The 1,153,433-nt window shown below is 45.2% G+C and overlaps 1 protein-coding gene across 5 annotated transcripts; it reads left to right on the top strand.

The window, feature by feature from the left end:
* The first annotated feature begins 319,497 nt into the window (after positions 1-319,497).
* Positions 319,498-846,001, top strand: MICU3 (mitochondrial calcium uptake family member 3). 5 transcript variants are annotated; one of them, XM_069631590.1, is made up of 15 exons: positions 319,502-319,934; positions 450,012-450,165; positions 480,483-480,514; positions 514,269-514,347; positions 593,837-593,884; positions 597,104-597,186; positions 688,962-689,033; positions 706,771-706,809; positions 709,077-709,172; positions 709,540-709,640; positions 730,520-730,691; positions 796,884-796,992; positions 805,747-805,904; positions 819,390-819,455; positions 843,609-846,001. In XM_069631590.1, exons 1-14 carry the CDS (start codon positions 319,605-319,607, stop codon positions 819,453-819,455), a joined length of 1,539 nt encoding a protein of 512 aa, XP_069487691.1. In that variant the 5' UTR covers positions 319,502-319,604; the 3' UTR covers positions 843,609-846,001. The 5 variants fall into 5 exon arrangements, with proteins under 5 accessions (XP_069487690.1, XP_069487692.1, XP_069487693.1 ...); XM_069631588.1 differs by lacking the exon at positions 819,390-819,455 and having other exon boundaries at positions 319,500-319,934; XM_069631589.1 differs by lacking the exons at positions 706,771-706,809; positions 819,390-819,455 and having other exon boundaries at positions 319,498-319,934.
* Positions 846,002-1,153,433: the final 307,432 nt, after the last annotated feature.

Genomic DNA, 1,153,433 nt, shown 5'->3' with positions numbered 1-1,153,433 from the left:
ATATCGAACCTCAGTGAGCGTCACCACCCATTGACCCTCCAGATTTATGGGTTTGGCCAGCTTCACATTAAAGTTAGATATTTTGTTCCCTGGAAATGTCTCACCGGAAGCGTTGCTGGGAAGCATTTTATAAAAAGATGCAGACTCCATTTAGATCACTGTCACACAGCCGACGGACACCCAACTGTTGAATTTGTCAGGCCACCCCAGCCATTTAACTAAATATTGCTTTCTGGCTCAAAACCCTTTACTTTTTATGACTTTTCGATTCTATAAATGCGCTGCTGGTCGTTACTGACTTTCTGGATCTCCTCTGTGTAAGAAACACCTTGAAAAGCCTCTCCTGAATAATTAATTAATCTGGATATATAAAGACCCTCCCTTTGAGCCACTCCTTCTATAATAAAGATCTCATCACTATAGTTCTGCTCATATCCCTTTGTAAAGATGGTCTTGTGTTTTGAAATCCACACATGATCCCCCTTTTTAAGGGGTATGAGTAGTGTCTTTTTTAAAAGTCTTTCACCGTACTCTTTTTTCCAGACCGGCCAAGGAATTCTGCAGTGTTACACCAGCTGGGGTGGTTTTAATAGATCTTTGATGCATGTTGTTATATACATTTATAAATACGGGTAGCACCTCCACATATCTGCTTTTGTTTCTAGCTGTAAAAATTCACCAGAGTCCTGTTTTAAATGTTTGTATAAAACGTTCTACAATGGAGACTTTAACCTACAAGTGTGTTACAAAGTGATCCACATCGTGTTGCATTAGAAGAGTTTGCAGCGGCTTATTTAAAAACTCTTTACCAGCGTCCATCTGTAGTTTAGCTGGAACTTTGCCTATGTTAAATATGCGCTTAGAAGCCGTCACCATGCTGTGGCCTGCCTTGTTTTTCAAAGCCTGAACATAGGCGTATTTTGATAGAACGTGAATGACGGCTAGAATATAACAAAAACCGTTGTTATCGTCGCAAAAGAGACTCAAATCCACAATGTCTGCCTGCCATTGTGGATTGATGTCACATACCACGGTCATTGGGCATTTAAAACATTTTCGGGTGTGTAAGCCTCCTTCCCTGTAAGCCACGCCTTGACCACTCCCTGTGACACCCTCTCACCATTGGTTCACAGTTTACGGTACATGCTCTCAAGCCCTCCATAACTGCCAACACCTCCTTCATCGTAATATATTTTCAACAGATTCAGGCCACACATGTTTTCCCCATTATAGCTCCACTCAAAGACACAGCCAGGTTTTTTTTTTATAAAGAATAGATTTTTGAGGGCCTTGATGATGACATACCTAAGACAAGGGACTGTGCTCTTGATGATGGGGAAATGTTCTTCATTGATGGTTCAGCGACCATTGACCAGGAGATGGGTAATAGGCACATGAGAGCAGCAGTGGTCCACCTAGTAGATGTAGAGTATGAGGTATTGCTCCAGAAAAGATTGCCCATGCACTACTTTCCGAAGGCTGCAGAGCTCATTGCCCTAATTGAATGGCTGGGGGAATGTTAGGGGTGCAGAGTGACAATACATTCCGATTCAGCATATGTCACCACTATTGTACATTCAGGATTATCCCAACGGTAGAGGAGGGGGTTTTGGAGGGCCGATGGGTCCCCAGTGCAACATGCAGCCTTGCTAGACAGGTTGATTTATGCTCTCTTCCGCCCACACATGTCGCAGTGGCCAAATGTGTCCCCCATACTATCCACACAGACCCAATTTCCCTTGGTAACGATGAAGCAACCAAAATAGTGGCTTATCTCCTAGTGCCAGACATTACGGCCTATCCAGAAGTAGCAAGTTTGCAAGTACAGTTAGAGGTCGCATATACTGCTGAACCAATCACCCAATTCATTGAATTACAGGGACAGGCACCCCAGGAAAAGAAAGAGTTGTGGCAAAAAATGGGGTTGTATGCAATCCACTACTGATCTTATCCGCAGACAAGTCATAGATTTCACTGATATGGGAGAGAGGTGTAACACCTATAGGTAGCATGGTGGTTTGAGGCAGGGCCATGTGCACATCCAGTCACTAAATCAACGGCCACATCTCTAGTTTGAGAAGTGTTCCATTCCAAAACTCAGTGTGGCTTGGCACAGAGTGCGTGTGTTGATAGACGTGGAAGGTTCTCTCCAATAGTCAGCTGCAGTTTAATTTGGCAGTGATTGCAGATGCTGCGAGAAGACAGTTATCCAGGCAAGAGCCTAATTTGGAAGACTGGCGAAGCTACCAAAACTCCCGCCAAATACAATGGAAGTTGCATCAAATAGGACGGTGTTCACTGCACATTATCGAAGGGGCTTGCTGGAAGGGAGTTATGGGGGTCATTATAAAACTACGTTGTTAGTTGTGGATTGGGTAGAAGGCTGATGGGGTGTATACACTGACTCCTCATATTTCATAGCTCATCTATCATAGCACTGGTCCGGTATTGAAGCCGGCTTGATCCACGCTTTATCCTCATTCCAAGCCTGAATGTTGTTGGAAATTGGAAGGTGCTTTGGCGGCTTGACAGCTTGAATATTAGGAGGTAAGCCATGGTTGACGGATACATCACTCACTGCACTTATACCATCAGTGTTGCAATAGCAATAACTATCATATGCCCATGTATGACTTAAGGAGTAGTGCCACTAACATCCAAGTTATGGTGCACAGAGATGCACCCCTGAGTTTCGATTCAATATTAGTGGCCGATGAGCAAATGCGACAAAATAATGCTGAAGAGCAGATGGAAACGCTTGCTGGTTAATCAGATGTATTAATAGAGGAAACTCCTAGCCCAATGAGTGAGCCCCATATGACTAATGATTTAGCTTCGTTAGATCAACCATCTCTGGATGACACAGTGATTCTCGATGAATCCATTCTTCGCATGTATCAGGCTTTGGATGCTGAGGCATTTATGACCTCTATCCATAAGAAGCAGCCAATTAAAATGGTGGTGTGTGATGAAGCTCAAGTGGTGAATACCCCAGGTGTGTGGATGGTAGAAGGTAGTAAAAATATTGCTAATCAGCAAGCTGATTTGCTGGGTACAGCAATCCTTTTTTTCTAAACACCCTGGGTCCTTCTTCGATTACTGCTCTGCATTTGGTCTTACAATCTATTTTGCAACTCTCTGTTATATTGAAGGGAAGTTACAAATAACTTAGACCAAGAACCTAGACACTGGAAAAGAACTACCTTGGATAAATCAACCTGCCCGCCTTTTGAGCTGGAGGAGTCACTTCCAGGTAATCAAGATATTTTAATGGACCAACTACTAGGATTCATTTGGAGGATCAAATGTTCTTGCTTAGTAGATTGAGTGCTTCACCAGATTTGTTCTCTACTTCAACGTCACCTCTGGGTGTGGGGATACATCTGGCAATAAATGCCGGTGGTCATGCAAAATAAAAAGGACACAACCAAGTGTATTCCTTCTCTAAATAAACATAAGACAGTAACAAACTGTGACAAACAGTACAAGGAATTGAAAAATATGCCGAAGGCCAAACTACCAAATATATCTTAGAAATGTGTGAATTCTCTTTCCTTGGTAAAAGAAGTAACACGTTTAAATGAAGTCCACTTGGAGAAGCAGGTTACCACCAATGACAAGGTTCGAGGTCTGGACGAATCGGAGGAGTACGCTATGGGCGTTCAAATGAATGAGAGTGTGATCTCCATGAGCCCTGCTTATTTGGAGGAAGGTGAAACTCAACATAATATGGGGGAGTTAGAGGTGAGGTTACGAAAGAAAAAGATTAAAAAATCTAAGCAGAAAAAAGGGTCCAAACTATCAGAAGGAAACATCAAGTCTTTCTTTTTAGTTAAACACAAGGCTTCGGTATTGCAAAAAGATCTATTGGTTTAGGGGCCTCAGAGCAAGAAAGTACTGGTCAGATAACAACCATATGTTCTCCTCAGGGAGACCTCTTGTCATTTAAGTGAAACTCTTGCCCCTAGAGGCCAGGATCGACTTGTCTCGTCTGCTATATTAGGTCTGAAAATTCCTGTCTGTACTGGGGCAGCCACCTTTGGACTTTGAAAGAAATAACACCTACACCAGTGGGATAGTTATAACTGATGGAATAGTATGCCCCCCAGTTTGTAGGCCTAATACTTTCTTTGAGTTTTCTATGGATGCTGTATCACCAGCTTTGAAAACTTGAAAACTGTGAATGAGTTGGTTGCTTTAAATCGTTCAGCGCTATTGCAGATCTTTACCTCAATTCTGGCTTTACGACTGATTAACTCGGGGATATTGATTGGATAGATATTCCCGAAAGTGGCCTGGATCAAATATTAGCATATTTTAGTTCAAAGGTTGTAGCACCCTTAGTGTGGAATCAAGTTGATGAATTCAGAATTATGGGCTTTGACTTGTTATTGTTTTCTAACTCAGTATCACTGAAATGTTTTTTGGAGCTGCCAGTTAAAGTGGGGGATGACTCACTTTCCGCTCCTTCAAAGTTACTGAAAAAAGCAGGGCATTTTGAGAGAACACTATGCACTAGGAAGGAAGATTGGTCATAGTTTATGAGAGCCTTAGTTGAGATACTGGGGCTAGAAAATGTACCCCTAGCCTTCAGCCCATTGAAATTGTCAATCTCATCATGAAATTGTTTTGCCTTTATTAATATTAGAAACCTTTTTAATAGTGGGTTTGTATTTGATATGGATGTCATTCTCTTCCAGGAAACAATGTTAGTGTAAACCTTTGAACTGGAGGGCTATACGTCCTACTATGTAAAAGCTAAGAATAGTATAACTGGGTGCCGTTATATGGGTCTAGCAACAGTGTGATCTTAAGCTAAATGCTGTAAGATCATTGGTGGAAACCAATGAAAAATCAATTCTAGCCGTTAGCATAAAAATGATTGATAAAGTTTAGTGTAAGGAATTGCTAATTATTAATGTATATTTTAACCCCCTAAAACAGACTTCACTCTCTTACACAAACAGCTGAAACAAATACTGTCTACTTTGCTCAATGATGGGCATCAGAAAATGCTTTAGTAATGGGCGATCTATATAGCACATGTGCAGATTTTGTGAAAGATGATAAGCTGAATTTTGTACAGCAACATGCTGGAGTGAAATACTCAATTAATAATGCTTTCCAACAAATACAATTTATGGAATATTGAAGGTTTAGCTTGGTGTTTCAAGTTGACAAGAATACCACTGGTAAGAAAGTGACATGGAGAAGAGGAACATCAAGATCCTGGATTGATCACATGTTTGATTCAACTTTCATTCTGCCTTATTGCACAAATTATAATATTCAAATTTCAACCTATAATGACCATACTATTGTAAATATTCAGCTGTTATTTCCTAATTTACTCAAGTGTAATAATCTGTTAGTCCTTTGTTTGTCTCTAGTGTCTGTGGATAGGACGAGATTAGTGATAAAGGGGAACAAAAAATCAGTCTTGCAATTTACAAGAGTTTTAGTCAATATGATAGACGGATATATGAGTCTTACGCTCATTAGGGATTCACTATAAGGTCTTATCCTGATTGTATTAGTGGGTTGTTAGCAAAGATGTCTGGAAAGGAGAAGCTGTATGTGGAAGTGCTTGCCAAACAGAGTTACAGTTTGAAAATAATGCAGGTGAAGAAAGAAAAAAGATTTCAATTAAAGACAATTATTGAAAATAAATAGCCCCAATTGGACAGAATATCAAATTGAAAAGAAGATTTTACAGTCACAAAAATCAAATTACATTTCTAAAAGCTGAAATAAACTTGGTGGATAGCCAGGTTATGTTGAAAGCATTGGGTACAAAAAACATGCAAAGATTTTGGGAATTGACAAATTCTAGGCAAAATTCTAATAATGTATAGGTTAATGTCATTTCAGAAGAGGAATGGGTTGACTACCATGCTAAAGAATTTGAATTACTGAGTACTAAAATATATGATAATCTAAAAGGAATTGACTTGGATTATATGCGGGATGACTTCTTCTCAATCGAGAAGATTGGAAATGTTCTGAGGAACTTAAATCCCACACAAGCTCTGGGTACTGATAATTTGGCACTGGTTATTGAAGCAAAATGTGGAATTGTGATCGTATTTTCTGCAAGATCTTTCTATGGAAATTGCTGCTTTAAACGTTCTTCCTTCTATTTGGGGTAAAGCATTTATCTTACCCATATTCAAAAAAGGAGATAGGATGAAACCAGAAAACTATCATCCGATTGCCATTTTAGCAGCACCGAGTAAATTCTTTGCAGCCCTCATTTCAGGCGGTTGACTGATTTAAACATCCTTTTCCAATTTCAGGTACGTTCTCGATCAGGACTTGGTACTTCACTGAACGGGATGATACTGACCCACTTAAAGGAACAATCGAAAATTCCTGGAGTACTGCTTATCTATATTGCAAGCCTGGATTTGTCAAGTGTATTTGATAGAGTAGATAGATCTCGTTTATGATGGAAGCTATGCAGATGGCATCTGCCAGAAAAAGTGATTGCATCTATTGTCTTGTTACATACATAAACAAAAATCCGAGTGCAGCACGTTGGGGCTGCAACAAAAATGTGGTCTGTTTTTTTAATATGCGATGTAGAATAACCTCATGATTAATGGCTCTAAATCTAAGGTGCTAATTTACTCCAAATAAAAGAGCTTCAAAAAGTAGAGATATCTGGGATTTACTCTTCACCAATCCTCGTCAATCACGTCTATAAAGAAAATGCTATGAGTGAAGGCAGCACCTGTGATTTCTCAAATGAAACAGGTTTTAAATGGCTTTTGTACATTTCTAATAATCCCTTTGAGAAATAGTTATTGTATTAAGGTGGTGCCTTCGTTGATATATGGGTTGGAGGAAAATCTTTTGTCATTGGAAATGTTTTTTATGTTTTAGAGGGTATAATATGGAAAAGGGTTCTAGGTCTTCCTATGTGTGTCCAGAACACCCTAATTAGGCATGGATAGGGGTTGATCTCTTTGGGATGCTTGGTTGATTGGAAAACATTTGCATTATTGGCAAAATTATTGAATCTGGTCACACCAACTATCTTTTGGGAAATTAGGAAACAGGTTTTAGATATTGAGAATGTTTCATCTTTAAAATGTTTTGCTACTGATATGATTGGAGTTCTAGATACCGTTGACAGTGATTTAACAGAGCATCTTGGATATCCAGGCAAAACAATCAAAATTGAATAATTTGAATTGCTGCTTTATGGTTTATTCCTTACATCAGTGTTCCCAATTTAAGGAACAGGAAAACTGTCCAAGGAAAAGATGTATGTTGCTGAAGTATCTACTATTTTGTTATCTCATTCTTCTCGCCCCCTGCCAAAAAACGAAAGACTTGTGTATGGAATTCCAATGTAACCTTTTGCTAGTGAATGAAGTATTGGGGGCTAGGACCAGAGGGGAGAGAACATGCTGTGGGTGAAAACATTCTTCTAAAATTGAGATGTTAAAACATTTGGTTTTATGCTGTCCTTTTTTATGATGAAAGACACAGTAACTTTAAGAAGTGGATTGACTTGAGTTATGTTTGTGCAGAAGGTTTATGGATGAGATTTCATTCAGGTCACAATATTTAATTGATTGTGAAGCTGTATACTTTTTTTTTAATGTATTTCATTTTTAAATGAATGAATGTAAAAAAATGCAGGTTGGAACCTTTATATAAGTTGATTTAAGATTTGTCTAGTATTTGTAATTTAGTAAATAATGTATTGTGAAATGGTTTTTCAAAAAAAGACACAATTAAAAAAAGAAAAGAAGTTAGAGAAGTGTTCCCCCACTGGGGATTGTGTGAAGTACTCAAATCTCATAATGGCACTCACTTCTTCAATGAGCTGTTTAAAGAAATAGCAGCATTGTTAGGCATTCAGCATACAATGTGCTCCATTTACCACCCTCAGACCAACAGGCTTGTTGAACGTATGAAGGCACTCCTCAAGGGGAAATGATCCAAACTGTGCGTGACCCTCAAATAGAATTGGTTCCACCGTCTACCCTTGGCTTTGTTCAGTTTGAGAACGCAACCCTGCAAAGACCATCACCTCTTGCCTCATTAAACTGTGACGGGAGGAGAATGTACATGCCACTTTCACCCATGCATAGTGCATCTGATGCTCACAATGCTGTGAACATTCTGGGGGAGGAGTATGCAGGGTACTTGCGCCAGTTAACCAGATGCATAAACATTCCCTCTCAACAGATAGCACCAAAAGAAGAACTGGAAAATGGCATGGCACCCTATAATGTAAGCTTTCCACCCCTGTAGCTGCTGCCTTGAGACACTGTTTACATCACAAAACTTGTGCCACATTGGAGCCAACCCGGATTCAACTGCCTATTTATCATTGTCTATGCCACCCTGTTTTCTGTAAAGGTAAAGGAGTTGCAATTTTGGGTTCACCTTTCTGATGTCTGTATGGCAACTCATACAGCTCCCCCTTTGACAGACTTTCAGCAACTTTGACAGACTTTCAGCAACTTTCAGAAAAAAGATACAATTGTTTAGGTACCATTGCCAGCAATTGATGCTTTGCAGACAGCAGTTCCAGTAAAGGATTTGTTTTCCATTCAGGACCATGTTCATTCAGTGGTATAAGACATTGGTTTCAATGGTATGAAACATGAGAAAACTGTGATCACTACTTTGTTATCTCATTCTTCTCGCCCCCTACAGTTGTCCCCTCACAAGCGTTGTATAATAATGTCTATATTATATATATGTTTAGGTTTTGTTGTAAGATTTAATTTATATTCTTTGGGTCAGGTTATATGATGGAGCATATAAATGGGGAGTGTAAATCGTGTGTAGAACATGATATGTTTCAAAATAATATTTTTCAAAGAGATGTGGTTGAAATACATGAAAATAACTCAAATAACAGAGAACAGTACTTGGTTAAAAACAACGCATTAGATAGGGATTGAAGAAGAGAGGGAATAGAACCAATCCAAAGGGGTGGTGTTTGATACAATGCAGATGTGCACCATCCAGAATTAAATAATCTTTTGTAGAGTCACATGATATGATATGATGTGGCATTTATAACGCGACGATACACAAATGTTTCAAGGCGCGACGAGGCAAGGGAGGGGAAACAGTTGGAAGACAGACAGCGATCCTACTAGGCCAGGTGACATTGATATTGCACAAGTGCAGGGGGAAGGGGAAGGGGAAAAGTGCAGTACATAGGATAACAGTAGAATAAATAAAGATAAACAGCCAGTTGTTATTCATCCATCCGTTCACGGCCACCAAGCACTCACATAAGCACGACAACACCTCAGCCTGGTCAAGATCAAGGCAAACCATAATCTGAGTGTCGTCGGCATAGGAATAGCATTGGAGGCTGAAGGAATGGATTAGACAGGCAATAAGGGGTCAAGGCAGAGCCTTGAGGGACACCACAAGAAAGATCACGAGAAAAAGAAGAAAAAGGAGGAGCAAGAGGGAGTGACCCCTGTTGGTCAGGAAAGATGTAAACCATGACAGAAAGGAACAGAAAGGTCTGCTAATGCCAAGCGGGACAACATGATGGAGTGGTAAACTGTGTCAAAACCAGCCGAAAGTTTTAATAATATCAAGGCTCCCACTCCACCCCGGTCAACCAGCCTGGCCAGGTCATCAACTACGGAGACCAGGACACTCCCTGTGCCACGCACCAGACAAAAGCACTTCTGAAAGGGGACAAGAAAACCAGAGGAATCAAGAAAACAACAGAGAAAAGGAGATACCAAAGACTGCAAAGGTTTCATCAGAAAGGGGAGAAGCAAGATGGGATGAAAATTAGCCAGACTAGAGGGGTCAAGTGAGGGTTTTCTAAGAAGGGGAATCACAGTGGGCTGTTTTAGCTCAATTAGAATAAAGCCAGATTGACAAGACAAATTGACTGCTTGCAACACCCAAGTAACAATGTTAGGCATAGTATCTCCATTACTGTCCCTATGGGCTACACCATCCTCTGATGTGACACAGCAAAAAGAAAAGGCAGAGGAGAAGCCTTTATATTTAAAGACTCCCTCACACTGTATACATCCAATTCAACAACAATCCCCAACTGCGAATCCCTATCTACCAAGCAAAAATGCTCACAAAACAACACGCTTACAATCTAACTCATATACCGCCCACCTGGTCCCATTGACTCCTTCGAAGATGACCTCACCCAGCCTATTGCTACCAACCTCAAACCATCTACACAACTCTTGGTACTTGGTGACCTCAACCAAGGGTTCGGCGACACTTGCGACACAGACGCCACTGCCATATCTACCTCCCTGTCAGCTCTTCAATGCACGCTCATTACAGAACCCACCCATTCCCATGGTCGCATCCTTGATTGGCTGCTAGACCACAATAGCAACATCTCCATCCTGTCTAACAGACCATGCCCCTAGTTTGACCACTACACTATCACATTCACCATACCCATCACTAGCAAACACACCAAGCCATTTTCTGTCCCAAGCATATCATGGCCCACAGCACACACAACTTACTAACTAGTAGCATCACCATTCTGCTCACTAACTTACCACTCTCCTCTACACAAGATCCTATAGCCTTAGTAGATCACCACAATACCTTGCTCTGCAAGGCCATTGACCATCTGCGACCTCTCAAAGCTAAGCAATCTAAGAACCCAATCCATCATAACTCAGTGGTTCACCGCAGAACTCCATGCCGCACACGCCACAAAAAGAACAGCAGAAGCCACCTGGCACAAAATCCCCACTTTACCAACAAAAGCCACCTCTCTAAGCTGTCCAGCAAAACATATAGCTGATTGCCACAAATAAAGCCTCCACTTACAATGAAAGAATTTCCAATACTGCATCTAGCTCATGCGAACACTTCACCATTCTCTGTGAGCTAAAAACCCCCATGTCACCCCAGGATACCATCTTAAAAGACAGCACCTGGTGCTATACGATCCAAGACACCCTCACACTAAAAGTCACGCACCTACAATCAAAAATCTAAGCCAAACAAGCTTCCTTACCAACCGCCTGCCACCTACCTTGCCTAGCTCGCAATGACATTCCTCTGTTCAAGTTCCAACCAATAAGCACTACCGCCCTTGCGAACACCACTGCTGGGCTCAAACCATCCCACTGCAAGGGGACACATTCCCAGCCTCCCTGATTAAGCAATGCATTGAACCCCTACTCCCTGTTATTGGTGCCATTGTTAATTCCTTCTTCACTGCCTGCTCCATCCCACTTGCACTGAACGAATCCTGGGTTTCACCGCTCCTAAAAATATCTACCCTTGACCCAGCCTCCTCCAAGAACTACCACCCAATCACTACAGTCCCCTTCCTCCTCAAAGTCATGGATAGAGTGGCCTATTTACAAATACAATCTTTCTTAGAACACCACCAGATTCTAGGCTCCCGTCAGTCAGGCTTTTGCCCTAAGCACAGGATGGAAACAGCCCTTCTTGACCTGAAAAAACAGTTTGACCATGCCAATGACATGGGCACCCTCTCACTGATCCTACTTCTCGACCTGTTGGCAGCATTCGACCTCGTAGACCATAAGATCCTTTGATCTCTGCTGCTAATTTTTCCCATGAAACCATTAAATAGATCGCCTCACTCCTGTCAAACTGATCCTCAAGAGTATTTGCTGGGGAGGCCACTGCTTCACCTGCTTGTCCCCCACCCTGTATAATGTGCACACTAAGCCTTTGTTCAACCGCCTTGATGCCCTTGGAATCTCATATACAAATCACGCAGACAAAATTTCTCACCCCCCTCATTGGCGACCAAGCGAAGGACACTCTCAGAATCAACGAAATCTATAAAACCATCCAATCCTGGATAGCCACACATAGCCTCTGCCTCAACAATGAAATAACTGAACTCCTCCTTATTGGGCCCCTGCCCGCCTGAACAGACTCACCCAAGAGTACACATTTTTCATCATTGACAGCCACAATATATCTGTTGCCTCCTCGGTCAGCACCCTTGGAGTCTACCTTGATTCTTCTCTAACCATGTCCAGCCAGGTTAACCACATTGTCTTTGCATTGGTATATGCTATCAAACTGATCAACGCCAGTAAACACTTCCTCACTACTGCGAACCTACTGGAAGTTGCCCGGGCCCTTGTAGACTCGAAACCCGACTATTGTAACTCCTTGCTCTGGGGCACCTCTGAAAAGAACCGCAGAAAACTACAAACAACCCAAAACAATGTTCTCAGAGCATCACTCGACATTGGCAAACAGGACCCTATCTCGGAGGCTTGGAAAGCAGCCCATTGGCTCCCAGTTTAGGACAGAATCAACTTCAAAATATTGTCCCTCACCCACTGATGTCTCTCGAATGATTCACTGGGATACCTAGCGGATAAGCTAAAAAAACATGCCCCAACAAAACCTACACGATCCGCCTACAAAAGTGCCTTGTCACTCCTACGTTCAAACACTCAAAAGCTGGGAGATCCAGCTTCCCAGTCTGTGCACTGACACTTTGGAACAAGCTACCCCCACACTTGCGCTACAAAGCATCCTACAGCGCTTTCAGAAAGCAGATGAAAACCTTGCTCTTCAATTGACACTCCACGCCCCCTTTGTTACTGCATCTGACTTGTTCACTGTAACTAGCGCCAAGAGGCCCATGGGCTTTGCGTGCTGCTATACATGTACAAATAAATGAATACAATAAATAGGTATAGCCAAAGGGATAGGATCTGTGGGAGCAGGAATTTTAGATGAATTACTGCATTCAATACAGTCCCAGGGGAAAATGTAGGAAAGTGAGACCATGCATGTGAAGCCAGGGTTGCTTCTTTGATCTGAGTTGTAATTACAACATTCTGGCTCACCAAGAGAATGTTGTTTCATATGTTCACAATTTTGGTGACAAAATAATCAGAAAGTGAGTCACAAAGTACTTGAGTAGACACCACTCTAGGAGCAGATGGGGTAGTGAAAGAAAGTGACTTAACCACTACAAAAAGTTCTTTAGACTGGTTCAGAGCAGTCTCAAACTTATTAGTAAATAACGCCTGTTTTGCATCCTGAATAGCTACATAATATTGTTAAGCAAGCAGGCAGAAAGCCAACTTCTCAGAAGGCCCATAAGACAGCTGCCATTGGTGTTCGGCTTGTCTCAATCCAAAGCATACTGCTTTAAGCTTGTCAGAGTACCATGGCTCTGAGGGCCATCTGCGAGGTCTAACAAGTTTAGGTGGGGCAGCTTGATTAGCTACGAGACTAAATGTCTGAGCAAAAGAAGGGAGATCCATCATTGGGAGGCTATTGCATCTAGCATTAATCACAGACACTATCGAACTGCGCTCAACAGAGCACCAATTGTGCCTCATAACAGCTGGAATATGGGGTTTGACCAATGGTACTGGGAACTGCATCAGTAAAGCCACTATACAGTGATCAGACCATAGAACTTGCCTAACTGAGGAAACAGAAGTACATGAATCAGCTGAAAAAACAAGATCCAAAATATTTCCCAAAGCATGAGTGGGTTCATGAACATGCTGGTTTAAACCAAGATCCAACATTGACTCAAAAAACTAAGCCACAGTAGGAGCATGAGGAATATTGAATCTAATATTAAAATCACATAGCACTACTACGTTAGAAAAATGTACTTGCAGCGATGCCACAAGATCTAAAAATGAGTTCAAAAAGCCAGAATCTGTACCTGGAGGTCTGTACACAATAAGTAAATGTACTGAGAAGGAAGCAGACATAGCAAAACGTACTAAAAGAGCCTCCATTTTCATGTTGTGGGAATGGGGAATGGTAAAAAAATAACAAACTGGGTTTTAAAATTAATTGCTAGACTCCCCCGAGGTTGGTTCGAGACCCGGTCTAAGTGGATAATATTGCAATCATCAGGGCGCACCGGCACCAACATGGGGTCGGATGTATCTGTGAGCCATGTTTCAGTTAGGCACAGTTAGGCACAGAACATCGGGAGTATGTTCACAGAGAAACTCCTGGATAGATGCTGTATGAGCAACCAAGGAACAATCATTGATCAAAAATGCTCTGTAAGAAATAATTCCACATTTCTCAGAGATTTGACTCACGAAACTAACCACTGAAAAATCAATAGGAAACACTGCAAATGTCAGTATGTGTTAACTTGGAACCTGTGAGATGTATTTAAAGGCCCCAAACAGAAATCCCTTTCACATTAACAGCAAGACGACCTGACCTTTGTATTTGCTTTTCAAGTAAAATTAAAGAGCTATGTGGAAAGCGGCCTACCTGTCATTATCAATGGATAAGCAGCATTTTTATTTACAAAAGAAGGAGGAATCAAAGATCCCTGTCACATGGAAACAGTATTTTTAAACATTGACAAAAAAATGGCTTGCACAGGTGTGTGCAAATAAAAGCAGTTTAAGAGTAAACATTTTTTTTAAAAGTATCCCTGCTCACAGAAAAAGGTCAGGAAAAGAAAACATGACGTGCGGGTTGACAAAAAGCAATGCATATTATGTTTCAAAAGCCAGTGACATTTTGAAAAGCCACTTTGTCTTGTTGGAAAGTGTCAGCCCTGGGCAGACCCTTTCGCTATCTGTGGGCAAAACTTCACAAGGAAATTGTCTACTCCCAACCTGGATGTCACATCTCCCATCTAATGACCAACCGCTATAAAATGTCCTGCTAAAGGTGCCAAAATACAGTGTTCTCCAGGCCTGCTGGCTCTGAAAGCATTGACTTTGAAGAAAAGTTACCCTTGGCTGGAGCATGACTAATATGTGTGAAAATGGGGGAATCCACTTCAAAGAGCAGGCTTCCAACACAAAGAAGACTGATAAAAAAAAAAATGGGTACATGCTGACCCAGTGAAAACAAGTTAATCACCATTAATTTAAAAGGACTATTATCATTTAGGCCTTTTTCTCAGCAACCATAAGGCGGATTGATTTAGTTTCTGTACCATTCTTGTGGAATTTCCAGGTGATTTTGGCGATATGAACTTCAGCTACCTGTGACTCTGGGAACTGTGATGCCAATTAGACTAGTTTTGTGGTTGATCTGAACATGTTCCAAATGTGAAAGTTGGTGAGCGGGTGGAAAATTAAATTAGAAATATGCTTAATAACTTACATATTATATATTATAACTGTTGTGCTTTTTATGCAAATGGCAGAAATGTGCCACATAGCCATGCTACATGTTACGGATTTGGTGGTCGGCTTATCTAATTTGTTTATCATTTTAGAAAGTATAGGGCAATTATTTTTATTATTTTTATTTTTTAGCATTGTCTTTCTCTCTCTTTTTTTAAACTATGATAGTAGTAGTATGGTATTTTATAATGAAGTGAGTAAGTTCAGTTGTGAGTGTATGAATGAGGTATGTTTGGAGTTTGCTTTGAGGGAATGTTATATGACTATATGTTTAGATTAATGAGATCTTAATCCATTTAAGCACTTTACACAATGCATGCTCTGTTATATTGTGATATTCATTTTTTTTTAGAATTGTCTTAATGATTTTCAATAAGGTATGAATTAATAAATTTTTTGCAATGAATTACAATTGGAAGTGATGCGAATTTAATTGTTTCGCATCAAATGTTAGGTGTCTTGGTATTCTAATTGATGATACCTTATAGTATGTAGCTATGAGATATTCGACATACAGAGGTACCGGTACATCTATAGTTTGCCAACAGAAAAACAAATGTTGTGATCTTTTTGTATAAAGATATATATTTTGGTGCGGCCCAGAATAGACCACAACATAGAGATACACCTGGTATCCCCTGTTACTCTTGTTTTGTACGGCTTATTTAATTCTTCATGATTAGCTGAATCAGAAAATATGATCAGTATGGCAGTTGCTCGTAAAATTATGAAGTTGTGATACATAACTAGTTTTTTCCAAAAATGTGACAGGAGAGCTGCGAGGAGGTGCAGTCTGGCAGAGAGCTCTGCAACTTTTTCGCTGTGAAGTCTTCCTTTGCCTTCATTGAGGCGCAGGGTTTAAAAACCCATTTTGGCCACAGAGCGGCTGCAGAGAGCTGCAAGGAGGTGCAGTCTGGCAGTCCGGCTGACAGGATGACAGCACCCCTCACTGACATTCACATCAAAAAAACTGTGACCCAAAACAATGAGCAAGTGGCTGTAGAAACAAAAAAGATCAAGAAGCACAGCCCAAATATCATGAAGGTCCCCCCGGCAGAAACCCCTCTGGCAACTGACCCTGAAGAAATGGGCCGCCTCTTGAGAAGTGGCCACTTAACTATGAAAAACTCATTAGAAAACCAGGAACAGTAAAATTTCCGTAAACAGCAACTTGAGAGAAACGTCTGACTCACACCACACTTCAAAGACAAAGTCTTCTCCCCCAATTCCTCCCCTCAGATCCCCTCACATACATGGCTTATTGTGGGATGGAATCGCATCGTTGGACGCGGTGTTCCTTTCGGGCTGCTCTCCTTCAAGGCTTTCTGAAGGCGGTACTTATCAGGGAGGCGGCCTGCAGTTGGTCTCCATCGGAATGGCGACGAGCGGGGAGCGGGAGTGAGGCAGGGGCCCGCCGGAGGCAGAGACTTTGAAACGGGAAGCGGCAGAGCGGGAAGCTGCCAGTCCGCTCCCTGTCTGTGGGTTGCCTGAGGGTGTGAGCGATTCTCGGCCCTCGGAGCTCGAGGAAAGGGTGAAAGGGGAGGCGCTGCTGAGTGGGATTCCCAACCGGCGAGGATCGCTTCGCCCGATGCTTCCTGGAGAGAGAGGCTGGGCGAGCGACGCGGAAGCAGGCCGCAGTCCACCCCCTGGCGGCCGACTCTACAGAATTGCAGAGAGGCACCCATGCTGGCCTCTGAGCTCAGGACAGAGAGAGGAAGATCTTGATCAACAGCGTCTGGAGACGCTGACAACTGCAGGAAACACCGAAAACAAATCGAACAAAACTGTGAACAAATTTCAAACAAATACATTATGTCTGAATACAGAAAAAGGCCAAAAAAAGCTTTCAGAAATAAACATTCAAAATAAAGACAAAGGGATAGAAAATCCCATACCCAGCTTAAATCTGCAAGCTGAAACTGAGGTGCATCCAGTAACTGCAAGGGCAGACCCACCGAGCCCTCAACTAGAGCTAACAGACTTTAGAGAAAATATCTCATTCAATGGAACTATACCAAATACGGAAGACACAGATGAACAGGAAACAGACAATCTCAACATATTGAGAGAACATAACTGGGCCAAGACTCAGACTTACTCAGCAATAGAAAATCATGATGGAGAACTGAGTCAAAATGAATTGAACCAATCACTCATTGGGCACAAAGGAGATGAAAATAACCTTGAATCAAGTCTTTATGAAAGCCAAGCAAATCAAAACCTTCAAAGACAAAAACGAACAAAACTTACTAAAACTTGCTCCTCAACCCCAAATTCAAGAGTGTCTACGAAGTTGCGGCCTAAGAAATCAGGCAAATTTGCAACTCCAACAAACAACCTGATTGGAAGGTTCTTTGAAAAGCTATGGAAAACCCCTATGGTAAATTGATTTGAACTATCAGACGCCGAAATGCTTGAAGGGATTCCACCGTCACACCACGGAAAACCCCTCAAGCAACTGGCCTTTGCACAAACATCTACAAGTGGTTGCTCAACACCCCAAATATGACAGCAATTTGGACAAACTAAGACTCCTCAACTTAAAACTGAAACAATTAAGTCCAGCAACGAGAGGGGAATTTTAGAGAAAAAAATCAACAGTCCCTGATGACACCAGGAAAAAGAAACTGCATAAGGAAGAGAAGACCATCCAAGGGGCACAAAACTCAGAAACCACACTGAAGTCTAAATTCCCCCACATAAGGATCTACAAAGAAGCCAAATTGGCAGAAGCCATCTCGAATCAAAAAAACATGACCAAACAAAGAAAGTTGAGTCCTCGCTTGAAATTGACCTTACAGCAGAGCAAGGATGACACCCCAGTGGACATATCTCGATCCCTCCTCTCCACTCCAAAAAAAGCAAAATCAGAACGGGAAATCCCCAAGACGATGGGAAAAAACTCACCTGGGAAAAAGTACGATATCTTGGCTGTTATGTCAGCAGTGACCATCGCCTTAGCGCCATTTGGAAAGCTATATGAATCCATTAACGAAACACTAAAGGATCATACATCGTTACTAGAATCTCTCAGTTCGAAACTGATCTAGCTAGAAGGCTATATAATGGCCACTGAAGCCTGGAAGGAGAACACAAGAGATCAAGGCACAATGACAGACAAAATAGAAACACAAACAAACCCTCTGGAACAACATAGACAAGAGGTGTTTCAGTTTTTAAAAAAATCACTGAATATGGGCACCCAAACTCACCAGGCCCAGGCCTTAGAAAAAACGAAAGACAAAGAACAAATAGTGACGAGAGAGAAACCCAGCACAAGACCTACAGCTGTGTATAAGCAGCAAAAAAATGAGGAGAAATCGCGAGAACCAAGCAGCATAAATATGTCCAAGACTTTGAAGGATAAACCACTTTAAGAGGTAACGACCACACAAGACTCAACTAAGGAGAGCATCCGAAATTGAACCCCTAAAGAAAGGTCAGAGCAAGCCCCGGTGCCCAAACGCAAAACCTAGATGAGGAAAAGGATCACAAACATAATAGATCAGAGAATAACAAACAACACTTGGAACAGAAACCTGGAAGCAAAAGTAAAGATCCAAGCCCTGCAGTACACAACAATGAGAAGGATCTGCAAGAATCTGGGCAGACAAAACTAAACAAACAGACTCCAGCGAAAGAAAACAAAAGTCTAAAACCGCAACACACACAGAGGAAATTTTAGAACACTGTAAATACAAATGAGCTCATGACAAAGTGGATAACTGTTCTAGACAAAAACTCTTCAAACATGGAGAACAGACCCCAACAGAAGAGCGATAAAAAAGAGTTTTATGATGTCTCTAAAGAAATTATGATCGATTTATCCAACATCAGTGTTTACTCCGTAGAAAATTCAGAGTTAGAAATACCACGTCCAACACCGAAAAAAAGAAAGGTGTCATTCGCAGATGATGAACGTCCAAGGCGGGGTCCCATGCAAAACCAATACAAGGATCAAACAACATATCCAAAAAAACTGGGAAAAAACACACATGAAAAGAGTAACGAAAGACACCGGATCACTCCAGAAAGGAGAACACTGTTTCGACTGTCTGGCATGAGAATAAACAAAGCCGAATTTAGAGATGGAGATTACGAGGGATACCATGCAAAGAGCGTAAAAAGAGGACAAACACGAACAACTGCGGTTGACAAGCCTGAAGAAAGAACGCCTAATAATGAAAGAAAATATAGAAAAAACTATTCGATCACTAAGAGAAATAACGAAAAACTGGACAACATACACGATCAAAGACGCACTGTCCACTCCAAAGAGGACAGTAGACGACGAGAAAAATCTCTTGACAAAAGAAAACAAGTTTATCAAAGAACTTTCCCTTCCTCTTCACACTCGAACCAAACTAGAACATCAGCTCTCTTTACTCACAAGAGTAACTCGACAAGAATGCTGAAATTGGAAAAACAAGCTAATACTGGAGAGACAATTGTTCTAAACAGAAGAGCTACGCTGAGGCTTCTTGACAGAATCAAGAAAGGAAACCAAATCAGAAGCTCGGATGTAAATATAGTGGAATTTGCACACAAGGGGTGTATGGACAGTATTTGTCTACATATCACGCCCCAAACAGTCAAGAAACTCCTGCTCTTGATGGCAGAGGAACTGCTAAAGAAGGGATATCTCCTACGAGAAACAACTCCAGAAGAAAGAGGCCATAAGACAGAAAATACAAACAAAATGAAAGACTAGGGAAAAAGAAGAGCAAGATTGGATAAAGCAGCCATTAAATAAAAAAAATTCCCTGGGAGAGAAAATAAAAAGTCATCAAGCACCGGAGAAGGTCAAACAAAAGATGAGGAAAGAACCTCAACCCGTAAACCAAAGGGCCCGAATTACCTACTGACCACCAGAGGAAAAGAGAGAGTCAGCCCGAGAGAAAACTCCTCGACTAAAGGACAACAAGATAACGCCGACAAGGATTAAAAAAGATGGGCGTGGATCCCCTCGGTTTTGACTCGCTATACCATAAAATAGAAAGCAACCTTCATCCCCTCTGGAATTGGAAGGAAATCGTCAAGGAGCCAAATCACCGATCAAAACATTGATCAAAATATTACCATCGGATCATGGAACACCAGAGGCCATATTCATCTCACGCAAACGGGTGAGATAAACTTAGGCCGATTTGATCTTATAAGTCTACAAGAGACTTGGCTGCTACTCCCGCCCAGCATGGACGGCTTTGAGGTCTTACTGTCTCCAGCTCAAAAAGGGAAAAAAGGTCAGCCGACATCAGGCCTTTTAACGGCCATATATACTGGGGGGTGCTTGCGAATAGCCCAGAGCCTGGTATCATCCTTGGCAATCCAAGCAATGTTGCTGGAATGGGAGAAAGACGGAAAGCAACCGGTGAGTACAAATCATGATGTCATACTACTATTGAACATTTACTGGAATCCTGCGGCGATCACAACAAAAGAGGTCCTAAATGATGTGGAACAAATACTAACTAAAGCCATAACAACCCACAGTGTGGATCATATCCTGATATGTGGTGATTTTAATGCCATCTGTCTAGCCTCAGATGAAGAAAACAACACGCCTTTAAACAAAACTAATTACAGTTCTCAAGCAATAAAGAGGGGTCTAGCATGGTTAGAACTGATGGAGTCCCGTGACCTGTACAACCTCAACTCGCTGGACAAAGCCCTACCCAGGATCCCAACTTGGGAAAGTGAAGGCAACAAAAGCACCATCGATTACATCTTTGCCTCCAAGGAATTATATTTATTGATCGAGAGATTCGAGGTAGTCAAAACAATTCGGAGCGACCATAATTTATTAACAGCGCCATGGTCTTCACTTAAATGCTTGCCTATGACAATGCTGTACCAGGTAGAAACCAACTCGCAAGGAAAATCGGCTAAAATTGACAACACAAGCAATAATTTCCATTACGGCGGCCTACAAACAGAAAAATAGGCAAATAATCATTAGCCAAACATCAGAAAAATTGGACTATTGCCCGCTCCTCATTCCGTATTTACGTCCGACACAAAAAACTGGACAGGCAAATCTTCACCTTCACAAATACAATGATGAAGTAAGGCTAACGAAATCAAATCTACGAAAAGCCACAAGATGGGCTCAAACTAATCCATCACAAGAAAATGTAGACTTTGCAACTGCACAGAAGAAAAGCTAAAAATCCTGGCTAAAATAATTCTGATGGAAATTGTATCAAGAAGATACAGAGACCATGTTACAAGCTGTTTGCAACAGAAATTCTAAAGATTTTTGGTCAATAATGAAGAACAAATCAACATTAACAGAGATGACTATCACTAATAGTGTTAGTGAAGACAAATGGTTGGAACACTATGCAAACTTATTCAAACAACCAATGCCAAACGAAAGGGAAACAGCTAAGCGTGGTACAGAAGAATGGATCATATGTAACGAACACACTGTTTTGGAGAAGATCAAGAAGTTGAACAATTCCCGAGCCCCGGGTCATGACAGAATTTCCAACGTCCACCTCAAACAGGACGCGGAAACCTGGGCACCACTAATAACGGAAATCTTAAGAAGATGTCAGGTCACAAGATCCATTCCTGCCACCTGGAAAACTGCAAATATTGTCCCAATTTATAAGAGAGGCCCTAGAGACGATCCAAAAAATACAGACCCATAGCACTATTGGATGTGCTGGGAAAGCTTTTCGGATCTCTGATTTTGGACGAATTTCGGGATTGGCAGAAAGAATCAAAAACATCAGATCCGTTCCAATCTGGCTTTGAAAAGAACCTAGGCACCTCTTTCAATATTATAATGATCAGCATTTTGAAGGCGAGAGTCTCTGAGGGTCATCCCACAGTATTCATAGCATCGATAGACCTGGTCCAAGCATTCAACTGCGTAAACAGGAAGAAATTATGGGGAACACTAGAAAACCAAAAATGTCCACCGTCTATTCTAGACCCAGTTAAAGCCCTGTATAGTGACACCTCAATCCGAGTTTGACTGAATGAAGCGGGACTGTTGTCAAAATCCATGAAGACAGCAAGGGGGGTCAAGCAAGGCTGTCCCTTGGCCCCAGCTCTATACAAAGCTTATGTGGCTGATATTGTGGACGCAGAAAACGATACTCATTCATTTCCACCCAAAATAGGAGACTCGAAGGTTACGAGGCTGCTTTATGCTGATGACATCCTTCTGTTGGACTAAACGGCCAAAGGCCTACAGCGGCAACTAGATAGTCTCTCAACCTATCTGAAGAAAAATGACCTGGATCTCAATACAACCAAAACCAAGATAATGATTATTGAAAAATCTACAAAACCAACAATAAGATCACATTGGTTTGTAAACTCAGAAAAACTAGAGACAGTGAAAAGTTTCACATACGTGGGGGTGAAAATCTCTTGCAACCAAATAGAAATTACTATGCAAGAGCATCTCTTCAACAAGACAAAGGCCCTCATTACGACCCTGGCGGAAATCGAAAAACGATGGCGGAAATGCAATACCGCCATCGAATAGCGCTTGGTGTGACTATGACCCGTCACCGTAAAGTACGATGCCATTAGCGACACCGTAGTGAACGCCAACGCTAACTGCACCAAGTACGCGCGCGCGCGCCATGCCAAACCGTAATTAGCACCATGGCGCAAGGGTACGCGAATTCCGACCCTAGCGGACATGCACCTAACGCCATCAAGCACGGCGGAAAGTACCATTCCGCCATGGTGAGAAGTACGGCATCGCGAATCAACCGTAAACGGCCCCACTGAGTGCCTGTACACCGCTCCCTGGCCACATAGTACAACTCCCCGTAGGTGCAACGAAGTCACAATGCAACCAGTGAAATGTACAAGTCACCCATGCATGCCAACGAACAAAAGAATCACAAGAGGGGCCAATGGGAGCTGCAGGGCACAGATGGCACGAATACAGAAGCTATACCAATGGACATGACCCCAGTCTCCCACCAAGAAACGCACGCAAACACAGGTACCTGTGACCAGCAATATTCCGATAATCACATCATTCCACCAATCCACCTGGCTGACCGGCATCTGTTACACAAAACCTAATCCCCCGCCCCTGAGCATGACATCATCCAAACAGTCATATTGGCAGCCCTCACCCCTGACCTCACTGGGCTTCGTAGGCAAACACGCCCAGCACAGTACCACGCAACTATACTCCGAAGCTGGAACCCAATGCAGATCTCCTCACAATACATCGCTCCCCAAATAGGAATATGCCACATCACTTGCAAAGAAGAACGCTACACGGCCCATATCAGAATAGGAATTTAATGCACAACAAATTCACCAAGCCCATACAGCCATTAGGCCATGAACTCCAAAACACATTTCACCATTGTGGGCTGCATCCGCAAGAAATGACCAGCTACTTCTTGTGTGACGCCCTGTTCCTTCATGGTACACAGGGGCTACATTCTCGTACGAAAAGGCAACATGGAAGCGCCTAGAACCGCAGGGCCGTCCCAATAGGGAGGCACTAGTCCAGCTGAAAGGCCGAAATGTTGCTCCGAGCCACTAGTACTGCGTAAGGGCATGTGGCCCATTGGCGATCGTCCCATAAGATCGTAATGCTGCTCCACTGATTAACACGAAGCAGCAGGTGTCGGGAGTAAAACCCATCTGCAGGAGTGGCATACAGATGGCAGTGGCAAAAGGGGAGGAGATACCTGTCAACCAAAAGAAAAGAAAAAGAATAGAATGGCCATCAGAACTACATTCGAACAACTCACTTCAATGATCACACTAGATCCACAGCCATATGCATGCTAGCCCACTCCAAAGGATCATCACCACCCCAAAACCACTTGCGACTCATAACTATCCATATCGAGGTGAAAACACCATCACAAACGAGTGTACCTGTGCATGCGTCTGTGAAAACAGAATCCATCAGATGGGATTGGTAACGTGCATGGACACAAGTGTCTGAAGGCGCGTCGAGACAGTGAGGGCTCAACAAGGCCAGATAGACGATGGTCCCACTATGGCAGCCCTGCATCACATAGCGCAGGGGAGGCGGACAGATTCCAAGAAGCCCTGTACATGGCAAACACCGTATCAAATCATCTGCCCATGCATCCATTCATCATTCCCTCATCCCGTAATGAAAACGCCTGTTTCCATACTCACATAACATGTGAAATTTCCATTGAGTCTGTGCGTTATGCAGCCTGCAAAATCCACTGTGCCCCAGCCCGTAATTCCAGTGTTGTGAAGTAACATGTATTTGGGAACGTCCGGCCTCATCATCCACTTCGCTATTGCGCATCCCAAACTATTCATATCAATCATTGCATCCTCGCCATGGCCCCTGTCCCAAGGACACTGAACAATAGAACGTTATATTTGCAGTCAGACCTGTGGGCATCTCCTCGCCGCTAGCTGAAGACCGAAAGCGCCGCCCTTCGAATTCCTCATTTGCAACATCACGTCGAAAAGGCATCTGTGGCCGCTTGAAATCACAAATTAATCCATCTAGTGCGGCTGTGTGTGAAAATGGCAACTGCCTTCACTCACAAATGGGAGGCCCCGCCCGTCGTTGAACCTCGGTGCAGTGATGCATGAGGGTCCACCGTTACTCGAGTACTACGTTCCACTGACCCTTCACAAGTCTGTTCGCGACTGCAAAGAATGCATGTGAAACAATGGGACCATAGCCGAATGAACATATCAACCAATGTTACACGGCCATCGGGTACTAATACATGATTGTAATAGCAAGATGCCATTCCTCGAATTGCAGCGTTGTGTGCGGGACGTGCTCGCCCAAAGGGGAGAGCAGCTTGCACAGGTGGAATGAATCACCACAGGTGGAGGCCATACAGCCTGAAAACACATAAATTGCACGCCCAGTCTCCTCCCACAACCACTCCGAAATGCTACCGGCAGGACTCGCGATGTTGGCCCTGGGGGACCTGATAGCACTGCAAGTACTCCAACTCCAAGAAGAAGACGAACACCAACTACAACCGGCCGCACGGAGGAGACGCAGGAGGAGGAGGAGGGCAAGGCAGGGCCAGCAAGGGCTGCCAGCACAGCCACTACCACCACGCAGGCAGCCCGCAATCCCACGCCTCCGAGCACATCCGTTCAACCTCACTGATGAGCAGATCCACACCCTCTACCGTTTGGACCGGGACACCATAGCCGCCATTGTGGACATGACACAGGCTGACCTTGTCAGCATGATAGATAGCCCAACCGCCATCCCACCCCTACTGAAGGTGGTGTCTGTACTCCACTTCCTGGCCACAGGCACCTACCAGCACACAGTCGGACAGTTGCATGGCATTTCTCAGCCACTGTTCTCACGGACACTATTGCAAGTGCTCGATGCCCTCCTGCAGCACGCAGACGACTACATCTCTCTACCACGCTCGGAGCAGGAAATTACCAACACAAAAGTGGGATTCCATGCACTTGCCGGCATACCGGGTTGCATTGGTGCCATCGACTGCACCCATGTGGAATTGGTCGTCCCACATGCCATGGAGGCCCAGTACCGCAACCGAAAACAATTTCATTCACTGAATGTACAAATGGTGTGTGACTCCAACAGGATCATTACACATTGTTGTGCCCGATTCCCTGGATCAACCCATGATTCTATGGTCTTGAGGAACTCTACAATACCACGCTACATGGAGCGACACGCAGGGAACAGATCCTGGCTACTCGGTGAGTCTCATTTCATGCATGATGATGTGGGGTATGTGATGCGGCAATGACCTGGCAGGAAGGGGGGGGGGTGCGTACGTAGCAATGGCATTCCACATAATTCGTTTATTGTCCACATACAGGTGATGCCGGATATCCACTGAAGAGATGGCTCCTCACACCAGTCCGGAACCCACGGGACCAGCATGAGGAGGACTACAACCATGCCCACTCACGTACCCGTGTAGTCATTGAACAGGCATTCGGCCTACTGAAGACTCGTTTCCGGTGCCTCAGCAGGTCTGGCGGGGCACTCCTGTACCGCCATGAGAAGGTTGCAAAGATGGTGATGGCATGTGTCATGCTCCACAACATGTGCGTACGTAGAAATGTGCCCATGCCCCCTGACGCAGAACTGCAAGCACCTGAAGATGGTCATGATGAGGGTGGGGATGTGGCAGCACCTCAAGGAGTCTGCGAGGCACAGGAGGGCCGTGAAATTCGTCAGCATCTCATAGATGCATGCTTCTAGCACTCACGCCTGGTGGCTGATACATGGACACAGGACTCGTGGCACTGTGTGTGTCTGGTACATGCACAATATGGACTGTACGCCTATGATGGCCTAGTACACAAAGATCATTGTCCACACATCTCATTGTTTGATCGTGCATTGTTTATGGCATATGTGATATCATGTTGAACACCCTATCGACCCGCCACCCAAGTGAGCCCAACACACCCCCTCCACCCTCCTACCTCCCCCCCGAACACCAGTGTCCAAAGATGCTCATTGTCAGTGGGCAGTCGCTATTGCAAGCCCCCTCTGCGGGTATCAGGGGCACCCCTGCCTGAGGAGCGCAGGTTCCTCCCAGATCTACGTTGGGGGCTGCCCTGGACGGAACTTGCAACGGATGATGTCTCTGCCTGCTCACGTCCATGCATGTCCCTAAGGGTTTGTGAGAGCTCAGTGAGCACACGGCGCACTGCGGCAAGTTCGGCACATACGTCTTTGGACGTCGCATGCAGTTCCCCCCTGAGGCTCTCGGTGATTCTCTCCATTTGGACTCTCAGGCTCTCGGTGCTACTCTCCATTTGGACTCTCAGGCTCTCGGTGCTACTCTCGATTTGTGCGCTAAGTGTCTCAGTTGATGTTTCTATGTCTGCCTTAGTGCCCCCACATCCATCGGCATGGTCCTTGAGGAGCGTGGCCAGTTGCTGCTGTTGCACGATTAACTGGTCGAGGGACTGTTGCCTCTGCTGGGCCATGGCCATTTGCGGTGGTGTCACAGAGGGGCTGTTCGCCTCATGTTGCCCTGCCACAGGGCTTGTGGGGGATGGCCAGACGTCGTCTTGTGGGTGCCCCTGCGTGGTATCCTCATGGTGTACGGGATGGAACAGACAGGGGCATTGGGACAGGTCATGGATGGATCTGACTTCGACATCCCCGTCTTCTGTGTCGGAGCATGCTGCCATTAATGGGGTGTCACCTATGGTGCTGCTGCCACCAGAGGCAGTACCTTCTGTGGCATCCATTGGGGGGACCTGTGGTGGTGCTGTTGTGGGCATGCTGGCTGCTGGGGTGCCTGTTGATGTTCCCTCCTGTGTGCTGCCACTTGATATGTGCTGCTGCCGTGTCTTGATGCGTGCAGCTGAGGTGGAGGGTCTTTGGCCGTCGGTCTTGGCCCTCTTTGCAGGTGTGCTGGTAGGGGTGTCCTGGAGCTCGTCGTTTGGATCGGACCCTGTGGTGGAGTAAAGGAGGGCGAGCGTTATTAATGGGTCTGTGGGAATTGGAATGGCAATGTATCACATGCATTGGGGTGGTACCTGAGGGTGATTTGGGTCGGGGCCTTGGAGGTGCTTTCATTTGTGTGTGGAGTGAGGGTGCAGTTGTTTGGCAGCCTGCAGTTAGGGTGTGCCTGCTGCACGTGTAGTGGGTGTTTTTGGGGTTTTTAATTATTTATGTATTTATTGTGGTTTTAAAGTGCGCTATCAGGCCAATGTGTGTGGACGTTCTCCTGGCCATGTGTTGCTGTTGCGCTATGTGGACACATGTGAGTCACATGATTGGACATTGTGGATTTGGCATGGTTTTATTTGGGCCACCTACCTGATTCTCCGGATGTCTGCACTCCTTTCTCCATCCCTCCGACTCCCTCTATGCTCTCCATTCCAATGGTGGAGGCACAGATTTCTTCCCAGGGGGTCAACTTGATGGGTGATTCCGACCCTCCCCCGGTGGCTGTGGCAATGTTGCGGTTGGCAGAAAGCATGCTACGGATGCGTATCCGCAGGTCGTCCCACCGCTTCCTGCATTGCTGTGGGTTGCGGGGTGCGGTCCCCACCGCACTTACCCGCTGTGCCACCAGGGCCCATATGGCCTTCTTGTTCGCTAGTGCCGTCCTGGTCATTTGCGTGGAGAAGACGGCGGCGGCATTCTCCTGGAGGGTCTCTGTTAGCACGGTGAGTTCCTCACGGGAGAAGTGGACCTGCCGCTTGCGGTCGCACGCTTTCTTCGCTACTTTTCCCATTTTTCTTGGTTTCACTAGGGTGGATGACGGGTTGGGATGTGTCTCAGGGTGGTGTTTTTAGTGGTTGTGTGTATTTTGTGGTTTTATAGGTGTACGGGGTGTTGTTTCCCGTTCCGGGCCCATGTTTTTACTTCCGTTTCCGTATATTTACGGTCGCCGTACTTTCCGGTTGGCGCTCACTGCGGTGTCCGCTATGATGGGTGGCGGTATTGCACCTAGGGCGCCGTACGGCGGCGGTGTGGGCCGTTTTGGGGTCATTTCCGCCATCGCGGACTTTGCACTTCCGCCATGGCGTGGTGCTCGTGCCCGATGGGTCGGAATGGGCCGCACTTTGCTCCATCGTGCAATGGCGGAAACGCTATTTACGCTGTGGCGGTCCGGTCAGTCACTTTCCGCCAGGGTCGTAATGAGGGCCAAAGACACTCGCAGCACAAGCCTTATCCTTGGAAAGAAAATTCGGCAAATTTACAATTCTTCCAATAATAAAATTCTTCAAAGCAAAAGCCACGCCAGCAATAACTTATGGTGCAGAGGCAATGCCACAACTTCCATCTACACTATGGGCAAAACTAGAGGGCCTATTTTGGCGTAAAGTACTAAGACTTCCCAACTCTACTCCCATAGCAGTAATTAGACGTGAGCTGAGCCTACAATCAATGAAGTCTGTGGTCGAGAGAAACAGCTTGTTATTCCTGGGGAAAATTCTAAGGAACAAGAAAAATCGAATGTTGAAGACATGGTACAACACCTTACTAGACCAGGCACGAGAAATCGGCTGCTCAGAATGGGACATTGAACACATTCCCGGGAAAATCAAGGAAAAGTTAAAAATTCAAGAATGGATTGAGACACTGGAAAAAGCAGAAGAGTTTACATCCTTGACCCATCAAACAATTAACACACAAAAGATTGATGAGGTCAGGAGTTACTTAAGAAATTTCCAGATAAGCAACTACAAATAATCTTTTTAAGAGCACATCTGAATGTCTTGAAGACTAATCAAATTCTATTTCTTAGGAAACAATCAAAGGATAACAAATGTCGCTACTGTACCAGTTTAAACATCGAAACAGTACGACATCTCCCCCTTTACTGTCCAGGAACAGAAAAACCAAGAACAACTTACCTACGACCACAAAGACTTAAATATCTGATGTCAAGCGAAGAAGATTGTTGGATTAGGATAATGAGTGGAGATTCTACAACCCTGACTTTGGCATCAGCTAAATTCCCAGAGAGTCTGGACTTAGAAGGAAAGTTAAACTCGCCAACTCTACAGGAAGAAACAAACATGTCAGAGTAAATCACCAATCTTCATAACAAGACTAAGGATGGCACAAACTTTTAAAGCAAGGAAACCACTTTGTAAAAATTGTACATTCAATTAAATACAAAAAAAAATAAAAAAAGAAATGTGACAGGAGAACAAAGGGCAATTACAAATGGGAATTGCCATATCTTGCTCCAGACCCCTAAATCAATCCTGACTATAGGCTGGGTTTGGGAGGAGAGAGAAGGGTAACTGTCCAATCCTAGTGGCAGGGAATATTGCAGGGTACTACCCCAAGATTATAAACTTGGTGATGTAATTGCTGCTATGTAAGGGGGACTGCACTAGGAAGGGAACACACAGAAAGACAGGAACAGACAGACAAGAGACAGATCATGAAGGTTGCTGAAACTTACCTTTTGGCAGCTGTAAGGAGACACCAGAGGAGATTGCTGAGAGTGCGTCTGCGTGGAGCTGTCTATTTCTAGGAAGGCCTCAAAGCTGACTGGCTCCTTTGATGGAAAGTGGGGGGCCATCTTTGAGAGTGGAGTGACCAGTCCCCTGCCCTATCTTTCCAGAGTGTCCAGAGATGCAGCTGGCTTTCCTGAACCTTAAACATAGGCTTGCTATGTAAGTAGAACTGAGCACTGGGATGTCTGCTTGCCTTGAATCCTTTCCCTTTATAGTGGGCGGGGGGGGGAGCAAAACTGTGTAGATCCTTGGCCTATTTAACCAAAAATATTATTTAATTAATTCCCCATTTGGCAAAACACTATTTTTTTTGTTAAAATTCAAAATTAACCAAGCTCACGTCCCAGTGTGTGCTGAAAACTATAGCCTATACATTATTTGGGTAATCCTTGTTGTCCAGCTGACCCCGACTTCTTTAACAAAGAGGGGTGTCTTTTTTCTTAAATCAGTCCAACCTTTTTATCCAGCTTCCCCAACACAGGCCTTTCAGTAAGGGGGTCTGAAATCAAAAATTCCCCAAATCATTTAAATTTTTCTGTCTGACTTCCCAACATAGACCAAAGCATGGTGAATCTGAAAAAACAAAACGCTAAATTACCCTGGGCCTCATTACGACCCTGGCGGAAATCGTGGCGCCAAATGCACCATGGAGCACGGCGGAAAGCTGCCGATAGCGCCATGGGGGTTGGCGGATTTACCGCCCCATTCCGACCTTGGCGGGGCGGTAAATCCCCATTCCCCATTTTACCCTTCCCCGTTCCCATTTTTGCCCCATAGGGTATAATGGGAGTGGGGAAGGCGTTAATTACGCCACCGTAAAAGACGGTGGCGTAATTAACAACAAGGTCCCGTAGCGCCATGGATTTCTCCGCCCGGAAAAACCAGGCGGAAAACGCTCCATGGCGCTACGGGAACTCGTAGTGGGGCGGACGGGTCCGCCGCGAATACCGCTGGCGTAAACCCACTCCGCCAGGGTCGTAATGAGGCCCCCTGTGTTTAGTTTAAACCAAAAGTGTGGGCGAAATTCTATTTGTCTTACGTATTTGTACCAATCTTGAAATCTTACTGCTAGCTTTTTAAGCTTTTTAAGCCTACAGGAAAATCAAAATCGCACAACATTATATGATAATTGCCTTTGTTATTGAACAGTGTAATTATTTTGTCTTCTTTTCAACTCACCTTTGTCATTTATTTATGCTGAGAGAAGTTTGATTGTGTTTTGCCACGGATAAAGTGGTGTTTGACATTTTCAAGCTAATTGCTATTACTTTTTAAATAAATAAGAATATATTTTGTGTACAGCGGCCTGGTTCTGCGCTCACTGTTAGCTCTGAGGAGAGGGATGCAAGGGGCATGATATGTGTCTGAGATAGGGCTAAAAAATAATCTTTTAAACAGTCTGTTGCATAATCACTTGAGGGGGGAGGGAAGGGACTCCCTGGCCCTCATTACAACCCTGGCGTTAAGGGGTTAACAGCGCCGTAAAAGGTGGCGGCGCCGTTAACCCCTTAACGCCTGATTACGAGGTCCCTTTGCGGGTTGGAGATTTTAACGCCTGCTTTTTGCAGGCGTTAAAAACCAACCCGCAAAGGGACCTTGGTGCTAAGTACGGTGCCGCAATTTGCGGCACCGTACTTAGCGCCTTCCCCATTCCCATTGAGCCCTATGGGACAAAAATGGGAATGGGGAAGGGCCATGGCGGCATGGGGAATTACCGCCCCGCCAACCTCGGAATGGGGCGGTAATTCCCCATTACGCCATGGCGGAGTCGGTAAGTTACCGGCATGGACCATGGTGCTATTAGCACCATGGTCCAACGCCAGGGTCATAATGAGGGCCCCTGTGTTCAAGATAGCTTCTCAATAAATAGTTACAAAGTGGGGGCTCGGGCCAGGATTTCTCTTCCTATTCCTGAACCATGACAAGTACATTGTGACAGTCTATTCATTTTGATGCAATTGCATTAAGGTGGAGGGAAATTCATCTTTTATTTGTTAAAGTGCTGCTAGGATGTGACCCCTGAGTTCCAGAGTGGTGTACAGGAAAGATTAAGATTGTCTAGGAATTTATTTGTGTGAGGAAATCAAGCAGGAGCAGTTTGATTTGGCCCCTGCATAAAGTAAGTTTTGTTAAGTGCAAAAAGCCAATTGTGAAATTGGTGAAGCCAGGGAGCATCTCCTAGATAAATTATTTCTTAAAGGGGAATGGGTTGGGGATGATGCAGGAAGCTGTGTGGGAGGTTACCTCAGTAAGCAATGATATTTAGCTTGAAGCTGGAATATTGCACAAAGCACTTGAGGCATTTTATATGACCACAACTGCTTGTGATGAACAGATACAAATGGCTCAGCTAACTGCTCAGTTATATTTTCATTTGCTTGTAGTACAAGAGCATTGGCAAAATAGTGAGGCTAGTAGGATGAATCAAGCTGGAGACCTTTCGCAGGCCCAGGATCTTGTTAAACAACTCACAGCTGAGTTAAAAACATTGCAGCAAGAGAGTGCAGAGCTTGAAACACAGTTTTTTGCACTGAGAAATGCACAAACATTGTGTGTAGACAATCTGAGCGCACTGCAACACAAGCTAAATGACCATCCTACTCATCCTACTCATAATAGAGTCTTTTTGGAGGACATTATAGCATTCCAATCAGAAATAAAACAATTGAAAACTGAAAATAGTCAACAGAGGACGTAGATGGTCCAAGAAAAAGAGGATAACAGCGTCTTATTACAGAGGATAAATCTGTTGAAAATGGAGGTAGAAAAGGAACATTCAGGTTCTCAGGAACTGACCAGAATTAGAGAAGAGAAGAATGAGTTAGTAGAGCGAGTGAGGCAAATAGAAGCTGAACTATTAGAGGCAGCAAAATGTAGGGATGAACAACAGAAAGAGATTGGTCTCCTGAAGGAACAGCACCTTGAATAGGCATGCAGAATACAAGGCTCACAGAGGCAAAATGAATCACGTCAGCACGAGGTGCGGCAAATAAAGGATCGGTTGGTAGCTCAGAGCAGGGTGCATGAGATTAATCAGGCCTTAGTTTCAGAATTAAAAAGCCAGCTTTCTGACTACCAACAGCAAATAAATAAAAAGAGACAAATGTGTGAGAGTCTCACCAATGAAATCGAAAAATTATAAACAGGACCTGAGGCTCCCTGACCAATCAGGATATGAGACAAGACCCACTGATCAAGGTGTGGTGCCCCTCCCAGCAGGGGCCCCATGTCAGTCATTTATATCCTCTCGTGCACAAATGGGAACTGACCTCATGCATGCCACCTATCCAGAACAGGGCGACATGAGGCAGTTAGACTTACCCAGGGCTAGTCCAACTGATCAAGAAGGCCAGTCCCTGTCTGATATTGATAAGTATTCATCTCTATGACACAATAGGGAAAGTGGCCGGACCAATGTGTCCTAAGAAATAAGGAGTAATACTGTAAGTATTTCAGACCATGAAAACTCTTATGAGGAGAAAGTCATGGAGGTAGATTGGCCTGAGATGCAATTACAAAGAGACCACCTTGCCCGCTTCACTGAAGGAGAAAAACCAGACTCTCAGCCTAGGAAGGGCATTCTAAAACCCTCTGTGTATTCAGGGGAAGGGGGGAATTCCCAAGACTCCCTGCTAGGAAGGATGAGGTAACTGGGTTCTATCCTGGGCCTAAAAGGAACTCCAGGGAGAGTGACCCTGAGGATTCACTTTGGTCCGGGCAAGAGGAGTCCAGACCCTGTGGTTCTGGGGGATATTCCCAGTCTCATAGAGATCGGGAGCCCCTAGAAGACAGGGAAGGGAGTAACGGTAACAGTTCTGAGTCAGAAAGTGAATGGACTCTGGTGCAGAAGAAGGAAAATACAGGCAAACAAAGAAAGGGTTTTGTCAAAGACCCAATAAGACAAATCAAAGCCATAAAGAGTTTCCTGACCCCATACCACAATAATGGCAAGTATTTGTGAGCAGGTGATGGCATCATTCCAGATCAGAAGAGTTGGAAAGTGGTGATTGCTGGTGTGTTGCTCTGTGCCTTTAACCTTGGAACCCTGCACTGCTGTCCACTGTGTGACCAGGACTTATAACCTCCTCCCCTCCGCAAAGCGGAGCAAAGTCGTGGAAAGTGGTGTTTGCTAGTGTGTTGCTCTCTGCTTTTAACCTTAGAGCCTTGCCCTGCTGTGCACCCTGTGACCAGGATTTATAACCACCTCCCCTCCGCAAAGTGGTGGAAAGTGATGTTTGCTGGTGTTCGTTGGGGGAGCAAACTATTGCGGCATCTGGAGGAAGTACATCGCTCTGCAGAGTATGGCGTTGCATCTAAGAAGCCCTCCCAGAATGAGAACATGCCTCAAGGTAAGACGCTGTGCCCCAACTGAGGACACCACAGAATGTCCAGCAGTTTTTAGTGATCAGGTAGCCATGATCAAAAATGTAATAGAGAGACCGGCTCATGACGGGCCGAGTCCATTGATGTTGCCGTGAGGGAGACGGTGCCTGCTTTGAATCTATCAGCGTTAAAGGAAGGGAATGACCCGCCTGGAGAGGGTGAGGGATTGTCCAGACTTACGCTGGAGGGTGTGACTGTAGAGCTGCTTTCACCCCAGATGCTGACTGTGACTTTGCTGGTTGCCAGAGGATTGCCCTTTGGTTCCGGTACAATGGCGCCCATAATGGCGACAAGGAGCTTTTTTGAAATTTACAATGAAACTGAAGTACAATTAAATCTACCTGCTGTGGAGGGGTTAGGGGAAAGTGGCCCTTGGACCTTGAAGTCTTTTGACAGCCAATTAATTCACACAAATCAAGGTTCTATGGAGTGGAGTAGATGTCACAGGAACCCCTTAATCAACGGCCCAGGCAAGTCACTCCTATCCCAGAATAAGAATAAAACAATTCTGACTTAGCAGCACATGTAACAAGGGAATTAATTGAGCTGACTGAAAAAATAGCACGTAAAAAGAGAAAAAGTCTATCTAGCATTAAGGATCGGCTGACAGCATTGGACCGGACTATGATGAATGCTGATATAAGTGCAGGAAGTGCAGACTTGATCAAATCTGCTGATTGGAACTTTAGCTCTGGATCAAAGCCAGATCTGGGGGTGAAATCAGTTTATCAGCCAACTGAGGCGCTAACTTCAGAGGCTCGTCCTGAGCAAAGGAGTGAGAAGAAAATTGAGGCCCTTGATGGGCTGAGCCCCCTGATAGATGACGAAGAACAAAGTAAAGAAAGAAAGGATCACATAGTTCATTATGGCATAAACAAAACCATCGGAAATGGGAGGGAACCTCAGGGAAAGAAGAGCTGAGTAATTTTCAGCAGATGGTGATGGCATCATTATTTATTTCATTGATTCCTTTTACCACATTGTATGAGTCTAACCATGAGTCTTTGCAAGATCAGGTCAGCTAAATTTCAGCAATACAGAACAAAATGATGGACCTGGAAGGGTTTGTCTTAAAGGGGGAAGAAAGGTTAAATAAAGAAGCAGAAAATTCTCTTCAATGGCAAAACCGCTTATGCAATATTTGCGAGGCGTGAATCTATGGATAAGTCCTTATTAATGGAAGCAATCTTGGAAGATTGCAAATGGATGAGGGTGCCATGGGAACAAGTGTAGCGCTCTCCTGGGGAGATCCCTAAAATGCAAGCGCCATCATCATCCTCTATTGTGTCAGCAGTTACTTTGCCTGAAGAACATGAAGTGGTGGAAATTCTGGTAACAAACAACTAGACCTGCAAAAAGTATCAAAGGAAGTAAACACGTTCTCAATATTTAAATCAGTGAATAACCCTGAAATTCTTAAGGAAGACCCAGGAAAAAGAAAAATTGATAAAAAATGGGAAAGAAATCTAAAAATGTAACAACTACACGCAAGTGGAAATGTAATGGTTCCAGGGCCTTCCTAAGGAATTTAAGCACTCCACCTGCTACGAGGCCATCTCCTAAGCGCCCAAGGAGAGAATTGGTGCTGCCTCGAGCTGACCAGGTAATTGATTACCTTAATCAGATACACTCTAATCAGAAAATTGCAGAAGTATTGGTGGAAGATGAACATCTCTCTGAAACCTGTCTTAGCGACTTAACTGAAGTAATGGATAGAGAGGAGGAAGATGTGGAATGGAAAGATCTGAGTCGGTCAGTTTGGGTGGAAATTGAGAGGCAAATTGTTCAAGCCACCCTGAAACCGAATTGTTCCAACCGGAAATCCATGGATAAAGACACCCAGCAACCAATAAGGAACAAGTTCTCTTAATTTAAGACAATGGAAGAAAAAAGATTGGCGAGGGACAAGGTTCCATCGGAGGTGATTGTCCAGAGAGATCCTGGTAAAAGCGATGAGAGAAGCACTACGATCGGTGCATGTAAAGCGTATCAGAAAAAAAGGGAGCATTCAAGATTTAATCATGCTGCAGTAAAGAGCAACTCAAAAGTATTTTTGGAGAGAATTGTCTCTGGCCCAAATGTCCCAATTCTGAATAGGAGGAATGTGATGCAATTACTTTACTACATTCCCCCATTCAGACAAATAACCGCAGAAGAGGTGGATCAAGGTCGTGGAGTTTGTAGTAGAGAGGAAGATGGACTGGGTGATTTTACATCTGGCCTCTCAATCAATCAAAGAGGTCCTTCTAGCCCAGAGTGATAAACAGGGATGTGAATTAAGTGACCACCAGGAAAGGATTAAAGCAAGTTGGCAGGAGGCAATGGAAAAAATAGTGATTGATTCCGGTTCTAGGCCCAATTTGGTAGGCCGCAAAGTGGCAATTGGACAAAAGGAATTTGCAAAGAAAAAAGAACTACACTCCTAAAAAAAGACCATAGAAAATCTAAGTAAAAAACAAAACAGTGAATGTGATTCACAAATGGAAAAGAAGAATGGTGAGAAGTTAACAAATTAGGATTGGCTAGCTGGTGTGCTGGGAAACCCAAATCAGGATTAGACTGACTGCCCTCGGAATGTTCCTAGGTTCCTTATTGGATTGTGGAAAACAAGAGGTTTCAAGTCATTATTTGCAGGGAACTCATCTACGTTGGAGCAATTCGATATTCTATGTTTACAAGAGACATGGCTCAGATCCACCCCTCTATGCGATGGCTATGAAGCTCACTTAAATCCATCCTGTAAAGGCATCACAGGGAAAGCCTATTCAGGTCTTTTGACGTTGATAAAAGTGGATGTTGGGCTAAGAATAATCAGCCATTAATACCCAAGTACCTATGCACACATTCTAAAGCTAAGCAGGGAAATCCAACAATTGAAAAACAATTACCTGCTAGTCAACGTATATTTTAGTGTGAACATGTCTCGAAAAGAGAAATTCATCAAATCATTAATGGATTATGTGGATGCTACCATGATAGAAAGGGAAGAGGCCCGGATTATCATATGCGGGGACCTGAATATTAGGTTGCTGAACAAAGAAGGCTGGCAATTGAAGGAATCAGAATTGGACGATAGAGCACAGAGTTGGCTTACAGCTACCAAATCCAGAGACCTGCATATGCTCAATGCTCAAACGGAAGGTGATAGACCTTAAAGCAGAGGTTGCTGGAGACAAAAACTTGCATGTACATGTCCTTCATGGACCTTGAACAGGCCTTCGACGGTGTGAATAGAGAACCATTATGGTCCAAATTGAGAAAATTGAACTGCCCCGTCGACCTTGTGGAGGCCATGGGGGCCTTGTACTTAAATACCTCTATCGAAATAAGGCTATCTTCAAAGGGCCAGTTATCAAGGAAGATTCCAACATATCATGGTCTGAAGCAGGGTTGTGCTTTGCCCCCCCCCCCTGCTTTTTAGCCTCTATATAGCTGATTTGGCTGATTCCCAGAAAATGTTTAGAGCCTTTGCTCCCACAGTGAATTCAATTGAGGTTCCTTGGATACTATTCGCCAACAACCTGGTATTTCTGGACCAAACTCCTATTGGCCTACAAAGTAGAATTGAAGCATTCAATGAATATCTTAAAGTGAATGGCATGAAGATAAATGTAGGGAAATCAAAGGTCATGGCCATGTCGTCAGTGCACATGAAACAGGGGACCAGGTTTACGTGGAGAGTGGGGGACAAAGCCCTCGAGGTCGTCAAGTGTATGATCTATCTGGTCGTGGTAATAAACAGGAATTTAAATGATAAAGGCCAATATTTTGCAGTAAGGTGCTAAAGTAACAAAGCTGAAAACACAAGGGGCAGCCCTCCACAGACGGTATGGTACATTTTTGATGATACCGCTTATCTCATTCTACCACCAGAAAGTTGTTCAGATCTTAAGCTATGGGGCTGGAGCAACGTTAAATCTAACGTGGAAAGTCTGGGAACTATTGGAGGGATTATTCTGGCGAAAGATCTTGATCTCGCTAACAGTGGTCTCCATTCGATATGAATTGCGTTTGCAATCATTGGCTTTGATGGTCCTGTGGAAAATCATGCCGCTATATACAAAATGTACTTTTGAGCCAACTGAAAACCCCTTTTCTATCCTGGATCCACAAAAGGTGGAACAAGAAGGAAGTCTGACCAGGTGGAGATTGAACATGGAGAGTATCCTGGCAGATAAGGATATTGAATTGAGAGAATTTGTCTCAAATCCAGTAAAAGTGAGAGAAAAAAACTACATGAGTTAGACTGGATTGAGAATAGGGGTAAATATAAAATGAGACCAATTCTAATTATGGAGCAAAGGGGGCTGCACCAATTGCCAATTCATCTCAAAAATACTCCATTGGTTTACTATAGAGACCTCTTGCTTAGATGTAGGCTGAACATCCTAGACACACGGGAGGTCCAACTAGCAAGTAGGAAAATTGACTTGACAGATGCAAACTGTAGGTATTGTAGGGAAGGGGGAAGTGTTAAAACTCTCACTTAACTACCTCTTGTAAAGAGCTATCTGAAGTGCGATCAGGATTTTTAGAGGCCCAGGTTGCCCAAATATTGTCGTTATTGGCCGAACAGTGGTGGGAATGGGTTATATTAGGCGAAAGAATCAGTCTGGTCCTAGCAACTATGAAATTAGTGGACTTTGTGCTGAAGGATAAGGAGTAATTGAGTGAGAATTTCAATGAATGGATGGTTTCCGCAAGTCAATTCAACTTTGTTTGATTGGTTTTAGGATGTTGTGTTTGATTTTAAGGAGGAATGTTAATGGACTGTGATTATATTGATGTCAATGTTAAAGGTTTGATTTGTAAAACCAATTAAATTATTTATCCCAAAAAGAAATATAGCATTTGCTAAATGGATGTTCTCACATGTGTACTCCAGTTTCTTTGCAGGACTGGAGGACCAGGATCATCATAAATGGTCCACTTATAAGGTGTCCATACTGAAAAAAATGGCCACACATAGGAACCGACAAGAGGCCCGTAAGGCTGCATAAAACTTGCAGTGTGGGGAAGGTCAGGCGCCTAGGGAGTTTGTTCAGGACTTAAAGCAGGAATTTGCTCAGACTTCCTGGCAGGTTAACACCAACAGTAGGGAGTTCATAACTAGATATTTCCATGCTCTCCCCAAATACAGAATGACTTTGTTGGTGCGTGACTTTCACGAGCATAGGACTCTGGATTGGGTGCTTGAACAGGCCACCAGGATTTATGAGGTGCAAAAGCCTGCTGAGAGTAACAATACCACCAAAACCCCAAAACCATCTAACAACCCTGCTGCTGCAAAGGTGGCAGAGGTGAAAACTACCCCTCCATTGGATCTGCAGATGGGGGGGCCTAAAATTAACACTCTTGCCAAAAAGGAAAATGGAAAGCAGAAGCGACCCCACAATCTGACCAAATCGAATGGTAGTCAGGCGGGGGCCCAGAACAATTACCCCTCTAACCCTGCCACCTATACAAGTCCTAGGTACAAGGGTACTAAACCAATCCTGGGGGAACTAATCAGGTAAGTACTGCCTGATCTAGGACAATAAGATCAACAATAGAAATAGGTTTAGCTGAAGAAGGAATAAAAGACCTCGATTCTCCAACTTTTGGTAAACCTTTACCAAAACACGAGGACTCAAGGATCCCCTACTCACTCCTTCATTTATGGTAGCCTTCTGTAAATATCCTACATGGATCTCTTTGGAACTGGGAACAAAAATATAATAACCACACAAAGATACAAGGGGAAGCCTGCCAAAAAAGGGAAAGGGTATGTGATTCATCACAGGATTTTGTCACTTCTCCCCATGGGGGAGACTTATTCTGTGAGGCTAGGGAGGTGAGCCCGCTATGCAATACAACCTCTAGGGGTAGAGATAAGTGGGACCTCACCGGGAGAGACACACCCTCTGGGAAAAAAGGACTCCTGTTCAGGAAAGGAACTCCCTTAGCCACACCATATGAAAGCCCCTTCAAGAGTCAATCAAAGTTTGCTATTGTCAATCAAACACAATACTGACATCTACAATAGAAAACCCATATAGTACTGGGTCAAAGAAACACAATGAAAGACTACAGAACATGAAACAGAGAAAACTGACTTTACCTGTCCACCGGGGAAGCCCTCTAACTATGTCATAAAACTAAGAGGAGGAGACTCCTAGAGGAGAACCTGGGAAGTTCAAAAGAGCTGTTTCACCCCTGTGGATGAGCGACTGGACACGCTGCGTCCTAAGCAGGAGAGCCGTGTAGCCCGGGAGTCATAGACCTACCATGTAAAAGAGAAGGAGATGCTTATTAGCGCCATGGCTGCCTTCAAAATCGTGTCCGGGTCCGGGCTGGGGGAGAGGGGGCTTACCGGGACATTCAAGTCCCCATTCCAAATGCCATTTCCCATTCCCATTTGAGCCCCCACAGGGCTCAATGGGAAGGCGCTAATAACGGGCCCGCTATTTGCGTGCCTGTTATTATCTCCAAGGTCCCTTAACGAGTCCCATAAAGAACGTGTGGTCAGAACACACGTCCTTTACGGTCCCTGCTAAGGGACCTTGGAATTGGGCGCTAAGGGATTACCGCACCGGTCTCCTTACCGGTGCCCGGTATCCCTTACCACCCACCTCGGAATGAGGCCCCAAGTCTTGGAAGTGCATAAGAAGAGTGAGAATCATAACTGGGACACTCGTACTAGTCCCAGTAGAGACCATGTGTTGGAAGTGCTTCAAAAGAGGGAGAAACATAACTGGAATGCTCATACTCGTCCCAGTAGAAATCAAGTGTTGGAAGTGCTTAAGAAGAGTGAGAATCATTAATGGAATACTCTTACTCTCCCCAGTCAGAAACAACAATCAGAAATACAAGAAGAAAGGGAGAAATATAATTGGAACACTCACTCCTGTCCCAGGTAGGACAAAGTGGCAAATGTCAATGGGAAGAAGGAGAATCATTATTGGAACAATCTCATTAGTCCCAGTCGAGAGAAGGATAGAACATTGAGTAAAGACAAAGTATTAAGCTTGGCTAACAAAGAAGTAACAGAATTATCCCAAGGGAAAGGGGGATAACAATAAATAGGATTACAACAGAGGAGAATAAAATGGAAAGAGAACAAGTGAGTAAAAGAGACAGTTGAAAGGTTGAAGAACCCAGTATCTAAACTATACAACTTGATAAAAGCATTTACTAAGAACTACCTACGAATACTTTATTGAAGTGTACTTGGTGAGAAATCATCGCGCTGGAGAAGGGAATACTTCTCCTGTGCCTTAATTGTTTTAGTAGTGTTAGGATGAGGTTAGATTAGTTTGGACAGTGGACTGATCTTCCTTTTGGACTCACTGACAACCGACGAGTACCCTAGTTCATTTTTGTTATGTAGGACAACCTGTAGTATAGGAAAAGTTAGGAATGTTCAATTTTCTTTTAATAATTATATAACAATAACCATAAAATAGAATATCAGAGTATGTGTCCTTCTTTTGACCCGCCACACATACTAGTAGGAAAGCTCACCCACAGAAGATGATAAACAAGCAACAAGATGAGTGGGCATTCTGAAGTTTTATTGTGCTGTAGTTTGAAGTGTATACTGTGTATTTGCCTTGCATTGTATTGGTATGAATAGATGAAACATTGGATATGCGTGCAAAAATGTGATGATACGGTTCATGCTATAGATCACCAAATCCCAACACCCCCCACAAGTCATAGGGATAACATTGAGGGTAACAAAAGGTGTGGTGTGTCGAGCTGTAATATTACTGTAGTAGAAGAGTATTGAATTTCCTTTGTCACAACCCATAGGCATGAGAGAAACACGTCTGTGGTTCTTAGGCATTTGTGGTGGCAAAGGTAAGTTGTATACATACTATATATGTAAAAGATGTTGGGCCTCATTCCGAGTATGGCGGTAAGGGATAGCGGCCACCGGTAACGAGACCGGTGGCGGTGATCCCTTACCGCCATACTCTGAGTTCCCTTTGCGCCCTCGCCCTTAACGCCTGCTTTGAGCAGGTGTTAAAGTCGAGGGCGCAAAGGGGCCTCCAAGCCAATAACGGTGACCGTAATGAACGGTCACCGTTATTTGCATCTTCCCCATTCCCATTGAGCCCTATGGGGGCTCATTTGGGAATGGGGAAGAGCCTTGGTGAATGGGGAATTACCGCCCCGCCAACCTTGGAATGAGGCGGTAATTCCGCCATCCACCAAGGCGCTGCCGGTCCGGGTACGGCGTCAACCAAGGTGTTAATAGCGCCATTGGTTAGCGCCGTACTCGGAATGAGGCCTGTTGTGTCTACCTCTTATAGAGCTCTATAAGTATGCTCAACATTGAAATAAGATGCCCCAGATTTGCTTGATCAAAATATGGTAACATTAGTTTACAGAACTGTACATTAACATTCCTTTTCCACATATCCTTTTAGGCATCTGTGCAAGATCATAGACAAGCCCATGCAACAAGATGAAAAGAGGGTCGTTTGGCAGTGAAAGACAATCCTGGTGCATGATCAGGGGATTGCGGCAAGCATAGGTGGCATCTACCGTGCTCACTGGGCTCTGGGCTGGAAGAGTAGGACTGCAAAGTAAGTTACTGTACCATACTCTGCCTCCCCGCACTTTACCTTACTCCATTCACCCGGACTATCTTGCACCACTCTTATTCACCACACTGACCCATTGTACCTCTCCCATCTCTACATTGTCCCACACTACCTATCCCACTCTTCCTCACCCACTTTTCATCACCGGGGTATCTTCTTCACCTCACTTTACCTTACCCCAATCACTAACTCTAAGTCACCTCACTCATCATCTTCTACCCCAGCCCATGCTACCTTACCACACCCAACCTCACCCCACTCAACCTCACCCCACTCTACCACAACCTACTCCACCACTCCCTTTTACCACACAATACGTCACCCACTCACCCACTTTAACTCATCACACTCTACCTATCTGCCCCTACTCTTTCTCACCCCACCTCATCTCAGCCTATTGCACCCTACTCTACCTCACCCCACACTACCTCTGCCACTCACCCACTGTAACTCACCTCACTCTACCTCACATTCCCACTCTACCAGACTCAAAGCACCCCCACTCTATCTCATCACCGTTACCTAATCGCACTCAACCACTTTACCTCTCCCACTCTAACCCATAAACTTGGTATTAGCATACTAGATCGCAAACCAAATTGACCTTTTCAATTTGACCGAATTTATTTTGTTTGTTTTGGGTGAATTTCGGTCAATTTAAATTAAATATATATATGGGGTGGGGGTAAGGGAATAGGTTAAGTGGCAGGGTGTGGGGGGACTCCCCCCGCATTTTCGAACAAAAAAATGAACAAATACATTTGGTCAAATTGGAAAAGGTCAATAAACTCTGCCTCACCTACACTACATCACCCCACTCACCTACTGCACCTCACCCATTCTACCTCACCCCGCTCTAACTCACCCCATTCACCCACTATACCACACCACATCAAAGACAGTGTTAGTGTATTTTATCTAAGCCATTTCTTGTTCATGTCTTACCGTCTCTCCCCAATGATACCCAATGTCAATAAGGAAACATGGGAGGCCCAGGTGAAGGTATGGATGGAGATGATGGAAGACGTTGAGGAGCTCGTGGATGATGCTACAGTTGTCCTGGACATTTTCAACAGGGTGGTATTCTGGTGGAAAGAACCCGTTTTAAGCAAGTCCTCTACGAATAATCTCATAAAAGTACAACTCTTGTCGTCATCTCCAAGAAGGCCCCAGTATGCATGATTTCCTTTGCGTTCATTAGAGGCAAATCCTTCTTTAAAGAGATCATAATTATGAAGGTAATATTGCCCTATGAGATGTAGAAAGCCACCCTAGAGGACAACCACAAGTTACGAATCGTGCAGGACAATGACCTAAACCTCTCCTCTCAAACTGCCTTTATGGTGAAACAGAGGCTTACTGGGGTTTGAACCACCTCAAAATATCCTCACCTAAATCCAATTGAGTTGATCTGGGCACAACATAATGGGTACCTTAAGTGCATGCACAAGCCTGCTAAGAAGGCAGAACTCTTGCAGGGCTACTTGAAGTTTTGGTTGCATGTCCTCAACCCAGATACCTGTGCAAGGATGATAAATCACATTAAGATGGTGCTGCTGATGGTGATGGTTCACAATGAGGCAGTGGCCAAAATGCACTGCAAAAGGCCCCCTCTGAAGGGCCCTACTATTATGTTATGTTATTCAGTAACTCCGCTTTTGTACTATACCAGTGATTCAGTAAATGAAGTGCAGTAAAGATGTGCATACAGTGCTGAAACACTTGTCAAAACATGTGTTGGGAACAAGGATACAAATGCAGCAAAGAATGTTAAAGTGTTAGAGGAAAGCAAGCGTTCCTTATCAAGTGAAACTGCAGGAAGGAAACGTGAACGAAGAGCCAGAGTCAGCAAGGGAGGATGGTTGATGGTTGCCACCAGTGTCTGGGCCAAAAGCAGGAGCAGTGGGGGGAATGCCTGGAAGAATCATGACAGCTGCTACTAGTATCAAAGGCCACGAGCAGAAGCACAGGTTGGAGTACAGAAGGGAATATTGATGGTTTGCCTTAGTGGCAGGGGCCAAGGAGAGGAACGGTGTGTCAGTTACACAGGGAATGGCTGATAGGGGGACAAAGAATGGGGTGAGTCATGAGTGGGAGGGCAAAGGGTGTCACAAGTTCGACCTTTGTACCAGCAAGAATGTGCTTATTTTATTCTTATAAAGCTGGGCATGGTCTCACTCGAGCCTTGCATTCTCAGTCAAGAAGGGGGCATTCAGAAGAACAAAATGGCCTGCCATGTTGTCCGATCCATCAAAGTTAACTTTTTTCCACCACTGCTCATATTGCTAAAAAATGACAAAATGTTTGAACGTTATGCATGCCATATCACCATGGCATTACCTGCAGCCATTTCTAATCACTTGCTGATGTTCTGACAAAGTGGTTCTCAGTGCATATTCCGGCAGAGGTTGGCCAACACTCTTCTTTCTCAAAGCCACAGTATGAGGTGGATCCATGTGACACACGAGGCATTGTTGAGAGACAGATGAATACGCAGAGACGTTTTTATGGGAGGGCAAAAGGGGCACTTGCCCCAGAAGGCTGCATGATCTAAAGAAGTAAGATTCCATTCTTCAGCAGACTTAAATATCACACTTCAGGATATTTTATGATGTGCTGCTAAGGCTTTAGACCTATTAGGCCTCATTACGACCCAGACTCTAATGGGTTAACGGCACCGTAAAAGGCTGCGGCCCCGTTAACCTATTAGCGCCTAATTACGAGGTCCCTTTGCGGGACCCGACCTTAACGGCTGGTGTAGACCAGCCGTTAAAGTAGGGACCCGCAAAGGGACCTTGGTGCTAATTACGGTGCCGCAATTTGCGGCACCGTACTTAGCGCCTTCCCCATTTCCATTGAGCCCTATGGGGCAAAAATGGGAATGGGGAAGGGCCATGGAGGAAGGGGGAATTACCGCCCCGCCAACCTTGTAATGGGGAGGTAATTCCCCCTTTCTCATGGCGGAGTCGGTAACTTACCGGCATGGACCATGGTGCTAATAGCACCATGGTCTTCCGCCAGGGTCGTAATGAGGCCCCTATTGTCTGTCTGTTTAGACAAGTACGTTCTGTCTTGATCAATTCATTTTGTAATGCTTTCTGTGTTCACTGTGGTATACATAGTTTGTGTGTTCCTTAAGGCACAACTCTTGTAGCATGCTTTCCTTCCTGTGGGAATTATGCTGATCATGTGCAATAGCCAAAGTTGAAATGCATATTGATAAATTGAGTGCCACTATGGTTCAGAAGGTAGCTCAGTGTGTTAAGCATTCATTGCAGAAATATGTGTTCAAATGAAAAATTAGAATAGCATATTCCAGAAAAAATGACTGAGCCTTTCCTATATCTGAAGTTTCTAGACCTGCCTGCTTATGTGCTTGGTTTTGCATCACCATATTATCAGCAATGCTCCTGCACCAGTTAGGGGTTGCTATAAAAACTAACATCTTACCCGTGTGGTGAAGTTCTAGAAATTGGTTTTATTCATATGGGGTGTTGTAAAACTGAGCAGTCACATCCAATGATGGGCATAAACTGTTAGCCCACAAGGTAAATAAGTATCCAAATTCAAGACTGTGGTAACAAAGCGTTCATTCTTGCATCCTGGCAGCAGACAATACCGTGATCCTGCTCAAATCATCTAATATCTCTCACATTACGGTGCTGTCTTCTGTTAGGTTTGCCTTTCCAATGCTGGTGGCATCATGTGGCCTATTACTTGATCTTTCTTCTTATGTAGGCCATTTGGGTGGAAGGGGTGGTAGACAGAAAAGATAGCAAACAGGATGTTGCATGCCTCGGGCAAGAATATGTTAAGGTCTGCTCATTTGACACAAACAATGGTTTGCTTTTTTGTAAAAGTCAAAGGTTTTTCTGCACGTTTATAAATGAAAGTTTGACAAGCCAGTGTTTTTGAAGTATTTAAAGCTTAAAATACAAAAAGACAAACTCAGATTAAATCTGTTAAATCACATGGATTGTTATGCTGGTACTTGTATACTTCACTTGATATTGAGAGAATGGAGCTAGAATCATTCCTATGTTGCATAACGCCCTTCTAGAATTTTTTGCTTTTAAAAATTGCCATGTTTGATAATGTGATTTGTGTACTTTCCAAGTCAGTTTTATAAAATTTTATTATTTTAGTTCATGGTAAGAACTGGAAAAGAAAGTGTTTAAATGCAGAAGTTTCAGAGTTGGCACACATCCCAGCTTCACCCCTTAACAAATGTGTGATCCTGGGCATGTCATTTAATCTTGTATTGCCTAACCTCTCAAAATTGTCACTAAACCTTTCAAAATAAGGGGCAGGGAGGGGGAGCGGCCAGATATTCTGGATCACTTAATTCCTTTTGGTTTGGTGGAGGTGGGCCCCAACGATGTCTGTGCCCAGCGCCCCAAAATTGCTTAAGATGGCCCTGTGAATACATAATTCATGGTGTATGTTCCTCCTCGCCTCGATATCGTAAGAGTGAGAAGAGTACATCATTTATTCTTTCCTTTCAGGCATTTACTACGGTTATATATTCACCGTTATAGGCAAAATGGGTCGAATCATGGACCGTGTTTACATTTTACATTAAGTAATGATCACCTAATTGAACAACTTTCATCCTTTTCCCTGCATCACTTATTTGTTATGGAATAGAGAGACAGATTTAGAAGGGGGTCATTTCCCTCCTATATGGCAACTTTTAGCAGGCACTTTTCCTGCTAATAAGCATCCTCAACATTATTATTATCAATATTATTATGGTATTTATTGAGCATGGACCTAGCTTTGAGAAGCAATGGAGCACTTTACAGAGGTATACAACAGTACAGATGCATAACAGAGCATTTTTCAACATATATACAGAACATATATACAGCGAGGGGTGGGATACAGAGGGTCACAGAGGAGCGGTACAGCTGTACTGGGTGGCAAGGAGGAGAGGGTCAGGTGGCGTCTAGCAAGCCAGGTGGCATGAGGGGCGATGTGATGGCCTAGGATTTGAGGCAGTGGGATTCCTTGAAGAGGTGGATCTTGATTTCTTTTCTGAATTGTAGGAGTGTATGAGTGAGTCTGATGCTTACGTGGAGGAGGGTCCATAGTCTTGAGGCGTAGGCATAGAAGGCTTGTTTTCTGGTCCTTTTCTTTTTGCAGCAGCGGATTTCAAGTCTGCACGTGTCCTGGCTTCTGGTAGTGCGCTGTCCCCCAGAGATGCTGAGTTTCTCTGCAAAGTAGCTGGGTGACTTGTGGGTGACTGCCTTATAAATGATACATATAGCAACAAGGCTTTGTATAACACTGAACATAAAATTTAAATTATCACAAAATAAGAGTCCATATACACATACATCTAAAAACTCAGAAACACTGGGCTTATTTCAAACAGTTAAACATTTCAACAACATGGATATAAAACCTTACAATATGATATATTAAATTAATGTCATTTCCTTGCATAAAAAATGGCCATAAAAAGGGTATTTCATTCATCATAATAGCATTATTATATGCTTTTAAAAAATGTCTTACGAAGTAATATAAGAGATTCACATTCAATAAGCAAATGAAAAACAGTCTTGATCACTAAATTGCCACATAACCGACAAAAGGTATGACAGTACAACAGTTGCCGGCTCCATCGATTAGGCGATAGAGCCACCGTTACATTGAATTTAATTAGAAGAGTATGTAATTTGTGGCATCTGCCCTCCCTCCACATCTATAGCGCAAATATGAGGGCCGCTATGCACTGAGGCAACCATGCCGACCTTATCCGTGAACAATAATATAAGAAATTAACATATTACTGAAGATGTGCGAGCAAATGACCTCACTGCTGAACTGTCACATGAAAATGCAATAGACATGAAGCAGATATGCACTCACCATGAAGAAACAAGGACATTAGGTCAAACGTGCAGCTAGACATGAAGAATATTCCCTGCACCATATAGACATGAAGAACGTAACATAATAAATGTATACGCTGAGATACAACACAACACAACACAAACAATATACATATGTAGCTTACTAAATGTAGAATTGCAACAGTAACGAGTGAGTGGCCATCTGGAATAAAATGGATGGTGAAGCCACATTAGAGTGAATGGAAAGCTTTGAAGCTGCAGGGAGATTCAATTTGCTGAATTCGCTGAAATGCAGATCCGTGTAGGCCAGACAGTGGTTGTGTGGCCCCCTTTCAAGGTTACTGTTGAAATGGGAGGTCTGCATTGCTCCAAAGAGAATGGAAGATAATAATTACCAAGGTGTAAGACCTATTTCTCCTAGGTTAGGTAGAGAACAAACAACTTTTGAAAGCCAGGTGCCCATTAATTAAAAACGTAATACTGCACTAGGAATATATCGACCAAGTCTCCAGTGGCCAAAGAGAGTAATAACACCTGCATAAATATGAGCTTAAATCCTAGTAAAAGCAGAGCACAATAATTCAAAACATGGTCTCTTGGCACGTGACCTATAGGAAGACAGTGTTTGTTCATTAACTTCAGACACAGATAAGCACCTACGCTCACTCCCCACAAATTCTCAGAACAGTGATGCCAGACAAGGCCAAGTTCCAAGCGAGATGCCCTTGCCTGTGGCCTATGAAATAAGGAATGGTGTCTTATTTAATTGGAAGAAGCAGTTCCTTGATGTTGCTCCCTCTACTACTATTTATGCTCATGTGCTGATGACTTGTCAAATGTTCAAGGTTGGTAAGACCAATGCCAACCAATCATGACTCTCAAAATCATTCCGCCCTGTAACTGTCGCATTAGCCAATTACTTGTTGCTAAAATTATGTCTTTCTTACATTTATCATTTTCGGGTTGGTCCAAGGTGGGGCCATCAGACAGTGATATTCAATGAAAAGACTAACCCATATGTTGCTAATTACCCTAACCAATCCCTCAACCCCATATGTTTTTGCAATTAAGATTTTGATGCGACATCAATTATGATGTATTTCTTGTTTAAAATCTGATGTTTTGTATTCAAGAATCAAAGAGCTTTTGAGACTTGAGTGCTTACTGTTGTCTCTGCTTTATATGGATTGTGAATAAAGCACTCTTTGACATTTACTTTGACCATTTCTGTCATTGTGTGTGGGATTTCTGGGCCTGTCTGTTCTGCTTGCGCTAGAGTCTTTGGGTGCCTCATTGCGTATGGTAGCGGTTTGGATGGTTCAGTCCAGTGCATTTGGACTGTCGAGAATCCCCGCTACACGTCTGAGGACTGCGGAGTGGCCTGTGGAGAACAGTGAATCATGCATGAACTGAGATGGTCGATAGGACCTCCCCTTGATGAAAATCCTGCCTGGTCCCCACTGGCGCTCCACGGGGCGAGGGCATAGTGGACGATTGAGGGAGGATCGATACCGAAGGCCTCAGCAAATCCACAGATGTAAGTATAGACCACTGACTTGGCAAACAAAGTGGGAGGTATTTGTTTGTGAAGATGATAAAGGATTGATTTATGAGAGGATATCTGTAACAAGGTTATGGAAGGTGACAAACTAAAGCTCGGGATGCAGTATTAAGATGTAAAAGATAACAAGATTTCCTGTGACAAGGTGAAGGAAGACTGCGTAACACACCCCATTGCGGGGTAAGGTTAAGAGATAAGAATAACTTGTCAAGAGGACAGGAAGAAGCGTGTGAGGGTTTGGGCTTTTTGTTGTGTTATATTGAAGGTGCACCTATATGTGTAAGGGATTGCTTCCTTCAGCAGAAGGAGGGTGAAAAGTGGTTTGAATTGTGAAAGGTGAGGCCTTGTGGATATTGATTTACATCATAGCGCATGTGGATCTGTGGTTTGGACCCAAAGGGTGGGGTTCTGAGTGTGGGCAGCATGTCTGGTGCTCACCCTAAGATTTGTTGTAGTCGAGAGGCTTGGGAAGAGATGTAGAAGTGTTGGAAATAGAGAGAAGCATTGTGGAAATGATATCGGGATTGAGAAATAAAGAGGAAATAAGTTTAAAGATGTATTCAGGTCCGATAAGTATTGGCAGTCAAGGGTGTGACGTGCCATCATGGGAGACACTCCCCTTAAATCACTACCAATAAATACATAAGTACCATTCCAAATCGGTCAAAGGCACAGTGGGGAAAATGTTTATGCCTTGGCCCCATGAGTGTACTTTTTCAAAATCAGTGCAGCCACACATGACAACATATTTGCACTCTGTATACAAAGGAAAGAAATTGAAAAAGTGATTAGCCATCCTAGATTTGTGGAAGATGTACGGGGACGAGACGGAGGATCCGCCCGTGAAGGAGTGGATGCTTGATCAGCATGAAGGGGAGGGCACAGCGCCCTTAGCTCCTCCTCCCAGAATATTGATCCATCAGACAAAAGGCAGGGATTTTACCCATTCAAAGAATTAAAAGCAGCATCAGGGTACACTAACCCCATATATGCATTACCCTCCCCCCAGCTTACAGTAGTGAAGATGGTATAAATAGAGCTAAATTAAAAAAAACAGAAGCCAGTGTTCATGCGTGATGAGTATGACGAATGCTGCAAGCTAGAGGGGAAGAGGACAGAGGCTGAGGATGAGATTCAGAGACAGAAAGGCAGGCAGGGCAATGAAGAAGAGACAGCGATCACTCTGAACAACTGGGTGGGAGGACAAATATTGTTTAAATTAGACGGAAGAAACATGGATGATTCTAAAGAGAGGGAAGTTAAAGAAAAACAAGACAAAGAAGAGGAAGAGAAAAGAACACAAGAAGAAAAGTTATCACAGAGAAGGAAGCAGGAGGATGAAGAAAGAATGGGACAGAATAATTGAGGAAGAGGAAGAAAATGAAAGGAAACGTGAAGCAGATAGGGATAAGCAGAGGAAGCAAAAGGAAGAAAAGAGAGGGAGCTATAGGAAAGAGAAAAAGAGCGAGAGAGAGAAGAGAGGGAATGAATGCAGAAACAAAAAAGAGGGAAATAATGTGGGCATGAAGAGAAGAAAGAGGAGGACAAAGGAAAATTGAGAAAGAAAGTGACAAGGAAATAGAAAGATATGAGATTAAGCAGGGAAAGGAGACAAAAAGGAATTGATGAGATGAATTTATGTGAATAGGTTGAGAAATGTACCTTGATGGAAGAAAACTGATGCCACAGGCACCATTCCTAAACAACGGGGACCGACTGCGAGTGAACAAACCATGGAGGTTACGCAGTTTCCATTGCTAAAAAAAGGGGGAGGACGGCCGCAATATATTCCATTGCCACAAATGGATAAGGATAATTTAAGGTGTAAGTTGGCAACTTTGACATCGGGAGCAGGCAAGTGGATTAATGAATTAGGAAGGATGACAGCAGGGATGACGTTAGCAGTGGGAGATGTAAAAAGCTTGCTTGCTGCCACCATTGGAGAGAGAGCTTCCGACATTTGGAAGCAATCAGGGTATTCCGGGTGACAGCTCAGAACACGACTTATGACGGAGCACCCTTTAACAGTTGTAGGGCAGTTGTATGGAGAGCACATAGAATGCAATATCCCGACACGTCAAACCTGAGTGCAAAATGTACATGCAAAATGCATGAGGATGACGAACCAGTTGCTTACATTCAAGAGATTCAAGTGAGATGGTTTCTTGAGACGAGAGAACAGTGGGATAAGACCATAGCCATTTTTTTAATCATATATTGTGTCAGGAATTACCTGAGCCCAGTGCAGAGACAATTGAAAACATTAGTGGCAATGGAAGCAAAACCATGGCCAGAGATTCAATTAACTATAGTCCATCATTGTTGATTAATGCAGGAGAAAGACAGAAAGAAACACTAGGAAAGAAAGTTGGAGCAATCAAAGTTAGTTCAGAAGAAGCTTTCAAAGTTTTCAGTTAAAGGAGAAGTGTTGACGAGTGGAGAGGGAGTTGTCACACAAGATACACAGCAGGCACAGCCAATGGCTGGATGGGATTTTGCAGGAAGAGGAGAATACGACTACTGAACACGTGTAAGAGGGGGTGCACCCAGAGGAAGATGGTTTGGACTGTGGGATGATCTAACCCACTAGTCTATGCCCTGCAACATCACTGTGCGCTGCTTGCATCAGAAACAACAGAATGGCCACTGAAAAGCCTTGTATGCACTATAAATCGTGGAGAATTGCACAGGGAAACCTGAAAAAGAGGCCGCCAATCCATTTTGCCTATGTCAGTGGTAACACAGGAGACCACTGCCAAAACCTATCATTGGGCTGCCCACAGAGAAAAATGAAACTACTTGAAAAAGCAGTGCTACATTGCAAGGGAAACCCAGAACTGCTTGAAAATCCGTTTTCCTTGCCTGTTAAATGTGCAAAATAATGATTCTCAAACAGCATAGAAGATCCAACATCCTTGGTGGGTGTTAAACATCACTTTATTTAAAGAATCCACTTACGCCCAATGTCAGCAGAAGCACATTTTATCAGAAGAAAATCCACATTCAAAGGTGCTTGCTTGGAAAAATATGTCAGAGATGGGCGCAGTACCGCCGCTTGTCTGTGTCAGAAGCTGCCATTTACTTATACTGTTATTTAAACTTATACATTAAAATCAAAGTGTGGAAAACAAGAGACTTCCTATCAAAAGCAATATAGGTTGTTAAAATTCAATCTCTATGTTTGAAAAAGGCTGGAATTAAGAGATTTGTGGCTATATTTGTTAAGAATGCAAATTGTATTTTAGAAAAAGACCATTTTCAAACAATGTTTTAAAAGTGAGCTAAAGCCAGCCACACTGAGCTTCAAAGACATTCCACAGTTTCTCCCAAACAAAGGAATCTTCCCTCCTGCTCTCTGCTGAGGAACTGTCAGGGAGGTGCGAAAGGAGGAGGGAGGAGGACTTTAGCCTGTTGCTCTGACAGGAGACAAAAGACTCCCTTGACTTAAAGGAAATGCAAATTTGGGCGTCAACAGAAACCAGCTGCTGGCAGGAAGAGGCTCAGGCTGCTCTGGCCCAGCCAAAACCTTGGAGGCGGGGCTAGACTGAATTGTGTATCTGGAACTGAAGAAAATATAGTTTTGAGAAAAAGACTCATAGAAAACTGTCTCAAACTGGTAAAAATCTAGAGTTTATAGGTTATTAAAATGAAAATGTTGCTCAAGTTTAAAACTACTCTGGAACGTGTGCGATATTCAGAGACTGAACCACAGAAATGTTGATATTGTTGCAATTGTGATAATGCTAGGAATATGAAAATTTACAGGAGTATGCCCAGATGTTATGTGCATGTATGTGGAAAAATTTGTACAGATGTGACACTGGGTAACTGACCAAAAGTGCATAAAACTGTCATTTGTGAACTGAAACTCTTAGGAAGATGGGACTTGGGCGGATACGTGCCTTATTTAATTTGGGATGTAAATATGTATTATTAGCAAGTTGGTCATATTGTAAATATGCTTTATATGAAAAATAGATTTTCTGTGTAGAAACAAAGGGGAGGTTTTTTCCATGGACCATAAACACAGTGACATCATGATACATCATGACACTCTGGTTGCTTCTCAAATCAGGGGAGAGGGAATACCTTAACCAATGGGCTTCTTAGAGGGTTGGGCTTAGTATAATCAGCCTACCCACCCCCTTGGGAAATACATAAATAGGAACTGTTGAGGATCTAGAAAAACACACACACATTCACCCGTCAACTGATTTACTGGCGAAGCGCCCTGCAGGAGAATCCAGATCCAGACTCCAGAACTCTGAAAGCAGAAGGCCCATTCCTAAGCTGAACCCTTCTCAGCTGGCCTTTAAAATCTTGCAACCTGATTTTACCCCAAGACTTCCAAGGGTCACATCACAAATTTAACAGCCGGGCTGTGCTGTTTCTGGTTCTTGCCAAGAACCCTTGCTAGAACCCAGATATCTAAACCAGTAGAGCAGAGCTGTAACCCAGAACCAACCCGTCAGATCCAGTCCAGAGGGCCATGCAGAGACAGAGTGCCGTGCTGAGAGCAGAACTAAGTGCCTGAATCCTGTCCGGTGGCTAGCAGAATTCCAGTCCAGAACCCTTTGACCAGATCTCTGACGGGCCTATTCCAAAACCATAGTTGTGAGTATTTAGCATAGAATTGTCCATAGCCAATCTCTTATCCTTAAGTAATCCAATCCCAAACCATTCTACCATATCCAGAACTGCATTGTAGAACCTCTTTTGTCTGTCCTGAATCCTTCTCTCATCCATATAATCCTGTGATAATTGTAGTGATAAATCATCTTTGCGCTAATATTTTTGCTGAAGAAGGCAAGTGTCACGGCGGGCAAAGACCAGACAGAGGCACCTCTGGAATGGTGGCTGTACCGTTGGTATCTCGCATCTTCATAGCCCCTTAGTGTAAAGCCAATCCTTGTTTATCATATTCAAAAGCACATCTTTCATTTGAAATCTTGACTCTTTTTGAGAAAAATCGACCTTTACTAAAACCTTCATAACTTCTGAACCGTACATGCTAGGAATGAGATTTATGATTGAAGCTAACATCCCCAGCTTTCAAACAAATCTGCAACTCCTTATAGTTTTTCTGTAATCGCATTTCTCACGCGCTGAAAAGTTTGCCACAATTCTGCATTTGCCTCAATTTCATCCCATATGAAACAGCTATTCTTTGCATTCAACCTCTGAATTCAGTTATCCCACCATCATTGCTAGTGTCTACCTGAACCTATACAAAGCGGTTCCCACTAGTTCCGAATCCATTTTAGAGAAGTAAATCCATTTTTAGCATTTTTCCTATTCATTTAAAATCACATTCAAAAGCATTTGACCTGTTTTAAAAATCATTCCTGTTTCTCTAAGCTTGCTGGGGGAATTGTGATTGAAACTGCATTTGTTGAGATTGTATATTCCTGAAGCCTGTTTTCTCTCCTTCCATCTCTATATTTCATATTAGGGGAGATTGAGTAGTATCAGGGGGAAAGAGTGATTACGTTGTATTTGATTGAACACATAACAGTATTATTTCTGTGCTGCATTCATTTCCTATCATTGCATTTCATTGAACCCACACAAAGTTTTATTCTATGCTACTTTATTCTTCTAATTCATACTCCTATTGATTAAAGAGATTGTTGATTGTAATATCATCCAACGCTGATCATTGTATAAATATTAATAGTGTGATATCTAGATATTGTTCAAATTCATAAAAGTGTGATATATATATCTTGTTCAAATCCATCAAATAAATCTTTTAACTTTGCAAAACAACCTTCTTCTTGGTTCAGTGAGACCGGGGGGATTCAAAGAGAGGGGCGTGATATAAGGGAACATCTTTCAGAAATAAAAGAACTTCAGACATAGAAAATATAATTAAGGGTTCCAGCTGGACATCTCATGCTAGGCATTGACTTAGGTGGAGTGCTGGGTTGAAACCACTTACAGGGCTTCAAGCCCCACAAAGAGTAGGACTTAATGGGGGACATCCTAGATTTCGAGGAAAGCCACAAAACAGTGCTGGACATGTGGAAAAATCAGACACATTTCTTGAGCATGTAGAAGCAGGGCAGGGATGCAACAAAATTAGCAGTATCCAAGAGGGAGGGCATATCCTCTACCATACAGTGCAGAACCACTTGAATATTATTCCCAAGATCACACGCAGTATCATACATATGCACCACAAATACAACCTGTACAACAGGCACCAATTGAAGCACAACAGGCACAAATGCAAGCACAACAAGCACCAATGCAGATACAGCAGTCACTGATGCAACCACAAGCACAAGTACAACAGAACACCAAGGTGACATGGAACGCAAGAGCAGGATCACAGACACCTACACCCAGAATAGAGTGTGACCGTGGTGGGAGGAACACCTTTTACTAGAACAGGGATGAACCTATATCCACAATAGGACAGCTCATAGACTGACTTAATGTGTTAAATCCTTTCAGTTACACCAGACCCACAAGAGGGTTGGGGTGACCATAGGCGCCACAACATTTTCCTTCCTTGTAGGTACAGGGGCGACAGGATCCCTTTTTAGGTAGAGAAAGTACCTAATGTCAGGCATCTCCATGAGTTTGCAGGGTCTTTCTGGGGCTACAAGTTTGGTTGCTTTTACTGATGACTTATCTACTACTAAAGGAGAACACAATCGTTCTATGCCATTATTGTACTCCCGCAAGACACCAGTTAACTTATTGGGGAGGGATTTAATGAGCAGACTCAATTTGACCATATATTTCTCTGACCAGGTGATATTATGTTCCACTCCGGTAATTCATTATGTAAATGCACAAGAATGTATACACATCTTGTTAGCATGGCTTCCTGGGATAAGGGGCATTACGACTATCTGCAGAGTTTGTGTTTAGCTCAGAAGTACCTATGGATGATGAGGAAGGACAGGTGATTCCCATAGAACTAGAAGCAGACATTCATAGTAAGAGAAGAGAGAGTGATTATTCACGAGACTGATGACAAGGGAAAAGCATGGAAGCAGTGATAGCTCTGGACGAACGACTGAGACTGACAGATTTGAAAGATGAAGAACCATCTAGTGATGATGATTCAGATGATGAGGTAGTGTTCTTCATAAGCCTCACTTATTGGGTGAACATTGAGAGCAGAGAAGTGCCACAGAGAATGACATTGATAAAAAATGACACAGGTACCATGCATACTGTGGACCAGTAGTCCATGTGACGTTAGCCTATTGAAAGGAGTAGGTGCATTTAAAATCAAACTGAAGCTAGGAGCAGTCTTGGCATGAGTAAGACAGTACCAAATGTCAAAAGAAGCAGATGAGGGCATTTATGACACAATTTCCACTCCAGTGCAGCAGGTAATATTAGTGCCATCTGAGTCCCCATGTAACACAGTGGTGTACCCATTGAAAAAATCAATGGGTGGCTCATGGAGATTTATTCAGGACTCATGCCCCCTAAACAATATGGTTGAAGCAGAATTTCCTTTGGTCCCGAATCAACCACAATATTGTGTAATATTGAGTCCAAAGCTAAATATTTGACAGTGATCGATTTCAAAAATGCCTTCTGTTAAATTCCCCTTTATGAGGAATTACAGGACTTGACTTAGTTTTCGCATAGAAATCAAAACTGGAAATGCACTTGATTAGCCCAAGGGTGCAGTGAGTCCCATTCATTACTTAATCGAGTATTCCATATTTACCTAGGGAATGTACACCTTAACAGTATAGTAATCCAGTACGTAGATGACATTCTGCAGTGACACAGAAGAACAGTGCAGAAAAGACTCAGTACAGTTGATGACAGTCTTGGCAGAAAAGGGGTACAAAGTAGATAAGGAGAAATTACAATATTGCCAGGAAGAGGTCTTGTAAATAGGACAGTTGATATCTCAAGAAGGAAGAAAAGTGACTCCTGGGAGGGCAGAAGCAATAATGAAAACACCTAAACCATAGACTGTGAGGGAGATGCAATACTTTCTGGGCTTTTGCAATTACTGCAGAGCCTGGGTCTTTGATTACAGTACACACACCATACCCCTCTTAAAAGGAATCAAGGAAGCTCAGAAGGATGACAGTGACATAGCATGGACATGTGAATGGACAGATGCATTTGATAAATTAAAGAGGCAATATGCACAGCACACATTCTAGGGATTTCTGATTACAGTGCAGAATTTGTCCTGTTCTCTCATTCAATTGGAGTAGTAATGACAGCAGTTCTCACACAAAAGACCACTCTAGCATACTATAGTGGGATTTTCGATCCAGTGATGAAAGGTCATTGGGCCTCATTAGGACCCAGGCGGTAAGGGGTTTACGGCGGCGTAAACAGCGCCGACCCTTACCGCCTGATTCCAAGGTCCCTTAGCGCCATGGAGGTTTTAACACCTGCTTTTAGCAGGTGTTAAAATCCATGGCGCTAAGGGACCTTGTTGTTAATTACGCCACCTTAATTTACGGTGGCGTAATTAATGCCTTCCCCACTCCCATTATGCCCTATGGGGCAAAAATGGGAATGGGGAAGGGTAAATGGGTTAATGGGGACTTACCGCCCCACTCACCTCGGAATGGGGCGGTAAGTCCGCCAACCACCATGGCGTAAACATAGTTTACGCCATGGTGGTAAAGGTATGACCCAGGCGGTAACTTACCGCCTGGGTCGTAATGAGGCCCATTATCCTTGTGAACAATCATTGGAAGCAGCAACCTTTGAAATTGAGAAATCTGCCAGTATTAAGATGGGCTGTTCAGAACGTTATATGTGGAGCATTCCCTCTTTGCCATTCTTGAGAAACCCAAAGCACATTGATCATGTAGAGAGCTTCTTGGTATGAGGCGATAATCTCAAACACAGTCATTATAATTGGCAGATGCAGAGTAGTGAATCCAGCAACATTCTTAGCAGAGCCAGTGGAGGAAGGAGATTGTGTGCATGATTTCACTGATTCTACTGAATACTATGACAATATACACCATGTTAAAGAGAATGCAGAGGAGTGGAGTTCCTCTTCATTGACAGGTCTTTGACAATTGACCAGAACTCAGGGAAAAGACACACAGGCTCTGCAGTGGTAAAAGTCAAATGGAATACTAGCTTTGAGACAATGGTGAGCGTGAGATTGCCTTTACATGTTTCAGTGCATGCAGCAGAATTAGTGGTACTTATTGTGGCACTTGAAATGCATGAGGATGGGGAAGTAACAGTGTATTCTGACTATGCCTATGTGACATCAACAGTACACGCAGGACTGTCATGTTGGAAGAGGCAGGGTTTCCTATGCGCAGATGCCACACCAGTGCAGCATGCTCCATTATTGGACAGGCTCATAAATGCACTACAACTACCATCGCCCATTGCCATGGTGGAGTCTGAACCCACACTAGAGGGGCAGATTTAATTTCCCACAGCAAAGGAGCTGCTGTCAAAGAGACCAAAAAAGCAGCGTATTTCCATGAAGTATCTGACTTTGACACAGCACCTAACAAATATATACGCACATGCAGAATGGTAATGGAAGAAGGCTTTAATACCGTGCCCATAGCGCAGATCACTGAATTACATGGCCACACTCCACCAGAAGAGCAGGATTCATTGAAGCGGAGTCGAGGGAGTGCTCATTGTCCCGCACGGATGAAATGTAGTGGCAGGACAGTGCTGGCATGCCAGTTATGCCCCTCGGATTACTTAACATTGCACTAGATTAGCTACATTACCCAGTAAAGTCTTGCAGCCCTGATATCGGAAGAGTGGTTTGTGTCTAACCTGACATAGCACGTTGCAGCTTTAATCACAAATTGCCTAAGTGAGTGAGAGGAGCAATACCCTGTCCTACTGGACCCTTCCAGCATTTGCATATTGACTATGTAAATATGCTCTAAGATTGTAACGGCAATAGATATATGCTAGTAGTTGTGTGTCCTTTCTCTCGATGGATTGAGGCCGATCCATGCACACATCCTGATGCCACATGTGCTGCGAAGTTCCTTGTACTTTAGGTCTTCCCTAGGTGGGGAATGTGCAAAACCTTCGGTCTTATAGTGGAATGCATTTTGTAAATTAAGTCTTTGAGCACATCACAATCCTATTGGATATTAAGCATAAATTCTCTTCCGCTTATCACCCACAAGCAAACAGAATTTGTGAGTGCCTCAATGGGATTCTCAAAGAACGGATTGTTAAAAGTGACCCCGAAAAAGGATGGCTCAATTGCCTAAGGATGGCTCAATTGCCTACCCTTAGTTCCATTTGCATTACGCAACCAGCCTGGCTCCGACCATCACCCGACTCCTCACGAGCTGGTGACAGGATGCCGTACTCATGTACCTCTTGCTCCTCCCACTCAAGCACAAACTGATGCCCATAATGCTTCTGATATGCTTAGTTCTGAAATGCATGAATACTTGGCTACTATGATGGCATTTGTCGGTTTTATGTATGAATACCTTTGAGCCTGGCAGGGGAGGTCAATGAAGAATAAGGAAGACAATGAGCAAATCCATACACAGGCGCTACTAAAAAACCCTGTCCTGTATCCAGGTGACAACATTTTAATCAAGAATCTTGTAAAGCGGTGCACAAGCCGCACTTCGAGGGACCATACCTCATTGAGGAGGTCTCTCCCACTGCAGCACGAGTCCAAGGGAGGTGATCCTGGCTCCACCTTGGCAACCTCAAACCCTATAAAGGAGCGACCCCCACTTCCGCCAGTCCCAGAATCTGAAGGAGAAGAAGATGTGACATGGATGCTGACACAATCGGCTACAAGGAGCAGACAGCAACCAGTAGACTGAGATAGACAATAAACTAAACCTTTCCAATCAGAAAATGAAAAGAGTCAAACAGACAAAAAACTTCCTAAGGATTTTACCTACACAAATAAAGAAATAGCACTTTTCCAAGGAGAGAAATACATTCTATTTTGTCCTTACAAACAATATTATTTGCAATCGTCTCTTACATAGTCAATACTTATCCTGCTTTGTGTACCAGAGACATCACTCTCGCCAGTCTTTTTGGTGACCCAAACACCACTTTTATGCTTGAAAGAGGTCTTCTCGTGATAATTATGCAGTTTTCCTCATAGACACTAACAGTTTGGAAATAACGTGAAGAATCTAGTGAAGAGAAGAAGATGGGCATTTTCCATTTTGTTGGATTCAGGGTTTTGGCCTGCAGACAACCTAATGCATTGGTCTGTGTACAAAATGCTTATACAGTGGCAATTATGTGTGTCGCTAGTTTTTTCACCTTTGACAGTCTTTACTTTATTATTCATTTAGGGTTGCATGAGCTGGTTCTCTACAATGTATCCAAACCAGTGTAAATAACTCCTACCACTATAGCAAATAAATTAGCAACTCATACATTTTCTGCCATCACTAGGCAGATGAAAAGAGTGAAAAGAAATGCAGTGGATAACTTCCAACACTTGAATGCCTATATCACTGATTCTGTGACATGAGCCAGGTGGGGACAGTGACATCTGATGAGAGCTGTTAGGTGTGCTCCCTCATTCCCTATGCCATGGGCGCTTCCAGAGTTGCTGTAGACACCGAAGTGCCCACAGAGAAGGCACATTGCCTGACACACATTGCACTCTGTCTAACTAGAAGGCAATTCCAAGGCCAGACAGCTTCACTAGTGTGGGTAAATAAAGCAAAATCCCAATGAGAAGATAATTATATACAGGACCTAAAATCCATGACGAAAACCATAAAAAAGCATAAGGCAATAAGATATGAGCAACATGGAACAAAAAGAGAAGGGATTACCATAGATGAAAATAAAATGCTGCAATGTAATGACAAGAAAGGAAAGGGAATACACGGATGCTGGGAACGAGGCCAACTGCAAGTAAAGGGAATTGTGCTCACACCTGAGGGGTGGGCCGATGGACTAGTTGTGTGTAAGGCATTAGCGCTGCTGCAACAATGGGAAGAGGTAGTGTTAAATGCGAATAAAGTATGGCTTGATCAGTGGCCTAAAATTACAAAGCTACTCAAATGGGTCAATGATGAGGGATACCAGTACAGATAATGCCCCTGAGAAATGTCACATGCTGCTTCTGAAATAATGGCACAGTAAATGTTGGGAAGAATACTAGGTGTAAACACATCTTTGATGTACCAGGCATGAAGAAGACAGGAACAGCAGTATTGATGGACCACTATTGGGCTTTGTAGGTCCAGAGCATACAGAAGTAGCCCCCAAACTGGGGAGGGTTATGTTCCATAGTGCCAATAAACATAGCAACTCTGGTAGCACCCCAATGCCATATACACCTTATTGATTTCCCTAAAATGAATGCACATTTGAGAAAGAAAAGGTCCACTACTCTCATCTGTCAGAAAAGGCAGAATTATTTTTCAACAAAATCTGAGGATGCTTACTATGACATACCTGATGATCACACATTGTTTAACAAAACAACAGTGGTTTTCTCTGCTATTCTTCTCGCTGGAATACAAGACTGCTGTAAATGCGAAATGGCTCCATATTACGAGATGAGAGCTGTTGCAAACAATTAATACAACAGTGAAGGGCTTTAATGCTGTAAGGGAGGAGCTGAGGGCAATAAGACTCATGACCCTCCAAAACAGGTATCTCCTTGATCTGATAATGGCATTGAGGGTGGTGTGTGTGAAAATACTGGCCCATCTTGCTGCACTTACTCACCTGCCCACGAGGAGGAAAATTGGACCCTCACAGAGACCATAACCTTGTTAACAGATCTAAAGACTAAAATGACAGAGAAGGTGGAAGAAATTGTAAATGATGACTGCCTTATCTATTCTCCTGGATCCCCTCCTGGCTGGTTAATGCATTCACAATACGAATAGCCACACTAGTATTAGTGCTATTGGGCTTCTGCAACCTGAGAATAGCCATACGCCAATGTAAGAAGACTGCGAAAAAGGTGGTAGTGATGGAAATAGTGATTAACGTGGACACTAGAATATATCAATGTACACAAACCGATGATCTACCTCATATTGACATAAGACAACGTCCTATCGTCCCTCCAGGATCCATATTCTGTTATCCGCGAAACCCCTGTAATTGCATGGAACATTGGGTATTCTGCAAACCAGATGGGGAGTGCTGCTATATGACCTGGAGTGTGGATGAGCATTTAAAGAATTCAGGTGACCTGAGCGGGGTGACCAAGATATGGATCCCAAACGTACTCTACTGGGGGGTGGGCCCTAATGGAGATGAGGTTGTGGACTGAACCAGAGGGGGCAATGTTGAGAGACAAAAAAATACGTCATTCCTGGCGTCAGCCTTTTTTACTGCCTCCATATCGTAGGAGCGAGAAGAGTATGTAATTTGTGACATCTGCCCTCGATCCACATCTATACCGCAAATATGAGGGCCGCTATGCACTGAGGCAACCGTGCCGACCTTATCCTGGAACAAAAGAATAAGAAATTAACATATTACTGAAGATGATGAGAGCAAATTACCTCACTGCTGAACTGTCACATGAAGATGCAATAGACATGAAGCAGACAAGCACTCACCATAAAGAAAAATGGACATTAGCTCAACCATGCTGCTAGACATGAAGAATATTACCTGCACCATATAGACATGAAGAACATAACATAATCAGTGTATACACTGAAGCGTAACATGAAAGATACACATATATAGCTTGCTAAATGTAGGAATGTAACAATAACGAGTGGACATCTTGAATAAAATACACAGTGAAGCCACGTTAGAGTGAATGGGAAGCTTTGAAGCTGCAGGGAGATTCAACTTGCTGAATTAGCTGAAATACAGATCTGTGCAGGCCAGACAGTGGCAGTGCAGCCACTTTCCAAGGTTACTGTAGAAAAGGGAGGTCTGCATGGCTTTGAAGAGAACAGAATATAATAATTCCCAAGGCGCAAGACATATTTCTCTCACATTAGGTAGAGAACAAACAACCTTTGAAAGCCAGGTGCCCATTAAGTAAAAACATAATACTGCACTAGGAAAAGCGCAAACAGGTCTCGAGTGGCCAAAGAGAGCAATAACACCTGCATTAATATGAGCTAAAATTCTAGTAAAAGCTGAGCCGAATAATTCACAACGTGGTCTCCTCACACATGACCTATAATTAGAAGACAGTGTCTATTCATTAACTCCAGACACAGATAGGCACCTACCCTCACTCCCCACAAATTCTGAGAACAGAGATGCCAGGCAAGGCCAAGTTCAAAGCGAGATGCCTTGGCCTGTGACCTAGGAAATAAGGGATGGTGTTTTATTTAATTGGAAAAAGCAGTTCCTTGGTGTCGCTCCAACTACAGCTATTTTTGCTCATGTGCTGATGACCTGTCAAATGTCCAAGGTTGGTAAGACCAATGCCAAACAATCACAACTCTCAAAATGATGCCGCCCTGTAACTGTTGCAGTAGCCAATTAAAATACTAACCCATATATAAACTGTATGTAGGCAATTCCTCTAACCAATCCTTCAACCTTGTAGGTGTTTGCAACTAAAATTGTGATGTGATGTCAATTATGATGTATTTCTTGGTTAAAACCTGATGTTATGTATTGGAGAATCAGAGAGCTTTTGAGACTTGAGAGCTTATTGCTGTCCCTGCTTTATATCGATTGTTCATAAAGCAGACTTTGCCATTTACTTAGACTATTTACATCATTGGGTGTGGGATTACCCGGCCTGTCTTTTTCACTTGTGCTAAAATCTTTGGGCACCCCATTACAGTATCAAATTGGAAAGGGGGATACAATGCATCATTAAAAGGTCAGTGGTGTGGAAACAAAGTGGGGGTAATTCCATTACCGCCATATTTTTGGAAGTGACAGAATTAACTCAATTTTTCCAACACCAGAGAATTATAACTTTGGAGGTGAAGGGGATAATTTACTGAAGGCTGAAGGTGAATCTGCCACTTTAATGCCAAAAGAATCGGTGGCTTTACTGTACATTAATTCTGCTGGCAGTAAATCCACCACAAATCCCCATGGAGGTCTATGGACTCCAATAATGGACAATCCAGCACCTGTAGTCCCATGGTAACTAAATGGGATCAACTGGCTGTAATGATAACAGGGTTTGGTGGTAATTTGGTGGATTTACTGCTGAATTACAAAACTCTTAATGAGGCCCAAAGTCAGTTGCGCCAAAGGAGCTGGTGAGACGTTTGTGGGTGTACGTGAGGAGAAGGCGGGGAGTGCACAGGTGGGTGTGGGTGAAGTGAAGGCAGAGGTTACAATGGTGGGAGCAGGTGTAATGAAGGCAGGGGGTACAAGAGTAGGTGTGGTTGAGAAGACAGCCTTTTTTTAAGGGCAGATCAGGAGCAGGTGTGGGGTATAAGGGTTGGGGTGGGTGAGGAGAAGGCAGGGGGTTGGTTCAAGGTTGTGGGCTCCAACATGACCATTTTAACTCTCCACTACAATTCCTATTTAAAATTTTAAATGTAGGAGTGGGCAACCTCATCTTGCTCTACAGAAGCATGTTCAAATTGTCACTGGTTCGGTGCACACTATGGATAAGGTTTCATAGAAGCCTCCTGTGAAACTCCAACTCAGAGAACCGGGTGTTGTGTGTCAGGAGCATTGGTTCACTCATCAGTTTGGGTGGGTTTACTACCACTTTTGCTGCACCACCAAATTCAGAGTTTCAAATTGACCTAGTTTTGTGTGTTGGAAATTTCCTGCACACAATAACATTACTGCATGTGGTTATTATCACATATGGTGATATGAAATCCACATGGAGATCACTAAATAGGGAGTAACTGAAGGATCCACATGAATCTGAATCATCTGAAAGGATTCTGTAATGGACATAAACTTCCCTAAGTATGTCACATTTCTTTCTTGAGCGCGTCAATATTACAAATACAGAGGTACTGGATCAAATTTAGGAAGTCACAAAAAACTATATTTTTGCTCAACAATATACTTGGAAAAGTGCTTTACATTGCTCATTACGTACTATTTAAAACATTATATAGAGCATGGTTACAAAAGAGATTTGGCTACCACGAAGCTCTCACTCACATTTTAATATGAAGACTGACAGTGTCCCAGATGTGCTTAATAAAAATACGGTTACCTTAATCTAAGGAGGATTGGTGCATCAGTATTCTCGGCACTTGGATGTCAGGACCCATTTGTGTTTTGTGGTGGGAGTGGACTTCCAAGCACTCGCTAATCAAAGGAGAGTTGGCATGGCAGGGAGTGAGTCTTGTAAACGTTTTTTGTTTTCATGATTTTCGGGGAGGAATCCAGTACCAAGTAGAATGGTGAGACACTGGAATATTGCCTGGGGTTTTATACACACACTAGCCTTTGTTCGGGCCACAAAGATATGCTATTTGTGGAACCCCCCAGAAGTGGGTAAAGCCAAATGTGAGGGGCAAACAAGATGAGGATGCTGAAGTGAAGAGTGACTGTATAGTATCGCCTTTTATTCGGTTGGGGGCACGAGTGAAGACAATGGCTGTCTATGCTTACAGTGGGGGTCATTACAACCCAGGCGCTAATTCCAAGGTGAGTGGGGCGGTAAATCCCCATTTCCCATTTTCCCTTCCCCATTCCCATTTTTGCCCCATAGGGCATAATGGGAGTGGGGAAGGCGCTAATTACGCCACCGTAAATTACGGTGGCGTAATTAGCATCATGGCAGGTTAGCGCCATGGATTTTAACGGCTGCTAAAAGCAGCCGTTAAAATCAGAATAGGCGTTAAGGGTTAACGACGGCGTTAACCCTTAACGCCTGGGTCCTAATGAGGCCCAGTATCTGGTCTGTTCTGTGTCCTGTCTAATGTGAGGGAGAGAAGCATTGCATTGCACTGTAGAATTAATGCCTGATGTAGGACAGGTGCATCCTCAGTATGAGCATGCAGCTTGCATGAATGCGATGAGGATGTCAAGCTCCGAGGTCAAAAAATAATGGCATGCCGTACCAAAAAGATGTGCTCCCTGATATTGAGGAGCCCGGGATGCCACTAGCAAGGATATTGGAGCTGGGAAGAGAAGAGCCCATTAGCTGTCCACCACAAGATATGCTATGATGGAAGAGGCCGTCAAGGGGCTGAAGGTGTGTGAAGCAAATAGCATGTACGAGCACAGAGTAAGAAATGTGGGTCAGGATATGAGGCAACCCAGAAAGCGGGCACAGAAGAAGCGCCCCCTGGAGCATGTTAATACTGTGACGGGGTAATGCTGCATGCTGGAGGGTGTCCGACAATGAGTCAGCAGTGCGGGAGATGTCACAAGTCGGGGCACTTTGACACCCTCTGCAAGACGCCATGGCATTCATAGGCACATCCAAGAGTGCTGATCCATAAAAAACAGGCGCTCTGAGTTGGCTGCCAACAGAGCGCTCATTGAAGAGGAGCGTGACTGGCTAGGGAACAAATATCAAGAGGGTGAGGCAAATGATGGTGACGTGGGGGACGTACATGAACTTGAAGATGTACATGTGTTTATTCTATCAGTACGTGCCCCGGCCACCCCAATGAGCGATGCTGGCCTTGTGGCCAAGAGAAGGATAAGGAGCAAAGTTGGGGTGCAGCTGCACAAGAATGACATTAGGCAGGGGTAATGGACAGTGATGGACTTGGTCAGAGAAGTCTGGCGTGTTGTTTGTTGTTATTACACTCTGCATGGGATGTTGCAACCAGAGCCGTCACATGATGGCTGGCGTGAGTGTGCGTTAGGTCACATTGTGTTACATGTGACCATGTCAATTAAAGAGGGAGCATGGCTCCCTGTGCGCCAGTTGCAAGCAGCAGTCTAAGGCTCCTGTTTTAGGCAGAATTATATGCAGTACCCTTTGGGAACACTACACACAATTAAGACTACAAGGGGCAGCACAAATTCACCTTTGTTACAAGCCTGTACTACACAGAAAAAGTGCTAGCAATGGTTAACAACCCCAACAGTACCGGAACCTTTTTTAGGAGACGGAAAGCCAGACGAGGCAAAAAGAAAACCCAGACAGAAAAACAGACATTGAAAGATCCCATGGTTATCAATATCTCATCAAGCCAGCTTTCACAATCGCAGATGGATACCCTTAATCTAGGAATTTCATTTATCCCAACAAGCAACACAAGTTTATTCGAAGAGGAAATAAATGTATTCAAACTAGTTCGCAAAATGGAACTGAAAATATTTTTTGACAATTTGACTGAAGTGACACATGAGAGAAAGACTCCTCAATTTTTGTAAATCAAAGGCAAAAGCAATTTTCATCCTCAAATCAACCATCCATTGGTTAATCTATTTAAAACCAAAACTACAAAGGCTCTCAGATGTCTAAAATATGCTACAACTAGAAAACACAACATCAGGAAACACCAGTTAAACATCATCAAGGAGTTAGCACCTGACAACAGTCTGACTATCAAACAAGCGGATAAAGGCGGTGCCTTAATCATTATGGACACTACCCAATACAATGAAGGATGTTATAAATTACTATCCGATGAAGATACCTACATGAAACTAGACGGAGATCCTATTCTCACAATTAAAGATACCATCAAAAAAGCAATTGATAAAGCAGCTGATCTAGATTGGATTACAGAAAGAACAAGTGATTATCTGATTAATGCACATCCTGTGACACCGGTCTTTTATGGATTACCTAAAATTCACAAAAATAGAACAGATCCACCCCTACGGCCAATAGTAGCAGGGACTGATAGTATCTTTCAACCATTAGCAATATATCTAGACACAGCTCTACAACCATTTATACAGAAGTCGAAAACCTACATCAAGGATACCACACATTTTTTACAAATCATTAGAGAGATCGATACGGACCAACCGAATATTCTACTGTTCACTATGGATGTCAGTAGCTTATACACATCAATCCCACATAATCAAGGCATTGAAGCCCTGGAATGGTTTCTACTTATGCATGAAGACATCAATATTCATAAAACATTCGCCATTGAACTCATCAACCTCATTTTATACAACAATTACTTTTGTTTCAACAACCAGTACAATTTCAGAAATCAGGAACATCCATGGGCTCATCTGTAGCCCCTTCATATGCGAACATTTTCATGTATAACTTTGAACAAACATTTGTTTTGGAAAATCCTGTCTGGAAGGACAAAATCAAAACCTGGCTACGATACATTGATGATGTGTTTGGCATCTGGTTAGGCACGGAATCGGAATTGAAACTCTTTTGGGAATTTCTTAACAATTGTAACAACAGGATTCAATTTACCATTGAAATTGGTAAACCATCCATCAATTTCCTGGACATGACAATTGAAATTACGAGCCAAGGACTCAAAACACGGATCTTCAGAAAACCCACAGATGTGAATAGTTCTCTCCATTTCCAAAGCTTTCACCCTAAGCATCTTAAGGATAATTCACCATATAGTCAACTTCTAAGAATTAAAATGATAACTTCCGATACAGAAAAACTACAGGATGAATTTGGTATCCTAAAAACAGATTTATTGAAAGAGGATTCCCTGAAGACCTAGTGGAAAATGCGATACGGAGAACAGAAACACAAAGTCGCCAAGAACTTTTGACACAGAAACCAAAGAATATCAAAAACAACTTAATACATACACTAAGATATTCTAGTCAAAGCTTTCAAATAAAGCGGATAATCCATAAAAACTGGGACCTTATCAAAACAGATCCTCAGTTGAATACTCTTTTTCCAGAACCACCCATGCTAGCATTTAAAAGGGGCAGTAATTTTAGAGACAGATTGATCAAAGCAGAAAAAGTAAGACAATCTACACAAAGCACCCTGAACAAACCAAAGAATGGAACTTTTCCCTGTCTCAACTGCCAACACTGCTCAAATGTAATTAAGGGTGATCACATCAGACATGCCAATACTGGCAAGAAAATTCCACTCAAACAATATGCTACATGTGATTCAAAAAATGTCATTTACGCGCTACGATGCCCATATGGTAAATACTACTTGGGCAAAACAGACAGGAAAGCCAAAGAAAGATGGACAGAGCATAAATCAAACATCAGAACCAAAAATATTAAGTCACCTGTCTACAGGCATTTTCGAGATCACAAACACAATGTTGCACAAATGAGAGTGGTTATACATGAGGTACTCCACCCGCTCCCAAGAAGAGGAGATCTACAAAAGAGATTATCTCAAAGAGAATTATACTGGATCCATCGCCTTGACTCTCGTAACCCACTAGGGATTAATGAAGATTACTATCTGGGACCTTTTCTATAAAACAGCTACCATTGCTCTATTTAGCAGTTTCCATCAGTTTTTACCATATTTACCAGATACTGTTAAATGAGTTGAATATTGTATCAGAAGTCATTACTACATAGGAGTTGCTTACTATGAATATTCAAGTACTGTATATATACAGATGTGTATGTCATGTATCAGATTGTGAATCCATAGATGGAACAGCAACAGAGTGAACATTTTATCATTTGAGGTTGACATTAATTTTTGACAATAACAATAGATCATATTATATGTCCATGACCATCTTTCGTAGGATATAGATTCCACTCCTTCACTTTCTACTACTTCTGAGTTATTCTTCCCATTTGTGTAAGTTACACCAACTATGATTACACTCACAGATTTTGTTGAACCGTATCCCTACATTTCTGTTTGGCTAAATTTATTTGGGCACTCAATCTCGACCGGTTTCGGAATGCATTCGTATGCGTTCCGCTTCTCGTTACAATTGTATATGAGAACTTTAGCTGTCATCACGCTCATGTACTTCTGAGACATCTAATTCTGACGCGGCCGCGTCTTTCATTTCAATCATGCTAATTACCGGACAATAGCACGACGCATGCGCACGATGACTTCAGCTCCCATTGATGGGATCACGCTATGACGCGTGTGATGTAGGACGTGCAATCGTCACCCTAATGACGCTATATTAAGTGGACAACGATAAAAACCTTAACATCCAGCAGCGGCGGCACCTGCTCCTGTGATTCTTCACGTGTTCTGCGGAACGACTTCTTTTTTGTGTAAATAAGTAAGTCTTGAATTGATTTATATTCTGGGTTACTGTAGACCGGTGCATTACACCATAAGACTAAGTACTTTTTGTATACTCTTTCTTCCCTCCCATGCAGTTCGCTGATGTGGAGTCTTTTTGATCACTCATAGAAATAGAGTACGGGCTTGAAATACATTCCTTTTGGAAACTGCTGCGGTGGCTGGAGTGTCTTCATGTGGCATATACACCTAATAAGGTTAGCACCTTCTTTTTAACATACATTTCCTTTTGTTAAATGTGCGTATTCAGCCCTTAATATCCCCGATTACTATTTCTTACAGGTCGTATCCTGTATTCCCTGGGTGATAGCCCCTCCCACATATGATGCCAGAGGTTTTTTATTCTTTTTAAGAAAACGTTCTATTCCAGTTTGAAAAATACATCCTAAACACAAGGTCAGCAGAATTCACTTCTCTTCACATCTTTTAATCATACACTTATCTACAGGTTTGGTTCAAATAAATAGTCCTTAGTTTTCTGGACCGATTGGAGTGTTGAATTCACTAATTTAATCTAAAATTTACATCATTAGGTTGATAACAATGTTGATATCAATATTGAAGCACTACATAGATGTTACCCATATCATGCATTTATCATGCTTGGTTTGAAGATGTATATTGTTTTGATTGCCACAAACTGTTTTTGCACAGTAGATTTGTTTAGGTTTTATAGTATTATTCATTAATACTTTCTTCCGTAATTTGTTTTTGCTTTTGTAGAAACTTTGAAAATTGTGAATTTTGCCCCTGATGAAGAGTGAATCCTCGAAACGCGTTGGGCCATCAAATGATGAATTAAATTGAAGCTCTTGTGTTAATCATGAAAGTTTTGGTTTATTAATACTTATGAAAGAATTCCATTTCAATTATTTTTGATGAACAGTATATAAATACATTTGAAGAGCATTAACTACATATGGTGTTTTGTATATCAGATACCATATGGTTAAAAATGATTGGTCTGTTTTGACAGATCTTAGACAGTGTGCAGGGGACGGGAGTTCCCCACTTTGGGAACATCTGCTTCTTGTTTTAGCAATGGCTGAGCAGCCAGACTTATCTCAAGAGTAATTGAGCAGTACCAGTAGTTATACAAAGGACAGCAATTACTATGATTCAGGCAAACACTGACTCAACGTTTCTAAGTAAAACAATATATATTTATTTACTCAACAGTTGTAGAACATTTCACTAAAGTAAAGAAGTCTAAAAATCACAATCTTAATACACATCACCACTCCCAATAAGTTCCAGACAAGTTAAGCTCACAAAATGAAGTGGGAGCAAAATGGCACTCCAGCGATTTAAAAGGGAGGGAAAGACAAAGTTAGGTAGAAATTGAACCACACCAACACATAAGTACTCAGGGCAATTGAGCAAGAGGAACTACAATGATAGAATCAGGTAGAAAAGGCTTAGGGCCAAAGTCAATAGGACAAAACTCTATTGCTCAAGATCACACAGTGCAGGGTAGTTCGCGGTAAAGTTCGTGCCACGAGTTCCGGACGAAGTTGGTCGGCAGAAAAGTTAGTGTTAAAAGAAGAGAAGGACAAGCCCTCGGATTGGCGAAAGATTTCACACACTTCCGCCGCGGCTGAACGAAATGAACAACCGGGTTTGCACAGTACCTTAAAACGGAGAGGGAGCTGCAGCTGAGGCGGACGTTCCTGGTAGTTCCTGCAGGCTCATGGTTCCTGAAGCAACTGTCGGACTGACAAGAAGTAGGAAGACTGGAGGGTCCTGCACTACGCAGGGAAGAAACCAGCAGCAGATTAAAACAACGAATAAAAGGTGCGTTCCTTAAAACCCAAGCAGGGTCCGACCTTCCTGGCTATCCGGCACACTGTAGCTCTGTACAGGGAATTTGACCAGAGGAGGGGTCCTGGCTTGAAGTTTGGGCGAACTGGTTGGTCCCACCAGCTCAAGGGAAGATGATTCCTGGAGGATCCTCTCGTGTCGTTGGAGTTGAAGATTTGGACTTGCAGCAGGGCTTCACCGGGCAGTTCAGTCGTTATAGGGGTCCTCTTCCATCAGCTCCTCGTCAGTTCTTTCGTCCCAGTGGCGACTCTGCCTTTCCAGTCCCAGAGACCTGCTTTTTATGCAGTTTTCCCTGATTCACCCAGCCTGGCTGTCAATCACACAGCAGGGTGGCTGTCCTGCTAAGGACAGTCACCCAGCCAATCAAACAGGAGTGCAACTTGGGTTACCAAGGGAACCCATGGCAGGGGTCCTAAAACCCCTCCCTCACATCCTGCCTACCCAGACTTTCAGGCACCTTAAAGAGGGCTTCTGTGCAGAAGCCCGCGAAAAGACGGTGAACAAAGGAACCAAACCTGGTTTGGCGCGCAGAGTAAAACACGAGAAAGACTTTTACAAAAAGAAATGGCGAATAAACCCAGTCGGAGCAATAAAATCAATATGGTCAAGCAGGTTTAAGTTTGAGGCTACCAAGATAGCCTAAAATAATAACAGGGTTATTTAAGATAACCGCGTAAGAAAAATTAGAGTAGTTACCACTGCCACCAGACAAGCCTTGATGAAAGTGGAGCGAAACAGTGCTTCAAAAGAGACAGACAAAAAGGGATAAATATTAACCCTTTCCAATCCTCCATGTAAGATGGGGTGTTCTGGGTCTGTGGTTAAAGAGACTAAATAAAGTTAATGGCAACTTTACCTTTTCTGGGGTACAGTAGTCAGCCCCACAATATGGAGTCAGAGGTGGGAAGTCTAAAAGACAACCCTGTGTCACTGCACTGAAGGTGCACTGAAGGTGCTGTGTAACACATAGTAAAAATGAGGCCCATGGAGTAGGTGAGGCTCCATAGCCCAAGATATGATATGATATGATATGGCATTTGTAACGCGCCTATACACAAGTGTTTCAAGGCACGACGAGGCAGGGAGGGGGGGGACAAAGGGAAGACAGACAACGATCTTACTAGGCCCAGTATCATTCAGATCGCGCAAGTGCATGGGAAGGGGGGAAGGGAAAGTGCTAGGGGCGGTGCAGAGCATGGGATAGTGGAATAATAAGATAAATAAATAAGGGGCCAGCTGGTGGCAAGTGCAAGGTAAGTGCAGAACAAAGTGCTGGGAGGGGGGCTGTAGAGATACAGAGACAGTCCCGCGGTGCAGGGTTGCCAGGGAGGCAGAGCCGGGGGCAGGTGGCTGGGCCAGGGCCCGGTGCTGATTCGGTGCAGTTTCAATCAGGAATTTAGCAGGGGAGAGGGGGAGAGAAAGCAGAAGCAAAGAGGAAGGTTTTGAGGGGCTTCCGGAACCGGAGATGGTTCTCCTCAAGTTTCAGGGAGGCAGGAAGGCTGTTCCAGAGGGAGGCCCCTGTCCAGGAGCGAGATCTACCCCCAACTCGTTGCTTGAAGAAGCGGCTGACCCTGAGGGAGTTGGAGGCGGATGAGCGAAGAGCTCGAGAAGGAAGATATTTAGAAAGGGAGAGTTGAAGGTATTTCAACCCCTGGAGGCCTTGTGATCACACAATCCTGGATCACACAAATGGTAGAAACACACACAGCAAAACATTTGTAAGAGTGGGAAAAAGGCTCACACTCTTACCAGGTGAAAAAGAAAATCCTAGAAATCCAGCAAAGCTGTTGAGGGATTCAGTAGGTAAGGGAAATTAGTCAATCTGGAGAATTCTCCCTAACATCCCGTGTGCTATTACCAAAATGAATGCAGGGAGGCCCGGTCTGGTGTCCCCATAACAGATGGGTAGGAGGCAGGCAAGATGTTTCCATCTATATTTAATGCAACCTTAAACAATAAACAAGTCTGGACAACAACTTTTTTTCAGAAATGTATTACCATGAACAATGCTCAATTTGAAAAACACAGAGTCTGGTATTATGACAAGCTATACGCTCAGATATACAGTTCTATTCAATCAAAGGACACGACTCCATACTCAGTCCCACTGTCAGATTTATGGTTGCTGTATAGCGGAATTTGCACCGTAGTGCTCACAGCTTGGAGGAGCATGCCTAAAGTCATCAAACACATAGGGCCTCATTACAAGCATGGTGGTCTGGTAACTACGGTACCAGTAAGCATGCCGGTACCGTAGTTCCTGGACCACCATAGTATGAGCTGTGCTCGCGGGAACCTGTCAGCCCACCAGGTCTGACCTGGCGGGCAGAGCGGCACCCGCGAGCACAGCATGTCAGATGCACCGGCACCATTATTAATGGTGCCGGTGCATCCAAGGTCCCATTTCCATTCAGCCCTATGGGGCCGAATGGGGATGGGGAGTCACTTATTGCCGGCACCCGCAAATGGGCAATTACCAGGTCCGCCGAACTCGTCATGACCCGGTTCTTGTCCATTCACAGGTGACAGTAAAAATGCAACTCCGGCGGCAGCCATGCCGGTTTTGTCAGCACGGCTATTGCCGGAGTTGTAATGAGGCCCATAGTCTGGCATTAGGGATGGGGGAGGAACAGGAGGGAAGGGGAATCAACCATAGATATGGAGGGGCAGGTGGACAGGGGAAGATGTTGGGCGGGTGTTAAATGTAAAGTAGGGGGCAGTGTTTCTCGTGCTCCTTGACTGAACCTTCGAAAGTACTTTAAAACTGCTCTGCCCTGTAAACCAGGGTGTCACAGTACATGCAGAGAACTATGACCCTCGAAAGGTATGGGTTAACGGACTCCTGTATGATCTGGGAGACAGCTGGTGGGATCCTCTGCCCCCACAGGAGTATGTTGTGTGGCGGTAGGAGCGGTTGAGGAAGATGGGGTAGAGGACGTTAACCTGCTTCTCACTGAGAAAGAAACAGACTTTCTAAGAACACCCGGGTGGTTGGATCTGTTATAGCGGTGCATGGAGGTGGTCCCGAAGGAGTACTGCCCATGTTATTTGAGACTGTGTATGACCCCAAACTCAATGCATTCAACATGGGCAGCCCAAGACTTTGGGAACCCCCCTACAGTCTCAAATAACTGCCACACTCATGACTGTCTACGGGTGCTGGAGTTAGGCACTTTCTCTACCTATTCCTTGTGTCCTTCATCATCCTCCTCTGCATCAAGAGTACTTTTTGGCAACTGCTAACTTTAGCTTCATTTGACTAATTGTCACCAAACTTTGCATAGAGGTGCATGCTGATTGGATGTTTGAAAGCGTCAGGTCCGTCATAATTCTTGAAACAATGGCCATATTGGATGGGCGGATCATAGCCTTTGTCTGTGGACAGTGCTGTGAGGAGAAGAAGTCTGGAAAATATATTTGGGTTTATTTTCTGGATGAAAGAGGGCTTGGAAAGGGTTGGGGAGTGGAATCAAGTTGATATATGTCTCTTTCTATAGGAGAAAAAAGCTGTGTCGGTGATGCAGTGTTTATTTTTTATTTATTTAGCATTTTTAAAGTGCTGACACAGCCAGCGGGCTTTGAGGAACTGTTACAGGATTTTTTTTTTGTTGCGTAATTTTTTTTGGCTTAGTTGCGTATTTATAACGCGCTTAAATACCCAGTGATTTCTAATCACGGACCTGGGGATCGAACCTGTGTTGCTTCGTGTCGTCTTGCTTCCAAGGTGAGTACGTTGCCACTGAGCTATCCTCCCGGGACAATTTACAGTGTGTGCTGTAAGTTTTTATATATGTGGACGTTATTGGGGGGGGCCTGAGTGAGTCTTGTAATATGAGGTGTATTGTGCGTACTTGTTATATGGTTTAATTCTATTGTGGTGGTTGTGGCCAGTGACCAGATTCTTGGAGCTTGGCTGTATGCCATGCCCCCAAGAATCTGACCATTGGCCACATACACTACAGTAATATGTGTATCATTATTATAGGTGTGTATGGTATTTTTGACTGTAGTACCATTGAGTATAGTGCTCCTTGATCTCTCCTCCACCTTTGACACAGTGAAGCATTCTATTTTTATTGAACACCTCCATGATACCTTTGGCATCACAGACCGGGCACTGGACTGGCTGACCTCTTTCCTAACTAACCGCCCTTTCCAGGTCCAAATGGGCCATTTGTCCTCCACCAACTCACTTTTTACCTCCAGTATCTCCCAGTGTTCTATCCTATCGCTGTGGCTCTTTAATATGTATATCGTCCCTCTGACTCATCTCATCTGCTCCTTCCCTTCTGATTTCCAGTGTTATGGTGATGATACGCAGCTTTACTTGAAAATTCCCTCTACTACTTTCTTATCTGCCTGTCTGATCTCCAATTGTCTGACCGCCATCCAGGCATGGTGGGCAGCTAACAATCTATGCATGAATGCTAGTAAAACAGAGACTTTTCTTATTCACCTGTGCCCTGTTTCTTTCGTACTTTCTTGCTGCTGTCCTTGGGCTTTCTATCATCATCCTGTGAGATTAAAATGTTTGTGGTTATCTTTAACTCCTCTTTTTCCATGACTCCTCACACGTTGGACCTTTTGAAGAAGGTCCATTTTGAGCTTTTTCTCTTTACAGGAATTCAATGTTTCCTTACATTACCTCAGAAGCTGAATGTTTCGAGAGCCCTGGTCTTCTGTAGGCTGCACTATTAAAACAGCCTCTTCTTTTACCTCCCCCTTTGTTCCATACGGACCCTTTAGCTAACCCAGAACAGGGTGCAAGAGTTGTGCTTGGCCTAAAGGCTAGGGATCCTATCTTGGCAGCCCAAACATTTCTAAACTGGCTTCTGGTGGCTGTAAGGATGAAATTGAAGACCCCCTGCATCATTCACAAGGCTTTCTGGGGTCTGGGACCACACTATTTTCAACTTTCTGTCCCTATATAATACCGTGCTAGAGCCCTGTGTTTCTTTAACTCAAATTGTCTGCTTTTGAAACGCTTCTCCAAACAGAGAGCGGGAGGTAGATTTATCTGTTTAGCTCGTGCCTTTCTTTTGAACAGTGTCCCTGCCCCTTTTAGACTTTGTGCCGCACTTCCTTAAGTTCTGGAAACTTTTCAAAACTCTGCATTTGTCTTCCTCTTTCCCTCTCTCATTTCTCTGGTAACTGATCCCATTCAGTACTACCCTCATGGGCCCACTGCCTGGTGGATGTGCACCCCACCCTTGGGACTGTTCAGCCTCAGCACTTATGTAGTGGCCTTCCACATTGGCATCCATTGGCTCTTTTTTACCGGGCTCCCATCAGCACTTGCCCAACTTGCATATGTACATTTATAGCAGTACTGTGTACAATGTGTTTGTATAAGTAAAGGAAATGCAGATGGAAAATATGTATAGAATTGGTTAAGTGGCTGTTGGTGTGTGGAAGTTTAATATGTTGATAGGGTTACAGGTAGAGTTTTTGTAAGGGATTGCTGGATGGATGTGTGACTGTTCGAAAATAGGCATTGAGGGAGTGTTGCAAACATAAAAGTGAAAAGGGCAGAAGGGATGTCTTGTGCTATGGTGTGCACGTGCTATCGAGGTGTTTTAATGATGCCTAGTCTGGAAAGGAGACTGCAGAAACCATGGATAGTTATGACGGTCCATGGATTATGGTTGTTTTTGTATGCTAGAGAAAAGTGTTTGTGACAGAAAAATGTTTCTGGCCTTTTTCTCTACCATACAATTGTCCATTATTCCCATTAGCATAGTGAAAAATGCTAATAGAAGTGTTGGAGAATCGTATTGAATCTAACTGCTTTATTCAAAAATGTAAAGTAGACAGAATCTATAAGATTGATATTTTTTAGTTCTATTTTTAAACTGTGAAAGGTGGCTCCAAAGGGAACCTTTTTTAGGTGTTTTTTGTTTTTGTTTTTTGCAAGAGAGGTCAGGAAGTAAGGTGGGGGAGGGAAATGAGGGAATCGGCACCAAACACAGACACAGAAGGTCAGGTGGACAGGGGAACATGTTGGGTGTGACTTAAATTCAAGGTAAGGGGCAGTGTTTCTCATGCTCGTAGATTGCAGCCTCAAAAGCACTTTGAAACTGCTCACCGCTGCAGAGTGGTGTGTTGCAGTATGTATAGAGTAGTGTTGTCTTCGAAAGATATGGATCAACAGCCTTTTTATGGCTTGCAAGGTAGCTGGTGGGATCTTCTGCCCCACAAGAGTAGCCTGTGTGGTGGTACTATATATCATTTGTGGAAGATGAGGTAGAGGAAGACAGCCTATTGTATTTCTTTTATTTAATGTGATTTTGTTTTGAAAAAAACTTTACATACAATTAAATTATATTATAAATTATATAAAACTTAATTTATCATTAGATAGACCTACATAAGTTAAATTCAAAGCAGATAACTTAAAAACCAGTATATATATGTACTACAAGAAAAACAATCTACTGCAATTCATTGAGGCTGAGAAGCCCAGAAGGTTATGAGCCACAAGGGCACATTCCAGTCCTCAACTAGTAAACTAGTTCCAGGCTAGTTTGGCACTTATTTATAAACTCATTTCCCCGGCTTTGTTCATTGTGTCCAAGCGTTTCCCCACTAAGTTTCAAATTCTAAACAAAGACATGGAAAGACTCATATTTTTGGTATTAATACATAAAGTCCAAAACGTGGAATCTTTAATTGTTGCCAGATGAGGAACAAATCTAGCAAGGTGTTCTATATACACAGCTCCCATAGAAGGGCACTCTGTCAAGATATGTTTCACAGTCTCCCTTAGGCCCTTATTAAGGCATATAAACGACAGAAGTGTTCCTCTTTAGGGATACCATGCTCCACACCCATCACTGAGTGAACTGGTGGATGATTAATTCTTAACAGAAGAATGAATCTCCTCAAGCGAGGGAAGGGCATAAGTTCAGATAGCCTTTAGGTCTCTTGAATGTATATAATACTGTAGAGATGAATGCGTAGCTCTCAATCGGCCCAGTGAGTAAAATATGCCTGCCAGTCCCAAAGATCAGTGCGTCTACCCAAGGAGGACTTCATACCGACATAATCATCTCCTCACTTGGGTAGCCACCCTATATCTTCGAACAACTCATTCATAATGTTCCCCAGTGACGTGTTGGCTTGATTTTTACGCTTGTCATACTCAATGCTGCTCAAGAGTGGGTCCGAAGGATTATTAAGAATCTTAACATATAACTGTGCTGTCTTCTTTAATATAATTGACTTTAGTGAGAGAATGCACAGTTCCAGACACAGCTTCCTCCAAAACATTCCCTCAATCATCTGTAGCCATTTTAAATCAATTGTGATTTATGCTTCCAGACCGTATGTCACTGTAGGCACCAGGCATTAGATGTATAGCTGTCTGGCTCCCCCCATGTAATATCCACGTCTTCTTTTCGTTTTGTACCATCAGCTACTTCGAACTCAACACCAAGATATTTATACATGGTGGTATACCTCACTTCGATAGCCTGAGCATGTAAACGTAGGCAGGCGATTTTCGTGCCTGAAAAAACAACATCAATAAAGTTTCATTTCAGTTGATTGTCAAACTGTTGTCATCAGCATACGTCAAAACTGCTGCCACCGAGCACTGAATCCCACCAAAAGTGTGGTCAAGGATAACCAGGTCATCGGCGTGTGCCAGCACTATTCAATGAATTGTAACTATTTTAAGTGGACAATTCTAGACAGTTGTCAATGACACCGGGAGATCTGAGACTAAGAGATTATATAGCAGTGGGGCAGTAACGCACCCTGTTTAACCCTGCACTCTTGAGTGATGGGTTCAGTCAGGTTTCCCTGTGCATCCAGTTTAAGGCAGGCAGAGGTGTTCATATGCAGTAGTCTAAGATAATACAAAATTCCCAGGGGACAGCCAATCAATTGAAGTTTTTCACTCCCGGCACACCGTATCGAACACAGATTTAAAATGTATGAATAGAGCGTACAATGGCGGGCTGTTAGATAAAAGTGCTGTGGTACTCAGCTTGTTCATTACAAGTAAGTTATAAGTGGTTGAATAATCGCGCCTGAACCCACTTTGCTTTCTGCCAGGTGCTGGGGATCGACCCCTCAGAGATCACCTCATCAAAAAATATTTTAAGGAGACTGTCTCAGAAAATGGGGTCCTTCTTAAGGACTACATTTGCAAGGCCGTTCGGGTCAGGAGCCCTAGATGACTTACAGTTCTTAATTTTAAGCATCAAATCCTCAACCCTTACAACAAAGGGGGGACTCTCAGGTTTATGTTGGACTGCACTGGGTTTTAGGATATAAGCGGGGGCGTTACGTTTAGATAGAAATAGGCACCAATCATGTGCATTAATTGGATTAATAAGAGAGTGCTGCCTGCTACCCTTGGCTTCACCAAGGATTGACCAAATGCTATGATTGTTCTTACTACATAATATTGACACTGTATGCTACCATACAGTATCTCTGGAGGAACGTCTCCAGTGTTTGAGCCACATGTGGTATTTGTTCTTTAGTTTCCTAGATGCCTGAGCGAAAGACGTCTGCGATCATGCAGCGGTCTTAGCTTTCCTAATGTCACCTCTCAGTTTGCGCTTGGCATCCCTAATAGTTCTGTCAAAGACTGTTCCTGATTGAGCCTCTCTTAGGGCCATGGTTGTCCTCAATGCAGCATCGGAGCTTGCAAAGAAAGTGAGCCACCTCTCAATTTGTTCGGGGGACATTATCTCAAAAACCTTAAGGTTAGAAGTGGCCAGATGGGCTGTCACTCTTGCAGCGTTATCGATGTTTCTCTTTGACCACACTATTCGATTAGCAACATGGTTAGCCTTTAAGTCAACCATCGAGTTAACATACAACTCTAATCTCATCTCCCCGAGGCAAAGGATCAACACTGCGTGGTCACTCCAAGAATTGTGGTTGACACTCCTATCCCTAACTTTGCTTGCCAAGTCACAGCTATCAAATATTTAATACAAAGTGCTAAAAGAAGTACCCCTCATCCACGTGGCCTTCGCTGGGCAACCGCTCTTAGTGCATCCATTCACAACCTCAAGTTCCCAGCTTTTAAAAACAATCAGCCAATGTTGCCCCTCGGTATCTACTACTGCAAGATCCATGATGCTTCTAGGTTCCAAGTGAAGATTAGTGGCTATTCCCGTCACACAACTCATATGGCAATTGAAATCACCCTCAACAAGGATATGACAGTTATTCGACAGCCAACCCAATTAACAAATAACTCATGTAATTCATCTTGGAGTAATTATCTACGACCATCCCTGGGGGGATTGGATATATTGACCAGAAGTACCTTCTCCTCACGTTCTTTTACTGGAAGGGTAACTATAACGGCCAGAATACATTCAACTGGGATAGATGAAATCTTACTGGACTTTAGACTATGGTTCACCACTATGATGAGGCCACCATATGGCCTGCCTAGGTCAGCCTTTGTGCCCAGGGATTGGTACATAGTGTATGCATTCACCACTATGGGTGACGTCAGCCATGTTTCCTGCAGGAAGAACAGCATATGATTATTAATATACGATGACAGAAAATGCAAAAACCCACGAGTGTTCCAAGACAATAAGCTACAGTCTCATTGTTTGTGGATAACTGCTGGTAGTGACTCCACCAACCATTTTAGCATTGTTTGTATATCAGCCATCTGTACGTCATTTCCTGCAGGGAGAACTGGCTTTCTCAACTCCCCATTCTCCAGACAGGTAATGTTAATTGCTAAAGCTGTATCTTCCTGCTCAGGGTCCACATCAATATCAATGTTTATTGATAGAAAAGGTTCACAATATTTCCGGAGCAATTGTGCAGTTGCTAAGTATCTGCAATTTATTGCAGATACATTGGGATTAAGCCTTTTAATTGGTTCAAAACATTCAAAATCATATGTTAATAAGACTCATAGCTGTGGAATTAAGTGAAGTCTAGAGAGCAATGCAATTCTAGCAAGCTATTTACTCTGTTGTTTATGATTGAGATTCTTGATGATACAGATTTTACTTTCTGGTACGGAGTTAGTAGCTGGTACTACTCCCACAGGCATATCTTCTTGTGCTGTGTCCAATGGTTGGGCACTTTTAGCTTTTTTATTCAGCATGGAGCAATTGGCTACAGCATTCCCATCATGGAGAGATAAGTCAGACTCATGCATGCCCGTACAGGCAATAGAGATCTCTCCTGATTTTTCTGGGATAATTCAACTGGTAAGACTACCAATCCACTTACTGACATGTTTCTTTGCGCGCACTGCTCTTTTCCTCACTTTTTTAGTTCTTTTCTCTGTAGGAATGGTATTGGGAAAAGGTGATTCTACTTCACAGGGTTCATGTCGCAATGCAGTACATTTCGCCAAATGGCGCTGCTTCATGGAAAAAAAGACAGAAGTATCCTCAGCATTTGCTTCGTCTATTTCAGGACAGGAAGTGACAGGGGGAGGAGGCTGACTCTCCACAGGAATTATGACATTCTCCACATCCTGTTCCTTCACCAAATCCGAGTTGTCAATAGCTATAGGAGATAGCGTATTTTCATGGATACGGCCACAAAGTTTTAACAGAATTTTCATAGCAAATTGCAGAGAAGCAATAGATGACTGAATACAGGATTCCATCAGGGTGAACTCCTCAATTTGCACAGCTCCTTCTGGGTTCAACACTAAGTTTGGCGAAACAGACAGCCACCCAGAGGGGGCCAATGGTTCCGTGTTCTCTTCCTCGTTGTGCACATCAGCGATAACGCCTCACCATGTGACCAGAGTGACCTGGCGGGCTTAGAACAGCAGGGGTCATGGACCTCTGTATAGAGAAACAGTGATCCAACAGTGAATTGTTATCAATATCGTCAAAGTTAGACCCCTGTGAAAGGCCCGCCTCGATATTGACACTTTCAGTTTCTCCTGCATCAGCATATCCATTTCAGGTGGTTTTTCAGCCGAGAAAAATGCCGGAATCGTGCCTTTGAAGACCGGTGATGCCACACCAGAGCCTTTTTTAATTTTGCTTGTACCACCAAGTGACCGAGGCACAATAGTCGGTTCAACATTGCCATCTTTCCTAAGGTTGTATCGAGCTTTGTAGGCTTTGCTCTGAGCTGGAATGGCAAGAAGGTGTGCGGGTCAGGGCCCGCAACTAAGTTATGGTAGAAAATCTGCTACAGGGCTAGCCTCAGGCCCAGGGGCTATGGTACACAGTCACACGCCCCACGGCTCGGGCCAGTAGCAAAGGTAGGCTTTGCCCAGAAATGACACACTCCCGTCTCACTACAGATGCTGACAGCCCCTGAAACTAACAGATAATCACTCGTGTGGCACAAAGGTTCACTGTACTTGGCAATCCGTCAGTTAAAGCAATCAATTCAAAAGTTCAGTCTCACAATCGCAGGTCACAGCGGTCCGGTCCCCTCCACTCGATAGCCCGAAAACACACTCCTTCCACCTCTTAATTAGGCTTTTGGTGTCTTACCGGGGATCGCTCTGATCCTTTACGACTTTGCTAGTGGCCGTCAGCCAGTGAAGCATTTTGAGGCTCAGGCTCCTCCTCCTTCAGGATAGCAGCAATGGGGGAAAACTCGCTGCAGAATCAACATGGCGAAATCACCAGTGACACACAGTAGCACACAGCTAAGACACTGCTGTGACTCTGCTTCGCCTATTACTTCAACAGCCTTTCTCAGAGTATCACAGTGGTTGGATTTGGTATGTAGGTGCATGGAGGTGGTCTCGTAGGAGTACTGCACAGGCTGCCTGCGACTAAGTGTACTTAGTAAATTTCACCTTAGTAGCCTGAGCCTTCGGTACACCCCCAACGGTGGTAAAGAAACACCACACCCATGATTCTCTCTGAGTGCTGGAGGTAGGTATATCCTCTCTCATGTTCCTGGTCCGCTTGATTCTTCTCTGCATCATTGTGCTTTTTCCGTTGTCCAGGCCTTTAGGCTGGTGGTGGTGGTTCCTGGGGAGGATGGATGGCTCTGACTGATGTAATTTTTAAAGTTAAATAGCAACTGTGCTAATACTCTTCCAGGCATGTGCTTGCTCCTGGATTGCAGATGGAAAAGCAGTAAGAATAGGTGTAGGAGCTGCGCAAAGGTAAACTTTCAGCTTAAAACTTCCTAAATCGGCAGAAAATGCAGTTTCGAACAGTTCGCAAAGCATTGATCCGTTGGAGAAGCGCAGACTAGTTCGCGAACACGTTATCACACTGTGCGCATGCTTGGTCACGTGACACTATCTGGATAGTCGGCAATGACGTCAGATGTTCGCGAACATCTGACAACAAAAAAGTTGTAAAAGGTTGATAGAAGTGTTAAGAATGTTGCTGGAAGGTGGAGAATGGCACAGTTTCACTTCAAACCTCTTAGATTGGCCGAAAATGTTGCTATTTTGGGGGTGAGTATGATATTAGGAGGGTGCACTAATAAAAACCTTTGAAATTCACTACAAATGCTTGTAGGTCCTTGTCAATGCTCCTTACGCAGGTTTGCTGGAAATCCACCCATGTTACATTTTTCAAAAGTGTCAAATGTATGCACATACAATCGTCATATAACCTAGCCCCCCCTTGACAAAATCCATTCATGAAGGAATCCCACCAAGCTTTGTAAACTCATTCGGAATCAGGTCAGAAATATACATGTAAAATGTCATGCCATTCTATTAAGTGGCGCCAAAGTTATAAGCCATTCAAGAACTGCATTTCACCAACCTTGTAATGCTGAGGTGTCCGCGAACTTTTCGGACTGTTCGCGAACATCCGGACTTTCGCGGCAAGAAACACCCGTTTTTTTTTCTTCTTGCAGCCATATCCCATCCCATCCTCATCACCCCTCACCTCCCCAGAGATTATTTGATAAGTTTGGCAAGTGCAATGTTGTGTTTTTAATATGATTTTACCGCCATGATCGCGGACTCCGGCAGATGTCAGCAAATCTAAGATGACGGGCGTTTCCAAAAATCTGACGCACTTCACTCTCTTCATCATCCAATCAGCGAACATGTCACGTGTCCGCGGACATGACGCAAGCCGATTAACCAATCAGTGTCCTATCCGCGGAGCGAACAGGGAAGTGTGTCCGAGGAGCGGGCATAGATAACACTAATATTTTTTAGATCTAATTTTTGGTAATTTAAAATAAAAACTACTGGATGGGTTTTCACCAAATTTACAACCAAGCCACTGCTCCTGCCACACAATTGGTGAAAATCCGTCCAGCGGTTTGGGCTGTAGGCGTGAGCAAAGTTTTTTCCCCATTCAGTCTATGGGAAAAAAATAAATTTTGGGCCCCCCCTATAACTTTGCCCCCCCTGGACCAAACCGCACCGAACTTTGCACAAATGTTCAGAGTGGGCCATATGCATTTTTTGGCAAGGATTCGTTAAGGGGGAGTGAAGTTATAAGCCGCCCAAAAAGTGCTCTTCCTATGGGATTAGTAACTTAACCATAACTACACGGCCACTACCGTGGCCTGTGTAATATATATATAGGCACACAAAAATTGGAAACCGCGAAACAAAATGACACGGCTAGCCTGCAATCCGAGTCGTGAAAATGCCACTGGGTCCCAGCAACCAAAGAATCTGCCACAAACTTGAAGTGAAGTTACTTGCAAGTTTATTGAATCAAAATATAAAAACATCTATGACAGACAGAGGCAGGACACTATAAGAGCAGCCCTTCATCAAATATATATATATATATATATATATATACATATATATATATATATATATATATATATATATATATATTTATATATATATTTATATATTCAGCTAAACCCACCTTATTGTTCTATTGTGTTTTGAACAGCTTTTAACATAGTGTTTCCAAAAGGGAAAAGAAGACATGTTTTGGGCCCAAATGTCTCAGAATTGGCAGCTTTGATTTTCAAGATTTTTGCCATGCATCTAGATCTTAACATGAATTGACGCACTGAAAGAAAATAACTTGCCGATTTTGAGATATCCAAATTTGAAGATGTATCTGCCACTTATCGGTCCCCTTAATTTAAAGTGTTGGAATTAGAGAACTGTTGCATCCATCACATAGGATAGCACAGGGGCAACGCACTAGTCTTGGAAACTAGACTGTGCAGAGCAACAGAGGTTTGAATACTGGATCCACTCTTAGAAATCGAACTCAAGTATGGTATTAGGCGTGTTATGAAAAAACAATTAAATACATTTCCCATGTAAGAATTTTGCTGTGGTTTGCTACTATATGTGTACAATTTCAAAGTATATTTACACTGAGTTCCATCACCATGATTTCAATTGTGGGCTATGGATGCAGTGTTTTTAATTCAGAACACACAGAATGTTGGTTCACCCACCCAAGTTGGGAGAATAATTTTAGCATATTGTAATACAAGAATGAGTGTCCCCACCTTTTATTTTGCAGGTTGAGTCCCACTGGCACGAGATTCTTTTTCTCTACTATGTGAAGTCAAGAGGCTGCAGGAGATTTACATTTGCATTATTTTCCACGGGAGAAGAAATTACCCAATTAGGGAGTGATACAGGCATCTTCAAATCATAGCTCAAAGTTAATTGTATCTGTAAAATCACTCTGGGTAAAATCTAGTGAGATTATTATTTTCCTAGAGCTGTGTATATGTTACACAGGAGTGCTATCTACATCCCACTGCACACACATCTCAGAAATATGTTTTTGGGGTTAGATTGAAATGACATCTCACTATTTTTATATGCAGTAATTCAATGTATTTGAACGCTGTCTAGGAAAAATGTGCCGACACGAAGTGCCAGCGTCTGAGCTTTACATCTTCAGATGCCAGACGGACAATTGACGGATACAATTCATTCACTAAAGGAAGGAGTTCATTTAATGCTCACGGCAAGAAGCAGCATGCACAAGCCAATGGCAGAGTTTATCCAGTTGCACTATTAGAACTCCCAGAGACATTTTTGTCTTTGAAAATCCCAGTGCGATTAAGAATTCAGCACTGATAATCCAAATCGGATGATATAAGTAGCATATCCAGAACAGCATCTGTTGAATGTGAGAGGGACTTCTATCAAGAGTCCCAAGAGTGACAGCTCAAGAAGTAAAGAGTCCACCTATGCAAGACATCACAGTTTCACCAAGGGGACTTTAGCGTTTTGTTTGTCCTGATGAAGGCCAAGATAAACTTAGGGTTGGTCAAGTCAAAACCTACCCACAACCAAGACCGAAACACACGTTTGTCGACATTGTTTTGTTTTCCACAGTGCACCAAGTTTATTAATGCAGATCTGAGACGGAGCACACTATAGCTGTCTATATTGCATGTGTTTGCCTACGTCATTTGGTCAAAGGGAAATATCTAAGATGACTATGAATATTGCATAAGGCCACATGAAAGGAATTAGGCTCTTTGCCCAGACTCAAGTCTGTGGAAGAGAGAAGTACATTTTGGTCAGCTTTGTTCACAACACTCCTTTTTCCAGTATATTGGGTCACTTCTACTAACCCCATCACAAATTGCTTGTGAAGATTAGTCCACCTTCAGTGGACATGAAACTATTATTGGTTTATTTGTATTTTACCTCCTTTTTTATATAATAAAATATTAATTTGTGTACGTTGACAATGAGGGTACAGACATATTGTGTTGTTTATAAGACCTGGGGTATGCACCTGCAGAAGGAACATTTTTTGAAAGGTGGGTGCATTGAATACGCTTGAGGATGAGAGTTGAATAGTCAGAGACACAGAAGGTATACGTGTCTCCCACAGGAGCTTTTTTGCCTGGTATAATTAATTGGGACATTCACCTTAGCTGAACAGTTAATAGCAGGAAAAACAAATCATAACATAAAAGGTGTAGAACCAATTTGCAAAATAAAAAGTCTGAGGTATCTCAGAATTTAAAAGCTTCTCAATCATTTTTGCAGGGAGCTTCAACTCACAAACTGACAACCTCAATTGACTCAACCACAGTACACTATCATAAGATTTAAAAACCCATTATAATAAACTCAGTTGAGAACCCACAATGACCGATCTCAGGTGCTACCCATAATTTATCTCTAATGCCCCAAATTAGACAAAAAACAAACAATAAAATAAACACAATTAATGGTAATCACATTAATAAAATGTAACACTCACCTTGTATCCACAGGGACGCCCCTCGACTGGTCCGGAATGTTTCTGGGAACACCGCACCTTCTCAGGGAATCGTGCTGCCAGGGATCCATTCTAGAAGACAGTAGGTGGAATTTAACTGCTGTTCCTTCCCTCGAACCCCCACCTCCCGGAGTTCCCCTTGCTTTTCCCCTTGGGACTTCTCTCACCTTGGTTTTTGTAAAGATGCGCTCTCCGTCCTGCCGTGCTGGGCACTGTCACGTCGTCAATGGCACCGTTCCACCGAGTTACTTCACTGGCGAGGGCCTGGAGTCCAGTCCGCCTGCGACTCCACTACTTTTCAGGTAAGTCTTTCGTATTAAGAATAATGTCAGCATTGATAGATGCTCCAAATAACTTTCTCCGCCTATCTTGCAGATGCTGATGGCAGCGAGCTGATGCTGGAGGCAGAGATCTAAAAGGTAAGGATGCACTGAATGCGGCGCTGTGAGCGTCCTTGCAAGTTGGCTAACCTGTGCTGTTGTTCCTTGCAGGTCGGAAGAATCTTGGAAGAGGAGATTGATCGAAACCCAAAGCCGATGGACGAGTTCGGGTGGCGGTGGCTTTTCTGGTGGTTTGGGTAAGTAAACTCACTTGATGTCTTGTGCATGCCCTTCTTTCCAAGGATGTTGCCGGAGGAAGATGTTGATGTCCTGGAAGACTTCGGTTGGATGGTAGCTGAAGCTGGGCAGGTAAGGGTGGCTGTGGTTCTTGTCTTCTTTCGCCCGTGCAGGCCAGGATTCTGAGCAGGACCCGGTGAACGTCACGCTGCTAGAGCAGAATAACGCAAAGCACGTGCCTCGTGCTGGGCGTGGTTTAAATACCCAGCAGGTATCCCAGGTGCCTTCGGGGCGGCCGCCCAAGGATGCTAGCCTGCTAGTTGCAGTTCCCCATTGGTCCTGGTGGGGGCAGCCATGTTTGTCCATTGCCCATTGAAAACTGTATCTGGCCTGTGAGTGCGATGCCAACGGCGCCAGGATTGACTCCAAGGGATCCGAGACGGGCCAAATAGGACCTTTCGGGTCCCGATAACTTATTGTGGTGATAAGGTTGTGACATAAAACTCAGGCAGAGTATGTTAAATTCCCCAGGAAATGTTCTTCAAAATCTTTGATCTATAGATCCACGCTATGTGTGTATACCTTGTGGTAGCAAAAACGACTTGGGATTGAAGAGATTGTCTTAAAAACATCGTGGCATCACCTGTGCAGAGAATCCCAACTTCCTTCAGTACAGGATTTAGATAACGATGTCTCAAAATAAGGGTGCTAGGGTAATTCAGTAGGTAATGAGTTATTTTTTCAGTGGTTGACCTAATAGCCCCAAACTGTTTTCAGACCCGGTTCGGTAAAGGAAGCAGTCTGCAAGATTCCCAATCTCAAGCAAACATACAGTGAACATTCAAAGGAGGGGGGATTGAATCCAGGTAAATATAATCACCAGCTGTTGGCGGCAAAGGTAAATAATCCATACCCAGTGTGAGAGATGTAGCTTTGCATACCAAACTCTCCCTGGCTTTTATTTTTATTGTTTTCTTTAAATGTAAATTGGTAGAACCTAGATGAGTCATTGGATGTTCCCATGAATCAAAAGCTCCTAGGACAAAGAGCATTAATTTTGTGTGTGAAATCCTTTTAATACTGTTCGCCCAATTCAGTCATAACATATGTTTTACAGCAGCCTGTTAAAACTCAAGAGCATCTGATTTCCATAAACGTTCCCAATATAGGATGGGTTTTAATGCAACCTGATCACCTATCGAGATTACGTTAAGCTCAAGTTGAACTAAAGTTGAGAGGCCACTATTTGGGAGAAGAACCATTTTTTTCACAAACGTATGCTCTAAAACTGCTAATTTCCCGGTGTTGGCAAAGCCCCAAAGTTCAGAGTCATACAGAACTGTGGGTAAAACCTGTTTCTTATAGAAATCCACACCCGGGGATAGTGAGTCACTACCGTGTCTGATAAAAAACGATTCTACTGGCCCACTGTACTTCTCTAAATTGGTTCCTGCTTTAAGCAACTGATGAGACCATGTACATGAGTCATGAAATCTAACACCCAGGTAATCGAAATATTTAACTTGCTCTAACCTGACTCCATTTACTTTTATCATCAATGGGTGGTATTTGGCAAATTGCGGCCTGAAGACTATGGGCCTCAATACAAGTTTGCTGGTTCGGAAAAAACAGTGCCGGTAAGCTTACCGTCACTGTTGTTTCCGGACCAGCAAACTACGAGACTTCTGGCGGGTGCCGTTTCGCCCTCCAGGTTTGACGCTGGTGGGCGGAATGGCACCCGCCATCAGACTTTCACAGAAGCACCAGCACTGTTATTAACGGCGCTGGTGCTTCCGTGGTCCCCATTCCATGAGGATCAACATTTTACCGGTGCCTGACTTACCGGACCGCTGGGGCTGGAATGCCCCGGTTATTCCAGCAAGTCAGCTGCCAGTAAATCATTACGGATTTGGCGGCTACCTGCCGTTTTTTCTTGCACCATTTCTGCCTGACTCGTAATGAGGCTCTATAACTTTTGTTTTATCCACATTCAATTCCAAGTGCAGTTCCTTACATTTTAGCATAGAAATGTCCAATGACTTTTTCAGACCCATTGTAGGTTGGCAAAATGACTGCATGATCAGCATAGAAGAGAGCAGGAAGTTTCGATGACGCCAGCTTCAGGGGATCTAAACTGTCCCTGACAAGGGTGTCTATTATATCCTGAATGTAGATAGAGAAAAATAAAGGTGCCAAAACATATCCTTGTCTCACCGCTTTATTGACAGGGAATGAGTGTGACTGCTCGCCGCCAAGGCCATAATGCACAGAAGCTTGATTATTAGAACAGAGCAGCCTTATAAAAGATAACAATTGGGGAGGGATATTACATTGCAATAGGATTTGCCACAGCGTGTTTCTTGAAACGGTATCGAAAGCTGCTTTCAAATCTAAAAATATTGCATATAATTTAATTTTGCAAAGTCAATGTATTTCTGGATTATTAAAATTAACAAGAAACAGTGATCAACAGTACCCCTACTAACACAAAAGCCAGCCTGGAGATCACTTAACACACAACTGGCATCTGACCATTTCTGCAAATGATTTAAGATCACCTTTCCATAGGCCTTTCCTGCACAATCTAGGAGAGAGATAGGGTGATAATTTCCTGGTGCCTCCTTACCCCATTTTTTATAGTGATACAATGACCTCACTCAGCCAGCATCTTGGGCTAGCCCCATATCCTATTATTGCATTGAATAAACTGGGGCCCATATCCCCACCTTGTCCTTGTAGATATCTAATTGGATTAAATCTGGGCCACATTTCTGGGAGTCCAGGGCCCTCTCTACCCCCTGGACCCTGGACTGTTATAGGTAAACTCTTGAGTTCAGTGATTGATACAGTATGAGGTTTGTTAAGTTGGGGCTTCACTTCCTCTGTACTTGTATATAAGGCGGAAAGATGGGAATACCACAGATCATCTGGTATCGAACAATCTTGTGTTTGGTCCCCATTCAAATCCTTTGCTACAACTAATTTCCAGGATGTAGTGTAATGCCGAGCTTTTAATGCTTTCGTTTTTTTTTATTCTTTATTTATACTCAGAAATAAACATAACATGAGAACAGCAGTAATTAACAGAAACACACAAATAAATCTTGAGACAAATACAATAACATATCAAAGATCAAACTAATGCGAAAACATCTTCAAACCCCCTCCCCAAGCCCCTTGCACCCCCCTAACACCAAACATCAAGATGGAACTAGTACATATCCAAACATTTTCCCCAGATTTTGCCAAATATCATCATTTTCCTCTGTCTTCTCTAAATTGTATTTTCCATGTCCCAAAGTTTATACATCTCCTCAATCCAATCTTCTAATTGCGGAGCAATTCAAGACTTACAACCACGTAGAATCATTTTCTTACAGATCATAACTCCCCTGAGAAGCCATTTCTTCTGAGAAATCGATAATGTATCCAATATTTCATCACAGCTAAGTATCATTGTCCTGAAATCAAGATCAATATGTTCCCCAAGTACTCTCATACAAACATTGCATACTTCGGACCAAAAGTCATGCACATGTACACAATTCCAAAGCATGTGTTCCAATGTTCCTACCTCACCTGAACAACCCCAACATTTGCTTGAATCCGACATACCTCTCTTCTCCAATTGTTCAGGGCTCCAGTAGACTCTATTAAGTATTTTGATTTGCCTCGATCTCTCACATAGGTTCAGCAAACAGAGATTCACATTAGCACATATGCTCTGCCACATCTCTGATGAGATAACATAGCCCAATATTTTACTCCATTCATCTTGTAAAATGACATTTTCATTGCATTTTGTGATGATTCGTTTATAGACTCTACTAGTAATAGACCCTTCACCAGATTCTCTCTTGGCAGTAAAAATATCCAGATTCACATCATCACTCCATTCAACGTGTCCAATGATTTTTTTCAGCCGTCCATAATCTTCACCAGAAAGATTCGTAATGTCCCATTTGCTTTCAAGTCTGTCCCGGGAATCCATCTCCCCGTCTTTACTAAATATCTCCAATCCAGTTCACCCCACTCATAAATCATTTTGATCAAAACAACATTTTCCCCTTGTCCTTAATTTTGGGGTTAAACCAAATAGATGCATTAGGTGATTACAGTGCATCCGCACGCAACATATCGTATAGATTCCGCCAAGTATCTCGCAAGTAATCTGTCATAGGAAACTTCATTCCAACCAAATTCTTCATTGTCAGACTGCCCTGGGAGTTAGTGGGCCAGTAAGACTTGTCTCAGCAATTGCCCAGTCATCTGCCAAATCTTTCAGAAATGGCACAATAAACTGACTAGAGAACATTAAGTGGTACGTATGGAAATTAGGGATGCCAAGACCCCCTTTATTCAAAGGAAGCTGAAGTTTCCACAACTTAAGTCTGGGCGGTTTCTGATCCCAAATAAAGGATTGAATCAAACCGTCTAATTCTTTCCAGTAATGAGGGCTAATCTTTAGTGGAAGTATGCTTAGAATATAATTTATTTTCGGGGCCGAGGTAATCTTTAGTGCATTCACTTTGCCCCAAAGTGATAAGTTCAACAAAGCCCATCTTTCCAAATTCATCCTGAAATCCTTGCAAATTTCGCTCACGTTCTCATCCACCATATCACTGAGCAATGATGTCAACCAAATACCCAAATAGCGTAATCTTCTCTCGCACCATTTGAAACCCCATGCTGTGATAGAAGCCTTATTGCATGTATAGGTCAAAGGCATAACCTCTTACTTGGACCAGTTAATTTTGTATCCTGCCAACTCATTAAATTTGGCCAAGACATCCATCAACACAGGTAAAGAACTGTCAAGATCTCATAAAACCAATAAAAGATTGTTCACATACAACCAAATTCTCTGTTCAACACCCCGATAGCCAACCCCTTTCAATCCTTTATCAGATCTAAGTGCAATCGCCAAAGGCTCTATTGCTAAAACAAATAGCAGTGGATATAAAGGGCAGCCCTTCCTGGTACCCCTCTCTAAGTTGAAGGAACCTGACCTTAATCCATTTGTTCTAACATCAGCTATCGGAAGTACATATAGAAGAGCTATCAAGAGATATAACCTTCTCCTAGATTCATATTACGCAAAACCGAAAAAAAGGTATTCCCAGTTTACCCGATCAAAAGCCTTCTCGGTGTCAAGTGAGAAGAAGGCCATATCCTTCACAGACTCCTGAGCCTGAAACATTGTTAGAATCAATATACTTATATTACTTGATGTCCTTCAGTTTCTAACAAAACCAGTCTGATTGGCATGATCCAAAGTCGGCAACAAAAGTTCAATTCTCAAAGCCAGAGCTTTTGCCAAGATTTTGTTATCCGTATTGATCAGACTAATAGGGCGGTAGCTATACGGCAAATTCTGATCTTTTCCCTTTTTTCAGGAATACTGAAATTGTGCATGATTAGTAGTTGATGGTAGGAGCAAGTCTCTCTTCAAAGTGATGAACATATCTTTCATTAACTCCAAAGCAGGCTCTGGGAGTATTCTGTAAAATTCAACCGGTAAGCCATATGGCCCCACTCATTTTCCTGTGTTCAATTTGTTAATTGCACACTTAAGTTGATCTATTGATATATCCCTTTCAAGATTCATTCTGTCTGCGTCTGTAATTTTTGGAATTACGAGGTCATTGAAAAGGATTCACCACATCCTGTTATACTTGGTTCATTCCGATATAAACCAGCGTAATCATTTTTGAAGACATCATTAATTTCTGTCGGATTGAAAGTGACTACTTTTAAGGCTTTAGTAAGGACACACCACTGATTGGAAGCAAACTCTCTTTTTTTTTTACACAATTATGTTTTTATACTCAGCTCATAAGGAGCGTAATTAGTTTTTGTCCACCCCTGGTTTAGTTCTGGTGCATGTCACACATTTTCTTATGGCCTCAGCACAGATGTCTTCATACCAGCCAATGTTTTGCAAGATTTTCCTTTTCACAGCCACTGCGGGGAGAGAAACAAACGTTGTCAAATAAACACCTAGCTGTTCAAACTCCTTCACTACCTCAGAATCTGAAGACATGCTATTACCGATGATGTCTACATTTGCCAGGTTTGCTCTGTATATCATTTGTTTAACTTCGCGCTCTACTATTGTATCCCATATTATTGATTTGCGTGCATGCCCCAAGAAAATAATCGGTTGCTTTTCCACGTGCCCACAAGCTACTTCTCTAGCCACACATAGACACAAAATGGTAATGATTAATGGATAATGGTCGCTTTCTGGTCTGGCTTGAACTTCAAAATCATGGACCACTTCCCACCTATTACCTGAAAGCATGATACAATCAATTTGAGATGACCCACAACTACCTTTGAAGGTTAATTCCGCTGGATTATATTTGGGAAAGTGGCTGTTACATGCCCTCAAGTTAAGAGTTTGCAATATGCAGGCTGATTCCACAGCTACGGGAGGAGATATTTTGAGCAGATTGACAATTGTATCCAGTATGTTGCATGCCTCATTGTGATCATCTCAAAGGCCCATTGTTTCTTTTAAGGGTTCTAATTGTAGATTCAAGTCTCCTGCCACCAATACATGATTATTTGCCAAAGTGGGTGAATTCTTTGACATTACCAAATTTTGAAGATTGTATAATGTAGACATTCTATAACAGCCCTGTGGCCTATTATATAAATTGAAAGCAACATATCTTCTCCAACATTCATTTTTATAAGCAGCATTTGAAGATCAGGAGAACTTGTACATAAGTCAGTTACCTTCCAATCCAGTTTGACATCTGCCCATACTTGTAGACCACCACATGGCCTACCTTTTGGGCATTTGGGAGCTGCAACAATAAACATGTCATACCCCGGGAACGTGATAGGTTCTACAGCCCATTTGTCTTGGAATAAAATTACCTGATAGTCTTTAATGAATAGGCTCCCATTCGGATCATCAATTAGGCAGGAGAGTCCTACAACATGCTAGGATAGAATTTCATAATACTGGAGATTATCCACAGTGGGTCTACCACACGCCAGTCAATCCACAGCTTCTAGACCAATGTGTTCCCCAATGTGTTGATGATTATGGAAGATCATATTATTAAGTGGCCTAATAGTCTCCTGCCCCATAGTTCTACTTATGTCACCCTTATGTGATTGATCAGATCCCCCAACGCTAATGAAAGATTCATAGGATTTCAGGACAATGTTAACATTTCTTGGGGGATATGTCCAAAGGTCGATACCCAAGACTCCCTCAACCAAGGACTGTGACCTCAAATACACTTGAATATGATCAAACCTGGAATTAGGGGTTGTGCCCCTACGACAGCCCCTAATGTCATCTCTTATTAATGATAAGCAGCCCTTAGTGTGGCAAAATCAGTAAATACATTTGTTAATAAGAGATTCTTGATTTTCAAAAGAGCCTGGGCATAGTCGCGGGACATTGATCATAAATACAGATGGAAAGCCCCAACCACCCCCATTTTTTGGGCTACTCCTACCCTTTGAAACAGATTCATGTCTCCCTAACAGTGTGAGGTTAGAGCCCAAAAGTACAGGCATGAATCCGCTGGAATGGACTCTGTTTTGACAAGCATATGTGGTAGTGGTCTGTTAGTTAAGGGAGCCTTGGCCATTCTACAGGATGAATTGATGGTGCAGAAAGCTTTGCTCTGTTCCCCAATGTGACCTGTTTTGAATACCCGTTTCTGAAGATTCAGCAGAGGAGTTTGAACTAAAAGCTTCCGGGCGCATAGGGGGATGAATTGTGTGTGCACTCCCAGTATATTTAATTTGGTTGTCTACTCCTGACTTTGTTGTCCACTGTCTTTATTGCCCAAAGGCACCATTGGATTTTTGTTTATAATAGGTGCTGAGCCTTTGCTAGCAGAATGACCTTACCTTTAATTTCCTTACTGTATCCATTATTTAATTAAATTTATCATCAGTGTTGTTATTAATGAGATCTTTAATCTCAATAAAATTGGCTTTACTTCCCAAAATTAACTCAGCCATATCTGTTGATTGGGTAGATGTTGGTCCCGGGCAGCTATTTGAGCTTGGTGATTGCTAGGTGACTTAGGCTTCATTTTCACTACTGGAGTCGATAGGCTCAGTTTTCCCTTCATAGCGTTCCTGATTATAACTCTTCTTCAGTATCCTCTTTCTGCCTAATTGTTCCACCCCAATGTCAGTGGCCTCATTTAATTCAGCAAGGGATTTGAATCTATTGGCTGAGGAGATTTGCACTATGTCTTGTTTTTCCTGGCCTGTTACATTGGCCCTCATTCCGAGTAGGGCGGTAAGGGATACCGGGCACCGGTAAGGAGACCGCTGCCGGTAATCCCTTACCACCCTACTACGAGGTCCCTTAGCAGGTGCCTCCTTTAACACCTGGTCTGACCAGGCGTTACGGATGGGGCCCGTCAAGGGACTTCAGAGCTAATAACGGTACCGCAATTTGCGGTACCGTTATTAGCACCTTCCCCATTCCCATCGAGCCCTATGGTGGCTCAAATGGGAATGTGGAATGGCTTTTTCAATGGGGACTTACCGGTCCCGCAAAAGTCGGACTATACCGGTAAGTCCCCATTGAACCATACCAGTGCCGGACGCGTTATTGGAGGCAGTCATGGCGCAAATAGCGCCATGACTACCTCCAATCTCAGAATGAGGCCCATTGTCTTTATCCAAAACATCTGAGTGCATATAAAGGGTCTCCTCTGATGATATAACGTAAACAGCCACCAAATCAGTTCCCAATTTCTCAGAGGGGGCCCCCACTTCCCAAGAGTGAACCTCCACAATGTTGGCCACTGGCATCCCTTCACCATTATCACTGCCTTTAACAGTAAATGTGTAATTGTTCCCCCTTCCAAATTATCGTCACTATTTGTAATTATACAGTTAGAGCAACTCACCCTTTGTAGTAATGGCCTCTAAGCTTTGAATCAAAGCAATGGCCCCAATTTGTATTCCCTCACATATTGGCACATGATTGATTGAGCCTTCTAACCCATCTATATCAAATAGTAAATTCTGTTTTTCAGTTATTAACATATTTACTTCCTTAATGAGTCTAAATATCCTTTAATCATTTTTATTTCTGGCCCGGAGAGAGAGGCAATTCGACTTTCCTTTTAGCCATATTAGAGTGGGCAACTCCCAAACAATCCTTAATGACTCTGAGTTTTATGTATGATTATATATAATTTAAGATTGAAATAATCAACAGATTTGCAAATTGTCCAGTAGCCTATAAACTATAGAGTGATAATCAATTAAATACAATACAATACAACAGAATGTTTTTTTTTAATCAGATATATCATCTATATAATCACCATGGTACAAATAAAACAAGTCTTTCAGTAATGGTGCTTATTCCATATAATGTTAATAGAGTTAATTAATACGAAATGCAAAAAGGTAACCAAGGTAATATCACCAGACTTCTCCACACACAAAATTGAGGCAGAAAACTCCAATGTAAAAGATGGATGTCACTGGTGGAGCGAGACAGGGAACGCCCAACTGGCTATGAGGATTGCCAGAGTCCGACTCCACCTCCCTACCCTGAATTTCATAAACTAAGCTCAAGCCTCTTTTTTATTATTACTATAAATATATCACGGGTAGTATGCAGCTTAAAGTCTCCGGAAATAGGTCGTGATGTAAAAGCCGACAAATAAATTATGGGCTCTGAAAGGGTTTGGAAAAGCACTCCTATCTCAAACAACTGTACTGCTATGTCAAAGAGCCCAACCTTTGCCGAAGCTTTGGCTTGAAAGAGGAGTTCCGGGGGGTACACAGAAGCGGTTCCCCCAGGGTTATTTTGGGCACTGCATAGGCCAGCAAGCTGACCTCCTTCCCTTATGTAAATGGGGGCAGGGAAGGTTCAGGAACAAGGGGCGGTTGGCAGCATAGTGTTCGTCCACTCGCTGCTCCCGTTCCTTCCCTGCCTCTGGCCTGCTGAAGTTGGCGGCTGGTGGTCGCAGGGGTTTAGGTAGTGGAGGCGTTTGCTAGTGCAGGGAGTCGGGCTTTATAAAAAAATATATATTTTTTTTCTTTTGGTTTAATTAGGTGTAGTTATTGGCCGTGTAAATAAAAACCCTGTTGGTCACCTGTGTGGGGTTTGGGTTCTCCCCCTTTGTCATTGGGCTTCTCCTTCCTCAGTTTACTCACTGGGATTGGAATTTCTGTGGGGAGCCTCCAGTTCTACGCCCGCTCCTGCAGGCCCTTTCTTAATTTGGTGTTATAATATTGTGCGCTGGTTGTAGGGTGCTCTCTGGGAGGGCTCTGGGAGAGGCTCTGTGAGTCTCTCTGACCCTGACATGTCAGGAGCTTTCAGGCTGCGTCGGGTTCCCTGGGGAGTGCGATGCAAAGTGAGGTCACCAGGGGGTAGTGCAGTGCACGGCTCTTTCTGTCTCTCAGTGGTTCTACAGGTCTGTGTTTGAGACCTGGGTGGGTTTACAAACAAAATGTTTTTTATTCTTTGTGGTCGGCTCATCTGTGCACTTCAATGGGGGATGATTAATAGACTGGTTTCAATTGTGAGGTGATTTTGGTAGTGGTCAGAGGTATAGTAATTGTGTGGGCAAGCCATGTTTTGTGGCCCTCTGACAGTGTGATAGGGCTGTTTGGCTCCTGGTTAGGTTGTTGCGGGTTCCTCAGAAGGTAGCTTTGTTGGAGGGGTAAAATTATATATATATATATATATATATAGAGAGAGAGAGAGAGATAGAGAGAGAGAGGGAGAGAGAGAGAGAGAGAGAGAGAGAGAGAGAAAAATAATAAAAATAATAATAAATAAATAAAGCTGTTAATATTGTCATTTCCTTAGCTAGCAGGTTAGGTGGCTGTGGTTGGGATATTACCTGGTGGGGTGGTGGTCTCTTTGGTGGGTTCAGCCGGGTTCCTTATTGGTGTAGAATTGTAGGTTAGGGGATAATGTCAGGTAATAGGGTGGACGCCCAAGCCTTAAGGGAGGCACTGAGCATTATCAGCAAGGCATCAAAGGCCCAGCTGGAAGGAGCAGCGCAGGAAATTACGGGAGAGAAGGGGCCCAGTGGTGGTAGGACACGGCGCAGAGTGGCTTCGGACAGGCCCCTCACAGCGGTGGTGGCATGCAGCCCATCGGCTGGGAGGGGAGAGGCATTGGATAAAGGGGGAGCAGGCGGGATATGCCTAGGAGGGTAACGATGGGTAAGGGAGCTGACAGTGGCGGGTCAAGAGAAGAGGAGCAGGAAGGGGCTAGTGGGACCCTGCCGAGAAGACGACACACGAGCATCGGGTGGATGCCCTGTGCTGGCCCAAGGAAGATATGCCCTGCCTGAGTGGGCACTCGCAACATGAATGGTATATGACTGGAAAAACCAGTACTATTTGTGTGATGTTAGGATGGCGGTGGAAGATAGCATAAAGAGTCGGAGGTAGATAGGTGGGGTGGGGCAGAAAGAACACCTCAAGAGAGGGTTCTTCTGGTGCCGGGGACATGGCCCTTTGGAGGATGGTTGGGGGAAGCAAAAAGGGGTACTAGCCTGGTAAAAGTGGGGGGGTGGCGATGTTTGCACGAAGAGGCTAGTCTAGGGGTACAAAGATGTGGAAGAGGTATTAAAGAGGGATGGGCGTGGCCTCGTGGAGAAGGTGGGAGAAAGCTGGAATGAAGGTTGAGAGGAATTGAGTGGGAGGGGAGGGGATGGAGCAAGGGGCAGGAAGTGATGAATTGTAAATTGTTTAAATATTTAATTGTTTTGCCGATTTTAACTGATCTGTTAGTCTGTAAGGCCAGAGGCCAGGTTAGCGTGTTTTTTGTAAGCAGTGGCCTGTCACATTAAAGTAACCTTTCCACTTTAAGCGAGTCTGGGATTGTTGTGCAGTAAGCCCAAAAGCAATTCCAGCGACAGTAGCAGATGTTCGGCAACACGGCAGGACAGAATGCCTTTGTTGTCCGTTAGTGGATTGAGCATCTGAACTCAGAGGCACAGGATAAAAAGCACAAGAATAAGGCAAGCAGATACCACAATCCACTTTCACCGCTGGCTAATGGCAACCAACAGTTAAATGCACTTTGATGTATTTTTTTTGGCTCACGTCGGACAGTCAGCTCAGCTAAGCTTTGTTTGCTGCTTACCAGTTCCAGCGCTGCGTGATATGAGACATGCAGACTCCTACTAATATCCCAGTGAAATGTAGTCTTTAAAGGCTTGCAAGATGACCCAGCATTATAGCGCCTCCTCCAGGGTAATGGGCACTGTAGAAATACTTCGCCTCTGGACCACTGAGGACCAATTCCCACTCTTCACCTGCATTAGCTAACCAGTTGGCAGGCTTAATTTTTTTTTATTTTTTTTTTATTGAACTTTACACAGTTAAAACTGAGTTTTGTCAACGAAAACAGTAGCAGATCCGACCAGGGCAAAACTCTTCAGGGATCAGCAGAAGGAGAGAAGAGAGAAGAAAAGGTAAAAGAGACGACTTCCTTTTTGTCATTCCTCCATTGTTGAGGCCAATGAGGAGGTGGTTTCCACGAACGCATTGGCATTAGTCTGCATGATTTTTGTAAAGACTAAATCGATCAGTTTAGACAGTGCCTGAGACCATTTGGTACTCTCCCCGGAAATTAGTCTATTCCATATGTCGTTTTTCTGCAAAAACCATAGTCTCTCAGACAAAGGGAGTAGATAGACATTTCTTATGTCATTAATGGCGATGCAATCCATTATCAGATGTTTTAGTGTTTCAGTTGTATTTGGGTTTTTACAGAGACGACAGAGTGTTACAGAACCCTGATTTCTGAGCGCCAATATTTCTCTGGTTGGTAGCAGGTTAAAGCGGGCTCTCATAATCACGTTTCTCAGTTTTTTTTCCGGAAATTTTGCACAGTAATTTAGGGTTTTTTTCAGCTTGTTGAAAGAGGGTGGTAGATGACTCAATAGTTTGTTGTTAGTTGCCTGCTCTATTGTGGTAATCCAATCCATGTCTTCCATTTTAGTTTTGATACGATCTGGGTTTTCCTTTAGCTCCGTCGGGGAACATTTGATCATTTCAAGATCTTCTAGTCTCCTGTTAACCCAATTTTTTAGTGCGAAACAGTTGCCGGTGGAAGTTTCTGCGTGAATGATGTTCAAAATCGGTAGAGTGTCCGCAGAGATGATTTTCCTATATAAGCGCATCGCACTTTGGTTTACCGAGGATGTTAAAGAAACCAGTCCTAGCTCCCTTCTGATGGCAGCTATTGCAGTAGACTTGGGGAGACCCAGCAACGTTTTCCACACATATCCTTCCAATTTGGTCCAGATTTGCGGAGGAAGATATAACGAAGCTTCTGCTCCATACGTCAGGGATGGAACTACTTTCGTTTTATAGAACAGGATGGCTGGTAGCAAGGAGAACTTTCCGAACTTACGGTCGATCGCCCTTATTTGAGCCGTTAGGGATTTTACTTTTGCCCACAGTTGAGTTTGAAGACTAAGGTCTGTTTTAGAAGTGTCCAGTTGTGTCCCCAAGTATTTAAAGTTGGTGACCACTTCAATATGTTCATTGTCCAGATAAATATTGGGCTTAGAAGTTCCCTTTGCCTTCAGTTTCTCCAATACCAAGATTTTTGTTTTGGATTTATTTATTTCTAACAAGTTGTCCTCCATGTAGTTTTGTAGGTTAGATAGTTTGCGTTGGAGACCCACTTTGGTTTGATCGATGATAGTAATATCGTCCGCGTACAGTAGACGAGGGATCTTGACTTTCCCAATTTTTGGAGGGAACGCTCGGATCTTTGTTTCAGAGTGCTGATAGTCGCCTAAAAAGGCGATAAAAAGCGCTGGCGCGAACGGGCAGCCCTGCTTCACTCCTCTTTTCACAGGTATTTCTTCTGACAGATCACCCTGTTGATTGAGTCTTACTCTCATCTTTATATCCGTGTTAAGTGCCATAATGGGCTCCAATATTTTCATCGGGCATTTCCAGCTTTGCAGCTTTGCCCATAGCCTAGATCTGTCGATCTTGTCAAAGGCTTTCGAGAGGTCCACGAAAGCCAGGTAGACTTTGGGTGCACCTTCTTTCACTTTGGCTTTCAAGATGTTCAAAGTGAAAAGGTTGATGGTCGTGGAACCATGTTTCTGAAAGCCCGTTTGGAAGTGGTCATTGGCCTCGCTGTTTTTCTCCCAGATCCGAAAGTGGGCCAAAAGGCGAGTGGCATATAATTTGCTCAGGATATCTAGCAACGCTATTGGTCTGTAGCTAGCCGGGTCCTGCCTTGGTCCTTTTTTGTAAATTGGAACAATGACGGTTCTTTGCCAGGATTCTGGGATCTTCTTCGTTCGGCCACAGATGTCAAAGATGTTGCTGATTACCGCGGCCCATTTAGGGGGGGAGATCTTTAAGTCTACATTGGTCAGACCATCGGGACCTGGAGCTCTGGAGGTTTTTAGTTTTCTAATGGCCGTTTCGATGTCTTCCGGATTTGATAGGTCGACCCAAACAGTGTCTGGGAATGGTGTAACCCCATTTGAGTTATCTGGGGGGCTTTTGAATTGGGTCGTATAGTATTGAATCCAGGTTTCCTCTGGGACTGCATTTGTAAAAGTCGAACTCTTGGCACAGTTGTTGTCTTTTATCAATGACCAGAGTTGACTAGATTTTTTTGATTGTAGTGCGGACATCATCTGTTCGGCGTCATTTTGATAGCGACTGGCCCTGTTCTGTTTAAGCCAGGTTTTATATTTTTTTGCTTCCAGTTGCCAACTAGTCCAGTCTTCTGTATTGTTTGTTTTCTTCGCACATCTTAGTAATCTGCGGACAATCTGTCTTTTTTGTACCAGCTCTTTATTATAGGTGTGCATGTTGTTTGTTATCTTCTTTGTTCCGTTTGAACTATTCTTGTGAAAGGGAAGTAATAGCGGCAAGTAATTAGGTCTTTCCTCAGTGTCTTTATTGCCGATTTTGTTGTGATTTAGCTCCCAAGAACTTTTAATTTTGTCAATATCGCGTTCAGTCAATCTGAGTCGCGTTTGTTGTATGTTTACTTCTGTCCCCCAGTCGTATGTTTTAGGTTTAATATGGGGAACGACCCAGTCAGATCTCAATAAATTGTGGTCACTATTCACAGTTTTCTGGACTTGGAAGCTTTTTAAATCTTGGATGAGGCCAGACGACACAAAGATGTGGTCTAATGTTGCTTTGGAGCCCATGCGTTCCCATGTTGGAATATTATTTTGGGAGGGAAAAAGCGTCACCACGTTTTGAATGTGTCGCGATGTCATGACCTTATTCCATGCCTTTCCTCTTTTAGAGGCGGCGTCTTCCCACTGTCGCTGCAATTTAAAGCAAGCTCGATCCTTCGTTACTTGAATGCATTTAGCATTAAAATCGCCACAGATTATGATTTCAATTTTTTCAAATTCTGCATATAGGTGATCGATCACCATAGTCATATTATCGCAGAAAGTTTTGATGGACATTCTTTGTGGATTCCAGTAGCAGTTGAGTATTGCTACAGTCTTTTGGAAAACATTTTCCATCTTGGCCTTTCTCTGGGTGTGGGAAGTCAGCGTTACCAGTGTTTCGTAAGATTGTTTCCAGATTTTGGGTTCTGTTAGACCCGAGCTAGATTTTATGGCAGTTAACAATCCTGATGACGGTCGGCCGAGTAGGCCTTTTACTGCCGGAGAGATTGCGACCGAGAACCCATCCAGACTTGGTTGTATTGAGAGCCACGTTTCTTGTAAACATAGTATGTCAAATTGATTTAGATTGACGTCTCCTGCCATTGTCAAATGCATATGGCCTCTCGTGTTCCAAGAGGCAAGAGAAAAGCAGGTCGCTGTGGGGTGGTCGAGTGTTGTATCTTTGGAGTTGTTTTCACGGACCCCCACCTTCGATGATTGCTATTTTACTTGTTTTTTTTGTCCATCTTGATGAGATCCAGTTCCACGGTCCCATTCTTTGCGATTCTGGCTCTTCTTTTTCTGTGGAGGATTGAAGGGTGTGTGTGTCCTCCCCCGAGGCTTTCTTGTTGTGGTTGATTCGCGGAGGGGTGGGAGTTTCTTGTTCTTTTAACCTTTTTTGTGGTTGTCCGGAGTGCCCCGTTTTATCTTTTATGTTCTTATAACCTGTTAGGTGAGTCCTTGTTCTTTCTTTGATTGGCGATTGGTCTCTTCGATCTCTGTCTAGAAATCTTCGATGCTCAAGATATGCTCGAGAGTTTTGCGAGCGGGGAGTTTTCTGGGCCCAATTTCGATTTTCAAATCGGGATCTGAGGGGATACTGGCTGTTTCGTGTTTGTCTCTTGTCCTCCTCGATGTCTCGGCTGCATGAGCTACTTTTTATTTCCCACAAGTGAAACCCCATTTGGTGCAGATCTTGATATGCTGATTCGTTGATATATGCAACGATCTCTGCTTTTAGGTGAATAAAGGCTTTTGCTTTTTTTTCCCTGTGATAGGGTTCCACTAATATCAGATCATCCGAAGTAATTCTTTTCAACGTTTTAACTTTCTTTATGATTTGTAGTATTGTCGATCTATTTAAGATGAGTGAGGATCTATCTGGTCGAATTTGTTCCAGTTTGAAGACTTGAATTATCTTATTTGGTTTTGTTGAAGTGTTTCCCGGACATTAATTTCTTCCCAATCGGTTTGTCGATTAGGAGTTCTCTGCGTCTCCTCTTTTCTCTTTCTCGATGTCTGTGGGCTGGTTCTTAATCTGAGCGCCTGACTATATGTCATTGGTTCATTTGCTCTTTGGTCCAGGTTCTCGGAGGATGCTCTGGTCTCCCTTTTGTTGGGACCCCCATCCGTCGCTTTCACATTGCGGAAAGTGGTATCAGCGTTGCTTGTTCGTTTCTTTATTTGGACCTCTTTTATAGGTGAGTCCGATATTATATTTGAACCATCCTCAGGATAGGTGGAGATGTTCATTACCTCTGCACATTGTAGGAACTCTTCCATTGTTTTCGGTGATCTTGGGGAGCCCGTTGTGGATTCTCGGCTTTTGGTCTCTTGTTGTGGTTTCGTGGGGCTCTTTATCGACAATTCGGTGATCATTTCCATCGAAGTCGGAGTTTGCTTTTGTGAATTAGATTTCATATTTCTCAGCTCTTTTTCAGGTAACTGCGGTTTTGTTGGCTTAGCCCCATTGGGCCCTTGTTTCTGGTTTTTTAGATTTAAGAGCAACATGATGGGTTCATGGTTTTTATGGAGATCTCCCTTTCACCCAACACGGTAGCAGTATTCGATAGTGGAGTCTCAAGGTGTTTATTTAGCATTTCAAGCTTTTCGATCTTTCTTTCCAGGGCTTCAATTTTTTTTTCCCAATGTATTTTTTGGTTCTCAACTTCCTGTGAAATCCCTGGGTTTGTTCCCTTTTTTGTGAACAGGGTACATGCAGGCTCGCTTAATGGTGGTCTCGTGTTCCGTTTAGAATCAAAGGAGTTATCCAGATTAGGTATTTTTTGATTTATTGGCAAGAGGCGAGTCTCTATGAGGGTAAGTTTGTCCATCACATTCGATAAAATTGCTGTGTTGTTTTGTACATTTTCCTTAATTGCTTCGTATAGTTTGCAGAAAGGTGCTAGAACTACGGTCATGGCTGACATAGTCGCAATCATATCCGGCTTCTTATTGGGCGAGTCCTTTTGTAGTGAGGCTGCAATTTCACTAAGGCGTCTCTTTTTTGGGGGGGTGAGCAATTTTTCCGATCTTTTTGGCGATGTTCGGAGTTCCAGTGCGGGACTTGATCCAGTGGCCCCCAGCGGTCTATCTGGAGTTCCTCCTTTTCTAAAAGACACCCTCTCATTCTCATAGATTTTACTATCAAAACCCTGCCGTGCTTGTTTGATGTTTGGATGGTCCTTTTCTTGGATCTTTGTTAGGTGGGGCTTAGTCCAGGCCCATCTATCTTCTTTATTTTGGGGATCTAACAGTGTTACGTCCATTGGCTTATTTGGAGATTTCACTTCCCTGACCTCCTCATCCTGTCCTTCTTCTTGGATTATTGTCTCTTCAATGCTCGCGGGTCTTTTCATCGGAGGACTTATAGATCGTGTACTGTCCAAACTAATTATGTTTGGGACACTAGTAGTCCTTGCTTGATTCTTCGGGGTGATTGTTTCAGTAAGGTTTTCAAGGTCCGGACCGGGTGCTTTTCTTACTGACGGAGCCCTGTGAGGTTGAGATTGTTCCACAAGCCCGTTCTTGTCTGTCGGCCCTATATCTGGTTCCGTTCTTCTTTGTTTTTGAGCGGGCTGAGAATCAGCCGCGATTTCAAGCATTTCTGCATCCGAGATCTCGGTCTCTATACTCGGTTTTCTTTTAGGTTGCTGAGTAAGAAAAACTTTTAGTAGATGGGACGAAGGTGGATTATAGCGGCCTCGTGGCCGTCGTCCTGGTTTTTTGAGCTCTTTCCTTGGTGTCAGTTGCCCCTGTTGGGTCAGCTTAGCTGGTTTCTCATCTCCCCTTTTTTTTTTATTTTGGAGACCTGGGTTAGAAGTGGTGTTCACTTTAGGTCTCTCTTTAGTTTTCGCCGTTCCTCCTAGTAATTTTTCCTGTTCCGTGTCAGTTTCTTTATTGGAGCCCTCCGACTCCTCGTCCGTTGAGATATTACTCTCAACGTCCTCTTTGTCTGATTCCGAAATCTTCTCTATATTATGAGCATTTGGCAGTCCTTTTTGTTCGATTTCTATCTCGGTGGAGTCACAGATGGTAACACTGGCATTATCCCCCAGCTTGAGGTTGTTATTAGTTCTTTGTTCGTCCTCGTGGAACATTGCTTGGATACGCATAGTGTTAGTTGAACCCAATATCTTGTCTGATATGGTTGCTGAGTTGGTTGACATTACCCCTCCCACTCTGGGGCACGGGACATCTTTTTGGTTTGAGTCTGTGTGTAAAGAAATGTCAGATCGTTCAACCCCAGGCTCCTGTCCCTGTCCCAGTCCCTGTGATAATTCTGAATGCCTTTGCCCTGTTGCCTGTTGCCCTCCCATTCCCCGCTCCCACGCACTCGAGGGCTGCAGGTCATTGGACTGGCAAGTTGCCGGGAGGTGAGTCTGATCGCGTAGGGCTGGTAGAATTAAATTTGCAGTATTTACCGAAACCAGTGACTCAGATGGGATGAGTGGGATGCATATGTCCTTCTCTCCCCTCTCCCCCTGCGATTGTGATGTCGCAGTTTTGGCGCCAAACAGGGTCTGATTAGCATTGGGGGAAAGGTAGCCCCTGATGGAATGCACCCCCCCCCAGTCCTTTCAGTAGGGAGGCTGACTTACTTCTCCTACGTGTTGCACCGCCTGGCTCAATGGGTGCGATGGATGCCGTCATAGTTTTTTGCCTTCTCCTCCCCTCCGTGTCGGCGTTTGTTGGACGCACCTCCGGTTCCATTGGAGTGCGTTTACTGCGCGTTTGCAGCGGACTGCGGCAGACTGCCACACACCTCAGCCACACAGCTCCGCTACACCGCTCCGCGGTATGGTGTGAAAGAAATGCTACTTCCTGCAGCACAACGACGTGGACAGCTCTGCTCTGCCTGGAACTGCCACACACCTCAGCCACACAGCTCCGCTACACCGCTCCGCGGTATGGTGTGAAAGAAATGCTACTTCCTGCAGCACAACGACGTGGACAGCTCTGCTCTGCCTGGAACTGCCACACACCTCAGCCACACAGCTCCGCTACACCGCTCCGCGGTATGGTGTGAAAGAAATGCTACTTGGCAGGCTTAATTGCTTGATTGCAAAAAGAGTTTGAAAGGTTCTTTAATCAAGATGGTCATCTACAGCCACACTACACACTAGTTGCAGAAAAATTCGAATATTTATTGAAATATCCTCTTGCAGGTATGTCCCAAAGGTGTGGATAGTCGGGGCTAGTTGATACCCAGGCTAGAGTTTTCTGTCAACTCACTATAGGGCTGAGATGTACACAAATGTTATTCCAGTCAATACACAATAATTGATTTTCTAAGCTTTACACCATAATGTATTGTTTAAAGTCGTTCATCCATGTTACTACAAACTTTGCACAACAATCAAACAGTTGTTGGAAAAAAAGAAATATGGTATTTTCACTTCTCCTCTGACTTTCCTTGAAATACACTGTCACATTACAGGAAAACCTCAAATACAATGATGTTTTAGTGTTACATTGCTACAGATGATTTAATGTTAAATGGAGCCTCAAATAGATATACATCATACAATTTGATAACATTCTGATATGTGGCAAGACCAATGTCTCCAGGCGAAGGTCATTTGTCCAGGGGTTCGAGCTTCTTGGTAGATTAAATGTATTATTGTCCAGATACGGGGTCCAGATCAGCACCACTTAGAGGATCAACTTCCCCCATGTCTTCTTTGTCCAGTGTCTCAACTTGCCTCGGCTCACTAACACGTTTCGATTCAGTCTCCATTTTTTTGTGTAAGGGTACTCAGATTCCCACCTACTTTTTTTGTTAGGGTGTGAAGTTTACACCCTTTTCTACGGGAGGCTGCCAGGAACAGTTGTTAATTACTAGCAAAAAGGGGTAAAAAGGCTGGTTTCTAATAACATCATGTAATTTTTCAAATGTACATATTGCTTTAGGCTTCCTATTTCCTACTCTAATCTCTACAATATCTCTGCAACATTCTGCCCATGTAACTGAAAAGTCATTTTAGTTTCAGTTTAAGCCTTACACAAGTATTCATCTTTTAATCTAAACATTCATGCTTACCATTTTACACAGATTCCTTTTCATTCACATCAGAACTGATTCCTCTATCTGATGAAAGAACATTCGAAGATGGTAGGTCTTGAGCTGGATCACATAGACTTAGCATTGCACTGCGTGCTCCCCTTTTGGTATTTTTATTGTATAGGCAATGGGAGAGATATTGGGCCTCATCAAGAGTTGGCCGGTATCCTGTCGGTAAATCTGACAGAATACCACCCAACGCAATTACTGTTACCACCACTTGGTCCGTCGGTGTTACCCCCAGATAACAAGTGGCAGTGGCGGTGTAAGTCCCCATTTGCTTTGAGTCCAGAGGACTCAATGGGGCATTTCCGGTGCAATTACCGCAGTGGCAATTGCACCACAGTAATTACACCAAAATTGGGCAAGAAGTCAGCGCATCAACCTCCAGCTTAGAGCTGGAGGTGAATCCTCTGATTTTCCCTCAAGCTCTTGATTGGGCAGTGTGGCAGTGCGGCAGTAACGCTATTACCGCTGCATTTTTTCCATACCGCCCAACTGATGAGGACAATTATCTGTGATCTCGAAGTTCCCTAGCCATAATTGAAAGAATTTGCACTATTTATGATTGGTTCCATTGAAAGCTATATAGGTTAACTTCGATCACCTACTTCATATTCCTTTTTGGTGGTACAGAGGTTGTAGTGGATGTTCATATTTAAAGCAGCTATTTAAAAACGCCTCTGCCCATAGGAAAAAGCATGTTGGAGATGTGTCCACAGGTTCTCTAATATTCATGAGTGGTAGAGGCATTGTTCCTGTTCCTGTGTTTGGAACAACGGATGCTAGGGCAAGACCATTTTCTACCAGTCATTAGTTCAAAAAGAGACATCTTAGTAGTAGAAGTAGGAGAAGTCCTAGAGCCATAAGGACTAATGATAATTGTATGCCCCAACTGGTTCCAGGGTCCACCATGAATCTTTTTAGAATTCCCACAATTGTCTTATGGGATCACTCCACCTCCCTGCTAGATGTCAGGTGGTAGGTGATATGAAAAGTTCTTTTTACAGCAGGAATTTACCACATCTTAGTCATTACCTCATTAGTAAAATGACTCCCTCGATTGGACTGAATCCTTTGAGGAAGGGCTACGTGAATAAATGTGTGGTTGAACAAAAACATAGCTGCAGTTTTCCCTTTGGAATTTAGGGCAGGCAGCATTAAGTCCACTTAGTAAAGAGGCACGTAATGATCAACATGTATTTGTTGCCACCTACAGAATGTATCAATCGACCAACAATATCGATCTGAAGATAAGACCATTATAATATCATTTCTCTCAGTTGTAGAGGGGCCCGGTGAGTGGTAGAACTTGGTTGGAACTGAGTACACACAGACATCCTTTTAAATGAAGATTCAGGTCCTGACCCATGTGTGGCCAATAAGCAACTTCAATTAGGATCTTCAATCTATTTTGAAATTGCTGATGACCAGCTGTCCCTGTGTCATGGGCATGATTTGAGATTATACTTCGAAATGAGTTAAGCACCACCTACTGATCATTGCCATCTTGAATTTTGAACAATTTCTAGAATTTCATTAGTATTTAAAGATCTTCCTTTCCAGATAAGAAAAAATGTTCTGGGTTTTCTAGACAATGATAACATTTTCTAAAAATCAGTTCTTACTTCTGGGAGGTAATTAGGTCTTGATCTGGAGCATATCTATTCCATTGAATAGCTGAGAGGTTGCTTTCAGCTGAGAATGTGATCGAGTTACTGCAGTTATTTTTTAATTCTCCAAGGAGATGTTCCATATGTATGTGTTCATTTTGGATTGCTCTAGTTTTGCTTAGATGACCAGCCAAATATTTGCCTGTTTATCAGGGCCTTCAAGTTTTGAGTGATGCTTCATCTTTTTCCAAAATAAATGTTTCGTGTTTGAAGTCATCAAAACATAGATCATTTGGATTAACCTCCTGTGTTTCAGGGGTTTGATGTGTCCACAAAGGATACATCTGGCTTCCAGTTTACCAAGTGCTCAACACATCCATTTTGGACATAGTCTGACTCGGTTATGATTACTAGTTCTGGAGTTGGTGGTTTAAGGCGATAAGGACAGCTTTATGTACGGCCATACATTATGCTACCTTACTACTGAGAGGAGCAATTTAATAGCCTCCTGAGGGCTCAGGTTTGTCATTCACCAAAGCATTCCTGAACCTAGCTACTAATTCCTTCTCATCATTTTGTTAACATGGTGGGAACATCCATCCACATAAACTATGTGCATTCACTGACAGGTTTTCTCATCATGCACCTTAAGAGGACAAGCTAGATATGCCTCCATATAATTGGCTGTTTTTAAATTCCTCTTCACCTATATATTTGTCTTGGACACAATCAAGTAGATATGCTAATACTTGCGCCATCTGTCTCTTTGTCTTTTTACCATATCTGATTACTACAGGATAACCCTGCATTTACAAAATCCAGGAAGTAATCCTTGAACTAGAGACATTCCCTATCCTTTTCCAGTCACTCTGCAAATATTGTAGATGCTCGTGGGAGATCTCTATTATATGTTCCCCATGGATTAACGGACAATAGTTTTTAAACATACATGCAGTTGCCAGAAGTGATTCCTCACATTCATTAAATTTGATCTCAACGAGTGATAGAGTTTTGCGCACATAGGAGTAGTGCTGGGTGAAAATTCAGCATGTGAAGCGAAAAGTGCACTGGAATCCTTTTCTGCGAAATTAGCATAACAGTTCCACTGTCACAGAAATTTCACCACCATGAAATTTCGAGCAACAACAGAAATACTCTTGCCGGGTTTTTTTGCAGTTTCACGTGGAGCTTTGGAAAATGTGTGTACTAAAGAAAGTTTTTGTCCCTTTCAAACCAGCCACCGCCCACCATGATATGTTTTATGAATCTCCGACTTGCGCGCGCAATGAAACAACAAACCAGTTCTGATTTAATTTTGTATCGTGTGGCGAAACCGTGTGTTGCTCTGTTTTTGTGTTGGTTTCATGTAGATGAAAGAGAAGTTTTGTGCAGGTTTTCAATCCATGATAGTTTTGCACAATGACACAAGAACCTTTGAGTGGTTTATTTGCAACCTTTGTTGCTTTCGTGCAGAGACACAAGAAAGTTTGCATAATAATTTTCCAACCTGTGTCGCTTTTGCAGAACAAAACAAGAAAGATTGTGTGATCAGTTTCGATTTGTTCTAGTTTCGTTATCTGGTATGATAAACTTTGCACAGTTCTTTTTGATCCGTGTTGGTTTCATGCGGCAAACCGAAAATCTTTGTGCGTCTCTTTTGGTGGTTAGTTGGGAGTCCAGCGGTATATATTTTAAAAAGCGATAAGGGAGTTACCACCACATTTACTGTTCTGCCGAATTATGATTCATTGGTAATTCTGCTAACTGTGTAACAGTCGGCAGAATTACAGACGGTGGAATTAGCGCCAAAAATACCAAAGCTGTATTACTGTCCCATCACCGGTCTGTACACAGCAGTGAAACCGTTGAAAAGCAGTGATAATACCGCCGGAAAAACCGCAGTTACCTTCAGCTTCCAGGTGGAGATAAATGCATACAGGTGCCACAAATGGTTTCATGCTGTGGCACACATGCCAAATGTCATATCAGCCCTTGACTGCGCTGAGTCGGCATTGGTGGCCCCCCAGGAAAATGAAGTGTTGTACCACATCAGGAAGTACTACCATTCACCAAACAACCAGGTGACCTGTGATCCAGACCTCTACATCACACACTGATGTGCCCGCTTCACTGGGTGCACCCACAATGCCATGGTCCTACGCAATAGTACACTGCCTGGCTACATGAAGAGGCACAGAGGACAACGGACGTGGATAGTGGGTGAGTATAAGTGACATCACACAATTTCAATGTGCTGCAATGCAGCCAAGCATGTTGGGGGTGCATGGGCATAACAGCAAAATGCATTGCCCTGAGAATGCCATGTACATGCAGGAACTGCCGTTTTACCGCACAAATTACTGTCTGCAACCCACAGGAGAAGTACATGATGGACAATTCCGTATGAATACGAATATGCACATTGACACAATGGACTACCAACACACACACATGAACAGATACCACAATGCAACATGATACATCCTAAATCATTGCATCACAAGGTGTGACATGCCACCAAAGCCCAGTAACTCTGGCAGTTCCTCAGCCAAGTACTCAGGTGCATGACACCATCATGTAAGAGACACAGACACCAGAAACACATTGAGTTACAAATAACCAACCATCACGGCACATGCATGAGACCAACATACAGGCCCAAAACAGATACCATGGCATCTTGCCATAAAAAACATAGACCACAGAAATGACAACTGCTGCAAGTGAGCTGGGTGCATGGGGTAACACTGCAATGCAAATACTGCTCGATTCAACGGTATCAGGTAATATTATCCCCACCAGAAATATCGCCATATATAGGGTCGTTGGGAATGGCCATAGGCGATATTTTTAGTGGGGATAATATTTGGGTTTCTTGGGAGCAAATAATAGGGGCTTGCGGGGGTGTCCCCTGCAGGTTCCATGCCTTAATATCGCTGCAAAAATATGGCAATATTTTTGTATGGCGATATTTTTGCGGGGATATTAACACATGGAACTGATTCAACATGCACATACTGTGATAGCAAGACATGTGGTGCAATGAAGCCCCTAATGCAGGCACAGAATATCCATCAACATTATGTAGTAAATGGCGACACCTACACAATGCACTGTGACTGACACCTTTGACCTTTCTGCTGGCAGGTGACTCTGGATACCCGCAGCTGCTGTGGCTCATGGCACCTGTGCGGGATCCACAGACACCACAGGAGGTGGCCTGCAATGACACACACATCAGGACCAGGCTCTGTATTGAGCTGACATGTGGCCTCCTGAAGGCTCCTTTCCACTGGAGGGTCACTTATGCATAGGACTGAAAAGGTTGGAAAAATTGTGCTGGTCTGTGCCATGCTGCACAATATTTGCCTCAGGAAGAATATCCCTATATCACCTGATGTGGACATGCCACATACACTGTCTGTGGCTGAGGCGTTTGCAGGCAGGGACTGGGATGAGGTCAGAGCAGAATGAATGGTTCGCCAGGGACTCATGGACAATTTTTCTGAGCACATTTCTTTCCACATGCCATGCACCACTGTATATATTGTCACATTCATGATTAAACACATTGACGCAATACGGAATGTACCAGCATTGCTTCAGGTGAACTAAGGTTTAATATGAAAATGAACACACACACCCTCGCCCATCCCACAACACCATCCCCAGCACACCATCCCCGTACCCCACCTCACTACACCATCCCCATCACCCCAGCTCCCCTTCCTTACCCCACACACCATCCCCAACACACCCTTGTGCCTATCGACAAGTTCAAAGTCACTAGCATGGCATCTTCCCCATCATGGTTTCCCCCAGCACCTTTGAGGCCAGAATGCACTCAGAACAGTGCCTTGGGGTGCTCAGCAATGAACTGTCCATTGGGGTCACAGAACTTGATTGTACTGACCCTGGTCCCCAGATGTGTTGCATCGTGAGTTTCATGTTCTGTTTCATGGTCTCAGCAAAGGCTGAGATGCCTTCAGTGAGCTCACATACCTGCTGCCCATAGACAGTCAAAATGGAAGATGTAGCAGCCGCCTGAGCCTGGTCACGCTCCATGGTCCGCGCAATCAGGTGTGTTGCACCCTGGAATCATGGAGGTAGAGGGACTATGTGTTGGCAATTGCCTCTATGTGCACCTGGTGCCTTTACATTGCCTCAAGTCCCTGCATGATCGTGGCATCCGGTGAGGCCTGTGGAATGGGTTGAGGGCTATGGGGAGGGCTGGGGCTGAAACATGGTGAACCATAGGATGGGTTGCCCAAGTCACCTTCAGATGACTAGCCCTGCAGCCCAGGTTGAAGGCTGTCCTGCCAAGGTGATGTGGGTACGTCATGGGCCTGCCGGGTCAGATGAACCACAGTGGCCTTTAAACGAATGACAGCACTTAGTTCACCCGTCACAACCACTTTGAACCCTTTTTGGGGAGCAGATGGGGTTGCCATGTCTGCAGCATGTCGAATGGGTGCAGTACCTGCACTGGAGCTGGCAGGTGTGTTGCTGCTGGACCCTGGTGTGCCATGGTGTCCCTTACAGCTGCCCTTCCTGTCGGTTGGCACTTCAGGGGTGGTGGTTGAGATTGTCACCCTGGACGCCCAGACATGTGTCGTCAATGGGCCTTAATCCTCCTCCCCCGTCTCATCCTGAGCTGACTGCGAGCCTTTAGGGGGCCAAATTACATGCTGTCAGTCATTGTGCATTTCTGTAAGTTGGATTGCTAGTCACACCTACTATTTGTTTGAGGGATTTCCCACACATGTGGGTAGAAGGGCATGGTTGTACATGGGCCATTGCATGTGAGCACAGCAAGGTGGGTATGGTCGTTGCTGAGTATGTTCACCCCATGGGCAGGTGGTCTTTGCCCCTTGTGCTGCCAAGGTGGGCTGTCTATAGAGCTGTTCTGGGGGGGTCCACTTTTGCACTTGGCCCTCCACAGCACACCTTGGTGCTGCAAATGGAGTTTCATGCTTCTGTGCATGGTTACGTGCACAGTTTACACACCACCCATGCATGCAGTAACAGCATAGGCCCGGCGGCACACAGGGATTGATGTTGTTCCGTGACCCTTGGTGTTTTTGTGAGGCTGATGTGACACCCCCTGGGGAGCACATTTTGTTGAATCGTCCCTGGAGCAGCCAAAGCTAAATAGGGCGCTGTTGCAAAACCAGCAGCGATCCCCTATTTAATTTAGTGCTCAACTCCCTGCTCGGATGCAGAAGCGGGAAGTTAATCACTTCAATACAGCACGGTTTTCGAACCAGCATGGGGCCGCCTTTAAAAGCCTTTCAAAGGTTGCCCACATGCTGGTTGAACAGATGTGCTGTATTTTAATAAAAAGCACCCTGCTCTCCTGCTGGCATGGCCAGCGCCAGCAGGAGAACGGGGTGTATATCATTACAATAGGGTGCCCGCCTTGCCTTCACCCAACATGCCAGCTCGGGGGAGTGCTTGGAAGACTCTCCCTGAGCATGCATGGCGAGGGGCTAATGTGGCACCCAGCCCCAAGCCGGCCTTTCTGGCATCTAACCCTGTCCATTGGGTCCATCTGAGCTAAGAGACCATTCTTTTGTTGCTCATTTGCCCTGTGCATTGGCGTGGGGGGACAAACTCACCTCCTGCCTCTTGGCTGCTGGCACCAGCCCGCGCTACACTGACTCCCTCAATCCCCTCAATGTCGAGGATGCTGCTCGCCTTCTCCTCCCACTAGGGCAGGGCAAGGGGCTCTGTGGTGCTACCTCCTCTGGTCAGTGCCTCATGTCTGTTTTGGAAAAAGAGGCTGAGCCCTCTGACCTGACGGTCATTCCACCTTTTACGGCAGGCCTCCGCATCCCAGAGGAGCATGTCTACGCCCGTCACTTTCTGAATGATGGTAGCCTAGATTGAAAACTTCTGCTGCACAGAGGTTTTCCTCTGACGGGTGCAAAAGAGTTGTTTCAATGGACAACCATCTCATCTGTGAGGACATGGAGCTCCACATCACTGAACTTTGGCTTATGCAGTCAATGTTTGGGCACCGTCCTTCTGGCCTTCTCTTGGGCCATTTTCTCAGTGATTTGTGGGTCTGGATGGCTACAGGAAGTTGGGGATTCAGGGTGGATTGAGTTTTTCAAAATGGCCGCTGCCATGCTTCCTATTCCAGCGATGATGCTATTTCCGCTGGCGCTAATTTTGCCAGTGAAATTAGCGCTGATTGGCCGGTGGTAGCGATCATTCCGACGGATATCGGCATATTTACAGCTGGGGTGCCGTTTCGGAAGTATTACTGTTACCGTTGAAAGTGTGTGTGCGCTTCCGACAGGTTGTGATGCAACCGTAATTCCGCTACATATCACAGTTGTAATGGTAATTCTGCTGGGTGGAATTACAGCTGTTTTACCGCCGGACTCGTAAGGACCCACAAAGTGGTGGTTAGTTGGGAAATTGTGTGTGTGTAAATGACAAAGAGAGAGAGACTAAAAAAAAAGTCAAGGAAGACTAGGTAGGTATGTATCCTTTCATGGAGTGCTCGTCTGCCAGCTCCCTTGTCTTCTGGTGGGACCCCATCACCATGCTTATAGTACTGGGGAGAAAACAAAAGACAAAGGGCATCATCATAAGTCTGCCGGTAATCCAGTGCAATTACCGCCAGGCAGTAATTACGTTACCGCTTGGTCATGCAGCGTAATTAGCATTGCATAACAACCTGGTGTGAACGTGCCCCAGCAGTGACGCTATTAGTGCCGGCAGAAATTGCATCATTTTGAAAAACACAATCCATTAAATATCTCCATTTCCTGCAGTCATCCGTTCCTGGTAAGCAGCAAATATGTCTCAGGGGAGGGCAAGAGGCAAGGTGGCCAAAAATCCCCACCAAAAACCCAAATTCAGCAAGTGTGAGCTTATTGTCCTCATAGATGAGACAATCTCACACTGTGATGAACTATATGGTAGTCGCCAATGCAAAACCACTGGGCAGTGCAGGACAGCCATCTGGACTACCATCTCCCAGAAGGTGACAGCAGTATTCAGTGTGTCCCGTGACTGAGAGGACTGTCACAAGTGGTGGAACGACCTGAGGGTCAGGGTGCATGGACTGCTGTCCCAACACTGCCAGGAGAACATGGCAACTGGAGGAGGCACTGCAGAGCCATAGATCCTTAGCGGCTGGGAGAAGAAATATATCACAGTGTTGGATCTTTAAGGGATCAAGGGGATCGGCAGTGTGGAGGTGGGTGCCAGGAGGCAGGAGTTGAGTCAACCCCACCCCCAAATGCATGCACAAATGGCAACCCAGCATAAGATGCCCAAGTGGACAGGGGCACAAGTCAGCAGACCCAGAAGCTGGGCAAGCCAACAGGGCAGAGTGGCAGGGTGGCACGTCAGCCACCCTCCACATCAGCCATGGGGCAGGTCACCACGCGCACCCCTGAGCCTCACAACAGCAGGAAGGTCAGGCAAATTAACCAAACCAAGGCCATGGGCACCACACCCCTACTGGCGCACCCGGTGCAAGCGGGATCAAGGTGCATGAATGACCACAACACTGTGCAGCAGTCACACCAGCATGTTGCAGCCCCAATAGGCCTGCCCTATGTCAGCACGGCATGCAAGACACAGGGAAGTACACGTCCCACACACCAACATGTGCCCAGCCTTCCAATCACTGTGCATCACAGTGCAGCCTTACTGGATGCACAGCAGTGCCCCATAGAGCCATAATAGTGCCATGGACTAAGCCACCCCCCCCATGTGAGTGCCACCCGGGTAGGGGATGTGGGGCCATGAAGGAACACAAGCATGCATGCCAGACAAGCAACCCCATGAAGCTGACCTCACATACTTACTCTCATGTCCAACCATGCCCATCTGTGTGGGGTCACGCTCTGTACCATAGCAATTGTGCCTTGCATGGCAAAACATACATGGGTGAACCTTACTTGACAACATTTCCCATGTCCCCTACAGGCACTCACACATTGCCAGGGGTATCAGAGGACGAGGATGAGCGTTCAGGTCCATGAGGGAGTGCCGCTACAAGGCCCTTAAGATCTGCCACCACCACCCCACAAAGGCCCACACAGGCCACAACAAGGCGGATGTCCCAGCGCGTAACGCCGCACCTGAGCAGGTCCAAGGCACTGCCCACAGCACAGGCCACCAGGAGCAGTACAGGTAACATTGCACCCACGGCCAGAGGCCCTGATACATGAGGTCACACCTGCTGCCAGGTCAACTGATGAGCTACAGGGGCACACCAGCCTGGTATCATCACCTGCCAAAGGAGCACACTCCCCGGAGAGCCCTCCACACTGCCGGCGTGTACAGACACCAGAGCTGGATGTGGTTACTCTCACATATGGCTCCCCTGCACACAGCCCTATGCCAGTGCATAGACCCTCACCCCACAGCATACTGTTGCAGTGGCTCCCGGACATGGAGCGCAGACAGTGGGAGATGGAAGAATTGGTTGCACCCACACCGCACACCTGCAGGCAAACAGGTAAAGCATCTAGAGGGCTACCCGCAGTGTTGTGCATGCCATGGCACGGAACAGTGCCGAGTCGACAACAAACACGTCTGCCCTTACACTCTATGCCCAATGTGTCAAGGAAATGACAGAGGTTGTCTCTGCATTGTCAGAGGCCATATGCCAGAGCACAGAGGTGTAATGGCAGCAAAACATGGGGACAGGCTCCGTCCCATCCACGTCCTCGACACCCACAGAGAGGTCACAGCATAATTCCCCATGGATACAGTCAGAGCGCCTTCTGTGCCTGAGATCACCAGGGGCTGGCGGAGGGGGGGGGACTCTGGGACACTGACTCTGGGACACTGATTTCCATGACTGGCCATGCTGGAGAGTTGGTGGTGGGAGGGGAAGGGGAATAATGTGATGTGGTGTTGATGGTGGGAGGGGGGATAGTGTGATGGTGAGTTGGTGGTGGGAGGGGGGATAGTGTGATGAGGAGTTGGTGGTGGGAAGATGTATAGTGTGATGAGGAGTTGGTGGTGGGAAGGGGGATAGTGTGATGGGGAGTTTGTGGTGGGAGGGGGGAGAGGGGAGAGGGAATAGTGGGGCACTTCATTCCATAAAAACGTTAAAACTTCATCAGTACGAGGACATTCCCGATTGTGTCATTGTCATGTTTATTGATTGAGGTGGTGTCACACAGTGGTGCATGGCGTGTGGCATGTGTAAGTGTCAAGTGAAATTGTCTATCAGTCTCTGGCATGCCATTCTCCCATCCCTCACGTCATCTCTGCCAATGCATTCATTTGCCTCTGCCACAGGCCCTGCATCCTCATCCTCTGTGGGTGGCAGGTCCACAACAGGGGGGAGGAGAACCTTTCCCCTCAGGCAGATGATGTGCAACATTGCCCACACTAGCACAATTTTCCAATTTTCTCTGTAGCATACATCAGTGCTCCACCGATATGGTAGGGGCAGTGGAAATGTGCCTTTAAGTTTATGGATCATGCACAGCAGTCATTAGCCAGGGCAGCTATGGGTATCCGGAGTCACCTGCATGGGTGGAGGCACATGCCTTAGTCACGGTGTACAGTATGGGGGTGGTCTTACACAATATCAGCTCAATGGACTACATGTGCATGCAGATGTGCGAACATGTCACGGGAAGTGCCTATTCATGCAGTGTCACTCATGCCATGCATTGTTTGTGCTTCACATGCACCCTGTTCCCTTGCAGCATATGTTACGTGAGGTGTCTGTTGGTGACATGTCCAGCGGACATGGTGGCTGTCATATGGCTGTGTATTCACACGTGCATATGTGCATGGGGCATGATGCTGGGTTCCCCAGGGACCCTCCCTGGGCATGTGGTGGCAATGGGGACAAACTGTGGGCTGACCGCACATGGCTGCATGGCTGTGGCACTGGCAACAATGCTGTTCAGTGTGGAAATGTGGCCATTGTCTGCATTGCTTTGGTGGGTGCATGTTGCATTGTGGTACTGTAGTCATGTTGATGGATTTTGTTGATCCTGTATGTGTACTACTGCTTCTCCATGCAGGTAAGTCTGACATGTGCATGCTCCTTGGTCTGTACTGTGATGTTAGTGCAGGAGGTGGTTAAGTGTGGGTTTTGCATTCGCTTGTCATGCCATCCTGTGTGTGGTCATTTGCACTCCCATCCCATTTAGGCATGTGACCCACAGCTCATGTTTGCTGGCTTTTCTACTCACCCACTATCCAGGTCCATTGTTCTCTGTGCCACTCATTGTATCCTGGTAGTGTGCTGTTCCGTAGGACTATGGAGTCATGGGTAGAACCAGGGTGGTGGGCACATCAGTGAGTGATGATGAGGTTGGGGTTGTAGGTCACCTGCACATTCAGGGAGTGGCAGTGCTTGCGGTTTTGGTAGCTCAAAGCTGGGGGTAAACACGACAGGAAAATGCCAATTTTCGGCGCAATTACCACTGGCGGTATTACCATGTGATAATTGCACCAAAAATTCCCCTTTGGATCGAATTAACCCAATGGGGAATGGGGAGTAACGTTTAGTGGTCAACCCGTGATCCAGCGGTAATAATGCTGGATGGGTGGGCGCTAATGCAAATAAAGGTGGTTGGTATCCCAGTCGGGATACCGCCCAACTCGTGATGAGGCCCTTAGTCCTCAGCCCCCAGCCCCCAGAACTTACACTAGAATCACCTCTAAGTCAGTCCGATCCTGGCGACATGGCCTAGGCGTCTTAGCAGGCATCATAGACCCTGACTATGGAGGTGACATACAAATCTTGATGCAAAATAATGGAAAAGAGGCGTATCAAGTAAAGGTGGGAGAAAGAGTAGCCCCTGGGATTCTGGAAAAGGCTCAGTAATGATGATTGCCAGTAAAGGAATTAGGCCATTAACTCCTCTCCGTCTTCCTTGTCACAGTCCTGTACATAGACTAAGAATTGGGAAGGGGGAGACTTGTATAATGAAGATTATCAGTAAACGGGACATTTCCGTTCGATTGTGATATGTCAATACACATCGGTGACCATTGTAATGAGCAATTGCCGTGTGGGCTTCGTTTGGGTTCGTGTGTGTGTGTGTGTGTGTGTGTGTGTGTGCTTATGCTTGGCCGCTGCTACAGTGTCAACAAATCCACTTGAAGTGAGTTTCAAACGGCGCTAATATCCCCACCTGTAAACTCCGTGTACAGCAGAAAATGGTGCCCGCTGGATTACGCACCTTTCATCTGCATGTCTTTGATTTCTCGCTGCAATTAAACCTGCTCGGTTCAAAGAAACACCCCATTGGTTGATGTTTTACACCCATGTGATGATGTTGACACAGATGGGCTTTGAAACCGCCATGGTGGCGGATTTTAAGATCGTGCCACATAACAGACGCCTGCCACTCGAGAGGCAAAAGAATATCACAAGTGTCTGCAAGTGCAAGGCTGGGAGCAGAGCGCTCGGGCCGTTCACGCCATCTTGTTTGTCACCGTTTTATGGAGAGGGGGCGTGGTGCGCTGTAAACCCCATGCAGAGGAATTCACTTGCCCCCATATATGGGGACTATTGGGCGGGCGCGAGGGGGAGTTAAAGGGAGTCTCATGCTTTGTTTTATGTTACACCATCCATCGTGCTATAAATTGCTTGAATGGGAAACGTTTACCTGTCTGGTCAACCCCCCACGTCCCCTCAGGGCCCTGATCAGACACCATATAAGCTGTCACATGTTAACCTCGCTGCCTGGGGCTTCTCCTTTCCCAGCGCTTAGCTTTTCACACTAGAAACGATGATTGGAAGACGTGATAGGCAGCCTTGTTTACAGGTAGAACAGATCCCACCACTTTAAATGAGCTACATGATCGAATCTGAGTAACGTATTTTGCGCACGAACACGCATGCAAGTGTGCGTGTGTAACGAGTGAATTCCTCATGTGCACAGAGGAGGGCGTTTGCACCACCCAACGGATCATTACCCGCTTTAAATCATCCGACAATTAATTAGACGCAGCCTGTCCATAGCGCACAGAGCAAGCTCGGCACATCCATTTGCTCTCAAAGATGTAGCCTGGCTGAAAGAGATGACAGCACAAGATTGACATGCCAAGCCTGCATAATTCGTTACAATTTTGAGCCTAGATGACATCTTAAATCCTTATAAGTAAAGTACAGGCACGTTTTCCAGTGGGATTTTATTTTCTCAGTGGAGTGAGTCTGTTTTCATGGAGGTCGCCCAGATGTCGTGACAGTGAGTGTCCTCTTCCAAGAAAGTGCATGTGTCAGTGCCCTAATGCTTCCATCTGAACTACATTTGAAACCGTGGCCTAACACAAAATGTGCCTCCCCCCACCGCACCCCCCCCCCCCACCTGCGAGCCATGCTAAGGGGCCCCTCGAAAAACAAATCACGGGTCACACCTCACTTTGGGCCGGCCTAGATTATCACGCTTGCGCTATACGCACACACGTGCTGCTTCATGGCTTCCCCTCACACTGTAGTAGGAGAAGCATATATATATCACACACCCTGAGAAAAAAATTGCAATTCTTTTGTAGGGTAACACCGGTCCAAAAATCCAATAATTGCAAGTCACCAACAGTGCACAGGAATATGAATGCTTTAATTGAATGCTTTGCTTTTAAAAATGCCATGCCACAATGAAAGCATGTCCAGCTGGCTGCACATTATAGACCCAGTCTAGACACACAATTACATATTGCAGTAAAGCATGCCAGACGACATTTAGATATACCTAGACATTGCACCAAAATGCCAGTCGAAGCAATAACCCTTATCATGGTTGTTTTAGCACAGATGCCCAGAAAAATATACAATGTAAGAAACGGCTAGAGCACCCAAATGCCAGTCTACCCAGATAATTACATTTAGCAGGACTGTTTTATCAGAGATGCCCAGTTAAAACAAGTCTAGCCAAACTAAGAAATGACTAGACTGGCTGCACCAAAATCCCTCTCTAGCCACTAATACCACATATCATGCCTGCTTAGCCTGACGATGGATTACCATTACGATTTATAGCACAAGCCCCACCCCCACACATCCCCTCTCCCTCCAAACCCATGCCCCAAACCCCAAAATAAGCACATCGGTACAGAATTACCTCCACAACCCTCTTCCTTGTGCCACTGCGGACGTATTGAGGCACCTTGCCTCATAGGTAAGTACTAGGATGAGGAAGAGTGGTGCTTGGAGTAATGAAGATTACAGGTAACTAAGCCAGGCATTACCTCCATGTCCTGCTACCTCATCCCAGTACTTGTGTATGAGGCAAAGTACTAGGACGAGGAAGAATGGGGCTATGAGTAATGAAGATTACCAATGAGTAATCATGGCATTAAACACAAGCAGTGGCACACCACCATTGATCTGACTGGGCTCCAGTCCTCTCCCCCACACCCTGAAATTTTGGTTTGAGCTATGTTCACCTGGCTGACCTACAAAGCCATTGCCGGACAGACCAGGACACAGATGTTAAACGGTGCCTGTGTCTCAACGTTAACAAAGGCCCGGCAATTACTAATGTGAAACATTTTACTATTCGTTTTTAGGCAGTTGAAATCATGATGTGGGTTTAGTACTTGCATGCCAGGGGAGTGAATGGAAGGGTAGAGAAGGGACAGGATACCGCTCATTCTCACAGCAGCCCATTAGTGGGTGCTTTCAGACTTAAATGAGAGATAACTGCTTGTAACATTGCTGCACTAGAATAGTATCATTAGAATGCGTAAAGAAGTTAGATGCCCCCACACAAATACGTTTACCCCTCCCCGACCGCCTGTGAAGTTAGCACCTCTCCCAACATTAGAAGGGTTAGCCCCCCAAAATGTAGGTTTTGTTGAGCCCCTGAACACAAGCACACACACCGTTCACCATACACATACACGCACACACAACCCCCCATACATTTAAGTGTGCACCCTTTCACACAGGCATACCCAGGCCGCATCATGCACTCACTCCTTAATGCACATTACATTACATAGATATATATGCACACACACTTGCATGCATACACACACATTTAAAGAAAATACATTTTCTTACCTTTAATCAGTTGGTCCAGGGAACAAGACCTTCAGCACCCTGCAGCAGCCAGGAATACTTGTTCCTGTCATCTGCAGAGGATCTGGAGGCCTCCGTGTAATGGGGTGGAGGGGAGCCCCATTACTTCAAAAAAATATGTTTTCTTTTTGAAGTCACTCTGACTTCTTAAAGAAATTATTTCCGTTAAGGGTCCGAACCAGAACAGAAATAATTTCTTTATGAAGGTAGAGTGACTTCAAACAGAAACAATTTCTTTTTTAAGTAATAGGGCTGCCCCTGCCCCATGACATGGAGGCCTCCGGCCTGTAGGCTTCCATGTCTTGGGATGGGGGAGCCCTCGGACTTCATAAAGAAATAATATATTTTTCTAGTCGCTCTGCCTTCATAAAGAAATTATTTCTGTTATGCTTTAAAAGAAATCATTTCTTTATGAAGGCAGAGGGACTTCAATAAAAATATACATTTCTTTAGTCTGAGGGGACCCCTCCCAAGACATGTGTGGGGACCCCTGTTACACCAGTGATCTGAACACCTTTTCAGCTAAGGGTTATGAGTTATGAATATGAGTCACTTTTGAAAATGCACACATAGTTATTGAGTGTGTCATATATCACTGAGGTATCTGCATGAGTTTTACTGTCTGGTTGTTTGCTCACTGCCCAGTCGTAGTACTTACTCACAAAGGAAGTTTGCCTACTCCTCAGACTTTCTTCTAAAGATAAAGCCTCTTCTCCTGTTTTTAACCCACCTCCCCCGGTGCCCCGTTTGGGAGTATTGAAGACATGATTTACCCACAGTTCTCCTGTTACTATACTAAAGGATACAGGACATTCGATATCTGCAGGGATGGGGATGTGGGCATGAGAACTATGACGAGGAAGAGAACGACTAGTACATAATAGAATGCCATCTGTTGAGGTTGGAATATCTGCAGCTTTTTTGATTTTTAATAATACAATGATGCAGACAATACTGTTTCTGATAGACGGATCTGCTAATCAGATCCCACTTTCATAATGGTCCAAGCAAAAATGCAAAAGTATAATCACCCATGACCCTTGCTGTGACTTTCCCCTGATTTCCACAGCAGCTGCCCTGCAGTGGCAGTAGAGCAGGTTAAACACTCACATGTGCATTCTTGAACACAGCTGCTGGAACAAAAAGTTCTAACAGGCAGAGTTGTCTTTTTAACTGTCTGCATGTCTGGTTCAAAGTATCTTAATTGTGCAAGCCAGGCAGCCTTGTGGTAGTTATTAATATCTAAATATAAGGCAGGTATGATTATGACATGGTGGCTACTGAGAATACACAATTATGCAGCCACAAGTACTGGATGCCATATTATTGTCAGCGTTTTGAGCAGTGACTCATGCTTGAGAGGGTTTGGTGTATAGTAGCCATCTAGCCTTGGTGTACCCACACACAAAAACCAACTATGTTGTGTTCAGCACAGAAAGCTTCTTGTTGATCCTCTGAAGAAGAAGAGAGACCTTCCTCTAAAGAACAGTCCTTCATAGACAGCCATGTTAAGAAAATGAGCATCTCACACTTCGGTGAAGATTAATGGAGACAATTTGATGTGGGCAGACAGATGAATGAGGGCAGAGTTAGAGTAGCCCAGAAGTACAGTTCAGGGCATAGAGGGGTCTTACCATATTGGTTTTTACTAGGGCTCTCAAACTTCCTGTCCACTCTTCGCACTTCTTGCAGACAAGGCGTGCTCTAGCACCATGAAGTGTCTTTGTGCTAGATGGAATTACCAATAAAATGTCTCAGACCAAATAACCGGACTGGCTCAAAGAAGATCGTAAAATACTGCTTTGTTTCAATGAAGAAAAGCAGGGTTAATCATCAATCATCAAACTGATTCATGTAGGATCACAATATCTTCTTGATTATACTTAGTTTATATAAGGCTAGATGTGTCATCTATGATGTCATCATACGTAGCATATCACAAAAACCCATCGAGGGGTGCGATTGGATTAGGGGAACATGTCTACATATAGAATGCATGAGTATTAGTCTCTCATTGGCAGTCCTTTGTCTGAAGGGCATGCCCTGAACTACTTCTAAATGTGTATAATACTGATTACAACAGAGAATATGGCAGTGGACTAATACTTTGTAACATTGTATGAAAAAGTGCATGGCAGACTTTTCTGTTTGGTTGGCGACCCAAATCGAGCCTTGGACATTCGCTCGCTAGCAGCACGTATATAGAAACAAAACCCAGGTGCTTGAAGTTACGTCAGCTCTCCCCTTGTTTTCCCAATTGGTCTACCCTCTGTCATCGGTATGCCTCATGCCAGTGTCTTCTGTTTGAAGACTGACTTTGCCAGTCTGCACTGTCTCGGAACATTCAAGGCAGTGTAGGCAAACTGTTATCTTAGTTTCAAGCCTATTATTAGCCCTTGTTTGCAAGCTCTTCATCATGTATTAAGAGACCACAAATTTGTCAATTTCGACCGTGTATTTAACACTATTTGATTCAATTATACTGGGTGCAGTTGCTCCTCCTGGCCTTTAGGGACTTGCTCACTCTAGCCCATATAAACTTTATACACTTTTAATTGTCCACTACTTGGCATGCTTAAATGTTCTTATTCCTCCTAATCTTGAGAATGATCTCCTTTGTACATGGTCTGCTCGTTAGACTCCCTTCACACTTTGCCTTCATCTCTCAAAATAGCACCCTTGGTTCCAGGCCAATGTACTCCTCTATTAGCTGGGTTGATTGACATAAGCCGCCGTGCATCTTCTTCTAATGGTTGTCCTAAACGTTGAATATATACCTCTTATAAGCAAGCTTCTATATGCTCTTTCTACCTTGCGTTATGGCATATTTAAAGTTATTGACCAGTGAGTCACTTCATTCTGCTTTATGTTCATGATTACTGTATCGTGGGGTAAATGTTTCTCTTAGTACTTCAGTTACATCATCATTCTTAAATATTTTCATATCGTTTCAGCATAGGTTCTTATATATTCATTGGCCTCTTATTTAAATCAGTCTCCTTCACCTCAAGTAAGAACAACTATTTTACGTCTTCGTTTCAATCTGTTCCCTATGCATGACATTTTGGTCAGAAGAAAACTCTTGTCTTCGATTGAAAATTATTGTTCCTTCTGTCAAAATGTGGCTGTTAAGGAAACTCTTAAACATATTGTAGCTACATGTCCAGCAGTAGAGGTTCAGAGAAACAAATATTTTGAGTCGCACATGTCCTATATTAGTGCGATACCTGCTGACACTCAATGGTCTGTGTTGCTTTCAACTAGCTCAACCAGCATTCAGATTGCTATTCATAACTTTTTGGCTGTGCTCAAATTGAATATGAATTTTGTCTCTTGTTTGGGATCAAAAATATAAGAACTTTCCGGGTATATTATCTATTGGATAATCCATCCGGAATCTCAATCTTGCATTGAATTACTCTTTGTCCTTTTCAAGTGAGTGGTAGTTCGATTGTTCTAATAGTTATCAGATGGAATTATTTCGTGTTTGTTTTTTGATCCTGTTTGCAATCTCACAGCTTTTTTCCTTTTATTGTTACAATGAGATAGTTTATGTTAAAGTAATCTTACTGTTTGTTTATTATGTGTCATGTTGTCATGATGCCCGCTCCCGGGGAGCCGGTTCACGCCCTGCGTCCCCGAAAGCGGACATCCAGTCCCCAAGGAAGGACCCAGCAACCCCATATAGGGGCCATTTGGACAGTGTCGTGGCGCCTATGGCGCCAGGCTCATAAAAGACATCAGTCCTGGCGCCATAGGCGCCAGGCTTATTATGGGAGTGCTTGGGTGCACTTACCTGATGCAGACCATGCTGCAGGATCCCAGCCTCCTTGAGGCCTGAAAGGAACTACTTTACCTGTGGGACTAATTTACCATCCGGGCGTGGTCGGGGAAGGATACATACCTGATTGGAGGAAGGATACATACCTGGAACTTCTTCCAAGGCTATTAAAACCCCACCCGAACAGCCACACGTGCTTCGCGTTGTTCTGCATCTAGCAGCTGGACGCTCACCGTGTCTGCTCCTGCATCCTGACTTCTGCCACGCCTGCCAGCATCCTGGATCACCTGCAAAGGAAGAGAAGAAGAGAACAGAAGAAGGAAACGTCCTTACCTGCTAAATCCGCATCCCGGAGACATCTCGCCGACAATCCTGAAAAGGAAGACTTTAATTTAAAAGCTCATCACGTCGATCGCTGCAGCGCCGCATTCCACTCACCTTTACAGGGCGCCTCCATGTTCAGCAGCGATCATCCGGATTCGCAGTCACGCCCCAGCGCCTAGGGAGAAAAATACCAGAACAAAAGGTGGGAGAGAGAAGGGAATAAGGAAAGCTAAATCTCCATGTTAAGACTTACCTGTTGATTCATTCCCTCTTCATTTCGGGTCCGCGCCGCATCCTGGCATTTCCGGACCCCGGCCCCTAAGGGGAAAAAAGGACATCAGCGTTAATGAGCGAATGAAAAGACATTACCAAAAAAAGCTCATTAAAGACTTACCTGATTTCTACAAGGATTTCACCTCTCATCTCGGGTCGGTGCCTGTTCCCCGGCATTCCGTACCCCGGCCCCTATGGGGAAAAAGACACTAGCACTAGTACATTAATGCATGGACACAAGGGGAACCTCTTATCAAAAAACTTACCTGGAAGCCAAGCAAGATTGGTTCTCACCAATCCAAAAATCCAGTGAAGTAACTGGATACCAACGCGCCCCTGCATCAGAAGCAGGATGGAGAGCTCGTCCTTACAGACCCTAAGGTGAGACGCTACGAGAAATCACAGAAGGGTTTCTAGGAGGGTGAGAGGGGAAAGTGGGAGGCCGATTGCATTACCCCGCAGACTGTTAATCCCCTATTTTCGCCCACAGAAGGATACTTCTGTGAGCCAGACAAGCCAGATTTGGGGGCCCGGTCCAGTCTGTCTTCCGAACCCTGCGCATCACCTTAGAAGAGGTCACAGCAGCGCGAACCAGGCCAGCGCCTCCGTGGGAGTCAGGTGAGCGTAACAGAACGTGAAGCCTTCCTACAAATTCCCACCCAGGCGCTATGGAAAGTTCTGAGACTGATCAGTTGGCCCAATTACTGGGGGAATTACGGGCCGAAGTACATGCCGCTCGTCAAGAGACTAAGCCCTTAGGAGGGAATTAATAATATCAAAGGAAATAACTGATGACCTGGCCAGACAGCTTTTGCAAGGTCAAGCTGGGCAAACTCCTCTACCCGGTTCCGGAGGGAACCCCGCTCCTGTGGTTTCCAGTAACCCTGTGCAGATTAATCTACTTGGAAACATGCCGCTGGCCCCACCCGAATGCTTTGCTGGGGACCCCAAACGATTCGCCGTATTCATGAATCAGTGTCGTTTGAACTTCCTATGCAGACCTGGGGCCTTCCCTAATGATCAGACCAAGGTAGCCTTTGTATTGTCATATCTCAGCGGCTGCGCTGCCGATTGGTCAGTTCCACTGGTTACTCAAGATGACCCGATTCTCCGTGATTTTCAAAGGTTTCAAGCAAGCATGGAAAGGTTATTTGCTCAACACTCTCAGGGGCAGGCTCTGGATGACGAACTTCTATCCCTGCGACAGGGCAATCAGGACCTCCTATCCTATATTGCAAACTTTAATAGACTAATTGTGGAAACGGGATGGCCAGAGGATAAAAGAGTCACGTTGTTTTATCGAGGCCTTCGCGGAGAACTTAAAGATGTCTTGGCCCAAGTTGTAAATCCGCCCCAAGAATGCACAGAGTATATAGACTTAGTGGTCCAATTGGATCACAGACTTCAAAACAGAAAAGCAGATCGGTCCAGGTTTGAGACCCAGGTGTTGGTCAAGACCCATGCTAATCCCAAGGGAGTTGATGTCTCTGAGCCTATGCAAATTGGAGGGGTTAAAGGACCCTTAACTCAAAAGGAACGTGAAAGGAGGCGGCAGTTAAAATTATGTCTTTATTGTGGGAATTCTGGACACTTTCTACGAGATTGTCCGGCAAAACCGCCCCGAAAGGCGGTAGGAGCCGCTGATAAAAACCATGAAGACTCTGTTTCGGGAAACGACTCCGCCCGACAAGTGTAGGGGTCCGCTTGCCGAGCTTGAAAACTAACTCTCAGACCTCGCATTTCATTGTGCCAATGGTTCTCGTAGATCCAGAACAGCCTAAGCGGTTGCATGCAATAAAGGCATACATCGATAGTGGGGCTATTGGAAACTATGTGGATCGTGAATTGGTCTCTAGGATTAACCTCCCTCTCTGTCCTAAAACCAGCAAAGATGTCATCACCACAGTCGATGGAACTGAAATTGCCACTGGACCGGTAACACATTCCACTACTGAGGTGACTCTTATTGGTCCCGACGGCCATCGGGAGGGTGTTGTGTTTGATCTAATCAAGGCTCCACAGTTTCAGGTTATTCTTGGAATCCCTTGGTTAGAGACACATAATCCTCGAATTGATTGGCGAGCTAAGAGAATAACCTTCCCGGATTGTACACAAACCTGCTACCCAGAAAACCTGAAGATTAATCTAGCATCTGTAACCTCTGCCTCCATGCAACTACCTCCGGAATACCAAGACTTTCAGGACGTCTTCCAAAAGGAACAGGCCAACACGTTACCTCCTCACAGATCGTACGATTGCCAAATCGATCTGGTGCCCGGTGCACAACCCCCTTGTAGCAGGATTTATGCCCTTACCGAACCTGAGAATCTGCATTTGAGACAATATTTGGATCAATACCTAGCTAATGGTTTTATTCGCCCGTCAAAGTCCCCGGCATCCTCGGCTTTGTTCTTCGTGCCCAAAAAAGAAGGCGACCTTAGAACTTGTATCGATTACCGCGCATTGAACCAGATAACGGTTAAAAACTGTTATATTCTGCCTCTGATCCCTGAACTCCTTGACCAGGTGAAGGACGCTTGCATATACACCAAGTTAGATCTCCGGGGGGCTTATCATCTGGTACAAGTTAAAGAAGGCGACGAATGGAAAACTGCATTCCGTACTAAATACGGATTATTCGAGTACCAGGTGATGCCTTTCGGATTGTGTAACGCGCCGGCTGCCTTCCAATACTTCATGAATGATGTCCTTCGGGAACTCATCGATGTTTGTGTTGTCGTATATCGATGACATTTTGGTGTACTCCTCTTCGGAATCTGATCACAGAAAAGACGTCAGGGCAGTACTTGAAAAACTGCGCCAACACAAACTATTTGCTAAATTGGAGAAATGTGTTTTCCATACCACAGAAGTCGAGTTTCTAGGTTTCATCCTGACACCCAAAGGAGTCCGAATGGACTCAAGAAAAGTGGATGCCTTCCTCAAATGGCCATCACCTAGCTCTGTAAAAGGGGTTCAAAGCATGCTCGGCTTTGCCAATTTCTATCGCAGGTTTATCCCGGAATTTTCACGCGTGTTACAACCCATTACTGCACTCTTGAGGAAAAATTAACGTTTTCAATGGTCTGAAGAAGCCGAGCAGGCCTTTCAGGATTTAAAAGCTAAGTTTACCTCCGCACCTATATTGAAACACCCGCGTCCAGATCTCCCTTATGTCGTCGAGACTGACGCATCCAGCCTAGCCATGGGAGCTGTCCTGTCCCAAAGAGATCCCGAAACCAACCAACTGCATCCCGTAGCATTTTGGTCCAGAAAATTCTCGGCGCCCGAGGTTAATTATGCAATCACGAACAAAGAACTGTTAGCCATTAAGTCCGCTTTTAAAGCCTGGTGGCATTATCTGCTTGGCGCTCGACATACCATCACAGTGATCACTGATCACCGGAATTTACAGTATTTGAAAACCGCCAAGGCTCAGTCATCACGGCAGCTCCGATGGGCTTTGTTTTTCGCTGAATTTGATTTCGTGATTACCTATCGACCTGGCTGCAAGAATGGCAAAGCAGACGCCTTATCCCGAATTGGAATGGGAGAATCTGATACAAACTCAGAACCAGTACCAATAATTCCCAAACAGAGGATTCTAGGCATGACTACATTACAGACGCTTGAAGACATTCAAGCCAGAGTGAAACAACTCCTGGACCCTACAACCTTACAGGATTGGATACAAAAGGGATCAGACTTTACCATAGATAATGGTTTACCTTATTTGCAAGGACGCTTATTCCTGCCACATAAGGAATTACACAAACTAGTTATTTCCGGTTATCATGATACATTAATAGAGGGACACCCCGGTATTGCCAAGACAGAGGAAAAGATGAAACGACAATTTTGGTGGCCCTCTTGGCGAAAATATGTTAAATCTTTTGTGATGTCCTGTGGTGTTTGCGCCCAAAATAAAAGTTAAAAGAAAAGACCAGCCGGTCTCCTTCAACCTCTAGACATACCACCAGCATCCTGGCACACCCTATCAATGGATTTTATTACGGACCTGCCTCCTTGTTCGGGGTACAATACTATTCTGGTAATTGTGGATTTGTTTTCCAAAATGGCCCACTTTATTCCTTTGAAAGGTTTACCTTCAGCTTCTGTCCTAGCCAAAGAATTCCTCGAAAATATTGTTCGGCTACATGGATTCCCATCTATACTAATCTCTGACCGGGGAAGCCAATTCATTTCACACTTCTGGCGCAAATGTTGTCGAATGGCGCAGATCGACGTAAGATTATCGACCAGTCACCACCCTCAGACCGATGGTCAGACCGAGAGGACAAATCAGACCCTTGAACAGTACTTACGGTGTATGTTACAGCAATCTGAAAGCAACTGGAAAGACATTCTTTGGATAGCCGAATACGCATATAATAATTCGGTACACTCTGGAACTGGCCACAGTCCTTTTTATACTTTGTTTGGGCATCACCCTCGAACCTCAAACCTTGACTCACCTCAGAACCTCGGAATGCCTGCAGTAGAACATCTGCATTCTACAATTACCCAAGCCTTCAAAGAGGCAACTACGCATTTACAACAAGCCAAGAGAAAATACAAGGAGAATGCTGATCTACATCGGAGTGAAGCACCTCCGTATCAGATTGGGGATCAAGTGTGGTTAGCTACCAGACATTTACCACTCAAAGGGCCTCGAACTTTTAACCCAAAATATCTGGGACCTTATTCTATTACGGCAATAATTAAACTTGATTTACCAGCTAGTATGCGAATTCACCCTGTTTTTCATGTGTCACTTCTGAAACCAGTGGTACCCGGAACCCGACTACTCAAACCTCCAGAACCTATTCTAATAGATGGGGAGCCCGAATTCAAAGTGAAGAACATTTTACACTCAAAAATGTTTAGGTCAAAACTGTTCTACCTAATTGATTGGAAGGGGTACGGACCTCAGGAGAGGTCGTGGGAACCCAGCGACCATGTCGATGCACCTCGATTAGTCAGGAAATTCCACCGACTCTTCCCAGAAAAACCAAAACCCCCGGAGGGAACAACCTTGGGAGGGGCCTTGGGGGGGAGTGCTGTCATGATGTACGCTCCCGGGGAGCCGGTTCAAGCCCTACGTCCCCGAAAGCGGACATCCAGTCCCCAAGGAAGGACCCAGCAACCCCATATAGGGGCCCTTTGGACAGTGTCCTGGCACCTATGGCGCCAGGCTCATAAAAGACATCAGCCCTGGCGCCATAGGCGCCAGGCTTATTATGGGAGTGCTTGGGTGCACTTACCTGATGCAGACCATGCTGCAGGATCCCGGCCTCCTTGAGGCCTGAAAGGAACTACTTTACCTGTGGGACTAATTTACCATCCGGGCGTGGTCGGGGAAGGATACATACCTGATTGGAGGAAGGATACATACCTGGAACTTCTTCCAAGGCTATTTAAACCCCACCCGAACAGCCACACGTGCTTTGCGTTGTTCTGCATCTAGCAGCTGGACGCTCACCATGTCTGCTCCTGCATCCTGACTTCTGCCACGCCTGCCAGCATCCTGGATCACCTGCAAAGGAAGAGAAGAAGAGAACAGAAGAAGGAAAAGTCCTTACCTGCTAAATCCGCATCCTGGAGACATCTCGCCGACAATCCTGAAAAGGAAGACTTTAATTTAAAAGCTCATCGCGTCGATCGCTGCAGCACCGCATTCCACTCACCTTTACAGGGCGCCTCCATGTTCAGCAGCGATCATCCGGATTCGCAGTCACGCCCCAGCGCCTAGGGAGAAAAAGACCAGAACAAAAGGTGGGAGAGAGAAGGGAATAAGGAAAGCTAAATCTCCATGTTAAGACTTACCTGTTGATTCATTCCCTCTTCATTTCGGGTCCGCGCCGCATCCTGGAATTTCCAGACCCCGGCCCCTAAGGGGAAAAAAGGACATCAGCGTTAATGAGCGAATGAAAAGACATTACCAAAAAACCCTCATTAAAGACTTACCTGATTTCTACAAGGATTTCACCTCTCATCTCGGGTCGGTGCCTGTTCCCCGGCATTCCGTACCCCGGCCCCTATGGGGAAAAAGACACTAGCATTAGTACATTAATGCATGGACACAAGGGGAACCTCTTATCAAAAAACTTACCTGGAAGCCAAGCAAGTTTGGTTCTCACCAATCCGAAAATCCAGTGAAGTAACTGGATACCAACGCGCCCCTGCATCAGAAGCAGGATGGAGAGCTCGTTCTTCCAGACCCTAAGGTGAGACGCTATGAGAAATCACAGAAGGGTTTCGAGGAGGGTGAGAGGGGAAAGTGGGAGGCCGATTGCATTACCCCGCAGACTGTTAATCCCCTATTTTCGCCCACAGAAGGATACTTCTGCGAGCCAGACAAGCCAGATTTGGGGGCCCGGTCCAGTCCGTCTTCCGAACCCTGCGCATCACCTTAGAAGAGGTCACAGCAGCGCAAACCAGGCCAGCGCCTCCGTGGGAGTCAGGTGAGCGTAACACATGTTTGTAATTTGGAAAATGTTTATGAACATGTTAAATATTGAAAAAGTTGATTTTTCAGCTATATTCAATAAACAATAAAAATAAAAATCTATGTTCATTATGACCTTCTTTTGCTGTCTTCAGACTTGGTTTTAATGTACATCCATTCTGTCCATGGCTGCATCTCGACAGCTCGGTGAAGGCAATCCTTCTTGGTAGCATCCCTTGACTAGGTCAGCTTGTAGGTACATTCTAAATGGTTGCCTGAGTGCATATTGTCTCTCATATACTCGATGCGGTACAGGAATGTTGCAAGGATTCATGCATGGGTTCCCAATTGTAGCTCTTCGTCTGTCACTCCAATGGGATGGTGCAAAGGGGCTGAGACCAGGCAGAAGGTGTCCACCTGCTCCTCTACATTCCCCCCTCTGGTCGAATTCTCGACCAAACTCTTTGCCTCCTATTCTCCAATTCCATCTTCCTCTTCTATCATTTTGTCATATTTTCTTTTCTTTGGGACCCATATCTTTGTCACTCTCCTCAGGTGACCAGCATTTTTTATATGTTCATCCACACTCCAGGTCATCAAATGACAATCTCCTGCTGGTGCACAGAATAGCCATCATCCCACCTGTTTCTTCTGATCTTCAGGATAATAGAACTTAATGCCTGGAGGTGAAAGGGTACTTTTCTTTATGTTCTCACGAATAATGTCTTCACTTTGCACTTGTGCACTAGGTATAGTAGTGTTGACGAGGAGAGGAAATTACTGACGGGCCCATTGGTCAGTACTCACCCTCAAAAACTAGTAATACAAGATAGCTGCACCATGCAAGGACAGAGTGCGGGATTCACATACTCCAGCAAGGTTCAATAATCAGGACTCAGGTAAATTGGCAAAGGGAAGTCCGTTTAATGATACATACATCAGAATATGGAGATCAGCAGCATCACAAACTCCTGCCTCACCCCGATTTCCTCGAACTTCAGTACAACAGCCTCTTTTATGGGCAAACTTCGTCATCATTGACGTCTACTTCCATAAAAAGTCATCATGCAGCACAATTGGTTAGGAAAGGTAACTTAAGTATAGGTGTTATATCTGTATATGGAAATAAAGCAATTGGATTGGATAACTCTTGTCAGGTGGGCGTCTATGCCCATCCCTCTACAACACATGTGATTGATGTCACTACAAGTATGACGTCTCATTGGTTACAGTGTCTATAGGAGCCTAGATTACATGGTCTATCATGATTGGGCAAGTTACACCCCTAAACATAAATCTTAACTTTAATTAGCAGCATGCAGAATAGACACCCAGGTGCCTAGTGTCCCAAGATTCACCCTTCCTCCTTTCCATCAATCAGTGTTTTAGGGCTATGTGTCAATTAGTTGGCTGGGTATGGCCTCGGATCTGTAGTTTCTTATCAGGAAAAGTTATGGCATCCTCAGGTTCTGGATGACATCAGGCGGTGGTACATCTTCGTGTCTGGCTGGTCTGTCATGATGCCTACCCCCAGGCATCCGGATCGAGTCCATCAGCCCCGGGAGTAGGCATCCAGATACTCATTAAAACCCCAACAGCCCCTGCTGGGGGCTGTTTGGATTCAGTCTTGGCACCTTAGGCGCCAGGCTCATCATAGAAATCAGTCCTGGCGCCATAGGCACCAGGCTCATAGACTTTACTTACCTTATGCAGACCATGCTGCAAATGAGTCCAAGCCAATGTGAGGCCTGGATGGGACTATTTTATTACAGGGACTATTTTTTACTCGGGTGTGGTTCTGGGGAAAATCTTACCTGGGACTACTTTGCAGGCTATTTAAACCACGCCCGAACAGCTGCTCATGCTTCGTGTTATTCTGCATCCAGCAGCGTAACACTCATCGTGTCTGCAAGTCAGCATCCAGTCTTCTGCCACGCCTGCCTCGAATACGGAGCTTCTAGACAAAAGGAAAAGAGATTAGAAGAGGTTAGATCACGGACATTATTTGATTCCTTACCTGATTCCGGACCCAGCACATCTCCGAGCCTGGAAATGACATTATTTCAGCACACTTCGCTTCGCCAGCAGCAGCGCCGCATTATACTCACCAGTCCACCGCATCTTTCAACTCGGCGCTGCCTCCATCATTTTCTGTGTCAAAACGCAGCACCTGGGCGGAAAACAAAAGGAATAACAAGGTGAGCCGAGAAAACCGACAAAGACAATCTCTTTGCCACCATAGGCTTACCTCCTTTAACACCGGAGGTATTATCCTTTAATTCGCCACATCTTTCTATGCCGCACCTATAAAGGGAGAGAAAACAGCAAGTTAAACTCATGCAACTTTTACCAGACAGTGTTTGGTAATACAGACTCTTACCTGAACACCATCAGCTGCCTCCAGGCAATATTCTTTTGGACCCAGCTGCAACCTAACGAGGGAATGGAACAAGAGTGAACATCGGACATATTGAACTCTTTGATCTTTATAGATACTGGAGTCAATATTCCTCCGGAACTCCTCCAGTATCTTCAAACCAGTGAAGTAACTGGTATCTACACGCCCCTGCATGCCATGCAGGATGGAGAGCTCATCATTTAAAAACATACGGTGAGGTTACCAAGAGGGGATATCGGAGGTGATATCGGAGGTGATTAGTGGGGAGAACGAGAACAGTTGGGGGGTCCATCACTAAAGTCCACGGGTGGCTAAATCCCTTTCTCCACTTGCAGGAGAATACTTCTACGAGTTCAGCAGACAAGATTAGGTGGGCCAGTCCAGACTGTCATCTCTTCACTACGCATCACGTTGGTGGAGACCGCAGCTGTCCGGGTCAGATCGATGCCCCTGTGGGAACCAGGTGAGCGTAACAGAACACGAAGCCTATCTACAAATCCCCACCCGGGCATAATGGAGACCTCAGAAACTGACCAACTAGCCCAATTGTTAGGAGAACATAGGGCAGAAGTGCATTCCGCGCGCCAAGAAACTAATGCCCTCAGGAGAGAACTGATTGTGTCAAAGGAGCGCACTGATGATCTTGCCAGACAACTGCTGCAAAACCAAGCCGGGCAAACACCAATACCTGGACTTGGGGGGAATTCAACCCCCGTTTCATCGAGCAGCCCTGTGCAAGTGGTTCTACCAGGGAGCATTCCTTTAGCTCCACCTGAACGCTTTGCTGGGGACCCGAAAAGGTTCTCCGTGTTCATGAACCAATGCCGCTTGCACTTTTTAGGCAGACCAGGGGCTTTTCGAAACGACCAAGCCAAAGTAGCCTTTGTACTATCATACCTTAGTGGCAGCGCAGCGGATTGGTCAATTCCATTAGTCAACCAGGATGACCCTCTTCTTCGGGATTTTCAGGGTTTTCAATTGAGCATGGACAGTCTTTCCATGCTCAATTGAAAACCCTGAAAACCCCGAGTCTATTCGCCAGATATTCACAGGGACAGGCCCTGGATAACGAACTTCTATCCCTACGACAAGGAAACCAGGACCTGCTAACTTATATCGCAACCTTCAATAGGTTGGTGGTGGAAACCGGATGACCAGAGGTTAAGCGAATTACATTATTTCATTGTGGACTTCGGGGTGAACTCAAAGATGTTTTGGCCCAAGTTGTGAACCCACCTCAGGATTGCGCAGAATGTATAGACTTAGTGGTCCAGCTAGACCACCGACTTCAGAATAGAAAAGATGATCGAGCTAAGTTTGAGAATCGGCTATTGGTTAAACCCAATGTTACTCCCAAAGGAACAGATGCATCAGAACCAATGCAGATCGGGGGGGTTAAGGGACCCTTAACTCAAAAAGAAAGAGAAAGGAGACGACCGATGCAGTTGTGTCTGTACTGTGGGGCCTCAGGACATTTTCTACGGGATTGCCCTATAAAACCATCCAAGAAAGTAGTCGGAGTTGCTGATAGAAATCAAACAGAGCCTGATTCGGGAAACGACCACGCCCGACAAGCGTAGAGGTCCGCTTGCCGAGCCTAAAGAAGGACACTCAGACCTCGCACCTAATCATACCAATGGTCTTCATTGAACCAAGGCAGCCATCACGTATGCACGCCGTTAGGGCATACATTGATAGCGGGGCTGTAGGAAACTATGTGGACCACAAATTGGCTTCTAGGTTGAATCTACCTTTCTGCAAAAAGACCCCTTCGGATGTTATCACCACAGTCGATGGAACTGAAATTGCCTCTGGGCCTGTAACTCATTCCCCACAGAGATGACACTGTTGGGTCAAGATGGGCATCGAGAGACTATTGTGTTTGACTTAATCAAAGCCCCGCATTTCCAAATAATACTGGGATACCTTGGTTGGAAACACATAATCCTTGTATTGATTGGCGAGAGAAGAGAGTAAACTTCCCGGAGTGTGCACACACCTGTTACCCGGAAAAAACTTTGAACAATAGCCTGGCCACAGTCGCTAATCCAGTCATGCAGTTACCTCAGGAATATCAAGAATTCCAGGATGTTTTCCAAAAAGAATAGGCAAACACCTTACCACCTCATAGATCATACGATTGTCAAATCGACCTCATACCCGGTGCACAACCTCCATGCAGTAGGATCTACGCCCTTACGGAACCCGAAAACCGTCACCTACGACAATACTTGGACCAATACCTTGCTAATGGCTTCATTCGTCCATCTAAGTCCCCCGCATCTTCAGCTTTATTCTTCGTGCCCAAAAAGGAAGGTGACCTCAGAACGTGCATAGACTACCGCGCATTAAACCAGATCACGGTGAAGAACCGATATCCATTGCCTCTGATCCCCGAACTACTAGACCAAGTAAAGGATGCTTGCATCTACACTAAATTAGATCTCCGAGGGGCATATCATCTGGTACGTGTAAAGAAGGGCGACGAATGGAAAACCGCTTTTCGCACCAAGTACGGATTATTCGAATATCAGGTGATGCCCTTCGGGTTGTGCAATGCACCAGCAGCCTTCCAGTATTTTATGAACGATGTCCTTCGTGAACTCATTGACGTCTGTGTTGTCGTATACATAGACGATATTCTAGTGTACTCCTCCTCAGAATCAGACCATGTTAAGCACGTTCGTGCAGTCCTTGAGAAACTACGCCAGCACAAGTTATATGCAAAATTTGAAAAATAGGTTTTTCACTCTACAGAAGTTGAATTGCTTGGATTTATCCTGACTCCAAAAGGAGTCCGAATGGACTCTCGAAAGGTGGACGCAATTCTCAAGTGGCCATCACCCAGTTCAGTTAGAGGGGTGCAAAGCATGCTTGGATTTGCTAATTTCTACCGCAGATTTATTCCTGAGTTCTCATATGTTGTACACCCCATCACAGCACTTTTGCGAAAAAACAAACGCTTCTTGTGGACCGAAGAGGCTGAAAAAGCCTTCCAAGAACTGAAATTGAAATTCACGTCGGCACCTGTCTTAAAGCATCCACGCCCCGAGCTCCCATACATAGTTGAAACCGATGCATCCAGTTTAGCCATGGGGGCTGTCCTGTCCCAGAAGGATCCGGAAACCGGTCAACTTCATCCAGTAGCATTTTGGTCCAGAAAATTCTCGGCCCCCAAATTAAACTATGCGGTTACCGATAAAGAGTTGTTAGCCATCAAATTCGCCTTCAAGGCTTGGTGGCAGTATCTTCTCGGTGCCAGGCATACCATTAGTCTAATCACCGATCACAGGAACTTGCAGTATTTAAAAACAGCCAAGGCCCAATCATCGCGTCAACTTCGATGGGCCTTATTCCTTGCCGAATTCGATTTTGTGATCACTTATCAACAAGGTTGTAAGAATGGTAAGGGAGATGCTTTATCCCGAATTGGGTTGGGAGAAGGATATTCGAACCCAGCACCGGTGCCTATAATTCCTGAACAAAGAATTCTTGGGATAACTACTCTACGGACCTTAGAAGATATTCATTTAAAGATCCAACAACTTTTCCATTCAGCAGTCCTGCAGGACTGGGTTAAAAAGGGCCCAGATTATTCTGTTGTCAATGACCTACCTTACTATCAAGGGCGTCTATTTCTACCACACAAGGAACTACAAGAACAAGTCATCTCAAATTACCATGAAGCTCTGATGGAAGGGCACCCAGGTATTGCAAAAACTGAAGCTAAAATTAAAAGACAATTCTGGTGGCCCACCTGGCGAAAAGATGTAAAGTCATTTGTACTGTCTTGTGGCATCTGCGCCCAGAACAAAAGTCAAAAGAAGAAACCAGCTGGTCTTTTACAACCTTTAGATATTCCACCCACACCATGGCACACTTTGTCTTTAGACTTTATTACAGATCTACCGCCATGTAATGGATTCAACACCATTCTAGTTATTGTGGATCTTTTTTCCAAGATGGCCCACTTTATTCCTTTAAAAGGATTACCTTCTGCTTCAATCTTGGCCAAGGAATTTCTCAAAAATATTGTTCGAATACATGGATTTCCTTCCGTATTGATCTCTGACCGAGGTAGTCAGTTCATTTCGCAATTTCGGCAGAAGTGTTGTCAATTGGGACAAATCGACGTGAGGTTATCAACCAGTCACCATCCCCAAACCGATGGTCAGACGGAGAGAACCAACCAGACTCTTGAACAATACCTACGTTGTATGCTCCACCAAACCGAAAGTAATTGGAAGGACATTTTATGGATTTCTGAATACGCATAAAATAACTCTGCACATTCAATAACCGGACAAAGCCCCTTTTATACCATATATGGACATCATCCTCGAACCTCAGAACTCGATTCGCCCCAGCATTTAGAAATGCCGGCAGTAACTCATCTGCATTCTACTATTACACAAGCTTTTAAAGAGGCAACAAAACATTTGAAACAAGCAAAAGAGAAATACAAGAAAAATGCTGATCAACATAGAACTGAGACCCCACCATATCGAATCGGAGACCAAGTTTGGCTGGCTACAAGACATATACCTCTGAAAGGAACTCAGACTTTTAATCCTAGATATTTGGGACCTTCACCATTATGGCCAATATCAACACGGTGGCCGTCAAATTAGAATTACCCTCTAATATGCGGATTCATCCTGTCTTTCATGTTTCACTTCTAAAACCAGTTCAACTCGGGACAAGATTAACCAAACCACCTGACCCCATCCAAATAGATGGAGAACCTGAATTCGAGGGAAAAAAAAATCCTGGACTCTAAAATGGTTAAATCAAGACTTTTTTATCTAATCAACTGGAAGGGTTACGGCCCACAAGAAAGGTCATGGGAACCTAGTGACCACGTTCATGCTCCTTGATTGGTGAAAAAATTCCATCGGGACTTCCCAGACAAGCCAGGGCCAAGGGGAAGAACAACTTTAGGTGGGGCCTTGGGGGGGAGTGCTGTCATGATGCATACCCCAGGGCATCCTGGTTCGAGTCCATCAGCCCCGGGAGTAGGCATCCAGATACTCATTAAAACCCCAACAGCGCTGGTTGGGGGCTGTTTGGATTCAGTCCTGGCGCCTTAGGCGCCAGGCTCATAGACTTTACTTACCTTATGCAGACCATGCTGCAAATGAGTCCAAGCCAACGTGAGGCCTGGATGGGACTATTTGATTACAGGGACTATTTTTTACTCGGGAGTGGTTCTGGGGAACTTCCTACCTGGGACTACTTTGCAGGCTATTTAAACCACGCCCAAACAGCAGCTCATGCTTCGTGTTATTCTGCATCCAGCAGCGTAACACTCACCGTGTCTGCAAGTCAGCATCCAGTCTTCTGCCACGCCCGCCTCGAATCCGGAGCTCCTAGACAAAAGGAAAAGAAAGGAGAAGAGGTTAGATCACGGACATTATTTGATTCCTTACCTGATTCCAGACCCAACACATCTCCGAGCCTGGAAAGGACATTATTTCAGCACGCGTCGCTTCGGCAGCAGCAGCACCGGGTTATAATCCCCAGTCCACCGCATCTTTCAACTCGGTGTTGCCTCCATCATTTTCTTTGTCGAAACCCAGCACCTGGGGGGAAAACAAAAGGAATAACAAGGTGAGCCGAGAAAACCGACAAAGACAATCTCTTAGCCACCATAGGCTTACCTGCTTTACCACCGGAGGTTTTATCCTTTAATTCGCCACATCTTTCTATGCCGCACCTATAAAGGGAGAGAAAACAGCAAGTTAAACTCATGCAACCTTTACCGGACAGTGTTTGGTAATGCAGACTCTTACCTGAACGCCATCAGCTGCCTCCAGGCAATATTCTTTTGGACCCAGCTGCAACCTAAAGAGGGAATGGAAAAAGAGTGAACATCGGACATATTGAACTCTTTGAACTTTATAGACACTGGAGTCAATATTCCTCCGGAACTCCTCCAGTACCTTCAAACCAGTGAAGTAACTGGTAGCTACGCGCCCCTGCATGCCATGCAGGATGGAGAGCTCATCTTTTAAAAACATAAGGTGAGGTTACCAAGAGGGGATATCGGAGGTGATTAGTGGGGAGAACGAGAACAGTTGGGGGGGGGGCAACATTAAAGTCCATGGGTGGCTAAATCCCTTTCTCAACTTGCAGGAGAATACTTCTACGAGTCCAGCAGACAAGATTAGGCAGGCCAGTCAAGACTGTCATCTCTTCACTATGCATCACGTTGGTGGAGACCGCAGCTGTCCGGGTCCGATCGACGCCCCTGTGGGAACCAGGTGAGCGTAACATGGTCGCGTGCTAGTTCACTGTGAATCTGCTTTAGTTTTCCATCTTTTCGTGTATTTAATTCTGTGTTCGCTTGGCCACCTGCATGGGCCTCTCTTATGTTGACCTTCTCAGGCGGGCTGGCATGCTCTGAAGCTGGAGTCTCGTGAGCTCATGCTCACCTCCCTTCTCTGGTTGACCTCGATTTCCCCGGCATGAGCCTCTCTTGGCTAAGTTTCGATCCTGCTTCTTCCCTGGCCTCTGTTAGGTTTTGAAACTCATCCCGTTAGGCCTCTGGCCACCTGGGTACACTTCTGCTTTCACAAAATGGAGTTGCACATGTACATTGTGCTGTATTGAGGTAGATATATATGGTTGGCGCTTGCCGCTCTATTCTTCTACTAAACATTGCAGGCAGTATCGATTTCTGAGCATCTTGCGTTTCAAGCTTAATTACACACATTCGATAGGGCGGTTGCTTCCATCTTGTCTCATGGCAAAGTTTCCTTACGTTTTAACTGTATCTCTCCTCTCTGTCCATTACATTTATTCTAGCAGTCACTGGTACGGGCATGCTAGCTTTCAGTAGCCACTTCTGGTTGTTCTCGGGGCTGCCTAGGCCCTTAGTCTATTTCCATTGGCCTTCCATTAAGGCCTTCTGGGTTTCCTCGTGGACAGTCTGTAAATACTCGTCGTTTCGTACCAATGGCAGGTACGATTGTCTGATTGGATACTGTGCAGCCCAGGGCTGTCTGGTTATGGGTACTTCAACAGGTACTGATCTTCTAACGTACACAGGGCAGAGGCCCACTGCAGCTCTCTGTTGGTTCAGCTGCTCCTCGTACGTCACATATCTTTGCGAGTACTTTGCTGGCATCTCGAAATGTGGAGCAGGGGTGCAGGCCATGTCTGGGACCTCCTCTACACTCCCCCTCTGGTCGGTTCATCGACCACTTCTGCTTACTCCTTTGTATTCAGCTTCTTTGTCTCCTCGGAATGTTGTTCATCGTCTTCTGGACTGGTACATGACGGTGTGAACATGTGCATCTTAGGAGTCCATATTTTTATCACCCTCTTCAAGCTTCCTGCAGTTTTCACATGCTCATCTTTGTTCCAGGTCATCAACTGGCATTGTCCATTTGGACTGCAGTACATCAATTTGCCTTTATACCTTCTTCGTTTCTTGGGATAAGTGAATTTAGTTCCCTCTGGTGCAAATTCACTGGCCTTCACAAAGTCCTTTATTTCTTCATCTGTCAGGTCTCTGGGTTTCCAGCCTGGCTCGACATCAACCATAATTTTCATCCCAATGGCTCTCTTTGCAGTTTTCTGGCATTGAGTGATGATTATCTTGATAACACAGAATCCTAGCAGTACCATGGCTAGCAAGGCTCCCAGGAACTTGAATATATCAGCCATCCATTGCAGGACCTATGAGAATAGGTTCCCAAACCAACTGTCATCATCCACTTAATCCGTTTCATCAGTCATCCGGTTTTTTAAAGTTATCAACATGCTTATGGCCTCTGTGAGGGTTCCATTTTCCTCATCATGCGATGGTATAAATGTGCAACATGATTCTCCGATTTTTGCACAAACGCCTCCATCCATTCTGGGATCATGTCAAGCACATATCTGTTCTGAAGGGTCATCATTCTAACCGCTCTCAGCTCTTCTTTGATCGCATTGAATCCTTTTATTGTGGTGTTGATGGTCTGCAGTAACTCCCATTATCTGCAACCATTTAGCATTCACTCCAATTTGGATGTGTGGCAGGAGCATTGTGGTGAAACAGTTGAAGTGAGGCTGAACAGCCTGTGTTCATATGGAATCGCATAGAATGCTTCTTCTGATTTGGTGGAAAAGTAGTTTTCTCTCTTCATTCTGGATATCAGCTCTGCGGATCTCCTCCTTCTCAGATGAGCATCTGCTTTCGGGAAGCTGTCCAGATTCAGATTGTTTTTTGGAATCACCAGTGCGGGAACATGGACAGTGACCAATGTACATGTGCCCCCACAATTTTCTGGCAGTCTTATATATGCTTTGGATCCACACGCCCAATAGTGGTCCATCAGGACTGCGGTTCCTTGTGCCATTCCTGGTGCCTCATATATTTGTCCACAGTTTGGATTCCCCCCCATTTTCCTTGTGCCATTACTTCTGAAGCACAGTTTCGGGTTCTCCAACGGTACTATTTGCAAGGGCCCTCCCCTGTCTTCGAGCCATGTTAACAGCTTCACCAACTTCGGCCACAGAGGTTTACATAACCTCTGTGAGTTTTCTATTGCTTCCTTGCAGGCTCCAAGGACCATCCAAGCTCGGCAGATTACGACTCCTTCCTCCCATCCATTAGGGGAAACTACTGATCCCCAGATCTGCATTTGTCCCCGGTTCCTCCATATTTGAGCTTCTTCTGCCATTTTTCCTTGGACGTTCAGTCTTGAGTTTATTTCCCACCTTATTCCTGATCCTTTGACGTCAGGGTTTTCATATCTAATAACGTGATTCTTGGTGTGCGCCCTGTTTCTTGTTTTGATGTCCTGGACAAACCCGTCTTCATCAGGGTAGTCCTTTTCGTTGGCCCATATCAACGAGGTGTCTTTTCCCATAAATTGTCCTCTGGTGTTGCACATTGCCACGTGTGACATGCAGTGGGCTGTGGGGACATCGGTCTCTACAGCCACGAAGATCTTGGATTTTCGCATGCTGTATGGCAGTAACGTACAGACGAAGCATTCTCCTTCTGACTGCCTACGTCCTACTTCCTTCATGTGCTGGTACCATATGTTGTTTCCGAGATGGGCTGTGCTGTCCAAGTAATCATTTAGCTCATTATCGGTTTCATATGGAAATCTCTTGATCCTTAGTGTTTTTCTGTAGTTAGCTATCACTATGTCTCTGAATGCATCTATACTGCTCTTCCGTTCCGGCAGGCTCTCGGGTATTATCTTTGGAGGGGCAGGTTTCATTTCCTGCCCTGCAGTACTATGGGGAGGTCTTGTGTTTCTTCTTCTTCCCTCGTGCATTCTTTCGTATACCTCCTTCCACATGTGGCTCATCATCCTTCCAACATGTGGCGGTGTCGTAAGCTTGGTCGCTATTTCTGGTGTTGGAGCAGGTGTGCTCGTTATCACAGTTGCTGCAGTTCTCTTGCTCAGCTCCTCATGTAGTTTCTTTGCTCTTAGTATGAGCGGAAACACATACATGACTACCGCATGTGTCTTCCCCATGAGTTCTTTTGTGGCCTCCTCTGTTCTCTTGAGGAATTTTGTCATGCCATCTCTGTCTTGTTGCTCGCTTGGTTCTCTGTTCTCTGGAGCTGTTCATTTCACAGGTATCTTTTTGTTTTCTGTCGGTTCGGCCTGGGGTCTCACAGCCATTGACACTTGCCCATGATCGCGTGCACTCAGTGAGTGGGTGCGTGCTGTGGACAGTGCTATGTTATCATTCATTCCGTGCTGACCCTGTCTCCAGCTTTTCTCGTCATTCATAATTTCAGGTGCATCCATATCACTGCTAATTAAATTCAACTGTAAATCATTTGCTTTAAAATCAATTTTTCTTGGAACAGGGATGACAATGTAAGGGCTGGGTGCCTTTGTGGGGCCCAGACACTCATTACCTGGTGGATGCACGGACATTGGGATGCTTCGTGCACCAATAAAAAATGCAGTTCTGATCGTTAATGACAAAAATACTGCAATAATCACTATACATATACATATGATTGCCTTGAAGGACAGTTTGCAGCACCTCCTTCCAGGAAAGCGGGGGCACTCATCCACTCGTGGCACAACTAAATTACTGTTTTGGGCCCCCATCTCGAACAAGTCCATAGTCAATAGTTTATTTCATTTCTTATCTTGATTTCGTTACTTAAAAAGTTCAGCAAACACTAAAGTGACGGGTGCAGTTTAATGTCCCCCCTCTTGCGAGTGATGATGGAAGTCTCTAGTTATGGAGTACAGATCCTTTGCTAGACTATGGAAAAAGGTTAGACTACCGTTTTTAGCACATCACATTCTTCCTGCATTTGTGTATTCAACGCATTCCCAGGGCACCTTCCCAATTCGTCTTGGCCCTGAGGACATGCAGGAATTTGTTCGCAGTGACACCATAACAATGGATTTGTTACACATCACGCATAGATAAACCATTGAAAAAATAAAAACAAAAATAAAAATAAAAGTGAACATATGAGGAGGTAGGAAAAAATAAGAAAAAGGTTGAAAACGGTAAACACGGCAGTGAAGTTCGGGTCTTTGTTCCTTTCACTTGGTCCTTCGAGGTCAAGTCGCTGATCAGTCTCTCTCTCCCTCATTTACTCCACTGCGAGAGAGGATGAACACGAAAAATAAAAAATAGAACAAGATGTTGTTATCCTTGTTTCTGTTCTTCTCGATCTGTCCTATGTTGAAAGCATGAAGAACTGTGTCTTTGTTTTCTTGCTTTGTCCCCGGCTGGGGATGATGAAAAGGATTATTTTGGAACGCCCCCTTCTAAGGCTCTTCTTAGCAGTGGATGTCCATAGTTGCTCCTTAGTTGTGATGCAATAGTCCTTAGGAGTCTGTTTAATTGGGCAGTCTTTGATGGATCATTAAGAAAGGTGGGTATGTCGACATTGCTGGGTCTGCCCACTAGTTCCGGGAAGTTTTCGATGAGATGAAAGAAAACTTGAAAAGTGTAGCGACTGTCTGCGGGTGTTAATGACATTTGTTCAGGGTCTTTGGCTCTGAAGTCACAGGCCTTTCTTTCAGTGCGATCAGTTCTTCCCCTTTGATCTGTCTCTCGTCCAATAGTCTCACTGAAATCTCCTCAGGAATTCTCGCTGGAAATTGGACAGCTCCACTTGGAGCATGATGTCTTGGAGGAGTGCGCCCATGTGTAGGATGTTGGCCGATTCCTAAGAAAGGTGATGACGTCCATATCTACAGGTCTCCCCACCATTTCCGGACAGTCTGTGACTAATCGAAGCAAAACTTTGTGTGCCAGCCGTGTATCTTCAGGTGATAGGGGCATTTGCCTCATTCACTGTGTCCTGATCACAGTCCCTTCTTTTGATGCGAACAAGTTTTGCACTTATCTGCTGCGTGTGCTGCGTGAGTTGCAACCACATGGTTCAACTTGTACCACACTTGGTTGAGGAAGTATTTGTTTTCTGGATCTCTAATGAAGGATAGGGTGTCAGTGGTTCTTCCAGCAAGTCCTGGATACTCTTCTATGATCCGGAAGAACAACGTATAGGTGATCTCATCAATGATAACCTGTGGTGGAAGCATCTGTGTCTCTTCCACTGTGTTCGGGCAGTGTGATTAAAGTTTTTGTTATGACTGTCAGTAGTTGTCAGATTATTTTCTTGTTCGCAGGGTCTTGAATGAATTCAGTAACGCTGGCTTCTCTGCCTATAAGTGACAGATAGGACAATACAACTAGTTGAAAATAGGTGAGCACATCCCATTTGAGGCTTCTGCTGGGACGAACCATGTGATCGTGAACAAAGTCTTTATGCTGGGTCCTTCAGGATAACAGTTTCAGTTCTCAGGAATGTCCGGTTCTGTTGCTTACCAGAGTCTTAGGCTTATGAATGCTTCGTGCGGTTTTAAATGTTCATGAGATTAACGCTTTTGCCGATATGAATGCGTGATTTTCTTCATTTACCCTGCACTTTTAGCTGCAGAGAGTGTTTGCTTGCTTATTATTGTTTCTTTCGTGTATAACAAAATTCAATCGTGGACACAATTTTCACAACGTTCTTTGTAGGCTATATTGTTTGTTTGTGCTTGTTCTTTTGACACTTTTCACTTGGCTTGAGAAAATGTCTTGTTTTACAAGTTTCACTTTTCTTGCTTTCTCATTACTTGTCTGCTCATGCGTCCTTCTTCCTCGCCATAGATCTTGTCTAGACGTGCTGCGGTTCGTCTTCTTTGTCTGTAGGTTCTTCTTCGTTGAGTGCAGCAGGAAGGCTTTCCCCTACAAAGGGTTTGACATCGTTCAGAAAGATCCAGGCTCTTCTTCCCACAAGCTTGACAGCGGACGGGGTGCAGTCCTCTATGATGAAGGGGCCGCTAAACCTTGGTTCGTCCCATTTCTTTCTCGTAAAGTTCTTCACTAGAACTCTACCCCTCAGGAAGACAGGGGGTACGTTAAGGCTGAGAGTTGTGTCTTCATCAGCACTATCTGTTGTGATTCGTGCTGTGTTATCCCCTTTCCGCCGTCGCTGCAGCTGGCCTGAAATGATAGAGGTGCTGGATATGAGACAGTCAAGGTACTCCTTCATTTCTGCTCCCAGAACCTCCCTAGTAGATTGGGCATCACATCTGGCTCTATCTCGGGGGGCAAGAGGGGTTCTCATTCTCCTCCCAGTGATCACTTCGTGTGGCGTAAGATGATGGTCGGAGCCTGGTTGGTTCCAAAGAGCATACAATGCCAGTGGTAGTCAGTGCATCCATCCCTTTCTTAATGTGAGTTTCAACTTGGCTATCCTTTCCTTAAGCAAGCCGTTGATTCGTTCACATATTCCATTTCCCTCTGGATGATAAGCCGATGAGAACTTGTGCTTTATACCAAGCAACAAGCTAATCTATTTGAACACTGTGTTCACGAAATGAGGCCCATTGTCTGATCTCATAACCTCAAATACCCCCGACCTAGGGAAGACCTCCCTCACCAGGAATTTAGCAGCACAGGCAGCATCGGGGTGTGTACAGGGACCTGCTTCTACCCACCTGGAGAAGGGACACACCACCACAAGTAAACACCTGTACCCATTACACACCTGGATCATATCGACATAATCGATGTGCAGGTGCTGGAAAGGTCCATTTGGTCTAGGGATGACTCCTCTCACTACCTTTAATGTGTGCCCAGGGGTGAATTGTTGGCAGATAATACAATTTACCATAAAGAATGCCATATGCTATGCTAAATTTGGTATAAACCAGTCTTCGGCGAGAGTTGCAGCAAGATTTTCTCTCGACAGGTGTAAAGGGTAGTGGAGCTGTTCTAGAGCTACCTTTAGAAGGGCGACAGGCATTACTGGTTTACCAGTGCTGTCTTGCCTCCACAATCCATCTGAGAGGTTTAAAGAACACCCTCGACGCTTCCATAAATTTTTCTCCTCCTGAGGTGCCTCCCCCTGGAGCTCCATTAACTGTGACTGCCCCATATTGCTATAAGCTTCTGGTGTGGCTCGTGCTACCATCATTCTTTCATGGGTACGTGCCACCTCCACGTCCATGATTGTTTCAGTTTTGGATGCCATACGTTTGGCTTCCGTGTCTGCTTCGTGATTTCCATGTGACACGAAATCTGTCCCCTTGGTATGAGCGGCGCATTTAACGACCGCTATGCCCACTAGGAACTGTAGTGCTTTAATCAGCCTGTCCAATAAGGCTGCGTGTTGCACTGGCGTGCCGTCTGCTCGGAGGTAGCCCCCTCCTTTTCCAGCGTGCTAATCCTGCGTGTACTGCCGACGTCACATAGGCGGAGTCGCTGTACACTGTCACTTCCTGGTCTGCATGGTTCTCAATGGCGAGTATCAGTGCCACTAACTCTGCAGCCTGCACTGAATAATGAGATGGTATTCGTGCACTGACAAGTACTCTGAACTTTCCATTTGCCATGTGTTTGATTACGGCCACGCCTGTATATCTTTGTCCATCTTCTCGGTCGATTCTCGAAGACCCGTCAATAAAGACGATCTCTCCACCTGCCAGGGCATTTTCCTTTACCCTGGGGATCTCATCATAGAATGACTCATAGTTTGCACAGTCATGCACAGGTTCTCCCTCTGTGACTGGCTCAGCTATAAACATAGGAGGGTTCACAGTTTTACATTGCACTATTTTTATCGATGGGTTAGAGATGATCACCTCGTAGGCTGATGCTCTCTGAGAAGTCAGTGTGCCCTTTGGCTTTTCCAGTATGACGAATAACGAGTGCTCAACATATAGTGTCATGGAGCACCCCATCACAATGGATGACGCCTTCTCAATGGCAAACGCGGCGGCAGCTAGATTCTGTCCGCATGGGAAGTGGCCCTTCATGACCGGGTCCAGACTCCCACTGTAATATGCTAGGGGTTTATACCCCAGTGAGGTTCCCTGCGCGAGCACTGCCATCATAAAATTGCCATCGGTATGAGAAAACAGATAGAATTCCTCAGCATAATTAGGAATCCTGAGAACTGGGGCCTTACAAACTGCCCCCTTAAGTTCTGTGAACCCATTCTCCATTCCTTCATTCCATTCAATCTCTTCTCGTGTCGCGTGGGTCTTTTTAAGGGCCTGAAACAAAGGCTTGGTATATGAGCTTTAGTCAAAGATCCATGCTCTGACATAGTTGCACAGGCCTAGGAAGCTTTGCATTTGTTTTATCGTGCGCGGCTTGGCCGTGTTCATGATAGCCTCGGCCCTTTCTGGGGTTACCCTTTTCCCCTCATGTGAGATTAGCTACCCTATGTACAACACCTCCTGTTGGCAGTACTGCAGCTTGTCTTTGTCCACTTTGTATCCCTTCTCAGCCAATATGATCAATAGCTGGACAGAGTCGGCCTGCATTGCTTTTCAGTGGTGCTGCAGATCAGAATGTCATCTACATACTGCAACACACAACTGTCCACCGCAATATTGCTTAGGTCCATTTGCAGGACTCTGTTGAAAATAGATGGAGACTCGCAATACCCCTGTGGCAACCTCGTGCTTTTCAGGCGCATTTGCCTGAAAGTAAACAATGTCAGGTCTTGTGAATCACGGTGCAATGGAACCGAGAAGAATGCATTTTTCAAATCGATCACTGTGAAGTATTTCGCCTCAGTGGGTATGTTGCACAGGATTGTGGATGGATTCGGGACTAGAGGGAATTCGGCTATGACTATGTCATTTAGGGCTTGTAAATCCTGGATTAAACGCCACGACCCTCCCTTTGCTTTCTTGACAGGAGAAATCACCGTGTTGCAAGGTGATTCTGATGTCACCAGGATGCCCTGCTCCATCATGGCGGAGATTGTTTTGGCAATCCCTTCATCCGCTTCTCTGGACATAGGATATTGTCGAGCCTGTGGCAGAATCGCTCCTGGTTTCAACTTAAATTTTACTTCGCCAGCTATTTCAGGAGACCTACGTCATAGGGTCCTGTAGTCCACACTTTGGTTGGCACTTGGGCCATGTCACCATCGATGTACTAAAGCTAGCATCATTCTCTGCGGTACCTCCCGCCTGATCATTTTGACCCAATATATTAGACTCACTTCCACCGTGTCTCTTCCAGGTCGGGGTGTTCTTCAAACAGATCGTCATCGGTGACGTCAGTCACTCGATACCCTTCTTCGATGGTGACTATCGCACACCATGGTCTGCCCTCATCGTCGCATCCCTCAACCAATACCAGTTTTCCTCGCACTGCGGCAGAGTGTATCATTAAGAGAAATACTTGTCCCTCCTCTTCGTGCATGGGTATTCTTGGTCTGAATAGAAACTCATCCGGAGTTCTCATAGTTTTTTCTGCGAGGCCTGGTAACCCCGCCATGAGTACTCGTATCCCATATGCGAATACTTCTGGCTCCAGCGGTACAGCTCTCATAGCTGCATGTCCAGAATATGATCTGATCATTTCGCATTCGTTTGAATAATGCATTCCTGGTGTTGAGCACACTATGCCATCTTCAGTGAACGAGATGGTCATATTCAACTTTGTCATCAAGTCCCGACCCATGATATTTACAGGGGACTGACGTGAATACAATAATGGTACATTGATTTCGCGCTCCCCAACAGAGACTGGGAGTGCATCAGTAAAGGGAACTCTGCTATGAGCTCCAGTAAAACTCTGGGTGTCTATTGCCTCACTGATGAAGGAAAACTTGCCTTCCCGTATGCACGAGCGCATTGCACCCGTGTCAACTAAGAAGGAATATTCTTTCCCCCCTATGGTGACATTTACCCTAGGTTCCCTGTGTGGGTCTGGTGTCACTGATAGGATAGAACACATCAGAGTCCCCTGTGAGCCGTCCTATTTCATGTATATGTTCGGTCCATTGTGTACGTGTGGGTTTCCTCCATCTGAATTAGTGCCCGGAGCCACTTGCGGCAGTGCCTGCAGGGGTTGTCCTGCGGCACATTCCCGATGTTCTGTAACTGGACTACTTGCTGCGCACCTTGCTGTGAACTAGGTGCCTGCTGCTGCACAGTATAGTTTTGCGCATTGCCCTGTTGTGGGGTAATAGGTTGATTCACCATGCCTGCCCCCATCCCTTGGTTGTTCTGCCACATTCCTTGGCTTCTGCACATGCGCGCCAAATGTCCTGTCATTCCACATAGCCAGCACGCTGGCGGTGGTCGGGTCATGTGTCTATCTGTCTTGCTTGGATGGCCCATCTGTGCATTCTGAACACCACATTGAACATTTTGATAACCTCCTTGGTTACCTCGAAACCCTCTCTAATTACTCTGCCATCCTCTTCCTACAAAACCTCTCCCTCTTGGGTAAAATCCTGCGTTACCCTGATTGGTCTGCGGCGGATCAGTTGCACGGTGTGTACTCGAATCGACTGGGCTTGTCAACATGGCTCCCTCGAGAGCGTATTTAGAGAGCTTCCTTTGCATTAGGTTCGCCTCCTCTCCCTTACGTGTTGCCTCTTTCTTCCGATTCTTTTCTTGCAACAATCTACAATAATGTGCAATCGTCAACTGGATTTCGGCCCATGGTTTAGCTTCCACTCCTACGAATTTTTTGAGCTGTTTTTACACCGGTTCTGGTAACCCTTGGCACAATATATGGTAGAATACAGGGATAGATTTCGTCCAAGATTCATGCGTTTCGAGTACACACACGTCCTGAAAATTTTGGATATAAAGCAACGGATCCACTGACTCTTTCATTTTACGAGTCATTATAGCTCCCATATCTGATGTGTCCGGATATAATATGCGCAGCTCTTTCCACACTGCTGCCCTACAGTTATTAAATGGTGTTCCGTCATGAGTGGTATTAGTTATGGTCGCCCCAGGGTAGCCTGCCCTTTTCCACACATCATCTGCTCTTTCGCCAAGCATAGCAATTAGGAGTCCTTTAATGTCCCCTATGGCTAGAGTGACACCCCCTGTCATTTTCTCTAACTCATGTATCCACTTCCCAGCCCCCAACGTCAGCATGGGAAGTTTATTTTTAAGATTCTCGCGGTCCTTGTGCGGCCAAGGAATATACTGCGGTCTTGCTCCCCCTTTCTCTAATAGCGGGAATTGGAATGCGCAGTCCTCTCTATCTTTCTCGTCTTTTTCCAGGTTGGCGTTTCTGCCTTGCCGGCTACCTGGTAATGCCCTTAGCCTGTCCGCATGGGCAGGGGCTGACGCCCCCCTCTGACCGTGGGGTGTCTCTTTATGTCGGCTGGACTGTCCAGCGGACTTCGGTGTCCTACTTGTGGACCCACTAGCATCTGACCATCGTACCTCTCGGTTCCCTGGGTGCTGCTTTTCGCACGTCTCACTTCGTCATACACTGTTTCTTCCGTTCCCCCTTCGGAGTCAGACTCTGAATACTCCCATCTGAATACTCCCAGTTCACACAGCTTCTTGTATCACCTTCGTTCCGCTCGACTTCGAGTCTATCTAGGAAACGTCCCTTACTCCCACTACTGTGGGTGACAACCTCAGTGTCATATAGCTGGGTGCGCTCCAAGCGCTCATCTTCCCTTCTCTCTTGGGAGATTCGTTCCAGGCCCATCTCATCATATATTTTATCAATCGCTTCCCCGATGCTTCTGGTGTCGAAGTCATCATCAATACCTGTCCCGCTTGTACCTCGTACCACATCGTTTGCAGGAAAGAATTCCTCTATGTCTTCCCAGCCTACTACAGGATTGGGTTTTTCCACTTCCCGTTGCAAATATTCTAAATCTCACGCCCTTTGCCTGCGTTTACGCTCTTCTTCCTTATCCATTTCTCTTCGCTTTTTCGCTTCCTCTCTAGCCTTGTCTACTTCCCTCATTCATTCATGTCTACGTTCCTTTGCCCTTCTATCTTCCTCATCTTCTCGCTTTTTTACCTTTCTTTCGTGCATTCTCTTCTCTTCCTCTAACTTTAGCATGTTCTGCCTGTACTTTTCATAGGCAGCGCATTGTGTGCGACTGAGCGATATTCCATGCTCTTTGCGATATATTTGTTCCTGCCTCAACTTTTCCTTCCTTCGTGCCTTTTCGTCCTTCATCTCCACTTCTTTCTCCCTTTCCTTTCTTTTCACCTCATCAGACTGTTCACTCAGCCTTGCATAATCGCTTCCTTTTCCATCTAATTTCAATAATATCTGCCCTCTCATCCATTCGTCCTTTGCAAATGTTAACTCATTTCTTCCTTTCCATTTCTTTCTCTCTCTCTCTCTATCGAGGGGTGCACACGTTTGTGCCTGGTCCTTCCTTTCCTCACCTCGGCTCTCTTTGTCCGACGGGATTGTGGAGGCCGTGTCGATTTCCTGTTCCTTCTATTTCGTCTCATCACTGCTACACGCAGGTAACTCATATGCAGGGTTGCTATACCCTGTGGCTGCCTTCATTTCTCTTAGTGGGTACAGACCCTCTGACTTACTTTCTTCAGTAACTGTTCCGGAAAGGCAGGTGGCGCGGTAGGCGTCTCACCCACCTCTGTACATACGTTTAATATCCAATCTGCGGGGGGCTCTTTTTCCTTCACTTGTTCAAACATTTTCCATAGCTCGAGAACAGCAAGGCGTTTCTCGAGCTTCTTCCCGCTATATGTGGCATGCAAGAAGGTAGTCATATGCTGTAAAACAGCCTTCGACAATGACCCATTTTGGGGCCACGGCATAAACATTTTATTTGCGGTGCCCTTAACCCATTCTTGACTATATTTCTTCAGTTTTGTAGCATGCTTTGGCAACTGCTTGCACAAATGTGCGAGTGGGGTAATTTCTTCCATTCTCACCTTCGTTACCAACAATAATCGCACAGTGTTCCAATGTTACGCTATTATGAGCGAGCACCATATACGCAAGCTCCAATCCAATATTTCTGCAATTTTATACCAACAATTCTACCAAAACGCATCAATTCAGTGGCGATTCCCTCTCATTTACAGAATCGCGTAAAGCAAAAATGCATTGCCATTAATTTGATAACACAATTATTCCACATTCAGCATACACAGGACATATATGACAGACGGATGACAGACTATACAGACACCAGCTGGTCATACATATAGCTGCCTTCTAATTAATACCCCAACATGGGATTTGAACTACCCCTTTATGACGTCTTTAAACGTCATCGTAGCCCAGCGTCCCCCTCTCTGTGGGCTCTGGGTTCAAGTTCCTTCTGACCACTCTTTAAAGCGCAGGAACAAGGCGAATTTTACAGTTTTTCTCGCGGTTGCCCTCCCGGTATCCCTTACAGTTTTTGTCTCGGGTGCCCTCCCGGTATCCCTTACTGTTTTTGTCTTGGGTGCCCTCCCGGTACCACTTACCGTTTTTCTCTCGGGTGCCCCCCGATATCCCTTACCGTTTTTCTCTCGGGTGCCCCCCCGGTATTCTTTACAGTTTTGATATCAAGTGCCTAGGTCTTTACCCCCTATATATTTGTACAGTCTGTCCTATTTCTAGCTATATTATTTTTCTCCGCCACCCAGCGTTACCTTTCCCCTTCTTACTCGAAGGCCTATAAGACTTTTGCCAACATACGAGTTTTCGTTGTTTCACTCACCGATCGCCACTTTTCCTCTCTGGAATTTCAGGATCACAGCCCTTCCTCTTCCAGTTCTTATGGTTTTCGTCCGATCCATTGCCCGTGGTAATGAGAAGGGTTATGCTTGTAAAAGCGGGTTCCTTCAGACCCACTGCAGTTTTTTGGGAATAATTACACTATCATTGTCCACGGGGAGCTTCTCAGCTTACTCAGCCGGAATGGCGAAAGGACTCGTGATGTAACCGAAGGCCCAGAGTTACTTCGTGCTGTCGGTTTAAAATGTGTTTTATAACTATATCAATCGATTATCACTAATCGATGGCCGAAACCATCCTCACGCTACCAAGTGTTGACGAGGAGAGGAAATTACTGACGGGCCCATTGGTCAGTACTCACCCTCGAAAACTAGTAATACAAGATAGCTGCACCATGCAAGGACAGAGTGCGCGATTCACATACTCCAGCAAGGTTCAATAATCAGGACTCAGTAAATTGGCAAAGGGAAGTCCGTTTAATGATACATACATCAGCATATGGAGATCAGCAGCATCACAAACACCTGCCTCACCCCGACTTCCTCGAACTTCAGTACAACAGCCTCTTTTATGGGCAAACTTCGTCATCATAGACGTCTACTTCCTAAAAAATCATCATGCAGCATAATTGGTTAGGAAAGGTAACTTAAGTACAGGTGTTATATCTGTATATGGAAATAAAGCAATTGGATTGGATAACTCTTATCGGGTGGGCATCTATGCCCATCCCTCTACAACACACGTGATTGATGTCACTACAAGTACGACGTCTCATTGGTTACAGTGTCTATAGGACCCTAGATTACATGGTCTATCATGATTGGTTAAGTTACACCCCTAAACATAAATCTTCACTTTAATTAGCAGCATGCAGAATAGACACCAGGTGCCTAGGGTCCCAAGATTCACCCTTCCTCCTTTACATCAATCAGTGTTTTAGGGCTATGTGTCAATTAGTTGGCTGGGTATGGCCTCTGATCTGTAGTCTCTTATCAGGAAAAGTAATGGCATCCTCGGGTTCTTGATGACATCAGGCAGTGGTACATCTTCACGTCTGGCTGGTCACATGCTAGTTCACTGTGAATCTGCATTAGTTTTCCATCTTTTCGTGTATTTAATTCTGTATTTGCTTGGCCACCTGCATGGGCCTCTCTTATCTTGACCTTCATGGGCAGGCTGGCATGCTCTGAAGCTTGAGTCTCGTGAGCTCATGCTCACCTCCCTTCTCTGGTTAACCTCAATTTCCCTGGCATGAGCCTCTCTTTGCTAAGTTTCAATCCTGCTTCTTCCCTGGTCTCTGTTAGGTTTCGAAACTCGGCCCGTTAGGCCTCTGGCCACCCGGGTACACTTCTGCTTTCACAAAATTGAGTCGCACGTATACATTGTGCTGTATTGAGGTAGATATTTGGTTGGCGCTTGCCGCTCTATTCTTCTACTAAGCATTGCAGGCAGTATTGATTTCTGAGCATCTTGCATTTCAAGCTTATTTACACACATTCGATAGGGCGGTTGCTTCCATCTTGTCTCATGGCAACGTTTCCTTACGTTTTAACTTTATCTCTCCTCTCTGTCCATTACATTTATTCTAGCAGTCACTGGTACGGGCATGCTAGCTTTCATTAGCCACTTCTGGTTGTTCTCGGGGCTGCCTAGGCCCTTAGTCTATTTCCATTGGCCTTCCATTAAGGCCTTCGGGGTTTCCTCGTGGACAGTCTGTAAATACTTGTCGTTTCGTATCAATGGCAGGTATGGTTGTCTGATTGGGTACCGTGCAGCCCAGGGCTGTCTGGTTATGGGCGCTTCAACAGGTACTGATCTTCTAACGTATACAGGGCAGAGGCCCACTGCAGCTCTCTGTTGGTTCAGCTGCTCCTCGTACCTCACATATCTTTGCGAGTACTTTGCTGGCATCTCGAAATGTGGAGCAGGGGTGCAGGCCATGTCTGGGACCTCCTCTACTGTATCCAAGTCAATCATCTCCATTCTAATAGCTGTTTTAGCTGTCTTCTTACATTGACCCACAATGATCCTTATGAGACAGAATCCTAGCAATACGAACACTAGTATTGCTCCAAGTATCTTGAAAGCATTTGCCAGCCAGGTCGAAATCCACGATGTAAGCCAACCATCATCTTCAATTTCATCTACCTCCACCACCATCTTTGTCTGCAAAGTTGACAGCATGGTTATTGCTTCTGTCAGGGTTAATTTTCTCCATCATGAGATATTGTCATTGAGTTTGCTGAAAAATAATTACTTCTCTTCAGGTGGCAGAGTTCAGGTGATCTCTTTCTCCTTCAATGTTCATTCATTTTTGGAAATTCATCAATATGGAGGTCACTTTGGGAAATCCCCAATGCTGGTACAGATAGCATTACCATAGAGCATATTCCTCCCCATCTCTTAGGCAACTGCATGTAGACTCTGGATCCATATGCCCAATAACGATCCATGAATACTGCAGTTCCTGCATTAATTCCTGGAACTTCAATTGTCTGTCCACATCCTTTATTTTTCCCCACCAGAATCAGGCTATCGTTCCTGAATAATGTTGTTCCAATTTCTCAGTGGTATCATAGAATATGGTCCTGCTTCATTGTTGACCCATTTGAGTAACTTTGAATTCTTGACCCATGATTCCAGACATTTGTCATTCACTATCTGCACTGTACTTGCTGATTCTCTTTTCAATAGATGTTAAGGGCAGGTCGATAGCCCTTCTTTCCACCCAGTACTGATGAAAACACATTCATATATCACCAACTGAGGTCTTTCTCCACATCTTGGCTTTCCTGGTTTTTCAGTGATGTCGGAGCAATTCAACTTCTTCATCTGGACAACCTTTATTCATTCTCCTATCTGGGATGGATACATGAGTTTCTTGCTTGTCCATCCTAATCCATTTTCAATCCTTCTTGTTTCACATAAGTATCTTCATGTGGAAATGCCACTTCTGTTCGCCATCGTAACATAGCTCATTTCCCTTCAAATTGTCTTCTGGTTGTGCATGCTGATAGATAACTGAGGCGGTTTCCATCATGTGGAGACATTTCTCTTGGAATAAAGGTTCTTGCCTCCTTTATGGAATACAGTATTAAGCAACAAACATAACAACCTTCGTCTGATGTTCTTTCACCCACCTCTTTCATGTGCTGGTGCCATAGGTTATTCTTTAAATACACTGCATTTTCAAGATATGTATTTATACCTTTATGGTTTTCTTCAGTATTTCCTTTGAATCGAAATATCCTTCTAGCTATATTATATAACATACTATCCATGCTTATAGTGTGGAAAATAATAATAATTTCATTAATAGACTTTATATCAGTGCTATTAATACCCTCCATGGTTGTGCCATTTGCTGCAACACTTCACAATGCCATAATGAAATGCCATTGTATGAATATGCAAATGTATTACCTCCTTTTTTAATTAATTCTATATCAGAAATTAGAGTATTGTTTCAATTATCACTCACCAAATGATCCAACAGTTCTTGGGGTTCTCCAGGAATGCAACAATGTTTATTCCTCTTCATATCAAAGCTGGATATGTTTGAGAAATGTGGGACAAAAGAATAACTACAAATATATATACAAATGTAATGATAGTATCATGAATGAAGAACAGATTTGTTTTCTTCTTTTTCGTTTTCTTTCAAAGCTTGAACTGTTCTCTCATTGTCTCTTTTGGCATATCTAGGGAATGGGTTCCAAGATCACTGTAAATGAATCAGTTCATAAGACAACCCTAATCTAAAAATGTCTTGCTTCCTTTATCTGCGTTCTTGGTCATAGATCATGCTGTCATTCATTGCAACTCTTTTCTTGCTTCACAGTGGGCACTTGCTTCACTGGGGATACTTGCTTCACTGGGGGTAGGTGCAGGAGAGGTCAATGTTTCACCTTTATAGATCTTGATATCCTGCGGATAGATCCTAGCCCGTCGGTGTTTGAGCTTCACTGCTGTAGGACTTACTTCCTGCATCTCATAAGGTCCATTGAATCGAGGGGTACGCCAGGTAAAAACACCTTTTCTTACTAACACCTGGTCCCCTGGGTAAAGTACTGGAGTTTTTAATGAGTCTTCCAAACTAATTGGCAAATTTTCCATTTTGTCAATTTTGATCCTTCATGTTGGAAAAGAAATACTTTGAGTCATCTTTGAGTCATCTTTTTCAAATAATCAAGCATCTTGTTACCGAATGCCTTTGTTACACTTTGGGCATCTGTATTTGCCCTTGTTGGGCGTGGGGTGGGTGTGAGGAGTTCTCATTTGACGTCCAGTCACCAACTCATGAGGCATTAAATGGTGATCTGAACCAGGTTGATTGCGTAATGTATACAATGCAAAGTGTAGGCAATGTAGCCATCCCTTCTTCAATGTCGTTTTAAGCTTTGCTATTCTCCCCTTCATAAAGCCATTTAATTTCTCACATACCAAATTGGCTTGCAGGTGATAGGCCAAAGGAAACCTATCCTTGATGCCTAAAGTGAGACTATTTTCAAAGAGTTAATTCACAAATTACTGTCCATTGTCAGATTGCAAAACTTCGCACACCCCCATCTTGGAAAATACTTGGCAAACTAAAAACTTTGCAGTGTATACAGCATAAGGACGTGTGTATGGACCTGCTTGGATCCATCTAGAACAGGGACATACTACAAATGACATGTATCCATAACCATTACATGTTTGCAACATATCCACATAATCTATATCCAGATGCTGGAAGGGCCATTAAATCTAGGGATTACTCCTCTCAACTTTTGCAGGGTGTGGCCTGCCGTACATTTCTGGCACACAATACAATTTACAATGAACTGTGCCACGTGTTCACTGAGGTTCGGTATGAACCAGTCTTCTGCTATTGTATCAGCTATACTCTCTTGGGTTACATGCACAGGGTAGTGGAGCTGCTCCAATGCTACTCTTAATAATGCTAGAGGCATTACTTGCTTGCCTGTGCCATCCTGTCTCCAAATTGCCTCAGTGGGAGATAAAGAACACCCCTGCTTTTCCCATAGCTCCATTTCTTCTTGCAATGCTCGTCCTTGTTTCTCAATTAACTGTACAATGGATGTCATATTAAACCCTTATTTAACCAACATACATCGCCCTGCCGCTTTCTTTATATCTTTTATCTCATTTTCAAATACGGTTGAATAATATGCGGCACATTTGGCCTCTAAATCTGTGGCTTTGTTACTGCAAGAGATTAAATCTGTTATTTTTGAATGTGCTGTGCATTTCACGATGGCTAAGGTTTCTGGAAAGCTTAAAGCTTCAATGAGTTTGTTTGATAGCCCTGCATGTTTCACTAGAGTGCTGTCTACGTGGAGGAAGCCAACATGCTAAGCCTGCATGTAGAGTTGATGTCACATAGGCAGATTCAGAGTACACAGTCACTTCCTCATCCTCAAAACGTTGTAGTGCATCTATAAACGTGGCTAACTCTGCAGCCTGGGCTTATTATGCTGATGGCAATCTTCTACTTATCAATACTTCGAATGTACCACCTCGGGTCATCTTTACTACTGCTCACCCCCATTTTTTGATTGATTCTAGATGAATCATCAATGAAAGCCACTTCCCCCTTTCTAAGCATTCTCTCTACCATGAGGAATATCGTTATAACATTCAGTGTATGTAACATAGTCATGCACATCGTCATCTTCTCCTACTGGTTCAGCTTTAAACATTGCTGGATGCACTGTGCTACACCTAACAATTTTGATTGCAGGGTTTGAGATAATTACCTCTTACCCGACGCTCATTCTGTAGTCAATGTACTTTTGGGGTTTTCTAAAATTGCAAATGATGCATGCTCTCCAAATACAGCTATGGTACACCCCATATTTATACTTGAAGCCTTTTCTATGGAAAATGCAGCAGCTGCCAAAGACTGTTTGCAGGGATAGTGTCCTTTCATAACTGGATCTAAAATCCCACTATAATAAGCTAATGGTTTATGACCATGTCCTAATGTGGTTTTCTGTGTAAGGACTGCTGTCATGATTCCTTCATTTGAATGGGAAAATTCTTCACTATAATTTGGAATCCCCATCACAGGAGCTGTACAAATCACGTTTTTTAATTAATGAAATCCTTCAGTCATGTCTTCTGTCCACAATAAATTAGTTTTTTTAGCTACCTGTACTTCTTAAAGCGCTTTTAAAAGTGGTTGACTATATGTACTATAGTCAAAGACCCAGGCCGTGCAATAATTGCACAAACCTAAAAGTTGCTGCATTTGTCTCACCGTTTTTGGCTGCACAGTTCTCATAATTGCTTCTGCACTTTCAGGTGTCACTTTTTGTTCCTTCATGCGACATTAACTATCCTATGTATAATACTTCTTCTTGACAATATTATAATTTTTCTTTGTCTACTTTATACCCTTTCCCTGTGAGTATCGTCATTAGTTTGACAGAGTCTTCTCTAATTTTTCTTCCATCTCACTGCACACTAAAATGAATTATGGTGCTTTCAAGCTGAACATTTCCCAAGTCCATCTGAAGGACTACATTAAAAATTGAAGGGTACTCACTGTACCCCTGAGGCAAACGGGTATGTTTCAGACAAATCGTTCTATATGAAAAGGAAGTCAAATCCTGTAAGTCTTCGTGTAGGGGAATTGAGAAAAATGCATTTTTCAAATTGATAACAGTAAAATACCTGGCTGTTGATGAAATAGTGCACAACATCGTTGCAGGGTTTGGAACTAAAGGAAACTCTACTTCAACTATATTGTTAAGGGGGCAAAGATCTTGTATAAATCTCCATAACACCCCGTACATTTTCTGAAAGGGTACTGTAAGGAAGGCATGGTGTCAAACAGTGAAGACAGACACAAGTGATCACAGTTCAAGGGTGTTTATTGAACTTCAAATGGGTTGGCTTAGCACCTAAAACCTAAAGCTAAGAATGGGAGCAAGCTACGACAAATGTAATAAAAGAGCCTATACTAATAAACCTATCGCCAATCATTACTTCTGAATACAAAAGGGTGAGGGACAATGGTTTATGCAAAAAGAAAATTGTTCACGAAATAATATGTCAGGATGGTTGAGCAGTTGGCCTGCCTGCCCTACATTTTCAGCAAAGGGAAAGGCGGCAGGTTCCAGCTTTGCACACACTCAGGCTTCTCGGCCATGAGGCTACAGTTCAAAGCACAGACATCAGGGCCTTCTGTCAAAGCCTCTTCAATAACAGTCTCTTACTGCAGAGGGTCTGTTGTAACAAAGACTCAAAGTTCCATTCCTATCAGGATTTTCACATGCACAAGTTCTCACTTTCAATATTCATCATGGGTCCCCTTCTTCAGGCTGAGACCCCCTTTTTGTCACAATATTCACACTAGGTCTCCTTCGTTTGGGATCGGACCATGGATCTCCCTCATTGAGGCTTGGATCCTCTTGATATTGATCTCCTTCATTTAGGCTCAGATCATCTTGATATCAAAATAGAAGACTTTCGAATGTGCGATGGGTTTTGCTTAAACTGTTGCAGGACCACTTCGATTTACTTCACACAATTATTCTCATCAATGTTCTGCTTTAGTTTCTCTTGGCAGGATACCTTACAGAGACGTTTGATTGAGCACATCCACGGTGCCGGACCAATCTGTGAACTGTATCATATCTTTCCTTTGTGAGGTCAAACATTCATCAGAAGATTAGTTTTACTCACGTCTTTCATCACACACGTTTAACAATGTTAGTTCCAGCACTTGTTATACAATGTTGCCACTTGCAACCTTGACTTCAACACAGAGCGGTCTTGCATCGGTCTCCCCAACTCACCCGCTGTGTTGCTCTTTCTGGCACTTCTTTGTTCTAGGAGCCAAGAATGATACCACAGCACCTGCCGCTGTTCCTCCCCGTTGTTGGTCAGTTAGGCGGGAGGGCCTTCGGTGTCTCTGAAACACAATTCAGGATTCTTTAGTCTGGTTTCCTAGCCTTACGCTTTCTGCATTGGAGGTTTCTTGAAAGTAACAGCAAATGACTGAAAAGTTCACAGGTGATTCCTGTTGCGCTCACCTGGTATCCACGGGGACGCCACCCAGCCCTGGTTGGATGATTTGCACTCTCGAACCCTCTCCCGGTCCCTTGGTAAGGCCTCTGGTTAATTATGGGTCTGCAATATAGGAGAGCTGGATTCAATACCAGATTGTCTTTATGTTTTCCCACCTCCCTTGGCCTCAACTCCTTCCTCCCCCTTGGGCCTTCTCCTCACCTTAATATTGTAAAAGGTGGATTCTCCATCCTGCTTCTCGTGGCAGGGGCACGTAGATGTGGGGGCGAGCTGCGACCAAGTTACTTCACTGGTGCAAGCCCCCGTGTGGGAACCCAGGCCTACTGCGACTCCGTAGGTTTGCTGCTTTACAGTCTTTATATGCAGTTCTTATGTTCCTCTCAGTTTGAATAATAACGTCTTGCTTCTTTCCTTGTAGGTATGGAAAGGTATTTTGGTGTTGTCATGCAGTTCGAAGATGAGCGTGGGCCGGTAGGCGAAAGTGCGGTGTGCGCGATGCTGCCCGGTGAGTAATGCGCGATGCACAGCGCTGTTTCGCCTTTTATATTGCTAACCTGTGTCTTTTCTCTCCTTGCAGGTTGCGATGTTCCTCACCGAGCGCCATAATGTTCCCGCAATGATACTGACCAGGAGATGACTACCCAGGTAAGAATCGTGTGGCTTTCTTCATTCAGGAGGAAACCTGAGTAATCGCTTACTAATGCTGTCTTTCTTTCTCCTCTTTCTAAGTTATGGTATTCCAGGATGCATGCGTGCCGGATGATGGAGTTCGTACCTTCAGGTGAGTGGAACTGAAGTCAGTGATGGATTGAAGACAGGATACTGTTCCAGGTAAGTTTCGTAGTGTTCTTTCTCTCTCTGTAGGTCCTTGGTTTCAGCTAAACTGGCATCAAAGAACTGGACAAGGTGAGCGTTACGCTGCCCACAGCAGAATAATGCAAAGCATGTTCTGCTGTTTGAGTGCGGTTTAAATAGTCTCAGGTTAAGTAGTCCAGGTAAAATAGTCCCAGGCCTGCCACACCCAAAGTAGTCCAGGTAAAGTAGTCCCAGGCCTGCCACACCCAAAAGACTAGACCGCATAGCTCAGTTCCTTGTAACTGAGCTATGTGTGCCTCCATGTTGGCTGAACCCCCCCAAGTTAAATAGTCCCAAGTAAATAGTCCCATTCTAATGTTGGTCTTCATGATGGTTATGAGCCTGGCGCCAACGGCGCCAGGACTGGCTCCAAGAGAGTCCTACTGGAAGGCTGACTTGCCAGTGAGGGCCAGGGTCAAGGGTTATGACAATTCCCTTCTTACGAACCCTTCTAGGTTTGCCGTCTTTCTCCCTTCGTTCAGCTGCCAACTTGCAACTGCTGTACCTTCGTGTGGTTTGCCTCGCTCAGAGTGTGCTTTCATGCTCCACCTTTTATCCATGTGGGAAATTCTAATGAAATAAGCACAAACACCAGGGCACACCTATGTTTTGGAAAAAAACTCACAAGATGGGTTTTTTGTAACCTTTTAGAGTTTAAGGTTTGTTTGAGGTGCGGGGGAGCAAAACTCAACCTTGGCAACTAGGTTGGATAAATGAGAGAACAAAAAGTGGATGTTCCTAGAGATGTAGGAACTCCCATCCCCTGCACACTATCTAGTATCTGTGGAGCAGATCAGTAATTCAGTGTTATTTATATATAATTTCACATTACCAATTTGATGCATTAAATGCAGTCCATAGTTCAGTTGGTGGGGCAGTAGGAGTAAATACCCAGCTCACAAGATTTCATGTAAAAAAAGAATTCATGCATTTATTTATACAGTGTTTTCAGGCCCAACGCGTTTTGCGTATAGACTCTTCTTCAGGGGCAGAATCATATTTCACAAAATTCTAGAAAAAGATAGAAAAAAGTGCATCTTAGTATAACTACATATTTAGTGTGCATTACAATTTCATTACTATCATTATTTATTCAATACCAAACAACAACTAATTAAATGTCAGATGTATTCAACAAGTATGGTAAAGCTAGTGAAAATATAGTCAGCTATTTCTAACTGCAGTAGATAATCCTGCTAAGAGGATTTTAGACATGGCTTCTAACCAATCTAGTCTGTAAAAAGAGGGGTCCTACGAAGGCAGAAAGAGCAATTTGACAAAATGGAGGAAAGATTGAACAATGTAACTTACCAACTATGGTGGTCAAATAGTTGAAAAGAAGTATCCAATGGAGCATAAAGTGGAAGCTCTGGAATGATCTTTTGTCTCAACGCTAAAGAAATGAAACATGTGTAAACCCTAAGTAGTGAGAGGAGTAATGCTAAGGAGAGAGAAGAGAAGCAAAGTCTCTACTTACAACAAGTTCAGAAAAAGTCCTGACGGACGGATCCATGCAAGATAAAGAGGGATCTTTCAAAAGATAACACTCAGTAGACGGTACTTCAAATGAGTAAAGTCATCAAAAAGGGGAGAGAAGGATAAGCAAAGCTTATTGAGATGAAAAGAACGTACTGGTAAGACTGACACAGTCATTGCACTTACTTGATACTGTTCAGAGAGTGCGTGCAAGCGATCATGGTGCGCCGCGTCCCACCGGAGGAGGATGCGGTACACTCAATGAGAGCCTTCTTAAATACCTGATACTTGAATGACGTATGCACAAAACATGCGCGTAGGGAACCGTCTCTACTCGCATGCGTAACACCAAGACTAAATGATTGGGCCACATCATGGATCTGACGACACATAAAGGTCGGCGTCAGAATTCCATGACAACAAAATAACCGCGCATGGGCAGGATGGAGAATAGGCTGAATTTCGAGTAAAGAAAATGTAAAGACGTATTTTTAACAATGGGAGAAGATGCGTGTAAATCAGCATAAAAATATGAGTGAAAATAGAGATACGTCATGAATCTGACGACACGGAAAGGCTGTCGTCTGAATTTATGTATACAAAGTCACTGCTCATGTGCGGAATATGAAGAGGAAAGTAGAGCAGATACTCATATGGATGTGAAGAAAGTTTGCGTGAGAGGAGATATGGTGGAGTCTAGTATGTAGAAACTACCAGTCCTCTAGGTGTACCTTGGCTTTAGAGTAACAGACGTCAGTTTGCATAATTAACACTTATCTAACATGCAAAAAACAAATGACATCTTGTTCACATATATATTCCACCGTACGTGGTAACATTTTTAAACATTTCCAAATGGGATATAGCATATCTCCACAAGGTGACCTTAATGTTAACAATTTTTGTCAAAACAATAATAATTTCCACCACCTTAGGTGTAATTTGTAAAGCAAATGCAAGTGCATATTACACAGGGATTTGGTCATAGCAAAGGGAATGCAATCCTAAACAACATCATCCACTGAATGAGGTGTATTTTGTAAAACATATGCAGGTGAGTTAAACACTGAAATTTCACCATAGCAGAGGGTAATGTAATCCTAATGAGTGATCATGAGAACTTGTGGTAAAATGGAATATTCATCACAGGTAGGGTCCTAGATAGTAGTCCTCATTCATACCAAGGGGAGTGAGTGAGTCTAGGCAATGTATCCAAAAACGTTCTCTCTGTGAAAGCAGTCTTTGTAGATCTCCTCCTCTGGGAAGTGGGTGTACTACTTCTAGTATCACCATCCTCATTTGAGCCACTGTATGTTGGTGGTCTCTAAAATGTCTATACACTGGGGATTTGATGTTTTTGCTGCGAATATTAGACATCGTTCCTTGGCCTTTCTGGTAGACTTCCCTATGTAGTATTTCCCACTGGGACAGCGCAGAGCATAAATTACATTTTTGGAATCATAAGTTGCAAATTGTTTAAGATGGATTTTCTTCCCAGTATTGCCATGTCGAAGATGATCTCCTTTTATTACATTAGAGCAATGTTGGCAATTGAGACAAGGGTAAGTACCATTTTTGGGTTTGGACATGCGTGGTTGTTTATTTGATTTCCGTTTTTCTGCTTTGATCAGTTTGTCACAAAAGTTTTTTCCTCGTTTGTATGCTAACATCGGGGGTTCCGGGAAGAGGCGATTCAATTGTGGGTCTGTTTTGATTATATCCCAGTTTTTTTGTATAATCCGCTTGATCTGAAAACTCTGACTAGAGTACTTCAGTGAATGAATTAAGGTGGTTCTTTCATTTTTGATCTTTGGCTCTAATAGGTCTTCGTGGCTTTGTGCTTCCGTTCTTAGTATGGCTTTCTTGATCAGATCCTCTGGAAAACTCCTATCTTTGAATCTGGACTTCATAGTGGTGTACTCATCCTGTAGTCTGTCATTTCTTTAGCATTGAGACGAAAGATCATTCCAGAGCATCCACTTTATGTTCCATTGGATACTTCTTTTCAACTATGTGACCACCATAGTTGGTAAGTTACATTGTTTAATCTTTCCTCCATTTTGTCAAATTGCTCTTTCTGCCTTCCTAAGACCCCTCTTTTTACAGACTAGATTGGTTAGAAGCAATGCCTAAAATCCTTTTAGCAGGATGATCTAATCCTACTGCAGTTAGAAATAGCTGACTATATTTACACTAGCTTTACCATACTTTTTGAATACATCTGACATTTAATTAGTTGTTGTTTGGTATTGAATAAATAATCATCGTAATGAAATTGTAATGCACACTACATATGTAGTTATACTAAGATGCAGTTTTTTCTATCTTTTTCTATAATTTTGTGAAATATGATTCTGCCCCTGAAGAAGAGTCTATACTCGAAACGCGTTGGGCCTAAAAACACTGTATAAATAAATGTATGAATTGTTTTTTACATGAAATCTTGTGAGCTGGGTATTTACTCCTACTACCCCACCAACTGAACTATGGACTGCATTTAATGCATCAAATTGTTAATGTGAAATTATAAATAAATAACACTGAATTACTGATCTGCTCCACAGATACTCGATAGTGTGCAGGGGATGGGAGTTCCTACATCTGTAGGACCAACCACTTTTTGTTCTCTTAAAGTCTAATAAAAGTCAGGTGTGAGTGATTGTCAGTAATTGCCTGACCTCGACCTGAAGACAGTAGCAGGACATGTCAGACACACTGCTCGCGTGTGAGTCTGCTCTTCTCCCAGAGCGGGCTGTCCATGTGAAAGTGCTGGAGAAGGGAAAGGGGGGTAAGATTCCCACATATCCTATCTGGTAGGATGGGGTAAAGGTGTTGCAGGGGCAGGGATACCGTGTCTCGCCATCCCGTGCCCCACTCCGACTTCCAAAATACCCCTCACCCAGGTGATCCTCCCGCACTGGTCCACACCCATGGTCTGGATCCAAAGGCGATGCCCATTCCCTGGCCACCTGAGAGGGAGATCTGCTGGGACTCGTGGGTGAGACACCTTCTGGTTGCTCACAGTACACAGCTGTTTGTTTGTTTGTTTGTTTATTTATTTGGTAATGCGCACAAAACCCTTAGGTAGCTGGGCACAGCAGATACAAGGATACTTGAAGCTTAGTTACAACATGTAAAAGTTACAGTAGAAGCATTAGGGAATACAGTGCATTCATAAAGGTGAAGTAGATGAATTAGGGAATGCAGTACATACATAACATACATCATCGGACACGCAAGTACATTAGGTATAGAGTAGCATACATGGTCAGGTGCACCGAAGGTGCGGCAGGGTAGTAGGGTACTTAAATATTGTTTGATCATAGCCAGTTTAACATGTTTTGTCTGAATCTAGGGTATGGCTGTTCAGATCTGAGGGCTTCAGGAAGGGCACTCCAGGAAAGAGCCGCTTTAACAGGGAAGCTGGCTCCACCAGATTTGGTTAGTTTAAATTTAGGAATTTCTAAGCAGCGTGAGTTGGATGATCTAGTTGGTCAGGTTGAGGTTTTTCTAATCATTCTCTCTGCGAGATAAGGGAGTGCAGCATTGTTCAGGCATTTGAAGGTGAGAGATACAGTTTTGAGAAGGATCCTGTCATTAATTTTTAGCCAGTGATGGTCTCTTCTAATGTTAAAGATGTGTTCTCTACTCGGTATGTTCAGGGCTGCTCTTAAGGTGTTCTTTTGTAGTGTTTGCATTTTGTCTAAGATGTATTTGTTGGGGTGTTAAAATAGTCTAGTTTAGACATTATTAGTGCATTGGCTAGGGTAATGCAGTTGGCTTTAGATAGGAAGGGTCTGCATCTCTGATGAGTTTGCAGGTGTAGGCAGTCGAAGATGCCATGGAGTTAACTTGTTTTTTAGTGTTATGGTGGAGTCGAGGTAGAAACCTAATGTTTTTACCTCAGTTACTGCATTCATTTTGTTGCTGTCAATATTAAATGCAGCAAAGCTGGGGCTAAGTTTTTTTAGGTTAGCATCAGAACCCAGAATCAAGATCTTAGTTTTGTCGTTATTCAGGCAGAGGGCGTGTGATGCCATCCATGCCTGAATGAGGAGGTATATCTTGTTTACGAAGGCCGTGTCTTCGTCAAAATTGCCCAAAAGGGGTATGAGGATCTCGGTATCATCTGCATATTTAGTGCAGGTGACACCCAGTCTGTTGAATTTGTCGAATAAGGGCTTGATAAAGATGTTATACATTGTCAGTGAGACGCATGATCCCTGTGGAACCACACAGGTGGTTTGGATCGGGTTTGCAGCTGCAGAGGAGGAGAAGACTCTCATCGTACAATTAGCTAAGAAGGATTGGACCCAGGCTATAGCATCACTTGAGAAATGGGTGGCTGAAGCCAGGTGTTTGCATAAGACTGCGTGATCCACCAGGTCAAAGGCCGCCGATAAGTCGAGGAGGAGTAACATAAGCTGTTTTACCTTTATCTGTAAGCTCGCCAATTTGGGTCTTCAGATCAGCTAGTGCAGTTTCCGTGCTGTGTTGCGGTCTGAATCCGGATTGGCGGGAGCCTAATAAGTGGTTAGCTTCAAGGTGGTTCTCAATTTGAAGATAAGCTACTCTGTCAATTATTTTCAAAAGGAAGGGAACCGTGGTAATGGGTCTATAATTTGTCAGGATAGGTCTGTTTCTTCAGCAGTGGTAGAACCCAAGATTCTTTAAGGTTATTTGGGACAGTGTTGGTCTTGAAGGAGGCATTCATTCATTTTGAGATGAACAGCCCTAGGTGCCTAGCTGCGTACTTGATTATTTGTGCCGGGCAACTGTTGCCCTGGCAGTTTGAAGGCTTCAGAGACAGTATGACTTTCTCAGTTTCAAGAATGGAGATTTTAGAGAATCTGAAGGGAGTGTCGGTGCTACTGATTTCAGTGGGTAAGGTGGGATGCAGCTCAGTGGAGTGCAAGGATGCTTTTTTGTTGGCTATTTTGGTCTGGAGGGTTGCTATTTTGTTGGAGAGGGCATTCTGGATGCTGGCGCACCATTGCTTGTCCTTGGGGACATTGTCAGTGGGTGGGATGGAGGTCTCCATTTCCCGGAGGATTGTAAATAGCTTCTTGGTGTTGGAGTTGGCCTTGGATATTCTGTCATTGAATGTGTTCCTTTTAATGCAGATTATTTCTTTTTTGTACATGTCGGGAAAGTTAGTTGTTCTCTCGTCCGTAGGGGAGTGTCGCCATAAGGCTTGTAATTTTCTTTTTTGAAGTCTTAATTCTTTAAGATGGGGGGTGAACCAGGCATTAAGGTGGGCCTTCTGTTCACTTTTACGTAGTTTGACCGGCGCAATGATGTCAAGGAGCTTGGTCATGGTATTGTTGAAAGTCTCTACCAGTAAATTAGGGTCTGAGTTGCTGGTGAGAGAGTAAGGGAAGGGAGGATGTGGGGAAGTAATTTGTCAGCTGTTATGTCTTTTTTACATCTGGTAGGAAGGGGGGGTATCATATCTAAGATTTTCGGCTTTTGAGGCTCTATTGAGGAAGAGAAGCCAATTAAGTGGTGGTCAGTCCATGGTTGCGGGGTTATTTCAGTGATGGTGATCATGCAGTTTAGGTCGGCAACCCAGTCTAGAGTTCTCCCTTTGATGTGGGTGGGAACAAGAACTTTTTGGGTAAGACCATGCTCAGCCAGGATAGTTGCTGTGGTTTGGGCGTGTTTTTTCTCCTCAGGGTCATTGAAACCTAACTTAAAGTCTCCCAGGAGTAGGAGCTGTGATGAGTCTTTGGTGTTGTTGGAGAGGAGACTAGATAAGTCCTCCTCAAAGGTGCCCATTGGACCTGTGGGTCGATATAACAAGTAGATGATCAGCGTACGGTTACTAGTTATAGGTAATTTGGCTGAGAGTATTTCGCAGGATTTAAGTGGGGGTGGTAAAGTTAGTCTTACTGCCAGATTGGTTTTAGCTATAATGGCTAGGCCACCTCCTCTGGCATTGGGTCTCTCTGCTCTAAGTATTTGGTAGTTCTCAGGAATAACTAGCATAAGGGCAGGGCCTGCTGCATCATGGAGCCAGGATTCAGTTACTGCAAGGATGTCTAGGTCATCAGAGGATAATATGTCTGCAATGTCGGTAGTATGTGCCATAAGAGATCTTGCGTTGATGAGAGCTCCAGAGATAGTTGTCATGTTAATTGGCCCTTGGGAAGGGGCGATTCTACGTTTGGGTGGATTAGTACTCATATGCGATTGAGGGGAGGGGAGAGGGCACAGTTCTGTGTTTTATGCAAGGCTTCTAGATTTATTGTGGATGTTAGTTCCTGAGGTAGGGCGGTGGTGTTGTGATTAAGGTGGGGATTTAGAAGCCTATTACCGCTTGCCTTGGGCTCATGAAGACCGGGTAATCTTGCTCGTAATCTGTTGTTTCTGTTATGTAGTGGGCGTGGTGCGGATTTAATGCATGCCATTATGGTAAGGAAGTAAAGAAGGGGCAGTCATATGTGGATCAACTGGGACTTTCTGGTGTGCATAGTTTCGCCCTGGCCGCTGTTTCTTACTGGTCACCAGGGTAGTGTGCAATGATATGAAAGTCAGGTAGGCTGGTCTCACATAGGCAGAGCAGAAACAAATCAAATAGGCTAGTCACGCAAGTCAAAAGCACATACCAATAAAATAGGCTGGTCCCGCATAGGTGGGGTAGTTACCAATCTAAATAGGCTAGTCCCAAGGAGGCGGGCAGATACAAATCACAGTAGGCTAGTGCAGCAATGTCAAAAGCAGATACCAATCAAATAGGCTAGTCCCACATAGGCAGAAGCATATACCAATCAAAAAATAGGCTGGTCCCATATAGGCAGAGCAGATAACATGCTATGATAGGCCAGTTTAGAGTATTAACAATGAGGCAAGAATATACCTGACGTGTTGGGCTGATTTAGACTCCTAACAGTATGGCAAAATACATCTGACATGGGGCTGGTTCAGTATACTGGCAGTGTGGTAAAATATACAAGACACGATAGGTCAGTTCAATAAAAAGCCATTTGATAGAATAGAATAGATCCGGTTAAACAGGGCAGAGTGTGATCGTGCATCCTGTACTGTGCATAACACATATGATGCAATGTCTTATTTGATATGAGGGTCACAAATGCAGTATTGCTCATTAAATAATGGTGGGCAGTAATCACAGTAACATATTAGAGACTAGCGGGCGGCAGGCACAGGCGCAACTAAGATTGCCAATTTTGGAAAACAATCTCGGATTACAGTGCTGAATGGGCGGGGGCATAATAACAGTTTAAAATAGTGGATGGGCAGCAATAATGTATTAAAACTGGATGGGCGGCAGGCGCAAACGCAAACTTAGCTAGAGTGCCAGTTATAGTTATAGATTGCAAATCTAGAAGGGCAGTGGGCACGGTAACAACAGTTTAATTACTGGAAGAACGGCAATCAAATAACATATCAAAAAGCTGAATAGGCGGCAGGCACGAATGCAGCTAAAAGTGCCGGTATCAGACATAGATTACAGCGCATTTTCAAAAAGCAGTTTTATAAGGTGGACCGATGGTCAGAGTCACATATAATGTCACAGCATGGGTTAGCAGGCGAAGGCGGTACCTGAGGTTTACTGCGGTAATTGCAGTGCTTGGGCATTGGCAGCCTGCATCAGTAGAGGGTCGGACGCTGTGTAAATCTATAGAACTGCTGGGCTTAGTGGCGCACTGGTGTGATGCATGTGCATAAACTGTTATTTTCCTAGGAGCCAGTTGGGTGGGAGGTGGGTAGTTACAAGGCTTTTGGGCAGATCAGGATGTGCCTCGTCCTGCCACGGACAGGCACAGACAGGCAAGGCCCTTAGGAGCGGCCCTATGTAGGGAGGCCCGGCTGACGCCTTCCAGTGAGAGAAGCTCACGGAAGTAGTGCTCGGATGGCCCTGCTGGTAAATTAGGTGCGTTGAATGTTGCTAGGCAACATGTATACAAACAATGAAGCCACCATTTTAGATGGGCTCCTCCTCGTGGTGTGCTATCGGATGCATGGAATTGCATAGATTTTGTTGGTGCTGCGAGGGAAACAGCCGCATGGTGTGATCCGCATTAATGGGGCTGGCAGGCAGGATCAGCACATCACGTACACTTACCCGCTGATGGAGGGGCACGTGCTTAGTGGATGTCGGCTCGCGTGCATGGTTCCTCTGGCATTTGGCTCTTTGCAGGGGCAGCTGGTGGGAGGCTCGTGCCTCCTGTGTTGCATGGAGAGGAGACTCTGATGGTACTAGAATGCCTTGTTTCATTAGGGCGGATATAGTTTCGAATATCCCTAATCCACTTCTCTGGACATCGGGAATTGTTTTGCAGGTGGCAAAACAGATCCTAATTTAAGCTCCTACTCCGTTTAGTAGGCCCACGTCATATGGACTTGTGGTCCATAAAATACTTTCCACCTTTTCCATGTGTTCGTGAAAAAAATGCAGTTTATTTTTTACCCATGCCATTCTCTGTGTTACCTCTATGTTCTCAACTTTAATCCAATAAGTGAGACTTATAAAAAATACTAGCTCATCATCTGAATAGTCATCTATAAACAGTTCTTCATCTGTCAAGTCTGTCAGTCTATATCTTTCATTGAGATCTATCACTGTTCTCCATCCCCTTCCCTCATCGTCTGTCCCATGAAACATCACCCTTCGTTCTCTTCCCATTGCTGATTCTAGTTCCAAAGGAATAACTTGCCCGTCCTCATCATCCATAGGAAGTTCTGGCTTGAACAAAAATGTATTAGGTATCCTTAATATTTTTCCTGCCAATTTAGGTAACCATGAAAATAAAACACTCACTCCATATAAAATACTTCCTCATCTTGAGGGACTCCTCGTAAGGCTTTCTTTCTTGTAAAGGCTACAAAATGTTCCCTCACATTCTTATGATGTATCCCTGGGGTCAAACACACCATGCCTTTGTCAGTAACAGATATTGTCATGTTAAGCTTTCTCATTAAATCACGTCCTAGTATGTTCGCTGGTGTCTGTTTACAATATAGCAATGGCATAGACATGTCATGTTCTCCTATAGAAATGGGTAATTTGTTTGAAAATGGAACTAAACTCGTCACTGCAGTAAAATCCCTGAGCATTCATGGCAATACCTGACATTGGATATTTTCCCTCATGGACACAGGAACGAGTCGCTCCAATGTCTACAAGAAATCAAAATGTATTGCCTCCTATTGAACCTTGACTCTTGGTTCCTCTTGGGGGACTGGTGTTACAGATAGTAGTGAACACATCAGATCCTCCTGTAGGCTGTCCTATTGTGGGTATGAATGCATCCCTGTGCGTGTGATAGGATCCCCCACCACAGTCACACTCCCTAATTTGGGCCTTACAACTTGTGTAGCTCCCATGACCATTTGCTACTGTGATGCGCCATGCTGTTGCATTGGGATATATTGCATATGTTCAGTGAGTGCCTGTTGTATTTGCATAGGTGTTTGCTGTTGCTGGCCCTGTAATGACTGTGTCTGCACTTGTACTTGTTGGAATTGCTGGGGTTGTGGCAATTGTGTCTGTGCTGGCACTTGGAGAAACTTCTGTGATTGTGGCACATATGCCTGATCTTGCATCTGATCTTGGGCATAGTATTCTTGTGAGTCTGCAATTGTATTGTTGAGAATATCCTTTCCCCCCTCTTGGAGATTGCCAATTGTGTTGTTGCATTCCTCTGCTGCTTCTACCTGCTCTTATTGTCGTATTTTTTCACAATTCCAACATATTAATGGCTATTCACCATTAGATCCTCCCCTTCCTTCAGGGTTTTGAAATCCTCACCATCCTCCTCCTCAAGGCCCATTCCCTCTGCATCATGGCATATAATTATATCATTCTGATCTTGGGCATTGATTACATTATTTTGCTGTGGGAACTGCACTACTTGCGCCGTGCTTTCCTCATTACTTGTCAAAACTGCTTCCTCTATGGCGAACTTCAGTCATTTCTTCTGCACCAACTTTGCCTCTTCTTGCTTTCTACCCTCGGTAGTCTTCTTATCCTTTTCTTTTAGCATTCTACAATAAAGCACGATTGCCAATTGCATCTCTGGCCATGGTTTTGCTTCCATTCCCACTTGTTTCTTTAACTGCCTTTGTACTGGCTCTTGTAATTCTTGACATAATATGTGATAAAATAGCACTACAGTTTAATCCCACGGTTCGTGCGTTTCTGAACTTCATCTGTCCTGAATGTCCTGAATAAAAGCAATGGGGTCTTTATTCTCCCTCATCTGCCTAGTCATTATTGCCCCAATATCTGATGTATCTGGATATTGTACTCTAAGCACTCACCATTTGTCTGCTCTAAAATTTTTGTTTTGTGCAGTTACTTTTGGATACCCTGCTCTTTTTCAAATATCATCAGCTCTATCGTACAGGATAGCTGTTAAAAGGCCTTTTATGACACCTATAGCTAACATCATTCCTAATGTCTATTTCTCTATTTCTCTAATTCTTTGATCCATTTTCCTACACCCGAAGCCAAAACTTGGCAGTGTGCACTTTAATTTTTCCTTATCCATCTGGGGCCATGGTATATATTGTGGCTGACCCCCTCCTTCTCTAATTGTGGAAACTGTGGAAACCCTTCTCCTTGGTCATACCTACCCACACTTCTTGTTCTCCAGACAGTATTATCACCACCTGCTTGTTTTCTTCCTGGCAATGCCCTTAATCTGCTCAGATAAAATGGGGATACATCCCCTGTAATGTACAATCAGACTTGCGGTCATTCAGTATATGGTATTGGTTATGTTGTTCTTCCTATAGGGTCCTCAAAATCTGACCATTTTACCACTTTATTTATACTTGATTCTCTTGAAAATCCATATGCACCCTCTTCTTGCGTCTTCTTATTTTGTTTCCTTTCCTCATCTGACATTATTACACCCAAACTCGTATGACTATTGTCCTCTTCCGCATCATCAACATCTAACCTATTTAAAGATAATGTTCTATGATCATCTATTCTGACGTCTTCTAAGCTTCCTTCTATTTCTTTAAAGTAGGCTTTTTGTTCACCCTCTTGAGTTCTATATCCTTCCTTAGCCCTCATTTATCTATATAGTTTCCCCATCCTTGTCCCTATGGTCTCTGTGTCTTCTTCTCACCATGTTGGTTTGTCTGATAATCCTCACAACTCTCCACGGGATGGTTGTGACCCTCTCTCCTTTTCAGTTTGTTCTTACGTTTCTATGGGTATCATGCTTCTACAGCAAAGATATTCAATCTCATCATCTTTAAATCCCCTACTTCTGTTCATTTCTTCCTCTCTTTTCCTCAGTTCCCTTAATTCCTCTTCCTTTCACTTTCTTTGCAACCTATGTACTTTCAATCTTTGGGCTTCTGCTTCTTCTCGTTTCTCTTTTTCTAGTCTCTTTTTTTCCTCTTTTTGCCTCATGCTTTATTCATTCTTCCCTTTGCTTACCTTCCTTGTCCCTTTCTTGTTTTCATAGCCTCTCTTCTTCCTTCCCTTTCACTTTCTTTTCTTGCTCTTCCCTTTCCTCTCTTTCTCGAACTCCATTCATACCTTTATCATCTAGTTTAAGCAATATTTGTCCTTCCATCCATTCTTTCTGTACTATGGTCATACCTTTAGCTGTTACACTTATTCCTTTTTGTTTCTCTGCCTCTTTCTCTATTTCTATAGTTTATTCTGCCTATCTCTTTTCTCATCATGCTGTTTCCTTTCATCGCGTGTCTGTATATATTTGCATACTCTTCTTTATTCTCTTTCTCTGACTCTTCACTAGTATAGGCAGGGGGTTTGTATTGTGGATTAACATACCCTGCTGCTGCTTCCAGTTTGTTTAGAGGGTAGAATCCCTGTTCTTTATCCTCTATGTCTTGTTTCTCAGGAAGGGAAAGAGGAGCTGAAGGCGTTAAGTCTTTCCCTTTATGCTGATTAAGCATCCACTCCCTATAGAATGTCAGAGTACCTCAGATGTGTCTGAAGGTCTTGCCTATTGGCAGTTGAGCACGTTGTGTAGGTGAAGAATTCTTCCTGACAATATAACTCTCAAGAGTATAAAAGGACAGATTGAGAGGACTGTTGCCCGAAAGATGGAAAACCGCCCGGTACACAGCTGGCTGCAAGAAAAACACACAATCAATATATCAGGGAACAATATGAGACAATTACCAAGAATTGAGTTAGAAAAACTCACTTGTGTGTTATTGTACAGGATTTTCCTTCATAAATAAGACACAGCATGAGGGGCGTAATCCTATGGATAAACGACAGACTGTCATAAGCAATAACCCCTCAAAGTTTCAATAAATCTGACTGTAAGGTTTAGTACCAAAAGCAAGAAATTATTTCTTACCACTGGGGTTTAGGGAAAATGTGGTATCCTTTGGTAGACTTGGAAGATGCAGGGTCCTCTGATACCAGCACAAGGACGCCGGCAATGAAGTCCAGGGATTCCAGGAAACAAACCTAACACAGCCGGCACAAGGACGCCTAAGAATGATCAGGTGTGTATTGGCAGTCTCTGGTCCAAGCACTTGTAAAGTCTTGGGGAACAAGTGTCCGAAGAGTTCCAGTGAATTAGAAGCAATGACATAAACCGTAAGGGCAAAGGAGTCCGTGAAGAGTTCCTAGGTCACAACGTTCCAAATCGAGTATGAACAAAGTCGCGGGTCAAGACAGCACCTTAGTAACTTACCGAGGTCAAAATGTAGCAAGGGAATAGCAAAAGTTCCAAGGAGCGACTGAAAAGACAAGGGCCAAGAGAAAGAATAATCCAGTAAGCAAAGAATGACCCGAAATGAGAAAGCAAGAATCGCCAAACGACACAAACGCTAATGGAGACAATTTCAGAAACAACGCCCGATCGGGTAGGCAGTGCTTATATCAGGTACCACCTGACACTCGGAAGGCAGCATCGCTGTCCATACCTGTACGTTCTGAATGAACGGATAAGCGTTGGTGTCTTGGTGGTGGTAGGTTTCCTGCAAAGTAGCTTTTCGTTAGGTTTCCTGACATTAAGGGGGAAATGAATGGATTGTAATGTGGAGGAGTGGGCAAGAGTGTTGTCGATCCTTCTGGTAGCAGAAGGCATACGTAATGTTCAGGGAGACAACAGAGGTGGTTTCCTGACATACACTGTGTCTTCTTTCTCATTCTGGTACATTTTCTCTAATACTGCCAATCTTTTCTCTAGCTTCTTTCCATTATGAGTGGCATGTAAATATGTTGCCAAATTCCATAATACCGTGTTTGACAACGAACCTCCTGGAGGCCAGGGCATAAATGCCTTATTGGTTGTTCCTTATTCCATTCGTAATGATACTGCCTAATATCGGCTGTATATCTTGGTAATGTTCTGCATAAATGTGTGAGAGGTGTTTCTTCTATGATGACAAGTCAATTCAGACTGCAAATATTTACCCAATTTTTTAATCTTCCTTCCAAGTTTATTAAATATATCGTTTTAATATATTTGAGCAGGCACCATCAATCACTGCTCGTATTCCAGAAAATCATAATGTTTTCCAAACCTTTGTTTATTAGTTTCTGAAAAATCTATTGACACTCTTCTTCTCACTCCTTTGTTTACACTTTCCATTAATTATTGTTATGTCATTAATTGTTTTTTAGTATCTTTAAGCTTTCTTTTTTATTCATGTTTTGGTTTCATCTAGTTCTGGTTATTTGATAGACGTCAATCCCTTGCCCAAACAAGTAAGGAAAAAATTGTTTTTATTTATTTATTTATGCTACAATTCCTTATTTTTTGTCATTGTCTTAAACATGTTATCCTTTTATATATATTTATTCCCCTTACATACGTCTTCCTTTACTATCTTAGTAAATGTAACTCCTCTATTTTTGTTACTCCCGCTGGGAGTTTGACACATGCTCTTCTAATTGGCTCTTCTTTTAGGAATCCTTAATGCTCCTCATATATGGAGTTATAGCATGTGCCCTTTCCATCCCTCTCGGGCCCGTGAATTTAAGGTGTTCTTATCTCTCTTCCATTTATAATCCCCAACATCTAGATACTCTTTATATCTCTTATATATACAAGATAAGACAATCATAATCCCTCCCCATCTATATTTTTAACAGCTGCAATGGTCTACTTACATCCATCACTCAGCTCGAGTGTCTCAGCCTCGACTCTCCCACAATCGACCAGTTCACCTTCCATCCGCGGGGCACCTGCGGGGACCAGACAGGAATTTTTTCAAAGAGGAACCTGTCAATCGTATGTTGATCACTTGATTCTTTATTCGCCACTCTCTGCAGGAAACTCCATGATCGTCTGGCTCATGGCAGGAGTTGTCAAGAGTCCAGGAATATGGGTCCGGGCTATAGGCCAATTAGACCTGAACTATCTGCACTGCTACCAAATATGCTCTAACACCTTGAAGCGTCTTTGTGCTAGATGGAATTATCAACAAAATGTCTCAGACCAAATAACTGGACCGACTCAAAGAAGATGGTAAAATACTGCTTTTATCTCAATAAAAGGAAAGCATGGTTAATCGTCATTCATCAAATTGATTCATGCAGGATCACACTGTATTCTTGATTATACTTAGCTTATATAATGCTAGATGTGTCGTTTATGACATCATCCTACATGGCATATCACAAAAACCTATTGTGGGGTGGGATTGGATTAGGGGAACATGTCTACATATAGAATGCATGAGTATTAGTCTCTCATTGGCAGTCCCTTGTCTTTAGGACACACCCTGAGCTACTTCCAAATGAGTATAATGCTGATTACAGCAGTGAATATGGCAGCGGAATAATACTCTGCAATATTCTATTTAAAAGTGCAAGGCAGGCTTTTCTAATTGGCTGGCAACCCAAAAACAACCTTGGACATTCAGCTGGCTAGCAGCACATACATAGAGACGAAACCCAGGTACTTGGAGATACGTCAGCTCTCCCCCTTGTTTTGGGAATGAATGTCCTCTTTTTGAAGACTGACCTTGCCAGTCTCAGAACATTCGAGGGAGTGTAGGCATAGCATTATCTTAGTTTCAAGCCTAATGAATAGCCCTTGCTTGCGAGCTTTTCGTCACACGTTAAGAGACCATGAATTTGTCAATTTCGGCAGTGTTTTTAACACTTGTTTTTTCAATTATACTGGGTGCAGTTGCTCCTCCTGGCCTTTAGAGACGTGCTCACTCTATTGCATATAAACCATATACACTATTTCTTGTCAAATACTTGGCATCTGTAAATGTTCTTTTTCCTCCTAATCTTGAGAAATATATCCTTCGCACATGGTCTGCCTCTCTGGACTCCTTTCATACTTTGCTTTCATCTCTCGAAATAGCATCCTTGGTCCCAGGCCAATGTACTCCTTTATTTTGCAAGGGAGAAACAACCTCTTTATCTCCTTTTCACTTCATGATCCTGGGCTCGTATTTTGAGGTAGCTGGGTTGATTGACATAAGACATTGTCCATTTAATGGTCATCCTAAATGTTGAATATATTCCTCTCATATTCAAGCTTCTTTATGTTCTTTCTACCTTGCATTATGGCAAATTACAGTTATTGACCAGTAAGTCACTTAATGCTTCTTTATGTTCATGATTACTGTATTGTGGGGTACATGTTTCTCTTAGTGCTTCAGTTACATTATCATTATTAAATATTTTCATATTGTTTCAGCATAGGTTCTTATATCTTCTTTAGGACCTTCTTTTGCTGTCTTCAGACTTGGGTTTAATGTACATCCATTCTGTCCATGGCTGCATCTCAACAGCTCGGTAAGGGGTATCCTTCTTGGTAGCATTCCTCCACAATGTCGGCTTGTGGGTACGCTCTAAATGGTTGCCAGAGCGCATATCGTCTCTCATATTCTTGACACAGTACAGGAATTTTACAAGGATTCATGCATGGGTTCTCAATTGTGGCTGTTCGTGTGTCATTCCAACGGGATGGTGCGAAGGTGGCGGAGTCCCGGGAGAAGGTGTCAACCTGCTCCTCTACAGAAGTACTATGGGTATGACATCAGCAAGCAAACAGCACTTGTTACAGAAGTCTGTATTGGACCCTTCACAACAGGTTGTTTTGGATCAATCCACTGTAGCATTTTGCCTATATAATGTGTAAGCCCTGCCCTTTGTTGATTCATCTTTGTAACACTTTTGAAGAAGGTTTCTAAGAACAGCGTCCTTCAAAGACCTCTGCCAGAGAGATGGAGACAGAAGCTAAAAGAAAGAAGACATTTATTTTCCTAACAATAACAAGGGCCTATTTGGGAGGATTGGGAGGACCATCTGGCTGGACACGGCCTACTGCAAAGGAGAGACTATTATTCAGGAGCCTGTTCACTGGAAGTGACAGGACCCTACAAACCTTCCTGTTTATGTAGAGTAGACAAACAAACTCACCTTGCCCCTCAGATCCTGTACTGGGTCTCCGAGCTACCACAAAACCAAGGAAGAAACCCCTTGTTCTCCCTGCATCTCCAAACCACATCCACACTGGTTTGGGCACCTTCAATGTCGTCCAAGCTGCTGCAAGGGAATCACTGGAACCATCTCCAATACAGAGGCTAGAATGCCTGCCCATCTGTGAGTTTCACTTCACATCAAAGCACCACAGTCTCTGTATTTGAGAATTGGCAAGCCTTCTAGCATCCCCAGCTCGACACTGCCTGGCATGTTACCAGCTTCTTTGAGTTACAAGATGTCACTGCTGCAGTACCACAACAATGTATTGAGTCAGTGAGCCAGATTGCCAACCCAGCCAACTTTGCTCTTCTTTGATGTGAGGGGTTTAATGACCGCCAGAATTACATAACTGAAAGGCCGGGTTAGGCCTCTGATTTGAAGTACATTGTTCTAATGGGAAAAGACACACTGACATGTACATTCCAAGTCCAAACCTTAAGCCAGCGAAAGGGCATGGTGAGTGAGCATATGTGTCTTGCTGAATATGACACAAGGAACAGTGTATTAATGAAAGTGTGCGTCTTTCTGCAGTTGAAACACAAAATATGCTGAATAGTATATTCAGATTGCAGATTGGAAAGGCACATTGCTGGTTGAGAGATAAACATAGCATTTTCATTGAAACTGACAAACATCAGAATGTGGTGCACTATGACAACTCAGAGCACAAAGTGGGTTTTGCCGTCGAAACACCAAACTATGTTACAATCTTGCATTTCAGGTGACTAAAACGCACTTTTCAGAATAAAAACGGACATCATGTAAATGCATTTGCGAGTGATGAAAATGAACAACAGCCCTTTTACTTTCAATTTGCCACATTGATGAAAAGGGCTGCAGGAAAGAAGCAATGCACATATTAGTAAAAATGGCATTAAACCATAACAGAAAGATGCAAACTGCTTAAATAAGTAAGATACAGCACTGAGAAAAGAAGGGCACAATTGAAAAGGCTATTTTGTTTCAGATTCAACATGTGAATCTCCTTAAGGACAGAAACATTCTGCTTGCTGTTGGGCAGATTCTCAAGTGCCTGCCTGGCTCCTTATCTAGAAGGGAAATCTCTGTGAAGCTGAGGCACACCAAGTATTTACGATGGACCAGCTTAACACAGACCCAGCCGGGGTGGGTGAAAATGCTTGAAAACACAAAGTCTTAGATCAAAACTGTCTACAATCTAAGATTACAAGGACAACATGGGAGATGCCAGCAAAGCCTCCTGATGTCAGAGACCATCTGGTGCATGATAAGATTCTCCTCAGCCCATCAACCCTCAAGAGAAGAGAGGCTGATGGGTTGATTGCACGCAGAACCAACAATGAGGCTGCAGAGCCTGGCGGAGCATTTCAAGAGCAATTAACCTATATGGAGAAATGGGAGTTAAAATGTGCATACATGTTGAAGATTTCCCATTAGTGTAAATGGACTATCATATCTGCTGATTTTGTCAGCAACAATAAGTCACACCAAGTTCATTCTGGTGTCATTTTAGGTGATTGGGTTGCCACAAATTTCATTAACATGCAATTTTTGTTATAATCCAAAAAGCGCTTTCAGCCTCCCCGAAAATGTCCTGAATCTAAAGATTGGCAAACTGATGGCTTGCTAAATCAGGTATCTCAATGTTAAATTTCAAATTCATAACAATTGAACTTTTCAAATAAAGGGCAGGAAACCATAGCGTACCCGTGCTATAGCGTGCCAAAATAAAAAGAATCTCTAATGATCTGTCATGAGGAGGGGAATATTAATATCTGTATACTATGGCATTTATCATTAAGTTACTAAAATTTGCCATGTAGGGACTTTTTGAGACAAAAATCTGTCATGAAAACATTGTAAATTATAGAAGGTGTCTACCTCTCCACTTCATTTCAACCAAGGGCCTATCGGCACAGAGGGGTGTGCTCTTGGGAGGAGGAAAGGAGAATGATCCTCTAATGGGAAAGTTAGCACCAGTAAACTGGCACCTTCTAATTGTAATAATTGTAGGTGGGGCTTACACATTAAAAAGTACTTGCTCTATGCAAGAAGGGAGGAGATAAGGCGAAAAAGCTGTCTAAAAACCATCCTTGAGGGAGAGCTGCAAACATCTTTTAGGACATGCCCTTAATCCACCTGGGGTTATCTAGAGACAGCTGCCTGAAATAATGGGTGGAGAGACCTTAACATTGATAGGCCTTACATTTTGCCTGGGAGAGAAGAATTGGGGGCAGCCAACAGCTGACTAGGCTCTGATCCTTAAGGAGAAGCCCGATCAGGGAGGAAAGCTGGTGCCAATCTCTGACTGACGTGACCAGATGCCAAGCTGTCCAAAGAGAAGCCTGGCTGTCTACCCTGAGTGCCCCAAAACAGAGGCCCCATGTAAGTAGAACTGATCCATATGAAACCAAGTGTGTGGGGAATCTGCCTCCCTTAATATCTTCCCTTCATAGTGGGTGGGGGTTAAATTGTGTAGTACCTTAGCATAGTTGACTGTATATTCATTTAATTAACTCCCATATAGATTGTCACCGGGGGGAGCTTGGAAGAGTTTGAAACCTCTGCATTTGGGTTGTTTGCCCGTATCGGAAAGGTTTGCGGCCGAAAACACCGTAGCTAACTTGACCATTATGGTCAAACAACCCAAAGCAAATGCCTCTCCACACATACCCCACAAATACCCCCCCGCTTTACTTAGCTTTTCCTTTTGGCAGCACACCTTGTTGTGTGCTGCTGGTTCCCTGCAACATCAGTTCCCTTCACTTACTTGCTTGGAAACTGGCAGCGCAAGGTCCTTTCCTTTGTTTAAAAAAGTTTTTTTTAACTTTTTTTATTTTACATAGGGGTGTTCCCTATGTGGCGGACACCACCGCAACCCACAAATCCAAAAAATGAACATGGGGAGCGGGAGTCACCCCTGCAAGCCCTGATCCTCATGTTCAGTATTTTCCCATTCGTAAGAATGGTACAGGCCTTTTTTTCTGTCTTTTGTACCGTTCGTACAAATGGACACAGTCTTTTTGGACATTTCCGAAACTTCCACCTTCTCTCTTAGTGGAAATATTGTTATAGTCACATAAAGTAATTGGGGTGTCCTCGCCACAAAAACTAAATGTGTAACCGTCACCATCCCCAAACCTTGCCTTTAAACAAAAAAGGCATTTGTTCCATTCCCAAACCTTGCCTTTATAACAAAATTCCCCCTTGTCACCACTCCTTAAACATTGTATTTACACAGAAAGGTGTTTTGCCACCAAAATTAAATTTGCATCTGTCACCACTCCATAAACATTGTATTTAAATAGAAAGTTATTTGCCACCAAAACGAAATTCCTCATTGTCACCACACCTTAAACATTGTATTTAAAAAGAGGGGTTCCCTTGGCCCTGAACAAAGTTCCTAAACTGTCCCCACTTCCTAAACCTGACCTTTAAACAGAGGGGTGCTGCATATCACTGATGCATGGGTTGTCGGTGCTTTGGGGAGAGGCGTTTGCAAAGTGAAACTAGTGTAATTTCAATTGAACAATATATTTGTGGCCCTGCTCGCAGAACCAGGGAGCGATTTGCCATATGCATTTGTCCAAGACCGGGTTTCGAAAACTGCAAGCATTTTAAAATGTGCAGGAAATTAAACAAAGGACTGCATGTCCCATGTGTAAATTATTCTCATGTTAAAACTGTGCTTTCTTTTCACTATAAACTTTATCAAGTACGATTTACCAGTTTTGGAATTGTAGCTATGTTGTCTGCTACAGAGAAGGTGCTGTGTGTATCAAGTAAAGTAATTATTCATTGAACTTATAATTTAAATTATATATATAATATATATTATTTCTATGCCCCGGCCTGGTACTCGGCTCACTGTTGGCGGGGGGGGGGGGGGGTGCGGTGGAGATTTATCTGGCTGTATATGAGTTGTCCATAGGGCTAGCGTTAAAAACTTAAATGAATTATCGAGGGGCTCTTTGACTGGGAAGGAAGGAACTGCCCAGGTTAAGAGTTGTCTCTCGATATGCAGTCTTCCAGTGCCCCTGATCTGACACCATGTACTGTTCCTAGTTTCTAAGATGTGCAAGCTATCACTTATGCCTCACCACACTGCTCCATTGGAGCCGATCACTACTGCTCCCTGACTCAACCCTGGCTCAGCACCAAAGGTGCTCTGGCTCCTGTGCCAATGCCCCAAACAACGGTGTCTAAATCTCCCACTAGTGCACCACCTACAGAATCACTGACATCTAGCACCTAGCATAACGATCCCGTGAAAGGGATGCCTATTTCTGCAATAGGCGCTGCAACAGGGGTTGCTTTTAATCAAGTGGATTCAATCATTTTGGACGAATGTTTCTCAAGGCTCTACCACAATCTTCTTCACCTCCTTCTTTTTCTACTCAGAAAGCACATCATCAAACATTTTGCAGTGAGGACTACTTTTCTCCCAGAAACGTTCAGCTAAAACGGGAAACCAATTTACTACCTAATACAGACTAATTGGGGCTGGCGCCCATCTCAGCCCTTCACATAGTCCTCAAATCCCTATTACGATGGTACGACAACATCATGGACATTGTACAGGAGAATGATAGTAAGCTGAGGGAAGTAGAGTGTAAAGTTGAGTCAATACTTAATCATACAGTCAAGTTTGTTCTTGCTGCTCCAGGTACGCTCCATGTACAGGTGGGCCCAACTTGGGTCTGGAAGCTTCAATAATAGAAGAGGAAATGATTGATGTGTGGGGAGCCTTCAGTTGATAGTCCCACACCCCTGCTGGACTACCAGAGTAGACGTAGTGGTTCACCTAATTTATTTCAGTCTTTTAGAGATGGCGATGCTTTGGGGGTTGAGGGAAAATTTGGGAGTGACACAGTTCATCATCCCTCCCCGGTGCGACCTACTCCGAAGCCTAATAAAAAAGCAGAGAAAAAAGCTTCAGCAAAATAAAAAGTAAAAAAAACATGCCCAACGATAACAAGAAGAAGCAGGGTTCCTCTTTCAAATGTTTACATTTGTTACCATCGGAAGACTCAATCATTGATTCAAATACACAAGTGCAACAAATTTCACCAATGACAGTTCCTTCAGCGGGTGTTGGCAATATACGAGATTCTGTAGTACATAACAAATATTGTCTACCAAATCAAAAGAAAATCACCTCTTTTCCCTTGCCAGTAAAAGAAACGTCTGTGGTTTCAACTATGGATCCTAATCTCGTTAGCAATAATTCTAGTTTAGGTACCATACCTACCTTTACATTGTCCAACACTATGAGTGTGCAGGGTCGTTTTGTAGGTGCAAATCAGGCAATAACAACTATGCCAAGCGATATAATGTCCGGGCCTAAGTCCTCCCAGCCTTAACTTTGCTCAGGTCCAATGGCCGTGGATACCATTGACATCTATGACATAACAATTGTGGGTTTTGAGCCTATTGCTCTGACAAACGGCAACCTGGTAATGAATAGGTGTAAAATAGTGGACGTTTTCTCCATTGTTCCTGCTTTAGGAACACTCCATACAGGAGACACATACTATATCGAGTTTCGCCAATGCAGATCAAGTCATCTGGTTATTTATGTTTACTCAGATATTTTTTCCAGTTTGGTCTGGGATCAGTGAGTCTCTTTGAAGATATTGGGTTTTGTGCTGCAGACTTTTTTTTAGTCCAGGCGAGGTTTCATCCTTTTCTATCGACACATAAGTCACAGTTAGTTGGTGTAGAAGTGACTCAATATAACTCTTCTCTTCAGAAGGCAACTGATTATGGCCCTACCTTGACAACTAATAGGGCGGGCCTAATTGACAATAAAACTCCAGACCAAGCTATGCTTCTTCTTGGCCTTTGTTTTGAGGTATTTGTTCATGTTTTAGATCCCAATTTAGCTATGATTGCTCCCGCCAGAGGCAGCCTCTCACTGAAATGGAACGTGTCTGCATGCCGTAAATTCTCACATATTTTTAAATCCTACATGCATAGACAGGGATTTGTTGACAACTTTCTATCCATTGGTAGCTACAATTCAATAATCTTACAATGCTCAAAGGTATTATCTGAGAAACGGCGGCCTAGGGGGCTTACAAAATTCAATCACACCTATGATGAAAGGATCGATTTGGCCAAGAAGCACAAAAGGAAACAACTCAAAACATTGGCACAAGAGCATGCTCCCTCGAGTGGGACTTAGCCATAAGAAGAAGAAAATACTATAAGGCTATAAAAACGATTTTAAATCTCTCAAAATATATTTGTATTATGAAGATAAACAGTACACCTTGAATACACTTAAGAATGGCAGCTCCTCTAAAGCTTGGGCTCTGGTAAATTCTTCAATTGATAAACTGGAGCTCAACACGGGCTGTTCGATACATGAGTCCATCTGGATCAAACATGTTCAGTCTATTTATGCAACACCGACTTTTTCCTCTACTTTTGGTGATGGGACTGTGAACTTTGATTTCACTGCAAATTGCGAGTGGACCAAAGATTATATACTTTGGGCAATATCCAAAGCTAAGCCATCCAGGGCACCCAGGCCAGATTGCCTCTCCCCTGCTACCCTCAAGGACGAGTCTCTACTGTGGGTATGTATTTTGGGGTCATTATTTAAAAGAATCCGGGCCTCCAGTTGAGTCCCTTCCACATGGGTGCAATCTATCATCATTCCCATCCGCAAAAAGAGGAGACCCTTCAATCCCAACAAACCACAGGCCAATCGCTGTCTTAGACATGGCAAGTAACATTTTTGCGTCACTAATTAGAAGAGGTTTTAACAGCTGGGCCGTGCATTTCGGTGTATTTACTTGTTTCCAGGTTGGTATTAGGGCTACAATGGGTCCTCCGCTCAATGGTACCATCATGGCATGCATTTTGCTGTGGTTAAAAAGGGTTCCATGGGGACAGTTTATACGGCCTCAATGGATTTGAGAAGCACCTTGGACAGAGTTGACCGCAGGATCTTGTGGAAAAAGCTATTGGCCAGGCATATACCAGCTTCTTTGGTAAAAATGATAGCCTTGCTCCACACTAACAACACCATTAAGGTGAGATTTTCTAAAGAGGGTTCCTTGTCTCGCACTATTCAGACCTCTATTGGTCTAAATAAGGGGTGCCTCTTGGCCCCCTGCCTTTTCAATGCACATATTTTGGATTTTAAGGATTCATGGATTGCTGAGACGACCTATACTTTAGAAGCAGGGGAATTCTCCGGAACTATATTACTCTTTTTCCCTGTAATGAAGTTTGCTGCACTTGCCTTTGTTTTTGTTTGAACCAAGTTCCCACCATCGAACGTGTTGGGGCTTGAAAGTGTTGTTCAACCGAGCAACATTGGTGACAATATTGCAAAAAGGTGAATGAGCCTGAGACTCTCGAGCATTTGACAGTTTTTTATCCGGCATTTAGGGACCTGAGAACTCTTTACTTTAGCCCTTTCTTTTTGGCTCATCCGTTTCAGTTGGGTGATACTTTTTGGCTTTGTTCGATGATAGGAGAAAGTGTGTCATTACTTGTATCTATATGTACATTTCTCAATGATCTTTCTATTTTGTTGATGTTTTGACTTAATTGTAAGCTGAATTTATATGCTGTATCATCTTTTAATGTGTTATTAATTCAAGATTTTTTGAAAGGTTTGTTTTTGTTTAAATCACATCACAATAAATAATAGGATTGTGCAAGCAACATCAGAAATATTGACAGGCAGTTTTTGATTTTTGCAAAATGGAACTGAACATGGATTCAATGAAGGGCCTGAAATCCAACTTCCTTTGTTATGTATGTCAGGAAAGGGGCTTCCAAGCTTTTGATGAAACTCAGGTGGTGGAGAAGATACAGCAGGAAAGTTATGACCTTGAGCCCTCAAGCAAGGTACACATTCTAGCTGAGACATTCTAGTGGATTGGGGACAGTGAAAGTAACAGTTGTTCCTGGCATTCCTCCTAAGGGGTGGGTAGTTTGGTTTCCCAGAGATCCCAAATCTCAGTCAAGTCCCGAGCTTCAGTTATGTCCCATGTCTCAGCCAGATCCCAGAATAGTTTTACTGGTATGGAACTGGTTATGAGAAAGCTCTCTCTTGAGGAAAAGAGGGTGAACCTTAGCAGAGCATAAGCAAAGGGATCTAATGATGTTTTCCAAGTTATAGCTTGAGAAATAGAGGGAGGTCCGCAAACAAACCGCTAGCGTGGAGGGAAAAATATCCAATGGTTTCACCCAAGAAAAGATTAGGTGCCACATCTCCAAAGTCTTGGTCCAGATATATATGGTGGTGAAATGCCTCTTTTTCGATTTTTATAAATGTATAAAATGATGCAGGTATTTCCATCTCAGATTTCCCTTTCATAGGCTCCATGCTAAATGCATAGTGTACACCTGTGCTCTGTTGAATCATTACACTGATCTGCAATTCCTGCTATGCAGTGGCACACAGCCTGTTCAGGGGTCACAGGAGCCCTTTTAACAGCTGTAGTGACAGGCAAGTCTCTGCAGAGCAAGGGCTGTATTTAAGATATGCACCCCTCTACCGTAAACCACATAACTCTGAGAGTTCCTATCCTGGTGGCACATTAAACTATAAACATAAACCATACCTGCATTTGAGGTATGGTGGCTAGCATTGTTCATAATTATCCATGCCACATCAAATTGATATGATGCACGCGTCAGCCCTGTCAGCCAAGCTCACCTGCAGAAGGGATATGTGTATTCCCCAAGCCTGCCTGTCTCTTCTGTTCCCAGCAAGACTGTTGCCCTAGGGGTTGCCTCTATTCGATCCTTTGTGAGGGCAGGTATCACCCTTTCCAGTGAGACATCAGCTGCACAAGAGGCTGTCCTGGGAACAGGAGTCAAAGGGTACACCCTTCATAAAAGAAATAGCCCCTGACCAGGGTGCTGTATACCAAAAGGGCCTTTAATGCTATTGACAAAGGAAGAGAGCAGTGCTAGTTAGACAAAGGGAGCTCAGGCCAGCTGGAGGAAGGTTGTAGCCTCTTTTTTCCTCTCTTTATTTATCCTTCTTCCTTCCTGTCCCTTCTACTTCTTTGAACACAAAGCACTTTGGGTGTGATGTCAGAAGGCAAAGTCCACTTGTGCCAAGAAGAGGGATTGAACCCTTAACACAGGTTTGCTTTAGTCAAATCCTCTGTCAACATTTGCCTTTATAATAAGGCGTCTCCTACTTCTTTGAATCATATTTGGACTTTAACCCTTGAAGAAGATTTCGGTTGGACCCTGTTGGGAGAACAGTCTTTTCCAAGGTCCTCCAATTGTGAGGTGAAGACAGTCTAAGGCAGAGACAAGATGTGCCCCCTAACCATCCCCAGGGCACAATGCAGGTGATCTGCTGCCGGAGTAAGAACTGCCTCTCTGCCAGAAACACTGGAACCCAGGACCTGTCCATGCTGAAGTACTCCTGCAGGTGTCCGCCAGCACCCCCTTGTTTGGGAGCCAGAGAAAAGGACTACTCTTGCCCATTAAACCCTGGAGTGGGACTTGCATCACCAAAGAGGCAAGACAGCCAGGAGTCCTGCAGTTTCATCATCAAACCACTGTGAACTGTGATTTTGGCCCATTAGGGAGCTACCTTTGGCAATCACTGATCTTTGAACAGCTGTCCCGTACATTCGAGCCAGTTTGCCACCGCAACATGCCACCTGAAAGCACGTCATTTCCTCAGCTCGAACAAAGAAGCATTGCTGTACCTGCAACACTCAAACCACCAATCAAACTGTCAGCCTTATCATCGCCAATCAGTCAACAATCGAACCGACCCTGGTGTTCTTCATGAACCGTGACCTTCAAGCACAGCATTGAACCGACTAGCCTTGCAAATCCTGACATCGGCCCATATGCTGTTGAGCCTCAACCGTCAGACCGAAACTGGTAATCGCCACAATTTGCATCACTCAAGAATTCTTTGAACTGCAGCATACTTCAGTTCGACTCTGCCTCGACATCTGCTTGATGCTAGACTACCGCAATTGCCACATTTCGAACCTAATCGAACTGCTGAATAGCATCAAGAAGCCAGGTTTGCTGTTGCCGAAACGCCAAAACACTGCAAAGGATTTATTGCCGGTTAACAGCCGCTCATGCTCCATTTTGGGCTCTAGGCACTGGCTTGGTCACTTTAATCTCTTTTACACTTCATGAACATATCCTACACAAGAACAAGTGCTGCTTCTTGCTATCTTGCATATTCTGTGTTCTTTTTACATGGGTGGGATTTTGTAGTGTTTTCTATGATATGATATGATATGATATGATAGTTGATTTATAACACGCTTAATACCCAGAGGTTTCTAAGCGCAGACCCGGGGATCGAACCTGTGCTGTTCCATGTCGTTTTGCTTCCAAGGCGAGCACGTTGCCCCTGAGCTATCCTCCCGAGACATATAGACATATATAGTTATTATTGCATATAGTGTGTTTAATTAAAGTATACATATTTGTATAGAACCTTGGTTGTACATTTTGTTATTTTGGAATGTTGAACTTTGCTATTTGGGCTGCTGCTGTTTCCCAGTCGTACCCCACTTGAGAGTATAGGCTTCCCTTGGCCCACGTTACCACAAAAGGTAAAGGAGGTATATGTCTTAACTGTGCCACTTTTACCTTCAGGATTGGTTTAACTCTTGGTTTGTAGATGTGTGAGAGCTTAGTAGATGCTTTAGCCTCAACTCACCATTGTGCTCCTGCACAGCAGAAGGTAATTCATAAGAGCAGAAGGTAATTCATCACAATCAAACTTTAGAGGCATTGTTACATACCTGGCCTTGAAGTCCCAGAGTGAGTTGGTAACTGCTAACCAAGTTGACACTTTTGAGGGATTGTTTAATTTGATTGCATGTGAGCAAATCCTAAAGGAGTGTGAGGCAGAGTTACACCAGAATCTAGTGGACAAGAATATCACAGACCCCAATGAGTGTTCAAAGGCTGCCAACAGGTGTGTGAGTACTAGATTTGAGAAAAAAAGGCTGAGACGAGCACAACCAAAACAGAAGGAGATGCTTCTCATAAAAGTAAGACAAAAGAGGGGAAGGACAATGGTTCTCATTCTTCTGTCACGAAAGCCCCTCCAAAACATGAAGAGAAATCCCAGCCAAATGGCTCATTAGCACCCACAGAAAACCGCTAGCGTGGAGGGAAAAATATCCAATGGTTTCACCCAAGAAGAGATTAGGTGCCACATCTCCAAAGTCTTGGTCCAGATATATATGGTGGTGAAATGCCTCTTTTTCGATTTTTATAAATGTATACAATGATGCAGGTATTTCCATCTCAGATTTCCCTTTCATAGGCTCCATGCTAAATGCATAGTGTACACCTGTGCTCTGTTGAATCATGTGAGGCAGTGTGAGGCAGAGTTACACCAGAATCTAGTGGACAAGAATATCACAGACCCCAATGAGTGTTCAAAGGCTGCCAACAGGTGTGTGAGTACTAGATTTGAGAAAAAAAGGCTGAGACAAGCACACCCAAAACAGAAGGAGATGCTTCTCATAAAAGTAAGACAAAAGAGGGGAAGGACAATGGTTCTCATTCTTCTGTCACGAAAGCCCCTCCAAAACATGAAGAGAAATCCCAGCCAAATGGCTCATTAGCACCCACAGAAAAGAAGGGTGACAATACTGCTAGCACTTGGGCACCAACACCTTCAACACCCAAAGGATGTTTTCTGTGTGGCAGTGGTCGAAGTGTACGAACAGAAGTAGTAGAACTATGTTCCCTACTGGCCTGCACCGCTCCCCACAGACCCCATTACCGCGCCACCTCCCATGCACAAAAAAAAACCTAAAACACATGTGCCTGCTCTACAAGGAAACGTCCTGTGCAGTGCACTGAATTTGCAAGTTCCAACCTCTTCCTACACTTTTATTTTAAAATGAAACCATTCCAGAATTATTTCTTTTTAAAATAAAAGTATAGGAACGGCAAAACTTAATTAAAAGAAGTAGAGGAGCACCGCTCCCGACCGCTCCCACCCACTTCGACCACTGCTGCATTGAGAAAAGACACATAGGACAAAAGATCCAGCACACCAGGGTAGACCAAAACAGGCCATAGTCAGTGCTGTCCCCAACGAGGAGGCCCCATCACTGTGGGCATCCTAGCTGCTAAATTCCCACTATGTCAGGGAGTGGCCATCTGTTTCCTGATAAGACTGTCTGGGAAAGGCAGCGGGTCCCCAGAGTAGGAACCAATTCAAGAAAACACTGTTTTTTGGAACATATCTTCAATAATGAGAACAAAGCTCCCACGCTACATGACACAGCAGCTAGTCACACCTCTACAAGGCAAAGATGTGTGTAAGATGGGCAGTATGTCAAAGGCCCAGATTGCAAAGTCAGACGGTTCAATGGCCCCAGCCAATGCGCACTGACATTGGCTGAGTTGATCTGGAGGGGAGACATGTTCCCATGCAGCATAGCATTCTGTTTGACCATACTGTTAAGGGACCTTTAAGTCTGGTGCATGAAGAATGTAGAAGAGGACTCCTTGGCCACTGATGTGCCTTCTATGATAGGGCAGAATTCAGAGGTCGCAGGTTGCCTACTGGCATAGAAAGGGAACCAAAGATGGAGGAAAAGGGGGCTTCAGATCGCATGAGCCTGAGAGAACTGTGTGAGGTGTCTTCAGCTAAGGGCCCAAGTCGGGCTGAAATTTTCAAGGTACAGAATGTCGTCCTCACTCTAGCAGGTCTGTGAATGAGGCAGAAGAGCAGGCTGAGGGCAAGGCCCTGGGTTGCCCAAGGTGTATTGGAATAATGGTCTCCTGTACAGTGATCCCAAGAATTCAGGCGGGGGCGACCTGAGATTGGTTCTTCCCAATGCCACAGAAGGTTCCTACTGGACCTGGCTAACAACCCCTGTACCAGGACTAGATCTGTACACCCGACAACAGGCATTTGAGAGTTGTAGCTAAGCTAGCTAGTGTTTTAGTCAGAGGAGTTAGGGGTCAATTAAAAGAAGGGGAACCCCCCTTTAATAAAGTTCTCTGAGACCCTACAATCGTAATGGCGTATTGTAAAGTTGAAACTGTCAAAGGAAAAGGTAATTTGAACATTGTGCACTTTAAGTCCCACAATGACCAAAGTACTGAGACGTGGAAGAGTGGTGCAGAGGCACTGGACTCTAAGCTGCAGCCTAGTAGAGTTAAGGACCCACACCTGACCAGGAATAAGGAGTATAAAGGTCCCTCTCAGGTGCAGGCCAGGAGTAGATGCAGAAGGTGGAGTGATTGTCGTGACTCTACTTTCCGGTGGCAGCAGAAGTTGAAAGAAAGCAGAAACACCGGAGACGCCGCTAATTGTGAAGTGGATGCCAGTTTCGTGTGCAAACCTGTATGCAGAGGCTGTACAACAGGAAGCATTGTTCCAGCAAGCTTTCCCTATGGTGGCCGTGATTTCCGAGGTTGAGCGGCAGGAAGCGTGAATTCGAAAAGCTTTCCCCAAAGTAATTTGTGCTCCGGTCGCAGGCGAGCACTGGAACACTTGTGGAGCGAGGAAAGCTTCTTTACCAACTGGCGAGGGCTGCAGGAAGTAGAAGGAATAAGCTTACTGTGCAGCGGGCAGAGTGGTAGGTACTTTCACCTGGATGAAGAGCCTGACCTTTAGAAGGGTGCTGCTCAACCATTTTTGGCTGGGGCAAGATGACAGAATGCCATCTGGTGAGGGCAGGATGTCTGAGCTTTTTAATTTTGTATAATACAATGATCCAGGAAATTCTTGTTCTGACATTGAGATCTGCTAATCAGATCACGCTTTCTTAAAGTTCCATGCCAAAAAGCATAATGCACACCTGTATCTTGCTGTGAGCGTCTCCTGACATCTCCAGAAGCTTCCCTGCAGAGGTAGTATTTCTGAACACAGCTGCTGGAACCCAAAGTTCTAACAGGCAAATGTGACTTTTGACCGGCTGTGCCTATGGCTCAAAATATCATAATTGTGTAACGCAGACAGAATGTTAGTAGTTTTAAATATATAAATATAAGCCATGTCTTTTTATAATATGGTGCCAACTGAGATTAAACAATTACAGCATTGGATGTCATATTATTGTCAGCTTTGAAAAGTGACTCATGCGTGCCAGTGCCAGGATGTTGATTACTTTGATTACTTTGATGAAGGCGGACAGAGGAAGGGGTGAATTTTGAGTAGCACAGAGGAGAGGATCAGACCACAGAGGGGTCTCATCATCCTGTTCTCTCTCCCACCTTCCTGCAGACAAGGCACTCTGGGTATGACATCAGCCAGCAAAGGACAGCTATTACAGCAGTCTGTATTGAAGCCTTGACTACAAGCTTGCTATGAACCACTAATCTGTAGAATTTTCCTACATATGGGGGAAGACCTCCCCTTAGTTGAATCATCTTTGGAACACCTTTGAAGGAGGATTCAGAGGAAACTGATTGGGAGCACACTCTACTGCAAAGTCCTCTGTCAGAGACGTGAAGACAGAGGTGAAGAAAGGACATCCATGGTAGAGGAAAGGTCTTCCCCTAACCATCCCAAGGTCCTATTTGAAATGACAAGATGGCTGGACAAGGCTAATTCAACTGAGACACTGGTACCCAGGAGCCTGCTCATTGGAGGTAACATAACCCTGCCTGCAAGTGCTCTCTCAAAAGCTCCCTGGTTGTAAAGGGCAGAATAAATGATTCAGCTTGCCTCTGAGATACTGGACTGAGTCATGCTTAATGCCATTGCTGAAGCTCTGCCATCTCTGCATCTGAGACCAGATGAGTCTTTTAGTGTCCCCATCTCAAGACTGCCTGCTTGTTTATCAGCTTCTTCAAGGTCCAAGGTCCAAGCTGTTACTGATAAAGTAGCACAATGCCATGTTGAGCCAGTCTAGTTCGCTCAGCACCAAAGACAAGTCTCTGCTTCTCTGCATCCAAGGCCACTAAGTCCTCCAGCACCTCTGACCCGACACTGCCTGACATTCCCAGTGTCTTTGACCCACAAGCCGTTGGCTCTGTTGAACAGCACCATATCTTTGGAGCCTTTTGTCACCAGTCCATGACTTGACCTGGACTCAGAGCCAAAAGCACCCAGACTTAAGCTTAAGCACTGAGCAGTCTAGTTCTATGATGGTGAGCCCCAATACCAAGAACCAAAAGTATTTGAAGTGTCCCTGTCCCCCTGTGCAACCTTAAAGGACCATAGTGGCTATTAAGCCCCCATCTCTCCATTTTGAAAGACAGTCATTAACTTTGTTGCTGAAATCTTTCTCTGACAACCCCAGTGTCCTTTTTATTATTTAATTTAAAAATATGCTTTCTCTGCATATACCCTTACAAGTGTGGGCCAGTAGAGTTTTTATTAGTTGTGAGCATTTTTCTTAGTTGCATTAAATATCCTGTTTTTATAGAACCTTGGTTGGACAATCTTTTATTTTGGAACCACAGTAGCATTGTTTTTTTGTATTGATTCTGTACCAGATCACACCCCTCCTGAAGAGTGCATCCTGAAATCAGCCCACATTACCAAAATAGGTGAAAAATGTATACCTGTTGAGCTATACTTTTATGACTGGGATCACTGCTGGTTTAGTAGTAGTAGTAAGGGGTTGAGTAGGCACTTTAGTCACTACTTACCTCTGTACTCCTGGTCTGCCTGTACAGAAAGGGAGTTGGTATCCAAGACCCAGACGGAAACCACCAACCATACAAAAAGACTGTAGAAAGGAGTTCAGTTCATGATATGTATGGATGATAGCCCGACATCCAGAGAAGGCAGGAATACTCCTATTTCCTATAGGTGCCCCCCAAGTGCCCCCTTTTGTTCGACGCTACCCATTGGATTCCAAAGCAGTTTCCTCCTGCAAAAACATGCAACGTCTGTGTGACGAATCAACCTCTGGGGCACCAGTGGTACAGGGATGAATATTGGTTTCTAAACCATCAATCAGCCCTACACCTCTAGAACACCAGAAGGGATCCAAACAGATTGGAAATAAAAGCAAAGTATAAACCTCCTTGTCCAATTTTGGTAATGTGGACAGAACGGCAGGCTTATCTCAGCAAGGTCATGGATCATTGGTTAGTTATAACACAGCGAAAATACTATTATTACCCAATGACAAAAGGGACTGTCCAGTAAAGTTTATTTACAAATATCTATTATTATCATAACAGAAAGGTCTAGCACACTACAAAATACATCCCATCCTGTAAAGGAATGCAGAGGACAGACAGTTTCAAAGAAGGAAAAGGGATGCACTATGGATACTGACAAGAGGATAGCCGGTAAAGTAATTAATCGCTATAGTTCAAGGATACTTGGTTTCAACACAAAGGGAGTAATGGGTCATAAAATATCACTAGGGGCCTTCAGAGAAGGACCAGGGGGAACAGAACCGCAATGTACCATATGCTATAGATGTTCTTGGTGCTCAACAGGGTCGAGTTGGTTACAGGGCACCTTGCAACTTTTGCGACAGAGTTCAAGACGGGAGACAGCTGCGGGTATAAGGCGGCAGGCAGTTCGGTGAGCGAGGCTGGATGGATGGCTTCAGGCTGGCCTACACAGTGGCTCGGGGTCAGGAATCTTTGTCTCAGTGCTGGGTGGCTGGTCTGAAGCACTGCGAGAGGCATCTCGGATGGCTTTAACAACTGCAGCTCAGCAACAGTCAGCTGTGCAGTTGGTTGAAGCTCGGGGGTCTTGACTGGCTCGAAAATATTTCCTTTAAGGCAGACGTCCATAGATGCTTGTCGATTAACTCCTCCTAGCTTCTTCACCGGGCTTGTGTCGTCCTTTAAGGCAGACATCCCAAAGCCGAGGAGAGTGTTGCAGGCAGCTGCCTTGTCCTTCGTTTGTTTCAGAGACAATATGGCACTTCCCACTTAGGAAGCTTGCTTCAGAGCCTAACTGGGCATGCTGTTTATTGGCCGGGTACCAGTTCTGGAGCTGCTGGAGGGTCCTCTGGATTCAGTATCTCCCTCAGTTCCCTGGGAGATGTTTAGGGGAGGGATCTTGCTTCCTTCCCTCTTGGAGGTCCTGGACTTTCCTCACTGGTGAAAGATGTAAGGCAGACTGTCCCTTCAGCCAGTGTCCAATACAGAGTTATTCTTGCTACTCCTTGCAAAGTCTTCAGATGATCTACCAAAAGAGGGACTCATCCCTCTTTTAAAGCCAAATGGGCGACAGTGATTGGTGTAGGCTAAGCCTACCTTAATGAACCAATCCCGGGTCCCCACCAACAATCTCCTGTATGCATGTGGTCATAACCAGAGTATTTTTCAACAGAAAAAGTAAAGGGAAGAAAACATGTAATACTAAGACCCACCCATCTTCCGGTCTGTTGTAGATCAAAAGGTCTCTCTAGTTAATGGATCTTTCTGTTGTTCCTGGTTAAAGCGGCAGGTCTCCCTTGAAGCTGCAGCGAGAACAGAATTTCTGTCTCCGTCAAATCACATACTCCTGAGAATGGGGTCTCCCTCCGTGGATGACTACTGTAATACACGCATTCCCGAGAAATGACAATTCAATGTCCATTGATACTACGGGTGGGAGCTGGCTTCAGGCTGACACAGTGCACATCAAAGGTTTTTGGGCATTGCCTGTCTCCTTTGTTAACCTCTGCAGTCAGACACTGTGTGGGCCTGTTCTAAGCATACTCTATTAGTATGCAAATTATGTTAATAGCTGCCATCATTTTGCAGTGCTCAACACCAGGCGCCTTTGATAGTTAATTAGACTGGCCATGGCAGGGGGGATGTTTTTCCCTCCCCCCTTCTGAGAGGACATGGTGTAATCCTGGCAGTCATATCCAAACTAAATATCACAGGAGGGACAGCGCAGGTTGGCTGTATCCACTCAGAGTACACGGGTCTATGTATTTGTTGTGCAGTGAGCATAGGGAAATGTGTGCGGAATAGCCCCCCACATATTCTGGAAGTTGATCTATCATCATTCAATTTCTTTCAAAATAAAAAAAAAAACGGCGAGCACACACACACACACCGTACAGATGGTCTAATTGATCACATGCTGCCCCAACATGTGAACAACCACTGTTCTGAGGGTCTGGTTAATCATTAAGGCAACATTCCCAGCTGAGGCCATCTGCATTTCCATGCTGGGAGCCTCGGTTGTGCTGGATGTCCATATCTAAACCCTTTAGGGATTTGGCTCAATGCAAAGGCTTAGGCTTCTCCCTTTGCATGGCCATTAAACATCAAAGAGGCAGGTGGTCTGTCTGGTTCGTAAAGTGTGACCCAAAGATATAGGGTTTCAGCTTATTTACTGTCCACATGACCGTGTAACCCTCTTTTTCAATGACAGCCCAGTACCATTCCCTTTTTGTCATTTGCCTGCTAATGTAAGTGACAGGTTGTTCTACCACTTGAAAACTCAGCTGAGCTAACACTGCTCCAATCGCAAAATCACACGCATCTGTCTGGATAATGAACTCCTGATCATAGGTAGGTATGGTATGGTAATGTTTATTTATAAAGCACCTATACAGAAGCAGTGTTTCAAAGCGCTCAAGGAGGGTGGGAACAGGGGGAGAAAACAACAGTCACCCAGAGCCCTTGAAATTCTGAGACGATAATGGTCTGCAGAGTAAGTGAAAAAGATACATATAACAGTTGAGATACAGCAAATAGGCCTGACAGTGATTCTGCGTTGTTTTTAAAGTGAACATTAAGGGATTAAGACAAGGGAGAACAGACAGGCGATCTTGAGGCAGAGATGCATTCAGATTGTGCAAGTGCAAGACGGTCAAGGGAGGGTGGGTTCCAAGTGCACCCAGTCGGTAGGTGCTGGGATAAGTGCGGAGAGAGAAGCTCTCTTGGATTTAATCTGAAGTGCAGTGAGGAGATGGGGTGCAGGGCCCCGAGGCAAGTGCAAAGAGGACTGGCGCGAGTGCCAGTGACCTGTGAGACTCTGAGGTACACCAGGTATCTAGTCAGCAAAGCTGTATGGAAGAGGAGGGAGAGATGGGATGGCATAGGGCTAGGTTAGCAGAGTAGGGGAGAGAGAAGGAGGAGGAGAAGAGGAAGGTATTGAGGAGTTTCCGGAACTTAAGAAGATCAGGCTTAAGATGGAGGGTGGCAGGGAAGCTATTCCAGAGGGAGGTACCTGCTGATAAGGATCTCCCTCCAAATCTATGCTTGGAGAACCAGCTCACTCTCAGAAGGTTGGAGGCAGATGAGCGGAGGGCTCAAGAGAGACAGTATTTAGGTAGGTAACATTGCAGGTAAGTAGGTCCCAGGCCTCAGAAAGACTTGTGGACAATTCAGAGGGTCTTGAATGTGATCCTTGCAGCCACAGGGAGCCAGTGAAGGAATTTCAATGCTGGAGAGATGCGTTCCCTGGGCTTGAGGCCAAGGATAACTCTTGCAGTTCTGTTCTTGATGAGTTGCAGATAGTGCATGGCAGATGCAGGGAGGTTGAGGAAGAGGCTGTTGCAGTATTCCAGCCTAGAGAGAATCAGGGCCCTGGAGACAGTGAGACGCTGGGGGAAAGTGAGAAAAGGTAGAGTGCCTCTGAGGAGATGTAATTGATAGTTAGAGTTTTTTGAGATGTCAGAAATGGGAGAGGAGAAGGAGAGAGTGGTGTCAAAGATGACCCCAACGTTTTTGGCCTTGCAGGTGGCAGTGGGCATGGGGCCAAGGGAAGCCGGCCAGAGTGAAAGAGGGAAAGCAGGTGCAGGGGTCCCAATGTGAACAATCTCAGTCTGGCACTTTCAGAACTGGGGCCCTGTACAAACCATCCTTTAAATCCTGAAAGGAAATTTGACAGGCAGGGTCCAAGTTACCTTCTTCTGAGTTTTCTTGGAATATACATCATTCAGGGGCATTGTATTTATCCCATGCCCCTTGATGAATGACCGGTAGTACCCAGTGAGACCTGGAAAGGCTCTCACTTGTGTATGTGTGGTGGGGAGGTCCCAATCCTTCACAGCCTGTACCTTTGTTTCGACCAGGTGGCCTAGGTAAGTCACGGTGCACTGCACCATCAGGTACTGTGGGGCCTTGTTAGACAGACCTGCATTCTGCAGTGCCTGAAGCACTTGTTTTAGGTGGGATAAGTGATCCTCCCAGGTGTGGCTGAACACAGCAATGTCATCTAAATAGTCGACACTGAAGTTAGCAGTGCCGAGCTAGCCAATGATCTCATGCCCGAAGAATGGGGTAAGTGTCGGTCTTCGTGACAGAATAGAGCCCCTTGTAGTCCACACAAAAGCAGACATCTGTCTTCCAACCACTGGTCTTTTTATGGCCCATTACCACTGGGCTAGTCCAGAGGCTGTGGGATGGCTCTATCACTCCTAGGGACAGCATCTTCGAAACTTCCTCCTTGATGGTGTCCCTAACCTTATCGGACATCCAGTGAATCCTGCTGTTCACCGGCTTACTGTCTCCAGTGTCAACATCATGGGTGCACCAATCTGCGCAACCTGGAGTCAATGAAAACAGACTGGCAAACTGTCCCAACAACCAGCGACAGTCTGTCAGTTGCTGTTCTGACAGGTCCATTGCAAGGCTGACACCTTCAACTGACCCATCTGTGGCTTCAGGGTGCAGGAGGTCTGGGCGGGGACTAATCTCCTCCTCAGTCTCTTTATCAGCCATTAATGCAATAAATACATCATCCCAGCTGTAATGGGGTTTAGCCGGTTATGTGAAAGACCCTTCACATCTGTTTAGGTCCTTTCACGTCAATGAGATAATTCACCTCACTGACTTTTTACAGCACACAGTACGGCCCAGTCCACTTGTCCTGAATGGCACTGGGTTTGACAGGGCCCATAATCCACACCCACTGGCCTGGAGAATAGACTGTCACTGTAGCCTTCTGGTCATGCCAGTGCTTCATTAGCTCTTGACTGGCCTTTAGGGTTTTTTTCGTCGACAGTTCTATGTACTTTGCCATTCTAGATCGAAGGCCAAGTACATAGTCCACCACATCTCGTGTAGGGGATGAGGGGTTGCCCTCCCATCCCTCCTTCACTCAAACAGGGCGCATGCCTGGAGAATATCCCATTTTCTCTTCATGTGCTCTTCCAAGCCACCTATCATGCCTTTCAGGGTCTTGTTGTACCACTCAACAAGCCCATTTATTTCTGGATGGGAAGATGTAGAGAACCGGTAGTTCACTCCACACTCTTCCCACATAGCCTTCTGATATGCCGATATGAAGTTTGATCACCTGTCAAAAACGACTTCCTTCGGGAATTAAACACAGGAGAATATCCCAATCAGAGCCTTTGCTACCACAGGGGCTTTTAATGCTCCTCAGCGGGACAGTCTCAGGGTACCTTGTGGCATGGTCTGCCACCACCAAGATGTATCTGTTGCCTAAGCTGGTTTGAGGATGCAAAGGACCCACAATGTCCATGCCGGTCCTCTCGAAAGGCAGCCCACCTACAGGTAGTGGAATTAAGGGGGCCTTTGTGGAACCACCTGACTTGCCAGAAGCTTGACAAGTCGGGCAGGACTGGACAAATACCTTCACCCTTACGCCGAATTGTGGTCAGTCAAAGTGCACAGGCAACCGGTCTGATGTCTTAGTCACTCCCAAGTGACCCGCTAAAGGAATTTGGTGAGCCAAATCCAAAAGGAGCATTCCTTAACACTGGGGAATCACCAACCGTCTGGTGCCCTCGCCCTCAGAGTCTTTTGGCTCACTGTCCATCCTCCCTGTATTCTTCAAACAGGACAGGGCCTCACTCGTAGCCTGCTCCTCCACCTGCTTCTGCAGGCCCACCAGAGTGGGACACTCTTTCTGGGCTTTAAAGAAATCAGTCTGATCTGGGCTCCCAGCTGATGCAAACTCATCCAGCTTGGACATGCTTTACAGATCTAAGATAACCTGGTCCTCCACCTCATGTTCCTGCCCTGTGCCAGGCAACTCTGAAGTCACTGAGTACCCTGCTACCAAAATCGGATCCTCAGTGCCTACTGGCCCCTCTCCTTCAGGAGTAGGCGATTCAGTAGTCTGTGGAACTGGACTAGCGGCTACCGGCCACACCAGTCCCTCCAATAAGCCCTCTGGAAGCACTTCAGGCCCTAAGGCTCTGAGAGTCTTCAATCTTGCGCCCTCTTGGGACCTCGATCTCGTAGCCGCTGCGACTATCTCGGGATGAGGAAGATAATTACCCAACAGACATGGGACATGGATGGAGTCTTTCACCGCTACACATCGCTGGGTCATTTCACCTTGCCAGCTGAACTCTACTAGAGGGGCACTTACTCTTTCCATCAAACCCACTGATGCTACAATCAGGCCCATCGATATACTGGCCTGTCTGTACACACTGCTGCGTGAAAGCAGTGAGACTAGCAGTGGTGTCTCGGACCGCAGGAGTTCTGTGTCCATTGATATACACATGTTCTAGATAGAGTTGAGTATTATTGGGTACTGGGATCTCTTCTGGAGACCCATTACCGTTCCCATTCAGTGTAACCAATCCACATGTGGCCAATCCTTGGCCTAGTGGGAAGTACTCCTTTAGGAAACCCACACTAATGATGGCCTCTTCCATGAGTCCAATATTCACTATGGCTTGCTAGGGTAAGCCCTTGCAAGCAGGAATCCCTTTCCTATGGCCCACCTCCTTACACATGAAACAACCTTTGGGTGGTAAGAAAGTAGGTGTGCCAGTGTTAGGGGTGCCTGTGTTCTTCTTTTCAGTGTGTACAGCTGAACTAAAGTTTTAGGATTTCCCTTCAGTCTATTGGGTACCTGACTTCAAAGAGGAGCAGGTTGGACCTTTGTTCTTCCCATCCTTGATAACTTGTTTGTCCGAAGATTACATTTCTGGTTTGGGTATGCTCGCCTGAGCCTTTTTCTGGACTTGAGTACTTACAAACCTGTCGGCAGCCTTTGCAAGCTCCCTAGGTTCTAGGTGAACCTCACAATTCTTCAATAGATGCTCACACTCAATCAAATTGTACAACCCTTTAAATGTATCAACTTTGTTACCAGACACCAACCCGCTCAGATATTTCAACGACAAGTGTGTGATTGCTACAAATGGCTGTCCACTTTTCTTTCCCAGCTCTCTGAAGCTCTTGAGATACTGTTCTGGGGTTTTACCGAACTTCCTGAGGAGGTCCGCCTTCATGCTCTCATAAATGAGCCTTAACTCTGGAGTTAACTGAAGAATTATATTAGTCCCCGGTGTCGGCAAGCAGCTCTTCAGGGCTGCACCCCACAGTACTACATCCACCTCCTCTAGCTGAAAAGCAAACTCAAGCACTTCAAACCAGTCACCAATATCCTTCGCCACCTCATGAGCCTGCACTAAGACTATGTCGTGGAGTGTGGGGTTTATCCCGGGCACCCTGGTTTGAGCCACTACCGCTGCTTTCACTAGAAGTGGATCTGTTGGCCTCTTTCTTCTCATCAAGTGCCAGTCTATGCAGTTGTATAGTGGCCATGTCCCACTTCATTGCGACCATGTCCCGCTGTTTTTGTTCCTCCAGCGCTAGTCTCCTCTCCTCCAACAGGAGCTTTCTAGCTGCTACATCTTTAACAGCCGGGACAATTACTGGGCCACTTAGAGATTGTGCCGAGGCCTGGGTCATGCAGGATGCTGCATTAGCCTCTGACCTCTGTGACAATCTAGAGTGTTGAGATACCATGGTTGCCCTCCGGCAGGATGATTGGTACGAAACACTGCTCATGCTTTCTTCCTCGTCAGCTTCAACTACCCCTCCCGGAAGGTTTTCTTCATTCGTGTACACAGGGACTAACCCATCCCCTGGGGTCTTCTCCCCAACTGCCCTCGCTTTTACTCAAGCTTGGAGGCTGGTCAGCAACTCAGGTTTATTAACCTTAGTGCTGTGCGGAAGTGTCCTCTCTTGAAATAAGACGCTCAGAACATCCTTGGTCATGCCTTTGACAGTCTCTATGTCAAGATCCATGATTATTACAAATATCTACTAGTGTTCAAAATGTTGTCTGCAACAGTACTTTTATCATTGAGTGACCAAGCTATGCACAAGGTTCCAACTTGATCCGGCCGCCTGCCATCAATGTGACATCAACTTCCAGGGCACAATTGGTCCAGGGATGAATATCGGTTTCTAAACCTTCAATCAGCCCCACACCTCTTGTACACCTGAAGGGATCCGAACAGATTGGAAACACATGCAAATTATAAACCTTTTCCAATTTTGGTAATGTAGATGGAACAGTAGGCTTATCTCAGCAAGGTCATGGATTGTTGGTTAGTTGCACCACAGAGAAAATACAATTATTACCCAATAATAAAAGGGACTGTCCAGTCAAGGTTGTATACAGATATCTACCTTATTATTATCACAACAGACGTTCTAGCACACTAAAAAGTACTACCCACCCTGTGAAGGAATGCAGAGGATAGACAGTTTCATAAAAGGAAAAGGGATGCACTCTGGATACTGACAGGAGGGTATCCGGTAAAATAATTGATCGCAATAGCAATAGTTAAAGAATACCTGGTTTCAACACAAAGGGAGCAATAGGCCGTAAAATGTCACTAGGGCCTTCGGAGAAAGGGGGACAGAACCACCATTTACATTGTACTGAAGATGTTCTATGTGCTCAACAGGGTTGAGTTGGTTTCAGGGCACCTTGCAGCTTCTGCGACAGAGTTCAAGATGGGAGACAGCTGCGGGTATCAGGCGGCAAACAGTTTGGCGAGCGAGGCTGGACAGACAATTGCAGGCCTGACGGACAACTGCAAGCTGGCCTACATGGCGGCTCAGGGTCAGGAATCATCTCAGTGCTGGTTGGCTGGTCTGAAGTACTGGTCGAGTCATCTCGGACGGCATTAGTGATTGTGGCTTAACAACAGTCAGCGGTGCAGTCGGTTGCAGCTTGAGGGGCTCAACTGGCTCGAAATTCTCCTTTAAGGCAGACATCGGTAGATGCTTGTTGATGCACTCCTAGCTTCTTCACTGGGCTTGTGTCATCTTTTAAGGCGGACCGGGCAAAGCTGAGAAGAGTGTTGCAGGCAGCTGCCTTGTCCTTGGTTTGGTTCAGAGACTCTCTGGCACTTCCCACCTAGGAAGCTTGCTGCAGAGCCTAGCATGGCACGCTGTGTATTGGCTGGGTACCGGTTCTGGAGCTGCTAGAGGGTCCTCCGGATTCCTTTTCCTCCTCTGTTCCCTGGGAGATGTTTAGGGGAGGGATCTTGCCTCCCTCTTGGAGGTTCTGGCCTTTCTTCACTGGTGGAAGATGTAAGTCACACTGTCCCTTCAACCAGTGTACAATGCTGAGTTCTTCTTGCTACTCCTTGCAAAGTCTTCAGATCTGTCAGAAGAGGGTCTCAGCCCTCTTTTAAAGCCAAATAGGCCACAGTGATTGGTGTGGGCTAAGTCTACCTTAATTAACCCATCTTTCTATCTGTTGTAGATCAAAGGGTCTTTCTAGTGTCTGAATGGGGTCTCCTTGTGTGGATGACTACTGTAATAAACGCATTCCTAGACAAGACATTTCACTGTCCATTGATACTAAGGGCAGGAGTGTCTTCAGGTTGACACAGTGCATATGAAAGGTTGTTGGGGTTTTCCTATCTCCTTTGTTAACCTCTGCAGCCAGTCAAGGGCCGGTTTGTAGTATACTCTATTAGTATGCTAAATATGTTAATCGATGCCACCATTCTGCAGGGCTCCACAAAAGGACAGGGTGGATCCATGGAGCCTTTGATAGTTCATTAGGCTGGCCAGGGCAAGGGGAATTATTGTCCCTCCCGCCTTCTGAGAGGACATGGTGTAATCCTGCCTTTCATACCCCAACTAAATATGACAGGGAGGACGCTGCCTTTAGGCTGTCTCCACCCAGACTACACAGGTCTATGTGTATGTCATTTTGTGAGCATTGGAAAATGTGTGCGGATTAGCCCCACACATTTTATGGAGGTTGCTCTTTCACCATTCAATTTCTTTAAAATGTCTAAAAAAACAGGAGAGCGCACACCCACTGTGCAGATAGTTGAATTCCTCACAGTCTGTAGCCTGAAAGCTGTGGCAGAAAGACATCGAGCAACATTACTGGAATTGGCCTGGGTAGTGTGTCAGTCCCCCAAGCTCCATACTCTTGGAGTCTTGCACATGACTCAGGGATTTAGGAGGAAGCTGCCCCAGAAATGCCTATCTTTGGGAGGCCAAAGGGGAATGAGTTGATTTTAGAGCCAGTTCCTAGATATTATTCAGTTCCTGCTGAGATCGTCATCCAACTGGGGGGGAGGCTCTATCTCTTTGATGTGAGTGCCTCTTGATAAACAGGTACCACTATGCGCTGTAGTCAAGAGTATAACTAGTAGTGCTCAGGATAGTAGAATCTATCAAGAAGAACTCAGGGCATGTGTTGGGATGCACGTCCAGACCACCACCCCTCCCAGATAATTTAGATTGCGAAAAATATATTAAAATATGGAAATGAGCATGAGACGGTGCAGGGGGAGGGGCGTGAGTTTTTGGTAGGGATAATTGGCAGTAGTGGGAAATCATACAGGTGAAATTTATTATGTAGGATGTAGTATAAATATTTGCATGACAGTCTTAACCTGAACTAACACAGCGTTTTCGAGTACAACTGAATCCTTGCGGGCCGTGTTTACACAGAAACAAAGAATAACAAGGCCTTATCCCTCACCTCACCATTGCATCCCGATTCCCAGGCGCGGCATAGGAACACGCATATGCCCCCACATCAGTTAGGTCTTTAAACTAATTAGATAGGAATGTATGCAGATGAAGAAGTGATGGGCTGTGGCCTAGTACCAAGGTCCTATTCCTGGGAGTGCAGGCAGAGGTCTTTGGATGCCAAAACATGAACCAAAATTTAAGACATTATCGCCCCATCAGAACGATGGCCACTCTATTTGAACTACCAGATGTGCATGGAAATGGGCTTTAAATCCTTCATGAACTGAAATTATTAGTGGGGCTCTAGTTTACTCTTGGGGAGGGGAACTGATAAAGGGGGAAGCTTAGAACGATATGATCTATGTTTTGTACCAGGGAGAGCTAAGATTGATGCCCATACAGTGAGGAGGGCATGTTGGGGGCGCCAACATGTCTCGGATGAGAAAAAGGCTGCTTTGTTCACAAGCACCAGGCTGACCTCGAAGTTGCCCACTGAGTTCACGTTGATAACCAGGTGCATGTCACATGTTTAAGATCGAAGGTAGGGTGGTGCTAATTGATGTTAACCAATTGCTTTTCAGCATTCCATGATGGAGGAGGACGTTACTCAGGTGTGGTGAAGAGTAGCGAGAAGACAGCAGAACCAATTGGGTATGTGCTATATGTAATTATTAGTATATATATAAGCGGCAGCCAATGAGGGTGGGCTATTAACAATGTATATCGAATGCGTCATGAGTGACAATTTGTGTGTTTATAACCTGAATCTTGTACGAAAGTTGTCAGAGCGCTCTATGGCAGTGGATTTATAATACCCTGTTGCCATTTCATTTTGTATACAAAATAAAGCTCTTGTCTTTCTCAAAAAAGGGTGCACCTAGCCGTTTTCCCTATCGGGTTGTATTTTCTTGGTCTGATCACTGGGAGTTGCCCTACATTTTTGGTGACCCCGGACGTGATCCCATTGAGCCCCATGAAGGCAGGCAATTCCTGGCCACATATCTGGATGGATCACACCCACCTTCAATGACCAGTCCCCCTTGTGCGCAACCTTTGAGAGGTTTACAGGAGCCATATTATCAGAATTCCTATCTGTTCTTTGGAGCAGGGCGCTGTCCCTGGATTGTGCAGGCTGTTGTCGGGACCCCGTGATGGAGGACTTCGGGTGAAAATGCAAACGTAAGTGCACCCCCCTTTTTGAGAAAAATAATAGAGGCATGGGGGTGACTGTTGGGCAGTGTAAAAGAGAGTGGTATGTATGTGTGACGAGGAGAGTTTGGTTTGATGAAGTAGAGAACCACGTGGTGTTGTATATATATTTTTTTATTACGGTTTTTATATTATTGTTTGTGGCATAACATGATAATTTCCTTAGGTAATAGGGGAGAAAACAACACTGTGTAATGGAAGAAAAGAGGATATGGATAGAGGCTCTGTATATTTAGTGAGTCTGGGATCTCTCAGTCTGGTATAGAGGGGGGTGGAGAACAAAGAAGTAGTTGTGGTAGAGGCCCTTACTGGCCTGGGATCTCCTCACCCGATATAGCTGGGGTGTTGGAACGAAAAAGTAGAATATTTTGTATTTTAATTTTTTTTATTTATGTGTTATAGTTCTCAAGGAACTTTTCACATATATACACAAAGCATCACATACAAATAAAATATTACAAAAATTAAAATAAGCCAAACTTGCTTTTAAAATGTGTTATACACATATTGAACACACTTTCCAAACGACCAGTAGCACAAACAGTCTTAAAAAACCTTCTAAGAATCTTCCCATAAATGGAAATTGAAGATTAAAAGTACCTAACAAAGAATTTAATAAAGTAGACTTCCCCCAAGTTAGTCCAAGTCTTATAAAGATCTCGAGAGGAGACATTCTTGACTGGGTGCTAAAGTTTTTTTCATAAAGCGGATGGCAGTCATGAACCATTTAATGGATTTATCCATAACAATACATTGCCAGATCCAGCCCATATGGACCATTCTAAATTCCTTCAGAAGATGCAAAAACCGTGCTTGGTGTATCCTGAACAATTCAGGGCAGTTTACCAATATGTGCTGAAGAGTTTCTGTAGCATTCTCCATTTTACAGAATCAACAGCATCTTAAACTTCGAACTATTCCCCCACGGGCAACCAATAATTTGTTTGTGGGGAGCAAATTCAAATGGAAACATAGACACTAGCTACGCCATTATGGCCCCGGACATTTCTTCAGGTAACATAGTAGCGTGTTATAGGGTCTGGCCTCTAGCAGCAAACTCATAAATAAATGGTACTTCCTAACATGATCAATTGTAGCGATCCAATCGGCCTCCCATAATCTCTTTTTTACTTTCAGTAGGTGCATTACTAAGCAATCCACTGAGGAGTCGATGACGCTTAATATTTCAAGGCACTGACAGAGCCAATCAGAAAGTTGAATTTATTGTGATTTTATTGTTGGTGATTTTTTGTGATGTGGTTAGTAGTTTTGACATAGGATTCATTGAGGTGTGACATGGGCAGGGTGTAAGACATGTGTGTATCTGTGTGTGTGGACAAATAGGGGTGAGTGTGGGGTATGAGAAGGGGATGCAGGGGAGGGATACAGGTTGTTGGGGCCGAATAAGGGTATTGGTAATATTGTAAAAATATTGACGGGAAGTGTAGCTATCATGGAGCCAACAACTCTTGGATTACATGTGTAAGGCCCTTCCATTGTATCAAGATAAGATTAATAAATAGCATAGGGAATGGTGTGCGGAGATGAAGGGAGGGATGTTTAATTCATGGCCGGACCAGGGCACAAATAATAGAGAGATATAAGTCACATGTATATGTTTTTAACAGCTAAACATAAGGGAAGAAAATAAAAAAACATAAAGGAGGTATTGGAATTGCTGAACATGGTGGAAGATTTGGATGATAGCTCCACCGATTCTTCCAAAGCAGTATGTAAGGTGGTCACTCTGTGAAGTACTGTCACTACTGCAGTTATCATCCTAAGCATCCCTATGGCCCCCGTGGAAACAGATAGGTGTCCTTGGTTAGGATGCTACCCTATGCATGTCATATCAGGATACACAAATCCCATATATGCCCCATTGCCCACCACAGCACCCCCTCCACCCATGTTGGCACACTATCAGAATCTTCTTAACACCACAGCATCAGGAGCTGAGAAGGGTAAAGAGCTGGACGGAGATGACACAAAACCGCAAAAAGAGCTGGTGGAGGCATTAAGGAAGGTGGAAGGTGAGTTGGTGAGGCTATAATTAGAACAACGAGATGGACAGCGAGTGCCTATATGGATCGATGAATGAAGGGCGGGGGACAATTTGTTTTGTATAGATAGAGCAGCTATCAAGGATGTGCACATAAAAAAAGAACATAAAGATAGAAGGAGGCGAGAGGGGGATGTGGATTATGGCGCTGCGAGGTCAGACAAGAAATACAATTATACATACAAAAGGGAAGAGGAGTGGGATACGGTAGACAAATTGGAGGGAGCAGAGCAGCCACCTGTGATATCCCCATGAGTAGAAAGCTTGTGGGGGCCTATCTTCTGGAATAGGTTTGGGTGAATGGCAGTAGCTAAGAGGTCAACAGTGGGACAGAAGTAAGTAGGGAGAATGGTAGGAGCACAGTTCCTGTTGTTACACAAGGGCCCAGGGAGAGCACAGTATATCCCTTGGGCACACATGGACAAAACTAATCTCATAAAGACACTCCCATTGCTTACAGCTGGGCCGGGTAAGTGGATATATGCATTTGAAAAGCATGCAGCTGAGACTACTTTGGCTGTAGTGGATTTGAGATCAGGCAAACGACATATGGGTTAAAGCAGGGTATCTGGGTGTGAAGTTGGGTGATGATAGGGTGATGATAGCCATGACGGAGCACATTTTAATGACATTATGCCCCATGTATGGATGGCATTACAGCGTATGTACCCAGACACACCCGATCTTCTGTCGATTATGCAATGAACAATGCGCGATAATGAGGCTCTTGTCCAATATATATTACACAGATGTGCATGCAGCACAGTGGTTGGGGAGGAGAACACTGGTGGCCAGGTGGTGTGAGAAATCTGAAGGTGTGTCAACCGCTAGTCCCCGGGGGTTTGTAGTCCAGGTGAACAGGACACAACCATCGCTATTGGATCCAGTTCCTGGGGGTGGACCAGTGTGGGAGGATCACCTGGATTGGGGGGTCCTTGGGAGTGGAAGTGGACACCGAAGGGTGAGACACGGTACCCCCTTCCTTATGACACCTTTTCCCCATCCTACCCCGTAGGATATTGAAAAGCTCTCTCCCCCTTTTCCCACATGAACACTTTCTCACACCGTGAAAGACAACGGACTAACACCAGAGCCGTTTACCTGACATGTCCCAACACAAGGGTCAGGCAGAGTCAGGCAATTGCCAATAACTATACACACCTGACAGCCCTTCCCTTTCCACACATGGATAAAAGGCTGAGCACGAGAGCACCCTTTGAGCAAGGCCCAATGCATGAGGAAGCAGCTATTCCGGGATGGCAGTTCAAACGAAGGAGAAAGGCATAGGAAATAGAAAGGATGACAAGGAGGGAATGACCCTTGCACTTTTCAACCCAGACCCGCAAAGCTTTCGATAAAGGAACAGTAAAACCGGGAATTGCAGATGATGATTGGTGTGACAGATGTCAACGGTACACAGGGCCCTCCTGCACTGATAGCCAGGGCGGGGAAAAGAGCTTGCTGCCGTGGTACCGTTCTTGCCTCCAGAAGAAGAAAAACCAATGAGTTCAGCACAGCCGATGAGTCACAGTAAATTGATGGTAGACCGGACTGTGTTAAGCTCACGGTTGCAGTAGAAACATTTAAGTAAAGAAAAGAAGATAATAGACAAAGGTATTTTGTGAACAACCGAGATTTTTGGGTAGAGTGGTCCGGCGCCGTGTGGGTGCTCATTCGAACGTCCCTAACAAATGCCCTGCTCCTGAACAAGAAGAATATGTTGAACTGAGAAAACTACAAGAACCAAGAGAACCCAGGGGAGGCCAGCGAGAGATATCAAAGTGGTCATACAAGGGCCAAGTCAGAACCCCTTGTACAGTCGAATATCTTTGACACATGGTGAACTAAGTGAACTGCATTGTGATAACAAACGAGAACCCAACTGAGGGATGTCCACAGTGAGTTGTTGGTCTGAGCCTGATTGACGGAGGCTGATGTTTTGAAAGGGATCGGAGCTTGGCTGAGGGGGATCCTCGGGTGAAGAGTAATGACCCGATTTGAAGAAATAGTAGGAACTTTTGTTTATTGTTTGTGATACATCAGGCCCTCTGAAGCAAGAGATGTTGCATAAAAGAGACTTGGGCACAGAAGACCCTGATATTGAAAAAGGAACTGTAAACTCGGGCCGCAGAAGCCCAGAGGTGTGCTCTGCTCAAGAGCCCCGCCTTGTCCGTGCTTCAAACATGGGGAAGGGAGACCCCGGCTATATCATCCTGACGTATACTTTTGAGAACACTTCTTTCTTTCTTTGTGAACTTTATCCCACACAATTTTTGTATTTAGAGGTAAGGACTGGCAATAGGTTTATCTTAGTATAGGCCCTTTTTATTTGACCAGACTCCACTAGGACTGTATTATTATTATGTGATGGTCATAGCTTGCGCCCATCTTAAATTTAGGTTTAGATTAAACATTTATCTCACCCATTTTTACAGTGAAATAAACACCCTTGAACTGTGAGCACTTTTCTCTGTCTTACTTTGAAACCATGCCTTCCTTACAGTGGGTACCAACCACAATATCAAGGAGGGATTCTGGAAGGATTCCAGAGGGGGAGGGGGTGAAAAGGGGATTTTTGGGTGGCCGGGGAGGGAGCGGGAGTTTTGGAGGAATGGGACCGTGAGGAGGATGAGCAGGCCAGTGTAGGACCTGTGGACACATCTTTCAAGATAATGCAGGAGAAGACAGGTGTATGCTAATCCCCAACAATAGATGTACCCTTATTCTCAGAGAGGTCCAGTTTCCTACCCTCAGTCATATGGACAGAGGCCCCCGGCAGCCCCTTGTGGTGTGCCAATGCCTATGGCCCACCTGTTCGTCCACCAACCTTTCTGCAATTACCTGCCCCGGGATCTAGTAATGTGCCACCATATGCAGTAGACCAGGGCAGCAACAGCCCCCCACATGCTGAACAATAACACTGTTTTGAATGGTAAAGTGACCCAATATCATAGAGCCTTTGTGTTCTGAGAGAACCCATTCATTTTCTTCGGGGACAAACACATGCCCGGATTAGGACAGTCCACAGAGAGCCTTAGCGTGTCAAGTTCTATTGGTCACTGCCAAGCCAGAAGAGGAACCCTTGGTAGGCATGGAGCTAGCAAACAAACTATTCATTTTTATGGTAGATACAGGTGTGACTAAATCATGTATTAGTGAGAGAGGATTCCCTTTATCAGGTGAGATTATGGAAACCCAGGGCTTTTCTGGGGCAGTTCAATCAGTAACTTTTACAAAGAAATTACCTTTCAAAATAGGGGGGAGAGAGGTGTGGGCCCCCTTGTTATACTCCACCACAACTGAGAAACTGGAAATGTTGCACTGTAATACTATGTAAACAAGAATAGAATGGCAGAATTACAAAGACACAGGAAATTGGTTCATTTCAAAGCAAAATTGCATCTTTATTCATGCCTTGCAAAATGTCACTAATTACTATACAAGAAAGCAAATCAGCACCCTCTTAGCATGAGTGCAACTACCCCAGCCCTTCCGGCTTCTCCTAACAAAGCTCTCCAAACACCACCATTGCATCTAAGAGCTCCCAGCATGCCAACACTTCTCAATGAACGAGACAGCACACCCTTCCACACCCACCTAACCTAACCCACCCCCACTCTCTCTCTGGCCTCTGTTATACAGAGCAATGACGCATTTCATGTACAACTGTGTGCATAGAGTACATTCTATTTCAAACTATGTGAACTTGTATACTTTGTGTGTGCATACATAATCGTGTACTTAGAACATATTGACATTTCTTCTATAATCTAAAGCAAGCATATCGTGTCTTTCTTGCTCGTTGAGGCAGCAGTCTCGTTTATTTGTAGAAACCTAAAATATAGCATTTTTCTCACTCTGAGCACAAGGTCGTTTCTCTGTGCCAAGGTGTAGCTGTCTGCCAAAGCTGTTGTTTATCAAAGCATATCTCTCACTGTGATTGCTTGCAAAAACAATTCCCCTGCTGTGCAAGAAGCTGAATTCATAGATGGACAGACACACAAAGCAGGGCACATTCTCTAGCATCTAGAAATCATACTATATTGCTATAAATGACAAGTGTACATAATCACATGACTCTCAGCATATATGGAACCATTATAGCTTAGACCAAAACTATAGTGCTCAAACATGGCCTATTCTAGATGAATTCAAAATGAATGCATGTATAAATGAATGAATAATAAATAGATTAATGGATTAATCACATGATAACCTATCATACAAAAAATGCAGTTTCACAAACAAGCCTTTTATCATGTGATAATACATTTCAGGATATCTAATTCTAGACAAGTGTGTCAGGTGTCAGTCATAACATGGATAAAGAACAAGAAAATAGTGTAGCTAAATTCTCAGACATACTAAAACATACTAAAGCAATAACATGGATATTTCAATAGTGCCACTGGAACAGTAATGCCATTGAACAAGCATAGTGACACTCTATCAATAGTGTTCTGGTAAGACCAAGCAAATGCAGAGTTGACAAGCGTGTCAGATCAAGTGTGTCATGTACATAGCATAACAACTAAGCTCTAATATTTCATACATTGCCAGCATCCTAATGATCACTGCAAGCAAATAGCAATCCAAAACTGACAAAACGTGGTGCATTCATCCTAATAACCTCAAAACATTACTCTAAATGATGCATAGCAATTTGTGTGAATGGCAAACAGCAAATAGCAAGATATATATCTCAACCTAGTGCTCATAATGCATAACTATCAAAGCATGTGTATTCAAAAAGAACACAAAGCATGGCAAATCAAAGCATAGGAAGCATATCAAGTGTTACATGGACATGGGCAATTAGGTTCAGTTTTCTCTGATGTTGTACATTCTCTTTCATTTCTGTTGCACACAAGAGACAGTTCTGATTATTTCCAGTCATTAGCAAGTGACCAATGTCACATAGTCTCTAGGTGAATGGACCTGATCATTTCAGTCTGTGGCCAAACTGTATGCGTGTCCTCACATCTGCACAACCCTTACATGGGCAGAGTATGGCGTAAAATAACATAGTTCCAGTGTCCCGTATGTGGTGTGGACATCATCAGTGTCTATCAAGAATCCTCACTGACATAGGTTCACTCATAGGATCAAATCGTTGCTCACTTCTCACTGTATTGCAAGCAGGCATCTTCAAACAAAATGGAGCAAACAATACGTTGGTTTCATGTGGGTGCCAAACAGATTATCATCTCATTCTGAAATCTGTATTGGCACTTTCCTGATTCTTTCCCTCAATCCAGAAAATCTCCCTAATATATCCTTGATACCGATGTATCATGGCATTGTCATAGAGCGATGTCTGAACAATGCAGAACATTGCAAATTCAAATAGGCCCTCATGTTGCTCCAAACAAGGGCAAAATATTTGTCTACTCTCGATGAAAACAAAGGAAAGCACCGGGGGGTATGTTTCAGTACGTAACTCCTCCCCTTAACCCTAAACTCTACCCCTTCTTTCGGGCAAAGGCAAGGCAAATATTTCTCTTCTTCTGTCGCCGTTTATGCAAACAGCTCACAAAATGGACTTGTGCAAACATTTCCTATTTTTGAAACACAGCAAGGAAACACATCTCCATGTGCAAGGACTTCCATGAGGCAAATTCCGGTCAACCTGGAAATCAGCTAGCAAGCAAGCTTCATCTCCATGTACCTCTTGAAGCAGAACGGATATCTTGTTCAAAACTTCAAGGCCAAAGGCATTCCGCAGAACTTTGCTGATTTTCAGCAACATTGCGTGGCACAGATGTTCAGTGTCAGGTCAGCCTGTATCCCGATCAGTCTGGGTCATTCTGGGTCATCAGTTCAATTAGTATGCATAGGCTAGTCTCCCCGCATCAGATGTAACTCAAGAAATCAAGAAAAAGTGCAGTATCAATGTTTTGGCATATATGGGTAAACTCTTCTCAAACAAGGCAAAGCTATTCATTTCTCATTACACTGCTCTTCACAATGCATACTAGATGTAACCTGTTCTAGTCTCTCTCAGAGACAGCAATGCCAGAATCTCAGTGTCTGGCCATTCCCATTCAGTGTATAGCATTTCAGGAACTGTCTGCCATAATTCAAGCAGATGTCAACTCTGTGAAGCATTTCTATCTTCACTGCATGATGAAACTGCTAAAGCATTTCTATCTTTCATATATAAACAAATAAAACAAATCTCTTCACATAATTCAAAAACTACAAGATTGTATACAGCTCTGTGTGGTGCTACAATGTGACAAAAGCATCTTCTATCTTGCAGTAAGCATCCCATGGAAATGGCGCTATTCTCATACCCTCTTTAAACAAGAGGAAACCTCCATGGATTTCTTCATGTTGACAAGACTGGTACTCATTCAAAGAAACATTCTCTCCTGCATCTGCAAGATCCTTCAGTAAGCTAACACTGCCCTTCTGGCATGCTGCTGCTGCAAGTAACAATGTGCAATATTGTGGCAACTCTAATCTATCAACCATCATTCAACTATAAATAGAAGTACTGTCAGTGTATAGTCTAGGCATTCCAGCATAGCTCAATGCATTCTGCACAACAAAGCATATTCCCTCTGCAGAATTCATGCTGGTCAATTTGTCTTCTAAATAGATCTCAAAACTGTAGGGCGAAATATTGTCACTCTTCCCACAAGCTGGCAGAATGTTGCCATTACATTTTATGTCAAATATTTTCACTGTTTCATTTCTCCCCATCAAATCAGAATACAATGCTAAATACTGTTGTGTAGAAGTATTTCTCTGCTGGAATTCTGTCAAGTATTCATCATCAGAACTGCACTGAATCACTGTGCACACATCTCTCAATAGGTTCTCTACACAATGGGATGTCTGCAAGTGGCATTTCTCTACAAAGGCACCAACAGCAATGGGTACTAATTCTAACATAGGACATATTTCTGGCATACATATACTCTCTACTGAAACATTCCTTTGCCCTGCTGACATGGCAATATCTTGAACCACTGAACTTTCAATGGAACATGTCTGTGACATAGCATCTATCACACTCGAGTCTGCCCTAGGTAACTGTTTCTCCTCATGGGCCACCCCTGTTTCATGTGCTGTCTGGTGCACTGACTCTGGGACTACTTCCCAATTTTCTAAAATATTCTTCAGCAGATCCCTTATTGCTCTAAGACCACTAAGGTAAAGACTCACTATTTCAGTATTTAACACTCTGGGTTTATTCTCAAACAAAGCCTCACAACTTGTGTGAGTTTCCAAACAACCTTCAGGCATCTCTAAACAAGTAGTTCTAGCCTGGCAAATATGTGCACACATTTCAAAACAATTCCAAACATAGTTGGATTTCAAATAAACCTGGATTTCAAAGTCAGACAACTAGGTCCTGTGGAGCATTCTCACCAAATCAAATTCCAAAGATTCCAAAAGAGAGTCACTGCGATGATCTCCAATCATAGACAAACTCCCTGATTACTTTGTCTGGCAATCACTTGTAAAGGCCCATCCACGTCTTAAACGTGCAATGCAATAAAATAAGACACACCACAACGGGGAATGAGACTAACAGAACAGGCTGCGAGAGTTAGTTGTCTTTTATGTAAAAATTGGCATCCAGAGAACTCTGCTGCCGGAGAGCGCTCTTGCAAACAATACACTTACAACTGATTATAAGGGCAGAAAGCGTCAAAAGTGATGTTAGACCTAAATGTTGCAAAGTTCATCATGATTGGACATAAGCTTGTGTTGTATAGGCGCATATAGGTGCTGCTCCTCCGTGGTTGGCTGCTGGGTTGGCGGGAGGGTGAGTGTCACGAGGTCCATCTGTCTGTGTCCAAGCGGGAGTGAGGGTCAGGTCGCTGTGAGGCAGGGTGGCCGCTAACTAAGCTAACATAATACACTACCATAAAACATGCACTAAATAATAGTCATTACTACTCCTTTGAGCAAATCATCAAAATCCTATAAATTGTATTTGTGTAATCGCACCATTACTTATTGGGACTTATATGGGGTACCAGATTAAGGGTCTTGACCAGTATGATAACATCGATTATGGGGTGGGTCTGGACTTATCAAAGAGGCTGGGGAGGGAAAGTTCACGTTTGTTTGTTGCAGGGGGCAATATACTGTGACAGAAGTCTGATTTTAGCTAAGTGCATGCTGGGGTGGGCTTCACGGCAGGGTCACATATCCGTTACAACTTAAATGGGGAGGAAACCCGGTATACGTTTAACTAAGATAGGTTAGCAACGTATACTCTGTCTAAGTCCGGGAGGACAAAGATCCGTGTTTAAAGAGGAGACAGAGCTATAGTGTAGGTGCCACACATATAAAGAGCTCCCATTGGGAGAGCCACAAAAGGACCAGTCGTGGTTAAAATGATAAACATCAAATTTAATAGAATTATGACCTAAAAAGTGATTAAATAGTGTGGTCCACAGTACATACAATTCATAAACATTTTAACATATATCAAACAGTCGTTACGTGATAAGCTAGAATTAGCTAATTGACAGTGTATCAAAAACAGGGATACACTCAACATCAAGAGGTACGCTTTACAGAAAGTGCAACGTACTCTACAGTAATTAGAATCAGTATGTCAAAAAACTTAATAACTCTGGTGCCAGTACAGAGTATTAGCTCAACATGTTTCAGTTCCTACAGTTATTATGGAACATTCATCAGGAGATATACAGGTGACCACGTAACCAAGACAACATTTAAAAACGAAATGATGACATTTGAAGTATTCGTAGCATCTGCAAAGTAAAGAACAAAAAAAGCGCAAAACATGAGCTTCAAATTAGCCATTATTGTTGCATGTTCAAAATACATGAACCAAGGCATCTAAATAGAGGGAAATAAATACCTCCACTGATGCCTGTGGGTGCTCTCTACTCGAAAGGTAGTAGGCGGTGTAGAACTGAGGGTCGTCTCTACCTAGGATATAGAAAAAACATCCAAATGAGCGCTGAGTAGTAGCTCACTAAAAAAGCAGGATATGTGCTTAGGCTTAGCAAATAGCGAAACTAGTATCGCATAAAAAGCATATGAAAAGGTGTCCGGGTGAGAGAAACCCAGTGCTGAGAGACAAAACGAATTATCCACAGTGTGCCCCATATAATTCCAGAAGTTGAGAAGAAGTCGGTGACTAGAACCTAAAGAGGTAGTTCAAGGTATAGTCTCTAATCTCGTGTGTTTATAGGAGACAGAAGGCGGCTAGTAACACTCAAAAGTAAACAACTACCCCACAGGCAATACCTTCAAGTTGGCAGTAAGAGTGTCAGTCGTGACCAAATCCGACAGCCCCAGGATATAATCCTGCCGCCAGCGCTAGTGCTGTGTGGATAGTACGAAGAGTGCCGTCTGTTATGCGGGCAGCAGTGCAGCAGGACTGGGCGACCGATGTGCGAGTGGTAGTCAGGGAAATACAGTAGTCCTACAACTATGTTGGAAGAGAAAAGAGATGTAGAGCAATGTGGTTAGTCATGGCAGCCATCATGGAATGGCTCAGACCGGACAAGGAATTAGTACACTAGGTAGCACACAGTCTACAAAAAACGATGGTAAGGGATCAGGTGAGTGTAAACGATTATATGTTGTACCATTCAATAGATTCGTTAAGACCCCTGATGTCACTCTGCAGAGTATATATCATCTTTTGTTCCATATAAAGCAATTTTTTCTCCCGGGTGGCATAGTTAGATCCTTTAAGTGATAACAATATTGTCCATTTGAAATCCTTGTGATGATGCTTCAGAAGATTGAAATGTTTCACCATGGGGGCATTTTCAGTTCTGTTCTTGAGACAGCTCCGGTGTTCCATGATACGAGTTTTGGCTTTGCGGGTTGTTTTCCCTACATAGTGCAGTCCACATTTACAAGTGATCAGGTACACCACAAATTCGGTGTTACAATTAGTCAAGTTTTTCTGTGTCCAGAGCTTTGACAGGCCAACATCTACATTTTTAGTTATAGAGGTCAAATTACAGACCCCGCACGAGCCACAAGGATAGTGACCAGTAGGTTCAGGTAGACCCCATAGGGTGGTTAATCTGGGTTCCTGGATAGGGATAGGTTTAAGTTTGCTGTTACTAACCCTGTTACCTATCGTCGTGCTACTTTTATAAGCAAAGATCGGCACACTCATAGAGGGGGAGGTCGTTTGAAAGATTTTCCAATTCTTCCTAATGATGTTGGTGATCTCAAAGCTCCGGTTAGAAAAGGTATTCACACACACAATACGATCATCTTTAGGTTTAACAGGTTTTGGTTCCAATAGTGCTTCTCGGTTGTTATTAAAAGCCCTTTTGGCTGATTTTTTCACCAGTTTATTAGGGTACCCTCTCTGTCTCAGTTTTTTCACGAGAGTGTTTGCCTCCGCCTCGTATATTTCTTTCGTAGAACTATTCCTTTTAAGGCGTAAAAACTGGCCAAAGGGAAGATTATCACAAAGATGTTTAATGTGATGGCTGGAATAATCAAGAAGAGAATTTTTATCGGTGGGTTTATGATAAGGCTTAATTTTCAAGACTCCATTGGTTGCAAAAATGGTTAGGTCGAGAAAATTAATAAACTCGTTACTAGACGTCATAGTAAACTGAAGGTGAGGATTAAGATTGTTAAGCCAGTTGAAAAAATTGTTAGCTTCAGTCAAGGTGCCTCTCCATATGACCAAGATGTCGTCAATGTAGCGACTCCACTTCACGATGTTATTACTATAGGGATTGAGGTTGCTGTAGACGTTGCTTTTCTCAAAGGTCTCTACGTACAAGTTAGCAACACTCGGAGCCATAGTGGCGCCCATCGCGGTCCCTTCAACTTGTTGGAAAATCTTACCATTGAACTCAAAGTAGTTACGTTTTAATGCTAGTTCAATGCACCAAAGGATAAACGAAGTAGGGACCGGATCATTATCAATGCGGCCCAGAAGTATTTCTTCAATCGCATCAAGGGATGCTTGTTGGGGGATATTGGTGTAGAGGGATACGATGTCAAAACCTAGTAGCAACTGGGTATTTGTATCGAAAGCCAAGTTTTCATGACTGTTAATAACATCTCGAGAGTCTTTTACATAGGATAGCATGTTTTGCACAAATCCCTTCAAATAGTGGTCCGCAAAAGTAGAGAGGGGTTCAAGTACAGAATTAATCCCTGCCACAATGGGTCGACCTGGAGGGTTCACCAAGGTTTTATGCACTTTGGGTAGAGTGTAGAAAGTGGGGATGCTTGGTTTTTTATTGATGAGGAAATCCGCCTCTTGTTTCGAGATCCACTCTCGGTCTTTAGCTTTAGAAACTTTATCTGCAACGAGTGCCATGAGTTCCGGTGTCGGGTCCAGAGCGCGATAATAGTGGTTATCACTAAGTTGTCTTTCGCATTCCGTGACATAATCGGTGCGATTAAGAACCACAATACCTCCACCTTTATCTGCTTTCTTGATGACAATTTGGGAGTTTTTGGCCAAAGAGTCGAGTGCTTTAAGTTCTGAATTAGAGAGATTGTGGAAAGGTCTAGATGGTTTATTTTCCAGGGCTTTAACTTCTGCGATCACTTTCTTTTCAAAGACTAACGACTCAGGAGAAAAACTCTGAGAAGGAGGGTAGAAAGTGGAAGGTTTACGGAGTCCCGTGCAGTTGAGAGGTTCTTCCAAGGGGATAACGTTATCAGCAGAGAAGAATTCTTTTAGGTGGATTTTCCTCATTAGTTTTTTTAAATCAATTAGAAATTCAAAAGGATCATGTAGTTTCGTCATCACGAATCCCAAACCTTTGTTGAGGACTTGTTGTTCTATATCTGTGAGAGTATAATCAGATAGATTAATCAAAAGCGATTCTCGCTTCTGGTTTGTTTTGTTCCGTCGTCCCAGCTGCTTCTGTTTGGGGCCTGGTGTAAAAAACGGCCCTGATTGCCTCTTCTTCGTTCATTTTGTCGTCGGGATGGTTGACCTCTTCCTCTTCGGTTGGGAGTCTTGTTCCCAGAGGAGGTTCCTTCATCTACATCGTCAGGGTCACTACTATCATGACTGGTACTGTATGAGGTATTACGAAAACGGACTCGTATATTATATCTAGTTGGACCATTAGTTTGTAATGTTTTGTTGATATAATCTTCTTTAACATAAGGAAAAGCTCTCTCATGCGAGAAACGGGCCAAGTCTTTTTTCATACGTTGGATTCTTTCATTGGTATTTATACTTTTAAATTCCTTCATCTCTTTCTCAATTTCTTCAAGGCGTCTCTTATAGTTGTCCAAAGGTAATATTTTCTTTATATTCTCTTCAATTTTAAGAAGTTCGATTTCAATTTTAGTAGATGTTCCTTTGGCTGTGTCTATAATCAAGATTAACCAATCACGACCACACCGATTAGCTATATAGCTCCATTGTACTCGAAACTTCTCGTTATCAAGAAACAGTCTAGGTTCATTCTGGACTGTCAGTCCTTGTGGTAAAGCTTTGTTCTTGAGGTATTCGAGCATGATTGCTCCATGGAGTTCTGTCCTCGTAAGTCTTTTCTTTAGCTGTATGAGTTCATTCCATTCATCTTTATCTCTCAACACATCCACTGTGTCTTCGTGGTTCAGAATAGAGATAGCGTTCATAAGGGCTGCAGCATAGTCATCGCTATAAGCTAGTGTTCTGTTCTCTGCCATCAGGAAAGTAGTTCAAAGTACAAAGTTGGAAAGAAAAAATAAAAATAAAAATAAAAAAGGGGATTCTCAGAAGGGTGCTAAGCGAAGGCACAATCTCCAACCCACTTATAGAAAATTTCCTGTGACCAATCAGCCACTATGAACAACTTAAATGGGGAGGAAACCCGGTATACGTTTAACTAAGATAGGTTAGCAACGTATACTCTGTCTAAGTCCGGGAGGACAAAGATCCGTGTTTAAAGAGGAGACAGAGCTATAGTGTAGATGCCACACATATAAAGAGCTCCCATTGGGAGAGCCACAAAAGGACCAGTCGTGGTTAAAATGATAAACATCAGATTTAATAGAATTATGACCTAAAAAGTGATTAAATAGTGTGGTCCACAGTACATACAATTCATAAACATTTTAACATATATCAAACAGTCATTACGTGATAAGCTAGAATTAGCTAATTGACAGTGTATCAAAAACAGGGATACACTCAACATCAAGAGGTACGCTTTACAGAAAGTGCAACGTACTCTACAGTAATTAGAATCAGTATGTCAAAAAACTTAATAACTCTGGTGCCAGTACAGAGTATTAGCTCGACATGTTTCAGTTCCTACAGTTATTATGGAACATTCATCAGGAGATATACAGGTGACCACGTAACCAAGACAACATTTAAAAACGAAATGATGATATTTGAAGTATTCGTAGCATCTGCAAAGTAAAGAACAAAAAAAGCGCAAAACATGAGCTTCAAATTAGCCATTATTGTTGCATGTTCAAAATACATGAACCAAGGCATCTAAATAGAGGGAAATAAATACCTCCACTGATGCCTGTGGGTGCTCTCTACTCGAAAGGTAGTAGGCGGTGTAGAACTGAGGGTCGTCTCTACCTAGGATATAGAAAAAACATCCAAATGAGCGCTGAGTAGTAGCTCACTAAAAAAGCAGGATATGTGCTTAGGCTTAACAAATAGCGAAACTAGTATCGCATAAAAAGCATATGAAAAGGTGTCCGGGTGAGAGAAACCCAGTGCTGAGAGACAAAACGAATTATCCACAGTGTGCCCCATATAATTCCAGAAGTTGAGAAGAAGTCGGTGACTAGAACCTAAAGAGGTAGTTCAAGGTATAGTCTCTAATCTCGTGTGTTTATAGGAGACAGAAGGCGGCTAGTAACACTCAAAAGTAAACAACTACCCCACAGGCAATACCTTCAAGTTGGCAGTAAGAGTGTCAGTCGTGACCAAATCCGACAGCCCCAGGATATAATCCTGCCGCCAGCGCTAGTGCTGTGTGGATAGTACGAAGAGTGCCGTCTGTTATGCGGGCAGCAGTGCAGCAGGACTGGGCGACCGATGTGCGAGTGGTAGTCAGGGAAATACAGTAGTCCTACAACTATGTTGGAAGAGAAAAGAGATGTAGAGCAATGTGGTTAGTCATGGCAGCCATCATGGAATGGCTCAGACTGGACAAGGAATTAGTACACTAGGTAGCACACAGTCTACAAAAAACGATGGTAAGGGATCAGGTGAGTGTAAACGATTATATGTTGTACCATTCAATAGATTCGTTAAGACCCCTGATGTCACTCTGCAGAGTATATATCATCTTTTGTTCCATATAAAGCAATTTTTTCTCCCGGGTGGCATAGTTAGATCCTTTAAGTGATAACAATATTGTCCATTTGAAATCCTCGTGATGATGCTTCAGAAGATTGAAATGTTTCACCATGGGGGCATTTTCAGTTCTGTTCTTGAGACAGCTCCGGTGTTCCATGATACGAGTTTTGGCTTTGCGGGTTGTTTTCCATACATAGTGCAGTCCACATTTACAAGTGATCAGGTACACCACAAATTCGGTGTTACAATTAGTCAAGTTTTTCTGTGTCCAGAGCTTTGACAGGCCAACATCTACATTTTTAGTTATAGAGGTCAATTTACAGACCCCGCACGAGCCACAAGGATAGACACTCTTACTGCCAACTTGAAGGCATTGCCTGTGGGGTAGTTGTTTACTTTTGAGTGTTACTAGCCGCCTTCTGTCTCCTATAAACACACGAGATTAGAGACTATACCTTGAACTACCTCTTTAGGTTCTAGTCACCGACTTCTTCTCAACTTCTGGAATTATATGGGGCACACTGTGGATAATTCGTTTTGTCTCTCAGCACTGGGTTTCTCTCACCCGGACACCTTTTCATATGCTTTTTATGCGATACTAGTTTCGCTATTTGCTAAGCCTAAGCACATATCCTGCTTTTTTAGTGAGCTACTACTCAGCGCTCATTTGGATGTTTTTTCTATATCCTAGGTAGAGACGACCCTCAGTTCTACACCGCCTACTACCTTTCGAGTAGAGAGCACCCACAGGCATCAGTGGAGGTATTTATTTCCCTCTATTTAGATGCCTTGGTTCATGTATTTTGAACATGCAACAATAATGGCTAATTTGAAGCTCATGTTTTGCGCTTTTTTTGTTCTTTACTCTGCAGATGCTACGAATACTTCAAATGTCATCATTTCGTTTTTAAATGTAGTCTTGGTTACGTGGTCACCTGTATATCTCCTGATGAATGTTCCATAATAACTGTAGGAACTGAAACATGTCGAGCTAATACTCTGTACTGGCACCAGAGTTATTAAGTTTTTTGACATACTGATTCTAATTACTGTAGAGTACGTTGCACTTTCTGTAAAGCGTACCTCTTGATGTTGAGTGTATCCCTGTTTTTGATACACTGTCAATTAGCTAATTCTAGCTTATCACGTAACGACTGTTTGATATATGTTAAAATGTTTATGAATTGTATGTACTGTGGACCACACTATTTAATCACTTTTTAGGTCATAATTCTATTAAATCTGATGTTTATCATTTTAACCACGACTGGTCCTTTTGTGGCTCTCCCAATGGGAGCTCTTTATATGTGTGGCATCTACACTATAGCTCTGTCTCCTCTTTAAACACGGATCTTTGTCCTCCCGGACTTAGACAGAGTATACGTTGCTAACCTATCTTAGTTAAACGTATACCGGGTTTCCTCCCCATTTAAGTTGTTCATAGTGGCTGATTGGTCACAGGAAATTTTCTATAAGTGGGTTGGAGATTGTGCCTTCGCTTAGCACCCTTCTGAGAATCCCCTTTTTTATTTTTATTTTTATTTTTTCTTTCCAACTTTGTACTTTGAACTACTTTCCTGATGGCAGAGAACAGAACACTAGCTTATAGCGATGACTATGCTGCAGCCCTTATGAACGCTATCTCTATTCTGAACCACGAAGACACGGTGGATGTGTTGAGAGATAAAGATGAATGGAATGAACTCATACAGCTAAAGAAAACACTTACGAGGACAGAACACCATGGAGCAATCATGCTCGAATACCTCAAGAACAAAGCTTTACCACAAGGACTGACAGTCCAGAATGAACCTAGACTGTTTCTTGATAACGAGAAGTTTCGAGTACAATGGAGCTATATAGCTAATCGGTGTGGTCGTGATTGGTTAATCTTGATTATAGACACAGCCAAAGAAACATCTACTAAAATTGAAATCGAACTTCTTAAAATTGAAGAGAATATAAAGAAAACATTACCTTTGGACAACTATAAGAGACGCCTTGAAGAAATTGAGAAAGAGATGAAGGAATTTAAAAGTATAAATACCAATGAAAGAATCCAACGTATGAAAAAAGACTTGGCCCGTTTCTCGCATGAGAGAGCTTTTCCTTATGTTAAAGAAGATTATATCAACAAAACATTACAAACTAATGGTCCAACTAGATATAATAGACGAGTCCGTTTTTGTAATACCTCATACAGTACCAGTCATGATAGTAGTGACCCTGACGATGTAGATGAAGGAACCTCCTCTGGGAACAAGACTCCCAACCGAAGAGGAAGAGGTCAACCATCCCGACGACAAAATGAACGAAGAAGAGGCAATCAGGGCCGTTTTTTACACCAGGCCCCAAACAGAAGCAGCTGGGACGACGGAACAAAACAAACCAGAAGCGGGAATCGCTTTTGATTAATCTATCTGATTATACTCTCACAGATATAGAACAACAAGTCCTCAACAAAGGTTTGGGATTCGTGATGACGAAACTACATGATCCTTTTGAATTTCTAATTGATTTCAAAAAACTAATGAGGAAAATCCACCTGAAAGAATTCTTCTCTGCTGATAACGTTATCCCCTTGGAAGAACCTCTCAACTGCACGGGACTCCGTAAACCTTCCACTTTCTACCCTTCTTCTCAGAGTTTTTCTCCTGAGTCGTTAGTCTTTGAAAAGAAAGTGATCGCAGAAGTTAAAGCCCTGGAAAATAAACCATCTAGACCTTTCCACAATCTCTCTAATTCAGAACTTAAAGCACTCGACTCTTTGGCCAAAAACTCCCAAATTGTCATCAAGAAAGCAGATAAAGGTGGAGGTATTGTGGTTCTTAATCGCACCGATTATGTCACGGAATGCGAAAGACAACTTAGTGATAACCACTATTATCGCCCTCTCGCTCTGGACCCGACACCGGAACTCATGGCACTCGTTGCAGATAAAGTTTCTAAAGCTAAAGACCGAGAGTGGATCTCGAAACAAGAGGCGGATTTCCTCATCAATAAAAAACCAAGCATCCCCACTTTCTACACTCTACCCAAAGTGCATAAAACCTTGGTGAACCCTCCAGGTCGACCCATTGTGGCAGGGATTAATTCTGTACTTGAACCCCTCTCTTCTTTTGCGGACCACTATTTGAAGGGATTTGTGCAAAACATGCTATCCTATGTAAAAGACTCTCGAGATGTTATTAACAGTCATGAAAACTTGGCTTTCGATACAAATACCCAGTTGCTACTAGGTTTTGACATCGTATCCCTCTACACCAATATCCCCCAACAAGCATCCCTTGATGCGATTGAAGAAATACTTCTGGGCCGCATTGATAATGATCCGGTCCCTACTTCGTTTATCCTTTGGTGCGTTGAACTAGCATTAAAACGTAACTACTTTGAGTTCAATGGTAAGATTTTCCAACAAGTTGAAGGGACCGCGATGGGCGCCACTATGGCTCCGAGTGTTGCTAACTTGTACGTAGAGACCTTTGAGAAAAGCAACGTCTACAGCAACCTCAATCCCTATAGTAATAACATCGTGAAGTGGAGTCGCTACATTGACGACATCTTGGTCATATGGAGAGGCACCTTGACTGAAGCTAACAATTTTTTCAACTGGCTTAACAATCTTAATCCTCACCTTCAGTTTACTATGACGTCTAGTAACGAGTTTATTAATTTTCTCGACCTAACCATTTTTGCAACCAATGGAGTCTTGAAAATTAAGCCTTATCATAAACCCACCTATAAAAATTCTCTTCTTGATTATTCCAGCCATCACATTAAACATCTTCGTGATAATCTTCCCTTTGGCCAGTTTTTACGCCTTAAAAGGAATAGTTCTACGAAAGAAATATACGAGGCGGAGGCAAACACTCTCGTGAAAAAACTGAGACAGAGAGGGTACCCTAATAAACTGGTGAAAAAATCAGCCAAAAGGGCTTTTAATAACAACCGAGAAGCACTATTGGAACCAAAACCTGTTAAACCTAAAGATGATCGTATTGTGTGTGTGAATACCTTTTCTAACCGGAGCTTTGAGATCACCAACATCATTAAGAAGAATTGGAAAATCTTTCAAACGACCTCCCCCTCTATGAGTGTGCCGATCTTTGCTTATAAAAGGAGCACGACGATAGGTAACAGGGTTAGTAACAGCAAACTTAAACCTATCCCTATCCAGGAACCCAGATTAACCACCCTATGGGGTCTACCTGAACCTACCGGTCACTATCCTTGTGGCTCGTGCGGGGTCTGTAAATTGACCTCTATAACTAAAAATGTAGATGTTGGCCTGTCAAAGCTCTGGACACAGAAAAACTTGACTAATTGTAACACCGAATTTGTGGTGTACCTGATCACTTGTAAATGTGGACTGCACTATGTAGGGAAAACAACCCGCAAAGCCAAAACTCGTATCATGGAACACCGGAGCTGTCTCAAGAACAGAACTGAAAATGCCCCCATGGTGAAACATTTCAATCTTCTGAAGCATCATCACGAGGATTTCAAATGGACAATATTGTTATCACTTAAAGGATCTAACTATGCCACCCGGGAGAAAAAATTGCTTTATATGGAACAAAAGATGATATATACTGTGCAGAGTGACATCAGGGGTCTTAACAAATCTATTGAATGGTACAACATATAATCGTTTACACTCACCTGATCCCTTACCATCGTTTTTTGTAGACTGTGTGCTACCTAGTGTACTAATTCCTTGTCCGGTCTGAGCCATTCCATGATGGCTGCCATGACTAACCACATTGCTCTACATCTCTTTTCTCTTCCAACATAGTTGTAGGACTACTGTATTTCCCTGACTACCACAAGCACATCGGTCGCCCAGTCCTGCTGCACTGCTGCCCGCATAACAGACGGCACTCTTCGTACTATCCACACAGCACTAGCGCTGGCGGCAGGATTATATCCTGGGGCTGTCGGATTTGGTCACGACTGACACTCTTACTGCCAACTTGAAGGTATTGCCTGTGGGGTAGTTGTTTACTTTTGAGTGTTACTAGCCGCCTTCTGTCTCCTATAAACACACGAGATTAGAGACTATACCTTCAACTACCTCTTTAGGTTCTAGTCACCGACTTCTTCTCAACTTCTGGAATTATATGGGGCACACTGTGGATAATTCATTTTGTCTCTCAGCACTGGGTTTCTCTCACCCGGACACCTTTTCATATGCTTTTTATGCGATACTAGTTTCGCTATTTGTTAAGCCTAAGCACATATCCTGCTTTTTTAGTGAGCTACTACTCAGCGCTCATTTGGATGTTTTTTCTATATCCTAGGTAGAGACGACCCTCAGTTCTACACCGCCTACTACCTTTCGAGTAGAGAGCACCCACAGGCATCAGTGGAGGTATTTATTTCCCTCTATTTAGATGCCTTGGTTCATGTATTTTGAACATGCAACAATAATGGCTAATTTGAAGCTCATGTTTTGCGCTTTTTTTGTTCTTTACTTTGCAGATGCTACGAATACTTCAAATGTCATCATTTCGTTTTTAAATGTTGTCTTGGTTACGTGGTCACCTGTATATCTCCTGATGAATGTTCCATAATAACTGTAGGAACTGAAACATGTCGAGCTAATACTCTGTACTGGCACCAGAGTTATTAAGTTTTTTGACATACTGATTCTAATTACTGTAGAGTACGTTGCACTTTCTGTAAAGCGTACCTCTTGATGTTGAGTGTATCCCTGTTTTTGATACACTGTCAATTAGCTAATTCTAGCTTATCACGTAACGACTGTTTGATATATGTTAAAATGTTTATGAATTGTATGTACTGTGGACCACACTATTTAATCACTTTTTAGGTCATAATTCTATTAAATCTGATGTTTATCATTTTAACCACGACTGGTCCTTTTGTGGCTCTCCCAATGGGAGCTCTTTATATGTGTGGCATCTACACTATAGCTCTGTCACATATTCGTTACATCAAGATAATACCTTGCAGGGACACAGGGTTACACTGGCAGTAATTTTCCAACAGCGAGGGTGAGGGGGCATGGGCAGGTTTGTGGAGATGGATGAGCTACAAGGCATGGTTCAGGCCGGTTCACACACGGGACAGTGATCTCAGAGGAAGGACAATATGTTACATTTGTTTTGTTGCAATTACCTTCGGCGTGAGAATGGAGTTGCAAACTTTCAGGCATAGTGCGAAAAGGTGGGCGCCATGAGCACAGTGTGCGCGGTGCTGCAGAGGGGAGAGAAGCCTTTTCGTATTATCGCAGTGAGGCCTAGTCCAAAATGGAGTCGGGGGTGCACAAAATGGATGCCATGTGTCCCGCGCAACAGCCCCATCTATGACAATGCCAGCATAAGGCTGATATTAACATAAGGGTAATAAAGGCGTCCCCCACCATTGGAGGAGCAAGTGGTCCAAGCTGTACTGAATATATGGCGGGGGGCCAAATGACCCCTCACTCCCACACATTCCCCCCTTTCGTTACAACTAAAGTAACAAACTTTTTATTATTCTTATTCTCATTTCGATAATACTCTGCTTCCGCAACCGCTTCATCCCACACAGGTTTTCCTTTTGTTGGCATCCATGCCCTACACACGCTTAGTAAGCAATGGCCCATCCCTGCATATTCATATGGGGTGCATGTCATGTATATTCCTCCATCCCCATACAGGTCCCTCCACGCTTCCCTGTACCATTGCAGCTCCCGTGGTTCTTTTATGGTGGTGTGATATAGATTATCTAGCCTGTCGCCATTCTGGCGATATACAGCTGTCATGCGATACTTTGGCGGGTTTGGTTCTCCAGTTTGCATCTGTGCGTCTATCATAGTAGCCACCGTAGTCTGTCGACCCAGTGTTACCATCATCATTGTTGAGTTAGGCATAGATTTTGCACAGCATCGGATATCTAGTTGGCACACACAGAAAAATTGTAAAATAAAAATGATGACAGGAACAAAAATGTTCATCACGGTGTAAAACCGGCACGGTACTCAGTTGAACATATGGTCAAACCAGCTGCTTGGCTCTATTCCTCCTTCTTTCGACATCCTCTCCCCCAGACTGTGTACTGCTGACATTACATGGGAGAAAGTCCCATTGTCTGCATCTTCAGAGGGTACGAATGTACAGCATGTGCTCCCGATTTTTCAGCAAACACCGCCGTCCATCGCTGTGAGAAGGTCTAGAACGTACGGTTCTGCATTGTCATTAGGCACAAGGCACGAATTGCCACCTTGATCACATTGAATCCCTCTTCAGTGTCGTTGGCAGTTGGATCAGCTCCCAGCGGACAATTTGTAACCATTTGGCATTTATTTGCGCCTGGAGCCCTGGCATTAGGAGTGAAGCAAAGAATGTCTTTGCAGAGTTGAAATGTTTGTATTTTGTTGGGATCTCAGTGAGAAGAGCGGTTGATTCGCTGGAAATGTAGTTTGATGACTGCTTTTTCCGGGAGAGTCTGTCCTTTAGGTCACTTTCCGACAACAGGTCGTATGAAGGAGGTTCTGTTATTGCTAGTTGGGGTGCTGCCGATGTGTCAGCTGATTGCCCTGCTGCCGATATGCCAGCCGAACCTTTTCCTCCTTGGATATGGCTTTCTGGGATTACCATCAGAGCTGAATGCAGGGTGGCCAGGGTGCAAGTACCTCTCCATGATGCCGGTAGATGCAGGTAGGCTTGTCTGCCACAGACCGAATACATGTCCATTAACACAGCTGTACCTTTTTTCATATCTGGAATAATGATTGTTTTGTTGCATTGTTTGTTGGCACCCATTTGTAACTTTCCTTCTCCATGAAAACAAAGCTCATGTGGTATTTCTTTTTGGGTCTTGATAGGTTTTTCTAGAGCGGTAGCCCAGGTGAGTTTTGCAATGTGTTGGGACCATACAGGAGCACACGTTCCTTTGACCCATTGAAAGTTTTCTTCAGTTAGTCCCCTAAGAGCTTCAGCTTTGCACTCGATCGTTTCCTCATGCCACTTGCTTTCCGTGAATCTTGTTCCTTTTATGACGAAGAATGGTTCTTTAAAGCAGATTACTCCTTGGCGCCTGCTTGTGCATGTTTTCTCGTTCTGCAGCAGTTCTATTTTAACTGTGTGTGCCTGAAAGGTGCTCAGAATTCTACATAATATGAGATGAATTAAACAGTGGGTGTCTGACAAGGGTACTTCTTGTGGTACAAGTATTTTGGGTGTGCCTGATGCATTAGGTATGAGAGAGCAGATGTAGCAGCTCTCGTTCGTGGATTGTTTTGCTGTAGCACTCATTTCTGAGTACCATTTATTTGACAGGTCTTGGTGGCGGGGGTCTTCAATTTCATCTAATCCCAGGCCATGGTAGATATCATACCTTTTCCCTCCCGCCCCCCTTTTCCGTCTACTCTCCCCCCCTCCTGGGTATGCATTGCTTTTACTTTTCGATAATTTATGGGAAAAACTCCTGCCCATGCTGTGTCATTGAGTTAATTCACAGGGTACCTAGCCTGTAGTTCTGGGGTCTCTTAGGTAGCAGCAACATAAAAGTGCATTATAGTTCCTTGTGAGGTAGGTTCTGTGGTTGTCCGTACATCAATATTATTAGTTTAAATTAGTTCCCCCAAAAGTATTCACCATCATACTGGTTGGTTTCATTGTCATTACTCAGGCTTATAGCAGCAAGTGGAAGGAGGGGGGGCTGTTGCTGTGCGATTAATATGCAACATAGTGAGGTTTGTATTAACAGAATAATTATTAACAGAATAATCATGTTTCCACATGGTTTTCACACCTGTCCATATAAGTATTGATCCTTCTCGTATTAGCTTTGCCCCACTCCCCCCTTTTTCATGTCATCCACAATGAAAAACACAGTATAGTACCATGTTATGAAAAATAGCATGACCGAAAACAATATTGCAGAATATTTCACGCCGCACTCTAAATTGTAATATTTATTAGCTCTATTAACTACCCTATCACTAACTAAAATTGTGCTGTTATCTGTGAGTGCACTCCTTTCGGCCATCGTGATACCTGTAGGGGCGATATAAAATTGTTAAGTGACAGGCATACATTTTGTTATTCATTTAATTACGTTTGTCATTTTATCATTTTATCATTAATATCTACTTGTTGCTAAATAATACTTTCTATGGTGTGCACACCTTGATGCTATTTTTCTATATTTCTCGTGCATTCCATTGCTATTATATTTGTTCGTACTTAACATCATTTTCTTTCTAGAATGATCATCATTTCTGTATGCATACTGTTAATTGTGTTTCATGAAATTGATAAAGAGACAAAAGAGAGAGAGTGAGAGATAAAGAGAGACAGACAGAGAGAGACAGTTATAACTTATTTCTTACTTGATGCTTTTCAATTCTTCCTTTTCGTCATTTTGTGCTTTTTCATAGTTCCTTTCCTACCCACAAGCAACTTCATTGCTGTTAGTTTGCTCGCATTGAGGGATTGCACTATCACGTGCTCTTCTCACATCTGACAGATGCACCCAATATTTCAATCCCTTAACTTTTACCGCGGTAGGTGTCCAGTATATTGCCTAGTAAGGGCCATGAAATCTTGGAGAGTTCCACCTCCGAACAAAGCTTCGTAATACACATTTTCTCCTGGCATTAATTGACCCTTGGGACTGTCTTGGGCTGGCATTGCAGTGTCTGTCGCAACATTTCCATTAAAGGGTGGTGCAACTTGTCGTGCAGTGCTACGCACTGCGCGCGTTAACTGGGTAAGGTATTCCTTGAATTCTTCCCCTAGCACTGTGGCAGCTCTGTGCACATCTGAAGCTTTTCTTACTGGGGAGAGTGGCGTATGAATGCGCCTGCCCGTCACTATTTTGTGTGGGCTCAAATTGTGGTCTTTACTTGGCTGCGTTCTGAGTTGAAACAGTGCTAGGGGCAAGCAATACACCCAATTCTTTTGAAGTGTGTTGCCCAACTTTGATAACTTACTTTTGAGCAGGGGGCGTGGCTAAGCAGCCATGCGGTAAGACGCGTTACTGGGGAGCTCCGCTGTGATCCTGACCAAGATCCGTATAAACTGACCAAAATCAGCCCAAACTCGACTGAAAGGCGTCGGAACACCTGTGGACCACTCGTCCTGATCCTGGAACAGAACCGGACCGAGGATCGAGGGGAAACGGCCCGAAGAAGGAGCGGCTCACGAGAGACAAGATGGCGGCCTGCCGAGGAGATCTCTCCAGCGCGGAGGTTTGAAGTGAAGCCGCGGCCCCAGCAGGACACAGAACAGGAGGCGCAAAAGCAAATCCGGGGCCAGGAAGACCTCCGCAGAAGCCACGGCAGAGACCCAGTCGTCCTGAAGGAGAGGTGGGACGACCGAGGCGAAGCGCCACCGGCCAGCACAGCAGATGGTGAGCCGGGGACGAGAGGCCGCTCCGCCTCCTGGACGAGAATAAGGACGCCCGAGGCGAAGCGCTGCCAGCACGCACATGAGAAGGTGAGCCGAGACAGGAGCCTGCCCCTCCTTCCCCCTGCCCCCTGCCCCTACATCCAGGGAGAGACAGTATCACCGCGACCCCCGCACATGGGGTAGGGCATCCCCGTCACAGACGGAGCAGGCGAGGGGGAGCTGGAGCGCTCTCCACTTTGTCCCTTTGATGGGAGACAATCTACAAAATTGGCTGGCGGGGCGGCCCCAAAGAAGATCACAGGAGGAGGGGAGGCCAAGGACGAGCCTGAGAGGCGCCCAACACAACCTGGGAGACACGGACAGGCCAGAAACGAATTGTAGCTCCATGATCCGCTTACAGTGCCCAACAAGCCACGACGGGCCGCACGCACGAACAGTATAACACGCACAGTGGCCATGTCGAACAAGAGAACAGAGGGGAAATCCAAACAAAGCAGCATGGACATTTTTACCAAGACACCGGGGGACAAACAGCAGAACCCACCGGACACAGCAATGGTGGGGAGGAGCACCCCTCACCAGCCAGACCATGGGAAGGATGGCCACATCCTTGAGGCGATCGCCTCCCTAAAGACATCCTTGGAAAACAAAGTGGATGCCGCGATAGGAGCCCTGAAGGCATCCCTAGAACACAAACTAGATACAGTCATGGTGGATGTTGGCCTCCTTCGCCAGGATGCAAGGAATCTGACAGACAGAGTAACAGCAACAGAGCAGCAGGTGCAACAAAACACCACGGACGCTACCGTTGCACAAACCCATATGTCAGAAGTGATGCAGAGAGTCAAGATCCTAGAGCGAAGAGTTGAAGATGCGGAAGGCAGGGCAAGGAGAAACAACGTTCGGATAATAGGGGTTCCGGAGGGGGAGGAAGGAAATGACCCCACAGAATATGTAGAAAACATGCTCCTCCAGGAGGTCAGAGCTGGAACACTGTCCCAAAATTTTGTGGTGGAAAGGGCGCACAGAGCCCTAACTAGGAGACCCCGGCCCAGTACCCCCCCCCCCCGAGAGCGATGATCGCCAAGATCATGAACTTTAAGGATAGAGAAAAGATACTAGCATTCTCCAGGGGGGGAGGAGAGATCATCAGGGGCTCCTCTAGGGTCACCATATATCCGGACTATACAGCCACGGTCCAAAAACAAAGAGCGTAGTTTGGGCCTACAAAAGAACGACTCAGAAGAGCGGATATTCGATACATGCTCCTGTTTCCGGCTAAGCTGAATGTGTTGCATAAGGGCAAGACATCCTTCTTTGAGTCCACAGAAGAGCCCCATGCGTGGATGGACGCGCAGGGGATCCCCCAGCTGGAGCGGAGAAATAGCAACAACGAGGCAAATCAACCACGGTGAAGAGCCCCTCGGGCTGTAAGAACCAATGACGCCAAGCACCTGATAAATGCACGAGTCAGGATGAATGGGAATGCGAAGGAGCAACCAACCCTACCCAGTCGCGTCAAGCCGAGAGCAACCTACCCCCGAGAAGAAGCGTAAGCTAGTTCGGATGTCAGTTCTAAGGCATCACGCGGCGGCGAGTCTGCCCCATCCAAAGGAGCAAGACAAGAGAAGCGGCGAGGCCCGAGCAGGAGGAGGGTGGCTGGGTGTTAGTTCTTTAGTTACAGTTCTAGTTCGAGTTACAGACTTATTTAAATGGCATATGAAAGGCATTCGCAGCAAGGTTGAAGAAAAGAAAAAATATGAAGGGGGGATTTCAGAAACACCAGGAGCGGGCGCAGGAGACAGCGGACAAGCAAGAGGCTATGGGACTATGGAGCCGGGCCGAATAATCACACATGGGTCTAGATGAGCTGGTTATCGCGACCTGGAATGTGAGAGGGCTAAACGCATATGTCAAGAGGCTGCGAGTCTATGCTTGGCTGAACAAGATGAAGGTGAAGATAGCCATGCTTCAAGAGACACATCTGACACCAGAAAAACAGGCTAAGGTTGATCAGAAATGGGGAGGACAGGTATATAGTGCAACATATCCAAACTACGCGTGAGGAATGCTAATATGGATCGCGCCGGGGGTCCCATTCCAGCTTATAAAACAAGAGACTGATTCAGAGGGCAGGCTGGTGCTGGTACACGGCATGTTGGAGAACAAGGAGGTGTGTCTAGTTAACACCTATGCCGCAAACCACGACGCAACCGAATTCTTCAGGAAGCTGGCACCCAAGCTAGCCCAATACAGAGAAGCCACGTTTGTTTGGGCTGGAGATTTCAACTGCACCCAGGACCCGCTCCCGGACAGGTCGGACGACAAGCACAAGAAACCAGCACCCCCTGCCAGGGAACTGCAGAGGGCCCTCCACCGTCTGGAGCTGGAGGACGTCTGGAGGCAGGTACATGAGGGGAAAAGAGGGTACACACACTATAGCGCACCCCATGGAATATTTACACGAATAGACTACAGATTCACAGGCATTAAGACACTGCAGGAATTTACAACGATTGACATTAAAGCCCGAACACTGTCACACCATGCCCCGGTGCTAGCGACATGGGCACATACACACCGGAGAGCCCCGATACCAACATGGCGGCTCCGGGCAGAGGCGTTGGGAGAGGCTGAGTTTGAGGAACACCTTCGGGAGGTGATCGAAGACTACTTCGAAAATAATGAGGGAAGCGTAGGAAGCAGCGCTACACTCTGGGACGCATTCAAAGTGGTGACATGGGGGGCGGCTATTGGCAGGATGGGGGGACTGAAAGGCGCAGCCTTAGAAGAACTCAACAAACTGGAGAGGCAGATAGAAACAGAGGAGCGCAGAGCGGAGGCGGTGGGGGAAGAGCCTAGGGAACTGATGGAGTTGAGGATGAGATGTATAGAACTGTGGGAGAAACTGGGAAAGCTGAATTATGAGAGATATCTACAGCGATTGCACGCAGAAGGGGATAAGCCTGGTAGGCTTCTAGCATGGCTCACCAAGCAAGAGATCAAAAGAGACCCCATAATAGTTATAGAAGACGAAACGGGGAGAGAGGTCAGGGACCAGCAGCATATCAATCAATCATTTGCCCGCTTTTACGAGCAACTGTACGCTCCTAACCCAGAAATTGACCCAGAGGACATTACAGATGCGCTGGCAGAGATAAGGCTGCCAAAGCTAGCAGAAGAGCAAGCGCAAATACTTGATGCCCCACTCACGGAGGAGGAGATAGAGAGCGTAATCGCTGAGCTCCCCACTGGCAAATCCCCAGGCCCAGACGGACTCCCGGGAGAGTTCTATAAAACATACAAGTGTACCATCACCCCGAAACTATTAGAGACATTCCAAGACGCGTATGAAAGTGGACACTTACCGACTAGCATGTCGGAATCAATAATAGTGCCGATCCTTAAACCAGGTAAACCGCCCACGAAATGCGCCTCGTACAGGCCGATCTCCCTCATCAACCAGGATGCCAAGATACTCACGACCATCCAGGCCAACCGCCTTAAGCAAGTAATCCCCACCTTAATACACTCTGACCAGACGGGCTACGTCCCAGTGAGGAACACGTCGTGGAACCTCCGAAGACTACATCATGTGATAGATAGGACAAACCAGATACAGGGGGAATGCGCGATAGTGTCCCTGGACGCCGTTAAGGCATTTGATTCGGTGAATTGGGGGTGGCTACTGAGGGTCCTCGCTCATTTCGGTATTGGTGAAGGGTTTCTTAGATGGATAAGGCTTCTGTACAGGGACCCCAGAGCGAGGGTAAAGACTGGGCGTAACATTTTGGGAGAATGGAGAATATACAGGGGAACCAAGCAGGGGTGCCCACTGTCACCAATGCTGTATATTCTGGCCCTCGAACCGCTGGCGGTCTTCCTCAGGGCGGAATATGGAGACACAGGCATAGACATAGATGGAGTACTGCATCAAATCTCTTTATATGCAGATGACATGCTGCTTTATGTGGGAAATCCGCGTGCCAACCTGCCCTGCCTCCTAGAAGCAATCGGGGCATATACCAGACTCTCCGGCATAGCAATCAACAAAGAAAAATCCCTGATTTTTCCCCTCGCTGGCCTGCAGCGGGTCCCCCTGACGGAGCTCCCAGACATGGGCCTAACCTGGGCATCACGCTCCTTCCGATACCTAGGAATAGAGATACATCATGATACCGCAGACTCTCACCAACATAACACGCAGGCAGCCCTGGAAAGGACACAGAGGTCTATGAAATTCTGGGGAACACTACCACTGGGAATGATGGGTAGAGCGGCCCTCTTGAAAATGGTGGTACTTCCACGTTTACTGTATTACCTTACGAACATCCCACATAGGATCCCCAAGACCTTCTTCAGCAAGTTAAATTCAATAGTAGGGCGCTTCTTGTGGGCTGGGGGAAGACGCAGAATCGCGCTGAAAACCCTACAGAGAGACTACGAAGAAGGGGGCATTAGACTGGCCGACTTTGAGATGTATTATTTAGCAGGGCAGCTCCAGTTCGCAGTCAAGTGGCTAGGAGAGGATGAGGAGACAATCGACACAATTATTTTGCAGCCAACACTAAAAATATATTATTTGAGAGAAATACTATGGCTGGACAACCCCATACTTAAGACCCTGCCACGTCTGCTTGGCCTCGCAGTGGGGTTGTGGAACAGAGCGTGGAAGCTACAGGGGATACAGGACCCCCAGTCGGCGCAGATCCCTCTCGCGGGACTGGTGGGCACGGACACAAACACATTAGCAATCTACCGAACTGAGTGGGAAGGAAAAGATGTGGCACAAATTGGGGATCTGCGGAAAGAAGGGAGGTGGGCAGACTTCCAAGAAATGGCGGAGGAATATGATATACATGAAGGCCAATTCATCCTCCATAATAGAATGATCCTCAAAATCAAGAAGAGATGGCCGGAATGGGAGGACCAGGAGGACACCATAAGGGACCCAGACACGTGGTATGATATATCTGAGGGAACGCACACAACCTCCAGGTTATATGACCAGATACTAAAAGCCAGTAACAAAAAAGAGCTTCATATAAGACAGAGTTGGGAAGAGGAACTCCACAGGCCCTTTAGTGATCAGGAATGGAGCAGAGTGCTAAAATATCCAAAGAAAGTGTCCAGGAATGCAAGATTCAGACAGGCACTGCTGTACGTGTCTCACAGGGCGTACCTCACACCCAAGAGGATGAATAAAATGTATGAGGGAGATGGAAATAAGTGCCCCCGATGCTCGGCTGACGAAGCAGACATGCTCCACATGTTCTGGGCCTGCCCAACCATACAAACCTTCTGGGAGGGCATTAGAACCAGAATGATAGACAGTGGATTCCAGATACAGAGGGAGCATCCAGAGAGGTACTTGCTGGGCCTCTTCCCAAGAGGTGGCAGACACGGAACGCATCTAGCTAAGATGAAAGACTTGATATGCATATTGGCCAAAAGAAGGATAGCAATGGCCTGGAAAACAAAGGAAGGCCCGACCGTAGAGTCATGGTGGTCGGACCTCCGCAAGTGGACTTTGGCAGAAACCGTGGTGTAGATAAGAGCAGTGCAAAGAGGGGAAGGGGAAACAGCAGAGAAAATAGCAGCATGGAACTCCCTGGTTCAGGACTTATTTGGCCAAGAGGAGGAGGGTGAGGGAGATGAAGGCCTGGGGGAGGCGCGAGAACAATGAGGGAGATAAGACAGTCAAGCACGGACACTTAACCAAACGGACAGTATAAATGGGGGGCTAGACCCCGCCCACACAAACAGCCGGCGACAAGATAGCAAGGCTGCCAGCAAGCGCCAAAGAAATGAACCCACCAAAAGAAATTCGTAGAGATGCCAACATGCCAGTTATGTTATGTATTTGTATATTGTATTTGTGGTTCTTTTTTCTTTTCTGTTTCTCTTCTTTTTTTTACTGAAAAAAACAATAAAAACTTACTTTTGAGCAGGCCGTTTATTTTTTCCACCAACCCCATTAGCCATTGGGTGATAAATCGAACACAGTTTGTGCTTCAACCCCAGTAATGATGTTACTTCCTTGAAGAGGTCATTTACAAAATGTGTGCCATTATCTGATCTTATAACATCACATATGCCCCACCTAGAGAACACCTCTCGTGCTAGGAATTTTGCGGCGCACTTCGCATCTGGGTGGGGGCATGGTCCAGCTTAAACCCACCATGAGAAGGGACAAACTATCACAATTAAGTATCTTGCTCCAATACATCTTTCTCCCATGTCTGCATAGTCAATGTGGAGTTCTCTGAATGGGCCCACAGGACGAGGTAATGTTCCGCGCATTGTCCTCAGTGTCATCCCTGAACTGTATATTTGGCATCTGGTGCACTCTATAGTACATTTTGACAGATGTTTCTGTAAGTTTGGAACAAACCAATGTTCCTGTACATCTGCTGCTATATGTTGCTTAGTTACATGTGTCGGAAAGTGTAGCTGTTGGAACGCTATTTCTAGCAACTCCACTGGCATTTCCACTTTTCCTGTTAGTTTCCGTCTCCATATTAAATCTGTTGATGACTGCTTGCACCCTCTCTTGGTCCATAGTTCTTGCTCTTCTACCGGTGCGTGCCGTTGTAGCTCTATTATTTGGTATATTGGTATATGGTTGTATCCCTCTTCGAATGTATCTGTACTCGCCATTTTCATAACACATTCAATTGCTGATGGGACATTGAAATACGCGGCGTCTTTCGCTGCTGCGTCTGCTGCCACATTTCCCAATGAAATTGCGTCTGTGTTATTGGTATGGGCGTGTCACTTCACCACTGCTACTACTGATGGTTCTGCTAGCGCATCTATCAGCTCATTTAGTAATGCAGCATGTTGTACTGGTGACCCATCTGCCCTCTGGAACCCTCTCCGTCGCCATCGTGACAGCCCTTAGTGTACTGTTGTTGTGGCATATGCTGAATCTGAATATATCGTTACTGCGCATCCTTTCACAGTGCGCAAAGCCACAATTAGTGTGGCCACTTCTACTGCTTGTGCAGAGTAATGAGAGGGGAGACGCTTCTGTACAATGATCTCATATCCCTCTTCCTCCATTCTTACAAACGGAGGGCAGATGGGTTGGTTCAATTATGCTCTGAATCTCGGGCCAGCTCTTGGCTTCTATCCCAGCTATTTTATCAAAGGCCTTCTGTACCTTATGTACCTAATCTGGGAGCCCTTTTTTAATTATAAAATAGAACACAGAGGTAGATTGGTACCACACCGCACCCATTTCACTTCTCCACAGGTCTTGCACCCGGAGGATAAATTGCGTAGGCTCCTCCTCCTCTCCCATAGTGCACTGCATCACTAGGTGTAAATCTGGAATATCTGAAAACGTTCTCCGCATATGCATCCCATACTTGTGCTGTGATGTTGTTAAATGGTGATCCGTCATGGCGGTCACAGCTCATTGTCACTCCCGGAAACCCCGCCTTCACCCACATTGCGTCTGCTTGATCACCAACAGCGGACACCAGCAAACTTTTCACATCCCCTATGGCCAATGGTACCCCCGCTGTGTTCTTTTCGAATGCATGTATCCATTTCCCCGCCTCACCCGATAGTGGAAGCAGAAGTTTCAACAAGTTATTCTTATCCATCTGTGCCCATGGTATGTAGAGGGACCTCCCTGCTCCTTTGTGTATTAGGGGCATTTGCAGGTTTGTTTTTCCCCCTTTCTTACTTACCGTTCCCTTCCTTGTTTTACTTACCAGCATGTTTCCTACTCTTTGTCTTAACCTCCCGTGCCATCTCGACGCAGCTCTTTCATCTTCTTCGTCGAATGGGAATGGCAGTGGAGATCCTGTCGCTGCCATTCTCTCTTCATACTCATCTAAATCACTCCATACCTCCTCTACTTCCTCCTCTTGTTCCCTTCCTTCTTGGGTGTCCCCTTTCTGGGTATCTGGTGTTGCTGGCCGTATTATTCCCACGGGTTTGCCATTTAAAGGGAACAAAATCTCACCTGATTGCCACTCTTGTTCTTGCCCTTTTGGTGTTGGCGCTGATGGTGGTGGCGGGGATGGTGTGGATCCCCCTGCGCCACTTGGCAGAGGTGTGATGTCACCCAACGTTAATGGTGGTACTTCCCCTCCCCCTAGCAGCATCTGGCCCCTGTCGCACAAGGCTTGTAACGGCATTATCTCCAATTGAGCATGCGCGAGCTGTCTGTCTAAGTCTCCTGTTAACCGCGCCAAATTCACTGGTGGGGCACTGGTTGGGCCGTACTGCCCTCCTCTTTCATACAGGGGGCAGTGCGGTGGCAGATGTCATTGCCAGTGTCATTGGTGTGGTGCATGTTGGTAATATAGGGGCTCTCTGTATCCCACTGCAGGCCTTGTCATCAATGGGTATATTTTGGTAGGGTCATTTTTTGTTATAGGTTTTGTGGATTCTCCACCTGTAGCCCTATCTCCTCCCTCTGGCACCTTCTCTTTCTCAACTATCGCGTCTTTACTTTGCCAGTGGGTGCTACTTCTTCGAACATTCGCCACAAATCTAACACTTCCCTTCTGTTCTGCAATTGCTTTCCCCTGTATTTCGCGAGCAAGTGTGGATACTAGATCCAATACCCTTTTGTCAAAAGACCCTCCCTCCGGCCATATGGGCGTTACGCTGTCTCCTTTTTTTCCCACCACCCATTCATCATGATACTTTTGTATATTCTCACTATACAAAGGGAGATGCTGACAAATGTGTGCTAATGGTGTTGTCCCTCCCATGATAGCGTATTTGTATTCTTAATTTTGGTCACTTCACTTTCTGGGGACAAATTCACAATCAATAAGCCAACAATCTTCTTTTTTGTGACACCTCTTATTTAACCTTGTTTAACCTTTGGCGTCAACACTATTTCAACAACCTTTTTACTTACACCACCTAAACACATAAACATATAACAAGAACTAACTTCACTTTGCTCCCCTTCTAAATTGTTTCAGTTTATACCCCTCAACCTTGTTTTCTCATGCACTCCCCACCTCCAATCCCCCTCAATCTACCTCACCAAGAGTTCTGCTCACACGGAAAAAGAATATTCTAAATTACTACTCCGAGTCTACTAAATATATGAGACTCCTACTGTTTTCTCTTTATCTTCACTTATTTACCTGCGCTGGATGAGACAATGCTACGCGGTGCCGCCTTCTACCCCCTTCGGGCTAGGATCCCTTGTACCTGTTTACCTCTTTTTCATTTTCTCCACAAAACCTAATGGCCATATAAAGGATAGACAGTGACATTCATACAGACCCTAACCTTGCCCTCTTTTATTTGACCCACTCTGTTACCCGTACCCCTTCTCCTAAACCCTCTTTTCCCTCCTTGAAGTGTCGCAACCGGTACTCACATGTTCAGTTGGGTGGTCCGAGAGCCACTGTTCATGGTCTATCACAATCTGGTCCGCACCCCAACCAAGGCGTGGCCCGCCTCGGCGAGCAGTTTTTAGTTGGGTATTCAGAAAACGGGAACTATTGGACCCTCTCATTGTGCGCACGGGCTGGTCAACCGCGGCGCAATTGTTTTGCTGGGGGGTCCCGGATCTCGCCGCATGGCACAGGGCCTCGGAGCACCTGTCCCAAATCACATTGCTGGGGGTCACCAAATGTAAAGGCCCATCCCCATCTTAAACGTGCAATGCAATAAAATAAGACACACCCCAACAGGGAATCAGACTAAGAGAACAGGCTGCGAGAGTTAGTTGTCTTTTATGTAAAAATTGGCATCCAGAAAAGTCTGCTGCCTGAGAGCGCTCTGGCAAACAATACACTTAAAATTGATTATAAGGGCAGAAAGCGTCGTAAGTGATGTCAGACATAAATGTTGTAAAGTTCACCATGATTGGACATAAGCTCGTTTTGTATAGCCGCATATAGGTGCTGCTCCTACTTGGTTGGCTGCTGGGTTGGCGTGAGGGTGAGCGTCACGAGGTCCACCTGTCTGTGTCCAAGCGGGGGTGAGGGTCAGGTCGCTGTGAGGCAGGGTGGCCGCTAACTAAGTAAACATAATACACTACCATAAAACATGCACTGAATAATAGTCATTACAACTCCTTTGAGCAAATCATAAACCTATGAATTGTATTTGTGTAATCGCACCATTACTTATTGGGATTTCTATGAGGTACCAGGTTAAGGGTCTTGACCAGTATGATAACATCGATTGTGGGGTGGGTCTGGACTTATCAAAGAGGCTGGGGAGGGAAAGTTCAGGTTTGTTTGGTGCAGGGGGCAATATACTGTGACAGAGGTCTGATTTTAGCCAAGGGCACGCTGGGGTGGGCTTCACGGCAAGGTCACATATCTGTTACATCAAGAGAATACCTTGCAGGGAAACAGGGTTACCCTGGCAGTAATTTTCCAACAGCGAGGGTGAGGGGGCATGGGCAGGTTTGTGGAGATGGATGAGCTACAAGGCATGGTTCAGACCGGTTCGCACACGGGACAGTGATTTCAGAGGAAGGACGAGATGTTACATTTGTTTTGTTGCAATTCCTCCGGTTCAGGCGTGAGAATGGAGCTGCAAACTTTCAGGCACAGTGAGAAAAGGTGGAGACCATGAGCGCAGTGTGCGCGGCGCTGCAGAGGTGAGAGAAGCCTTTTCTGAATTATCGCAGTGAGGCCTAGTCCAAAATGGAGTCTGGGGTGCACAAAATGGATGCCACATGTCCCGTCAACAGCCCCATCTATGCCACTGCTAGCATAAGGCTGATAATAACATAAGGGCAATAGAGGTGTCCCCCACCATTGGAGGGGGAGCAAGTGGTCCAAGCTGTACTGAATGTATGGCGGGGACCCAAATGACCCCTCACTCCCACACACACTCCTTCTCCAAACAAAGATGGAAACAGCATCCAGCATCAATATCACAGCTGCACACCAACGCAGTGTTCAAAAAACCTCGCCATAGACGATCTTGGTCAACAAGTGGATCAGGACAGCTGCTGCAACGAACTTCCTTCTACTTTGCAGTCAGAATCCTCTTCTGTTCCAGCCATTGACCTTGACTGTCCTTCCGGAGGGTCCCTATTCGGGCGCCATTCTGAGAAACTGGAAAACTTGCACTGTGATACTATGTAAACAAGAATAGAATGGCAGAATCACAAAGACACAGGAAATCGGTTCATTTCAAAGCAAAATTGCATCTTTTTTCATGCCTTGCAAAATGTCACTAATTACTAGACTCTCTTAGCATGAGTGCAACTACCCTAGGCCTTCCGGCTTCTCCTAACAATGCTCTCCTAAACACCACCATAGCATCTAAGAGCTCCCTGCATCCCAACACTTCTCAAAGCACAAGACAGCACACCCTTGCACACCCACCTAACCTAACCTACCCCACTCTCTGGCCTCTGTTATACAGAGCAATGACGCATTTCATTGTGCAATTGTGTGCGTAGAAAACATTGTATTTCAAACTATTTTGCTTGCAAAAACAATTTCCCTGCCGTGCAAGAAGCTGACTTCATAGATGTACAGACACACAAAGCAGAGCACATTCTATAGCACCTAGAAATCACACTATATTGCTATAAATGACAAGTGTACATAATCACATGGCTCTCAGCATATATGGAACCATTATAGCTTAGACCAAAACTATAGTGCTCAAACATGGCCTATTCAGGATGAATTCAAAATGATTGCATGTATGATTGCATGTATAAATGAACGAATAATGAATGGATTCATGGATTAATCACATGATAACCTATTATACAAAAAATTCAGTTTCACACGACCTCAATCAATCTGCTGGGAAAGGATATTTGAAGTATGCTCAACATGACCATCTCGTTCACTGAAAGGGGTGTGGTGTATTCCACATCCGTTATGTGTTTCACATGACCTCAATCAATCTGCTGGGAAAGAATATTTGAAGTATACTGAACATGACCATCTCGTTCACTGAAAGGGGTGTGGTGTGTTCCACATCCGTTATGTGTGCCATGAGGATATTGTTGGCCTTGCATGCATTATGTGTTGAGTCCGTGGCCCCAATTTGCTTCTATATGGTATTACCATATTACTGTGTACAGTGCCACAGGTGGCAAACAGGTACTGGCGAGTACCCTCCGAGTTTCCGGTCAGACCTACCCAGCCTCAAGAGATAGTTGCAGATACCATTATTGAACTGGATATTGAAGGAGTTCTAGTGGCAGAAGATGGGATTGTTTTGATAGCAGTTGATTGCAACAAAGGGGAATGGTGCAAGGTTCTGTGCATTTATCCCACAATATCAATGAAGAATGTCTCAGACAAGGAGTTGTTTGAGAACTGAGAAAATGAAGCAGAAATAATACTGAAAGTATGTGTCCCCTGTGAAATAATGATACAGTACAGACATAAAGTTTGTCCCATGCTGGTATTAGGGGCTGCTCCTTCATTTACCTCTGCAGATTTGGTTCAAGTCCCCAACAAATTGTGGATGAGTAATCCAAACGATGTGGGCCTCTTAAAAAGTGTCACATCAATACACATCACCCTGAAACCCAGAGCTGTGTTGCAGCGGGTAAAACAATAACCTCTATCGAAAGCAGTGGATGAGGGGATATACGATACTCTTATGGTCATTTTACAACAGGGCATAATAGTACCCTCAAACTCACCCTGTAACGCGGCAATTTATCCGGTGAAGAAATCGAAAGGTGCTAGTTGGAGGCTGATTCAAGATCTACACCCTCTTAATGACATTGTGCAGGCAGAGGTTCCAGTGGTTCTGGACCCTGCTACAATATTGTGCAACATACCTGTTGAAGCTACGCACTTTACTGTAGTGGATTTAAAAAAATGCTTTTTTCTCGGTACCGTTGCATCCTGATTCGCAGTATCTGACCGTGTATACGTTTGTTGGGAGCCGATTTCAACATACTAGGCTTCCCAAAGAGTACTGTGAGTCGGCGAATATTTTCAATAGGGTGCTACATGAAGATTTGGGTACCATTATTCAATATGCGGATGACCTGTTGGTATGTAGCAGCACGAACCCCCAATACAGAGAGGAATCTATAGCATTGTTACAATTGTTGGCTGACAAAGGGTACAAGGTGGACTGAACAAAATTACAATACTAGCAACAAGAGGTGTTGTATTTAGGACAGTTGATTTCAGTGAATGGTGAAAGAGTAACTCCAGAACGTGCGTTAGTAGTGCACGCTACACCCTAGCCAGTGACAGCAAAAGAATATGTAGACATTTCTTGGGTTATGTAATTACATTAGAGCATGGATATTCGATTTCATGGCATACACTAAACCATTGCTCCATGCCTTGAAAGAGTGCAGCAGACAAATGACACTATCATTTGGAGAGATGAAATTATTACTAAGTTTCAGAAGCTTAAATATGTTATTTCTACTGCACCATTATTGGGTACTCCTGATTATACGCAACAGTTTTTATCTCTTTTCACATTCTGATGGTCAGATGATGAGGCTGTGCTGACACAACGCAGCACAATGGGGCATAAACCTTTAGCCTATTACAGTGGCATGTTAGATTCTGTCATGCAAGGACAGTTCCCATGTGAACAAGCATTGCCTGCTGCTGCCTTTGCTATTGAGAAGTCTTCGACTATTGACTATTGGGGAGGCAGTGGTTCATTTGGTTGATGGAGAATATGAGTTTGTTTTACAGCAGAGGCTGCCAGGACATTATTCATCACAATCAGCTGAACTAATTGTCCTCATTGAAGTGCTTGAGGCGGCACAGTCATGACAACTGTTCATTCAGGGTTGGCGAGATTATTAAGAGAGTTTCGCAAAACAGATGGATCCCCTGTACATCATGCAGCTTTGTTAGACAAACTGATTGCTGCACTTGCACAACCTATGCTTGGCACAATAGTAAAGTGTGCTACCCACACAAGTAGCGTGGACTTCGTCTCCCTCAGGAATTAAGTGGCAGACACTGCGGCGAAGCAAGCAGCTTATTTGCCAGTACCAGATATACCTCAGCATCCAGCATTTGTGAGTATGCAGTTACAGTTACAAGTTCCATACACAGCCCTCCCAGGTACAGAAATTATTGAGATACAAAGTCAGGCCCGCAAAGTGAAAAACTAGTGTTGCAAAAGAGAGTGCGTGCGCAGTGCCCGATTGACTTGTTGTAGAGACATATGAGTACAGGGAAGGTTGTGATGCCTCAAGCATTGGCTTTGGTGGCATTTGACTAACTCATTTACCCCACCCATGTATCCCAACAACATATTGCAGCAGCTATTCAGAAAGAAAGATAAGGTATGTGACTATTATCTAGGGATTGTTATCCCTGTTCACATCCAACTGTGTAGTGTGCAAGACCTATAGTACGGGACAAACTTTGAAGATATTAAACAGTACTCTGCCACGCCCAATTGGTTCATTTAGTGATTTACAGATAGATTTTACAGTATGGGAGAGAGGTGTAATTACTTTCTTTACTTGACAGTGGTTGTTTGTCCCTTCTCCCATTGGATTGAGGCTGGTCCCTCTGCACATCCTGATGCCAAATAGGCCACCAAGTTCTTGGTGAGAGAAGTGTTTCCCCATGGGGAGTGTGTGATACGCTTAGGAGCGACAATGCCACCCACTTCTTTAATGAGTTGTTTAGAGAAATTGCAGCTCTTTTAGGAATAAAGCACAAGCTGTGTTTCATTTATTACCCTCAGGCCAACGGGATTGTAGAATGGATGAATGGTCTGCTTAAAATAAATTGTCCAAGTTATGTGCAATACTGAAGAGGAACTGGGTGCACTGTATCCCCTTGGCATTGTTCAGTTTAAGGACCCAGCCCTGTAAAGACTATGAGATTTTGACAGGGAGACATATGCACACACCACTAGCTCCTGTGTGGAGTGCTTCAGATGCTCAGAGGGCTGTGTCTATCTTAGGGGATGCATTTAATTCGCATTTAACACAGTTAACAAAGTGTATTAAATCCCTTTCTCAACAGATGGCTCCTTGGCGATCGGAAGATGTCGACAACAACGCTACACCGGAATCTGAAAGCTCACCACCATTGCAGTTGTTACTTACTGATGAAGTTTATATACAAAATATTGTGTGTAGGTGGAGTGAACCTCCACCTACACACAATACCAGTTGTACTAATGGACAAAGATGAAGAGAAATGTGCAAAGGACAACAGTGCCCCACAATGCAAGCCTCAGCATATGTTGAAATTGGATGTAGTATTGTTCATATCAAACAGATGGGAGAAGGCAGTGGTGAGCTGTACAATAGGGGGTTGGCAGGGTTCGGAGAAGAAGTAATATGGAATTATTATTTTATTTCAATTTAATAATTTATTTTATAGCGTGCTTAATACTGGAGTTGGGTTCTAAGCACAGATCCAAGACCAGCACGTTGCCCCTGTGCTACCCTCCGGAACATTAATAAGAACTGTTTCAAGATATGGTCTGCACACATATGTAAAACTAAGAGGTATCCAAAGATATTAACGAATTGAAAATAACGAAATACATTTTAAACACACCCTGAATACCGAAAAATACATCATTTTGAGTAAAAAATATATATAGGGGTTTGGTAAAGGATCCAAACGGGTGGGGAGGGGGTTGGGTTGGAGTTAGAAACTGAAGGTAATGGAGCGTTTCGGGAGGGGACCCCCAATTAAAAAAATAATAATAATGAGTGTTTTTTCAGTATTAAATGGTCATAAAAAATGTTTTCGTTATTTCAGTTTTTGTTAAAATCAAAGTGATGCAAACTAACATGGATTGAAGCATGTGAAACACTGGTAAAAGTGCAATCAGGGAATGAATACCAGTTTTGCTTTCAAGGACATGGAACTGTTCCAGTAGGCAGTAACGCTAAGTGCAGCTAAGTGCAATAAGACACTGTTCCTTCCAGATCTTGCAAAAGGAAAAGCAGCATTGATGGACATGTCCTGGGTATGTGCATTGACAACCCTGTACTCAGCTATCCTAGTGGTGCCAGAAGTACACTTGACAATAGCATCTGAATGTGAGGTGTTGCAATCTGTTTCACCATCCACCCAATCCCCCCAAGTGAAGAAGAACAAGCAGTCTTTGAAGTTGAAAAGAATGAGGTTGAATTATGTGTCGGAAGAATCATCCAAGCTGCACAAACCAATTCCAGATAAATATCGATTGTACACCAAAACAGAAGTATTCTTGGCGTCCCTCATGACCCCAGGAATTAAGGCTGCTGCGAATGCCAAGTGGTTGCAGATTGTTTGTTGGGAGGTGATTCATTTGGCGAATGATATTGAACAAGGTCTCAATGCGATCGAAGGTTAGCTGAGAGCGATCTGGTGGAAGACACTCCAAAACATCACCTCCCTGTTAAAATGCTGCTATTTAAATGTGCGTGCTATAATGACGCCGATGATGTCCCTTATGTAAACAAAGATTTTTTCTTAGTTTTTCTGAGCCTCTAACTTAGCGGTAATAAAGCAGAATTGACAACCCGGTGCTTTCTGATGTGGTTATAAATGAAGTCTTCCTTGGGGAAGGAAGGAAGGAAAGTCACTGTGGATAAGTAAAATGTGAACCTAGCTCTCCCTTCCGATTACCCTAACGATCTCCTGTACTGTGTCATGTATTGCAATGCCCAAGATAATCTCAGTACAAATAACTGTCTATCAGGCTAGTTTCATTATGGATGGTGATATACAGCAGTCGTTTGTGCTGTACTGAGGAATATGATTACCCCACTGGGTGTACAGTCTAGATTGTACTTAATATCCAATATACATATAAACATATATAGATACCTACTCGGTGCATATTAAAACATTATTCGAGGAAGCCCATCTCCACACATTAAATATTTTCTTTTTAGTTACCATAATTGTGCAAAATATTGTGTTTAGAGTTTCAACATAATAATGTGGTTTATGATCTGAAACAGTCATATGATAAGAACGTACTTGAATGGAGCATACACTCTATTGTTCCTATAATAAAGAGATCCCAATGACCATCATGGTTGTGGCTAGATCTGCTACTGAAAGCATACAGTCTTATTTGCTATTCTAGACAGGGGACCTTCTTTACAAAAAGGGACCCAAGTAGTAGTCCTCCTTCATCCCCAGTGGGGCTATAGTGCCTAACCGATGGATCCAATATAGCTCTCTTTGGGTTAGTTTCTTGCCAACATCTCCTCCCTTTGATGGGAGTATATGATTTCCAGGACTAAGCATTTAATCTGTGCAATAGTATTCCTATTTTTATGAAAGTGTCTGTATACAGGTCATCTGATGTTCACAGTCCTTATACTTGATTTATGCTTGGTCCATCTCTCCTTATCTTTCCTGATGGTCTGGCCTATGTAGTATTTGCAGCAGGGACATTTCAGGACTTAAAGGACATTCTTTCTATCGCATGTCACAAAATCTTTAAGTAAAATCTTTTTGCCCGTATTGGGATGCCTTAAATGGTCTCCTTTGAGGATGTTGGAACAATGTTGTCAGTTTAATCAGGGAATATTCCCTGCTTTAGGCTTATGCAGAGGTTTTTGAGCTGGTTCCTTAGGTCTTTCTGCTTTAACCAAAGAATCTTTGATGTTTCGTCCTCTCTTATAGGCCATCATGGGTGATTCCGGAATAGTCTGTTGAGAGTGGGGTCCAATTTAACTAAATTCCAATTCTGTTTAATCGTCTTTCCTACCTGGTATCTTTGGGCAGAATATTTGAGTATGTGCATCAGTCTGTTAGTCTCTTCTTTGGGTTTAGGTTTCAATAAGTCCTTTCTTTTATGTGTCTCTGCTCTGGCTACTGCTGTGTTTAGGCTCTCTACTGGGTAACCCCGATCTTAGAATCTTTTTGTCATCAGGGCATACTCTCTTTGCAGTGTCTCTGTACTGGAGACTATTCATTTAAGCCTGAGAAATTGGATGTATGGAAGACTTTCTTTTAAATGTTTCAGATGAACGCTGTTTTAGTGGAGGGTATTTATAACATTTGTGGGTGTGGGTTTTCTATAGATGCTTGTTGTCAATGCGCCTTCAGTGTACGTGATCCATACATCCAGGAAATGCAAACTGGGCTCGCCAATTTCCATTGTAAATGTTACGTGTTTGTGACATTGATTGTTGTATTCAAAGAAACTTAAAAGTTCAAGACGTGTCCCTCCCCAAATGGCAATGACATCATCGATACACCTTCCCCAGAATAGTATCTTCGAACGCCAAGGTTCGAAGATACTATTCTGGGTACATGTGTCTTTTCAAAGTGGAGCATGAAAATGTTAGCATTGGTAGGGGCTACCAATGAGCCCATTGAACTCCCTGAAATTTGCAGATAGAACTTGCCCTCATATCAAAAATAATTGTTGTACAGGATCAGCTTTATGAGTTCTATAACAAACACCTTGTCAATTTGTACTTCCTCATGCTTTAATAACCTCCATTCCATTGCCTCTATCCCTTCTGCATGAGGTTTACAGGCTACTGACATCCAATGAGAACAAGATGAGTTCAGTTTCTGATAATTGAAATTCGCTTAGTAGCCTCGGGAAATGTGACGTGTCTTTAAGGTACGTCAAAATCTGTTGCACAAGAGGTTGAAGCGATGTGTCCAAATAGACGGCTAAAGGACCGAAGATACTCTAGGTGCCTGCTACAATTGGTCTGAAGAGTGGATCTATTGGGTCCTTGTGTAATTTTGGTAGCGCATAAAAGACTGGAGTGAAGGGGTATCTCTGAATCAGAAATTCTGCTGTCTTGGAGTTTACCCATCCCAGCTCTTTAGCTTTCAATATTATTTCCTCTGTGAGTTTTTTATCATGTTGATAGGATCTTGATCAAGCTCCATGTAAGTTCTCCAATCTTGAAGCAATCTCAGACATCCCCTTGTGTATAGTTGTGGTCCATCATGAATAGGGCCCCTCCTTTATCTGCCGGCTTAATAATTAAGGAAGTGTCTTCTGCTAATTCCTTGAGGATCCGTGCTTGATGTTTTCTTAAATTTCCTCTTGTGTGCGGAATGTTGTTGATTTTCTTTCGGTCCTTAGTCATCTTTATTTTGAATATGTCAATCACGAGATGATTAATCTGTGGGTGAAATTAACTTTTATTTTTCATCTCAAGGTAATTAAATGACCTCGAGCTATCCTCCGTTTCTGGTAATCCCTCGAAGAACACCATAAGTTCCGTTTTCCTCACCAGTTTAAACACGTTATATTGTTCCTAAAATGTTAAGCAGAATATATGATAGTCCCAAATTTAAAACGTCAATCTGTGCTTTATTGAGTGGTTTGAAGGAAATGCTAATTATTATGGAGTTAGTTACTTGTTATTTGTTCTTGGTTTTCTTCTTCCATCTTCTGGTTTTCCTCCGCCTAAAAAAGGTGTTTGTGCTGGAGTAGTGGTGGTGCCACTGCCACTCGCTTCTTCAATTGGTACCTCCCCTCTAGTCTGTAATACAACTACTGGTATTTTTGTAGTGTTATCTCCTCCATTTGTGATGTCACTGCTATTAATATTCAATGTTGCCGTTGTCGGTCTTGGTTGCATTGATTGTGTACCTGGTCCTGATCTATTGTTATTGTAGAATGCTTGCCACGTGTAGACTATTTCACGGGCATAGTCTTGAGTGTCTCTATGACATTTTCAGATCTTTCTTTGTTCTATATCTTTCTTGTATGTATCCAGTTTCTGATAGTGTCATCCAAGATTTTATTTCATTCTTCACCTGATTTTAATATTGCCCACTGTTCTTTGATTTCAACAATCTCTTGGTGGATATTAGAAAGTGATTTAGACAACTCCTCTATTGTTAACAAAATTAAGTGCAATGAGAATTTATTTAGTATCTGCTCCCATCTTTCTACAAATTCCTCTTACAAAGAGTAGCTCGAAGGGATACCCTCAGACCCCGAGGGATTCTGTGAGATTTATGGTACTGTGCCAATGTAGTGGCATGAAGTGTTTGAGAAATGTCTCTTCCGATCCATTTTTCTAATTTATTTATCACTCTTTCCGGTTTGTCTTCGAGTGGAGTTTCTCTATCTATGTCTGAAATTAATCCCAAAATTCTTGCAGTCTCATCTGCAGTGAAGACAAGAGTACTGGCTGATTTTGTTGTAAGAGCACTCATTTTAGAAAAAGAAATATTCTATGTGCGGAGTGCTGCTGTACGTTATGTGCCAACCCAATACAGGCAAAAAGATTTTACTTAAATATTTTGCGACATGCGATAACAAGAATGTAATTTACACCCTGAAATTACCCTGCAGCAAATACTATGTAGCCCAGAACATCAGGAAAGTTAAAGAGAGATGAACTGAGCATAAATCAAGTATAAGGACTGGGAATATCAGATCAGATGTATACAGACACTTTCATGAAAATAAACATACTATTGCACAGATGAAAAGCTTAGTCCTGGAAATCATACACTCCCCATTAAGGGGAGGAGATGTTGGCAAGAAATTATCCCAAAGAGAGCTCTAGTGGATCCATCGGTTAGACACCATAGCCCCACTTGGGATGAATGAGGACCACTACTTGGGTCCCTTTTTGTAAAGAAGGTCCCCAGTCTAGAATTGCAAAGACGACTGTATGCTTTTAGTAGCAGACCAAGCCACATCCATGGTGGTCATTGGGATATCTTTATTATAAGGACAATAGAGTGTACGCTCCATTGGAGTAAATTCTTATCATATGACTGTTTCAGGTCATAAACCACATCATTATGTTGAAACACTAAGCACTATATTTTTGACAATTATGGTTACACAAAAGGAAATAATTAATTTGCGGAGATTGGCTTCTTTGAATAATGTTTTAATATGTAGTATGTATCTCTATGTAATGCTTATATGTATATGCGATATTAAGTACAATCGAGACTGTACACCCAGTGGGGTAGTCACATTCCTCAGTGCAACACACACGACTGCTGTATATCACCATCCATAAGGCAACTAGCCCAATAGACAGTTATTTGTACTGAGATGATATTGGGCATTGCAATACATGACACAGCAAAGGAGATTGTTAGGATAATGGAAAAAGAGAGTTAACTTCACATTTTACTTATCCACAGTGACTTTACGTCCTTCCCCCAAGTGGGACTTCTGTTATAACCACATCAGAAAGCACAGGGTTGTCAATTCTGCTTTATTACTGCTAGGTTAGTAGCTCGGAAAACATTCTTTGTTTACATAAGTTACATCATCGGCATCATCACACGATGACGTCACTACGAAATGGCACGAACATTTAAATAGCGCCCATATTAACAGGGACAAGATTGACCGTGTAGAAAAATACACTTCCTGAAAGACATTGGGCCTCATTCTGAGGTGGGCGCAAAGGGATACCGGGCACCGGTAATGACACTGGTGCCGGTAATCCCTTTGCACCCTATTCCGAGGTCCCTTAGCGGGTTCCTCCCTGCATTATGGACGGGACCCGTTAAGGGATACCGGGGTCAATAACGGTATCGCAATTTGCGGTACCGTTATTGACGCCTTCCCATTGAGCCCTATGGGGGCTCAAATGGGAATGGGGAATGTCTTTTACAATGGGGACTTACCGGTCCCGCCAAGATCGGACTGGACCGGTAAGTCCCCATTGAATGAGTGCGGACACGGTCCAGTTATTTGTGCTAGTCATGGCGCTAATCGCGCCATGACTAGCACCAACCTCATAATGAGGCCCATTGGTTTCCAGTCAATACACAGGTAGAACCCTTTTAATAATATCTTTTTATCTCTGTACTACCACTCAACTTTTGTGAGGCAACAGGCCTCCATTAGCTGATACAATTTTTTCTTGACACAGATGCATGTATTTTTTTCATATTCGGCAGAACGAGTTAAGGGACTTAGAGGAAAGACAACTACCTATCTTTGTCACCTTGGATTAACCAGAGACATTTCTATCCAGTTGGTGAGTTTTTGATGATTAAAATCAGCGATCACTTCGCATTACAGACTGCATATGAATCAGTGTAACTACCATTATGATTCTTACATGGTTGGGGTATCATTGTTTGTAAGAAAAGAAGGTCAGTGGATCATAAAGACATTTTGGGAAATACACACATCTCAGCCTACACACAAGCCTAACCCGCTAGCAAGGTGAGTGGTTACCAATACCTTTTTGACATACATAAATACTTTGGAAGAAGGAGAGACAGAAGGAGAAGGCACTTCACATTCAGTAACGTTCTTTTCCACCCTCTCTCTTACAGAACTACAAGAGTAGCAGTTGGAGGCTAGAAGATCAATAACCAGGTAACAGGCAGGTGAGAGAATATTACACAATGACCAACACACATTGAGATTTGAGTCCATCCGATGCATTCGAGCTACTAATTTGATGAAAAGGGTACCAGCATTAATCATCATGTGAAGAAACAGACATATTGGTCCTTCCAGAGAGCTTTACCATATTGAAGGCATTTACTGTGATATTAGTGTTCATTGATTATACAACAGTATATATATATCAGAAATTGGGATGAGGATACCTACATACATTTATGTTTTTTTTCACTATTTGTAGAGATAACGTATGAAAATTCCCCCGATGAATAGAGATCCCCTCGAAACGCTTTGGGACATTCCCCCTTATATCTTTTGTTATAGACATTTTACTTTAGGAATAAAAACATTAAAAATTAATATATGTTGAGATATGAAAACAAGCATGTGCTTTTGAAACTTGATATAGGAAAACTGTTAAAAAAAATGTATACTAATGATGACTAAATATTTTCAGTCAACTTATGTTTTGAAACAAGCATAACCATTTGGCAATTAGCCCAAGATAGTGTGCAGAGAACGGAGTTCCCTGTCTAGGGAACTCATTTGACTTTCGTATATTAATCTGTCCATGTGCCAGGACGGTCCACTCTCCTCTGCACCTTGATTATTCATAACATTTTCAGAACCTTAATCATCATCTTGCCTGTAAAAATGTCTTTGTATTTTCCCTTGTTCCCTTCCTTGCCTTGAGACACTTTGAAACACATTGTGTATAGGCGTTATATAAATAAACCACCATATCATATCATATCACTATTGATCTACTATAACTATTATACCATAAGGTGTGGTAGGTGTCACAATACAAACATTTCCTTACATGTGTTGTCAGGAGTGGGATGTGACTCAATTGAGACAAATTGGAGGACTCTAAAATTCCAGAAGCTTAGTCATAGAGCCTCAGATCCCTCAGTCTCCATGAAAGAATCCATAGGCATTGATATCTGTAGCAGCAGAGAAGCTACTATCCCTCCAGGGAAAAGAGGCATGATTCCCACAGACCTAGTCCTAATACCCTTGTGCAGTGTTATAAAAGATTGGCTCCAAAATCTGGCCTGTGCTGGAAGTTCTGTTTGGATCTCCTAGCTGGCTCCATAGATCCCGACTTCTGGGGAGATATAAAGGTTCTCCTACAGAACGATGGTGAAACTCCATTTGAAGCACATCATGGGGACAAAATTGCACAGGGAATTCTTGAAAGGGCTCTATTTAATTGTTTTGAAGAAAGTGAACCAGAAGTGAGGTAGCTAAGGCTTTGGCGAAGCCGATGAACCATCTACCACTGAGGCAAAGAGGGAAGACGAACCTACCATCCTTCCTGATCTAACCTTCGCCCAGCGAAATGATCCAGCACTCGCAGAGGCTTTCTTGTGGGAGATTCTTGAAGGGGAAGGATTAGAGAAGGGAAGTCCCTTTTTCTTCCTAAAGCAGGGATTACTATGTAGAAAGGAAACCTCCATAGAAGGCCTATGTAAAACTCAGTTAGTAATCCCTAAAACCCATTGGAAGATTGTGCTAGAGATTGCACATTCTCATTTGACAGGGGGACACTTAGGACAATCTAAGACCCAAGCATACATCAGTGGGATGTTTTACTGGTCAGGCATCCCTTCCAATATAAAGAGGTTCATTCAGACATGTGAAATTTGTCAGAAAACCAGTACGAATACACCCTTAACTGCCCCTCTGAGCCCTTTGCCAATAATAGAAGTCCCTGTCTCTCGAATTGGGATGGATATCATTGGACTGTTGGAAACCTCTAGACTGAGAAACAAATATGTTCTCGTAATAATTGATTATGCTACAAGATACCCAGAGGCATTTCCCATGTGGAACAACACAACCCAACAAATTTTAAAACACCTATTACTTACTTTTCCAGGGTTATTTTCCCCAAGGAAATTCTAACAGATCAGGGATCCAATTTTATGAGCAAACTCGGGTGAAGTTAAAGAATGACTCCATATTTCCACCTTAAGAACCTCAGTTTACCACCCCCAAATGGACAGATTGGTATAACGATTTAACAAAACATTTAAGATGATCTTAAGAAAGTTGGTAGACAAGGATGGGAAAGACTTGAATCGCATGATTCCCTAGGCCCTATTTGCAGTAAGAAAGACCCCTCAGGCGTCCATCGGATTCTCTCCTTTCAAACTACTTTATGGTCGGGAACCAAGAGATGCCCTAGACATGCTCCAGGAGACCTGGGAAGAAAGGGAAGAGGCACCTATTGCCTTATCACAAACAGCTACCCGATTGCGAGTGCATATGAAACATGTTCGAAATCTAGTCTATACTCATATGGAAAAAGCCCAAGCACAACAAAAGTCCAGCGATGACAAGAAGGTAAACTTAAGATCTTTCTCAGTAGGACAAAAGGTATTAGTCCTCTTACCTACCTCTGAAAATAAACTTGTCTCAAAGTGGCATGGGCCATATGAAGACTTAGAGCAAACAGGGACCTGTACAGATAAAATAGCCCAACCTGACAGGAAGAAAAAGACCCACCTCTACCAGGTAAATCTCTTAAAGGAGTGGAAAGAAAATCCTTCCGTAGCCACTGCCTCGATACTGTCTTGTTTGGTACCAGAGGAAATACATAATTTTGAATTAATTCCCCAAGTGCTATCTAGTCAACAGGAAGAAGACTTAAAAGATTTGGTCACGACATTCCCCAATGTAATATACGAGAAAGCAGGGAAAGTGCACGCACTTATCATTATATCAGAACTCCAAAGAGAAAAGTGGTCCATCTGAAACCATATAGACTCCTGGAAGCCCGTAGACAAATAGTGGTCGAGGAAGTGAGCAAAATACTGAGGGCAAATATTATCAAACCATCTTTAAGCCCATGGTCCTACCATATTGTGTTGGTCACTAAATCTGATAATTCGAGGAGGTTTTGCATAGACTTCCAAAAGGTCAACACCATCTCCAACTTTGATGCCTATCCTATGCCGCTCATCGACAAATTGATTGATTAACTCAGAAATGCCACCTTCCTATCATCCCTAGACCTAACCAAGGGATACTGGCAGGTTCCAGTATATGGACCTAATAAGGAAAAGACAGCTTTCACAATGCACCTGGCACTATTCCAGTTCTAAGTCCTCCCTTTTGGCCTACACGGGGGCCCCTGCCACTTTCCAACAGTTTATGGACAGGATATTACAGCCCTACTCCAATTTCTGTGAGGCTTATATTGACGACATAGTCATTTATAGTAAGCCTTGGGAAGACCATCTTTTCCATCTCTTTACTATTATGAGAGCCCGCAGAGAAGCTGGCTTGACTGCCAATCTATCCAATTGTAAGCTGGCTCAATCAGCTGTAAACTACCTCAGCTTTTTTTTAGGGAATGGCAATGTCAAACCTCACCGAGAAAAAGTGAAAGTCGTCCTAGATACCCCCACGCCTAAGACCAAGAGAGACTTCAGAGTATTCTTAGAGTTAATTGGTTATTTCCCTTAGGTTTATCCCTAATTTCTCAGACAGAGCAGCTAGGTTGACAGACAAATTAAAAAACGCAGAACCCCAGAAGATTCACTGGACTGACAAGGGCGATGTATGTTACAACAGCTTAAAACAAACCCTGTGCCAGAACCCAATCCCAAAGGTAGTAGATTTTTCGAAAGAGTTTGTGTTACAAACAGACACCTCTGTTACAGGGTTAGGAGCAGTTTTGTCACAACTTTGTGATGTATTAGAAGACCCTATCCTATTCACTAGTCGAAAACACTTCCCATGTGAAAAATGTGAATTAGAGGCCCTTGCCATCAAATGGGACATCCCCCATCTAAGATACTATCTCCCAGGAAGGAAGTTCACAATCATCAAAGATCATTCTCCATTAATGTGGATAAGCCAACGAAATGACTCTAACCCTCGAGTCATCCAATGATTCTTAGACCTGCAACCCTACTGTTTCACTGTGGAGCACCGAAATGGTAAAGACCATGTGAACGTTGATTTCCTTTCTTGGATTCCCCGTGAAACGGATGTGGCTACATTGCATAGGGGAAGGGCACGTGAGAAACCAGAAGGTGTCTCACCCACTAGTCCCCGACGATATATCATCCAGGTGGCCCGGACACGGCCATCGCTTTTGGATCCAGTTCCTGGGGGTGGACCAGCATGCATCCTAACTGTTTGAACACCACCCCATCCGTGCCCCCTTGTGACTGTCTTTTTTTAATATAATGGTTTTGTAGCTGTGGGGAGGATCACCTGGGTGAGGGGTCTTGGGGAGTGGCAGTGGGACGCTGGGTGATGAGACACAGTATCCCCTTCTCTGTAACACCTTTACCCATGATATAGGATACTTAGGAACTCTACCCCCTTCACAAGACAAACACTTTCTCACTGACAGCACGCAATGGGAGAAAACAGACTAACACCCAAGCTGTGTACTTGACATGTTTCAATGCATTGGTCAATCGAGGTCAGGCAATTACTGACAATTACTCACACCTGACTTCCATTGAACGTCCCCACATAGATAAAAGGCAGAGCACGAGAGCACACTCAGAGCGAGGCAAAGCACACAAGGAAACTGCAGTTTCCAGATGGCAGCTGGACAAGAGAAAAAAGACGGCAAAACAGGAGAGGATTGCAAAAGGGACATTCCCTTGACCTTCCTGACAAGGAACCGTTACTTTCAAGACCCCTCGAAAGTAGAAAGCGCAAGACCAGGAAACCAGGCTGAAGAATCCTACATTGTGTGTCGGAGATACCTGGGGCCTACTGCATCATTAATCAAGGTGGAAAGAATCAGCAGCCGCCGTGGTACCATCCTTGGCCCCAAGAACAAAGCTGCATCAGTGAAATCAACACAACTGATGAGTTGGGGAGACCGATACAAGACCAGTCTGTGTTAAATCCAAGGTTGCAAGCAGCAACATTGTATGGCGAGCGCTGGAACGAACATTGTTAAAACACATGTGTGATAAAAGACGTAAGTTAAGTTGAACTGCTAATGAGTGTATGAACTTTGAAAGAAAAATATACAATACTTTTGACAGAGTGGTCCGGCACCGCATGGATGCTCAATCGAACGTCTCTGTAAGGTATCCAGCTGAGAAGTGGCAAAAGTGAAAGCAAAAGAATTGTAAAGGACTGTAAATCGAAGTGGTCCTGCACCTGGTCAAGCAAAATACTGCACACAGTCGAAAGTCTTAGATTTTTGATACATTAACGAAAAGTTGGAAAAACAAGGTAAATTGGTCCGAGCCCGGTGGAGGGAGACTAATTGAAGTTTTCATGTTAAAATGGGTCTGAGCCCGGCAGAGAGGGACCCAAATTGAAAAGTGAATCATCACACAAGTTGTGCATATGAGAATCCTGAGGAGAAAGGAACTTTGAATGTTAGTTTGCTGCATCAGGCCCTCTGAAGTAAGAGACCTTGAATGGCAAAGAGACTTTGGCACAGAAGGCCCTGATACTGAGATTTTGAACTGCATCCTTGTGCTAGAAAAGCCAAAGTATGTGCTAAGCTCGAGTATGCCAACTTGTCCCGTGCTGAAAATGTGGTGAAGGGATGCGAACAGCTTAACTATCCTGACATATCATTGCTTGAACACTTTTCTTTTCATAAAGGTGTTTCCCACACCATTTGTACGATTGGCAATAGGTTTATTAGCATAGGCCCTTTTATTTTGACTAAACACCACTAGGACTGCGTTATCATTATTTGATGGTCGTAGCTTGCTCCCATCCTTAGATTTAGGATTATATAGGCGTTTCCAAACCCAATTGAAGTTCAATAAACACCCTTGAACTGTTGTCACTTGTGTCTGTCTTACTGTTTGATACCATGCCTTGCTTACATGACCCATATTCCTCCCTCGGTCGTTCAATCTAGTGAAAAGAAATTACCACCCCCACATAGTTCTCCAGGGGAGATGTGCTTCCTGTCCCCCGAACTCCATCCATGTAAGGCATGGTTTCTGTCCCCAAACCTGGTCCTTTATTTGTGATGCATTTAACTCTCTCTATCGGCAGTCCATTTAAGTGTGATACATCTTCCGCCACTGTTTGTCCATTGCAGTCAGATACGCTTCCCATCTTCGGTTCTCTACCAAGGTGAGGTTCGCTTCTAGTCTCCAACTGCCCTTCCGAATGAGACGCCTCTCTCATTCCTTACAATCCACCCCGGTGCGACACATTCTCCACTCAATCTATAAATCTGGGTGCGTTAAAATAGTCCCGCTCCCATCAGTCAATTAGGTTTGATGCATTTTCTATTCCAAATGAATCCTTCTTGATTGGCCCAGAACGATGCAGACGTTATATAGTGTCTCTTTCAGGGTGCAGCAAGGGGCATAAGGTTAGCTATATTATTAGAGTGGATGCTGAATGAGGCTAGCCTGCACGTGAATGCTAAGTACAAGAGTGGCTGATTCGCAACAATAGTGTGTATGCTGGCTAAGACTAGCCTATGAGGGTAGGTTAAATGCCGGAAGGAGTATGGTATCAGGTTATTTAAGTATGGGGTTTTTACCTGGGTATTTTAGTGGTTGTATTCCCCTCTTTTCAGTCTTGTTTCTCTTGCTGAGTTTTGTCTGGTTTGGCTTGTTGCGTTGTTTTGATGGGGATCGGTTCCTTTGCTCGTTCTCGGTTCATGTTGAGTGTGTCCTTGCTTTTGCTGGGCTCCTTTTCTCTGTATTTGTTCATTTCATGGTGTGTAGATGATGTTCAGTTGTGTTCACCCCCTTCGGAGCTGAAAAGCCAGGTTTTTAGATGTTTTTTGAATTTGAGATGGTCCTCCGTAATTCATATTCTCTCGGGAGAAGGTGCAAGAGAAGGCTGATCCTACAAGATTTTTTCTTGTGTAGAGATTAGCTTCTAGGTGAATGTCATTGCTGGATCTAAGTGTTTTATTGGTTTGTAGATGGTGATTTTCTTTTGTATGAATTCTGCTCCCTGGCAGTGGATCGTTCTGTGTGTCATACACATTGTTTTGATGGTGATTCTTGTTTTGAAGGTGACTGGGAGCGAATGTAGCATCTGTAGCGCTGGTGTGATGTGGTCTGTTCGGGAGAGTTTGAGGAGAAGTCTGGCAGCTGCATTCTGTATTCTTTGTAGTTTCCTTAGTAAGTACTCCAGCATTCCAGGGTATACGCTGTTGGCATAGTCTATCCTGGACATTATGAGGGAGATGATGGCAAGTATTTTGTGCCTGAAGGAGAGGAAGGGTAGAATCATTTTGATTGTGTGAAGATGGAAGAAGAATTTCTTAATTATCCGATTTACTTGTGGTTCTAGTGGTATCTCATTATCCATTAGGATTCCAAGGTTTGTGACTACTTTGGATGGCTTAGGTGGGGTTCCCAGTTCTGTGGGCCATGGAATGTCCTGGTTGTATCCTTGGTTATCGAGTGTAATCATGATTTCTGTTTTGTCCTGGTTAATTTTAAGGTTATTTGTGTTCATCCATTGGTAGAGTTCTTTGAGACAGTTTGTTAGCGTGGGGTTCTCCCCTTCATTGCCATTGATGTTGTAGATGATTTGGGTATCATCTTCGTAAATTATAGCATGTGAGGCTGTGTCTTTTGATGAGGTTGATTAGTGGCTTCCTATAGATGTTGAACAGTAGTGGGGATAACGAAGAACCTTGTGAAAATGCACAAGTGGTGTCCCACGCTGTAGATTTGAATGATTTTAGTCATACTATTTGTGTTCTTTCAGTCAAGAAAGATTTAATCCAAAGCAGCACTGTGTCACCTATCCCTCTTTCTTGCAGTCTTTTGACATGGATGTTATAGTATACTGTGTCGAATGCTGCAGAGAGGTCGAGTAGCATCAGTGCTGACTTTGTGTTGGAGTCTGCGTTGGTCTTTAGGTAATCCCAAATTGAGAGTAGTGCCGTCGCTTTTCCTCTCATGGGTCTTAAGCCTACTTGTACCTGGTCCAATTGTTGGCTATTTTTGACGTGTTACAGTATTTGTTTGTAGACAAATAGTGGTTTGTAGTGAGTTTGATCATACAGCCCAGCAGAGAAACTAGAAACCTTAGGAGAGAATGTTCATTTTACGATGTCTATGTTATTGTTATCATTTTAGATGTTCCCAAGCAGAATATTTTGCATCATTATGGTAATGGGTCATAAAGCTTTTCATCTGGGCTCATTATATGTTTGCCGGTATCCCACCAGTAATTCCGACAGTATACTGACTAATTCCGGCAGGAAACCAGCAAACACTACTACCTTTCCTGCCACCTGATATCCCATTATTGCTGGGATATTATAGGTGGCAGGAAGGGTGGTAAATCCCCATTCCGTGGAGTGCCAGAGGATTCCATGGATGGGATCGCCAGTAATACTGGCTGTTTTATGCCAGTGGGGGCCTGATTTACTTCCAGCTCTTAGCTGCAGGTAAATCAGGCAACCCCCACCGCACAACTGTAGATTGGTGGTGCAGAAAAAGTGTCAGTAACTGAATTACTACCACTTTTACAACCACTTTTTCCGCACCGCCAAACTTCTAATGACCCTGATGGTCTTAATCTGTTTGATTGGGTCATTCACAAATTGTGAATGTGACTTTCTTTTTCTCTGTCTCTTTACCAGGGTCCAGTTTTCCTTATCAGAATCAGAGGCACTATGCAAATCCCCTTCCCTACTTACATATTTCCACCCTTTGATTTTCCTGCTTGCATGGTACCAAGGTCTCTCTCTCATTTCCCTTCTCCTCTCATTTGAATTTCTCAGTATTTATTTGTTTTTTTGTTTATTGTACATTAGTTAAAAACAAATGCAACCTTAACAATTCATACAGGTCTTTAAACACATACAGTATAAAAGTGAATTACATAGCTTATTAAAACATAGCTAAAACTACATACAATAACATTTAAAATGATTGACCGTCTTCTAAACAAAAATTCAAATTGCACTCAATAAATAAAATTGACATTGGTCTCCATTAGATTAATATGCCTAATGAAACTGATGATCGCTAAAGTCATAGCAGACTGGTGGCCATTGAAACACCTTATCCACAGTTTTTTACTTCCACGTACCCCAAATTGTAAACATGCAAAGAAAAGTGCAAAATACATTTTGGTAAAAGTGTCAGACAATAAATAAGCAAATGCTTCAGTGTTTTGGATTCCAAAAAAAAAACATGCTCTGTATTCTTCTGTATCTGACAGGGCAGTGGCGGCTGCTGAATTTGTTAACTAGGGGGGCGTAAATATTTCATATGCCATAGTAACCGAGAGTAGCTGGAGAGCCCGAACCAATCAAGGGTGGTTTCGGCGGGTTCTCCCCCCGATAATTTATTTTAAATAATGGGTTAAAATGGTGCATTTTAGAGCACACTTTATGAAAAATTGGGTAAAAAGCCAAACAGTTTGAAATTGTTTTTTGTAAGGTAACTCATAAAAAAATCCAATAGATGCAAGTCACCAACAGTGCACACGAGCATTTCTCGAAACACATTTGTAAGATGCCTTTACCCTCAATTTGTGGCAGCATAAAACATTTTCACACTGGTTGTGCCCATATATTTTCATGCTGACTGCACCATTATACCCTAGTATTCCCATATAAGAAGATACTCATTTTTGCTTTGTGCATAATGCCAGCAATGATACTATAAGAAAACATGTCCATGTTTGTTCTGCCAATATACGGCAGTACACCCACATAAAAACATACTGCACTTGGCTTTACCATAGAGTAAAGAACATTTTAAAAGCCATCAAATAAACAAGGGGGTGGAGCAAAACAAACCATGCTGTTTTAGGGACACCTAAAGGGCAGATAGGACACTGCTAAGGAAAGTCGTGGCTGTGAAGTCCAGCACTGTTTATGCAAGCAGAATATGAAAAGCCATCATTTGAACTTTTGATGCCAAGCGCTTTCCTGTCCAGGCTACGTCTTTTATTTCAAGGAGCTGCTTCACAAGCCCAACATACCCACATTCCCCAGGGAAACCGGACAACTGATTGGTTTGTGCAGGGAAGGCATACAATTCCTGCACGCGATTGCTCAATGAAAATGAGTATACAAATAAAGCTGCATCTAATGCCTAGAGTTCAAGGAGGGCAAAGCTTGTGGTGGGCCAGTAGTAGCACTCTAGGCAGTAGACAGCCCACTGGGGGTTGTGTGACTTTCTGTAAAACTGTCCAAAAATATTCAAACATGTCCGTATTCTTTCATTAGTTTTATTTCAATAAGGGCAAAGCAACATGCAGTCCTAAATGAAAAACAGATGTGAACAATGTGCTGTGCGAACAGAGACAACCCTGAGAGCTTCCTGATCAAATAAACAGAAAACACTCTGCAGGGCTAGTTCTGATTTGGGAAGGCGGGCAGGAGGAGGGGATACTGGGAGCAGGAGGGGATACTGGGAGCGGGATAGGAAGGCAGGGAGCAGGAGGGGTACTGGTAGAGGGAAATGCCCAGCAGATAGATGTTATCGTTTTACACTTTTTCATATAAGGGAGGTTGATAAGAGCACAGATATGTGCTCATTACAAAGGTCATTCATCAACAGCAGACGTGGGTAGGCGACCGATTCACAAGGTGGAGTGCTAAGATGATCCGTATCAGGCATTGCCAAATGTATTAATCAATGCTTTGACAGGGCAGTAGCTCTCCGAGCACTGTTGGACAGACACTACATACATTGGGTGCTATCTCGGTGGATTGAACCTTCACAGGAGCTGCTGTAAGCACTACAAAATCTACACGGACACACGGTGCATTATAGGAAATGTAGTCATTCACGGTAGTTGACAGGTACGGGCAATGCACGAGTCACCATTTCAAGGTGCAAGGGTGTTAACGCTGCTTCATGTGCCAGTTCCTCCAGAAACAACATTCAGTGAAAATAAGGGGCATTGGGCCTCATTACACGGTAGGCGGAGAACCATGGAACCCTTGCCTAGTATTAGTACCCTACCTCCCCCACCTGGCTTAGCTGCTAGCACTTTAGGCACCCTCCATTACCAACGTGTTCTGCAGGCAGTTGTTAACTTACACTGGTCTTTGAACGCAACTTCATGCACCTCCTAGTTGTTCCCAGCCTCTTACCTGGCGTCAGGTCTCTTGCCTCTCCACTGCTTGCTCCACTCTCCCTCCTTGGTTGAGTCGGCTCCCCCATTGGGGGGTATAGTGGGATACCCTGGGCTATCAGGTTGGTGTTGGGAAGGCCTGTCAGAGGGATGGGTGACAAATTAGTATTAGAAGGTGTAAACTGTGTTAAAACTCTTAAACAGGGAGAGCACTCTAATCTGTTGGCAGTGGCACCCGATAGCCATTTCACAATACATGCAACTCTACTAGGAAATCGGACCAGAGGCTTACTGCTCACACGTGATTGTTAGACAATCATCTACACTTATAAAGGCAACAGGAATTCTGATTTATTATTTGGGAACACCGAGAATTATTTCTCGAAGCTTATTCTAGTTGGCCCATGCCAAAGCCAGGCCCCAGGGCGATTTTGCATCAATCCGGTGTTCTCTGCAGGTATATTATTTACGTTCTTTAAAGGTTGGCATCGACAATTCCTCCCTGCAAACAACGTAAATAATAAACGTAACTCTTTGGAACATAACCGTATCAGCTGATCAAACTGATAGAGCAGGAGTCGCAAGACACGGGCACCAACCCCCGCAGGCAGGCCAGACTTGTCCAGTTAGCCTTCCACCCTCCAGAGTCCCAATATTGGAAAACCAATCAAAACATAATTATCTCCCATGTAGGCTGACTGCCGAGAGGCATTCATTTAAATATGCTAACAGCGTAATTTACCGGAGTTGGCGCTTGGCGAGGGTTAACTAGGCCGCGGTGCACCGCAAGTCAAGTGGACATGCTGTTTCTGGGCAGCTCAGCTCGTCGTCTTCTACACAAACAAGTGGCGCACGCGCACCCTCTGCCATCACCCCACCCCCACACTCAAATGTCATTGGCTGGCAAACAGCCAATGACATTGCTTTATCTGTGCAGGCCAGGTTATCAATTCTTTGTTGCGCTGTTTGCGCACATTTTGATACTGGCGGGGCCACCCCTCAAGCGCCCCGCCAGCCTCCTAGTTTAAAGGGATTAGAAACTTTACGTAGAGTGCATGGAGCTACGAGCTCCACGCACTTTACTATGGGAAAAGCACTGTAAAATGGGATGCACCCCGCTGTAGCAGCTGGCCCATGATAGAAACTCCTATCAAGGGCCAGCTGCCACAGCGGGCATGTCCATAGGCCGGTATTCGCCACAGCACCCCTGCGCTGCTGGAAAATGCTAACAGATTCAGAACAACGTCTTCTGAACCTGTTAACACCTGGTGGGGGCCTAGGTTGGGGGGGTGGCGCCCTACCGCCCTATGATAGTGGCCGCCACTGGGTAATCAGGTCTTCCTGCATATCTAAGTGAGTTTGGGAAGACATTTGGGAATAAGAGATGGTTTGTCTGGCGCCCCCTATATCCGACTATGTTTAGGTGTGCCAAAACCACCAGCATGACTCTGGGAAATTTTTGGCAATGGAGAGGTAGTCTCAGGTATTGGGGACAATCTTCCCATTTCCAAGAAACGTATCTGTCTGCAAGTTTTAGACTGTGAGTCTGAATTCACTGGAACATCTTTGATTTCTTGTCTCAACTTAGCGTTCTGATCCATATTCGATTATGATCTGCTGTTTGCTTCTCAAACACATTTCCCATGACTCATTCAGGCTAGATTGGCAAGTGTCAAATGCCCTCATTTTAGAATCCAGTTCTTCTCTGATGTTTTGTATCTACTTTTGTAAGGAGTCTTTTTCTTTCCAATAAAATCTGTGTTTCTTTGGTTGACTCCTGACTGATAGTCTGATAGCTAGTTAATTCTTTCTTCAGGTGTTCAATCTCTGACTTTGCATCATCAAAATCTTTTGCTATGTGTGCATTTGCTCCCTCCTTTTCCAACTTTGCTCACCCTGTGTCAGTTGTGAGGTAAGCTGATGTAGTTCCTGAACTGCAGCATCTTTCTCTTACGATTACTGAGTCCTTTGATTTTCAATGATTTTTATATCATCGTATAACTGATCAAATTCTGTCTGCGAGTCAATGTCCTTCATCACAAGTTTTAAAATGCTAGGCATCTCTCCTCTGTACCATCAGCAAACGCAGGCACGTGTTTCAGCCTTTTTGGGCCTCATCCCTTGCTCATTGTGCCTTAGAGAGGCTCAGCTTCACCTCACTGAGGAAGCCCAACAAGGTTGAAACACCTGCCTAGGGTTGCTGATAGTACACTTGTTAAGAGGAGAGTCTCCTACCATTACATTGCTGGACTACCCTTTTTTGGTGGGACCAGACAGATATGCAAATGGATAATTCTTCTCTATGAGGGTTGTGGTAAGTCAGAAGAAGGAGACCAATACTTTCCATTTTAAAGGATGTTTATTGAAACACTAGAGGAAATGCTTAACTTTCCCTCTTCTAAGGACCTTCCTACCTAACACAACTAAACAAAGGTGCTTGTCGCCTGGTCGAAAGTCCATAGTGAGTCTGTCCTCCATCCAAAATCGAATCCTTACTGACCCTACCACTTATACTAAATACCTAAGACCAGGAGAATGGCAACCTTTTCCCGTGGTTGCTTTGCCAGCAAGTATTTCTCAGTACAGAATTTTTCAAATAGCTTCTTGCTATTTTCTGTACCAGTTTGTTAAGTTCTTTCAAGGGATTTTTCCACGTCTCTCCCTTTGGTTCTGTTTGAACTCCCAAGTTCCTTTTTCTGGGCGCTCGGGCCACTGAGTAGTTATTTACTGTTTCTCTCACTTACTGTTGGAAACTGTTCTTTTTCTGGCACCAGTTCCTCCAATCGCATAGCTCCTTGATTATTATTCGTTATCCCTTGTGGTATCCCTGTCTTTACACTAGGATCTGTGTAATGTACCCAGTGACCTGTTTCATTCCCTGGGGAGGCGTTCCATTCACTCTGACCAATTGGTGGAGTTCCTGAACAAGTCTCACCTTTCTTATTACTTAAATGGTCAATGGGATGAGTATACTGCTGCCCTTTGTGATTCTCACTCTTCTTAATGTATTCACATTCACTGGGAGGAGTAGACTGGCTTTATTCCTTATATTTACTCCTGTTATCATTAATAGAGATATTATTTTGCCTCTTGTTATCTGTGCCTTGTCCTCCAGGTCTCCCGCTCACCACACTACCCGTTATGTAATAGGGCTGTGTCACTGGTTCGGCACTTGCCTTTGTCGTTTCTCCATAATTCATCAGATGCCTGTTGCCCTCACTTCGTCTCCTCATTTTGACACGTTTCGCTGTCTTTCTCCCCGTGTGGTCTTGGTATGGAAAGGTGTTCCTGTTCCTTTTCCTTCCCATCCACCACCAGGTAAGTATTCTCTCTGGGTCTCCACTTGTGGCTCGGTCGCTTCACAGCCACAAATTATCGCCTCCATTCTTGTTTCTGCAGTGGCCCTCCAGGGACTGTTTCTTGTTTGGCAAGCATCCTCGGACCCGCTCCTCACATAGTGCAGCTCGGGCAGAGCTAGATTCCAGCAACTCGCTCACTCACGTTGAGAACAGCATTCTCTCCTGGTTACCAGCTTCCCTCCAGCTGGTTTGAAACTTCTGGGTCTCTCTCTCTTAGTCACTGGATCCTCCCCCTTTTATGATGCTGTTCTGTGACTTGCCCAGTTTCCATCAGCAGTCCTATCTTTGTGTCTGAATTAAGTTCATCATAACTCCTTTTGGTTTCTTCATCCCTTTGTCAGGCAATTCTGTATTCTTCCTTACTCCTAGGTTTTTACTCGTCTCGGTGTCAAACAAATATTTATCTTCTGCAGAAGTGTTGTAATAACAGATGTAGGCGCTGTGATGAATTATATGGATCCTTCACCAAATCCCTGCCTAAAGTCTCTTCCGAGGTGCCCAGGGAATGGCAGACACTTCCTGACCCTGCCGTTGGGGGTGGTGCTCTGTGGGAGGATCACCTGGGAGGAGAAAAGGCTCAGGGAGGTGAAAGGAAACCATGATTTGAGACATGGTATTTATCTTCCCCTAAGGAAGAAGTATTACAAATGACAGAATACCTAATCGCTTGTTGCCACAATAATCTAACTGTTCTGCTGGTTGAACACCTAAGTGTGGATAAAATCAGCCAAAGTCCCTGTGGTATAAAGGTGAATAAAACCCAATCTCAAACCCATAGAGCTAAGTATTTCCCTAACTCAAAAGAAGGAAATGGCCAGAGGTCTGTAAATGATAATCTTCAAAAGTTTAGAACACCTTATTCATCTTTTCAAACCAAACTGGTAACTGAATTATATAATGTTCCTTTAAAGAATGTTATAGAAAATCGAAAGCCAATCAATAAAACACAACATTTTGGAAAAACAAACTTTGTTGCCAGGGACTTCAAGTCCCATAATCCCTTCAGCAATGGGACGAGGAAGAGGGATGCGGAGGAATACTATAATGGAAGTGATCTCCTAATTGGTGTAAATGACCTACACTGTAAGGGGACTGGGAGGCTTAAAACCCTCCCTCAGGTGCAGTACAAAAGAAAAAGCAGTAGGACGAGGAGAGAGAAGCAGGACTGGAGAAAGCATTGTGGGCTGTGCATGCTGTGGAAAGCAAGATTAGAGGAGTCAGAGGATTCCGGGACGAGAACGGATCCTGAGAGGGTGTGTGCCTCTAATACGGCAACCTGCAGAGGCCGTGCAGTGGGAAGCATAGAAGGAAAACGCTTATCCATTCAAATCACAGTGTGCAGAGATTGCGCAGCAGGAAGAAGAAGAAGTGGAAGCAGCTGAGAGATTCCAGGTTGCAGGGATGCAGCAGGGATTCTCGGGAGCCAAGGCAGCTCCAATCCAATGTGGTGGATTCAAAGGCAATCCAGAGGAAAGAGTTTGCCTGACCGGGAGAATCCACAGGTACAAAGGTCCTGCAAACACCGAACGGGACACAAGAGAGTGACTTACCCGGTGAGACTATGGGGCACTCCGATGCTGGTCACGTGTGTCATGCAGACAATTTCACTCGTGAATTAGCGAGGACCATGTAGATGAACGTTATGAATATCGAAGCCAACACAAAAGGTATTTGGTGAACCCAAAAGAATCTAGAACTGAGTACACCAGTTATGAGAAACTCCTACAACCCAATGGGGAAGCCTTATTGAAATCCCAGGTATACCACCAACAACCAAGCCAAAAGGGGTTACAAATCAGGCAAAGTACACCATCAAACATGGGCCCAGTAACACCGTTTCTGCTGCCTGACTTCCCACTGCCACTGGGATATTATGGCAGGCGATGCAGAGTCGTGTTCTCTTTCTCTTAGTTTCTCTTGGCTTATGTGCAGTATTTACACTCCTCTGGTTTCTCCTGGTTAGCCTCTTGGCTCTGCCATAACGTGTCACGCACCTCTTGCCAGTCTGTGGCCTTGCTGCACTCCATTTACTCCTAAAGTTCACTTTGTGGTGGTTTTGCTCATGTCCCACCTTTCTATGGCACTCTTTCACACTTGCACTCTTTCCTATATGTTGTTTCCTTATGGGCACTTTCTCTTTGGCTGTCCTTATCTTTGCCTATAAAAGTTTTACTCATTTCCATATTCAATATGCTGAACTGCAAGGTTTCATTCAGTTCTACATTCAACAGATATTCAAGTTGCTTATTTTCAAGTTTCCATTCAGTTCACTATTCAATGTGCTATCGTTATACAAGATATCAAGTTTTCTGTTCAAGTACTGTTGCTGGCCTATCTTGCATCCATTGGATTTGTTTATTCTTCTTCGTGTTGCTATTTATTTATAATTCCTCCCTCCAAAGTGGTTCTCTCAACCCCTGGTTCTGCCCTTCATTCCCGCCCACGCAGTCATTTCGTCTCTCTGCACTGTCATTTCTCATTGCTTTCCTCCATGATAAATGTAAAATGCAATAAACAACTACAAACACCAAAACTACTGGCTTTGCCAATGCTTGTTCTACATGTTTTCACATGCTGATCAGACAATAGATAAATCAATACAAGATTTGCATTTGTGTCTTTAAAGCGTGAAATCAGACCTTTGCACTTTTATATGTAGAAAGTTACACTTTAAACAGATACATTTCGCAACATGTCCTTAGCATTGGCAAGCCGACTCTGGATTCTGAGAAATGCTCTGGGAAATAGTTATAGTGTGTAGAATTCTCTTTTACTTTGTAGAAAAATGTCTCTTGGGTGCGCATGCAGTTATTCATATTTCACAGGAGCACCCGTTCCATCATGGCAGCGAGTAGGATGCACTATCCAACAGGATGCATACGTTTGTGTATGGTACCTCTCTCACTCTTTCAGAAAGAGTTTCTGTTTTCATTTCACTTTAAGAAAACGATCTGTGCTGCATTTCCTTCCAAGACATGTGCTAGGACCCAGTTCTAAAGATCCCAGATCATGGGCAATAATTCATCATTCAGACAGACACTTGGGAATTCGGAATTGGTGCAGTGTTGGCGCAGCTGAACTCTGAGGAGGTTGAGCAAACTTGTACATTCCTTAGCAGGCGTTCGACCAAAGAAGAACACAACTGGGATGCAAATGAAAAGGAAGCATTTACAGTTGATTCACCTGAGCACAAGCTGAACGCCTACATTCTGGGGTCTCACTTCATTGGCCAAAAGACAACAAGCCCCAAATATGGCTAATGGCCATGCAGTGAGAGAATCCCAAGTTATTACATTGGGCCATATCAGTACAAGGATTGGACCTGGATGTCCAACACAAGCCTGGGTCACACTATTACAATGCAGATAGCCTCAGCATGTATTTTTGCCTAAACGATGAGCCAGGCCTTTAGAGAGGTGAGTCCGGCTTTGTATATTTCAGGAACCTACCTGGTATGTAAAAGTGAATAAGACAAAAGGTAACCTCTCCCTTGCCAAGCTTGGGTTTTCGCAGCTGGAGGTGCCCTGAGATCCTGCATTCAAAGAGTTGATACCATAACAAAGGCCTGACTCACACTATGGGACTGCACACCAGTGAGCTTTTGAAGCTGCAGGCTGGGAAAGGGCAAAGATAGGACAGCCAGGGAGAACAAGTAGGTTTGAGGAAGGTGAAAATGGTGAAGTGGTGAACCCACAACTGCTGTGCCAATCTGTTAAGCAGTATTTATAAACTCAATTGTTTTTAATTAAAAATTAATATATGACATAAGTATGTCTACCCTTTGCATCTGTCATGCCTGAAGGTTATTCTTCACCTAATAACCCAAATGTATACGACTGCATGTTCCATGTGGCTAATCTTGCACTGAATTCAATTTGTGCAATTAGTGCAAGAGTTGAATTAATGAATCCTTTATATAGAATCTTATTAATATTGTTTACAACATTTGAAATAGCTTGCTGTGTCCGGTTATTCAGTACATATAGATCCTTACAAGATTTGATATAGGTTGGTGTCTCCAGTTATTCTGTACATATAGAGCGATACATAGTCATTAATGTGCGTGCTAGTGTTTCTCCCTATTAAAAGTATCGAACTGCCAGGACTTCACATTACAGCTCGACTTGAACCGCTGGATCATCATGTCATGCAATGACTCACACCAGTACCAGTGGTACTCATTGCTTCATGCTCGATCATCGCACCTCTCCTGGTGATCACCCGAACTGCAACGCTCAACGCCACCTTTGAAACATACAGAGCAGCACTCAAACTGACCTTTTGAATGACGAAACAAATATTTGTACTAACAACAGTTTGGAAGGTCTGTGATCAGGTGCTTAAATTTCAGAGTGGGTTAAAACCCCAGCTTCACTGCTTAACCAAAGCGTGAAACCCTGGGCAAATCATTTAATGTAATTTCAAATCGGGGAGTCCTTAGAAGCAATTCAAACTATTTGAAAAAACCTCACTTACAGTGGGGCAGAATTAATGATTTTAAGGACAAAATGGTATCCACTTGTGATACTCTGTCAGTGGCGCCCGACGCAGTCACCTCGAATTATGTTATTGTAGCGCTGGCTTTCTCTCAGTCACACGTTACTTGATATGATAAGGGGGTCCTAATTCTCTCACACACACAATGGACAGGTAACCCTTACCCTTATTAGGTTTTACAGACATCAAAAACCACAATGCTTCATACCGCAAACAGAGAGAGAAACAACTAACGGTCCCTCTCAAAATTACACCTTCCTCAGGATCTGGTGGTGGGCTTCCTATCTATGATGGGCTGCTCCTTGGTACAACGCACTTTATCAATTGCAATACACCAGATGTCATCTACCTGATTATATGCCCTTGTCAACTTAGATATGGTGGAATGACCAACAGGCCAGTTAAAAAGCACATCATTGAGCACAAATTGTGTCTTTGAACAGAAAAACCAATGCACCAATGGTGGAGCACTTCATAAAGAATAAACATATTGAAAACAATCTACATGGATAATAATAATAATAATTTGGCATTTATTTAGCGCTACGAACGCACAGTTATCTGAGTGCTGCTTATTATCACCCACAATGTGTGGTGCTCATTTATCAACCTCGTAAGGATGAAAGGCTGAGTTTGGCCCTGCCGGCCTGCGTTAGCAAGCTCTGCACGGATGTCAAAGCGAGTGCTCTACTCACTGTGCCACTTGACAGGCTGTGCCAATGTTGGATAACGTTGTCAGACCAGTAAGAGGAGGATATTTAGATTATGGATTGGCACTCATGGGCTCAATGAACATATGTGTTGGCAAGTACTTACTACTCTGTAATGCAGTTGAGCTGGTATACTGGTAAAAATACAAACTCAGTGCTTGCATGCATGCAACAATGAGTTGCAGTCTAAGAGTATTAGTGGCAGTCGGATGGTATAATGAATTGGAGTGTGTCAAGGCATTGTGAGGGGTCAGAAATGAGAGGTGGACACAAAGAGGTATCATTCTCAACATTAGCCATTCTATTAATAGAAAAGGGTTTGGATAAAGTCCTAACTTTCCCTTTCCTCACAAGATTGTCCCTTCCTATGAAAGTAAAAATGAAGCAGGATGTCCAAACTGAATCAAACAAACAAAATGTGCACAGTACATTTTTCAAAGTTCCACTCAACAGAAAAGTGCAATAATTCAAACATATAACTTCAACAAAACATTTATTTTATCCAAGGGTTGGCTCCCTTCCTCTGCATTATTTCAAGCAAACTGTTCACACTATTCTGTGTCAAGACCAGTCTCTTAAAGGCATTTCAAATGTCTCTTTCGCCCAATGCTCTCCTCAAGGTGATCAAACAAAGGTTCTTATTATGAGACTGACATGAAAAAGAGGAAGTCTCTCCTGATCTTTCAGAATGGCAAAACAATGTATATTTTCCACCGTATTGGTTTGAATAAGGTAAAGGAAAGTCTTTACTATTTTTCAGGATGGCAAAGCAAATGTCTTTTTAAAGTTTCTGGTTGACAACATTTTCAAAGGAAACAAGAACTTAAGAGGAACAAATCTCTTTTCAATATATCAATTCAAAGTGAATTTCCCGGTGCACTCTCCTGCCAGGAGCCTCATGAATTGTAAACTCTTGATATCCTGGTTTACTCTCCTGACAGGAACATCCACCTTTTGGCCCACTGAGATCCCCTGGTGTACTCTCCTGCCAGCTATCCTTGTGCAAAAAGGTTTCATTACCTGATATCGTTATCCGGCTTCCCTGCACATTCTCTTTCTCCTTAACTGTTACTTCTAACAGTTTCCCCCAAACCGTCATCCAACATCTGAGGGTTTGTTCATGTCTGTTGGCTTAGGCAATGCTGGTCCCAGGTTTCCCCCAACTGACATCTCATGTCAGGGAAATTACACCACATTCTTTTTTTCCATTAAGTTCTATTAGGTTGGTACTCAAAAGTACTTTTTATGTGCTTATCAGCATATTTGCACGTCCCGGGCCCCCTTCTCTATAGGCTGACTCACCGGCTCTTCATGCTGCGATTGAGAGATGCCCGCAATGGGATGGCTCCCCTTCAGTGGCAGAGCTCCACTGGATCTCTGAGCCAGTTCATCCAGCCTTCGCTGCCAAGACCGGCCCTGCTTTTCAGCACCGTGTCTCCACACACGGCTCTGCTGTGCACCCTCTGCTTCTTCTTGACCGGAGCTCCTATCCGAATGCCACCAGCTGACTTCTGGCGTGCTTCTCTCCCCACAGTCCTTCGTGGGATTTCTCCTGCCACCAGCCCCGCTTCCCACTCGGCACACTCTGCAACCTGTCTTCTCTCTCCATCCACGTTCATGTTCCTGTCCTTGTCTCTGTCTCATCAGCTGCAGATGACTTGCACATTTAAAAAGTCCAGCACAGCTGATTAGCTTTGTGATAACTAGACCGCACATAGTTCTCAATGTCACATTTCCTCCACATGACGAACTCCTTGCTCCTCTTCCTCGTCACAGTACTTGAGGATTTCTGGGACTGAGGTTTTAATGGATTTTACATCACTTTTTGAATGGTTGAACCAACATTACAATTAACATAAACATCAGATGTTTAACAACAATATGCCATTAAATATTCTGTACTTACGATTTCCTTCTCAACAAACAGGGGGAAAAATCTCTCCTGGTATTCATCTCCTCCTCCATGATCCTCCCTGCTGACACCACCCCCAGCATCAGGATCAGGTAGCAGCTGCCTTTCCCTGGCCATGGAGGGGGAGACTGCCACCAGGGAATTACTGATGATTACGCAGGATTCATCACACCATGTTGCTGACCCTGATTTGTGATGGAGCTACGTGGGTTACAAATTACTTGTAATGTTTTTTTAGGTTGTGGCAGTAGATACCTTGTTAATGAGAGATTATAGAGCACTAGCTATATTCACTGACTAATTTTAAACTGTGGGGACATGTCACATGATGAGTTAAAACTCATATGGAGTATGAGCATTGGTACCAGATGTAGACATACGCCATGCAGCCAGTTGAGTGAGAGTTACCATAGAGATGGTGTGGAGCGTGAGCATGCAGCCGTGGGGCCGCATCACCTGATTGTGTAATCATGGTGCGGCCTCCTCAAGTAGGGCAGAGTTGGAGCCTGCAGATTAATTGAGGGTGTTGCGATGTAGACCAAATTAGTGGAAAAAAGGCTGGCGTGGAGGTAAGGACTAACACCGGGGAGTAATAGTGGTGTTAAATAGTCACACTAGCGGGCTCGTTTTTTCTTGCATAGCCCGGTGGTCGTTCAAAGGATTTCTAAAGATGTTTTGTTTAAAAAGCATTTTGTATTTGTGTATCATTCTCATTGATACATTTTCTGTGCAGGCAGACCTCGAGCAACCAAGACGAGCAGCTTGCATTGACTATGAACGAGAGAACAGTATGAAGTTTATATGTGCATTTTGGATAGAATGGGAATTTAGATACAGGTTCCTAGTTTCCAGATGGCAATAGAGCATTATGTGCACGTTTGTTTTGTGTCCTCTCTGCGGCTGCCAGGGGACAGTCAAGAACACCCCAGGAAGTCTCTCCCAGGAGAGGGATGGTTAACAACAGCCGCGAGTCATGTTAACAAGAAGTACCCGCACAATTGTAATTTTAAGCATTTATCCTGTATGGGCATCTCGAAAGTAAAGAGCTGTGATTCATGTTTCAGGAAATGATATGCAGAACATTAACCTAAGTATTTTTTTTTATTCAATTTTTATTGATTTTTGGAAAACAACAGCATAGGTACGCAAATTACAAGATTTGGGCAATCGCCATCAACAAATCAAATTATAAGCCATTTTTCCCTGTGTTTGTTCCCCCCCCTCCCCTCCCTCCCACCCCACACAGTATCTTGAGCGCTGCTGTCTACTTATAGAAATGATGCGGCATAGGGCGGCGTCAATCTGGGTTTTCTCCGCCAGTGGTCGACCGGCTTTCCAGGTTCCAAGGCCATTCGTTCCATGTCGGGGCTTGTTTTTGGGCCGGGCCAAGGACGCTTGAGGGTCTCAGGACGTGGCCTATGTATTGCCAAACACCTCTTGAAATTGCAGCCAGTCTGTCTCTATTTGGGTACTTGAACCATGTAAAGCCGCAGTAAGTCTTTCCATAAGGAATATGTCTTTGGCAATCATCACCCATTCTTTCTTCGAGGGGAGGGCGGGCCTCTTCCACGTTCTAAGTATTTTTTTATGTATGTAACATGCTTATTAGTTTACAAGAAAAACGTTTTTGCACAACATCAAACCATCCATATACAAAACACTGACAATTTCCAGTAAAAAAGATTTCAAAATGACAAAGAACAGAAAAATAAAATAATGTTAAAAGAGGAGTGTATCCTTAATTTAACAATATTTGTGAAAATACAATTTACGTTGCAGCCCATCAATCCATGGTGCGGCTTAAGAGTAAAGTGTGAGTGCTTAGTTAACAGATGTCTTGTTTTCCTTCAAGGGGAACATTTCAACTTTCTTTCTCTTTAATGCCACCTAATGAATGTCATTTCAAAATCTTAAAAGGGCCAGCAACAGACTAAACTCATGTCCCGAAACAATCCGCTGCCAAAATGCTTCTGTATTTAGCGAGGCAGCATTCTGCCCGGATTGCTTGAAATATTGTATTCTTAACTCCTGCAGAACCTGACACTCAATAACGATATGCATTATACTTTCTGAGGTGCCAATTATTTTACGATAGTCACAACTAGAGTTAGGCTTACCCCTGCCTTGAATTAGTTTCATTTCTCCAGTCGGAACAAAATTCTGCCTAAATCTTAAAAACTGTCTATGCCAAATCCTTTCAGGTATAGAGATCAAATATTTCAGGACAGTGCCATGACTCCGTAGGTCCCAATGGAGCTGTTAATATAGACCATAAGTCAGAACACTCTCCCTAGTTACACTCCAGTTGTGACTACATAGCCTTTTTTGGTTTTGGCATTTTGTGGCATAAGCCACAAATATGCCAAAACATTGTTATTGTAAAGAAAAGAAAGGAGAAAGGGGAGTTTGGCTCTGTGTATGGGGTTGTCATGGCAATGTTAACGCTCAGTGATGAAATCGGCGAAGCACCAGCTGGGCCTCACCCTCTCGCTCACGTCTGGCGGCCTGGTGCTGTTGTTGTGGAAGCTGTGCTAGCTCTGAAGTAGGAGCAAAATTACGACACTTAACTATATGCCGGTCATTTTTGTATTTGTATGCACCAGTGCCTTTTGGCACTTAAACTCCTGTCTGACTATTTGCAACCTGACCCTGCCGCCGGCATATGCAGGACGTTCATGAGTCTGCGCCTTGATCTCTGGCAGACTGCTGTGCTCCACACTCCGCGTGGTGTTACGCAGTATACATCCCCTGTTTTTGGGGATGGGAGAGAGGTGTCCGGTGAGCTGAAGGAGAGGGAAGAGCTTGCCATGACCACTGCTGTGCAGTTCACCCAGAACTAGGAGAGAAGGAAGTGCTGGGGCGGCATTACCCCTACGGACTTTCAGTCCGTACCTGACAGACCCTATTTGGGTTGCGGTCTATCTTTAAAAAGTCATCTTTCAGTACATTCCAAATGGGAAGTCTGTAGTGTCTCTGTTTGTCCACGCAGTTGAGTGGGGGAAAGCATATTAGTGAGAAAAAAATAGAAAGTTCCCCTCACACATACATACTGAGGCAGAATTTGAGTGTCAAGGGAGATTGGCTGGTGTTAACATAAGGGTCAGGGTGCTCTGTTAATTCACCCTCCTTTATCTTGTCATTTTCAGTGTGATTTCAGTTACGGGCTATAGGCAGCGCTGCTGAGGGGGCACCCTGCAGCTCGAAAGCGTGCACAAGTAACCTGGGGGGCAAGGAGGGCGCACGGGTAGAGACAGAACACATGCTGTAGACACATGGTCTGCCCCATAGCCCTCCACTCTCCCTGAGCTACAAAGAGACAGGAAGGATAGGATGGGGCCCCAGTAAGGTGCAAAAGTACATTAGCATGTGCAGCTCCTACAAGAAAGATCTAAGGGGCAGGAAATAACAGCTGGTGACCTGCGATGGTTACCATGAGGCACTAACTGCCGTCGGCGACAGCCGGTGGGGGCGGGGAAAGCCACCCCCACACAGATGCCTAGGGCCATATGCATTGCCTAGCGCCATTCTGATAGAATATAAGGAGCTACCTGGGCAGCAAACAGCACAAACCTGGGTGCTCCGTACGGGACACCACAAGTAATCTGACTATACAGATAACTTTTCTTTTGAAAACATTGTCCTGTTTTCACTCCATGTGAGCTTTGTCTTGCTCCACAGTGAGTTTGCATTCTGCCTCTATGATCAAGCACCATGTGCCCTACCAAGAGCTTTGCGTTGCTCCGGTATGAACATTTGGTCTTGCGTAGGGTACCGCCGTGAACATACACAGTGCTGCAGAGAGACAATCTGAGGCAGCTGAGAGAGAAAGGAAGCAAAGAAGGCGGGGAGCGAGTGTGCCGTACGGAACACCAAAGAAACAGGCAACCCTGTGGAATCTCCGTAGCTGCTGTTGAAAAGCGAAGTTTGCAGAGAAAACGTCCATGACACAACAATAACAGCGGAGGAAAGAAGCCAGTTAACAGCGTCGGTAAGCAAAACAAACCTGGCTTACCTGTGAGGATGCTGAGCGAGAACAAGGAAGAGCTCCTGCGTCAAGCGGAACGTGTGGGAGGAAGTCTTGTCGTCCGGTCGGAGCAGAGAAGGAAGGAACGGATCCAAAGGCCAGCGAGCGAAAAAAGAGGCAGAGCCAAGCCCAGCTGGAGAAGGAACCGTGCAGGGTTGCCACAGCAAACTTAAAAGGGAAAGTGACCCAAAAACCCAGCGAGTAAGGGGAAGCATTGGTTTGTTTTTCCCACGTCCCGGGCACTTAACAAAAGAAACGAGGAAGTTAACACTTACAATGCACAAAGAAGGAAGATTTGTCAGCAGACAAGCAGGATTTCCATTAAAGTTGGGTCAAAAAATGTTTTAAATAACCACAGATCCAACTAGTTTAAAAAATGAACTTAGTGTAAATACAGAATATTGGCCACAAGTCGCTTTTTTAAGAACATAAGTCAAAGTCTACAGTTGTTTTGAACAAAGCCACAAACACTATCTCTCAAATGAAGAAATTGAATGGTAAATTCTGCAAATTCTCACTCCTTCCACCCGTCAAATACTATGTGGCCAAAGCAGTCCCGGTTCTTTTATATGGACTAGAAGCCAAGCCTCTGCTCTGGCATTACAACTGGGACAAAGTCGAGGGGCTTCTGTGGAAAAAATCACTAAACCTCCCAATGTGTACTCCACTAGTGAGCCTCAGATTTGAGATGGGTCTGACCTCATTGGACTGTCGAGCCGATTGGAAACTCCTTTCCCTGTATCGTGAAATAATAACAGCTGGCCAGTCTACCCTTTACTTCGATGTAAATGAACATCTCAAAAAAGCAAAATCAAAGCAACTCAATGGTCTTGAGAAGAAAGTGGGATGCATTTTGATTAGGCTTGAAACAACGCAGGAAATCCTTATCTGCAACCCAATGAAAGTAAAGAAGCTTTTGGAAACAAAAGATTGGATTACTACCATCGACGGAGTAAGAAACCTTAAACCTCCAAACCTTTTTCTAAAAGCAGATAGAAAACTGGGTTCTCTTCCTCGTTACCTTCACAAGTATCCAGCAATAAGAAGTAACTTTATGAGATTAAGACTCAACATCGCACATTCAGGAGAAGTACTGGCTAGAAGAAACCAGGGCGACAAAGCCATTAAACTTTGCAGACATTGCAATCCGCCAAGCCATCAGTCTCTCAAACATTAGCTAATGGAGTGCGAGGGCACTTGTGAAACGAGATTGTTGTTGCTCAGAAGATTTGTGGCGAAGGAGGAGAGCTTAACGTGTGACCTGTTTTGTGACGGACTGATCACAGGCCAAGAAATTTTGCTCACGGCTACAATAGTTAAAGTTTTGGAAAACTTTTCCATACTTTTGAGCTCAACAGGCATGAGCCAGTCGTAAGAGCAAAATGAGGGCCTTGGTCGGTCTCAGCTAGGTCACCCTTGGTTACCACTGGTCATCTTTGGTTTTTAAACTTGGGTTCCTAATTTTCGTTTTTGTATCCAGGAGATTTCTTTTTTTTTTGTAAAGGTTTTTCATTTAAAACCAAAACAAATAAATAATAAAAAATAAAAAAAAGAATGTAAGTCAAAGTTTGCAAAGCAAAGATCAGTTGGCACAAAACCTTTCATGGGTGAACTTCACAGAGCACTTGGAACATGGGGCTCTGTTTTTGTGTTATTAGAGATCTTATGAGTTACTGTGCTACGCACCGGAAGGGATGTTCCTAAATGCACGGCACACATAAGCAAGGCTCGGTGGCATGATCAGCTAAGGCACATTGCTGTAAACTAAAAGGTTCGAAGTTTCAAGACCATCCCTGTGCAGTTTACTGCAAATTACTAAACTATAATAACAATTTAGTCCAGCACACAACCGAAGGTCCAAGGCAGGGCCGGCAGGACATACCTAATATTTCCCTGCATAAATAAAGGGCAAAAACGCTGGTCTTGGAAACAAGAGCATGCAGAGCAATAGGAATCTGAAGCAATAAGAAAAGCACACATGTACTTATGGCAGGTGGCACGATCAGCTATGGCACACGTGAAGAGGGGCGCACAGAGGAAGAGTAGAAACAGAAGGAAAAGTTTTATTCATTGCAGACATTAACCAGGTGATTGACATTTGCCTCGAGTGAAGAAAGGACAAACAACACGCCCGACAAGACATGTCAGCTTCAAAAGGCAAGCCAGTCGTTTGACAGGTGCAGGGAGCTCACAGTGAAAAGAAGGACCGCCAGGCGTATCCCTGCATGACACGTTTTGCGGACGATGCAAGAAGAGGACTGCAACCATAACAGAAGCCAGCTTCAACAGCTGCAACAAAAAACTTAAAAGCAGGATGAAGATTTTTCCCGAACCAATAAAAGAACAAAATTGCAGAGAAAGTCATCCAGACAAGGGGAGGCTAATAAAAGCAGAACCCGGGAGAAAGAATCTCCAGTTGCGTGCAGTACTCCGAACAGAATGCAACAAAAGTATTAGGAGGTGGTCGGGTACCAGGAGTGGCGAACTCACAGCTAATCTGAACCAGGCAGGCATTCGGCTACATTGGCATGTGTAAAGCGGTACAAGAAGTTGGGCTGCAGTGATGGTGAACAAAATGTTTTAACATAAACCAGGGCAGAAGGCAACTAGAACAGCTGCAGCAAGTGAACAGACATGTGTCAAAAGTTTTCTGCGAAATAATAGGGGAACAAAAAATCAAAGAGAAAGCCAGCCGGGTAAGGGAGGGCAGGGCAGATAAAGGGATACCCTGAAAGGAGGGGCTTCCATTTTTACACAGCATTCCGAACGGAACACAGCCAAAATTATTCTGCATACGCAGAATAAAGAAAAGAGCCCTGAAAACGGGGTTTAGAACACTACATGGTGTGGTTGTTGCCTCAATTTAAGGAGAACCCGTAGAAGGGCGACCCAGTTTCACACAACACTCCGTAAGGAGTGCAACAAAAGCAGGCTGGGTAGCACAGAAGCACCAAGCGAGGTGACGCCAATCCGGCAAAGGAGCACTGAAACTGGCAGGACACCCGGCAGTCAGAAGATGCTAACGAGCCAAGAGGAGAAGTAACGAGCCAAGGACCAAGGTCAAGGTAAGCAAGAAAACATCCAGGGGGAAAAAGAAGGCAAACAAGGTGCAAAATGCCATTGGCACCAGCCAGCCGGTAGCTCGAAAGCACCCACACAGGCAGACAAAAGCCAGGGCTAGGCCCTGGAAATTATAAAGAGCTGCCCAAGCAGCATGAAAGTATATTCAGTGTTGGGACACCGACCGGAGCACCAAACAAAGCATCTGCATACAAGATAACCTGGATGAGGGCTAATGGCCAGCAAAAGGCACAATACGATGCCATTTTTTGGCTGCCTGCGCCAACCGGCCGGCGGGGCAATAGAAAGGCACCACAGAAATATAAGGGTAGTCAAGGATGGAAGAGCACGGCAAAGAGAGCTACAGAGGAAAAGGAGAAGCAAGTCAAAGCCACCAGGACTCCACAGGGAGCACCGCAAAGAGGTGGGCAAACTGGCCCAGGGATAGTGAATGGAGGCCAATAGATAGCAGAATAACAGGAACTAAAAGAATAAAACTAGAAGTGGTTCGGTCAGCACAGCGAGACAAAGAGTCAAGCCAGGCAAGCCGAACCAAACCCCCACCCAGAGTAATAATAAACAGCGCCCAGACACCGTGACTGTTCTTCATAAGCCTGAGATAAAAAAGGAATGAGTATGGGTTAACGGCAAGCTTACCCAGATGACATAGTTAAGAAACAGGCACAACCCAACAGTTTAAGAAGGCAGCGCACAAGCGACCAGGGTTTGGGCCTAAACAAGATATCGAGTCACTTACCAACAGGCAGCAAAATGGGCAGCGGGGAGAGATAGGCTCTAACAACAGGGACACTACTAAAAAACAGTGTTAGAACAGAAAAAATGGGGGGAAGATGAATGGGGTGAAGGAATACTATAAAGAGTACGCCGAAATTAAAAAGGGACATGTAGACAGCTATATATGGTGAGGTAAACACAAAAGAGGTAGTGATTTACAACCAACCTCCTCCAGGAGCAATACACACATTTCCCCTCTCAGAACCTATGGTCAAGAGAGGCAAGAATGGATATGACAAACAAACCCTCACACTGCAGGTAAAAGCGAGACAACAGCAGATGGGGGTAGGAATTTATCTCAACCCCAACACTGACAGGAATTAGCAGGGTGCTGAAAATGGCGCAGGGTTTACACGTTGGCAAAAAACAGCACCCCATAATCAAACACAACTCGGCGCAGGGGGACGGGTGGAATAGTGCAGCGCCAACACGGTCGCCCGAATATGCATAATGATAGGGAATAGCATAAGGACGCCCCCAAACCCACGCTCTGAAACCAGTACATGCATATCTAGGCACATAATAACAGAACAGTAAGTAAACAAATAAGAATTTAGGGGCAACTACCATGAAGGGAATAATGAGTAAAGTATGCACACGCAGACATTGCAAGCCAGATAACGGTAGCTAGAAGCTTAGCGGAACAGGGTCCAACAGAAGCCTGCAAGACACTGATAAGGATCGACAGAGAACTTCAGGAATTACCAAGCAAAGAGGAAATGAGTAAGGAGTCAAATCACAGACAATAACAAGTCAGATAAAGGTATATAGAAGTTTAGTAGAATTGGGGCAGCAACATCCCGCAAGACACCAGCAAATACCAGTGGAAATAGTTTAATAAATAGGTATAGCAACAACAGGCCAATGCCGGACGGCCGGGGCCAAGGGGCTGCAAGTAGCACAAAACCTGAAAATGGGTTTAAATAATGACAGGGGCTCGCTGAGAAGGCATTGACGAATACTACCCATCACAATTTAAAAAACTGTACTACTAAAAACTAAGTTAGTAGTTGGGGGCTCGCTAAAGGAACATGTACAAACAGCACCTAACACAATACAGTAAGTGAATTAATAGAAGGTACAGGGCTAGCTTACATTGAAAATAGCATAAAGTCAAACTGGGGTAGACCCAAAACGCTGCGTAAGCAGAATGGGCCCAGGGAGAAGGGCCAGGAAAGTTATAGGCCCGGCAGAAGGGCGAGAAGGCCATGTTTTGGGGGTCAGAAGAAAGTACTCTTATAGGTTTAAGAAATAGAAGGGTGCTCAGAACCAGTTGAAGCAGAAACGGTTAGAGCAGCAGCCACCAGGGCTCATGGGAAGACAAGGGATAGCCAATCTTAAACAAGCAGGAGGACAATAAAAGAGCAGACATCTGAGCAGGGGTAAACGAGAGCCCAGCGCCTAAGGTTTAAGACCATACCAAGCTATAGTAATAGCAAAGAGCTAGAGTGATAAAAGGGTTAAAAATTGCAGCGTTAGAATGCACCCCCGCACAAACAAGACCAGGTAATGACAAAACCCTGAAAAAAAGAGGCAGTTACTGGTCATAGGGAAGGGGCGAGTCCCATTTGGAATTGGCAGACAGTTTGGCTGCTGATAGAGGTAGATGAGCAACTTTTGAGCAACTTTTGGGGGGGAATTTGGATGGGAGTCTCGGGAGGATAGCTCAGTGGCAACGTGCTCACCTTGGAAGCAAGAGGATGCGGAGCACCACAGGTTTGATATCCAGATCCAGGTTTAGAAACCTCTGGGTATTAAGCGCGTTAAAAATAACCTATCATATCATGGCCGGTAACCCATACACTTGTGGCGGCACGGGCCAGGAGGCACAAACATGGACCTCATGCCCAAAAGTGTAAATAATGTATGATATGGTTATTAATATTATGACTATTACGTTGTGTGATATTACGTAATGTACAATAAAAACCCACTGACCTTTTATTGCCAACACTTACACAATGCGTTAGTAATCATTGGGGAAACATAATGTGGGTAACAGCCGCCAACATCTTGGCTCCACTGGTTATAGGCAGCGCTGCTGAGGGGGCAACGCGCAGCTCGAAAGCGCGGACAAGTAACCTGGGGGGCAAAGAGGGCACAGGGGTAGGGGCAGAACACATGCTGTAGACACATGGTCTGCCTCATACCCCTCCCCTCTCCCTCAGCTACAAAGAGACAGGAAGGATAGGATGGGGCCCCAGCAAGGTGTGGAAGCACGTTAACATGTTGTGGGATGTTTTTACCCATGCATCCAAGCCCTACCATAAAACTGTGCATTACTGGCATGGAAAACATCATGATGGCCAGAACTCCCCAGAGAGTGCACAGGGAAAACATGAAGAATAGGCTGCCACGCATTTTTGCCTATGTTGTGAGCACAGGAGGGCACTGCCTAAAACCACCATTGGGCTACACACACAGTAGCCTGAAACCATTGGGAATGGCAATGCTGATTGCCAAAAGCAACCCAGAACTGTGGGGAATTCATTTTCTTAATGTCAAAATGGATGCAATACTGGTGCTCACCACTATCAGAAAGCCGGCGTTTTAAAACCACCAGACTTTTGTGTAAAACTGAACAAATGAACCCAAACCAGGCCAAGGAAAGACTTGCTAAGAGGTGGATACAATGTAAAACTATATTCTGAAATGACTTGAAGGAAGTAATTATTTAATGTATATATAAAAAATAGCTGGGGATGTCAGCAGTTTACGTGAATTTGGGTTTAAAGCCACTAAAATCGAAATGTTTAGAATAAATGAGTGACCTACTTGTGAGTGTCACATAGGTTGCAATTGTTTAAATGTCATAGTTTTGAACTTAGAATCAGCATTCTAGCTACATGTGCAAAAATTGTAAGTTGGATTTGAATGTAGAAAACTGGGAACTAAAGTGACATTTAGCTGAATTCTGCCTGACAACTACCCCCAACAGGAGTTCAACTGGCTCAACAACTCTTCCCAGGCCTGGCTGCATCCTGCTGCCCCTGCCAAAAGGAGATGACACCTCTCTGATTGCATTAGGGGAGGAGCACCTGGGGACTACAGGAAACTAAACAAAGCACTGTCTCTGGCTCAGGCAAATGTTATATTTGGGGGGTCGTAAAATGGCTTCCTCTTTGGAGAAACTGGGAGGGGCAGTGCCTGTGAGGGCAAGCTGAGCTTGGGGGAAGTGGATAAACCGGAAATTCCACCATGTGCTTTGGAAAACCACACCCCGTTGGGGCCAGAGCATGATTTTAAAAAGATGGATAATTCATAGTGCGGACTTGTAAAAATTAAATAAATAAAATTATAATTCTTGTGATTTTTCTGTGCACATTTTAAGAGGTGTTAGGACCCTGTGGTATGTTCTTGGGGATAGTAGCGGAAAAAAGGGTTGTTACTCCAAATGTATGCATGTTAAAAATCTGACACTTTATCATCTGAAACCCATATCCCTGGTGCACATTTGTGTAAAATCTGGAAAGTTTTAGAGGTCGTTATCTGGATGAAAAGGGGAGAATTCTGTCATAAGTGAACACAACATCGTACAAAGACAGGGATTCGATGGTTTGGTGCTACAGAAAATATGTTAACTGGACCTATAATATTAGAAAAATGGTACATAGATAAATATGTATTTGGGTCAGAAATAGATTTGTGTAATTTGACAAGGGGAGGTTCCTCTAACCATAAAACCTACAGCATCACTCTGACACTCCATTTCTTTCCCCCAATCAAGGGAGAGAGGAAAGCTTGGCCAATGATAAGTGAGAGGGGCAGGCTTAGCTAGGCCCAGGCACACACCCATTTTCAAAACATATAAAAGGAACATTGAAACCCAGGTAGAGACATTCACTTTCCACTTTCTTGCGGGACGCTTTGCCGGGAGACTTCAGACTTCACATCCAGAGATCCAGACTTCAAATCCATCAATCTCCAGAGACCAGAAATTAACTCCAGAATTTGTAGCAGAGAGGCCTGAATCCACAAGCTGAATCCTCTTCAGCAGGCGTCAAAACCAACCAAACTATTCAACAGCCGGGCAAGCTGTTGGAATTCTTTGCCAAGAACTTTTGCAAGAACCTGTAGCAGTATCCAGAAAGCAATGCTGTATCCGGAACCAGAGAGAACCAGAGACCAGACCGCTGTGCAGCGCCGCTAGCAGAACCGATAACAGAACCGGAGACCCAGAGACCAGATCGCTGTGAAGAACCGCTAGCAGAAGTCCAGCCAATCCTGACCCGATCAGTGACGAATTCGCATTCCTGTCCAAAATCTAGTGTGAGCACCCAGCTAGCATTGTGCCAAAACCAATCTCTTAGTTTAAAATAATCTAATCCAAACTATTTTAGCCTATTAGAACTGCCTCCTAAAATCGTGTCATTCTGTCATTTTTAAAACTGAAAACTGTCATCTGTCATTCTGAGCTTTAAAATTTAAAATCCGAAAAACTACCTTTACTAAATCGGCCGTATATCCGGAACCATTTGTTTTAACTGTCATCTTAAAGCTAAGATTCTAAGCTTTCCAACGAGCCTAGAACCGACTTCCTACTCCTTATAGTGCCTCCGTAATTGCGCTCGACGCACGTGACTAAATTTGCCGCGATTTGACATTTTGCTTAATTTCAGCCACGTGTAAAAATATTTGTCCTTGTTTTCCTTGCTGAAATTCGTGTGCAACCTGACAATCATTCATAGAGCATTGCTAAAGTGATCCTGAATTCATTTAAAGTATCTCTCACTCACCCTGAACCTCCTATAGGGAATTAAAAGCAATTTGAGTATATTTTTCACTTCATTTGCCACCACATTTAAAAGGATTTTGCCTGTGTTTAAAACTCCTACATGTTTTCCTCTAAGCTTGCTAGGGGGGAACTGAATTATATTTGATTGCATTCCTGAGAACTGTGTGCTTTCCTCCCATCTCTTTACCTTGCATAGAGGGGGGTGGGGTGAATTGTCAAAGAAAAGTGATTACATTGTCTTTTGTTGAAGTCATATCAAGTTTATTTTCTGTACTGCATTTACATTCATCATTGCATTGTCCTTGAAGCCATAAAAGCATCCTCAGCTACTTTATCCTATCTATATCACTTCTAAACCATCAAAAAGAGTGTACCACTGTAACATTATCCATTGTTGATCACTATCATCTTCACAAGTGTGCTATCAAACATTAATTTATTATAAAAGTGTGATATATATATATATATATATATATATATATATATATATATATATATATATATATATATATATATATATAATTTAATTTTCAAATAAACCTTTTAATTTGCAAAACAAACCTACTTCTTGGCTCAGTGGGGTCAGGGGGATTCTCAGAGAGGGGTGTTATATAAGGGTTGTCCTCCAGAGTAAACGAACTGGACATAAAAATATATCAATAAGAGTTTCCCTCAGCATCCCAGACTAGGCATTGACTTAGCTGTAGTGTTGAATTGAAGCCGCTTACAAAGTGGGGGCTCGTAGCCGGGGATTCTGGATTAGAGTTACCACTTGTGCAGCTTAATACAGTGTGCCAACTGACCAGATACACATATCCGGTTAGATCACCACGCTGTTTTACACTGTGAAAGCACTCCTCAAAGGAACGCTCTAAGGAAACGGTCTGTTTTGCAAAATAAAATACAAACTTCTGTAAATCAGGAAGGAACTCAAATTCCAGAATGACGACACTGGTAGAGATCAAAATAGCCAGAGAGCACTTCTTACATAAGCTATTTGTGAGAGGTGAATGGACTGAGCAGGGCCAGGATGCGTGGTTGCAGGCAATTACACAACAGGTCACTGCAACTGGGTTAGATATCTGGAGAGATCAGGGTCCCTTACATGTGGCCCTGAGCGAACTATACATGGCTCCTAAAGCTAAAGATGAACATGACAAGTTGGTTGGGATAGCGGCATACTTGTATCTATATATGGGAGCCATGCGGGACAAATGTGCTGAAGCCCAAGATCTGTCAAATAGGCAACAGATCGCGTTAGAGAAGGCCCAATCTGACCTGGTCTCTTCTGAGCAGAGGATGCACAAAAGCCAGGAGTCAGAAAATGAGAGCAGACAGTATCTCATTAAAATCAAAGAGGACATGTGTATCCTGCAACAGGAAAAGTCTGACCAGGATACCAGATTTCTGGCCTTGCAGAAGGAGTACCAAGAAGGTTTGGACTCCCTACTGCAGAGCCAGAAAAAGCTGGAGCAACAATTAGATTTCAATTGGGCATGTGCTGAGCAGGTAGTCACCCTGCAAAGCCACCTAGATAGGGAAAAGGCAGAGAGCAATAAACTGATCCTGAAAGACCTGGATACCCAGGCAGAGTTTGATCAGGAGCGCCAGAAAGCTGGTGCCCTTCAAAGGCAAAGGGACGACCTGGCGGCACAGATGCAGACTCTTAGTCAGGAAAGGGACACCTTAGGCCAGGAAGTCTGCCATTTAAAAAGAAAAACTGAAGAAAATCACTTGGCCCTCCAGGGGCTGGGTGACCTCCAAAAAGAGCATCAGATCCTGTTAGAGCACACCAGGAGGGTGGAGCAGGCTCTGGCAAGAAAGGAGCAGGCCAGTAGGGATGGCACGCAGGAGGTAACCCTCCTGCAGCAAAAACTGGCCCAGTACTCCAGGACCAATCAGGAGGTACAGAGAGAGAATGAGGCTCTCTGCCAGCACAATGATAGGCTGCAGCAACAGGTAGCCATGCAGGAGAGATTGATAGAGTCGAGTAAGGCCTTGGTTGAGGAGCTGAAAGCCCAGGCTCTTGCATTGCAAAAGGGAGCAGGGGCTGATAGAGATGAAGTTCGCTGGGAAAGGGAAAGCCTGAGCATAACCTCAGGAGCCCTAGTACCAGAGGCCTTCATCGCTACCAGTCCCTGGACTCTGCCACCCCCATGTTCCCTGGCGCACATGAGCACGGGGCCACAGTGATGGCAGATTACTATCCAGCTAAAAGTATGGGGCTCATAGGCCAGTACCAGCCAGGAATGGAGGGGCGGGCATCCGGGTATGGGCACCCAAGCACAGTGCAATTTAGTGGGGAACCCCAGGTGAGTAGGCCCACTAAGGGCATCCTGAAAACCTCTGCCCAGTTAGGTCAGTGGGGTGGTGCCCATCAAATCCTGGCAGCAAGGAGGGATCTGAAGACTCCTCTGAGCGTCACAGGACACAGGAGACCAGGTTCCACATTCTGCCAGCCATTCCCAGGCTCGCAGAATCAGGGAAAACCGGGAAGATCAGATGGGCACCTCTGGGAGCAGTGCTTCTGAGTCGGAGGATGAATGGAACAGGGTTACCCGAACCAAAAAGGCCAATAAGGCAAAAAGGGCCTTGCTTAAGGACCCATTGAAACAAATAAAGGCAATAAGGAGTGTCATCACACCTTATCACAAGAACGCCAAGTATTCTGTTTGGGAACACTTGGAGCTTTACGAGCAAATGATGGAGACTTTCGATTTGAAGGACAGCCAAAGCTGTATTCAATATGTAAAGTAGACCTTCTCACCAGAATACTCCAGTTTCTTTGCGGGGCTGGAGGACCAAAACCATTCAAGGTGGTCCACCAACAGGGCGGCCATCTTGAAACAATTTTCTGTTCACAGAAATCCCCAAGAGGCTCGCAAGGCAGCCTACAATTTGCAATGTGGGGAGGATCAGGCCCCACAAGAATTTGTGCAAGAATTGAAGCGTGCCTTTGCGCAGACCACCAGAAGGATGCGCACGGACTGCAGAGAATTCATCAACACATTTTTCCATGCTCTCCCCAAGTACATAATGACCCAGCTTGTGAGAGATTTTCAAGAGAAAAGATCTTTAGACTGGGTCATTGAGCAAGCCACCCGGATCTATGAGGTGCAAAAGCCCATAGAAAATAAAAGTAATGCGCAGAAAAACCCAAAACCAACAGCACCCCAGCTGCTGCCAAGGTGGCAGAGGTAAGGTTGCCCCCGTTTTAGATTTGGAGATGGGGGCCTAAAAACCTGCCTGCACCAAATAATTCACAGCCCAGAAGGCCCTCGGGCCAGTCACAGACAGGGAGTCGAGGAGGTAGTCCCACAAATGGGGTCCCCCGCTCCCCTGACTATGTAAGTCCCCGCTACAAGGGAAACCGACCCATCCTGGGTTATGTGTGGACTCCTCCAGCCCAAGGGGGAAGATCCAGTCAAGCACCTAACCCAGAGAACTTCCCTCCAAACTTCCCACAGGAGGGCAGAAATTCACCAAACCCTGGGCTGAACTTTTTCCCCAGGTATCCACAAGGTGTCCAGCCCCAAACTCATCCATCCTTCTTTCCCCAAGTCCCTGAGCCCAGACCACCTAATCCGGGAGAGGGGAGGCCAAGGATGGAGGGGTACCCAAATCTTCCCAACCTGGGGTATTACCAGAGAAGGGATAGCTACCCTTCCCGGGATCAGCCCAGGGGAGAAAACAGAACCCCGTATCAACCTCAGCGGGCTTCCCAACTTGAGCGCCAGGTCCAAAATATGGCACAGGATCTGGGTCACATACTGAGCACCCCGATAACCCACCGGTTCCCAGGGAGAAGGCACAAGGGGAAGGGGGGTGTAAAGCCTTGGAGGAAGCTTCCTTCCCAACTTGTAAACAGCCCCTGGAAACCCAGGAACCGGAAACAAAATCTCCTACCCCTGAAAATCTGCCACCCAAGGAGCAGAGAGGAGGTAGGAGAAACAAAGGACCCAAACAGACCCACTTTGTGGAGGAGGTACAGGTCTTCCAATTTGAGGGAGAGGGATCCTCAGAGGATCCTGGGAAAAGGATCTTCTCCTTCAGAGATGGGGGAACTCCTCCCAAGGAAAAATGGGTCCCAAGAGATTCCAATCCAGACTGGGTAGATGTGGGGATTGAGCTGTTTCCGCCCATCATCCTATCCCAGAACCAACAAAACCAAAAACCCCTGGTTCAAACCCATCCTGGTGACTGCCTCCAAAAAGGTAGGGGCGGCCCAGAACCGGAACCAGAGGAACCTAAAACCGAATCAACAGACTGGGTAGATGTGGGGATTGAGCTGTCGCCGCCCATCATTCTATCCCAGAACCAACAATACCAAAATCCCATGGGTCAAACCCATCCTGACTCCAAAAAGGGGGGGAGCGGCCCAGAACCCGAAACCATTTCCTGTTGCCAACTTTTTCTTTCAGATTCCACAGGCTCTCCACAGAATTCTGCCCAAATCTCTTCTCTCGCCATGTCCAAAACCAGAAAATTAGCCTACCAGTTGTCCAAAAATGTGCATTATCTGTGCCCCCTTGAGGAGTAGGAGGGAAGATACTATGCCCCGGTACAAGTACAGGGGCAGGGTACAATTTGGGCACTGGTGGACACTGGATCCCAAGCTACCCTTCTGTCCAAAAGGGCCTTTGATGAACTAAATGCAGGAAGGGGGGAGAATGACCGTATTCCTCTCACCTCTCTTCCTGGACAACTGCAGAACTTTGACGGGAAGGAAATTCCCATCGAGGGGACTGCAGATTTGGACATCAAAATTGGGCGACACAAGGTGAAACACCCGGTCATAGTAGTAACTCCAGAGGGCACCCCTTGTTTATTAGGGAATGACCTCCTGAGAAGGTTGTCACCCCTAATAGTTTGTGTAAACAAGGTCCTCTGGACCCAGACTAGCCGACCAATAAAATTAAAACAGAGTGTCAACCATGTTAGTTTAAATGGCACCTGCCACATGGTTGAACAAAAATCTGACCAAGTAGAATTTCACTTCCAGAACAACCAAATTCCAGACGTGACAGTAATAGCAGTAGGACAACAGACTGGTGATGGGGGGTCCTCTATATTTCTGAAAATCAACCTTCCTTCCAGTTTAAGGTGGTATTCCACACTGGAAGGAAACACTCTGAAATTCTTTACCAATCCACAATCAGACACTCCCACTCCTATAGTCCAGAAAGATGCGAAATCAGCTCAGAGCCTGGCTGATGATCAGCAAATTGGAGAACAGTTGTTCATCCCTGTTCAATTAAATGACGGGAAGGACTCTGTTCTCGCTCGAGTGTGTGTGAACAATGGTAAGAGCTTCATCAGCGAAGCCATGTTCCGCCAACTCCCAAAAGATCCAGCCATTCCCACATTCAAACTGATAGACAAATGGGAAATGGATCTGGAAACACCCAATTCCAAACAACGCTGCCAAGCAGGTGTATGCTCAAAATCTCCATTGGCAACAAGAGCATAGTCCATAATTGTTGGGTCGTGCGAGACGTCACTGCCGCCTTTTACTTAGGCAGTGACATTCTCAATCGCTTCGCCATTAGTTTGGACCTAATAAACTTCAAAGCTTGGTCCCGATTAGCGGATAATCCCATGGGCTTTGATGATCAAGAGAAAGCATTTAGGTCAGCTCAATTGCTACCTCATGCAGTTGAAATTCAGGTTAAAGAGGAAGTCACCATCCCAGAAAGGACCCGACAATTCTCCCTGGAAGTGAAAGTTAAAAGAGGACAAAAATTGAAAAACCCTGATGCTTATATTCATCTAAATGCTTCTCTCCAACAGCAAGGGTTGGGGGTAAACCCAACACCATTAGTCAACATAGAACATGACACCATTCCAATAGAGGTGGATAACAGCGATTTACAGAGTATTACTCTAGCCGCAGGCACCATCATTGGAATGGCGGTTGATGACCGACATTTCTCCATTGATTTAGGAAATGAACTGTTAGGACAAATCCCCAAGGACTGTTTTGACAGTGACAGTGATGACAATACAACACCAGACTGGATTTTCACCCGGCATGGTGGGAACTTCCTGGTGTACACTTCTTGCCCTTATGGTAATCAAGATGTGACTTGTGACTTCAGGAGGGATGATGTGATTTTCCAGGTCCATGAGGTCTGCCTTTCCCACCTGAAGCCTCCAGTCCAAATCACCACTCTGACCAGGAACTTCTCCACTCAGCTGGAGGAGGCCGCTGAGATAGCCAAACCAGAAGTCTTTCCCGGCTTCAGGCAGATGGTGCAAGAGAAAGTCAACCTAGCTGATGCCTGTGTGACTCTGGAACAGAAGCAAAAGTTGAAACAAGTTTTCTTGGATTTCCAAGATCTCTTTGCGGTAGACTCATATGACTGTGGTCGCACCGACATCCACACCACAACAATTTGCACGGACCCTGGAATGACTACAGTGTTTGTGAAGCAATATCGTTTGCCTCTCGCATCCATGGAGTCCCTTACTGAAATAATTAAGAACCTTGAGTCCCGGGGAATAACCCGTCCAGTGCACAGCACTTTCAATAATCCGGTGCTGGGAATATTGAAGCCAAACAGCCAGTGGAGACTCTGCGCCGACCTCAGGGAGCTCAACAAACGGGTCCATACTTCCCAATGGCCTCTGCCCTACATTGACCAAGGGCTGGCCCAGATCCAGGGGTCACAGGTATTCACTGCAGTAGGCCTGACCAATGGATACTGGACCGTGCCTGTCAGTAGGGAGGACCAATACAAACTGGCTTTTACCTTTGGGGACCAGCAGTACACATGGACCCGGACTCCCTTTGGATACCTCAACTCCGGCAATGAATTCAACATTTTCCTACATAAGGCCATGCCCGACCTGGGTGCGAGGGGTAACCTGGCTTATGTAGATGATGTCCTCATCAAAAGTTCATCTGTGGAAGAACACATAGCGGAGATCCGTTATATTCTGATACAGTTGAGGGCATCCGGAGCAAAACTTTCCTTTCAGAAAGCACAGTGGTGTAGAACCCGTGTTAATTTCTTGGGGCATGAGATTACTCCTCAGGGTCTCTGTCCCCAGGAAAAGAAAGTGGAAGCACTTCAGAAACTGAAAGACCCCACAACTCTGCGGGAACTAAGGAGCCTCCTTGGACTGACTAATTACAGCAGAAAGTTCATTGAGGGCTACGCAGAGATCACTAGACCCCTGATTCATCTCCTGAAGGGGGGGTCAAGTGGGAATGGGGTCCAGAACAAGCCGAGGCAGTAAGACAACTCAAAAGAAACCTCTCACAAGCGCCTTGCCTAGCTTACCCTGTCAGAAACAAGGAGTTCTTCCTGGAGACAGGGTTCTCTAATACGTGCTTGACGGCAGTATTATACCAAAAGCATGACAAGGTCAATAAAGTAATCTCCCATGCGAGCAAAACTTTATCCTCTGTGGAGGAAAAATTCAACGATTGTGAGAAGGCACTCCTGGCAACGGTGTGGGCATTGAAGAATTACCGCCCGTTTATCCAGGGGGAACACATCATAGTGGAGACTCCACACCAGCCTCTGCAATATCTCCAAAGTGACAGAATCCGGGCCGGAAATGTGAGTAATTCCCGAATTACTTCCTGGATTCTGTCAATGCAAGGCTTTCCTGTGGAGGTCAGATATGGCCAAAACAAGAAGAGTCCCCTTGCGCAAGGTCTGGCTGACTTGCATGATTGTGCCAGAGAAAACTGTCTCAAGGACGAAAGTCTAAAAATCAAGGACAACATGGAGGCATACCTTAATTCCCCACACAAAATCTTTGAAGAAAACAAGTGTGAGGGAATGCCCACTGTCTATGTGGATGGATGCTCTTACCATGTTGACAACAACGAGGAGAAAGAACTGGTGACCGGCGTAGGGAATACATGGGTGAAGGAGTTTCCAGAACCCTCCGCTGAATACAAAATTGGTCCCCGAAGTAGTCAGGTGGCAGAGTTGATGGCTGTGCATCAGGCCATCCTCACTGCTGTCCAACATCAACTCCACGAACTGGTCATAATCACAGATTTGGATTATGTACGGAACAGGTTTGTGGAGCACCTGGTTAATTGGAAAACCAGAGGCATGTTATGTGCTAATAACAAACCCCTGAAACATGGGAAGTTAATCCAAAATATTGATGATCTGGTCACTTCGAATGGGATGACCATCTACTGGAAAAAGATCAAGGGTCATTCCAAAGTAGAGGGACCAGACAAAACTGGAAATGACTTAGCTGATCAGCTGGCCAAAACCGGGGCCATCCAATGGGATCTAATAGAAATAGAGTCCCTGTTGGGGGAAATCCAGGTCACTGCTATCACTAGATCCCAGACAAATGCTCACAATGATCTTTCAACTGCACAATGGAGTAAGGAGACCCCTGATGCTGATTTGATTACAGCTCAGAAGGGGGACCCAATAATTGGTAAGTTTTACCAACACATTGAGGACCCTGAGAACTTTCCCCTGACGGATACCGATTACATTGGGAAAGAGGACCTAAGGGTGTTGATGAAATGTCCAAAAAGGTTCCGAATCCAAGACGGTTTGTTGGTAAGGAAATCCCAAGCTGGCCATGATCAGTGGGTGGTCCCTACCTCATTCCGAAGCCTGATGTTAAGTCACACCCATGATGCGGCCACCGCCGGTCATAGGGGGTTTCACACAACACTGGAAATCTTAGGAGAGGTTGCATACTGGCTACACATGGGGCAGGACCTCGACCAATACTTGAAGGGGTGTCTTGTGTGTGCACAATTTCAGCCATCATCCCTCACAGACCGTGCGCCTCTCCAAAAGAGGGGGATGACACTGCCATGGTCAGATTTGCAAATCGACATTGTAGGCCCTGTGATTCGCTCGTCTAGAGGAAACAAGTACATGTTGACCGTCACATGCTTGTTTACCACGTGGGTGGAATGTCTCCCGGCCCCAAATTGCAAGGCAGAAACAGCAGCTGCCCTGATGATTAACCACATCTTTTCCCGTTTTGGTCTACCTCAAAGGATTGAGTCAGACAGAGGTAGCCATTTCACCAGTGAGGTAATGACAAAGATGTGGGAGATACTGGGGGTCAAAAGGAAGTTACATATTGCTTACCAGCCAGCTTCTTCTGGGGCAGTAGAACGCTACAACCAGACCATTGTGAGCATCTTAAAAAAGTTTGTGGCAGATTCTGGGCCAAGTTGGGATATCCGATTACCTCTGGTCCTAATGGCCATCAAATCTACACCTTCATCTGCAACTAAAATGTCACCATTTGAGTTGATGACCGGACGCAAGATGGTGCTTCCCCAGCATTTGCTCCACAGGACCCAAGAGCAGACACTGATAAATGCCTCCACAACTCATGAGTATGTGGAGAATTTAAGGAAACACCTTCAGCATGCTCTTGCCTATGCTCAGCGGAATCTAGAAAGATCAGCTGATAGCATGAAAACCCACTACGACCGGAAGACCACCAGGAAGGAATATACTGTGGGAGACCGAGTCTATCTATACAATTTCCAAAGGAACCAGGCCAAACAGCGAAAATCTTTGCCTACATGGAAGGGACCGTTTGAAATAATAGACAAAATCTCCCCTGTAGCCTATAAGATCCGCATCCCCAAAGGTAGTCTGGCGGAAGGGAAAGACAAGTGGGTCCATATTAATCAGCTAAAGTGTTGCCATCCCAGGCACACTCTGCAACGACTGGAGGAATCCTCTGGAATCCCAGAGGGGGCCACCCCAGAGTAATTCAGTTCCCATCCTAAAATATCCCACATATAGTCTCTAAAATATTATGATTTGGAAAAAAAAATGTTTCATCTTATATCTTGTTTTAAAATAAGGCTGCAAAATGTATCCTGATGTATAAAATGTACATGCCGCCCCACCATTAATAGTGGTGGAGAAATGTCTACGAATAGGTATTGCCGCTTTTGCTTTATCATCCTAGGAGAGATGAAACCACGGAGACTGACCCAGGAGAACGACCCGGAGACCGGGAGCAAAGATCCAAGGGGCCGTGGTGCCGCCCAATATTCCCATCAGGACCGGCGAGGAGAACCGATCGATCCAACCGGATGGAGGAAAAGATGCTGAACTGTGCCATCTACGGAATTGGAAGAAGATGAGGGGAACATCCCAGATCTTGCGAGTTCCATCAGTGAAAGTCAGAATGGCCATCGCAAGAGGGGGGGCTTGTGGGATGTTTTTACCCATGCATCCAAGCCCTACCATAAAACTGTGCATTACTGGCATTGAAAACATCATGATGGCAAGAACTCCCCAGAGAGTGCACAGGGAAAACATGAAGAATAGGCTGCCACCCATTTTTGCCTATGTTGTGAGCACAGGAGGGCACTGCCTAAAACCACCATTGGGCTACACACACAGTAGCCTGAAACCATTGGGAATGGCAATGCTGATTGCCAAAAGCAACCCAGAACTGTGGGGAATTCATTTTCTTAATGTCAAAATGGATACAATACTGGTGCGCACCACTATCAGAAAGCCGGCGTTTTAAAACCACCAGACTTTTGTGTAAAACTGAACAAATGAACCCAAACCAGGCCAAGGAAAGACTTGCTAAGAGGTGGATACAATGTAAAACTATATTCTGAAATTACTTGAAAGAAGTAATTATTTAATGTATATATAAAAAATAGCTGGGGATGTAAGCAGCTTAAGTGAATTTGGGTTTAAAGCCACTAAAATCGAAATGTTTAGAATAAATGAGTGACCTACTTGTGAGTGTCACATAGGTTGCAATTGTTTAAATGTCATAGTTTTGAACTTAGAATCAGCATTCTAGCTACATGTGCAAAAATTGTAAGTTGGATTTGAATGTAGAAAACTGGGAACTAAAGTGACATTTAGCTGAATTCTGCCTGACAACTACCCCCAACAGGAGTTCAACTGGCTCAACAACTCTTCCCAGGCCTGGCTGCATCCTGCTGCCCCTGCCAAAAGGACATGACACCTCTCTGATTGGATTAGGGGAGGAGCACCTGGGGACTACAGGAAACTAAACAAAGCACTGTCTCTGGCTCAGGCAAATGTTATATTGGGGGGGGTCGTAAAATGGCTTCCTCTTGGGAGAAACTGGGAGGGGCAGTGCCTGTGAGGGCAAGCTGAGCTTGGGGGAAGTGGATAAACCGGAAATTCCACCATGTGCTTTGGAAAACCACACCCCTTTGGGGCCAGAGCATGATTTTAAAAAGATGAATAATTCATAGTGCGTACTTGTAAAAATTATATAAATAACATTATCATTCTTGTGATTTTTCTGTGCACATTTTAAGAGGTGTTAGGACCCTGTGGTATGTTCTTGGGGATAGTAGCGGAAAAAAGGGTTGTTACTCCAAATGTATGCATGTTAAAAATCTGACACTTTATCATCTGAAACCCATATCCCTGGTGCACATTTGTGTAAAATCTGGAAAGGTTTAGAGGTCGTTATCTGGATGAAAAGGGGAGAATTCTGTCATAAGCGGACACAACATCGTACAAAGACAGGGACGATGGTTTGGTGCTACAGAAAATATGTTAACTGGACCTATAATATTAGAAAAATGGTACATAGATGAATATGTATTTGGGTCAGAAATAGATTTGTGTGCAATTTGACAAGGGGAGGTTCCTCTGACCATAGAACCTACAGCATCACTCTGACACTCCATTTCTTTCCCCCAATCAAGGGAGAGAGGAAAGCTTGGCCAATGATAAGTGAGAGGGGCAGGTTTAGCTAGGCCCAGGCACACACCCATTTTCAAAACACATAAAAGGAACATTGTAACCCAGGTAGAGACATTCACTTTCCACTTTCTTGTGGGACGCTTTGCCGGGAGACTTCAGACTTCACATCCAGAGATCCAGACTTCAAATCCATCAATCTCCAGAGACCAGAAATTAACTCCAGAATTTGTAGCAGAGAGGCCTGAATCCACAAGCTGAATCCTCTTCAGCAGGCCTCAAAACCAACCAAACTATTCAACAGCCGGGCGAGCTGTTTGAATCCTTTGCCAAGAACTTTTGCAAGAACCTGTAGCAGTATCCAGAAAGCAGTGCTGTATCCGGAACCAGAGAGAACCAGAGACCAGACCGCTGTGCAGTGCCACTAGCAGAACCGATAACAGAACCGGAGACCCAGAGACCAGATCGCTGTGAAGAACCGCTAGCAGAAGTCCAGCCAACCCTGACCCGATCGGTGACGAAGTCGCATTCCTGTCCAAAATCTAGTGTGAGTACGCAGCTAGCACTGTGCCAAAACCAATCTCTTAGTTTAAAATAATCTAATCCAAACTATTTTAGCCTATTAGAACTGCCTCCTAAAATTGTGTCATTCTGTCATTTTTAAAACTGAAAACTGTCATCTGTCATTCTGAGCTTTAAAATTTCAAATCCGAAAAACTACCTTTACTAAATCGGCCATATCTCCGGAACCATTTGTTTTAACTGTCATCTTAAAGCTAAGATTCTAAGCTTTCCAACGAGCCTAGAACCGACTTCCTACTCCTTATAGTTCCTCCGTAATTGCGCTCGACGCACGTGACTAAATTTGCCGCGATTTGACATTTTGCTTAATTTCAGCCACGTGTAAAAATATTTGTCCTTGTTTTCCTTGCTGAAATTCGTGTGCAACCTTACAATCATTCATAGAGCATTGCTAAAGTGATCCTGAATTCATTTAAAGTATCTCTCACTCACCCTGAACCTCCTATAGGGAATTAAAAGCAATGTGAGTATATTTTTCACTTCATTTGCCACCACATTTAAAAGGATTTTGCCTGTGTTTAAAACTCCTACCTGTGTTCCTCTAAGCTTGCTAGGGGGGAACTGAATTATATTTGATTGCATTCCTGAGAACTGTGTGCTTTCCTCCCAACTCTTTACCTTGCATAGAGGGGTGGGGGGGGGGTGAATTGTCAAAGAAAAGTTATTACATTGACTTTTGTTGAAGTCATATCAAGTTTATTTTCTGTACTGCATTTTCATTCATCATTGCATTGTCCTTGAAGCCATAAAAGCATTCTCAGCTACTTTATCCTATCTATATCACTTCTAAGCCATCAAAAAGAGTGCACCACTGTAACATTATCCATTGTTTATCACTATCATCTTCACAAGTGTGCTATCAAACATTAATTTATTATAAAAGTGTGATATATATATATATATATTGTTTAATTTTTAAATAAACCTTTTAATTTGCAAAACAAACCTACTTCTTGGCTCAGTGGGTCAGGGGGATTCTCAGAGAGGGGTGTTATATAAGGGTTTCCCTCAGCATCCCAGACTAGGCATTGACTTAGCTGTAGTGTTGAATTGAAGTCGCTTACAATGTGCAGCATCTACAAGAGAGATCTAAGGGGCAGGAAATAACAGCTGGTAACCTGCGATGGTCACCATGAGGCACTAACTGCCGCCGATGCCGGCCGGCCGGGGTTGGGGGAAAGCCACCCCCACACACATGCAGTGCCTGGGGCCATTCTGATAGAATATAAGGGGCAGCAAACAGCACAAACCTGGGTGCTCTGTACGGAGCACCACAAGTAAACTGAGTACGCAGATATATTTTTTTTCCCCCCAAGAACCCACCCACCCAAGAAAAGAAGGACAAAATAGGAGAAGAAAAGAAATACAGGGCCACAAACAGGGCCCACATTACAGGGCCACGAACGGGGCCCACGTCGTCGTGGGAAGAGGAAGGCGGCACGGGCCAGGGGGCACAACCCTGGACCTCTTGCCCAAAAGTGTACATTATGTATGATATGGTTATTATTATTAGGACTATTATGTTGTGTAATATTACGCAATGTACAATAAAAAACCACAGCCTTTTTATTGCCAACACTTACACAATGTGTCAGTATTCATTGAGGAAACATAATGTGGGTAACAGTCGCCAAAATCTTGGCTCCACTGGTTACTGTTTCTGCAAAGAGGTAAGGGTAACCATGTTTGTCATATGCAAACCAGAGACATCTGTTTTTTTTAAAGTTTCAGACCGGTAGGATCTTGTCACTACTGCCTGTTTAAAGCATTCAGAGGGCAGAGGAAAATACTGAAGTTCTGAGATGGGCGAATGAGTTCTGTGACTCGCTCGTATTAGTTTCTAGCAGGGCATTCCCTGTGAAGAAAACCACCCCCCCCCCCCACGTCTCACACATAGTGTTCATAGTCAGGTCTGTGATGTATTGCTCTCACTGTGACGCCAAGTACTAGTGAGTTCAGATTTAAAATTTCTGCTTTAGGCTTTCACTGGTTTTAGCCCATATCGCTGAGAGGTGCACATCATGGGTATATTTAGTGTGTCCTGTTGGATGTATTTTGTCTATGTGAGATCCTTGTATGTAAAACATACTGCCACCCACCCTACCCACACTCTCTCTACCGATACTCACTCACCCTACCCTTACTCTCTCTACCCCCACCCACCTTACCCCAACTCTCACTATTAACACCCACCCACCCTACTCCCACTCTCGCTACCCCACCCACCCTACTCCCACTCTCTCAAGACCCACCCATCCTACTCCCACTCTCTCTACCCCCACCCACCCTACCCCCACTTTCTCTACCCATACCCACCCTACCCCGCTCTCTCTACCCTCACCCACCCTACCCAAACTCTCTCTACCGCCACCCCCAACCCTACTCCACTCTCTCTCTACTCCCACCCACCCTATCCCCTCTCTCTACCCCTGCCCACCCTATTCCCACTCTCTCTACCCCCACCTACCCACCCTATCCCTACTCTCTATACCCCCACACACCCACCCTACCCCCACTCTCTCACCCACCCACCCAACCCCCACTCTCTCTAACCCCACTTCCCCTACCCCCACTCTCTCGACTGCCACCCACCAACCCTACCCCAATCTCTCAACCCCCACCCCACTCGCTCTACCCCCACACACCCTACTCCCACTTTCTCTACCCCCACACACCCTACCTCCACTCTCTTTACCCCCACCCAGCCTACCCCGACTCTCTCTCCCCCACCAACCACCCACCCTACCTCACTCTCTCTACCCCCACCCACCTACCCACCCTACCCCCACTCACTCTACTGCCACTCAGCCACCCTACCTCAATCTCTCTACCACCACCCACCCTACCCCCACTCTCTCTATCACCACCCACCCTACCCCCATTCTCTTGACCCCACCCACCCTATCCCCACTCTCTCTACCCCCACCCTGCCCCAATCTCTCTACCCTGTCCACCCATCTTAAATCCACCCACCCACCCACTCTAGCCCCACGCTTGCTACCCCCACCCACCAATGCTAGCCCCACCCACCCTCCCCACTCTCTCTAGCCCCACCCACCACCCTACCCCCAATCTCTCTAAGCCAACCCACCCACCCTATCCCCACTCTCTCTACCCCCACCCACTCTACCCCCACTCTCCACCCTCACCCACTCTACCCCCACCCACCCTAAACCCACTCACAAACCCTACCTCCACCCCCCACCAACACCCTACCGCCACTCTTTCTACTTCTACTTGCCCTACCCCCACACCTTACCCCACTCTCTCTACCCCCACCCACCCTGCCCCAACGATCTCTACCTCACTCGATCTACCCACATCCATCCACTCTGCCCCAAATCTCTACCCCCACACCGTACCACACCCACCCTCTTCACCCACCCACCCTAACCCACTCTCTCTACCCCCACCATCTCTGCCCCCACTCTCTCTTCCATTACACCCTACACCCACCCACTCTAACCACCCTCACCCTCCCACTGACCCGACCCCCACCCACCCCCCACTGTCTCTACACTGACCCACCTACCTACCCCCACCCACCATACCCCCACTCGCCCTACCCTCACCCACCCACCTTATCCCTGCTCACTCTACCACACCCACCCTACGCCCACTATCTAACCCCACCCATGTGACCCCCACTCTCTCTACACACACCCACCCTAAACCCAATCGCTCTACACCCACCCAGCCTACCACCACTATCTCTACACCCACCCACCCTACACACACCCACCCTCACCCACCCTACGCCACTCTCTCTACCCTCACCCACCATACCCCACCCCACTTTCTCTACCCCCACCCACTCACCCTACCCCCACTCTCTCTTCACCCACCCACCCTACTCCCACTCTCTCTGCACCAACCCACCCTACCGCCTCAATCTCTACACCCACCCACCCACCCTACCCACACTCTCTCTAACCCAACCACCCACGCTATCCCCACTCTCTAACCCACCCATCCGACCCCCACTTTCTCTACCCCCACCCACCTGCCCTACCCCCACTCTCACTAACCCCACCCTCCATCCACTCTCTGCCTCTACCCACCCTACCCCTACTCTCTCTCTCTACCCCCACCCACCCTAGCCCACTCTCTCTACCCCCACTCTCTCTAACCTCAACCATGCTACCCCCTTTCTCTACACCCAACTCCCCTCTCTCTACACCCACCCACCATACCCCAATCTCTGTACCAACACCCACCCTACCCCCACGCGTTCTACCCCCACCCACTGTATCCCCACACTTTCTACCACCTACCCCCAATCTCTCTATCCTCACCCACCCACACTACCCCAATATCTCTACCCCCACCACCCACTCTATTCCATCCAACTCTCTATAACAACCCAAATCGTTCAACCCCATCCACCTGCCTTTCCCTACTCTCTTTACCCCCACCCATCCAGTCTACCACCTTTCTCTACCACCACCCACCTACCCACCCTTGCAACTCTCTCTATCCCCAAACCCCTCTCTCTACCCCAACCCCCCTCTCTCTACCCCAACCCCCTCTCTCTAATCCACCTCTCTACCCCCACTCCCTTCTCTTTACCCCTTCCACCAACCAGACCGCCTCTCTATCCCCACCCTACCTACCCCCTCTCTTTACCTCCACCCATCCAACCCCCTCTCCTCTTACTCTACTCAACCCTACCCCCTCTCTTTACCCCACCACGCATGCCACCCCTTTCTCTCTAGCCCCACCCCTACACTCGTTTTTCTATACCCCTCCCTGCACCCTCTATTCCCCCACCAATACAATGTGTCCCCTCTTGCTATCCCCTCTCATCCTTCTTCTCACACTCACACTTTATTTCTTACCCTCTCACCCTTCTCTGTCATATATCCTCTTGCTCATCATCGATGGCACACTCTGCCAATGGCTTCCTCACTTGCTCTGTTCCCCTTCTCATTCTATTGGACACCTGCAACCCTTATCTCATCCTCCTTTGGAAACTTTGCACTCTCCTCCTTGCACCCTCGTGCCTATCAATGCAAAATGCAAACAATAGCAGTAAACGCCAAATCTTTATGTTCTGAAGGGTTTTCTATTAAAAGAGTTTCTTTGGCCATACAACTAGTCAACATTCTTCAAACTATTAAACTGATGATATATTTCTAAAATACAATCTTGTTTCCTTGGAGGTGTTTTTTAAGTCCTTGTACAGAGAGTTCTCCTCCAAGAGAAGTATGTTCCAATTAAAATTGTAAAATACGCCATTGGTACCAGCCCATCATGGATATCAGACCTAGCTTGTGTCGTATGACCCAGTTAGGGACAGTCTGTCAAATTTAGTGTCCCTTTCCATTCTATTATGAGTATTTAGTTAATATGGTCCTGACAAAGGTGGCTACCACTACAGAAATGTTACTGAAACTGGTCGACCTCAAATAAGGGCTATCCAAAATGTAGGTGATAAGGTGATACCCTTATGATATAGATTATTTTCAAAAATTCAATTATCAGAATTGTTTTTTATAGGGGTTTTAGATACCCCATGGGAACCACATATAAGGGTAAATAAAGATGGAATAACTCTAAGTGATTTCTCCTGGTTTTAGAGTTGTTAGAGTTTAAGTAGTATACATCTTTGTTTGTTGTGTTTTTCCTGAGTTACTTTGGTCTTTGTTTTTAACGGTACGCCTTCTGCATTTATGTAACCATACTTTGATCACTTTCAACTGAAATAGGCTGATGTATAGAATATGCATGTAGAATGATGGATATGTAGATGATGAAGTAGAAGGGGTAGGACACGTGATTGAAAAACAAAAAAAGATTTTACATTTTTTAAACATTACATTACTAGTGAATAGTGTTGCTAAGAGAGAATGATTCTCTCCTCCTCTCGTTCTTCTCCCCTTTTTCTATCCACCATCATAGATAGGTGGCCCACCACCGGATCCTAAGGAAATGTGTAATGTTGAGAGGGACAGTTCATTTTTTTCTCTGTCTCTCTGTTTGTGGTAGGACGCACTGTGGTGTTTGATGTCTGTAAAGCCTAATAAGGAAAAGGGTTACTTGTCCATTGTGTGTGTGAGCATAATTTAGAGCCTAGTGTAGGTCCTGGTAGCTTATGTTTGGCCCTTTTCTGTGTTAATGGATATATATTCTCACCAGTGCACAGATAGCCTAGTGTAGCAGACTGCCTGCAGCAGAACCTATATTAATGTCCTCCCCTGTTGCTGCCAGTCACTGGAGGTGTTTGGGCCGACGAGAGCTCTGCTACACATGGGAATGAAGGGCTCTGCAGCACCCTGTTATGTTATTGAGTCTTGTCCCACACAACTTCTGTCAATTTCATGATTTATTGATGCTTCAGAATTTTCAATAGGAGGGGTAAGTGACTAACATGGGAGCAGAGCGAGCTAGGCAAGGTAGCTATCCTTCTTTGTTGTGTGCTGATCTGAAAAGATAGTGCTTTTGGTGGTGTGCACATTTTAGAAATGTTGTGAGTTGTCTGTAGCTGTGGTAATAGTGTGCTCCAGGTCAATAATGTAAATTGTGGGTGCAGTCTTTTGTGTCTGAGAGAGTATTTGCTAAGGAGAGTTGGAGAGTTGTTTTGACATATCTGTGGTGTGTTGGAGTGGTGTTTAGAGATGTTTTATTTAGACACATGCGTCTTCTGGTGGTGTATGCTCTATGCTGCCAACCCCTGTTGTTTTGGTGCTAGATTTATGTCTTGGGATGTGCTCCGGTTGAGGTTGGCACTACAGTGATTCTGAGGTGTGCGTTGTTTGTATACCTTGCTCAGCAGACCCCCCCAACAACAACTGGGCACAACCTTTTTAATACTGGAAACATCACAGTTGGTAACATTTATTTATTTATTTCAGCATTTATAAGGCGCACTAGGCCCGAGGGCATCAAGGCACATTGGTACAAGGAGCAGGTCAGTTTCACCTGTAAAAGACATCAATGACAGACTTAAATGGTAATAATATACGGCTTGAGGATATTGGTTACCGCGGCGAGATGAGGGTCGTCGCTATGTATCTTTGGAGAAAATCAGGGTTTTAAGCTGCTTGCCGAAGGACCAGCAGGAGTGTTCAAGTCTCCGCGATGACAGGCGATTATTCCAGTTCTTGGCAGTGATGGCCGGAAAGCTCGCTCCTCCAGCTCTTTAGAGGCGGAAATCTGGGGGTGTTAAGTCGATTTCTGTAGGCTGAGCAAGTAAGGCTGGAGTTTGAGACTTTTGAGAATTTGGAGGTGAGCTATCTTGCAGCAGAATTTGACACACATTTGTGGGTTATGGCTAGAGTTTTGAAACAGATGCGCTCTTTCATGGGGAGCAAGTGAGCATTTCTTCTAGCCAGAGAAATTTTCTCTTTTTTTCGCAATGTTAAAGATGGCGATAAGGCATTATTTTGTATGATCTGTAAGTTGTTTTATGTTTCCATATCAGGTGCCTGCAAAGAGGGTGTTGCAGTAGTCCAACCTCAAACCTATCAGAGTCCTTGCAATGATGAGGCAACTTTCTAGAGAGAGGAATGGTCGCTCTGTTCTTTCATCATTGAGACAGAGCATGTGTGATGCTATCCAGGCTTGGATGGTTTGGTACACTTGTTTCAATGAGACAGAGTCGGTGGCATAGTTGTTGGTCATGGGTAGGAGTAGCTGCGTGTTGTCGGTGTAGTTGGTATATGAGATTCCCCGGGCATTGAGTAGGTCAAAAGTGGCTTTATGTCGAAATTCGTACACTGTTGGTGACATGCAAGATACTTGTGGGTTACCACATGTGACAGGGGTCGGGGGGCTGTGGTTGAGAAGACTCTTATTGTTCAAAATGATAAAAATGAGGCGATCCAGGAGGTGGCTTTGGTAGAGAATTAGGTTGAGGTGAGAAGGTGCTGGTATAGTATTTGTGGTACACTAAATCAAAGGCAGCCGAGAGATCAAGCAATAGAAGGAGGGCAAGTTTGCCTCCGTCTTTAGATTCGTCAAGCTGATTTTTTAGGTCCAGTAGGGCTATTTCTGTCCTGTGGCCTGGTCTGAAAACAGGCTGCTGCAGGCGTAGTAGGTTGTTGGATTCCAAGTGTTGTTGGATCTGCAGATATGCTGCTCTATTCAATATTTTCGGAAGGAATGGTACCGTGGTAATGGTGCAATAGTTAGTTGTGATGTCGGGGTCTAGTGTGGGTTTTTTCAAGAGGGGTAGTACCCAGGCGTCTTTTAAGTTGACTGGCACAATACCTGTGGAGAAGGAGACATTGATGAGGGAGTAAATGAATGGTGCTAGAGCTTCTGCGCAGTCTTTAATGAATGGGGCAGGGCAGATGTCTCCTTGACATCTGGAGGGCTTGAGCCCCTTTATTATTGTTCTGACATCACTGACTGAGACAGGTTTGAACTGAAATAGAGAGATGTTGGGTTTAGTGGCTTTGGGTTCCAGATCGGAAGGGTGTTTGGGGGAAGGCTGTGTATTTTTCTTTAGCAGGATTTTACATTGAAGCATAGAGATCTTACCCATTAAGGCAAGTTGGATGTTTGTGCACCAGGCAGTGTCTTTGGTGCAATTGGTATTGGGTTGGGCTGGGGATTCAAACTCACAGAGCATACTGAATAGTTCTCTAGTACTCGAGTTAGCTTTTGCAATTCTGGCGTTGTATGTGGAGCTTTTTGCTTCGAGAATGGTGATCTTGTAGGCTTTAGTAGTGGATGCGAAATTGGGGTTTGTTTAGTTGAGAAGGGTTGTTTCTCAATGATGTTTCCGCTTTGCGTTTCACTGTATGAAGAATTTTTAGCTCTGGGGTGAACCATGTGTTGACATGGCACAGGGTTTGACTTTCCGATTGGTTAGTGGGGCGACTGCATTGATAGCAGTGGTTAGGGTTTGGTTGTAATGATCATCCAGGATAGTAGGATCGCTAATGTGTGTGTAAGGGGGCTCTTTCATGGCTAGATGAGGCCAGGCAGGAGTGGTTAGCATGTGGTTAGCATGGGCAGTAGTGGTGGATTTTTAGAGGGGGGCAGCATATCTTGCATGCCTCCCGACTCTAGATGGTTGGTATAGGGGGTGTGAGTCCGGCGTGTACCTTGTTCGTGATGACGTTTTTTTCCCAGGGCCACAGGATGGGGCAGACACTAATAGGATGGGCTTAATGCTGGGGGGGGTTCATGTGGTGAGGTGCTGGCAGCACGTTGAGGGTGGCACAGGCATTTGAGCCGCAGCGCCTTATGGAAAGCCTCATTGGTGGAGGATGGTACACCTGGCTGTGCAATTCTATACGAGCGCGGCCGGGATGCGAGTGAGCAGTCGAGGTAACAGGAAGGAGGGATAGACAGCATATGCGCGGTATGCGATTTATCAGGCTGAGGCGCGAGGAGACGGGGACATTTCAGAGAGCATGGTGGTCATACCCATGCAAAGCATTCTTCCTCCAGCTCATACTATGTCACATGACATTATGCAATGACACAACTTAATGGCCAGCAATGTGTAGTTGGGGCCTGAAAGACACTCGAACCATAACGACACTATGGTTTCAATGAGATAATGGTAAAATACTGCTGGGAATACACAATAAATTAGCAGCTGACAAAGCCCACCATCCACAACAGCATTACCATGCTGGCAAGTACCCATATGCGCATGCTGTCTTTTAATCATGTGTTTATAGTCAGTGCCAGTGGCCTGGTGTACAGAAAATTGCCCCATTACTGATAACTTGACACTAATTCCTACAAACATTTCTTGGGCAAGACGAAACCCCCACTAGTAAGTTTGCCAGTTTATGTAGGCATGTCCCTCCCTCGCCATTTGAAGCGTTGCCTCTCCCCCAGTCTACTTCTGGCCCTGTCAATATTATGGTGGGTTTAAAAAGAAATCGAGGGATACAACCCTCTACAGTGTAATATGAAAGTAGACAAGTGCATTTGAGTTAACAAGCCACCCAATAGGCTGTGCTCAATGGAGGGTGGTCACGGGTGTGCACCCACTGCAGGTACCATCTCAGGCACATAGCTATGCGGGGAGATGCCGGTATAGGCAGTATTCCAGACGCATGGGCTATCCTGTGCAAGTGGTTGTGTGGCGTGCATTTACTGAAAGCCCGTGCTCTGGGAGAGGCGGTGTACAGTACTGCACGCTTACCGAGGCACGCTGTGCTCAGGGGAGGGGTGTAGCACTTCTCACGAGATCTCCTCCCTGGCAGCCGCTGTCAGTGCAGGCTCTGGTGTACCATGGCGGCGCGGAGGCTGTTCTGGCTGCGGTGGGTACGCTGCCCTAGTTCGGGGGGCTCCGAGGCCCGCATGCTGCTGCACAGCAGCAGCGCGGCCTCCCCCAGGCCGGTGCGCCGGGCGGCTCAGCTCGGGGCCGCTGCGGGGGTGGTGTGCCTCGCCACCTACTATCTCTACCGCACCCGTTACAGCCCCGCGACCCATCCCCGCACCCGTGCCTCTCCACGGTCCGCACACGAGCGTGGCACCGGAGCCCGGGAGCAGCTGGCGGCTGTGGGCCTACACCCGCGACTCCCCATCCTGCCTGTGGCGGCTGCAGCGGGCGGCGAGACGGTAGGAGAACCCTGTGGCAGAACGTGTGGGGGTCGGGGGAGAGCAGAAAATCCCACGCCTGGGAATAAGACGTCAACCCGATCCGCTCAGCTGATGTACCGTAGTGACAGCCTGACGGGAGCATCCCGGCCCGCCTCCCAGCTCCCAGGCGGCTTTTATAATCCCGTCTGGTTTCAATCGGAGTCCTTACTTCACCCTACCTTGCCTTTCAAAACGCCTTCTGGCTGCTATGCCACACTGGCAGCACCCCGGCACTGAACCCGTGACCAACCTCAGACCTCCCATTCCCCGCCCTTATCTGAAACCTCCAGGTTTTCCATGAGCTCATGTTGGTTTTCATCCCTATTATGGGCCATTTGGAACTGGAATTCTCATCTTGATGTTTATACTAGAAACCCCGCCCCAATGTTTCTGGGTAGGATTTTCACTGCGTCCCAATGTTATATTCAGTCAGGAGCAAGACGAGTGAGCACCTGCTTGTGCCCCCGGCGACCCCTGTGTTAAGTCTCGAATAATTGCCATTTTTCAATGGCGAGGTGGAGAATGATCCAATGTTTGTAAAAATCTATGCACGTGGTGCTGGTTAAAGAATGTCTGACGTGGCAGACGGGGCGGTTTTATTCTGTTTATGGATTAGGATTGGAACTGTGGGTCTGCAAGGCAAACCCAAGGCTCATCTGGCTGCCGCTACGTACTATACATAAACGTGCTGGGCTGGCACGAGGCTCATCCCCAGGGTCCCGGTGAGCTGTGCGCCCCCCCCCCCCCCACGCTCTGCAGCATGTCGAAGGACGGGACCCCACAGTGTCATCGCAAGCTTTAGAGTAAAAGCCCTTCCTTATAAATACAGTTTATACCAAGGTATAATTATAGCTGGATTGTGGGTGTGGACATGTACTGTGCTTGGACAAGTGTGAAGGATGAGTGAGTTGTAGGTCAGCAGGAAACCCGCCGTGGGGTCACGGGGGTTCCCTTGTTGTTAACTGTTGAACCATGATTCCGTGGATCGCCTCGCTGTTACCTATAATTGACAATAAACCTGTGATCCTGGGCACATGAAGGCGTCTCCCCGTGTCCAGTCAGTACGCTCTTAATAATGCCTAGATATGAGGAAGGCAAGCGCGCTGGGGGAGTGGGGGGTGGTGGTGGGGGTAGATCAGTGTCCGGTTGCTGGCGAGGCTGCTGCTGGATGTCCCCGCAGGCCCATGCGTCGCGCTGACTCAGGCGGCCGGGGCCAGCTTGGCTGGTTGCACAGATCTGATTTCTCGAGGCGTTCATGCAAATGCTGACCGCATGCATACAAGGCACCAGGCGAGGGACTTGTCCTCGTAAACTGACAAACGCCATCAATCGCAACACATGATTGATCCCCCTCCGTCATGCGCGGCGCTCTTCGGCATTGCTGCATGTATGGCTGCATGGACAGCCCGGGCGGGCAATAATCAATAATATTGTAATTTTAAATCGGTCTGTTTTTTATTGACAGTCGCAAGCTTCCTCAGGGAATATGTTAGCATTTTCCAATTTGCATTGGTCATGCCGGGAAAATATCTTCTCTGAGACTTAGATGCAGGTGCCCGCACCTGGTCTGAGTAACATTAGTCAAGCAAGAGGTTTGAGGAAAACAGAGAGGATTTATCGTACATAAAATCTCGGCTTGCCTAAAATGCGCCAATTGGTTTGAACACGGAAAATCCGTCTCCAATCATTTAATTAGGGCTAATTTCTTTACTGGCCGTTTCAATGTTTAACGACCAAGTTGCTTTTCAACAGACCAATGGGTGATAAAGCGATGCCAACAGGTGCCCGTTTCCCTCGAGACAGGCCACCTCCACTACCACGCAAGTCCCAGAGTAAAGGCTAAATTCAATTTAGGCTCGCAGTATTGGTTTATCATGACTGCGTCAGTTCTTAGTCTCAGGAACCAGGAGACCTGTTTCAAAATCCTCGTCAGAGGCGTAGCCAGGATTGTGAAGCCTGAAGCTAATGTAGCAGGGCTCCCTCCAAGAGGAGCCCCACAGAGAGAAGGGTTTTTTTTCTGCCCCCAGCTGAATGTGCAGGGCTGACTGAGCATAGCGAAGCGCCCAAACCAATCAAGGGGAGCACAGGTGGTTCTCCTCCGAGACATTTTAATGAAATAATGGGTTAAAATGGTGCATTTTACAATGCACTTTCTGTAACGAGTTTGATAAAATGCCACTCAGTTTACTAGCGCTGAGGTGAAAAAAAATCCATGAACTGCCAAGTCACCAACAACGCACAGGAGCATTTTCAAAATGCCTTTCCCCAATATATGTCTATACTCTGCCAGTGTAAAGCACATTTTAATGCTGATTGTACCCAGAAATGTCCATGCTGGTGCACCTATATAGGCTAGTATCCCCACATAAGAACACACTCCTGTTTTCTTTTCCCATAATACCAGTAATGATATTATAACAAAACCTGGTCAGGCTCCCCTCTGTCAATATATGCCAGTATCCCCTAAGGAGAACATATACGTAAGAAAAGATGTCCTTGCTGTCTACACAAATTACCCCCCAGCCACCCTATAAATGAACCCTCATCATGCTGTGTTTTCCCCTCACGGTGGTATTAAATGTCATGCCACAGTAAGAAAACATTGCCTTATGGATTGAACAAATGTGCCCCACATGTAAGAACAAGTCATCATCTTTCCTTTTGACCTTGACCGCAGTACAAAACTACCATGCCACAGTAAGGAAACATGCCCACGCCTCACCCATGAAAGAACATTCATGTTCGCTTTGCCGTTAATACGAGTACACAATTCCACGCCACAGTAGTACTCGGCCAGCTCCATTTTAGTAACCTCCCTCACCCTAACCCCACCTTCACATAATAATTCTAAAGTGGTCTTTGCCCAGAAATGCTAGTAAAACATGCCATTCCCCTGTCAAAAATGGTTTGTGATGTTATGTTATTTGGCATTTATATAGCGCTCTATATGTCATTGGTATGACCTCAAAGGGCTGGTAGGTTGAACGCTCTCAGGAACTGTAGTTCTGGTCAGTAGAAATAGATAGTGCTGTAGGGCATGTGGGTGCACCAGGTAAGTGTGAAGCTGGTGTGATTGCCGGGTGGTAGCTGTGTCCTAGCATTTAGGTGTGGTGCTGGAGATGTCAGTTGGATGTGTGCAGTCTGGTGGGTAGACATCCAGACTGGCCTCTGGCTGCGTTAGGCCTGAAGGACGCATATGTGAGCAACTGTGCCAGAATGTGCTCAGTTATCTGCGTTTTATTAGGGTGATGAGGTGTTGATGAGGTCGTATTCGTATGTAGACAGCTAGTCCGAATTAATCAGGGGTATAGCTGTGTTCCAGTTGAGTGATGGTGTATAGTAGAGAGTAAGCATAGTGATGTGATGTGGTGGTTATCTTTAGAGCGCCCGAGGCCAGGCATGTGAACAGAATGGTGGGAACATAGCGACAAACAGACACTTAGAGACAGGGGGCGATATGGGTATAAAGGGGGGATACAGATAGATAGCATATATCGGGAGGACACAGATATATAGCAACAGCATGGGGAGCAAGGGGGCAGGGTGCACAGTGGTACACGTGTGGGGAGAATTCCATCGAATTCCGCTCATTCCATCTGCACCATTTATTCCGTCCACTCCATCCATTCCTTCTACTTCATCCACTCTATCTATTCCATCTATTCCACCTATTCCATCAGCTCTATCCTTTCCATCCATTGCATCCGCTCTAACCATTCCATCCACTCTATCCATTCATCTATTCTATCTACTCTATCCATTCCATCCACTCTATCCATTCCATCCACTCTACCCATTCTGTCTATTCCATCCATTCCTTCCACCCTATCCCTGGTCCCATGACACACACACTAGCACTTGCTCTGTCATTCACACGGTCACCCAGAACATTCATACCCCAATCTCATTCACACTCCGACCCACGACCACCATTCACACTGCATTTATTCATATAAATGCATTTACAGACACCCAATCACATACATACACACTTACACCGCCCTTGCATGCATAAATTCATACAATCTTTGCACACATACATGCACACAAACGAGTCTCGGGAGGATAGTTCAGGGACAACGTGCTCGTCTTGGAAACAAGACGACGCAGAGCAACACAGGTTCGATCCCCGGGTCCGCACTTATAAACCTCTGGGTATTAAGCGCGTTACAAGTAACCTATCATATCAAACAAAAATGCTTTTTCCTTACCTGTTTCCTTCCAGACCCGGCATACTGCCACTTCATCACCTGCTGTGTTGGCCCCCAACTCTCATGCACCACGCAGACAAGAACCAAGAAGCAGGGAGAGCTTCTTGGTTCCTGCCATGCACAGATTAGCAGTAGAGCAACCCCTGCTGTTCTGTCTGCACACGGGCATCTGTAAATGCCCAAGCAGAGCTGCTGAGTGGGCATTTACAGATTTTGGGTGGGCCTTGGCTGCTCAGGCCCTATTCTGTCTATGTCTCTGTCAGAAGCTGGAGGCTGGATCTACAAAGCTCACCTCCACAGTCTCTTGGTGCACCTTTCTAACAAAGCAGAGCTTCTCACGAAGCTGGTGTTTCTTGCTGGCTCTGGGCTTCACATGTGGACCATTCTTGCATGTTCGAGTCATACACTATAGATGGGATTAGTGCCCATACTCCATCTTGCATTACATTGGGCACATAACTTTAATGAGCCATGCCTGGAACTAATAACCTTACCTTTGAGGAAATCATTTTGAAATTGCATTTAAAAAAACCCTGCAACTAAATGCAAGGGTGAAAAGATGCTACCCATACCTAAAGAGGATTGACGAAATTATTTTTTCCACTCAATTATATTTTTAGTTGTATGAGAAGGAAGCCCTTTATAACAATTGGGGGAGGATGTCTCTGAGGAGCTGGAGAAAAATGAAAGGGTATGAATCTGGAGGAGTAACTTGTCCATTTGCATAATGTGGATATTCTGACATCTAGTAATTGGGTTTACGATGTATCCTTCTAGACTGAGGGGTCATTAATGTGGGATTAGGCGCATAGGGCCCTAAATTGGGGAAGGGTCATAATCACAAGTGATAATGACCCCTCCCAAGGTCTATCAAGCTATTAGCAGATGGTGGTAGTAGCAATACACGTTTTGGTGGTGTAGTAAAAATGTTACTATCAGAGTGAGCAAATATATAGGCAAACTGAGTTAGTAAATTAAATGGGGTCTTGTTATGTAGTATTTAAATAACATTGTTGTCTTCATAAGTTAAGTATTTTAACTGCAACTTGGATGAACTGGAACAGATTTAACATGTGCATGCATTAAGTGTCATTTAAAAGTAAATGATCTCTCTATAGGAAGGGAAAGCATTGCCTAATGTTTTAGCTTTTTCTTTCGTGTGTTAAATAGCATGCTCCAGCAAAACAAAAAAAGAATCTTGCCAGTAAATTGAATTGTTTTTCTTGGCTGCTTCTGAAGTCAGACTGCTCAGAATGCAGTAGTTATTGACTGCAGTAGTTATTGACTGCACTCTTAGCATTCTGATTTGCTGAATGGAAGCCAGTAACAATTTCCATATGCTAATTGTTAGTGTTAGCTACAGATGATAACTCCACAATCCTACACAAACATGCAGCAAACGTGTATCTTAAAGAACAAATGAGGGCTTCCTTGCTCTCCAGCTCTAATTTTCTCAGTTTAACCCTTTTATGTGAAAGTCGAGGACACTTTGTCTACTAAATATTATGTTATTTATTACGGTACAGATTACTTATCCTAACAAATTATCTGCTGTAGTGTTCATGATGACTTCTACATGCTCCTCGGGACACGTGCCCTCAACTTGGATATACACGCATTTTTACCCCTATTCTTGTATACTATTGAAATAGATATACATGGTAATTCATAGAATTCAGTGCACAAGGGGCGCACGCGGCTGGCGCACAGTGTGCGTGTGCGACTTTCTGCGCCAGCCGCGTGCGCTAAAATCCATTTCCGCGCACAGCATATTCATGAATTTTAGCCTCCAAAACCAGCCGTGGCGCAGAGTGGCGTAGCGACCCTGCAGCAGCACCAGTTACGCCCCAACCCCTCCCCGTGCGTCATGCACAGCGCACACATCCCGTACATGGCGCACAGGCCCCGAACCACGAAAACGCCAGTAAAACTCCCTGCGCACCCCTCCGAATACATGTACACCCCGGCGCGGGGAGTTTCCCACACGATTGGCCCTGTGTGAGCGGGGTACGTGTGTTACTGGGGTGCGCGAGTACTTTCACACGCGATTGGCCCTGTGCGAGCGGGGTACGTGTATTACTGGGGTGCGCGGGAACTTTCACACACGATTGGCCCTGTGCGAGCGGGGTACGTGTGTTACTGGGGTGCGCAGGAACTTTCACACGCGATTGGCCCTGTGCGAGCGGGGTACGTGTGTTACTGGGGTGCGCGGGAACTTTCACACGCGATTGGCCCTGTGCGAGCAGAGTACGTGTGTTACTGGGGTGCGCAGGAACTTTTACACACGATTGGCCCTGTGCGAGCGGGGTACGTGTGTTACTGGGGTGCGCAGGAACTTTCACACGTGATTGGCCCTGTGCGAGTCCGGAAATAACGGTGGCAGTAAAACCGCAGCCACCGTTGTTTCCGGACCGCCTGATCATAACTCCTGCAGGCGGGAGGTGATGTTCCCGCCAGGTCTGACCTGGCGGGTTTAACACCGCCCACATGCAGGTGGATGAGGAAACACCGGCAGCATTACGAGATGCTGCCAGTGTTTCCATGATCCCCATTCCCGTTGAGTCCCAATGGGAATGGGGATTAACACCATTCCGCCTCTGTGATTCCCAGAAAACCGGGGTTGTAATGCCCCGGTAATTCCGGGAATCACGGAGGCGGAATGGTAATACGAGTCCGGCGGTAACCAGGCGGTTTTACCGCCTCGGTTACCGCCGGACTCGTAATGAGGCCCAATGTCTCGCTTCAACAGGGAGCTTTCATGTTACCTTTTCTTTTGAGCCTCAGTTTTAAGAATATGCGACTGCTGTTAGTATTTTGCAATTTAAGTATTTCAACAATGGACTTTCTTTCCAGAGTTACTTTAGGTGACACGTGACCTCTGCTTCGTTCAGTACCAAGCCTTGACTGTTCCGACAAAGGTTTATGGGTTTTTCAATCTTACGCGTGTGGTCTGGATAATGGCAAGCACACGTGAGTGCTAAATATATTTCTTTTCCTTTCCATTATTTACTTGTTAATGGTAGTTCGCGATGAAGGAGGAACTCTTCCAGCTTGCTACAGTTGTCTGCATACACCCGCGAAAGGGCTCAGAATGCTCCATTTTACTCTCTGTGTTTTGTTCTTCTTCCCTTAGTTTTCTGCTGTTTTCTGCAGGTTCTCCCCAACTTCAGGTGGCGTCCCGGTCCACAGCTTTATTTTTCATTTATTTGTTGTGTGTTTTGGCTTCAACAACAAAACCTTTCACAGATTTAAAAACAACAGTAATGCATACAAATAGACAATCCCAACTTCATCATAACATTTTTTACCAAAAAAACGATTCATTACAATGAAATTCATCCTACATTGTGCCAAATACAAAAACAGAATACAACTCTTATAAAGCCACCAATACAGTTTTTACAAAATCTGAAATTGCAATTGTTAAGGAAATTTAATTTGTGTTCAGAGTTGATCAAGATTGAAAGTCTCAGAACCATGTAAAAATCTATTCAGTTTGTAAATCCGTAATTCAGTTAGGGCTGCGCACTCAACACATAGATGTCTAAGCATCTACTTGTGGAGTCCACCATAGTGGCATAGTCGTTGAATCGTTGAAGCCTTCAATATCATATCTAGGACATCCATTGTTGGTAACAGATTCAACTTTAGTCTTAAGAGGGTCTAAAAAACGACTGAGCAGTGTTTTCTTAGGTACGGTGCAAAAGTGTTAAAAATGTTTATGCTCCATTTAAAACATTGATACTCCATTAAAATGTCCCTGGCCTTAATACATTCATATCTCTATAAATTAAGTTTAATTATATTTGGATTCGCAATAAGCTCCTCAAAAGAGGACTCAATCTTATTCAAAAGGTCGTCAGTTATTTTTCCACTTTACGAAGGACTTGCATGACCCTTGCACCAGAACCTTTCCCAACTTGACAAACAACAAGTCCTTAGGAGGCAGCAATATGTTTGCATATAATTGAAGCCTCTTCAATCTACAAATGTACCCAATGGTAACAGGCCAAGCTTGTGCCTAATTCCAGTCATGGGCACCGAGTTTGGAAGTCTCGGCACCTTTCTTCATAGTACTGCCTCCAACGTAGACCATGGAATCTCCCCTGTTGCATGCTCAGCACCAAATATTAGTTTAGGTAATAATTCTTGCCAATAAATCATCGGAGCAACTGATAATCTACCAAATTTATGATCAAATTGAATCAATTGGGAAGCAGAGGCTAGAGATAAGACTTTTTTCATGGTATGCAGCAAATTTCCTTTTGCCTGAATACATAAAGCTCCCGAGATACTTAAACCCGATGACAACCTCAAGGTTTTGATTCCCAATGGTCCATTTAAAGGTTTTCCGTTTTGAATGTCCTGCATTCAGAATCAAAATCTTTGATTTAGAAACATTTAAATTAAGCTCCAGAAACAACAAGTAATGCATTATACCAACTAGGGCTTGTCATAAATTATCATATTGTCAGCATAGTTCAATTATTGTATTTTATTGTGGTCTAAATGGGGGGTGGGAGGAAATTAGTTATTAGTAAATCCCAGCACATCCCCATATCTTTAATGTAAAGCCTTGACGAAGTCCCCCGTTTGTATTGATCCATTGTGAGCTATTATCTTGGATCTCCATCCTCACCCTTATTTTTGTCTCCCTGTGAAGGGCCACCAGAATACCAATTGGAGAAAATGGGCACGCACAATCAAAAATGTACTTCCATAGGATTGTGCCATTTACGCAATCGAATGCTTTACTTATATCCAGGAATGCGAGATAAAGTGCTCTTTTTTGCTCCCTTTTGAGTTCCACAGAGAGACCACAAAACTGTTTAAACCTGTGCCCATTCCCTTCTTGAATCCAGCCTGTTGCGTGTCTAGCTTGTCAGAGTATGTAGCCCAAATTTGAAGTTCATAAAGTAAAATATGATCAAAAGGTTGGTTCGAGGCATCAAGCAATGCAATTGGCCTGTAATTCAGGGGAGAGAATCTGTACCCCCCAACCCCTTAAATATCAGGGTCACCAATGCTAGCTGCCAAGAAGGTGGAATCTGCTGAGTTACTCAAATTTTAGTAAACAAGGTCAAGAGACACATAAGGGCACATTAGATTCTAGGGTCACTGTCGAGAGCCCATCAGGCCCTGGTGAGTTTGATTTTTTTTAGTCTACACAATTAGTTTAATTATATCATCCAGATTCCAGGACATAGATCCACATCAGGAATACCCAAATACCCACTATAGGTAATCACATTACCCTCTTTGCCAGAATAGAGTTCCTTAAAATAGATTATTCAATCTTTTTCTGAGATTGGTTGCGTCTGCTTATAAACATCTGTACCTCCCAGTTTAATTAGACTTCGAAATCTGTTTGAAGCCATCCCGGAAATACAGGCCAGAATCCCCTCAGCATCATTTATTGTCATTTGGAATTTATGTCCCCGAACCCTTTGTTTAAACAGGCTTTTAATTTGCGTATCTCTACAGATGCACATGAACTTGTTCTTTGTAGAACCCTTATTTTTGATTGTGGTACCTTTTTATGGTTTTGCACCTCTCTCTCAGAAGTATGCCTATATGATGTGGTACGAGTCCCTCTTAAAAGAGACCCTAAAGAGGTTAATGAGGTTAACTAGAATGAATAATAGACTCAAAATTCAGAGGATCACATATGGCCTTACTAGTACCTTTTTAAAAGAGTCTCAATTGCTATATTAAACACTGGGGCAATCTTGTGAGTCTATCCCGCACTGCAGTCCCTGGGATTAACAGTCACAGTTAGATTTAAAGGTTCTCTAGTTTTGATGCCCCGTTGTTGGAGGTACATATGTTACCAAAGAGTGGTAACTACAGGCAGAATGCCCAATTTTAAAGGTGCCTCCTTAATTTTTGCAGAGCCATTGATACAAATATATAATCGAGGGTCAATCTCCACTGTTTACTATGACATGACCGATTTGGAGGGAATGCCACAGGAATGAACTATTCAAAAGACCACGTCCAAAGTGGCCATTTTGTGCATAATTAGGTGACCATTAACTATATTTTTACTTGAAGCACCTAGCCTATCTGCCTTACGATACCATTCATCATTCAGCATTAAACTCCCCAGCCACTATACAATATGTGCCCTCTTCTGGAGTTTCGCCACAGCTTTTCTCTGTTCATTGTCCCATGACTGCCACACCGACAGGGAGTTTCACAGACTCCCAGGACCTTATACTGTACGACACCGCTGCGGTATGGTTCTTGGCACACTTCTGCTTCCGCAATCTTTGCAGTCAGGTGCACCATAAGAAAAATCATCTTCCTGCATGTCTTCCGCTGTGCCCCCTGTGCACTTTAGACTCTGAGAAATCCACCACCTATGCTTAGTCTGCAAGCCTGTGTTGTTACATTTCTACCACTACTACTGCACTGTCTCCAGCTACAGCTTCCTCTGCTATTTTGACTACAGCCACAGCCATGTTTCCAACTAGAACAAGTTGGACGGGGTCTTTTTAAGGCTGTCAGCCTTCCTCAGGTGTGAGTCATTAGGGCTAATTGCCTGACCCTTGTTACTACATTGCTCTGCAGCCTTTTCTTCGTTCCGGTACTTCTGGGATGTGTAATCCCAAACAATAGAATTAGATTTTTCTACCAACCTCTTGGTTCTAAATGTAGAATCATTTTCCTTAATTACATTTAAAATACAATCATCAGGTTTTGACTGAAAAGAGAAAGGCAGTTTGCTCACAACTTTGTTTATGTTTCCCTTCTCTAAACCTTTGTGGAAAAGGGGATTTTTAACTGACTTTTCTTTCCCTTTTATATCCCTTGGTATATCCCTTGGTGTCATGTCCACTTTACACCCAGTAACTGACTTATTATGGGGTTCAGATAAATTATAACAACAATAGGTCTTTAGATGTTTTGGCCCTTCCCCGAAGTTCTTCTTTTTGTGGGAAAAATACTCATCCTACATGATCTCTCCACTACCCTTGGGCCTGTCACCTCCCAGGTGATCCTCCTGCAGTACACCACCCCAGGGTTGGAATTAGGAAACGTCCGCCTTCCCCTGGCCACCTGGGAGGAGACTTTAGGCAGGGGTATAGTGAGGTATAGTGAGGGATCCGTAGGATTCATAACAATACAGATTAGGATTTGTGGATGTATGGCTACATTCGTCTCCCCCTCAACTGTCACCTGCCTCCTCTCCAAATAAATTGTAAACAGTTAATCGAGGCAAACACTGAGCGGTCTGATTGGAAACTATTCCAGCACAGGGCGCTGCAAATGACAGGAAGAAAGCTGAATGGATGTAGTGGCTATTACTCTGGAGCACCATTGTGACTCCAGTTGAATTCTGGTAGGGTACATTTCCAGTAGTGCACACAAAACTGTGATTACATGGGGGGGGGGAATTTGTCATCTGTGAAAATTATACAGTACTGGTTCCACAGCAGGCATTCACCCTTACAGGAAAACCGTCAATGCACATACCCTAATTTGTCTTTTTTGAGTACAAAAGCTAAATAAATCTCTTGTGCCCACCCAAACCATAATCGCCAGTAGTTATTGTTATCAGTGCAAATTCAAATTGTGCTAATGGTTTGCTTAAATATTTTTATGAGACTGGATTTTTGCTTAAATACCTTTTTGCGGGACACAAATAATTAATTGAAACTTTCACATTACTGATTTCAAAATCACCAGGACAATGCCAACATAAATGCAGTCCAATGAATTTGAAATTCTGAAGACCCTTATCACCAGCTTTGTATCAAATGATTAATGAATAAGTTTCCAGTTTTTTAAGGATCCCCTGATGATTAAGAGTAACCAACGGATATCTCCAGGTAGTTTTTGCAAATTATTTTTAGGAAGGTGGTGGGGGCCAAGGAATTTGTTTTCAGATTTGTGATAGTCAAATGTAATTCATATTTTGTTTTCCTGTCTTTATGTGCCCCGTTCTTTAGGATCTTGATTGGAATGAATGACAGACATATGAAATGGTGTATTTCAAGATTTATGGGTATGCAGCTAATTTGATGGCGACTCCATTTGTGGAATTTGTGTCACGCTATTAATGATTGGTTACCCCACAAGACTTTACAGCATTGTTAAGCAGATTGAGGGACAGGAAGATGTAGGGATTTAGATACAGAATGTTATAATTGGATACATCTGTATGTATTCCAAAAGGGGGAGGACTGAGTCTCTGTTGTTGGGACATATCAATTTAAGTGTGGAGGAATGTTTTTGAAATTGGAATAACACAATTCACTGTAGAGTTCATTGAACATCTAATTGCATATTCTAATGCAAAGACATTTTTGTATTGGGAGTTATGGGGTTTGTTTTTGATTATTAATCTTGTATATATTTTACTATTTTAGAGACTATTTTCTAAATAAAGCTATAACTTTACCAGTTATTTAATCCCTACCAATTTTCTGCAATATCAATAGATTTACTGATAAGGTTGTGCAGTGTTGGACCTAGATGCCACAGTAATGATGATCTCCTTTCTTTGATGAGAATATACATATGTTACCCCAGATAGCAGAAAAGAGATATAACTGTCCAATGTTGGTTGTCCTTAATCTTTGTATGTCCACTTATGAATTGTCCTCAGTGACTGTTCCATTTACTCCCATCCACAACCTGGTCAAACTCACCCCATTGTAAGAAGCTCACTGCTTCCCTTCAAATCTGATTACTTATCTATTGTGCATTTGTTTGTGATCAAAAGAGCATTGTTCCTCCTGTAAATAAATAAATAACCCCCACCTTACTGATTCTGGGTAAGCCCCTACGTGTTAGGATTCAAGAAACCATACATTTTCTAAAGGCAAATGGTGAGGGAAAATAATGAAAGTTTGGGTAAAGCAGGGCTTGTAAAATTTACTCACCCGCTTGTAGAGTCGAGGAGATTTCCATGGTACTAGACCTTGCTGGCGAGTATGAGGAGATTTGAAACATTTGACATTTACTGCAACCAAAGTTTGTTTGCAGTAAATGTCAAGTAAACGTTTCACTGTGTGTGTGGCGGTCCTCTGGGTGGCAGCATTGCACCACATCTGGAGTGTGCTTATGGTGACATGCACCATTTTACTGAAAGCACTGGTAATATATTTGTCACCCATTCTCATGGGGCAAGTTAATTTCCCTTGGTCTGAGTATATAAACCAAGTAATTCGGCCTGCAGGTCCAGTGTGATTTTTAAGAACTTGTGAAGGCTGGGTAAAACAAGTTTGTTCTATAAATCTCCAGCTTCACCAGTCTCGCACACTAACGAGAGATGCACATATTTTTAAGTAATCCCAGCCCTCACACTTGCGCTTGTTAGACTACGTTAAAATTACATCACACCTGACACGATGAACACTTAAAAAACTCCAAAGCTAGGTCTCTGAATGCAGTTCTCACCTCACAGCCTTTCCCAGTGCAATGTTACTCACAGCGATAAGCTTGCAGCGCCAGGTAAGAGCACTCCTCCAACATAATCTTGCACCTGTAAGTCACCAGGTACAGGCCATCTGCAATGAAACCCCAAGCTTCCAAACACCAGGTTTGCTCAGATAGCCACCTTTGCTGTGCAACAAATGCACTTTCAGACAGAAAAAAGTACTAAGACACCATACCAGTGGCATTTGTGTGCTATGCAGAACACCTTCGGTATTGATGTAAAAGTATGTTGTACTGCATGCTATTGTATTTATTGTTGAGTAATAGGGTGATGTTTCCACTTGAGTCTTCCTCTCTCGACTTCCTGTTTGGCATGATTAGAATTATTCTCTATTTCATAGGAGTAAATATGCTGACTTTATGATTATTACAACATATTTATAAAATATGATTTTGATAAGAATTCAGGTTTCCCTTTCTCTTCTCATATGAAGAGCTTCGATGTCGCTGAATCAAATAATGGTAAAACAGCAGCACTATTAAGCTGAAGTTATTTCAAATGTGATCTGCAGTACAAACTGTGTGAATTGGAGCTTAGTGTAATCCTTTCTTCATTTGGGCCCCATACGCATTATCCTGAAACTTCATCATGAAGTTGAATGTATGTAATAAGCCGACATTTACTTTTCTGAGATTATTTTTTATAGTGACAGCAGAGGAACGTGCACTTCTGAATAAGTGATTCAGAGAACACTAGTGTAAAGCGTGTGTAGTGCCCTTTTGGGAGATCGCTTCCAATAAACCCCTGTGACCTGAATCTTTTGATGAAAGGTCGCTTTATTCGAAGCAGGTCAGCTTTAAAATTCTTTCACATCACGCTTCATTTTACAAACCTTTCACTTTTGTTACTCTTTCCTTTCTCTTCCCCCTCTTCTTTCTTTTACGTCTCCGGTTTCTTTGCACCTCTTCCTTGTTTTCTTCCTAGCCGATTCCTTCTACCCAGCATTGTTTCTCCTTGTGCTTTCTCCTTTCTTTCTGTTTTTCCACCTCTTTCTCTTGCTTGTATGTTCCCACTCTAGGAACATATATTGTTGTTCTATGCTCTTATTTTCCAAAACCCTTCTATTCTCTGAACTAAACTCCAAAGTGTTTAACCATTTCTTCTCTGACTTTTTGTCTGCTCTCTATGCTGTTTTCCAGCACTCAGCAGGATGCTACCAGGTAGTGTCCTGTTGTCCCACCAAGCCGCTGCCCTTCTTCCTTCATAAAGTTGTCCACATCTGTCAAGTTCATTGGGTATATTGCCGTTCCTAAAAATGTCAAATGCACCCTGTCCTATTGAAAGTACACTGGTTTCACATAGCTAATCACCTCATGGGCCACCACTCATACTCGTGGCCTGCAAAAACCGGATACGTCCATGCTTATTTCTTTCCTGGCTCTGTCAATAGGTGCAGGTTACCTGCACTTCTCCAAACTCTCCTTGGCAGCAATTGCGTCCACACTACCTCCGCGTCCCTACACGGCCTTTTTATGATACCAAACACATCTCGATTATTTCCAGCCAGGTTCTCTGCATCAAATCATTTCTTCCCGGCAGAGGGGCAATCAACAAGCCTTCTGCCTGTCTCGAAAAGCATGGGTAGCAACTGCTCCCATCTCATACCCCCAGCCTGAACCATACCAATCCCGCCTAGTGTAGGCTCTTTACAGTGGCTTTATATATGTTTTTGTCTCTGCCTGCCATCCAGCCCACTTCAAAATTGAGTGTCCAAATATCCAAATTTCCTTCGGGACCACGAGCATTAGATGGGTGTAAGCCTTCGAATTACTTCTTTTTGCTGCTTTCTGACCTAACCTTGGAATCCACAAGAATTCTATCTGCCCAAAAACATAACCTCCTTTTCTCCTATAGCCAGCCCAGGCCCTCTGATGCAGCTCCAATACAAAAAGATTGGGTGCCAAAAAAGCACCCAAGGTCCAGAACTGCTATCTCACTCCTTTACTCAACACTGCCCACACCTGCCCCCCTTTACTATTTCGCTATTCGAATGCACAAAGAACAATTCCACTTCTAACCCAACCCTCCTACCAAATTTCTCCAGGGCCCCCATCAGGCAAATGGTTTTGGGGCATGACTTGTCTCGCCCCACTCCACCCCTCTTCTCTTCTGGACACTTTTACTCATCTTTACACGTGTCCTGTGCTATACTGAAAAGATGGAATGAGGACAAATCTAATGATTTCACATAACAATTCTTTATTTCATTAATCATTATATCTTTAAAAGGCGCCAGAGCTGGCTAATTAGAATGTTGGACATACATATAACAAAAAAAAAACAAAATTCAAACAATTTCATCGATTAAAATTCATCACAATGTACATGCATATAAATTATCATAAAGTGCAATGTGAAATGTGCAAAAGTCTACTCATGTATTACACCACAATCCGACTGTGTGTGTGTGTGTGATGGAATACATTAAGTGCATATACTACTACTCAGATTTTGAAAAAAAAAACTTGAAACACAAAGTCTGTCATTCTTAAAATATACTCATTGGGCCTCATTACACGGTATGCGGTAAAGGTTTACCGGTACCGATAAGGGCACCGGTACCGGTAAACCCTTACCACCTTACTACGAGGTCCCTTTGCCGGACCCGACCTCAATGGCTGGTTTTACCAGCCGTTAAGGAACGGGCCCGCAAAGGGTCCTTGGTGCTAATTAGGGTACTGCAATTTGCGGTACCGTAATTACCTCCTTCCCCATTCCCATTGAGCCCTATGGGGGCAAAAATGGGAATGGGGAAGTGCCTTGGTGAATGGCGAATTACCGGCCCCGCTCACCTTGGAGTAGGCCGGTAATTCCGCCATCCACAGAGATGGACACGGTAAAATACTGGCGGCAACCATGGCGCTACCGCATACCGTGTAATGAGGCCCATTGATGTGAAACAACCATCATTAATAACGGAACACAACAAAAGTCCACTAGGCGAGACAGATGCAACACTGTCTTCCAAAAGTGAGCTGTTCCGAAGGGTTTGATAATATTCCTTTGACCTAGTTTCAAGAACTGTTTGCTTCAGAACAGCTGTATCCATTTACTTGACTGAGGTTCAAGGCAAGTGTATGTGTTGGTTCTTTGTCGCATGATCCACCGACACAGTGGGCCTCATTACACGGTATGCGGTAACCATGGCGCTGTTAGCGCCATGGTTGCCGCCGGTATTTTACCGTGTCCGCCTTGGTGGATGGTGGAATTACCGGCCTACTCCAAGGTGAGCGGGGCCGGTAATTCCCCATTCACCAAGGCACTTCTCCAGTCCCATTTTTGCCCCCATAGGGCTCAATGGGAATGGGGAAGGAGGTAATTATGGTACCGCAAATTGCGGTACCGTAATTAGCACCAAGGTCCCTTTGCGGGCCCGTTCCTTAACGGCTGGTAAAACCAGCCGTTGAGGTCGGGTCCGGCAAAGGGACCTCGTAGTAAGGCGGTAAGGGTTTACCGGTACCGGTAAACCCTTACCGCATACCGTGTAATGAGGCCCAGTATCTCTGAATCATCAAACGGAACCGTGTTCTTCTTTTGGATGCTAACGCATGAAGGACAGCCAATCCTCCCCACTCACATTCATATGCCACTGCCACCACAACCAATGGGTTCTTCGGGTGACGATACAGAGCTACACACCCTCAGCAGTATCCGTGAGCCATCCTGTGTCCATCCCACACCTTCCACCCTCCTTTTGCCCCACCCTTTACGCCCAAACAACTTCTAAAATAAGGCCAAAGCCATGGCCTGAAACAAACAAGTTTACCAACTTGAATAACAAACCACTTCCATTTCTGCCATCAACCTTTTTAGCAAAGCCATTAAACTGGTCTACAATTGTCGGCCCAGGTACATGTCTTCATCTGAACATAATATTCCTCTTCAGGCATTCCAACACCAATCTTCTTAGCAACCTCAGCACCCACATATTGCTGATAGACTGCCCGGGGCAATTACTCTACACACAACGTTTTTGTAAACATTGATTTGTTGCTTTACAATATAGAACCTTTACACAAAGACCCATAAAATTACCACACGGATCAGTTTAAAATTCATAAAATTATGAAATACTGATATTGTGCAGAATGTTATGAAAAAATAGGTTATCTCTAATCTCTATAAATGGCATGTTTCACTAAGATTCCATTGATTCCTTTACATCAATTCAAACGGATAAAAAATCTCTTATCACAGTAATCGAGCAAATTCATCAGACATATGAATTGCTATAAAGCTTTCGAGAAACCAAATGAGGGGCAGGCTCAAACTTGACTCAATATAATGTCTGTAGGGCTTGACCTAACATCTTTTGTGAATTTGCCAAAACAGGACTCACTGGGACCTTCCAGGAACCCACTCTTTAGAAGGAGGTGTTACAGAATTTCTACATCTTTGCCAAAGTGTCTACAACTTTCATTGTCACTATCAACTCTCTTCCAATGGTGACAGCTGGCCCTGGTTGGCAATATATCAAGTCTAACCCTTAATATACTATAGCCAAACTTCCAGGATGGGAAGTGCCTAAAAAATTATGCGCAGTGCTCCAAACTCTTATGTATGACTAATTAACAGGTTACTATATCATCTGTAACCCCTAAGAGAGTCGCAGGTGAAATACCAGTCTGTTGGCCACAAGCAACTGGATTTTCAAGGACTAGGTTGCTCTCAAAACTCCAAAGTTCTAATTTAACAGCACTCTTAGTCAAATGAAGATTTACCAGCTTCAAATTATTTTCTTCCAGGCTATTATGCAAGTCTATGCAAAAAGGGCACGCATACTCGTCCTTGGCACTTAAGGGGTTACCAGACTTGTGTCACAAGATTCCATAAGACCACAGACGGTAAACCCAGTTCATATCGGATCACACTGATGGGAGTTGATTTAGGTAGAGTTAAAACACTTTTCCAGATAAGAGCCTCTGCAATAGGTAAAATCGACTTCTAGCAAGCAATAGTGCACTTCCAAACCGCACGTCATTGCAGGGACAACCTTTGCTTTACACGCAAAGTTCAAATGTCACAGCAGCTGTTTTATTATTCAAACCTCACGTTTCTTCCTTGACACCACATCTGAGCTATTATTTCTTAATTGTTGATTTTTTTTATTCTCCCCACTGCAACCTTGATTCAATTCGTTTTGCGTCCTGTTTGATTCCTAAGAAATCAGAAAGCCCTTCTGTTTTGTCAGTTGCCAGGGGGATGCGCAAATCTTTTGCGGTCATTCAACTCTGCCAGCAGCTGTGCACGTTTATCTTTACCCCTGCCCAACACCAAGAAGTCATCGAGATGGAGTACTATCTGCTGTTAACCTGTGCCCTGCATAAATACCCATTCCATAAAGGGGGTGAAACATTTGATGGGTGTGACGCTGCTCAGCACCCCATCGGCAATGCCTTGTCTACATATGTGTCAATTTAAAATAAATACCCAAAAGCTGGAAATTGGCAGAGTGTACCATCTGCAGCCTGAATGCCAATTTAATATCGTATCTGGCCATGTGTGCCCCTGCTCCACAAACCTTAATAAGGGCAATGGAGTCATCAACGATGGAGTAGTTTATTATAGACTCGGTCGGGTCAACATAATCGTTAATGGACACCGCTGCCAGCCAGAGATATGATTAAATTATTTCCTCAAATGTGCTTGCTATCCTCCCCTCCCGCAATACCTTATTCAAGTTCTCCTCTGCCAATAAAAGGTGTTCTTTAATAGACCTCAAGCCCTCAAGCCCCATCTACCCGCTGTTGCGACTTTATAAGGGAACCAAACTCCTTTCTCAAACCCATCATCCTGTAAACGAGCTGCACCTCTCTATCCGGGTAAAACACCCCCATCTCCAGCATTGTGTGAGGGGATTTTGCCCAGTCCATCTTATGAATTCATGCATATATTTACATGCCACCCGGATACATGTGTCCCTGTTGTATGCCTCACATGCTTCTCCGTTCCCATACACTTCTCTCTGTTGACCCCCATCCCTCTTTGGTTGGGAAATTACTTATAGTGCACAAACGGCACTCGCAGCCTCCTAGCCATGAGCATGTCTGTCACTGGTCTGCTGGGTTCCATCACTGTGGTCACAGTTCAGCATCAATTTCTCCCCAGTCTTCCCCTTCATTGTCTGCCATTTTTTACCTTAAGTCTTCATCCTATTGCAAGCCTGCAAATCCCCCAATATTTGCACCTTTCTGATTACATCAATATACTTGGAAAGAGCCACGCTGTGCTCTGGAATTTCTCACAGTATATACTAGCGTATATAAGAAAGGATGAGTTCCAATTTAAAATTGTCGTTAGGCCTTCTCGTCAACTCCCATTCTTCTTTAGAACCTAAATATCTCAATGAAACCCCCCCACAAATTCTTCTTTTATTGTCAACGTTGTGTGTAGGTGTGACCCTTGTGGTTTCACCACCCCATATAAGGCAGCCTCACCTCTTTCTTGTATTTTCCTTTTCCATTTCCCCTTCTACCCCACTATCCTTGCTCTTCTTCTCTTCTTCTGTTGTCTTGTCTTCTTTTACCCCTTGCTTCTCCACCTTTTCCCTGATCACATCCTTCTTGCCATTCCCCTTTTGCTGCCTTTCCTACCACTCTATTCATATTGTCTTTTGTTTCTTCCCCAATCAGTGCTCCTGCACCCTATCCCTCTAGTTTTTCTTTTATTAGTATTGCACCCACATCTTTCTCTACTCTTTCAAAAACGCATTTCACAAACTCCAACAGGTTTCATGCCTTGCCCAATCAATGTTCTCCTTTTACCTGCTCCAAGGCCCCCATCCCATCCCTTTCCATGCCATGATATGGCATTTATAACGCGCCTATACACAAATGTTTCAAGGGGAGACAATGACATACATCTTTTCTATGCTCCACCATTTCTTCATTGCTCCCTTCCTTTCTCCTGTCCACCCCTTGCATACCTGCCATCCTGGGACTGCACCAGGCTGTGCCATCAATGCTCTCTCGCCCTCCATGTGGCCATCCTCCTTCCAATTTTCATGTTTTTCACTGTGTGTAGATGTCCTTTTTTCATGCCCTTTTCTTTTGTGCCATTTTCCATAACCTCTAGTGTCACACCATGCTCTCTCCTCCCCTTACCTACCCTTCTGATGCCATAGGATATCACTCTCGTCCATCCACTGACTTCTCCCAGTACATTTCACCTCTCCTTTTTCTTTACTTAAACTCGCCTGTCCTTTATCACACACTTATTCCTCCAGAAAATCCCATCCCCCTATCATTCTACCGCTTACCCCAGGTACATCACCTCTTTCACTGCCATCTGCTCTTTTTTCTTTTGTTCCATATTTTTCACACCGCCCTGCTGTTGTGGGATACATTGACCCACTCATCAGAATCCCCATCCATAACCAAGCTGCACTTCCGCCGTGCATCAAAACTGCATTTTGCAGCTACAAAACGATGGCTGCACTGTTTTGCCAAGCACCATTGGGCAGAACAGGGAGCACCCCGAGAAAGGCTGCCAGAGTGTGTTCTGGTGTGTCCTAAAGAAGCGGAGTGAAAAAGCAGCGCTGCTTTGCTGCTAGCCCAAAGCTTCCCATTGAAAAAAGGAAATATTTTACATTTAAAATGATGCCGCTCTGGTGCTCTTTTCATCGATTCTACATTACTCTGCTTTTATCAGTGAGGCCCTGCCATGCCCATCCATATTCAGATGGTGCTCCAGCAGAAGAGCACATTATCCCTGAATAACAGGTTGTGTCAGACCAGATCCAGGAAATCAATAGAAGCTTTACTTTCAGGCGCACAGAAAAACGCTTGACTTTTGGGCTACAAAATGTAAAAAAATCGCTGCTTCAAAAGAAACCCTAGCTCTAAGGGCATATGTCAATTTCAGTGGACCTGTCTCTTAAACAGATTGCTGTATAAGTGAAACTGACTAGGGCTGCAAAACAATGTTGGGAAGTCAGAAGGAAAAGAAAACCTTTTGAAATGGTCAGCCCAGCAGACTTCACCATGTGTTGAAATGCACCTTTGCAAATGAGGAAAAATGCCTGTTTTAAAAATGTAATGTTGAAAGAAGGCCCTCTCTTGGCCTAGCAATGTAAAGGGGTTTTTGCTGGGAAACATATATGGGATGTTTTATTTCAACAGGCTTGCTGCTGATCCAGAACAACATAAAATAAAATAAAGAAATAAAAGCATTGGCTATACTGGAAAATCAGCCAAACGGGGTTCTACAATGGCTCAAGGGACAGTTGGGAGCTAGGGGCTTTCCCCAACAGGAGCCACATGGGATTTCTGGGATGCCTACATGTTAACTATTGCTTTTTGAAACTTTGAATGACCAAGAGAAAGAAATATCACACACTCGTTAGACTTCTGTCTGGGTTTCAGCTTGAGACAATAGATCTGGGACACCTACGGGCGACTTTTGGAAGTGACAACCACCAGGCACTCAAGCTGGGGAAACTCTATGGCATCCCTGGGCTAAACGGACATTTGGTGGTAGCCTGAAGAAAGAAATGGTCCCAGTTGGAGGACAAAGGCCACCCCATTTTGGCTCAAAAGACTAATTTATTAATTAAACGTTGAGACTTTTATCTCTGCAATTGGACAACGCAGAAAGGCGAAGTTTCACAAATTTCGGTGACTTTAAATTAAGACGTGGTAGACTTCACTGGCATATTGTGGACAGAAATGGCAGACACTTGGATATTCAGAGGAAAGGATATATGATGCCACTTTGAAATTCAATACTTAAATGCCTTATGATAATATATACACATGTATAAAGTCATAGAATTTTAGGTAAAATAATTTCATTGAAATGACGAAAAATTATTAGACGGACGAAACAAAGTCCTAGAAACGTGAGAATTGGACTACCATGCTCTTTGTGAAATTTGTGACCTGCCTATGTAATTTGCCAAAAGACTACGACTGTACAAATGTGTGATTTATGTTAAGATTGATTTTCAACAAAAAGAACTGTGGGATGGCTCTTCACCTCATAAAATACAACCTCATAAACTGAGTCTCCTCATTGAGGAGGCGATTTACTTAGGCTGACCTATCCGATTCTTGGGGGTAGGTCTAGCTTAGTTCTGCCCAACAATATACCCAGTGATGTCACCCGCTTTATATAAGGGGTGGGAGATCACAGAGACAGGACACTCTCTCTTGAATTTCCAGCGCCTGCGTATCCTGACATTCCAGATCCATCTTTGCAAGATTCCAGACCCTACTGCCAGGCCAAAGCATAGCTGATCCTATCCCAGCAAGACCAAAGCATAGCTGACCCTCTCCCAGCAAGACCATTGATCCAGAAACCCCACTAAAATCCCCATAACAAGGGGGAAAAGCTGTGCTACCCTTTTGGGAGCATCCTGTGACCAGACAGGCTTTTTGTCCACTACCTGCATGCCCGCTGTACCCTTGCCATCCAGTGACCAGACTTGCCCAGCTTTTTGCTGTGAGGGGCGCCCGCTGTGTTGTGACCAGAGTTTTTGAGTTCAGAACCCGGTTGACTGTCCCAAATCCCAATCTCAAGAGCAGAGTGTGTGTATTTCCCCATCACAGAGCAACACATAGCCTTTCCCATCTTGACCCTTTTTCTTTGTCCTACTCTCTAAGTAATTCTATCCATACCCTGATAACTGGTTTAAAACTGTTAGAATTCTCTGTCCTTGATCTCCAAGCGTTAGCACCACTTGTCTCTTCATTTCTGTCTGGCATAGATCATAAATCCTTAGCATATTTGGATTAAATAAATTAATTTTTCATAACGAAAAGGGGTACACTGCGTGAATGGTTACAACTGCAGTGTAACTTTTATATTCATGGGTGGCGTTCCTGTTTTCTAGCCATTAAATCTAGTGTAAGTGAAATTTTGTCTTTTCTTTAAAATCGATTGTCTCTCCTTAATTGCATTGTTTTACCAAAACCGAACCTCCTTTCACCTTGAAAATCTCATCCAATTATCCAGCTATAATCACTCTTTCACTTGTATATTGTCCCTGTGATGTGCATCTATCACCCAGCCTAAAAAACGCTTTCTGATTCTATGTATTTCACCCGTTTTTAAAAAAAAAGTTTTGACATTTAAAAACTGCAAATGTGTAAATTGCAACTTTTCAAGGTGTGAATTTGGCTGCACTGTGTTTTCATTTCTAGTTTTTTTTTAACTGTATGCCTTTTGTGATACCTTTCCTTATAGTTGCTAGTGATATAACATCCCTGATACTGTGAAAAAACATATGGACATCATTATTTAAACACACATATAATTAATTATTTGTCAAAATCCGAGTGTCATTTATGCCATTGCAAAGGGTTTCAAAATGCCTCTTATTTTGTGAGGATTTTGATTCTGTTTGTTGCCTCATATCCCTGATTCCCTGCTACTTTGTATCCACTCAGAATTCGAATAGTTGGGGTTTGAGGGAACATTGCAGGGGGAAATCTTAACTCGGGTGCTATTTATCCTAATTGAAAAAGTGTTCCTATTCATTTGTGCTTTGGATATGTTCTTGTAGAAGATTACCCAAGTGTATTTCAGTAGTGTTAACTGTAATTTCCACCCCGTTGGTGATTGCTGCCCAATATAAAAATTGTGTGATTTCCTTTGAAATTAAAATAAATAAATATTGTATTCCCACCAACCGGCCTTGTTCATGGTCCATTGTGACCCGGGGTCTTTGTAAAAGGGGGTGTGAGAGGGGTTGGGTATCGGCTCAATTCGAATTCATAGAAAATAAAGAAAAGCATTCTCACCGCACGCTACTTCTAAGACTAAGGGCGAAGGTCCTGGTCCGCCTTGTGACGCCCGATTGGAATCCTTCACACCGTGCTGCTTTTTTGGCCGGCTGGGCAATTTTTTCATGAACAATTGCACACTGCCCCCCTGTTGTGCTTCCATCGCTTCTGTTTCACCCCTCGCTGTAAGCTGGTCCGTGCCCTGGTCCCATACCTACCTGTCATCTATAGCCCATTACTCGCACCCTTCAATTGAGGCAACATCAATTTGCTCTTTCGGTCTTTCACTCATTCTTCTGCTTTCATTCTGTCTGTTCTGTTAGCATGGATGCCCTTCTGCTTTCCTCTTACCCATTCTTCTTCCATCCCATCTCCCTCAGTAACCTTCCATTTTCCCTTGTTACACTGCAGTCTACTGTTTCTTTCCAGTGCCTACTCTGTCTGTCACCTTTTTGATCTTCACATGCTGATCTGGCTCTACCCCTAGTAAAAGGCATTTCCCCTCTTCCTCTTGCCAACCCTCCTATCCACTGACAGGTTTTTCTTTTGTGCCACTTATGTCGTCTATCTGATGATCTTCTACCTGTAGTGGCCCTTTCTCCCTCTACTTTTGGCAATCTAAACACCTTCCCACAATTCCATAACATTTTGGAGAAAGCATTGATAATCCCCTCTGAGTTACATTCGGGTTGTAAATAAACCAATATCGCTTCCTTACAGGCACCAAGGATCCTCCTTTGAAGGATGGCCTCATTTGCCAGGGCCCATCGGACAGTTCTAAAACCTGTCTTAATTGAATTTACCATCCGGGGCGAAGTAGGTGTTAAAACCAGGCCCACAGGTTCCAATTCCCAATTTAGTATGGGGGTGCGGGGGGGATTATGATCATGATCGCTCTCTGTCCTTTCCCTAATCCCAAAGCCACATGTATTGGCCCACCACAAGACTGGGATTACTATGTGATCTATTCTACTACTGAATCTGCCATTGGCAAAAGTATAATATCCCATGAAGGTGGTGCAGTCCACCTGCTGATGGCCCTAAAACCTAATTCAAGTAATGTCTCCTATACAATTAAAGTACCATCAGATGTTACGGGGTCCACCAGAAAAGCCTTGGGTAGACACATAGCCACGTCTTCATCATTTTCTGCTAGCAAGTCCTCTCCTGTGCCCAATCTTACATAAATGTTACCACCCACAATCATGGGTGCACCAAGCCCCTTATCTTGTTCAAGGTCCATAACCTCCTTAAGTGGATGAAATACTGCATACAATGCTTTACCTGCCTTATTGTTATAAACATGTATCAGCCTACGTTCCCGGTCTCTTTTCCACTTAAAACAAATTGAGAGGAGGTTTGGGTTTGCCCTAGTTACCCGGACATCGGAAAGTGGCAGATTAATTGAAATTTAAATGGCAAGTCTGCCCAAGGCTCTTCCCTCTTTCACTCTCTAAGCATTAGACGCTTCTCCAGGCAGAGAGTGGGGTTAGAGCTCTCTCCTCTGCAGTTGCCTCCCTCTGGAATGGCCTACCTGCCCCTCTCAAACTTGAGCCGGACCACCGGAGGTTCCAGAAGCAGCTCAACACGTTCCTCTTCTCTACTTTTTCTCTCTCCCTCCTCTGCTGACCTACCTGTCTGCTGTACCAACTGGTTGTTTGGCTACCCTCGCAGTCTCACTGGGTACTAGGGTCTTTCTTGATCAGTCACCCTTGCACTGCCCACAGGCCTACCACACACTTGGGGGCTGTAACTGTTTCCCTAGAGTCCCTTGTTATCCTTGTATTACCCAGAGCCGCGCTGCCCTGGCTGCACTTACTCAGAGCATTGCTGCCCTGTTTTTGCCTAACCTCTCTCTTGCACATCCCCCCTCCCTTTCCCCTTGCACATCTCGTTCACACACTTGCACAATCTGAATGACACAAGGCCTAGTAAGATCACTTGTCTTCCCACCCTTTTCTTGACGCGCCTAGAAACACTTGTGTAGAGGCGGATTATAAATGACTTACCGTATCATGTATCTCCATATAGACACATATGTTCTAGCTCAGGGAACATTAGCAGTGAATGTGACTAGGTATACTGTGGTGTTGACTAGGTAACCCTATTGGCTACATTAGCACTGTTGCTGACTGAATACACTGTGATTCATGTATGCTGGTGGCATCCACAGCAGGGACATTGGTTGGCACTGTCCCTTTATTTTAAAAAGAAATGTGTGCTGCGTGAAACCTGATGCCTTTGTTTGCGTATTGTTTCCTCTTGTACACTGGTGCCAAAAATTGGAGCCCTTCGTTTTTTCTTGGGATTTCTGTTCCCTGTTCACCGCCTCCTCTATTGTTTACCTTCCTCAAACAACCGTGTGTATAAATACTTTGATATCATTCTTGGGGCTTTTGAAATACCAATGTCTCCCAGCAACAAGAAATTGAAAGCTACTGTTTCCATACTGCCATTCATGATGACCCAGCTGCTTGCTGCAAGCAATACTGGTTTTGCCAGCCTATTATAACACTTTCCCACAGTAAATACTCCACCTAAATGAGAAGTTCCAGCTCACTCTGTTCTTATGCATTTGGCAAAAGCATTGCTGTGGTGGTGCAGCAGAAGTATGTAAACCTTGATCATTCCCAACATGATGATGAAATGCGATTCTCACGTAAAATGATGTTGAGGTGATGAATCAAAGGACATTCTATAGCATTCAGCTTTATTTTAACTGCACTTTTGCTTGTTGCCATTCATTTCAGACATGGTTGTCCTTTGTGTAGGTTTAATTCTTGTCACACTGGGAAAACCACAAACTTTGGCTATTGAGGGAAATAGTTGCCATCCTGAACAAATGTAAGCAAGGCTCTTCGTCGATTGGTAATCTTGCCTGTTTTAAACAATACGGGAGATGACTCTTCTTCGACTTCTAGTCAGCTAATCTTGATCTGCTTTTGAAATTCGATAATAACCAAGAACACAATTATTTTGTTTTTTGTGGAATCCTACCAAATCTAACCCTCTATTGAGCTTATAGTGGTGGTAACCCAGAAACACTATAGGCCACATTTCTAACAAAAACACAGGATCCCATTACCTACAGATTGTTGGAAGGAGCAAATCGCCTCTGGGCTATCCCCAAAATCCACAACCAGCAGAACACTGTTCCAATGAACCTGTGGTGACATAAAGAGGAGTCTAGAAGGTGAAACGGAGAACAAGGGGGAAAGAGATGGTTGACGGAGAGATGGGAGGAAGCAGACAGCAAAGCTCCATATGCCTACAATAAATTTATGCCTAAATATCATATAAATAAATATTCAGTAATCTACCTGTCTTGAGAACTGTCGCTGCAGATTTGGCGACGAGTGCGGCACCCACATTCTACGGTAGCAGCCCCCCACTGCCGAACAGAGGTACATGCCACTCTGCCAGGGCAACGGAGAACGAGTCGGCCTCCCTTCACGAAACAGAGGTGCATGCCGCTTGTAGGCATTGTCTAGGAACAGCAGGACAGAAGAGGTTTGAAGACCTCCCTTAAATATATCAAGGGGAGTCCCTCAATTAAAACGAATATGAGAAGTGTGTTAAGAAAATGAATAAACACTACGAAAAGAGTATCAGCACCATACTAGTATGCTACAATTCTGGAAAGCGAGTGCAGGAGGACATGAGAGACTGTTAAACAATACATTACTCCTTTGAGAAAACTGTCCAGATCGTGCAATTTCAACCAACAACTAGATGAGTGGCTAAGGGACCAATTCATGCTAGAATGCAGTAGCAGCAAGGTGAAAGAGAAACTGTGGGCAGAAGATGATCCCTTCTCCAAACAGTACTACGGGTATCCATAGAAGTCAAATGCACAGAGAAATGTGTCGAGACACTGGAATGCAGCATGAAACAGACAACAATTACATCGACATCAGAAGCATTACAAGGCACTTCCGGAGGCACTTCCGGAGGCACAGCGGAGACGATATCCGCCATAGGAAATCACCCAGTCGGAAAAAATGGGTACCGGAGGAAAGTCGAGACAAAAAGAATAGTTCCAGATTCGACAATTCTAGAGGCAAAGGCACATTTCAGACTCCACAAAGAAATATGCTACAGGTGTGACAGCATATCAGATTAGGCAAACAGCCCAAATTACCCAGCACTCCACATCATATGCAGGATATGCAATGCCAAAGGCCATTTAGCAAGATGTTGCAGGACAAGAACAGTACTACAGACTAGGTAAATGGGAAACTTGGTGTGATGATTCATGCATATCCATGGTCTGGGATGATGAAGAGGACTTGGAAAGTCCAAAAGCAACAATCACAATGAATAACATACCAATTGTGATGATTGACCCAGGAGCAAAATTCATCTTACTGCCATAGGTGATATGGAAAAAAAGTTTGAGCACAGATACTTAAATTAAGTTGATATCAGCCTAAAGGCATATCGAGGGATATAGATAGAATTGAATTGATTGGTTAGTTTCAAGCCAAATTGTAGTTTAAAGGGAGGTAAGCCTTTGGAAAAGTGTATCTATCAAAAAAAGGGTTATGCCACTCCTGAGCTGGCCTCATCAAAAAAAGCTGAACATAGAATTCGACCCGAATGCGAAGGATGCTGTGTTGTCAGTAGAGGATGATGACTCACAAGTCATGCAACAATTACAGGATCACGTGTTTCAAGAGGATAAAGGTTGTGTGAACTGTTCTGTACCCCAGATAAAATTGAAACAAGATTGTAAACCAGTTGCACAAAAACTACAGAACATTCCCTTTGCAATGAGAGACGAAGTGAAAACAGAACGTACAAAATTGGAAGACCAAGGCATCATAGAGAGAATAGATGCTTCAGAGTGGGTGTAGCCATTCGTAGTGGTGCGGAAGACTTCTGGCAGGATAAGAGTATGTCTTAATATGAGGCAGCTCAACAATTGGTGGTAGATCTCTTTCTTTGGTTGGGGCCTCCCACTAGAACAGCCTCCCTTCCTCCCTGAAACCTGAGGAGAACCATCTGTGGTTCCGGAAGCACCTCAAAACCTTTCTCTTTTGCTTCTGCTTTTCCTCCTCCTCTCCCCTGCTGACCTCCTGGTTGAAACAGCAACTGCACTGGTTGCCTGGCCACCCTCTGATCTCGGGCCAGGTCCCTCCCACACCAGTCGCACACTCCTGCACTGCCTGCCTGGCAAAACCCAAGCTCTCAGAGACTGATCTGTATCCCTACAGTCCCACTACCAGCACTTGACATCCGACGTCTGCACTTCCTTGCACTTGCCATCTGCTGGCCATTATTTTTACTTTGTTATTATTCTATTCCCATGGATTGCACTGTCCCCTCTCCCCCCGCACTTTCCCCTTCCCCCATCCCCCATCCCATGCACTTGAACGATCTGAATGACACCTGGCCTAGTAGGATCGTTGTCTGTCCTCCCTTTGTTCCCCCTCCCTTGCCTCGTCGCGCCTTGATACACTTGTGTATATGCACGTTATAAATGCCATATCATATCATAACAAGTGTGTCATGCCAGAGAGGCATCCACTGCCAAACATTCAAGAACAGATCTCAACCATGGGACCTGTACAAGTATTTTCAACCCTTGACCTCACTTCTGTTTATCGAGTAAAACTTCACAGAGAGACTCAGCATTTTACAGATTTTATGACACCTGCGGGTTTATTTCAGTATGTGAGGATGCCATTTGGATTCCTATCTGATGCTTCAGTATTCCAGAAAATCATGTACAGAATATTCAACAGTGATGATGGCGTTGTATTTCTTCAGGACAATATCCTAATATATGCAGAATCTCTAGAAGAGCATGCATAAAGACTCAACCATCTACTAAAAAGCTCCAAGACGTAGGAATGACCTTAAGCAACGAAAAGTACATCAACACAAGGTAGATTGAATATCTGGAACATGTCCTCTCCGAGAGGAGCATTTCACCTAAAAAGGATCTCGTGAACACTATTGAGAAAATGCTTACTCCCACAAGCAAGGAACAAGTTCCTAGAAATGGTGGAATACTACTCAAAATGAATGTTGATTTTTGCTAAGCACACAGCAGCAATTAGAAATATGGTGGGAATGGGAGAATCATTTGACTGGGACAAAGAATGTGAGGAAGAATTCATGTACATAAAGAAGGCGCTGATGGATATACTGGCGCTGGACAACTACAAGAGGGAAAGGAGAACGGTAATCCCGACCGATGTGAGCAATTTAGGTCTGGGTGCAGTCTTGATACAAATGGAGGGTGAAAAAGAATATGTAATAGCCTTTGCGTCCAAACTATATAAAAAGGTACAGAGAAGATTTACGGTAATTGAAATGGAGGCTTTGGCAATAAAATGGGCGACAAAGAAGCTCAGGAGTTTTGTTTGGGGAACAAACTTCGAAGAGTACACAGACCTCAAGGCACTAGTGGAGATAATTTCATTGAAGGGTCTGGGCAAAGTGCGGCAAGAATAAGACGGTGGCCGACTAATTTGCAAAAGTACAACTTTGAAATAGTTTATATACCGATTTTAAAGAACTATGCAGCTGATTGTTTATGTTGACAACTAACAACGAAGACACTAACGGTGAAGAAGAACAGTAAGTGATCGTAGAAATTGTGGAAGCAACGATTGCAGAAGAGGATTGGGAGGTAGTGATGAAAAGTGACAACACTATCATTATGAAGGGCCTAACTGAAAACAACTTTGGATAAAGATTACTAAAATAAGTAAACGGAAGAACTTTGGAGCATTGTAGATGAACTCTGTGTTCAGAACAATGTTTTAATGAAGAGACTAGGTTAAACCACTTGAAGGGATGAGACGGTGTATAATTTATTTGGGACATCAAGGAATAGTGAAGATGAAACAGAGGATCAGAAATTATTATTGGTGGCCTGGATGCGATATACAAATAGGGAGAGCCATGAGGAATTGTATCCTTTTTGAGAACAGTGATATAGTGTGTGTAAGCGCAAAACATCCAGTGGCTGTGACAGACATTCCAGGGAAACCATGGGGAAAAACTATGAATGAATGTCGTTAGTCCAATATGGAGTTTTGGAGTTCAAATGTATTGTTCAGCAGTGATGGGTATACTGACTAAGTGGACAGAGATACTGTGATTAACTTAGGGCTTATGTCCCTTATGACCAATGCAAACATACTGCCCCAGTCCTGAAAATCCATTTAATCCTCATGCAATTCCACATATTAGATATTCTAAAGTGAATAGGATCGGACATCATATTAGTCCTCGGAAGAAATGTAACAGTTAAAAGTGCGACGAGGAAACTGCCTGCACTGGAACGAAGATCAGAGGCCCACAAACAACATTCTTTCTATGTCTCTTATCAATGCCATCCATAAAAGGGAAGAAGGACTAGAGTTATGTTGTTGCAGAAGTTCTACTAGCAGTGGCAGGAGTCGTGGGGAGAGAAGTGGCAGTTGCAAAAATAGTGGTAACAGACAACAGACCGTGTTGTAGAAGCAAAGAAAGTGAGTTGTATGATAGTTGGAGTCACAGTTGAACGAAAGAAGCTGATGGAAACTTGTGCAGTAAAGAAAGAACAGGAAGATTGGACCACAACGGGAAAGCGATGCAAAGGTCCCAGAGCTGGCAGAAACCAGGACTTTAAGCAGTGGAGTCACCACTGTCTTCCTAAACCTCCACCGTGTCGGCTCACGCAGCACTGTACCCATCTATGTGTAAAACGTGAAGTGGCTTTCCCAGGAGAACAGAAAACTAAACCCTGGAGCTGGGGAAATGCTAAAGGCTGTCACTTGCATACTGGTGGCTTTCACAGGCAACGCGAGGAACAGCCCAGCAACGATGGAGGAGTTCCACCCTTAAGCGTGGTGAATCGCACATTACCAATCTCCAACGGGTTCACAGAAAGTGAAATCTCAGCAGGGACACTAGAGCAGCATTCAAAAGGGAATTCCTTGCAGGATAGTACTCCTGCCTAGGGAGAGCATTGGAACAGAGCTGATCACGAGTCAACGACGCCCGGGCGAGCCCAGTGTCATTGGGAGAAGAGCGCCAGTGTGTGAACAGAGGCAGCGCTTATAACTGGGACCAGCAGCAGCCTCGCTGACGGACGCGAAGACCACATCCAAACACCAGCGTTTATTTCAACATGTAAAGGTCCTCTATGACAGAAGGAAAGGGAAGTTGTCTACAGATAGAAGAACAGTAGGACTTGGTTACATCTGTGGCAAGAGACACCACATTAATCTTCCTCATCCCAGTACATAGGGAAACCAATAGAAACACTTTAGCCCAAACCAAATGTACTGGAAACAAAGGGTAGTTGAATAAAGCATTGGCTGCCCTTACTAATAAAGAAGGAAAGACCATGACAGTTTATATTGCCTGGCAGGAGAACAGTAATTCGAGTAGCTATTCAAATTATAACCCAGAGAAAAACGGACAAAGGAAGGGGATTGTCCCCTTGGCAAATAAAGAAGTTGTTGTAAACTACCACATAATAAAGAAGGAAAGACAAGGGGATGTGGATTGCCCCCCCCCCCTGGGATTGTAAAGTTCACTTACCAAATAGTGGTTGCAAGACACCCCAAAAGGCTCGAGAGAATCAGCCCAGTACATTATTATTTTGCCTTATTTTAGGACTTTTGAATTATATTGAGTGTTTGCTATTTAAATGCTATTTTGAGCAATGCATCATTTTTACATCACACATTTGGTGGGAAAGATTGTACCATTCGAAATTAACTATGGTTCAGGTGGCAACAGCCAAGTTCATAAAACAACTTGAAATTGAAGCATGGCCGAAATAGATACTTAGGCAATGTGCTAGATCAATTTTGCCATGGTGTAGATCATGATTTATGAATTGGCATTTTAAGATTGCAGTGTTTAGTTTGATATATTGAATTAAGTCTGGCATTTTATTGATACTTTTTCACTATGACTATTTTATATGATGTTAAAAATATGAAATTTCTGTTGTATTGATTTAGGACTTTTGAAGTATATTGAGTGTGAGGATTAGAGTAGGTTTTGGACAGAGGACAGTGGACATTTATTATGACATCCTGACAATTATCATCTTAGTAAGTTTTGTTGAGGCAGGAAAACCCCTCCTAGAGTTAGGGATACTGAGGCCTTTTTCCCAACCCTCTTATAATTTGAATGATAGCATTTTGAAGCCAAACACCCTGTCAGTCTCCTTACTTCTGCTACCCCACAATACTCATGGCACTGCATGTAAGCACAAGGAGAGTGATTGAGTTCCTGGAAGAAGTGTGTGGCCCTGAGGGATATCCTAATACTATTTTAACATACAATTGGGCCTCATTATGACTGTGGCGGTAGCCATGCTGGTAAAACAGGCATGGCTGCCGCCATAGTCATTTTTCTTTCAGCGCCCGGAAATGGGCAATTACCGGGGCATTACAGCCCCGGCGGACCCGGTATTTGCCAAATTCCCTGGCACCGGAAAATATTAGTCCCCATTCCCATTTGAGCCCCATTGGACTCAATGGGAATGGGGAGGTCAGATGCACGGCACCATTCTTGAATGGTGCCGTGCATCCGACATGGTCTGCTCGCGGGTGCCGGTCTGCCCGCCAGGTCAGACCTGGTGGACTGAAAGGCACCTGCGAGCAGAACTCATAGTTTGCCGGTCCGGTAACAATGGTACCGACAAGCTTACCGGTACCGTTGTTACCGGACCGGCAAACTCGTAACGAATGGGTCATAATTCAAGTCTTGGGAGATGGAAAAGTATGGACCATGTAATTGAACATCGCACAAATGCCATACATCATCCTCAAACTAATGGAGTCATTGAGAGATTCAGTAGTCATCAAAGAGACAATAATATGGGCAGGTGCTAATGGGAAAGATTGGAGGGGAGCAGTTAGAGAGGCGCTAGTAGTACACATGTTTACACCACACAGTACTACATGGATTTCACAGTTTATTTATTTATTTGTATTTGTAAAGCGCACAAACAGCCCACAGAAATCATTTGAACTCAGTAGGGGTAGGAAAGCCAGCTGATGTTGGCATGGATGGTGTGAAAGACAGGATAGAAGGAAACAAATGATGAATAAAACATTGTATGATAGGGCCAGTGTGAAGGATAGAGTGTGTCCCCGTGGTAGGCGATTGGTTTAAAATTAAGTGAACTGTAGCACTCGGAAAAGAAGGGACTAAATGGTCAATGTCTGTGCAAGTTAAAAGTGTACATAAAAGTGTAATTAAGACAACTGATGACAGCGCGTGGAACATGGAGAGAGTAATGACAGTGAAAGGAAGAGACTGCGAGAATGGACAGGGTGGAAATTCAAACCAGCAATTGAAAGGTGTTGCCTCATCGGGTTTGAGTGGGTGAAAGTTTAGGGGACTGAGATATCTTGATCATGGGTAGAAAGAAGAAGCTTCAGTAAGAAAGAAGGGGCTGGTGGTGACATGTAGACGACTCTAGAAGGTGTAACGAAGAACAAGGCGGGGGAGAGATGTTTGACACAGAGACGAGAGGAAGAGGACAGTGGAGCTCCATTCACTTAACAATATATTCATGGCTAAAATGTAATTGAGATATTGTACTTAATAAATACCAGATAACCTAATTTATGAAACAAACTTTTTTTTAATAATGATTTCCCATCTGGAGAAAATGCTCCGGATTCAACAACTGCATTTGTCATATTGGGGCTCCCGTTTACCTTCTTCAATCACTGGCTGCTCTACCCTGTCATTCTGGAACTTGTAGTTTTATTTCACCTATTGTATGTATTGGGCAGAAAGATCCGCTATCCAATATAATTTTGGTTAAAAGTAAGTACAGGTTGAAGTTGATATATGTGATGGGGAAACGTGACCTCTGTGCCCAGTGTGTTTGTTCCCTGAGTAGCCTCTGAACCATCATGGCCAATGAGTCTCATCACAGTGCTTGACCCATTTTCCATCCCTACTTCTTTCTACAGGATCAGACATGTTGATATACACCATTTGGGGCACTGAGGAAGGGTACCTTCAGGAGGATTCAGTTTCTAAGATAAATGTCTTTGTTAATTTAATTGGTGAAGTTAACATCCAGAGAACCTTTTCATTGGGTAGCCTGGATCCAGTACTGTTGTGAAATGGCAGAGCAATCTGAAATCTCAATCCACGAGAACGTGCTGGAGTAGGTTGACAAAAACTAGCAAAAACCTAATCCTAATGGTAAATAAATCAGCAGAGCCATATTTTAGTGAGGGGAGACCAGGTCATAGCACCTGAAGGAATGGGACAGCCTATAATTGATTTAGAAACTTATTGTCAGCTGGGCCGGCATATTTTCAAAAAGAATTGCGAGCGCGGCGATGCGCACAGCATTATTCATCTTTGCCCTGTTGGGCTTCGTTCTCCAGCTGCTTTGTTGTTCTTATTGCAACTAAGGGCCTGCTGTACTGGCTGACTAGGCCTCTGCCACAAGGCACCTTCCAACATGGCCGCCCAGGTCCCTGGTGAGCTCCAGTGCTGGGCTGACTGACTACATCTATCTCCGGATTGGACAGTGCCCTACATTTGAAGGCCAATCGGGAGCCGGAAGGCATACGCCGTCCCCATTCAAAGGCTCTGTCTGTGCCTGTCCAGGCCCTGCTAGGCATGTGGCCCTCCTTCTTATTACTGCTGGCAAAGTCATGCATTCTGCTGGGTGCTTTCACCTTGCGCACCTAGACTGTTGCATACCTCCTGCCATCACATAGGTTCTGACTGTCGCTCAGTCGCCTACCTCACCTCTCCTTGACTCTCACCCTCTGCCTCTACAGGCTTTCTCATTGCCCTATCTCTGTTGACTTATGTGATATTGTACTTTCCTGAGCTCTCACCACACTGCCCCGCACTTCTGTACTGCTGTGCGATAATACCTTTGTCACAATATTCGCTTTTTGGTTTGTTTCAACCTGCCTTGATACGACTGTTAGTGCAAACATCGAATTTAGGTGTGCTTTTATCCTACATTGTTATGTTCTGCTAGTTATATAGTAAACGTACTGCCTTGTCCTCTGTACTGTTCTGTGTTTGTTGTTCCCTGGTTCCCCCCACCTTTTTGCTCCCACTGCTCCGTGCCATTCCTATTGTATGCTTACTTTTGTGTGCTTGCGCCCTCCTGTTTACTCCCTCCCCTGTGCCTCAGCTGCTCAGCCTGTTTAAGTGTACCACACTCTGTGACTCTCATAATGGTGCTTTCTGTCTCTCCTATCTTCTCAAACTGCTTCTCTATCTCCTATCCTTCAGCGCTCACTAAGTCTGGCAGGAAGAAATGTAAGAAGGACACACTTGGCTCCTGCCCAGGCCTTCTTATCGCTGACACCTACGTCAGTGCATCCACCAGAGACTCTCACCGACATCTCTTTGTCGTTCCTTCACCGGACTTATGGACTCAACATATGGTCACACTGCTCTCCCCCTACTCTTCCTCACACTTCAATGGTGGCACCCGCTGGGAGGTCCTTCTTGCCTTCTCATCAACTTCCAGGTTCATCTTAAACGTCTATCGAAATGGTAACATCTTGTTACAAGGGCCTCAACTCAACCACCTTATTTTTGATAAGCTCATTTTTATCAACTTTCCACCTTCTGCTTCACTGGCTCCCTTGCCAACTGCACCTACGGCCCCCCTTCCTGCTAGGCACACCGTGGCTACATTGCCTCCACCTGGTCACACCGTCTCTCTTACTATGGCTCCTTTGACATCTTCTAATATCCTGGCTCTCTTGCCCACACTCTCTGCACTGACAACCTTGTCAGCCTTTCCATGCTGATTTCCTTGCAACCCACTGTAGACACATCTCGGGCTCACTTGCCCAGTTGTGGCTCCTCCACTGGCGCCCTTCCCATCTACCACTGTCCCTCCACCCTTGCATTCACTCCCTTCGTCCCCTCTGCCTTCTCTTGCCTCCATCTCTCAGGCATCCTCACCTCTTACAGGGGTGACCTCTGTCCCCTGCACCCCCAATAAGTCTTTCAAAAATGTCAATCTGCTCCACATTGCTGCGCTTAACCCTCGCTCCGCTGACAAGAACTCATCCGACATCTGCCACCTCCTTGAACACTTGGACCCTGATGTTTTTGCTCTCATTGAGACTTGGTTTAAGGACAGTTCTTTCATAGCTTTTGAAACACTTCTCCCTGAAGGCTACACAATCCTCTGTTGGCGCAGACTTAACAGGCCAGGAGGGGGAATTGCCCTGATCTTTCCAGAGTGGATCACTGTGTCTACAATTCCCACGCAGGCCAATTCCTCTTTTGAATGCCTGGTCTGCAGGCTCTTTGTCTCTCTCCTGTCTCCTCTCTTAATCTGGCCACCTTCTGTCAGCGCCGGGTCAGTCCACCTTCTTCCTCTCAGAATGGGCTGACCTGGCATCTTCTCTCCTTTCCTCCTCCTCCCAAATGCTCCTGTTAGGGGATCTTAACATTCATCTTGACTCTCCTAACTCTTCAGAAGTTTTCCGCATACTATGCAACTCTCTCTCTCTTTCTCCATTCTACCCTCTAGTCCAACACACACTGCTGACCACACATTGAATGCTCTCATCTCCACAGACATCCCTCTCTCTATCCCTCTCACTACCTCACTCTCTTGGGCCAATCATTCTCTTCTCTCCTCTCACTTGAAGCTTTCTTCTCCTTTAGCATTGGCACACCCTACACTGCCTTCCACCTTCATGATCGCCTGACCCATGAAAAAAGTGTGGCTTCCTTTGCCTCCACCTACTCTTCTCCTCCTACTCTTGCAGCTGATTACCACCCTGACACAGCCCTCTTTAACTTCCACCTTTCTCTCACCAATACTCTTGACATCCTTGCCCCTGTCATGAGTGTCTGACTGAAGCCTGCCAATAAGTGCAACTTTTCGTACGACTCTGACTTGGCTGACCTTAAACGCAAGTCCAGGGCAGCAGAACTGAAGTGGAGATCTTCAGGTGCGCCCTCTGACAAGCTGGCCTGACACCTTCTGCAAAGGCAATATAGACTCTGCAACTGGTCCAAGAAAAGAGTCCATATTCAATCCTGCATCTCTGTGGCATCCACCAACATGGCCGAACTTTTCAAAGTCTTCAAGGAACTGGCCAACCCTACTGCAGCTTCATCCTCTATTCCACCCTCCCATGCCCTCTGTGAGGCCTTGGCTGCACACTTCACCTCCAAAGCACGACATCATGTCCTCTCACCTCCACACCCACTCTTGCACCATCATCTCCTGGGCCCCCCTTGGCCATCTCTACCATGCTCCTCTTATTTTCCTCCCTCTACCCTATCACACCTGAGGAGGTTTCTAGACAAGTCAGGTCTATGAAAGCCTCTTCCAAATAGGTGGACCAAACCATCAAGGACAACATTGACTCTATAGCTCCAGCCTTGGCAGACCTCTGCAACCTCTCCTTCACCACTGGAGTTTTCCCCACTTCTCTCAAGCATTCTCTTTTACACCACCTGCCCAAAAAACCCTCTGCCGACACTTCTATTCAGGCAAACTATCGCCTGATATCTATCCCTCCTTTCCTGGCAAACTCCTGGAGAAGATGGCTATCTCTGAGCTTACCCTCCACACTGCATCTGTTGGTTGTCTCCATGACCATCAGTCTAGCTTTAGAGCACCCAGAGGCACGGAAACTGCTCTTCTGAACACCTGTGAAGACCTGCCCTCAAATCTTGACTCTAACTCTCCTTCTGTCCTCATTCTTCATGACCTCTCCTCTGCTTACGACATGGTAAACCACAAGATCATGATTTTATTTATATGTATGCTTATAGAGTGCCGGAAGCCAGCAGGCATCAGGGCGCTGGACATAAAACATACACTTAACAAACAGATCACAAAACACAAGCTCAACAACTGAGCACCATACAAACAGTGGAAACAAGTAGAGGGACAACAAAAAAGAGCTAATGATGTAAAACCGATAGTAAAACAAATTAAACCGCCTCAGAGCCAGACACTAAAGAAGCTGTTATAGACAACAACATTGGCATATCAATTCAGTACAATTCTGAGGTTGGTGTCATCGGACATATGCTGCAGGATTAGAGTTCTATTTAAATACAAAGGCAGACTGCTAGAACCACAACTCAGAATGATGCAGTTGGTATTGCCAGTAGAGCACTAGTTGTCAATCTGGGTTCTACGGAGAACCCTTAGATCTTGAGCTCTTACTTTATTTATTTATTTTATTTTATTTTTTTACATTTATAAAGCGCACAGCCGGCCCTCAGGCATCGTGGCGCTGTTACATGGTGCTTGCTTAGTTACAGGAAATAGGATAAAAGAGATACAAAGGCAGTGCATAAATACAAGAATACAGTGCAAATTGCATGCAATGCAGCTAAAATCCTGTAGGTAGTGGTTCTGAGGTTACAGAGGAACCATATGACACTCTTTGTGAGGTAATTGGCAAGGGAATTCAGTTGAATAGCTTTGTTTTTAGTGCTTTGCGGAATGCTACATGTGAGGCTTTGTTCCTGAGTGTAGTGGGCAGGGCATTCCAGTTTTTTGGCATTAGGAAAAAGGAAGCTGGAACTCCCTGCTTTGCTCTTTTGAAAGTAGGGGTATTGAGTTGATTGGAATGGTAGGATCGCCTTGGTCTGATAGTGGTGGAACAGACTTATTTTTTCAGATAGGTATGTGGGGGCTGTATAGTATAGGCACTGGTGTGTAATTGCTAGGGTTTTGAATACTATGCGCTCTTTGACTGGAAGCCAATGGGCATTCCTTCTTGCCTGGGAGATGTGTTCCCTTTTTGTAATACTTAAGGCAGCTCTGAGGGCATTGTTTTGAGTAATTTGTAATCTGTTGAGGTTTTTGGCTGACATGCTCATAAAAAGGTCATTGCAGTAATCCAATTTGGCCCCAATGGTAGCTCTGGCTATGGTGGGGCAGTTTTTGGATGAGAGGTAAGATTTGACAGCATTGATGATTTTCGTAGTAAGTGCTGCCGGGAGGCAATGGCACTAACTTGGCATGTCAATTAGGTAGAGTTAAACCAAGCCAGAATTGATTTCTTCAAGGCCTCCCTTGATTCAAAATGGTTTCGCTTATCCACGTTGGTAATGATGACATTTCTAAGGTCAAAGGCAAATCTCCTTAGGCTGGGGTCCACGATGTTAGCCATTTTTGCTTTCCTTTGTCAAATGTTCTTATGCATTGGCGGGGCCGCCCTGAAAATTGGCTTTGTGGGCAACATAGTAGACTCTCGAGGAAAATTGCCCCCCTTGCCGAGAGCAGGAGTAACCTTCTTCGCCAGAAAAGACAGACCTACATGATGGAATTCTATGGGGTCTGTTGACTGCTTTGATGCGGACCCTGCTTGAAAGGGGAAGTTTGTGACAAGTTTTCCAGTCTCGTAGGTTCTATACAGTTGGGTTTCTTCAGGTCTAGTAGAAGAGGGGTGAGAGTGTTGGACCCCCACAGACACCACCCATTGCTGGAAATCCTCAACATTTGCACAGGCCTCAAGAACCTGCTACAGTTGATCCTGAAGAGATCGCCAAGACTCTGGTATCTTGGGGTCAGCCATCCCCCGACAGTATTTGCTACTAAGTTTTGTCCTAACTGGTCCCCTTTTAATTTTGGCTGACTTAACATAGACTGGGCACCCCTCAATATATGGCCTTCAAAATTATCCAATTCCGTAATCTTGGCGTAACACCCATTTGTCCCTGACTGCAATGGTGTAAGAGTTGGTTGCAAACTGCCCGCAGCATTGTCTTCAGAGTTAAAGTCCTTCTGAAGATCTTTGTTAATATGCAGTAGTTTGGAACAGAGGAGCTGTTCTTGCTGGAGCCTCAATCTTCTTTTGACACTAAGGGCCAAAACATCCGATAGGCGGTTGCTATTCTTAAAGGAAGCCAATGGGGATGACTGTAGTGGGGATTCCCCCCTCCTCATGATGATGGACGAAGTGCTAAACGGAGCCGGCCCTTGAGTGCCTCACTCTGCTAGCCACCTTGTAACTGGCATGGCACAATAGAGGAGTGGCAGGAGCTACTAACTACCATGCGCCAGGACAAAACCACGTTATCCACCAGAGAAAGCAGAGACTGGCGTTCGCCGCTTACCCGCAAGAGTGGCCCAATGCCGAAAGGAGTGTTATGCAGATAGATGTTAAGGTGCTCCGAAATACTTCAAACATACTCGTTCCGACTCTGATGGTAATCCGCGAAACGCAGACCGCCGTGAGCAGGCAAAGTCCGACAGAAAGCTGCAGAGAAAACTGTGGGACTAGAAGGTTTACAATATGTGAGCTGGGGCTGCGAAAGCAAGAGCGTTACAAACGCAGTCCTCGCTACTGTGGCTGACCACTCGATGTTCTTCCGACATGAGGATCTGAGGAAAGCACCCTGCACACATGGCATGTCAAGCCGCACCGCCTGACACGGCCACCTCTGACGGGCTCCCATGCAGCCTGGGTATCACAAATCAGGCCCTGGTGTGGCTAGCATCCTTTCTCTCTCAACGCCCTTCCCAGGTGGAACTTTGGTCCTTTTGCTCTGCTATGACTCTCTCTACTTGTGGTGTTCCCAGGGATCTAATCTATTCCCTTGGTTCTTCAATGTCTAGTTGGCCTCTTCGGCCCACAAGATCTCTGCATTCACCTCCAACTTTTTGTTATGCGGACTACACACAGGTCTCTTTCAGGCTACCCTCGGCCTCCTCCTCACTCATTCCTGACTGTTTGTCCGCAATTCAACCATGGTGTACTGCTAATGATCGCTGCCTTAATGCCAGTAAGATAGAGATCATCCTTATTGGGACACCTGCTCCCACTTTCCCACTTTCACTGTGGCTGGCCTCTCTCTGTCCTGTTTCCTCACCCAACAGTGAGGCCAAAAATCGGGGGGCCATCTTCAACTCTACTCTCTTTCTCTTCTCACATCTCGGACACCTCCAAAAAGTTTCTCTATCAACTGCACTTCCTCAAAGGCATTCCACCTTTTCTCACCTTGCCCTAGATGCTCACCGTCTCCAGAGCCCTGGTTCTCTTCAGACTGGACTACTGTAACAGTCTCTTTCTCATTCTTCCTACCACTCCTCCCCGACATCTTCAACTTATCCAGAACAGATCCACAAGACTTATACTTGGCCTCAAGCCGAGGTACCGCATCTCTCCGGCACTGAAATCTCTCCACTGGCTCCCTGTGGCTGCAAGGATCAAGTTCAAGATCCTCTGCATCATCCACAAGGCTTTATGGGGCCTGGGACCCTGCTACATCCAACTCTCTCTCCGTAAATACCTCCCTGCTAGAGGCCTTCGCTCTTCTAGCTCCAAATTCTCTGAGCAGAGAGGTGGGCGGGGTAGATCTCTCTCCTCTGCAGGACGGTCCCTCTGGAATGGTCTCCCTGCCCCTTACAGGCTTGAGCTGGATCTTCTTAAGTTCTGGAAGTTCCTCAATACCCTCCTTTTCTCCTCTTCCTTCCTTCCTCCCCTCCCCTGCTAACAGCCCCATCTGCCGCAGTGACTGGCTGCCTGGTTTCCATCTGAGTTCTACAGGGCACAAGGCCGCCTGCCCAGCCCACCCCTTCCTCGCACTTAGTATGTGGACCCTCACCACCTGCATCCCATGCAATCCCTACCACTTTCCCACCTGGCATTCCCTTAGCATTCGCCTAGCCCCTGTGGCCCTCCTCCACCCGCCCTCTCACTTGCACTCTCTCCTTTTGCCCTGCACTCCCCTTCCCACCATAGGACTTCGCATTTCGTGCAAACTGCACGTCCCCCCAACCCCATCCCAGCTCCATCGCACTTCTTGTTACAGCACTTGCATGATCCGAATGTCACAAGGCCTAGTAGGACTGTTATTGTTATCTTTCTCCCTTATCCCCCACTTTTTGTTTGAAACACCATTTGTTTTATAGGTGCCTTACAAATATCCAATAGGTAAATAAATCAACATACAGTGCAGTGATTGAGCCCTTGCACTGATAGACAAGAGCAGGGGCTTTGAAGAACTTCTGAATAAAGTTGGAATGCATCTTGCAATACCATATAGGGTGCAAAGGCTCTCAAAGGAATGTTGATTTAATCATAAGACTAAGCAGGCAATATTGGCTACCCTTAACGCAATGACTTCCTGTACAAACCATTATGGAAAATCTCTGCATACCAGGAAATACGCACTTCAAGGAGTAACCCAGGGAGAACTGGAACGGGCAGCCTCTTGAAACATCAATCCCTTTTTTTTTTTTTAATTAAAATGATATAGGTTGTTACAAACTTTTCATTCATAAATATTACAGTTTGTTACTTAAATTTGCAGAAAAACGAAAATATAGACGATAAAACCAAAAATGTAACAAACAAACAAAAGGGTTTCTTGATTTCAATCTGAAAAAGCACACAAAGTATATAGTCATCAAAGGACTCCTTTTTGATTCTTCAATGATCTGTTGTCGAGTTCCAAATAAATCCCTTTTATGACTGGTGATTGCAGCAGGTTTAAGACCGATATCTACTCATAGTGGGCTACACAACAATATCAACAGCTAGCACAGGATGAACACTTCTTTGTTTTATACAATCCTCTCCAAGCTTTTATCTCATTAGATCTGCAGAAACACGACGCAATAGCTTTGTGAGAGGTGATAAATTGGAATGCGCAAGAACGCTTGTAAAGTCTAAACCCCATTGCTACTCCAATTGAGTAATAATTCAGTTGCAATGCAAATCTTGCTCACAGTTTTCACCAGACTTATGAACGCAACAGTAGGAATTGGTCAGCTGCCCAAAAACTGGATAAAGGCAGCTATTGTGCCGCTATATAGAAGAATATGTAACATAAATTGTCAGGTAAAAGTGTGCGCTAGGTCTTGAATTAATTATGCAAAAATCAAAGAGGTATAATCAGTTTTATGAGATGTATCAGTATTTTTTTTTAATGTCCTCAGGGGATGTCCAATACTACATTTTCAATTGTCTGATTCATCAATATGCGTTTGCCATTATGCCAACATTAACCTAATGGGGCACATGTATATGTTTCACCCACCTAGAGCTTTCTTGAGGCACAAAAGATCCTAATGCTGTCACAATTTCATCAAGTTTAGTCCAATTTACAATTTACATTACATTCTCAAACAAGAATTTTCGCTGCATACAGTTGATCAAGGTTCACTTCACCTTGATCCAAATTTAACCAATTTACTCTTATACATTATTTCCAAAGAGTATTTTCACTGAAAAATAACATTCCAGCTATTTAGTTGATTTCATATTGAGCTCATTGGTTACCATTTCCTTATTATATTGTTCCATTTTTATATATGTAAATGGCGTTCGTCGCCTGGTGGTGTTTATTTATACACTATTTATGCCTTTGGGGAATTAAGAGAGTTCATTACAAATGCTCACTGGAGAGCCACTTTTTCCATAAAAGTCAAACATGTTAATGGTTTGTTAGAGGCTTTATTTCTCATTTACGCATATACTAAAATCAGTAATCAATAAAGTCGCATATAGCTACAATACTCACCATTTTGTTTTCATTCTTTCATGATGGCAGCGTTCCACGTGTTCTCTGGAAAGCTGCCATCTTGATTTTTTCCCTTATGTACGTTTAATGTGATGATGTCATGGGTCAGTCGCAACATGACGTTGGAGCTAAATATCGTCTTGAAGATCGCGATCATGTTCCTAGTAAACATATTGCAATCATTTGAATTCTAATAGTAAAGAGAGCACTTCAATTGATTGTGTCACCCAAGGTGGGTGAGTCATAATTTGCAGACTTTGCCATTTAAGAAGAACTCCCCCATTATGTTCGGCATCCTATATTGCATGAGCTATTAATGCGTTTTTCCAACATTTGTTTTAATTGGAAAAACTGAAATGTTTATATATCCAGCGTGATAACTATCAAGAGAGGCATGTTTACTTTCGGTGTGCCATTGCTGGGTGGGTTTTGTATTTTTCTATTCGATTATCATGTTCAACAATTGTACTGCCTACAATGCATCAGATAGTTGTTCTGGGTGTCTGGCCCATTCTAATGATCACGATTTGTGTGTCCTATCAGTTCAATGTATGTATCCCTTCAATTGGCTGATTATCAGTCCACCCAATTCTGTCTGTTTATGTTCAGGATCCATGTGAGTTACATATTCTACAATATTATGTCATTCAGTTAATCTGTGCACTTCACCACATATTTTGGTCATTTTCGGTACATCCTCACGGTTTCATTCAATCAATCCAATGTGTGTAAGCCAATCATCTCAAATTCTAAACCTTTTAAAATGTGTCAATCTCATATGATCCTTGGCTTAACACATTATTTAGCTTGTTCATCTTGGTGTGCCCTGCGTTTTATAGCAATCAATAGCAGTTGTGATCTTCCTTCATGCTAAGTCATATTCTTGAAATGCTTATTTCTACTTTCTCTTGGTCCAAATTCTTGAAAATTCAAAGTCATCTATCTGGTCTATGTACCTGTACAGTTTGCCTCTTAGTTAGCAAGTCTTTACATACACCCTGAAATACTTTAGAGGAAACGGTGCATCTCATGGTCGCATTTCAGTCCTTCAAAGATGGTTCTCAGTTTACAGATTATTTTGGCATCTCTTCATTTCTCCTTCACCCAGTCTTGAGTCCATTCCAATGCGTTTAACTTCAAAGAATTTCAGGTTCAAAGTTTGTTCCGTCAAGTGCGCTTTCAACAAATGCTCCGCCAGTGATGTTTTTGGATCCGGGTTGGTCAGACTGTTGAGGTGTTCTCCAATTCTCATACTCATTTCACGGATGGTGCTTCCCACATATTTATTACACGTGCATACAATAATATAAATCACAAACAACGTTATAACGTTTATGAACTCTTGAAAATTGATTGTTTTACCATTCTTAGTCTTGTACATTTGAATGTTAAGGGCATATTTGCACATGTTGCACCATGAACACTTATAAAATCCTTTCAATTGGGGCCCCATGTTGTTAGTTTGTAACATTTTATCTTTCCCTGTGTGCATAAAACTCGGGCTGAGTTCAGTTTTCAGTGTCAGTTCTTTTGTGTGATGAAACTTGATGAAATTGTGAGAGTATAAGGATCTTTGGGAAAATCCTAGGTGGGTGAACATATGCACGTGCCCCATTAGGTTAATGTTGGCATAATGACAAAGGCATATTGACTAATCAGACAATTGAAAGCGTATTATTGGCCAAAGACTGTGGGCATACATAAATGCTATTCTATTAAATCTCAGAATAAAATTGCTTATACCTGTTGTGAGTTTTGTATAATTCATCCAGGACTTGGCACACTTTTATCCGACTATGTTATGTTTGAATTAACAGGACTGCCTATGAATAGCAGTCTATCTTGGGTTATTGCAGCTGAAAAGTTTTTAGTAAATATAATTTAAGGATTTTAATATTATTCAAGGGTTGGCACATTGCATAATATTCGCCCCTTTCTGATTATATAGAAGAAGGTTGACTAGGGGAAATGAAATGCTATTGCACTTTCTCACTGTTTGATGGTACATCCAAGGTGTTTGGATAGTTGATTAAGAGTTAGGTGTCTAACCAGGAAAAGCAGATGGCAAAAATACGAACATAATAACAGTAAATTATACATTGACTGAAGGATCTTTATAGCTTGTGATTAGTTTATTTGATTGTGTCAGTTGCCTAAGGTGATTGGGGTGCTACTGACAGACATGGCCATACCCCTAACACTAGTAGTAATTCTTGCACAGATGCATGTAAACTCCCCCCCGCTGACCATATCATACTCTAGCTGAACTCTTTTCCGAATTTGCATTATTACAGGGAGTAAGACACAGTAGCATGTTGGTGTCCCTTCTTTTTAACTTGCATCTTAATTCCCTTTACAAGTAGCTAAATAAATGGACAAAGGACAACCGTAGATTTGGTGTATGGAATGTCTCATGTTAGCATAACCTAATAATGTTCTCGTAGCTTGCATGTTAACGGTATTTACTGCAGGCCATCAATTAATACACAAATGATATGGCGCAGCAAGATTTGTAGGCTGATGTGAACAACCAAGCATTGTGTTTAGGCAAACAACCCATACCTTTTGATAACTATATATGAGGGATGCAAAACAACTTGCATGGGTCAAAAACGTATGTTACCTGATTGGGCGAGGGGTAACCTATTTGAATAATTATAGCTGGCAATGCACAAACATGGGTATCCAAAATCGATAAGGGCATTTAAAAGCCCCCGGCTTGTCTCCCACTAGAACCTAACCTGACAATGATAAGGATAAATGCATAGTCACTGCAGCAAATTGGGCTTGGGTTATGCAAATCTCCACCCCCTCCTACAGGATAAAAGAAGCATTCTTGCACTCTTCGTTGGTGCCATACTAATCTTGATATAGATTGTGGACATCTCAGCCTGCTCACACTGTGGCTATGGATTTGGAAGAATCACAATTTTAAAACAAACCCAATTTATAATGTTGGCAATAATGCAAAGTTTTATAGCAAATGCAAAGTATATGTCTGCTTAAAACATAAGTGGTCACAGATACTAGTCTGTTGCCAGATCTATTTCTGTCTTTGGGAGCTAATGAGGCTTTTCTGTCCATAAAACCTTATCCTTTGGCTGAACGTTTCAAATGTTTTTGAGCACAGCCCCTGTTAATCTTTCAACTTGCTGGCAAGTTCAATGGGCATCCATGCCCAACCACTGTTCCAACAGAGTTCATTACAGAACTGCTACAAGTAGTTTTATGCAACAACTATTTTGTAGTTCCTCGAGAGCTTCTTCCACAAGAAAGGAACTGCCATGGGGGCAGCTTTTGTGCACAGTTTGGCCAACATCTTCATAGCAGTAACTAGTATTTTGTTTGTGTTCACAAAAAAAATGAACACATACATTTTTATGGTAAAGTTCACTTTGTGAAAATCGACTGGGAATATCTCTGTGTGCAAAGTTTATATTGAAGATTACAGAAAGATAAGAAATAGAAGTGAATGTAAATAACTACATTCAGGGTACAGGGTGAAATGCATGCAACCCTTGCACAAGGCTGACCTATCTATAAAAGGAAAATGATAAAGACCCTCACACCCCCTGCACACCATTCATCTGCTTCCAGTTAGTAGCTTAGAGGTGTAGGTATTCGTGAATCTTTTACCTATTATTGAAGTATTCAACAGTAAATAATTTGATTCGCAACAATGTATGATATTTGATCATTAAGCAACAAGAGTAGAAAAACAAAAATCTATGCATCCATTCATTGATCACGAGCTCTACGCGTTTCGGCTAAATACCCCTCATTGGGAGCAGTAAACTTGACAATACATATTTCCAAGTTCTTCTAGACAGAGCCTATAATATAAATAGAACATAATCTAATCAATATTCTATGTTCAGGTTCACATTTATCGTTTATCATGAGGTCTTTCTCACAAGTATTGTGTAATCATTCACCTGCATTTCAGGACACTAAGGTCCAAATGTCCAACAGGACGGGTTTCAAATTCCAAATGTGTAAGTGCATTCTTTAATGTTTTTCAACAAACAGTTCCACGTTGAATTAAAAAAGATAGTCAATACTTTAGGTACGGTAAGCCCATGGCTGTGTCACTATATACTATAGGTATACTATAGGTTATACTCAATGATACTCAATGGTAGACGCTACCTTGCTTCTATTCGTAGGTGAATAATACAGTCTTGATAGTAGGAAGAGCAGCCTAATCCTGTTATGTCAGTCAACGTTATCTCTAGAAGTTAAACGAAGAAAGCATTGATCAATTATCCATCTAAGAGGGGTCTGATTCTAATCTAAACAATCTACTGCAAGCTACCTGATATTGTGTCTCCCATTGGAAGCCATATTAATGATCTTATCAGAGTGCATATCCCAAACAACTAGTCATTGCTGTGGTAGCCAAAATAATTATAAGAATTCATGGCGTATAGTAGTCAATAAGTACAAAAAAAGTATCTATTCTGTAAGAGAGTCTATGATCTAAAAGTTAAATCATCAACATTCTTGTAAAAAGAGCTAACTATATTTACCTCAGATTGTGCATGTTAGTAGCTGAGAGAGCCATCTTCCTGATGATGCAGGAGCCAGCATCTCTATGATGGCCGCCTAATGTACTATGCAGTAGTGCCTGTGATGTCATCGCGTGAAGACACAATGACATCATATGTAAACAGCATTAGTGTCATATTGGCTGACTTGACAGCTAAGTATGGAGCACATCAAACCGATATCGTGGGTGTCAGTTAATTCTATAATTTCTTGTATATCAGGGACCAAGAGACCTTGAACTTGGTATGTTCAACAAAGGTATGGGGAAAGATGTTATTTCGGAAGTCCATAAACCAAATTGACTTAATTGTAAAGCGGCAGGTCGTAGCCACCGAAAATGTAATTAGTCATCATTTTACAATCTATTTGCCTGTGTATCGGAAGAAATGGTGTGTACAGGACCATCTGATGGGTATTATGGAGAATTTAATGTGATCTGTGGTAGGTATCCAGATCTGAAGTGGCGCCGAAATTAACACATTTTTACAATTATCTAACATGAAATTCTAAACATGAGAGCTTAGAGCTTAGAGCTTCGAGATAAGAGGCTTGAATCCAGTTGAATGTTAATCTCCCTCTACTGCTTGCAATCTGATAGGACCTCTCTAGTCAGCATGGTCCTTACATCATTCTTTTTTAGCACAGAATCAAGTAATATTATTTATTTACCCCACATGTATAACAGATATCTAGAAATTCGTATCCCCCATAAGGGGTATGCCATTTAGTGCATACATGAAAATATCTGTGAAATATTGGCGTAGTGCAGTGTCAGTAGACAAGCTCCCTCTTATGTCTCAGAGGAATATCCCCAAGTAGAATTCTTCATCATCCCTGTTGGCTGAACCGCATCTCACTTGTCTATCCAGTATAGTTCTCTGTGGGTTAGTCTTTTAGTGAAATCACCCCATCCTTGTGGTTTCCCCACTACTCTGAGGATCACGCATCATCTTTTCTGAGTGGAATGCCTAGTGATTGGGGATTTGTTGCTGTACATTCGGATTTTACTTTTATGCTCATTGCACCTCTCCTTCCAGAGGTGGAATTCTTATCATCACCTCTCCTTCCAGCGGTGGAATGAGCATAAATGTAACATGCGGATGCACAGCAACAAATCCCCAGTCGCTAGGCATTTCACTGAGAAATGACACATGGTTGCGCAATTACGATGCATCGTCCTTGAAGTAGCACCAAAAACCCTGACATTCAGTTACATTCAGCACTCCTCTGCTTAAAGGCCAGGTCTGGGGAATGGAGACAGTTAAGAATGTTGCTTTTAAACAAGGACACACCTTCCCTTTAGAGAATTCTGAGGTTGACCAGGACAATAAGTGTACACAGTTATATTAACAGACTACAGTGTTTATCCACAATGGAAATGAGTTTTGTTAATTTCAAAATGTTAACAAAATCACCCCGTGTTATTTAGCTATAGGGGAACTAATTGAATTATTATTTATCATAATATACTAAGGGTCTACTTCCATACCTCCACCCATTAACTAAGGGGAAGCTATTAAATCAATGCAAACTAAATAATGAAATGGAAAAGATGATGGCAGAAATAGGATTGGCTAAGTGTACCGTAATGAATAACCCAAACAAATGCAAACTGATCGTAAACGGAATGGATTGGTCTTTGACTAAGAGCAAAGTCCTAGCGTCTAAACTGTATAATCAAGCCCATTCTTTTTGGAAATTTCTGCCGGTTATGGAGACGTATTTGATAAAATATCTATCCAGTATTTTAAGAAATGTGTATATGAGATTTAGATTAATGTCATGCATACTGATTATATACCTAACATAAGCAATCCTTTGGATGAAAAAAATGGGGTAGATTCTGCAATGAGTTCGAAATAAATGAGACCTTAGTACATATTATGTTAACATGTCCTTCGCTGTTCAATCAACGAACAGAATATTTTGCAGATCTATTTGATAATTGCTTATGTATGGATCCAAAATACGTTTGGTATAGAATGAGAAATGGATATTCAACTACTTTGATCATTCGTGTAATTACATTTTTTAAAATAATATGTGATTTAAGTTAGTCATAAGCCTTGGTTTTGGTATTTGTTTATTTCTTGTCTTCCGCTTTCTTATGTTTTTTAAAGAAAGGTTGATATATTGAATGTGAAATTTTTGGTTGTTTTATAGTCTGTTTTCTGTGAATATTTTTGTAAAGGTTTGTGATAAACCATGAACAAATAAACAAAACATTAAATCAAACCAATCCCCACACTCGTCGCTGTTGGACAAACTAATTGCATTGGATTTCTGGGTTTTTGGTGCACAGAAAAGACATCAGCTTTTCAGGACCCTTTCTTGGAGAAGCACAGGGATCTGGTCAGGCACTTAAGTCATGGATAGATAGCCACCAGCATTCATGCCTCTTTAGTCTTTCCCGATTTCTGCCTCCCAGGCAAGGTTAAATCTCCATCCAGTGTTCAATAGTTCCACCCAGAGGAATTCAGGCAGCTCTCCGGGCAAGGTTACATTCTGCAGCCCTCTTTCAGTATTCACCCAGATGATTTTTAGACAGTCCTCCTCTCTCTAGCTGGTGCAGCTACCTTTTAACCACAAAGCCCGACCCCCGAAATATTGAAATCAGGAGGTGTTAAATTATTAGCCCTGAATTTTAATTGGACTTCTACAGGCCTCCCACTTCCCAGATCAAGCCCCCCTGCCTTTGGGTAAGACCTGAAGTGATGAACTTAAATCCCCAAAGGAATGAACACCGCTACTTGCATCTGCATTTCTTCGCTTTAAATTTTGCACTAAAAAATCTCCTACATGGCAACTTTCTTTACCTTACACATAAACCTAATATATATAATTATATATAAATATATAAATATATAAATATATATATGAACAAAACGCGACGTTGCCTGCTTTCTTTCTTTCCACTACACAAGTAATAAAGGATATTGTGTTGCTGTGGACACCGCAGTGCTTTTCTTCTGCAGTTCAGAAATATAACTGCGCTGCTGCTCTTTAGAGTGCAGTCCACCTTCGTACATTTTTACGTGTGTTTCTTCCATATATATATATATATATATATATATATATATATATTAAAAAAAACTTTGTTAAAGGGACATTATGGTTAAGTTGCGCTACTAAAAACCTATGAAATTCAGTAAAAAAACTTTGTTAAAGGGACGTTATGGTTCCAAGTAAAACCGAAAACCCCCTGAAATTCGCCAGTTATGGTAAGCTAAGCAACCATAACTCGCGCCACCACCGTTCACTGCTAAGACTAACACCCAGGACATCAAAGATGGCATCACAATGTCATTGATTACATCACTTTACATTACATCACTGAATTTCATAGGTTTTTAGTAGCACAACTTAACCATAACGTCCCTTTGACAAAGTTTTTATACTGAATTTCAAAGGTTTTTAGTAGCGCAACTTAACCATAACTTCCCTTTAACAAAGTTTTTTTACTGAATTTCATAGGTTTTTAATAGCACAACTTAACCATAATATCCTTGACTTTATATACATGTAAAATAGAACATACTGAACCCCAGCTAGTGATTTTGATGTCTGCGGACTGTGCAAATGTCCACGGACGGACGCGGACAACAGCAATACTACCCAAAAATTCAGGGGGTATCTTAAATTGTTATATCATGCCATATGAACTCTTCATAAGTTCAAAAACCAGCACACAAACACATTATATGTAATAATAAATAAAAAGTGGAACCTATATATCTAACACATCAACCATTCATTTAAATATAGTATGTTCTAAGATGGAACATACCAAAAAATGAAAAATAGCCTTCCAACATGATTACCTCACAAAAACTCCACAACTACGAGCAACAGCAGATGTACAGACCAGTAAGAACACACCTTACTAGAAGCTAGTAAGTGTACTTCATTTTACTCATATATTTTTAAAATGCCTGTATTAGATACAAAAAAAGTGATATAATTTTTTTTCTCACAGAAATGTCTAATACTCTGGAGTGGCTAGAGGAGCATTTCCCTTGTGAGGAAATGTCTGAAGATAGTGAACCTAATGGTAGACACTTTTCTGTATAAACCAATTAATAAATATTATTTTATATATATTTAACATATACATTTTTTTTGTACAGACCACACAAACATTGAAATTAGTAAACGAAAAGAATTATTAGATAAGACTCTCCAGCACACGGAAGAAAAAATGGACATACTCATGGAAAATTTGAACAATTTAAAATACTTTGTGGAGGAGGACACTAAGGACAATATATCTGTCCGTACTGTTCGCATGCAAGTTGAAACTGTTCTAAGAACACACCTGGTTTTCGGGATGTTCGCAATCAAACTACCGCATGCGTTGTCCTGAAATGTTCGTAAATAAAAAAAAGGGGGTGTCCTGAGGACGCTAGACCTGTCTGTATTGTTCAGAGGCAAACTGAAACTGTCCTAAGAACACGCACGGTGTCCTGAAATATTTGTAAATAAACAGAATGAGGGTGTCCTGAGGACGCTAGACCTGTTTGTGCTGTTCGTAAGCAGGTTCAAACTGTTCTAAGAACACATCAAGTGTCCCGGGATGTTCGCAAATAAACAAAATGGGGGTGTCCTGAGGATTCTATGCCTGTCCGTATTGTTCGCAAGCGAGTTGAAACTGTTCTAAGAACAAACGCCTGTTTGTAACTGTTTGTTTCGCTTGTGACGCACTTTTAATTAGTTTCAGGACCCGAACAGTGTCCGTAGAACACCAACACGCATGCACAAAACTGTTTCAGTGCATTTGATGTCCTGCGGACACCCGCTCCCTTCGCGGATATATTTGCGAAGCTATCATATGACCGCACCCATGCTGAGCGTGTGTTCTGACTGCGGACACTGTTCGTGTCCCCGAACAATTTAAAAGTACCTTTTCAAGCAATCCACAATATTTTTCAATAATAAATCACCATAGCACAAGTCCCAGACAGTAATCCTGAGTTTCTAAATACGTTTTGGGACTTTTTGAACCTTTTTTTGGTGTTCGATCTGTCCGTGGACAGCGCGTGTGTCGCGAACCACGCACAAGCACCCCTATAAAAGGCCACACCCTAGAGCTCATTCTCATTGTGTTTCTGGCTATCTTACAGAACACAGTGCATTTTGCTGCCAACTTTCCAGATTTTCATCTGAGACCTGATGGCATCCATGGCTGCAGTACTGCCAACTGGTGCTACATCTGCCTCAGCACCACCCCCACCACCTCCCCAAGGGCCTGAAGAGGGGAACAGGAGTGAGGATGCAGAGGAGGATGAATAGGATGACGAGAATGAGGTAGTGGAAGTCCCTACTACCAGCACTCGGCGTGAGTCTTGGGTGTGGTGGTTATTTACCATTCGTGGTAATGTACCTAAGGCGCGTGCGAACCAAATCACCTGCAACGAGTGCAAAATGGTACTCAGCCGCAGGCGGCTTGGTTCATACAGCTTTGGGACAACTACTATGAAGCGACACCTAAGGTCATTCCACACTGGGGCCATTTGCAAGGTTGTACCTTGCGAGGAGCGTAGTAGGTTGACTTCCTCTGCTACATCCTCTGTTTCCGATCCTGTCACCACAAGAAGCACTCCTGTCGGACAGCGTATTCCTCAAGCTGCCTCACAGGCCATACGCAATGCTGATAACCCTTACCTTTCGAGGGTCACAGTTGTGTGTATGTACTGCGATGCAGTACTCTGCAGGGGGGAGAGACTTCGAAGTGCTTTTGGTCTCAGAGCACGAGAAGATCTGCTCACTACTCAAGTAAGACCCACTCTACATCTTCCTCTCTCCACCCACCCTTTCTTAACCCCGTGGTTGGTGTCCCCCCTTACCCTCCTTTTCTCTCCTCTCCTAGTGTGTTGTGTATAAAAAACCAAAAAAATATAAAACAACAAAAATAAAAAAAGGCTCTTTTCAGAGCCGTCTTTCACAGTTTAAAAATAGAAGTGAAAATAAATGAAGCAGGGCCTTGTGTATTTTTTAGAAGTCCGCGGACAGTCCGCAAACATCTAAAATTTTGGGGTGCTGCCCTATCATAACCATTGCAGTTTTGTCTGGGAGGAAGTGGTGGCTCTTAAAAGAGCCTTTTGGTGGTGTTTGTTTGTGTTTGAAAAATTTGAAATACTCAACACCTACTACAAAATGGATGCTGTAATTCCAAAAAAGGTTGCAATGCATTTTGTACATTTCTCAGAAAAATCTGATTGCCAGCATAAGTAAGATGGATAATATTTTCATTGTGAAGGCACAAACAGTCTTATTGACATTGCGCCTTGCTTTCTCCATTTGTGGACCAAATGAAGAAGAACGAAGCCACATTTGTCTCTGCGCAATCCGTGAAAAAATTACTTGAGAATTTGGAAACATGTCCATGACCTTCCCAAGTCCTTCTTTCATTGCAAATTGCAAAGAAATTCCAGACACATGTCCTAAACTGTTCCCTCCATAATGAATTACAATTATCTCTGGATGTTGCTCTGTCTCCAAAGTAGCACAGAGAGGTAGCAAGTCCAACCACTTAATTCCACATACTCCATGCCAGTGCACTTCCACATGTGGGAATCAAAGATCTACAGCTACTCCACAGCGTTCTGCATGCACCTTCAACCAATGTATCCACGAGTCCCCCAAAATCCAAACAAATTGTTTTCTGAAACACACAGCCATAGCTATCTGTTCTTCTCTCAGCAAAAAGAGTATCTGAGAAACTCTCTCCTGGCACAACACACTCACTAAACTTTACTGACCAATCCCTTGCTCTCCTCATTCTCATTTGCATGCCTCCCCACCCCAAAATCCCCAGATGTAACACGCGATGTCCGAGGACTACCGCCATGTCCACGGACATATCGTAACATGGACAGTCCTTCTACCATTTCCATTTCACTTTCTGTGCCATTCCCTTATTGGATATAGCTAAGCAATCACACAACCATCCACCAATCACATCCAATACCTCTACATCTAACTGCATCATCACAGATCAGCACTTCAAATGTACTGTTAATCTCTCTGAGTACAAGTGTCCTATCATTGGAAAGCACCTTCCACAAGAAATACTGTACAAGTCTCCAAGATTTCTACTTGCAGCTGCATGCATATCCATATGCATGAACACAAACTACAAATATACATATTTTCTGTATAGTACATGTACAATTCTTATAGATTCATATAAACAAATGAACTGACTTTTAGCTTGTATAACCTATAAAATGAACTTACTGTCATTTTTCCCATCTCCTATAATCAACTGTCACTTCCAAACCTATCTATTTAATTTCTTTTTACACACACATTTGCAAAGCATGTTGAACTAACATATTTAAAGTACAATATAAAGAGTTAACATACTCAAACAAATTGCATGCACACACTATGTTCAAATATCAAACAGCAATACTTGTACAAAAACATAAAAATCAATGTCTAAATTAAAATCAGTGCTATATACAAACACAATTACTAATTTGTTTGCTTTATAATTGCAGTGAAAACCACTCTCCTGAAAAGAAGCAGCCGAATTTGAAGTACAAAGAAGAACTAAGAAGAAACCTGCTCATTCCAGAAAAAAAGTAAGTTAAATACCACCATAATATTTGTACTATTACTCAAACACACCGTAAGGTTAATTCATGCTATTTCTGTGCCTAAAAATAGAGATTGTGCACCATTCTGTCCACAAATCTGCATTTCTTAAACAGTGATTTGCAGGCAGAATGGCACACAAATTCCCATTTTTCGGCGCACAAATGACCCAACTCAGCCCCTAGAATTTTGATATTATAGAGCAAACAACTGTTTTAATTGTATACCATTAGATTTACTATTTGTACTTCTCCACACCACTAGCTTACTTTCTACTGTTATCTGAACCCCAGTTTAGTAGCACATAAATTCAAGAATACCCATCCCAACTATTTGTAGTTGCACAATGCACAATCACACACCATCACATACATCTTTATCATCATACTCAGACACTCATGCACACAGCACGCATACATTGCAGAACACCCCAACCCATACCTTCTTTATTTTTTTCAACAGACCCTAAAGAATGCCTACCAAAAATCAAGTCCGTAGAAAGCAACGCAGAAGTAGAGCAACTGAAAATAGAAGTGTCCAAAATAAGCATCCATCTCTAGCAGAATTTGTAAAAAAAAGTTCCAACAAATCAGCTAATACAGTCATTTAGCGGTGAAACAAAACATGCTTCAAGTACAGAAACTTTGCGTCTTCTATCAAAATGTAAAACAAAACAAAAAACAATTAACAAAAATTCAGCTACCACTACTGATAAAACTGCTCCTATAAATCTTGATATAGTGCCAAGTAAGCATACCAAAAAAAGTATTTTAGCAAAAATGTTCCGTCACAGAGTCCTTCAAAATCTTATAAAAACAGGAGAGAAATCTGGCACAACCCTTAAAACCTATCGTAGGAAATTAATCTTAGATGCTTTGATAGACAGTGCAATCCTTCTCAAAAGAAAGTTATTTATTTGAGTGTTAAACAAAATGAAACCACTAACAAAACTAATGACTAAATTACAAAAAAGACTTCTCAATAAATGAAATGTCAACAGAAATAACTTCTTAAATATCTGTGGAGGTGAGTGGAGTCTCACTACAAGCACAGAACCATATTTTAATGAAGAAGCATACAAACAAAAGCAAACAAATACAATTGCCATACATAGCAGTGGACGAGGTTATGAAAATGTTAATAATATCATAATGGAACAAGAAATACTGCTTACAAAAATATCCCCAGAAAACTTAGAATTACCTCTCCATTCAACTGAATCAGAATGTCTAGTGTACAAATGGCCATGCACGTCAATGTGTAACATTTCCAAAAAATCTTTCAAGTCTTTACGCCAATTCCTCAATCAATATGTGAAAGGCAAAGACAAAAATGAAACTACTGCAAAATATGGATACCTGTCTAGTGCGCAAGTACACAGGACTACAAGGACATTCAGGCCCTACTTGCAAAACCACCTTTCATTATATCAAAATGATATCAACACATCATTCAACTATAAGAAATCTAGTCTATAAACTGTACTATGCTATAAATCCTGTTTTAGCACTAGCCAATTTAAATAACATTCTTCTACATGGTACAGCAAAAGACCTACTTGAAGAAATCGACTATATCCAGAAAAAATATTTTGGAAGTGAAAGCCACTTACAGAATGAAATAGCTTTAAAACAAATTAGCAACAATTCTATGCATGGCAACCTTCCACTACAAACATACAAAAAATAAATACTGACATTTAAAAGTACATCTGCTGAAGTACCAAACCATGTGTGTGTATGCTGCCGCAGAACTTTTTATAAAAGTAACACAAAAACTGTAGACCTAACATACAAAATAGAAGACAATGTAGATTCTAAATGGTTTGAATTAGCTCTCTACCTTATAGCAGAAAACAAATACAAAATAACTGACCGCTTAATACTTTGCAGTTGCTGCACTACAAAACTTGACAACAACCAAACTCCTTCACGTGCTATCACAAATAATTTGGAATTATTTCCACTGCCAAAACCCCTACAACAACTCAATTTATATGAAAGCATCATAATTCAAACAGTGCACCCCTTTCAAGCAATAATACGTCTTCAACCAAAAACTGCAAAATTACCTCCCTCTGAATTAGTGAAAGGTATTCGTGGAAAAGTAGTGTATTTACCATTAGATCTGAAACAAAATGTGCACACTATGGGAGTACAACGTCCAATGGAGCAATCTTTAATTATCTTAGTAAATGGTGTACCTACAAAAGACAAAAGAATTTGGCAACAACTGGTAGATTTACATAAAGTTAGACAAGCCTTGCAATATCTAATGAATGAATACTACAAAGAAATTAATATTGAAGAAAACTTGGAGGAAAACACTGAAATAATTCAAGAGTCACCAGAAGCTGGTCAATTTGAGCTTCTAGATCCTGCTACAGTATCCAATACTTTAGACCATTATACAATTCATCCATTGCACTCTAATGACACCGTAGAAGATGCACTAGAAATGTACCAAATGTGACAAACCAAAGGATCACCAATCAGCATATGGGAAAAAAGTATAGAAGCACGTGCTTTTCCTCTACTCTTTCCTACTGGCAAAGGAGGAAGATACGATGATAGACCCATTCAAATAACAGCATCAGAATACTGCTCGACAAAATGTGGAATACATATTCCACCTACTCGTTGAAAGTGAACTAGCAACTTTATGTTACGGAGTTGCACACACATTACAATCAGGCTCCCACTTTCAAAATATGTCAGCTACACAATTATTACAAAAAGTGCAACAAAAAGATGAGGTTTTATAATCAAGTATTACAAATCTATTAGCAAACATGTGTGGTACTAAAGAGTACTGGTTTCAACATCATGGAGATGGACGTTGTATGATAAGAAACCTTGGCCCACCCACTTGGTTTGTTACATTAAGTTGTGCAGAATATGCATGGGAAGATTTACATGATTTCCTACGCATATCAAACAAAAACAAAACAAAGATAGACATACTAACACCTGGAGAACTTTGTTCTCTAGATCCTGTTAATATTTCAAGATATTTTCACCATTGCTTCATTGCTATGCTACACTTTATTTGTAATAAAACTGTTCCTCCCCTCGGAGAAGTGAAACACTTCTTTTGGAGAAAATACCAAGCCAGAGGAAAACCACATATCCACATGCTTTTATGGATTAAAGATGCTCCTAAATTTGGTCAAGACAATGACGCCACTGTGTTACAGTTTATTGAAAAATATGTCACTTGTGAAATTCCATCAGAAGCAATAAATAGTGATCTTCATGCACAAATTTTACAATTTCAGAGACACAAATGTGGCAAATATTGTCGTCACAAATACAAAAACAAAGGGAAATATTACACCAAATGCTGCTTTGGTTTCCCTAGACTGGTTACAAAAACAGGTCAAGTACACAACTTCATGTCTTCAGTTAGACATAGGGCCTCATTACACGGACGGCGGTAAGGGTTGACGGTCACTGTTAATGGTACCGGTGACCGTTAACCCTTACCGCCTTACTATGAGGTCCCTTTGCGGGTTGGAGACTTTACCGCCTGTTTTTTGCAGGCATTAAAAACCAACCCGCAAAGGGACCAGGGAGCTAATTATGGTACCGCAATTTGCGGTGCCGTAATTAGCACCTTCCCCATTCCCATTATGCCCTATGGGGCAAAAATGAGAATGGGGAAGGGCAACGGGGGAAGGGAGAATTACCGCCCCACCAACCTTGTAATAGGGCGGTAATTCCCCTTTCCTCCAAGGCGGTGCCGGTATTTTACCGGCATGGACCAAGGTGCTAACAGCACCTTGGTCCACCGCTGTCTGTGTAATGAGGCCCATAGTGTTAAAGGTAAATCACCTAAAAATACATATTACATAAAAAGAACAGAAGAAGAAAAATATATCAATGATTACAATGCAATCATTGCTCACTTATGGAATGCAAACATAGATTTGCAGTACTTTGCAGATAAGTCCACTGCAGTTGCACAATATGTTACAGCATACTTAACCAAAGCAGAAAAAAACAGAGCTCCAAGACCTCTGGAATGACTTGACATCAGACAAAACACTGTCTCAGAGATTGTACAGCTTGGGCATAAAAATGCTCTCCCATAGAGAATGTGGCTCCTATGAAGCAGCAGATCGTTTAACTGGTACTGCTTTGTATGGAAAATCTGAAAATATAGTATGGCTAAGTCTTGGTCCTGCTAAGTCTAGAAAAAGAGTTCTAAAATCATAGGACGATATAGAAACAATAGCCAAACATGATCCCAACAGCCAAGACATTTAAAAAACAATTTACTGGACACATACTACCCAAACAGAAGTACCACTTTGGAAACCATGTGTCTATACCACATAGCCCAAAACTTCACATACAAAAATAATATAAAACCTGATGGAAAAAAAAGGTAAATACAGAGTGTCAAATTGTGAAGGCAGCTTAGTAAAACTCACCAAATTAAATTTAATTAATCATATCAAATTGTCATTAAAGACTCCTCAACGTAAAGAACTATATTACATGTCCCTGCTACAACTCTTTAAACCATGGAGAAAAGAAGAAGAAATACTAGATAACTATGACTCCTATGAAGACGCTTTCAAAGCAAATGAAAGCACTATAAGCGATGTAAACTTTACACAGTACAAAACAATGTTGCACAATGAACAGCAACACGAAGAAGAACTCCAGGCCCAACTAGATAAGGATACTCCTGACAGTAGTCAACCTTCTGTAACAGGAAGCCAAGAACCACTGGGAGAGCCACTAATAACAAATGAGGCAGAATTAGCTATGACGCAAGTAGAAAACACCATGTGAACAGTATGAAGATAAAAAAGACTTAACTATACTACAATCAAAACTAAACAATGAGCAATGTACCATTTTTCAAGAAGTAACAAAAGAAATTGCACATGGTGTACTACATGAAAACAAAGAAAGCACCTGCCAAAATTACAAACCTATACTACTATACGTCAGTGGTGAAGCTGGTTCTGGCAAAACATTCTTAATCAGAATCATCAGTAAATTCCTTCAACAATTGACAAACAACAAACTGTCAGCTGTTGTCACTGCCCCCACTGGTTTAGCTGCCTACAACATAGGCAGTGTCACTTTACACCGATTACTACTCCTGCCAGGAGAACATCAAAATAAATTAGACTATTACAAACTTTCTACAGAAGCTGCAATGGAACTATGCATAGTATTAAAACAAATGAAAATGCTACTAATAGATGAAGTGAGCATGGTCTCCAACCTAATGTTGGCTTTGATTCACCTCAGATTACAAGAAGTTCTCAAAACAAACTACGAAGAGCTCTTTGGAGGAAAACAAATTATTGTTTTCAGAGATCTTCTTCAATTGACACCAGTGAAAGGTGAACCTATTTTTAAAACCTTAGGACACAAACTCTGCCGTAAAACTGTTGGCAGCATTGGAAATGTCAACCTTTGGCAACATTTCCAATATTGAGAATGAACAGAAAACATGCGGCAATCTGCAGATCTCACTTATGCCAACATCTTAAAAAGTATTAGAGTTGGTATATTATCTCAAGAAGCACAACCAATATTGAAAACCCGGCACATTCATGCACTTTATGGTGATAATGCATGTGGTACAGATGTTATGGAACAATTAGCCCACAAAAATGTCAATTGTATGGGCTTAATGCCAACTCTAGCAAGCTGTTTCAAATTCAATGAAACAATGTTAAAATAAGAAATGCAACCAATAATTGAAATTAGCGCACAAACTAGACATACATGGTATGAAACTACCCATGTATGAACAAGCCACAACGAGAACAAATAGTTTAGAAAATTCAATCCCCAACACAACTGGATTGGAAAAAATATTAAAATTATCCTTAAATTGCAGAGTAATGCTTAAACGTAACCTTGACGTGGATCAAGGACTAGTTAATGGAGCACTGGGTACAGTTGTTGGCTTTCAAACATACCCACGTGACCACAACATTCAGTTTGTCAATATTCTCTTTGACAAACTTTCAGAGGTGAAAAGGATAGGACGCTCAACAGCTCCTTCTCTTCAAGGACATGTATGGACGCAGAGAACAATTTTCTCTAACTCTTGCATACGCAGTGACCATTCATAAATCACAAGGTCTCACCCTAGACAAAGCATTGATAGACACTGGTAACACAGTCTTTAAAGAAGGCATGAGCTACGTAGCACTATCACGATTACGTACACTTGACGGTCTATTTCTAATCAACTTTGATGCAAGTGAAGTAAACGCTGATATTCCTTGCATTTTAGAATACAATATACTTTGTTCACTACACACCCCCCATCTAAAAACATATCCTGTTCCACAAAAAGTAAAATGTTCTAAAAGAAAACTAAATCAAACAGAAATTCAACAGGATGTAACTGCAAATCCTCCTAAGAGAATTAAAAAAACGAATACTTCATCAAGTACCACAAACAAAAAAGAAACTATTAGGGAAAGTAAACCAGGTACTTATTCAAAAAAGGAAGACAAACTCAAAAAAAAGTACTCAGATAATTGGTATAAGTTGCTACTCAAATGTAGCAATGAATATTCTATTTCAATTACCACCAATTGTTGACAACATTTACTTACACAGTACAGGCCAATTGTGTTTGCAAATGTTAGTACTTCATAGAAATGCAACAAATAATCCTGACAACACGTATAGTGTTTATGGAATAAGACAACAATTGGACTACTGTGCTGGAATGGTGAAATTCACTATAAACTCACAGGAAGATCCAAAAGAATTTCTAATGTACTTACTACAAGTACTGGAAAAGAAAAACATACCTATAAATGAAATCTTCCAGATTTCATACATGTGGAAACATACATGCACTCTCTGCAACAATGTGACACAAGAACAAATCCCCAATGAGCGCTTTGTATATGTATCAATACCTAATTGTGAATCCGTTCCATTTCAGCAACTTGTACAAAATGCAAACCATGGTACATTATGTACTACCTGAAATTCGGATACTCGCTCCACCTTACTAATACAAACACATAGTAAATACGTAATACTAATGCTTCTACGTTACAATGCAGATGGTACCAAAAACTACTGCAAGCTGACTGGATTCACACATGGTCAAGTATCACTTGGTAAGAAAACCTTCACAACAATAGGTATAATCTACCGCACAGGAGCCACAACCAATGCAGGTTACTATACTGCATATATAAAAATATGGTTTGAATGTAATGATAGTACCATTACTCTAAAGCAGAGATTACCTGCAAATCTTACAAACGCTTATTTAATCTGCTTAAAACCAAAATGTATTAACTAAACTGTACTTAAACATTAACTAAACGTCTATTAAAAAAACTATAAACTGTTACAATATGCCAACAGCTATATAACTGCCCCAAGATTCTACAACTAAACAGATTAATGAATACTACTAAATTATATAAAAAAATAGATAGTTAGAATACGCCAACTGGTATCTAACTGCCCCAAGATTTTCAATAACCAAACAGATAAATCAATACCACTACATTATAACAAAAAAAATACACAGTTACAATATGTCAACAGCTACAGAACTGCCCCAAGATTCTACAACAACTGAACAGATTAATGAATAATACTAAATTATATAAAAAAATAGATAGTTAGAATACGCCAACTGGTATCTAACTGTCCCAAAATTTTACAATATCCAAACAGATAAATCAATACCACTTCATTATAACAAATAATACACAGTTACAATATGTCACCAGGTATCTAACTGGTCCAAAAATCTGCAACAAGCCAATATATAGAGCATTAGCCAGAATCAACAAGTGAACACTGAAAACAAACAAATAGACTGTAGCATAACAAAAAAAGGGTTTTCTTTTAATCCAACATGGATTTTTTTTTCTCCCACAGACCCAAGGATTTTAGCAACAAACACAGAAATTGAGAAAATTGCACAGTATACTGGTTTGTAATCTACTAAATATGGGGGTAAAAAAGAAATGTGATTATTCAATGTTATAAGTCGTTACATAATACCAATACTAACATGATCTTTTCTTTTATCACAGAAATGAACAACAAAGACATGTACTCCAGTTACTAAACCAAACAGTAAGTATATTATAATAAGTACAACCATCGCAACAAATCACACCCATAGCGACTTATAATTTAGGTGCTTATAAATGTTGTCTTGTCCATGCACCCAAGACTATAGGCCCTGCCCACAACCACCACAGCATATCACACCCATAGTGGCTTATAACTTCGTTGATTATAAACATTTTCTTGGATCCCAAAGTTATAAGCCACTATGGGTGTGATATTCTGCGGAGGTTGTGGCCAGGGCATAGAGTCTTGGGTGCATGGCCATATGGACATGCTCCCAAGACTCTATTTTCTGGCCACAACCACCGCAGCATATCACACCCATACAGTCAAACATTTTAACTATGCCATATGGGCACTTTTAATGTCCGCTGACATGATGAGTGTCCTTAGAACAGTTTCAACTTGCCTAAGAACAATACGGACAGGTATAGCGTCCTCAGAACACCCCCATTTTGTTTATTTACGAGCATCCCAGGACACATGATGTGTTCTTAGAACACTTTCAACTTGCCAGCGAACAATACGGACAGCGTCCTCAGGACACCCCCCTTTTGTCCATTTATGAACATTTCAGGACACTGCATGTGTTCTTAGAACAGTTTCAACTTGCCTGCGAACAAAAAAGGGACAGGCATACCGCCCTCAGGGCACACCCATTTAGTTTATTTTCAAACATTTCGGGACACCGCGTCTGTTCTTAGGACAGTTTCAGCTTGCTTGCGAACAATTCGGACAGGGCTAGCATCCTCAAAACACTCCCATTTTGTTTATTTACAAACATCCCAGGACACTTGATGTGTTCTTAGAAACATTTCAACTTGCCTACGAATAGTACGGACAGGTATAGCGTACGTAGGACACCCCCATTTTGTTTATTTACGAACATCCCAGGTCACATGATATGTTATTAGAACAATTTCAACTTGCCAACGAACAATATGGACAGCGTCCTCAGGACACACCCATTTCGTTTATTTACGAACATTGCAGGACACCGCAAGTGTTCTTAGAACAGTTTCAGATTGCTTGCGAACAATACAGACAGATGTAGCATCCTCAGAACACCCCCATTTTGTTTATTTACAAACATCCCAGGACACTTCATGTGTTCTTAGAACAATTTCAACTTGCTTGCGAACAGTACGGACAGGCATACCGTCCTGACACCCACATTCTGTTTATTGACGAACATCCCAGGACACATGATGTGTTCTTAGAACAGAAACACACAGGTTTGGCAGAGCAAGTCAAAGTCCACAGCGCTTGTACACTGAAGAAATTAGAGAAGCACTAAAGCTGCAGGTGGCTGAGGGGTGTGGGAGCACTGCCAGATGCCACCCACAGTTAAGAACCTAAATGAACACCAACAGTTCTCAGTCTCACTGCGCTAAACAGTGCAATAGTGACAGGTGTTCCAAGTAATTCAAAGTTCAAGAGTCCAATGAGTTTAATAATGAACTAGCCTGACACATGTTTCGAGTCATCACCGACTCTTCAACTGAGGCTGAAAGTTTCAAGAGCTAGCCTAACCAATTAAGTATATCGTTGCCAGTGCCAGAAGCACTCTCTCACTGCTTCGCAATTGCGGAACTCTGTGCAATGCTGCTGAACTGAATGAAATGAAAGTAAGCCCAGGACACGTGTCAGGCTACTTCGTTATTAAACTCATTGGACTCATGAGAAATCCCTCCTACTTTGGAACACCTGTCACTATTGCACTGTTCAGCGCAGTGAGACTGAGAACTGTCTGTGTTCATTGTGTTCTTAGATCAGTTTCAACTTGCCTGCGAACAAAACGGACAGGCATACCGTCCTCAGGACACACCCATTTCGTTTATTTTCGAACATTTCAGGACACCGTGTGTGTTCTTAGAACAGTTTCAACTTGTCAATGAACCATACATACAGGCGTAGTGTCCTAAAGACACCCCCATTTCGTTTATTTAGAACATTTCAGTACATCTGTGTTGTCCGCGGACAAAGCAAACACAACATGGGGGTCTACCACCTAAATAAATACAACATTTAACCCATCTCTTACTCCCCCACCCTTCCCAAAAAGTCTTACACACCAACACACTCTACTAAATAGTATTTTTCCACCAAGTTTCACTGCGCTGTCCGCAGACGTCCGCGAATCCAAGATGGCGGGCATTCCCAAAAATCTGACGTGCTTCACGCTCTTCATCGTCCAATCAGTGAACACGTTGCATGTCCGCAGACATGACGCAAGCCGGTTGGCCAATCAGGACACTGTCCGCGGAGCGAACAGGGAAGTGTGTCAACGGACCGAACATAGATATCACTAATTTTTTGTGACCTACTTTTTGGTCATTTAAAAAAAACTACTGGACGGATTTTCACCAAATTTGCAAAAGCACGCTTTCGGGACCAAGCCGCTGCTCCTGGTCCAAATTATGATAGTCCATTTAGACTAATGGCAATCTTCAAACATGTCTGCAGATCCTGACTTTCATTTCAGGGTATAAGTTTAATTTCTTCTCTGAACATCTGTTCCAGTCTATGCTGCTTCATTGTTGATGTAAGCCTGCACTATCCCATTGGCCTGTCTTCTCCCAAAGTTAATGGTCATCCAGTTGCTTATCTCAGCAAACAGGCCCCAAATGAAACTCCTTCCTGGTCCCTGCACGAGTCGCCTGAATATAAACTGGGCCCTTCTCAGGAAATAGAAACATAGTCATTCGTCTAGCAACATGCACTCATATTTGTGAAGGTGATCCTGTGTTTGCAAATGCCATGCTTTCCATGTAGAATCAGCCTTTCATTTTTCTTGGCTTTTTCAATCACATGCAAGGCTCAATCAGTATGCGGATTTCTCTTTAATTTGAAACAGCCTTTTTAACATGGCAGCTGAAAATGAAATGCTGCCTTTTTGTCTGTCAACTCACAATGTGCTTTTCCAAATCCCTCCTCAGCCTGGGTTCATTTTCCGCATATTCCTTGTTTCAACTGCAGAAGTGCATACATTTGAATTCCCCAGAAACAGCAGTGTTGCAATGTTTGATACTGGCTTTTCAGTCTGCCAGTGTGCCTTCCCATTTCAAGAAGGTATTTCTGCACATTTTGGGCCTGACATGGCCATTCAGTTAATTTGATCCTGGGGCTGCCCTTAAACCCCACATAGGTGCACATTTTTCAGGCGGCTGGTGTGGCTAGTCACTGCTGTTTCATCACACAAGTACTACATCATTTTGGGATTTCATTTCTCTGCCAAATGTGTTATGGAACTGATAGTTTTGGGTGACATTGCTTAATAGTACTATAATGTACTATAATGTAGAAATGATGGTTCTTTTATGAGCTTCAAAGTATGACATTTTGTTTTTCTCATGTACAGTGTCTCTTAATTGTATTTCTGTCTTTATCCCCACCATCTGCACTCCAGCCTTTGGTTGTCCTCGGAAGTGTAATCCATTTTCAGTTCCCTTCCACCATACAAAAGAGACATTTTCTTGTTAAGTTCTATGTAAGTTGTGGGTCTGTTGCTGGGGGGCAGGGGCAGATGTTCAACATCCGTGGCCCATTTAAAAATCCAGCCATGAAGTCCTCACGGCTCACCAGCCATGAAGTTCTCTTTGAAATTCAGGATGGGTTCTGAGAAACATTAACTGTGCGATTGATCCTCCCCATCAATGTCATTTCTTTTTGGGCCTAAATACTACCGTCCATTTGCAGTAAGTATGTTAACTTAATTCATGCCCTCTTTTTATTACTGCATGTTTATTTCGAAATACAGCTATATATTTGTGGTCTAGCGATCTGTTGGAAATAGTATTTCACAGTCATCAGTCCAAATACTGAATTCAATGCCAATGCAACCATTCCTATAAAAAAAGAAATGACTTATTGGCAAAGAATACTTGGTATTGATTATGGAAACAAAGGTATAGTTGCACCAAAGCAGAAAGGCAGGACAGGAGGATCCAGAAGCTAGTCTCTGTTTATCCATTGCATGGCACTTACTTTGCACACCTTCTCTGGGACTTTGTTAGAACTTTACTGTGGACCTTCTCCACTACCTGAACTATTGCCCCTACAATGCTTCCGTATACTCTGGACAATCCTCATCTGCCATCCTGTGTCTAACATCACTTTGCCCAGAGTTTGTGTGCCAGCACTGACATGCCTTAGACCTTGCAGCGGACCACTTCACTACACTGGTCTTAAACAGATACGCTGTTGAAGAGGGCTTCTCCAAGTGATTAGATAACCTTTATATTTCAATTACTGTTTATCAACAAGCTGAAACTGATAAATTACAGTATTGGACGTGGTCATTTCTCCATTCTTACAGTTTTCATTTATGCATCTCATGCTTCCAATGTATTTACGTTCTTTTTCTGTATCATGACCAACTCCATCCCCTTTCAACCCCTCTGCTCGTTTATTTTCTTCCCAGCCCCTTACTCTAGGAATCCGGTTACATTTATTACCCTCCCCCTTACCTAATCCCCTTCTGTCTCTATTGAACTCTGAACGCGCACCCTTCTTGTGCAATTAAACCTCCTGCACTCTGTATCCCCTTGTCCGACTCAATTTATAGTTTCACAGATACCTGGAACTCTTCTAATACTTCATGTGGGGGGTCAGAAATGAGAGACAGACACAAAGGGCCTCATTACACGGTAGGCGGTAAGGGTTTACCGGTACCGGTATTTTACTGGTACCGGTAAATCCTTTCCACCTTACTACGAGGTCCCTTTTGCGGGTTGGGGAATTTAACGCCTGCTTTTTGCAGGCATTAAAAATCCAACCCGCAAAGGGGCCATGGTGCTAATTACGGTACCGCAATTTGCGGTACCGTAATTAGCGCCTTCCCCATTCCCATTATGTCCTATGGGGCAAAAATGGGAATGGGGAAGGACAATGGAGGAAGGAGGAATTACCGCCTTCCCAACCTTGGAATAGGGCGGTAATTCCCCTTTCCTCCAAGGCGGTACCGGAAAATTACCGGCATGAACCATGGCGCTAATAGCGCCATGGTTTACCGCCTACCGTGTAATGAGGCCCATAGTTGTAGTTTTCTCAATGTTTGCCATATTTCTTAAAAGTAAAGAGTAGTGAGATAAACGCCTATCTGTCCCTATCCTAACAACAATGTTCCTACCTAGCAAACAAAAAACTAAAGAAAGATAACCTTGGGCCCAAATGTATTTGACCCTCACACTAACATATATAACCACAATGTATAGGTTAAATGTATCTGGTTTCATTTCAACAAAACTGTGCAAAAGTTCAAACTTCTGACTCTCACAAAATACTCCTTGTGACCATCGTTTGATTCCCTTCCCTTAGATCAATTCAGGAAGACCTTTGAAAAAGTACTAGTTAAAAAAAGTTCCATTCATTTCAATGAATAATGTCTTTCACTGAGCACTTGTTCAAAAAAACCAAAGCAACTGTTTCTTCCACAATTATTCTTCCATTGAAATACCTCTGTCAGGACAGCACTGCAATTGTATTTCGATATACAACAGTTTATCAAGATGATAAAGTGAATAGTTTAATTGCACCACACTTTTTTATCACAACCACATCTCTTTAAAACAACTGTTTCTTTCCTGGTCCACTCGCCTGCCAGGACTAACTACAACTGCCCCCTTTCCTGGTTTACTCGCCTGCCAGGAAGAAAGAAACTTGTACAGCTACTAATGGTCTCTTCTGTTAGTGACAATATTTGTTCACAGGTTATCCACACCAGTATCCCATGTGAAGAGGGCTGCACAATATTTGCCTGTCTTTATTGTCTCTTGACTGTTGGCAATGTGGTTACAGATATCCCTAAACTGGTATCTCATGAAAGGAGAATTGCGCCCGTTTGCCTTCTTATTGTACTTGTTCAGTATTAAAAAATGTCTTTTATTGTTAATTGTCCTGCTTGGAGCACCCTGGGGTTACCTCTCTCTTTAGGCCAACTCACCGGTTTCCTTTGGTGTCTCCCTGTCACTCCTGGATTCTGCGTCAAACCATCTGCAGTCTGGCAATATCACGGAATGCCCTTCTGTGACTGCCACTGTCTGCCCGGTCCTTCTCTGGAGCTCCACAGGCTGCTCAGGGTCTCTGTGTCCTCCAGCACACCTGAGTGACTTGCGCTGGGTTGGGAGCACATATCCCGAACAGCTGGGCTTTTCTCCCTGCTGCATGTATTCTGCAAAACCACACACCTTCTCTTACTGCGTTGACTTCTGCTGGCGTTTCCTCTGCTGCTTCAGGTCCAACTGCTTTGACTTCACACCTGACTGCTTCTGCCTCTGCTACTCCCTCTCTCACCTGTGGATGATTCCCATCTTTAAATGTCCCACTTGGCTAACTTGAAGTGAAACAACTAGACCGCAAAGACTTCTTAGTAGCACCATTGATCATCATCAACTCTTTGTTCCTCTTCTTCGTTCCAGTACCATAGGCATTATGGATCTTGAAGTCCACAGTGGTTTTAAGTTCTCCATGTCTATCTAGTTCTGATTGATTTGTGAACTGAATATTATCAGAGCTGGGAGGTATTATGAAATGTGTTTTGACACTGGGGTTAAGACTTATACCTAAGACAGAATCATGACAATTGGAGGATGTTACATTTGATTCATGAATCCCCAAAGTACAATGATTATTCTGTTTAGCTGACTTTTCACAGAATGTTCTCTGGGTTTTCTCATGGAAGGGACTTACACAGTGATAGCATGCCATTGGACATTAGGGAATTATAGCATCCTCATTCTAATAAGAAAAGGAACAACGTGTCTCTCCAAGGGAGTCGCCACTTTACCCTGACAGCCATCTCCTACCATGTGATCCTCCCACGTGATGTCACACCAAGGTTTTTGATTCAGGCAGCAACTGCCTTTCTCAGGCCACCCGGGTGGATACTTTAGGCTGGGGTTCATGGGTGACTCTGCAGGATTAATCACACTCTAGTCTTACTTTTCTTTCTGCTTCCCAAACTACTTTATCGCGTGCTCCTTTATTAGGTATTGGTGTCTTCAATTCCACTCTTCTTGAATTTCCTACACTTCTTTTACAGCATTAATTACCTTTGCATACCATTTTATTTCTCCTTTTCCAAACCAAAACTAGCTCTTTCCTATTAATTCATTTCCTTTCAGGTTCCCTTGTCGTTGTTCTGTGAGGATATTGATTTTCCTTTGGACTTTCTCTACCATCCGACTTTCCTTCCTATGTGATTTTTCCTATGGGATTTCCTTTTCCCTTTCTACTCCACTCATTTGACCTACCTTTTTTAACCCATCATAGACCTATCTCATTTGATTCAAATTTCCACACTTCTTTCCTACACCTGGCTCTTCTCGATCTTATTTCCAACAATCACCTTCTGATTCTCCACTTTCGCCTTTACTTTTCCCTACTGCAGACCATATGCTTTTCCCATTTTCCTCTAGCTTCATTTCCCTCTTCTACTTCTTTAAATTTCATTATGTCATCATTCATATTGTCATATCAGACATTTATCCATCACTTCCCCACTCGCTGACCTCTGTTCTTCACCTTACTGCTTACTCTTATCTTCTGTCTTTGAACACATCCTCTCAAACCCTTCCTTCACCCGTGTAAACCTTCCCAACATTGGCAACCTCCTGCCATGCCTTCCATTTGCAACTCCCTTCACAGATTGGAATGGCTATGGAAGAAATCTCACTCTCGAGACAATTTTGCAGCACTTTTCTCTTCCTATGATCCTAAAGAATTTAATGATAAACAACTTTGCTCTATTAATTTTTTCACTCTTGTTAACATCGTTTAGCTCTCCATATCTCTGACCCCACTCTAAATTCCCACTCTGCCTCTGGTTTGGCCTTCTACTTTCCTTCTGAAATTCATAATGTCTTCCTATTTTTCCTAACCCTCTACCTCTTCTTTCTCATTTGCACTGCTTCCGCCCACCTATTCCTTTCTGCAATCCACTTTCTGAGGGTTCTTTAGTTTCCATTTCCAGCATGCCACCCCTGCTCCTATGGAACTCTTCCATCTTTTCCAAAGGCCTTTTCACCTTCCATTTAAAATATGCTGCATTTTTGCATGATCTGATAAAACTGTCTCTTAATCTGTCTCTTCTCTCAAAATACTATCCTATCTGTCATCTTGCTTTTCTCTCTGAACTTCTAAATGCCCTGTCTGCACTCAATATCTTTCTTAATTCCTATTCACTTCTACCCCCTCTTCAGTCTAGCTTTTGCCCTGGTAACTCTACTGACACTGCCTGCTTATATGTCACTAATTTCCTAAAGTGTTCCTGTCGTGTTACTTCTCTGTACTTTATGATACAGCGGATCACTACTCCTCTCTTGGTGCTTCTGGAACTGTTTGCTCTTTTTATCCTCCTGTCTTTTCCAATTGCTCATATTTTCTCTTCATACATTCCCCTATCCTATTTCATTCCATCTCTTGGCTCAAACTGTTACTATCACGCTGATGATTCACAAATGTTTCTCTTTGATCAGCATCATGTCTATGTTTAAGACTGTCTCTCCACTATTAAATTGTAGATGCCCACCCATTCTCACCATCATATTGCATGGCATGGGTGGTGATCAATGAAGCATATGACACTGAAATGAGGATCACATGGTTTATTCAGTTTTCACAACAAGGATGGGTTGCAGGATTGCAGGATGGCCTACAGGGCATGGTTAACTCAAGAGACTGCATTTCTAAGCAAAATAGTCCACGGTGCTGGAGTGAACACAGTCTGTGAGGGTACCCCAACCTAGAGGACTAGAGGTCCAAAGTCTGTCCCTAAATTAGGCTTAAACCTAAAGCACTGGGGGTCTGAAGTCCATCCCTACTTTGTAAAAGAAAGCAAGGTTCCAAAGCATCTGCCCAGAATGATGATGAGTCAGGTTCACGCTCTGGGAGTTCAGTGCACCGGACACTTCTTTCCCAGATGTCCTGATGTCAAGACATTGATGTGCTGTAGTCCAGATGGTATCCGTGGTTCAAGCTCGAGTGTGTGATGGTGACGTTAGGGTGATGGTGTCTTTATCCCTAAGGATAAGGTGACAGCCTCCTGAAAGGTGTTTGTATACCAAGGGATGACTTGATGTCCTCTAGCAAGGAAATGTGCAGGACTGTATGTCCCCTTGTCTACAGGGTGATCATTGTGCTATCCAGTGTACGTTTTTACACCCTTAACATGGGCCAAGTTAGGTACAATTTCTATGCTGCCTACCTGGGTCTCATTTCTATCTCTCCTTCCTTAGCAATCCTTCTTTAATTAGCTGTTGGTCTTGCTGTTCCACCACTGTCTGGACTATAGCTACTTGGTAGCTTTCTCCGTCTCTTATTGCTCTATACAGTATATACAAGGTGTTCTGGTCCTCGATCTCTGTGCTCTGGACAAAAGGAATTTCAACTACACTCCAATTTTTTGAGATTCTCTTCTCTCCTTCTATACTATGGTTGGTTGAAATATTTAGTCAGGTTGGTCTCCGATTTCTGCATCTGTTTCTCTGCTTACATCACATATGAATTGTCCAACCAATGGTGGTCCATCGTCGCCCCAATTCTTTCAGCACTCAAGAGTCATTACTGGTATGTCATTTACCATGTCTCCATAGGCCAAGGCTAGAAATAGGGGTGTGCCATCTTGGAGCTGTGTGGTCCCTCGATGGTGCCCATTTGGTCCTGTGCTGGCTCCCCAATGGCTCTGTCTGAAAGCTCAAACTCCAGAATACATTGTATTGGATAGTCACTACTTGTGAATGGCCTTGTTGGGGTTTACTCTCTGTTCTGCCTCCAAAGGTGGGTGTCAGTGATGCCCAGTCTGGGTTCCTCAAATATTAATTCTGCTCTTCTGTTTCCTCCACTGACACATTTTATGAACAGTGTGTTGTAATGGGCATCTGTGTGTGGTTGCAGAATGGTGTTTTGTCACATGGAGTCTGGAGTGTTGGATGTTCCAGTACTCTGTACATTTGTGCTCACAGTCAGGGAAAACAACTCACCAGTAAACGTACCCCCTGACTCCAGTGTGGTGTGTGAGCAGCGAACTCCATTACTTCACTGGCAACAAGGTGGTCTTGGCTGCTGGGAAGGAGCAGCAGGGGATAAGATGCTGCCCTCCAGAAGAGACATCCATCTAGGAAAGTGCAAGCTGTGCTCGGGCCAGAAGGGTAGGTCCTGGACATATCCTGCATGCCGGTTGTTGCAGAAGCTGAGCTGCAGTGCTGGTTGCAGATCAAGGCCAGGGCGGACCAGGCATCTGTGGGCCTGTGGGCAGTGGCCTAGGATAGACTGTGTCTGCAGGCCTGGAGGTGGGAGGCGGCCCAGTGGTGTTGTCTGGGCAGCACAGGAATAGTTTTTCTTCTCCCGGAGGTGATCCGTGGAGAACTTGTGCAGACAGTGTTTATGGGAGGTCCAGGGCCATGTGGTGCAGTGCAGCCCAGTAGAGCGGTCTCTGTGCCGGTGGCCGGGCGGCACTTGTAGGAGGAGGCTGCAGATGGAGAAGAGTGGCGAGTTGCTCCTGTTGGTGGTGGCTTGGAGCTCTGCTCACGGCTGCAGGCAACAGACTAATGGTGACATTGCACGAGGAGTGTGTAGAAGTGTCACCAGGCGCCTCACGCAGCTGCAGGGTCACAGCGACAGAGTGTGGCCAGGAGTGTTGCCATGGAGACCAAGATTGCATTCGTGCCACACAGTTGGGAGCGCACCAGGAGTTCAGGGGCACAGTGGCTACCGTGAGTTGTTCGGGAACTTGCGTGGTGTCTTATGGATGTCCAGGGAACTCCTTTCCTGGTGGCAAGTGTGACGAAGGAGGAGGAAGCATAGGAGGCGGCGGCAGCAGTCTGCTTTCTTTGTACTTTTGTTCGCTGAGTGTGGCCTGGGGCATGAGATAAAGAAGGGCCTATCCATGGATAAGGGAGACTATTAAGTGAGGAGTTTTGCAGAAGGTGTTCCAGACTTGTTGCTAATCCTAGGGAATTGGATCCCGACCTATGGGGTTTCTATGTGCAGCTGAGAAGGGTCACTATTTCTGATGTGTAGTGAGGTTCAGTTGTGTAAGGGGGAGACCGGCATTTTTGCTGTTTGTGGTTTATGTTGTGGCCTCTGGGTTAGTGATGTTTTATTCTGGGGTTGGTCACGGGTAAATGTTTGTTCTGGGGCATGCTGGACAAAGTGGTAAAGGTTTATGTTGTGGCACCTGGGTACCCCGTTAGTAAATGTGCCTATTGCATTCTGATCAACTGTTTTTCTTTTCAGGTGGTCAGTGTGGACATGTTTTTATGGTCATTTTCTGCTGCCGGTTCTTTTTTTGTTTTATGGTGTGTGGACATTCCATGGACAAATGGGTGCGGGGAACTGTCTAGGGTTAGCTGTAGTACATGATGTTTCTATTAGCCGTTTTCATGCATTTGATTTTTGCCAGTTTTTGTCCTTTTCTGTGTGTTTTGTCCACGTATTGGTGTGTGTGAATGGTTGAGAGTGTATTGCATAATGCTGGGGTCGGTTCTGTAGGTTGATGTCAGCTGTTGGTTACAGCTGTGGTTTAGTTTTCACTGTTGGTTACAGTGCATGGTATTACAGGATGCCGGGTGGTATGTACGGTGTGGGGTGAGTTTTTGTGACACAGTTGGCTACAGTGCGTGGCGTATTGCATGATGTCGTGTGGGTCCTGTATGGTGGTGTTGGTGTGTTTGTGACACTGTTAGTTACAGTTTGAGGTCAGTTTGGCCTAGCCGTTGGGAACACAGTTGGTTCCTATTGCATTCTGATCAACTGTTTTCAACTGGCCGGGTTCTCAGAAACACCGGGTGGATTCTGTGCATGGTTATTGTGTGTGTGCGTGTGGTGTATTATAGATTGCCAGGTGGGTTCTGTGTTTTGATTAGTTACTGTTTGTTACAGTGTTTGGTGTGTTACAGGACGCCGGGCGTGTTCTGTGGATTGTGTTGGTGTTTTGTTGGTTATGATGATTGTCAGATACAGCTGTTGGTGCCATTGTTGGTTACAATGTGCGTTGACCTACTTATTTGGTGGAGTATGTGATCTGGTGTTCGCTCTCTCTGTGTGGTGTTTCAACTTAATGTTGTGGTGTAAGTAGGGAGTGGAGTTTCTGTTTGAGTTCCAATTGTTGTTGGAATTCCAATAGGTTTGGTATTGTTTGGGACGTGTTTCCAGTTGGTAGTTGGAGCTGGAGTTGGATTTCACTTGCTTGTGGAATTCTCCGCTTGGAGTTGGTGTTTTCCTATCTAGGCATACCAGTTTCAGTTTTTCCATTTCTCTGGAGCTTGTGCGTTTTCAGGGTTGTTTCGGCATTCCAGTTAACAGGTTTTGCAGTTGTCATCAAAGGATGTTCCAGTTTTTCCTTTGCTGGAATGTGTGCATGTTAAGGTAGTCACAGCTTGCCATTGTTTTCATAGTGTCGTCAAGGTGTGTGTGACTTTACAGTGTGTTGGTATTGTTGTGGGGCTCTCTCCGGTATGGCTCCACTGTTTTCTGTTTCTTGGCATGCAAATGTCGGGGAGTTTTGTTGGTGGTCTTAATTGGCCTGTGTGCTGGCCACATGTGGATTGTGCGAGAATTGATTGTTAGTGTTGTGGATTTTTGCCCTTTTGTTGATTATGAGGGAGGGAGAAGTGTTGTAATGGACATCTGTGTGTGGGTTGCAGGGAAGGCATAGTATCACATGTATGACCCTGACACAATGGATACAATTTGAAAAACCTTTATTGAAAATGTTTGGGCCCTATTTTCCCCTATAACTTAGATGGGGCGTAGGTTCAACCATCAAACGATAAACAAAACAGTCCTAGTGGAGTCAGTCAAATCAAAATGGCCTATGCTAACAAAAACCTAGTGCCTGTCCAATCTTGTGTACAAAAAGTGTAAAAAGTAGAAATGTATGCAAAGTAAATATCAGTGTTCAAAAGAATAAAGGTAGTTGAAACAGCTTTCCTCCTCACGTTAAACCTTACAGAGTAAAGCTGCTCTTGTAGGCAGGATGACACACTCTGGCTTGGTTTCTAACAATCGAAGCATTTCCAAACCGTGGATTGAGGCCTGTCTGGCCTTCCACATTAAAGTCTCTTTCTTGACTTTCAAAATTGTATTTCATCTTAAAGTTCACATAGGTCCCCTTCTGCTGGGCTTGGACCTTACAGCACACAGATCACATAGGTCCCTCTCTGTCATGCTCAGACCTCTGACATCGCAGTTCAACACAAACTTGCAGGGGGCTGCCTTCCCCAAGCTTATTGTACTTCGGGTTCGCCCCCAATCGGGCTCACACCCCTTTTAGATGTCAAAGACATTTAAATGTGCGTGGCTCTCTTTACAGACCACCGCAGGACTACTTCGACTCAAAGTTCACGTTTACGCATGCTTAATTCACTTTTTCTGTTTGTTCGCTTTATAGCTTCAAACAACGTACCTTTCACAGAGACTTTCGACTGGGCTACTACCTTTTGCCGGACCACTCCGTTACTTAGTTTCGCTGATCTCACAGCTGACTTTTACTTCAAAATTCATTCACAAGTCTGCCTTTCTTTGCGTCTCATCCACACGTGTGCAGCCTTCACTTGTGATATAATGTTGCTACTTCATTCACTTTAGCACACATCAGTCTCTCCGGTCGCCTGCCAACTTACCGGCTGTGTGCGCTTCTTTCTTGTTTTGCTATTTCCAATTCATGAGTCCAGGTTAGTACCACAGGCTTGGCTTCACCTCCCCAACTCTGCCGTTCACCCCGGAGGGTCGCTGTCATCATTGAACCACAATGCAATCTTTACTTGTGGGATGTGGCCTACTCTAGATGTCTTTCACAGTCTGTCTGAGGCAGGGACCGCCAGTAGGGAACCCTTGGGGTTTTAAGCTCACTGTTCTTGTCCCTTGCGCCATTGTTCTGCTCCATTAGGTGTGCCTTTGTCCCGGAAGTTCTGCTTGTACTTGTTTTCTGCCTTGTTCAGTGTGTGTCTTTAGGTGCTGCCTTTTATTCACGTGAGGAGAGCTAACTGGTATCAGGTGTATGCACTTAGTGTAAAGTGCCTGACTTTGCCTCTGAGTTGGTGGACCTTGCTATGAGGAGAGGGGTACTTGGTGAGTGAGTGGGGGGTCACAGGCAAAATAAATGTCCGACTGTTTTCACGATAATCACGGCTATCCAAACCTACCGATAATCAAGTGCATTGGCATTATAGCTGTGGTTATGAGGGAAACTTTTAAACAAAAAAAGATATTTACACAGCTACAGTGAGGTTGGGGTGAAAAATCACTGCTTGGTTGCATATTAAATGGCTGAAGGCCTGGTAATCTTGTAATATACAGTGGACATGGCCGATGGCCAGTGGCCTATTAGTGTAAAAGAAAAATAGAAAGTGCGCACAGCAGAAGGACTTAGTGGCCAGGGACTGAATACAAAATATATAGTGGGCATGGCCAAAGGCCATGGCTAGTGGCTAGGGAGTGATTGAAAAACGACAGTGCATACAGCCGAAGGTCGCAGCCTCTGGCCTTATACTGATTTAGAATATATAGTCATACCAGTTTTATTCAGTCATTGAACCATCAAAGCACATTTAATACATTTAACACGACATTTCAGAGTTATACAAATATACAAAATGGGCGTCAGATAAACACATTGTACAAATGACTACTAAAAGTAGATTAAAAAAAACAATTGAAGGTCTCAAGAAATTGATTGGGTAATTACATTAAAATCACTCTTCTTAGCCATGCCCTGTGCAAGTACTTTACCACAAAATGGATCCGCTACCCTTCAGATACCATTTAGTCTAAACATAGGTAGTAAATATTTAGCTCTTAGTAAATCATACCCATGGCAGAGCCACAGGAAGTGGAGACTCTTAATTGAAGCCCAACCAATCACACACTTGGTGTTGTTCGGGGACCTGTTCTTGGTATCAGCAGCTATTCTAAGGGTGCCAGCTCTCAGATTTAGCTAGTAACCCTGCATGAGGGAGTTGGATGATATCAAGATAAAGTTCAAAACCTAAATCCTCCTTGAGACTAAGGTAATGGTTCTCAGAGAGTTTGAGGTAGGATGCTACCATAGATTGCCTGCACTCCTGCACACTCACCTTCTTGACCAGGTCCAAAGATCCCTTTACCATAGTGGATAGTCGTTCCAACAGATTAGGCAGATTGAATTTGCGCAGCCAGAATTTTGTGTGTTTCAGCCACAGAGTGGAGCTACTACCTTCCAGAGATAATAAAGTCTGTCAGCATTGATCTGTAGTCAAATAAAGCTGCAAAGGTCCAAAAGCACGTCCAAAACAAAAGTGGCTTAAGGGATATGAGGTCTTAAATTGGCCAAAGGTCGCATGCTAAGTGCAGAATTCTATAAGGTGAACCTTTTGGATTCATAAGCGTAGATTTAAGGGAGTTATTTTTGGAGACTTCCAGGGAGGTTGAGTTACAGTAGCCCCTGATTTCTGCTCCATAGCAGGAACCTGGTGCTGCCTGCACCCTGTATAGATGCAGCACTGGGGATAAAGCATCCCCCACCATGTGACGATTAGAACTTACAGTGGGCATGGCCGAAGGCCTTGGCTAGTGGCGCCGAAAAACAGTATAGTATAATAAAACCCAAAGTTTAGTTAAGTGCAGTTAAGGTGACTAAATATAATGCAAGAAAAGCCTTGAAATTTAGGGCATTGGGAAACTCAAGACCGGCTTAACTCGGCACATTCCCGTTGCAAAGCCCAAGAGCACATATATATTGTAAGAGAAGGGATTCAAAATGCCATCCAAAATGACATTATGAAGGAGATAAACAGGAACGAGCAGAGTTAAGCTGGTCCTGAGTTTCCCAATGCGCTGAATTTCAAGGCCTTTTTGCCTTGTTTTGTCATCTTAACTGCACTTTTTCTTGGCGGTGAGTATATAGATCTATTTTATAGGGCCTGCAGTATCCGGATAGACATACATTGAAAGAAATTATGCTCCCGCCTACAGCCCAAACCGCTGGACGGATTTGCACCAAACTTGCGTGAGGAGGGGCGGCCTGCTCTCAAAAGCATGCTTTTGTAAATTTGGCATAAATCCGTCCAGTAGATATTTCTAAAATGGCCAAAAAGTAGGTCCAAAAACATTAGTTATATCTGCATCCGGTCCGCAGACTCACTTCCTGATTCGGTGTCCGCGGACACCTCTAGGCCAATCGGGGAGCCACATAACATTTGCGAACATCGTACTTGCCCGCTGATTGGTCAATTAAAAACATGAGCTGCATAAACCTTTTGAAGCGTACACAATGTTGGATTCGGGAGCCGCACCCGTAGTACACGAACATCGCGGTAAAAACCTAAGCTATTAAAAAAACACAAAATGACACTTGCCAAACTAATGAAACAATCTCTGGGGATGTGATGGGTGATGAAGATGCGATATAATATGGCCATATGAAGCAAAAAAGCCTTGTGTTTTTTTCTTCTCTGAAGTCGCAAACTTCACAAAGGTTCAAGGACATCCATGCATATTTCTGCATTATAGGGTCGATGAAAAGCCATTCCTGAACGGCTTATAACTTTGGTGCCATTCAATGAAACCGCATGACATTTTACAATATCATTTTAGACTTAACATTGAATGCTTGTGCAAATTTCACTGCTGATTCGCTAAGAGGAGGCACAATTAGAGAGGGGGTCCCAAATGTTTGAACGGCTTAGGATTTGGTGCAGTATGATGAATCTGCATACAAGTTTGCAAAAAGGTTTTAGACCCAACTTTGAATGTTTTTGCAAAGTTTGGTGGAATTTGTCAAGAGGGGGCAAAATTAGAAGGGGGGGTCTTAATATTTTTAGATGGCTTATATCTTTGGTGCCATTTGATGAATCTGCACAAAAGTTTCCAAAATCATTATAGAACCATCTTTAAATGCATTTGCAAAGTTTGAATGTATTAAATCAAGTGGGGGCTAAGTTATATAATGGTTTTTGTACGTACATTTTGACACTTTTCAAAAAATCAAACCTGGATGGATTTGCAGCAAACTTGTGCGACGAGCTTTGGCAAGGACCCAAACGCATGGTTTTGCAAATGTGTCTTTATTTTTTGGGAAAGTGTCATATTGTAGGTACAAAATATAGTGATATACCTTTGGTGACTGAGGTATAGCCTGTGGCCGTGGTCACGAGGAACAGGCTCTATGGTAACATTTTTTTTAAATTGGGATAGGCTTTAATGGGAAAAAATAAAAATAATCTGCTTATGACTACAGCCCAAAGTGCCAGATGGGATTTCAACAAACCTTCACAAGGAGCATCAACTATGACCTCAAAGCATGGTTTTGCAAATGTGTCCAAAGTGTCAAAATGTAAGGACACAAAATAGTGCTATAACTTTGGTGCCCGGGCAATGGGCCTTGCAAATGTCTACTTTGATTTGCTGATTGGGGCACACGGCATGGCCGAAGCCCGTGCCCCATGGATTGGGGAGACTGGCCATAGCTGCAAGCCATGAGCACTGCCTATTGGTCACATTATTAGGGTATAGTGGACACTGAACTAGGATCGAGGGTAGGTGCAGTGGATAACAGGGGTGGTTTGGTGGGGCTGAAGTCATGGTTGAGTCTCATGCACTAGGCAATTAAGCCATGACTTCCATCCCCAACATGCGCTGCTGATAGCGACACACATCAGTATGCATTGAAATTTCTTTTTGTTAAAAAAGGGTTATAGGACTTTATTATATGTTAAAAGAGGAATCATTAATAAATTGTATACATTGATGTAACATCATGAAACATTTTCACTAATAAAAATGGAATTCAGTGAAAAAAGTTGTTAAAGGGACGTTCTGGTTACAAGTAAAATTGAAAAACCCAAGAAATTCACCATATATGGTAAGCTATGCAATCAAACTTGTGCATCATCAATAAAGTCCTGGGTGTTAATGTGAGCAGTGCGTGGTGGTGGCACGAGATATGGTTGCATAGTTTACCATGACTGGCACATTTCTTTGTAACCATAACGTCCCTTTAACAAAGTTTTTTTCTGTGAATTTGATTTGTGCAACTTAACCATAACATCCTTTTAACAAAGTTGTTTTTCACTTGATATTACGCGGCCTGCGGTAGCGACTGTACAGTTACGGTTAAGTTGATAAGCTCCTAGAAAGAGCATTTTTTGTGCGGCTTACAACTTTGGTGCCGTTTGACGAATCCTCACCAACATTTGCCAAAAAGTAGATGGCCACCTCGGAATGATTTTGCAAACTTTGATGCAGTTTCGTGAATGGGGGGCAAAGTTATAGGGGGGGTCCCAAAACTTTGAAAATTCTGATAGACATATGATGCCACTCTGTTTCACCAACTCCATAGCTTTGTGTTTCAATTTGACCAGCACTGATGTTATTTATGATTGACTAAAATTTCCCGTAATACTTTGAATAAGGGATTGTAACATTCCTACACTTTCTTGCTGTACCATCTGAGCTTATGATTCCAAAGCCAGTTTTTGAAACCTCTTATTAGCTCCTGCCTTTTTTTATCATATGTATCTGGGTTATGGTAGTTTCGACAGAGCTGTTTAAGAGATGCCTTAATGTTTAATGTTTTTCTTACGCTCCCATAGCAACCAATCAGATGATGAACATGAGCCGTTTTCTCGGTCGTGGGGGCTCTAGACATTTCCCTATCCCAAATAGAATCTTGAAAACAACTGCTTGTACAACCTAACAGGATTTTATCTTTTGGTGCTTTATTGATGTTGTTTTTCAATTTCCTTATTAAATGTATCCTTTTCCTGCTAAACTTTTGAATTTGGTTTCCACTGCTACTTACGACCAGATTCTGAAGTCGGACTGAAATATCTTGTTTGGAGTGCAATTCAAATATTGCCATGAGTATATTGTGGCCACTCAGGTTTGTTGTTTTAATCTCAAATCGATTACATTGTTTAAACATTGTCATCAATATAGGACATCTGATCACCTCTTTTCCATGTTGGCATTTGCACTAGATCACCCTCCACATTTCCATTTGCAACTAGCAAGTCCCATTCTTCAAGGTCATTTATCCATTTTTTATTGACACTAATGTTGGAACTTTTCCCAGCAGTATGATCAGGTGTGCAGCTCGAATTAAGGTCACCCACCATAATCACATGGGTTTCCCGCTCATCAACCATCTTTCCATGCATTCTGAAATGTGATTTAGAAAATAATCTATGTGTGACATTTTATCATTCAAGTATAGGTTCAAGATCAAAATATTAAATTTTGTATCACCCATTTTATGTTTCACTGAAATAACTAAATTACCTGGTATACTCTCAGATATCATGTTTATAGACTGGAATTTAGAGATTCTAAGCGCAATTAACAATCCCCCCCGCAGGGCGACCGACCCTGGATTTTTTGGCAAATTGTTGGATCATTTTAAATCCATCTTGCCAGATCGAGTTAGTCAACCACGCTTCTTGCAAAATAATGTCACCTGTTTTGAATATATTATTCTGTTTTTCATATTTCCTGAAGCTATTGAAGCCTCTAGTGTTCCATACTACTAACTTCAGAGGTTCCAGATGTTCCAGCATGAGAGAGCTCCTTCACCACGCATTTCCTTAGCGAGTTCACATTTAAATGATTCTAACGTCTGGGACCAGTAAACTTGCAACTCCAACATAGATGTATTACTGAGTCTATCCTGACAAGTTCTTGAACGGTCTTCTCCGGCCTTTTCTTTCCTAGAGTTAAACTGCTCTTCATCTACTTGAGGACCGGGGACTTTCTCATTTTCCTTTAATAGATCTCTTATTTCCCGATAGACTATGTACCCATAGTTTAGTGAATTGTATTTTTCGTCCAAAATTGATCTCATCGCATAAGTAGATTTCAGATGTATTTCTACTAAATCTGTCCTAGTTTCATATGGGAAGCTCACATACTTTATATCTTCTGAAGAAATTCTTGCTAGTGCCGGAATTACATGTAACATCTTTAGGACATTTGTCCAGTTCAGTATTATTTTTAGATTTATGTGTGGTCTAAGTTCCAGACATTGTTGAACTCCTCACCACTCTCAATTTGGGCACAGAGACATGATTTCCCAACCTCCATGCACATACCTGATGTCCTAATTCCCACAGTTTACAGAAGCCCACACAAAGATCTCAAAGGGAAGACTGGTGGAAGGCTTGCTATTATCCAAAAGAGCTCATGTACATGTAGCCTTCAGGATCACACCAAACCTATATCCATGGAGCTCCTCACTTACCACTTCCTGCTTAGCCACATTTACACAGCTAGCATTCACCTTATCTACTGACCAACCCAACCGAAATGGCCTTTCTTGACAAAACCACAGACCTCAAAAGAGCACCATAACCAACATCTTTCACTGAGACCCCAACCTGCCTGGAAACTGAACCAGCAAGTAAACTATATGTCTATGTCCTTCAACATAGAGAACACCTAAATCACGGTCTCACCAGCAGTAAAAACCCTCGTGTTTACATTGACTCTGCCCTCTCTAGGACGGGCAAAGTCAGCGTCATCGCCTCTTCGGCTGCACTCACCATCAAAATCATCAATGCAGTCAAACCCTACTTAACTGCAAAAAACTGCCAATCAGCCAGAGCTACCATTCGGGACAGGCTGGACTATTGTAATGTCATGTTCTTGGGCATGTCAGCCAAAAACCTCAACAGGCTTCAAATAATTCTGAATAATGCCCTTAGAGCGGCACTAAGAATTCCAAAAATGGAACACACCTCCCATGCAAGAAAGGATGCCCACTGGTTCCCAGTGAAAAAGTGCATACTCTTTAAAACCCTAGCCATTACCCATAAGTGCTGCTCACGTGCAGCCCCTCCATACCTGTCGGGAAAAATAGTTCCAGCCACCTCTGCCAAACCGTAGCAATCCCACCACTATAACCAGCTCATCATCCTGACCTTCAAAAGAGCTAAAGCTGGAGGGTCGAGCTTCCTATTTCTAGCCCCCTAAAACTGGAATGCCCTACCCACATCACTAAGGAATTAAACCTCCCATACAGCCTTCCATTAGTCAGTTAAAACAAAGATCTTCAACTAAGAACACACCGACACCAGCTCACCGGCTCCTCCAGCCCAGGATAACTCTTGATTCAACTGGCTCCCCTGTAACCTCAGAACCAGTAGAATCACTGTGCATGTAAAGCTGACTGTAACCCTGCAATTTTCAATGTAACCATGTACCTCTTGTCTTTTTTTTACTGCTCGAAATATCACCATCAGGTTGTTGTCTATTTATATGTTGTAACTAAGTACGTCTATTGTAATAGCTCCACAATTCCCCAGGACTGAATGTGCGCTTTATAAATGCTAATAAATAAATAAATACATAAAATTAAACATAGACTTTCAACTCATCGACACCATGGACATAAAAGTATTTGCTTAAAGAGCCCCTGGAAAGACATCAGGCCTCATTCCGAGTATGGTGGTCTGGAAACAAGGGTGCCAGTAAGCTTACCGGCGGCCTTTTTTCTGGACCACCACACTATGAGTCTGCCTGCATGGGCTGTGGTGCCCAGCAGGTCTGACCTTGCCAGGCGCATCGGCTCCAGTAGGCAGAGTCATCACAGAAGCACTGGCACTGTTAGCAACGGTGCCTGTGCTTACATCTCCCCACTCCCATGGAGTCCTATGGGACTCCACAAGAATGGGGAGTTACCGAATCTGCCACCTGACTTCCCACTCCGCAGGGAAGTCAGGCGACAGATTCAGTGTTTCAGGGTCTGCAGCAACCCACCGGTGGCACCGGCGGTCACCGCCGACCTCATAATGAGGCCCATACTGTCCTGTGTGCAATGAATCCCTCCCATAGTCAAAGATGCAGCAAAAAGGGACACTGACAGATATGAGAGAGAAACCAAGGCCCCTGCTACCACTGGAGACAGTGGTTCAGGAGTACTCTCTCTGGGTTGGCAGGCCACCAGTACGGTTGTGACTATCCTTCAGTGGATAGAATCACTGTCTGCACTACCTGAGGCACTGGTGTACGTACAGTGGTAAATAAATATAAAATCTTGCTTTTTTGTCAGTGTCTGACGATTTCCCAACTCCCCCTAATTTCTCATATTTTCTATTTGGCCTTTTAACTTTTGATTAGAGTCCCTAAACCTACTTTATGTAGTGGTATCCTGCCTCTCTGAAGCTTCTTCGAACCATGTGGCATAGGCACCCATTGTCTCAGAGCCACCTTCCCCGTCTTTGACTCTTACCACTTGTTTCAATCCGGCTAACCGCCCCAATTATAAGGTTCCTTCCATGGGGAATTGGGTGTTTTTCTTCTCCTGTGTTAAGTGTTGCCATAGCAGTATTATGCATATTTAACCTGTAATGATCAGACATATCTCTTACATGGTAGAAGACCCTGCTTTCAAAGAACAATGCCCATGCCTGTCCTTCGTTTTTAGCACCACTCATCCAAATCGTCATCTGCCCCGATACCACTCTGTGTCCTTAGAAGGGAGGAAATAGTTTGCCAGTGACCTCACCAAGTAGCACTGAATGGGATTGGCGACTAGCTCTACCCACGCCCATTCAGACCCTATTTACAATGTGCAAATCTAAATCCTTTCCTCATTGCATATGGTAGACCTGAAACCTAAAAGGTTGCCAAACCTTAGAAAACCAAAATAAATAAAGAAGAAGGCCACACTAGACCCTTGCCAGACCAGATTACCAGACCAGAATAATTACCAATAGTTTGCCAAGTCGTTACCAGGCCAAAACAGATTAAAAAAACAGTAGCCCACTGATTAACATATCCAAACCAAAATCTTAAATCTGTATTAGCATAACCCTGAAAAAGGTATGTGCTTGGCTTTGTCATCGTAAAAAGCCTTGGCTCCCCTGAGCAGCCAAGCAAGGGCACCACTTACAGTCGGATTACTCCTGACCACCCGTCTGGAGTTTTCAAATTGGACTCTTTCTCCTTGTTCACGTATGTCGGAGCATTTGGGAGGAAGTACCCCACATGCTGTTGGTTCTCCTGCACTGCACGAGAGATCCGAGTCAAAGCGCCAGCTTCTCAAAGTAACCAAGTTCATGCATCAATTTTGGGTGATGAAAAACGGACTGCTTTGTTAGTTCACTTGGAAAGGCAAGTTAAAACAAGATTCAATGGCTATCGGAAACTGGCTGCTATAACCTATATTGCCCTCCAGGCCCCTCAACTTTATAGGTCATGTGACGAAGGCAGAGAATTAGTTCCCTCTCACCAAAGGGGAACCACCCCCTGTGAGGCTAGGGGGGTGAGGCAGCTATGCAAAACCCCTCCATAGGGCTTTGGGCAAGCAGGATCTCACTGGGCGTGACGCCGCCTTTAGGGTACAAAGTCTCCCAGTTGAGCAAGGTTGTAACGTCTCCGTTAGCCCCCAAGTCCCATGTAATTTTCTACATACATGAGAGCAGATAATAGTATTAATTTAATAGGGCCCCTGCACATGTTGGCTTCTTTGCTGAGCCCTCTTTTGAAAAACAAGCTCCACAACCAATGGAATAGAGTTACTCCATCGCCCTTACCTTGGAGGAGAAAGGAGCTGAGTGAATACAGCCACCCTGGTGGAAGTAGCACACAGCAGACCATCGCTGCACCACTGCGGAGCCAATGCAGCCTGGGGGCAGGACCACAACCGCTACGTGGTGGGCGGAGAGAGCCAACACATCGCTGCTGAGCCCAGGTCTGCCAGAGGACCGCAGCTCCGAGGTCTCTATTGGTAAGAGATGAAACCACGATCACCATGGGAGATCGACGTACTGGAGAGAAGGTGGCCACGGAGAAAGCAGCCACAACGCTTCGGTAAAGGAGCAATCGGTTGAACATTTAGCATTTCATGAGGGCCTGTGTAATGCACGGCTTTAGCCATAATAATCTTTCTGATAACCTCAGTAGTCAGTTCTCTTCCTGTCATACATTTCATATTCCAAGGTCATGCAAACAACTTGAATAATAGTGAAACATGTGCCCCTCCTGTCACTTTGTCCCTGTAAGCATTTAATTTGAAATAAATGCACTTTTGGACGCAAGAAAAAAAAATCGCCCTTTGCTTGACATGTGTACCAAGTATATGCGTGTCTGCGCACGTGTGCAGAGCGCGCGTGCATTTGAACGGTATTTAAAAAAAATGTAAATCTGGAATTGGAATGTGAGGCAAGCATGTGTCCCTGGCCACCCAGTATATAGTGTGCTATTTCCTTTTTGACCTTTTTTTAAATGTAAAAACGTTTTCTTTGTGGTGCCTTTCAGAAAGGCAAACTCGAGCTGCAGTTCAAGATGGATATCTTTCGTTGGACACTCACTGCAAACATCTTTTAAGCTTGTTCTCTTTGTTGGGAGTGTCTGAGCCCCTCTCTGAAAACAAACTTTTCTGTGCCTGCCTTTTCGCTTGGCTTAAAAAGAAGCATGGACAGTAGTTCAAAGATCTGTTAATTGCCGCCTTTGATTGAACAGCTTTAAAACCGTTTAGATGGCAAAACAAACTTAATGACGCATCCAAGAAGAGACTGAAAGGTTGGAGTGACAGGCTAGATTTTTGCAAAACTCCAAACGCTTCAATATCGCAGACATGTTTCACTCGCATCTAAGAGCTTCCTTCGGATTTTATTTTTGAGCTCATTTAAAATGTCCTCTTCCTTACGTTCAATAGAACAAGAACTTATGCACTGGCCAACTCTTAATTTTTTAACAAACTAATGAGCTGAACTATTGTTGTCATACAATCGAAAACACCGTTTTAGAGAAATAAAGGTGTGGAGTATGGCGAACTGTGTGTGCTGATATTTCAGCCTTCCTCTCCACTTCTCTTGTGAATATTCATTGTCCCCTGTACGCTCTGTTTTGCCACCAGTTCATGTTGCACCTCACCCCTTGTATCACATGAGTAATGTTGCATTGCACAAGTCCTGTAAGGCGGAACTGCCCTTACCACTGTCTCTTGTTGAAACACCAACTCCTCCTCGTTAAATGCAAATACAAAATGACCTACATCCCAGGAACGCTTTTACATTTCTGTAACAGTTTCAGCCATTCTTCAGGTTTTCACGTCTAAGATATCAAACAATCTTTAATCCTATAGTTTTGGCGTTTTCATACTGAAAAGATTTTCATTGTCGAGCACAAAATTCGCTTTTGTGACTAGTTTTGTAAGCTTGTTTCTGAGAAGGCGGTAATAGCATTTGATGGCAGTCTCAGTTGGGAGAACGCAGACTAAAAGGGTCATGTAGTCTAAACGCCCTTTTTACTCTCCTGAGAAGCCATGATGCACACGCGCCTTGTGCTCGCACACCTTTCAATTCCTCTCCTAGTCGCTGACTCATTTCGGCCTGTGTGAAATATCCTGCATGCCGCAGGGTCAGGCTGAATTTTTGGTGCTTGTACTTGGAACAATGGAAGATCAGTGGTTGAGTCGCTGTGCCGGAAAACATTCTAAGCTAGATTTGGTTGCGCATCATGTGCATGTACTCGCACATGGGAAAATATGTGCTGTACAAATGTAACTTCCCAGGAACACACCATTCACTGTAAGTGATAAAAAAAAACCTGCTGCTTGTCTATGTCTAAAGTAAGCTGCCCCTTGTACAAATCAGTGTCTTCTAAAACGTTCTCTGGCGCCGACAATGGGTCTCCTTTCGGAGACCTCATTCGGGCTTGATAGATGCTACAGTCCAGATAAGATGAATGCTGTCACTTCAGGAAGAGTACTCAAACTTGCATATTATCAGTCTCTTCTGCACCTGCTGCTTCTCTCTAGATCACCTGTCCATCGTGCCCAGACCTGCTGCCTTCCTAAGCATTATGCATTCAGGGTAGCCACATCTACAAGAATTAGTCCCACCTCTCTCCTGCTTATTATTGTCAATACCCGTCCCATGCCCGTTATTGATGCTAGGGGCCACCTCCCAAAATGAGCATTCGTTGTGCTAGCAACCATGGCACTTGTGGGCTTTTATTAATACCAGTGCTTTCTATTTCTGCTGCTCATCATTCAAATTAACTAATGGATAAAGGAATGGTTTCTTGCCCCACACCAGCCCTGTGTTACTTATTGATTGAGTCATCACCTGCAACCAGGCCAGATGAGCTGCCCTACTAATCAAGCATTTGACTCCTTAGCCCCTTGAAAAGCTGCTAAAATGAATAAGACTATTGGTCATAATAAATGGTTCTCTTTGGAGATCCTGCAAGCCAGAGGAGCCAAACACAAGGCTGAGCGTTGTTGGAGGAAACATCCAACAACTCAACTGCCCACCATGAAAAAACAGACAGCAAGAGTATATAAGCAAGACATCTTTAAAGCTAAAGCAAAAAACTTAAATGAGAGAGTGGAACAGGCTAATTCTAAGCCAAATTAATTATTCAAGATCCTGCAGGAGTTAAAGGGGTCCACAGTTAAGATTTCGATAGCGAAGATAATGCTTGGTGTCAAGCCATTCATGATAGCTTCATTAAAAAAACAATGAAACACCAGCAGGCCATTAAAGATCAGGTGAACATGCTTTATGATGTTAAAACTCCTGTGCACCCACTCATTGCTCCCGAGCAAGAAAGCTCTGTGTCCTTCTCTTTCAAAGAAGTGTTTGAGACGGATGTACTGGAAGTTATTCACATAATGAAACCCACCTCATGTAAAGGGGATATCTTCCCAGCCACTTTGTTTAAGGATTTTTTGGAAACATTTGCCCAATGGGCTATCAGTTTGTGAATCGCTCTTTTAGTGAGGCATATGTTCCTGAAAATATAAAAGAGGCCTGGATAACCCACCTGTTAAAAAAGGAAAACCTGCACCCCGCTGTCCCCGGAAATTATAGGCCAATCACTAATGTGCTGTTTATATTAAAAGTGGTTGACAAGATCGCCTATATACAATACCAGAATTTTGTAGAGAGCAATAGAGTTCGTAGAGTTCTGTCCTCCGAACAGTCTCATTTCTGGGCAAATCATGGTACTGAGACAGCCCTGCTGGATTTACAGTCCAATATTTCTAGTATCATTGAGGAAGGTAATACAGCGTTACTTTTATTACCGGACAACTCCTCATCCCTTGATTTGATTGACCACCCACTACTGGTCGACAGATTAATTGTGGTAGGGAAATGTACTCCTCACGCTGCCAACTGGCTTAAATCTTTATCAGGACCTAGAATGGCTGCAGTGGTTAAAGGAAAGGCCTCATCGGCATGTCTCCATTTCTTTTCAATGTTTTCTCAAAACCCCTATGCGACCTGCTCACAACTCTGGGAGTCCGGTTTATGCACTAGGCTGACAACACCCAGATGGTTTTTGAGCTATCTGGCGTATATAGGGACGATGCTCACAGAGTCAATGGCGTGTTTGAAGCCATACGAAGATGGATGGTGGCAAACTCACCTCTTAATAAGGAAAAAACTGAGCTGCTGATTGTAGGCACCCAACAAAGACTGAAAAAGCTGGATGACCAGTATGTTTGTTTTAAGAGGAATGGTAATGATATAACAGTGTCTGAACATGTAAAAACCCTGGGAGTCTTTTTTGACTCCCAGTTATCTTTTAAGAGGCATATCTCACACTTGAAATCAACATGTATCTTCTACACAAATCTACTCTGGCAAAGTCGCCCGTTCCCATCAGAGACTAACAGAGCTAAGATTGCAGGTGCAATCATAAACACAAAACTGTATTACTGCAACAACCACTTTGATGGGTACATCTAAGACAACTATAAAAAAGTTGCAATTAATTCAAAATGGAGCGGTCCGGGCAGTCTATGGACTGAGTCGACGCTCCAAGATCTCGTCTGCTAGGAGGAAGCTGCACTGGCTCCCCGTTAAGCGGCAAATTAAATTCAAAGGCACGGTTTTGGTGTACAAATGCTTATCAGGCAATAGGCCCTACTATCTTGTCAAGAGGATCAAAGGAGCTTCAGTAAGAAGGACCCTCCGCTCAAATGGCAACCAGCTACTGCATCAGCCACGACATACCCTTAAGAGGATTGGTAGTGCCAGTTTCAATATCTGGGCACCTACCATTTGGAATCCTCTTCCCCTTGATTTCAAGTGATGTGTGTCTTGCGTTATTAAAAAAAAACAGCTAAAGACAATGCTGTTTGATTAAGGGACGATCTAGTTAATTCCTTTGTTTGTTGCTTCAAACATAACAGAATCTCTACACTGACTGCCTACCATTTTATTTTACATGTCTGTTTATGTCTTTGTGAGCGCCTTGAGGCCTACGGGCGAATGGCGCAATAGAAAAAACAAGATAGATAGATAGATAGATAGATAGATAGATAGATAGATAGATAGATAGATAGATAGGCGCAAAAGAGCACAGGAATAAAGAAATAGATGAGACATTTATAAGATTATCAGAATTCATGAGTTTTAGGAGCCTTTTGGAATGCACATAAAAATTCAAAAGATAGAGTGGTTAAAGGAAGACTATTCCATAGGCGAGGGGCAGTAAAAGAGAAACTGTGATCACCGGTATATGTAGTAAAAAGCCCTTTCTGACCACGAGGAGAGAGCGAGTTTGTACCGTGTGATCTTATTTCCAAGATACTTGGGGGTTGGACATAGAGACACTTGAAAGCCAGGCAAGACTATTTAAGAGAGATTTTTACTCACTGGCGACCATGAAATGATTGTTGCAATAAGGAAACCAAGTCTCTCTTGGACAAATCAGAAATATGGTATATCACTTAATTCTGAATTCCTTGGCGGTGATGAAGTTGATAAGGGGAAATTCCCACGGAAAAAGCATCAGTATGATTCAGTTTTGAATTGAATAGTGGCCCAACATGGGGCTGAAGACCTGTCTTAGGTCAGCTTGTCAATTATGGACTTGGCCTAAATTCCAATGTATTGTGATCATGTAATGTTTGGCCAGATGAAGGCTGTAGCAACCACACACGCCTTCTATTAAAACTGCTAATTGTTTTGTGAGCACATCTTCCATGTACTATTACTGTACTTGGGTTGGTCTCATGAGTTCTAGATGGGAGGCACTAGATGAGAAAGTAACTTCTCATTGGTCAGACCTACTCATTAGTCATGTACAGTCAAATGGAAATTCATCACTGAACTCTGTTTTTCGAGTAGAAGGAGTTCCACATTCTGAGGTCTGCCATCTGGCAGGTGTAAACCCTTTGCTCCCGAGCAGCCATTTGCAAATGGGCTTGCAGTCACATTTCCCATATCTACTCCGTTTTATCTCATTAGCTGTTGAATCTGGAACTTAGGTTATTTTCTGGCCAACTTAAAAATGAGGGACATACTTTTCCATCAAGTGTGAGTTCTGCATAAGCTACATACACCCTAAACATTCTGATGATCTGGATTTTAAGTGGAAGGGACTTACAAATTCTGGAGTGTTGTCATTTGAATTTGAGTGAGTCTGGCAACCTTAAATATGTCGAGCACTGCTGAACCCAGATGCACCTGGATCCCACTCTTCAATTATCCAGATGCTGTGCTGGTCAGTGCTTTAAGTGCCATTTGAACGGCCTTTTGCTGGACTATATTCTCACTGCCAAAGCAGAGCACATTTCAATTGCTGGGTGTGATGTGATTTGAAGTGGGGGACAATGATTATGATTATGATTGGTTATTTATAACGCGCTTAATGCCCAGAACCTGTGTTGCTCTGCGTCGTCTTGCTTCCAAGGCGAGCGCGTTGCCCCTGAGCTATCCTCCCAAGACAATGTGGCTTATTCTAGATCAACACCAGTACATTCTCTCAGCAGAAGCAAAGAACCAAAATGTTGTAAATTGTGGATGAATACGATCTTTTCCTGCTTATTCTTCTTCTCTCCACCGTGCCATAAACGTAGTTTGTCTCGTATGCTGTGGATTCATCTTCAAGACATTGAAAACGGTGCGTCTCATTCTGGTAAGTTCAGAAAAAAAGATCGACTTGCCATGATGAAATTCCACAGGAGGAAATGTGCCACATTTAAATGTTGGCGGATGAAGCCACAGAGTACCAGTTCTTCCTGAAATCCGGGATTTTGAGACCCTGGTGATAATATTCAGGTACCAAGTTTCTGATGGCAAGTGTCAATCAAAGTTCGCATTGCTACCAGTTTGATTGCAATCATCAAATAACAATGCTCAATTGAGAAGAGGCATTCCTCAAAAATATAGCAACACCATAAAATGTCAACAATTGCATTTGTGTTTGAATGAATGACTGTCTTGTACTGCTTCCTCATGAACTGTGGGACACCCATCTAGTGAAAGAATCAGACAGGTGTGTTTTGGCATCTGATGGCAAAATATGTTAATGAGGTCAACTCAAATCTTGGAAGCAATCCTAAATGACATGCCTGACACTGTAAAGCCTTTGAGCATATTTTACAAGAGAAAGACATATTATTGTAGGGTCTGGGTACAAGACTGTACCATGAGGGTAACAAGCGCTCTTCGGTTATCAAAATCCTCCCACATTCTTGACGTCCTTGTTGGAGGTAAGCAACCCATTACACTGTGAGTGTGTGTTCAGCTCCGAAGGCTTGCGAACATAGTCATCCTGGCCAGCCAGACCCCTCTTGAAACTTGTTAGGTGATCATCGGAATAATTGTTTGCTTTCTTTAATGGGGTGGTTTCTACTGGGAATATGCGAGGCATACTGTAGAAAGACTAGTTAGTATTTTAATTTTGGAGATTTTAAAATGTAATGCACTGTGGAAATATGCTATGAGCCTTCACCATAACATCTAAAAGGACAAACCAGGCAAGAGCATATGACCACTGCTATTTTTTGTGAACGTTTTCTTTGTGAAAGGATTCTTTGTTTCTCCATGTTTAAATAAAAATGTGCTTTACTTATGTTGTTAAATACAGTAATTATCAAGTGAGGATTGTCAAAGAACATAACGAATTAATGAAAATCTCCAGCCAACACAATCACTCTATTAAAAAAAAAACATAAAATAGCGTTGGCTGTGGCCTTAATCTCTTGCCCTCAAGTTAGGCTCGTTCCATCCAGCATCGCAAACACAAATAAAAACATTCTTCTCAGTTACATGCAATACTTGGTGGAAGCACAATGCCAGCCAGTTGGTATTACCCACTTTTTCCCGAATTACACTTTCGCCGATTTTGTTTTTGCTGCATTTACCACTTTACTGCAAACAGATAGTACGTTTTGGTAAGTTATATAGAAAGAGGGTAATGGTAGGGTAGTGGGGTCTCCTGCTTTTTACCGTTAAAAAAACTCTTAAAATCGGCAAAAAGAAATCAGCAAGCAGCCAAATTCGGCAAAAAAAGGTAAATTATCGTAGATCCCAGCCAGTCACCCTTACACATCAGGAGAGCAGAGAATGCTGATCTAACGGCTCCAAAAAGGAAATGCATTTACACGCAGATGGTCAGGCCAATCGGGTGGCCGTGAACACAGACAATCACAGCAATCGCCTGCGTCCATCAGCCACCTAGCCGCCTCTCCCTGCCTGCTGCCGTTTTGTATTGGCGCCCTTTCCCTCCCCCTCACCTCATGCTACATCGCCCTCCCAACCCAACTCAACTTACCCACTCTCCCTTGTTCCCAGTGATTTCACCTGCCTGCCACATGCCATGTCAGCCATCTTTCTATTTTTTCATCAAGAGATTGGCCATGCACAAAATGCGCAAGCATAGCTCTTCTCCCGTGAAAAAACAAAAATCATTAAAGCTATTAGCACCCTCTGGTTCTAATAGCGATAAACCCTGCTGTGGGGGCGGGAGGCTGATAGGGCCTGTAACGTTCTTAAGCCCTCTTGATGCCCTCACTGAGCTTGTGTCTACATGGCTCAGGCTGGGATTGCCTTTCCGGTCCTATCGGCCCTCATCGTGCTATTTATCGCTATAATGAAGTGTGACCATAGCCAAGAAACACAGAATTTGTGTTACTGGGAAGGACTCGGAAACCTGTGGACCACTGAATCCAATCTAAACAAGCCGTGGGATTCCCAACCAGTGGGGTGAACTTGTGAGGCATAAGACTATGCAAACAGATGCAGCACAAGGGTAGAAGCTGCCAAGACCTGGATCCACTGGTATAACTGGGGCCCTAGTAGCCCCCGCGGTGAGGGGAGGCCCGCACATGTCCTGGGAGGGGGTCTCTCAGACTAAAACAAGTTTTAAAAAAAAGTTAAAAAAATAAAAAACAGAAAATAGAACTTTCTTTTTGAAGTCACACTACCTTCATAAATAAATTATTTCTGTTACAACGTAACAGAAATAATTTCTTTATGACAGCAAAGTGACTAGAAAAACATACTATTTATGATGTCCGAGGGCTCCCCCACCCCATGCCATGGAGCCTACAGGCTGGAGACCTCCATGTCATGGGGCGGAGGGTGCCTATGACTTCAAAAATAAATAGTTTCCGTTTGAAGTCACTCTGCCTTCATAAAGAAATTATTTCTGTTCCGGTTAGGTCCTTTAATGGAAATAATTTCCTTATGAAGTCAGAGTGACTTCAAAAAGCAACCATTTCTTTTTGTGGTAATGGGGCGCCCCTCCACCCCATGACACGGAGGCCTTCACATCCTCTGCCGATGACAGGAACAAGCATTCCTGGCTGCTGCAGGGAGCTGAAGGTCTCGTTCCCTGAACCAACAGATTAAAGGTAAGAAAATGTATTTTCTTTAAATGTGTGTGCGTGCATGTAAGTGTGTATATATATATATATATATATATGTATTCAGTGAAAAAAACTTTGTTAAAGGGACGTTATGGTTAAGTTGCGCTACTAAAAACCTATGAAATTCAGTGAAAAAACTTTGTTAAAGGGACGTTATGGTTCCAAGTAAAACCGAAAAACCCTTGAAATTCGCCAGTTATGGTAAGCTAAGCAACCATAACTCGCGCCACCACCGTGCACTGCTAAGACTAACACCCAGGACATCAAAGATGACATCACAAATGTCATTGATGACATCACTGATGACATCACATGTCTGGCTCACTATTTTTTCTTTTGCTGACATATCTAGGCCACATGGTTTTCTTCAGTAACAGTCAGAAACTAAGAATTTTATTTTATTTGTAGACATATCCTTCTAGTAGGTTCTTACAGTAATTCCCTTAGAGTACAGTCACATCATATGAAACATATACATATGGGAAAACACAAGCTTGAAAGACAGCAATCCTTTTTGTGCATAAAGATAATCACTAGACTTATGAGCACTTTCTGATAGTTCCGTTGTTTTTTTTTATGGCTGTACTTTTCCTGTATATGGTCATATTTGTATACATTGTTCTCACACTACTTTCCTTAGGGTCCAATCACATCAAGTGATACATATACATACGGTAAATAGCAGCTTTGAAACAGAGCAATCATTTATTTGCATGAAACTAATCAGTTAAGTTATGAATTGTTTCTGCTACTACTTGTGCTTTTTTGCTAACTTCACTTTCCCTGTATATACCCATATTGGTATGTGTTCTTGTGTCTTTGTGTTTTGTCTATAGTAATGCAATTATGTAATACATTGGTTTTATTAGCTACTTATTACATATTTCACAGTACACAAAAATCTATTAAGAAAACAATTATCATTTCATTATTCAACATATTAACATTACGAATATCATACCTTCATCTTGTACGCTGCACACAATGTTATGTTTCTGTATGAGTAGCTTAGTATACTAGATAGAACCCCATAATAGGATGCTATTTATATCAATGCATCGTTCAATGCACTTATTAGGGTATATTTCTTGCAATGATTCTTGACACTTTTTTCGCAACATAATAAGAATCCCTTCTACACATATTTCATGAGAAGTACATACACATGTGATGTCAGTGATGTCATCAATGACATTTGTGATGTCATCTTTGATATCCTGGGTGTTAGTCTTAGCAGTGCACGGTGGTGGCGCGAGTTATGGTTGCTTAGCTTACATAACTGGCGAATTTCAAGGGTTTTTCGGTTTTACTTGGAACCATAACGTCCCTTTAACAACGTTTTTTCACTGAATTTCATAGGTTTTTAGTAGCGCAACTTAACCATAACGTCCCTTTAACAAAGTTTTTTCACTGAATTTCATAGTTTTTTAGTAGCACAACTTAACAATAATGACTTTGACTTTATATACATGTCATATGGAACTGACTAGATCTCTTCTTATGAACTTGATGTCCGCGAACTTATTTAACGTTCGCCGACATGTTCGGAGAACAGTACCACTACCTAAAAACTGTGGGGGGGGGGTGGTGTTGTGTGTTTGATTGTTATATCATAATATAGGAACATTTAACAAATTCAAAAAGCAGCACACAAACACATTATATATAGTAAATACATAAGAAATGTAACCCATATATGTAACACACTAACCATTCATTTAAATACCATATGTTCTGAAATGGAATATACCACAAGAAGATAAATTGGCTTCCAACATAATTACCTCACAAACACATAGTAAATACGCAATACTAATGCTTCTACGTTACAATGCAGATGGTACCAAAAACAACTGCAAGCTGACTGGATTCACACATAGTCAAATATCACTTGGTAAGAAAACCTTCACAACAATAGGTATAATCTACCACGCAGGAGCCACAACCAATTTAGGGCACTACACGGCATATATAAAAAAGAAATGTGGATGGTTTGAATGTAATGATAGTACCATTACTCTAAAGCAGAGATTACCAGCAAATCTTACAAATGCTTATTTGATGTTCTTAAAACCAAAATTTGATAAATAAACTGTATTTAAACCTTTAAGTAAATTTGTGTTAAAAAAATATAAACTGTTAGAATACTCCAAAAGCTATCTGCTCAAGGATTCTACAACAACTAATCAGATAAATGAATACCACTAAATTAGACCAAAAAATACACAGTTAGAATACGCCAATTGGTATCTAACTGTCCCAAAATTATACATTTGTGTTAAAATAATATAAAATGTTAGAATACTCCAAAAGCTATCTAACAGCTCAAAGATTGTACAACAACTAATCAGATAAATGAATACCACTAAATTAGGCCAAAAAATACACAGTTAGAATACGCCAATTGGTATCTAACTGTCCCAAAATTTAACAATATCCAAATAGATAAATCAAAACCACTAAAATATATTAAAAAAATAGACAGAATACGCCAATTGGTATCTAACTGCTCCAAAATTTTATAATATCAAAACAAATGAAGAATCTGTTACTGCTCCAAAAAAAATACAACAAAGCAAAGTATAAAGCATTAGCCAGAAACAACAAGTGAACACTGAAAACAAACAAACAAATAAACTGTAGCATAACAGAAAAAGGTTTTTTTTTAATCCAACATGGATTTTTTTTTCTCCCACAGACCCAATGATTTTAGCAACAAATACAGAAACTGAGCAAATTGCACAGTACTCTGATTTGTACTTTACTAAATATAAGGGTCGAAAAAAAATAAAGGTATATTGCTTATACAATGTAATAAGTCATTACAAAATACTAATACTAACATGCTATTTTCTTTTATCACAGAAATGAAGAAGAAAAACATGGACTCCCATTACTAGACCAAACAGTAAGTATACAATAATAAGGACAACCATAGCAGCATATCACATCCATAGTATCTAATACCTTTGTTCCTTATACATTTGTTTTTCACACAAAGTTATAAGCAAATATGAATGTGATGGCCATGCACCCAAGACTCTATGCCCTGGCAACAACCACCGCAGCATATCACATCCATATAGTCAAACATTTCAACTATGATCTATGGGAAACTTCTAATGTCCGCGAACAATGTGAGTGTTCTTAGAACACTTTGAACTTGCCAGCGAACAATACGGACACCGTTTTCAGGACACCCCCTACGAACATTTCAGAACAACGCGATAGTTCTTAGAACACTTTCAACTTAACAATGAACAATACGGACAGCGTCCTAAGGACACCCCCTACGAACATTCCAGGACACCGGGAGTGTTCTCAAAAACGTCTTCAGAACAGCCCCATTTTGTTTATTTGCGAACATTTCAGGACACCGCGGGTGTTCTTAGAACACATTCAACTTGGCAGAGAACAATACGGACAGCGTCCTCAGGACACCCCCTACGAACACTCCCTGGACACCGCGAGTGTTCTTAGAAGCGTCTTCAGAACACCACCATCTTGTTTATTTGCGAACATTTCAGGACACCGCGAGTGTTCTTAGGACACATTCAACTTGACAGAGAACAATACGGACAGTGTCCTCTGGACACCCCCTACGAACATTCCAGGACAACGGGAGTGTTCTTAGAAGCTTCTTCAGAACACCACCATCTTGTTTATTTGCGAACATTTCAGGACACCGCGAGTGTTCTTAGGACACATTCAACTTGACAAAGAACAATACGGACAGCGTCCTCAGGACACCCCCTACGAACACTCCCCGGACACCGCGAGTGTTCTTAGAAGCGTCTTCAGAACACCACCATCTTGTTTATTTGCGAACATTTCAGGACACTGCGAGTGTTCTTAGGACACATTCAACTTGACAGAGAACAATACGGACAGCGTCCTCAGGACACCCCCTACGAACACTCCCCGGACACCGCGAGTGTTCTTAGAAGCGTCTTCAGAACACCCCCATTTTGTTTATTTGCGAACATTTCAGGACACCGCGGGTGTTCTTAGAACACATTCAACTTGACAGAGGACAATACGGACAGCATCCTCAGGACACCCCCTACGAACATTCCAGGACACCGGGAGTGTTCTTAGAAGCGTCTTCAGAACACCACCATCTTGTTTATTTGCGAACATTTCAGGACACCGCGAGTGTTTTTAGGACACATTCAACTTGACAGAGAACAATACGGACAGCGTCCTCTGGACACCCCCTACGAACACTCCCCGGACACCTCGAGTGTTCTTAGAAGCGTCTTCAGAACACCCCCATTTTGTTTATTTGCGAACATTTCAGGACACCGCGAGTGTTCTTAGGACACATTCAACTTGACAGAGAACAATACGGACAGCGTCCTCAGGACACCCCCTACGAACACTCCCCAGACACCGCGAGTGTTCTTAGAAGCGTCTTCAGAACAACCCCATTTTGTTTATTTGCAAACATTTCAGGACACCGCGAGTGTTCTTAGGACACATTCAACTTGACAGAGAACAATACGGACAGCGTCCTCTGGACACCCCCTACGAACATTCCAGGACAACGGGAGTGTACTTAGAAGCTTCTTCAGAACACCACCATCTTGTTTATTTGCGAACATTTCAGGACACCGCGAGTGTTCTTAGGACACATTCAACTTGACAAAGAACAATACGGACAGCGTCCTCAGGACACCCCCTACGAACACTCCCCGGACACCGCGAGTGTTCTTAGAAGCGTCTTCAGAACACCACCATCTTGTTTATTTGCGAACATTTCAGGACACCGCGAGTGTTCTTAGGACACATTCAACTTGACAGAGAACAATACGGAAAGCGTCCTCAGGACACCCCCTACGAACACTCCCCGGACACCGCGATGTTCTTAGAAGCATCTTCAGAACACCCCCATTTTGTTTATTTGCGAACATTTCAGGACACCGCGGGTGTTCTTAGAACACATTCAACTTGACAGAGGACAATACGGACAGCATCCTCAGGACACCCCCTACGAACATTCCAGGACACCGGGAGTGTTCTTAGAAGCGTCTTCAGAACACCACCATCTTGTTTATTTGCGAACATTTCAGGACACCGCGAGTATTCTTAGGACACATTCAACTTGACAGAGAACAATACGGACAGCGTCCTCAGGACACCCCCTACGAACACTCCCCGGACACCTCGAGTGTTCTTAGAAGCGTCTTCAGAACACCCCCATTTTGTTTATTTGCGAACATTTCAGGACACCGCGAGTGTTCTTAGGACACATTCAACTTGACAGAGAACAATACGGACAGCGTCCTCAGGACACCCCCTACGAACACTCCCCAGACACCGCGAGTGTTCTTAGAAGCGTCTTCAGAACACCCCCATTTTGTTTATTTGCGAACATTTCAGGACACCGCGGGTGTTCTTAGAACACATTCAACTTGACAGAGGACAATACGGACAGCATCCTCAGGACACCCCCTACGAACATTCCAGGACACCGGGAGTGTTCTTAGAAGCGTCTTCAGAACACCACCATCTTGTTTATTTGCGAACATTTCAGGACACCGCGAGTGTTTTTAGGACACATTCAACTTGACAGAGAACAATACGGACAGCGTCCTCTGGACACCCCCTACGAACACTCCCCGGACACCTCGAGTGTTCTTAGAAGCGTCTTCAGAACACCCCCATTTTGTTTATTTGCGAACATTTCAGGACACCGCGAGTGTTCTTAGGACACATTCAACTTGACAGAGAACAATACGGACAGCGTCCTCAGGACACCCCCTACGAACACTCCCCAGACACCGCGAGTGTTCTTAGAAGCGTCTTCAGAACAACCCCATTTTGTTTATTTGCAAACATTTCAGGACACCGCGAGTGTTCTTAGGACACATTCAACTTGACAGAGAACAATACGGACAGCGTCCTCTGGACACCCCCTACGAACATTCCAGGACAACGGGAGTGTACTTAGAAGCTTCTTCAGAACACCACCATCTTGTTTATTTGCGAACATTTCAGGACACCGCGAGTGTTCTTAGGACACATTCAACTTGACAAAGAACAATACGGACAGCGTCCTCAGGACACCCCCTACGAACACTCCCCGGACACCGCGAGTGTTCTTAGAAGCGTCTTCAGAACACCACCATCTTGTTTATTTGCGAACATTTCAGGACACCGCGAGTGTTCTTAGGACACATTCAACTTGACAGAGAACAATACGGACAGCGTCCTCAGGACACCCCCTACGAACACTCCCCGGACACCGCGAGTGTTCTTAGAAGCATCTTCAGAACACCCCCATTTTGTTTATTTGCGAACATTTCAGGACACCGCGGGTGTTCTTAGAACACATTCAACTTGACAGAGGACAATACGGACAGCATCCTCAGGACACCCCCTACGAACATTCCAGGACACCGGGAGTGTTCTTAGAAGCGTCTTCAGAACACCACCATCTTGTTTATTTGCGAACATTTCAGGACACCGCGAGTATTCTTAGGACACATTCAACTTGACAGAGAACAATACGGACAGCGTCCTCAGGACACCCCCTACGAACACTCCCCGGACACCTCGAGTGTTCTTAGAAGCGTCTTCAGAACACCCCCATTTTGTTTATTTGCGAACATTTCAGGACACCGCGAGTGTTCTTAGGACACATTCAACTTGACAGAGAACAATACGGACAGCGTCCTCAGGACACCCCCTACGAACACTCCCCAGACACCGCGAGTGTTCTTAGAAGCGTCTTCAGAACACCCCCATTTTGTTTATTTGCAAACATTTCAGGACACCGCGGGTGTTCTTAGAACACATTCAACTTGACAGAGAACAATACGGACAGCGTCCTCAGGACACCCCCTACCAACATTTCAGGACACCGGGAGTGTTCTCAAAAACGTCTTCAGAACACCCCATTTTGTTTATTTGCGAACATTTCAGGACACCGCGGGTGTTCTTAGAACACATTCAACTTGACAGAGAACAATACGGACAGCATCCTCAGGACACCCCCTATGAACACTCCCCGGACACCGCGAAAGTTCTTAGAACAGTTTCACTTTGCTTGCGAACAAAACGGACACATATTGAGTCCTTAGAACACCCCCCAGTCAGTTTATTTAGAACATTTCAGAACACCCGTGATGTCCGCAAACAAATTGAACACAAAAAGAACGTCTAACACATAGAAAACACAACTTTCATCCTATCTCATACACTCCCACCCTCCCCAAACACTCCTACACACCAACACACTCCACTAAATACACATTTTGAACAAAGTTGCACCGCGCTGTCCACGGACGTCCGCGAATCCAAGATGACGGGCGCTACCGAAAAATCTGACGCGCTTCACGCTCCACGCCGTCCAATCAGCGAACGCGTTGCATGTCCGCGAACATCACGCAAGACGATTGGCCAATCAGGACACTGTCTGCGGAGCAAACAGGGAAGTGTGTCCGCGAACCGAACACAGATATCACAAATTTTTTTTTACCTACTTTTTGGTCATTTTAAAAAAAACTACTGGACGGATTTTCACCAAATTTGCAAAAGCACGCTTTCGGGACCAAGCCCCTGCTCCTGGTCCAAATTTGGTGGTAATCCGTCCAGCGGTTTGGGCAGTAGGCGCGAGCAACATTTTTTTCCCATTCAGTCTATGGGGGAAAAAAAAGGTTTGGGACCCCCCCTATAACTTTGCCCCCCCTGGACGAATCCTCAACAAACTTTGCAAAAAAATTCAGAGTGACCCAAATACTTTTTTTGCAAAGTTTAGTGAGGATCTGTCCAGGGAGAGCGAAGTTATAAGCCACCCAAAAAGTGTTCTTCCTATGGAAACAGCAACTTAACCATAACTACATGGCCACTACCGTGGCCATGTAATATAAACGTAATGTGCATTAATGAGAGTATGATGCGGCCTGGGTATGCCTGTGTGAGTGTATGGTGGTGACCCTTCAAATGTTGAGAGAGGTGCTAACTTCACGGGCAGGGAGGGAGGGGCAAACCTATGTGTGTGGGGGCATCTAACTTCTTTGCACATTCTAATGAGACTATTCTAGCGCCTTGAAACACTTGTGTATAGGCGCGTTATAAATGCCATATCATATATCATATCATATCATTACAAGCAATTAACTATCTCCTTTAAGTCTGAAAGCACACACTTATGGACTGCTGTGAGAATGAGTGCTATCCTGTCCCCTCTCTACCCTTCAAGTCACTCCCGAGGCATGCAAGTACTAAACCCACATCACGATTTCAGATACCTAAAAACTAACAGTGAAATGCTTTACATTAGTAATTGCCGGGCCTTTGTTAATGGCAAAACACAGGCGCTGTTTAACATCTGTGTCCTGTTCTGTCCTGGCATAGCTTTGTAGGTCAGTCAGGTCGAGTCAACATAGCCCAAAATTTCAGGGGTTGGGGGAGAGGGCTTAAGCCCAGTCAGATCAATGGTGTTGTGCCACTGCTTGTGTTTAATGCCATGATTACTGATTGGTAATCTTCATTATTCGTAGCCCATTCTTCCTCATCCCAGTACTTGTGTATGAGGCACTTTGCCTCATACACAAGTACTGGATGGAGGTAGTGGGGCATGGAGGTAATGCCTAGCTTGGTTACCTGTAATCTTCATTACTCCTAGCCCCACTCATCCTTGTACCTGCCTATTAGGCAAGGTGCCTCATAGGTCAGCACTGAACAAGGAAGAGGTACATGAAGGTTATTCTCAGCCGAATTGCTGATTTTGGGGTTTAGGGCAGGAGGTTGGAGGGAGAGGGGATTTGTGGGGGGTGGGGAGGGTGCGAAAAACCGTAAAGGTAATCCATCTCCAGGCTAAGCAGTTATGATATGAGGTATTAGTGGCTAGAGAGGCATTTTGGTGCAGCCAGTGAAGTCATTTCTTAGTTTGGCTTGACTTTTTTTTAACTGGGCATCTATGATAAAGCAGTCCTGCTAAGTGTAATTACCTGGCTAGACGGGCATTTGGGTGCAGCCAGTCTAGCCGTTTCTTACTGTGGCATTGTATATTTTTCTGGGCATCTGTGATAAAACAACCATGATAAGGGTTATTGTTTCGACTGGCATTTTGGTGCAACCAGTCTAGGTATGTCTAAATGTGGCATGGCATGGTTTACTGTAATGTTATTATGTGTCTAGACTGGGTCTATAATGTGCAGTCAGTTGGACATGTTTTCATTGTGGCATGGCATTTTTAATAGCAAAGCATTAAATGAATTAAAGCATTAATGTTCCTGTTCACTGTTGGTGACTTTCATGTATTTGACCTTTGGACTGGTCTTACCCTACAAAACAATTGCAAACGGTTTGGCTTTTTCTCAGAGCGTGTGCTGTATAATGCATTAAAACACACATATATGCTTCTCCTAGTACAGTGTGCAGCGTACCCCTGAAGCAGCACGTTCATGCAGATTGCAGAAGGGTGGTAATCTAGGCCATCCCAGAGTGTGGCGCGACCTGTGATTTGTTGCCGAGCTAGGGGGGCCAAAATGTTGTGATACACCACTGCCGGGAAGAGGTGACACAGGGGTGGTAGCTTGAGAAGCAATGTAGAAAGCAAAAGGTGCTGTGACTTTGAACTGAATTCTGTACATTGTAATCAGTGACTACAAAAGACAGAAAGATTGATAGCTCTGATGATCATGTCGGGAAATAGCCATTGTATCAAAGCATGTAATAATTCTGGGAATTGTCTAATACATATTGTCAACAGAGAAATGCCCCGGGTTTGAGTTCTGGGAACTGTAGTGAAGGTACCATAAGTCTTAGAAAGACTCTGGTGCTTTAAAATCCTATGCTACATTGTTACAAGTGAGGGTATGATTCCAAAATGTCCTATAATTATTGTGGTCGAAGGACACATTATCTATTTAATTCTAGGACACAAAGGGCCTCATTACGACCCTGGCGGTAAGTTACCGCCAGGGCCGTGACTTTACCGCCATGGTGCTAACTACGTTAACGCCATGGCGGTAAGGGGATTTACCGCCCCATTCCGACCTTGGCGGGGCGGTAAATCCCCAATCCCCATTTACCCTTCCCCATTCCCATTTTTGCCCCATAGGGCATAATGGGAGTGGGGAAGGCGTTAATTACGCCACCGTAAATTACGGTGGCGTAGTTAACACCAAGTTCCCTTACCGCCATGGTTTTTTACACCCGCTAAAAGCAGGTGTAAAAACCGCCATGGCGGAAAGGGAACTCGTAATTGGCGGAAAGGGGTTGGCGCAGCTAACGCTGCCGCAAACCCCTTTCCGCCAGGGTCGTAATGAGGCCCAAAGTGTTTTCAAGATAAATTGTGAAAAGGAGTGGGCCAACTGCTTAGACCTGGAATCTGGGTAACTAAGAGACGGTCTCACAGAGCTAATAGGAACTTTCATAGCCCTAGTACCACCCCGACCTTATTAAGAAACACATTTCCTTTCGAATAAATGAAGTATAGCATCTTTGCAAAGTGAAATAAAGAAAGGTTTACATGCATAAGCAGCACTCTAACACCTGAACAAAATAGCAGCAAAGGTGCTACAATGGATCTCAGACCACAGGACTGATTTCCTGTTGATCTCAGTAAAGCAATACATAGAAAAAGTCTTCCTATGCCAATCCGTCTGTCAGCCTAGACCTATGATATGATGGTCCATCTCATTAGATCACATGCTGGTTCCTCATGTGTCCACTTTTTCACTTTACCTCTCGGCCTCTTGTGGGTCTTTATTTTGTTTTATTTTTTTTGTGTATTTGGGTTACAGCATTAAACCTTCAACGCATACAATAGATGGATTTTTCAAGTATTCTTTGAGTAAATCGTGAGCATGCTGTGGGTCTGAGAGAATGTTTTTTTTTGTCTTTGTGAAGAACTTTTGCAGTGAACCATATCCATGCTTTTGTTCCTATGCCCTGGAAAGATATTTTTAATGTGGCGTTAAACACCTATTCCAGGGGCTAGAACGGGTGTTAACGGCCCAGCTGCCCAAGTTAAAAGCCAGAGCGGAAAGCGATAACCAGGGGTGCTATACGATTTCATTCATTGAATGGGACGTGCGAGGTGCCCTGTCCAATGAATGACATTTATTTCCAAGATGGCTGCCATAGAAAGGGACGGCAGGGCTCTTCAGAGCCTTGCCTTCCCTTTCCATAGCGGCCGGAGAAGCAGGGAAGCAACTGCGGCAGCGGCCTGCGCCGCCACAACAAACAGATAAGTGGGGGTAGGAAAAGGGCAAAAGAAAAGATCAAGCCCGCGTTCCTAGCCCCTTGATTGGCTGGCTCCCCCCGCCAGGGTGCTAGTAGAGATTGAGGTCTAAACCCTCCATACAAAAGACTGACTTTTTCGGAATGCAGCTGTGAAGGCTGCCCACAGCAAGGTTTGTTTTTTGCCTCCTCACCCATGGCAATTTCGGGCAACGCAGCGTTGCATGCCCCCTCCCCTTAACTTCGGCACGCCGCTGCACTCTTCTGGCTGTTTTCAAGGCTGTGCCCCTTACAGACCTATGTACTGGAGTAGGCCGCATATATGTAGCCTTCTGTAGATGTTTAGGGGGTGCAATTGTTTAATAGGCTCGAACTGCCTTCTCTATTCCACAGTTGCCGGGCTGATGGCTAAGATTATTTGAATATGTGGCATTGAACATATGTTTACACTTTAAAAAAATGTCTATCCAAGATGGCATATATTGCTTTACATAGCCATCCTCACTGATGACTGATGGTTCTTCGAGTGTGTTGGTGAAGGTTCACATAGCCTGCATGTCACTTTAAAAATCACCTGAGCACTACTTGTTTTTAGAACATTTTTGAGTTTATTGCAATACTCCATCTGGGAGTCATCTGTCCTTACAACTGACATAATGAAACCAAACTTGAAGAACTATCTCTACAGTTTTTTCTCAAAATGTTCATCTCCTCCAACACCCAGTTGTCTGGCTAAACTGGAGAAATGTGTTCCACTCTAGATCCAATCCACTCAAGGATGTGTCTCTTATTCAAGCATCTGTTTGTTTTACAGCCGGTGGAACCCAAGTGTAGAGACACCACCTTCAGCTTTTATTGAATGCTTCAAAGCACTCTAGAGTGGTCTAGTCCCTTGTTCCTCTTATCATGAAGATGGAATAAAGCCCCTTTGCTTTATGAATTAGACTAGGTCACCTAGAGTGAAACACTGAATGACAACACGATAGCAACCGGTCATTCACTCTTCACGCATCTTCCATTTTTTTAACATGAGCGACGTGGAATACTTGTTCATGCTTATCTACACCTCATACCTCTACCTCTGTCTTTTATCCACTCTGCTTCTGTCATTCATGGTTCTGCAGTGGCTCCTCTGCTTTCTGATCATGGTCACTTCCGTAGTTCTCGTGGCTTAGTCTTTAGCCCCCTCCTATCCAATCTGTTCTTTATGCTTCCCTGTGTAGTTCTTTGTTGTGAACTCACAAATGTCTTTTCTTTCTAAATCCGCTTTCATTATGAATTCAACCACATTTTGTCATCCACTTAGTCGTCCCATATTACTCTAAAACCATTGCTTCACTCTTCTGCTCTCTCCCCATTTTCCTGAGAACTGTTTTATATCCTCTTTGATTTTTCATATAATGTATATTTGCAACTGGGGAAGGGCGATCAGCCAATCAGGTGGCTGGAAATTGATATTGCTATTGATCTTTTATTTCTACCGCGCTCGTACACAAGTGTTTCAGAGCGCAGCAAGGGAGGGGAACAGGGTAGAACAAAACAACGGTCTTACTAGGCCCAGTGACATTGAGAACACGCAAGTGCATGGGAGAGGAGTGGGGAAAGGTGCATGAAGGGGGGAGAAGTGGAAAGTGCGGAGCAGAGGAGAAGCAGATAAATAATAATAAATAAATAAATAAATAAATACATATAAAGGCAACACACAGTGGTAGTGCAGCCAGCAAGTGGTAAGTGCTGGGGTTAAGGCAGCAGACAGGGTAGGTCTGATGAATGCAGGAAGAAAAAGGGGTGGGGGACTGTATGGGTACAGATACAGAATCCAGTGCAAGGGGTGGCCCGAAGGCAGTGCGGGAGGGTGGCAGGGTGAGCAGGTACCTGGGCCCGGAGGACAGAGGGTGGCCAGGTACACGGTGCCAAGAGAGAACGGATCAGCAGGGGAGAGGGGGAGCGAAGGCAGAAGCAAAAAGGAAGGTCTTGAGGTGCTTCCGGAACCGGAGATGGTTCTTCTCAAGTTTGGAGGCGAGAATACAATGTACTACCTGCCTTTTCAAGCTACCCGAGGCCCTTCCCCAGGTTGCACCATCTTCTCTGTCGGGAGGCAACAGGGAGCCCCTCTCTTTTGCCTCCCCTTATCTCCACCCTCTGTCCCACCCCCAAAAAGACCCTGCTCCTTTTCTCCTCCCCCTCCACATTTACCTGCTGGACCTCCAGTCTTGGTACACCTCGAGCCTGCGGCTGCCATGGAAATGGAAAAAAGACTATGTTGCTTTCCCTGTGGTGGTGGCCATCTTGTTTTCTTAATGGGAGATTGGGCTCGCGCAATACGCGCAGAGCCAATCTCATGTTTATAAAATAAATAAACTATTTGCACTCCGGCAAACCCCAGGGTGCGAATAGCTATCACCCCCTCATCAGGGGTGCGTACATGGGCAATAAGGCCTGCATCCCTCACTGAGGCCTAGGCTCAGACTGGCGGGCCATTACCAGCCATGTACGCATATAAGGTGATTGCTATAATCTTTTATTTCAATTTGATCCCAACCCTTCCATATCACAACACATGCAGCCTTTCTTCTCCCAACATGCTGGAGATTATTGCATGAAGACCTACACTGAGTATCTTCCTTCTTGACAGTCCCCACTCTTTACATTCGACTGCATTTCTCATCAATGTGATTTAAATATATTTCACATTGCAATCTATAGCACTCACATGCGGAATACATCAGCCACGCTGCTTCTTGCTGGATGAAGTTTAAAACTCTAGACATGCTTCCCTTCTAGTCATCCATTGTCGTGACTTTCCCCTCTTCCTTGTGTATCTCATGTACTGAGTGACCGATCATCCGGTCACGGAACCAGCTCTGTTCTTCCACTCTTCCGGATTCGGGAACGACCACTTTAAAAACAATTGTCTTTCTACATCCGCCCATCAAAATAATCTCTCGCTCTCCTGGACCTCACAGTTTCACTTATTGCATGCCATACTAATTTGTCATTTTGTTTTTTTCTTTATTATCTATACAATTTGAAGTGTTCATTCTCTTATTTTAAACGTGTGTTTGTTGATGTAGGAATTCTTAAACCCATATATAGTTTCTGTGGTCTGTGGAACTTAATTGACCTGTATTTTCTAATACAAATATTTGTTGTCTAGACTATTACTTTCACATAAATGCAAAAAGGCATAACCTTACAACTTGCTGTTTACTTTCAACATTGAAAGAAAGAGAGCACCCGTTGTCCTATCATCGCGCTCACCCTCCCGCTTTTAGCAATCTGCCTGCCCTCATTTTAAAGAATCGATCTATTGTCATGAAGAAAAAGACACTGTAACTGTATTTTGGTTCGAAATAAAGTTTTGGAAAGCAGTCTCGATTTACAGTGAGGACATTTGCAGCCTCTAATTATACTGTGATGTGAGACAGATCAATTGGTTGTGAAGTAGATTTTTCTCTGGGACTAAATGATATATTGCTTGTTGTCACCTTTGGAATGGGGGCGCTACTTAGTTCCAATCAAGGCATTGAATGTTATAGCGGCTCCAATGAGCTTGTCTTGGATCCAAAATGGTATTTACCCCGTGTTATCCTCTTCTCTCTGTTGCGAGCTGGGTTTTATTGGTTCACTTGTTCAACTTGGGATCTCATGTGTTGTGAGATTTGGTTTAAGCACACAGTTCATTTGCCAGATTCAGTATGTGTAAGAACATGCCTTACCATGCACGCTCTCTGGAACCTAAGACTTGGTTGTCGCATTGCGCACGCTTGCTCGTGCAACTGTTTGGGTTGCACCTCCATGTGGGATTCCTACATTACAATATCTGCCGCTATCTGTCCAGAGGAGCAGGTTTTTTGGTACCCGTTCTCACGAGGACATGCCACTGATGAGCAGCCAGGGTGCTGTCAAATGTTTTTCTGCATCCGTGAAAGCATTTCTGCTCCTCTTGTTCCAGCCACGCATAGACCCAATCTCTGACAGGCCACGAGGCAACCTTTACAGTTAAATCGCACAAGGGCTTTCCAGAGCCTGAAAGATTGAAAGGTAACATTCACTCTACCCCCTCCCCCACAGACCTTCAGTTATTCTTAGCAGCCCTTCACTATCCTCCCGGTGTGCACGTGCGATAGGTTAGGATGTATACATAAGGTCGGTTGTTGCTTGCTAATTTTAAAAGTGCCTCATTTTAACTTGGCACGAGTTGTAAAGGTTCACCTTTGATGCATTACGTTTCTAACTTGTCAACGCAGATGTGTGTTCTTATGCATCCAGTATAACCTTAAAACCTTGGGTTTGTTGTCCTATTTATTCTGCATGGTTCTCCATCAACAGAAACATTATGTGCCCAAAGAGTCTTCCTCAATCGTGGTAATGACTCCTCCATCCGCTTTGAGAAATTGATGAGTTTCTGCAGGGATATCAAGGTTTTAGCGAGTACTGGGCTTCTGCTGAGTAGGAGTCGTGGTAAGGAAAGGTATTACAGCCTTGACATTGTTGCTTCTCGTGCACCCCAAATGTTCAGGGAGAACGAAGTGAGTTATCATAGATAGCAATGCATATTGATCTATTTTTTTAAAAAAAAGATGGGTTAAGATACTTGACTACTGTGTGAATGCTCTGGTCTTGCTGAGTATAGATTTTCTTCCATTAAAGAATACGGCCAAGTTTACACAGCATATATAATATGGTAACGGAGCTCCGCTCCCTTCCCTGTATGCTTTTCAGTTTCAGTCTTTTCATGGTACAGTACCGTTCACATGGCCGGCATTACCACGCCGCCCTCCACCCACCACTCTCTATGCCACTGTACACTTTCTTCTCCCATACCCATTTTCCCCGAACACTGCCACCCTCGCCTCACCTCTCTGCATGGACTTCCGTGCTTCTTCGCCATTCTTATATGGGCATGCTTTTGTTCAGGCTTTTTTTCAGCAGTTGTCTGTCATCTCAGCCTGCCTGCTCCTTTTGGGCAGTGGCGGATTTGAATGGTTGAATGGGTAGTCTGGAGCACATTGTCTTGCTGCTAGGTATGCATTCATTTAATCGGGTATGCATTTAATTTGTGTTGTGCAAGTTTGAGAAAAACTGGGATTTTTTTCGTGTTATTTTAGTGTACCTCTATTGTAAAAACTTCTTTTTAATGGTGGTTATTTGCTCTGTTTCATAGTACGAATACTGGGTTTAAAAATATAGACGCCAAATGATGCTGTGAAGGAGCCCTGTGCACATTTAATGTATTTAGCTATGTAAGCGCTACTCCATTCCTTTATAAACTCTAGAAGAGAATTGGCAGGGAGAATTTTTTGGAAATTTTACTCGAAAACTGGTGAATCCATTTGGGAGATCAGAAGGGAATTCTCAGCTTTGCTAGTGCCTTTGGAGTATAATTTATTTTTGCAATGTTTGCATTTTTTCAAGGCCATATTTTGGGTGCTCTTTTTTACTTTTGACTCATAGGTGGTGCTCTAGCACCACTACTGAACCAAAACTATTGCCATAGGGATGCAGATAGACATGATATACGGTGAGGGACGACTATTGAAAGTGCATCGCCAGGTATTTAGCTATGTACATGTCTGCCCATTATCTGGTCCTGCCTACCCGAACCACTCCCGTTGCAATCACCTTTCTTTGCTTTTTCAGCATAGAAGTACGAGACAGATATGTTTGCACTCCACACGGAGGCCACTGCATTTCACCTCCACTTCCAATGAGCATGTTCAGGATTGTCTAAGGATGTAATGGCCTTGTTCGATTCCAGTAGCACAATTGTACTTTATGTACTAAACGTGCTGTTACTCAGACGGTCTCCCAAGTGAACATACACTTAAGTTAGTTGCACCCTCTGCTAATCAGGAGACCACCTTTGTGATTGCTTAGCGTACAGCGTGGTGCATGTACATAGTGCTGTCACTCCTGCTGCCTGACAGTGCGAGGCCTGGGACAGGGAGCAGGCTCAGGAAACGGACTGTATTCGAATCTATGCAAGGTGGGAGATGTACAGGCCCAGAGGCTGAGCTGGTTCCAGCCCAGGGCTTGGTGGGGCTGCACAGTTATGGTGCTCCCTGATGGGCCCTGCACAAGAGAACTAATATTGCATATAACCAGCAATTGTCCGCACGGGCTGTAGACCTGAGACCCTCGCTCATAGCCTGTGCTCTTTGGGAAACAACTGTAATGTCCACAGAAGGTCTGGACACGACACAAACTGTACGAAGGGCGGCGTCCGCTCTCCCTAAAAGTAGGTGTGCTACAGTGTACCACACTGCAGCCCTGGCCTCTTATACAATTACCTCTCCAATGAACAGGACGACCTCCGACTGTCAGGAGGGCTGCAGCTGATCCTCCAACACTGGTTCCTCCGCCCTCATTACAGCAGCATACCCAGCTTCAGGGACAGAGACGATAACAGTGTAGAGCCCGCATGAGTGTGAATGTAGAGAGTAGATCCAGGAGGATAGCTCAGGGCCAACACGTTTGTCTTGGAAGCAAGTCCACACAAAGCAACACAGGTTTGTATCCCGGTCCCTCACTTAGGCACTGGGCTCTAGAATTAAGCATGTTATAAAATATGAATTAATTAGATCAGTGGTGGATTGCAGGAGATGCATGTGGACAAAGGTTTGGCCAAGGAAAGGGCAGAAGAGTATCCCCTCCAACTGGGAGAATAAAAGGGGTGGGCCATGTTTCGGAGAGGTATGAACATAGGAAGAACAAAGGCTGTGGCTGGACCTGGATGCTGAGACGTCTGTGCATCCTAGAAAGCATTGTGGATACACCGACTCTCACGATGACACCTAGTTATATCGGCATACCTGTCCTGAGCGATGCCACCTTGTTACATGGATTCCCTTTTGGTATTTGTATTAATGTTCTTGTTTTTATTTTGGGTTTCAGTTCAAGTTCAGTTTAGTATGGCAAATCTGTGCTTACCATGCTGCACGTATACAATGCACATGGACCCTTACACTGCATGTGCCTGCACTCTTCACAAACACCAATACACACCCTTACACTGCACCTATGCGGACACACTTTGCATATGCTGCCACTTTGCACATACACATACTCCTTCTGTGCATACACCATACAATGCACCGCTACTGTCGCATTGTAACATTGCACTAAGGCCGATAAATTCAGCTTATGCTGCCCTGTCCATACACCTACACACTGTGCATATACCCATACACTACACAATACACACACACACACACACACACACACACTCATACTGTGCATGCTCCCAAAAAATGTCCATGTTCTCTCCGTCTTGAAGCCGTCTCTCTACTTTCATAAAATGTTCATATCTGCATACTCCTCCCTATCAGGGGTGTGCGAGAAGACTCCTGCAGTTTGGAATAATTTAGTAGCCTGCCATTTGTAGGTGGCATACCTGTCCTATTGATAGTAATCCCTGAAAATAGGGTGAGTACGTAGACATTTGATTGCAATCCATGCCTACAATGTGGGTATCTAGACATTTGATGCCTAGCCATGGGGTGAATACCTGGACATTGAATGTCTAACTGTGGTGCCGATTGATGGCAGTACGTGGAAACATGGACATAGTGCAAGTAACTGGGCATTGGATTGCAGTCCATGCCAAAGATGTGGGTACTTGGTCGTTTTATGGCAATAACTAGCAAAGGTGCATTTACCGGGACTTTTGATGGCAGCCCATGGTGATGAGGCAAGTACTTGCACATACTGTGTGAAGCCGATGCCTGCCAAGAGTTGCGACTAACTGGGCATAAGATGGTAATGCTTGGCGAATGCTTATAAAGTGCCTATACACAATCCCAAACTATTTACTTTGCCAGCGCTTGCCTCACTGCTACATGGGACATGAATTTTCAGTTAATGTATTAGAAGGTCCCTAACAATCACTTCTGTAGAAGAGCTTTGTGATGCTTGAAAGTGCATGTTCTCAGAACTCTGTCTGCCCTACAACTCACCTACCTTGCAGGGTTGACTAAGGTGAAATGTCCACGTTCTATAGGCTCTTACATAATTTTGACCCACCGGAACAATTACCAAATTTGTTGAAATGGGAACAGGACCTGGGTGCTCCTACTGGGGAGGAATCCTGGGGCCACATCTGGGTTAGAAATCACTAGGTTTCCCGATGCACTACCGATAAAGAATGCCACCTAAAACTATGCTATCAGTGATATCTACCTCCAGAAATGCTCCATAAAATGATGCAGGGGTACCCCAATATATAAAGGGGAGGATGTGGTGAGGTTAGGACGTTCTTACTTACCTGATAGTCTTGTGCCAAAGCAAAATATTTTTGGAAAGAGGTTCTGTCTCACATCAAATCAATAACTGATATTAGTTTGCCTTGGGATCCGCTTCCTATACTCTCGGGAGATATGGGGGATGGAGTCTGTTGGGGGTGAAACTGGGCCGCTCTGCTCTCACATCTCTTGCTCGCAGTGAAAATCACAATAGTGCGCAATTCGAGAATGCATGATGGACCAAATATACATATGTGGTGGGCTAAGGTTTGGGACATCCTGGCAGCTGAGCTACAAAACTCACGGCTTTGTCGATGGACACATATGATACATTTGTGGGGACTTGGCTCCCGTTTATTACCCAAGTTAACAAAGCACTCCCTATTGTCTATATGCCTACAGTGTATAAGTACATGGCTTTGCTGTGGATGCAGGATTTTGAGGCTATGCTGAAGTGTGGGGTTGGATCCGGGGAGAGGGGAATGAGGTGAGCGGAGATGTTGGTCGTTGCGTCTTCGGTGCAAAGGTTACGACTAGCGAAATCAATCTTTACTCAGCCAAAGCATTTGCAGTCTTGCAATATCGAATGTCAATCACCTGTTTGTCTTGTAATCAAATAAAGTTGTTTTAAAAAAAGAAAGTGCATGGTGTCAACATATGCAGTCTATACTTACCTGGATGCACCCTCCAACATCTTGTCATCTCCGTTCTTTGATTTGTTGACTTGGGTCCACCGGACATTTAGGCTTCAAGTTGCTTAACCATTAATCGTAAGTGCATTAGAAATGGCCAGACCTGACAATTAACACTAGCAGCAAAGTGTAATGCTTGGACATGCAATGTAAGATTCGGACAAGCTTTCATATCCCGACTCGTATCAGAAACAGCGGTTTCGATATGCAAGTCCAGGATGTACCCGTGTTATTGGGGGGAGAAGGAACAAAAGGGATCTAGAAATGGGAGCCTTCATTTCCTACGCAAATAACATCACGGAACTTGCCAGGATTCTTTAAACAAGCAGGGAATAATATCAGTTGACGTTTGACCCAATGACGTGATTTGACTTTGATCAGAGATTCTGCTTGCAATCCCAGCAGTCTCTGCAGGACAGTTCCTGAGTAGAAGTAAAACCAATCACCATGAGAACATGACAACCCATAGCACTCTGTTTTTCACCTGCCAGCTAGGCAAGCTTTTGTTTAGCTGTATTATTAACAAGACTGATCCCGTATTAAAGCCAGTTCAAGTTAGATAACTACTATTGGAGAAAGCAACGGAGGGGGATGTAATTTCAGTATCCTCTTAGTTTGTCTGGCTACAGCGAAATATTGAAACACTTACATAACAAAGACCACTCAAACGAGAGCATGGGTTGCCAATGGACACACTCGTCAGTTACCCTCGTAAATATCATAACAGCAATTGCATCTATTACTAAAACCTGCAGGCAGTGGCACTTGTTTAAAAGTAGTAGCCTACTGCATCAATCTGCAGGGTTGGCAAGTATGCATTACAGTAGAATTTCAAAAGCCTGTTTTTTCCTTATTTATATATAATAAGTAGTATTAGATTTCAATGTAAACCGCATAAAGAATCGGTATACTTAGTGACAGTGAATGTTGGCTATGAACTAACAGTAATGGCTGTACAATCCTTGTAAAATTAGGCAGAATGAAGCAGAGATGCTATCCGAGGTGTTAGTGATGGGGTGTGATGTAATAAAGTATCACAGACTTACTGTAGAATCGGGGATGGAGAAACTGTTGCTTAATGCCTGTATAGGGAGTGCAGCGTTGGCTGTAATATGTCTGACTGTTAAATCTGTACTACAGGATACAAGGCTAGGAAGGGGCAACTCCCTAAGGGAGGTAGAACGAAGTTCATGGGAAACGGAGATTCAAGTGAGCCTGGAAAATGTGTCCAGCCTCTTCTGCACCAGCCCTCCCTAACTGTGGGAAGCTCAAACCTCTTACTTGGACCGAGAAACGTATAGAGCCAGAGCAGGTCTCAGGCACAACGCCAGGTTTTCGATAATAATGACTCTATGCATTTACAGAAACTGCTGCACATGTATATAGTTCTGTGCAAACAGTTGTTAAAGGAAGTCGCAAAGAAATAATCTGGAGCAAATAGAGAAAGTAACAGCATTCACAGGACTACCTGTTCTGAAGTCAAACACGTCTAACTCATCGCAAACAGGGGTTCTCTTCATCCTTTTAGCAAATGGCACAGGGGCTTAGATGCACAAGAAATCGGAGGCAAAAAAGTATTTCTTAATAATTGATGAAATATTCGATATTCCTCCATCAATAACAGCGCTCAAATACCTGTTGAGGGATATTGGTAAGGTTTCTGTAGTACCCGGCGTTATTTCGACATTGCATGTGCTGCAGCAAAGAAGCGTATCCTTAAATATGGGAAATCTAACCATGCCCCTAGCAGTGACCAATGGATGCATGCATTGGTTTTCACCAATGAAAGGGGGCAGGGACACGTGCTAACCGCAGCAGTTCAAAGCAGGCCCACAGATATTTGGAATCCACTCAGACTGTATCACGCGAAGGCCAATGTGGGGGATGACCGGTCAGGAGGTGCAGATCAGTAATGATGTGAAATAGGAAATGTTGCCAATGATCATATGTGAATGTCCCAACCTGTTTAATACTGTACTTCTCTCTCGTTTCATGACACTTCAGTGTGCACACCACGGAATTTCAGCAAGACTGTGCTCAAAGCTACACTTATTGTGTGACTGTCTCAGAAATAAATGTAAAAAAAAAGTATTTCTCCTTTCCATCGCTCCAAAACTACTGAGCATGAATCCATAATCCAAGAGGATTTAGTTCTTGGCATTTCTTTATTTGTATACATCACTCATCTGCCTTCATCGGAGAGTACCCACCTTTGGACAGTCATTGCAAGATTGTCTTCTATGTGCAAGCGACGAAGGAGTCTCGGAACCATGGAGATGCACGTTGAAAAATAGAGTGGCAACCCAAGCATGCTCAGGAAGCCCACACCCCAATTTCCAGTTTATCCTCTATTGTGTGCTCTTTATTCCACAAGGATCTACCCTAAAAAAGGAGGACATATACATAGGCCAGTGAGAACCAACGACTGATAAACAGGGAGGCAAGGGCAGGGCCATTTCAACTTCAAACCAAGGACCCTTACTTGGGTGCACACAACTTTGTCGGCACAATGCTTCTTATTTCCTACTTCAAAGGCACACCTCTTTCACATTGAGTCCTGGCCATGCATGTGTCAGCTCTATGTAACAGGGTAACCATATCTTATTCCATGCATGAGATATTTGGAAAACAATGTGTCCCACCCATGGGACGAGTCATGAGCTCTTGTCTTGGCACAACCCCTGACTTCTCCTACCCACTGATAAATACACACTCGAGCACCATCAGGAATGCCTGGTTCCTACAGATGAAATTGTTATTTTTTCTCTTTCTGTGCCTGAATCTCGTAGCAATGTCCAGAACTCCCTCCCTTTGTGTCATTGGGTCAATGGCAAGTTGGATAACCTGGCCCCGGTTTCCATTTTCACATGGTGGAGTGGGGTGAACTCGCGCCCCCTTGTTACATTGTTTAAATCCCCATGATCCCTGCTTCTTTGATTCTCAACCTCGCCTTCCTCCTCCTGCCTGCAGCCCCTGCTAGTTTGGACCATTAGCTCTGCACAGTTTCACTGACAATAGTAAGGTGTCTCAAGAGAACTGTACAGCGATATAGTGATATGCTCTCATGGAAATTCGTTGTTATTAGAAAAAGGTGAGTGACCTCAAATGTTAAGGAATTTTAAATGTGTGTACCAATATGTTTCTAAAAAAGCATAAGAATCCACTATGTAGTAGTAAAAGGAACCTTAGACACTGTCGGCCAGCGTGGATTACACCTCCTTCCACAGGTGAGGTACGTAGCTTATGCTCTATGCTCCTTCAGTTCTTGCTTAGTCTTTTGAGACTGCCTGCGATTGGTTCCTGTATGTGCCGATTGTAGTGGTGGCATTTATACATTACTCGCTGGCCCAGTGAGACCTGTACTGACATTGTCCACCCATTTAGCCTAAGCTGTCAAAGAAATCTCCAGATGTTAGTATAGCCTTATAGATTGAGGGGAGGGATCATATCATGGGAGAACGACCCGCCACCAAGTCTTTGCCTTGGCCATAAATTGAGGAAGGGTAATTATCCCAAGCGATGATGACCACACTCATGGTCTGAGGCTATTAGCGCATGGTGGTAGTAGCAATACATGTTTTGAGGTATTCGTGGTGAAGTTAAACATGGTGCTTTAAGAGTGAGTAAATGGACAAACTGAGTTAGTAAGTTGAAGGTGGTGTGGCGAGTCAGAAGGAAGACAGACTCCAAGGACATGATAAGCTTTTGTTTATTAAAGTGAAATGGTAGGATTACCTTTCCCGATGTCTGAGTGGTTCCTACTTATTTTGATGACCAAGATGTTCATCTGTCAGTCGTTAGTGTCCAAAAGAAACCAATCTCAACTGACCCTACCTACCACTGACCCTACCATTAAGAAAACTAACTTGGGTTAGGGGAATGCAATTCACAAATAGTCTCTTGTGACTTCTTATATTAGGCTCTTTGATTCCTCTTATGGGATGTTGCACTTCCTTTCTTCACCTTGGTTCCTTTTGGACTCTTTCTTGGTTGGTTTAGGCTTTTGGTCATAAACCTGCTAGTATCCTTCTGAGGGAATATAGTTTTTGTGGATTCCTCTGTTTTGTACCTGGTAAATATCTCTAGGCTCCGAGCCCTCTCCCTCTTTCTCGGTTGTAGGTGAAAGGGTCGAATGCAATTGGTTTGAATGCAATAGTTTCGAACCAAAAGGACTGAGAAAAAAAAAGTCGAATGTACTTTTTTTTTTGGAGCCCCCCCCAAAACCCCTGTTTTTAGTGTAAAAAACATTTTCTTTAATAGTATTTTGTTCTGGTTCAGGATAGCCTTTTGTCTTCCCCTTTTACCAGGGTATTGTGTCCTACTGTATCTCCCTCTTATTATCCAGTTTCTCATTAAGGTTTTCTCTTAGCTCGTGGCATTCATTATTATTTATTTGTGAGGTTACCTCTGTTTCATATCTTCTACTGTGATGATGTAACTCTTAAATTATGATTCTCCCTTGATTTATACTCTTTGTGCTCAGTTATTTTCACAGTACAATGTACTTCGTAGCTTCTATTGTGACGGGATGGCTATGTAATACACTAATTATCTCTTAATTCACAGTTTTTATATCCATTTATGTTCAAAGCTATATCTTCCGTGTCTTATACTGTGTCAAGTTGGCTGTATGACATATTGATTCACTAGAGTCTGCCTGTACCTCCCGTTCTCCGGGTCCCCTTCTTTCCTGGCACAGAAAGTCATTGGAGGCTTTCGTTCTCGGGGTCAATCCTTCTTACTGGGTGTCGGGGATGCCGTCTTCTCTCTGGTGTTCGTGTTCTTGCACTCACGCCCTTTTTCGTGGTGCTGCCATCCTGGACTGCACTCAGACCCAGTGTTCTTCCCTGCAGTCGGCGGTCTCAGCAATGTTTATCAAACCAAGGGTCGACCACATATTTGCCCCTGTGGACTCACCACCACCTCTGTTTCAGCTTGGGCTCCTGCCGTCTTGACTTTGGGAATCTCGGGATTGGTGTGACTCTGGTGTCCCAAACAACTCCTGCAAGCGAGATTGAAGCCTGCGGGTCTCTCGCTCTTCACTCCTGACCGGTGTAGCGTAGCTTGGGGCCTTCCACAGCTTATGCTTACGTTCCTCTCTCACGTCTCCTGCTTCGCTCTTAGTCCTTGAAAGCACGTCCTCTAACATCTGTGTCTCAGTAAAGTGGACATCTTGATTTAAAGGGAAATTACCCTTTTTCCCAAGATAATGATATCCGTTTGGAGTTTCTTCATCGCAGTCTTCACAATTCTTATTTACTTGAGTTTTAACACATCCCATGTAGGCCATGGTTTGTCCAAACTGAGGGAGTTCCTCATGGGAACGGGAGTCCTTGTCCCCAAAGGTGGCGTCTCTCCCGGTGAGGTCCCAGTTGCCTCTACCCCTAGGGAGGTTATTGCGGAGCGAGCTCCCCTCTCTAACCTCCCATTGGGGAGAAGGGACGAATTCCCTTGATTCGTCACATTGGTTATACTTTGTAGTAATTAAATAAAATGGTTGTCTTCATAAGTTAAACATTTGAATTTAACTTGTTTGAACTGCAACATATTCCTATGTTTTATCTTTCTCTTTCGTGTTGCAGCCGAAAAAGGTCATCCCAGAGAGGTATTGTCTTGTTAAAACAAAATCTGGCCTGAAAGTTGCATTGTTTCCTCATATGCTTTTAAAGACAGAATGTTTAGAATGCAAACAACAATATTCTGACTGGCTGACAGGATGTCAATATTGATTTCCATGTGCTAATAACATTTAGATTTCTAGCAATCAGGTTCATGTTCACACTACACAGCTAAACAGGAGTCTAACCCGTGGTCATACCTTAAAGCTGGTCAGTTCCAGGCATGAAGCAAAAGGAGTGAAAAGGAGATGAGAACGGGAGATAACAGGCAGTGCTGATATGACTATGCAGGTGGACAGTAGGGCTGAGAAATTGCTTTATGTATTCATGCCTATTTTATGTACAGCACTCCTGCTAAACAGTGGCTGATTCAGGACGTTTTTGGTGAGAGGATTACAGAGGAGGCGCAAGTGCTCTCCTTTTGGTTTTATGTGCTGATGTTCTGTGGGCCTGTTGGTAGTATCCTGTCAGGGAAATAGTGCTTGGGCTTCAGTATCTACTGTAAGTAAGTGCTGTGGAGAAAACTGGGGATTTATTAGCCTTAGAGCACCGCAAAGCAACTGGTGTCCATACCTTGTAACCCCTTTTTGTGACCTGTGGATTGGAGATTACATACATTTTGCCTACAGTTTGGTCTTAGTTGCTTCCCTGGGCGTAAGGTTCAGATGAACAAGTGAATTGAAGACCTGTGCACAATCGAAGGAAGTCTTGAGTTGGCTGGAAGAGCTCTACATAAATTGTAGCCTTGAGGGTAGAGCTACACTACCCAAAACCCTATGTACCTATTATGAGGTGTAGAGAGGTCTTCCATGCAACACATTGGGAACAAATGATAAAGCCTGGAAATTAAATCACTCACGGTCATCTTCACATACAATGAATGAACTGAGCATTTGAGTGCCTGACGGGTCGGGTAACCAAAACTGTACATCATAGCGTAATTTGATTACATTTATTTATACACTTTTTGTGCATCTACAATGCCAAAACACATTTTCCAAAAGGATATATTCTCATCTCATAAGGAATAGAGCCGTGGCACTTTTCATGCAAGGGTCCTGTATTTTATTCCACCCTCTTCTATACTGTGAGTCATTTCTAAGGCCTCTAATTATTAGTCAATGTTTTTGGAGTGAGCCGCTCAGAGATGATACAGTGTTAAGTGGGAAAATGGGGATTAGATTTTGGGTCAAATCATTCCAAATCCGATTGCTGGACCAGCAGACTCCTCTTACTTTGTGTTTAATGATTTGCTCCATCGCAGCTGTTTAACTTGGGGCAGTCATGTTGTGGCCCCATTTCAAGTTAATCTGCCACACAATGATTGTTTTTCATGGTCTACTCTTTAGCAAGCATTGCATAGTGAATAAAGGGTTTCAGCTCCTATCTTGCAGACTTGGACCAGACGAACAGTAAAAACAAGACGTATTTTATGTACCACTGTTTTGTTTTTATTTTTAATATTTTCATTCATTTTCATCAACATAAATGCATTATACCTTATAGGTGCTGGGGTACTTCCAATAAACTTAGATATCATGTTAACACTTTGGGAATAACGTCGGGGATAGTATATACATATTTACAGGGTTTGAAATGCAGTCATTAACTGTACAACAAACATACACATTTTTCAACATATATTGTTATCCAACAATGTGCTACTTCATAGATCTTAGAAACTGCTTCCCAACATGCTTCAGACCCACTTTTCTATTGGTCCTTTGTCTGGTGGACTTTCACTTGCTAGGGTGATCAGCTGTAGCCTAAGAAGCAGAAAGGCAGAAAAATAATTGGGAAATTGCTCACTGCCTTATTTAATAAAAGTAGGGCTTACACTGACAGGTAGGTAATGCTTCCTATATGTCCTGGTCAAAATATTAGTTTTTGTTAGTCCCTGGCCTTGTACGCTTCAAGGTAGACCTGTGGACAAAACTAAGAATGCATACTTTTATTCTATATACTCTATGTCTTGAATAGATTTTGGTAGATCTGGACCGCTTTGCCCCTTGGGCACCTGTGCAGACCGTCATGGCTTGGTAGTGATTAGTCTTTTTCAAACATTTCTAAAAAAGCTGCTCTTTGGGGTAAGTCTTGTGTCGCTTGAAAGCCCTCTGTGGGCTTCTATGTAGACTCTATTGTCCTATATTGTATGAACATACAAAAGAATTTCGGAAACAAACATGTTTACTTGCAAGATGCAACGTGTACCCATTAGATAGAAATGGGTGATGTAATTGTGTTAATCTTCCTGTTATGATGCAGTCATATAAATTGCTATTGGGGTTGGGAGGATAGTTCAGGGGCAACGCGTTTGTCTTGGAAGCAAGACAACGCATCGCAACACAGGTTTGAATCCTAGTCTCACGCTTCGAAATCGGTGCCCGGTATTAAGCGCGTTATAAAAGAAAAGTTTTGTAATTGCTTCTATATTAGTAATGGCTACTTGGAGGGGAGAGAAAATAATGCTTTGCAGATATTAGAACCTGGTGAGGGACAATCAGATTGTAACAATTGATCTGATTGGCCCTTGCCGGTTCATTACCAGTCTGACAAAGCCTTACCTGCTGTCGTTCCACGTCCCTTGATGTTTGTTCCCTTTCTGCGACTGCCCGCCATGGAAAGGGAGAAGGGACTACATGTAGTCTCTTCTCCCTTTTCCCTGGCGTCCATTTACTTTAACTTTTTTTTAAATCAATTTTTAATGGCTGCAATGAAGAGGGAGAAGGGACTACGTCTAGTCCCTTATCCCGGTTCCACGGTGTCCATCTTCTTTGTTTTATTTTTTCTTTGTTTTTAAATGGCCACCATGAAAAGGGAGAAGGGACAATGTATAGTACCTTCTCGCCATTCAACGGCGGCCATCTTTTTTCTTTCTTTTTATCCGTTGCTAAACACCAAAGGTGTCTCGCAACTTTAAAGTAGACACTATTAGTACCCCGGTCTTACGATCCGGAAGTGCTAATAGCAATAAGCCCCTTGCTGGGGGTGGGGGACATTACAGTTTCAGGTCTGCATTAAGTCACTCGCTTCACTCTGACCTGTAACTATGGGCCCCAGGGCATTACCTGAAGTGGTAATTCCCCCCAGCTCGGGGCTTATTGCTTAATTGTACTATGGGGAGTGCCTACTTAACTTTGAAATGTTACTAAGGAAGTTACTAACTGGTTCGGGTGATGTATGAAGTTAAGCTCAGATTTCAATGAAAAAGGGTCCCACAGTCACAAATAGCATTTCAATTTCTTTTTGATAGGCTGTTTGAGTAGTACCAAGGAGGAGTTTGTTAGTAAGATGTGTTGCAAATTGTGCATTTTACAGAATATTTGTTCAATTACACTGGTCAAGACTACGAGCCGTACAATGAAGTAATTCATCTAACTGGTCCACTTTTCCCTAAAAACTGGCCCACACTAGCATGTTTGACCTGCAATTCGGACATTGCCTTTTTACCTTATAGGGCAGTCTGAGTCTGTTGACTTAGTATGTTTTTGAAAAAACCAATAGTGGCTCCACCTCGATCCCAAAGCTACGCTAGGTTGGTGTGGCAAAATGACCAAAGTGTGCCGGATTCTGACTTTTTGGTGAGGGTATTATGAATTGCACAAAATATTAATTTAACAGTGCGCACGATGCAAGAAAAAGTGTGCAGTGGAACCTAGAACTGCTCTGCTAATTGCATATATCATTAACAACTGTACTTAGGCATTGGACAGTAATGGTGCAAGTCTCTGGTATATTGATACAACGTTGTAAGGGTGCGAGTACCTGGCCATTTGATGGTGTTATATGGTATGTGATAGAAAATACTGGGTATATGATGTGTGTAACAGAGCACTTCATGACAATACTTGGCAGTTTCACAAAGATGTTTTGTCACGTGCGTGTGCCACATGTGCATGTAGTTGAGAAAAAAGTGCACAATTTACAGATGTGCTGATTCACAAATGAAAAATTGCATAGTCCTTTAACTATGCAGTTTTTGCACACCTGCACAATTTTGTTTGAAGCGCGTGCCATGGAATTGGCTTCATCGTCCCTGATTCACAAAAGGATGCGCTTAGAAATACTGCCATCCATGCACCAGTTTGCCATCCTAGACCAAGGGCAGGAGAAAAAGGCATGTGGGTTGGGTCACCTCCTTGCTTTAATTTTCCCAAATGCTTTCACAGATTTTCCGTTGTTTTATGTTTGCCCTCCTGAAACTGATGTGGAAATGGGAACGTGCATTGACCATACCCTCCACTGACTACTAAGCACCCACAAGGGTGCAGGCCGCTTTCAGCCCTCCACTCACAGGGTCGCTGGGAGCAACGCACATATGGGTATGGGTTTCACATCTAGTCCTTAGGAGTTGGCTGAGTCCATACCCACCCCTCTTACTGTACACGAGTCTCCTTTGTGAATCAGGGGACTTGCATATATATATAAGGCTGGTGGGCGCAGAATGCAAGTGGGGCAAGGGCCCCTTGAATTCTGCACTCGCAACCTGCTTTGTGGTTTCGATCCGCCGCATGTCTAACGGAGCAATGCCCTTCCTCCTTCCTTCCACCACTAGCACACCAGCCTTGACATATGCTCCATTTTCTGTCATGTTTGTTACATATCAAGGAAAGGGACATCTAAACCTCTCAATGCTCTACATTGGAACTCGCATTCCTCCTGCACATACTGTATATACTGTCTTCTGTATTTTTATTGTATAACTGGCTCTGGCTGTGTCTTTTAAATGTGTAACTGGCCAGTCTCATGCACATCCTGTACAAACTGTCCTTTCACGACTGTCTGCATATAATGTATGATACTGTACAGCAATGTAACCCAAGCTGAACAACCCTCTTGATGCCTATTGCGCCCTGATACCCCTGGGTCTGGCGAGCATTACAAATATTAAAAATTACAAATTACAAATGACATATCCTTTTGCTCCACGTGGCATTTCCATATGAGGAAATCATTAGACTTTTCGATGGCATTTTCCTGTAACTATCTTGGCATATTTTTTCGGTCAGTCCAAAGAGAAGGTTTTCAGAGGGTGGGTATTTAGAGTAACAAGCATGCATAAAAGCTGATGGTGTGTGCCTAGGCTATGAGTGTGGCATCCTTTAGGAATGCCCAATTATTCGCTCTCCAGAATGCAATGCATCCAGAGTCCAGTAGCCAGTTTGTTTAATATGGGCCAGGTGATCAGCACTCATGACCCTCCATTTGAAGCCGCCACACTGGCTCGTGTTGGATAGTCCTGTTTAAGGTTGTGTGCCAGGTACACTGTCCATTTTACCAGCAAGGTCGCCCTTTTCCTGTTCACAAACTCGGATGTTAAATCATTTCCCTTCATTTGAGATATGCTGCCGACCAGCGATTTTGCATGGCATACATTCAATGACCCCTCATAGAGGTCACGCATGCTCTAGGCTGGGAAGCTATGATGAGTGAAGAATTGGTGGGCAATCTGCTATGTGTGTGGTTTCGCGGTTTGGTGCCGAAGACCACACCCATTCTGATTGGCCAGACTCTAGAAGATGAAGGCCAACGGTGTAAAAATCTTGCCCGGTGCAGGAAAAAATTCAAATCATTTGGAAGGTGGAATTTGTAGCCTGCTTTGGTTGGCTAGGTACAGCCAATAAGGAATATCTGGGGAAAAGGTGGGATTGTTAAGCACTGGCAGCGCTTCCAACTGCGGGGGTGGAGCTGGAAAAAAGAGCTGAAAGCCACCATTGCTGCTGCAGCAGCAGAAATGTCCACTATGCCTAGTGGCAGGCCGAAGTTGGCACTCACTCACTTTTTGAGTTCCAGCTACATTATACTATCTAGTTTTCCAACGTCATTAAACTCTAAATCCCGACCATTTCCTCTGTATCTTTTCTCAACACAAGAGTCTCTTGTGTTTTTTGTATTTTTTTTTTTCATTTGTATTTTTTATTTATTTGTATAGCGCACCAGGCCCAGGGGCAACCGGGCGCATCACTTAGTTACAACATAGGAAAAACAGACAGAACCATAATTACAAAGTTTACAAGTATAATACAGAATTTACAGGTATGATAATAGCAATGAGAGGACAAGCAGATTATATATACATGTACAAATTAAGCAGAGAACCCAGAGCTAAATATCCTTGGCGGCCAGCCAGGTTTTCGTAAGGTGTTGCTGGCCACATTAGTACCAAGAGGTAATTAATGTGTTAATAGTGTGTAATAGAATGTAATATAGCGTAATAGTGTGTTAATAAAATGTAACCTCGGTTCTGTCCAGTTCTTGCTTACCTTGGCACACACACATCCTACATCATGCACTATAAGAAACCCCTTTAACATAGCATGAGCACTGCGGATAGGATACTAAAGGTGTGTTTTTTAATTTCTGTTCCATATATACCCTATGCTTTGTTTGTATAGTCTTGAAAGAAGGCGTGTTTTCATTGTCTAATGGTACAATATTTTGCATAAAACTGTGTTTTGGTTTTTATATTATGCTTGCGATTTTTACCCCCTGGTTGTATGCAGCGTTGGGGCCCTATGGGTCTATAGCACCAGGTACAAGACGGGCAAGGCTGAAAAGTTGAACCGTGCTTTGGTCTTTGAAGCTGTGAAACACTCTGAAATGTTTTCTTTCTTTCGTTTAGGGACCGGTGAGGAGGGCTGAAATGGAAGATTTAGACATGTATGCAACTTCGCGGGAACAGCGCTTCCGCACGTTTGCCTCTCTTGAGTATGAAGGCCAGCTCTACATGACGCCACGTGATTTCCTCGAATCTGTCACAACTGATGAACCACGAAGTAAGAGAACATGCTGAAAGGAGATTTTATGTTTCGAAATTAAAGGAAAGCAAGAGTAATGGATGTTAGTGTGATTTGCACTGCGCCCCACTGCCATTTGCTTGGTCTCGAGGTGCTCACGAGAATCTGAAACAGGGATGTGTTATGTTTGTAGGGAGAGGGGCAATAACGCAAGCTGGCCATGCTGCTCTGTTGTGTTGATGCATGGAGATCCCTGAGCTCTGAAGGTGGGGCTTCATATTCCCATGGTGCTAGGATGGATTGGCCAGGGCTGTGGTATTCAAACTGCAGAGGTGTAGTGTTATGCTGTTTGATGTCTGCTGCATGGGTCGTTTCAGTTGCCATATGTGCGTGGCTTAGTTTGTGTAAGTGTTGTGTTGTAACATAGAATTACAGCAGGTTGGCGCAGGGAGTGCCCAGAGACCTCAAGGGGCATACTATTGAGGTGCACACTCAATCCTGAAGCCACACATAGCAAACGAAACATGGCATAGCAAGGCATGAAAATCAACTTAAAGCATTAGATGGCATAATACACATGAATAAGGCCTAACAAGGCAATCCAACCAGGTGTCCTCCCCGTCGCTTTTACACTTGGACTGTGCAGATGATTCCCATTTGACTTTCTCACTGTTAAAACCTCATGCTTTCTTTTTTTTATCTCTCAATTGATATGGCGTACCCCAGTGTGCAGCAAGGATTTGGCAATTGCAGTTGTAGGAATGGGAGGGGGGGGGGATTGGTAGCTTTATTACCATACGCTAAGTACACTGATGGGCAGGAGCGTTTGGTTCAGAAAAAAGGGCTGCTGGAGACTTGAAAACCTCTGACATCTATTTCACCTTTCACCTTCCTTAGTTTGTTTGTTGTCAGGCTGATATCCACCTCAAACCTCACTCTAATTTTCTCTGGTGAAGCTCAGAGGACTGCAGGGACATTTGCCCACTAGCGCAGTGTCCGTTGGTGCAAAGAATGGCATTTGATAGGCATACGGGGTAGGGGCCCGAATCGCTTGTGTTTCTTCCAGAGGTCTACCACAGTGTCACCTATAAGATTGAAACATCTCTGACAGTGTACGCAGCAAAGGGTGAGTGTGTGTGTGGTGTGTGTGTGTGAAAGTTAAGGTGAGCTGATTTATCACATCAAAACCATGGTAGAAGTCCCCCCACTGTTGGATTTTTTAATCAGGTGCCATCCAATTCAGGGGAATTTTCAACCCACCCCAAATCAGACCCACACACTTTATTTATTGAGTAAAGTTCGTTTAATGAACCTGTGAACTCAAATTTAATAACATTGATTCTCAACATCCTCCCTCCCCTTTTGGTACAAGAAACATGCACGGTAACACAGAACCTCTATTTATTAATAAAATGGAAATTAACAAATCGATCGTACATTTTGTTTACCCTGGGCACACATGCACCATGGATGAGTGTCCAGGATCAGGCTATCAAAACGTCCCTGTCTGTATACATTTCTCTACTTCCCCTTTATTGAAAAAGTTACCTCCTTCTTTACTCAATAGACATGTCACTTTCAACAGCGTTCTAGAACACTCAATTGAAATAACAAGCTACTTACCACTCCCACATGTTAAACACTTACAAAAGGAAAGTGTATATTTGCTAAACTACTTTCAGTAGTGTTTCTATTGCATTAATGTGTAAAAGTATATATTTCTCTTGTTCAATGGGCAACTTAAAAGCGTGAAATTAGGTGGCAGTTAATAATGCTTTTCCTCTTTTCTTGAATGGATCAGCACCAGTAACAAAACATTGCTTGATGCTGTAGGCAGGACACTACTGAAATTACTTCTATGCACACACTGAGATATCCTTTGCTCTTCTGTGTTTGTGCATTGCACATACAAGGAGATGAGGAATCTCAAAGTAGATTGACCATAGGATCTATTTATAAATATCTATAATTCCAGAAGCACATACGCTTCTGAAATATTTACTTATTTCCCAGGTTGTACATTCAATTTATATACCCCTGCTTCTCAGTACTTACAAATGGCATGTGCCAGGGTTTAATCAATTGCCCTTTACAGTATTCCTCCTGTAGAGGAGCAGACGTACACATTCGCAGGCGATCCTACCCCCATACCTCTCCTGTATTGGAGGCATGGGACCGTGCCCTGTCTAACACCAGCTATTGTACCAATACCACAGCAGGTATATGGAAGACGTTATCCATTAAGACAACCATATCAAATGTACCCTCGAGTTGATGACAGCCTGCAGGAAGCACCCCCTGAAGGCATATGAGAAAAAGCTAAGAAAATGAACTGATGCCGTCATAAGAAATTGTGCACAAGGTCCTGCAAAATTTTGAATGAAGAAAATGTATGGATCCTAGAGAAGATATTATGAAGTAAACAATCAAGTGATCCTTAAAAGTGTAAAAGAAGAAAATTACACGTTAAAATGCTGCAGAAATCAGAAGTATAAAGAATGTACATACGCTGAAATGCAAGATAGATCAAGTCGTCGTATAGGCTAGCTATAAGTAGTGAATAGAATACAGATGGAGCTGCCATTGTACAGACACTGGAAATTGGTATAGTGAAATAAGTAAGCCAAAGAATCATGAAGAGAAAATGAAAGGCTGTGTTGCAGTAGAATAGCAGGTTTTTGGAGTTGTGTTGGGAGGCTGTCTGGCCTGAAGTCAAGAATAGAGAAGTCGAGGTCAGCTACCTACGATGAAGAGGAGCATATGTATGGAGGAGGAATCCTCTCACGTTCAGGTGCAAGAAAGAACACAGAAGTGCCAAGTCTTAATTGGAACAGAATCGTGATCTCTTGTCACGTGAGTCAATAGGGCTTGAACCTGGAGTTCCAGACACGATAGTGAGTGCCCTCACTCCCGTTGCATTGCTAGGATAAGAATACTCTGCATGGCCAAGTACAAAAAGAATTTCATGGCAGAAGGCATGGGTGATGAGAGATGTTGGGCTAATTGGGTTGTAGGGCAGCTTCATGTCCTATCTACTTGGACCTGGGCCTTGGTTTATGTGCTGCTAATTGAACTGAATGTTCCATACATGGCACAAGCATGCCAAACCAATTGTATTAGTCCATATAACGAATGACCTTATAGTTTGAGAAAACAATGAAATACTGTGTAACTGATTGTTCTTAAAATGACATGTTTGAAGAGGTAGTCATGAGTTGTCCAGCTGATATCGGACAGCCAATAACAAACCTAGCTCTTATATGATTGTATACCTAAATGTGTCACTTAAGCAATCCCAACGCTTGATAGGTTTGTCATTATTGCCACGTAGTGTGACGTCATTCTGATGTATAAAGAAGTACATAATTGTATTTCATGTGTAAATCGGAGAGAATGAGCGTACGTCTGTTATATTCATTGTAATCTCGCTGTTTTAGACAATTGCTAATAAAACAGCAACTTGCCATCTTCTTCAGTTCATCCAGTTATTTGGACTCAGAATTATTCTGGTGTAATCCCATCCTGTAACATATGCATGTTCCAAGGGCCATAAACTCATGTGGTAGCGGGGCAGATGGTTTGGATCTAAACTAGTGTGACTTGAGAGTTTCAGGCGATCGGGCATGCTCCACCATTAGCTGAAAGATCGTGGCGATTCCTATGGAGAGTGGCCAATAGAAATAAACTTGCAAGAAAAACTGAGACGGTGGGCAGGTCCCTCTTTGAAGAAATCCCTGCTCATTTTTCGCGGGCGCTCTACGAATGGAAGGCAAAGTGGTCGGATTGGAGGAGGAGTCAATAACAAAGGCCTTGAGTCGAGTAAGTAGACTAAGGGAAATGGAAATATAAAGGGGGGGATTGTGATATTTTATGCAATATGTTGGGTAGCAGGAATTTTGTGTGGATAAAGGAACACCTAGGTAATCCTATTTCAAGGGAGATAGAAGAAGAAGTCTCAAATTCCAGTCGGAATATGAAGAGAGAGAATACACATGGTCAGGACCGTGAAAAGTGACGTCTAAAACTCCATACAGGGTAATATAATTGGAGGCGTAGGAAGAATACCTCTTACTATAAATGATTATAGGGAAAAGGGAAGGTGATCACAGTGGTTGTTAATGTGTATTGTGTTATTGTTGTGATTATTATTTGATGTATGAAGTTCTGAAAAGTGATAAATTGTGACATTTGGAACTTAAGTTGTTTTGAGTTAATTGTAGTAAATGATTGGTGCCAGTCAGAAGACAGATAGGTTGTTGAGACAAAAGAGGATTGAGCAGCGATTGATGGTGCTTGCTCATATTAATTGTTTTGGGGATTAAAAGAGTTGAGCAATCAGCTTTAAGATAAGTAGAGATTTATTAAATATAACAAGTTAACAATCTGATAAGTATCAACAGTTAATTGTGACTTGTCATTATGGAGGACACTCCTCTTATGCACCTTTGTAAAACATTACCATGAAATGTGCCCAAGCTCAAACAGTACGGTGCAGAATGGGTAAAGGACACAGCTGATAAAATGTTCATGCAATGGCCACAAGGGGGATCATTGTCAAAGGCAGTATTACAACACATGGCCACATATGTGCACGCTGCATACACAGGAAAGAAATTAGAGAAAATACTGGCAGTTTAAGAACTCTGGACAATGCATCAAGAGGAGGCAGAGGACCCCTCACAGGAGGAGTGTGTGCTTAACTAGAATAAAGGGGAGGGCAGTGAGCCCTCGGCTCCTCTTACTCTGCCTGAAAATAAAAATGCAGACAGAGAAGAGACAGGATTTTATCCTTTAAAAGAATTGAAAGCAGCAGCGTGGTATATTAATCCAGTATTTACACCCCCCACTTATAGTGGTGATGACAGTCAAGAAGAGAGCAAAAAGAAGGAAGACGTGTGCAAGTTCATACGAGAAAGAGGAACGGGGCAAGAGATCAAATATATCAACAGATACAGACAAAGAAATTAAGAGATGGAAAGGAGACAAGGATAGGGTCGATGAGGTAACACTTGTACAGAAAAAATGGATGGGAGGACAGATATTACTCAAGTTAGATGGGAAAGGGAAGACCAAGAGGAGCAAGAAAAGGAGGATATGAGAAAAGCGGTTTAGGTAGAATGACCAAGAAAGGAAAAGCAGGGAATGAATAGAAAAAAAATATATATATATATATATATATATATATATATATATATATATATATATATATATATATATATATATATATATATTACATGTAGTTATGGTTAAGTTGCTGTTTCCATAGGAAGAGCACTTTTTGGTGGCTTATAACTTCGCTCCCCCTGGACAAATCCTCACCAAACTTTGCAAAAAAAGTGTATGGCCCACTTTGAATTTTTGCAAAGTTTGGTGAGGATTCGTACAGGAGGGGAAAAGTTATAGGGGGGGTCCCAAAACCTTTGTTTTTTCCCATAGACATAATGGGAAAAAACTTTTCTCACGCCTACAGCCCAAACCGCTGGACGGATTTACACCAAATTTGCGGCAGGAGCGGCGGCTTGGTCCCGAAAGCGTGCTTTGCTTTATTTGGTGTAAATCCGTCCAGTAGTTTTGAAAAAAATGACAAAAATGTAAGTGAAAAAATTAGTGATATCTGTGTTTGCTTCGCCGACACATTTCCCTGTTCGCTCCACGGACAGGACGGTGATTGGGTAAGCAGCTTGCGTGATGTCCGCGGACATCTGACGTGCTCTCTCATTGGATGCGGTGAAAGCGCGCAGTGCGTCTGGCTTCAGAGACGTCCGCCATCTTTGTTCCTCGCATGAGAGGCTTTGTCAGCAGGAGCGGGATCTGCCGCCTGCACAGTAAGTCCGCCCCCCCGTGTCTGTCTCCTGTTCCTCCCACCCCCGCTCATGCCCCGTGTGTCCTTCTTGTGCCCCCCACCCCCACTCATGCTCCGTGTCTCCCCTGTTCCTCCAGCCCCCCGCTCACGCCATCGGCACACAATGGCCAGCGGAGGGCCGAGGACCGGGCTCTGCCGCCTGCACACGAACGCTGTGTCTCTTTCCTTCCCCCACCCCCGCTCATGCCCCGTGTCTCTCTCCTTCCCCCCCACCCCCGCTCATGCCCCGCGTTTCTCTCTCCCTACCCCCCGCCCATGCCCCATGTGTCTCTCTCCCTCCCCCATCCCCCGCTCATGACCCGTGTGTCTCTCTCCCCCCCCACCCCCGCTCATGCCCCGTGTGTCTCTCTCCCTCTCCCCACCCCCCGCTCATGCCCCGTGTGTCTCTCTCCCTCCCCCCACCCCCGCTCATGCCCCGTGTGTCTCTCGCCCACCCCCCACCCCCCGCTCATGCCCCATGTGCCTCTCTCCCGCCCTCCCACCCCCACTCATGCCCCGTGTGTCTTTCCCCCTCCCGCCCACCACCCGCTCATGCCCCGTGTGTCTCTCTCCCTCCCCCCCACCCCCGCTCATGCCCCGTGTGTCTCTCCCCCTCCCGCCCATGCCCCGTGTGCCTCTCTCCCCCCCCACCCCCGCTCATGCCCCGTGTGTCTCTCTCCCTCCCCCCCACCCCCCGCTCATGCCCCGTGTCTCTCCCCCCCACCCCCCGCTCATGCCCCGTGTGTCTCTCTCCCTCCCCCCAGCTCATGCCCCGTGTGTCTCTCTCCCTCCCCCCCACCCCCGCTCATGCCCCATGTGTCTCTCTCCCCCCACCACCCGCTCATGCCCCGTGTGTCTCTCTCCCTCCCCCCCACTCCCCGCTCATGACACGTGTGTCTCTCCCCCTCCCGCCCATGCCCCGAGTGTCTCTCTCCCTCCCCCCACCCCCCGCTCATGCCCTGTGTGTCTCTCTCCCCCCACCCCCCGCTCATGCCCCGTGTGTCTCTCTCCCCCCACCCCCGCTCATGCCCCGTGTGTCTTTCTCCCTCCCCCCACCCCCCACCCCCCACTCATGCCCTGTGTGTCTCAACCCCTCCCGCCCACCCCCCGCTCATGCCATATGTGTCTCTCTCCCTCCCCCCCACCCCCGCTCATGCCCCGTGTGTCTCCCCCCTCCCGCCCACCCCCCGCTCATGCCCTGTGTCTCTCTCCTGTTGCCCCCACCCCCCGCTCATGCCCTGTGTCTTTCTCCTGTACCCCCCACCCCACGCTCATGCCCTGTGTCTCTCTCCTGTTGCCCCCCACCACCACTCATGCCCCGTGTCTTCCTCTTGTCCCCCCCTCCTATGATGCCCCTTGTTGACCTCTTGTTCCTCCCACCCCCCGCTCATGCCCCGTGTCTTCCTCCCGTCCCCCCACTCCTCGCTGATGCCCTGTGTCTTCCTCCTGTTCCCTCCCACTCCTGCCCCATGTCTCCCTTCTCCCCCCCCACCCACTGCTCATGCCTCGTGTCTGCACTGTTGCAACAGGGCAGACACAGGGCATGAGCGGGGGTGGGGGCCCCACCTTGCCCTACCCCCGCTCATGCCCGTGTCTCTCCTGTTCACCCCCGCTCATGCTCCGTGTCTGTCTCCCTCCTTTTCCCCCCGCTCATGGCCCGTTTCTCCCCTGTTCACCCCCAGCCCCTGCTCATGCCCCGTGTCTGTCTCCTGTTCCCCCCACCCGCTCATGCCCCGTGTCTGTCTCCTGTTCCCCCCACCCGCTCATGCCCCATGTCTCTCTCTTGTTGCCCCCCACCCCCCGCTCATGCCCCATGTGTGTCTCCTGATCTCCGCACCCCCCGCTCATGCCACGTGTCTGTCTCCTGTTCCTCCCACCCCCGCTCATGCCCCGTGTCTGTCTCCTGTTGCCCCCACCCCCCACGCTCATGCCCCGTTTCTGTCTCCTGTTCTCCCCAACCCCCCGCTCATGCCCCGTGTCTTCCTTCCCCCCCACTCCCCGCTCATGCCCCGTGTCTACCTTCTTTCCCCCTCCACCCCCCGCTCATGCCCCGTGTCTGCACTGTTGGAACAGGGCAGACACGGGTCATGAACAGGGGTGAGGGCCCCACCTTGCCCTACCCCCGCTCATGCCCCGTGTCTCTCCTGTTCACCCCCACCCCCGCTCATGCCCCGTGTCTCTCTCCTGTTGCCCCCCACCCCCCGCTCATGCCCCGTGTCTGTCTCCTGTTGAAACCCACCCCACCACTCATGCCCCGTGTCTGTTTCCTGTTCTCCCCACCCCCCGCTCATGCCCCGTATCTGTCTCCTGTTCCCCCACCCCCCGCTCATGCCCCGTGTCTGTCTCCTGTTCTCCCCACCCCCCGCTCATGCCCCGTGTCTGTCTCCTGTTCTCCCCACCCCCCGCTCATGCCCCGTGTCTCTCTCCTGTTGCCGCCCCACTACTCATGCCCCGTGTCTCCCTTCTTCCCCCCACCCCCCGCTCATGCCCTGTGTCTTCCTTCCCCCCACTCGCCGCTCATGCCTCGTGTCTCCCTTCTTCCCCCCCACCCCCCGCTCATGCCCCGTGTCTGCACTGTTCAAACAGGGCAGACACGGGGCATGAGCGGGGGTGGGGGCCCGACCTTGCCCCACCCCCCGCTCATGCCCCATGTCTTCCTCCCCCCCCACTCCCCGCTCATGCCCCGTGTCTCCCTTCTCCCCCCCCCCACCCCTGCTCATGCCCGTGTCTGCACTGTTGGAACAGGGCAGACACGGGGCATGAGCGGGGGTGGGGGCCCCACCTTGCCCTACCCCCGCTCATGCCCCGTGTCTCTCCTGTTCACCCCCACCCCCGCTCATGCCCCGTGTCTTCCTCTTGTCCCCCCTCCTATGACGCCCCTTGTTGACCTCTTGTTCCCCCACCCCCCGCTCATGCCCCGTGTCTTCCTACTGCCCCCCCACTCCTCGCTGATGCCCTGTGTCTTCCTCCTGTTCCCTCCCACCCCCTGCTCATGCCCTGTGTCTTCCTCTTTTCCCCCCCTCCTATGATGCCCCTTGTTGACCTCTTGTTCCACCCACCCCCGCTCATGCCCTGTGTCTCCCTTCTTCCCCCAAACCCCCCGCTCATGCCCCGTGTCTTCCTTTTCCCCCCTACTCCCCGCTCATGCCTCGTGTCTCCCTTCTTTCACCCTCCGCCCATGCCCTGTGTCTGCACTGTTGGAACAGGGCAGACACGGGGCATGAGTGGGGGTGGGGGCCCCACCTTGTCCTACCGCCGCTCATGCCCTGTGTCTCTCCTGTTCACCCCCACCCCTGCTCATGCTCCGTGTCTGTCTCCCTCCTTTTCCCCCCGCTCATGGCCTGTGTCTCCCCTGTTCACCCCCACCCCCCGCTCATGCCCCGTGTCTCCCTTCTTCTCCCCCCACCCTCCCATTCATGCCCCGTGTCTCCCTTCTTTCCCGCTCATGCCCCATGTCTCCCTTCTTTCCACCCCCTGCTCATGCCCCGCGTCTCTCTCCTGGTCTTCCCGACCCCCCCCCGATGGCCTGTTGTGTTCTCTTTATACACCCTGCCTTCCCTTTCCCTGGTGTCCATCCTGGTGTGACATTTGTGATGTCATCTTTGATGTCCTGGGTGTTAGTGTTAGCAGTGCAAGGTGGCGCGAGTTATGGTTGCTTATCTTACCATAACTGCCGAATTTCAGGGGTTTTTCGGTTTTACTTTGAACCATAACGTCCCTTTAACAAAGTTTTTTCACTGAATTTCATAGGTTTTTAGTAGCGCAACTTAACCATAACGTCCCTTTAACAAAGTTTTTTTACTGAATATATATATAGAAAAGAGCAAGAGAAAGGTGAAAAGTGTGCAGAGGAACAAAGGAAGTATGAAATTCGGAAGAAAGAAATAGAAGAAATGGATAGGAGAAAAATAATGAGAGGAAGGAGAGGCACAACGAGTGAAGGAAAAAAAGATTACAGAGGAGAAGAAGAACGACAAAGAGAATAAATAAGAAGGGGAGCACAAAACCAAGAAGAAGAGAGGGCAAGAAGGGATGCCACAGAACGAAGGGAAGTAGAAGGAATGAAACAGAATAGAAGGCAGCAAGATTGTGATGCCAATCTCATTTTTAAAGAACGAATAAGACAAAGTGATTAAATACAGGTGCAATGGGAAACAATGAAGTTTTCCCAATGGAAGAAGTGGCTCAGTAAATATGTAAAGTAGCCCAAGAAGAGGAAAGATATGATGCAGAAGGTATTGGAGAGAGGATCAAAAGTTATATCAGCAAATAAGGCAAAACAGAGATTATGTGACTCAAGCGAGCAGCAGACGATCCCCGATCCCAAAAACACAGGTTTAGGAGAAATACATGTTCAGTTATGAATGCAGAGCATTGTCTTTCAGTAGATACGATTTAAATATGGAACTGGAGGATAATAATCACATCAGTTGGGGTGTTGCAATGTTAGACGAAGAAAGGGAGTTCAGTTGTGCAATAGAAGGGAACAGTACATGCGACCCCTTGGGAAGTCAAAATCTGGATAAGGAGGTAAGACATTCAGATCTGGACACCCTAAGGAAAGAACATCAGATCCTATACCACATACCGAACTTTCCCAAAGATGAGTGTGTAGTGCGAGAGGAGAATATCCACCCTATGTGAGTAGGTTATGGTTGTTACCAGCACGAAGACGAATAGGGACAAGTACCCCTACATTGAATAAATGAATAATCTGGTCCAGTTAGAAGATGGGGTTCACACAATTCCTCTTGTTAGACAAGGGGGGCAAGACTGCAATATATTCCATGGCCTCGGATGGATAAGGATACATTAAAATGTAAGTTACTAAGTTTGACTTCAGGGGCTTGAAAATGGATATACAAATTAGAGAAAATGACAGGAGGAAATACATTGGCCATAGGGAACATAAAATGTCTATTGCAGCTATTCTTGTAGAGAGAGCTGACGACATTTGGAAATGAGCGGGATATGGTGGTGTGACGGCACAAAACACGGCGCATGATGGAGCGCCATTTAATAATTGTAGGGCAGATGTTTGGAGGGCTCTCAGGGTACAGTATACCGATAGATCAGATATGGGTGCAATTATGACACGTAAAATGAAAGAAGATGAAAACCCTATTGCTTATATTCAGGATATTCAAGAGAGATGGCAGATTGAGACACGTGAGACTTGGGAAAAGACATTGGCATTATTCTATCATATTTTGTGTCTGGGATTGCCAGAAAAACTACAGAGACTAATGAAAAAACATGTAGGAATGGAAGCAAAGCCATGGACTGAGATACAGTTGACTATCATGCATCATTGCTGATTATTACAAGAGAAGAATAGAAAGAAAGATGAGAACAGAAAGGTTGAGGAAGCTAAGTTAGTTTAGAAGAATGATCAGGGGTTTTTCTGGATACCTTGCGATTAGTTTGATATTTCAAAGAAGTGGATTTGCCACACACTTTCTTTTGAAATTCTGTTTTAACTGCAATTTTTATTCATTTATCAATTTTTTCATGTGGACTCATAGTCCCAATTGTGGTCAGTGGACACGTGTTTCGACCACGTGGGTCTTTATCAAGGCAGGCGGTATGAAAAAGATGCCCCAATTGGGGTAGGGTGGTGAAGAGCGGTCAGTCCTATGGATGACGGCTGGGCTTGAGGTCTGCCCTTAATGCAGTTAATCTGGACGCAGACGTGAGTCTTGGTCTGATACCCGTGAAATATCAAACTAATCGCAAGGTATCCAGGAGAAACCCTCGATCATATAATAAAGGAGGTATGGGCTTCACCTCAACCCCTTCCTGTGATCTGCGGATAAACTAATTAGGACACCACTTTAATCAACGGATCTTAGCAAGGACGGTTCTACACCTAGGGCCTAACTACGATTAGTTTAGAAGAAATTGACAAAATTTGCTATAGAAGGGGCAGTATTGACAAGTGGCGAAGGAGTCGCAACGCAAGAAACAACGTGTGCATCACATGTGAATAATGTACACCAAGTGGATCAATGTGGGTATGGGTTTTGGCCAAGAGCAAGAGGTGGATGATTTAGAGGAAGAGGAGGTGGATTTCATAACATCCGAGATGGATTTCAAAAAGCCCAGGGTGGAAGTCGGAATACTCAGGGAGGATATAATGGTGGGTTTGCCAGAGGGCCAACCCCATTGTTTTAGAATTGTGGGATAGTAGTGCATATTGCATGTGTATGCATAAGTCGAGGAAACATGCAACAAAATTGACAAAATTCAAGAGGGGGGACAGGTCATCCACCACCATACAGCACACATACACAAGAGGGTTTTTCCCAGGATCACACATCCTATCAGACAAAGGCGCCACAAGCACAGCGGGCACAACAGCAAGGGCAATCACAACAAGCACCTATGCAGACACAACGGAATGTGAACAGAGGGCAAACACTAACACCTAGGATATGGGGTGTCACTGTGGTAGGAGGGAACCCTTTTAAAGGGATGGATTTGTACCCTCATAAGGACAGCTCGCAGGGTGACTTGATGTGTTCAGTACTATCAGTAGCACCTGGCCCCCAAGAGTAACCAAGGGTCAATGTGACGATAGGAGACAAATATTATCTTTTCTTGTAGACACTGGGGCGAATCGCTCTTTTATAAGGGAGGGAAAATACCCAATGTCAGGTATTGCCATGAATGCTCAATGGTTCTCTGGAGCTATGAATTTAGTTCCTTTTACTGATAAATTACATGTTTCTATAGGGGAATGTGACATGCCTGTCCCCTTGTTATATTTGCAACAAACACCAGTTAACATTCTGGGTAGAGATTTAATGACAAAATTTACCATGACGATTTCTTTCACGGATCAAGGAATAGTGGCATTTACAGGACAAGTGGCTCTATGAGGGGTTCCGGTAGATCCAGAGGTCTTCATGTATGGGGTAAGCATTTTATTAACATGCCTACCTGGATTAGTAGGGAAAATTGTGAGGATACCTGATGAATTTTTATTTAGGAGCCCTCATAGTATATGTGGGCTTCTGTCTTTAGGAGTGGGGTGTGCAGGTTTTCTGCCCATTGGGGAATAGGGCATGAAGTTTGTGTCTCAGAGGAGCTTGGGGCCACATTTCAAATAGGAACTGTTTTCATGGGTCATGGGACCTTTCTTTTCTTTTATTGAACTTCGTGAGAAGTGTGTGGTCCCCAAGTCATGGATCACTTGGTGATTGTTAAAAAAGGATTTAGGAGCAAGAACTTCTTCCACAACAGGATGTTGTATGGTCTTGTTCGAGAGGTATCCCTGGTTGATTTCTTGGAATATCCTTGGTTAAAAAAAGGAAGTCGACCTGTTTCGATGATTGTGAGTCATCATCTTCTTCAGGCCCGTGATTTTGTACTTGTCTCGATGAGATCAAAGATTAAAAGGATCGGGGAGGCGGTCATCACATTTACCTTGTTACAGCTCTGTTGGTCAGATGCTGTCAGCCAGGTTTCTATTATCTGCAGCTTGGGTTCTGCATCTGTGGGATCCTCCTGTATTCTGGCATGAGCAGGATTCATAACATCACATCAAGCATGCGAAAGAAAGAAAAACATCGGAACATGGACATGAGCCAGTGAAGAGTGTGTTAAAGCATCTGAGGGAATGAAGTAGATCATTCACTAATTTGAATACAGGAGGATACCACAGATGCAGAATCCAAGCTGCAGATAATGCCACTATTGCAGAGGACTGGTTTGTTCCCAATCTATTGGAACATGTTGCAGAGTTTATTGTGAATTGCATCGTGTGTCAGATGTTTACAGCTGGGCATACACTAAGAACAATCAGAGGAGTAATACCCCGTCCAATTTGCCCGTTTCAGCATTTGCATATCGACCACGTCGATATGCTGCAGACATGTCATGGATATAAGTATCTATTAGTGGTGGTGTGCCCTTTCTTCTCGATCATGGTGTGTCCCTTTTTCTCGATGGATCAAAACCAGTCCTTGTACACATCCTGCTGCCAGGTGCGCAGCGAACCTCTTAGTGCACAAGGTATTTCCGAGATGGGGTGTGTGAAGTATTAAGGTCTGATAATGGCCCACACTTTGTCAATGGGCTGTTTGAACATATTGTGCTTTTATTGAACATAAAGCTTACATTTTCGTCTGCTTATCGCCCACAAGAAAACTGGATATGTGAGAGGCTCAACGGCCTCCTAAAGGATAGAATAGCAAAGATCAGATTATCTTTGAAAAAGGGATGGCTATATTGCCTACCCCTAGCCTTTTATGCCCTTCGAAATAAGCCAGGTTCAGACCATCATCAGAAATTAGTAACAGGGTGCCACATGAGGATGCCCCCAATGCCCCCACAATTGATGCTCAGAGTTTACAGCAGACTCTAGGTGATGAGAGGCACAATTATTTGACATATATGACTACCAGATTTAATGGACCATTTCAAGTAGAGTAAGTTTCCGCTACTGCAGTTAAAGGTGGCTTGAAGAGGAGCGTGGTTACATTTGGGCGATGTAAATATTTACAAAGGTGAGACTCTCCCTCTAGTACCCGCTCACTGGGAAGCAAGACAAGACGAAGACTGGCTGCTTGTGCAGACTAGATGGATGACCAAGAAGGACAACGTGTGTGATTAAAAAACATTTCTTTTGGACTGGAATTCATTGGACGCTCCTTAAAATACTGACAGGATGTGCATGGACGTGCAGAGAATTCCAGAGCTTAAACATACTTTTTAGAGATTCTTTGAAAAAGTAAAAATCAAATCGGCATGATGCCCAAGCGCCAATTCCTTATTAAAAATTGGAAGAGAGATCACCCATATTCATTTTGAGAAAATATATTGCAAAAATAACATATGACACCAACTGATAGTGATACACATAGGTTTGTGGGTGCAGTTTTTGTGTTTATGCTTCAGTCATACCCTACCCTCGCTAAGAGAGATGTTAATATTCTCACCTTTCTCCAGGTTCCAAAGAACGGCCCAGGTATAAGAAGGCTTTTGATTGCAATAATCAAGCAGATTGTATGACTACGAATGTGATTTATGTATATGTATTAAAAATGATCCATGGAGAAGAAAATGCAGTTTCAAGAAGGCAAGCAATTCAACAAGAAATGGCATGGCACACAAAATGGTTTTCTAGACTCTTATGCATGATATATATATGCATGTGCTTTCTTTACTTCTTTTTGTATCTTAAATTCCGAAGTCTTTTATCGTTCTTGTGGATCAATTGAAAACACAACACATGTGCTTTTTCCTAGTACAAGTACAAATGATGATCATTTCTTTGAGCTATTTGGGCATGTCAAATGCCATACGAGGGATGCAGAAAAAGATAACCAGGGGATAAATGTCTATCTTGATAATTTGGCTCACTTGGGAATAATATGTGGCAGCAAGGTGGGGAAGAGAGCATCCAATGAGAGCTGTATGTCTGCTCTCTCATCCCTTATGTACAAAAATAGTGAAAAACAGTCATTTCAAAATAGATGCAGGCACTTGATGCGAAGTGCCTCAGTCATCTAGCAGCATGTACTACCAGAGGGCAGTTACAAGGGATGGGGAAACCCTGTGCTGGCGATCAAGACAGACATTCCCATACCAGAATGATTATATCAAGACAACGCAAATGGAAAAAGAGCCTGGATTGATGGACAAGATGCTTGTGTATCCTTCCATCGGACAAGACAAACTAATAATTGAAGAAATGAAGAGGATGAATTGCTCTGACAAAACTGAAAACGCTGGAATGCCTGGATGCTGGGAGCACTCACAGCTGTTAATCTATGGTCGAGTGATTACGACCAAAGGATTGGAAAATGGGATGATGCCCTGTACTGCTCATCTACTGAGAAAGGAACCAGTGCATTAGGTGCAGAAAGTGAACAATGAGTGCCTAAAGTCATGGGCCAAGAACTCTAAACTGCCGACATGGGTGGGTGACGAATCGGGACCAACGGCTGTAGGCCCATTCATTAATGCAACAATGTGCTTTCGAAGAAAAGGTAAAGTCTGAATTGGAGAGAATAAAGGAATGAGGAGAGTGAATGCCGTCCTAATGTATCGATATTGGGCCTGTGGATCCAGAGCATATATGAAGTTGCCTAGGAACTGAGGAGGTATGAGTTTCATTGTACTCATCCATGTTTCAGCCTTGGTGATTCCCCAGAGCGACCTGAATATCGCGGGATTTTCATAAGTGGATGAGCACTTGAAAAAAGATCACTTGCACTCCAGCGGATGAAGAGAGAGAATTATTTCTCAACTAAGTCAATAGAAGCTTACAACGAGATTATGGATGAGCACAAGTTGATAATGACTGCTATGATAATGGCATCTATATTTATGCCTGGATTCCAAGAAGCAGTGAATGCCAAATGGCTTTCAGATCACTAGTTGGAAGCTGTTACAGACAATCAATGCCACTATAAAAGGATTTAATGCCATAAAGGAAGAGTTGAGGGCCATAAGGTTAATGATCCTCCAGAACAGGTATGTCCTTGACATGATTACAGTAATGGAAGGAGGTGTTTGCGCCAAGGTCAGCCTTCTTGCTGTACTTTAATACCATCTCATGACGGTGAGAATGTAACTCTGACGGATACTATAACCATGTTGACCGAACTGCACACGAAAGTGGAGGAGGAGACAGAGGCTATTGGATATGATGATTGGTTCTCATTTCTATTTGCATGGATTCCAGACTGGATGGAAAATGTGTTTAAGTTCCTTGGAGCAATGTTGGTGATGATAATCTTCAGATTCTGTGTTGTAAGGATAAGAATTGGACAATGCCAGAAAACGGCAAAGAAAGCAGTGGGAATGAAGATCATGATCGATGTGAAAGATGAAAAAGAAGACAAAGTGCAGACTGAAAGTACCATTAGAGACCACATAAAAGCAAGCATTGTGGCACCTGAAGAAACTAAGTTCCTGTACCCCAGAGATCATAAGAATTATGTAGGACATTGGGTCTTTTGTACTCCAAGGGGAGAATGCAATTACATGACCTGCAGTGTAGATGAACATATAGAAAATGTGGGCACTCTGAGGGGGGTGACAAAGATATTGATACCAAACAAACCCTTATTCAAGAGAAGATTCAAAGATGCAGGAAAGCTTGAGGAGGTGGTCGAGGACTCAACCAGAGGGGGGAATTTAGAGAAGCAGACCTACGCATCCGCAGGAGATCCTACCCCCCTAGCTACCCTGTATTGGAGACATGAGACTGTTCCCTGTCTAACACCAGCTATGGTACTAATACCACAGCAAGTATATGGAAGACGGTATCAATTAAGATGACCATATCAAATGTACTCTCGAGTTGATGACATCCTGCAGGAGGCACTCCCTGAAGGAATATGAGAAAGAGCTAAGAAAATGAACTGATGCCGTCATAAGAAAGTGCGCACAAGGTCCTGAAATACTGAATGAAGAAAATGTATGGATCCTAGAGGAGGGATTACGAAGTATAGAATCAAGCAAACCTTAAAAGTGTAAAAGAAGATTAAACGTTAGAAAGTGCTGCAGAAACCAGAAGTATAAAGAATGTACATACGCTGAAATGAAAGATAGATCAAGTTATCGTATAGGCTAGCTATAAGTAGTGAATAGAATGCAGGCCAAACCCCCATTGTATAGAAACTGGACATTGGTATCATGAAATAGGTAAGCTAAAGAATCATGAAGAGAAAATGAAAGATGGTGTCACAGTAGAATAGCAGGTTGTTTGAGCTGCGTTGGGAGGCTGTCTGGCCTGAAGTCAAGAACTGAGAAGTCGAAGTCAGTTGGAGGAACGTGTGTGCAGAGGATGAATCCTCTCACGTTAAGGTGCAAGAAAGAACACAGTAGATTCCAAGTCTTAATTCGTTAAAACATTTAAAAGCTTGCAGAATGAACAGAATCGTGGTCTCTTATCAAGTCAAGTATGAAAATAGGGCATGAACTTGGAGTTCCAGGCACAATAGTGAGTGCCCATACACCGTTGCATTCCTGGGACAAGAATACTCTGCAAGGCCAAGTACAAAGAGAATTTCATGGCAGAAGGCATGGGTGATGAGAGATGTTTGGCTAATGGGGTGGTAGGACAGCGTCATGTCCTATCTACTTGCATCTGGGTCTTGGCTTATGTGCTGCTAATTGAATTGAATGTTCCAGACATGGCACAAGCGTGCCAAATCAATTGTATTGGTCCATATAACGGAGGACCTTATAGTTTGAGAAACCAATGAAATACTGTGTAACTGATTTTGCTTAAAATGACATGTTTGAAGAGGTAGTCATGAGTTGTCCACCTGATATCGGACAGCCAATAACAAACATAGCTCCTATATGATTGTATACCTTAATGTGTCCCTTAACCAATCCAGACCCTTGATAGGTTTTTCATTATTGCCACGTAGCGTGACATCATTCTGACGTATAAAGAAGTATATAATTGTATTGCATGTGGAAATCAGTGAGAATGAGCGTACGTCCGTTGATGCTAGTATGATCTCTTAATGACATGGGATGTATGTGCCACAATTTTCTTTCTTTTCCACTGTGATACTTTTGCACACAAATTCCATTTCCAGCTCATAATAACAGGCTCTCCAGCATGGACGCTAGAATATATAAATCACGAACGTGTGCAATTTATGTGCAAATATATTGGTATTTGCCTGATTTACATATTGAAGCTAACTTAACAAAACTTTCATTTTATGACCATCTAATAGAGCCTTTCTAGCTGATCATTTCCCAATTATTATATGTCATCTCATCCGAACCCAGCAACCGAACATCTGGTGTGAGTTCCTTAATGATAGTCCAAGGATGGGGCTTTTATGACCCCTGTGAATGCTTGGTCTTTGGCAAATGTTCTTTTTAATTAAGCTGGCATGGATGTTTTATTGACTTTAGTCCCGCCTTCTTTGGTGACTGCCGGACCTGTCTGCTGCCTGGGGGCAGACCTCTAGTCCTGAAAGGTGTTAAATTCCTTTCTTCTGGAGAAACCTGGCGGATTGTCATATCAGATTAGATGAGAGAGGACCACTACTGACTGCTATTCAGAGTAAATTCAATTTATATTTAAGGATTTAAGCCCAAGCACAGAGACTGATGTAAGTTATAAATGGATGACCTTTGTTTTTCTTGCAGGACATGTCTTCTTGGGTTTTATTTCTTTCATGGGAAAGCAAGCTCTCCTCTGGCTTGTTGGGGGAAGGTCAGGAAGATGTCACTGCTTTCTTTTCCCAATGTGCCTTAAAAATATAACATTTTGTTTATAATCAGAATTCTATCAAAAGGTCCACACTTAAATATCTGGAGGCTTCAACATACAGATTATTAATCCTGTAAAGGAAATAAACATACACACAGCTGGAAACGCAGGCCTAATTCAGATTGTTTGTCATTGTAAATGCTGTACTTTTTATCTCAGATTGGACTGTTTTTCATTTTAATAAAGGTTGCTGGATACTTTCTGGTAACTGGTTTCACTTTATCTGTTACTTTGAGCATAGATTCTGATTACAGATGGGCCGCACACATTACACATTTCTTTGCACCTATGGTTTTCAGATGCTGTGACCAGGCCCCTGCTTGCATGTTCCTTTTTAAAGTGGCTATTTTCTTTCTGTGCATACTTCTTTTGCATAGATTTCCCTACAACAAGATGCCATTGTGTATGGCATTGTAATTCCTTCTGTGATATCATGTATGTGCCCATGGGCTTTGCAGCGGGGTTGGTGGGGACCAGGTTAAGATGACCATAACTATCCACAACTGCTAAATTTCATGGTTTTTTCCTGATTAATCAGCTCACCTTAACTGTCTCGTAACTAATGATTGTTCAGTTAATTTCAAGGGTTTTCTTATGCTATATTTTCTTTGGGCCTCCTAGTCATGGCCTTTGATGGCCGTGGCCACGGTCCATGTGTCAACAATGACTTAAAAAAGGTACGGACAGTGGACCCAGCCTTTCAGAAGAAGGCCAAACCCACCTCCATAGCACTTAACGAGATCCCAACAGCCATGCACTACTTCCATGGCCAGCATTCTGAGGCTCCACTAGCCTTCAGCCAGTGCCATTGTCCACTGCCCACGTAGTAGATCCCACCTCTCTGCAAGTTTAAAAGACAATGGGCCTCATTACGACCCAGGCGGTAAGTTACCGCCTGGGTCGTACCTTTACCACCATGGCGTAAACTACGTTTACGCCATGGTGGTTGGCGGACTTACCGCCCCATTCCGAGGTTGGCGGGGCGGTAAGTCCCCAATCCCCATTTACCCTTCCCCATTCCCATTTCTGCCCCATAGGGCATAATGGGAGTGGGGAAGGCGTTAATTACGCCACCGTAAATTACGGTGGCGTAAATAACAACAAGGTCCCTTAGCGCCATGGATTTTAACACCTGCTAAAAGCAAGTGTTAAATCCTCCATGGCGCTAAGGGACCTCGGAATCAGGCGGTAAGGGTCGGCGCTGTTTACGCTGCCGTAAACCCCTTACCGCCTGGGTCGTAATGAGGCCCAATGGCTAAACCTCAGTGGTCCATAAGTTTTTGTTTTTTCCCCCCTTTTTATTTCCGCAATCATTTATCACGCAAACAATGTATAGCTTATTTGATGGCCTCCTTTCTTCTTGTGGAAATCATTTAGTAATTATTCCTGCAACAATGCAGTGCAATTCCCATGACAAGGTAATGTTTCCGAATTATCGTGGTAATGGGAACATGCTAGGAAATTAAAAAGTCTTCCCTGTCCTCACTGGCTCTCACCACGTGTCCTCCTACTTTTCTATGTACCCACATAATTCCCTTTCACTCTTCAGAACAAGTGATTTTAATTTTTTAATTTTTTCATTCGAAGGACTCTAGTGAGATTCTCACAGGATGTGGCTTCATAAACCAAAAACATTCTCCCCCGAATGGGGTCCTCGCCCGACCACAAATGCCCCACTTTACATGTGCTCCTTTTCCCCTGCCCACCTGTAGCCTAATATTAATACACCCATTTTGCTCCTCCAAATATAATCGATCACATCGCGCAAAAGCAAAGGGTAGATTTTCATTAACAGCCTCTCCGCCTCTCTGCTGCAAAGCCCCATGGGAGCTATATAAAGCTTTGTTTGGGAACCGGAGGCACCCCATTCTCCGTCTAACATTTTACAAACAACTGGAGAAATGTACCCCGAATGAGCAAAAGGCACATCTACGGTGGTTTGTGCCCAACTTCCCTCTCGTTTCCTGCAAATCTGTACTGCAGGTTTCTTTCTACATGGTGTTTAATAAAGCCCTTTTTTGTATGGGAAAATGAATGCGACTAGACCAAAAACAGCATTGTTATTGTTTGTTTTCTTAAAAACATTTTCACTTTTTAGCTAAATGTCCCCAGCAGAAACACACTGGGTTGAGGTGGTCAAAGGAGTCAAGCCAGAGAGAGAATTCTGAGGCGGCAGAATGTAATCTGTACGGAACGCTTTTTGAGGGCCTTTATTGAACCGCTGGTGAGAGGGCCTTTATTGAACCGCTGGTGATTTTGTTCCATTTTTAGTTTTTGGGAAAATGTGCTTGCTACCCAGGTGTTTCCAAGTGTGTGGGTCTGATTTAAAGGAACAATGTGAATTGGATCAGTTAATTCACTGAGGAGGAATGTCATATAGACAATAGACTTTGGTGTGAATCTTGTCTGCCTGATCGTTCTTTGGCAGATTTGTAGTTGGAATTGTTTTAATCTGTGTTTCTCTTTATTTATTGTCAGGCATTTTAGCCAAAGTGATGTACAGATAAAAGAAAGCAGTGCAATATTAAAGGAACATGATGAAAAATAATCAATGGAATCATTTTGTATATGGAGTATAGGTAATACGTTTCAATATTAGAATTAAATAAAGAAAGGGTAGGAATAGATCTGATAGAAAGAAGCTAAGAAACCCAGTGTTTGTGGCTAAACGCGAAAAAGAAGTGTGAGGCTTTGGAATGACCAGAAGACACTGACTTTCAGAAAGGGAAGTAGAAGGAGGAATATGAAGTAAGCTCAGCAATGACAAGGGCCAAGAACATGTTTAGGAACAACACAAAGAAAATGATCGGGAAAGTCTGAGTCAAAAGATAGGCAATACATTGAAAGAGGAGATGCAGAAATAGAGGTATGGGAGGAGAAAGCTGAACATGAATGCAAATACCTAATTTGAAGATGGACCAAAATGGTGCAAGTTGGTAGGCAGGTAGGTCAACGCCAACGGCTGAACAGTATTCCAGTCAAGAGAGGCCAAGAGAAGTGATACAAGTTTAGTAGTTTGAAAGGGGAGAACATGGAAAGTTTACAAAGATTATATGATCGACTGAAACAAGAGCGTGCAGTGTTGGAAGAGTCAAAGGAAAGGGAAGAATCAAAAATAACCTGAAGATTACAGGCAGAAGTAGAGAAAGTAGAGAGGGTGGGAAGGATAGAGAAGAAGAAGCTAAAGGCGGAGCAACAGTTATGGAAGCACAAATTAGAATGTCTGTTTTCGAGGCATAAATCTGCAGAAAGAGAGTGCATCCAAGATTGGTCAGCGAGAAGACAAGCAGTAAGAGTAGAAAGAAGACCACCAGCAAAAGAAGGAATTGGATAAAGATTTGGGGGGAGTTAGCAAAAATGACAGGTTAGACCCTATAAAGTAATAGAAGAAAGTAGAATACTATAGAGTGTAGAAAGAAGGGGACCAAGGGCAGACCCTTAGGGAATGCTATAATGTAGAGGAGAAGTAGGGCAACACTTTCCAGCCCATAAACTGGAGAAGGTTTGATCAGATGGGTAAGGATGAAACCATTGTAAGTGTAAGACAGAACCAGAGAAACCAAAATAGCAAAGGATAGCAAGAAGGGTGTGATGATCCATGGTATCGAAAGCTGTGTATAGATGTAGGAGAATCAGAAATGAAGACATTTTTTTGTGAATGCAGTTTTTATGGACTGAGGGGGTAGAAACCAGTTTGAAAAAGGGGGAGAAGTGAATGGTGGTCAAAGACAGAAACTTGTGGGTACACAGGACTATCCACTGGCTCAAATCTCTCGACTCATAACGACCTTCCGATGCCCAGATGCGCCACTACCATGTGGCTCCTTACCTCATTGAATGTAAATATGTATATAGTATTGCCTATAGTGTATATGTTCTACCCTTCCTATTTGGCGTGATACGTCCGGCACTGTAACCGCAGCTGGACCTCACCCTACTGTATGTAACAAAGTTTTGCAACCCTCTTGCTGCCTTTGCGCCTGGCTACCCCTGGGTTAGGTGCGCATTATAAATAAATACAATACAATACAATACAGGCCACTCTAATATTTTCTAAAGAAATAGAAATAGGGGTGTTGCAGGACCAGTATATTTTGTCCTGCCACAATGATCGCCTTCCGCTATTTTGGTCAAATAGACATCACTGTGCACCACTTGCATTGCATCCTAGAGGTCCTCTGAGGTCATCGCCGGAGTGGTCATCCCAGAATCGGTGTTCTGTGTGTCCTGCTGTCCAGAATCCCTACCACTTGCGAAAACCTAACAAAAAGGAGGAGACAAAAGCAGTAGCCTCTGTTCTTGGCTTCTTCCTGACCCAATCACTTGGATCTCTTTCCAATATATTTGAAAGGTTTATCAATGTCCTTTAATACAGTTCACAACCTCTCCATTTTGATATGATTCTCTCTATCCAAGAAGCAAAGGTTTTCCTAATACGATTCCCCCATTTCCTACTTGGTACTTATCAATGTTCTGAGTTTATTCATAAGTACTAGTACCCTCCAGGTTCCCTTTCTCGCCAGTGTTGTTCTTTATATTTTGTGGTTTATGGACTTCCCAAAGTACTCGGGCCCTCAGACAGGCTTACTTTATCTCGGTGGGGCATCTGTCTGTTCAGGTTTTCTGGACTCCTCTAACCCTTGTGGCTTTCCCAGTCTCGACTGTTAGTCCTTTGGTTTCTCAGGACTTACCTAAGCCCATTGGCCTCTAATTGGCTTACTTTGTCTCTATTTGGGTTTATCTGGCTCCCATAACCCTTGTGGCTTTCTCAGCCTTGGATATTAAAGTTCGCCTCTCCATGACGTTACCTCTTTGGGATCATTTGCTCCCTTCCGCTGCTCAGCTCAGCCCTTTTCGTGAGGGGCTCGGGAACCTGGTCTCTACATTGCAGTATAGTCTCAGCGTCAGTTAACGTGTGCCAGGCCCACCACGGCTTTTGTGTGGTCGCACCACCAGGCGAGACGGATGTTTTACTGTCCCCTTTTTGACCCAGACCTCTTCGTCTGTCAGGAGACCTGCCTTCCTGAGTCTTGTGAGCATTTAGATTGCTCTCCCATGTTGCTGCTGGCTCCATGGTCTAGCTTGGCCCCGCCCCTGCAGGATGTCTCCCCATCAGAGGCTCACCTCTGTGTAGGAGTTGTTTCCTCTGCATAGGAGCTTCTCTCCTCCATTCAAAGTTACTTGTGGTTTTATGTACGTCATCACAAACAAAAGGGGTGTGTCATTCTTCGACCTCTTCATTCAGGTGGGATCCAGCACTACCTGAAGCCAAAGAGATTGAAGAAATGTCTTCATAAGGTGAATGCAAAACTGATTTCCGATTCCCGGATCGGCGGATAATGTGGTCTGGACTGGGAGTTTCTTACCGAAATGGGAGTTTGTGTCTTCAAAAGAGGAGTCACTCCCACTGAGGTCCCACTTATCCAGGCCCCTAGGGGAGGGTCTTGCGTAGTGGACTCACCTCCCTAGCCTCAAAGGAAGTGGTTCCCAACGACAAATACTTTTTATTTGTTGCAGAATGATTAACTGAACCCTTCACCACTCTCATGCCCTCCAAAGCACTGTACTGTATCAGATCTTGAGCTCTTCCCTATTGATAATGTACTCCCAAGTTTATTCCACCAAATCCATAGAAAGCAGATTGCCACGCAAGAACAAGGTACTTCTGACCTGCACTGATCAACACCACAGGTTTTGAATCTGCCTTTCCCACTGTTTCACTAATTAACCAACCCCCTTTTCTCTTACAGAGCCAAGCCCAGTGAGGCCACCAATAGTGGCACACATCCACTATTCAAAACCACTTAAATTAAGTCTGAGCCTTGCTGTTCTGTCATGCTACCCAGATAGTTTGTCTAGACGTTAGTGTTTGTCCCTGTTCATCAGAATAGGGCGGCCTCTCAGAATCTGTCCACAGAGCTGATTCTGAATATCCATTTTACCACTGACTGAGAACATCTTGCTTGGTGGAGAACATCTTTAAGCCACTTGTAAGAGAGACACCCAGCTACAGCCAGTAAACAAAAACAACTGATCTTCTCACTGGATGATATGGGCCCCCTCCCAAGGGGCACCTTACCAGCAAGCATTGACGTGGAGTCCCTCTACACAAACATTCACCACAACAATGGCCCTGAGGTATGTAGGAATGTGCTTTGCAATCATATCCCACTTGCTGACACTACAGGCAAGTGCATAGATTCATCTTGACTCACAACTTGTCCACATTCGGTACCGATACTTATCTCCAAAAGATGGGGATGACCATCCGTACTCGAATGCCCCCCCCACCCCTCAGGATGAAAATGTTTTCATGCCACAACTAGACACTGATTTCCTTGGCACCTGTGACTTCAGACGTGTGAGGTACCTCTGCTATGTCCACAATATACCCCTTATTTGAACTACTGGGGAACAGTACCAACTAAGCTTCCACAGGAGATGTAATGAATTCCACACTACCATCACCTCTTCTACTCACCTGAAAAAAGTACCACCATAACAATGAAGGATGACCAGCTACTGACCACAGTATATCGCAGAACCAACCGACCGGGCCAGCTATTTCAAGAGTGACCGCCAAGAACTAAGATACAAGTTGAATATGCCAGACACAAGGGAATGGGATGAAAACATACAAGCTTTGAGATCAGACTTCATAAACCGTGAATACGACCTGAGAGTTGTGGCATCAGATTCACAGGGCAACATATCAATCCTGTGGAGTAACCTCTTAGAACACAGAGCAATAAGATGCACAACACCGGTTGCCACTGGTAGTTGCATACAATGCCGATTTGGAAGCCCTCCAGGACATTGCTAAGGAACTGCAATCCACTCTGGAATAAGACGCATGTCTGAACATGTTTTGCTGAGATGCCGCTCGTTGCTTTTAGAGAACCAGGCCATCTGAAGGGAATGATGGTACGAAGTACACTACATAAAAAAGCACAGAAAAGCCGGTCAGATAGCACAGCGAGTTGAGCGCTCGTTCTCACATGTGTGCAGTAGCCTGCTGACGCAGGTTCAAATCCCAGCAGTGCCAACTCAGCCTTTCATCCTTCTGAGGTCGATAAATTGAGTACCACGTAGTGGGATAATAATAATTGTTATTGCAGTGCTCAGATACCTGTGGGTTTGTAGCGCTATATAAAAAACGAGTTATTATTGTTAAATGGAACTCTTCCCCGCAGAAACAGGTTATCTGACCTGCCCACATATCAACATTTCATATACAATCAAGATACCCCACATGGGGCAGGACTACAAAACTATGGGGGATTTTACATGTGCATCAAACAACCTTGTATTCTTGATTATGTGCATGAAATCCCCTGGGTGTGGCTATTATGTAGGGGAAACTGGTCAGCCCCTACATAAACACATGAACCTCCAGCGTCAGTGTCAAACAATGCTGAAAGTAGATTAGCCTTTTTTCCCACATTTTCTGTACTATGAGGTAATTTCAGGACTGAAAAAGTCAGGAAGACCTATGACTTCAAACGTGTGCACATTTATTCAATACTCTGACAGGGAGCTTGAACAGACATAGCACTATCATGAATCACTGTCCTAACTAACTGTCTTCACCCACAGAGATGCAGGGATCACAACAGTCAGACATGTCACTTTCCATGAATTTTTCAAAAGCTGCTCAAAGGCATCCAACAAACTCTGCACCAAACACAGCAGCCTCTCTAAGGCAATTACTTGTTGCCAAACTTCCTACAACCCAGCCCCACCAGTCCTCACAATGCCCCAGCCTAAAAGCTTCCCAGAGACGTGAGGGCCCCTTTCTCAAGTCAAACCCTATCCTTTCCTAATGGTTTTGATGTAACACTATCTGATATGGTATTTGACACACACCTACCACACTGAGTTCCACTAGTCAAAGCCCTAACACATGACTGGTTGTGCCACCTCTCTTCTGGCATTCTATAGGCACAAGCCTGATACATGGATGATTTGTGCCACTACTGCTCTTTCAAAGGGACCAGCCTGACACACCAACTTTCAACTGGGCTGCACCTACGATGACTGCCACTAGCCCATTCCTATGTGCCTTCCCGAGAACACTCTAACAAGGTGGCCCCAGGTGGACTGTGTTTTATTTTTCTCCATTTGTCTTTCTTTCTCTCCTCTTCAGTTCCACTGGCCCCTGCCCCAGTTAACACAGTGTAATATAGATGATTTGAGGGGGGGGGGTTGGAGGGTGTGTGTGTATGTGTGTGTGTATGTGTGTGTTTTTTTGGTTCACATCTCATGCAAGCCTCTATGACAAATCGGGTACATAAACAGGCACAGATGCAGACAAAAGGAATCCTAGCAGAGGGTAGTTAAGATGTAATGTTTTTCAAAAGCTTCATTACATCCCTGCTGAAAGCTCTCCAATAAGCAAATCTATGACTTTATTAGCCTAATTAAAGTATCGACTTGTTTTCGTCTGAGTTACCCCTCTATTCAGCCCTTGGCTAAAACGGTACGAGCAAACTGATGTGTGTACATAGGATTCACGGAATAAAACTTGCGCTGAAGAGATGTTATTGTGTCAGGGAAAAAAACAAAAGTGAAGAAATTCTCCAGTTAGGGTTCCGAAAGCACAGCCTCCTTCGTGCACACTCATGACGTCACACATTGTGCTGACTGACATAGAATCTACCCTCTTGGAAATAACGGTTTCTTCCCTCCTGTTTTGTTGCTCATGCTTTGTAGGAACTGAAAGAATGTGCATTGTGTCTGTGATATCATGTGTGGTGTTGCAAACAGTCCATGGAGGGGGCCATGTGCTGGTTACTTTCTGTTGCTGGCAAACCTTTGTGGTTTTCTTGTGTTGTACTTCAGATACAACATCCCTGCAATGAAAGGTTTTTATGCTTCGACTCAGGGCTATTTCTTTGGGCTTCAGGTTTTTACACAAGATGACGACTGCCAAACATTCTAAAGGCCTCTGTGATCTTTTACGATGGACCTCCTTGTTATACTGTTGCTATTGGGTACTCTTTACTTTACAGATCTTGATGCCCTAACAATTTCGCAGGAAATATGTTGTCTGTCCTTGTACAATTCAGTTCATTCCGCATGATTGATTGGAGTTTTATCGTCTTATAGTCGTCGATCTGAAGGTGTTCGCTAAACGGCAGTGGCCAATCGCTGCTCTGTAGAATTGAGGCCTTGGAAAGCGTAGAATGTGTGTACCCAGTGGGTGCATATGTTCTGTTTGGGATTGTGAAATGTACTTAAGTGGGCAAACACGACACTTAAAATGCAAATGTTTGGGGCTACCTTCTAATGTTTTGTAAGTACTTTACACTGAATGTCGACCACTTCCTAGTTCTCAACTAGCTGCAGCAATAATTGTGCTATCCATTTGATGGCCCTTTTATCAACGTCGGATCGATGAAAGTTTGATTCGAAAATGCGTGGATTCAAACTTGACCTTCATGCTTGCGCATGTCAGAGGCAAGTGCTTTGCACTTGAGCACCCCCCTCAGACTGCCTTCTCTTTCGCTCATTTTGGGAAAGTACAATTTCATTGCTTCTCATACTTGGTATTATTGCAAGCTGAAAATGCCAATATGGAATAGTGTTTGTCAGATCATTCAAGCTATTTGCTCTTATTTCAGAGGGTAAGAATGTATGTAAGGTGTTGGCTTCCAGGTGGTACCAATATGCAAACTGCAGCACCAAATGCCCCAATAATGCCCCAAAAATAACATCATATGCTTGGGAAGTCACCTTAGTGAAGTGGTAGTCTCCTGGTCCTGCCATCATAAGCCTCAAATTCCCTGTGTCCTGAGGGTGAAGGAAAAATGCCCGCATCCCTGGTGTCTGTCTCTCTCTTTCTCCCCCACGCAGAGGCCTCAATCTAGTGCAAATGTACAATACATTTCCATTTTGCACATTTAGGAATGTATAAATCCAAAAACTGGTGCAAGATATTCAGGTTGAATGAATGTTCTTAAAGTTTGTAGCACCAGTAGATCCCAGCTTGGCCTTACATTTCCAAAGTAGGAATAAAAGAAAATGTTTTTGCAATTGAGAAGTCCTTTTTGCTCCAAAGAAAGGAGAGTTTAATAGGTCAAACTAATTGCATATTATCATTTTCATCAGGTAATTCATGATATAAATTAAGGGGTTGTGAGAAATCTGAGGGCTTTCTCACATTGAACCCACTTAAGACCCCCCGCTCATGTAACAAAAAGAAGGGCTAGACTGCCAGATTCTGAGCCCGAGGGTGAGTCGGCGATGATCTACTTCTGGGATGGAGGGTCCTTGAAGAACGGGAGTGGGATGTCAGAGGGTGAGACATGGTATCCCCACTTTCCTAATTCTGATCTATCCTATCTCTCCTCTGCTGTCATAGGACATTGTCTCACAGGTCCTACACTACCCCAGGACTTTCCCTCAAACAATTTCACCAGGGACCCTGCCTTTGAAGGATCGGATGGCGGTGTGGCAGAGAAGCTCCCCTGATGTGTGCCCCTTGTGTCAGCTAAATAGAGAAACCCCAGCACATTTTCTCTTCTTATGCCCATTTTACTTATATCCAGGTTTCTTAAAGCTTTCCTGCATTCATTCGCAATGTATAATCCCAGGGACGCATTAACTTTGGGCAAATCTCCTATTAGTAGGACTACAGTATTCTCTGTCCTCATGCATACATAGGGCATGGGCAGTGAGAACAAAGCCCCTGCAACATCTAGGGCATGAAACAGTGTCTAAATATCCAGATGTTCTAAATAGGGGCTGTTGTTCCACTGGCTAATGCCAACCCACATTAATTGGCTTAATAGCCCGTGGAATATTCATCTAGGGGTAACACTTCTATGTCTTGCTGAAACGTTGTCATTGATGTTGTGTTTTATTCCTTAGTGGGCATTCTTTTTAGTATATTGTAATTTTATTAACTGTGCTTTCTTCTTGATGTAATGCATTCACTTCATTTTTATCATGAGGTTTTAACATGGTGTTGTATTAAGCTTGACCATTATTATAATTGATGAGTGTGTTTTAAACCTTTTATTTTATATGTTAACCTATGCTGTATGTGCACTGTCTATTCCGCCGGATTCATCAGGTGATAATGGTTCTTGTTTTATACTTATTGTGTACACTTGTATGGCTTTGCCGAAATAGTAATCATTGATTGATGAATAATTTTGTTTGAATGCACTGCTTTAAAATGGTGTCTTGTCTGTTTTCTATGACTTTTCTGACTATAAAATATTTACTTGTGTACTTGTTTTTTGTTTCTTGCAGTTTCTAAACAATGGAAATTACTTTCAAACCAGGTAGGATGGCAGACGCTGGGCACTTATGTTCAGGCATTGTTAAACAGCTAGAGAAATTCAATGTTCTCCACAAATGTGTATTTCCAGATCTCCAAAATCTTTAAAATCCTGCGAGACCTAGAAGCCGAGTAACTTAGTTCATCTACTCAACCTAAGAGAAATTTGCTTGACTCTTAAACTTGATTGCATAATATTTTGTGTATGGAAATAACATGGGGATTCATGAAGAAACTTTAGCATTGCTAATAATGTTCCTTATCATTACTCTCCTTCACTTGTGTAAACTGGAACAGCATTTGATATGTTGACGTCTGGATGAAATAACGCTAGGCACGGCTAATATGAAGGTTGTGATACATTTCAATGACTGGCTTCCAGTTTGCAACTGCTTGTTGGTTTGAGTTATCGTTAGAATGAGATTATAAAATACGATTTGAGTTAGGGTTGGGATAAAAGATGCCACACACAATGGGCCATCTTGTGAACCCAGCATAGTGTTAGAGTGTGAGCTAGTGTTGGGACTTATCAAACAAAAGAAGCACTAAATAGTGCAGGATGTTACCCAAAATAATATTGTTTGATGCAAACTGATGCAGAATTATATCATTATGAGTCACAGTGCATGCATTTATTTAAGGAGTCAATCCTTTGTACACAACAATGCACTGCCCCTTCTGCCTGGCCCCTGACAGATGATCTGAGTCACATTGTGCAACAACAGTGGCAGAAGGATCGCAGAAAGCAGCACAAACTGTGACCTACTCTCCGCTCAATATACACTCATGAAAATGGATGAGTAGGGTCAATCATGAATATATATGATCCTGTTGTGGACTAGTTCCATGCTCTCTATACTTGAAGTGTAACAATTGACAAATCTTATCTGAGACTCAGCACTGTGAAAATCTTCTGCCCACTCCTGAGGGGAGGGGCTGAAGGTTGTGACACAACAGCCAGGAAAACGAGAGGCACCAGGCTTCAATGCAGCTGCCTGTTCTGCCCTGCCCCTCACTTCCGACCTGACCTGTCTGGATTCTGGAATGTACAAACAGGAGAAATATTTTCAAAGTATGTGTTGGCGTTGCATTGTTCTTAACACTTTCTCCGATTTCTTACATTCTTTGGCACAGTATTTTCAGTGGAAACTTTGGTCCCATAATGAAGTAGTGGCCGGTCCAGTGCTTGCTGCTAGAGCCATCGAGGTTGGATCCTGGGGAGCTCACATTGTCACTCCCTGCCTCACAGTGGGCCTTGTGGGTGCCACCTAGACAGCTGCCAGTGGCTGTGTCCGGCAAGTATCCATCCTCCTTGGACACAATTGGCCTTATCATCCAGGCTTCACACTGAGCTTCACCTGCTCCCCGCTCCAAGCTGCACTATCAGTAGGCCATTAAACAACTACTTTATTGATGATCTGTTCATTTTTTTGAACCCTTTGTATTGCTTCTATTCCTTAGCACCAAAGCTGCTAGAGATACCAAACCTGCCATAGTCCTACATTCAGGCTTGTAAAATCTTAGCTATACACACATCAATAGAGAATAATGTTTCTAATGATCAGTTCTATTACAAGACACATTGACAAAATCAAATTAATCCTGTGCAGTCCTGGATTGTGTATCCAGAAACAGCATCCAGCAAATTGCAGTGTGGTCATTTTGGGTCTGATGTGGAGTATTTTGACATATTGACTCATGTGATCTACATTGTACTGTACCACACCAGTTCCTGGTCACATGGATACCTTGTTTGTGCTAATTACTTACAGCCCTCACCAAGCACTCCCCTGTAATCACTTCTTAGAGAAAAGGAAGCACGTCAATTCCCAAGCAGGCAGACTCATGGGTTCTTGGTGCACATCCACCTCAGAGCTGCTCCAGATCACACACTGCCTCACCGTTTTCACCAACATCCTTGTACTAGAACAGAACAGTTCCAAAGATTGACTTCTGGGTAATTTTGATTAACCTCTTACACCGCTGCCACCTGGAGGGCAGCCAGTGACAGTGTTATTCGTGTATACAGGCACTTCCATACTAAGCAGTGTGTCATAATCTGTGCTGGGGCCTGATTATGGCTATGAGTGGTATGGTGGTCTGGTGATGTCACTGACATTCTAGGTAGAGTGTTGGTGTTGTGATGTCACTGGGACTCTAGGTGGAGTGTTGATGGATGTTTGGAGTGCTGGGTTCTATTGGTGTCAGTTGGACCTAATGTTCTGGGCTGGATGGATATCCCAGTGCTTTCTCTACTTATGAACAAGAGAAATAAACCTACATGTAAACTACTTACCTTCTGGTCCTGGTCTTATGAAGAAGGAGTCTTAGTTTACCACACAGTGTCCTCACTCCGCTCAATCCCTATGACCTGACACAACTCATCACCTACTGCACACATATAGCTGGCAACACCTAAGGCCTTTTGATTTCAAGCAGAAAACATGTCAATGTGGAAAATCAAATCTGGGTGCCTCTTTGCGATCCCCTTTACACTCACTCCTATCAAACAAGATCCCCACCTGCCCCACGTACCCAAACACATTACAGACACAGCATTAGTACCACTCATACCACCCCTTCTCCCCACACACACCACCATTCTTCTCTACACTTACAGCATCATCCTCACACAGTCACTCAACAAAATTGCCCCCCTGAAAACACAAAATCCCCACAACTAGCACCATAAGATATGGTTAACAATGGACTGTTCTCTATCAAGCAGGAAGCCAAGTGCTTAGAAAGAGCTTGGCTAGAGAACCTGTGCCCGCCACCAGGGCATCACAAAAGTAACAAGCACAAAACAGCCATTCCCCATGCCAAAGCTACCCACTAACCTGCAGAACTCCAATTCAGCACCAATCATACACAGAAACCACTCGCAAAACCACCATCCAGACCTTCCACCCACCCACCTCCGTATTCACCTCCCCCATGGACTACTTCCACTCATACACATCAGACAAGCCCTCACATCTTCTCTCCCTTACCCAGCCCCCACCCCCACTCGCAAACATTCCAAAACACACAGGACACCCCATCGACAAAGACAGCCTCATCTCCCTTACGAGCAAAACAAAACCTTCACACTACCTGGATGATGTATGCCCACCTCAAGCCACATCCATTTGCATCTCCACCCTCACACTGTAGTGTCTCATCCTCAACAACTCCTGTCTATCACATGTACATTCCCTTCTACATGCCGAATTAGACAAATCTCCCCCTCCTCAATAGACCATTTCTCGACCCCACATTTCCCAAAAACGACCTCCCTATTTCTATCTTGCCATACCTTGTCGGAATCATGGAACCCTTTATCGCAACCAACTGCAACAACACATCACCCCAAACAACCTCATCAACCCTTTCCAGTCAACTTTCCAGCTAGACTTAGCACAGAAACCACTACACTTCACATCCTCAATGTCCTCTACAACATCACAGACCGAGGACACAAAGCCCTCCTCGTTTTCCTTGGCCTCTATGCAGACTTCAACACCATCAACCACACCATTCTACTCAACACCTTATCCCAGAGGAGGAAACTCTCAGGCACTGCCCTCGACGGGTTCACCTCCTTGCTCTCCGGCAGACTGGGCCTCATTTCCTCCCACCTCGCTAGCTGCCAGCAAAGTTCTAGCCAGGTTTTTATTGCTTCATCAGAAATGCTGAAGTCGGTCACGGGTGAAGACCATCAGCAGGACAGCAACCCATCAGCAACCCATATCAAAACCTAACCGAATCTTTAATGAGACCTAGCCGAGCGGTGTACAAACAATGGATGGAGCAACCCAATGAGGAGCTGGGGCTCCTGCGCGGTGGATGGAGATGCCTTGGACCGCATGCCAGCCTCGGTGGCAGCCTCCCTGAACTAATAGGATACAGAATAAGAACACAACAAACCAGGACTGCACTTAATTTACGAGAAACTGAGCCATTGTCCTGTAACATTAACCACCATTATTACAGCATGGCGGCTCTACCTTTTCAAAAGGGGTGGGGGCTTAACCCAAGCTTTAACGACTTCTGTAATGATAATGCCACAGTGAAGACAGGGCCAGATTAGTCAAGGCCAGATGACCAACCACTGAAGGGGGATGGGGATTAAAGAACTACTAGGAAGCAGGAACGTGTGGGTTGTTCGGGTGAGGTCAGAGGAGGTGAAGGTGGCAGGCCAAGAGACCTGCAGGAGGAAGAACATTAGGAGTGGAGTATGAAGGTGATTTTTGGAGCACAGGAGGTATTGGAGGTATTGGTTAGTGAGTACAAGTGGTACTGCGTTGCGAGTGTGCATGAAAGTGAGTGTGATCAGGATGGGGAGTAGTGGGTATGAATTAGAAGTGAATGTGAGAGGGAAAGAGGGGCATCTGAGGAGAAAGTGGAGTGTAGTTGTAGTAGGCGCGTGGAGAGGTAGTAGTGTGGAGGGTTCCATGTAATAATGTCCCCTCAAAAATATCACCATGCAAAAATATTGCCGAAAAATATCGTGTGGAAGGGGCATTAGTAACATCAAAGCGTGGAGGCAAGGCCTAGTAGTGAGAGACATCAGAGGGACAATGGAGAAAGATGCCGGAAGTAGGAGTGGAGGTGGGTGGAGTCAGAAGTAGAGTAATAAACCGGAAGCATCAGGGAATGAAAGGGCAAGGTGTGCATGGGCGTGATAGGAAGTTGACCGAATTGGGCAGGTTGGCTGAAAGGCACATCCCATTATCCTTTTTAGTGAACTAACCAATGTGATATATTAGGATCAGTCTAGGAATTCACTGACGGAGGATAAACAGACATGCCACTATCTCTTTTAGGTGGTTCCAACCAGCTAAACTAGTCCTTAGACTGGAGGAGTCCATATTCGGTATATGCTAACTGCAGGAATTGGGATGCCTCAACTGGGCCGAATTGCTGCTATCTAGACGGGAGGTCGAGAGGGTCTAGGGCTTTGAGAAACCATTATAAATTGAGTTTTTATATTGCGCTTCATACCGGAGGCCAAATGCTTAGTCCCCCGGGACTGGTATTTGAGCCCGTGCTCTGCATGGTCTTGCTTCAAGACAAAGGCGTTGTCCCAGAGCTATCTTCCCAGCCCCTTGTACTATCTCTGAGACTAGGAGTATTCCTTGAGCTATCTGTTATCCTGCACTTGAGAAAACACCCCAAATGAGGGCCTGCAGCACTTCTGTGCCCTCACACAGCAACATTTATTCTGTCATTCAAATTGCTTCTGAAAAGAAGCAGTCTGCGCGAAAGACCTAGTGACAGCCAGTACATAATGGGAGAGTCGGTGCCCCACTTCCCATTATGCAACACCACTTACTGACTGAATTGGAGCCCAAAGACAACAAAGTCCTTGTTTTTAGCCAAGTATAGTTCATTGCACAGTTGTGAATAAAACACTGTTTGTGGTACATAACCTGGTGCTTACTGATCAAACAACCAACTGAACCATATTCTCCCCTAAACGTGAGTGTCCTGTGAGTATAGTGAAAAATACCCTCTCCTAGTATAAATATTCAACTCAAGCCCCACCCATCAAGTGGGTGAAACACTTGTGTATAGGCACGTTATAAATGCCATATCATATCATATCAAGTGAGTCTATCATTAAGGCTTGTTCTATTGCAAGTCAGGAGCTTCAAACTCCCACACATACTGTGATGAATCTCTGGCTGTCGTCCCTTTTTCCATGGGAGAAGACCCTTTGCATGTGGCCAGGGGGTGCGGCCACAATCCAATAGTCCCGTTGGAGGTAGAGCAATGGGGGAGGATCACAAGGGGAGGGCTATCCCTGATGGGACGAGGGTTGACCACCTAGGAGACATGCGGTATGCTGCTAGCCCTTTCCCATTTCTATGAAGCTCTTTCCTGCCTCAGGGTCCAGTAATCACATACAGATCCATGTACCTTTCTAAAAATGACTCTTCCACTTCTATGACCAATACTGAGATGAGGAATAATGGGAACAACCCAGGGAAGGCCTTGGACAAAACTGGGACAAAGAAGAATAACACTAACCTAGTAGAGAGTAATATCAGTGGTACTGAGACCAAGTACACCCTAATGAACAAACAAGAGCGGTATAAGTAATGTGAACCCAAAAGTACTGAGACGAAGAGGAAGAATGGAGACCCCGTTAATGCTCCATCTAACTCCACTGAGCATTCTAAACCTCTACGGAGGGGTGGGCAGAAAGTCAAGTATAAAAGCAGCAACATGGCTGCCTCATTAGAGAAGCAGCTCCCGATGGAGCAAAAAGCAGGGTCAAGCCCTCCCTGAAGGAACCGCAGTCAAAATTGGTGCGAGAGGAAGTTCGGAAGGCAGGCATAATGGAACACCAAGAAGGGAGTGAAAAGGAGAGAAGCTGGCCTCAAGGAGAGAGATCGCTCTCCACACAAGGAAGCAGAAGCTCCCAGTGTGCCTGGCCACGCAGAAGCACGAGGAAGAAAAGCCATGTCCCCGAGGTATTCGTCGAAATGACCGGAAAACAAAGCCAAATGCGTAGTTATAGTGCATTTTTCTCTGCAAAATAAATCTAAGCCTGTAATGCCAAACTAAGGGAGAGGGAGTGGTGGGGGTGTCGCCCAGTTCCCGTGTTCAGCATTATGGGTCTCTGGCTTTGCGGGTGTCCGCAGCTTCCTTGTCATTGAAAGTGCAGACAACAAAATAAATGAAAAACAAAAAAAGAAAAAGGGTCCCTGCAGCACCAGCTCTGTCCTACGTTAGAGGAGGAAAGTGACACCGCAGGGGTACAGGAGAGTCAGTGACACACATCTGTGAGTGCCTCCAAAAAAGGTAAGTGGGGGGAATAGGATAGAGGGGTGCAGGATGGCAAAAAGTGATCTACATGATCACTGCAGAACAGGATTTTGTGAGTCGATCTTTTCGGGTTTGCAATATCCTGATGCACAGTAATCATGTAGATCCGTCTCCAAAGCCTCACTTACCTCTGCCGGTCCTTTCTTCCCCTGTTTAGCTGAATCAGGATATCCCACTGCTCCCTTATGCACCTACAAGCGTCCCAGTCACCCCTGTACCTTTTGGGGTCTCTCCTGGTAGAACTGTCGAAATGTGGGTGAAGACAATCATAACCAATCATGTATTGGGAGTAAGAAAACCCCTTTTAAAGTCACTGATATTCATAGATATGAAAGCTCCTACGAATCCCCGGGAAATAATAAAGAGGAGTCTTTTAATCTTACCAATTTAGACCCTGAAAACCCTAATTCTTCTTAAAAGTAAAATACTTAATTAAATCCTTAAATACTCCTTTAGAGAATATGTAGAAGTAAAGAAGTAAACTTTGTGATAATTTAAATAAAGCAGAGTTTTATGTTGTATACTCCAAATTCCATAATTCCCAAAGTACCGGGATGAAGAACCGCACTACAGAGGCACAAGACCGCAAGTTGCCACCAATTAGGGATAATGAAGGAAACTGGGAGGCATCAAAGGCCCCTTCAGGTGCAGGCCATTGAGAAGAGCAGTAGCAGAAGGTGGAGTAGTTTTGACACCTCCACGTGGCAGCAGAAGTTGGATGAGCACTGAGACGCCGGGACCACCATGGTTTGTAAAACGTATGACGGTCCTGAGAAGGTCTCTTATGCTCGAGGCTTTGATTGCTGAAGTTGTGCTGCGGAAAGCATTGGGAGTGACAGCTCTCCCCCTGAGGATCGCAGCTGCAGAGGTCGCGCAGCGGGAAGTACACCATGTAACAGTTTTCTCCATTGTCAGACAAGCGCCGGTGGCAGGTGAGCACCGTAGGGCTGTGAAAGCCGGGAGCGCTCTATTGACAGAAGTGGGTTGCGGGAAGCCGCGAAGGAGAGGTTGCCGGGCTGCACGGGAAAACAGAAGCAGAGGTCATGGAGGCGATTGGATGCGCATGCCAGACCCGGTGAGTTCACTGTTAGATTGTGACCCCTCGAGCGCTCCATAATCACCTGCTGACCAATTCCAGGGGCCGTAACCTCAGAAATAATATAAGCAAAGTAAAGTAGAAGAAGAGGAATGTTTTTCCATACTGAACTGATGTAATGTACTGAACATTCTTTTGTTGCAAATCAAGCTAATTTAAAAAGGAGCAGATGGCAGAAGAAGAACCTAATTATCATACCAGAAAGGTGTGATTATAATATTGTGGGGCATATTAAAAGCCAACAAAAAGAGAGGGCAATAACCCAAGAGGAAAATACAAACCACTATTGTCAAAGCCAAAAGAGAAACATAACAAGACAATTTATAAAGAACCAGTATTGCCTAATCCAAAAGAAGGCAATTGATAATGTCAGTGCTTGTAAAGACTATTGCCCATATGTAAAGGAAGACGTAAGAGAAAATGGGCCTCATTACACGGACGGCGGTAAGGGTTAACGGTCACCATTAATGGCAACGGTGACCGTTAACCCTTACCGCCGTACTACGAGGTCCCTTAGCGGGTTGGTGCTCTAACGCCTGCTTTTTGCAGGCGTTAAAAACCAACCCGCTAAGGGACCTCGGAGCTAATTACGGCACCGCAAAATTGTGGTGCCGTAATTAGCGCCTTCCCCATTCCCATAGAGCCCTATGGGGCAGAAATGGGAATGGGGAAGGGCAATGGCGGAAGGGGGATTTACCGCCCCACCAACCTTGGAATGGGGCGGTAAATCCCCTTACCGCCAAGGCAGTGCCGGTAATTTACCGGCATGGTCCAGGGTGCTAATAGCACCCTGGATCACCGCCTTCCGTGTAATGAGGCCCAATGACTTAAACCCACATCACCAAAGCTAAAGAAGTGTGAAAGTGAAACAGAATCATTATCAGCATTTGGTTCGTGCGGAAGGGGATAAACAAGAGTGGCTGAAGGGCTGCCCTTCTGATAGAATATATTCAGAGGGAGTGGAGCATACCCTGCATATTGTGTGGCAATCACAAGAGTGTAATAAACAGCACCAGTGTGGTTCTCGTTTCCCCTGAAGAAATTTCTAAACTTGATGTTGTGGAGCAAAGGACATTGCTAACCCGTTTGATGTTAATCCTTACCCCAGAAGTATTTGCAGTTAGTAGTTTATTCTGGCTTGGCAGGAGAGTACCCCAGGTAAGAGGACATTTTGAGACGTTTTCTGTTCTGGCAGGAGAGTACACTAGAGCATAGAACTTTGTAGTAGTAGGCCTTGCAGGTGAGTTGACTAGGTGGACAACAATGAAGTACTGTGGTGTAGTTAGAAATCTTGAAGGAGTTGAAGAATCAATAAAGTGTTTTCTTTTGTTGATTTATGCAGAAACATGCTGCCAAATTAATATCATTGATGCAAGTGTTGTGCGAACTGCTGCAGAAGTATTTAATATTGTTAAACAAGTGGTTTTGTGGACTGATGAATAAATATCCTGACAGACTTTCTTTTGTTAAAACCAATGAAGTATGAAAATAATTTTTGCTGATGAAAAGAGGTTGTTTCAAGATCTTTATCATAAGTGAAAAGAGGAAACCTTTGTTGATCACTTGTGAACTGTTGGTTGAATTCAAGTTGGAACATTGTGCTATCGAGTTGGAACAAAAAGAGAACTGAAGGGTAACGTTTTGTTATGAGGCTACATCCTGCTTGAATCTGGGAAAGGGGAATTCGCCCAGACTATATGGAGAATCAGTTATCCTAATGTGAACTTAACTGTTATATTTGTTGATTTTAAACTGCCATATATTGCCTTGTTAAGTTGGTGTATGTATAAGTGCGAGGGACAGAATCCTTTTGTTAGTGTTTCCTTTAGTTTGTTTTAGGCAGGGAAATCCTCGTCGAGGTAGGGATAGAAAGGCATTTATCCAACCTTTTTGAGTTAAAAAAATTGCATCTTTTGAAAAACCTTCACAAAGTTGTCTGCCTTACATTTCGGACCCCTCACAATTCTCCATTGATTCACAGTTTGGTAGAGCAATCTTACATTGCTGGGGAGGTACGGGAAAGAGACTTATAGCATCATCAGGGTCGTTCACCTCTTTTTGGGTTGTTACCCAGGGAAACACATAAAAAGGGTCCTCTGTTAACTTGGGTGGTATACCTGCTCTACACTGTCTCACCAAGTTCCCTGTCCATTTCTTCAATGGGTCTGTCTTCCTTATGGGGAGCTAAGGCCCCAGATTAATTTGCTTGTTCCCTTTTGGATGTTATGGGGATATTATCACAGTGAAAAGATATATGGACTGAATCCTCAACAAGACAATACCCTCAGGGAATCCAAAGTGATCTGGTTCATCTCTCATGAGAACGAGAGAAAAGCCAAGTGGTATCTTTCTCGCTTCCTGCTCCACTAGGAACTTGGGCCTGAATAAGACTTTATCCGAATTATCTTGGGTGGAGGGGTCTCTTTTTATTTACTGTCAAAGAGAGGTTGGAAGCCTTTTCTGGTAACCTGACGAACTGCCTCTAGGCAGACCTGTCCGTCAGAGGGCTAAAATCTGGCCTTTCTGACTCTCCAAATCCAGGAAATCACAGAAGTCTGCTCCTTGAGGGGATGGTTCTCCCTCCCCCAGTTCTCCCAGTTCTTCCCAACGACCATTTTGTTTTGAGATCTCTGAAGGAGGGGTCTGAGGAATCTCTTCAATCTGGGCATCAGTTTTGCAGGATGATATAGAGACTGTGGTCTCATGGGGTCCTGTCCCCAGTGTAAAGAGTGTTTCCCTAGGTTTTGGGGAACAGGCACATTTTTCTGGTATTGTCTCACCACTGGGAGACTTCTTTGGGTTACCGCCATCTCTTCTTCTATGGCTTTGGTGGTAAAGAGTTTCCCATATGGTCTCATAATCGGGTATCCCACCAACTCTCCCCTTTAAAATGAATCTGACTGTTTGTGATATTCAGGTAAATAAACTCCATCTCGTTTCCAGACGTAAGTATGGGTAATACTCTTAGTCTTCTCCCATGACACATTCCCTCAGAGGGCATGATATAGACAACTGAGTTCTTGGGGATCTCTATCCTATGTTCTGAGGATATTACAATATTGTCCCTACTGGGAACCCGATACCCATGGGGGAAAAAAGATTATAAGTGTTCCCCTCCCTATTTTACCTAGCAGGTAAAAATTGAATGTGTAGTCAAGGCGAGAAAACCTGATTCCCATCCTTTGGGCCAGATGGACTCAGCACACTGGAAGAAAAGATATGTGTCGAACTTTTCCCAGAGGTATAACTTGTGGGACTGGAATAATTTTGTGTCCACCATGTCACATCCCACTCCCGAAACCATATGTTAGGGTGCAGAAGTAAGACTCACACACAATGGTGGCATTCTTCTGGATATAGACTTTTATTCAAGGAAACATGGGAGTTGGGGAAAGGCCTTGCTAGCCTCAACACAAATCATTAAAGAGTCTGTCAGGAAATCAAAATAAAGGTAAGTCAACCATCGTGTCAGAACCCTAACTCTTGCCCTCAATCTAATAACTAAATATAAGATGCAGAGGGGTTCTCTGCTCAGCAGGTTCTTCTTCTCAGAGTTCAAAACATAACGTTCCAAATGGTGTATAAATAAACCACGCTCCAAACTAGAAAAGTTCTCTGGCTCAAAAGGAAAGAGAAGTTCTAGCTCAAAATTATGACGCCAAGAGAATGACTCCCTTCTCTTGGTCTTGCTCAGGCTTCTCAGAGTGGTTACAAATACTGGGGAAATGTCTCCCTTTCACTGGCTTTCTTTCATGCAGTTCTCAACACCAGGGAGGATACTTCCCTTCTCCCTCCATGGCCTCTTCTTTACAACACCAGGGAGCACGTTTCGCTTTACCTGGTCTCTTCTTCTCTGGCCTTGCTTTCAAGTCTCTGGAGTACAGGTCCCAAGCCTGTATAGTTACTTCGTGATAGTGGGCAAGACCTGGTTCACTAGCCTGCCAAGTACTGCGACTATGAAGATGACTGATAATGGTAAACTTCATTGGGCACAGGTCCCAAATCCTTCTTCCTTGTTTTCTTTCTTGGGGGCTCTGAAAGATTCATTTGCTTCACCAAGTTTCACTTCTTCCCTTGTTTAGCTGTGTCACGGTATCCCACTGCTACCGTATGCCCCTACCAACCATCCCAGGCACCCCTGTACCTTTTGGGGTCTCCTGGGAGTTGTTGGTCGGTCTTGGTGTCTTTCTGCTTTGATTTTGGGCTTCTACAGTCTTCTCCCACTTGTCTGTTGTGCTGCGGCAGTTACACATCATGTGATCCCCCTGGTTCCTCCAGGGAGGGTTAGACTCTCTGTCCTTTGAAAAGTGATTCTCCTGTCCTCCTCCATCCTCAGCACTTTGTCTGCATGCAAAGGTTCAACCTCCTTCTGACGGAGCCTCAGGTCCACAGCTTCTTCTCCTGCAGCAAAACATACCTTCTTCTTGCTCCTCCAGGTAGGGTTTGTCTCATTCTTCCTGAGTCTGTCTTTACTTTTATACTGACTCTAGCCAATAAGACTTGGGAAAACACTTGACCATTCAACATGGTTCCTATAGGTAATCCTCATGCCTCCACACTTCTCCCTCATCACAGTACTGATCTTAGGAATCCCTTGTGAGTCATTGGGGTTCTTCCTCATCCCAGTACTGGGAAAAAGATCTTTGCATAGGTAACTCCTATGCTACCTCGTCCTAGTAATTTCGAAGGCAATCGTAGGGTGACTACTAGTTATGAATGCTCTTAGGGTTATAGGCCTATTTCCCCAATGATAGGCGGACAGATATAGTAAGACTTAGCTCGCAAATTGTATACTCCATGCTGATGAGTGAACTTGATACCATCCGTCAAATGGGATTGATGAGAACATTTTTTTTTTTAAAGGGAATTTAAAAAACCCACCTGACATTGGATATTTGGGGAACTTCAGGGGGGGGGGAGAGGCCTTAAAATAAGAGTCAATAGTAATTCAGTTAACACTGGGTTAGTGGAATTCATGGCCAATCCAGTCCTCCTATGTAAAAATCAAGAAGATTGGTCTTAAACATGAAGCAATATAATAAGAAGCTTTTGATCCTCCTTTGGAACACAAGCGGTTATAACAGTTTTTTAAATAATAATATAATTGCGGAAATGTTTAATGCACATAGCATTATATATCTGCAAGAAACCTGGTTGAACTTGCCACTAGTCCCTGATGGGTATGTTATAATCCAGCAAGAGCCTTTGTCGACGAATGGGTGTAGTACCTCGGGGGTGTTTATTGATTGCTATTAAAACTTATATATCACTAAAATATTAGGTCATTTCCAACTCTAGATATGGATTACTAGCGATAAAACTCACATTAAGAAAGGAAATTCTAACTACACCCCTATTTCTTACTAATGTTTATTGGAACACGGCCCAGTGCTCTTTATCTGCCTTTTTGGTCCATTTTAAGACTTTATGGAAATGGATGAAACAGGCCATATGATGATTGGTGGCGATTTCAATTCGGATTGCAGATATAAGAGTGGAAAGGATTGATTTACTGCTCGCTGTACCACTAAGGATGGTAGAGTTTGAAGATCCTGTTTCCAGGACTGGCATTTACAAATGGCAAATGGGTGTGTTGAGGGTGATATCCCTGCAAAACCAACCTGGACAAACAGTTTGGCTAGTTCTCACATTGACTATTTAATCCTATCAAAGGATCTATTATGTAGTTACAATAGTTTTCTAGTGGTGGATATGGATGCTAGCGACTATAATATCTTGACTGCAGGGTTTGCTTTTTGGATAATTCATGAGAGGGCTCCAACTTTTCTAATTTGATGACCAATCTATCTGGCAATTGGATTGCAAGGAGAATTTATAACCTACATGTGTTCAATTGTAAATTATATTTTAAAAATGATCAGAGTGATTTGGAGTGGAAACTATCTGCATTTTCGCCAGAGGGTTTTTTGAAGACTATCGCTAACTATCAAACCAATATACCATCACTTACATATCAAAACAGGCAAACCATCATCGCTATGATGAAACTGTTGAGAAATGAAAGATCCTTTTGAGACAAAGTAAGACAGGTTCAGAATTCTTAAGACTAAAAAATGCATTCTTGAAAAGGATTTGGAAAAATTGGCTCAAATGCCATCACTATTACATGATACAGCTAGATAGTGAAAATATGTTACAAGTTGTAACTTCGAAAAACTCTCAAATATTCTGGGATCTCATTAACAATCTTTTTAAAACTCAGACTGATTCACAATGCAGTCCGATTGCTGAGGAGACTTGGAGGAATCATTTTCATAAAATATATAATTTACCAGGCGGTAATGATTCCTATAACTACTGGGACAGATTGGTCACTAAAGATTGAAATGTCCAAAATTGAAGATCGAATAAATAAACTTAATAACTCAAGAGCCCCAGGTCCGAATGGACTGAGTAATGTAGTTATCAAAAGTGACCCTCAACTATGGTCAAGAATTTAGTTTTTTCTCTTTAGCAACTTTAAAAAAAAAAAAATCCACGACTTGTTAATGGAAATCATCTATAGTGCCCCTGATTTACAAGAAAGGTGACCGCCTGAACCCTACAAAATATCGGCCTTTTGCACTCATTGATACGGATAGTAAAATATTTTTCACATTTATCTTGTGAGATCTAGAGGCCTGGCCACAAATACTGGCAGATTGTACAAGTGGCAACTCAGATTTAGGAAAGGCATGGGAACCCTGCTGAATGGGTTTGCTATGCGTTGTATATAGGAGAAGGCATGGACAAAAGCCATTCTCCCTTATATATAACATCCATTGACTTCTCACAAGCATTGGATCTGCTCAATTGATCTCTTCTTTGAAAGAAACTAAGCGCTTGGTGTAGTCTGGAATATTTATTATCGATATTAATGTATCTACATGATGATACTTATCTGCAGGTTAGATTTAACAGGCAGGCTTATCGGAAAAGGTCAAGCTACAAAGAGGACTATGTCCTAACTCCCTGCCTCTTCAATCTGTATCTCAGTGATCTTGATGAAATATTAAGACTGGTTGCTTCTGCCTCTCTGAAGATAGGAAAATGATGTATAATCCGGATGTCTTACGTGGATGGCATACTTTAACTAGATCATTGACCGCGGGCCTGTAATATTTTATTGATGCAACTGCTCATTATGCTAGCCAAAATTACCTAAAAATGTATCCCACTACACCCACGGTGATGAGATTTGCTCCCTCTCATACTAAGAATTACGGCTATACTTGGAAGGTTAATAAAATCCCAATAGTCCCTTTGATACAGATAACTTACTTGGGCTTTAGTCTGGACGTGAAAAAATCTAAGATGTTGTTGCTAGCCTGACTGATTGGAAAAGCAACTCAATTTGCATCTCAAATTAAAAGGATTAACTATGAGTATTGTTGTTTTATGATCCTGCTACTTTGTTTTTGCAAATGCAAAGTGATTCCAGCCTTTTTATATGGCCAGGAAAACACTAACAACTCGACCTATGTTGACTGGGATATAAAAGAATCTGCTATCTGGAAAGAGGTGCTTACTCTTCCACAATCCCTCCCAATTGCAGCACAAAGATGCAAACTGGGCCTGAAGTCTTTGGGGGGGGGGGGGGTGGCTAGAGTGAAAAATGTTGGCCTTATATAGAAACATTTTGATACCAACTAACAAATCCATTAATATGGATTTAAAAATGGAATGCTATCTAGGTCAATACCCACTATTTATTGTTTTAAAAATAGAGCAGAGCGGATTATGACGAGAATAGAACAAATAAGCGGTGTTGTGTGACCATTCAGATAATATCAAAAAATGTTTGTTCAGAAAGGATTGGTCAAAACTATCACGGCGATGCATAGATTGAAAGTTCATTCCAGTTTTTCAGTACTGAATGAACCCTTGGGCATGCAACCCCGGCATATAGAGAAATTTCCTAACTCCTATTATAAAGGGATTTTTCTCAGATTTCGGGTGAAAGTTAATCCTATGGGGAATATTTGTTTTATTATAGGTAAAATTTACTCCATCTCAAAATTCTGTACACTTTGTACTGATAATTCTACCGAAACCTTGGAACATTTACTAATTGACTGTCCAACACTCTAGCCATTAAGTGCATATAGTTTTGGGAAGTACGTCCATGATATTGAATAGATTAATACACAGGATTTTTAGCATAGATTGGCTGAGGGAAATGAAACCTCATTGTCCATTACTGTTTTAAAATTTCTAGGAATTATTAACTTGATACAATTGAATGTCTGAAGTGCCTTTCTTTTAATCTTCATTTATGAAGCTTACCTTTGATGGGAATATATTTTTGACATTGCTTTTTAAACAGAAGTGTATGTAATTGTTTTAAATGTATATATGTGTTTGTGTAATTTAATTGTGTAAGGTTTACCGGAAATAGATTTACCTGAATCAGGTACTTTCCCTGCAATTCATTATTGTAATTGCTTACTAATACATGGAATTCAAACCATTTCTAGTACGTTACTTATTTTAATTTTAAACTTTACAAGTACTACAAATGAATGCTCCAAATGTAATCATATCATACTTCTGTATCAGTGTATTGTTTCATGTCATGCTACTAAGTGTAATAAAATAGATTAGAACCCTTGGCGGCTGTGCCAGCCAATCAGGAGGCTAGGATCGTGTGCTTATACTGCCGATTTAGACCACGTTCCAAGCTGCCTGATCGCCGGTTCCCCGCCTGTCATCTTCCCCTGTATGCCCACTTTTTAACAAACTCCCCTCCCCACTTACCTCATTACTCCGCTCCCCTCCACTCTGTGATGCTGCCATGGAAATGGAAGAGGGGCTCTGTACGGAGCCCTGCCTTCACAAACAATGGTGGCCATCTTTGTGCAGTATGTTTTTTCTGTGAAGAGAACATCGCTAGGTGACTGGTCACGAAAAGAAAATTCTTTTAATTAGCCCCTTTCCAGTCTGTGGAATGGGTGCTCATAGTGTTAAGTACCCATTCCATGGGGTATGCAGGAGTAACGTCGCGGGGCAGTTACACCCAGGGTATAGCCCATGGAACGGGTACTTAACACAATAATGTGTATCAAGAGGTCAAAAAATTATTTAATCAGTAATGTCACATTTGTTGTAATTATGAATCTCATTTTTGATGTCATTTATTATGTAATTGGTGATGCCACCAATCATGTCATCATTGTGTTCATAAGCTGTGTAACAGGGGGCACATAGTTAAGATGGACTTACTTAAAATGTGATTGCTGAATTTCAGGGGTTTTATATAATAAGTGCCCACTTCTAAATGGAAGGTACATGGAAGAAATGATCAACCCGCAGTTATAGATTTTCGTTTTAACCTTTTCACTTCCGAAAGAGTTGAGAAGGCTATTAACTATCTTTCAAAGGGAATAGTACTGGGAACAAACATGATCTCGTCAAGAAAATGTTGGGCATAGAAGTTTAAAGCCATTTTTACCATTTTCATAAGTGGCATCTACCCAGATTCATGGTTCAACTCAATCATAAACCAATTGCATAAAAAGGCCCAACAAATTCATCATCTTCATACAGGGCATCATTCTAATAGATATAGACTGTAAGATTTCTAGGCAAATATTCTCATAAAAGTAAATAATTGGAAAATGGCCTTGGGATGCTTTAGGCATGGCCGCTCTTCGATTAATTAAGTCTTTACCATGATGCACCTGGCCCAAAAAAATGCCTTTGCAAAAGAAATATTTGGCTTTTCTAAATATTTCCTCTACTTTCGATCTCATGAGAGGGAGACTTGAGGCCAAATTAGAAGAAATGGGCATGGTTAAAATCTTTTACAAATTATTATGGCCCTCTGCTCAAAGACAACCATGCAGGTTTGTTTTGTTATTAGCGACAACTTAAGAGCCCAATAATCACAAGAGGAGTGAAACAAGGATGCTTATTGGCCCCAATTCTTTTTTTGCTTATATATAAATGACATGGCCTCTGAAGTACTTACTGACTGTGTCGAGTGATGTTGCCTATATTGCTGGTAAACCCGTTTGCAGTTGCTATACACAGACGACTGTTCTTATCGCCAGGACTCCAAAATCATTGACAGCCCAAATAAAGGTTGTGTCAAATTACTGTAAATCAAACTCTTTAGTTCTCAACAAAGCAAAATCAAGGATCATGATACCGAACCAGCAAAAGTGAAGAAAAGACGAAAATCAGTTAATTTGGAGGGGGAATGATTTAAACATGTGAATTCCTTCTCATACCAGTGTGTATCAATCTCGGCCAGTCTCTCTGGGAAACCACGCATGACCGCAACACTAAGGAAATGAGGGTAGTTACCAGAGCCCTAATAGGGTTTGTGAATGAACACAACAACCACTTGGAAGAGGAGGCATACAGTGCAGAAATATCGGTGCTGGATAGAAACATGGCTATCTGAATCGACAAGTGAAAATTCTGGATGCGGCTCATGTACCGTTCTCAAAGTCAGCTCTACAAGCGGACATGGGATTCCATTGCCAACAAAGAAAGGTAGCCGATAGCCTGGTAAGATACACAGTTAAGAGAACAGGGCCAGCAGATACGAACTTGGTTGATCTGGCATATAAAGAGCATTTTGTCTCTGTGGATTTAGGGATAGTGTGACAGATCACGGCTGCCCTTAATGAGAAGCCACCACTTTCTGTATGATCTGTTGTTACTTTGTCTTCACTCTTCGGGCTCCATGTCTGACATAGATGTCATTCTTGTTGCACGATTTAGACAGTGCAGTTATGCACATGGCATCATCCTGCTTCCTCATGAAGTAAAATAAAGTCTAGCATGACGTGACATGGAACAAACTCTTAATATTGATCTTTTTGGCATCATAGTGTCAGGCTTTTTCAACTTTACTGTACTGCTTTGTTCACCCCATTCCCTTACCTTTTTTTACCAACAACATTGACCTTTATGCATATTCTATTCTGGACTACCCCACTCTTGGTTCAGGATTGGCAGTCACAGAATTAACATTCTTGAGTTTGATTTGGGGTACAACTTATAGAGATACCTAGGTAAAGAAGCCACCAAACTTCCATGACTGCCGAGACCCTCTCAAGCCCTCATGCATTCAACATTACATTGTGTACGTAGTTGCAAATCTCCAAATACGCCTGGGAAGTACAACTCAATTATTGCAACACTTCAGAACATATCCGCTTCCTGCCCATTGTAGACCTGGGGCCCACCCAACAGGTCTGACATGCATCCATGCTTTCAGAAATAAATCTTCCTTAACTGCATCCTTCACTCTCTGTATCTGTAGCATCTATTTCCCACTTTCCCATCCTGTTGCCTCCCCACGCTCATTTTCTTCCTCCAGCAAACTAAGTTTGGGATACCCGTAATGGGCGAACAGTGCCACCTCTCCACTGCCAAGCGTAGGTGCTGCGAGACTATATAACATATCATAATGCTTCCATTATTTTGTAAGAATGTGCCTTTACTTGGACACAAATTTATATACATCTGGAAAATGAAATGCATATCATAGTTAATCCTTAGAGGTGGAAATGGGTTTAGTCCTCAGCTGTCATTAAACAACGTGGGTACCTGTTAAGGATTTCAATCCGGCAATACACCCGGGTCTCAGCCTAGCATGCAATACACAAATTAAATTCTTATTTATTGTGTCTATAGGTTCAATATTCTGAGTGATATACCACTCATATCACACCCCTCCTCAAATTACCCCCAGGTCACAATGAACCAGGAATCAGGCTGGTTGGTAAAGGTAATATTTATTTATTTATTTATTTATTTATTTATTTATTTATTTATTTATTTATTTAAAATTCAAATCAAACACAAGTTTTAATATATTGGGCAGCAATCACCAATGTGGTGATAATACACATCAGAAAGTATGTAAGGCAGCTGAATTCACTTATAGCAACACAGAATATAAAATACAAGGAAAAGACAGTTTTGGCTTGTTGAAAAGATAGCGCTTATGTTAAGATTTCCCCCTGCAAATTTCTCAACTCACACAGAAGCAATTATACACATATGTAAGTAAGCAGCAGGTATTCAGGAATAAAGAATAGTGTACAGGTTTTGAATCCAATCTTCCCTCCTCAAACAAGAGAGAAAACGTTTTTGGAACTTTTACACTTTTAAAATGACAGTTGAAAATGGCTGAGAAAAACATTGAAAAGTGTGCAAAAATCCTTAAATTGATATATGTTCCTATGGGAGCAACACTACAAAGACCCTAACAAACATAAGCTATAATATGAACAACAGTACACACTTCTTTAAATCAGAATGGAAGTTTGGAAATACTTTGAATGGGAAAACAAACGTGTAAAACATTTGAAAAATTGCGAACTCCCGCCTCATTTTCACTATGAGATTTGTAATAACAACGGGTCAAATATACTATTCCTGGATGCGGTTTTTGGTTGTGGGTGTAGCTACAGGTCTTAGGTTTAAATCAGAGTTGAAATTAAGTCTCTAGTTATAAAATTGGGGAATTTATGCAAGTTTGAATGAGAGGTGTTTTTGAATATAAAGGGCCGAAAAAGTACACAGAAATCAGTTTTTATAATGACAATCTGCTCTACACTAGAGTACTCTGACTGGTTACCAGTTTGAAAAACAGTAAGCTCCAGAGTGGTCTGCAGAAACCAACCCCAGCACCTCCATGTGCGCCTTGGTCAGATTACCCGTGGGATGATTGTAAGGGTTTGGGATTTCACAAGACAAAAGGATTTTGAAGAAATTATCACTAGCACAAGAAATCAAAGCAAGGTTTCAAGACTGGTGTGACACTAGTACAAGTTCTTAAATTAAAGAGAGGATGGGTTATAGATTGGGATATGACAAGGCAAATATATTATGGGGTGCTAGGATTCCTAATGATACTTACAGTCCACTGTAATTTAAGATTGATTGGACCGTCAGGTTCTGGTCATCACGGATCGGGTCTACAGGCAGCAGGTTCTGGTCAATTGGACTGGTACTTCAGACTGGTCTGGACTGGATTGGATTGGCCCTTCTGGTTGCTGGACACTGTAGATCAGTGGGATGGCGAGTTTCAGCAGGCAAGCATTAATGATAGCAAAACAGACTGAATCAGAATTATTTCCCTTAAGTTTTGGGATGGCCTTGGTTTTGCAAAGTAGTCTAGATAAGGACAAGATGGAGAATTCGGGAACAAGGTGTCACGCGGAAATCAGGATGTAGTCAGGAATCAGTGTGTGTCTGTGTATTGTGAGGTTCCTCTATTTATCCTGCCAAGTGACATCACTAAGTTTATGGTAGGGGCAGACTTACAACCCACACCCACAAGACTATGATTGGTCAAAGGCACAGGTCCCGCCTTGCATTTTGCTGGTTGGATGACAGAAAGGGTTGTCATATTTTATGATATGACTTGGGAACCTCCCATAGTTATTTGGACCAAAATGTAACTTTCCCACAAATACATATTTATATAATTATGCCCTCTAATAAAATCGGACACATACATTTTATATTTTGTGTGTTACCTTTACATCCTACTCCCAAATCGGTGAGACCTGGTATTGTCTTTCTATTTAAAAGTTGTCAATTTTGATCATAAAGGTTTGGTCTAACAATTCCTAATTCGGTACATATATGTGCAATCCCCCTTAGAACATGGGTACACAATATTAGATTTGCAGCATTAATATTTTTGGCGCAATTAGTCTTTTTGCGTAACTTCAGTTCCTTACACAGTAAGAAATTCTACCAAGTCTTCAAATGTCTATCATAAATTCAGATTTCAATGTATGCACTTTTCATTCCTTTACTTATTTTTGCTGCCAGGTTAAATGTCATGAAGTTCTGTGGCAAAATAAGCAAATTAACTCCAAAATCACAAGTCAGGTTTTTTTTTCTTCCTTCATAAATGTGAGCAAATGGCCAGTCCTTTGAAGTTCACTAAGAAGCCTCTACCAGCATCCTGCCCCTCCCCTGGGGGGATAAGTGGTCAAGCCTTCTATTGTCTCTGCTTGGGGCAAAGACGAATGTCTAATGAGGTCCTTTGCTCTGAGTATGCGAGGCCTCCTCACAGCAATTAGGCCTTCCTGCCAACAGTGACGGGTCAACCTGAAGTGTCACCCTTTCCCAGGCTGAGGACTGTTAAGCAAAATTATTATTTTTATTTTTATTTTTTTATAGTTAATTAACTCCAAGCTGGGTTATTTTAAGTTTTACCTACATCTTTCAATAAAACATATAAAAATGAACACAGTTTATAAGTGGATTTTTACATTAGCAATCCTTAATAATTTTGAAAGAATTAAACCTTTAAACAAGAACATGCTTTCAAAACAGGCGATTTTGCACTTCATTCCTGAAAAAGCACATTCTCCAGCATGGGGTCTGGCATGGATTCACATGCTCATGAATATTCCCCGTCATCAGGCTGGGAATCCTCGGTAAAGAAAAAATCAGTATCAGTTTCGTTTCTGATCTGTCTTTCTTAGTAGTAACCAATCACTGGTCTCTGGGTCATACTGCCCACAGACAATGACTGCCCTCTCCCTAAGCCCCGCCCCTGGCAGCCATCCTCAGATTGTTACCGCACATTCAAGTGTTGGGAGTCCTCGTGCTATAGCTCTCGAGCTTTTACTGCATTTTGTGCTTTTTCAAAGAGATTTATCTCATTTTTCGGTTTAATCGAGCCTCAAGCTCCACCGTTTCTACTTCCGATCAACGGGGACCCATTTCGGATTTATCTACGCCGCTCAAGGGTGAAGTTTTCGTCGAGTTAAGCTTCTTGGAGGATTCCAGAAGTTCCTGAGGCCTACCTCGCGGACGAGAAGAACATGGCCCAGGAGAAGGGAAGCTCGACTCCCGGCAAACTGTTCAGGATCTGCCCTGGATGCAACCTACAAAATGTGTTCAAGGAGGACGAACATTTGAAATGCCTTTACTGCCTCCACAAGGACAAAACGCATGTGGAGAAGGACTGTGCGTTTTGCATGAACATGTCGGATTGGACTATGAGGGATCGTCAGACCCGTCTCTCCAACTGGCTGGAAGGCAAGAGCCCATCACGTGAGAAGAAGAAGTCCGAGCGGTCTTCTAAGTCCTGTGAGGGCGCCCCGGCAATGGGGGCCCAACAGAAGGCAAAGCACTGTAAGTCCGCAGGCACCGGGAGCGCCGAACGGTCGGGCTCCTCGGCTGCCAGGCAGGGTGCACCTTCACCGACGACATCAACCGCGAGCCAACGCTCTGGCTCGGGGAAGAGAAAACCCAAGAACCCGGCTAAGCTTCTGGAGAGGCCACGGTCGATCTCGAAGGAACAGGCCGGAGGGGAGCGAAGCGGTAACCCTCCCCCTAAGATGAAGGCCTCAAGCACACCCAAGGTGGTGAAGGCCTTGATACCGGCCAAGGCCTCGATTGAGGGAGTTGCTGCGGCCCTGGCAAAGCCTGTGGAGGCTATCCCAGTGGATACGACCTCAGGGCCCAGAGTTTCCCTACCTCTGTGGAGGGAATCCTCTTTTAAGACCATTGAGAAGACCCCAGTGGAAAAAGAGGGGATCCTGAAGAGGGGGACAACGAGAGCGAGGGTGGCGACGAAGAGGTTACCTTGGAGGAGGAACAACCGCTGCTCCCGGCATGCCCGTCACAGCCCGAGCCACAAGACAACTCGGCGGCCATTTTGACAGCAATCCAAGCCTTATGCACGGAGATAAGGACGAGACGGCCCCTACCCCCGATGGATGACCCAGCTGAACCGGGTCCGTTGGGAAGCCCTCGAAACAAGAGGAGGAGGATTCATCCGGCTCCCCTTCAGCCCTCACGGCCTTCTCAGCCTTTGTCGCCTTCCCCGGTCCCGAGGGATGACACGGGAACAGACACAGCCACGACAGGGACGGCTGACGACGGCGGCGATGACGGGACTGACCTCCCGTCTCCAATTCCTCGGGCGTCTCCGCCCAACGAAATTGGCTCCTTCCACACCATGATTGCCAGGGCATCCAAGCTTTTTCAGCTCTGCCACAAAGAAAAGAAGAAGGAAGGCTTCCTCTACCAATGGCGCAAGGCCAAGAGGAAGACGGTCCTCGCGGTGCCGTTGCTGGATGACATCTGGGACAAGGGTCTTGCTCTCCTGAAGAACCCGTCCATGGCGCCTGCCAAAAGGGACCAGTACGAGAAGAAGTACCGGGTCCCCAACTGCGCCCCTTTGTGCCTTAGAGCACAACCGACCCCGGATTCGGTCGTCTCGGCAGTGGCCAAGAAGAAAGCGGTGGGGCTTGGGCTTCAACTTCAACTTCCCCACCGGACGGCAAGGGAAAGAAACTAGATGCAATGGTACGACGAGTCATCTAGTCGGCGGCGACGATGATTAAGGCGGCCAACGCCCTAGTGATTGTGGCCCGCTACGACAGGGAGTTGTGGTACAAGATTGCCCCCCTGTTGGACTTCCTCCCAGACGACAAGAGGGCAGAGGCCCAGGCGATCCTACAGGAGGGTGAGGTGGCGTTGGACCACTCCATAACTGTGGCCACGGACATTGCCGACACCGGTTTCTGCCAGTTGGGCAACAGCGTTTGCCTTCGACGGACGGGGGTGGCTCAAGGCGACGGATTTCCACCAAGACTTGCAAGCCAAGGTTTTGGACATGCCCTTCGACAGGAACAATCTGTTCAGAAAGACAGTGGATGAGTCACTGCAGGCCATCAAGACCGACATGGAGACGGCTCGGGCCTTGGGAGTTCTGCAGCAACAGAGGCCGCCCTTTCGGAACCCCAGAGGTAAGCAAGGTGCCTCCAAAGGATTCGGCTGCGGCTCCTCGTGGTACCGTCAGGCGGCCCGCTCCTCGTTGCAAGAAGCTTACCGGGGACGAGGCAAAGCAAGTGGATCTCGCCGTCGTCGCCAGGGAGGCCACAGCGGTAAGGCCGCTTCCAAGCAAGACTGAACCGGCCATCGCGTCAGGCCCCCACCGAAGCACCCCGGTGAGAGGCCGGCTGATGAGGTTCGTCAGCGTGTGGGAGTCCATCTCCACTGACCGTTGGGTGCTGGATGCCCTGGCCCACGGGCACACTCTGGAATTTCTAAAGAAGTGCCCCCGAATTCCTCCTGTGGCCAGGAAGGAAAACCACATCCCTCAACTGCTGTTAGAGGTAAGGGCGATGCTCAAGAAAGGAGCCATCGAGCTCGTCCCAAAGAGGATCCGGGGCTCCGGAGTATACTCAAGATACTTCCTCGTCAGAAAGAAGACAGGAGGTTGGCGTCCCATCCTGGACTTGCGTCGGCTAAACAAATACATCAAGGCACAGAAGTTCCGGGTGGTCACCCTCCAGCAGGTGCTGGGCCAGCTGGAGGAATGCGACTTCCTATCGTCGTTGGATTTGGAGGATGCGTACTTTCACATCCCCATCCTAAAAGGACACCGAAAGTTTCTCAGGTTCGTAGTCCAAGGGCGGCACTACCAGTTCATGGCCCTCCCATTCGGATTGAAGTCGGCGCCCAGGGTGTTCACCAAGTGCCTAGCACCAGTGGCGGCGCGGCTGCGCCTGCAGGGGGTCCACATCTACCCCTACCTGGACGACTGGCTCATCCGAGTAGGGACAAGGGAACTCACTGTCGAACACACAGCAAAGACCGTCCAGCTGCTCACAGACCTGGGATTCTCCATCAACTTCCCCAAATCCCACCTGGTTCCATCGCAGGTCATGCTGTTTCTGGGAGACAAACTCGATACGCTAGCGCAGTTGGACTCGCCGTCGGAGGAAAGAACGCAGGCCATCCTGGGCAAGGTACAGCGTCTGCTGGCCATGGACATGGCCAGCGTGAGGTCCATCAAGTCCCTTCTCGGGATGATGTCCTCTTGCCTCTATCTGGTGTGCCTGTGCAGGCTTCAGATGTGTCCTCTGCAGGAGTTCCTCGACGCCCGTTGGATGCAAGCGACGGACAGCTTTGAGGACAAGATCTCGCTCAATGAAGTATTCCGCCAAGCAATTCGATGGTGGGGCACCCGCACGCCTCTCGCAGCGGGCACAGACTTTCAGACCCCAGCATACCAGGTGACGATGGATGCCTCCCTGGAGGGGTGGGGAACGCACACCGGAGATCTTCATGCGAGAGGCCTGTGGCTCCCGGAGGAGAGGCCGCTCCACATCAACATGCTGGGCCCTCAAGTCATTCCTCCCGTCCCTCAAGGGCAAGGTGGTGAGGATCTTCACCGACAACACCGCCACGATGTTCTACATCCGGAAGCAGGGAGGAACCAGATCCCCAGCCCTGTCCAAAGAAGCCCAGGATCTGTGGTACTGGGCCGTTGCCCAGGGGATGTTTCTGGTACCTTTTCATCTAGCAGCGATAAAAAACACCATCGCCGACTCATTCAGCAGGGAGCTGCGCTCGTGCCACGAGTGGGAACTACACCAGGATCAAGTGGATCAACTCTTCCGGCGATGGGGCAAACCCCAAATCGACCTGTTTGCGACGGCGACGAACTCCAAGTGCCAGAGGTTCGCCAGCAGGTTCCCCCAGCCGAGGAGCATGGGCGATGCTTTCTCGTTCCCCTGGGACGGCCTGTTCCTGTATGCGTTCCCTCCGTTGCCGTTGCTGCTCAGGCTCATCAACCAACTCAAGAGGTCCCGGTGCAGGATGATCCTCGTTGCACTGGCGTGGCCGAGACAGATATGGTTCCCGGACCTTCTGGACTTGTCAGCTTCCCCACCAGTCAAACTGTCGATGGACGCAGATCTTCTCTCCAGAGAAGGAGGCGCCATTCTTCATCACGACTAGGAGTCGCTGAACTTGCAGGCCTGGCTCCTGCAGCACTAGAGTTTGGAGGGTATGATATCCCGGCTGACTGCAGAGAGGTTCTTGCAAAGGCCAGGGCGTCCTCAACTCTCAAGTGCTACGGACACAAGTGGAATTACTTACTGTTGCTGGCCAAAGCTGGACTAGCTCATGCTTCCATCAAGATACAACTGGCAACGATTTCCCGATAAACCAGAACTGCAGGACAGTCGTCCCTGTGGTCTCATCGCCTGGTGAAGGAGTTTATGAAAGGACTTTTCCGATCGTTCCCGCCGGTGAAGGCTCCAGCCCCGGCGTGGGAGCTCAACGTGGTGCTGACCAGGCTCATGGGCCCGCCATTCGAGCCCTTGCCTACGGCTCCGTTGAAGTTCCTGTCGTGGAAGACAGCATTCCTTGTGGCCATCACCTCTGCACGACACGTGGGAGAGATTCAGGCCCTATCCTGCAAGCCTCCATACTTGACTTTCCACGAGACGAGGGTGGTGCTGAGGACGCACCCCTCCTTCATGCCCAAGGTGCCGTCGGACTTCCATCTCAACGAGCCCTTGGTGTTACCAGTCTTTTTCCCGTCACCTTCGTCGCCGGCCGAGAGGACTTTGCACTCGCTGGATGTAGCTGGAGCGCTAAAGTTCTCTGTGGGCCGAGCGAAGAGTTTTCGGAAGACATCATAGCTGTTTGTGAACTTTGGACCTGTGAACCAAGGGAAGGCTCTCTCGAAGGCTGCATCATGCACTGTCATCGGTTGGCAAACTGACCGTTGCCCAGTCGTCTGAGAGCCCATTCGACCAGAGCGATCACTGCTACCACGGCGTTCTTGTCTGGTGTGCCCCTGCTGGACATCTGCAGGGCTGCTACGTGGAGGTCGACACACACCTTCACGAGATTCTACTGCATCGACCGGGATTCCAGGGAGGAGTCCAGAGTCAGCCAGGCAGTGCTGCGCAACCTGTTTGCTTAAGGTGAGCCTGGTTAGGAGGTAAGAGATGCTTAATGTTGAGTTTTATGTAATGCTTAATGTTGAGCCTTGCCACCTCCCGTGGTTGTGCATGTGTGTACTGCTATGTATTCTTATATTCATGAGCATGTGAATCCATGCCAGACCCCATGCTGGAGAAGGAACAAGTTACTTACCTGTAACTGTTGTTCTCCAGCATGGGTCTGGCATGGATTCACATGCGAACCCTCCCTCCTTCCCCTCTGCGGCTCTTCACTTGGTCATACTGCCACTTTACGTGCTACCAAATCTGAGGATGGCTGCCAGGGGCATGGCTTAGGGAGAGGGCAGTAATTGGCTGGGGGCAGTATGACCCAGAGACCAGTGATGGTTACTACTAAGAAAGACAGATCAGAAACAAAACTGATACTGATTTTTTCTTTACCGAGGATTCCCAGCCTGACGACGGGGAATATTCATGAGCATGTGAATCCATGCCAGACCCATGCTGGAGAACAACAGTTACAGGTAAGTAACTTGTTCCTTAAACTGAGTCCTTTAAATCAGATTTTCCTATGCAGTACATATACCTTTGATTCAGCACCAGTTCTTCCCTTCATTGCTGGGATTGTTTGCAGTCTTTGTAGTATCCTCTTAATATCAGTAATTCAATGGAAATAAATGGATCTAGCGCCAAAAACAGCACTTTTGAAGGTTGCAAAGCTAACATTTTGAAAGGCATTTTCGGTTTTTAGCCCAATTCTGCTGCTTTGTTCCATGTTGAATGTGGCAAAGCCCACTGGCATGCTCCTGCAGTGATAACTCTGGTTTCACCCCCCCCCCCATTGACTGTGTGTGGCAGGGGTGTGCAGCCTTTCCTTGGTTGTGACCCAAACGCAGTTTTGCATACTTTGGCGCGCACAGGAGTCAGCGCATCAATTTTGGGCTGTTTCTTTCACCCTTTGTACAGTGATGCAGTGGGGCACATTGGAAAGGGTCAAACTATCCCACATACCACTGGTGTAATGGGGGCCCCTGTGGTGCGGGGGGCCCGCACATGTCCTGAGTGGGGGCCCCTCAGACTAAACATTTTTAAAAATGTAAAAATATGAATACATTAAAAATTTGAAAAACAAGAAATAGTTTCTTTTTTAAGTCACTCTGCCGTCATAAAGAAATTGTTTCTGTTACACCGTAACAGAAATAATTTCTTTATGATGTCAGAGTGACTTAAAAAGGAAACCATTTATTTTTTAAGTAATGAGGCTCCCATCCACCCCATGACACAGAGGCCTCCAGATCCTCTGCAGATAACGAGAACAAGCAGGGAGCTGAAGGTCTCGTTCCGTGGACCAATGGATTAAAGGTAAGAACATTTATTTTCTTTAAATGTGTGTGCGTGCATGTAAGTGTGTGTGTGTGTGTGTGTGTGTGTGTGTGTGTGTGTGTGTGTGTGTGTTTATATATGTATATAATGTAACGTGCATTAATTAGAGTGCCTGATGCGGCCTGCGTATGCCTGTGTGAGTGTATGGTGAAAGGGTGCACACTTAAATGTATGGGTGGCTGCCTGAATGTGCCTTTACGGTGAAAGGGTGCACACTTAAATGAATGGGTGGCTGGGTTTACGTGTATGTGTTTGGTGACTGGTGTGTTCAGGGGCTCAACATAACCTACGTTTCGGGGGTGACCCTCCAAATGTTGGGAGAGGCGCTAACTACACAGGCAAACCTATGTGTGTGGGGGCGTCTAACTTCTTTACGCAGTCTAATGAGACTATTCTAGTGCAGCTTCAATGCTACAAGCAGTTAACTCTCTCCTTTAAGTCTGAAAGCACCAATTTATGGACTGCTGTGAGAATGAGCGGTATCCTGTCCCCTCTCTACCCTTCAAATCACTCCAATCACTCCGCTGGCATGCAAGTACTAAACCCACATTACGATTTCAAATACTTAAAAACTAACAGTGAAATGCTTTACATTAGAAATTGCTGGGCCTTTTATTAATGACAAAACACAGGCACCATTTAACAGCTGTGTCCTGTTCTGTCCTGCGACAGCTTTGTAGGTCAGCCAGGTCGAGTCAGCATAGCCCAAACTTTCAGGGAGTGGGGGAAATGACTGAAGCCCAGTCAGATCAATGGTGTTGTGCCACTGCTTGTGTTTAATGCCATGATTACTTATTGGTAATCTTTATTATTCGTAGACCCATTCTTCCTTGTCCCAGTACTTGTGTATGAGGCACCTTGCCTCATACACAAGTACTGGGATGAGGTAGCGGGACATGGAGGTAATGCCTGGCTTAGTTACCTTTAAACTTCATTACTCCTAGCCCTATTCGTCCTCGTCCTAGTACTTATCTATTAGGCAAGGTGCCTCATACGTTAGCACTGGGAAAAAGGAAGAGGGACTTGGAGGTAATTCTGGGCCGATGTGCTGATTTTGGGGTTTGGGCCAGGGGGTTGGAGGGAGAGGTCATGTGTGGGGGGGTGACAATTGTGCGATAAATCATAATGGTAATTGTTAGGAAAGATTTCATAATTGAAGGTAATTTTCCTTCCATGTGGCAACCCCCAAACTTTTTGCTGTTGTTTTACACCCTGATCTAGACTTTGCCAGAGAAGCGCAGCCTTCCGCCGCACTCCTCTGGGCTTTCGTTCCATTCTTACGGGGAAACTGACATGCCCTTAAGACAGTCAGTACCGGGAGACTTCGTTTCCCTTAGTCCTTTCCTCATGTTGCAGCTTTTGAGCAACATGAAACAAGAGTGCACCGTAACTTACATTACCGCGTCTCTAGTCATTCCAACGGCCCTAGAAACTCTCGCTGGACTTATCATGAAATGTGCAAGTGTGTCACGAACGGGACTGGTGGCAGCTATCGTTTCTTTGTGTTTTGAACCCCTTTTTGCCATGTTAACCGCGCTTCCCGAATTTGGCCCAAATGGGTGGCCTGGCCTCCAAAATGGCCATGCCACGAGGTTCTTTGTCCTGTCTGCTGACCGTCTTGCCCCTTCATCTTCCCCCAGGACGAGCCGACCCCGGGCAGTCCTTATTTGGTCATGCACTTTCCCGCGAAACACAACGCTTTCGCGGGCTTCTGCATGCCTTGTGTGTGCCTCCAGGATGTGGGCTGGGATGTCTGTTCCCAATACACATCCTGGGTGCCAGAGAGTCTAGAGTGTGCTGAATGCCTGGGACCACCGTGGTCCGTGATAGGTCCACGTATGGTGTGAGTGTTTGTGAGCGGATCTCCCATTGGGCCCTCTCCGTTTTGGCGTGAAGGGAACTCTGGTTAAGAGGAGGCGTAAAACCCCACTACCATGTCGATCTCCTGAGTTCTCATGAACAAAGAATAAGGAGCCAAGTATCCTGCAACTAAGAAGCTGAGTCGAGGAATCACTGGTGACCCGCTGAAGTTTTGGCACCCTGCACTGCTGTCGTCCTGCGAGACCACTCGGCCTCTGATCGAACGAGAAGGTCTGCAAAGGCGCTTCGACCCTTTAGAATAGTGGGAACAACTATTCTCGGCATCTTCACCAAATCCTGTACGTAAGCCTTTGGGAGCGTCCCTGGGCCATCCAGTGTACTGACCAGCCTACACAGGAACCTTGCTCTGTCACCGCCGTCTGGCTGTTGCTAAATTCCGAGTCCTCGGCACTCTCACACGATTCGTACACTTGGCGTTCCCAGGTCTGAAGTGAGACGTGTGCTTTGGGACCGGAATACACGCGGTTGCCGAGTTGCCCTGCTGTGGTAACAAACCTGTGCGTGTTCGCTGCATTTGGGACACCCTCGACCCTGATTCCTGCTGTCGCTGAATCTACACAGTGTCGAGACATCCTGCTGATCGCATCTGAACCTGCGAGTACCGAAACGGAACCGGAGAAGCCTGGGTCTGCCTCCATCGGGGACTGCTAAGTAGTCAATACCCTAACTGGTCGCCCTCCCGCAGGAGCCTGTGGCTCTCCATCGCTGTCGTAAACAGCAACCCCTTTTCCGCACTCGCGCCCTGCTTCTGCCCACAGGTGGAGGCCGCGCTTAAGTAGCAGGGATCTGTTCATCATCGTTTTGTTCACCTCTCTGAACTGCCTGATTTCCCTGAAGAGACTCCCCTTTGCCCGTTGTCACCCGCGTGTGCAGGTACTTTTGAGCACAAGGCTCCACTCTTCGTAGGGCTCGGACTTCCTTCTAGTTAGGTGGCCTCTGATGTCGAACTGGGTCTAACGATTACTTGCACTGCCTGTTTTCCTCCCCATCTAGGTGGTCTGCATATTTCGTGCTTCTAATTCTTTAGACCCCTTGGTCTTGTATATATATTGTATTGCTTGTGATGTGTTGGTTTATTGGAGTTTTACCGTGATTCTTTACTATGGTCGATGTTACAAAGCCCATGTAATAAATGTGTCTATATTTTTAATATAACACCTGTCTGGAGTAATTTGTAAGCGTCCTTGCTTTGTGTGCTCATTGCGGGCTTTCAGTCACCTTCACCCCTCTTGAGACCTAGTCTTGACCGCCGCCATTGCTACCCTGATTGGCCTGGCTTGTCCAGAGGTTACCCTGTTCCAAGAAACTAGGCTGGCCTTCTGAACCTCTGCCCTACAGGACATAGTTCAGAAATCCATCTTAACAGTAATCTATCTCCAGGGTAAGCAGGCATGATGTGAGGTATTAGTGGCTAGAGAGGCATTTTGGTGCAGCCAGTCAAGTCATTTCTTAGTTTAGCTTGACTTTTTTAAATGGGCATCTTTGATAAAGGAGTCCTGCGAAGTGTAATTAGCTGGCTAGTCTGGCGATTGGGTGCTGCCAGTCTAGTCGTTTCTTACTGTGGCATTATATATTTTTATGGGCATCTGTAATAAAACAACCATGATAAGGGTTATTGCTTCGACTGGCATTTTGGTGCAACCAGTCTAGGTATGCCTAAATGTGGCCTGGCATGCTTTACTGTAATATGTTATTATGTGTCTTGACTGGGTTTATAATGTGCAGCCAGTTGGACATGTTTTCATTGTGGCATGCCATTTTTAATAGCAATGCATTACATTAATTAAAGCATTAATGTTCATGTGCATTGTTGATGGCTTGCATGTATGGGATTTTTGGTGTTACCCTACAAAACAATTGCAAACGCTCAAGCTTTTTAGCCATTTTAGCTCAGAAAGACCCATCTTTTGGTTCCCTTACTGTTCACTATGCTGTGGGTTTCTTGTGTTTATTAAACTGCCTCTTCCCAGCGCCTTGATTCCTTCGGGCCATAGTTCGCGCTTTACAAATCGTAAATAAATAGGAACGTGTGGTGTATAATGCATTAAAACATAAATATGCTCTGTCTCCTAGTACAGTGTGCGGCGTACCCCTGAAGCAGCACGTTGGTCCGTATTGCGCAAGCGTGGTACCAGGGTGTGGCGCGACCCATGATTCATTGTAGAGTTGGGGCGGGTGCCCCTCATCATGGCTCGCCGGGGGTGGGGGGCGATTTTGTTACGCCACTGGTGGCCACTGAAAATTCGAATCCGTAACATGTGTAGTACAAAGCAATGGTCCACTACAGGTGTACATTTTGAAAATCCTCACAGCATGGACCCGACCCAGCCGTCAAGAACCGAGTTTGTACCAACGGGGAGTCATGGTAATGAATCGGCAAGTGAGGAATGAACACACTAACCGGGTGTCTCCGTGCCAAAAGTGGGAGCGCCCCTTTTTAAGGATGTGTTGGTGTGTTTATCCCAGGGGTACAAACACTGCTGGAGGTGAGACTTTCTCCTGCTCCTGAGACGGAAGGCCATTGTTTGCTGAAATGGAGCCGTCCAAAGCAGTGAGGGGACATCAATGGAGAATGCGTCATGTCCTCCAAGTCTCCTGGTTTAGGATCATGTTCTTTGGTTGTGGAGGACAAACACCCAGAAGGGAAGCAGCAAACACCGTGAGTGCAGCCCCTGTGCTGAATGGCTGCGCATCAGCTCATCATCTCATCTCCATATTTGGCACACATTTCTCATCGAAATAAACCATAAGTTGATGGGGAACAAAATTAAAAAAATATTGCGGCCTAACACTGATGCATTTTATTGTTGGTGCATAGCTACACCGTATGGCGCACTTTCTGTACTTATGTATTATTATTTTTAACTCGGATTCCATTGTTGCAGGAGTTAACGCAGATGCTGTTGGATACTCCACCAGTTTGGAAAGGATCCTCAAAACTGTTCCGGAACCTCAGGGACAAAGGTATGGGATGGCCTTTGTTTTCTTCTCCTTCACACTTTGAACTGCACTTCACACGTTGTTAACCACTGTAAAAACACTTTCCTATGCAATGTTACCAATTTTCAGTGACGTTTAATACGCGGGCTGATTTCGGCTAGTGGATACATTGCCAACCATATAATCTTAGGCCTGGTTTCTAATTCAGATGTGTGCACTTGGCCAAAGTTCCCTGTCTAATATTACCCCCACAGCCCCCACACTCCCTCCTTCACAGACCTATACAGACAGACGGACACACACATCGAGTGTTATCTGAAAAGCGCTTTTCTTGGCATATTTCGAGCTATCTGAAAAGCCCCTACAAATAAACTCCAAAACACTTTGAATAAAGTCTATATTTAAATCAGGAGCGAGAGAGTGCCAGCAAATTAGCCGCAGGTGTAGAGGTGTTGCACTCATTCGGCCAACTACAATGTGTAGAATTGAGTTGCTCTTTGAGTGCTCCCACCTGCCCAAGGGAGGACCTAGCTCCACAAACCTACTTCACATACAGCCTCATTACGAGTTTGGTGGTATCTCGGCAGTAATACCACCAAGATACCATCACATGGTATTCGTGTTAGCACCACTTGGTTCGGCGGTATTACCGCAGCATTACAAGTGGTGATAGGCAGTGTTAGTCCCCATAAACTGGAGGCCATGGGGATTTTGCCGGTGTTAGTACTGGCGGTAATACCACCGATTTGCCTGTTTTGGAGGGGGGTAAGGCAGAGGAATTACCTCCAGCATTCTGCTAGAGGAGTTACCTCTGCCTTACCTCCAAACCTGTAGTTCGACGGTGTGGTAATGTAGTGGTAACGGAGTGATCATGATCACCATTTTTTATCACACTGCCAAACTCTTAATGAGGCTCATAGTCTGTCCAGTATATGATATAATATGATAGGTTATTTATAATGCGCTTATTACCCAGAGGTTTCTAAGCGCAGACCTGTGTTGCTCCGTGTAGTCTTGCTGCCAAGGCGAGCACGTTGCCTCTGAGCTATCCTCCCGAGACATATTTACCTGACTCATGATAAAATACTTTGGTGCCCATTATCAGTTTCGATATTATTTTTTTTAATTGTTCATTTATTTAGCTGTGACGTTTTTCATGTCTGGAAAAATAACCGCCAGCTGCGTTAAAGTGTGCGCATCGATCATTACCTGAACACGAGCTCCGTGCTTGATCATGGCCGCAGCTGCGGCAGCCACGTTATGGACGTCTAATCTTAAAAGAGAAGTCTCCTTTGAAGTCTCTCATCTTGGTGTTTTGTGTTTCAAGTAGCATTTTGTCTTCAAAACCGAGCATTACCCCACATAAAAGAGGCAAAGATGCCTGTTATTAAAAGATCCAACGCCGTCGCTTCAGTTGCAAGTGCAGTTTGACATCTCTGATACGATTCATTAGTTCCCTGCATGTAGACAACAGGCGGACGGTTTCCCGCTAATGTCCGTTCGCACATTCAGTAGATGTTCCCTCAGAATCGGGTAATGACGAGTGATGACATGCTCGACTATTTCCAGCAGAGGAGCCTAGCAGCTGTTTCAGGCCTCTAGTGAGCTCTAGTGAGCCGTTCAAGCAATAGCAAATATAATGAAAAAAATACATAATCTGTGTAAGTGGAGGAGAAGGGGAATGCATGGAGGAAAGGACGAAGCCATTAAGAGAGGGTGCCATTGGTGCCATTGATGATGAGCAAAAGAAAATGAGGGAGAAAGAGTGAGAAGGTAAGAGAAAAAGTGAGTGTGTGAAAGGAAGGATGAATGAAAAAGTAAGGGCTGTGAGCAAGGGTGGGAGTTGGTGACGATGGAATGTGGTTTAAGGGGGGGATCTCTTCAAGAGTGCCAGGGGAAGAGGGAGAGTAAGGGTGCACGGATAGTGAGTAAAATCACAAGGAGAAAGAGAGGGTGCCCACGCATGGGCAGAGTGTGGAAGAGTGTGACTGTGCACGGAGTGTGAATGTGGGTCAGTGTGATAGGAGAAATAATGGGAAAATGTGACAGCGCAAGGAGATAGTGTAGGAGAATGCGACAGCACAATGTTAGATTGTGGGAGAGTGTGACAGCGCAGGGGGAGACTGTGACAGTGCAAGGAGAGCGAGCAACAGTGCAAGAAGAGAGAGCGAGCAACAGTGAAAGGAGAGAGACCGAGACACCGTGCAAGGCGAGAGAGAAAATGCAAGAAGAGGGAGAAATACAAGCATAGAGAGTCATGCCAGTCCAAGGAGTGAGAGATTGAGAATGAAAGGAGTGAGAGAAAGAGTGATGTTGCAAATTGACAGCGTGTGAGAGAGTGACGGTATAAAGAGAGAGAGACAGTACAAGGAGAGAGGCAGTACAAGGAGAGAGAGGGATATAGTACACAGTACAAGGAGAGAGAGAATGTACAAGGAGAAGTGACAATACAGAGAGAGAGAGAGAGAGAGAGAGAGAGAGGGACAGTACAAGGAATGTGACAGTGCAAGGAGAGGGTGCAGAAGAGTGTGGCGAGGCAAGAAGAGAGTGAGAGACTGCAAAGAGAGAGTGAGAGACAGTGCAAGGGGAGTGAGTTCGAGAGACAGTGCAAAGAGAGCAAGGTGGAGAAACAGTGCAAAAAGAGATTGAGAGAGAGAAACATTTCAAGGAGAGGGAGTACGAGGAATTCGACCATCCGCATTGTGGGTGTGCATTTGCCTGGTTGTGTAAAATTTTGATATGAAATTGAATGATGGTAGATCAGCCTCCAGAAAATGTGTGAAGCTAATCCGCACACATTTTCCTATGCTCCCCGCACAACATACACATAGACCCATGTAATCTGGGTGGAATCGGCCTACAGGCGCAGTCCGCCCTGTCATGTTTAGTTGGGGTAGGACAGCCAGGAGTACACACTGTCATCTCAGAAGGGGGAGGGCCAAAACATCCCCTGCCATGGCCAGCCTTATTAACTAACAAAGGCTTCATGGATACGCCCTGTTCTTTTGTTTAGCTCTCTAGCTGGTGGCATCAATTAACATATTAATAGAGTGTACTTCAAACAGGCCCAGATAGGGCCTGGCTGCAGAGATTAATAAAGGTGACAGGAAACCCCAAAAACTTGAAGCCAGCTCCCACCCTTAGTATCGATTGACAGTGAAATGTCATGTCTGGGATTGTGTGTAATACAGTAGTCATCTCCGCAGGGGGACTCCATTCAGAAGGTAAGAGTATGTGGATTTGTGGTGCCAGAAAGTCTTGTCTCGCCTCAGCTTCAGGAGAGACCTGCCACTTTAAACAGGAACCACAGAGAGCTCCCTTAACCAGAGAGACCCTTTGATCCACAACAGACAGGAAGAGGGGTGGGACTTAGTATTACATGTCTTCACCCCTTTACCTTTTCTATTGCAAAACACTCTGGTTATGACCTCACAAATACAGGAGATTGTTGGTGGGGACCTAGGATTGGTTCATTAAGATCGACTTAACCTACACCAATCACTGTGGCCCCTTTGGCTTTAAAAGAGGGCTGAACTCTCTTTTGGCAGATCATCTGAAGGCTTCACCAGAAGCAGAAGGTAGAACTCATCATTTGGACCCTTGCTGAAGGTACAGTTTGCCTTGCATCTCCCGCCAGTGAAGGAAGGGCAGGACCTCCAAGAGGGAAGCAAGATCCGTACCATAAACTTCTCCCAAGTAACAGAACGAGATACCGAATCCAGAAGGGCCCTTCAGCTGCTCCAGAACAGTTACCCAGCCAGCTCACAGCGTTCCTTGCAAGGCTCTGCAGCAAGCTTCTTTTGTGGGAAGTTCCAGAGAGTCTCTGAACCAAACCAAGCACAAGGCAGCTACCTGCAACACTCTTCTCAGCTTTGGGCAGTCTGCCTTGAAGGACAACACAAGCCCAGTGAGAAAGCAAGGAGTGCATCAACAAGCATTTACCGACATCCCTTGAAATTGACATTTTCGAACCAGTCGACCCCCTCGAGCTACAACCGACTTCACAGCTGATTCTTGTGATGCTGCAGTCGCTAAAGCCGTCTGAGATGCCTCGACTAGTTCTTCAGAACTGCCGACCAGCACTGAGACAACGATTCCTGGCCCAAAGCTGCCGTGTAGGCCAGCCTGTAGCCGTCTGTCCAGCCACACTCACCAAACTGCCTGCCTCCTGATATCCACAGCTGTCTCTCGTCTTGAACTCTGTCGCAGAAGCTGCAAAGTGCCCTGAAATCGGCTCAACCCTGTCGAGCACCAAGAACACTTACAAGCACCAGGTACATTGTGGTTCTCTCCCCCTGGTCCTTCTCTGAAGGCCACAAGTGACATTTTATAACCCATTGCTCCCTTTGTCCTGAAACCAAGTATCCTTGAACTGTTGCCATTTTTTACCGTACCAACTTCCCTCTTGTCAGTATCCAGAGTACAACCCTTTTCCTTCTTTGAAACTGTCTGTCCTCTTAATTTCTTTGCAGGGTGGGTTGTATTTCATAGTGTGCTAGAACTGTCTGTTGTGATAAAATTAAAGTAAATATTTGTATTCAACTTTGACTGGACAGTACCTTTTATCATTGGGTAATAATTGTATTTTCACTGTGTTGTAACTAACCAATGATCCACAACCTTTCGGAGATAAGCCTGTTGTTCCGTCCACGTTTCCAAAATTGGACAAGGAGGTTTAGAAACCAAAATTCATCCCTGGACTGCTGGTGGCCTGGAAGTTGATTTGCCACATTGGTGGTAGGCGGTCGAATCTAGTTGGAGCCTAGCGCACATCTTAGTCACCCAAAGATAAAAGTACTGTTGCAGGCAATGTTTAGACACTGCTCGGTATTTGTAATAATTCTGAATCTTGTCATAGAGACTGAGAAAGACATGACCAAGGATGTCCTGCGTGTCCTAGAGAGGAGACTGCCCCACAGCACTAAGTTTAATAAACCTGAGTCGCTGGCCAAACTCCAAGCTTGGGTAGAAGCGAGAGCGGTTGGGGAGAAGACCCCCAGGTAACGGGTTAGAACTTGTGTACCCAAATGAAGAAGACCTTACGGAAGGGGTATTGGAAGATGACTGGGAAGACAGCATAAGCAGTGTTCCTCGCCAAGAATGTCAGTGAGGTCAGGGGCTAGTGCAGCATCCCACAGATGCAAGGCCTCAGCGAGGTCTCCAAATGGGCCTATAATTGTTCAGGCTGTTAACGAGGTAGCGGCTAGAAAGCTCCTGCTTGGGGAGTGGAGACTAGCGCTAGAGGAACAGAAACAGTGGGACAAGGTCACCATTGAGCTGTGAAAGCTGACGCTCAAAGAAAAGGAGGCCAACAGATCCACCTGTAGCTAAAGTAGCAGTAGTGGCACAAACCAGGGTGCTCGGGATAGCGGCACATCCCCAAAGACTTAGTGCAGGCTTACGAAGTGGGGAAGGATATTTTTGACTGGTTTGAAGCACTCAAGCTTGTTTTTCAGCTACAGGAGGTGGATGAGGTACTGTGGGGTGCAGCCCTGATGAGTCGCTTACCAACAACAGGGACTGGTGCAGTTCTTTAGTTAGCTTCTGAGGAAAGGCACGTTTATGAGAGCATGAAGCCGGCCCTCCTCAGTAAGTTCTAGACCTACACCAGCATCTTGTGGACAAGACTATTACAGACCCTAGGGAGCTTGCAAAGGATGCTGACAGTTTTGTAATTACTAGAGTCCAGAAAAAGGCTGAGGCAAGCACACCTAAACCAGAAGAGAAATCTGCAGACAAAAAAGTTAGCAAGGATGGGAAGGAAAAAGGTCCAACCCACTCCTCTTCGAAGTCAGGTCCCTAAAAGACTGAAGGGAAATCCCAAAACCTTAGTTCAGCAGTACACCCTGAAATGAAAAGCACCAGCATCCCTAACACTGGGACCACCTGCGTTCTCACTACCCAATGGTTGTTTTGTGTGTAAGGATCTGGGCCGTAGGAAAGGGAATCCGGCTTTCAAGGGCTTTCCCAAGCAAGCAGTAGTGAATGTTGGACTTGTGGAAGAGACCATCATTAGTGTGGTCCTCCTAGAGTAGGACTTCCCACTAGGCCAAGGAGGAGCCAAATGTGGATTGGTTACACTGAGTGGGAACAGTACCAGGTCTCCAGAAGAGATCCCGGTTCCCAATGCTCAACTCTATCATGTTTATATCAATGGAAACAGAACTCCTTCGGTCTGAGACACCGCGGCTAGCCTCACTGCTGTTCCCCAGCAGTGGGTATAGCCAAGCCATTATATTGATGGGCCTGATTGCAGCGTTAGTGAGTTTGACAGAAAGAGTAAGTGCCCCTTGGCGATAGTATAGTACAGCTGGCAAGGTGAAACTATCCAGTGCTGTATAGCGGTGAACGACTCCATCCCTGTCCCATGTCTGTTGGGAAATGATCATCTTGCTCCTGAGATAGTCGTGGTGTCAATGAGATCGAGAGCCCAAGAGGCTGCCAGAGTGAAGACTCTCAGAGCCTTAGGGCCTGGAGTGCTGCCAGAGGACTTGTTGGAGGGACTGTCGTGGCTGGTACCACCTAGTCCAGTAGCACAGACTGCTGTAATGCCTTCTCCTGTGGGAGTGGGACCAGTAGCCACTGAGGACCCTACTTTGATAGCTGTGGACTCAGAGACTTCAGAGTTGCCTTGCGCAGGAACCTGAGGTGGAGGGCCAGGTCAGCTCAGATCTTAAGGGCCTGCCCAAGCTGGATGAGTTTGCATCAGCTGGGGGCCCACATAAGACTGACTTCTTTAAAGCCCAGAAAGAGTGTCCCACTCTGGCGGGCCTGCAGAAGCAGGCGGAGGAACAGGCCAAGGGCAAGGCCACTGATTAGTTGTTCAGTGTACTGGGAGGATGGACTCATGTACAGTGAGCCAAAAGACTCTGAGGGTGAGTGCACCATAAGGTTTGTGATTCCCCAATGCCACAGAAAGTTTGTTTTGTATTTGGCTCACCAAATTTATTTAGCGGGTCACTTGGGAGTGGCTAATACATTGGACCAGGTGTCTGAGCAGTTTTTTTGGCTGCAGTTTTGCGTAAAAATTAAGTAATTTGTCCGGTCCTGGCTGACTTGTCAAGCTACTGGCAAGTCAGGTGGTGCCACAAAGGCCCCCTTAATTGCACTACCTGTGGTTGGGCAGCCTTTCAAGAGAATAGGCATGGGTATTGTGGGTCTGCTGGATCCTCAAACCAGCTCAGGGACAGATACATCTTGGTGGTGGTAGACCACACCACAAGGTACCCTGAGACTGTCCCTCTGAGGAGCATCAAAGCCCCTGTGGTTGCGAAGGCTCTGATTGTCCCTGTCCCTGAATGATGTAACTTCCAAGAAAATGCTGAAGAAGGTAACTTGGACCCCTCACCTGTCAAGCTTCCTTTCAGGATCTAAAGGATGGTTTGTGCAGGGACCCAGTTCTGAAAGTGCCAGACTATGGTCAGGAGTTCATCTTTCAGACAGATGCCTGTGGTTTTGGGATTGGAGCAGTTTTAGCACTGCTGAACTCTCAAGGGATAGAGCAACCTGTTGCCTACATTAGCAAGCGATTGAGGAAAGGGAAAGGATCTGGTCCATAAAAAAGCTGAAACAATACATCTTTGGGTCACTCTTTGCGATCCAGACAGACCACCGGCCTCTTCGATGGTTAATGGACGTGAAAGGGGAGAACCTTAAGCTTTTGCGTTGGGCCATATCTCTACAGGGATTAGATATAGACATCCACCACAAGCTAGGCTCCCAGCATGGAAATGCATATGGCCTCAACCAGTACTTTCACCTTGATGACGAACCAGACCCTCAGTAGGGTAATGGTACACATGTTGAGAATGGGGGTCATGTGAAGAATGACCATCCGCACAGTGGGTGTTCGCTCACCTGGGTTTTTTGAAATTGTATATGCAATTGAATGACTGTAGATCAACCTCTGGAAGATGTGTGGGCCTAATCTGCACACATGTTCCTATACTCACTCCATGACATACACATAGACCCAGCCCCCCCTGTCATATTTAGTTTTGATATGACCGCCAGGAGTGCACCCTGTCATCTCAGAAGGGGAAGGGCCAAACATTCCCCCTGCCATGGCCAGCCTAATTAACTAACAAAGGCTCCACAGATCTGCCCTGTCCTTTTGTTTAGCTGTGTAGCTGGTGGCAGCGATTAACATACTAATAGTGTACTTGAAACAGGCCTACATGGGGCCTGGCTGCAGAGGTTAACACAGGAGACGGGAAACCCCAGCAACCTTTCATATGCACTGTCAACCTGAAGCCGCTTCCTCACTTAGTATCGATTGACAGTGAAATGTCATGTTTGGGACTGCCTGTATTACAGTAGTCATCCCCGCAGGGGTACCCCATTCAGAAGGTACAAGTATGTGGATTGGCGGCACCAGAAAGTCTGGTCTCACCACAGCTTCAAGAGACACCTGCCGCTTTAATCGGGAACCACAGAGAGCTGCATTAACCAGAGAGACCTTTTGATCCACAACGGGCAGGAAGATGGGAGAGACTTAGTATGACATATTTTCACCCCTTTATCTTTTCTGTTGCAAAGCTCTCTGGTTATGAGCTCACGCCCAAGATTGGTTCATTAAGTTAGGCTTAGCCTACACCAATCACTGTGGCCTTTTTTGCTTTAGAGGGCTGAGCCTCTCTTTTGGAAGATCATCTGAAGGACTCACCAGAAGCAGAAGGAATACCTTATCATTTGGACTCTGACGGTACAGTCCAATGCATGTATACCACCAGTGAAGGAATGCCAGGACCTCCAAGAGGGAAGCAGGATCCCTCCCCTAAACATCTCCCTGGGAACAGAGGGAGATGCCAAATCCAGAAGGACCCTTCAGCAGCTCCCGAACCAGTACGCAGCCAGCACACATTGTCCCCTGCTTGGCTTTGCAGCAAACTTCCTAGGTGGAAAGTGCCAGAGAGTCTCTGAACTAAACCAAGGACAAGGCAGCTGTCTGAAACACTCTCCTCAGCTTTGGGCCTTCCGCCGTAAAGGACTACAGGAGCCCAGTGAAGAAGCTAGGAGGAAAGATTGATTGATTGATTTTCATATTTATATTGCGCACATTCATATGGAGCCAAGCAAAGAACTACATCTGGCTGCAGATGATATAATAGTAACAACCAGGAAGCTAGATTTATTAAGCACAGTTGGTCAAAAAGATAAGTTTTCAACTTTTTCTTGACTTCAAAGAGGGATTCTGTTTTCCGAAGATCATGAAGCAGGGAGTTCCAGGCTCGGGGACCTATGCAGGAGAAACATCCATCGCCCCAGGACACAGATCTTGGTGGAGCCACCAGAAGGTGTTGTCCTGTGGATTGTAGACAGCGATTCGGGTGGTAAGAGGACATTTTTGAAGAAAGATATCTAGGATGTGGGATACATCTACCGCTCAGCAGAACTCCCCTACACCACCCAACCGCATCTCAGCAGTCATCAGCAGAATGGTTGCGCTGGCGCTGTTGAGCACCATTGCTTTGCCTTAAAACTGCATTTTGCAGTCACCAAAATAATGGCTGCGCTGTTTTACCAGCCACACATGGGGCGAGATGAAACACCAAATACCCTAAGAATTGTTGACAGTATTTTCTTCAGTGACTCCAGAGAAAAGTTAATTTGCAGCAAAAAGAAAAGAATTAAAAGGCAGCGCTGCTAGGCTGCCAGCCCAAAGCTTTTCACTGAAAAAGCAAATATTCTCCCTTTTAAAATGACTGCGCCCTAATGCCCTTTTTCATCTGTTCAACAGTACACAGTTCTGATCCAGTGAGACACAGCTAGGTCCATTCAGATTCAGGGTGCTCCAGAAAAAGGGGGCATTTCTCACTGAATGACAGGCTGTGCCAGGCAAGATCTGTGAAATAACAAAGAACTTCACTCTAAGCCTTACAAAGAAAAACGCTTTACTTTGCAACAGAATATCACAGCTAAATTCTTCATAAGAACCCTCTCTCTCTTAGCATGTCAGTTTCAAAGGATCCTTGTGTGGAACAGATTCTAGTGTAGTAGAAATTAACTATGGCCATGGAAATGCTCAGAATAAAGATAGCAGGAAAAGCCGCATTTGAAAGTGACATCCCAGCAGAATTAACCCACGTGTAAAATGTGCTTTTGACAAACAAGAAAATGCTGTTTAAAAGTGAAATGTTGAATTAAGGCCCTGACCTTGCTTAGAAATGTGAGGTGGGTTTTGTTTGTAAGCATATATGGGATATTTAATTCCAACAGATTTGCTTTCTGGTTCATAAAAAAAAGAATAAATACATAAATAAATGCATTTACTGTGCTGAAGCCACAGAACAGATTTTTCCTGGCCTGGCTTCAAAGGACATTTTCTTCCTAGGGAATAGGATCTGCATCCCTTCCAGTGGACTAGTCCCCAAGGCATATGAATAGACAATGGTGGTGGATCTCGCACCCTCGTCAGACTCTGTGGCTGTGCTCCAGCTTCATAGCAAAAACAAAGAGGTGATGGCTGGAAGAATTAGAATTAATCTTAACCACTGGCAATGCTCTGGGCAACCCTCCAGACCACCGTTCTTCGCCTGCTAAGCCATTACAGAAGGGAAAGACCATATGCAAATCAGGCTTGGCCCCACCCCAAAAGGGCAGTCCAGCCCGAACTGCTAGGCCACATCCCTTCTGCACAAGACCACAAGCATCCCCAAACATGTTTCGCCCTTGTTGGGGCTCATCAGTGAGGAGTAGCTTGGGTCTCTAGGCCCAGCAGGCATGGGACCCACGTCTGGGCATACCCGTCCCACTCGGGGTGACATAGCAAAAACAAAGAGGTGATGGCTGGAAGGTTTAGAATTAATCTTAACCACTGGCAATGCTCTGGGCAGCCCTCCAGACCACCGTTCTTCGCCTGCCAAGCCAATACAGAAGGGAAAGACCATATGCAAATCAGGCTTGGCCCCACCCCAAAAGGGCAGTCCAGCCTGAACTGCTAGGCCACATCCCTTGTGCACGAGACCACAAGCATCCCCAAACATGTTTCGCCCTTGTTGGGGCTCATCAGTGAGGAGTAGCTTGGGTCTCTAGGCCCAGCAGGCGCGGGACCCACGTCTGGGCATACCCGTCCCACTCGGGGTGACATAGCAAAAACAAAGAGGTGATGGCTGGAAGGTTTAGAATTAATCTTAACCACTGGCAATGCTCTGGGCAACCCTCCAGACCACCGTTCTTCGCCTGCCAAGCCATTACAGAAGGGAAAGACCTTATGCAAATCAGGCTTGGCCCCACCCCAAAAGGGCAGTCCAGCTCGAACTGCTAGGCTACATCCCTTCTGCACGAGACCACAAGCATCCCCAAACATGTTTCGCCCTTGTTGGGGCTCATCAGTGAGGAGTAGCTTGGGTCTCTAGGCCCAGCAGGCACGGTACCCACGTCTGGGCATACCCGTCCCACTCGGGGTGACATAGCAAAAACAAAGAGGTGATGGTTGGAAGGTTTAGAAATAATCTTAACCACTGGCAATGCTCTGGGCAACCCTCCAGACCACCGTTCTTCGCCTGCCAAGCCATTACAGAAGGGAAAGACCATATGCAAATCAGGCGGCTTGGCCCCACCCCAAAAGGGCAGTCCAGCCCGAACTGCTCGGCCACATCCCTTCTGCACAAGACCACAAGCATCCCCAAACATGTTTCGCCCTTGTTGGGGCTCATCAGTGAGGAGTAGCTTGGGTGTCTAGGCCCAGCAGGCACGGGACCCACATCTGGGCATACCCGTCCCACTCGGGGTGACATAGCAAAACCAAAGAGGAGATGGCTGGAAGGTTTAGAATTAATCTTAACCACTGGTCAGAATGGATTTCTGGGACACATAGGTGTGACTTTTTTAGCAGCACCTCCCCTCAAATTCAAAACTGGGGAGCATCAAAGGCGACTCCATGGCAACACAGGACTATGGCTGACAGTTGGCTGTGGGTTGGAAGGAAATGCTTTTATTTGGAAGACAAAAGCCGGCCCATCTGGGGCAAAAGACTATTTTATTTAATACACTTTCAGACTTTTATTTCTTTAACCGGACAAAGCAACAATGCAAAGGTTTAACAGTTTAAATGCAATTGTTGTATTGTTAAAACAAGACATAGTAGTTGTCCCTAATATGTAGGGAACGCAAACGGCAGAAAAATGGAAATCATGGGGAAAGTGTACATGGTGCAATTTTAAAAAATTGAATACAAACATGCTCTGTGATAATACGTATACATATATAAAATTGTAGAATTTTAGTTGAAATATTTCCCACTGAAAAGTGTGAAAGATTACTAGAAGGGCGAAATGACAAAGTACAGACTTGGGAGTCGGAATGCCATGCTCTGTGTCATTTGCCTATCTGTTTTTTAAAAATGTACAACTTTAAAAATGTGCAATTTATGTCATAACAGATTTTTGGCAAACATTACTGTGGGAGGGCATGGGCAATTTAAGCCCACACCATAACACTGATGTCATGTCCTTGAAGCCCAACCGGTTGACAGGAAGGCAGTAACAGTAAACCCTGATCAATCCAGTTGTTAGAAGCATGTCAACCCAAAGGCCTGCCCGCATGGTAAATTCTGTGATGTCACCCACCTTATAAAAGGGGGAGACTCAGAGAGACACGACACTCTCTTCTGAATTTTCCTGCTCCTGCATATCCACATATTCCATATTCATCCTGCAAGATTCCAGATTCCACTGCCAGGCCAGAGCATAGCTGATCCTATCCACGCAGAACCACCCTTCAGAACTAAACCTCATAACAAACATTTTGGATGACAGGGTAACCCTGAAATGGGACGGTAATTAGCGAATACCTTGTGGTTCAATGTGTTTTTCTTTGAAAGGGGTATAAGATATTACTTTTTCAGCTCCATTTCAAAACACCCCTGGGTTAATGAATCATTTATAACAGATAGAAGAGGCCCAATTAGAACCACCACGTCTTTTAGCTTAGTAGGCAGGGATGGGGTCGTAGTTATGGTTAGTGGGCTTTAACTTAGACATGAAGTTGTAAACTGTTTCCAAGTCCACAAGTCTAAAAGTAAAGTTGGGACATGTCTGATCTTCCTTAACAGTCTTCATTTTGTTTGGTGTAACTATTGGTAGGGTGAGGAAATGGAGCTTAATTTTATTCCTAATCTGATCCATTTTATCTGAAAAAAGGTATTGAATTAATTTGCCAGGGACAAAGATGCATCAACAAGCATCTACCGACGTCTGTCTCAAAGGACATTTTCAAGCCAGTCAAGCCCATCGAGCTGCAACTGACTGCACCACTGCACCACTGACTGTTGTTATGCCGCAGTCACTAAAGCCACCCAAGATACCTCGACCAGTGCTTCAGAACCGTCAACCAGCACTGAGACGATTCCTGACCCTGAGCCGCAGTGTAGGCTAGCCTGCAGCCGTCCATCCAGCATCGCTCGCTGAACTGCCTGCCGCCTGATACCCACAGCTGTCTCCCGGGTTCAAATCTGTCGCAGAAGCTGCAAAGTGCCCTGAAACTGACTTGACTGTGTCGAGCACCAAGCACACCTACAAGCACCAGGTACCTTCTGGTTCTGTCCCCATGGTCCTTCTCTGAAGGCCCCTAGTGACATTTTATGACCCATTGCTCCTTTTGTGCTGAAACCAAGTTTCTGATGCTTGTTAATCTGCTTAGAATCACATGCTGTGCATATGGTCCGACATCCAGTGGTAACCGCAGAGTATTGCATCTTGTCTTTCAGGGACCGAAAGGGGACGTCGGCATAGGCGTGTCTGAAACACTATCCCTATCGTGACGTGTGTAGTACCCAAAATCCATCACGCGCCGAGGTCCCTCAGATTGTTTTTTTCCACCCAGATAACTGGTCGCCCTATAGCGGAGCTCTTCATGAGACATTGTTTATCTTACCGAATTGTCGGTTTAATCCCCATTAAGTCACTTCGCCCATCAAGAACATCTTCGACGAAGACTACGGGGGAATCGTCTACGGCTGTGGGTTCCGGCGCCTAAGATCCGGCGTTCGGACTTCCACGTGCCCGGGCCTTCTGGCCGGCCTACACAGTATGGAGAGTGAGCTCGGGGTTTGCCATACTGCTATGATGTCTTTCCTCTTTTCTACTGCTTTCATTTTTGGTTCGGTCACCTTTCCCTTCTGCTATGGAAAGGACTCCAGATTCTGCCCTGTGTCTAGGGTCAGATATCTGTGGAAAGACGAGCACACGTCGTGTAACGCTTGTCTCCCCCTAGAGCACGACGAGAAGCGGTGTTCGTCATGTAAACTCCTTAAACCTAAAACCCTTAAGGTGCGCCGGTTGAAGCGGTGGGCCACGTATGGAATGTCACGCGTGGAGCTACCCTCCCCTGTCGCGACACCAGCCGAAAGTGACGGGGGTACATCGGATGACCAAACGTCCAACGCGGACGTTATAGACCTTGAGGCGGACTATTCTAGAGCCGCCACGCCCATCCCCGACCCTTCCAGGCTCGACTCCGGTCTTGCTACAGGGACCACACCCAGCGACAGGGGCGTACAATCGCACCGCACAAAGCACACAACCCAAGCGCCCGCCTCGACAACTTTGTCGAAGAAGGCGAAAGCGCCATCGGATCGATCTGATCCGAAGCCTTCACCGCATCCACAGCAGCGCATGACGACTGGGCATAACAAACATAACAAGGGCGCTACTCCCCAAACTACACATGCCGAAGTTTCTGAACAAGAAACTTCGACGGGTTGCAAGGTTTCCAAGGCCCGTACAGGCCCGAAAACTGCAAGTAGGCCTCTACCCGAGAAGCCATCCGCTGGCCCTTCTGGAGCCGCGGAAGACATTTTCACTGCCGACACATCATCGGAGGCGTTGTCTCCCGAAGATTCGGTGACTATCCATAAGAGCATCAATAGGATTGCTACAGCGGTGGGCCTAGTACCGGTTCCGCCCACAGTTATGGGCCAATCCGCCGAAAAGTTTTTCACGGATTTGGAAGACGATCCCAAAGACTCTTACGAAGAAAGCCAGGTACCCCTCTCAAGCACCCTGAGGAGATCCTCTCAACGCCTTAGGGCGGAGAACCCGGTTCCTACTAAGCTAGGTCCATTTGGGTCATCTAAGTGGACCATGGAGCAATTCGAGGGGTGTATGCATCGGCTGGAGCGGTTTTTCAGGGCTTCTGATCAACCTCTGCCGAAAAGAGCTCGGGTAGACCCTAACCCTCAAACACAAGATGCCCAACACCTAGATGTCACACACCAAGTTGACTATCAAGAATATGTCCAGATGGACACGTATAGAGACATCTATACAGAAGAAGAGGAGGCTTCTTGTCTGGACAACTGTGGGGAAAATCAAGGGGCAACGGACAACTGGGAGGACACCCAGCAGGATGATCACAATTCTGATATTGTTTGCCTCGACTCTCCCCCATCCACCCCGATTCGACAAGCTTCTCCGGTGGATGATCAAATGGCTTTCAACAACATGTTGAAAAAAGCAGCAGAATTCTTTAAAATTGCCATGCTTGAAGCCTTGCCCGAACAAGATTTCGCGGAGGACATTATTAATGAAAAGCCTCCGGCAAGCCAGTCTTTCCCTCTCTTGTGCTCTGTAAAGAGACGGCTGGCCCCTTCCTTACTCACACCCAAGGGTCGAAAAACTTTTCCGGCCCTCCCCCACCGACCCGCTTTATATCAAAGGACACACAATCCCAGACTTGCTAGTGGTGACCAACACTCGCAAGAGAGCCGGGGTTCCCCTTGCCATGGGAGAGTCACCCCCGGACAAGGAGTCCAAAAGGTTGTATGCCTTAGGCAAACGGGTTACGTCGGCGGCGGCCTATACCGTCCGGATTGCCAACACGACGTTACTGGCAAGCTACGTTGACGCCCAATGGAACCTACCCCAGGAAGGCCTTCAGGAGGTTCCGGAACCAACCAGAGCCAAGCTTCTCGCCATTGTCTCGGAGGGCAAACTTGCTAATCAGTATGTTGTAAAGAATACCCTGGACACTGCAGAGACAGCACGCAGGTCTCTCGCACAGGGTACTCTCCTAAAGAGGCACGCATGGCTGCGCACGTCGGGCTTCAGGCCTGAGACCCAGGCATCCATTATCAACAAACCCATCGAAGAGGCCAACCTCTTCGGGAAGGCGTTAGATGATGCGTTGGAGACAGCCAAGAAGGAGCACAAGACTATTAAGTCGCTGCACCAGATTTCCCAAAAACCCTCTTCACAGAGGGGCAGTAATTCTCGGCGGTCCTTTCGAGGACAAGCCCGCGCCGCTCAAAATAATTTCAGCACGGGCAACTTCAACTCAAGTCAACCTGCTGCAAGCCCCACTTACTACTCCCAGAGGGATCAGAAGCGCGGAAAGAATAGAGGCAGAGGCTCCAATTCCAGAGGAGCATCAACTTTGGGTCAGAAATGACCACCAAGTCCAGGTCCCCTCCCATGTCTCCCCGGTCGGGGGGCGATTAACATCTTTCCTCAAGACATGGGAGGGGATAACTTCAGACCAGTGGGTCTTAAAGACGGTTGCCCACGGTTACTGCATGGAATTCGCCCGACCTCCACAGTTCAGACCGCCAAAACATCGACGCCTTTCACCGGAACATCTGCAGATCCTGATCCAATAGGTGGAAGCGCTGCTGTGAAAGGACGCCATAGAAGGCGTCCCGATTCTTCAGGTAAACGAGGGTATCTATTCAGTGTACTTCCTTGTACCCAAAAAGGATCTCACCATGCGTCCTGTTATAGACCTGCGCCCAGCGAACAAGTTCATAAAGCCCCAGAAGTTTTGCATGGTAACACTGCAAGAGGTGATCCCATTGCTAAAACAGGGGGACTTCATGACAACATTGGATATGAAAGATGCATACTTTCATATTTCAATGCTGCCAGCGCACAGAAAATTCCTAAGGTTCGTGATTCAGGACAAACACTACCAGTTCAAGGTACTCCTCTTCGGCATAGCCTCGGCGCCAAAGGTGTTTACCAAGGTCCTGGCAGTGGCAGCGGCACACCTGCGCAGACTTTCAGTTCCAGTTTACCCTTACCTCGATGATTGGCTCATCACGGGGGACTCGTTCGACGTTTGTTTTTTGAACACCCAAAAGACAGTAGACCTACTGTTCAGCCTGGCATTTTCTAACAACGAAAAGTAATACAGCTTAGTTACCAGCCAAGTAAAACAGTTCCTGGGGGCTCTTATTCGTACGGAAGACGGTCTAGTCTTCCCTTCCAGCGAGAGGGTTCAGAACATGCTCTCTCAGGTTCCTCAGTATGTAGCCAGTCGAGACGTCACGGTACGCAAAGCTATGCGTTTGCTAGGGATGATGGCGTCATGCATATACTTGGTTCCCCACGCGCGGATGCGCATGCGTCCCATGCAAGAGTGGCTCAACAGCCAGTGGTGTCAGGCCAGCGGACAATGGGAAGATCTGTTAGTTGTCTCGCCAGCCCTCGTTCTCTCTCTGCAGTGGTGGTCGAGGGAGAACCTCTTGAAGGGGAAAACCTTCACCAACCCTGCAGTGGAAGCCACTCTCATGACAGACGCATCTCTCACGGGGTGGGTGGCTCACCTTCTTCAACAGACAGCGCACGGAATGTGGTCCCCTCAGGTAGCGTCCAACCATATAAACTTACTGGGGCTACTAGCAGTGTTCAAAGCATTGAAAGCCTTTCAGGAGTAACTGCAAGGGAAGACAGTGCTGGTCCTAACCGACAGCACAACAGCAATGTATTACCTGAACAAACAGGGCGGCACTCACTCTGCAGGGCTATCCAAGCTGTCCCAAAACATCTGGATATGGGCTCTCAAACACAAGATGTTCCTGATATCCCAACATGTTCCAGGGGAACTCAATATGCTGGCAGACGTACTCAGCAGAGATTTTAATCTGCCAGAAGAGTACGAATGGCGACTACTCAAAGACATTGGGCCTCATTCCGAGTATGGCGGTAAGGGATAGCGGCCACCGGTAACGAGACCGGTGGCGGTATTCCCTTACCGCCATACTCCGAGTTCCCTCTGCGCCGTCGCCCTTAACGCCTGCTTTGAGCAGGTGTTAAAGTCGAGGGCGCAAAGGGGCCTCCAAGCCAATAACGGTGACCGTAATGAACGGTCACCGTTATTTGCATCTTCCCCATTCCCATTGAGCCCTATGGGGGCTCATTTGGGAATGGGGAAGAGCCTTGGTGAATGAGGAATTACCGCCCCGCCAACCTTGGAATGGGGCGGTAATTCCGCCATCCACCAAGGCGCTGCCGGTCCGGGTACGGCGTCAACCAAGGCGTTAATAGCGCCATTGGTTAGCGCCGTACTCGGAATGAGGCCCATTGTATCCAACGTCTTCGCAGAATGGGGGTTTCCAGAGATCGACCTGTTCGCTACTCAGGAGAACGCCCAATGCCAAGATTACGCCTCCAGGTATCCCCAGAATCGATCCAAGGGGAACGGTCTCTGGATTACCTGGTCGGGAAAATGTGTCTACGCTTTTCCCCCCGACTCCCCTTCTGAACAAGATAGTACACAAGATGCACCAGGAACCAGTCACCATGATTCTGGTGGCTCCCATGTGGGCCCGCCAACCTTGGTTCGTGCACTTGATGGAAATATCCCTCTCCCCACCAGTCAAGCTGCCCTGCCCGTACAACATGTTGTCTCAGGACAGGGGGAAGACTCTGCACCCATGCCCACAAACTCTGAACTTAGCAGCCTGGCTCCTGAGGTCTTAGAGTTTGGACATCTGCAACTCCCTCAAAGATGCATGGAGATACTGAGGGAGGCAAGAAAGCCTAACACACGTTATTGCTATGCCAGCAAATGGAAACGTTTTGTCCTCTGGTGCAGTTCCAAAGGCGTCAATCCCACCGATTGCTCGCCCTCAGACATTGTGTTATATCTAACCCATCTGTTGGACTCTGGGTTAGTCTTCAATTCCTTAAAGGTTCACCTAGCGGGGTTGTCAGCCTACACCACATCACAGCAGAAGGTGTCGTGGTGGAAAATACCTGTTATTAAAGCATTTATGGAAGGGGTTAAAAGAATGTATCCCCCCATTACTTGCCTAGCCCCTGGGTGGGACTTAAATGTGGTTTTAACTAGGCTCATGGGACCCCCTTTTGAGCCTATGCATAAAGCTAGTCTGAAAGACCTGACCTACAAGACAGCCTTTCTGGTAGCTATCACTTCTATCAGAAGAGTTAGCGAACTACAGGCCCTCTAGGTTTTGGACCCCTTTGTTACAGTCCACAAAGATAAGTAGTTCTGCGCACTCATCCCAGATTTGCGCCGAAATTTATTTCGGAGTTCCATGTGAACCAGTCAATCGAACTACCCACGTTCTTCCACAGACCTACTAACATGGCCGAAAGAAGCCTTCACACACTAGATGTGCGCAGGGCAGTCATTTTCTACATTGATAGAACTAGACCACTGAGGAAAACTAAACTATTCTTTGTTTCAGTGGCAGCTGGTAGAGAAGGGGACCCTGTCTCTAAATCAGCAATATCAAGGCGGATTGTCAAATGCATCACACTATGTTACACTCTTGCAAAGAGAGAACTGCCCTTCAAGCCTAGAGCACATTCTCCTCGAGGCACTGGGGCATCCATAGCATTCATTGCAAATGTTCCCCTAGAGTCCATTTGCAAAGCGGCAACCTGGAGTTCTGTACACACCTTTACAAAACACTACTGCCTCGACACTCATTCTAGTTCTGATTCTCAGGTGGGACAAGCAGTACTAAGACATCTTTTTTCTACTGTTCCTTCTCACAACCCACCTCCAACTCCGGGCACTGTTCGCTAGTCTCTGCACAGCATGTGATTCTAAGCAGATTAACAAGCATCAGAAGACATGCATTACTTACCGTAAAAGCATTTCTGATGATTGTATCTGCTTAGATTCACATGCGCCCTACCTGCCTCCCCGCTTGGGGTGGAAGGAACATAGACTTCTTACTACTTTCTCTCTTCATGTACTCACTCACTATAGCCTTGGGCTCCCTCATGGCAGAAAAAATTACGATCGGAGGGACCTCGGCGCGTGAGGGATTTTGGGTACTACACACGTCACTATAGGGAAAGTGTTTCAGACACGCCTATGCCGACGTCCCTGAAAGACAAGATGCAATACTCCGTGGTTACCACTGGATGTCGGACCATATGCACAGCATGTGAATCTAAGCAGATACAATCATCAGAAATGCTTTTATGGTAAGTAATGCATGTCATCCTGGTACTGTTGGAATTTTTACCATACCAACTACTCTCTTGTCACTATCCAGAGTGCATCCCTTTTCCTTCTTTGAAACAGCCTGTCCTCTGTATTCCTTTACAGGGTGGATTGTATTTCGTAGTGTGCAAGAACTGTCTATTGTGATAATAAAGTTATTTTTATACAACCTTGACTGGACAGTCCCTTTTATCATTGGGTAGTAATTGTATTTTCGCTGTGTTGCAACTAACTAGCGATCCATAACCTTTGGGAGATGAGCCTGCCGTTTCGTCCACATTACCAACATTGGACAAGGAGGTTTATAATTTACTTGTGTTTCCAATCTGTTCAGATCCCTTGTTGTGTACCAGAGGTGTGGGGCTGATTGATGGTTTTGAAACCCATATTCATCCTTGGACCACTGGTGCCACAGAAGTTGATTCTTCACAGGGAGGTAGTGACAGTGCAATGGGAATGAGTGGGAGAGTGTGTCAGTGCAAGGAGATACAGTGGAAAAGTTTATGGTGCAAGGAGAGTTTGAAAGAGTGCAACAGTGCAGGCATAGGGTAAGTGTGGAGGATGTACAGTGCAAGGAGAGAGTGTGGAAGGGTGTGACCGGGCAAAGCGAAAGAGAGACGGCACAAACATAGTCTCGCACACGTAGACTCACACCTAAGCACACACAGCCAGTCAGTCTTCCCCACAGCGACTCACTTTTACACACAGCTCGACATACCTTCTAACATGCATACATACAAGCACTTTCTTATTATGCTTTCCTTCACATGCTGATGCTACACACACGTCAGTCTCACACACAGACACACCCATTAAAACAGGCATTCGTACCCGTACACTTTTTTATTGTCCATACCTTCACATGGTGCTGCTTCGGGGTCTTCTCGTAATCCTGGTGTGCGAACAGTAACCCCCTCTCACCATTGTTGTAAATTTGCACCTGATTTTGGGCATCTCTCTAAGGGAATACTGGCTTACTACAATCTTATGGAAGCAAGACAGAATTTCCTTAGTAATGGCCAGACTGGCCCCTATCCTCATTGTTGTGGGCTTGCATGTGTTTTTGTTCCTCTGTCTAAGGCAGTTCAGGCTATCATCCATTTTTATGGAACAAACCCGAATTCCCTTAGGAAATGGCTGGACTTTAGAAATCAGGGGGCTGCTAGCAGAAACATGGGACCCTGCAGTCGCTGTTGTGTGACTGACCAGCGTCAGGGGCCCCATGTGGCTCGCCCGCACTGTTGCCGCTGCACAGGCCCCTTTTACATCAGTGGGTGAGCAGTTAAAGGCAGAATCACTATGCCAGTACAGGTTGGAATCGGTGGGGAGTCATAATCTCGAAAAAAAAATGTCGACAGACAAAAATGTCGACAAAATAATGTCGAAAAAAAAAATGTCGACTTTCGTTTTTTTTTAATTATATATTTATTTTAGGGGTTCGGGAGTAAAAAAAAAGGGAAAAATAAAAAAAAAATCAAAAAAAAGGGGGGCTGGGGGGGAACCCCCCCATTTCGAAAAAAAATGCATTGAAAAAAAAGTCGACATTTTTTTTTTCGACATTTTTTTTTCGACTTTTTGACTGTCGACATTTTTGTTGTCGACATTATGACTATAAACCGTTGGAATCATGTGCTTTCGAACAAGACTCCCGATTGGGAGAATCATTTTAAAGCACTTATGCATTAGTTTAAATGACTCCAAAAAATAAACTTTTTGGATGCAGAAAATGTATGCTTCAACTTTTCGAGTTGCCATGTCAGCCAGCTCCTGCTTCTGAACACCCATGCTTCTTTCTTATGTTGTCAATGCTGTGCCACGTAGGTGGAGCTCGCATATTGTTTTGGCCACTATATGCGCCAAAACCAAAAATGACGGAGGTTCACTTTTATGCCCAAATCAATCCAAGCTATGAGCGATGCTACCTGCATATAGCCCCCCACCACCTGGAGCAGGTGAGTTAGTGTAAAACCTCAGATCCAATAGTAAAACTGTGTGAAGCCAGATATCAGCATCGAAATTGGTGCACAAATAGTACAAAGTTGCTGTACTGCACACAGGTTACACAGGAACCTCTTACTGCAATCTGACCGTTGAAATATAAAGAAATAATGAACAGGCTGACCCTCCCAAGTTGCAATTGGAGCATCCCCTTGTGTAGAAGCTCATGCGGTAAGCGCGTAGTTAATTGTGCCTGAATATTGATTGCCGTGTTAAAAAACCGTCGGAGTACACCTATTTAAGGAAGCCACTGAAAATAGCATTATTGCTACCATTCACCTGGAATCCTTCATGTTAATCTGGGATACTGCCACCGTAACCCCCATTCTCCATTGTGCACCACAAGGTATGCACTTTCCAAGATGGCCGCCCAGGGGTATGTTGCCTCAGCACTTTCTGCCTAACTAGGCCCAAGCCCTGCTGCCAGGCTCGGATTGGCTACTGTGTGCCTTAAATTCACTGATCTGGCCCTGGCAGGTGTAAACCGGCCCACCTCCCCAAGGCCCAGGAAACAAGGCTGCTTCCTGTCTCTAGCCTGTCCACAGCCGTACACGCCGTCAGCCAGTAACTCTGTCCCTTGCTCAGGATACTCTGCCTAGGACAGACCCTTCGTGATGCAACACTGTCCACATTGCAAAGATACATTTTATTTGCAAAAATGCTACCATCCTTTGCAACTGCACTTTGCGTTTGCCTCGCTTCTCCCTCCGAGCATGCTGGGCCTGTCTGCCACTGAATCTGAGCCCAAATGCGGATCCCTGTACTATCCGACCTTCTATCTTGCTCAATCTCATTGTGCGCCATAAGCCCCTGTTTGCATGAACTCACGCTACTATCGTTAACTATAAGAGCCTGGTAACGCTTAGTAATATGTTTCCCCGTGTTTAGCTGCCTCGTAATGCGGAACGATTAACCCACTGCTTTTACCAGTAATTGCAGTTGCTAATCACCACCTCCTGTGAAATTAAGCAGCTGCTTCTTAGACACGTCTCTAGTCATTCCCATGATACCATTCCAGATAAGCCTTTGCTTACCTCTGAATCGTTGATGCCCACTATTGAATTTGCATATATCCTTTGTTATTTGGGTCAGGAACTGCTGCCCACCTTGATATGCTTGCCACATCCTTGTCCAGTTACCCACTTTATGCAGGGATGCCACCTTACATTTGACATGTGACCCTCTGCGCACCTTCCTAAAACCACCACACATGTTGTATTGATTGCTGCTGGTCTGCTGCCCACTCTTAACGCTGTATGCATTGCAGCCCACGGCCACGTCTGCCGTCCAGTCTCCTACGTGCTGCTCATGGTATACTGATTGCTGCACACCTGTCTACTGCCCAGTTTCCCACGTGCCCATTGCTCCTCATATTCTATGGCTTACTGCCCACTTATTTGTTGCCCAGTGTCCTATGTGCACACTGCCGCACATGATGTATTGATTGCTGCCCATTTTTAAACGTGCCTACTGTGTTCTTGGGTGCACTGACTACTGACCACTTGTCTACTACCTAGTCCTCCTATGTGCCCACTGCTGCTCTTGTTATTAACCTCTGCCCACTTATATGTTGCCCATTCTTAATGTGCACATGCTCACCCACATCATTGCTATCGTACTAGCTTATGTTCACACCTGCCCATATTGCTCATGAACCTAGTCCATGTGCCGTAAGATGCATGATTGGGTTTACCCTACCCCGGTGCTGTGGATCCAATTTGCTCATGCTCACCTACCACATTGTCCTAGCTTAAGTGCACGACCCTCTATTACTGTTTAGTTAAGCATTCGCCTCCCTCATATTACTGTTTTTTCATACATGACACCAGTACTCTAATACCTTATCTGTGACTCATTGCGCTACCTCGTAGTTGCCACCATCCTACCTAGGCTGAGCTTAGGAAGTGTCCCAGCTGGTTCCTGACACACCTCATTCACATCCTGCACTTCAGTACTTGGCTCATCCCCGGCTCTACTGTTAGCATCAGGACCTACCAGCGAAACACATTTCATAACACTATCAGCACACCGCTCGTTCCTTACCTCTCTCTGCCTACTCGTGCATTAGCCACTTCTCACATCTACAGGCTTTACGCCACAGCCATCATGCCCTGCATTAACCCTTATCTAAACGACCGTGCCCTTTGGCTCCAACACTTGGCCACCAAACCGACACCCAATCAACCTTGCCCTACATCACTCAGAAATCTTAGGCTGAGTTCTAGATTCACCCTAACCAAATTGTGCTCACATCATGGGGCTAATAACAGAAAACCCTCATATCAGGATAACAGCGATTGTAATATTATCCAGTCCAAACCCTCATCTCCACAGTACCACCCACTATAGAAACTCAAGACTAGGACCTCGACCTTCCTTAAAAACTCCTTGCTCACACCCATTTGCTAACAGTAAACACTCCCTGCCCCACACTAAATTAACAAACACTACCAATGACGCAGGCACCACCTCTGCCACCGATAATGAGTACGACCCATCCAACTACCTATGAAACTAGTACTAAAGTTACCACGATCAAAGCAGCCCTTATTAATGCTTATTAATGCAAGATCCCTCCCAGCCCATGCTCTGGACATTGGAGACTTCATCACTACTGAAGACCTTGACCTCCCTGCCATTACAGAAACATGGCAACATGCAGCAGCCAGCCCATCTCTGTCCATTACCATACCAGATAACTATGCCATCATTAGATGTGACAGAAACACTAACCAAGCGAAAGGAGGCAGTATTGCCTTTATCTTCAAGAACTCTATCGATATCAGAGCTATTCCCAACCTCCAGATCCCATCTGCCTAATCAATGTCTATCAAACTGCCTCTATTACCTAACCATACTGCCACAGTGCATCTTATTTACCGGCCACCTGGACCGATCTCCACATTCTCAGAGGACATTGCGACACTCCTTGCTACCAATACTAAACCTAGCTTGCAAAATATAATACTAGGAGGTTTTAATATTGGCTTCGAAGACCGCAAGGACACTAATGCTCTTGATTTAGCCAGCAGATTATCGGACCTCAGATACACACACCACATTCACAAGCCCATCCACATTAAAGGTAGAATCCTCGATTGGCTTGCGGACCTCAACTGTACAACTACCCTAACGTCCATCACGCCATGTATCTGGTCTAATCACCATAAAACAACCTTCTCCATTAAAGTTACACAACACAACCCTAAACAGAATATTGCCCCGGCTATCCATACCCATAATAAGAAAGACATTACAACAGGAAAACTCCTCCTGCTAATTCTTCCCCTCCTTAATAACACATCAGCCTCCCACGGAGACCCAACAGTCCTAGTAGATACCTACAATCACGCCATTCTAAAAGCATTAAACACTATATCTCAGTTAAACCTGCGTAAGCCCAAACCTCAATCTCACCTTAACTCCTGGTTTACACCGCACCTACGAGATCTGTGCAAAGTCAAGAGAAATGCTGAGGTACACTGGAAAAACTGCCCTTTGGAAATCAACAAAAGCTTCCTGACCACAGCTTCTTCTAACTACAAGGAAGCGAGCTTTCTAGCAAAAAAAAGACATTTACAATAAACGAATCATACAAGCTGAATCTAATACAAAAGAACTGTTCAAGATCCTCAAAGAGTTTGAATCTCCTATTGCCCCCATTGACAAATGCATCACAGACTCCTCGTGGTGCACCACATTCAAAAGGCACTCTTTGATAAAATATCAATGCTACAAACTAAAATCAACTCTAAAAAATGTAGCTTACTCGCTGACCCAGAATCCAAACCAGCTACGTACAATATCACTACCCCGGAACTCTCTCTTAAACCATTCAGTTTCTCACCTTTGTCCATTTAGGAAGTGGAAAACATTATTAGGAAGGTCAAAGCTTCCAACTGTCAAGGCGATTTATGCCCTGCACCAATCATTAAAGTGGCCACTCATGACCTTGCTCCTTTCATTACCACTCTCATTAATGCCTCCTTCAAAACAGGAATTGTGCCGGACAACCTTAAAGATGCTTGGGTCATCCCTCTAATCAAAAAACCCACTCTTGACCCTAGTAACCCATCCAACTATAGACCGATTACAACGGTATCCTTTCTGCTATAAATTTTGGACAGTGCAGCCTATCTGCAAATACAGGATTACCTAGAATCTAACAATCTCCTGGGCCTTAGGCAATCATGCTTCCACCCCAGACACGGTACAGAAACAGCCCTGATTGACTTCATAACACAAATCCAAGACATAAAAGACAAGGGTAAATTAGCACTCCTACTTCTGCTTGATCTATCGGCAGCTTTTGACTTGGTCAACCACCAAACTCTCTGCCACCACCTAAAAACAGCTGGCCACTTCTCAGACGAAGCTACATCTTGGATGGAATCATGAGGCCTCTGCTGAACCCTCACCAGTCCTCTGCGGGGTCCTGCAAGGGGTGTGTATCTCCCCTATTCTCTATAATGTGTTCACGAAGCCTTTCTTCGACATTCTTGATTATCTGGGTGTCACGTACACAAACTACGCGGATGTCACCCAGATACTCATCCCTATCACTGGCGACCACGCAATTGACACAAAAGCCCTGACTGAAGTCTACTCAGTCATCCAAGCCTGGATGGCGCATCATGGACTCTGTATAGATGATGAGAAAACTGAGCCACTAATCCTCGGTTCCCACATTACACTTAATAAACTGGATTCTGCCTTCAAATCCTTCATTATCGATGGCAACACTATTAATGTCTCCAATAATACCAAAACCTTAGGTATCGACCTTGATGCTACTCTATCGCTCACCAGACAAACTAACGCCGTGGTTGTAGCATCAGCGTACACATGCAATCTAATTACTGCATGCGGGCCCTTCCTCACGGCAACTAACAGTATTATCCTTGCTAGAACCTTAGTCATGGCCAAAATTGACTATTGCAATGCCCTCAAACTAGGAACAAGTAAACAAAATATCAACAAGCTCCAAGTAACCCAGAATAATGCCATTAGGGCTGCCCTCAACATCCAGAGGCAACTTCACATTTCTGACACAAGACAAAACCTTCACTGGCTACCCGTTGAGCACAGAATCTTACTTAAAACCTTGGCACTAACGCACAAAGCCTGGGCGAACCTCGCCCCAGCATATTTTACCAACCGGCTCTCTGGCCACACATCTACAAGACCCCTTAGATCAGCTCAAGCGCACACCCTATCCATTCCTAGATTGATGCTCCAAAACGCTGGAGGATCTAGTTTCCCTGTCCTAGTGGCCAAGCTATGGAACACTCTACCTCCTTCCCTCAGAGATGAACCCTCCTTCCATCTATTTAAAAGTAAAACCAAGTGTTGACTTCAGGGGTTGGACCAGGATGGGCAGCACTCTTAAGCCTAGCTACCTCTTGATGCGGTGATCTGGAGGGCTCTCCATTTCACACTTCCCCTACTATTACCTTCCCTTAATGTGTAACCCTACCTTGTTCCTCCTTTGTAACCTCACTGTTACATTCAATTGATTTTACCTATGTAATGTACCTGCCCGCACTATTCTGTTTACCTGATGAATATTCCTCTGTATTCTTTGTTAACCAGGCCTTCAGCTCATTACGATGCATTTGTCTTCTCATTATGTTGTAACCTCAAACAAAGGTTGTTTTGCTCTCTATTGCTATTGTATATCTGTAAGACATGCGCCCAGATGCCCCAGGGCCAGGAGCGCAATACGAATAAAATAAATACAAATACAAATACAAAATGTGATCATGAAAAAACCGCAAGAGACTTCCAAGTTCTGAATGATCCGAAACAGTCATGACCACAAGCCACATGTGTGGATGTTGTGGAAGCTCTCACACTCTCTCTGGTTACCTTGCAATATGCAAAAACGGTGGCAAAATAAATCACTTTGCCAATACACGCAGAGCAAAATTAAAGATGAAGTCATCCTCAGTAAATTGGAGGAGTTCTGAGAGCACTCACTGCTGCATTGAAGAAAAACCTACCACAACCCCATTTGAATCAATTGGGAGGAAGGCCACTACATTGACACTGTCGGAGGGCCCCTAAAAGAAATGGGCATTCTGCCCTAAGATGCCGAATTACTGTTGACGGAGTGTGTATGTTAGCAATAACTGACTGGGCTTTTTGTAAATGTGCTACCGGATCACAGATGCAAAAAACGGTCACCTTTCCCCCAAAATTGTAAATATTGTTGCTTTTGACACTTGCACTCCAATCCCACTACACAGCGTCAGAGAGTGTTTGTGTGTGATGTGGTGAAAGACCTGATCCTGAGTTGTTGAAGAGCTAGATGTCATCAGGTATCTGTTCAGCATTAGTGCCATGGCCCTTGAGGGTCTCCTGGAAGAATTCAAAGCTGGTTTCCAAAGTATTGAGAGCAGTGGCTCGTGGTGCGGTAAGCATGGTGTGGGTAAGCGCATGCGAGCCAGCGTAGTAAGCAAGCTCAAACCACACTGGTGGGATTTGGGAGGTTCTCCCCTAAGAACATTGTGAAAAAAGGGTTAAAAGTATGCTTTTAACAGTACCGTTTTCGAACGAAAATACTAAAAATGTATTGGTTTAACAGGCAGATCTTAAGAAGAAGCATTAAGTGTTCCAATACTCCAGGGTCTGGTACACAATTTTCACAATCAAACAAAATGTCTTACTTTGTAAGATGCCACATGAAATCACGAACATGCCTTTATGTTGCACAAAGAACCACAACCAAATTGTATTTCTTCCCCATAATACGGCTTCTTATGGTTACACCTGTTTTACCTGGAAGGACCTCCTAGGTTGCATAATGCTACAGCAAGCAGCATGCTTCCCCACCACAGGTGACACAGCTGTCCATTCAAAAATCTGACTAAAGTGATGTTACTGCAAGACGGAAGGAAGAAATTAACTATCTGAATGCCAGAAGCTACAGACCAAAAGAAAACACATTGACAATTGAAATATAAAATGCAAATGAGAACATGCCATTGTATAGGCATTACTAATGTAAAGGATCATTGTTCGCACTTGCACTTGTATGCATACATGTAGGCAATTAAAATCGTAATGAGATGTTAGCACTTGCATGTCAGTTCTGATCTTTTATCATGTATCCATCTATTACATTTTGAAATAGGCAGGATCAGGGGCGTTGCTAGAGGGGGCTAAGGGGGCTAGATCCCCTGATCTTTTGGTTGTAGCCCCGGATAGAATCTCAGGAGCTACAGCCAAAAGGCTAGCTACCCCCTAGTCCCAACAGTTCAGACATCAGCGTAGCCCCGGGTCTTTTCCAGACCTAGCAACTCCCCTGGGCAGGATATCTTGTGTGGCCGGTCAGGGGCTGGGCTGTGCAAATGTACAGGCTGGATTGTTATGCAATTCTCCACATGCTTACACTTGCACACGCACATGGGCCCATATGCTCAGGTTTTCACATATCTTCAGGAAAAGATAGATTTAGATAAAAATGGCTTTTTTAATTATTTTGTCTACTGTCTAGTGATTATCGCTTTATGTTCAGGTAGGATGTAGGTTTAGGAAAGAACAAATTGGCAGAAAAAGTTTAGGCTGTTACTTGTACTAAACCTTGGACTTTAAAGGCTGTTCTTTCATACAAATCACTTGTTTTGCCATACTTGGCGCAGTGAAACTGGGACTTGTTTGTGTTGCAGGATGTAGGTTTAGCTGAACGATTTCAAATGTCCAATCGCAGAGTTACAGTGATTCATGCTAAAATGACTGCCCCAGATCCATACAGCAATTATTTTGAGGACTCGCCTTGAAGTCTAATTTGTGTATTTGCTATTTTCATGAAGTCCACTGCAATTCTCCAAGGTGTCACTGATGATCACTTCAATATTTTGGAAAAATGATGCATGATTGATACCCCTCAAATGTTTCTAGTGAGTGAACACTGTGCAGCAATACCCCCAGTAGCTATATTAATAAATAAAACTACACACAGAATGTAAATACATTACCCTCAAAATAATTTTAGACCAATATACCTTCAGGTCACATTCACCCCACATTCATCCCAAAAGTGATTTTGAAAGAACGAAAGACTGCATATAACAAGCTTTCGATTTCCATGTCAGATTTGGGGTGAGATGAGATGTTTTTGCAGGCTCTGAAGCCGGTCAATCCTGCAGTGAGAGGCGTGCTCGCCTCTCTCGCTGTTGCGAACTCCACATCTGCAGGTAGACGAACTGTTGTGTTCTGGAGCATCAGCCTCAAGCCCAGCTCCCACACACACGTCTAGCCACCAGAAGCAGTGCTTCAAAATCACAAAAAATTGAACAAGTGAACAGGCACCAGTCAACAATGTCTATCTCGCTATCTGTCTATTTATCGCTATATCTTCTCTGGCTTTCTATACCTTTACCACTCTTTCTTGTGTTCCTCTTGAGTAAGGGATGGAGGGATCTTCCCACTATAAGGGTCATCTTGACTCTTGCCACAGTTGGAGCATCTGCACTTCTGTCCTCTTTTGTATGTAAATTACTAATTGCAAGAAAAGATGGCAATGCTAGCATATATAATGTGGACAGGGCTCAGACTTTTCTTTGTGCACACCTGGTTGATGATAGGGGTAGAACTGTCAAATATTCAGGGCCAAGCCTCACAATGGTCTTAGGGCACAAGAAGCATGAATGACTATGTGGAAATAATTGCATATGTTATTTGGACATACTCAGAATTGAGCATGGTGAGTTTAAGTCATATGTCTTTATCCTTTGGTTCTCTAGATGTTTTGGACTACGTCTCCGATCAGCCGTGGCCAGCATGGACAATGTTGAGGCCTGGCCTGGCGTGTGGGTGGGGGCCATTCCATAGTCCAAATCATCAGAAGAGTCGCAGGTTGCAGACCTCTAGTTTAAATGATCTAAATGGCAGGTGGTGGGTGAATGTATATGAATGTCTATGTGCAAGGCTGCGGCACGGGCAAGGGGAATTTGAGCATGGACGCTTTCTTATGTTTTACTGGCATTTTTGGGCAAAGCCAACTTGATGAATGTTATCAAGTGAAGTAGGGTCTGGAGTAGGGGGGTGTATAGCAGAGAGGGTAAGGTGGACTGGGAATTTTCTTTCTGTAGCATATAATCTTCTACGCATATAAAGGGCAAGTTCAATATAATATGTGTTCTTACATGGGGAGGGTAGGGGCACTTAGGCAGTCTGCAATTAGATGTTTAATTACTCTGCCACTACATGATGTACTGCCGTTGATGGCAAAGGCAACACAAAGAGTATTTAGATGATGGTGTGGAGTTTGGGCAAGCGTTTGTGCAGCTAGCAATAGCATCCTTTCTTCCTGTCCCAAGTGAATTTTACTGGCATAAAGCCAACAAGGGAATGTACGTACATGGGGATACTGGCATATACAGGTTTGAAATTGTTGGGAGCCATTTAGCTCCTGCTTCTACCGTAGAAGAGCTTGTTTAGCTTAAAACCAACAGTTGCCAGGAGCTACCTTTTGGCTCCCATGACCAACTGGTGACTCAACTTTGGGTGTGTTAGAATTTAAATAAAGAAGTATTAGGACACATTTAAATATAATGGATTATACACAATGGGCACAAACATAAAGTGTGCATCTCATGTGGAAGTTATGGCAGTAGCTCCTGCCACTGGGTGATGTTTGAGACCCAGGAACTAGTTTAAGCTGCTGCTCATCAAATCTTAATTTCAGACCTTGCATATACTGGCAGAGCCAGCATGAACTCATTTCTTATCGTATTATTACGCTTCATAATAGTATTGGCCACACACAGAGATGGCTAGTAAATTGGGCTGTCGGGACTGAGTAGCTAGGTACAGCCTCCTTGTTTCTATGCTAGGTGAAGAATGTATGGTTTGAATAAAACACATACTTACACCTAGTGGGTGTCCAGTCAACTGGTCGACGACAAACTGGTCGACTGCAATTTGGTCGACACCATTTGGTCGAATGCCAAATGGTCGAATTTTTTTTTTTTTTATATATATATGTGTTTTGTGGGTTTTCGTGTGGGGAAAAAAAAGAAAAAAGAAAAAAAAGGGGGTTGGGGGGGGACCCCCCCAAAAAAAACCAAAAAAAATAATAAAAAAATTCGACCATTTGGCATTCGACCAAATGGTGTCGACCAAATTGTCTGTCGACCAAATGTTTTCGACCATTTGACTGCTAACCCACCTAGTGCAGTGTGCGGAGTGCCCCTCCAGCAGCATGATCATTGTGTGCATGTGTGAAAGTCCAGGCTGACTTGGGGCCTGGTACAGCCTGTTTGTTTCCGAGCCTGGGGGTGAGGGGGTTCAGCCTGACTCACATGGGGACCTCCACATTTTGTGTTACGTCACTGACTATGTCTGCCTACCTCTCAACTCACAAGCTTTTAATGCTCACACACCTGCCAAGGTTTTAAACACCCATATAAGTGAATGGACTTTAACTCGCCAGGAATAAAATAGATTGTTTTCACTTGCCCTGGGGCCAGAAAAGGTTGAGAGCTATGTCTGTGCTACATTGTGAGGAGATCGATCATTTAGCAATACTGATTAATTGGAAGATATTTGGTCTCTTTGCCCGATACAGGACAATATTGGTAATATTAATTTTAACAACGGATGTTATCGCATCTGACTGGTGCATGGTGTTCTCAGTGATGTAGAGTCCACCCTAACAACCAAATGGAGTCATAAAATTGGCTCTGAAATGATCTCAGATTACCCTGTATCGGTATGGGCAAGAAAAACTGAACACAAGACTAGAGCCTGACTATGGCTCATTGTGATCTACTGATCTAACCTGGTGTGGACGGCCTCTTTTAATATTCTCATATAGCAAATCCTTTCAGGTGCAGACACTCCCAGAAAATATGCAGCCTCTGCCGTAGCAGCTGTGGCAACACTCTTGGTCTAGCTGCCAACACTCCAAGCCAAGATGCAGAAACTCCCCTCTCAGAGGCAGCCAGCCCCAGCCCGACATGCGTTGCACATAACAAACTGCTAAGGAATGCAAGTTCACTTCACCTAGGCAGGAACATGGTGGCAGCGGTATACCTACAGGGCCTGAAGGAAGAGGCCCCCTGCTCCATATGCCTGGAATAATGCAAAGACCCTGTGTCTGTGGAGTGCAGACATGCCTTCTGCCTGCTCTGCATCGCCTGGCACCACCCCCCATGCAGAGATGCCACTGTCAAAGAGCAAGCGTGGCTCTTACCTGAGAGTGCTCATGCTCACATCCACTACATGTGGCGGTCTGCAGCTCCCCTCACAGAGAGTGCCTGTGCACCCATTGTGCCCTTTGTGAACATCGCATCACCCAGAATTGGGGTAGTGATTCCTCCTGGAGTGCCTCTACGCCCCTGACCCATACCTGTGACAGACCCCTCATCTGTACATAAACAGCCAACTCCGGACCACGATGGGAACTGTGGCGAGAACGTCTGGACATGTACTTTACCGCCAGTGGGGAAAAATATGGCCTAAAAAGGAAATGTACGCTGATAGATTCAGTCGGGCCAGCGGTTCACAAGCTCTTCAAGACCCAGCGCCTCACTGATAATTCATACAACGCAGCTGGCAAAGCGCTGTCGTATTACTTTGCTCCCATGGTGGATACCGACTTATGAAAAGGTTGTCATGTTCACACCCATGCAAACAAGCGAGGAGAGCCTGGACAAATATCAGTCTCCTGAGACAGCTGGCTGCAACCTGCACCTGGGACGAAGGCAAATCCTTCGTGAATCAGGAATTACGTTTCCCAGAATCTTTGAGTTGGCAGACGTCAGGGCATCCAAGATGGAGTATGCACTGAAGTCAGTCAAACTTGAGGAGGTGAGCTCAGTGGGGAAACAACCCCCGAAAGCCCAAGGAGCAAGGAGCACCTAGCGACAGAAGAAACACCAGAACCCCTCGAACCCAGCCCCCTGCCTACAGTGTGGTTATGATTTTCCCCACCAGAAAGACTGCCCAAAAGGGTACACCTGCACAAGGTGTGGAATCCAGAATCACTTTGCCAGGGTATGCATAGCGTCAGCCCGTGCCAGTGTTCCAAGAGAAAAAGAACAACCCAGAGTTTCCCCGCAATGTAGGATGGCCTAGACCGCCAACACTGCATCCACAGAGTCTCAGATGGAAACACCAGGTGGAGGCATAGGGGACGAAGACGAAGATGTTTTCCTCATATTGGCCATGCTCACAGTCGGTGGCAGGGGAACGTGCCAACCCCGGTGCCCCGTGACTATTCTGAACACCCCCGTCCACGTACTTCTCGACAACAGTGCCTCGGTCAATGTCATGGCTGATGAGCAATTCTGGACGCTACCCGGACCACTGCCACTCCAAGAGACCAAAGTGCGCATATTGACATTTGGCACATATTTCACTACCACTAGAAGGTGCCTTCATTGCCGCTGTCCAACACCATGGTGTCTCCATATGAGCCTGATTCTACATGACCAAAGTAGTGACCCAAAACACTACTTGGCTGCGCCGCAGCTGAAGCCCTGGGACTCCTTCAATTTGCCCATGGAGTGTTCGTCGAAGACGTACAGATGGTGCTACAGAAGTTTCAAAGTGTATTCACAGGAATCGGGCAGATAGCGGGCAAACTAGTCCGGCTACACATTTCCAGCTGGTGGCATTGAAACACCGAAGAGTGCCCTTCCACCTTCATTGGAAAGTAGAGAGGAAGGAAATACAGACCCTAGTGCACACCGATATCAAGCAAGTTAAAGGTCCCACGCCCTGGGTGTCCCCAATTGTCATTGCCCACAAATCGAAACAGCCAGACAGTGTCCGCATTTGCATGGATATGTGACTGCCCAACACGGCAATAAAAAGAGACAGGCACTTAACCCCCATACTGGACGACATCATTGCCGAACTGGAAGGCGCAACAGTTTTTTCCAAACTAGACTTCCGCTCAGGCTACCACAATCTTCTGCTCCACCGGGACTGTCGGTACATCACAACATTCACAACACTTGTCGGCCCCTACAGGTACAAGAGGTTGAACTTCTCGTCAGCTGCCGAGGTGTTTCAGAACGCCATAGGTGGAGACCTGGCGGGACTGCCAGGAACCCTGAATGTAAGCGATGATATCTTGATACATGCCAAGTCAGAGAGCGAACACCTTGAGCATCTAGAGAAAGTACTGTCGATGATCCAGTCACTAGGCCTAACCCTTCATTGAGAAAAATCTGAGTTTCTCAGGAACAAGATGGAGTTTTTCGGCTTCATCTTTCAGGAAGAAGGATTATCCACCAATCCAGCCAAGGTCAGAGACATCCAGCAGGCCAAAGGTGGACAGCCCTGGAACAAAACTAGTTTGAAAGCATCAAAAAAGCACTGTCAGATGAATGTATCCTGGCCTTCTTTGACTCACAAAAAGATATTGAGATAATCGTTGACGCAAGCCATTCGACCTTGGTGCCATCGTCACACAAACAAAGATGGCACCCTGTTACAATGATGCATATGCCAGCCGAGCCCTCTCTCAGACCGACCAGAGGTATTCCCAGATTGAACGTGAAGCTCTTGCCGTGCTGTGGGGATGCTGCCACTTACATGTGTATATCTATGGAAAGCCTGTGAAACCCCTTCTACCTATAATGATGGCCGATTCAGCCAACCCCCATCACGCATTGAAAAAATGGTTATTAGCGCTCCAAGAATATGATGTCAACCTCAAATACAGGCCTGGACAAAATAACGCTGTAGATTATCCGTCCCATCACCTGAACGAGTCATACACAGCCCCCCTCACCCCCCTGGAGAGGTTGCTGAAGCAGACTAGCACCTAAGGCTAATCATAGAAAGCTCATTTCCCAAGTCCATTGATGTTGCAGAACTCAAAGCAGCATCAAGACATGACTGGTGCTTCCAAATCCTGCTAGACGCAATTGAGTCAGGACAGTGGAAATCCACTCTTGAGAACCTCGAAACCAGAACACAAGACGCAAAAACAACCCTGGACCAACTGTGGAAAGTAGGAGGTGAGGTAACATTCACGGATGATGGCCTCCTCCTGAGATGGTCCCACATGGTGATCCCCATCGAGTTGACGGACAGAGTGATTGCCCTTGCCCATCACGCCTACCAGGGTGCTGCAAAAAAAAAGAGCCACCTCAGGATCAAGGTCTGGTTACCAGAACTCGAATCCAAAGTGGATGAATTAATTTGTGCCTGCAAATGGTGCCAAGTTGCTGCTCCAAAAAGCAAAGAACCGTCCATCCAGTGCATGTCTCGGAGTGAAGAGCCATGGGAAACCACGCACATGGACTTTGGCTGCCCAAAAAGAGACTCACATTTCCTGGTCATGATAAACCAGTGTTCTCGATACCCTGAAGTAGAGTTTGTCTCGTCCCTAGCCCTACAAGAAGTAATACCAGTGATGGAAAAAATATTTGCTACTCGCGGATTTCCTAAAACAGTATGTTCGGACAATGGTTCCACATTCCAAAGCGCTGGCCTCGAAGAATTTCTGGCCAAGAGAAGAATTAAACACCGGAAATGCCAAATAAGGAAGCAGAGCGTTTAATGCATACAATCAACAAATGTTTTCACATAGCGCATGGTCATGGAGCATGTGAAAAAAGAGCCCTATTTCAGTTTCTACTAGAGTATAGAACCACCCCACACTGCTCCACAGGAGTGTCCCCTGCAGAAGCCCTATTTCAGAGATGCCCACGCACGTTTATATCCGAACTGGACGGGAGGACTCCAGGAACAATAGACCATGAAAGCGTGCGTGCCTGGAGGGAAACAGCAATCCACAAGGAGAACACCAGCACGACCTACGAGAGCATGACAAAGCGGTATGAGACTCAGTGTTAGTGAGAGCTTGCCACCCAGCAGGAAAGTCATCTCTCACACATGGGCCATCACCTCTCAATGTGTGCGAGTGCAGAGATGGCAAGTAACAGCTGCAGACGATCGTGGGCCGGGACACGTAACTCCAGTTTCTTTCGGAGACTCTCATGTCCACCCGGACTGCAAGCTGACTGGTACGAGCAGAGAGTGGACAACACAACCCGACCCTTTCGATGTGAGTGACACGGAGGACGATAACCCAAGGGAACCGTACCCTGAAGGAACGACAGATCCAGCACTCAAGTTAGATGGACATTACACAGAACATTCCCCAGCCTTTGTGTCCGAAAGATGATACCCAGCCTGTGAACTAAGAGGGCTCCCGATGCGACTGAGGGACTATGATCTGAGCACCTGAACTTTGGACGATCGGGGAATCCAAGTCCCAGCATATTACCCCATTCTGGGGCAACTGTGAGTTCTTCAGCACGTTGCATATTGAGTCTGTTTTTTTTCAATATGTGTATTACCGTTGTTTGTAGCATGTTTTACATGTCAAAGTTTGCTGTTATAAAAATGGGGAGGAATGTTGTATCACGTGATTAGCGTGATGACGTGTGATGTCATCACACGTACGGAAGTATAAAGAGGCCGGCTTGCTGCTCTTTTAGTCAGAGCAGTGACGGGCCTTCTGAAGTAAAGAATACTGCGGCTGTCAGTCATTAAGCGCAGCATTGCGTTTGCGAGGCACAGAGCTCCATAATTCTTAGTAACATTTCAGTGTGCATCTGAAAGCTTAGCTATAGACAAATTTAGCTGTGCAGCAACAGTGAGCTGTGCCACAAAGAGACACAGTAATGGGGAAAAGCTCCAGGTTCCCAACATGACACAAGAGTTCAGCATGTCACGCTTTACCCCCTGTCTCTCAGCCTCTAGACTGGAGGCTGACTGAGCCCCGGGCAAGTCCAGGGAACGAAAACAAAACTAATAAAATTCTGATTGATGGCATGATGCCAAGCCCTGTTACGGCAGGCCCAAAACGAAAATCATCTGATTATGAATACTCTGAGGCAGAGTCTGACATAATTCTATATTAATGAACTCAGAGAACCCAAGTTCATTAATATAGAATTGCAGTCACAGTGTCAAAGTAGCAGCTAGGCCAGGTCAAGCCTACTGTCGGCTCCTGCACTGCGCACCGGCTTCGCACCCAACCCGATCACGCCTTCCGAGTCTGACTCGTGCCATGGTCCCACTCTGTGTCATTGCCCCTCACATGCTGGGGTGTGATTAGAAGCTCCTGACCCCGCCGCAAATAATGATGGTCAAGGATAGAGGGCGGGCTATTCCTCCTCCTGGTCCTCCATCTGCACGGCAGGCAAGTCCTTCAATCGCCCTTCTAAGATGTGCTTTAAGCAAGTCTGCCACCCGGATCCGCCAGCCATCTAATTCGTGCATGTAGTGCTGGCGGGGGTCGGGGGTGCTGCTCAGAAAATCACCCTTCCAACTCTGCATGCACGGTTGGTCAAATGAAAATGAGTGATGCTCTGCCAATTTGCCTTGCAGATTGGTAATGGCAGAGTCTCTTGCAATTAAGACTCTTGATTGCAAGGAGAGTACAGGAATTAAAGGAGGGGCTCCGCTCCAGACACCCTCTATAATGGGCAGCCACCAATTGAGAGTCAAGGTTGTCAAACTTGATAAAGATAAGATTATCTAGCCTCCAGACATTCTTCATCAATTTCACATATGTGCCGAGGTAGAACAGAAACTGGCAGTTCCAGAGAAAACCAGGCATTACTGAAAAGGTGATGGGACTGCCACCCTGGCTTTCCACCATTAGAATACGTTGTCATTCACCTTCCAAATAGGGTGATGTGCCGGTAGAATAGCTCATACCAGATCTTACTGATTATTGTGTACCCTCCAAAGTGGATCAACTCTTTTGTTACAGTGAACTCAAACTAAGCACACAATCTCAAGAAATGACACAGAAGCCTGATCTTCAGGGTGTCCTTTTCCACATAAGTGTCATGCAGCATAATAATCAAAAAGCAAAGACTTCTACCACGCCCAGACCAGCAGAGCGCTTCTGCCCACAGAACAAAGGTACTTGTAAATTAAGCGCAAATAAATGTGGTTCTGTGGGCCATTCACTATTCGCAGTCCAACACATTCAGGGATTATGTAAAAACTGCAAATGACTATACCTGGGTGAACTTTCTCAAAAGTGGTCAGCAGGTTCCTACCAATCTACGTGGGTTCCCGTGGATTTTTCTTCCAGACAATCTGCATTAAAGCTCCTTTTAAGAGCCATAAATCTTCCTGGAGGTTGGGGAAAAGTTTGGCAAGTAGAAGCTGATTCTTGGGGAATAGAAAATAACTTGTCTGATGATGCCGTGTGGGAGGGTTGGTGGGTAGCAGGAGAAAATGGAGACCCATGCATCTGCACATTTTATCCAAGTATGGCATGAAACTAAATTCCACAGTAAGATATCTCAGTAGATTAATGCACTTACTGCAGGGATCTATGTCACCTGCTGGTTCCAGATTTGAATCTGCACAAGAATAATTCAGCCTTTCCTCCTTCTGAAGTTGATCAAATTAGTAAGGTTAAAGTGCGTAATTGTATAGTTGCATGCCAAACCAGCAGAATCGGTCACATGCCAGACATGCATTGGTATGCATTCAGAGGTTGACACATTGTGTATTATTGAGGTTTATAATATTACAAAACAGAGGATACATAACAGACGTAGACCTCTGAAATGTCTATAACGCTGGAGATGAGTCAGTCATGCATTAGGGATGCATGACGTTTACAATTTTATCAGCTCTGTAACTGGACAAGAACACATAACGTATATCTACATTAAGAAGCCTATGGGTGCAGCAGGTGCCATAATTGGTCCCAACACTAATGAACACACGGGGATGGCAACCGTATCATTTGTGCTGAGCAGAACACCCTGGGAAGGCACAGGCCACCTTTCTAAATAACGTGACTTGCGCATTTCTCAAAGTAATGTGGATCATTGCCCAGATGCGTCCGGGTTAGGCGCGCTTTATAAATGTCAAATAAATGTAAATAAATACTCTGGTCCATTTTTTATTTGTATTACTTTTTCTGAATTTTGCACTGCTTTTCTTTAAAGATTACATGTTTTTGTCAGCTGCAAATTAATTGTTTATTTTGAATTCAATAGTAAAGAAAAAAAACAAGTGCAAGCCAGTGTTCATTTAGACACTTTGTTTTATTTGGACATCACTGGCAGGAAAGGTTCTGAACTTCTGACCTATTTCATTCACTTTATACTTTTTTTGCTTTGAACATGTGCTGGCAGGAAAATGTCTGACCTCTTCAACCCAACGTTTACAGCGGCATTTCACCAGTATGAATTGTCATACGCTTAACATGAATCTGTCACCCAAATCCCTTAAAATTTCAGGCAAACACGAATCACCTGAATACAATCATGATTAACATTACAAGAGCTCAAATGCAGAAGACACAACTATCTTTGATTAGGGAAACATCTCGCCCAAAAACACTGTATTAGAAAAGATTGTTTGAGGAATATCACTAGACAACTGTCTGCAGGTTTACAAAAGGGCAAGTTGAAAAACTTTCTGACCATTAACCAGCTTCTGCACACCTGAAACAAGAGTTATAGCAACAGCTATAGCAACCATCCATTGGTGAGCTATCTGTTTCAGTGGAAGGATTCCTGTTGAGGGCAACCCAATTGTGATTCCTATTGTGCTCTTCAGTGGTGGTGCTCCAGGCTCACAAAGGGCTGCCATGGATTGCTAAGACATAAGACCAACTTTAAGAAAAGTGTGCTTTAATGGAATTTATCAGTTCCCTAAATTAGTGTACATCTGCCCTCTGTGTCAAACCTGCGGACCTACAGAATGGACACTTAAGTCAAAGAGAGTGCAAACATGTTATGTTATGTTATGTCATGTTATGTTAACAGAATTTGTAGAGCGCACTGTCACCCAAGGGTATAATGGCGCTAGGATGAGTAAAGGTAGGAAAGAAGAAACTAATTAGAGCATGAGGGTTTTCAAGAGACATCTGAATTCCTGATGGTTAACATTACATCTAAAAAAAGGCAGCATATTCCACCATTTCGCCACTGCCACTGCCACTGAGAAAGCACAATCTCCGATCCTAACACAACGGGAGGACGGAACAATAAGTTGACAGGCCGAGCCAGAGCGAAGAGCACGAGTGGGCCGGTAATGGAGAAATTTGTCCTGAAGATAACTAGCGACAAAACCATAAAAGGCCCGATGCACCAGGCAAAGAGACTTGAATTCAATTCGCTTTGCCACCGGCAGCCAGTAAAGGTAGCGAAGAACTGGCGTTATGATTCCCATAAGGGATGTTCATGGCTACCCTAGCCACTAAATTCTGCAATAGCTGAAGCCGGATCAGGCGCTTAGGCTGGGCAAGATAAGGGGCATTACAATAGTCAATGCAACTTAATACCAGGGAGGCGACCACTGGTGTACAAAGGCGACCACTGGTGTACAAACCTTTGGGGGGAGCAGAGGAAGGACCTTCCTAAGAATCCTCAGAAGGTAATGTCCATCTTTGAGGACAGCCGCCACCATGGGCACTCATAAAAAGTGTGGCAGAGAAAACAACACCCAGGTTCCTCACTGTCACCACCGGTGCCAGAAAGGCACCCAGTGCTGGGGGCCAGAAGGCCGGGATCCACAGTGAAGGAAAGGGGGGGCGCCATTTAGCTTAAGCCAATTCTGATTCATTTAACTCCCAGCAGCCGCCAGGCAGAGACTAAGACGTAATGAAACTTCAGCTTGGTCAAGATCTAGTTGCACCAGGGTCTGGGTGTCGTCAGCATAGGCATATCATCGGAAGCTGAAGGAGCGGATGGGAATCAGAAGAGAGTGTGTATAAATGTTAAACAACATTGGTGACAAGGCAGAGCCCTGGGGGACAACACAGATGATGTGAACAAGGCCGAGAGGGGGGGGGGCGAGAGCGTCTGACTACGCTCTGCCAGAAAGGAAGTGAACCAGGCAAGAACTGAACCCGCCATGCCAATCTTAACCATGCAAGATATTAGAGTGGGGTGGTCGACAGTGTCAAAGGCTGCAGAGAGATCCAATGGATCCCATCCCTCTGCTGTCAACCAGCCTGGTCAGATTGTCCTGAACCGAGACCAGCACACTCTCAGTCCCCCGCCCAGGATGAAAGCCAGACTGGAAGGAGTCGAGAACTCTGGTAGTCTCCAAAAAGGAGGACCGAAGAGGAGAGATCAAAGCCTCCAACAATTTCATAAAGAAAGGGAGGTGTGAAATGGGGCCAGCGTTAGCTGGAAGAGCAGGATCGAGGGATGACATCTGCATGTTTCAATTCAGCAGGTATGCGGCCAGTCTGGCATGATACATTAATAGCTTGTCTAATCCAGGTAATAAGGGCCAGGGAAATATCCTTAATAATGGACAGGGGAATAGGGTCAGAGGGAGCCGCTGATTTTAGCTGGGCAATGGCCTTGTCGACCACTTCAGTGTTAAACACTGGGAAGGAAGACCACACCTGTCTGGGTTCCGTAGTAGCAAACTCCTGTGCAGGGCACAAGGAGGCAAGGGAGCTGATCTTTAAGCAGTTTCATTTTTGTGATAAAAAAGAACGAGAGTGAATCACAGAGTTCTTGAGTTGGTACTACTGATGCAGAGCATTCAACAGCCGAATATAGTGACTTCATGACAGTGAAGAGCTCCCTAGAGTGATTGAGAGCCCGATCAACGTTTTGAGTGAAGAAACATTTCGCCTCCTTAATTAATGTATGGTAAAGGTTCGCCCAGTTCTTATAGGCAAGCCTTTCCTCAATCCCATAGGAGCGACGCCAGCCTTGTTCGACCTGACGAAGCCGAAGACGGGCAGATTACGCTGAGTGGTAGGAATGGAAGTAGCAACAAGGTTGGCTGCTGTCAAGAAGGATTTGGTAAGGTACTCAACATCAAAATGAGAATCCTGTAGACAGCCTTCAAAGAGGCAAGGTTCGCTCAGCGCCAATTCCGGTGGGGAATTTTAAGGAGACAGTACCCAAGACAAGGACAGGGAAGCTTAAGTGAGAAAGATGCAAAGAAGTGATCAGACCAAAGCACAGGCTCAACCAAAAGGTTAAGAGGAAGAGTGTCTTTTGCAAATACAAGATCAAGCGTATTGCCCAAGGTATGCGTAGGCACATTGACCACCTGCAGAAGGCCAAGATCCATAAGGCTGTCAAAGAATAAAGTGGATGCCCGCACCGGAGGACAGCAACATTTGCGATTGAAATCACCAAGAATAATCAGAGAGGAGATGCGAGAATGTAGGTCAGCGGCCAAATCTATAAAAGGTATTAGAAAATACATAGGGGGCCCGGTGTCCTATAGACAAGCAGGAAGTGCACAGAGCAGGAAGCAGAGATCTGAACACTCACAAATCGCACCTCCATAGACTCTATATTGGTGAGTGCCAGAATCTTAGCCTTAAGCGATTATTTATAAATGGTAGCTAGGCCCCCGCCACGACGCAGAGAGGTTCTGTCCACGCGCACGATTTTGTAATCCGAGGGAAGGGCTTCGATACATACCAGCACCGATGAGTCATTCATCCAGGTTTCAGTTAGAAAAAACAGGTCGGGGGATTGTCTGTCCAGGAGCTCGTGAATTGATGCTGGATGGGCCGGGAGAGACCTAGTATTTAATGAGAAGATGGATAGTAGAGGTCCACACATCTTGCTAGGCTTGGGCGTGCTTGGCTGATCAGGCATCCAGGCTGCAGGGAAAATAGTCGACACAGGTGCTATACTAAATAAGGTAGAACGAGATAGGACTAACCCCTTCTCGCCGGACGGGCTTAATTTAGGCGCAAATTTCGCGCGACAAGCCCTTTCTCCCTGCGCCTGACCACTGCACTGTCGAGAAAGGCGTTATCTATATATACACATATTATAAATGTAGCCCTCCCCCCTCAATCTGCGTGTAAGCAGAGAGGAAGGACTAGGCTCCTACAGTGAGAGAACAAAAGAGGACTTGTCCCACGAGTCCGAGCCTCGTAGTCCCTGGGAGGCCAGGCACTTTCCTCAGCCGGAAACGGCATAAAAGGAAAGAAAAGGTAAGTGCTACACAATTTAAAACATATGCGCTGAAGGCAGCATGTGTGTAAAGTATGAGGCGCCCAGTCAAACACCAGAACGGCAACCCATTCTAAAAGGAATTAAAATATGCACAAGTATAAAATTAAAGCACGTATCCGAGGAGAAACTCCTTACCCGACACATCCCTACTTCATCTGCTGGCTTCCATGAGAGTTGGTTGTATGTTGGTGTAAACAATCATATTCACAAGTACCCAGAAAGTGATCACAAAACTAGAAACAATCGCAGCAGCAGCATCCTGTGATTGTTGAAGACCGACAATGGACAACCTTTCCAAAGTTGTGACATTCAAGAATACCTTGAGAGACTAGGACTTCAACAATTTTGAATCAGTGCTTGAGGGCCTCAGGCGATTGTTGATGCTGATTGTCTTATGAGAGCTCTGAGGTTAGTGATCCTGATTGCCAATGAAAAAGAACATCTTTGTTGAATCATCTTCAATTAGAAAGCATTACCATCTCCACATTTTCACTCAATGACGATGCCAAAACTCAGCTGTCTCCACTTCCAAAACCTGCTAAGTCTTCTAGCATTCCTCACTCAACATTGCCTGTCTGGTTACCACCTCTTCAAGCTCCAAGTTGTTGCAGCTGCATTGCCACAGTGCTGTGTTGAGCCAGCCGAGCCTGCTTGCCACTGAAGTCAAGTCTCTGCTTCTCAGCATCCAAGGCTGCCATGTCTTCCGGTGCCTCCAACCCAACACCGCCTATCATTCCAAGTGTCTTCGGCCCACAAGCTATTGGTGCTGCTGAACAGCACTGTACCATTTGGACCCATCTCTGCCGCTCACAGACTCAACCCCAGGTCAGTGCAAAAAGCTACAAGAATCCTAGCTCGAAAACAAAAATTCTGTCTCGTTGCTCTTGTGCCCTACTGGACAAGCACTGAAGGTATTTGAAATGGAGCTGCCCCCATGGTCTGCCTTAAAATACTCTATTGTGGTTTAAGCCCCCTTCTCTACCTTTTGAAAAGACATTCATTAACCTTCACATTTTTGCTGTTGCAAACTTTACCTGATCACACTGCTGACCAAGCTAGAGTGCCCCTTTAATTGAAAGTTTGCTTCTCTGCGTTTTCCCTTAGTGGGGGCCGGCCAGTAGCGTTTCTATTAGATATGTGCATTTTTGTTAGTTTTATTAGCAAGCATATTTTTTTATAGATCTTTGGTTGGGGATTTGTTTATTTTGGTACTACAGCACTATTGTTGTTTGGATCTTTCTGTATCGGCTCCCTCCCCTCCTGAAGAGTATAGCCTGCTCTTGGCTTGTCCTTCCCTGAATGGCAAAAGAGATATACCTGTCAGGCTGTGTCTGTGTCGCGTTTATAATTCAGATCACTGCTGGTTTAGTAGTAGTGTAGGGCTAAATAGGTGCTTTAGCCACTTCTCCTCACTGTACTCCTGCATAGCAGCAGTCATTTCATCACACTACTGAATTTGTCAGTTTTGTGTATGAATATCTAGGATTGTGTTCTAACTAACAACACAGTTTCATGCCCAGCACTGGAAGGCTCCCTTTGTGCTTGCTGAGAAACCGCAGGGGGTACTTGTTGACAGCCAGGCTTCAAAGAAACCTCTGCTAGTACAATTGGAGGGTCACACCAGGAGAAGGACTGGAGTCTCTTTGATGTAAGGCAGACTCAGCAGAGGGGAGAAGGGGAGGGAGGTGGCCTAGGAGAGGATTCACTGACAAGAGAGGAATTTTACCATATTAGCAATTATTATGGAACCCATCTTCCTGTGCCCATTCCTGCAGACAAAGCACTCTGGGTACAACATCAGAAGGCAAAGACTAATGACACAGCAACCTGGATTGGTCCACTTACATTAGGCTTGAAATGGAGCAATACACTGTCGAAACTTTATAAAATAAGGGTGTGAACCACCTTGATTGAATCCTCTTTGGACATCAGAAGAGGAGTTTCACCTTGACCTTTGTTGGGGTATAGTGTGCCCAAAGTCCTCTGCCATAGAGATGAATATAAAGGCCCCAGGGAGGGCGACTCTTATCTTGTCCATCTCAGAGGGCCGTTTGGGGTGACCTGCTGCTGAAACAAAGCATGCCTGCCTGCTGAGATACTGCTATGCAGGACACTGCTTACTGAAAGAGTCAGCCTTGCAAGTACTCTTTGGCAACGTTTCTGGCTGGGAAGGGTAGAAAGAGGACTCCTATGTCGAGCTGCACAAAAATCACTACAGAGCCGTTATAACGGCAACTAATAATGTAAAAGTTAATATCAATTAAATCAAAGGATGAGTATCAATAAATAAGTAAATAATATTTAATGTTATATAGTTCACTATTTGAATTTAAACCAAAGTCATATTTAAATGAACATCGCTATTCCGGGTCAATCTTAGGATTTAAAGCTTCCCTAAGCCACCCTTCAGCCTCCGCAGGGTCCTCTGTTGTCTTCACACCGCCATCCATGTACATTTTTGAAATTGCAGGTTTCACCAACAGAGTCTTAATGTTTTTCTCCAATGCTTTGGCCTTGCCAACCTTGAAAGCTTTCCTTCTCTCCACAATCTCCTTCGGATAATCCGGATAGATGGCCAGGGGTCTTCCATCATAAATACGTTTTCCTTTCTCCCTTGCTGCCTTCAGGATTCTCTCCTTGACATTAACCTTGGTTAAAATCAGAATGATCTGCCTTGGTCTGTCCTTCATGTTTTTCCCAGCTCTGTGAGAATAATCCAAGTCACAAGGGTGCACAATTTCCTTTCCCAGGACCTCTGTCAAGGCCCTGAGGACTCGTGTATCCAAATCCTTGTTCAAATCAGGACTTTCTTTTAATCCAAATGTGTAGATTTAGGTTCCTGCTTTCAACCTCCAGGAACATGTTCCTTTTCTTTAGGACTGAAATGGCAGCTCTTAAGTCTCAAAGTCTCAAAGGCCCTGAAGCTCCCTGCCACTTCTGAGGTCAAAGCTGAGTTACCATATTCAACTTTTGTAACTCTGATCTCTAAATGGTTCACTTTGGAGGTCAATTCATTTAGGGAGCCTTTCATTTCTTCCACGCTCTGGGAAACCTTTAACAAAAGGGTATACATAACACTGCTGCTGGCTGTCTCTTCCATCTCGCCTCCTGGTTCTGATTTTTTGGGAAAAGGGTTTTCAGGAACTTCAGTCCTCTTCTTATTTCCAGTACTCATTCCTTTGGAGCCACAGAGATGGTGTGTTGAAGATGTTGCCAAACACGGCAACAAAACGTCCCAAATCTTGGTTTTGTGATTTTAAAAGCAGAATAACGTGGCGCTGCGTCAACCCATGCTCTCGCGTTCTTGTATGAGGAAGCTTGTATGTGTTAATGCGGGATAGTTTGCCTTGACATGCCAGTTCGTCATGCATGAGCTCCATGTTGGCGCACTGGCGTAATATATCGGTTTTCTTTTGTACGGGAGTTGTTGTCCTTGGGCAGTGTGATGGCTAAGCCCGTGCCTCGGGCCGTCTCACTAGCACGCACACATTGCACTCATACAAAGAGACACCAACACATGTCTGCTGCTTGTGAGGTCCCGGCGGCAACTGCCGCACAGACCGTCTTTCTTCATTCCGCGCATGCGCGGCATGGAACGAGGCTCGCGCATGCGCACCTTTACTTAAAGACGTAACAGGCAGTATGTGCCTGCAGTCTGAAGACCCAAGACTTCAGGATTGAAGTACGTGGCATTGAGATTAAGGCATAGCCTGCAGCACCTGGTGCAGGCACGTGCTTTGCTTGAAGTGTGAGAATTCTGCTGTTCTGCAGGTGGTGCATTAGAAAGAGAGCCCTGCGGAAATGTATATTTCATCCATTAGCATCACATTTGCTAGAAGAGCCGAATACTGTCCAATCACTGATAGTATTAGCGATCTAGATTGGGCTAAAAGCTTCTTCAGCGGGCATGTTAGAAGATATTGTAGGCTGTGGCCCTAAAAATGTTCTCCAGTCTAATATGCAGCCTCGGGGACAGCATGCATTCCAGCGTCGCATTCATGGTGTCTGCCATTACACAAAGGTTTGACTGTGACTGCGTTAATCCCTTTTATGAGATGGACCATGTCATCCGTGTTACATATCCAACTGTGTTCAAGTGACAGACACGTGTGTGGTTGAGGGTACTTGAGCTTCTTAAATGGTTTGAACACGGGAAGGGATGTATTTGCATGGCAGACGCACACATTCATTTGCATGGATGGTAGAACAAAGATCTTTAACTCGGTCCCAAATTACACAGTTGCGCATGCTGCCACGTGACATAACTGCAGCAGCAATGTATAGTTCCCATTTCTGTGCATGCAGACATGCAGATCTAGTGCGCCAGACTAGTAGAATGTATGTGGGAGAGAACAGCTAATCTGGTCGTTGTCTACATTTTAACGTGTTACTCTTGTTTTCCTGAAATGGAAAGAATGTGTAATGTGTTCTGGCAGACACAGTATTTTGTTCGTATTGTAAATTATTTTCCTCCCTGTGATAACAGCATTTCAAAACAATCCTTGCAACACAGCACAGGAGGCGCGGAGGGTGGATGACAGCACATCTGGGGAGTCGAAAATGTGTTCACGCGCCGCCGGGTGGGGTCGCACCGCGCCCACTCTGTGTGAGTGATTGTGTGTTGGCCAATGCTGGGGACACACCTCTTCCTCAAAGGAAGGGGCACCGTTTAGACGAGATCTGTCTTCTGACCTGAAAAATGACTCCCATTGCCTTGAGAGCCATTGTTGCGTCTGTTGGCCTGACCTCTTCCAGCCATCCATTTGAACTACCCATCATGGTTTTGCTGTTTTGTGGATGTCCGCATGTGCTCACCGAGAAATCGCAGCATTTTCTCTATAGTGACAATTTCTATCCAAAATCCTATTTACAATTGTTTTGAATGCATTGTACTATATTGGAAACTATTGGTGTGGGTCTGTGTGTGCAGAAAACAAATGTGTTCTGGAAGCGTCTAGTCGCTTCCTTAATTACTGAGCAAGTGCAGCTAAAGTAAATGTTCCGGTGTGCAGCTGGGGCCTCACATATGACATCAAGAAGTATCTGATAGATGTTTTAGGTCAGGTGCATCAGAACAGTTCCCCACGTCAATTTTGTTTTCTGCCTGGAAGTGTTCCGCCCCGATATTTGCCCCCCACTGAAGTTTATACATGTTAGTACATCAGTGGCGACTCTCTTTGGCAGGGACGAGCCGTCAGGTGCATTGTTTTACATTGGAAACCCACGGACGCAATTATGCTTTTGGTGTACGTTGTGAGGACGTGAAGATAAAAATTCAAGAGGGTTTTACAGACCACGAACACATTGGGCCTCATTACGAGTCCGGCAGTAACCTGCCGGTTTTTCCAGCTCGGTTACCGCCGGACTCGTTTTACCATTGCGCCATGACCCGGGAATTCTGGAGGCGGAATGGTGTAAATCCCCATTCCCATTGAGTCCGATAGGACTCAATGGGAATGGGGACCATGGAAACACCGGCACCATCTCGTGATGGTGCCAGTGTTTCCACGTCCGCCTGCAGGCGGGCGGTGTTAAACCCGCCAGGTCAGACCTGGCGGGATTGACACCTCCGCCTGCAAGAGTCGTGATCACCCGGTATGGAAACAACGGTGGCGGCGGGTTTACCGCCACCGTTGTTTCCATACCGGGTGAGTTGTAATGAGGCCCATTGTTTTAGTTAACTTTTCAAGTCTGCTGGTATGATCAGTTTGGCCCATGTTTTGTCCAAATCAAGTCATTCTTTAGAGACAATGGTGTAAAGGTCTGTGCAGCGCGGGCGGCGGGCCCCCATAGGAGTGCTTTACTTCTCGTCACATTCGAGTTTATGATTCTACACAGAAGAACAAGGACACGGAGAAAAGGTAAATAAAGATCCTACATTAAGGTTGAAAAACGACTACCATGTCGGTTGTTGTTAGTTCTCTTTCAAAGAAAGTTTCCAACCTAAATTGAGACCTGCACCGTTTCAAAAGCATGTGATGCTCACAGTACTTTTCAAACAAGGCTAAGAGTCGGATGCTAATGTCAAAGGGGAAGGATCAAGTGTTTAGTGATTTCTTTGCAAAGCAAGCAATTCTTTTTTTGTAAAGCCCCTCTGGCTTAAAGTTTGTTCAAAAGTTGCAAGATTGTAAAAATAATATGGGGAAGGTTGTAAAAATAATATGGGGAAGCTACTGTTTGAGGCTGCCCTAAATAATGTTTGCAGAAAAGGACAGAGTGCATTCTTAAAAAAGGTTTGTCATAGTATATTACTGCATACTGTGAGGAATCTGATGCTTTCTCACTTCTTTCCCTAAAATATCCACCTCCCAGACGGCCAGGGAAAGTCTGTCGCTATCTGATCCTGACCCTGGGGGTGCATATGCGAGGGAGGAACACCTTAGTGGGGGAGACTTGGGGAGTGGGGATGAGGCACCCTTAGGTGAGACACAGTATTTCCCTTTTCTAATGGACCTAATATCCCGCAGGCTGTTATAAATTATTACCAAGCCCTTACCTCTTTCTTATGTAAAGTACTTCCCAGTAAATACCAGTCAGGTTTTGGAACGAGGAAGAGATACACCAGAGCTATACATCCACTCTTCATCAATTCTCACACCCAAAAAGACCACTTTGGTAAAGGGACGAGGAAGGTATGGTATGGTATTGTTTATTTATAAAGCGCCTATACACAGGCAAGTGTTTCAAAGCGCTCAAGGAGGGTGGGAACGGGGGAAAAACAACAATCACTCCGAGCCCTTGAAATTCTGAAATGATAATAGTCTGCACAGGCAGAGTAAGTCCACAAAATACATTTGAACAGTTTGAATATCAGCAAATAGGCCTGATGGCGATTCTGCAGGTTTAACCAATGTGATTAAGGGGTGAAGGCAGGAAGAACATACAGACGATCTTTAGCACAATGCGTACGGATTGTGCAAGGGGGTCGGTGGGGGGGTCCAAGTGCACCCGGTAGGTGGAGACTGGGGTAAGTGCAGAGAAAGACTCTCTACACGCCTATTTTTCTAGTGCAGTGAGTGTGTAAGGGGTGTAGGGCCCAGAGGCAAGGGCAGGAAAGGACTGGCAGGGGTGCCAGGGACCTGTGAGACTCTGAAGTACACTTGGCAGCCAGTCAGCAAGCTGTAAGGAAGAGGACAGAGAGAGGTAAGAGCAGAGAACTAAGTTAGAAGGGTAGAGAGAGAGAGAAGGAAGAGGAGAAGAGGAAGGTCTTGAGGAGTTTCCGGAACTTAAGAAGATCAGGCTCAAGACAGAGGGTGCCAGGGAGGCTATTCCAGAGGGAGACACCTGCTGAGGATAAGGATCTCCCTCCAAATCTCTGTTTGGAGAACCGGCTCACTCGCAGAAGGTTGGAGGTAGACGAGCAAAGGGCTCGTGAAGGTAGGTAGGTCCCAGGCATCAGCAAGCCTTGTGAACAATGCAGAGGGTCTTGAATTTGATCCTTGTAGCCACGGGGAGCCAGTGTAGGGATTTCAGGGCCAGAGAGATGCAGTCCCAGGGCTTGAGGCCAAGGATGTCTTGCAGTTCTGTTCTGGATGAGTTGCAGAGGGCACAGGGCAGAAGAAGGGGGGTTGAGGAAGAGGCTGTTGCAGTACTCCAGCCTAGAGAGAACCGGGGCTCTGGAGACAGTGAGCTGCTGGGGGAAAGTGAGAAAAGGTGGAGTACATCTGAGGTGGTGTAGCTGGTAGTTAGATTTTTCACATTTGTCCGAAATGTAAGAGGAGAGAGAGGAGTCAAAAATGACCTCTGAAAATGCAACAAAGACTGACAACAGACTGCAGAACACACTTTGCTTAATCTAGTTGCTGAGTGTCAAATAAAGCTGGCGGGATACTTTAAAGTCAGTGAAAGAACCTGAACGAGAGGGACAGGAATGAGAGCGCAGTCTCTTCCTCCACTTCCCCTTGCTCCCCGTTCCCCCTGATCTCATACTACAGCACTTGCATGTTCCGAATGCTTCAGGACCTTTTAACAACGTTTTGTATTATACTGTTTCCTCATCCCATCCCCCCCACTCTGTCTTGATGCGCCTTAAAACACAATTTTGCTGTGTAGTGCGTATTACAAATAACCAATAAATAAAATAAAGCCAGAGAAGTGGGAGAGGGATGTAGAGCAAGCACAACTGGAAGCCAGGAGCAAAGCAGGCGGGTGTGAGAAAGCTCTGCAGAGGAAAGCTTGAGCTTCCATCTAAACCAGAGAAGCAGCTGGAGAAGCCGGGTGAGAGCCAGAGAAGCACCTCCAAACAAACTGGAGCAGAGAAGGAGCTGGCAGCGTCTCAGAGGCAGAGAGGTGCGTTACGCAGACCGGTGGGCGAGAGAGAATGCTGTCCACGAAGCCGCAGGAGGACCGGCAGGACAGAGAATGCTTCCCTGAGACACGTGCTGCAGTCTTACACCTGACGTCAGACATGCCAAGCAACACTGGTGAGTCTGCCCAGAAGTGCTGAGATTTCCGGGGCATACTAACACGGGTTTCAATCAGCTAATTATGATATATGACAAGCGGATAAAAGAAAGAAACTTTAATTATGTGAATTTCCTGAAATAAGTTAATTTGATGAAAATACAGAATAAGTTCAACAGCAAAGTAACAAACTGTGATAAAACCAGTAAATTGGTTATGAACAGATATGAAAAGCAATGCTAATCAAGAGAGCCAAATAAGCAAGCATAGATGAATGTTTGAGATGAACAATTTTCAAGAGGCAAACAAGCATTGTTAAGAGTCAAGCAAGCATTGCCAAGTGTTAAGCTGAAATTATTGTGCATTATTGAAAGACATAAATGGTTGAAAGCAGAACACCTCTATGCAAGAGAAACCTGGCAAAAAAGGCATGAGAGGTTTTGAGATGAAGGCATGAAACAGTGAATATACGTTTCCCTAGCAGGAACATGTACCGGGAAGCCTGTGTTGGTTATTGCTAGTGTAAGCTTGTTAACCAGTGAATGGTGATACAAGAAGTGCCAAGAAAGCTTCAAGGGCACTTGGAAGACGAACAAGTTAGGCCTTATTGTGAAGCTGAGATGGCGGCAAAATACTTATGAAGCATATACTAAGGTGTGTCATTTGCGTGACCTATAATGAGTGGACCATGTGGTCCAGCAACTGTGACTAGACAGAATAGACCCACCTATGGAAAAGCCACTAGGCAATTGAAAAAAGGAAAACTTAAGTGAAATGAAATTGAGAACGGTACTTTCTAAGCTGGTGAAAAGAACCAGACCCGAGGAGCTGGGAAGTGTCCCAAGGAACTGTATTATTTTGGAACATTGAATATCCTAAGGAATTGTGTTTTAGAAAATGGACAGTGCTGAAAGCTTGGGAAAGGGAATCCCTCTTTTGTAAAGTGAACTGTTTGAACCTTGGGGAGGGGAAACCCTCTTCCCATCCAAGAGCTGAACAAAGCTTTGAACCTTTATTTTAACACTACTTATTTGATGCTGACATCCCAACCCATTATATACAAATAGATGTGAGGGCAAGTATAGGTTTTGGACACAGAGCCATTTGCTTTAGACTTCCTGACAACAGACTATTATTAGTTTTATTCAGGCAGGGAAATCCCACGGTAGCATAGCGTAAGTTATGCCTTTTTCCAACCTCCTTCTTTTAGTTAATAAATGTTTATATCCAAAACCGTATTCAGTTGCCTGTGTCTACTTCATGATGCTGTCACAATGCCAAATCATGTCATGCCCCATGACTCATGAAATTGCTTATAGGGTCTATCTTGACCATGCTCATGATATGATTCAACATTTTAGGAAACATTTTTTCCTCAAATTCTGATACCATTTCCTCAAATTCTCAGCCCAAATGTTGCACATAAAATGTTAAAATGCCATATAATCCCAGCATGAAATATTTTCCCAAATTAATGTACTAAATCATTTTAATAATGTTTGTCCAAAACATATGTAAAGTCAAATATGTGTTATAGTCCCAAAATCTGATGATTTATTATTGTCCAAATAAGGGTTCTATGCTCCCTTGATATCTGCCCATAACTATTTGATGAATTCTATTTATTATGTCACCATACCATCCTGATTTAAATGTGGTCACATGAGGTTTTACAGAATCCAAAATATGTTAGTGGCACTTAAATCTGTCTCAAACCCTATCGCAATATGAAGAAGCACACTTAACCAAATCATCTGTTGAACCTTTAAGGTAAATGTCTCCTTTGTTGCGAGCTATGGTCAGCCACCTTCTCTCACTCCTTACTCTGAGACAGAGGCTACCTTCAAGGGCAATCTCTGGAAAGTTGTGACCTACATTAGTACCCAGCGAATCCATGCGATACACTGCATGTGGATTGGCTCGTTTCTGAGCCTTACCACAGTGTAATCCCGTGGACGCACTTGCGTGCATCCCGCGCCGGGTTCTTCTTTTATCTGGCGACCATGGAAAGAGAGACAGGACCACACGTCCCTTCTCCCTTTTCCAAGGTGGCCAGTTTCCTCCCATTCATTAGTATGGAGCAACCTGGCCCAAAATGGTGCCCTGTTGCTCTGTGCTAATGAAGCAGTACGCATGTTCTAGTGTTCCTAGAACTAACGCGTACAGCGACAAAACCTTTTGAAACGGCAAAAGAAATGCCACTTGAAAAGGTTTTGTAAGTCATTAGTGTTCCGGAGCTGCACACTCGGGAAAACTAGTGTCCCGAGCCTGCAGACCCCGGAATACTAATGGCAATAACCGCCGAGCCGGCGGGCTATTACCACCTGAAGTTAATGCCCCTGGGGCCACCGTTAAGGCTATGGGGGCATTACCTTAGACGGTAATGGCCCACTGGCTTGCCGGTTATTGCCACAGTGCAGTCCTGATGGGACAAACTCCTTCAGTTGCATTCATCACAACAGGCGTTCAAGGTGATCAATGTGCCAAGCATATCCCAAAGCTCACCAGTGAGGCTGCACCTAGGGCACTTGCTTCTTCACTGCTATGTGCTGCCTGTATTTTGTTGTGCAGGATCAATGCTTTGCTTCCATATGTGTCTTAGGAAGACCAGGTGCCTGTGACGAAATTACTACTGCTCTGTAGGAGTGCAGGGATGAGTAGTGGTTTCTAAAATCCTCCTCCGGCATACACTACTACTAAACCAGAGGTGATTTCACTCGTAAAGGTGAAGGCACAACATAAATGGTACACCGCCTTCACCTCTTTAAACTAGCATAGGTGGAAGGCAGGCTATGTGCTTCAAAAGGGCTGTGAGCCAGCTTGAAAGCATCCAAACAGCAATGATACTGTGGTACCAAAATAGGAGATGTAATTAAACTAAACGGACAGACAAACTAATAAAAACACCAACAACACGCCCCTGTAAATAAATACACATAGAATTTTGGCTGATAGTGGCACACTGAGTATGAAGACGAGTATGTAGGCACTTGCCTTTGCATCAATATCTAAGCATATGTATTTTAAAAAGATAAGGAGTGGAGTTTTAATGTCACTAAGGCCCTTTAAATCCATCCAATCATCCACTGAGATATACCTTTAAATGTTGTTCTGTGGATACTACAGTGACAAGCCAGGCATCTGGGTACTTTTCCATGGGGCTCAGTCGGTGTCAAGATGGTCGAGTCGGTATGACAGGAGGCAATCATGGTTCTCTTCAACAAGCAGCAAGTGATTTGAGACTCAAAGAAAACAGAAAAAGCATTGAATCAGCTGATGAGTAGGTCCTTGTGGTTCAACAGCTTGAGGGTGTCTCAACACATTGATTCAACTGCAATGGTTAGAGGGTTTGATTGGATCCAAAGATCTGATACAGTTCTGCAGCGACCATCGGCTTGGTCGAGATGGAGAACAGGCAGGCGATGGTCAAGGCGGTGACTCGAATAGGGTCAAATTGGTTTGAGAGCGTAGAATGTCATCTGTTGTATCGGCTTGAAAACAACTTGAAAGCAGTCATGTCGGCTCAAAAGTGACTGAAAATGGTAAACTGAGCTATGTGGATGCTCCATTTGATTCTGGGTTGCTGTGGGGCCATGTACATGTTCTCTAGGGAAACTTTAGCCCTTCTTCTGGCCATTCCAGTTAGGCAGATTGTCAGAGAAAACTTGCAGATTTGCAGCTTCCAGTAGGCAGAGTCCTTAGTACCAGTGTTTCAGCTGCAGGCAGGCTTTCCAGCAGGTCATGCCACACTTTCCTCTGCTGTAGTTGGGTGCAAGGTCTTGCTGCTTGATTAGAAATTCCCCAGTATATCTCAAGGGAAATCGTTCTAGAGTCTAAAGGTGATTCAACTAAGGTGGACGGTATCACCCCCTTATGTTGTCCCTTTGCCATAGCAGATTACACTATTTCAAGCCTTCTGTAAAGGGCCAATCTCAGCTGTTCTGCTCTAACAACAGTACTCCCCGTCCACTTTCCTCCATACTTGTGAGACATTCCGTCTTTCAGGACGGGACCAGAGCTTGTTAGAGCACCATACAAAAATGGTATGTCTTATTTTTATGTTGGGGTACGAACGCATGGTGGCCTAGGCTCTGCCTCCTGAAGTCCCTCCACCAGGCCTGGCCCCCAGTCCTTTTCTCACACATTTGCGGCTAGACTAAAGGGATACGCCTCTTGCGTGTCATGCAATCAAAATTACTTGGTGTGGGATCCTCACGTGCTCTGCTTGGAGTGTCTCAGCCCAGATCATAGATGTGACGTGTGCTTTAGCTGTGATGTACTTTCATCACAGCCCTCACTGGACGTCTTAAATGCTGGGATGAAGTCTTCTGTCAGGTATCGCCATAGCACAGTCGAGAGTTTGTCTGAGTGAAGAAACATCGACTGGTAAGTGATTACGCGGGAGGGGATTGGTTGCACCCTAGCCCACGTGGCTAAATTGGATACGAGAGCTCACTCCAGGGTTTCCCAGTTATGGGCTAAAGCACATAGCGGAGCTCACACCAAGGTTCCCCAATTAGGGGCTAAATCACATACTGGCAAAGACTATGTTCTCCACTCAAGGGCTAAAGTTACCAGGGTGTCTCCCAAGGTTCCCTCTAGAAGGGCCAATGCTAGCACCGTACGGCCAGGATTCCCCTGTCAGTGGCTAGACTGACCAGGAATGTCCCTGTGGTTCCCTTCAGCAGGGCTAAATACACTTGGGTTACCACCAAGGGCTAAACCCGATTCCAGCACCACTTATGTTCCCTGTTTAAGGAGTAAGCACATCGAGGTGAAAACCACAAAGACCCTTTTAGTGGTGTGTCAGTCTGAAATGGATCCAGCTCCCTTGGATGTTCCACCCTCTGTGACCTCTACCGCGTCTTCAGTGCCAAAGGAGGGGCCGAGATCCATTCCCAGTGCGTCGTTGGGGTTGGACCCTTCAGGGTCTTTCCTAGAGCACCTTTAGAGGGTGACACCTTCACCCCAAGAGTAGAGTGGTCGGCACCTACTTGGATGTCTCTACCATCTACTCCGCCACTGCCCATTATCTCCTCTCTGCTTTATTACGTAGACCTGTGGATGTCCAGACTAACTTGGCAACCAATTTCTATAGCATCATGGTCCATGCCTACCCCACCTCAGAGGTCTCTTCCTCAGCAGCAGGTACCACATCAGTCTGAGGATAGTTCGTTTCAGAGGTTTCATACGCTAATGCATTCAGACCCTATGAAGGAGTACTTGAAGGGTATTTTCAATGAGATAATCCCTAAAACTTTAGAAACCTAATCCTCCACCCCTTCTACCTCCGGTTGAGCCACAGCCTCCAACACTACTACCGCAGGTTCCTGAGGATTCTACGGTCCCTCCAGTCCAAGACCTGGTCCCACCATTGCTACCTGACTTGAAGGTTCCAGCAGGTCCTGATCTGGCTGAGGAGGGGATGAGATCCTGTTGTCAGCAACAGCCTTTCACAACAGGCGTGTGGACCTGTGGGTATTCCATGAAATCCCAGTCCCAGATCCCCCACTTTCAGAGGGAGGAGACAAGCAAGAGCCCAATCCATGAAGAAGTTGGAAAGAACAGAGATAATCCTTCAAAAGAATGTACTAGCAGAGGCGAAAAAGATCTGGGTAAACCTCATTCTTTGTCACCCACCAACCAAAGAATTGATGTTCACTATCAGCTTTTTCAAACAGAGGAAGTCTTGCTGTGCCCTGTCCGCAGCCATCTTCATCGGTGGTTGCAGTGGCCACTATATTTGCAAAACCAGCATCAGGGCCATCTTCCTCAGATGCATCACAAGTGCTCAGCAAAGAGGATCACATACTAGATGCTCTGGTGAAAAAGGTATTTACAAACTCTGCCCTCCAGCTTAGACAAGCTAATGTCACAGCTCTGCTAGCAGCTCTGAACCAAATGCTGTTGAAGGACCTGGTGGAGTTTGAGAAATACATTCCGCCTGACCGGCTAGATGAGTTTAAATGCAGTCTGGCAGATGCTACGATGGTCGCGCAAGATCTAGTTGAGGCAGTGGCGCACCATGTTGATGTGCAGGCAGGCATGGGTCATGCCACAAAATTGACAAAAGAGGTTGAAGATAAAGTGCTAGACCTCACGTTGGATGGGCTAGATTTGTTCCACAGCTTGAGGGGCAATGAACTGGCAAGTATGCTAACACTGAACTCACTATCTGTACTTACAAAACCTGCATCAACCAAACAGGCACCAGCATTTAGGGCTGAGGCATGCTCCATATCTTTCTCTGGTTTCAGTCGTTTCCAGGCACAAAGGGCAAGACTACATGACGGGTTGCCCAGCAGCCAAAGGAAGACGCAGCAGAAGACCTCTACAAGAGCTTTTTTTCTCCTACCAAGCCACTTCAACTAGTTATTCAGCCTCTTCCGCTGACAAAAGCTACTAAATAATGGCTCATTTTCATAGGATTCCAGTAGCGGGGGAGAATTTCCCTACAATTGGATGCCTGGAGGAACAGACTCCCGCTTTCCCCTACCCTCCCTTCCTGTTCCCCATTGAACAAGGTTGGGTCTCCCTCTCTTGGGCTGGAAATCTCACCTTCTGGAGAAGAAAGCTGTAGAGAAGGTTCCAAGCCCAGAAGTTGGACAGGGTTTCTATTCCCATCTGTTCACAGTGCCAAAGTCCAACCAAATAGGTTTGCGCACCATTCTGGATCTTGCAGACTTCAATTTTTTCCTTCCCCTACAGAAATTCAGGATGATTACCCCAAAACGAATCCATTCAGCCTTGCATCAGGAGGATTGGATCTGTGCAGTAGATCGGAAGGATGCTTACCTGCATATTCCGATATGACCCCAGCAATACACAATTCTGAGGCTATTGGTGGGGGAGTCCCACTTCAAGTTCCAAGTACTCCCTTTTGGTCTCAATTCTACACCCAGAGTGCTCACAAAAATGATGGGTGCAGAGGCCTCCTTCCTCCGTCCCCAGGGTATACATGTCTACCCATACCTGGATGACTGGTTGGTGAGGGGGGTCATTCCCTGGAAAAAGTAGAAACTCAACTCCACTACCCTCCTGATTTTGCTTTACAACCTGGGCTTGTCAGTCAACTAGAAGAGGTCAAATTTGACAGCAAGTCAATGCTTGATTTTCATAGGCTTCCTTTGGGACACCCAACTGGCCAAAGTCTTTCTGACTACTGAAAGGATAATGGACATTCAGCAGACCTGTTCTCTGTTTCTTTCAACTGACAGCACCACTGTGTGGTGGTTCCAGAGTCTGCTGGGATTGATGGTATCCAAGCAGTCCCTCTGGCCAGCTTAAAAATGTGGAGGGTCCAGCTAACGTTGAGAATCTCCTGGTCGCACTGTGTAGCTCCTCAGTCACAGCTCATTCAAATTTCTCAAGACTTGGCCTAGGACTTGCTTTAGTGGGCGGACCCTCTGAATCTAATGCAGGGTGTTCCCTTCCATGACTCGTCACCCCAGGTGATTATTGCAATAGATTCTTCTCTCCTGGGCTAGGGACAACACTGAGCAACCTTCAAGTCTTCGACCTGTGGGTGTGGGAGGACCACACCCAGCAAATCGTCTACCTGGAACTGCAAGTCATTTTCTTGCCGTTGAATGCCTTTCTTCCCAATATTTAGGGAAAGACTATATCAATAAGGACAGACAATTCTGTCTCAATGTAATACACCAACAAACAAGGGCGACAAAGTCTCCTCCTCTCATTCGTCTAACCTTGGAATTGTGGGAGTGGGTGGTTTTTAACAGCATATGGCTTCAGGCAGTCCACCTGCCAGGTTTGTCAAACACAGAAGCAGATCAACTGAGCCGTCTTGCAGAAGTCAACCACGAGTGGCAACTCTATTCTCAAGTGGTGAAAGATCTGTTCCATCAGTGAAGATCCCCCCCACCCAAGTGGACCATTTTGCCACCAACCTGAACAACCATGGTCCTGTATTTGCGTTCAGGAGAGTACATGGAGGGGGTTATCTTGGATACGCTTTAGAGATTCCATGGGATGGCAGTGTATGTTTTCCCACAGGTGCCTCTAATTCATCCGACTCTGCAGAAATCCCGGGAGACAGAGTGCTGTTGATTCATAATGGTTGCACCATGGTGGCCAGCCAGGTTCCGGTTCTCAGATCTTGTGAACCTAGCCAAATCTTGTGAACCTCTGCCATGTCGCCAGGACTTGCTGACTTTGGAAGAAGGGAGGATTGATCACCCCTCTCCATATTCACTGAGCTTGACAGCATGGTACCTGAGGTCAGGTCCCTAGTGCACCTAAGGCTCTCTGATGAGAACATGCACATTTTACAAGCAGCTTGAAAGGATTCCACCAGATCACAGTGTAAATAAGTGGATAAGCTTCTCCCACTGGTGCCTTGAGAAGTGCAACAGTGCTTTAACTGCCTTACTGGACAACGTTCTTTCTTTTATCTCTCATCTGGCTGTTTCACGAAATAACCCTGAAACCTGCAGAACTTATTTGTCAGCACTGGGCGCACAGCAAAACTCGAATGATCAATGTTTCTCAATCAGGAACTTGGTAGTAAAACGGCCCTTTGATGGTCTGTGCTATCTGTTTCCAACAGTCAACCCTATTCACCCCGAATGGTTTTTGAACATAGTCCTAACAACGTTGTGCCACAAACTGTTTGAACCAATGGCCTCTAAGGACATCAGGCTGGTGTGCTTGAAGCCGGCATTCCTGGTGGCGGTAACTTCAGCCAGTAGTGAAGTGAGGTACAGGCTCTCGCGGCTGACAAGCTTTTCACAACCTTTCATCGCAACAAGGTAGTGCTATGCAAGCATCCGTCATGTCTTCCTAAGATATTATCACAGTTCCACATCAACCAGAAGATTTGTCTCCTGGTATATTTTCAGAATCCATCTTCGGAATCTGAGAGTCCTGTGCACCTTGGATGTCAGGAGGGCCTTGAAATTGTACCTTAATGGGAGAAGGGAAGTCAGGAAATCCTCCCAGCTCTTTGTCACAACGCAGGAATAAGGGTTCCTAAACCTCTACAGTGACCATTGCCTGATTGATTGTGGCAGTGATTCTAGAAAGCTATACTCTACAGAAGTGGCCACACCCGAAGGGGATTCACGCCCACCTTGTCGTGGCAAAAGCAATCTCAGCTGCTATTCAGAGGAATGTCCCCCGGGACACGATCGCAAAAGCAGCAACTTGGGCCTCTCCTTTGGCCTTTTGCAGACATTATTGCCTGGACATGAGTTTGAGAGCAGATGCTCAGTTTGGTCAGGCAGTACTAAAGAATCTCTTCAGCTAAAGTTATGTGCAGAACCATCCATCCCTTGGGAGACAAGTGCTGTTGAATCTCATACAAGTATGGAGGGAAGGGGGCGGGACGTAGGAGTAAGTAAAGGTTAGTCACCATAGTGACTACCATACTCCTAGTCCATAGTACCCTGTCCTCCATACATCTTCCCTCCAGCCCCTTAAAATTCCTTAGATTTATTTATTTTATTTATTGTATTGGGCATTTGTAGGGTGCTTATACATCAAGAAAATGGTGTCTCAAAGATTATCAGTTACAGCCAGACCTAAGCTGGTCAAAAAGTACTGAGGGGCGAGGCCCAGAAGCGGGGTTTGGGGCTCGGTCCGCAACCTAAAAATGATACAATATCTTTGTATGGTGCTACAAAAAGCTCTGGTCCCATCCCAAAGGAAGGAATGTTCCACAAGAATGGAGGAAAGGGAACTATGGACTATGAGTACAGTAGTCACTACGGTGCGTAACATTTTCTTTCTCTCCTTCTGATGTCCCCTTCCAGAGTGCCTTGTCTGCAGGAAGTTTGAACGTAGCACAGGAAGGAGGGGTTGCCTGTACATTTCCAAGATAGTGAGGCCCTTCCTCTTCACCTCTCATGTCTGACTTATCAAAGAGACTCCCATCATGTTCCCCTTAGTGTGACTTTCCCATTGTTCTGACCGAGATTTCTTTGAAGCACTGAATCCCTCTGAACCATATGGGGGTATGTCCTGTTCCTATTGTAAGTTGTCATCCATTACCAGGCAGGGGGAAAAAGGAGCGGTCGGGACATGGCCCTTTATCTTGTTGACAGGTATAACTCCTTCACCAGTTAGTGTTCCGTAGGCCGAGAGCATGAAGGTTGCCAAAGAGTACTTGCAATGTTGCCTTTTCCAGTAAGAAGGGTCCAGGATACCAGTGGTTTAGAAGGCATGCATTATTCCAACAGCAGTTCACCACAATTGATCATGTGGTATGGGAAGGGTCTCCCTCCTCCGTGTCTTTATCTTCACCTCTGTGGCAGAGGATTTTGAGCGGACTGCACACCAATAAAGCTGCAGGGCGAAATATCAACTGATGTCCAAAGAGGATTAAATTATGGGGTTATTCACCCCATCATACTGTAATTTGCCACATTGGATTGAACCTTTTCAATCCTTCTGTAAGGGGCGAATCCAGGCTGCCCTGCCAAGAGTCTTTGTCTTTTGATATCATGGCCATGGTGCGATATCATGGCCATGGTGCTATGTGTGCTTGAAGTGGGAAAGGGGCACAGGAAGTATGGGTGCCCCAAGAATTTCCACGATGGTAGATCCCCTCTCTTGTTGGTAACTTCTCTTCTGGGCCATACCTCTCCCTGTTCCTCTCTCTGTCTGCCTTGCATCAAAGACATCCCATTCATTACTCATCTGGTGTGACCCTCCTACTTTACTGACAACGTTTCCTTTAAAACCTGCCTCCCACAAAGCACCAACTGGGGGCAGATACTGCTCCTCTGGGAGAGTTCCAGGATTTTCTAGCAAGAACAAAGGACTGGGCCTGGTGTCATGTTGTCAGTGTGAACCTAAATCCAGACATTGGGCCTCATTAGGAGTCTGGAGGCAGCCATGCCCTTAATAAGGGCATGGCTGCCTCCAAACTCGGGTCCGGGTCTGTGGTCCCTGAATGGGGAAATACCGGGCCATTCCGACTTTGGAGGGCCCGGTATTTCCCCATTTAGAGAACCCGGACCATCCCCATTCCCATTTGAGCCCCCATAGGGCTCAATGGGAATGCAGAGCATGCTAACAACGGGCCCATTAATGACGGGCCCGTTGTTAGTATGCTGGACCCTCGCGGGACCCGCAAAGGACGTCTGGTCAGACCAGACGTCCAGAGCGGGTCCCGCAAGGGGACCTCGTAATGAGGCGGTACGGGGTTAACGGCGCCAGCACCTTTACCGGCGCTGTTAAACCATTACCACCTCACTTGTAATGAGGCCCATTGATACACAAAACTCTGACAGTTACAGGGGTGTGACTAAATGACCACTGCTCTGCAGGAGTACAGGGATGAGTAGTGGCAGAAGAGCTTCTCATTCCCACATTACTTCTAAACCAACAGTGAGCCTAAGCATGAATGTAAAAAAGACACTGCATCGAGTCAGGCTTTGTTGAACTTTACTGCTGTTGAGCCGGTATGGAGAGGGTTGGGTTGTATTTCTCCAATAGCAAGTCAATGTCAAGACTGTTAGACCAAAGGGCTCCTAATGGATCCAGTCAGTGTTTGAGACCGGTCAAGTCGATGTCTTCTAGTAGGACAAGTGAATGGGTAAGTCCTCAGTGGGATGATGCTTCTACTGAGTCGAGTCTGCGGTCGAGAGGCGAGTTATTTGCTTTCACAGAGTCAAGCCGGGGATTGGCAATCTGTTCCAATGGTCAAGTCAGCATCAGGGCCGTTTGAAGTGCAGGTAAACAGTTTGAAGAACTTGGAATTCCCAAAGCAGCACCACAGCTCCTTTAACAGCAAACATGGTGAGCCAGCTCAAAATGCACCTCGAGTTTGTATGCAGGCTTTGGGCAGCTTTCTGGTCTTTGCAGTCACTTAGAGGACCAGTAAAGGGTCTCTGGGTAAGGCAAGTACTTTTCTTCTTCCTTTCCCTGCCAAGAAGGTACTTACACGGTTTTTATCACCTCCAGTGGCAGGGTACTGGAAACCAGTGCCTAAAACGCAATAATAATTTCTCACCACAGCAGTTTCACCACAAATGTGCTCTTGAGATGGTTAGGGAGAAAATATGTCCTCTTCCTTGGACAGCACCTGATCTTCACCCCAGTGAATCATTGTACTCCAAAGACTAATCACCTAAGAGCCCTCCCCCTCTTATATAGATGAGGTGCTACATCAGATTGGCCCTGAGCAAGCCTGTTGTAGCAGTGTCCTTTGCCTGCTGATGCCATACCCAAGTGCTTGTCTGCAGTCAGTATTGAGCGGGGACAGAAAGTGTCAGCATCAGGTGCTTTAGGCAGTATATAACTATTTCCTCAGAGGCCACTATTTCAAACTGGATATACCTGTATATTTATATTTAACAAAGCTACCACCAAGCCTTGCAAATACACACTGCTATATCATTTCAATCCTGGGTGCCCACTGTTAAAGGCAGCCAATGGTTTGGATTCCATCAGGCTGTTTCAGTAATGTAAATGTTACTGTGGTGCTGCCATGTTACCAAACCACATGGCAGTTTCTGGGATGTCAGTAGACGGGGTCCAGCAGGGAGAACACGTGTGCTGTTGAACCCGTAGCTGCTTCAAGCGAGGTAGTGCTATCTGGGATGGATGGGGATGCAGATCTTACTCTTGCAGCAATAATCAGACCGACTCAGGAAGTTGGCAAATCTTTAGCTGTTTAATTAACAAGTATCTAAAACATGGACTACAACGGGCGACAACAGACAACCCACAGCATAATTCTTTCAATGCATTTAATAGAAAACATCTCTTATTATGCAAAAACTCATAATTACTGACATCATACTACGTGGCAAAATAAGAAAACCTACGGGGGTTTATGATAGGCTTAAAGGAAACATCTAAGTACTTTCTATGGGGGGCTGGAACGTGATTGGATCTCTAAGATCAGGTGGACAGCTATGCCCACCCCAGGTACAAGTTATCTTCCTTGTCATCAAATCCACAACGTTTCATTGGCTTCTGAACTATAGGACTCTTTGCTACATGGCCCTCTTAAATTGGTTGGCACTCTTGTACCCTTCTGAACATTCCACTTGCTAGCAGCACGCTAGCTGGTACCCCAGGTGCTGGAGGGTTGGACTTGACCATGCCTTCCCACCCAATTAGTCCATCATCACTCCTGCTGTCTGCCATTCAGTTAGTCCTTTCAACTCAGCCTTCCAAAGGATCACCATGCCAGAGAATAAAAGTGAGTGTGAGCATCGCCTTATCTTCTGGTCTCGGTGTGGCTTGCCCAAAGTCTTTGTTCATCTAACCATGTGACAGGAGACCGTATTTTGAGCTTCTTCTTTGCATTTAACACTATTAAATGAATAAAACCTGGCACTTCTAGTGTTTTTCCATTACATCTCAACAGGAGCCATCTCGCTTCTCACGTTCATTGTATCTTCTCGAATAGATAACCAGGTTCTTGGCGGCCCCGACTCTTGACACTGGGCCAGACAAGCCTTCTTGAATCTTCCTTCAATGTCAGCTGTTTTCTTCAACTGCGCCACACTTTCAGCCCTTCTATTCATGGGGTCCTAGTTTGCTAAAATGTGTCATGGAACATCCAGATTCTATACACACTTATATATGTATTGGCGGTATTGCCTGCAGTCTATTGCGTTACAGTATCTATACAATTGTAAAACGGCTAGCATTTTCTTCAGTGCTCTCCGAATGTGCAATCTTCATTCCGCACATGAAATGTTGCTCAATTCTTTACTTTGTCATCAGGATCTACAAGGTTTATATACTCCCTTCATTGACATCTCTTCTAGGTGTGTCATTTCTGCTTCATGTGATGTCACCAGTCTTCTCTTTCATTCATCTTCACACTTCTTCTGGAACTTCCTTCAGAAGACTGTCTTTTCCTCTGCGGATACATCATATAGGGTTTTCTTAATGGAGACCTTGTTTCAAGGACTCTTCGCGGTATAAGTACCATCAATGGCATTGCGCATGTCGCAATTTCCGGTTTCCAACATATAGGCAACATGGGGGCGGGACTTCCTCTAGAGGCACTTGACTCCTGCTCTACACTGTCATTTTTCAACATGGAAGATTTAGAAAGTGTGGCCTGATTATTAGAACTCACATTCTGAGAAAAACAAGCCAGCATAGTTTTACACAGTAGAAATAAAAAAACTCAGGCTTGCACACCCATGTAGATTGCATTTCTTCACAGTGCTAACTTATTGACCTCCCGACTCGTCAGTTGCATACCATGGGATTCTCTCAGCCATGCAAGAGCGATTAATTAGGCCTTCAGTGGCATTTGAAAGATGTGGATTCCTTGGCATGTGCATATTCTTAAAGAAGTACGCTAGCTGTTCATATGTGCCATTACCTGAGCTTTGAGACAAAGGGCAGGTAGTTTTCTCACGAGTGTAATGCGTTTATCACTTCCAGCCTCAACGAAGTGTGAAAAGCGAGTCCCGGTAAACATGCCATCTGTTGACATGTTGAAATAATGACATGCAAACAAAACAGTAAATCAGCACTTGCCAGGCACATTGTGAGTAAGCCTACAACTAAAGAGGCCAGAAAAAGCGCTTTATACATGAAACATGTAGGCTGGCCTAATGTGTGCACTCAGGTTATAATAAAAACTGTTTGAAGATCACTTATTTATACCATATATTCAAGTATTTTGATTAAAGCATTGTGGGATAGTACGTATGAGCCAGGAAGATGGCTCACCTCCCACATTCAGTAAGTGTGCACTTTGCTAGTTGTAGTCCCACGGCATGGCCGTTTTACCCCTTCATCCTACCAATGTCAATACATTCAGTGCCATTTATTGGGTTAATAATCCCTGTTATTGCAGCACTTGGAAGCTTTAAGAATCTGGCAAGAAGCATTATGTAAGAACACTTAGTAATAATACTACTGCTACTATAACTACCAGAGAGCTGGAGTACTTCCGTTTTTGATGTATCTCTAGGAGTGCAGGGAGACCCTTGCTTACCAGCTGTAGTTTCGCTGTTGCTTCACCAAATCTTAAACACTCGTTAAAGTGACTTGTAGGTTGTGCTGTACTGCTCTACTGCCGTTTTTCTTTCCACTGGCATGCTTGAATCCTCAAGCAGACAGACTTGGGGAAGTAATCAAAGGCATAGAACTGAAGGGCCCACAGGAAATGACCTGCCAGCATTCAGAAAGCTGCGCACAAAATTGGGTCTATTTAGGCAGACTAAGTGGGTGTCTTTCTGCAAGGGAAATCCAGAGAAAGTGAAAACAAAAATTTAATCAGGGTGCAGATTGCAAAAGCACATCACATTGCGGGCTGAGAAACAGATACATAATTTTTCATTGAAACTGTCACCCATCAAAAGGGGGTACATTGTGACAATTCAGACCACCTTTTCAGCAGAAAAACAAACAGCAGATAATACAAAGTGTATTTTATTAATGACTGAAAGACACAGCCCTTCACTTTCAGCGCAAAATCAAAGTGAACCCTGATCAGTAAAATACACTGTATGTCAAAGAATAAAGGCTGATGTTAGGAATTACAATTTATGACGTACCTTCAGCCAAGGACAAATGGTGGGATAATGAGCCAACTTCAGAAAGGACTTCCCCCACTGAAAGCCTGGCTTGCATCCCAGCTGTTTACAACTGCAATAAAATGTGGCCTACATGAAAGGTGTTGTCCCTGAAGGCTGGGTTCTGTGCAGAGGCGAATCGCCCTGGCTAGTGCATTCCCGGAATGTATAGGGGAGGTGTGAAAACAGTGGCTACAATTAAGATGTGATGAACTTTTAAAGAAATACAAGAAATTGATTCCTTTGAGATCGAAATGGTGGTCCCCTTCAGATAAGGCACAGGCCTCTTGACGTCACAGGGCCGGCCCGGCTCATTATCTACAGTGAGAAATCTCTGTGTAGCAAATGCATCCGCCATTTACGATCTGTAGCCACCACCTTCAAACACCAAAACTTCAAACACAAAGAGACTAATAACAACTCTGATTACAGGCTGGCCCACAGAGACAAATGGCCTGGAGGCAGGAGAGCTGCCATTTGCCCAACATGAAGATTTACTATTCATTTAAAAGGACTATTATAACATAGGCCTTTTCTCAGCAATCAAACGTAATCCTGATTACATGCATGTTTCATTTTTTAGATAACTTCCAGATGATTTTGGGGATATAGAATTCATCCACCTGCTACTCAGGGAACTGTAACGCTCATCTAAGGTTTGAGAGTTGCCGAACGGGTGGAGGCTAAAATTAGGAATATGGAGCAGACATTGCATGTTCCTAACGAATATGCTTTTTGTAAAAACTGAAAAATGTGCAAATGGCCATGCAATGGGTTTTAAATTCCCAGCGATTAGCGGAATCAGAATATAAATATATATTATGGCAGTTGCTAGAAAATCAAAAACCTTTTGAAACATAACTCGTTTTTGCCAAAAATTTGACATGAGAACAAACGGGAATTGCCATATGTCTGCTCCAGACTCCTAAACCAATCATTAGAGATGGGCTGGAGTTGGGAGGAGAGAGAAGGGAACTGTCCAATGCGATTTGCGAGAACTCTTGCCAGGTACTCCACAAGATTGTTAACTTGATAGTGTCATTGCTCCTAAATAAAGTAGATGCACCATGAAAAAAGGAGAGAACTTCTGAAACTTACCATCTGACAACTGCAAGGCAACACCAAAAGGAGACATTGCAGAGATTGCCTCTGGGTGGAGTTGTCTTACTGGGAAGTACTAAAAGCTGACTGGGTCCTGTGGTGGATAGCTGGAGGCCATTCTTGAGAGTGGAGTGACCAGACTCAGCCCTGTCCTTCCAGAGGGTCTTGAAATGCAGCTGGCTTTCCTGAACTTTAAACAGAGGTTTTCTATGCAAGTAGAAGTGAGCTCTGGGAGATCAAAATGTGAGTGAATTTGCTTGCCTTAAATTCTTTCCCTTTATAGTGGGCGTGGAGGCAAAACTGTGTAGATCCTTAGCCTAATTAACTAAAAATATAAATGTATGTAATTCACCTTGGAGGAACACCACAGGGTCATTTTTGTAAAAATGTTAAATTAACAAAGCTAATTCCCTCTGTGCGCTGAAAACTATAGACTGTAATGTAATTGGGTAATACTGATTTGCCTGTTAACCCAGACTACCTTTAGGAAGAGGGGTGCCTTTGATCCTAAACCAAAACTAAAAACATCTTCTCAATTGTTAGGGTCCAACTTCCCCAACACAGGCTTTTAAGTGGAGGGGATCCTGAAATCCCAAACTCTTCAATCATCATTTTTATGTCAGGCTTCCTCAACACAGACCAAAGTAGGGGAGGTGGTGCTGAAAAACAAATTGCTAAATATCCCTGGGTTTATTTTAAAGCAACAGTGTGGGTGAAATAATAATTGCATTGCACAAATGTATAAAACTAAACTGCTAGCCTTTTAAGCGTGCAGGAAAATCGAAAACTGTACAGCATTGCATATGTGAAGTGATTTTATGCAAGGACCTGTGTTGATGATTATTTAATTTGAAATGTGTAGAAAGAAAAGTATTGTAATTTCTGTTTTTCCTAACCCATTGGTGTGATTCACTTGTGTAACAAGAAGTTAATTGTGAGTCACAAAGAGGGAGGCATGTGTAGTTTAGTGTGATTTCTATTATCTATAATTCAAATAAATACTCATATATTTCCTATACCGGGCCTGGTTCTTGGCTCACTGTGGGGACACGGGGTGGACGGGGGGGGGCTATTGTGTGACTCTATATGAGTCGTCAGTAAGGCCAGAGCTAAAAAAAAAGATTAAGCAGGTATTGCAGTGCGCCTTGATTGGGGGTGAAAAGGAACTCCCCAGGTTAAGGGTGGTCTCAATATGACGTGACACTTCTGGTCCCTTTAGCCTCCTGATTGCTGTTTCAAATTCACCAAGGTTACAGCTGGTAAGATTTTGAGTGTCTTGTGCCATTTTCCAGGCTGCTTTGGAAGAAACTCACCTGCTATTTCCACTAGACCCATAGTGGCATGCTCAACAGGATGCTAAATATTGAGCACAAAGATGTCGAGTTGCCATCCTATAGAAGTGGCGGCGCCGGGGGGTCCAGAGGGTCATCACCCCTACCTGTGCTTTTTGTGCCCTCTCATGCTGCCCTCAGAGTTGGCACTTAGTCAGGACTAGCACTGGCTGAGCACCCGCCCTGACAAAAAATGAAAAACTGGCATGCGCCACTCACACTTAAAAAAAAATCGATCAGAACTGGCCCTTCGTCGGGGCACTGACTGAGTGCCAGCCCTGGTATTAAAAAGAAAAAGGAGTGACGTGCCAACATGTGCGATGCAGCAAATCACTCACAATGTTGCTGTGCCAACCACGTTGGTGCATGCACAGAAATAGTGCGCCCCAGGGATTTAAATCTTTCCGCCGTTGAGTGAGTGTAGCTTTACGTATGCATGTGTATGTTTGGATCAGAGTGTGTGTGCATGTGCTCTTGTATCATCTCTGGAAGGGATTTACTGTGACCAACCATACAATTTTGTATGGTTGGTCACTGTTAATCCCTTGTAGATAACCTATCTGTGCCAGTAATGGTCAATTTAAATCCTATACGTGTAAGAGACCCTTACTGGCGCAGATAGGTTGTGGTAGCAGCCTCATAAAAATAATCTAAAGTGCTCCTATGTAGTGTACTGTTGGTGGCATGGCATTTACTGGATTTTGTCATGCTAGTCTATAAAACCAACTGTACATTTGATGCGCTTTACCTCTTATTTTGTCAACAGTTCTGCTGCAAAAAGCATCTTTTCTCCACATTATTTTTAAACATTTTCTGTGCTCCCTCTCTACGCTTGGTCACTCACGCTAATTCGAGTTAATATTCAGCCACCTCCACCCAAAATATTCACCAGGCATGACTGTCCATGAACTATGAAATGTACTGGATCATTTTGTTTCAATAGAGAAATAATTATCCATAGTATGGCTTTTTATCCCATTTTTCTTAAAAACTAAGCTGCGAAATGCATCATTTCAGCATGTGATTGAAAAATAATTCTGAGCGGGTGAGCAACACCTCTGAACACCTTTAATTATTTAGGGCCTCCTCGCTACACGTTGTCGCTCGCGCTAATTCGTGGGAAAATGTAGGACCCTTCCCTGAAAACATTCACCACCCCGTGAGGGTCAATCGTTAAGAATGCTGGTGTTCTTTAGGTACTACCCAGTCCTCCCCATCACACACCCCCCACCCCCTGCCAAAAGCTGCCTCCGCCACTGCCCTGTAGAAAGTGTGCTCTTTCCTCAGTCTATGCTTGCACGCCTGCTGCACTGCCGGATAGCGTCCCAAATGGTGTTTTTCTATCGGTCTTAATTTGGCCCCTTTGCCAGCATTAGATTGACACATTATTTCTGATTCTGAATTCATAACGGCAGAGTAATCCAATGGGAGAAAGCTTCAACGGAGACTTAAGTTATGGCATCTTGAGTTCAACAATCCAAGAAGAAAAAAAAAGAGAACAAATTTACGTTATGGAGCATTCCAGAAATCTGGCTTTCTTTGCAAACACAAATACTAGACTTAGCAGGGTCATGAGGTATATGATGTGTCTAGTTTGGTGGTTGTTTTCTATATATTTTTTTTTTTTTTTACACTGCCCAGAGTTAAACATGCCGCTCCAAACCAAACGCGGCCTTTTCCATGTTGCAGCGATAGGTTTAGTGACCTCTGCGTCATCTTTGGGAATCTCCAAGAGGGACCTTTTTTCTTCTGAACAGTAGTCATTCCAGAATCTTTCTCCCAGAACACTCAGGGCACTCAGGCGGAACTATCTGCCCACAGGTCACAACGCAGCACTACAAACAAAAGGCGGGAATGCTTTCAGGGCCTGCTAGATAGCTCTCCTTAACCTCGCTGACATGCCGCCTGACAGCGGCTCTTCCATCCTTTGTCTCCCCACAAAGAGGGTGGCATCAAACAAAGAGCACAGAAATCTAGAATAAAGTTTTTACATTTACTGACCGATTACCTGAGGATGTTTTACACCCCTCTATCACAACACCCACAGTATCTGATATCCTGATAAGTGTCAAAGGCGCAGTGCGTTTTTTTTTTCTTTCTTCTTTTCTAATTCGTTAGGAGCCACTTGGAAGGTCACTATGCTGCGAGTACTGCATCTCTGCGAGGTGCTGCTCAAAAGCAGGCGGGCACCCAGCGCGAGGCGCGTTTGTGTTAAAGGATAAACAGTTCTGTTTTTACATCTTGCTTTGCATTCTTAACCTGGGCGCTCAAGAAAAACTCAGTACAGATGAGTACTAGAATTTGGTATTCTTTTCATAATACTATCATAAACCTTCATCTCAACCTTATGCGTATTCTTAAATCCCATACTTTCCAGTTGGGGGCAGCTTCTTAGCTTCTGTCTTCAGAAATTGCAGCACCACTGTTTTCTGAGGTACCGCTCCGTGCTTTGGGGGACAGCTTAAACATCCTAGCATATCACGTGTGTACAATCATCGGGCCCACGTGGGCCTTATGGCCATGCAATGGGCTTGAGCTCATGTTTCATTTTATTGGTGGTGCCCACGGCTGGTTTGGTACCCGACTGCCCATGCTATGGGTCTGCTCCCCTTGGTCGCTGATTCCCTGATATTTCTACAGTATGACTGCAACATAACCCAGTTCCCTGTCCTCCTAGAGGGAACCTCTTTCTGGGTTTCTGGTTTCACTTGTGCTCAACATTGCTCATGAATTCGGCAAACTTAGATAACACAATTCTCTGTTCTCCAGGAGGAAACCTCTTCGTGGGTTCTACTTGCTTTCACAATAACATTCTTTACCAAATTCCTATCCCCCAGTTTGTAGCACAAAAACAATTATATTTCCGAGTCTCTTCTCAAGTCTGGTTCACTAACCTGCCAGACCTTACTTTAGACTTTTCCAACACTGTATCAAGTCTGTTTTACTCGCCTGCCCGACTTGATTTCCACAACCTTCAACTTCAGAGATCCTAGTGTTTTGGGCTTCAGCTCGATGGTTACAAATCTTCCTGTGTTCAGGTGGGTCCTTGGCCCTTATGTATTCCACTGGTGGGTTTTGTCCATTCTCATCTGGGTCACAGACCCTGTTCCTTTGACTTGGCGGGTTCCTTGTCCCTTTGTTACATAGTGTCCACTTGGAAAAGCCTGGTATACGCCCCTGCCCGGCAGTGTTTCCTCTAGGTGTACTACCAATGTTCGTATCTTTCTGTTTGCCTCTTTTGTTATTTCCTGGTGTCCCTCAGGACGTGTTTATCTGCTTCACACTGTTAAAATTATATTGTATAGTCTCATTTCCCCCTTGTGTTCTTTGGGATGTTCTTTTTGGATTTATAAAGGGTGTGTCCATTTGACCGCTTTTCTTTTCATCCCCTTGTAAATTTCGGGGGTTTTCATAAAGTTTGAAAAGTTTGTATTATATTGTATCTTCGATTTCTCCTCGCCATGTGCTATTCAGGATGTTCTTATTGGATTTATGAAGTTCCTCTTATATTGTATATTCTCTTTCTCACCCCTTGGGCTTTTTGGTATGTTTTCATGAGCTCCTTCAGCTCCCTCCAAGCCCCCTTGACAGGCCCGGCCTTTACCCCACCTTTCAGTACTCGAGGCCTTCAGTTCTCTACTGGGGTCAGAGCGCTGCTTCTTTGCTCCTATCGTGTACAGCGTCCTTCTCCTTGCGGCTCTGCAGCTCTGGTGTCTTTGTCTCACCGGCGGCTGCTAGTATCGCTGTTCTTGGCTGCTCTTCGCAAGACTTGCTTACCGTGTCTTTGTTACTGATCAGGTCTGTCGCGGTAATATTTCCTAGATACCTGTGGCAGTCTGTGTCCTGGCATCCAATCTTCGGGTTCCTCTAACAGAACCAGCATCTCCTTCCCTGCTCCTCAAAGGCTGGTTGATCGACAACTGAGTAAGTCCTTCTTCCCTTTTTATCATTAGCTTTGCCTTTGGGCAGCTGCACCGCGTGTGTTGGTTCTGCAGTGGACCTTCGCCTCTTTGCTTCATCTTCCTCATCAGTAAAGTTTTGCATCAGGCTTGAGTGAGTCTCCCTCTGCCTCGTCCAGTCTTTTAAGGATGTTCTCTACTAAACCATAACAAATAGTGGTGTGGAGGACCAAAGGGACTTGATTGGGGGTTATGGAAGGTGGGGACACCAAAGGGTTGGATGAATACTGTGTACTCCCAGGGCCATTGTCACCATTCCCATGAAGGATTTACCCTCCCATGAGATCCACCTACTGAGTATCACCGCCAGAGGGACTATCAGGTAGCGGCCTCACCTTCCTGGCCTCATAGAAAGCTGCCTTCCCCATGGAAGATGTCAATATCCTGTGATTCGTCACAGAAGGTTGCACTGGAATGATACTTTCAGTAACCTACGTTGTGGAAGAGAGGCAAACACCACCCACCCTTCACAGTTTGCTTTGGAATGTGTGACTGACATGGTAGCACAGCACATTACATTATTTTCCAAGAGTACGCCTGACTATCAGGGCCACTAACCTGGAGTGTTTCACCTCTGGCATCACCCATTCCATGCAAAACTTGAGAGTACACTTAAACCTAGGTAAATCGAACCCTCATACCGGCACTCCGTCTGTTGAACTGCTATCACCCACCACGTATCAGGGGACCGACGGGACACAGTGCTCAAAAACAGCTTACCTTATTTAAGAATGTTTGCAGAGATAAGGACCTACTAATTAATCATTCCAAGACCAACTCAATGGTTTTTATTTTGTTGGAGAAAAAGCAGACGAAGCCCACACTATCAATTGATGGCATGGCCATTGAGCAAGTCAAGATGTAGGACTACTGAGGAATGAGATTTAGGGAAACAGGGAAATAGATCCCTCAATTGGATAAAGCATATTTAATGCTTTCTAGATATATTGTGGCTATTGTCAGAATGGCCAATGAACATGGGAACGCACCTATGAGGCCTATCTTTGGAAACATACAGGTTGACGGCTCAACAAGCTGCCCTGTGCGGTTCAGAGCTGTGGGGATACTGTCCTTGTAACACAATGTGTGTTTCTTTGAATCGTTTTCTCAGGAAACTCATGTTGCCTAAACGCACCATGTCTATTCCACTACACCAGGAACTCAACCTATGCCAGACTGGTCATGCAGTTGCTCTTAACCCTCTTATGTACTGGATTAGACGTTGGAGCTCTCCCTCCTAGTTAAATATAGGGATGCATTTCGGATGCAGCACTCAGGTCAAGGAATCATTATATTAAATAGGCAATGCTGAGCTTTGGATTAATCCTGTCTCGTGTAGACTGAATTCCTAGTTAAAACATGGTTTTGCCTAAAAGAAGAACAACATGTTTTATCTAAAATTTCAAACTCCATATTTCTCACAAGATATTGGGATCACAAGGTAGGGTTTCAGAGTTACTTGGACTATATGAAGCCGAAGTTTATGCACTCTCTATATATCGAGTTCAGATTTAGTATGCTACCACTGGCTTTCCAAACCAATACCTGGGACAAGATGGCAACTGATAAATGTCCCCTTTTATAGGAATGTTATTGAAACTCATGTCTCATGTTATGCTCACCTTTCCTTTATATGTACAATAAAGGAAATCATACCGCTAACCAAGGTTTATTGATTATTGAATCCGGAATACCACTCTTGCTATGATTTGTAGAAGGACGAGCGATGAGGTCACAGTATATGCAGTGACTATAGGGCCTGGCTTAAGAGGAAGAAACATATACATGTAGCAAGTTACTAACCAGTCTGTATATGGGATGCTAGCTGAATTATTTGGTGGGATAGTTTATGAACTGAGATAGTTATTTATTTGTGCTTATTGTAGCAATGGCTTTTAATTTTATCATCTAATGCTGTATTTTGATGTATTGCTTTATATGCCTAATGACATTCCATCGAATAAAGGTATGATGAGTTGGAGTTGAAATGGGAACTCAGTACCACAATCTGGGCCCGCACTGCTCATCTCAAAACCTACATCAGCTAAATCTAGAGGCTGCAGCAAGCTCACAGTGCCAGTTTGAAGCATACCTTCGACCCCCACCATACACCTTCTAGTCACCATATTGAGACACTACTCATCCAAGGCACCATTTATCCACGCACCACACTCTGTTCTGTCAAATACCTGAGCTGTGTAGCAACTGCATTGTCGGACCAGGGTACAGCAGTGCAAAGTCATACCAATGATAGCTGTGTGCTATAAACAAATGCATTGCTCTATACCTTAAAAAGTGTAGCTAACATTGATGCCTTTTTCTTCATGGCTATAGGGGTGTAGGGTAATTTCACCTTGCATATTCCCTTATGTACGCACCCCAGTTCACCCACCGATGTTTTACCGTATTGTTACAATGTTAATGTTAATGTTAAAGGATATTTGTGCACCACACTATCACCACCGGAGTGGTACCCTGGCGCTCTGGCGGCTCTGAAAAAGGGAGAGGGGAGGTTGAGTTAGTGGGAATGAGCTGGAAAAGTGAAAGAAAGCAGTGATGTGCTGTTGGCAGCCTCAGCCCGGTGGGTCTGTTGGCTGAGCTTGGGGTGTTTTACGGTCGGTAGTCGTTGTGCTCTGTTGTGCAAGTCTATGTGCAGTTTGTTTTGTTGTTGCAGTTTGATGAAGTTTGTGCGGTTTGCTCTGTTTAAGGCTTGTGGTTGTGTTTGGTTAGAGTTTGAGAGTTGTATGCAGGCGGATGTAATTGTTAGTGGATTGGTTAGTTGGCAACATTCACTATTGCATCAAAGCGTGGCACATGCTAACAATCACAACTCTATCCAGATGTGACGCATGCCAACATTCACAATTCTATCTAGATGTGACGCATGCTAAGGTTAGGACTTTCAGCCAAGTGTGGCACATGCTAACATCCCCAACTCGATCTAGATACGACGCAAGCCAACATTCACGTTTCCATCAGATGTGACGCAAGCTAACATTCACAATTTTATCTAGATGTGAAGCATGCTAAGGTTAGGACTTTCAACTAACCGTGACGCAAGCTAACATTTACAATTCTATCTAGATGTGACGTAAGCTAACAATCACGATTCCATCCAGATGTGATGCATGCTAAGGTTAGGTCTTTCAGCCAAGTGTGGCACATGCTAACATTCAAAATTCTATCTAGATGTGATGCAAAAGAACTTTTACAATTCTATCTAGATGTGACGCATGCTAAGGTTAAGATTTTCAGCTGAGTGTGGCACATGCTAACATTCACAATTCTATCTAGATGTGACGCAAGCTAACATTCACAATTCTATCTAGATGTGATGCAAGCTGACATTCAAAATTCTATCTAGATATGACACAAGCTAAGGTTAGGACTTTCAACTAAGTGTGATGCAAATTAACATTTACAATTCTATCTAGATGTGACGCAAGCTAACATTCACAATTCTATCTAGATGCGATGCAAGCTACGGTTGAGAATTTCATCTAAGTGTGGCACATGTTAACATCGGCTAGTATGTTAGTGTGTTGTGCAATGCAACATTTACAGTCCATCCAATAAAGGATTTAAGCTGATGGTCACAAATCTCTCTAAGTATGCATGTTGTAATTCTATGGCAGTCTAGGTAATGGAGAGGTAAGGTAGAGTGGTGGGGGCTTTCTGAGTAGAGTAATTGCTCTACACTCCACCCATGCCACACTCACAGTTTTGTTGGTGTCTATTGGCTGCTGGCTTCCTTGTCTTCGCCTGCAGACACCTGCTAACACTTCTTGGAGCCGCCTCTGTTGGAGCCGCCCCTTTGCCTTGGGGCCCTTAGCCAAAGGGACTGCCGGGCAGAGGGCTGCCCTGGGAGGAACCTTTAAGTCCAGGGAATCAGCCAAACACGGGTGTGGGAGGTTTAGGAGGCGGGCTGAGGGACAGGGAGGACTACGAGAGTTGGCCGGGTCTGCTAAGCAGCATGCAGGGCTTGGGGGCTATGAAAGGAAGACCCAAGATTTTAGAGGGGCCAGGGGGCTCCAGGAGACTCACCTGCTGACCGGGGGACGCCAGATGTTAATGGCAAGATCCCCCGGTGCAGCAAGCCCGCTCCCCATTGCCTGGATGCAGGCAGCCAATCATGGGTGTGGGAGGTTTGGGAGGCAGGCTGAGGGGGCAGGGTGGACCACGAGAGTTGGCTGGGGCTGCTAGGCAGCACGCAAGGCCTGGGGGCTATGAAAGGAAGGCCCAAGATTTTAGAGGGGCCAGGGGACTCCAGGGGACTCACCTGCTGACCGGGGGATGCCAGATGTTAATGGCGAGATCCCCCGGTGCAGCGAGCACACTCCCCATTGCCTGGATGCAGGCAGCCAATCACGGGTGTGGGAGGTGGGCTGAGGGGGCAGGGAGGACCACGAGAGTTGGCCGGGGCTGCTAGGCAGCACACAGGGCCTGGGGGCTATGAAAGGAAGGCTCAAGATTTTAAAGGGGCCTCCAGGGGACTCACCTGCTGACTGGGGGACGCCAGATGTTAATGGCGAGATCCCCCGGTGCAGCGAGCACACTCCCCACTGCCTGGATGCAGGCAGCCAATCACTGGTGTGGGAGGTTTGGGAGGCGGGCTGAAGGGCGGGGAGGACCACGAGAGTTGGCCAGGGCTGCTAAGCATCACGTGAGGCCTGGGGGCTATGAAAGGAAGGCCCAAGATTTTAGAGGGGCCAGGGGGCTCCAGGGGACTCACCTGATGACCGGAGGAAGCCGGATGTTAATGGCGAGATCCCCCGGTGCAGTGAGCACACTCCCCATTGCCTCGATGCAGACAGCCAACCATGGGTGTGGGAGGTTTGGGAGGACAAGACACAATTGAAAACATTGCAAATTCCTGAGGTCCATTTGTTGGACACAATCATACCCACTGTTTTAAGTGAATTCTGCGGACTATGCCGACACTACATTGCATGAACTATTTATGTACACATATGCAACAATGAGAAAGGGATCAATGTATATCTATATTTTGTCTGCAGTGTATATTATAATCCGTTATTTTTCTTCTGCAGGTGTGATCTCTTACACAGAGTATCTCTTTCTTCTATGCATCTTAACAAGTAAGTATTCTTAATCTGTGTTGTTCAGGTAATATTCATGGGTCAATTGACGTTTATTTTTTATTAGAATTTGATTCAGTTCTTTGTGTAACTTTCGGGGTAGCTACATGTAGATACAAAATGCCCTAGATTTGAAATATGTCAAAAGAAAATTAATTCTACATTGGGGAAAACATATTTTAAAATCTGTGTAATTATGAGAAACCCAAAAATCCCCTTTGGTGATAGTTCTTGCTTTCTGAAGAGGCGGGCTTTATTTTTAGTTAATGTAGTGATGTGTGATGAAAAGAAAAACGGCGTTATGCAGAACTAAATCTCCATTTGTATATTTGCTTCTAGTATCCATGTTAAGACGGGACCAGAAAACATAGGTTCAGACTGCAGCTGCAGGATGCATTAGTATATCGGTGCACCCGCACTCATCAACTGTGCGCCATCGATTCACAATAGTCTCCTTATTGGGCTTGGCTAACCGGCAGATTTTGCCAAAGAGATTTAGAACGGCCTGACTGTTTCCCCAGACACTTTTCTTGCCTCTTGTAGTAGAGAACCTGTTTCTTCATTGTATGTGTTGCTGTAGTCCAGGGGTCTGCAACCTGCAGCTCTCCAGATGTTTTGTACCATGAGTCCCATGATCCCCCACCATTTACCCGATTAGCTATGGCTAATGGGAGCTGTAGTGCACAACATCTGGTGAGCCAAAGGATGCCGACCCCTGCCGGTAGAACATAATCCCACTTGTGTCTACATAGTGCCCGGCCTGTTTAGTAGATAAACAGGGCATCCGAAGTGGAGGCACTTTAAAAATGTTAGAAAAGCTGTGAAAGTGGAACATTTTTCAAACCACCCGAGACAAGTCAAGAGTTTTGCAAAAAATGCATGCATCTACCTTTTTAGTTGGGGCCATTAGGCATCGCTTGCCACACATATAGCGAAAACTGTTGCATTGGAGTACAGATAGCGGGGTTCAAAATTGAGGGGAGGCGGCAGCTATTCCGCACTGCTTGTAGCCCAGTTAGCTTGACAGCAACAGAGCTACTTTTGGCTAACCCGTCCAGCTAAAGCTGAACAAACACACCGATGTGAATATAACTGTGCATGTGGGACAATCTATAAAATAAACATTAGGTCACATCTAAAAGTCATTTAAAGCATAAGGGGTCATATACAGTGGACAAAAGGATAGGTTTGTATCTTATGTGAAAGTTGGAATTGCCAAGTGCTATTTTCTAGCTCCTCGTGCCCCTGTGGTTAATGTTTAATGCTTGATATCCAGGAGCTGCTTTTAGCTCCCGTTTACCCAATCTGAATTTGGATCCCTGCATAGGGAGGGATGGCATGTGAGGAGGGATACATACAGCCTATAGGTGTTGTTTATGTGCCCACCCATTGACTTTTAATCTATGGGGCCATTCCCACCCAGTTATTGCCCCTCACCTTCCAAACTCCTCCTCATGGGAACTCGTTGAGCTCGCTTTAGTCAAGCTTACCATAAACTTTGCACTTCAACTGCCTGCCAGTGCTTTTTCAAAGCAGTCTTCTGAGAGTTAATTACTTAATTGGAGTTGTCAAACTCTACTGGTGTAATACCACCGTCTGAACCAGGTCTGCTTTCAGCCATTCGATTTATATGCAGCCTGTCTGGCCTTCAATGAAGTTGTGTAAAATGCTCAAAGCCAACGGTTTTGGCTTGTGTATAAGTATTAGCATTTGCCTGCCACTGCTATTAGATGCCCAGGTGCCTGTAACATTTTGCACCTGCTCCTATCAATGGCTAGTTGATAGCACTACAGCTGTGCCTGGCAAGTGCTTTCCCATGCCTACACAAAAGCCCAAACTGTTGGCATTGACAATGCTTGTTATCGCATACCTCTTTAATGGTGGCCGGGATGATCCAGTGATTACTAAGGCAGTTACGCCCTGGGACATTATGCATTTTGTGCACATCTCTCAATGCTCATACAATGTACGTCTTAAATCTGGCATAGCTATCCCAATTTTTCAGAAGTATACTGAATATAAAATATCTTTTTTCGGCACATAATAAGTGGGTTGTTTTTCCTCATGTCCCTCTACCATTGTCTAACCGATGTCATTATGGGCGTCACCCTTGCCTCAGTGGTGGAGGATGTCAGCAAATGTTAACTTCCTTTTGCTTTTTTGACTGAAATATGCCATGCCACAGGGGAAATGCATTGCTGTATGCCACTGTATGTTTCAGAGTTATTAATAATCTCCACTGCACACTCAACTAGTGCCTTGTTGAAGAGACGGCTGAAGAGAGGAGTACGTTAAGGAACCACAACGAAACTATTCGGAAAATATACCAAGCACGTCCAAACACCTGCACTCCACAAGAATACAAACGGTGATCACATTAGTTACTTTGCGCAAGTGCGGTGATATTTTTCGCGCTATTTGCACTGTGGCGAGCATTGCCCTGGCGCACGAATACATTACATATTTGCTCTGCGACAATTTGTCCCCGGTGTAAATTTGCTGCATAATTGGACCTGCACCAGTGCATAGTTTGTGCAATATGGCCCACGGTGTCGCAGGACCCGTCAGAACGTTTTCTCGTATGTAATAACATAGTGTTAAACAGCTACAGTTATTAGAGTAGTGACGTCTTCAGTGTAAAGAGAATACATTGGTGTAATGTGAAAATAGACTGATAGAAAAACCACAGCAGGCGCACAAAGCGCAGGCAAATATGTAATGCATTCGTGCACCAGGGCAATGTTTGCCACAGTGCAAATAGCGTGAAAAATATCACCGTATTCTTGTGGAGAGCAGGTGTTTGCACGTGCTTAGTATATTTTCGGAGTCGTTTCGTTATAACTAAGAACGCAAGTGCGAGCGCACGTTGTGGGTTTTGGCTGTTTCATGTTCTGTGCGTACGAGGCCTGCCTCCCGCCTGTTTGTTTTGATGTGCCTTTAAACTGTGCTAAGCAGCGTGTTGGTGTGATGTTAGTTCCATTGCAATCACCGCGCCATTGAAGCCGCCTCACAAAGATACGTCGCTCCGAGGCGCCTGATATGTTGCATATTTACGTTCCAACCCCTTGAGTTCGTCAAAAGAACGACTCTGCCTCTTCTTTTGAAAAGGAGCGTTTTAAAGTGAGGCACAGCGCATGCGATGCCGTGGAATGCCAGCACACATTCTTCCGCCTGCTGCTGTAACTGATACGTCTGCAATCTCTTGTGTACACCTTTCAGAGCCCCACGCCGGCTTCAAAATAGCCTTCAACATGTTCGATACCGATGGCAATCAGATGGTGGACAAGCAGGAGTTCCTGGTGGTATGTGCCTTTCAACCTTTCATCAGCGCGTGGGACACTGTTCCCCTTTTTGCTTTGAACGTTTTCCATGTAGCCTTTCCATGTTCAAACGTGTGTCCGTGGCCAGGTACAGCTGCGCAGGTTGTACGGGTTTTCTAGCGCACGCTTTGGTTGTTTGGTTGCTCTGTAGCCTGATGGTTGAACAGTTACAGGAGACGTCTGGGACAAGTTCAGCGCTCGTGGAGCCCCCAGTAGAGGTGCTAGTATTCTGCAATTGGCCCTCTGTTCAGCTGCATTTTTTTTTTATACATATTATAGTCCGTGATCGAAGTGTACGTGTACAAAAGCTCTGGGGCAACGTGCTCGCCTTGTAAACAAGAGGACAAGAAGCAACACAAGTTCGATCCCTGGGTCCGCGTTTAGAAACCTCTGGGTATTAAGCGCATTATAAATAGCAACTAAGACATTCCTATAGCAACTAAGACATTCCTGTTACAGTGCATCGATCCCCCCCCCGGCTGTGTGAGCGCTTTAAAAATGCAAATAAATGAAATAAATAAATAAGTACTGGAACGAAGCTCCCTGCTGGCCTGTCCCTACCAGCCCTCTCTCACACACCATACACACACTCCTGCTGTTTAAGGGAACGTTCAGTGTAGTGCATTAAAGTTTCCACTTCTTACTACACTTTTATTTGAAAACGAAACCATTCCGGAGTGGTTTCTTTTTAAAATAAAAGTACAAGAACAGTACAACTTAATAAAAAAAAAAGTCGAAGAGCACCACCCCCAACCGCCCACTTCAACCACTGATTCTAGTAATAGTGGGACAACAACAATTGCATTGAATGCTTCAAGATCTGATTATGACTGCAGTGCACAGCTGTGCTACGGTCTGGCTGTTCAGAGTTCATTTCACATGGGAATGTGTGGCCGGTACAGTGCAGTGAAAGACGCACAAATTAATGGGGACTTGTGCATATCTTGTTTCACGTTTCTGCCCCAGCACACGTGGCACACCCCACCACATCGCTGCGCGCTGATTGGATAGGATGTCAATGATCATATAATTAACCATATCTAGTACTTACATTATTGAGAAGTGATTGTCACCCTGTAAATAAGGTGAAACCTTTGAGTCATTGGGTTTATCTCAAGTCTATGGCCAATAAACTTTGTGCCTTGTTGGCATGTGGCCTGGAAAATTAGACAAATCTGTCCAAAAGGTCAACAAATATAAAGTTCTTTTTACCTTGGTTTTCCCATAGGGAAAATCCACAGATCTTGGATGGTTACAGTCAAAGCTCTGTATTGATTTTTGCCGGATTTGTTTTTAAAGCAGCAGACAGCGTGGTAATGCATTCCTTTGTTGATTTGGTGGAAATCCATCCACTAGTTTTATTATTTGTTTTATTATGCAGTGAATGGGGTGGCCTGCCACCAATATCTTTAATATCTATCTCCCATGATACACTGGTTGTTGGGATACACTCCTCCGAAAGGACAATCCGGCATTTTTTGTTTAGTTTTTTATCTAGTTGTCGAGGACCGTAACCAACCGAAAAGGTATTCGACCATGTGGACCCTGACCCGGCAAAAGCAACCGCAATGTTTCGCTCCTTCGCAGTTGCTGTGGCCTGTCAGTGCTCCATGAGGGTGTGTGCTTTTTGCGGTTGGTCCCAATCCTCCACAACCTTTCCACAGCAAAATCCTACCAGTGGTTCAAAGTTCATTCTCTCTCTCTCTCTCTCTCTCTCTCTCTCTCTTCTATTTCTCTCTCAGTTCTCTCTCTCTTTCTCTCTCTCTCTCTCTCTCTCTCTTCTATTTCTCTCTCTCTCTCTCTCTCTCTTTTCTATTTCTCTCTCTCTCTCTCTCTCCCTCTCTGTTCTATTTCTCTCTCAGTTCTCTCTCTCTTGCTTCTCCCCCCCCACCCCCAGGGAACAGACTTCAGCTGAAGTGAGGTTAAGGTGCCAGTTTAATGTAACAAAACCCCTGTAATTAAGCAGGATTTGGATGCTACACCACCTTAAAATAGAGCCACCCCAGTGTGCAGCCCATGAGCCCACTGATGATATCATGCATGTCATCATCGATGACGTCACTTGGAACTAGAACACACTGAGGATATGATATGATGTTTTATTTATATTGCGCTCATACACACGTGTTTCAGAGAGCAAACCAAGGAAAGGGAGGGGAACAGAGGAGAACAAAAATAGTGATCTTACTAGGCCCAGTGACATTAAGAACGCGCACTGGGAAAGGGAAAGGGGGAACGTGTGTGGAAGGGGGAGAGGCGGAAAGTGCAGAACGGAGGAGAGAAAAGAATAAGTGAAATAAATTAATTAAGAAATGCAATGAAAAGGTAGTGCATCCAGCAAGAGGCAAGTGCATGATTAGTCAGATAGGGTATATCTGATAAGTGCAGAAGAAGACTGGGGGACTGTATGGGTACAGATACAGTGATCCCGGTGCCAGGGGTGGCCCGGAGGCAGTGCAGGAGGGAGGCAGGGTAAGCAGGTACCTGGGCCGAAGGGACAGCGGGTGACCAGGTGCACTGTGCCGCGAGAGAAGCAGATCAACAGGGGAGGATAGTGGCAAAAGCAGAAACAAAGCGGAAGGTCATGAGGTGCTTCCAGAACCGGAGATGGTTCTCCTCAAGTTTCAAGTCCTCAACATCACAAAGGACATTACATATGCCACCACTTTTGGCATCACTGATGTCATCAATGACATCACTTGAAACGGGAGCAGGCTGATAACATCACTGCTTACATCATTGATGGCATCACTTATGACATCATTTAGATCATTGATGGAATCGCTGACAGTGCAAATTACAACTGAAAGTGAGAGAGATGCAATGTTTAAATACAATCTACTACTACACATTAACAAACCTAAGCAGAGGGACTCAAGTGCTTATTTTATCTTAATTTCACACCTGCTCACTCCTACTTCAAATCATTGTTTTTTTTTAGCCATTAAATACTAACAGTCCTAAGTCACATCTCAACAGATATCTCCTAATGTAGTTATATGATGTGGACCCTTCTGTTCTTAAACGGATACATTTAGCATTATTGCCATTTCTAGTAAGTTGAACCTTATTAGAAAAGCAGTAACTACGGCCTTTAGGCTATCGCAAAAGGTAATCTGTATGAAAAGGTCACACATTGAATAGTCCACATCATACTTGTAGAAAGCATGGTGATGAAACCAAAAAATATGTGCATGGTCTAAGACTTTTCAGTATTCCACAAAAGGATATTAAAGTAAAAGTCTCGTAACAGTTCTCCAAATCACTTTGTTTTTTATATCACAAATAACTTTCTGTTCCTCCAAGGAGACTATAGCCCGTTAAGATGCCAAATGTTAATGCTTCGGCAAGATGCCAAGTAAAGGTCAATTTGCTGAGGGGCATTCATTTATGGTACGATGTTTATTCATTGCCTGTTTTTTTTCCTGCTGAGTTTTTTGACGAAAAATGTCTGCCATAAAAAACGAATTGAAAATTATGGTGGGTGGGTAAGGACATATAAGGGGTAGGGGAGTGGGAGGAGAGGGAATAAGTGAAAGGGGCGAGGGGTTTGCGGGGGTATACCCCCAAAATAAAAAAAGGAATCACGTTTTTCCAGCCAAAACATTTCATCAAAAATCTCTGCGAAAAGAAAAATGGGGATGAATGGACATAGAACCTTCGTTTATGTGTGGGACACCTGAAAACCCTCGCTTTTGTGAGCCATATTCCTGGCACTGTTTTCTGTAGGAGCATCCTTGTTCACTATTTCCTGAAAAACATTCTGAATAAATAATTGGGTTTGAACCAAAAGGTAGAGTTGTTTGTGTCATTGTTACGATGTGCCGGAGAGCATTGCAAGAGCATGGACACCATTCCCCTCTCCAACTCGAAACAGTAGAAGATGAGAAAGGGATACCTGTTGTGTGTCATTCTGCCTCCCTAACCTATATGGTTCTACCCTGCCCTCTTTGCTTCACATCCTCAATGACAAATAATGACTTTCGGCAAAGCAGATGGACGAAGTGAGGCAGGGGTAGAACAGGGATGCCACCTTTCCTGCTGCTAAAAGCTGTAGTGAGAACCCCTATGCATATGATGGCATCCTCTACAAAATTACAAGCAACCTTTGATGAAAACACTTATTTTTGGTGTTACTAGTAAGGTATTTGATATCTCAATGTCTGGCAAATGTGGCCAATTCCTGTTAAAATTGTGGCAATATCTTGGAAACTGACTGAATAACTGGCTATTTGCTAGCAATACCTAATATGTGGTTTGAGTAGATTGCATACAATGGCAAACATTACAAGGCATATGGTTTAAGTGCGTAGCACATGTCTGGATTTGTCATATTATAAACGAAAGGGGTGCCTGATTCAAGTCCCTGATCCTTCAGGCGTCATATAGTAATCAACATAAGTTGGACCAACGGAACAGGGAATAGCCACTCAACACATTTATCTATTTATAAATACCAATAAATGCTCAATTGTCAATTACAAAACTTTTATTTTCATATCAAAATTCGTGTACAATACTTTGTTAAAACATTTAAACAGACAGATGTCTACATATTCCACTCAAACTGATTCATTCCACTTTATACTTCTTTTTCTACCAGATCAATGGCATAAATCTTTGTGGCCTCCTATTAGTCAGCCTCAAATTTTGGTAACAGAGTGAAAAAAGTCCTCCACCCAATAGTCTGATGGTTCCGTCTATGTGCTCCTAATCACATAGACATACGTCTACACGTGTTTCGGTTGTCTTTTCAGGACGTCAACACTCATCGCCCCCTTGTTTTCGCAACCTTCTTCAGGACAAAATACGGGGAGTTTCCTTGTTCCCATTAGCACCAGTTAGGGTGAGTAACAGCACTCCAAATTATCATATCTAAATGTTTTGATTTTTGACAGAACAATCCCAGTCTTTCTTCAAGGGAAGTTCTTCAAATCACAAGCCCAGAGGATCGGGTAGTTCAGATTACTTCATCTACATCTGTTATTTTCAATGTGCATATGATATTTTCAACCTGCAGACATTCTATTTATCCATAATTGTTTTCTTAGGCAAGATCTTTCTCTTCTTATTCAGAGCTGCGTCTGCGTTTCCTCTCGTATTCCGCTTCCGGCGTTTAAAAAAAAAAAAATTACAGATGTAGATGAGGTAATCTGAACTACCCGATCCCCTGGGCTTGTGATTTGAAGAACTTCTCTTGAAGAAAGACTGGGATTGTTCTGTCAAAAATCAAAACATTTAGATATGATAATTTGGAGTGGTGTTACTCACCCTAACTGGTGCTAATGGGAACAAGGAAACTCCCAGGATTTTGTCCTGAAGCAGGTTGCGAAAACAAGGGGACGATGAGTGTTGACATCCTGAAAAGACAACCGAAACACGTGCAGACGTATGTCTATGTGATTAGGAGCACATAGACGGAACCATTAGACTATTGGGTGGAGGACTTTTTTCACTGTGTTAACAAAATTTGAGGCTGACTAATAGGAGACCACAAAGATATATGCCATTGATCTGGTAGAAAGAGAAGTATAAAGTGGAATGAATGGTAGGAGCAAATCAGTTTGAGTGGAATATGTAGACATCTGTCTGTTTAAATGTTTTAACAAAGTATTTTACACAAATTTTGATATGAAAATAAAAGTTTTGTAATTGACAATTGAGCATTTATTGGTATTTATAAATAGATAAATGTGTTGAGTGGCTATTCCCTGTTCCGTTGGTCCAACTTATGTTGATTACTATATGGCTTTGTCATATTACAGAGGTTAGGATTAATTCTAAACCTTCCAGCCATCACCTTTTTGTTCTGCATAAGTCACCCTGAGTGGGACGAGTATTTCCAGACATGGGTCCTGAGCCTGCTAGGCCAAGAGACCCAAGCTACTCCTCACCTATGATGCCCAGCAAGGCTGAAACATGTCTGGGGATGCTTGTGGTCTTGTGCAAAAGGGATGTGACTTAGCAGTTGGAGTGGGACCAGGCCTGATTTTCATATGGTCTTTCTGCTGCTATAATGGCTTGGAAGGCTGAAGAACGATGGTCTGGAGGGTTGCCCGGAGCAATGCCATAGGTTAGGATTAATTCTAAACCTTCCAGCCATCACCTCTGTTGTTTTGCACAATGTTGTAAATACCCTGGAGCTTTCATGGCAATACCGGATAATGTTGTTGCAGAGGAATATGTTGGCAATGCCATAATTCCAATTAAAAAATACTCCTGATCATCCCAAATCGATGAGGCCTTCCCTTTCCTTTGTACTTGACTCTGGGTGCCGTCTGGTGTCTGCGTGTACTGAGGGAGTTCTCCAGGTGTCTTATCTGTGTTTAGCTTGAAATTAATAGCTAGTGTTTTTCTTGCCTGGATCGTGTGTTAGGGTAGCGTTTTTGAGAGCAGGGTTCCTTCTATTTACTAAGGTTTAACTAATTCTAGCATGCATGTTGTGTTCTTTTGGGACCCTAGTCGGTTACTTTCCATAAAGTATTTTGGCTTACTGATCTCATGCACCTGGACATCAATAGTTGGTTTGTGCTCTTATTAAATTAATTAACTTGGGAGTCTACTGCTTTTCATCCTGGGAACCAGTATCTTGTGCCTGCGTTCTATTCATCTATTACTCCCTTCCTTGTTCCTGACCTTGGCTCTAGCTGTGAGCTACTCTCTGGGTTCTGCCTGAGTTTCTAGAATAAATGTGTTTTTGTAAATTCAGCATATGGAGTTCTGAGGCCTTGCTAATTCTGAGACCTGCTTCGGCTTCTGCGTTAGGAAAATGGCTGCGCTTCTGTCTTCCTGTTTCCATATTACAGACCTATAGTCTTGTCTCTTCTTTTACATCTGGTATATGATGGTGTCTCTGTATGTGTATTCAGCAGCTTGTATACCTGTGATCCAACTGCCCTATCAGTGTAGGAAATCCCTTGCTTGGTACACATGAGCATCCTGTCGTTTTATACTATGTTGCACTATCTATCCCGCACACTATTTGTGCATTTTACAACTACATTTAGTCCTTACTTGTGTTGCTCAATCTGACTAATCCTTTATGGTAGATTGCATGAACATTCACTTTGGTTAAGCATAGTGTTTCATGGAGCTCAGTTTAGCTCGTGTTATCAACCAGCCCTAAATTCATGGGGTGGTAAAACTGTCTGTTTGTAGCATCTGTCGCCTTTGCTGTACTGGGGAACTGAAGAGCAGAATGTATTAATGACGTATTCATATGCATCATCATATTCCCCCCTCTGGTAGAATTTCCGACCATGACCATATCTCTGCCTATTCCATTAGTCATCTTTGGGGTGTCCATATTTTGCTCACCCCCTCAAGCTGCCTCCTTGTGCTATGCATTCTTCAGAGCCACAAGTCATGAAGCAGCAATCCCCATCAGCTTCCCAATCCACCCAATGTTTGGTGTAATTGTAGGGGTCAACAGGACATCATGTCCGAGGAGGTCCAACAAGATGGTCCAGGGAGTACATCCTCGTAGTTCATCTGTTTGTGTACACTCATGTACTTGGGCATCCACATTTATTAATATGGTTATTTCCAGTACCATCTTGCTCACCTTTTTACATTGGTCTAGTGCTATTTTCAGGACACAAAAAGCTGTAAAGACCAGTACCAGTATGGCCAATAATAATAATTTGAATGTGTTTGACAACCAGGTAGGTACCCATGGAAAAAAGTAATCAAACCAGTAATTATCTTCAGCATCTTCCATCTCTGATACCATCTTAATGTGCAGTTCCTGTAAGGTGGTGATAGCCTCTGTAAGTGTCCCAATTCCCTCATCATTTGCTTGTGTATACGTACAGCAAGATTGGAGGATCTTAGTGCAAACACCTCCTTTCATGGCCATTATCAGATCGAGGCTTGTTTTGAAGAGTCATTAATCTCACGGCTCTCAACTCTTCCTTAATTGCATTAAACCCCTTTATAGTTGCATGTATTATTTGCAAAAGCTCCCATCTGGTTATTTGCAATGATTTGGTGCTTAATTCTGTTTGCAGGCCAGGGACAAGATAGGAGGTAAAGGGCATTGCTACTCTGCTGAGCAGTTTATGCTTGTCTTATGTCATTATAAGACTTTGCTGAAAAATAATTCTCTCTTTGGATATGTTTTAGAGTAAAAGACCATTTATTTCAGGGGTTTTTACTCATCAAGGGGAAATCACCAATCTACACTTCACTCTTACCACCAGAAGCTCACTGTCTCCTGAGCCCTGGTTCTCTCCAAGTTGGATTACTGCTACAGCCTCTTTCTAAATCTACCTGCTTTTACTCTCTGCCCTTTGCAACTCATCCAGAACAGGACTTTGAGACTTGCCCTTTATTTTAAGTCCCGAGATCGTATCTCTCCATCCCTGAAATCTCTTCACTGGCTCCCAGTGGCTGCAAGGATTAAATTCAAGACCCTTTGCATTGTCCACAAGGCTTTCTGGGGCCTGGGTCAAAAATACCTTCAGCTCTCCCTCTGTAAATACATTCCCTCTTGAGCTCCTCACTCCTCCACCTCCAACTCCCCCAGGGTTAGTCGTTTCTCAAAATAACGAGCTGGGGGTAGATCTCTGTCTTCAGCATTGTCCTCCCTCTGGAACAGCCTCTCTGCCAATCTGAAACGTAAGGAAAACCATCTCCAGTCTCAGAGGCACCTCAAGACCTTCCTCTTTGCTTCTGCCTTCTCTCCTCCTCTCCCCTGCTGATCTGTTTCAGCATTGTGCACCTGGTTACCTTCTGATTTCGGGACCAGGTACTTTCCCACCCTGCCTCACGCACCTGCACTGCCCCTGGGCAACTCTTGCACTTGGGTCTGTATCTGTAACCCTACAGTCCCCCCTCTCTGTCTACACTTATCAGACACCCACTGTCTGTGCCTTAAACCCAGCACTTGCCTCTTTTTGGCTGTACTACCACTTGTTTTTTATTCCACTGCACAGCCCTTTCCACCCCTCCCCTCCACCCCTGCACCTTGCCCCTTCCCTCTCCCCTGCACTTGCGTGTTCTCAATGTCACGTGGCCTAGTAAAATCGTTGTCTTTGTTCTCCCATGATATGATATTTTATTTATATCGCGCTCGTACACATGTGTTTCAGAGCGCAACCAGGCGAAGGGAAGGGAAGTAGGGGAGAACCAGAACAACAATCTTAATAGGCCCAGTGACATTGAGAATGCGCAAGTGCATGTGGAAGAGAAAAGGGGGAAAGTGAATGGAAGGGGGAGAAATTGGAAAGTGCAGAGCATAGGAGAGAACAAAATAAATAATCAGTCAAATAAATGAATAAATAAATAACAGAGGTAAACAGTGGTAGTGCAGCCAGTAAGTGGCAAAGTGGTAGGTTAGTCAGATAGGGTGTATCTGATAAGTGCACAAGAAGAGTGGGTGGGGGACTGTATGGGTACAGATACAGCCCCCAGTGCAAGGGGTGGTCCGGAGGCAGTGCGGGGGGGTGGCAGGGTGAGCAGGTACCTGGGCCCGAAGGACAGAGGGTGGCCATGTACACAGTCCCGAGAGATAAAAGCAGATCAGCAGGGAGGTAGCGGGGCAAAGGCAGAAGCGAAGAGGAAGGTCTTGAGGAGCTTCTGGAACCGTCGATGGTTCTCCTCAAGTTTCAAGGTGGCATGGAGGCAGTTTCAAAGGGAGGCCCCAGCGGAAGACAGAGATCTGCCCACAGCTCGTTTCTTTAAAAAAAACAACTGACCCTGAGGGAGTTAGAGGTAGTGGAGCGAAGGGCTCAGGAGGGGAGTTATTTACGGAGGGATATTTGAAGGCATTTTGGACCCAGTCCCCAGAAAGCTTTGTGGATAATGCAGAGCGTTTTAAATGTAATCCTTGCATCCACTGGAAGCCAATGAAGGGATTTCAGAGCTGGAGAGATACAATCCCAGGGCTTGAGGCCAAAGACAAGTCTCACAGTCCTGTTCTGGATTAGTTGTAAAGGGCGGAGAGTGGAGGCAGGTAGATTTAGAAAGAGGCTGTTACAGTAGTCCAACCTAGAGAGAATCAAAGCTTGAGCAACAGTGAGCTTCTGAAGGAAGGAGAGGAAAGGAAGAATACCTCTAAGGAGGTGCAGTAAGAAGTTTGACTTTTTGGAGACATCAGAGATGTGTGCGGAGAAGGAAAATGAGATGACACTGAGGTTCTTAGCCTCACAGGTCGGGGCAGGAGGAGGGCCAAGGGAGGCCAGCCAGAGAGTGAGGGGAAAGGATGGAGAGGGTGTTCCAATGAGGAGGATCTCAGTCTTGTTGGCATTTAAACAAAGATCATTGGCAGCACACTAATTTTGAATGGCGATTCGGCAGTCAGAGATGAGGGAAGGAGAGGAGGTGGCTGATGGAAGCCTGAAAATGAGTTGGGTGTCATCAGCATAGCACTAGAAATTTTAGCAGAAAATGGAAATGCACTAGGCGAGAGTTGCCAAAAATTGGTTGAAAAGCCATGGCGAGAGGTTAGACCCCTGGGGAACACCACAGGTAGAGAGGGAGATAGAAGATAGGAAGGACCCAAGTTGTACCTGGGAGGGTCGATCAGAGAGGAAAAAGTTCAGCCAGGCCAGAGCCTGATCGGTGATACCCAGGTTGTCACGGAGATGATTGAGCAGGGTGGTATGGTTGACCGTGTCGAAAGCAGAGGAGAGATCAAGTAGTATGAGGACAGAGGGAACGTTGGAGTCAAGGTTGGAGAGCAGGTCTTCACGGATGTTCAGGAAAGCAGTTTCCGTGCTTCTGGCAGCTCTAAAGCCAGATTGCTGGTCATGCAGAGAGCCAACAGAGTTAGAATGAAGGTTAAGCTGGGAGATGGCAAGCTTTCCCTGGAGCTTACCCAAAAACGGAGTAATGGAAATTGGGCGATAGTTAGCCGGATAAGAAGGATCAGCTGTGGGTTTCTTGAGGAGAGGATGCACAAGGGAGTGCTTCAGAGGGGAGGGGAAAGAAACAGCAGGCAAAGGAGTCGTTGCAGAAATCGGCAAGAGCCGGAGCGAGGGTATCGATGTGGTCCTTAATGGTTTTAGAGGAACAGAGATCGGCCTGTTTTGATGAGGCTTTCATAGATCGGACTTGTCTAGCGACCTCATCGGGGGAGAAAAGAGGAAAGGAGGAGAAAGAGGGGGGGGGTAGCTGAAGGTAGGTCAGCAAACAGAGGAAGAGAGGGGAAACGAGATAAAGTGTGAGGCAAGGGCATTGCAAAGTGCCTGGGAGGCGAGAGGAGGGGTGGATACTGCAGCCGGGTTGGCCAGCTCCTTGCAGATTATAAAGAGTTCAGCCGATTGTTAGATGCCACATAGACACGGGCTTGGATGTGGACCCACTTCTCGGTGCATATAGAGAGTCGGTATTGCCTTTGGAGCAGGCGGCAGGTCAGTGTGTTGGTAGGATGTGCAAGAAGCCCTCCATTTCCTCTGGGCCGCCCTACACTTACCTTTAAGTGTAGCTAGGTCAGAGTCATACCAAAAATTGCACTTGATTTTGGGCTTCAAATTGATCCTCATGACAGGGGCAAGAGCATCAAGTGTAGCAGAGATAGAGGAGTAGAGCAGAAACAGGGCTGTGTCAGGGTATGAGTCAGCCTGAGGTGAAGGAGGGGGTGAGAAGGTGGCAGCGAAAGCCTCGACTGACACACGCTTCATGGGCCGGATGTCCGAGAAGGTGGGTGGCAAGCTTGGGGTAGGCTTGGCTTGAGGGGAGGAGACGGAAAGATGAGAGGAGAGGAGGCAGTGATCACTCCAGGAGAGAAGAGTGGTGAGGGGAGTAGATGGGGGGAGGCCAGAGGAGATAAAGACATCAAGTGTGTGAACAGCAGAGTGAGTCGGGCCGGAGGGGAGGATAGAGAGGGAGAGTGAATCGCAGAGGTTGCAGAAGAGTGCAGATGAGGAACAGGGAGAGTCAAGATGGATGTTGAGGTCACCAAGGAGGACAAGTTGAGTGGTAGAGGACAGGAGGGCGGAGGAGAGGTCGGCCCACTCTGAGAGAAAAGAGGTGATTTGACCAGGGGCCGGTAAAGAGTAGTGGCTAGGAGAGAGACCGAGCCTACAGACAAGGCATTCGAAAGAGGAGTAGGTCTGAGAGGGGATGATAGAGGCAGGAATCCACTCAAGGGAGATCAGGGTTACACCACCTCTGGGCCGGGTGGATCTAGGGGCGGAGAGGATCTTGAAGCTGTCAGGGAGGAGAGTGTCAAAGATTGTGACAGAGCTGGCTGTGAACCATGTCTCGGTAAGACCAAGGACATAAAGGTCAAGTTCGTCTAGGAGGTGGCAGATGTCAGAGGAGTGTGTGACAGCAGAGCAAGAGTTGAGGGTGGCAGGATGAAGAAGGTTGCCAACCTTAAAGACCTTCCAGGGAGAGGTACAAATCAAAGGTACGCCTTCCGGAGGTGTGGAGTGAGCATGAGATGGGGCAGAGGAGGAAGAAGAAAAGGGCAAGGAAGCCAAGGGAGGAGAGTAGGGGAAAGCTGGAGATGAGAGGAATTTGATGAGGCGAGGGAACCACCTATCAAAGAGAAGGAGATTGGCCTGAGGGCCTTGCACCATGACAGTGCCATTTAGGTAGACAGTAATGATGACTCTGGAGGAGTCAAAGGAATCCATACGGACTTCCCAGCGGGTGCCACCATTACTGGGATAGGAGGAGACAGGACAGAGAAGAGAGATCATATGAGGGGTCCAGAGATCTGGCAAAGGAACGACAAAGAGAATGTCAGTGAGGGTTTGTCTGGCAGAAAAGCTGGAATGGGTATCAGCAATAGGGAGACCTGGGTTGGAGGCTAAGATATCCTTTTTAAATTTCTTCTTACCAGACTTTGTGACAAGGGAAGGATAGTTGATAGTGAAGCAGTTTGAGAAGATAGGAGAAACAGATAGCGCCATGGGCATGTAGAGAGGGGGCAGTGGGAGAAATATGCAAAAGAAAGATGCAAGTCAGCGGTATAGAACAGTCACTGGGCTAGCAGGTTACAATAGAGGGCCCAAATTTGCTTTTCAAGAACACACCCAAATTTGCTTTAAAAAACACACCCAAATGTGCTTACAAAAACAAACCCAAATGTGCTTACAAAAACACACAGAAATTTGCTTACAAAAACACACTCAAATTTGCTTACAAAACGCACCCACATTTGATTTTCAAGAACACATCCAAATTTGATTTTCAAGAACACACCCAATTTTGATTACAAAAACACACCCACATTTAATTTTCAAGAACACACCCAAATTTGATTACAAAAACACACCCAAATTTGCTTACAAAAACATACCCATATATGATTTTCGATGACAAATGCTAAGGCACCCTAGGTAAACAAAAAGATGTAAGAGCTAGAGGTGAGTGTTGGAGCAAGAGTATTGAAGAGCATGTCAGGTAGAACAGTTGGAACAGGCAGAGGGGAGAGTCAAGGTACAGGAAGGGAAGAGAAAGGGTGAAAATAAGGAGGGAGCTAAACCCAAGGAGAGGAAGGTAAGAGAGTCTTGGTAGTCCATGTGTCATGAACCACCGGACGCGTCCCTTCTGGACTCGTGGTCCCTGACCCATAGGAGACTGAACTCAGCAGTACTCTCAACATGGCCACTGAATGTGAAACGCTGTTTGCCTGTCTCCGCGTTGTACGCTCTGCGTTCTACAAAGCAGACACACCCCCGCGGCCCTGCGCGTCTCAACACTACCGCTTGCAGTAGTCAGACGTGTGCTGCCGTAGTTCGTACAGCGATTTCCACTGATTCCTGGTTCCCGGTCCCTAATTTTCCTCCTCCTTCATCCTCCCCTTTTTGTCCTCACCTTGCATTCCTGGATTTCCTTCGCACTCGCCTTCCCAGTGCACTCCTTGCCATTTCCTGGACTTTTTTCCCAGACATCTGAATGCTCCCTGGAGACGGGACATGAACCGCACGCTGGAACCCGAGGACTCACGCACAGGGTTATACAAGACCCGAACGGTGTGAAAGAAGACTTCATCGAAGAACTCGAACAAACAACACAGACAGGTGAGAAGGGGGGAAACCTGTGACACCATGTTACAAGGCTGAGTGTGCTGGCAGCCCCAGGAACGGTCCAGAGGGTTGTGCTGTTGTAATAGCGGCATGTAGCATCCCGGTAAGCGGACAGGGAAGCTGACAGGGGCCTTATAAGTGGGCCTTGGAACTACAGGCCGGCTCCCACCTCCCAGTAACAATGATTTGCAGTTGAATCCCAGGCTGCCAATGTTCCCCTCCCATGCCTCATCGTGCTCTGAAACACATATGCATGAGCGCGATACAAATAAAATATCAATATCACTCTGTGGCACCACTAGTGCTGGTGCACTTATCACTATGGAGCAGAGACCTCCCCAATTTGGGGAAGCTGCATGTATGCCCTTGAACCGCAAGCCCAGTAGTGATACATTAATACAGCTGTGCCTACTTTCATACCTGGCACATCCAAAAATGCGTCCACAACCTGTGTTCATTCCAACTTTTACAGTGCCATTATTTCTGAAGAACAGAGTTACATTTTACCTGGTATTATGGGTACTGATCCTCCCTCATCTTCTACACCGGTGAGCAGTCTCGCTTATTCAGGCCATTCTTCATGGCACACTTTATTTGCTTTCTGCATGACCTCATCATATTGGTATCTGGTCTCTACTGCAGCAACCAGGGACTTCTTTCCCTTGTGCGTCAAGGCACTGCAGCAATATGTGGTCTTCTATTCTAACCTCTCTTCTATATGGGCCTGGCAGTGTGTTATGCCTTTACCTTGTGTTGTCTTAGCATTGATCATCAGGAGCATTTGTTTTTATAAAACTATCCTCATGTGGAGAGTCTGCCTTGTGTCATGCATAGTGCAAGATGTGTCAAGCAATGTGCTGTGTTGGCAGGTACTTTAGAGGCACTCATGGCATACGGGATGAGAGAACTCACAAAACAGCTCTCATCAGACTTCCCCCTCCCCACTTCGTTCTTGTGTTTGTACCACATGTTATTGGTAACGTGAAGGGAATTATCAAGATACTTGCTCAAGTAATTTTGGTCAGCTTGCACACCACTTTTTAATCTTTTAATTAGTGTGCTTGGATAAGGTGTCATTTCTCTTGCCATTATTTTAGTGGCTATACCTGTTATTTTCTCTGGATACTGGCCTTGCCATAATGTTAATGACCAGCACTTATACTATGAAGCAAATGATAAAATACAGACAATAAAATTAGAACAATTTTGGTATGATCATAATAGGCAGTGTTTCTGGTTGTTGCATGCATCTGTGCATGTGGGCTCTTCTAGGCAATAGAAGAGAATATTTGAAGAAAAAAAAATATTGTTCCACCAGAGGAAATAGCTCTTTCGTTTCTTAAGAGGATACATGTTCACAAAAAAAATAGTTAAAAGTAAGAGGACATTTCTTTCAAAGACAATATATGTTTTTAAGTTGAACAACAAAACCGCAATACAAATATTCCAGGCACCTAAAAAAGGATGTGTTCAGAATGTTTTTTTTTAACTGAAAAAACAGGAAGTCTATGAGGAACATCTGCTATTCTTGAAATGGGAAAAGCCACAGTAGGCATTAAAACAGCATCTTTGGAGGATATTGAACAATGCTCTTGTAATATAAAAAACAGTATGTTAGCTCTATTCTTGTTGCTGCTACTCCTGTTGCTGATTCGCTCTGGTCATTGCCCTTGTCTGGGGTCTTCAAACCTCTTCACCTTTGACCTCCGTATCTCTGCCTAGGGAGGCTTGGCATCACAACGGTATTTGTTGACGTCACTCAAATGAAGACACGCTCGCCGTCCCACTGCTTTAACAGCGGTAGATGTGGTCGCTTCTGCAAAGTACGGCCCTTCGAACCTAGGTTTGTGCCATTGCCTAAGGACATTTCTACAAATAACTTAATCCCCTGGATGTAACTGGAGGGGCAGTAATAACCTATCTACATCAATGTGTCCGTTTCAATCTTCGGTGACTCTTGAGCTTCCTGTCTTGCCTGCAACTGTTTGGAGATACATTTCCGAGATTTAGTCATAGCCATCAAATAATCATGCAATTCTTTACCAAGTAGATGGGGAGCAGGCGCAAGTGGATCTAGGTCACCTGGCCTAGGCCCCACCCACCTGGTGCCTTCCTGGTTGCTGCTCCTTTTCCCTACTTAAGGAGCCCTCCAGCCTCTTTTCCCTTGCAGATGGGGGTGCAGGTGCAAGTGGATCTAGGTCACCTGGCCTACGCACCACCCACCTTCTTAGCCCTGCCTCTTCCTTTCTGCTCTTAACACTTAAATCTCTCGCCCGGGCATTCGAAGTGAAGGGCAGATGAAGAAAAGGGCAATTCCTTTTTTGGACCTGTTTGGACCAGGAGGACCAAGGGCCCGATCCCCTGCTCATACAGCAGGTAAGCATGCACCAACATGTATTTACTCCCTATGTCCCCACAGGCCATCCACACCATCATCAGGCAACGCCAATGTCAACTTCTCTGGTGCTGGGGTGAGGATAGGTGCTCCGTGGCACAGCAGGTTGTGTATTTGTTTAAAAGTTTTATTCTCGCACCGCAGTGCGTGTGTGCCCACCCACCCCTCCTTTTGTTCTGGTTGCTTCCCTGTTTGTTGGCCATCCCCCCTCCCTCAATCCCACCGTGCTCCCATTGGTTGGCAGGCCCTTTAAATCGGCCACCCAAGTCGGCCTATGGCATGGCAGCCCCTTTGGCCAAGGACCAGAGGCTAAAGACCGCTCCAGAGGTGTCTGCCGTTTTCCCCCGTGGTAGCATGTAGTCTGCAGCCGTTGACCTGCTGCAACTAATCAGGTCAGTGGAATCTGTGCGTGTTGGATTGTGCTGTGCTCCAAAACTTTGCCTTTTTTAGCCCTTTTGGGAAAGTCGAATCTGTGTGTGTTGTATTGTGCTGTGCTAAACAACCTAGCCTTTTCCCCGCTTTTGGTAAAGTCAAATCTGTGTGCGTTTTATTGTGCTGTGATCAAATACTTAGCAAACAACGTGGCCGCATGCACTCTCTCGCATCGTTGGTCCCCGCATCCTGTTCTGTTCCCCCCTGCATTTCTCTAACTTCGTCTCGCATCTCATCCCTTCCCTCTTTGATTTATTGTGTACTACGCTGACACTGCCTGGTGCTCCACTGTTTTTCTGGAATTACTTTGCATTGCCTGCATTCTTCTTCTAGGTTCCTGTTGTGTTCTGTGCCTTGTTGACTGTATTGTTGATTGTATTGACTTGGTGTTTGCTCTCTACGGTTCTTGATATTGTGTTGCTATCCACGGTTTGTGCCATCACATTGCAATTACCTTCATTCTTCACTTCTAGGTGCCCTGCTGACCTCTGTGTTTTGCTTTTGGTCCTGTATTGCATCTGCTTTCTTTACTTCCAGGTTCCATTTTGTGATTTGTGCTTTGCCTGGTTCTTTACTACATCTGCATTCTCTACTTCTAGGTTCACATTGTGCTCTTAACTTCCTGATGGTTCTGTACTGCATCTGATTTGTAGGTCCGTTGTTCTTGTTCTTTGTTGTGCCCCCTCCCTTTCGTGTCCCTCCTGGTGCCTCCCTCCTGTCTGCCCCCCCTGCATGAACTCCACTACTCTCTCCCCTGTCTGGGCTCCCCTTTCCCTACCCCCTCTTTCATCCCTGCACCCCCTATGATGCTATTTGTCTCACCTATCTTTTCGAATTACTTTTTTACTGACTATCCTATCCCTCTCACTAAGTCTGTCAGGAGAAAGTTCAAAAGGGGCATCCTGGCCAACCCAGGACTCTCTATCGCTGATACCTATACCAGTACTTCCTCCAGACAGACCCTTACCGACATACTCTTTGACGTTCCCTCTCCAGGCCTATGGACCCCTCATATGATCTCTGTTCACTCTCCTTTTTCCTCTTCTCCCATTAATGGTGCCACCCAGTGGGAGGACCTCCTGGCCCCCTTCCACTACTCTAAGAACATCATTAATGTCTACTTTAATGGCACCGTCTTGGTCCAGGGCCCTCAGGCCAATCTCCGCCTCTTTGATAGACGTTTCCTGCACCTTATGAACTTCCTTTTCTCTCCTGCTATCCCTTCTTACCCCTCTCTGGCTCCTCTGCCGCCTCCTTCCCCTACCACCTCTTCAGCACCCCTGATGCTTCTCCGGCCATCCTGTTGCCTCACTCCTCTCCCGCCCCTCTGACACTCTCTTCTCCCTCTCTGCCTACCCTACCTTCTCTTCCTTCCTCTTCTGCCCATCCTTGGGCACCTCCAACACTTCCGCAGGGTGTACCTCTGGCCTGTAGCTTTCCCCGGAAGTCCTTCAAATGTGTCAACCTACTCCACATCGCTACGCTGATCTCTCGTTCAGCTGTCAAACACTCCTCTGCCATCTGCTGGAATAGCTTGATTCTGATGTACTCGGCTCACCGAGACTTGGTTCATGGCCAGCTCTTTCAGAAGTTTCAACACTCTCCTTCCCGATGGCTACAAGATCCTCTCCGAACCCAGAACCAACCGGTGGGGGTTGTAGCCTTGATTTTCCCAGAGTGGATCCCTGCTTCTATCATTCCAATTCAGCACTATCCCTCCTTTGAATGCCTGGTCTGCAGGCTCTTCATCTCTCCTGGCCTCTCTCTCACTGTGAGTGCTATCTACAGGCCGCCTGGCCAGGTGGCCTTCTTCCTCTCTGAGTGGGCTGACCTCTCCTCCTCACTCCTTGCCTCTACCTCCCAACTTCTCCTCCTCGGAGACTTGAACATCCACCTGGATGCTACCAGCCCTTCTTCAGGACTATTTTGCAACCTCTGTGATTCTCTCTCTCTCTCTCTCTCTATTCTTCCCTCTGGCCTGACTCACTCTTCAGAGCACACCCTGGATGTTCTGATCTCCTCAGACCTCCCCTTCTCTAACTCCCTCACCACTCATCTCTTGGAGTGATCACTCTCTCCTTTCTTCCCACCTCTCTCTTCCCCACAGGCCACCTACCTTCTCGGTCATCTGACCCATGACGCGTGTGTCAGTTGAGGCTTTTGCTGCTACTTTCTCTCCTGCTCCTGCACCTTTGTCTGACACATACCCTGACACAGCCCTCTCTAAAGTTCACCTCTCCATCTCAACACTCTGGATGTCCTTGCCCCTGTCATGAAGATCTGCTTGAAGCCCAAATCTAAGTGCAACTATTGGTGCGATTCTGAGCTTGCTGCCCTTTAACACAAGAGTAGGGCGGCGGAGAGGAAGTGGAGGACAGTACATACTCTGTCCTCTAAAAGAAGAGAGCCTACACCCAAGCCCGCATCTCTGCGGCATCTAACAACTCAGCCGAACTTTTCAAAATCTGCAAAGACCTGGCCAATGCTGCTGCAATCTCTGCCTCTCCTGTTCCTCCCAGGCCCTCTGCACAGCCTGGGCCTCTGATTTCACTACTAAAACTCAGGACATCCTGTCCACCTCCTCTTCCTCCTCCTATACCACTCCTGGCCCGTCTGAGGCTGTCTCTCCTTCTCCTTTCTCTTCCTTTCCTCTGTTCACACCTGACAATTTTTCTAGACAAGGCTAATCTATGAAAGTCTCATCAAAGCAGGTTCTCCCATGCTCATCCAGAACTATCAAGGACCACATTGACACCATTGCTCCAGCCTTGGCCGATTTCTGCAGTCACTCCTTTGCCACTGGAACTTCCCCTCCCCCTTAAGCACTCTTTTGTGCACCCACTTCTAAATAAGCCCTCTGCCGATCCATCCTCTCTGGCTAACTATCGCCCGATCTCCATCACTCCTTTTCTGGGCAAACTCTTGGAAAAGCTGGCCATCTCCCAGGTTAATCTACATACTGAATCTGTCACTTGCCTCCATGACCACCAGTCTGACTTCAGAGCTGCCAGAAGCACGGAAACAACTGCTCTCCTGAACACCCGTGAAGTCTTGCTCTCCAATCTTGACTCTAATCTCCCTTCTGTCCTGATTCTCCTTGATCTTTCCTCTGCTTTTGACATGACCAGCCATGCCATCTTGCTCAATCATCTCTGGGACAACCTTGGTATTACTGATCAGGCCCTTGCCTGGTTGACCTCCTTTCCCACTGACCGACCCTCTCAGGTCCAACTGGGGTCTTGCTCTCTTCTATCTCTCTCTCTACTTGTGGTGTTCCCCAGGGGTCTAACCTCTGTCCCTGGCTCTTCAACCGCTACCTGGCACCTCTTGCCCACTGCCTCGCTACCTTCTGCTCCAATTTTTAATGTTATGAGGATGACACTCAGCTCTCTTTCAGGCTACCCTCAGCGGCCTCTGCTTGTTCTCTCATACCAGACTGTCTGGCCGCAATTCAGGAATGGTGTGCCGCCAATGATCTCTCCCTTAATGCCAGAAAGACTGAGATCCTTCTCATTGGGACACCCACTCCTTTCTTTCCCTCCTTTCCTCTCTCTCTCTGACCGCCCACTCTGGGCCCTCTTCCTGCTTGTTCCTGTGAGGCTAAAAACCTTAGTGTCATTTTCGACTCCACCCTCTACTTCTTTCCTCACATCTCTGACGTCTCAGAGAAGTCAAACTATCAGCTGCACCTCCTCTGAGGTATTCTTCCTTTTCTCACTTTCCCCAGAAGCTCACTGTCTTCAGAGCTCTGGTCCTCTCTAGGCTGGACTACTGCAACAGCCTCTTTCTAAATCTTCCTGCCTCTACTCTTTGACCTTTACAACTTATCCAGAACAGGGCTGCGAGACTTGTCCTTGGCCTCAAGACCAGAGCTTGATCGTATCTCTCTAGCTCTGAAATCTCTTCATTGGCTACCCGTGGCTGCAAATATCAAATTCAAGACCCTCTGCATTTTCCATAAGGCTTTCTGGTGCCTGATATCGCTGTACCTCCAACTTTGTCTTCTAAAACATTTTCTTTCTCGAGTTCTCCGCTCATCCACCTACAACTCTCTGAGGGTCAGACGCTTCTCCAAACAGAGAGTTTGGAGCAGATCTGTCTCCTCGGATGGTGCCTCTCTCTGGAACAGCCTCCCTGCCTCTCTCAAACTTGAAGCAACTGAAGACCTTCCTTTTCGCTTCCGCTTTCTCTCTTCCTCTCCCCTGCTGATGCACCTGACTGCTATGTGCACTGGTCACCTGATTACCCTCTGAACTCAGGCCCAGGCTCCTGCATGTCCAATTGCCCTCACACTGCGTCCGGGCTGCCCAGCACTTAAGGGACTGTATCTGCAACCCTATAGCCCTTTCTCTCTGCACTTATAAACCACCCGCTAGCTGCACTTTTGAGTTGACTGCACTTCCCCCTTCCCCTCTCCACTGGCACTTCTCCCCTTTCCTCTTCCTTGCACTTGCACAATCTGAAAGACACAAGGCCTAGTAAGCTTGTTATTTTGTCCTCTCTTGTTTCCCCCTCCTTGTCTTGTCGCGCCTAGAAACACTTGTGTAAAGGCTCGTTATAAATGCCACATCTTATCATATCAAGTACAGTAGCTGAATTCTCAGCATCAGTTTGAGCCTCTGTAGAATGTGATGAATCCTATGGAGTCCTCACGAACACCCTACCTAAAGTCTCCTCCCAGGTGGCCAGAGAAAGGCAGACGCTTCCTGATCCTGACCGCAGTGTTAGCACCTGGGAAGAGGAGGACCCCATGGAAACAGGAGGACTTCATGGGATGAGACGCGGTACTTGTCTACCTCCAGGAAGAGAATATCATTAATGCCAGTTCATGTAATGGCATGTTGTCAAAGAGAACAGGTACTCCCTAAAGTTAATTTTAACAATAGGAATGAAAACAGATATAACCGGTTATGTATTAAGAGTGAGAAAAGCTCTTACAAATACGATAATGCTTCCAGAAATAGGAAATCCTATGAGTCTCAGAAAAAGCTTTCAGATGGGTCTTTAAAAACTACCAAACATGGAAAAACCGCAATCCTCTGTAAAAACCAAATATATCTTTTTTTATCCTTGTCATTCTCCTTTGAGGAATATGCTTAAGAAGAAAAAGGAACATGGTGGGGAAAATATTATTGAGAAAAGTGATTTGTGTGTTAGGCACAAAGAAGAGGGCTCCAGAGGCACAAGGTTGCAGAGTGCAGCTCATTAAGGTCAATGACCCACACCTGAGGATGGCTAAGAGGCATAATAGGCCCTCTCAGGTGCAGGCCATGAGACCAAGGTGAAAGACTTTGAGACAGCAGCAGGAGAGCAGTAGAAGTAGTTTGTGGAGGAGTTTTGGAATCCCCACGAAGAAGGAAGAAATCGTGGAAGAGCCAGGACTCCAGCAGTGGCGAGAGAAACTGATGCTGGTCCTGAGACAGTCAATGGGCTCGAGATTTCAGCTGCACAGGTCAAGCAGCGGAAAGCACACCTTTCTGTGATTTTCCCCATGGTGAAGCGTTTGGCTGTGGCAGGCGAGCATCGGATCACTGGGGGAGCCGTAAGGGTTCTGGGAGTAGCAGATGCGAGAAGTGGGAAGCCATGCTGGAGAGGTTGCCAGGTCACGCAGAAGAACTGAAGCAGACAAGCTGGGAGCTGTGAGGTATCCAGGCATGCATGCCAAACCCATTGAGTTAACCATTAAGTTGTAACTCCGGAGCACTTTGTGATTACCCGTTGCTTGAACCCAGACTCTTTTGAATGCTGAACTGATGTAAAAAAAAATAACTGATTATGACTCATACCAAACTGATATAAAACAAGGCAGATGGCATAAAGAGACTTTAAAGGTCCCACTGGAAGAAAGTGATTGTGATATAGTGAGTAATTATAACAATCAATCACACAAAGGGGCAGTTTCTCAACAAGGGAACACAAACTACTATTGCCAAAGCCAAAAGGGACACACATTAAGGCAATCGATGTCCTCAGTCTCACCAAGACATGGTTCACGGCCAGTTCTGTCACTAGCTTTGTAATGGCTACAAGATCCTCTCCGCGCCTAGGCCCAACCGCTCTGGAGGGGGTGTAGCCCTGATCTTCCCTGAGTGGATTCCTGCCTCTGTCACTCCCACGCAGGCCTATTCCTCCTTTGAATGCCTCGTCTGCAGGCTCTCTCTCTCCCCTAGCCATTCCCTTACTGTGACTACTATCTATCGGCCACCTGGTCAGATCTCCTCCTTCCTCTCTGAGTGGGCGGACCTCTAATCCTCAATCCTGGCCTCAACCACTCAGCTCCTCCTTCTTGGAGATTTCAACATCCACCTGGATGCCTCCTGTCCTCCCTCTGGACCCTTTCGCGACCTTTGCGACTCTCTCTCACTCACTATTCCCCCCTCTGGCTCAACTCATTCTGCAGGACACACTCTGGATGTCCTGATCTCCTCAGACCTTCCCCTCTCTGTCCCTCTTTCCACTCCTCTCTCCTGGAGTGATAACGTTCTCCTCTCCTCCCATCTCACTCTCCCTACCCCCTAGGCCAAGCCACCTCCAGCACTGCCACCCACCTTCTCGGTCATCCGACCCATGAAGTGCGTGTCAGTTGAGGCTTTCGCCACCACCTTCTCACCTCCTCCTCCCCCTATGGCTGACTCTCACCCTGACAGAGCCCTCTCCATGCTCCACTCTGCTATATCTGATACTCTTGATATCCTTTCCCCTGTCATGAGAATCCGCCTGAAGCCCAAAGCCAAGTGCAACTCATGGTACGACTCGGACCTCGTCACCCTAAAACGCAAGTGCAGGGTGGCCGAGAGGAAATGGCGTGCTTCGTGTACATCCTCTGACAAACTGGCCTGCCGCCTGCTCCAAAGGCAAACTCGCTCTCTGTCCTAACCAAGAAGAGAGCCCATATCCAAGCCTGCATCTCTGTGGCATCAAACAACTCGGCTGAACTCTTTAAAATCTGTAAGGAACTGGCCAATCCTGCCGCAGTTTCTACCTCCCCTATCCCCTCCCAGGCCCTCTGTATGGCACTGGCTTCTCACTTCATCTCTATAACTCAGGATATCCTGTCCTCTCTCTCCTCCTATCACCCACCTCCACCCACTCCCTGCTCCTCCTCTGGCCTCTCTGTAGCCACCTCACCTCCCTCCTTTTCCCTGTTCTCTGCAGACAAGGTTTCTAGACAAGTCTGATATATGAAAGTCTTGTCGAAACAGGTTGACCCCTGTTCCTTCAAAACTATCAAGGACCACATCAACTCCCTGGCTCCTACCCTGGCTGATTCCTGCAATCACTCCTTTGCCACTTGAGTCTTCCCATCCCTCTTGAAGCACTCCCTTGTGTACCCTCTTCTTAAGAAACCCTCTGCCGACCCCTCCTGCCCGGCAAACTATTGCCCAATATCCATCACCCCCTTTCTGGGCAAGCTCCTGGAGAAACTGGCCATCTCCCAGCTCAATCTCCACACTGAATCTGTTGGTTGTCTTCATGACCGTCAGTCTGGCTTCAGACCTGCCAGAAGCACGGAAACTGCGCTCCTGAACATCCGTGAAGACCTGCTCTCCAACCTTGACTCTAACACCCTGTCTATTCTCATCTTACTTGATCTCTCCTCTGCCTTTGACAGGGTCAACCATGCCATCCTGCTCAACCGTCTCCGTGATAACCTGGGTATCACTGGTCAGGCTCTGGCGTGGCTGACATCTTTCCTCTCCGACCGACCCTCCAAGGTCCAACTTGGGTCTTTCCTCTCTGATATCTTTGACTCTACCTGTGGTGTCCCCCAGGGATCTAACCTCTCTCCCTGGCTGTTCAACCAATACATGGCACTCCTTGCCCACCGCATTACCGCCCTCTGCCCCAACTTTCAGTGCTATGCGGACGATACTCAGCTCATTTTCAGGCTACCCTCTGCCTCCTCCTCTCCTTCCCTCATCTCTGATTGCCTGTCTGCCATCCAGGAGTGGTGTGCCGCCAATGACCTCTGCCTTAATGCCAGTAAGACTGAGAAGTCACACTACCAGCTGCACCTGCTCAGAGGTATTCTTCCTTTCCTCTCCTTCCCCCAGAAGCTCACTGTTTCCAGAGCCCTGGTTCTCTCTAGGCTGGACTATTGCAATAGCCTCTATCTAAATCTGCCTGCCTCTACTCTCTGCCCTCTGCAACATATCCAGAACAGGACTGCAAGACTTGTCCTTGGCCTCAAGCCCAGGGATCGTATCTCTCCAGGACTGAAATCTCTGCACTGGCTCCCAGTGGCTGCGATGATTAAGGTCAAAACCCTCTGCATTGTCCACAAGGCCTTCTGGGGCCTGGGGCCGAAATATCTTCAACTCTCTCTTCCTAAATACCTTCCTTCTCGACCTCTTCGCTCATCCGGCTCCAACTCCCTCAGGGTCAGTCGCTTGTCCAAGCAACGAGTTGGTGGTAGATCTCTCTCTTCGGCAGGGGACTCCCTCTGGAACAGCCTTCCTGCCTCCCTGAAACTTGAGGAGAACCATCTCCGGTTACAGAAGAACCTCAAAACCTTCCTCTTTGCTTCTGCTTTCACTCCCCTTCTCCCCTGTTGAATTTCCTGACATAAACTGCACTGGTTACCTGACCTCCCTTCTGATCTTGTGCCCAGGGCCACCAGTTGCTCACCTGCACTGCCTCCCTGGCAACCCCTGCACCGGGGGATGCTTTCTGTATCCTTATAGTCCCCCTACCAGCACTTATGTTCTGCACTTACCATACACTTGCCACTTGCTGGCCGTTTTAATTTATCTTATTTATTATACTAACCCTTGTACTGGATTTTCCCCTCTCCCTTCCCCCTCGCACTTTTCCCTTTCCCCCTTCCCATGCATCTCTGTGGCATCAATGGCACTTGGTCTAGTAGGATCGCTGTCTGTCTTCCCTTTGTTCCCCCTCCCTTGCCTCGTCGCGCCTTGAAACACTTGTGTATAGGCGTGTTATAAATACCATATCATACCCTATCATATCATTGAGAAACAACAAGGGTTGCCTTAGCCAAAGAAGATAACTGAGCCTAACAGTGTGTGTGAAGAATATTGCCCAGGTGTAGTGAATTTCTTAAGCCCACATTGCGAAAGCCAAAGAAGTGTGAAGAAGAGAAAGAGTTATCAGCATTTTGTTAAAAATACAAAGGTGGAACAATATTGGCAGGAGGGCTGCCCTTCTGATAAAAGAGGTTCAGGAGGAAGGAGGCATTGCCTGTCTTGCGTGTGGCAAACACTCATGTGTGATGAATAGCACCAGTGTGATTATTGTATCACTTAAAGAAAATCGTAAACCTAATATCTGAAGTAGAAGTCGAAGTCATTGATAAAAGCTTTGAAGTTGACCCTTACCACAGAAGTACTTGGAGGCAGTAGTTGTGCCTGGCAAGGGAGTATAACAGGTCTTAGATCTTTGTGCCAATTTGTTCTGTTTGGGTAGGAGCGTATACCTGCACAGAGAACTGCAGTAGTTAATCTTAGCTGGCCGGAGAGTATACCAGACCAAGAACATTTGTAACCAGTGGTGCTGTTCTGGCAAGAGTACACAAGAGCAAGAGTGTTGTAAAATGGGTTATCCTGTCATGAGAGTAAACCAGGTGGAAACTCAGCTTTGTTGAAAAATTGTGAACAATCCTTGGAATCCAAGTTGGAACTTTGTGTTGTCAAGTTAGATTAGAAAGAGAACTGAAGTGGAACTTTTTGTTATGGCACAGTATTTCCTTATCCTTAGTGAACATTTAAAGAAAGACCGGCTTGAATCTAGGGAGGGGGAGCTCATCCAGATTATCAGAAGTAGGTATTGTGGTGTGACTTATACTGTTTTATTTGTTGGTGATAAACTGCCATATATTTCCTTGTTGATTTATTGTGTGTGTAAGTGTGAGGGACAGAAACCATTTTGTTAGAGTGCTTTCCTTTAGTTTATTTTAGGCAGGGAAATCCTCATCAGGGTAGGGATAGTGAGGCATTTATCCAACCTTTTGAGTTCATAAAATGGCATCTTTTGAAAATCATTCAGATTTGTCAACCTCACATTTCTGACCCCCTCACAGGAAAGAGCAATTGGGGCAGTCATTCTGCAGCCTGTCACCAGTTCATGAGCTGTTTGTTGGTGGTCAGAGCCTGGCTGGTTGGTTAAGGCAAAACGAGCCAGGGGAAGGCAGTGCACCCACTTCTTAAGCAGTGTATCTTTTATTTTTGCAATACGTTCATTCAAGATGCTGTTAAGACACTCACAAAATCTACTTGCTTGCGGCAGATAGGCAGATGAGAATTGAGGTCTTATGCCCAGTAAGGATGTCATGTGTGTGAACACTCCATTTCCAAAATGGGCTCCATTGATGTAGCGTAGCACTTTGCATACACCCCATCTAAGAAACAACTCTTGTATGAGGAATTTTGCATCCGATATGGCATCTGGATCTGTGCATGGGCTTTTTTCGATCCAGCGGTAAAAAGGGCATATGACTCATATATTTGTAGCCATTACAATTTGGAAGCATATCTACATAGTCGATATGCAAATGCCAAAATTGTCCAGTAGGGGTTATTGCTCCTCTCACTGTTCTCAATGTGTGCCCAGCAGTATATTTCCGATATGTCATACAATTTTTGATTTGACACAATAGAAGACTCAGGTTCATCAATTCTGTAAAAGTGTCGGGTCCGACTTCCAGCCACCACTACCCGCGCTTGGTCCGGCATCACCCACGGTGAGCCGACTTTTCTAAAACTCCGATCACAACATAGAATACGGAGCAGAATCCAGGGCATGACAAAATGACCCATGACCCCTGTTGGGAAGTAGTAATATCTACTTTCCCCACCCACATGGACACCTATGGGAACCCCTTAAACTAGGTGGGATCCTCTGGTACCATCTACCCAGCCTCCTAGACGTAGACACATCTACTTTTCAATACGTCTGCCCAGCCCTGATGAATGTGGCCTCTTTGCCACTAAAGGCTTTTTGTGGCTTTCTACATCAGGAATAGTCCCAGACTAGTAACTAATCTATCTACAACCTGCTGGACTTCCTGATTTGTGATCTCCCAACAAATAGATGGGAACTCCGTAAAAACCCTTTCAAACTGAATTCTGAAATAGCAATGTTAAAAGATCAGAACAGAAGAAGAATATGGGAATTCGGAAATTTTTGAAGCAAAACCGGAAGAAACAATTGGACGCTACCTTTTCAAACTAAATGAATAGAAGTAGAGAATAGAAACACATCTATTAGCATTGTCCTCCTTTTTTAACATCCTGTGGATAGAGAAATCTAATAAAATCATCTTTTTTCATCTTTGAAGCAGCTTTTTAAGAAATTCCAAGAACCTCACTCGAGGGCGAACTTTAAAAACAAAAAATTAAACAATTTTTATTAAAACACTTTTACAGAATTGATCAACCTGAGTCTTCTATTGTGTCAATATATAAGGGTACACTCAGGCCAGAGACCCGTTTCCTGGTCCTTTTTTGTGACTATACAATTTATGATAACATTTATCACATGCAAATTTAGATTGGGGACAAACCAGTATGAAATAGATGCTGCAAGGCATTCTCTGGTGAGATGTGCTGGGTAGTGGAATTGCTCCAGCGCTACTGTGAGCAACTCTGCAGGCATAATGTGTTTCCCTGTGCTACCTTGGTGCCACACTAGTTCAGAGGTGGCTAATGAGCACCTCCTCTTCATCCATAAATCCTGTTCTTCTTGTGGGGCACATCCCTGCAATTCCACAACCTGTTCTATTGGCAGTTTTATTAAACCCTTCTGTCATTGCTATGTTACCTGTGCATGTGTATTTGTTTGGGAAAATATGCTTCCCTTTTGGCTTATGTGTCAGCTGTTTCATTGCTTCAGGAAATATGCCTGTGCCTCTTGTATACATTGCGTATTTGACCATAGTGATAGACGATGGTTGTTCAAGTGCTTCTAATAGCCTCTCTAACAGTGGTGCATGCTGTACTGGTGTGCCGTCTGAGTGCTGGAAGCCCCTCCTTTTCCAATGTAACAACCCAGAATGTACTGTTGTCACATAGGTGGAGTCAGAGTACACTGTCACCTCCTCATCCTCATGTTCCTCAAGCGCTAAAATCATAGCTACCAACTCTGCTCCTTGTGCTGAAAAATGTGCTGGCAATCCCGTGCATTTCACAACTTCGAACTTTTCATTATCTATTGCCTTCACTACCGCTGTTCCACTATGTTGTAATCCACTGCTTTGATCAATCGTCGATGACCCATCAACAAAGAGAATTATACCCTCTCCTAGGGAATTTTCCTTGGCTTGTCATCATAGAATCAGTGTAGGTAATTCAGTCATCTACATCTACATAATCACCCTCTTCCATTAGTTCTGCTATGAACCTGGCCGGGTTCGCTGTGCGACACATAACAATTTTGATCAATGGATTTGAGATTATGACATTGCAGCCTGATGCTCTCTGTTTATTCAATGTGCTTTTGGGTTTCTCAAGAATGGTGAAAAGAGCATTTCCACATTCATTGTAACTGAACAGCCCATTGTGATACTCTCAGACTTCTCAATTGCAAAGGCTGCAGCACGGGAGCTGTGCTGATTGCTTTTTCCAATTCATCAAATGCATTTATCATCTCACCTGCCCATGCCATATCTCTCCTGTCATTTTGTGCTTCCACATACTGTATGACTGTGCTGTCAGTTTTGACATTTCCCAAATCCATTTGCAGCACTCGATTAAAGACACCAGCGGACTCACAGTACCCCTGTGGGAGCCGACTATCCTGTAATCTGGTTCCGTAAACATGGTCAAATATTGTGAGTCGTCATAAAGGGCAATGGAATAGAAAACATTTTTCAAATCAATCACTTTAAAATATTGGGTTGCAGACAGTATAGTGCATAATGTTGTTGCTGGATTTGGGAACTACTGGGAATTCAGCTTCAACAATGTTGTTCAGAGGGTATAAACATGTATGAATCTCCAAGACCCACTTTTGCCTTTTTATGGGGTGTACTGCCATGCTGCATGGTGATTCTGAAGGCACTAACATAACCTGCAGCTTCAAGACAGCAATGGTTTCATAAATACCTTTGCCAGCTTACTGGGACATTGGACACTGTTTTACTCGTGGTAAAATGGCATTCCTCTTCAGTTTTATTTTTAATGTGCCTACTCCTTTTAATAAGCCAACATCATATGGATTGTTGGTCCACAATGAACCCAGTACCGTTGCCATATCTTCCTGCATAAATGATGGTACCCTCCTCACCAATAATATTACCTGGGAAATCGCTCTGTACTCTATTTGCAAATTATCTGAAAGACAAATATTGTCATCTGAGTCGTCATCTTCAAATAGTTCATCAGTCAAGTCAGTTAGTCTGTGTGGCTAGCCAAGCACTACTACAGTGCGCCAGGTTACTCCTTCACCATCAACTCCCTTTAATATCAATCTGGCCTCCCTTAGTATTGCTGCTTCTAATTCAATTGTAATTATTTGCCCTCCTTCTACATATGTAGGTATCTTGGACTGAACAAACATTCTGTTGGCAACATCAACAATTTGTCTTGTATTTGTGGAAGTCATGCCAATAAGATCTGTACTCCATAATGGAATACCTCTGGGTTTACTGGCAGCCCTCTCTGTGCTTTCTGACTGTAGAATGATCTGATGAACTTGCGAGCATTCACATAATGAGTGCCTGGTGTGTAACAAATAATTCCCTCCTCAGTGAAGGAAATCATCATGTTTAGTTTGCTCATCAGGTCTCTCCCCAATAGGTTGACTGGTGTCTTTCAAGAATATATCAGTGATATAGCCATCTTGTGTTCTCCTATGGTTATGGGAAATTTGTCAGTAGAAGGTGCCATTGTCATAGCGCCAGTAAAGTCCATTGATATTCCTGACATTGTGAACTTACCCTCTTTACCCTAGGATCTTGTCACCCGGGATCAACCAAGAAGGAAAAAGTCTCACCTTGGGGGTCTGCGGTAATCGATAGAATTGGACACATGAAGTTGCTCTGTGGGCTGTCTTATTGTGGATACATGTTTAGTCCTATTCCAGTAAAGGGGGTCCCTTGCACTACCGTCACAACCCCTACTCTGGGTGCTGCAGGTGCCTGCAGCAATACATTTGCGTCCCATTGTACTATGACATTCTTGGGTACATGTGGTTGTACTTGTGTTTTCTGTATCTGGGATTCTACCGCCTGTTGTGGTTGTTGCATTGGCGGCACCTTTGTTTGATGATATTGTGTGTCATCTTGGTTGTTGCTGGTGGTGCAGCGCTATACAGCAGTGGGTATGCTAACCCTCTCTTGGACCCAATTTTTGCCAGTTTTGTTGCATGGCTCCACTACTTCTACAAACCAGTGAAATGTGTCTGAGTTTCCTGCATGTCCAGCACTGTGCCAGAGATCCTCCAAATCATGGTTGCCCTATACTAAAACCCTCCTGCCTGTGGTGCTTGAAATCCACACCCTCTACCTCTGGGTGCGAACCCTCTTCCCTGAGAGTAATAATTAAATTCCCCTCCTGCAAAGTTTCTGTTTCACCCTGGCTGCATCTGCTGTGCTTTCTGCACATTGTGGTTCTCCCACCATTTGTTAATACCACTCCTTTTGCTTCCAATTTAGACAGTTTCTTTTGGACTAACTTTGCATCTTCTATCTTCCTTTATTCAACCTTCTTTCTGCCCTTCTCTTGTTTTAGTCTACAATGATGAACAATGTTCAATTGTATCGCTGGTCATGGTCTTACCTCATTGCCCATAATCTTCTTTAACTGTCTTTGTACTCCTTTGGGGAGTCCGTGGCATAAAATGTGATAATAAACGCCATTTCCCCTGAATCTCCTGTATATAAGCAGCAGGGTCTTCATCTACCCCCGTTTTTTGTGTTTTTTTTCTGATGAGTCTGGGAATTGTACTCTAAGTGCCTTCCAGACATCTGCTTGACAATTGTTAAAAGGGGCACCATCATGTTTGGTATTTTGTGCTGTCACCCCAGGATACCCAGCCCATTTCTAAAGGCTGTCTGATTGTTCACAGAATATAGTAGCAAAAAGGCTTTTCATGTCTCCTGCTGCTAAAGTCATGCCAGCAGATTCTCTTTACAACTCATACATCCACTTCCCTGCCCCTGCTGTGAATTATGGTAGTTTATAAATCAAATTATTAATATGTGTCTGTGGCTAAGGTATATATTGTCAGTCCCATTCTGCGTGTGGGTGCAGTCAAACCCTTTGTCTTTTTCTGCACGTCCATCATGCATACATTTTTGCTTCCTGGTAAACCTCTGCCTGTTTACATATGGGTTTTTTTGTTCTGGGCTTCTCAAGCTCATCCTCGGAAGCCATGGGTATTTAATGGGCTCACGCCTTATTGCTGGTTCCTCCAAATCTGACCAAGCTACCTCTCCCGCTACACACGTGCCTGTAGACTGGGCTTGTGTAGCTTCCTCTTCCCCACTCTCCTCCTCATCTTCCTCCTCTGATGGTGTTTCTTCTTCTTCCCCCTGTCTTCAAACGTAATCTTCTAAGGGGATATATCCCATATGTTCCACTCATTACTTCTGTCAAAAGATCCCTTCCTTCCTTTTGTGAATACCTTCCCCAACTCTCTCTTATACTTGTGTCATCCCTTCTGTTTCTGTATAAACTGTGACTGTTCCTTCTTGTACCAGCATCTTCTCCCTTTTCTAATAATGTGTGCCTCCTGACAATGTCATCAACTTACTTGCGGCGTCTCTCTAAGCTTCTCTCCTTTTCCCTTTCTTCATCTCGTCATCTTTCCTTTGCTTTCTCTCTTTTCCTTGCTCTTTCACTTTCAATCTATTTTCTGTTTCCCTGTCTTCCTCTCTTTACATACCTCGATGCCCTTTCCTTCAAGTTTTAATATTATTTGCCCTCCTATCCACTTGTCTGACACAATTTCTGTCTCATTTTGTTTTTGCCCTGCATGCCTTTTGCTCTTTGACGCTACTCATCCACTTCTGTTAACTTCGCTTGCAACCTGCACCGCACATCAACTTTTTCAAGCAATAACAATGGCCTTTGCTTGCTCACTTTCTCTCCTCTCATACTGTCTTCATCACTATATGCTGGGGGCTGTGAGAAACCTGACGGTGTTCTCCCTCCTATTCGCTCGGGATCCTCTAGTCAGGTTGCTAGGGAAGGGCCATTGCTTTTGGATTCCGACCCTGGGGGTGGACAAGCGAGGGAAGATCACCTGAGTGGATGGTCACAGGGGATTGGGAGGAGAACATCCAAGGGCAAGAAAAGGTATTCCCCCTTTTCCCATTCCACCTCAAAACCCCTTCCCTCAGCTTTCATGGGGTATTTCCAAACCCATACCGTCAGTGACTTCCCATTTCCAACAAATACTGGCACAATCGGGAGTAGTGAAGATTTCTTATAGAAATAACATGGGGAGTGTAACGGAAACAGACTATACAAAGAACATGAGTTGTCCCATTGATAGTCAGGCATTCACTAATTATCACTCACACCTGACTCCACATGACTGCTTTTCCAACTATAAAAGATGTGGTTCTGCACACCTGAATGAGTGAGCTGGGGGCGTTGTTTGGACCAGAGAAGCCAAGGAGCAGAGAACAGCAGCATAGACAGATCGGGGAGAATGGCATGCCGAGATGCTGGTCTGGTGTTTCTGAGGGGCTGCCACGTGACTAGAAAGCAGTGTCTCCAGAGAGCTGGAGAGAAGCATCTGGTTGGAGCATTGCTTGTGCTTTTTTTTGTACTTGGCCTTGGGTACCGGGTGGTGTCTGTGCGTGTAGTGAGGGAGTTCTGCAGGTGTCTTATCTTTGTTTGGCTCGTAATCAATAGCAAGTGTTCTACGTGCCTGAATCACGTGGTAGGGTCCCGTGTTTGAGAGTGGATTTCCTTCTATTTATTAAGGTTTAAGCTAATTGTAGCATGCATGTTGTGTTCTTTGTGGTCTCTTGGGATGCTAGTTGCGTCTTTCCATAAAGTCTTTTGCCTTCCTGATCTTGTGCACCTGGACATCTATAGTTGGTTTGTGCTCTTATTAAATTTATTAACTTTGCAGTCCACCGCTTCTTGTCTTGGGAACCGTTGGCTTGTGCTTGCGTTACTTTTCATCTGTTACTCCCTTCCTGGTTCCTGACCTTGGCTCTGGCTGTGAGCTGCTGTCTGGGCTCTGCCCGAGTTTCTAGAATACAGGTGTATTTGTATATTCAGCATCTTGAGTTCTGAGGCCTTGCTAATTCCGAGACCTGCTGCGGCTTCTGCGTTAGGAAAATTGCTGCGCTTCTGTCTTCCTGTTTCCATATTTCAGACCTATAGTTGCGTCTCTTCATCTTGTATGTTGGCCATACGATGGTGTCCTTTCCTGTGTATTCAGAATCTTATCTTCCTATGATCCAACTGCCCTATTGGTGTAGTGAGTCCCTTTCTTGGTACACATGAACATCCTGTCCCTTTATACTATGTTGCACTATATATCCCGTACACTATCTGGGCATTCTACAAGTACTTTTAGTTCTTACTTGTGTCGCTCAATCTAAATAATCCTTTATGGCAGATTGCATATAAATCCACTTTGGTTAAGCATGTTGTTTCATGGAGCTCAAGTTTACTTGTGTTATCAACCAGCCCTAGGTTCAGGGGGTGGTAAGGCTGACTCAGTTTGTAATGTCTCTCACCTTTGCTGTACTGGGGTGGAGCGGGGCAGAAGAATTAATGATGTATTGATCTGCGTCATCACAGGATGGTGTTTTAAGGGACTCTGCACTTAGTTGTTTTAGGCCCAAAGAAGTTTGTGCTGGACCTGGCTTGGATCCTTCTTTCCAGGAGGAAAGAGAACTACAAAGAGCACCAACATTGTTGCCAATTGACTTTTCCAAACTGCCAAGAAGGGTGACATGGGTGACATTGTTGAAGGCAGCAGATAAATCCATGAGGATGGTACAGCAGTTACTGTAAAGGGATTGAAGAAGCTCATTTCTCATAAAGATCCGAGCCGGGCCAGTTCCTCTGATAGGCCAGAAACCAGGTTGATAGCCATGGAGCAAAATATTTGGTTCCATGAAGTCCTGCACCTGACCAATGGCCATCTTCTCCATAATCATGTCAATGAACAGGGTGATTGTGGTTAGGTTAACGAGAATTCCACGGGAGTTAGCACCAGGCATTCTGCTAATGCTGTGATATTCCTGGAATACGTCTTCATTTTGTATTTGTTCATTGATTTCCAGCTTCATGTTAAAGATGGAAATTAATAATCTACAGTAGTTGAGTGTACCACTACTGTACATTTTGTAAAATGCACAACAGGGTCAATTCTGATCCTTGTATTCATTAGCTGGGTATGGTGGAGAGAGGATGGCATCAGAGCTGCCAAACGTTTCAGCGCCTTAGAATGGCTTAATCTACAAACCGTGTTCACTGTGTTGGAGAAACATGCATGCACTTCCTTCCGTACAGTACCAAATAGTTTGAAATACTTATGGGGTCAATTTAGAATGTTTACTGCCCCCCCTGAGGTAAAAATTGGCTAATCTTTGGCAAATGCAACTCTTTTCTTTACCTGCAGTGGTATTCCAGGGTAATAGTGCCAGATACATTTCCACGTTCAACACGGAATTGGACAGGCAGTAAAAACGGTGCGATTTGGAAAAGGCTGCAGTTTGTATCATTTTGGCCCAACTTGTAACAAACTCCTATCTGTCTTTAAAGCCAAAGGAGGTCACTTGCTTTCAGCATACGAATGTGGTTAACAGCATGTTGTGCTGCTAGTCATCGTTCATGTCGCATGCTGCACATACCAGTCGATCCATTTCACATACGGTTTCTCATGTTGCACATCTTTGCTTAGCTCAGGCCTCCATTCTGCCTGTGCACGCAGATAGAGCAGCAGGGAACAGCATAGCACGTAAATTTGGTGCATACTCGTATGTAAACACCACCTTTGAAAGTCAGTGATATGTTCAAAATGAGTATTTAAACATAATTACCTCGTTATCAAATGCAGCATGGAATAATATTCACAGTGTACTTTCCAGTACGGCCTGTCGCTCAACTTGTGTTACCGAGGCATGAGTGATCAGTATCTATGGAGCAAGCCCTGGCTTCCTTTTGGAAAATGGCCAGCAGTAGACTGTTTCCTGAAAGCGTGCACTGCCATTGTTCATTGTTCTGCTTGGAGCGCTGCCATTCGGAGGAAGTGGGTTATCGGGACCCAGAACTGGCATTTGAACAAGAGGCCATGATTGTCTTCGTTTTTAACATCTGACCTTATTAATGTGTAGTGTGTAAGATTTCTGTTATTAGGCCTCTACAAGACAAAAAGGTATACTGTAGAGCTAATCTCGTAAGAGCTCCCTCGACTTCTCGCGAGAGGACGGAACGAAAAGGAAAGGACGGGTGCGCGAAACGCATTCGAGGCGGGCTAGTGAGGTACAGCAACGCAACCCTAGCGCTCTGACCACCAGGTCAGGCCCCAACTCCTGCCAGCCTACCACCCCTATTATAACCCCTGTTATCCACTCACAGACTAAGCCAAGGACTAGAATTATCACAGTGAAGCAACTGTGTGCAAGCAGTATTACTTTATTGGCAATAAAGGCAGTGTCTATGTGATCATCGGGAGGCCACAACACATACCCTCCACATTTGCAAAGCCATTCCAGTTTAAGATTGGCCATTCTTTTTTTATATTTCTATTTTCATTTCTCTTACCAGCAATTGCAATACACACTTCGGTCTCTTTGCTTATATGCTACTGTTTTTTTTTTGTACATCAGGTTATGTTTTCACAGAAGAGGTGGAAGGAGAGAAAGCACTGGAGAAACCTAGAGACCTGCAGGGACTTGGGATCCCCACCAAACCACCCAAGCCCAATGTACAAGCTTTGAGATTTCCAAAGTGGAGCTGCAGACCAGAGTGTTGCAAGAATGATTTTGAGCGAAAGAGCTGGGCACTTTATCCCTGGGAGTTTATGAACATTGAGTGGGACACTTTAGCCCTCAGGCTATTATGAAGTGTTCTGGAGCCTTTATCAGTGAAACGTTTAGCAAAGGTAAACCAGGCACTACAACCCTGAGGTGGTGTTTAGGCAGCCAGAGAGTCTCCTGTACGCTACATCCCTTAGCTTGTGCTTTGGCAGATATTGGGGTTGTACTGCCAATGATGCATGCCGGGTGGGTGCTATCACCCTGAATATGATTGAAGCATGCTGGGCACTATAACTTTGAGACTGTCATGCATCCTGTCAGACTCTGTAATCTGGAACTATAAAACAGAGATTTGACGGTTCCATGTAATAATGTCGCCACAAAAATCTCGCCATGCAAAAATATCGCTGAAAAATTGCCGTTTTTTGTGGCGACATTATTTCATGGAACATGCGGGGGACACACCCGCAACCCCCCAATTTTTTATTTATTAATTTTTTTCAAAAAAAATCTTTTCCCCTCTACCCATATATATGGTCACCCATATAATATCGCCACAACCTTTTCCCGGCAATATTATTTACGGCGACTATATATATGGGGTAATATTGCCTGATACCGATTTGACCACAAACCAGTGGGAGACCAGTAACCCTATTAGATGGGGAAATACTAAGGCAATGTAGTTTATCCTTTTCCTATACCTTTTGCATTGATTGTTTAGAGTACACAACACACTTTTCTGTTTAAAATCCCTTACAACCTCAGGTTATTTACGCTAATACCCTTCTGACCTGTCATAGTTGGTTATATTGGTCGCCACAGTACTTTCTGTAATGCATCTTTGTTTTTGGCAATTCAATTTCAATCTACCTCTACTTTTTCTCTCTTTCCTCTCACAACAATTTCTTATTTTAATTACATTTTTCTATAATCTATTTTTAACCATTCGTTCAATCACTCGCTCCCTTTTTGACTTCCTGCTTTTCTCTGTTCCTTTTTACTTCAATTATGTGCTCGGTTTTCTTTTGTAGCGCAATGCTCTAGGAACCAAAGTGTATCAAAATAAACAAATTAAATGAAGTTGGCTTTTCTGCAATGCTGATGACCCGTAGAAGTCTTTGTATACCGGAAGTGGTCTGGCAGGTTATTTTTGCCTTCCAGGTAAGGTGAATGCGCCTCCTCTGCTTGGCTTCCCTTCAAGCATTCTGTGCAGACACTTTCTTCTTGGAAGCGTTTTCCTGATCTTTCTGAGTAGTCCATGAAAGGTAAATGGTCAAAGAGACCAGTTGTTCAGAGACACCTCCCTGCTAGGAGCTGCCAGCCTTGGGATCTGTACAATCTGCCACAGAGGGCGAGTCATGGAATGAGTGCAGATAGCTGCTACCATGGATGCCATTTAGGGGTTGCCAGTGATAGCCCTTGATGCCTCTGATTATAGATGGCGGGAACAGTGCCACGGAACGAAAATATATATATAGAAGCGGCATCCTTATGGCTACTGAGGGTTTGGCTGAGGGACAAGTGGCGGAAACACCTCCTCCCTGCTTCACGACATCAGCAAGATTTTCCAAGCATGGTGCAAGTGGGAAAAGGAGCATTCATTTGTTTATTTATTTTAGGTAGCGGAAGAAGCATCAGCTCTGCTCATCTCTGGAGCCGGGAGCCAGAGTGGCTTGCAGGATAAGTGTGAGGGGGGAATACAGAGGTTTGAGGCGTGTGGTCATTGTGAATATAGCACACTGTCAGAGTGCAGACAGGTTTTTCGTAGAAGCAGGATGTTCAATACCAACTATCGCTCCAAAGGCGCGCACACGCTCCTCCAATATTTCTTGTGTGCTGTTTGGCTTGCGAGCCCCTCAGGGAACATTGGTTGGACTAGGTAGGCAGGTATTAGGAACATGGGATAGAGGCTATGGAAGTGGTTCTGGATACGTATGGGGGGGTTACGTAAGTATTTCGTGTCTTGGGTTATTTGCTTTGCCTTTTTTCTTTTCTGGTGTTTCTTAGCCATAAAGGCGCAATGCCCGTGTTTACGTTCTCTTGTCAAGCATTCATTCATGCACCTATCAGTATGGTGTGTTAGCCACTACACTGTTACTAGTTTCTTGTTTCCATCACAGTATACGTGAACTAATTTCACAGTTCTTGCTTGACCCAGCCTTCTTACTTCTTGCCAGCAGTATTATTTCACACAGTTAAGTTTATAAATAAAGTTGGTGAAACCAAACAGTTGGTGTTTGTGAGTTCTTAAACTAAGAAATCTTAGTATTCATAAAAGGTTCTCATTTTAGCGGTAGTCGCTGTACATTCAGAGTTTCTAGATCCGGAAGATATCGAACAAAAATGTCGCCCTCATTTGTGCGCCCCGGCAGTCACTGCGACTTTGGAGGCGCACAAAATGAGGGTGACATTTACTACGCCCAAGCAGAGCAGGACTTGCGTGGGTGTCCCCTGATCTTCATGGGTGCAGTAATGGGGGTCAGGGGTTGCGGGGGTGTCCCCCGCTTACCATTTCGGAAAGCGGGGGGGATGTAAAAAAAAAAGAAAAGCACCCTGCGGCGTCAGCTCCAACCCGCGTTAGTGGGAGGAGCTGACACCGCAGGGATCGCAGAGTGCGGGCGGCACACGCAGAAGTGTGCCGCCCTAAAGGTAAGTGTGTTTGTGTTGGGTTTGAGGGGGCACCACCAACACTATTGGTATTCACTGATTACCACAGTTTTCTGCAGTTTTCTTGCAAATTAGAATTTGGCATTATTTGTCAAAGGACTAGCGCCAGATCCAGTGTTCTCAATTTAATATAGGATTTGGCTAACATTTTCAGTACCTGGGGCAGCTAAAGCCTATCGACTACTAATAGTTTAGCACACTACAACAGCGACTGCGTTTTGGGGCAGAGTGAGCAGCAATACGTTATTGTGCTGCGCTGTAACTGCCATTGGCATTTTCGGCGTCGCAGTTTAGGGGGACGCAGTGATCACATAGATCCGATCCGAAATAACCTTTGATGTGTGGTAGATCTCTGAAAGAGTCAATTCATCTTTTACCAACTTGCTGTTTTATATTCAATCACTTTGCTATCGTAGTTCTTTTTCTAAGAAGCACACATATTCCCAAACAGGTACTCCTAATCCCCAAATTCCTGGCTGTTAGGCAGAAACCTGTGCAGTTCCCTCTGGGACCACTGCAAAAGATTTAAGACTACAGGTGTTGGCAGTAAACCCACTTGGTAGCAGTCTGCACCGCACAGATTCACTGTGGTAGCTGTGGCTGAGCAGTCAGACTTCCCTCAAGAAGAGTTAGGCAGTATACAGAGGATACATAATAGGTAGAGAGGTACAATAGCACAAGCAAACACTGACCAGAGCTAGGTGTAAAAGTATAAACTTATTTATTAAAGGTACACTCATAAATTACACTAGCACATTAGAAAAGATAAGAAAGTCAAACACAGTTACTATTACTCATATGTACATCCCTAATCGTTTGTTGGACAATTCTAAGTTAACACCACTTATTTCCAACCAGAGGTGAGCGTTTAACGTTAGATGGTACTCCAACAAGTATTACCAAAAGGGAGGGAAAAGGCAGAAATAAAGAGAGCAGTTAGGTAAAACACTTTTCACATAAGGTTAGCAAAGACAGTAAATGGTGGAACAAGGGGAATTAGTTCGGGGCCCGCGTTAGAGGGAGCCAGGCGAAAATGTGCCCAAGATCACACAATGTCACAAGTCTTTGCAGGTGAATAGAAAACGGTTTTACTATGGTTCTGAAAAGTTTAGTTAGGGTGTCCCAGACCTACCGAGGTTCGAGAGCCGAGGGCTAAATCTACCCCTTACAATCGGTGGCAAGGGAGGCCGGGCGGAACACAGTACCTTTAAAAGTGGAAAGATTCCTCCATCGGTGGTAGTCGTTCCTGGTGGTGGGTGCAAGTTGCGGCGTCGTCCCGAGGAAGAGGTGATCTCGACGGGGAGGAAGGCTGCAGGTCGTTGCACTACCAGGGATGAGGCCAGCTGTGGAGTTCTCCGGTCACAAAGGATTTTTACCCCTCTTTCGCGGTTGAGGTAAAAAGTGGTATCCCGGTTGCCGGGGTGCTTGGCACCGGCAAGGAGGCCACGAGATGCTTGGGGACGGCGAAAAGAAGGCAGCAACTGGTTGTCCCCACCAGTTAAGGGAAGAAGACTCTCCGGCGGGAGATCTCCTCTGTCGTCGGGAAAAGTGGTGAGACGATTCTGCAGGGCTTCACCGGTGGTGTCGTCTTGGCAGGTCTGCTCGGCTTCTCCGTCTTCGGCTTCTTAGGTCCTGTGGCGACTTCTGAAGAACCAGTCCCAAAAACCCTGCTTTTATGCAGCAACCCCCATTCATACAGCCTAGCTGTCACTCAAACATGCTAAGTGGTGAGCGGGGTGGCTCACCACTTGGGCCAATCACACTAGAGTGCGACCTGAGTTGGCAAGGCAACTCGGTCCAGGGTGCCTAAACCCCCTCCCACACCCCCTGTGGTACCCAGACAGAATGGCACCACTTTGGAGGGCTTCTGTGCAGAAGCCCGCCAAAAGTGGAACAAAGGCTCGACTCGGGTTCAGGGTTACTGAAGTGAACCTAGACACCATTTTGGCTGCGAGTTCCGACAAAAAATCCCAACCGGTGAATTTATATTAAATAAATAAACCAGCGGTATCTTTAACATTGCACCAAAAAGTGGTGCATCAAAAACCAATGGGAAATCCCATTGGGAAATATTCCGGTGGAATATTTCCGTGGTATCCACTGCCACCAGCCAGAACTCGGCGAGGGGGGATGGGACAGTACCCCCTCGACAACAGACTCAGGGGCAATCTAATTGCCCCTACCAGTACTTCCACAGTAAGATGGTTTGTACTGGTTAAGTTCCTAAGTTAAGACTAGTAAAGTCAATGGTAACTTTACAGACCCAGGGAGACAGTAGTCAGTCCCAGGGTGTGGAGTCTATGTTTGGGGGTCTCTAGGACACCCCTGTGCTACTGCACTGAGGGTGCTGTGTAACACACATTCAAAAACCAATGATGGCCTATGGGGAAAATACCCCCTAGCCCATAAGAACATAGCAAGTCACAGAGAACACTCTCAAGTCATGTCCAAGAGTGAGGATAAAAGAGTCTCACTCTTGGCAGGAGAAAGAAATAAACCCCACAAATTCCAGCAAAGCTGCTGGGGGACTCACTAGGTTAGGAAATTCAGCCTAAACAGAGAATTCTTCCTAACACTCGCCCCCCCCAGACTAAGGGACGGGAGGATTTAATCCACTCCTGGATGAACCTCATACCTTTAGTCGATGACATACATCCTAGAGAGTCCATCAGCATTTTGATGGTGACACCCTGACCTGTGCTCAATGGTGAAATCAAACCCTTGGAGGCAGATTGACCATCTCAATAGTTTTGGATTTTCCCCTTTCATTTGCATTAACCATCTCAAGGGTTGGTGGTCAGTCTGAATGACAAAAGTAGAACCATACAAGTATGGCCTAAACTTCTTCAGTGCCCACACAATAGCAAAGCATTCTCTTTCGATTGTTGCCCACCTTGTTTCAGGATCCTTCAGTTTTCTACTGATGAAGCAAATGGGGTGTTCCCTACCCTTCTCATCCAGTTGGCTAAGGACTGCACCTATACCTACATTGGAAGCATCAGTTTGTACAATGAAAGTTTGGTGGTAGTCAGGAGCTCTGAGTACTGGAGCTTGGCAGAGAGCTTTCTTCAGGTTCTCAAAGGCCTGATTGCATTCCTCAGTCCATTTGACCTTCTTAGGGAACTTTGGAGAGGAGATCACATTCAGAGGAGAAGCTATGGTCCCATAGTTCTCAATGAAATTCTTGTAGTACCCAGTGAGGCCTAAGAAGGCGCTCACCTGGGTCTGAGTAGTAGGTGTTGTCCAATTTTGCACAGCTTCAATCTTGCTGAGCAAAGGCCTTATTTCTCCACCTCCTACCTCATGTCCAAGGTAGACCACTTTACTCTGACCAATTTGGCACTTGCTTGCCTTTATGGTCAGATTGGCCTGCTCAAGAGCCTGCAAAACATGTCCTAAGTGGGTCACTTGTTCTTCCCAGGAGTGGCTGAAGACTGCAATGTCATCCAAGTATGCCATGCAGAAGTCCTCCATCCCAGCCAGAACTTGGTTCACCATCCTTTGGAATGTTGCAGGTGCATTTTTCAGTCCAAAAGGCATAACCTTGAATTGGTATAGGCCAACTGGGGTAGAAAATGCAGTTTTCTCCTTGGCATGGTCTGTCAGGGCTATTTGCCAATAGCCTGACGTAAGGTCCAGTGTGCTGAGGTACTTGGCTGCACCAAGTTTATCCACCAACTCATCTGTCCTTGGCAAAGGGTGGGCATCAGTCTTGGTGACTGCATTAAGAGCTCTATAGTCCACACAGAATCTCAACTCTTTGGATCCTGCCTTTGGTACTAACACCACTGGGCTAGACCATGGACTAGTAGAGGGCTCTATTACCCCAAGATCAAGCATCTTCTTGACCTCACCTTTGATGTGGGTTCTGACATGTTCTGACATTCTATATCCTCTGCTTTTGACTGGCAGACAGTCACCAGTGAGTATCTCATGCTGTCCCCAAGGGGTCAAGCCTGGTGAAAGTGAGAACAGGGGGGCAAACTGATTTAACATCGCTTTGCACTCCTCCTGTTGCTCAGGGGTCAGACCTGAAGAGAGATTAACTCCTTCAACCTTTTCGTCTAAAGGTAAGCCTCTCAGGAGGTCAGGTAGAGCGTCACTCTCCTCCTCCTCTTCCGATGAAGCTAGAAGCAATGCTCCTACTTCTGGTCTAGAGACATAGGCTTTGAGGCGGTTGGTGTGGAAGACTCTGGGAGCTTCCCTGGGTTTGCCCAGATCCACCAGATAGTTGACCTCTCCAAGTTTTCCCACAACCTTGAAGGGTCCCATCCATTTGTCTTGCAAGGCCCTCTGCCTTGTTGGAAGCATAACTAGAACTAGCTGGTCTTGAGTAAACTCAACCATGTTAGCCTTCTGATCATGCCAATGTTTGATCAGAGCTTGGCCAGCTTTCAAGTTGTCACTTGCTTCTGCCATCATGTGTGACATTCTCCTTCGGAGACCTATCACATAGTCAGTCACTCTGACTGGCTTGGGGGAAGGAGCACTCTCCAACCCCTCCTTAATCAGGGCCAAGGGGCCTCTGACGGGATGGCCATAGAGAAGTTCAAAGGGAGAATAACCTACTCCCTACTGAGGGACTTCCCTATAAGCAAATAGAAGGCATGGCAGTAGAAGATCCCACTTCTTCTTAAGGGGTTCTTCTAAGGCACCTATCATGCTCTTCATGGTTCTGTTAAATCTTTCTACCAATCCGTTTGTCTGAGGGTGGTAGGCGGTTGAGAACTTGTAGGTAACTCCGCAGGTTTTCCACATGGCTTTCATGTAGTTGGACATAAAATTTGTCCCCCTGTCAGAGATCACCTCCTTAGGAAACCCAACCCTGGTAAAGATACCAAGGAGGGCCTTAGCCACAGCCTGAGCCATAACAGTCCTCATAGGAATTGCCTCAGGGTACCTAGTAGCATGGTCTACTACAACAAGGATAAACCTGTTGCCTGAGGAGGTTGGGGGATCAAGGGGACCAACAATGTCAATCCCTACCCTCTCAAATGGGACTCCCACAACTGGGAGAGGCACTAAAGGTGCCACATTCTTGGAACCAACCTTACCAGAAGTCTGGCAGGTATGGCAGCTCCTGCAATACCTATCTACTTCAGCCCCCATTTTTGGCCAATAGAAGTAGAGAGAGAGCCTTTCCTTGGTCTTCTTGAAACTCAAGTGACCAGCCAAAGGAATCTCGTGGGCTAGTTGCAAGAACTGTTGTCTGTTCTCTTGGGGCACTACCAGGCGTTGGTATGCTCCAGGTTCAGATTCGGTTGGTTCACTGTAGAAGAGGCCATCTTCCCAGTGTAACCTATACTTCCCAGGCTCTTGCCCATCAGCCTGAGAAGCTGCCTGCTGGCGGTGACCCTCCAGAGTTGGACATTCTCTTTGTCCCTTACGGAAAGCTGTCCTGCTAGGTCCACCTTCTGCCAGTAAAGACTGCAGCTCAGGATGGTCAGCGGGGTCCAGGTCTCCAATAAGTTCTGGACCTCCTTCTAGCTCTTCTTCAGAGTCTAGTTCAACCAAACAGGGTTGTACCTCCCTCTCAGCCTCAGCTGGAGGTGGAGTTACAGGTGTAACTTTGGACAACCTCAGGGAAGTCCTTGTTGGAAGCACTGGAGTGCTTGCTGTAGGTTTTTCTCTAGGAGTCTTGGGTTGCCCCTTTGCTCCTGATCTGGTAGTTACTGCAGTAAGTTGCTTCAGTGGGAGAGGAGTGATTTCTGTCATCATCTCCTGAGATAAACCTTGCAGGGTTTTCTCTCTTGCAGACTTGGTGAGCTCCCGTAACCTTTTACTAGGAGGTCTGGGGGTATGTGACACAACTCCAAGAGCTTTCAGGTCATTTCCCAGCAGAACTCTTCCTGGCACTTCACATTGTATACTGACAGGTATCTTCACAGCCATATCATTACACTGGATGAGAACTGGTAACTGGGGACACATCTGCACAGGCCCTCTAGCTAACTTGGTGAGGCATTTGGGTGCCTTAGCAACATCCTCTGCCTTGAAAAATGATTCATCCACCACAGTTATGCTGGCCCCAGTGTCCCTGATGGCAGGAGTCTCCTGACCATTTACGTTGACACTGTCTTTATAATACTCTTTAGTATTATCTGGGATAGAATTATATACATCTAAATTCTGCTGTTCCCACAACCCCAGAGAGACTAAAGAAACACTGGCTGAGACTCCAGTGGGTTCGTCAGCCAGTAGTAGAAAGTTTCCACTTGCCATAGTGACTTCCTCCTCTGGAGCGAAGGCTAAGGAGACAAGTTGGACCCCGGAAGGTTTACCCTTACATCCGGGATCTCCTTTCACATGGTCAGTAGCCTTACAAACATAACAAGCCCCAAAGGTCCTTTGGAATGGAGGCTTGTTCTGACCTCCTTCTGGTTTAGCACCAGAAGGTATACTACTCTGCTGTGGTTTCCCAGGTGGCTTACCCTTATGGTTTTGTTTGGGGCCGACTTTGGAATTAGGATTATTAGAATTCTCTTTGGAGTCTTTCTTAGGCTGTCTTCCCTCATCCTTCTTCTGAGTTACCCCAGAATCCTTGTGAGTAGCCCTGTTGGCAACCCACAAGTCAGCAGCCTTAGCTAGTTTCCTAGGATCTAATTCCTGTGAATCAACCAAGTGCTGTCTGAGCTCAGGGGAGCAGGCATCATAAATTGACTCCATCATTACAAGATTTCTCATTCCTTCATAAGTGTTCACCTTGTAACCCTTAATCCATCCCCCTAAGTTTTTCAACCCTTCACACACCCAGGTAGCCCAAGGGGTACCATCATGCTTTTTGAGGCTCCTAAACCTCTTAAGATACTGGGAAGGGGTCTTCCCAAACCTAGCTATCAAAGCTAGTTTCACACATTCATACTCTTTCCTATCCTCCTCCCCCAACTCCATTACCACATCAGTTGCAACAGGGGGAAGCCTAGAGAACAACCAGGTGAGTAACTCATTACCTGTGATGTTCTTGAGCCCATGATTATACTCAAACATAGACAACCAATCCAACACATCCAACTTAGGCTCATACATACCAATCAATTCTTTAGGCATCCGGGGACTTTTAGGACTGGAACTTCTAGAGGAGCCAGAGAGAGAAGCATTCTCAACAGACAATTTCTTCATTTCTAGCTCATACTTGAGCTCCATTTCCCTTAGCCTTAGTTCTTTGTCAGTTTGAGCATTAAGTTTCTTGTACTCTAATTCAAGTTTCATGTTCTCCAGTTCAAAGTATTGAGGGCTAAATGTGAGACCTGGCAAAGGTCCAGTAGGTACAGCTGGTAGAGCAGACAGAGGCCTAGAGGGACTATCTACAACAGTTTCATCCTCCTCTTCTGGTTCTGACCCAAGATCATCAATACTTTGTTCCATATCAAGATCATTGCTGCTTTCTACATTTGCTGGAGTGGTAGGTTCCTCTGGACCATCCTCCAGACTTTGGTTTTCTAACAACCTTTCTATTAGCTCTGTTTTCTTTCCTTTAGTCATGAGATTCTTATGCTTACAGAGAAGTCTTAGACAATCAGCAGTTTTTGTAGCAAGGGACTCTTGACTATAACTTTCCATAGTAGACAGGTTAAAAATGACTTTATCTTTCTTGTGCTTAAGCTTTGTGGTTAGTTGCACTAAGGTATCTCAAAGGTACTCTAAAGTGTATACTCAATACAGATCCCACCGCTGTACACCAGTGTTAGGCAGAAACCTGTGCAGTTCCCTCTGGGACCACTGCAAAAGATTTAAGACTACAGGTGTTGGCAGTAAACCCACTTGGTAGCAGTCTGCACCGCACAGATTCACTGTGGTAGCTGTGGCTGAGCAGTCAGACATCCCTCAAGAAGAGTTAGGCAGTATACAGAGGATACATAATAGGTACAGAGGTACAATAGCACAAGCAAACACTGACCAGAGCTAGGTGTAAAAGTATAAACGTATTTATTAAAGGTACACTCATAAATTACACTAGCACATTAGAAAAGGTAAGAAAGTCAAACACAGTTACTATTACTCATATGTACATCCCTAATCGTTTGTTGGACAATTCTAAGTTAACACCACTTATTTCCAACCAGAGGTGAGCGCTTAACGTTAGATGGTACTCCAACAAGTATTACCAAAAGGGAGGGAAAAGGCAGAAATAAAGAGAGCAGTTAGGTAAAACACTTTTCACATAAGGTTAGCAAAGACAGTAAATGGTGGAACAAGGGGAATTAGATCGGGGCCCGCGTTAGAGGGAGCCAGGCGAAAATGTGCCCAAGATCACACAATGTCACAAGTCTTTGCAGGTGAGTAGAAAACGGTTTTACTATGGTTCTGAAAAGTTTAGTTTGGGTGTCCCAGACCTACCCAGGTTCGAGAGCCGAGGGCTAAATCTACCCCGTACAATCGGTGGCAAGGGAGGCCGGGCGGAACACAGTACCTTTAAAAGTGGAAAGATTCCTCCAGCGGTGGTAGTCGTTCCTGGTAGTGGGTGCAAGTCGCGGCGTCGTCCCGAGGAAGAGGTGATCTCGACGGGGAGGAAGGCTGCAGGTCGTTGCACTACCAGGGATGAGGCCAGCCGTGGAGTTCTCCGGTCACAAAGGATTTTTACCCCTCTTTCGCGGTTGAGGTAAAAAGTGGTATCCCGGTTGCCGGGGTGCTTGGCACCGGCAAGGAGGCCACGAGATGCTTCGGGACGGCGAAAAGAAGGCAGCAACTGGTTGTCCCTACCAGTTAAGGGAAGAAGACTCTCCGGCGGGAGATCTCCTCTGTCGTCGGGAAAAGTGGTGAGACGATTCTGCAGGGCTTCACCGGTGGTGTCGTCTTGGCAGGTCGGCTCGGCTTCTCCCTCTTCGGCTTCCTAGGTCCTGTGGCGACTTCTGAAGAACCAGTCCCAAAAACCCTGCTTTTATGCAGCAACCCCCATTCATACAGCCTAGCTGTCACTCAAACATGCTAAGTGGTGAGCGGGGTGGCTCACCACTTGGGCCAATCACACTAGAGTGCGACCTGAGTTGGCAAGGCAACTCGGTCCAGGGTGCCTAAACCCCCTCCCACACCCCCTGTGGTACCCAGACAGAATGGCACCACTTTGGAGGGCTTCTGTGCAGAAGCCCGCCAAAAGTGGAACAAAGGCTCGACTCGGGTTCAGGGTTACTGAAGTGAACCTAGACGCCATTTTGGCGGCGAGTTCCGTCAAAAAATCCCAACCGGTGAATTTATATTAAATAAATAAACCGGCGGTATCTTTAACATTGCACCAAAAAGTGGTGCATCAAAAACCAATGGGAAATCCCATTGGGAAATATTCCGGTGGAATATTTCCATGGTATCCACTGCCACCAGCCAGAACTCGGCGAGGGGGGACGGGACAGTACCCCCTCGACAACAGACCCAGGGGCAATCTAATTGCCCCTACCAGTACTTCCACAGTAAGATGGTTTGTACTGGTTAAGTTCCTAAATTAAGACTAGTAAAGTCAATGGTAACTTTACAGACCCAGGGAGACAGTAGTCAGTCCCAGGGTGTGGAGTCTATGTTTGGGGGTCTCTAGGACACCCCTGTGCTACTGCACTGAGGGTGCTGTGTAACACACATTCAAAAACCAATGATGGCCTATGGGGAAAATTACCCCCTAGCCCATAAGCACATAGCAAGTCACAGAGAACACTCTCAAGTCATGTCCAAGAGTGAGGATAAAAGAGTCTCACTCTTGGCAGGAGAAAAAAATAAACCCCACAAAATCCAGCAAAGCTGCTGGGGGACTCACTAGGTTAGGAAATTCAGCCTAAACAGAGAATTCTTCCTAACACTGGCCTTCTGAGATATTTAAATATTTCCTAAAACTAGTATTCTCTCCCCAACCCACGGCGTCTCTGACAAGCTCAGTGGGACCTCAAGACTTGCGATCCTGTGCAATTGGTGACTTCATCTGCAGGGCTCTGCCACAGTGAGCTCGACTTGTATTTTTTATAGCGTGGGGCACTGGAGTGGAAGGGTGCTCCGTGAAGCATCCATGCTTGCCTGCTTCAGTCTTCTCAGTGCTGTGCCTGCTGCCCTCTGGAAATCTGTACAGCAAGCAGTGAGCCTTGGGCGTGGCTGAGTTTTTAAAATCAAGCCTAACCCCAAGAAGGCCACTGAAATGGCATGCCAGGAACTTTAGTTTCCAGCCCGAATTTCTATATTGAAGCCCCATATTACACAGCAACTGTGTTAGCTATGATGATGTTTTATATCTACTTTAAAAGGCGGAGTTATGTACACCATTATTATATTGGTTCTAACATTTGCGGTACACCAAAGTTATTTAAAAAAAACATAAACTGATTCAGAATGAGGAAAAAACGTATTGCTGCTCACTCTGCCCCAAAACGCAGTCGCTGTTGTAGTGTGCTAAACTATTAGTAGTCGATAGGCTTTAGCTGCCCCAGGTACTGAAAATGTTAGCCAAACCTTGACACATTAAACCTATATTAAATTGGGAACACTGGATCTGGCGCTAGTCCTTTGACAAATAATGCCAAATTTTAATTTGCAAGAAAACTGCGGAAAACTGTGGTAATCAGTGAATACCAATAGTGTTGGTGGTGCCCCTTAGAGTTGACACGTGTTTCGACCTCGTCCAGGTCTTTTTCAAAACTGGGCACAAGAACTAAGTATATCATATTTTTCAAAACACATTTTACATCATGTATTTCAAAGACACATTAAAGGATAGTTCCGGGACTTTTTTTTTATTGTCCCTACGGTTCGGCCATGTGTTTTTAAGCATAACTCGGTAGATCTTAGAAAACTTTCCCATGGACCTTACCCGACTTTTCGTCCATTAACGCACTCGAAATCAGCCGCCATTTTCTGATAATCCTATCATTTCCCCCCATCGCCCTGGCTCACCAGCTTTTGCGGCACTAAATCAAATCCCCCGCCCCTGAAACCGACTTTATCAAAACATTCATATTCCCCGCCTCTATCCGTGACGTGACTGAGCTGCCTAGGCAAACGCGCCCAGGCGTCTTCTACGCGACTCCACACAGAACCCGGAAATCAACACAGATGAGCTCACACAACACAGCGCGCCACAATTGGGAATATGAAACTGTACTTTTAAATTAAACCGCAAGATTGTAAATTTGGTAAAGTACATTAATTTGACATCAAATGGTTTGAGAATATTCAGCGATTTTCATTTTTATTTGCTCACGTTCCAAAAAGTTTGTTTTGAGGCACGCGATGTTCCTTTGCTGTACACAGGGTCTTAGATCATCTCACAATACAGCGCCACAATTCGGAATATGAAACTGTGGTTTAAAAGCAAACGGCAAGATTGTACATTTGGCAAAGTACATTTATTTGACATCAAATGTTTTGAGAATATTCAGCGATTTGCATTTTTCTTTGCTCTCGATCCATAATAGTTTGTCTTGAGGCAAGCGATGTTCGTGTGCAGTACACAGGGTGTTGGTTTACGATAAAATAAGCTCTTCGGTCGCACTGATAATCGCATGGCTGTTCCAACAACGAGGCACTAGGCCACCACAACGGTCTGTATTTTGCATCTAGCCGTTAGTACCGCGTAAGGACATACTTGTACTTGGCGATCGTCCCATAAAATGGTCAGGGTGGTAACGTTGTTCACACGGAGAAGCAACTGGCGGTTATAAAAGCCATCCGCCGGGTTCGGCCTGTAACGTTGAGGACATGTCACTCACATGAAAGGTAGAATCTCTGATATCGTCTTCCACTATGTTCAGTGATATTGATGGTGTTTCATTGTCGTCCACTTCATTCTCTTCCATTGCAACATCTGTTCCTTCTCCGGCGATGGGTGAATAAAACAATTTCTTCAACTTTCTCGCGGTCTTAGTTTTTGCGGGTGTGGATTCTGTGAATTGATCTCCGACTGCATCCGAACTACCAGGAGGACATTCACTATCAATGGCTGGATGTGGTATAGCTCCGTTGTCAATCACTTCATATTCTTCCCCTTGGCACGATGCATCTCCAGTCTCAAGTCCCTGCCAAAAGGTTTGACAAGCAACATCTCTCGTTTGCTTCACTGTCTGTGTAGATCTAGTTCGTACACCCACTCGCAACTAGAGGACAGATTGGAAAAGGGATGTTCAGTTTAAACACAACTTACAGTATTGAACTATTAACAGTGAAAAACAACATAATATAGTGACCAGGACACTAACCTTCTTTTGCTTTCTTTTCTTTGAAACTTTCTTGCCTCGAACTTCAACATCAGGACGCTGTTGCTCCGACTCGTGTGTGCATGTCTCCACTTCCTCTTGCGCTGCAACGACTATATTTTCATGATAAGCACATCCATCACGCACTGACGCTCCATCGACTCCCTGAAACATAGAACTTTCATTAGTATGTATAATAATATCGAAAGCACAAAATGTACTTGGGGACCAATACCACGTACATCTCAATAGCAAAACACGAATGAACGCTTTGTGTAGAACATTCAAACGACAATTATTCACGCATTGTTGATCTAGTTAGATGGAACTGTCAAGATCCATACCCCGGGCTCCTCATAGACTTCCATTGATGATATTATTGAAGATGATGCTTCACAGTACTGAAACACAGTAATTGCATTAGTATGGTTTTCTATTTTGTTAAAAAGAACATAAACTTTGTGCAGGCGTCAACGGCTCATCTAAATAGACCTGCACAAATGATCAGTTGTCTAAAATAAATAATGGATATGTAAATATGATTCGATTTGCTCGATCGTTGGAAGTGTCACCACCCAGAGATCTGCATCAACTACTAGGGGTGATGTTCTTGTAGAAGAAGCTCCGTCATCTCCCTGAAACATAGTACTTGCGTTAATAAAGAAGGAAGTATAGCGGATGTAATCACGTCATATGATTTCGCTTGATCGAACTGTCAGTATCCATACCTCGAAATGCATAAGAACATCAAGGGACGATGTAACTGCGGTGCACACTTCTGCAAACTGTTGCGCCGACCCGTAACTGCATGCTCCCCCTTCTTCTTGGACTAATGCTCCATCGACTCCCTAAAACATAGGACTTTCATTAGTAATGAACACAATATTGAAAAAAGAAGACACATAGGAGGGCGACGACAGAAGGACATATCAATGGCTAAAAACGAAAGAAACATTGTGTGTAACAATCACGCTACAAGAATGCAAGATCTGATGATCTCCATCGATGGAACTGTCTGGAAACGTACCTCGAGCATCTGAGTGACATCAACGGTTGTCGTCAATACGTTGGACTCCTCAGCATCTCCCTGAAAGACAGTACTTGCATTATTTTGGATAACAATAATTATAACTGAAAACAAAGACTAGAGGACGAGTACAAGGGTGTACCATTAGGTAAAATAATTACACGATAAATTAAAACTATTGATTTACATGCCTAAAACAAGTCAGTGGCAGAATAGCTAAGTAAGATTACCCGATAGGCGCTTGAAGTGGCTGATGACTGCAATAACGACACGGATGGAGAATCTTCCGCCCTCATATTGAGTGGATACATAAATGGGGAAATTATTGTTAGCTAATGCTACACACTACCGCAAGGCCGAGAGATAAATACGTAAACTTGACTCAGCAGTGGAGGGATGTGGACGAATAGAGTGGGAATAGCGGTTGAGAGCAATTTTCGCCTCGCTCGGGGTGTGTTCTTCTTTATTAGCAATGATGTGGAGTACATGTCTGAGCTAAAGTGCCTGCTGCAGATGCGGTATCGATCACCCCTCTTGTCCGCAAAGACTTCTAGGACTCTACTTTCAAGCTCAGACGGTGGATATCCGCAATATCGGACCCATTCTCTTATCTGATCTATTGTCTTAGGGAAAACATGCATTATAGTACCTTCAGATTTATTATGGGTCTTCGAAGGGCAACCGCCAATGGAACAGGCAGGCATTGTGGAAAGTTCTGAAAAGTAAAGATCAACAATTTTCTATGAATACCAATGTAAACTCAGAACATGTGACTAGTTCCTTGCATGTACTGTCTTGAACGAAAAGAAATTGGACGCAAAATGATTATGGTGCATGGCCTTACCTTGACGAAGAAACAGTTAGATGCAGGGATCAGAGTAGTTTCTTGTCGTAGAACAGGGAGCAGTTCACAGGTTGCAAACTGACGAGTTTCCTCGAAGTGGTCACGGAAGTTCACAGAGACGAAGAGCAGATAAGCAGCACCTTCACGGGTTGACTAGCAAAGCGCAAAGAAGTTCTCATTAGAAATATGAAGTGGGTTATAAAGAATTCGAAACAGGGGTGTGTTTGTGAATGAATGACGTGTATATGTCGTGGCATTATGCGGTTTGCAGGGGGCCGTCCAGCGTGAAGGGGGATGCTTGGCAGGAGACACGGGGTCTGGAGGTAGACATGGGAACAACAACCCATGCTCTATAGACCACTTTGAAGTGTACATGGTCTTTGGCACCTCTTGGCCTTTATCTCTCCCTGACAGCTCCACTTGGCAGCACAAGTACCCCGGTGCGAACTGCCTTTGATAGGGCGGGGGGTGGATTGGGGCGGTGGTCGTGCAGACAAGACACAGGAAGACTCGTGAATGGAGACACACTTATGTGGATTGCAGGGGGCCATCCAGTGTGAGGGGGGATGCTTGGCAGGAGACACGGGGTCTGGAGGTAGACATGGGAACAACAACCCATGCTCTATAGACCACTTTGAAGTGTACATGGTCTTTGGCACCTCTTGGCCTTTATCGCTCCCTGACAGCTCAACTTGGCAGCACAAGTACCCCGGTGCGAACTGCCTTTGATAGGGTGGGGGGGGTGTGGATTAGGGCGGTGGTCGTGCAGACAAGACTCGTTTGCCGCAGGGCCTCACCAAGGAGAGGCCATCTAACTGCATGTAAGAGGCAGGCTGCAGGATCCAGTACATGGAAGGCAGGGGGGTGAGTTTATACATACCTCACCCTCCCAGGAGAATATATGGGTGCAGTTCACCCTGGAGACCCTGGATGCCTAGGCAGTTAGTCAGCAGCAGGCTGGCCTGTGGTGGCAAGGCGGCACGGGCCAGAGGGGGTCATCTCTGTACCCGGTGCCCAAAAGGATGATTTATTATGATCAACCATATTGATTATTTACCTATAACCATGTTTTGTATCAATAAAATCCAACGGCCTTCCTTTTATTGCCAACGCTTGAACAAAGTGGTGTGGTAAGTATTTTTGGGGGAGGAGGCAAGGCCGGGAGGCTTGATGCCAACCCGCAAAATAACATATGTATGTCTGCTGCATATGGGTTCAACGGTTATGTGGATTGAAGGTGGGCGGCCAGCATGAGGGAGGATGCTGGCCGGAGACATGTGGTGTGACAAGACAAGGCACAGGAAGACTATTCAATGGAGACACACTAGATTCATTTAATAAATCAAAACAACCATTGTTAAAATATATGTTGGGTTTTATTTTAGATCTTAATTTCAATTGAACATAAATAATAAACATTACACATTGTAAAGTTCCGGTTGCAGCACATCCAGGGAAAATCCGCGGTATTGTCCACTGTCGCTGGGGAAATGTTGTCTAATGGCAAGTATCGCACAGGCAGGTATTACTCTCCAAACGCGGTGTCCGAGCCTCCCGTAAAGCCACCAAGTGAAGCAACGATAGGCCACCAGCCTGTACCACCTGTGAAAACGAAAGATGCAAACTGTATTAAAATGACAAAACTTTCTTATCACTGTCGATTCAGGTAAAAAATGTCATTCTGCTTTGAAAAAAAATCTATCTAGAAAATGCACAATATGGAACCAATTTACATGCATTCGAATGTAGATGTGGGAGACGACCATGACATAGTAGTGGCATCACTGACATCAAAACCAGAGTATACTTACTCGTTACTCGGATTACGCGGACGAACAGTGCCGCGAAGTTCGTGCATAAGCACCATCATCATCCTCAACACGGTCCGTGAGAGGCAGGCTTCCCTGAACTCTGGCAGCTCGGTGATGCATTGCGGACTTGGCTCGCCTTCCGAAATGTAGGCCAAGCACCCGGAATTTTCACGGCAGCAGCAGTTCTCCTCCTCAGTTGGCATTAGCTCGCACCGATTGCACGTGCACCAGGTGGAGACGCCGTCCATGCGACATGGTCCAGGCTCATCATCCGTTGACTGGTCCTCCAACTGCCGTCCGAATCCCCATCGTTTTCGCGTGCTTGCCTTTCCAGTAGTTCTTGCTCGGTGTACTCGGGCTCGTACATATACGGCATTATTGTAGCCATTGTGTGGTAAAGAAAGTAAAATAATTTACAGAGATGGTACAGGTGTTCACAAGGCCTAGAAGCGGCGAAGGTAGCTGACCAGAGCACAGAAACGAGTCACAGAATACTCAAAGTAACACAGAGAGAGTAATGGAATCGAAAATCTGCTGCTATGTGTTGTGAAACGGTGTGTTTATACTTATTGAGGAAAGAGGCATCCTGCCATTTCCATGGCGACACTTCATTAGCTGAGGCGCAGCGATTGTTGACACGAAACATGCTTTGGCGTTGGGAAATGGGCGGTACGCGTCTGCTGATGTCAGGCTCAGGGGCGGGGGATTTGATTTAGTGTCGCAAAAGCAGGTGAGCCAGGGCGATGGGGGGAAATGATTGTATTATCAGAAATTGGCGGCTGATTTCGAGTGCGTTAATGGACGAAAAGTCGGGTAAGGTCCATAGGAAAGTTTTCTGCGATCTACCGAGTTATGCTTAAAAACACATGGCCGAACCGTAGGAACAATAAAAAAAGTCCCGGAACTATCCTTTAAACATAGTCAAACGTAACGTAATTATTATGGACAAAGCCATCAAATTAAACATGCAATGAGAATTGACATGAGCAGAAACCAAAATATATATTAACCAAGTAGACATGTGGGATTATAAAGGGTTGGATATGGGAGGGATTTGCACAGGAATGAAAGGGAAATGAAAAATAATAATAAAAGAGAGGAGGGGGGGAGAAAAACGGAGGTGGAAAGGAGAGTAAAAGAAACATGTCGGTGAATTCAGCCGTTATGGTAAGGTTTGTCTGACAAACCTAGCTAAACCATAGAGGGACCCTCTGTTATAGGCCATTTATCACGTTATTGGTACACTCACCTATGTGGTCTCTAATGCTTCCAATCAAAGCGTGTTGCGTACAAATTAAATTATGTGGAGCCGAATCCCATGGTTCCTGAAAGGTAAGTAGAACTTGATATGTAGTGAACCGAAATTGTACTGGTCACAGACGAGCAGATTTATGCTAGTATGTTTGTCAGGATTGTTCTAGGTAATAAACACATCAGTGTGGAAATATTGTCATGTTTATATATGAAACCGGTGATATCCTGCTAATATTCTTGATTGCAGACTGCCGTAAGCTCCAAAAGTGAGACTACATCTAGCGTTGTTGTGCGCATCCCATTAGTGATAATTGCTGTATGCTAATCAACAGAGAATACACAGAGATCTCAAGCAAAATACATCGTCGTGTTGGGGATTAGTATACTGATGTTAGTCTTGTCATTCGGTTAATGGCACGTCTGATATCCTACGCAAACACAAATTAGTAATTGTATCTAACGTTACTGTGCACATATAGTTAGTGGAAGTTCCCGTTGCTAAGCAACATTGTAAACACAGTGCACGGAAAGCACGCGCCGGTTGCATCGGCGTGATCGCAAGTTAATAAAGATACATGAAAGCACTCAAAAAGATCCCGGGCACCCTTACCAGTGACTGATGATGTGGTCCCAGGATTGAGTGCCACGATCAACTTAGATCACGGTCACCATACAAAATCCTTAAGTAAGATGGGCGCCATGGCGCTGGAAGACGAGGCTCCAAGTAGAGCCCCTCTTCCATTTCCATGGTGGCCAGCAGGAAGACAGAGCGGCAGCAACGGCGGGGGCACCGCCACCGCTGAAGAAATCAGGGAACTGGGGGTGGGAGTGGCAGTAAAATGAAGGGGAAGGGAAAGGATGGTGGGGAAGATAGCGGGGCAGGGGAAGCAACCGTTGGGTTGCTCAGAATGTTAGCCTGCCTCGTGGGATTCAGCCCACGATCCGAGCAACATGATTGGTTGCTCCCCCACCACCAGGTGCTAACATACGTTTTAAGGTATAGACACGTTTTGATTCACTGATGTATGCCTATTAGTATTTAATGAACATGATATTATTGCACTGTCATTTTTGTATATCTCTACATTTCTTTAATTTAACTTGTTTGTTTTATGGTTTCATTGAAAACCCTTTAACAACCAAATATATAAACTGAAACTTCCTCCTGTTTACAAACAGGCCAGGTAACTATCTTCTGCTACCTGTAAAAAGTCTAATCAGTTGTCAGTAGCATAGATTTGACATATTTAGTGTTTGTATTTATTTGTGTAAAAAAAAAGACTGAATTTCGAGTAGCTGGTGGAGAAACAGTGTCCGCCAATCCAAGTCAATCCAGTTTATCATTTTGAAAGTCACTCGACACCGGTGGTAACGGTTAAGCAGCACATCTGTAAAAGCCTTCCAAAACTAATTGCAAAAGCAGTCTGGATACTTGGTAACTTGCATGCTGCTACATCATTCCTGGAAATGATCAGACTGGATGGGTCAGATCATCCCTACTCTAGATATATATATAGTTAGCTTAAACATATAAAACTAACATAGAGCTAGAGACCAGGTAGATGACATGGTGATGTAGTCTGTTTACCATGAAGATGGGTAACAGTAGGGCAGATTAGGATATGGGGTCCCATGGGCACTTTCATACACCCCTCTGCTGCTTGCCTATGTAATGTTCCTTTCCATAGGCAATAAGAGAAACCAGCCAAACATGAACCTAACTGAAAACGTGGGCATGACACTGTTTGCACGTGTAATTGGCTTTCACGTGTGTAGGAATGGCATTTCAGGATTTGCGTCCCAAGTGAGGGAAAGCACTGATCATTACCACTCAAATTGAAAGGGGGGTAATTACCGAGAGACTCTTTGACAGACTTCACCTTCCACACCCATCTGTACTTGCTGTGGCCTGAGGAAATGGACAGGACAAGAATACCTGGAGGTGGCCGGTGCAGGAGGATGTGAACGTGTGAGCTAAATTGTCTTTGAGGAGTAGACTTTAATTGCCACCTGTGCTAAAGAAGCAAAAGTAAATTGCAGCCCAATTCTTTTGAATCACACATTGTCAAGGGATAAAGCATGGTTTATTTCTTGAATTACCTGATGAAAACTAAATATGAAGTATTTGAACTACCCATATTTTGAAACAAAAAGTACGTTATTTATTGAAGAAACAGTAATTGTATGCCCTCAGAAAAAAACAATGTTGAGTTGAGAATCTGAGTCTAACTCAAGTCAACCTGTTGGCATAGTGCCAGTTGTTTGAATTTTGAAATCCAGAATGTGCAATTTTGTAAATCCGTCCAGCGGGCGTTGCCAGTAATGGCATCAGATGAGCACACTCTCCTGACTAAAGTGCCTCTCAGTAGACCAGGTAGTAGGAGATGTTTGATCTAGTGGTTGTGATCAGTTGTGGATCTTGATGTCCTGAGTTCAAATCCTGGCTTCTGCACTTGCCCATCATTGCCTGATCCTGGACTAATCACTTTTTCTGTCTGAGCCTCGGCTCTTTTCTGTGCCACGGCTGGTACCAGTTACAAAGTTGCTGACCATCCAAGGTTGCTAAACATGCAAGGCCTCTGCCACAGGAGGTGATGACTGCCTTACAAATTCCTGCTAAAAAAATATATCTTTCTGTTTATCTACGATGGGCAAGTACAGAAGGTGCTTCACGAATTTGCACTGCACAGTGGCTCTGCTTATAAACTGGTGAATGTAATTATATATTCTGAAATGGGCCTGACCAAGAAATCCATTGCAGGGGAACATTTGTTTGAAACCATTTTTAGTACCAGAAAAAAATCTTAAAACGTGCATATGTTATGACCTACACAACGTTGTTCACATGCACATTGCAATTTTACAAATTCACAAAGACATTTCAGCTATGCCCATTTCTTTGCGCAAGTAAATTAATGTGCATTTGGAAAAAGTAACCACTTGCCCATAGGTGTGTACTTATGCATGCTGTGTTTTTTCAATAAATGTTTGTGAATCTAGATCCAACCTATGGGTGATGTAGAAGAAAAGGCCTTTCCAGTGTTAAGGGCGGATTATAGGTTTTACGGGCGTCGAGGATGGGACTCGTGCAGCCACTGTCCTGGGTGCCAAGGGACAATAGTTGTACAAAGACTACTAGAGGGGGAACACTGGGGACCCATCTCGTGGAAAGGTGTTCAGAAGTTGATCTAAATGTACTGCTGATCAGATCTACACTGTTGCAAATAATTGCAATGTGCTGACAGTATGGAAAAGATCTGTGGGTCTGCTGGAGGCTTAACTCCGGGAAATGACTCGGTGTGGAGAGATGATATGTGAGAGTTTCTGGAACTTTAAATCACTGGCAGGATTAAGAGACTGTCAGAGGATACGTCTGGGGGAATTGTGCCCCTCTGAGGAGTGAATGCGAAATGGAAGGGTGGGTTCGAGCAAAACCAGCGAGCCAGTCCAGCGTCCGCCCAAATGAATGAAGCGGTGGAAGCGGAGCTACTTAAGGCGCTGAGCTGCAAGGTGCCGTGTTTGGCCAAAAAGTGGATTATGCAGATGATGCAAGGATATTGTGCTCAGGCCCTGTGACTGATGGCATCATGTTGAATAAGGAGCTTCATGCCAGAGCAAAGCAGCCGGGATTTAAAACCTGCCATCCCAAAACGAGGCTTATAGGCGTAACATAAGACCAGAGTAGAATCCATTTAGGATGAATGAAGGCATTGATGCCGGGTGGAAGTGTCAGGCAGGTCTGCTGGCCTCGGGAGCTTCGCGTGGCGCATACATCGCGGGAGGCAATAGATGAACATACCGGAGGATGTAAGACGACGACTAGCGTGCCCATGGTATTGCGTTTGGAATTGCAACTAGGATGAAATAATCATGCTTTGCTCCAATTAGCTGGTCAGTAAAGCCATGAAGTAGAAAATAGGGAATTATGTGGTGACACGTCTGACATTGACAGGAAATTGGTCCAAGCTGGTATTTGACCTCACTGGAGAGAATATATATTTATAAACTACTGCTAATATATATGGCTTTTTAGCTGTCTGGCTAGATCGTTGTTATCTCAATATCAATACAACTTAATAGGTTGTGAGCACAGCATGGTAGTAAGTGGCTCGGTGTCCCAAGACAGAACGCTGCAGGCTGACTGGCTTCCCCAGCAGCCAATGTCTGCCGGCCGGGGCACGCCCACAAACCACCAGACCAATCGCTACTGCCCTGTACATTCGGGCAGGAACCAGTCACCTCAGACACGCGAAAGAAAAAAACGCTCATGTAGAAATGTTTTCCTGTCAGTGCTAAATGATTTGTGTTCTAGTAATGGTGGGACGGGTGGGGCCGTTTAGGTGCCAGGAGTGTGAGCAAATGCAGTATGAATCCCATGACATTGTGCTGCCACCCACTCACGGGCATTGAAGCTACAAAACCTAACACTTTGTCGGGGCACAAGAACAATCCCTGTTTTGAACAACTCGATGATTTTACATATGCATGAAACGCACAAAAGTGATAGACAAAATGTTGAGGCATAGTTGCCATTTACCATATTACTGCTAATCATCATAGTTCTGGTTATTTGTTTGAAGAAAACATTCAACCCTTTGTAGAAAACAAATAGTTGTGATTTTCTTTTGGGATACTCCTTCCCTTTGCATTCTGCTGACTGGTATTCAAGCACAGGTACACCATTTGTGCAAACATGGAGAATGCTGCTTGCAATGCGTTAAAGCTCCCCTCCTTCGTGTATGTACAGGTTTTCATTGCTCTGCTAAAGAAAGCAGAAAGCCTGGCGTGTTTGGCCCAGGAACTAGAAAATCTTACCTTTTATTGGTGAAATAGCAAATCTTAACCATTATAGCACCCTGTGGATGAGGTTAACCCAATACATTGCATGAATTTGAGCATTCCGAGCCCTCTTTATGTAGAATCCGTGGCTTTTTTTTATTTTGTATTAAATAATAAAATGATGCAGGTGTTTCCATCTCATAAAGCGTGGTCTGCTAACCAAAACCCCATTTCATAAAGCTCCATGCCAAACACACAGTGCAGGCCTGTGGCTTGCTGTATCAGTATACAGATCTGCAGCACCTGCTCTTCATTGTCACAGAGCAGGTGCCAAGGCGGAGGCAAGCTGCCCCCTAACCTTCCAGGACATAATGGAGGTGACCTGCCTCTATGCTGTAAACAGCAGTACCCAGGACCTCACTGAAGGTGAAGTACACCTGCAGGTGTTTGCCAGCCTCCCCTGTGTTGGGGGAACGAGAACAACGATTAATCTTGTCCCTGAGACCCTGGATTGGGACTCTGAAAAGTCTGAGAGCCATAACAGCCAGGATCCCTGTTTTCAACCATCAAAATTTATTGAGCCAATTTCGAACTGAATCCCATTGGTGTTCCTTCTGGGACTCTTTCAGCCTACAAAATGCTGCTGCTGTTTCGTACACCTTAGACTCGTCATCGTACCAAGCTGAGCCTGTGACCTGTTCACTTCGAACCAACTGCTAATTTCCAGACCTTGTCTCGAACGCTGGAAGCATTGCATCACTCATCGACCCAAACCAGGTTGATACTGAATAATGCCAAGCCGAGCCTGTCACCTTTTCAGCTAGAACCAACCACTGCTTTGTCGAACTGCACATCAAACCCACAGGATCACAGCTTTGAACCATCACCAGATCTCGACTCGAACCCCTGAGGTGTCACTCATAGATCCTAACCAGCATTTACCACATTTCGACCCTGCCGAGCCCTTCGAACTGCATCACTCGAATGCTGCACTTAAACTGCTCTGAACTACCGCTTCAACTGACTCAACGCCCACTCGCCGCTTACATCTACATGACTCACTGCACCCAAAACTGGTTTGCTCTGCTTGCACAACAATGTTAGGAAAGTTTTCTCTATTTAGGAACTTTTCCTCCATTTCTGTGGACCCACACACTTTTTGCTTTTGTTTTTATATCTCTGTCCAGACGTTTTTCAGTGAAGGCAAACATTCAGCTTCGCTTCACCGCACTTTTGTTCAATGTTATGCGGACGCTGACCAGTCCTTAAGCCTGTCGGTGCTGGGAAACTGTTTCCCTTTAGTCTTTTGACTTTGTAACTGCTTTTGGGTGACCTTTTATCATTTCACAATGCATCTTACAATGCAGTGCAATGAGGTAATTTTTGTATGACGCTAGACTACACTCAAAGGGATTTTTGGGTTATTTTAAATGTGCCTAAAAGACAAGCTGATGATAGCAGTTGCATTTTGACTATTTTTGCAATACTTTTATTTAGCCCTACCATTTATCACATTTGACTACTGTAAGGAAGGCATGGCATCAACAACAGTAATGTGTAATCAAATAGGTACACAGGATCCTATTTATGTTTATATTTATATGTTGTTTTAGTGACACATTTAGGTTTTTTCTATGTACTGTGATATGTGATTTCGTCTGTGTCCATTTGTAAGTGGTTTATTTGAAATTTAGCTTTTTAGATTTTGTAGGTTTTAGTGGTAGTTTTGTACACTGTGTTAGGTGTGGGTAGTATCTTATGTTTTAATTTAAATATTCTGTATTAAACAAAAATGTTTTTTGAAATTTGGAATGTTGCACGCAGTCTATGTTGTCAAGACCTGTAGTGCCGGAGAATCTGTCAGAGGTGTCTAATCGTTGGGGGAGAAGGAGGGGTGGAAGTAGAGAAAGTTTACCATCTTATCCTTCTTTTATAATATAATCAACAACAGTAAAACAGACAAAGGTGACCACAGTTCAAGGGTGTTTATTGAACTTCATCAAGGGTATGATAAACACCTATCTAATCCTAAATCTACATATGTGAGCAGGCTACGACCATCAAATAATAATAACACAGTCCTAGTGGTGACTTCTCAAAATAAAAGGGACTATACTAAAAACAAACTATTACCAATCCTTAACTCCAAATACAAATAGTGTGGGGATAGTGTTTCTGAAAACGAAAGAAGTGTTCACAAAAAATATATGTCTCAATGTTCAGGCCGTTGGCCTCCCTTGCCCATATTTTCAGCACGGGACAAGATGGTTCACCCTAGCGTAGCACACTCTCTGGCTTCTGTAGCACGAGGATACAGTTCACTCATTAGCATCAGTGCCTTCTGTGCCCAAGTCTCTTTGCCTATCAAAGTCTCTTCATGCAGGGGGCCTGATGCGACAAAACAAACAATACATTCTTTTCCTCTTACAAGTACTCAATTCAGGTGTTTCACTATTCACCCCAGATGCCCCCTCAGCTGTGCTCAGATCCCTTTAATACAATGATCGTCACTTTGGATCACCCTCTACCGGGCTCAGATCCTCTTTCACAATGTTCGTGGGATATTCTTTCTTGGGTGACTCACTTTTCACCCCGGATCCCCCTCAGCCAGGCTCGTATCTCCTTCTCAATACAATTAGTCTCCCTCAGCTGGGTGTGGACCAATTTCAGTTAGCATCAACTATCGAAGACTTTCAAATGTACACAGGCCAGGACCACTTTGATTTCACAATTCCTTTTTACATTTGCCACCTTTCAGTTGATACCTAACAGAGACCTTCGAAGGAGCACCCATGTGGCGCGGACCACTCTGTTTACGGTATCTGCCTTGGCATCAAAAGGTCACTCATCTGCTATTTAATTATATTTGTGTCCTTTGTCACATACGCTTCACTCATTGTTCTCTTCGGTTTTCTCTATACAATGTTGCAACCTTGACTTCAACATAGACCGATCTGGTATCAGTCTCCCCAACACACCGTCTGTGCTGACTTTACTGGTGCTGGTTTGTTGTAAGAGCCAAGGACAGTACCATGGCAGTAAATGATCCTCCCCACCTTGGCTATCGACGCGGGAGAGTCCCGGGTACCTCCAACACACAATGCCGGTTTCTTCAGCTTTGATTCCTGGTCTTGCATTTCTTATTCTCGTAGGCTCATGAAAGTAACAGCCTTCTCTGAAAAGGTCAAGGGAACTTCCCTCCTTGCAACCCTCTTCAGTCTTGCCGTATTTATCCTTGTATTAAACTGCCATCTTGGAACTGCTGCTTCCTTGTGTGCTTTGCCTTGCTCAGAGTTTGCTTTCATCCTCCGCCTTTTCTCCTGTGTGGAAGTCAGATCTGTGTAATGATCAGTAATTGCCGGACCCTGCCTGACCATTGTATTGGGACATGTCAGGTATACGGCTCAGGTGTCAGTTCGTTCTCTCTCACAGTGAGCTGTCCGTGAGAAAGTGTTTGTGCCGAAAAATTAGGGGGGCGGGTGGGGGTTGCGTTCCTAAGTACGAAGAAAAGGTGTTCCAGGGAAGGGGATGCTGCATCTTAACATCCGGTGTCCCACTTCCACTCCCTGAAGACCCTTCATCCAGGTGATCCTCCTGCACTGGTCCACCCCCAGGAACTGGATCCAAAAGCGGTGCCGTGTCCTGGGCACCTGGATTCCAGATCCCCGGGGACCAACGGGTTTCCCACACTATTAACTGTGGTTAGTGTCCCAACATGGCTGTGCCATGAGGATTTTGCTTGTTCTTAATTCCATCTTGTTCTGTGGTCTTCTTCCTACCATGCACTTTCCCAGCAAAGCCTTGGTTTTCACAGGCTAGTGCAGGACCATGTGTCTGTGTTCCCAGGGAGTGGGCTGGGACTGTCTAGTCCCAATTCACATACTGGTCCCTGAATGTCTGGTGTGCGGTGTGTGGTGGTGAGACCCACAGTGGGCCTCGATTGGACCACTGTTGGTGTGCATGACTGGGGTAGTCTTTTCATTGCAGGACTGAGTCTGAACACTCACCTGAGTTTGGCTAAGTAGAGGAGTCCTACAGCCATGCCCCAGAGATCCTGGAAGAAATCCTGCACGGAGCCAAGTATCCTGTATTACTGAAAAGGAGTGAAGAGACCGTGTACCTGTCCGAAGAAGCCCTGGTGACCAACTTCTGCCGCTTTCCTGGAAGAGCCCTGTCTGACAAGAAGTGCCCCAGAGCCAATCTGTCGAGGTTTGGGCTATCGCGCTGCAGACTCCACAGTTCTGTGATTTGGCCGGAACTTTTGGGATCCACAGCCTATCCAAGAGAGGCCACTGCTGCAAAGCTTCGGCACTCCAACATCTTAGGGACCCGAGATACGAGGCTGACTTTGACCGAGACAACTGTGTCCTCTCCAGTCGCTCTGCAATTGTGACAATAGCCAGAAACTGCTTTCCTGCATCCAGTCGTGTGCTGAGAGGAGGCCTGCACCCGAGTGAGCTGCATTCTTCAACAGGAACACGTAGCACCAGCATCTGTGGCCGACAGGGATTCCCTCGAACCTGCAACTTCTCAGCACCGAGGTCCGGTAAACAGCAGGAGACGTGACCTCTGACTCCTCGCTGAACATCTGCCAAGTTCAAAGAGAAATGGGAGTGCAGGGGGTGAGTTACAGTTGTACTTACCTGAACCCCTATTTCCCCCCTTTAAAAGTTTTCCTAACTTTTAAAACGTGTACAAAAGTTTGGCTTGGCCATTGCTTGTTTTCAGCAACCCTTCCGAAAGCTGGGGATAGTTTCATTCACTAGCATAGACATGTACCTGACTTCTGGAACTGTTTTCCTATCCACAGTACCCTCCTCCTAACTTTTTCCTGCCTTACAAAACTACTTTGAACTTTGTGAACTTTCAGGGAACGAAACCCCCGTCAATTTAGGGTTGTTACTCTTGTGGACTGTATTACAAATCTAACCATACCTTTCCTTTCAATATTGTGGGGTGAGAGTATTGTGGTTTTATTGCACTGGCTACTGGGATTATATATATCTATACCCTTTCCCATGTGCTCCTTGCACGCTGTGCTGTATTTAACTAATTTACACGTGTATCAGTTCCAAATTATTGTTCATTTTGGTCGTATTTTTGATTTATGTGGCATCCCGTTTGACCTGGAGTGCAGTTCGCCTACTTTTGTAGGATTTTCTCTGTTCTTTACATATATATAATACTACCTGCTTATAGTCGTTTTTGTAGTGTTTGCTTGGCCATAGATAAATATAGTGTTTTTATAACTCCTTGTCTAATTGTAAACATTGATTATTTACCTTGTGGATTCATTGTGGACCCTTGACCAGGCTCACCCCTTCCTGAGATTTAGCCTTGACCACTCTCTATGCTCATTCGTTTGTGTACAGCTCCCATAGTTGTCCCTGTTCACTAACTAGGTTGGCCTCCTATACATCTGTCCACGAGTCCAGAGTATAGAAATCCAGTCCTAACAAATGATAAGGAGCTTGGTTTGATGCTGTTGAGCCGCCTGCCCCCTGTCCAGCTTTCCAACCCTAGAGACTGGGGTGGTCACATTGGATCCCATTTCTCACACAGGACATATCCTTTCCAAACATTATGGTACGTAATTGCCTCCCTGCTGAATATCCAGAGTGCTTGCATCTCTGCATTCTGCATTTATCGGTCTTCCTTTACAAGTGTGGATTTTGATAGTGTTTTTAATAGTTGGTGGTACATTGGTGAGTTTAATTAAAGTATGTATATTTTTATAATGTCAGGACTTGCTCAGAACCTGAAGTGTGTCTTTGCACACAGCTTACAGTGCTGCCCATCTTTAGCCGAAGTAAATGGCTCCAATCTTTGACCTCACTGAGATGAGAGCCCTCCAGTATTTTAACTGGCAAGGAAGAGCTGCTCTAAACTGACAGAAGCCCTTTCTTCTACACATTGGTTCCTCCTGTGGGCTTGGTGGTTCTCCAATTGCTGCTGAAAGAATGATCTGTCCTCAATTACTCCCCATTAGTTTTGGAGGTAGGTAAAGGAAGAGGCATGATTGTACAGCGGGCTGGGGGGGGAGTCTATTCAACCCTAATAAGCCTTCACAGCCACAGAGAGAGAGACCTGAGGAGCCAGGTGGCATACTGCTCTGAATAATGACTAACCCCTGCACTAATGTGAGTGGGGGTTTAGATTCTATTAAGAGACACAGAGGTGAGTATTATGCATTATTGCTTACTTACTAACAACCAGCAACAAAGATTTCAAAATTTTAAAAACATCAACATTTTAAAACAGTATAAAACAAAGAGAAAAACACAGAAAGACCCGAACCCAAGATGACAGTTTTAGCATGTTAGCCAATCAGCGTGGAGAAATCGCCACTGTCCCGTTTGGGAATCATCACTGTATCGCCGGAACTGAAAGCCGCAGAGACATCCTTTTTGTCGCATTTGAACCTGCAGCCACAGTGGACCCAACTGGCAAAGATTGGTCCGGAGTGCGCCTGGGGCTGGTGGGTAACCCTAACCTTAACCGGTGACCCCTAGCACCTCCATCTGTTTTTACGCACGAGTGGCCCCTGGGGGTCCCTCTCATTTCCACTGCTAGTGCAAACTAGCAACCTATTCCCAAACCTTGGAATCACCTCTGCCTTCTAGTGGAGGCCCTCCTCGAATAGTGGGAATCTATTCTTCATCGCCTCACTCACCTTCCTGAGCTGCTAGAGACCCCTGAAGAGACCCCGTTTTGCCCATTGGAACAACCGTGTGCGCCTGCACTACATGTATTATTGAGCATAAGGCTCCTCTCTTCTTAGGGTTTGGACTGCCTCTTAGTTAGGTGTGTGTTTGATGTTGAAGGGGACTTAAGACTATCTGCACTGTCTATTTTCCTTCCCCTTTAGGATGTGAACATATTTCCTGCCTTTAACCGTTCAGATCCCAATGGTCTTGTATATATCTTGTATTGATTGTGTTGTGTTGGTTTAGTAAGATTGCTGTGATTCTTTTACTGTGTGTTGAGTTACAAAGGCCTTGTAATAAATGTGTTTATATTTTTGATATATACACCTGTCTGGGAGTAATTTGTAAGTGTCCTTGCTATGTGTGTTCATTGAGGTCCTTCAGTCACCCTCACCCCTCCTGAGACTTAGTCTTGACTGCCTGCCATAGCTACCTTGATTGGTCTGGCTTGTCCTTAGGTTACTCTGTTTCAGGAAACTAGGCTGGCCTTCTGAACCTCTGCCCCACCAGGTCAGAGTTCCGAAATCCATCTTAACAACTGCCAGGTACCAACATCTTCAGCAGCATTTCGTTCTTCATACTAAGGTACTGTGCCAACCCGATTGAGAGAACTTACCTCTCGCTGTGAAAGTTCATGGTACTTTCCCAACTTGCAGGCCTAATCAACTTGTGACCCAACATATGATTCTTTCTCATACAAACTACTTCTGAGAACTTTTGCAAAGACTTTACCGTTTACTACAAGAACTGCTCTTTCCTATCCAAGACACTAGTCCATTGACTTTGGCCTAAGCCTATTGAACTGAATCTGGTCCTCTAGTGAACGGGAACTATTTGCACTGCCTAAGAAAGTATTTGTGATCTATTCTACTAAACTTGTGCCTTTTACTCCCATTGAAAGTAACGGAAATGCTATTTTGCTCCTATTTCAGGGGGGCCTAATTTACTCAGAAACGTATTGGTTCAGTACTGAAGTGTGTTTGTGTATAATATTAAGTTGCCTCCTTCTAGTGAATGTTTTCTAAATGATTGTGTAATACATTAATAAGTGTTTTACCAAGAAACCTTGAATATAAGTGTCTACTTGAACCACTGTTCAAAAAGTGAACAAACAAACAAACAAACAACAAACACTGTGATTGAAAGACCTCTGTGTAACCTCTTGTACTGCTCACATTCACTCTTGAGATAAGCCTGGCTGCTCAGCTCGCTACCAAAAACTGTGTGATACAGACTTATACCAAAGGTTGGTTTGGCTTACACATCTAGTCCTAATTGTATGTGGTGGTCCCAGAGGGTACTTCATGCAATTCTGCCTAACACTGGTGGCAAGCAGTGAGGATAAAGTATAGTTGTTACATTGAGAGTGCTACTCTTACTTTTGTTCAAATAACCTTCAGAAGGCTAAACACCATTAGAAAAGCTATTGTTTTATAATGCAAAATATGGGTAACTTCAAACAGGAAGCCCTGAGCATTCTTACAGTAGATCAACTGAAATATATGTGTAAAGTCAGGTGTCTGTCTGTTAAAGGAAAGAAAAATGAATTGATTGAGAAATTGTTGATTCATCAAAGACTGGGAGGTAGAGCTATAACCCCTACCCCCTCAGCAAATGTGGATAGTGTTGATGAGGATGATAATGATTCAGAGTCCAACTCTAATGTTATTGATGAGCTAGAAGAGCCAGAGGAGTCTCGGGATGTGAGCCCCACTGCACCTCTACCTGCTTTATGCCCTTAACATGTAGCCACAGGGACCCTACCAGGTCCAATACTGAGTCCAGAATGTGTCTCACTTGAAAAAATGAGACTTGAGTTAGAGTTCAAAAGAATCCAAATGCAAACTGAAAGTAAGCCTCAAGAAATCAAACTCGGAGAAATGGAAATGCATCATGCTCTTGAAATGAAGAAATTGTCTCTTGGAAATGGTTCTCTCCCAGAGAATTCAGGGTTTCACAGGGAATCCGTTGATTCCTTGGCTTTTGTCTAGGCTCCCCCAGTTTGCAACTGATGCTGTAATGGCGGTGGGGTAACTTGAAAGATTGTAGTATGAAAATGTGAAGCTAGCTTTGATAGCTAGATTTGGGAAAACTCCTTCCCAGTACCCTAAGAGGTTTACAACCCTCAAAAAGCATGATGGTACACGTTGGGCTACCCGGGGGTGTGAATGTTTGAAGAACTTAGATGGTTGGGTAAAGGGTTACAGAGTTAACACTTTTGAAGGAATGAGAAATCTATTTTTGTTGGAATCTATTTTTGATGCCTGGTCTCCTGAGCTGAGACAGCACTTCGCTGACTCTAAGGAAATTGATCCAAAGAAGTTAGCAAAGGTTGTTGACTTGTGGGTTGCCAACAAGGCTACTCACAAGGATTCTGGGGCAACTCAGAAGAAGGATGATGGGAACCAGCAAAAGAAAGATGGCAAAGAGAAAAGTGTTTTACCAAAAAACCTTGAGTATAAGTGTCTACTTGAACCACTGTGATTAAAAGACCTCTGTGTAACCTCTTGTACTGCTCACATTCACTCTTGAGATAAGCCTGGCTGCTCAGCTCGCTACCAAAAACTGTGTGGTACAGACTTATACCAAAGGTTGGTTTGGCTTACACCTGAAGTCCTAATTGTATGTGGTGGTCCCAGAGGGTACTGCATGCAATTCTGCCTAACACTATCACCGGTTTTAGCAACTTGATGAAGCACCACAGGGCTGCTGAGAGACCGAACAGGAGACACACGGACTGCCAAAACCGACCCGGCCACTGAAACTGCAGATACTGCTGATGAGGTAGGAAAACCAGAACCACCAAATACGCGTCCTTCAAGTCTATCTTGCCTATCCAATCCCACTGCAGGAGGGAATCCCTTAACAGATGAATCCCTTTCATCTTGAATTGTCGATACACCACAAAAGAATTGAGTGCCTTGAGTTTGATAACCAGCCTGAACCCCCTCCCCCTCAATCCGGTTTGGGCATCAAAAAGATGAACCTGAGAAAACAAGAATCCAACATTTCCCCGGGAACCACTGCCCCCTTCCAAATTAGGTTGTGCACTTCTGCGTCTACCCAGGCTTTATGCTTCAAGCTGGACACCAGCGGGCGAGCACAAACCACATGAACGGGGGGACTGTAAAACTCTATGTGGAACTGCTGCACTGTCTGCAGAACCCATGCGTCCGCCGTGAGACAGGACCAATTGTGAGAAAAATGTGCTAATCTCCCCGAACCTCTCCCTGGGAAGAAATATTTAAATGCTTCCGCCGGGGCCATGTCCCTTAACTTGGGATCTAGGCGCATCAATAAAGCTTTATGCCGCTGAGTTGGCGTTGCTGAGCAGGCACACACAACACTGGACCCAGTCCCTGAGAACATTAATATCAAGCACGGTGTCGTATACCACACTTTCTTGTAACGTATCGAAAACCTGAGCCAAAGGACCCAACACATCCAAATGTTTATCCTGACAGGACCCTCGGACCTTATCTATTTCCTTTCTAGGGCCTTATTCTCTTTCTAGGGCCTTTACCCTTTTTTGACAGAAAAACGACCATAGAATGGTCAATCTCGGGGATCACAGCCACCTTATCGAGAAGAGAAGAGAGAGAGAGAATATGCACTGCACGCCTGCCGGCAGAGAGAGAGAATGAATGCACTGCAAGCCTGCCGGCAGAGGGAGGGAGGAAGTAAACAGAACACCAAAAGATTTTGCAGATTCCTGCCGGGTAAAAGGCAGAGCGAGCGAGACTCCTGCCGGGTAAAAGGCAGAGCGAGCGACAGAGATACAACGTGTTGCCCTGGAAGCTGAGAAACTTCCCAGGCCTTTCCTGAAAGCGAGTGAGCGCTCTTGTTGTAGAATACTCACTTTAATCGCAACATTATTACAATAGTACACAATACTAAACACGTCCTCGAACAGTAGAAAATAAATACTCATCTGCTGGTCGAGCAGCAAAGAACAAGATGATGGGCTAGTTTCCTGGATATTTATAGACGAGGAAAGACCCTGACTGGCTAACATGCCAGAACTGCCACTTTGGGTTGGGGTCTATGTGTGCTTTTCTCTTTGTTTTATACTGTTTTAAAATGTTGGTGTTTGTTAATATTTTGAAATCTTTGCTGCCGGTTGGTAGTAAAGAAGTAATAATGCATAACAGGAAGCCTCTGGTCTCGAAATAGAATCAAATCTTTTGAGGGGCTGTCCTGACCCCTCAGTCTGATTGAAGGGGGAAGTGGCTATATTCATACATATTGTTCGGGACCAAAATACCTTAACTGTTTGAGACTGTTTGCCTAGCTGTCTTTAACAATTCTTTGTTGCACTTTGGGGATAAATAATACTGTCGATGCCTCTGGTTAATTCCTGTAGCCAAATTATGTATACAGTCTAGAGCCAATAATGTTTGTTTGGCCCAGGGCCATTAATGCCCTTTACTATCTGGTTCCTTAAATATTGATTAGGGTTGATTTTTGCCTGATGAACGAGGTAGATTTTGAACATTTGCTCATACATTTAGCGAAATGTAAAGCAGTGTGTTTAGTGATGTTTCAAAGTTTTTTTGATTTCACTCAATTTCATTTTTCTTTCTTCATCTTGTGATGCCCTTTCTAATGTAAGGCTCTATGATGGTACTTCCAGAAATGTCATGCCATATGCCAATTAGTACTCCTGGTACAGCTCACAATTTTGAAACGTGTGACCCCTCATTGCAAGAACGGGGGCATGTTCAAACAATAACAGCATGCCTGCTGACAGTGCTCAGAATCAGGAGAGAATCCAGCAGGAAGTTTTATACACAATGTAATTCCTGTTATTGGTGCACTTGCCCGCCTCGTTATTTTTCCTCTCCTTGTCCACGTTCGTCTATTTCCATGCTAATGCTGGTGCTGGGCTCTGTGAGGAAGTCACCTTTTTGACAGTGGGGTTGAATGGTGTGTTGAGCCATGGGAGCAGAGGGCTACAAACCTGATGAGCAATGCAGGACCCAGGAGTAGTGCAACAAATAGTACTACATACAAAAGTACAATACAAGTAGTGCAACAGTAGGACTACAAGTAGTAGTTTTTCCTGGGGTGGCCGGACCTCTCCATGCCAGCCTCTTGAGTACGGCGTACCTCAAGGTTCAGTGCTTGGTCCTTTCCTTTTCTCACTCTACACCTCCCTCCTTGCCCCTGTTATCTCCTCGTTTGGCATTTCCCACCATTTCTATGCCGATGACACTCAACTCTTCCTTTCTTTCTCTTCCTTCTCAACCGACCTCCACCTGAAACTCTCTTCCTGTCTTACTGCCATAAAGAACTGGATGTCTTCCCGCTTTCTCTCCCTCAACACTGACAAGACTGAAGTCGTCTTTTTCCCATCTACTCTCTTCCCCTTCCCTCACCTCCTCCTTTCATTCACTTTCCTCCCACTAATCTCCCTATCTCTCTCCATGCTCGTAACTTAGGCATTCACTTTGACTCCTCTCTCTCTTTCTCCCACCATATCTCTCTCACTTCTAGTGCCTGTCACTACCACCTCTTCAATATTCGCAAAGTCTGCCCCTCTCTCACCTTTCATGGTACTAAACTTCTAATCTCCTCCCTTATCTTCTCTTGCCTCTTCTACTGCTCATCCTTACTCTTTGGACTACCTACTTCTCATCTCGCCCCCCTCAAATCTATCTACCATTCTGCTGTCCGTACCCTATGTCCCCTTACCTCCGATGACTCCATCTCGGCTTCCCTCTCCTCCCTTGGCTGGCTTCCATTTCACTCTCAACTTAAATGTCACTTTCTCTGCCTTGTCTTCAAATCTCTCCATGGTCCTGCTGCCCCTTACCTCTCCTCCCTCCTCTCTTTCTACACTCCCTCCCGCTCACTTTGTTCAGCTGACCACTTCCTTCTCACTGTACCTCTGTTCTCTTGGGCTCCCTCCCGTGCTGCCTCTGCTCTTTCCAGCTCCTAGCTCCCCTGCACTGGAACTCCCTACCTCTCTCAATCCGTTCTATTCCTACCTTCTCCTCATTCCGCACCTCCCTTAAATCTCTCCTTCTCAACCCCCCACATTGAAACCCCTTGCCCTTCCCCTTCTTGCTCCCCCTCCCTCCTTTCTTCTCCCCTTGATACCTCCCTCCACCCCCGACCACCCCTCTCTCACCCTTTCCTCTTCTCTCCTCCTTCTCCTCCCCACCTCTCCCTCTCCCTCACAGACCTACTGCACTACTCTCCGTATTCCCCTCAGTTTAATTGTTCTTCTTACTGTTTTGTTGACTGATTCATAACTGTAATTTGCTTCTACCGTTATATTGTTTCATGTTTTATGTCCCAAGTTGTTCAATTGTGCAGCGTTTTGGTGTAAAGCGCTATATAAACAAATAAATACAAATACAAATACAAACAAGGATCACCTGGCTCACCACCACCTCACCCATGTCACAGCCTCCCAATGGATACTAAGTCGTAGCTCAGACATGAGACCATATTTATACAATCCCGTTTACTTGGTGAGCTGGGCAGTACCTTACAGTATAGAAACCGTCATTGTGGGATGCAATTTCCTTTTACATAGGACAGAAGACCGCCTGTAAAGCGGGTTCATTTCTGCTGGAGAAATATCCATGCTGCAGGCTAAGGCTTGTGAACTGAAAAACATGAACAGGTCCACAGAGCACTTAGCTCCCGTTGCACATGCTCGAGAGACAAATTCAAAATCATGGCAAGCCCATTTGTCCCCTTGATCTGTGGAAGCATGCACCAGAGTGGAGGGATTAGGAATGCAACTGGCAGGTTGCAGAACAGTAACAGTAAACCAATTATTTTACAGAAAGGAAAAAGAGGTACTCCTGTTAGTCAACAGGGATCCTTGGGGGTGGGGTAGGCCCTTATTTAAGAAGTGGGACATGGTCATGCAGAGTTGGCGGAATGGAAGTGTATGATGGGTAGAGTTGTATCGGCGGTGTGTGAGGCTTGCCGGTGCCTGGAGACGGTAACTCATTATATGTTGGTCTGTGTGAGGTTTCATGTGCAGCGGGAAGCGCTCAGAGTCAGGATGAGTGGCATTGGGGTGGTTGTACGGGGGTTACCTGATCTGTTCAGTTGGAAAAGAGGGGTGGTGGATGAACAGTGTAGGTTCCTGCTTCAGTTTGTGCAGGGAAGTGGGACGAGATCTAGCGGGTATGGTTGGCTGATTGCTGCCAAACTGGCGAACATCATTTAGATAGATGGAAAGCGCCGGCTCCTGGTTTCTGGAGTCACCCTAACAAGAAGAAGTGGGGCATGGCATAAGGGTGTTGGTGGTAGGAGAATGTGCAAGCACAGTTTAAGTGGCCAATAGAAGGAAATCAAGGAGGAGAAGGTGGGGCTGAAGAGCTGAGCACAAGGCTTAAGGGAGAAGGATGGAAAGGAAGTGGTAAAGTTGGAGAGGACATGAAAAGGTTGGAGGTAGGATGTCGGAATGGAGGTCGGGAGAAGAAAATGAGGTTGGATGGAGCAGCATAGATGGGAACTGATGAAGATGGAAAGGAGGTGGAATAGCTTGAATTGAGGAGGTCAGAAAGACTGTAGAGCAAGTGGAGCTTGGAGAGTGGCTATTAGGAAGGAGGCAGTGAAGTAAGCAGAGAAAGGGGAAGAGTAAAGCAGTGGTGAATCAGGGAAAGAGAAGGATGAGATGGCGCTGGAGGTGGGGAAGTGAAAAGAAACATGGCAGAGCTGGGCTAAGAGAAAGGGGATAATAGGGAGGAGGAATAGAAGAAAGGGATGAAAGTGATGAATAACAAAATGGAAGAACCTGATGACTGGAGGGAGTAGAAATTAGTCCATCAGGAACAAAAGAAGGAATTGGCATGAGCAAGTCAAGAGAATGGAGAGAAGAATCAGGCCTGCCTATTGCTTGAAAGAATTAAGGAGGGTAGCAGGAAAAATAATGTGGTTGTTGCGTCTAATAAGTTGTAGGGGAGAAGTGAGGAGCCGATCAGAGGATACCCAGAACTTCCAGGAATGATGAGGAGGCAAAGGGCAGCAGGGTGGTGGGGGCACCAGAGACAGGCCCCATAAAGAAACGAGATGGAAGATACCATGCCCAGCTGTCTGCCCTACTTCGCTGGTCTAGGACTTAGTGACAACCCTGTGGCCTAGCCTGGCCTCAGCTATTCCACTTGCTGCTACCTTAGCTTACCACCCATATCACCAATGACCTATGACCCAGCTGCAGGATATTGATAGACACACACATGAAGGCAAAGAAGTTGACCACATCCCAAGAAACCTATGAACCAAGTAAAAAGTACAGGGTGCCAAGATCACTATGAACCAAGTAGAAAGTGTAGGGTCCCAGGAAAACTATGAACCAAGTAAAAAGTGCAGGGTGCCAAGATCACTATGAACCAAGTAAAAAGTGCAGGGTTCCAGGAAAACTCTGATTCAAGTAAAAAGTGCAGGGCGACTTTAAGTCCCAAACTGTTAAAGACTAAATTAAGATCAGGACGTGTCCCCAGATTGAGAGACTTTGTTTTGACATATGAAATATTTATTGTCCCATAAACTCACAACACAAACACAGAGAAGTTTGCATCCCATTGGTCTAGCTCAGCAGGGAAACATTGGCTTGTACATAAACACATTTTTGTGTGAGTTATACGAGATTACGGAGAGGACATCCTGTATTAGCTTTGACTAACAGAGGAGTGAGGCAGTGTTTCTATTATAAGGGAACCCACTCAGTGGACAACTTCAGATAAAACCTTGCATAGCAATTCTTGCCCAATCTGTGGTTAAGCGGATTTGTTAAAATATGGACTTCGACCAGGGGCACCTTTAAGGGGACCTATTATTTAGGCGTTCTATCATTCTTAATGCCCCTGCCTCCAGGTCTATTGCAGGTTAGGGATTGTTGGAAACAAATTAGTCTGTGACTCTGCAGAACAAGTGTATAAAAATGGGTACTACTATCTTGGAATCAGGTAGCCCTATCATAGTGACCGTCTAATTCCAAAATGGCTCCCTATGTGATTCCTCGGTCCCATTAAGGCTGTTTACTCATGGCCATAGATGCAGTATCTGTGGTTTCAGATTTGGGCTGAGATGGTTCAACGGCTGCGAGCATGTACCTGATTTGCCTCAACTGTAAAGGTTTTGGGGTTGTGATAACAAATTGGAAGCATGTGCCTCTGAACGAAGGAGCATTTATGAATTGTTATTGGGGGGCATGATCCCAGTTCTGTTGAAAGGCTAGGAAGAGGCAAGAGGACCAGTGGATCCATTATATTCCCCCCACCTAGTCACATAGCAGGTATACCTTTCCCACCCACAGCATCCCTTCTGCCTGCCTCTCTTCCTATCTATAAAGACTCATCCGGTGACTTGGTTTTGCACCATATAAATTCTAAGTATTAACTATTTCTTTCCATAATGTCAACCTGTATTTCTTTTACTCAATCATGCATACTACCAGCACCAACATTGCAAACAAACAGTTCTTTCTCTCAAATCAAACTAAGTATTTAGTGTCAAATTGTACATGATGACTTTGCCAGATGACGTGTTACTGCAATCCTCCTTTTTCCTTGGCTCGAGGGGTGGGCCCTCAGCTGTTGTGGTCAAGTCCCAGAATTCAACAGGGGTTACTTCATCTCCCTATCAAGAATTGCAAGTTCACAGGATCCCGGCCCAAACCCCCTCGTTTTCAGAAACTAGCTGTCGGTTTCCAGGATCCTCAACCCCAAAGACTAGGGCTTGCCAACAATCCATTTAAGTGGTGGGAGATTTCAAGCAGTTTCATGAAAACATTGTCAAAAGAAAGAGTTTCTTGATATTCTGGCTCAGCTGGCCGGTTATTGTAACCTGGCCGTTCTCCCTCTTGACTCCTGCTGTACTTCCATCTCCCACTCTTGTTTTTCTCCGGCTGAGCCTTCCCAGCCTGGTTAACTAGGTAGGCCCTGGACTTTCCTCACTCTCCCTTGAAGTCACAACTGGTTGTGTCTCAATCCCATAAGGTGATGTCACCCCCTCCCTCCTTTCCACCTTTACTGTATCCACGACCTTCTCTCTACTTCGTTATGATTGTCTCTATTCTCCTTCCTTCTGTTGTCACAGCCTACCTCTTCTCTGCTCCAAATGTAACCTGATCCTACCTTTCCTCTGCAGTTACTGCCTCCTTTTATTCCTTTCACTTCACTTCAGGTTTTACGTCCACCCATGATACCACCACGCCCTTTACTACCACCGCCAACTCCTGCCTCACCCCTTCAGCTCTGATAATTTTCTTGTGCTCTCCTCCACCATCACCTCTGCACTCACTCACATTCCTTACACTTCTTGGTCTACCATTGTGTTCCATCTCCAACCTTCTCCAAACACAAGACTCCTCTTCATGCAACCCACACTCAGCAACTGTAGATGGTTGTTTTTATAGTCTTCTCCCTTCTTTGCCAGTTTGTCCTTTTTAGAGAGGGTTTGCACCTGAAAGTGGGGGTTGTCTGGCTTTGGGTAGCTTCTCTGAGTGCACATCAGGCATGGTTGAACCAAGCCTATATTTCAACCAATCTTTCAATTTGGATTTGAAAATAATTCATCTTACCCTTTCTGAGGCTGACTGCATTGAGCTGAGAGCTTCTGTTTATTTTATTTTTATTTTTTATTGTCTCTGTTTTGTAAATTAACTTTTCACAAAGATTTAAAGGAATTAATAAACAATAAGGCAATACTGTAAAACAACAATGCAATAATAAGATCACAAGTATAAAAACAATTGCTTTTGACAATTTGTCAATATATCACAATCTTAAAAGAAATGCACTTCAAAATACAACCGGATAGAAAACACTAGTAGTCATTCAAATTTCTTCATTCAACAATCCGAAAACATCAACCAAAAACCCATATGTGGTCAAAAGCAAAGATACACTGTGTCCTTCCATCAGCCGAGACCACAATGATTACGTTGCGTAAATAAAATCAGTGTCTATATATGAGGTGAAATGTTGTTGACGTAAGGGAGAGGCGTTGAAACAAAACAACATTAAATGTTTCAAAGACTCTAATTCACCAATGTTGGCAGACAACCTGCAAAAACGATCAATGAGTACAAGTCGTGGTCCTTTACATTCAAGAGTAGGTAGCTGGTTAAATTTAAACTGCATATGCACATATCTAACCCAGCTACAAGGATAGAGAGACACATATCTAGGAAGCTGGTCTCTCGGTCTAATCACAGCAGCATATTCCTTGTACATTTTGTAAGAACCTAGACACTCTATAGTAATCCGCCAATCATATTCATATAATAGCTTCTCAGTTTTCATTAGATTTTTAACCAATTCCTGTGGTCCAGACTTGACTTTTTGTAAAGTAGTGTTTATAGAATCACCAAATTTAGAAATAGAAGAAACAGAGCATGAGTTCAGCATATCACCAAGATCTAAATAGAGTGAATCATGGGTAGGGGATAGCCTAACTGATGTCTAATGATAGGACTCCGGACAAAAAGTGGTATCTGCTTCCATACGACACCCTGTACTGTGTTATGAAAATCACCCAAGTCCAATTGCGAAACCTCTAATCCATCATGAGGGTTCAACTTTAGCAAAGTAGAAATGTAGGATCAGAAGAAGCGAGAAACAGGACAATCTCACAAAAACTCTTTTCATTTGGGCTAATAAGGGAGGTATTTTGAATCTCAATTTGAGTTTATAATCAGATTGGGAAGCAGTGTCAGAAAGGCTGAAACACAGATGATTCCAATCTCAAACCGCCTACCACCCAGTGCATAGACTTTGGTTTATTTTTGTGTTTGTTGAAATAAAAAGCTATATTTGATTTGGCCCTATTGATTACAAGATGATTTGTGATCGCATATTCTGGAATTTTCTCTTCAGACCTAATGGGGTTTCGTTGAAGAGTAGCAAGTCGTCAGCAAAGGCGAGCCAGTTGATTCTATTAGCATGCAATCGAACAGAGTTGTTTTTAAAGCCAAATCTCCTCAAGGATCGGGCAGGTATAAGTTAGAGATCATGGGTGCGAGCACACAACCTTGTTGTAGACCAATAAAAGTACTGATCAGTTGTGTCAATGCGCCTGCTCTTGTCATACGGATGCTGTTCGAATGAAGGCAAGAAAGATTTTGGACTAGAGGAGCTGGAACATCCCACTTCAATAGTTTGCCCAAGGTTTCTCACGTTCACGTACAACCTGATCAAATGCACTATTCGTGTCGATCGAGGCTATGTATACTGTGCCAATGGCCCTTTTTTTACCTGGACTAATAGCTGGCCACTAATATCCCAAGAACTCTTCTAAACCCCATTTGGAAGCGAGAAAACAGGTTCTGTTTTCCCAGAATGTACATATCATGTTGGAAACCGGCTTTCTACATGTTTTGATTCCGTGAATGATCTCTGTGCCTGGGGAACTGGTAGTTTTGTATTCTTGGGAGGGGATGTGGATTCTGACTTTTTTCTTAACTTGGTTGTTCCTCTTATACAATGTGCAGTTTTGCAGCCACAGGATTGAAACAATGTATCCACGTGGCTGCCTGACTCATCCTCTTTGTGGTAAAATAACTTCCCTGATGGTCGGAAAGAAGTTTTAACAATGTTAAACTGCACGCTAGCAGTGCCTAGTGAAGCAAAATATATTCCATTAGATGTTAAGGTTGTTTTATCTATACTGGGTCCAGGGCTTGTTTTCAAAGGCACTGCATACAATTGGGAGGGTGCCTTATTACCTTGCAGGTTAGCCCAGGGATTTTGACTAGGGATTTAGCCCTTTGTGGATTGTGACGGGGTGGTGAGCGCAAAGAACTCTGCAGAATCTCAAAACTATTTTAAATAAACAACCTTGAACTGATGTCCAAGGTTGTTTATTTAAAATAGTTTGTCAGTTTAGATGCTTTTCTATTCTCTTGGAGTTTTAAGGAACTCAGGAATATTGGTGCTAGGGTTGTCCCTTTCCTCTCTACACTTCCCCCGGCTTGGGACCCCACCTCAGACGTCCCTACCGAGTTGTTAGTAGTCTACTGATCGGTAACCCCTAACTGTCTCTTCTCACTATGACTAAAGGTGTTCTCCCTAAGTCGTTGTCTATCTGACTCCCTTTGGAACTTCTAACTCTCCCTCTCCTCTCAATGGTTAGTTGCTGGGAAATAGGGAATGGTGCCTTCTTTCACACAGCATCACGTCTACTCCTTCCACAACCTCTCACTCCTGGCCCTTCACTAATCTAACCTTGTCAACTAATCTCATCCTACCACGTCATTGTGCCTTTCCTGCTCTAGCCTTGTTAGTCCTTGTGCCTTGCTTCTTTGTGCCTTGCTGCTCTCCCCTTTTTCCTCCTTTCCTCTTACCTCCCTACCTGTCTTCCCTGTACATCCTTTCCTTTTCCTTGCAGCCATTTTCCTTGGCTGTTCTGCCAGCTCCTCCTTGCCTGCCTCTGGAAGTCCTAGCCAGTTACCCTTCCTTGAACTCCTGGTTGGTACCCCGACAAACTTGGGATCGGCGTTTGCTATCAATTGCCACCTGTGAGATCTGAACCTTGGAGTGTTAAATCGCATGCCTTCCCAGTCCGTGCTTGCACTGTTCCTGTGCCACAATAATCTGGGAGGTGCTTTCCCGTGGCATGGAGAATTGATTCAGGACTCCCTAGTCGCACTCTGGTGGGTCTTGGGTTGGTTTCCTGCTTTGCCTAATCTACTCAAGACATCTGGCGTCAACATCACATTCTCCAGGAACTTCCGGTACAAAGTGCCAGCAAGACACTCTGCTTAACAGGAGCCAAGGACAGTACCACAGTGGCTGGTAATTCTCTCTGCCTTGATTGATGTGAGAACACCTCACGTTTCTCCGACACACAGTGCAGGATTCTTCAGCCTGGTTTCCTGGTCTCATGCTTTCTCTCGAGCTTTTGAGAAAGTAACGGTTCCTTATCAGAAAGGTCAAGGGAATTTCCATCTTTGCGATCTCTTTTGGTTTTGCAGCCCTTCCTCTCTTGCTCAGCTGCCGTCTAGAAACTGCTGTTTCCTCATGTGCTTTGCCTCGCTCAGAGTGTGCTCTCGTGCTCTGCCTTTTATCCCTGTGGGGAAGTGTAATGGAAGTCAGGTGTGCGCGATTCTCGACAATTGCCTGACCTTGCCTGACCATACTATTGGGACATGTCCGGTACACGGCGCGGGTGTTAGTGTGTTTTCCCTTAGAGCTCGCTGTCAGTGAGAAAGTGGTTGTAAAGGGTGGGGGGGGGATAGAGTTCCTAAATATCCTACTTAGTAGGATGGGGTAAAGAGTGTAAAGCACTGCAGGGGGGTATCTGTACTCCTGCTCTCTATATGGTAGAGGAGAGGCACAGAGCACCCCAGCCAAGGTTCTCTATATTGGTATCGTGGTCGAGCAACCAAGGCTTAGCTCTCAGGAGGTGATGCAGGCTGGTTCATAAGTACAGTGTAGTCCCCAAGCACCCACAAAGGAATGTCCACACAGTGTATTAGTGAAACAAGTCTTTATATAATTAAGGTTCAAGGTTATATACACAGTCAAAATAACTCACTTTGTGCTCAGTTAATCTATAATTGGCAAATATATGAACAGTTCTACGTGGTACCACAATTACTATCAGATTACATGTACATTTTGGAGTGCATCAACTGTCCTTTGTTTAAATGTCACACAAATCAAGTAATGAAGGGAACCAACAATAGACATAGGAGGAAAAGCAGTTGGTTAGAACAATAGGCAGAATACTGGCCCCTACCACTAGACACAGTTCTGTGTGGAGATCCCCTCCACCTGGGCAACCTGCAAATAAAGATATACTATAAACCCAGTCCATATATTGTTCACAAGAGTCCTATTTCCTTTTAAATAGTTCTACAACCACAATGTACCTGGAATAGAAGAATTTGATGTTGGGTTGTCGATGGATCCTTCTTGAGCGGCTCCCTTTAAGGCAGGAGCCACGGATCGTCGAGATCCCATAAGGAAAAGGGGTGAACACGGTCATCGCAGCAGCAGTTTCGGTTCTTGCGGTGCTTGTTGACAATCGGTCGAAAATGTCCTGCAAGCTGAGGCGTGCGGTGCACCTCGTCCACGAGTGTATGGTGCCGCAAAGAGTCAATGAAGAACTATGGCCCAGCAAGGATGTCGGGTCGTCGGCATCTCGCGTTGGCGAATGGGACATGACCACAGCTGGCTTTAGTAGCTTTGTCAGCGTCTCTGAGGTCTTCGGGTGGTGGGAAACCCACCGGCGGATTCTCCTCGGTCATCAGCAGCCTTGACTTTCTCCGCAGGACGAAAGCGGTGAACGAGGATGAACAAGGGAGTCCTTTGATCAAAATGTTTTTAGGCAACGGGAACACTGCAGCTCGGGTCGGTGACGGCAGTCGGCGATGGCGGTCGGCGACAGCGGAAGGCTGTCCGGTGCTTCTCTGTGTTCTCCTCGGCGGTCCCCTTCTCCGGTCGGCAGCGTTTCGTAGGTCTGTCTACTAGGGAGCTTTGGCAAAGATCAGCTGGTGCATGATGGTCCCTCGTAGCTCGGGAAGAGGTCTCCTAGCCAGGTCCTCTGTTGGATCAGTTCCTTGAAGGCACAGCAGCTTTCAGATTAGTGAAGGCCAGCAGCAGCAGTTCTTCCTCTTCCAGTGGGCTTCAAAGTTAAGCATCAGTTTCAACTTCAGCTTCTGAACAATTTCTAGCAGTGAGAGACCCCCAGATTTACTGTTGATCTCCCATTCACTCTGCTGGGTCACACTCAGGCAACCAATCACTCAAAAGGGCATTCAGGCAGTCAGGCAGCCAGTCAGGTGCACAGTGTATTCAGGCCATTACTCACAACACAGAATGTGAATTCGGACAAGTATTGCGCCATTCAACACTCCACACTGCATTCATACCAGTTTTGGGCAGGGCTGTCTCAGTCATTGTGTCAACCACCAGATACTAGACACCTATAACACGGAATGCGTACTCGTCACACACTCCATTCACCCAGGTCCCACCCCATGGGCGCACCCACAACATACAGTCATTGAGAAGACTCCAGCCAGTCTGGCCTGGACTTCCCCACAACACCAAATATGGAATTTCCACCCAACTGCCAGTCGGGGGAAGGGACAGAGTCGGGGCTTCCCGGGACTTCGGGAAAAGTAAGGTAACAGGCGATAGAAAGCAAGCGGCCACAGGGGCCATCTTGTTTCCTGTCAGGAATCCACTGATTCCAATGACAGGGCCTGGGCATCCCAAAATGGAGGATGCGCAGGGCACCTGTCAATTCAGCACAGAGCTGCCACCAGCCCATACCCTGCTCTATGGGCCACACACAGGAGTCCAAAAACATACACTAGGATATAGGATCATGCTCCCACCCATGGGTGCCATAAGGGTATCCCAAGGGTCTGCTCACCAAACCAAATACTGGAAGAACCGCACCGCCAGGAGTCCCACATGAACTCCTGCGCAGAAAACAAGACAGAACATATGATGAAAAGCAATTAAGGACAAGGATTCGGAGGCCTTGTCCCTCCAATGCATTTCCAGCATCACAAAAGGTTTTACAAGGAAGGGGATACTGCGTTTCACCATCCGGTATCCCACTCCCACTCTCCAAAGAGCCCTCACCCAGGTGATCCTCCCACACTGATCCACCCCCAGGAACTGGATGCAAAAGTGTTGGCCATGTCCTGGCCACCTTGATGACAGACCTCTGGGGACTAGTGGATGAGACACCACCTGGTTTCTCTTATGCCCTTCCCCCATGCAAGGTGGATATACTTGATCCTTTCCTAGGTTCTTCGATTTGAAGATCTGGGATGGAACAAGAGGGAAATATATCCAAGGACTGTCATATAGTCCATGGGTTTCTTTTCTTTCTCTCTAGTAAAGGTGAGGTGTTCCCATGTATTTCCTGAATGCATCCCGTAAACTGGCATCGAGGGGTTGACTCTGGAGTTAGGGTTTCTACATTTGTTGTGAAGTTTTTTTTGTAAATAGTAGGTTCAAGAGGTTCTGTCTTTGTCGACTCCCATACAGGAGGGATTTGGGAGTAATAGTTGGAGTGCCAATGGTCTTGGGTTACAAATTAACTAAGAGGAATTGGAATCTCTTGCACGAGAGTGGATAACGCAGGGAAGTCCCTTCCCTCAATTACTTCTTTGCGGGGTCCATGAATGATGGCTGATAATAACAAGTGTGATTGTCCTCTGATGTTAATGTACATGAGTATTTTGGGTATATTTTGTTATACCCGTGTACACATGTAGCTCAACTAGGGTTGCATTTTCAAGGTCTGCTGTTGTAACCAAAATCGGCCCTTATAGCGGTCTGTTTTCTACCTGAGTCGATAAATGCCTTTACTTGTTTTCCATTTACCATGGCCCTTTCAAACGTCAAGCCGGCTGAAGATTGACATAAACATATACTAAAGGTCTCTTGATCTTCTTCAGGCTCTTCCCACTCTTCCCCTCTTAGGCAGCCTATTTCCATGGGTTGATCCTTCAGATTGTAGGATAGTTTCTGGCCAGATGGCAAGTTTCTCTACATGAAAAGCAGATAGGAGGAGAGGGTTTGATTCCTTTCAGCTCTTCTTTTACTTTCCTGTCAACACCTTGGGTGTGTTCTTTTAACTTCCATTCTTTCTTTTGGTACCCTTTCTTTGGATTTATAGGATCCTCCCCCTCTATCTAGTATCTGGGGTTGGGAGTGTTGAGTGAGCTTGTGATCTTTCCACTGCTCAATTCGATGTACTGAGTGAAAGTGTTTGAATGCGTCCGAGTGATTTTGGCCAGTCTCAATAGCCACGATTAGGGTGCGTCAATTTAGTTGTGGTACTGCCTTTTGTAATAAGGGTGGTTAAGAATTCATGAACTGCTCTAGAGTAATAGTTTCTACCAATTCTTCCATTGTGTTGTTGTTAATCCATAGGGCGACTGTATTTTTGATCCTTCCCCCTAATTCAAGGGGGGTTTCCCTGGGGTTGAATCTAATGGCCCTTAATATTTGTCGATACTAGTTACATGTCTGCCCTACCCTTTTTTAAAAGCCCCTCTTTTATAGATATAAAGGTAGCCCCCTGGGCAAGGTTAAGTAGTTGACAGGTGGCCTGTAGCTCACCTTTCAGCAGAGATCCTAAATAACAATTATTTAGATTTTCTTCCCATCCTAATTGCTCGGCTAAATGCTCGAAATTCAAAAGGAAATTGCCTAGGTCTTCACCCACTTGATATGGCTGTAGTATTCCGTGAGGTAATAGGAGACTTGCCTGTAACTCAACCAATTTAATTCAATTATCTTGATGGCGAGTTCGGGCTGAATTTGTTGGGTGGCCAGTTGGGCTGATGAGTGTCAGGTCGGCCATATCTTCCGGTGGGGTAAGTGATCCCTCTGTTGTTTTTTCTGAATCAGAAAAAAAACAGGTCTTGTCTCATCTGATAGGGTTTTAAAGTCATCTGATTCCTCTGATTCCGACAGAGGGGAAGATCTAGATAGATTGACTGCTAAACCTGATGGACCAGGGATTGAAGTGGATTTGGTATTAAGAAAAAAGTTCAAGGAAGAGGTGGAATTAAAGAGATAGGTCTAATGAAGATGTGTGTGGGTTGTACTTTTAAGATTATTCAATCCCACTGTTGAATGTTATAGTGGGAAAGTGGAAGGGTATTTTAAGCTGAGATTTGAAGAATAAATCTTGTTGACCAGTTGGGATGTGAAGCTGGGAAAATAAAACCTCTTTAGGAGTGGATACACAATCAGAATCGAGGAGTTCAACAATTCTAGTTTGACCTTCTGGTGGTAAAACGATTATCAGCATGGATTCTCAGTGTGTGTCAATTGAATAGACTCCCACTCCTGACACCATATGTAAGGAAGGCATGGTATCAAACAGTAAAACAGACACAAGTGATCACAGTTCAAGGGTGTTTATTGAACTTTAGTTGGGTTTGATAAATGCCTATCTAAACCTAAATCTAAAGATGGGAGCAAGCTATGACCATCGAATAATAATAATGCAGTCCTAGTGGTGTCTTGACAAAGTAAAAGGGGCCTATACTAATAAACCTAATGCCAATCCTTACTTCAAAATACAAATAGGTTGGGAAACAATGTTATGCAAAAGAAAAGTGTTCAACAAATGATAGGTCAGGATATTCAAGCTGTTGCTGTTCCCTTCCCCATGTTTCCAGCATAGAACAAGCCAGCACACTTGGGATAAGCACTGTCTCTGGCTTCTCTAGCACAGGATGCAGTTCAAATCTCAGTATAGGGGCCCTCTGCACCGAAGTCTCTTTGGCATTCAAAGTCTCTTACTTCAGAGGACCTGATACAACGAACAAACATGAAAAAGTTCCTTTCTCCTCAGGATTCTCATGTACACCTTTTTGGGAAGTTTTCGATTCACCCCGGGTCCCCCTTCGCCGGGCTCAGACCCACTTTAACACAATATCTTCAATTGGTCTCCCTCTGCCGGGGTCACACCAGATTCATGTATTTTTCCAAACTTTCTCTATTTCGTCAAAATTGAAGACTTTCGACTGTGTGCTGAATGCTGCTTGATCCATCGCAGGACCACTTCGATTCACATTTATTTGTTCACTTTCAAAAGATCTCCCTCCGCTGGGCTCGGATCAAATTTAACTGCTTTCATTACAGCAGGACCACTCTGTCAAAGGTATTTTAGCTTGCTTTAAAGTTCAATCACTTATCAACAGTTTAACTTCACTCGCGTCACTTATCACACACATTTTATCAATGTATGTTCCAACGCTCACCATACACTGTTGCTGCTTGCAACCTTGGCTTCAACACTGACTGGTCTTGTATCGGTCTCTCCAACTCATCGGTTGTGTTCCTTTCACTGAAGCGGCTTTGTTCTTGGCACCAAGGACAGTACCACAGTGGCTGGTTATTCTCCACATCCTGATTATTGATGCGGTAGGGCCTCGGGTATCTCCGACACACAGTGCAGGATTCTTCAGCTTGGTTTCCTGCTCTCACGCTTTCTCTTGAACTGTCGGGAAAGTAACGTTTCCTTGGCAGAAAGGTCAAGGGAATTTCCCTTCTTGCAATCTCTTTTGGTTTTCCAGTCGTTCCTCTCTTGCTCAGCTGCTGTCTTGAACTGCTGTTTCCTCGTGTGCTTTCCCTCACTCAGAGTGTGCTCTCATGCTCCGCCTTTTATCCATGTGGAGAAATGTAGTGGAAGTCAGGTGTGAGTGATTTTCAATAATTGCCTGACCTCGCCTGACCACAGTATTGGGATATCTCAGGTACAGAGCTTGGGTTTTAGTCTCTTTTTTCCTTAGAGCAGGCTGTCAGTTCGAAAGTGTTCATGTTGGAAAAGGTGGGTAGAGTTCCTAAATATCCTACTTGGTAGGATAGGGTAAAGGTGTTACAAGGAAGGGCATACCGCATCTCAACATCCAGCATCCCACTCCGACTCCACGAAAACCCTTCACGCAGGTGATTCTCCCGCATTGGTCCACCCGAAGGAACTGGATCCAAAAGTGATTGGTGTGTCCTGCCACCTGGATGACAGATCCCCAGGAACTAGTGGGTAAGACTCCCCCTGTTTGCTGACACACAACACAGTGCATGGCCTGTGGACACAAACCACAGCACAAAACCACATCAACCTTCTAGAACTACTGGCAGTGCTCAAAGCCCTGCAAGCTTTCCAACTGCATCTGGCAGTCCTCACAGACAGCACCACTTTGATGTTCTACTTAAACAAGCAGGAAGGCACACACTCTCCAAGTCTGTCCAGGCTTTCCCAGAAAATCTGGAAGTGGACACTCAAGTGGAACATATTCCTAGTGTCTCAACACATTCCAGGGGAACTCAATTATCTAGCAGACTGTCTAAGCAGAGATCCTCTACCCAAGGAACACAAGTGGCAACTCAACATAGGAATTCTAGACGTCGTCTCCCTCTAGGGATGTCCTCCTTTAATAACAAGTCTAAATGCACAGACTTCGCATCCAGGCTTTCTCAACCCAGATCCAAGGGTCAGAGAAGTTTGCTTACGCTTTTCCACCAACACCGCTCTTCTGCAGGATAGTACACAAGATGCACCAGGAACAAGCAACTCTAATCGTTGCTCCTCTGTGGGCGCGACAACCTTGGTTTCCACATCTGCTCAAACTGGCGATTTGCTAACCAATCAAGCTCCTGTGCCCCTACAACATGCTATACAAGCATGGGGGGCAATGATCTACCCACATCCTCAGTCTATGAACTTGGCAGCCTGGCTCCTGAAGACAAGTAAAATGACCACAAAGGTGTATGGAAAACCTCAAGGAGGCACGCAAACCTAACACCAGGAACTGCCACTTAGTCAAATGGAAAGGATTTGTAATATGGTGCAGATCAAAGGATATAAACCCTATTGAATGTACTCCGTCACACATTAGACTCTGGGCTAGTATTTAACTCCATCAAGGTTCACCTAGCGGCTCTGTCCACGTACACCACTTCACAAAAGAAGGTGTCCTAGTGGAAAGTCCCTGTTGTTAAGGCTTTCATGGAGGGAGTAAAGAGACTTTACCACCCCATTTCCAACCCGCCTCCAGGTTGGGATCTCAATGTGGTCTCTCAAAGCTCATGGGTCCTCCCTTCGAGCCTATGCACAAATCCAGCCTTAAACACCTAACAACCAAGACAGCTTTTGTAGTAGCCATCACCTCCATATGAAGGGTTAGTGAGCTACAAGCTTTGTCAGTACAAAACCCTTTCTTTGTTATCCACAAGGACAAGTTGGTTCTAAGAAAACACCTTAGGTTTTCACCTAAATTCAAATTCATGTTCCATGTTGACCAATCCACTGAACTACCCGCTTTCTCTCAAAAACCTTCAAACTTAGCTGAGAAAAACTTCCATACACTTAGATGTAAGAAGGGCGGTTTTGTACTATGTAAACAAAACAAAACCACTTAGAAAAAAAGATCAACTGTTTGTCTCCATAGCACCTGGTAGAGAAGGTGATCATGTTTTAAAGAACGCCATTTCCAGATGGATAGTGAAATGCATACAGCTCTGCTACTCCCTATCCCTATCAAAGAAACATCTGCCTTTCACACCAATAGCTTTTATTGCCAATGTCCCTCTAGATTCCATTTGCAAAGCAGCTACATGGAGTTCCATACATACCTGTAATCGGCACTATAGCATTGACACACATTCTAAAGCAGATTCACAGGTAGGCCAAGTGGTTCTAAAACCTCTATTTGCTACCGTACTTTCTCATAACCCACCTCCTTCTCCTGATACTGCTCGCTAGTCTATGCATAGCATGTGATCTAAGCAGACCCACAAGCCTCAGAAGGGATACATTACTCACCGTAATCGTATTTCTGATGCTTGCATCTGCTTAGATTCATATGCACCCACCCTTCCTCCCCTTTGAGCAGAAGGTGCATAAATGTTCTCTGGCTTTATCGACTCTTATCTGCTTTATGACATCTGTACTCACGCTACACTGCATGCTACCTCATGTCAGAAATAAAACAATCTGAGGGACCTTGACGCGTGGAGGACCATGGGTACAGGGGACAACACACTAGGGAGAGTGTTACAGGCACGTCCTGTTGACGTCCCTTTTCAAGTTTGGAAAACAAATAATCTAATCCTACGGGGCTACCACTAGATGTTGGCCCTATGCATAGCATGTGAATCTAAGCAGATACAAGCATCAGAAATCGGATTACGGTGAGTAATGTATCATATATATGGGAAATGTGTGGATGTGTGTGTGTCTGTTCAAAATGTTCAGCATACTTCTCAACATACTACAAACCTGTAATTTGGCATGTGGTTAGGTTCCATGGTGTAGATAATGTAAAAAGTATAAAATATACATGTTTCTATTTATTTTTTAAGTGGACTGCAATGCTTGGATATGTATGTGTCTGTATGTTTGAAATGTTCAGCATACTTCCCAATATGCTACAAACCTTCAATTTGGCATGTGGGTAGGATCCATGGTGTAGACAATGTAACAAGTATACAATATAGCTTTTTCATATTTGTTAATTTTTTAAAGCAGTCTGCAATGCTTACCCCTGCCATATGGCTCTTCGCGCTGTAGTTCTGCCGTAGTTCTATGTTCATTATTCCTAAAGTTGAGCAGTTCATGACAACCTAAGCAGATCATTGTTCCTAAACTTTCCACACTATAAGCATTCCAGCTCACATTAGCAGCACTCACTTTTGAAGTCATGCTGGTGACACAATACAGTGCTGTTGTAGCAATGCGGGTGACAGGAAATGGTGCATGTCTCTTCAGTAGTGTCCGCAATGACATTGTCAGTCACATTGTGGTAATTCTCTCATGCCAATTACAGAAACTTCATTTCCCAGGAAGGTGATGAACATATGCCATCTCAACAGTACAAAGCTTACATGCTTCAGCCGTACAGGTACGGGTACGGCACTTACATTTTACACTCTTCAGCCCTACATGTATGGCACTATATTGAGGTCACTGCTGCCTCGGCTTTCGATCGGGACATCAGTAATCTCAACGCTCCAACTCAAAGTATCTGAAACCGATTTACGTGATTCATGCTTTTCTCATAGTCAGCTTCATGTGGCTTGCTCCAGAGTTGGAAACAAAGACAATTTGTTCACACTAGCTCTTACAGGAAAGCCTGGCAATATTGTCTACAAAGAAGCATTGGTTTAATTAATTAAATAAACTTCAAACTAGGACTGAAATAGGAATTGCCGTGCGAAGCACTGGTACACTTGCTAGTTTGTTATATGTATACTCATAAATAGTAGCCAGTTCCTATGAATGGATTATTACATTTCTCTAGTGTTAATTTTGATTTATAATGTGTTTAACAGCTGCAAGAGATATTTAGAAAGAAAAATGAAAAGAAAGATCGAAAAGGAGATGAAGAAAAATGTGCACAGCTGGTGAGTAGATCTGTAATTTCCATTTGGTTAAGAGTATGCAATGTAGAACCCGGTTGACTGCAAAATTCAATGTACATAATGACAGACATGTTCTGTGGCCGTAGAACCCCATTTTCAATTCATGCCGTACTCTGCACAATATGCGACTAGGTAGGATAAGTGCAGGCCCCACATTTAAACTCATTAGAATGTGAATCACTGTAGGTATTTCTTGCACATGATATCTTGGAAAAATATCACAATGAGATATTTTGCAAAATGTTACTGAATTTTGTGTTGGCTCTTTTGTGTTGGCTTTTTATGACTTGACGTCGAAATAAAGTTATCTGATGAGGAAGAAAATGTTACAGGGAGATTGTGATTAGACATTCAAGAGCTCTACCCTTGAAATGGTGAAGCTTAATTTGACTCTTTATTTTAGGTAAGCATGTCCTCATCTGTATGCATGCAGACTTTCCTTGATATCGACATAGTAATAGACTTAGGTTGAAGATTTTAATTTGCAGTGGTCTGGACCAGTATTCAGACTTTCTTTGCCCCGGGTAGGTTTCCAGACGTTTAACTCTTCCCCTAACACTTTCTCTGTTTAAGATTAAATGGTTTTAAAGTGTTGAAACGTGGTCAACAACATGGCTAAACATATTCTTGTGAGGGATCCTGGCCTAAGGAAAGTGTTTGGCAAGAGAATCTGCGGGTGTCACCTTTGTACATGATCTTTTACCCATCTTTGGACTTGTTTCCCCATACCTGTTTATTCCATACCGTTTGAGTCATTCTTTTCTCTCATCTGGGTCGTCCAGGAAGACCGACGTGTGCGATTTGTGGTGGGACGTTGTTGTAAATATAGTGCAGCAGCATTCTGCAAATAAGTGGCAATGCAGTGTGCCTGGTGTGTGGTGTTGCAAGTGCTTCTTTAGAACTGTGAACTTTTCTCAACCTGGTTCCTGCTGCCAGTGGGATTCCCTACATCATCTGGTGGTGAAAGCGGAAGAGGGAAGATGGCACGGCCACAGATAGGTAAGTACTCATCTTTGCACTTTGCTTGGCTTGAAAGTAAAGTGCCCGTTTCTTCCCTCTATATAGCACCTGGGGATTCGAGCGTGTGGGTTACTCACACCCTATGTGTCGCATGGGCCATTTAGAAGGCTTGGCCTGGACAGGCTTGGGTAGAGGGAAGCATGGTCATTGAGAGGAGCACATAGTGTGTTCTGACAGCTGGTATTGTGGCCACACTGGTTCACTGGCCAAAGAGTGAAGGCAAATCTACCTATGCTCCATCCCTTTTGCAATGCTTTCTTACAGTTGCCATGCCCAGGGAGTTCAGCTGAAGCTTGCAATAAAATGGAAAAAGGACGCTTTGATGCTAAAGCATTTATGTTATTAAAAAGGGATGTTGGTTGTCTGTTGTCCTCCCTCCCATCGCAGCCCAGCCATATAACTGATGTCCTGCGGCCCTACCCCGTAACAGGAAACCTATATCTTGTATCCCGATTTTGGAAGTTAAAGCACAGTGAAATGAAATTATTTGTCCAGGATCACATACTTTCACTAAAATGGGATTTTATCCCTGTCTGCACTGTAGACACTTGACCACATATCTTCTCATCTCTAGCTGATATAAATGTGAGAATGGGAACAGTTTTAAGCAGATTTTGTTTTAAAGAGCTGTTACATAAAGATGGCTTAAGGGTACACACATCATAATATAAACCAACCTGACAAATATCTGACATTTGTTAAGCAAAATATGTGATTATACCTCACATGTTGTGCTTGGCATATTCTTTTCACTATTCCACCGGGTAACATGATAAAGCCATCTGGGTACCCAGCTTTCCAAACCGTTGATCTAGTTAAATGACCATGTAACTGTCATATAGTAAGCCACCCCTGCATTATGAATGGACAGTTGAATTGCTGGTTCACACCTGCAAAGCAAAATGGATCCTTTTATGATATCACTAGAATGGATACACTTGTTCATAGGCCAACGTTCTTAATTGATTTCTTGAGTATTTAGTTTATCTCTTGCTAAGAATTGCATGTTGGTGAAATACTCAAAGTGCAATGGTAGCATGTGTTCTCTGAAACCTGCAGCATTGCAAACTGTGCACGTTATGTGTGGACCTGAATCCAAGTGCGATAGTGGACACATTTCCCCTGCCAAACATTGGAGAAATGATTAGTTTAGAGGGGGGCGGGGGTGGCAGCAGAGGGTTTAGCACTCTTGATCTCGCTTCGGCCTATCATCAATTAAATCTGCATCCTGTCTCAAGAGATTGCACTGCCTTCATTAAACTGGATGGTACCTACAGGTTTCGCAGAATGCCCTTTGGCTAGTTTCTGCAGTGTCTTTCTTTCCAAAAGTGTTGCATGCTTTCATTAAGGGTTTTAGGGGAGTTTACTGCTTCCAAGGTGACATTTCGGTTATGGGGTCAGATGAAAGGGGGCATGATCAGTGGCTGGAAAGTGTCCTTAGTATAATCGTGGAGGAGGGTTTGACCTTGAAGAAAGAAAAATGCAGAATAAGAGAGGGGAAATTTCATATTTTGAGCACAAACGGAGAGCACAAGGTGTGGAGCCAGAAGGTGAGTTGGTTTTGGCCATTGTAAATTGGGAAAGGCCAAAGGACAGGCAAGGAACATGTCTTTCCTGGGTCTTGTGGACTATTATGAAAAGTTTGTTGACCACTTTGCAGACAGATGCAAGGAGATGAGGACTTTGAGTAAAAAAGGGGTGGGTTTTTGTTGGTCTGAGCAGTGTCAAAGGGAGTTTGATGATGTACAAAATGCAATTGTGAGGGCATCAGTTTTGGCTGGTTTTGATGTTCAGTGTGCCACTTGGATCATGACTTATGCCAGTGATATGGGTCTGTGGCTGTGCTGTTTCAAAGGCAACAAGGAGTTGACTGTGTGGTAGCGTTTGCATCACCACCTTGACATATGCAGAAACCCAGTACTCATTGATTGAGAAGGCGGGAAATGAGTGTGATATGGGCCATCAACAAGTTACATGTTTCTGGGGAAGGAGAATCATGGTGTGAACAGACAACAAGCCACTGGTGGGGGTCTTCACCACCAAGGGCTTGGTAGGTATTTCACAAAGAATCATGAAGTGGGTGGCATCACTGCAAGGGCATGATTGTGGAGTGGAATACATTCAGGCGAGAGATAATGGTATTGCAGATGTTTTGTCAAGATCGGAGAAAGGAGGTGGAGTAGAGGTAGTAGAGAAATGGGAGGTAGAAAATGATCAAGGTTTCCAAGTGTGTGATGGTGTTTTTGAACGGTAGAGTGGAATCGAGCAGCAACAGCGGATTCCTGCCTCAATATGGTAATGGAGAAAGTCTGGAGGGGTTGGCACAGGATGTTGATGAAGCAATATTATAAGGTTCGGGAATATATTATGCAAAGAAGGTAAAGTTGTTCCTCCATTGGCATTGAGGAAAAGGATTTTAGATTTGGCCCATGAGGGACACTTGGGAATGACCAATTGCAAAGGGAGACTGGGAGGAGACTATTGGTGGCCCATGATTGATGAGGAAGTGTTAAGAGATGGCAAAAGCCTGTGTCATGTAGGGAGTTGGCTAAGACCATCAGGAATTATACCCAGCCATTGAGACCTTTTGATTTACCACGTTTACCATGGGAATATGTGTCACTTGATGTCTTGGGGCCTCTGACAGGAGAGAGAGGATGAAATCTGTATTGGTTTTGATTGATTTGTATTCTAAGTGGTTAGAATCAAAGGTGGTCTTTGCGGCAGATTCAAAAGCACTAATGAGTTTTTTTAGATGACATTTTTCAGTGGGAGGGGTTTCCGTCCAGGATTCTGATGGACTATGAAGTGCAATTGATGTTGAGACTTGTGGAATCTTTTTTGAGAGGTGTGGGAGTAGTGCATCATAGGATGTTGCTATATCATCCAGAGGCTAATGGGACGGTAGAGTGATTTAATCGCACCCTCATGCAGGCAATATGCACAGATGTACAGGAGGGAAAGGATTGGGAAGATTTGGTGCATAAGAGTGTGTGCTTACAGGTTAGCACTGCATGCCACCACTGGGTTTGTGCCATTAGAGATCCTGAGGAGAAGGATGTCCCACACAATAGTGTGCCTCTGTGGTTGGGGATAGCTCAGTCTGGTGGATGGGATGAGCAAGACCTCAGGGAGGCGGTGAGGAGAAAATGAGTGCATGAAAGAGTGGTATGACATCCTTATCCATGCCAGGGAACAGGAGCTTCAAGTGGTACAGAGTGCGAGAATAAAAAAGGGGGAACAGTCACAGCAGTGTGTAGCAAATATTGGGGTCTGCATAAGGTTTGATAGTGTATGAGGATACAGTGGTTATGGAAGATGGCAGAGTTTGGAACAAAGGTGGGTACGAGTGCTACGGGCTAAAGATGGTGCACCACCACGTTTTCTGGAGTTCAAGTTATTTATGTTTTTAATGCAGTTTTTGTGTCTTATAATAAATAGGCTGTGTATCAAATGGTGTATGTGTGTACATGTAAGGGGGAGGTGTGTTATTGTTATATCTATCAGTGGGCTAGTAGTGTGGAATGGGTGGAGCCTGTGGAACCTTAGATAGTGAGCAGAATATGAAGTGATGCAAGGTTCCACAGAGCAGCATGGGATTTCTCCCTGGAGAAAGAAGGCGTCCAAAGAGGCCTTTTACCACATGTTTGGCATATATCAATTCAATGAAATTGAACTAGCCTACCTGCCCGCATGTTACTGGCCTTGTATCAATACTGCACGATTTTGTTACAGATTTTATTCAATGGACCATGGGGCATAAGTACAGATAACAATTGTGGACCGGGTTATGTTGAGTTTATTAATGGTGCCAAGGGAAATTGTACACCCAATCCATTGAGTTATTGTGGTAGTGTGGTAACAATGAAACTCTTACAACCGGAGTATTGTTTAATTAAACAATGTTTTTTTAGTCATCTTTCAGTAGTTATCGGGAATTAATGTTTCATTCCAGTCTACCACTTGTGAAGCACGTTATAAATGCCATATGATATCAATTGTAACCTTTCTGTCACTTGTCCCTTTGATGTATTCTTAATCCCAGAATTCCTCTTCTCTCCATCGCTTGGCATTTCAAGCGTCTGGGTTATTTCACATTCCAACACCATCTGATTTATGTTCTCCTTATCTCAGAGTTGCCAGAAGAGAGGTTCAAGTTTTTCTTCCTTCTTGACACCCTGGTCTTGCAGAATTGTTCTATGTAAGGAATGTCTCCCGCTGGTGGAGTACAGGATGTGGATTCCTCAGGTTTTTTTGGATATTCCAGACTCTCAGAGAATTTAGTCGGATTCCTTAAATCCCAAAAAGAATTCTGGCTCTTCTCATCGTCCAAGTATTGATTTTCTCTACAGCATTGTGTTAACCAATATCACAATTTGGGATTCCTGCTGCGCATCCCAGAATACAGCATTGTAGGTTCTTGGTTCAATTCTCATCTCCACTCTTGTGGTGCTCTGGCGTTTCTGACTTAAAGCTGCCACTGCTATAACGGGAATGAGTTACACAGCAGGGTATAATTAGCTCTCAGGCTATAGCTATCAAGGTGTCACCCTAAAGGAAGTGCAACATCAGGAACTCCTGACTGGTTAAGGCAGACAGGCAGAAACCAAGCTTGTAGGAAATAGTGTGCTATCCAAGGGGTTTTTCACTGTAACCCTGTATAAATGGGTGAGTATCCCTCCACTTTCTTCAGCATAAAATAAATAAGCCGCATGTCCCAGCATCACCTTTTGGTCATTTGTGCCCTCCGTGGTGATGCACAAACCAGCCCATCTTTGGAAAGCATAAGAGGAAATCAGCAGTGGACAGAAGAGCCACAAACAAACTAGCAGTGTGCCGGTAGTAGAAAAGGGTAGTCTCTGCACATAGACAGCTCCTTTATCCAGATATTCAAACTAGTGATGGCAGATTGTGTTCAGATGCTCTTTTTAATATCTCATTTCACTCAGTGTATCATAATGCCACCCTTTTGCTTCATAGTCCCCAGTGTTTAACCTGTATGGGGTGCATACCTGGATTTGATACATCAAATTGAGTATATTTATATTTCCTGTACTCAGATCGCTTCTATGCCTAAATGTATCATACCCCATCTGTGGATTTACTTCATGTTCATAGGAATTAGAACTTCGCTTCCACTCATTCCCTTTTGGATCCAGCAAGACATGGCAAAACCTGTATAGTCATTTTCATGTTCACATTAGTAAAGCGGGCACTAATCATCCTTTAATTGGTGTTAGGTGTCTTTATGTTCTTATCTTTTTATAGTTGTTTCCTGTATGGTTTCTTATGAACTGGCGTATAAAATAGATACATATGTATACAGCAGGAAATGTTATGCAAGTGAAGTTCCTGAGGTCTCTCCGCATTAGACCATAAATACAGATAGAACCACATAATGGCTGCAGCATAGCATCACAAGAAAGCATACACAAAAACCTACATTATTCAGGAGCTCTGGTATGAACTTAAGTTTGTGAACAGTACATTATTTAGCAAAGTAACAATATCCCTGTTCTGAGGATTGTACACACCAGATTTGCCATTTTATCGAAGTTGCAGAGCTATGCAAGCCACTCAGAGTAGTCTGGGGCTCCCTTTATTTGAGGGACTGTCATTTTACTTGTCTTCCAAGCAGTCAGAATTCTGCCTCCCACCTGGTAGTTCCATAGGCGAATGCCAGAATGCACAGTGCAGGGAGGAGGCCATCAGAAGTGCCTGTTAGTCTCCTATCCAAGATGCGGTATCCTGGTCTCGCAAAAGATCTCAAATCTAAGACAGTCTCTAGGATATAGTGCCTGTGACACAATGGCTACTGCTCTGAAGGAGTGCAGGGGTTAGTAGTGGCTAGAGTCCCTTTTCAGATCCACACCGTCATTGAATCATTAGTAATCCTGACCAGTAAGGTGAATTAGGCATAGCCCGGCAGGTATACCGCCTCTGCATCTTTTGATAATGTTGGCCTTGGGCAGGCTATAGCTTCAGGAGGGGTGTGTGCTGATACAAACACAACAATAGTATGGTGGTACCAAAATAAAAGAATGTCCAATCAAGGTTCTAGGAAATTTGAAATTTTAGTAAAAACTACAATGCCTACAACTAATTAAAAACATTAAAGACCACCTCTGTAAAGAAAAGCCAGAGAATGCAGACTTTGAGAGCAAGGGGAGCACTCTGGGTGAATACAGGCGAGCAGTCAATTGATTTGACAGTAAATGTTAAAAGTACTTGAAAGTGTCTTGAAAAGGGCAAAGAGTGGGGTCGTAAAAGTCACTAGTGCCCTTTAAGATGGGCCATGGGAACAGGTTCACTGTAAATACTTGTATTACTTATCAAGCCGGGATTCTTGGTCATTTTCTGCAGTCAAGCTGTTACTCCAGTGTCAAGATGGTGTTTAATCGGCTTTGGTACAGATCTTTCTCTGGCTTGAGTAGGCAGTCGAGATGGATTGGGTCAGTTGGTCCCAATAGTCTGAGTCGGTGGTCGAGTCGGGTAGAGACATTGCATCTTCTAGTTCGAGTCAGTGTACGGGACCGGCGAGTCAATGGCTTAGAGTGGGTCGAGTCGGCTTTTGAGTCTGGTTAAGACTATGCTCCTGCTGAATCAAGTCAGTGCTTGGGATGCAACGAGTTGGATGCTTCGACAATGGTGAACCAGCAGTCTGATAGTGGCAATGACGAGCTTCACTGGGTTGAGTCGACATGGGCTTCTTAGTTGCTGGGAGGCCATCTCCCGGATCTCTAGGGACGAGGTGAGTCTTTTTTTCTGCATTTCCATTTCAGGAAGCTTGTCTGGCACCTACAGAGTCCTCCCTCTCCAGTGAGAAGAGTACTGGGTCCAGTTGGCATGCAGCAGAGTGGCCTTGGCCCACAACAGGGCCCGCTCAAATGTGCCCCTTAGGTAGGTGGGGTAATATCTTTCCTCTTCCTTGTAAGCCTCTGTCTTCATCTCTCTGGTAGAGGACGTTGGAATAGCCTGTATCCCCTAAAGAATTCAAGGTGAATGCTTGTTGTCTTGAAGTCATATCCAAAGTGCTTTGTCTGCTGCAGGACGTGGGGAGGGGTGCAGGAAGTGTAGAAAGTCCTACCAGAATCCAAGATGGTGGAACTCCTCTCTTTGATAAAACATCTCTTCTGTCTACTCTAAATCCACCTCCATGTCTGCCTACTTCAAAATAGCTCCAGAGATTGGCACCCTCTTGTGATAATGGCTTTGTTATGTCAGGAGTGTCTGTGAAACACCAGTTACAAGGGGCTCTCCCTGATGGAAGGTGGCAGCCTTCTTCAGGGGGATTAAAAGAACAACTTCCTGAGCACGGTTTCATATGGTTGCTGTGGAGTCACACTGGCCAGACAGCTTACACAAACTAGCCCTGCCATGAATGAATCACCTCGCCAGGCTAATTTGACCTTCTAAATGCTTGTGGCTTTATCATTGTGTGATCCCAGTAGAGAGACCATGTCATAACCAAACAATGCTTATTTTCTAAAGTTGAATGTGCTGCCAGGCGGCTGGGGTAAACAATTATTATATTTTAAGCCAGAGTTGCAGACAAATAAAGCCACCTCTGCCTGTTGGAACTTTGTGTTCCAGCGGGTGTTCAGGAATGCAGATGTGATGTTTGGACCTACCCTGCTGCCACTGTAGTGCAGTTTCTTGAGATGCCCGCAGACAGTCACAGCAAATGCACATGATCTGACCTATGATTGTAGCGTGGAGTAATATGAAAAGGCAGTCCGATTAGGCGGTCTCTGTTTTAGAAACAGAATTACTGGTTGACCTTGTTCGCTTGGCCAACACAGGTTCTTCTCTCCTCGTTGTCCTTCCCTGTCTCTGACCAAATCACTAACACTCTCGATCAGGAATTTCTTCCTAACACTCACCAGACCAGGAGGTGCATCGTTTCATATAAGCTCTGGCACTGATGGATTTGATTTGTGAGTCTATTTCCCTGTTAGGGTCATACTGTGTGATAATCCCTTCCTCAATGTTTCAACCTCCTCCCCTTTGGTCTGGCCGGTGTGCTTGTACCTTTTTGTAGAATGTGGCATGTGATCTGACCATGCACCAACCGCAGTGACCAGAGGTTACATGACATGTTGGGATTAAGCATCATCATCATTATGGAAGCTGAGGGACCTGCTGCCCACGGCTTGCCTTTGCTGATGCGAGTTTCTCTCTCTTCTGTGAGCGCTGTTGCTCTGAGTGAAAGCATTTGCTGGATGTGTTTCTGTTACCTGCTGTACAATTCTTGCAGTCTGTGGTTTATGCCTGAATCTATGCATCTGACGTGGTACTTCTAATCCTGCTCACCATATGGACCCCCAACAGTGCGCCGAGCAAATTGAACAGACACCGGTTGAAGCTACATGTTACTCACAGTGATTCTCGGGCCTATTTCCCTCTGGATTTTCTCCCAGGTGTCAAGATAGGCTTGCAGACCTATTTCCCCCACCCTTTATTTCGACTTTCCCCTGACTGACATAAGGGCTTCTTACTACCTTTGGCACTAACTGCACACGTGGATCTTTAAAGACAGGACTAGAGGACCGCTGGGGGGTCCTCCTTGTAAAACGTCCAGTGGTCGCATTTTACGAAAGGTCGGCTTCCTGCAACCAGCCCACGCCAAGTTCATCATCGGTCCTCATGTCAGTAAAACAACAGTGACCATTTCACATTAGAGACTGAGAGAAAGATTATCCAATTAATTAATTTGTAATATTAGCATACAACACACACAAACTGGCCTCTGTTTGCATTCTAAAAAATGCTACACATTCAAATTTATTTGCACAGCAGATTATTTTTTAATTGTTTTCCAGCTAAACTGTATTTTATTTCTTTAAATAAGCATTTCTGATTCTAGCTGAAAATGTGGAATATTCAGGGTTGGACTGGGACAAGAAATAGGCCCAGTCACCCAAAAAAATGTGGCCCACCCCTCGCCTCAAAAAAGGGGCCCACCCCTTGCCTCACGACCCTTGACCTCTGCTGATATCACCGGAAGTGATGTCATTTGACCCAACCTAAAGTGACATCCTGGGGAGCGGTGAAACACGACCTTTCACCCCTTCACAAAACAGGAAGTGGCATCAAATAGCATTGACCCTAAGTACACTAAATTACTGTGAATCCAAGCAGACGTCCAAGGCCAAATGATAATGTTATTGTATAGCACTTACGCTTAAGCTCTTTTTTGTAGAACAAATAAGCATTCAATATCATCAAACCTGTTTTGGCACTGATTTATCGACCTAAAATGTATGAAAGGCTTTTTGAAAAATAGAAAAAAAATATATATATATATTTTTCCCCCCATTTTTTTCACCAAACCGGCCCATGCATGGCCAGAAAGCCTGAGGTGCAAATCTGACCCTAGGAATAATGTAAACCATTATCTTTCCCTTCAAACACTAATGATCAACAAACGTCTGCCTTGTATAATTTTTGAATTGGCCATAATACTGTGATTCGCTGGTTATTGAAAATTGTTGAATTTGACAGACCGTTCCGAACCGCCATACTGTTTCCGTGGGCCAATCAGAGTTCTAGACACCATATGGAGGGTCAGGGCCCATGTTAAAGGCCCAAATCACTTTCTTCTTGTTTGGTTCTGCTAATCTGCTTGACAGCTTAGAGGGAGGAACGGGAACTAGAAGAGATCAGGTGTGCTGGTGCATTATTTCAGGCACTTTTAGTTTTTTTTAGACATTTGATTCTCTGTTTACAATATTTCATTTGCATTGTGTGTTTTGCCAAGTGGCTTACATTTTTACTAATTTAAACATTCTTTGTCATTCTTTTTTTAAAAACTTGCCACTTGCCTTGCCTCCATACACCCAAAAGCAAAAAAGGAAACCCACCCTCCTCTGAAACCCTCGGTGAAACCCTTAGGGGCGTGATTTCTGATTATTATTATTTAAGCACTACCCCTTACTCGTCCTCAATCAAACAACAAAAAAGAAGCCCTTTTAGAAAAACCCTGTGAGACTTACCATTCGATAATCTTTGGTAAATCATTTCCTTATCTCCCCAACCAAATTAAAAAATCTAATGAACAAAAAGCAAACCCTTTGTGATACCCTTTCCCTTAAATTTGACAGATTATGTTTGCTGTTCACCTCTTCCCTACTGTGATTTTTGTGAGATTTCCTTTAGAGAGTGATCGTAAAAGGTCACACTGGATCCCTTTTGGACCATATTGTTTTGAAGTTTTAGGGAGAAGTGGATATTAGGGCAGATATGGTTGGAGAGTTTTAGGTCTGATTTAGACCGATTAGGCCTGAGACTGTAACCTTGTATGAGGATGTAGATGTAAAACGCACCAGAGTATGTTGCAGGGTAAAATTCAGCATTACACAGTGGTGAAGATTGCAATTCCTAACCACATTTAGTGGTGGCATTACGACCTCCCACCTCCACCGTACCATGTACTGGTATGATGTAAGCGTCTGTAATGAAGTCTTTGAGATGCTGACCATTCCCCACGTTAGCTTTGAGCATTGAGGTCTCAGTGTGACAAATCGACTTCCGGAGCACCAGTGGTCCAGGGATGAATATTGATTTCTAGACCATCAATCAACCCCACACTTCTAGTACACCAGAAGGGATCCGAACAGCTATAATACCTCCTTGTCCAATTTCTGGTAACGTGGACGGAACGGCATGCTTATCTCCGCAAGGTTGTGGATCGTTGGTTAGTTGCAACACAGCGAAAATACAATTATTACCCAATGATAAAAGAAACTGTCCAGTCAAGATTGTATAAAAATATCTACTTTATCATTACTACAACAGACAGTTCTCGCACCCTACAAAACAACCCACCCTGTAAAGGAACACAGAGGAAATACAGTTTCATTCAGGAAAGGGATGTACTCTGGATGTTGACAGTAGGGTATTTGGTAAAGTAAAGAGTCTTACTGTTCAAGGTTACTTGGTTTCAGCACCAAGGGGGCAAAGTGTTGTAACTGTCTCTAGGGCCCTTTCAGAGAAGGACCAAGGGGGCAGAACCACAAAGTACCTGATGCTGAAGAAGTTATTGGTGTTCGACTGTGTCAATGCGGTTCCAGAGCACTTTGCAGCCCTTGAGACAGAGTTAGTGGCGGGAGACAGCTGCGGGTAAAATGCAGCAGGCAGTTCGGCAAGCGAGGCCGGACAGACTTCTGCAGGCTGTCCGGCACGGCACGGCGGCTCGGGGCAAATAATCGTTGTCTCTGTGCTGGTTGGCGGATCTGGATTGCTGGTCGAGGCATCTCGGATGGCTCTGGTGACTGCAGTGTGACAACAGTCAGTGGTGCAGCCAGATGCCGTTCGAGTACTCGACTGTCTTGAAAATGTCCTTAAAAGATGGACGTTGGATGATGCTTGTGTGGCACTCCTCCTAGCTTCTGTGCAGGGCTCGTGCCATTTCAAGGCGGACGGCCCAAAACTCAGGCGAGTGTTTGCAGGCAACGGCCTTGTCCTTAGTTCAGATACTCTCTGGCACTTACCACCAGGAAGCTTGCTGGCAGAATTTAGCAGGGCATGCTGTGTGCTGGCTGGTACTGGTTCTGGAGCTGCTAGATGGGTCCTCAGAGTCCGGTATCTCCCTCTGTTCCCTGGAGATGTTTAGGAGAGGGATATTGCTTCCCTCTTGAAACTCCTGGCCTTCCTTCACTGGCAGAAGATGTAAGGTAGACTGTACCTTCAGCTCAGGTCCAAATGAGTCCTCCTTCTTACTCCTTTTAAAGTTTTCAGATGATCTGTAAGTGAGGGGTTCAGCCCTCTTTTAAATCCAAATGGGCTCCAGTGATTGGTGCAGGCTAAGCCTACCTTAATGAACCAATCCTGGGTCCCCACTAACAATCTTCTGTTATACATGAGGTCAGGACCAGAGTGCTCTGCAACAGGACAGACGAGGGGGTGAAAACATATACCTAAGTCCCACCCATCTCCCTGTCTGTTGTATGTCAAAGTGTCTCTCTGGTTAACTGAGCCACCTGTGACTCTTGATAGAAGCACAGGGTTCCCTTGAAGTGTGTGCTGGGAGCAGACTTCCTGTCTCCCCAAACCCACTTACTTCTCCACTCTGAAAGGGGTCAGCTCTGCAGGGGTTTGCCTATGGTAAATAGTGGATCTTGACATGCATTTCACTGCCTTTCATACAGAGCGGTGGGAACTAGCTTCAAGTTGACACATTGCATAGCAAAGGGGTGTTAGCCCCACCTTTCCTGTTGTCTATTCCGGCAACCAGGCCCATTTATGCATTTTGTGTGGGAAGCAGCTGGACAGTGTGTGGTATGGCCTCACACAGTCCTCGGAGGTTGGTCTCCCACCATTCCTTTTCATTATTGAAAATGAAAAAAGGCCAGGCGAGCACACTCTCCCTGTGTGGGGATTGGTCGAATTCCTCACACTCAGAAGCAGCCCTAACCACATCCAGCTACACCATCTGTAGCTATTGTGTAGCCGGCAAAGCTGTAGAAATGTCTGCATTTCAGCAATTGCATAGCAGGAGTCCCACAGAAATATGTCCATGTGCATCTATTGTGTAACAGGGCAACCCAGAGAAATGTTTCTGGCTGCTGCGACTGAAATGAGTGTGTATGATGGAAAACCACAAAAATAAATATTCATAGTCCTCTGCAGTCCACAGCAAGAAACATCAGGAACATTGTGATGTTTGTGGATCTCATTCAGCAGGGTGAACCTGAAAAAATCTCAAAGGTGCTTTTTGCCCTTTTGGAAGGTCCCTCTTTGTACATTACTGTGATTCTAAAATTGTAGGATTGTAGGAGGAGGCCCTCCAATGAGCTTGTTCCACTTCTTAAAGCTGATAACAAGTCTTCATCATGGAACTGGTAGATATCGTGCCACAGTGTTCAGCAATGTAGTGTTTGTTCATCTTCAGAATGTCAATTGTCCAACTCTAAGCACTGGAGTGTTTCTCCTGCAATACTAAAGACTTGCTAAGACTGCACACTGGGAAGGGGGCACTTCACAGATTATTTTGCTACTCTCACAATTGCTGCTGGCCACATTGTCCACTTACTTAACCAGTACTGCACTGGAGCATACGTTCTACCAATGAGGGAAATGTCAGGTAGACGTACAGATGAACTGCTGAAGGTTTACTGTAAATTCTTGTAGAACCGCCAGCATTGAGGATTCCCAGGTATTCAGCTTGTTAGTAGTATTCACAGGAGATGACTTAGCTAGTGTGGGTTACAGGAGGAAGGTACTTCCTGATGATGGATGAAATACTGATGTTGACATCTCTGGTGGTCTGTTGATAACACAGGTTGTTGCATTTACTTCCTGCTTCTGTGCTTCATGTAGTTTGTTTTCCAAGCACTGCATTGGTACATCTTTGAACATTTGAATGATCTCTAAACTATCTTATGCTAAGGAGCCTATGTTCTCCAAGTTCTCATCCACTGGATGTGGCCGGAAATCAGCCACTGTAGTCTTCTAAACTAGATCAAGAAATCACACCAGTAGGTATTCAGTCTTACCTTTCATTGAAGCTATGTTTGTATCCTCAGACAAGGTTGAGAGTACATGCCTTACCAGACAGTCTGATCCCACCTCGTCAGCCAAACCAAGGCCCTTATGTGGGCAGGTTCATTCCTAGCAGTGACAACAGTGATCCTGTGTAATAGCCAGTGATTAATTTGTAAACAAGTAGTACCGGGGCCTAAATATTTTCTATCACTCCTGTGACGCTGCGGGTGGACATATTTGGGGTTACACTACAGCTCCTCAATGTGGTTGATGGATGCATTGACTATCAACTCTTCATAATTAGTACCCGGCGAGGGGGGTATTGGCGGCCTCAAACCAATGGGGAGGCTCAGAATGTGGGCATTACCAGACAGTAATCTCACTGTCCCAAGCCTCCTCTGGGCTGGCGGCCACTATCTCCCCTCACCGGGGAATGAGGTAAGTCTTCCCCTCCTCCAGCCCTCATCCACAGAATTCCCTCCCCGCTCTCCCACCCCCACTTACCTTCTTTTCTGTCCATTTCGGGAACAGACATGCTGGGAACACTTGTGTCCACAGCGTGTCCGCTCCCGATCTGCAACAGGCCATCAGGGAAAGGAAGAAGGGACTACACGTAGTCCCTTCTTCCTTTCCATGGTGGCCATTTTTATTATTTACTTTTTTTAAATCGCCACCACGGAAAGATAGAAGGGACTACAGGTAGCCATTTTTTTATTTACTTTCAATTTTTTTTAATGGCCGCCATGGAAAGGGAAAACGGAATAGACTTTGTTTTCCCTTGCCCGGCAGCTACTTTATTAAACTTTTTTGTTTGTTTCCGAAATGCCGGAGCATTTCAGAACAGAAAAGAAAATGCTTTTAGTACCCTGGTCTTATGGGCCAGGGTACTAATAGCAATAGGCCCCTCGTAGGGGGGGCATTATCACTTCAGGTAATGCCCCGGGGCCTTCGTTAAGGACCTCGCTTCACTCAGGCCTGTAACTATGGACCCCGGGGCATTACCTGAAGTGATAATGCCCCCCCCTGCTCAGGGCCCATTGCTTAATTAAAGAAACTCTGGGACAATAAGTGCCAGGGCTCAAAAATAAGTGCCAGGGGTGAGCCCTGCCAAACACCCCCCAAAGATAAAGCTCTGGTAAAGGCTAACACACTTGGTGGTCTTCTAAAAAAGGCTCCTGCACTGAACAGACACCAGTCAGCAGATGCCACTGTCTTGAAGTAAAGCTTGCCCAATGTGATGATCAGCTGTGACTGTTGTAATAATCGATGATGGCATTGCATTATTCACTTGGCCTCTCCAGCATGTGCAAAACGAATTACATCAGGTGGTAAATGCAGAGAGCACACCTGCAATTGGTACATCCCATTTCTTGCACTGTAGTCCCGGCTGCAGTGTGATTTGGTCTGGTCTACAGGCAATCATTTCTTTCACACTCTGGCATTTGCTAGTAACATGTGTCGCCACAAGGTGAAGAAAATGACCAAAGCCAGGACATGCATGGCCAAAGCCCTGCTCTTCATAGCATCTTGTACCTTTTGAGCAGTGGGCCAGTATAGGCAATTATCTTATTCTGATCTTCATCATGTGGGTTTCGCCCACGTCTTCCTCTTTATTGGTGGCATTATCCTCCCCAAAATAAGAGGTTAGTCCAGAAATGCACAGCATCTGATCTTATGTTCATCATTGCTCCTCAAAATAAGGCATGACATATCCACCTTATAAAGCATTCTTTTAGATGCAAGGGGGCAATCTTCATAGTTATCCCTCCCCCATTTTGTTATGGAAAACTGGCACGATTTATTTTACTCCCTTTCCCTCATTTGGTGATGTACAAAGCGCTTCATACTGGATTCTTCCAGTGTATATGTGTTCTAATACTTTAACACCATTACTACTCACTGACATTGCTCAATTTATCTGCCTATGGTTGATGAAGGGGTGAGTTGGCCCAGCGGGCATCCAACCTACGTGGAAGGGCATCATGCTGTTTCCAATGCGCGAGCGTGGAACTTGAGTGATCTGCCCTCTATCAATTCCCTTTTCAGTAGAAGGGCGGGGGAGGGGGAGATCGGGGAGGTGGGCGTGCTAAGTACTTGCACATGTTCTCTGTTGCACTTATTGATATTTCTACAGAATATACTGTGCCTTATCTCTGGCTATTTGGCTCACCTGTATGAACCATGCAGAGCATCCAATTGTGTTGTTTTCAATGTATTACATTTTTGGTCAACTATTAAGTTTTATTTATTTGATTGGCAATGAATGCATAGTCTTGCAGTCATGAAAAGGACATCCAATATACTACAAAAATAACATGAATTGAAATTTTAACATGTTTATCATAAATAAAAACACATTGGGCCTCATTCCGAGTACGGCGCTAACCAATGGTGCTATTAACGCCTTGGTTGACGCCGTACCCGGAACGGCAGCGCCTTGGTGGATGGCGGAATCACCGCCCCATTCCAAGGTTGGCGGGGCGGTAATTCCCCATTCACCAAGGCTCTTCCCCATTCCCAAATGAGCCCCCATAGGGCTCAATGGGAATGGGGAAGATGCAAATAACGGTGACCGTTCATTACGGTCACCGTTATTGGCTTGGAGGCCCCTTTGCACCCTCGACTTTAACACCTGCTCAAAGCAGGCGTTAAGGGCGAGGGCGCAGAGGGAACTCGGAGTATGGCTGTAAGGGATTACCGCCACCGGTCTCGTTACCGGTGGCCGCTATCCCTTACCGCCATACTCGGAATGAGGCCCATTGTTTTACTATATCAATTCAAGGTAACCAATACCCCGCTAAATTCTTGCTATAGTTTTGTTTCTTTATCATTGCTTTGAAAAATATCTGTTGGTCAATTACTTGTAATTCTCTGTGCAGTACCTATTACCCTTTTCGAGACAGGTTTGTGTGCGGTTGCACAATAAATGTTTAATTAAAAAATTGGGTATGAATGGCTATGTATTTAGATGAACTACAGCCATGGGTATTGCAACAAGTGTCTCAAAACCCTATTCCAAGGCAACTACATCAACCAAGAACATATTTCCTTATGCAAAATGCGTATCAGATTACATGGTACAGTAGTATGAAATACCTGAGACATTGTAAACCTGTTCGTAGCCTAATCTATTGTATTGTCTTCTTTTTCTTCTGCTATCCGTTGCCTCCTTCTCACATGTGAAACTTCGTTGGCTCTCTTTGCTGTATGTAAGCGTCTTCAACTGTACGGATATCTTGCATCTACTAACAGTGTATGTACTCTCGACCGTGTTTTTGTTTAATGTGCTGTATGTATGCAATCCTGTTTACTTATCTTGCGCTAACACTCAATGTACTACCTACTGTTTGCACTCCCTTAAAACTATTTACACAAATGAACCGTAATTCTATAATTGTTTGGGTTGCTCTGGCAGTCTAATTACAATAGAGCACTTTTATAACCATGCTTTGCACTCATTTACTAAAGAAGGAGATATATGCATAATGGAAATGAAGACCAGGGGTCTGATCCGTAAAGTTTTGCAGTGGATCAGATCGAGAGTTGCCCGTAATGAACTCTGATTTGCACCTGTTGCCTTAGACCTGATTGACGACGCACAACACCTGAGCGAATCTGGAGGCGCCTGGAACTCTTTTGAGGGGTTACTCAGAGGCGTAGCAATTTAAATATCTAATTTACGAGTTAGGCACACTCTGGGATGTGTGCGAGGAGAAGGGAGCAGGTTGTGTAAATCTCAAATCAGGTCATTGTTTTTACTCTGGGCGCTACAGTTCCAGGAAGACCTATGACTTACCCTTTCTGTTTTAAGAAGAGTGGCAGCTGAAAATGTAATTATGCATAACTTGGGGGTGGGGAGGATGCTAATCTGTAAGTAATGTTGGGGGTTTTGCCTTTGCATGTGATGTTGGACACATCCCTTTGGATGTTTCTGATAGTCATCTTCTAGGCACTACCAGCTGCCCATTAAGGTTTTCTGAGTGGCTGTGGCTCTCCAGCAAGCAGCATATGTCCTTCCAGCCGGCAGGTTATCCAACACCTCCTCCTCCTGATCTCACATGGTTTACAGGCCAAGATAGCAAAAGGAATCCACCTTCGATTCAGTGGTGATTGCCTGGACTGCTGCCGGGAGGTGACCTGTGCACTGCATGGTACTGTGATAAATGGAAGCAACTCTAGAGGGTAGACCTCTGATGCACTCCGATGCGCTTCACTTTAAAGCAATCGTGGGCTAGTATGTACCTTGGTCCCTGGGGTGCTGGAGTTAATCCTCTTCCCCGTGGCAGGAAGCGTGTTGGATTGTGCTTGCTTTGTATTGAAGATCAAAATGGTGTGTTTGATGAACGTGAATGGTGTGATGAATGTCAAGGGTTTGGCACACTGATAGGTTAGCATTGGAGGTACCCTGTTGCTCCGTCCACAAAAAGGTTTCAAGCCTCAACAACGAGAGGTTTGATGAGCTCATTGATGCTTGGTGAGGAAGGATAGCTCAGGGGCAAGAGGTTTGTCTTGGAAGCAAGACCATGCAGCGCAACACAGGCTTGAATCCTGATCCCACGCTTAGAAACCACTCGCTGGTGTTAAGTGCGTTATAAAAGAACAATTATAATTAACACACCTAGTATTTCAAGTATTTTCTCTCACAGTAGCTTTCCTCCACAGAGTAGAGTAGTGAGTACTCGTGGTAAGAGAAGAGTCCTGGTTGGGATTGCAGGAAACAAGGGGCTCTAAGACTCAATGGAGAATGAAGCCGCGGGCTAGTGCTTGGTATGATTCTCGAGGCAAAACCCAACATTTGATGTGGAGCTACCAGGCCATTCCTCGCCACCCCTCCTTTAATTGTGGGTGGTGCAGAAGGTGATGACTCATGTGAGTGCTTGTTGCATGTGGGGCGGCGGTGAAGGGACACTAATCAAGTTTATATGTTAACGTAGGTTACACTGGAGTTCACCAAAGCCAAGATGGTGCTATACTTTGTGGGGGAAAGAAAGCGCCCTTTCAACTTGAATCCAGCTGCCTTGGTTCCCCCTAATCGTTATTGAAAACCCCTTCATGGAGGTCAATGTTCAGTTGTGTGCATTTTACAGATAGCTGAAAACCCCACAACATTCGGATTATGAACAAAGAAACGCACAGTCTAATGTTTGTCATTCACTTAGGCGGTGGAGTTCGTTTTTCTAGAGTAGGGTAAAACACTTAAAATGATAGTTTGTGAACACTTAACTTAATTTGGCAATTAAGACTTTAACTTAGTCAAGTATGTCAATCGGCATATTATCTGCTTGGCTTGAGAAATATTGTATGGTCGTGTAACTTGTAATTTAGCATGTACGGTCGATCGTGTAGTGTTACACCTGTTCTACTCGTAGAAACTAAGTACTTGATTGTTTTATGAACTAAGCAAGTAGATGTTTATGTTGTACAGATGTTGGAAAGATGGTGTTATGGTGCATGCAAATCTACTGTTCTGAGTCGTATACTCTGCATTTCAAGCAGTGTGCCTCACACTACTTTTTTCAGGTCATTAGGACTGATGCACAGGATCTTGGGCCCAGGAGCTATTGGGACACACTGAGGCGGAGCACAAGCCAAGCTCTATTTTCCGACCTTGCAGAGGTACATTGAAACCTCTATGGTCCATTACAAATGCGCCCCTGTGTTGCTTTGCTTCAGAGTGCCTTGTGTTCATGCTTTCTGTGTCCCTGTCTTCTGTGGCTAAAGCGCATTCTCTTGCAGCTTGCGTTTCTTGGCACTTCTCACCCACAGCTCTTTATTTTAATTTGCTCTGCATTCCCTTAGAGCCACATGATTTTTCTGCCTTATTTTGTCATTTTTCTACCATTGTTATGGGATGTTGATAATGTCTGTTTCATTTTGCATTTCTCTTTATTTTTCCATTTTATCCCTGTTTTAGGTGTGTTGCTAAAATGTTACCTTGTGATGGTTAAGTTTTAATAAAAAGTATCATTGTACTCTGTTTAAGCGTGCTGATGACTTCTCTGGTTTAATGGTGGACACCACTCTACTCGTTCATTTCTTCGGAAAGAAGGGAAAAGCGGAGCTCAATTTTGAAGACTTTTATAGGTAAGCTTTGCATCTTTACTGCACTCTGAGAAACTTGGACTGTGTATTAAGAACAGAGTACAGAAAAGGGAACCCGTATGTACTGCGACTGTAGATGTGTTATTTGTACATGGGATATAGGCACCAAATTCTCAAAGGAAAATAGAAGTGCACATCACTCAGGCCTGCCTGGACATTTGATTCACACCAATCTACTCAAATTTCCCTAGATTTTTGTGAATCAAATACACTGGCTATCTTAATTTATAAAGTAATATTTTTGGAACTACAAACGCAAACAAAAACATGGTGGCAACATAGTATGGCTGCACAAATGGAGATGGCCATTTTCTGAAAGCAAGCCGATAATGTGTGCGCGACTTATCAAGATTTCTTCAAGTAGTTCATGGAGCCTGCTGTTAACCTGAGTTTATGTAGCGGGTAGTTTTATTTATTTATTTGAGAGTGTTGCAGCGCTGCATGTCATTGAACAGTAAACACGGTACATGGTTTCTTGTCTATCCCTAATTCACTCTGTGCAAGGCTCAGAGGGTTTTGTCAGTAAATGTCATGGGGAGAGAAAAGCCACACAAAAAAACGTACTTTGGGGCTTTTAGTTTGATCAAGTGTTTGCCATAGATGTGTCCGGTGTTTAGTCAGTAACCAAGGGTTATATAGCTCCAGTCAAATACTCATTAACATTTCTTGGTTCTTTGTATCCATTACACATGGATGTCATCAGTTTTCCAATTAAGTTTTTTTCCTTTAGGATTTGTTGTATTACTCCATTACATTCACCTATAAACTTCCTTACAAATAAAATATTACTTAAAAAGAACCCTAGGAAGTCTCCATGTGTTTCTATTGTAGCATCTGTCTATCTCTCTTCAGATAAAAACTGAAATAAGACTAGGCTTTTTTAACCCACTGACAAGCAAAGCTTAGCCAAGGTTTCAGAATAACCAAAAAATTGAAACTATAGCTTTGTTGTTTTAAAATAAATAAATGAATAAATCGAGACCTTACGGAGATAATTTTTAAAAATTTTGCAGCTAGCTCCTATTTTTCTCTAATAGTTTTCACTACTGCATGGGTCCTTCCTCGAACTCTTATGAAATATCTGGACGTGCACCTCAATCCACGGATCACTCTGCTGCAGGATCCAGTTGTGTTCTAGAATTGTCACCTCGACAAGCCTTGTACCCACGGAACGCTCTTCCTGCCAGGCTACAGATCTGTTCACTATTCGAAGCATGGCAAAGCCTTGCATCAATACAGCAGCGCCTTACCTCTTTGCAACTGGATAAGCCCCGCCTACATTGACTGTTCTCATTGCTGATACACAATCTTACTTAATCATTAGCAGATTGGCAAGACCTACATCAACGGATTGCTACTCGATGCAAGAGTGCAACCGTTTCAGTGAACACCTGACTAACTTCTTGCATCCTTGGACCACTCCCCTAGCAAGAACACAGCCGTGTTTACCTATTAGCACCTCAACAAGCCCTTCACCCAAGCTCTGCCCCCTGGCAGGCACATGGCTGTATCGTCCATTTCTCAAATATACAAGCATCACCATGACAGATCACCCTCTTTGCAGGAACAAAGTAGTGAGAACCCAATAGCTCTTGACAAGCTCTGTATCAATGAACTGTTTTCCTGCAGATCTGCAGATGGATTGCCTATTAGCACCTTCAAAGACCTCTAAAACATCTGCAACTCTTGCTGCAGGAACTTAATTGCATTCACCAGTCAGGAACCTAGGAAACCTGTTAATCGATGGGTCACCCTCCTTCATCCATGGAATGCTCTCTCTGTAGGTACTCCCCACAAAACACCCAGACAAACTATTGTAACCAATGGCTGCGTGTCCTGCAGGTACCAATCGGTCTTTACATATTTGCACCTGGACAAGTCCCTACACTGTGGATTGCCCTCCTTGCAGGAACACAGCTGTGTGCATTCATCAGCACGTCGCACGTCCTGCATCGACAGCTCTCCCACAGGGATACATACGTGTTCATATGTGATTACCTAAAGAAAGCCATGCCATGGAACTATTAATATGCTCGCCACTTAGGTAAATAGCCCTGTGCAATACCTGTTAAACCCCCTCCCTCGAAAGATACAGCTGTGTTCACCCATCATCACCAAGCTGCAGCCCTCCATCCAGATACTGCTTTCCCTCCTGTCATACAGTTCTGTATTCATATTACCATCTGGGCAAGTCCCTGAATCAACGTCTGTCAGTAGGGACAACTGTGGTGACTTACTGATAGAGTGGTCTCTCTGATCACCCTGTGTGGTGGGGCCGCAGAAGAGGATGGAAGCACCGGCAGCTGCTATACATTGTGTGATATATGTTGATTTTGTACTGTATAATTCAATTTAGTGAAGACGGAGTCTTGTATCTGTTTACAAAATCAAACACACAATGTGTAGCATTTTCAGTTTTCAATGGCCATTAGAAGGGTTCTACGTGATTTCGCCGAATGAAATGTCATCGTGGGACATTTCATCGCCGAAATCTCATCGCCAGAAACCCTGTATTTTTTAATTTTTTTATTTAGGGGGTTCCCCCCCTAGACTCCCCCCTTTTTTAATAATCATACCCCAACCCGCACAAAACACCCCCCAAAATTTTTCTTTTAAAAAAAAGGGTTTCTGGCGATGAGAATTCCGGCGATGAAATGGCCCACGATGACACTTCATTCGGCGAAATGCGTGTATACCATTAGAAGTGAGATATTCCGATACTGGGTTCTTGGTTAATGGAGAGCAATTTCTTTTTTTTCTTCTTTTTAATGACTTGTACAAGGCTTCAAGGGCAAGGTAAAATAATATCAGTTGTGCTTTTGCTAAAGGTTACTGTGAGGCTGGCATCACGGAGACACAGAAAACAGATTCAATGTGTAACAAAAGGCATTTATTAGGGGGCGCTGTTGAGCAGCCTGCAAGATGGCTGCCTAGTGATTGAGCTCCGCGCCTAGCCGCCCTCTATCCGCCTACATCTGCGGTTCTGTACCTGATCCTGCAACCCTGCTTTGGATTAAACATTGCTGCTGCTGTGCGCTACCCGCACGCCAAATCCCAGAGGAAATCGGACATCGGGTGCCCTGGATCTACCTTCATATTGCGCCGGCGGCAGGGGGGGCCCTGGGCCGTTCGGCGTTTCCCGCGTGCACCGCGGCTCGGACGGGTGCCCCCCGCCGTCTCCATTGCCGCTGACCCACGCTTGTGCCCCGGGCGCGGCCCCTGCTCGTCGCTGGACTGGTGCTCCTGTCATCTCCGCCTGCCCGCCCTTCCCGCTGGAGATCGGCACTGCGGCCGCGCCGGCTGCTTGGCTGCGGGCGAGAGTGGGGGCTGGGCGGGGTGCCGGCCCGTGGGGAGCGCTGCCGGGGCCGAGCCCTTCGCCCACCGCCGCCGCGGCTTCTGGAGGCGGCCCGCGGATCGGCGGCCCCTTTCTCTGGGATCGGGGGGCCGCTGGCGGGGCCTCTTAGTGTGTTGCGGCCTTGCCTGGGGTCGGAGTGGCGGCGCCTGGAAGGAGGACGCGGCGGACTGAAGGTGAGGAGCGGGGGCTGCCGCCATCTCTGTCTCCCGCGCTCTCTTCGCTTCTCCCTTCACGTGGGATGGCTTGCTGAGGCCTGGACGCCCTGCGCATTGCCCATTCTGCTGGTGGGCCTCTCCTGCCTCATGGTGCGCGGCCCTCCCTGCGGGGTCTCCCTCCACCGCACTGCCACATTAGGGCCTCACCCCGCTCCCGGAGTGGAGTCGCCCTGAGGGGACACTATAAATCATCCTGTTGGGTGGGTGACCTGCACCACACCCAGCTGACCTACGTCTGCGGACCTCTTGCGCTCTTGCCCCACTCACCCTTCAGTATACTGGGCAGTCTAACCACAAGCTGGAAAACTTCATTGCACCAGGTCGTACTCATCAGCTCCGCAGCACCCCATCTACGCATACGGGTGAACCCGTCCTCCATACTCCACCTCCGTGTCTCTCCAATCTCTGCTGGACTGTAAGCTTGGGAGGGGACCTCCGCGGGGACTGCACTAGGGAGGGTGCTGGTCCCTCTGGTAAGCCCCACACTGCGTAAATAGTTGGACCTTCCGCACGCAGGGTCTCCTCGCTTTCTGGTTCGGGGGCTGGGCCGATCTGGACCTGTTTGGCTGCCTTCTTCGTGCCCGTAGCAGCCCCCTGTGCTGCCGTAACTGGCTACTCTCATCTCGCCATCTCCCCCTCTGATTCTCTGTTCCTGATCATGTCAAATCACTCCAAGAGTGGCACCAGGGGGGGGCCATGGACAAATTTACAAAGGCGGTGCCTCGGTCCGAAGTGGGCCACGCGTCAACTACGCCGGAGGAACCTGATACCGAGCCGAGTCCCGGGGCAGCGGCTCCTGATCTTACTGCCATGATGGAATCGATGGCCAAAAACTTTGCCGTCTTTCATGAAAAGCTTGACGACATCAATGCTAACGTGGCCTCACTCAAAACACGCGTTGACCAGGCTGGCTCCAGAATCACGGAGGCCGAAAACCGGATATCCACCAATGAAAATGAGATACACACACTACAGGACACTGTGGCTACCTTATCGCGCGATATGAAGAATGTAAAGGCAAAATGCGACGACTTGGAATCCCGCTCCCGCAGAAACAACCTGCGCATTATTGGGGTCCCTGGAACTGCCTTGAAGGGTCGAATGGAGGAGGCAGTCAAACAACTACTCAAGGACTTGCTTGGTGACCCGAAGCTTTCCCCCTACTTCACTGTTGAGCGGGCTCACCGGGCCCTGTCTCCGCGTCCCAGACCTGGCGATAGCCCCATGCCCATTATAACCAAGATTCTCAATTACCGTGACAGGGACCTCATCCTCCGCCTGGCACGAGAGAGGTGGGAGTTGCAGTTGGAGGCTCATACTATCCGAATCTTCCCGGATTTCTCAATGGCTGTGCAGCAGGAGAGGCGTCAGTTCCTTGGTGTCAAGAAGATGCTCAGGGAGCGCAAAGTCCCATATGCCATTTTATTTCCTGCTAGACTCAAAATCACCCACAGGGGCAAACTCTATTTCTTCACCATCCCTGAAGAGGCGGTTAAATTTATTGAGATGCAGATACCGCTTCAGGGCCCTAGAGATGCCATCGCTGATGAAAGTTGATTGGGTGTCATGGAGTGGGGATATTGGCTGCATTTGTTGATTCTGTAATTACAATTTATTACTGTTAACACTGTTCGGCTTACTGAGTCGCTCTGGCTCCCGGCGGCGCTCGCCTGTGGCGGGGGTTGGCCACGAACTGTTGGCACTGGCCACTTACGTCTCACGTTACCGGGAACTGTCGTTTACTCCAGTCTCCCTTGGTGGTTGGATGTCCTGGGGGGCGGTGGCTGGCCCCGATATCGCCCGAACATTTAGCATACCATAGTGCTGGGCCTCGCTCAGTACATGCTGGTTCGTGGTATGCCCATAAGGCTGGCCACGTTGGGACACTCTATCCGGTCGTCTGCCATTGGCGTTGCGCTTGCTTGGGAGCCAGATATCTACTCGGGGGCTTGCTCCCCCTGGGATGGTCTGCGTACCTGCTGATTGCCTGGGCCACAGTGTTCAGGCCCTCATCCTCCTTGGGGCTTTGATGATGCACTACACGAAGCCAATGTTGCAATATTTTGCTGCCCTACTGTTATTTCTCCTCTTCCAATTGCACAACTGCAGGACTTCTTTGAGACTGGCCCAGTTCCCCACTCTGGGGACACAGGGGGTGAATGCTATATGACTGTCGACACTGTTCTAGTTGTTACGGGACCGCAGGGGCTCGTGCGCGGTCCCCGGTTTCCCGCTCCCCGGGCCGGGGCTTGCGTTATGAGTCCGCCACTACTGTTCGTTTTGCAACAGAACCATTTGGCTCTAAGCGTGCTAGTGCGTGGCAACAGCGCACCCCATTGCGATTGCACTGTTCTTTTCTGTTTTGCTGGAATGGGTTGGCCCCTGTTGGGCCTTGGGGAAGTGTTGGCCAGGTTGGTGTTGGCCCATCTGTGTGCTGTTAAGGGCGGGTGATGTTTACACTGCTGATTCAAGGTTAGTGGTGCGGGTGGGGGGTGGGAAGGGGGCTGTTTTTCAAAAAGGCACACAAGGTTTCGCGAGGCGCATCCTGAGGTGGCACAGGCGCGCATGCTGTTTTTACTTAGGGAGCTCACACTGTCATTTGTGTTGGGATGTTCACTGAGGATGGATATTGCGGTTGGGGATGGCTACCTCTGAAATGGCTACTGTCATAATGTCCTGGAATATACGGGGGCTGAGCAACCACACCAAAACCCGCAAGATCATGGCGTATGCCAACAGGCATAACTGTAGGATCCTGCTCTTACAGGAGACACATTCCAATGGACTTATACCAAGGGCAGTTGCCCCGTCATGGGGTCCCACCAGATTTTTCACTTCCTATTCCACGCAATCTAGGGGTGTACTCACGATTATTCACAAATCGATTAAGTTTGGGCTGCATAAAAGCTACATCGACCCTGAAGGTCGCTACGTTATACTACACTGCACACTAGTCAATAAGGAATATTTGCTTGTTAACACCTACTGTCCCAACGTGGACTCTCCGGAATTCTTTGACACAATAGCCACCATACTTCTGGGTTTCGTGGGGGTGCATATTATATGGGGAGGGGATCTGAACCTTATCTTGGACACTGTTCTAGACAGAACTGCCACGGGTCCCAGAGCATTGTCTCGCGCGGCGCGCAGGCTGCGGGGCCATATGCAGTCGCTCAACATTTGTGACGCCTGGAGAACACTCCAACCCCAGAAGCGGGAATACACCTACTATTCATCTGTGCATGACAGCTCATCCAGGATAGATCTGTTCTTGGCCTCTGGCGAGGTAATGGGCGGGGTGGAGGGTGCGGGCATTCTGGCCCGCACACTTTCGGATCACGCTCCAATCACACTGTCCCTAAGACTGGGCACTCCCGTTCCAACAGTCAGCACTTGGCGCTTTAAGTCCGAAGCCCTAAAAGACATTGTGTTTAAGTCCGAAATACTAGCTGATATCGGGTCGTTTTTTGAACTTAACTCACTTCGGACACGACTGCCGCGGTTAGGTGGGAGGCCTTCAAGGTATACATAAGGGGCATGTCCATCTCCCGGGAGGCCGGGGTGCTGAAGGCCATTAGGGCTGCCCTGGGGCGATCTGAGATCAAACTGAAACAACTTGAGCAACGTAACACTACCGGCTCTGACCCCACCATTCTTGCCCAAATCTCGGATGAACTCCATGTATATAACACACTGGCCACCTCCGAAGTCCGTTACTTCAGCCGCCCCCAGGCCGCCAGGAGGTATGGGGAGGGCGACAGGCCTGGGAAAACGCTTGCGACACTTGTGAGGGGGGAGTTGGGCCGGACGCAGATCTCTTCTATCAAAGATCGAAATGGCGATGCTCAGTGTGCGGACCGGAAAATACTAGAGATATTCACTGAGTTTTATAGCTCCCTTTACTCCCAGCCCGTAGAACACACTGAGCAACGTATGCGCAAACTCCTTGGGCAGATCCCCACTACAGAAATTTCCCAGCAGACCAGGGACCAGTTAGACTCCCCGATCACGCTAGACGAGATAGTGTCGGCCATCTCTGACTTGCCCAAAGGCAAGGCGCCTGGCCCTGACGGGCTCACCGCCGACTTTTACCAGGAGCACATAGCTGTTCTGGCCCCTCGGCTGTTTGAGGTATGGAATGAGGCACTCCGGGCCTCCATCCTTCCCCCTTCCATGCGTGAATCGGTCATCACGGTGCTGCTCAAACCGGGTAAGCCTGAAGATGAGTGCGGGTCATATAGACCTCTTTCCCTCATGAATCTTGACACAAAGATCTTTGCTAAGATCATTGCCAACCGCTTTTTGCCAATCATGACGCACCTGGTGCATGAGGACCAAGCGTGCTTCGTTCCGGGCAGGTCCACCTCCCATAATATCAGGAGATTGTTTAATGTCATGTCCCGCATAGATCAGGACGCCCAGGGTGTAGCGGTTACGTTGGACGCCCAGAAAGCCTTTGACATGGTTTCATGGAAATACATGTGGCTGGTCCTCGAGACGATGGGTATTGGCCCAAACATGATAGGGTTAATTAGACTATTGTACACCTCCCCTGTTGCGTGAGTTTGAGTCAACTCACTAACATCTGAGATTTTCACGCTATTTAGAGGCACCCGCCAGGTTTGCCCCTTCTCCCCAATTCTCTTCGCATTAGTGATAGAACCAATGGCGGACTATGTCCGTTCAAGACACTCTCGTAAGGGAATAAGATTGATAGAGGAGCCTGAAATTATATCCCTATATGCAGACGACGTCCTAGTTTATATTAGAGATCCCACAACTCACCTCAATTCCATATTGAGAGATCACCCGCATTGGCACCCATTCCGGTTTTACGATTAACTACTCCAAGTCAGAGATCTTCCCGCTCACTAAATCTACCACACAGCCCATCTCCGAATACCCCCTGCGCTGGGCCCCTGACGCATTAAATACCTGGGTGTGCATGTATCCGTTACTAAACCCACCCTACTTACCGATAATTACTCTGCGGTAGCACAAACAGTTGAGGCTAAAATCTCACGATGGCGCACTCTTCCGTTATCCGTTGCGGGCCGACTGTCCCTGATTAAAATGATTCTGCTCCCCAAGCTCTTATACACCTTCAGTAACATACCCATATGGCCTGGGAGGGCATACTTCACTAAGTTGCACACGCTCTGCGCACATTTCCTCTGGCACTCTGGTGCGGTGCGCAAGAAGTGGACTGACATGGCACTCTCATACAGACGTGGGGGTAATGCTGGTCCTGACTATGCTATATATTGGATTGCGGCCCAAGCCCAGCATGCCACTCACTGGTACCCTGGCGCCCCAGTATGCCCTCATGTTAAGCTGGAACGGCTGGCATCCGCTGGTATTAATTTAATGACCCTAGTGCTGCACCGACACTATGCTCCGGACTCCCCCGTTGACCCCATTGCTGCGACCATGTTCGCCTGGACACGCATACTACGCCCATCAGATGGGACCTCCCCGTACTACAAGTGGACGCTGCCTTGGCCCGCCACTGGGGGGCTCTGGGGTATAGACCCCCGGACTTGGAGGCCGGGTCACACTAGATCCCCTTAGAGACTCTTCAATACTACAGGCTTCGCGCTGCGTTCCGCACTATGTGGCCCTCCTTCCCGAATGAGCCCCCGGATGACCCGGCAATAGCGTACATTGCTAACTCGGGCGGTGCACGGGGCGTCGTCTCATCATTGTATCATATCCTGCAGGACGTCTCCTCTACTCCGGTTCTCGGAGCGCGCAACAAATGGGCAGACGAACTGGGCCTAGAGATACCTGATGAATTATGGGAGTGCATGTGTCTTCACACCCAAAAAGTCTCCCTCAACTTCCGATTTCGGGCCATGCAATATAAACTCCTTAATAGGCTATATTATACACCGCGCAGGACTTCGGGGTTTGCTCGTTCTGAGGTGCGCCTCTGCCCGCGCTGCAAGGCCGCGGACGCTGATCACTTACACATGTTCTGGACCTGTCACAAATTGTCCGATTTTTGGGACGGGGTCCTAAAAACACTTAGTGCAGTAACTGAAACCACTATTGATCCCGATCCTCTGGCAGTTCTATTTGGGGTTTGGAGGACTGAGGAAACTAAGCGCCTGAAAAAGTTTCTAAATATAGGTTGTATGATTGCCAAGAAGTGTATACTCCAGAGTTGGAGGTGTTCTTCTCCCCCGATCCCTCAGAGGTGGTTGGGCCTGCTCACATGGTCACAGAACTGTGAGGAGGACTACTTGACTATGCTGCCGGCCCAATCTCGCCCCAAGAACATTTGGAATGAATTTAACACATATCTCAACAATCTTTCGGGGTCTTGTTTGTCTCCGGCCTCCACTCATGCATCGTGATCTCCTCTGGTTTCCTCCTTTATGTGTAAAATATTGCAATCACTGTTGTAATGATGATAAGGTAGCATGTAAGCAGCTCCACGCTTTACATGATTCATATGCTTGTTGCCTCGATGTTTGTACCTTGTGAACCTCTGCCGATAAAAATAAAAGTTTAAAAAAAAAGGCATTTATTAAAGAAAATGTCAGGATGGTTTAAGGCCTAACTGGCCGTATGCTAAGGTGGGATTTCCCTACCTAAAGAAACTAAGGACAGTCTGTATCACTAAGTTCAACTGAAAAGTATGTATTGGTCCAAAACATATGCTTTCCCTCACAACTAAGACAAAACAATGTTTCGTGATGTCAACCATGAACAAAACAGCATTCCAAAAGTAAGGATCTGAGCTATTTCCAGCTCAGGCTTAATCTTCTGCTTCTTTTCCCCAAATGTCAACAAGTTCATCAACGTTCAAATTACCTTATTTTGTACTTGAAGTAATAATGTTCCACACCTTTGTAAATGCCGGGATGCCCTTCGCCAAGTTCAATATAGTTCCAGGGCAGCAAGTCTCAGGGTTCCCTTCCGCAAGTAAATTATCAAATACATTTCACAAAAATAAGTATCTGGAAGCTTTGTCTTTAACTGTTTTTCAATAATTCTTTACAGCTCAGGGTTCCCTTCCCCAATTCTTATATGCACCAATTATGGTTTTCCTTTTGACACAATAACAAGCTTCCTTATTGATATAGGGGTTCTCTGGTCTTGGCACAGTTTTTAGACCAAACGGTCTAAACAACTGATTGTTCCATCAATCAGTTCTCCTCGCCTGACTCTGATTAAAAGGGCATGCCTGACTGTCATGCATCTTTTTTGTCCTAATACCAAACGGGTGAATGTAAGTGGTGTCCATCAGCAGTTGTAGGTTGGCCAGCTTCAAAAGAATGAGCTTAATCAAAAGGGACTGTTCATAGGACCTTCTCAATAGTTCAAACAAAGTCAATGGGCCTCATTATAGGTATGCCGGTCTGGTAAAAATGGTGCCGGTAAGCTAACGGCACTGTTGTGACCGGACTGGCATACTCCGAGTTCTGCGAGCGGGTGCCTTTTAGCCCTCCAGGTCTGACCTGGCGGGCGGAACAGCACCTGCTTGCAGACCTTGACGGTAGCACCGGCACCATTCACGAATGGTGCCGTTGCTACCGTCCTCCCCATTCCCATTGAGTCCAAAGAGACTCGAATGAGGAGTCATTTTTTTCTGGCACCCGGCAATGGGGAATTACCGGGTCCGCCGGGGCTGTAATGCCCCGGTAAGTCCCAATTGCCGGGCGGCGGAAAAAAATGACTCAGGCGGCAGCCGTGCCATTTTTACTGACATCGCTACCGCCGGAGTCATAATGAGGCCCAATGTCTCTAATGCCTTGGGATTCCCTTCCCCAAGCTTTAATCTCTCCAAGTGCAAAGCATAACCAAAAACACACAGTTCCTTTCTTAAGCGTCTCGGGGCTCAATTGCCCAAGCTTCAATTCCTTCAGTAACACAAAACAATATAAATTCCACTTTGATAGGCCTCTTACGGTGCCCTTCCCCAAGCTCAGGCCTCTTTTTAAGTCAGACACAAATCGAATTCTTGGGCCTCTCAGGAGTCCCTTCCCCAAGGTCAGGTCTCCCCCAAGCTCAGGCCTCTTCCCAGTTCAAACAAAGGTTCAGCTCTTAGACCTCTTGGGGATCCCTTCACCAAGCTCAGGCCACTCTTAAGTTTTAAAATACTAGTTCAGTTTGTCAGGTTGTACATTTCTTTCATATACAGTTCTTTCAAGGGGCAGCATCAGAGACCTGCGAAGAAGCTAGGTTCTTTGTGCCTCCTAAATGCGACCACTGTGAGCTTGAACCCCTCTCTTTTATTTCCTGGTCTTAACACGTTACCTTCAGGGGCTTTCTGCACCTCTTCTTGTTCCCCTCTGTTTTCTTGACTTCTTTCTCGTGCCCACTGCCACCTTTCCTACCTTGGCCTGCACACTTTCACCTTCCCCTCCTTCTTGTGCCCACTGGCACCTACTGTAACTTTCTCTGTGCACACTTGCACCTTCTTTGTTCTCTGTGCCCCCTGGCACTTTCTCCAGCTTCCTCGTGCACTCTTCCACTCTCTTTACCTTTCCGTGCCCACTGGCAACTTTTCCAGCTTTACTGTGCACACTTTCCACTCTGCCGGGATGCTTGCACCCTTCTCTCTTGTTTTGGGTTGCTCGTGCCCTCTTTATTACAGTTCTTTCACTTCGCGCCCCTTGCACGCTCTAATTTTCTTGCTTTCTCTTACTTTCTTTTGGTCTTGTCACTCTTCTTTCAATCTATATTACGTTTCTTTCATTTCTTTCCTCTTTTCCACTCCATGTCACTTTAATCATTCCTTTGGGCCCCTCCTCTTCAGTCAGCCGCATGCTCCTAAGTCTCTCTATCTCTCTTTTACGGAACTCACCCGGGCAGCAGTGCAGTGACAAGCGGTCCCTTCTGGTTGTGCGGCCTGAGGTCAGGGTCTCACCACCCCTCAGACACTCTTGGGGTAGGCACTGTTCCGAGCAATGTTCCAACCGCCAATAACAGCCTATCCACGCTGCAGCCTGTCACCAACACCTCTATGCCGTCGATCCTGCTGCTCTCTGCTCCTTGGCTTCTGTGGTCCAAACAATGTGCCCAGCTAGAACCACAGCTTTAATAGCTGGAGAAATAGTAAAGTGGAATCGTGTGTGAGTGATAATTAGTAAATGTCTGACTCTATCAATGTGACAACTTAAGTTCTTTCTACATTCAGTTTCCATTACACTCCCGATATTATTCCTATTGGTAATCTTCACTACTCCCGGTTGTCTCTTCCTCGTCCCAGTGTTTGTTGGAAATGGTGAGGGGGTGATGGAAGGATTTTGGAGGATAGATCTATTTCCCCCTATTCTATCAGGAAATCGATAATGGACATAGGGAAATCCTCTAGCCTGGTTTTCCCTCAAGGGGATAGTTGCCTTCCACCATATCCCTGATGGTAGACTATACAAGCCTGGGTTTTGATGGTATTCCTTGTGGTTTAAATTGGTTGTGGATGAATGGATATTGACATCAGACTCCTGGCTTGGTTTTAGTTGGTTTCTCTTTTTTCCCCCATCTTGGGCAATTGAGCTTTTTCTCCCCCACACCCATTTGGGTGATTAATGATGAGATTAGGGAAAAGGAGACCTGGGTAAGGGTGACAGGAATCAGCGTATCCCATGAAGGCATGCAGGACTTCCTCCTCCTCTTCTGTCGCCCCATCAGAATGCTGTGTCTTGCCCAGGGCATTCCCACATAGGCAACCCCGGGTTTCCCTACCCAGGTGATCCTCCCTCACTCGTCCACCCCAGGTTTGGAATCCAAGAGAGATGGCCCTCCCCTGGCCACTTGAATCGAGGTCCCTTGGGGTCTTAATGAGAGAATACCCCTAGGTTTCCCCAATATATATATGTGTGTGTGTAAACGGGCTATTTTTCTTGCCTGTTTGTAATATCACCCTTCTGCGATTCTGCCTTGTAATACAGTCTATAAAAGGTCTGGGTGCATTTTTATTACTTGAGTTTTGAAGGCGTGTTCTGTGTACCCATTGCAATTCTCATGGTAAATCAAACTCTAAGCCCGTCAACTTTGAAATAAAAGATTCCATAAAAGCTATAGGGCCTCATTACGACCCTGGCGCTAAGGGGTCTGCGCCAGCGTTAGCTGCGCGGACCCCTTACCGCCAACTACGAGTTCCCGGAGCGCCATGGTCATTTTTCCGCCCGCTTTTTGCGGGCGGAAAAATCCATGGCGCTCTGGGACCTTGGTGTTAATTACGCCACCGTATTTTACGGTGGCGTAATTAACTCCTTCCCCACTCCCATTGAGCCCTATGGGGCCGAAATGGGAATGGGGAAGGGTAAATGGGTCAATGGGGACTTACCGCCCCGCCGACCTCGGAATGGGGCGGTAAGTCCACCATCCGCCATGGCGTAAAGGGACTTTGCGCCATGGCCGGAAAGTCCGTCGATGGCGGAAAAAATCCGCCAGGGTCGTAATGAGGGCCATAGTCTTTTACCTCCGTTCCTTCTACAGTGGTGAAAAAGCAGATGTTTTCCCTCCTACTTCATGCTTCAATCATACTTTCTAATCAAATACTCTGTTTCAAATGTTAGATTCCTTTCAGTCTGTCCTCCACAAACAATATGTGTTCCTTTCCATCCCCAAGTCCACCAGACTGTTTCATCATGTCAACCCTTAAATCACCCAGTTCCTTATGTGTTCTAACATCAGTGGATTGGATGGTCAGCTTCAGGGATGAAATCTCCTGTAGAAGAAGATCCAGAGTCAGTATAGGGGTTTGATGGAGATAGCCTTCAGAGGTGGTTGTGGAGACATTTTGATCTTCCAAATTACTGGCAGTATTTTGAAGAAGTTATTTTTTGTGGTTGTTTAGTGAATTCCTATACATTCCCTTTCTGAACTGGTAGCATGTGGCTAACTCAAAGCAATGCAAAAGCAAAAATTAGTCCTTCTGTTTAAGCAATGTATATAATGGATCAGAATAGGCATTCAAAGATGATTTCCACAGTACGCATCCCTTTTATTTCAATGAGAAGGAGCTGTTCAGTGCTCTTTTTACTGGTATGAACCTAGTACTTTTGTGTGATCAGCAGAGTTGGATAAGCAGGGCATCCCCTTTCTTATCTGCACTACCACGTCACACAGATTGCATGGAGTAGGTTTTGGACCATCTTCCCCATGCTTCTCTTCATCGTCATTTGTTTGTCGTCATTAGTGGGCCCACCTTGCAGTTTGCCGCTGATAATTCCTCTGATCTTATCAGGTGAGGGAGTGAGGTTTATGAATGGTGGGAGGTTCTTTGGATAACCAAATGTACCACAATGCTGTGCAATCAAGAGCAGTCAAGGCTGCAGAAAGGTGTACAGAAGCAGCGCTGGGTGGTCCTTATTGACCATTTATATAAATTAGCCATGAAAGTACATTAAAGGTGGTTCCCGGGCACATAACTTCATTCAAGGGAGCATTTGTCAAAGTAGTTCAGGGAGTTTTGAGTTATTCCAACGTAGCTCACACCCAGTGGAGCCATCTTCCTCGTCTGCTGGACACACCCACCCATTGTCTTTTAAATGTAAGTAGAAAAATGGTAGCAAAAGGCCAGGCAAACCTAATGAATACTCTGATTCATGGTGGAAATATACTTTTCCGTTCAACATATTTGAAAGTCAGCAAAGCCAAACCTTTAAAACAATATTATTGAAGCCTCAAGCAAAGGGAGAGAGCTACCGGTGCTACAGATACAAAAGGCACTTCGATTAAAATGTCTTCATATGGTAACATTAAAAGAGAAAACTGAGGGCCATAAATTGGAGAGGGATCATCCTCCTAAGTTATGATGAGCCCTCGCAAGGTCTGTAAGGCTATTTTCACTTTATGGTTTGCTGTTGTTGTTGTGGGAGAAGAACAGCAAACCCAAGTAACTTGTAATGTTAATTTAACAAACATAAAAACTAGCAACAATAGACTTTACTACACATTTGATGTTTCATAGCTATTTGTTAATTTGTACAATTGAAATGCACAAGAGCATCTATGTCTTCATACAGCTAAAGACATGTGTTTCGCTGCTAATATTTTAGCTGCTGCTGAAGAAGGAATGTGTGAAAAGAGGCCTATACCAGAGGTTACAGTTTGCATTACAAGCCTTGTGATTGGCTGAGAGGAGTGCAGTAATAGAATTCATGGACTAGTATTCCATGAACAAGATTCATTGTTCTAATATTTGTTATAATTAAAAAGCAATCTTTATTTATTTCTTTATTTACTATACGCCGGAGCCTTCAGGCATCAGGGCGCAAAAGATGTAAAAGACATTTCACAAAAAGACTAGATCAAAGTTATTTAAGCAGTAGGGTCTTTAAATGTTTCCGAAAGGTAAGCAGGTTTCTATCAACACGCAGGTCCAAAGGGAGCTTGTTCCAGGCCAGGGATGCCTGTACAGGAAAAGAGTGGCCATTACCATTGGCACGCTTACTCCTGCGACATACTAAGAGCATTGAATCACTAGACCAAGTAACTCTTGCAGATTTTTTTGTGGTGAAGTAATCTTTTAGATACGATGGTGCTTGTCAATATAAGCATTTGTGTGTAATGGTGCTCACCTTGAAACAAAGTCTGGCCTCGATAGGAAGCCAGTGTAGATCCATTTAGTGCATCGAAATGGCATCAAGTCTGGGTATATTTTTCAAATTCATACCGGATTTACTACCGCTTTTATTTGCTCCATTTAAAAGGGCGCTCCAGTAATCTAGTCTAGGCATTATAATGGCTCTGACCAAAATGACGCAGTTTATCGGGCAAACATACGACTTCAACAGACGTAGTAATCGCAGATGATATTGAGATTTGCTCACTACATTGTCAACTTGAGCCTCAGCACTCAAAGATGGTTCAAAGGTAACACCCAGAGTCTTGACTTTAGAAGCTGTCCTAATGTAGTGACGATCCATGGTGAAACCAGTGTACCGAGCTGAGTATTATCGGCATAGTTGGTAAATTGCGTTCCCAAATTATCAAATAGATCACACAAAGGATGGCAATACACATTAAAAAGAGCTGGGAAAAGGCATGCACCTTGAGTCACTCTGCAATTGATCGACTCTGACTTTGAAGAAGCATTCCCCCAGACTATTTTAGCCATCCTATTTTTAAGAAATGATCTAATCCAGTCTACCGTTTCCCCGGAGCACATTTCCGATACTTTCCAGCCTTGTAAGAAGCTTCTCATAGTCATCAAGAACGAAAGCTGATGATAAATCTAACAACATCAGCAGCCCCGATTTGCTTTTATCCAAGATGTCTAACATCCCGGTTTGCAAATCCAATAGATCGCTTTCCGTGCCATGATATAATCTAAAACCAGACTTTCTGGAATGTAAAGAATCTGTGTTTTCCAAATGCTCCTGTAATTGTGTAGTAGCAAATTTATCAATTATCTTTAACAGAAAAGGGATGTTTGTTATAGGCCTCAAATTACTATGCACTTTATGGTGTTGACCAGGTTTTTATATCAGTGGGGTAACTGACACATTTTTTATAAGATCCCGAACATTGTTATAAGCAAATGTAACTTTGGTAAATCAGACAAGAAATGGGGTGAAGAGTTCAGCATGACCAAGGATGTTTTTAGATGGAATAAAATCCCATGGCATGTTGTAGCTCGCGATTACTTTCACCATAAAATCTTCAGAAATGGCCTTGAAAGAAAAGAAAGGAATGTGAACGTTCTTCGGTAACTATGGTGGTAGTAGGTTTCACAACTTTGGTTAGGTTATTGGCAATGTTAGCGTTTGCTAATCTAATTGGATCAGCAAAAGCTTTCGGGACTGCCTCCCAGTCTTCGTTAGTTGGAATAAACTTATTTAGTTGAACCAGTGGTTTCTCCAAATTCATAAGAATCTCAAAGAGTTTCTTAGTGTCATTTTTCGAGTTTATGATTTGAGTGTTAAAATAGTTTCATTTTGCTATATGTATCTCATGTCAGTATAATTTTTTTAAGGACTTCCAAGAATCCTTGTTTTCTTGTGTCTGTGTTTTTCCCCAAATTCATTCAGCCCTTCCTTTTTCTGGCTTCCGAGCAGTAAGAGCTGGTGCATGCCATTTCTGACTATTAGCTCTTTCTCTAACAGTTTTAGACTTCAAGTGTGCCACTTGATTCAGAAACTTGTTTATAGAATGTTCATATTCTATGGCCAGGGAGTGTTGGGGATCACAATCTGAGGTGGAGTCCATGTGCCTGGTACGGCTACAATCCAAAATCACCAGTTTGGATGTTGTTAAGATTTCTTCTGATTACTTTTTTTAGGAGATTCTTTTTCAAGACTAGCTTAGTTGTGATTGAAAGCTCAAAATTCACAAAAAAAGTGATCAGACCAGACGCAATGTCTGATATCCAATGGACTGAGAAAAAGGTTCCTGGCTACAACCCAGTCTGGCACATTGCCCATATTGTGAGTTGGCTCTTTACTTTGAACAACAATATCATTAATGTTAAACAGTTGATTCAGGTTTATAGCATTGGGATCTTGAGGATTGCCATGCCACCTGTTAAAATCTCCCATAAAAAATGTTTAACTGTGAGGTTTGTTCAAGGATGCTAAAATACCCGATATCTCCTCATGAAAAGACGGCATCTAGTTCGTAATCGTAGTTAAAGAGAATAGCATATCACAAATACTTTTTTTTCCTTTTACCATCTTGTAAAAGCAGGCTATAATCTGACCACATGCTAATGCACCTTTTTTCCTTCAATGAAGAGTGACCAGACATGTCACATGTCTCTAGAATACTATTTATTCAAAAAGGCCAGACCACTCTCCTATGCTGTGCATCAATTTGCAGGCAAACATACAATTTGTTCCTGATCCTAGTGCCTCTTCCCGAGTACACAATCTCTTTTTCTGTTTCAAATTGACAAACAATCCACTCAGGTGGCACTCTGTGTAAACGTAATATATTTTTGCAAAGAAAAGTTGATACCCCTTTAAAAAAGAATGTGAATGATTCTGTGCCAGGATAAATAGCTTTCATACAAATGGGTACAGTTTTATGCATTTACTGTCAATAATCTCTCGCTACCCTCCAGCACACCAAATTCTTTGAGGTGTATGGAATGACAGGAACACTCAGATGGTTAACCATGGAAAATGGTAGTACACTCTTACATCCGAAAAGTTAATTAGATGATCAAATATTGCCTTTATCTTGAAGAACACAGTCCCACTGAAAACTAGCATCACAAAGTAGAGGACCAATATTGTTCTCTGAAGTAACCCTTCTAAGAATAACATGTAGCCTGTGACCCATAAAGGGTCCAACTAGTAGGGGCAACATTCTTGTCCCCGAAGGGAAAACCTACAAATACAGACACCAGGGTTTAATAAAATACTTTATTAAATGTAGTGTGTGTGTTTTATGTTGTGTGCATGTGTTTTGGACTCTTACATTGGCCTAGATGCAAGGTTGAAAGGAGAATCAGAAAAGAACAAAAGGACAGAAGTCCCCTGCCCCAGAATGGGCTAGGCGGGCGAGAAGAGAATCTAGAGAGGTTTTGAAAAGAAAAGACAGTTGAAAGACAGTTTAAGAAGAGTAATGAGAACAGAAGAAAAGGAAAGAAGAAGCAACAGAAGAAGGGGAGAAGAAAAAAAAGAAAACTGAGCAGGGAGGACGAATGAAAATAACTGCCTCAAGCAGCCCCCCCAGGGCTAACAGACCTGTAGGCTACCAGGCTGCGTGAGGGTGGAGACCCGGGTTAATACCCGTGGGCCTGGACAATGTGCCAGAAACATCCCATAAACCCTTGCATCCATGGTGCCAGTCAGCGTGTTCGTTGGCCAGACCAAACAGGCCCAGTAACATCAAAGTGCCCCATTCCGGGAGCACGGCGCTGCCCAGGCCACAGATTGAGCTCCCTGTCCTGGCTGCATAGGGGGTGGGGAGTCCGAACCAGGCAGCCTGGCCGTTCCCATGATGGCCTGCCTTGTGGCCGGCGAGGTGGGCCCAACCATGAAGTCTTCCAGGGCTGCATATGCAAGGTGGCCTGGGAAGTGAGGGAGACGAAGAAGCAGTGAAGATAAGTCTCGGGCTGCCCCACAAGGCAGACCGGGTGAAGATGGTGCTGTTGAAGTCCAGGGCTGCCTCGTCGTGGTGACCCATGTGAAGAGAAGCCCCGGGCTGCTGTGTTAAAGTAGCCCGGGTGAAGCTCCAGAGAACTGCCCTCTGCGTCTCTCTGAAGCAATGCAGAGGGGCATGCCAGGAAGATTCAGCAAGCCACAGGCGTAGTGGTGAACTCTGCAGCATCCCAATGCCAACGGGATGCCGTCTGAAATTAAGATGTCAGTGTGGGATTGTGGCTCTGATATTGGCGGCCCCTTAGTGAACAGGACTGCCACAAGGGAACTAAGTGGCCTTCGGGGGTCGCCGGTGAGTGTGGGTGGGACCCCAGCTAATGGGGCCACCCTGAAGATTTAGAAATCCACAGTCACTGGGTGATGAGGGCCACTCAGGCAGGGGAACACCCAAGAACTTAATATGAGTGCGGGTCACGCTCAGTGAGTTAGGTGGCCCCAGGTGGAGAACAGGGCCACCCAGAAGAAAGATGTTGTGAGGTCCCTGCCCCAATTTACATCAGGAGCAGAAGGACTAGGTGGCCTTCCTGAGGACGCCTAGGAAGGTGGGACCACCCACGGATGCCATCCTCTGGCCTCGCACTTCAGTGGTTGGTACCAAGAATTAGGAAGTGGTTCTGTTATGTCAGTCCGTGGGTCTCCCTTACACCCTCCAAGGAAGGGTTGGCCGACGGAGCAGAACCCCATTTAGAGAAAACTCATGCCAGGGGTATTTTATGAAGGGAATTGGTAACAAAGGACTAGAAAGGTTTAATAAGGGAATACGTGTTTAAATAAAGAGGGATCCCTATAAGATTCACTTTGGTGTCTGTGTCTGGTTAATAAGGTAAGAACTCAGAGTGAAGCCCATCTCCTGTTAACCGTAATTCTATTTTACAGGTTCAGTGCCCTTCCCTATCCAGCTTGCCTATAGGGTTTGAGTTCCTATGGGGATTGTCCCTGGCCTGGGGCAGGGAGAGCACAGTCCCGGGCTCAGGTTGGGGCCAGAAAACAGGGGCTACACATCACTTATGGCCTAAAGAAATAATTTTGCAGGTGTAACAGAAACGTCCAGCAAGTCACAGGAAAAAATACCAAATCTTTGAAGAAGGAGGGTCCATGTTTAACTACTGTATAGAGTAATTTGCATGAAGACATGTTCAAAGATATGACTTTGTCCGCTTGCGATTTGTATGTGGAACGTTCCTCATTTAGAAACTGTTTTGTTGATGTCTCCTCTTTCATTAGATTCATGGATAATCTGCAAACAGAGATTTTGGAGATAGAGTTCCTGACCTACTCTAAAGGAATGAATGCTATTAGCGAGGAAGACTTTGCCCACATTCTGCTACGATACACAAATGTAGAAAATACATCTAGCTACCTGGAAAATGTTCGCCACAGAATCCCTGAAGAAAAGGTACCAACAATCCTTTATCTTTTCTGTTATACTACTTAGGTCTGTGGCAATTTAACAAATGTGTAGCAATAGTTATTTTTTATTAGTCCTACTACTTTGTACTATTTTCTCTAGTATGTTTTAAGACGTGCATATACAGATGACCTGCTAGAGCTGTACAGCATACATTTATATAGAATGTATTTGAAAATACCCAGGGACAAGTGCAGCTTGAGAATTTACTACTAGGAACTGCTCTTTCAATAGGCACGCATTTATATGGCGTGCAAGCATAGCACTCCTGAGCAGATTCTTGCAATACATGCCTCTATTTTGCAAACATATATATGCATACATACGGAGGTGCAAGGAAGGGGCGAGTGGGGAAACAAGCGCATCCAGTCCAGCAGGGCTCACGCACCCCTGTCATGATGCGTGAGTTGTAAGTGCAGTAATGCTGAGCCCGGAGGCAAGTGCAAATGACTGGCGGGGGAGCCTGGGACCTATAAGGCTCTGGAGGTGACCCAGGCAACCAGTTGACAACAACTGAACAGAGTTAAGGAGGAGAAAAAGGAGGGTGGGTGGAGAGAAAAAGAACAGAGGTTAGCAGGGGAGAGGGAGAGAGAAGGAGGAAGAGAAGAGCAAGGTCTTGAGGAGTTTCCAGAATTTAAGGTGCTCCGGCTCAAGATGGAGAGAGGCAGTGAGGCTGTTCCAGAGGGAGGCACCTGCAGAGCTTAAAGATCTACCCCCAAATCTCTGAGAGAATTGGAGGAGGATGAGCGGAGGACTCTAGAGGGAGAGTATTTAGGAAGAGAGCATTTTAGATACTGTGGGCACCTGGCCCCAGAAAGCCATGTGGATTATGCAGAGGTTCTTAAACTTGATCCTTGCAGCCATGGGGAGCCAGTGGAGAGATTTCAGCGCCGGAGAGATGCGGTCCCTGGGCTTGAGGCCAAGGCCAAGGATAAGTCTTGTGGTTCTGTACTGGGTGAATTGCCACTTCCTATTTTGTTAAGGAGTGAAATGCTGTGTTCCATCGATTCCCATGATGTCACTTCGGGGAGGGGGGTCAAATGACCTCACTTCCTATGATGTCATCAGAGGGCAAGAAGCCGTGTGATGTCACTTCCGCTACCCCAGCCATTTTGGTGAAATCCTATCCGTCAGTCAGTAAAATGCACTTTTTCTGTGGGAGCATTGTAGTAAGTAAACTGGTCAATTTATATGAGTAGGGCCTCCACCAACAAACAAGGGAACAATCATTAACGTAGCTAAGGTCACATTTAATAAGGCCAAATTGTAAAGCAATCAGGTAGACACTGATATACAGTCCTCACATTGTTGCCTATTGTAATGATGTGACCTCCTTAGACATCTTGTTACGTTGCTTTAGGTTTATTACATCTTCTTAGGTAAACTTTACAAGAACAGTTACATAGAACAAACACTGGCACCCATCACCCAGGCAGGTGCTCTCCAACTGCGTGGGCTTGGAACTCTCACCACAAACATTCTCTCATCCACACCATAACATTCCACATGACATCACATGCTTCCGCATACACTTACAAGCACATCACATCTCCCTTACTTCCAGAGACACTAAATACACACACAAAGCACATCACAACACATCTCCCATCCATCCAACATCACCACACACACACAACACACGGTGCACCTTATTTAAAGAGTGTCGCAACTCTGGAAAATAACAGTGGGAGGCGTCCCTCCTCCTCTTAAACTCAGAATCCACAATGCAGAAGTCGTCCCTCTCTCTATACCCTAGCTGTAACTTCAAACTGCATACTCATGCCATGTCACAGAACTGTCACACACCTATCAGCTCAGGTTGGTTCAAAATTGCATGGGCACTGGCTTTACACACATTTTTATTTCCACTTAAATTGGTGGAAGGCATGACCCCTCATCCCCATTTATCTCTGTGGGAAACTCAGAGCACTCTGACTAACGTCAGTAAAATTTGCAATTACAGTACATTACAGTATATGAAAACTTAAAGATACAGTTTTCAAATTTAAAACTATAAAAGTCTTTGTCGCATTATCACAATCTAAAGCTGCAAATCCTTGAAATCGTTATTGCTAACCAAGTCTCAACTGGGTTTGCATCCTTTATATCATACATCACTCAGCACCTTTAACACCTCCGGGAACTGAACTGCTATTAATGCTCACACACTTCCAGCTTACTGCACATTAGTACCCGGCACGCGCTGCGCACTGGGAATACAACGTGTGGATTGGCTCTTTTCCGAGCCATACCACACGGTATTCCCGTGTACGCCGTGCATGCAGGGTACTCTGTTCCCGGCGAGGGGCGTGGCAGCCCCTTAGCCAATGAGGAGGCTCGAAATGGGGCAATCCCCTCTCCGAGCCTCCCCATGGCTGGAGGCTGCCTTCGTACCCCGCCGGGGACTCAGGTAAGGTTTTTTTCCCCTCCAGCCCCTCCCCTGCAAACTATCCCCTCCCCACCCTCCCAACCCCACTTACCTTCTTTTTTCTTCTTTTCTTGGACCAAACGCACTGGAAACACTTCTGTTCCCAGCGCGTCCGCTCCTGATGGCCACCATGGAAAGGGAAAACGGACTATGTTTTCCCTTTCCTGGCGGCCATTTTTTTCAACTTTTTTTATTTTATTTTTTTCTGTTTCGAAACGCGGTAGCGTTTCAAAACAGAAAAAATGCCATTAGTACCCCGGTCTAACGGGTTGGGGTACTAATGGCTATAAGACCCACGGCAGTGGGCCAATACCGCCCGCGGTAATGCCCCCGGGGCGTCATTAAGGCCCTCGCGTACGATCCCGGGGGCATTACCTGGGGCGGTATTGGCCCGCCATCTTGGGTCTTATTGCCACAATAACATACTAGTTTCACACATTCGACCATTACAGTGTAAATTTCAGTTACTCAACTGTTTATATCTGCTGCAGATACGAATCACATTGGTTTATAATTTCATATCCTTATGTACCCAACTCATTAAAGTCTGAAAGTCCGTAGTCAGCATGGCTCTAACTTGCACTTTCTCAAGTTGGTTATGATTACATTGGCAACTCATTCCAGCCTAAAAGTCCATAGCCAACCTAGCTCTAATCTGAAATTCCTCAAATTGGTTATCCTAAACCATCCACAACCTCTCACCCTTGGTGACGCTCCACAAACATCACATCATAATGACCATTGACTCTCCTTAAAGCTTCTCCATTATCTGCGCCTCCAAAAGTGTACATTAACACAAGTAATACTGAGCTGAGGTGAGGTTCTTCCCCTGGGGATTGCCATTTTAAAGCGTCTGTCTCCCCTGTGACTACAGTCAGCATTTCCGTTGGTGCTTACTTAATTTTAATATATCAGTTGCTTTTACGCATTGCGGTTTTAACTTTCTTTGTTAAGCGCAGCGGATGGGCGCAGCGGGCACGCCGTTTGCACGCCGAAGGCGCGCTTAAGGCAAGCCCGCTGCGCCCGACCGTGCTTGGTTCAGGCTCTCCGGGCTTAATGACAAACCGGCCAAACCTGGCGCGTTACTGGGAACTAATGAGTCCATCCGAGCACTACTGCTCTCCATGGCATCCTCTGACACTAGATGGCGACCTGGGTTTTAAATCCATCCTAAAACCCCGAGTACCACCATTGTTGGTAGTCTTCGGTGTGGCATGCTTAATACACGCTCTCTAGTAGCTAATGCTGCGCACTGCCATGAACTTGTGTCCACCTACCAATTTGATTTTCTCCTACTCACTGAAACCTGGTTGCAGGAATCTTTTGGTCCCTCTATTGCCCAAGTACTGCCCCCTGGCTATAGTCTGGCGCATGCTGACCGCATTGCTGCTCATCCCGGTGGTGGGGTTGCTATCCTGCACAAAGACATATATACCACCCGGTGTAGTACACTGATTCACTCTTTTAAGATGGAATGTTTTCTTGTACATATTGCTATCTCTCCCAAGCTCACCCATACTATTCTTTTGGTATATCGCCCTCCTGGAGCTGATGCTACCTTCTGTACTGCCTTCCCCGAATTTATTTTAGAACTCCTAACTACACACCCTAATATTTGGGTGGCTGGAGAGTTCAATCTATCTCCCAACACTTTTAACCTTAATCAGGTAATGACCTTCCTGTCTCTTATGGATGACGTTGTCCTTCCGCAGCTGATGACAGAGCCCACCCATCAGCTGGGTAATATTCTTGATTTCATTTGTGCTCCCAAATCTTCTATACTGATCTCCCCTCCCCGCCCTCTTGCCTGGTCTGATCATTTTCTTATTCGGTTCTCCCTCTCTGACCACTCTCCTATCTCCCCGGTATGTAAACCTGCTTCTTTTAGATGCGATTGGCGCAAAGTATCTAAACCTGCACTTACTACCGCCCTTTTGAACCAGTTTTCTTCTGTCGGTTCCCTTCCCCTGACCTCAATGGAAAATATTTTCGCAGAAGTAGCCAATGACATGGCTTCTCTTAGACTGTCCAAAGGAACTAAACATCGCTCTGAGCCTTGGTTCTCTGAAGAATTTAATCTCAAGAAATTGGCCTGTAGACAGGTCGAAAGGAGCTCGAGAATACATTATTTGCCATTGGATAAGCTCATTTTCCGTAATTTGCTGTTTGACTACCATAAGGCCAAAATTTAGGCAAATAAGTCTTTTTTTGGCTCTAAGGTTGAAGCGGCCATTAATAAACCTAAGGCCCTCTTCGAATTAGTTAGCTCTCTCTCGGTGCCCACTAAAACGGGTTCGGGGGTGACTCCATCCCAAGCTCTGTGTGATTCACTATCCTCCTTCGTTTCCTCAAAAATGTATACTATCCGCGCTCATATTGCTAAAGTAGCCCTCACTACGGTCGAATGTCCCTGCTTCCCCAGGATGCCTGTGCCCACTGCTCAGTGGTCCTCTTTTCCTGTGTTTTCTAATCCTGAGGTAATAAATCCGCCTCTCCTGCTGATGCGATTCCACTTGCCCTGATTAAAGATATTATCAATGAACTACTCCCTCATATTACCGCTGCCATTAATGACTCTTTTTAAACTAGCACGATCCCCAGTCAACTGAAACACGCTCTTGTGCTTCCTTTGCTGAAAAAGCCATCTCTGGATCCTGAAGTAATGGCTAATTTTCGGTCTATCTCCCTGCTTCCCTTTTCTATTAAGGTTCTTGAGGCGCTCATCTCCCACGCCCTCTACTCGTTTCTGGAATCATCCGGGTTTTTAGACCCTTTCCAATCTGGTTTCCGCCCCGGAAGAGGAGCTGAAACTGTCCTTAACTCTGTGATGGACGATCTCTCTCGGCTAGTTCATCAGGGTGGGGTTGGAGCGGTGTTGTTGTTAGATTTGTTGGCCGCGTTTGACACGGTCGACCACCCCTCCCTCATGGCCCGTCTGTCTGACACCGGCCTTTCGGGCCAAGTCCTCGATTGATTTCAAGCCTTTCTTTCCAACCAGACTCAGTCAGTATCTCTGCCCCCGTTCTGTTCCCTTCCTGGCTTGCTCTCCTGTGGAGTCCCTCAGGGATCTGCCCTTTCCCCCATCCTATTCAACATGTATATCCGTCCTCTCCTGCTTCTTATTCTGTCGCATGGGTTCAGATTTTATTCCTACGCCGACGACACCCAGATTCTTGTCCGGCTCGACCTTACCAGAGCTGACACTGGGTCTCGGTTAAGCAGCTGCCTGGAAGATCTCTGCACATGGATGGCTGCTAACTGGCTGAAGCTCAACGGGTCCAAGGCAGAGGTCCTGGTGGTTGGTACCTCCTGCCCCCTCTCCTTCTGGACCCCTGAGTTCTGGCCTATTCTCTAGGCACCTGCCCTTCACCGGCAGCAACAGTAAAAAATTGGGATGTGATATTGTCATCTTCTCTATCCATGGCACCCCAGGTGGGAGCCGTATGCAAGTCTGGTCATTTCAAATTGTGTATACTGCGCAAAGTGCCCCCCTTTGTGCCAACAGAATACCACACACCAGTGGTAGCTGCTTTAGTGCTGAGCACCTCAGACTATTGCAACTCCCTCTGCTTGAGTCAGCCAGGCTACCTTATCAACCGCCTCCATCTGCTGCAACATGCAGCTGTTCTGGCGGTCACTCGCCCTCCTTTTGGAGCTCACATTACCCCACTCCTCAAGCAACTGCACTGGCTGCCCATTGAGAAAAGCATCCTCTTTAAGTCAATGTGCATCGTACACTGTGCTTTTTATAAGCAGGGCGCTGAATATATCCAATCGAAATTTGCCTGCTATGTGCCGTCCCGTCCTTTGCGCTCCGAGTCTGCTCTTCTGATTTTCATCCCTCGAGTCAGACTCTCACGTGTCGGCGGCCGGGTTTTCTCTGTCATTGCCGCAAAAACTTGGAACAGTCTCCCACTGCCTCTTCGAATGGTTGACAACCGTCTTTTCGTCGTGCCCTTTAGACCTATCTGTATTAGGCTCCTCTGTACTTCTGCTGTCTCTGTAGCACTCAGCGCCAAGATACCTCCGGGTGTATGTGCGCTTTAGAAATGTATATAACATAACATAACATAACAATATTGTTCATCTATTTGGAAAGGATACACACGTAGGTGTAAATCTAGCTGCATGCAGCTATATCAGCTCAACCTGCTACTCTCATCTGTTGATCCTTCCCTTTATCTGGAGCCAGCACGTGTAACATGTAGACATCCAATGTCTATTTTCTCTTCCGTTGCGTTGAGTTTCATACCTCCATGTGAAATGTTCTTATCTCCAATACAACAAATCGCTAGCATGCCCTTGCTCACGCCTCTACTAACATCCCAGTCACAAATCGCCCGTGATTCTTCTCGTTCCTTTGTAATTTCTCACTGCAGTGACAGCGGGGCACTCCGAAACTTCATAACGAAACTGCGCTGCACATCTGCAAAACTCGTTTCCGGATTCTCACAGCGTGTGATTTCATTGCGCGCCCATCAGGTTCTTTTCTCGAATGCTGCACATCTTACAGCCGCAGCTGAGACCTTCAGAGCTCCAGCTGCCCAACTGTCACCAAGTGCCCCAGCGAATCCGAATTGCCTCAACATTGCCTACAGCATGGCCTGTGCTTCAGCAGATGAACGTAGCGCTCCCCTCTCTTGAGTTTGCACTTCAGGACATCTCCATTCATCTGCTCACAACTTGGAAGGTAACTCCCACATTTTGCCATTGTTGTCCACTGCAAAACGTAGCACGGGCTTCAACTTCTTACGGTTGGCTCTTCTTATGCACTATGTCTCTGGGCACACCCCTGATTTTTGCACCTCAGTTTCAGCATGGGCAGCAGGCCCTCCTACTCATCTTCTTCTGACACTACACTACACTACTGCTGTTGGGCCTGTCTGACTTCTGTTCTTTCTTCTTTACACTGAATTTCAATTGTGGCATCCTTCCCCCTGTGCTTCACTCTGATGGACTGCAGGGCCAAACATCCTCCCTAGCCCTGGGTGATGGGACTTACTTGTGTGGGGGCAGTGTGTTCTTTTCCATCTTCCTGTTCTGCACCCCCACAGCAGATTGGTCAACTTTAACTTATTTTTTCACGCATAGGTTGTTTTCCTGACCAGCTCGTCGCCAATGTAATGATGTGACCTCCTTAGACTTCTTGTTAGGTTCCTTTAGGTTTATTACATCTTCTTAGGTTAACTTTACAAGAACAGTTACATAGACCAACACTGGCACCCATCACCCACGCAGGGGCCCTCCAAATGCCTGGGCTTGGAACCTTCACCACAAACAATCTCTCATCCACACTATAACATTCCACATGACATCACATTCTTCCGCATACACTTACAAGCACATCACAACACATCTCCCTTTCTTACAGAGATACAACATACACACCCAAAGCACATCACACCTAATGAACACTGTATATCATTCATGAGTCTTTGACATACTACATATAAATAAAGACAGATTTCTTGGCTACGATTACCCACTTACTATCCACCACTGGGGATTCACAACATTTTACCCTGCCATGCAACAGTATTCCATCCCCATATGTTGTCTGTTGTCAAGGTACTGTCTGAATGGCCCAACACACCCAGCCTCTGGGTTTGTGCTCCATGCATTCACAGTAGTTTGTATTCCTTACAAGGCTCCCCATTGAGCTCTATACAGGATACCCATTGTTAGGTTTCAAGAGAGATTGGTTACATAGGAACTCATCAAGCCTGTTTCCTTCATTCTTCCACAAACGTATCTCTTCCATGAAAAGAGCATCAACATAGATCCTACTGTCCAAAGTACCTTGGTCATAATGCACAGGTATCTTTGTTACACATATAAAGCATACAGTTGTTATTTCTGTTATCTTCACCCTTTAAGACAGCAAAAGAGATGAGAGCACATGAAGCAAAAGGAACATCAGGTAGGTGAAAGTAGGCCTTTCCCTCATGCATTATGCCTGCTACACTTACTGGTCACAGAGCAAGGTTTTCAAGACTATAAAAAAAGAGCGGACTATATTTGGTTTGACAGATCCCGATACACTCAGAATTCGGAGAGTGTGTGGCCTGTGCAGGGAAGGAGCAGGCACCAAGAAGCATCCACCAGAAAATAAAGTATCAGCAATTTAGCAGTGGAAAAGCATTATGTTCATGCCAGGAAGTTCTGCAGCAACTCGTTGGCTTAAAAAAGCTGGATGAGCCTCGTAGCATGCATTCTGCTCAAGGAAGGCCAGAGTAATGCCTATGAAGCTGCTAAAGAAATGAAAGCACTGAGCCCAACTGGACATTAAAGGAGAGTTCCGGGACTTTTTTTTTATTGTCCCTACGGTTCGGCCATGAGTTTTTAAGCATAACTCGGTAGATCGTAGAAAACTTTCCTATGGACCTTACCCGACTTTTCGTCCATTAACGCACTCGAAATCAGCCGCCATTTTATGATAATCCTATCACTTGCCGCATCGCCCTGGCTCACCTGCTTTTGCGGCACTAAATCAAATCCCCCGCCCCTGAGCCTGACATCAGCAGACGCGTACCGCCCATTTCCCAACGCCAAAGCACGTTTCGTGTCAACAATCGCTGCGCCTCAGCTAATGAAGTGTCGCCATGGAAACGGCAGGACGCCTCTTTCCTCAATAAGTATAAACACACCGTTTCACAACACACAGCAGCAGATTTTCGATTCCATTACTCTCGCTGTGTTACTTTGAGTATTCTGTGACTCGTTTCTGTGCTCTGGTCAGCTACCTTCGTTGATTGTAGCACGTGTGAACAGATACCAGTACCACCGCTATAAATTATTTTACTTTCTTTACCACACAATGGCTACAATAATGCCGTATATGTACGAGCCCGAGTACACCGAGGAAGAACTACTGGAAAGGCAAGCACGCGAAAACGATGGGGATTCGGACGGCAGTTGGGAGGACCAGTCAACGGATGAAGAGCCTGGACCATGTCGCATGGACGGCGTCTCCACCTGGTGCACGTGCAATCGGTGCGAGCTAATGCCAACTGAGGAGGAGAACTGCTGCTGCCGTGAAAATTCCGGGTGCTTGGCCTACATTTCGGAAGGCGAGCCAAGTCCGCAATGCATCACCGAGCTGCCAGAGTTCAGGGAAGCCTGCCTCTCACGGACAGTGTTGAGGATGATGATGGTGCTTATGCACGAACTTTGCGGCACTGTTCGTCCGCGTAATCCGAGTAACGAGTAAGTATACTCTGGTTGTGATGTCAGTGATGCCACTACTATTTCATGGTCGTCTCCCACATATAAAACTACATCTACATATCATTCGAATGCATGTAAATTGGTTCCATGTTGTGCATTTTCTAGATAGAATTTTTTTCAAAGCAGAATGACATTTTTGTACCTGAATCGACAGTGATAAGAAAGTTGTCATTTTAATACAGTTTGCATCTTTCATTTTCACAGGTGGTACAGGCTGGTGGCCTATCGTTGCTTCACTTGGTGGCTTCACGGGAGGCTCGGACACCGCGTTCGGAGAGTAATACCTGCCTGTGCGGTACTTGCCATTAGACAACATTTCCCCAGCGACAGTGGACAATACCGCGGCTTTTCCCGGGATGTGCTGCAACCGCAACTTTACAATGTGTAATGTTTATTATTTATGTTCAATTGAAATTAAGATCTAAAATAAAACCCAACATATATTTTAACAATGGTTGTTTTGATTTTTTAAATGAATCTAGTGTGTCTCCATTGAATAGTCTTCCTGTGCCTTGTCTTGTCACACCACATGTCTCCGGCCAGCATCCTCCCTCACGCTGGCCGCCCACCTTCAATCCACATAACCGTTGAACCCATATGCAGCAGACATACATATGTTATTTTGCGGGTTGGCATCAAGCCTCCCGGCCTTGCCTCCTCCCCCAAAAATACTTACCACACCACTTTGTTCAGGGTCTCCAGGGTGAACTGCACCCATATATTCTCCTGGGAGGCTGAGGTATTTATAAACTCACCCCCCTGCCTTCCATGTACTAGATCCTGCAGCCTGCCTCTTACATGCAGTTAGATGGCCTCTCCTTGGTGAGGCCCTACGGCAAACGAGTCTTGTCTGCACGACCACCGCCCCAATCCACCCCCCGCCCTATCAAAGGCAGTTCGCACCGGGGTACTTGCGCTGGCAAGTGGAGCTGTCAGGGAGCGATAAAGGCCAAGAGGTGCCAAAGACCATGTACACTTCAAAGTGGTCTATAGAGCATGGGTTGTTGTTCCCATGTCTACCGCCAGACCCCGTGTCTCCTGCCAAGCATCTCCCCTCACGCTGGACGGCCCCCTGCAATCCACATAAGTGTGTCTCCATTCACGAGTCTTCCTGTGTCTTGTCTGCACGACCACCGCCCCAATCCACCCCCCGCCCTATCAAAGGCAGTTCGCACCGGGGTACTTGCACTGGCAAGTGGAGCTGTCAGGGAGCGATAAAGGCCAAGAGGTGCCAAAGACCATGTACACTTCAAAGTGGTCTATAGAGCATGGGTTGTTGTTCCCATGTCTACCGCCAGACCCCGTGTCTCCTGCCAAGCATCTCCCCTCACGCTGGACGGCCCCCTGCAATCCACATAAGTGTGTCTCCATTCACGAGTCTTCCTGTGTCTTGTCTGCACGACCACCGCCCCAATCCACCCCCCGCCCTATCAAAGGCAGTTCGCACCGGGGTACTTGCACTGGCAAGTGGAGCTGTCAGGGAGCGATAAAGGCCAAGAGGTGCCAAAGACCATGTACACTTCAAAGTGGTCTATAGAGCATGGGTTGTTGTTCCCATGTCTACCGCCAGACCCCGTGTCTCCTGCCAAGCATCTCCCCTCACGCTGGACGGCCCCCTGCAATCCACATAAGTGTGATTCCATTCATGAGTCTTCCTGTGTCTTGTCTGCACGACCACCGCCCCAATCCACCCCCCGCCCTATCAAAGGCAGTTCGCACCGGGGTACTTGCACTGGCAAGTGGAGCTGTCAGGGAGCGATAAAGGCCAAGAGGTGCCAAAGACCATGTACACTTCAAAGTGGTCTATAGAGCATGGGTTGTTGTTCCCATGTCTACCGCCAGACCCCGTGTCTCCTGCCAAGCATCTCCCCTCACGCTGGACGGCCCCCTGCAAACCGCATAATGCCACGACATATACACGTCATTCATTCACAAACACACCCCTGTTTCGAATTCTTTATAACCCACTTCATATTTATAATGAGAACTTCTTTGCACTTTGCTAGTCAACCCGTGAAGGTGCTGGTTATCTGCTCTTCGTCTCTGTGAACTTCCGTGACCACTTCGAGGAAACTCGTCAGTTTGCAACCTGTGAACTGCTCCCTGTTCTACGACAAGAAACTACTCTGATCCCTGCATCTAACTGTTTGCTCGTCAAGGTAAGGCCATGTACCATACTCATTTTGCGTCCAATTTCTTTTCGTTCAAGACAGTACATGCAAGGAACTAGTCACATGTTCTGAGTTTAGTCAAATTATTTTTCTATTTTTTTAAAGTTATTCAAATACTTATCCGCATGTGAATAACGTGTATAGTTCCAAGAACCAAAACATACCTTGCATTGAACCTTTTATGTATTTAATTTTTTAACACATTGGTATTCATAGAGAATTGTTGATCTTTACTTTTCAGAACTTTCCACAATGCCTGCCTGTTCCATTGGCGGTTGTCCTTCGAAGACCCATAATAAATCTGAAGGTACTATAATGCATGTTTTCCCTAAGACAATAGATCAGATAAGAGAATGGGTCAGATATTGCGGATATCCACCCTCTGAGCTTGAAAGTAGAGTCCTAGAAGTTTTTGCGGACAAGAGGGGTGATCGATACCGCATCTGCAGCAGGCACTTTACCTCTGACCTGTACTCCACATCATTGCTAATAAAGAAGAACACACCGCGAGCGAGGCGAAAATTGCTCTCAACCGCTATTCCCACTCTATTCGTCCACATCCCTCCACTGGTGAGTCAAGTTTACGTATTTATCTCTCGGCCTTGCGGTAGTGTGTAGCATTAGCTAACAATAATTTCCCCATTTATGTATCCACTCAATATGAAGGCGGAAGATTCTCCATCCGTGTCGTTATTGCAGTCATCAGCCACTTCAAGCGCCTATCGGGTAATCTTACTTGGCTATTCTGCCACTGACTTGTTTTAGGCATGTAAATCAATAGTTTTAATTTATCGTGTAATTATTTTACCTAATGGTACACCCTTGTACTCGTCCTCTAGTCTTTGTTTTCAGTTATAATTATTGTTATCCAAAATAATTCAAGTACTGTCTTTCAGGGAGATGCTGAGGAGTCCAACGTATTGACGACTACCGTTGATGTCACTCAGATGCTCGAGGTACGTTTCAGGACAGTTCCATCGATGGAGATCATCAGATCTTGCATTCTTGTAGCGTGATTGTTACACACAATGTTTCTTTCGTTTTTAGCCATTGATATGTCCTTCTGTCGTCGCCCTCCTATGTGTCTTCTTTTTTCAATATTGTGTTCATTACTAATGAAAGTCCTATGTTTCAGGGAGTCGATGGAGCATTAGTCCAAGAAGAAGGGGGAGCGTGCAGTTACGGGTCGGCGCAACAGCTTGCAGAAGTGTGCACCGCAGTTACATCGTCCCTTGATGTTCTTATGCATTTCGAGGTATGGATACTGACAGTTCGATGAAGCGAAATCATATGACGTGATTACATCCGCTATACTTCCTTCTTTATTAACGCAAGTACTATGTTTCAGGGAGATGACGGAGCTTCTTCTACAAGAACATCACCCCTAGTAGTTGATGCAGATTTCTGGGTGGTGACACTTCCAACGATCGAGCAAATCGAATCATATTTAGATATCCATTATTTATTTTAGACAACTGATCATTTGTGCAGGTCTATTTAGATGAGCCGTTCACGCCTGCACAAACTTTCTGTTCTTTTTATCAAAATAGAAAACCATACTAATGCAATTACTGTGTTTCAGGGAGTCACTGAAGCATCATCTTCAATAATATCATCAATGGAAGTCTATGAGGAGCCCGAGGTATGGATCTTGACAGTTCCATCTAACTAGATCAACAATGCGTGAATAATTGTCGTTTGAATGTTCTACACAAAGCGTTCATTCGTGTTTTGCTATTGAGATGTACGTGGGTATTGGTCCCCAAGTACATTTTGTGTTTTCGATATTATTATACATACTAATGAAAGTTCTATGTTTCAGGGAGTCCATGGAGCGTCAGTGCGTGATGGATGTGCTTATCAGGAAAACATAGTCGTTGCAGCGCAAGAGGAAGTGGAGACATGTACACACGAGTCGGAGCAACAGCGTCCTGATGTTGAAGTTCGAGGCAAGAAAGTTTCAAAGAAAAGAAAGCAAAAGAAGGTTAGTGTCCTGGTCACTATATTATGTTGTTTTTCACTGTTAATAGTTCAATACTGTAAGTTGTGTTTAAACTGAACACCCCTTTTCCAATCTGTCCTCTAGTTGCGAGTGGGTGTACGAACTAGATCTACACAGACAGTGAAGCGAACGAGAGATGTTGCTTGTCAAACCTTTTGGCAGGGACTTGAGACTGGAGAAGCATCGTGCCAATGGGAAGAATATGAAGTGATTGACAACGGAGCTATACCACCACCAGCCATTGATAGTGAATGTCCTCCTGGTAGTTCGGATGCAGTCGGAGATCAATTCACAGAATCCACACCCGCAAAAACTAAGACGGCGAGAAAGTTGAAGAAATTGTTTTATTCACCCATCGCCGGAGAAGGAACAGATGTTGCAATGGAAGAGAATGAAGTAGACGACAATGAAACACCATCAATATCACTGAACATAGCGGAAGACGATATCAGAGATTCTACCTTTCATGTGAGTGACATGTCCTCAACGTTACAGGCCGAACCAGCTGGGATGCAGAGTGACAGTATAAGGAAAGAGGCCAAATTCATTGTATTCGATAGTTGTTTGATTGATATTATTATTCGGATTAAATGTGGGCATTTGGTAGGTGGGGAAGTATGTGGGGAGCCATTGATTAATGTGACTTGTGCAATTCGAGGCACTAACCTTAAAATACATGCCACCTGTACAAAATATCATCCTTTCACATGGTCTGCACAACCTATGCTGGGACAACTGCCAGCAGGCAATCTACTTTGTGCAGCGGCTGCACTTTTTAGTGGTTCAAGTTGTAAAAAATTAGAGTCTTTCTTTCAGTTTGTGGGAATCCATTTCATTGCGAAAACTCAGTTCTACAAATACCAAACCGATTATCTATTTCCAGCCATTAGCGAAGCTTGGAGAATGGAAAAAATGTCTATTGATAGTACATTCGCGGGCAAACGGTTCAGGCTAGCCGGTGATGGACAGTGCGACAGCCCAGGATTTTCAGCCAAGTACTGCACCTACCACTTTCAGGACATGGAAAGTAAGAAAATTGTGAGTTCGGTGGTCGTGCAGGTGTCACAAAGTACATCCTAAGTGGCCATGGAGAAAGTTGGCTTTGTAGCATCATTGCAAGAACTACAATCGCGGGGAATGGTGATCGACCTGATAGCCACGGACAGACACGTTTCAATTGCCAAGACAATGAGAGAACAGTACAAAAATATAAATCACCAATTTGACGTTTGGCATCTTGCAAAATCAATCAATAAAAAATTGTCGGCTGCAGGTAAAAAAAAAGAATTGCAAGGTATTTCACAGTGGTCCAAGTCAATCAGCAACCATCTTTGGTGGAGCTCAAAAACATGTGGAGGGTCGTTGGAAATTCTACTGGAAAAATGGCGGTCAGTAATGCCACACTGTACAAACGTTCACCGATGGAACACCAACCAACATTTCCACAATTGTGAACATGGCCATTTGTCCACAGAGGAGGCACGGAAGAAGAAGTGGTTGATTCCTTCATCACCCACTCACAAAGCCATTGAAAAGATTGTATTTGATAAAACTATAACAAAAGCTTTGAGGGGACTCACGGAATTCTGCCACACAGGAGATTTGGAGGTGTTCCACAATATGTGCCTCAAGTACAGGCCAAAACGATTTCATTTTGGCATGGAGGGCATGATAAATCGGACTCTTTTAGCGGTCTTGGCACATAACCATAATGTTGGCCGTCAACAAAGTAGGACGACCGGAACTTTAGGGACGCTTCGCTACAATAAGGCCTTCACTAAAAGAAGTAAACAATGGGTGATCAAACCAGTGTTTGAGGATATGCAATATGAGTTTATTGAGAAACTTATTGTTGACGTCCTAGATAGGCACATAAATGGAGTTGTGAACGAACCTGTGCAGGGGACAACTGCATTGCCACCCAACATTGCATCTGTTCCATGTCCACCTAAAGAAGAACTCATTGAGAAATACACATCACGGTTTAAATGATTGTAATTTCATTGTCTGTTCTCTCAAGTCTCCTCATGTCGCAGGCCCATTGAATATGTGTATCTATCCAACCTTGTTCATTTGCGCATTAAATTAAACCAAACAGTAATATAAATCATTTTTCAAAAAATATAGAATGTCTCCGTATTTATGGTTCTGTGTGGCTGCAAAGCACGCAGACAAAATGCAAAGATGGAGTGTAAATTTCAAGTCCTGTGAGAATGCCTTACACTCAATGTAGCTAACTAGGAATGTGTGCTCGTTCAAAGTGAAGGTCAGCTGCTTTGATTTTTTCTCGGGTGCCAGAATGGCACACGACTCAGTATAAGGTTCTATTGTATTTTGACCTTGACAGGCCTGGACCACGTAAGAAACGATAATGAATATAATTTCAGAAACGAAAGCCATTTCATGTTCGTTCATTAGAAGAAATAACGTCGGCATAGAAGGAGTGGTATTTCGGGGCTGCCCTACGCACAGACGCAATGGAAAATGCAAATATAATGTAAGTAACTCTTTAGATGAGTTTATACCGCAATTTAATTACTATACAGTAGCTTTAAAGACGGGTTAAGTTGTACTTGTTCGTTCTATGTGGCATGTTGTTTTGTACCGCGCACTATCTTGGGGAGAACCGTCTACTTTTACGGAAGCACCTCAAAACCTTTGCTTCTGCTTTCTCTCTCCCTCTCCCCTGCTACAACTGGTCCACTGTCTGCGATCTCGGTCCTGGGCCCTTCCACTCTCCACCTGCACTCCCTGTCAACCCCTGCACTGGGGGACTGTCTCAGTATCCTACAGCCCCCCCTTGACGTTTAAAACCCAGTTGCACTGTCCTAGCTATGAAATAATTTCCCGACCGAATATATAAAATGAATAATTTTAATAAAGATCTGATGGTGAGACTAATTTCATTTTTTATGTTTTTCAAACAGGTACATCATGCATTACTGCATGTGTCACGAGTACCAGACACCGGCGGACGTTTTTTTTAACCGCCAGTTGCTTCTCCGCGTGAACAACGTTACCACCCTGACCATTTTATGGGACGATCGCCAAGTACAAGTATGCCCTTATGCGGTACTAACGGCTAGATGCAACATACAGACCGTTGTGGTGGCCTAGTGCCTCGTTGTTGGAACAGCCATGCGATTATCAGTGCGACCGAAGAGCTTATTTTATCGTAAACCAACACCCTGTTTACTGCACACGAACATCGCTTGCCTCAAGACGAACTATTTTGGATCGAGAGCAAATAAAAATGAAAATCGCTGAATATTCTATAAACATTTGATGTCCAATAAATGTACTTTGCCAAATGTACAATCTTGCAGTTTGCTTTTAAACCACAGTTTGATATTCCGAATTGTGGCGCTGTATTGTGAGATGATCTAAGACCCTGTGTACAGCAAAGGAACATCGCGTGCCTCGAAACGAACTATTTTGGATCGAGAGCAAATAAAAAAGAAAATCGCTGAATATTCTCTAAACATTTGATGTCAAATAAATGTACTTTACCAAATTTACAATCTTGCGGTTTGATTTAAAAGTACAGTTTCATATTGCGAATTGTGGCGCGCTGTGTTGTGAGCTGATCTGTGTTGGTTTCCGGGTTCTGTGTGGAGTCGCGTAGAAGACACCTGGGCGCGTTTGCCTACGCAGCACAGTCACGTCACGGATAGAGGCGGGGAATATGAATGTTTTGATAAAGTCTGTTTCAGGGGCGGGGGATTTGATTTAGTGCCGCAAAAGCAGGTGAGCCAGGGCGATGCGGCAAGTGATAGGATTATCATAAAATGGCGGCTGATTTCGAGTGCGTTAATGGACGAAAAGTCGGGTAAGGTCCATAGGAAAGTTTTCTACGATCTACCGAGTTATGCTTAAAAACACATGGCCGAACCGTAGGGACAATAAAAAAAAAGTCCCGGAACTCTCCTTTAAGGTTCTTCATTATTATGACTACAACTTTCAAGACGCCAGGAAAATCCATCTCCTACCAATCCTGGAATTTGTACATCATTTCTTACATGGGTAAGAATTCCGAACAAAGGGGGGTCTGGGAATCTCTCTACCAGCACGAACACAGCCCAATGACCTGTTCTTGGGTGAATAACCCCTGGTAGAGTCTCTCCCAGGGGTTATTCACCCAAGAACAAGTCATTGGGCTGTGTTCGTGCTGGTAGAGAGATTCCCAGACCCCCCTTTGTTTTGAATAAATTAACTTTGGGTTTCACCCTAAGTTAACAGGGCGATCCAGACGTGGACCCCTTGCTCACTGTTCTTAGAGAGGCAACAGTTTCACCTCACTGATGATGCCCAACAAGGCTGAAACACGTGTATGGGGTTACTGATGGTACTCTTGTTCAGAGGAGAATTGCCTAGCATTTCGGCGCTGGACTGCCCCTGGGCAGGACAAAGGCTGATATGCAGGGAAATTTCTTCTCTGTGAAAGGGACAGTGAGCTAAAGACTTGGTAGAGTCTCTCCCAGGGGTTATTCACCCAAGAACAAGTCATTGGGCTGTGTTCGTGCTGGTAGAGAGATTCCCAGACCCCCCTTTGTTTTGAATAAATTAACTTTGGGTTTCACCCTAAGTTAACAGGGCGATCCAGACGTGGACCCCTTGCTCACTGTTCTTAGAGAAGCAACAGTTTCACCTCACTGATGATGACCAACAAGGCTGAAACACATGTATGGGGTTACTGATGGTACTCTTGTTCAGAGGAGAATTGCCTAGCATTTCGGCGCTGGACTGCCCCTGGGCAGGACAAAGGCTGATATGCAGGGAAATTTCTTCTCTGTGAAAGGGACAGTGAGCTAAAGACTTGGTAGAGTCTCCGCCAGGGGTTATTCACCCAAGCACAAGTCATTGGGCTGTGTTCGTGCTGGTAGAGAGATTCCCAGACCCCCCTTTGTTAAGAATTCCGAACCCACATGTATTATTGGGTAATAATTCAGTATTTTCACAAACATCACTTCTAAAAAATCATTTGTGTATCATTTTCATGCCCCTATATTTCATATATGTACAATTCTGAATATATAGAACAATTATGTACAAATACTGTATGTCAACCATATTTCATGCATTCTTCAAAGACCACCACTTTGTTGTCTAAAATATGTGGCTTGGTCCACCCTATCAAATGTGGTGGTTAAATCCAACATTACCAGAAGGGACAGATGGCCCTGGTCAGAATGGTTGAGCAAATCATCACAAACTGCGTTTGAAAGCCAGATTGAAATCAATTCAGAATTTGATTACACTAATGAAGTCCAACAGTTGGGGGAAAAACAACCTTTTCAAGGATCTTGGCGGGCCCCGGTAAACCAGCTATGGGCCAATAGGCCGCCAGTACTGTTGGGTTTGAGGAAGTGTTTCTTATCAAGTGGTGTAATAGTAGTGCTTTTCAAGCTAGAGGGAACAATTCCTTCAGTAACAGAGAGATTTACAAAGTGTGCAACATGCTTTGCTAAGTCTCAGCTTGAGCTTGTGCCACAAGAGCTGGAAGAACATCCACCATAAAACAGGGTAGTTTAAGTTTACTCATAAAAGAAGAGATAGCTTCCTGTGACACATGTTTAAAAGAAAAAGAAGCATTAGGGAAAGTTAAGGGAAATGACTGTGAAAGGGAAGAAATAGTTTTAGTAGGAGTGAGATTCATTTAAGTATTGTGAATACTTTCCAGAAAAAAATTATTGAAGTAATTAACGAGTGTCACTGAAGGTGACAGAGCTTGAGAAGGACAGAGAGGATTGAGGAATGCATTAATGACTGAAGAAAAAGCTGTGCAGGTTTATTAATAGCTGAATTTACCTTATTGTTAAAATAAAATGTTTTAACTGAAACAATGGCTCTGTTGTAAACTCCAAGTGCAACACGTACATCACTCACATTAGGTGCCATTCTGGCTTCATGCCATAGTTTTTCTTTCTTGTGGTATAATTGTTTCAAGGACATCAAATTGGAAGAATGCCAAGGGTTTGTAGACTTTTTATTTCTGGCAATGGACAGAGGAGCAAAGTTATCAACAATCACGTTTGTATTTCAATTGACATTGATTAAAAAGGGTATTCTAGTAAATTTCCAGAACAGTGCTGCCAATTGGCGCTTAAAACATCACTGCTAATTGAGAAAAGGGCTTGTTTGGACCTATAAGGATCAATTGAAAGAGAATGTTGATTAATTATAAAGAAGGAGACATTTATATTGAAAAGTCTCGAAAAATGATCACTCCAAGAGGGAGTGAGGTAGAGAGAGTCAAATTGAGATTTCTTGAGAAGACGGCATCTAAGCAGTGACTGTTCTTTGTGGATGCTAAGTATCACAGTCAAAAGGTGAAGACATTTGGTGGAGTCATTGAGGGTCAGACAATCCAACCAGAAGTTAAGATCCCCCAGAAAAAAATGTTTCTCATTATGAAGTGATAATCAGGAAAGGAAATACTCCATATGGGACAAAAAGATGCTTGCTGAGCCCAGTGCCCAATAGATTAGGATGGCTCTAAATTCTTCTGAAGGGGAGGTATTCAAAATGAATGAGGAGATTTGGGATACATCGTCAATTTGTTCTGCTTTAAATTTAGAAAAACCCCCCCATAAAATAAATAAATAAATAAAAAAAATATTGACCTTTTTTTTCCGACCATTTTACTTCGATAAAATGGTCATTCGATGATTTGGTTTTCAACCAAATGACTGGTAACCGTCTGCAACATGTAGAGTCCATGGAATGTCAATGGCCTGGTTTGTTGCCATATGAAGTTGGTGATGTTATGACCACCTAACGGGGGAGAATATGAGCATAGTGCATTGTTGCTGGAACATCATCTAACCTTTATCAATTGTAAGTGGATGTGTGCTGGTTGGTTCAAAAAGGTGATATCATCCACTATGAAATGTTCTACTAAGTGAGTGGTGATTCTAACAGATAAAAAGGGGATATCTTTACATTACATTTCTGAAGAGAGATTCTAGAGTTTCCTGGACAATTGTGTACATTAAGAAAGGAGAAAATATTAGATTGTTGTGTCTGGATACACATGTAATAGTTTAAATTAATTGATCAAAGGACTGCTTGAGATGGATGGTACATATAAAATGAGGGGCGATTTCCGGATCAGCTCCTGGATGTTACAGTCAATAAGCAGTCCAGAAAAAACCTTGAAGGACTTCTTTAAGTGCAGAGGGAAATATTGTATACCTTTTTTTTAGTCCACAACATATATACAGTATTCTCACATTGCACATTTTTCAGTATCAACAAGGTCATATTTTGCTATAATGACTTTGGGCTTTGCCCCTGGTCTTCCTTAAGATATATCTTGCTACCTTTCAGGTGTTTAACAGAAGAACTCTAGTTGAAGGTTTGCTCCAGGCTTTAGGAAGATGGAAAGGTTCAGAAATGTTTTACTGAGCTGGCTGGAGTTTATTTTATAAACATAAAATCAGATCTACCTCAACCTTTATCATTTGGCATGTGCTAAAAGCACTGGAGAAGGGTTGAATAATCAAAAGTATATGGCTAGGGTACAGACCTGTGGTGAGTCCAAGGTTAAGATGGTAGAAGTACATTCGACTTATCTGCAAAATAAGTGTAAGAAGTTTGACATGCTGTTTTGAAAATCAGGTTAACATTGATTTCAATCAAATATATTTGGCATCTGATTGTGGTGAAACGTCAATGCAGCCCAGCTGCCAAATAGGATCTACTTCTCGTTCTACAATATAACCAAACTAAAACATACAACCATCATATCCCAAAAGAAATTAGATCTCTCGATCAATGGTATTATATAAACGTGTGATAAGCACCTTGGGTATCCATGTTGGAATGGGCAGTTGAACATTTTTGTAGTTAAAGTAGGAGGATTGTGATTCATTAATTGTATCCATTACAGAAGCTGCGATTTCTTGAATGATTTAATTTGTCATGTGATCTTAGTGGTCTGCCCCGGATGGACTGAAGAATGGGGATGGTTATTACCAATCTTTCGACTTTATATTCGCCGTTTTATATTAAAGTTGTGACAGCAAGAAGCTAAATAAGAAGAATAAAACTCTAAATGCTCTGGGTTATGTAGCCCCATACGTGTATTGGACTCAACCCTTTACAAGAGTGACTGGTAAGATTATGCATGAGGATTGACACGGATTTATTCATGGGCACAAGTTGCCCACACATGCATAGGGTCCTCTGCACTGTCAACTACACCTCATTTGAGAAAGGTACTTTGGCTTTTGTGTTTTTTAACACAGAGAAGGTCTTTGATTGTTCTCGCGTGAATATCTATGCGTTCCTGTACTGTCTATAAAGCTTTTATCTGGCTTGCAATATATCCTACTTGGTTGAGGGACCAAAGAGATGATTTGACTGAATGTATCCCCTATGCAGATGATCAGTTGTCTCATCGTTCGATCTATCAGAGTATTCACAATGTGGCGTGAATGACAAGGAGAGGTCTTCTAATTTAGGTGGGCTGCAAGTATCGGTCGATCAGTGTGTCCAATGTACATGGCCAGTGAAGAAAGACAAAGACCAGAGCACTTTATCTTGATGTCCAGACGATGTTAGGTGGAGAAGCCATGTCAGGGGCCCAAAGGTACACCATATGTCAGACATTAAAAGCATGCTAACATGCTAAGCTGCTAACATACACACTGTTCACGCTGTGAAAAGAGTGTAAGAGGAATTTGGCTTTTACCACTACATGCAGACAGTCCCATGGACCAAGAGAAGCAATGCCGGGAAAAGTTCTATGTAAAAACTGGGAGACAGTTCACACACTTGCAGACACATTCAGAGGCACATAACACAAGCATCACTGACTGGAGAGAAGCAGGACGCCAAAGACCAAGTAGTAAAGCTGACAAGAACAGAATAAAATAGATGGTCTGGTTCACACTGTTTGAACAGTGTAGTCCAATTAAACATGCAATGTTGGAAAGCTGAATCTAAATTCCCTTAGTGAACTTAGAAAGCGTCTTCTGCCCATGTGCGTTCGCACTTCAGTTTGGCTCAGTAGGGCAGATGGATCCTGGAAAGCATATTACAGCAATTTTTGCTGTTCCTCTGGATGCATGAGGCTAGTGCTTGAAGGCCTTACCATGGAGCAAAGCTAATAGATGAATTTGGGCGCTGCCTCCTTAACCATTAAAGATATCATCTATGCAGTTTCCAAAAGACGCTCTTTATACCTGCTCTTGCAAAACAATTACATAAGACCCTTGGCCCAAGTTATTTCACAACAACAACTTCACTTCCAAATGTATGGTAAGAGTATGCTTCATATCCATCTGGATAACAACTATGTATCTGGTCAAAAGATGAATGACCTATTTACAAGTGTATGTGCCACAGCTGTCAACAGCTGAACAGTTCAAAAATAGAGGTCCTTGTGATTGAAACCCCATATGTGTTGTCAGGAATGATGTTTCTTTTTGTTGCTTTTCCCCTTTTCCTGGACTTTACGGGAACCCTCTAGCACTTCTGCTGTGGATTTGGACTCAGACTTATTTTTGGGGTGAGTGGGGTCTTTTTAACCTCATTCAACTCATATCATTTCCAGTGCACTGGGTAGTCCTTCAGGCTTGCAATACAAGGAAAGCTTCTCAAATGGGATTGCTGGGATTCCATTATTGGACAGCTAGGGCCAGTTTGAAATGTATATGTCCTTACTATAGGAGGTACTGTGTAATCCCTAGACTGAGTTTAGGATAGAAGGAGAGTGGACTGTAGCCATTGTGTTTACATTTACAGCTGGAACCAGGTATCCTGAGAAAGATCATGGGGTTGTGGGAGGACTGCTGCTGTTTGGCTCAACCACCATATTGAGAAGCTATACCTTCATATCGACTGAGGAGATCCACAAGAGATGCCTCCCTCACTTGGGCTGGTGGGATCAACCACTCTGAAGTCGTGCTAAACTTGCTGTCCCGGAGCTTGGAAGAGTCACACTACAGCAATTCACCTGCAGTCTCCTGGTGCTGGACTGTCTCCTTTCATGCAAGCTTTCTATTCTTAGGACTGGTAACATTGTTGGCATATTACCCACACTGCAGGGACCTCTTCATCCTACTGCTGTTTTTCACCACAAAGAAAGGCCTAAGTGGGACGAAGACTGACCTCTGTGCTGTCTGGTACCTGCTGACCCTCTTCTGGGTCAGAATTGCTGTTGCTCACATCTGCTGCTCATGATATGTCTGACCTGACCATTGGGAAGAATCTTGAAACCGCAACCAGTAGTCCCTGCCGCAGAGATGAATGGTGCGCAAAAGTTGTCTCGAATGATCATCTGTTCTGTGAGTGGTGCAGGGGTGGTGGTTTTGCTGTTTGAAGTTCAGAGGACTAGATTTCGTAATTGGCTTTAAGTCCCCCTGTCTCCAGGTGAAGTCTAGCCGCAGATATCCTTTCCTTACCTAAGATGAGGATGCTGGGGCTGAGGAGACTGTTGAGGTGGGAGAGAATGGATGAGTGGATGACTCATTGTTTGTGAATTGTATTAGATAGGAAGAGGGGTTGGGCCCTATTTGAGTGTCCTGCTGGCCATTTGTAAGTGATCGTTGAATGTTGATGGGTGCTGTGTGTATGTGCTACAGGATGTACGGTGTAATCCCTAGACTGAGTTTAGGATATAAGGAGAGGGCTTCTAACCATTTTATTTACATTTACCACTGGAGCCAGGTATCCTAAGAAAGATCATAAGGGATGTGGGAGCACTGCTGCTGTTTGGCTCTGCCAACCACCACATTGAGAAGCTATACCTTCATATCGGCTGAGGAGACCTACAAGAGATGCCTCCCTCACTTGGGCTGGTGGGACCAACCACTCTGAAGTCGTGCTAAATTTGCTGTCCCGGATCTTGGAAGAGTCACACTACAGCAATTCAGCTGCAGTTTCCTGGTGCTGGACTTTCATGCAAGCATTCTATTCTTAGGACAGGAGAAATTGTGGGCATATTACCCACACTGCAGGGACCTCTTCATCCTACTGCTGTTTTTCACCACGGAGAAAGGGTGGGACCGAAGACTGACCTCTGTGTTGTCTGGTGCCTGCTGACCCTCTTCTCGGGATCTGCTGCTCGTGATATGTCCTCCTGCCTCATGGGATTCTCCAATGGGCCACCCTCGCCCCATCCAGGATACCTGCTGATGTCTGACCTGACCATTGGGAAGAATTTTGAAACCGCAACCAGGAGTCCCTGCCGCAGAGACGAATGGTGCGTAACGTTGTCTCGAATGATCATCTGTTCTGTGAGTGGTGCACGGGTGGTGGTTTTGCTGTTTGAAGTTCAGAGGACTAGATTTCTTAATTGGCTTTAAGTCCCCCTGTCCCCAGGTGAAGTCCAGCTGCTGATATCCTTTCCTAGCCTAAAATGAGGGTGCTGGGGCTGAGGAGACTGTTGAGGTGGGAGAGAATGGATGAGTGGATGACTCATTGTTTGTGAATTGTATTAGAGAGGAAGAGGGGTTGTGCCCTATTTGATTGTCCTGCTGGCCGTTTGTAAGTAAGCGTTGAATGTTGATGGATGCTGTGTGTATGTGCTCAGGGAACATTGTGAGAGTGTGTTGAATGAGTGGTTTATGTGAATGTCAGTTAGGGCTGTGCTGTGTATGAATGAGGTGACTGATGGGTGTTGCCTTGTGTTTTAAGATGGAGAACAGAGGCTTTGTATATATGTTGCATGCTTGCATTACTTGTGGCTTCATTTGGAGAGAGACTGCAGAGGCGTACCCATGATTGTCCAAGAAGTTAGGCATGAAGCTAATGTAGTTGGGACCACTGCAGTGACATGGACATATGTAAATGCCCACACATTGCTGCTGAGTGGGTATTTTCAGATTTTGGGTGGGCCTTGCCCGCTCAGGCCCTACCCCGTCTACACCTAAAACAGTGTGTGTGGGTGTGGGGGTGAAAGTGAGTCTGGTTTGAGTCTTTTTAGGTTGGCCATTTCCAAACTCTCTCTTTATGCACCTTCACTTCATCCTCCCGGTCTGTCACATGCGGTGTCCCTCAGGGTTCTGCAATCTCACCCATTATTTTTAATATATACGTTCAGCCCCTTTACCCACTTCATTCAATCCTGGGGTTTGAGTTATTACAAGAAGCAGATGAAACACAGATCAGAGTTCCTCTTAAACTGGATAATCCTTCCTGGGCTGCCAATCTCAATCACTGCCTGAAGTCTGTCAGGGGTTGGATGTGCCAGAATTGGCTTAAATTGAACAGCGATAAAACGGAGGTCTTGATCATCAGCTCTCCATCGCTCATTTTCTTCTGGACACCCGACTTCTGGCCCCTTTCCCTAGGCCCACTTCCACTGCCAGTATCAATGGCAAAGAATCTGGGTGTTACAATAGCTGCCTCCTGCTATATGAAGGCGTAAGTCAGCTCGATCTGTCAGCAAGGCCACTACAAACGCAGAGTCTTACGTAAAGTGCTCCTGTTTCTTCCAACCTCTTCACGCGCACCGGTGGTGGCTTCTTTAATTTTCAGCATACTAGATTATTGTAACGCACTATACCTGTCCCTCCCGGCCTACTTACTGGATGGATTGCAGGTGCTGCAGAACACAGTGACCAGGCTGTCTTTGAACTTTTCTGGCACAACCATGTTTCTTCATCCTTCCGTAGTCTCCATGGGCTTCCTGTGGTATGCCGTGTTGAGTTTAAGGCACTATGCTTTGTCCACCGAGCCTTCAATGATCAGGGAGCTGATTACCTGCAGCAAATGTTCTGCCGCTATGTGCCTGCTCGGACGCTTAATGTTAGTTCCTAAAGTTCATTGTACCAGAATAGCCGGTCGAGCCTTCTCTGTCGCAGCCGCACACTTATGCAATAAGCTTGTTCTCTTCCTGTGTAAAACAGCCGACTATCTGGCTTTTTGGCACCATCTCAAAATGTTCTTATTTAATTAATCTGTGGTATATTCTCTCATCTTCTCCTGTTCTTACTGGATCTCCTTTCCGCCATTTTGCCTATGGGTGTAAGCTGCGCTATATAAATAGTTTTAACATAACAGAGAGAGTCTCATAAAAGAGTTAAGTAATAGGTGATGTTAACAGGCCATTATTAAGGTGTCGAGTGATAGTGGGTGATGTGGCCCACGAGAACAGAAGTAATTTGGGCCCAAATAAGTTAAGGGCTGCCGAGGAGTTACACTTTTGTAGTAAATGTGCATGTATCTTTGTTTAAAAATGTTGAATTTAGTATTGCATCGTAGGGCTGTGCATTATAATAATAAATGTATATGGTAAACTGTGTGCCCTTTGATTAAAATGTGGTGACCCTGGCGATCTTTATGATGGTGACTTGAGTTGAATCTTTGGTGTCATTGGTGGTAGTGAGCATGTATTGTGTGCACTTCAGAATTCTCGCAGTTGGCTGCATTGTGTGTGCAAAGTGAATATAATTTGCATGCACAGCTGTTGCGAGTTGCATGCTTCGGACTACTCAAGTCGATGTTGCGTACAGTGAGGTGCATATTTGAGTTTGACCTGAGTGAAAGTGATAGGGGGTGCATTTTTTTGTGGTGAACATTGCACTGGACTCTTTGCGAGTCTTTTGTTTTTAAATTGTACTTCACAGTCAGTCACTGGTCTCATGTCATGGTTTCTCCGGCACGCAGAGCATGGTGTGATACCCATGTGTGGCAGGCCTGGACGTATGCAGTCTTGGGTAGTCCCGGATAGCTAATCCTTTCTGGAACAGTGTTGTGAGATGAAACTCACGTTTCTGGGATCTTCCTCGTCCTAGTGTGTGAAAATGTGCAAGTTTGTAAATTTGTGTAGACCCATAAACACTATCCAGGCTACCACACTGGTGCTGTAGGATGTCTCTACTGACACAATCTATGTCCTGCTTCTTTGATATAAAAACGTTGGAGAACTGCCGATGCCTAAACCATATGCTTTAATACCATTGTGACAATGATCCCATCAACCATTTGGGACCAAACTTGATCCATTGCAACGTTATGTTTGGGGGAATGGGGGGGTTAATTATTTTAAAATGTTTGAGCCTTAATCTATGTGGGGTTTATATCGAACACATCTAGTTGAAGGCACACACCAACATGTGAATTTCAGGGAAAAACCTTATTGATTTATTTTTATGTGCCTGTTTTGCGGGTTTTGGAGAGATTGCAGATTTCATCCGCATTTCTCAATGTGACAAGGGACAGCGTTTTTAGATTGACTTGACCATTGCATGACACTCAATAGCATTTTATTATTTTATAAAATGACATTTTAGATTGTTTTCCAACCTCATTCACCTTTCTGCCTTTGACCTATCAAAAGAAAATATATGTCAGATATTTATACCAGGTCCTAGGTTTACGGTATAGACTAGTTCCGTTATAGGCAAGAAATAGCCCTGTAAGTCATCTATTCACCTATTTGAATTGGTGATCAAGGATGAAAGCCCATGTTCCAGGCTCTCAAATGTGGACTCAGATGGGGGTGGTGCATGGTAACAGTGTTACGACCTTAAATAAATGTGGGCGATTCAGAAAATATGGCCTGTGGCGATGCAGTGGCCAATTTGCACAGACCATAGCCTTTCACCAGAAACAAGCAACGCACCAGTGGCCAAGACAGGTCTGTGGGCTACCATTATGGTTCCATGTCATTTTGCTGACCCCCTTTTTTCCGATGGTGTTTTACCGCAGGAGTTTTGACGAAAACGTCATTGAAATTTTTTTACAATTATTTTGGGGGGATTCCCATCCCAAGCTTCCCTTAATTTAATTATTTTTACATTTACCTTCTCCCCAACCCTTTATTTACCCATTTCCGCCCCCCCCCACCAAAAATGTCAATGGGAATTTTCGGCAAAACTCCCACGGCAAAAAAACAGCCGGAAAAACGGGTGTCGGCAAAAGGACGCGATACCACCATTATGCCCATGAACCCATGTCTTAATGTAGCAGAGTGGTGACTCTTACTGAGTGGTGGAATTCATCGGCAGAGTGGTGGACATTGGGCAAAAAACCCAGAAAGATATTTTTTTCGGGTGGCAACCCGAGAAAGGGCCTATGTGCCCAGGAAAATAAAAACTATCTTTTGTTGTTTGCTTGCCTTATTTCACCCCACTGTGGGCACCTGGGGATTGAAATATGCTCCTTTAAAATGCTTTTGTAGCATGGGTAACGATTCTTGCAGGTTCGTCAAACTTCGAGAAAGTAATAAGCATTTAAGATTTGATCTTTCTATGACTAGACATATTAACGCCGTCTTTGTGTGTGTATGTAAATTTGGAGGTGACAGTATACTTTTAAAATGCCATGTATCTTGACTAAACGGCAGAAAGAGCATCACAAAACAGGCTCTTCCTGTAGAGTGAGAGTCGACCACCACTACAGGGGCACTACCACCGCCTCTGCAATGTGCACATTCATATACTTTTAGACTAACTTACCCTGTCTGACCTCACCTCTATTATCTCGTGGACCACTGTCAATCTTGCTTTGTTTTGCCCTCCTCTTTGCTCAAAACTCACCTGGCACATACTGTCCTTGGAACCAGACTTCATCATACTCAATTGCTTGTCAAGGGCACCCCCGCCTCACAAGAGTGTGTTTAGTCTTCGAAATAATAGAGAAGCCTAGAATGCGTCTGTGTGTGCCTGCCACATTTGATAAACACATCTGTGGATGCTGATTGATGAGGTGAACGAATGCATCTGCAAAGAACCAAGAATGTGCGCGCATTTCAAATCTTCCACGTGATATAATAAGACACTGTACAATGAATGCCTTTATTCCAGGGGAAATGTCCTGTGATCTGGACACGTGGAGTCATAAAATGAGGATCATGGGTAAGGAGCTGACCGAGCAATCTGTTCTACTTTCTGATCTTAATTGTGGTGGGGGAGCTCAAAAGCGATGCTCTGAGCTCTTATACATTCATTGATATATTCATTTAAAGAGAGAAGGGGAGGGAGCTGTGGAGTGCCTCAATTGTCAACAAAATACAGGATTGCAAAATTACCGGCTACTGACTTGCTACTTTACAGTACATAGGGGATACTGTACTTCCCGTCTAATTGTTTCATAAGGGAATGGCTCAATGAAGTTATTGGTATCACTTGAGGTCCACTTATAAAAGTTCAATTTAAGACAAAAACATAATACCAAACATTGGCCCTAAAATCCAACATGTGTTTCAAGCTCCAGTTACATCTGCTTCTTCAGGAAATTAAATGTTTGATCATGCTTGATTGTTTAAGGTGGTTCCTGTAAAAAGAATGTTGTATTTATAACATTACATTTTTTATTGTGGATTTTACAATGACATACATAGCACGCTCGCATACTGTGGCAGACACCCCCGTGTCGGGGTGGGAGTTTGGGGGGACATGGCTGGTAAAGGCCTGCCAGCCTCAGCGGGCCCGAGCTATGCATGGGCCTCACAAAGGGCTGTGGCCTGTTACCGGCCATGTCTTCCCCCCAAACAGGGCTGATAGCCCGGGGTACGAATGGTTTAATTTCTTCAGGAGAGTGGCTGCACGGATTGTGTGACGCCAATCTCCCTGGGGTTGGGGATAAGATACCCGCCGCTATAGGAACAGGGACTAAGTCCGTTCATTACCTGCAAGTCTGTAATCAACAAACCTGACTACCTCCTGGCGAAAATGCCATGTCTGTTGAAGCCCAGATCAAGAGCATACAAATGAAGTCAAGACTTTCACAAAATGCAGCACAATTAATATCCTGCAGCAGTCCTGCTGTTCCTATTGCCCCAGTGTAAGGGACAAATTCAGGCTACGTCTCAACCAAATAGCCATCACTTCTACAACTCTGGAGGGAAGTTTTCAGACTTATTCCAACACCCTTTCCCCTACCTGTGATTCCAGCACCCCTCAAACTGCTACCTGAATGGCACTATGCAGTAGTCTGCTGGTCAGAGTGCATGCTGTTAGAATGTATGGTGCAGCTTGTGGAATGCATTACATGGGTGGAATGTTATGTGTAGATACTGGCAGTTGGAAGGGGCTGGCTGGGGTGTTGAATGGCATTGGTATATTGTCCTATACTTGGAGTTATCTTGGACACTTGTAATAAAGTACTATACTTTGGATTATACTAACACCCATAACTGGAGCAACCCCGATACCACACTCTACACTGCTGCTTCAAATGTTTCTTCTGCTCGCACCCCAGGAGATGTTTGTATATGATATGGCATTTGTAACGCGCCTATACACAAGTGTTTCAAGGCGCGACGAGGCAGGGGGGGGACAAAGGGAGACAGACAACGATCCTACTAGGCCAGGTGTCATTCAGATTGCGCAAGTGCAAGGGTAGGGGGACTGGGAAAACGTGCAGGGGAAGGGGAGAGGGGAAGTGCAGTACATGGTTAGTAGAATACAAGATAAATAATAGGACCAGCTGGTGGCAAGTGCAAGGAAAATGCGGTACATGGTTAATAGAATACAAGATAAATAATAGGGCCAGCTGGTGGCAAGTGCAAAGGTAAGTGCCGGGAGAAGGGGCTGTAGGATACAGAGACAGTCCCGTAGTGCATGTAGGCAGTGCAAGGACATGAGATCGGTGAGTGGCCCAGTTGCAGATTTAGTGCAGGTTCAGTGATTTTAGCAGGGGAGAGAGGGAGAGAAAGCGGAGGCAAAGAGGAAGGTTTTGAGGTGCTTCCGGAACCGGAGATGGTTCTCCTCAAGTTTCAGGGAGGCAGGAAGGCTGTTCCAGAGGGAGGCCCCTGCTGCGGCGAGAAATCTACCACCAGCTTGTTGCTTGGAGAAGCGGCTGACCCTGAGGTAGTTGGAGGTGGATGAGCGAAGGGCTCGAGAAGGAAGATATTTAGGAAGAGAGAGTTGCAGGTATTTTGGCCCAAGGCCCCAGAAGGCCTTGTGGACAATGCAGAGGGATTTGAACTTAATCCTTGCAGCCACTGGGAGCCAGTGTAGTGATTTCAGTCCTGGAGAGATACGGTCCCTGGGCTTGAGGCCAAGGACAAGTCTCGCAGTCCTGTTCTGGATGAGTTGCAAAGGGCGGAGAGTAGAGGCAGGAAGATTTAGATAGAGGCTGTTACAGTAGTCCAGCCTAGAGAGAACCAGAGCTCTGGAGACAGTGAGCTTCTGGGGGAAGGAGAGAAAAGGAAGGATACCTCTGAGGAGGTGTAGCTGGTAGTGTGACTTCTTAGAGACATCAGAGATGTGAGGAGAGAAGGAGAGTGTGGAGTCGAAGATGACCCCGAGGTTTTTTTCCGTGCAGGTATGAGCAGGAAGAGGGCCAAGGGAGGCCAGCCAGAAAGCTGCAGGGAAGGAGGGAGTGGGTGTGCCGATAAGTAGAATCTCAGTCTTACTGGCTTTAAGGCAGAGGTCGTTGGCGGCACACCATTCCTGGATAGCAGAAAGACAGTCAGAGATGAGGGAAGTGGAAGATAAGGCCGAGGGTAGCCTGAAAATGAGCTGGGTATCATCTGGGTAGCACTGAAAGTTGGGACAGAGAGCGGCTATGCGGTGAGCAAGAAGTGCCAGAGACTGGTTGAACAGCCAGGGGGAGAGGTTAGATCCCTGGGGGACACCACAGGTAGAGAAAAAGATGTCAGAGAGGAAGGAACCCAGTTGGACCTGGGAGGATCGATTGGAGAGGAAGGAGGACAGCCACGCCGGAGCTTGACCAGTGATACCCAGGTTATCACGGAGACGGTTGAGCAGGATGGTGTGGTTAACAGTGTCAAAGGCAGAAGAGAGGTCGAGCAAGATGAGAACACAAGGGGTGTTAGAGTCAAGGTTTGAGAGCAGGTCCTCACGGATGTTCAGGAGAGCAGATTCCGTGCTTCTGGCAGCTCTGAAGCCAGACTGATGGTCATGAAGACTACCAACAGATCCAGCATGGAGATTAAGCTGGGAGATGACCAGTTTCTCCAGGAGCTTGCCCAGGAAGGGAGTGATAGAGATTGGGCGATAGTTAGCTGGGCAGGAGGGGTTGGAGGAGGGTTTCTTAAGAAGGGGGTGCGCAAGGGAGTGCTTGAGGGGGATGGGAAGACTCCAGAGGCGAAGGAGTGATTGCAGAAGTCAACCAAGGCAGGCGCCAGGGAGTCGATGTGGTCCTTGATAATTTTGGAGGAACAGGGGTGGACCTGTTTTGACGAGACTTTCATAGATCGGACTTGTCTCGAAACCTCATCAGCAGAAAAAAGGGGAAAGGCAGAGAAGGAGGGAGGAGGGGTGGCTGCCGAAAGGCCAGAGGGAGAGCAGGGAATAGGGGAGGGGAGGTGATAGGAGGAGAGTGAGGACAGGGTGTCTTGAGCTTTCGAAATGAAGTGAGAGGCCAGTGCCGTGCAGAGGGCCTGGGAGGGGACAGGAGAGGTGGAGACTGCAGCAGGGTTGGCAAGCTCCTTGCAGATTTTAAAGAGTTCGGCCGAATTGTTAGATGCCACAGAGATGCGGGCTTGGATAAGGGCTCTCTTCTTAGTGAGAACGGAGAGCCGGTATTGCCTTTGGAGCAGGCGGCAGGCCAGTTTGTCAGAGGATGAATATGAAGCACGCCATTTCCTCTCTGCCACCCTGCACTTGCGTTTAAGGGTGACGAGATCTGAGTCATACCAGGAGTTACATTTGGCTTTGGGCTTCAGGTGGATTCTCATGACAGGGGCAAGGATATCAAGGGTATCAGATATAGCAGAGTGGAGAGTGGAGAGGGCTGTGTCAGGGTGGGAGTCAGCCGAAGAGGGAGGGGGGGCGAGAAGGTGGTAGTGAAAGCCTCAACTGACACGCTCATCATGGGTCGGATGACCGCGAAGGTGGGTGGCAGTGATGAGGGTGGCTTTGCCTGTGGGCTAGGGAGGGTGAGGTGGGTGGATAGGAGAAAGTGATCACTCCAGGAGAGAGGAGTGGAGAGAGGGACAGAGAGGGGAAGTCAGAAGAGATAAGAGCATCAAGAGTGTGCCCTGTAGAATGGGTCGGCCCAGACGGGAGAACAGAGAGTGAGAGAGAGTCGCAGAGGTTGTGAAAGAGTCTAGAGGGAGGACAGGAGGCATCAAGGTGGATATTGAAGTCTCCAAGAAAGAGGAGTTGAGTGGTTAAGGACAGGAGTGAGGAGGAGAGGTCAGCCCACTCAGAGAGGGAGTAGGAAATTTGACCAGGTGGCCGATAGATAGTAGGCATGGTAAGGGAATGGCTAGGAGAGAGAGAGAGAGAGTCGGCAGACAAGGCATTCAAAGGAGGAGTAGGTCTGCGTAGGAGTAACAGTGGCAGGAATCCACTCAGGGAAGATAAGGGCCACACCCCCCCAGCACGGTTGGGCCTGGGCAAGGAGAGGATCTTGTAACCGTCAGGTAGGAGTGTGTCAAAGCTGGCGACAGAGCTGGACGTGAACCATGTCTCAGTGAGACCGAGGATGTCAAGGTCCATTTCCTCAAGAAGGCGACAGATATCAGAGGAATGTTTGATGGCAGAGCGAGAGTTAAGAGTGGCAATGTGGAGTTGGTTGCCATCCTTGAAGGACTTCCGGGTTGGAGTGCAGATCAGAGGTACGCCCTGTGGAGGTGAAGAAGAAGGAGCCAGAGAGAGGGCAGGGTGAGAGGGTGGAGGCAAGTTAGCCAAGGACAGAGAAGAGGGGACAGCAGGAGAGGAAAGGAAGTTGATGAGGCGCGGGAAGCGTCTATCAAAGAGGTGGAGGTTGGCCTGAGGGCCTTGGACCAAGACGGTCCCATTAGCGTAGACATTAATGATGGCCTTAGAGGAGCGGAAGGGGGCCAAGAGGACATCCCAACGGGTGTTATCATTAATGGGAGAAGAGGAGAAGGGAGAGAGCACAGAGACCATATGAAGGGTCCATTGGTCAGGGGAAGGCACGAAAAAGAGGATATCAGTGTGTTTCCTTGGAGGAGGCGCTAGTGTAGGTGTCCGCGATAGGGAGGCCTGGGTTGGAGACCAGGATATCCTTTTTAAACCTTTTCCTACCAGATTTAGTGAGGAGAGCAGGATAGTCAATGGAGAAGCAGTTAGAGAAGATAGGAGAGATAGAGAGCACCATGGAATAAGGAGGGAGTGGGGGGGAAGACAGACGAGATCAAACGGAAAGGGATGAAGCAGCAAGCCCTAGTTACCACAGTTTCAGAGCAACAGTAAAACAGTTAAACAAAACGAATTAGGTACCCAGTGTAGAGGCCACCTAAATTTCAGAGTCCTGCGAGGGGAGAAAAAGCCCTAGTTTACCACAATTCCAGAGCAACAGTAACACAGTAAAAAAAACGAATTAGGTACCCAGTGTAGAGGCCACCTAAATTTGAGAGCCCTGCGAGGGGAGAAAAAGCCCTAGTTTACCACAATTTCAGAGCAACTGTAACACAGTAAAAAAAAACAATTAGGTACCCAGTGTAGAGGCCACCTAAATTTGAGAGTCCTGCGAGGGGAGAAAAGCAGACTTAATTTACCACAGTTGGTGGTACACACTGAGTGTAGATACCATGTGAAAGAAAAGGAAAGGGAAGGAGTGGGTAGTTGGGCTGGGCGAGCAGGTGGAGCTAACCAGAAAAATGGCAGACCGGCGACTGGCGTCCCCTGCGGACACCTGCAGACACAGCGAGCCGCAGCCGTAGGAGCCGCCCTTTGCCTAAGGGGGCCCTTAGCCGATGGGGGCTGCCGGGCAGGGGGCTGCCAGGGGGGTGGGCTTTTAGGCAGGAGGAGTGGAAGCAGAGGGCGGGAGTGGGCGATCAGGGAGGCGGGAGGGGACAGGGGAGAGGAGGACCAGGAAGTGAGTTGGAGGGAGGGGGCAGGGGTCAGCACAAACGCGCACGGAGCGCTAAACAAAAACAACAACAGTGCCTGAAAAAATGATTCTTACTGAAGGCCCAGCGGGGCTGGAAGGCAGCCTCAGAACACGCACACCGGACTACGGGCGACCGCTCACACCAGCTCTAGCTCAACAAAGAAGCGAGCTTCAGGAGCGGTCGTCGCGTAGTCCCGGAGGGATTACAAGGACAACCAATCAGAGGGGGAGAGGGGTGGGCAGGCAGGGACGTGGGAGGCGGGAGAGGACAGGGTAGAGGAGGACCAGGAAGTGAGTTGTAGGGAAACAACAACAGTATGTACTTCACAATGCTTACCCTAGCACTTACTGTGATTGACATTTTTGGCCATATGTGATCTGGAAACTGTCCATGCATTGTAGCAGTCTGGTTCGCCTTAAAAGTGTCCTGTGTAAGTGGTCTACTGCTTCTTGATGCTAGGCTTGGGCTATACAATTATCAACTGTAAAAGTTGATCTATTGAGTGCCATTAATCGGGGAAATACCAGCAGGAGAAATCTGGTATGAAGGCAGAATGCACAACTCACTTGTGAGATGTGAAAAATGGTAAAAAAATGAAATAAATGAAAAATCCAAATAACCATGCTTAGGCAGCCCTTTCAAAAAAGAAAAATCATGAAGACGGAGAAACGGAACACTTGTACTCACCTCACGCCACAGTATATTCTCCACTCCACAGCTACTCTTCCTATCCTATATGACTTCCACAGCATCACAAAGCACACACAGTCCTACTCGTATGCCTCAACATCTTTGCATCCTTCAACACCATCAACTGCACCATTCTGCTAGACATCCTGGCCCACAGGATAAATCTCTCTGGCACCGTACTCGACTGGTTCACCTCCTTTCTCACTGTCAGGATACACTTTGTCTCCGTGCCCTCTTATCGATCAGAACCCACCCATGTCAAGTATGGGGTCCCGCAATGCTCCTCCCTATCTCCACTCCTCTTCAAGCTATATGTTGAATCCCTTGGACAGACTCTTAGCAAACCCAATGTCCATTTCCACCAATATGCAGATAACACATAAATATTCTTCCGAATTTAATCTTCTTCAAAACCAACTCCACCATCACCAATTGGATGGCCACCCACTTCCTCAAACTCACCCTTCCGAAACAGAATACCTCCTCATCTGCCCCCCAAGGCACAAACCCTAACCTCACACCCTGGATCCAAGAACTCACCATGGACAACCCACACACATTCCTCTCCAAACCCGTCAAATCCTTTGGCTTCACCATTGACCCCCGACCTTTCCTGCATACACCACATAGCTGCTGTCACCAAAACATTCAATTTACAACTACACCTCCTATGCAAAATCAGACATATCCTTCCTCCTTTCTCGTGACTTCCACACCGCAGTCCAAGCACTGGTTCTCTCTAAGCTCTGGTTCTCTCTAAGATGGACTATGGAAATGCTCTCCTCAGTGGACTCCCCATCAGCTCCCTTGCCCCCACTGCAAGCCAAATCAAACACATCAGCCAGACTCATCCACGTACCCAAAAATTCACGCATCACCCTCACTCTTGCTCCGCTGGCTCCTGCTACCCCAAAGAATTACCTTCAAAGCATCCACCTCAAAACTACATCTAATCTTCATGACAAACTCAAACCCATCACCCACACAAACACCAGACAAGATGGCCAACACCTTCTACACATTCCGCTGTGCAAACTCACATGCACACAAAAACAAGCATTTACCCCCTGGGCACCCAAGGCATGGAAAAAGCAGCCTCTTCACACACTCACTGCACCCTACAACACCACTTTCTAAAAGAGCCTCAAAACATACTTTCCCCACACATAACTCTGCCCTCCTCCACTGCTATCATTTGTCTCATAATCATCCTATCCTTTCCCAAAAACATTTTGGAACTTCTTTTGTCAACTCCCATCTTTTCAAATTTTTAATCAGGTAATGTCCTCTATTCCCATATGGGTAGGGCCAGCGCTAAACACAAATTCAAATACAATAAATATTGTATAACCCTTTGTATTCTGTGCATAAAGAATTTGCATAAACAAATTGGTAGGTTGTGAAAATTCTGGTATCAACCGAAAAGAACTAGCCAGCATTGGGTAAATTAATCTCTCTTGTCCAGTAGACAAAAACCCCAATAGAAACCAGTGGGCTAGCTTGACAGTTTCTGGTTGCACTACTCCTCACTGTTAGCTGGCATTTCCCAGAGCTTGAGTACCACGTCACTGAGTTTCAAGGTAAGCATAGGTTTATGAGGAATGCCTTTCGGGGAGGACATAACACAAAGAAAGGGATACTAAGGTAATAGTGCAAGAAAGAGGAATAACGCAAGTTCAGTGATGGGCCTATTCTAAATGACCTAATGTCCTAAATCCAATCTTTCTGCGGCCAGGACAGGGGTCGTGTTGCTCCCAATTGCAGGGATTTTTAAGAGTCCCATCACACTTAATTACCATTGTCTTGATCTGTATCTTTACATTGGCCTCTGTTGTCCTTGGGGTGATGTGGTGGTCTCAGGGCTGCATTTGCAGCTAGGAATTCTCCCCCTAATTTGGTACTGCTGTGTAGAATGTTCTCCTCTCACCTGAGTGTTGCAAGATACTTTCATTGGTCTTGTATTCTTGCATCTGCCATCTGGATCTTGGCTATAGAGCCCACCTGGCTCCCCCACCTGGCTCCATTCTAACAACACTTCTGCCGGCCTGTCTGTCTCTGTTCCTAGCAGGCTCTTTACTCGAGCCTTTCCCTTAAAACTGGCCTGTTCCATGCTGTGGCTCTCTGGGCACATCCACATTTAGATCCACCACCCTCGATCATGTTAGCCTCTTCATTAGCCAAATCAGTTTCTTATTCACCATAATCCCCTGTGCATAATTGGCCCAGCTCAGTCTCCCTCTGTCTGATATGCTCCTTTATGTGGTCAACTCAGGTTCGGGCTCTCCTCTACTCCTACTCTTTCTCTGCACACTGTAACAAAACTCTTTCTCTGGAGGAATGCCATCCCAGCCCCCACAAAAACAGGAGGCTTATGTCTTTTTTATGGGAGCTGATTGGGCTATTCACCTAATGAGTATTCTGGCTGGTTGGATAATTTTCCAATCAATGCCCTTGTTCATAATAGGTAACTCTCTGATGGGGCCACCACCTCCCAATTCTTTGGCTCTGGGAGGTATATGTTTTCAGATGACATCTGGTTCAGTAATTGGGATTGACCATTGCCGCAGTCCACCTTACCCTATGAGATTTAAAAAGATCTGGCAAGCATGCTAGGATCAGACAACTGGGTCCTGGGATTCCCCTGGTCCTCTAGTTTAGCTTTCCAGTTAGTCTGTGTGTTCCTCTGTTTTTTAGGCTTTATATGGAGCACTCATCCATAGTCTTTTCTGGGACTGTCTTGCACCTTCCCTTGCATTCCAGTCTGTGCTTTAAGTCGGGGCTTGTCACCTGACCCGTGCCACGGGGCATGTTCGCTTCCATGCATGCAGCTGGCAGCCAAGCAGTATGTCAAATCACTTTCTCCCACAAAATGTTCCCCTCACCTGTCTTGGTGCTGGTTCTCTTGGGTGCTCCTTCCTCCCTAGAGCATGGGGGCTATGATGCACCGTTCTGGACCCTCTGTTAACTTCCTCCTATGACATTTTTCATCCTGGGATGTGTGAGAGGTCTGTGTTAAGTTTTTACAGCTGTGTTTCCTTTGAATAGCCGGAAGGAGGACTGGGAAAGCCGAGGGATCATCCTTGTACAGCCTCCAAGGGTCACAGCATTGAGCATTCGGTTTCCCCAGGCTCAGGCGCACAGGGTTCCTAAGCCTCCCTCCTAGAGAGAAAAACCGGTGGCTGTGGCAGAAGTCGCACAGGGGACATTCCAATTCAGTCTTCCCATTATTTAAGGATAGGAGCGAGGATGTGGCAGGGGGATATCAAGAGGCAGGAGAAATCAAAGCACTTAAAGAGTATCATAAAACCATATGCACCAGGAAAATATCTTTAAACTTACATTTTTTAAGTTCAATGCATTTCATTGCAAAATGTATAAAAAGATCATTTTCGAGCACTCATTTTTTAGGTTTAATTTTAAAACTTTGTTTAAAACTTTAGAGTCTCATACTAAAGACCTATAATCCATTTTTCTTCAGGTTTCTCAGTTTCTCAGCTATATCGAGTAAAACAATTGGAAGAGAGCGGGTTTAGGGAGCTTTGGAACAGACACATGAAGGAGGCCTATTGATCCATGCACAGCAAGGTTATTGCATGACCTTGTGTACTATGCCTTTGTCCTTAATGAATGTTCACCCTTCAAACTTTATTTCTGTATATCTTTCACATTCTTGCTTGGAATATTCTTGTGTTTGACATGCCAAGATCTTCTAAACCGTGTTGAGGTGTTTCAAAAGAATCCTCTTTTGGAGTGTCAGCAGCTAAAAGTGTTCTTGGCTTCATAAATGTATTGTCTGACTTTTTGACCCAATTATAACATAGGTGAGTTGCAGCATTTTGAACATTTAAGAGGCTGTGTATTAGCCATTTGTTGTGAAGGAAACAAAACAAGGAAAACTCCAATGTGTATGCATACTCATGATTATAAATGGTGAACCACATGTATCTAATTTTTATATGAAAGTGTTCCTTAGTTATAAAAGCAGTCACTGGCTTGAGGACTGTTAATTAATGTGCAGGTGCATGTTACGCATTTTTTTTAAGTGGCTGGTGTCCTCATTAAGAAGAGACTGCAGCTTGGTATCTAATGGGAAAGCATGCATATGTAAATTGAATCTACATCATTATTTGTGTAGATATTGAGTCAATCTGCTTTCTGACAGCTTAATGTTTTCTTCAGCTCTGTTATCTAACTAATTCGGGAAACAATTTTTGAAATTGCAGAGGGTTCAGGAAAATCATTTACATATTCATATCCAATGCCAAATACCAAGTCTTCCTGCCCACGTCTAGAAATATGGTACACACGCCTTATCGACACAGACAGAGTATTCTTTGACAATTATTTTCTTTATACGCATTATTCTGGGACATCAGGTGTGCCTGCATATTGTTGGGTATTATTAGTCCTTTGTCCTCAAGACAGTGATCTTGGGTACACTCATGCAAGTCTGCCAACCATTGAGCCATTAACTTTTTATTTTGGCCATATCTCATTTAAACGGGATAAGTATGCCTTGACAAAATCCAATCAGTGATTCTCGAATTAGATACATTTTGCTAGCCCAAAGTCTCCACAATGATGTGCTCCACATGGATCAACAGGAAATAGTCTTTTTTAATGCCCACACCGTCACCAGAGGTGCTTTTTCACAACCATTGAATGTTCCTTTAAAGGAGGATAATGTTTTCCTTGACGTCCTCGAGCTAGCTCACTGAGGCCTACGATTCACCAGAAGTAAGGATATGTGCAAACTTGAACTCTGCCTGTGCTGGAAGGAAAGAACCATTCTCTGTCTACACCTCAAGACTTTGGAACCTACCTCCTGTCAGCATCAGACTTGATCCTCACTTCTACAGTTCTCAAAGGAGCTCAAGACACTCTTCTTCAAGGACTGGCTCCTCCTTAACACCTAGGTCCACACACCCTCCATTCACCACCCTATGCGAGACTGTGTGATCTGCTCTCCACTGTTCCTCCCCTCGTTGCTTGTAGATCCTTTGCTGCTAAATTGACTGTCCTCCCTCTCTCCTGTTAGCTTCCCGCTCCTTTGTTTTTTTGCTTCCCGCACTGTGTTCTCACCCCCTAAGATTGTAAAGTGCTCTGTTGCTTCCTGACGCTAGGTCCACGCTCAATAAATACCTACTAATAATAATAAAAATAATAACTGGTTTATAGTACATTTTTGACATGTTTATGGTTTGGGTATCGGATTGCTGTCAAACAGGTATCTGAGGATCCTGTACTGAAAAAAGACATCCTTAATTTTGATGGAATAGCCAGTCAAGGAGCTTGGGACATGCTTCCCTTCATTTGCTTCAGTGCCTCTGATTGTATACCACTGAAACACTTGTGTACGAGCCCAATAGAAATAAAATATCAATCAATCAGTCAAAACCCCGCTCCCACTTCATTCCGGCTTTTAACAAGTTTACCAATGGTTGAGTGATCTCTTCTTAATCCTCAATAACCTTCCACTATAATTATAATTAGTCAGTCCTAAGAGTCTTCGCAAATCATGCAGATTGGCGGGGTCCTTTAATTTTACCAGTGACTACATTTTCTTTTACTGAGGATTGAGACTGTCTGCCATTTTTTAGTGTCCTTGAAGGTTTACTCAAGTTTCACCCCGTTGGGCATTCGCAAATGGAGTTCTGAACCTTCTTTTGGTAGCAGTGTCAGGACATTACGATCTTCGTCAGGTGTTTGTCACTCTGTTTCTTGTAAAATGGTCCACACAGATCACGTTTTCTCTTTCTCCAAGGCCAGGCATGATCTCATGTAGAAAAATCTTGAATTTGTTTTTTGGATTAATATGGGCAGAGGGGTCCATGTATATTCTCACCCCAACAGTAAAGCCAAGCTAGTATAGATGTTCCCAACTCATGTGCACCATCCAATACCCATTTGTAAGGTCAATGGCTGAGTGTGCAAACTTTTGACCCTGGGTCTGTGCCAGTCCTTGGTCAATGTAAGGATGTGGCCACTTCTGCATGTGGACCATTTTATTTATTTCCCTTCAAACACATCCATTGTCCATTTGTTTTTGGTATCCCTTTCGATGGGTTGTTGAAAGTACTATCTATTGGATGGATTAATACACATGATTTCAAGTTTCTAATGTTTGTGAGAGTCCATCGACATGAGTAGCAACCAATATTGTCTTTCAAACACGGGGACCATATCTGGATCCTGTGGGAGTGTAGAGGTTTGTGCCAGCAATCAAATGAGTTAACCGAGAAGATACTCTGAAAGTCCAGAAATAGCTGTCCATTGGCCAAATGTATCTGTCTTCGATTGGCTCAAAGTCGTCTGGAATTATCTTGGGTATTGACATTTCAGATGTTTTCTCCAGTTGGGTGAAGACATCTTTTTATGTGTTAACCTGCATGGAAGATTCCATGGTTCCAAGAAAGCTATTAGTAACCTGAAATACCATTTCATCTTGCTTCGTGTCACAATTCACCTTTTCTACTCCAGAAGGGGAAGAAGAACACACACGAAATTACTCCCATGCAGAGCGTTGATCTTCTCTGGTCAGGTACTGTAAATCTTGTCTAAAGATTCCTCTGCCAATGGACCTGGCACAACAGTGGGAGAAAAAGAGAGAAAATCTATTGTTTTATTGGCCAATGCCATCAACAATATAATACAATACACTGAATGAATAAGACAACATTCAATTTACAGATATTAAAAAGTCATGCTCGCCAATGTATAAAACAATATAAAGTGCAAAGCAGTTCCATGTTGCGTTAAAACTGTCTAACAAGCTTTAAAAATGCTGCTTTCACAAATTAGCATATATCTCTTAAAACATTGATATTGTTAAAACATAAAAGTACAAGCATTGCCAAGGCAGTGATTCTAATGTTATACTTGATAAAATGCTCCCTAAGCCACACTCTACGAATATCAATTAGATTTTTACAAAACCGCAGGATTTCGGTATCCCCTAAACCGCATACACACAGCTTAGATTTTGCAAGCCACCTCATGCGGCCCCTCAGGTGCAATAGATTCAGTTGCATCATTAAATCGATCCTGTCATATTCACGTGACTGCATTTGCATAATCACACTCAGTATGCCGAGCAGCAATTAGATGTTCAATGACAGTAGCTTCCCACTATATCTGAGTATTCTAGCATGATCAAGGTGGCAAACCTGTTCTTTTAAAATCAACAAATGTATTACGCCATTGAACAATTGCCTGTAGTCAAATATACACCATTTCTTTGCAGGGGGTATTTTAACTGGGGAATCAAAAAAATATTTCCCCTAGTACATTAATGTTAGGGTTTACTGAGCTACCACTAAAATGTTTTGCTGCATTGTGTAAATATTTCCACTGGGCATGAATGATAATAGAAGCCACACCCAGATTCACTCATAAGGCTTCCCCGTGAGGGCTAGGCCCCAGTGCTAGGACAATAAAAATCAGATAAAAAGGTTATAAATAGCAGTGGATCCAGCGGGCATCATTGCCTCACACCCGTATTAGTATAAAAAGTAATCGGTTGGCCATGGCTACGGCTGCGCACAGTAAAATGGGAACCCACCAACCATATAGCCTAATGCCGTCAGGTCCAGTGCCCCTTTCAAAGAATTAAACGCCTTGTGCACCTCCTCTAAGGTAAACACAGCTGTACTGGAAAAAAATCTATTCTTCCATACAGATTTAAACAAAATCTGTTTGTAATGCAAAGCCCAGGACATTGGCGAGATCTGGCCACCATCATTTCCATCATTGGGTCCAAAGCCACGGGCCACAAGGGCCCCAAACCCTTTGATATTATTCTCCTTAACCATTCTATCTAATCTATCCCATTGGGATTCAATATAGGCTTGTTTCTTAATTTTTTACATATTTTTATAGCTGGATTTTGGCTCACACAATTTCACCATCAAACATTTTTCCCTACACCTTAAAAGAGCTCACGTTTTGCATTTAAGCATTCCTTATCAAACCATGGGGCATCTTGGTCCGATTTATTGGGGGCCGAGATCATCATAGGTGTCTTTGGGCAATCCTCCCTGGAGAGAAGAGAAGCTGGCTCCTCAAAAGATCTAATCACTTGCCCAAATGAGCCTGTGGCAGCGCATGTAGCGGTAGTCAAGGGATTTATGCCTTCCATGCCCGGTGCTATTCTGGTCAATTTTACAGAGGACGTTTTTTTCCCCTTTGATTACATTAATATCAGGAGTTAGAATGTGTAGTAAACCCTGCATTCCACACAAGCATAATAGTGTTATGGTCAATTTCAGGTCTTTTACATACTTGGAAATCATGGACATAGGAATACAGAAAACAGTCAAATAGTTAATAGTCCAACTGTGACTCTCTGCAACCCAATCTAAAGGTCTTTTTTGGAGGATTGTCCCCCAGGCTTCTACCATTAAGCTCCACTAATGAGATTGCTTCATGAATAGGTCCAACATGTGCCCACGTGAATCACCCTTTAATAAACAGTAATTACGTTCTGGGATGATGAACTCTAATTCTAACTGTTGGGGGCCTGAGAAGAAATCATGATATTGTCCCAGCTTGAGATTAAAATCTCCCATAACTATAGATCTCCCAGTAGAGGATGTAGGCATCAAATTTGCCAGCCAATCGTTTGCTGCAAAACAATTTGTGACATTCTCTTTAGGGTGCAAATATATATTAACAACTATAAATTGCAAACCAGGTTTGAGAGGAAAAGAGATCCCTAATATTTACAACCACTTCTGAAAGCATACAGCGAGACTTGTGCACCAAGGTTTCATTACCTTTGGAAGGGTGCCTTGAACCACTCTGTAAAGCTACAGAAGACATAACCCAAAATCCAGGAAGCTTGCACGTAGACAGCCATTGTCGTTCACCAAAGTCTCTTGGAAACATATCATATCAAAGCCTTCTAACCACAGTTTCCATTCAGGATCCCCAATCTTATTAAGAACCTCTGCCATATTCCAACTAAGAAAACTCAGCATACCATTTTGCACTTTGTTACCCCCCCAACAATATCACTATGTACATTGAGGAAAGGATATGCAGACAAATTGTGCCTTATTCTTTCAGGGAACTCAGCCCTCAGTCTAAAGACCACTTTCGGAGGGAACAAGTGGCATAAAGGCATAGACCCTCTTTAACGCATGCGTCAATAAACTGATGCCACCCACACACTTCACACTGAGTGTTTGATCCAACTCTGATCTAGATAGATCTAGGAGGCATTGGTTTATAGCAGTGCTCTTGTTCTCCCCCCCCAATTCCGCTACTTCCAGGGGTCTCCGTAACAATTTAATGTGTAGTATACCATGTATTGTGAAGATTGCACAATTTAAATTGGGCATCCGGGAATAACTCAATTCTTCTTGCACTCAGAGCATCTCTGCAATTTAGCACGCAAGTTTGAAAATGCAGATTTGTAAACCCGAAACGAACATTGAAGCCTTTGCAGAACATGCAAACGGACAGGATACAGAGACTGGGAAAAGCTTTTGCGGCAATATCACTAACCAATAGAATTTCTTCTAGGGCTTTACCCAATGCACTTCTGTACGAATTTGTATTTCTCGGAGCTAGGCCCTTAAAGCAACATATCGAATTTTGCTCCCACCGGACTTCAAGAGGATCCGTGACCATTCATTATTTTTCTCTATTTGTCTGCCGCACTAACAGGCATGACCCAAGGCACCCTACGATACTTGGCTTCAGCTTTGCCACACCTCCAAATACTAGCTATAGGCATTTACTTGTGATATCTTTATTAGATAAACATACATTTTCTTTACCAGGTTTTGGCGGATCTCAGCTGTCCTCCGCAGTAGCAATTGCATGGGGCTCACTTTACGACAAGGGCTATCCATGCCACGAATGGCATCTGGACTTCCACCCTGCTACAAGGTCACCCATGCTTTACATTTCCCAGAAGCAACTACATTTCCTGTCACAGACTGGACAGCTTTTGGCATATCCCGAGCAGTCAGCACACTGCAGTGGTCCATTAGAGCGGAAGCAGTGGCGGAGGGGACCTCATTACTGCAGGGACCGTCCGTAACAAGAATATCATCCAAACCTCTGTCCTTCTCCAAGGTTCCGTAGCCCTTACAAACGCCACAAACAGCTACAGCTTTTTCTGGTATAGCTGCAGCAGGTACTCCAGAGACCCTAAAAGTGTTCACACTCAGAGCATATTGATCAACAGAGTTAACCTTGACAAAAAGAGAGGACAGGGAGCTTATAATATCCAATGATGTATTCAATCGTTCTGCATCCCTTGCCCTGCTATCGAGAAAGGACCTCAATAGAGACTTCATTTTCAATAGTAATGTATTCAAATGATTAAGGTGATTCACCAGACAAGGATTGTTCGCTAACTTCACAGACTCCTCACCAGTCCCGCAGACTAGGGGTCATGTCACTTGGTTCTGGAAGGCTGTCCAAGGAAAAGGCATTAGAGTCTAAAATTGTTCCAGATGGACCAGCTTGATAGGGTTAGCCAATCCTTAGATTCCACACATTACTAACATGAACATATTCATTCAAGATATTACAATTATCTACAATAATTTTTGGAACAAAGGGAATTGGTGCAAAATCCCCATAGTGACTAGCACTAGGGGTAATAGAATCTCGAACACAGGGTCCACAAGCTCCATCAGGGCAACCCCACTGCTGTGAAAATTCAGCTGTCGATTCCGTAGCCGGCTCAGTGACGTGCTCCTGCTCCGGCTCCAACACCACCAATTTACCAATACTATGCTGATGGAGACAACTATCTTTGTAGAGACAATCTATGGAACGCTTCAAAGCTTCTTTAATTGACATATTCGAAGGAGCCCGAAACAGCACATTTCTCTCATCAAGCACTACACTGTTTGAACATGCATTAGCTGATTCCACCGGCTCAGGGTCGCCGCATGCATCTCCAAAGCCTCCGAAGCAGAACCCCGACTGTCAGGTGGAGCCTGCAGACTTTCCATCATTTCAATCCCACTGAACCTGGGTAAACAGGTTCCATCCATGGGCTGAACCTGGGTAAACAGATTCAGGAGCTGGGACAGATCCAGGAGTAGTTGTACAAATCCTCTACTCCAATTGGGGTTTTAACACTGACTACTACCAAAACATCCTCTTCTGCCACATCCTCTGCTGGAAACCCTTCAGCCGGCAAATGGGTAACCGGGGGCTTGAGATGCAACATCTAACCCCCCTAGAAATACTGCCATTATTATCACTGCTCTCAAGATTCTGAATTGCCGGTTCACCCCATTAATGACAAGGCGTCCCTGTGGCTATGCAGTGCCCAACTGATCATTGACTGTGACTTGTTATCAGCCCCTTTCAGAGTCCCCGGCCATATCTTTGTACCTGTGCTTTGAGAAGGCTTCTTCTTTTGCCACTGCCGCACACCCATGTTTAGTTTTCTAATTATCTAACCGGCTCGACCAGCCTACCAAAAGCCCATGGTAGGTGGCCTATTCACTGTGGGCTAAGCAGTGGCTATGATCAGTTGATTATGCTCATTATACTCCAAATAATGCCCCCAATCAAATAGAGCGTAAAAGCACACTTGTCTGGCTGTGGCAGATATAGCGCTGTGGTCACTACCTCCACGAACTGCACCACTGAATGCAAGGCACAACCTCTAGGGCAATGCCAAATCCTGAATGCCAAGGCCAACATACAGCTCCAGGAGAGTTAAGTGGAAGCTGTACACCCCTGCCAGCACAGCCCTCCAAAGCTCAAAGGGACCGCCCCATAGCTTGGGGAAAATATACACAGTAACTGCGCTCACCATGCTACAGGCTGCAACAGGCACTCAGCAGGTCAGCAAACATCTAGCTCTGTTAAGCAAAAACGGAGTGATAGAACAGCATTAGGGTTAGCACCACCTGCCTTGCCTTATCTTTGCTGGACACCATCAGTAGGGAGCCTCTTCTCTGTGTAGGGCTTGCCCCCACCTCAGGCGTTATTACTTCATACCCAGGTGGCAAAGCACAACACTAATGGCACAGGACACTGAGGAGCACTGGATACACTCAACAATAGCTCTGAAGAGAGCTCCAGATGGCCGCCACAGAAGAACAGTCAGAATAAGGGACCTGACAACAGGCCTATGAAGGGACAAGCTGAGCTAATCATCAAGCCGTACCAGCACAGCCAAAAAGCCAGCTAACCGCTTCCGACAATCAGCCTCAACAAAGGGAGTTCATAGCCATTCAAAAGAGGTGTCTTGACTCAGTGATAATTTGAGAACCATTATTGTCCACCAATATTTGGATGGTATTGTATGTAAGGACTACTAATGATGCCTGGTTTAGAATAACTCCCTATCGTTGAAGAATAATATTTAATATTATAGAGGCACCCTGATTTGGTGAGGTGTCTTTTCTTTGCTTTTATTGATGTTGTGAATCATCAGATATTTCCAGCGACATCAACCTCATCTTTTACTAACACTTCAACAGCATAAGGCAGTCGATCAGTAGACCCAAATGCCTTTTCAACATTGTCAAAGCCTGCTGGATTACCCCTTTGTCTTGACCTAGCTTTGTTATAGAAGAAGTTCAGATTAATGCCAAATCGATAGAGAATGCTGCTTCTAAGAAAAAAATGAGAAATGACCTCTCTAGCGACCAAAAATGTGTGCTTGATAGTTCTGGTTGGTTCCAAACTCAGGTGAATATAGGATCCGTCATTCCATTCATCTAAATTGGGAAGGATGTATGTTCTTCAATTTTGTCGAGCGTCAGCTTCGCTACTATTTTGTTTTTCAGAATTATTGCTTAGAGGAGTGTGGATTTCCTTGGCTCTCTCACTCCTATAACATTTCAGCATATTTACTTCAATTGTGGAGAACAATTTGTTGCTATGTAAAAGGTAAGTTTTGTAATGGATGAGATGGCATCTCTTCTCTGTGTTTGCTCATCTACTGAGATAATGGTGATGTCAGGGACATGATTGTTTTGAAAGTGAATTTCATTTTGGTTTAGATGTAATTCAAGCAAGTGACATTTAATGTAACATAATTGGCACATTTCAATTCAATTGGGCAGTTAGTATGGGTCCGGGGCACCTGGTTCACACAATCAAGCAAAGGTGATACCCTCCTGAGAAAATGATTTCCCACTGGATGAGTAAGCCAATATTTGTCTCCATTTCAGTTATCCATTTTACTGTGATTTTCTTTTCATCAAAATTCTGGAGTTCTTCAAGAACAGGTTGGAGAGGGATTTTATGATCCTCAGTCCTCCTTTGGTTGAGGTTGTTGAAGATATCTTTTGATATCAGGGTTGCTTGGGGCCCCCTGTTTACAAGAGTATGTAAGTCACAATGTCCCTGTACAAGAATAGGAACTTAACATCAATCTTTAACATCTAGCTTACACAGAAACTGAGTTACTGAACACCTTGGAATGGATGTTTTTAATGCCAGCGATTTCATGGACATGACCTTAAATTGCCTCCATGTAGGCATTTTCTTCCCAGAGGTCAGCCTCATGTGGCTTCGCATGTTTTAAAAATGGTTGATGTATTGCTCATCTCCACCGACTCCTTTCAACTTCCTCCTTTTGAAGGCTAGCCCTTAGTCTTCTGGAAGAGGAGGAACATCTCTTCTTTCCAAACTCTAACTTTAATCATAACTGTGGTGTCAGATCTCATGTCTATGGGTTTTCTGTTGAATCATATCTCTTTCTTCTTTTCTGTTGTTAGTATATATTTTCATACCTTTGACCCACTTTTTTGATTTAGAAATGTCAATACATCTTTGCAAGAGAATAACACTATCCCCCTCTTCTCTGAACTCTCCAACTCTCAACAGTGACTATCATATTTGTTCTGCTCATTGAAAATCACCTTTTTGTTGTAATATTCTGCCAGTTTAAGGGATAAAGAGTTGTTGCTATTGGTTTCTTCTGTTTTTTTTAATCCATGCAGGTGGTTAATGTGTGGGTAATAAAAGAAACTTCCTCTAAAGTATGGCATCCTTTCCTCCATATGCAAATTTTTCTCTTCCCATTGTACATGTTTGAAGGATCATAGTGCCTTCTGTCGTATCCTAGTGGGAGCACCTTTCGGGCCCTCATCATTTGTCTAATATTCTCTATCAGCTGATTGACCTATTTCTCCAGTTGGGGAAACATTTCCCTGCTGTTCACACCTCTGTTCCCCCTAGATGGATAACTATCTCTTCTAGGAAAGGGACTTGGGTAATTCTGAAAAGTACAATTGTAAAGTTTATTTCTGAATCTCCACTCACCCAGATACTGGGATCTGTTGTCCTGGAACATTCCCCTGGGAATGCACTCCTTGATGTTAGTTCTCTCCTTGTAGAGAGGAATGTAGATGTAGCCCACAATAGGCATTGAGCCTAGGAGCTGAGTACTAATATATGTTCCAGTCTGAGTTGGGTCGATATGGTAAAGGCCAGGTTGAGGACTGCTCTGAAGGCCCTGTGCAGCTGGTCGCCTCTCTCTGCCATTTACTTTAGAAGCAGGGTGAGAATTATTTGCCCCATCTCCAAGGGAGGAGTGGCCTCCACTTCAGCACCTCAATGTCAGCTGGTCCAGTCGTCTGTTTGGGGTCCTGTTCTTTTTTCAGTGCTGTTGTCTTCTGTACTTCATAGAACTTTGTAGCGTGAGTGGTAATCCACTATCAATGGTATTGAGTCATCAAAGCCGTGGAATAACTGAGTTACTACATATTTTGGTAGGGTATGGAAAAATGTGGTTTTAAAATCTCGACTATCGGTTTTGACCCACAGTGAAATCTTAGCAAATGCACCCTCAATTCCTGGTAAACGTTTCTAGGACACTTTTCCTTTGCACATAGCATACTGTATGCTGTCTTGTTGGCCTATTTGGGGTTTCTGTAAATTGAAACATATTTTAAAACGGCTGCTTTCTATGTGGCCCATTTTGGCCCTCAAGCCCTGCACAAAAGCTGGAGAATACTGGGGAGAACATCCATTTCCCATTTCCCATATTGTTTTCATAACTCTTTATTCTGAATAAAATCATCATCTGTTCATACCGTTCCAGATGTTCCGACAGAGAATATTTGGAATTTCTGTGATAGTCAGAAAGCTTTTATGTGTTTAATACTATCTGGTATGTATGTTTGTAGATATATGCCCTTCATTTGCCTTGGTCTCTGGTCCAGCCTCTCTGGGTGAAATAAATGAATACATCTAGTGTAGTGACACCAGCGGCACAATGTTCCAGCCAGAGTGTCGTAGCATGGCACGCAAATGTGGGGTGCATCATCCAAAGACACAAAAGTTTTCTAGTGACCTACACTATGCAAGTTATGAATTCTTTTCATTATTCTCCCTATTACTGCTCCATCAGATAATGTGCTGATAGTTTCTTTCTTGCATAGTGTGTCAGGGGTTTCCCATGCTTAACGCAGTCTGCAAGTTAGCATGTTCACTGGCAAGTGTGATGTTACTGCTTGATAAAGCTAATTCAAAGATATCCTAGGAGGATATGTTTTGGCCTGGGAAGGCTAGGAAGTTGATGGGAATGGTAATGGGGATTAACATGGCCACGGGAAGTCAACTGTGGGTAAATAACCAAACAACATCTACAAGCATTGTGCCCCATCTCACATCCCATCTCCCTCGTAGCTCCAGTAGAATAGTTTTGGCTTAAAGGTGGCACTTTTGCATAACATAATCACCAAAACTGAAAATGCCTGATGTTGCAAACCAGGGGAAGGATGCATTAGAACGTATAATTATTGTTAGTGGTGCCTTGCGAAGTCCTTACTCCTTTCAGCTCCAAAGCACAGATCTGCACGGTGCAGTGGAATACCCATGCCGGTAATATACATGAACATAGACTGCATTCAGGTGCAACTTGTGTACGCTGTATTTGCACACTTCATTTGTGTTTGCTCAACAAGGGTTTCCAGTATGGGCATCAAATTCGGACTTCCGCGAGGTGGTCCGAGCCCTCTTGATCTTAGACATTGATGGGGGAGGCTACTTCCTGGGCTTATAGCCGCACACCGGGCCCTCTCAAGGCAATCCACCACAACAGATCCTGCCTCATTACAGGTGCCCTCAAATTCGAATGTATCTCTCGAACTCTGCACTAGCTTCACTGGCTCCCCCCTCACAGGCAGGATCATTCTCAAAAAGGCATGGATCACCTACAAAGCCGTCTCAAACGGAACGCCAACAAACATGGCTGCTAAATTCCACATCTCTGGAGGCTCTTGCACCTCATGTAGCAAAACTATCAAATGTTTGGAGTTTAAAGTAGACCGTAGTGCGGAGACTCGCAAGCATCCTGTGGTAAACTAAGCCTTCTTCATAGAACAGGAACACCAGAAGGTAAGTAGTTTACATGGAGGTTTATTCTCCAGTTCTTAAGTAGAGAAAGCACTGGTACATCCATCTAGCCCAGCACATTCGGTCCAACTGACACCAGTAGAACCCGGCACTCCAAACCTCCACCAACACTGCACATAGAATGTCAGTGACATCACCACACCATCAAAACAACACATAGCCCATAATCGGGCCCCAGCACAGATTATGACACATCTCTTCTCATACACCTCTTCGACCATCTCTGCAACTTAATCCATCAGAGGGTCGAGATGTCCCCCCCCCCAGTACCACAAAATACTAAAAACAAGGCTTTTTTAACAATACCTGAGAGACGAATACAAGTCCATCTCTCCCTGCACCAACAGAACTGTGCTTCTGTATAATTTCAATGTATTTTTTTAATTGCAATGCCTCTAAACATCTGTGTTGTATGCTAAACCTTTTTTAATCCAGTCTCCCTAGAGATTTAAACCGGAAAAATGCCCAGCAAACCAAATTAATCCTGCATAAACAAAACGACCTATTATCAGGCATAACCGCCCTGGCCTGCCCCCAGCCCTGCCCATTCATTCCCTCGAAGGAAACCAATAACGTGGACGTGTTTTGCAACACCTGAGCTGTATTTATATTGACTGCAATGGTCGGTTGTTTGGGCCTGGTGACAGTGGTGAGTGATTGCGATGTACCAGTGTTGAAAAGATACTTTCAAAGTTCCCGCTCACAAAAATGGAGAAGAATCTTCAGCAGCCGATTGGTTGATTCGTGAAAATGCGCGTGCGTGCAGCAGCGTGGAGGAAGGAGGAGGGAGTTCTAGTGTTATGTGAATGCCTCATTGCAAGCCAAAGCACTAGTGTTACAAGCACGCCCTCAAGCGTGCAGTGTTTTGGAGGTATTCACCCTGTTTGTATTTTTCGTGGGATCAGGTTAATCTGTTTTAGAACAACTTGCAAACACTTTGACTTCACCTAAAATGGCTACACTTTGGCACTGTTGACAGCTAGGCTTTGCGAAAACACGGAGTGTACTTTGTTCATTATCCCCACATAACCTGCTGGTCGCAGGATCTTTATCTGAACATTCAACCTGAAATATGTGTTTCCAGGTTGGTTTGGTTCACTTGACGCCCTTTTCAGATGTTTTCAGCCATGACAATTGCTTGCCAGAGTTCTCTGCCCGCATAATCCGTGGCAACCGGATTCCGTGCACATTCCTTCTCAGAAGCAAATGATTTAAATGGATGTTTTGCGGTTGTGTATCCCAAGCAAATTGGTTTTCTGGGAAGCGATAAAGGTGAGCCGTGAGCATTTACAATAGCTTGCACACGCATCCCATGGGAAGTGCAGTCTGCGCTGAGTCCTTTGTCCCCAGTAGTACTTATCACCCATAATATGCACGCGAGTTTCCGCTGATAAAATAAAGTCGGCCACCTGTGTGAATCAATATGTGTGTGCATATGTTTGTGAGAGGTATTTGGGGTATCTGTGGTGGCTGAGTGGCAGCCTATGTCGGAGGGCAAACAAGGACTAGGTAGTGAGCACTGAGAAGTGTAATTTGATATTGATATTTAATTTCTATCGTGCTCGTACACAAGTGTTTCAGAGCGCAACAAGGCAAGGGAGGGGAACAGGGGAGAACAAAACAACGATCTTAATAGGCCCAGTGACATTGAGAACGCGCAAGTGAATGTGAGATGGGGAGGGGAAAAGTGCGTGGAAGGAGGGAGAAGTGGAAAGTGCGAAACACAGGAGAAACAGATTAATAATAAATAAATAAATACTAAAGTCAACAAACAGTGGTAGTGCAGCCAGCAATTGGCAAGTGCTAGGTTTAAGGCAGCAGACAGGGTAGGTCTGATAAGTGCAGAAAGAAAAAAGGGGTGGCTGTATGGGTACAGATACAGACCCCAGTGCAAGGGGTGTCCCGGAGGCAGTGCGGGAGGGTGGCAGGGTGAGCAGGGACCTGGGCCAGGAGGACAGATGGTGACCAGGTGCACTGTGCCAAGAGAGAACAGATCAGCAGGGGAGAGGGGGAGAGAAGGCAGAAGAAAAGAGGAAGGTCTTCAGGTGCTTCCAGAACCGGAGATGGTTCTCCTCAAGTTTTAGAGTGGCAGGGAGGCTGTTGCAGAGGGAGGCCCCAGCCGAAGACAAAGATCTACTCCCTGCTTGTTTCTGTGAAAAACAACTGACCCTGAGGGAGTTAGAGGTAGAGGAGCGAAGAGCTCGAGAAGGGAGGTATTTGCGGAGGGATAGCTGAATGTATATTGGACCCAGGCCCCAGAAAGCCCTGCGGACAATGCAGACGGTTTTGAATTTAATCCTTGCATCCACTGGGAGCCAATGGAGAGATTTCAGAGCTGGAGAGATATGATCCCAGGGCTCGAGGCCAAGGACAAGTCTTTCAGTCCTGTTCTGGATTAGTTGCAGAGGGCACAGAGTAGAGGCAGGTACATTTAGAAAGAGGCTGTTACTGTAGTCTAACCTAGAGAGAACCATAGCTTAGGAGACATGAGCTTCTAGGGGAAGGAGAGGAAAGGCATAGTACCTTTGAGGAGGTGCAGTAGGAAGATTGACTTTTTAGAGACATCAGAGAAGTGGGCGGAAAAGGAAAGTGTGGAATCAAAGATGACCCCAAGGTTCTTAGCCTCAAAGGTGCGGGTAGGCGGCGGGCCAAGGGAGGCCGGCCATATACCTTCATTATATTAGCAGCCCGATGCTGCCTTGCCAATATTCCAGCCTTCTCTGGCAAGTGGTCTCACGCTTATCGGTCTAACTTCTCTGCCTCACAAGACCGAGCGAATTATGATTTAGCTCAACTAGCCTCAGTATTCAAAAAGGGTTTACCCCAAGAAATTGAAAAAAAAAAAGACTGAATACACAATTAGTGTGAATTTGGCCTGGTACAATAGATCGAATCCCATAATACTGAATAAGGGGAGCAGGGGTTGCAGGCGTGTCCCCCGCTCGCCTAGTTTGGTATTATGGGCTGCAGGGGTGGCCCACGCATACAATAGATGCCCAGCAGGGGGCAAACAACTGAAATACAGAAAGCTCAAATTGCAAAATGCAAACAATTGGGTTTCGCAAATTTTCTAATTCAAGCGTTTTGTATTTGTTTTTTTAACATAGACCTATTTAATAACTCACGAGCCAATTAATGTCCCAGTTGTGGCAAGCTGCTGCTCGCGATTTAGTGTGGGTAGGGCAGGGGGTGTGGTGGGGTGGGGTATCAACGCCCACGATATCATAACTCACCGAGCAGGAAATAGCCTTTTTAAGGATTTTGCAGGCTCTGGGCACACCCGCAGCCCCCCTCAAACTAAAGAAATAAAGGGGTCCAAAATCATTGGTCAGTCCCCTTGCCGTCGTCATCCAAATTGAAATCAGAATAATAAACAAGTGGCATTTCAAGTGCAATGTCACTACCAAGTTGCCAGTGTTCTAGCATGTGTACAGGACACTTTCTAATAAAAGCCATATACTAGCAGCAGCATAAATGAAGCATGCAGATTAGTAGCTGTATAAAAAAGGAACCCGAACCCCAGTATAGACACAGAAAATACGATTGGCAGCGTCACGGAATATAAAAATGCTCAAGCATGGAGACATGGACGGGTCAGAAGCAACGATACATGTAAACGTGTCATAGCATACATGGCAGGTACAGATTAGAAGCTACCAGGAAGGTGTGCATATCAGAGCTTGGATTGAGTTCAGGAGGGCACCATGGTTATCACGTGGTATAGGTGTTGGTGAGAAAAGAAAGACATGGCTTTGTCGTGTGAGATATATCAATAGTCACTATTATATGTATGAAGCAACACTATATCCATTTAAACCTTGACTGTGGCTTTTTGAAGCGTATCCTGAGAAATAAATCACACTTGGGGACTTCTAATTTTGAAATAGGGCAACTGTGACAGGTTCATTGAGTGACCCAGGATCAGACACTTTCATTATGTGTTGAAGCTGGGATTTGATCCTATTGTGCAATTTCTGCACTTGTCCAAGCCGTTTGTTTTCCAGTTTCTGTCATTTTTTTTTTTTAATGTTTTGGAATTCATGAACTAAAATGATACCCCTTGTAGACCTTGCTCGGAAAGTATGCAAATCAATAAATACACAACATTAAACATGTGTTTACTTCATAGAGCTATATTATCCTAAAGGTGAATGATTGTGCCCAATGTTCTCACTCATGAAGAGAAGTATATAAGTACCAGACTACTAACTTGTGCAAGCCTGAAATAGTCTCATCTAGGATTGTCATTTCATTTTATTGTAAAACTTTCAATACATCCGACATACATACCTCTGGATTTGTATTAATGATGTACAGAAGAACATGTGCAATTGTGACAAATGAGCATACCTGAAAATGTACAGTCCTCTGAAATTGGGTTGGTTCTTTTCTGCCTTTCAATCAAATAGCCCACATAAAAGGAAAGAGCAGGCAATCGCCTAAACAATTTTACCAGAATATGAGAAGGGAAACATTTTCATTGAAGACAGCCTGGTACTATACAGTGAGATAAGAATATTTGTCCAGGATCATTGTATTGTTTGTTGCTGAAGCTATAATATGTGCAGCAGTACGTTGGTTCCACAATCTTGAATTTGGCTGTTTAATCACACCTCCCGAACAGCACTTTTTGCTCTTCATTGCGGGTTTTCACTCAATTCTTTCAACCTTCTTCAGGGAGACTCCTAACTCTAGAACTGCACCACAGTGATACGGTGTTCAATGTTCTAGCTATTGCGGTCCTGTCAAGGCACATTGTTTTGTAACACAATAGGTCAATGGGTGTTAATATCGCCAAAGTATCTGTACCTGCAAGTTTATCAACCTTGGACATAGGAAAGTGTGAGTAGGTCTTGCCAGAATTTGGGACTGTGATCTGGCATCTTTACAAGGATCTTTTTAACAAGTGCTTAACACACTAATCTATCTTCTGAATCATAGGGGCACTGACATTTATCAATATGAATTTCCCTCCCCTTTGGCTTTGCTTGTGATCAGCGTGTTGCCACAAAAACATAAACGTGCTAGTAAACGCATGGGTTATATGTACTACCATGAACACAGGAAGCATTGCACGGTTAATGGAATGCCCTAGTCAACAACAGCCAGCGCACTATAGCATATCCTGACATGTGGTCATTATGATAAAAGGAAAATGGGCATAGATTGATTTACTTCAGGCAGCCATGTTCCCTCTCATGGGGGAGGGGATGGGCGGGGCACATGCCCTTTTGCCCTCGCATAAAGAGGCCTCTGCACCAGCAGGCAGTCTGAGAGCGCTCAACTCATTCAGTGTCTCAAGAGAGATTATCTACTTTTAAGACTATTCCAAATCCCATGGAGCCGTACTGGTCCCTCAAATGTTTATTTGTTTATTTTTGTAGTTGTGTCTATGCTTTAAAACAAACCTTACACCTTACAAATGTGTATGCATTTTTGACGGTGAAGAGCGTGAGATGTTTGGCTCTCGCTTGCCAAGATTGAAAGTACTGGTCATGACTCATGAGAGTGCACCCTCAGAAGGTTGTGCAGCGGCGACCATCCTGAGAGAACTGTGATGAAAGCCTTATGAGTTGTGTAAGTGACTTATTGGAGTTAGTGAAAACATTTGTAAGCTGGGCACAAGCCCTAAAAAGTGTTTGGGGGTCATTAGCCTACTCAAAATTGCTGTCACAGGAAATTAACATATTTTAAAGTGAACCGTGAAAAGGTCATTCAATTGTAATTTCTTAATTGGAGGAAGTGTGCAGGGCAAATACCCTTTTGCCTTTCAGAATAAAAAAAATGTACACCCGAAAAGTAAATGGATAGGAGGTGGCTGACAAAATATGAAAGGCATGAGGCTCTCAGGCCCACGGGCGTGTGGCGCTTTATGCAAATTTAAATAAATAAATATGCACCTTTTAAGCCAATAACCCAATAGGAGCAATTTCAAAGTCATTTTTGCTAGGTTTTCATGTGGTCTGGGGAGTAAATATGAGGCTCATTAATCTGGCAACTTGGGTTCCAGTACTGGCTACAGCACTAGCGATGGAGGCGAGCCAGCTATGCACAAATACAACTCAAGCTCTAATACATTTTTTGTTTGTATCTACTTAAAAAATCCAAGGGGGGACAGCATCAGCCTCTGATCACTATGGGCAGATGCCGTCCCCTCACCTTTACCCTCACCTTTGTGTCCTGTTCATAAGGCGCAGACATTCTATGGAGCTGTTTTGAGGTGTTCAACTAAATTCTGCTGAAGCAAGATCGAAGTGAGTGGTGGGCAGGCAACAACCAAACAAATGAAAGAGGAAGGCTTTCAAACCTTTCTTAGAAGAGTTTACACTGGTATCCAGGCACAGATGCCATGAAAGGAGTTTCCATAACCAGTGACTTTGGACACACAAATCTCTCAAGCCAAGCCTAGTTTTCTGAAATGGGGGGATTCTGATGGGACCTTGGTCAAGGGAGCACAATATATGCACAAGGAGACCATGATGGATTTTACATTTTAGGTAGTTGGGAACAATTCCAATAAACCTATTGCACACCAGGTATCCAAGCTTAACGTCAGGGTGAACTGTAATGGGTAACTGGTCTAAATACCTCCTCCTTTTGCGACAGTGGATGCACACAACCAGCCTGTCCCTTGCATTTCTGTGAGACTACAGTCACTGCAGCAGTATACAAGAATACCACAATAAAGGGTATTACAAAACTCTGGGCACGGGCTCCTACAACCATACACCGCTTGACGTGGTGTAATTGAAAAAAGACCGGCCTGACCGTATCCTGAACCTTGGAGACCATACCCCGATCTGTTTCTAATATCACCCCCAGAGGATTGGCCTGTTCTCTCATCCGGATGGATTCCAGGCAAATCACGAAGGGAAAATCTGAGGTCAGATGGTGAAAGGCAAAACGACCTCCCAAGATATTAAGCTGCATCAACTTGCTCTCCATCCATTCCTCCACAACAGCTAAACTACTAGACGGCTGGCGGAATTAGTCTGGCTTCCCATCCACAATGCTGTACATTTGAGTACCATTTATGCATGAATAGAAGGCCAGACCAAAAGATGAAATTGAAGGAGTGGGGAGCATATCAAATGGTGAATAATGGGGAGACATAGAGGAGCCCTGTTGTACGCCACAATTTTGTCTCTAGAGCATACAAGTAAGGTATAAAACAAAGACATATGAGGTTTACCCCTTGCCTTTACACTCTGGGGGATTTGAAATCCATTTGGAGGGGGAGTGGGGTCACGTGGTGGTGGATTCTTTCCACTATGCATCAAATCTCAACTGATGTTTTCATACTGGCCTAAAACCAATGGATTATTATGGAGTCTGTCTGTTTTTTGCACCTGCAAAAAGATCTAGGATGTCACAGGAATCCATTATGAATGATGCCGGCCATGCATAAATGGAAGGCAACAATTACACTTTTTGCAATCCAGAGTCTGAAACCAAGGTGTAAGCGCAGTTTTGCCCTTTTTCACGCTACATTTTGCAAATTGCAAGGGGAGGAATGAACGGCACCGAGTGCTGTCGGAAGGCCCATCATTCACTCTTGGCACCTTAGTAAAATGACCCTCTTATTGTTTCTCCGGGGAGATGTAAACACCCTGAGATGGACTGCAAAATCCCTGTTCTCCAGACAATGACAACCAGAGCGGTACTCCAGAGCAAATTCTGACAACCAGGAAATCAATGTGGAAACATGGATGGTGTCAAAGGCTACCGTTAGGTCCATGTTAACTGAAACTAGTTGGAAACCGAAGTACACTTGACGTTACAGTGAAATGGATAGTCCTCATTCCCGGAAAATATTACCTTGAACCAACATCTTTCAGAAGTAGTGAAAATTACCCAACATCTTTGTGAGACGCATTAAAAAACATTGGGATCAGGTTTTCTCTGCTGCAAAGTTATTGTTTCAGCACAACTCTCACTTTCCTATTCCCACTACCCCCTACCCCCCCCCCCCCCCACCTACCCCCCCTCTGTACACCGGCCAGAGGGCTCGGGACCACAGCAGTGGTGACAGTGCGCGGTACAAATACCTTTTACATTTAACATAACTTTAGACAGTCGCGTGAGTAGTTTTATTGTGCATGTTCATATTATGTCCACATGGTGGTGCAGTTGCCTTAGCTACGCGTGCTCGTAATTATACTGCCCGATGTGTAATGCCCAAAACTTGGCTTTCAGATGGGTCATATCCCAGCTGTTGAACAGGACCTACCAAGGACATCCTGTGCCCATTTAAGCAGTGGCATGAGCAGCGACAAGGGATCATCAGTGCTATTCACTGCAAAATGCTTCTCCTATCATTACTCTGGCTCGTTTAACGTATTGATTCTTTCTTCCATCACCTCCAAGCAGGACTATGAACACCGCAGATGGTGTGTGTTCTCGAGCTCCCGAGGGCACCCTCCCGTTTGGTTATTACCACCAGTGTCTACACTGTGCCGAAGGCTATGCAGTCTGATATCCCCATTTGCTCACACTTTTAAATGCTCTAATAATTGCTATTACTATTACCCAATGAAACGGTACCCAATATTCTAACCTCGGAGGAAGGAAGGGCCAAGTCAGCCCTGCTGGGATCTGATCCGGTGTAGGTGTAACTGCAGGACTCCCACAGATATCAGAGGCGAGTGCTTAGTTTCGTGATATTATCTCACCTACTTTAGCGAATGTATGGCGCTTTGAAGTACTGTTTGCAGCAGCAGTTTGTACACGTCATACAACTCTTCTAGCATGGCCGCATCCTTGGAATCCTGCCCTTTTTTAATCCCTTTTTCTTTCAAGTTAACTTGTTGGAATCTATGGTTGCATGTTAGGAGCAGGTCTGAGCAGAGATTATGCTCTGTTCTGCAGCCTTTGGCTTGCGGCTCTCTATATCTTTATGTTGAATCAGCTGCTTGCTCCAGCATTGCAGCAACTACTGTAAAAGCATAGGCAGTGCTGGGGGTAGTGCAGGCATCCATCAGCTGGCATCACTTTTTCTGCCTCCTGTGGATTGCTCCTGCCAAAGCTAATACCATAGAACATGACAATCGGTAGCAATGCACCATGAAGTAGCCCGAACCACCTCCCAACCACAGTAACACTCCTACCTGAGTGTGCAGAAAGAGTCAGAAAGGATGAAGGAATGCTGCAAATGTTTAAGGGTCAGAAACTAAGGGAGAGGAGTTCCAGGTGCAGGAAATCCACTGGGTCCAAAAGTTCGATGATAGAAATGACCATAGGAAGCAAAGAAGTACAGAATACCAAAAGTCAACAAGGAAAACGACATGCACAGTCCAGGAGGAAAAAACAAAATTGAGTTAGTGTCACTGAGGGGAAAATGCAGATGCAGTCCAGGGGACGAGCTGAGGTCAGAAAATAGCCGGGAAGCAGGACGAAATGAAGTCTGGAATCTGCGCTAGGTCTGGTCAACAGTTGAGAAGCAGCGCAGCAATGTCGAATGAGCGTGTTTACTTCATCGTCACCAGTGTGGCAGTGCATGCATGGTCTAGATTCAGTATAAGGGCACCTGGCAAAACCCTGAAAAGCCCAGGTGGGCGTACTTGAGTGAACAAAAACGAAATTTCAGGGTGAGAGGTCACACCAATCCTACATATAAACACATATCACAGTTATAAGTAATGAATTTCTGAACTGAATGTTTTAATAATATTTATCAAAGAATGGTGGGGATAGAGCACCCAAGGGTGTTTAAAATGCAAGTATGTATAATCCAGTAGACAAAAGAGCTGGATTTACAGCTCTTTTCTAGGCCGAAACACCGTTTTGTCGACGATCATACCAGCTGAACAATTGTTTTTTTTTCTTCAAAATGTCCATGAAATTATATTTATGTTCATTCTATAACTGCACAATTGGAACAATTGACTAAATTTTGGCAGTGCTTCTGTTTATGTTGGTTGCATTTAAATCCAGCTCTTTTGTCTACTGGACGTTTTTGTTCACTCCAGTGCATGCATGGTGACATTGTATACCAAGTGGCCATGAGGGCTGATGAGGAGTGTAGTTTGGGTGGTGCTCCCACCAGGGGAGTCTCAAGCAGCCGATGCGGGTCCGTGCCATTCAAAGAACCGCGGCAAGTGCAGCAACGTGGGGCGGCAATTAAAGTGGAACACCAGGAAGCAAACTCCCAGCTGACCAAATACATAGTGGCTAATAATGTGGTGGGATCCAGAAACAGTCACAAGAGGGCACCAGTGAGCAATATCACTATCACAGTAGCTAAAGTGGGACACAAGGGAGCAAACTCCTAGTGGGCAGTCATTTTGGGAAACGAGGGTTCAAAATCACAGGCTGGTATAGGCTCACATATTTTTATTTTATTTTATCAACATTCCTAGCCAAGTATGGACCATATTTTAAAATACTGATGAAATACACGCATCCCATATGTGTCGCTTCCACTTTCCTTTTGACAAGCAAGGATTGGACATTTTTCACAGGGGTAATTGTCCTGCCACAAGTATCTTGGCAAGTATGTCACCCGAAGTCTTGTTGATACCTTGGATTAGCTCAGCCTTATTCATGGGTTTATGCACCCACTTCAAATATCCCTTTAGCCCCAACACCATTTCAATCAGGTTTAGGTCTAGAGACTCAAGCTAAGGCGAGACCCATGAAGGTCCTGGCTCTCCAGGTATCCCGCTGCCAAGGAATGTTTAGAATCATCCCGAGGGTAAAATGTGTGCACTTGCAACACCAGCACCCGCAGCATTGTGCTTTTTGAAGAAGGCGGTATCTGTTAAACCCTCAAAGATGATACTGGAGCATCGACCATTCTTGGTCATGCCCCTCATCCCCCCAGATATCGCTGTTTACTTGTAATCCCTCTGTAGTTTACCGGAAGGTGTGCTGTCTTCTAAAATGCCATTCTGTTGAACCATTTACACACGATGGATGCTTTCTCCATGAACAGCTTCTCTTCGATGCCCGTCTCGGTTTGTGTGCAAAACCCACTGCTCTTCATTTATTTATATCATAGTTCATAGGTGACAGCCTAGAATGTACCAACAGTACACCATCAATGTTCTGCACATAAGCAGTACACATCAAGGTAGGCAAGAGTGCTTTATTACCCCTGCCCCAGAAATTCCACCCCACCCTCTCCGTTCACCGGGAGCCTACTACTTCCCCAAAAACTCAACTGCTGCACTGTCCATAAACAACGCATATCACCACTAAGTGTAAGGTGGGTTGCTTTTTTTACCCCCTCAGGTCACAATGTGGTGATCCCATTAAAGTGAGGTAGGAACCCACATTCAAATGAGGGTGAGTTTTGACATAGCACCTGCATTATAGAAACACTTGACTTAAACCCAACGCACCCCACCAACCGTTCAACCCAGGGCAACAGTAAATTCTAACTCGCATCACAGCTTTCCAAAGACAGTAGAGGACTCCATTACAGACTTGAATCCCATGACAAGAGAAGCACCGAGATTTGACCTGGCTCCCAACGTGCTTGTCATCTTCCTTAATCGGGGAGTCAACTATCTCTCACACACAAAGTAAACTAAAACAGTAATGTACGGCAATGCTTGTTTTCAGAACACTACAAACACTACAGAAAATAGTGATCAAGCAGCACCATGCATGCCAGTGCTTTAGAACAGCCAGGAGGGGGATTTGGAAAAGGAACCTGAGAGAAATGAATATGCCCATTGTCTTTCATTGGGATGCGTGATATTTTAGGAAGGAGAAAGTAAAAATCTAATATTGCAAAGTGTTTGTTTAAAAATACATGTCTCATCTCCTTACATTGGCTGGCAGCAAAGGTACCTCTATTTACTAGTTTATAAAATAAAATACCGCCACTACCCCCCACCACCGACACTGTACGGTAACATACCCGACAGGACTTATTCATCCGCGTGGTTATTTCTCCTTGTCTGTGGGTGCGTTTTACCACTGGCACAGTTGCCAGAAGACCATTTCTGACAGGGTTTTTAACAGTTGTGAGTTGAAGTTCTGTAATGTATTTCCCAGTTCCAAAAATCTCCGTCAGCTTGACGCTCCTCTCTGGGTCGATGATTGCAGCGCTTGTGCAGTGCAAGAAAAGTTTGTACAGCAGGTGAAGTTTCTCACAAATTGCAATGAAAAGCAAATCACTTTATGGTCATCCTCAAAACAAGGTCCAGTAAATATGGAAGAATGACAAGGAAAGTGTTAGAAAAGTCCAGAGATAATTGTTTGGAAGAGTATCGTCTTGAGTACATCTTCAATGCTCTGTGTTTGAATCTGGGTCGATTTACCTGTTGCATTGCGATGGGATTGAAAGTGCCCATTTTAAAACATGTTGATGCCTGGCAAGAGACCGGAGGTGGTATTGGGCACTCCAGAGGAGGTTCACATCTCCATATTTGTGAGGTGTACTCTTAGCACAGCAACCAAACAGTCTAGCAAAATAAATTAAAAAGGCATCCCCAAACGTAGCCCACAGTCGGGGTGTTGCTAGGTTTGATCTTAATATCGGCACTCGGGGTTAGCTAGCATTTTGGTTGTAGCCCCTGAGCTTCTCTGGGGCGGCAACCAAAACACCCAGGGCTATAGCCCCCTCAGCGATGCCTCTGGCCCACAGTTCAATAAAGTATTGTGCTGTAGTTCTATAGTAATTGAGAATGGTTCTATGTCACATCATCGACAGTTATTTTTATGATGGTGTTTTTACGAAAGCATTTTGCCGAAAAAAGTCATAGAAATGTTCCTTCTTTTCTTTTGGGGTTTTCTCTCCCAAAGCCCCACCTATTAGTAACTGTTCTTGAATCCCTCAACCCCTTATCTGCCCTTTCTCGATGAGTTTTTTCGGCAAAGTGTTTTCGTAAAAACACCGGTCGAAAAAACGACTGTTGATGAAACGACGTTGTACCTTGAAAAGGGTTACTATTTATAGAGTTGTAACAAAAAAAATAATTGTTTGTCAAGGGTTTTGATTCTTGACCAGAATACCTATCTATTCCTGTCAAGTGTTACACAGCCTGTGGAAGTTACACTCGGCCACTAAACCGGGGGTGCACAAGTTTACAACCCAATATCGGTTGTCTGTTTTTGAACTACTTGTGAATGCATAAACATAAGCTACAAAATGACATTTAAAAAAGGCAATTCAAAAGGGAATTGCAGGAGATAAGATAAAAATGCAGCTCTGATGGCTGTTCCTTTGTGGAAGCGAGCGTCCAAAACACTTCACAACCGATGCTATAACAAGGAAACGCACAGAAGTGTACATGAGCTTTAACACAGCCAGGCATGCTGTCATATGTTATTGCAAGCTTGGCTCGACCAAAACCTTCCAACAAGGCAGTCGTTTTTGTTTCGCGCCACCCCATATTGAGAATGGAGAGGTGGCACTAGTTTCTCTTTAGGCTTATCGCTGATGGGAGAAAAAATACTTTCACCAGCTCGCGGAGGCAATGGGTCTCACTTCAGAGCAACATGTTCATTGCGTGTTGCTCAATATTTCAAAGTCAATTAAACGTATTGTATGATTACTGTACCATCATCGTACACCAATGTATTGGTTTCCGTCGTATGTTGACATCCAAACATCTTTTCTTGTTTATTCATGCAGGGAATAACATTTGATGAGTTCAGATCCTTTTTCCAGTTCCTGAACAACCTGGAAGATTTTGCCATTGCTATGCAGATGTACAACTTTGCAAGCCGCTCCATTGGACAGGGTGAGTGCCAGACTGCATACTGCAAAGTATCCTCTCAGTGAGCTGGAATTCAAGCATATCCATAAGGCTGTGTCTGATTTGCTTGATTCCCGAAATATTGAAAGATGCAAACACAAACTACAACAATGAATGAGAATATGTTTTAGGGACAAAAGCTCCTGTGGCATAAACCAAGAGGAGGTGCCAATATTACTCCATAACCAGAGACAGCGGGGATGGGTTGTGGCTAGCTAGACGAGTTCCTTAAGCCTCTTCCATTATGTTATATAGTTGATTTCTTTTGTCAGGGCTACTGGAAGTTCTCAGCAATCCATGCATTCATTGAGAAATCATCGGACCACCAAAGGGAGTGCGAGGAACGTAGAACTGAATTTTCTCCTGTAAGATTGCAGCAGCAGACCCTGCCATCTTTGAATGTGAAGTAGCCTAATATAAAATAGATTCAGACCTCTATAGGCAGCCCATGTGGTTTTACCCTGAGCCTAAAAGGGGTGATGTGGTTTCAGGGGTTCAGTATCAGCCTGACCGCTGCACACAGTTAACACAAGCTCTTGAATCTGTGGGAGTTGGGGTGTCCATCATAGAGGATGGAGCTATTGAGCTTGGAGGTTGTAAGGCTTCCTTCATCTTTCCTTGTTCAGCTATGAGGGATCCAAAGGCCAGTAGGTTTCAAAAGTACCATCTGGAAATAAGCTTCCTTTACCATGATCGCAACTTTGTCTTTGAGGGACAATCCTGTTTCCCAAACAATCACGATATATTATGTTAATCTTATTGTCGATGAACACAAAAGGAGAGAACCACTGTTAGTGTTTGCATATATTGTTATAGTGAACGTATTTGCAAACATTTGGATAACATCCGATTGGTTGGTTTTGCTTTAATGTGAGAATGATTATGCTCGATATAATGGCACATTCTAAGTCGAATAACAGGTCTACTGATGGCAGACATTCCGTGTGGCATTTAAGGATGAATGAAACATTATGGTTTTGGTTAAGCACTTTATTGGGAAAACTATATTTCCAATGTGATGTAATACTTGTATATCAGGTTTAACCCCATATTACTATGGACTATCTGAAAGCCCTGTTATGTGTTCAGGCATCGTGTTTGACATGGGATCATTATTCCTGTACTGTCTCTCCGCCATCAACTATTGCATGACGTCTCACTCGCTCATGCTCAATTCCACAAAGAAAGACATTCTCTACTTCCCAGCCAAACCATCTATCTCTTCCTCTGCTCTTCTTCTCTTCTCTCCTGACTACCTTCTTACTCTGCTTCTGCTCGCAACCTTTGTGTCATCTTCGACCCATCACACAAAGTCTCGCTCTACATCTCCAAATCTGCCACTGCAGCCAGACTCAACTCCTCAATATCAGTAAAATCAGTCAACGTCTTCTTTCAACATTGCTAAACAGATAATCTCCTCCTTAGTCCTTTCTAGATCGGACTATTGTGCCAGTCTGCTCTGTGGCCTTCCCAACTATGCTTTTTCATGCCTAGACAAAGTCCTTTGCACACTTTTCAACCTTTGTTGCTATACCTCTATCTCATCTGCCTGTTGCCAGATTGGCGGATTATATATGAAACAAAGGTCTAAGTATAAACTTCTTCTCATAATTTTAAAATCTATCCATGGACTCGACCCACCCGACTGATCTGCTCGTCTCACTTTGTACTCTCCTCCTCGCTCGTCAACATCCTCGGCTCACCTCCTTAATACAAGTTTGTCCTGCTGCCCACGATATTAGTGCTCATCCAGCTCCCCCACACCGTCTCAGGCATTCCAGGCACTCAGCACTTGGACACAAATAATACACAAAGCCAGAAGTGGGGTGTAAAAGCGCTCACACATACCAGGCTCTGGAGGGCTGCATTCAACTCTGCCCCTCCAAGGCCTGGCTCGTACCTATGTACAATGCAAAAGCTACACATTATTCTCCTCCCATTAACCGTACGTATGAAAACATGTCCTGAACAGAGAGAGAAAAAGCGCATTTCATAACATCAGATTGTCTTTGCATGGCAGGCTCTTAGCAACCTTGGGACTTGAGCCAGCAGCATCCGAACTGTGTACTTCTCAAAGGGGGAGGGCTACTGATGCCCATCTCTCTGAGGCCTGCGGCATTCCACAGAAGATCTGCTGTTCTCTGCGACATCTGCTTTCATGGCTGTTAGTTGTCGGGCCAATCTGAATGCCAAATCAGTAGGCCGGTCTTCCTGCTTCAGATGTGATATATCTCAAACCAAAAGAAAGTGCAGAATCAGAAATGTACCAGGTAACACTGCTTGCCACCCATCGAGCCCCCTGTACACCCGCTACCTACTCTCTCTCCTCACTCCACTACTCTGGAATGCTCTTCTTCTCCCTCTCAGTACTATTCCATCTCTACCGCTATTTAAATCCAAATTCAACCCCTCCTTCTTTCTGATAACCTATTTCCTAGTACTCTACAATACTGCATTACCCTGTTTTGCTGTCTCCCTACCCTCCACGGACAACTCTACAACAATTATTTGTCAGCCCTACAGCAATTTTCTGTCACAATTTAGCACTTCCTCCCCCATCCCGTTCTTGTGTCATTCTATCCTGTCCTCATCCCTGGTTTATATTTCCACCTTCCCTGCAATATCTGGTCTTCAAGTCACCATCTCTCAGCCCATTGTAAAGGACCCATATCCTCTCTGCTCTGTTATCAATGGTAAATTTTATAAGCAATGTTGTGCTAAAAATGTATTGCTTTCCCTGGGATTTGTATAAATAAACAAATAAAATACCGTTGCAATCAAATGCTAAGTCAAATTTTAGAGTGAGGCCCTGTTCAGCGAATTATGTTAATATATATTTATTTAACCTTTTCCCACACATCTATTAGTCCTTATCATTAGAAATGTGAAGTTGTTTGATTAAAATAATCTGCTAAAGCCAGTTTTCCATCATTGAATTGTAAATGCTTGTAAAATGTTAAACGTTTGTGTTGGCAGTCTGTCATGTGAGATGTGAGTAGCATTTGTATAATCTGTAATTGTGCACAGAAGCAGAATCAGTGAAACTTGATGCCTGATCTTGCACACTTCATTATTAGTGGATTACCACTACCATGCTTCATCATTAATGTGTAGACAGACCGTACATATTCATTTAATTCTTCAACAATTACACACACATTCACTGGTATAGAGGTGGTCAGATAAAAAAACATTTTGACTACTAGAATCCTTTTCCATTCACAAACCTCAATATTTCTCTCTCTGGCATGTAGTTATAAGAGTATTTATTGTGCTTTTGATGCATAGCACTGGACACAGGTGGTGAACCCAAAACATGTTGTACGTAAAACCATACTTAAAAGTAAACTAACGTTAAAGTTGCAAGGGTGCCTAAAAATCTTTCTGTCATTTGGCATTTCAATGAAAATAAATAAACTTTTTCGATGCCTGCCCATCTCTGTCCTTGCTGCCTAGAGTAAGTAGAAAAAACGTTGCAATGGACTAAGGCCCTGATTCTGAGGTGCATGTAAACATAGGAAACTGTTCTTCCATTGAGGAAGAATACTTTCCTTAAAAGCACCCTATTCTATTAATGTGATAATGTGGCAGCTTTGGCATCAAAGCCACGACTTTGCATGTGCCGGATTTACTGCTACACAACAGCCTTAGCAATCATGAAGATTGCAGGGCAGTCACTGTGAGGGGATTCTCCTTTCAAAAGCCCTGGTTTTGAACGTGCATAAAGGGATACACTACGACACCTCTAAGCTGCCGTTATCCTCTACTGCACCCTTTCCCCCTGTATAAAAATAGCATTTCCCAGACTGCAGCACCACTTTTCTAAATTGCTGAAAGCTTAAGGACTCTTTCGCAAATTAGAAAAAGTGGGAATCTTTAAAAAAAATGCTTGTACTGCCACTGATGCACATGTTTCTTCCACAACTAGTGATTTTAGGAGCTTTTTCGGTAAAGAAAGCACAACATCTCCCCTCCAATACTTCCGCTCACCTCAGAATGGTGGTACTGGAAACTGGGAGGGGAGAGTGTCAGGTTTCCACAGAATGTCAGGTTTCCAGAGTACTTTTAGCACAAGCTCAGAATCAGGCCCTCAGAGGAGGAAGAAACCAATTTCACTTTCATTCCCCCACCTCGAAACCATGTATGACATATGTCTGTTCCTAAAGTCCACTTAATTAGGACAAATGTGTATATATGTATTCATTTAAAAACTTTGTTAAAGGGATGTTAACGTTAAGTTGCACTAATAAAAATCTATGAAAATCAATGAATAAACTTTGTTAAATGGACTTTTTGTTTACAAGTAAAACCGGAAAACCTCAGAAATTTGCTGTGTTATGGTAAGATAAGCACCACCGTGAACTGCTAAGACTAACACCCAGGACATCAAAGATGACATCAAGAATGTCAGATGACATCACTGATGACATCACATATTTGGGCCCCTTGTTTTTGTTCACTGACATATCGAGGCCAGGTGGGTGTGTTCACTGACAGTCAGAATATTAAAATTCAAAAGGTGCTCTATATCTAGACGTTAACCTTGCCCCAGAATGTTTATTCAATCTTTAGCATTTCATAATCTGATCAAGGAACAACTTTTTCATTCAATTCTGCATAATAGCAGCTTTCACTTGGTTTCATTCAAATCGTGACATTCCTGCCTACCATTGTTCAGTAAATGTATTGCTGCGCTGTATTTGTCAGGATAACACCTTTCATTCGCTTTGGTTTTCAATAAATGCTGTTTTAAGTTGAGCAGACTTGAATAGCAATTTTTATATAGTTTGGCACTCAATAAATGCAATTTTAAGCTGTGTGTGTTCAAAAACACCTTTCATTTAGTTCGTTATTCAATAAATGCAATTTTGCATTTCTTCCATGGTTCGTTGCCATTGCCATGGTCCCTTGAGGCGCTGCGGCGTTCCTAGTGTCTCACGGCACTTACCGGGTCTCTGCAGCTCTGTTCCGCGGCTTCTCCCTGAGCGGGAAAGCCAACTCACTTGGTCCTTGGGTGCTCCACTCTGCACACACCAGCGTTCGTGCTTGGATCCGCCTCTGCTGTGTGGCAGTGCCCGCTGTATTTCTTCCCTCACAAGGGATCCCAGTCCTGCACAGTCACCTCAGCAAGACTCTTGCCATCTCTGTCGGTGTCTCGGCTTCTCGCTCCTCAGCTCAGCAACTTCTCGGTTCCTTTTCCTTTCTGCAACTCTCATGTGCTTCTGATTTCCACCTTTTATACTTTCACTTCCACTAACAGGCTGCAGGTGAAATAAGGTACACTCAATGGCCTGACCCTGCTTAAGCCTATTAGTGTGACATGCCTGATCTTTATTGCTACATGCCTCCAGATCACTCTTCTTCATCCCAGTACCAGAATGTTGTTTATAATAGGAACTCTGCACTACTCCTAGTTGCTTCTTCAACTCAGTAATTAAGGGAAAACTAAAGGGCAGGATGGGATGAGATTGGCAATAGCCTGTAAAGGCTAAGAGAGGTGAGGATAGGTCAATATCAGGAAAGGGGGGATACCATGTCTCACCTTCAGGGACCCTCTCTCCAATCCCCATGGACCCCCTCCCTCGCTTGTCCCCTCCACCCCAGGATTGGGGTCCAAAAGTGATGGCTCATCCCTGGCCACCTAAACAGAAGATCCCTGGGGAGTAGATGTGAGAATACCTTCAGGTTTAGTGCAAGAAACAAGATGGGTGAGTCACACCGAACTAAACAGCCGCTCTCTATGAGCCTCATCCGAGGTTAAACTCGTTTTAATAACCAAGTAGAAGTCCACACTCGTTTAAATTCCCCAATTTTTTGTTGTTTTTGGGTTATATATTTATCACAACAACATTTAACTGTGGTTATTTCACTATATCTCGGACGTAAATGATTCGTATCTGGAAGAACCGAAGTCATCAAAAGTTATTGTTTGAAGTAGAGAGTCTTTAGTGCCAATGCATTTCGGGGATAACCTACCCCTTCTTCAGGGCCGTGTTCCCTTTTCAATTAGTATCTGAGATCAACTCTACCATTAGTAAGGTCAACATCCAGCATATAAATATATGAGAATATAACACCAGAAGGACGTAATCCTTTAAGCATCATCATAATACAATTATCCACATTACAAAAAGAAAAAGCCAAGTAGTGTAATTATTATGTACATACCATAATTCCATGAGGCACAGCGTAGTAACTGTGTAAAAAATAAACACATATAAACAAGAGAAAATAAGAAGAGAAAATAGAAAAAAGTCACAAAAAATTCTGTGCAAAGCTTTCCCTAGTATAAAAAAGTTGAATTCCACTTATAAAAGTGTACTTGAATAAATGTTCCCTCAAGCGGGCATTTTCAATTGAACTAAAAATAGTTCAACAGGTGTAGCCCTGCAAAGAAATAAAATAAATAGCTTTCCAGGCTGTTGACTCTGATCAAAAAGATTCGTTAACTGCTGAATTTCCCTGACCCAAAGTAAATAGTCACTTCCTGAACGGCGCTGTGGCGCGAAGAAACTGTCTTGGGGCCTTATACGTTATGCTGTGGTTTTGCTCGACCTACAGAAATGAGTGCTGTATTAATGCGTGTCGGCCATGCAGCGTTCTAAGTGAAAGCTATTACAAAAATGAGCCTCTTAGAAATGCAACGTTCACTATAGTTGCTTCCATCTTACCGTGTGTTTTCCTCACTGGCCGTATTGAAGAATGAACGGCACATGCGGGTAACTGTGTTGTTTAAAAACTGTTCCTATGGTTACCATGAGGTGTCCTGCAGCGAGCTCACACCACGGAGCTCGCTGCAGACACCTTACGTCCCGACTCTGCTGTAAACGGGAACGTATGGCAACACTGCAACAACTTTCATTGTCGTTCCTCATGTAAGTATATGATGGCGAACAAATAAATTGTCCACATGTGGTTAAAGGGAGGCTGAAAATCTGCATGAAAGCAGTATGATGGTTGTTCTCATAGTGTAATTGCCCAATGTAAGGCATTAGGGGCCCGTGCTAGTGCCAGCCCATTCAATGTGTTGTTGTGTAATTCTTACAAAAAACATATTTATGTCTGAACGCCTTATGGTGTGTAACCTCATACTTAATGCTGCTTTGCAAAAAATGAATGATTTTGTCTATAGCCTATCCGTTATGCACATCAATGTGACCATGAGGTTCAACCAAACATTGAAGATTGAAACACCAACGGGTTGAAAAATGAGAAAATAACAAAGAAAACATGCCCAACAAGAATCAATGAGTTACTTATACAGAGACTAGACAGACTCAGCAATGCTATTATCAATTCGGTTCTACTTCAGTAAAAATATATCCATATGTCAGAATGTTAGCAGGTGCAAATCATTTAGGCCAACAAAGGTCTAGCATCATGTTGATATCGTAGCCTAGCTCTGCAAAAATGTCGGAAAAAATCCAAATATATACAACAAAAACATAGATATGCAAAAATGTAAACATTACCCACACCCAATACCTTCAGGTTTTTCACAATATTTAGTTAGGAAAGCTTGCAGTGACCCTTCACATGACGTACCTGTTTGTGGAAAGTGTTCTTTGGACCTGCTCATGCCATTCCCGATGGATTGTCAGGAAAGATTGCAACAGGCTGGTCTATGTTGTACCTGTTGGAGGAAAGCCTGTGCTGGTCCTGCCGTTGATGTGCCAATGCCTGTACCTGTTGTGTTTGTGAGGGAAGGCTGTGATGGTTCTACAGATACAGGAACTGTATGGTCTGTATCTGTGAGGAAATCTTGTACTTTTGGAGACTTTGCAGCACTGCTGTATAGACAGTGATTTATGGGTGCCTGTGAGGGAATTTGAACCTGCTGCTTCCCATGCTATGCTGTACCGGTTTGGTGCGTGAAAGTAACTTGCAGTGTTGCTGACCATGATGCGCCTGTCCCGTGTGTGATGGAAGCTTTAATTTCTGCTCCCTGTGCGGTTCCTGTTCTTTGTTTGAGGGTAGCTTGCTCTGATACCCAGCTACCTTTCCTGTATGTCATGTAAATTCTGATGATGAGATGATGATAGCGATTTTCCGTGCTCTACCTATCTGCTAATACTTCCTGATCTGGACATAGTTTCTAATGCAGCCTGTATAGTATATATTGTGTGGTAAGGGAGAGTGATTTAATGTTACCCTGTTATGAAAAGGTCTAAAACATGAGGGAGAAACTGCAGCTTGTGAACATGGTGGGCAAGACATGCATGTGAAGTGGTAAGGACACATCTGGGATGAGGGGATTATATAGTCAAGATACATACAGTTGGTAGTGGGAGTGGCAAAGTTACCTTTTGCCTAGGGTGCCACCGGCCCTGTGCAAGCATCCCTGAAGCCTGCCAGAGTATATGCATTATGAAGTGGGTGAATAGGTTATTCTCTGCAGGGGCCGAATTTCAATAATATGCATAGGCAAAGCCAATTCATCCAGCTTTGAAATTAGAGATTCTAAGCCTTTTTAGTCCTGTCAGACTTCACAAAATGTACCCTTTATTTTTGCAAAGCCAAATCTTTTTCCTTTGCCAATGCTTGTTTTGCATAGCAGTGTAAATCTTTTATATGATCTGTACTACGCTTTTGTGACTTAATGTTTGTAAGGATTCACCAGACGTTCCTGTGAGGACAAGCCACCAACCCTGTGTGCATTCCCTGTTGGGTGCAAAACCATATTGTCCTCGCTTGTGATTGGCATCTAAAAATATTTTCCTTCTCATTCTGTTTCCCTAGATGAGTTCAAGCGTGCTGTATACGTAGCTACAGGTCTAAAGCTTTCCCCGCATTTGGTGAATACAGTCTTCAAGATATTTGATGTTGACAGAGATGACCAGTTAAGTTATAAAGAATTTATTGGTATCATGAAGGATCGCCTACACCGAGGGTTTCGGGTAAGAATGCTTATCTTAAACATAACCTAATGTGCACATGAAACATGCAATAAACATTGGAAGCCCAAATGATTAACTCCCAAGAGTCTTTACTCTTATTATTTATCAGTTAATCAATGTATTGTTTTGCATGATTGCTAAGAGCATACGGTTGCATTACAAATTGGACGTGGTGGTTAAAAATCAGTGTTAATGTGATTTATAGTGATTGCATCGAATGCCATAGCATCTAAAAAAAAAAAGCAACAAAAAAATTGTGTTTTAATGGGATGATCCCCAACCCCTGTTTTTTTACCCCTTAAAACCCATTACAATTAAAATAAAACCTTTACTTTTGAAAAAAATGCATTAGATGTTTTTTTTTCGATACATTTTTCGATGCTTTTGGCATTCAATGGTTTGTATTTGATACAATGACTGGAGACTGTTAATGTGGTGGTAATTATATCACTGCCACATTACTGCACTGTCCAACTATGAGTTTGGAGGAAAGGTGGAGGTAGATCCTCTAGCAAGAGGTTAGAGGTAGATCCATCACCTTATCGCCAAATCCCGGTAAAACTGGCGGAATTACCACCGGCAGTAATTCTGTCAGCGATAATTCCACCAAAAATCTCCATGAAGTCCTGTGGACTCCAATTAATGGGGACTAGCACCGCCTACCACTATTTGTAATCTGGCAGTAATTCTGCCGGACCAAGTGGCGGTAATAATTCCTTTTGGCAGTATTTCATCAGATAACACCAAACTTGTAATGAGTCCCATAGTGTTTATTGCATTATCTCCCCTATGATACACATCAGCCTGCAATAGCCATATAACAGCCTAGAACTAATTTGCTTATTACAGGCTAGCTGTGACATCACAACTGGCCTGTAATAAGAACATTACATCAAAGCCGCTCTGTAATGAGTTATTACGCTTTAGTTGTGACTTCACAATTCCTGCTGCTTGCGACAGCAGAATTCAGAATTCCAGTTGTCACTGTATCAGTTAATTAAAGCCGTTACAAGCTTTTCAAATTCTTTGCTTGTTAAATAGTTCTCTGTGACACTTTACAGTAATGAATTGCCAAGGAATTGTTTATGCTAGAATGTTTAATTTGTGCACTGCTGAAGTTTAACCCATGTGAGAAAGAAGCTGCATGTTATTACTTACCCTAAAGAACAAAATGAAAACGTTTTTTCAATGCATATTATGAAACAGTTTAAACTATTTTTCTGCCAGGCATTAGGAGCTGCATTTTAGCTTTTTTGAAATCCAAACCGTTTCAACATTGATTATATGGATCAGCAAATGGAAGATCTCCTACACTAGATTAAGCAAGGGTTCAGTTATTAAAGAGGAGATGGCAGTGTATGACCATGTATTATTAGAAATAAAATATTCCATACCATACGTAAAAACGATATTGCAAGTCGCCTCCGAGTTTCGTGTCCTTGTAATGGAACTCGACCTTGTGGCACGTTCCTCTATTTAGTCACCGAACTCCTCAGGGACTTGCAATATCCTTATAATATACATCAGGGGTACTTTATCCCATATATTATCCCTCTGGAAAGCAATTATCTTTTTTTATTCACATTAGAGAATAATGTTACATGTTTTGTCAATGCTGCAGCTATAATATAATAGTGGAGTAAATTATGTATTTTGCTTTATTTCTAGACTGTGTCCATTAACCATCTAACAGAGCATAAGTGCCTAAGCTTTTAATGTTAAACAAATGAACATTAGAATTTTGTTTGACTCTTCTAAGACCAGAGTACTAAATGCGTTCATGTGTAAATAAAAACTTAATATTATTCCCAGGTTTGAAAATAGATCTGCAGAGGGTAAATGCCAGTTTTCATAGTATGTGATGAAAAGGCGAGATTTTAATAAGGACACAGAGGCGAGAGTGATGCATCAAATATCTTGTTTTCTGAGAGCATCAGCCAGTAAGATAACACAGCGAGTAGGGCGCATGCTTTGACATCCGTACAGAGCCTGCTGACACAGGTTTGAATCCGGTAGGGCCAAACTCAGCCTTTCATCCTTCCAAGGTCGATAAATGAGCACCACACTCCGTGTGTAATAATAAGCAGAGCTCAGATTCCTGAGGGTTTGTAGCACTATATAAGTGCAAAATTAGTATTATTTATCATGTACCAAAATACTGGGAACAAACATCCAATTGCTACCTTACCCATAGAGTCTGAGTGCTTCATCCAGAACATCCCATAGACTGCACCACCCCAATGATATATGCTTTTTTTCTTAAGTCATAAGCCATCCCATCCTGAGCCATCAGCCATTTGTCATCCAAAAAAACAGGCCCATGGTTAAAACGATGTAGGGCCGCATCTTGATCCCAAAGTTAAAAAGATACAGAGAACAAATCAGGGTGGGGTAAAACAAAAAAGAGGTATCCAATGGTGGGATAATATTCGCCTACATGGCGTTAATACAATTTTGAATTTTCATTGTATGGAGGAGTGGCGATAATTGCCAGACAAAATCACAAATTCTTTTCCGCCCCCATACAGTCTGTGAGATCATCCATCTCAAACTGACACCTACCCACAATGACTGCACGAACATAATAGTCATCTATAGGCCACCATCCCTAATCTCTGAATTCAATGGCGAATTGATCACTATCCTAAACAACCTTAAAACACCCAACACTGAGACTATTCTCCTCAGTGATATCAACAGATGGAGGGGTAACCACAATGACCCTGATGCTATTAATCTAGAGGAGGAACTAGAGAATTGTACCTTCACAGTAATCAATAAAGGTCCCACTGCTGTCACGGGGAACCAGCTCGACTGGATAGTCAAAAACAATTCTGACATAACATTGTTAGGAACTTACCCATGTATCTGGACAGATCATTATAAAATCGAAGTCTTACTCACTCTAAAACAAAAAACTGCAAAAATAAATAACCCACCGAAAACAGTACTCGATAGAAACTTAAAAAATATCACCAGCACCATGCTATCAGAAGGAATAAATTAAAATCATGTCTAACACTAAATATGACGATTCATGTGAAAATATCATACTGGTATACAATCAATGCATAAAAGAACTACTTGACCTCCATGCTCCCCTGAAAAATAAACAAGTTAGGCCCAACATAAACCATCAAAAATGGTTCAATGCCGACGCCATTGAACTAAAAAAAAGAGAACCGAAATCTAGAAAGGAAATGGCTAAAAGACCCCACAGAATCAAATAAAACAAACTGGAAGAACGCAGATTGTAGATACAAAACCAAACTCATAGAACTCAAGAAAAACCATTACAATGAACTTATTAGCACGGCTTCCAAGATCCTCAAAGCCATCGATAAACCTAAGGCTCTTAACCCGCCTTTTCAGCCAACAGAACTAGACTGTGAGAAGGTCCAAATGGCGTTCCACAATAAAATCATCAAGGCCAGAGAGACCATCCTAAATTGCCAGAACAGTAGCCCACCTATTCCAGATAAACCAAGTGAAACTAAGCCTGAACTACAAAATCCTCAATTCACACCCATAACACTTGAAGAGATGAAGAAAACACTGTCAAATATAAGATGCACCTCATGCACAGAAAATGTATTATCGCCAAAATGAATACTTGATAACACCAATATTTTTGCCCTGTTTCTTAGAAGAATAGTAAACGCGTCCTTTAGGGATCGAACCATACCCACCAAAATCAAAACAGTTAAGGTTACACCATTACCTAAGAAACCAGAATTAGATCAACAGGATCCTGCAAATTTAAGACCAATAACGAATTGCAATTTCCTGTTGAAAATACTGGACAAGGTTGCCACTGAACAGCCCCAAGACTATGTGGATAGGAACAACCTCTTGCACCCCCAACAATCGGGTTTCAGGACAGGCCACAGCACTGAATCGGCACTATTAGATCTGCAGACCGAGATGCTGGGTATACTAGACAAGGGCAAATCAGGCCTACTGATCTTATTAGACCTCTCGGCAGCCTTTGATCTGCTTGATCACACGAGGCTCCGTGAGGCCTTGGAACTCTCAGGAAACTGCTCGCAAGAGGCAACTGAGTGGATATCCTCTTTTTTACAAGACAGACAGTCCAGGATTATCTGGGGAAACCAGGCCTCCAAAACCAAATCAGTGGACTGTGGAGTCCCACAGGGAGCAAGCTTCTCTCCCCTGTTATTCAATCTATACATGTGCTGCCTATGTGTTATGCTGACACAAATTGACATATTCTTGACTAATTTCGCTGACGACACTCAATTGGTCTTCGAGCTTAGTGGAGACTATAAACAAGACAGCGATAAACTAACATCTATATATACCATCATTGAAGGATGGATGAAGGATAACTGGATATGCCTTAATGGTACCAAAATGGAACTAATGAATTTTGGGTCTTCACACGCCAGGAAAAAACTGAACCCATCATACTCCTCATTCAGTATCAAAAATGCTAAAATTTCAATATCAGGGAAAGTGAAGACGCTTGGAGTTTATCTACAGGCCTCACTGGGAGCCGAGGCTCATACTGCCTACTTGAAAAGAAATTGCCAATACCACCAAAAACTCCTCAAAAAAATCAGACCTCTACGAAATCAGAAAAACAGCACTACCATAGCCAGAGCTACAATACTCTCTAGACTTAACTATGGCAACTCTTTGCTCCTCGGAGCAAATAGCAAATGCCTGAAGCAATGCCAGGTGATTCAGAACAATGCCATTAGGACTATCACGGGCAAGTCAAGAAGGGAACACATTACAAACGAAAGAAGAGATCTACACTGGCTGGCCATTGAGGAGAGAATTATATTCAAATCCCTCACTATGGTCCATCGATGCCTATATGGCAAAGCCTCTGCATATCTAAAAAAACAGTTCAAATGGCACAAACCAACCAGGAACCTAAGATCCTCTAACACAGGCCTCCTCCAAACTATTCCAGCTAAAAAGTTGAATGGTCTTGGCAAGGCCTTCTCGGGCAGAAGTATCCTTAAATGGAACGAACTACCCGTGACCCTGGAAACAAACTACACACACTTCAGAAAGAAACTAAACTCTCTGCTATTCAAATAAATTCCTGACTAGACAATAAATCCTACTACACCACGGAACTGACTTATATGTGTGGTTATACCACTGTCCCGTTCCCTATTTCTACATGTCCTGTCTTATTGTAATGCGCTCTGATGCCCGCGGGCTATAGCGCCATAGAAAACAAAAAAAAACAAAAAAACTGTTGTTTAATGGCAGGCATGGAGCACTGGACACAGACCCATTAAACCAAGCTGCTGCTCTGAAAATATCCTCCACACATTCCTCTGCAGTATATGCCTTCAATGCCAAATGCACACTAAAAGTGGAAAGGTCAACCGCTGCATGTGCCATAACGCACCCTACTGAGCTAACCAAAGTGGGAGAGGAGACTGGTCTGTGAAGATTCTAGCAGGAAATTAACAATTGAGAGGAAGAGGATCTCAAGTTTCGGGTACCTGTCTCATATAATTCCAGACAATGGAGCACACACAAATTAGGACTGGACTCCACAAATCTACGCCCTCTTTTGGTCCTCTGAGAAATTTTAAACTAAGCCCTCCTAGAAAAAAGAATACTCCCCCCCAGGTATAAGGCCCTGATGTAAAATACTCTTTTGAAGGAGGCAAAGTGCAACATATCAATTTAGCAGAATAAGCCTGCAGGCAAAGATCTCTGTTCACAGACCAAATTCAGAAAAAAGACAGAACCAAATCAACAGCCTGTAGATCTGAATCCCTTGGCAAAGACAGGCATTCGAACCGAACAGCCTTTAGCAACCTACACACCAACACATGCTCGTCATTTACAAAGCAATGCTGGGCAGAAATAGCAGACCTGTAAAAATGAACTGTTTGATATGAATACGTGCCAATTCAACAAGAAAAATTGCCATCTGTACTTATATAATGTAATGGGATCTAAAAGCCTTCATACAAACCAGTGAACCCAGCTCTTTCAGAAGGAGTGATTGAGTTTATTGGTGCCCAGGGCAATTGATTCCCATAGGAAGTCTGCCTCCACTGTCAAAAGGCTCTGTGCATGAATCATTTCAAGCCATCAATGTCAGAGATTTGAACCAAAGAATGAATGGAGACTTTCTGGATTGCAATGTGGTAACCCTGGAAGGACCAATAACACGTCAATGCTCAACTCTAGGGCTATTAGTTACCATGGCTGATACAGCCAAAGAGGGATTAACAGGATTTGCATTGTATTTGTAATTTATTTTATTTATAACCGGCTTATGCCAAAGTGCTGAACAGTTTAAAATAAAACAGTACAATCAAGTGAAGCAGTACATTCTAAGTAATACACAGAAGTAGGGAACTATGACTCTGTTATTGAAAAGAGCAGATAAGCGGTGAGATCTGAGGTTCGATTAAAAAAATGTGTAGGGAGGAAGAGGAACAGAAAGAGAGACAAAGAGAATTCTAGTGCTTGGGGCAAGTAGGGTGAAGGAACGGAACCAAGAGGAGGCACAAGGGGGTTTGGGAAAAGAAAGCAGGAAGTGCTTTGGAGAGCGCAATGTATGATTGGGAGAATAAAGTGATATAAGTGAGGAAAGATCGACGGGGCTAGACTGCAAAGGAGAGAAGTGAGGAGGAAATGGAAGAAGAGGAGGAAGAGAAAAAAGGAGATGAGTTAAAGAGCAGAGGGCATTCAATTGAGAGGCAGAATAAAAGACCAAGTAGAACGGCAAAGCAATATTCAACATAAGAGAAAATCATAGAATTGATAAGAAAATTGGTGGTTGTGAAAGGAAAGGTACAGGTGTCCACGATGGATGTTAAATATGGCATACCGGGAGGAACAAGCCATGTTAGAAATATGGAGGGAGAAGGAAACTTCTGAGGGGTTGAAGTTGACACCCAGGTTATGGCCTGATGAGGAGAAGGGGAAGGAGGGACAGAGGAAAAGAAAGAGAGGGAGGAGAAAGGGGGTGAGGAATGAGTAGCAGGAAAAAAGAGGACCTCAGTCTTAGATGGATTAAGGCGGAGAAAGTGGGAAGACATCCAAGCTTGGACAGCAGAGAGGTTGCTAAAGACAGTGGAGCCTAAGGTCTCTAAAAAGTGGGAGCAGGAGAAGATGATTTGGTTTTTGTCCAATAGATATGAAATGATGGATTATAAGAAGTAAAGAGAGCAGAAAGGGGAACAGTATAGAGTGAGAATAAAAAGAGGCCCAGGCACAGATCCTTGTGGGACACTATCATGTAGGGGTAGAGTGGCAGAGGTCTTACCAGCACAGGTGACATAGTAGGACATAGTAGGAATGGTTAGATAGTTATGAGATATGAGTGAAACCATTTGGGAACCTAACCAGAGACACCCAAAGAGGTGAGAGTAGAGGGAAGAACCATGTGGTCGATAGTGTCAAAAGCAGCAGAAAGTCAGAGGCGGATAAGAATAGAGAAGAGCTTGAAGTGGCAAGCAGAAAGAAGGGAATTGGAGAAATGCAGAAGAGCAATCTCAGTTGAGTGAGATGGACGACATCCAGATTGAAGTGGGGAAGAAGTGATTGAAGATTGAGGTAGGAGGACACCTGAGAATAAGCATTGCGGTGAAGGACCTTAGAGAGGAAATGGAGGAGAGAGATAGGGCGGAAGTTAGCAGGGATAGAATGGTCAAGGGAGGATTCTTTCAGAATGGGAAGAATGAGAGCATGCTTAAATGCAAAGGGAAATGGAGAGTTTGAGAGGGAAGAGTTAATAAGGGAAGTCAGATGTCAGATAGGGAATGAGATGAGGATAGACTTGAGGGATAAGGGCAGTGGGAAAAGGATGCAGGGGGTAAGCGGTGAGATGGGCACAAACCAGAAGAGCAGAGGTATCAAGATCAGAGAGCGTGGAGAATGAGGATAGAGAATAGGGAGGTGGAATAGATGGAGAAGGGAGTGAGCAAGAACAGGTGGGAATGAAGAGCGAAGAGAGACAACTTTAGAGGTAGTTTACAAAGTCTGAGGAGAAGGGGGCAAAAAAGAGAGAGATCAGGAGAGTGAAGGGAGAGAATTGTGTGGAGATGCTGAAAGAGGTGACATGCATTGAGGATAGTGTTTTGTAGCTCTAAGCAGAGCTGAATCATAGGATGAATGCAGTGAGGATAGTGCAGAGAGGTCAGAAGATGACTGACCTTTTCCACCATCGATCTACTTTGCGTAGGTCGGTGAGAGCAGAGGTCCGTGGTGAGCCAGGTTTGGGGGGACTCCGAGAGGGAGTAAATGAGCAAGGTGGGTGAATATGATTGAGTAGACCCAAGAGAGGACTGAAGAGAGTTGATGGCCTCATCAGGAGGAAGGGAAGAGATGGGGGAAGAGAAAGAGGGAGTGGAAGCAACAGAGAGGGTAGAAGAATCAAAGGACCAAAGATTGTAATGAGAGAAGGAACAAAGGGAGCGGGAGGAGAGGGAGAAAGGAAAGTGAAAGTAAGAGATAATCAGAAGAGTGAACAGAATAGGCAGAAATGTTTCCAAGAGAAGGGGGAGTGGAGCGAAAATGAGGTCAAGACAATATCCAAAATGATGAGAGGAAGGGGAAGGGAAAAAGTTTAAACAGTAGACTCGATGATAGCTAGGAGTAGGGCTTGAGTAGAGGAAGAGAGGAGAGGGAGATACATTGCCAATAAGAAAGAAGATAGAGGAGGAAGGAGGGAGAACAGATGAAAGGGAATCTATATGATCAAGGAAGTCATTAGTGTGCCTGTAGATAGTAACGAAGGAGACTGGGAAGGTTTAGAGAAAAATGAGAGGTGATACTCAAATATTGGGAGAGAAGGAAGGCCAGGCAGGTGCGAAACAAGGGTTTAGGAGGAATGGTAAAGCATCCCAGTACCTGCCCCACCCGTAACCAAAAGTGCGCGGAGTGTGGGAGAAGTGACAAGTAAAGGTTTGAAGGAAGACGGGAGTGGATGTGTTATCAGGAGTAATTCATGTGTCGGTGAGGCAGAGAAAATGTATGTTAAAGCAGAAAGAGGTCAAGAATAGAGTGGGATTTATTACACACAGAGTGAGTATTCTGAAGGAAAACATTAAAAGAAGGGTAAGAATCAGGGGACACAGTAGGGTAGGAAAGGTTAGATACATTATGGGTATGCTGAGAAGTAGGAGGGGGGAAGAGGCAAGAGGAAAGCCTAGTAGGAATAGACATAGGCATGCTAGTAGGAGAAATGAACTAAGAAAAGGACAGGATTAGCATGTGGCAATGAAACCAGATAGGGCACATGATCAGGGACGAACAGGGGCAAACAGGAGTAAAAAACGAACCTTACATGGGTCGCCTTTCGTTCAATGATGCCCAGAGCAGCGACACCCTAGAGTTGCAGATTAAAGGAGTGAGAGGGCATGTCCCGTGGTCAGGAGGCCTCCGGGTAGGAGGAAGCATGGGAGGACAGGCTGCAGAGCCGCGGTTGTCAAGTTCTCGGAGCAGTCATTCCAGCCAGTCAGGGAGGCTCAGCAGCACCACAGTTTATGAGCGAAAATGGAATATCCTGAAGGGCGGTCACATGATCCTTCAGGTGGCCATGCCGGAGTGTGTCCGGCGTCAGCGGGTGGCTTCGGGGGAGAAGGAAGCAAGGAAGGTCAGGCGGCAGAACCGCAGGTGTCAAGTCCTTGGAGTAGTCACTCCAGCCAACTAGGTAGACTGAGAAGCACCATATTAGTGAGCCCTGCCAAGAAGGAACCCGTATAAGAGAACAGGGAGGGAAAGCATAGTTGAGAACCCAAATCTAAAACAGGATTCGTCCTTTGCCATGGCATTTGGGGTCTAGCCTGCAGCTGAACAATGGGAAAACTGAGCTCTCAGACAGGATTAAACCGCAGAGGGCCTGACACACTGGACTCAAAGAAGACAGCAATCGCTGAAATCCTTTAGCTCCTTGGAGCGCTAATCTGTCACAGAATTACCTATGCTTGGCAGAAAATCTTCCTGATCCATGACATCCCTGGGACTTTGGAGGGATACGGGAGCTTGAAATTCCAAAATGGGCAGCACCAGAACATAGAAGGCTGCAAAAACAAATACTGCAGAGTGACATGGCATCCTTAATGGAATCGGGAAGATGCAAAACCAAGCAGCTAGTCACACGCCTCAACATACCAGGGAACGACCGCAAGGTGAGTGATAACCTCCACGCACGGAAGCACTCTGCATGGTAATAATGCAGAGTTCCATGCCTGAGTGAGAATTTCTTTCATGATGTAGACATTCTTGTGGATCAGCACTGTAGAATAACACAGAATATGGTACATGCAGGATGCACTCTCTCCCCAAGTCACAGATGCCTCCTACAAATGCACATGGCAGCCTATTGAAACAACCCCACCTCCCCCAATACTCTTCTATCCAATCATCTGAGATAGGTGTGACATCTGTACCACACACAGTACATACTTACTTCCTAGAGACAATTGTAGTTCGATGCATGGCTCATACCCAGTGGCCCATTGGAATGCAACCTCTCCATTGCTCCTTAAAGTGGGATTACTACAAATGCATGACTGGTGCCCACAAGGCGTTACAGATATGTAAGGAAGCTGGTATGGTAGTAGCACTTTAAACACAGTGCAATGTCCTTTTAAGATATTTTCCAAAGTTTGTATATAAATCAATTATAATTTTCTTATAACACGCTTTTTTAAGTGCGGACCCGGGATTCGAGCCTGTGTTGTTCTGCGTCGTCTTGCTTCCAAGACAAGCGTGTTGCCCGCTTGATAACAAGATTTTTAAATATTAAATGAACCAACAAGTCATCCCTTTTTAAGTTTTGGCTTAAAGCTGGGGCTTCAGCTGCAGCTACTGAACGCAGTGTTTTGAAGCTGCAGGGTATCAACATGAAACAGACTGAGGTTTATGATTGAACAGGTATTTTGTATACACCTATTTACTGAATTTGAGAGCAAAGAATTTCAAACAGTTAATATGAATTCAATGAAAACCACAAGCTTAGCCGAAAACTGCCCAAAGCCATTTGCCAAATGCCAGGACCAATCCACCTCCTATTCTACATATCTACAGCATCTCCAACCATCTCATGGACCTCTTCACTGCCACTGTTCCCATCCTTTGAATTTTCAATCATTTTAAACATTTGGTTTGTCTCCTTGCCTTCTAAGCCAATAGTTAATTAGTCAAACCGTTAGTCTGGAGCACCATTACGGCAGAAGAGTTCACCATACAAAATATATTTCAACAGTGCATTCTTTCGATTTGGCTATTGTAGATGGAAATCTACTGGATCCACCTTATGACATATGGGTGTTTGTATATCACCTGATTTCTGAGAAAAAAAAAGTCTCAATGGTGATTAATTGTAAATATAAATATGTTATATATTTTTGCCTGATAAGTGATCTTTAGATTATGAAAGCTTGCCAATAAATGGTGTTTTCTAAATGATCGTTTTTGATTAATGTTTTTAATATAGAATTATTTCCAGTGAAAAGATGTTAAGTTAAGATGATCGGATTAATTGCAAAAACAAACAGGACATTTGGTTGGAGAGATGATCATCTTAACTTAGTCCCCCTTCCCTAGGAAATCACCTATGATGTCATTTTTGATCTCATTGTTTATATCGGGTGTGATCTCATGTGCATGCACTTGGGCTGAGAGTTCAGATGCTCATCCCTTCCCATACCACCAAATGTCCTGGGTTTTGTTGCAATGAATCGGATCAACTTAACGGTGTCTTAATCACAAAAGTTTTACTGAGAGATTGTTACACACATTTGGCCCCCTGTTAAAAATTCTTGATCTGGCAGAGACAGCCAAACTGGACGGCATCTCTGTCATGGGGTTTTTGAATGATAGTCCATGTTTTTGTTTTACAGGGTGTGATGAGTTGCGTGTTGCCTCAATTGGCTTAAATGTCTTGGTGGATCTTACTGATTTTGTCAACAAAAATGTTGATGGTGGTGGACCTCTCGAGGAATGGTTATGGAACGACCAGGGTGTGGGGGTTGTGCACTGTTTTTAAGAAATCCTTGTTTTCATTCTTGGCTTTGGGCATGGTGTTGTAATTGTAAGAGTCTTTTGTTGTAGTGATCATATGTCTGCAGGAAGTCTGACGTTTTTGAAATGAGGTTCAGGTCAGATGGGGTTTGGGATATGCACCCGATTTTGTGTTGTATTGGAGTGTTGGTATGTCTTGGACGATGACGTTCAGGCTGTTTCCTTTGTTGTGAGTTTGATTGGTTGTGTGCTCGGTGAGATGCTCTGTGGTATTGTGTATCTTATATAAGAATTGAATTCAATAAGAATCCACTACACAGGATAACGTGATAGAAAAGAGCAAAGAGGTGTGTAACTCTGTGAATGTGGTGCAATGGAATGGACACAGCCTGTGTGATTGTGCATGCATTTATGATGGGCCAACTGTAGCAATAACAGTCCCATTTCCAGTGTGTATGCCTGTTGTATGAACACGTGCATCAGTGTAGTTTAAACCCTCTTAACAGGAATAACCGTGAGGAATGTACGTTTCTGTATACTGGACTCTGCCCAGAACTATCATCATTGACTTCATTTCTTTTGTATCCCATGATGTGTATTGAGGCAGAATTGCATTACATGAGTCGTACCTGTCTGCTGTTTATCGGTCTGAAACCTACATTTTGTTAATAATGCGTGATTTGGGGAGGTTTGTGTTTTCTTTGTTTCCTCTTCTTTGTTTTTTTTTATAAAACATGATTCTAATGGCATATAGTAAATGAAATAAAAGGATGATGAAAAGCCTTCATCAGCATGGGTCAACTTGGACCATTTAGGGTAAGAGTGCAAACAGTAAACCAACTCTTCCCAAAAGGATTAAACTTGGCACAAAGAGAGAGAGAGAGAGAGAGAGAGAGAGAGAGAGAGAGAGAGAGAGAGAAAAAATGGAGAAGTGGCAAACAATTCTCGAGATTTAAAGAAGATATTTGTGGGTTACACGCCAAAGCAGCATTATCGCAGTGTATGTCTGCTACTTTGTGAATAAACACCTATGGTTTATATATTGTTGTTGCTAAGCTATGGAACATTAAATTAGAAAGCTAGAATGTTTTATTCTTACTATGCACTTGCGGAATTGTAAAAAGTGCAATAATTGATTTGATTCAGTGCCAAATCCTAGAATCCCTAAAAATCCAAATGTATCCGACTGCTCATTCCCTAAATCTCTCCTGCCAAAGACAAAGCAAGAACCTTTACCTATAATCCAAACCATATGGAAGCCCACAATTGGGAGCTCAAGTTGGGGAATGTATTTTTCATTTGGCCGGGGTACCGATGCATATTTATACATTGTATTTCTAATCACATTGGTGTCAATGGATACGCATGTCTTGTGCCGAGTTGGACTTATTAACCTCACTTTCATCTCTGTTTGCATGTTTGATATGTTACGCTTTCTTTGCCTGCCACTGGCTGACTTTTCACCTTCTTGCTTCCGCACACCACTCTATCTCTTGCTTCACTCCACAGGGCTACAAAACAGTGCAGCGATACACCACTTTCAAATCCTGCCTGAAGAAGCAACTGCACAGATAGGTACGTGGCCTCCACTTTATTACTGTATGGCATGTTGTCCATGATCTCGCTTGAGTGTAGGTTCAACATTTTCCTTTTCACCATAGACTGATGTGTGATTAACATACCAAGAATGTTTGTATTTAGCTTTGACTTAAATGATTGTAGGTTGTGAATGGCACATTGTTGCATTTTGACTTTACCCAATTTCTATTTATCTTTTCCATTGATAACTTTGCTATTCATTTTCTTTATTTGATTTACAAATTCACTTTTTTAAGGTTCAGCCCTTGCAATAAATGTTTGTTGCTCATGTACAATGTACACTATCAAGTTCAGTCTATTGTTATTGAATGTTTATTTAGAGGTTTACACAATCCATACAAACCAACACATTTAAAACCAACAGAAAGGGTTACATTATTAATCAAAGAAACACAGCCCTCAATACAAGTATTATTCACAGCATATAATGATTTTCCAACTATTCTTAGCTCCAACCAAGCACAAAACATACACTGGTACAACATAAGAAAACGGGGCAAAGGCGCTGCCATCTAAGGTCGATTATTTCAATACTGTTACCATTTTTCTGAACAGTTCATCATTTAATGTTTTTTCTTAACGAAGCTTTCCTAAAATGTATTAAACAACGATTTGATGACATATATGTATTTCTTTGATTGGCCATTGGTGACACAATGAAAAGACGTCTAATGAGGAAAAAGAGATTAACAAAATGTACTAACCTTCTTACAAGGTCACACCAGAGAGAACAGCACAGCGGCTCTTTCTCGGAATACTCTCCCAACTGCCTATTATGGCAACAGTTGGAAAATGAGTGGCTACGCATATGATGGCAGTACCTGGCAAATATATACGGGAGCCAAAAACCATTTCTTTAGCCAATGTTTGTTTTGAACAGAAATAAATGCGAGCTTGCATATATATTAATGCACAAAAAAGTAGTCCAATATAGTCCACAATCGGCTTCTTGAACACATGTTCCTGACAGATTAGTATTTTATAGACCCATATGTGTCTGTCAATATTATTCGAGCCACTGTACCCTACTCTTGAATGCATGAGATGCAGCCTAAAATAGGACCTCCAGGTGCACACAGATCTCTACAGTAGATGGATTAACCCACTGTTCTGTAACTAAGTTACAAGAATGCAAAGTCCTGTTGGTGGAAAAGCCTGAACTGGCTCAAGGTGTGCCAGTTTCAGCTTTGATGGTCACTTTTCGGGTATTTCCTCTACAAAATTAGGTGGTTTTGCAAAATTAGAAAAAGAAACAGAGAAACCGTTTTAGTCTAAATTTTGGAGTAACACAACATGTCTACGCATATTTATCCCAAGAGCTAGAGGTACCAATAGAGAAGTGTGGATGATGGTTTCACAAGCAGTTTACACTGATGTTGCTGCTTGCATCCTTGACTAGACTCTGGGTCGGAATTCTTTTATTTGCTGAAACAGATCTCAGATAGAAAAGGAAAGGAGAAATTCTAAAGATGCATTTCAAATTCCCTAGATCATTTGAAGAAACTTGTCTGCCAGTGTTTGGCACATTAGAACAAGCGCCATCTCTGCAGAAGAGAAGTGAACGCTGACAATTGATGAAATGTGAAATAAGTGATGTACCTGACATCAATGAACATGCTAGATAATCCTATTGCAGTCAGGCCTCCTCAACCCAACAGGATGTTGCTAGACCATGACCCTGATAATTAAGGGACCAGACAAATGTTTTTTCTGAGAAAAGGAACCCTGAGGGGCAATCTTAAATTAACAGGTAGGAGGCAGAAGCCAAAGGGAAGAAACAGGATTTAAGGTGACAGAGGTAAGAGGCTAGAAGCCTAAAATGGGGGAGGTGGCGGAGGAAAACAGGCAGGGATAGTAGGAGGAGGACGAATGTGCATCCCTCAAAACTGACTGCAGAGCAGTTTGCAAACAAACCGTAAGGGTGTGTCGACATCTCACTGGAAGGGAAATAATTTTAGTCACAGTGCTGAATTCATATAAAATAAAGGTATGAGTAGCACTATATTATCAAAACTAAACCGCTTTTCATACTGTTCATCGCTGGTTAGCGGACCCATGTCACGTGACACATCGAACATGACAAGAGTAGCAGGCTACCCGTTTCTCCTGTGTGTTTGTTATGCAACCTAAGGAAATGTTGCAGAAAACATCAAATGCTGCACACAGGTTTCCAACTCTTCTGCTCAATTAAAACCACAATGTATTCATTTTTTTCACGAAAATAAAAATGTTTTAATGGTAGAATACACACCAATTTAACTAATACGATAAATCAAAGACCGACACACAAAATGACTTAAAGTGCAAACATTGTGTCATATGGGGGTAGTTTAAAGTGTTGTTTGTGCAATACAGTACATTTCGATGGTTTACTCATAGTTTTCATCCACTTTAAATACTATCTACAGTCGGGATCATGGTCAACCTTCCATCATTGTTATATTTCATATAGATATTATACAGTGAGTTACATAAACCCCTTTGGGTCTTTTATTAGTATTCAGATATTTTTCATTGAATTTTCAACATCTCACTCTTTTATATACTGCAATGGTGTCCTCACATTTTCCCTCAGGATGGCTATTCAAAGATATCCTGTTTTAAAAAGGATGTATTTTATCAAATATGTCGACAGTGTTTTGGCCTTTACTAAAAGATACGCCCATCCTTTTGTGATCTCCTATTTCTATAAACATATAGGCCTTCATCAGGACGTGTGATTATGTTGCAAGATCCAATCTCTTCAGTCCCCTTATAAGTAATGTTCATTCTAAAATAGAAAACACATACTGTAAATTGGAGATCCTACATTTGATATTTAATGTCAAAAACAATTTCATTCCTAATTTTGCTACCAACCTCATTGTTTTATACATACATCATTTCTTAGTCCACATCTTTTCATCACTTTCATGTCTGCAAAAACGAAATATCATTATTACTGTCCTATTTATGTCACTTGTTCTTGCAAATAATTGTCATTTAAAACTCAAGAGAAGATTGGACACTAACCTACCTCCATTTCTATTCTTTAGAGTGCTTCACAACAAAGTCAACCCCTACCTCCTTTGGTTCAGTATTTAATCCTGTACCACCTGTTGACAAATCAAACACGCTGTGTGTTTATGGTACACGACTAACTGAGGAGAAGCGACTCTGTATCTCTTCTGAGTATGTAAATGCACACATCCCAAATATTAGCTTCATTTCTATTATTCATTCTCTAACATCTATAGTTATGTTCGAGCATTCACATCCTCTAGGGTGGTAATGTTGTGTCGAGTAAAAAATATTTGTGCCCTCCTTCTGTCTCTCTATTAATTCTCGCTTGGTCATTTTTGTTAAAACATTCCCCCTTATCGTCCACCAAGGAGTATTTCCATTCCACGCCTTTGCGCAAGAAGAAAAAGCTGCTGGGTATCTCATTTACTTGCCTTAAAGCCAAACTAACTATTCCATACATTTTCCTATTCCTGCGATACATTGCGTGCTCTTGCATCTTTTCAGGCACACAAAGTCTGGCCAGGCGATGGTGCATCTTTCTTGCAACATTTCCTTGCATCTTTTGCTTACAAGGAGCATGAGCAATTTGTCGCTGACACGGCGGCCACCATGTTTGAGTGTGTTTTAGTCCGTGTAGTTTATTTTTATTGAAACAATACAAGAACCTGTGCCCTTGCGGACAGCTGCTCCTCTGTTGCACCATATTATCTTTATTTCATCGTGCATCTGATTATTACATTTTTTTTACTTATTTCTTTTTCATAAAACACAGTTGTGTTTAATATATAGGACACAGCACAGTATGGTGTGCCTTCGGTCTAGCCCTACATTTAAAGCTCACGTGTCTCCGATCAGTCAAGGAAAAACAGTATCTCTCTCTTTCATACTTTCACACCTGTGACACTGCGATCTTTATCAAAACCTGCTTCCGATCACAAAAAATGTAATGCGTGTATTTAGACATGATTTAACCTTGTTGAAGTGCTGCATCTATTTTTGTTATAGTTTTTCCAGTGCTATATCGCTGTCCCCTCCACAGTGGGGTGTCTGTCTGAATCACAGACCATAGTATGTCTGTATGTTTGTGTTTTTTCTCATGAAATGTTCGACCATTGTTTTATCTGGTACCTGATTCTTAAGGCATGATCTGTGCTCACATATCCTTTGAAGTATTTCTCGTTTCGTTTTTCCAATATAGATGAGACCACATAGACACGTAATACCATAGACAGCCCACAGTTTTTTTGCAGTACGTGAATTCTGTGAATTCCCAGTCCTGCCCCTTTAGGTCTATGTTCTTTATGTTTTGAGTCAAACCACACACAGAGCATTTTCCACATTTGTAGTGGCCTATAACTAGTGCCATTCCCCATTAACCTGTGACTGTAGCAACCTTAGTCGGGTTGTAGTCCTACGTGTGGACTAGAAGTTGTTTCAAATTTTGTGATATATATTTTTTTTTAAATCTGGTTTGCTAGTACAGAATTCGGTATTACCCAAATTGACCTTTTTACAATTGACCTTTTGCACAATTGACCTAATTATAGTGGTCCTAATTGACCTTCTGCACAATTGACCTTTATATTATTTTAGTTATTCTATATATGTATTGGGTTGGTTTTGGATTATAAATAATATAAGGGGATTGGGTGAGGAGATGCGTGGTGTTTCCCCCTGAATATTTGTCCTAATTGACCTTCTAAATTAGGTCAATTCTCCCCGGGTCAATTCTCCCGAGGTCAATCGTGAAAAGGTCAATTAGTATACAACCCAGAATTCAGGTGATTGAATAATATGCCAATTTTTCAATATTACTTTTTTCAATGTATGACTGATCGGGCTTTATGTAGTTATGCATGTGATTCTTTCTTCTTGAGATCTGTACTGTTTTGTGAAACAGATTTCTCTGATGGTATATTTTGCTCTTTTCCTGGCGTTCTTCACCACCTTCGGTGGATAGCCTCTCTATTTAAGACGAAATTAAAGCTCAGCTGAATGTTTATTAAAGTTCTCTTCTGTAGAACAGTTCCTCTTTATTCTGAGAAAGTGAACATATGGTAGATTCGTTTTTAAACTAGAAGGGTGATAGCTGCTGAGGTGTACTAAAGAATTCTTGGTTTCCGATAGTGTGGTGTTTATCGTACCATTATCATTTATTTTTACTTAGAATTAGATCTAGAAATACCACTAAGTGCATGGTAAAATGTATATAAGGATCACACTCATTCAGCCATTGTTTGAAATGATTTAGTTCCTCAATGGTGTCTGTCCAGATCATGAGCACATTGTCGATGTAACAATGCCAACTTTTCATCTGTTCAATGAAAGGGTTCTGCTCAGTGTACAGATGAGTGGTCTGAAAATAACCCATGTACAAATTTGCTATTTCTTATGCAAACGTTGCACCCATACTCGTGCCATGCACCTGTTTAAACACGTTTTCTTCAAATAAGAAGACATTTTCAGTAAGTGGCAAACGGATGCACTAAAGGATGAACACTGTCGGCACTCTTTCTTTTGTGTATGGCCATTTCTCTAGATATGTTCTCATTACCTCTAAGCTAGCATTTTGCGGTATACTCGCATACAGTGCTTTATCCCAAGGATGTCCTGTTGTTCTGCTCTAGAGTTTGAAAGAATATTAATCACTGCGCTAGTATCTCTTATATATGATCTAATTTTAGCCACAAAAGGGCTAAGGAAGAAATGTGCATATTAAGACAAGGGGTCCAACACTGAACCTGTTGCTGACACTATTGGTCGGCCTAGTGGATGTACATTGTCTTTATGCATTTTGGGTAAAATATGGAAAGCGACTGTCACTATGTGCAGTTTATTCCCAAAAACGTTTTTCTTCCTCCTCTATCCAACCCGCGTCTGTTGCATGTCGAATGAGGCTTGCAATCTCTTCCTGTAGTCTAGTCATTAGATCTACTGGCAATAATGTTCTTGATTGTGGCAATAAGACCCGAGGCGGCGGGCCGATACCGCCCTAGGTAATAAGGCCCCCGGGACCGTAGTTACAGGCCCGTGCATAGCGAGGGCTTGAACGGAGCCCCGGGGGCATTACCGTGGGCAGTATTGGCCCGCCGCCGAGGGTGTTATAGCCATTAGTACCCCGGCCCGTTAGACCGGGGTACTAATGGCATTTTTTCAGTAGAAAAAAAAGTGAAATAAAATGGCCACCGGGAAAGGGAAAACGTAGTCCATTTTCCCTTTCCATGGCAGCCATCGGGAGCAGATGCGCTTGGTACAGAAGTGTTTCCAGCGCGTTCTCTCCCAAGAAAAAAAGAAAAAAGAAAGTGAGTGGGGTTGGGAGGGCTGGGAGGGGATAGTTTGCGGGGAAGGGGGGTGGAGGAAAAAAAAATAACTTACCAGAGTCCCCGGTGCGGGACGAAGGCAGCCTCCAGCCATAGGGAGGCTTGGAGCGGGGATTGCCCCGTTTCGAGCCTCCTCATTGGCCTCCTCATTGGCCCCTTGCCGGGAACAGAGTACCCGGCACGCGCAGGACGCACCGGCGTACAAGGGAATACCATATGGTATGGCTCGCAAAAGAGCCAATCCACACGTTGTATTTGCGGTGGGCAGCGCGTGCCGGGTACTAATGGCCAATAATTTGGCTACTTCTTTTTTATGATCTGTCCTGTTACACAGGACGATATCTGCCCTTTTTCATTAGGGCAGGCCCGTGTAAAACAAAAAATTATGGGATTGATCTGTTGATATAAAAGTGACACATTGAGCCAGTCTTGGCCTTTTTGCCAACACTGCTGTACATGCTGTGAGTAAGTGCTTACATTTTATAAGGAAACTAAACTATATGTTTCTTAATGCAAAGGGGTGTTGGTTGAAAGACAAGGAGTGGATGAAGGGGGGCAAGATTGAAACGTTGATTTTCTTACCCAGTGTTTCCTCTCTACAAAATGAGGTGTGTTGTTATGGCACAATGTGGACAGATGTACACATTTAAAACTCTCTAAAAATGATGAAAAAAAACAGTGAAACGAATACACATGTCACAGCTTAGTTTAGCACTAAACCTTTAGGAGGGCATCTACATGCATACGGCATACGTCACCCAAATATAGTGCTATTCATAAGTTGTTTCTGTCCTTAACTGAACTCTGGATATATTTTTAAAATGCATTTTAACTTCTAAATCTCAGCAAAGCAGAAAGGGAAACATTATATAAACAAATGAAAACATTAAAACGTTGTGATGGATGCCAAACTGAAAGTCATGCACTCCTCTCAGTGTTTTATATTAGAAAGCCTCACACTGAACCTGATAACAACACGGAACCACCTGAGACTATTAGGGAGGCAGCACAAAATGGGCCTGGGTACAAAAAAAATTATTGCGAAACGTATTTTTTATTCGCAGCCTACTGTTTGGGTCGTATTAGTGAACACATTCTTGAATAAATGTGTGGCAAACTGTGCATTTGAAATCACACTTTCAGAAAATCTTAGTTGTATGTAAAGCCAATTTTAATGAGGGCTTGGTGAGTGCCTCCCCATGAAAGTCAAATTTATGAGAAACACGTTATATTAATGCACTGGCAGCTCAATAGGGTATACAGGCAAGGATCTCCACCAATAACGTGTTCATAAAAGCTGTGGCAAATGGTGCATTTGAAAGGTCGCATGGTCGGTAATGTTTCTCACAAATAGGATTTGAAGAGTTTGGAGGATCTCCTCAACAGGATTTTTAAGTAAGCGGTGTAGCACATTCTGCACTGTAACAGCATAATGGATCAGTGACATTGTTCAAAACAGGGTACGAGTTCAAAGAAGTATATCGGGGAGTGTGCTCACTCCAAGTTATATTTCAAATAGTATGTGATGAATGGGACATTAAGATCACGTTTGTCCTGAAACATCAATGACAGCTTGATGAAGGCTTTAAAGGGGCCCTGAGCAGGATAGTTAAATGTGTAATTGGTTCTCGTCAAAGCCACTTTCTTGACATGGTACCATAATTACTCCCAATGTCCACCAGTACATCTGAAAGCACACCCTTCTAGCCCAACCCATCAGCACTGATTCTGAGTCACTGGAGGACTTGCACGAATTCTGCTCGAGGACACAGTTTTGGATATAAATACACATGACCTTGCAACTGCACATTGTATGCGCACAATAGTCCCTCTGTTTAAAGATTTTGCACCAAAATGATTGAATGCAATGATGTCATTGGCGTCTTTTTCCGTAGTACGCTTTTGAGTGACTTTGTTTCCACACATCAGATACATGGCTGCATAGAAGCACAAAGACATACACACAGACGGAGGCAGCATTCCGCACACACATAAATACACATTTAGTCAGACTTATGTGCATACCCACAGTGAGGCAGGCCCATACATATTCAGAGGCAGACATGCAAAAATACAAGCCCAGTCCTCTGAAACCCACTTACTGGTATACATAACTTAGATGTCTCAGAGGGCAGTGTTGCCGTGCACCTGGAGTTTGAGTACAGAGGCTGCCTCTATGCAGCACTGCCCTCAACCTAAAGCCAGTACACCAGACAGTTGTATCAGCACTTAGCACACCCTTGCAACTGTCAAAGCCCAGCACTGCTCTGCACCCAGAGCCAGAAGACTGCTTTATCAGTGCACAACATGCCCTGGTGCCCAGATCCCAAGAATAGCTGTCTTCTGTCAGCACTCAGCACAGCCCTGCACTTCTAGCCAGAGGATAACTGCCTCACTACCCTTCAATGCCATGCCCCTAGAGCCTCACGACAGCAAGTTAGCTATTGTGCATTTCCTATATCTGTTGCTCAATGCCATTGCTCAGCATTCCACTGTGCTTGGACCAGGAATGCAGCAACCTCAGTCTCCAGCTGACAATTGCACCTGGAGTAAGAGACCGTACCCAGCAATATTCTGGACCTAGACCCTAAGGGCCTTGTCACTGCCCGCTGCGGTGTGCAGCACCTGGTTCCTTCAGAAAGCACTCACAGGTCCCAGAAGTCTCTCAATTTGTATTTTCCCCTTTGCCAGCTCACAATCCTGTGTTGACCAGAACTCTTGAAGCCTTTTGTTTGTGTAATACACTCTATCCTACACGTGTGGCCTCTCATGGAAACCAGCAGTGGTGTAACATTTGTAGTGCTCACACAACCCTATTGTCTCAGATATGTTGTGTCACACTCTGCTATAGAAATGAAACACCAGCATTGCCCTGCACTAGGATTATTGGTGGTTCCAGCATGGAACAGCATGATGGCAGTACCTTATTTCCAGTGCTGTGACATATTTACTATGCCCTGATATTTGTATATCCCTTCACCTTCAACTCCGCTAGGAGGGACATAAGCCTCACTGCTGTAGACTTGCACAGGGGTCCGGATTGTTCAATTCCGAGCATCTGCAAATGATTCCCAATAACCGGGATATCATTTCCTCAGACAGGGTACAAGGAAAACCTAAAACTGAAATCAGTGGTGAATTGTTAGGCGGTCCCAGCGGAGGGCCACAAGGTGAGGGGAGGCCTCAGCGCACGCCATTGAACCACACCAGACACACACGGTAGTTGGTGAGGAACTACCTTCCACTGGCAGTATTCCTCCCTTATTGTATCTGTAAACATGGCGTGCACCGGCACATTGCCGCATGTGGATGCATGTCCCCACCTCCCTTGTATAACCACCTTCAAACAAGCAACATAGCATACCCGCCAGAGTAACCCAACAACAGCCCAAATACAATCATGTCTCTTGGCTCATGCCTTCCTGCAATACCTGGATCTCCTTCTCATTCTTCCGGAGAGTCGAGCATATAGTCCTGAAACTTCGCCAGCATCTGCTTCTGTTCCCTTGTGGGAGTACCTGGGTGGACTCTCATCCCCAATTGCCACTGTGTCCAACACCTGTATCCACTACGGTCTGCAGATGTTCCTGGGAGCTCACGGTCCACTTCCCCATCCAAGATATCCATTGGCTTCACCCATTCACCCCCAGCCTCTTGTACCAACCTCCATCGAGGCTGGTCCTCCTCTCCTCCTTTGGTGAAAATCTTCCTGAACCAGTTACAGTTCTGCATTACTACCTCTCTGACCTCCTGGCCGTGATCATAGATCCTTTTTGGTGTATTACCTTCCAGGACTACGACTCATACAGAAGGCAAATCTTATGCGTAGGCTTGCAGTTCTGGATCAACACCATATCTCCTACTTGAATTGGGGACAAATCCATGCCCCTCCTGACTGATTTCTGCCCATTGCGCATCTGCCGTTCCTCCTAAATCTTGTCTGTATCAATGTCCACCCAGCTCCTGGATTCGTGCTCCAGCACCAACGACCGAATCTTCCTAACCATCAGTGTCTCTGCCGGGGCAATTCCCATAGCAGGGTCCGTGTTGATGTGGTATGCAGTGAAGAACATCATAAAAGGCATTTCCAGTCCCCTGCTCTGCTCCAGCGCTTTCCAAAACTCCTTATTGAAAGTCCACATGAAGTGCTTCACATGCCCATTGGCCCTGTCCTCAAAACTCCTGCCTGTAAGTGGTGATCCATTGTCCGACCTCAGCATCAGGGGCAGTCCATGTGCTACAAAAATATCCGTGAGCATAGGTATTACTGTCTCTGATGCCGTTGACACACAAACCGCACCTCTGAATACCTAGTAAATTCATCTAGCACCACCACATAGTGTGAGTTGTGCAGGATCATTCCAAAGTCTGCACTGAGCACTTGCCATGGTCCCCTGCATTCCTTCCGGTGATTCCATTGAGGGCTGTTTCGGTAGCCTTCCCGATGCCAGGCACCACCTGCAGCTGGACAGCACTAACTCCACCCTTCTCTCCAAGTTGGTACACCATACCTTTTCCTGCCACCAGGCTTTTGTCTTCGTGGACCCTTGGTGCCCTTTATGGGATATCCAATTACCCACACAACGAGCACTGGTGGTATCACAATTCTGGACCTTCTTAGCAGGACACCTTCCAATGGCTCTTCCCTCACTCGCTGAATGAAGATTCTCTTGTCCAGCGTGTATTGTACCTGCTCGACCAGGAAAGATTTGCACTGTCAGTGTAGCTGATACATGACCCATTGCAGCCCACTGCGGCCCACTTTTGATTCCAGTATCTTGCTTAGAGACATGGACTTGGGGACTGCCAGATGGGTGACCATGTTCACCACCTCTTCTGCATCACGCTTCAAGCCTTGCATGCCTTGCACCATTTCCAGTGGAGGTTGGGTTAAATAATCAGCTGGATTCCCTGCACCCACCCTGAACTGGAATGTTACCCCATAGCCATGCAATTGCATCATCCACCGTTACAATTTCAGAGAAGGACGTAATGCCAAACCAACCCTGCAGGATGGAAGCAGTGGCTTGTGATCTATTACCACTGTCCCGGGGTGTCCAAATCGTACAGATGGAAATGTTTGCATCACCAGTGCCTCAAGCTCTATTTGGGAGTACCATCTCTCTGTCGCCGTCAGTGCTTTGCTACCAAAAGCGATGGGTGGCTTCACCCCGTGCTTGCCTAACTGTATCAGAATGGCCCTCACGGGCACTCGCTGGATTCCACCAAGATTTCAGATTACGTCCCCGGATTGAAGAATGCCATGGTAGCTTCCACCCATGATGGCGGCTTTGGCACCAGCGAACACCTTCTGAGGCTCTGGTCCTCACACCCAGTGAGCATCCCATTTGATAAGTGCTCACAGGTTCTCTGATGGTGGCCAGATTGGGCATGAACCTATCCCAGATATTAGTCATGCCTAAATATTACGTACCTCTGACAGATTGCTAGGGGGTAGGAAGCCCTTGATCGCTGCCACTCTTTGGCGGTCTTCCGAGATTCGCTCACCCTGGAAGAGCAGTCCTAAAAGCTGGACCCTGGGCTTCAGAAATTAGCACTTGTCCTTGTGCAGCATCAGCCCTTTTCCCCGCGGACGCTGAAACACTGCTTCCACTAGCGTCATGTGTTCTGCTCCATCGTGGACTAGATCAGGACATTGTTGCTGATGATTATCAACTCTTGCAGGCTGGCGAGCACTCCCTGCACCATGTGCTGGAACACCTTGCTTGCAGATGACTCCCTGAAGTGCAACCTTTTGTAGCTGAAAGAACCAGTGTGGGTGAAGAGCATTACGGTTGCCTGTGAATCATCAAGAAGGGGGATCTGATGATGCTGTTCTTAGATCAGTGGTTGAGAAAACACCCACTCCCTGCAAGTCAGCCAGAATGTCATCCAGCGTGGCTGTCAGATGCCATTTTCTCTTGATGGCCTGATCAGGAAGGCCATGTCCATGCATATCCTCACTTCTCCCAGCTGCTTGGGCTTGTGCCCCATAACAATGGATGACACCCAAGGCATGGGACCCAACCTCCCTTTCTATTACATCCACCTCTTCCATGCACCTCAGTTCCTCTTCAACTTTCTTCTCAAGTGCAACAGTATTCTGAGATGGTGCAGGCCCACTGGCTGCACCGTCTGGTCAATATGTAGCCGTATTACCTGATTTACCAGGCACCTAGTCCCTTGAAATATGTCCTCATATTCCTTGCAAAATCTTTCTGCATCCGTCAGATACACATTGTGTGCAAAGTGTACCAGCCCTAGGGATTCAGCCATGTGGCAACTAAGTAGAGTGTATTTAGCTTCGGACACCTTATCATGAGACACCTGTGTTAAGAACGCACCCACCCAGATGGATGGGCGCCTTCCCTCTGTTTGTATAGATCTGTATCTTTGGTCTTGCAAAGTGTGGTAACGGGATTAGCTTTTTGAACTGGGCTTATGATATCACATTTACAGACGCCCTCATGTAAATCAATACTAGGAGGGGTGTCACACTTACAGTGACCGTGCAACGCGGCGATCATCTTTTCCATATTATCACCAGTAGTACTGTCGACATGAAGAAAGCATCTTCATCGTATATCTCATATTGATACAGCACTATCGCACACTCTGGGTAGTGTTAGGGTCAGAAATTGGAGACAAATCCACAATTTTATGTTTTCTCAATGTTTGCCATATTTATTAAAAGTAAAGAGAGGTGAGATAAGCGCCTATCTGTTCCTATCCTAACAAGAATGTTCTGACCTAGCAAACTAAAACTAAAGAAAGATGACCTTGTGTTCAAATGTATCTGACCCTCACACTAACATATATAACCAAAGTATCGGATTTCAGTTCAACAAAACAGTTCAAAAGTTCAAACTTATAATTCTCACAAAGTACTCACAAAGTACTCCTTTTCTCCAGGGGAAACCTTAGAAAATGTTCAGTTGAACACAAATGTCTTTTCCATCCAGTACGTCCTTCAACTTGTTAAAGTAAATGTCTCTTTCACAAAACACTTGTTAAACTGAAGCAACTGTTTTCTCCACTTATCCTTCCTAGGATGTAAAACCCATATAAGAATTTCACAATTATTCTTCCAATGGAATACAGGACAGCAGAGCAGATGTCTTTTGTGATACAACAGTTTGTCATGATTGTAAAGTTAATAATTTTTTTTACCACAACCATATTTCTTCAGAGCAACTGTTTCTTTCCTGGTATACACGCCTACCAGGAAGAAAAAACTCCTACAACTAGAGTTGGTCTCTTCTGTAAGTAGCAATATTTGTTTGAAGGTTCTCATCAACAATATCCCATGTGGGAGAGTTGTACAATGGTTGCCTGTCTTTATAGTCTCTTGACTGTTGGCAATATGGGTTGCAGGTTCCCCAAGCTGATATCTCATGAAAGGAGAACTGTGCCCGTGTTGCCCTTTTATTTCATCTTTATGGTCTCTTGGCTGTTGGCAATGTGGGTTACAGATTTCCATAAGCTAATATCTGATGAAAGGAGAATTGCGCCCGTGTTTCCCTTTTATTCTACTTATTTGATATTCAAAATTGTCTTTTACTGATAAACGGTCTGCTCAGAACTCCCCAGGGTTACCGCTTTCTTCAGGCCAACTCACTGGCTTATTTCAGCATCTCTGCAACACTCCTTGCTGCTGCAGCTGACCCTCTGCGGCCTGGCAATACCATATACAGCTCTCCTGTGCCTGCACAGCTCTTCTCTAGAGCTCCACAGGCATCATCGGGTCTGTGCGTCCTAAAGCACACCTCTGCGACTCACGTCGGGTCGGGAGCACATCTTTAACACAGCTGTGCTTATTTCCCTGCTGCTGTCCATGATTCTGCTTCCTGCTATGTGTACTCTGCAAAACCGCATGCCTTCTCTTCCTGTGTCGGCTTCTGCTGGCGCTCTCCGTTCTGCTTCAGCTCCAACCGCTTTTCAGCTGTCAATGGCCTACCCGACCTCAACAGCCTCTCTCCTGACTGCTTCTGCCCCTGCTACTCTCTCTCTCAGCTGTGGATCATTTCCACATTTAAATGTCCCTCTTAGGTGACTTGAATTGAAACAACTAGACTGCACAGTCTTTTTAGTGGCACCATTGATCATCATTAACTTTGTTCCTCTTACTTGTCCCAGTACCATGGGCATTATGGATCTTGAAGTCCATAGTGTTTGTATGTTTCTATGCCTATTTAGTTCTGATTGTTTTTTAAACTGAAAGTTATCAGAGTTAGGAGATGGTATGTGAATATGTGCTTTGACATTGGGGTTAGGAATTCTACCCAACACAGAATCGTGATAATTAGAGGATGTCACATTTGATTAATGAATTCCCAAAGTGCAAAACCTATTCTGTTTAGGTGATTTTTCATAGAATGCTCTTTGGGTTTTCTCATGGGAGGGACTTGTTCAGTGACAACTTGCTATTAGATATTTGGGAATTATAGGATCCTCGTCCTCATAAGAAGAATACTGCATCCCTCGTAAGGGAGACGCCACTACCCGCTGACAGCCATTTCCTCCCGGGTGATTCTCCCTCATGATGCCGCCCCCAGGGTTAGGATTAGGTACAGACTGCCTTCCCCTTGCCACATGGAAGGAGATTTTAGGCTGGGGTCATCACAATAGTCTTCAACGAGTGCTGCCACCTTCCTCTCTCTTCACATTTGTGACAAATTGGATCCCTGTTTGGGAAGGAGAACACGCAGCAATCAGCAGGCCTTGACAAAATGCCCAATTTTGTGTAATAGTCCACATTCTCTACACATTGCAGGGCATTCCTGGGTATACAGCATTTCTCAACCAAGAAAATCACACTGGTTGTGTACTATGTCCCTGGAGCATTCCTCAGCCTCTCCTTCTGCCCCTTGCACGGCTGGTGTTCTAAGGGACTGAGCTTACTGCCTCTGCCACTTCCATCTTGAGAAGTTTCATAGTGTCCTTCATATGCGTGGCTTGTGTTGTGGCAAGCTCCTGCACCCTTCTTAGTTCCAGTATGTGAATCAACAGGATGCCCAGTTCCTACAGAATTTGCTTCCTGGGCTGGTTAGACGAACATTTCGGGACGATCTGGACCCTAAACTCACCCTCCACGTCTGGGAATGCACACGTTGCTGCTAGATGTCGAAGCCACATATAGAATACAACCAGCAACTCATTAGATCCCTGCATAGCCTGGCACATCTGAAATCTCTCATAATCCACGTTGACCATGGGGGGAAAGTAGTTTGCGAGGGCTTCCTCCATGTCGTGGTATGACCCATTACCTTGCGGGAGTGTTTTCGCCAACATATGCACCACACTCCCCATGTAGAATAGCATCACAGATGTGCTCATGTCATCATCTTCAATGCACACAGTATTGAAGAACATTTCCAAACGCTCCTTCCATAGTAGCCAGCTCGGCCCCAGGGTCGCAGGCGTGCCTGCCATCTCGAACTTTAGGAACAGAGAGCTGTGGAATTGGCTTGTTCTTGCTGGCCCCCAGCTGTCCCTAACTTGTGCGCCATAAGCCATTGACCTGTCATCCGCATTGGAGGAAGATACCCTCTGCTCCACTTCTACAAAGGTGCTGTCTCACATTGTGCCCACCTGCTGCCAGAGCTGTGCTCACCAGTCCCAGCATGTTCACCCCAGTGGCCTTATTCACGAATCCAATGTGGGCATCCTCCTGCAGTGTAGGGAGGCACACGCCTTCGGCCGCAATCCGTTCTTGTGACAGGTCCACCGCACGAGCACCCTTGCCTGGCAGAGGCAGCAGAGTCAGGCACTCTGCCTGGTGGGATCTGGTGACTGCTGGCAGGCAGTGCTCCATGTTGCAGCAGGTGGAGCACCCCTCTGGTGTTAGTTCTTCCATATTTATTTTGATTATTTTTTTATTTATTTTTACAGTGCAACTCCTCCGTCGTGCCGATTTCTGACTCTTCACAGGCGATCCGCTGATGAGGGCTGCCAATGGGTTGCAGCACCTGACCTCATGCAGGGCAACTGCTTTTCTATGACCAGGTCCTTTTGCTCCGCCTCTATGCGTCGAAGCACCACCAGTCTGACATGACTGGGCAGGGATCAGAACTTTTACTCCTCATCGCCAGTTGTTAGGCTGTACCGGCAGGGGCCCGTGGGGTATGGGGTTGTCTCACCACGCGCTAATGAACCAGATCAGGGACACATGGTAGTTGGTGAGGAACTGCCTTCTGCCGGAAGTGTTCCTCCCTCTTATTGTATTCTCACGTGCGCCAGCATGTTGGCGCACACACGTCAGCGCAATTATATAGATATACATAGCCATCTGGCCACCATAAAGTACGAGAGGGCTCCTGAGTGGTTACAACCTTGGAGCTACATCTGCCATCTCACAATGTCAAGGAACTCTCTTAGTGTACAGGGCCATCTGAAAACCCAGCAGCTCCCTGCAGACTCTGGGGAAGCCCCCCCGCCCCCCGCCACGCCTGTTGGTAACCACACAACAAGCAGCCACAATGTCTATCTGTTAACAGTCAGAAAACACTAATTGGTACTCAAACACAGCGTATGTACGTGGCCTTATTGGAGTGATCCTATGGATGGTTATATAGGGCACCTTCGACGGGGGTGTGGTAGTTGGCCGTTAGCTTGTCTGCAGAGTGTGGATGAACTACAATTTAGAAGAACCATGGCACATTAGAGGGTCAAGGAAGTTCGTATGGGCGCGTAATCTGAGATGCAACAGATTAATTCCCTAGTGCCTTCTGGCCCTTCATACTATTGTAAATAAACAATAAATGTGACATCTAGCTGTAGTTCACTGCTCTACAAACCGTGCATGGTAAGTTTTAACTGTTTTGCTGTTTGCAAAGCAGTAAACCGACATGCTTTACTGTTGTCAATTGATTGTTACACAGTGTACTGACCTCAGAATAATAACAGGCTGAAAAGATCTTTCAAGTATTCTAATCCATGACCTGCAGATCTCAGTAGCAGATACTTAACTGACCGAGCTATATGAAGGTCAGTTGGGGGAAAAAAATAAAGTCACCAGTAAATGTATGACTCATCGAGTCATCTATGCACCTTTCTCAGGAGCGTTTCTGCCCTTTCAGGAAGTTTAAAAGTACTGAAAGTGAGCCATTATTTATATTTTAGGTCATGATGGAAGTCAAGTCAGTTGCTTAACTTGTGAATTCCTTCCTCCACCCTGGTACCTTCACTTGACGTGGGTGGATTCACCAGACTTACCGCCGGGACGGATTTTCTTCCTCTAGTCTCTGTCTCTGCTTTCCCAGTTCCAGCGCACAGTCGCTCTCTGCATCTCTTTAGGTCTGCGTGCTCGGCATAGGTCTGCCAGTGGGAGGTTTCATTCCTCCAATTCCTTCTGGTTTTGCCGCTGTTGATCGGGCCCATCACGGCTTTCCCCTGGTCACGCCACCACATACGACACAGACTATCCTTAGTTTCTTTAGGTAGAGAAATCCCACCTTAGCAAAGGGCAAGTTAGGCCTTACTCCATCATGACATTTGAGAAATAAAAGCTCTATTGTAGAAAAGTAAATCTGTTGCCTGTGTCTTATTTCAGGATGCCTTCACATATGAAGCAGCTCAACCCGGAGGGTCTATTGTGCACTGCGGTTTGAGTTCCCGTAGCCTGGCCAATGCTCAGTGAGATTGTTAAATTAAGTGGCTATGCTGTGCTCTCGGAGTAAAAATAGCTGTAGCGCTGGTATCTATATGTGTAAAAGGTGATGGTAAAACATTAGACCTGCATTCTTTAGTCCCGTTTTCAAGGCTGCAAGTCTGCATCGATATCGCATGCAGCCGTTGCCTACAGAAATTACATTCAGTTAACTAAACAGTGAATAATAAAGGCATTCATTAATAATCTTACGTTGCCAATCTATAAATACCTATGACATGTCAATCCTTCAGTCGTGTCACAGTCAAGCTGCAGTAGCCTTACTCTGTGCAAAAGGCATCTGCTTCACAGCATGCGCCAATCATCTTACGTAAAGCAAACGTGCTTCCATCGGTAACTTAGTTTGCAAATTACGTTGGCGTCAAACCTCAATCATGTGGCTCAACGTGAGCTTGGTCAGGCCATCTTGCACTCTCTGCTAATGCCTAATATAAACACGGAACCGCAAATGTGCTGTCCAGGTCCAAGTAATCACCCAATGCCCGTGTGAATCTGGCGTTATACAATTACTCCCATTATACAGCTTCTGTCTAGAAGTGTGCATACCAATTAAGCCTGTATCGCATACCCTTCCTTAATGGGTACAAGACCGCAAACCATGTGCATGAAGCTGTCTGTGTGTTGGATGATGAATTAACATGTATCTGTAAGAGTGATATCTAATCTAGCTATTGCCCTGTTAGTGTGATGTCCCCTTTCAAAGAAGGTATAAGTTCTGATGCGCTGTATCATTGTCTTAAAGTGTTATTAACCTACGTTAGTAGCCAAATAGGATTTTATTGTAAATAATAGTACATACAAAATCCATTTATCAAGGCCTATCCTGAGAGGCTGCAAGGATGGGATTACTACAAGTTGTATTCAAAGCCAATTAGTCCTTAAATGGGGTAATATTTAGTCTGGGAGTTGTTGGCATGGTCAGCCATTTGTAAGCAAGGGGTGGAACCATGTTGTCATCCCGTTACTATGTTTATTATTTTGACTGTGCAATATGTTAGGGGGCCACACACCTTGCCAGGTGGCAAAAGTGTGGTCTAGTGCTATTGTGATTTGTCGAGAGACGCAGCCCTTGTCTGTAGACACATCAAATATGGGGTAGCCTTGGTTGGGGTGCATACTGTGTACTAGTGGACATGCTTTCATAGGATGCTTGTCAGCAATGTGCTGGAGAAAAAGGAAACAAAATGTACTATCATCACCAATAACGTAAATCCCATTCCTCATTCATCCCATTGGGCACAAGTGCTTCCAACCGGTCGATCCAATAAGCCTCACATTGGGATCTTCATCTTTTTACTTCTCCTTTGTAATCTTTTGTGTTGATGATCTCCAGGACGTGAAACTTCATTTGGGCAATGCTGTGTCCTTTTTCATGAAAGTGTCTGGCTACTGGTGTGGTCATGTTGTGGTTCCTTATGCAGGATTTATGTTTGTTCAAGCATATTCTGATCTTACATGCTGTCTCGCCGATGTAATAAATGCTGTACAGGTATTTGATGCCCTATATTGCATTCTCGGCCGAGCAGGTAACAAAATGGTTAAGTTTGATCTTGTCATCTGTCCTCGTGTGAAAAGCATATGGTCCTTTTATCACATTATTGCAATTTACGCAGCCAAGGCACAAGTACGTTTCTTGTTTCTTCTATTAAAGTGGCGAGATTCATAGGTCCCTTAAGTGTTCAGTTCTCTGGTAGAGGAACACTGGAGGATTCGGAAAAATATCTTTGGTCCGATCTTCATTAGTTAGTATATTCCAATGTTTGGAGATACATCTCTTTACATGGTGACTTTGGGTTGAATACTTGGATACAAACACCAATGGTGGAGATTCTCGCTTGGTCTTGCTTTGCAGCAGTATTTCACGTGTGTTGGACAATGTTCTTGTTGATAATGTTGTCAGATCTTGTTTGGGATATCCCCTTTCCCTCAGTTTGTCGCATGTTTTTTTGACTTCTGCTTCACTTTCTGCAGGGTTAATCACAAGCCTCTTGATTCATTTGACCGTATGGTAGATTTCTAAGTGTTTTGGGGATGGAAACTGAGTCCATGGAGTAAGTTATTCCTGTCTGTTTCCTTTGTAACACAGTCGTTGATATTTTGCATTCTTGCACTCTCATTTGTACAACAAGAAAATAAATGCACACCTGGTGTAGCTATATCTGCTGTAAATTTGATCCTTTGTCTTAAATTACATCAATACAATAGACCATTTTCCAATGTTTCCCTGCCAGACTTGTTGATATAGCGTATCTAGGTCTTTATGTATTTCTTCCAGACGGGATGTTTCAGGATGTGTGTGCTCTCAAATATGTGCATATAATAATGTATATATGTGGTGCCATGGTAGCCCCATGGTGGTCCGTGATGTTTGAAGGTGAGTTTATTGTTGTATTTAAAATAGGAGTTTAGTGAGATGAAATTCAATAATTTCATTATAAGCTCTTTGGATGCTCCAATTGAATCCTCTTGTAATAACAGCCATTTCCCTGCCTCCTGTCCTTGATCGTGCAGGATACTTGAATATAAACTGCTTACATCAATGGTGAATAAAATTGCATATTCGGTCAAGTTGATCTTGGCCAATGTCAGTAAGAAATGGGTATGCCTTTGATGTAAGTGGGTGTTTTCTGTGTAATGGGTTGGAGAAAGAAATCAATGTATGCGCCTAACAGTTGTAAAATACTGCCAGTGCCTGTGATGATGGGCCATCCTGGTGAATTTTGCATACTCTTATGGATTTTCTGAAGCAAATAAAAATGTGGTACCTGTGGATGTTGAGTGGATAGGAATGCCTTTGTTTTGTGTGAAATCCATTCCATTTCTAAAGCAGTTAACAATATGTTGTCCAGATCAATGATGATCTTTGTGGTAGGGTCGTGTTCTAAAGCTGCATATATTGTTTGGTCATTCAATTGTCGATCACTTTTATCCATATAATCTCTGGTGTTGAAAATTACTAATGCCCCACCCTTGTCTGCTGGGCATATGGTGATAGACTCATCCAAATATAATGTCCGGATCTGTGAGAGTTCCCCTCTATTGAGGTTGATGTATTTGGATTTACTAAAGTGTATTTTCTTAAGGTCTGCCAATACCATTTTATGAAAGATGTTGATGCAACTTATTGGAGGAATTAATGTACTTTTTGGTTTGAATTCTATGCATTTGTTCTCACTCTCAGCTGGTTGGTCTTGTGGTGGAAATTCTGCAAAAAACACTTTGTTTATGAATGAATTTGTCCAGCTTGACCTTGGTGTAAAATATGCTGTACAATAAGTGGGTACAAACTTAAGTCCTTTCTGTAGCGTTCTCACTTTCTGTTCTGTTAATGTCCTGTTGGACTGGTTCACTACTAGGTTGTCTGCATCTGAAACCGCGTGAGCATCCCTTGGTTTGTTCTCTCAATATTGTCTACTTTGTTTTCCTCTTTGTCCCCGTTTATGGGCCACTGTTATTTATGATTCTCATATGACTCATGTTTGATTTCCTATGCATCTGGTTTTAGTTTATTTTATTCAATGTATTTTATTTGTCCTTTTTTACGTTGTAATTCTTCCATGATAAGTAATTTTTGATGATTTGGAATGATTTTCTATAATTCTTTTGGATACTATTTTAGGATTTCTGATGTTTCATTACATTGCGTTGTTTGTGCTTTTGTGTAATCACTATGGCATCATCCTTCTGTACTAATTCCTTTTGGTAATGGCTGACCACCACTCTGTCACATTTGACATGGAATTCTACTTGACTTACCTTTTGGTGATTACTGGTCAATTTATTTATTTATTTATTTATTTATTTATTTATTTATTCAGGATTTATAAAACGCGAATTATCGCCGAAGTCATCAAGGCACTTAATTGTGTTTTGATATAATTTCGTCTTGAATGGATGGTTGACATTGTGTTGATCAGAATATTGAGCTTTGCCCTGATGGAGTACTATGTAGAGTACGAAATGCATTGACATACTAAGCATCTGCATGAAGAAGTGATGGAATAAATGTAATCACAAGCAAAAGTCGCTATTGAGAATTGAATTCTTTCATTCTTTATTGCCACTGAATATGAACCAACGTACTTAACGTTTTTGTAAAAAACACCGAGTGGTTTTCAGAGAGTGCAGCGCTCACTGATGGCTAGACAGCCTTGGTCCTTTTTTCTCAGTTCTATTCCAGTGCCCAGCACAGAGGTAGTCAACAGAGGGTGTTCATCCCACTCACATAATTCAAAGAAAGAAAAAAGCTACTCCACGACCAAATTGAAGACATTAGCTGTACCCACTCACCATCTACATAATATTAAGAAATTACCAGTTTTGGTCTGCACTATGAATAAGAGAATTCCTCCTTTTGTTATTGACAATCAGATACTTGAAAGAGTTATCTTAATTTTTTATATGGGGGCAAAGATTTCATTTGACCATTCCTAAAAAGCCCAAGTGAAATGTGAGACATTGTTGGTGTCTCAAGTGAATACAGGGATGTTGCGTTTATCATAAACATTTGTTGGAGATCTGGTTCATCACACTTATCCTGTTAGGCAGGCAGGTGTTTGGGGTCCCATACATTTCACTATGGTTTATATTGCTGAGTGCAAAATCCTAAGATTGCTTTTGGTAGATACTAGCTTCACAACAAATGTGCCGCATTATCTAGAGACTCATATTAAGCCGCTTATCATCCTTATGTTAGTGCCATCTTTACTGCAGATTTCAATTTGGTCTATCAATGGTGCAGTCCTGGCTCAGTGGATTTTCGGAAATCTGCTAACCCGTATTAATTGGAAAATAAATCAGTGGCACATTGTTGTATGCACGTTTTTGTATTATTTGGGTCTTCTAGACCTTTTAAACACTACATCACATGTCTCCCAGTTAGCCAAGCCACAAGTGAATGATATAGCCTTAGCTATATATCATCATGATAATGTAATCAATGTCCCTATGAGCTAATGAACTTACATGAATAGGAACACAGACACTTGTATTACAAGGGTGCACAACAATTGTCTAGCAAACATAACCTGTCTTAGTTTTTATATAAATTCCCACTGGCTTTGTACCAGGAGAGAAATCGGTAGGCAACCAAAATGTCGGGCGTAATGATACATTCATTGAATGCAATATGCACCTTTTCTGTTTCTGACCCTATTATGATCGCCCTCATAAGTGACAATGGGCCTCATTACACGGAAGGCGGTAACCATGGCGCTATTAGCGCCATGGTTGCCGCCGGTAATTTACAGATTCCGGCATGGTGGATGGCGGAATTACCGCCCCATTCCAAAGTTGGTGGGGCGTTAATTCCCCATTCACCATTGGCCCTTCCCCATTCCCATTTGAGCTCCCATATGGCTCAAATGGGAATGGGGAAGGCGGTAATTACGGTACCGCAAATTGCAGTACCGTAATTACCTCCAAGGTCCCTTTACGGGTCCCGTCCTTAACAGCTGGTAAAACAGCCGTTAAGGTAGGGACCCGCGAAGGGACCTCGTAGTAATGCGGTAAGGGATTACTGGCACTGGTACCCTTACCGGTACCGGTAATCCCTTACCGCCATCCGTGTAATGAGGCCCAATGTCTTACTATATTGAAATCTTTACATTTTACACACTGTCGTATAACCTACTTTTACATCATGTTGGCCCTCAATCCTGTGGTTTGTTGGGCCATTGAAAACTTCCTCCCTGGTATAATGAGAATAAAATGAAGGCGTGAGGACACCTAGTTTAGTCGGCCAGAGTATTTTTGTAATTTTGAAGATTTCAGATTGCATATGGTGATTTCGCTTCTTCAAATATGTATATTGTATACATGATTGGTTTCTTTATTGATGGTTCTAAAGTCTTTTAAAGTCTGTTATCTATTCTATTTGTGTAACATATGACTGTTTATTGGTTTATGTGTTTTCATTTTGTCTTCATGTGATATGAACATCTATTGTATTAAACCAATATAGCATTTACTTTTGCTTCTCTGATATGAATCTGTCAGTACGGTAACTGTTGGAAATTATGTACGTTCAAGTGACTCATGGGCATTGCATCTCCACATCCTTTGTAGAGTCACTAAAATGATAAACGAAGAACCTGTTTTGGAGTTTGCCTTTTCTAACGTGTGTTTTTTCTCCAACAGGAGCCACCCAAACGTGGCATTAATGGTTACTACACGTGTGTGATGTCTGTTACAAGCAAACACTTTCGAGAGCTATTCAAGAGTTTACGAAGCAGGGATATGTTACGCTGACACTTCACTCTCTGCTTATGCCTACCTTGGCCAGTGAGACGGTTGCCAAGTTACCCAATAGGTCACGATCCACTTAAAAATGGCTTTACTCGATCTATGTCTTTGTTATGTTTGCCACTATTTTGAGCCATTTCGTTCTTTGGAATCCATCCTGCACGGTACCAGTTATAGTTATTGGCACTTACAATATGCAATATATGTTCACTTATAATGTCTTATGCAGGGGAGTTGCTAGGTCTGGAAAATACCCGGGGCTAAGCTGATGTTGGTACTGTTGGGACTGGGGGCTAGCTAATCTTTTGGCTGTAGCTCCTGAGATTCTATCCGGGACTACAACCAAAAGATCAGGGGCTATAGCCTCCTTAGCCCCCCCCTAGCAACGCCCCTGGTCTTATGTATTTATATTTTGAAAAGAAATGAACCTTGCACAGAAAATCAGAAAGTGGATTTCTGCAGGAAATGTGGCCCAGATGATACGAATGGATATTATTGAAGGAATTGGTATTCACCCTGGAAAACTCTACAGTGCTAAAGTGAATTCAGTGGGGTGGAATTGCGGTGAAACATATATGTATTATAACGAGACGGAAAATACATGAAGAAGAAAGATGAAGCAGACCAACCAGCATTTTATATTGAAGATTTGCGTTTGAATGTGAGCTGTTTTTTGTATTCTGCGCTGCATCTTGCCACTTATTTGCACTGGTCCTCAAGTTATAAACCTATGTGGTTAATGTTGGATTGAAAAATCATTGTGGTGGACTTGCGTCTCTGTCCACCTCTTGTATTTGTTCAAAGTCTAGGTTAATGAAATGGATTGTTTCTGGATGCAGTCTTAGTTTTTCGGCGGCACCACCAAGATACACTATTTGCAATGCTGGATTGCGTTTTACATAGACCCATCCAATGATGGATTGTATTATCCACATGCGCAGTCGATGTCGGCATTACCTGAAACGCCTCCTCGCTGTTCAGCCACATTCCATTATGTTGTGTCTGCTGACTAGAGACCTGTCTTTCCAGCTAAATTGAAAAGCAGCGGACACCATTTAATCCACAATGATGTAGACACCGTTTGTGTACTGTGGTAACCACTGTCTGACATGTACCCTGAGCTTCATCCTTGAAGGTAACTTGAGGCCACATATCTTGTTGTTCAGTAATTCCCTATCTCAGGTACTGTACCATGCCTGTTATTCATTATCTCAAGCCCCGTAGCGGTCTACAATGCCATTTGAAAGTGCTTTGCGTGGGTCCTGTGTCTGTTGTTATACACCCTAAATGTTACTTGGCACTTGAACAGAATATTAAACTACTGTGTACCCCTTTTCCCTGAGATGGTCAGGTTGGTCCTCCGGTGACGAGCCAAACTAGCACATTTGCCGTAACTTTCAACGCAGGCACATGTCCCACACCAAACTACTTCAAGAGTACACTTGAAAACCTCATAGTGATTTAGAAAATGTAATACATTTTATTTGGCTCTCTCCTTGAAGCCACCTGATATGATATGATATGGCATTTGTAAATGCATTAAATGCATTATCAACAATAACCACATTTTACTCTTCGATTTAGTAAAAGTTTTAGTATATAGATATAATTTAAATCTAAATGCACTTTAATGTTAGTGGGTTCGTTATTAGTGGCTGTCACATCTTTAAAAAATGAACAAGGATGTATTTAAAAAAGTTTAATAAAAATACTTTGATGCCAACAAATATTCTACTTCCCACCTCCTTTTTGTTACAAGCGACATTTGAAGAAATACAAATGATCAAAGAGCAAACCCAAACATTAGTAGGAGTCACACATGAGTGAACAGAGGAATGAGTGCATAGGTAAAACCTTCCATGAAAACAAAAACATTTTTTTTCCATACAAGCTATACAGAAGCACGTTTTCAGTCACAGAACAAATGTGAAGGAGATGTTTGCAGTGCTGGTGTAACCATAAATCTTAACATTTTCATATAAATTATATATACTGAAACCTACTGAAGAATAAAGTTCAGTGAATGTTTTTCTAAAAAAGATTATGTAATTGCATATTTTCTGTTCTGTTTCTGTCTTGTTATGTATATTATTGACTTATTTATGACAAGAAATATTGCTGCTAGGACATTTTAAGTAGTAGCAACTACAAAAGTAGTTTAGTGCATTTAAACTCTCAGCTACAAAAAGAAGACGGTGAAAAGGATTCACATAGAAAGTGTTTTGTTCTTAGGTTGAATGACTATTAAATTGAAACCTACAAAAACTTTAATAAAATTAATATTACTATTTGCCTGTTTATTCTATTGTTTTGTCACTATCGCTAACATTCTATTTGTCATAGTCATAGATTAACATAAAGTAAAGTCTTAGGGACCACCTCCTAGCTCTATATGTCAACACAGTAAATGTCTGTCAGCCTTTCAGTGTAATATCCATCGCATCCTAGGCATATGTACTAATTGCATTGCGTTCCCAGAGGAGTGATTCAGCACCTCCCTTTCTTTTGTGACAATACAGCAATGATGAACCTGCTGATTCAGAAAAGGCGACATGTACGGATGAGCAATCGTTAATCATAGAAGTTGATTTAAGATTATACGCCACAGGTCCAAGATAGTTAGACTTGTGGCCGGAGGCGCAGCCTACATGTGTCAGAGATTTAAACTGCATGCTACAAAAAGGATTTTTTACAATATTTTGCCAAAGCACGGTAGATGCTTGCCATTGATTGACATTTGTTGAGGTTGCATTATATTCAGTGAAATCATTATTATTTTTTTCTATTTGCCCTTTTCAGAAAATTGAAATTGCCTAAACAATGATAACGCCGTTGCTCCTTGCCACTCTAGGATGTGGAGGAAAGTGGTAGATGTCCAGGTTGCACATTCTCTAGAACGTGCATACCAGTAAAGAATCAGTTCAAGTGATAAAGGGTGGCCTTCCCATTGACTGCTCTACTGCACGTATGAGGGCAAGGGATCAATGTAGGAAAGCAGCAGTTCACTGTTCACAAGACCGCCCTGGCACAGCACCAGTGATAAAGTGCCTAACCTTTTTTTCATGCATGGTTTCAGTCAGAAGTGCAGGTTCCTTAACCTTCATCACAAACACGGTGAGTAGCGTCTGAATAGAGGCCTTTTGTCCCAGGCAGAAGCCAATAGTGTCCCTCCCACATCCAAGAGCTGCATTAGGCTACATGCTGCACAGTTTTCATGTGTGCATTGCGTATTGTGTTTACAAATACTTGGGTAGTACCTCAGACATACTCATGACTTATGTCTGGAAAGATGAGAATTAGTCAGGTGTAAGCCAGTTACTATTGGTAACTTCTTTGTGAATGAAATCATGTCTGTCCAGGAGTAACTACATCCAACTTCTTTATGTATCAGCCCTTTTAATGCTTACCCGGGATGTCGATGCTTACCTGTGGGAATTTGGAGATGCATGTGCAGCCTACGGGCAGTGAAGCGGTTAAAGATGCAAGCACAGTTTAGTCTTCTGTGCTACCGCAGCGCCTGCCTTACAGTGAATCTTCCCGCCCTGAGTTCCTCTCCATCACCATAGGCTGCAGTTGGCTACTCTGGAGCGATCACAAAGAATCCCATTTTCGGATATAAGCTAGACCAGTTTTTGGTCGGAATGTTCAACTGATAATTGGATTTTAAAAAGTCGATTTAGATGTAAATTACCCTACGCGGTATAATAAGTGTAAGTCATGGTAACTGACTCTGTAAAGTGCACGTTTCCTGGCCCTGAAGCATGAGTAGACAGATATGGGAGGCTTGCGATGATCTTTTGGTGGTCCAGCCTGTGCAACTTGCACCGGAGCAAATTACACCAGGACAAAACTAAAAATTGTGCTCACAAATTATCATTTTTTCCCCACTGCAAAATATTTTTCCATGACATGTTTCGACTTTCTTCACATATTCCACTATTTTCTAAGGCAAGATTTTAACTTGACCAATTCTCATAAAACATTTATACCTGGAACATCAAGGTGTAAGTATTGACAAGAGTTACTAAATTGCACGTTTGTGGGTGTGCACTTCTATGCAAGAAACACGGCCACGCATTTCAGATTATTGACTGCATTGACTACAACAGTTATGTTTGTTCAATTTGTACTGCCTCCTTGTGCAATTTGCACCTGGTTGTGTGATGGGCGTCTAGTCCTACAGTCAAAGAAAAGCCTTGAATCGTTTTTTGAACCCGTCATAAGCCCTCTTGTCAATCAAAAGTTACTTGCACAAGTTGCACCCTTTTCTAGACGTAAGACACTCTTACTCCTGGAAAAGGTTTAGTGACTTGACTCCTTTTCGTTTTGTATATTCTATGATCTCTGTGGAGGAGATTCCAATTTTCTCTATCACTTCAATGATCTTCCAGATGTAGTATGCAATGTTTTGCATGCAGGTTTTACAATGCTGGATTTACACCAAACCAAATCACCAACAACGTCTGCTTACTTTGATTATCAAGCCAAGTTTGCTAAACAGAAAACATATTCTTAATCAGAATGACTTAATTCGTTAATGAAGCTGACCTGATTAATCACTGGATCCTGTTTTGTTTTGCACCCATTAAACGTTTCCATACCATTAGGACTTGCCCAAGAGGTCATTGCTCATTTAGAAAACTATTGCAGAAAATGTAATGTGTTCCGTATGCATTGCCTCAATGAGGATACAGCAGCTCACACGAGCCCTGGACACAGGAGCTAAACAGGCACTTCTTTATTCTTTCACTACTCCCTTCTTACTGCCTCTTCCTATTCTGACTCCTTCTCTTCCTTCGTGCAGATAGCCAAACACGGTTCCTACTACACACCAGAACATAGAGGAACATTCCAATGAAATGCTATTACGACATTGCAGAAAACTATTTTCTTTGGAAAAGGATTGTGTTTTTCATGCACATCCGATGATATAATTAGCAGCAAGTATTGGGAGTGCTACCATAAATCGTTGATTGCATGGTGGATGGGTGTGGCTTGCAGCTCACAGCCGAGGAATACCCAAGAAACAGCATCCAGTCAAAGTTTTAAAAAAGAAGTTTCGAATGTCAAAAGTTCTGACTCAAAAGTGCTGGAAAAAAATGTTTTTAATGTATTCTTTTTATATATTAAAGGGTTTATTTTAATTTCGTATTGGAAAATAAGTGTTTTTAAAAAACGTGGGTTTGGGCACCCCCCCATTAAAAAAGAAAATAAATATTGAAACTTTTTTTCCCGCCACTTTTGTATCAGAACTTTTGGCATTCGAAACTTTGATTGTCGAAACTATCACTAGGAGCCCCAAGAAATCACTAGGAGTCCCCAGAAGCTAAAGCCTCATCATTACCAAGTGAGCGTTGGGAAAAATTAGTCAACTGGGTCTTCCTGCAGCAGATTCCCCCCACTCCCCACAGTATCAATTAGCCGATGTATATCATTTACTTGATCTGCCCCTCCCCCCAAACACTTGCAGTGGATCTGCACCAGTCTATTGTCAAGGGTTGATCTCTGAGGCCTGCACTTTGTTTAGCCTGCCCAGCCTTAACGGGCCTATTTTGCACAAACTCTTTGAAGCGCTCCACCTGTGTATAAGCGCTGTATAAATAAACAATTACAATTACAAACACCCAAGACATTACTGGTGTTAGCTGGGAACAGGCAATAGGGTGTATCACATAAAGGGTGATAGACATTAGTAAGTAAATGATGTAACTTAGTAGGAAGGAGCACATTCAGAAAGCTAAAAGTATGGAGTGTGCGCCTGGGAAAGAAAGCTGCCTCCCCCCTATCTTAGTCATTTATGCTGTTCATATAGGACGTCATGGTGCCTTACACTTGTCCTGCAGTCACACCTGTTCCCGAAACCACACATTTGCTTCAACCATCACACAACTCCGCCTCCCAGCACAGCATTTTAAAGATGTCTGCATTTTCCACGCAGCAAACAGCGAGCTGGAATGGTGTACAGCCAACCCGAATAGGAAGCAGGAAACATTGAGAGCCGTCAGAACTGGCTCTTAACCCTTACTGCTCACTCTCCGTCTCCCACTTTAATTGAAAGATAACAATAGAACACTTGCATCCTTTCCTTAGTGTAGAGGCCAGTAGCCAAAGAGAGAAAAGGAGCCAAAAGCCTTTGTGCATTGGAAACCCACCAAATAACTAACACATGTGCAGCCACGAAATATGCGGACAAGTGAACATGTTAGCGATTCTCGTCTGAAAGAAAGTAACAAAACAAACAGGCAATATGGCGGACGAATGCAGCTGCAGAGCCCAAGTAAATCGGGAGTCACAAGGAGAAGAAACACAACTTCAGTCCTAGCTTTCCATCATCCAGAGCTATTTACACTACCAGCTCGTACCCCTAGAAGAGCGTTGAGAGAACCATAGAGTCACACGAGCCAGACAAAAGTATGTAAGCTGGTCTGGAAAACCGGGGTTGAACAGACAATGTGGGAGGTGCAGATGAAAAAAACGATGGTAACTTAGACTTCCTCGTCTATTTTTGAGACGAGTGATGACATTGTTCAAAAACGTTTTCTAAAAGAGCAGTAAGGTGGAAGATTGAAATCCCTTGGCTCATCTAAGGTTCATAAGAGAGTAGACCAGAGCAATCTTGTAACAAGTGGTCATTTTTTTTAAAATCGATGACAATTTTTAGGACGGGCACCACTGTTAATAGTTTGAAATGAATGATGTGCTCTAAACGGTATTTGGTGTGTACCAAAAACCTGAATTGCAATGTTTCAGGGAATATATATGTACACAAAAACTGATGGAACCACGCCAGTGTTGGGAACACCTTTGTAGTGCTCTCTACTTCAATTCAATGCAATAACTTAATTTTCTTAATAATATCGTTATTGGTGTTGTCCTTTCACAATTGTTTGAGTGGCAGAACATGTGGGCAATGCAGTTGCAGACCAAAATGTTCATCATCAGGACTGATTCTGTCAACAGTCAGAACAATAGCGTTGTTGAACACACCTTTTAGTCTGACATCCCAAGTGCCTTCTAAGTCTGGGTTCCCATAATATGCTGTTCTTATGAAAACTGGGTCTTCTTGCTAGGCATTGGAACAGAGAAAACTGTTTTGAGAAATGTGAAAAACCTGAAGGTGTCTCCCTACTAGTCCCCGGGGATCTGTCATCCAGGTGGCAAGGACACGGACATCGCTTTTGGATCCATTTCCTGGGGGTGGACCAGTGAGGGAGGATCACCTGGATGGGGGGGTCCTCGGGGAGTGGAAGTGGGACACTGATGAGTGAAAAGTGGTATCCCCTTTCTTATAACACCTTTTCCTCATCCTACCCCATAGGATACTCTAACACTTTGCTCCCCATATCCCTTTTTTGGACAAAAACACTTTGCACACCAAGAAAGACGATGGACAAACACCAGAGCCATCTACCTGAAATGTCCACCACAAGGGTCAGGCAAAGTCAGGCAATTGGCCAGAGTCACAGACACCTGACGGCCCTTTCCCACAGGGATAAAAGGTGGAGCACGAGAGCACAATACGAGTAAGGCAGGCCACACAACGAGAGAGCTAACTTAGCACGGTAGTACAAGAGGAGGAGAAAGACGGTGTGAACCGAAAGGGTAACAAGGAGAGAAGCGACCTTGCCCTTTCCCAGCCAGGCCCGTGAAACCTCCATAGAAGGAATTGTAAGACTGCAAACAAAAGCCTGCATGTGTTGCAGGTGTCAACGGTACACAAGGGCCTCCTCTGCTGATAAGCAAGCCGAGGGGTGATGCATGCCACTGTGGTACCGGCCTTGACTCCAGAGACAAGAAAAGCCAACCGTTTCATCACAGCCAGTGAGTCGAGGCGACAGCCAATAAGAAACCAAACTGCGTTGAATAAAATTTGCAAATGGCTGATTACAGAAAGTACAAAGAACTGTTGATACACAAGGGGAAAGCCAGCTATAGAAGAGTCAGAGAAACTCTGGGCGATTACACTGTTGTTGAAACTACCGTTACCAGAAGGCCTTGGCAGAAAGGTGAGAAGTGGATCAACGTGGTTATACAGGGGTCTAGTAAAATTCTCTGTATAGTCGAAAGCTTTTGACCGACACATGATTGTAAAGTTAAGGGAAGCGAATCCTGCATCGTAAAGTTGACAAGAGTGTACCCGGCGGAGGGATGTCCACAGTGAACTGTTTATAAAGACATTAAGATTTGTGAATGTCACAGATGAAATTGTGTTAAAAGCCGTAGTGAACCGAATGGAGGGAAGCGAACATTCGAGAAGGGTCTGAGCCCGAAAGCGGGGGATCTAGGGATGAAAAGGCATCACCCAACATGAAAGCAGAAAGGAACTTTTGTTTATCATTTTGTTGAGGTCCTCGGAGGCAAGAGACTTTTTGTAGAAAAGAGACTTAACCACCGAAGGTCCTGATAAACTAAGAGCAGAATTGTTAGCTCGTGCTGGGGAAGCTCGAGTGTGTGCTGTGCTCAGGAGAGTCCCACCTTGTCCATGCTCCAATTGTGGGGGAAGGGAGACCCGACTACCACATCCTGAGTTATTATTTGTAAACACATCTTCTTTCCTGTGAATCCTATGCCACACACTTTGTTTGTATTTAGTGTAAAGATTGGCAATAGGTTTTTCTTAGTATGGGCCCTTTTATTTGACAAGACGCCACTAAGATTGCCTTATTATTATTTGATGGTCGTAGCCTGCTCCCATCTTAGATTTAGGCTTAGATTAGGCGATTTTACAACATGCATATATAGTTTAATGAACACCCTTGAACTGTGATCACTTGTGTCTGTCTTTACTGTTTCCACCATAAGTTCCTTACAGAAATCAGCCAGTCATAAGAAGTTAAATATCAAAGGAACTCCGCTTATAGTGAGAGAAGTTACCTCCTAGTGGTCTTCGGTCCTCTGATCAATTCCAAAGTTGACTATTGTAATTCATTGTATATAGGCATCCTCGACTAGAAGACTGAATAAATGTAAAAGGTTTAGAATGCTGCAATAAATAATACATACTTTATTGTGGTACAATCCAAAAATTGGATTTTACACAACTCATATCACATATAGGATATCTCAAATATGAACAACATATAACTTCAAATGTCGAGCATAAAAATCTCACATAACAACAGTATAAGAAGAGTATAAGAACAGGAGCACACTAGATACATTTCATATATATATACATATAATTTACCATATAGGCAACCATATAGGCACAGGCTAAACAAACAACAATATGATGATGTCATTTCAATCGTTCATTCAACCATTGGCCTTTGGATTTCACAGTCCCATGGAGCGGCAGTATATTAAGATACCATAAGGGATCATTTTATTTCTGGGACAAAGAGATTGTTATCACTGGAATAAGTAAGTAAGGGCTTTATTTGAGTCCATACCCTAAAAAGGGCTAGCTGTAGACTTAGGGAAACTGGATTCAAGCATCCATACCAGAACACTTCGTCTTTTATCGTATCATAATTATGAACCCATTTTCCATACGCATTCATATATGTTGGGCCGAGTTTTGGGCACAAGGTTAGAACATGCCGCGCAGATACCAGCATTCCTGTCACCTGACATATTCTACAAGTCCTGGACTCACGAGGGATTTTCAACCTTGGCCCAATTATAGAAAGGACCGGGAGCTGATTCGTTCTTAATTGTAGCAAAAAACGCCTTAATTCAGGCGCCGGGGATAGCAGTAGGTAGATCTGGGGTCTTAAGTATCTGTGGGAAACATGAGAGACTGCCTCATGTCCTTTAAGCTTAATTAAGTGTTCTGTGTTCATACACCAGTCCCACTTATTAAGCTTATCTTGGAACGCTCTTTTCTGGTGAATGTAAGGCAAATGTTTTAACTTTTCGTATGGCCAGTCCATCTCCACAAACAGTAATTCATTCAGCTCTTTGTATGGACCACCTCTAGGATGTTTTTCTAGGTGGTAGCTTTGCCCTGCCAGCCTGAGCAATTTACAACGAGGGTTCGCTAAGGCTTTCAAATAGAAGGAACCTCGTGCCCGCAGTGCCATTCCTCTCAGCGAGATAAGGCCCAATTCCAATCTTAAATATTGAACTGAACAAGAGGGTCCCAGGCCCAAAACACTCCGCCAATAAAATCCCTCCAAGATGTTTAACCACGTCAGGTCCTGCATTGCCAAAGCCTCCAGGCCATATAGCACAGTAGGTACAAAGCACTGTAAATACAGTTTCATAATACCAGCCATACTGAAGCCTGCCGTGCCCTTAGCAAATCTACATGCCTGATACGTGAGCAGTTTAGCTCTCCTCTTTTTAGTTCTAATAATGGCCTCGTAATCTGATAGGGCTTTAAAATCCAGCCCCAAATATGGGTATTGCTCCACCACAGCAATTGTTCCTAAATTGGTAGCAATTTCCGTTCCGATCGTCTCGGCCCTCTTCTTGCGATCGCCATTATTTTTGTTTTTTCCAAGTTTACCACTAGACCCAATTGTGCTGAGTAAACCTGCATTTCATTGAGTAAGTTCTTAAGACCCGTTAGTGTGCGATCGAAGAGGATCAGATCGTCTGCATATAACATTCCCGTAATAGGTGTTTCATTCAGTTTAGGTTGGCAATTTGATTTTAATGCCATACGGTTCAGCAGGTCAGCTATATATAAATTATATAGCATAGGAGCAGTTACGCATCCCTGCTTAACTCCTGTGTTAATACAGATCTTTCCTGATACCTCCCCCCTGTCATTTAGACGGACCCTAGTTGAAGTATTAGTGTGCAGGGCTATCAGTATGTTTACAATCCAACTTGGGCACTCCATTTTCTTTAACTTGAGCCACAATATATCCCGGTCCACCAAGTCAAAGGCACTGGTAAAGTCTACAAAAAACATATAGATATAGATAGATAATGCTGCAATTCAACTCTCCCACTTGGATCCCATCACCAGCTTGTGTCAATCTCTTCACTGGCTACTGGTCGGATGCCAGATTAATTACAAAGTACTTTGCTTAATTTATAAATGTCTTCATGGATTGACTCCAATCTGACGTCAAAATAAATTAATCATTACAGACCAACTATACTGCCAGGCTCAAAGAATCAGACCCTCCATGTGGTCCCTTACTTCCATTATACACATAGGGCCTCATTACACGGATGGCGGTAAGGATTTACCGGTACCGGTAAAATACCGGTACCGGTAAATCCTTACCGCCTTACTACGAGGTCCCTTTGCGGGTTGGGGGATTTGCGGTACCGTAATTAGCGCCTTCCCCATTCCCATTGAGCCCTATGGGGCAAAAATGGGAATGGGGAAGGGCAATGGTGGAAGGGGGAATTACCGCCCCGCCAACCTTGGAATGGGGCGGTAATTCCCCTTTCCGCCAAGGCGGTGGCGGTATTTTACCGGCATGAACCATGGCGCTAATAGCGCCATGGTTCTCCGCCATCCGTGTAATGAGGCCCATAGAGTTGACCATAGATACTCCGTAGTCGCACCAGGACTCTGTAATTCCCTTCCACAAGTGCTTTGATCTGTATGTAATTTTACTCATTTTCATAAAGCCATTAAGTCCTGGCTTCCCTGCTAATTATCCTATTGCCAGTCTAGGTGGGTGATGACTATTCACTGATTGTTGATGCAGTTAACTGTCTTTGGCATGCTACGAGCTTAAAAATAATTAATTTAGAGGAGAAGAAAGTATAGCAGGTGGAAGCTTCAGAGGAGTGTTAAGAAAGCTGGAGAAGAGAACAAAAAGCAGAGGAGGAGAGCAAGTAAGAGGAGAGCGGAAAGACCTGGAGTGGGGAGTAGAAGGACGAGGTGATGGAAAGTTGAGAAACGAGTAGAGACAGCTGCAAAAAGGGAATGAAGGCAGAGGAGGAGAACAAGCGGGAGGAGAGTGGAAAGTCTTGAGTAGACTAAAGTGGAAAGACTCTGAGAGATTGAGAATTTGTTTAGGGGGTCGCACAGTGGAGAAATGCAAGAAGGGAAAAGATGGAATCAAGAGCACAAGAGGAATAAGAGAGAAGGTGAGAGAAGGAGTAAAGAAGCCCCCCACGAAAACCAGATTGGGAGTGAAAAAAGTAATGGATGAGGAAGAAGGAGAACCGGGCACAGTAGAGGTGGCCAGGGAGAATGAGATGCAAGGGACCTCGAGGAAGTTAGAAGTGTAGAGAGAAGTGAGAAAGGAAAAGCAATAAGAGGGGAAGCAATGAGGGCCTGGTTGTTGTGGGACATTGAGGAGGAAAATAGGCAAAAGAAAATGTAGGTAACATGATATTCAACAGGGTCCTGACCACCCGTTAATGGCAGCGACCATGGCAGAGTCAACGGGCAGTACCCCTATGCTTACTTACCCAGCAAGACTAGGCCCCTTATATGATATGGCATTTATAACGGGCCTATACACAAGTGTTTCTAGGTGCCAGAGCTTGGCAGGTGGAAAGGACCACACAGAACCTCAACATCTTGACAAGAGGGTAAATATATACCAAGCCAAGGAAGAAGAACCCCAAGGACTGAAAGACTTTTGTTTGACCACCAGGATATGGAGCCAAAAGGAAATGAGTGATAGATCGATGAACTATGATCCTAAAGCAAGCTGGAAATGTTCCCTTTGGATTTCTTTGAAAACACCTACACTCAGTTACCTAGTCCAATGCAAGTCCTGGATCTGTTTATATCATATTTGGTGAGTCCTATGTTGTCAATGATCCATCGGCTAATGTTACCTCTTATAGGGAGACCGTGCCACATTGTCTCACTGCACCTACTTTTTTTTGTTCACTCCAAAAGAGACCAGGAAGAGGTTCAGTCACCATTCTAAGTTACTCTGAAAACCTCCTGCCACTTTGGTCTAGCTCCTAATTTAAGGGTTGTTAGGCTGGCTACTTCATTGTCAGAGGGGTAGGACCTATTCTATTCATGAACCCCTGAAAGTGATCCTAGTGAAGAACTACCCGCTTCTTTGGTGAGTGACGGAAGACCATGTCCAGGGATGATAGTGTGCAAGTACCAGGATTAGCCAAATTCTAGCAGGTGAATCAGTAGGACCTGTCCACATTGGCCAGGTACAATCTTTTCAGAATTAAAAAATCTCTTACATTTTGGAACCCAGTTCCCATGGACGCATCTATTGCTGAAAAGCCATGAGATGACAACAAAGAGAGACCATTTCTATTCACCACACAGACAACCAAAAATGTCAAGCTAGTTCCTCAAATGAAGGAACCAGCGTACTCATTGAAGTTGCAGCTATCAAGACTTCTCTACCTGACCCAGTACATGTCATGTCCATGGCACTGGAAAACATCCTCACAGAGCTGGTGTCCAGTAAGCTCAAAGGGATTGACGAACCGAGGGATCTTTTAACCAAGTTTGAATAGATGGCAGTGACTGCTAATTGAGAGAAAAAGCATTGGGGCAAGTTCATTACACCATTTCTGAAGGGGGAATGCCAGGCCACCTACCAGGTCTTTTAATGCTGATTCGAAAACCAGGTGCAAAGACCCAAAAAAGGGCATTTTGAAAAGCTTGGGGCTGGATTTGAGTATCACAGTCCACACCCATGAGAGCTGTGGCTCCAACCAAATGAAGCTCGACTCCTTTACCAATTCCAAAATGGTCTGGATAAGTTGATCAGTGGTCTCTCATGGGCCTCATTACGACCCAGGTGGTAAGGGGTTAACGGCACCGTAAAAGGTGTCGGCGCCGTTAAACCCTTACCGCCTAATTACGAGGTCCCTTTGCGGGTCCCGACCTTAACGGCTGGTTTTACCAGCCGTTAAGGAAGGAACCTGCAAAGGGACTTTCGAGGTAAATACGGTACCGCAATTTGCGGTACCGTAATTACCACCTTCCCCATTCCCATTGAGCCCTATGGGGACAAAAATGGGAATGGGGAAGGGCCAATGGTGAATGGGGAATTACCGCCCCGCCAACCTTGGAATGGGGCGATAATTCCACCATTCACCTTGGCGGAGTTGGTAAAATACCGGCATCAACCATGGCGCTAATAGCGCCATGGTTAACACCAGGGTCGTAATGAGGCCCAGTTGCTAGTGCTGCAGGAACTTTGTATGTCAACACCCATAGTGCAAAGGGCACCAGCCAACCTTGGATCTGGTTGTTTAGACATCCACTGGCTATCACGAGTACCCTGAAAAATTAATGCATCAACTCAGAAAGAGACAATACCATTGATACTTCCACACAGAAATGGCAATTTTAACAAGGCCACAAAGGAGCTGAATTCTAGTCATCCATGACTCCAAACCAGAGAAAGGTTACTTGGAGACCCATCCCTGGACTAGCGGAGAAGGCTACTATCAAATTCTATGCCTATGGCAATTCAGGCCTCATATGCTCAGCATTATTTGTTGTATAAAATCCTCAAACAATCCCCTGTTTCTTTCAGATTTGGTTATGGCTGATTATATTAATGGTTGTACAATTTTAGAAGCCTATTGTGCCATTTGCTCAAAAATACTCGCTGTGGCTGCCACTATAGGTCTTCCTGATGGCTGTGCCTTAGATATGTGTGTTTCAGGTAACATGTAAAAAATTGTTGTTATGGTAGTTTCATTGTTTACGAGCCTGCAGGTTGACTTATAAACCAAAGTCAATGGTTCTTTGTTATAGAACACCAGAATAGCGTTCTCGCTACTTATTCTTTCAGACGCAGCTTGCTCTTTGGTGAACAAATAATAATGACTCCAAAAAGAATTAAGCTATACACAAAAGGATTCCTGGCCATATTTCATTAAGCAGTGAGTTAGGGCCAACAATAGATAGGTATGTTACTTTGTTAATATCGTACGGTAAGAATTCATTGCTGGTTCTAAACAATTTGTTTGCTTAGGTATTAAATTATAGTGAACGTTTGTATGGGTAAATTATGATAGAAATTTTGCAGTTTATGTTTGTTTGTTTCTTTATTTGTAATGCGTGCCAGACCCAGAGGTATCAGTGTGTGGAGACAAGGATATTTTACGCTTACAAAGTTACATAATAAGGCACAAGGAATTTACAGAATTACATATTACATGTTACATATTGAAGTATAGTTTAGAAGGCACAATTTTACCACTTATACGAATTAGAGGTCATCTATAACATATTTCTAGCAAGCATGAATGTTCTTCCTTTTTTGTTTAAGGCTTTTGAATAACCTTTCCAACTAATACTATTGAAATATTGAGGTACATGATCCTGAGCCTTTAATGATTGAGGGGCTTACTTTATGATCAAAATCATTCTTACAGGTTAATGAGACACATCTATATGACTAACTAAAAAATGTGTGATTAACTTTTAGGACTCTAACAATACAAATGATTATTACTTTGCACATTAATTTTATTGGCATCAAGTCAGGAAATTCACTCATTAAGGACATTGATTAGTCCAAAACATATTATGATATTATATGAGAATCGATGAGAATTAACCAGACAAGGTTATAATTGTATTCAAATTGGATGAGAATGTTTGAAAAAATTTTGAAAAAAATTTGAATATCATAATCATGAGCTATGCCTTACAATTTGTGTTACCCTGAATTATTTTGCAACCAATTTTTGCAAGAATTGTTAAAATATGAGTTTTTTTAATATAGTTTTGTAATTGAGATTAAATAATTTTATAAGAATAATTTATTTGTAAAAAAGTTCAGTGAAATTAAAGAACTAGTATAATGTTTTTAATGATGTAAATTAGTGAAAATAAAACTTTACACATCATCTAAAATAATACAAACAATAATAATAAAATCATACTAGAAAACCACATAACCATTACAATTTATAAAATTCAATATAATTAAGTAATTTCCTATTCTAAATTACAGAACAAAGAACCAACAGACGACTTGTTACACCCTTCGGATATACCCTGTATAGTGCATTACTAACAAATTGTACGCGCAGTAATCAACCAATTCCTTATGGACACATTTATACATATTTTTCCAGAGTGCAGTAAATGTAGAGCATTTTATGAGCAAACGATGTGCTGTCTCTAAAGTTTTTATACAACAACCACCACTACAGGTTCTTTCCCCAATGGACATACCAATATGCACCCTGTGATCATCAATATTGGGAGTAGATTAAATCTCAAACACATTAACGCTCTTCTTACATTGTTATTTGTAAATAACTTCATATATGGCAGAGGTGTCAAGTAGTGTGTTGCAGTTTCACATAGTTCTTATACTGTTGTGGGCGTGGCCTGGAGCTCATGCTGTAAGGCTGCGTTTACTGTGAGCTCTGGCATTCATCCTACGAAGATCCTGTAAACGGTGCTTATTAGCCTGTTTTATTGTGCCTTGCTAGCTGAGTCAACTGTCTGGCAACCTCTTTTGCCTGGATCGAGTAAACTCGGTATATTCGCGGCCACGGAGGGTCTGAAAGACCAACTTGGAGCTGGACGAGTGTGCCGAGAAATGCAGGCAAGATGGTGGCTCATGCACGAAGCACCACTCTGCTGAAGCTATGCTGAAGAGGACCCGCAGGCGGTCATGGAGATTAACAGTGCACTGTAGTGACTACAAAAACTGCCCCCGTTGTGCCCGGTGGTGTCCCGAGCACTGGCGGGGCTGAACTTTGAATGTTACCGACGCACAACTTGGTGCACTGCCTGGTGACTCCCCTGAGTGGGTACTGGAAACTGGACACTGCGGCAGAGCCTGGTGGACCTGACTGCCAGTGAGAGCAGCACAGAGACGCCGACTCAGAAGCTGGCGATCAGCAGTCACACAGGTACAGAAGCATTGCGGGAAAAGGGATCATGTTGCAAGACGTGCAACAAAGACATTGGGTAAAATCCCAGCCGCCATAACTAAGCAAGGGTGATTGACAGCAGCACCGCCTGCTCCGAAGATAGCCTTAAGTGCCGGGAGCCGGAATGCATTTGAACTGCTGAAACACTCGCGCCAGAGGATGCACACATTGTCAGCCTGACCTGCGCTTTCTGGACGACCGGCACCCTTCTGAAGCAAAGGGGAACCTGCTGAGGGAACGGATGGCCCAGTTGGCTGACGGAGCTCTAGCGCAGGGCTCATCTACTTGTTGTGAGGCCTGAAGTTGGGCAGCCTATGCGGGAATCTGCAATACAACTGGAGAGTGAAACGGCAGATAATGTGCCTTTGTGGAATGCACGCTGAAAGAAAGCAACTGCGGCGAAGAGCCTTCTCCCTCTACACTGTGCAGGGCAGGGACCCCTCATGCTAACACATAGGAAGGACCTCTGCAGTCATCCTTGCAGAACGTTGCTTACCATGTGATGATTGCAGACTATTAATAACAGCAACGCTGCTGCCTAGCTGATTAGTACAGTGAGTGGCAGTGCAGGCATCCTATGGATGGACATTTGGTTGGGTGTGAGACGCTGCCTATGATAAGCCCTTCAGTATTTGCTAAACTACTTAGTCAGCCTGTTGTACTGGTGAGCAGCGTCCCCGACGGGACCAGACGGCCTTCTGCTATCCTGTTAATGACCAGTGCTAGTGCTGCCCATACAAAAAGCTCACGTAGCGGCAGATCTTTTTTGGTTTAAGACCCCGCAGCATGGCCTACTAAGGGAACATAACACAAGTAAACGCAAAGGGACAGTGGTCAGTACTCAAGTGGTGGTAGTGCAGGGCTATAGGCGATGAACACCAGAACGTTGGGTAAATCATGGCGATAAGCAGTGTCATGATCTCTGCTTCCAAAAGGTCAGGACTTACCCAACTCCCTTGGAAGCAGACCCATAACCCATGTTCCGAGTGCCAACCAGTCCCAATTGGGACCTTTTGGACCCTGTCCTGGCGCCAGTGGCACCAGGCTCATAAATATGCCCAGTCCCAGCGCTGGAAGCGCCGGGCTCATAATGCTTGGGTGGACTTACCTGCAGCAGACCATGCTGCTTACTTAACCTGCCAGTTGAGCCTCTGATCCTCTTCTGTTTGGGACTACTTTTCCTGTTGGGTGGGGCAGGAGCCACTCCCTAGGCTCAGAACACTGGAACTCTTCTGGAAAGCAGGAACTCTTTTCTTACCTAGGCGAGGCTGTGGAAGGAGACACCTAAGCACTACAGGAGGCTATTTAAACCACACCCGATGGATGAATCTTGCTTTGCGTTATTCTGCATCCTCTGCAGCAGAACGCTCATCGTGTCTTCTGCATCTGATCCTGGGCCTAAGGGAAAAAGGCTTACCATCCTAAATCCAGTCTTCAGCAACACCTATAAAGACAATAAAGAACAGGTTAGCACTACGGTCTTCAGTGACAGCGCATCTCTTACCTGGTCCATCGGCTGTCACCAACGCCTCGCGCTGCATTCCGGCATCTGAAAGACAAAGGCTTACCTACTCTTCGCGTGCTCCGGAGGTCTTCCCACTGCATTCCGGCATCTGAAAGACAAAAGCTTACCAACTCTTCGCACGCTCCGGAGGCCTTCGGCGCTGCATCCCGCATCTGAAAGACAAAAGAAGGTGCGTTTAAAGACATTGGCCCTCATTACGACCCAGGCGGTAAGTTACCGCCTGGGCCGTGACTTTACCACCATGGCGTAAACTACATTTACGCCATGGTGGTTGGCGGACTTACCGCCCCATTCCGACCTTGGCGGGGCAGTAAGTACCCAACCCCCATTTACCCTTCCCCATTCCCATTTTTGCCCCATAGGGCATAATGGGAGTGGGGAAGGCGTTAATTACGCCACCGTAAATTACGGTGGCGTAATTAACTCCATGGTCCCTTAGCGCCATGGATTTTAACACCTGCTAAAAGCAGGTGTTAAGTCCGCCATGGCGCTAAGGGACCTCGTACTCAGGCGGTAAGGGTCGGCGCTGTTTACGGCGCCGTAAACCCCTTACCGCCTGAGTTGTAATGCGGGCCATTCGGTAACTTTATTACTCACGTGCCATTACTCCTTCCCACGCCGAACCCAGTGGGTATTCTGGCACCCTTCAGCAGCTCCGAACTTGTATCTGCAAGATAAAAGGACAGTTAGTGCGCATCGTGAAGCAGGCAACAAGCGCTTACTTACGTGCTTCCAGGCGCTTCTATTCCTCACACGGGTTCCATCCTCAACTCACTTCAGCCCGTCATCCGCCATCGCCGGAACCCTGCAAAACAAGAGACATCATTACAAAAGACTTTTAAAGACATTTGAAATACTCAGAACTTACCGTTCGTGCAGTAAACGACGGACAGCAGTCCTCTGAGGTCAAGAGGCCTGCACCCTTATCCAGTGAAGAAACTGGCTACGGCACCCTGCCCCGAGGCAGATGGAGAGCTCGGCGTTCACTTACCTAAGGTGAGAGCGTTAACCTTTGGGGTTCTACAGGAGAAGAGAAAGGGAAGAAGAGAGAGACACCCAATAACCCCAGTTCATTAATCCCATATTTTCTATCTGCAGACATCTTACTCTTCGAGTCAGACATACAGTGCACAGACGTCCAGCACAAAGAGCCAACCGTGTGTTACACATCACCTTTGAAGATACGGTATTCGCCCAGTCAAGACCGGCACCTCTGCCGGAATCAGGTGAGCGTTACAGGCAGTTATACTACTCCACGCTTGCACTGATCAACGGTCTCAATGGAAAGTGAGGCGGCAACAAGAAAGTGCCCACTGAGAGTATTACTGAAAGACATTGACGATAAGACAAGCAACAACTGCCCAGGCAGACATTATGCCCACTACAAAGAATAAACAGAAAGGTAGTATAATGGACTCCTTTGCAGGGCTCAGGAAGATGCAGGTATCAACCATGGCAGAGAGTGATTCAGGAATAACAGATAAAGAAGCCTGTTTGGACCCGCAGCAAGTTAAGGTGCTAGCAGCGATTGCGGCCCTGAGAACCTCGCTAGAACAGAAAATAGACAAGGTTAAAATAGAGGTACAATTGCTACACCATGATGTGTGAACTCTGGCAGAGCGAGTCTCGAACACAGAGGAACAGCTGAAAGAAACCACTGCCACAACTGCTGATCTAACAGGCTGAAAATGCTAGAAACCAAAAATCGCTTCCTCGAACAGAGGGATGAAGATGTGGAGGACCATTCCTGCAGAAATAACATCAGGGTTCTTGGAATACCAGAGGATACAGAAGTCAGAGACCTTACGACCTATATTGAAAACCTGTTCCTTCAGGAAGTTGGCCCGGGCAAACTGTCACAAGGATTTGCAGTAGAGAGACCACACCGATCTCTCCAAAAGAAGCCTCCACCTCGGTCACATCCCCGCCCGATTATAGCCAAAATGCTGAATCTTCGAGACAGAGAGGTACTGCTGCAGTTCTCTAGAGATGGTGGTGAGATTGAGCATGGTGGCTCAAAAATAGCCATCTACCCGGATTATACCCCCCTAGTACAGCAACAACAGAATCAATTCATCTTAGTCAAAGCCAGCATTTGGAAGAAGGGAATAAGGTACATGCTCATGTACCCTGCAAGGCTTAAGGTGATATCTGATGGCAATTCAAGGTTCTTCGAAAGCCCTGAGGCAGTAACAATGTGGTTAGAGCACAACAACCTGGACATATATGAAGATCCTACGCATCAGGGAACAAAGGACACAGCCATTTAGATGCAACCAGTGATGAATGACATTGCACCCTATTGCTACGGAATGCCCAGACATTGAGAACAGGACGACTACAGCTGCATCACAACTTGTGACAAGGTATGAAGGATGCCGTTGAAGTAGCAGCTGTTATGCGGGAGCTGGGGACCCAGCCCACTGAGCTCCAATGGAATCCCCCCGATCCATATGGACAGTTGGCAGACTACACCTGCTGAACGTCTAGGCTGGTGCCTGCTCTGGTAAGCGAGCACCTGAAAGCCTGAGCAGACTATACCTGTTGGGGACAGTTGGAACCCCATGTTGCGGGGTTGGTTATTGAAGTTTAGTTTGATTTACCCAACCAAAATGATTCTTGATGCTTTTTGTTCTCTACACCGCACAGAACATAAGAGTAAGCAAAAAGGTAGCTGTTTGAAACAGGTATTGCGCCGCTGTCAGTTTCACATTCATGTAGGCTCTGGAACACAGAGCATCAGTGCTTGCTGTTTGGAAAAAACGTGTATGGAAACATGACACAGATTAAAATTATCACATGGAATAGGAGGGGCCTTGCTACATACATACGTAGAAACAGGGTTAAGTCATACCTCCATCGCAAGAAGATTTTGATAGCCCTCCTACAGGAGACCCATCTGACAAGCAAGGAGCAGGAGGCCGTAGTAAAATACTGGGGTGGTGCAGTATATGGGGCGCCATACTCTTAGAACGCAAGAGGTATCCTCACATGGGTTGATGGCTCGCTACCATTTCAGTTACTAAATTGCAATAAAGACACTGAGGGCTGATACGTCATCCTTAAGGGGTAAATAGGTAACGTGGAGGTAGTTATAGTTCATTCCTATTTCCCAAACCATGCTATACCAGCACATATTCAAACACTGACCGCCCGTATAACCCCTTACAGAGATGCCTTCTTTATATGGGGTGGGGATTTTAATTGTGTGTGCGACACAACACAAGATAGGTCCATACCGCTTCAGTCTCGAACCGCCCCAATGGCAACGGCTCATAATACTGCACTGACCGAATTAGCCTTGAAGGATTTATGGCAGGAGATTCACCCGGACCTGCTGGAGTACTCCTACTACTCCTCTCCACATGACCTTCACACAGGGTTCTCCAGCATGGGGTCTGGCATGGATCCACATGCTCATGAATATTCCCTGTCGTCAGGCCGGGAATCCTCGGTAAAGAAAAAAAAATCAGTATCAGTTTTGATTCTGGTCTGTCTTTCTTAGTAGTAACCAATCACTGATCTCTGGGTCATACTGCCCCCAGCCAATGACTGCCCTCTTCCTAAGCCTCTCCCCTGGCAGCCATCCTCAGATTTTTACCGCACGCTCAAGTGTTGGGAGACCTCATGTTTAGCTCTCAAGCTTTTTGCACCATGGCCCATGCTGGATTCCGACATGATGGATGGCGGAATTACCGCCCCATCACAAGGTTGGCGGGGGCGGTAATTCCCCATTCACCATTTGCCCTTCCCCATTCCCATTTTGCCCCAAAGGGCATAATGGGAGTGGGGAAGGTGCTAATTACGGCACCGTAAATTACGAATGCCATAATTAGCTCCAAAGTCCCTTTGCGGGTTGGATTTTTAACGCGTGCTAAAAGCAGGCGTTAAACACCAACCCGCAAAGGGACACTTGTAATCAGGCGTTAAGGGTTTAACGGCGCTGACGCTTTTTACGGCGCCGTTAACCCCTGAACGCCTGACTTGTAATGAGGGCCCGTGTCTACATCCGATCAATGGGGACCCGTTTCGGATTTTTTACGCCCCTCAAGGGTGAAGTTTTCGTCAAGTTAATCTTCTTGGAGGAGTCCAGAAGTTTCTGCGGCCTACCCGGACATGGCCCAGGAGAAAGGAAGCTCGACTCCCGGAAACTGTTTCAGGGTTTGCCCTGGATGCCAGCTACAGAATGTGTTCAAGGAGGACGAACACTCGAAATGTCTCTACTGCCTTCATGAGGACAAAACACACGTGAAGAAGGACTGTGCGTTTTGCGGGAACATGTCGGAACGGACCATCAGGGACCGACACCTTCGTCTCTCCAACTGGCTGGAAGGAAAGAGCCCGTCAGGTGAGAAGAAGAAGAAGATGTCCGAGCGGTCTTCTAAGTCCTGTGAGGGTGCCCCGGCGACGGGGCCCAACAGAAGGCAAAGCACCGCAAGTCCACGGGCACCGGGAGCGCCGAACGGTCGGGCTCCTTGGCTGCCAGGCAGGGCGCATCCTCTCCAGCGCCATCAACCACGAACCAACGCTCTGGCTCAGGGAAGAGGAAGGCCAAGAACCCAGCAAAGCTTCTGGAGAGGCCCCGTTTGATCTCGAAGGATCCAGCCGAGGGGGACCGAGGCGGTGACCCTCCCTCCAAGGTGAAGGCCACAGGCCCACAGAAGGTGGTGAAGGCCTTGATTCACCCGGCCAAGGCCTCGATCGAGGAAGTCGCGATGGACCTGGTGCAGCCTGACGAGGCTACACCAGTGGAGGCGACCTCGGGGCCCAGAATCTCCCTGCCACCGCGGAGGGAAACCTCTTTCAGGCCCATCGAAAAGACCCCCGTGAATTCCCCGGCGGAAAAAGAGGGGGGAGCCAGAGGCCATTGTGGACACGGACACAGCCTCCGAGGAGAAACTGGTTGAAGTCTTGGAGGGCCTCGACAAGGGCGTCGAAGAGGCACGGTCCCACGGGAGGGATCCCGACGAAGGGGACGACGAGAGCTACGGCAGTGCCGGCGAGGTTCCTAGTCAACCGTCGCTTCCGGAGCCGCAGGACAACTCGGCGGCAGTTTTGTTGGCAATACAATCCTTATGTTCAGAGATAAGGACGAGATTGCCCCTACCACTGACGGAGGAGCCGGAAGCAGGCCCGACGGAGAAGCCAGAGCCAGGCCCGTCGGGAAGTCCCCCAAACAAGAGAAGACAGACCCATCCAGCCCTGCCTTTTCAGCCCTCGTGGCCTACTCAGCCTTTGCCCACGTCCCCCATACCTGGGGATGACACGGGAACAGACACGGCCACGACGGGTACGGATGACGACAGCGACGACGGGATGGAGCTCCCATTGCCTCCATCCCGGGCCTCCCTGCCCACGAGATTGGGTCTTTCCACACTATGATCGCCAGGGCATCTGAAATTTTTCAGCTCTGCCCCGAAGAGAAGAAGAAGGAAGGTTTCCTTTACCAACGGCGGGAGGCCAAGAGGAAGACAGTCCTTGCCGTGCCTCTGCTAGATGACATCTGGGACAAGGGTCTCACCCTTCTCAAGAACCCGTCTACGACGCCTGCCAAGAGGGATCGGTACGAGAAGAAGTACCAGGTCCCCAACGCAGCACCTTTGTGCCTTAGAGTGCAACTGACCCCTGACTTGGTCGTCTCAGCTTGTCCTAGAAGAAAGCGGGGGGCATCGGCCTCGACGTCAACTTCCCCGCCGGACGGCGAAGGAAAGAAGCTGGATGCAATGGGATGACGAGTTATCTCGTTGGCGGCAACAACGATTAAGGCGGCCAACACCCTCGCGATCGTGGCCCGCTACGACAGGGAGTTATGGTACAAGATGGTCCCCGTGTTGGACTTCCTACCGGACGACAAGAGGGCTGAGGCCCTGGAGATCTTACAAGAAGGTGAGGTGGCGTCGGACCACGCCATAACGGTGGCAACGGACATTGCCGACACCGGTTTCCACCAGCTAGGCAACAGCGTTTGCCTCAGATGACGAGGGTGGATCAAGACGACGGATTTCTGCCAGGACGTACAAGCCAAGGTTTTGGATATGCCGTTCGACGGGAACAACCTGTTTGGGAAAATAGTGGACGAGTCCCTCCAAGCCATCAAGGTGGACAAGGAGACAGCTAAGGCCTTGGGAGTTCTCCAGCAACGAAGGCCGTCCTTTCAGAGCTCCGGAGGCAAGCAGGGTGCCTCCAAGGGATTCGGCGGTGGCTCCTCTACATACCACCAAGCGGCCTGCTCCTCGTCGCAGGAAGCCTATAGAGGACGAGGCAAATCGGGTGGATCCCACCGTCATCGCCAGGGAGGCCAAGGCAGCAAGGCGTCCTCCAAGCAAGATTGAACCGACCGTGGCAACGGGCCCCCATGGAGGCACCCCGGTGGTAGGACGGCTGGCGAAGTTCGTCAGTGTGTGGGAGTCCATCTCCACCGACCGTTGGGTGCTGGACGCCCTGGCCCAGGGGCATCCCCTCAAATTTCTAAAAAAGTCGCCCCGCGTTCCTCCCATGGCCAGGAAAGAAAATCATGTCCCTCAACTTCTGTTAGAGGTAAGGGCGATGCTCAAGAAAGGTGCCATCGAGCTCGTCCCAAAGAGGCTCCAGGGCTCCGGAATATACTTAAGGTACTTCCTCGTGAAAAAGAAGACAGGAGGGTGGCAACCCATCCTAGACCTGCGACGACTGAACAAGTACATCAAGGCACAGAAGTTCCGGATGGTCGCCCTCCAGCATGTGCTGGGACAGCTGGAGGAAGGCGATTTTCTGTCGTCGTTGGATTTGGAGGATGCATTATTTCACATTCCCATTCTAAAAGGGCACCGGAAGAACCTCAGGTTCGTGGTCCAAGGGCGGCACTACCAGTTCAAGGCCCTCCCGTTCGGATTGAAGTCGGCACCCAGGGTTTTCACCAAGTGCCTCGCTTCAGTGGCAGCGCGGCTGCGCCTGCAGGAGATCCACGTCTACCCCTACCTGGACGATTGGCTCATCCGCGCAAGGACAAGGGAGCTTGCAGTAGAACACACAGCGAAGACCGTCCAGCTGCTCACAGACCTGGGGTTCCCCATCAAATTCCCCAAGTCCCACCTGGTCCCCTCTCAAGTCGCACTGTTTCTGGGTGCCAAGCTCGACACACTGGCGCGTCTGGCCTCGCCGTCAGAGGAAAGGACAAAGGCCATCCTAGGCAAGGTGCAGCGTCTGCTGGCCACGGACGTGGCCTGAGTGAGGTCCATCAAGTCCTTCCTCCGGATGATGTCCTCTTGCATTTATCTCGTGTGCCTGTGCAGGCTTCGGATGCGCCCTCTACAGGAGTTCCTCGACGCCCGCTGGATTCAAGCGACGGGCAGCTTCGAGGACAGGATCCCTCTCAATGACACTTCTGACGAGTGATCCGGTGGTGGGGCACCTGCGCTCATCTAGCGGCAGAGACAGACTTTCAGACCCCGGCCCACCAGGCGACGGTGACGACGGATGCCTCCCTGGAGGGGTGGGGAGCCCACACCGGAGATCTTCACGCGAGAGGCCTTTGGCTCCCGGAGGAGAAGCCGCTCCACATCACCATCCTGGAGCTCCGGGCAGTGTTCTGGGCCCTCAGGTCCTTGCTCCCGTCCCTCACGGGCAAGGTGGTGAGGATCTTCACCGACAACACCACCATGATGTTCTACATCCAGAAGCAGGGCAGAACCAGATCCTCGGCCCTATCCAAGGAAGCCCAGGACCTAGGGCATTGGGCTGTTGCTGAAGGGATGTTTCTGGTACCGTTTCATCTGGCAGGGATAAAAAACACCATCGCTGACTCACTCAGCAGAGAGTTGCGTTTGTGCCACGAGTGGGAACTATGCCAGGATCAAGTGGACCGACTCTTTCAGCGATGGGGCAAACCCCAGATCGACCTGTTCGCGACGGCGACGAACTCCAAGTGCCAGAGGTTCACCAGCAGGTTTCCCCAACCAAGGAGCATGGGCGATGCTTTCTCGTTCTCCTGGGACGGCCTGTTCCTATATGCGTTTCCTGCGTTGCTGTTGCTGCTCCGACTCATCAACCAGCTCAAGAGGTCCCGGTGCAGAATGATCCTCGTCGAACCAGCGTGGCCGAGACATATCTGGTTCCCGGACCTTCTGGAGTCGCTGAACTTGCAGGCCTGGCTCCTGCAGCACTAGACTTTGGAGGGTACGATATCCTGGCTGACTGCAGAGAGGTTCTTGCAAAGGCCAGGGCATCCTCAACTCTCAAGTGCTACGGACATAAGTGGAAGAGGTTCTCTGTCTGGTGCTGTGCACAGAAGATTAACCCTCTGCGGATTACGGCCCCTCAAGTACTACCGTACCTACTGTCGCTGGCCAAGGCTGGACTAGCTCACGCTTCCATCAAGATACATCTGGCTGCGATCTCCCGATACACCAGAACTACGGGACGGGCGTCCTTGTGGTCTCATCACCTGGTGAAGGAATTTATGAAGGGACTGTTCCGATCGTTCTCGCCGGTGAAGGCTCCTGCACCGGCATGGGAACTCAATGTGGTGCTGCCTAGGCTCATGGGGGCACCATTCGAGCCTCTGCATTCGGCGCCATTGAAGTTCCTGTCGTGCAAGATGCCATTTCTTGTGGCCATCACCTCCGCACGACGAGTGGGAGAGATCCAGGCCCTATCCTGCAAGCCTCCATACTTGACTTTTCAGGACACGAGGGTGGTGCTGAGGACACACCCCTCCTTTATGCCCAAGGTGCCGTCGGACTTCCACCTCAACGAGCCCTTGGTGTTACCAGTTTTCTTCCCGTCGCCTTCGTCGCCGGCCGAGAGGACTTTGCACTCGTTGGATGTGGCTAGAGCGCTGAAGGTTTTGAAAGAGTTTTCGCAAGATGTCACAGCTATTTGTGAACTTTGGACCTGTGAACCAAGGGAAGGCTCTCTCGAAGGCTTCCATTTCCAGATGGCTCTCCGGCTGCATCATGCACTGTCACCGGTTGGCAAACCGACAGTTGTGTGGCCGTCCGAGAGCCCATTCGACCAGAGCGATCGCTGCTACCATGGCGTTCTTGTCTGGTGTGCCCCTGCTGGACATCTGTAGGGCTGCTACGTGGAGGTCGACGCACACCTTCACGAGACTATACTGCGTCGACCGGGATTCCAGGGAGGAGTCCAGAGTCAGCCAAGCAGTGCTGCGCAACCTGTTCGTCTGAAGGTGGGCCTGGTGAGGAGGTAAGAGTTTTTAATGTTGAGTTTATGTAATGCTTAATGTTGAGCCTTTGCCACCTCCCGTGGTTGTGCATGTGTGTACTGCTATGTATTCTTATATTCATGAGCATGTGAATCCATGCCAGACCCCATGCTGGAGAAGGAACAAGTCACTTACCTGTAACTGTTGTTCTCCAGCATGGGTCTGGCATGCATTCACATGCGAACCCTCCCTCCTACCCCTCTGCGGCTCTTCACTTGGTCATACTGCCACTTTACGTGCTACCAAATCTGAGGATGGCTGCCAGGGGAGGGGCTTAGGGAGAGGGCAGTCATTGGCTGGGGGCAGTATGACCCAGAGATCAATGATTGGTTACTACTAAGAAGGACAGATCAGAAACGAAACTGATACTGATTTTTTTTTTCTTTACCGAGGATTCCCGGCCTGACGACGGGGAATATTCATGAGCATGTGAATCCATGCCAGACCCATGCTGGAGAACAACAGTTACAGGTAAGTAACTTGTTCCTTAGATTACATCTTTGTGAGTATTGAATACTTACAGAACTTCGCAAGCGCAGAATATATGGCCAGTGTAATATCAGACCACTCTCCCCTTATTGTGATGTGGAACGGTGAGACGCCATGTACCCCTGTCCTGATGTGGCGCATGCCCATGGATGCACTGTTAGACCTGGCTTTTAGAGAACAGTTTAGAGAAACACTGTCCCTTTTCCTTGAGGTAAACATTGGCAGCGTAGAAAGATGGGGGACAGTCTGGGAAACCCTAAAGGTGGTCACTAGAGGAAATTTGGGGGCTGGAGGAGTTCAGAGACAACTAAAAGCAGAGCTGGTGGCTCTAGAAAGTAAGGTGAGGGAATTGGAAACAATACAACCTACAGAAAGAGTCACTGAGTGGACCCTCTGGGAAGCTCGACTTAACCATCAAACCACTTGGGAATGATTATCGAAGTTTGACCATGCTGCCTGCACTGCACGCACTCAAGCAGAAGGGGATGGGTCAGGGAGGCTCCTTGCCTGGCTATGCCGCAGAGAACATTCCAAAACACTGATCACGCTTTTGAGGGACAAATGTGGGGAACCATGGAGGGCACAATCTGCCATTAATTACATATTTTCCACTTATTATGCCACATTATATAGGCAAAAGGCCCACATCCTGGCAGATGACATAGACAAGAGCTTCACTGAAATTAAGCTCTTTACACTTACTACCAGCCAATGTGATCTTTTGGATGAACCCTTCACCTTACAGGACCTAGAGGACGCGATTACCTCAATTGCCTCAGTGAGACGCCGGGAAGCGATGGCCCCCCGGCAGAGTTTTATAAAACATACCAAAGTACGGTAGCCCTGACACTCCAAAAGGTCTTTGAGGAGACCTTTGTTACAGGGAAACTTCCGGATACAATGAGAGAAACATGGATAATTCCCATACTTAAACCAGGGAAACCAGCAGACGTGTGTGATTCATACAGACCATTGCTATGCTAAATGGCGATGTAAAACTATTGATGACAATGCTGGCATCCCAAATCAGGCAATTTATGGCGACGCTAATACATGCTGACCAAAGCGGTTACGTTCCACATCGCAACACTACCTTGAACTTATGCAGGCTACAACATGTAATTGAACAGCAATACGTAGTTGCATCATTAGATGCGATTAAAGCTTTTGATTCAGTGTATTGGGTGTGGTTAGAGACAGCGTTAAAAAGCTTTGGAATTGGAGCATATTTTAGGAGATGGCTCTAGATACATTACCCTTCCCCCACTGCTAGAGTCAAGACAGGGTGATAAGTATCCAAACTATGGGACATTTATAGAGGGACCCACCAAGGATGCCCTCTCTCCTCTATGCTCTACATACTAGCAATGCAACCTATTGCTCCATACCTCATCAGGAATACCTTGAGGCTGGGATACGCATAGGAAATACAGACTCACCTACTCTCTTTGTACGCCCAAGACGTGTTACTTTACCTATCCCAGCCGCACAACAACCTCCCCCTAGTACTTGAGATATTAGACTTGCAAGATTTTCTGGGATCACATTCAATAAACATAAATCATGCTTTTTCCCCCTAGCCTGGTTGAATGACAATAAATTAACCTCAGCATTGGTCTGGGGATTGAAGTGGGAACATGATTCCTTTAGATACCTGGGCATAAGGGATGCACATACTCCGGAACAATTACATGCACTAAACACACTGAGAGCAGAGGAGGGAGTTAAAACATCAATGGAATTTTGGTCCTGTCTACCTCTCTCGCTTATGGGCAGGGTGGTCATTACAAAGATGATCATATTACCATGTTTGTTATATGGAGTCACAAATGTCACCCATTATATTACAGCTCCCTTTTTTCGAGAATTAGAGGCCACTCTGAGAATCTTTTTATGGAGCCAATACTGACACTCCCCCTGGAACAGGACAGAATTCAGCTACCAAAACTAGAATACTACTATCTGGTGGCACAGCTTAGCTTCACTGCCAAATGGTTAGCAGATGAACCCAACACAGAACATACTTTGCTGGAGGCCTTGATCCGCCCTGTGCGACTACGCGAAGCTCTTTGGCTCTTTTGCTCTTTGGCACCCTTCGAGCAAGCAGGCACCCAACCCACTACTGCTGACACTGGGCAGACAAGTCTGGATGTGGGCTATGAGAATTCGGAAGCTTACACACCCTTATTCCCCACACAGACCTATATTGGTTAACACCTAGTGGGACTCTCAAGAGTCGAAAGTAGCGCAGTGCTGGGAGAAAGTTGGCATTGTAACATGGGGAGACATGTATGAGAGCGGCACTTACAGGGAATTCCCAGACCTCACTTATAGGGAGGGTCTCTCGAGGGGGCAGATTTTAAGATATATGCAGACAACTAAATCCGGTAAACGCGTCTGGCTGGATTGGCCGACGGAATCCCAATCAAACACGCTCCTCACACTTATGTACGAATTAGAAGATGGATGGAGACCTGTGTCTCGATTGTACAAGGCCCTAATTGAAAGCACAGTTACAGACCAAGCAAAGCTCAGGGCAAGATGGGAGACAGATCTGGGAGAAGATTTTACAGAGAAACAGTGGCTGTAGGCGCTCAGCCATGGTAAACATGTCTCACGCAATGCAAGGTTCTGACTTCTCCAGGTCAACGTCCTTCATAACACATATTTAACCCCAGCCAGGGTTGCCAAATTTAATAAAAATGCGACATCCAGCTGTCCTGTGGTCAAGCGGGCGCCCATATAATGCACATGTTGTGTGAATGTGATTTGGCACAGAGATTTTCGACCAGAATTAAACATACCTACGAAAACGCAGGGATCACTAGGTACACATGAACACCAGACGAATGCATACTGGGAATGTACACTAGAACCAGTAAACACAAGCATGTCTCCAGGTTCATTGACTTAGCCTGTATATTGGTCAAAAGGTGTATAGCCATGGCTTGGAAATCGACCACAGGTCCACAGTCTGAAATGTGGCTATAAGAAATGCAACGCTGGAGTGCAGCCGAGACAACAGCATGGGGATACGCTATAAATGTGCATGTGGGGAGGTGGAGCTCCTTTTTGAACTGCCTTAGACGTGGATGGGACTTAGGCCAGCAGGAATATGTACTATACTAACGAAATTGGTTGGCTTTTGGTTGGTTTACTTTCTTCTTTTTCTTTCACCCTTTAACATCGGTTATCCCCTCCCGCTGTTTTGATTTTCTTTCTGTTCAAGCTTATTTGCCTGTCATACTACAAAGTGTGAACCCTCAACCGAATATGCAAATGTTGTTTATTCACTGTATTAGAATAAATAGTTCTTATACTGTTTTTTTGTCTCTAAATGTTGGACATTCCTATTCCAATCCAATATAAGCACTTTCTTTAAGCTGTCTTTTAAGTGTAAGGTAGTCCCTTGACCAGTCAGGTGTTCAGTCATTTGTATCCTGGAATACGTGACACCAGTGAATGTCGATAGAGATTATGTTATCCCATCGTTCTCAAATCATCACTGCAAAATGTCCTTTAAGAGTATCTGTTTGTGAGCCCCATCAAAAACGGAATCCCTGCAATTGGGGCACACTGATGGAGTCCCAGCAAGGCTTTCCAAATGTTCACCTCAATAATATCAAGACATGCTCATTTCAATTTAAAGTATGCTTCTAGACCATATATCAAGGTGAATATCAAACTGAAAATATACACCTTTCTTACAAACCCACAGAATATTTCATAAAGCTTTCAATAAAGGACATTCTGGTGACCACTTTGGAGGAAAGATAAGTTTGTATTCTACCTTGCACATTGGTGTTCAGAACACCCAAGTATCAGATTTCATTTACCATGGATATATTAACGTGCTCCAAATAGCGTTAACTGCACATAGGCGCAGAATGTAAACACAAATGTCCAATAATTAACTTATAAGACATTTTGCATAGTGACATACTCACATTAGCTGAAGAGGTGAGTTGTTAAAGCCATGAATGAAGTCATGCTTCATATAAATATAGGTAAAGAGTTCCATAACCAGGGACCACATATGGAAAAATGCCTGTCACCACTGTAGACAAACCGAGATGGAGGATCACCAATAACTGCTTATCCATTGAACGAAGAGGACAAGGCGGCTCATATCTTACCACCTTTTCAGACAACAAATGGGAGACATTATACATTTAAACATCAGGCAAAGTATTTTAAAGTCAATCCTCTGCCTGGCAGGGACCAAATGGAGTGATATCCGCAGTGCTGACACTGAAGATGTTTTTTGGGATTTTACAATTGAGATGGACTGCTGGATTTTGAGCCCTCTGGAGGCAATACATTTGTCTTGGAGGAATGCCATTAAGAGTGAAATTCCCATAATCCAACCTAACTGTCAGCAAAGGTGGTTGGGGCAGGCGAGGCCACTTAGGGCGCCGAAGATCTTAACTAATAGCCTGGAAGGGTGGAAAACTACATTTCCCTGCAGGACTGGGGTTTCGTTCACGCGCCTGCTCGGCTGCGCGTGATTGCAGCAACATTATCAGGCGCTGCCCACCCATGACTGGTGCGGATTATTTAGAGTCGGCACAGACGGACGCAGCGTTTTCCAAAGAAGGACAGATGAGCAGGATGAGGCGGCGAGGCACATTCCAGAGAGCAACTACCCGGGCCTTGCGGTGGTGACTGGGAAGAGTGCTCCTTCTTTGCTTTATTCCTTCGTGTCCGGGCAGTTCTGTGGTGCTCCCAGACCAACAGAGAAGTGAATAAACGGTTGCATTCATGTTATTAGTTCGTTGTTGTTGAAGGCACTACCTCATGTCTCGGAACTGAAATATGAGGAATGGCAATATAGGGTCTCTTTGGGCCAACCTCTAAATACATCTTGGAATACCATGAGGGAAAATGTCATAGCTGAAGTAAGCTAGTGTTCCGCATGATCAAGGGTATGTGTGCTAAATTAACACGCACCATTCCAAGGAACATTAACCGACTGTCTCAGCAGTTGAGGGGCTATCATGTCATGGTATATGTATGTCTTATGTTTTGATTTGCTTTGCCTAATTAGGCCATGAGTCATGTACATTAATATGGGAGAATTCCCTCGTTTTTTTCATACTGCATGCTAAGTGCTTTCTGTTGTCGTAGTACACCCTCATGTTTCATGCAGTGTTTTATGTGTCAAGCAGGGGTACATGAGATGAGTGTATGGTGCAAGGGCTGGTATGGCACGAAGTTAAAGGAGTTTAGCAATACAGACAGGATTCGGGCTAGGTCAGGTTAGTGAAGGTTGTGGTCACAACACTTATGTGTGTATCTTCTTCCCCTATATCTCCCCGCACCCATGCAATCTCGTTTTCCCTCCAACCTCTTTCTGGTTTCCCTAAACTCCCCGTCCCTATCCACAACCTCTCCCTTACCCCCCCCCCCATTGTCTGCCACGTGGTTACCTGTGACTTCGGACATCAGGCACCCATGCTAACCATGGGTAAAATCCATTTGGCTTCTGCAGTTTGGGGGAGAGTGTTGATACTCTCTCCCTTTATGGTTCTGACACTAGCGTTATATAAATGGAAGATCATGGCTCTATTTGTTGTTCCCATCTTAGAATCAACTGTCAAATGCAGCCTAGGTTGTTAACCTTTGAGAAGGTTATCAGTATGCCAAAAAGGCGAGGAGGAGGTGGAATATGAGGAGGGTCAACCAGCTGATGTTTTGGCCCAAACAAAATAAAACCATTTTTTTGGGCTTCATCTGAAGCATATTAGTTGTCCTGCACTGGCCAACTTCATCGGTGCATTGTACTATATTGTACAGGGACTCAGCAGCATTGCTCACCCTCAGGTATATCAGAGTGTCGTCCACATATGAGTGAAGACAACAATTGTATTTGCTAAAGAGGGTCATAAATGGTTCAAAACAGATGTTAAATAACAGAGGAGACCGCGAGGAACCCTGGGCAAGTCCAAAATGGACTGGAGTAGCATCTGAAATATAACTTTCTTAACACATTGGTAGTGGTTAGATAAACAATACCAACACCATTTCAATGCATGTTTCTAGATCCCTGGACAGCAGAATGTCCAGGTCCAATGTATCAAATGCTGCTGACAAATCCAGCATAATCAACAGTAGTTCCCCATAATCATTATTTTTTAAGATGTCAGCCCAGACTGTCGCCAAGTCGGTTTGCATGCCATGACAGGGATGAAATCCAGACAGAAAAATGTCAAGCACTGACTGTTTTTCCACATGCACTTGTAATGTAATGTGACTACGGTTCCAAAGATTTTGGCTAGCCCAGGCAGTACAGCCACAGGATCAAGTTCTGCAGACATTTAGAGTCTATTTAGAGTCTATTTAGAGTCTGTGAGTGTATAGATTTCCAAGACTGACAGTACAGATCCTTGTCCCAAAGAGAGGCTTACAAATGTGGTCATAAACTGAACCAAAGAAGTAGCTTGTGGTTGGGCAGTACAGACTGGCTGGTAGTATGACAAATATATAATTTGTGGGTTTAATATTTTGGAGAATCGTAATCATAAGATCCGAATCCACCTGGCAAAAGTAAAATGATACCTCCACTGACTGAGGTTTACAACTACAGAGTTCTGTCTGGCAGGCTGTTTAACAAATCTTGTCCTGAATGATTTTAATTTTAACCAAAACAAATTGTTAGATTCATTTACTCACAAAGTCGGTGGGATAATGAGAGATGAAATACTCAGGGATTTAAGAATTTGGTAATAGTAACTAAAAGATCCTTAGGTTTGTTAATCGCTGCCAAGATATGTTTCTGCACAAACTTCACACTAGCCTCAAAAATGTCTTTCTTGTATGCCTTCGAGGCTAGTTTAGTACCCTCCAAGGAAGTCGCAACCCTGGATTTCCTCCATGCTTTTTCTTCCTGATGTTGTGTCATCATCACTAGAGATGCGTATACCAGGGGTAGACTATTTGTTTGCCCCACTGAGTTGAAAAGATACTTTGGAGTCACAAATTCCTTTCTTAAACTTCTCCCACAAATGCCATATCTTTCCATTTATCAGCATTAATAATCAGGCCATTACATTTCGCATCATTATTTTTGGGTGCTTTTATAGATCACATTAAGCCCACCTTGGTCAGACAAAAATAAGTTGGAGATAAAATACAGCCATACTTTATGCCATGATTATTTTTAATTAAGTCAGACTAAGCTGCTTTTAAGGCGGATTCTAACTGCAGTATTAGAATATAATTGTTGCACAAAATATAATAAATGTGACAGTATTTCAAACTGACATAATTTAGCCCACAGAAGAACACAACCAATAGCATCATAAGCTGCTTTAAAAGCTATAAAAAAATATGGCAATGATCTCTTGCCAGGCCTGTTGGATGAGGTATTGCAGTGTGATTAGAGTAGAACATGTTTTTCTTAAACCAATCTGAAAAATTGATAATATATTCCTAGGATTGGCCCAAGAGGTTAATTCTGAGAGTAGGAAAGAGTCAAAGATCTTGCTGCTAGAGTTGAGAATCGCCAACTGGCCATAATTAGTGGGATTTCATTTCTCATCCATTTTGAAAAGTGGGATTAAAAGAGATTCTTCCCAAGACTGTGGAATTCCATGTATGTTGATCTTATTGAAAACGTTGCAAAGCAATGAGGCACCCAAATCTGGAGCAGCTTTGTAGGTTATATTAGCCTTACCACCTGGGTCCCGGGCACGAGATGGCTTTTTATTTTTTACCATTATTGGGACATTCTACGCAATTGCAAAATGGACTGTACTGATTGAATTAGGTTTAGAGACCAAATGTATTTTATTCATATGTCTAAAATAAAGGCTTTCTGTATGCTTCACCATTGCTCTAACGAGATATATTTTTAACAACTGGCATTTTTGTTTTGCTTTTAACAATCATTTACAATTCCTCTATAGTTACATTTCATGATGTTCTAGGGAAAAGATTGGCTGGCTAGCCGTGGATAGTGGAGCACTATCCTTGGACTGTTATGGTGAGGTTGCAAGTGTATAATTTGGATTGGCTTTAGCATTGTTAGCCGAAATGGGCAGGCATAAAGGGTATAAAGTGATATCAACAAATAGACAATAACAAATGACTTTTATAACAAACCCTAAATAAAAGTATATATGGGCGGTGAGGTAAGGTAATGAAACGGGTGGGGATTGGGTTGGTGTGGGGTAATAAAGCAAGGGAAATGGGGGGTTGGGAAGGAGGCCAAATTTTAATAAAGAAATTATATTTTGTCATTATTTATAATTCGTTAAAAATGTTTTCGTTATTATTTGATTTGTTATGATTACATGGCACCAGCATAAAATACACGTATTGCCTGTTTAATAATGACGTAAAAAGTTGAAAAGGTTCTTCAAAAAGTTTGGTCCAATTCAAAAACATCAAGAATATGATCTGCATGCCATGGTGGAAGAACACTGTGTGTCCAGCCTTTTGGAATTAAGAAGTTGAAGGACAGTGACTTGGGTGGATCTGGTCTTCACCTTTTAAGTAATGCAAGTGATCTACAGAAATCTGTTGAATATATCACCCTCCTCTTGTCTACTGAACTCATGTCAGGCCTTGTCCCTAACCTGTGATCCTTCCACAAGACCTTGAAGCTGTGCTCCAGAAGATACACTGGCTCCAGATTAACAGCCAAATTAAATTCAATATTCTGTGTATGGTCCATCGGGCCTACCATGGATGCAGAGCCTCTTACTTCTGTCCCTAAAATCATCAGATATTGTCCTACTCGAAATATTCGTTCTTCCAACTCGTATCTGCCTCAGGTTCTCCTGTTTTGTAAATCTTCTGTTGGCGGTAGAGCGTTATCAGCTGCTGCTCCAGTTCTGTGGAACTCTCATCTTTCTCTGGGCTATCACTGACTACTATCCGTTCAGGAAAGCCCTAAAAAGATATCTTATTTTTATCTTCGAACTGTTTTCTTTCTGTTTTCTGGCTTGTGTATTTTTTTTCAGGGAAGTGTGATCCTTTTAGCGCCTGGAAACCTCTGCGTCAGAGCAGCGCTTAAAAGCTTGATTAACAATAACAATGCTTGGTATGGGACGTGTAAAGAAAAGTTAGTCATCCAAAAACAGAGCGCGACTCTCAGAATTTCCTTTTGGGTAAGTCTGCATTCACTAAGCAGTATACTGGTTGTTGTGTACGTAGTACACAGTATGCGCATGCGCGGCGTGTACGCCGCGCATGCGTAGTTGATAATAAAGGCGGCGCCCGGCAGTTGGAGCCGGAGCGCCGGAACGAGCAGACGCCTCTGTGTCTGTTCTTGCGCGGCGTTGCTGCGCGCAGGGCATATACGCCATAGGGGCCCGCATGACACTGGCGGCCCCCCCGATCATCACACTGGCGACGAGGAGGAGCCACGGCCCACTCCCGTGCCCGGCTGCAACGCTGTGTTAAGCCCGCCGCGTCACGGACTAACGACGCACCGGCGGCCATTTTTTTTTTCTTCGATCCGCTCCCCGTCACGTGCGGCGACCGTGGTTGCGGCCCAACAGGGTGCTCGTGCGCCACTCGCCGACGGCGCTAACAGAGAGGAAAAAAAAAATAACAATTTTTGGAACACCCACAGTCTTGCTGGTGCAAGGCTGTGGCACACAAGAAGAAAGAAGAGGATTTCGCTCCCACCACTACCACAAGGCCACATCTACCACCTGTGAGTACCTAGCAAAAGAAAATGGGTGACGGCGCAGACGATGAGGGTGCCGCAGCCCCGATTCCCCGCAGAGCCCGCAGCTCCCTAGCCCCCATGCCAGAGTTTGATGCCACTGGACCCCCTTCCAAGCTAGGACCGAGGTGGCTGCTGTGGGTTAAAAGACTGGACATGTTCTTCAGGGCAGCAGGGGTTAACGACGATGATGAAAAGGTTGCGACCATGATCTATTCAGCAGGCGCAGAAGTCCACAAGATCTATGACTCCCTGACCATCCCCGTGGTCACCTATGACGCCGTCAAGCAGGCACTTAAAGACCATTTCTTACCCATGGCCAATGTGGATTTTGACAGGTTCGTCATGGGCGCTGAGAAACAGTTAGACGATGAACCCCTGGACAAATTCTGCGCCCGCCTGAGACACCTGGCGACCTCGTGCAGATGGGCCGACGAAGAGGAGATGGTCCGTAACCAATTACTACAGGGGTGCAGCTCCAGTAAACTTCGGAGGCAAGTGTTGAGGGAGCCTGGCCTAACCCTCCAGCAGATCCTGGACCTGGGCAGAGCACACGAACTAGCAGAGGCCAGAGGCGCGAAAATGGACGCTGCCTCGCGACCAGGGCACAACGAAGACGCATTTGCAGTAGGACGGTCGGCTGCGAACAGGTCAAGGTGGGCGCCGAGAAAGCCCGACACCGCGTCCGCTCCAAGCACCGCCCCATCGTGCTCGAACTGTGGGTATGACCTCCCCCACAGCGGTGACTGCCCAGCCAAGTCAAGAACATGCGCCCGGTGCGGTATACCGGGTCACTTTGCCAGAACGTGCCGTGCGGCTGCCCCTGTCACAACGACGAGAGGACCGGAGAGAGTGGGGCGAAGCAGTTCCCGCAGAGTGAGAGGCATCTCCTCCGTTGATCAAGGCCTGCAAGACCTAGATCTCGCAGAAGAAGAAGAGGAGGAAGAGGAAGAAGTCTTCTTCATCTCCAGCATCGCGAGATGTTCCAGCACAAAACGCCAACCCAAATGCACCGTCGACATCAAGGGCACTCCCACCCCCATCCTCATCGACACCGGGGCTTCAGTCTGCGTGCTAGCCACCAAACACTACGTAGCCCTGCCAGGCCCACCAGAACTGTCGACATCAACAGCGAGGATATATGCATTCGGTGGCGACACCCCCTTACCCATCCAAGGTGCATTTATTGCCCCAGTATCGCATGGACAGAACTCCATCAAGGCAAGATTCTTCGTCACCGACGTCAGCCCCCATTCGCTGCTAAACTGTGCGGCGTCAGAAGCGCTCGACATCGTGCATTTCACATTTGGGGTATACCATGCAGATCTTAAGAGCATGCTACACAAGTTCGCGAGTCTCTTCAAGGGTATCGGCAAGCTGAACGCAGACCCCATTCGCTTGCACATCGACAAATCCGTAAGGCCGACAGCCCTCAAGCACCGCCGAATTCCATTTCACCTGAGGGCACAAGTGGAGGCGGAACTGCAACAGCTAATGGACCGAGACATCATCGAACGGGTAGAAGGGCCCACCCCGTGGGTTTCACCCATCGTAGTGGCCCCGAAGCCGAAGCAACCAGGGGCTGTACGCATCTGCGTAGACATGAGGCTACCCAATGCTGCCATCAAAAGAGAGCGCCACCTCACGCCCACCCTGGACGATATCGTTGGAGAACTCCAAGGCGCCAAGGTCTTCTCCAAACTAGACCTCAGATCCGGCTACCATCAACTGGAACTGCACCCCGAGTCGAGGTACATCACTACGTTCACACCGCACGAAGGATTGTACCAATACAAGACACTCAACTTCGGGATCTCATCCGCGGCTGAGGTCTTCCAGAACGCAATAAGAGGAGCGTTGTCCGGCCTGAGGGGTGTCATTAACATGTCCGACGACATTCTGGTCTTCGCCAAGTCAGAGAGCGAACACCTTAAAAGGCTGGAACGCACGTTTGAGAGACTCCAGGCGGTAGGTCTTACACTACACCAAGAAAAATGCGAATTCCTGAAAGATCGGCTGGAATTCTTTGGGTTCACCTTCCATGCGAACGGCATTTCACCTGACCCCGGCAAGGTAAAAGACATAAGAGATGCGCCTCCGCCCACATCTCCTGCAGAAGTTCGGAGCTTCCTGGGGATGGTCAATTACTGTGGCAGATTCATCAAAGACCTAGCCTCCCTATCAGAACCATTGAGAGCACTCACCAGGAATGACGTACCGTGGCAATGGACAGCGGCAGAACAAAGATCATTCAATGCCATCAAAGAGGCCCTGTCAGAGCAGGAGACGATGGCCTACTTCCACCCCAGCCGGGAATCAGAGATCGTGGTTGACGCCAGCCCCGTAGGTCTAGGGGCAGTCCTCATGCAGGCCGACGAACTGGGAGCGATGAGACCCATTGCCTACGCTAGCAAGGCCCTCACCGACACGGAAAGGCGCTACTCGCAAATCGAGAGAGAGGCCCTTGCCATCCTGTGGGGATGCAAACACTTCAGGATATATATCCTCGGCAAACCCGTCGTCGTGGTCACTGACCATAAACCCCTGATTCCCATCCTGTCAGGCACCTCCTCAAAGCCCCCTCCCCGGATCGAAAGATGGATGCTATCGCTCATCGAATACAGCGTCAAGCTGGTGTACCGCCCGGGCACCCACAACCCCGCAGACTACCTGTCCCGCCACCCCGGCACGAGGGACGCCCAGAATCCGGTAGAGCTATCTGACGCGGCGGACGCTGTGCATCTCGTCGTCGAGTCAGCCCTGCCAGTGGCCCTGTCGAGGGAGAACATTGCAGATGACTCGAACTCTGACGAAGCATTCTTGCGAGTGAAAAGAGCGGTTGCCACAGGGGAATGGCGAGACGTCCTCCTGAACAACGCCAGAAGACACCCAGAGACGCAGAGGGACCTGCAACTGTTGTGGAAGGCTCGACACGAGCTCTCAGTGTCCACGGACGGCCTACTGCTACGAGGTGACCAGATCGTGATCCCCAGATCCCTGGTCACAAGGGTTCTCCAGCTAGCCCACACAGGACATCAAGGCATGGCCAAGATGAAGGCGCGCCTGAGGCTGAAAGTCTGGTTCCCCGACCTGGAACACCGAGTGACCGAGTTCGTAAAGGCATGCATCCCTTGCCAAGCCGCGAGTCCGGCAGAAAAGAGCCCGCCCATCCAAGCCATGCCACGGAGCGACGTGCCGTGGGGTACTGTCCACGCAGACTTCGGCTCGACCGGCAGAGGCCTACACTTCGTAGTGGTAACAGACCAGTGGTCAAGGTACCCGGAGGTGGAGCTAGTAGAATCCACCGCCAGCGATCACACCATCCTGGCCATGGACAAAATCTTCGCCACCCACGGCTTCCCGCTCGAGATCTGTTCAGACAACGGCGCTCCATTCCAAGGGCAGCGTTTCGCCAGATACTGCGCAGAACGAGGCATCAAACACCGTAAAGTGACCCCACTGTGGCCAAGAGCCAATGGAGAGGTTGAACGGTTCATGCGGACCCTTAACAAAATTTTTCGCATCTCCGTCAATGGAGGGGAAGACCTGCGCCATAATCTGATCGAATTCCTCCGTGAGTACCGGTCCACCCCACATCAGTCCACCGGAATCGCGCCCGCCGAAGCACTATTCAAGCGCATACCCAGAGGGCTGATACCGGAAGCGGGAGAGCGACGCCCGGGGGTGATTGATGACACACAGGTGGCAGCGGACAGGGCCGCAAGGAACGAAAAGGAGACAGTGAGGCGGAGGCTGCCGGAAAAAGAAATAGCGGTAGGAGACACCGTCCTGGTCCGAAACAGGAGGCCAGAGGGGAAGCTCTCAATGACATATGAAACACACCCGATGGGTGTTACCCACGTCAAGGGATCCATGGTCACAGCGGCGAACGCGCGTGGGACAGTGACCAGAAATGTGTCCTTCTTCAAACGTATAGGACCAGTAACCTCTGAAGAAGAACTGGACCCTGGCCAAAGGCAGGCGGCAGAAGCACCACCAGAGGACGTCGACACGCCCGGAGACCCTGCGGAGCCAGAGAATGTCGAACGGGGACCGCCCAGGTACCCCCGCAGAGAGGGGCGCCGCCCTCCACAAAGGTTCCAAGACTTTATCATGGACTCAGCGACCTGAGCAACAAAAGTCTGTTAAGTATACAATGTTTGAGCCACGTTGGCCCCATGTTTGACGGTTTGTTGTTTGGGGGGAAAAGGAGGGATGTTGTGTACGTAGTACACAGTATGCGCATGCGCGGCGTGTACGCCGCGCATGCGTAGTTGATAATAAAGGCGGCGCCCGGCAGTTGGAGCCGGAGCGCCGGAACGAGCAGACGCCTCCGTGTCTGTTCTTGCGCAGCGTTGCTGCGCGCAGGGCATATACGCCATAGGGGCCCGCATGACACCGGCGGCCCCCCCGATCATCACACTGGTCACAGTAGAAAAGCTAACGCATGCAGTCTGACAGCAGCCCTTGTTGTATTTAGTTATATTCCTGTTTGTTCAGTGCTGACTTGTCAGTTCGTTGGACGCATGGGATTACAATGAGATATCTTTATTTTAATTTATTTTATAGGTCCTGAAATGTAAAAACACATTTTTGAGTCTTGTTCCTCTTCATGCATAACTTGTTTTACTAATTGGGTGATTTAAGACTGTTCTATGTGACTCCCTGTATGTTTTGGGCTGAACTTGCAGGAACATTGTGTCACCTTATCCCTCCTTGGTGGTGGAGCTTGTTAAGGGACATCTTGTTACAGGTGGGTGAGAGAGTTCTACCCTGATATTATAGCTTCTGATGTTGCACTTTTAGCCAGGAGGGCAGGAATGAGAGTCTGGAAGTTTGTGTTGCAGCAGCTATAGACACAACATATTTCTTCTCGAGTGCTACTCTTTTTTGATCTTTTATTGTTATGTTTTATTGTTCTGTTGTGCAGTGTTGGTACTCTACTCCAGTGAGTGGACTGTCTTACATATCTTAGATGACTAAGACCTGGTTTTGGAAAGAGCCTGTACAGCCCGGTTAGTGTTGAACCTACCTCTCACGAAATATGGGAATTGAGGGGTGTTTCTTGAGCCTTTGCGAAGGGGACCGCTGCCTGGGGGGGTTGTGTGGCTTAGAGCAGGTGTCAACATTCATAGAACTCTCACGGGCATTGAGGGCAGGATTGCTGTCTTTTAAAAGAATGGACCACCGGATGCTTAGCAGGAACAGGAGGAGGATTTGGACAGGGCAACTGAGACCACAATCCGCATGGACTGTAGTAGACCTAGGACTTCAGTGGAGTAGACTGCGGGACCGCATGACTTTCAGCCGAACTTTCCACCTCATTTTGTGCCACTGCTATCATGCAATCTGGGCCCTTGGACAATATTGTTTCTCCCCACCCAGGAAATCTTTTTCCACCAGAGTAGCAGCTGGGATTTGGTGACAAAAGAGTTAAGTAAGAACAGGTAGGACATTTTAATTGTATCTGTCAGTTTCACAGCCATTGTTTCCCCGGTTCTGCATGGTCTTGTACTACTGACTTTGCATGCTCTCATTGGCTTTATGCTCTGCATTCAGGTCAGCTCTGATAAATGGTAGATCCCTCTAAACCTTAATGTGTCCTGGCACTTCCCTATATCAACACCCTTGGTTGGAAAATGGATGCCTTCCCCTCCCATATTCTCTATGCTTTGTCCAAACCCCGATTCTTTTCTGTTGGACTCTGTCTAGCTATGCAATAATGAGACGGAGCCAATGCTGCTGTGAACCTTCCTTTATTCACTCCCTTCCATTCTCTGCCTCCCGCCACTCCCGCCCCTCCCCTTCCTCCTTCTTCCCGCTCTTTCCCTCAAGTCTTTCTTAAAGGGGCTGTGTCCCTTTTGTCCAACGTACAACACCTCCCCGTACTTAACATGGGAGCCCAGTTACATCTGTTCGATGAGCCTCACTGGTCTCCTTACTGTTCGAGGGGGTCTTCCCGGGGATTCTCGGCTTTCGCCGGTCGACTCCACTGGGGGTTCTGTTTCTTTTTCTTCACTGACGTTCTCGTCGGGTGTCTCTTGTGCTTCGGGCTCCTCCAGATATAGCCTTTTGAAGAAAGAGGAGTTGCGAGTGATGTCTCCCAAATCTCCTGTTGCCGTAATCATGGGCCCCTTTATGGCTGTGATGATTCGCGGCTCTGGGCTGTATCGGGTGTCCGTCTTCTTGCGTTGGGTTTGTTGCACCAGGACCATTTGCCCCATCTCCAGTTGTTGTTCTTTCGCTCTCCGTTTGGTGTCGGCCCATTGCTTGGCCCTTCTCTTCTTTTCGGCATCTCGTTCCCTGATGACGAGGTCTTCCTCAGGGGTATAGTCCTCCCATTGGGGAATGCGTGTCCTGGGTTGGTACCTTACCATGAGTTCAGCTGGTGGCTTTCCCGTGGCATCGTGTGGGGTATTTCGGTAGCTCCGGAGCATGCTGCAGATGGCCTTCGGGTGAGGCGTCTGTTCTGCTGCTGCTTTTTGTCTGGTTAGCTTGATTGTGGCCATAAACCTTTCCACCAACCCATTGGCTTGGGGCCAGAGAGGTGTAATCTTTTGGTGGTGGAAGCCTAGGTGACATGCGAAGTTTGCGAATTCTTTCCCTTGAAACGGGGAGCCGTTGTCGGTCTTGACGACGTTGGGAATGCCCCATTCGCTGAATAGTTCGTCCACTATGGGTGCGGTTTTCACTAAGGATGTTGACGGTGTTTGCTTAACAAAAGGGAATCTCGAATATTCGTCCATTACTACTAATAGATAGCCTCCTTCTTCTAAAGGTCAATAGAAGTCCATTGCGACCTTTTGCCAGGGTCTTGTCGGGAGCGTGGTTAGTTGCAGAGGGTTTGGGTTTGGTGCTCTCTCTGCTGCCAGTTGGCATGGCCTACAGTGTCTGAGCATGTCTTCTACTATTACATCCATGTAGGGGAACCAGACATAGTTCCTGAGGAATCATTTTGTGTTGTCCATTCCCCTGTGGCCCTCATGTGCCAGATTTGCTAGGGTCTTCCTTAGGTCCCTTGGTGCTACTAGCCTTCTCCCCCGTAGCAGGAGTCCTTGGTCAGTGGCTGTGAGTTTGTCGTGTCTTTTGGCCAGCCGGTCTAGTTCCTTCTGGTTTACATCCTCCCCCCCGGTTTCCTTTGTGTGACGTTCCCTCCATTTGTTGGACCGAGTGAGAAAGACAGCAGCTCTGAGTGTTGGGTCGGCTTTGCTCCTTTCTTCGAATATTGCGGTCGAGATGGTTGGTGGCATGGCATTTGATGACAGGTATGAGATGTATTCTGTGGCTTCCTGGGCTAGGGTGCCGTCTTTGTGTCTTATCCCCCACCGTTCTATGCGAGGTGACATTTTTGTTTTGGGGTTCCCGAAGATTGATATTAAAGCTTGGTAGTCCGTTACTAGGGTGAACCTCCAGCCAATAATAAAGTGGTGGTATTTTTCGCATGCCCATACTGCAGCCAGGCTCTCCCTTTCTGCCTGGGAGTAGGCTTTTTCCGTGTGCGACAGGGTTCGGCTGGCATATGCAACTATCGCGTGATGAGCACTGTCTGCGGTGTCGGTCTGGGCAAGGATGGCACCTAGTCCCACTGGACTTGCGTCGACCGTAATGATGGTGTGCCAGTCCGGACGAAAGTATGTCAGTTGTCGGTTGTTGGTGAGGCCTTCTTTTATCCTTGTGAATGCTTCCCATATAAAAGGTGTGTTCTTCTTTAGGAGGTTGCGGAGTGGGTCAGTTGTTGTGGCGTAGTTTGGGAGGTAGCGCGCACAGTATCCTGCCATGCCTAGTAGGGAGCGCAGGTCTGCCGTGGTCGTAGGTGCTTGGAGATCGGTGATGGCCTTAATCTTGTCCGGGTCGGCTGTTATCCCTTTGCTTGAAAAAATGTGGTCGAAGAATTTAAGGCTTGTCTTGTTGATGTCACACTTGTCTTCGTTGAGGGTCAGTCCTGCCTCTTGTAAGATGGAGCAGATGGTTCTCAGCGCTCTGTCGTGTTGTTCCTGATCTTTCCCAAATACTAGGATGTCGTCACTGTAATTTAGTGCGTTCATCTCTGATGCAATGAGACGTCTGATGGTCTCCTGAAAGATTTCGGCAGCAGATGATATTCCAAAGTTGAGCCTTTTGTATCGAAAGAGGCCATCGTGCGTTGCAAACGTTGTGATGGGTCGTGATTCTGGGTCCAGGACCAGTTGGTGGTAGCCCTGGTTGAGGTCGAGCTTCGAAAAGAATCTCGCTTGATTTAACCTAATCAACATGTCCTCCAGGCTTGGGCCTGGGTGCCTTACTCTCTGGATGGCCGTGTTCGGGAGACGACCATTGTCCTTGGGAACAATTACTATTGGCGATACCCATGGCGTTGGCCCTTCTGCTTTCTCTATGATGTCGTTGAGAAGGAGAAGTTGGATTTCTTTTGATACTTGTTCTTGGAGGTGGAAACCCACTTTGCGCGGGTGTTGTGGTACTGGCCTAATGGTATTGTCGATGTGTAGTTTGATGCATGATCCTTTTAACTCCTTCAACTCCTTCAAATAACTTGGGGAATTGGCCCTTGAGGTCTCCCTTCGCCAGAGGTCTGTCGATCATTGCTCTGATGCATTCGTGTGATACTGGCAGTCCCTCTATTACTTCTGACTGGTTGTAGTATAGATCAATTAAGGCGAGGGCTCTGGCCGTGCGGTAGCCGAGGAGGCAGCGGCCGATGGATGGGCTCTTTATAGCGTGTATTGTGGCGGTTACCGTGATGTCCCTGTGCCGCAGATCATATAAAAATTTTCCTTTGGAGGTCATTGGCTGCGCCGCTCCCCATTGGAAAATGTGAGTCTTGGATTCTTGTAGTGGGTATGAGGAGGCTATTTCCCTGTAGATATCTTCATTCATGACGTTTACCGTCGCTCCTGTGTCAACGATAAAATTGTTTCTGGTACTTCCCAGCTGTATTGTTACTCTGGGAGCTGAGGTGTCTTCGGTTTCAGCACTGAGAAGGCAAACGCACTCTCTGTCGTACCCATCTTGTAGATATCGGGCTGGTTCATTCCCTCCTAGCTGATGTTGGGGTGGGGGGTCGAGATATGAGTCTCTTCCTTGTTGGAAGGGGCTTGGGGCTTGTTCCGGGTCTTGTATGAAGTCACTCTGGTGTATGTCATATAGTTCATGGTCTTTCTTATCTGGTTCAATCTGAAGCCCCTCAAGAGCTCTTACGGTGTTTGGACGTTGATAGGCATTCGTGGGCAGTGCCGTACTTCTGTCTCCCTGTCGGGGTTGTTCCATGTGTGTGTCCATCATGCGGGTGGTGGGTCGCGGCCGTGTCGAGCTCCCTTCTGGTAGTAGTTCTTTGCACATCACCTGGAAATGGTTTTCCATGCCGCATCTCATGCAGCGTTGGCCGATGGCAGGGCACGGGCCTCTGTGCGGATACTCGAACCCGCAGCGATAACATTGGCGGTCGCTTGGTGTTCGTTGTGTTGGATACCTTGGGCTTATCCTTGTCTGTGGAGCTGGATGTCGGGCGTATGGGTGCATTGCCGCTATAACTTCTCCTTTTTTGGGGTTCTCGATGGCTGCTGCCTGGATGTCCATTCTCTCATATACTCTTGCTAGGTCCAAAACTTCTTTTAGGGATAGGGGTTTCTTTAGGAGGTGTTTCCGGAACATGGAGGATAAACACCCTTCTATGATGCGTAGCCTTATGGCTTCTTCGTCATTAAAGTTGGCGAAATCGCACTTCGATATCTTTCTTTGAAGGCGAATGACGAATTCTCCTATTGATTCATGAGGCAGCTGGCCACATTGGTTGAAAGTGTATCTTTCATAGTCACAATTGGTTGAGATAACAATCTTTTCATTTATGGCCTGTCGGAGTCTCGCGTATGTGGTGCGGTCCTGTAGGGGAATCGTACGGATGATATTTTTGATTTCTCTCCCTGCGACGTTTGCAAAGATGCTTAGTATGTTGGGAGGTTATTGTGTGCCAATTGCACCCACAAAGTCTTCGAATTCCTCCATCCACTCTTCCCATCGTTGGCCCTGGTCGTGGTGTGGGTTCAGAGTGAACGGGGCGGGTCTTCTCATTAGCCTTGCATAGGAGGAGGGTGTTCCTGGAGATATTGGTTGGGCATTGGGATCTGCTGCATCCTGGGCTGACATGATGGCGCAGCTCAGTATGCTGTAGTTAGTTCAGTGGTGCGTGGGCGTTGGTTATTATTAACTCTTGGTGCTGTGTCCTTCTTGGTATCAGACGTTACCTGGGGGGACGCAGGGCTTTCTTTTGTCGTGACTTCTTTTACTCTTAAGTGGTTTATGGTGATGTCACGTGCGGGAGACACGGGGTTCCTTTCTTTGTAGTTAAATTTCGTTGGTGTCACGTGCGGAGACTGGGGGTTCCCTTGTGCCGTGTTGCGGGTTCTCACCCGTTTTATGGTAATGTCACGTGCGAGAGACGCGGGGTTCCCTTCTTTGCAATTAAATGTAGTTAATGTTGGTAATGTCACATGCGGGAGACGCGGAGTTCCCTTCTTTGCCGTGAATCTGGTCAATGTCACGTATTGATAATGTCACGTGTGGGAGACGCGGGGTTCCCTTCTTTGCCGTTAGATCTGGTTAATGTCACTTATGGGAGATACGGGGTTCCCCCCTTTTCTTTTGCTGTGACTCCGTTCGATTTCAGCCCCCTTTTTCTTTTTTTTTTTGGCACTGTCACGTGTGGGAGACACGGGGTTGCCCTCTTTGTAGTTGCCCCACCCGGCACCTTACTTGTTATTCGGCGCCGCGGGCCTGCGGGTCTCCTCCGGTCTTCCGCGACGACGGGCGGGCTTCTTCCGGCTCCTCAGGCTGCAGGTCTTCTCCGGTCTTCCGCGTCGCTGGCTTCAGGCGTCAGTCAGCACGTGGGCTGCGGCTCGCTGATGTGTTGGCCTTCAGGTGTTGACGCTGGGTGCACGGGCCTTCCGATCTTCTCCAGGCACACGGGCCTTCCAGCAGGGCGCACGGGCCTTTGCGGTTTCTTCTGGGCCCTCTAGCAAGGCGCACGGGCCGCTGCTCACTCCACTGGGCACACGGGCCCTTCCTGTTGCTTCATGGCACACGGGCCCTCCAGCAGGGCACTCGAGCCACTGCTTTCTCCACTGGGCGCACGGGCCCTCACGATAACCTCTGGGCACACGGGCCCTTCTCGGGCCGCTGCTCTTTCCTCTGAGCACTTGGTCCTCCCAGCAGGGCGCACGGGCCGCTGCTGTCTCCACCGGGCACACGGGCCCTCCCGATCGCTTCTGGGCACACGGGCCCTCCAGCAGGGCACTCGAGCTGCTGCTCCCTCTCCTGGGCGCACGGGCCCTCACGACAACTTCTGGGCACACGGGCCCTTCTCAACTGCTGGGCTTGCCGCCCTCCTACCACTGCTGCCGGCACGCAACGGGTCTCATCGGCTTCGTCGCCAGTGTTGGACTCTGTCTAGCTATGCAATAATGAGACGGAGCCAATGCTGCTGTGAACCTTCCTTTATTCACTCCCTTCCATTCTCTGCCTCCCGCCACTCCTGCCCCTCCCCTTCCTCCTTCTTCCCGCTCTTTCCCTCAAGTCTTTCTTAAAGGGGCTGTGTCCCTTTTGTCCAACGTACAACATTTTCCCGCATATTTCAGATAACTACATCGTTGCTTTTTGTTTCCCTTGCTACCTTTGACTCACCCTTCAATTTCCCTCACAATCCTCCATTAACCCCCAAGGCTCCTCGTTTGCAACCTTTTCAATCTTTAAATATTTTCTCAACTGCACGCCTGCTACCACACATATGTTGATTTATTTCCATCAGCACTTCTATCATTATAAACTCGACTTGTGTTTTAGTCAGTGCAACAGGTTGGCATACCTCTCCTGTTGCTTGCTGTGTTGGGGGTGGGCTGGGTGTTTTTCGAGTAGCACTGGGATGAGATAAAGTACCACGGATCCTTGGTAGGGCAGGGGTTTGAGGGCTTTGTGTGTACTGCGTGATGGTATTTCACTGCTGTGTGGAGGTCATTATTATATATATCCAGGTGCGATATGATTTCATTTTTTAAGCATAATTGACTTGTGTATGATTTAGTTTGTGGTGTTCTCTGTCTGTTTCCAATGGACTGCAGGGAGGGATTTGGGGGTGGGGTGTGTGGATCATTTCAACTAAACAATGTGTGGTTTTGTCTGATCGCTTCCTTTGAAGTGATCCAAGACTACAAGCCCAAGAATGCACTGCTATTCATGAAAAACCAATGCTAGGAATTTACAGTGAAAGGGAAACTATATGCAGCAATGCCATTGTCTGGGCCGTATCAATCATATTTATGAAAAGGCAATTCTTTTACAGTTAAACCTCTTTATATATTCAAGTTTGATTTTTTAAAATTTTATTTTGAATATTCAAAGCATTGATCTCCTCCATTTTATTCTGAATATTTTATATATTACATGGTCAGCAAAAGCAACCCTGTAGTTCTGGTAAAGTTGCTCTCACCGTAGGAAGAGCACTTTTTGGTTAGGTTAGTAATTTATAAGTTTGGTGCCGTTTGATGAATCCACACAAAACCTTTGATACAAAACGTAGAACTGATTCAGAACAATTTTGGAAAGTTTGGTATTTCATCAAGAAGGGGTGGAAGGGGTTATAACATTCTATGCTCTTGGAGTAGAAGTAGAATGTGGAACGAGTAGGGTAGAATGTTAGAATTGTAGAAGGTCTGTTATGTTATGTTATGTTACTTTGCATTTATACAGCGCCTTATGTACCATTGGTATGGTCTGAAGGCTCTGGCAGGTTGAACGCCCTTGGGAACTGAAGTTCAAGTCAGTAGAGAGAGTAAAGAGAGTCTAAGGTACGTGTGAGCACCGGATATGTGTGCAGCTGGTGTGGCATTCGTGTAATAGCTGCTTCTTAGCGGTAGGTGTGGTGGTTGAGAGATCAAGAGTATGTGTTAGTTCTGGCAGGATTTATCCAGACCGATTGTGGCTGCGTTAGGCATAAGGAGAATGCCTGGCTGGGGGGTGTGTAACAAGCAGTGTTTAGTTAGAGTGATGGGGAGTATGAGCAGATGTTGGTATGAGAACAGCTTAACAGAATGGTGCCATAGTATCTCTGTGTTCTAGTAGAATGGTGGTGTAAAGAAGATAGTAAGCTTGGAAATGTGATATGATGGGTTACATCCTCTTTCAAACGTTCCATGCATTCCAAACCATTCCATGTAAGTTGCACAATTCTATGCACGCCAATCCGTTCCATGCACTCCGGTCCGCTCTATGCACTCCAGTCCGCTCCATGCACTCCAGCCCGCTCCATGCACTCCAGTTCGCTCCATGCACTCCAGTCCGCTCCATGCACTCCAGCCCGCTCCATGCACTCCAGTTCGCTCCATGCACTCCAGTCCGCTCCATGCACTCCAGTCTGCTCCACGCACGCCAGTCCACTCCACGCACTCCAGTCCGCTCCATGCACTCCACTCTGCACTCCAGTTATAGGGAGGTTCATGAGATGCCAGTGAGGTTTACTGAGCAACTTCCTCAATAAAGAAGATTTTCTAACCTGAAGAGTACCTAGCAGTCATTTAAATCACGACAAGCTGCCTGAGGGCCGGCAGCCCCACAGAGTAGCTGGTCATTTCCTCCAAAGCTTCCCTGACACATCGAAGCCTGAGAGTTCCAGAAGAGGGGCGACGGAGTGTGCCGTGTCTCTGTATCTGCAGCACCCGGGTAACGGCCTGTGTCATCCTTTGGTGGGAAGCAGGCAAAGGACACTATTTTGGAATCTTGCACTCTCCCTTCTGTTGAAGTCTCTTGCTCAGACAGCCAATGCTGTCTGTTCCCTTCAATGCGCATTCGCATAAATGAAGTGTGGGGGCTACAGGAAAGGACCTGCGTGCATAGCATGCACAGAGGATTGTTTTTATTGGTTGCCCGGCAACGTCTTGCAACGTCTCCCAGTGCTGAACCAAGCACTGTAGTCGGGCTGACTCCAGGTTTGCTGATTGGCACGCAGCTCAGTTTCAATTGATATAGGGTCTCATTATGGGTCCGGCGGTAATCCTGCCGGTGATACCGGCGGGTTGCGCCAGACCCGTAAAGCAATTACCAGTGCCTGACTTCCTGGTAACACTGGGGGATTACAAACCCGGTGGTTCAGGAAGTCAGGTGCCAGCAAATTCGTAAGTCCCTTTTCCCCTAGAGTCCTATTGGACAGCAGAACAGAAACACTTGATGTCAGGCCTGTGCCCCAATAGACAAAAAAAGGGTATGTAATGATACGCTGTTTAGAGATATGCAGCCTCATCACGAGTTTGGTGGTAACCCTTAAATGCGGCTGTAAAGCTATTACCGCCGCATTTAAGGGTCCGCCAAATCACGGTTTTGGCAGCATTTACCCCCAACTCTGAGCTGGGGGTAAATCAGCTGGGAATTTGCAGATTTTCCATGCCATTACCGTGCAGTAATACCGCTGACGGTAGTTGTTCTGAAAATTCCACATTGGGTCCAATGGGGAATGGGCCCAATGGGGAATGGGGAATTACTGTTCTGCCAAACCAGTGACCCAGCACTAATAGCACCGGGGGGGTTGGCGGTAATGCCATTAACCCCAGCGGTATCCTGCTGTAATACCGCTGGGATTACGCCCAACTCGTGATGAGGCCCATGATATTTAAAGAAGTCTTCCACAAAGAAATCACATAATACTTCAAGTTCAATGATATGGGGGTCACTCCATTACACAGCATATGGGAGTTAGGCCGAGGAGACGGTTATCTTCCAGGAGTTTTTAGTGACGAGGGTCACATTTTGGATCAGCCCGAAGACATCAAACGGAGGTTCTTACAATTCTGTACCCAAATATACACCTCTAAATATGACTGGAATGAGAGAGAGTGATACAAGACTACATGAAGGGCCCATCCTTCCAAGCATTAAAAGCAGACGAGAAGGAAATGTTGAATGCCCCGATATAAGGCAAGAACATTCTCCAAGCCATTTCAAAGCTAAAAGCAGGGCCTGCGCCGTGGCTAAGTGCTTCGCCTCTATATTCTACAAGACAAACGGCCAGTGATCCCATTTATGACAAGACATGTTAATCCCATGCTGGATGGGGGGAAAATTACTGATTCATTTACCAAGGGTAGAAATATAGTCCTCCCCAAAGAGGGTAGGGATAGAGTTGACTGTAGTTCATGTCGCCCCATATCCTTAATAAATGTTGACGATAAGCTCTATGCCAGCGTCCTCGCACGTAGAATCAACATAATCCTTCCCAAACTCGTACATAATGGGGGCAAACATCTGCAAGAACCTTGACCTCATTCAGGGCTAGATAACAACACAGGGGACCCCCCTTTTGTTATCAATAGACGCTTAAAAGGCCTTAGACCAGGTTGAGTGGCCATTCATGGAGGCAGACCGAAGGAGGGGATATCCTGGCTCGGGATAGCTCATGGGGGCCATGGCACTTTACCAAAATGCTAGAGCATGGGTCATAGTCAACGAGGGAGCATCTGAGGAGTTCAACTTGAATCGTGGCACCCTTCAAGTTTGCCCCCCTGTCCTTGTTGATTTGTGCTTTAACCTAAGATCCGTTGGCCCTGGCGACACACTCAGGTGAACAAATTTGGGGTTTAATGATGTGGGGCAAAGAGTACAAACTAATGCTATACGCCGACAATATCTTGGCATACATTAGGCATCCAGCACAATCAGTTCCTGTGCTTGTTGCAACACTAAAAACATACAACCAACTCTCTGGTTTTAAAAGTCATTTCAATAAAACAGTGGCCCTTTCCTTGGCAGAGAACTCCTCCCAAGCAAACCAATGTCTCTCAACCCATGGTATCCAACAAGGCCTCAGGGAATAAAATATTTAGGGGTGGTCCTCACCAAAAAATGTGATGACTTAAACGGAGCAAATTTTCCCCCACTATGGTACTGGATCAAGAAAGACTTGCATAGTTGGTCAAGGCTTATGCTTTCATGGGTGGCCCGACTACTACTGATACAAATGAACATCCTGCCGAGGCTTCTATTTCTGTTCCAGGCCCTCCCCATGGTGCTATCACCCACATTCTTCTTTGATGCAAGAGGTCTCTTATAGCGTTCTCATTGGTGGAACAAAGGCCGTGAATAGCATACACCAGGTTAATTCTACTTGAGGACAATGGGCACTACAGAGCTGTCCATGGGCATTGCTAGGGGGGGGGGGCTAAAGGGGCTATAGCCCATGATCTTTTGGTTGTAGCCCCGGATAGAATCTCAGGAGCTACAGCCAAAAGACTACCTAGCCCCCAGTCCCAACAGTTCCGACATCAACTTAGCCCCGGGTCTTTTCCAGACCTAGCAACTCCCCTGGAGCCGTCCAATTCTGGGTGATGTTTGATTATTTGATGGAGAATGTAGAGGAATAATGGGTGACCCTGGAGAACAACCCATTTGCGCCAGTGACCCTGGGGAAATGGTTATGGGTCCCTAGAAAATTGATGACTCACAAAATATGGACACAACCTGTCCTAAAGGTTCTGTGGCACTTGTGGAGGAATGTTCAGGAACTTAAACGGATTACTAGCTGGCCCTAGCCCCTTAGTTGCATGTGCCCCCCACCCCATTAGGGACAATATCACAAAACATCTAAGGTTTCAGGCATACTATAAAGCAGGACTATCTAGGGCCTGACAACTATGGAAAGATGGCAATTTCATAAACAAGACCGAACTAGAAGAGGCTACAGGTATAGGCCCCATTCCGTATCCAGCATACCTACAATTTAAAGGCCCTTTATCTGACCAATGTTGTGCTGACATGAGGTCTAACACCAAAGGCCTCATATTCAGGTTATATACCTCTCTTTTAACCAGGGGCCACATAGATATACTGAACACACAAAAACAATGTCTGGTGACCTCAATGTACAAGAAGACCCAGGCCTTTGGAAGATAATTTACAGGCGGTGTGGTCCTCTTCAATAGCAGTACAATATTAAATGCATAATTGAAAACTCTTATTTAGATGGCAATTGAAACCCCATAGGCTTGCAAAATTGTACCCTGTTGTGAGCCCCCTATGTTAGAGGAACTGTAGCATGGCTTGTAATTATTGGCACATGTGGCACAACATTAATGGAAGGAGGTACTACCCTGGATTAAGGTGATAGATGATATAGAACAATTATTGACACCATTATTGATATTATTTGGCCTTCAATATCAGGGTGATGGTCACGCACAATTGTCACACATGCCACAAAGCCTGTTGCTGGTGGCTAGACTCTGACTCATGATTCATTGGAAGAGGAGCCACTTGCCGTCAAGGATAGATTGGGCTCCAAAGGCCCACAAGCTAAATGACATGGAGCGCTAAACAGTAATTCTGCTTGACTTCCATGTTAAATTAGACATGGAATGGCGAACCTTCCTCAAATTCTATGGATCACATGAGGGGATTGAGTCAGTGGAGCCCCGACCCTCAGACATATCCAAGTAGCCATACTCAAACTTAGCTGAATCCTAACAGTACTCACTTGTCGCTACTCAATGGAACAGAACAACAGCGTGCAATTAAAGAATAGGTGCACGTTGGTCCTCCCATATCTCAAGATTGTACCTCGTTAGAATAGATGTTTATTTTTTGGTTTCCCTTATTTGCCTAACCCATCGTGTGTATCATTGGGTTGGAAGAAGGAATATGATGGGCGAGGGTAGGGGTTCATTGGGAAGGGAATTGTACAATGTCTGGCTATCAAATGGAACTGTGAAATGTGCTTTCATCGAATGTCTGATTTATTTGATGTTACTATTAGACTGATGGTCCAATAGCTCCTGTTTGTATTGTATATCTGTTGTGCCTCTATACACCTTGAATAAACACAGACAGGAAATAAACATGGTGATAGAATCGCAGGCCAAGCTATGCTCATGCCCAAAAGGACCTTTGAAAACCAAATCAGTGGCAAAGGCATATTGAACAAACTTGATATTAAACCAATAGCATGTGGAGGAAGGTGAATTGAATTTATAGGATGGTTTTGGACGGTAACGGGATTCAAAGAGAGACATGATGAAGGTAATGTGTATTTGTCCAGCAAAGGCAGTAATCCATTATTGAGCTGGTCACACCAAAAAAAGGTTAAACTTCAAGTTGGATCCCAATGCAGATGAAGCTGTGTATTCTGTGGAGGAGAAAGAATTCAACAGCAATAGGCATGAAGTCTTCAAGGATGAGTTGGGGTGCATGAAAAGTTATGTACACAAAATCGGAATAAAAAGCATATTGCACTCCCGTTAAACACTATTTTAATGTTCATGTTAATGTTAAAGGTATTTGTACCGCGCACTGCCGCCAATGGAATTGGTCCCCAGTTGCTCTATATGAGGAACATTCCCATCAAATCGATACAGGAAGTGAAAGCAGAGCTGTAAGCAATGGTGAAACAAGGAGTGATAGAAAGGACAGGCACGTATGAGTGGGTCTCTCCCTTGGTAGTTGTGCAAAAGTCCAATGGGCAATTGAGACTTCACATTGATTTAGGGTCTATGAACAAGTGAATAGTCCTGGATAGACATTCACTTCCATATATAACAGAGACGTTACAAACGATTGGTGGGGCTAGCATGTTTAGCACATTGGATTTGAAATCGGCATACCCCCAGATAGTTGCATCCATCATCAAGGAACATCACAGCTTTCATCACGCCAGAAGGGTTGTTTCAGTGCAAGAGAATGTCGTTTGGGTTGCTTTCCACTGCTGCCGTATTTCAGCCTGTGATGTACCAATTGTTTCATTTTGAGGGTGTGCTATGCTTCCAAGATGATGTTCTTCTTTATGTTTAAAGGAGCGTGATGAAAGGTCAAACAGAGCGTTGAACATTTTAAAAGTGCTGGACTGACACTCTCCAAGGAGAAGTGTGAGTTTCACAAGAGTGTCAGAAAGTACTTAGGACATGATACTTTGAAGCCTGGGATCTGACCCAAAGAAGATATAATTAATAGTATTGCAGGTTTTCCCACCGAAGAAGTAAAGAACAGATTATGTCATTCCTTGGGATAGCGGGGTAAAATGGTAAATATGTCCCAAATCTAACCAGCAAAACTGACAACATGAGGAAGCTTATGAAAAAAGGAGTACGGTTCCAGTGGAATGGAGATTGTGAGTCAGAATTTCAAGGGATCAAGTTGGCATTAAACAAAGCGCCCACCTTGAGCAGATTTGATTCCAAGACAAATATTATTTTGACCACTGATGCAAGCAAGCATGGTTTCGGGGCTGTACTGCCACAGAAAGGCAAAGGAAGACCGTATACAATACCATTCACCTTCAGAGTATTGAAGGAAGCCAAAGTAAACTTTTCTACTATAGAGAAAGAATTGGTGGCAGTGAAGTGGGCAATTGATAGGTTTAGACCTTTTTTCTGTGGTTCAGAATGTATGGTTAATTCTGATCAAGAACCATTAAGGGGGATGCTGATCACAAAGGGGTTAGATAAAGTATCTTTCAGGATAAGGAAATGCATTACAGGATTGCACGAATATTCATGGGATGTGGAAAGATGTGTGTTGGAGATTAGTCAGGATGTGGTGTCGAGGAGGAATGGAAAGAAGCCATGCTTGCAGATGGAGGAATTGAATTAAGCCATGGTTACAGACAAAGTTCTGATGGAGATAAAGGAAAAAGTGGAGAGTGGATGAACAAATACAGAAAGGTATAGTTACTGAAGCTGTGAGGATGGTTTTTGATTAATTGTATGTCAAAGGAGGTACATTTTTGATGCAGTGACAAAGTGTTTCCTCCAGAAGGAGTGAGGAGCAAAACTCAAAATGGCACACAAAGGGCGTCAAGGAATGTCTAAAACTAATCTCTGTCAAGATTATTAGTGGACAGAGATGGAGTACCAAGTGGAGCGTTTAATCAGAGGCTGCAGTCAATGCGAGAATTCTGCAAAAGATTGCACCAGTAGGGTCGAACCCATGACTTTCATGACCATTCCATTGATAACGTGGGAACGTGTAGGTCTAGACAAAGTGGGTCCAGTAAGAAGTCAAGGGGTATAGAGTTACTGTATTACACTTGTGGACATGCTTTTGAGATTGGTGGAGATGGCATGTGTGCAGAATATCTGTACCAGTGACATCATCAAATTTCTAGGGATGGATTTTAGAAGGGAAGGCTATATTTCTATCTTGGTGATGGACAGTTAGGTGATTCTGGTCTCTGAGGAAATGGAGAGTTATCTTAATGAGAATGGTATAGAGCATTGCACCAGTTCAGTTTATCAACCCGAAAAGAATGGGAATAGTAGAGCGTTTCAACAGGGTTATTACGGACAGCATTCATATCTCAGAAGGAGGTGATTGGAGGAAGGCTGGGGATGACACTGTTGTGATACACATGCTTACACCCCAGTTTACCACGGAAGAATCTCCCTTTGGATGCTCGGAGAGAGAAAGCCTAACACTAGGGTGTGTCCTCCATGGTTAGGCACGGCTGGGATGAGTAAGGTTGATTTGGATACCGTCTGGGAGAAGATTACAAGGAAACAAGAAGGTATTGATGGTTATTTTGATCTGCGTAAGGCAGCCAAGGAAGTAGTCTTTGGAGCAGAGGATTGGGTGCATGTGAAACCTCCACCAGGAAGGAAATACTTGGGCTTGGGCTAGTCAGAGCCCATTAAGGAGGTGAAGAGATTGCATGGGGCAGTTATAACTTCAGATGAAATAGTATGGAATGTAAACGGAGTGTGCAAGAAGTCAGGGAAGAGAAAGCAGAGAGTAGCAGTGAGTGTGAGATGGGTAATGGAGGTAGTATGCAAGATGAGGAGAATAGGCTTTGGAGTAGGAGTGACAGACCAAAGAGGGAATGTCTGTTGCAAACAGAGTTTTGTGAAGGAGTATGTGAGTTAAATTACTCTCTACAGCTCAATAGTGATTACAAATGTTGTACATAGCGCTAGCGCTTTGCATGCAGCTTGTATATAGTTAAGGTGTGAATGATAGTAGTGCCCCCATGCTGTGTTGGTGTGTTATAAGGCAGGGAGGTGTGTAACATTCTGTGCTCTAGAAGTAGAATGTGGCAGGACTACTAGGGTAGAATGTTAGAATTGTAGAAAGTCAGGTTCATGAGATGCTGGTGGGGCTTACTGAGGAACTGCATCAATAAATAACATTTTCTCACCTGAAGAGTACCTAGCAGTCCTTGCAGAGATCTTTTGGTAAAATTCTGCCCGAACCGCTGTATGAATTTTCACCAAACATAAACGAGGAGCAGCAGCTTGGTCCCAATCCGACCAAATTATTATTTATTTTTTAAATGGCTAAAAAGTAAGTAAACACATTTAGTTTTAGCCCAGTCTGGTCCACAGATTCACTACAAGATTGTGTGTCCACCAATGTTTCTGAGTGGCAAGGATGGGGTGGATGGGGTGGAAGATGTCTAGAAAAGGGTCAAAAGGGTGTTGCTTTTTTCCAATGTTCCATGGCATTTCGTTTATGAACTTGCCTAATGTTTGAAGACATTCATGTATATATACATATTGAATATAAAAAAGTTAAAACAGGCGTTAAGGTTGATCTCACAAAAAGTTAAAGTCTAAAAAAAAGAGGGCATTACATAGTTAAGGTACAAATACTCACTCCAGACCGCTACAAAACTAAAAATAAAGCTCACTTCAACAATGGTATTGATTTACCATGTCTAATACTTTTACATCTCCCACACATACATGTACAGTTCATATATAAAATGTATATTCATTCTGCACATGTGTTATAAGTCTCCTGTATGTATAAAAGCTCACATTAAAGAGAGCTATAACTTTAATGTGTGTTTTTAATATTTCTAAAAGGTATATAGGAGTTTTACATTTTGTGTGCAATTTGATATGCGTTCATAAATATGGAAGCGTACATCAATGAAATGTACATCTTTTACACAAATTCACAATTCAAATAAAAGATGCTAATGTATTCTGTGCATGCCTCATATATACAAATCAATACAAGCTAGCTATAGTTAAAGCTAAATCCTCATCCTATAATGATAGGATCACCAACACCACCTCCAAATCCAGAGAACTCTTCTCTATTTTCAAAGAACTATCCACACCAGTTACCAATACTCAAGAAGTAGTTAAAGATGAAGCTCGGTGTACCAAAGTTCAAACAGCCCTTATTAACAAAATTGATCTCCTGCAACAAAAGATCCATGCCCATCACAACAACCTCTCTAAAAACATTCAGACTGAATCCCACATTGCTAGCAAGGACACCAAAGACATAAAACCCTACGCGTTCAGAGAAGTAACCGAATCTAAATCTGAAATAAAGGACATCATGAGGAATATTAAACCTTCGAATTGGAAAGGTGATGCATGTCCAGCCAAGCTGGTCAACAGTGTGCAGACACCCTTGCGCCTTTTCTCAAAACCTTCATCAATGCCGCCTTCAAATCCAACTCAGTCCCTTATAGTCTAAAAGAAGCGTGGGTCCGCCCACTTTTTGAAAAACCCTCGCTGGACCCTGAGATAGCCAATAACTACAGACCAATCATTATGGTCCTGTTCCTGCTCATAATCCTAGACAAGGTTGCATATACCCAAATCCAGCAATTCCTAGAAGAAAAATGCATTCTAGGAAAAAGACAGTCTGGATTCCGACCAGGCCATGGGACGGAATCGGACCTACTGGATCTCAAAATACAACTTGGTGACATTATGGACAAAGGCAAACCAGCACTTCTCCTTTTGTTAGATTTATCGCTTGCCTTTGATCTCGTCAATCACGACATCCTCTGCAAACAACTTAAAATGCTGCCCACTTCTCGCCACAAGCCACAGCCTGGATTGAGTCCTTCCTCAAAGGAAAACTTATGAGGGTCTTCTCAGACACTACATGCGCTGACCCCACTACCATTCACTGTGGAGTCCCTCAGGGCTCATGCACAGCACCTACACTGTATAACATCTTCACTCTCCCCCTCTTCAACGACCTGGATCATCGCGGCAGAGCCTACACCAACTATGCCGACGATACGCAAGTTCTCCTCCCACTCACAGGATCCTATGAACAAGACTCAGAAGCCCTAGCTAACATCTAAGCAACCATACAGACATGGATGGCAGCTAAAGGCCTATGTCTCAATGGAGACAAACTGAGATTCTCCTGGTAGGCACTAAAGAGACCCTCAGCAAACTCTCCCCTCTATACTCCACCTTCAATTTTGACAACACACCTATCGCAGTATCACCTTCAGTCCAAATGCTAGGAGTATTCCTCGACTCTGCATTATCCATGTCACACCAGTTCAGTGCAATTGCCTTCTTGGAAGCCCTCACCACCAAAATCATCACCGCTGTCAAACCATTCTATCTACCAAGAACTGCCTTAACATTGCCAGGGCCACAGTAGGCACCAAACTCGACTACTGCAATGCCCTTTTTTAAATTTATTCATTATAAAAATACAATATTTGTTTTTGGTGTAAACACCTTTACAAATAATTTGATTAAAACCACCACATTTTTTTGTTACATATATAAAAAACATAAATAAAGAAAAAACAAAAAAAGAGAGAGAAGAGAAAGCAACCAAAACACCATTCTCATAATCATAGTTTCACTACAAAATTAATCACTGTGCTTCTTGGATTCGATCTCAAAACAGTCTTTTTCCATTTCATTCCTAATAAAATTTGTCAAGCGGACCGTTGCTATTACAGCCGTATTACTTGTTCCCCACATGCAATGCTTCCATATACAGTTTCTTGCAAAGCTCGTGTTAGCTTTAGTGAATTCCTTCATCATAAGTATTCGAGTTTGTTCAAAATAGGAGCAGTATAAGAATAAATGTTTTAAGGATTCTATTGTTTCTTTACAAAATCTACAAGATAGATTACCCAACTCAAATTGATCTTTGTTTCAATGTCTTGTTCTTACTTTGGTTTCAATTAGATCAATTTGAAATGACATATAAGTTCTCTGAATCATTTTGTCAGGACACATCAAAAGGTAATTCAGTCGTGGACTTTGGCAGTGAATACATTGTGCATATTCATCAAAGGATGAGTAGGATTGAACTTGTGTTATGCACTCTACCCAGTCGTGCTCAAACAGTTTTTTAAAAATGTTATCTATATTCACATCAAGATCATCAGCATGTAAGTTGATCATCATTAAGAGTTTGTGCATTCTCTCCTTAAATTTTGTTACCGATGCAGGATGATCCTGAGTTAACATTTTTGCAAATTCAGTGTAAATCGAATTACGCGGAGGGTCCAGATCTTAAAATATAATGATAGTAGACGCCACTGATACCGTGCAGCTAGGGAAGTTAGACCTAATTTGTGTCTGAAAATAGCATTTGGAAGACTCTTTGGCAAACCTAGAGCATTCTTCCACAGAATTCCTTGTATCCGATTGAGAAAGGGTCCCAAATCTTGAAGATGTAATTCTACCCCATATAGTAAGATCGCTTCAATCTTCTTACTATAGTATTCGTACAAAGGAATAAGGGAAAAGGTACAGAATTTGTAATATATCATTTTCATTTGCCCTTTGAGGATTCGCATTTTTTCCATCAATTGATCTTTAGCTTTTTTTAGGGATGTGTTGTTTGAAACCTTAAAGCCCAGATAAAGCATTTCAGGAACCACCTTTATGTGTGTTGTCTCTATATTCCACATAAAGTGGCGCATTCTCTTTCGATTAGCAAAAATCATGATGTTAGATTTTTGGGGATTGATTTTGAGATTATTGTTGTTACAGTATAATATGAAGCTCTCTAGCTTTGCGTGTAGCCCAGAATGGGTTTTATCAAACAGAAGAATGTCGTCTGCGTAGGCTAGCCACGATAGCTTGAGGTTTCCTAATCGTACTGGAAAAGATTTGTTTTTACTCCAAATCATATCCAAATCAGCCATATGTAAATTAAAGAGAATAGCTGCTAAATTATAACATTGCTTCACCCCAATCCAACTAGGAATGGCTTCTGTTAGGGTTACTTTTCTAGTTATTCTTACCCTAAAGTTTGTTTTATGATGGAGCATAGATATCAGAGTTACCAGATGTATTGGAAAATTAACACTTAACATTTTCGTCCATAGGATTTCTCTGATAACACAGTCAAATGCAGCTTTAAGGTCGAGCGAAGCAACAAAGATGGGATTATTATCGGATGCTTTACAAGATGCAATCAAGTGAGCAAGAATGCTCGCGTTTAGAGTTGTCCCAATTGCTTTCCGAAAGCCAACTTGGGCTATACTTAAGCAGTCTGTATTGCGAATCCCCATCTCAATTTCTTGCAACAACAATATGGAAAATACTTTAGCAGAGACATCCATTAAAGCTATAGGCCTAAAGTTATTGGGATTGTCTATAGGTCCCTTTTTATGTATTGGTATGATGATCGATGTATGACATGAAGATGGAATTTTTTTAGTTCTAAATATTGATTGAAAATTTTGTAATAGAACTTGTGCCCAGAATAACAAATCTTTTTTGATAACACACGGGGGTAAGCCGTCAGGCCCTGTGCATCTTGACATTTTTTACTTATTTATAGCATACAAAATATCTTGGGTATCCCACGGACATGTATCTGGTATATTTTCACTTTTTGGTGCTTGTACTAGGTGAGAAAATTTAACAGGAATTCTATATTTCAGTAGAAAAAAGGAGGTCCATGCTGCTCCATCGATTGCCGAGTCAAATTCTAGATGTACATTTTTATTACTACCTCTAAGAAGTTTCCATATATCTCGAGTGTTACGTTTACATAATAGTGTAACCATGTTTTGGTTTTGTTTCAATAGCATAGATGCCCGAATTGCATAATTATTTTATTTTTTGCAACTGTAAAGCAGGTCGATTCATGTAGCAGAAGGGACTTTCTTATTATCCTTATTTCAATATTTGTTTTACGTTTCAGCTCCAAAATATACAGCGAGCCCTTGCCACTTTCATCTTTGTTAGAGTCTGGCGATGTTTGCATAATAGCTATGGAGTTTATGTGGAAGGCTATCATTTTTAGATTCCATTGCATTATAGATTCCATTTCCTTTGGTATCTGATTCTTACATATCCATAAGTCTCTATTAACGAGGAAAGATATTTTTCTGCAAGTGCTTAGGTTCCAGTTAATCGATTAATGTGCAAGACTTCACTACTAAACAACAGAACTGGGCTTTTCTAATTTAATTGTAAAAAGTCAGATTCTATGAATACCGCACTTAAGATGTATATTTCCCCTGCTTTTCTCTTGACCGCATTGTATTGTACACAGCTACCTAATGGCGCCCACAGCACACAATGTACTTAACTTTTCGTGTGAATTTTCTGTTTGGTACAATTGTATTCTACCCTGATACCATAAATACTGACTGCACTAGAGAGCACTTTAGCTCTGACAGCAGACCACAGTAGTAGCACACTTGTGTATACACATGCTTTTTATAACAATATTTTTGGTTCAAATATTAAGAACCTACCATTTTTTGCAGACAGGTTCATGTAAAGGGAATTTCCTTCTAACTAAATATAAATGTTGGTCGCACTCCTGAACATAGAATCTATGCTTTGCTTTGAATGAGGACAATCCTAGTGTTCAACATTGTCTATTTTTCTCTGATCCATACACCATGGCAACAGGTTGCACAATGAGTTCTTCTTGCCTGAAGATGTTTATGTGATTTTCTTTTAGACTACATGTAAATAAACACATGTCCCCTTATTGATAAGGGTGAACAACAATTGACATTATTTGATCTGTTTTCTGTTTCTTAGAAAAATGTGAGTCCATGTTTAAGCTCTTGCAAGTCTGGAATAGGGTGATTACTTTGACACATCACCCAAGTCCCCTTCAAATATAACATTCTATAATTTGAGAATTGTCTAAATTTGAACGGCGGTAACCACCCCCCTTGTTTTACAGTTTTGTACCTAGCCTCAGGTTCCGCCAGTATTGCTTCCCCCTTTTGTTAAAACACACTTTTGATGCAGCACCTGCTGTAATAGGGTACAGCTCAATAAGCTTTCCTCTGAGCATTGTTCTGCTCTATCCAGAGACTAGCTACTTGACCAACTGGGGAATTTTCTCTCCTTCTGACCCAGACTGTCCGGCAAACCCCCAACCCCTCACAACCATCCCCCCCCAAGCCCCTCCTTCCTTCCCTCCCCACTCATTCCACTACGTTTACACAATGGACCACACCATGAGCTTCACAGAGGACCAAATAAATGCAATCATACAGGGCCCTTCGCTGTTTAATATGCCAGGTGCACTACAAATTACCACTTCCACTGCATCAGGAGATGAACTTTTAAAACTAAAAAAGAAATGTTTTCGTACTGAGGTACATGGCCATTTTCTTAGGGAATACTTAAAAGCCAACCTAGTGCCAATTGGCCTGACCGTACGCAATGAACCAGCTTTATTTCTTGAAGACCAAGAGTATATGCTAGGCTTCAGCCAAATCGCAACAAAATGCAGCAGAGATCTGATGGTTCTTACCATCACGACGGCACAACTGATCCATCTTCGCATTCAACTAGACTTAGAAAAAGAAGAAAGGAAATTCCTAAGTAACACTGCATTGGATAATGCCAAAGAAAAATTGAAAGATATTAATAAGATCATGGACCAGTTTATGGCAGATACATTGGAGAAAAAACACAAAAAACTAGCTAAAGATATTAATGAGTTTAAATTGGAAAAGGTGTACCCTTATCTAGCACCTGAATTCAAAGAAAACAAGGAAAAGGAGAGAGCTCAAAGCAATGCAGGTTCAGCAAGACAAAGAAGAAGATGGGTCACGTTCTCTGATACCTCAAGCTCCGGGTCAGGTTCAGGAGATCCCAATCAGCCAACCAGACCCTTTTCCCAACCTAGACCCCCATATTTCCAACAACAGCCGCCTTTTTTAGGCAGAGGGGGTCCCGGCAACATGTTCTGGGGCCTCCCACCAATGCAAATGTACCCACAGTGGCATCGGCCACAAGGACGCCGCCGGAACCGACGACGTTGGCCAGCAGCAACTCTTTACCGATCTTTAACCTCTCAGATCACAATCTTTCAGACGAAGAAACAGCCGTCCTTGGCAGAGGGCTTTCATACGTACCTACCAACCCTACCAATTGGTTTACATTGGAAAATGAGCTCCATAGTTTCTTCCGGAAAATTTGTCTAAAAACCTTTTTTCAAGACTCTGAGCCTCCCATCATGGAAGAAAGCACAGGCTTGAAACCTAAATCTACCTTTTGCCCTAGTGACAATGAGACCAAACCAGCTCTCATAAGCTTTGAGAAATGCATCTTACAGGCAAATTAAAAAACTCCAGAAGCAACAAAAACCACTCCGCCACAACCTCTCGAATGGAGAACAGCAAGCCCTCAGGCAATTATCATCGAACAACAACATTGTCATCAAGACAGCTGATAAAGGCGGTGGGATAGTAATACAAAGTTTGAGCCAATACAAAGGGATGGTCGCTACACTCTTTGAAGACGAAAACAACTATAGAAAACTAAGTCAAGACCCGACCCAGGCCATCCAACAAGAAATTTCCACCAGTACCAGCTACGCCCGAGAACAAAACTGGATCACACAGGACAAAGAAACGTTCCTTAACACCTCTGAGGGAAGAACCCCGGCATTCTATGCACAAAGATTCACAAGGACGCCACTAACCCACCTGGAAGACCCATCATCTCAGGCTGTGGGTCCATTCTAGAACCCTTGTGTAAATTCATAGACTTCTTTCTCAAGCCTCTGTGCCAACTCACACCGACATACTTGAAAGATACTATGTCTATAATTAACATCTTTGAAAATCTTCCGTTCGACAGCAGCTACAACACCCTTGTCACACTGGATATTAAAGCTCTTTATACAAGCATTCCCCAGACAGCAGCCCTGGAGTGCATAAGACACCACCTCACTCACCACATGGAGCAAATTTTCATTCTCGAACTTTTGGAAATTGCTTTGACAAGAAATTTCTTCACCTTCGAAGAAACATTTTACTTATTTTACTTACAGATCAGTGGCACCGCCATGGGAGCGGCTTTTGCTCCGAGTCTTGCGATTATTTTTATGGCAGAATATGAAGCTTCCTTTGTACTCAATCAACAGAATCCATTTCTGGACAAGATCTTCAATTGGTACAGATTCATAGACGACATTCTGTTTTTCTGGAAGGGAACCACACCAGAACTCACTATGTTTCACACATGGCTGAACACTCAAGTAGCCGAAATCCAATTCACCTTGAACACCAGCCGTACAGCTATCAACTTCCTGGACTTAACAATCACCACAGACAACAACAGGCTTCAATGCACACTATACTGGAAAGAAACTGACCGTAACACATTGCTCCATTTCAACAGCAATCACCCACAAAGTCTAAGAACCAATTTACCATTCGGCCAATTTCTCAGAGTACGCAGGAACTGTTCAGAAGCACAACAATATCGACAGTATGCATCACATCTTGAAAGTAAACTCGTGGCTCGAGGCTACCCCAAAAAACTAGTGAAAAACACTCGTAAAAGAGCCCTATGTATCCCTAGGGAGACGTTGCTCCAACCCAAGGATCATGGCACACCAGAAGATCGTATCACCTGTGTGACCACCTTTGGACCAGACACTAACAGGATCAAAAAAATCATTAAACAATTCTGCCCACTGGTCCATCAAAACCTCCCAGACGAACCAATACCCAGGATGGCACTCAAAAGGTCTAAAAACCTCAGTGAATGGCTCACTCATGCTCGTCTGCCTAAGAAACCTACCAGAACAGGATTGTGGGATCTTAGAACACCGACAGGCAACCACCCCTGTGGCAATTGCACAGTCTGTAAATATACGAGTAAAATCAAATCCTTCAAAATCGAAGGTCAGGACTGGACGCTCAGGCAATTCACCAATTGCAAAACTCCAAATGTAATATATGCCATTGAGTGTCCCTGCGGACTCCGATATGTAGGCAAAACAACAAGACCAGTACATAAACGCATTGGGGAACATCGCTCCAAAATAAGATGCCGCTCTATCACAGCACCTCTAGTCTCCCACTGTATGGAATTCAAACATACACAGGAACAATTGAAATGGTGGGTCCTTGATAAAATCCAGTACACCTCCAACATCCAAAATGCCCTCAACTACAAAGAGGCTTGGTGGATGTACAAATTGCACACAATTGAACACGGACAAAATTAAGCCTCCCCATCCGACAACTACCATTATAATTGATATCCCAGCCCACTATTTGTGCTTTTCGCCCTAACCTGGCCATCCTCTCTCAGTTGGGTTAGCCCCAAAGAGATCATGGCCATACAGCATTTCCAACTCAGGCACATGCACTGACCCATTCACTGGCACAGCCCAGCCCACCATGTCTCAGTTTCCCGCACCTTCCAGAGTGCATTGTTCGGTGCTGACACATTGGTTTGTGCACCCTGTGACTCTGTTTGCTGGGCCCCGGCACGCACAGACTTCTGGGGTTTGCGTGGCACCTTTTCAGTCCGTGTTTCATGTTCGGACCGTCTGTTTGTACTGCCTTACCTCCAGCCAAGCAGCTCCCTCGGCAGAACACCACACAGTATCGATTGATGCCCCCGGGCGCATGCGCAGGGAGACTAGTGGCTCTTCACTAGGGACACTACAGACACTGTCCCTGAGCCACTACACTAACCCCCAACGCATGCGCCACGATGCTCAGCTCTCCATACCGATGCGCGCACTGCTTTATAACACATGCGCACAACGATACCTTCACTGGTGCTCCAGCTCTCAGACAGCACGTACACCAGCGGATGGCAGTAGCACGCGTTTGAGCTTAATCTATTAACTGAATGCAGGTAAGCTGCACTATCTAAACAGCCCTCTACCAGTCTGCGCACACACTACACTCGAAATCCGTTTTTGCCCCCAGACTCCTTGCTTACAACAGCTCTCCCCTTCTCTTTAGAAGCACAATGTAACGAAGGCTTCTTTTGGCGCCTGCTCAGGACCTTTTGACTGCTCTCCCAGAAATACGGACTCTTCCCTGCACCAGTCCCACAACAACTCCTCTGAACCTGGGATGTTAATCAGAGGTATGCTAGTAATTATAGACTACTAGAATTTAAATGCTCTTTTTACTTGTACCCAAGTTATGATTCAGCAGCACCCTAGGACACAATATATTTTTTTCTCTCTTTTTGTTCCCCCCCACGGTGTGCTATCACTGCAGCCCTGCTAACGGACACCACAGGACCCTGCACCTGTTTTCCTGTACGTCTAAACTGGGTAATCTACACACCCAAACACTGGATCTCATTCTACACAGCCCAGTACAAGCTTGGTCCTCCTCCCTCCCCTCCCCAGCCCGGATATTTTCAAGGTCAGTTGGTTTTAATCCCTTTTAGACCAGAATGCACCTCTGCATGTGTATTCCAGTGTTTTTTTTTCTTTTAACTGTTGATTTTATTGCACTTGCCGTGGATGCCTTGTCCCGAACATGTTCTTTACCTAAAGCACATCTATCTCTTTTGTTACACATTACTGTAGGCCTCTACAATCCTTCTGGCCCAGAAGAAGGCTGCACATCTTATAGCTGAAACGTCACTGCAGCAGGCTTGTGCCTGCCTCCAGTCAAACATCAGTGATTGTTCATTTCCCGACGTAGACCAAGGATTGGCCATCACCCCATTAATGTGCAAGACTTCACTACTAAAAAACAGAACTGGGCTTTTCTGATTTAATTGTAAAAAGTCAGATTCTATGAATACCGCACTTGAGATGTATATTTCCCCTGCTTTTCTCTTGACCGCATTGTATTGTACACAGCTACCTAATGGCGCCCACAGCACACAATGTACTTAACTTTTCGTGTGAATTTTCTGTTTGGTACAATTGTATTCTACCCTGATGCCATAAATACTGACTGCACTAGAGAGCACTTTAGCTCTGACAGCAGACCACAGTAGTAGCACACTTGTGTATACACATGCTTTTTATAACAATATTTTTGGTTCAAATATTAAGAACCTACCATTTTTTGCAGACAGGTTTATGTAAAGGGAATTTCCTTCTAACTAAATATAAATGTTGGTCGCACTCCTGAACATAGAATCTATGCTTTGCTTTGAATGAGGACAATCCTAGTGTTCAACATTGTCTATTTTTCTCTGATCCATTCACCATGGCAACAGGTTGCACAATGAGTTCTTCTTGCCTGAAGATGTTTATGTGATTTTCTTTTAGACTACATGTAAATAAACACATGTCCCCTGATTAATAAGGGTGCACAACAATTGACATTATTTGATCTGTTTTCTGTTTCTTAGAAAAATGTGAGCCCATGTTTAAGCTCTTGCAAGTCTGGAATAGGGTGATTACTTTGACACATCACCCAAGTTCCCTTCAAATATAACATTCTATAATTTGAGAATTGTCTAAATTTGAACGGCAGTAACCACCCCCCTTGTTATACAGTCCAGTTAATCGATAACCTTGTTCTGTTGGTCTGAATCATAGATAGCATGGGATCACAAGAATGTTGAGCGATATTGCATTTCATTAACGAGGTAATCATTAAATGATCTCCTAAAGTGGGATCTATCGTGCTTGAGGGAGACATCCAACCTGTTAGAGTTTTAGAACTTACCAAGTAATCAATCCACGAAGAGTAAGGACCTCTTTTCCATGTATATACCTCATGACTTATATCAGGTTCAATCGGATATAGATCAAGACTTTCCAAGTGTTGCACCCACCTTTTACCTTTTTCATGAGCACTTCTAGTACATGAATTCACTTTATAATTAGTATTAAGTTCCAAGACAGATAAACATGTAGCATTGAAGTCCCCCCCAATCAGGATTTCTGCCTGGGGAGATTTTTCATATGCTTCTTGAAGTAGTGTATCCAAAATTTCACAAGCATGGGACATACAAGAAGGATTCCAATATAAAGTAATCAAAAAAAACATTGAGATTATGAGGTAAATCTATAGTTACATCTGCCAAAAGTAGCAGATCTGAGTGGTAGATATAGTTCACTTTAAAGGGTAGTACATTATTAATAACAATGGCCACTCCCCCTGCCGGTCTACCGCCACCTTCCCCGTTTGCTTGGTGAACCATAGAAGTAAAGCCATCAAAGTACAGTTCAAACATAGACATGGTTTCTTGAACCAGAAATATATGAGGCAACATGTTCACCTTAGTACAGTGCAGCCATTTTTTAAGGTTGTTGAAGCCACAACAATTCCACGTAATAATCTTTAGTTCTTTCAATTATGAAGGTGCTTGCGTAGAGCTTATTAATGATGCTGCTTTTATCAGAGGTTCCAGCCAAGATAAACCATTGAGTACTGTAGTGAGCGAGGCTAGATGTTCCATCATTTGTTTCAAAGTATCTATATTGGTAGTACCTTGATTTACATTATTACCAGTAGTTGGGGTAATTGGTTGAAATTCAAGAAACTCCATCGCCTCTTCCACTACGTTAAATGCATAGAGTTCTAGGACCAACATCATTAGATCAGATTTGCTTTCCCAGAGTAGTTTAGCAATGATGGGGGAAAGCAAAATTGAGAGCATGCGATTATTATTTGTGTATGATAATCGGATGCTTTCAATATCGTTGGAGACTAAGTTTCTTAGTGGAGGAATTTTATATAGAGATTTCATCAGGAAGGAGCGGTTAATCCGTTCCTTCCCATTGATCATTGGATCACTCTTCCAGCCAATGGTTGTTTTCATAACTTCCGGAATATTATTGACTGCTACGAGAGTTGAGTCAACGATGGTTAAGGGTTGAAAGTTTGTGACATTGCTTACAGCCCCATGCATTGTATCATTAGGTAGAGCCTTACTTTCCAGGACATGGCAGTTCTTTATTGTGTAGTGTATTTCTTGTGGAGCTGCGGATATTGTGGAACTGTTTATATTTTCACTTTGAGAAGGTGTAGATTTTAGTACCGAGTTGTTCGCATCATTACTCGGAACGGAGTTGGTGATAATTGGAGAAGTTTCAGTTTTTAGTTTTACTTCAGATACGTTGGGAACAAATTGTTCACTTGATCTAGCGTCCATTTCAGCACCTATTTGTGCCGGAGTTAGAGCTGTCATAGTTTGTGTAGGCATAATGGTTGATACTGCTTGCGCCTTCACAGTATTCGTGCTAGCATTTTTACAGGGTGATTTTATACTTTCTGCGTGATCATTTATTTTTTTGTATTGCTTGTTTTCTTAGTTTGTGATTCTGTTAAGTAAGCCTTTATTTCTGTTTGTGTTGCTTGTACAACCTTGAGTTCTTCATGGGCCATTGGCTGTATTTTTACTTCAGCTACGCCTAACTCCTTTTCATCTTGTGGATGTATTTGCAATACAATCTTGCTTTCTTCATTTAATTGACTTAAATTGAGAGCATGATCGTCAGAGTTTGGTGTGGGCAGTTGTTTCAATATTTTGCCTTTCTTAGCAGCCACCTGCAGTTTTTTCGTTCCTTGTTGAGTTCCAGTCATCTTAGCTCTTTTCTTATGCCTTCTTTTTAATGCTCTTTGGTAGTTTTTTTTGCTCTTCTTGATATGTGATATGTCCCTTCAGTTGATGTAATTGTGTTCTCGTGTTCCTCAGGTATTATCACCAGTTCTCTTTCCTTCTCAATGATTTCTAGGATAGCCGAAGGGCTATCAGGAGATGGATTCTGTATGTCTTCCTCTATAGTCAAAGGTGTCTCCTTTTGAGGTATCTCTTCAAGGTGTAGTTGTGGATTATTGTTTTACAGCAATTGTTCAATCTGCAACAAACGCTTATGTTGAGATTTGGCTACCTCAATAAAGTCTATCGGGTCTGCGTTGCCATCTATGGATGTGGTATTAGCCTGCATTCTTGCCATATGAGCAAACGTTTTCGGAGCTCCAAGATGTAGCAGGAGATCATTGCACGTTTGCGTCCCCATAGAATTATTAGCGCGAATATCAGGTATGTGGCCTTCTTGTTTAATTATTAGGGCAGCTCTTGAGGGACATTCTAAGTGGAATTTATGGAAGTCATGAGTTTCTTTCTCAAAAACTTTCTTTCTTTCTACTTGCACCGGTGTCATCCCTAATAGACTGTTATTAAACACAGGGATCGAAGTTTGTGTGTTATTTGGTGGATACCTCTCTGGGAAGGTGCTTTGTTTCTTTTCCAGTGTTGGGGAGCTAGTAGATTGTTATGGCACTTTATCAATGGGTTCCTCACCATTTTGGAAGAAGCTTTGCGATAGGTTACTATGTTCTTGCGTGTTTATTTTATGAAGGTGGACATGCTCTCGAAATTGTCCAGAAGTAGACACTGGTGTTGAAGGGCCTAGCGAGAGGCGTACCCTTTTGTCTAAGTTGGCCACAATAACGGGTGCTAACATGGAAATGTCAGCATCAGAGTTAAAAACTGTTATCTTGCGTGTCTTGATCATGCATCTCGTCATAATTTTTTTTTATAGTTTCTTTTTCAGTAAATGGCTCATGCGTGATATCTTTGTTCACCTCTTTCAGGGAACAAAGTGCTATCTTTTCTTGAGTGTCGATATTAGAATTTCCTTCATCCATATTATCAGCAAGTTGAGTAGACATTGAAAGAAAAGAACGTTTTTCTTTAAAAAAAGGTAGATAAACTTTCATTTTGTTGTTTTTTCTTGTTAATTTTAGAGCAAGTAGGGTTAGTACCCAAGGACTCTTTTAGAAAAGATTCCTTAATTTTTTTCCCATTACGGAGTGTAATTTCCATCTTTAATTTTAAATTCAGCAATTGTCAAGTAGGTGTGATACTAGGTCCGTTGTTCGTAGTTTTGTGGGCCTATTACTCGCGTTCGCCTTAATATGCGAGCTATAATATAAGCTCAACTGAGCTACGCCCCAAGTCAGAAACACACAAACTTACTTTTTTCGTTTAAACAGCAATGCTTCCTAAATGAATATGACCTCCCTTGTCTAAAAGCGTCTCAGGCTATGTTTTACCATCATAAAGATCTAGAAATGCATGTTTACATTCAACATATTCAAGTACTTACTTAATAGGGGATCACACTGAATCCTGTTTTCTAACAGTTGATAACTTTTGGGATCAGTGGGTAAAGATGATGGCAAAAGCAATATAAATATTGCCAAAAAGAAAAAAATATATAGAGTGCACCCCGCACTATGAACTGGGAACAGCCAACAGTACTTGACTGTACTTCGCAGTGCGTGGCGCAGGTGCGCCAGGGTGTGGTTATTTATCGTTGAGAGGTGGGCGTCCAAACGTCAGGAAGGGGTGGAGCCACCCTCCTCATAGTACACCTTAGACAAATAGAAATAGAGAAAGTATTTTAAATGACTAACTTGTGCTTTTCACAATAACGTAAGCATCAAGAGCGTAAGTTTCAAAAGGGGTGTGTTTGGGCGTAATGAACAGCACACAGTCACAGGGGGTGTGTTTGGACCGGGTAGAGGACACACAGTCACAGGGGGTGTGTTTGGGCCGGGTAGAGAACACACAGTCACACAATCACCTCCTACTTCCTCCGGGAAGGGTCAGGCAGGTTGAGTGTCCTCTTTAAAGACGTCCTCCAGGTTAGATATTCTCACGGCTCACGAGCTGTTCCGGTCAATGCCCTTTTCCTAGGTACCTCTGCCAAAAACATTAGAAAGCTACAAACCACGCAGAACAATGCCCTCCAGGCAGCTCTGATCATCTCAAAAAGGGAGCACATTTCTCAGACTACGAGAGAGGCACACTGGCTGCCGGTTAGAGAGTGCATCTTATTCAAGACCCTTGCAATCACACACAAATGCCTCTCACATGATGCACCCTCATACCTATCTGACAGGATCACCCAAGTCATCTCCTCCAGACCTACGAGGTCTCACCTCACTAACCAGCTCTACATGCCATCATTCAAATGAGCCAAAGCAGGGGCTGCGAGTTTCCAACACCTAGCACCGAAAAACTGAAATGCTCTCCCCTCAGCCCTCAGAAATGAAACTTCATACTCTGCATTCCAGAAAGCTTTGAAAGCCAAACTATTCATCTAGCCTGTCTATTGTACTGCCTCCGTAACATAACTGTAACATGCCACTATTGTCTCTGCTTCTACCGGCTCCACTGGGTTCCATGTCATTTCATCGCGGGATGCTTTTTCTCGAGGGATTTCTTACCATGGTTTTTTAATGAAAAAACCCACTGAATGTTTTTTAAATTATTTTTGGGGGTTGCCCCAATCTCCCTATTACATTTAATTGTTTATGTATTCACAAACACCCACATCCCATATATAATTGTCTAACCCCCCTAAAAATGATGGGGTTTTTTTCATAAAAAAACTTAGGTGCTTGAATCCCAACAGACTGATCCCCATTTTCCCAATTAGACCATCAGCAGGCCATCAGCCAAAGTCTTCTGTCTGTATTTGACTTTGTTGCTGTTCACTGTTCTGGAACATTCAAGAGTGTATGAGCACACCACTATTTTAGCTTAGAGCTCTAATGAATAGTCTTTGTTTTTGACTTCTGGGTGAAGTGTGAGTGGACCACGAATTTGTCCATTTCAGCCTTCCATTTACTGCTATTTGGTTTAATTATGCAAGGTGCTGTTGCTCCTCTTGGCTTCTAGAGACTTGCCCACTCTATCTCAAGTGAAGTTGATACCCTTTTAATTGTCCAGCTGTTTGGCTCTCACAGATGTTTTTGTCTGGCTTCATCTATGAAGAATATCTCACATTCAGGGCTTATCCATGTACTCGCTTTGTGTTCTGTACTTATCCTTTAAAGAAAGAATCTTCGCTGTGGGCCAATCTTGGCTCATCCTCGGTTCTGCTCACGGGGCTGTCTTTTCATGCCTTTTGATTCTTACAACTTCAGCCTGTTTCTGAGGTAGCTTGGTCACTTTCAATGTGAACCGTCATCTGTTTTTTTAAATTTGGCCATCCTTGCCATGCTATATATAGCAAGCTTCTATACGTTTTCTTTTTAACTTCCGTTACTGCGTATTTAGTTATTGGTCAGTAAGTTGCTTCATTTCTTTTTAGATTCATAATCACTTTAACTTCAGGTTTATGTTACTCCTAGAGCTTTAGTTACTTGATTACTTAGTATTTTCATATCGTTTCAGCATAGGTTGATCTATCTTCTTCATGACATCACGTCGTTATTGTCAGATTTCATTCAACGTCCATCCACGATATTCATTGAAGCATTCTGACATCTTGGCAGGTGACATCCTTCCATGTAACACTCCTGCATACAACATCCTTCCACACTTTCAGTGCAAGGGTACATTCTGTATGGCTGTCTGAGTGCATAACGCCTCTCATACACTCAAAGCAGTGTAGGAACATTACAGGGGGTCCCACCTATAGCTTTTCTGTTACTGTTCCAATATGATGGTAGTGAGAGGGCGGGAACTGGTAAGATAGTGCCTACATGCTCCTCTACAAAACCTCTTCAGTTATAAAAAAAAGTCAACATTTACTGAAAAACTTTTTTGAAGGACTATTTTGGTTAGGTTACACTGCCCAATTTCCACTATGGATATCATGGCAGGATCTTAAACATGGCTGAAACGCATATGCCCCAGGGATTGGCCCAATTATGGTGGCATAGTGGACACTGGGATAGCCCACAGGCCAGGACCAATGGCAATTAAGGGTGGATTGGTGAAGGCTGGCCCAAACTCATACCTCAGGCAATTTCGCCATAACTTGCATCCCAAGCATTATTATTAGGCTGTTTATTGAGTGGGAAGATATCTTTGAGAAGCAACACAATGCTTTACAAGTCCTAGGGGGGAAGCATGATGAGGGAAGTAGATCACAAGGCATCAATACAAGATAGTGAAGATTGTAAAACTGGGTAGGGTGGTCAATTTGGCAGAAAGGGACTTACAAGCATGCATCGGAGGAAACATAGGGGATCAGATCACCCAGGTTAGATGCGGATTGGATGGTGCATGTTAGTAGTTCTTAAGGAGGGACCATTTATGAAAGGGTTTTGAACTCTGTGTGGGTGGACCTTTGATCTCTGTAACCCAAAATATGCCCATCTCTTAAGAAGTGAGTGCACATTTGTCTGTAAATCAAGTTTATTGTACAAACGTCCGGGAGGGGCTAGATGACGCCGTAGAGTCAAACTAACCCCAGTCACCAATATGGCCCACACAACACAATCCCCTCTTTCCCATTGAGACCTTTATCGGCCATGCCAACATTCCACCTTTTAGTTAATATATAACTAATAAGCCAATTCCTTGTTCCTTTAAACCATCTTCTGGGGGAAATAAGGCCCTACAAACATCTTTCATGCTAGCCCCACTATGGGAATACTCCTCCACTGAACAAATACAACTCGTCCCCCCACCATTTCTGCAATCTACCCGCTGTTCCACACAATTAGCCCAATTTGGTGGTGGACATGATATGGTATCTGAAATCCCATCCAAACCTGGATCAATGTGTAACTCAGTCTGAGTACCCATGTGATATGAAATGGCAGGCGTCCTAGCCTTGGACAGGGTCACAGTCATCATGGCAGCTGTTTTAGGTATCTGGGCAGAACAGCATCGCAAGAGCATCTGACAGGTACAAAAGATAATGAGAAAAAAGCAAAAGTTGTTATGATAATCTTCACAGCTATGCTCATCCATGAAGGCACCCAAGAGAAAAGAGAATCCAACTAAGAGTCACTTGTAATTCCCGCTTCCTTCTCCATGATCCCCCTTAGATTGTGTAAAGCAACATGTGTCTGTGTCAGGGTCCCATTTTCCTAATCATTAGTAGTCACAAAGGTTCACCAAGTGCTCCAATTTTTTGACACACATACCATTCCAAGCCTGTTAGAGGCTGCACCTATTTTGCAGGACTATGAGCCGCAAGGCCGGCAGTTCTTCTTTATTTGCACTAAAAGCAGACTCAGAAGAATGAACAAACAATACAGTAGTCATAACGGGTCACCTGTAGCCACTTCGCATTTGTGATAGCTTGAACACCAGGGGCCAAGAGAGAAGAAAAGAACATCTCAGGCCGGCTGAAGAGATACTGCTCAGGAATGTTCATCAGAGCTTCTGTAGATGCTGGCAAGATGTGGTTTGACCTTTTTTGACTGTCTCAATGATTCCACTTTTTCATGCTCAGGCAAAGTCATTAAATTGTCAAGATGTGATGCCACAAGGGACGCAAGGGGCACAGGGGACAAAATAGGCACAGATGGAATGGTAGGTGTGGGCTGGCAAGTTTGAAATGTTTTTGGGGAACAAAAGAACAGGCACATGCAGTTTAGCAAGACTGCACACACCTTGCCATGCTGGAGATAATGTTCTATATGCAAACTCTGCACAGAACCAAAACACTTCAGAAAAAGTGCTGATGGATCTTGTGCCATCACCATTACAACACAGAGAAAAATGTGTGAGTAACTGGATCTTAACAGGTTTCTATTGCTCTTTGAGCCATGTCAGATATTTTAGACACTTTTTGATATAAGTAATTTATAAGACACCTGTACACAAGTGTTTCTAGACGTGACAAGACAAGGGAGGGAAGACAGAGGGAGGACGATCAAAGTGATCTTACTAGGCCTTGTGTCTTTCAGATTGTGCAAGTGCGACAACAAAACGTGCAAGGGGAAGGGGGGATGTGCAAGGGAAAGGGAAAAGGGAAACAGGGCAGCATTGCTCTGAGTAAGTGCAGCCAGGGTACACTGCTCTGGGTAAGTGAAAGGAGGCAAGTGACTGTAGAGGTTACAGTTACATCCCCTAAGTGCGTGTTAGGACCGGAGGCAGTGCAGGGTGACTTATCATGCAAGAGTCTAGTACCCAGTGAGACTCTGAGGGTAGCCAAGCAACCAGTCGAAGCGGCAGACAGGTAGGTCAGCAGGGGAGGGAGAGAGAAATAAGAGGAAGGTTTTGGGCTGCTTCTGTAAATTCAGGTGGTCCGGCTCAGGTTGAGATGGGTAGGGATGGCATTCCAGAGTGAGGCACCTGCAGAGGAGAGAGATCTACCCCCCACTCTCTGCCTGGAGAAGTGTTTGACCCTTAGAGAGTTGTAGGCAGCTGAGCGAAAGGCTCGAGAAGGAAGGTATTTTGAAAGAGAGAGTTGGATGTAGTGCGGGCCCCGGCCCCAGAAAGCCTTGTGGACAATGCATAGGGCCTTGAACTTGATCCTTGCAGCCACCAGGAGCCAGTGGAGAGATTTTAGGGTTGGAGAGATATGGTCCCTGGGCTTGAGGGCAAGGAAAAGTCTTGCAGTCCTGTTCTGGATTAGATGAGAGGGCAGAAGGTAATGGAAGGAAGATTGATAAAGAGGATGTTGCAGTAGTCCAGCCTAGAGAGAACCAGTGCTCTGGAGACAGTAAGATTCTGGGAAAAGGTGAGAAAAGGAAGAGTACCTTTGAGGATGTGCAGCTGGTAGTGGGACTTCTTGGCGAGGTTCGAGATGTGAGGAGAGAAGGAGAGAGTGGATTCGAAGATGACACCAAAGTTTTTAGCCTCACAGGAAGGCAGAGGAAGAGGACAGAAGGAGGGCGGCCCGAGTGCGAGAGAGAAAGCGAGAGCAGGGGTCCCATTGAGAAGGATCTCCATCTTACTGGCATTAAGGCAGAGATTGTTGGAGGTGCACCAATCCTGAATCACGGATAGACGGAATGAGCAAGAGGCGAGAGGAGTATGAGGGGAGCCTGAAGGAGAGCTAAGTGACATCCGCATAACACTGAAAGTTAGAGGAGAAGGTAGAGATCAGGTGGTCCAGAGGAGCCAAGCAGAGATTGAAGAACCAGGGTAAGAGGATAGAGCCCTTAGGAATGCCCTGGGGAATGCCACAGGTGGAGAGAGAGGTGGCATAGAGAAAAGAATCTAGTTGGACTTCAGAGGGATGGTCCAGGAGGAAGGAGGTTTGCCACTCCAGGGCTTGAACCATAATGCCCAGTTCCCATGAAGTATCAGGATGTTGTGGTTGACCATGTCAAAATCAGAGGAAAGGTCCAGGAGGATGAGGACATAAGGAATGCTGGAATCAAGGTTGGAGAACAGATCTTCACAGGTGTTCAGGTTTTCCAGAAATATCCACATTCTTGATTAATTTGTGCCACCCCTTCTGAGAATCTCCTCATTCCTCCAGCTGTACAACTTTTCATCCCTTGTTCCCATTGATTATTCACTACGATGGACCCTTTCAAGCTCAACTGGACTATTTGCATACAGCATGAATCCTTCTACTCTTCACAATCTATGTTTGAACACTCTTCGTTGATGGGTAGGACAGAAGCTGTAACTGGCTTCTGCGAGGGGTCAGAAATGAGGGACAGACAAGTGGATTGAGTTTTCTCACAATTAGCCATTTTATTGAAACGTAAGGGTGGGGACAAACACCTATCTCTCCCTAACCTAACAAACCCAAAAGCTAAAGAAAACTGATCTAATGTCCAAACATCTCTGTCCTCACACTCATACATACAAAAAACTCATAAATGGGTTATCTGGCTGGTCAAACCTCACAAAGCAAGGGGGGTCCTGGCAGTCTCTCTGCCGGACATAAGTCCTGGTTACAAGAGCCTTACCCAGAAATGCTAGGCAATTCTCCTCTGAACAAGAGTACCAGAAGCACCCCAGACATGTGTTTCAGTCTGGTTGGACCAGTAGGGTGCAGCTGTGCCTCTGTAAGAATAGTGAGAAGGGGTCCATGTCTGGATTCCTCTAGTAACTTAGAGAGAGACCCAAAGTTACTTAACTTATTCAAAAAACAACGGGGGTCCTGGGAAGTCCAGTTTCGAGATCCTTAACCAGAATCTTTAGCTCACTATCTTTCACAGAGGAGAAATAGCCAAAACATATCAGTCTTTGTCCTGCCCTGGGGCAGTGCAGCACCGAAATGCTAGGCAATTCTCCTCTGAACAAGAGTACCAACAGCAACCTCAGACACATCTGAGCAGGATGGTCAACCATACCATCCTGCTGAACCGTCTCTCTGACAACCTGGGTATCACTGATCATGCTCTGATCTGGCTGACTTCTTTCCTCTCTGATTGACCCTCCCAGGTCCAACTTGGGTCCTTCCTTTCCTCTATCTCTCTCTCTACCTGCAGTGTTTCCCAGGGGTCTCTCACCCTGGCTTTTCAACCAATACCTAGCAACTCTCACCCATCGCATTGCCGCTCCCTACTCCAGTTTTCAGTGCTATGCGGGTGAAACTCAACTCATTTCAGGCTTCCCTCGGCCACCTCTTCTCCTTCTCGCATCTCGGATTGTCTGTCTGCTATTCATGAGTGGTGTGCCACCAACGATTTCTGCCTGCAAGACGGAGATTCTCCTCATCGGCACACCTTCACCCTCCTTTCCTGTCACTCTCTGGCCGGCCTCCCTTTGACCTTCTCCTACCCCCACTTGTGAGGCTAAGAACCTTGGGGTCATCTACGACTCCATGCTTTTCCTTTTCTGCCCACATCTCTGATGTCTCTAACTGCACCTCCTCAGAGGTATTCTGCATTTCCTCTCCTTCCCCCAGAATCTCACTGTCTCTCGAGACCTGGTTCTCTCTAGGTTGGACTACTGCAACAGCCTCTTTCTAAATCTACCTGCTTCTACTCTCCGCCCTTTTGCAACTCATCCAGAACAGGACTGCGTGACTTGTCCTTGGCCTCAAGCCCTGAGATGGTATCTCTCCAGCCCTGAAATCTCTTCATTGGCTCCCAGTGGCTGCCAGGATTAAATTCAAGAACCTTTAGTTTAGTTTAGTTTATTACTTGTATAGCGCACCTAACCCAAAGGTAACTGGGCGCTTGTACTTGATACATAGAATGTTACATTGTAGGTTACATGGTAGAATACATACAGAGTATATTTTACATAATGAGTTACATAGTAGAATACATACTGAGTACAGTTAGGAGACCTGTGCATATTTACATAGTCATATAATACAGGAGTAACGTGTATTAAGATATAGGTTAGTCATAGGATATACTGGCTGGTATCAGAAGACAGTACTGTCAGCTAGGGCTGATCTAATTTAATTCTGATGAAATGTCGATTAAAGTACACAGTCTTAAGTAATATTCCAGTCATGTGGGTAGGATGGTGAGTATATGCAAGAGCTGTATATGGAAGGTGTCTATTGGGAGTTGGGCTGGTATTCTAGATGGTGGTTTGAGAGAGGAGCCAGGATTTAGTCTTATCTCTAAAGATCCAGAAGGACTTTTTGGCTCTGATGGCTGGGGTTAAAGAGTTCCAGCATTTGGCAGTAAGCACTGGGAAGCTAGATCCTCCAGCTGTTTTTAAGATATAATTAGGAATGGTGAGCTAGTTCAGGTATCTGGATCTGGTAGGTCTGTTTGACTGAGTTCCAGAGAATTTGTTATTGAGGCATTTAGGTGCTGTGTTCGAAAGACATATGTGTGTAATGACCAAGGACCGTAATGTGATTCTATCACAAATTGGTAGCCATTGTGCTTCTCATCTGAAGGAAGAGATGTGGCTGGATCGCGGGATGCTTAAGGCTGATCTTAAGGCATTATTCGGCAGGACTTGCAGTTTGTTTAGATTCTGTGATGAGGAACCGAGGAGTAAGGTGTTACAGTAGTCCAGCTTTGAGAGGACCAGAGCTCCGGATAGTGTTAGGAGACTGTTGGTGGATAGGTAGAGTTTGCAGGCATTTATAAGTTTGTTAGTATAGGCAGTGGTGGAGTATGTGATGTTCACTTGTTTTTTAAGGGATTGGGTGGAATCCAAATAGACACCCAGAGTTTTTACTTCACTGAAGATTTTTATGGTGTTTCCATCAATGTTGAGGTCAGTTTAACATTTGTCTAGATGGTTAAGGCATACTTGGGGTCCGATAAGCAGGATTTCAGTCCTGTCATCGTTTAAACATAGACCGTGAGTGGCCATCCATGCTTGGATCTCTAGATAGATGTTGTTGTTATGCTCACCTGATATCCACGGGGGCGCCACACGACGTCGGATGGGAGGCTGTGCACTATCCTGGACCCTTTCTGCTTGTTTGTAAGTTGGCTGGCGGACAGATCCTGTGACAGGAAATCAGAGATTAGGTACCGAGTCTGTGATATAGTCCCCCACCTCCCACTGATCCACCCTTTCCCTTGTAGGTTCTGCCTCACCTTGTTTTCTTGTATGTTGAGCTCTCCGTCCTACGTCTCTGCGCAGGGGCACGTGGTAGTTGAGGGTTTCCAGAGGCCTAGTTACTTCACTGGTCGTGTACCCCTTGTGTCGGGTTCAGTCCGGCTGGGACACCGACTCTGCTTATTTGCTTATTGCGTTCAGGTAAGTCTTCGTTCCTTGTCTTTCCGATGTTGCTTAAAGTCACTTTCTGTCTCCCACAGGAGTTATCGCAGTTGTGGAGCAGCTGCGCAGGATGAATAATGCTGAGGTAAGTGGTTTGCGTGAGCATCGCTCAATGTGGGCTAGTTGCTAAACTGCCTTTCTTTCTTTCTCCACTTCTTACAGGATGCCGTGCGCTGACGGTCCGGGGTGAAGTGCCACCAACGACCGGTATTCAGGTGAGTGAATTTTGGTGTCTTTAACTTGTCACCTTTGCAGGCTGTATCCCGCGATGTGGAACCCAATGCTTGCTGAGTAGGTGTATTAATCTGCTGTCCTTTTATTTTGCAGGTTGCAGGCCCACAGAACACTCCGGAGATGTCGAGTCCGTCTAGCGCTTAAGGAAATGCGAAGGGAAGTAGAAACTGCTACTCACAGGTAACCTCTCTTTTGGTAAGGCTGTTCTTGTTCTCACTCCGGAGATGGCGAGACCGCCGAGCGCTGATGGATGTGCAGATGGACGTATCCCAGGAAACTCTTCTTGTTAATGCTGTTCTTGCAGGTTCCATTGGATCAAGGTTGATGACTCCAGATTTAAGCTGCCGGGAGAAGCTGATGAGCTGGAGCTGAGCACGGTGAGCATTAAGCTGCAAGAGTGCAGAATAACGCGAAGCGTAAAACTCAGTTTGGGCGTGGCTTATATAGCCAGCCACACCTGAAGATCGACCACACCCAAAACACTAGACTGATAAGTTCAGTTTGTGGGACTGAGTTGAAATGAGGACCTCCATGTTGGATTGAGGTCCCTAGTGGTGCTTGCTTCATCCTGAAAAATGAGCCTGGCGCCAAAGGAGCCAGGACTGACTCCATGTCCTCTGCTGATGGGCCTTTAAGGCCCTTGGAGCTTTTTGAGGTGGGTGTAGCCCCACTGCTGTCAGGGGGCCATTGTCGCTGAGGGGGTCATGGATAGAAATTGTGACAGCACTCCCCACTAAGGCCCCTCTCAAGGCATTCCTTCCGGCCGGTCTAGGTTTGGCTGGATGATCTCAATGGAAATGTTGAACCAAGCGTGGTGCATGGAGGTGCTTGCTCGGCTCCCATGGCCTGTCTTGAGGGCCATACCCCTTCCAGTCCACTAAATAATATAACCTGGACTTGGTGATTTTAGAATCCAGGATGTCCTTAACTTCGAATTCTGGCTCTCCATTGACCAGTATCGGATTTGGTGGTGTCTTAACCCGGGTTCCAGGTTGAACCGGCTTTAGAAGTGAGACATGGAACACAGGATGGATCTGCATGTTCGGTGGTAATGCTAGTTTTACTGCCACAGGGTTTATGATAGCCTTGATGGTATAGGGTCCTAGGTACCTGGGACAAAAAGTCTGAGATCCTCTTATTGGTGCATGTCGAGATGCTAACCAGACTTCATCTCCAACTCAGTAGATGGGGGCTTTTTGTCGATGTTGGTCAGAGAACCTTTTCTGTCTCTCTTTGGCTTGAATCAGGTGTTCTGCCGCCTTTTTGAAAGTCTGAGTTATAATTGTATGTAGAATAGAATGGACTTGTTGTAGGCATATTCGGCTATCCACAACACATCTTTCCAACCTTCTTTCACTTGATGTAACATGCACCTTAGATATTGCTCTGGAGTCTGATTTGTCCATTCCATTTGACCATCAGTTTGTGGATGGTGACTGGTGGATAGACGGATATCAATTTGGGCCATTGCACAACTCTTCCTATAGAAATTAGACACAAACTGGCTGCCTCGGTCTGAAATCAGGATGGAAGAAAATCCGTGTAGTCACACGATTTGTTCCAGAAATACTTTCGCCAGACTAGATGCGTTTGGGAGACCTTTAAGTGGTATGAAATGGGCCATTTTTGAAAAGAGGTCAACTACTAATAAAATGATGTTGAATCCTTGGCAGGGGGGTAGGTCGGTGATGAAATCGAGGGAAAGTGTATGCCAGGGTGCAGGTGGAATTTCCAAGGGCTGAAGGAGACCTGCAGGTTTTTGCTTCAGGGATTTATTCTTTGCACAGATGCCACATGATAGAATAAATTGTATGATGTCCTTTGGCCACCAATAATGTCTTTTTACTATGGCTAAAGTCTTAGCAATCCCTGCGTGTCCCTGCATCAGGGAATCGTGGTAACCGGAAATGACTCATTCTTGAAGCTCCGTATTTGGTAGATACAGACGTCCCCTGAAATATGGGAGCTGATCCTTGATTGTGCGATGTTCACATTGAGCGGCCCACTCCTGTAATGCCTCGGTGCTCATTAGGAGTCGGATTTCCTTTTGAAGTTCATCCAAGGATACTGTGGCGGTGAGACCTAGTAACTTGTCACCTGGTATGATGGCTACGGGATCTGGGGTCGCGTATGCATTTTTATTGACTCCCATAAGGGATAAGGCATCTGCCTTTCCGTTCCGAACTCCTGGTCGAAAGGTGATTATGTAATCGTATTCTGCGAAGAATAATGCCCACCGGAGTTGACGAGATGATTGAGCCTTTGCCGTATTGAGGTATTGAAGGTTCCGGTGATCAGTAATTACAGTGATGGTAAGTATGGCACCCAAAAAGGTAATGTCGCCAGGCCTTAAAGGCTGCCTTCATCGCTAGGAGTTCTTTGTCGGTTATTGCGTAATGTACTTTTGATGCGGAGAACTTACACGACCAGAAGGCCACAGGATGTAATTGGCCAGTCTCGGGATCCCCCTGGGAGAGAACTGCCCCCATTGCCATGCTCAAGGCATCGGTTTCGACTATATACGGGAGGTCCGGCCGGGCATGTCGCAACAATTGGGCTGAGGTAAAGCTTCTCTTAAGTTCCAGAAAGGCTTTTTCTGCCTCTTTCGTCCATTGGAAACGCTTGTTACTTTTTCGTAATAAGGAAGTAATCGGATGTGCAATTTGCGAAAAACCCACGATGAATCGGCTGTAAAAGTTTGCAAAACCGAGCATAATTTGGACACCTTTAATTGAAGATGGGGATGGCCAATTAAGAATGGTGTCTACCTTGTGCATATCCATTCGGACGCCTCTGGGAGTGAGGACGAAACCCAAGAAATCGACTTCGGTGACATGGAAGGAGCATTTTTCTAGTTTCACATATAACTGGTGCTTTCGGAGTTTTGCAAGGATGGAGTGAACGTGCCTGACATGATCCTGTTTGGATGAGGAATACACCAAGATGTCGTCTATGTAGACTAGGGCACGTACGTCAATCAATTCCCGCAGTACATTGTTCATGAAGTAGTGGAATGCAGCGGGAGCATTGCAAAGCCCAAAGGGCATCACCTGATATTCATATAATCCATACTTGGTGCGAAAGGCATTTTTCCATTTGTCTCCTTTCTTTATCTGGACGAGATGGTATGCCCCCCTGAGGTCCAATTTGTTGTATATTCAGGCATCTTTGACTTGGTCCAGCAGTTCTGGGATCAGGGGTAAGGGGTAAGAGTTAGTGTTTGTTTACTGTTACTTTATTTAGTGCGAGGTAATCAATGCTTGTTCTCAAGTCCCCCTCCTTTTTGGATACGAAGAAGAGCGGCGAGGCTGCCGGGGATTTGGATGGGTGGATGAATCCGTTGGCCAGATATTTGTCCAGGTATGACTTCAGCTGGAGATTTTCTGCCTCTGTGAGTGCATAAATGCGACTACATGGGATTTGCGCACCTGGTACAAGGTCGATCTGACAGTCATATGGTCTGTGAGGGGGCAGAGTTTTGGCCTGCTCCTTTTGAAACACATCTTGGAAATCTTGGTATTCTCGTGGCAGTGTACTTGTTACGCCCAGAACCGCTACCTCTTTACCTTGAACTGCCGTGGATGGGTCGGACATCGGCGTATGTACTTGGTAGCAGGCATGGACACAGTCGGGGGGAGGTCAATTTCTTTGCACGCCAGTCGATGCTAGGATTGTGAGCCACCAACCACGGCATCCCCAAAGTCACCCGGAACTGAGGGGCCTTGATAAGGTCGAAGGCTATAGTTTCCCTATGCCCATCTTGGCACAGAAGGATCAATTCCGCTGTGTGCTGAGTGACAGACCCCAAAGCTATCTCTGTGCCGTCAACAGTGGTAACCTTCTCATTCGTCGTTTATGGACAAAGGGGAAGTCCATCCTTGTTGTCAGGCCTTGGTCCATGTAGTTATCAACTGCTCCGCTGTCAACATAAGCCTCCATGGCATGCATCCGAGACGGTTGTTGGTGACTGAGTAATATCACAGGCAGGGCAAGGTGCAAGGTCTGTGGCTCTTCCTTTCTGCTCAACAAATGGACCTCTACGCTTGCCGGGCCTGGAAGTTTTCCGACTCATGTTCTCCTCCTTCTTTTTCAGTAGCTCCGACCACTCTCCTAGGTGGCTTCACGGGGCATTCCTTAAGAAAATGACCGGACTTCCCACAGTATGGGCATAATTGTTGTTGCCTTCTTTTGTCTCTTTCCGCTTTGGTCAGTGAACTGCATACCCCCCGATTTGCCTGGGTTGTGAAGTGTTCTCTGATGCACGTGGATTGTTCTCCTTAGGGCGTACATACATAGTACGATTATCAGTCCTGGCCCGGTCCTTCTTTCGATCTTGCAGCCTGTGGTCGAGCTGCACCACAAGGTTAATTAATTCAGCGCAGTCTCTTGGTGAGTCTACTACTTGGGCTAGGACATCTTTAAATTCCCATCGTAGCCCTTGATGGAGTAACGTGGTTCTTTTCTCTTCCGGCCACCCGGTTTCACAAATAAGTCTGTTAAAGGTAGCGATGTAGGTGAACAAGTCTTGGCTGCCCTGGCAAAGAGACAGGAGTTAGTTATCCAGAGCTTTGCCCTGAGTGTGCCGAGCGAACAGCTTCTCCATTTCATGTTGGAATCCTCCAAAATCTCGCAAGAGTGGATCATCCTGTTTCACTAGTGGTACAGACCAGTCTGCGGCACTACCACTCAAATATGACAGAACAAAGGCAACCTGTGACTGATCATTCGGAAAGGCTCCGGGTCTACAAAGAAAATGGAGGCGGCACTGCTTCATAAACACTGTGTATCTTTTTGGGTCCCCAGTGAAGCCTTCTGGAGGGACCAAAGGAACCGTCCCAGGGAGGACAACTTGTACTGGATTGACGGATGTGGCTGAGACCGATGGAACAGTCCCTGGCAATGGAGCCTAACCAGCTTCTGTTTGGAGTAATTGCCTTGCTAGCTCATCAGTACGATTCTTAGCGACTATCAACCCCCTCCTAAGGGCATTGGTTTCTTGCCTGGCGGAGTGTACTTCAGCCCATAATTCCCCAGTAACTGGGCTAATTGGTCAGTCTCTTATGTTTGCATGACGCTGAGGTGGATGTTTAAATGAGGCTTTGCATTCTGTTACGCTCACCTGATATCCGCGGGGGCACCACACAACATTGGATGGGAGGCAGTACACTATCCTGGACCCCTTCTGCTTGTTTGTAAATTGGCTGGCTGACAGATCCTGTGACAGGAAATCAGAGATTAGGTACCGAGTCTGTGATGGAGGCCCCCACCTCCCACTGATCCACCCTTTCCCTTGTAGGTTCTGCCTCACCTTGTTTTCTTGTATGTTGAGCTCTCTGTCCTGCGTCTCTGCGCATGGGCGCCTGGTAGTTGGGGGTTTCCAGAGGCCTAGTTACTTCACTGGTCGTGTACCCCTTGTGTCGGGTCCAGTCTGCCTGTGATACTGACTCTGCTTATTTGCTTATTGAGTTCAGGTAAGTCTTTGTTCCCTGTCTTTCCGATGTTGCTTAAAGTCACTTTCTGCCTCCCACAGGAGTTATCGCAGTTGTGGAGCAGCTGCGCAGGATGAATAATGCTGAGGTAAGTGGTTTTCGCGAGCATCGCTCAATGTGGGCTAGTTGCTAACCTGCCTTTCTTTCTTTCTCCACTTCTTACAGGATGCCGTGCCCTGATGGTCTGGGGTGAAGTGCCACCAACGACCGGTATTCAGGAGAGTGAATTTTGGTGTCTTTAGCTTGTCACCTTTGCAGGCTGCGTCACGCGATGTGAAACTCACTGCTTGCCGAGTGCGGGTATTAATCTGCTGTCCTTTTATTTTGCAGGTTGCAGGCCCACAGAATACTGCAGAGAGCTGATGGAAATGCGAAGGAAAGCAGAAACTGCTACTCACAGGTAAGATCCCTTTTGGTAATGGTGTTCTTGTTCTTGCAGGCTGCGGAGCACTCCGGAGATGGCGAGACTGCCGAGCGCTGATGGAAGTGCAGATGGACGTATCCCAAGTAAGTCTTCTTGTTAATGCTGTTCTTGTTCTTGCAGGTTCCTTTGGATCAAGGTTGATGACTCCAGATGTAAGCCGCTGGGAGAAGCTGATGAGCTGGAGCTGAGCACGGTGAGCACTATGCTGCAGGAGTGCAGAATAACGCGAAGCGTAAAACTCAGTTCGGGGTTGGCTTATATAGACAGCCACACCTGAAGATCGACCACACCCAAAACACTAGACTGTTAAATTCAGTTTGTGGGACTGAGTTGAAATCAGGACCTCCATATTGGATTGAGGTCCCTAGTGGTGCTTGCTTCATCCTGAATAATGAGCCTGGTGCCAAAGGTGCCAGGACTGACTCCATGTCCTCTGCTGATGGGCCTGTAAGGCCCTTGGAGCTTTTGAGGTGGGTGTTGTAGTAAAGCAATGTCCATGCTTGAGATAGGTTGCTTATAAGTAAGTTTACTTCCAGTTCTTAAGTTACATGTTTCAGGGCAAGACATCAAGTATAAGACAATAAATCACCGGCACCCATCACCCAGGGAGGGAGGGACCAACTGACCAGTTACAGAACACTCACCACATCATTCTCACACTCATACATCAACATTCCAATTGATGCTTGCATGACATCACTGAGCACATGACCAGACTAGGCAGACTCAATTACAAACACACTCAGGCACGATATAACACATCTCCCTCCTTACCGATACATATACACAAACAATAAGCACTTTACATTCAGGCAAGTCACATCACCATCCACCATACAACTTCACGAGTACTCCCACAGCTATGTGATTCCAACTTCACCTACACATTCAGGTCACTCTCAATACTAACACAAATCATCTTCAGTCTATCCGTGCCACGGATAAACTCTAGACTCTCACTCTAGACACAGCCAGCCCGTACACCAAGGCTAAAACTACCCTACAAACCAAATGCCCACCAAAATAACATATATGCTTCTGCCCGCCCCCGCCACAGGCGAGCCTCCAGGCTGCCACCCTGGAGCACAGCTTGTCATCCCGGCGCAATACTAGACATCCAAGAAGACAACAAAATCACCATACCTGGTAGGAAAACTCATAAACCCGCTAACTACTGTTGAAATATCGCCAACTATGCCTACATCACGAACATACACAGATCATCAATGGACTAGGCCATGGAGCTCACTCAACCACACCAAGGTATACAGATCCTGCAACACTTGAAGATGCTGGCCCGCCATCTCCAAGACCACCAACAAAACATGGGGTTGGCCTAAACGCTTATCTCAATGGCAGTACTACAAGTCCCATGATCCTGACCTCAGAATACCGTGGCCAGGATTGACATATAACACACAAAGAAAACAACTCATCAGACAACTCTTAATCTTGGACATCCTATTTCCCTTTAGCCAATATGGTTGCCGGAGGGCGCCCCCAACCAGCAATCATATTTCCCTTTAGCCAATATGGTTGCCGGAGGGCGTCCCCAACCAGCACAACAACTTTTTCTAAGAGACCCACTACCACAACTTCATCAAACAAAGCCATCTGTCCATTACAAATAAGAGTCGACTTCTTCTAACAGTGCACTACTACCGCTCCTAAAATCACCAGACCACAACTCCCACTCACCTTAGTGCACTTCTCCACCTACCACTCACTCCTGCACCTGGAAGGGCGCTACCCCCAGGATTTACCACACATGTCCCCATAACCAAAAGAGGAGCTGACTCACCATGCTTAATTCATACAAAGGCACTACCTCTGTATACAAAGTACCAAAATCCAAAACTACTATGAGTGCTACCACCCAGCAACACTTAATCATCTTCACGTAAGTGTCCATTTCCAACCAATTGACACCCAATGAGGCGCTACCTCAATACAGTCAATTTAAACAAAAGCGCTACCTTCATCTCAATACACATAGACAGTAATATAAAATACTACTTCCTAACCTACCCATCAGTATCTTGCACGCAAAGTCATTCGAACATGAACTCTGCACACATCACTCAAATCAAGATACTCATTATGTCACATCCATCAGGTTTCAGATTCACTGCCAACCTTAGGTACAGTGGGTGTACCATAAATTATATTTCTTTAGACTTTACAGATCTAAAAGGAAACATTTCCTACATAGTCCATTTCCTTGTCCATGGCTTGCATTAATCCTAAATCCCTAAAAGTCCAAAAGTCTTAAAACTAAACTTTCAACCTAAAAATCCTCAATAGGTTATACTAGCTCATTCACACACACTACGGAACTCCTCCCCATATCACAATGCATTTAATTATGCACTTTTCGCTATAATGTCTAAGAAGTCCATTAACCTGCAAATGCTTAAAAATGTTAATTTCCTAACACATTGCATTGCATCTTTACTCGCATATACGAAGTCCATTAACCTGCAAATGCTTAAAAATGGTAATTTCCTAACACATTGCATTGCATCCTTACTCGCATATAGCCCAAAACGTAAAATGTCTCGAACACAGTGTACACTTCGTCATTGGCAATCTTACAGCTTACAGACACTATGCTAATTTAAGAGTGTGCACCATTAATTTTCCACATAGCACTAATGCCACTAAGATGAAGCATTTTTGAAATTTTACATTTGAATTCAGAACCAGAACCGTATCTACTTCTGTGTGCCACTGAGGCTCATTGTCATGTGCATCATGCTTCTCCCTGCTCACCAATAGTACCTCGATTTCGGCATAGATTGCGATCCATTACTATACACTGCATCTCTTTACAGTACCAGCGGCTTCACAGTTCTTACGCGATGCACCCCCTAGCCTTGGGGAAAAACGATTTCCAATGCAGCCTTGGCTTACACCTCGCACCCGTAGGTTGCTACCATGCGCCCCTAACGGGCGTAGCGACATTTCTTCCCGATACAACAGGAGGAAAAAGGAAAAGCAGAACCTTACTGAAGTTCCTGCCAATCGCCACCGTCACCCGCTACCACACGCCTCCACCAGGTGGAGCGTTCCTGCTGATCGGCACCGTTGCCCGCTACCTCGCCTCCACCAGGCGGAGCATCTTGGTAGCACCATCCCCGCTTCCGGATAGTACGACGTGACGTTGCGGTGCGCCAAAACCACAGGGTCCTTTACTCTCATCCGTGATCCGCTCATCACTGTTTTCGTTAGGAACGGGAAACATCTATTCAGAACATTTAACCACAGCGTTCCACAGCTTCGCCGGATCCCCTTTGTTGGATGACGACGTCATCACTCTAAAACAGTTCACCGAGGAGAGCAGAGCTCATACAGTAATCCATAAGCCAACTGTCATTCCGCGAACCACATAATCGCACAGTTCGAACATCAAAATGTTCTTACAACACGCCGGGGTGTAATTTTAAACATTTTATTTCAAACGGACCATTCCACCAGACACAGCAGTCCCTCAGGAAACAGGCAGCTGGTACCGCTACCACCTAGCATTCCAGTGGCCCCTACTCAAATGGATCCTTTCCACTTATTATGCCTTAGGACCCGCATACTCCCAGCAGTCCAGGGTTACTCCTATCACTATAACTCCTTACAGTCACTAGCGCGCCCGGACCAAACACTCCATGGTTTGTAGGCTACATATCCATCACAATGTTCTGGGAACCATTCTCAGATGGACCTGCTCCAAATCCTTCTACAACTTGTGAGCCCCCTACACTCCTCCTGAGCGCAGCACTCCCAATTAGCTATGGGCTGCTGAGCTGAGACAGTCTGTTGCGGGGCTCTCAGCTGTGGGACTCCTACCCCCTCCCTTGTCCACCCTGGGTGATGGGTATGCTTACTTGGGGGCGGTGATGTCTTCTTCTTTCCTTTGTCCTGTTGGTTCCTGCACCCCTTGCAGCAGGCCTCTGCAGTCACCCTCCTATTCCAGCTTTCCTTTTTACCAGGGTTCTTCTTCCAGCGATCCTCGTCGCCATTGTAGTAAAGCAATGTCCATGCTTGAGATAGGTTGCTTATAAGTAAGTTTACTTCCAGTTCTTAAATTACATGTTTCAGGGCAAGACATCAACTATAAGACAATAAATCACCGGCACCCATCACCCAGGGAGGGAGGAACCAACTGACCAGTTACAGAACACTCACCACATCATTCTCACACTCATACATCAACATTCCAATTGATGCTTGCATGACATCACTGAGCACATGACCAGACTAGGCAGACTCAATGACAAACACACTCAGGCATGATATAACAGGTGTAGCCCCACTTCTGTCAGGGGGCCATTGTCTCTGAGGGGGTCACAGATAGAAATCGTGACAGTTGTTGATCATTTTAGTGTCATTTACATAGCACCCAGTGAGCGTGATGAGGATCTGGGTGTCCTCTGCATAATTTGTGTAGGTGACACCCAGATTGTCAAGATGATAAAAGAGAGGCTTGATAAATATATTATAAAGTGTGGGAGAGACACAAGATCCTTGTGGGACTCCACAATTGATCGATTGTGGTGGGGCCGAAGCTGAGGGAGAGAAAAACCTAGTGGTTCTGTTAAGAGAGGAAGGATTGTATCCTGCTAGTGGCACTAGGTGAGAAGGCTGCTGCTGATGTTAGGTGTTTGGTTAAGATTTTATGGTCGACAAGGTCGAAAGCTGCTGAGAGATCCAAGAGTAGGAGGATGGCTAGTTTGCCCTTGTCCTTTGATTCATCCATCTGTATCTTTAGGTCTAAGAGCGCTGTCTTAGTGCCATGTCTGGGTTGAAACCCGACTGACGTAGGCCTAATAAGTTGTTGTCTTCCAGGTGCTTCTGAATTTGGAGATAGGCTGTGCGGTCTAGAATTTTTAGAAGGAAGGGGACCGTTGTTATGGGCCTATAATTGGTAGGAGTGCTAGGATCTAGGTTAAGTTTTTTTAGCAGTGGTCTGACCCATGCTTCTTTAAGATTGTCAGGTACTGAGCAGTTTTTGAAAGATGAGTTTATGAGAGCTGTAATGAATGGTGCAAATTCTCTGGCTCCATCCTTGATGATTGAGGCGGGGCATAGATCACCTTGGCAGTTAGAGGGTTTTATCCCTCGGATGATGTTTTCTACTTCCTTGATAGAGAATGAGGAGAATCGGAATGGGGTGCACGGTGGGCTTTTGGGTGCGGGGGTGGTGTTATCATTAGGGGGTATACTGTTTTTTTTTAATTCAATTTTAGTTTGTAGTAGTGTTATTTTGTCTGCTAGGGCCTTCTTTATGTTGGCACACCAGGTGGTGTCTTTCAAGCAGATGTCAGCTGGGGGGCTGGTGACTCCAATTCCCTGAGTATGGTGAAAAGTTCCTTGGCATTGGATTTGGCGTTGTGGATTTTTTCCTTGTACATTTCTCTTTTAGTGTTTTGAATGGCCATTTTGTAGGTAGTAGCTGCAGCGACAAAGTTGTCTTTGTTGGTGTTGAAGGGAGATTTCCTCAAGGTGCTTTTGGTTACGGAGTAATTTGAGTTCTGGTGTGAACCAGTTATTCAGGTGGGTTGCAGGTTTGGCTTTTCTCAGTTTTAGCGGAGCAATCTTATTTATTGCTTGTTCTAAAGTATTTTTGTATCTTTCCGCTAGAAGGGCAGGATCTTTGTCAAGGTTAGGTGAATTGATGATAGGTTGCAACAGGGGCAATAGTTGTTCTAGGGTTAGGTTACGTTTGTTCCTAGATAGAGTGGGAGGGGCGAGCGTAACATTAGCATTGATAGGTGGTTTCTCCTGTATGGAAAAAATGATACTGTGGTGGTCTGACCAGGCAAGTGGTTCATTTTTTAGGACGGTGGTAGGGCAGTTAAAGTCTGCTAGCCTGTCTAAAGTCCTCCCTTTATTGTGGGTAGGTTTGGTGATGTTATGTTTGAATCCAAGTTGAGACAGGGTGTTCTCAAGGGTGGATGCATTTGTGCTTTTAGGGCCGTGAAGCCCTAGATTGAGGTCTCCTAATAGGATGATCTATGAGCTAGGTTTCGTATTTTGTGTGAGGAGGGTGGACAAATCCTCTTCAAAGGTGGATATGGGGCCGGACGGCCGGTAGATGAGGTGAAACATGACAGTCTGGTTGGGTGTAATAGGTAGTTTAACTGAGAGTAATTCGGCAGATGGTAGGGGTGTGCTAGAGAACTCTCTTAGGCCTAAATCTGCTTCCGCAATAAAAGCAATGACGCCCCCTTTGCCTGAGGCTCTATCAGCTCTGATGATGGTATAATTGTTAGGGAGCGACAGTGTTACTGCAGGTCCAGAGGCTGAGTGAAGACAAGTTTCAGCTATGGCTAGAAAATCTAATTCGTTAGATGCAATATAGTCCGCAATATCAAGAGCGTGGGCTGCTAGCGAGCGAGCATTGATAAGGGCTCCTTTGAAGTTTGGGATGGTAGGTGGGCGTTGGTGGGGTGATGTGGGAGGTGTGCTATCTGACACTAAGTTGGTAGGCGTGAGGGTATGGGAGAGTGTGATGGTGCCCTTTGGCGGTGGTACACCTATTTTTTATTTGATCCTTAGGGAGGAAGCGAGAGCCTAGTCTGGTATGCCCGGTGGTAAGTGGGCATGGGATCAGCGGTGTAGGTGGAGTGGCAAAGCGGAGGATCCATTCCTCTGGAGTCAGTGGTGTTAGGTTTCTAGGAGAAGCTGTTGGTTGTAAACTCCTAGTTTGTTGTGTCCACTGGGAAGGTGGTGAGATATTGGTGGAGGCGATGATCGGGAGAGATGCTAGCAGAGTGGCCATTATAAGGAGAGTTCTGCTGAGAAGGGCCATTCGGGAGAGTGCTGTATACTGTGTATTGAGATTAATAAGTGGTATGGCAGTTCAAGATGAGGGGGCAACACAAAGGGTTTGCTATGAGGAGTACGGTGATATATGCCATGCAGTTAAGAATTATGAGTGATACAATGGTTGAGTCATGGCTCTCTGGGATCTGGATCCAAAATAACTTCAACTTCAACTCTCCCTGCATAAATACCTTCCCTCTTGACCCCCTGTCTGTGCCATAAACATAGCACTTGCCACTTGCTAGCTGCACTACCACTTGTTTTTTTTAATCCTTTGTTCGGCACTTTCCACTTCTCCCTTCCCCCCTGCATTTTCCCCCTTCCCTCAGCCATGCACCTGCACGTTCTCAATGTCACTGGGCCTAGTAAAATCATTGTTTTGTTCTCCCTTGTTCCCTTCCCTGCCTCGTCGCGCTCTGAAACACTTGTGTAGGAGCACGATACAAATGAAGTATCATATTATATATCACATGTTTCGGTGTGGGAGGACCTCATTAGTAGGTTGGAGGTGTGCCTCTCTAAGAATAGTGAGCAAGGGGTTCACTTCTGGATTCCCTTAGTAATTTAGGATGACACCCAAAGATACTTAAATTATGCAAAAAACAAGGGGGGTCCTGAAAATCCCTCTGCCACACATTAGTTCCGGTTACAAGAGTCTTACCCAGATTCTTTAGCTCACTGTTGTTCATAGGGGAATTGCCTAGCATTTCAGTGCTGGACTGCCCTTGGCCAAAGACTGATATGTTGTGGACATTTCTCTTATGTGAAAGGATGTTGAGCGAGCGACTCTGGTTGAGACTCTATCCCGGGATATAGGCTGCTCAGAGAGACACACTCAGGACCCCCCTTGTTTGTGCATATTAAGTAGCTTTGGGTTTCCACCCTAACGTACTAGGGTAATCCAGTCGTGGAACCCTTGCTCACTGTTCTTAGAGGCACAGCTCCACCTCACTGGCGAGGCCCAACCAGGCCGAAACATGTGTCTGGGTTTGCTGTTGGTACTCTTGTTCAGAGCAGAATTGCCTAGCTTTTCGGTGCTGGCCTGCCCTTGGGCAGGACAAAGACTGATATGTTGTGGGCATTTCTCTTCTGTGAAAGGATGGTGAGCTAAAGACTCTGGTTTAGATTCTAACCTGGGTTGGCAAGTAGAGAGGCACTCCCAGGTCCCCCCTTGTTTGTGTAGTCAAACTTCACAACATAACATTTAAGTGCACATAGAGAAATTCTAAACATAAATCCTTGTACCCAGAGTGAAATCCCCTTTCCCTTGATCCATTCAAAATATTTCCAACTAAAAGTCAACAGCCAAGTTCCACTGAAAGTATGGCACACATTTCTGTTACTTCCAAAGGTTTCTCACTTGGCAACACAATTGTCTTATTACCCAATAGGTTTTCTCACTCTTTAAGACAATGTTTAAAGTGTCCACAAACTGCTGTTTGATGAACTAAAAAGACTTCTTCATATTGTGAGGAAGGCATGGTATCAATAGTAGACACAGACACAATGGATACAAGTTTCAAAAGCCTTTATTTAGACTTTTGATTGGGACGGTAGAATTCCTAACTGGCCCTAACTCTAAAATGGGAATAATCTCGACAAATTAACAATAACAAATATGTCCAAGTCAGTCTGGTCAAAATAAAAAAGGTCTATACTAAGAAAACCTAACCTTGCCCTCCTTAGAATAACAAATGTGTTAAGGGAATACAAAATGAAAATAGAGTCTCAAAAGGAAATGTCAGAATGGCTTCAGCACCAACTCCCTTCCCCAGATTCAACCCCACGGGGTCTAATGGGTCTCTCAAAAAGCAAAGGATGGGTGGAAGGGACAGTTTTGTCAGTCTTGCACACTTTGGCCTACTGGTACAAATGAACGGTTCACACTTAGGCTTTCAACTTCTAGTAACTATGTCACTTCTTTAGACTTTGCCTGCCTTGGCATCAATACTCAGTTCATATATTCTCAATTGCTCACAGTTCTGCCCATGCTTCCTTCTGCCGGGATCGAGCCTGTCTCTTCTTAGTGGGGGTTCCCTTCCCCACGTTTGATCTCGTGTATCTTTTCTCTGTCGAAGACTTTCGAGACTCCAAGGAATTTATATAGATCCCTGCATGACCACTTCAACCTCTCTTTCAATAATCCTTCAATTCACAATTTTCTCTGGTAGCACCAATGCCTCTTGGTACCTGTAGTTCTTATTCTCTTTCACTTGCCTTCTTGGTATTTCTCCAAAGTTCTTATATTTTACTTTTGCCCTCTTGGCATATTTCACAGTTCATTTTACTTTTGCCCTCTGAGCATATTTCACAGTTCACAAATGTCACTTTTCTCTTATTCAACCTTCTTTCCTCATTGCGCTTTCCTTTGATATCCTCTTGCAATATATTTCAAATTTCAAAAACATTTCACAGAGACCTTTCGAATGTGCGACTTCCTCTCACAGGAGCACTCTGCTATTTTGTATGCTTGTCTTTTAACAATTGTTCTCATCATTTGCGTTTTATAGGCAGACGTGCAACCTTCAAATTACAGTCACTTTCCCTTTAACATCAACCAGACTTTTGTTTCCCTCGATAACTCAACGGCTATGTTAATTGGATTTCTTTCATCTCTTTCCTGCAGCCCAACGCTGTTACCAACGTCTCTTCTGCTCCTCCCCAACTCAGCCGTTCACCCAGGAGGGTCGCAATCTTCTTTCTGGCAACTCGAAGGCCTCTTTCCTCCGCTTGCTCGGCTTTGCTTTTCAAACACGTACGGCCTCCCAAAAGCATGGAATTCTTGCCTGGCTTTCTCTTGGTCCCCTCAACTGTTCATCAGCCAGTTGGCTTTCTACCTCCCACAAACTGGTTTGCAACAGCCTCGGAAGAGGTGTTCCTTCTCGTACCCAGCCTTGATCAAAGTTTATGCCACCTTCTATCTTCACAGGGAGTGCTAATAAGTGGCAGGTGTACATTGTTAGAGTTAAATGCCTGACTCTGCCTGGCATCATTACAGCGACAGGGCCAATGCAAGTCAGGGTAGGTTATCCTTCTAACCTCATTCTTCATCTTCTTTGGTGGAGTAATTTTGTCAGGGAAACGTGGGAAGGAATAATGGCAGTTGTAGTTTCCCATAAAATAAGCAGGCTTAGGGATTCGATGGGTTGTGGAAAAAGGGGGATAGCATGTCTCATCATTGGGCGTTTCTCCCCCACTCCCTGAGGACCACCTACCCAGGTGATCCTCCCTTGCTTGTCCATCCCCAGGGCCAGGATCCAAAAGTTATGGCCTTTCCCCTGGCCATCTGAGTATGGGATTCACAGGGACTAGGTTGTGATACACCCTCTGGTTTTTCACGGTATGCAAACACAGTTTGGTCAGGTTGGTTTCACAACTTTTCAACAAAGCACACCATCTGATTTACTTTTTCATTTGGCCACAACCTTCTTCCAAACTGCAGTACTTGTTCCTGATCCACTCGCCTGGCAGGCCTAACCACTAGGTTTCCCTTTCCTGGCCTACTCGCCAGCTAGGAGAAAACTACTACAACTACCATTTGTATCTTGTGGGGAGGCGTGCTCCAAAACTCCCCACACTTTAAACCACAATGTGGAAAGCTACTTCAACAATTATTGTATGCATTGACAATGTATTTCATACTGGTTCACTTGCCTCTGGCAATGCAGATTATATTTCCAACCCCCTTGATAATTATCACAAGGAGAGCTTCTGTTCTGCCAACTCTATTTTCCTTAGCTTGCCTTTTTTTGGCTTAGGAAATCCTTGGTACATTCTCCTTCTAACAGTAATCTTCCTTTCTGTACATCACCTTCACTTTGCTTGAATATCGTTCTCTTTTGGCTTTGGTAATGGTGGTTACAATATTCTGTTTCACTTTATTCAAAACAATGGTGAAAAGTTCTTTTCACCTTTGTAAAGTATTGTCCCTTCTTGGTTTGGACAATGGTGGTTACAATGTTTGTTAAATAATGCCCCCTCTTGGCTTGGACAATGGTGGTTACAAAATATTGCCCTTCTTGGCTTGGACAATGGTGATTACAATGGGTTTCTCCCATTCTGACCTGAACCGCCGCGATGTGATCCTCCCACATAATTCTTCCCCTAGGGTCAGGATCAGGTAGTGGCTGCCTTTCCCTGGCCATATGAGAAGGGGTCCAGGCCAGGATTTCTGTGATGATCACCTCTGATTCATCACACAGGCCTTTGACCGTGCACAGGGCTAGGTGCACCAAGAACCGTGTCTCAGCTAACTCTCATCTGGAACAAATTGCCAAGGGATACCAGAAGCATGGGGTATGAGGGATTAAATGTAGCAAGATCCTACAGGTCTTTCCTCCCACACTCCTCATATGTTTGTACCAGGCATTATCTGCTGCAAAGCCATGTACATCATGTAACTGAATTTACATTGACATAATGTCATAATCATTCATGAAGTCTGAATGAATGCTCCTTTGTGGCCTCAATAACACTTCATCAAATCCTATTGTGCTAGACATGTTAAAACTATTCACATTCATATTGTCTGTCATGCTTGAACCAAATAACAAGAAAAGTGATAAAAACAAGGTTTCTTCTCTCTAGTTACAATATCAGTATCTGGTTTGTGTTCGCTACCCCATTTTCAGAAAATCTTTAGGGCATACTCAGCTTTGACCCAGTATCTGGTGTCCCACTCACCTGTGTCTCTGCAGGAGCGATGGATGAGCCTCCTTTGACCCTGAGTTCTCACTTCCCCTGTTTCACCAGGGGCGCGATTCACTTGTAGGGATGATGCCAATGTCTGTTTGCTGAGTTCTGATGCCACACGCTGTTATATGCCTTCACAGCGAGGCAGAGTGTTCTATGTGCCAGTTTCTTCACTAGTAGGAAGTCCTTTCCACAAAGTCAACGTGGCACGGTGGTTGTTGAGTGTCCGGAATTGTCCGTATTGTCTTTATTTTGCCAAGGTATTTTTCGGTGAGTAGCGCTGTGTGTAGAAGTCAGCCTCTGGTAGGTATGCGCTGCGTCATAGGTTCGAGCGCACCTGGTAATGTCTCTCCTTTCCCTTGCAGGAGTGGATTATCGAGTGCTAGTGCCTCGAGTCTGGCTTCAGCACTTCTGAAGACTTGGTGCTCTGGTAAGTATGCACAGTGGCTTTGGTAAGTAAGCACCGCATTATTGCAGAAAGCGCAGTGAAAAATGTCTCTGTGTTATTGGAGCGAGCGCAATGAATAATGTCTCTTCTTTCTTTTGCAGGACTTTGAGCACGGACCTGGATTCCAGCATAGAGGGAAGATTTGGTGAGTATGCACAGCGTTATTGAAGGGCGTGTGCTAACGCAGTTCTTATTTGTGCTTACAGTTGCCGGTGTAGGATTCCCCTCTTGACCGGAGAAAGCTGAGGCGTAGAGAAAGCATGTGGGATGATCCGGAGCAGGTAAGCACAAGCAGGATGATCCGGAGAAGGTAAGCAGAAGCAGGTTGATCCAGAGCACGGCAAGTGTGTTGCTGATGCAGCTCACAGTAAGCAACACGAAGGTGGACTTTCATTAGACTGTGCATTACAGTGTTTTCTTAGGACACTCACCTCCATCCGCCGATGTTGTGGCGCCACACTCCATGTCTCCGACACCTTCTATGCCCTCCATTCCTGTGGGTGTGGCGGCCCTGTGACAGACAGTGGATTCCCTTGTTGGTTCAGTTCAATGCACTCCCAGGGATGCTTGTCCTGTGTGGTGATTTGCTGGAGACAGCAACATAGTGCATATGCACTGCATGTTGCTGGACGGTGTTACGGAGGGTGAGGTCCGCTGATGAGTGGTGCACGTCTTGTGGGATGTAGGGTGGTTTACTGATAGTCATGTAGTGATAGGTGTCAACCTTACTTCATTCCTATGGGATTTGGGTGTCATGTACCGTTTGTGATGCTTTGGGGCACAGTGTTCGGTGATGTGCCTATCGTGCAGTCACATCAACATTGACAGCATGGTGGTGTGTGCATTTCTCCCCCCATTTCAATGCAATGTGCCAGTCATGCAACTTACCAAACAGCCAGGCACATCGTCCAGCATGTCGCTCCATGAAGCGTGGTAGCGTGGAGTTCCCCAGGACCATAGAGTCATGAGTTGATCCAGGATATCGGGCACAACAATGTGTGATGATCTTGGTGGTGTCACATACCATCTGCACATTGATGGAGTGGTATTGCTTGCGGTTGCGGTACACCACCTCCATAGCATGCGGGACCACCAACTCCACGTGGGTGCAGTCGAGGGCACCTACACAATTTGGCATACCTGCCAGTGCATGGAAGCCAACTTTTGTATCAGAAATCTCTTGGGGAGTCCGTGGTAGGGATATGTAGTCCCTTGTGTGCTTGAGGAGGGCATCCAGCACTTGGTTCAGAATGCGAGAAAATAAGGGTTGTGATATGCCATGCATGTTCCCCACTGTGTGCTGGTAGGTGCCTGTGGCAAGGAAGTGGAGCACAGACACTACCTTCAGTAGAGGGGGGATGGCGGTGTGTATTTCTATGAGGCTGACAATGTCATTGTGTATCATGTCCACGATGGTGGTGATGGTGTCCCGGTTCAGACGGTACAGGGTGTGGATCTGTACAGGGGTTAAGTTGAAAGGACTGTCTCTGATGCGAGGGATTGGGGGCTGCCTGCGTGGTAATGCTGGCTGCACTGGTGGGGCATGCTGGGCCTGTCTCACCCTCCTTCTCCTCCTGCGTCTTCTCTGTGGTGCCGGCTGTTGTTGTTGTTGCTGGTGTGGCAATGCAAGCATGTCCTCCAGCTCCAGTATTGCTACAACTATTGGAATCATCTTGGTGTGGTGTCTGGGTGTGCTCCTTTTGTACTGGGCCAGACTCCATTGCCTCCACCTGTGCTGATTGTGTGCACCTGTGGTAGTTGGGAACACTGCACATGGCATTTTATGGTTGGTTCGTGATGCTGGTATTACCGGCATGGCGGTATCACCTATTAGCGCCTTCATGATGCCGGTATTTGCTTGTCTGCCTACCTTGTGATTTCCTCAGATTTACGACATGCCGGTATTGCCACTATGATGGGCCGCGTTCCCGCGCCCATGCCGCTATTAGAGGTACCGTTGATTATGGTGTAACAGGTCAGAATAGGCCAGAGGCATATGCGATGACGGTAATCCTTTACCGGCATCGTTTTTCCATTACATCCAACCTCGGAATGACCCCCATCGTCTTGGCCAGAGTCTAATTTATATCTGGTGTATTGGTATACATGACCCACAGGGTCCCCCATACCTGTGCCCTGTAGTTATCAAATGCTGCTTCATCATGGGTGTTTGTATCCAACTGAACTCTCGGATTCCCTGATCACCTCCAAATCGTGTCTGACCTTTCCCCCATCAAAGCCGTGAATATGCTTTTCATGTCCCCTATTGTGAATGTACATCAGCAGTTTTCTGCTTTAATGCGTAAATCCACCTCCCCGCCCGTACAGTGTGTGAAGGGAGTGTCTTGGAGGTTCGAACTCAGGGTTGGCATATTCTTCTGCAGCCGATAAAGGATAGCACCCATATGGGGGAAGTGAGGAAGGAATACATACGTCTGCCTTTTTTTACCCTTCCTCTGCAGCTTCCACACTGTGGGCCTTCCTGTCCTTATCTTACATCCTCCATAACTCTTTGATATTTCAACGATTCGCTAATTTCGATCCCTTGGAACTAGTGGCTAAGAAGATATACAGGTTTTCCAACATTCCCTTAGCATGGGTCGCCTTATTAGGCCAAGAATTGAGCATTCAACCCTTTGTTTCCCGCAGCAATTCTCAATGTTACTTGATAATCTTTACCTTATATCCAGGTAGTAACTTACCCAAGTGATAAAATGGAGTCTCTATACTCCAAACCAATCTAACACTAACAAATTTATTCCAAAAAACAACTATCTAAAACCTGAAAGCCAAACCTCCAGCGCAACATTTCATCATCCAAGAACCCTTTTTTCTCCTTCTTAATTTCTTAAGCTTCTACACAATCACTCACCTTGTTTGCTTTCATCACGGTCACCTCACTTGACTATTCACTTCAATTATACTTCCCACTCTTACACAACACGCAATTCTGCCCCAAATCCTCTTTACTTCTTCATCTCTTTTACAGCATTTTCGACTACAATGTTTTCTTTTTCGGACTATGCAAAGATACCCTTCACTATTTCGACTAACCAAGAAAAGAAGAAACTAGGTAAAAATATCGGTTTTGTGGGGCGAGGGCTCCAAGCGCACAGACAGCAAAATGAAGGGTGCGAAGGGTGTACTTCAGAAAGGGATCTACGGGTGGACTTATCATAAAGATGCCACCTCACCCCTAGGTGAGGGCTCCAGCCAACCAGACAAGCAAACCAAAGGGTCTCAAGACACACTCCACAAAGGACGTACAATTAAAATGCCACCTTACCCCACTTTAAATAAGAAACAAGGAAATATTTATGGAAAAAAAGACTGACAACATGAAACAGTTAATTCCCTTCTCCAAAACACTCACCCTTTCAACCCACGTAACCTCGTCTGCCTGCTTTACCCTTACCAAAAACCTCAAATCAAAGAAACACTCTTTTTCCCCTATTACCCTCTTGCTTTACCCGCCAAAGTGCACTCATGTACACATGGTCCCTTAAGTGGTGCTCCTTCAACTTGCCCTGCACAGCTCGTCTTTGGTGAGCATACAGGCCTTTAACCTATAAGGCGCCTGTAGATCCCTCCTTTTGACGTGCCCGAAAGACTGGTACCTGCAGAGAAGCGCTGCAGCCGATTTGTGTGCACTGGAAATGCCCAAAGTCTGGGAAAACCTGGGGATCACGTCTGGGTCACCAACTATATGGGTGGACCTCTGTAACTCTAAACAAGCCCATATCTTAAGGAACTAAAGCAGGTTTGTCCGTAAAGCAAGTTTATTGTACAAAGGGCCAGAAGGGGCTAGATGATGCTGTAGAGTCTCCTCGAACCACACAAAGATTTCATGTTATATACATTATGGCAACAGTTAAAACACACCCATATATTTCATTACAAAGTCATCCACCCATTCATGATTGGCCAATGCTATACAAAAAAATCTAATCCACTTCAGTTCCCACGCTCTCATTAAATACATTTATTTAACCACCATCCCCTTTTGTCATAAATGTGCATTATCTCATATTTACAGTGCCCCCCTTATCGGGAACTTTCTGCAGTAGGTCATGACATCATTGCATAGTTACATCTCCGCACAACAGTCCTAATTTACTACAAGTGCTAACTGGTCAAGACCTCTAACCCCGGTCATGATGCGCATGGCTTTTCCAAGGATACTTCAACAATACGAGGAGGGAGAGAAACAAGCAAGTTCCCTTTGAACTGGCGATAAGCATCTTATCCACCCAGACTAGCTGGCTTCCTCATTTCATGCTAATTTACAATGACTACCATTTCAGCAAGTATGGCCTCTGGCCACATACTGGTAATTCCTGAGACCCTGATCGAAACCCATAAATCATATGTCCTCTCTGCCCTTAAGCACACCCTTGCACCAGGTTTATTACCAGGCCCCAAACTGACCTTACCAGGTATCCATATTTCCCTGGACAATGAATAAAAGGCCCCATGCACTTAAAAGATTACATCTCCTCTCCACAATAGTACAATGTCATAAACCCTTGCCTAGCCGCAGCTGACCATTTGATGTTATTGCGGCTCCCCCAATGCGTTTAGTTGCCTTCACCCAGCCTTTGAAACCTTGATCAACCAGCTTCCCCAGTCACACACTTTATCTCGCCACCCCAGGCTTCTGCGGCCTGAATGTAGGTTGGAGCGCTCGTGAGTAAGCAGAGGACTGCATAGGCTATGGGATTGCCGGTCCAAATGTAAAGTACTGATGATTGAGAACTACGATAACGTGAAGGTTGAAATTAATGAATGAAGCGGTTTATGAATACCGAGCTGTAATTAAATTGAAAAGGCCAAGGAAAGGCCAGAAAAGAAGTGAACTTTAAAGTGAATGAGAAGCCCATGAACAGGGTGCAAATTCCCAGCAGGAGAGTGAACTGGGCATTTGCAGCTACGTTGCTTGATCTGAATGATCTGAAGTTTTGAATACCGAACCAAAGGAAAGAAATAATGAGTGAATGCCACTTGAATTGAAAGCAGAGAAAAGCATTCCCCGCTACAAAGGAACTGTGAATCATGTAAACCAAGGAAAGAAAATATTGGTAAAGAATATAAGGAACTTTGAGTTGTAGGATCTGAGTGAAAGTAAATATTGGCAAGAGCCATAAGGCAAAGAAGAACTGTACATGTTTCAATTGTGGCAAAGCTATAAGAAGCTTTGATAATTCAGCAAGTGAATGGTGGCAAACTAGTTTTGGAAAAGGACTTCAAGAATACAAGTCCCGTACCACTTTAGAGCTGAGGCAGTGGCAGTGTAACTGTGGAACACAAGCCAATAAGATGTGTCGGTTGCGTGACCTGTAATGGGTAGACCCTGTGGTCTAACAACTGCACCTAGACCGAATTCACCCAACTAAAGAGAAGACATTCAACTCATTTATATGTTTATGGTTGACTGTCAAGAAAAGCTTATATATTGTGAACTGAAAGAGCTGAACTTTGTGACCTGGGTTAAAGGCACAGAAGCCTGAAAGCTGGGAAGAATCCTGAGGAATTGTCTTGTTCTGAAAATAGTGAGAGACTTGAAAGCTTGGGGAAGGAAACAGCTTTTGACTGAAAGTAAACTGTCTGGAATCCTGAGGAAGGGAGAACCCCTTTTCTAACCGAGAGCTAGAAAAAGCTCTTAACCTTTGTTTGAGCACTTTTCATTTGATGCTGACATACCTATGCGTTTTTAACAAATAGATGTGAGGGCAAGTATAGGTTTTGGATAGAGACATTTACTTTGGATGTCCTGGTACAGACTAACATTACTTTCATTTAGGTAGGGCAAGTTAGGCTTTATCCGAACCTTTTTGTGATTTTAATAAAAGTTTGTAGCTCAACCTTTCCTCGGTTGTCTCTTTTCTGGTGCCTTCAAAGAGGCCAAAAGAGCACACACCAAGATGCTTACTTGTTATTTATTTTTTATTTTATTTTTGTATTCACATTTTTATTGTGTACCAATCAAACAGTAGAAAACATTCCAACAAAGCAGAGTTTAGAACATAAATTAAACCCAGCCTCCAACCCCCCTTCATAAGTTTGCTGTACAATTTCAGTCTTCAACAGTGTCAACAAATGCTTACTTGAAGCCAGAGGCATCTCACAAAGGTCTGCCGAGTGGCAGAGAAGCAGACGCCCCGGGCAGCCAGCCAGTAGAGGATGCTGGTGTGCGTGCTCAAAGGGAGATGCGCAACCCAAGGACAGGGAAACGCTACGGACACACTGCAGCCCATCATATATTTTTTGTTTCTGCAGTAAGTAAGTGAATAAGCATAGAATGAAGTGTGTAATTGATGTATGCCTCTTCTTATTCTGGACTTTTGGAAGGAAATATAAGTAGGGTATTTTTAGTAGCTGTTAGCAGAGGCATCTCATGTTTTGGTTTCTGTAAGATTTAATAGCTTGATGGATTTGAAGTGTGTTCTTTGCTATTTGGTAGATTAGTGTTGGTATTGCCTTTCCCTTTTTTCGGGAGGACTCACTGGATGTTGCTTTCACTGTAGAACCTGGAGCTCTGTGATGCAGGTTCTAGTTGATCCGTTATGTAACGGATGTGCTCACTGTGGGAAGCATATATGTCTGTGGTTGAACTAGTGTCTCTGGCTGGTGCATGTTTCTGAGACAATATAGTAGGAGATATATGATTGTTACTGTGGAATTTACAGGAAACATATCACAGATAGGCACATTCAGTTGCCCTTTCTGACCCAATTAGTGCTTTTCTAAAAAATAAGGCGGGGTGTTATATGCATGTTGATGGGATGTGCTTCAAAATGTGCACAAATGATGCACATTCCTTTTCGGCTTTTGGGAAGAGGCACAGGGAAATGCCCAAACCATCACAGTCATTGCTTACCCTGTGAGGCATTTTTCTTAAAGTGTGACAGCAGCAGGTGTGAACCGCTGCAGGTTCATTTGCATTTCTTCCTCCTTCTTTGATTTGTTTCAGAGCGATGTAGCATTTAAAGGCCTATTCTTTTGATATGCACCCGATCACCAAAATGGCTGAGGGGGGACTGTCGCACATTATGGCTGGGAACACACTCCCCACGCCAATAGATGTGAGGAGGCTGACCAGTGCAGATTTTGCAGTTACTGAAATATGAACGTCACTTTGTAAACAATGTTACCTGCCCATTTCTTACAGTGGTGCAAGTAAACAAAGCATGCCTTCTGTGCTCCTGTATGGCCCATTTGTCATGTGCAGCTGTGGTACTCCAAGCCAGGGGGGAAACCTAATTTCCCCCACAATTTCAGACCGCCTGGGAGGGCTTACTCAGCAGCTTGATACTCATGGCACAACCTCAAGCTCTCCTGTATGGTCCACCCTGCACACTCTTCAAGCCGGAAACCTGAATTCGGGTATATGGCAATAAACACCTCTCCCTGAGCCATGGTTCCTAGCATGCATGAGCAATAGGATTTGCCTGCCCAATAGAGACTGTTAGGCAAGATTGTATGCGTTACCCGTTGGGTGCACTACAACAACCCTGACCTCCTGGCAATAGGAACGCAACCTTTGGTATAAGTCTGTACTACACAGGTTGGTAGCGTGTTGAGCAGCCAAGCTTATCTCAAGAGGGGTCAATGTGAGCTGTAGTGGAGTTGCATAGAAATTCACAGTGAAAAGTATTCAAATAATCACTTAGACACAAGGTTTCTTGGATAAACAATTATTAATGTATTTATCAGTCAGTTAGAATAAGCCTTCTTCAGAAAGGGAGCAATATAAAAGCAATACACAAATACACTAAAAAACTACACACTCCTAGTTTCTAAATTAGTAAAGACCCGTTTTGGATGGCCCACAGTCACAGCCTATGATTGTGACTTCAATAGCCAGGGTGCTGGGGATATTATTATCGTACTGTAGCATTTAGAAAACTCTTAGGAATTGGTCAAAGGAAAAGGTTATTAGAACACACAAGTGAGCACAAATATTCTTAAGCAGGCAAATATTTTGGATCCCCTAAGCAGAGTCATTCAGTGTAACAGGTTAAGCCAAAGTCAATGGGCAAAAGTCTATATGAGCTGAAACACTTTTGGTAGGTAAGTAGAAAAAGTCTTTGCAGAATGTTTTAGAAGTCTTTGAAGAAAAGAAGAATCAATGTAGGGCCACAAGATGTTTAGACTTGTGAGTAGTAGAAGATGCAAGCAACTCTACAATAAGAGGTACATTTTCTCAGACTTTACAGTACCTTTGGATTGAAGAAAATGTGCAGCAGATGACTCCTGTTCCTGTGCAGCTCTGCATATCCTGATGTTCCTGGGTCTCAGTTGTGGGGACAAGAGGGAGGACTTCTGGGGACTCCTGCACTGCAACGGGATGGTCACCGCTCGCATCCGGCAAACTTCAAACCAGTCACACTTTGGTGTTTCAGCTCCTCTCGACTACCGCAAATAGCAATACTGCGGTTCCTGGCTTTCGAGATGGGCTTTCCTTGCTTCTGGGGTCCTGCACTCTGTTTGAAGGGGCTCAGGCTCGATCAATCCTGCTTCCTGGGAGTCTGGAAGATCTTCCTGGAGCTCTTGGCCAACTTAAAAGCAATGCACACAATCTGATGTTCCTCTCCCTGGCTATTTGGTTTCCAGCAGCAACTCTGTGGAAATTCAACCAGCTCCGAGAAGACGTCCAGGTGGCTTACTTTTTAGGTGATTGGTCCCACCAACTCAAGGAGAGAAGTCGTCCTTGCAGGGGCTTCTCTGTTGATATGAATTTGGAGTTTTAGCACAGCAGCAGGGCTTCACCAAGAAAACCAACGGTCCAGGAGTTGCAGCAGGCGTCTTCTTCAAGTTCTTCTTCGTTCCTTCGTCCAGTGGTAGACTCTGCCTTCCAAGCGAAACCCCTTGCCTTTTATTCAGGTTTCTCCCATTCATTCCAGCCTAGCTTTCAGTCACCCAGCAGGGTGGCTGTCCTTGCTGGACAGTCAGCCGGCCAATCAAAACAGAGTGCATTTGGGTCTCCTAGGAGACTAAGCACAGGGAGGTTCGGCACCTCCCTCACTTCCTGCCCCTGCCAGACACCATGGAGCTAGAGGGCAGCTTCACTTGTTAATCCCGGCAAAGGCAAAGTAAACAAAGGGGCCAAACCTGATTTGGGGCTTAGAGTAAATCTCAAGAAGGACCTTTCCACAAAGAAATGGTGAAAAAAGAAGATGGGGGCCATTTTGACAAAAATGGCACCATTGGGTGCTTTAATGCAGTTGCAAATGCAGCCCACGGTAAATGCACACCATGGTAGTTAAAAGTAAACCACTGCCACCAGCCATTCAGTGAGGAAAGGGTCACATAAAATTGTTACATGAGAAGCTAGACAGAGGTGATACTAAGTAACCCCTCCAGCTCCCTACTGTAAAATAGCGTGTGCTGGGTCTAGAAAGTTACAAATAAGTCAATTTCACTTTACTGCTCTGGGAAACAGTAGTTTGTCCCAGAGAAGGTATTTAAACCTTTGGGAAATCTGAAAGACTTCCCTGTGCTACTGCACTGAAGGTGCAGTGTGACACAATGTAAAAGATGATGCCTATGGGGTTTGTCAGGCTCCATAACCAAAAGAAACACAAAGTTCAAAAATCACATTAAAAATACATGAGAGAGTGGGAAAAAGGGTCTCACTCTCTTCAGGTTAAAACAAGTCCTCAAAATCCAGCAAAGTTGCACAGGCTCTCTAAGGTTGAGGGAATTAGCACATTTCTGAGAATTCTCCCTAACAGAGGCCTTCAGTGCAGGGATGTGCAAAAGCAACCCCCACATCATTTTGGGCCTGGAGTACCTACCTCCGCTGTCCATGCCCAATTGTCTATGCCAGGCTGGGGATGCAACATTTCCCAAACTTGTATTGCCCATTGAGCATGCATTGCTGGCACACTCCAAGCCATGGGAAAGCCGGCCACTTCCTCAGCTTCGCATTGCAGCTGAGGAAGTGCTCAGGTATTTCACTGGGCTTGCTTTGCCTCTTCTATAATCAATTGCATGTTGATGCCCTTTTGCCCATTATGCCAATCCAATACCCTCAGTCATTCTGTCGAACGTACTCTTTAAAGTTAATCAAGATTACAAGGGTCACTGGGATGCAGGGAGTTCTGAGGGACAACGGAAGAGGAAACTGCAGGTTTGTCACCAAACAGCTTACTCAGTAGTGGCACATATGCTTGCCAATGTTGATATTTTGGGGTGCCTGTCTGGGATGCATAGAGGCTGCTGCATGTAATCCCGGCAGTGCAGTATGTACTTTACAAGGAATTCAATCCAGACACAGATACGGAAATCAGTGGAGTGATGCATAGGGGCAGACAAGTGGCCCTGTTTCTGTTACATCATCCGACGTTTCAAGCCCACAACACTTTGCCTACAGTAAGAAAAGTGAAACAAAAACATGCATCAGATTGGAAATCAAGGTGCTAAAGAGAGGCGGTATACATGTACACACGTTTCCAAGGCATACTGCAAATGCAATGGTGTAAAGGCGATTTTACGCTTTTCTTTTCCACGACATTTTCAAAATTCCATAGAGTGTCCCTTTTACACCGAAATGCAGGTGTAAGTGGTCCCCTCCATGCAATTTTTTTCTTTAAATGAAAACGGTCCCCAAGGACTTCCAGTAGAAGAATGGAACAGCCTATGGTATCCCAGATGGGATATGATATGATAGGTTATTTACAACGCCCTTAATTCTCAGAGACCCGGCGATCGAACCTGTGTTGCTCGTGTTTTCTTGCTTCTAAGGCGAGCACGTTGCCCCTGAGCTATCCTCCCGAGGGGGGAGCCACTTAGCGACTGATAGGTTGAGCTTGCATCTACACACAACATCCTTTCCATCTATACAATATATAAATATAATAGATGCATTGTAGCACGTGTTTTGCTGGGGAAAGAAACAATCCCACGTTTTATTTTAAAAAGATAAAAACGAGAATAGTTACAAAAAAAACTGTCAATTCTTGTTTTCCAAATGACACATGAGATTGACACTAAGGCCCTCATTACGACCCTGGCGGAAAGTAACTGACATGACCGCCATAGCGTAAATAGCGTTTCCGCCATTGCACGATGGAGCAAAGTGCGGCTAATTCCGACCCATCGGGCACGAGCATCACGCCATGGCGGAAGTGCAAAGTCCGCGATGGCGGAAATGACCCCAAAACGGCCCATACCGCCGTCGTACGCCGCCCTAGGTGCAATTCCGCCACCCATCTTAGCGGTCACCGTAATGAGCGGTCAGCGCAAATTACGGTCACCGTAAATATACGGAAACGGAAGTGAAAACATGGGGCCGGAACGGGAAACAGCACGCCGTACACCTATAAAATCAAAATCCCAACACAACCATTAAAAATCCGACCCTGAGACACATCCCAACCCGTTAGCCACCCCATCATAAAAAAATAAATATGGGAAAAGTTGCTAAAAAAGCGTGCGATCGCAAGCGGCAGGTTCACTTCTCCCATGAGGAACTCACCGTGCTCACAGAGACCCTCCAGGAGAACGCTGCCGTCGTCTTCTCGACGCAAATGACCAGGACGGCACTTGCGAACAAGAAGGCCATATGGGCCCTGGTGGCACAGCGGGTAAGTGCGGTGGGGACCGCACCCCGCAACCCACAGCAATGCAGAAAGCGATGGGACGACTTGCGGATACACGTCCGGAGCATACTTTCTGCCAACCGCAACATTGCCACAGCTACCGGGGGAGGATCGGAATCACCCATCAAGTTGACCCCCTGGGAAGAAATCTGTGCCTCCACCATTGGAATGGAGAGCATAGAGGGAGTCGGAGGGATGGAGAAAGGAGTGCAGACATCCGAAGAATCAGGTAGGTGGCCCAAATAAAACAATGCTAAATCCACAATGTCCAATCATGTGAAGTAGTGCAATAGAAACACATGTCCAGGAGAACGTCCACATACATTGCCATGATAGCGCCCTTTAAAAGTCAGATTAAATACATAAATAAGTAAAAATCCTAAAAACACCCTCTACATGTGCAGCATGCACACCCTAACTGCAGGCTGCAAAATAACTGCACCCTCAATCCACACGAAAATGAGACCTCCTCCAAGGCCCTGACCCAAATCACCCTCAGGTACCACCCCAATGCATGTGATACATTGCCATTCCAATTACCACAGACCCATAAATAACGCTCGCTCTCCTTTACTCCACCACAGGGTCCGATTCAAACGACGAGCTTCAGGACACCCCTACCAGCACACCTGCAAAGAGGGCCAAGTCCAACGGCCAAAGACCCTCCACCTCAGCTGCACGGATCAAGACACGTCAGCAGCACAAATCAAGTGGCAGCACACTGGAGGGGACATCAACAGGCACCCCAGCAGCCAGCATGTCCACAACAGCAGCACCACAGGTCCCCCCAATGGATGCCACAGAAGGCACTGCTTCTGGTGGCAGCAGCACCATAGGTGACACTGCTTTCATGCCAGCATGCTCCGACACAGAAAACGGTGCTGCCGATGTAGGAACCATCCATGACCTGTCTCAATCCCCCTGTATGTTTCATCCCGTACACCATGAGGAAACCACGCAGGGGCACCCACAAGACGACGACTGGCCAACCCCCACAAGGCCTGTGGCAAGGCAACATGAGGTGATCAGCCCCTCTGTGACACCACCGCAAATGGGCATGGCCCAGCAGAGGCAACAGTCCCTCGAGCAGATGATAGTGCAACAGCAGCAACTGGCCACGCTCCTCAAGGAGCATGCTGCTGAATGTGGGGGTTCTGAGGCAGCCATTGAAACATCTACTGAGACACTCAGGGCAGAAATGGAGCGAAGTACAGAGACACTAAGGGCACAAATGGAGGGAAGCACCGAGAGCCTGAGGGGACAAATGGAGAGAAGCACCGAGAGCCTGAGGGGACAAATGGAGAGAAGCACCGAGAGCCTGAGGGGGGAACTGCATGCGACGTCCAAAGACGTATGTGGTGAACTTGCCGCTGTGCGCCGTGTGCTCACTGAGCTCTCACAAACCCTTAGGGACATGCATGGACGTGAGCAGGCAGAGACATCATCCGTTGCAAGTTCCGTCCAGGGCAGCCCCCAACGTAGATCTGGGAGGAACCTGCGCTCCACAGGCAGGGGTGCCCCTGATACTCGGAGAGGGGGCTTGCAATAGCGTCTGCCCAATGACAATGAGCATCTCTGGACACTGGTGTTCGGGGGGGAGGTAGGAGGGTGGAGGGGGTGTGTTGTGTTCTTTCGGGTGGCGGGTCGATTGGGTGTGTAATACCATTTCACATTTGCTATACATATATTCACATTAATCCAATGAGATGTGTGGACATTGATCTTTGTGTACGAGGCCTTTCTTGGCGTACAGGCCACATTGTGCATGTTCCAGACACACATAGTGCCACAAGTCCCGTGTCCATGTAACAGCCACCAGGCGTGAGTGCTAGAAGCATGCATCTATGATATTCTGACGAATCTCACGGGCCTCCTGTGCCTCGCGGACTCCTTGACGTGCTGCCACATCCCCACCCTCATCATGACCATCTTCAGGTGCTTGCAGTTCTGCGTCAGGGGGCATGGCCACATTTCTACGTACGTACATGTTGTGTAGCATGACACATGCCATGACCATCTTTGCAACCTTCTCATGGCGGTACAGGAGTGCCCCGCCAGACCTGCTGAGGCAGCGGAAACGAGCCTTCAGTAGGCCGAATGCCTGTTCAATGACTACACGGGTACGTGAGTGGGCATGGTTGTAGTCCTCCTCATGCTGGTTCTGTGGGTTCCGGATTGGTGTAAGGAGCCATCTCTTCAGTGGATACCCGGCATCACCTGTATGTGGACAATGAAGGATGTTTGTGTAATGACATTGCTACGTACGCATCCCCCCCCCTTCCTGCCACATCATTGATGCATCACCCACCCCACATTCTCATGCATCAAATGAGACTAACCGAGTAGCCAGGATCGGTGCCCTGTGTGTCGCTCCATGTAGCGTGGTACTGTAGAGTTCCTCAAGACCATAGAGTCATGGGTTGATCCTGGAAATCGGGCACAACAATGTGTAAAGATCCTGTTGGAGTCACACACCATTTGTACATTGATAGAATGATATTGTTTCCGGTTGCGGTACTGGACCTCCATGGCATGTGGGACAACCAATTCCACATGGGTGCAGTCGATGGCACCAATGCAACCCGGTATGCCGCCAAGTGCATGGAATCCCACTTTTGTGTTTGTAAGCTCCTGCTCCGAGCGTGGTAAAGAGATGTAGTCGTCTGCGTGCTTCAGGAGGGCATCAAGCACTTGGAATAGTGTCCGTGACAATAGTGGCTGTGAAATGCTTGCAACTGTCCGACTGTGTGCTGGTAGGTGCCTGTGGCCAGGAAGTGGAGTACAGACACCACCTTCAGTAGGGGTGGGATGGCGGTTGGGCTATCTATCATGCTGACAAGGTCAGCGTGTGTCATGTCGACAATGGCGGTTATGGTGTCCCGGTCCAAACGGTAGAGGGTGTGGATCTGCTCAGCAGTGAGGTTGAACGGATTGGCTCGGTGGCGTGGGATTGCGGGCTGCCTGCGTGGTGGTAGTGGCTGTGCTGGTGGGCCTTGCTGCCCCTGCCTTGCCCTCCTCCTCCTCCTCCTCCTGCGTCTCCTCTGTGCGTCCGGTTGTTGTAGTCGTTAGTGTTCGTCTTCTTCTTGAAGTTGGAGTACTTGCAGTGCTATCAGGTCCCCTAGGCCCAACATCGCTAATCCTGTCGGTAGCATTTGGGAGTGGGTGTGGTTGTGGGAGGGGGTTGGGTGTGCAATTTATGTGTTTTCAGGCTGTATAGCCTCCACCTGTGGTGATTCATTCCACCTGTGCCAGCTGCAATTACTTTTGGCCGAGCACGTCCCGCACACAACGCTGCAATTTGACGCATGGCATCTTGCAATTACAATCATGTATATGATCCCGATGGCAGTGAAATATTGGTTTATATGTTAATTCTGCTATGGTCCCATTGTTTCACATACTATTTTTGCAGTCGCGAACAAACTTGTGAAGGGTCAGTGGAATGTAGTACTCGATCAACGGTGGACCCTCATGCAGCACTGTACCGACGTTCACCGACGGGCGGGGAGTCCCATTAGTGATTGAAGGCAGTTACCATTTTCACACACAGCCGCACTACATAGATGTATTTGTGAATTCAAGCGTCCACAGATGCCTTTTCGACGTGATGTTGCAAATGAGGAATTCGAAGGACAGCGCTTTTGGTTTTCAACTAGCGGCGAGGAGACGCCCACAGGTCTGACTGGAAATGTAACGTTCTATTGTTGAATGTCCTTGGGACAGGGGCCATGACGAGAATGCAATGATTGATATGAATTGAATGGGATGCGCAATAGCGTAGTGGACGATAAGGCAGGACGTCCCCAAATACATGTCACTTCACTACACTAGTAATCCGGGCAGGAGCACAGTGGATTTTGCAGACTGCATTACGCACAGACTCAATGGAAATTTCTAATGTAATGTGAGTAAATATTCAGGCGTTTTTATACCGGGATGAGGGAATGATGAATGGATGCATGGACGGATGATTTAATTGAGAGTTTGTCATGTACATGGCTTTTTGGAATCTATCCCCTTCCACTGCGCTATGTGATGCAAAGCTGCCATAGTGGGTCCATCATCTATCTGCCCTTGTTGAACCCTCCCTGTCTCGACGCGCCTTCAAACACTTGTGTCTGTGCACGTTACTAATCCCATCTAATGGATTCTGTTTTAACAGACGCATGCACACAAACACTCGTTAGTAATAGTGTATTAACCTCGATTTATATCGTTATGATTCGCAAGTGATTTTTGGGTGAAATTAATCCTTTTGAGTGGGCTAGCATGCATATGGTTGTAGATTTAGTGTGTTGAATGAACTGAGTAATACATATGAAGTTCGGATGCCCATACTATTATTTTTTTTCATTTGGGTGACAGGTATCTCCTCCCCTTTTGCCGCTGCCATCTGTACGCCACTCCTGCAGATGGCTTTTTCACTCGACACCTGCAGCTTCGAGTTAATCAGTGGAGCACCATTACGACCTTATGGGACGATCGCCAATGGGCCACATGCCCTTACGCAGTACTAGTGGCTAGGAGCAACATATGTACCTTTCAGCTGGACTAGTGCCTACTTCATGGGACGGCAGTGCGGTTCTGGGCGCTTCCATGTTGCCTTTTTGAAAGTAAATGTAGCCCCTGTGTACCATGAAGGAACAGGGCGTCACACAAGAAGAAGCTGGTCATTTATTCCGGATGCAGCCCACAGTGATGAAAATTATTTGGGAGTTTATGAGCAAATAGCTGTATGGGCTTGGTGATTTTGATGTGCATTAAATTTATATTCAGATATTGACCGTGTAGGCTTATTCTTTGCTAGTGATGTAGCATATTCCGATTTGTGGCGCGATGTATTGTGAGATGATCTGCATTGGGTTCCGGCTTCTGAGTAGAGTTGTGTGGTACTGTACTGGCCGCGTTTGCCTACGAAGCCCAGTGAGGTCAGGGATAGGGGCTGCCATTATGACTGTTTTTATGATGTCATGCTCAGGGGCGGGGGATTAGCTTTTGTGCAACAGATGCCGGTCAGCCAGGTGGATTGGTGGAATGATGGGATTATCAGAAAATGGCTGGTCACAGGTGCCTGTGTTTGCGTGCGTTTCTTGGAGGGAGACTGAGGTCAGGTCCATTGGAATTGTTTCTGTATTCGTGCCATCTGTGCCCTACAGCTCCCATTGGTCCCTCTTGAGATGAGCCTGGCTGCTCAGTCACTCTGCCAACTTGTGTGGTACATGCTTATGCTGATGGTTGGTTTGTCTACTGGCAAGAGTACAGGGCTGGTGCAGTCTCCCTCAGGATACTGCTTTGAATGTTGATTTACACTGGTGGCAAGCGATGGGGGACTATTGTTGTTTTGTCTCATGGAATATTTCAGTTCATTTTGGTGTACTTGAACCTTCACATGCCTGTGCTGCATCAGTACGGCAATGGTGTCATGACAAATATGGATGGCCACTCACAAGGCACTTGGAGCCCCTGCATGCATTTGTTCGTTGGCATGCATGGGTGACTTGTACATTTCACTGGTTGCATGGTGTGACTGCATTGCGCCTACGAGGAGTTGTGCAATGTGGGCAGGGAGTGGAGTACAGGCACTCAGTAGGGCCATGTACGGTTGGTTCGCGATGCCGTAATTCTCACCATGGCGGAATGGTACTTTCCGCCATGCTTGATGGCGTTGAGTAAATGTCCGCTAGGGTCAGAATTCGCGTACCGTTGCGCCATGGCGGAAATTACGGTTTTGCAAGGCGCGCGTGCGCGTACTTGGTGCAGTTAGCGTTGGCGTTCACTACGGTGTCGCTAATGGCATCGTACTTTACGGTGACGGGTCATGATCGCAACGAGCGGTATTCGATGGCGGTATTACATTTCCACCTTCGTTTTTGGAATTCCGCCAGGGTCGTAATGAGGGCCTAAGCATTTTAAACACATCATGACTACTCAATTGCTTTTTCCGTGTGCAATCTTGTTGCGCCCCAATAAAAGCTCAGGAAAATCGATAAATTGCAAAGAAATTAAGAGAGCAACACCCCTTCATGTTATGAAGTGTTTAGCTTCGAAATACATCATGCATTTTATCACCAAACAAATGTGTCATTTCGAAGAAACACATTTTAAATCACACGCATTTATTCAAATATTCGGAATTATTCTCTAAATCGGAACAGCTTGTTCTGCTTCTTAATCATTTTGCAGTGCCTGAAGGGAAATGCAAAGACAAATTAATGTTGTATTCTGGGGTGAAACATAGGATGTTAAGCATCACCAGAGTTCCTCAACCCGGCACATAACAAACAACACGTGTTCAAATTGTGATTTTTCATTGTAAGGAAATAACTATCATCTTCCCAAAAAATATGCAGTGTGAATGCTGAGTGTCATTATGGTCACAAATAATGTCCATGGAAGCACATTTAAACCCCCTCTTCTCATTAGGGAAATAACTTGGCAGGAGTTAAGGACGTCTTCTTCAGAATTACTCCATCACATGTGCAGTTCTGGAAGACCGCACCCTAGGGGCGGTATTACAGACACTCTGCACCGGTGAAAGTGCAATTAGCACAGGCCAAACATTATGCTAGTGCAAAAAACATAGTTCAATGTATTGTTACAAGAGTGGAATGTTTGTCTAGTACTAATCTATTGACCTGGTGCAAAAGTGCATTGAAGTGTATGTTTTTTGCACGATGACCATTTTTGCCCTATTGGCGTTTGCACTTGCACCTGCAGAGTTTCGGTAATACAGTTGATCTGCACGGACAGCATAGGATTTGTCATGTAAATAGCACGTATGAGAGAAACGGGGGAAGTGTAAAGGCGCGTTGCTTAAAAGCTTAAAACTGATGCACGTATCTTATTTGATATTCATTATAACTTGAACCGCATACCCCATATATTTAAGCCAATATTTAAATAATAATTTACCATTTACCTTTATCTGTCAGTGAATTTTGTCAATCCTCCGAAACCTATTGTATTGCTTGTTTTCTTATTAAACATCAAACAAGTCTCTGAAGAGGGGATGATATGGCGAACAGTATGGAAAATGTCAACTGACAATTTGTACCTATAAGATTTTACCACTAGGTGGTGCTGCTAGGACAATAAACACTTTCTCTCATGCTTCATCACTACCGATTGATATTCTCAGCAAGCCCCCAAAACAATATAATGAAGAACAAACGAGTAGAGCAAACTGCAGAGACATGTTTACGCATTTGTGCCCAACCATCAGTGGTTTTACAACCCATGAGAGAGCTCCCCTAACGCTGCTTACCTCGACTGAAAAACTGTGCAGAAAGAAATATGAAAGGCCAATAACATCATACTAATTATCATTCTATAGCCTGATGTCGGATATTTTTAGAACGCAGCTTCAAGGTACACGATTTGTGCACTCTTTATTCCACCCATCCTCTACTAAAGTATACGTCTCTGCAATAAATTAAAATGTGGCATGATAATAATTAGCAAAGAGATAAATGTGTTATTATTAATCGCAATGAACCAAAATATAAGGGTAAATTAATGAAAAAGAAATGGCATTCCCTTCACCGGTCAGTCATTTGTGTTCAAGTAATGACTATTCACAGGAGATCCAGGACAACAGCCCAGACTTTCACACAGAGCAGGTGGAGGCAGAGGGTCCCCAAGGCAACCATAGCAACACGCATTGGCAAAACGGTTTTGGCATTTCGAAAGGCGGAGCTGTTCTCCCTTTCATCTATTTTTAACATTGCAACTTTTATATAGCACCCTTATCTATGAAACATCCCAGTAAAACTAATAACATATTAGCACATGGACATAATTGTTGGCCTCCTCTCATCCAATCAGAATGTACAGAGTGCAGTCAATAGCTACTGGTATTGACTGCATTCTGAACATTTTGTCTTCAAAAGCAGACAAGGAAACCAATAATGCAATTTCAGAGGCAAGATCTATTCCAACAAGACACTTTCTATCTAAGAGAACCATTTTCTTCACCACAACATTCTAGCACACCAACAAGAAAGCTAAAATACAGGAAAATGCTTCCCCTTTCATACAGAGGAACTGTTTATTTGTATCAGTGGCGTAACACAAGGTCTGGGGCCCCCCCTGCAAGCCATGCTGAGGGGGCCCCTCCAACTCTGCAACAAATCACGAGTCGTGCCACACTCTGGGCCACCCTAGATTACCACCCTTGCGCAATACGCATGTTAGGCAGAAACCTGTGTAGTTCCCTCTGTGACCACTGCAAAAGATTTAAGACTACAGGTGGTTGGCAGTAAACCCAATTGGTAGCAGTCTGTACCACCCAGATTTACCTGGTAGCTGTGGCTGAGCAGTCAGACTTCTCTCAAGAAGAGTTAGGCAGTATACAGAGTATTCACAATAGGTCAAAAGAACACAGTAGAACAAGCAAACACTGACCAGAGCTTGGTGTAAAAGAGATATAATTATTTATTTAAAAACACATCTAGTTAAACACACTGGCACTAATATCAAGCAGTTAAAAAACACGGTCACTAAAAGATATACACTCCCTTCAACGAAATGTTAGACAAGTCTTAAGTAAAGCAACACTTATTTTCAGACAGCAGTGAACGCTTAACGAAGATGGCACTCTAATCAATCTGTTTAAAAGGGAGAGAAAGGCAAAGCAAAGATAGAAACAGATCCCAACACTTTTGGAAGAACACAGTAGGAGAAGAATGCAGGTTAAACCTGTAAAGTCAAAGTTAACAAGGCCTGACCCACTTTAAGAGGCTCCGGTCGAAAATGTGTCCAAGGTCACACGGTTCAAAATGCCCAAAAGTCTCGCAATAAGTTCAGAAAGAGTTGGACCAAAAAGAAAGGGACCAGTTAGATGTTCAAGGCGGCCCGCCCAGTCCAGAAGGTTAAGGGATTATTGTTACCTTGTAGCAATCTTTAGAAAGGGAGGCCTGGCGGACACGGTACCTTAAAATGGTGAGAACGCTCCAGCGGGGGCACTTGTTCCTGGCAGCAGGTGCAAGTCAGTGCTTCATCCGGGGGAAGAGAGGATCTCGTGGGGGAGGAAAGCAGGAGTCCGTTGCACTGCCAGGGAAGAAACCAGCCACGGAGTTCTCAATTAAAAAGAGCGGTCCTTTTATTCGCGGTCCAGTGGTAAGTGGCTATCCGGTTGCCGGGGTGCTTGGCACGGGCAATTCGACCACAAGACGTCCTGGGATGCGAGAAAAGAAGGTAAACTGGTTGTGCCCACCAGTCAGGGAAGAAGACTCTCCAGCAGGGAGATCTCCTCTGTCGTTGGGAAGTGGTCAGTTCAGCAGGGCTCCAGTGGTGGTGTCGTCGTAGCAGGTCGGCTCAGCTTCTCCCTCGTCGGATTTTCAGGTCCTGTGGCGACTTCTGAAGTTCCAGACCCAAAAGCCCTGCTTTTATGCAGCACACCCCCATTCACTCAGCCTAGCTGTCAATCAAACATGCTGAGTGGTGAGCCGGCCAGCTCACCACTTGGGCCAATCACACAAGAGTGCGACTTGAGTTACCAAGGTAACTCAGTACAGGGTGCCTAAACCCCCTCCCGCACCCCCTGTGGTACCCAGACAGAGTGGCACCACTTTTGGAGGCTTCTGTGGAGAAGCCCGCCAAAAAGTGGAACAAAGGGCTCGACCTTTGGTTTGGAGTTACAGAGGTGAACACAAACGCCATTTTAAAACCGAGTTCTGACAGAAAATACCAACCGGTGAATTAATATTAATTAAATAAACCGGCGGTATGTTAGAGGCTATGTTAAAAAGCATTAGCCTCGAACAATGGGAAAATCCCATAGAGATATATTCGCGGTTGAATATAAAAAGTAGTATCCACTGACACCAGCCAAAACTAGACGAGGGGGGACAGGACAGTGCCCCCTAGAATAACAGACCCATGGGCAATCGATTTGCCCCTACCAGTACATCCACAATATGATGGTTTGTACTGGTTCTGTTAGTAATTTGGGACTAGTAAAGCCAATGGTGACTTTACATGCCCTGGGAGACAGTAGTCAGTCCCAGGGTATGGAGTCTATGGTGGGGGGTCACTATGACACCCCTGTGTTACTGCATGGAGGGTCCTGTGTAACACACATAAAAAACATATGAGACCCTATGGAGTAAAAGACCCCATAGCCCATGAAACACATTAACATTCAAAGGAACACCATAAATCATGTCCAAGGGTGGGAGGAAAAGAGTCTCACTCTTGGCAGGAGAAAAAAACAAACTCCAGAAATCCAGCAAAGCTGCTGGGGGACTCACTAGGTTAGGAAATTCAGCCTACACAGAGAATTCTCCCTAACAACGTACAAACGAATACGCACAAACGTGTTGCTGAAGGGGTATGCCACACACTGCACTAGGAGAAAGATATAAATATGTGTTTTAATGCAATATACAACACACTTTCTGAGAAAAATTTACTAAAAAGCCACAGTGTTTACTATTGTTGTGTAGGGTAACAGCAATCCAAAACATGCAAGTCACCAACAGTGCACATGAACATTAATGCTTTGCTATTAAAAATGCCATGTCACAATGAAAACATGTCCACTGGCTGCACAATGTAGACCAGTGTAGACACATAATAACATTACATTAACATTAAGACATACCTAGACTGGTTGCACCAAAATGCCAGTCGAAGCAATAAGACTCATCAAGAAGAGAGCACACATTCAAGCCTGCGTCTCTACGGCCTCTAACAACACAGCCAAACTCTTTAAAATCTGCAAGCAACTGGCCAATCCTCTTGCAATTTCTACCTCTCCTGTTCCCTCAACAGGCCCTCTGTACGGCTTTGGCCTCTCGCTTCTGTGCTAAAACACAGGACATCCTGTCCACTATCTCCTCTTCCTCTCTCGGCCCCCTTTGGCCATCTCTCCCTCTCCTTCTCCTTTTACCTCTTTCTCTCTAACACCTGACAAGGTTTCTAGACAAGTCCCATCTATGAAAGTGTCGTCAAAACAGGTGCTCGCCTGCTCCTCCAGAACCATCAAGGACCACATTGACACGATCCAGCATTGGCCGATTTCTGTAATCATTCTTTTGCCACTGTAACTTTCCCCTCTCCCAAATTCTTGGAAAAGCTGGCCAACTGCCAGCTATCTCTCCACACTGAATCTGTTGGTTGTCTCCATGACCATCGGTCTGGCTTAAGAGCTGCCAGAGGCACGTAAACTGCTCTCCTGAACACCTGTGAAGATCTGATCTCTAACCTTGATTCCAGCATTCCTTCTGTCCTCAACATCCTGGAACTTTCCTCTGCTTTCGACACAGTCAACCACACCATCCTGATCAATTGACTCCGTGAGAACCTGGGCATCATGGATCAGGCCATGGAGTGGCTGACCTCCTTCCTCTTGGACGCCCCTCGCAGGTCCAACTTTGTCCCTTTCACTCCGCCACCTCTCTCTACATGTGGCGTTCTCCAGGGCTCTATCCTCTCACCCTGGTTTTTCAACCTCTACTTGACCCCTTTGACCCACCTGATCTCTACCTTCTCCTCTAACTTACAGTGTTATGCGGATGACACTCAGCTTTCCTTCAGGCTCCCCTCAGCCTACTCTCCTCTCTCGCTCATTCCTGGTGTCATCTTCAACTCCACTCTCTCTTTCTCTCCTCACATCTCGGACGTCGCCAAGAAATCCCACTACCAGCTGCACCTCCTCAAAGGGACTCTTCCATTTCTCACTTTCCCCCAGAAGCTCACTTTCTCCAGAGCTCTGGTTCTCTCTAGGCGGACTACTGCAACAACACCCACTTTCTCAATCTGCCTTCCTCTACTCTCCACCCTCTGCAACTAATCCAGAACAGGACTGCAAGACTTATCCTTGGCCTCAAGCCCAGGGACTGTATCTCTCCAGCCAAGGAAATCTCTCCACTGGCTCTCGGTGGCTGCAAGGATCAAGTTCAAGACCCTTTTCATTGTCCACAAGGCTTTCTGGGGCTGGGATCCACACTACATCCAACGCTATCTTCCAAAATACCTTCCTTCTCGAGCCCTAAGGGTTATATACTTCTCCAGGCAGAGAGTGGGCGGGTAGATCCTTCTCCCCTGCAGGCGCTTCCCTCTGAAATGGCCTCCCTGACCCTCCCAAACTTGAGCCGGACCACCTGAAGTTCCGGAAGCAGCTCAAAACGTGCTGACCTACCTGTCCGCTGTACCAACTGGCTGCTTGGCTACCCTCTGTCTCACTGAGTCCAGGCTCTTTCTTCATCAGTCACCCTTGCACTGCCTCCAGGCCTACCACGCAGATAGGGGCTGTAACTGTAACCCTACAGTCCCTTGTTTTCCTTGCACTACCCAGAGCCACGCTGCCGTGGCTGCACTTACTCAAAGCATTGCTGCCCTGTTTTCCCCTCCCCTCTCCCTTGCACTTCCCCCTCCCTTTCCCCTTGCACTCCTCCTTCTCACACTTGCACAATCTGAATGACACAAGGCTTAGTAAGATCATTTGTCTTGTCCTCCCTCAGTTTTCCTTCTCTTGTCTTGTCGTGCCTAAAACACTTGTGTACAGGTGCGTTATAAATGACTTATCATATCATAACATATCATTTTATCATAGATGCCCAGAAAAATATACAGTGCCGCAGTAAGAAACGGCTAGACTGGCACAACCCAAATGCCAATCTAGCCAAGTAATTACACTTAGCAGGACTGCTTTATCAGAAATGCCCAGTTAAAAAAAGTCATACCAAATTGAGGAATGACTAGACTGGCTGCACCAAAATGCCTCTCTAGCCACTAATACCACATATCATGCCTGCTTAGCATGGACATGGATGATCATTCTGATTTATTGCACAATCCCAACCCCCCACACATCCCTTCTCCCTCCCATCCCCTACCCCAACCTCCAAAATCAGCTAATTGGCCCAGAATTACCTCCACGTCCCTCTTCCTTGTCCCAGTGCTTACGTATGAGGTTCCTTGCCTCACTGGTAAGTACTGGAGAAAGAGTGGGACTAGGAGTAATGAAGTTTACAGGTAGCTAAGTCAGGCATTACCTTCATGTACCTCTACCTTTTGCCAGTACTTGTGTATGAGGCATAGTGCCTCATACACAAGTACTGGGATGAGGAAGAATAGGGCTAGGTGTAAAGAAGATTACCAATAATTAATCAAGGCATTAAACACAAGTAGTGGTGCAACACCATTGAGCTGACTGGGCTTCAGCACTCCCCCTCCCCCCCACTGAAATTGTGGGCTATGTTGACTTGACCTGGCTGACCTTCAGAGCAGTTGCCGGACAGAAAAGGACACAGATGTTAAACAGCACCTGGGTTTCGCTGTTAACAAGGGCCCGGCCCAGCAATTACTAATGTACATCATTTCACTGTTAGTACCTGCAGTCAAATGCCAAATTTTTTAAGCAATTGAAATTGTGATGTGGGTTTAGTACTTGCATGCCAGGGGAGTGATTGGAAGGGTAGAGCGGAAACAGGAGACCAGTCATTCTCACAGCAGCCCATAAGTGGGTGCTTTCAGACCTAAAGGATAGAGTTAACTGCTTGTAACATTGAAGCTGCACTAGAATAGTCTCATTAAAATGCGTAAAGAAGTTAGATGCCCCCACACCAATAAGTTTGCTCCTCCCCACCACACGTGAAGTTAGCACTTCTCCCAACATTTGAAAAGTTAGCCCCCCTGAAATGTAGGTTTTGTAGCACCCCTGAACACAAGCACACACACCATTCACCATATATACACACACACTTGCCCTATCAAAACTTCCGATCTAAGGTTGTCTTATGGTTGAAAACGTAGGCCTTCAAACACATCCAGGTGTCAAGTCCTTTCATATTCCTGCCATATGTACATACTGTACATGTGTTTATCTGTATATATGTATATAATCGTGCTATTACTATTACTGTGTGTATGTATATATTGTTGTTGTTGTAACTAAGCTTCGCATATACATGTAACTGCTTCGCCCTGTTACCTTAGGGTATGCTCGCGCATTACAAATAATAAAACAAACAAAGAAACAAGCAAGCACACCCAGCCATCCATATATTTAAGAGTGCACTCTTACACCCAGGCAGCCACCCATACATTTAAGTGTGCACCCTTTCACCATACAGCCACACCCAGGCAGCCACCCATACATTTAAGTGTGCATCCTTTCACCGTACACCACACCCAGCCACCCATACATTTGTGTGCACTCTTTCGCCATACACTCACACACACACACACGTCATGGGTTGAGGGGAGCCATAATACTTCAAAAATACATTGGGCCACATTAGGACCCTGGCGGTGACTGTATGAACGGTGTCGGTAAGGCACCGGGAACGTTCATACTGTCCTGCCGCATTACGAGTTCTGCTCGCAGGTTCCTGCCAGCCCGCCAGGTCTTACCTGGCGGCTGTGCGGCACCCACGAGCATAACTCGTAATTGCGCCGGCACCTTTATCAACTGTGCCGGCGCAACCATGCTACCCACCCCCATTCTGCCCTATTGGGCAGAATGGGGATCGGGTGCCCGGCAATACCGCCACCCGCGAATGGGCAATTACCAGCCCATTCATCTTGTAATGTGCCGGTTATTGCCCAATCGTGGGACGTGGTGCCTGTAGTGAGCATGGCGGTAGCCATGCCTGCCATACAGGCACGGCTGCCGCCATGCTCGTAATGAGGCCCATTGTTTCTTTTTGAAGTCACTCTGACTTCATAAAGAAATTATTCCGTTAAGGACTGAACCATAACGGAAATAATTTTTTTATGAAGGCAGAGTGACTTCAAAAATAAAATATTTATTTTTGAAGTCATAGGGCTTCCCCACCCCATGACATGGAGGCCTCCAGCCTAGGGTCTTCATGTCATAGGATGGGGTTGGGGGTAGCCACTGGACTTTTTGTATTCACTCAGCCTTCATAAAGAAATTATTTCTGTTACAGAAATCATTTCTTTAGAAATGCAGAATGAATTCAAAAAGAAAATGTAAAAAAAAAAATGTAAAAACAAAATATATTTTTTTTTTACTCCAAGTGGGGCCACTTCCAGAACATGTGGTCGCGGGCCCCTCCCACACCGCGGGGGTTGCCGGGGCCCCTGTTACGCCAGTGATTTGTATATGACCCCTTAACCAAGTTTGCAATTGAAATGCTTAACATTTGAAGACATGCTTCTAAATGCTACAAAATAAAACTCCATTTACTTTACTAACTCATTTTGTTGCATTACTTTCTCATTATTAAACTAACGTTTTTAACTTCCGAACCAAAGCTCCAAAACATGTATTGCTGCTACCATTATGTTCTAATAGCCTTATAGACCGTGGGTGAAGGGGGGATGGTTATTATCGTTTGGAGTAATAGCCCTTGCCCAATTTAAGGCCCTCAGCTTCGCCTCGAGGCATAAGTGAGTGGCGTGTCATTATCCTGCAATAATGATCCCTCTCTTGGTCTATAAGGTTATACTAAACCAGGCACTGCTTGATTGCTGCAATTAATCCATTACCTTTCAGACAGATGTGTTTGCATACAAACATTCCTGTTCTAATTCATTCATTCCTCCCACAGATTCCTCATCTTTGAAATCTATCTCCCAGTGCAGCTGCTCTTTGGGAATGTTTCTACTGCAGAGAGGCGGGGGCGAGGGGGTCAGCTCTACCCGACGCCACTAGGCACCCTGCGCCGGACATGAGAATGGGACCAGTATATATGTATATGGAGGCACCAAACCCTATGACCTTAGTTCCTTTTTTCCGTGCAGTCTGCTCTCTTCAGAAACACTGCTTGAATAGAAATATTCAATGTTGTCATTTCCCGCTATGCCAAATCTGTCAAAGGCCTTGGGTTTCAAACCCTGTGTCGAATGCAGGCATCAAATGTCTGTCTCCAACGCACACAAGATTTGCCTGTACTGTCTTATTGAGGGACATGATACGAAGGATTGTGGGTCATGTCAGTCAATGCACCCCAGGGCACTTCGATAGCGGCCAGCGAAACTCTTTACTTTTCCCATAGGGACAAAAGTGGCAGACGGACCTATTCAAGATTTTCAGATGCAGCCCTCTGAACTGAAAAATGGTTACCGGTCCACAAGGACAAGAAGAAGAGGATAGGGACTTCCTTGAGGAATGTTATGGGGAAGAGGGAAACTTGTTGGATATTGCTATCGATTTGCATGGTCTGGATACTTTAACAGAATTTGACATGCCCCCAGCATCTACACCAGGAAAGCCTCAGGCTTCATTTGAAGCTTTGATGGCCATGGTGGTAGACACCATAGGCGTGGCAGCACCTTCATGACCCAATGTGCAATTTTAGTTGATGAACATTCTCGGTGAAGGTCTGCAAAGGGAGACCCTCCTGTCTTTCAACCCAGCATTCAAGGCCCCATCCTAGAGTTGTGGTCAAAACTGGTGTTGGTGCTGTCTGTAGATCAGTATCTGGCTAAAAGGCACAAGGCAGTACCTTCAAACCTGTCTTTCCTATTTGCTCACACCCACAGTGCAATTCTGAAGAAGATGTCTTTCCCTTCTTTAACTCCTGGCAGGGAGAATAAGAGACTTGATGCATGGGGAAGAAAGGTCTTTGGCTCAGGCAGTCTGGGTCTGACAGCCATCAATGCCTTCTGTGCCATGGCCAAAGTCTGCTTCAGCCTTTCATCTGCTATCTCAGGAGCTGCAGAACATGTACCAGAATAGGACTACAAGACTTGTCCTTGGCCTCAAGCCCTGGGATCACGTCTCTCCAGCCCTGAAATCCCTCCACTGGCTCCCAGTGGCTGCAAGGATTAAATAAAAAATCCTTTGCATTGTCCACAAGCCTTTCTGGGGCCTGGGTCCAATATACCTTTAGCTCTCCCTTCATAAATACCTTCCCTCTCGAGCTCTTCGCGCCTCTACCTCTAACTCCCTCAGGGTCAGTCATTTCTCAACGAAACGAGCTGGAGGTAGATCTTTGTACTTGGCTGGGGCCTCCCTCTGGAACAGCCTCCCTTCCACTCTGAAACTTGTAAAACCATCACCAGTTCCAGAAGCACCTCAAGACCTTCCTCTTTGCTTCTGCCTTCACTCCTTCTTTCCCCTGCTGATCTGCTCTCTTGGCATCATCATCAAATCTCAACCCAATACATTTTACAGGTGCCTGCCTCGAATATAGCAAAGGCACCTTCATAGCACATTTCTCCTATAGAGACTGGTCATTTTTCAGTGAAAGGAACTTGTAGCTCCTGAAAAACCTTGAGTATTTATGGCAGTGCCAGACATTAAAAACTTTCCCTCTTGCATACATGAGTGCATTGCACCAGTGTCTACTAAAAACAAAAAAAAAAACTCTTGCCTCCTATATTGACGTCTACCCTCGGTTCCTCATGAGGATTCGGCATCACAGATGGTACTGAACATATCAAGTCTCCCAGTGAGCTGTCCTATTGCAGGTACAGCCTCATTCCGTTAACTGTAAAAGGATTCCCTCCATCGACAGTGACACCCCCTATTCTAGCAGTCGTTAATTGCCATGTACTCGTGCTCTGCTGGATCTGCAAGGTCGCATGCTGTGATTTCCCTTGTGGCAGAGCCACTGTTACCTGCTGTGTCTGCAAGCCATGCTGCACTCTCGGTGCTTGCTGCTGCTGCATCATTTGATTCTGAGCAAACCCATCCCCACGCTGCTGGGAATATGCAGGCAGGTTTGTAGTCCCCCCTTCTTAAAAACTGATAGTTTTGCAAAAACCCTTGACTCCTACACATAAAAGCAAAATGCCCTGTCATCCCGCATGTCCAACATATAGGTGGCCTCCTAATCTGCCATCCTGCATTTTTTAACCATCATTCTGCATATTTTGAAACCCACCTTGATTGTTCTGGAAGCTTCCCTGATTATTCTGCCAATGTCCTTGATTATTCCGAAAACCTCTTCCTCGAAATCCACCCATTCCACGCAAAGTAAACCCATTATTACTCTGATCAAACTGCCTTTGGTTATTCTCCTGTGGCATTTTAACAATCTGCTGTGAATTTGATACATCTACACTAGTCAACATCGCCCCTTCAATGGCATACTTAGACAGTTTTTTCTGCACTAATTTTGCCTCCTCGCTCTTGCGGGCATCGTCTTTTTTGCAATTCTTTTCCTGCAAGAGTCTACAATAATGCACAATGGTCAGCTGAATCTCCGACCACGGTTTTGCCTCTATACCTACTAACTTCTTAAGCTGCTTCTGTACAGGGTCTGGTAGCCCTTGGCACAATATGTGATAGAACACGGGTATAGATTTTCTCCAAGCCTCGCGTGTCTCCAGGCTCGATGCCTCCTGAAAATTCTGAATGTAAACAAGCGAATCGTCTCCGTCCTGTATCTTTTTCGTCATTATAGCTACTATATCGGACGTGTCCGGATACAGTACTCTAAGTGCTTTCCAGACTGCCGCCCTGCAGTTATTGAATGGTGCTCCATCATGAGCAGTGCTGACTGTAGTCACACCAGATTATCCTGTCCTTGTCCACACGTCATCAGCTCTCTCACCAGGTAGGGTGATTAAGAGACCCTTAATGTCCCCCATAGCCAACGTGTTCCTCCCGTCATTTTTTCTAATTCATGTATCCACTTCCCAGCGCCAGAAGTTAAACTCAGAAGTTTACACCTTAAATTATCCTTCTCCATCTATGGCCATGGTATATACTGTGGTCTGACCCCTCACTCATTCTCATGTCCCAAACTCATTCTCATCTTCATCATTTGTCTGTCCACTGCAGGGACAATATTGCCACATCACCTTCTTCCTGGTAGCGATCTTAATCTGTTCACGTAAGGCAGCGACTCCCCCCTCTCACCATGGAGTTGCCCTTTAGATCAATCTAACTGTGTCAATGGTTCTGACGCACTAGACATAGGTATGTTTAAATCTGACCATCTGACTTATTTCTCCATTGAAAAAAATCCCTCGGGACCGCATACGTTTCCTCTCCCTTCCCCATGGAAGGTGTCTATTTCTTCGTCTGACATTTCTTGTGCCCAACTTGTGTAACTTTTCTCTTCGTCATCTGTATTTAGAATCAGTCTATCTAGAGACAGCTCTTTATGCGTCGTACTACATGAGGCTCCCTCTATATCGTACAGCTGTGTACTTTCAAGTCGATAATTTTTTCCCTTCCCCTTTGACTCTTTCTTAGCTTTCATGTCATCATATACTTTATCGATCGCTTCCCCAATGCTCCTAGAGTCAAACTTGTCTTCTAGAGTTACTCTAGATGGGCCTGGTAATGACTCGTATTCTGGGAAGAATTCCTCTATGTACACCCATGCTACTTCTGGCTCAGGATCTCTTATCTCCTTTTCCAGGCGATCAAGATTGCGTGCTCTGTGCCTTCTTTTATGTTCCATATCATCGTCAAATTCTCTTTGTTTCCTTGCTTCCTCTCTAACTCTGCCTTTTTTTTTTCTTCATATCCCTTCTCTCATTTGCCCTGCATAGCTCCTCGTCCTTCCATCTCTGTATTCTCGTATCCCTTAACTTCTGTTCCTCTGCTTCTATTCTTTTTCGTTCAAACCTTTCCTGCTCATCTATCGCTCTCTGTTCTTGTTTTCTTTGCTCTTCTGCTCTCTCTTGTTTTCTTAACAGCAACAACAAATTGAGAATCAGCACCAAGAAAACCCATAAGGAGCTACAACAGCCAGTGAAGATGACTGAAACATCGCACAAGTAATGCAACGGAGCCCACGCTCCATAATGGAAACCGAAACATAAGGCATATCTAGGATGGCGGCTGACCAAACAGCCACCCCCCGATCAAGGCAACGAATACAATGTTAAAGATTTAATTGGTTGAATGTTTATATTGGGTCGACAGATGCTTCAGTTGGGGGTGGAGTATGGGGTGGGGGGAGTTGAGGATGATGGTTTTTTTTCTGTTTTCAATGTTTAGCATGCAAGGGCACGATGAGTACGCTGTACAGATCAAACGCGGTACAACTGCCGCGTATGCAATCGAGGAAACACATGCGCAAATCTACACCCCAAACAGCCAATGGCACCTGAGACTGTTTCAACCCAGAGAAAGCTCAAACTCCTGTCATGGAACGTGAATGGGCTGGGATCCAGCATCAAAAGAAGACTGGTACTGCAGCACCTAAACAGACACTCCCCGGATATAGTCTTTCTGTCCGAAACACACCTTGCAGGTAATGTGTGCAAATTCTTCCAAAGATCAAACTACCGCACACCAGTGCACGCTGGTTTCTCCATGGGTGCGAGAGGGGTGCTCATACTGATCCATAAAAGACTTCCGCTGGTGATCACGCACATGCTACAAGATAGAGGAGGTCGCTATGCACACATCCAAGCAACACTATGGAGCCAAACCCTGGCACTCATGGTTGTACACTCCCCGCCACTTCTCCTTAATGACCTGCTAACCGAAGTTACCCCCATCCTGGCACCAAACCCCGCGGACACATGGGTGTTAGGAAGGGACTTCAACAAAGTCATGAACAATATCCTCGATCGCACGCACTTGAGAGCCAGGAATCCCACCACCACCACCAAATTGGCTTCCTTCACATCAGCATTGGGCCTGTGTGACGCGTGAAGAGACCTGCACGCTGAGGTGCGACAGTACTCTTTTCATTCTGGGGCCCACGCCTCGATGTCCAGAATAGACTATTTCTTCTTACCATGCCAAAATATTCATAAAGTATCCAACATGTTCTTCCTCCCGCGGGGGATCTCCGACCACTCCCCACTGGTACTCGAACTGGAAAGGGCAAGACCACGACCGACACCCTTGTGGAGGCTGAACACCTACTACTTGGGGTTCCCGGACCTTCAGGAAAAGATGGAGGCAGCTACTTCCAACTATTTTGAGTTGAATGCAGGCTCTGTTGACAAACCCAATACACTATGGGAAGTGTACAAAACAGTCCTACGCGGTGAAATCATCTCATGGACCTCGGCAAAAATGAAGGTACAACGCGAGAGAATCACCGCAGCCGAAAGCGAAGTCACATCCAAGGAATTAGATCACATTGCTAGAGACACCCCGGAGACGAACAGAGCCCTTACAATGGCACAGCAGAAGCTCCACAATTTAGCCTTAGACTGTGCCAAAAAGGCACACATTGCTATGAAAGCACGGCTGTACGAAACGGGAGAAAAAGCAGGCAAAATGCTCGCGTGGCTAGAAAAGCGCGACGAAGGACAACAGAAGGTGAAGTGCATCAGAACCTCGAATGCAGATCTTGTCTACTCCGATGCAGAGATTGCAGAGCGTTTTGCAGAATTCTACGAGGACCTTTACAAACCCCCTATCAACGCTGCAGTCAACACCATACTGAATGACATTGACCTCCCAACACTTACCACAGAACAAGCTACCACTCTAGACAACAAAATTACGGCTGACGAAATATCAACAGCCATTGCCTAACTCCAAACAGGCAAGACCCCAGGTCCCAATGGGTTCCCACTTGACATCTGGAAAAAGCTGAACCATCTAGATATACCCACGCACTTGCTCAACATGTTCGAACACTCCCTAGCCAAGGGCAAACTCCCACCAGACCTCCATAAAGCCACCATCGTAGTGATCCCCAAAAAGGGCAAACCCCAGAGGAATGCACCTCCTACCGACCCATATCCCTAATCAACAGTGAAGCCAAAATACTAGCCAACAGGCTACAATTGGTCATTACGTCACTGATCCACCCTGACCAATGTGGCTTCATGCCTCAAAGGTCCACGAGAATGAACATTCACAGGCTGCACCTGGCGCTGGAGAGAGCACCTGCTTTGCAACAATCACTCGCATTGTTGGCCATAGATTTCGAAAAAGCATTCGATTCAGTTTACTGGGAGACCTTACGGGCATTAATGCGCAAGATGCAATTTGGGGAGCCGTTCATAAAATGGGTACAACTCCTCTACAACAATCCAACGGCGGAGGTCAGAGTAAATGGGTGGCCCTCACGTAATATCCGATTAGGGAAAGGAACCAGACAAGGTTGCCCGCTCTCGGCCATGGTGTTTGCACTGATAATGGAACCACTAGCAGTCTTTCTGCGGGACACCACCACGTGGACTGGCTTCAGATGGGGGCCAAACTGGGAAGATAGGATATCCCTCTATGCGGATGACCTCTTAGTATATCTGGGAGACCCAGCAACCTCCTGCCCCATGGTCACGCAACTACTGACTAACTATGGAATCTCCAGTGGACTCAGAGTAAACTGGTCCAAATCTGTGCTGTTTCCGGTAAAAGGGGTAGACTGCATACCAGCATCGGGCTTCCCATATCAAGTAGAAACCACTCAATTCTGCTACTTGGGCATTCTAATCACCAATGGGCTGGATAGCTATGTAAAACAAAACTTGCATCCACTTGTTAAGAGATACGAGCAAGATGCAGCACACTGGCAAGCACTGCCACTGACATTGCTAGGCAGGGCGGCGCTATTTAAGATGCTGGCCCTAACCCGGTTCTTATACATCCTTCAAAACGCCCCTCTCCATGCCCCCACCGAAGAGTTCCGTAGAATAGATGGAACAACACGTAAACTCCTTTGGGGTGGGAAACACCCGAGAATTGCCCTCAAAACTCTCCAACGCTCAGTCTGGGAGGGGGGAATAGGACTTCCAAACATCCAGATCTACTACTGGGTGACACAGATGGCGACAGTCAATGATATATTGCACGGAGACCTGTCCATTCCCCATATAAAAGCTGAATTAGCTGCACGACACGGCATGTCCCCGATTCAAAGCCTCTACTGTAAGCAGACTCGCCCTCCTGAATGCATGATAGTGGCACATACAGTCCTGGCGTGGAAGGAAGTACGCAAACACTTAGGATGGGACAACAAAATTACCCCAGTCCGACCCATCTGGAACAATGCTCACCTCTCGAGCCTCAGCAATCTCCCGAAATGGGCAAACTGACCATTCAGCAGGTATTCGTGAACGATCAGTTGATACAGTTGCTCGAGCTCGCGGCATTATATGGTCTCCCGGAAGCTGAACACTTCCACTATGGACAATTACAACATGCCCTCACCATACATAGGGCCCAAATGGCGGACATACCGGAATGTACACCTATGGAAAGGAATATAGTCATAGACAGTGTGAATAACAAGGTCACCTCTCCTATGTACAACGCTATCTACTCATTTGACACAAAAGAGCTGCTGAACCTGAAGATGAAATGGGAATGCGATGTGGGCCCAATATTACGTGAAGACTGGATCTCGACTCTGATGTATCCTAGAGACTCTGCCATCTCCGCAAGAATCAGACTCGTTCAATTGAAGATTCTTCATAGGATATATTATGCCCGAGTGGCTTTGTATAATTGGGGCAAAACGACCGACCCCAAATGCCTACGCTGCAAACAGGAAGAAGGGACTTTCTATCATATCCTCTGGCAATGTACACGTATACAACACTTCTGGCGTAAGTGTAGCGAAAGACTCACCAAAGTAATGTGCCGTCCGATCCCAACAGACCCTAAACTCCTCCTCTTGGGTATTGAAGATGCAGTAGACATGTCTCGCTTTGAAAAGGTTCTTCTCTCGTCAGCAACAGGAATTGCCAAAAGGAACATTGCGCAATTGTGGGGCTCAGAAGTTACCCCGAAATATGACCAATGGATGTCAGATGTGGACGCCATCATCCTAATGGAACGTCAAGTCTACCAAGCTAGAGGCTGTCCGGGCAAAGCAGATAGAATCTGGGGTAAATGGGAACAGACATTATAACTCAGATCCAGAATGGGCAACAAGTTTTGTTGCGCAATTCTGCCAAGGCCACGAACGATAACGTCACCTTGTGAGGCTGCTTGAGAAAGACTAATACGTAAACGGCCATTTGCTGACTTGTTTGCATCCATTTCTCACAACAACTGTGTCTCCACGTCTGCTTATAACCAGATCATATCATATTGTACTACTCTGCCTTTTGTATGCAAAGTTATATGGTTACGTTTTGTATGTTTTGTATTATCGCACAAAATGCAATAAAATGTGTTATTAAAAAAAAACTGTGATAAGTGAGCCAAAAACATCACAAGCAGGATTCTCTTTCTACTAAAATGCTTCTAGTGAGTAAGTCAATAAGTTATGGATTATGTTGAATTTTCACACAAATTGTGACATTGCAGACTTTTACAAGTACGGTTGGTGCAAGTGTGCTTGTGTCTACCTCTAGAGTACATTAGAGAACGCTTCTATCAAAGGGTGATCTGGGACCAGTGACAGCACACAGTTTACAATCATGATAACAGAGAGTACTGAATAATTGGTTATCCCCAGTAAATTTGGCTGTGTACCCAATTTAGTACATTTGACCATGTATCTACAAACATGTAAAAAAATGTATTTTAATATTCACAACAGAGAATGTAGTCTGTTTAGTCTCCTACGATCCAGACGACAGCGATATAAAGTATTGTAGCATTTCTGAAACCGCTAGACCAATCCATGAGGGATAGCACCAGGCTGAAAATGCTACTCTTACTCATGTGATGAACCAAAGGGTGTCTCACTATCTAGATCCCGGGATCTTTTGGTCAGGTGGCCAGGGCACGACCATCGCCTTTGGATCCAGACCCTGGGGGTCGACAAGTGTGGGAGGATCACCTGGGTGAGGGGTCCTCTGGAAGTGCGGGTGAGACATCCAATGGCCAGAGGCGGTATCCCCCTTGTCACAACACACCCCTAACCAACACTTCCTCCACCTTTATAGGTTGTTGTAAGTCTCGTCCCATTGCCCCTCCCCGATTCCAACAGATACCCACATCAAAGGGAGGCATAGGCCAAAAAACACAACACCCTATATCTCACAACAACAAAATCATTCCCCTTTTTCTGATAATATTTTTTGAAAAAACTACAACTCCCCCAATTCCTACCTCCACTCTACAACTCCCATTTACCAAACTACTGTGACGAAGAAGATGCGCGAGGGAGCTATGAGGATTACCCATATAAACCAATGTACCAGGGATTCCTATGGGCAGTCACCATTTTGTCCTGGTAATGAGGCAAGGCAAGGTCAGGCATCCCTTTGAAATCATTCCCACCTGAAACCTGTTAACTCTCCCAGGAAGTATAAAAGGTGGAACACACAGACACACTTTGATTGAGCTGGGGATGCTGGATGGCCTGGAGGAAGAAGGAGTGCCTAATTGCTGGGCCTGTAAATACAGGGGAGGCTGCAGTGTGGTGAGGGAGTTCTAACTCCAGGGACCCAAACTAGGGGCAGCTGGGAGTGACCTGGCAGTGCCCACACCTGAGCTCCTCCCCTGGGGAAAACGGGAAAGCCCAGGTCTTTAAGGGGCAGGTGGTGAGACCCGGACGTCAGAGACATCCTGTTAAGACCCTCTGCAGCTCCCAAAACCACTTGGATGCCTTTAAGGGGAGCTGGCGAAGTGGGAATCAAATAAGAAAGCTGCATTGTGGGACTTGAAGCGCAGAGAATTTATTTTTTATTGAACTTTTGTACAAAGCAAGAGGGTCCGAGCCTGACTGAGGGAGACCCGAGTGAGAAGCTAAAGGAGGGATCCCAGCCCGAATGAGGGAGACCCATGATAATTGGAGCTGGGTGGAACACGAGAAGGAGCAGAACTTCTGGGGCAAAGGCAAACCCACTGGAACAGAACGACTGATCAAGTGACCAGAGCGAAGGGTTGGGAAACCCTGAAGTGCCCTGCATGAGGTTGTTGCCTCCGAAAAACAGGACAGAGCCAAATCCCAGACAAAAAGACTGCATTGTGTTTTAAGGACGCCATCGACCCTCCAGGGTGAACGACAGAGTTGGGGAGGCGAAGTCAAGCCTCTGGTATTAACCTTGACTCCTGAATTAAAGCCGCAAAGTGAATGAACTCTGAAATGCATAATGGTCAATATTAACACCGGCGAAAGGGGAAGTGAAAAGGTGAATGCTTGAACGTAAAGAATTCTTTGAACTTTTTGCTTATGGTACAGAACTACCAAGACCAAGAGACACTGTGGAAAATAACACAAAAGGAGAGTGCAAGTGAAAGTCGAAGTGGTCCTGCGAAGGTCCATAGTAAAAGTCTCACAAATTCGAAAGTCTTCGACTTCGGGGAAAGGTCTGAGCCATACTAAGGGAGACCTGGAATGTAAAATAGGTTAGGGAAAGGGAACCCCTAACAAATGTGAATAAAGCTTGTGGAAGGGAACCCCCTGCAAGTGCTGTGATTACAAAGTCTGATCCCGGCTGAGGGAGATCTATGTTGAATCAGGTACTTTATGCTTTCAGAGGTCCGAAACTGACAGAGGGAGACCTATGTGAACTTTTTATTGAACCGTGAAAGAACTTTGGTGAACTGGAAAACCAGTGACTTTAACGTGGAAGGCCAAGCGGACCTTGATCCAAGTTTTTAACTGCCTTCGCTTTGAGAACCTGAGCCAGAGTGTCTCATCCTGTCTACGGGGGCCGCCTTACTCCGTGCTGTCCAACTGGGGGACAGAGCTGACTCAGTCATCTTGATCCTTTATGTTATAACACTGATTTGCCTTTGCATACATATTCCCCTTTACACACTTTTTGCATAAGAGTTAGGGCAGGCATTTATTATTAGTATAGGTCATTTTGATTTGACAAAGACTGAGTAGGACTGTGTTTTCTTTATTATTTGATGGTAGAGGCTACTTCCATCATAGCTATAGGGGAAAATAGTCATTATTTCAAAATACACAAATCTAATGAAGGTTTTGAAATTGTATCTCTTGTGTCAGTGTCATTCTCATGATACCATATCTTACTTACACTCAGCAGATCCAAATAGAGCAATGACCTTGGTTTTGTAAGATTGGGGTTACGATATGCCTACGTATCACACGTATGTGCTCAATAAAGACTTGTACCTTGACGGATGTTCCCAATTTTGAGATTTTATATGTAGCATAATTTTGGTGAGGAAGGTCTTTGTTGTGGTTCATGTTAAATGGTTATAAAAACAAAAATATACGGTTCAATAAAAAGGGCCTTTCTTTGTAAAGCATTATTTAGATAGGATATCTTTGAGCACATAAGATTAATGGTTGACAGATAGGATTTTGTCGTTGATCCTCCCTTTCTTTTTCTATACATTTTTTTAGATTTAGATTGGTGCCTCACCTTCATTTTTAGGTTGAGGGACAGGTAGCGTTTCCCTGTCTCTTGTGAATAGGGACTCATGAGAAGAGCTCTTTGTAAGCATATGAAATAATATGTACAAATTCATCCAGTAGTTTTAAAAATATTTGATGGAGAGTTAAGCTGCTCATGACTTCCCACATCTGCTGAATTTCAAGGGTTTTGTTGTATTAAATCTGCACAATTTAACTCCACCTTAATTAAGGTTTTTCTCAGTGATTTTCAAGTGTTTTGTTATACCATCATTTTTTTTATGGGTCACTAGCCACGTCCGTATCCACTGTATGTTTTAAAACACTACCGGACCACTAGCCACGGCCTTAGGACATAGACAGTGGACACATCCTAAGGTTGTTTCCAATGTACATGTTCCCCCAATATGCTTCTTTTGGACCCACTTGTCATGATTTTTCATCCATAGCCTTTGTGGTTGTCATGGTGACTAACTCCACGTTTGACTAATGCTGTCTTCCTTTCCATAAAGGTGCAGCTGCGCACTACTCTGATACCGACAGCGCGTGGTAGTTGCCATCCTCATTTTGCAGGGACCAGAACAGCTTCTGGTTTCTTCAGACATAATACAGAAGGGAAGACCTGGACCTTTGCGTCTCAACGCTAGGTTGATAAACTTGCTCATTGCTTACCTTTATTTTCTCGTTTTCTCTGTTCTTGTCCAGGTATCCTGTCTTCCTTCCTGGGTTCTTTTGGGAAGCGGGGGCAAAAGTCCTTAGGATGAGGCAGTTGGTGAAGGAGAATGGAGAGGCGATGGGGCCCACTCATAGAAGCCGGATTGTAGTATAAACATAGTCAATTGGAACATTAGAATCACGTGTGTAATGAAACTCCATTTTAGAAGTTAGGCGCCATCTTGAAATTGAGGCCTAGTGCCACGGCTGCGCTAGAATATTTATAATTATTCCCAAGGGTTAGAAGGATGTACATGCACATTTTGCTTGCAGTCCTGGCAGCTTCACAGAAGGTTAATTCTCTGAACATACACACAGTTCTTCATTGTGTCTTATCAGCGGTGCATGCAACCCAGAAAGAATGTGCCCTGCAAGGCCAAGAGAGGGCTGGAATGAGTCTTTGAAGAGTTCTCCCACTATGAAGTGGGTGTGGGTCGAGACCCCCAAAGCCGAGGACACAAACATTTGAGTACATTGACCAGCCCAAGACCCCTGGCCATAAAACTGTATAGTGATCAGTCAATCAGTAAAATCGGAGAGTAGGGGTGGGCTGCCCCCACTATTAGTCCATGTGATTTGTGCTGTGAGGTGCCAGGGGAGAAGGTAACCCATTTATTTCATGGGTGGGAAAGATGTGGATGCAGGGTTACACGTAGTTCTGAGAAGTTATAATGACCTCAATAGTAGCTGCCTCGCTCATGTCCTTGATAACGGGTGCACTGTAGAGTTGTAAAATTATGGCCTGTTTAAATAATTGCCAAGTACTGTCCTTGTACTTAATAACGACAGAAGAAAATCCCCCACATGGTAGATGATGGGCAGAAGATGCTGGGATCAATAGCCTGGCATCCCTTGTGGAGCAGGCTATATGTGTATACGGTCACACCAACCAGCTACCTGGATTTGTAACTTATGTTATATATGTCACTTGTGACGCTGTGTAGCTTTAAAAGGTATTGCTCATGCTGTTTTTACAGGAGGGCTCAGTGGCAGCAGAGTTCTATGTTGACTCGTACTTGTATTTTTGTGAGATTAAACCTTGTTCTCCTTGCAAGAGGTGTACTGGGCGTTTTTACCTAGTGGGTTGTATTTTTTCCAGTGTTAGCGTTGAGGGGCTTCTCTACATTTTTGGTGACCGTGACGTGATCCCAGATATTCCGCATAGACGGGGGATTCCAGGCTGCACATCTGGAGGGGCCGCACCCACCTGCAGTGACCAGTCTCAACCGCGTAACCCGGAGTGGTGTAGAGGAGCCATTTTCACAGAATTCCTGTCTGCTTTTTGGAGCCGGGCATGGCTCCTAGGAGGATGCTGGCCATTACTGCGACTCTGTGTGAGAAACCAGAAGGTGTCTCAACCGCTAGTCCCCGGGGGTCTCTCTATCGGGTGGCTAGGGCACGGCCATCGCCTTTGGATCCAGACCTTGAGGGTGGACCAGTGCGGAAGGATCACCTTGATGAGGGGTCTTCGGGGAGTGGGAGTGGTACACCTGATGGCGAGACATGGTTTCCCCCTCCCTATAACACCTTTACCCCATCCTACCCGATTGGATATTTAGAAACTCTACCCCCACCCCTTTTCCTACACAAACTTTCATACAGACCGCCCACTCTGGGAGAATACAGACTCACACCCGAACATTGTACCTGACATGTCCCAATACTATGGTCAGACAAGGTCAGGAAATTACTGGTAATCACTCACACCTGACTTCCATTTAACTTCCCTACATGGATAAATGGCGGAGCACGAGAGCACACTCTGAGTGAGGAAAAGCACACGAAGGAACTGTTCTTTCCTGACGGCAGCTGAACGAAGGAAAGAAGATGGCAAACCAAGAAGGGTAGGCAAGGACGGAGATACCCTTGACCTTTTCAGCGGGAAGCCATTACTTTCCAGAACGCTTCAGATTAGAAAGCTTAAGGCCAGGGAACCAGACTGAAGAATCCTGTATTGTATGTCGGAGCTACCCGGGGCCCTCCTGCACGGCTGACTAAGTTGGGGAGGAACAGCAGCAGCTATGGTGCCATCCTTGGCTCTAAGATCAAAAGCAGTGCCGGAGAGATCAGCACAGCCGCCGGTAAATTGGGGTGACTGATACAAGACTGGTCTGTGTTGAAGTCAAAGTTGCAAGCAGCAACATTTATAAAGAGCGCAAGAACAAAGATTGAAACGCATGGATGAAAGACACAAGGAAATCTTAATTGCTGTTGAATGTTTGAACATTAAAAGAGAAAGATACCAGTGACAGTGGTCCAGCACCATGAGGGTGCTCAATCGAAGGTCTGTAAGGTATCCAGCCAAGAAGTGGCAGAACCGAAAGTAGAAGATCGGCAAGAACATTGTGTGAAGTGAATCGAAGTGGTCCTGCAACCATTTAAGCAAAACCCATCGCACATTAGAAAGTCTTCAAATTTTGATATCAAGAGGAAAACGTAGAAAATGATGGTCCCAGCCTGAATTGTGAACATTGTGATAAAGGGATCTGAGCCCAAACAAGGGAGTCCAATTGTGAACATTGTGGTAAAAAGGGGTCAGAGCATGAAGGAAGGAGACCCATGATGAACACTGGAAACGAGAACTTGTGCATGTAAAAATCCTGATAAGAAAGGAACTTTGGTGTTTTGTTACGACAAGCCCTCTGCAGTAAGAGACGGTTATTGGGAAAGAGGCTTTGGCAGAAGGCCCTGATATCTATGCTTTGGACTGTATCCTGGTGGCAGAGAAGCCACACTATTTTGTATTTACAAGTAAGGATTGGCAATAGGTTTATTAGTATAGACCTTTTTATTTTGACAGAGACGTGACTAGGACTGCGTTGTTATTATTAGATGGTCGTAGCTTGCGCCCAGCCTGAGATTTTGGTTTAGATAGGCGATTAAGCAACCCATTGAAGTTCAATAAACACCCTTGAACTGTGATCACTTGTGTCTGTCTTCCCTGTTTGATACCATGCCTTCCTTACACCTGTAATGCAGGAGCTTGGGTGAACATGCAGCTGTAAGTGCACCTCTTGTGGGCAAAAACAAAGGGGACTGACGTTTAGAGGGGAATTGGGCGAACAAAATAAAGGGTGTGTGAGGTGAAGAAGAAGTGACGAGGATGGTGTGTGACTGAGTTGAGTAGTGTGCAAAGACGATGTGGTGGTAATATATTACAGGGTCTGTGGTAGCGGTCCAGTAGTTATGTTTAAGTTGCTCAACCTGCAGACCATTGTTTGTGCAGTTTATAACTTCGGCCCCGTTGGACGAATCCTCACCAAACTTTGCAAAAAAAAGTATGCATCCCCCCCCCGCCACCCCGCCGAAATGATTCTGCGAAGTTTGGTGCAGTTTCATCAAGGTGGGCCAAAGTTATAGGGGGGTTCCAAAATGTGTAGGAATCCTCAGACACAATGGAAAAAAAGCTTTACTCACCCCTACAGCCCAGACCACTGGATGGATTTTCACCACATTTGCACCAGGAGCGGCGGCTTTGTCCTGAAAATGTGCTTGTAAATTTGGTGTAAATCCATCCAGTAGTTTTTATCGCGCCTTGAAACACTTGTGTATAGGCGCGTTACAAATGCCATATCATATCATATCATATCATATCATATCATATTAAAAAATAAGCAAGAAGGGAGCCACCAGGGGGCGCAGAGATGTGCTGATGCATCTCTGACAGTCTCCTCATCTGTGGCTGAATAAGGGAATTGAGTCCCACCTTTTTCCCCCAGGAGCAACCACCCGCCCCCCCTCCCCCAAGAGCCTCCTGATTCTTCGGAGCTGTGAACGGAAATAATCCCAGAATCTCTCCCCTATGTAGTACTCCAGATTCCTGCATGCATAGAGGAGGCGGAGCGCATGCAACTCAAACCCCGCTCTGTGGTTCCACGACAGACTGCCAGGCACCGCAGCGGCTTGAGGCTTGACGGCTGTTGACCCTGGAATCCTTAGCATACCCCTCAGCCATCACCCCCATACCTGGCGAGCCATCGGGAGAAGTCGCACAACCGAAACGCCTTATGGAGCAAAAAAGACGCGGGACACTCCCCGCCACCCCCCGACACCTCCAGTTGCGGGTCTCTGGGCCCGACATCACATCATTCCCTCGCCCTGGGGATCCCGCATCAATCGGCGGACAAAGAGGCCCTGCAAACAAATAGAACCTTGGTCGACCTCCTCGAGACCCAGATAGATATGCGCCTCTCTGAATTGGAAAGAAGGGAGGAGAAATGTATCCTCAAATTGGTTGATCTAGAAAACAGAGAGCATCACAGTAACCCTGGGGTTCCTGAGCTTTCCACAGCAAGAAGGCGAGATGCAATCGGACATCATAAGGGCTGCCAGCTCCAGGGCACCTCGGTCAGTACTGGAGAGATTTCACTACTTCGCAGAAAATAGCAACATTTTGGAGCTTGCACGGAGGAAGGTCCTGATCGAATGGGAAAATGCTCAAATCATGATCTATCAAGACCTCTCGGCTTTCACCCTGGCAAGACGAAGGCTGTGTGGTCCCCTAACAAAATGGCTTCAGACAAAGGCGGTGAGGTACATATTGGGATTTCATTTCTCCCTCTCATTTGAATAAGAAGGGTACAAATACTCTGTAGTAACGGAAGATGACATACATAGGGTATCCCAGGAACTCCTGGGTGAGCCCGCCTCGGAAGGCAACCGGTGGGCCGAGGAAGAGAGATAACAGGTCCCCAGAAAGCCACTGGTTTTGCTGAGAGGGGCAGAGTCTGCGGAAAATGGGAAACTCAGAAGGGTGACTCCAGCCTCCCCCACATCCTCCAACGACTAACCACGCCCTTATCATAGCTCGGGCTTGTTGGTTCCTTTTTCATGTTTTGGTGTTGAAGTTGAGCCCGGAAGTCCACAGGAATGGCTGAGTCTCTCAGAGGAGGAGTAGATTTGTCTCATTGTCTATCAATGTTGGGTGGAAGGGGGTGTGCGTGTTAATGCATAACCTTCTGATTGAGCAAATAGGGGGTGCTCATAGGAGGTGTTGTTTTTTTTCCCACACAAGCCAAGAGGTAGTAGACTCTGGTGGCCTGGCCCAATGGCAACATCTATGTCACAGGCGGTCCAAGCGCTCGGGGGGGAGTCTGAGCCTACTAAGCCAAGGGGGGGGGCATAGATAACATATGCGACCCAGGAGGTGCTATGAGAATGCCCAGACCCCCGATGGATAACACTGAACAAGCTCTGACGTTGGGTTCTCTAAACGTGCAGGGTCTGAATTCCCCCCACAAAAGATCACTGCTAGTGAGGGAATTCAATAGGCTAATTTAGCATTTCTTATTTCTGCAAGAAACCCACTGAGTAAGGGGGACTGAACCATCCCTCAGGGCCAAATCTATACAGGAAGTACTCCATGCTTCAAGCCCAGTCAAGAAAAGAGGAGTTGCGCTTTTGGTTGTGCAGAGGGTCGCTATCTAATGGTCAAGGGAGAAATCAGGGGTAACATGGTGACAGTGATCTCTATCTATCGTCCGAATGAGGCACAGGACCTATTCTGCAAAGGGATTAAAACAAAAATCGTCTTTCGCAGAAGGGACCTTGATTGAAGAAGGGGACATTAACATGGTCCTTCATCCTAAAAGTGACAGGAGGACTGAAGGTACCTACTCGGTACGGATGGCCGTTTATTTATTAAGGGTCAATGAGGAATTGGAGCTTTCACACTCTCACAAGATAGGACAGGGCCACAACCTCCTTTTCACTTTCTTCTCCACACCCCATTCCACGTTCTCCAGAAACGACTATATACTTGTTGATGCCCCCTTGCGAGAACAAATAGCCGAGTTTAATGTAGAGTTGATTCCGTGGTCAGACCATGACTTAATCATGGTCCAAACAGGGCTGGCCCCCAAACCCCCGAAGGCTTCTAGCTGGTCATGCAATTATCTGTTGTTACAAGACAAAGAACTGTCCCAGACCCTCCTCGCCACCATAAAGGAATACTTTGCAATTAACGACAATGGGGAGATGGGGGTGACAGGGTGCTGGGAAGCATTTAAGGCTATCATGAGGGGGATTCTTGGTATGAGTACAGGGAGAAAAACAGAACGAGCAAAAGAAGAAAAACTGCTAAGAGAGAAAATTGAAGCTATCCAACTGGGGGGTAAATTAAGATCCCAAATGTTCCTGGGTAAGTGGGCGGAACTCCAACAGCTTAAAGCGAAGTTGCTGGCTCTCCTTGTTGGCCAGACAGAGCGGAAACTGGCCTTTCTAAAACAAAGATACATGGAAAAAGGAGAAAAAGCTGACAAGATCATGAAGGTTGAGGTAACTCAGGAACAGTAGGAGGGTGGATTCACTCTGCTCCCCGAGGACGACAAACATCTAGATGACTCTCTGATAGCGTAGGAATTCTAACAATACTAGGAGGGGCTGTACAAGTCTGAATACATGGGGGATGGGGGCGATACTGACTGGTTTCTTGATTCCCCCCCAATCCCTCGCCTCCCCCCTGAGAAAGCTGACCCCCTGGAGCTACCCATCTCCCCCAAGGAGGTAATAGACACCATCAGTAACATGAAAGGGGGCACCACGCCGGGAGATGATGGGTTCACGGTCCTCTTCCATAAATCTTTTCGCTCTACCCTAGCTCCGTTCCTGGCCAATTTATTCAACGCTGTCCTGGAAAAGGGAACCTTGCCTCAATCCATGCTATTGGCCCTGATAGTGGTTATTCCTAAAGAAGGAAAAGACCTGACACAATGTCGGTCCTACCAACCTATTTCCCTCCTAAATAATGATGTGAAAATCTTGGCGAAGTTGCTGGGGAATAGGTTGGCCCAACACCTCCCCTCCCTGGTCCACAAAGACCAGGTAGCGTTCATACCAGGCAGACAAGGAGCGGACAATATCAGAAAGACCCTAGACTTAATGCATGGGTCCTCAAGACAAGAACTGGAGGTATATTTGGTATCTTTAGACTCAGAAAAGGCCTTTGACCTGGTCCAGTGGCACTATATGGACACGTTTTTGGAAATTATGGGCCTGGGCGATAAATTCCTAGGGTGGATTGCAGCACTTTATAATGGCCCCTCTGCAATAGTGGCAGCCTCCTGGACCAGATACCCACTTTTGCGGGTTCTCTGGACTAAAAATAAACCTCTCCAAATCTTGAATAATGCCCATGGGCGAAAAAAGACCAGGTATCATGGGGGGGGAAACAGTAGGGGGCATGAGAATCGAGCGCAAAGCCCCTCTTTACCTGGGAATCTGCCTCCCTAGTGACCTGGGAGCCCTGTTCGACCTGAACTTCACCCTGATTCTTGACAAAATAAAGGCAGATCTCCTACACTGGGCCCCGCTGACCTTTTCATGGTTCGGCCACATGGTAACGGTCAAAATTAATGTCCTCCCACGTCTCCTGTATCTCTTCACAGCCCTTCCCATCACCGTACCAAACAATTTCTTCACGACTCTCCACTGCCTGGTTTAATGTTTCATTTGAAATGGAAAGAGGCCGAGGGTTAAACATGCAACCTTGACTATCCCAAGAAACTTTGGGTTTTTTGGCCTCCCTGACTTTAGGCAGTACCATAAAGCAGCCCAGCTCAGGGTAATGATGGAATATTTGAGGGATGTGATGGGCACCTATTGGACTTACATAGAGGATACCCACACACACCCTAGGATAGTGCGGGACCTCCTGTGGTCCCCGTTTAAGGAACTCCCCCTCCATATTAGGTCTCACCCGACATTGTCAGTCCTCTCTCTGCCTGAGGGAATGTGGCCAGCGGGGAACGTGGTATCACCTGTGGTAGTGGTGGGAGCGTCTGTCCATCCAAATCTATTGGACTGAACTTTTGAGCTGGATCAAAGACATTTTGGGTATCTCCCCAGAACTAACCCCATCGAACTTCTCCTGGACGTCCCTTCTCCCAATTCAGAATCAAGCAGCTTCCTGAAGGTGCTTCAGGCCATGTTAAGGGCAGGGAAGTTCACCTTGGCCCAGAAGTGGAAACATCCATCGCCCCAGACTAAGAAAGAGTGGCTCGCCACACTGTGGGGCATCTTTACCTACGAGAAACTTTTGGCGATCGTTAATGACAAAATTGACTCCTTTTTGTTGAACTGGAATATGGTCCTCGTGAACGAAGAATGTGAGGCCCTTAGACTGTAATAGATTGCCTCCACAAGCCCTGGTTGGTTCCCTGAACCATGGAACCTAGTGTGATAATATGATTTGCTTATGTACTATGTATAGAACCCTTTGCGTCAGTCAAGACCTTAAGCTTGGCCGGAATATTATCGCTGTACTTGTCCCCAACAATCGCTTGGACTTGGTAAATTTAGAGCAGGGGGTGGGGGTATACAATGGAGATGTCACTTGTGGTTTCATTTATTTGCATTACAATGTTTGGTCTCATGATAAAATGTTCAATAAAAAAGAAAGTAAAAAAACAGGCAAAAAGTAGGTACACAAATTAGTCTTATCTGGATCCCATCTGTGGACTCACTTGACTATTCAGTCTGCGGACACCCCCCTCTCCCCCACTGGACCAATCCAGATCTGGTGTGAAGTCTGCAGACATCGTACACGGCCACTGATTGGATGCTCAAAAGTGTGAGGTGCATCATATTTTTATAAATGGTCGCCTTGTTGGATCTGCGGACAGCCGCCGGTGTCCGCAGATAGCATGGTAGGGAAAATGTCTGGAAAACACATTTGGAATTATTTGGTGGCTGGAAAGGGTGAGGGGGTGGAATAAAGATGATATGGGGCTGTTCTTCTAGGTGAAAAAAGAGGGAGTGTGTGCCACCCAGTCCACGGACACCGTGATTGTCTGCAGACAGTGCTGTGAATGTACAGTTTGAAAAACACATTTCGGGTTATTTGATGGCTGAAAGAGGGCATGGTAAGGGTAGGGGAGTGGAATAAAGATGATATGGAGCTGTTTTTATAGGTGAAAAAGGGGTGTCCAGTAGGGGTGTCACGGTATTAGGTGGAGTTAACTAATCTTAACAAATATTTTCTTAAAAGGTCATAAATTGTCAAATTTATCATCACAAACAAAACCAGACACCCAGGGCCAGAATTGGGCTTTTCCACTGAAATGCCTACCCTTGCTTCCACCAAACACAAACACACGTGTGGAGAGGAGGAGGGGGTGAGGGGAGCCCTGCTGCGACTGGCAAAGCAAACTTAATAGCTTTTCTTAAGTGGTAATTTAGGCTTTTAGCTCCCCCACTGGTTACTGGTGAAGATGAACATGTTGCCATCTTGATAATCTGCATGCCACAGATCAATGGAGGCTGATGGTAGTATGCACTTGTGCACACACACGCACTCTCTCGCTTTACGTTACAGCCTTTAGTTTACTTGTGGGCCAAAAGGTGTTCCGTAATCACGGACATGTTACCCTTTGGTATGGCAGAGATGAGTGAATTTCGCAGTGTGACTTATTATATGTAAATTCAGTGATAGAACCAGGGAAATCCCCATTGTCATACATTTAGAAAACATTATCCATTATAAATATATACACCTCAAAGCCGCCAACCCAAAATAAATCCTTTTCCTTCTTGGCACTGCATTTATTCTTGAAATTGCTAACATATTGATTTTGTGTCACGCACGTGTGGTTTATAAGAGTAGTTTCCATGCCTCTGGATGCTCAGAATCCAAATTGATGGTCGTGAAGGCAGCCAATAAGCTCAGTGTTCGGGGTCAGTTGGAGGAAGAACAACTTCTACAGGAGTTTATAAAGGAAGGGAGTGATAGAGACGGGGCAATAGTTAGCCGAATATGAGGGGTCAGCAGATGGCTTTTTAGTAGGGGGCACACAAAAGAGTGCTTGAGAGAGGAGGGGAAAACCCTGGTAGCAGGAGAGTGATTGCAGAAGTCAGCAAGGGCAGGGGCAAGGATGCAGATGCAACGGTTGTACTTAATAGTTCTTGAAGAGCACGGGAGGACCTGTTTGGAGGAGACCTTCATAGAGCGGACAACACTAGTGACCTCTTCCGGTGTGATAGTAGAGAAGGAGGAGAGAAAGGCTGAGAGAGGATGGGGGGCCAGGGCTTGCAAGGGGATGGGAGCAGGGGCGGGGGTATAAACCTTATTAAATGGTCACATGATACGTTTAGCATCATGGACTGGGCACTGAACTGGCTCATCTGTTTTCCTCACTACCTGGGCTTCCCGGCTGCAACTGGGCTGTTTGTACTCTACCACCTCACTGTGTATCTGCAGGTTTTTTTCTTATCATTGTGTCAATTACATATCTATTTCGTCCCTCTGGCTCACCTGATGTCTTTCACCTTTTCTCATTTCCAGTGTTCTGCTAATGACACACAGCTTTCCTTAAACGTCCTTGGACTAATTGGTTTTCCTCGTTATTTTATCCCTGATTGTCTGATCACCATTGAGGCCTTGTGTGCAGCAAGCAATCTCTGCCTCAATGCCAGTAAGACAGACATCCTCTTTATTATGACACTTGTCCCCTGTGTTCCTCCTATTCTCTGGTTGCCTTCTTTGGGACCTCGACTCTCACTATCCTGTGAGGCCAAAAACCTTGGGGTTATCTTTAAGTGTTTTCTCTCGTTTACTCCTTAAATGTTGTAGCTTGTAAAGAAAGCCAATGATTTGAGCTTGACCTCCTTACAGACATTGTATTGTTCCTTACCCTACCCCAGAAGCTCAATGTCTGTACAGCCCTGGCACTGTGTAGACTTGAGAACTGCAACAGCCTCTTCCTTAACCTCCCTATGTGTTGTGTATTCCCCTTTTGGCTAATCTAGAATAGAGCTACAAGACCTATCCTTGGCCTAAAGCCCAGGGATGGTATCACTGCAGCCAGGGGCGTAGGAGACACATAAAATCTGGGGGGGACAGGGGACACCTTGGGGACTTTGCTTTCTTTATTTATTGTGTTTTAGTCAAAGAACTCGACTTTTCACAACATTAAAATTAAAATAGCAGTACGTATTATATTACAAATAGCATTACTGTATAAAACAAGAGAAAAGAAGAAAAGAAAACAGAATAAAATTAAATGATGCAGCAGCAAAGAACATGTCTTTAGATGTTGCATTTCTGGATTTGTCATCTGACTATGAGCTCATGGTAAGAGAGAGGAAATAACATTTACTTCCAGTGGGCCGCAGCTAGGACACCAGGTCGTTAAGAGGCAGATCACCTGTAAGTGGATTCCTGTCAAATAAAGGAGTTGCAGCCTTTTCTACCAACTGCAAGTTGTTACTTTTTTGTGTGGGGTAAGGAGACGTGTGTGTCTCTTGGAATGGAAGGATGGTGGTTTCAAAGAAAGAGGAAATCTTGCTTGTACCTCTGAGTAAGCCCTGTTATTGGAGTAGAGGCACCAGGTGTGTGATGCTGCTGCTTTGACTGTCTTCTGGGGGTGGGGTGTACAACAAACAAGGAGGATGAGTGATCGCAAGCCCACCCCCTTATAAGCACTCCCCAGGTCTGCGTCCAGGTGCGTCGGACCCGGGGGATGCCTAGTAAGTGGGGTGTATGTGGACCCAGGGGGGTGGCCAGAGGGGCAGCCCGCTATGTGGGCTGCCCCTCTAGCGCTCCTGTAAGGGCCGGGCCAGCCTCTCACGATGAGTCTGGTCCCTCTTGTTCCATCTCATGATGGCTTTAGAGCCTAGCCTTTCTTTGCCTTTGTCATTCTGAATGCAGAGCTGGACTCTGTTCCTTTCCCGTTTAACATTTGCTGCAAAGCCTAATCTATTTGATTCTCTCATATGTTAGTAGGATGGCAGGGCATGGGTCCTCTACCCTGTTACACTATTCAAAGAGCCCCTCTGGCCTTTCTTTACCTCTCCCTTGTCTCAGTGCTTGCTTGCTTAATACATGCCTCCTTGCTTGAACACTCAACATATTCTCCCTAAAACAGCAATGGCAGCTGCAGTCTGTCTTAACTGCTATCTGTTCTCTGTCTAGAATTGGCCTCTTATTTCCACTTTACTGTCTGCCGGGGAAAGCATTTGCCAGTCGCTGCCATAATGGTTCTACCTGGCCATAAGAGGGCAACAGCTAGCCAATATTGGAAGAACATGGGCATATTATGCCAGAGGCTGGCAACTGCTTTCCTAATGCCTACACAAGAGACACAACTCTTGCCTTTATTTCTAACAATAATTCAGTGGATGAAGAAATGCGAGAACACACATATTGCTTATAAATGAAGGGGATGATGTCACACTTGTTTAAGACATTTTGATCACACCAGGAGCAAATTTCCAGCTGCAATTAAGCGATTACCTTTTAAACTTCTGACTTTAAATAATGTTAGTATCACATGGAAAGCACATAGGTTGCTCAACAGGGTTTCTGGAGCATGAGGGATACCCTACTTTTGGGCATGGATGATTGGAGGGCATTCTTGCCCTGGTTTGGAGCCTGGCCCTTACAGCCATGATGGGGTGAGGGGCCTATTACTTTTGGTCGTGGGGCCTTTGAGGGTGGGAAGACATTGCCTCCTGCTTTAGCCCACTAACAGCACTGCTTTGCAACTTTATCACACATACCTGTCAGATGGCATGTAACTCAATGCTACTAATGTTATCAGCCTCGGAAGTCTGGAATCCTTTGCCACATCAACTAGGGTACAAGGCTTGCCACCTGAGACTTACCCATGTCTGAGTCGGCATCTGTTGCCCTGTGGGGAAGACACACACAGAAAGAGTAGGGCACGGTGCCCTTGGGGGTTTTTCACACTTCTTCCTAGGGGTGAGCACGATTCATTCCACAGAGAAAGTGGCACAATCTGGGCAACATTCTCCCACTTTGACCCAAAGAGCTAAATTGGCCATTCAAAATACCTCTGTCGAATTATTATTGTGCAATCCACACTGATAGGTTTAAGCACCTGTTTAATGTGAGATGGCAATTAGGGCATTTGCCAACACACTCAAGAAGCACAGGACACCCTCTTACCAGCGACATGCCATGCTCACTCATTCTGATCACAAATTTCCATTTATCTGGGGTCAGGTTAAATGTAATTATTTATTTATTACATGTGTAGCATCACGCAAAACCCACAAGCATCAAGGCGCAAAGTAAACTGCATGGAGTGGACCACTTCCATTGGCGCAAGTTTTTACTTTTCCGCAACAAAATTGAAGATTTTAGCATAAAAGGCAGGTGAAATCACATTGCTTTTCCACTCTGGAAGAGTGTAAATACCTTGCACAATTAGCGATTGCTGGCAGAATTGACAATGGCTTACTCTGGACTCCGCCCACTTTTACCAGGTTTAATTTCCAAGGAGATCCCAGAGGAATCCCTTTCCTTATTTCCAGCATGAGAATCCATGCTGGCAGTAAGGCTGCATTTGTCTGGTGGAGCGGGAAATATAGGGGGTCCTGGTGTGTCCACTGGCTCCCGAACTCCACCCAGAAAATGCACGAAAATCCAGCCAATTAGTAAAAGCGACAGTAAGAGTGTTTTCCACCACTTTTTCTGAACCAATTGACCTGGAAATGCTGTGTTGCATCAGAAGCTGAATGCATTCACTCCGCATATTATCCCACCGGAAGATTAAAGCAGGTGCTGAACACAGGTGTTACATATTCCTGTGCACAGTCTGCATTTGGAGCATTAACTCACTGAGCTACCTTACAAATGATATCTCTTCTGGGGCTTTACCGTCTTAACCCCTTAACTGCCATGGGTATTTCTGCCAAGGCCTTTTTTGGTGATTGGGTATGTTGCCATTCAATACCTTGTAACGTTTTTGTTACATTAGATATCTCAGCCAAATTTTGGCCCCTTTTTCCCCAAATGTAGGCGGTCGTAATGTTTCAGACTTTGCCGGGGATTGTTGGTAATAGATTCTGGGGCCATTCGCACAAGTCAGAACTCTGCATGAGGTTCACTGTTTTCCTTGGTGGCTTCGACAACATAAGCCCAAATCTGTATGTTGTCCACATGAGCAAAATCTGCTCTGCCGAAAGGCTTGGGGATACCAGTGGGTTAGCCTTTTCTCTTTGAGCCCAGGTAGGTGCACCCACACATGTGAGGTACCGTTTTCGTTGGGACACCTGTGGGAACGCAGGATGGTAGGACATGTGTTGTTGGCGGCGTGTTTTGGTGGGTGTCCAGAGTGAAATGTCTGAAAATTGTGTTTCTTTCCACCAAATTTCAGAGACATTTCCCTCTGCCCACCCACTGAAACACGCCAACAATAGATGTCCTACCTTCACGCTTTACAACAGGTGTCCTGACGAAAACAGTACCTCATATGATGTGTGGGTGCACCTACCTGGGAGCAAAGGGAAAAGGCTAACCCACTGATAACCCCAATCTACCAATCTGCCTCCAGGGAGGGCTACATGAGATGCCCCCCCATCCATTTGGGGTGGGGGGAGAGGGCCACCCCCTTTCCACTAATAACATCCATAGTGGTTCAGTGGCCCCCACACCCACCCAAAACAAGTTATAATTTGTTTTATTTTAGTTTTGCCCCTTTCCTAGGGGCAGATGGGCACATGTGTGTGGCCATCTGCCTCCGCCGGGGGGGGCAAAACTGCCCCAGGGTTGGGGGCCAGATCTGCCAATATTTGCTGTGGCCTCTCCCCCCCACTCCAAATGGATGGGGTGCATCTCATGTATCACTTCCTAGGGGCAGAAATCTGCCCCCAGGGAAGGCTACATATGGTGCCCCCATACACTCAGGGTGCGGGTAGAGGGCCACCCCCCTTTCAAACACAAGAAATCCTGGTGGTTTAGTGGGTCCCCTGGGTCTCCCAAACCACACCTAAAACAAGATATATTTGTTGTTTTGCCACTTCCCTAGGGGCAGATGGGCACATGTGTGTGGCCATCTGCCCCCGGGGGGGTGGGGGGCAAAACGTACTGCCCCAGGCTTGGGGGTGGCTCTGCCAATAATTGCAGTGGCTTTTCCCCCCCAACCCAAATGGATGGGGGGCATCTCATGTACCACTTCCTAGGGGCGGAGATCTGCCCCCAGGGAGGGCTACATAAGTTGCCCCCCCCATCCACTTAGGTTGGGGGGGAGGGCCCCCTTTCAAACACAAAAAAATCCTGGTGGTCTAGTGGGCCCCACCGGCCCCCCACCTACACCCAAAACAAGTTATAATAATGTTTTTTTGTTTTTTATTTTCCCCTTCTCTAGGGGCAAATGGGCACATGTGTATGGCCATCTGCCCCCGGGGGGGGGGGGTCAAAACGTACTGCCCCAATCTGGGGAGGTGGTTCTGCCAATATTTACAGTGGCATCTCCCCCCTCTGACCCCAAATAGATGGGTGGCATCTCATGTACCCCTTCCTAGGGGCAGAAATCTTCCCCCAGGGAGGGCTACATAAGGTGCCCCCATCCACTTAGGGTTGGGGGAGAGGGCCACCCCCTTGCAAAAATCCCTGGTGGCTAGTGGCCTCACCCGCACACACCCCCACCCAAAACTATGTTTAAAAAAATATTTTTTTTTGTTTGCCCCCTTCCCTGGGGGCAGATGTTCACCCATCTGCCCCAGGGTATTGACCCCATGCTTTGGGGGTCGGGGGGGAGAGGGCTGCTTACATAGTAAGCAGCCCCTCCCCCACTTCAAAAACAGGTCCCTGTACGACACACCAAACATATTCTGGGGGGGGGATAAATGACATTACATCACCCCCACTTACAATTGTGGGGGGGATTTGTCCCCCCTGACCCCCCATGTCCTACGCCCATGACTGCAGCCTAAAAATGTGTACATTGGCTCCTGCTAATTGCAAGGACTATAATATGTCCAACTTCGTTTATCTAAATACGGCCCTGCTACAGCCCTCCGCTGCTGTAACTCCAATACTCTGCTTGTTAAATGCTTTTTGAAACAGAGAGCGGGAGGCATGTCTCTGTCTTCGGTTGGTGCCTCTCTTTGGAACAGCCTTCCTGCTCTTTCTCCAGCATGGGGTCTGGCATGGATTCACATGCTCATGAATATTCCCATCTCGGTAAAAGAAAAAACAGTTTCACTTTCACTTTAAAACTGTATTTCTCCTCAAAACCAATCACTGTCCTCTGGGTTATATTGCCCCCATCCAATGACAGTTCTCTTCCTCAGCCCCGCCTCTGGCAGCCATTTTCAGATTTGTACCGCACACTTCAGTGTTGGGAGTCCTTGAGTTGCTCTCTGACCAATTTTTTCAGCGAGAAAAGTTACATTTTTGTTCCAAAGAGCCGGTGTGCTCTTTTCCTCCTCTGCCGCCAACAGGGATCCATTGTCAGTGAAGCTCCACATCCCTCAAGGGCGAAGATTCATTGAAGCTTCCTTAGGCCTACTTCGCACTCTCCGACCATGACGGAGGAGAAGGTGTGAAGGTCCTTCTTCAGACCTTGCACCAAATGCGGGCTACGGAATGTGTTTATGGAAGACAATTGGGGTCATACCTCATCCAGGACCAGCCGGTCCGAACAGCAGTCTTCTAAGTCCTTTAAGGTCGCCCCATCCGTAGGGGTCCAAGGGTTCACCACTGTCACGCTCACCTGGGTCTCTGTGGGAGCAATGGATTCCTCCAGAATCTTCCTCTCGTTACCCCGGGGCTGGGAAGCTGACTTGCCAAAAGAACAAGTGTTTAGAGGGCTTCTGTAAATAGACTTCCCAAACCTCCCTCCGCCCTCCCAGTGTCCCTAGTGGAGTGTGTTCTCTTACTTGGAGTGTGGCTCACCTTTTGGTTCAGTGTGGCGCGCTCTCCATCCTGCATCTTCAGGGGTGCAGAAGTCTGGGTCCGGAACTAGCTGCTTCACTAGGTTCAGGCAGATTTAGATCAGAAACTCACTCTTCAGAGTTTGCCCAGTTACAGCACTGGGAATGTTCGTAAGTTCGATTCAGGGGCTAAAGTCCAGGAGCCCACGAAGCAGAAGCTGCAGGTAAGTTCAACAGCGAAGTCCAATGGAGGCCAGTTACTTCACTGGTTTTGAGTGTGAGTTACAAAAGTGAGTGGTTGGGGATATGTTGAGCGTTAATATTAAGTTTGTTGTCGTTGCAGGTCTCAGAACGGAGCTGCTAGCTGGAGGTGGGCGCGGAGAGAAGAAGTACACTTGACTCGCATACGAAGCTAAGTTACTGTGCTCGCGCGGGAGACTGAGGCATTAATTGCATGCACGCGCTTACTAGTTCTAACTTGTTTTCTTCTCTTACATAGATCGGGTCTGTAGCGCTGAAAAGTAGAGCCGAGAAGAAAACCAGCCTCGATCACGAAGAAACAGCTGGCGGGAGTTCCTCTGGAAATCCGAGCGGCGAGAGAGCTGAAGCAGGTAAGAATGTACAGCAGAAACAGGCAAGGGTCCGGGCTGTGGTGAGCGCGTGCTCGAAGCTACAGAATGCACACGATGCATGGGCCAATCCTTGGGTGTGGCTTATATAGGCAGCCAACCCCAAACACTAGAGTGTGCTTCACAGATCCACACAGTTCCTGGATGTCCCACAGGCATCCATGTTGGAAGCACAGGAAGTGACTAGGAATAAAGGCTTTGCCAGAATAAACTTATGTGAATGGTGTACATTCTAAGACTCCCTCAGTGCATGTTTTGCTTGCCAGGCCTTTACCCATCTAGCCCCTACTGGTGTCTTAGGCTTTTCCCCATGTGTTTGTGTTACTGAGGTGTGGGTCCCTAAGCTAGTACCCATGACAGCCCCTGATGTTGGATTCAAATTGTATAGGGCGTAATCAGTATTGCCTTCCGCCTCCATTGCCAGCCTACCATCGAGCTCCTCTTCGAAGAGGAAGTCATCCACCTCAGCTAAGCTACAGGAATAATTGGATAAGCCAAGGACAGTAGTGGAGAAGAAGGCCACCCAGCCCAAGCAGGCTCAAACGGCAGATACAAAGCCCTTGTTGCGACTACATCGACGTCTACTACTACTATCCAGCTACAGGCGTTGATCCTACGAGGGTGGCTCCTGCAGTGTAGAAATTGTTCCTGCCCCCACGGTGTGACTCTACCGCAGAGGCTTTGACAAAAGCTGCAGGCACTCTAGAAGGGGTATAGGAACCAGCCCAGGTCCTAGTTCAGACCACTCAGGGAGGCCCCAAAAACAGTCCTCCCAGGTCGCCGTTCAACCTATGGATGTCTCGTCCACAGATGATGGCAATCAAGAGTCCATTCATACGATCCATGAGGACGCTGACAATGACAACAGCGCTGAGCCTAGTTTTCCTACCTTACCTTCTAAGTTGAGGGACATTTCCTTGGACATTCTATAAACTCTCCACACTTTGGTGTCGGAGATGTAGCTAAGGTTGCCCCTGGCACCCGGAGTACCTCTGGCTCCTGATAAGCCTCCGTACCAACCTCCCCCACCACGTCGGGCCCCAACCCAGAGATGGGTACTGTGACAGATACGGCCATGAGTATGGACGAAGACTTCGTCCCAGCGGACAATGAATTGCCACATTTGGATGCTCCTCATAGAGTTTTCCCACCGGATAGGTGGGATCGTTCCACTACATGATCAACAGGGCCTCTGAGCTATTCCAGCTGGTGCCTGAGGAAACCAAGGTGAGAGGCCAAAAGGAAGACAATCATGGTGGTGCCTTTTTTGGACGATATTTGGGAGGAAGGCCTGGCCCTCATGAAGAACCCTTGCACGCTCCAGACAAGGGGGACAGGCTGTAGAAGAAGTATAGGGTGCCTGACTCTGCACCCAAGTGCCTGAGATTGGAACCATGACCGGACTCAGTGGTATCAGTGGCTGCGAGGAAACGGTTGGCTAACCCGTCCTAATTTTTGTCATCACTCACTCCGGACAGAAAGGAAAAAAGGAGGGACACCATGGGGAAGAAAGTGATCTACACACGGCGTCCACAATCAAGGCGGCTAACGCCTTGGTTATCCTAGCCAGGTATGACCAGGAATTGTGGTACAAGCTAGGACTGATCCTGGAGTTCCACCCCAACAATTAGAAGATGGAAGAACTTGCCCTCTTTCATGAAGGGGAAGTGGCATGGGACCATGCCATCACGGTGGCAGTGGACAATATAGACACAGGTTTCCAGTAAATGGGGAACAGTGTCTGCCATCGTTGGCAGGGATGGATGAAGGCCACTAATGTCCGTCAGGAAGTCCAAGTGAAGGTGGTGGATATGCCCTTAAATAGCAAAAATCTGTAAAGTGGTCGACGAGTCCCTCCAGGCCATCAAAACAGATACGGATATGGCACGTTCCCTTGGCACACTTCAGCAGCACTGCTTGTCTTCTTTTTGCACCTCCAGGGGAAAATTGAGCAGGTCATCAAAGGGTTTCTCCACGTCTTACAGAGTGCCTACCCGCTCCTCAATACAAGAAGCCTACAGGGGCCCCTCTCAGGCCTATAGTAGTGGAGGACAGCGTCACCATCACCCACAGGGCAGGACATCGGCACGCAAGCAAGCCTGAACCGGCCAAGATGTTGAGCCTCCACTCATGCACCCTGGTAGGAGTCCGGCTGACGAGGTTCGTCATTGAGTAGAGGAAGATCACCACCGACAGATGGGCGCTGGATGCTCTCGCCCAGAGGCACACTTTGGAGTTCCAAAGCAGGTGTCCTCATATTCAGCTAGTAACCCAGCTGGAGCAGCACATCACTCAGCTTCTGGAAGAGGTGCGAGCCATGTTACACAAAGGGGGGATAGAGCTTGTTTCCCAACGGCTCTGCGGCTCCAGAGTCTATTGCAGATACTTTGTGGACAGAAAGACAGTGGGATGGAGACCCATTCTGGACCTGCGCTGTCTGATCAACTACTTTATATCCCAAAAATGCAGGATGGTCACGTTGCAGCACATGCTCTGCAAAATGGAAAAAGGAGATTTCTTGACATTGTTGAGTCTGGAGGACACTTATTTCTCCATCCCCATTTACAAGAAATGTCGAAAGTTCCTACTGTTCATGCTGCAAGGCCAGCACTACCAGTTCAAGGCCATGCCATTCGGCTTGAAATCAGCCCCTTGGGTGTTTACAAAATGCCTGGCCCGGTGGCGGCCCATCTGCATCTTCAGGGCATACACTTATACCACTACCTGGACGATTGGTTGGTACGTGCCTGCTCTTTTCCCCACCGGACAAGGTGGGATTGTTCCACTCCATGATCAACAGGGTCTCCGAGCTATTCCAGCTGGTGCCTGAGGAAACCAAGAAGGAGGGCTTCTTGTACCAAAGGGGAGAGGCCAAAAGGAAGACAATCATGGCGGTGCCTTTTGCGGACGATATTTGGGAGGAAGGCCTGGCCCTCATGAAGTACCCTGGCACGGCTCCAGCCAAGTGGGATAGGCTGTAGAAGAAGTATAGGGTGCCTGATTGCACCCAAGAGGCTGGCAACCCCCGCACTTGAGGACTGTTTCTGTATCCCTACAGTCCCCCTACCAGCACTTGACACCTGATGTCTGCACTTACCCTTGCACTTGCCACTTGCCGGCCGTTACTTTTACTTGTTGTTATTAACTATTCCTGTGTACTGGACTGTCCCTTCCCCGATCCCACGCACTTGTGGGATCTAAATGACACCTGGCCTAGTAGGATCGTTGTCTGTCCTCCCTTTGTTCCCCTCCCTTGCCTCATCGGACCTTGAAACACTTGTGTATAGTCACGTTATAAATGCCATATCATATCATATCATACCATATCATCGCAGAACGCACTGTTCCTCGCCGACAGACCCAATACAGTGTCTTGTCTGGCATCACCGTCGGAGGAGAGGCCAGTGGCCATTCGATGGGAGGTGAAAAGTCTGTAGTCGGCAAAGACGGCCGCAGTACAGGCCATCAAGTTGCTGCTGGCCATGTCATCCTGCATCTACCTTGTCCGTCTCTGCAGATTGCAGATGTGACCCCTACAGGAATTCTTGGATGCCCTTTGGATACAAGTGTCCGGATGTTTTGCAGACAAGATCCTGCTCAACAAGAGTTCCAGTGGGCTATAGAGTGGTGGGGGGTACGCTCCCACATTGCTCCGGGAACAGGATTTCAAACTTCAGCCATTCCAGGAGACAGTCACTATGGATGCCTTTTTGGAAGGTTTGGGGGCTCACACCGGATATCTACATGCCAGAGATCGGTTACTTCCAGAGGATAAGGATCTGCACATCAATATCCTGGAGCTACGGTCAGTGTTCTGGGCCATCAAGTCTTTTTTACTATCTCTGAAGGGCAAGGTGGAGAGGATCTTCACGGACAATACCACCACCATGTTCTACATCAGGAAGCAAGGGGGGACTCGGTCCCCAGCACTCTCAAAGGAAGCTCAGGACCTGTGGCACTGGGCCATTGGATAGGGGATGTTCCTCGTCCCTCTCCACCTGGCAGGCGTAAAGAACACCATTGCAGACTCCCTCAACAGGGAACTGTGCTCCTGCGATGAGTGGGAACTTCAACAGGATCAGATGGACCGACTGTTCGTCAAATGGGGCAGACTCTAGATTGATCTTTTCACCACAGCGGCAAATCCCAAATGCCAGATGTTTGCCAGCAGGTTTCATCATCAACCGAAGAGTTTGTGGACGTGTTCTAATTTGTGTGGGAAGGCCTGTTTCTGTACTCTTTTCCGCAATTTCCTCTCCTGCTATGTGTCATCAACACACTCAGACAGTGTTGATGCAAGATGATACTCATTGCCCCGGCATGGCCGAGACAGATTTGGTATCCAGACCTGCTCAGCCTGTCAGCGTCGCCTCCAGTCAAGTTGCTGCTACTTCTGGATCTGCTAACCAGAGAGGGAGGTGCAATCTTTCATCACGAACCAGGATTGCTGAACCTGAAGGCATGGCTCCTGCAGCCTTAGAGCTTGCAGATTATGAACTGCGGGCAGACTAAAAGGAAGTCCTCGCCAAGGCCAGGACTTTGTCGACTCTAAAGTGTTAGGGCCATAAGTGGAAGCGTTTTGCTACGTGGTGCAACTCACAGAAGAATACCCTTCTGAGGATCATGGCTCCACAGATCCTTCCATACTTGCTGTACTTCGAAAGAGCTGGACTGGCTCACACATCCATCAAGGTACACCTGGTGGTCATCTCCCGCTACACCAGGTCTCCGGGAAGATCCTCGCTGTGGTCCCACAGACTTGTCAAGGAATTCCTCAAGGGACTTTTCCAATCTTTTCCTGCCCCGGCATGGGAACTCAACGTAGTTCTAACAAGGCTCATGGGGGCACCTTTCGAACCCATGCATCAAGCTCCACTCAAGTTTCTCTCATGGAAAATAGCTTTCCTTGTCGCTATCACCTCTGCCAAACGTGTGGGTGAGATCCAGGCTCTATACTGCAAGCATTCATATCTGGCTTTCCACGAATCAAGGGTGGTACTGTGTACACACACCTCTTTCATGCCAAAGGTTCGGTCGGAATTACACCTCAACAAGCCTTTAGTTTTGCCAGTTTTCTTCCCAAAACCTTTGTCGCCAGCAGAGAGGGCCTTGCATTCGATGGACGTTGCCCGTGTCTGAAGTTCTACGTGGCACGCACAAAGAGATTTCGGTAGACTTCACAGTTGTTTGTGAACTTTGGACCTGTGAACCATGGGAAGGTCTTGTCCAAGTCTTCCATCTCAAGATGTCTACGGCTGCATCATGCACTGTCATCGGCTGGCAAACCGGCCGCTGCTGGACCGTCTGAGAGGCCACTTCACCAGTGCGATTACTGCGATGATGGCCTTCCTTTCTGCAGTGCCCCTGCTCGACATCTGCAGGGCTGCAACATGCAGATCCACGCTTACCTTCCCAAAATTCTACTGCATCGACAGGGATTCCAGGGAGGAGTCCAGAGTCGGCCAAGCAGTGCTACGCAACCTGTTTGCTTGAGGTGATTCTGTTCCAGGGATAAGTGTTAATTGCTTCTGTTGAGCCTTGCCACCTACCATGTTTGTGTAATGTGTACTGCTGTGTATTCGTTATTCATGAGCATGTGAATCCATGCCAGACCCCATGCTGGACAAGGTGTAAGTCACTTACTTGTAACTATTGTTCTCCAGCATGGGTCTGCCATGGATTCACATGCAAACCCTTCCTCTGGCCCCTCTGCGCTTATCTTGGTTATACTGCCATTTTATGTGCTTACCAAATCTGAAAATGGCTGCCAGAGGCGGGGCTTAGGTAGAGGACTGTCACTGCCTGGGGGCAGTATGACCAAGAGGACAGTGATTGGTTTAGAGTTAAAATACAGTTTTAAAGTGAAAGTGAAACTGTTTTTCCTTTTACCAAGGATTCCCAGCTTGACGACAGGGAATATTCATGAGCATGTGAATCCATGCCAGACCCATACTGGAGAACAATAGTTACAAGTAAGTAACTTAAACCTTCTGTACTTGAGCTGTACTTCCTTAAGGTCCAAAAACTTCTGAAAACTCTGCTTTTGTGTTCCTGTTTTACTTAATCCCTTCCCTGCTAATTCATACCACTGCCACTGCCACTGGTGGCTTGGTCCCTCATAAACCTAACATGTTCTAGGTCCTATACCTAGTCGACACCAGTACACCCCTCCACCCTTTAGCACTGTCCTTGCAAGTGTACCGCCTGGTAGCTATGTACCACGCCATTGGGACTCCTTTGCCCCAGCAGGTAATTAGTGGTCTCCTACCGTGGCATCTCTTGGCACATTTTCTTCTGGGCTTCTATAAACAATTGGCAATCCCTGCTCCTTTTCCTTTCATGCACTTTTCTGTACTGCACAATGGTTATGTGAATTTAGAGGAGCAGTATGTACAATGTTTGGGATAAGCAAGGGTAATGCAGAGGCAAAAGATTTGTAGAAGATTGTTAAGTGGCAGTTGGTGTGTGGAAGTTTAATATGTTGATAGGGTTATATGTATAGTTTTTGGAATTAATTGGTGTATAGATGTTCAAAGTTTGAAAGCAGGCAATGAGGGAGTGTTACAAGTATAACAGTAAACAGGTAGAAGAGCTGTGCTGTGCAATGGTGTGCATCTCCAATCCAGGTTTTTTAATATTGCATGGCCTGCAAAGGGGACTGCAGAGACTGTGGAGAGTCATGCAGGTCCATAGATTATGGTCCTTATTGTATGCTATAGAAAAGTATTTAGGACAGAACATTCTTTCAGTGCTTTTTCTTCCTTTCTAGTATACAATGGTTCATTATCTCCATTAGCATAGTATACAATGCAAATAGAAATGTTGGAGTCTAACTACTTTACTGAAAAATGTAAGCGGGTGGAGTCTATAAGCTTATTTTTTTTACTTCTATTTTTAAACTGTTAAAGGTGTTTTTGTATTTTTGTATTTTTTTCTTTTTTTGTTTGCAGGAGAGGTGAGTAAGTACAGTGGGGTGGGGGAAATACGGAAAGAGACACCATCCACAGATATGGAGGGGCAGGTGGACAGGGGAAGATGCTGGGTGTGCTTTACATCTAATATGGGGGCAGTGCTTCTCATGCTCCTTAATTACAGCCCTGAAAGCACTTTGAAACTGCTCCCCTCTTCAGAGTGGTGTGTTGCACTATATACAGAGTACTGTTGTCTTGGAAAGATGTGGATCAACAGCCTCTTTTATAGCTTGCAAGGTAGCTTGTGGGATTTTGTGCCCCACAGGAGTAGCCTGTGTGGTGGTAGTATTTGTTGATGAGGTAGCGGAAGACAGCATACTACTCCTTGATAAAGGAACAGCCTTTCTAAGAGCCTCCCAGTGGTTGGATTTGGTGTGGAGGTGTATTTAGGTTGTCCCGTAGGAGAACTGTCCAGGTTGTCCGCGACTAAGTAAAACGTTGCACTGAGTGCGTTTCACCTTAGTAGCATTAGCCTTCAGTACACCCCCAATGGTGGTAAACATCCACCACACCCATGATCCTCTCTGGGTGCTGGAGGTAGGCATTTCCTCTACCTCATCTTCCTGGTCCTCTTGATTGTTTTATGCATTATTGTGCTTTTGCCGTTGTGTAGGCCCTCCAGCCGGTGGTGGTGGGTCCTAGGAAGGATGGATGGCAATGGCTGATGCGATTTTTGAAGATAAATAGCGATTGTGCTGATATTCTTCCAAGCATGTGCAATTTCGATTGCATATAAATAATCAGTAAAAATAAGTCTAGAAGCTGTGCAAGGGTAAATGTTCAGCTTGAAACTTTCTAGAACAGCAGAAAATGCAGTTTCAAACTGTTCGCAAAGCACGGACTCGTACGTAAAGAGGCGACCCATCCGCAAACACATCATCATGTTGCGCGCGTGCGTCTGGTAACGTAACACTGCCCGGAAAGTCCACGATGACGTCAGATGTTCGCGAACGTTAGTGAACACAAAAACAGTGGAAAAAGTTGCAGAAAGTAAATAACATTGTTCAACAATTTCCTAAAGGTTGGCAATAGCACAGTTTTAAGTTCAAACTTTCTGCATCGTCCAAAAATGGTGCTATAATAGGTGCAAGTATGATATCATAAAAGTGTAGCAAATTAGGGTGCAACAATAAAAACCTTTGAAATTCAGTGCAAAAAAGTTGTTAAAAGGATGTTTTGGTTATGCTGCACTAATAAAAACCGATGAAATTGAGTGAAAAAACTTTGTTAAAGGGACGTTATGGTTACAAGTAAAACCGGAACAAACCAGGAATTCGGCAGTTATGGTAAGCTGAGCAACCAACGTGCACTGCTAACACTAACACCCAGGACATCAAAGATGACATCACAAATGTAATTTACAAGCCGCTTATCTCCCAGTTCCCATTATCTCTAAATATCCAGTAACACCACAGGGACAAGAGCAGTTTCCAGCACCCTACAGTTCACTTCCCATATCACAAATCATTTAAATACAAGGTCGAGCCCCACAGGAAGAGAAAGATATGTGGCGGAAAAGAGGGTGCACACAGTCCCCTACTGATTTATTATGGTGACAAGAAAGTACAGGTAAAGCTGTTGTGTCACATGAATTATTGCTGGTCGCTTTTCAGCAGCTGCACTATCCTCATTTGTCAAAGCAGCACATTGCTGCAGATATATAGGAGGCTTGGTTTGTTCCCAACTTCAGAAATCTCTTACTAAATTGGTCATAAACGGCATCACAAGTCAAACATACAGTACTGGTCATACTCTAAGAACAATGTGAGGTACATTGCCTCGCCCTACTGGGCCATTTTGGGAGCTCCACATTGATTAGCTGACATGGGAGAATGGTGCAATGGGAGTAGGTATTTAATTGTTATTGTGTGCCCTTTTTCCCGGTGGCTTGAGGCAGGTCCTTGTGCACATCCAGATGCTAAATGTGCAGCCAACTGTTTGATGAGGGAGGCATTTCATTATTGGGGTGTCTGCGATTGTTCTGTGGTCAGAGAATGGCACCCATTTCTTTAATGAACTGTTCAAGGAACTGACCGCGTTGCTAGGTATCAAGCATTGGATGTGTACAATTTACCAGCCGAGGCCAACAGGCTTGTGAAGAGGATCAATTGCCCGCTGAAGGCCAAGCTTTCTAAGTTGCATGCCACCTTACAGAGAAATTGAGTGCATTGTCTCCCCCATGCGTTATTCAGCTTGCGCATGCAGCACTGTAAGGATCATCATTTATCACCACATGATGTGGTAACGGATAGGCAAATACACATGCCTCTATCCTCTATAAGGAAGCCCTCTGATGCTCACAGGGCAGCCTCTGTTTCGGGTGAGGAATTCCGAGACTATCTGACTGCATTAACTAAATCCATAAAGTGTATTTCTCAACAGATAGCACCACAGTGGTCTGACAAACCAACCATCACTGCTTCTACACCAACAACTTCACAACCTCTTCTACTGTCACCTGGTGATAGACTGTTGTTAAATGTGGACCCTTACCCACATTTTTGATCTACACGACCTGGGTATACACTCACAAGTGGACACACGATTTGGGTGCGCCACGGGTTAGAACCAAGTGAATGCGATTGGCGTTGCCATCAAGCCATCGTTTGCCCAAGTACATATGAATTCCATGGATGAACATCTACCATGCTAGACTTACTCCTAGCAGAAAACACTACGAGAGTGTATACAATTCTCTATTACACCACATTACAGAATATATAATAGGGATACATCCCACTATCAAGTCACCGTCATCTGAAACCCAGTGGAGATTTTGAGGCTCCTCCCATTACTTGAAGAGGCAGCGCACATTGGGCAGTTGCACTCCGTCCTGATGAAGGTTGGCTAGAATATTGGGGCAAGACGTTTCCCGCCCACAGTGGACTACAACCGAAACACGTGTCGACAGACATATAACCCCTGCAAAAAAATACAGAGGGCTACATCCAAAAAACCAAGAGTTCGAATTTGAATTTCTAGTTCAGATTATGTTATGGGAATATTAATACACCCAGATGTGCAATATTTGTTGGTATGAAGATGGTATATATGAGTCATAAATGAGTTATAATTGATGGATACGTTTTTTTGTTGAGCCTTTTTTAGTACGTTCAAATTGTATTTGATTTGTGAAATATATACTGTGTATTTTTAAGATTTGATAATTTAGTTGGAATCTCGTCATCTTTGTTCTATGGGTCTATTTTCTGTTTTTTGTTGTGTATACTCACCTGGAGGATCATAGACACATACCAGGTATCCCTTGTTTACTAGTTCACTTGATACAGCCTGTCTACGTAATCTAGATGGTCTGTTACCCATGTAAATCTGATTCTGGGTGCTGAGTTTCAAATCTTCAGGACGTCTTCGGATACCACCAGTCCCTTGGAATTTTCATAATTTACCGCAAATCCAGAGGCCCCCCAAACTCCTCAAACAGTGCAGGGAGGGAACCCACTATGGCCTTCAGATACGCCAGCCATTCCTCCGCGTATTATGCTATTTTGGGAGGGCTGTTGCTTTCTGCCAGCCCCTGGATCCTCTTGTTGGCTGGAATCTTGCTGGCAAGTGGTTTCAAAGGTTCCATGTAATAATGTCCCGTCAAAAATATCGCCATGCAAATATGTCGCCGAAAAATGGCCGTTTTTTGTGGGGACATTATTGCATGGAACATGCGGGGGACACCCCCGCAAACCCCAAACCCTTTTCTTTTCTGCCCCTATCCCCCTATATATGGTCACCCATATAATATCGCCACGACCTTTTCCCGGCGATATTATGTGCAGCGACCATATATATGGGGATAATATTACCTGATACCGTTTCAAAGCCAAGGCGAAAACAAGCAGGGTCAACGGATAGCCTTGCCTAGAACCCTTCAATACAGCAATGCTTGTATCCAGTTCCCTAACCTAGGGCCAAACCTGTCTGCCCTGAGAAGCTGCGTGACCCACCGAGTCAAACGCCTCATGTGCGTCTAATGATAAGCTAGAGAAGGACGTTCTCCTCCTACTCCTAGTTGTTGTCACATTTTTTACTATTTTTAATAAAGCCTGTTTCATCCAGTTGAACTAGTCTAGGGAGTATAGCAGTATACCAGGATTTTGGTGCATATTTTCACATCAATATCTTGGCACATATTTTCACATCGGTCTGTATGAATCTGGGTCCTTGACATCTTTTCCCTCCTTTAGGATTAAGAAAGTGAAGGATTGCTTCTTGCTAATCGCCACCCTTGACTCTCTGTGGGTAAGGATTTTAGTGATTGATTATTGCAGTTTCAAAGTAATTGAAATTCTCCAAGTTACATGTTTGTTTTGTATTGTTTGACTTTACCTATACAAGCAGTCCAGGTTGGTTCCATTATTATAAGAGTCGCTCCTGTAACACCACTATTTTGGCACCCAGATTTTTTAACCAGGCAATTATGCTAACTTGTTTAGCCGGATCATTCTAATCCTGTATATTTAGAGAGACCAAAGAAATGCTTGTCATGTTTTTCCCTACATATCGACTCCACGTGCCTTGCCAAATGGACTTGAGGTCTATGAAGTTATTGTGCGTGCAATCCAGGTCAACATCAACAACCTTAAACTGAAAACCCTTATAACTCACTACACCCCTAATTGATATCAGTCATAGGTTTAGCACCAAGGCATTAACCTGCATGCATCGCCCACAAGTCCCACTACCATCTTCAGGTTTCATCACGCACACTTTGCCCCCTCACCAAGCAGAACAGTGATTTTCCCTTCACAGCTCCTCTACCATTCCCAAATGGCAGAGACTATGATAAGTCTGCAAGTTGAACACAGAGTCATCCCTTACTAGGCCTTGATTAATCGACATGTTCATTAACTACAGAGGGACCAACCCATCGTCTTTGGGGTCCTCGCTAAGTGCCTGGCAGCCCCACTTTGTCCTCGCAACAACCCTAATTTAATTCCCTTTCGGTCCCCACGGAACCCGTTCCACAGATCTTCTCACTGTACACTGCCAGTGATCAGATAGACAGCGTTTGCTCCCCGGGCCCCAGCTTCTTTTGAGATATTTTCCAGCCAGATGACTCTCTCCTCATGGACCCTCTTTTTGCAGTTTCCCTTTCTCCTCCCAATCTGTCTCTCCATCCTCAGGGTTCAAGAATTGGTCAGCTTCTCGTGGCATAGCTATTACCTTTTGCTGTGCATAATATGTAAGACAAAAGACCATGGGAAGCCCCAACTGTAGGGAATTTCCTTTGCATACAACCACTGTGTCCAATTACGCCTTGTCCTCCTTTTGGCTAGGGTTAACGCTGCCAGGTCTTGAAAGATCTGCAATTTTGCAACCGGGAATCTTATCTCCTCTGTTCTTACTGTCCTAATTATCTGATCTTTTTGCTGGAAATAGTGGACTTTGGTGATAAAATCAGGAATCTGGTTTTGTTCTGCCTGAAATGAGGAAGAGACTGTTGCGTCTTACAGCACTATTTCTTCCTCTCTGGAGACTGCAAGCATTTGACAGAAAAGGTCCTGCACATATAATTCCAGGTCAGAATCTCTGATCTCCCTTGGGACTCCTCTAATCTGTATGTTGTTCCTGTGGCTTCTGTATTACAAGTCCTCCTTTTTCACCTGGAGGGTCTCACACAGGGTTTCCAGAGACTTCACTTTGCTGGATATCACAGACAGTTCATAACCTTGGTTGCACGTCATGTTCTACAGCTCGTTCCCCTCTTCCACCTGCCCCCGACTCTGAGCTGGAGCCCATCAATGCCACCACAGTCAGCACCTGCGGAGGTCCCGTAGATGGCCTATCGACCACTCCCACACAGGTCACTTATAGAGTCCTTGCCGGGCCACATTAGAGCACAGCAGCCCCACCTCAAGTCCTCCTGGGGGATGAGCAAATATAGCCCACAATCAAGTCAATCTATCGATGTGCTAGGTATGCAGGTAGCACAGTGAGTCAATTTCGTTATATGCTAGATATGCAGGTTATAGTATAAAGAGCCATAGAAGTGGGGGGCTAATGCAATGATTCAACCTAGGGCTGTGTTGTGTGCATGTGCACACCCACTCAGTCTGTGATTATGTGCTGTGGTATGCCAGACAGAGGAGGCTGACACAGAGGCATTGTTTAACACTGCTTTTTTAAATAAATTAAAGAAAAACATGTTGCAATCCGTACTTCTAAGAGGAGTTCCATATGCTGCAGAATAACAAGACGGTGCTTGTCAGAATTTATCACAAACTGATGTCAGTCCTCCATCCCAACCCTAAGATAATTTAGCAGTCTATTCTATAGAAAAAAATATAGAAAGGAAGATCCTGAGCTTGGCTTAATTAAGGGTTACTACACTCCTGGAAGTAGAGGTGGCTGGTTTCTGACCTTCACCCAAGAGTTCAGTGAGACCCTGTTGTCTCAAATTCAAAGAAGGTTCTCGAAAGAAAACTATCCTAGCTACCAAGATCATGAAGAAACGATAGGGCATGCTTCGCTTAAGGTAGGGTGAAGAGTTGAGACCCTGCTTTTAAGTGGTCAAGCCCATGGTGCGAGGAGGAACAAGCACAAGGCCTGCTAACTCAGAGGTACATAGCCAGAGCAGAAATAGAGAGGTGGTGAAGAGGGTTGCCCAGAATCTAGAAGAGGGGGGTGAGAGGCTCTCTCAAGTCCACTTGGGGATACTGGTGAGTGAAAACCCAGTTGGCTTTGTGTCACCAAAGAGGAGAAGGGTGACTACTACCTACAGCTTGAGAGATGCAGCGAGAACAGTAATTACAAGGTCGGTAGACTTGGTCGTATTCCACCTTCAACCAAAGTCACACAGACATCCAGAAAGAGTAATCTTGAGTCTGTGAATGACTCCGGTGCACTGCAAGGGTTTTGATACCATGTAGAAATAAACTGGGTTTCTTATACAATCGCTTTGACTTTACTTATCATGCACAACTCTGACAAACCACTTCTTTGTTGTAGTAATATTTGCTGTTCCTTTATTTTTCTTCAACTCACTTCCTCACAGATTCAAAATCAATGACTCTCTTCCCTTTATTTTTCAACTTCCACTGCAGTCTAAAACGTCTATTAACTTGTGTCAATCTCATTAGCGCAAAGGGAAGCAACTACAGTGACAGTGTTCTACTGGCCTGTAGTGCCAAAGCATACCATGTACTGTTGTTCCCCACAATTATTTAGCCTGTAACATCAATTGTACAGACTCTTTCAGCACATTGTTAGACATTTCCACCAGGTCATTATTGGTAGGAGGATTTATAGCCTACTAGCTTATGTACCCGGTGTTGCCCAGGATTTCATTTTCTCATAGGTACTATTTGTTAGAAATACCTTAAGGTAGCTTTACGCTTTTCGGAAAGGCTCCATAAGAAAGGTGAAAAGAAATATTCACTGCATTTTTGGATTCATTCATATTTTAAAAATGTTGTCTTATAAAGACCACACAACACCATTTTTTGTTCTTCTTAACAACTCATTCTGAAACGTATAACTGTACGTGTGTACAACATGGACATTCCTGAGCTGCATGATGGGTGACATGACACTGACGGTGCCAACAACTATGGACCCACAGTTTAATATTACCAAAGTACAATTCATTGTAAGGCTCGTTTATAAACAACATGTTTTGTTTTCCAGTTGGAGCGAAGATATTAAACTGATTTGGGGAACCCACTCTAGAACACGCAACATATAACTGCCCGTGGGAGAAACATGGAGATTCCAAGTTGGTAGCAGTGCACTTCATTGGCCGGCCCTGTGCCTTGCTGATCGTGAAACTGAATGTGAGCCTGACTGGGAACTGTGGGCGCTTGAAACTGAACGGCATGTCTGTCGGAATTAGTGGAATGCAGAAGATACATCTACTCATTTTCCCTTCCCAGTCAACCATGCTCTTCACTTACGTTGGGCAGCAATTGTTTCACACACACATCTTTTATATCGCAACAATTTCGAAACTTATGGAATGCTACCGGTCTTTACTTCTCCGTTCCATTCGCCTCGCCTCCCATACGCTTTTGCCTTTCACCTCCCATACGCCAACACTTCGCCAAGCCTCAAACCCACAAACAATTTTTGACGTTTATATAGTATAGATACTATATATAAAAGGGCACTATTCTGCACTTTAAAAAAAATCACACATATTGAGGGAACAAAATTGTACCTCAAGAAGTGATGATCTGTTCTGTTAGCTCCTCTTTTCCAAATAATGCCTGTAAAAAATGTAATAATCATAGCTTTGCTGACGGCCCTCATGAAATCTATTTCGGGGCAAAGGCTATAATAGTCAACTTTAACCATTGCATACTATTTGCTTGTCCCTAAACGTCACAAAATGCATTCCTATGTTATTCCATATGTTGTCACTTCCTACACAAGAGGCCAACCTCTCGCCGCTCTGCCAACCATCCAGTCCATGACTAGCCATCAACACTTAATACACAACAAATACGTTGTGGCATTAATGCCCATTTTAACACCATGGGTATCCACTGCCTTTTCCAAAGTCATACCCATTGATGACATCACCTTTACACCTCTGAATCCTAGACCACATTCCACTGATAATTCCTCTTTCATCTGCTTGCATGCACTGCGAAGAGGTCACACGTTTATGGTTAGAAAATGTGAATCGTGCCACTGCAGTGGTATGGGGGGATTCCTCATGTTCCTCAGTCCACCTTTAACCAATGGTGTTCAACAAGTCTCCCCAAAACCGTCCTGTTCGCTACTCTCTAAAAAACATACCTCAGACCCAGACGGTCCTGTGACACACTTTTCTCTAAAATGCGTGAAAGTCGCCAGGCTCCACTTGGGCAATGGTGGTTATCAGACAAAATGGTACCTATCAACGAACAAATCTTCTTAAACATTTGATGTAAGGAACTGTCTGTCAGATACCTGAAGATACCTGAAGATTATGGCAGTGAAACCTGCGTGGAAGGAAGAGAATGTGGAACAACCACATTGTTTGGGGGGAACAGTGCTCATGTGCATGGAAGAGAAATGGCACAGTAGGTTGACAGTAGCTGCACAGTGGGCTCAGGTGACAGGACAGTGGGAATTTGACAAGCATGGAGGTGGCTAGCCTTTTTAAGGGTTTGTTTGGGCTCCTCTCACACTGAGGGAAAAGATTTGGATCTGGAAAATCAATCACCATGCTCACTCACCAAGGTGCGCAGCTGAGCATGTGTTGGTGTTCTTGGGCCTGAGGCCAGCCTCATACTCGTGTAAAGGCACCGAGTGAAGGGTTTGTGGATGGAGGAAGAAGGGAATGGTCATTTGGAGCCATAAGCAGAGTGACAGAGGGTGATCAAGAATGGAAGGAAACGCAGAGGAGCGCAGAGAGGAGCACAGAAAGTGTAAGAAAGAGATTGAAAAGACAAACCTGGAAGAGACTCTGAGCAGGTAGAGGAGGAAGAGAGACAGGTGAGACCAGGAGCAAAGGGAGGAAAAAGAGAGACAGGAGGGTGACATGGGATGAACAACATGTAAAGAGATGGAGAAAGAGATGAAAATAGAGAAATAAAGATGGAAGGAGCAGAAGAGGGTAAGAGACGAACCTTACTGGAGGAGGGAGTGGAAGGGAAGTTTGGGGGTGGAAGGAGGAGGAGAGAGGAAGAAGAGACGCATGTACATCCTCACTTGCTAACTTGATGGTAGGCAGTGGTCGAAGTGTACAAAAAGAAGTAATGGAACTATGTTCCCTACTGATCTGCCCCGGCTCCCCACAAAGCCAATCGCCACACCCCTTCCCATGCGCAATCCAGACCCCCCCACCCCCAAAAAAAACACCTGCTGGTTAAGGGAATGTTCAGTGCAGCGCACTGAAGTACAAGTTTCAACTTCTTCCTTCACTTTTATTTTCAAACGAAACCATTCCGGAATGGTTTATTTTTCAAATCAAAGCATAGGAACAGTAAAACATTGAAAAAAAATAGGTCACCATTGGCTGACTTTACTGCATAGTGCGTAATAATAATATTGACTACCTATAGCCGATTTAACACACACGCGCACTCTACTTCTCTTTGACAAGGTAATTAAAACCAGACTTGGACACCCGAGAGGTATATGCAACATTATACTCTACACAACTGGACCCTGCATTAACAATGAACTAGGTCCTTTTGAACAAGCCTCCATCGTGAGAATCGGATCAAATGGCTGCAGACATGGCACCTCATAACATTCTTTTTTTTATATATATCTGTGAAACTGTGCTCTTGCCCACCCCGGCACAACAATGTAACTAATTTTTGAATAATAGTTGCATTAGCCAATGCATGGCCTTTGCTGCTCTTAGTGTATTGGCTTGTGTGCTAATGCTGTGTGGTGTAGCAAACTGGCCTTGACTCTGCCCCCCCCCTCTCCCGTGCTGAAATTGTGCAGCCTAGGTAATCCACTTTGGACTGAAAAAACATGTACCATTCTTTCTTAACTGTAAAATAACTGGAATGCAATCGTGTAAAAGCACGTCTTTGTGCCCACACCCAACCCTCTCAATTGGCAAAAATGAACCAATGTATCATCTTGGAACCACACCACCGTTCTCTTTCCGAAGTAGATTAAGCATAATGCATTGGAAGAGAGATGCAGCTGATGCGAAGAAACGAGTTTTACATTTTTTTCAACCAATGGGCCGCACATCCACATGGAATTGGTCCAAAAGACTTTGTACAGGATTGCATATGGCATGCCCTCCTTACTTGCTTCAAAGGTAAGGTAAAACAAAAGAGGTGATGGCTGGTAGGATTGGAAATAATACTAACCTCTGGCATTGCTCTGGGCAACCCTCCAGATCATCGTTCTACAACTGCCAAGCCATTACAAAAGGGGAAAGACCATATGCAAGTCAGGCTTGGTCCCACCCCAAAAGGGGCAGTCCAGCCGAGCTGCTTGGTCACATCCCTTCTGCTCGAGACCACAATCATCCCCAATCATGTATGAGCTTTGTTGGGCCTCATTTGTGAAGAGTAGCTTGGGTCTCTAGGCCCAGCAAGCATGGGACCCACGTCTGGGTATACCAGTCTCACTCGGGTGACTTACGCAAAACAAAAGAGGTGATGATGGCTGGAAGGTTTGGAATTAATCCTAACCTCTGGCATTGCTCTGGACAACCTTCCAGACCATTGTTCTTCGCCTGCCAAGCCATTACAAAAGATAAAGGACATAAGCAAGACAGGCATGGACCCACCCCAAAAGGGGCAGTCCATTAGGCGAAGAATTAATGATTGATTGATTGTTTATTTATTATGCGCTTATATAGCAAGTGTTTCAAAGTGCAACCATGCAAGGGAGGGGAAGGCAGGGGAAGGCAAGGGAGAACAGGACAACAAGCTTATTAGGCGTGGTACATTCAGGTTGTGTAGTCTAAAAGCAAGTGCGTGAGGGGTGGTTAATGGAACAAAGAAGTGCTCCCAGTATACTAGAACATGGGTTAAGTGCTGGGCGGTAGACCCACAGTGGGCCATAACCGAAAGTGCGGGAGTGCAGAAGTGCTGTGGGACAGCAGGGCCCGGAGGCAAGTGCAGGAAGACTGTTGAGAAAACTAGGGACCTGTGAGACTCTGAAGGTGCACCAAGCAGCCAGTAGCAAAACTGAGCAGGGAGTGTAGAGAGAGTAAGAAGGTGGAAATTAGGTGGTTAGCAGGGGACGGGGAGAGAGATGGAGGAGATGAAGAGGAAGGTATTGAGGAGTTTCTGGAAGTTTGGGTGCTCTGGTTCAAGACGGAGAGTGGCAGGGAGGCTGTGCCAGAAGCAGGCACCTGCTGAGGATAAGGATCTCCCCCTATACCTCTGCTTGGAGAAGCGGCTCACTTGCAGAGCATTGGAGGTAGATGAGCTGAGGGTTTGGGAAGGAGAGTATTTAGGAAGAAAACGTTGCAGATAGAGTGGACCCAGGCCCCAAACGGCCTTGTGGACAATGCAAAGAGTCTTGAACTTGATTCTTGCAGCCACAGGGAGCCAGTGGCGGAATTTCAGCACCGGAGAAATGAGGTCCCTGGGCTTGTGGCCAAGGATAAGTCTTGCGGTTCTTTTCTGGATGAGTTGAAGAGGATGAAGAGTAGAGGCAGGGAGGTTGAGAAAGAGACTGTTGCAGTATTCCAGACAACAATGGTCTGTAGGGTTGGCCAGAGCAATGGCAGAGGTTAGGATTAATTCCAAACCTTAAAGCCATCACCTCTTTTGTTTTTCAAAGGTTAGGCTCCATGGCCGCGCAGTGCTGGAACCTTGTTTTATTTTGACTTGACATGGGTATGGTTTCCAGGCACTGATGTGGATTCACAATCACTATTCACAGTAATTGACGGGGCGGAGGGTGCCAGCATGCTAGTTGTCTTATGTTCCACAGTTGATGATGGTTGTCAGGATATGCACTCTGAGGTAGAGTATTTCAGTGTGTGGGTCTGCTCAAACTTGGATGCATGGATGTGCGCTACTTGCAACGGTGGCCCCCTCTCAACATACGCCTAGCTAAGTAACTTTGTGTCTACAGCTTCAGAGGGCGGGACCTGCAATGAGTGCAGTGCTTACAAGGTTAACAAAAAGTGAATGCTGCAAAATAGCAAGTCCACAGAGAGCAGTACCAAGTCTGTGATAAAGTGGACACAGGGCTACAAAGTGTTACAGGTTTTCTTGAGAAAAAGACATATGCATTTAGAGCACAATACCTGACAAATTATCTGGAGACCCTTGGGGACCTTTTTTGTGCACTCCTATCTCTGTCTAAAGCTACTTTCCAAGAGTGTAGGAGATTTCCTTAAACAAAGGCAAGATCATAGGGGCCCTGCGGGAAGCAGCTGTTTTAAAAACCAAGTTGGAGAGGCCTTACAGGCCTTCTGCACTAGACAATGTCAAAACTGTTATTTCACTGTTGAAATAGTCACATCTTAATGGTTGCATTCTCATGACCACTGGTTTACAACTCTCCATTGAAATTATTATAGGACTGATCTGATATTTTACATAGTTGCACTCATGATAGGGCCTTTACACACTATTCTAGTGAGAATATGCGGCTCTGGTGAAGACCTTATACTTCTCCATATTTTCTTGATAAGCATATTCCACATACTCGCCAAACTAGAACGAAAGCTAATGCTGATGTAAAATGATAGCCCTCTTCATCCAAATATCACCTCAAGTAGCGGAGGCCACACATTAACTGAAGAAAAAGTAATTCAAAGCAGAAGAAATGAATGCTGACCTTCCAATTGGACATCCACATGATGAATAGTTTCAAGAGATTTATTTTCAAATCCTACGTTGCTGATATTCACTTGCAACCTAGAACTGTGACTCTGACATACCCCAACAAGCATGTATAACCCCTAATCCCCATTAAATTGCATGTGGGCATAAAGTGGCCTTTTACCCCGCACCCACACGCCGGCAACTCCCAAATATCATTGTAGGATAACCTGTTATGCCTTCCATGAGAGCTTCATATTCCTTCAAAATTGTTTTAAGGTCTGTAGACGAGCAAGAGAATGCATTTTCCCTAGTTCCTGCCCCCTCACCGCTGTCATATTGGAACAGCAGGAGACGAGTTCTATGTGGGTCGTCATGTGTTGTGACTATACTAGATCAAGTGTACGAGAGATGATATGAAATCAGGCAACCATACCAAATGTACCCTCGTACTGAAAGAGAAGAAGGATGTCAGCATGTAACGTTGGACACCATGGAGCGCTGAGTGAAATCTGATGAGGGCAGAGTGATGTAATGAAGAAGATACACAAGGACATACTGAAATGATGCAGAAATACTTAAGAGTAACAATGTAACTGAAGTGACAAGAGAAACATCTACAAAATGATAAAGTAATCATATATACAAAGAAGGTAAAGTAACTTGCTGACCGATAAGTGTAAATACGCAGCAACGGTAGGCAGAAAAGACAATTAGAAAATTGCTATAGAAAAATATAACGTGGCAAGGACAGCCATGATAGGAAGAGGGACGCTGGCTCGTGTTGAGACTCAATCCTGTTACCTCATAGACAGATCAGGGATGCAGAGTCAGGAGACGTTGGAGAAATAGTTCTGTGTGCAAAATAAAAAGGAGTCTATGTTGGCCTGGGATCAAGGGTGCTCTTTTAAGGAATAATTGCAAGGCACAAGGGGAGGCAGACGGATAAGCTATGTACGTAAGAAATTGTTCTGTTTGATTAAAGAAGAAGAAACCATTTGCAAGAGCCAAGTATTGGACAATTAACAGTGGATAGGGTCTATGTAAAATGGAGTGAGCATGCCTCTAGGGGCCATGAGGAGCAAGAACACCCAGTATAAGCAAATCAAATAGCAGTAAATAGGAGGTTGAAACAGAAAATGTGCAGTCTCCTCACATGTGATTCAGAAGTCGAAAACAAGGGCTATTCATTAAGCTTCAGATGAAGATTGTGATGTGCCTACACTCCCTCAAATTTCCCAGATCAGAGAGCAGACTACAAGGTCAACTACAGATGAGAAACATTGGTTTACGTCCGGACTGAAGAGAGATGATGGATTTATTGGGAAGGTGGGGAGTAATCTGTGACTCAAGCACCTGGGTTTTATTCTGCTAACATGCTGCTAACGAGCGGAAAGTCAAAGGTTGTATGATAATGCCAACCAATCAGAGCGTTTATGTGGCAACGTGCTATGCAATGTTGCGTAGACCAGTCTGCTGCCATTTTCTCTACCTATAATTGGTATTATACATATTTAGAGACAGTTTGAGGTGTGATTTACAGATGAGGGGCAGCCAATGAAGTACTAACAACTATGTTCCCTTAACCAATCCTTCCCTTCAATGGGTTTTGCAGTTTGCCATGTAGGATGACGTCATAGATGATGCATATTGGGGTATATAGCCTCTGTATAATCAAGTTTATGTGTGAGTATGTGAGCATCTGTCCGTTGGTCACCAGTTTGCCCTGCTTTATTAAATTGTGAATAAAGTAGTATTTTGCCATATTTTCTTAATCTGTCAGGTTATTTGGTCTGACTTCTTTATTGGTAATTCCATCTATCACAAGAGACGCTTCAAGGTGCAAGAGCACATTTTGGTAGCAGTGCGGAGGGTTCAGGTCTAATAGTTCTAGGCCCAGATCCAGATCTTCTGACCTTTGGCTGTTTACGTCACTAGTCAGAAGACTGCAGCGCTTCCTGTGGAGAATGTTGTATCACAAAACACGTGTAGGAAGATACGATTGGCAGGTCCCTCTTTGACGGAATTCCTGTCCAGCCCCCGCTGGTACTCCATGGACTGAAGGCGAACTGGTCAGTTGTGGAAGAGTCGATGCAGAGGTACTCAAGCTGAGTCACGGATGTAAGTGGAACAATAAAGGTGGCAAAAAAAGGGGGAGGGATTGTGTTATTAAAAAATAATTTTACTAATGTTCCAAATCGATGTAAATATATGTACAAATGTAACTAATAATAATTCCCTTTGCCTATGTTCTGATCTCTTGCTCACTGACTCTGCCTTCAAGGTGATCTGTAACAGACCTCAAGTACCCATTTCTGCAAAAAGGTGAACTGTAACTCACCGCTTCCCCGCCTGGCGGGATTTGTATTTGATGTGTGTAACCTTGCTTCTTTGTCTAAGTATAAGCGCCCAGATACCCTTGGGTGAGGTGCGCTATATAAGAAAAGAAAAGAAACTAAACTAATTAAAATATTTAGATTTTCGGATAATAAGCGGCAATTATTGGTGCCGGCTCAAATTGATCAGTGTGGCATATTTGATAAAATAAGGAGAAGAAAAAAACATTGGGTAGGTATACATAGTCGAGATCGACTTGTCATCATGGGGGACACTCCTCTTCTACACTTATGCAGAACATTGCCAAAATACCCAGCCAAAATAAGGCAGTATCATTCAGAGTGGATTTGAGGCATGACCAATAAGACAGTCATGCCGCGGCCTCAGGAGTGTTGGTTTTCAAAAACTGTATTGCGACATATGACAACATATTTTCATGGCAGATGTATGGGAAAGAAGCTACAGAAAAAGTTGGCTATTTTAGAGTTATGGAAAATGTATCACAGTGAGAAAGAAGATCCAGAAGCAGTGGATGCTTAGTCAGCATAAAGGGGAGAATGTACATCAGATATGGACATGATTATGACTAGGAAAATGGGAGAGGATGAAGACCCTGTTGACTTTATTCAAGATATTCAAGAGAAATGGTGCCTTGGGACGAGAGAACCGTGGGATAAAACAGTGGCATTATTTTGCAACATTTTGTGTTGGACTGCCCGAGCCAGTGCAACAGGAAATGAAGAAACAGGTGGGAATGGAAGCAAAGCCATGGCCAGAAATACAGTTGATGATCGTGCAGCACTACTGATTGTTACAGGAGAAGAATAAGAAGAAAGCCGAGAGCAAAAAACAGGAGGAGACGAAGTTAGTTCAGAAGAAGTTATCAAAATTAGCCATAGAGGGAGCGGAATTGATGAGTAATGATGATGTGGTGACACACGAGATGCGACCGGTGCAGCAAAATAATGCAGTGTTTTCTACGGATCATAGTGGGTAAAATTCTTGCTAAGAGGAAGAGGGAATGAGCTAGAGGAGGAGGAAGAGATGGATTTAAGATCCCTCAGGGAAGAGGAGGATTTAATGGCGGACAACCGCGACAATGCTGGAATTGTGGGAGAATAGGACACATAGCCAGAACATATAGAATCAGAGTAGCCATGCAGCAAAATTGGCAAACTCCAAGAGGGGGGATGGGCTGCGTTCCGCAATATAATATAGAATCACAGGAGTATTATGGCCGAGGTCACACGCAGACTCAGACACATGCACTGCAACAACAGCAGACACAGCAAGCGCCATTGCAAATGCAATCGCCACAAGGGCAACCCCAGCAAGTACCCATGCAAACACAAGTACAAATGCAGAAGGTGCAGACACAGCAGGTCATGATACCACAATGGAATATGAACACAGGAGTCCATCAAGCACCCGCACTCCAATTAGGGAGTGTGACCGTGGTAGGAGGAAATCCTTTCACAGGTACAGGGATGCATTTATATCCACAATAGGACAGCCCACAGAGCAACCTAATGTGTCCAGTACTATCTGTGGCACCAGACCCCCAAGAGGACCCAAGGGTCAAGGTGACGATATGAGGCAAGACATTTTCATTTCTTGTAGACACTGGAGCAACTTGTTACTGCATCCGTGAGGGAAAATATCCAATGACCGGTATTGCCACGAATGCGCAGGGATTCTCTGGGGCGATGAACTTAGTTCCTTTTACTGACGCATTGCCAATCTCTATAGGAGAGCACAATGTATCAATTCCATAATTATAATCTAGGCAGACGCCAGTTAACATATTAAGGTGTGACCTAATGATGAAACTTAACATGACAATTTCTTTTACTGATGAAGGAGTAGTGTGTTCTACTCTGAAGAAACATTATATGAATGTGAAAGAGGTTATATTAGCCTTCACAGGCCACAGGCATTACAAGGAGTTCCCTTAAATTCAGAAGTAATTTTGTATGGATTGACTGTTTTATTATAATGGTTACCCAGGTTGATAGGTAAACTATTAAGAATACTAAATGAGTGTTTGTTTAAACCAGAAATCCCCATGCATGATGAAGAAGGGCAGATTATACACTCATAATTAGAAGCCGCAGTGGTCAGGGGGGAAAGGGTGGTTTTTCATGGGACAGATGATGAGGGAAGAGGATGGAGAACAGTGACAGTCCTCAGTGAAGGACACAGGTTGACAGATTTACCAGATGAGAAGCTGTTTGGGGATGAGTACTCAAACAATGAATTAGTATTTTCCATAAATCTCAATTATTGGATTAAAGTAGAGAATAGAGAAATACCGCAGAGAATGGCACTGATAAAAATAAACCGTAATTTTTCCAGAAAGATTTAGAGAAGGTGCCAAATATTTTATGGACCCCTAGTCCATATGATATGGGTCTATTGAAAGGAGTAGGAGCAGTTAAAACCAAGCTTAAACCAGGAGCTCTTTTGTCACAAGCAAAACAATTCCCCATGTCTAGAGAAACGGATGAAGTGATATTTGAGACCATTTCTGCTTTAATGAAGCAAGGAATATTAGTGCCATCCGATTCTCCATGTGACATGGAGATTTATACAGGATCTTTGCCCCTAAACAATATATTCAAAGCTGAGTTTCCTTTTGTTCCAAATCCTGTGACAATATTGTGCAACATCCCATCTAAGGCTAGATACTTCACAGATATAGATTTAAAGAATGCTTTCTTTTCAATTCCCCTCCATGAAAAAAAGATTTTACTTCTTGTTTGTATAGAAATATTCACCTGAAACATACTTGTTTGCCCCAGGAGTACTGTGAGTCCACTTCAATCTTTAACAGAGTCCTCCAGATGGACCTAGATAATGTTCAGCTCGAAAGTGCAATCATTCAATACGAGGAAGATATGTTTTGATGTGTAGGGAGACAGAAGAAAGATGCAGAGAAGATTCAATTAATCTCATGACCATACTTTCAGAGAAAGGGTATAAGGTGGACAAAGAAAAGTTACAATACTGTCAGGAAGAGGTGTTATATATAGGACAGTTGATTTCTCATGAAGGGATGAAAGTGACACATGACAGAGCAGAAGCAATTATGAAGACTTCAGAATATAAAACAATGAGGGAAATGCAACAATTTTTAGGCCTATGTAACTATTGTAGGACTTGGGTTTTCAATTACAGTACATATATCCGACCACATTTAGAAGGACTTAAAGAAGTACAGGTTATGTTATGTTATAGTGCATTTGTACAGCACCTTATGTACTATTGGTATGATCTCAAAGAGCTTTGGATTGAACGCACCTCGCGGACTGTGGTCTGTCTCAGTTGAGAGATTGGTGTAGTAAATAGTGCTTGGGTGCACTTGGTATGTGAGAAGCCAGAGTGGTTTGCACGGGTTAGCTGCCATCTAATGGTAAGTATGGTGCAATGAATGTCATTGATCAGTGTAGTGTGTGCAGCCAGGAGGGTGATTTCCGAGTTTGCATTCTGGCTGCCGTGGGGCATGTGTAAGAGATTATGGGACTCATTACACGGAATGCGGTAAGGGTTTACCGGTACCGGTAAGGGCACCGGTACTGGTAAACCCTTACCGCCTTACTATGAGGTCCCTTTGCGGGACCTGACCTCAATGGCTGGTTTTACCAGCCGTTAAGGAATGGACCCGCAAAGGGACCTTGGTGCTAATTACGGTACCGCAATTTGCGGTACCGTAATTAGCTCCTTCCCCATTCCCATTGAGCCCTATGGGGGCAAAATGGGAATGGGGACGTGCCTTGGTGAATGGGGAATTACCACCCCCGCTCACCTTGGAGTAGGGTGGTAATTCCGCCATCCACCAAGGCGGACTCGGTAAAATACCGGCGGCAACCATGGCGCCAATAGCGCCATGGTTACCGCATACCATGTAATGAGGCCCTATGTGTGCTACTAGGCTGATTTTTTTCGTGGGGTATAGCAGCATTTTACCAGGCTGTTGAGGAGTTCTTTGAGCGATGTAGGTATGTGTGTAGCTAGGCCGAATTGATTGAGGGGTGTAGTTGTGTTCTTTTGTTAGTTGATGTAAAGTGGAGAGTGAGCATATTGATAGGAATGAGTGTTTGCAGTTATCAGTGGGTGGCCCGCTTGCTTGAGATGTTTTCAGAGCTCAGTGAGCTTCCTGTGTCTGCACTGGTGGTTCTTGGTAGTGTATTTCAGCGCGAGGTGAAATGATCAGTGGGGTATGCTGTGTTATCTTGGTCCAATCATCCTTTAGCAGATGCTTTGTAGTCGGACTTGTATGGTCCATTTTCCGGGTCCCCAGAGGGATATTAAGCTGGGTTATTGGGTGCTTCTTGGGTTATTGTATTATTTTTCCGAGGGCTGTAGCCAAGCTTAGTTGCTTTTGTGTCATCAGTGCTTGGTTGTAAGTTTTAGGGGATGCCTCTAATGATCATATAGCACCAACTATGCTTTGGTGCTTGAGATAGGTACGTGTGGCTTGGAACTGCATAGGCTGGAAATCCTTGGTCTATTTAGGACGACTTCTGTGCCCTTATTTTTCCTGCTATTCCGGGGTGAGGTAATTAATGAATTGGTCTGTCATCTTCCGTGGCTCTCCTGTTGTGTTTCAGATTAGTGCTGATTTCAAAGGACTTAGGTCATTGGAGGATTGGTTTATGGCCTTGGGCGGACTCGTTCACAGATTTGGGAAGAGCCATGTTTTTACCACTTTTTGGAAGGCCATGTAGTCCCGGTTGTGTCGAATACGGGGAGGTAGCAAATTCCATACAGTTGGTGCCAAGGTTGAGTAGGCTGACCCCCCAAGTCTGCCTGAATTGGATGGATATGAGATGACTGAAGGATTTGAATAATTGAAAAAGGCAATCAGTACAGCCCCTGTGATAGGAATCCAGATGATCAATGAGAGAATTGCAAAAATGAAAAGGATTTTAAAGAAGGGGTGGCTTCATTGCCTACCCATTGCCTTGTATACTATAAGAAATCAGCCTGGCTCAGATCACCCTCTAACTCCTCATGAGTTGGTGACTGGATGCCACATGAGAACCCCTCTTGCTCCTCTAACTCGGTTAAAAACTGATGCCCATAATGTAGCAAAGACAGTAGGTGAAGAGATGCATGATTACCTAACAACAATGACTGCAAGTGTTTCTTTCATGTCTCAACAGGTCAAGATCAAGAACCGGAGAAGGGGTCAAAGAGAAGTGACAAACACAGCCAACCTATTGATTCAGAGGATTTATTGAAGCAACCCAGTCTATATCCGGGGGACCAGTTGCTAGTATGAAAGTTTGTGTGCACTTGGAGTACGCCCTGTTTCGAAGGACCATACAAGGTGTAAGAAGTTACCCCCACAGCTGCCAAGTTAAAAGGAAGACAAGTGTGGCTGCATTCGCACAACATCAAACCATATGAAGCCCAGACCCCTCTGCAGCTACAGACGGTGAATCAAGAGAAGATGTTCCGTGCATGCAGACTTGTTCAATGGTCAAGAGCAAAGACACAGAGAATGAGGAGCACAGAAGCACTTCAAATTAAGGACCAATATCTTTCAACATTTGATAAGGAATACATAGATTTGCAGTTATCCTGGAACTTTTTGGATATGGTAAAGAGGCAATGTTTTACTGTACCAGAGCGGAAAGAAAATAAGCACAATTCATCTCTTATGTTACCCATTGTAATAACAATACACACATTCTTGTATGCTGATTTCACATATATATACATATATATATTACAGTCTTATCCAGCTTTTGTAAGAAGGCATGTGAATATCATAACGTTTCTTGGCAACCCTAGGAACAATCACATTATTTTCAGAATAATTATAGCAATCATCTTGCAGTTCTTGATGTAATGGGGTGACCCATAAATAATTACGTAGTTATATATTCCAATTTAAAAAAAAAAAGATGAGGAGGTTTCAGAATATAAGAGGCTTATTGCCATCAAGAAAATCCATGAGTTTTAATGGACTAATAATTGTGATATCATTCTGTATTATGATGTGTGTTTTCCTCCTGATTATTATGGCATTTAGATATGTTATTACAAAAACAATACAGACATGGTGGGTGATAATGAAACATTTACTATTGTCCCCAATAAAAGTATGGACAACATTTTGTATAATCTTACGAGGCATCTATTTCGATTTAAAAGGGATGTTGGGGAAGATCATGAAGATATAAATAAATATCTTGATAATTCGGCTCATTTAAAAAATAGCTTATGGTATCAGCACATGATGGAGGTGGGAGAGAGCCCTTCAGATGGAAGCTGCTATGTCTGTTCCTTAATACTGTATACCAGGAACGCAGCAAGGACATTTGTTGCCAAAGAAATGCCTACACATGATGCAAAATGTCTGTCATCTAGCAGCGTCTACAACCAGAGTGCAATTAGAAGGGAAATTTTGCAACTTTACGATGACGATCAAGAGGGACATTTCCCAGCGAAGATACTTATGTGAAAATAAAGAGGATGGAAAGTGGGATGGGGTGGACAAGCAAACAACGTATGTATCCATCCCAAATTGGAGAACGAATAAAAATCATTGAGTTGAAGAGGATGGACTGCTCAGATACGACTGAAAGATCAGGAGAACCAGGATGCTGGGAGAGACCTCAGCTATTGGTGTGTGGGCATGTTGCCACCAGTACCGGATTGGAAGAAGAACTATTATCTTGCCCTGCACACTTATTGAAGAAGGATCTAGTAAGCATAGTGCAAATAGTGAATGACAGATGCCTAGAGTCATGGGCCAAATACTCGTAAATTACTAACATGGGTCGACAATGAAGCAGGGCCAGTATCTATAGTACCAATAAAGAATGCAACAACATGCTCCAAGAATGTAGGCTTGGTTCTGGTTGGAGAAAATAAAGGATGTGGACAGACAATTCCAATCCCAGGAATGAATGGAGGAACTGCAGTCTTGATTAAATGATATTGGGCCTGTAGATCCAGAGCTTACATCCAGTTGCCTATAAATTGGGGAGGAGTATGCTGCATTGTAGTAATACATGTTGCAGCATTAGTGATCCCTCAAAGTGACCTCAATATTGATGGATTTCCAAAAATTAATGAACACCGGAGCAGGAAGGGTATCTGCAGAAATGATCGAATACAAAAATGCCTAATTAGAAATGATTGAATTTGTTTGGTCGAATTCAAGTATTTTTGTTCATTTTTATTAAAAATAGATGTGGGTTGGGGTGGGGTAAAGGGATAGGTTAAGGTAGGAGGAAGTGAGGAGCAATGGGGTCTCTCTGTGCATTATTAAAACATGAATTTGATCAAAATAAATTCAGTAATTTCTCATTTCCGATCATTTCACAGTCATCCAGAAGGAAGAGGTTGCTCATTCTTCGCCGGCTGAAAAGGAAGAACAATTTGTCATCAAAATCAATAAAGGCCTATGAAGATAGCACAGATGAGCATAAACTGTTCAGCAAGAAAGCAATGGTGTTAACATCTATATTCATGCCATGACTCCAGACTTCAGTAATGCGAAGTGGCTGCAGATCAGCAAATGGGAGCTGGTGCAGACGATCAATGCAACAAGAAAAGGATTACATGCAATCAGAGAAGAACGGAGAGCCATCAGGCTGATGACTCTTCAGAACAGGTATGTCTTGGATTTAATTACAGCAATGGAAAGAGGCGTATGCTCCAAGGTTGGGCCTTCTTGCTGTACATTCATACCATCTCATGATGGAGGAAATGGAACCCTGATGGAAGCAATAACTATGCTGATGACCCTGCGTACGAAGATGAAGTTGATGAGACAGCAGGAGATGAATGGTTTTCATTTCTATTATCATGGATTTCAACCTGGATGGCCAATGCTTTCAAACTACTCAGAGCAATACTAGTGTTGGCATTGCTAGGATTTTGTCTCATAAGGATCATCTTGAGACAGTGCCAGAAGGCAGCCAAGAAAGCTATTGGGATGAAGATAATGATTGATATAGACGCTGGAGCGGGTGAAGAAATACAGAATTGGTAAAGTACCTGTGAGAATATAAAGAAAAGTCCCCTGCACCTCCAGGATCAAGGTTTTACTACCCTAAGGATCATAAAAAATATGTACGATGGTGGATATTCTGTCCATCATCAGGAGCATGATGTCACGTGACCTGGAGTGTGGATGAACATATAAAGAATGCATTTCACCTGAGGGGGGTGACACAAATATGGATTCCAAAGAAACGACAATATGAAGAGAAGATGAAGAGAAAATATATTCGAGGACTTGACCAGAGTGGGGAATGTAAAGGAGCAGGTGGATGTGTTTTGCTAGCTCCCGCCCCCTCACCACTGTCATTTTGGAACAGCAAGAGAAGAGCTCTATGTGGGATGTCATGTGTTGTGCCTATACCACATCCAGTGTATGAGAGATGATATATACTCAGGCAACCATATCGAATGTACCCTCATACTGAAAGAGTAGAAGGATCTCAGCACGCACCATTGGTCATCATGCAGTGCTGACTTCTAATGAGGGCAGAGTGATGTCATGAAGAAGATATACGAAGACATACTGAAACGATATGGGAATACTTAAGAGTAATGATGTAACTGAAGTGACAAGAGAAACATGTAGAAAATGATAAAGTAATCATATACAAAGAAGATGAAGTAGCTTGCTGATCAATAACTGCAAATACGCAGTTATTAACGCAGGTAGATGAGACATATAGAAGCCTGCTATAGAGGAAAATATAACAAGGCAAGGACAGCCATGATAGGAAGATGGATGTCAGATCATGTTAAAACTCAATCCAGCTACCTCAGAGACAGACCATGGATGTAGAGTCAGGAGACATTGGAGAAATAGCTTTGTGTGCAAAATAAAGAGGGGTCTATGTTGACCTGGGATCAAGGGTGCAACATTAAGGAATTATTGCAAGGCACAAGAGGAGGCAGACGCATAAGCTATGTACGTAAGACATATTTCTCTAAGATTAAAGAAGTAGAAGAAGAAAACTTTTGCAAGATCCAAGTATTGTACATTGAACAGTAGATAAGGTCTATACAAAATCGAGTGAGCAAGTCTCTAGAGGCCAAGAGGAGCAAGAACACCCAGGATAAGTAAATCAAATAGCAGTAAATAGGAGGTCGAAATGGACACATTTGCAGTCTCCTCATACATGATTTAGAAGTCAAAAACAAGGGCTATTCATTAAGCTTTGGATGAAGATAGTGATTTGCTTACACTCCCTCAAATGTCCCATAACAGAGAGCAGGCTACAAAGTCAACTACAGAGGGGAAACTTTGGTTTATGGCCAGAATGATGAGGGATGATGGATTAATTGGGAAAGTGGGGAGTAATCTGAAGTGACTTAAGCATCTGGGTTTCGTTTTGCTTACGCGCTGCTAACAATCTGAAAGTCCAAGGTTGGGTGAGAATGCCAACCAATCAGAGTGTCTATGTGGCAACATGCTATACAATGTTCCATAGACCAGTCTGCTGCCATTTTCTCAGCTATCAAGCAATGCAAGTGTTGGGGTAACCAGGTAATTGGGTGCTGTATCTGGTAGGTTTAATGTATACACACTGTAGCTACGTCTGCTGCGGAAGGTGAATCCCGAGGCTCCCCCGGCCTAGTATAATGAATGACAGAAAAGGGAGTTGTTGGATCACCAATGATGCGCTGACATTTGAAAGAATAGGTAGGAAATATATTAAGTTGTTCGGAACTATTTATTCATATTAACAGGTCAATAGACAATGGGGCACAACATAAATGTGAATGATGCCAAGATGTGTTTCAACCCGTTGGGTCTTTTTCAAGGCACACTTCAAACTTTGGCAAATATACCAAAAACACCAACACAGGGTGCAGTTAGGTTCAGCAAAATATATGTAAAGGATAAGCTAACATACCGAAGGTATAAGAAAACCCTTCAAACAATACAAGACAATCAAGTCTTGCTAATTAATCTGAATTCTTCAAATTAGGACATGCCTGAGGCTGTGTATATTGATGATCTGAATGTCAAAGGGCAGAAGATAGCTGTCCTTGTTCCGAAAAGGCCTAAAGCAATCAATCACTGAGACACATTGGTTCAAGTGTGAGCTAGTAGTCACCCTATTGATAGTACTTGTCCAGATTTAGCAATCAAACACGGATTGTAAACACATTTATTTATTTATTTAGATTTGTAAAGCGCACAAGCCCAAAAGCCCAAGGGCATTGAGGCGCTGTTGCATGAAATCGTCTTAGTTGCAATCAGGTTACTCATGCTTACAGTGAGCGTGCCAACAGACAAGGTAGTCACATTCCTGTTACTTTGAAACAGTCCACACATTACATTATTTTGATACAGGTTACTTTGGTCAAGGTTGCATTGAACTTGTCACTCACCAGTAAGGGTGGATAGACCTGAAGTAGTGGTGCCTAAGGCTATTCAGATAAACAGCCAGTTTTCAGTGCTTTCCTGAAGGCTAAATGTGATTCAATACTTCTCAAGTGGGGTGGCAGAGCGTTCCAGTGAGTTGCTGACAGGACAGGAAAACTGTACCTGCTTGCCCGCAACCTCTGTGTTTTAGAAATAGAGAGATCCTGTTGATGTATGCAGATCTTGTGGGTCTATCTGGCGTGGGCTTGACAACTCTTTGGGACGGGTATAGGGGTGCCAGATTATGAACGCATTTGTGTGTAAATGCAAGAGTTTTGAAGACTATCCTTTCTTTAACGGGCAGCCAATGGACTTGCCTCCTAGTTTCAGAGATGTGCTCCCTCCTTGAGATGCCACAGGCAGTCCTTGGGCCATTATTCTGGACAGTCTGGAGTTTAGAAATGTTTTTTACGGATGTCCCAATAAAGAGGGCATTACAGTAGTCCACCCGAGACTCAATTATTGCTCTTGCAATTGTGAGACAGTTCTGTTCCGACAGGAAGGCTCTGGCTGCATTGATCAGTTTAAAGTGGTAAGCAATGGCATTGACTTGTCGATTCATGGAAAGGTCCGAGTTGAAATAGACTCCCAAGGTCTTAACAACATGCGATACCGGGATTGGAGTGTGGTCAATTATGAATGAGTTATATTGTTTGTCAAGTTTCCTCAGAGTGGCAGATGAACCCACAAGCAGAAGTTCGGTTTTTCCCCCGTTCAGGCATAACCAGTTTTCTGCCATCCAGATTTTGGATGGTGGAGTATGTGGACTTGAGGGTCACTGTGTCAGCCTCATAGTCACCGGTCAGGGGGATGATGACATGTGTGTCATCAGCATAGTTGGTATATGTGATGCCCAATGTGTCCAGAATAAGGAACCCTGGTCTTGTAAACAGGTTATAGAGGGTGGGAGAAATGCAAGAGCCCTGTGGTACTCAGCCTTTGATGTTGATGGAAAGGTGCATGCTGAGTCAGAGAAGACTTTCATAACTCTTCCCTGAAGGAACGATGTGATCCAAGCGATAGCATTAGGGGAGAAGTTAGCAGTGGCTGAGAGATGGTGGCAAAGGGTATTATGATCCACCAGGTCAAATGCTGCATATAAATCAAGGAGCAAGAGGAGAGCTGGCTTGCAAGCATCCCTGAAGTCGTCCAATTGATTCTTTAAGTCTAAGAGTGCCGTTTTGGTTCTGTGTCCTGGACGGAAACCTGATTGCCTGAGACCAAGCAGATTATTTTCCTCAAGGAATTTCGAGAATTGCAGGTAGGCTGCTTTGTCGAGAATTTTTTATAGGAATGGGACTGTGGTGATGGGCCTGTAGTTCCCCGGGACAGATGGGTCAAGAGAGCGATTTTTGAGGAGGGGGCGAACCCATACTTCCTTCAGACCAGTAGGGATACGGATGTCCTGATTGAAAAGAGGCATTAATAAAGGCTGTGATGAACGGGGTCAGGGACGGGGCACAGTCTTTAATGAGTTGAACCGGGCAAGCATCCCCTTTACAGAAGGAGGGTTTGATGGATTTTAGGAGAGCGCTGACTTCCTGGGGTCGATTCATGGAGCAAATGTGAGCCGAAAATCCCCGCGCAAGCAGGCGCAAGGTGGCGCAAGCGTGAGAAACCCAGCGCACGCGTGCGATTCAAGGAAGACGCTGCGCGTGTTTCCCGCTGTCCATGTGCCAAATCCTGCCATGGCGCACGCGGGCACACACGGCATGCGCTACGCGCACAGCAAAAGCGCACATAGCGCGGCGCACACAACCAAAGTGTGCGGAACAGTGGGCGTAACACGCGGAATGGGGAATAACACGTGAAAAAGAAGGCGTAGCTGGGGAAGTACTGAAGGGAACTACACGGAATGCCCACACGCACGCGAACAACCTGTATTCATGGATTCGAATACGGGAAACCCGCGCATGGCAAAAGACGCACACAGGCGTCAACGCGTCCCCGCGCACAGTATAAAAGTGCACGCAAACAACAAACACGTATATACAGCTACGATGAATGCCCCATTTGTCGCAGCACTGATCGTGGGACACCGCAGGAGGAGGAGAATATCCAGGGCACACATTTTCGCACCACGGACAAGCCTTTTTGGGATGCCTGACGACCAGGTCTATGGCAGGTATAGGTTTCCACCCATATCATCCTAGACCTGGTCAGGGAGTGGGAAGATGACCTTACATCCCCCACCCTGTGCTCCCAAGCATTGAGCCCCTTGCAGAAGGTGCTCAATGTCCTGCATTTTTTGGCCACTGGGTCATTTCAGCGGACTACTGACATAGTGTGGGGGGGGGTCTCACAGGCCACGCAGTCACGCTGCCTACACCAGGTACTGGCAATCATGACAGCGCGCCCCTCAGTCCGCAGGCACATATACATGCCCAGAACACCCGCAGAAAGGCAGGCCGTTGTCCTGGATTTTTTCGGGGTGGCACACTTCCCCAAAGTCTCGGTGCCATAGATTGCACCCATGTGGCCCTACGTCCACCTAGGGCCACTGAGCACATCTACCGAAACCGCAAGCACTGGCATTCCATCAATGTACAGGTGGTATGTGATGCAAAGGGAATCATCACCTCTGTCTATACAAACTACCCTGGCTCCACCCATGACACTTTCATATACAGAATGTCCGCCCTGAGCCGGGCCCTGGAAGCTGGGCAGCATGGCGACACATGGCTTCTAGGTGAGTACAAATGCCCTTGCACATGCATGCATGTCACACACACACACACACAAATACACAAACCACAATAATCACAACCATTTACACCTCCCCAGGGGACAGTGCCTACCCTCTGAGCAACCACATGATGACGCCAATCCGGAACCCCACCACACCACCCCAGGTAAGATACAACGCCGCCCATATTGCAACCAGGGCCATAGTGGAGCGCACATTCGGAGTGCTCAAGTCACGTTTCCGCTCCCTTGACCGCTCTGGCGGGCAGCTACTCTATGCACCCCCAGTAGTGTGCAGGATCATTGTGGCAGCATGTGTCCTGCACAATGTTGCAACACGGCAGGGCGTACCGGTGGACATGGTGGTGCCCCCACATCCCCAACCACAGGCACAGGTGCTGCCCATGGGAGGGGACAGGGCACGTGGCGAGGAAGCCCAGACCCAGCTTGTGGCCACATTTTTCACCTAAACCCCCACCCCTGCGGAGTGCACACCGGCCTGGCACATACCAGGTGACAATCGATGATGACAAGGAGACAGTCAACTGTCACAACCCTACCACCCTGAGATAGTTGCCATGGAAGTGCCACATTGTCTGCATCCCTAGCTACTTAAACACAAGCTATCCTGTGTGACCAGAAGGCACACATATGACATGACATGATATGGCATTTGTAACGTCCCTATACACAGGTATTTCAAGGTGCGATGAGGCAGGGAGGGGGGAACAAGGGAAGACAGACAACGATACTACTAGGCCAGGTGTCATTTAGATTGTGCAAGTGCAGGGGTAAGGGGAAGGGAAAAGTGCAAGGGGAAGGGGAGAGGGGGGAGTGCAGTACAGGGTAAGTAGACTAAAAAACAAATAAATAGGCCAGCTGGTGGCAACTGCAAAGGTAAGTGCAGACAAGTGCTGGGAAGGGGGGGCTGTAGGGATAGAGAGACAGTCCCGCAGTGCAGGGGTTGCCAGGGAGGCAGTGCAAGTGGAGAGTGCTGGGCCAGGGACCGAGGTCGGTGAGAGTGGCCCAGTTGCAGATCCAGTGCAGTTCCAGTGAAGAGTTTTGCAAGGGAGAGGCAGAGAGAAAGCAGAAGCAAAGAGGAAGGTCTTGAGGTGCTTCCGGAACCGGAGATGGTTCTCCTCAAGTTCCAGTGAGGCAGGAAGGCTGTTCCAGAGGGAGGCCCCTGACGCGGAGAGAGATCTACCCCCAGCTAGTTGCTTTGAGAAGCGGGTGACCCTGACATGCAAGTTGTGAATCTCACACACCTGCAAAACAGGCCATGGCCATCACTGTTATGTCAATAAAACCCTCCCAAACCACAACATGACATGGCAAGCAATACCCATACACCAACAGAGTAACAATAAGGTACACATTGCCATGTCAAAAATGTACAGTGGCATCAGACAATAATGCCTGACATGGAATCAGATGAAATGACTGACCAACAACCTCCCACCCAAAATAAGTCATTTCCAAATGCATTACAAAAGTTGTAGGCGTAACATAACAATGAATGCCTGTCTACATGCACATTGTGCATTGCAAAATCAACACTGCAGCTTCTGTGTGCTGTGTCCAACTCCTGCAACACACTGCTCAGCGCACAGCACAGTGAACAGCCATTGTGTGTGATGCACACCCTGAGCATCACATCTAAGTGACAGACCACATCACAAAGCAAATAAGGCAGGTACAGGATCCATAATTGGTCACAGAACATGTGCTGCAGGGACACAGTGGGCACCAGAAGGCAAACAGTGTACACGTGGATATGCAAGGGTGGTTGTACATGTAGTGCATCATAGTGCAAGTGTGTGGGTCAGTAAGGACATGCACTCAACATATGCATGTGCAATCAAGTGACCATCAGTGTCCTCTACACATCACATGTGAACATTCACCATGTGTACACCCCAACATGTCAAACCACAACTATCCCCTCACACCTGAAAGGTAAACACAACACATGAACAGGCATTGATCAGCAGAACACAACATGTACATAGGATACCACCATTACAATGTCAGGGTTCCCATCACACTGCAGGGCAAGGCAACTATCAACAACAACCCCCCCCCACTCACAAATGACCATGACCCACTGAACAAATGCACCTGGGTCATGGAGCCTTCAATCCTCAATTTCACCTGGCCACAGGATCACCCTTCCCCTTCGTCACCATCTCCCACCTTGTGTGTAAAAAGGTGCCTGCACCCTCAGAGTCCACCCTCATTTGCAAAATCACAAAATCCAAGCCAGAAAAACGAACCAGAACACCCTCCAGTAGATGACTTGACGTAGCAGTACCTCACAAAGGCCAAGTACTACCACAATGATGTAACAACCAAGGTAGCACAACAAAACAATGTCACAACAGGATGTGAACCATGTGTGGTACATAACAAAGAATGATGCACCATGAACAGATGTGTACTGTCACAGGTCCCGTGTACAGGCGTGGGAGTGTCACGAAACAACCACCCCCACCGTGTCCCGGGTGCCTGCAAGGTCAAAATCACACAGGCCTCTGAGACCCTGGCGGGGAAGGAGGGTCAGGGATATGCCGTCGGAACAGGTGTTGGTACACTGGATAACTGGAATGAGTGGCAGGAGAGGGGAGGAGGAATGACACATGAAAGTAGGGAATGCTCGAAAATGTACTACCTGCATGAACACATACGCAATCCGAACAAACTTGGACATCATTGTCATTGCCTTCTGTAGTCCAGGCTTAGGAGTGGCACGAACCAACCACCCCCTCTAGGGTTTTGGCGCCTGCAAGTTTGGGGCTTACACAGGCATCCGCAACCCCAGCGGGGAAAGAGGGTTAGGGAATGTTGCTTGGATAGGTACGGGAAGCAGGAACACCGGGTAGAGGGTACAGGGTTTAAAATTGGATAGGACTCCGGGTGATTAGGGGAAAAAAACATACCAAATTGAATTACACATTCATCCATGCATTAGTGCACCCCCCAGCAAGCCTATGCAGAGCAGTTTGAAAGAAAAACAACAAGACACTTAGCTCTGGTTTTGAGTGCTGGCCTCCTGCCTGCGCACTCTCAGGTCCGGTTACAGGAGCACTGCAATGCTGCAAAGAGAGCCACAGTCAATAATCTGTACATGCCCATTACACAAAAACACACCACCAAACATGCCCCATAGCAACAGACTACTCTACAAACAGACAATCTGGTGTAGATGCTTCGTACCCATATATAACATTACCCCTGTGATGGGTCATACACAGTCAATGCAGTAAGTCAGCCGCCGGTGGGTGCGTGGCAAATGGAACACCAATGTGTGACAATTCACACAACATGCAATGTTCCCTGGGTAAGCAGGCAGACCCATATAGCAAGGCATTACTTCAGAACAAGTCGTGTTCCACCATGACCGAACCAAAGTTGGCAGTGCATGTATAAAAATGTACATGGAAATAAAATGCACTGCACCCGAGTATGTCCCTTGCTGTTTGTCCCTGTGAGCTGCCCCTTTCCTTGTCTCGGAAGGCTACATGGTTGATACAAGTGCCTCAATGGACCTTGGTGTACCGGAGGGTATGTGCCACTGCCCCTGCAGGTGTCCCAGAAAACCTTACAATCAACAGCCATCAGTCCACCAACACATCTGAGCTGCATTGTGTGCTTCAACACCAATATTCGTCCAAGCTCACCCTCAGTGCTGTGACTAAGTCTGCATGTGCAACTCGCCTGGTGCAAGCTTTGCTGTGTTGTGGCCCCCCTGTGCTGCTCACCTTGCCTGGAGTTCCTTGGAACACGTCAGCAGTTCTAGAATGTAGGTCTGCAATCCCTGTGCCTCTGCTTGTGCACACATGTGCATGTGGGCACCAACAAATGTGTCCAGAATTCAGACGTCCAATGGGCCATGTCTGCTGCCAAAGGTGCTCTGGAGGCTCATCCCCCTGCAGAAAGGGCATGAAACACATGATTAATGCTTTAAAGTCATCTGTGTGTGTCTCTTCATGCATCTCATTACTGGACCATGTCAGAGACTTACATCAGAAATCACACCATCAGTCCGTCTTTCACATGCAAAGTGTGGAACACACTATCTACGGCATGAATTGCAACAAGCACGTGTACAGTAAAGATAAGAAAAATACTACACAATGCATAGCAATGAATGTACACATTAATCATGAAAATCCCCATCTAGCAAAAGCTGAACAGTGGACAATAACACCGCAATCATCCCCACTAGGGGTGTCAACACAAGTCACACAGAACCAGACATGCCACAGATATGACAGTCCAAAGCCCTTGTGTAATAGGTTGTCACACCAAACCATCCTTGCGAGCCCATGGATAAGGGAGGCAGGAGTGGCATATGTGAATCAAGGACCCCAAGCAGCAAACACATACACAAGACAAGCCTAAAGGGCCCAGCTGGAACAGACAGTGGATGCCTTCAAAAGCCACAAAGCACTGCGCCGTCACATGAAAGCACAATAGACGAGCAATTTTAAACTATATTAACTAATTACACTAACTATGGAAAACCTACATTACCTAATTAAACCAACTATCAAACAGAAACTTAACTAACTAAACTAAAAGAAAAATCAAAAATGGTCACATACGACCTGGGGGGGAGGGGAGGCACCCAGGAGGGGGGAGGTACAGGGTGCTGCTCAACACCCACATGCGATGATGCTGAGCCAAAAAAAAACTCCATGGGCTCAACGCCTGCACAGCCCGACCTATGTGAGAGATAGATGGTCGTCCGAGTCTGGCTCATCCTGGAAAGGAGGACGTGGCACAGTAGCCTGGCCACACCTAGCCGCAGCTTGCCCCTCGTCGGCAGCAAGTCTGCCAGACGGGTGAGTCTGGTTCTGTGTGGCGATGTGACATAGGTCTGCATGCAGAACCTCACGTGATACACGTGCTTCCTCTTGCAAGGTAGCACGTGTAACACGGAGTTCCTCCTGCAAGGCCTGGCTGGACAACCGCTGCACCTCCCGGCAAGCCTGTAGCTCACCCGAGATGGTACGCTCAAGCTGTGCAAACCTCTCCTCTGCCCGCTACCTCTGGAACATCATAAGGACACCCAGAGTGGATTTGAGGGAAGCATACTCCTCCCTTAGGGCATCCATGTGCGCCTCTGCGTGAGCAGCAATTGCTTGATGCAGAGATGACATTTCAGCCTGGCGTGCCCTGTCTGAGGCCGCCATGCCCAGCCTGAGTGAGCGGGCCGTGGACCGTGCCGCCTGCTGCTGGAGAAGCACCTGCCTAGCAGGGGGGAGCACAGATCGGGCCACACGCTCCATGCTCTCAGCGATGTTCTCCATTGCTGCCCCCTGCCGTTCTGAATTGGCAGTCATGTCTTTCTCCCACTCAGTATACTGCGGTTGCGCGCGGCGACCGCATTGCCGGGCTTGACCCCTGCGGGACCCAAGGACCCGGGGGTCCTCGCTGTGTTGGCACCGCCCGCGGCTGCACGACTACATGCCCCCGTCGACGTGATGTCCCAGGAACATCAGTGACTGGTGTGGAGGGTGACCCTGCGTCCGGATCCACCATGGGCGGAGGAACCAAGACTGTCTGATCCCTCAGTGTAGGTGTCGCAGACAGAGGAGTGTCCACATCAGAATCACTCACCCCTGACACATGGACTTGATGCTCATCCAACTCAACAAGGACGTCAGAGTCGTCATCAAGGCTGGACTCATAGGCAGCCAGAGACAAGATGGACTGTAGCACTTGGAGGTTTTCGTGGCCTACCACCCCACAACCCCCACTTGTGCGGGGTTGATGTAGTGGTAACAACCTTGTGTCTGGCATGACAACACCATCCTCCGCCTCCATTGCGTCATCTCCTGAAATATAGAGAGAAAAAAGGTCACTACACATGTCAGAAGCACACAACACACACACACACCGACAACAAACGCATCAGGCAGACATGTGACACACAACATGTAACCTGGCATGCATGCTGGGTCAACTTTGAATTGCTTCTGTGATCAGACCTGTTGAAAGGTGGCAGTTTCCATGGAAGTGGGTCTATGCAGTGCAGAAAATGTGTACGCCACTCACTACCTACATGTACAAGGACTCCATGGTGTGTGCCAGGAAATGTGAAGGCAGTGCAAGGTCAAATTCAGGCATCATGTGCATTGTGCATTCAATGTGTACCATATCTAGAAGCCAAGCACCCCTCCACCCCAGTAGAAAAGCAGGGATGCCTAGCATGGTATCAAAAGGCTGACCATACACCTGTGTATTGACAGGCAGTGTTGACTGGCATCAACAGCTTAATGTGATTCATGTGACAACACTGCAAATGATGATGGGACAGTTAGCAGGACACATGATGAAAACTCTGGAGGGCGCCCACGTGTGAAGAAGACACAACAACAGTTGGACAGAGTCATTGGCCATTGAACAGGCTGAGGCCTGTGAGCCACACAGTTTGTCAGACCCTAAACATGTGTGCAACGCAGTACTGAGCCACAGTTGACATGGGAAGGCTGATGAGATGCCATGCAATGTATGTCACCCAGGACTTGTATTACAGTGATCATCCAGTCAAGGACACATAGGGGCATGCGTACAATGTACATGGAGCATGAATGGGCACTCATGTCCCTGCGGGACATCTGACCTATGCACAGTACAAGTGAGATACCCTGCATCAAGTACTAAGGCTGTACCACACGGCATATGTCTGGCAGATTCTACGCTGGAAGTTAGCATCTACACAGGACGCATGAACAGGAAAGTACACATTGGCAAGATTGAAGCAGACCAGTGCAAAGGTGGAACTGGGGTGCAGAGTGGCAGAGGAGGGGCAAGGGAGCATGCCTACAAGGAGTCAGCGCATGCATGCAGAGGAGACATGCATCACGGAAGCATTGCATTACTTACACATCAGAATCATGTACACGTCACATGTAGTGGCAATCATGCACAACAGATCCCACAAGTGAAACACACACGTCCTCAACAAACACGCATCAACACTCACTGGACTGGGCATCAAAGTCCAGCATCTCTCCCACTCCTTCGACCAATTCAGGTGGTATGAACTCCGCAACGAGTGCCTCATGCGGAGTGAGCTCTTCCTCCTCTGGTGCACGCCCACCACCAGGAGCACTGCAATGCTGCAAAGAGAGCCACAGTCAATAATCTGTATGTGCCCATTACACAAAAACACACCACCAAACATGCCCCATAGCAACAAACTACTCTACAAACAGACAATCTGGTGTAGATGCTTCGTACCCATATATAACATTACCCCTGTGATGGGTCATACACAGTCAATGCAGTAAGTCAGCCGCCGGTGGGTGCGTGGCAAATGGAACACCAATGTGTGACAATTCACACAACATGCAATGTTCCCTGGGTAAGCAGGCAGACCCATATAGCAAGGCATTACTTCAGAACAAGTCGTGTTCCACCATGACCGAACCAAAGTTGGCAGTGCATGTATAAAAATGTACATGGAAATTAAATGCACTGCACCCGAGTATGTCCCTTGCTGTATGTCCCTGTGAGCTGCCCCTTTCCTTGTCTCGGAAGGCTACATGGTTGATACAAGTGCCTCAATGGACCTTGGTGTACCGGAGGGTATGTGCCACTGCCCCTGCAGGTGTCCCAGAAAACCTTACAATCAACAGCCATCAGTCCACCAATACATCTGAGCTGCATTGTGTGCTTCAACACCAATATTCGTCCAAGCTCACCCTCAGTGCTGTGACCAAGGCTGCATGTGCAACTCGCCTGGTGCAAGCTTGGCTGGGTTGTGGCCCCCCTGTGCTGCTCATCTTGCCTGGAGTTCCTTGGAACACGTCAGCAGTTCTAGGATGTAGGTCTGCAATCCCTGTGCCTCTGCTTGTGCACACATGTGCATGTGGGCACCAACAAAGGTGTCCAGAATTCAGATGTCCAATGGGCCATGTCTGCTGGCAAATGTGCTCTGGAGGCTCATCCCCCTGCAGAAAGGGCATGAAACACATGATTAATGCTTTAAAGTCATCTGTGTGTGTCTCTTCAGGCATCTCATTACTGGACCATGTTAGAGACTTACATCAGAAATCACACCATCAGTCCGTCTTTCACATCCAAAGTGTGGAACACACTATCTACGGCATGAATTGCAACAAGCACGTGTACAGTAAAGATTAGAAACATACTACACAATGCATAGCAATGAATGTACACATTAATCATGAAACACCCCATCTAGCAAAAGCTGAACGGTGGACAATAACACCGCAATCATCCCCACTAGGGGTGTCAACACAAGTCACACAGCACCAGACATGACACAGCACCAGACATGCCACAGATATGACAGTCCAAAGCCCTTGTGTAATAGGTTGTCACACCGAACCATCCTTGCAAGCCCATGGATAAGGAAGGCAGGAGTGGCATATGTGAGTCAAGGACCCCAAGCAGCAAACACATACACAAGACAAGCCTGAAGGGCCCAGCTGGAACAGACAGTGGATGCCTTCAAAAGCCACAAATCACTGCGCCGTCACATGAAAGCACAATAGACAAGCAATTTTAAACTATATTAACTAATTACATTAACTATGGAAAACCTACATTACCTAATTAAACTAACTATCAAACAGAAACTTAACTAACTAAACTAAAAGAAAAATCAAAAATGGCCACATACGACCCGGGGGGGAGGGGAGGCACCCAGGAGGGGGGAGGTACAGGGTGCTGCTCAACACCCGCATGCGATGATGCTGAGCCAAAAAAAACCTCCATGGGCTCAACGCCTGCACAGCCCGACCTATGTGAGAGATAGATGGTTGTCCGAGTCTGGCTCATCCTGGAAAGGAGGACGTGGCACAGTAGCCTGGCCACGCCTAGCCCAGCTTGCCCCTCGTCGGCAGCAAGTCTGCCGGACGGGTGAGTCTGGTTCTGTGTGGCGATGTGACATAGGTCTGCATGCAGAACCTCACGTGATACATGCGCTTCCTCTTGCAAGGTAGCACGTGTAACATGGAGTTCCTCCTGCAAGGCCTGGCTGGACAACCGCCACACCTCCCGGCAAGCCTGTAGCTCACCCGAGATGGTACGCTCAAGCTGTGCAAACCTCTCCTCTGCCCGCTACCTCTGGAACATCATAAGGACACCCAGAGTGGATTTGAGGGAAGCATACTCCTCCCTCAGGGCATCCATGTGCGCCTCTGCGTGAGCAGCAATTGCTTGACGCAGAGATGACATTTCAGCCTGGCGTGCCCTGTCTAAGGCCGCCATGCCCAGCCTGAGCGAGCGGGCCGTGGACTGTGCCGCCTGCTGCTGGAGAAGCACCTTCCTAGCAGGGGGGAGCACAGATCGGGCCACACGCTCCATGCTCTCAGCGATGTTCTCCATTGCTGCCCCCTGCCGTTCTTAATTGGCAGTCATGTCTTGCTCCCACTCAGTATACTGCGGTTGCGTGCGGCGACCGCATTGCCGGGCTTGACCCGTGCGGGACCCAAGGACCGGGGTCCTCGCTGTGTTGGCACCACCCGCGGCTGCACGACTACATGCCCCCGTCGACGTGATATCCCAGGAACATCAGTGACTGGTGTGGAGGGTGACCCTGCGTCCCGATCCACCATGGGCGGAGGAACCAAGACTGTCTGATCCCTCAGTGCAGGTGTCGCAGACAGAGGAGTGTCCACATCAGAATCACTCACCCCTGACACATGGACTTGATGCTCATCCAACTCAACATGGACGTCAGAGTCGTCATCAAGGCTGGACTCATAGGCAGCCAGAGACAAGATGGACTGTAGCACTTGGCGGTTTTCGTGGCCTACCACCCCACAACCCCCACTTGTGCGGGGTTGATGTAGTGGTAACAACCCTGTGTCTGGCATGACAACACCATCCTCCGCCTCCATTGCGTCATCACCTGAAAAATAGAGAGAAAAAAGGTCACTACACATGTGAGAAGCACACAACACACACACACACACCGACAACAAACGCATCAGGCAGACATGTGACACACAACATGTAACCTGGCATGCATGCTGGGTCAACTTTGAATTGCTTCTGTGATCAGACCTGTTGAAAGGTGGCAGTTTCCATGGAAGTGGGTCTATGCAGTGCAGAAAATGTGTACGCCACTCAATACCTACATGTACAAGGACTCCATGGTGTGTGCCAGGAAATGTGAAGGCAGTGCAAGGTCAAATTCAGGCATCATGTGCATTGTGCATTCAATGTGTACCATATCTAGAAGCCAAGCACCCCTCCACCCCAGTACAAAAGCAGGGATGCCTAGCATGGTATCAAAAGGCTGACCATACACCTGTGTATTGACAGGCAGTGTTGACTGGCATCAACAGCTTAATGTGATTCAAGTGACAACACTGCAAATGATGATGGGACAGTTAGCAGGACACATGATGAAAACTCTGGAGGCCGCCCACGTGTGAAGAAGACACAACAACAGTTGGACAGAGTCATTGGCCATTGAACAGGCTGAGGCCTGTGAGCGACACAGATTGTCAGACCCTAAACATGTGTGCAACGCAGTACTGAGCCACAGTTGACATGGGAAGGCTGATGAGATGCCATGCAATGTATGTCACCCAGGACTTGTATTACAGTGATCATCCAGTCAAGGACACATAGGGGCATGCGTACAATGTACATGGAGCATGAATGGGCACTCATGTCCCTGCGGGACATCTGACCTATGCACAGTACAAGAGAGATACCCTGCATCAAGTACTAAGGCTGTACCACAAGGCATATGTCTGGCAGATTCTACGCTGGAAGTTAGCATCTACACAGGACGCATGAACAGGAAAGTACACGTTGGCAAGATTGAAGCAGACCAGTGCAAAGGTGGAACTGGGGTGCAGAGTGGCGGAGGAGGGGCAAGGGAGCATGCCTACATGGAGTCCGTGCATGCAGGCAGAGGAGACATGCATCACGGAAGCATTGCATTACTTACACATCAGACCCATGTACACGTCACATGTAGTGGCAATCATGCACAACACATCCCACAAGTGAAACACACACGTCCTCAACAAACACGCATCAACACTCACTGGACTGGGCATCAAAGTCCAGCATCTCTCCCACTCCTTCGACCAATTCAGGTGGTATGAACTCCGCAACGAGTGCCTCATGCGGAGTGAGCTCTTCCTCCTCTGGTGCAGGCCCACCGCCAGTCACCAGAGTCAAGTTGTAATTAGAGGCACGCTTAGCCTTAGTGCTGCGTTTGATGTCATTCCAACGCTTTTTGCACTCTTGCGCTGTGCGCACCTCATGCCTGAATGAACTGACACGTTCCGCAACATGCTTCCATGGGTGTCACGTTGGGCAGCCGTAGTCTGACTATTGGCACCCACTAGCATGTCACGGCTGTGGCCCCGCACGTAGCCCACGAGGAAGTCCAGTTCCTCCTTGCAGAAAGGCTTCTTCCTCGACGTGCAGGAGGTCGTGGCTGTGTGTGGGGTCCCAGCCTGTGCTGCAGGTGCAACCTTCCTCCACTTGGACTGTGGCGCAGACCCTGGCTGGCTAATGCCACCCTGACCAGTATGGCCAGTGGGTTCGGTGGATTGAGCCAAGGGAGTGGCAGTTGGAGGGACAACCAAAGGCCTGACTTGTGTCAGTGGCATATGGGTGCCCTCTAATGGACCCTGCGCAGCAACATCAGCTGTGGCAGGGTCATTGACCGCAATGGTCCTGGTTGGCAGACTCCCTTGGGTGCCTCTGCCCCTGCACTTGCCAACACCCGGCTGTTCGGGGCAGCAGATGACATAACTGCCCCAGGGACACGTGTCTTCGTCTGAGCTGACCGGCCTGCCCCTATGGTTTCCCTCCTGGCCTGTTGGAAATCTACCAAGGGCTCCTTAAGTGCCAACGCAGCCTGCTCTGGCAGACCCTGAGCCTGGGTGGCGGTGTCCACACCTGCACCTGCAGCTACCACTACCCTTGGGCCCGTGGCAGTCGATGGAACGGACTGCCGGGTCACACGGGCGCCAGTGCCAGATGCAGAAGCTGCATCCCCCGGAACCACAGGGGGTGGTGGCATGACTGCACCGACACATGGCACAACATTGTGCTCAAGTGGCGCACCCCTGCCTCTTCCCCCTCTGTGGCTGCCCTGGACACCCTGGAGTCCCCCTTCTCGCTGGTCACCACGGCCACGTCCCTGACCACGCCCGCCACGAGGAGTACGCCCAGCTGAGGCGCCCCTCACCTTTGGTGTCCTCCCAACCATGGCATAGATGTAGTAGTGCCGGCACAGATGGAGTAGTGCCAATGGGAGGTGTACACCACAATTGACCTGGGCAATTGGAGTGAAGGGGGTGGGAAGCAAGATGTTAACAGCCCCCCTGCACCTGCAAGGCTGTATGTGACCCCAGTGATGTAGTGACGGGTCACGCAACGCTCAGGCACCCCAAAACTGCAGTAAAACCGTGCACGCAACCCTGCAACCTACGTGCGTGGATTCAACCTCCCGCAGTACGCGGTGGCACCCAGTAACACGAATAACGCATACGCGTGGGACACTCAGGCTAAAATGACATCGAAAATGGGTGCGATACACAGGGGCACCCGCAGTGGGAAAAATAGCGTGTGCGACTCACCGTCTGACTAGCGCGATGCAGAAAAACATGCGTAGCCAATACCCCCGCCAAAAGAAGAAGTTTTTCACGCGCGCTGAAATGCCCATGCACACCTGCGCACGTCACAGAGGCGCTTGCGCTTGAAGGGCCTTCTGTCCAATGAAATTGCGTATGCGTGCAGACGTGCTTACGCGCTAAGGGCCTTTCCTCGAATTACACGCTGACATGCAGAATTTTCACATGCCAAATCACTCCGTATCAAGCTGGCCACGCGTAAGCACACGGAAGACCACGCTCCTGCTGATGCCTGATGCCTGACTGCCTGCTGTCCACGTGCCCTGCCATTTGCTGCCTGCACATCAGCCAGGGGTGCTGTTGCTGTGACCCCCCCTGCTGGAACCGAAGACTCCCGACTGGGATTTCCATCGCTCCACAGCCCAGCCCCAGGACCCAGTTGCCCACCCACTCCTGCCTCTGGGGTTGTCATGTTGGGCACTGAAACATCTGGCACCACTGACAACCCCCGGCCAGAGAGGCAGAGGGGCACCAGCTTCAGTGCCAGGGAAGTTGGTGTCCTGGTGGAGCAAGTCCTGGGGCAGTATGATGCCCTCTTCGGAAGTGTGCGCGCCGACAAGGAAGGACGGACTCGGATCTGGACGGACATCATGACTGCCATCAACGCGGAGGGGGTGGCAGTCCGCGACTTCCAACATGTCAAGAAGCGCTGAGAGGACTTCAGGTCCAGGACCCTCAACAAGGCCCGGCGCCTCTTGAAGGCAGCGGAGGCAGCGGATGCTAAGGGGCGCCAGGGCCACTTGTCGGAAGATCAGATGAGGGTCCTGGAACGCATATCCCCAGCGCTCCACGTCCAGGTCCTTGAGAGGCAGACCCGTCTGGAGTCGAGCGGTAAGTGTACATGCATCCTGATTGTAAGCTGTGCGTGTGGTGATGCGCAGTAGTGTGCAGGTTGCACATCTGTTTGTATGGGGCCGAGTATGGGTGGGGGTGTACAGGGCCGTGAGGCTAACACATGCGAGGGCTGTCATGTGTGAGACATGGATGGTGCTTGTGTGTGTAGGCTTGCATGCCAAATGCAGTTGTGTGGGCACACATGTTTGGATGAATGTGTATGTAAGTAGGCATGTTCGTGATGTCACGCATATATGTTGTTTTCAGCTGCATGTATCAGCACTGTGTACATGTGCATGTGTGTGTATTTGACAAGGGTGCAACAGTGATGCAACATGGATGCATGTGACAGCGGGATGTGGAAGCCTGATTGGCAGATGTGACATGGATGCCCATCTGAACACTGCGACAGTTGGCAGAGGTGTACACATGCATGCAAGTGTGGTGGTGTGTGTACATGTGTAGTGCACTCCCTGTGTTGCATGTAATGTCTGGCTCACCTTTGCCTGCTCATGCTGTTGTATGTGTATGGATGGTGCTGGCAGTTGCGATATGGCTGTGGTATGGCTCATGTGTGCAAGTTGAAATGACATGTGTGTTGGGGATTGTGATGGCATGTCTGAGGTTTGCCAATGCCACTCATGTACAACTGTCATGTGTGTATGTGTCCATTGTACAGTGCCCTGATGCCTGTGTTTTATTTTTCCCTGTCTGCAGCGTCAACTGATGAAGAGGGTGGAGAAGGTGCTGTGGAGCACAGCGGCGGGGATCGCACCGCCAGCCGGAGATGCAAGGCCCGGCTCCCCTCCCAGGTTGTGATCTCGTCGGGGAGTGAGGAGTCCGGTGCCGCGTCCCAGGCCGCAGCTGCCGGGGGGAGGTCCAAGAGGCGGAGGTTGGAGTTGGACTCCTCGGCAGCAGAAGGGGCAGCTGGGACCCCACAGGGCCCAACGGGGGAAGATGGCACATCTTTTCATGAGGAGACTGCACGTCATCTCAAATGGCTTGTTGACCACGTCGGCCTACTGGGACAGGTCACCCAGGCTGGATTCCTCCATTTGATGGGGCTTGCTACGACCCCCTCCTCAACTGAACCCCCTATGCGCCAGTCATCCTCCGTGCCATCTTCCCACCCATCAGTCACCTGGGTGCCCTGTGGAGCTGCCTCTGACGGTGCGGCCAGGCTGGTGGAGGAGGCATCCCTGCCACAGTCGGGAGTCGGATGTCCAGCGGGGGTGGCCACATCAACGACTGCACCCCAGCCAGCGGAGGATGTGCAGGCAGCAGGAGGCAGTGCACGGGCAGAGGCACAGGAGCAGCAGCAACGTGGTGGGAGCCATGATGGCTCGGGCCTTTGACATCGGAGGGGTAGGCATCGGCCGGAGGGCAGGAGGACCCAGGACGGGAAGTGTCTTCCGTGTGGCAGCGATTGGGCCACGCCATAGATGCGGAGCGGCAGCGGGCGGAAGAGGCACGGCTCACGAGGGAGGAGGAGAACTCCATGCAGAGGGCCCTGAGGCGGGCTGTGTGCCTCGAAGCAATCCGCAGGGGGTTGGAGGTGGACACGTCGACGGACCTACGGACCCTCGGGGCCATGGAGGAGGACCGCCTCCGACACATTGAGCAGGAGTTCGATGATGCCTTGGCCCGGGACATCCAAAAGTGAGCCGTCGGACTAGCCCGCTGCCCTTGTAAATAGTTCTGTAAATAGTTCTGTAGTTAGTGTTAGGTTTCCTTTGGTTTTGCATTTTTTTTGGACCTTTTGGAAAATGGGCCTCATTTTTGTATATAGTTTTTTTTATTAGGTAGTGTTATTAGATAGGTTTCATTTCTTCTGTTGGGATCATGGACCCTGGATTGTTTATCTGTATATAGTTGACTGTTGGATTTCATTTTTTGTTAATGATTTACCCATGGAGCAATGGTTTTCGATTTTAATTTTCCATTGGATTTACTTTTGTGGACTGTGACTTTGGACACCTTTCCTTTGGATTATGATTTGTGGTTTTGCATTATTTCACGGACATGCTGGTTTTTATTTTTTTAAATTCCCATTTTTGTTTGTTTATTTTTGATTCAATTTATGTTGCTTTTAATACATATTTTGTGTTCAAACTTCAATGTGTAGTATCATCTCATTGGTTTCATGCATATCATGATATGGGTTTTGAGATTCACTGACACCCATTGGGTGTATGTGAGGGACACGTGTTCATTTCCAAACTTGCAATTGGGGTTCTATCATGTTATTGCCATTTCTAAGTGGGTGGATGCAATACTCGGGTGGGTGTTTGGCATTTGGAGGCTGACCATAAGGGCCAGGGATCTAGATTGTGATGACATGTTGGCTGGGGGACATGTGTGGGGGCCTGGTGGAGGGTGCCCCACAGTGCTGGGGGGTGGGGGTGCAGGGGGACATGAGTTAGGGGCCTGGTGGAGGGTGCCCTGCACAGCTGGGGGGTGGGGGTGCAGGGGGACATGAGTGGGACATGAGTGGGGGCCTGCTGGCAGGTGCCCTACGGTGCTGGGGGGTGGGGGTGCAGGGGGACATGAGTTGGGGGCCTGGTGGAGGGTGCCCTGCACTGCTGGGGGGTGGGGGTAGAGGGGGACATGTGTGGGGGCCTGGTGGAGGGTGCCCCAAGTGCTGGGGGGTGGGGGTGCAGGGGGACATGAGTTGGGCATGAGTGGGGGCCTGCTGGCAGGTGCCCCACAGTGCTGGGGGGTGGGGGTGCAGGGGGACATGTGTGGGGGCCTGGTGGAGGGTGCCTCACAGTGCTGGGGGGTGGGGGAGCAGGGGGACATGAGTTGGACATGAGTGGGGGCCTGCTGGTAGGTGCCCCACAGTGCTGGGGGGTGGCGGTGCAGGGGATCTTGCATTGGGGGCCTGGTGGAGGGTGCCCTGCACTGCTGGGGGTTGGGGGGTGAGGGGGACATGAGTGGGGGCCTGGTGGAGGGTGTCCTGCACTGCTGGGGGGTGGGGGTGCAGGGGGACATGAGTGGGACATGAGTGGGGGCCTGCTGGCAGGTGCCCCACAGTGCTGGGGGGTGGGGGTGCAGGGGGACATGAGTTGGGGGCCTGGTGGAGGGTGCCCTGCACTGCTGGGGGGTGGGGGTGCAGGGGGACATGAGTTGGACATGAGTGGGGGCCTGCTGGCAGGTGCCCCACAGTGCTGGGGGTGCAGGGGGACATGTGTGGGGGCCTGGTGGAGGGTGCCCCACAGTGCTGGGGGGTGGGGGTGCTGGGGAACATGAGTGTGGGTGCAGGGTAGTCCCCCGTGGTGTGGGCTGCCTGCATGGTCCGTGGAGGTTGTGGAGCGAACACCTCGGAGGACCCACACGGCCAATTCACGTATAGTACTCCACGGAACCCCTGAAATACACGTACCCTGCTGATATCGCGTGTGAAACTTCCCGCGCACCCCAAAATACACATACCCAGGACATTTGCGTGTGGAACTTCCAGCGCACCCCTGGAATACACGTACCCAGCTGAAATCGCGTGTGAAACTTCCCGCGCACCCCTCAAATACACATACCCTGCTGAATTCGTGTGTGAAACTTCCCGCGCACCCCAGTAATACACGTACCACGCTCGCACAGGGCCAATCGCGTGTGAAACTTCCTGCGCACCCCTGGAATACACGTACCCTGCTGAATTCACATGTGTAACTTTCCGTGCACCCCGAAATACACGTACCCAGGACATTCGCGTGTGGAACTTCCAGCGCACCCCTGATATATACGTCCCCTGATGGAATCGCGTGTAGATCTTTCCGCGCACCCCTGAAATACACGTACCCTGCTGAATTCACATGTGTAACTTTCCGCACACCCGAAATACACGTAACCAGGACATTCGCGTGTGGAACTTCCAGCGCACCCCTGATATACACGTACCCTGATGGAATCGCGTGTAGAACTTTCCGCGCACCTCTGAAATACACGTACCCTGCTGAATTAATGTGTGTAACTTCCCGCACACCCTGAAATACATGTACCCAGGACATTCGCGTGTGGAACTTCCAGTGCACCCCTGATATACACGTACCCTGATGGAATCACGTGTAGAACTTTCCACGCACCCCTGAAATACAGGTACCCTGCTGAATTCACGTGTGTAACTTCCCGCGCACCCCGAAATACACGTACCCAGGACATCCACGTGTGGAACTTCCAGCGCACCCCTGATGTACCCTGATGGAATTGCGTGTAGAACTTTCTGCGCACCCCTGAAATACACGTACCCTGCTGAATTCACGTGTGTAACTTCCCGCGCACCCCGAAATACACGTACCCAGGACATTCGCGTGTGGAACTTCCAGCGCATCCCTGATATACACGTACCCAGCTAAAATCGCATGTGAAACTTCCCGTGCACCCGTGAAATACACGTTCCCTGCTGAATTCACGTATGAAACTTCCCGCGCACCCCTGACCCCTGATGTACACGTACCCTGATGGAATCGCGTGTAGAACTTCCCGCGCACCCCTGAAATACACGTACCTAGCTGAAATAACGTGAGGAACTTCCCGTGCACCCCAGTGATACACGTACCCCGCTTGCCGTGCTGGTACAGGGTTAGCGCAGCCCTTTGCGCTGGATTGGGGATTTTGATGGCTTTTCCCTGCGCAAGGGGCGTTCTTGGGGGCGTAACTGGCGCTGCTGCAGGGTCGCTGTGCCACTGTGCACCACGGCTGGTTTTGGTGGCTGGAATCCATGAATACACTGTGCGCGGAAATGTATTTTGGCACACGCGGCTGGCGCAGGGATTCACACACGCACACTGTGCGCCAGCCGCCTGCGCCACTTGTGCGCTGAATTCTATGAATTACCCCCCCTGTTCACTCATTTCCCTGAATGTGAAGGTGGAGAGTCTCCAGTAATCCTTCCTTGAGATACAGAGATTTGGTGGCTGAGAGGCCATTGATGGGTAAAGATTTTATCTTGCAGGGTGTTGAGCTTGTCAAGCATGGCCTTTTGTATCTTATAACACCAGTCTTCTTTTTTGTGGAGAGAGGGTGGAGGGGGAGTGGGCGTCTCTAGCTCCCGGAAGATAGCAAAAATGTCTCTGGTCCCAGATTTAGCATTTGCTATCCTAGTGTTAAACGAGGACGCTTTTGCTTTGACAATGGATATTTTATATTCTTTGGAAATTGTCTGAAAGAATGATTTGGTGGAGTCATTAGGGTTTGCGTTCCAATGTCCTTTTCTTGGCACGAAGGTTAAGGAGTTCTTGGCAAAACCAGGCTTTAGAGTGCTTCGAGCGCTTGGCTTTCGGTTGGGTGAGTGGTGCAATGGCGTCAACTGCTGACGTGATGATGTCTTTGAATGTTTGGGCAAGAGTTTCGGGGTCACTGGAAAAAGGGGCCTGAAGGGCCATCACTTGAAGGTGGGGGTGAGTTTCTCCTTGATGAGCATGCAGGAACTTCTCATAAGTGCTGGTGGAAGGGGATTCTGAGGAAGACCACATCCCTTCATTTTGTGAATTTCAAAGTGAATAGCGTGATGGTCTAACCATGGAACAGGTGAGATATCCTTGAACCTGAGGGAGCAATTATGATCTGCGACCCAATCAAGGGTGCGACCTTTAGAGTGTGTAGGTTCAGAAACAACCTAAAGGAACCCTGAGGTGACCAAGGCTTTGTTCAATGAGGCAGCCTGGGAGTTGTTTGGGTCATTAAAACCTAAGCTAAAATCTCCCTTGAGGATGGCTTGGGAGGATTTTTTCAGGTTATCAGATAACATGTTGATCAGAGCCTCTTGGAAATCAGACGCTGGGCCTGGTGGACGGTATACAATGTGGAGGGCAATGGGTGATCGGTTGATTTTCAGATGAAGATAGTCACTATGACCCAGATCCCGATCCACTCTTCTCATAGGGATGGATTCTTTGGCAATCAGAGCAACTCCTCCCCCTTTCTGTACAGATCGATCCTATCTAAAAATAGAGTAACCTGGTGGGATGGCTAGGGCCAGGGCTGGGCCAGAGACTAGGGTGAGCCAGGTTTCGGACATAGCCAGAAGGTCAATGTTACCACTAATGATAAGCTCATGAATATCCAATGCATGGGCAGGAACTTAACAGACATTGATAAGGGCACAGGTAAGAGGGGCATTAGGAAGGGCTCTATGGGAGTGACTAGGTACAGAGCTGTTAGAGTTAGTCCTTAAGTCAGTGTGGGGCAAGGACAAATCGGTTACCAATGAAGTAGATACAGGCAGATTAGCAGTTTTGGGTGCAGACACAACATTAGCACAGGGCATGGGCAAATCGGTTACCAATGAAGTAGATACAGGCAGATTAGAATGAACCACATTTGGGTGCTGTAAGTCAGCATTAACAGTTTTAGGTGCAGACACATCAGGCAGATACCCATTTATAGTCTTATGAACAATAACATCAATAGTAGGTTCCACCAGATCAGCATTAACAGTCTTATGTGCAGGCACCTGCTGCAGATTGCAATTTTTAGTTTTGTTAGCAGACCCATGAGTAGAAGGCTGCGGTAGATAAACATTGGCAGTCATGAGTGCACATACATCATTATCAGGCATTGGCAGATCAAACTCCACACGTACTTTTATTAGGCGTTGGTAGATCAGCAATAACAGTATTATGCACAGGCAAAATCGTTTTTATGGAATTTGTTACAGGGAGAGTGTAATGGCAGGTATTGTGCTCCCGGAGATTCTCATTAGCTGTATCAAAGACAGGCACATGAACCTTAGGCATTATAGATTGATCATTCACATCATCCGGCACTGGCGCGTTATGCACGGATGGGTGAGTTGTACACATTTAAGGCATAGGAGTAGCAGTGCCAATGATTTGCAACTTTGGGCTGGACGCAGCACACCGGGTGTCCGAGATGGTGGGATGAACATCAACGGGCATGTATCAAGGCGGTGCAGAAGGTGACAAGCTGCTAGTTTCAACACCATACAGTGCCGTAGTGATCGACGATGCAAGAGGAGGCAAGATTAATATGTGCCTGTCATGTTAATCAATGCCACTTATTTGCATGAGTGTTCGATTCAGTCGAAATGCCACAACTCCTCACACAATCACAATTAGAAATCCATTAGTAAAAGTCGGCACCCGAACACCTCAATCGGCGTCTTCATTCGCGCTCAGTAAACCGTGTCTGCAGCCGAAATAGCATTCTCATCTATAATCAATGTAATACGTATTTAGAGGCAGTTTGAGGCATGCCTTACAGATAAGGGGCAGCCAATGAAGTATTAACACAATATTAAGACACCTATGTATACCTTAGGTACATATGTTCCCTTAACCAATCTTTGCCTTGAATAGGTTTTGCAGTTTGCCAGTAGGATGTTATTATAGATGACCCATATTGAGGTATATAAACTCTGTATAATCAAGATTGTGTGTGAGTGTGCGAGAATCAGTTCGATGGTCGCCAGTTTACCCTGCTTTATTAAATATTTTGCCATATTTTCTGAGTCTGACGGGTTATTTGGTCTGAGATCTTTATTGGTAATTCCATCTAGCACAAAAGACACTTTAAGATGTGTATGGGAGGACAGGTCCAAGAGACCCCCTCCCCTGCAGTCCCCTCCTTGTGATGTCCATGACTCGTCTGGGGACCCCCTGCCACCACGGCCCAGGAGGTGGGTGGACTACTGGCCGACACATTCACCAAACGTACTGTATTAGGCCAGGTCCTGGAAACCATTTTGAAAACCAGAACGCCATTTTAAGACATGATTCCTCGTGCACTGCAGCACGGCCCCCCACCTACAGAGAGTCCTTGCCTGTCCCTGTTGCCTCTGCTCCCTGGCAGATCCGCTGAAAGCCCGTTCCCACGAACAGTCGGACATGAGCTAGTGTTAGAGCAAACACTGTATCACCTTCCGCAGTACATCATTATCCTCAGCGTGACCCGGGTAGCGGGGCTGGCTGGAAAATAACTGTAGATTGTCCTTGATGAAACAAAAGCCTCAATCTCATACCAAGAAACTGTTTATATATATATATATATATATATATATATATATATATTGCATTACAAAGATATCCCATCTGCACGACCCCCTTGTCAAAAACATACAAACACTGTAAGAATAGAAGAATGTGTTATTGTATGACAACATGGTCACGATACTCAAACTCCCTCAGTTAAGTGCAAACACTCAGTGCCCCTGGCCTCCTACTATGTGCTTCTCTAGGGGTAATGTAAAGAGAGTGATACCAAGTCCTTATGCCATGACTACCCTGCTGCTGCTAGAGTGCAAAGGAACACAAGCGCGACAGTATTGTAAGCTCATGTAAATTGCTTAAAGAGATACATAGAATGCCATCAAATGTTGAATGTACGAGTTTAACGTGTATTGCTGCTGTCAACCATACAGGTCTGTTGCTCCTGCGTGCTCCACCAACCCTAATGCTACCTCACGTATTGTGTTTACCATATAATGTAAGAGCTGCTATTTTTGCAAATACTTACCCTTGTAGTGATTAATAGAAATGTTGGTATAGTTAACATGTTTTGAAATGACTATGTAACGGTGCAAAGAATATGGACGTGTAACCCTTTAGAAAACCAATAAGCATTATACATTATACGAATCCATTTGTTTTCAACATATTTTGCAGCATACGAGAAGAGTATCATCGTGGGCATATCCAAGGTCACTTCCCCTCCCTTCTCATTGAAGCCTGCCAGAGAGAGCAAAGGCCCGAGCTACACCGCCTCACCTCCCCCAATTCGGGTGGAGCCGCTTCAAGCATTCATGTTCCCCCGCAGCATCACATGGCCACGACCAGCCACCTGAATTATTTACAGCCAAGCAGTAAAACCCGGCCATAACCAAAGGCCAGAGGTGCCCCCTCATAGGTCCCACAACCCACCAGTTCACCCCAGATTAATGGCGCTTGTAAAACAAGAAACCTAATATTGCACCAACATTGTGTAAAAGCATCTGTCATTACTTCTAACGAGACCTAAAGCTCGGACAGCTCACCCCGTGCCCTGAGACCCGATCCCATGGCCCATGATACCTAGTCAACAGGAAAACAGTAACCATGTATTGATGTATTGTCAAAGTATTCCACCTAATGTGCATTCCTCCTGTGTTGTATTAACCTGTAGAATAACCTATTGTAGGATTTACAGGACAACTGACATTGCAGCATTGAATGAATGGGGTGTGTCTGGCCATTAGAGCAGAAAGCCAAGAAAGACGTCCATCAATGACACTGACCACGCCTGGCCTGACAACACCTCCCGGATGAGCCCAGCTGACCTGCCCACCCCACGTTGGCACCTGCCGATGTCCACCAACCACGAAGCGACGCATCATAGCTGCATATATAGTTAGTCGACGCCACCAAATCCCCATATACATGTGCCCCCTATAGTGTGTAGGTGCCTATGACACTTTTTGTAAATATAAACGCCTGTCTTTGCGATTGTCAGACAGAGCGCTCTCGGAGTTTGCAGAGTTCTTTGCATGCCCTATTTGACTTAGATAAAACTTCCATTAAGCTCACCCGCACCTGGTCCTAGCCTTATTCCCATTTTGGGAGAGTCCATTATTGCCTCTCATTGCGGGGAGGGTCGTGCTATTTGGGGACACTCGCCTTCAGTGGTGACCCCGATTGCGTGATTACATCTCCCAGTATATCCCTTCCGTCCCCTCTGGCACGAAAATCTCTGGTCGAAAGGGGAGATGCACTCTACGCCTGCTCCGGAAAGCTACCCGCCTACGGCAACTGGTACGCTTAGAAGTGCGCACTCACTAGAGAAAGGGTACGGGATCCCGTTTCAAAAAATCCCTTTTGAGTACTGCTCGCCGGAGCTGGGCCTGGCCGTTGAGCGTGTGGCAGCGCCGCCTGGACGAACCCAGTTCAGAGACTCTCGGTTCAAGACGGGCACGTGAGTATTAAGTGCGAGTGACCATAAAGGGAGTAGGGGAAGGGAGCAAGATAAAAGACGAGGTCATTTAGAAGGGGACACGTTTGGGACCACTAAAAGCAATCCTAAACTTTCTTTACTTTTTCTTTGCATATGGCCATTAGGATCAAAAGGTGACAAGAGATAAAGAGACGGGAACCTAGCTCTGCAAGGGGATAGAAGGCGGCGCCGCATAGTGCTATCTTGACTAGTACTGGGAATATATGAACAAGTGGAGAATAAGATAAAGGTGTCTGGCAGAAAAGGGAGACACAGTGAATATATTAGTAAACGCTATTCTTTCATACTTTCTGGGTCTATGAATAAAAATAGGTTAATACTGAGCAAAAACAAAAAGAGATTCGAGCAAAAGGGGGACCTCATACCAAATAAAGAAAGAAGAGGACAACTAGGGGGGGGGGGGAAAAAGATTAAAGGTTAACTATCAATAGGGTATTGACTATCATTGTATATGCATTATATGTGTTAAAACGTAGCCATGATATAATGATTTTTAGTGAGTGGTAAAACGTGCATGATTATGGTGTGGTCATGGTAAGTGTGACCAGGAGACATTATAAGGTGGTAAGCCCAATGAATTAAGCTGTTCCTTTTAAATATTTGTGCTGAAAATATTGGTAGCGTGCAAAAGGTGGTTTGCTCTTGTATGTGCCCCCTAAGTTATTTTCAGTACAAGCTACACACACGCACTCCCTTATTGCCCAGGTGTTGGAAACGCACAAGGTTTTAAAAAATACATATATATATATATATTCAGTGAAAAAACTTTGTTAAAGGGACGTTATGGTTCAAAGTAAAACCGAAAAACCCCTGAAATTCGGCAGTTATGGTAACATAAGCAACCATAACTCGCGCCACCGTGCACCGCTAACACTAACACCCAGGACATCAAAGATGACATCACAAATTTCATTGATGACATAAAATGATGATTTTTAATGAAGATCGGCTGGTGAGACTGATTTATGTTTTTTAAAACAGGTATGTGGCCCCATTTTGCCTATGTCACGATTTGCAGACTCCAGCGGATGGGGTCTTCAACTGCCAGGTGCAGGTCCAAATATGCAACTTCATGACCCTCACCATTTTATGGGACAATCGCCAAGGACCAATATGCCCTTACGCAGTACTAGCGGCTACAAACAACATACCCACCAATAGGGTGGTCTAATGGCTTGTTGTTGGAGCAACCTTCCGATTATCAGAGCGACCATTTACTGCTTTTATCATAAACCAACAGCCTATCTACCGCAAAGGAACAACGCGTGGCTCCAAATAAACTTTTGCTGATCGACAGCAGAGACAATAGCAAATCTCTGAATATTCACTAAACATTTCATGTGAAATAAATGTACTTTACCAAATGTACAATCCTGCTGTTTACTTTTAAATCACTGTTTCATATTCCGAATTGTGGCGCGCTGTGTTGTGACATAATATGTGTTGTCTTCCGGGTTCTGTGTAAAGTCACTTAGGACTGCAGAGAACTGGGCGCGTTTGATGACGCACCCTGTAACGTCACGGAGAGAGGCGGGGAATATGAATGCTTTGATAATATCAGGCTTAGGGGCGGGAGATATGATTTAGTGTCGCAAAAGCAAGTCAGCCAGGTCAATAGCGCCAGTCATAGGATTATCACATAATGCCGGTGCACACCAGCCGGATTTATTGTTTCTTTAGTGGACAAAAAGTCGGTTGACGCCCATAGGAAATTGTACTATTAGCGGACAAAAGGAGTGGTCTTAAAACACTTTCACCCTGACAACGAACAATACAAACAACGTTCTCAGAACACCCCCATTTTGTGTAATTGCAACTATTTCGGGACACCGCGAGTGTTCTTAGAACACATTCAACTGGACAGATTACAATACGGACAGCGTCCTGAGGACACCCCCAGTTTGTGTATTTACGAACAATTAAGTACACCGCAAGTGTTCATAGCTCATTTTTACCTTCCTTGCGAACAAAAATGACACATACTCCGTCCTCTAAACACCCCACCATTTAGTTTATTTACAAAATGTCAGAACAGCCATGTTCTCCGCGGACAAATCGAACGCAACAAAAATGTCTAGCACATAAAAAAACAAAACATTGAACCTATCTCATACTCCCCCACCCTCCCCAAACACTCTTACACACCAACACACGGCACTAAATACAATTTTTTATCCACGTTTCACCGCGCTCTACGCGGTCGACGGCGAATACAAGATGGCGGGTGCCACAGAAAATCTGACGCGCTCCACGCCCCTCGCCGTCCAATCAGCGAACACGTTGCATGTCCGCGGACATGACGCAAGGCCATGGGCCAATCGGGGTGCTGTCCGCGGAGCGAACAGGGAAGTCCGTCCGCGAAGCAAACACAGATATCATTAATTTTTTTGCCTTACATTTTGGTCATTTTTTTAAAAACTACTGGACGGATTTACACCAAATTTGCAAAAGCACGCTTTCGGGACCAGGCCACCAAATCTGGTGTAAATCCGTCCAGCGGTTCGGGCTGTAGCCGTGCGCAAAGTTTTTTCCCATTCAGTCTATGGGAAAAAAAAAGTTTTGGGACCCCCCCTATAACTTTTCCCCCCCTGGACGAATCCTCACCAAACTTTGCAAAAATTCAGAGTGGGCCATATACTTTTTTTGCAAAGTTTGTTGAGGATTAGTCCAGGGGGAGCGAAGTTATAAGCCGCCCAAAAAGTGCTCTTCCTATGGAAACAGCAACTTAACCATAACTACCGTGGCTGTGTAATACATATAGTGATACACAAGCCAAGCGCATACAATGGGGACAGAAACACCCCTGGCCCATATTTGAAAGAGTTTACCTGGGTATGCTGAACGCATTAGAAAATACCACAATCAGTGGGTCACAGAGTTAAAGGGAGAAGGTCTGCCCCAAATCTGGCCCGAAGGAGGATCATTTGACAAAAATGTTCTAGTTATGGTGGCTACCTGCATTTTTATGAAATATAAGGGGAAGCAGTTCCACAATAGGAAGGAGATATTAGATCTCTGGCGATTGTTTGAAGAAGTGCCCCCTCTCAAAAAGAAGGAGTCAGGACCAACTTGCCATCCAACACCGATAACCCATTACTGATACCCAAAGACGATAAAGAGATGATAGAGGAAGGAAAGCCAGGTGAAGTGACACGGTTGTACCCTATACTCAATAAACCGGTGCCCGCAGAAGGGTATAGTGACCCCACATATATGCCCCCAACCCCAGCTACAACAACACATGGCCCAACTGCACCCCCACCGTATGAAAGCCATAGACAGCGAGGACAGGTGAGTACACCCACAGTAAACATAGAAAAGCTAACAGAGGACTTAGATTCCAGACTTTCATTAGCAAGAGAAGAATTATCAAGAATAAAAAACATTTGTGAGCAAAGCGGGACTAATGTGGCCCGGCCAAAGCAAGCACAAAGGACACAGAGCCATGACAGGACAATCGAGGAGGGGTGGAAGAAGGGGGAAATATTGTTCAGGATACAAAAAGAGCCCACGCGAATAATAGAACTAGATGAGGCGAGTGAACATGCGGATGATGAAATAATGGTCACAGAGGGGAGAGAGACTTGTGGTGTGATGTGGAGGACGATGAAGAAGAGGTTGGGAGATTAAGTGCGGCAATGGGAGGAGAGAGTGGGAGGATGGATGGTGCACATTTAGGGAGAACAATGGATGAGGAATGGACAGGCCGATTAAGGAATAGATTGGGGAGAATGGCTCCACTAGGAAAGAAGGGAACGAAGGTGAGTACAAGCAAAGTGACAAAGCGGAAGTTACAACCCCCATTGATACGCAGGGGAGGAGGGAGACCAAATTACATACCCTGGGATCAGATGGACAAGGCCAATTTGTTAAAGCTGTTCCCACCGCTGTCAGGAGGAGCAAGTAAGTGGATATATGCATTCAAGAAGCACACAGCTGGAGTACCCTTGGCGGTAGGTGATGTGAAAAGCCTGTTAGTATCAGCAATTGGGGACCAGGCAGATAGGGTGTGGGTAAAAGCTGGTTTCCCGGGGATAACACTAGACTGTGACCGCCATAATGGTGCCTCATTCAACACAGTGCGAGCACGAGTGTGGGATGCATTAAGAGAAACATTTCCAGACACACCAGACTTACAGTCAGTTATGCAATGTACAATGAATGAGGGGGAAGATGCTATGGATTACATTTTCCGGGTACAGGAGATGTGGAGAGCGGAAATGGGCACGTCCTGGTACCAGTCAACATCATTATTTTATTTCATAATAAAGAGAGGCCTGCCTAAAGAGGTACAGAAAGCACTTGGCAAAATTGCAGGATCGAGGTGAAGGGGTGGCCCGAAATACAGAGTATAATAGTACACCACTGCAAAAGAATAAAAGAGCGAGAAAAAGAAATAGCACAAAAAAGATTGGCAGATGAGGCCAAGTTAGTACAAACGAAACTGGTGAAGGTCGCTGCAGCAGTAGCGGCGCTCCCACATAACAGGGAGGGAGAAGAGGAGGAGGAGGGGCTGGTAGCAATACAGGGGAGGATGGCAGCGAATTGGGCAGGATCGGGACAACCACAGTGGAACGGACAGGAGCCGTACGGAGGTCCGCAGTGGCAAGATTGGGCCCCTCGAGGGGGACAAGGTGGGTACAGGGGTCGTAGAGGAGATGGGCAGGGGTACGGTGGTAATGGAGGGTATGGGGGGCAAGGCCCCAGAGGTGCACAAGGGAGCTGCTGGAATTGCGGGAGGTGGGGGCACTTCTCACGAGAATGTAGGAACAGACCAAACAACGGATTTCGGGATATGGAGCAATACGGTAACCCCCACCCAGGGAGCCCATACGGCCTCCCAATGGGAAGACAACAGAGGCAACAGGAGCAAGGGTATGTAGACCAAAGACCAGTTCAACACCATAGAGCACAGGGCCACCCACAGAACGACGAATCTATGCAATACACACCAGGAAACCCTTTCACAACAGTTGCGAACGGGGCACCTACCCCAGCCCCCTACAGCGGTGTAGCAGTAGTGTCAGGCAATGTCTTTAGTCAAGGGGAAGCCATGAGGCAGCCAGCATAGGACAGCCCACAGGGAACACTTGCGTGTCCCGTTCTATCTACCATCTACAATACAGCGGAGGAACCATTAGTAGGGGCGCAGATAGGAGACAAGCAATTCATATTTATGGTAGAATCGGGAGCCGAAAAATCATGCATACGTGAAGGTCGGTTTCTGCTTTCTAACCGTAGGTTGGAGACGCAGGGGTTCTCTGGGGCTGTCGTTGAAGTTCCTTACACAGAAGTTTTGGATGTGACAGTGGGGGGTAATACAGTGAGAACACCCCTACTTTATTATGAACAGTCACCAATAAACTTGCTCGGAAGTGACCTTCTCAGCAAGCTCAATATGACTATATCCTTCACAGAAAGAGGGATAGTTTGCTCCACCCCAGGAATATGTCCGCTGCGTGTAATGCTGGTGGTACATGCGCGAGCAACAGCACCAGAGATACGTGGCATGCCGGTAGACCCAAATGTGTTCATTGAAGGATTAAAAACACTAGCCCGAGTAGTACCTGAGCTAAAAAGGTTAGAGTGGCGGGTGCCAGCAGAATTAATCTTCCGCCCAATAGTACACACGGTCATTACACCTGGTTCAGTGAAATCTTTAGATTTGCATGCAGTACAGATATCAGCCAAAAGAACTGCAGTAATTGGTATGGACATAGATGGATGTGAATGGCGCACTGTGTTGTGCATCAATGCTGATATTGCCTTACGCGATCTATCAGATGAGGATCTCTTTTCTGACTCAGAAAGTGTGGAGAGATAATAATGGAAATAGCAATACCATGTGATATCTTGATACAAGTGAGACAAGTGCCCGTACAGTTGATGGCAGTGGTAGGAGCACCACCTTCCTTTTTTGATGACGACATAAAATTAGTGCCAAGCAACTTGTGGACTACGGGTCCCCATGATGTAGGGTTGATACACAGAGTTACCCCAGTCACAATAAAGCTTAAACCAGGAGCAATCCCGCCCCGAGTCAAACAGTACCCATTGTCCCATGAAGCTGAGGAAGGGATAAAGGAAACGATAAGTGCCTTATTGGCCCAGGGAATAATAATACCCTCAAATTCCCCCATGTAATACTTGCATTTACCCGATCAAGAAAGCAAAAGGAGGGGCATGGAGGATGATCCAGGATCTACGCCCACTAAATGACGTCATACAAAAAGAGTTTACTCTAGTCCCGAACCCTGCATCGATACTTTGCAGTATCCCAAAAAACGCAACATATTTCATAGTAGTTGATTTGAAAAATGCATTTTTCTCCATTCCTTTGGCAGAAGAAAGTAGATACTTGACAGCATTCACACTAGGGAGGAAAAGATATGAACATTGTAGGTTGCCACAGGGTTACTGTGAGAGTCCCAGCATATTCAATCGTATCCTCCACAAAGACTTGGGAAACTTGACAGCTGAAAGCACGATAACCAGTACGTAGATGACTTGCTCATGTGCGCACAGAATGAGGAAAAGTGCAGGAAGGACTCAGTTACCCTCCTAACACTGTTGGCCCACAAAGGGTACTAAGTGGACAGAGGGAAACTACAATACTGTCAACCAGAAGTATTATACCTGGGACAGCTGATATCAAAGGATGGCAAAAAGATAATACCTGACAGAGTAGAAGCGATTACAGCAGTAAGAGAGCCAAAAACGGTAAAAGAAATGCAAACATTTCTAGGAATGTGCAACTATTGCAGAGCATGGATACTAGAATACACAAGACCCTTACTACAAGCACTCAAAGAGGCCCAGCGAGAGAACAAAGAACTAAAATGGTCAAAAGAAATTAGTGACTCATTTGCGTCACTGAAACAGTTAATTTCAAGCGCTCCAGTACTCGCCAACCCGGATTATGAGCGCAAATTTTACCTGTTTTCCCACTGCAAAGGAACTCTTATGACAGCTGTGTTGACTCAAAAGACATCCATGGGACACAAGCCATTGGCTTACTACAGTGGCACGTTAGACGCAGTAATGCAAGGTCACTTCGCATGCGAGCAGTCTCTCGCTGCCGCCGCTTTCGCCATTGAGAAAAGTGCCACTATATTAATGGGGTGCTCTGTTACATTATTTGTGGAACACTCCCTTTTCGCAATACTGGAAAGATCAAAAAGCACACTCACAACACAGCGGGCAATAGCATACGAGATAATATTGTCCAGCTCCAACATCCACATAGTAAGGCACAGAACATTAAACCCAGTGACATTCATCACAGAACCATGTACATTAGAGGACATGCAAGAGCACGATCGTGCAACATACACAGGAGAACAGGGAGAGGGCCCGGTGGTAAGTGAAAATGCCCTAACGGAAGGAGAAGTGTATTTTGTAGATGGATCAGCATCAATTGACATGGATACAGGTGAAAAACATGTGGGAATGGCGGTAGTGAGATTAGAAGAAGGTGAGTACGAACGGCTAGTACAATATCGCCTGCCATCAGACTTCTCAGCTCAAGCAGCAGAACATATCACCCTACTTAAAGCATTACGTGCAGCCCAGGGATACACAGTCACAATATACACAGATTCAGCATACATGACTACAACAGTACACGGTGGTCTGGGCGGGTGGGGGCGGAGAGGGTTTCGCAGGGCGGATGGGACACCAGTACAACATGTCGAACTGTTACAGGAATTAATTGAGGCACTGAAAGAACCTACAATGGTGGCAATCGTCAAGTGCCAAGCCCATACATCTAATACAGATATTGTATCTTTGGGAAACGCGGCAGCAGACGCTGCCGCCAAGGAGGCGTCATATTTCCAAAAGGAAACTGCAGGTGAGTACATATTGCAGCAACAAGCGAGTGAGGAACTACCAGAAGGGTACAATGCCATGCCCATATCGCAAATACTAGAGTTGCAGGAAGGAGCAAGTAATGAAGAAAAAGCATTGTGGGAAAAAAGGGGTTGCAGCCAGTCAGCAACAGACTTATTATGGCGCCAAAATAACACAGGTAGAGTGGTGATGCCCATTAAACTGATGGAGATAGCGTTCCAGCAATTACACTTTCCAGCACACAATGCCAAACAACACATAGCAGCAGAGATACAGGACGATTGGTTTGTGCCTGGGCTCCAGGAACATATATCAAGATTAGCAATGGAGTGCACAACCTGTCAGATATACAATTCTGGGATGACCTTACGGACACTCAGAGGGACAATTCCAAAACCTACAGGGCCCTTCCGGGAACTACATATTGATTACGCAGACATGGGGGAAAGGTGTAATGGGGCACGCTACATGATAGTAGTTGTATGCCCATTCTCTAGGTGGGTTGAGGCTGGTCCATGTGCACGCCCTGATGCTAAGTGCGCCGCAAAGTTCCTAGTGAGAGAGGTATTCCCGCGCTGGGGAATTTGCGACATGATTCGCTCAGACAACGGCACTCATTTTGTGAACGAGCTGTTCAAGGAAGTTACTGCACTGTTGGGGATTAAACATAAGCTTTGCTCGATTTATCACCCCCAAGTAATGGCATTGTCAAAAAGATCAACGGCCTGTTAGAAGGAAGATTGTCTAAACTGTGTTTCTCACTCAAAAAGAACTGGGTGTATTGTTTACCCCTTGCACTGTTCAGGCTGAGAAATCAGCCAAGTAAGGATCACCACTTGTCCCCGCACGAGATTGTGACGGGAAGAAGAATGCACACAGCACATTCCCCACTGCGTAGACACTCAGATGCACACAGAAGCGCCACGATTTTAGGAGATGAGTTTACTGATTATCTGAAGAAACTGACTAGGGCAGCGCGTGCAATATCAAGACAACTTTCACCGCCATTTACAAGAGAAGAAGGGAACACAGCTGTGTCATTTGTGGAACAGGGCCCCCAAGGACAACTAATGCTAGGGGATTTCATTTATGTTAGAAGTTTTGTGTGCAGGTGGAATGCCTCAAGGTTCCATGGCCCATACGAAGTAGTTTTTTGTACTCCCACCGCTGTCAAGGTCAAAGGACTCTGGTACTGGATACATTTAACAGATGTACGGAGGGCATACAATAATGTTCAAGAGGAAGTGAATGAGGAGGCACAGACAACAGCAAACAATAACTTATGAAAATGTTGAATGAAAAGGTGCAGGTAAAAGGAAGTGTAACAGGTATATCAATATGTTAACGAACAAATTGACTTACAGGTACAAGAAAAGATCAATTAATAACACTAATGCTTGAAATGAAATATGAAAAAAGTGGCCAAATGTGAATGAGAAAATCTCTCTCTCTCTCTCTCTCTCTCTCTCTCACGCTATAACTCTCTGGTAGATACAGTACAAAAAGAAAATGTTTACATGTATATACTTAATGCACGTTTATGTTTTAAATAGGAACAACCATGGCAACAAACGGACAGCCCGCAACGGATAGCAATATAATATCTAGATGTAGAGATGCTATAGTAAAAAGTTGTAGATATTCGTATGAATGTGGACTGTCTGTGTGCATCGTATTATTTTTTGTGATACTGTTTGGCATAAGCACTTATTGTTTCATAGCATTCATCTCTGTCGAGATGAATGAGGGGGGAGGAGGGAACGGAAGTAATATGACAAATGAAAGTAAAACAGCTGAAAAGGTAAAAGAAGGTGATTTTTAGGTATGGAACGGATGCCAGCTTGTATGGGGTTATAACACGAAACCTCCCAAAACAATCAACCACTCCAAGAAAAGCAGTGTTGAAATGAATGTTAGCATAACTCCCCTGCCAAACGTCTCTGACTACAATGCCCACAGCCTAAATGACCGCAACCCTTCTGTCATATCGTGGCTTTACAATACCCCCACTAACCCGTCCACACAAGTAACCACCCCTACAGCAGCCAGTGCATTACATCATAGAATAAAAGAAGAGAACAAAAAGATAGCAGAAAAGTTTGCATCTCTGTATGATGAATGGAAAGAGGGGGGTGTGGCAAAAGGGGGGTCTAGATTACACTTCACCCATGAAGCTGGAAGATACCTTAGAAATATAGAAGGAAAAGGGAGGTGGGGAATAGGAAGTATGACGAGTATTATGGTCTGGGTTTAGATCAAATTGAAGACCCAAGACACCCTCACCAGACTAATAAATGGTATGCGGACATGAGCGCAACTGCCAAGCAAACAACAAATGAGAGTTGCTATGTCTGCTCCCTTATCCCCTATGCCTCAGGAACACCCAAGGTGTTGCTACCAAAAGAATTGCCTCTTATAAATGCCCAATGTCTCCTTCATCTTACGCTGTGCAGAATTAAGAACACCTTTCAGGCACACAAAATAACTTTTAGCATGCTGCAGAATGAGAAAACATGCTACCCGAAAGTGGAAGGCGTAATATGCCTGAAAGAACCATTTTTTATAATAAAGGGGACATTATTCACAGACAACAGATGGAGAGATGAAGAAGTGACATGTAAAGCTGAGCCACTGCGAGGAGTGTTACCTGAAAAGCTGCAGTGGATCGAAAAAACGTGTACACCAATCTGGAAGCAGCATATCGCAAAGCTAACCTGGGTAACTGCCATTGAAAAACCGTTCAAACTGCAGAAAGAAATAACATATGAACTGTGTCTCCAGGGAGAAGGAAAAACCGCAATGGGGGTAAACAAAAACTGCAACAGGACTCTCACCATCCCAGACATGAGGAAGGGGACAGCAGCACTTATGGACACTTACTGGGTGTGTGGCAGCCAGGCATACTTGCATCTCCCACAATCATGGAGCGGCAGTTGCTCACTGGCCACACTACATTCTGTACTAATGGTGATACCGGAGAGCCACATCGGTGGGGGCAGGAAAGCGCAAGATGCCCCTCGTGAAAACAAGGCCCAACCGACAGAAGAGCCGCAAATGTATGTTTTGTCCTCTGGCACCAAGGAATAAATGCTGTCCCGAAACAGACGATCATCCAATTACATATCCAAAGCATCTTTAGAACTACTGGCACAGATCCCAGACAGATACCGATTGTTTAGCTCTGCAGAGACTTTCTTTGCCTCACTCATTCCAAGCATCCAGGCATGAGCAAATGTTAAGTGGCTCCAAATAACCCGCTGGGAACTGATCCAGTTAGCAAACGACACTGAAGAAGCTTTCAACGTGATCAAGGTAGAGCTGAGAGCCTTGTGGCTAATGACAATGCAAAATAGGCATGTCTTAGACCTATGAACAGCGATGGACGGAGGTGTTTGGCAAAAAATCGGAAGTGCATGTTGCACTTTTGTACCTTCTGAAGACGCAGATAATGGTACATTGTCCCACGTGATTGCAGCAGTGCACAACCTAGGAGAAAGAATGAAAACCGAAGGTGGGGCAGAATCAAGCACGTGGTTCGACAACCTCTTCTCCTGGGTCCCATCATGGCTGGGAATGACTGTTAAACTACTAATACCCACAGTAGTTTTTACTTCTAATTTTTTGTGTGTGCCAGATGGGCCTTCTATGTTGTGCAAACGCAGTACCAAATGTTACATTGATTATGGTGACAATGGGCAATGCTCGAGGTACAGTGCAAGCTATGCAGGAAGCTCAAGTACAAACAGGAGGAGAAGGTGGCCCCAAATACAAGATGGTGCCAATATACCGCAATGGGGATATAATAGACAGATTGTGGCACACAAGAATTAGAGAGCCGCGGGAACTTGAATGGTATGAAGAGGTGTGGGTGGATTTGGAGGGGGATGTGGACTGTATATACCTGACTTGTACACCAGACGAATATGCTAGAAGGGGGGAAAGCCTGAAGGGGGTGTGTAGGATGTGGATGCCCATAAAGGGCACCCCGGCATGGGACGAAGCGGTGGCTGATGAAAAGGAACGTCAGAGGTTGGGGGAATTACAGTATTCGTTACTTCAGTAACAAAAGGGGGGAAATGTATGGGAGGACAGGTCCAAGAGACCCCCTTCCCTGCAGTCCCCTACTTGTGATGTCCATGACTCGTCTGGGGACCCCCTGCCATCAGGGCCTAGGTGGTGGGTGGACCACTGGCCGACACATGGACCAAACGTACTGTATTAGGCCAGGTCCTGGAAACCATTTTGAAAACCAGAACATCATCTTAAGACATGATTCCTTGTGCACTGCAGCACGGCCCCCACCTACAGAGAGTCCTCGCCTGCCCCTGTTGCCTCCGCTCCCTGGCAGATCTGCTGAAAGCCCGTTCCCACGAACAGTCGGACATGAGCTAGTGTTAGAGCAAACACTGTATCTTTCACCTTCCGCAGTGCATCATTATCATCAGAGTGACCCGGGTAGCGGGGCTGGCTGGAAGATAACTGTAGATTGTCCTCGATGAAACAAAAGCCTCAATCTCATACCAAGAAACTGTATATATATATAAATATATATATATATATATAAATATCTTGCATTACAAAGATATCCCTTCTGCACGACCCCCTTGTAAAAAACCTACAAACACTGTAAGAATAGAAGAACGTGTTATTGTATGACAACATGGTCACGATACTCAAACCCCCTCAGTTATGTGCAAACACTCAGTGCCCCTGGCCTCCTACTATGTGCTTCTCTAGGGGTAATGTAAAGAGAGTGATACCAAGTCCTTATGCCATGACTACCCTGATGCTGCTAGAGTGCAAAGGAACACAAGCGCGACAGTATTGTAAGCTCGTGTAAATTGCTTAAAGAGATACATAGAATGCCATCAAATGTGAATGTACGGGTTTAATGTGTATTTCTGCTGTCAACCATACTGGTCTGATGCTCCTGCGTGCACCACCAACCCTAATGCTACCTCACGTATCGTGTTTACCATATAATGTAAGAGCTGCTATTTTTGCAAATACTTACCCTGTAGTGATTAATAGAAATGTTGGTATAGTTAACATGTTTTGAATTGACTATGTAACGGTGCAAAGAATATAGAAGTGTAACCCTTTAGAAAACCAATAAGCATTATACATTATACGAATCCCTTTATTTTCAAAATATTTTGCAGCATACGAGAAGAGTATCATCGTGGGCATATCCAAGTTCACTTCCCCTCCCTTCCCATTGAAGTCTGCCAGAGAGAGCAAAGGCCCGAGTTACACCGCCTCACCTCCCCCAATTCGGCTGAAGCCGCTTCAAGCATTCATGTTCCCCCGCAGCATCACATGGCCACGACCAGCCACCTGAATTATTTACAGCCCAGCAGTAAAACCCGCCCATAACCAAAGGCCAGAGGTGCCCCCTTATAGGTCCCACGACCCACCAGTTCACCCCAGATGAATGGCGCTTGTAAAACAAGACACCTAATATTGCACCAACATTGTGTAAAAGCATCTGTCATTACTTTTAACGAGACCTAAAGCTCGGACAGCTCACCCCGTGCCCTGAGACCCGACCCCCATGGCCCATGATACCTAGTCAATGGGAAAACAGTAACCATATATTGATGTATCCTCATAGTATTCCACCGAATTTGCATTCCTCCTGTGTTGTATTAACCTGTAGAATAACCTATTGTAGGATTTACAGGACAACTGACATTGCAGCATTAAATGAATGGGGTGTGCCTGGCCATTAGAGAAGAAAGCCAAGAAAGACGTCCATCAATGACACTGACCACGCCTGGCCTAACAACACTTCCCGGATGAGCCCAGCTGACCTGCCCACCCCACGTTGGACCACTATCACAACCATTCAACCTTGATATCTCTGCAGACTTCAGTAGTTATCATAAATGAGATTTTGCACCTACATTTAACATGCCAAAGTTGCAGAACAAATCCACCTGAGACATCTGAGACTTTAACCAACTTAATGTCTTGAGAATGTATAACTGTAGCTTTAATATTCTACGCAGTAAGCTGTTATGGAATGTAAAGAATAATAAAGACAATCCCAAATAAATATAAAAGTAAGTTCTAGGGCAATACAATTTTGCAATGGGAAAATATAGAACTCTACAATTATGCTCTTACTGGAATGTTGGCTGCGTCCAGTGCTTAGACTGTCAACTTACTTCTCATCCTCTTAGTGAAGTACACCCAGTCTCTTTTGTTCCAATTTTCAATGAAATAAGTCTGTTGGTGAGAGGAGAAGCAAAGATGCACCCATCCCTGTGAGTTACCTGGAAACCTTCTTCTGCTACATCCCATTGTGTGGCCTGGGTAATTGTAAGTGATCCAGTAACCATACTGATTGCCTCTTCATACTAATTTCATAGTCTCCTAATATCATTGAGAGCAACCACCTTGCCCCTTTCGAGATGTCGCGCTTTTTGTCTGTTTTCTTCCTTTTTTTCTTTTCTGCACGCTTCATGCCTGATTTCTTTCCTGACTCTAACTCTGCTTTCTATTTCAGGTGATACAATTAGCCTTGCCTGCTTCTTACAGGCTTTTGAGTCATTCACATCTCCTCAAACAATCAGAGACTCTTGCTTACTTAATCACTGATTCTTATTCCTGGTATTTTGCTTGTGGAATCCTTGTTTAAATCTAGCATTATCATCCTCTCACAGAGAATAGAAGCTGAGAGCTGTGAGAAACCTGAGGGTATCCTCACTCCTACTCCCTGTGGATCCTCTTCTCAGGTGGCCAAGGAAAGGCCATCACTTTTGTATCCTGGCCCTGAGGGTGGAGAAGTGAGGGAGGATCACCTGGGTGGAAGGTCCTTGGGGAATGAGAGTTGGGTATGTAAGGAAGGCATGGCATCAAACAGTGAAGACAGACACAACTGATCACAGTTGAACAGTGTTTATTGAACTTCAATTGGATTGGTTGAGCGCCTATCTAAACCTAAATCTAACGATGGGAGAAAGCTATGATCATCAAATAATAATAACACAGTCCTAATCGAGTCTCTGTCAAAATAAAAAGGGATATACTAATAAAACTATTGCCAATCATTACTTCTAAATACAAAAGGGTGTGGGACAATGGTGTATGCAAAAAGAAAAGTGTCCAAGAAATAACATGTCAGGAAAGTTGAGCAGTTGGCTTCCCTTCACCACGTTTTCAGCCCGGTGCAAAGCCGCACGTAAAAGCTTCGCACACACTCTTGCTTCTCGGCCACAAGGATACAGTTCAAAGCACAAACATCAGGGTCTTCTGCCAAAGCCTCTTTTACAATAAATGTCTCTTACTGCAGAGGGTTTGTCGTAACAAGCAAATCTCAAAGTTCCGTTCCTATCAGGATTTTTACATGTTTTCAATGTTCATCATGGGCCTCCCTCCTTCAGGTTGAGGCCACCTTTTTATCACAATGTTCACACTTGGTCTCTTTCATTCGAGCTCGCACCATGGATCTCCCTCATACGGGCTTGGATCCTCTTGATATGGATCTCCCTCGTTCGGGCTTGGACCCTCTTGATATCAAAATCGAAGACTTTCGAATGTGCAATGGGTTTTGCTTAAACCCTCGCAGGACCACTTCAATTCACTTCACAAAATTGTTCTCATCAATCTTCTACTTTTGTTTCTCTTGGCGGGATACCTTACAGAGAACTTTGATTGAGCACATTCACGGCGCCAGACTATTCTCTCAACGGTATTATATCTTTCCTTCTCAAAATATTCATCAGCAGTTTAATTTTACTTGCATCTTTCATCACACGTGTTTAACAATGTTCCAGCACTTATTATGCAATTTAGCCACTTGCAACCTTGACTTCAACACAAACCGGTCTTGCATCAGTCTCTCCCAAACCAGCTGTGTTGATCTCTCTGGCGCTTCTTTGTTCTTGGAGCCAAGGCCTTACGCTATCTGCCTCAAAGGTTTCTTGAAAGTAACAGTGTCTTGCTGACTTGCTAAAAATGGCAAGGGTAATTCCCTTCTTACGAACCCTTCTTGGTTTGCTGTCTTTCTCTCCTCGTTCAGCTTCAGATACAAAACTTCTGTACCTTTGTGTGCTTTGCCTCGCTCAGAGTGTGCTCTCGTTCTCCGCCTTTTATCCATGTGGGGAAGTTTAATGGAAGTCAGTTGTGAGTGATTGTCAGTAATTGCCTGACCTCGCCTGACCATAGTAGCAAAAGATGTCAGATACACTGCTCAGGTGTGATTCTGTTTTCTCCCAGAGTGGGCTGTCCATGTGAAAGTGTTGGTAGGATGGGGTAAAGCTGTTAGAGAGGAGAGATACCACGTCTCGCCAGCCAATGTCCCACTTCCCGAAGACTCTCACCAAGGGGATCCTCCCGCCATGGTCCACCCCCAGGAACTGGATCCAAAAGTGATGGACATGGCCTGGCCACCTGGATGACAGATCCCCTTGGACTAGCGGGTGAGACACCTTCTGGTTTCTCACAGGTACCCACACGAGAGACATGTTATCCCTCTTTCCCCATTGAAGAGCAACCTAGCCCCCAACCCCCAGCCTTTATAGCTCAGTGTAAGCCAGCTCCCCTAATTTTCCCAAATGTTTTCTCTGACAGTACTGGGACAAGGAAGAGGTGACTGCCAGTAATGAACACTAAAAACCCATTCCACCACTCTAGTACTGGGACGAGGAAGATGCCTGCAGAGCACTGCAAGGTTTAAGCATGTCCCTTTAATTGTAGTCAGGCAAGTCCAATTGAGATTCCACACCTGCAACCTGGCAAGTGGTTGTAGTATAAAGGGAACTCCAGAGAACAGCAGAGGGAGCAACGGGGAGGCCTGTTTGGGAGAGACCAACAGGAGACCCTTTCCGTGAGGAGGCAGCTGTGGTGGGACCTGAGGAGGAGCCAGGATGCCGGCTGACATCCCGGAGGACTTGTGGAGCCCAAGGCGAGTTGGGCCATTAGGCTGCCACAGGTGTTTGAGCCTGCGTGTGCAAGAACGAACATCTGGAGCTGCGAGTGAACAGGACGGAAGGGAGGAGGCCGTCTGCATCAGTGGAGAGGCAGCAGAGTTGCCGACGTGTGCAAGACTGCACCTGGCGTGCGAGCAGGGCTCGCAGGGGCCAGCCTGCCGACCTGAGAAGCAAGAGGAATCCTCAGGAGCCACCGGGGAGAAACGCCAAGGACCGGTGAGTGTCTGGGAAAGCCACTCAGAAGCTGGGGCACTCCTAGCGGGTTATGCATAGGGAATGAAGTATCGAATTGAATGAAAACTTGAAACAAAGCCTAATTATGCATATTGAATACCGAACTGAATGAAAAATTGAAACAAAGCTGAAGTATGTATATCGAATACCGAACTGAATGAAAACTTGAAATTAAGCATTTTGAATAGTGAATTGAATAAAACATTATGGACAAAACAAACAGCAGATGACAGCCAAAGGGAAAGTGCCCATGTGAAAGCAACCCATGAAAAAGAGTGCAAATGTGAAAGAGTGCCATAGAAAGGTGGGGCATGAGCAAGACCACCACAAAGTGACCTTTATGAATAAATGCACTGTGGCACGGCCAAAGACTGGTAAGAGGTGTGTGACACATTATGACAAAGACAAGAGGCTAACCAGGAGAAGCCAGAGGAGTGTAAAACTGCCCATAAAGCAAAGAGGACGACAAAGAGGAACTTTATGAATGTGACTTTGTACACAGGGCAAGTACAGAAGAACCTGTGTGAGCTGAAGAGCCTAGGGATCGTGGTTGCACAACCTGCAATGGGTGGACTGTGTGGTCTGATAACTGCGTCTACACAATAGTTAGGTAGCGGGGTGTGTGGCAGAGTGTTTGGCAGTGTTCGGCGAGGTGAGCAATTAGATGACATTACACCTTTTGAGTTATTCTATTTGATACTCTGCCTTACCACATCAATTGTTTTGGTCTATCACGTTGTTAATTGCTTTGCAAACACCCGCACGGACAAACTTAACACTTACCCGGCCCATGAGAGGCTTTAATATGCCAGGTAAAGCGCAAAGTAAAAGCAAGCACTACAACCTTAGCAAAACTAAACCTTATAGCAGAGTGCCGTACCCTAACTGCGAAGACCGTACTGCAGCAGGATGGGTCACTTCCTCCAAATCCCCACGCCCTTCTTCTAACAAAGTTCCAAGAAAAGACAAAAGGCTGCCGTGAAAAACCGATGGCCAAATTACAGACTTTTCAAACCGGGAAACGAAGGCACGGATGCAGGGATTGTTGAAGCTTCCAAAAAGACTACTGCATAAATGCTTGCTCAGGAGGGTAGTGGTAACCTGAGTCTAGTGTCTATGCCCTCCTTTGGAGCAATTGATGACAATTCTTTGCTTGATTTATGGTATCGTCTTTGTGGCGCTAATAGGGCTGCCGCGGAAATGGTTAATATCAGCAAGGAACCAGTGTTGTCGAACCCTGCACAATGTGGCTCACTGGAAGAAAATGACCAGCAGCGTGTATCTCCCAGACTATCGAGGACTCCTTCCCAATTCCCTTTTTCTAATCGATCTTCCACTCATTCCAATAATAATCCTGAGGATGTTGCGGACACCAATGTGGGCCAGAATGAGAGTGAACACAATGTCTCCCAACAGAATGCGAATATGCCTACATCAAACAACGTAATTCCATCTATGAATTTGCTCCATTTTGCAGTAAATATTCTGTTAAAATTATGTGACAAAATTTATACTCAATCGGTACACCACAGTGACATTTTGGGAAACCTTGTACAACAAATGTTCTCCTCCAGCAATAACAAGGTTCATAATTCTGCTGAGCCACAAGCTATTGCAGAAGAGGATATTGTGAACAAATCTGTGGTGATCTTAGAGCAAGTTGATCCTTTGACCCCTATGGTTGTCTCTCCTGTTACCAACTTGTCTCGGAAACAAACAAGAAGACAAGCGAGATTGAAAAAACAATCCACTGATAAAATACAATCTATGTCGTTTATGGAGGAAGTACAAATCCCCCCTACTCATCCGCTCAACTCTAGGGCAACCTCTGCGAATGCAATACTAGACGCTCACGGAAACGAGCTAATCGACGTAGAAAAAGAAAAGAAGCTAAAGCAGGTATACTCACCAGTTGGCCTTTACAAGATAGCAAGCCTAATACGTCCGAGGAGGGCACTCTGAATTGTGAAAGGAGTAATTATTTTTCAAGAGACTTTGATAGCACGGCGGACAGTTCATGCAACCATCACCGTCCTGATAAAATGAAAGTGGTGGTTGCGAGAGATAATGCTGCCGTTGTGCCTAATGTCACCCCGTTGGTTGAAGTGAACTTGAGAGTGGTGACACTAAGTGAAAAACCTGATCATAAGACCAAGAATCCCTTCAATAGATCTACTATTGTGAGGCTGTTCTCTAAGGGCCTTGCTCTGCAGATCCTTAAATCTTGTGACTTTGAGTTTTTCGAGCCGCTGAGGAGTAATTTTGAGTCAATCACACTTCTACACTATGTTTTACCGTCAACAGCAGCGCTGATACAATCACAAGCAGAGTCACTTGACTGTTTGGGTTATGAACTGGATCGTGTGATTCCCCAAGCTAATGACTCAAATGAATGTCGAAACTGTAAGAAATGTAAACATGTAGCTAAACCCACTGTGGAAAGTAAACCACTTACTGAGAACCAAGTTGGTATCTTATGGTTGCAGCAAGGGTGAACCAAATGAAAAAATTACAACCATAAGCATACTTGGTTACCTCATGGAACACACATTTTTTTGTTACAGGAAACATGGTTAGTGAATGATTTCCATGTAGATACACATGTTTGTTTCAGCATAATGCTCTCAAAGGCCCCAAAGGTAGACCTTATGGTGGCCTAATTCTGAGGATTAGTCACGACTTCCACGCCATTGAAGTTACTCCTTCCTTATATAATGAAAATGTACTGAAATTTATGTTAAGAATAATGCTGACGCTTTTAAAATACTAATAATTAACATATATGATCCTCCTAGTGGAGAACAAACTGATAGAATTTTTGATACTATAGATGAGCTTTTGACCTGCTGGCTCTTGAATGATCATAATATAATGATTTTATTAGGAGGTGACTTCAATGCGCAATGTGGAATAAAGCAGTTGTCTGCTTCTTACCCCCACTTAGCTGAAACAAACGTTCTGATCAAACCAGAAAAGTAATGTACGTGGTATTAAATGGAAGACCTTTTTGTGTGAATGGGGCTTTAGCTCATTAAACGGAAGAACTCCCAGCGACAATCTGGGAAAGTGCACCTGGTTTAGCGGCAATAAGTCAACTACCTTGGACTACCTATGGGGTAATTCTGATGTTCTTAGCCTCATTTGTGACTTTGAGGTTCAGAACATTGGGTTTAGTGACCATTCCTTGATAAGTGGCAATTTAAATCTACCATTGTATAGACCGATTTTGTGTGGCCCAAAGAACATCTCTACTAACAATGGCGGAACTGGAATAAAATGGAATGTCACTAAGGGGCCGATTCATGGACAAATGTGCGCCGAAAAAAGTGGTGCAAGCTGGCGCGTGCGATTCATGGAAGTCCCTGTGCATGTTTTTCTCGGGATGTGCGCCAAACCCATGCGTGACGCACACGGGCGCACACGTCAATGCAACATCCCGAACGCCATGCGCGATGCGCACAGGGAAAGCGCACAACGTCCACGCACATACCAAAAAGGGGGCGGGACACGGGGTGTAACGCACGGAATGGGGAACAACGTGTGAAAAAGAAGGCGTAACTGGGGAAGTACTGCAGAGAAATACACGGAACGCCCAAACGCACGCGAACAACTCGTATTCATGTATTTGAATGCAGGAAACAAGCGCACGCTAAAAGACGCGCACAGGCGTCAACACGTCCGCCACATGAAGGCATGTGTAAGCGTCCCAGCGCACAGTATAAAAGCGCGCACAAACAACAAACACGTACATACCGCTACGATGAATGCCCCATTTGTTGCAGCACTGATCGTGGGACACTGCAGGAGGAGGAGAATAGCCAGGGCCTGCATTTTTTCCCCCCGGACAAGCCTTTTTGGGATGCCTGACAACCAGGTCTATGGCAGGTATAGGTTTCCACCTCGTATCATCCTAGACCTGGTCAGTGAGTGGGAAGATGACCTTACATCCCCCACCCTCTGCTCCCAAGCATTGAGCCCCTTGGAGAAGGTGCTCAATGTCCTGCATTTTTTGGCCACTGGATCATTTCGGCAGACTACTGCCATAGTGAGGCCGGGGGGAGGGGGTCTCACAGGCCACGCAGTCACGCTGCCTACACCAGGTGTTGGCAATCATGACGGCGCGCCCCTCAGTCCGCAGGCACATATACATGCCCAGAACACCAGCAAAAAGGCAGGCCGTCGTCCAGGACTTTTACAGGGTGGCACACTTCCCCAAAGTGCTCGGTGCCATAGATTGCACCCATGTGGCCCTACGTCCACCTAGGGCCACTGAGCACATCTACCGAAACCGCAAGCACTGGCATTCCATCCACATGCAGGTGGTATGCGATGCCAACGGAATCATCACCTCTGTCTATGCAAACTACCCTGGCTCCACCCATGACAGTTTCATATACAGAATGTCCGCCCTGAGCCGGGACCTGGAAGCTGGGCAGTATGGAGACACATGGCTACTAGGTGAGTACAAATGACCGTGCACATGCATGCATGTCACACACAGACAAATACACAAACCCCAATAATCACAGCCATTATCACCTCTCCAGGGGACAATGCCTACCCTCTGAGCAACCACATGATGGCGCAAATCCGGAACCCCACCACACCACCCCAGGTAAGATACAATGCTGCCCACATTGCAACCAGGGCCATAGTGGAGCGCACATTCGGAGTGCTCAAGTCAAGCTTCCGCTCCCTTGACTGCTCTGGCTGCCAGCTACTCTATGAACCCCCAGTAGTGTGCAGGATCATTGTGGTAGCATGTGTCCTGCACAATGTTGCAAAACGGCAGGGCGTACCGGTGGACATGGTGGTGCCCCCACATCCCCAACCACAGGCACAGGTGCTGCCCATGGGAGGGGATAGGGCAAGTGGCGAGGCAGCACGGACCCAGCTTGTGGCCACATTTTTCACCTAAACTCCCACCCCTGCGGAGTGCACACAGGCCTGGCACATACCAGGTGACAATCGATGATGACAAAGAGACAGTCAACTGTCACAACCTTACCACCCTGAGACTGTTGCCATGGAAGTGCCACATTGTGTGCATCCCTAGCTACTGAAACCTAACCAATCCTGTGTGACCAAAAGGCACACATGCAAGGTGTGTATCACACAGACCTGCAAAACAGGCCATGACAACCGCTGGTATGTCACACAAAGCCACCAAAACCACAAAATGACATGGCAAGCAATAGCAAAACACCAACACAATAACAATAATGTACACATTGACATGTGAAAAATGCAAAGTGGCGTCAGACAATGATGCCTGACATGGAATCAGATGAAATGACTGACCAACAACCTCACACACAAAGCAAGTCATACCCAAATGCATAACAACAGTTGTAGCTTGAACATAACAATGAAGGCCTGTTCTCATGCACAGTGTGCACGGCAAAATAAACACTGCATAATATGTGTGCTGTGTCTATCTCCTGCAACACACTGCTCAGCACACAGCACAGTGACCAGTCATTGCGTGTGATGCACACCCTGAGCATCACATGAAAATGACAAACTAAATAAAAAAACAAATCACGCATGTACAGGATCCACAAACGGTCATAGATCATGTGCTGCAGGGACACAGTGGTCCCCAGTAGGCTAACTGTGTGCACATGTGGACATGGAATGGTGGTTGTACATGTTGTGGATCATAGTGTGAGTGTGTGTGTCAGTAGGGACATGCACTCACTACATGCATGTGCAATCAAGTGACCATCAGTGTCCTCATCACATGTGAACATTGCCCATGTGTACACCCCAGCATGTCAAACCACAACTATACCCTCACACCTGAAAGGTAAACACAACACATGAACAGAAATTGATCAGCAGAATACATCATGTACATAGGATACCACAATTACAATGTCTGGGTGCCCATCACACTGTGGGGCAAGACATCTGTCCAACAACAAAATACCCCCCCTCCCTCACATATCACCATGACCCACTGAACAACTGCACATGGGGTATGTAGCCTTCATCCTTGAAGTTCACCTGGCCACAGGATCACCCTTCCCCTTGGTCTCCATCTTCCACCTTGCGTGTAAAAAGTGTCCAGCACCCTTAGAGGCCACCTTGACTTGCAAAAACACCAAATCAAAGAGAACTCAAAGCAGGCTAACACCGAAGCCAAACAAAAAGCCTGCAGGCAGCAAAACAAACCAGAAGAGCCTCCAGTAGATGACTTGAAATAGCAGTACGTCACAAAGCCCAAGTACTAGCACAATGATGGAACAACCAAGGTAGCACAGTAAAACAATGTCACAACAGGATGTGTACCATGTGTGGTACATAATATTGAATGATGCACCACAAACTGATGTGTACTGTCACAGCTCCCGTGTACAGGCGCAGGAGTGGCATGAACCAACCAACCCCACCGTGGTCTGGGTGCCTGCAAGGTCAAACTCACACAGGCCTATGAGACCCTGGTGGGGAAGGAGGGTCAGGGATATGCAGTCGGGACAGGCATTGCTATACTGGATAACCAGAATGAGGGGCAGGAGAGGGGAGTAGGATTGACAAGGGAAAGTAGGGAATGTACAAAAACATAATAATCACATTAACACTTACACAATCAGACCAAACATGTACATCACGCACATAGTACCAAATTACTCAAATTGAAGTCAAAGAGAAACTTATCTCTGAGGTAAGTGCTGGCCTCCTGCCTGCACACTCGCAGGTCCAGCAACATGAGCAGTTCAATGCTGCAAAGAGAGCCAGAGTCACTAATCTGTGCGTGCTCATAACACACACCGCCATGCATGCCCCAAAGTAACACGATACTCTACAAACTATCTGGTGTGGTGCTTCATATCCATACATAAGATTCCCCCCATGATGGTTCATACACAGTCAATGCAGTAAGTGATGCGCCGGTGGCTGTGTGGCAAATTTAAGACCAATGTGTCAAGATTCACACAACATCCAATGTTCCTTGGGTAAGCATCCAGACGCATTTAGCAAGGTACGACTTCAGTACAAGTCGTGTTCCAGCATAACCTAAATAAAGTAGCTAGTGCATGTGGCAATTCAAACCTGTAAATGAAATGCACTACAAACAAGTCTGTACCTCGCTGTCTGTCCCTGTGAGCTGCTTCTTTTACTGTCTTGGATTGCTACATGGCTAATACAACTGCCTCAATGGACCATGTTGGACCGGAGGATATGTGCCACTGCCCCTGCATGTGCCCCTGACAACTTTCCCATCAACTACCCATTACTCCACCAATGCATCTTAGCTATACTGTGCGCTTCAACACCAATATCTGTCCAAGCTCACCGTCAGTGGTGCTACTTATCATGCATGTGCAACTGTCCTGGTGGATGGTTGGCTGCGGTGTGGCCCCCTTGTGCTGCTCACCTTGCCTGGAGTTCCTTGAAACACGTCAGCTTCTGTATGACATATGAGCGCAATCCCTGTGGCTCTGCCTGCGCACACATCTGCATGCCTGCACCACCAAACGTGGCAGGCTTCCAGACATCCAATGGGCCATGTCTGCTGGGAAAGGTGGTCTGGAGGCTCACCCCCCTACAGAAAGGCCAGAAAACACATGATTAATGCATGAAACTTCCCTGTGTGTGTCTCCTCAGGCATGTCATTAGTGGACCATGTCAGAGACGTACATCAGAAATCACTCCATCAGTGCAACTTTCCCAGTCAAAGTGTGTCAGCCACTGTCTACAGCATGAATTACATGAAGCACATGAACAGCAAAGAAAAGAAACACACTACAGAATGTATAGCAATTAATGCACACATGAATCATGAAACCACCCATCTAGCAAAGGAAGAACTGTGGTTAAAATCACCCCTATCATCCCCACTAGGGGTGTCAACACAAGTAGTACAGCAGTAGACATGCCACAGATATGACAGTCCAAAGCCCTTGTGTAATAGGCTGTTACACCAAACAATCCTTGCAAGCCCATGGATAAGGAAAGCAGGAGTAGCATATGTGAGTCAGGACCCCAAGCTGCAAACATATACACTAGACAAGCTTGAAGGGACCAGCTGGAACAGACAGTGGATGCTTTCAAAAGCAACAAAGTACCACACTGTCACATAAAAGCACAACAGAACAGCAATTTTAAACTATATTAACTGATTACACTATCAAAAACCTACATTACCTAATTAAACTAACTATCAAATAGAAACTTAACTAACTAAACTAAAAGAAAAATCAAAAATGGCCACATAAGACCCGGGGGGGAGGCACCCAAGAGGGGGGAGGTACAGGGTGCTGCTCAACACCCACATGCGATGATGTTGAGGAAAAAAAAAACTCCATGGGCTCAACGCCCGCACAGCCCGACCTATGTGGGAGATACCTTGTCGTCCGAGTCTGGCTCTTCCTGGAAAGGATGACGTGGCACAGGAGCCCGACCACGCCTAGCCGCAGCTTGCCCCTCATCGGCAGCAAGTCTGCCGGACGGGTGAGCCTGGTTCTGTGCGGCGATGACACATAGGTCTGCATGCATAACCTCACATGACACTGTGGGATGTTTTTACCCATGCATCCGAGCCCTACCTCAAAAACTGTGCAGTACTGGCATTGAAAACATAATGATGGCCAGAGCTTCCCAGAAAATGCCCAGGGAAATGCATGAAGAATAGGCTGCCACCCATTTTTGCCGATGTTATGGGCACAGAAGGGCACTGCCTAAAACCCCATTGGACTACCCACACAGTAGCCTGAAACCATTGGGAATGGCAATGCTGATTGCCAAGAGCAACCTAGAATTGTGGGGAATTCATTTTCTTAAATCCCAAAAATGGGTGCATTACCAGTACTCACCACTATCAGAAAGCCGGCGTTTTAAAACAACACCAGACTTTTTTTTTTGTGTAAAACTGAATAAATGAACCCAAAGCAGGCCAAAGAAAGACTTACTGAGGGGTGGATACAATGTAAAGTTATATTCTGAAGTGACTTGAAGGTTTATAACAAGACTGGCTGAGCTGTGGATTTCAGCAGTTTAAGTAAATTTGGACTGAAAGACACTAAAAATCTAAATGTTTAAAAGAAATGAGTGACCTACTTTTGAGTGTCACATAGGTTGCAATTGTTTAAATGTCATAGTTTTAAACTTAGAATCAGCATTCTAGCTGCATATGTACAAATGGTTATTTTTATTTGAATGCAGAAAACTGGGTAACTAAAAGTGACATTAGCTGGGGCCTGGCTTAAGGAACTGAATTCTGCCCACCAGCTACCCCCGACAGGAGATGAGACTTGCACAACAGCTGTGTTCCCAGGCCTAGCTGCCTTTTGCTGTTCCCACCAAAAGGGATATGACACTTCTCTGATTGAATTACCTGGGCTCTGCAGGAAATTGAACAAAGCCCTGTCCTGACTCAGGCAAATGTTTTATTGGTGGGAGTCGTAAATGTGGCTTCCTCCTGGAAGGAAAGGGGAGGAGCACTGCATGTGAGAGCAAACTGGCTTGGCAGAACTGGAAAAACCAGAAATTCAACCTTGTGCTGGGGGGAAACCACACCCCTTTGGGGCCAGAACATAACTCTAAAAAGATGGATCATTCATAGAGCGGACTTGTGAGAATTTTATAAATGATACCATAATTCTTGTGATTTTTCTGCCCACATTTTAAGAGGTTTTTAGAACCGGTGGTATGATCTGGGGGCAAGCTAGCAGTTAAGAGGGTATTACTTAAAATGTATGCATGTTAAAAATCTGACACTTCATCAATTAATGTCCATACTCCTTGCGCACATGTGTGTAAATTTGGGTTAATGTCCGATATTGCAAAACCAGTTAAAAAGTGCAAATGTTGCCATTTCTCAATGCAAGCTCTCAGGAAGAGCAGATTTGGACAGGGTATACCTCCTGTGATATGTGATGGGTGCATGTAATTTTAAACAAATGTGTACCTGTGCAAATATGTCTTTTGGGTCAAAATATAGATTGTGTGTAATTTGACAGGGGTGGGTTCTCTGTATCATAAACAGACCTCATCATGATGACACTTCATTTCATTCCCCCAATCAAGGGGAAGAGGATGAAGTGGCCAATGACAAGTGGAGAGGGGTAGGGTCTAGAAAGCTAGCCTCTCCACCCACTTTCAAAACACATAAAAGCAGAAAGTCAGGACAGATAGGGACATTCAATTCCATTTGCTGCAACGCGCTCTGCCAGACCACACAACATCCAGAAGATACTAGATTCAACACTTAGACTTTAAAACTCCAGAGAACTTGATTCAGAACTCAAAGCAAGGGCCTAAACTCACAAACTGAGAACTCTTCTCAGTGGGCCTCAGCATCCAGCAAACCTAACAGCGATAGCAGCATCCAGGAGCCGTGCAGATCAGCGCTGGGTCCAGAGAAAGCTGTGCAGAAAGATCCAGAAGCAGTGCTGTACCCAGAGAAAGCAGAGCAGTATCCAGAAACAGAGGCAGAGCAGAGCTGACCCAGACCGCTGTTCGCAGAACCAGAGAGCTGACCCAGACCGCTGTGCACAGAGACCGTCCGTGGCGAGTGAAGAAAACCTGACCAGATCCGTGGCGAGGCCCATTCTATTTCTAAATATATTGTGAGTACCTAGCAGAACTGTGCAGAACCAATCTCTTAGTTAAAATAATATAATTCAATCTATTTTAATCTAACCAGAACTGTCTCCTAACTGTCACCTGTCATTTGCAAAGCTGTCACCTGTCATTTCTAGTTGCTAGCTGTAACTTGTCACTTTGAACTTTTAAAATTTCAAATCTGAAAAACGACCTTTACCATATCGCTCATATCTCCGTGACCGTTTGTCTTAGAGACTTGCAGTAACTTTCCTCTGAAAGCTGGGAATCTTGGCCTTTCAACGAACCTAGAACCGCATTCCTATTCCCTATACTTTTGCCGCAATCGCGAAAAACACACTCTCGAATTTTACCGCGATTTGCAAATTTCTCCACGTGTGAAAACAGCAGCTTCCTTGCTTTCATTTGCCAAAAATTCGTTTAACCTGCCAATCATTCCTAGAACATTGGTAAAGTAAGCCTGAACTTATTTAAACCAACTAATCCTCAACCTGAACCTCCAGAGGGAATTAAAATCATTTTAGCACATTTTCCAATATATTGCTATCACATTTTAAAGCATTTTGAGCCTGTGTAAAACTCATATCTATTCTCCTCTAAGCTTGCTGGGAAACTGGAACTCTGTATTACATTGTGATTGTATACCTGAACTGTGTGCTCTTCCTTCCATCTCCTTACATGGTATAGGGGGGGGGGAATTGCCACAAAGGGAAAGTGATTACCTTGTCTTTTGTGAAACCATATCAGTTTATCTTCTATACTGCATTTCATTCATTCAACCTTGCATTTCCTTGAACCCTATAAAGCTTTCTCTACCACATTATTCTTCTGTCCCTATTTGCCAGTGTGCTACCTTATCCATTCATGTCAACTCCTTAGTGATTATAAAGAAGTGTGCTAGTGCCAGATTCTCCGTTGTTAATCTTTATCATATCAGATTAAGTGTGATATTCAATTATTAAGTTATTATAAAGTGTGATATATATATATATATTGTTTAAATTCTCAAATAAACCTTTTAACTTGCAAAACAGAACTACGTCTTGGCTCAGTGGGGTCAGGGGGATTCCAAGAGAGGGGTGTTATATAGGGGTCGTCATCCAGAACGCATGAACTGGACATAAAGATATATCAATAAGGGTTTCCATTCAGTATCCCAGACTAGGCATTGACTTAGCTGTAGTGTTGAATTGAATCCTCTTACAAATTGGGGGCTTGTCCGGGATTCCGGATTAGATCTATCACTTGTGCAGATTAATACAGTGTGCCAGCTGACCAGATACACATATCCGGTCGGATCACCACGCTGTGTTACGCTGTAAAGCACTCCTCAAAGGAACGCTCTAAGGAAAAGGTCTGTTTTGCAAAAATAAAATACAAACTTCTGTAAGTCAGGAAGGAACTCAAATTCCAGAATGACGACCTTGGTAGATATGAAAATAGCCAGAGAGCACTTCTTACATAAGCTATTTGTGAGAGGTGAGTGGACTCATCAGGACCAGACGGTCTGGTTGCAAGCAATCGCACCCCAGATCACGGAAACAGGGTCAGATAAATGGAGAGACCAGGGTCCCTTACATGTGGCCCTGAGTGAACTATATATGTCCTCTAAGGCCAAGGATGAGCACAACAAGATTGCCAGGGTAGCGGCATATTTATATTTACATATGGGAGCCATGCAGGACAAATGTGCTGAAGGCCAAGATATGGCGAGTAGGCAACTGCTGGCATTACAGAATGCCCAATCTGATCTGGACTCTTCTGAGCAGAGGCTGCAGAGGAGCCAGGAGTCAGAAAATGATAGTAGGCAGTATATCATTAAAATAAAAGAGGACATGGATATACTGCAACAGGAAAAGGCTGACCAGGATACTAGATTTCTGGCCCTGCAGAAGGAGTACCAAGACAGTTTGGACTCCTTACTGCAGAGCCAGAAAAAGCTGGAGCAACAATTAGACTTTAACAGGGCATGCACGGAGCAGGTAGCCACCCTGCAAAGTCATCTAGATAGAGTGAAGGCAGAGAGCAACAAGCTGATTTTGAAAGACCTGGATACCCAGGCAGAGTTTGATGAAGAACGCCAGAAAGCTGGTGCCTTTCAAAGGCAGAGGGACGACCTGGCGGCACAAATGCAGGCTCTTAGTCAGGAAAGAGACTCCTTAGGCCAGGAAGTCTGCCATTTAAAAAGAAAAACAGAAGAAAATCACTTGGCCCTCCAGGGGCTGGGTGACCTCCAAAAAGAACACCAGAACTTGTTAGAACACACCAGGAGGGTGGAGGATGCTCTGGCAAGAAAGGAGCAGGCCAATAGGGACACAGCTCAGGAGGTAACCCTCCTGCAGCAAAAACTGGCCCAGTGCTCCAGGACCAATCAGGAGGCACAGAGAGAGAATGAGGCTCTCTGCCAGCACAATGATAGACTCCAACAACAGGTAGCGATGCAGGAGAGACTGATAGAGTCTAGTAAGGCCTTAACTGAGGAACTGAAGGCGCAGGCTCTTGCATTGCAACAGGGAGCAGGGGCGGATAGAGATGAGGTTCGCTGGGAAAGAGAAACTCCTGAGCATAACCCCAGGAGCCCTAGTACCAGAGGCCTTTATCTCTCTCAGTCCCTGGACTCTGCCACCCCCATGTCCCCTGGCGCACATGAGCACAGGGCCACAGAGATGGCAGATTACTATCCAGCCAGAAGCATGGGGCTCATAGGCCAGTACCACCCAGGAATGGAGGGGCGGGCATCCGGGTATGGGCACCCAAGCACAGTGCAATTTAATGGGGACGCCCAGGAGAGTAGGCCCATTAAGGGCATCCTGAAAACCTCTGCCCAGTTAGGTCAGTGGGGGGGTACCCATCAAATCCTGGCAGCAAGGAGGGATCTGAAGACTCCTTTGAGCGGTACAGGACACAGGAGACCAGGTCCCCACATTCTGCCAGCCATTCCCAGGCTCGCAGAATCCGGGAAAACCTGGAAGAACAGACGGGAACCTCTGGGAGCAGTGCCTCTGAGTCAGAAGATGAATGGACCAGGGTTACCCGGACCAAAAGGGCCAATAAGACAAAAAGGGCCTTGCTTAAGGACCCCTTAAAGCAGATTAAGGCAATCAGGAGCGTCATCACGCCTTATCATAAGAACGCCAAGTATTCTGTTTGGGAGCACTTAGAGTTGTTTGAGCAAATGATGGAGACTTTCCATTTGAAGGACAGCCAAAGCTGTATTCAATATGTAAAGTGGACCTTCTCCCCGGAATACTCCAGTTTCTTTGCGGGGCTGGAGGACCAAAATCATTTAAGATGGTCCACCTATAAGGCGGCCATCTTGAAACATTTTTCTACTCATAGAAATCCTCAAGAGGCTCGCAAGGCAGCCTACAATTTACAATGTGGGGAGGATCAGGCCCCACAAGAATTTGTGCAGGAGTTAAAGCGTGCTTTTGCACAGACCACAAGAAGGGTGCGCACGGATAGCAGAGAATTTATTAATACGTTTTTCCATGCCTTGCCCAAATACATAATGACCCAGCTCGTGAGGGATTTTCACGAGAAAAGATCTTTAGACTGGGTCATTGAACAGGCGACCCGGATCTATGAGGTGCAGAAGCCAATAGAAAATAAAAATAATGCGCCCAAAAACCCCAAAGCCAACAACACCCCTGCTGCTGCCAAGGTGGCAGAGGTAAAGGTCACCCCCGTTTTAGATTTGGAGGTGGGGGGGCCTAAAAACCTACCTGCACCTAATAATGCTAGGCCCAGAAGGTCCTCGGGCCAGACAGGGAGTGAAAGAGGTACTCCCACAAATGGGGTCCCTCGCTCTCCTGACTATGTAAGTCCCCGTTACAAGGGAAATCGACCCATCCTGGGTTATGTGTGGACTCCTCCAGCCCAAGGGGGGGGGATCCAGCCAAGCACCTAACCCGGGGAACTTCCCTCCTAACTTCCCCCAGGAGGGCAGAAATTCTCCAAATCCTGGGCAGAACTTTTTCCCCTGGTATCCACCCAATTTCCAGCCCCAAAATCATCCATCCTTCTTTCCCCAATTCCCTGAGCCCAGACAACCTAATCCGGGAGAGGGGAGGCCAAGGGTGGAGGGGTACCAAAATCTTCCCAACCAGGGGTACTACCAGAGAAGGGATAGCTACCCTTCCCGGGATCAGCCCAGGGGAGAAAATAGAGCCCTGTATCAGCCTGAGCGGGTTTCCCAGTTAGAGCGCAAGGTCCAAAATATGGCACGGGATCTGGGTCACATACTGAGGGCGCAGCAGAACCCTCAGATGGGCATGCCGGCACAGAATGTACCAAACTCTGGGCCTGGTGCTCCAGAGCAATGACGGGGGCAGCACCCCGATAACACACCGGTTCCCAGGGAGGAGGCACAAGGGGAAGAGGGGTGTAAAGCCTTGGAGGAAGCTTCCTTCCCAACTTGTAAACAGCCCCTGGAAACCCAGGAACCGGAAACAAAATCTCTTGCCCCTGAAAGTCTGCCTCCTAAGGAGCAGAGGGGGGGTAGGAGAAACAAAAGACCCAAACAGACTCAGTTTGAGGAGGAGGTACAGATCTTCCAATTTGAGGGAGAGGGATCCTCAGAAGATCCTGGGAAAAGGATCTTCTCCTTCAGAGATGGGGGAACTCCTCCCAAGGAAAAATGGGCCCCAAGGGATTCCAACCCAGACTGGGGAGATATGGAGACTGAGCTACCGCCGCCCATCATCTCATCCCAGAACCCACAATACCAAAATCCCCTGGTTCAAACCCATCCTGATGACTGCCTCCAAAAAGGGGGGGGCGGCCCAGAACCGGAACCAGGGGAACCCACAATGGCTCTGATCTCCAGTTGCCAACTTTTTCTTTCAGATTCCCAAGGCTCTCCACAGAATGCTGCCCAAATCTCTTCGCTAGCCATGTCCAAAACCAGAAAGTTAGCCCACCAGTTGTCCAAAAATGTGCATTATCTGTGCCCCCTTGAGGAGAAGGAGGGAAGATACTATGCCCCGGCACAAGTACAGGGGCAGGGTACAATTTTGGCACTAGTGGACACTGGATCTCAAGCTACCCTTCTGTCCAGAAGGGCCTTTGACGAACTGAATGCAGGAAGGGGAGAGAATTACCAAATTCCTCTCACCTCTCTTCCTGGACAACTGCAGAACTTTGACGGGAAGGAAATTCCGATTGAGGGGACTGCAGACTTGGACATTAAGATCGGGCGACACAAGGTGAAACACCCGGTCATAGTAGTGACTCCAGAGGGCACCCCTTGTTTACTGGGGAATGACCTCCTGAGGAGGTTGTCACCCTTAATAGATTGCGTAAACAAGGTCCTCTGGACCCAGACTAGCCGACCAATAAAATTAAAACAGAGTGTCAACCATGTTAGTTTAAACGGCACCTGCCACATGGTTGAACAAAAATCTGACCAAGTAGAATTTCACTTCCAGAACAACCAAATTCCAGACGTGACAGTAATAGCAGTAGGACAACAGACTGGTGATGGGGGGTCCTCTCTATTTCTGAAAATCAACCTTCCTTCCAGTTTAAGGTGGTATTCCACACTGGAAGGAAACACCCTGAAATTCTTTACTAATCCACAATCAGAAACTCCCACTCCTATAGTCCAGAAAGATGTGAAATCAGCTCAGAGCCTGGCTGAGATTCAGCAAATTGGAGAGCAGTTGTTCATTCCTGTTCAGTTAAATGATGGGAAGGACTCTGTTCTCGCTCGAGTGTGTGTGAACAACGGTAAGAGCTTCATCAGCGAAGCCATGTTTCGCCAACTCCCAAAAGATCCAGCCATTCCCACCTTCAAACTGATAGACAAATGGGAAATGGACCTGGAAGCACCTAATTCCAAACATCTCCTGCCAAGCAGGTGTTTGCTCAAAATCTCCATTGGCAACAAGAGCATAGTCCACAATTGTTGGGTCGTGCGAGACGTCCCTGCCGCCTTTTACTTAGGCAGTGACATTCTCAATCGCTTTGTCATTAGTTTGGACCTAATAAACTTCAAAGCTTGGTCCCGACTAGCGGATAATCCCATGGGCTTTGATGATCCAGAAAAAGCATTTAGGTCAGCTCAATTGCTACCTTATGCAGTTGAAATTCAGATCAAAGAGGAGGTCACCATCCCAGAAAGGACCCGACAATTCTCCCTGGAAGTGAAAGCTAAAAGAGGACAATATTTGCAAAACCCTGATGCTTACATACATCTAAATGCTTCTCTCCAACAGCAAGGGTTAGGGGTAAACCCAACACCATTAGTCAACATAGAACATGACACCATTCTAATAGAGGTGGATAACAGCGACTTAAAGAGTATTACTCTAGCCGCAGGCACCATTATTGGAATGGCGGTTGATGACCGACATTTTTCCATTGATTTAGGTAATGAACTGTTAGGGCCAATCCCCAAGGACTGCGTTGACAGTGACAGTGAGGACAATACAACACCAGACAGGATCTGTACCCGGCATGGGGGGAACTTCCTGGTGTACACTTCCTGCCCCTATGGTAAGGAAGATGTGACTTGTGACTTCAGGAGGCATGAGGTGATTTTACAGGTCCATGAGGGCTGCCTTTCCCACCTGAAGCCTCCGGTCCAAATCAGCACTCTGACCAGGGACTTCTCCACCCAGCTGGAGGAGGCCGCGGAGATAGCCAAACCAGAAGTCTTTCCAGGCTTCAGGCAGATGGTGGAAGAGAGAGTCAACCTAGCCGATGCCTGTGTGACTCTGGAACAAAAGCAAAAGTTGAAACAAGTTTTCTTGGATTTCCAAGATCTCTTTGCGGTAGACTCATATGAATGTGGTCGCACTGACATCCACACAACAACAATCCCCACGGACCCTGGCATGACTCCTGTGTTTGTGAAGCAATATCACTTGCCTCTCGCATCAATGGAGTCCCTTACTGAAATAATTAAGAACCTTGAGTCCCGGGGAATAATCCGTCCAGTCCACAGCACCTTCAATAATCCGGTGCTGGGAATATTGAAGCCAAACGGCCAGTGGAGACTCTGCGCCGACCTCAGGGAGCTCAACAAACGGGTCCATACTTCCCGAAGGCCTCTGCCCTACATTGACCAAGGGCTGGCCCAGATCCAGGGGTCACAGGTATTCACTGCAATAGACCTGACCAATGGATACTGGACCATGCCGGTCAGTAGGGAGGACCAGTTCAAGCTGGCTTTTACCTTTGGGGGCCAGCAGTATACATGGACCCGGACACCCTTCGGATACCTTAACTCTGGTAATGAGTTCAATATTTTCCTACATAAGGCCATGCCCGACCTGGGCGCGAGGGGTAACCTGGCTTATGTAGATGATGTCCTCATCAAAAGCTCAACTGTTGAGGAACACATAGCGGAGATCCGTTATGTTCTGACACAGTTGAGGGCCGTCGGAGCAAAACTTTCCTTTCAAAAAGCACAGTGGTGCAGAACCCGTGTTAATTTCTTGGGGCATGAGATTACTCCTCAGGGTCTCTGTCCCCAGGAAAAGAAAGTGGAAGCACTTCAGAAACTGAAAGACCCCACAACTCTGCAGGAACTAAGGAGCCTCCTTGGACTGACTAATTACAGCAGAAAGTTCATTGAGGGCTACGCAGAGATCACCAGACCCCTGATTCATCTCCTGAAGGGAGGGGTCAAGTGGGAATGGGGTCCAGAACAAGCCGAGGCAGTAAAACAACTCAAAAGAAGCCTCTCAAAAGCGCCTTGCCTAGCTTACTCTGTCAGAAACAAGGAGTTCTTCCTGGAGACGGGTTTCTCTAATACGTGCTTGACGGCAGTATTATACCAAAAGCATGACAAGGTCAATAAAGTAATCTCCTATGCGAGCAAAACTTTATCCTCTGTGGAGGAAAAATTCAACGATTGTGAGAAGGCACTCCTGGCAACGGTGTGGGCATTGAAGAATTACCGCCCGTTTATCCAGGGGGAACACATCATAGTGGAGACTCCACACCAGACTCTGCAATATCTCCAAAGTGACAGAATCCGGGCCGGAAATGTAAGTAATTCCCGAATTACTTCCTGGATTCTGTCAATGCAAGGCTTTCCTGTGGAGGTCAGATATGGCCAAAACAAGAAGAGTCCCCTCGCGCAAGGTCTGGCTGACTTGCATGATTGTGCCAGAGAAAACTGTCTCGAGGACGAAAGTCTAAAAACAAAGGACAACATGGAGGCATACCTTAATTCCCCCCACAAAGTCCTTGAAGAAGACAAGTGTGAGGGAATGCCCACTGTATATGTGGATGGATGCTCTTACCATGTTGACAACAACGGGGAGAAAGAACTGGTGGCCGGCGTAGGGAATGCATGGGTGAATGAGTTCCCAGAACCCTCAGCTGGATACAAAATTGGTCCCCGAAGTAGTCAGGTGGCAGAATTGATGGTTGTGCATCAGGCCATCCTCACTGCTGTCCAGCATCAACTCCACAAACTGGTCATAATCACAGATTCGGATTATGTACGGAACGGGTTCGTGGAGCACCTGGTTAATTGGAAAACCAGAGGCATGCTATGTGCTAACAACAAACCCTTGAAACATGGGAAGTTGATCCAAAACATTGATGATCTGGTCACCTTGAAAGGAATGACCATCTATTGGAAAAAGATCAAGGGTCATTCCAAAGTAGAGGGACCAGAAAAAACTGGAAATGACTTAGCTGATCAGCTGGCCAAAACCGGGGCCATCCAAGGGGATCTAATTGAGATTGAGTCCCTGTTGGGGGAAATCCAGGTCACTGCTATCACTAGGTCCCAGACAAATGCTCACAACGACCTTTCAATTGCACAATGGAGTAAGGAGACCCCTGATGCTGATTTGATTACCGCTCAGAAGGGGGATCCAATTATTGGTAAGTTTTACCAACACCTTGAGGACCCTGAGAACTTTCCCCTGACAGATACCGATTATATTGGGAAAGAGGACCTAAGAGTGTTGATGAAATGTCCAAAAATGTTCCGAATCCAAGACGGTTTGCTGGTAAGGAAATCCAAAGCTGGCCACGATCAGTGGGTGGTTCGTACCTCATTCCGAAGCCTGATGTTAAGTCACGCCCATGATGCGGCCACCGCCGGTCATAGGGGGTTTTACACAACACTGGAAATCTTAAGAGAGGTTGCATACTGGCCACACATGGGGCAGGACCTTGACCAATACTTGAAGGGGTGTCTTGTGTGTGCGCAATTTCAGCCGACGTCCCTCACACACCGCGTGCCTCTCCAAAAGCGGGGGACGACACTGCCATGGTCAGATTTGCAAATCGACTTTGTAGGCCCTATGATTCGCTCATCTAGAGGAAACAAGTACATGTTGACCGTTACATGCTTGTTTACCAAGTGGGTGGAATGTCTCCCAGCCCCAAATTGCAAGGCAGAAACTGCAGCTGCCCTGATGATTAACCACATCTTTTCCCGTTTCGGCCTACCTCAAAGGATTGAGTCAGACAGAGGTAGCCACTTCACCAGTGAAGTGATGACAAAGATGTGGGAGATACTGGGGGTCAAAAGGAAGTTGCATATTGCTTACCGGCCAGCTTCTTCTGGGGCAGTAGAGAGATATAACCGAACCATTGTGAGCATATTAAAGAAGTTTGTGGCAGATTCTAGGCCAAGTTGGGATATCCGATTACCTCTGGTCCTAATGGCCATCAGATCTACCCCTTCATCTGCAACCAAAATATCACCATTTGAGTTGATGACTGGACGCAAGATGGTGCTTCCTCAGCATTTGCTCTACAGGACCCAAGAGCAGACACTGATAAATGCCTCCACAACTCATGAGTATGTGGAGAATTTAAGGAAACACCTTCAACATGCTTTTGCTTATGCTTAGCGGAATCTAGAAAGATCAGCTGATAGCATGAAGACCCACTATGACCTGAAAACTTCCAGGAAGGAATATCAGGTGGGGGACCGGGTCTATCTATACAACTTCCAAAGAAACCAGGCAAAACAGCGAAAATTCTTGCCTACATGGAAGGGACCCTTTGAGATTATAGACAAGATCTCCCCTGTGGCCTACAAGATCCGCATCCCCAAAGGCGGTTTGGCAGAGGGGGAAGACAAGTGGGTCCACATTAACCAGTTGAAGTGTTGCCATCCCAGGCACACTCTGCAACAACTGGAGGAATCCTCTGGAATCCTAGAGGGTACTGTCTCAGATTAATTCAGTTCTAACTTAAAATATCCTACATATGGCCTATCAAATTCTGAGTTTCTCAATGTGGGTGTTTTTGTTTTTGAATGCAAAAAGAAATGTGCATGTTCATATGTTTTGACTATAAATTTATATGCCACCCCACTATATCAATGGTGGGGGAGAAATGTCCATGAATAGGTATTGCCGCTCTTCCTTTGTCGTCCTAGGAGAAGGAAAACCTGCAGGCTGGCCAAGGAGGACGATCCGGAGACCGGGAGCAGAGACGCAAGGGGCCCAGTGTACCGCCCAATATTCCCATCAGGACCGGCAAGGAGAACCGATCGATCAGTACCGGATGGAGGAAAAGATGCTGAACTGTGCCATCTATTGGAAGAAGATGAGGAAACATCCCAGGTCTTGCGAGTCCCATCAGTGAAACAGAATTACCATCGCAAGAGGGGGGCTTGTGGGATGTTTTTACCCATGCATCCGAGCCCTACCTCAAAAACTGTGCAGTACTGGCATTGAAAACATCATGATGGCCAGAGCTTCCCAGAAAATGCCCAGGGAAATGCATGAAGAATAGGCTGCCACCCATTTTTGCCGATGTTATGGGCACAGAAGGGCACTGCCTAAAACCCCATTGGACTACCCACACAGTAGCCTGAAACCATTGGGAATGGCAATGCTGATTGCCAAGAGCAACCTAGAATTGTGGGAAATTCATTTTCTTAAATCCCAAAAATGGGTGCATTACCAGTACTCACCACTATCAGAAAGCCGGCGTTTTAAAACAACACCAGACTTTTTTTTTGTGTAAAATTGAATAAATGAAACCAAAGCAGGCCAAAGAAAGACTTACTGAGGGGTGGATACAATGTAAAGTTATATTCTGAAGTGACTTGAAGGTTTATAACAAGACTGGCTGAGCTGTGGATTTCAGCAGTTTAAGTAAATTTGGACTGAAAGACACTAAAAATCTAAATGTTTAAAAGAAATGAGTGACCTACTTTTGAGTGTCACATAGGTTGCAATTGTTTAAATGTCATAGTTTTAAACTTAGAATCAGCATTCTAGCTGCATATGTAAAAATGGTTAGCTTTATTTGAATGCAGAAAACTGGGTAACTAAAAGTGACATTAGCTGGGGTCTGGCTTAAGGAACTGAATTCTGCCCACCAGCTACCCCCGACAGGAGATGAGACTTGCTCAACAGCTGTGTTCCCAGGCCTAGCTGCCTTTTGCTGTTCCCACCAAAAGGGATATGACACTTCTCTGATTGAATTACCTGGGCTCTGCAGGAAATTGAACAAAGCCCTGTCCTGACTCAGGCAAATGTTTTATTGGTGGGAGTCGTAAATGTGGCTTCCTCCTGGAAGGAAAGGGGAGGAGCACTGCATGTGAGAGCAAACTGGCTTGGGAGAACTGGAAAAACCAGAAATTCAACCTTGTGCTGGGGGGAAACCACACCCCTTTGGGGCCAGAACATAACTCTAAAAAGATGGATCATTCATAGAGCGGACTTGTGAAAATTTTATAAATGATACCATAATTCTTGTGATTTTTCTGCCCACATTTTAAGAGGTTTTTAGAACCGGTGGTATGATCTGGGGGCAAGCTAGCAGTTAAGAGGGTATTACTTAAAATGTATGCATGTTAAAAATCTGACACTTCATCAATTAATGTCCATACTCCTTGCGCACATGTGTGTAAATTTGGGTTAATGTCCGATATTGCAAAACCAGTTAAAAAGTGCAAATGTTGCCATTTCTCAATGCAAGCTCTCAGGAAGAGCAGATTTGGACAGGGTATACCTCCTGTGATATGTGATGGGTGCATGTAATTTTAAACAAATGTGTACCTGTGCAAATATGTCTTTTGGGTCAAAATATAGATTGTGTGTAATTTGACAGGGGTGGGTTCTCTGTATCATAAACAGACCTCATCATGATGACACTTCATTTCATTCCCCCAATCAAGGGGAAGAGGATGAAGTGGCCAATGACAAGTGGAGAGGGGTAGGGTCTAGAAAGCTAGCCTCTCCACCCACTTTCAAAACACGTAAAAGCAGACAGTCAGGACAGATAGGGACATTCAATTCCATTTGCTGCAACGCGCTCTGCCGGACCACACAACATCCAGAAGATACTAGATTCAACACTTAGACTTTAAAACTCCAAAGAACTTGATTCAGAACTCAAAGCAAGGGCCTAAACCCACAAACTGAGAACTCTTCTCAGTGGGCCTCAGCATCCAGCAAACCTAACAGTGATAGCAGCATCCAGGAGCCGTGCAGATCAGCGCTGGGTCCAGAGAAAGCTGTGCAGAAAGATCCAGAAGCAGTGCTGTACCCAGAGAAAGCAGAGCAGTATCCAGAACCAGAGGCAGAGCAGAGCTGACCCAGACCGCTGTTCGCAGAACCAGAGAGCTGACCCAGACCGATGTGCGCAGAGACCGTCCGTGGCGAGTGAAGAAAACCTGACCAGATCCGTGGCGAGGCCCATTCTATTTCTAAATATATTGTGAGTACCTAGCAGAACTGTGCAGAACCAATCTCTTAGTTAAAATAATATAATTCAATCTATTTTAATCTAACCAGAACTGTCTCCTAACTGTCACCTGTCATTTGCAAAGCTGTCACCTGTCATTTCTAGTTGCTAGCTGTAACTTGTCACTTTGAACTTTTAAAATTTCAAATCTGAAAAACGACCTTTACCATATCGCTCATATCTCAGTGACCGTTTGTCTTAGAGACTTGCAGTAACTTTCCTCTGAAAGCTGGGAATCTTGGCTTTTCAACGAATTTAAAACCGCATTCCTATTCCCTATACTTTTGCCGCAATCGCGGAAAACGCACTCGCGAATTTTACCGCGAATTGCAAATTTCTCCACGTGTGAAAACAGCAGCTTCCTTGCTTTCATTTGCCAAAAATTCGTTTAACCTGCCAATCATTCCTAGAACATTGCTAAAGTAAGCCTGAATTATTTAAACCAACTAATCCTCAACCTGAACCTCCAGAGGGAATAAAAATCATTTTAGCACATTTTCCAATATATTGCTATCACATTTTAAAGCATTTTGAGCCTGTGTAAAACTCATATCTATTCTCCTCTATGCTTGCTGGGAAACTGGAACTCTGTATTACATTGTGATTGTATACCTGAACTGTGTGCTCTTCCTTCCATCTCCTTACATGGTATAGGGGGGGGGAATTACCACAAAGGGAAAGTGATTACCTTGTCTTTTGTGAAACCATATCAGTTTATCTTCTATACTGCATTTCATTCATTCAACCTTGCATTTCCTTGAACCCTATAAAGCTTTCTCTACCACATTATTCTTCTGTCCCTATTTGCCAGTGTGCTACCTTATCCATTTCATGTCAACTCCTTAGTGATTATAAAGAAGTGTGCTAGTGCCAGATTCTCCGTTGTTAATCTTTATCATATCAGATTAAGTGTGATATTCAATTATTAAGTTATTATAAAGTGTGATATATATATATATATATATATATATATATATATATATATATATATATTGTTTAAATTCTCAAATAAACCTTTTAACTTGCAAAACAGAACTACTTCTTGGCTCAGTGGGGTCAGGGGGATTCCAAGAGAGGGGTGTTATATAGGGGTCGTCATCCAGAACGCATGAACTGGACATAAAGATATATCAATAAGGGTTTCCATTCAGTATCCCAGACTAGGCATTGACTTAGCTGTAGTGTTGAATTGAATCCTCTTACAAATTGGGGGCTCGTCCGGGATTCCGGATTAGATCTATCACTTGTGCAGATTAATACAGTGTGCCAGCTGACCAGATACACATATCCGGTCGGATCACCACGCTGTGTTACGCTGTAAAGCACTCCTCAAAGGAACGCTCTAAGGAAAAGGTCTGTTTTGCAAAAATAAAATACAAACTTCTGTAAGTCAGGAAGGAACTCAAATTCCAGAATGACGACCTTGGTAGATATGAAAATAGCCAGAGAGCACTTCTTACATAAGCTATTTGTGAGAGGTGAGTGAACTCATCAGGACCAGACGGTCTGGTTGCAAGCAATCGCACCCCAGATCATGGAAACAGGGTCAGATACATGGAGAGACCAGGGTCCCTTACATGTGCCCCTGAGTGAACTATATATGTCCTCTAAGGCCAAGGATGAGCACAACAAGATTTCCAGGGTAGCGGAATATTTATATTTACATATGGGAGCCATGCAGGACAAATGTGCTGAAGGCCAAGATCTGGCGAGTAGGCAACTGCTGGCATTACAGAAGGCCCAATCTGATCTGGACTCTTCTGAGCAGAGGCTGCAGAGGAGCCAGGAATCAGAAAATGATAGTAGGCAGTATATCATTAAAATAAAAGAGGACATGGATATACTGTAACAGGAAAAGGCTGACCAGGATACTAGATTTCTGGCCCTGCAGAAGGAGCACCAAGACAGTTTGGACTCCTTACTGCAGAGCCAGAAAAAGCTGGAGCAACAATTAGACTTTAACAGGGCATGCACGGAGCAGGTAGCCACCCTGCAAAGTCATCTAGATAGAGTGAAGGCAGAGAGCAACAAGCTGATTTTGAAAGACCTGGATACCCAGGCAGAGTTTGATGAAGAACGCCAGAAAGCTGGTGCCTTTCAAAGGCAGAGGGACGACCTGGCGGCACAAATGCAGGCTCTTAGTCAGGAAAGAGACGCCTTAGGCCAGGAAGTCTGCCATTTAAAAAGAAAAACAGAAGAAAATCACTTGGCCCTCCAGGGGCTGGGTGACCTCCAAAAAGAACACCAGAACTTGTTAGAACACACCAGGAGGGTGGAGGATGCTCTGGCAAGAAAGGAGCAGGCCAATAGGGACACAGCTCAGGAGGTAACCCTCCTGCAGCAAAAAATGGCCGAGTGCTCCAGGACCAATTAGGAGGCACAGAGAGAGAATGAGGCTCTCTGCCAGCACAATGATAGACTCCAACAACAGGTAGCGATGCAGGAGAGACTGATAGAGTCTAGTAAGGCCTTAACTGAGGAACTGAAGGCGCAGGCTCTTGCATTGCAACAGGGAGCAGGGGCGGATAGAGATGAGGTTCGCTGGGAAAGAGAAACTCCTGAGCATAACCCCAGGAGCCCTAGTACCAGAGGCCTTTATCTCTCTCAGTCCCTGGACTCTGCCACCCCCATGTCCCCTGGCGCACATGAGCACAGGGCCACAGGGATGGCAGATTACTATCCAGCCAGAAGCATGGGGCTCATAGGCCAGTACCACCCAGGAATGGAGGGGCGGGCATCCGGGAATGGGCACCCAAACACAGTGCAATTTAATGGGGAACCCCAGGAGAGTAGGCCCATTAAGGGCATCCTGAAAACCTCTGCCCAGTTAGGGGGGGGTACCCATCAAATCCTGGCAGCAAGGAGGGATCTGAAGACTCCTCTGAGCGGTACAGGACACAGGAGACCAGGTCCCGACATTCTGCCAGCCATTCCCAGGCTCGCAGAGTCCGGGAAAACCTGGAAGAACAGACGGGAACCTCTGGGAGCAGTGCCTCTGAGTCAGAAGATGAATGGACCAGGGTTACCCGGACCAAAAGGGCCAATAAGACAAAAGGGCCTTGCTTAAGGACCCCTTAAAGCAGATTAAGGCAATCAGGAGCGTCATCACGCCTTATCATAAGAACGCCAAGTATTCTGTTTGGGAGCACTTAGAGTTGTTTGAGCAAATGATGGAGACTGTCCATTTGAAGGACAGCCAAAGCTGAATTCAATATGTAAAGTGGACCTTCTCCCCGGAATACTCCAGTTTCTTTGTGGGGCTGGAGGACCAAAATCATTTAAGATGGTCCACCTATAAGGCGGCCATCTTGAAACATTTTTCTACTCATAGAAATCCTCAAGAGGCTCGCAAGACAGCCTACAATTTACAATGTGGGGAGGATCAGGCCCCACAAGAATTTGTGCAGGAGTTAAAGCGTGCTTTTCAACAGACCACAAGAAGGATGCACACGGATAGAAGAGAATTTATTAATACGTTTTTCCATGCCTTGCCCAAATACATAATGACCCAGCTCGTGAGGGATTTTCACGAGAAAAGATCTTTAGACTGGGTCATTGAACAGGCGACCCGGATCTATGAGGTGCAGAAGCCAATAGAAAATAAAAATAATGCGCCCAAAAACCCCAAAGCCAACAACACCCCTGCTGCTGCCAAGGTGGCAGAGGTAAAGGTCACCCCCGTTTTAGATTTGGAGATGGGGGGGCCTAAAAACCTACCTGCACCTAATAATGCTAGGCCCAGAAGGTCCTCGGGCCAGTCACAGACAGGGAGTGAAAGAGGTAGTCCCACAAATGGGGTCCCTCGCTCTCCTGACTATGTAAGTCCCCGTTACAAGGGAAATCGACCCATCCTGGGTTATGTGTGGACTCCTCCAGCCAAAGGGGGGGGATCCAGCCAAGCACCTGACCCGGGGAACTTCCCTCCTAACTTCCCCCAGGAGGGCAGAAATTCTCCAAATCCTGGGCAGAACTTTTTCCCCAGGTATCCACCCAATTTCCAGCCCCAAAATCATCCATCCTTCTTTCCCCAATTCCCTGAGCCCAGACAACCTAATCCGGGAGAGGGGAGGCCAAGGGTGGAGGGGTACCAAAATCTTCCCAACCAGGGGTACTACCAGAGAAGGGATAGCTACCCTTCCCGGGATCAGCCCAGGGGAGAAAATAGAGCCCCGTATCAGCCTGAGCGGGTTTCCAAGTTAGAGCGCCAGGTCCAAAATATGGCATGGGATCTGGGTCACATACTGAGGGCGCAGCAGAACCCTCAGATGGGCATGCCGGCACAGAATGCACCAAATTCTGGGCCTGGTGCTCCAGAGCAATGACGGGGGCAGCACCCCGATAACACACCGGTTCCCAGGGAGGAGGCACAAGGGGAAGGGGGGTGTAAAGCCTTGGAGGAAGCTTCCTTCCCAACTTGTAAACAGCCCCTGGAAACCCAGGAACCGGAAACAAAATCTCTTGCCCCTGAAAGTCTGCCTCCTAAGGAGCAGAGGGGGGGTAGGAGAAACAAAAGACCCAAACAGACTCAGTTTGAGGAGGAGGTACAGATCTTCCAATTTGAGGGAGAGGGATCCTCAGAAGATCCTGGGAAAAGGATCTTCTCCTTCAGAGATGGGGGAACTCCTCCCAAGGAAAAATGGGCCCCAAGGGATTCCAACCCAGACTGGGGAGATATGGAGACTGAGCTACCGCCGCCCATCATCTCATCCCAGAACCCACAATACCAAAATCCCCTGGTTCAAAACCATCCTGATGACTGCCTCCAAAAAGGGGGGGCGGCCCAGAACCGGAGCCAGGGGAACCCACAATGGCTCTGATCTCCAGTTGCCAACTTTTTCTTTCAGATTCCCAAGGCTCTCCACAGAATTCTGCCCAAATCTCTTCGCTAGCGATGTCCAAAACCAGAAAGTTAGCCCACCAGTTGTCCAAAAATGTGCATTATCTGTGCCCACTTGAGGAGAAGGAGGGAAGATACTATGCCCCGGTACAAGTACAAGGGCAGGGTACAATTTTGGCACTGGTGGACACTGGATCTCAAGCTACCCTTCTGTCCAGAAGGGCCTTTGACGAACTGAATGCAGGAAGGGGAGAGAATTACCAAATTCCTCTCACCTCCCTTCCTGGACAACTGCAGAACTTTGACGGGAAGGAAATTCCCGTTGAGGGGACTGCAGACTTGGACATTAAGATCGGGCGACACAAGGTGAAACACCCGGTCATAGTAGTGACTCCAGAGGGCACCCCTTGTTTACTGGGGAATGACCTCCTGAGGAGGTTGTCACCCTTAATACAAGGTCCTCTGGACCCAGACTAGCCGACCAATAAAATTAAAACAGAGTGTCAACCATGTTAGTTTAAACGGCACCTGCCACATGGTTGAACAAAAATCTGACCAAGTAGAATTTCACTTCCAGAACAACCAAATTCCAGACGTGACAGTAATAGCAGTAGGACAACAGACTGGTGATGGGGGGTCATCTCTATTTTTGAAAATCAACCTTCCTTCCAGTTTAAGGTGGTATTCCACACTGGAAGGAAACACCCTGAAATTCTTTACTAATCCACAATCAGAAACTCCCACTCCTATAGTCCAGAAAGATTTGAAATCAGCTCAGAGCCTGGCTGAGATTCAGCAAATTGGAGAGCAGTTGTTCATCCCTGTTCAGTTAAATGATGGGAAGGACTCTGTTCTCGCTCGAGTGTGTGTGAACAACGGTAAGAGCTTCATCAGCGAAGCCATGTTTCACCAACTCCCAAAAGATCCAGCCATTCCCACCTTCAAACTGATAGACAAATGGGAAATGGACCTGGAAGCACATAATTCCAAACATCTCCTGCCAAGCAGGTGTATGCTCAAAATCTCCATTGGCAACAAGAGCATAGTCCACAATTGTTGGGTCGTGCGAGACGTCCCTGCCGCCTTTTACTTAGGCAGTGACATTCTCAATCGCTTTGCCATTAGTTTGGACCTAATAAACTTCAAAGCTTGGTCCCGACTAGCGGATAATCCCATGGGCTTTGATGATCCAGAAAAAGCATTTAGGTCAGCTCAATTGCTACCTTATGCAGTTGAAATTCAGATCAAAGAGGAGGTCACCATCCCAGAAAGGACCCGACAATTCTCACTGGAAGTGAAAGCTAAAAGAGGACAATATTTGCAAAACCCTGATGCTTACATACATCTAAATGCTTCTCTCCAACAGCAAGGGTTAGGGGTAAACCCAACACCATTAGTCAACATAGAACATGACACCATTCTAATAGAGGTGGATAACAGCGACTTAAAGAGTATTACTCTAGCCGCAGGCACCATTATTGGAATGGCGGTTGATGACCGACATTTTTCCATTGATTTAGGTAATGAACTGTTAGGGCCAATCCCCAAGGACTGCGTTGACAGTGACATTAAGGACAATACAACACCAGACAGGATTTGTACCCGGCATGGGGGGAACTTCCTGGTGTACACTTCCTGCCCCTATGGTAAGGAAGATGTGAGTTGTGACTTCAGGAGGGATGAGGTGATTTTCCAGGTCCATGAGGGCTGCCTTTCTCACCTGAAGCCTCCGGTCCAAATCAGCACTCTGACCAGGGACTTCTCCACCCAGCTGGAGGAGGCCGCAGAGATAGCCAAACCAGAAGTCTTTCCAGGCTTCAGGCAGATGGCGGAAGAGAGAGTCAACCTAGCCGATGCCTGTGTGACTCTGGAACAAAAGCAAAAGTTGAAACAAGTTTTCTTGGATTTCCAAGATCTCTTTGCGGTAGACTCATATGACTGTGGTCGCACTGACATCCACACAACAACAATCCCCACGGACCCTGGCATGACTCCTGTGTTTGTGAAGCAATATCGCTTGCCTCTCGCATCAATGGAGTCCCTTACTGAAATAATTAAGAACCTTGAGTCCCGGGGAATAATCCGTCCAGTCCACAGCACCTTCAATAATCCAGTGCTGGGAATATTGAAGCCAAACGGCCAGTGGAGACTCTGCGCCGACCTCAGGGAGCTCAACAAACGGGTCCATACTTCCCGATGGCCTCTGCCCTACATTGACCAAGGGCTGGCCCAGATCCAGGGGTCACAGGTATTCACTGCAATGGACCTGACCAATGCATACTGGACTGTGCCGGTCAGTAGGGAGGACCAATACAAGCTGGCTTTTACCTTTGGGGGCCAGCAGTATACATGGACCCGGACTCCCTTCGGATACCTTAACTCCGGTAATGAGTTCAATATTTTCCTACATAAGGCCATGCCCGACCTCGGTGCGAGGGGTAACCTGGCTTATGTAGATGATGTCCTCATCAAAAGCTCAACTGTTGAGGAACACATAGCGGAGATCCGTTATGTTCTGACACAGTTGAGGGCCGCCGGAGCAAAACTTTCCTTTCAAAAAGCACAGTGGTGCAGAACCCGTGTTAATTTCTTGGGGCATGAGATTACTCCTCAGGGTCTCTGTCCCCAGGAAAAGAAAGTGGAAGCACTTCAGAAACTGAAAGACCCCACAACTCTGCGGGAACTAAGGAGCCTCCTTGGACTGACTAATTACAGCAGAAAGTTCATTGAGGGCTACGCAGAGATCACCAGACCCCTGATTCATCTCCTGAAGGGGGGGTCAAGTGGGAATGGGGTCCAGAACAAGCCGAGGCAGTAAAACAACTCAAAAGAAGCCTCTTAAAAACGCCTTGCCTAGCTTACTCTGTCAGAAACAAGGAGTTCTTCCTGGAGACGGGTTTCTCTAATACGTGCTTGACGGCAGTATTATACCAAAAGCATGACAAGGTCAATAAAGTAATCTCCTATGCGAGCAAAACTTTATCCTCTGTGGAGGAAAAATTCAACGATTGTGAGAAGGCACTCCTGGCAACGGTGTGGGCATTGAAGAATTACCGCCCGTTTATCCAGGGGGAACACATCATAGTGGAGACTCCACACCAGCCTCTGCAATATCTCCAAAGTGACAGAATCCGGGCCGGAAATGTGAGTAATTCCCGAATTACTTCCTGGATTCTGTCAATGCAAGGCTTTCCTGTGGAGGTCAGATATGGCCAAAACAAGAAGAGTCTCCTCGCGCAAGGTCTGGCTGACTTGCATGATTGTGCCAGAGAAAATTGTCTCGAGGACGAAAGTCTAAAAATAAAGGACAACATGGAGGCATACCTTAATTCCCCCCACAAAGTCTTTGAAGAAGACAAGTGTGAGGGAATGCCCACTGTATATGTGGATGGATGCTCTTACCATGTTGACAACAACGGGGAGAAAGAACTGGTGGCCGGCATAGGGAATGCATGGGTGAATGAGTTCCCAGAACCCTCCGCTGGATACAAAATTGGTCCCCGAAGTAGTCAGGTGGCAGAATTGATGGCTGTGCATCAGGCCATCCTCACTGCTGTCCAGCATCAACTCCACGAACTGGTCATAATCACAGATTCGGATTATGTACGGAACGGGTTCGTGGAGCACCTGGTTAATTGGAAAACCAGAGGCATGTTATGTGCTAACAACAAACCCTTGAAACATGGGAAGTTGATCCAAAACATTGATGATCTGGTCACCTCGAAAGGAATGACCATCTATTGGAAAAAGATCAAGGGTCATTCCAAAGTAGAGGGACCAGACAAAACTGGAAATGACTTAGCTGATCAGCTGGCCAAAACCGGGGCCATCCAAGGGGATCTAATTGAGATTGAGTCCCTGTTGGGGGAAATCCAGGTCACTGCTATCACTAGGTCCCAGACAAATGCTCACAACGACCTTTCAATTGCACAATGGAGTAAGGAGACCCCTGATGCTGATTTGATTACCGCTCAGAAGGGGGATCCAATTATTGGTAAGTTTTACCAACACCTTAAGGACCCTGAGAACTTTCCCCTGACGGATACCGATTATATTGGGAAAGAGTGTTGATGAAATGTCCAAAAATGTTCCGAATCCAAGACGGTTTGCTGGTAAGGAAATCCAAAGCTGGCCACGATCAGTGGGTGGTTCGTACCTCATTCCGAAGCCTGATGTTAAGTCACGCCCATGATGCGGCCACCGCCGGTCATAGGGGGTTTCACACAACACTGGAAATCTTAAGAGAGGTTGCATACTGGCCACACATGAGGCAGGACCTTGACCAATACTTGAAGGGGTGTCTTGTGTGTGCGCAATTTCAGACGACGTCCCTCACACACCGCGCGCCTCTCCAAAAGCGGGGGACGACACTGCCATGGTCAGATTTGCAAATCGACTTTGTAGGCCCTATGATTCGCTCGTCTAGAGGAAACAAGTACATGTTGACCGTTACATGCTTGTTTACCAAGTGGGTGGAATGTCTCCCAGCCCCAAATTGCAAGGCAGAAACTGCAGCTGCCCTGATGATTAACCACATCTTTTCCCGTTTCGGCCTACCTCAAAGGATTGAGTCAGACAGAGGTAGCCTCTTCACCAGTGAAGTGATGACAAAGATGTGGGAGATACTGGGGGTTAAAAGGAAGTTGCATATTGCTTACCGGCCAGCTTCTTCTGGGGCAGTAGAGAGATATAACCGAACCATTGTGAGCATATTAAAGAAGTTTGTGGCAGATTCTAGGCCAAGTTGGGATATCCGATTACCTCTGGTCCTAATGGCCATCAGATCTACCCCTTCATCTGCAACCAAAATATCACCATTTGAGTTGATGACTGGATGCAAGATGGTGCTTCCTCAGCATTTGCTCTACAGGACCCAAGAGCAGACACTGATAAATGCCTCCACAACTCATGAGTATGTGGAGAATTCAAGGAAACACCTTCAACATGCTTTTGCTTATGCTTAGCGGAATCTAGAAAGATCAGCTGATAGCATGAAGACCCACTATGACCTGAAAACTTCCAGGAAGGAATATCAGGTGGGGGACCGGGTCTATCTATACAACTTCCAAAGAAACCAGGCAAAACAGCGAAAATTCTTGCCTACATGGAAGGGACCCTTTGAGATTATAGACAAGATCTCCCCTGTAGCCTACAAGATCCGCATCCCCAAAGGCGGTTTGGCAGAGGGGGAAGACAAGTGGGTCCACATTAACCAGTTGAAGTGTTGCCATCCCAGGCACACTCTGCAACAACTGGAGGAATCCTCTGGAATCCTAGAGGGTACTGTCTCAGATTAATTCAGTTCTAACTTAAAATATCCTACATATCGCCTATCAAATTCTGAGTTTCTCAATGTGGGTGTTTTTGTTTTTGAATGCAAAAAGAAATGTGCATGTTCATATGTTTTGACTATAAATTTATATGCCACCCCACTATATCAATGGTGGGGGAGAAATGTCCATGAATAGGTATTGCCGCTCTTCCTTTGTCGTCTTAGGAGAAGGAAAACCTGCAGGCTGGCCAAGGAGGACGATCCGGAGACCGGGAGCAGAGACGCAAGGGGCCCAGTGTACCGCCCAATATTCCCATCAGGACCGGCAAGGAGAACCGATCGATCAGTACCGGATGGAGGAAAAGATGCTGAACTGTGCCATCTATTGGAAGAAGATGAGGAAACATCCCAGGTCTTGCGAGTCCCATCAGTGAAACAGAATGGCCATCGCAAGAGGGGGGCTTGTGGGATGTTTTTACCCATGCATCCGAGCCCTACCTCAAAAACTGTGCAGTACTGGCATTGAAAACATCATGATGGCCAGAGCTTCCCATAAATGCCCAGGGAAATGCATGAAGAATAGGCTGCCACCCATTTTTGCCGATGTTATGGGCACAGAAGGGCACTGCCTAAAACCCCATTGGACTACCCACACAGTAGCCTGAAACCATTGGGAATGGCAATGCTGATTGCCAAGAGCAACCTAGAATTGTGGGGAATTCATTTTCTTAAATCCCAAAAATGGGTGCATTACCAGTACTCACCACTATCAGAAAGCTGGCGTTTTAAAACAACACCAGACTTTTTTTTTGTGTAAAACTGAATAAATGAACCCAAAGCAGGCCAAAGAAAGACTTACTGAGGGGTGGATACAATGTAAAGTTATATTCTGAAGTGACTTGAAGGTTTATAACAAGACTGGCTGAGCTGTGGATTTCAGCAGTTTAAGTAAATTTGGACTGAAAGACACTAAAAATCTAAATGTTTAAAAGAAATGAGTGACCTACTTTTGAGTGTCACATAGGTTGCAATTGTTTAAATGTCATAGTTTTAAACTTAGAATCAGCATTCTAGCTGCATATGTAAAAATGGTTAGTTTTATTTGAATGCAGAAAACTGGGTAACTAAAAGTGACATTAGCTGGGGCCTGGCTTAAGGAACTGAATTCTGCCCACCAGCTACCCCCGACAGGAGATGAGACTTGCACAACAGCTGTGTTCCCAGGCCTAGCTGCCTTTTGCTGTTCCCACCAAAAGGGATATGACACTTCTCTGATTGAATTACCTCGGCTCTGCAGGAAATTGAACAAAGCCCTGTCCTGACTCAGGCAAATGTTTTATTGGTGGGAGTCGTAAATGTGGCTTCCTCCTGGAAGGAAAGGGGAGGAGCACTGCATGTGAGAGCAAACTGGCTTGGCAGAACTGGAAAAACCAGAAATTCAACCTTGTGCTGGGGGGAAACCACACCCCTTTGGGGCCAGAACATAACTCTAAAAAGATGGATCATTCATAGAGCGGACTTGTGAAAATTTTATAAATGATACCATAATTCTTGTGATTTTTCTGCCCACATTTTAAGAGGTTTTTAGAACCGGTGGTATGATCTGGGGCAAGCTAGCAGTTAAGAGGGTATTACTTAAAATGTATGCATGTTAAAAATCTGACACTTCATCAATTAATGTCCATACTCCTTGCGCACATGTGTGTAAATTTGGGTTAATGTCTGATATTGCAAAACCAGTTAAAAAGTGCAAATGTTGCCATTTCTCAATGCAAGCTCTCAGGAAGAGCAGATTTGGACAGGGTATACCTCAGGTGATATGTGATGGGTGCATGTAATTTTAAACAAATGTGTACCTGTGAAAATATGTCTTTTGGGTCAAAATATAGATTGTGTGTAATTTGACAGGGGTGGGTTCTCTGTTTCATAAACAGACCTCATCATGATGACACTTCATTTCATTCCCCCAATCAAGGGGAAGAGGATGAAGTGGCCAATGACAAGTGGAGAGGGGTAGGGTCTAGAAAGCTAGCCTCTCCACCCACTTTCAAAACACATAAAAGCAGACAGTCAGGACAGATAGGGACATTCAATTCCATTTGCTGCAAAGCGCTCTGCCGGACCACACAACATCCAGAAGATACTAGATTCAACACTTAGACTTTAAAACTCCAAAGAACTTGATTCAGAACTCAAAGCAAGGGCCTAAACCCACAAACTGAGAACTCTTCTCAGTGGGCCTCAGCATCCAGCAAACCTAACAGCGATAGCAGCATCCAGGAGCCGTGCAGATCAGCGCTGGGTCCAGAAAAAGCTGTGCAGAAAGATCCAGAAGCAGTGCTGTACCCAGAGAAAGCAGAGCAGTATCCAGAACCAGAGGCAGAGCAGAGCTGACCCAGACCGCTGTTCGCAGAACCAGAGAGCCGACTCAGACCGCTGTGCGCAGAGACTGTCCGTGGCGAGTGAAGAAAACCTGACCAGATCCGTGGCGAGGCCCATTCTATTTCTAAATATATTGTGAGTACCTAGCAGAACTGTGCAGAACCAATCTCTTAGATAAAGTAATATAATTCAATCTATTTTAATCTAACCAGAACTGTCTCCTAACTGTCACCTGTCATTTGCAAAGCTGTCACCTGTCATTTCTAGTTGCTAGCTGTAACTTGTCACTTTGAACTTTTAAAATTTCAAATCTGAAAAACGACCTTTACCATATCGCTCATATCTCTGTGACCGTTTGTCTTAGAGACTTGCAGTAACTTTCCTCTAAAAGCTGGGAATCTTGGCTTTTCAACGAACCTAGAACCGCATTCCTATTCTCTATACTTTTGCCGCGATCGCGAAAAAGGCACTCGCGAATTTTACCGCGATTTGCAAATTTCTCCACGTGTGAAAACAGCAGCTTCCTTGCTTTCATTTGCCAAAAATTTGTTTAACCTGCCAATCATTCCTAGAACATTGCTAAAGTAAGCCTGAACTTATTTAAACCAACTAATCCTCAACCTGAACCTCCAGAGGGAATTAAAGTCATTTTAGCACATTTTCCAATTTATTGCTATCACATTTTAAAGCATTTTGAGCCTGTGTAAAACTCATATCTATTCTCCTCTAAGCTTGCTGGGAAACTGGAACTCTGTATTACATTGTGATTGTATACCTGAACTGTGTGCTCTTCCTTCCATCTCCTTACATGGTATAGGGGGGGAATTGCCACAAAGGGAAAGTGATTACCTTGTCTTTTGTGAAACCATATCAGTTTATCTTCTACACTGCATTTCATTCATTCAACCTTGCATTTCCTTGAACCCTATAAAGCTTTCTCTACCACATTATTCTTCTGTCCCTATTTGCCAGTGTGCTACCTTATCCATTTCATGTCAACTCCTTAGTGATTATAAAGAAGTGTGCTAGTGCCATATTCTCCGTTGTTAATCTTTATCATATCAGATTAAGTGTGATATTCAATTATTAAGTTATTATAAAGTGTGATATATATATATATTGTTTAAATTCTCAAATAAACCTTTTAACTTGCAAAACAGAACTACTTCTTGGCTCAGTGGGGTCAGGGGGATTCCAAGAGAGGGGTGTTATGTAGGGGTCGTCATCCAGAACGCATGAACTGGACATAAAGATATATCAATAAGGGTTTCCATTCAGTATCCCAGACTAGGCATTGACTTAGCTGTAGTGTTGAATTCAATCCTCTTACAACACGCGTGCTTCCTCTTGCAAGGTAACACGTGTAACACGGAGTTCCTCCTGCAAGGCCTGGCTGGACAACTGATGCACCTCCCGGCAAGCATGTAGCTCAGCCGAGATGGTATGCTCAAGCTGCGCAAACCTCTCCTCTGACCGCTCCCTCTGGGACATCAGAAGGACACCCAGAGTGGATCTGAGGGAAACACTCTCCTCCCTCAGGGCCTCCATGTGTGCCTCTGCGTGAGCAGCAATTGCTTCATGCAGAGACAACATTTCAGCCTGGCGTGCCCTGTCTGAGGCCGCCATGCCCAGCCTGAGCGAGCGAGCCGTGGACCGTGCCGCCTGCTGCTGGAGAAGCACCTGCCTAGCAGGGGGGAGCACGGATTGGGCCACACGCTCCATGCTCACAGCGATGTTCTCCATTGCTGCCCCCTGGCGTTCAGAATTGGCAGTCATGTCTTGCTCCCACTCAGTATACAGCGGTTGCGCGCGGCGACCGCGTTGCTGGGCTTGACACCTGTGGGACCCAAGGACCGGGTGTCCTCGTTGTGTTGGCACCGCCCGCGGCTGCACGACTACATGCTCCCGTCACGATCCACCACAGGCGGAAGTTCCAAGACTGTCTGACCCCTCAGTGCAGGTGTCACGGACAGAGGAGTGCCCACATCAGAATCACTCACCCCTGACATATGGACCTGATGCACATACAACTCGACATGGACGTCAGAGTGGTCATCAGGGCTGGACTCATTGCCAGCTAAAGACAAGATGGACTGTAGCACATGTGGGTTTTTCGTGTCCTACCACCCTACAACCCCCACTTGTGCCGGGTTGCTGTAGTGATAACAACCCTGTCACTACACATGTTAGAAGCACACAACACACACACACATAGACATCACACAGACACCAAACACATGAAGCAGACATGTCACACACAAAAGAGAACCTGCCATGCATGCTGGGTCAACTTGCCTCTGTGATTAGGCATGTAGAAGGGTTTTATATCGCTCTGAAGTGGGTCGATGCAGTGCAGCACATTTGTACGTTACTCACTATCCACATGTACAAGTACTTCATGATGTGTAACAGAAAATGTGAAGGCAGTGCAAGGTCAACTTCAGCCATCACGTGCAATGTGCATGCAATGGGTAGCATGGCTGCAAGCAAACCACCCTTCCCCCCAAGTGCAAATGCAGGGATGCCTTGCATGGTATCAAAAGGATGACCATAGACCTGTGTATTGACAGACAGTGTTGACTAGCATCAATTGCATCATGTGAGTCAAGTGACAACACAGCAGATGATGATGGGACAGTAAGCAGGACACATGATGAAACCTCCGGAGTACACCCACGTGTGAAGAAGACACTACACCAGTTGGACAGAGTCATTGGCCATGAAACAGGCTGAGGCCTGTGACCCACACAGACTGTCACACCCTAAACATGTGTGCGACGCAGGACTGAGCCACAGTGGCCATGGGAAGGCTGATGAAATGCCATGCAATGTAGGTCACCCTGGACACGTACTACAATGATCATCCAGTCAAGGACACATAGGGACATGCATGAAATCCACATGGAGCATGAATGGACACTCATGTCCCTGCGGGGCATCTGACCTCTGCACAGTCCAAGTGAGACACCCTGCATCAAGTACAAAGGATGTACCCACAGCATATGTCTGGCAGATTGGCTGGTGGAAGTTAGCATGTACACAGGATGCATGAACAGGCAAGTACTCAATGGCAAAATTAAAGCAGACCAGTGCAAAGGTGAAATTGGGGTGCAGAGGGGGGTGGAGGGGCAAGGGAGCATGCCTACGTGGAGTAACCGCATACAGGCAGAGGACACGTGCAAGTCAGTCATGCTATGACATAGTCCCAGGGCTGAGAGCAAGGTCACCCCAGGCTACATGCAGAAGGGCCAGTGAGCTGGAACATGGACCGGAGGGGCATCCTGGTGACCAGCATGTGAGTAGGGTGCAATAGTGGTGATGCGGACAGTCCTCGACCGCTCCACATGTCCACCATCCTGCAGAGGAGCCATGCATCAGTGAAGCATTGCATTACTTGCACATCAGAACCATGTACACATGACATGTAGTGGCAGTCATGCACAATACATCACACAAGTAAAACACACATGTCCTCAACAAACATGCAGCAACACTCACTGGACTGGGCATCAAAGTTCGGCATCTCTCCCACTCCTTCGACCGATTCAGGTGGTATGAACTCCGCAACGAGTGACTTGTGCGGAGTGAGGTCTTTCTCCTCAGGTGCAGGCCCATTGCCAGTCACCAGAGTCAAGTTGTAATTTGAGGCACGCTTAGCCTTAGCGCTGCGTTTGAGGTCATTCCAATGCTTTTTGCACTCTTGCGCACCTCATGGCCGAATGCACTCACATGTTCCGCAACTTTCTTCCAGTGGGTATCACGGTGGGCAGCCGTAGTCTGACAATTAGGCCCCACTAGCATGTCACGGCTGTGGTCCCGCACGTAGTCCACGAGGAAGTCCAATTCCTGGTTGCAGAAAGGCTTCTTCCTCGACATGCAGGAGGTCGTGGCTGTGTGTGGGGTCCCAGCCTGTGCTGTAGGTGCGACCTTCCTCCTCTTGGATTGTGGCACAGAACCTGGCTGGCAAATGCCACCCTGATCAGTATGGTCAGTGGCACCGGTGGATTGAGCCAAGGGAGTGGCAGGTGGATGGACGACCAAAGGCCTGACTTGCGTCAGTGGCAGCTGGGTGCCCTCTAATGGACCCTGCGCAGCAACATCCGCTGTAGCAGGGTCATTGACCGTGACTGTCCTGGTTGGCAGATTCACAACGGGGTATTGTTGGCTGCATCTGCCCCTGCACTTGCCAACACCCGACTGCCCCAGGGACATGTGTCTCGGTCAGGGCAGCCCTACTTGCACCTACGGTTTGCCTCCTGCCCTGTTGGAAATCTTCCAAGGACTCTTCAAGTGCCAACAAAGCCTGCACTGGCAGACCCTGAGCCTGGGTGGTGGTGTCCACAGCGGCACCTGCAGCTACCACTACCCTTGGGCATGTGGCAGTCGATGAAACGGACTGCCGGGACACACGGGTGCCAGTGCCAGATGCAGAAGCTGCATCTCCCTGAACCACAGGGGGTGGTGGCATGACTGCACTGACACATGGCACAACATTGTGCACAAGTGGCACATCCCTGCCTCTTCCCCCTCTGCGGCCACACTGGACACCCTCGAGTCCCCCTACTCCCTGGTCACCCCGGCCACGTCCCTGACCACGACCGCCATGAGGAGTACGCCCAGCTGAGGCGCCCCTCACCTTTGGTGGCCTCCCAACCATGGCACAGATGGAGTAGTGCCGGCACAGATGGAGGAGTGCCAATGGGATGTGTACACCACAATTGTCCTGGGCAATTGGGGTGAAGGGGGTGGGATGCAAGATGTTAACAGCACCCCTGCACCTGCAAGGCTGTATGTGACCCTGGTGATGTAGTGACGGGTCACGCAATGCTCAGGCACCGCAAAACTGCAGTAAAACCGTGCACACAACCCCTGCAGCCTACGTGCATGGAATTAACCTCCCGCAGTACGCGATGGCACCCAGGAACACGAAAAACACGTACGTGTGGGACACGCAGGCTACTATGACCTCGGAAACGAGTACGCGATACACAGGGGCACCCGCAGTGGGAAAAATATTGTGCGCAACTCACCATCAGACTAGCGAGATGATGAAAAACACGCATAGCCAATACCCCCGCCAAAAGAAGAGATACGTCCTTGATCCGCTGTGAAGTTGTGATGGCGCGCAAAACAACACGAAGTAGCAACACACACGTCGGTCTCCACGAAAGGCACATACAGCGAACTGCTGGCCCCGCTCACCTTTAACCTGTGCTGAGGGAAACACCCGCGCGCATCGCGTCACTTATGCGTGTAGGCCCTTTCCTCAGATTACACGCATTCACACGCGGACATGCAGTTTTTTCACGTGCTGAACCACTATGCACACATCACGAGGGAAACGCCCGCACGCGTAACGTCACAGACGTGCTTACACGCAAAGGGCCTTTCCTCGGATTTCACGCTGACATGCACTTTTTTCCCGTGCCAAATCACTCTGTATCAAGCTGGCCACGCGAAAACACACGGAAGACCACGCTCCTGCCCAAAAGGCCATTTTCCTGCCCCCAAGAACCCCGAGCACGCTCCCACCTGCCATCTGCTACTGCCTGCCTGCTGCCCACGTGCCCTGCTATTTGGTGCCTGCATGTCAGCCATCTGCAGGGGTCCAGTTGCTGTGTCCACCGCTGCTGGAACAGAAGACTCCCGATTGGGATACCATCGCTCCACAGCCCAGCCCCAGGACCCAGTTGCCCACCCACGCCTGCCTCGGGGGTCGCCATGTCGGGCCAAACACCATCCGAGACCAGCCAGAGAGGCAGAGGGCCACCAGCTTCAGTGAGAAGGAAGTTGGTGTCCTGGTGGAGCATGTCCTGGGGCATTATGATGCCCTCTTCACACCATCGCGCGCCAACAAGGAAGGATGGAGGAGGATCTGGACGGACATCGTGGGTGCCATCAACGTCGAGGGGGTGGCACCCCGAGACCTGAAGCACGTCCAGAAGCGCTGGGAGGACTACAAGTCCAGGACCCTCAGGAAGGCCCAGCACCTCTTAGAGGCAGAGGATGCAGTGGGGCACCGGGCCAGCTTACCAACCAGCAGATGAGGGTCCTGGAGCGCATTCGCCCAGTGCTTCGCCACCAGATCCACGGGAGGCAGGCCTGTCTGGAGTCGAACGGTAAGTGGCCATGCATTGCTGTGTGAAACAGGGCATGTTGCAGTGTGCTGGTAGTCAGCTAATTACCTGTATGTGTAATATAGGCCATGCATGGATGTGTGTGAGCCGGGACATCATGGTATTGCATGTGAGACCAGTAATGCGTGAACCACATGGATGGTGCATGTGTTCCAATGAGACATGGGGAGCTGCATGCAGAATGCACACATGAATCCAAGCCAGTCCCTGTTCTTGGACATGGGTGGGGGTGAGAGATGGGTTCTGCTCTCATGTACATGTATGGTGTGCATGTCTGTGTGTCTGAGAAGCGTGTGTGTGACTTTGAAACGCCATGGATGCATGACACATGTCCGTGATGATGTGTAGATTCACTCATGCAGTCTGGTCACCATTGTATCCACTGTGTCTGTGGTGTACGAGCCATGATGCATGACCCTCCGGTGATGTGTGTGCATGGGGTCAGTATGAGCCATGATGCATGTGAGTTTGAAGGCAGCATTTATGTCCATGGAGGGCCTTGTACATGGATGCTGATGTTGATTGCATGTGTAGTGCCTGTTCCTGCATGTGTGTTGTGTGGTTGACCCATGTGTTCTGGAGGGACAGGATGGAAGTGACGTTTGACAGTGTCACTCATGTGTTATTGCTTCCTGTCTAGGGGACTATTGTACAGTGCCCTGATGCTTGTGTTCTATGTCTCCCACTACGCAGCGTCGAGTGTAGAAGAGGGCGGAGACTGAGCTGTGGAGCCAAGCTGCGGGGATGCCTCCACCGGGCAGAGACGCAAGGCCCACCCACCCTCCCAGGAATTGCCATCATCTGGGAGCGAGGGGACTGGTGCCGCGTCTGCCACTACGGCTGTAGCGGAAGGGCCGGGTGAGCCCCCGCAGGGGCTTGCAATGGCGGAAGACGGTGCAGAGACATCCAGGTTGGTGGTCTCCATAGAGGAGGAGGAGCCCGCTACTGAGCCGCACATGGGGCCTGGTGGGGGTAGTACCACTGGTGCAAGTGGTGCAGTCCAGGGTCAGGAGGCAGCACAGGTCACCACAGAGGGGCCTGTACATGTCGCTGTCCCTGACCCTGTGACTGCACCACCATGCACCAGCAGGGATGCCCCGTCCCAGGCCTGTCGGCAGGTAGGGGGGAGGCCCACGTCATCTAGCTCTCCACTACCTGCGGATGAGGGGTCCCATGACCGTATGGGCTCCGTCCTGATTGGTGTTGCATTGCGCACGCGTGACATTCGTGATGACGTGCTTGCTTCCTGGGGGAGCACGCACGCCATCACGAAGAGCTGCGTGGCAACGTGGCACTGTTGGGAGGGGCCCTGGTCGGTGGGTTCCTACATGTGTCACGCACTCTGGCGGACTTCTCCTCCTCTGTGGAAACTATGCGCCAGTCGTTGTCCCTGCCGTCTTCCGGCCCAGATTCCACCAGGGCCCCCTGTGGACCTGGCACGACCAACACAGCCAGCTTGGTGGAGATCCCATGCCTGCCACAGTTGGGAGTCGGCAGTCCAGCAGGGGTGGACATGCCAACAACTGGAGACCAGCAGATGGAGGATGTGCAGGCATCATCGGACAGGGCACATGGACAGCAGCAGCAGGCTCTAGGTGGGAGCCATGATGGCTCGGGGCCATCAACATCAGAGGGGCAGGCATCGGCCAGAGGGCAGGAGAACCCTGGAATGGGTGTGTCTTCCGTGTGGCTGCGGTTGGGCCAGTGTATAGATGCGGAGCGGCGGCGGGCGGAAAAGGCACGGCTCACAATGGTCAGGGCGGAGAACTCCATGCGGAGGGCACTGAGGCGGGCCGAGTGCCTCGAGGCTATTCGCAGGGAGTAAGAGTCCAACATGGCATCGTCCCTGCGAACCCTCGGGCCATGGAAGAGGACCGCCTCCAGGACATTGAGCAGGAGTTCGATGATGCCCTGGCCCGGGACATCGGAATGTGAGCCGTCGGACTAGCCTGCCGCCATTGTAAATAGTTTTTAGTGTTAGGTTTAATTTTCGTTTTCATTTCTTTTGGGGTGATTGGACTATGCCCCATACTTTTGTATATAGTTATTTCTTACGTAGTTTCTTAGATAGGTTTCAGTTCTTTTGTTGGGCTCATGGACCCTTTCAAAATTGCTTGTACATAGTTGGACATTGGATTTATGTGTACATTTTCTTTGGATTTCAACATGGAGCAATGGAATTTGATTTTTACGTTTCCTTTGGATTTGTTTTGGTGGACAGAGAATTTGGACCATTTTTCTTTAGGATTTATTTGGATTGCATCTACATTTAATTTTTCATATTTTTGTAAATGCATTTCATTTCATGTTTGTATTTTTTTTTGGGTTTCATTTCATTACTTTGATTTTGTTAATAATACATTTTGATATTTTAATTCCATGTGTGGGATTCGCTCATTGGGTTCATGCATGTCAAAATGTGGTTTTACACAATCTATGGCAAACAGTGTGTGTGTGTGACGGACATGTGTTGATGTACATGGTTGACTTTTGATTTGTGTCCTGACATAGGCATGTCATTGTGGGGTGGATTGGTGAAATCATTGCATGTCAAGACTGGGGTCGCGTGCTGTGGTATTTTGGTGCACATGAGGCCCATGACTGTGCAGCTTCCTTTCGTGTTGCAAGGGGACATGAGTCGGGGCCTGCTGGCAGTTTCCCCTCAATGCTGGGTGGATGGGGGTGCTGGGGGACATGAGTCGGGGCATGCTGGCAGGTGCCCCTCACTGCTGGGTGGATGTGGGTGCTGGGGGACATGAGTCGGGGCCTGCTGGCAGGTGCCCCTCAATGCTGGGTGGATGGGGATGCTGGGGGACATGAGTCGGGGCCTGCTGGCAGGTGCCCCTCAATGCTGGGTGGATGGGGGTGCTGGGGGACATGAGTCGGGGCCTGCTGGCAGGTGCCCCTCAATGCTGGGTGGATGAGGGTACTGGGGGACATGAGTCGGGCCTGCTGACAGGTGCCCCTCACTGCTGGGTGAATGGGGGTGCTGGAAGACATGAGTCGGGGCCTGCTGGCAGGTGCCCTTCACTGCTGGGTGGATATGGGGGTGCTGGGGGACATGAGTCAGGGCCTGCTGGCAGGTGCCCCTCAATGCTGTGTGGATATGGAGGTGCTGGGGGACATGGGGCGGGGCCTGCTGGCAGGTGCCCCTCAATGCTGGGTGGATGGGGGTGCTGGGGGACATGAGTCGGGGCCTGCTGGCAGGTGCCCCTCAATGCTGGGTGGATGAGGGTACTGGGGGCATGAGTCGGGGCCTGCTGGCAGGTGCCCCTCACTGCTGGGTGGATATGGGGGTGCTGGGGGACATGAGTCGGGGCCTGCTGGCAGGTGCCCCTCAATGCTGTGTGGATATGGGGGTGCTGGGGGACATGGGTCGGGGCCTGCTGGCAGGTGCCCCTCAATGCTGGGTGGATGGGGGTGCTGGGGGACATGAGTCGGGGCCTGCTGGCAGGTGCCCCTCAATGCTGGGTGGATGGGGGTGCTGGGGGACATGAGTCGGGGGCTGCTGGCAGGTGCCCCTCACTGCTGGGTGGATGGGGGTGCTGGGGGACATGAGTCGGGGCATGCTGGCAGGTGCCCCTCACTGCTGGGTGGATGTGGGTGCTGGGGGACATGAGTCGGGGCCTGCTGGCAGGTGCCCCTCAATGCTGGGTGGATGGGGATGCTGGGGGACATGGGTCGGGGCCTGCTGGCAGGTGCCCCTCAATGCTGGGTGGATGGGGGTGCTGGGGGACATGAGTCGGGGCCTGCTGGCAGGTGCCCCTCAATGCTGGGTGGATGAGGGTACTGGGGGACATGAGTCGGGGCCTGCTGACAGGTGCCGCTCACTGCTGGGTGAATGGGGGTGCTGGAAGACATGAGTCGGGGCCTGCTGGCAGGTGCCCTTCACTGCTGGGTGGATATGGGGGTGCTGGGGGACATGAGTCAGGGCCTGCTGGCAGGTGCCCCTCAATGCTGTGTGGATATGGACGTGCTGGGGGACCTGGGTCGGGGCCTGCTGGCAGGTGCCCCTCAATGCTGGTTGGATGGGGGTGCTGGGGGACATGAGCCGGGGCCTGCTGGCAGGTGCCCCTCAATGCTGGGTGGATGGGGATGCTGGGGGACATGAGTCGGGGCCTGCTGGCAGGTGCCCCTCAATTCTGGGTGGATGGGGGTGCTGGGGGACATGAGTCGGGGCCTGCTGGCAGGTGCCACTCAATGCTGGGTGGATGAGGGTACTGGGGGACATGAGTCGGGCCTGCTGACAGGTGCCCCTCACTGCTGGGTGAATGGGGGTGCTGGAAGACATGAGTCGGGGCCTGCTGGCAGGTGCCCTTCACTGCTGGGTGGATATGGGGGTGCTGGGGGACATGAGTCAGGGCCTGCTGGCAGGTGCCCCTCAATGCTGTGTGGATATGGAGGTGCTGGGGGACATGGGGCGGGGCCTGCTGGCAGGTGCCCCTCAATGCTGGGTGGATGGGGGTGCTGGGGGACATGAGTCGGGGCCTGCTGGCAGGTGCCCCTCAATGCTGGGTGGATGAGGGTACTGGGGGCATGAGTCGGGGCCTGCTGGCAGGTGCCCCTCACTGCTGGGTGGATATGGGGGTGCTGGGGGACATGAGTCGGGGCCTGCTGGCAGGTGCCCCTCAATGCTGTGTGGATATGGGGGTGCTGGGGGACATGGGTCGGGGCCTGCTGGCAGGTGCCCCTCAATGCTGGGTGGATGGGGGTGCTGGGGGACATGAGTCGGGGCCTGCTGGCAGGTGCCCCTCAATGCTGGGTGGATGGGGGTGCTGGGGGACATGAGTCGGGGGCTGCTGGCAGGTGCCCCTCACTGCTGGGTGGATGGGGGTGCTGGGGGACATGAGTCGGGGCATGCTGGCAGGTGCCCCTCACTGCTGGGTGGATGTGGGTGCTGGGGGACATGAGTCGGGGCCTGCTGGCAGGTGCCCCTCAATGCTGGGTGGATGGGGATGCTGGGGGACATGGGTCGGGGCCTGCTGGCAGGTGCCCCTCAATGCTGGGTGGATGGGGGTGCTGGGGGACATGAGTCGGGGCCTGCTGGCAGGTGCCCCTCAATGCTGGGTGGATGAGGGTACTGGGGGACATGAGTCGGGGCCTGCTGACAGGTGCCCCTCACTGCTGGGTGAATGGGGGTGCTGGAAGACATGAGTCGGGGCCTGCTGGCAGGTGCCCTTCACTGCTGGGTGGATATGGGGGTGCTGGGGGACATGAGTCAGGGCCTGCTGGCAGGTGCCCCTCAATGCTGTGTGGATATGGAGGTGCTGGGGGACCTGGGTCGGGGCCTGCTGGCAGGTGCCCCTCAATGCTGGTTGGATGGGGGTGCTGGGGGACATGAGCCGGGGCCTGCTGGCAGGTGCCCCTCAATGCTGGGTGGATGAGGGTACTGGGGGAATGAGTCGGGGCCTGCTGGCAGGTGCCCCTCACTGCTGGGTGGATATGGGGGTGCTGGGGGACATGAGTCGGGGCCTGCTGGCAGGTGCCCCTCAATGCTGTGTGGATATGGGGGTGCTGGGGGACATGGGTCGGGGCCTGCTGGCAGGTGCCCCTCAATGCTGGGTGGATGGGGGTGCTGGGGGACATGAGTCGGGGCCTGCTGGCAGGTGCCCCTCAATGCTGGGTGGATGGGGGTGCTGGGGGACATGAGTCGGGGCCTGCTGGCAGGTGCCCCTCAATGCTGGGTGGATGGGGGTGCTGGGGGCAATGAGTCGGGGCCTGCTGGCAGGTGCCCCTCACTGCTGGGTGGATGGGGGTGCTGGGGGACATGAGCCGGGGCCTGCTGGCAGGTGCTCCTCAATGCCGGTTGGATGGGGGTGCTGGGGGACATGAGTCAGTACTAACTTGTGCGTGGTGACATGTGGGCTAGCTAGGGGGCTTCGCCAGGGTGGATGGACTGCCTGTGGGGCATGGCCAGGGGTGCAGTGTGTACCCCTGTGTTGGGGTCTGCCTGCAGGCCCTGGGGAGGGGGGAGAGGGCACACCTGGGAGGACACACACTGCCAATTTGTTGGGGCAACCCCGAAATACACGTACCCCGCTCGCACAGGGCCAATCGGGTGTCAAACTTCCCACGCACCCCAGAAATACACGTACCCCGCTCGCACAGGGCCAATCGCGTGTGAAACTTTCCCGTACCCCAGAAATACATGTACCCCGCTCGCACAGGGCCAATCGCGTGTAAAACTTCCTGCGCACCCCAGAAATACACATACCCTGCTCGCAAGGGCCAATCATGTGTAAAACTTCCCGCGCACCCCAGAAATACACGTACCCCGCTCGCATAGGGCCAATCGCATGTAAAACTTCACGTGCACCCCAGAAATATACGTACCCCGCTCGCAGAGGGCCAATCGCGTGTAAAACTTCCCGCGCACCCCAGAAATACACGTTCCCCGCTCGCACAGGGCCAATTGCGCGTTAAACTTCCCGCGCACCCCAGAAATACACGTACCCCACTCGCACAGGGCCAATCGCATGTAAAACTTCCTGTGCACCCCAGAAATACACGTACCCCGCTCGCATAGGGCCAATCGCGTGTAAAACTTCCCACGCACCCCAGAAATACACGTACCCCGCTCGCACAGGGCCAATCGCGCGTTAAACTTCCCGCGCACCCCAGAAATACACGTACCCCACTCGCACAGGGCCAATCGCATGTAAAACTTCCTGTGCACCCCAGAAATACACGTACCCCGCTCGCACAGGGCCAATCGCGTTTTAAACTTCCCGTGCACCCCAGAAATACACGTACCCCGCTCGCATACGGCCAATCACGTGTAAAACTTCCCACGCACCCCAGAAATACACGTACCCCACTCGCACAGGGCCAATCGCATGTAAAACTTCCCGCGCACCCTAGAAATGCACGTACCCCGCTCTCACAGGCCCAATCGCGCGTGAAAGTTCCCACGCACCCCAGAAATACGCGTACCCTGCTCGCACAGGGCCAATAGCGTGTAAAACTTCCTGTGCACACCAGAAATACACGTACCCTGCTCGCACAGGGCCAATCGCGTGTAAAACTTCCCATGCACCCCAGAAATACACGTACCCCGCTCGCACAGGGCCAATCGCGTGTAAAACTTCCTGTGCACCCCAGAAATACACGTACCCCGCTCGCACAGGGCCAATCGTGTGTAAAATTTCCCGCGTACCCCAGAAATACACATACCCCGCTCACACAGGCCCAATCGCATGTAAAACTTCCCGCTCACCCCCAAAATACACGTACCGTGCTCACACAGGGCCAATATTGTGTAAAACTTCCCACGCACCCCAGAAATACACATACCCCGCTCGCACAGGGCCAATAGCGTGTAAAACTTCCTGCGCACCCCAGAAATACACGTACCCCGCTCGCACAGGGCCATTCGCGTGTAATACTTCCCGCGCACCCCAGAAATACACGTACCCCGCTCGCACAGGGCCAATCGCGTGTAAAACTTCCTGTGCACCCCAGAAATACACGTACCCCGCTCGCATACGGCCAATCGTGTGTAAACCTTCCCGCGCACCACAGAAATACATGTACCCCGCTTGTACAGGGCCATTCACGTGTAAAACTTCCCGCGCACCCCAGAAATACACGTACCCCACTCGCACAGGGCCAATCGCATGTAAAACTTCCTGCGCACCCTAGAAATGCACGTACCCTGCTCTCACAGGCCCAATCGTGTGTAAAACTACCCGCGCACCCCAGAAATACACGTACCCCGCTCGCACAGGGCCAATCGCGTTTTAAACTTCCCGTGCACCCCAGAAATACACGTACCCCGCTCGCATACGGCCAATCACGTGTAAAACTTCCCACGCACCCCAGAAATACACGTACCCCACTCGCACAGGGCCAATCGCATGTAAAACTTCCCGCGCACCCTAGAAATGCACGTACCTCGCTCTCACAGGCCCAATCGCGCGTGAAAGTTCCCGCGCACCCCAGAAATACACGTACCCCGCTCGCACAGGGCCAATAGCGTGTAAAACTTCCTGTGCACACCGGAAATACACGTACCCTGCTCGCACAGGGCCAATCGCGTGTAAAACTTCCCATGCACCCCAGAAATACACGTACCCCGCTCGCACAGGGCCAATCGCGTGTAAAACTTCCTGTGCACCCCAGATATACACGTACCCCGCTCGCACAGGGCCAATCGCATGTAAAATTTCCCACACACCCCAGAAATACACGTACCCCGCTCACACAGGCCCAATCGCGTGTAAAACTTCCTGCGCACCCCCAAAATACACGTACCCCGCTCGCACAGGGCCAATCGTGTGTAAAACTTCCCGCGCACCCCAGAAATACACATACCCCACTCGCACAGGGCCAATCGCGTGTAAAACTTCCTGCGCACCCCAGAAATACACGTACCCCGCTCGCACAGGGCCAATCGCGTGTAATACTTCCCGCGCACCCCAGAAATGCACGTACCCCGCTCGCACAGGCCCAATCGCATGTAAAAGTTCCCGCGCACCCCAGAAATACACGTACCCCGCTCGCACAGGGCCAATCGCGTTTTAAACTTCCCGTGCACCCCAGAAATACACGTACCCCGCTCGCATACGGCCAATCACGTGTAAAACTTCCCACGCACCCCAGAAATACACGTACCCCACTCGCACAGGGCCAATCGCATGTAAAACTTCCCGCGCACCCTAGAAATACACGTACCCCGCTCGCATAGGGCCAATCGCGTGTAAAACTTCCCACGCACCCCAGAAATACACGTACCCCGCTCGCACAGGGCCAATCGCGCGTTAAACTTCCCGCGCACCCCAGAAATACACGTACCCCACTCGCACAGGGCCAATCGCATGTAAAACTTCCTGTGCACCCCAGAAATACACGTACCCCGCTCGCACAGGGCCAATCGCGTTTTAAACTTCCCGTGCACCCCAGAAATACACGTACCCCGCTCGCATACGGCCAATCACGTGTAAAACTTCCCACGCACCCCAGAAATACACGTACCCCACTCGCACAGGGCCAATCGCATGTAAAACTTCCCGCGCACCCTAGAAATGCACGTACCCCGCTCTCACAGGCCCAATCGCGCGTGAAAGTTCCCACGCACCCCAGAAATACGCGTACCCTGCTCGCACAGGGCCAATAGCGTGTAAAACTTCCTGTGCACACCAGAAATACACGTACCCTGCTCGCACAGGGCCAATCGCGTGTAAAACTTCCCATGCACCCCAGAAATACACGTACCCCGCTCGCACAGGGCCAATCGCGTGTAAAACTTCCTGTGCACCCCAGAAATACACGTACCCCGCTCGCACAGGGCCAATCGTGTGTAAAATTTCCCGCGTACCCCAGAAATACACATACCCCGCTCACACAGGCCCAATCGCATGTAAAACTTCCCGCTCACCCCCAAAATACACGTACCGTGCTCACACAGGGCCAATATTGTGTAAAACTTCCCACGCACCCCAGAAATACACATACCCCGCTCGCACAGGGCCAATAGCGTGTAAAACTTCCTGCGCACCCCAGAAATACACGTACCCCGCTCGCACAGGGCCATTCGCGTGTAATACTTCCCGCGCACCCCAGAAATACACGTACCCCGCTCGCACAGGGCCAATCGCGTGTAAAACTTCCTGTGCACCCCAGAAATACACGTACCCCGCTCGCATACGGCCAATCGTGTGTAAACCTTCCCGCGCACCACAGAAATACATGTACCCCGCTTGTACAGGGCCATTCACGTGTAAAACTTCCCGCGCACCCCAGAAATACACGTACCCCACTCGCACAGGGCCAATCGCATGTAAAACTTCCTGCGCACCCTAGAAATGCACGTACCCTGCTCTCACAGGCCCAATCGTGTGTAAAACTACCCGCGCACCCCAGAAATACACGTACCCCGCTCGCACAGGGCCAATCGCGTTTTAAACTTCCCGTGCACCCCAGAAATACACGTACCCCGCTCGCATACGGCCAATCACGTGTAAAACTTCCCACGCACCCCAGAAATACACGTACCCCACTCGCACAGGGCCAATCGCATGTAAAACTTCCCGCGCACCCTAGAAATGCACGTACCTCGCTCTCACAGGCCCAATCGCGCGTGAAAGTTCCCGCGCACCCCAGAAATACACGTACCCCGCTCGCACAGGGCCAATAGCGTGTAAAACTTCCTGTGCACACCGGAAATACACGTACCCTGCTCGCACAGGGCCAATCGCGTGTAAAACTTCCCATGCACCCCAGAAATACACGTACCCCGCTCGCACAGGGCCAATCGCGTGTAAAACTTCCTGTGCACCCCAGATATACACGTACCCCGCTCGCACAGGGCCAATCGCATGTAAAATTTCCCACACACCCCAGAAATACACGTACCCCGCTCACACAGGCCCAATCGCGTGTAAAACTTCCTGCGCACCCCCAAAATACACGTACCCCGCTCGCACAGGGCCAATCGTGTGTAAAACTTCCCGCGCACCCCAGAAATACACATACCCCACTCGCACAGGGCCAATCGCGTGTAAAACTTCCTGCGCACCCCAGAAATACACGTACCCCGCTCGCACAGGGCCAATCGCGTGTAATACTTCCCGCGCACCCCAGAAATGCACGTACCCCGCTCGCACAGGCCCAATCGCATGTAAAAGTTCCCGCGCACCCCCAAAATACACGTACCCCGCTCGCACAGGGCCAATCACATGTAAAACTTCCTGCGTACCCCAGAAATACACGTACCCCGCTCGCAAAGGGCCAATCGCGTGTAAAACTTCCTGCACACCCCAGAAATACACGTACCCCGCTCGCACAGGGCCAATTGCGTGTAAAACTTCCTGCGCACCCCAGAAATACACGTATCCTGCTCGCACAGGGCGAATCGCGTGTAAAACTTCCCACGCACCCCAGAAATACACGTACCCCGCTCGCACAGGCCCAATCGCGTGTAAAAGTTCCCGCGCACCCCAGAAATGCACGTACCCCGCTCGGCCAATCGCAAGTAAAACTTCCCACGCACCCCGTAATACATGTACCCCGCTCGCACAGGGCCAATCGTGTGTAAAACTTCCCGTGCACCCCAGAAATACACGTACCCCGCTCGCACAGGGCCAATCGCGTGTAGAACTTCCCGCGCACACCAGAAATACACATACCCCGCTCGCACAGGGCCAATTGTGTGTAAAACTTCCCGTGCACCCCAGAAATACACGTACCCCGCTCACACAGGGCCAATCACGTGTAAAATTTCCCGCGCACCACCGAAATACATGTACCCCGCTCGCACAGGGCCAATCGTGTGTAAAACTTCCCGTGCACCCCAGAAATACACGTACCCCGCTCGCACAGGGCCAATCGCGTGTAAAATTTCCCGCGCACCACCGAAATACACATACCCCGTTCGCACAGGGCCAATCGCGTGTAACACTTCCCATGCAGCGGGGTACGTGTATTTGGAGGGGTGCGCAGGGATTTTTACGGACAATTTCATGGTTGGGGGGCTGTATGCTGGTCCACTGGGCTGTGCGCCATGTACGGGATTTGTGCGCTGTTCATGGCGCACGGGGAGGGGTTGGGGGCGTAACTGGCGCTGCTGCAGGGTCGCGCCAAATGGATTTTGGCGCATGCGGCTGGTGCAGACTGCCGCACGCGCACACTGTGCGCCAGCCGCGTGTGCGCCACTTGTGCGCTGATTTCTATGAATTACCCCCTAAATCTAGGAAAATTACTGCCAGAATTCTCCCTTTGCTTGAAGCTTTAAATGCTGAACCCTCTATTATGAGTGGCGACGAAAAAGAGAGCTCCATTAAAGCAATTGTCTCTGAAGTGGCAATATCGTATGGAGTTGGAGTTCTTATTATTGCTTCGGGCAAATGTTAGATCAGGAATATGAAAAAGAAACTGACAAATGAGTTTTGCAATTGGTGCAGACGTAGAAGACATGCAAAAATGTATTTGAAATGGCAAACTATGATTTGTACTTTACAGCATAATGACACCTCATCAGTTTGGAAGATGTTAAATAAGGCTAGAATTAGTAATCACCAACTTCCTCTTAAACCTTTGGGAGAGAACACATGGGTGTCTTATATATCGCAGACTATGCATGAAAACTGTGCTGTACCTAAAAAATGTGTTAACAGTATAATGCGGCCTTTAAAATCCTCCATTGAGAGTATGTCCAAAATAATTGTTTATTTAAAGAATTCCCGAGCACCGGGTCCTAACAGCCTTGCATCTATAGTTATGAAACAGGACCCCCATATCTGGGCCGAATTGATCTTCAGCTTGTGCAGGAGAGTATGTAAAGAACAACGTATTCCTGTCTCATGGAATACTGCAATACTTATCCCTGTATTCAAGGCCGGTGATAGAGAAATGCCTGAAAATTACCATCAATTGTCTATATTGGATTCTACCAGCAAAGTGTTTGCAACGATTGTGTTAGAACATTTGCTGTGCTCGGCTAAGGCAGTCTCTCTTTTGCATCCTCTCCAATCCGGTATTAGAGCAGGGACTAGTACCTCTTACAATATTCGGCTACTGGATGCGATAACAATTAGAGCCAAACAGAACGGTCATCAACGGTCATTTCGACAGTGTTAACCGGATAAAACTGTGGCAAATTCTAGCTAAAACTAACTGCCCTACTTGGCTACTTGATATATTGATTAAACTGCATAGTAACAACAGTATTCAAATCTGCCTTGATAGCAATCGTTTATTATCTCAACCAGTTAAAGTGAACAAAGGCATACAGCAGGGAAGCCTGTTAGCGGCTCATTGATTTAATCTATATTTAGCCGATTTGATTCACCATTTGTCAACTAAGGCTTACTGTCAGATAAGTTTGAAGACATTATGGTTTCTGCTCTCCTGTACGCTGACGATCTTGTCATTATTGAGCACACGTATAGTGGCATGAAATCTATGCTTGAGGAGCTGGGTTGTTTTGACAAAGAACACTGTTTGACGATCAATTTAAAAAAGACAACAATGTTGTTTGCCCATAGAAAAATAAACAAATTGGAAATGAAAGTATCTTGGGGAAACATTGAATATACCAAAAATTATAAGTACCTTGGGTGCTGTTTAGTAGCAAGATTGTGTATAGTTTGTTGACCGTCGAAAAAATCTGACGTGCAAAGCAAATTGTAATGCTTGTGAAGAGATTTTTTAATAATTATGCACGATATTCTCTAAAGGGGATTCTAATACTCTATAGGCAATGGTTTACCACTGTCATTACATATGAATTGGAAGCACTATCTATGGAAAACTTTCTTTAGTTGGATAAAATACAAGCAGTTTCTTGGCGTAATGTGTTGGCCTTGCCTCCCTCTTGCCCTATCCAATACATCAGAGTCGAGCTTGGTGTTCACTCATTGAGATCTATTGTATTGCAACAGCAAGGTTTATTGTTCCTGAAAGCCATTTGGAAACCAGAAAGCGATCTTCTTCACAATATTGGTCTCAAAGTAATTCAACTATATAAAAGGAAACAGTTGAATATCTACGATAATTCTAGTCGTCTGCTTTTCAAGGAACTTGATTGGTCTATTGGGAGTAGTCGCTGTGGTTGTTTTGAATTTATCAAACATGCCTTTAAGACCAAAATGAACCGAAAAGACTGGGAAAGCAATTTTTTTTACAAATGAGTGAACTTCACAAGTATAAATATAAGGAGGGGAGGGTACATGCTTACCTAAGCCCTCAATTGTATTTAATTTGTTGTCCTGATCCGCTTGTTCATAAGGAACACAATGGAAATTATCTATAAACGATCAATATTGTCGAATGTGTAAATTGGAGAACAATCTTGAAACTAACTGTGAGAGATGTGTTGACTGGCTGTCCTAAGATGCAATCCCAGTACATGTTGAACTATGAGCGCTAGGTACATAGTGCGTCTTTTATGCAGTCTGATCACTTTTGGAGTTGGTGTTTGAACACTCAGTTAGAATAAATGCACATTTACCTACAAAGAGTTTGGACCAATGTGTCCTCAATATTGGAAGCAGGTACTCAAAAGCATAACTCTGAAAGTAGTGTTATAGCAAAAGGTGAGCGATAAAACTATGAAGACATATTGCTGTAATTTAGAAATAGTCTTATTGAAGATTGATTCATTGTATTTTGTATAGGTACTGGGTTTTTATTTAATGAATATGTGAAATGTTAATTTTAATGAAATGAAATGTTAATGGTATTGTCAATCATATTTCTAGGAAATGAGCTGTAAAAGTTCTGTGAACTAAAAGACAACTAAATAAATAAATAGATTAGTTAGGCTTAGAAGTGAGGGCAAGGATAGGATTTGGACACAGATGGACTTTTGATTGAACTCTTTAACTCAGACTTTCCTTAGTTTCGTTCAGGTAGGAGAATCTCACCTAAGTATAGGGTAAGTTAGCCCTTCCACCATCCTGCCATTTGATTTAATAAATCATTTTATTTTAAACTTTCAATCTGTTGCCTGTGTCTTGCTTCATGATGCCTTCACAGAGCACTCTTTGCTATGTGATGCAAGACCCTCACCTTCACCCTTTCAAGCCGTAAGATTACTGCCACTGATGCACCCTTCAGCGGGATATGCTCTCAAGTAGTTTATAGCTACATTATTTATCATTAATCCCTTCTTGGTCAACTGAGCCGAATATCCATTAGTCACAATATGATAGAGATTGATCAGCATGCTCCAGAGGGCCTCTGGTGGGGCTAATATGAAATCTGCCACTTCAGATCCCATACTGTCAGCATATACTTTCCTATCAAAATTGTATGCTCATGTCCTTCCGACATACGGTCTATCTGAAATGCATATCAATCATTGTGACATTATAAGGGGATTTAGTAGGTCCCCGAATTTCATCACAACTTTCTGACAATCTTCCTAGCAGGTCTGAATGAGTTGATGAAACTAGGTTGTGAGCTATGAGGTATTTAAGCAAAGGGATGTAAAAACAAAAATACAACGCTTTTAACTCAGGAGAAAGAGAAGTTCTCCTAGAAAGGTTATCCCCCAAGACCTCATGCTCCAATATATCCTCTGTGTAATAAAATAAACATCCTTCATGATCTACTGAGGTGTATTTAATAGTTTTGTTGTCGTAAGCCCCGGGCACCTACTACCTTTTCAAGCTGTATGCTGACTTAATGGTGTTGCAGAAAATCAGGAAAGTTAAGAAATTGTAGGTTAGAGACTAAGCAATCAAATTGCTCTAGACTAATGGAGGACATTACAGTCACATTTGGCTATTGTAAAGGCGAAAGAAAATATATAGGCTGCAATTTGAAAATAATCAAACAACATTAATTTGCATAACAACGTCTTCCTCAAAGGAATCATAGAACATACATTAAGAGTGAGGTCATCAGAGATATAAGCACATCTATGGGGCAGAGGGGCGTATTCCTAATTTGCAGCTGGATCCATACGTTAAAATGGCATGATAATATGTAACACCATTTTCATCTTGTTGGTGATCTTTTTTGTCACAATCTATTCATTATATTTAAACGCTAAATAACAAAGCTATATTCAGAATTTATTTGTATTAAGGCAGCACTGTGAAGTAGTCCAATGCCTGATTCTGAAAATTACCACAGCAGTGACACAAGGGGCTGGTTGCTTGGGCACATGGCAAGGGACAGTCACGTTGCCACATCACAGACTAGTCTCTGTAGTCAGTCTTTTTCCAACCCACGGGCCCATTGGGGAAGACTAGCCCTCGAGGACTGTAACTTGATGGAAACCCATGTAACAGACTAAAGAGTAAGTTCCACCTACCCCATCTGAGAGCATCTAAAGCTTGTCAAATCACTTGTACTGGAAAAAAAGAATGTCCCTTTAAAGAAAACCGCTCCTATTCTATTTTTATTTTTATTTTTATTTAGCTGAAAAAAAATCAGTCTTTCAAATATTAAAAATGTACAACATATTCAGAACATTCATAAAATAAACGTTATACTTTACAGATTTAAAAGATTGAGATTAAACAGTATTTATGATACAAAAAACGGAAATAAATGTTGTCAAGATAAAGGAAGAAAAACCTAAAAAAATACAAACTAAGAGAATTCAGTCCATTGGTTTCTATAATGGCCTATTCACATTATTGGCCCTCATGACTTAATTAGAGATCACATTCTAATAATTCCCCTTTATCGCCAAAATTTCAAATTTCAAATTCACCTAAACAGTAATCCAATATCAGGCATCAACTACATCAAGCTAATAGGCCAATAAACACATCACCACAATTGTTCCTCAAAATGTCACCAAATCACATAAAATTAGATATCTTCTTTAAAAGCAACCTTTATACGGTGGTATCCATATCTCATAACTGTTGCAACAAGTTCAGAGCCTGCATAAAACCGCTCCTATGTAAAAAACAATGGCAGCATGTACAGTGCTGCTGTTGCTGGTTCCCCGGCCCTTCAAAAGGCCATGTTGGGAAGTCTGCGGAAAGTGCATAGAGCACTGCAGTTCTGCTGACGCATTGTTTCCAGCTCACAACAAAATGAATACAGAGAAACTGAAGAAAGCAACAGTGCAACCCCAGTGTACCTGGGTTACTAAATCATACACTAGCAAACCAAAAGAAATCACACTCCCTGCTCGTCCAATAGTACCATGGAATATGAAAATCTGGAAAACGTAGGCAGCAAGTTTTCAATCCAGAACTGTCATGTAGAAAACACTACGGCTCTCATACAAGTGCAAACAACCTCAGGGAAGGCCAAGGAACACATCTACCATTCAAGTTGCTGGATGATGCAGATATAAGCTTGGCTTAGCCTCCTGAGCACAAGGCAGCCCCAGGTGTATTCGGAAAAGCTAGCCAAACCTGACCTCACAGAATCGACATTTAAAGGTACAGACCACTAGAGTAGGGCCCAGGGAAGTCATTTCACCAAAACGCCAGGGGTAGCGGAAGTGACATCACATGACCCTTGACCTCTTCCGGGAGGATAGCTCAGCGGCAACGTGCTCATCTTGGAAGCAAGACAACATGGAGCAACACAGGTTCGAATCCCAGGTCCGCGCTTAGAGACCTCTGAGTATTAATTGCGTTATAAATAACCTATCATATCATATCATATCACAGGAATTTGACAGACTGGAAACATCGACTGGCCAACACAAGTCCAACCAGAAAAATGATGGTCTGGAGGGTTGCCTAGAGCTATGCCAGTGATTATGAATAATTTGAAACCCTCCAACCATCACCTTTCTGTTTGGCATATTCCGTTTTATTTGTTAGATGGGAGACAGAGGGGAAGGGTGTGTTGTAGGTCACAGTAATTGCAGGTTTATTATTTTAAACTATAAACACCAGCAGCAGCTTCTCCACAACATCACCCCTAGAAAGCCTGCTAGGCCTGTAGACCTAGATACTCCTCAATGAGTGATGCCTAATGAGGCTGCAACACTAGCAGTTCGGGGTGGACTGCCCCCTTTGGAGATTCAGAACATTGCTGATGCTTTTGAAAAAATCAATCTGTGTATGGATGAGCTTGGCAAGTGGATGACTGTTAATCATCGGTAGTTGAATGCAATCAAAACAGAGATTGTATAGTTTGGCCCCAAGAATAAAATGCTGGAAGAGAGATGGAGTCCTCCCCCACTGATCCTAGGGGAACACCTCCACTATGCCAAAAAAATGAAAAACCTGAGTTGTATATGGCATGAAAACCTGGGTAGTGAAGCACAGGTAGGGACAAAAGTGAAGGCAGTGTTTCATTCATTACGTTGAATAAGAAATGTGCTTCCTTTTATTCCAACAGAGGACAAGGCAGTGGTGGTGGCGGCAGTGACTAACCCCCACCTAGACTACTGCAACAGCCTCCTAGCAGGAATCCCAGCTAAACAAGTTGCCAGACTGCAAAAGGCGCAGATTGGCGCAGTTAGAGTAATCTGACATTTTAGGAAATGGGACCATGTGTCTAATATGCAGAGATCCCTCCACTGGCTCATGGTGGAGGATAGAATTAAATTCAGGGAAGCCTGTGTGGTTTTTAAGTGCCTAATGGGGCTTGCCCTGGATTATCTTGCAGAGAAGATCAACCAGTACTGCCCAACTAGAAAGTTCCGTTTTGGAGATAAACTCTTGCTCTGTGCTCCACGGTCGAACTGTGTCTCACGAGGAGATAGAAGATTTGCAGTGTTTGCGTCAAAAATGTGGAACCAACTCCCACTGAAGGTCAGAACATGTGAGACTCTGGACCGGTTTAGAAAAAGGTTGAAAACCTTTTTATTCAGATAAATTCAATCTTTATTATAGTCAAATATCTGTTTTCTCATTTTCCGACTTTAATTGCCATCTGTGCCCGGATATAGTTTAATCTGTCTGGTGCGTGTAAGAAATCTCTCAAAATCAAAATCAAATGATTTGCATATGGTCTTTCCCCTTCTGTAGTGGCTTGGCATGCTGAAAAACAATGGTCTGGAAAGTTGCCCAGAGCTGTGCCAGGGGTTATAAATGATTTGAAACCTTCCAGCCATCACCGTTCTGTTTTTTTTTTTATTTGGTAAGTAACCCAATGTTTTTTTTTTTTTTTTAGATGGGAGATGGAAGGGAAGGACGTGTTCAGTAATTGCAGGTTTTAATTTTAAAATGTAAACAGCAGCAGCAGCTCCATGACATCACCTCTAGAAAAGGCCCATTTTATTATTTTCTTTGGCCCTTTATATCTTCATTAATGTCAGCCTCCTCCAGCTTCTAAGCACTGGAAAAGGAACTGATCCCATGTTGTATTGCATCCTCTTGTTCCTAAAGCAAGCGCGTTGCGCTTGAGCTACACTTCCAAATATATATTTTTTTGCTTGAGGAAGCAATGCATGATTTATTTCAAAAGCGGAGGGCAACTTTGTGTAAATTACCACAACTTGCGTCTATCTACAGTGCGCCTGTGATGTAGGTCAGACAGATCTGGGTCAGGTTACACAGTGCCGAGGCAGTATTGATGTCAGAAGCCACTGCGCCACACCCCTCTCATTAAAGGCCCAGTGGCTCATTGGATGTGCAAAGAAGACAATGAGAAACACTGATGAGATTTGCATTCATGCTCTGCTGTCACTGACTACTGCCAGCTACTCTTACCGATTCCCAGCTTACTAGACCTAGCCTCCATACCCTTCCTGTTGCTACAGTACTGGGTATAAACTGCACAGACTGCCCCACCTTTGAACTCAACCATTGAGGCATTTTTCACTAATGGACTGCCAACCTGTTAGTGATGGCGTCTTCATGTTTTTTTCCTGCATCCCTGTTATTTCTCCAGTGAACGAGATAGAGATTCCAGGTGAAAAAAGCTGTGACACGTTTAGCTGTACAACACAGATATCTATACACTCTTGGCACTGCCTCTTTGTCCAGTGGCCCAGGGGTAGCAAGGCCAGGTCTAGGGGTAGCAGAGGGGAAGCCAGGGGTAGCAACTGCTACCCCTGGCCACCCCCAAAAGACGTCCCTGGTAAGACCTACCAAAGTGGAAGGGAAAACACAGTAAAAATGCATCTAGCCTCACGTGCCGAGAGTGGGTAACAGGAGCATGAGGCTCAGCATTGAAGATGTCTAGTGAGAAGGAGGAGGTGTTAGTAATCAGAACGATCCAGGAGGAGGTGGTACCATCAGGAGTGGAGAGTGAACAGTAGTACCTGGAGCTACCTGTGGAGACCCTATAAGAGGTGATGACATCAGGGCTGGAGAGTGAGAGGAAGGAGATGCTGGTAGCGTCAGGGCCTGGGAGAGATGCATAACTAGACACCTCAAGAGAAGATAGTGAAACAGAGGTAAATAGTAGATATGATATGATATGGCATTTATAACATGTCTGTACACAAGTGTTTCAAGAACTAAGAAACTAAGAAGATCAGAGAGAGGGGAGAGTGATGAAGGATTGGCCAAGATTGAAAATACATAAAGATTCCACCAACTCTAGACATAGATAGTGGAAGGAGGAACAAGAAAAGGCAGGGAGATTACAGTCGGCACAAAGAGGCAAATGGGAAAAGTGTAGGGTAGATTATGTTTGGGACATAGACCCCTCTGTAGTCCTCCTTGCTGACCGCAGACCTATCTACCTGGGTATGGAAGCCTAATGAGAATACAAATAATCTGATAAACTATGAGGCCTGAATCTCCGCAGGAGGAGAGATGAATCAACACCCGTCTTGGGAACTGCAATGACTCAGAAATGATATCCTGTGGCACAAAGCCCTAATCACCTGCAAGATAGGCTTGGATTAATAAAAAGAGGGAAAATCCCCAAAAGAGGACGATGAACTATGCAAAGGTGAGTGAAAGTAATACATTTCTCCAAAAGTACCCAATGCTGAGGGATCAAGAATGGACAAATATGTCTTCTGATGGAGATTTTTGTCAGCAAGGATCCAACAGCATTTTGAGGGCAATAAGGAATGCTGGACTTCCCAGATGTAGGGCTTTTGCAAATACAAGAGTTGAAGTTATCAGTGCCTTGACTGAGTGAAGCCACCAGGGGAAGGCCAGGCACAGAAAACTGCATCTCAACTGACAGAGAAGGATGAAGACAATCTCTTTTACTTGCTGATTTGGAATTCGAGCATACACCATTTGTCAAAGTAAACACCTAAATTCTTCAAAAAGCTGGAAAGAGTGGGCCATGGAAACAACCAAGAGGGACAACAAAGGTTCAAGTCAAGGTGATGGGTGCTTCCGTACCACCTAGATGTTCCATAGTAGGCATGCTTGACTGCAAACATGGCTGACCGCTCTCTTGTGAACTACCAGGATTGTCGGGACATTAATGCTCAAAATTACATAAAACAGAATGCATATGATGCTTCCTATCCATTAGTAACACAGGTCTCACTCAGACTGATAGGATCAGAGCTCCCTCCGTGCAAATGTTCTTGGTCTCTTGGCCCCTCCTTTTCTGTTGACTGTAAGATGAAGATCTCCAACTATATAAGCAACAGTATAAGCTGATTTTGATCACTTTCTCTTTACTATGCAAATGAGCTGCAATCTCTGTTCTGTTTCTGCGTGCCGTCACTCTTAATCTGTCACAGTTGTAGGGGCCTTCCTGTCCCATGATTCTCCCTGAGTGCAAGGAATACACAATCCTTTCTTGAAGGCCCCATACAACCTCTGAGTACACTGACATAAAAGAAGTGCCCAATAAGATGTATCCAGAAGAAAAAGCACAAGAGAAAACAAATCTTCTGTTTTAAGCCTTTCTTCATTCCACAGTCATAAGACTCCACGAGACGAGTTCAGGCCAGATGCAATAGCAGCAGCATGATGCAGGCGCTGAAAGAAGAGGGGTTGTGGCGTGTCTTCCTTCCTGGCCAGCTTCCTTTTATAGCCTTGGGCAATTAATTGCAAGAATTAAAGCATTAATGCCAAGATGCCTTGGGAATGTTCCCAGTTTTCTCATTACCAACAAGCAAACAACACAAACATTGGCAGCCATTGTGTAACATTACACTCCCCTTCAACATAAAAGCAAGGTTCAGGATGCCATTACAAATGTCATTCTTTGAGAGCCCCACCGCTGCGAACTTCAATGCCACAACAAGAAGCAACATGAGCTGACGAACATGGAGACCAATAAAATCCTAATTCTCACACCTGTGCATTTCTGCATATCAGTAGCAGGCTTTCGCGTGAAACCAGGAACATAACATAACCACTGCTGGCATCCAGGCTGAAAGATTCACAATTATTTCTTCATTATTATCATCCTTGATTTTGACAGATGTGTAGAAAAACATGTTGATATGTTTGGATTAGGTCAGCTTCAGAAATCTTAATTTCATAACACTGTGAGAGACAACCCTGAAAAGAGCATCCCCTACAACAAAAGAGTGACCCATGCCAAAATTCTGCAGACTTTTTATCAGAGTGTGATCACATAGGTAGGATGACCAGATGTTCTCTAGAAGTCCTAGATCCTTGGATCACCAGAATGGTCAATTTGTTCTTCAGGGACGGGTACGTGCCAGCATCATTGAAGGATGTCTGGATCACCCCCCTTCTAAAGAAAACCACACACGATCCGGCCAATGCCAAAAGCTATAGGCCCATTACCAATGTTCCCTACCTATTAAAGATTATAGACCGAGTAGCCTACCTAGACCTGAATAAATTAATTGAGGAAAAAAACATACGGAACATCCATCAATTAGGATTCAGAGCCCGGCATGGAACTGAGACGGCCTTATTGGACTTCAAATCCCACATTGCAGGGATTGTAGAGAAATGCAAGCCAGCCCTTCTGATAATATTGGACCTCTCCATGGCTTTTGATCTTGTTGATCATGATCGGCTGCAGGAGAGGCTTAAAACTGTTGCCAAATGCTCAGATGGGGCTTACCACTGGATCAAATCTTATTTAGGTCCAAGAACGTCCAGAGTAGCAGTAGAGAACGGCCAGGCATTGTCAATCCTGTCCACATGCGGAGTTCCTCAGGGCTCCTGTTTATCCCCAATTCTTTTTAACATCTACACTAGGCCCCTCCTTGACCCTCGAACTATGCATATGACACACATGTACTTTATAAACACACTGGGGTACATGCACAAGACTCCAAAATCCTGAATGAGGTTTATCAGAATTTCAGTCATGGATGGTACAGAACTCCCTTGCGCAAAATAGTGAAATAAATGAGCTTCTGATAATAGCTTCCAGCCAACGTAGAAAAAAACCCTGATGACCTCTATGACCATTTCGTTATCTCTGGAATTCAAATCCCTGTCAGTAAATCTGTAAAACACTGGGTGTTGTCCTGGATTATGAGCTTTCTATGAAGCAACATGTCTCACAGGTTCGCTCCTCGTGTGGCCATGTTACCAAACTCATCCATCACACTCGCCCCTATCTTTCCATCAAAAATAGATCACTGAATGCAACAGCACTAGTCAATTCCTGTCTCGACTATTGTAACAGCTTACTTGCGGGCACTTCTGAGACCAGCCTGCAACGTTTGCAGACTTCTCAAAATTGTGCCATCAGTGCCATTTATGGACTCATTAAATGTGAACACATCTTCTCATTCAGGAAAACTTTACATTGGCTCCCTGTAAAACAGAGAATAAGGCACACAATCTTATCTTTGACAAACAAATGCATACATAAAGCAGCTCCCCAATACCTCTTGGACAGGATATCTGCTGAACAACCCACTAGGTCTCTACGATCCAATGATACTCTCTCATTGATCCAACCACGCTACTGCTTGGAGAAATTTGGCGGTCGAAACTTTGAAGTTCAGGCATCCAGGGAATGGAACTCACTCCCGTTGAACATAAGAGCATCTTCTTCCCTGATGATTTTTAAACAATCAGTAAAAACTTTTCTTTTTAATTTGGTCTAACCTTCCCTTCTGAATCTGACCCTCCCACTCTCATCTTTACGCTCCGAGGCCCATGGGCATGTAGTGCATGACAAACATTAAAATAAATCAAATAAATAAATGTCTCAGTTTTGCCCCGTCTCCCGTTTTTTTAATTAAAAAAAAAAACTGTCGCGTTTTTGAGAAAAAGCACAGTGAACCATTTGAAGAATCACAGGTATGATTGTATAAGTAGTAATTTATGGAGCAATAATAAACGAAATAATCATTATTATAGTTCAGTAATTTTATAATAATCTCTCCAGCAATGGTCTCGAACTCCCAAACATTTGGTTAACAGCAAAGTGTATTGATTGACAGTGACAAAGACACTGCTTATGTAGGGGCTTCATAGCAAGATCTTAAACAGAAATCAGAGCAAAAGTTGCTTTGTTTTGAACATGCTTACAAGTCACAACCAAATCTACACAAATGATATCCAGGGGAATGACTGCCCCCTTTCTCCCCACTAGTATGCATGATATGGTAGTTACTTTCAAATGTAACTCCTACTTTTATGTCTGTGGCCCTTGTCCCATTCTTTTTGTTTTTATATGTCTGGTCGCCCCACACATAGGGTCTCATTTTACATCCCCTGGAGTCTAAATAAAGGTGGTACACAGAGGCATAACAATGTTACACCTGTTTTAGCCCCTTTATTTACACTCCTAGCCAGAGGGGGCCCGGAACAGGAGTTTTGTTTCCACCTCCCTTTTCCCTGTCACGTCCAAAAACCACTTGGTTATACAGCCACATGACATTTCCATGCTGCCATAAACCAATGGATTCCTATGCACTATGCCTGCTTATTGGACTATCAAATGCCAGGCGGATGCCATAGGAATCCATTATAAATGCTGCCTACCATACATAAATGGCAGGTGGCGTATACTCAATTTGCATTGCAAAGTACAAAAGGAAGGTGCACAGGAGATTTTGCCTGCTATTTACACCTGCCTTGTACACTTCAAAGTGCCCATGACAAAATTGTGCAGAGAAGTGCAGAGAAGATTTGTTTGCACATAAATGCAAACATAAGCGGTCCTCTCTGTGCAATTTATGACTTTTCCAAAATGATCCCAATAGTGTTCAATAGTAGACTGCGCTGGGCATTTTTATGACCTCATGAAAGCAGTGATTAGTGAAAAAAGTATGCTTTAATTATTATATTGGCCCTCATTACGACCCTGGCGGAAAGCGACTGACCGGAGCGCCACAGCGTAAATAGCGTTTCCGCCATTGCACGAAGGAGCAAAGTGCGGCCCATTCCGACCCATCGGGCACGAGCACCACGCCACGGCGGAAGTGCAAAGTCCGCGATGGCGGAAATGACCCCAAAACGGCCCACACCGCCGCCGTACGGCGCCCTAGGTGCAATACCGCCACCCCTCTTAGCGGTCACCGCAGTGTGCGCCTACCGGAAAGTACGGTGACCGGAAATATACGGAAACGGAAGTTAAAACATGGGCCCGGAACGGGAAACATCCCGGCGTACACCTAAAAAAACACTAAAACCACACAACCACTAAAATCACTACCCTGAAACACACCCCAACCCGTCAACCACCCTAGCGAAACCAAGAAAAATGGGAAAAGTAGCGAAGAAAGCGTGCGACCGCAAGCGGCAGGTCCACTTCTCCCGTGAGGAACACACCGTGCTAACAGAGACCCTCCAGGAGAATGCTGCCGTCGTCTTCTGCACGCAAATGACCAGGACGGCACTTGCAAACAAGAAGGCCATATGGGCTCTGGTGGCACAGCGGGTAAGTGCGGTGGGGACCGCACCCCGCACCCCACAGCAATGCCGCAAGCGACGGGACGACCTGCGGATACGCGTCCGCAGCATACTCTCTGCCAACTACAACATTGCCACAGCCACCGGGGAAGGTCCTGAATCACCCATCAAGTTGACCCCCTGGGAAGAAATCTGTGCCTCCACCATCGGAATGGAGAGCATAGAGGGAGTCGGAGGGATGGAGAAAGGAGTGCAGACATCCGAAGATTCAGGTAGGTGGGCCAGATAAAACAATGCCAAATCCACACAGTCCATCCATGTGAAGTACCATGCGTCCACATAGTGCAACAGAAACACATGTCCAGGAGAACGTCCACACACATCGGCCTGATAGCGCACGTTAAAACCCACAATAAATACATAAATAATTAAAAACCCCTAATACACGCACTACACGTGCAGCAGGCACACCCTAACTGCAGGCTGCCAAACAACTGCACCCTCACTCCACACACAAATCAAAGCACCTCCAAGGCCCCGACCCAAATCACCCTCAGGTACCACCCCAAAGCATGTGATACAATGCCATTCCAATTCCCACAGACCCATCAATAACCCTCGCCCTCCTTTACTCCACCACAGGGTCCGATCCAAACGACGAGCTACAGGACACCCCTACCAGCACACCTGCAAAGAGGGCCAAGACCAACGGCCAGAGACCCTCCACCTCAGCTGCACGCATCAAGACACGGCAGCAGCACAAATCAGGTGGCAGCACAGAGGAGGGAACATCAACAGGCACCCCAGCAGCCAGCATGCCCACAACACCACCACCACAGGTCCCCCCAATGGATGCCACAGAAGGCACTGCCTCTGGTGGCAGCAGCACCATAGGTGACACCCCATTGATGGCAGCATGCTCGGACACAGAAAACGGGGATGCCGAAGTCAGATCCATCCATGACCTGTCCCAATCCCCCTGTATGTCCCATCCCGTACAACATGAGGATACCACGCAGGGGCACCCACAAGACGACGACTGGCCATCCCCCACAAGCCCTGTGGCAAGGCAACATGAGGACAACAGCCCCTCTGTGACACCCCCGCAAATGGCCATGGCCCAGCAGAGGCAACAGTCCCTCGACCAGTTGATCGAACAACAGCAGCAACTGGCCACACTCCTCAAGGACCATGCCGATGAATGTGGGGGCACTAAGGCAGACATAGAAACATCAACTGAGACACTTAGGGCAGAAATGGAGAGAGGTACAGAGACGCTAAGGGCACAAATTGAGAGAAGCACCGAGAGCCTGAGGGGGGAACTGCATGCGACGTCCAAAGACGTATGTGCCGAACTTGCCGCAGTGCGCCGTGTGCTCACTGAGCTCTCGCAAACCCTTAGGGACATGCATGGACGTGAGCAGGCAGACACATCATCCGTTGCAAGTTCCGTCCAGGGCAGCCCCCAACGTAGATCTGGAAGGAACCTGCGCTCCACAGGCAGGGGTGCCCCTGATACCCGCAGAGGGGGCTTGCAATAGCGACAGCCCACTGACAATGAGCATCTTTGGACACTGGTGTTCGGGGGGGAGGTAGGAGGGTGGAGGGGGTGTGTTGGGCTCACTTGGGTGGCGGGTCGATAGGGTGTTCAACATGACATCACATATGCCATTAAAAGTGCACGATAAACAAATGAGATGTGTGGACATTGATCTTTGTGTACTAGGCCATCATAGGCGTAGAGTCCATATTGTGCATGTCCCAGACACACGCAGTGCCACGAGTCCCGTGTCCATGTATCAGCCACCAGGCGTGAGTGCTAGAAGCATACATCAATGAGATGCTGACGAATGTCACGGGCCTCCGGTGCCTCGCAGACTCCATGAGGTGCTGCCACAGCCCCACCCTCATCATGACCATCATCAGGTGCTTGCAGTTCTGCGTCAGGGGGCATGGGCACATTTCTACGTACGCACATGTTGTGGAGCATGACACATGCCATGACCATCTTTGCAACCTTCTCATGGCGGTACAGGAGTGCCCCGCCAGACCTGCTGAGGCAGCGGAAACGGCCCTTCAGTAGGCCGAATGCCTGTTCTATGACTACACGGGTACGTGAGTGGGCATGGTTGTAGTCCTCCTCATGCTGGTCCCGTGGGTTCCGGACTGGTGTGAGGAGCCATCTCTTCAGTGGATATCCAGCATCACCTGTATGTGGACGAGAAACGTATGATGTGGAATGCCATTGATACGTACGCACCCCACCCCTTCCTGCCAGGTCATTGCGAATTCACATACCCCACATCATCATGCATGTAATGAGACTCACCGAGTAGCCAGGATCTGTTCCCTGCGTGTCGCTCCATGTAGCGTGGTATTGTAGAGTTCCTCAAGACCATAGAATCATGGGTTGATCCAGGGAATCGGGCACAACAATGTGTAATGATCCTGTTGGAGTCACACACCATTTGTACATTCAGGGAATGAAATTGTTTTCGGTTGCGGTACTGGGCCTCCATGGCATGTGGGACGACCAATTCAACATGGGTGCAGTCGATGGCACCAATGCAACCCGGTATGCATGGAATCGCACTTTTGTGTTGGTAATTTCCTGCTCCGAGCGTGGTAGAGAGATGTAGTCGTCTGCGTGCTGCAGGAGGGCATCGAGCACCTGCAATAGTGTCCGTGAGAACAGTGGCTGAGAAATGCCATGCAACTGCCCGACTGTGTGCTGGTAGGTGCCTGTGGCCAGGAAGTGTAGTACAGACACCACCTTCAGTAGGGGTGGGATGGCGGTTGGGCTATCTATCATGCTGACAAGGTCAGCCTGTGTCATGTCCACAATGGCGGCTATGGTGTCCCGGTCCAGACGGTAGAGGGTGTGGATCTGCTCATCAGTGAGGTTGAACGGATGTGCTCGGAGGCGTGGTATTGCGGGCTGCCTGCGTGGTGGTAGTGGCTGTGCTGGTGGGCCTTGCTGGCCCTGCCTTGGCCTCCTCCTCCTCCTGCGTCTCCTCCGTGCGGCTGGTTGTAGTTGGTGTTCGTCTTCTTCTTGGAGTCGGAGCACTTGCAGTGCTATCAGGTCCCCCAGGGCCAACATCGCGAGTCCTGCCGGTAGCATTTCGGTGTGGTTGTGGGAGGAGACTGGCTGTGCAATTTATGTGTTTCCAGGCTGTATGGCCTCCACCTGTGGTGATTAATTCCACCTGTGCAAACTGCTCTCCCCTTTGGCCGAGCACGTCCCGCGCACAACGCTGCAATTCGGGGAATGGTATCTTGCTATTGCAATCATGTATTTGTACCCGATGGCCGTGTAAGATTGGTTGATATGTTCATTCTGCTGTGGTCCCATTGTTTCCCATACTATCTGTGCAGTCGCGAACAGACTTGTGAAGGGTCAGTGGAACGTAGTACTCGAGTAACGGTGGGCCCTCATGCATCACTGTACCGAGTTGCAACGACGGGCGGGGCGTCCCATTTGTGGGTGAAGGCAGTTGCCATTTTCACACACAGCCGCACTCGATGGAATAATTAGTGATTTCAAACGGCCACAGATGCCTTTTCGACGTGATGTTGCAAATGAGGAATTCGAAGGGCGGCGCTTTCGGTTTCCAGCTAGCGGCGAGGAGATGCCCACAGGTCTGACTGCAAATGTAACGTTCTATTGTTCAATGTCCTTGAGACAGGGCCCATGGCGAGGGAGCAATGATTGATATGAATAGTTTGGGATGCGCAATAGCTACGTGGGCGATGAGGCCGACCGTTCCCAAATTCATGTTACTTCACAACACTGGAATTACGGGCTGGGGCACTGTGGATTTAGCAGGCTGCATAACGCACAGACTCAATGGATGTTTCTAATGTTATGTGAGTAATTATTCAGGCGTTTTGATCCCGGGATGAGGGAATGATGAATGGATGCATGGGCAGGTGATTTGATACAGAGTTTGCCATGTACAGGGCTTCTTGGGATCTATCCGCCTCCCCTACGCTATGTGATGCAGGGCTGCCATAGTGGGACCATCGTCTATCTGGCCTTGTTGAGCCCTCCCTGTCTCGAGGCGCCCTCAGACACTTTTGTCCATGCACGTTAACATTCCCTTCTGATGGATTCTGTTTTGACAGACGCATGCACAGGTACACTCGTTTGTGATGGTGTTTGCACCTCGATATAGATGGTTATGAGTCGCAAGTGGTTTTGGGGTGGTGATGATCCTTTTGAGTGGGCTAGCATGCATATGGCTGTGGATTTCGTGTGATCATTGAAGTGAGTTGTTCGAATGTAGTTCTGATGGCCATTCTGTTCTTGTTCTTTTCTTTTGGTTGACAGGTATCTCCTCCCCTTTTGCCACTGCCATCTGTATGCCACTCCTGCAGATGGATTTTACTCCCGACACCTGCTGCTTCGTGTTAATCAGTGGAGCAGCATTACGATCTTATGGGACGATCGCCAATGGCCCACATGCCCTTACGCAGTACTGGTGGCTCGGAGCAACATTTCGGCCTTTCAGCTGGACTAGTGCCTCCCCATTGGGTCGGCCCTGCGGTTCTGTGCGCTTCCATGTTGCCTTTTCGTACGTGTATGTGGCTCTGTGTACCATGGGGGAACAGGGCGACACACAGGTAGTGGCTGGTCATTTCTTGCGGATGCAGCCCACAATGGTGATTTGTGTTTTGGAGTTCATGGCCTGATGGCTGTATGGGCTTGGTGACTTTGATGTGCATTAAATTTCTATTCTGATTTGGCCCGTGTAGCGTTTTTCTTTGCAAGTGATGTGGCATATGCCTATTTGGGGGGCGATGTGTTGTGAGGAGATCTGCATTGGGTTCCAGCTTCGGGGTTTAGTTGCGTGGTACTGTGCTGGGCGCGTTTGCCTACGAAGCCCAGTGAGGTCAGGGATGGGGGCTGCCAATATGACTGTTTGAATGTTGTCATGCTCAGGGGCGGGGGATTGGGTTTTGTGTAACAGATGCCGGTCAGCCAGGTGGACTGGTGGAATGATGTGATTTTCGGAATATTGCTGGTCACAGGTGCCTGTGTTTGCGTGCGTTTCTTGGTGGGGGACTGTGGTCATGTCCATTGGGATGGCTTCTGTATTCGTGCCATCTGTGCCCTGCAGCTCCCATTGGCCCCTCTTGTGTTTCTTTTGTTCGTTGCCATGCATGGGTGACTTGTACATTTCAATGGTTGCATTGTGACTTCATTGCACCTACGGGGAGTTGTACTTTGTGGGCAGGGAGCGGTGTACAGGCACTCAGTGGGGCCGTTTACGGTTGGTTCGCGATGCCGTACTTCTCACCATGGCGGTATGGTGCTTTCCGCCGTGCTTGATGGCGTTAGGTACATGTCCGCTAGGGTCGGAATTCGCGTACCCTTGCGCCATGGTGCTATTTACGGTTTGGCATGGCGCGCGCGCGCGTACTTGGTGCAGTTAGCGTTGGCGTTCACTACGGTGTCGCTAATGGCTTCGTACTTTGCGGTGACGGGTCATAGTCGCACCGAGCGCTATTCGATGGCGGTATTGCATTTCCGCCATCGTTTTTGGATTTCCGCCAGGGTCGTAATGAGGCCCATTGTGTTTAAATTGTGCTCTATCCTAAACCAGGCACTCAAGTGTGTAAGCTTTGTTAGTGGGTAGATACATTTGCAGCTGGTTAGGGAGTATAATATGATTGGGCTTTTAAGCTGTCCTCGTAAGTTGGCAGAAGCAGTAAAGCGTATTGAGGAGTGCCCGCCCTAACGTTTCACAGTGGAGGCCGGCCATAATACTAATTCTGATGACATGTTAAGAACATAAACGTATACTAAATTTATTTTTCTCACTTTTGATTCTGCCACATGGTGACCCAGTAGAAATGTTTTCCAACCATTTAAATCCCCAACTGGGCATGTGCTTTTATGACAAGCCCCTGTGTGTTACAACGTATTACACTGCATATTCTGTTCTGACCCTCACATATTTATTTGCTTTTGCACTGTTAGGGAGAATTCTCTTCTAAGGCTAATTTCCCTAACCTATAGAGTCCCCCAGCAGCTTTGCTGGATTTCAGGGGTTTGTTTTTGCACTCCTGCTAAGAGTGAGACTCTTTTCCCACTCTTAGGCATATGTGTGATATGTTTGAGGCTATTTTTGTGATTATGGGCTATGGAGTTTTTCTCACTCCATGGGTATCATCTTTTTACATGTGTGTTACACAGCACCCTGAGTGCAGTAACACAGGGTTGTCACAGTGACCCCCAAACATAGACTCCATACCCTGGGATTGACTACTGTCTCCCAGGGCATGTAAAGTCCCCATTGACTTTACTAGTCAATAGTTATGAACAAAACCCGTACAACTCATCTTACTATGGAAGTACTGGAAAGGGTTAATAGTTTTTCCCTGGTGTTCATTTTCGAGGGGGTACCGTCCAGTACCTCTCTCCAAAGTTTCTGGCTGGTGGCAGTGGTTACTACTGTAAATATCCGACCGCAAATATTTTCCTTTGGGATTTTCCCATTGTTCGAGGCTACCACTTTTACTGACAGCCTCTAACATACCGCCGGTTTATTTTATTATTAACTGTACTGCGGTAGGTTTTTATTGCCAGATCTTTGATAATATTTCTTTCTCGTGTCTTTCTCTGAAATCCTAACCCAGGTCGGGGATCCTTTGTTCGTCCTTTTGGCGGGCTTCTGCACAGAAGCCCTCCTTTCTGCGCCACTGAGTCTGGGGTAGACAGGATGTGTGGGAGGGGGAATAAGCACCCTGTACAGGGTTACCTAGGCAACCCAAGTCACACTCTGCCCTGATAGGCTGGGGGGTTATCCCACCAGGATAGCCACCACACTGTGGGAGTGACAGCTAGGCTGTATGAATGGGGTTTTTTCTGCATAAAAGCAGGGCTCTGAGGACTGGAGGACAAGACGTCACCACTGGAACTAAGAAACCCAAAGAGGAAAGAAGCAGAAGACATCTGCAATGACTGAACCACTGGTGAAGCCCTGCTGCAGATCCTCACCACTTTTTTCCAACGACTCAAGAAGATCTTCACCTGCAAGAGTCTTCTTTCTTTGAGCTGGTGGGGCCAACCAGTTCGCCAATCGCCTTCTAGGACCTGCCTTGGTCGAATTGCCAGTGCCCAGCACTAGGAGACTGGATAGCCAGGCACCCGTCCACCATGACCGCAATTTAAAGGAGCGTATCTTTTATTTAGTTTTGGCATCACCACGGCTGGCTTCATCCCTGGGCAGTGCAGTAACTCGAACCTTCCTCCACGATGAGAGCCTCTCTTCCACTGCTGGATCTCCTGAACTGCAGGAACTGCCAGTAACTACCGCCACCACAGGAGCCTCTTTCAGCTTCAAGGTACATTGTTCCGCCAGGCCTCCCGTTTCGCAAGGCACTGCTAAAGGTGTTTTAAATTCTTTACTTACCTTCTGGGCTGGCCACCCCTTTCGTCTAACATTATCTTTTACCTTCTGTGACCACCTTCGTTATCCAAAGACTTGACTGCAGCTACTAGAACCGTTTGATCCTGGGCACTTTGCCTTGTACCGTTGACTCTGGTACAGCCCTATTGACTCTCGCTAAATCTGTTACAACTGCCTTCTCTAGATTGCTTTTCACTAAGAAATGTGTTGGTGCACCTAAACTCTTATAACCACCTTTCCTTCCCCTTTCTATATTGTTGAAGTGCCATTTTGCTCGGTTTTCACCTAAGTATTCCTTATGCTAAAGTACTGCCTTGCCTAACTTGTTCACAATCCAATTGGGAAGTGTTGCTGGTGTGTTTAGGAGTCTAACCCTGTATAACTTGTCCTTTCCATCCCTCTGAAGAAATTGTTAGAGTGCAATTTCTGCTTGGTTTACACTGTGCCGTTTTGCTCAGTTTTCACTCTTGCTCAAACTAGTCTACAATTTAAATAGGGAGTTGTGTATCCTTTTCTTGACTGTTTTAACTTGCTTTAATTATAGTGACTTGTGTGGAGATTTAAGAGTGTGTAAAATAAATATATATATTCTTTTTGATACAAAGCTTTGGTCAGTGTTTCCTTGTTCCATAGTACTGTAGTCCTAACGTGTAAACCCTGAATACTGCTCATCTCCATCTTGTGATAAGTCTGACTGCTCAGCCACAGATACCAACTAAATCTTTGTGGCACAGACTGATACCAAAGGGGATTCATTGCATATACCTGTAGTCTTAATCTTCTGTAGTGCTCCCTGAGGGAACTGCATAGGATTCTGCCTAACATGCACCACGCGAAATATGCTTCATTTATTGTTTCTAACTCTGCTTCATATACTCGGTTCCTATCTTGACCTGGCAGTACCTCTAGTCTCGGGACACAATGCACATACTATTACAGTTGCTTTTCAGCTCAGTGGGACCATGGTAAGAAATAACTTTCCAACCCTTTTTATGATGGTCCAAAGCAGACCAAGGTATGTAAAACCCATATAAAGGAGCTATCAGCAACTTAAAAGGTAGGTAGGTAAAAACCTAAGACTATTTTAGTATCAGTATAAAACAGACCAGGGAAAGCAAAACCCAATTTTATACTTTAAGAATCACTCTATGTTATGCCAGGTAGGTAAAACCCAAGGCAGACTTAGTTTAGTCAGGCTATACAGCAGGTCATGGGAAGCAAACTCCAGTTGGTGAACGTACACACTAGTATTCGGGAAGAAATAGTTAAGTGAAGCCAGCAGCATTATCTTTGGGAAGAGGCACAACCAATTCACAGGTGAGTAAAATAACCTTCCATATACATTTGAGAATGGGACAACACACATTCAAGGTAAGAACGTTTGTAACTGCTCACTCTCAGAGTTAAAGTTACTAACCAACAAATTTACAAGTAAGTACATGTTTAACACATATTCTCTTTTCTAGGCAACAGGCCTAATCCTTAGAAAGTTATTCCCTTTTTCTTGGAGCATGAGTGTTCTCAGTGGCAGAAGGGGTGGTGCACTAGGTTTCTAGTATCCAACAGACAGCTCAGGAAGGCACAGAAGCAGCAGATGTCAGGGTTCCTAAGGAGGTCTGTTCAAACAGGTAAGCATTACACTTAG

Source organism: Ambystoma mexicanum, chromosome 6q (genome assembly GCF_040938575.1).
Source record: "Ambystoma mexicanum isolate Mex_15411 chromosome 6q, UKY_AmexF1_1, whole genome shotgun sequence".
NCBI classification, from domain to species: Eukaryota; Metazoa; Chordata; class Amphibia; order Caudata; family Ambystomatidae; genus Ambystoma; species Ambystoma mexicanum.
This window is presented reverse-complemented; position numbering and strand designations above follow the sequence as displayed.

Coding starts and splice junctions, on each gene's coding strand:
- MICU3 (XM_069631588.1), top strand. CDS start 319,605: ATGGCGGCGCGGAGGCTGTTCTGGCTGCGGTGGGTACGCTGCCCTAGT. Junction 709,641..730,519: donor AATTTTGAAGACTTTTATAG/GTAAGCTTTGCA, acceptor CTCTTTCATTAG/ATTCATGGATAATCTGCAAA. Junction 730,692..796,883: donor ACAGAATCCCTGAAGAAAAG/GTACCAACAATC, acceptor TTATTCATGCAG/GGAATAACATTTGATGAGTT.